This window comes from Podarcis erhardii, assembly GCF_964252035.2.
Source record: "Podarcis erhardii genome assembly, chromosome: 16".
Classification (NCBI taxonomy): Eukaryota; Metazoa; Chordata; class Lepidosauria; order Squamata; family Lacertidae; genus Podarcis; species Podarcis erhardii.
This window is the reverse complement of record NC_138514.1, coordinates 29,604,609-30,718,150: the sequence shown is the minus strand read 5'-3', so window position 1 is coordinate 30,718,150 and position 1,113,542 is coordinate 29,604,609. Positions and strand designations below refer to the sequence as shown.

General features: G+C 44.9%; 4 protein-coding genes and 3 long non-coding RNA genes across 18 annotated transcripts; 3 read left to right on the top strand and 4 right to left on the bottom strand.

Annotated features, from left to right (window-relative positions):
* Positions 1 to 3,273: 3,273 nt before the first annotated feature.
* Positions 3,274 to 81,115, bottom strand: CLUH (clustered mitochondria homolog). Of its 3 annotated transcripts, none has more exons than XM_081843438.1 (26): positions 80,829 to 81,115; positions 45,839 to 46,032; positions 41,761 to 41,932; positions 39,569 to 39,712; positions 36,787 to 36,914; positions 35,316 to 35,470; positions 33,724 to 33,849; positions 31,505 to 31,652; positions 30,093 to 30,185; positions 27,039 to 27,733; positions 24,774 to 25,015; positions 23,035 to 23,139; positions 20,481 to 20,581; positions 20,051 to 20,203; positions 19,647 to 19,709; positions 17,109 to 17,353; positions 16,649 to 16,733; positions 13,800 to 13,953; positions 12,306 to 12,445; positions 11,640 to 11,720; positions 9,941 to 10,066; positions 9,223 to 9,344; positions 8,829 to 8,922; positions 8,578 to 8,712; positions 7,207 to 7,280; positions 3,274 to 5,748 (listed from the first exon to the last, which is right to left on the bottom strand). In XM_081843438.1, the coding sequence occupies exons 1-26, from the start codon at positions 80,944 to 80,946 to the stop codon at positions 5,598 to 5,600; spliced, it is 4,044 nt and encodes a 1,347-aa protein (XP_081699564.1). In that variant the 5' UTR covers positions 80,947 to 81,115; the 3' UTR covers positions 3,274 to 5,597. The 3 variants fall into 3 exon arrangements, with proteins under 3 accessions (XP_081699564.1, XP_081699563.1, XP_081699565.1); XM_081843437.1 differs by lacking the exon at positions 80,829 to 81,115 and adding an exon at positions 54,168 to 54,984; XM_081843439.1 differs by lacking the exon at positions 80,829 to 81,115 and adding an exon at positions 46,764 to 46,907.
* A 17,211-nt stretch (positions 81,116 to 98,326) lies between these two features.
* CCDC92B (coiled-coil domain containing 92B) lies at positions 98,327 to 133,468 on the bottom strand. The gene is made up of 4 exons (XM_081843610.1): positions 132,651 to 133,468; positions 127,801 to 127,957; positions 108,930 to 108,977; positions 98,327 to 101,295 (listed from the first exon to the last, which is right to left on the bottom strand). The coding sequence occupies exons 1-4, from the start codon at positions 132,702 to 132,704 to the stop codon at positions 100,532 to 100,534; spliced, it is 1,023 nt and encodes a 340-aa protein (XP_081699736.1). The 5' UTR covers positions 132,705 to 133,468; the 3' UTR covers positions 98,327 to 100,531.
* An 11,813-nt stretch (positions 133,469 to 145,281) lies between these two features.
* On the bottom strand, positions 145,282 to 217,365 carry LOC309331397 (polypeptide N-acetylgalactosaminyltransferase 17). The gene is made up of 5 exons (XM_081843612.1): positions 215,089 to 217,365; positions 175,232 to 175,415; positions 159,818 to 159,984; positions 152,517 to 152,691; positions 145,282 to 145,563 (listed from the first exon to the last, which is right to left on the bottom strand). The coding sequence occupies exons 1-5, from the start codon at positions 215,324 to 215,326 to the stop codon at positions 145,320 to 145,322; spliced, it is 1,008 nt and encodes a 335-aa protein (XP_081699738.1). The 5' UTR covers positions 215,327 to 217,365; the 3' UTR covers positions 145,282 to 145,319.
* Positions 217,366 to 258,842: 41,477 nt separating this feature from the next.
* On the bottom strand, positions 258,843 to 949,034 carry AUTS2 (activator of transcription and developmental regulator AUTS2). 10 transcript variants are annotated; one of them, XM_081843448.1, is made up of 19 exons: positions 948,620 to 949,034; positions 817,120 to 817,329; positions 706,641 to 706,742; positions 693,555 to 693,590; positions 495,868 to 495,897; positions 326,103 to 326,151; positions 289,904 to 290,378; positions 288,331 to 288,581; positions 286,446 to 286,687; positions 284,719 to 284,763; positions 279,256 to 279,351; positions 275,613 to 275,684; positions 273,569 to 273,598; positions 271,639 to 271,710; positions 270,928 to 271,069; positions 269,683 to 269,775; positions 267,730 to 267,813; positions 264,520 to 264,742; positions 258,843 to 263,183 (listed from the first exon to the last, which is right to left on the bottom strand). In XM_081843448.1, exons 1-19 carry the CDS (start codon positions 948,959 to 948,961, stop codon positions 261,950 to 261,952), a joined length of 3,828 nt encoding a protein of 1,275 aa, XP_081699574.1. In that variant the 5' UTR covers positions 948,962 to 949,034; the 3' UTR covers positions 258,843 to 261,949. The 10 variants fall into 10 exon arrangements, with proteins under 10 accessions (XP_081699574.1, XP_081699576.1, XP_081699577.1 ...); XM_081843450.1 differs by having other exon boundaries at positions 269,683 to 269,760; XM_081843451.1 differs by having other exon boundaries at positions 286,467 to 286,687.
* LOC309331465 lies at positions 306,295 to 311,645 on the top strand. The gene is made up of 3 exons (XR_014151867.1): positions 306,295 to 306,783; positions 309,041 to 309,086; positions 311,506 to 311,645. It is a non-coding gene; the product is annotated as an uncharacterized lncRNA (long non-coding RNA).
* On the top strand, positions 504,641 to 511,377 carry LOC309331470. The gene is made up of 3 exons (XR_014151872.1): positions 504,641 to 504,743; positions 507,290 to 507,433; positions 511,067 to 511,377. It is a non-coding gene; the product is annotated as an uncharacterized lncRNA (long non-coding RNA).
* On the top strand, positions 895,641 to 900,228 carry LOC309331456. Its single transcript, XR_014151857.1, has 3 exons — positions 895,641 to 895,695; positions 898,496 to 898,584; positions 899,857 to 900,228. It is a non-coding gene; the product is annotated as an uncharacterized lncRNA (long non-coding RNA).
* Positions 949,035 to 1,113,542: the final 164,508 nt, after the last annotated feature.

The window sequence follows — 1,113,542 nt, the reverse complement described above, 5'->3', positions numbered from 1 at the left end:
TGTGAAGCTCTAAAGGGGGCAGTTACCCTCCATTTCCTAAGTACAGGTGCCCCCCCAATGTGTGTTCTACTAGCGCACAACCACATATATGTGCACCGCCAGGAAATAAATAGAACCAGAAAATGGCGGGGGAGAGTCCCTGCAGCTCACGAGGTGACCCTGCCCAGAGTGAACGTCAATGAGGGCAGAGGAAGCCCCAGAGAGACCTTAGGCACAGTGGGGCTTTTTAAAGGCTACCCAGCCTCCCCGCCTGACAGCTGACTTGCATGGTAGACTATCAGCCGGTTTCCTGCACAGCCTCCAGCCAGCCCCAGAACTTCAGCTCTAGTTGAAGCGAGAGTTTGAGAGCAAGGAAAAATTAAGTTGGGGCGGGGGACCTGCAGTCAAATTCTGCTTGTGGAATTCATTGTCGTAGAACGTGGTGAGGGCCATGGGCATAGAGACAGCAGAGGCTGGCACCTAAGGGCAGATGGGGCACTGCCCCACCAGCCTACCCTCAGCTGGCCCTTTCCTGCTTACAACCAGTCCAGGTGCTGCTGTTGCCTCTCAGCTTCCTCCTTAGTTGGTGTTGCCCCCTTCTAGAATGCAAGGATGGGAGCAAAGCTAGGCCTAGCAGGCTCAGGCGCCACCTCCTGTTGGTCTCTGTCATGCTGGTCTCAGTGGGCATCGGCCACCATGGCTTAGAGATGCATCTAAAAGCAGACATACTTGGAGGTCTTCTTGATGGTGACACAGAATGGAGTATGTTCAGAGGGATGATTAAGGACAGTGCCATGTGGCTGTGTGTTGCCTCCAGGCCCTGCATTGGAGCTTCTCGCCGGCATCTAGCCAATGCCCGTTGGAAACGGGATGTTGAGTTTCTGCTGTAAATGCAACTTGGGGTCTTGGTATGGTTAGATAGCAGCACTGCAGAATGCCCTGTACATCTTGCCACTTGGAAGTGGGCAGCCCAGATTAATGCTTGAGGCTGAAGGTCCCTACTGGAGGACAGTTAGCTTGTTTGTGGGAACGGTGGATTTTTTGGTTTCTTAGCCTGTCTGTTGCTGCAATACTTAAGTACCAAAACAAAACTCATTGGAGCCAATTTGTTTTCAAATGCTTGCGAAGAAGCTGCAGTGTCACCCAGGACTCTTCAGGCTTACTATCATGTATTTTGGGTTGACTTGCCATCCCACCCTCCCCCAATGGGTAGAACCCAGTGCAGAAAATGCCTCAAGTTACCAGGGAGGGAGAAGCCACATCAATTAATTTCAAGCCGTACAAATGTAATTTGACCTAAATAAATCTAACACCCAAATGAGCAACTGTGTTAACTGTAGGCAAGTAGAGTTTTATTAACCTAATTAGTATTGACTCTTTGACAGGGCGACCTCTTTCCACTGAGCTGATTTTACCTACATACTATCGTTGACCTTGATTTTCCACAATAGGCGATAGCAGCCTTGTTAACTAGCATTGGAAAAAACAACAGGTTTTCTGTGCTTCACACAAGTGGTTATCCCACAGTAAGCCTTTAACAGCTCTGACCTCTGAAATCTTCTAGTTTTTCTTGTTTTCCTTCTGATTGACTGAAACCAAAGAAGCTTGTCATCTAGAGTGGGTGGAATTTTACTAGTTTGATCTAATTTGAAATGGGGTGGTGATGGCAGGGTTGAATTCTGAGTGCCACTCCCCATGCAGCTGTTCTGCTAATGTGGCATCTATATCCCTTTTCCTAATCAGCTAAGACTAGTTAATTCACGGGTAGGCAGAAGGGATATCTGGGTTATATGGAGAAATGGCCCCCTGGTTGGTCCTATTGATGGGTATGTTGGGGAGATCCCATTTCCATTTAGAAACTTGCTAGGCCAGCTCATGGAGGTGGCCTATAGTTGTTTTCACATGGTTTAATTGAGCCAGTGGTTCCTTGGTTTACAAACTTAATCTGTTCCGGAAGCCCATTCTTCAACCAAAACGTTCTTAAAACAAGGCGTGCTTTCCCATAGCAATGGGGGACTCAATTTACAAATGGGACACACTCAACAGGAAGCGAAACCTGTTCTGCTTCCAAGGCAAAGTTCACAAACCAAAACACCTACTTCCGGGTTTGCAGCGTTCTTAATCCAAGTTGTTCATAAACTAAGCTGTTCTTCAACCCAAGGTACCACTGTATCTTTTATCCTTGCTGGATCGGGACCGTAGAAATAGTCTAGATAGCAGTTTTTTGTTCTCAGCTAAATGTGGATGAAAGCACAAGAGGCCTGTAGCGTTACAAAGCAGTCTGTGTGTGAACAATGGCGAGAAGATTGCCTACAGGTGAGGCTCCTAACCTGGCAGCTATAGTCAGGCACCATGACACCCCAAGATAGATGCAGACACCCTTGCTAAGGGCTTACTCTTTTAGGGGTGTGTGTGGGCAGAATGCAGATCAGTTTTCTTCTGTGCAATTGGCATTTTGTGGTGCTCTCCCACCTTACAATTGAGACGACTAGGCTCAGAGAGACGAGCTCAAATCCCGTTGGCTACAAAGTTCACTGGGTGATCTTTTAGCAAATCACCTACATTGGGGAGCGGAAGAAGCAGACAAAGCACTTCCTTCATACAGTGCATAGTTATATGGAACTTGCTTCTACTGGAGGGCAGTGATGGCCACCAAGCTAGGAAGCTTTGAAAGAGGATCAGACAAATTAATGGTGGAGAGGGCCGTACTCTGCCTCCACAGTCGAAGGCAGCAGTGCTGCTGAATACCAGTTGCTGGAAACCACAGAGGGCACGAGAGCTTTTGCGCTGGATCTTAGTTGCAGGATTCCCACAGGTATTTGGTTAGCCACTGTGAGAACAGGATGCTGGACCAAGTGGGCCGCTGGCCCGATCCAGCAGGCTTTTCTTACGTTCTTAAGCATGTGTGCCTCCTTGAGGTCATTAAGCTAAGGCCTGGTGGGCAGACCTTTTGGGTCTCCCTCTCACTGGTAGTGGCAGCACCCCAGAACATAGTGCACACCTCTGGACCCACAAATTATAGAGGTCATGTAGTCTGTAACGTAAGGAAATGTGGCAGAATAGCTGAGCCACAGCATCTGGAAAGATTCTGACCATACCACCTTAAAGCCCCTCAGGAGACAGATATCCAAGGCTGTCATTGGCTTCAAGTATAAAATTAAGCCAAATTGTCCACTGTCTGCGAGATAAATTGGGCAGATGGTTCTTTTTCTGCTTATGGCACAAATTTATTTGTGGGGAACCATTACTGGGAGATACTACTCAAAACAAAGCACACAAAACCTAAAGTAAAAGTTGCATTGAAATCTGTTCTTTATTCAGACACTTCCAAGGAAATTCTGTATTTTTCTCTCTCGCCCCCCACCTCCACATCTGGACCAAAGAACATTCTCTCGCCCAGGGAAGGGGGCAGGGCTCTTGCTATGTACCTAAATTGCACTCGCGTCAAGGAACAGGCAACCTCCGCTATCTGGGCCCCAGAACCATGCCAAAGTTTCGCTTTATTTTATTTTGCCCTCTGTAGCAGCAATTTCCAGCCACGCTACGATGACGTCGCTCACTCACACACTCCCCTCCCACCCACCTTTCTTTGGTAGCCGTTTTTGGCAGGTTTAATAGGGCCGCAGGGACCGTAAGTTGCCCAACCCCTTGCACTGAGTCTGTAACACAAGTCCCACCCCCCCAACCCATCCTTTCCCAAAATACAATATTCGAGTCACATGGTAGAAACATGACCTCTCACTCTTGTGGTTTTGAGCAGGGTGGCGGCTGACAAAATGCAATTTAGTACAAAAGGGAGAGGAGGGAGGTGGTGACCACCAGACTCTGCATTTTGAACTCAACATGATGTGTGTTTTTTTAGGCAGGGAGGGCAGAGCTAGGAAATCAGCTTTATTGTTCTTACGAACACATTCAACCTGTCGGTAATAGCAGGGACATACAGTAGTGAGAGCTATTAAGAGTAGCTGAAGAACATATCACCATTTTCCCCCTTCAGGGGAGAGCAGAATATTGGGCAGAGCATCCATTGCCAGCAATGAATGCCTTCTTGGGAAACTTGTGTTCTAAAGCTGATGAGGCTTTGGGACAAAAAACCTCCACATTGAACAAGACCCTCCCCCCCCCCCACCAATCATCTTGTTCCGTACTATATAGTATTTAATACAAATTTATTATTTTCACTGCGAGAAGGAAATTAGGGGGAGAGAAAAGAGCTTCATTTTAGGTTCATGATTCTTGTTTAGTACATTCACAGATAAACCTTTTAAAAACAACAACCCAAACATTGATTCAATTCAGCTCACCAATTGAACCAATTGTTTTCGAGACAGCAGTCTTCAGCTCCTCCAGTACGATTCTGGGGCGCGTAACTTGCGAGAGACGACCGAGGCGCTTTTGTTCCATGCCATTCACACAACTCTTTGAGAAGGGGGTGGGGAGAGAGGTAAAGTATAGGCACTAGGGATTTTCCATTGTATAAGCTGAAAAGGGTAGAGGGGGAATTTATACCAGACTTTAGGGTTGCTTTGACATGGAAGGAGCCTAGCCTAGTAACTCAGCACTCCCTCCCTGCCCCCAAGCCATCAATTCAGCTTTTACAGTTAACTTGGCATAGGGGGGCAGTTGGATGATCAGAGCCGTAGCATCCCATGGCTTGGTTTTCTTCTTTTTAAATACCCCCCCCCCTTTTTGGATGCTGTTTCTTATGCTGTGCTCAAGAGGGAGCAAAGCACAAGGAATTTAGGCGGACACAAAAACCACACAACATCTCCTTTCCTGGGCCATGAAACTTGCAAAAAAACAAAACCGCACCCCACGTTCCCAACAAATCTAAATAGTTGGGGGGGGGAAGACAAGGAAAGAATAAAAAGAGGAACCCTAAAAGGAATCCAATGGCTGTCTCCTAAATTTAGACCAAAAAAAAGTTCTATGCCATCTCCTCAAAACAGTTTCCTCTGCAGTACCAACTCTGCTCAGGCCTTAAAGATAAAACATTGAGATAAAAAATATGGCTGAATTTATATTTAATATATAATATTTATAGTGTCACCACGATCACCTAAACAGTGCAGCAGCGGGCTGAGCCTCAAAAGTTGGAAGAAAAAGGAGAACTTTTTTTGGGTGGTGGGGGAGAAGAACCACCAGGCCCGGGAGGTGGGGAAGGTTCCTTTTCTGCAAAGTTATAGATGTCCTTTAAAAGTCAACAGAAAAAATGACCTGAGAAATGTTATTATACCTCACTTGGAATTAAATCTCTTATGTACACAGTAAAAATGGATTGAAACGTACACGCACACACGCATGCCCCCTTTCCACCCTCCCCACGGCATCCCTGCATTCTCCCGCCCCAGTTAGACTCTCCGGGCACCAGCAGCTGTTGCACCGCCCCGTTTCGGGTGCCCAGTGCCCGCCTTGACAGGTAGGGTTCATTTCTCAAAATTTAGTTCTTTGCATTGTGTATTCATTGTACCAGTGCAAATTAAAAAATAAAAACAACAACAACACAAAAACACATTGCCGAGGAGAAGCCACCCCGAGGAGAGACTGAGCAACTCCCTACATCCCACCCTGGGACAGATTCAAACAGCCAGAGCCTTCTCCCGACGCAGACCCCCAAGCTAGGGGGCCGTGGCTGCAGGCGGGCTTGCTTCAGGCTCGCTCTCTTCCATGGGTTTTTCTTCCGACTCCAACTCTTCGCTGCCCTTGAGGACCTCCTGAAGTTGCTGGCGCCGCTGCACTTCGGCTTTAAGGTTCTCCAAGTCTTTTTGGCTGCAGAGGGAGAAGGGGGAAAAGCTGGGCAATCCTGGGCAGAGCAAATTCAGAGGAATAGCACGCAGAGCGGGGTGCTCAGGGGACGGTTGACAAGAGGTAGCTCATCTCTCAAGCTGTTGCCGCGACAGAAAGACCCGACCTGTGCTTATGTGTGTCTCCTATCCAAGCTGCCTACAAGCAGGCAAAGACTCCGCCTGGGATTAACCTGCTTCTGCTCCTCCCACTTCAATCCTCTCCTGGGTCATGGGAGACAGAGGAGGGGTCAGCAAACTTTTTCAGCAGGGGGCCGGTCCACTGTCCCTCAGACCTTGTGGGCGGCCGGACTATATTTTGCAAAAAATAAAAATGAACGAATTCCTATGCCCCACAAATAACCCAGAGATGCATTTTAAATACAAGCACACAGTCTACTCATGTAAAAACACTCTGATTCCCAGACCATTTGCGTGCTGGATTTAGAAGGCAATTGGGCCGGATCCGGCCCCTGGGCTTTTGTTTGCCTGCCCATGCCCTTGACTCTCCACCAGCCTGACCTCTCTCTCTCTCTCCCCCCCCCCCCTTCTCCTGCCTCTGATTTTCATCTCCTGGCTGTTAAAGGCTCCCCCAATTCACCCACCTCCACTCCTTGGTGTCCAGCCATTCCTTGATAATCTTATACCGAAAGATGATTCCTAGTTTTTTCGAAAGGTAATTTTGGCAATGCAGATTTGGCCCTGGTGCTTTCTGGAGCAGGGGTATGGAACTGCAGGCTAGGAGCCCCCCCCTCTCTAGAGACTCCTCTTTGGCCATTCCCCCTTGTTCCAGGTCACACCCCTCACCAGCCTTGCACCTCAGGTGCTTTTGTCCTGGCTGAAATGTATCCTTGTACTATGATAATGATTCAGAATGGAGGGTTGTGTGTGTGCGCTAGCCTACCGTACAATGTTAAAATGTGCATCAGTTGCTCTGCCCATTTTTGGCTCTGGCCCCGCCCACCCCTGCCATGTGTCCGGCAGGGAATCTATCCCTTGGGATGAAATCCTTTCCCCCTCCCCAGCTCTAGAGGAACAGATAAAGGCAGGAGAGACTTTATAACACAACGAAGGAACTCCCGTCACTGTAGAGCAGATGAAGAGTTTGCTATGCACTTTAAAGTTAGGTGGGGGTGAATATTTGGCTCTCCAACTACTGCTCATCTACAGCTCTCCTAATCGCTGGCCGATACTTGCTGGAGCTGATGGGAGTTGTAGTTCAGCAACCTCTGGAGGGCCAAAGGAAGTGTTGCCAAAGAAGTGACCTGGAATTGCGAACCAACCTACACCTAAGCTTCAAAATTCTCCTGAATTCTCAAAATTCTCCTGAAGGCCCCCCTGCCCATTAAAAACAATGGAGGCGACATCCAATGCCATTCATACCACCACCCCTGGAGTGGTAGAGAGAAAGACAGTCAGATACACAAAGTTTGGGGTCTCTTACCTTAGTGGAATGAAGAGAATCCCATTGATTATGTTCAGCTGCTCCAGGACGCTGGCCATACTGGGAGCTGTGAACTAAAGGAAACAAGAGATTAGCTTATTAACCAACAAAATAAAAGCAACACATGGGGCTAAGAAACCAATGCACAGTTCTAAGCAGCAAACAAAAATGCCGGGCTGCCTAAATGGGACCGTGGATCCTAGAGGCAGCCAACGCTCTTCCCCAGTATAAAGGGAGCTGGTGATTTGGGTAGCGAGCAGAACACACGGTTTCTGATACAAACAGGACTTGGTGACTGGACGACTGGGAAGGGCTCCCAGCAATGAGGATACGGACACTGGCTCAGGACCGCAATACCTCAAATGACCGGCTCTCTCCCTATGAACCAACCTGGACCCTGCTGTCTTCATCTGAGGCCTTTCTTCGTGTGCCTTCTCCATGAGAAGTGTGGAGGGCAGCAACACAAGAACAGGACTTTTCTGCGGTGGCTCCTCATTTGTAGAATGATCTCAGCAGGGAGGCGCGCCTGGCGCTTCCATTACATATCTTTTAGCACTAGGCAAAAGCATTTCTTTTCTCCTTGGTCTTTAGCTAATTAAACGATCTATGGCCTTTTACACTGGGTGTGTGTGTGTATTATTTTTGGTTTGTTACTACAGTAACAACATTTTTTAAAAAACATGCCTGGAATGGTATCTGGGAGCCAGGTGTACACCACACATTGGGTTCCAGGTTGGAAGAAAGACAGGAAATAAATGCAAGTAAATAAAATGTATGCACTTCTCCACCCTTCTGAGCCTGATTCCCAAGAACAGGAACCCTTTAGGTCAGGTTAGGCTTAGAAGGGAGTTGTTTCCTGGCAGTTCAGTTGAGTGGGGAGGGAACAAGTCACCAAAGGATCATTATGCTGACTTCAGTTGCTTCGTATCTGCACTACAATGAATTAAGCCTTGGCTTTATCTGCCATTTTTATCTTGCCTAGAGCCCTCAGTGCTTCACACACACACACACACACACACACACACACACACACACACACAAAAAACAGTGTGGCTTTGACCCAGACCCAAGTTCAGGTCCCTGTCCAGCTGCAAAGTAGTCAGGCTGATCTTCAACAATCAACTGCTTAACCCCCATCGCTCAAGGATATTGCAAAGACAAGCAATTCCAAGCTATCTGAAACAGGAAAACACCATGGCTGAGCTCTTGTGACGAGATGGGAGTAAAAATCCCCGAGTAGTGGTGCAGTAGAGTAAACTGAACAGCACTCCTGGACACTGAAGTGTGCTATGCATTGCTGCTTAATTCCTCAGACAAGAGGTACATCTTACTGCCAAAGCCAATCTGGGCAGCTACTGCAGGGCAACTCACTTTCAAGGGCATAATGTTGGCGCTGGATCCGTTCTTGTAGATCTCATTCATTGTGCGTTGCAGGGCCACAGCCTGCTGAGTCAGATATTTCAAGTACTCCGAGCTTTCTTTGGTCTTATCGTGATGCTCACCAAGCTAGCCAAAAACACACACAGATATTTATTAATACTTACATGTATATTAAACAAATGCACATACATAACGGAAACAGAAGGCGTCCAATGTATTAAAGCAAAGCAAGGGACCCTTACCTGGTTTTTGTAGATCGTGTAGCCTTCCTTCTCGTGCTGCAGAGCCGACCGGAACTCAGCTTTGCTCTCGTACACTCGGGCGACCAAGTGGTGACTGCAGAGAGGATGCAAAAAGGGAAGACAGCAGAATGATGTTTCTGCGCATGGTTGAAAAGCGATCGCGCACGTGGTGAGAATTCGGTTGCAGAAGCAGGTCTGGCAGACGCCTCCCCACCAACTTAACACTCAACAGTGTTTTTCAATACTTTCATGTAACGTTTGATCAATTGCATTTCCGTGGCTGGCGGGTCACGATACACACATTTGCAGAGGCATTCCTTAATATAATGCATGTATTTTAGCTGCGAAAGCCCCTCCCTCCCCACTGGGCAAACAACAGGATTGGGCATTTCACCTGAGTGCAACTTTCAGAGACTTGGCGCCGTGGTACTTGGAGTTGATGAGCAGCGCGTTCTCCAGAAACCGCAGGGAGAGATCGTACTCCATCACTCCATGGAGGACCAAGCCAATATTGTTCTAGGGGCAGAAGCAATGTTCCAGTGAGGCAGGGCCAGAAGTGGACCTTTAGTGCTAGAGCTGGCCTTCCCACACACAAAAGAAGCCCTAAGGAGCCCGTCCATCTAATCTACCCGCATGGCACATACAGGACACAGAGTGATCAGAGGTGCGGCAGGGGGCGAGAACCCCCCCATTTTTATGCAAAAGAATAACTTCCGCTTGTCAGAAACACTGCATAAAAATGAATGATCATCATAATCCTTACAATGCTGTATATACAATATTTTAAATCAAATCTGAAAACAAGGTACACAGGAAGATAGCAGTCTCTCCCGTCCCCCACAATCCGTTGCAGTTAATTTTGGTTACTAAGGGAATTTCTAAAAAAGATTTATACAGCACAGAATCAAGTCTGCTGAATCACAGAACTAGAAGCCCACAAGGGCAAAGGAAACTTGTGTCCCAAATTAGAAATGCAAAAGGGAGAGTTTTTTCAAGACGCTGCATCTCATTGGAAAAAGTCAAGTTCAGCTTTAGGTGTTCCGCCTGCAGAAACTACACAGGCTCTTTAGCTGGGGCTCCAGAAACCCTGGCCGGCCAACAGCTAAACTTACATCCAAGAGTGCCATTTCTGGGTGATCTTCGCCAAACACCAACAGCATGAGGTAGCGTGCGCGGTATAGCAAGTTGAGCGCTGTAGACAGCTGGCTGTTTGCAAAGCAGTACAAAGCAAGGTGCATCTACAAGAGGCATAAGAGAATCTGGTTGCAGATAAACAATTTAGAAATAATAATAATAATAATAATAATAATAATAATAATAATAATAGTTTCAACAAGAAACAAAACGGTTAAAAGTCAGAACCACCCCTCCTTGCTGTTCTCCCCGCCCCCCTGGAGAATCTTCCTTCTGTTTCCAAAATTTGGACTGTGATGCCTTTTATTTCCATAGTCCTAATTGGCATCATTCATGGTATTAGCCGCTGGAGGGGATCAGGATGGGAGTTTGGAGAAATACACTTTTTTACGATTTGGGGGTGGGTGGAAGGAATTCAAAGATAACCCAGTGAGGATAGAGTGTTTTCAGTGACTATGGAATACTGCTAGGATGAAGAAGATAAAATTTGTTTGCTGCTGGGGATGGAACAGGCTAAGTCCTGAGCAGGCAGGACTTTGCGCTGCAATGTTTTGTTGCAGAACCCAGTTGCCTCCACCAAGGGAAGAACACACAATCCAAGGCTGCACCTGCACCTTATATTTAAAGGTAAAGGTAAAGGTAAAGGTAAAGGTACCCCTGCCCATACGGGCCAGTCGTGTCCAACTCTAGGGTTGTGCGCCCATCTCACTTAAGAGGCCGGGGGCCAGCGCTGTCCAGAGACACTTCCGGGTCACGTGGCCAGCGTGACAAAGCTGCATCTGGCGAGCCAGCGCAGCACACGGAAACGCTGTTTACCTTCCCGCCAGTAAGCGGTCCCTATTTATCTACTTGCACCCGGGGGTGCTTTCGAACTGCTAGGTTGGCAGGCGCTGGGACCGGACAACGGGAGCGCACCCTGCTACGGGGATTTGAACCGCTGACCTTTTGATCGGCAAGTCCTTGGCACTGAGGCTTTTACCCACAGCGCCACCCGCGTCCCTTATAACCGCACCTTATATTTAAAGAACTCTTATGCTACTTTAAACGCTCAGGCCTTCCCCGCAAATAATCCTGGGAACTGCAGGTTGTTAAGGGTGCCTGGAGTTTTTGGGGGCACCCTGATCCCCATCACAGAGCTACAATTCCCAGAAAGGTTCAACCAACAACTCTCCTTCCTAGGAGCTCAGAATTGTAGCTCTGTGAGAGGAACAGGAGTCTCCCAAGCAATGCTCGGCACCCCTTAATAATCTACAGTTCCCTGGATTCTTTGGGGAAAGCTGGGACTGTTAAAATGCTATAACAATGCTTATTTGATGCAGATGTGGCCCAACTTCCAGGGGGAGAAGAGAAACTCAGAACTCTGACACCAACCCCCAAAAGACTGCTGCTTGTAAGCAACAGATCTCAATGGTAGAAAAGTGGGCTGGTTTTCTTTTTTGAGGGGGCGGGGGGAAGAGACTTCAAATGCAAATGGTAACAGGAATTGGAATGTTCTGATTTCAAGATCTCCCTGCATTGAGAAAACACAAAACCTAGCACCTCAGGGAAAAGGATTCTGACTTCTCCTTGATGTGCTAGTTTTCTGTGGGCAAGGGAGTGTTTCCATGATGCTTCCTCCTTGCCTCCTCAGCTGCCTGCTGCAGAAGCCTTCAACCCTCCCCGCTGTTTGGTACTTACATATTCCTGAATTGTGTTGGGGTGCTCTATCCCAAGGACTCTCTCGCTCATGAGCACTGCTTTCTGCTGGTTACTTAAGGCCTGGAACGAAAGGAAGAAGACACAGTTGAAGAGCTAGGAAAACCCAAAACCTTCTCCGCCTCTCACAAAAAAACCCAGGAGATTTTCGGGTTTGGGCCTCAGAAAACCAGTTGTTCTTTCTTGCTTTCTCAGAACGCTTAAACTATAGTTGCCAGGATTCTTTGGGAAGGAGTGCCAGCCTATAGCCCAATGGTGTCATCCGATAAAGATATTGGTGGGGGAGATTCGGGAGAGAAAAAGGAAGTACTTCTTCACACCATGTTATAGCTAAACATGCGGAACTCATTGCCACAAGATGGGGGCGAGTTCCCTCCACCAATTTGTCTAAAATCCACCAAGGGATAAAAGTCATTATACTTCTACGGTCAGCCCTCAATGTATCAGAGGCAGGTGTCTTCTAAATACCAGTGGCTGGGGATCTGTTGTTCTCCTGCCCTGGTTGTGGGCTTCCCAGAGGTACCCGATTGGGCACTGTGGGAAACAGGAGGCCAGACTAAAGAGGCCTTCCTTCGGTCCAACCCAGCAGCCTCCTGCCTACGTAATGCAGAAGATTTGGGAGCAGCGAGAGGTCAGGGCTGCCCGTACCTCTGAGTAGTCTCCCATGATGTAGTTCAGGCGAGACAAGAGACGAAGGCAGGCGCAGATTTCCATGTGCATGGCGCCATACACGTTGTTGAACAGGTTTAAGGCCTCGCTGATCAGCTCGCAGCCCTCCTTCAAGAAACCTGAAATGAGCAAAGAAAAAGCACTCTTGAGATTGCAGGTGATGCTTAACTATAAGCAGTTGTTGGCATCCGTCTGTCTCGAGAGACAACACAGTGCACCTCTGGAGGTGAAGTCAAAACCGCTGCATTAGCAGCACTAAAGTGACCAAGCCTGGGCAGTGCATGTGGAGGCCCAAATGACAAGACCCTCCCTCTCAGCCTCACTGATGTGGTCCAAAGGAAAGCAGAGCAATACGTTTGGCACCAGCTTGGCTGCAGGAGTTGCAGGAAGAAGGCATGCAACACACCATCCAGCCACTTTAGAGATCCACTCCAGATTTGTGTAGGGTTTACCCCTTAGCCTTTTCTTCTGGATGTGGAGGATGTAAGCAGTGGAGGCTGGTTTTATCAGTGCAAATGGGGCACTGGCCCCACAGCCTCTCAATCTGCCCGCACCTTGCTGCTTACAAGTCGGGGAGGGGAGACGCCTCCTTTGTTTTTGTTTTGTTTTTAATATAATATTTATTGAAATTTCAAAAAAGGTTACAAAGGTAAGAAAAAAATAATACAAAATACAAAATACAGAAAAAATAAACACAATTAAAAGTAAGTCCATCATTCCATAACTTATCTTTCATTTACTTGTTTCGCTGACCTCCCCACACCTCCCTTTTTTGTATTCCTGTTCAATTGGTTAACTCAGCAAATCCTTTCCCTCTTTATTTTTATCTTAATCCCTTATCTTAATATATTATAACTTTACTTTCTCGCCTGTTAAAAATCCATTTTCACCTACTCCTTTCTAGCATTACTGCTAAGAACCACTTAACTTCATTCTAACATTCATTGATGGGGAGACGCCTCCTTTGTCTCCATATTGCCCACTTGTAGAACTCAGAGGGAGGAGGAAAAGGACAATGTTGCTGGATAGCTCAGTTGGTAGAGCACAAGACGCTTCATCTCAGGGTTGTGGGTTCAAGCCCCACATTGGGCAAATGATTTCTGCACTGTAGGGAGTTGGACTAGAAGACCGCTGCAGCCCCTTCAATGTCTGCAATTCTACGAATTATGTGTCTGTGTCTGCTGCTGGATCTGGCGCCACCTAGTGTTGGGCTCCCTGCATTCTGCCCTACCCTACCCCAATGACTGTGCCGTACATATGTGTTGCAAATTAAGTGCCTCTCTCCCTGCCACATGCCTTGCACAGAGATCTGGGTAAACTTCCATTTTTAAAAATTTTATTTTAAAACTTCTCAGGAAGTCAAGATCCAGCTTATAAGAGCCCCTGGGCTGCCAAGGTTCAACCCCACCCCCAGGACCAATCCACCTTGGTTTGAAACCAAATTCACAGCCAGTAGAACCTTGCAAGTGATACCTTGCTGCACTTTTGCCTGGCCGCTTTGGAAGAAATGGAAGGCGTCCGAGGCTTTGGGGTTGACGTGCTTCACAACTGGGAAGATGTTGAGGATGTCCTCTTCTGTGAATGTTGGCTTGTGGCGGTTATCAAAATTGTATTCTTTCAGAAGAATCTGAAACACAAACACACACAAATGCTTCCATACCTTTCCTAAGAGAAAAGGAAAAGCCAATTGTTAAGTACCACTCTATGTTGCCTCAGTCCAACCCTAATTGGGAGTCCTGCGTCCAGGTTCTGGACGCCACAGTTTAAGGCGGGTATCGACAAGTAGTGTTCCCAATGAGGGCTGATCCTGTTGCTTGCTTCCATAATTTTTTTTTTAGAAGCTTTTCCACAATACAATGCAATAAAAAGCAAACTAATCTAACTAAGCTTTCCAGAGATGGAAAGAAGATAAAAGTCCCCACCAGAGAAGAATGGAAGATTAAGTTGATGGATTATGCCGAAAAGGCAAAAATGGCTGGAAGAATCAGAAATCAGGAAGACCAAAATTTTAATAAGGAATGGGGAATTCTTTACAATTTATCTTAAAAACCATTGTAAACTGCTAAAATAGTCAGTGGGACTGGAGTAGCACTTGCAGTTTAATGGTGAATTTTGGACATTATGGAGAGGTAAAAGATTTGGATTATTATAAAAGATGCAGCGGGAAATGATTAATAATAGGACCCACAAAGGGGAGGAGGGAAGTCCAGGAGATTCTTTGGAATCTTGTTTTTATGTTGGATGCTGGATATGTGCAGTGCTTTTTTCCCCTTTTAAAAACATGTTTAGGGGTACTCTCATTTTAACTCAAGGAAATCACCATTTTATGGTTCAAATCGGGAAAAATAAATACAGCATATGGACAAAAGTACAAAGATTCACAAAATGTTTAGGGGTATGCGTACCCCTGCGTGCCCCCAGAAAAAAGCACCGTATAATATTATCTAAGTAAAAAGAAAAGAGAAAAGAAAATGCAAAGTCCTCTCTCAAAAAATAGATTTTAATACCCTCCAATGATAATAGGGACATTTTCATCTGAGGAACTACGCAGGGTGTGCTGTTGCTTCGGCATCTGTGTTTCTGCTGCCACCCCCACGCGGGATTTCTCACCCCCCCCCAAACCCCCCCCCCTGACCCTCATTGACTGCTCTTTGAGTTTTGAGCTGCTCTGCAGCTGTGGGGTGGCAATGGCTCCTTGACCATAGCAAAGGAGGAGGCCTGGGTCTGCACGTAATAGTGAGCCATGGTTAATGGTGACCAAACGAGGCTTGTAAACACTGGCAGAATCCAAGACCAAGGAGAAGAGTTGGTGGAAGAAGATTGGAAGAAATTTAAAGTATATTTACAGAAACACTGTAAAATTAAGGAATGTTAGAAGGATGTTGGAATGAAGTTATGTGGTTTTAGCAGAAATGATATAAAGGATTAAGTAAAAATGCATAGAAGAGAGTGAAAGAAGAGAGTGTAAAATTACAGTATGTTAAGATAAATTATTGGGATAAAAACAAAGATGGAAAGGATTTGCTGAAATATCTAATTGAACTAGAATACAAAAAAGGGAGGTGTGAGGAGGTCAAGGAAATAAGCAAATGGAAAATAAGTTATGGGAAGGTTTGATTTGTCCCCCCCTTTTTTTTTCTTAATTGCTTGTATTTTTCTGGGTTTTTTATTATTATTTTTTGCTTGTCTGTATTCATGGTCTTGTTTTTTCTTGCTTAATCTAGTGTTTTCTTTTGTAATTTTTAAAACTGGAATAAATATTATTTTTTAAAAAAACAAACGAGGCTTGTAAACAGAAAACCTAGTCAACTATCTCATTTTAACCGTGATTTATAAACCATAGTTAAGCTGCAGGGGCTGGGTTCACGAGACCAGCTACAGTTAGCTAAAACCATGGTTTGTAAACCATGGCTCAGAGCAGATGTGGGGAACGTTCTGGCCCTCCACTTGTTGCTGACCTACAACTTCCAACATCCCTGGCCACTGGCCATCCTTGCTGCGGAGGAGGAGTTGGAGTTCAGCCAACATCAGAAGGGTCAAAGGTTCCCCACGAGTTACAAATGAACCAGGCATCGTGGGCAACTCAATTGGGAGCCATCCTCTTAGTCACAGTCTTAAACTAAGAGTGTAGGTGAAGATTGCAGAATTAATTGGATTAGGCGCTACCAGGTAGTGTGTGGGTTGCAGGCTGCACCTACGACTGCTGAAGCACAGCAGCAAAATAATGGTTAAAATCCAGCAGTTACTGTACTTTTCTCCTGCCTAAAGCCAAAGTTCCTTCTTAGGGAGATTACTGAAGGGGATGCATGACAGTTTCTATCAGCAAAGCTAGAAATTAATCTCAGGTGGCATTGCATAGCCTAGTGGCTGGCAGGAACGCAATGCATTCCTCCTGTTCGCCAGAAGAGCTCAGTAACTAAGAATGAGCGAATCCTCCCTCTTCCCTCCCAGTTCCTTTTCCTTTCGTGCTGTCGCCCATAAGATTTTGAGAGCTCAAGGTCTAGGGCTGTTTTCCCTCTGATATTTGCAAACTTGCTTTGGGAGCCTTTTCCAGCTAAAGCGGTGTTTCTCAAACTTGGGTCTTCCGCTGTTGTTGCAACTACAACTCCCATCATCTCTGACCACTGGTCCTGAGAGTTAGGGATGATGGGAGTTGTAGTCCAACAACAGCGGAAGACCCAAGTTTGAGAAACTGAGCTAAAGAGTGGGGGTGGGGGGGGGGAAAATGCCTTTTAAAAATAAAGTCTTTCTGTTCTTCCAAGTTGTGTTCGGAGGGTTAAGCGAGGGGGAAGAACTTGGAGGTTGTGTACGCTGTTCCTCACCTGGATTCCAGTTTTGAGGGAGATCTCACGTAGCAGGGTGACCTTCTGTAGAGTGTATACTTCCACTGCTTGGTCAACACTCTCACTGCAAAAAAAAGGAGAAGGGGGAGTCAAAAGGAAGCAACACACCAGAGGGAGCCACATTTTCAAACTAGGACTTCAGAGGGCAGACATTTCCAGATTTACCTGGGCATGTTGGGGTTTGAACCTGGGACCTTTCCACACATGACACAGGTGCTTTAACCCTGAGCTACAACCCTACCCCCCTAAGCTCTGCACTGCCCAAGTCACATCCTGCTGCCAGTCAAAGTGGAGAGCACAGGGCAAGATGAAGACATAATCTGATGGGCTCTGGAGTCCAATATTGTGTGGAAGACAGTGGATCCCTCGCCATGGACCGATAGCAATCCTTACACACAACAGCTGTGAGTTTCCTAGGTTTTCTTTTTAAAAGACGTACCATTCCAAGCCGAAGTCAAAATAACTCTTGGCTTCCGAACAAATGTTCTTCCACAATTCTTGAGGGCTCATGGTGGCCCAGGCAGTGTTGTCAGCGGCCCCCAAATTCCGATTTTTCCTCCTCTTGTTCTTTTTCTTGGAGACAAGTTCATCGGCCGGGAGATGGGCCACGGGGTTTGGAAAAGAGCTGAGGAAGCAGTTGAGGAAATGGCTGATGGCAGCTGATAAGCCCGACAGCTCCACTCCCTGTGGGAGGGAAAGAGGAGACCGTTAGCACGCTACATGTTAGTGAAGTCGAATAATGCAAACGGAGTCCGGGGAGAAAAGTCCTTACTGAGCAAACCCAACGCAAGCAGTGTGTGATTTGAGGAGAACGGAACAGAGAGCTTCCGTTTTCCTTACTTCAGGCCTTCTACATAGCAGGGAGACATTCAACCAAACATACAGAGGAAAACTCCCTCAGGACTACCCAGCTAGTCATCTGTTCATTTAAAGATGTGTAAACTGCACTTTCATAAAAAACATCGCACGGTGGTATGTCAACTAAAAACACAGTATCACAATAAAAAAACTTAAACCACATAAGAAAGAGCTGGTTGGCAAAGAATCTCAGGTTTGAAAGGACTGCCCAAATAACATGTTTTTTATGAGACGTCTTAAAACAAGCAGGGACGGCTCCTGCCCAACTTCTATTGGCAAGGAGTTCCACAGAGCTGGACCTACCATGCTAAAGTCTCATCCCCTGGTGAAGGCCAGACGAACCTCAGGGATAAGTGGGACCAGCAAAAGTGGCCCCTCAGAAGGCCTTGGCAATTGAGGAGGAGGAGGAATCAAGCAGTCCTGAAGGTACTTTCCATCTCTGAGGGCCTTCTGGCAGTTCCCTCACTGCAAGAAGTGAAGTTACACGGAACCAGGTGCAGGGCCTTCTCGGTAGTGGCACCCTCCCATCAGATGTCAAGGAGACAACTATACCATGTTGAGAAGACATCTGAAGGCAGCCCTGTATTAGGAAGTTTTTAATGTCTGATGTTTTACAGTGAAACCTCAGTTGCCGCACGTAATTCGTTCCGGAAGCTTGTTTGGCTTCCGAAATGTTCGACGACCGAGGCGTGGCTTCTGATTGGCTGCAAGAGCCTCCTGAAAAACGTTAAAAAACCAGAGCCATTTACATTCGGTTCGGGAGCCGAAATGTTCTACAACGGAGGCTTTCGGGAGCCAAGGTTTGACTATTATTTTTTTATAAATGCTGGAAGCCTCCCAGAGTGGGTGGGGCAACCCAGTCAGATGGGCACGATACAAATAGTAAAATTACTATTATTAATTCCTCCTACTACTACTTTGTGTCCAGGTCATTTGGGGCTTTGTGAATTAACAGAAGGAGCTTGAACCTGGGATGGCAGTACAGTGGTACCTTGGGTTAAGTACTTAATTCGTTCCGGAGGTCTGTTCTTAACCTGAAACTGTTCTTAACCTGAAGCACCACTTTAGCTAATGGGGCCTCCTGCTGCTGCCGCGCCACCGGAGCACGATTTCTGTTCTCATCCTGAAGCAAAGTTCTTAACCTGAAGCACTATTTCTGGGTTGTTGTTGTTTAGTCGTGTCCGACTCTTCGTGACCCCCATGGACCATAGCACACCAGGCCATTTCTGGGTTAGCAGGGTCTGTAACCTGAAGCGTATGTAACCTGAAGTGTATGTAACCCGAGGTACCACTGTAAATCAATAACGAAACCTTTGAGAATGATAACTTGCATCTTCTGCACCAGATTTGCCCAAAAAGTGAATGAAATGAAACAAAGACTGAACTGGATTTTTGGGGGGGCAGGGAGCTAATATGCTGTGGGCGTCCCTCCCCAGCTGAGGCACCTGGAATTCCAGAAGCCCCATGTGGGATTCCACACACACACACACACACACACACACACTGCGGAAGGCGGCTGGGAGACCCAACTAGCATGCAAAGCATTTTGGAGGAGTCATTGCTCTGGAAACAAACCCAAGCAGATTGGTGCATGCGCTGAAAAAGCATTTTTTTGGGAGGGGGGTAGAGAAAGAGGAACCCTGTGCAAGGCCCCCCCCCCAGCTTCTCAGGGATCTGGGAACACCAGGCCTACATTAACTGTGCCGCAGGTCTGACACAAGTCCACACAAACACTTGCCATCTCCCGTCCTTGTTAAAAACCTTTCCTGCTGAGCGCGGAAGACAAAAACAAGCTCAGCCATGAAGGAATAGTTTTTGAATCACTCTCTCTCTCTCACACACACACCACACCACACACAGACAAGTTGCCACTGGTTCTCCCTCAACCACACAGGCCTGCACTTATTTTAGGCCTTAATGAGATTGTGCTTCCGGTTGCTAGGCAACCTGTGCAAGAAGCCTAATGAGGAAATGGCTTCTCTCTTGATCTGGGAAGACCGGGACTGGGCGGGGGTGGGGGGCGCAGAGAGAGAGAGAGAGAGAGAGTGTGACAGGAAACCCTTGCGCAGGAGAGGGCATGTAAGGGAAGGTGTTTGGGGTTGCATAATCCGATTTGTACCTGAAGGTATGTCTTGAAGATGTGCTTGGCTGACCGGGTGATCAGTTCTGTGATTCCAATTTTCTGTTCCAAGGAAACAAATTGGGGGGGACAAAAGAACAAACAAGTCAAGCAGGAGACAAGAAACACATTGAACCGCCGACCTTCTGATCGGCAAGCCCAAGAGGCTCAGTGGTTTAGACCACTGCGCCATAGCATGTACCCAGAAAATCCCAGACGTATGGCAGCCCTAATATATGCGAGCTTTTTTTTTTTTTAAGCTGAGGTTCATGAAAGACAAATTATCCGAGCTGGATCTCTGCCAGGGCAAATAATCCTCAAGAAACAACAACATCATTTATTTATTTATTTTTAAGTGGCAATTAGAAGTTGGGGGGAAAAGCAAAGAAACTTTTGAGGCTTACATAGATGTGATCTAGCTGAGCCCGGCCAGGGGTCTTGGTGATGAATTCCACCACTCTGCCCAGGTAGCGCATGTTGATGCCTCGCTGGTGCATGGCTTCGGCCAAGGTGGCGCCGTCCATCGGGAGCATGGTGTGGTCAAGGCAGTCTTTCACCTGCCAAGGAAGAAGAAAACACACACACACACAGCAGAACTTAGCAAGCCTGGCTTTTCTGCCTTGCATGCAGAAGGTTCAATCCACAATGACATCTCCAGACAGAAATGGGAGAGTCTTCTGGTCTTAAGCTCCTGCCAGTCCGTGCGGACAATACTGAGCTAGATTGACGGAGGGTCTAGGGCTCAGTATAAGGCTGTTGGCAATGCCGTTCCTATGTAAAGACTGTTCCCCACTCTCTTCTCTCCCCCCTTCCTCCGGGCGCAAATTCACTCACCAAGCCTGGAATTTGGTAGGACACCAGAAAAGCAGCCGCGTCCTTTAGCAACCGCTTCTGATCCTGAATCTGCTCTTTGCTGGACTCTGGAAAGCGGACCCCTATGAAAACAGGAAAGGAAGATCAGCCAGCTGGGAAAGGAAGCTGGAAGATCAGCCAGCTGGGAAGAGGGCCCCATATATATATATATATATATATTTGCTTTCGTAGATTTTCACGGGTACAGGAATGCAGGTTTTGGTGTCCTCGGGTGTCTTCCCGTGTAAAAGTTACACGGGAAGACACCCGAGGACACCAAAACCTGCATATATATATATATATACACACACACACACACACACACATATATATGTATATGTATATGTATATATGTATATACACACACACACACACATACATACATATATATATATGCATGTGTATGTACACACACACACTACCTGTGTGTAATTTAAATTAAGTTTAAATCTAAAAATACTAAAAAGAGGGAGGGTGTCTGGGAAAAAAAACGGTTTTGGCAATCCCACCCACCACTGGCTAGATGGGAGTTTGGCTTTCGTGTGCTATCCCTGGAATGCAACTGCTGTGTTAAGCTGAGAGTTGCCTTTATGGCATATATTGCTGTTAGCAAGATTTCTGCCCAACCCTGCTGGGGGGGGGGAATATACACCTCTCAGAACTGGCCAAAGCTGCCTCCCCTTCAATGTTACCCTGGGGAGGGATGGTTAGCTAGGAGCTTTCCTGCAGCAGGTCAGAGAGTGGCCTGCATTCACACATTGCACTAAACCATAGATTAGAATGCACGATATGGAAATCAAGGGGCTCACAGTAGGGCCCCACCCCCCATTTGCCCAGGAGTAAGATAGGACCAGGGACGCAGGTGGCGCTGTGGGTTAAACCACAGAGCCTAGCACTTGCTGATCAGAAGGTCAGCGGTTTGAATCCCCGCGACGGGGTGAGCTCCCATTGCTTGGTCCCTGCTTCTGCCAACCTAGCAGTTCAAAAGCATGTCAAAGTGCAAGTAGATAAATAGGTACCGCTTCAGCAGGAAGGTAAACGGTGTTTCCATGCACTGCTCTGGTTTCACCAGAAGCGGCTTAGTCATGCTGGCTACGTGACCCGGAAGCTGTACGCCGGCTCCCTCGGCCACTAAAGCGAGTTGAGCGCCGCAACCTCAGAGTCGGCAATGACTGGACCTAATGGTCAGGGGTCCCTTTACCTTTAAGATAGGACTAGTATGGTGTAGTGGTTAGAGGACTGATGTAAGACCTGGGAGCTCAGTAGGAGACCTTGGGCCAGTCACTCACTCTCAGCCTAAGCTACTTCACCGTTAGGATAAAAATGAGGAGGAGGGGAGGGGAGGGGGAAGTATGCAGGCCACTTTGAGCTCCTCGGAGGAATGGAATGAATGAATGAATACAAACCTTCCACTTTCGCTCCAGGTCAGAACCCGTCAATTCAACCAGACAGATTGCTTAACGTGGTTTCAAGCAATTACAGAATTTTAGAGTTGGAAAGGACCCTGAGGATCATCTAAGACAGTGGTGGCCAAACTTGGCCCTCCAGTTGTTTTTGGACTACAACTCCCATCATCCCTAGCTAACAGGATTAGTGGGTCTGGGATGATGGGAACTGTAGTCCCAAAACAGCTGGAGGGCCAAGTTTGGCCGCCACTGATCTAAGTCCAGGGCTTCCCAAACTTGGGTCTCCAGCTGTTCTTGAGACTACAATTCCCATCATCCCCAGCTAACAGGACCAGTGGTCAGGAATGATGCAAACTGTAGTCCAAAACCAGCTGGAGACCCAAGTTTGGAAAACCCTGACTAGTCCAACCCCCTGCAAGGCAGGAATATGCAGCTGCCCCACAGGGGGATCGAACCTGCAACTTTGGTGTTACCAGCACCACGCTCTAACAAACTGAGCTATCCACCCACGTCAGTTTGCTTGTACACCATCTTCTCTTGGTTTAACGATGGTCAAAGTAATGGGTTGTACTTCAATGTTAGTTCCACTTAGAACAGATCCACTGAAAATAATGGACACGACGAACTGGCGCTCCATTTATTTCAAGGGACCGACCTACTCTGAATATAAACTTAAGTTGGCCACAACCCAATGTAAACCAGTTTGGACAAAAATGGGCTCAGCTATCTATGGTTTGTGCCGGCAGAAGCAGATGCTTCTGAGCTTCTCCTAGCAATTGCACAGGAAGCGTGTGTTGGCCCCAAGGCTTGTTGCGGATCCTATATTGTGATTTATTTACTGATTATAGCATTCGCACCCCACCTTTCCTTCAAGGAGCTCAAGAGGGCGTACGTGGTTCTTCCCTCCTGTTTCTTGCAGCTTAGGGGCTGCTTTGATCATCGCTGACAAGAAAGGCAGGATCAAGATGCACTGGGGGAAATACAGAACTGGAGATGCTGGGTGGATTAAAAGCTGAGAGCTTCTGTGTGCAGAAAGAAAACACTCAAAGGTCTAAACTCAAAAGGGTCAAACACTTGGAAGGGGTTACGTGCTGCAAAGGACTCCAAGCGCACCTGAAGCGCCTTCTTACCTGGCGAAAAAATATCCGGGTTAAACCGGATATCGAAGGATGTGTTGCTGATGGAACCGACAGCTTTGCAAGCATTTTGGATCACTTCCCGGCTTTTGGGGTCCACTGGGTAAAGGAGACAAAATAGATTGCAGAGCAAATGTGGGGGACCTTTTCCGCTTCATAGAATCATAGAACTGTGGAGCTTGAAGGGACCCCAAGAGTCATCTAGTCCAAGCCCCTGGAATCTTTTTGCCCAACGTGGGGCTCGAACAAACGACCCCGAGATGAATAAGAGCTCTACCGACTGAGTTAAGCGTGTAAATCACGACCCGCATCCTTATTGGGATCGGCCTTCATGGGCCAAATTTGACAGGTGGGAGGGGCTGCTGACCTGTCAACCCCAGGACATCACAAAGCAGCTGCTAAAATGAAGACTACCCCCCCCCCCATTTTAAGCAGAGCTTTCAAATTTCCTTATTGAGTCAGGAAGGGCTTTGCATGGAAAGTTGCTGACCTGAGCAGGATTTAAGCTCTGCTCAGCAGATGATGTGATTTTATCATTTGAACCACCCTGAAACCTGCAGGTATAGGGTGATATACAATACAGTGGTGTCTTGGTTCTCAAATGCCTTGGTACTCAAACAGCTTGGAACCCAAACACTGCAAACCCGGAAGTAAGTGTTCCGGTTTGCAAACTTTTTTACGGAACCCAACGTGCTCCGATTTGAGTGCCACACTTCCGTTTTGAGTGTTACGCTGAAGTCTGTCTGTTTTTGCTATTTATTTTGCGCTTCTGTTTTTGCGGCTCTTTTTGTTTTGTTTTTGTGACTGTGTGGAACCCAGTTCAGCTACTGATTGATTGTGTGACTGCAGTACATTGTTTGGATCAATGGTCTCGTTAGAGAGTAAAATTCATGTTAAATTGCTGTTTTAGGGGTTGTTTTTAAAAGTCTGGAACGGATTAATCCATTTTGCATTACTTTCTATGGAAAAGTGCGCCTTGGTTTTGGAACGGACTTCCGGAACGGATTAAGTTTGAGAACCAAGGTACCATTGTAAAATAAAGGAGGAGGAGGAGGAGAAGTGATGGCAGCTGATGAGCGCTGAGTAAATGTCACACGAAGCCAATGCAAAATTTAACCCCACCCATCAGATGATGTCACAAGTGGGAGCGGGGAGAACAGCCTCACTGGCCAACTTGGACCCTCTAGTGGGCAAAGGTCAGCTGACAGGCTGGAGGTTCCTGACCCCCAACTATAAAGGTGGACGAAGTGTGACCTTCCAGGTTCAACTGGAAAAACCAAAAGCCTGCCAATTTCACAATGTCCTTATACAAATCTGTGCTTGGGAATTGTTGTGTCCAGTTCTGGTGCCACTCACCTCTTCCCAACTCAAAGCTGTAGAGCTGGAAAAGGACAATCAAAATGATCCAAAGGTTGATGTACTTCCCCAGAAGGAGATGAGGGAGATTTGGGCTATCAAGGGTCTTATGTAACCGAGGGAACTCATTACTATCAAATGACTTTGTACCAGCCTTTAAAAAGGCAAGCAAGCACATGCATGGAGAAGGAGACCTGTGCACAGCTACGAGGTCCAACAGCCAAATGGATCCTACAGGTTCAGACACAGTCTACCTCAGATCCAGCATAAAAACCCCATTCTTATGAATGGAAGGGCTTCTTCATGCACAGGAAAGGGGGTCTCCCTCCTTTTTGGGGTGGCAGCAGTGTTCCCAGTGGGAGAGCGCACCAAGTTACCTGCTCCATCGTCCGACGCAATCGTCTCCGTGAGCTCTTTCACCTGGTCCAGCCCTGTGACGCTGTCCTCCATCTTGCCGTCCTCCGAGGGGGGCTTCTCCTCGCCGTCCTCCACCCCGTTCTCGGGAAAGGAGGAGGAGGAGGTGGGGCTCCCGCCGTTCTCCAGAGGGGAGGGGGCCTCCTGCTTGATCGCCTTCTGCTGCATCAGCTGCAGCGCAGCCAATTTCATGAACATGAGATACCTATCGAGGAGAGGGAGGAAGAGAGAAGGGATGAAGCAGCCCAACGCAAAAGGGGTTGCAAGAAGACACATACTTCTAGCACAACCTTATCTCCAAGGAGTTCAAGGGGGGGTGCAGGGGTCTCCCCGTCCCTCACTGTATCCTCACAACCCCCCTGCAAAGTAGGCAAGGCTGAGAAGCAGCCACTGGCCCCTCTAAGGTTACCTAGTGAGCTTCACGGTCAAGTGGGAACTTGAACCCAGGGCTCCCAGGTCCTAGTCTGGCACTGTATCACAGTGGCTCCCTTGTTGGTTTGGAGCAATGGCTACACACAGCCCTCAAAGCCTCCATCACGAGGGCTAGAAACTTGGGGTCTCTGTTTGTGAGGATGTAGGATTTTGGGAGCCACAGTTGATTTGGAAAATGCCCTCGGAAACTTACAACAAAAGATTAAAAAGGTAAAGGGGCCCCTGACCATAAGGTCCAATGTTTGACTCTGGGGTTGCGGTGCTCATTTCGCTTTATTGGCTGAGGAAGCCGGCGTACAGCTTCCGGGTCATGTGGCCAGCATGACTAAGCCGCTTCTGGCGAATCAGAGCAGTGCATGGAAATGCCATTTACCTTCCCGCTGAAGCGGTACCTATTTATCTACTTGCAGTTTGACATGCTTTTGAACTGCTAGGTTGGCAGGAGCTGGGACCGGGCAATGGGAGCTCACCCTGTCATGGGGATTTGAACCGCCGACCTTCTGATCAGCAAGTCCTAGGCTCTGTGGTTTAACCTACAGTGCCACCCCTGTCCCAACAAAACATTATGCAGCTCTAAAACCAATGGGAGGTTGGACTGGGCTTGTTTGGGCCCAAGTGTCTGCTGTTGTTATTTTTTCACGCTGCAAAAAATACCTGAAGAGATTCCCCCGCTGCTCAACTGCCGATGGACTAAAATTTGGTTTACTCAGCGGGTGGATGCTAGAAAATGAAGTATGTTCGATATGTAATTTTCAAACTCAAAAATTTACTCGACAATACTGAAAGGTATCTTAACTGCACAGCCTCCCCTTCTATAACATAACACTTAAGAAAACAATTGAAGGCGCTGAAAATTTTTTCACGTGCGATCCTGTGTCTGTTCCACAGATGATTTCAGCAGACACCTCATATCGTAAGCACAGCAGTTAATGCGTTTCCGAGCACAATTCAAAGTGCTGGTGTTGAGCTTTAAAGTCCTAAATGGCCTCGGCCCAGTATACCTGAAGGAGCGTCTCCACCCCCACCATTCGGGCTGGACACTGAGGTCCAATGCCAAGAGCCTTCTGGCAGTTCCCTCACTGCGAGAAGTGAGGTTACAGGGAACCAGGCAGAGGGCCTTCTCGGTGGTGGCGCCCGCCCTGTGGAGTACCCTCCAATTATATGCCAAGGAGATAAACATACAACTTTCCAAAGACATCTGAAGGCAGCCCTGCATTGGGAAGGTTTAAATGTTTGACGTTTGCTGTGCTTTTATTATGTTGGAAGCTGCCCAGAGTGGCTGGGGCAACGCAGTCAGATGAGTGGGGTATAAGTAGTAGTAGTAGTTGTAGTAGTAGTAGTAGTAATGCCTCGGGGCTCCCACTCTCCTCTAGCTTACACCCCTCCCCAGCCTGCTCCAGATCAAACTCAATTGCTTTTCCCTGCCTGAACTCTCATAGCCCTTGCATGGTTGAAACGCAACTTATTGTACTAAGTCAAAAATCAACACCATTGCTCCGCCCTCATCTGCCTCTGGCCCCGCCCCTATTGACATGTGGCCCCTGGAAGGTTGCCCAAGAAGGAATGCGGCCCTTGGGCCAATGAGGTCATTTACTACACCCCTGTCCCCGGACGGAAACCTAGTGCAGCGATGCAAAAAGCCTGAATAGCTTAGTTGGTGAGAGCGTGGCGCTGATCACACCAAGGTTGCAGGTTCGAGCCTGGCTTTGCTGGGAGGGGGGTTGGACTAGACGATCCTCAGGATCCCTTCCCACTCCATGAATTCTCTATAAATTCTGGGCAGTGGTGAGGGTTACCTGTGCTCGACGAAGGCGTCCACCAGCTCTTGCCGCAGGCAGCAGAGCTTGTGGCGGTGCTGTTTGGGGAAGCCCATTTTCTGGCATTCCTCAGGCATCTCCTCCCCGTCGACGGGCAGGAAGTTCAGGTCGGGAGGGAAGGTGCGGAGCAGGTCGAGGATGTAGTGGCGCCCGTCGTTGCCAATGATCCCCTTGCACTCTACGGACGAGCAGAGCTCCACCTCCTCGCCTTTGTCATTCAGGACCGCGTGCTTCTGGATCTTCAGGGGCCGGCTGGTCTTCTCCAGCAGCTCCAGGTATTTGGGGTGAGAGACCACCGTCTTGCCGAAGTCGATGGAGCCGTAGATAACGCTCTGCTCCTGTTCCCGCTCCAGGATGCCGGGGATGATGGACTGGGCCGTCACCCGGTAGCCCCGGTAGTCCACCACCACCGTGCCCAGGGTGTAGAGCCCTTCCACGTCCACCGCATTGTACGTCCGGACCCCGTTGAGGTCGTTGGTGGGGGCCACGTAGGCGGCCACGTCCCCGCCAAAGTCTTTGTAGTGGTCGCGGACGTCGAAGCCCAGGCTGAAGAAGATGTTGTTCCAGATGAACATCTGCATCTTGGTCTCCTCGCTGGGGTTGATGGCCATCACGTTGCCGTCAATGACCGCCATCGCGCCTCTTGTCGCCGCGGCAGTGAAGTCGCTGTGGACCTGCGAGGCAGAGAGGCAAAGTCATGGGAGATGGTCGGCCGCAGGGAGAGACAGCGCTCGCCGGCCTCAGAGCAGCAGTGGACAGGAGCGAGCCATCAGTAAATATAATGTTAATATAATTATTTTCTATTTCTCATTGGGGTTTTTTAATACATTGTTTTTAACTCTACATTTAATAGTATGCTTTAAGTATTGCATTGTGTTTTATGTGCTCCATTTTCTTCTTGTCTTATCTACTGGTAATTGACCAAAATTAATATATATACAGCTCTATCTTCATTCTAATCTAGTCATTACATACATATACATAGGGTTTTATTTGTAGATGTGTGAGTGTGTTTTTCTTTTTCTTTCCTTTTTTGTGTTTTGTCTTTCTTTCTTGTTTGTATAGTTTTATTTTGGATTCAATGTTCGTAAATTTTGTTGTAATTTTGCATTGAAAATAAAAATTAAAAAATATTTAAATAATAATAATAAAATATATACACACACACACACACACACACACACACACACAGCTACAGCCGTACCTTGGATCCCAAATGCCCTAGAACTCGGATGTTTTGGCTCCTGAACGCCACAAACCCAGAAGTGATTGTTCTGGTTTGTAAACGTTATTTTGGAATGCGAATGTCCGAGCTTCCTGCAGCCAATCAGAAGCTGAGATTTGGTTTTTGAACGTTTTGAAAGTCGAACGGCCTTCTGGAACGGGTTCCATTCAACTTCCAAGGTACGACTGCTACATTAGTAAATCCCAACAGAATCGGCACGGGAGGGTCAGGCCTAATGAGCACAGCAACTCATCTCCGGCAGGCCTTGCCTTACGAAGCAGTTGCTGAGATCGAAGGTCCTCACAGCTGCCTAAGTCTCCTCCTCTCTAGGGTCTTTCCCAAGCAATCCGAGACTACGCCTGCATGAAGCTAACTTCTCCACCCTCTTCATGCCTCTCCTGGTCCTGGGAGACCAGGAAGGAGGGGAGCTTGTTGCAGTAGGAGGAGACGACACCCTGGCTTCTTCACCAGTCTGACTAATCTCCAACTCTTGACCTCCCTCCTCTCCTGCTTCCAGACTGCTGGAGTCGTTGTCCCACCACCAATCCCCTGGGCTCTGAGCCTTCTCCCCCTGCAGGTTCCCCAGCTAGTTCCTCCCACCATTCCTCTGCGTCCAACTAGTCCATGACATCAGACCTGTTTGGGAAGCAACTCAATGGCATAAATTAAACAGACACCACTCAAAACACACAATAAATATTTTAAAAAACCAAATAAGCTGCAGCCATTGCTAGTCCTACTCAGAGCAGGTTCACTGAAAAGAATTTAGTTATTTTATTTATATCCCACTTCTCTCCCAGTGCAGAACCCAAAGTGGCTCAGAGCATAAATTACAACGTATTTGGCCAGCTGGTGACCAAATGTCTGCAGGAACGAAAATGCATTTGCCTGCTGGTGAAAGGAAAGCAAGGAGAGGGACCAGCCTGGCCTCCTGCGGAAGGGAGTTCCAACTATCTGGGAGCAGCCACCGAGAAGGCCTTCTCTTGTGAAGGTGGCAGGACTGAGGGAATCTCCAAACTCAGACAATCTCCAAACTCAGGCAGGCTTAGACGTGGTCCTTCAGAGAGCCAAGGCTCAAGATCCACAGGGCTTTGTAGGTGCTAATCAGCATAATCCACCCTGTTCGGTTATCACTCTCATTTCTCAGCAGCAGACAGGATTATTCCAGGCTGAACTTTCTTTATAAGGCAGTAGAAACGGAGTCTTTGGGTGCACTAAGTGAAAGACTAAGAGTCATGGGGGTGGCAAGAGGGAGAGAGAATCCCACAGCGCTTTGTTTCTTTTGGGTTGTTAGTTTGCCAACGTTCATACAGCTTTGTGAATTTCATGACTTTTCTTGTGGTTGTGCTGTTTTGCCCATTCTTTTTAAAGTTGTTTTGTTAATAGAGTTTTACTGATGATTTTTAATTTGTTCCAACTGATTTGTTAGTTATTTTACATGATTTATGTTGATATTGTGCTATTGTCATTTATTGTATGTAAGCCGCTTTGTGGTTTGTGTGAGTAAAAAGTGGCATAGAAACAGAATGAGTGAACGAAATTATGTTTTGAGGAGGTTTGAAGCTGTGCTGTGGGTCTTCCCCAACACACCTCCTCGGCAACTCTGAACAAATCCATATCCGTTTTATCTGTTACCCACCTATTCCTCCTTCATTCATACATCACAGGGCATCCTGTTCCAACCTCCCTTTTCCAATTACTGAGCAGCAAACTGAAAACTGAAGCTGGGCTGAGGCTTTGCCTGCATAATGAGGACTAGAACCTTGCTAGTCCTCTCTGGGCTGCCTCTCTGCAGGGCTCGAGGTTACCTTAAAGATTGCGCGTTCCCTCAGCAGCCTCTCTGGCAGATTTTTGCGTGGCAGTTCCCTGGTTGTTTGCAACTCTTCGTTCCAATCTCTGGTCTGAAAGGAAGGTTGGGGAAGAAAAGATAACAGACATCACATGAAATCACAACTTTAGCCTGGGAAAGAGAGAGAGAGAGATGCAAAACTTTCAGGGATGTTGCCCTCTCTAGATCAGATGAGAAAGGGATTAAGAGGCCCCATATATCTTTGCCCAGCAACTGCACTGCTGCCGAGTACCACCACATGCCCCAAAGAGGTACACAGTATGTACTAGAAATTGGGCTTTAATGATGCAGCTTCAGACCCCTGGAAACAGTTACCAGCTCAAGTTAGGCAAGGGCCTGGTGTCCTGCTATTTAGGTGGCTACTGAACAAATTATTGTTTAAGAAGGTTTTCCTGAAATGTGACCCGGGCACTTAATGGAATATTAACTGCATGGGTGCAGAAACTGTTGTATTGCTTTTAGTTTATTAATTTGGTAAACTTTTGAATTTTATCTTATTTTATTATGCACTGCTTTGGTAGTTATTGGCTGTGAAGAGATTTATAAAATGGAAAATAAATAAATAAATAAATAAATAATAGATGTACACAGAACCAGTTCAGGTTTAATTATCTTAACTATACGTTTCTTCTGCCCTCAAGAAGACTAGAAATGGATGCTGAAGGGAAACATTCCCTCCCCCACACCGCCTCCAGGCATGGCAAGTGTGTGCTAGATATCAAAAAGGAAAAAATCTGAAGTTTTTCTCCTTTTCTTTTCTCTAATTGTTATGTTAAAAAAAGCTTGATATTTCTTCTTTGTTCTTTCAAGGTTTAATTTAAAAAGAAGTAAGACAGCCAAGGGTGGTATAATGGTTAATGTGTCAAATTATCATTATTATTATCATTATTATTATTCATTAAATTTATATACCGCCCTTCATCAAAAGATCTCAGTGCAGTTGACAGAATAAAATACAAATTAAAACACAGGTAAATAATTAACCAAAACAAGAATACCCCCTTCTCACAGAAGCATTTAAAAGGCTGTAGGTTATGAATAAGCCAAAGGCCTGGTTGAAGAGGAACGTTTCTGCCTGGCGCCTAAAAATATATCATTTTAGGCACCAGGCAAACCTCCCTGGGGAGAGTATTCCAGAAACGGGGAGCCACTGCAGAGAAGGCCCCGTTCTCGTGTTGCCACCCTCTGGGCCTCTCGAGGAGGAGGCACACAAAGAAGGGCTCAGATGATGATCTCAGGATCTGGGTCATTTCACACGGAGAGAGGTGGTCCTTGAGGAATGCACAGACTGCAGAGAGACCCCAAGGGCAAGTTTCAGCCGAGAGCCAAGGCAAAGAGCAGCCCCCCGCCCCCAAGCCAAGCCATCTCTACCTGTCCTGGGATGTGCTCTTCGTAGCCCAGCCTTGAGGTGTAAGCATCTTCCGCCCTCACACAGTCCATGGCATGCTCAGCCAGAGGGGCTGTCCAGCTGTAGACTTGGAAAGGGGTAGATATCCTCTCCAGCGGGTGTCTCTGGACCCTGGGGGGTTGGAGTCAAACAATGCGCAGAAGCTGTCACGCTCCATTCTCCTGCAAAGCGCCCCCATCTTTTCGCCACCCCACTGAAGACCACGAGACTGATCAAACTCAAATGAAGAGTCTTAGGGGCCAAGCTCTGGAGCAAAGGCTACCTTCTCCGCCTTCCAGTCAGGCCTCTTCAGCTGAACTGTTCCCTCTCCTGTTTTCTAATTTAAGTCACTGCTTTCCGTATGCTGCCTGGCTTTAACTGCCTTTAATGCATCTCTCGTCGTTCGATGTAATGGGGTGGAAAACCAGAAACCCTCCCTGTACTTATCTGCCCGTTTGCCAAGGAAACCATAAATACATGGTGTCCCCAACTAATATGAGTTAAGAAAATGTCCCAGAGTGAGGGATTTTTAGGCGAGTATAACATCACGAAAGGGTGGCGCTGTGGGTTAAACCACAGAGCCTAGGACTTGCCGATCAGAAGGTTGGCAGTTCAAATCCCCGCGACGGGGTGAGCTCCCGTTGCTCGGTCCCTGCTCCTGCCAACCTAGCAGTTCAAAAGCACATCAAAGTGCAAGTAGATAAATAGGTACCACTCTGGCGGGAAGGTATATGGTGTTTCCGTGCGCTGCTCTAGTTTGCCAGAAGCGGCTTAGTCATGCTGGCCACATGACCCGGAAGCTGTACGCCAGCTCCTTCGGCCAATAAAGCGAGATGAGCGCCGCAACCCCAGAGTCGGTCACGACTGGACCTAATGGTCAGGGGTCCCTTTACCTTTATCTGCCCGTTTGCCATGGAAACCATAAATACATGGTGTCACCAACTAATAAGAATTAAGAAAATGTCCCAAAGTGAGGGATTTTTAGGCTAGTATAACATACAAAGAATCACTCAAACTTGAGGCAATATGCCTTTCAAGATAAGTGACTTATGCAGTGTTTTGCAGAGAGTGAGCTGAAGGATGTTGGTTAGTGAAAGCTGAACCAAAAGTATCTTGTGTACCCTTTTGGACATTTTACTTGCTAAGGAAGAACATTGAAGCAGTCGGTTATCCTGGACCATTAGGTCCAGTCATGGCCGACTCTGGGGTTGCGGCGCTCATCTCGCTTTATTTGCCGAGGGAGCCGGCATACAGCTTCCGGGTCATGTGGCCGGCATGAATATGCCGCTTCTGGCGAACCAGAGCAGCGCACGGAAACACCATTTACCTTCCTGCCAGAGTAGTACCTATTTATCTACTTGCACTTTGACGTGCTTTTGAACTGCTAGGTTGGCAGGAGCAGGGACTGAGCAACGGGAGCTCACCCCGTCGCGGGGTTTCGAACCGCCAACCTTTTGATCGCCAAGTCCTAGGCTCTGTGGTTTAACTCACAGCGCCACCTGCATCCCAAAATTAAATGTAGGCAGGTGCCTTAAGCCGAGTTAGGCCACTGGGTCCACCTAGCTCAAGGCTGTCTACACTGGCATACAGTAGCTCTTCAGGGTTCCAGACAAGAAGACTGTCCCAAGTCGTACCTGCAGATGCTGGGGACTGAACCTGGGTCCACTCACATGCAAAGGAGATACTCTACCTACTGAGCTAGGGGAGGGGGTTGGACTAGATGACCCCTGGGTTCCCTTCCAACTCTACAATTCTATGACTGTGCTAGATGGACCTTGGTGCCCTCCACATTTTCAAGCTCATCTTTCCAACCACCTCAAAAGGCTAGAAATTTGAGGTTTGTATTTGGAGGAGCAGGAAACAAGATTGATTTTATTTCATTTATTAAATTTGTCTACCGCCCTTCATCTGAAGATCTCAGGGAGGTTCACAGAATAAAACCACAAAGTGCATAATAAGAACAAAACAAACCAATACGATCAACCAAATGTCATCATTCTGGACCAGGGTTTCCCAAACTTGGGTCGCCAGGTTTTTTGGGGAACTACAATTCCCACCATCCCCGACAACTGATCCTGCTAGCTAGGGATGATGGGAGTTGTAGTCAAAAACAACAACAACACACCAGCTAGAGACCTAAGTTTGGGATAAAGTTTGTTCTAGACAAGAGCTTGGGGTGGAGAGAGAGAGAGAGGAAGGTTACCTTTTCTTCTGCAGAGAAGCGAAGTTTCTTTTGAAGGCTGGGCTGATCTGGTTCAGAAGCTCAACCAGGGAATGGCTGAGGAAACTGGGGTTGGCAGGCTTAGGGCTGAAGCTGTAGGCCGTGGACCTGAAAAGAGAAGCCACAGGAAGAATATTTTGGTCAAAGAACATCGCAAGGCACAGCCTTTCAAATAATCCACAATTTCCCCCCAGCCTGTGATAAAGTTTTCTTTCCTCTTGGTTCCTTTATTGCTCCCGTATGGCCTGCGATTTCGGCATCAGCCGTTAGTTTAGTCTGCCACCACTCCTTGGTTGGTACTGAAAATCTTTCCATTTCTGAGCATAAATAATCCTGCCTGCAGTCGTGGCATAACTAACTCCTGATTTTATATGTACCTTATATGTTTTACAAATAGATACCGCATTTTTCGCTCAGTTAGACGCACCGGACGATAAAACGCACCTAGTTTTTAGGGGAGGAAAACAAGAAAAGAACGCAAAGCATCGCGAGCTAAGAGGGAGCACTCCTCCATCTTCGCTCAGGAGGCTTTGCGGGGATACTCCTGAAGCCAGGAGAGCAAGCGGGATCGGTGCGCACCTACTGGCTTTCCTCCCGCAAGAGCCGCATGCTCTTTAAAGGGAGTGCGGCCCTTGGGGGCTCTCTCCCTTCCCCCACCTCCTGCAAAAGCCAGGGATAGCCCCGCGAAGCCTCTGCAGGGCACGGGGGTGAAGGCTCCCCTCTCCCCTGAGGAAGGCTTCACACGGCTAAGCCAGAAGCTAGGACAGCCAGCGGGATCGCAGCGCAGCGATCCCGCTGGCTGTCCCGGCTTCTTCTTTAGCCGCGCACAGCCTCCCCCGAGCAAGGGGAGCCTTCATCCCCTGCCCGGGAGAGGCTGCGCGCGTCTAAGGCTCCCCCAAGAACCGCGCTCCCTTTAAAGAGTGTGCAGAGTGTGTGTGCAACTCTTTTTTTAAATTTTTTTTAAAAAAATATTGATTTTTCCAACATAAATTTATACAAAATTTAACATCCAATTATCACCAACTGCTTTTTTCCATCAGCATGTCTGACAATTCTCCGTATTATCACTTTTCCCCACATTTCTCAATTTAATATTGCACTATATCATTATTTGCCTTATCATATTATTTAAGCAATATTTCTACCAATTATTCTCACAAAGCTTCTTGAAAACTTACAAACATTAACTGTTCATCACATATATTTTTAATATATTCTGTGAATTTATTCCAGTCCTCTGTGAATCTCTGGTCTCGTCGGTTCCGAATCCTCCCTGTTAACTTATCCAGTTCTGCGTATTCCATCAGTGTGTGCGCAACTCTTAGGGGCTTTTCCCTGAGGAGGTATAAGGCCTGCCCTTCTCGCTCCTCGGGGAAAAGCCCCCAAGAGCCGCACACACGCTCCACACACTCTTTAAAGGGAGCGCTGTCAGAGCCTCCTGCCTGCATTCGCTCCATAAGACGCACACACATTTCCCCTTACTTTTTAGGAGGGGAAAAGTGCGTCTTATAGAGCGAAAAATACGGTAAATAGTTTTTTGTTTTTTAAAAAATCAAGCCTGTCTAGCCACTTACTGATTGAGGTAAAAGCCACGGGTGGAGGCCGTGATGCTCACATGGCGATCTTCCATCGTGATGACATACAGGTACATGAGGTCTCCGTGCATCTTGCGGTTTCCGGGAGGAGGATTCCAGCCACTCATGGTCAATACTTTTAGGCACTGTAGAGGCTTTGGGGAGAGAGAGGGATGGAGTGGGAAAAGAAAGGTGTGTGTGTGGAAAGCTAGCTTCTCAGGGAACAGGTGACCCTAGAACATCTGTCTCCCAGCACACTAGTTTTGAATTACAGTGGTACCTCGTTTTGAGTCCAACTCGTCGAACGTCCGTGGCAAACCAAGAAGTACCGGAACGGGTTACTTCCGGGTTTGCTGCTTGCGCATGCGCAGAAGCACTAAATCGCACTTTGTGCATGCGCAGAAGCACAAACCGTTCCGCGTGCATGCATGCACAGAGCAGCACTTTGTCATGCGTCCTTTCCGTCTAGCGTCCGGGGCTCTGGAACAGATCCCGGTCGCAAAACAAGGTACGACTGTACTGTTATATACGCTAGTGGCCAAAATTGTGGAAACCTTTTGGGGGAAAGTGTTACTTCTGAGATCTGATGGCTCATAACACCACTTCTTTTTGCAGTAATACCATAAAATTACTGTATTTTTCGCTCTATAGGACGCACCCGACCGTAGGACGCACCTTATTTTAGAGGGGGAGAACAAGAGGAAAAAAAAAATCCCCTCCTCTCTGCTCAGCGCCCCTTCAGCGAAGCGGCAGGAGAAACGGAGCCTCTTCCATTTCTCCTCCCGCTTGGCTGAAGGGGAGCTGCGCAGCTCTCCCTCTCTGCTGAAGCCAGGAGAGTCTTGCTCTCCCGGCTTCAGCAAAAGGAACCCGAAGCCTTCGGAGCACAGCGCGAGTTCTTGCTGCAGTCCAAAGGCTTCAGGCAGCTATCCAGGCTTCAGCAAAGGTAACACAAAGCCTCCGGAGGGAGTGCTCCCTCTGCACTTCGGAGGCTTCGCATTGCTATCGCTGAAGCCAATGAGCCTGAGTGTGTAGCGAGCCAGTCAGGTGCCATTGGCAATGATTCAACCCGGGGGTTGGACTAGATCAGTGTTTCCCAACCTTGTGCCTCCAGCTGTTTTTGGACTACAATTCCCATCATCCCTTGCCACTGGTCTTGCTAGTCGGGGATGATGGGAGTTGTAGTTCAAAAACAGCTGGAGGCACAAGGTTGGGAAACACTGGACTAGATGACTCTCAGGGTCCCCTTCCTATGATACACTGAAATGGGCCACAACCCCCCAGGGTTTCAGCCAGGGAGTCCTTCTAGCTGGGGACAGAACCTGGGACCAAACAGATGCCCTGCCCCCGAGCTATGATCACCTGGGTGGGGGGGAATGAGGGGGCAGGCAGGTGGATGTCCTGCCTTTGGGAAGGCGCTGGCCCAGGTGGGGCAAGCCTGGTGCTACCCCCTGCTCAGTTCTTAGGTCTCTACCTTCCAGTCTCTGTTCTGAGGCTGAAGGGGGCAGAGGGGCCGCTCTTTACTCCCTGGCAGGATATGTTCAGGAGGGGTACAATCGATCTGCTCCAATTCTGCGCCCTTCTTCTTCCTCTTGCCGCTGTCTGGAACAAAGCAGAAGGGAACAGGAGAGCAGTCAGCACGATCAAGAGGCAGGGGAGAAGCAAAATCGTCACCTTCTTTTTTGCACTGGGGCTGGGTGTGGGGAGAAAGGACCACAAGGTCTAGAGCAGGCACAGGCAAACTCGGCCCTCCAGATGTTTTGGGACTACAACTCCCATCATCCCTAGCTAACAGGACCAGTGGTCAGGGATGATGGGAGTTGTAGTCCCAAAACATCTGGAGGGCCGAGTTTGCCTATGCCTGGCCTAGAGACTTGCTTCGTGACACAAGCTCATTCTCGGGACCCTGAATTAAAACACCCAATGCTTACTCCTAAGACAGGCTTCCTCAGACTCGGCCCTCCAGATGTTTTGAGACTACAGTTCCCATCACCTCTGACCACTGGGTCCTGTTAGCTAGGGATCATGGGAGTTGGAGGCCAAAAACATCTGGAGGGCCAAGTTTGAGGAAGCCTGTCCTAAGAGGTGGGAAATTACCCCTTGCCTTTGGCCATGCCTGCTGGGAGTTGTAGTTCAGCAAGAACCAGAGGGCCAAATGTTCCCTGCCACCTGCATTAGTTCCAAGAGGTGGGAAAGCTGCAGTTCTCCAGAAGATATTGGACTACATCATCCAGTGCTGTCTGGGTTGATGCATTCTGGGAGTCTAGCAGCATCCTAAGGTTACCAATTCTCAGTCCTTGTCCCGAAACTTGAGTTACACCCCTTCAGACGACAGCTCACATGCCAGAATGCGCTTCCTTAAGAAACAAAAGCTTTCCTTCTATATTTGCTGCAGTCAAACCAACAATTCATGCTTTGCCAGATAGGCACCTGAAGGGGAAGGGGCTGAGGCTCAAAGAGCTTTCTTGTAAACTTGCTAGAGGGAACTCCATGAGGTCACTTCCCCTTTGCGTCTCGGCAGGAAGAGCATGCTAACTATAGATGCTCCTCCCTGTGTGGGTGAAAACTCTTTCCAACTATGTCTGCAACGGTGTTCTCACACCTGTAACTCTGAGCTCCAGCTCAGACTCCATTTTTAAGCTAGACTTCTGTATGTCTTAGTAAATCCATTACACATTTTAAGCCTGCCTGCACCAAGCTGCTGTAATCTTGATATTCTTCAAGACCTATACTGAGTAAATGTTATATTTTAAGGGGTGAAGGGAGGGGGGTAATGCCAGGAAAATCCAGTCTGCCTTAAAACATCCAGGATTACCAATACAGTGGTACCTCGGGTTACATATGCTTCAGGTTACATATGCTTCAGGTTACAGACTCTGCTAACCCAGAAATAGTACATGGGGTTAATAATAATAATAATAATAATAATAATAATAATAATAATAATAATTTATTATTTGTACCCCGCCCATCTGGCTGGGTTTCCCCAGCCACTCTGGGCGGCTTCCATAAAAACCAAAAAGACACTAAAATATCACAGATTAAAAACTTCCCTGAACAGGGCTGCCTTAAGATGTCTTCTGAATGTCAGGTAGTTATTTATCGCTTTGACATCTGATGGGAGGGCATTCCACAGGGCAGGCACCACTACCGAGAAGGCCCTCTGCCTGGTTCCCTGTAGCGTTGCTTCTCGCAATGAGGGAACTGCCAGAAGGCCCTTGGCGCTGGACCTCAGCGTCCGGACAGAACGATGGGGGTGGAGACGCTCCTTCAGGTATACTGGGCCGACGCCGTTTAGGGCTTTAAAGGTCAGCACCAGCACTTTGAATTGTGCTCAGAAACGTACTGGGAGCCAATGTAGGTCTTTCAAGACCGGTGTTATGTGGTCTCGGCGGCCGCCCCCAGTCACCAGTCTAGCTGCCGCATTCTGGATTAGTTGTAGTTTCCGAGTCACCTTCAAAGGTAGCCCCACGTAGAGCGCATTGCAGTAGTCCAAGCGGGAGATAACTAGAGCATGCACCACTCTGGCGAGACAGTCCGCGGGCAGGTAGGGTCTCAGCCTGCGTACCAGATGGAGCTGGTAGACAGCTGCCCTGGATACAGAATTGACCTGCGCCTCCATGGACAGCTGTGAGTCCAGAATGACTCACAGGCTGCGCACCTGGTCCTTCAGGGGCACAGTTACCCCATTCAGGACCAGGTTAAGAACTTTGCTTCAGGATGAGAACAGAAATCAGGCTCCGGCAGCGCGGTGGCAGCAGGAGGCCCCTTTAGCTAAAGTGGTGCTTCACGTTAAGAACTGTTTCAGGTTAAGAACAGACTTACAGAACGAATTAAGTACTTAACCTGAGGTACCACTGTATACCAAAAAGCTAAAACTAGCCTATCCAAACTTGCCTTTAAGCTGCAAATGGATGGAACTCTGCTGAACTCACTAAAGTGAGGAAGGAAGAATAATATCTAATAAATGCATATTCTCCTAGCATCTAATCAAATCCCTACACAATCCCCCCTTGGTCCGACAGGGTTTCTCACTCGTGGGTCTCCAGCTGTGTTTTTTTGGACTACAAATCCCACCATCCCTAACTAGCAGGACCGGTGGTCAGGGATGATGGGACTTGTAGTCCAAAAACAGCTAGAGACCCACGATCGCGAAACCCTGACCTTGCTTAACAGGCCAGGGGAGCACAAAGCAAAGCATAGCCTCCCGAAACAGAAGCAACAGGGAAACCGCGACCCCACTCTCTCTCTCGTACCTCCAAGGTCCCCTTCGGTGAAGACGGTGAGGAACGACAGGGAGTTGCAGTCGACGCCGTTGAAAGCGTCCGAGGGGTCGAGGCTCTTCAGGAGGTCTCGGATGTGGCGGACGTGTATTCTAGCTTCTCGGACTGTGTAGGGTTCTGGGAAGGTTTGGGGGTTGCAAGGAAAGAAGGAGAAGGGTTGAAAAAGAAAAAAGGATTGAGGAGCATGTTGGGTTTCATATGGAGTCCCGTGTCCAGTTCTGGGGGCTACACTTTCTGAAGAACCCGAGGGATGCTTGGCTGACCTGGTGAGCTTGATGGCAACATGGGGGTCGTGAAGGCAGGTTTCTACAGCCCTAGTCCAGCAATGTTAAACTCAAGCCGCCCCCCAACCCCCACATGATGTTCTGTTCCAGCCCTCATGAGCCCCAGCCAGAAGAACCAATGGCCATGGGTATCTTACTTATGGCTGGAACTTTTGCTGGTTGAATAGCATTGGGTAGGACCCGGGATCAAGACCTCCCCCAGTCTTCAAGCTAACTCTGGGTGACCTTGGGGGCTTGTGACTGTCTCTAACCATTCTGTCCTAGGTATGCACTTAGGAGAAAAATATTATGTTTGAAAAGAGGCTTTTGAGTAGGCTTCCTTTTTAGGATTTCTCCTCTGTGGGCAGTGACTTCACAGCTAATCCTGGCTCCTTTTCCATGAATGAGTATTCCACAGATGGGCCAAGGGAGGTACAAGGCAGCACTTGAAGGAACAGTCTTTATATCGGGGTGGGCAACTATGAGACATTGGGCCAAATCTGGCCCGTAGTGCATTCAGTCCTTGGCTATCTCTGCTGCATTTCCACATTTCTCCCTGCCCAGCGTAGTAGCCAAGCAGGTTGCCTAAGGAGGAACAGCTCAGTGTGTGCAAATGGCTGGGTCAAGGTCTGTTGCATGGCTGCGCAGTGCTTAGCTTTTATTAAAAAAATATATTTTCCAGTTTAAAGATATTTTAGCAATACAAATCCAATGTTACAATTAACAGAAATAGTTCGACTTCCTCTCTTTTGAGGTTCCCTTATATTATTTAAAATTCTGTCACTGCATTTTCTTCATTATTCCAGTTATTAGTTCATCCTTGATTTCTCCTTGAATTTCATTCTGTTTGGTTTAAGTTAACCCTGCTAATTAACTTATATGTGTGTGTGCAATAACCTTTTGAAGAATCCACAGTTTCCCCCCAGTCTCTGTGCAATGCTTAGTGGCTAGCAGTTTAGCTTTCTTTCCTCCAGATAAAGTGAGCTGGACCTTACAACTGATAAAACTTTATCGGGCACTATTAGGTCCATGAAAAGGAGCTCTTATTTGGGCATGTGGGTGTGTAAATGCGTGTGGGACAGTGGTGCATGAATTGAGAGCGAGTAGGGATGAAGAGGCAAACCTAGACAGCATCTTAAAAAGCAAAGACATCACCTTGCCAACAAAGGTCCGTATAGTTAAAGCTATGGTTTTCCCAGTAGTGATGTATGGAAGTGAGAGCTGGACCATAAAGAAGGCTGCTCGCCGAAGAATTGATGCTTTTGAATTATGGTGCTGGAGGAGACTCTTGAGAGTCCCATGGACTGCAAGAAGATCCAACCTCTCCATTCTTAAGGAAATCCGCCCTGAGTGCTCACTGGAAGGACAGATCCTGAAGCTGAGGCTCCAATACTTTGGCCACCTCATGAGAAGAGAAGACTCCCTGGAAAAGACCCTGATGTTGGGAAAGATTGAGGACACAAGGAGAAGGGGATGGCAGAGGATGAGATGGTTGGATAGTGTTCTCGAAGCTACAAACATGAGTTTGACCAAACTGCGGGAGGCAGTGGAAGACAGGAGTGCCTGGCGTGCTCTGGTCCAAGGGGTCACGAAGAAGCGGACACAACTAAACGACTAAACAACAACAACAAGGGATGGAGAGACTCTGGGTATGTTGTAAACCACCCTGGGAACTTTGAATGAAGGGTGGAATACAAATTTGATTAATTAATAATAATAGCCTCATGTTGTGAGGATACTAATGGGCAGGGGTCCAATGGCAACAGCATCAGTTGCTGTGAGTCTTATTCCAAAAGCATCTGGGGTGCCACAATCTGCCTACCTGCAATTTATAGGTAGCCTCTTGTTTTAAGAACTTTCATGCCACACATCTGAGGCTGCTAACGTTCTCCCAAGTTTTACCTTCAACTACTTTTAACACGGAGCCTTCTTGCAACCCTTCAATGGTTTTCAGCTCAGCAAAGTTGTCCAAGACGTTGCCGTCCAGCTGCAGGGAGAAGCACGTTCGGTGACAGGTGTCCTCGCGGTCCATCAGCACCTGGTGGATTTCCTGGACCATCTCTTGGGGGGATACCTTGAAAAAGAAGTCAGGACACAGAGATTACATATACTTATTTCTTTATAAAGGGAAGAACGGTATCAACTCAAACTGGCTTAAAAAAAAGGTTCATCGCACATGAAACAAAAACAACAAACTTAGTTTGTACAAAACAAAAATGGGCTTTTAGTGTTGCAGTTCCAGCCCTCTGGAATCAGCTCCCAGTTGAAATTAGGTAGGTGTTGAGTGTCAGGACGTTTAGGCATCTACTGAAGACTTTTTTTTTTTTGCTTAGGGAGGTTTTCCCTGGAGGGGAAGGTCATTTATAAAACATTTTAAAAGTTAAAAGGGAAGAAGAGTTTTGTTTTTCTTCCTTAAAGAAAGAACTCCACAGCTTTTGAACTAGCAGTGAGATGACCCTGTCTCATTTCCCCCTCTTGCCCAGCACTGCTTGTTCTCACTGCCAAGGGGCTTTCAGGCAGAGACCTGCTCCCATCACCTACTTCCTGAAGTTTTTCGTTTTGGTCCTGGAGGTGTCAGAGAACCTGGGACCGTCTGCATGCAAAGCAGGGGCTCTAACCGCTGAGACAGGGGGTTGCTCCAGACACCCTTTACAGTGCATTCTGGATGGTTTGTGCTTATGGCCGCATCCAGGCAGTTATGCATGGATCTGCTACCCATACCACTCTGTACCTGCAAACGTTTTGGTGCAGGCACACAGCTTCGTTCCCATTTGGTACATACCCCAGAGCTTTGTTTTGCCTTCTGGTTCCCACTTTTCCTGCACCGCAGCACCCAAGTGCCCCTCTGTAAAACTGGGAGAGCATTGCAGAACCACTAACAAACTAGAATCATATGTGGATGGCCCAGTATAAACCCACCACCAATTATTGCACTACTGTTGCGTCAATGGCATGTTGCAAAACACACCCACGCACACACACAAAAACCACCCACCAGTCCATGGGTAGGCAAACTAAGGCCTGGGCCCAATCCCTTCTAAATCCAGCCCACGGACGGTCCAGGAATCAGCATGTTTTTACATGAATAGAATGTGTCCTTTTATTTAAAATGTGTCTCTGGGTTATTTGTGGGGCCTGCCTGATGTTTTAACTTGAGTAGAATGTGTCTTTTTATTTTAAATGCATCTCTGGGTTATTTGTGGGGCATAGGAATTCATTCATTATTATTTTTTTTCCAAAATATAGTCCGGCCCCCCACATGCTCTGAGGGACAGTGGACTGGTCCCCTATGAAAAAGTTTGCTGATCCCTGCACCAGTCCATAGCAACCCCACAGTCACCCCCCAAATGGCAGGGGTCCTTATACTGCCTTCCTACTTTATGCTCCTGAATGCACAGTTTGACTCCAGTTTCCTGGGGTTCCACGGTACATCACTACTGGGAACAAAAAAAGACTGCGTGCAACAAAACAGTTTGCCTGCCCCGCAGCCTGCTTTTTACACGTTTCGGCTGCGTGCGCCACGAGGCTGTGTATCAAGCCCTCCGCACGTTCCCCAGGGATGCTGGAATGGACTCTTCCTTTCACCACCACCACCACCATAAAATAGAAATAAAAATAGAACCCTGCTAGGAATTGCCTGATAAATGCTATCACCGGACAAAGGCCACCCAGACTGATCAGGTTAAGCTCCTAGACTGGAGGTGGTTTATAGTAAGCTGCTGCTGCTGCTGCAGAAGCAGGACACTGGCTAATCTAAGCTTATTTTGGAACCAGCAGAAGCAGCATTTTGAAGAGAAAAGGAATTCCTCCCTCTGCCCTGTGTGTGCCTCAGTTTCCCTTGCAAAGGCTGCTTCACTGACATTCTCCTCCCTGCCCACAAAGGCAGCCCGGGAAGAGAGAAAAGGAGCTCAGGGATATTTTTTAAAAAAAGAAATTTTTTTTTTATAAGTTGTGTGTCCTTGTTTCTCAATTTGATCCTTTCACGTGGTTTTGTATGTTTTGCGGCATTTTATGCATTGTGACTTGCTGTTAATTCTCTTTACAGTTTAGCAATTCTTTATCGTAACTCGTAGGTGTAAATGGCTTAACTATTATTTGGTGCTTTTTCATTTTACTGTTTACTATTATATTCCAGTGGATTATGGAATATTGCTTTATCTGATAGAAGTTGTTCTTATTTTAAAGTTATTGCGACTTTTTGCATTAGATCAGATTGTCAATATTAACATTTGAATTTTTTATTATTATGTTTTATATGTGTCAGAAGCTGCCCAGAGTGGCCAGGGCAACCCAGCCAGATGGGCAGGGTATAAATAAAACAACAACAATTAATTATTATTACTATTATTATTATTATTATTAGGTGTGTTTAAACAGTTACTATCAGCAATGCATGGATCTTAAACCTATAAGTTCACATGAGCCTTTCAGATGTCCAAATAGGTACCCACACAAAATTGATGCATATATTATTATTATTATTATTATTATTATTATTATTATTATTATTGCAACCACCACAACCGCTACTACAATTTAATACCCGTTCTTCATTCTGAATATGAAATATGTTCAAATGCAGCCAGGGCAGTACGTTCCTCAGTCTACTGCATAACAGATAGATGCAGCCAACCTGAGATGCTTTAAGCTGAGTTTCATAGAATCTGGAATTGCAGAATTGGAAAGGACCCTGAGGATCGTTCTAGTCCAACCCCCTGCAATGCAGGAATATGCAGTTGTCCCATACGAAGACCAAACCTGCATATTTACCCTTTCCAGGCTCAAAGCCTAAGTCTCTTCTAAGCCACCACTAAGGGCTGGTGGGCCAGATCTACCTGCAGAATAGCCACCCCCTGGCTCCAGAAGATGGGCTCCCCTCAGAGATATGCTTGCTCTTTCAATCACCTGAGCTCTTGACCAAGTTGAGGACACCTGGGAGGCACCCAACGCAAACGCCGAAATGGCGGCAAACCCGGTTAGCCACTCTGGGCTTAAGCAATTGGGATCCAAGGCAGCTTTCCCCAATGCAGTATCCTATAAATCAGGGTTTCCAAAACTTGGATCTCCAGCTGTTTTTGGATGACAGCTCCCATCATCCTTAGCTAGCAGGAGCAGTGGTCAGGGATGGTGGGAACTGTAGTACCGTGGTAAGGTAAAGGTAAAGGGACCCCTGACCATGAGGTCCAGTCATGACCGACTCTGGGGTTGTGGCGCTCATCTCGCTTTATTGGCCGAGGGAGCCGGCGTACAGCTTCCGGGTCATGTGGCCAGCATGACTAAGCCGCTTCTGGCAAACCAGAGCAGCGCACGGAAACGCCGTTTACCTTCCCGCCAGAGCGGTACCTATTTATCTACTTGCACTCTGACATGCTTTCGAACTGCTAGGTTGGCAGGAGCAGGGACCAAGCAATGGGAGCTCACCCCATCATGGGGATTCAAACCCCCAACCTTCTGATCGACAAGTCCTAGGCTCTGTGGTTTAACCCACAGCGCCACCCACATCCTTGGGCTATAGACGCTTCAGGTTACAGACACTTCAGGTTACAGACTCCGCTAACCCTGAAATAGTACCTTGGGTTAAGAACTTTGCTTCAGGATAGAACAGAAATCATGCGGCGGTGGCGTGGGAGGCCCCATTAGCTAAAATGGTACCTCAGGTTAAGAACAGACCTCCAGAATGAATTAAGTTCTTAACCCAAGGTACCACTGTACAAAAAACAGCTGGAGACCCGAGTTTGGGGAAACAGTGACCTAGATGTTGTTGGACTTCTGCTCCCATCAGCTCCGGCCTGCATGGACAATTGTCAGGTATGATGGGAATTGTAGCCCAGCATAACTTAGAGGGTACCCTATTGGAGAAGACAGATTTGAGGCAATAACAGCAACAGCAATGAAACACAGCGGACCCAATTTGTACACCCGGAGAGGAAGGGGGCCAGCCAAGGAGATTTTGACCAGAAGTACTTCCAGAGACACTCACTTGCAGGGGGAAAGGTTCGACTGCCGGCGCATGGACTTTGACCGTAAAACCGGTGTCCTGGATGACGATAACCTCTTGGTCGTTCCCATCGTCTGCGTGGTCTGTTTCTTCGTGGCCGTTCTGCCTGGTCTCCTCGTTGTGGTTCTCGTGCAAGCCATCGCCATTCATCAGGGTTATGCTGGGCGGGGGTTGCTCTAGCCGAAAAGAAAGGGAGACCAATTTAGGTTTTTGCCAGCTGGAGACCCTAAAATACATTGATACAGCAGCGGTCTCGGTTTTCTGGAAAAGTAATACAGTTGTATCTTGGCTCCCAAATGCCACAAACCCGGAAGTGAGTGTTCTGGTTTGCGAACATTATTTGAACTTGAAGCTGCGCTTTGGTTTCTCAACATTTTGGAAGTTGAATGGACTTCCAGAACAGATTCCGTTCAACTTCCGAGTTATGGCTGTAGTTTCCACTGCCCTAAACCACAGGGGATCGGGAGCCTCAAGTTGATTCTCTCCCAACAGTCAGAAATACTGGAACAGAAACACCCGATTATGAAAACACCAGATAAAAGCGTCATTGACGTGAGTTTAAATGCTATATTTTTCAGTTCTGTAAATGTCCAAGGCAGGACCATTCAAACAACAATTTGACCTCTGTCTGCCCACAGCCGACCTCCTCCTTGCCCTTAGTCTCAGTGTTGCCCTTGCAGAAATCAGCAAGGAGGATGGGGACAAAACAGGAATTAGTTGAATCTGCTTGCTGTTGGCTTTGGCGCCACCTACTGTTGGCCTTCCTCCCTTCCATCCAATGGGTCCCAGACACACTGCCCACTAAACTACACTGCTTATAAAACAGCACTAATCCTGGCACAGCAAGGAGATGGAAGGAGAAGCTCAAACCAAGTCTCTTGCCTTCCCACATTTCACAAAAGCTCACCCAGGTGTGGGTCGCCGGCAGGAGATCCCAACTTGCCACAGGGAACCAGCCCTGTGAGGCTCGATTGTGACAGCAGATGCCTTGGTGGTTCACAAGCTGAAAAGGCAGCTTCTGAGCTGCGCTAGGCCAGGGGCCCGGTTGCAAATTCCACTCTGGTTCTCTCTCCCCATCCCCTTTCCAAGCTGGCGCTTACGAGAAAGGCACGTTTAGCCTTATCTCTCTTTTTCCCTTGCCCAAATGAGCAACGCCCTTTTCTCTGCCTGAGGCAGAGGACATGCCCCAAGAGGGGAAAAACACAGGCAACCAACAGAGTAAGACTGTACAGCAGGGGTCAGCAAATGTTTTCAGCAGGGGGCCGGACTATCTTTTTTTTTGGGGGGGGGGGAATGAACAAATTCCTATGCCCCACAAATAACCCAGAGATGCATTTTAAATAAAAACACACATTCTACTCATGTAAAAACACACTGATTCCCAGACCGTCCGTGGGCCGGTTTTAGAAGGCGATTGGGCTGGATCCAGCCCCCGGGCCTTAGTTTGCCTACCACACAGTAAAGGCACATTTAAAGCACCCAAAACAAGAACCCTGGGAAGTGTAATTTACCCCTCACAGAGCTACAACTCCCGGCACCCTTAACACAGTACAGTTTCCAGGATTCTATTTTTGGGGGGGTAGGAGTGAGGTGGGGAGTGCTTTAACTGAATGATTAAAAGCAAAAAGAGGCAAAAATGCAGGGAGGGAGTGGATTGCAATTCTCCCCCCCCTTTTTTTGAAGAGTAAAAATCATTCACAGTTTGAAGTTTGAAGAGACTTATTTAACTAAAATCACCAGGCGCTGGGCGTGGGCAGAGCTGCAGAGCCCTGAGGCATCTGTAAACTCCTGCAGAGGAGCTGCCAATTGCATGAAAAGGGATTGTTACCTTGATAATCTTCCTCCCTCCTGCGCATGCAGGAAGGGGGGGAGAGCAGAGAGTCTTGTGCAGCTGCAGTCCTTTCCCCCCCTGCCCCCTGAACACCACACATATGGTTCCTTAGCTTGCAAAGACAGAGGCTTAGAGGACTCTGGCGACTTTGAGGAGTTTAAAGTCGGAAGGTAAGGACTTATTCTCACGCTAGGTACCAGAGCGTGCGGAAGGGAGGCGGAGAGAAAGAGAGGCTGTGTGACCAAGCAAGCAGGCTTGCCTTTTGAGAAGCGGTGTCCCTTTCAGCGCCACGGGAGCAGAGTTCAATTCCCAAGTCGTGCAACTTAAATAAACTTTGCACAACTTTGCAAAATTCATGCAAGTAAGGCAAAAAAAGAGGGTACCACACAGCCCACCCCCCATGGCCACTAGAGGTTCTAATTTGCACACTGAGGACTGGAAACTTGCTGCATATTGTCGAGTTCTCAGGATGCTTCTTTCGTGCTGCCAATTCTGCATTTATGTGACGCTCGCGGGAAACACACAACCCTGCCAATCAATGGATCAACTATTATTCTTTTCAAATCGTATCCTCCCTGGCAAACCAGATTGGGAGCTTGCAAATTTGTGGCGAATGTGAGTATCAATGCTTCCCAATGCAGCTTACAAAAAACACACCCAAAGGCAACTGACAGGCCAATACACAACATCAAAACCTTTGGGCTTCCCACTAGGGCAACTGATTAGTGACTGAGATCAGGATGCTGGACCAGGTGGGTCTTTAAGTCTGATCCATAAAGGCTATACTCATATTGCATCACAATTCTGTCCTCTTACATTCTACAGGAACTTGGTGCTACCACTGAGAAGTCCCTGCCTTCAGCAAATGCTGACTTTTGAATAGTCTCGGATAATCATTTGTGCAAGGGCTGAGGACAGCACACATGATTTGGACGCCGAAGTTCCAAATTCATCCCCCTAGCAGATCTGCAAAAGATGCCAGTCAAATCCTGTTTTAGTTACTAGAAAGGAGATTATGAGTAAACACCAGGAAGACGGTGCAGCCAATCGGAAGCTACGGAAGCCTCGCCGGACGTTCAGCTTCCAAAAGAATGTTCGAAAACCGGAACATTCACTTCCAGGTTTCGATTGATCGGGAATCAAAACGTTTGAAAACTAGTCTGTTCAAAAACCAAGGTACGACTTTACAGTGGTACCTCGTTCCGAAGGTCCGTACTTAACCTGAAGCACCACTTTAGCTAATGGGGCCTCCTGCTGCTGCCGCACCGCCGGAGCACAATTTCTGTTCTCATCCTGAAGCAAAGTTCTTAACCTGAAGCACTATTTCTGGGTTAGTGGAGTCCGTAACCTGAAGCATATGTAACCCGAGGTACCACTGTATTGTATTTGGACTGCGACACTATCGGTCGTTTGCTGCCCTGGACTCCTAAATAGGATGAAAGCGGGCATGCAGAGATCTTCAATAAATAAGATAAAGGAAGGGGGATTTTATGTGGGTGAAAAGGCATGCAGCACTCCTAGACTCAAAAACCACTGGTGCTCAATCTAGGGTGGTGCGGCAGACCAGCAGCCGTCTCCTTGCCAAAAAGGACAAACACCGTGAAGCCAGAAATTGCAACACAGCAAGATCAAAGGGCAATCATATGAAGGAGGGGGTACCTTTGTCCTGTAAGTTTGGGAAGGGAGAGGGAAGAGAAGGAGAGACAGAAGAACGGCTTGCAAGGCAACATCCTTCCCAGAGATCTCTCTCAGCCCCACCCACCCCCAATTTAAAATGAACGAACTCAAGACCCTGAATAATGTTCCTTCATTCCAGGACTGTTTCCTACAGAGAGAAGTTTCAGACGATGTGGAAACACCGTGAACTTTTGCATAACAGAATTCCTGCACAGGCGTTGGAATACTTAAAAATCCATTGCACAACCGATTTCCACAGCTGTCCTATCACATCCCGAGGGTTCAGAGCGTGGGCAAGGCATAGGGACCCCTTCTGCAGGCCCATTTCGGCTCTGCTCAGTTTCTCAATCTTCCAACCTTCTCTTCAGTTCCCCACATCTGGTTGTGACTTTTAAAAAAAAGTTCCCTTGGAAATTCGCGAGCATCTTAGCGCCAAGTTATCCCAACACAGGCAGCGAGCAATTTATGTGCAATCCAATCGACATGTGCATCATCGCAACCCAAAAATGGCCAGAAGGGAGGCGGCGGAATGGGCTTATGTGATTGCATGCAGGGCTCAGGAACATAACCGCCGCACACAAAGGTCGTTGCCTGCGTACATCTTTCTGCAGAGCTGTTTCCCTTAACCTAATGCATTTGCGTTGATTTCAGTAATAGTTGGGTGCGCTGGTTTCAGCAGTTCATGCATTTCCATGTGTATTGTACCACAACAGATGCACACACTGGCAGGACAACAGCATTTGCAAAATTCATAGGAACACGAATCTCTAAGGGCGACTTTGTTTTAGCCAGCATGAGTTAGGTAGGTTCACCTTTCATTGTGAACTGAACCGATTTCTTCTCCATCCTTAGTAAAAGCTAAAGGGTGGTGGATGGTGGTGGGGAATAGCAGTCACACAGCGAGAAATGTGAGCTCAAGTGAGCATAAACACATGAAATTGCCTTACTCAAAGCTTGAACTTTGTCCATTTTGGTCTGTCTCCCTCTCTCCTCCTCCTCCGAGAGATTCTTTCAGCTGAAAGCCCCATGGATGGAACAAGGAAACTATTGCATGCAGAAAAGTATCTGCTCTCTCACCAAGCCAGTGGTTCTCAAATTTTTCTCTCTACAAGAACATTTCAGCAGCTGAATGCCAAGCCTCACAAGGGGGTGGGGAGAAGACCTTCAGATCTTTTATGGGTGGCATGCAGACAATGTCATAGAATCATGAAATTGGAAGAGGACCCAAGGATCATCTAATCCGACCCCCTGCAATGCAAGGAATATGCAGCCATCCCACCCAGGGATCGAACCTGCAACCTTGGAAAGTTGTTCATGCAGCAAGTCTTGCAGAAATGTTGCAGTGTGGGGAACCTTTGGCCCGCTAGGTGTTGAGGAACTACACCTCCCACCATCCCTGGCCACTGGCTCGCTTGCGGGGGCTGATGGGAGTTGTAGTTCGGCAACATCTGGAAGGCCAAGGGGTTTCCCGCAGTGCTCATGATGCAGCCACAGAGCCGGCACACTTCCCAGCAGTTCAACATGGGGCGGGAAGAAGAAGAACGCGGCTATAGTGCTGGAATGATATGCGAAAATGGCAGACATCACCTGATAGCCCGAATGCATGCAATGCTCCCAGAACGGGCTTTATGCTCAGGTTTCCAGAGTCCTGGCTTTCTGCAAAACCCACCCATCAAGACATCTTCTTGTCAGACGCAGCAATCTCTCTAAGAACTTGTGTTTAAACAGAAATATCCCCAATTGGATTATCCGTGTTTAAGAGATTAACCCGTCTGTGTGCCAGCCACGCAGGTGTTAAGTTTCTTTTGGGTTTTGTTTCAAAGAGACACGCAAGTCTTTCAACCTTGAAGATCAAGAGAATGCTATGCTGGTGCGAGGGCTGGCGCTGCTTAAGTTCAGCAGCAAGCGTGCTTGCTAGCCGTAAGCTATTTTCAAATGCGGCCCCCTCGGAACTCCCCCTCCCCGAATGTGGCCCTCTGGACTGTGGGGACTTCTCTTTGCCCCAGAGAAGAGTTGGGGGTTTGTGGGAGTTGGCAACAAAAAAGGAGGGACATTGTTTTTTTGGATTGCCGATTCTCTACATCTGCTAATACAACTCCCAAGAATTTTGGCAAAAATGTTTCTGCGTCTCGGATGGAAGCTCATTCAAAATTCCTCAACTGACTCTTCCATTAGCTGGGATAGCTCAGTCGGTAGAGCATGAGACGCTTAATCTCAGGGTCATGCGTTCAAGCCCCACACTGGAGAAAAAGATCCCTGGATTGCAACTCTATGCTTCCATGACATAACACTGGTCCTAAAGGATCTACTTTGACTCCCGATACATTTCCAAGCACAATTCAAAGTGTTGGTGCTGACCTTTAAAGCCCTAAATGGCCTCAGCTCACTATACCTGAAGGAGTGTCTCCACCCCCATCATTCAGCCCGGACACTGAGGTCCAGTGCCAAGGGCCTTCTGGTGGTTCCCTCATTGCGAGAAGTGAGGTTACAGGGAACCAGGCAAGAGGGGCCTTCTCAGTAGTGGCACCCACGCCCTCCCAGCAGATGTCAAGGAAACAAACAACTATTTGACTTCTAGAAGACATCTGAAGACAGCCCTGTATAGGAAAGTTTTTAAACATTTGATGTTTTATTAGCCCAGGGCTGCCAAGGTGGAATGTTCTCAGTTGGTTAGAGAGTGGTGCTGATAATACCAAGGTTGCAGGTTCGATCCCCGTATGGGACAGCTGCATATTCCTGCATTGCAGGGGGTTGGACTAGATGATCCTCAGGGTCCTTTTCCAATTATACAATTCTAAGACATGCTGGGTGAACCAAAGACACACACAACAGACGGCTTCTGCACTTCCACAATGTTGTTTTTTAAAAAAACACATGACTCCTCCCCCCCCCCCCCGGTCAGGAGGAAAACGTTAAAACTACCACACCGACACGAGGTCAAGGTTCCAAGTCCTCTTTCTGGCTCGATGTTTGATCTCCAGGCACGGCCTGCTTTTCTACGGAAGCCGTTCCTTCTCCGTCACAACCGTCAAAAAGGCATTTGAATGGCACTCCGCACAGCAAGACCTGCGGCTGGCCTTTCTACATTAAACATTAACCCCTGTTCCCTGAAAGAATGTGCAGGAAATCAACATACATGATGCATGTGTGTCTCTACCGGAAATTCCAGGTTTGCAATATATAAGGTACGTTCTCCTCCACGTAGAAGCACACGCAAACACAGAGAGCCAAAGCCAGTCTTTGCCCAATCTGGCACCCTCCAAATGTTCCGGACTACATTTCCCAGCAGGCCCAGCCAGCACAGCCTGATGGGAATTGCGGTCCAAACTATCTAGAAGCCACCAGGGCTGGTGAAGAGCAGCCACAGTCCACCCAAACCACACCCTAGCTTCACCATAGTTGAATAATTTGAAAGCTGACGCCTCCTCTACAGCTGCCATTACTAAGCTTATACCTCAGCTCTTCTCCACAGAGCAAGAGGCAGCATGCCTGGTACTCGCCCTCTCTGCTTGCTCCTCACAACAACCCTGTGAGGTAGGTAGGGTTAAGTTGACGTGCACATGGCTGGTCCAAGGTCCCCCAGCGAGCAGTCAGACCCCAGTCTCCCCGAGTCCTAGTCCAAAACTAGCCACGCTGCATAATCGTTGCAGCACCCAAACACACATGCTCCAGGCTTCAATGGAAAGGGTTGCAAAATGAGTGAACAAACATGGCGTCCTGCTCTGATGCCTGGACCCACTGGGCCTTTGGGGCCTGACCGGCAGAAGCTGCCCAGTGCCTCCCCCCAGCCGAGTTACCTGTTGTCCTTTTAACAGGCGGTGCCAGGGTTCAAACTCTAATCCTCTCCATGCTCAAGAAACCATGTTCTCTATTCACAAAGGGACTAGGGCATAGGGGAAAGAGGAATAATAAGTGTGTTGTTGCCATCATTTCCGGCACTTCAAGTCTAAAACTGGACCAGATGGCTTTTTTTTTTTTTTTTTTTTTTTGCAGTGGGGTGGAGTCTAATGCAAAACTACCTGGGTTTTGCAATGGCTATGTCAAGAGCAACTCCACTCTGAGTCCAGAGAGGAATAATGTGGTCAGGAGCAGCCTTTGAGTTCTGTCGGAAATCATTCCCGCATTTCTCCCTGGCCTTCCATGTCAACTTCCTCTTCCTTCACATGTATCTGCTTTAAAATTGCAAGCAGAGCCTTGTGTCCAAAACCGGTTTCAAGTCCAGATCGTGATTATCAGGTTTCATGATTTCTGACCTGGCAATATATTGCGAATCACGATGTGTGTGTGTGTGTGTGTGTGCGCGCTTTGCAAAAATCACAATGTGGGGGAAACCGTGAAGCCAGCCAATGCCTCTACATAGCTCTATCCTTATTTCACACACTGTGACGTATCAGTATACAGTTGAACGTTGGTTCTCGAAGGTTTTGGCTCCTGAACACCGAAACCCTGGAAGTGTTTCGATTTCTGAACGTTTTTTGGATGCCAAACATCTGACGCGGTTTCTGCTTGAGTGCAGGAAGCTCCTGCAGCCAATCGGAAGCCACGCCTTGGATTAAGTCAGAGAATAAAGGTTCCACTGTATTGCGATGCTTAGCTGCTGAAAGATCACAAAGTGGAAAACCCACTATCGCCCAGCTCTAGCCTCACTTGATGCTACATACAGACTAGGCCCCAGTCAGGGCAAACAGAATATATACCCCAAGGCGGGTAGTAGAAACCGCCCCAAGACAAATGCCCTTTTACTCCTCCTTTGGTTGTATCGTGGACCAGCTTCCCCTTCAGGTGCAAGGGCAAACTCTCTACCTGTGTCCCTTTTAGCATCCACAACTCCTTCCACGCTTTCAACTTCCTGTAGCTCATACGAAGAAGCCTGGAGGACAACCAAGCTCTTCTCTCCTGATGGACGAAGCGCAGGCTTCTCCGACGGCGCGCTGCCCCTTAAGGGTCCACCAGAATCGAAGGCAGCAGAAGAGACTTGGCGACTGCAAGCTGCCAAGCCAGTATCAGCTGGCGTGGGCCCCAGAGCCACGTTCTGGCTCGCCGCCACGGTTCCTTGGCACCGGTGCAGCCTAGAAGCTGGTGTCCCGTGCCTGGCATTTGCTCCACTGCCCAGACTGCCTTCCAGCTGGTTTGATTGAAAGCTTACACCTCCAGGAACCTCGTGGGCCTTGGAAGCTCGACCAAGCGGCCAAGAATAGTTTGGAGGCCGCGATGATTCTCGCTCAAGGTCGGCAGGGAGGGCATGCACCAGACAAGATCTCGGTGCATGCTGCAGCAAGCCAGGAGCCACGAGTGTCGGGCACCTGACGCAAGCCTTGGTGGGCTCTTCCACTCTCTTCCCCTCGATTAAGCCGCTGGGCGGCTCTGCCCCACTCTGCAGGTATTCGTGCGACACGCTGCTCATGACGATATCCGGGTACGGTGCAGAGCCCTCGGAAGCTCTGGAGACGACCAGCATGGCTTGGATTTTCCGGGCATCCTCTAGAGCCACGGCAGGTGGCACAGGCAAGAGGGGCGATCTCTCGTCCGATGAGCCCTCCACACGGACCTGGAAGATGAGGTTGGCGATGCAGCGGCAGCAGCTGGCAAAGAGGCCGTTCCCCATGGTCCCCTGCCAGGGAGTACGTGTTAAAAACCAGTCACATCCAAAGGCAACGGCGCAATCTATGGGCAGAGCAATGCTCTCCGGAAATTCACGGTCTGGATAGCAAAATGCTTTCCAAAGGGGCACATCCTCTTTTCCCAGAAGGTGGACCAAGGTAGTTTTTAATCAGGGAGAACACATGCAGAGCACCTTGGTGAATCGCTGCTTTAGTCATGGGTGGTTTCTCTTTGGGAAAAAAAATATAACGTCACCAATATCTGACAGGCTGCATGTCCGCGGTCAAAATTCTCCGGGAGTTCCCGCCAGCGACCTTCATTTTCTGGAAAACCAGACGCCAACCGTGCGTTGCCAGGGAAGACTGCAATCAAGGCGCGATGGGTTTTCTTCCGTGTTCTCCTGGAGAACAAAGTTCCAGCAGAGAGTGCTTCTTTTCCACCCTCAACTCTGCAAGAAGACTGAAAGCAGGAGGACAGCGTTGGCTCCGAAGCCAAGTTATAAATAGAGCCCAGAGCCCGGGCTCCGTACCAACGCAACCTGGGACTGCGGCTAAAGGGTTTTGCCCTTGTCAAGCATACAAACAAATGGGGTTGGGGCTGAATAGCAGAGCCAAGGCCGGTTACTATGGCACGTTGAGACTTCCACACAGATATCCATACTAAATAGAGAGCAACAGAAGAACAATTATGGGGCAGAAAGTAGGTCTGGGGCCCAGTTCTCATTGAGGTAGCAAAAAAATATATCTGGGTCTGGACTGGAGAAATAAGGCAGCGCTTTCCAGGCCATTCTGAATCCATCACATGCAGCTCTGTTTGCGTTTCGCTGCGTATCGTCCTCCGCCCAAACAGATATTGTCTTGCTGTCTGAGGGGGCAAAAATACGCAAGTTCCATTGCCATTACATTACATATTCCACACTCTACTCATCTCTCTTCTGAACACGGCAGGAATAAGCAAGCACCAGCAGTTTCTAGACCAGTTTCTGTTTTTGTTGGCATTCTCCAACATCCCTAGTCTGGAATCCTCAATGCTTCAGGCAGCACGTTAAGGAATCACACTGCGGTGGGTTGGACTAGATGACCCTGGGGTTCCCTTCCAACTCAACAATTCTGTGATTCTACGATTCACGTGATTTCATGCTCTCTCCCCCCCCCCCCAATATTACAAGTAATAATAATTCTCTGCACAGGGAAAGGTACCCCGAAGCCTTTCCTGGACACAGCAAAAATGCAAGAGCGTGGCTGGATCAAAACCCAAGAGTCCACCCAAGAGGGGAGGAACTATAGATCAGTGAGTAAAATCTGCAGGGAGGGCTGGGAGAGACCTTGTGTTGGAAACCCTGGAAAGATGTTAGCAGTCACTGTAGACAATACTAAGCTAGAATTTATTTATTTATTACATTTATATACCACCTTTAGCTCCCAAGGACGCGGGTGGCACTGTTGTCTAAACCACAGAGCCTAGGACTTGCCGATCAGAAGGTTGGCGGTTCAAATCCCTGCGACGGGGTGAGCTCCCGTTGCTCGGTCCCAGCTCCTGCCAACCTAGCAGTTCGAGAGCACGTCAAAGTGCAAGTAGATAAATAGGTACCACTCCAGCGGGAAGGTAAACGGCGTTTCCGTGCGCTGCTCCGGTTTCTCCAGAAGCGGCTTAGTCATGCTGGCCACGTGACCCGGAAGCTGTATGCCGGCTCCCTCGGCCAATAAAGCGAGATGAGCACCGCCGCAACCCCAGAGTCGGCCATGACTGGACCTAATGGTCAGGGGTGCCTTTACCTTTTATCTCCCAAGGAGCTCAAGGTGGTATACGTGGTTCTCCTCCCCCCATTTCATCCTCACAACAACCCTGTGAGGTAGGTTAGGCTAAGAGAAGGTGACTGACTCCAAGGTCACTGACTGACTCCAGGTCCTAGTCTAACACTCTAATCGTAACACCACACTGGTACAGATGGAGCAATGGTCTGACTCGGTACATATAACACACACACTTTTCTGACTTGGCATAGTTCAGCTTCACGTGTTCCTAGTTGGCATTAGCAATTACAAACACGAAAATGGGATGTAACAGCTATTCTGGATCAGTCAACACAGAGAAAAAGTACAGCCATCCCCCCCCCCAATTGAAATGGGATCTCAAAGTATTGGTTTTAAATTTTATTTTAAGGTACTTAATTACTGCTTAATCACAAGCATTTCTATGCACCGCACAGAGGACAAAACAAACATTCATCATAAAACTGAACTTAAACCCGGACACTACCTTAAAATGCCTGTGGAAATATGAGCATTTGTTGTGTGTCTGAAGTTCAGCAGGGAGGGTGCCTGTCTTCTAATACAAACTGGTGGCGGAGAGTTCCACAGGTCTAGGCCCACAACACTGAATGCATGCAATGCCTTCTAGGCATTACAAGCCATGCAGCAGAGCTGTGGGGGAACCACAGGACACCCCCCAAAAGTGATCAGGCAGGGGAGAGAAGGGATCGGGAGATCCTTAAGATACACGGGACCTAGATTGCTGTCGGCCTTGTAAATTAAGACAAGGCATTGAACCCGGCCTGGTAACATATAGGCAGCCCGGATCTGCCATGTTCATTAGCTTTAATAGGTATACAGTGGTACCTCGGGTTACATACGCTTCAGGTTACAGATGCTTCAGGTTACAGACTCCACTAACCCATAATAGTACCTCAGGTTAAGAACTTTGCTTCAGGATGAGAACAGAAATCGTGCGGCAGCAGGAGACCCTATTAGCTAAAGTGGTACCTCAGGTTAAGAACAGTTTCAGGTTAAGAACGGACCTCCAGAACTAATTAAGTTCTTAACCCGAGGTACCACTGTACTCTGTCGCCGGTCAACATTGGAGGCAACCCCACATTCCCAGGACTGACAAGTAAGAGATTAGCAGGAGCCAGAAACTCTTAAAAACTTGGGAGAGTTGAGCGGGGAATACTTTACTACTTCTTCAAAAGGGGAGTATAGAGAAAGAGAAAGAAAAAAAGAGAGTTAACTGGGAATTGGTTTAGTCTGACAAGCCTTCGGCTCATCTACGCTGGCATTTCTTGGCAAGAAGTTTGGTTCTCATGCTCCGTAGAACAATGGGGGCTTTGCAGTCTTCCTAGGAAAGGTTTCTTAACGGGCATTATCTGGGCCTCAGCAGGGAAGAAAGGTCCATGTTGGCACCCCTGCCAGCGGCCTTTAGAGACGTCGGAGAACGCTGACGAAAAAGGGAGCGGAAATGGCCAATACTTATTTGTCCAGAACAGAAAACAACCCAGCAAACACAGGTGGGACTCCATGTTGCCGCTGTTGTGTTCAGTCAGTCAGCAAATGGTACACAATCAATTACACCCCCTTTGAACCAAAATCAGTGGGGTGGAATGATGCAATCTTCACCATTAATTACGCTGAGTTACGTAATCCCGCCGCAGCGGACAGAAGGATGAGCAACAGGGTTTTGGGCAGAAGGTGATCTGCAGGGGAACAGAAACAGCACCACATGTGGCAAATACAGAAAAAGATGCCTTCTTACATACCCAGGAACCATGCATTCAGTTCATGAGCATACTGGGAAAGTCTACGAAACACTTGCCCCTTAAGAACAATAAACATTGTTGAGTTCTGGCTGCTCATGCGGTAAGCATGGTGGAGAGCAGGGCAGAAGACATGGGGGTAATCCTAGGTTCAAACCCTGAAACCCTGTTGTGGACAATCCTGAGCTACGTATTTGTTTAATAAAGTTTATACACTGTTTGATTGGTCACCCCACCAAAAACCCCCCACCTCAAAGTGATTTAGAGAAAGATAAAACAATTAAATTAAGAGATTTACAACCCTACTTTAAAGCATACAAAAGTTGGAATACTACAACAGATTAAAAGGACCTCAGCTTTCTAAAGCACCTGGGTAGGCATTTCTAAGCAGGAATGTTCTCAGCAGGCACTGAAAGGAGGCAAGGATCTGAAAGCACTGAAAGGAGGCAAGGCTCAATCTCAAGAGGCAAGGAGTTCCAAAGGGAAAGCGCTGCCATGCTAAACAGTCTGGTTCTTACAACTGAGGAAGGGGCATCATGCTTCACCTGTGGTGGTGCCAATTCTGTCGATCAAAGCGGTCTAGTGGGCCCATGAAGGGTAAGGCAATCTCGTAAGTGAACTATAATAATCAGGTATAAGTAGGGCAAACTATACTATGCTAACTAATCTATACTAGGGAGTGGGTGGCGCTGGTCTAAACCACTGAGCCTCTTGGGCTTGCCGATCAGAAGGTCGGCGGTTCGAATCCCAGCAGCAGGATGAGCTCCCGTTGCTATGTCCCAGCTCCTGCCAACCTAGCAGTTCAAAAGCACGGCAGTGCAAGTAGATAAATAGGTACCGCTGTGGTGAGCAGGTAAACAGCATTTCCATGCGCCCTGGCTTTCATCACAGTGTTCTGTTGCGCCAGAAGCGGTTTAGTCATGCTGGCCACATGACCCGGAAAGCTGTCTGTGGACAAACGCAGCTCCCTCTGCCTGAAAGCAAGATGAGTGCCGCAACCCCATAGTCACCTTTGACTGGACGACCGTCCAGGGGTCCTTTACCTTTTTATTATTATTAACTATACTGACCAGTTTCCTATTATACCCTGAGCACTGACATGGAATTTAATATTGATTTCACATGGGTAGCATGTAGCTGGGCCCTACAAGGTATGGCTACTAAACTTCTCGGCAAACTACCACTGGCAGTCAGGGTGCCACAAACTATGGCCAGGTGCAGACTGGTCTCAGTGGTCCATCTTTCCCAAGCACTTACTGAATACACACCCCTTCGATTTAAGACCTAATGCTTTTTGCTGAGCGGGCTGATTTGAGAGCCCGGGCTCATTCCACAGCACTCGAGAAGCAGAAAAACCAGTGTTACTGGTCACCCCAGATGGCTCGTGAGACTGGTCAGGGTGGGGGATGGAGAAGAGAAAACAGAAGTCACCTCCTGTAACTGGATCTCTCTCTCTCTCTCTCTCTCTTCTGGGCTGGTCAAAGGCAGCCTCCTTCCTTGCAAGGTAATCAGTGCAATTTTGCGTTACGCAATTTTCAAAAAACATGTAGTTGCACATTCCGGTGACTTAAAAGGATCTCCGCGCATACATGTATGGGTAAGGGTGGTTCCCACGGAGATATACCAGGCCGCTGAAGAATTAAGCCAGCCATTCAACGCCAAATTATTAAAACATGAGGGTTGAACTAATCATACGTCCAAATGTGAGCAGGGCAGCAACCGCACCCCCAGTCCTGCAGCAAAACCACCCTACCTCCTGGAACAAGAGCAATTCAGAAAGTATAGTCGCTCCCCCCGCGCTCTGCACGGTGCACAACAAAGCCCCACCTACATCCCATGATGCAAAATTAGCTCTGCCCACTTTTGAGTCACGAAGAGAGGGGCTTATAGGACCACACCAGCCAGTCCTGACCCAAATCCCTGACTCCCCTTCCCTGGAAAGCGTGGTTTTGCAAAGAAGTGTCTGTAGCAGGAGTCAGCAAACTTTTTCGGCAGGGGGCCGGTCCATTGTCCCTCAGAACCTGTGGGGGGCCAGACTATATTTTGAAAAAAACATATGAATGAATTCCTATGCCCCACAAATAACCCAGAGATGCATTTTAAATAAAAGGACATATTCTACTCATGTAAAAACATGCTGATTCCCGGACCGTCCGCAGGCTGGATTTAGAAGGTGATTGGGCCGGATCCGGCCCCCAGGCCTTAGTTTGCTTACCCATGGTCTGTAGGGGAAGAATTCTCACCACCTCACTAACACTATGGTTCCAATTTTTTAAAAAAAAATTTTGGGGAAGGTGCAATGGCCATGCCCCAAGAGAAATGTTAAATTTGCTGTGTAGATTTCAGGGCACCAGTGTTAGAAGTAACCCAGGCGCCCAGGCGCGTTTGGCAACTGGCGTGGGTCTAATTGCAACCACGCGGGAGATCTCTGGAAATGCCAGGTTGGCGCCTGGGGAAAACCAACTTAGAGAAGGCTCTGAAATATTTTCCTTGAAGCTTAAATTTTGTTTTATTCCGGATTATTTTAACTGATGTTTCAATGTGGTGCAAACCACTTTGAGATTTATTTTTTAAATATAAAAAAGAAATGGAATCATCATCATCATCATCATCATCCCACTGCAAAAAAGACATTCCATTGTGGCAGTAGCACCTTAGGTTTAAAATGCAATTTGGTGATTATATTATATACCTGAGTTTCTAAGGTTGCTTCTGACGGAAGATTCAGATGTAGTTCCAAAAACCCGGAGAGCACATTGTTGGCAAGCTCAGTGGCACATGAAAAACCAGGTGCGCTACACCTGCGTATCCAGCACTACACCAGTTTGTCCATGTTTTCCTTATATGTTTAAGCACCAGGCTTTCTGGGTTTGGTCCCATAAAAGAGGCGCAGAGACCTTTTGCCCTTCCAGATGTTGCAGCTGCAACTTCCATCCACCGTTCTGGCTAGCCAACATGGCCCACAAGGCACCAGTGATGAGAGTTTTCTAAGAAATTCCAGGATGGAAAGTTTCCCATCTGAGGATTCACTTACTAGATGAGTCAAAAGTACACAGGGAGACTTATTACACGCTTCGTAAGAAAAAGGATCCCCAATATGCACAAGTATCGCACAACTTCCTTCACAATGTCTCCCCCCCCCATAATTTTTTATTATTTTCCTTTAAACAACATTTCCAACATTACAGTAACAAACACAAAACAACCTTTTGCTCTGCCAAGCTTACGACTTCCTTTCTTGCCTTCAACAGGTATCCCATATCACATCATCGCGCAATTTAAATTTTACTATATATCCACATTGTAGAATTTATTCCAACCCTGCTAGTGTCTTCAAATTTTTACAATTATCATTCAAATATGCAATAAATTTACTCCAGTCTCTTTGGAATTTCTGATCGCCCTGGTCTCAGATCCTGCAAGTCAGTTTGGCTAACTCTGCAAAATCCATCATCTTCGCCTGCGACTCCGCAATAGTAGGTATTTCTTGTAACTTCCATTTTTGGGTCAGCAAAGTCCTCTCTGCGACTGTGGCATACATAAATAGTCTTTGATCCACCTTTGCAATCTCATTTCCCATCAAACCTAGCAAAAATGCTTCTGGTTTTTTGGGAAAGGTATATCTAAACATCGTCTTTAGTTCATTATAGATCATCTCCCAAAATGTTTTTATTTTAACACAAGTCCACCGCATATGATAAAAATCACCGTCTGAATCTTTACATTTCCACCTTCACAATGTTTTTTAAGGGGGAAAGGAACGGGAAACAAAAGCTGCCGAATTTTTCATTCGCGCATTCCTATGGAGCCTTGCAGCATTTTGAGAAATAAGAAGCATCGTGGCGCACTGGTCAAAATGACGGATAAGGATTGGAGTGATCCACCAGGGACTACTTACGCTCTTGGTAAGGGAAGGCACACTCCCCACTGCCATAGCAGTCTGCCAACCAAAACACCCACTAGCCAAACCAGATACGTCAAGCAGGCAAATGCGGACAGGAGAATGTTGACATAGAGGTTATGTACTTCCCAAACACCTTTGAGAGAAGGAGACACGCTCTAGCAACAGCTCCCGCCAATGTAGACACAGAAACGCTCTGGCAAATTTTGGCAAACTCCCCTTGCAGGCAGCCTTGGCACACAAGAACCGGTTTTTAAACAAGTTGAGGCAGAAATAGATGAGAGAGAGAGAGAGAGAGAGAGAGAGATCTCTGAACCACGGCACTACCATCGCCAAACCCCGGAATGGATGGAAGCCCACAGAAGCCATTTTTTCAGCCTTAGGAGGAATTCGCACCTTGTTCCACCCTATGGGGAGAGCCTCACAGAGAGAACCCAACACAGAGAAATAAAGTGTGTTAAGCATACTGGTTTTGAGAGGGTGGGAAGAAGGAAGCAACCGTGAGTGGGAGATGCCTTTATATTCTATGCACACAGTCTCTCTAACACAGTGGTTCTCCAGATGTTGTTGGACTACAATTCCCATCATCCCTGAGCTCTGGCCTTGCTAGCTTAGGGTGATGGGAGTTGTAGTTCAACAACATCAGAGTAATGGCAGACATGTGCTGGATGGTTTCCTGGGGTCTGGCGCCTGCCTTGAGGAGCTTACAGTCTCAAGCAACAGAGAAGCAGCAACTCCGATGTGGGGGAAACTTTGAACCTGCCCTACCATCAGCTCCAGCAAGCAAAGCCAATGGCCACAGATGAAGGGAGTCGCAGTTCGGAGACAGTGTTAGAAATTTGTTGGGCACCAGGCACGTTTTGCCCCTGGCACACGTCTAATTGTGACCACATGGAGATTTCTGGGTGTCAGGCTGGCGACTGACATCTCCATCAAGCCAGTTTAGAAGCCTCTACCTTAGTCCAGCATTAATAACCATTTCTACTTCCACTGTGCGAGTTTCTCTTTGTTGCATACTGGGGACAAGCGAATTGCAAATGCGAGCTACAGTCAAGCAATGTACTCGAGATCACGGAAACAGAATTGTGGCATTGGAAGGGATCCCGACGGGCTTCGAGCCCAAACCCCTAGCAAATCGACACTCTGCTATGGCGACTAACCTGGGCTTAACGTGCCATTTGGCTTATATATACACAAAGGGACTGCCTCCCTTCAGATGCCACTGGCTGCAGAAATAAGACAGTGCATATCCATCATCTTAAAAAAATGCATCAAAAATGCTTTGTAAGTCAGAGCTATTCTTCTCCATACAGACCCTTCCGGTTCATCCCAGGAGATCTGGAGTGAATTACACATTTCAACTCAAACAGCACTCCAAGCCCACCACTTATTAATAACTAACTGTAAGCTCCTTGTGGGCAGAGACCTGCCTTCTTATACTCTGCAAAAACCACCATGCACACCGAAGGCACCATATATACAGATTATTCCTCACGCAAAAATCACTACTGCCCTCCTTGAGATGACGACCTGAATAGCTCAGCCAGTACAGAAGGAGACTCTTAATCTCAGGGTTGTGGGTTCAAGCCCGACATTGGGCAAAAGATTCCTGAATTGCAGGGGGCTGGACTAGATGACCCTCGTGGTCCCTTCCAACTCAACGATTCTATGAGCAAACAACCAAAGGAATGTTAGGAAGCTGCCCTATCCAAAGACAAGCCATGGCTCTGTCTAGCTCAACACCATTTACACTGTCTGGAAGACTTTCAGAGGTCAGTGCAAGCCTAGAGACCCCTGGCGGATTGAACACAGGATCTTTTGCATGCAAGTCGGACCACCTACCCTATGGTCCTTCCTTGCAAAAACCCGTTTGCAAGAGGCTCCTGTTGCTACCTTAAGCCTGCTATGCGAGAGAAGGAAAAGGGTGCCTGCCTCTTTAAAAATATTGCAGGAATGTGCGAGCAGCTACAGAACTGCCAATTGCAGCCACGTGCATGCGTGGAGGGGGGGAGGCCATTTCAGACTGGGAAGGGGAGGGGCGGGAATCCCCTTTCCAACCAACGCTGAAGGACAACTGGATTCCCCGGGACTCTTCTGCTTCCTAAGCCTCAGATGAGGCTTCTATCAAACCACGTGCATGCACACACCACGTTAAAAGGGGTATAGTTAATTTTGGACTCCCTCTTGAAGAGGGGAGGCGGCAGGAATCAGGGGGTGTGGGGGTGTTGCTTTCCCACCCCCTCAATGAAAGGGGGGGGGAGAGGATACCTTAAAGGATCCTGTGATCTTAAACAAAGAGAGGAGGGGTAGAGGGGAGGAAGGCCCTCCCACTCTGCTCCGATTGGCTGGGCGAAGCCTGTACCCCTTTGAAGGTCACCTTGAAGGAGGTGGCGGAAGCTGGGGGGGGGGGGACAGAAGGAGACAGAGGAACCAGCTGCAGAGGGCACAGAAGTAGTCCTGGCAGGGCAAATTTGGGATTCAGACTCTCCATGTTATGCCCCCTCCCCACTGAAAAACAAAACCCTGGCACATGAAATCTCAAAGTCACCCCTTCCAAAAATTTATCTACAATCCTCCTGCTTTCCTTTCCTCCCTCCCCCGCCCTCCAATTTCCCAGCCCCCTCCTCAGATTAGAACTCTGCAAACAGCAGAGGGAGCTGCCAGGGACCAGAGTGAGGCCACTAAGCCCAGCACTGTCCACTCTGGCTGGCAGCAGCTCTCCAGGTTTCCAGGGGCAGGGAGACTCTAGGCCCTGACGAGAGTGATGCTGCCAGGAATTGAACCCACGACCTTCTGCGCCTGAGAAGAGGATGCTCCACCTAGTGAACTACACTCCAAGCGAGTGCCCTCCGTATGCATGTGTGCTACAACTCCCAGATGCACCTCGCGGCTTATGGGAGTTGTAGTTTCGAGGGTGCCAGAGCTGGCGACATCAGCTCTGGCCTCTTCAGGTTGTCCTCATGGGTCTCTCTTCCACCAGGTGAGGTCCCACTATGCAATCTTGCCAGTTGGACCCATTCTCCCCCCCCCACTGCCCCCTAAAATTCACCCATTCATTCTGATATTTATATCCTACTTTTCCTCCAGGGAGGTTAAGGTGGCACCCACGTATCTTTCCCCATCTCAGTTTAATCCCCACAACCACCCTGTGGGGTAGGTTAGGCAGAGAGATCGCTACCAGCCCCCCAGAGTGGCAGAGTGGGAATTTGAATCCTGGTCCCCTAAATTCTAGCCTAACCCTCTACACCATGCCAGTGCCATCTGCCGCTGCCTTCCCTACACAAACACCACATGAAGAACACACTGGAAATTATGTCCAGGGATCCAACCCAGAGCTTCTGCACGCTTAGAATGTGCTCAACCCCTGAGATGTGCTTCATTTACAAGGCTATGGGGAATACCTGTGGCCCCCTCTGGCTGTCGCTGGACTGCAACTCCCATAAGCCCCTGCCAACATGCCCAGTGGCAGAGAATGATGGGAATTGTAGTCCAGCATCATCTGGAGCAGCCTTTCTCAACCTGTGGGTCCCCAGATGTTGTTGAACTACAATTCCCATCACCCCCAGCTAGCAAGGCCAGAGCTCAGGGATGATGGGAGTTGTAGTCCAACAACATCTGGGGACCCACAGGTTGAGAACTGCTGATGGAGGAATGCAGGTTCCTCGCTTGTATGCTGCTGCTATTATTTTATTATTTCATGAAATTTATATACCGCTTGATTGTAGGGGGAAAGAAAAAAAACCTCGAAAGGTAAAATAATAAAATTATCCCTAAAAGAATTTTACAACCGCAATTTAAAACATACAGAAAGTTAAAGCCACAATAAAATATACCGAAACACATTAAAACTCTTACAAGCTTTCCAAACATCTGGTTGGCTCATCAACATTTGAACCACAGAATTGTAGAGTTGAAAAAGACCCCGAGGGTCATCTAGTCCAACCCCCTGCAAGGCAGGAATCTTTTGTCCAATATGAGGCTCGAACTCACGACCCTAAACAGTCTCACACTCTACCAACTAAACCAGAGTTTTGCGTATCTGAATTTGACATGTAAAAAAAAAAATGAAATCCCACCAAGCAGTGCAGGAATGTTCTGGGTCTCCCTCTCTCTTAGAAATCTGCAACTTGTGGCTTATTTTTCTCCATGGCAGCCAGATTCCACGTACCGTATTTTTAGCTCTATAGGACGCACTTTTTCCCCTCCAAAAATTAAGGGGAAATGTGTGTGCATCCTATGGAGCAAATGCAGTCTCCTTGGCTTCAGCGATAGCAACGCGAAGCCTCCGAAGCGCAGAGGGAGCGCTCCTTCCGCGCTCCGGAGGCTTCGCGTTGCTTTTGCTGAAGCCTGGAGAGCGAGAGGGGTCGATGCGCAGGAACTCGCCCTGTGCTCCGAAGTCTTCGGGTTCCTTTTGCTGAAGCCGAGAGAGCAAGACTCTCCTGGCTTCAGCAAAGAGGGAAAGCTGCACAGCGCCTCTTCAGCCAAGCGGGAGGAGAAATGGAAGGGGCTCCATTTCTCCTGCCGCTTCGATGAAGGGGCACTGAGCAGAGAGGGGAGAATTTTTTTTCTTGTTCTCCCCCTCTAAAACAAGGTGTGTCCTATGCTCCGGTGCGTCCTATAGAGCGAAAAATACGGTATTTCATACTGCAACACAAAGCTGAAGCATGCCTTCCATTCCTGCGCCAAATAAGTTCTCACTGCGGCCAGCTGTTTGATCATCACACTTGCTCAAAAGGGCTAAATATGGGGAACCCTGAATGGGGCATTAAATCTTTTCCTGATATTTCTTAAAAAAATAAATTTGGATGCCGAAGAGCCTTTCCACCTTAAGTGGAAAAAGGTCCCCCAACGATTCTTATTATGACCTGGGTCGAATTGCTTTGAAAGCGGTACAGAGGACAGGACAAAGGCTAAGGAGGTTAAACAAATCAGAGCAAACAAAGTCCCCCCCCCCAATAAACTACAGTCCAAGGAAGGCAGCAATAACAATCTAAGAGCTGGTCTGGGGGAAGGCTGTCAAACAGGCTGACAATTATACGCTCTAGAACAGGGTCAAAACAAAATAAAAAATTCCTTCCAGTAGCACCTTAAAGACCAACTGAGTTAGTTCTAGGTATGAGCTTTCGTGTGCATGCACACTTCTTCAGATACACATCTAGAACAGGGGTCAGCAAACTTTTTCAGCAGGGGGCCGGTCCACTGTCCTTGTGGGGGGCCAGACTATTTTTTGAAAAAGAAAAGAAAAGAACGAATTCCTATGCCCCACAAATAACCCAGAAATGCATTTTAAATAAAAGCACTCATTCTACTTATGCAGAGATGCATTTTAAATAAAATGCAGAGATGCATTTTAAATAAAAGCACTCATTCTACTCATGTAAAAACACGCTGATTCCTGAACCGTCCGTGGGCCGGATTGGGAAGGCGATTGGGTGGATCCGGCCCCCAGACCTTAGTTTGCCTACCCATGCTCTAGCCAGTGGTTCTCAACCTTGGGTCCCCAGATGTTTTGGGCCTACAACTACCATGATCCCTAGCTCACAGGAGCAGTGGTCAGGGATGATGGGAGTTGTAGGCGAAAACATCTGGGGACCCAAGGTTGAGAAAGGCTGCTCTAGATGCAGGGAGATAATGCAAGGAAGGTTAGGTTTGGGGAAGCAGGGTGCAGGGAAGAAGTATAATGATTGAAAGGTCAGGGCTTCAAAGGAAAGGTTGGTCTCTCCAAAGCTGCAACAATATGCACTTACTTGGAAGCCAGGCGGCTCAAACCCAGCAGGGCTTGCTTGCTTCCTGAGTAAAGCAGGCAAAGGATATATCTGTATCGATTTTCAGCCAGGTTCAGGCAGATATCACTGAGATTTAAGTGGGAGTGTGTTAAGGCCCCAATCCAATGCAAAACATGTCAGCCATGGGAGTGGGAAAAGCAACAGAGTCAAATGAATGACCTAAGCTTCAAAGTCCATCCAAGCTTCTCATGGCCCCTGGGGATTGCCAGGGTTTGAAATTAGCCAGGCACATTTTGCACCAGGCTTTTGACTACTTGGAGGGATGCGGGTGGCGCTGTGGGTTAAACCACAAGAGCCTAGGACTTGCCCATCAGAAGGTCGGCGGTTTAAATCCCCGTGACGGGGTGAGCTCCCATTGCTCAGTCCCTGCTCCTGCCAACCTAGCAGTTCGAAAGCACGTCAGAGTGCAAGTAGATAAATAGGTACCACTCTGGCAGGAAGGTAAACGGCGTTTCTGTGCGCTGCTCTGGTTTGCCAGAAGTGGCTTAGTCATGCTGGCCACATGACCCGGAAGCTGTACGCCAGCTCCCTCGGCCAATAAAGCGAGATGAGCGCCGCAACCCCAGAGTCGGTCATGACTGGACCTAACGGTCAGGCGTCCTTTGACTACTTGGGAACAACTGACATTTCTGCCATCTGGGGATCATTGGATGCGGACCGTTTTCACACACTAATACTCCGTCCTGTAGAATTCTATCAGTTATACTTTATCCAAACAAACAAAATGAATTTCTGGAACCGAAATGCTGAGCAGGAGCAGTCACCATTAAGAAAAGGAAGTCGGAACAGGCCAATATACTGTATTTTTCCGTGTATAACACGCCCCTGTGTATAAGACGCCCCCTATTTTGGGGGCTGCAAGCAATCACCCGGCCCCACAATGTACTGTCTGTATATAAGGCGAGCCCCGTTTCAAACATTATTTTTGAGTAAAAAAACCTAGTCTTATACACGGAAAAGTACGGGATATGCAGACTGTCCTTGAATCACGGGACTTTTCTTCCTTTAAGTTCTCAGTGTTCTTAACCTAGCTCAAGGCTGCCATCTGAACTAGGCAGATGTTTAACTGAGAAACAATCACAGTCAGTCCATAATTTGAAAAACAAGATGTTAGAGCCATTGGGCCCCTAGCTTTTAATACCCGAGTTTCTAACACGGGATGCATTGCCAATTTTGACTCCCATTAGCTTCTTGGCTGGAAGAAAGTTAAGAGATTAAATGCATGCACACAAAGAGATCTGGTGAATCTGGGCTCTGGCCAAATTTTATCTGAGCCTTGGAAAGCACATGGAGAGATGGATCGCTTAGCCCCTCTTGATCAATCCTGCTTGGTCAAAAGGGGTGGGGAATTGGTCCTAATCAGTGTTTCTATGCTGACTGCAGGGAATGCAGGCTATGGGCCGCTCAGCAGGCTACTAAAAATATTTTTTTAAATCAGTGGCAGTCTAGGAGAGTTTGTGAGTGCATTTAAAAGATAGAGATGGTCGTCCCTTCCACTATAGCTAGGATAAAGTTGTGTGGGTCAGTGCCGAGACTATTCCAAATAGCCCAGTGTGGTAGCCTTGGGGAAGCATCATAGAACAACTAATAAAGTAGAATAAAAGGTAAAGGTACCCCCTGCCCATTAGGTCCAGTCGCAGACGATTCTGGGGTTGCGGCGCTCATCTCGCTCTATATAGGCCGAGGGAGCCGGTGTTTGTCCGCAGACAGCTTCCGGGTCATGTGGCCAGCATGACTAAGCCGCTTCTGGCAAACCAGAGCAGCACACGGAAACGCCATTTACCTTCCCGCTGGAGTGGTACCTATTTATTCTTGCACTTTGATGTGCTTTCGAACTGCTAGGTTGGCAGGAGCTGGGACTGAACAATGGGAGTTCACCCTATCACGGGCATTCGAACCGCCAACCTTCCGATCGGCAAGCCCTAGGCTCAGTTTAACCCACAGCGCCATCCGCGTCCCTATAATAAAGCAGAATAATCCCCCCCCCCAAGGACTACTCCAAATCCGCAGAGTGCCCTCTCTGGGAGGAGCGAAGTGTGCAGCTTTTGTCTTCCAGTCTCAGTTTTCCCCATCTGTAGAATGGGAAGCACTGCAATCTACCCCATCTGTGTTACCAGACCAAAAGCACAATACATTTTACACCCCCACTTTTGCTCTTGTAGTGGCTTCACTTGTCGTAGGCCATCGGCTGATTTTCAGCAGGTCCACGTGAAGCCAAAACAAAGCAAAGCAACCCAGTGTTATAATACGTAGCTAGTGAGAAAGCTATAGCACAGATGGTCACTTGCAAGTGGGCGCAGATTCACAGCACAGTTCTTTGCTACCCATGGAAGGTCCGTTGGGCTGCAATAAGGCCGTGCAAAGTTTAGCAGCATTAAAAGCAGCAAAGTTTTACAGCAGCATTAAAAAAACCCCCAAAGATTCCTGGTCTACTGACGAGCTGATTCAAGTGTGCGGTTAAATCAGGGCGGGGCAGGAGTCAGGAAAAACTGCCAAAATCAAACCTATTTTATAGCCTACATGCAGAGAATGACTGTGAAGGTGAGAAAACAGTAGATCTTGTTACGTTAGAACAGGAACCAAACAGCCCAAACTCAACTCTGTACTACTTCTTGGAACTTTTCCCTCCAGCAAGTTTTCACACGAGGCTGAACTGCTTTCAAAACTTTATTTAGGATGCTGCTGGTGCTGCACATGGCTGTGATGTTTTGTGAGAGGGTGGTAAGGCCACCGTAACCCGTATGTGCCCAGTGTTAGAAATTAGCCAGGCACGTTTTGCAACTGGCGCAAGTCCAATTGCAACCATGTGGAAAATAAACATTAGAACACCAAAATGGATTCTGAAAGTCAGATTGCAGGATTCTTATTCTCCCTGGCAAAATAAAATATATACACAGAGAGCACACAGATTCATACCCATTGCAACTTTCCCCAAGCCCATTGTGACTTAGCCTCAGCAGTGTGTGGCAGAAAATGTTCTGTTTCAGAAGTTCATTCATAAACAATGAATAGGTGCCAAATAAGTATTAGGACAACCTACCATAATAATTTTATTATTTATAGCCCACCCATCTGGCTGGGTTTCCCCAGCCACTCTGGGCAGCTTACAGCACATATAAAAACATAGTAAAACACCAAACATTAATTGCATTTTAAGCTTTATTTACTAAATGCAAGTAAACTAAACATGCCAGGTTAGATCATTCTTAGAGCATCCAAATTTCCCCCCCAAGGCAAACTAAAAATTGTCCAGTGAAAACCCCCCTTGCTTCAAGTTTCTGGAAAGCTCACATCACTGCACTCTGCACATTCTCAGGGTTTGTTAGGACACATGTGCCGGAATTTAGCCCCAGCATTAGAGCCTGGCACAGATTAAACCCTGTATAGTACAAGCCTCTGGCTCCAACTCCGTTAGAGGAGGGAGGGAGGGAGGGATGAAGAGAGGGAGGGAGGGAGGGAGGGAGGGAAAGCAAGAAAGAAAGAAAGAAAGAAAGAAAGAAAGAAAGAAAAGAAAAGAAAAGAAAAGAAAAGAAAAGAAAAGAAAAGAAAAGAAAGAGAAAGAATTTAAGTTCTGGCAGCAATACGAGGTAACACCTTCTTAACACCCTCCCCTTCCTTTTTTAAAAAATGGGGGGGAAACACCAGCCCAGGATCACTCTCTTTTGTCAACACACTCACTGGCAAAGCCCTGCACTCAAAAGATTACCGAAATAAGGGTAAGCTACAGGGCTCATCCATACTGTCATTTAACTGTGAATGGTGAAGGTTCTTCTCCATATGCCTTCCCACACTTTCCCCAGCTCTCAGTCCAAAAGGAGAGGGGTTTGAGAAACCCCCGATTGAGGGACGGCGAAATGATTAGGTGGAGAATGTCATACGGGCAACAGAACTGACAGAGGTACAGGTACACACCTTAGAATATGGAATTGTTGAGTTGGAAGGGAACACAAGTGTTATCTGGTCCACCCCCCTGCAATGCAGAAATCTTTTTGCCCAACGTTGGGCTCGAACCCACGACACTGAGATTTAGAGCCCCATGCTCCACCAACGGAGCTATGAGCCTTCCTACAAGCAGAATGCAAGCTGCTAAGCTGGATGGGTATCTAATGCCTCCAAATGCACATTTAGAAGGTATAAGGAGCAGGGACGTGTGCGGCGCTGTGGTCTAAACCACTGGGCCTAGGGCTTGCCGATCAGAAGGTTGGCAGTTCGAATCCCCACAACGGGGTGCGCTCCTGTTGCTCGGTCCCTGCTCCTGCCCACCTAGCAATCTGAAAGCACGTCAAAGTACAAGTACAGTGGAACCTTGGGTTAAGTACTTAATTTGTTCTGGAGGTCCGTTCTTAACCTGAAACTGTTCTTAACCTGAAGCACCACTTTAGCTAATGGGGCCTCCTGCTGCCGCTGCGCTGCCGGAGCATGGTTTCTGTTCTCATCCTGAAGCAAAGTTCTTAACCTGAAGCACTATTTCTGGGTTAGCGGAGTCTGTAACCTGAAGCGTATGTAACCCGAGATACCACTGTAAATAGGTACTGCTCCGGCGGGAAGGTAAACGGCGTTTCCGTGCGCTGCTCTGGTTTGCCAGAAGCGGCTTAGTCATGCTGGCCACATGACCTGGAAAAACTGTCTGCAGACAAATGTCGGCCCCCTCAGCCAATAAAGCGAGATGAGCACTGCAACCCCAGAGTCAATCGTGACTGGACTTAACTATCAGGAGTCCTTTACCTTTAAGGAGCCCCAGAGAGGGCAATGGCTGCTGCTGCTCCTGTTGAACAGAGCACGGGAATGCAATTTTGTCTGTCGGTGCCTTTATTATCCCAAAGTAAACACACACAAACCCAGTGACTTAGCAACATAGTAAACGGCGTTAAACCGAGTCCATCTAGTTCAGCATTGTCTACACTGGCAGGCAACGGCTGCCTCTCCAGGATTTCATGACAGGAAGCATCGTTCAGGTGGCCAAGCTAAGCCTACCCTCAGCCAGCCCCCACCTGGTTGCCTTGGTACTTACAACCAGCCCATTTGGGGGGGCGGGTGGCAGTGGCCACGGCTGCCATCTTCCTCCGTCACCATGTCAGGCCAATGGTCCATCTATCTCCCCATTGGCTATATTAACCAGCAGCAACTCTCCAGAGTTTCAGACAACATCCACTCCAAGTACTTCTGAGTACTCCCTAGAGTACTTCTATGGGGCAGCTCTATTAAGTTAGGTAGGTAAATAAATAAATAAGGGAAAGGAAAACGTCACTTGGAGAAAGATCCGAAATATTTTCCTTGTTGCTTGAATTTGTTTTGATTCTGGATTGTTTCTATTTGATTTTTTTATGTGTTATAAACTGCTTCAAGATTTTCTTACCCCATAGGCTCTATTTTTAAGTATGGAGGGCTGGCTGGAAAAAATATGGATCCTGTTGGGGCGAAGCCTCTCCGAGATTTGGGGTTTAATATGAAGGACTATCAAAAAGGCCGGCAGAGAGGAACTGAAAGAGATTTAAGAGCCTCGGACGTGAGATCTCCAGGCTAAACAATATATTGAACTGATGAACACTTGTTGGGGACTGAAACCGGGAAAGGGGTGGGTGGAGTCTGGGAATCCAAAGGGTATATAACTATAACTTGCTTTGTTGTTATTTTGCTTTGCTATCTGTATGGAATTGGGGAAAGCTGTGGAAGGGAAATTTCGGTCGACTTTAGGGAAAATGTTTAAGAATGAGTAACAATGTATAAGTACCGATGTTTAAATTTGGATAAGTTAAAATTGGCTTTTAAAATGGTTTAAATTAAATGAAAATAAGGTAATAAGGATTTGCTGAATTAATGATTCAAATTGGAATACAAGAAGGGGAGGTGAGAGGAGGTCTGAGAATAAGTTAAATGAAAATAAGTAATTGAAATTTTATGTGGTTTTTTAAATTGTTTTTTTAAGTTTTGGATTTTTGTATTTCTGTTTTTTGTTTAAATTTGTTTTTGTGTGTTTTTTTGAAAATGCTAATAAATATTCATTAAAAAAAACAAGATTTTCTTTCTTTGAAATATAAAGTGGTATTGAAGTGAAACGAAAAATAATAAAAAGGCACCTAGACATTCCTTCGCGGCAACCGTAATCCAAGTGTAAGATCGGCTTTTATATCCAAGTTTCTAACAGTGGTTGTAAATGGGTCTCCAAGATATCGCAAACAGGGTGTCGGCTACAGGTCTACATCAGTTTTTCAAGATTATCAGATTTCCCCCAGAAAGGATAAAAGCGGATAAAATGGGACAAAATAAATGGCTGCCATATGGATGAGAAGATGTTATTTGGATGGATGGATAGATCTGATTCCACAACAAACCAGCACCAGGAAGAACTCAGCTTATCTCTTCACAAAATAAGTTATCACAAAGCCTTCTCGATGGAACCTTCAGAGATGAGAGCTGCCCTCCCACCTGGCCTTTACTGGCACATAAGAAAACATCTCCTACCAAATCAGAACATCAGTCTATCCAGCTCTATGTTCTGAACACTGACTGGCAGCGTTTTTCTGGAATTTCAGACAGGAAGTCACTCCCAACCCTATTTGGGACCCTCTGTATGCAAAACAGACCCTCTAACCCAATGACCTGTCCTTCAACAACTTACATTCTTGGGTCCTAAAGAGATTTGGGTGTTGCCGCCATTTTAACGTCACTTTTTTGCACTTTATTATTTTGATGATGTGTGCTATTTTGAGGGCACTTCCGGGACAGCTGAAATAGCGGGTATAAACCATTTCATAAATAAAAGAACCCCCAATATTAGCCCATGGGCTCTTGGTGATTATAGCATAGGTTTCCCTAAGAGAGGACCCATGAAAGACTGGATTCGAGCAACTGGCTTCCCCACCCCAAACCTGTGAACCTCTTAGCGCATGTATGTACAAGCAGCCTTGTATTGAGAAGTTTGATGTTTTATTATGCTTTTCTATGTGTTGGATGGGACATGGGTGGCACTGTAGGTTAAACCACAGAGCCTAGGACTTGCTGATCAGAAGGTCAGCAGTTCGAATCCCCGCGATGGGGTGAGCTCCAGTTGCTCGGTCCCTGCTCCTGTCAACCTAGCAGTTCGAAAGCACGTCAAAGTGCAAGTAGATAAATAGGTACCACTCCAGCGGGAAGGTAAACGGCGTTTCTGTGCGCTGCTCTGGTTCGCCAGAAGCGGCTTAGTCATGATGGCCACATGACCCAGAAGCTGTACGCCGGCTCCCTCAGCCAATAAAGCAACCCCAGAGTCAGCCACGACTGGACCTAATGGTCAGGGGTCCCTTTACCTTTACCTATGTGTTGGAAACTGCCAGGAGAGGCTGGGACAACCCAGCCAGGTGGGTGGTGTATAATAAATAATAATAAAACAACAATCACAATACCCATCTGACTGGGTTTCAAGTGTGGGAAACTCTGATCAACACCAAACTTCACAAGTGTAGGAACCTGTGGTCCTCTAGGCTGGTCTGCCAGCATGGATGGGAGTCCAACAACATCTGGAGGGCCAGGATTCCCCCTCTGTCATCCTGGTTCAATTCTGAGCAGCAGGAGAGCAAGGGAGCCCCCCAAAAGAGGACAGAAACTATGGCTCCCCCGCCCCCCCCAGCCAGAACTCAATTCCAGCACCTCTCAGGTGGGCGCCATTGCCATTACAAAAGAACATGGGAGGCATTCATGGTGAGTTCCAGAACCATTTCCCCCCTAGAAAAATAGCACTGACAACAACTGTTGCCGTGGGACAGCTCAGTTGGTAGAGCATGCAACTTTTCATTTCATGGTCACAGGTTCGAGCCCCACGTCGCATAAAAGATCCCTGCATCACTGGGGGTTGGAGCAGATCAGGGTTTCCCAAACTTGGGTCTCCAGCTGTTTTTTTGGACTACAACTCCCATCATCCCTAGCTGGCAGGGCCAGTGGTCAGGAATGATGGGAACTGTAGTCCAAAAACAGAGACCCAAGTTTGGGAAAACCTAGATTAGATTATCCTTGTGGTCCCTTCCAACTCTACAATTCGGTTACCCCTTTCTAGTTATTCACATTGCCCCAAGAAACAAAGAGACCAGGTTTGTCAACTTTTGGTTCACTTATTCTGGGTTCACATTCCACAAATGAGACGCCCTTCCACTGTCTCCCTCAGCTGATGTGTAGTTCTGGCCCTCTTCTCAAAGAGGAGGAACTGAGGGCGCCTCACTCAATTTCTACAGCTCTAACTCCCCGTCCCAAGCAAAGAAAGATGGGGAGCTCATTTTCCACTAAGAAAGCACCTGTGATTCCATGTGTAGGAGACAGTACAGTATGTGACCAAGGTGAGAATCTCCACTGCCAAGAGCAGTGTATCTTGAGAATATCAGATGATGAGGACCTGCAACCAGAGGGGACACTTGCCTCTGTGCCCCTGATGAGCATCTTCCAGGAGTCAATGCGGCTAACAGCAGACCTTTGGCCTGACTCAGCAAATGCTCTTTCTAGGTTCATTCCACTGCCTCTGGACAATAAGACACCCTCAAGGGCTTAGGAAGACTATAACTCCCCATTGTCTGTGACCGTTGACCACATCAGATGGGGCTGGTGGGAGGCCAACAGCTTCTGGGCGGCCAATGGTTCCTGAACAGCCTTACTGGATCCTGTCAGTAGCTGAACAATTACAACAACCTGCTCTTACAGTGGCCAACCAGAGGCCCCAATGGGAAGCCTGGAAGCAGGATCCAAGCACAAAAGAACTCCCCTCCTGTGGTCTTCCAGCAATTGGTTATCAGAAGCATTTATTGCCTCTGACGGGGGAGACAGAGTATAGCCATAGCCATCATGCCTAGTAGAACTTAGCCAGGCGTGTTTTGCAACTGGCACTGGTCCAATGGCAACCGCATGGAGAACTCTGGATGCCAGGCTAGCGATTTTCTCAAGCAGGCAAGCGGAAGAGCTTATTTGTTGCATTTTTATCCCGCCTTTTTCTCCAAGGAGTACATGGTTCACCCCCTCCTTGGTCAGTTCCCTACAACGGCCCTGTGAGGTAGGTTAAGGGGCTGTGACTGACTCCAAGGTCAGGCAGGGAGCTTCAGGACTGAGGGGGTATTTGAACCCTGATCTCCCAAGGTCCTAGTCTCACACTCTAACCCAGGGGTCAGCAAACTTTTTCAGCAGGGGGCTGGGACTATATTTTTTTTGGGGGGGGGGAAATGAATGAATTCCTATGCCCCACAAATAACCCAGAGATGCATTTTAAATAAAAGCACACATTTCTACTCATGTAAAAACACCAGGCAGGCCCCACAAATAACCCAGAAATGCATTTTAAATAAAGGACACATTCTACTCATGTAAAAACACACTGATTCCTGGACTGTCTGTAGGCCGGATTTAGAAGGCGATTCGGCCCCCGGGCCTTAGTTTGCCTACCTATGCTCTAACCACTACAACCACACTGGCTTCCTAGAGCACTTCTCCTTTGAGGCAGCTATATAAATTAAGCAGGTGAATGGGGAAAGGAAAATGTAAGAAAGAGAAGGATCTGAAATATTTTCCTTGCAGCTTATCTTTGGGATGGTTTTATTTGATGTTTTAATCTGCTGCAAACCACTTTGAGGTTTTTGTTTTCTTTAAAATATAAAGCAATGTGGAAATGAATAAATAATAATAATAATAATAATAATAATAATAATAAATCTCAATGTAAAAAAAGGACGTTGTGGTGACTGTAACCTAGGTTTAAGGTGCTGTTTGGCGATTAGCTTATATATCTGAGTTTCTAATACTGCTAGTAGCTACTGATTGCCCAATTCCTCTATGATGCACCATCACAGGGACACAAAACTACGGAGGACATCTGGAGTTTGCTACACATTCGGACCCTGGGTTACAGGCTTTATTTATTTATTTTGACATCTATACTGTACTACATAATTACATTACTTATTACAGTGGTACCTCGGGTTACAGACACTTCAGGTTACAGACTCTGCTAACACAGAAATAGTACCTCGGGTTAAGAACTTTGCTTCAGGATGAGAACAGAAATCGCACAGCGGCAGCAGCAGCAGCAGGTCCCATTAGCTAAAGTGTTACCTCAAGCTAAGAACAGTTTCAGGTTAAGAACAGAATTAAGTTCTTAACCCAAGGTACCACTGTACTAACATTTATGCCCCACACCTGACAACAGAAATCATGCAGCGGCAGCAGTGGGAGGCCCCATTAGCTAAAGTGGTACCTCAAGTTAAGAACAGTTTCAGGTTAAGAACAGACCTCCAGAACGAATTAAGTTCTTAACCCGAGGTACCACTGTACAGTGGTGCCCCGCAAGACGAATGCCTCGCAAGACGGAAAACCCGCTAGATGAAAGGGTTTTCCGTTTTGGAGGCGCTTCACAAAACAAATTTCCCTATGGGCTTGCATTTTCGTCTTGCGAGTTCCTGCGGTTTTCCCCCCTCCCCCCCTTTTTCTAAGCCGCTAAGCCGCTTATCAGCTGATCCGATAAGCCACTAAAAGCCGCTAAGCCGCTAATAGCGCTAATCCGCTAAGCCGTCAATGGGCTTGCTTCGCAAGACGAAAAAACCGCTAGACGAAGAGACTCGCGGAAGGGATTAATTTCGTCTTGCGAGGCACCACTGTATAAACATTTTATGCCCCGCACCTACCAATAAGCTCAGCCTAGTTACATGGTTCATCCCCCTTCATTTTAGCTGCACAACAACCCTGTGAAGCGGACATTGGAGGCGGCAACTGGCGTCAAGGTCACCCACCCAGTGAGCTTCATGGCTGCGAGGAGCAATTGAACCTTTGGCCTCCCAAGCCCGAGATCAGTACTCTAACCCTTACTGACAAAACACACTTGGAGGGACAGGTGTCAGGGGACTCCCAAGCAAAGCGTGTGAATCAGATCAGATGAGATAGTTACTACAGGACAGGCCTAGTTCACGCCAACTAAGGGTGGGGGTGAGGAATCTGTGTGCGAGCTGTACCATTTCAGGGGAAGGGGGGAGCGCTCTCAAAGGATGGAATGCTCCTCAATACAGAAAAACAAATAAATCCTTGCAACTGGGTATTATCAAGGAAAAAGGCAAGGCTATCCACCCTCCCTTCTTGCCAGTGCGACGTCATTTGCAAATAAGGTTATGCAGGGGTCATTCACAAATCCTGGGAGTCATGGGGGAAGAGGGCCAAAGGTCACGACCCTCAAGCCTAAAAAGATGTGTTATGATGTAAGCAGATGGGGAGAGGGGGGAATTAACAGTTATTTCTCTCCCCCCCTCCCAGTATGGATCCTTCCTGAGAGTGGGAAAACCAGCCAAAGGATTACTCTTCTGCAATACACTGCAGCCACTGCTCCTCAGTATGGGCAAGTAGATCTAGGCGTCCATGCGTGGGCTGGGGAAATGATTGACCACGTGAGGTTGCAAATAACTCCCCTTAGGAGTCCGAAGTTCAACACTTGGGAGGGTCCCCGAATGCAAAGAAGGTGCCGACTGGCTGTCAACACAAGGCCGACACTTTCACAAAGTTCGCTACCACCAAGGGGTGGGTGGGAGAATCTGGGTCACAGCTCACGGCCTATGCTTATGTTGTCAAAGTCCCAGTGAGTTCCACCGGGCTTACTCGCAAGCAAGGAAACACACAGCAGGCGAAGCAGGGACCTCAATAACCCACTGTAGTGGCTGAGTTGTGAAAATATGGGTCATGTTCAAGGAGAAAGCCCCCTCCACCCCCCCCCGCAATATAAATATCTCATTTTAATTTCTGTTCTAATGGTTTGGCCTTGTAAGCCGCTTTCCATGCATTGCTGGGAATGCATGGAAAGGGACTAAAGCGACTGGAGATTATTCAGGAGTAACCACCTCCAAAGCAGGGTGGGCTGTGGTGAAAGCAAGCTGAAGTTAAGGCCGCCTACTTTAGAAACCCACCTTAGAGACTTTTACTCGCAAGCAAGCGCCACTGGCCCGGACCCTTACCCCCAACACCACATAGAGCAGCAGCAAGGCTTAATACCGGGGGCGGGGGAGCATATACAGAACTGCAACCTTTTCACACGTCACAAGCCACCTTGCAAACCACCGTCGGAAAGGTCACATATATGGAACCGTAAGAGGCCAAGGAACAGGAAATTTTTCTCCAAAGGGCTGGGAGAGGGGAAATGGAGTTAGAGACAGACAGGGGTCATTACCCCAAGAAACAGCCCAAGCGAGACAGCTACACTGGGGCCGGCGTTTTCTCCCGACCCTAACCCCCACAACTCCCAAATAGTACAACATGCTTAAAAGGATTGCAGCTTTCTCTATTTTTTTAAGGGGGGGGGGAGGAGAACAGGTTTGAGCACACTTGTCGGAAAAGCAAAGAAAACTCACCGCGCGCACCTATATGCACACTGCACCCATAAAAAAATAAGAGGGTGGCGAGTTGTTCCAGCAGAACTCCCGTCCCCAAAGCGAAAAAAGGTTGCCCCCCAGCGTTAGGTCTGCTCGAGAGTAACGAAAGGGAGTCAGACCCACCCGCTCCGGCTGAGGTCTTACTCGCGAGTAGGCAACAAGCCGGAGCGAGCAGAGTTTGAACCACTTTGCCCGTGGGCAGGGCTGTCATTCCTTGGGAACGAAGGTGAAACGCTGCAGGGAACCCGGAGGAGGGATCCACCCGGGATCCGACCGCGCAAGACGGCTCACCTGCTCTGAGCTCCGGCTCCTTGCCGGCCGGGCCCGGGCTCCCCTTCTGCTGCTGGTCCTCGTCCGCCGCCGCCGCCGCCGCCCCTGCAGGAGCCACCTCGTCCGCCTTGATGACCATGGCCGGTCTCTCCGCCGCCCGCCTTCCCTTCCTCGCTGCCTCTGGCGAAGGCGCCGCCGCTGCCGCTGCTCCTGGCGCTGCTGCTGCTGCTGCTGCTGCGAAGGACGGAGCGAGCCACTCGCAGCCCCACGTGGTGCGCGCTTCACCTCCGGCGGCCGCTCGCTCGCTCGCTCGCTCTCCCACCCTCTGCCCGAGTCAAACTCCGCCCGGCGACGGTGCCCCGGCTGGGACAAAAAGCGGGAGGGGGCGGAAGAGGCGGGGCAGAAACGCCTTAAAGGGACAGTGGAATCAGAGGGAAGGGGGAGGGCAAGGGGGGAGGAGGAGGACAGAGGAAAAGGAGAAGGAGGGGAGAAGAAGAAGAAGATGGGAAGGAGCAAGCTACAATTTAAATGATTTTTTAAAAAATAAGTCGTGTCTCTTTGCATCCCAGTTTGTATTCCACGCCCCCTCCAGATTTCTTCACTGAAACTTCAGAAAGTACATCATTCTAGGTGCGCTAAACATGGCGAGGCGTAAATGAAAAAAACAGCACCCCGTTTAGAAGGGAAAGTAAAGGGGGGACAACCCCCCCAAAGCTGTATATTTTACAAAGTTGTTATGCTACTTCACCAGATCTTAACCTATTACAGTATTTGTAAGAATGGATTCATTGAATTTGTCCAGGGTGAATCTGCGTTTATAGTCACGTTGTTCATATGTTGCGAGTTTGTATAAGTCTTCAATCCAATCACAGAAGGGAGCCGCATTTTTATTTTTCCACTTCACCTGTATCAGTCTTTTGGCCAAGGTAAGGGCACAAAGAGTCCGTTCATATTGTCCTTTTGTAAGGTTCCATGTGCTGGACATATAACTCAAAAGGACATTTTGCTCTGCAAATGTAAGGTTGTTCCATACAGTTCTGTCAGTGCAGGTGAATAGCTAGTGTGTTGCTATGCAAAGCCCCAAACAACCGGGGCCCAGTTTGCCTTAAGGACTGTCATAGCACCCGGGTCAGTGAGAACATCCAGAGGAATACTTTTAGTTCTCTTCCATTTATAAACACGCCTCATTGGCTTCAACCAGAAGTCAGGCATTTAGTGTTGCCCATCTCATGCAGTGGGATACTTTTTTTCCGCAGAGATTTGGCAGGCATCATTGCATTTGACATTCAGGAGTCTTTTGAAGATTTTCCATCTGAAGACAGGCCTAAGCAAGTATTTTTTTTAAAAAAACTGTTTTCAGGCATTTTAATGATTATTCTGTATTCCTTCTGAAAGTCTTTTGTACGCTGCCGTGATGTTTTATGAGAAGGAGGTATATAAATACCTTTATAAATAAATAAAGAGCAAGGAGCAATAAGAGGATGGTCCCTAGCAGCTACCTAACTAGACACTGACCTGTCAGCCCTAATTGCAGCGACATTATAGTTTTTTCATGTTGCTAAGGCTGCAATCTGATGCACACTTACCTGAGAGTAGGGATGGGGTGGGGAGTTTGATTCTTGTTTGGGTTTTAATGAGAAACTACCTACCTAAAACCTCTCAAACCAATACACAAGCTGAGACATTGCTGTCCTTTGAAATCCACACTTCTCTGAATTTTGCAATGCAGGTCTCCAACCAATAGGTGCAAAAAATGTGTATATTTGGAGGGAGGTGCATATGTTATATTATATTGGGTGAGAAATGGCTTTCAGGAATGTGTCAAGAAGCCAGGCAAAGATGTGTGTGTTAGGGTAAATTCTCACTAAAATCCTGGCAAAGTTACCTGAGAGTAACACAATGGAAACTGCTTTCGAGTCAACTTGTGTGCCCAGTGAAACTGAACCCAGAAGTGAATCCTGAGTCAGCATCTTCTTCTGAACAGGTGTCCCATCACCTGTAGATGCCACATTCTCAGACTTGGGCTCAACGGTGACTAGGAGTGACTCATTCATGGGAGAAAGTACCTGTCACTCTTTGGTTGTTTATGTAATACACCATTTATCCTGGCCACTTCATTACCAGCAGATCTTCACCCTGTTGAATATCTCTGGCTTTCCTTCATTCTCTCTGAAGCCAAGTGCTGCACTCATCTCTTCCAATGATGCTTTATAATAACATGACCCACTCCCTCCAAAAACTTTCTGCCAGTGGCATTTGGTTGGTGGACTTGAGGGGCTAGGCTAGTCCCCTAAATGTCTCCTTGGTGCCTCCTTCCCAAAGCGTGGAAAGTTTCTGCCCAGCTTAGGAGAGAGCCACGATGCTGATACGCGGGACGTCTGGACGTCACAACATCACACGGGCAACATAGGCTCCCCCCATCGCCCTTGCGCTGTTCCCCTATGAAAAAATTCACTGCACGCCACTGCATTTCGTCTTTACCTGTGTGTATATATTTAGAGATATATAGATACAAGTATCTTGCAGAAGATCTGTTTATTGAGCATTCATCCTGCTTTGCTTGCATAAAGCTTACATGGAGGTTAGAATATATCCACACTGGACTGACGTCGGTTCCAATTTGTTTGAGGGGAGGTAATACAACAGTGAGCACCCTAATTTCGCTTGCACGCGGTATATACTGTATGTCTTTGTGCTTTCCTTCTCCCTCACTCCTGGCACTTTTAAGTGCGTTTCCCTGCCATTTGCCAGACCGCAAAAAGAAAGAGTTTTTAACAAGTGGGTTTGTTGCACTGGGGCAACAAAGCAATTCAGTTCGCTGTAATTGTGGATTGCAGGGGATTAGATGACCCTGAGCTGTATACCCACTTGGGAGGCCAGATGCCAAAGAGACAAGGCTCCTCTGACTTTAACAGTTGTGCAGATGGGGGAATCTCAGCAGGTGCAGCTTGTCATGCAAGGCACACCTGCTGAAATTCCCCTTTCGGTTCAAGTTTTAAAGGCACAGCGCCCCTTGTCCTCTTTTGCATCCAGTCAACCTGATGCCAGTCAATGCTGGTGGCGCTGTGGGTTAAACCACAGAGCCTAGGACTTGCCGATCAGAAGGTCGGCGGTTCGAATCCCTGCAACAGAGTGAGCTCCCATTGCTCGGTCCCTGCACCTGCCCACCTAGCAGTTCAAAAGCACGTCAAAGTGCAAGTAGATAAATAGGTACCACTCCAGCGGGAAGGTAAACGGCGTTTCCGTGCGCTGCTCTGGTGAACCAGAAGTAGCTTAGTCATGCTGGCCACATGACCCAGAAGCTGTACGCCGGCTCCCTCAGCCAATAAAGCAAGATGAGTGCCACAACCCCAGAGTCGGCCACGACTGGACCTAATGGTCAGGGCTCCCTTTACCTTTAATCCTGATGCCAACTTAGGATAGCATCCTGTGCCTCAAGTGAAGTGGATCTGGCCACAATGAACTGGGAAAGTCGTAAAGGTGCTAATGCTTATGTTCTAATATATATTGATTGGTGTGTGTGTGTGTGTGTGTGTGTGCGCGCGCGTTTATGATGTCTGTAGGATTTATAATGCCTGCATAGGAAACTTAACAGCGTAAACCTATCCATACCTACTCAGAGAGAAGTCTCCTTGTGTTCAGTGGGGCTTGCTCCCAGGCAAGGGGGCAAAGCAGGAGAGGAAACCTCTTTTTCTGTTTAGGGCCACATTCCTTTGGGGGCAATACATTGAGGGCTGCAGGCCAGTGGTGGGAAATTGGGGCCACTGCCTGTGTTAGTTAAATGGCACTAGCCCTAGACTACCGGTAGTTAAGGGCTATTGCCATTTCCCTTTTTTTTTTTTGCCTTTGCTCTCTCTGTCTTGTGCCCGTGCCCGTTTTCTCTCTCTTTCCAGCATGCCCTTCCCCTATTTTTTCACCCTCCCTGCCATTCACATAAAGTTAGGCAAAGCTACATGACCCCCACTGGGGTGTAGGAACGGCATACTCTCCAACATTTCTCTGATGAAAATAGAGACGTCCCATTCCATAATGATAATTTTACTATTTATACCCACACCCCACATCTTACTGGGTTGCTCCAATCTGGGCAGCTTCCAACACACACACACCATTAAAAAACTTCCATATCCAGGATTGCCTTCAGATGGCTCAGGGGTTGGACAACTCCATACTCTCCAACATTTCTCCAATGAAAATAGGGACATCCTAAGGAAAAATGGGACATTCCAGGATCAAATCAGAAACCGGGACTGATTCTGTAAATCAGGGATGTCCCTGGAAAATAGGGACACTTGGAGGGTCTGGAATGGAGCTTGAAAGTAAAAATTGATCATTGCCATTTACAAACTTCTATACTTCAGCGTGGAGTAGGGAGAGAAAGGTTTGAATCGGCTCCTGTTAGCTCTGCCCCTTTAACAACTGTTCGTTCTAGAAAGCAACCAGCACAGCTATCAAGTGATCAAGCTTCACCTGCCTGCTTCTGTGGTGCAAACACCTGTTAAGGTCTCTGTGACTGGCAGAGTTGGCAGATTCAGGGAGCTTTAACCTGATTCCTCCAGAAAAGCAAGGTAGTTTTTCTTACTCTCACACAGCTGGGGCTTCAAGCTCATTGGTCCTTGTTGAAGAGAGTACTCATGCTTATCGTATTAACACACTTGGCCCTATTGTCTCCCCAGAACCATATGACCTCTCATTAGGCATGGAGGAGAAATTAACTCCAGCTGGCATTTCAAGGGGAAACTGCCTAATTCACTTCCTGAAACAATATTTGAACTGAAACCACAGCCAAGCTTCGAAATTTGCAGTGCAATTATCCAGCCAAATAACGTGTTTTAGGGGAAATGCATATAGTTCTATGTGTGTGTCGTGTACATAAAATGCATACATTTGTGAAAAAAAATGTGAAAAAAACATTCTATTAGGCAAGAATTGCTTGCAGAAATGTGTGCAACATTAGGAGAGATTTGCACTAAAACACTGGTGAATTTTCACGAGGACTTAAAAAATTGCAAACTGATGCAGAGGTCCTCATCATTGGGTACAGGCAACCCTGAATATCAGGGGCAATGGAAAGACCCTATTCTGCCCCTGCCCTGCTCTTTGAGTGACGTCTTTCATGACATTTCCGGATTCAGCGCTGTGCGTGTGAGTGCTATGACACACATATCAGTCACGCCTAAAACAGGGGGTTGCCTGTACTTGCAATGGCCCAACAGGGAGCCCACATTGCAATATATCGGTATATCATGATGTTTAGCTGGCAATATATCACAATGTTGAAAATCGGACATCGCCCTAATTTTGGCCAGGGAAAAGGCTCATGCCACTTCGACCCAGTCTCTGAAAACAGATGTAGCAGAATGCCTTCGGCCTGTCCCCTTGCCACTGAAGATCATCTCAGTTGAGGATGCTATGAGGCTTCTTCTGGGGTGGTGATGTTTATCCTATGCTTGTTTCCAGGCCTGGCAAAGATGGTGCTGAGAGGGTCCGACTGTGGAGTGCTCCATTGCTTCTGGCAGAAGACGTCATGGATGAGCTTCCGTGCTTCCTTGCTTGCGAATGCAAGAGGGCCATTGTGCGTCCTGGGGGTGAGCCAGTGCGAGTGCAGCAGGCACCAGAGCGAGGAAGGGGTATCCCTCTTCGCCACCCCCACCCTGAGACTCTGCACAGACAGGCTTAATCGTGGCAACGCAGCAGGAGGATGGATGAGAGATGGGCAAGAACAGGCACGTTCAGGAAGGAGACTCCGCTATTTAGGTGAGCACAGTTCCTCTGAGTAGCAGATCAAGCACATCATTCCCGCAACAGCACTAGGAAGCAGGCTGCTAAGAAGCATTTCTGCTCCCCTCTGAGAACTGTAGTCAGTTAAGGGTGCTGAGCATTGCTGGGAGACCCCAGCTCCCCTCACCGAGATACAGTTCCCAGAGGGGTTTAACAATGGCTCTCCTTCTTTCCCAGGGAACTCTGGAGATTTCAGCTCTCCAAGGAGAACATCAGAAGAGGCTGCTGGATCAGGCCAACGGCCCAGCATCCCATTCTCACAATAGCCAACCAGATGTCTGTGGGAAATCTGCAAGCCGGACCTGAACACAAGACCACTCTCCTCATCTGTGGTTTCCAGCAATTGATATTCAGAAGTATTGCTGCCTCTGACCAGAAAACCGGAGCTTAGCCACCACAGCTAGTAGCCATGGATAGCCTTTCTCTCCAGGAATTTGTCATCTTGTAACTCTCAGCATCAGATTTCCCAAGATTCTTTGGGGGGACGACCCATGGCTGCTTCAAGCGATCTGATACGGCTTTAAATATATACAGTGGTACCTCGGGTTAAGTACTTAATTCGTTCCAGAGGTCTGTTCTTAAGCTGAAACTGTTCTTAACCTGAAGCACCACTTTAGCTAATGGGGCCTCCTGCTGCCGCCGTGCCGCCGGAGCATGATTTCTGTTCTTATCCTGAAGCAAAGTTCTTAACCTGAAGCACTATTTCTGGGTCAGTGGAGTCTGTAACCTGAAGCGTATGTAACCTGAAGCATATGTAACCCGTGGTACCACTGTAGTTAAAACAGTTGAAGTCCAGCAGTTTTTTTAAAAAACCAGTCAAATAATTGTGCTAAAAAAGGCAATTTGCTTTATTATTCATAGAGTTGCTATCAAGGCAGGACTTTTGTTTGGGGCCCTTCCCAGCAGAAGGAGAAGGAAGGGACCCAGGATTTACCACATTTTGATGTAAATTAAATACAAAACAAGGCTGTATAAAGGCTGAGTGTGTGCTAAGACATGATAGTATGCAAGCCAACCAAATCCTGCTCTTTAATGGACGAAAATTAGTCCCGTCTGTTAATTTCAGCGGGTCTGCTTTAACAGCCATGGCTCCCCCCTCCGAAGAATCCTGGAAACTGTAGTTTGTTAAATGTGCTGAGAGTTGTTAGGAGACTCCTATCCCCCAACAGAGCTGGAATTCCCAGCATTCCTTGGGAAGAAGGCTTGGTTGTTAAGCTACTCAAAGAACTGGAGCTCTGCGAAGGGAACTGTGGTCTCTTCACAACTCTTAGCACCCTTTACAACCTACAGTTCCCAGGATTTTTATTATTTTTATTTTGGGTGGGAAGGGAGCCATGACTGTTTAAAGTGTTTTAATACTGCTTTAAGTATCCGGGGGCCTATGTTAGGTCATTTCAATGCATCTATTTTGTAAAACTTAATTGAATACCGCACCACAGATCATTACTGTGCCTATTCTTAGATTCAGCCGTCCCTGGCATTTCAAACAAATTCAGGGGCAGGGGGGTGTTGCTGACACAGATTAAGCCTTGAGTAAAGGTTAAGCCAGCCTTCCTTCTCCCCCGAGCAAAGCAGGCATGGGAAACACTAGGACAAGATTTCCTTGTAATCAATCCAGGTTTCACAGACCCTTCAAGTGCCCCTATTTTCCAGGGACGCCGTCCTGGTTTCTGATTTGATCCCTGAACGTCCCGCTTTTCCTTAAGATGTCCCTATTTCCATTGGAGAAATGTTGGGACGGTATGGAGTTATCTGACTCCCGAGCCATCTGAAGGCAACCCTGTGTATAGGGAAGTTAAATTTTTTTTTTTATGTTTTATTATGTTTTTATATATATTGTAAGCTGCCCACAGTGGCTGGGGCAACCCAGTAAGATGTGGGGGGTGGGTGTAAATAGTAAAATTATCATTATGGAATGGGACATCCCTATTTTCAGCAGAGAAATGTTGGAGGGTATGGTAGCACTTAAATCCCCCGGTCATTGAGAGCATTTGAAGGATTACTTTTAGTCCTCTCTCATTTAAAGAGGTCTCACTGGCTTCAACTGTTGTAAAGGCAGTTTCCTTTGCCTTTTCAAATATATGAAATTCCCACAACTACTGTATTTTTCCGTGTCTAAGACGCCCCCATGTATAAGACTATTTTTGGGGACTCCAAATTAAGGAAACACCCCTCAGCACTATCCATGTATAAGACGAGCCCCAGTTTTAAACCAAATTTTTTGGTTAGAAAAAACCCCATGTCTTATACATGGAAAAATACGGTATGTTGCGAGGAATCTAGTAGCTAAATGGACCCAGTTTCTTGGAAAGGGAGGAGAAGATTTGGAGCAATGGATGCCTTTTACCCCGGGCTCCAACGGATGGTCAATTGATTCGACTTTTGCTGAGTCATCCTTTCTGAAAAGTTGCCAGGTTTACAGTATAAACTTGGCAGGGGAAGGGAGAAAACAAGAGCTCTCCCCATTCAGCAGCAAGCACAGGCATATTCCTCACACGGGTGACTCAACAGGAGTGTGCGCGCACAAAATCACACACACACAAATAACAGCGAGGCCTCTTACACCTCTCCCCAGTGTAATCTGCCCCGAGACCATTCTGCGAAGGACAGGAAATGTGCAAACAGTAAAAAAGGAGTAGTGTAGTGGTTAGAGTGTTCACACTAGGATAAATCTAATAATTTTAATTTTTTTCTGAGATAGATCTATTTTTTAAAAAACTTGGACTCAGTAATAAAGATAAATAAGATAGGACATGCGTTACAAAAGAAAAAAATTGCCGTACTTTTCCATGTATAAGACTAGGTTTGTTTCTTTAAAAATTATGCTTAAAAGTGGGGGGGGGGTCATCTTATACATGGATAGTGCATTGGGTGGACATTTGATTGGTTGTTGCTGCGGCTGTCAGCGGTTTGTGGGCGTGTTATTGGTTGCTGCGTCAACGGATGGTGTTGATTGGCTGACGCTGCGGCCGTTGGGCGGGCAATTGGCAGCTTCTGCCAATGAGGGGACAGACAAGAGGCGGATTTTGGGACACGTGCGGGTGAGTGATTTTCGGCAATCCCCCCTAAAAAAAGCTCAGCAACCCTGCGTAATCCCCCCCCCCCAAATCAGCTCAACAGCTCTGGGGCAATCCTCTGCCAAAATAAAAATAAAAAAATGCTCAATAGCTCTGTGCCATCTTCCCTCATTTTCTTAAATTTGAGTCCCCCAAAACAGGGGGCGTCTTATACATGAGGGCGTCTAATACACGGAAAAGTACGGTAGATGGGATTTGCCTTCCAGAAACTCATGTTGCAAAACGACATAGAAGAGTCTTGATAAATAAAAGATTGGGTGTGGGCTTTTTAACATCAGATAAAACTATAAAAAGAGAGAGGTTGTAATCTATATTAAATCGAAATATGACCTGAAGCAGTGGTTCAAGGATGAACAAGGAAGGAGGATTGGGATACAGATAACAGCCCCGAATCTCGCTGGGTGACCTTGGGTAAGTCGCCGTCTCTTTCGTCCTCTCCTACCTCACAGGGTTGTTTTGAGGATAACCTGGAGAGAGGGAGAACCAGGCATGCCGCCTCGGGGGAAAAAGTGGTGTGTGTGATAAATAGCAACACATACGCACTACCAGTACTCTTGAAAGTTGATACGCTATATAGCCAGCTCGAGAATAATATTTTGCTATTCAGGATAGGGCGAGTCCTCAATATATTGCAACTAGACACACACACGCCCTGCACCGACACCTCCCAGTGATTGGCCCCAATCCCCAACCACTTTGCAGTGCATTGCGGGTCGCTCCCCCTGCTGTGTTGGCGCGACTGCTGTTGCAGCCACTGCTTGCCACCTCCAGTCCTGGGCTGGTGAACTAGCTAGCTAGGGACTCAGCTACATTAGTAAAGAAACGGCGATTTGAATGCGCTATAAACATGCAGCACAAGATGGTGCAAGAGAGCAGGGAATTTTAAAACACGACTTTCCATAGGTATTTGTTGTTGTTGTTGAAAAAGATCTAATTTCTGACGTAATTATGACGCCCCCCCCCCCCGTGTCCAGATCCACCCCGACTTAGTTGGCTGTGGGGCTAGAATTAGCTAGGAGGAAGCCGTTTTTAATACCCCGTCATGCAGTGCAGAGCTAGTTATCCCAGAAGAGCTTGCTGGAGTAGCATGCAAGGCACCAGTCCCCCTGGGCCCTGCTAGAGCTCCCAGTCCTCAGTTTTTGTTCAGTTGTGCCGGGTGCTGACACTGTGAATCCTGCCGCCCCCAGTTGTGCAGCATCAGACATGTGCTCCAGCAACGGACGTTTCTCAGATCGGAAATTGGTTCAACGTAGGTATCCATCAGTAACAATGGACTAGTTTGGAGAATATGGCTTTTAATTGAAATGGTTTGCGCTGACCGGGAAAGACGTTTCTAACATCCTCTGGAAAGCAAAACGAAACAAAAAAAGCACCCCAGAAAAAAACCATTGTGTACATCTGCAGTCTGTGTTAGGCCCAACTCTCAGAAACAGAAGTGAAGTGGTAAACTTTGAAGCTTCTCCACACTGCGCCTTCAAACCACAGGTGAAACACTTTATTTCCCTGAAAAAATCGTGGTAGCTGCGGCTTGTTAAAGCTGCTGTCTGGACTGTACCACTTCAGACTCTGGGTTTGTGGCTGCGGCAGTTCAAAGGATGGAATTGTCCTCTACAAAAAGGAATCCTTACATGTTGAAAGCTAGCATGTCATGGAGAAGGCTGCACTCGGACCTTTCCTCTGACATTGAGGTTTCTACAAGCAGAGACATATGCAACGTTTTGTACCGAGGAAAGCAAAATACACATATTTTTTAAAAAACCAAATGCACAGGTATAGAATAAGGGGTCCCTGTCTTGGCAGCAGCAACATTGTCTGGGGCCATTGTCATGAGCCAGGTTTTTTGTTATTTTACGGCAGGCTTTAATGGCATTGTATCTGCTGCAACCTGCCCTGGCACCTCACGATGAAGAGCAGCTAAGGAATATAATAAATGAATGGATCAGCAGGATCTCCAGAATTGTAGCTGACAGCAAGCTGAGCACAAATCAGCAGTGCGATGTGACTGAGAAAAAGAAAAAAGGCTACTGAATAATAGAGCCATCGAGTTTCCTAGCCGCCACCACCACCAGAGTGCTACTTTATTCTGCAAGAGCTACTTCATTCTGAAGTGCTACTTCAGTCTGACCTCATCTGGAGTCCTGTCTCCAGGTCTGGGCACCGCATCTTAAGAACGAGGGCTGTAAAGGAGCTGGAAGATGTATGTTGATTGGAAGAGGTTAGGATGAGGCTGTCAAACATGGCCAGGGGTAAGTCCTATGAGGAAAGCAGTGAGGGACTGGTTATACAGTATTTAGCCTGGAGAAGGCTGAGTGGAGACCTGCTAGTCTTCTTCAAAGTGCTGTCACCCTGAAGAGCACTTTGTTTTTTTTATATTAAAAAAAATATTATTATTATTATTAATATTAATATTAATATGTTGGAAGCTGTCCAGAGTGGCTGGGGCAACCCAGTATGATGTGTTGGGTATAGATAGAATAAAATTATCATTATACGATGCGATATCTTTATTGTCATTGTCCCATACAGAACAGTGAAATATGGAATGGGACGTCCCTATTTTCATCAGAGAAATGTTGGAAGGTATGCCATTCCTACACCCCAAAGGGCGTTATGTAGCCTTGCCTAACTTTATGGATTTACAGAAGCCATCCCAGTTTCTGATTTGATCCCGGAATATCCTGCTTTTCCTTAGGACGTCCCTATTTTCATCAGAGAAATGTGTGTGTGTGGGGGGGGGTAATGGAGTTATCCAACCCCCGAGCTATCTGAAGGCAACCCTGTATAGGGAATTTTTAAAAATGTTTAATGATTTATTATGTTTTATATATATTAGAGTGGCTGGAGTAATCCAGCAATCCAGTTGGATGGGTGGGGTATAAATAGTAAAATGATGATGGAATAGGACATTCCTATTTTCATCAGATAAATGTTGGAGGGTATGGAACATCTGGAGAAATTTATTGATGGGAAGAGCAAAGACTGTAGGATTTTATGAATGCTGTTTCAGCCAAGTAACATTCAGTGACGTGAGTCTGCGTCTACGGTCTCTAGTGGCACAGTCCAGAGATCTGCATTTACCACCTCATCTAGCGGTTGTGAGAAGATGGCCTTACACTGTCATTGCCAGATCCAACATCTTACATTGGTGTGGGCAAGCTTTGGTCTTCCAAAGGTTGCTGCACAACAAGTCCCATAAGAGCAGTATTCATATATTCCTCCCCGCCCCAAAGTTTCACTTTAAGGGGACACAATTCTCAGAGCGCTTAAAAGTTAGACACACACATTGTGGTGGGGAGGCAACATTTTCATTTGGAAGGAGAACGTGCAACGAAATAAAGACAAAAAGAGCTGTTCAGCCAGCTGGACAATACCAGAATGGAGGATACGGATGCAAAATCAGGAAACCATAGCCCAAGTGATTGTTAAGCAACACCGAAGGCATCTTTAGCCCATGTGAATATAACAAGACGTACTGTTTACATAACTACAATGAGTTATTGCTATGCCTCAGCCTTCCCAAAGTCTCGTTGTGAAACTGTACAAGTTAACAAAACATTTGAATGTTGGTCCTCATCGTACAAAGCGGGCCAATTTCATTTGGTACGCGCACTGATAAATGTAAATACATCAGATATTTCCCAAAACTGGCGCCCTTCAGATGTTGGGTCCCATCGGCCCCAGGCCATCCTTATCAGTCACAGGTGATGGGTGTTGCCGTTCCAAACATCTGGAGGGAGCCAGGTTGAAAAGGAGGCCGATATACACAACAAACGCGCAACCAGTTGTCAGTTCCAGAAGTTAAGTTCCACCTAGTTCAGTGGGACTTGCGCACAGGTAAAAGTACACAGGTAAAATGTGCCATTTCAGCTATTTATAATCCTCTTGCGGGAAGCCTATAACAGAAGATGGAGAAAGAACATCGTAAAAATCTCTTGTTCAGTGTATAATTTATACAAGGCAGTCTGTACAACCACATACACCCATCCACAGCTGTTAGAAAAGATTCTGTATTTCATCAGGTGTGTGCTTTTGCGAGTTATTCCTTCCGACGCAGGGACTCCTTGCTTAAAAATGTAAAAACACTGGTAATATATATATATATATATATATATATATATATTTATATATTTCTGATTGTGTTTATAGAAATACAAAGGTTTTTTGTTGTTATTATTATTATTATTTAAAAAAGAAACCCAAATCTTTTTGAATGTACAGTAGTTGTTCCGAATGAGCAAAGCCGCATTGCATACCCAGAAACCGCAACGCTTACGTAGCGCTACATGCGTGCGAAAGCGGGCTCCGTTCTGAGCTTCTCTGTGCGCATGCAATGGGGGAAATCTTCGCCGCGCATGCACAGCGCTGGGCAAAGCAGCCTCAGGCGAGCCAGAGCTTCATTCCCATCTCAGAAGCACGCGGAGCTTCGGGCTGCAGCGAAACAGCCGCTGAAGAAGCAGGAATGGAGCGGAATTGCCCACATGTGGGGGTGGAAAAGAGCAGACAAGAATGCGTTATTTGAGGGGAAGCTGTTTTGCAAAAAGAAAAGAAAAGAGGGGGTTTCAGTACTGGAAAGGGCATAGGAAGATGCTTATGTTAGGAGAAGTTTGCCTGAAGAGGCTGATGAATCTGCACGAGGACTTTAAATAAGATTCGCAAACTGATGTGAAAAGACGGGGAAACTTAAGACTAGAAAAATAAGAAACCGAAATTGACAGATTTGCTCATCCCTAGTGTGGCACAGACATTGGCTTACCAATTCAGTGGGGAAATGGCTTTTGTTTATGTTTCCTGTAGCCTGTTTGCAGGCGCTGATTTCTGGTGCTGTCTATAGCTGCATATATAAGCAGTGGAGGTTGTTCCCTTAGGACAAATGAGGCTCTGCCCCACCAACCTCAGTCTGCCACCAGTCAGCGCCCATCTGTCTGCCTTCTTACTTACACCCAGTCCAGAGCAGAGCCCTGGCGGTCAGCTTCCTCTTCCTCCTTGGTCTCAGTATTGGCCTCTTAGAACTCAGTAGGGGGGAGGAGGAGGACAAAGCTAGAATGAATTGTCATTGGCTCTGGCGCCACCTACTGTTGGGCTCCCCACCTTCTGCCCTACTAGTCGCCAATAGGCATGAGCCACTACCATTCATGTGATTGCCAACAACCCATTTGTGTTTATTCCAAAGGTGGGGAACCTGTGGCCCTTGAGATGTTGCTGGACTACAACTCCCATCACCCCCGGCTATTGGCCACACTTGATAGGAGTTGGAGTTCACCAACTTCTGGAAGGTGACTGGTTTTTCAGCCCAGATCTATACGATTTCCCAACTGCACAGCATAATGCGACCCTCGTGGAGACAAAACTCCTGATGATTGGAACGTTTGATTGCCCAACTAAAAAATAATTATGTTACTGTGCACCTTGTATCTTTTTGCACTATGCGACTGCATGGATTTGCTCCTTCCTACACAAGAGGAAAAGGAAACACAGGACTAAGAAAGACTAGCTGTAAATAAGCAGAGCCTTTTTCTGTGGACCCCGCAGGTCATTCAAAAGCTTCATTCCAAAGAGTGCCAAGTTGGTACCTCTGAACTGCTTCATTCATTAGATAGGATCCAGACTATGTCAGTTGAAACTTAGTTGCCTCATGATTTCAATGGGAAATAAAGTAGGAACGCAGGAAGCTATCCCAATAAGTTTTGCTAAGAGTAAACCCGTTGTAATTAATGAACATGACTAAGTTAGGTCCATTAATTTTAACTCTTGAGTAAAACCTAGTTGTACACCGCCCATAGCAAGCTGTCTTATACCAAGTCCATCTATCTTGGTATTGTCTATTTTGACTGGCAGCGAATTTCCAGGCATTCAGAGAGAGAGTCTCTCGCAGTCTGACCTGAAGAATCTGGGACCTTCTGCATGCCAAACAGGTGTTCTACCATTACTACTGCGGTCCTTCTCCAAGTTAACTTACCCAATTGGTTTCTGTGGGACCCAATTTCCGCTTACTTGTCTGGATCCATCCTGCCGAATGTAGTACACAGAGTTACCGGGTTCTGGGTTTGACCCAGAAGTTCGGGGGTTTCATCTCTTGATATGCCACACAGGTGGAAGGGGTATGAAATAGACTGGAAGACCTCTTACATCTGCACTCCTAATCACAGTTATCTGGGAGTAAGCTCCCATGGGCTGCATCCAACATTCTCTTGTGCTAGCAGACAGGTGAGTCTTAATGTTGAGCAACAGAAGACTCCAACACAACAGTTGCAGAAGCAGAAACTCTCTGCACTGATTGCTGATTGCAAAAACTATCGTACAACCACCTGATGCATTCCCTTGTGCAACCACGTTCCTCTGGTGCAAAACATTTTGTCCACGAAGCAAATATACCGCTAAGTGACTTTCACTTTAGAGCCACGTTGAATATAACCCACTGAAATCAAGAGGGCTTACTTCTGAGTAAGTGCTGTAAGTTATTACTGGCTTTTGTGTTTCCTGAATCTTCTGTTGGCTCGCGAAATGCATCAAAACACATTTCTAAAATGTGTATGAAAATACCTATTTCAATGTGAATTTTTGTGCAGTTAAAAAACAACAACAGATGAATGTGGAAATGGGATCGGATGGATTTATGCACACATGCAAAATGAAATGGACCAGATCTAATTTGATTTGTGCACCCCAGGCTTAGTAATTTGCCCTTCAATAGATTTTAGTCTTCGGAAACTCAGGGCTCATCCAAACTTGCCCTTGCACCCAATCTTTACAGCTGAATCGGAGCAAACTTCAATCGGGGTTTCTCTGGATTGTTGTTTGCACTGATTTATTGCTAAAGAGCGGGTTTCCCCAGGGGAAATGACAGGACAAGGGCAAAACCACTCAGATCAGTGCCGAGAAGGGACAAGTGGAAACCCAAAGGCATGTAGAAGTTCATACATGCAGAATATGTAGCAAAACAAACTAAGGGGTCAACCCCCTCTCAAGAAGAGTCCAATGGAGACTGAGTATGCCAGTGGGCATGGAAATCTGTCAGGGCCCCCATCTGCACTACACATTTAAAGCAGTTTTACACCCCTGTAAACAGTCACAGATGCTCCCAAAGGACTGCTAGAAGACCCTTATTTCCCTCACAAAGCTATAATTTCCAGAGGTCCCTTAGGAAGAGGAGTTGATTGTTAAATCGCTCTGGAAACTGTAGTTGTTTGAGTGGAATGGGGTGACCTCCAAACATTTCTCAGCACACTTAACAGGCTACTATTCCTAGGAAGGGATGCGGGTAGCACTGTGGCTTAAACCACAGAGCCTAGGACTTGCCGATCAGAAGGTCAGCGGTTCGAATCCCTGCGATGGGGTGAGCGCCTGTTGCTTGGTCCCTGCTGCTGCCAACCTAGCAGTTTGAAAGCACATCAAAGTGCAAGTTGATGAATAGGTACCACTCCGGCGGGAAGGTAAACGGCGTTTCCGTGCACTGCTCTGGTTCGCCAGAAGCGGCTTAGTCAGGCTGGCCACATGACCCGGAAGCTGTACACCACAGCCAATAAAGTGAGACGAGTGCCGCAACCCCAGAGTCGGTCACGACTGGACCTAATGGTCAGGGGTCCCCTTACCCTTACCTTATTCCTAGGAATCTTTGGGGGAAGTGGTACGATAATGCTTTAAATGTACTGTACTTTTCCATCTATAAGACGCCCCCATGTATAACCCCCCCCTATATTTTGGGGGATTCAATCTTAAGAAAATGAGGGGAGATGGCCCCAAGTTGTTGAGCTTCTCCCCCCACTCAGCTGCAGGCAGAAAACACTCCCTACATCGTTTCCCGCACGCAGAGGCATCGGGGGAAGTTGTGCTCCCACCAACCAGCTGGCTGGCAGATGCGCCGCTTCTCCCCCCCCATGCCACTACCCATGTATTGGACGACCCGTTTTTTGACATGATTTTTGAGCCAAAAAACCTTGTCCAATACACGGAAAAATATGGCATATCGTGCAGCTCATTCTCGATGGCAAGGGAGGAAAATAACGGAATAGAGTATCCTGGAAAAAGGCATTGCTGAATGACTGGAATCCTAAAAAGAAGATCGCTTCCTACTGCAACATTTTGCTGCAGGCCCCACTTGCGTTCCTAGTATTTCATTCATTCATGACCTCTCTCTCCCACATTTGCTCTGCGGGTACATCCTAAGAGCACTTTGGATCACTGCCTTGAATAAGCACAACGTCACTATGGAAGCAGATGAGCAAAACTTGTAAGCAAAAACTTGTAAGCTAAACTTACACACCATACATGTTAAGCACCTCCCCACCCACCCTAAGAATCCTGGGAACTGTGGTTTGCTAAGGGCGCTGGGAGTTGTAGCTTTGCGAGGTGTGAACTACGGTTCCGAGGATTCTTTGCGGAGAGCAAATGTGATTTCAGTGCATGGTGTGTATACAGCAAAGCACATGAGCATGGACACGGACGGATGCGTATTTTTAGACCTCGGTGGCTTTCCCAGAACTCCTGAATTCCTGAATTCCAAGCCCTACCCTTTCAACCGTCTTGATTGTCATTCAGCAGCTCGTCTTCTGCCTCAAAAAGTAAAGCGACCTGTCGACGAGAATTTGGAACCAAACCTATCAGTCTCAGAACTCCATGAAGATGGCGGAGTTCTAGCCTAGACTGAGCAATTGCTGTGCAATTTCCCCCCCTCTTCCTATACATGGCTGCATTGCAGGGGGTTGGACTAGGTGGCCCTTGGGGTCCCAATTCTACAGTTCTATGATTCTATGTGTGCATATCCAACACCCCCCTCAACATTATGCTGGATAGGCTTTAAGCACCCTAACTTGGAGGCCAACCAAGGCTGGAGAAATTCATGATTTGGGTCCCCAAACATATTTTTGAAAGACAAAACCCAAAAACCTGAATTATTCCTCTTGGGCAGGTCAGTACTCAAATTATTGGAGTGGGAGACAGGAATGCACAAGCTCTGCAGTCAACTAAATTCTACTCGGAGTAGAGCCATTGCAATTTAAAGTTAATTACACCCATTCATTCCAATGGATCTGCTCTGAATACGACTAATGTTGGATGCTCCTGCTGGCTCCCCCTCAGTTTTACCCAAATCACGGTCCTCTTGTGGTCATCTAGAAATTGTCACCAAAGGCCCCTCTATCTTTACTTTAACTTGAGCTCTTAGTATTGTGATGTTAGAACCTAAGAACTGGAATGCATAGATACATACTCCTGTGTTTATGATTCAGCTTTTGCCCAAGACAAACATTTGTCCAAATTCAAAACTTGGCCAAAAAAGAAAAAAAGGGGAAAAAAAGAACCCTAAACCTAGAATTTAAGTTTGGCTTGAAATTCAGATTTCACTTTCAAAATCTCCCCATTTAACACTGGGTGTGCCTAGGAATTGGAAGCATCTTCCCTGCCTGCAGAGTGCAAAAGCAAAGAGAGAAAAAGAGGAAGACCACAGATGGGGAACCGGTGGCTGTCCAGATGTTCAGCTCCTATAATCCCCAGTTGATAATCAGGGAGTTGTAGTGCAGCAACATCTGGAGGGACACAGGGTTCTCAGCCTTGCAGGAGAGACTTAAGACTTAGGACTAATCTACACTGGTGAGTTATAACGTTAAAAATGTGTTATAAAAATGTGACACCAGAGGGCGCCATAGAGCAGCGAACTTTCGCCAATGGGAAATTGCATTGGGAGCTATATTTTTTAACAGCATTTTTTATAGCGTTTTCCAGATCAGTGTAGACCCAGCCTTAGTTAAATCCCTCCCCAAATACCTCTGAGGATGGATGCCTGCTATCGCACCCTGTACTGCACTATGCCCATTGGTACTTGCATTATGGGGGGCAGGGAGATAGAGGGCATAACCCCCTTGGGCAGAACACCTCTCACAATTTTAGACAAAGCCTCCCCTGTAGCTTCCAAAAAATAGCTAAGGAGGCAGTCACAGAAGACCAATGGGCTAAAATCTCTCTGGCAGCCCTGTAAGTTAAGCCTGGGTATCCATCACAAATACTTTCCAGGATTTCAACTCTGGTGTTGTACTGTTCTCCTATACTTAAGCAGAACAATGGTCACCACTCATGTTTATGTTTTCTAGAGTTGCATTTTGCTCTGTTGTCCAACCCCTCGCCATGCGACCCCCCCCAAAGGAGGTGGATTGAATGCTACTTTCTTAAAAGAATACCCTGCTCTAGATACTCCCCCCAAACCCACTCCCTCCCCAGCACATCCCATCAAAGTCCCCTCCCCAAACACTCTCCCATAACCAGCCTCTGAGGCCACCTTCTCTTTGAGCCAAAGGTATTGCAACTAGTGCTGAAACGGAAAAGAAAATCACACCCATTTAAGATGGGATGAATCGTACACATTCAGAAGTGTCAAAAACCCAGCTGCCAGCACCAAAGCATCAGTTTTTGCCGGTGACGCTGAGATTTCAGACAGCAGGCTTTCGAAGCTGATGTCAGAATTCGAAACAGGAAAACTAAAAAAAGCAAACCAATGAAAAAAGCTGTTAATCTGAAGGCACGGAAACTTCAGGTTCAGTTCCTCGATCCTCTTTGCCGGACGTTGTGCAGTGCTTGTTGAGTGGTGTGGCGGCAAACGGCTTGCTACATTCACTGCGGCTTTGACCGCAACGTTCAAAACCACTCCAGCCTTGGCAGTTCTGTTGTTGTGGACGCCGTTCCCAACTTGGTAGACAAAATGGCGGCACCTACGAGGCCCCACAGCACTTCCCCTGGAGACTACCTCTAATTTAGGGATGTACTTGAAAAGATTGCCCCCCCCCTCCCCAGTGTGACCTCTTAAGAAAAGCAATTTCAAAATGGTTGCATGTGTTTCCCCCCTTTTCTATCATATCTCTCTCACTTGCCTTCCCCCTTTTAGTCAACATCTTTCGAAGTTTGGGGGCTGGGGCCGCTTCGCTTGCGCTGCTCCCCTTTGGAGGATGGCCGCGGCTTGCCCAAAGTCCTGGCGCCTCCGGAAGCTTCCGTTGGCTCCGAGGAGGCCTGCCGGGTGGACGACCTCAGCCGGCTGCCTTTGGGGTCGCTTTGGTCGGCGCCCGCCTTGGCGGACAAGGCCGAGGCTTTGTGATGCTCCGCTCTCTGGCGGTGAGGCGGCGTGTGGTGCCGTTTCATGTACAGGAAAAGTGCCGGGTCGGGCATGGGCTCGACGTCTTCGAAGCTGCTCAGCCGGTCGCGAGGCGGAGGCTCCTTGAAGGCCCCCCTGCTGTGGAAGTTGCTGGAAGCCTGCCGGCGAGTGTGGGACTTCTGCGTCCGTTTCTTGGGCCTCGCCTCGCCGCAGGGCGGAGGGAGGAAAGGTTTCTCAGGGGGCATCTCGGGCAGGGCCTTCCCGCTCTGCCGGGAACTGTGGAGCTTCTGTTTGGTGGCGTGGAGCTGGAAGGAGAGGTAGGCAGCCGCCTCCGTCTGCTTCTGCAGCTCTGTGTTGAGGATGGTCACCCGGTGGCTTCTCCTCTTCAGTTCCTCCAGGAATTTCCTCTCTTTGTTCCTCAGGTTGGAGCGGAGGGCAGCAACCAAGCTCTCCTTGTGCCTCAGCTCCTTGCGCAGCTCCACGTTGTTCATCTCCTTCTCCTGCAGCTGGGCTTCCATGATCTTGCACTTCTCCTCCAGCTCCTGGTCAATGATGTCTACATTCAAATAGAGAACATATCAAGATATTAAACTGAGAAGAACACAAGACACAAGAAGACACAAGAATTACCCACACTGGAAGAATGGCAGACGAAAGTGATTGACTTTATGGGACTGGCAGAAATGACCGGCAGAATCCGTGACCAAGAGAAAGAGACAGTGGAGGAAGATTGGAAAAAGTTTAAACTATATCTTAAGAACTGTTGTAAAATAGAGGAGTGATAAAATGTCAAGGGGAAGGAAGATGCAGAATTGCAGCTAAAACTGTTTGATGATTTAAGGTGAAATTGAGAATGACAATGAGTTTAAATTTAATTGGCAAAAAGGGTTGTTGAAAAACTGTAAAATAAGGATGCAAAAAGGGTGAGGTATGGGGAAGTCCGAGAAACGAGGCATATGAAAATGAGGTTAAGAAATGATATTTTTTGTGTGTGTTCGTATTTGTTGATGTTTGTGTGTTGTTGTTGTTTAGTGTTAAAAATTGGAAAATTAATAAAAAATTATTAAAAAAAAAAAATAAACTGAGAAGAACAGATACTACACTTGATCTTAGCCAAAAGGAAATGCAAGGAGAAGGAAGACACGTTCTACCACACGTGGTGGATGTGCAAGACAACAAAAGCATTCTGGGAAATGATATATATACAGTGGTACCTCGGGTTAAGAACTTAATTCGTTCTGGAGGTCCGTTCTTAACCTGAAACTGTTCTTAACTTGAGGTACCACTTTAGCTAATGGGGCCTCCTGCTGCCGCCGTGCCGCCAGAGCACGATTTCTGTTCTCATCCTGAAGCAAAGTTCTTTACCTGAGGTACTATTTCTGGGTTAGCGGAATCTGTAACCTGAAGTGTCTGTAATCCGAGGTACCACTGTATATATAATGAGTTGGAGAAAAAAGTTTAAAATAACATTTCTGGGGAAAACCAGAGGCTTTTTGACTAGGAATTTTAGGTGCAGAGATACCAAAGGAGCAGAAATGATTGTTTATGCATGCAACAACAGCAGCACGGCTACTACTGGCCCAGAAATGGAAAGAAGACAAAGTCCTGACCAGAGACGAATGGCCAATGAAGATGATGAACTATGGTGAAATGGCGAAAATGACTGGGAAAATCAGAAACCAGGAAGAGAGGAACTTTAATAAGGAATGCGGGGAAATTACAATTTGCTTAAGAGAACATTGTAAGCAACTAAAAACTTTGGCAGGATTTGAGTAACGCTTGTAATGTACTAAAAACTAAGGTAAAAATGGATTCTTTAAGAAAAATGGAGAAAATATGTGATGCAGTAGGATAAGATTGAAAATGGAAACCATGGAGGGGAGTCTAAGGATTCAGGGAATCCCAAATGCTGGTGATGATGTCTAATGTTTGAATTTAAATGTATAGTGTAAAACTGAACAAAATTTTTTTTCAAAAGAAAAAAGAAAAAGCTCTACATCCAAGAGAAAGAGAGAGGCTTTTTGGCTTTCTTTTTCTTAACTGAGATTTTTCAAGTGGACAAAAACAATTGCAAACGAGATGCAGAAGATGTAACCGTGAACTTAGTCCCTGTGCTACTTGTGATGCACAGAAGAAACAGAAAACCCAAACAATCATGAACAGGGAGGGGGCAGCTCCTGAGGGCTGAGCCCTTAGAGGGGGTGTCCCCAAATATATTTGGGCTATAGAAATATTTTTAAGTGAAATGAAAACAAATAATAGTCTAATGAGTGCTCACCCACACTTTCACTTTGAAAAGCATGGGGCTGAGCGGTTTTCTGCTTGACCCACACTTTCTAGATATGGGTCCAAGGAGTTTCCCCTTGCCCCACTCCTTTCCCTGGGAAAGGATGATCTTTAGTGCGGAATAAGAGTAAACATCCACCTGGAGAAAACACATTTTGCTCCATTTGCTCCATTTGATCACTGTAAAGAGCAGTTTTAGCCAAGGGGAAGCAGACGGACAAGGGGAAGTGTGGATGAGTCCTGAGACCCTTCAAGATGTCCTCAGGGGACATCATAGTATTGCAGGGACCCCAAGAGTGCTTAGCCCAGCCCCCTGCAATGCAGGTATTTTCCAATGCGGGATGAAAATGTAAGAACCATGGATGGGGTTGAGGTTGGACTAGATGTTCTCTCAAGTTGTCCTCCAACTCAAGGATTCTAGAAGACTGAACATTGAAGATTCTAGAACATTGAAGATTAATAAGAATAAGAATAACAACACAACAACACCCCATCTCACTTGGTTGCCCCATTCACTCTGGGAGGCTTCCAACAAATATACAAGCATAATAAAACCTCAAACATTAAAAGCTTTCCTATACAGTGCTGCCTTCAGATGTGTTCTAAACGTCAGATAGTTGTTTATCTCCTTGGCATCCGATGGGAGGGCGTTCCACAGGGAAGGCAACACTGCGAAAAAGGCCCTCTGCCTGGTTCCCTGTAACCTCACTTCTTGCAGTAAGGGAACCACCAGAAGGCCCTCGAAGGTGGAACTTCAGTGTCCGAACAATGGACAACAGTCCAAACAACAGCGGCTGAACAATGGAGTTGGAGCCACCCCTTTAGGTTTACAAGGCAGAGGCCATTTCGGGCTTTAAAGGTCATCACCAACACTTTGAATTCTGCTTGGAAATGTACTGGGAGCCAGTGCAGATCCTTTAGGACTCGTGTTCTATGGTCCCGGTGGCCGACCCAGTCATCAGTCCAGCTGCCGCATTCTGGATTAGTTGCAGTTTCCAAGTCACCTTCAAAGGTAGCATTGCAGTAGTCCAAGCAGAAGATAGCCAGAGCGTGTACCACTCTGGCAAGACAACGGTCAGGCAGGTAGGGTCTCAACTGGCCTACCAAACAGAGCTGGTCGACAGCCGCCCTGGACACAGAATGGGTTTTCTGTCAATGGAGGCTGCAAAGCATGTGCTCTACCATCCTTTTCACTGCCCAATGACACAGTTTTTGGAGGAATGACTCCCTGCAGATAGCTCCACAAGCTCAGTGCCTGGTGGGTAGTGTTCTTGTTGATCTTTGCCATGGACCTGTTTTGGCTTGCCAGACCAAAAAACCAGGACTGGCCCAGGCAAAAGACAGCTGGAGCGCACACATCTGGTATGCCTGCAGGATGATATCCAGTCTCCCCAGAAGAAGAAGAAGAAGAAGAAGAAGTCACTTTGCTTCCACTTCCAGCTGTCTTTGTAAATGCCTGCTAACACACCTCTCAGACACTGTAATGCGAAGACATCCTCGCCAAAGGATTAGCCATGCAAAAACCTGTCCAGAGGGCGTTCCAGTTTGTGGATTCCTTTCATTATTATTATTATTATTATTATTATTATTATTATTATTATTATTATTATTTCAACCCTTCTCCTACACACAATTGCTTCCCAGCATTGCCTCTTCAGAGGCTTACAAGGAGCTCTTTGAGAGACGTGGATGTACACAAGGTGACAAGGGGGAAGCAATGATTTGACTCATCATCAATTGATTGCCCTATAAGATGTTGGGATAGCGAAAGCTGACATAGGCAAAGAATCCACAGGATGGGAGGCGGGCTCTTGCGTGGAATAGGGTGGCTCGTGAGTCAGTTGCTTGCAGATCCAAGGATGTTGAGGAGGAAATGAATTTGCTCCTCTTGCCCTGCTCTTCCCCTGTCACCTCGATTGCCCTCTCCTAGTTAGGAGTTTAGAGAGCAATGAGTCATTCCGATATCCTATGTTGTCATGCACAGTCCTCACCTAGCCCAGGGATGGGGATCTGTGGTCCTCCAGAAGGTTCTGGGGCTACAGCTGCCATCCCACCCTCCTGCTGACCATTGGCTAGATGCCACAGAGTGGATGGATGCAGAGGAATGGTGGGAACAGTCAGCTGGGGGACCCCCAAGAGAAGAAGGCTCAGAGCCCGGGGAGTGGTGGTGGGACAACAGTGAGTGGTCAGAGGGAGAAGACTGGGGACAGGAGGTGTCAGAAGCTGAAGAGGTAGCAGGGCTCAGTGAGCGAGGAGAGTTGGTGACAGAGAGAAGTCAAGAGGCAGAAGCTGAAGCTGGTGAGTGGGATGAGGGAGGCCAAGAGGCAGAGATGAGTCGGGCTGCTGAAGAGTCACAGGTGTCTCCCCATCCTGCTGCGACAAGCTCCCCTCCCCGCTGGTCTCCCAGTACCAGGAGAGGCAGGAAGAGGGCGGAGGAGAAATTAGCTCCATGTAGGTGCAGTCTAAGATTGCTTGGGGAAAACCCTGGAGAGGAGGGGACTTAGGCAGCTGGTGGAGAGGCAGAGACCTTCAGTCTCAGCAACTGCTTCATGGGGAAAAGACCTGCCGGACATATGTTGCTGTGTTCATTAGGCCCGACACAGCTATGCAGATCCTGCTTTTGCTAATAAAGAGTTAACGCCATCTGCCTCAGTGTGGTTTCCTGCTGGCTTGCTCCTGTCACCATGCTGGGGTTGCTTTGATAAGGCAGAATCCAGCAACATCCAATATAAAGGTAAAGGGTAAAGGGACCCCTGACCATTAGGTCCAGTCGTGGCCGACTCTGGGGTTGCGACGCTCATCTCGCTCTATAGGCCGAGGGAGCCGGCGTACAGCTTCCGGGTCATGTGGCCAGCATAACTAAGCCGCTTCTGGCAAACCAGAGCAGCGCACAGAAACGCTGTTTACCTTCCCGCCGGAGTGGTACCTATTTATCTACTTGCACTTTGACATGCTTTCGAACTGCTAGGTTGGCAGGAGCAGGGACCGAGCAATGGGAGCTCACCCCGTCGTGGGGATTCGAACCGCCAACCTTCTGCTCAGCAAGTCTGATTGGCAAGTCTGTGGTTTAACCCACAGCGCCACCCGTGTCCCCGATAAAGTGGGATATCAAATCCAAAAAACTCTTCTGCATAGTCTTAAATGAGCCAGACATTTGCACGCGCTGGTGGGACCGAACAACCTCCATATTTGCCTAGAATCATAGATTTGTAGAGTTGGAAGGGGATGGGGGTGGGTGTCCTCTAGTCCAACCCTTTGCAGGGCAGGGCTCTTTTGCCCAATGTGGGGCTTGAACCCACAACCCTAAGATGAAGAGTCCCATGCTCTTCTGATGGAAATAAATAAAATTGCCATATTGCAAAGAAACAGTCATTCAAGCTCTGCTCTTCGGATGCTTTTAGTGACTGAGACATCTTTTCAAGAAAGGCAGTTATCAAAGGCTGGTTTCAGAGGGCTGGCTGAGGTTGGTGGGGCTGCCCTTGATGACCCCTAACGGGCTGACTTCTGCTTTATCTGAAGCTACAAAGGGCAGCTGAGGACATAAGGTGCACCGGACACGTTTCGCTGTGGTGCTGTTTCCTCCTCCAGGGTGTGGCAGGGAAAGAGGAGAGGCTTTTTTTGGAATCGGCCACTCGCTTCTCTGCGTCTGCCTTCCACCAGCATTCCATTCGCCTGAGACTTCCTGCTGCCGTCTACGCCTCAAACGCCTTTGCTGTGCCACTTGCAGCCTCGCCTTTTGCCTCCGGGGCCGGGGCGAGGCCTCCAGTCGCTCTGCAGCTCCACCTCACTGTGATAAAAGAGCTGCTCCTGGCGATAAAGATCTCGGGACCTTTTCTCTCTCCCCTCCATTACCCAGCAGCCAAGGTTGCAGGACTACAATTCCCATCATCCCTGACCACTGGTCCTGCTAGCTAAGGAGTGTCCACAATCTCCCAAGGGAGTCAAACAGCTCTTACTGTCAGACATAGGTGCCAACTCCCAGGGACTGATGCAGTTTCAGCCCCCTGAATATTTTTCTGGAGGGGGCTGGGCCACCTCAATATTCAGAGGATGTTGCCCCCCCAAATATCCTCTAGAGAAGCTGGCACCTCTTGCTGTAAGAAAGTTCTTCCAGATGTTCTCCTTTCTGGTAACTTGTAAGTCATTGGTTCAAGTCCAGAGCAGGAGAAAACAAGGAGCAGGAGAAAACAAGGAGGCACCATTTTCCATGTGACAACCTGTTAGATATTTGAAGATTGCTATACAAATGTAAGAAAGAGAGAGAGAGAGAGAGAGAGAGAGAGAGAGAGAGTCGGATACTCTAACGATCACACCGATCCTGGGCAAGAAATACGGGCGATGTGCAAATAATGAATGTCATGGAATCCAGTCTGGAACACTGATCCAAACATCTTGACTTCTTTTTCCTATGCACCCACGCAGTGGGAAGCAGTGAGGAAAGAAGGCTTCTGAGTACCTGATGCCAGCTTGTTCAGTCTGAAGACTTTCAAACAATACCCTTAAACATCATTGGTAAAGAGCGAAACTAGGCCAGACCAGAAACCGAGACGGCAAAGCAGAATAATAGTGGAATCCTTGGGAACTGTTCCAAGCCTAGAAGGGAACGCCAATCACATGCTCACTCAGCACCCTCTGCCGGCCGCACTGTCGCTAAGAATTAGGATTGGGTTGAAAAGCATTCATGCCTGGGAGAGCTGGGGAAATGAAACTATTTTCAAGGCCTTGGGTTTTAGCCAGGGCTCCCCACCCCCCAGCTGGAACTCAGTTCCGGCACCTCTCATGTGGGTGCCATTGCCATTATAAGAGAACAGGGGAGAAGTTCACGGTGAGTTCTGGCACCTCTTTTTCTAGAAAAAAATAGCACTGGTTTTAGCCAAAGCTAGTCCTACTCAGGAGGGATGCGGGTGGTGCTATGGGTTAAACCACAGAGCCTAGGACTTGCCAATCAGAAGGTTGGCGGTTCGAATCCCTGCGATGGGGTGAGCTCCCATTGCTTGGTGCCAGCTCCTGCCAACCTAGCAGTTTGAAAGCACGTCAAAGTGCAAGTAGATAAATAGGTACCACTCTGGCAGGAAGGTAAACGGCGTTTCCGTGTGCTGCTCTGGTTCGCCAGAAGCAGCTTAGTCATGCTGGCCACATGACCCGGAAGCTGTACGCCGGCTCCCTCGGCCAGTAAAGCGAGATGAGCGCCGCAACCCCAGAGTCGGCCACAACTGGACCTAATGGTCAGGGGTCCCTTTACCTTTTAGTCCTACTCAGAGCAGGCCCATTGAAAGGGATTTTTTATTTTATTTATATCTCACTTTTCTCCCAGTGCAGGATGCAAAGTGGATCTTAGCATGAAACAGATACAAGGAAGAACATGCAATAAATATAGTTGTTTAAAAAATAGCAAATAAGAACAGTTGTATCTTGGAAGTTGAATGCCTTGCGAGTCAAATGTTTTGGCTCCTTAACGCCGCAAACCCGGAAGTGCGTGTTCTGGTTTACTAACGTTGTTTGGAACCCAAACGTCCAATGGGCCTTCCATGGCTTCTGATTGGCTGCAGGAGCTTACTGCACCCAATCGGCAGCTGCGCCCAAGTTTCCGAAAGTTTTGGAAGTCGAATGGATTCCGTTCGACTTCCGAGGTATGACTGTAGCCCTATCAAAAACTGCCCTGGAAACACTTAACAACATTTAGAAGCATACACACAAAAAAGACAACAGGGGGCCAAAGGCTCATTGGTACAAAAAAGGCTTTGTCTGGTGGTGGAAGTAAAACAGGGATGAGGCCTTTGAACCCGGGACAAAGCAGGGGCTCTGCCCCTGAGCTATACAAATCCCTCGCCTGCTTTTTGAATCATAGTTGAAGAGTCCCATGCTCTTAACAGCACCTCACCCACAAAGGGGGCTTCCTCTTACCTTGTTGGCTGGCTTCCAGTTCCTTTGTTTCAAGATCATGAGTCAATTCTAGAAGAAGAAAAGAGATCATAAGAACATAGAAACGTAAGAGAAGCCTGCTGGCTCAGTTCAATGACCTGTGTAGTGTAGCACCCCGTTCTCACAGCGGCCAACCAGATGGGATTTGTGAACTACGAACCCCAAAATCTGGGATCCCCTCCAACTTCATGCCAAAGTTTTGCAGTTGTTTTGCAGCGTTTGCAGCAAAAAACCCCCACCCCCATGTTTTGTGATGTAACCACTCTGGGTGGCTCCCAACAAAATATTAATTTAATTTGTGTGTGAAGAAACACACAAAATATTTTAATTTTTTTTTAAATGAAGAAATACATTGGAAAACAGAAAGAAACAACAGTGCTTGCTTTAAAACATAGAATGCAACCACTTTATAATATGATCATGGGACATCCAGAAAGTCTTTCTTTTGGGCATGGGTGTGTGTGTTATTGGGTTCTTGTTTTTATTTTGATCATATATACATTGTGGTTTTTATGTTGGTCTTTTCTGTGAACCACCCTGAGACCTCTGGGTATAAGGCAGTATATAAATTCTATTATTATTATTATTTTCAATACTGGCCCCGACGTGGTGGAACACTCTGTCACAAGAGACTAGGGCCCTGCGGGACTTGACATCTTTCCGCAAGCCCTGCAAGACAGAGCTGTTCCGCCTGGCCTTTGGTTTGGACTCAGTCTGACCCTTATGTTTCCCTCCCCTTACAGTTTTGATCTATGGGCTACTTTTAAAATGAGGCTGCATTTTAAATTGCATTTTAACCTGTATTTTAAATTGGTTTTTTCCCCCCTATTATTTTTTTATTGTAATTTTACTGGTGTTAGCTGCCCTGAGCCCTGCTCTGGCTGGGGAGGGCGGGGTATACAGTAAATAAATAAATTATTATTATTATTATTATTATTATTATTATTATTATTATTATTATGCCTCTTACATATGTGCCTTAAGTATGTACGTAAACAAAGTTATTGAGAGGTGTGAGCTTGCATTTGCTGGGCAATCTCATTTACCGTATTTTTTTGCCCTATAGGACACACTTTTTCCCCTCCAAAAATGAAGGGAAAATGTGTGTGCATCCTATGGGGCGAATGCAGGCTTTCGCTGAAGCCTGGAGAGCGAGAGGCATCGGCTCTCCCAAAAAACTATGTGCGTCTTATGGGGCGAAAAATACGGTATTTTAGGTCTAATTTGAGCCTAGCAAACTCTCATCTCCGCATCAACACAAAGACGCCTTTCTCTTTTCTGATCTTTCACATTTGTCTGAGTTGAAAATCCCTGTTCAGAAACAAGGTGTTGTGGGGAACTGCAGAAGAATAGCCAATGCTCTTGAAATGTTTAAATGTTTCTTCTTCTTCTTCTTTTTTCCTCCCCATTTTATTTATTTATTAATGTTCTTATGTTACATATGCATACATTGTCATATTACATTACAGGGCTTATTATAATATAATTTCCGACATGTATACAAAGTTTATATACAAAATTTATATACCTAAAGAAAGAAAGAAAAAAGAAAGAAAAACAACAACAACAAAGACAAAAAGCTATTCCAAAATCATATATGCAACAACACTACGGACTTTCTGTCAATCCCGTTGTATATTCCTTTTTTACAAATGAATATACTCTTATTATTGTATATTTCTTTACATTTTATCTAATGCATTCCCATATCAATATGTACCCTTAATCTTATTTCTCAACTCCATTTCTCTCCAACGTCAATTGACGTTAAAATGTTTAAATGTTTCTTTGATTTCCCCTTGAATTTTCCTGCCACACTTGCCGTCCTCTCCTGCCACACCAGCGCTGCACTCATTGAGAACCACTGCTCTAACCACTACACCACACTGCCAAATAGCAAGGTCCAAGCTGAGGTGGCGAGGCCAAAGGGATCGACTTTCCAGATCTGCTCCTGTGCCCTGAGTGCCTTGGATTTCATGCTGCCAGATTCCAAATCAAAATCAAATGCCGGCTGTGCAATTTGAAGGCCGTTTCAGCCTGATTAACTCTGAGAAGCTGAGGCAGGCCCAGAAGTGGGGCAGAAATGCATGCTGGGAGAACACTCAGTCTATCTCCTTCCTCTCTTGTAAAACCAGGCCAGCCCCAGAGGTGGTTGCATTAGAAGGGCAAACAGCACTTTGCTTGGCAGCAAAGCATGAATCCCAGTGCACTCCACGCCAGACTTGGAAACCAATCCTTTTTCGGATGCCGGTTTCTCTGTGCGATGCAACAAACCCAGTTAAATTTCCAGGGAAATTCCAAATGGCGCTCTGTTCTGGCAGTGCGGCCAGCAGCGTTCAATTAAACACGGTGTTTTCGCCCTTTGATTGGGCCTTAATGGCACAATCCTATGTAGAGACATGAATAGGGCGCAGGAACAGGTCAATGAGATTTAAACACCTGTAAGTGCCTATCTTGAGAGTCCCATGGACTGCAAGAAGGTCAAACCTATCCATTCTTAAGGAAATCAGCCCTGAGTGCTCACTGGAAGGACAGATCCTGAAGCTGAGGCTCCAATACTTTGGCCACCTCATGAGAAGAGAAGACTCCCTGGAAAAGACCCTGATGTTGGGAAAGATAGAGGGCACAAGGAGAAGGGGACGCCAGAGGACGAGATGGTTGGATAGTGTTCTCGAAGCTACCAGCATGAGTTTGACCAAACTGTGGGAGGCAGTGGAAGACAGGAGTGCCTGGCATGCTCTGGTCCAGGGGGTCACGAAGAGTCGGACATAACTAAACGACTAAACAACAACAACAAAGTGCATATCAGATTTCAGCCTTCTGTCAAGGCTCTGTCAAGGCTATGGGAAAGCTATTCCTCCCCTGGTTGCAACAAGAGCAGAGAAAACAAGGTAGAGTCCTTTTTAATGAGTTTTATCCAATGCTAATAGCGAGAGACAAAAGAACGCAACAAGCCTTAACAATGGCGTTGCTCCAAACTGTGTTCCTCCTCCCTCCTTCGTAGCAACAGCACTTTCCCTTATGGTGGCCACCTGAGGTCAAATGTCTCTGATTCCATTGTTCCTGCACCTTTAATGAACGCCGAGTTCTGGGGGAAGGGGGATCAGAAATACTCTCCAGTGACAATGTGTCAGCTGGTTCCCCTTCCACATCTCCCCCCTTCTTCTAACACTTCCCAATTCTTCCGTTCGCCTGTCTCCGAGCTGTGACTTCCCTCAAACTCCTCAAACCCCTGCTGTAATTCAAGACTGCATTCCTCTCCTTCAGCAGTGTCAGGAGAAGCGGAGGACATGATCCCCACCATTCCTCCTCCTCTCTCTCGCCCCCTCTCTCGCCCAATCCCTGACACCTTCATTTGCCACCAGGTGCAAGCCCCTCAACTGAGTGGTAGGAATGCCCTATTGAAAAGAAGACAACTAATGGTCTTGATATCTACCAGCTCCATCTGGTACGCAGGCTGAGACCCTACCTGCCCTTGGACTGTCTTGCCAGTGCTGCATGCTCTGGTTATCTCTCGTTTGGACTACTGCAATGCACTCTATGTGGGGCTACCTTTGAAGGTGACCCGGAAACTACAACTAATCCAGAATGCAGCAGATAGACTGGTGACTGGGGGCGGCCACTGAGACCACATAACACCGGTCTTGAAAGACCTATATTGGCTCCCAGTTCATTTCCAAGCACAATTCAAAATGTTGGTGCTGACCTTTCAAGCCCTAAACGGCCCTGGTCCAGTATATCTGAACGAGCGTCTCCACCTCCATTGTTCTACCTGGACACTGAGGTCCAGCGCCGAGGGCCTTCTGGCGGTTCCCTTGCTGTGAAAAGCAAAGCTACAGGGAACCAGGCAGAGGGCCTTCTTGGTAGTGTCACCCGCCCTGTGGAACACCCTCCCATCAGATGTCAAAGAGATAAACATTACCAGACTTTTAGAAGACACCTGAAGGCAGCCCTGTTTAGGGAAACTTTTAATGTTTGATGCATTACGGTACTTTAATATTTTGTTGGAAGCCACCCAGAGTGGCTGGGGAAGTCCAGCTAGATGGGCGGGGTATAAAGAATAATAATAATAATAATTATTATTATTATTATTATTATTATTAATTAGAATGCAGGGAGCTGCCTTCCTCCAAATTGGCCCATTGGCCCATCTTGCTCAGTAGTGTCCACTCTGACTGGCAGCAGCTCTTCTAGGATTTCAGGTAGGAAGTCTCTCCCAGGCCTATCCTGGAGGTGCCAGGGATTAAACGTGGGACTGTCTGCATGCAAAGCTGAGGCTCTGCCACTGAGCCAGGGCCTTTTCTCCAGACTCAGTAGAAGACATTGTATGTTCATCGGGAAAGGGGACACAGAAGGTGGCAGGTTCAACCCCCAGCATGTTCAAGTGGGACCAAGCACGAGCCTAGCATGAATCCCTGGACAGCTGCTGCCAGCCAGTGTAGACCAGTGTCTATTCACGCCTGCATTGACATCTCAGTGACCTGGGGGACGGAGGAGGCATTACTGCCTTCTCATAGGTGGACAGGACAGGTGGTGTAACAAACAGGTGGGACTGGACATAGATTCATAGAACTGTAGAGTTGGAAGGGTCCAACGGTTTACAAACTTAATCCATTCCGGAAGTCTGTTGTTAAACCAAAACTGTTCTTAAACCAAGGCGTGCTTTCCCTAACGAGGCCTCCTGCCACCAGTGCCCTTCCACCATTCGGATTCCATTCTTAGACCAAGGTAAAGTTCTCAAACCAAGACACTATTTCCGGTTTTGCAGAGTTTGTAAACCAAATCGTTCTTAAACTGGACTGTTCTTAAACCGAGGTACTACTGTAATCTGGGTGTGGTTTGGCCGAAGCAGAATAGACCAGTATTATGACTTCCCTTAAGGGACGCGGGTGGCGCTGTGGGTAAAACCTCAGCGCCTAGGACTTGCCGATCGCATGGTTGGCGGTTTGAATCCCCGCGGCGGGGTGAGCTCCCGTCGTTCGGTCCCAGCTCCTGCCCACCTAGCAGTTCGAAAGCACCCCTAAGTGCAAGTAGATAAATAGGTACCGCTTTATAGCGGGAAGGTAAACGGCGTTCCGTGTGCTGCTCTGGTGCCGGTTCGCCGGAGCAGCTTCGTCACGCTGGCCATGTGACCTGGAAGTGTCTGCGGACAGCGCTGGCTCCCGGCCTCTTAAGCGAGATGGGCGCGCAATCCCAGAGTCGGTCACGACTGGCCTGTACGGGCAGGGGTACCTTTACCTTTACCTTTACCTTTACCTTTACCTTTACCTTTATGACTTCCCTTGACCTGCATACTAGACTTCTGTTGATGCAGCCTAGAATAGCATTAGCCTTTTTTTGCTGCTGCATCACACTGTTGACTCATGTTAAGCTTGTGGTCCACTAATACCCCTAGATCTTTTTCACATGTACTGCTAGTAAGCCAGAAGCCCCACATCTTATATCCTCCACCAGGGCCAGGGCCTTTTCAGTGATGGCTCCGACCTGGTGGAATGCTCTGTCTCATGAGACTAGGGCCCTTCAGGATTTAACCTCCTTCCATCGGGCCTGTAAGACAGAGCTATTCCGCCTGGCCTTTAATTTGAATTCAGCCTGATCTTTTCTTTCCCTTCCCTTCCTCCCCCTCCCCTTTTATGAAGATCATCCGCTCTGAGACCCCACAGCTAATTCTCCCCTGACCTCCTCGCTGGCCCAAGCAGGACTAATTCAGCCAGCTAGCCCTGGTGACTATCTAATGCTTATTAGATGGGTTTCCCCCAAATTGATTTCTGAACTTTGAATTTTATTGTTATTTATGTTTTTATACTGTATTTTATGCTGCTTTTACAATTAAGTGCTTTAAATTTGTTGTTAGCCACCCTGAGCCCAGTTTTCTGAACCGGGAAGGGTGGGGTATAAATAAAAAAATATTATTTATTATTATTATTATCTTATATTTGTGCAGCTGGACATTCCTGCCTTAGTGCAGATCATGGTTTATGATATTCCTGGAGGCAAAGTTGGTGGCACCATAAGCTTCAAGTTGCAAGAAAGGAGATTCCTACTGAACACCAGGAAGTACTTTCTGGTAAGTACTGGTAAGTACTAACTGGTAGTTTCTGGTAAGAGCTGTTTGACAGCTAGAGATGGGGCCTGTGCCTTGCACTGTGGGGACTGGTGGGGAGACAAGGCAAGGGAAATTCACCCCATTAGGTCTTTTCCCAGGACCCTCTTCCTTGGGCTCTCCTGATCCAGGTAGAGACCTTCCCAGCCCACTGGATCCTTCTCAGTGGTCATTTGTTGGCCACTTGTCTCCTCTGGCCTGGCCTGGCCAGCTCCTGCTCCACTCAGAGCCTGTGACATCAGGCTGCTATTCATATCCAGTGTTCTAAACAAAGAACAGAATGAGCATTCTGAAGCCAGCCCCTAAAAAAGCACTGCATTCTTTGACTTGTACGACTCATGCAAGCTTTGCAAATTAAAGTTGCAGTTCAAGCACAATTGCTTCTTCTTTAGCCTGTCTCTTTTCTTCTGTTGCCGATCACAGAGCTGCAAAAAACCGAAATGAAACACGGGCTCCTGCAAATCGTTTAGTTGAAACCACATGTCCCAACTGCCTCTGTTAACAGGGGTTTGTTCCAATTTTCTTTTACCTAACATAGGTAGTTGTGCCTGTTTGGTCCCCATTGGGGAAAGAGCGGATGGGTACCTTCTTCAAACTGCATCAACGTGAGCTGCAAAAGTCACCACGGAGTGGTCCCTGGGGTGGAGAACCTTGGAATCACAGAGCTGGGAGCTGCCTCAAAGGTTCACCTATCAGAGCACGGAGAAGACCTTCATAAAGGACTTGGATTACCTTCGGGGCCTGGAGCACCAGAGGCACCTGCACCCTTGGATCCTGAAGATCCAGCGAATAAGGTACCACCCCCAGAAAAATAACCAGATTTATTCAGGATGTCTCTGCAACTTTTGAGCTGGAATATAAATGGCTGTAACATTCCGGAAAAAAGGAGGAAACTTTTTCATATATTAAAAAAGGAACAATTGGACATTATCTGTCTGCAAGAAACACATGTGACTAGGCTCCACAGAAAAGTGTTGATAAACAAAAGACTTGGCCAGGAATTTATATCTTCAGACATAGTGAAGAAGAGAGGGGTGGTGATATATGCAAAAGAGAGCCTTTCACCTAAATTTCTATTTAAAGATGAACATGGCAGAATTTTGGCAATTGAAATACAACATCAAGGAGAAAAAATTTTGTTATTAGGAATTTATGCACCAAATGATGGGAAATCGGAATTCTATAAGAAGTTGCATGAGAGCATGCTGGAATATCTGGACTACGACAACATCATTATGATGGGAGATATGAATGGGATTGTATCAACTAACATGGATAAGTCACAAAGCCAAAAAGTTACTAAAGATGGCAGACTACCAAAGACTTTTTTCGAAATGACAGACAATATGGACTGGATTGATATATGGAGAACTAAGAACCCCCTGGGAAAAGAAGGAACATTCTTCTCTGAAGCCCAGCTGACTTGGACAAGAATCGACCAAATATGGATTTCTAGAGGTCTGGCACCTAAGGTCAGGAAAGTGGAAATCTGCCCAAAGACCTGCTCCGACCATAACGCTTTGAAAATGGATATGACACTATTACCAACTGGCTCCTTTAGATGGAAGATGAATGACAACTTGTTCAGAGATCAGGAGATCATTAAGAAGGCCCAAAAAGTTTTAAAGGACTATTTTGAGATAAATCTGAACACTTCGGTGGAAAAGAGAATAATTTGGGACGCAAGCAAAGCTGTGATGAGAGGGTTCTTGATACAACAGAATGCTATAAAGAAAAGAACACAAAATGAAAAGAAAGAAAAGATTTTGGAGAAAATTAAAGAATTAGAGAAGAAGTTAAGAATAAATCCGAAATCACAGCTGATTTTGAGAGAAATTAAACTTCATCAGGCACAATATTCTAAACTGATAAACCAGGAAATAGAATGGAAGATTAAATCAATGAAACAAAAAACGTTTGAATCGGCAAATAAATGCGGGAAACTGCTGGCCTGGCAGTTGAAGAAGAGACAAAAGTTGAATATAGTAACAAATTTGGAAATTGAAGGAAGAAATATTCAGAACCCTGTGGAGATTAGAAAGTGTTTCCAGAAATATTTTAAAAAACTATATACTCAAGGGCCGCAAAATGAGGCTGAGATTGTACAATTTTTGGAAAAAAATGGACTTAAAAAACTGTCACAAGAAAACAGATTACTCCTGAACAGCAAAATAACACGACAAGAGATCGAACGTGCCATTCAGAACATGAAACTGGGCAAATCTCCAGGGCCAGATGGCTTGACCTCCAAGTACTATAAGATATTAAGTGACTATTTGATTCAACCATTGTTGGAGGTTAGCAATGAAATTATGGAGGGAAAGAAGGCGCCGGAATCGTGGAAGGAAGCTTTTATCACATTGATACCCAAATCAGAAACTGAAAAGACACAACTTAAGAACTATCGCCCCATCTCCCTTTTAAATGTGGATTATATAATATTTGCTGATGTTTTGGCAGGCAGACTCAAAAGAGTTTTAAATGAAGTAATACATAAAGATCAGGCTGGCTTTCTCCCAGGTAGACACATGTTTGCTAATACAAGGAACATTATTGACATTTTGGAGCTTTTGCAAACAGATATAAACACTAAAGCAGTGCTAATCTTTATAGACGCGGAGAAGGCCTTTGACAACATCTCCTGGAAATTCATGAAGGGAAATTTAAAAGAAATGGGGTTTTGAAAATGGGACTGATGCGATATATTCAGAACAAAAGGCAAAATTGATAGTTAACAATGTGGTAACAGAAGAGTTTAGAATTGAAAAAGGAACACGACAAGGCTGCCCGATCTCTCCTTTGTTATTTATCTCAGTTTTGGAGGTGCTCTTGAATTTGATTAGAGGGGACCGGTTGGTGCAAGGGATTCAGGTCGGAGCGAAACAATATAAACTTAAAGCCTTTGCAGATGACCTAGTTTTGACATTGCAGGAGCCAGAATCTAGTACGAAAAGAGTATTACAATTGATTCATGATTTTGGTCGGGTGGCGGGATTTAAGCTAAATAAACAGAAAACAAAGGTGTTGGGAAAAAAATTGACAGATACAGAGTCAGAACGGTTTCAGAGAGAAACAGAATTATCACTGGTCAAAAAGGTAAAGTACCTAGGGGTAAATATAACAGCAAAAAATCTGAGTCTATTTAAGGATAATTATGAAAAATGCTGGTCTGAAATCAAGAGAGACTTGGACAGTTGGACAAAATTGAAGCTTTCTTTGTTAGGCCGAATTGCAGCTATTAAGATGAATGTATTGCCAAAGATGCTATTTTTGTTTCAAACGTTGCAGATTCTGGACAAAACGGAGTGCTTCCGGAAGTGGCAGAGAGATATTTCCAAATTTGTCTGGCAGGGCAAAAAGCCCAGAATTAAGTTTAAGATATTAACCGATGCGAAAGAAAGAGGGGGCTTTGCCCTGCCAGACTTAAGGTTGTACTATGAAGCCGCAGCCTTCTGCTGGCTAAAAGACTGGCTACTTCTTGAAGACACTGACGTGCTGGATTTGGAAGGTTTTAACAATGCTTTTGGTTGGCATGCATACTTATGGTATGACAAAGTTAAGATCAATAAGGCCTTTAAGAACCATATTGTCAGGAAAGCAGTATTTAATGTCTGGACAAAATACAAAGACTTATTGGAAAATAAAACTCCAAGGTGGCTTTCACCTCTGGAAGCTAAGGCCCGAAAAAGACCCAATATGGAAGCCGACTGGCCAAAATATTGGGAAATATTAGAAAAAGATGGAAATAATTGGAAATTGCAGAGTTTGGAGAAAATGAAGGATAAAGTGCGAGACTGGTTACATTACGCTCAGATTAAAGAAGTGTTTAAAAACGACAAAAAGTTAGGGTTCCAGGTGGAGAAATCGAAGTTGGAAACAGAGCTGTTAGAACCTAAGGCTAAGGTACTTTCAAGAATGTATAACTTGCTGTTGAAATGGAATACACAAGACGAAATGGTTAAATCGGCTATGATAAAATGGGCACAGGATATTGGGCATAACATTATGTTTGAGGACTGGGAAAGGTTGTGGACCACTGGGCTGAATTTTACTGCATGTAATGCTTTAAAGGAAAATGTAATGAAAATGATATACAGATGGTACATGACCCCAGTTAAACTTGCCAAAATATACCATTTGTCTGATAATAAATGTTGGAAATGTAAAGAAAATGAAGGAACATTCTTTCACCTCTGGTGGACCTGCCCTAAAGTGAAGGTCTTCTGGGAAATGATATATAATGAGCTGAAAAAGGTATTTAAGTATACCTTCACTAAGAAACCAGAGGCCTTCCTTCTGGGTATTGTCGGCCAGAAGGTGTTAAAGAAGGATAGAACATTCTTTATGTATGCAACAATGGCAGCAAGGATACTCATCGCTAAGAACTGGAAAACTCAAGATCTACCCACACTGGAAGAATGGCAGCAGCAGCTGATGGACTATATGCAACTGGCGGAGATGACTGGCAGAATTCGAGACCTGGGAGAAGAAAGGATTGAAGAAGATTGGAAGAAATTTAAGATTTATCTACAAAAATATTGTGATTTAGAGGAATGTTAATAAGGATGCTTGGTTATAAATAATTGGCCATCACTAAATTGGATCGGAAATTGATGATAAATGAGATTAAGAGAAACAAAAATTTGTTGGAGAATTGTTACACTATATTGAATTGAGTGGTTATAAATTTGCAAATAAGATGATAATTTGCTTGAAAAAATTATTAACGATGTAAGTGGGAGCGGGAGACGTGAGGAAGTCCAAAGAAGTTATGAAATTTTGTTATAACAAAGCAATGTTGTTTACTATCTTTGTATTTCTTTTATAAAAAACCCTAATAAATATTTTATAAAAAAAAAAAACAAAGGTTCACCTATCAGGGATGCTGTTACCAGAAACCCATTGCTCTGGCATCTCTGATAGGTGGCCATTTGGGCTCTGATTACGAAGGAGAGTCCACCACATTCAAGGCACTGAACAGTTTGCACCACCAGGAAGCTCTTCTAGATTTTAGTCTAAATTGGCATGGCAAACCTGTAGCCCTTCAGATGTGGTTGGATTTCAACTTCCGATCAGCCCCAGCCAAACTGGCCACTGTTTGGGGGTGATAGGATCTGGACTTCAGCCGAAACTCTGGAGCCATCGTTCCTCACCCCAGCCCTTGTGAGCCCAACTCCACCACGTCTGGCCTAAGGATGGGGTGTGTGTCATTCTGCCAATTCAATTTATTTCACATCCTCATTTTTCCAGCCTTATGTTCGGTTCTCCCCCTTTCTATCCAATTTCTCTCTGTGTTGCTGTTATTGTTGTTGTTGTTTAAAAAAGATGACCTCATGACCTCACTAATATATGCATTCATACACACTTTCCCTAGTATATGCATTTTTGTAAACATTGTTTTATTGCAGAACTTCTATTGGAGAACTTTTGCAAACATTGTTTGGTTGGAGAACTTGGTTTCCAAATGAGATGCAAAAGTTGCTCTCGTCAGAAAAGAGGACTTGGGACTACTGAGCAACAGACCAGTTCTTTTTCCCCCCTCTTTAGCCCAGGCAAGATACTTCTGATGTTGTTTCTTGTTCAGGAGCGGCTTGACAAGAGGAATACGACATTTGAAACCCATCTCCAGGATCCGTCTGTGCGGGGTGGCTCTTGATGCACTAACTGCAGCCTCAGTCCACTCCTTGTGAAAGTCCCCAACACGTCTGAATTGTCCTTTCCTGACAATTCTCTCCAGGCTGTGGTCATCCCTGCTGCTTGTGCACCTTTTTCTTCCACACTTTTTCCTTCTGCATAGCTTTCCATTAATGTGCTTTGATACAGCATTTTGGGAACATCCAACTTCTGCAATTACCGTTTGAGGCTTTCCCTCCTTATGGAGGGTCTCAATGATGGCTTTCTGCACAACTGTCAGGTCAGCAGCCTTCCCCATGATTGTGCTTCCTACTGAACCCATTGCAGGTGTTATGGATTGAATAACTACTGCACCTTTTCACAATATTCTAATTTTATGAGATTGTTAATTTTGGGTTTTTATCAGCTGTACCCCATAATCATCACAATTATAACAAATAAAGGCTTGACATATCTCGCTTTGTATGTCATGAGTCTATCTCATATATTGGTTTCACCCTTTAAGTTGAATTACTGAAATAAATGAACTTTTCCACAATATTCTAATTTTCCGAGTTCACCTGTAATAGTTAATCATTGTCTTTCTTAAAAATAAAATAGTTGTCATGTTGACTCTAACCTTCCTTGCTTGAGCATTGTGGTGGATCAGTGTTGCTGGAGAACAAACCCCATCACCCCTGGCCATTGGCCATGCAAGCTGGGGCTGATGGAGGTCCAACAACATCTGGAGGGCCACAGGTTCCTCACCTTTGTGCTAGTCATTGCTGTGACTTTGAGACAGTGATCAACAGGGCTGAGCCTTCACTTCCTCTCCCTCTCTCTCCCCCTCCCCTCCAGATCCTCGGAGAATGAGATCAGTGGCGGAAACATGCAAGTAATGGACTAGGCACAGCAATTTCTGGTAAGCCATTCAAATCTCCCCTGCTATCCTATTGCAAATCAATACGGGCAGCCTTATGCCCACCTCCTCCTGCCTCGTTCCTGCAGCTACAGTAAAACTCTGCAGCATCTCTCTGGCAGAGATGGGTGAATCTGCCAATTCCAGTTTCTCAATTTTTTCCCAACGTTATGTTCAGCTCTCCACATTTCCATATCAGTTTGTGTTTTTCCAAGAAAACAGAAAGTCCTCATGAAAACCCACTAGTGTTTCAGGGCGACTCTTTCTCAGCACAGACAGTTTCGTAAGCAATTTTAACTAACGTGCAGATTTTTTGAAACTCATAGAATTGTAGTTTGGAGGGACCCCGAGGGTCATCTAGTCCAACCCCCTGTGATGCAGGAATCTCAACTATCTCAAAGCACCCATGACAGATGACAATCCAACCTCTGCTTGAAAACCACCAAAGAAGGAGTGTCCACCGACATTCCACTGTCAAACAGCTCTTACCATCAGGAAGTTCTTCCTCTTTAGTCAGAATCTCCTTGCAACTTGAAGCTGTTGGATCGAGTTCTACCCTCCAGAACAGGAGAAAACAAGCTTGCTCTATCCTCTATGTGACAGCCCTTCAGATATTTGAGGATGGCTATCATATCTCCTCTCAGTCTCCTCTTTACCAGACTAAACGTAACCCAACTCCCTCAACCGTTCCTCATCAGACTTGGTTTCCAGACCCTTGGTCATCTTGGGTGCCCTCCTCTGCACACGTTCCAGCTTGTCAATATCCTTCTTAAATTGTGGTGTCCAGAACAGGACACAGTATTCCAGGTGTGGTCTGACCAAGGCAGAATGAGCATTAGTATTATTTCCCTTAGTTGGCCAAATCCATTGCCCAGTTCTGGCGTTTCATTATTGCTTCAGAAACAAAACTGAACGTTTTGGCTGAGTGTTTTGATGATCAGCGTCTAAAGAAACACATCCTCGCAATCCCTTTGTGTGAGAAGTCCACTTCTTTTTTGTTCATGGCAATGCTATTAAGGTTCCCATTTTACCTTCCCAGGACTACAGAAAGAATGGGGTGAGGAGAACTGGAAGCATGCATTTTCCGCCTAAGTTTAGGCAGGATGGGAGGAGGGCCAAGTTGTGCCTTTCGTATGTCAGGCTCATTCCAAGAAATGACTCATTCCAGTATTGTTAACAGCATTTATCTTCCCACAAGACCTGATACTGGAAATGTGGGGATTACAAAGGACTGGAGAGTTTGGCCCTTTTTCTGGTGGCTACTCAGGGAACACAATTGTGTTTCGGAAATGACTCACACATGGGAGCAGGATGGGAGTATTTGGGCTTAGAGGCTGACCGCAGCCATCCAGGCCTTTCTATCTGACTCACAGGGTGGGGTGGTCCTCCCTAAGCCGCCCTCCCCAGCCATACCATAGAACTGTAAAATTGTAGTACTGGAAGGGATCTTGAGGGTCATTGAGTCCAACCCCCTGCAATCTCAACACACAGTCCTCCACCCAGTTTGAAACCATACTGGACCCTGCTTAGCTTTGCAGATGTGCTAGCAGTTTTCTAGCTGCACCCCTTCTCCACAGACCCTACACCTCACCTTTTGCTTCACTGTGATGCATCTTTGCATTCTGATAATGGGTAGAGGACAGAGGGTGTTGTCTGAGTAAATTAGCATATGTGGCTCCACCCACATTTGCTCCTGGTCTTGCCCACCACTGGCATGTGGGCCCGGAAGGATGCCGGAAACGAGATGTGGCCATCCAGCTTAAAAAAATGGGTTTCCCTCCCCTGATGTAGAACAAGCTATTGGGTTTATAGCCTTGTCTAGCTTTTGAACCTTGGGGGGGGGGGTCTCCTCAGTGGAAGAGGAGGGCAAGCAGGATCCCCTAACTGATCGCCATGCCACCAGGGAGCTGCCTGCCCATTTCCTGCACCTAAAAGACCAAGAGCAGCAAGGCAAGCAGAAGCAAGTGGGCTGAGAGTAGCACATTTGCTGTAACTGTGGGTCACTAATTCAACCCCCATCCTAACAGGTTAATGCATTGGAGGCAGAAGGAAGGCATTAAGAAAGTTCAGTCTGCTTTGTTGGTATGATTGTGTCACTGTAAAACAAATATTTCATTTGGCGGTTCCATAAAAAGAAAATGCAGGTGGGCAAGACTCCTGAAGTAAGGGGAAAACAGAGCGACTTTATTCTGAAGTGTAGTCAAAGTGATACATCTCTTGCCTCTTTTTTTGGGGGGGGGGCGAGTCAATTTAAGGTTTTCTAATGAAACTGGAGCAGAGGAGAGCGGATGGCAGAGGGGAAGCATCCACTCCTGTTTTGGCTTAGTCCTCCTATACAATATGTAACAAAGCTCTGATTGAAGGTTACAATTTTGAGCAGTGAGGAGTAAGTGTATGCTTAAGTCTTCCAGGCTTAGTTGTTTTCCTTCGCTAAATAGCCCCCAAGATTCCTTTACCACTAACAAGAGAGCAAATGCCTACCTGTGGCTCAGCCAAAAACTGCTGAAGCAACATCAACCACCTTTCCTTGGGAGGTCTTCTAGGACCCGAAGCTACCTACTGCTGGACAGTAATATATGTCCTCCCTAGGAGCTCTCCTAAGTCCTGAAGTGGCTCACCCTGCCTACTACCCAGAGCAGCAGTTCCAAGTACTGTAGTAAGCAGGTTAAGCCTCTTCAGGACCTCGGAGAGCTCCAATGGAACTCATACGTACACTGTTGTCCAGCGGGTCATAGAGAAGTCAACCATAAATATGTTTCTACCTCAGGAGCATTCCAAGATCATGATTTGCTAATATGGTGACCATGGAACAGAAGTCTTCTCTGGTGTTCGCAGGGCCTTGCCCCTCTCATCCTTCCCCTATTGAAATTGAGTGAGTTCATTACACAGGGAGTTTCAAAGTGTAAGGTAGAGGTAAAGGCACCCCTGACCATTAGGTCCAGTCGTGACCGACTCTGGGGTTGCGGTGCTCATCTTGCTTTATTGGCCGAGGGAGTAGGCCGGAGCGGTACCTATTTATCTACTTGCACTTTGAGGTCCTTTCGAACTGCTAGGTTGGCAGGAGCAGGGACTGAGCAACGGGAGCTCAACCCGTCACGGGGATTCGAACCGCCGACCTTCTGATCGGCAAGTCCTAGGCTCTGTGGTTTAACCCACAGCGCCACCTACTAAAAGTTTGATTCTCTTACATTTGCAGAACAAATATTATGGGGAACCTGTCACTATGCCAGTTCCACAGATGGAAGAAGGTTAAGTGGGCATATATTGGCTAAGGTGATCCTGCACATAAACTGGTCCCAAGCTTGCTAAAGCTTTATATTCTAACACCTTAAACTTGGCCCAGTAGCAAATGGGCTGCCGGTGCAGATCTCTGAGAACAGGTGTTATATATGCTGACGGGGGCTTCGCACCTGTCAGCAACCTGGCTGCAGCATTCTGTGCCAGCTCCACTTTCTGGGTCAAGCGCAAGGAAGAATGACTTAACCCAAAGCCAAGTTAATCTCCTCATTCTCTGTTGGCAACCTTTTGCTTCTCGGATTTCCTTTCAGATTACACTTCTGGAACTTGAGCAGCAACTGAGGAATCTAAATACTGGATCCACAGCTTCCTTTGTCTCTTCAGAAGAGACTTCTGCAAGCTGGCTGGATGCGCGTCCCCCACCCATGCGCCAAAACCGGTATAAATGAGATCACTTAACACTGATGCACATGGCACAGGGCTGAAATTAATCCTCTTTGAAGAGGAGGAGACACAGGGGGTTTAATGATGGCTTTGTAACACACAATGTACTTTGCCCCTCCCCCACAGTGGCTCCCTCCCACAATCTTGGATCAGGCAAAGGACTGCTGGATTAACAAAATGCTCACACTCATATGTTCCCCTCCCCACCCCCAGGCTTTTGTCTATTGTAACTCAAAACACTGTTTAGTCGTCCGCCCTAACAGAAAGGAACGTCTTAAACTGGATTGCATTGAAATCAAATTTAGCCCAACCATCCTAATTACAATTCCAACTGCGTTTCCTAAAAGACAGACAGAGAGAGAATGTGGTAGAAAAACCTCTCTCTTTCATTCAACGTGTATTCCCAGAAGGAGACCAATTAGAGAACTGATTACTAACGTAAGCCACACTTGCACCATACATTTAAAGCACTGTGGTGTCACTTTGATCTGTCATGGCTTCACCCAAATGATTCTAGGAGCAGCAGTTTGATAAGGAGGCTGAGATTTGCTAGGAGACCCCTGTTTTCCTTACAGAGCTACAAAATTCAGAAGAGGGAAGAGGGATTGACTGTTAGATCATTCTGGGGAACTGTAGCTCTGGGAGAAGAATAGGGGTTCTCCTAACAACTCCCAGCACCAAACTACAGCTCCCAGAATTCTTTGGGGGAAGTCATGGCTGGTTAAAGTGGTGCCATAGTGCTTTAGGTATAGGGTGTGAATGTGGCCTTACTCTGGCATCCTTGAAATCTTTCCAGGCAGCAGATTACACAATCTCCCAACACCAATGTGTTCAATTGCCGTCTGACTCTTACAGGTCTTTGTCAGAAACTTCTATGAGCAGAAACTTCTGGCTGTGTGTACATACTGATGCTCTTTGTCCAGATGTTGTTGGACTCCAAATTCCATTGCCTCTGACCACTGGCCATGCTGGCTGGTCTGGATGGGAGCTGGAGTCCCTTGGAGGTGGCATGGAGGGAACGGTCAGAACAGGAAGATGGATGGGAGGAGTCTGGAGAGTTAGAACCAGATGACCCCAGGGACGGTCCCAGTGGAGTCCAAAAAGCAATGCTGGAGCCCCAAGAAACTTTGGAGCAAGAGAGGGAGTTGGTGGGCACAGTAGCATTGCGTGGGTTGCCAGAGCCCGGGGCCATGCGGAGCAGGATGGGAGGGAGGGAAAGGGACAGAGTACACATTTGCATTCAACTGCCTAGTGGCATCTGCATCACCCAGGAGATCGCAGCCGTAGAGATAAGAAAAGAAGAGTCATTGCATTGTCTGGAGAGGCCACTTTGTGGTTTGCATGGAGAAGTCATTTTCAACGGAGCCCAGTGGCAGAAGGAAGCACCTGTATTGAAGCAGCACCGGGTGTTGAAATTTTGTGTCCCCAATTTTTTTTGGGACCTGGGCAACCGCCCCATGCTATGCCACTGGGTGGGCAGGAATGCAAGGAGCTTCAGTTCAGGAGAGGGTTCAAGCCTGTTGTCAGGGAAAGACCTTTCCCCTGTGTTACCACCCTAGCCAGTTCCCTCCAGAGCCTCCTCTAATAGTAAGGTTTCTCCCTTGGAAGAGACAAGTTGGATGTTGAGTTGGCATTGACTCCCCTTCCTAGGTCCTGGAAATTCCAGCAAGAACATCAACCAACTCAGGGCTTGTAAACACTTTTGCTTGCCCCATGCCTAGAAACCACGGGTCTGAGAGGTTCTATATTTGACCCACCACTTTCCCTGGGAAAACCCACTCCTTACCATTGAATCGGAGCACATATCAACTTGCAGAAAACCCGATTTGACGTTTGCCCCAATTCAATGGCAAAGTGCAAGTTTTTCTCAGGGGAAAGTGGTGGGACAAGTGGAAGTTGTGGATGAGCCTTCTGAGCTGTGCCTTGTCCAGTCCCAAGACTCCTCTTGCTTGCTGTGTAAACAGACTGTACCTGGCCCGTTCTTCTAAAGGAAGGTGCTGGTTGCATCCACTTCTTAGCTTGCCCCTAAGTCATGCAATTCCCCTGCAGTGCCTTTGAACCTTTGTCTTGCCGATGCTCCATAGTGAACAAAGTCTGAACGATTTGGGCAGAAGCAGACATTGGAAATAAATTTAAAAATTAAAAAAATGTCCAGTAGTATCTTAGAGACCAACTAAGTTTGTTCTGGGTATAAGCTTTCGTGTGCATGCACACTTCTTCAGATACACTGAAAGAGAAGTCACCAGACCCTTATATATAGTGAGAGGGTGGGGTTTTTCTCAGAAGGTTGGTAGGAGATGGGTGATTGACAATGGGTATGGTAAACTTGTTGACAACTGTTAAAGACTGCAATTAGTCCTACAGGAAAAAGCAAAGGATAGTATGCAGAGGTTGGAATTCAAGATCTCCCTCCAGTGAGAGACAGGACACCTGTAACTTCTGGAAGCCCACAACTCCCACCAGACCCAACCTGCATGGTCTGTGGGGTCAGGGAGCCTCACGAGACTTGGAAGGCCACCGCAACTCACTCAGCTCACCTGTGCAGTGCTTCTGTAAGTGGAGGATCTCCAGGTGCAAATCGTGGAGGAGTTCCATCTGCTCCTTCTTCAAGAAGGCGATGTGTCTTTGCACACTTTGGATATGGTGCTCCAGGGACAGGGTCTCCATCGCAACACAGTTGTCAACCGTCAGAGCCTAGAGGGAATTAGACGTGGATTCATGAGTTGCCCTCAGGGCAATAGTGGCTTGCGGGAAGAGGGAGCTGCTTCTTCTCTCCTGCTACCCTCTCTCAAGTGAGTCCTGCAGGCTGATTTACTGAAAGACATTGGCTTTAAACACATCAAGCAATTGATATATTTGAATATATTTGCACGTTCCACCTGTCTGAATAAAAACAAATCAAACAGGCTGCTGTTCTTGCACAGAGCAGAATCACAGAATCGTAGGGTTGGAAGAGGCCATGAGGGTCATCTAGTCCAACCCCTGTGACGCAGGAATCTTTTGCCCAACATGGGTCTTGAACCCACAACCCTGAGATTAACAGTCTCACGCTCTGCCAACTGAAAACTATGACCTGGGAGACCAAGGTTTGAATCCCAACTCAGCCATGAAGTTCACTGGGTGACCTTGGGCCAGTCACCATCTCTTAGCCTAGCCTACCTCGCAGGATTGCTCTGAGGATGGAATGGGGAGGAGGTGAGCCACCGGCACCACCTTGTGCTCCTTAGAAGTTAAAGGTGGTTTATAAATGCAAAAAATAAAAATAAAACAGCTCTTTCTTAAATTCCAAATATGGTGTTTAATTAGACACTGAATGAGAAATCAAGATTATTCACAGAATTGTAGGTTAGGTGATTTTCAACACGATTCTGTTGAAGCAAGTCCCATTTTCAGCTGGGCTTACACCCAGATATGCGCTCACAGAATTGCAAAGTGGTGTCAAAGCCGATTTATGCAACTCTTCCTGCTAGTAACTTAGCTGAATTTAATACATGGTATCCTATCTGAACCTGCCTTGGAGTTCGACTTCTGAAGGGATTTCTTACAAACCCACATTTAAGATCCTTGGGATTGGAGGGCGTGAGACACAGGGCTTCTTTGGTGGTGGCTCCATGTTTGTGGAACCCTTTCCCAAGAGAGATACATGTGGCCCCATCAACAAGGGTTTTTAAACAGGCCTTAAAAATCCATCTCTTTTGGTTTCCAGCTGAGATACTGGTCTGAATCTAGAAACAATTTAATGATAGTGTTGCAGGTGTTAAACCATTTCACTGTTTCAGTTAATGTTACACGCTTGCCCTGCTGCCATGTGAAACTTTTAAAACACCTATTTCAAAGGACTAGATTTTTATTAGAATATGACCATGTAGTTTTATGTGATTTTTAAAGTTGTCAGCCACCAGCCTAAAAGATGGCCCAGGAGCACAGAAACACAGAGAGCTAGCTGCCTTAAACAGAGTCAAACTAGCGGTCCATTTAGATCAGTAATGTTGGCACTGATTGACAGCATCTCTCTCCAGGGTTCCAGGCAGGAAGTCTTCCCTAACCTTACCTGAGGATTGATCTTGAGACCTTTTGCTTTCATACATGTTTTATCACTGAGCCTCTGAACTATTTCAAGATAACAACCAACCAACCAACCTCTGGCAGATATTTCTCTGTCTGTGCTCCTAATGCAAATAAAATAAATCAATGATGCAGAATAATGTCTTATATCTCCCCAGGAAAAGATCCACACCTGGGAACCTCATAAAGGACACCAATTCATAAGAGAGGGAGCAGTGGAATGTTATATGCCTACCCAGAAGTAAGCCCCGTTGAGTACAATGGGAGTTGGTTACGTTTTTCTCGAACTGCACCCTTCAGACATTGAGATCTTGCTTTTCCGCTGGTGCTATTAAAAGTGGCTTACTGTTTTTCAAGGAAAGATTTATAAACTAAACAATAAATGAACAAACAATGAGCAAACTCAGGTCCTTTTCCCTTGTGGGTTTCTGTATAACCGCAGACGTAAAATCTGGAAATACAAGAAGGCAATTGCAAAGTAGGTACAAATGCATTAAGGAGCATTGAGGCCATATACCCAAGAGAATACAGTGATGTTCTCTAGGTACTTAACTAATATCAAGGGACGTGCCAAGTAAACATCTCTAGCAAGAATGTTTATTACTAGTATTAGTATTGAAACGGGGAGGTTCTGCTCTTGATCTGCCCACCTAACCTCCAACCAGTGGAGGCTTGTCCGTAAGGGTACCCAGGGTGCTGCCCACCAACCTCAGTCTGCCTTCAGCCATCCCCACCTGCCTGCCTTCTCACATGCAACCAGTCCAGAAGGTGGCCCTGAATGTCAGCTTTATGCTCTGTTGCCCCTGCAGAACTCAGCAGGGAGGAGGATGGGGCCCAAACCAGAAGCTGTTTGCTCTGGCTGTCATTGCCTCTGGCGCCACCTACTGTTCGGCTCCCTGCTTTCCGCCCTATCAGTCCCAATGGGCACTTGGGAACCAAACCAGGGCTTCTGATTATAATATTTCAACCAGGTTCATAGGAAAGAAGGGGGTCCTTTCATGAGAAGAAAGGCATGTGGGTCAGAGGGAAAGTGACTGTGGAAAAGAGGAAACAAGGTGCATAGGAAGTTGCCATACACTGAGTCAGACCACTCACCCAGCTAGCCCTATATTGTCTACACTGACTGGCAGTCAACCTCCAGAGTTTCAGACAGGGTTCCCCTTGACCCCCAGTGGGAACCCTACCTGGAGATGCCAGGAGATTGAACCTGGCACTGTCTGGAGGCAAAGCAGATGCTCTTGAGCGACAACCCTTACCATAGGACAGAACTGTGATTCCACAGCTGTACCGCAGAAGCACAACATTTGCTCTGGAGATTCATCTTCTCAGGACTTTTGGTTGTTTTAGGATTACACAGGCAGGCTGAGTTGCCTGCCAGAGCAGAGGCGGCTATTGGTCTGTGTGGACCAATGATCTGACTTGGTATATAAAGCAGCTCCCTTATATGGGAAGTGTTTCCAGTTCCTGGGCAATGCAGTCTTCCTTGGTATCTTCCAACTCAAGAGACATTGCTCCCGGTGGCGTTTTTACTAGACAGACAAACTCCAGAGAGGAAGCCTCAGTTTGTGTGTCGCAGCAAAGTCCAGCCATTGAGTCTGGCCAAACTTTTAAAAGGAAGAGGTTGATGGTGGCATCACTGGCATGTGTGGGGTCACAGCCCACATTGCCAGAGGCAAAACATAACCCTTCCTCCTGTGAATACACAGCAGTCTAGAGCACAATCAACCCACTGAGTCCTAAGATACAGGTTGCCCACCCGGAAGTGACCCAACAGGACATAGGAAGCTGAGTGGGATCATCAGCTCAGTGTTGTCTGCAGCCAGTGTGGTGTAGTGGTGAGAGTGTTGGACTAGAAGCTGGGAGACCAGGGTTCAAATCCCCACTCAGCCATGAAACTTCCTGGGTGATCTTGGGTCTCCCAGCCTAAGCGCTACCTCTCAGGGTTGTTGTTTGGATAAAGCGGGGAGGAAGAGAGCCATCTATCCCACTTTGAGCTCCTTGGAGAAAAAGGTGGGGTATAAATACAGGCAACAAATAAATAAATTCCCAGACTGGCTTTCCATGGTTTCAGGCAGGAGATATTCCCTGCCCTACCTGGACAGAAGCTGGGGCCGTCTGCACGCACAGCAGATGCTGAACCCCTGACTTATGGCTCTTCCCTGTGGTTATGACCTCTTCTCCAGATGTTTGTCCAACTCATAGAGTTGGAAAGGACCTTGGGAGGTCTTCTAGCTGAACCTCCACCCATCATTGCAGGTCAGAAGAGCAGAAGGACCAGACTGAGTGCTCAAGTGATATGAAGGCAACGCTTTAAGGGGGACGAAGAAGCTGACAGGCAGCGCCACCCCCTGGGCTGAGAGTAAGGAAGGAGGCCGGCAGGTGGGGGCTGGCAAGGGAAGACACTCAGGTTGGTGGGGCAAAGCCCCCTTTGCCCAAATGGACCAGCTTCCGCTGGGTATTTGACCTCTGAGCCACCGCTTTATCTGCTTTCTTTTTTAAAAAAATAGTTCAAAGACCTTGTGCGCTGACTCTCATTCTTCTTTGCAGCTGGAGAGGCTTACACTCTGATGTTTGCACTAAGGGAAGCTCAATTGCTGCTCGCTTGTTTCTGCCTAGGGCAGCTGCCTTTGAGCATAAGCAGAGTGCATTTTCTGATCCCTCCCACCCACTCCAATCTGGGCTTAAAAAGGCACTTTCCAAGACTGAGGAGTCCCCACCTCTGCCGCCCCGAAACTCAACACCTCCCTTTGTTGAATTTAGGAGCAGAGGAAGTGTCTTATACCGAGCCAAATTATTGGTCCATTCAGCTCAGGATTGCCAACACTGTCTGGCAGCCTCTCTCCATGGTTTCAGGTAGGGGCTGTTGCCGGACCTACCTGGAAATGCCAGGGACTGAACACTGGATGCTCTTCTGCATGCTCTGAACACTGACCTATATGGCCCCCTTCCCCTGAAATTAACCAGAGGTGGATGAGTTGAGTCTGTCCCATGGATTCCTGGCACCAGCAGGGGGTTGGACTAAATGACCTCTGGGGGCCCCTTCCACCTCTCTGATTCTAGGACTGCAAAGCAGCTCGACCCTTTTAAAAAACAACAACCAGCCAATCCACAAACTTCTATTATTTAGCAGGGAGCCAGTGGGATCACCATCTCCAGAAAGCGGCAGCTGCTCTGTATTCAGGTTTCCTAGGAAAATCCCCTCTCTCTCTCTCTCTCTCTCTCTCTCTCTCTCTCTCTCTCTCTCTCTGCTCCAAAACAGATCTCAATATGCACATCTTTCCCTCTCCGTCTCCCCCGCTTCCCGCCGCCTCGCTTTCCTTACCTGGGCGAAACGAGGAGGCGACAGCAGGAACTGGTGGCCACGACTCGGTGTCATCAATGGAAGGAGATGCCAAGGCAAGGAAGGGCGAACAGGTTGGGTCCTCGTCCCCCCTGGAGGGTTATCCAAACGCTCCCCTCCTCCGTGTCAGCCACAAACACCCGGCGGGTGGCGGGGGGGGGGAGGTATTAAGGAGGGAGGCGGGAGGGAATGGAGGGGGGAGATCCCCTCCCGCCACCCCTGGCGCCCCCTTACTGGGTTTTCTCCTCCTCTTCCCCCTGGATCTCCTTCAAAGCCTCCTGGCGCAGTGGACACACAAGGGCACCCGTCCCAAAGTTGCGGACTCCATGGTGGCTCTCTCGGCTGCTTCTCTCTCCCCCGTCTCCCCGGTCCCCGTCCTCCTCCTGCGTCCTCTTGGCAAAGCTGGGGAGGTGATGGTGATGGAAATGGTGGGCTCCGGAGGTGGTTTGCAGCAGGCCCTGGCGGGTTAGAGGAGAAGCAGAGGCGAGCGAGGGAGCGAGCGAAGGCGTAAACACAGAATAACGTGACCGGAACTGGTGAGATCAGTCTGGGTTGGCTTGTACAGCAGCAGGAGCAGCAGGGAGAGGAGGAGGAGGAGGAGGGAAGAGGAGGATGGCTCCACTTGACAACATCCAGCCGATGAAATCACCTCTCTGTGCCTCCCCCTGGGGACTCGGCCATGGCATTGGAGGCTGCTGATTCAGCACAGAGCCAGGGGAGAGTGGATGGAGACTGGGGTGGTGGTGGCAGAGACCCACCTGGGGAACAGAGGCGGAGACATCTATTTTAAGCCAGAGCCTCCTCCTCCTCTTCTTTCCCCCCTCCTTGCTTTTCCCTGCAGCTCTCTGAGATCCCAGAGCAGGAAGCGGAGCACCCAATCCGCCAATCGGGTACTCAGAGGAAGCTCACAGGCAGGAATTGAAGGTAATAGCCTAAGATCATTTGCAGGCCTCCCAGCGGCTGACATTCAGAGATATGCTGCTCTTCTACATGGAGGTTCCACCTTCGGCCAGGCAGGCTGTTCTGCACAAAGCAGGGCTACAGCTGTTTATATATGAGTTACCTGAAATCATAGGAGCCTACTCCTAGGGGCTAAGGTCCCATTGGCTCCCCAATAAAATATTTTGGGGAGCACCCCCAGTGTTGATGAACATTGCCGTTCAAATGGTGTGTGCATGCTGCATCTTGTGATCGATTACGCAGGGTGGGGCTTGCCTGCTCCCCCATATTTTATTCCAATTTGGCACCTCTGTTTGAAAGTTCCAAGCAAAGGTGACTTGTATTTTGTCACTGGGTCCAAAGATGCAGCCAAACTGAGGTACTTTAAGCTTAGTTCCATAGAATCATGGAATCATAGTGTTGGAAGGGACCCTGAGGATCATCTAGTCCAACCCCCTGCAATGCAGGAATATGCAGCATACAGGGATCAAACCTGCAGCCTTGGCGTTATCAGCACCACGCTCTAACCAACTGAGCTATCCATTTTGCCAAAAAAGTTGGTTTGGCGCCCAAGCCTGAAACTAAGAAACAAGATATAATATGTTGGCTTTTAAGTACCCCACTTTTCTTTTAATGTTTACTGGGCACAAGGTGCCCAGAAAGAGTAAGATTTTGAGTTGCACAGAAATGGAGAAAGCTCTGGGACATGAAAGCTTACATCATAAGCAACTATTCTCTCTCTCTCTCTCTCTCTCTCTCTCTCTCTCTCTCTCCTCCCCAATATACATCTGTATCTGTAGAAATATAAAAGAGAATTCCAAATGATAGCTTTGTCAATGTTTATATGCAGAAGCCCACCGTAGTGTAGGGCTTAGGCCAGCCTTTGCCAACCTAGCACCCTCCCAATGTCATTGGACTGTAACTTCCACCAGCCCCAGCAAGCATCGCCAGTGGTCAAGGATGATGGGAGTTGTGATCCGACAGCATCTGGTTGGAAGGGAGGATCACATGCACTGCTCTGAGTGTGGTGTGGTGCTTCAAAGGCCAACAGATTTATAGCAGCAGAAGCTTTCACAGGCTAGGCTGTCCACTTAATCAGGCTAGCAGAGTAATCTCACTGGGAAGGAGCTGACCATGGTGCTGAACTCCAGAAAATGCAGTACCCCATCCTTCTCCCCACACTGTCAGACCTTAGCAAAGCGTGGCAACACCTCACTGTTCAAAATCGGAATGTTCATTTTTTTGGTCTTGAGCTCTCACGCAAACCAGCCAATATATATAAGAGTGTGAAACAAAACAATGAGCATCATTTGGTCCAGAGATCTGGCATAAGCCAGCTGTCTCATGCCAGAGTGCTGGACCAAAAAAACCAGGGTGGGTCGGAACGAAACAATAGGTCGGAGCGAAACAATACAATTTGAAAGCTTTTGCAGATGACCTAGTTTTGACTCTGCAGGAGCCAGAATCTAGTATGAAAAGAGTATTACAACTGATACAGGATTTTGGTCGGGTGGCAGGATTTAAATTAAATAAACAGAAAACTAAAGTGTTGGGAAAAAATTTGACAGATATAGAGTCGGAAAGGTTTCAGAGAGAAACAGAACTAACTATGGTTAAAAAAGTAAAATACCTAGGGGTAAACATAACAGCAAAAAACCTGAGTCTATTTAAGGATAATTATGAAAAATGTTGGTCTGAAATTAAGAGAGACTTGGATAGTTGGACAAAATTGAAGCTTTCTTTGTTAGGCCGAATTGCTGCTATCAAGATGAATGTATTGCCAAAAATGTTGTTTTTGTTTCAAACATTACAGATCGTGGACAAAACGGAGTGCTTCCGGAAGTGGCAGAAAGATATATCCAGATTTGTCTGGCAGGGCAAAAAGCCCAGAATTAAGTTTAAGATATTAACAGATGCGAAAGAAAGAGGGGGCTTTGCCCTGCCAGACTTAAAGTTGTACTATGAAGCCGCAGCTTTTTGCTGGCTAAAAGACTGGCTACTTCTCGAAGACACTGACGTGTTGGACTTGGAAGGTTTTAACAATGCTTTTGGTTGGCATGCATACCTATGGTATGACAAAGTTAAGATCAATAAGGCCTTTAAGAACCATATTGTCAGGAAAGCAGTGTTTAATGTCTGGACAAAATACAAAGACTTACTGGAAAATAAAACTCCAAGGTGGCTCTCACCTCTGGAGGCTAAGGCCCTAAAAAGACCCAATATGGAGGCTAAATGGCCAAAATATTGGGAAATATTAGAAAAAGATGGAGACAATTGGAAATTGCAGAGTTTAGAGAAAATGAAGGATAAGGTGCGAGACTGGTTACATTATGCTCAGATTAAAGAAGTTTTTAAAAATGATAAAAAGTTAGGGTTCCAGGTGGAGAAATCGAAGTTAGAAACTGAATTGTTAGAACCAAAGACTAAGGTATTATCTAGAATGTATAACTTGCTGTTAAAATGGAATACACAAGACGAAATGGTTAAATCGGTTATGATAAAATGGGCACAGGACATTGGGCATAACATTATGTTTGAGGACTGGGAAAGGTTGTGGACCACGGGGCTGAACTTCACCGCATGTAATGCTCTGAAGGAAAATGTAATGAAAATGATATATAGATGGTACATGACCCCAGTTAAACTTGCCAAAATATACCATTTGTCTGATAATAAATGTTGGAAATGTAAAGAAAACGAAGGAACATTCTTTCACCTCTGGTGGACATGCCCTAAGGTGAAGGTCTTCTGGGAAATGATATATAATGAGCTGAAAAAGGTATTTAAGTATACCTTCACTAAGAAACCAGAGGCCTTCCTTCTGGGTATTGTCGGCCAGAAGGTGTTAAAGAAGGACCGAACATTCTTTATGTATGCAACAACGGCAGCAAGGATACTCATCGCAAAAAACTGGAAAACTCAAGATCTACCCACACTGGAAGAGTGGCAGATGCAACTGATGGACTATATGCAACTGGCCGAGATGACAGGCAGAATCCGTAACCTGGGAGAAGAGAAGATGGAGGAAGACTGGGAGAAATTCAAGAAGTATCTACAAAAACATTGTAATTTGGTTGAATGCTAAGAAGGATGCTAGATTATAAAAAACTGGCCACCACTAAATTAGATTTGAAATTTGATGATAAGTGAGACTAAAGAAAATATAAAATTTTTTGGAAGAAGTGCTAGATTATATTTGAATGAGTGGACATGAGATTGTAAACAAGTTGATAATTTGTTTGGAAAAAACTTTTAACGATGTAAATGGGAGCGGGAGACGTGAGGAAGTCCAAAGAAGTGATGAAATTATGTCTGTGATAGAAGTAAGACTGTTTATTATTTGTGCATTTATATTTAAAAACTTTAATAAATATTTATAAAAAAAACACACAAAAAAACCAGGGTGGATTCTGTGATTCCAGGATGTCCTGCTGAAATCAGGAAGGCTGAAGGTATGGCTTTTGGGAAAAGTCCACAGCTCAATAATAAAGCATCTGCTTTGCATGCAGAAGCTCCCGGGTTCAATCCCTGATATCTCCAGGTAAACCTGGATAAAAGAAACCCTTTTCAAACCCTGGAGAGCCACTTTTTCCTTTTCAAACTTTTAAAATTATTTATTTGAAGCTCTGCAAGGCTGTTTGCATCTCAACGCAAAAAGAAGGCAATATAAAGGACAAAGGGAAATGGAATCTAAACAGGGAGCAGGGATTGTTACACACCATGTATAACCATCATATTATTTCACAGCACATCTCAGAAGATTTCGTGGAGAAATGGAAGCATATTGTGCCTCTGCTTATTTTGCACAGCAAAACGCCACAACTTATTCGTCCAAGTACAGAATTATGCATGCCGTGTTAGGTAGCAGAAACTTTTAAGGGCAGCTTAACCAAACTGTGGAAACAGAGAGATTATTGCAAGACCTACTTGCTGTGCTAGAGTAGTACATTGCGTGATAACGCCAGCTCATTTTCTGCCCCGGAACTCAGTGTGCACAAGAATCACAAGTTTACTGTATTCAAGGACTATGGAGGCAGAAGAGGCTGTCTCCCATCAAGTAAGACCTATGGATGTGGTAGGCATCGTTTCCCATTCGATCCTGTATTCGACAACCACAGCTCTATTCCCCTCACAGAGCTCCAATTCCCAGAGTTCTCTGAAAAAAGAAAAACACTCTGGGAATTATAGCTTTGAGAGGGGGAATAGGGGTCTCCTAATAACTCTAAGCACCGTAGAATTCCCATGATTCTTTGGTGGAAGCTGTGACTATCCAAGCAGTATTAAAAAAAGGTAAAGGGACTCCTGACCATTAGGTCCAGTCATGACCGACTCTGGGGTTGCGGCGCTCATCTCGCTTTATTGGCCAAGGGAGCCGGCGTACAGCTTCCGGGTCATGTGGCCAGCATGACTAAGCCGCTTCTAGTGAACCAGAGCAGCACACAGAAACGCCGTTTACCTTCCCGCCGGAGCGGTACCTATTTATCTACTTGCACTGGCATGCTTTCAACTGCTAGGTTGGCAGGAGCAGGGACCGAGCAACAGGAGCTAATAGTGCTTAAAAAGTACAGTGTGGATGCGGCCACAGTTAAAGTTAAAGTGTGATTATTCCTAACTTTGAATCAACACATAGAAATTAGCTTCTCCAAATTTTAGGCAACTAGATGTCCTCTCTTGAACCCCCCACCCCTACTGTGATGGCCACCCTACTGTTTTGTACAAGTAATTTGGAAGTCAAGCTCCTTGAATTCAAGAGGGCTCACTCCCAAAGTAAGTGAGAACAGAAACACATCCTAAACAACAGAATATCGGATACTATCAGATACAGCAATGCTCATTACACTTGCATTACACAACTGCTGCAACTGTTCCAATTTGTCTCTGACCTCTAATGGCCTTCTGCACGAGATAGGAAAAAACTCGTTTTCCTATTCCACAGATCATTGTCTTCCAGTTTGTAAATTCTTCCACGCTCCCACATCAAACACTATCTATTGTGCAATGAGAGGCTTTCCTGAGGCTATTCAGCAATTGTCTGCCACAATTTGGCAGCTATTTGCTCATTACCCCACCCCAGCTCCGACTTGCATACCTTCAGCAAGCTCAGAGCAATGAAATGTGCATTGGAAACCAAGTGCATGGCATTTAGGTGTACTACGTGCTCTGCAGGGCCAGCTGTACCCTTTTGAGAAAGCTTGGCAAACAGCACAAACCTTCGGGGCAAGAAACACAGGCGACGGAGAGAATGCTATCCAAAAGTACAGGCGTGTCAGTAGCTGAAGAACAGTCCTGCAGTCAGAACAAAGAATACAGCCACCTTGCAGAGCTTTTTCTCTCTCCATGTCTCGACATAGTGCCCTGCTGTAAGGCACTAAGAATGACCTGGCCACACCAGCACTCTGCCCTCCTGCAACTGGCTTTCCGAAGCGTATCTGCACACTGAAGGCAGAACATAACCCAGCGCCGAGGGCCTTCTAGTGGTTCCCTCACTGCGAGAAGCGAAGTTACAGGGAACCAGGGAGAGGACTTTCTCAGTGGTGGCGCCCACGCTGTGGAATGCCCTCCCATCAGATGTCAAAGAAATAAGCAACTATCTGACGTTTAGAAGACATCTGAAGGCAGCCCTGTTTAGGGAAGTTTTTAATGTCTGATGTTTTAATGTACATACTTTTAATCTTCTGTTGGAAGCCGCCCAGAGTGGCCAGACAGATGGGTGGGGTATAAATAAAATGTTGTTGTTGTTGTTGTAGATGATGATGATGATGTTTAGGGTTAGTAGCCCTTGATAGCCTTAAGTCAACATGATTTTGTCTTAAGGGCATATCCTGACTTCCTTTCACTCCACGTTTTGAAGCGTTGATTGTGCTTTAGGTATTGGGAAAGCCTTTGTTTGGATGGAGGGGAGGTTGTAGCCTCCACCTGCCCCTGCACATTAAGGGTATCTTGTTAAAGGGATCTGGGGGTGTGGATTTTGTCTGATGCCTGGACATGGGCTAGGACCATGCCACTACTCCAATGGGGACCCCCCGGGGTGTCCCTAATTGATGTAAGTCATAGGGCTCCTTCAACTGGTGGTTTACCCTTAGATGGACTCCCTGAAGATGGGCAGAAGTGTAATATAGCCTGGCTTCACCCCAATGCCCAAGCCAAACCGCTCACATCTGTAATCAATAAAGCTGTGGCCTATTTGAACCCATAAACCAAAATACTTGTGTCCATGTGTTTATTATCCATCAGGGAACTGCAGGCTGCAGGGCCTTGGCACGCAAAGCTCCATGTCCCAGCAGCATCTCCCCCCCCCCCCCCGTTGTGAAAATCCACTCTTTACTGCTGAATCAGAACAAACGGCAATCCACAGAAAAACCCAAATAGCTTTTTGTTCCAATTCAGCGTTAAAGAACAGGTTTTCCTGGGGAGAGCATCAAGGCAAAACAAAAGAGCTTGGATGTGATACTTTAAAGGGTGGACCTCGTCCTAAAAAGCATGGTGCAAAAGGTAGGCGCGCATGAGCTCTAAACCTCTTTTAGAGCCACTCAAACTGTTGGCCTCCATAACATTTTGTGGGAGCATATTTCAGCGTTTAAGTATGTGCCGTGTAAATGAGCGCACAGGTGCTCCTGCTGTCTCAATTTACTAGGGCTATAATCTGGATTTTCTGGGATCTATCCTTTAAAGTAAACTACAGCTATGAGGACCAATATCAGACTGCAAGAAAAGAGGTTTGTAAGTAATCTGTGGAACTCACTCCCACAGCAAGCGGTGGTGGCCACCAACCTGGGCAGCTGTAAAAGAGAGGACTGGACACATTCATGGAGAATAACGCTATCGAAGGCTATTAGCTGCTATTGCTCTGTTCTGCCTTCAGAGTCAGAGGCAGCACAGATTAACCTCCCCAAGTTACATTCCAAGACACTGCGTGTTTAAGCGCAATCGCGTATAATTGAAACACCATTGGAAAAGCCTGCAAACATCCCGTTCCGCCCCCCCCGCCCCCGCCCCTTTTGGTGACTTTTCAGGTCACTTCTGGCTTCCGCACAGTCGCACACATATCAAATGCGCCTAAAACATTGCAGCCTGTACTGCTTCTGAATGCCAGTTGCTGGAAAATGCAGGAGGGAAGCATATCTGGCCACTTTGGGAACAGAATGGTGGACCTGATGCACCTACTGTGGCCTGGAAGGTGTATGATAGATTGGACAGAAGGATAATGCAATTTTAATAGTACAGTTATGAAATGGCTTATAGTTGCAAATATTAATTTGCAACTATACAAAATTTATCTGTGATGGGCTGCTTGATCCTTTGGAAACCAATATTAATTCTATTTATATATTACAAAAAGAATCATGTGGGGTGTAGGGAGTGGCCAGTGACTTTTGGAATGAGAATTAGGGAGTTATAAGCCTGTACCTATTTTTATCTGTGGACATACTGATGGGGTGGGTGACTGCTGGCTGGGTTATTGCAAAAGCATAACAGTTTCTGGGGAATTACTCCCACAAAACACATCTGTGCCTGGAAGAAACACAACTACTAAACAACAACAAAAGTACTATTAGGATCTGCCTCACCGTGGGCCCTTTTTGTTCTGGCATCTAGTGCCATGTTCTTGTCAAGTCAACTTAAGGCAACAAAAATCCAAACAGATCCTTGCCCATTAAAACCCCATTGGCGGCATTATGCATGTAGCTTTTTTCAAGCGGAAGAGACTGCAGTGCATTTTTTAAAAGTTTTTTTTTTTTTTTAATGGTACTTTGTCTTATCGAGATCAGCTTTAATAAATTATCACCCTTTAGCTCAAAATACAACTTTTCTCATGCTTGTGTATCTGTGAAAGCCCACCTGCTGGGAAGCAAAGGAAATATTCACATACTCCTTAACATCTCGTTCTCTCTGACATGCTGCATCGTGCTAAGAGTTCATTTGGGGGTAGGTTTATTCTAAATGGGGAATAAACCCCCAGGAATAAATTTGCAAGCCATCCCTGTTTGTTTTAGAAGGGATTAACAAGACCAATATGATACAATGAATCACCATGGGTTCACAGAAGCCCAAAAGGTCAGGTCTGCCTGAAACCTGGTTGAAACAAGCCTTAATGGCCATTGGTTGAGGTGCTGTGATGTCATGGAATGCTCACCTATTCAGAAGTGGTCTGTACCTAATTCACATGGCAAAGGACTTCCCTGTGGTTCCCTTACCGATATTTACATTATACTCGTTATGACCCAGTGACAGACAGCTCTGGGGAACTCATTCTGGGCTGCTAGCCTTACCCACATACCTGGGAGCATGTCCCATTGAACAATCGGTTACACAAATTCATGGAAAATAATGTCATCAGCAGCTACTAGACAGGATACCTATGTTCACACTCTGCTATTGGATGTGTTATAGCAGTTTGCAGGGAATCACAGGTGGGAAGAGTCCTGTTGGGCTCAAGTTCTAAACTAAATGAGTCCTGGTCCTGGTGCACCAGAATTCTTATGCACTTATGAAATGGTAAACATGCCTAGGATTTTGCTGTTAGAATTTTGTTCCTGTCTTCACCCCCATCACACACACCCAGTTAAAATGAACTCAAGTTTGCAACATCTGCAGCACTAGAAACGTCACATCACTAATCTACTAATCTTCACAGTGGTGTGGGAGGGAGAGGAAACAGATACGCAGAAACACATTTCAATATAGCTCATCTGCTAAAATGGAAAAAAATAAACCCTGCTTTGTTTCATACATCTCTGTCACACAGTCCCAACTCATGCCAAAAAATCTCACCAGGAACAGAGGTGGAGAGTTCTGCCAAGCACACTGTTACGATGAATGGAAGTTGGATTGGGTATGCCCTTTAAGGTGAGGAATGTTGTACCTCCAGCTCCTTCCATCATAATTCTAAAATTGTACACAGTTCTCTCAGGCCATCTTTTTTTGTTTGTTTGTTTTCACTTGTTTTGCTTATGTGTAGGTTTCTTTAAAAAAAAAATGGTTCAGAAATAGCAAATTGAATCAATGGAACAATCTTTTTGAGTCTGCTATCCACTTGAGCCAACCATCTGCTTTCTGCGTCTCGACGTCTTCCAGGGGATGTGTAATATTGATTGGAATCTGGCTCTCTCACACACACATACACACATGAAATATGAACCTTCTTTCCCATACAGCTAGGAACAGGATACAGCTAGGAACAGGAATGGAAGGATCTTTCCATTTTGGTTCTCATAGTTTCTCATTTCTCCATTCTTCAATTCAGTTCCTCGCACTTCTACAGCAATTTATTTATTTTTTACATAAAAACAAATTCTTCAGGAACATTATTCAGCATTTTAGTGCAAATTTCTCTCAGTAAAAATACTCCCCCCCATGTATAGTGTACATTTCTTCTAATATGATGAATTTTTGTATGTTATTTTACTCATTTATTCATTGTGATGCACATTTCCCTCTAAATTACGCATTTCTGTGACACCTCTGGATCTGTTGTAAGAGGGCAGGAAGGTGGCTGAGGACAGACTGAGCTTTGGTGCCCCATTCACCTTAATGGATGAACCTCAACTGGCCTTCCCTCTGATCTTTAACACAAAGTTCTTGATGACACCTCTTGCAAGGAAAGTATTTTGCTTTCCTCTTTTGTAATTGATCAAGCAAGCACTTTTCTAGAACCACCACCTGAAGTTCATTTCTGAATGAAGCATTTTATTTGATTCCAGACAATTTGCCCCATGAGAGAGATCCTGTATGCTTCTTCAATCAAAGGAAAATCATTGCACAGACAGTGTGCGAGAAAAATGTGTTTCAAATATACCAGACCTTCTCAGGAGAGTTGTTCTTCTTCCACCAGCCGCCACAATGACTCAGCCTACAAAAACATTAACTCTATTCTGATGATCTTATCTTGCCCAATTCCAAGCTTTGGGGTTCATCTGTCTTCCTGTACACATGTGATGCTCTAATTTCACTTTTTTGTTTCCAACACGGTTGGACAGGCCGTGCTAATAGAAATGGGGAAGTTTTCCAGTGTTCTCCTCAGATTGAGCACAAGCTCAGGAGTGGGAGTCTCTTTCTGCCCACTGTCATGCAGTCTAATGGCACACCTCTTCTCCATTTATTTGAATGGGGACAGGCAGACAGATACTGTACGGAGGGGTTGGATCACAGGGAAGAATGGCAATCTGCCTGTGAAGGACCCACCCCCTCTAATTTTGTCCCAGCAGAATCTCACCCCCCCTGGGGGAAAGGGGGAATGAGGCTCCCAAAATATGCAGCAGAGGCAAAATCAGAGGATGAGGGAGGAAGAGTGATCTTATTCTATCCCCATATCTTTAACCAACAAGCGCTTCTTTGTTTTAATTGTATTTGTTTTGCCAAAATCTTGCAAGGGCATTCCACTTTGGAAATCAGGGCTGAAAAGAGGGTGAACACAACAGACTAATGAAGTAGGTGGGCATTGTGGTTGTCTTCCCCATGAGTCACTTGAAAGTTGCCAATGATCTCGGTGAACTGCTTAAAAGATTTGTCTGGCTGTTGCAGCAATTGAAATGTGCTGTGATTGACGATGTATGATTTTAAGCACATTTTTAATTGCTGATTTTTTAAATTGTATTTTATGGCGTTACAGTCTGTGTTATATAGAACTCAAATTGCAACACAGCAAAATGCAATGGAAGAACTGAAAGAAGCAATAAAAATACAATTAAAAATCAAAAGGACTATTTAAAGCAGACATGACGCAAGACAGCTGACTTAACCTAACAGAACACCAGCGAGCCACAGATTTGGGAACTCCTGCAATACAGTCCGTTATGCACCTAAGTGCTTGTTCATGTGACAAAATCATCAGACGCGTGCCAGTATGCAAATTCTATATAAATGAAGGATTGCTCTCACTCGTAATCCTTTCCTATGGCATACAGCCAACATGATTTTGGTTCAGTTGGTTGACAGCACTCCAGGCCTGTGGCATCTGGGTTGGATCTGCTTTTTCAAAACTCTTGCTAATCTCCAAATATCACACAGTACATCCCAATTCTTTTACTATTAACTGCTACACTCAACTCACATTTGGAGTTTTAAGACTTTCAGAACACAAGAAGCAAGATGGCTCCAAGAACAGCAGACTATGCAAGGCCTCAAAAGTGCTAATGTTTCCATTCCATTCAAAGTAATCTAGAATAAGATATTGGCTACATCTTGCACACTTCCTGTGGAAAGTATCTGCAATTAAGCTGTTGGAAAATCTGATTGTTCTGCTAGAGATTGCATGGAAAGCTGGAAAGGATTGTTCAGCCACTTGCCATCTTTAAAGTGTTGTGATTTATCCTCATCGTATCTCTCCTTGACATATCATAATGCCTGCTCTTCACCTTTCCCATCTCTTATGGAGAACAGTCACAGAATCATAGAACTGTAAAGTTGGAAGGGATATTGAGGGTCATCTAGCCCAAACCCTTGCAATTCAGGAATCTTTTCCCCAACATAGGGCTCGAACGCATGACCCTGAGATTAGGAACTGCATGCTCTACGGACTCAGCTTTTCCAGAAGAGATGAGATCTGCAATGGACAAAGGTCAGTAGGAGCTCCACTGTCCCTTCCCAATTTCTCCACTTGTTTCTGGGAGATTTTTGCTGAATTCTCCAGTCATAAAGACTGGCCGACACATCAATGTGACAAGTAACTTATAACCAGAATCTTAATGTGGGTAAATCTGAATTCACAGATTCTCATTGAAATGCCTGCAATTTCACATCATGCTGTTCTGCAACCAACCTGATTGGGAGTGAAGGGTCTCCAGCATCCCACCAGTCCTTCGGTGGGCTAATGTACATGCACCACAGTTCCCAACTGTATCCATGGGCTGAATTTTCATAGCGCTGAACCTCAAAGGTGTCCTGCTTGATATTGTCAATAGAAGGAAGGATGACCCTTTTCCGGTTTTCCTGGATCCGTGAAAGAACAGGCTCAGCCCTGAAAAGGAAAGCAAAACAGCTTTGAAGGACGTAGGCATCTCGATCCTAACTGGGGTGGGGTGGGAGATGAGGAGTGGCAGCTGCTCCTTTGCTTCTGAAGGCCTACCTGCCCACATTGACTAGGGCAAAAGGTAGGTGCTTGTGGATTACTGCACTCATGCCGTGGGGTTTCCCCCAGACAGACCCCTAGGAACGTCACACTCATCGCTGAATGACATAAGAACTTTGGACTGTTGAGTAAAACGAAATTTCAAATCTAGCACGGCAATAGATTCTGACAGGATATAAATAGAATCATCTATGTATGATATTTGCATTTGAAATGTAATGAGATGCATCAAAATTCCGACAACCTGCACAGCCATAACCATACAAGTGCAAGGCTTCTTTCTTTTCTTTTCTTTTTTCTTTTCTTTTCTTTTTGCATTCAGGGCTTTTACACAGACTCCTTCAGGGAAGGTATTTACAGTGGCTATGTTTACTAAGAAGCAAGCCCCTTCGAGTTCATTGGGACAGCCCCCCCCCCAATTAAGAGAGTACAGAATTACAGCCTAAATCCGTAACTGGTGTTCGTTTGCCTAATTTGATTTATACACCCTGCCCTTAACAGTCCCCTGTTGTCAACTGGCCCCAAAGCTTTCCTCTGCTTTTGTGAAGATGAGAGACCGTGTACTTGAGTCACCTTGAGATATCATGAAATGTAGGTAGCTGAAACACTAAGCCCTTCAGCAGTATCACTTGCTGTTTTCACAAAGCATTTATGATGGTTTTCTCAGGATAATAATAATAATAATAATAATAATGCTTTTGTATAAGCCAATTCTTATTGCGACTGTGAACACTGAGTGTGTGTGTGGGGGTGTAACTTAAGGAAGGCCACATCTGCATCACATTTTTAAAGCACTATTATACCACGTTAACAGTTACAGAGTCAGGGAGCTATTGTTTGTTAAGGGTGGAATTGTTAGGGTTGCTGAAAGTTATGTGGAGACCCACATTTGTCTCACAGAACTACACTACAGAGTTCCCTGGGGAAAGGGATTGATTGCTAACCATTATAGGAATTGTAGCTCAGTAAGGGGAACGGAGTCTTCTAACAAGTTGGGAACTGTTGTTGTTGTTGTTGCTGCTGCTGCTGCTGCTGCTGCTGTTGTAATAATAATAATAATAAGCAACAACAATAATAAATGTGTATGCCATCCTTCATGTGTATATCTCAGGGTGGTTCACAACATAAAACTACAAGACAAAAAACACAAAATGCATAATAAGAACAAATCAATAATCCCCTTCCCCCCTTAAGACAGCATGGTGTAGTGGTTAAGAGTGGTAGATTTGTAATCTGGTGAACCGGGTCCCCGTCTCCGCTCCTCCACATGCAGCTGCTGGGTGACCTTGGGCCAGTCACACTTCTCTGAAGTCTCTCAGCCCCACTCACCTCACAGAGTGTTTGTTGTGGGGGAGAAAGGGAAAGGAGAATGTTAGCCACTTTGAGACTCCTTAAAGGGAGTGAAAGGCGGGATATCAAGTCCAAACTCTTCTTCTCTTCTTCTTAAACTACAGTTCCCAGAATTCTTTGTGAGAAGTATTGACTATTAAAGTAGTATGCATATGATTCTATAATTCTACCCGAACCCCAACTTCAAAATCTTGGTGGAAGGTGTGTGTTTAAATTTGGGGGCCGCTTCATAGCTTCCATTTGGTTCTGGACATCTACCTTGCACACATACATTGGAATTCAGAAGGGGTCAATGATCTTTGGAGGTCCTTCTATGTCTTATGGCTTTGAATAAAACAATGGAGTCCCCCATTTAGACTCATATGCTCCATCCCCATAACCATCTTGGCTGTGAGTCTCAGAAGACCTGCTCCCTGCCTTGCAGGCCTTTCCCCACCTGACTGATTCCGGCTACAAAAGGTGAGGCTGCAGACCCAGGTCATTGAGCCTGAGCTTCCACCGCCGCTACCCGCCATGAACCACCATTGGCAGGATCAGCAGCAACAGCAGCAGATACGTTCCATGCTTACGATGAGATTTCATCTCATAAGAATCATAGAGTTAGAAAGGACCTCCAGTCCAAAGCTCTATAATGGAATTTAGAATCTCTTACGGGGATCGAACCTGCAACCGTGGAGCTGTCTGCACCACGTTCTAACCAACTGAGCTATTGATTCCCTTGCTAATTATGCTGCTCTAAATGCACGTTTTATATTTGACTTCCTTCTCTGATGTTTTATTCTGGATTGTTTTATTTGATGCAGGTTGTAAACAGCTTTTAGATACCCCACCCCTTAAAAATATAAAGCAGTATCGAAATGAAATGAACAACAATAAAAACAGCAACATAATCCAAAGCAAAGTTCTGCTGTAATTGTAAAGCTCTCTGTGTAGTAAAACACAAGGGGGAATTCACTGCTCCATACATCAAAGAAGCCCTTTCAAAACACAGGAGTTCAGTCAATTATAGTGTCCTCCTTGCTCCACCTGCCTTGCGTGAGTGAGAAACCCAGTTCTGAAGAGCAAGTGACTTGAGCGATAACAGCATTTAGCTTAGCTCGGCGTACAGGTGCGAGCATTGAAAATAAGCTTTCTGAACACATCCTTCAGCTTTATTGTTCAAAGGAAAGCTCAGGTGACTCCACTCAAAATCTGTCTCTCCTCCACCTTGCTTGTTGTGTAGATATGCCACTATTTTACTCCTGGGTGCTTTCTGCATCTTTTTCAAGGCACACAATGAAACATGCATTATAGGCTCACGTGTCACACATATTTCAAGAATAGCAAGGGAGATGGAATTTTCTTTTTTCTTTTTCTTTTTTGAAAAAAAGAAACATAACCTGTTCTGTTGTAAAAACATAGGAAGAGGAAGGAGGAGGAGCACTTCTCTTTCAGCACACAGAAGTAGAAACAGCTTAAAGCCCTTTCATAGCCTTGACACTCCAGAAACAGAAGGGTGTGTGTGCTGTGGAAGCATTTTGCAACATGTCGTTGACACAAATTAGTAGTCCATTTATTCTAGACTGTCCATACAGTGGTGCCCACCCTGTGAAACATCCTCCCATCAGAAGTCAAGGAAATAAACAACTACAGTGGTACCTCGGGTTAAGTACTTAATTCTTTCCCGGAGGTCCGTACTTAACCTGAAACTGTTCTTAACCTGAAGCACCACTTTAGCTAATGGGGCCTCCTGCTGCTGCCATGCCGCCGGAGCACAATTTCTGTTCTCATCCTGAAGAAAAGTTCTTAACCTGAAGCACTATTTCTGGGTTAGCGGAGTCTGTAACCTGAAGCGTATGTAACCTGAGGTACCACTGTATCCGACTTTTAGAAGACACCTGAAAAAACCTGTTTAGGGAGGTTTTTAATGCTTGATGTTTTGTTCTGTTTTTAATGTTCTGTTGAAAGCCAGCCATAGTGGCTGGGGAAACCCAGCTAGATGGGCTGGGTAGAAATAATAAATTATTATTATATTATTATATTGTACAGCATTTCTCCTTATTAAGAACTCAAGAGTTTTATCCACTGCTAGACCCATTCAAGTGAATAGGTGAGGCTAACTTAGGCTTATTACTTTTAATGGGTTTACTCTGAGTAGAACTTAGCTGGTGACAATCCGTAAGTATAGGCAACACCCACCCACCCCTTTATGCCGGGGTTACGTTCCAGGGCACCACACACATCTGTGAAGTCTTATCTATTTGAAACACCTCTGAGTAAAGCCTGGAAATACCCCATTACACCCCTTTTTGTGATGTTTCTGGGTCACTTCCGGGTTTGGCACGATGTGCATATGTGAGGCCGCATATTGAACATGTGTAAATTGGCAGGTTGCCTTTACATAAGTAGAGCACTGTTGAATCAGACCAATGGCCCAACTAACCCAGCACCCTATTCTCACAGGGGCCAACCAGATGTCCATCAGAAGACCACAAGTGGGGCCTGAGGGTACGAGTATTCTCCCCACCTGTGATTCCCAGTAACTGGTATTCAAAAGCCCTCACTGAGTCAGAGAACCATACAATTGTAGAGTTGGAAGGGACCCTGAGGATCATGTAGTCTAAGCCTAGGCAAACTCGGCCCTGCAGATGTTTGGGGACTACAAATCCCATCATCCCTGACCACTGGTCCTGTTAGTTAGGGATGATGGGAGTTGTAGTCCCAAAACATCTGCAGGGCCGAGTTTGCCTATGCCTAATGTAGTCCAACTCCCTGCAATACAGCAATACGCAGCTGTCCCATATGGGGATCGAACCTGCAACCTTGGCATTATGAGCACCACATGCTAACCATCTGAGGCATCTGGGATGTCCATAGTACCTCTGGCAGCAGAAGCAGAACATCGCCACTGTGGCTCGTTGTTTTGTGGGGATTCCTGAAAGATAATACCACCTTATTGCTCTCTGGCAGGGGATTCTTGTGCTATAGCACAACAAAAGTGGGATTAAAAACAACAACACCTGGAACATCTGCATTATGAAAATTTGCAGGATTGCAGCAGAATGTGACAGGTAAAAGGTAAAGGTAAAGGACCCCTGACAGTTAAGTCCAGTCATGAACGACTCTGGGGTTGCGGCGCTCATCTCGCTTTACTGGCCGAGGGAGCTGGCATTTGTCCGCAGACAGTTTTTCTGGGTCCTGTGCCAGCATGACTAAGCCAGTTCTGGCGAAACCAGAGCAGCGCACAGAAATGCCATTTACCTTCCCGCCGGAGCAGTACCTATTTATTTACTTGCACTTTGACATGCTTTCGAACTGCTAGTTTGGCAGGAGCAGGGACCGAGCAATGGGAGCTCAATTAGAAATTTAGCCAAATGTCTTCTTCAAAACTTTAGCAGATACAAATGGCGTTGAAAGCATGGCCTTGCATAACTATCCCAATGCCATCACGAGCACAAATTATCATGAATGCACGTTTATGTCTGGAGAAGTCCCAGGAGAGGCATTTTAAATGGCTTTTTGCTGCCTCCCACTTATTCTTAGTGTGGGAGACTTAGGCTAATGTAACCATTACTAACTTAAAGGGCGGAATTCATTGTTCCACTACTACAAATTTTCCATCCATGCAAACATTGCCATAGCTGTCAAGCATCCCTTATTTGGAGGGACAGTCCCTTATTCCAGCGCCATGTCCCTCTGCTGTCCCTTATTGACGGATGTCCCTTAAATGTCCCTTAAATGATGTCCCTTAAATTTCAAAGGAAGCAGCTCCTCTCCCTCCCTCCCTGCCGGCCAGGGAGGAGGGAGGCTCCAAATGTGTTCCTTGGCTGTGTTGCGCACCCAATAAGAAGTCTAAGAACGACTGGGGGGTGGAGCTTGCATGCCTTGTGCTGATCAAATCGGCTGCGTTGCCTTTGCTCAGCGCTTCCCAGAGGAGAGGTGACAGTGGTTCGATTGACTTATGGGGGAAAAGAAAGGAGCTGGTTGACAAAAATGGTGGGTGACTGGCGATCTCGTGGCGAGGGGGGAGGCTGTGTGTGTGTGGCTAGTTAATGCAAGCTGAGGAAGTTTTTGAATGCTGGACGCCATTTTGTTGCATGTGCTGCTGCAAACTTTGCAGTGCAAAGCCAGGCCGGGGAGCCATCTTAAGTTGAGGCTGCATAGGCCTTGTGATGCATGTGATTCAGATTCTATTCAGTTGAACCTCTGGTTACAAAGTTGGTTGGACAGTGTTCTCGAAGCTACCAGCATGATTTTGACCAGACTGTAGGAGGACAGGAAGACTGGAGTGCCTGGAACAGGTGAGGCTGCAGGTCCCTTATTTTGGCTGCTGATCCCTTATTTTCAAGGCTGCTGGTCCCTTATTTTCAAATCTGTAAGTTGATAGCTATGAACATTGCAGCTTGACAGGTGGAATTATCTCCCCCCCCCCTTCCCCAGGTTCTGGTGGTTCTCCCACCCACCTGAAGCCAATCTTGGGGTGCATGGGGTGCACCAAAAGAAAATGGATGGAAGGCCCAGTTGCATAAGCAGAGGTCCTTGCAAAGGGCTTTCACTGGTGGGGTACGTTAGGTGAACCCCATCCAGTGTATTCCTGGTGTGAGATCATGAGGCTGAATTTGAGACAATGAGGGGTAGGGATGGAGGGAGAATGTGCTCTTGTTTTTACATCTTCATACAAGCCAACCTAATTTTCACTTCCCTGAATTCTGTGATACAGTTCTCCAACAACAACAACAAATGTACATATTATACAGAAGTGCACCCAAAAATTCATGTATCAGTAAAACATATTATTTTTAAAATGCATTGTATTATGGAGAATTGCTTGCCCAAATACATATATTATGCAAATGCATTTACAAATGCAGCCTTAAATGGAAACAGATTCCCTAGTTGCCAAACAGTGGCAGACTTTGGGCTCTCAAATTTCAGCAGCAACCTGTGTGATGCTAAATTTGGCGCCCGACCCTGACTCTAATATTTATTTATTTATTTATTTATTTATTTATTTATTTATTACCCACCAATCTGGCTGGGTTTCCCCAGCCACTCTGGGCAGCTCCCAACAAAATAATAATAATAATAATAATAATAATAATAATAATAAGGCGATAAAATATCAGACATTAAAACTTCCCTAAATAGGGCTGTCTTCAGATGTCTTCTAAAAGTAAGATAGTTGATTATTTCCTTGACATCTGATGGGAAGGCATTCCACAGGGTGGGTGCCACTACTGAGAAGGCCCTCTGCCTGGTTTCCTGCAACCTCACTTCTCGCAGTGAGGGAACCGCCAGAAGGCCCTCGGAGCTGGACCTTGGTGTCTGGGCTAAGTGCTGGGGGTGGAGACGCTCCCTCAGGTATACTGGGCAGTATTGTTCTGGCACCCCCTGCATGTGGTGCCCAGAGGGACTGCAGTGGTCACACTATCCTGAAGCCACCTCTGTTGCAGGATGACCAGCACATTGTTCTACTAATGAGTTAGCCCTGGGGCCTTAAGCGCTTCACGTACCAGCCTGCCGTGAACTCCACATGTGCATCGAAGAAGCCAGTGATCTGGCCCAAGGCAACCTTCCAGCCTTCGATGCGAGCTCGGATGAGGCCTTCCCTTTTCTGATTGCGGACCACCTTCACCAGGCCAGGGTATCGCTTGTTGACATACTCTTCCAGGGGTGCCTTCAACTCCTCTAGAATGAGAAAGAGAAACCCAAAGAACTGGAGTGACGCAGAGACTTTGGGAGTCAAAGCAGAAGCTGAGATGTTCTCATGTAGGACACCATCTCTGGTTCAATCAAAGTGCCACGTGCCAGACCAGGGTCTGTGCACACCTGGATTGAGAACCTATAATCTTGGCTTCCAACTGCATATTTAAGCCATGGTTCAGAAATTTTTTGACATAAATACAAGAATCAGACTAGTCTACAGAACAAGAATAATAATAAAAAAACCCCAAAAGTAAAAACCAGGAGAAAGAGAGAAAGAAAATAACTATAAGGCCATTTACCATATTTATATCATATATTAAAGGTAAAGGTAAAGGGACCTCTGATCATTAGGTCCAGTCATGGCCGACTCTGGGGTTGCGGCCCTCATCTCACTTTATTGGCCGAGGGAGCCGGCATACAGCTTCCGGGTCATGTGGCCAGCATGATTAAGCCCCTTCTGGCGAACCAGAGCAGCACACAGAAATGCTCTTTACCTTCCCGCTGGAGTGGTACCTATTTATCTACTTGCACTTTGATGTGCTTTCAAACTGCTAGGTTGGCAGGAGAAGAGACCGAGCAATGGGAGCTCACCCCGTCGCAGCATATTGAACCGCTGACTTTCTGATTGGCAAGTCCTAGGCTCTGTGGTTTAACCCACAGCGCCACCCATGTCCCTATATCATATCTTAGGGTTGCCATATTTCAAGAAGAAAAAATCTGGACACAGTTGCTCAACTTCTTTGGGGCGATAGTCCAAAAAGTTGTTGAGATTTTCCTGAGCAATCATCCAAAGTTGTTGAGCTTTCTTTGGGGGGACGGAAGTCGTGGACAGTGGGCTTCTGAAATCATCATCTAGGAGGCAACAAGCTGCACAGCACTTCCGCCGGGGAACAGATGAAATCCTGGACATTTACTATTTAATTAATTTCCCCCCTGGGTGACAATTTAGCACCCACCTCCCAGACATCACCGGAATTTTGTGGTACATATGGTGACCCTATCATTTATCCACACGCAGAGAGGCAGACTCTCACATCTCCCATTTACAAGCATACTTCTTCCCTCACCTTGGGAATCTCTTTCCCCCTTTTGACTGTTCCCTTCCTGTGTCTGTCCTCCTCAGTCCAAGGTAAAGGACTTCTTCCCCACTCACCCATCAGCTTTTCATCTAAACTGCTCTCACTTTTCATCTGCTCTCTCTTTGACATTCCCAAAACAAGCCATGGCAGGCCACTGTTCAACAGGTTCAGCACTCCATGTCAAATAATATACATTGGGGAAACCCCCAGCCATTGAATTTCTGTCTGCTGTGAAGCTGTTAAAAGCATGGAAGTGTCACTACAAAAACCAAGGGAACAGCAACCCAACCTACTGCAACTGGCTTAATTCAATTATAAATCACTGCTGCATCACAGCAAACGACTTCATTGCAGTTGAAGATGGCAAATGGACTGAGGCATGATTTTCATTCAATAATTAGAAAAGACGGGGCTAATCTGAGAGAAGCACTAAATCAAAAGAGGTTTTTTTTTTTTTCATTTGATGCACTTAAAAGTTATTTTCGTTCCTCACACAAAGTACTTCGCTGCAGTTAAGGCTGGGAAATATATATTAAGCATTCTTCTGCTCCAGCCCTAAACATTCACCATTTCCATTAGGAAGAGCAGCATAGAAAATAGTTTGCATTTGATGTTCAACATTGGGGAAATCCAATTCCCCATTTTCATTTTTTAACTAAAACTGTAAGAGAGGCAGAGAGACACACACACAGAGAGAGACAGAGAATCCTTAGATCTTCAGAGGTGAAATGAGGGAGGAGATTTAGATACTCATTCATGTAGGAAGCCAGTTGCTATCAAGGCTGTAAAAGTAGCATAGAGAAAGTTAATAGAGAAAAGTTTGTCTCCCTCTGTATGGGAAATGTGTCCGGAAGACAAAAATATATCGAGGAGTTAGTGATCTGACAAGGTTACCCTTCCTGCCTCTGTTCCTTCTCCCTCCCTCGCTGTTGTTAAGTTTTTTGATGGTTTGAGAACAGTCTTCAATGCCCTGAGGAGGTGAAACCACCCCCCACAGCTGCCTTAATCAGTGGGGGGGGGGTAATGCTGGGAACCTTCAGTGCTGGATTTACTATAAGCTAAACAAGCTATAGCTTAGGGCCCCACTGTCTTGGGAGCCCCCCAAAAAATTAAAGGGGAAAAACTGGATGTACATTTCCAAAATTTAAGATAAAAAAACAAATAAAATAAAACCTACATACAGCAACAGTGTTTTGTTTTGTTTTGTGTTGTGTAGGTTCCTATGCTGTAAGTAATGGGCCCCGCCTGCTAGCCTGTTCCCTAAAATATCACTGGTTTGCTCATTTCTACATATAGGGTGCCTACATTCTGCATGTGCAAATGGCTTTAGATATCTTTTAGGTCCATAAATTACCATATAGCATATATTCAACACAAAAAAACAGCAGCAATTTGTTGTTGACAAAGGACAGCTGGACATATAAAGGGCCCCATGACCTTCAGTAGCTTAGGGCCTCAGCAAACCAAATCCAGCCCTGGGTACCTTCTTTGATGTTGGACATTTTTTTTGAGAAAGTGAGGCATTGGGAGGAGGTTGCTAAAGGATGATCTGCACGTAGCCAGCCTGGCAAGCCACACAGGCTATCTATAAAATCGGACGGTTTGGGCAGAGTTTCTTTGAAGCTTGTGCACGGACTGATCGGCCGTGCAAACTGAGGCTACCTGGGGGAGCTGCTTCGCCACTTTTGGGGGGCTTCCAAGCGGCAGATTGAAGTGCTTGCTTGGTATGTATACATTGCTTGCTGTTTGAGAAGAAGATCTTTAATCTTCTCACTCACTTGTGTATTTTGTATTTCTTCTGAATCTCTATTTTTTAATAAAAGAACAACCCACCTTGCCTTGGGCAAGACACCCCTCGTCCACTGCAACTCAAGAAGCTGAATGTTAGGAGATTGCAGACAGTACTTCTTCATAAAGTGAACAATTAAACTATGGAATCCACTCCCACAAGAAGCAAGTGATGACCACCAATTTGGATGGCTTCATGAAGATTAGTCAAATTCACGGATGCTACTTGCCATGACTGTTATGTACTGAAGTTCTCACCCTGGGCCAGCAGGGGGATACTATAGATATTTATGCAAATAAGGGATCAAAAGTGACGTTCAGTGATTGGATAGTTTTAGAAAATTGTTACAGTTACATTGTACTGGAGCTCTATATAAGCAGGCTGACTGAACCCTTCAGTTCAGTTCTGTCCTGGCCTGTGAATAAACAAGAGCTGTTTGAAGAATCGCTGTGTGGTCTGACATGTTCACCCACAACCTAACCTCTACCACTGGAGGCAGTTTGCTTCTGAATTCCAGTTTCTAGAACCACACTGGCGGAGAGCGTTGTTGTGCTCATGTCCTGCGTGCAAGCTTCCTGCTGGGGCTTCTAGTTGGCCAAAATGAGAATGGGATGTGGATTTCATGGCCCCCTGGCCTGATCCAGCAGGTTCTTCTTGAAGCAATACAAAACCTCTAACCATGAGATTACTTGAGGTGCAGATTTCGGTTTCTTTCACCCCTGGCACCATTCAACATCCTATTATGAGCATCAAAAGCTGCCCTACAAAGAGAGTGGGACCACTGGTCTATCTAGCTTAGCATTAACCAGCAGTGATGCTCCAGGATTTCAATTAAGGATCTCTCCTGGCCCTAGTTGGAGATGCTGAGAAGTGAACCTGGTATTTTTTGCATGCAAAACATGCCCTCTTTTGCTAATCCAGAGCTCAGTGGGTCTGGCTGTTAACCAGAAGGTTGGTGGTTCGAGCCCACCTACGGATTGTTGTGGGTAGATTTCCTGCATTGCAGGGGGTTCTACTATATGGGCCTGAGGGTCCCTTCCAACTCTACAATTCTGAGTCTTCCCAAGTCTCATTTCTTACTGTGGAGATGGCTTGATGCAGCCTCTCCTGTTCTGGGAGGGTTTCTGTCAGCACCTGCGTCCACGATCAGGTACCTGTGACATCAGACGATTGAATGGTGGGCACATCTGACCTGTCAAATTTGGCCCCCAAAAGGGTGGGGAAAGTAACAATCCAGTTCTCCACTCCAGGAGTACGGGAATGAAATTTGTTGGTCCATGAATCTGTTAGAATTCCTGCTCCATGATTGCAGTCATGGGATTTTTGTCTTTCACATGACGGTGACTTGAGCCACACCTGCACCATCCATTTAAAGTACAGCTATACTGCAACTGTTCCTCATCTCCCCCCTCCACTACACCCCCACAGCACTTCTGACAATGAGAGGTATCATCTCTCAATCAAATCCGCCTAGAGATTCTCATCTATAGTCAATGCCTTTTGATATTAGGCATCGCATTCAAGTTGCAATGAAATGGCTGGTTTCTGTGTGGTGCTTATCTATTATCCAAGGTGCAATGGATATCAAGGTTCCATGTTATGTATTTAAAGCACTATGTGACCATTTTAAATGCCATGTCTTCCCCTAAAGTATTTGGGGGGCCATAGCTTGTTAAAGCTTCTGAGGGTTGTCAGGAGACCCCTGTTTCCCTGGACAGTTCCATGTAAAGACAGATTGATGTTTAAACCACTCTGGGAACAGCACCCATAACAAACTATTTTTAGGACTCTTCAGGAGAAGCCATGACTGTTAAAATGGCTCATATGGGTGGGAAATTGGCTCTTTGGTTCCTGCACAGCCCAAAAGGTTTTTGTTCCACTCTTTTCTCCAAATACTGGTGGGGGGAAAACAATCTCACTGCAGAACTTCAAGAATTATTCCAGTTTCTCTTTCTCAGAGTCTACTGCTGGTGAAGACATTTGCAAGGTCAACATGCTTTGGAGATAAGTGGCAAAGCAGGCTGCTACTTCAAGAGAATGTAGGAATAAGAAATAAAAGGAGTGGTAAACAGCAGAGCGAAACCTCATGGGCTCAGGCTGAGATGGCGTCAAATGAAATGGGTTCAGGGCTTGCACTTTGAATGCGCAGACTTCTTGTGTATTCAAATAAAGCTGTATTTGCAGGACACAGTTCCCCTCACGCCGCATAGCCATTGCCCCCCATTTATTGCTCTGCCTTTTATGCCAAAGCGGAGACGCAGGAACAAAAGGGGAATGTCAAAGCAGCTGCGTGGCAGATTCCCACTCTGCCTCTAAACGGAAGTCACTTCCCTTCTGAGGAAATTCAAAGAGGCAGAGATTATAAATTGTCTCTAAGTCCCATAAGGCTGGTGTTGGGTTTCTTCATAGCATTGTTTTGACATAAGGCAATGCCATTAATATTTCAAAGTGCAGGCTTATGGCGCGGGCTCAGCACCACCCAGGCTGCAAAAAAAAACAAGGTTTAAGTTGTTCATGAAGGAGCAGGAGGCAGCTGAAGGTAGAATGCAAGCAAGATAAGTGGGAATTCGCAGTGCAGTGGGATCCCAGGTTGAATTCCTGGCACCTCCAGGTAGGAATGCGGAAGAACTGAAAGACTGGAGGGTCCCTGACAGCCTGGCCCCATCTGTGCTATTCATCTAAGCATCATTATACCACTTTAATGGGATGCGGGTGGCTCTGTGGATTAAACCACAGAGCCTAGGACTTGCCGATCAGAAGGACGGCGGTTCGAATCCCCGCGACGGGGTGAGCTCCCGTTGCTCAGTCTCTGCTCCTGCCAACCTAGCAGTTCGAAAGCACGTCAAAGTGCAAGTAGATAAATAGGTACCGCTCCGGCGGGAAGGTAAACGGCATTTCCATGCGCTGCTCTGGTTCGCCAGAAGCGGCTTAGTCATGCTGGCCACATGACCCGGAAGCTGTACGCCGGCTCCCTCGGCCAATAAAGCGAGTTGAGCGCCACAACCCCAGAGTCGGTCAAGACTGGACCTAATGGTCAGGGGTCCATTTACCTATACCTATACCACTTTAACCACCTTGGCTGCCCCTCCCAAAGAATTATGGGAACTGTAATTAGTTAAGGGGGTGAAAGTTGTTAGGGGGCAACCTATTCCCCTCACAGAGTTCCAATTCCCAGATTCCCCATGTAGATGGATGGATTGTTAAAGCAGTCTAGAAACTGTAGCTCTCTGAGGGGATAAGGGTCTCCTAACAGCACCCTTAAACAGCACCCTAACACAAGCATTTCATTGTATTTGGAAAGATGCCCTATCTAGAATTCCCCATGCAACCGAATGATCCACAGATCATGGGTAGGCAAACTAAGGCCCAGGGGCTGGATGCGGCCCAATCTCCTTCTAAATCTGGCCCGCAGACAGTCCAGGAATCAGCATGTTTTTACATGAGTAGAATGTGTCCTTTTACAGTGGTACCTCAGGTTAAGTACTTAATTCGTTCTGGAGGTCCATTCTTAACCTGAAGCTCTTCTTAACCTGAAGCACCACTTTAGCTAATGGGGCCTCCTGCTGCCGCCACGCCGCCAGAGCACAATTTCTGTTCTCATCCTGAAGCAAAGTTCTTAACCCGAGGTACTATTTCTGGGTTAGCGGAGTCTGTAACCTGAAGCATATGTAACCTGAAGCGTATGTAACCCGAGGTACCACTGTATTTAAAATGCATCTCTGGGTTATTTATGGGGCATAGAAATTCGTTCATTATTTTATTTCAAAATATAGTCCGGCCCCCCACAAGATCTGAGGGACAGTGGACCAACCCCCCACTGAAAAAGTTTGCTGACCCCTGGTCTAATTTTTATTAATAGCATCTGTAGCACCAGGCGTGGGGAGGAGGCGTAAGGAAGGAACATATCAAATTTACCCTTCTCATCCCCTGTCCCTAATGCACCCTTCTACTCCTAGGAAGGATGTCACCTCCTTCAATACCGGGTGCTTCCTAGTGGGTTTCTGCATGGCCAATCCTGTATGATTCATGAGGCAAGGAGATAAGAGGGCAAAATAAAGAAGTGTGGTTTGAACACAAGGGAGTGCCAAGATGCTATAAAAGGCAGCCGACAGTTGCGCAACTTGCAGGTAGCTCTGGAGTCCAAGTGAGCATCCACTAGAGGCTGGTCCATTAAAGCAAAGGGTGACTGCTTTGAGAATGGCCTGCATGCGTTGTCCTCCAAAGGGATGAGCTCACTCACCTTCGTCACTGTTGTCATCTACGAGAATTATCTCCTTCAGCAGGTGAGCAGGTGTGTGATTCACCGCACTGTGCACTGAACGCAGGATGACCGACAAGGCCTCGTTCACGAAGATAAAAATAATAGAAATCTGCGGGAGGTCCTTTGGGTATTTCAGCTCTTTACACCTGTAAGGCAGAGAGGGAGCAAAGCAAAGTTAGCCAAAGACTTAGGACTTGGCTACGTTACTAAAAAACCAGCATTCTGAATGCGCTATAAACATGGAACACCAGACAGTGCTGGGGAGCAAAAAAAACAACAACTAGGTGATTATTCATAACCTTTTTCTTTTGTTATAACAATTTAATTTCTGACTTATTTATAGTGTTGTTTTTTTCCCTGTGTGTAGATCAACCCTTAAAATACTTTCTATAACCATCAGAAGCAGAACATCCACAAGAACTGTTATCACACTGAACCAGGGATGAATGGATCGGCCAATTTTTTTCCATGTCACTTTTGCCTGTGTTTTTTTTCATACGTCTGTCCCAATTTTGAGCCAATCTGTTGTTGCTTTTTTAATCTACGTAGAAATTTGTATTTAAATACATATTTTCCAAACCTATTTTCTTGCAAATTACACATTTGAGCAGAGAAACTGCATCAGAAAATTTGAGGAGGGCAAAAGCCAGAGGAGAAACTGGGTTCCAATCTGCACATTAGTCTGAGAGATACTAATCAAGTCAATTCCTCAAGCATCCTGGAAATGACCTCCTGGGCTTCCCTCCTGCATGGTTGCAGGATCAGGTCCAACAGTCAAGCAAGGCTTGCTGGTGAAAGATGTCTGGGAGATGAACTGGATGTAGAAGACTTTGGGAGAGACACCGCTGTTGACAAAGCTGGCTTGTTTCCACTAACCGTAGGGATAATGAACCATCATTTATGTTCCTACAACATGCTAAAGTACATCAAGCATAAAAGAGAAGCAGAAACCTTCCATCTCCTCCTCAGGGCTGCATTGGATGAAAGGAGAGTACATGAGCTTCAAAGCTGCTCATCCTCCTACCACTAAACTATGGCTTAGCATGACATCTAAAACCAGTTCAATGAGTTCACTTTTCACTCTGAGATTTAACTTTGACCGAACACTGAAGGAGGACAAGTCTAGCAACTCACAGATAGATACCAGGGAACAGGAACTGACCCTGTTAAGTAGCAGCAGATGGGATGCATAGATACTGCATGCAGCAAACTGTACAGATTTAGAATCCTACATGACACTAAGAGCTGTTTGACAGTGGAACAGATTCCCTTGGGAGGTTGTGGGCTCTCCTTCCATGGAGGTTTTTAAGCAGAGGTTGGATGGCCATCTGTCATGGATGCTGTAGCTGAGATTCCTGCATTGCAGGGGGTTGGATTAGATGACCCTTGGTGTCCCTTCCAACTCTACGATATCCACTAGGGTGTAACTATTAACCTCTAACAACAAAAATGGGGACTAAGGAGAATGTGGGGGGGGGATACCTGGTAGGTTTTATCGTATGTAACACCACTGCAGCAATACATCTCTCAGGCGACTCCACTTTTTCCACTTATGCAGTAAACTAAGTGTCCATAAACATATTTCAACATTTGGCCTTTGAATTAAGGCAAGCGTTGCTGTGCTTTCTGAAGTAAAGCACCTCTGGGGCTTCTCCCCAACAGTTCTATGCGCCTCTATGACTTGTGGGATTAAAGACCTAAGCAGGCAAATGGCCTTCCTGGTTATAGAGATAAACAACATTGGCCCTCCTTTGAATACTGTTATATTGATGGAAAGTCACCTGAACTATGCCAAACCTTCGTGGAGCAGGCCTAGCTACTAGCAGCAGCAAAGGCAGCTCAGTTTTAGCAAGTTAATAAATTTTCTTAATGCCTCCACTTTGCATCCCATAGAGATTTCTGGTACCATATTAGAATATAGGAGACAGAAGAATGAGAGTGTTTTGCCTGGAATAGCTTCAGAGCTCATGTTAAGAATTCTTTTAAGTGCTTGCCATTTTAACGGAGAGGTATACTACCATCCTTGTTTGCAAGCAAATTGGTGTGGTAGAAAATTCCCATATTCAAGTGGTCAGGGATGCTTCCTATATAGTTGGCTTAATGAGATCAGAGCACCAGAACATTGCTTGGAGATCCCAGTGTAATGTGGATTCATTCTTCACACACAGGTCTGGAGAACCCATTCCAATCAGCATGGGGGTGCACGTACAAAAGGGGCACAATGGCCCCTTTGAGGTCTTCCCCACGAATCAACTGAGCCCCCCACTCACCTCCCCCTTGCTCATGAGATGTAGAGGATAGCTTCCTTTCTCTCTCTGGAAAAGTACAGAGAGCTGAAGGAGGAACTTAGAAGAATGACACTCTTTCCCACTTCCTCTTTAATCTTGGTGGTCTCCAAGGTGAGAGCAGAGGCAAGCACAGTGTGGCTTCAGTGGCCAGCTCCTCCTGAGCACACAAAAGGAGGAACCACCTGCCATTGAAGACTCAATGCACTGGGCTCCACACTCGGCCTCCTCCCAACTATGTGATGTCATGTGCATGACATCACATGCGCACGATGCACAATGGGCCTGGTCAGTTTTGGGCACAGCTTGGCACCTCTGGCCACAGCTCTGTCAAAGAGTGCATATGTTGCATAGCAAAGGTCTCCTGTTTATGAAGCAAGGCATTTGCAAATTGGAAAGATTTCTAGTAAATAAAAATAACAATGCACACCACCAATTGCCACAAGGTGTTAGCGGTGAGAGGCAAGCCCAAAATAACTTCAAATCATCCAGAAATGCAATACAGCTTTTGTCCACCACCACTTACTCTTCATAATAAAGAGCTATTTGTCGGGTTGCTTTTGATTCTCGGATGAAAACAACCCTCTTTCAAATATCCATTCATACCCAGAGTGTTAGTTATTGCCTCGATTAAAGCGGCTGAGTTGAAGGATGCTTGATTAATTTTCTTCCACACAAACACCGAGATCAACCAGAAAATTAACTGAGCTGTGCATAATTACGAGGAGCATCTGAGAAGTCGTTAAGAGAGAGAGAAACTTCAGAGTTATATTTATGAGACGTCCCTTTCCCAGCTTCCCTAAGCTGAATGACATGCTTTGATTTAGATGCTTATTTTCCTTTGTGCTTTGCTCGTTCCTTTACGCCTGCCACCTTTCAAAAGGAAGATATCCATAGGAAGTCAGTTTATGTGTAATTTATGAAGCACCAGGTAAGAAATCTTTCCTCTGAACAAAGATGCTCCTCTCCCCAAAGACTTGATGATGAAATCCTTTGACAGAGTTGGCAGCAACAGAAGCAGCACCAGAGTTACGTTACATGTAAGGACAGATGAATATGGCCATTTCACTTTCTCTCGGCTCCTCATTTTCTCAATCTTAAATTCAGTGCTCCAGTTTTGCAGCAACTTACAATTCCCTCCCTGCCCCAAAACACTCCTCATGAAAATTCAGCAGCATTCTAGCAGGGATTTTCCCCCTAAACATACCCATTTTTGTACACAGTTTGGACTAACATGCATATTTTTGCAAATAAATTTCCTTACGCATTTTTCATTCTATTCTCATTAAGGTGCACACTTTTTTGCACACCCAAATACATGATTTTTTTGTGTGCACATCGGCTGGTTGGAGAACTGCATCATGAAATTAAGGGAAGTGCAAATACTATCTCCCCCTGAATAGGAAGAAAAGACTTTCCCATTCAGGGTGGGGTTTTCCCTGTGCCATTTTGACTCTCACTCCATAGCTGCCTGCAGGTATCTGCACATATATTGTAGGCTCTCTTCAGGCCTATTCATGCATTCAGGGCAAATGCATGAAGCCTCAACATGGGTGGGTGGGTGGAAATTGGCAAGCCTCACCACTAACACCCCAGTGCATGCTCAACACCACACACAAGAGGTAGGGACTCTTGGCTCTACTTGTGTTGGAATAGATAGAGCTTTGACCTGATATACTAAGACTGTTATCATGTTCTTATGGATCAGAAGGTTCAGGGTAACCCTAGGGCAGGGGTCAGCAAACTTTTTCAGCGGGGGGCTGGTCCACTGTTCCTCAGACCTTGTGGGGGGCCGGACTATATTTTGAAAAAAAATAATGAACGAATTCCTATGCCCCACAAATAACTCAGAGATGCATTTAAAATAAAAGGACACATTCTACTCATGTAAAAACACACTGATTCCCGGACCATTCACAGGCCAGATTTAGAAGGCGATTGGGTAGGATACGGCTCCTGGGCCTTAGTTTGCCTACCCATGCCGTAGGGTTTGCAGTATTAAAAAGATTTTAGGGAAGGGAGAGAGAGTCTAATGAGGACTGAGCATGCTCGGTGGCCAGTAAATGCCAAGTTAATGTGAGATGAGAGGATGCAAACCTGGGAGGAGAAGATGAGTACTCCAGCTAAGAGTGCAATATTTTGCTACAGGTCCCACTTAAATGATATATTAATTGGGCCCTAAATATGGGGTGAGAGATTAATGGAAAAAGAATGGAAGGAATAAACAGCTTTCTCTCTCTCTCTACTTTTGTATGGAAAACTATTTGATATGTTGTCAAGGGGATAGGTTAAATTTTTTTGCTTGGTCGAAACTCTTCTTTTATAGCACATTCCTTTTTTAAAATTGTCTTTGCAGCGTGGGGTTTGCAGAACCTCGTTTTCTATTCATACCTTAACATGCTCTCATTGTTACCTCCCACATGCAGGAAGAATTCACAATCAACCTTCAGATCCATTAAGAAAACTCTATGGCAAAGTTCAAAGGAAGATATCCAAACAAAGAAGTATTGTATTGGCAGGAAGGAGTGGGAGAGAAGCAGCAGTGAGAGTGTCTATTGCTTCCAAAATTCTGCGTTCTTGTTGAATCTGGGTAATCAAACTTATATAGCTATATTCTTGCCTCGAATGCCAGAAGAGGCAAGGCAACACAACAAAGTGTGCAGGGGATGGAATCTATTTATTTGCACCCAATCATGCAAGGTTGTTGTTTTTTTTAAAAGCACATTTTCCAACTGTACAATTTCCCCATCAGACACCCCCTGCAAAAAAAGGGAAAAGGAAAAAAGAAAAAGTAGAACACACACAACATACGCTTTCCTCCTTAGGAGAGGAGTCAGTAGATCTACTATACCTGTACAGCCAAGATTCATTTACGAGTCTGCCTTAGTTTAATAACTACCAGGCACACAAAAGGGAGTACTTTAAGGGCATGCTATGAAAATAATGGTGAAGAAGAGGAGGTTCATTCAAAAAGAAGGTGTTTTGTGTTGCTTCTTTTAAGTATGGAAGCTGAATGAAATCTATTCTTATATAATAAATTCTGAACATGCTATCCTTGTTATTGCCTGTCATTTAAGTGCTTAATCAAGTACAGTGGTACCTCGGGCTAAGTACTTAATTCATTCTGGAGGTCCGTTCTTAACCTGAAACTGTTCTTAACCTGAAGCACCACTTTAACTAATGGGGCTTCCTGCTGCTGCTGTGCTGCCGGAGCCCAATTTCTGTACTCATCCTGAAGCAAAGTTCTTAACCTGAAGCACTATTTCTGGGTTAGCGGAGTGTGTAACCTGAAGCGTCTGTAACCTGAAGCGTATGTAACCCGAGGTATCACTGTACATATAACCAACATGATTAATTCCACCCCCATTTTTTTAACTGCTAATTTTTACCTCTGATTACCACATTTTGTTCGTAACATGCACACACACACACAACCCTTGCCACTAACCATAGAAGAGAAGGAGAAGAGTTTGGATTTGATATCCCGCTTTATCACTACCCAAAGGAGTCTCAAAGCGGCTAACATTCTCCTTTCCCTTCCACCCCCACAACAAACACTCTGTGAGGTGAGTGAGGCTGAGAGACTTCAGAGAAGTGGGACTAGCCCAAGGTCACCCAGCAGCTGCATGTGGAGGAGCAGGGAAGCGAACCCGGTTCACCAGATTATGAGTCTACCACTCTTAACCACTACACCACACTGGGAAAGCAACTCAGAGCTGCATCTGAGCAAAGCCATAAGTTGTCCTTCAAGCGGCAGCTAGCAGGATCACAATCAAGAACAGGAGCCCAGGCTCCAAGGAGGAAGGAGCAGCCAGATCCATCATCACCCAGCAGCACCAGAGGTCAACACAGGACTACCAAAGGCCAAGACCAGCAGCTCAGCAATTCCTGAGCCCAAGATCCCCAAATAAAATCTCTGGTGCCCATTATCTACAGAAAGAGCACCCCTCTGATGTACCACTGCTGATATCTGGCTTTCAGCATTGTGATATATCACCAGCTAAACATTGCAATATACTGATATAGCTACGTAGAGGCATTGGGCTGGCTTCACGGTTCTTCCTGCATTGTGATTTTTACCGCCGCCTGCTATTGTGATTCTCTGCCCCCTAAAGTAGCCAGGGGAGGAATGAGCTGGCAGAGTTAACAGGGACTGCAGGAATCGAGAGAACCATTGGCTGGTTCATGGTTTTTCCCACACTGTGAGAGCATGCAAACACACACACACACACACACACACACACACACACACACCACACCACCACCATCATCACAATTTGCAATATATTGCCTGATCAAAAATTATGAAACCAATTTCATGGTAAGGACCAGAGCCATTTTTCCCATTGGGTTTACTGGTGCATTGCGCCAGCCTGCCAGGGGGGCCCCAGCGAGTGGGGGAGCTGCGCGGCTTTGCCGGTGGCTTCCCCTTTCCCTCCTGCATGCCCGCCACCTGCGCCCCGTCAACCATATGGCTGGCAGGCATGCAGCTTGCCTCCCAAGCCTCCGCGGGAGGAGAGCGATCCCCACAGAGGCTTGGGAAAAGGTCGGCAACTCTGGGAAACGGGGGGTGGAGTGCCGGACGGATCTTTGCACCACGGCGTCGGATATGCTTAAGACAGCCCTGGTAAGGATTTTAAACCAGGTTTGGACAATATATCAATATGTTGCCCAGCCCTACCCATTAGCTGGGACGTGGGTGGCGCTGTGGGTTAAACCACAGAGCCTAGGACTTGCCGATCCGAAGGTCGGCAGTTCGAATCCCCACGACGGGGTGAGCTCCCATTGTTTGGTCCCTGCTCCTGCCAATCTAGTAGTTCAAAAGCACGTCAAAGTGCAAGTAGATAAATAGGTACCGCTCCGGTAGGAAGGTAAACGGCATTTCCGTGCACTGCTCTGGTTCGCCAGAAGCAGCTTAGTCATGCTGGCCACATGACCCGGAAACTGTACACCGGCTCCCTCAGCCAATAAAGCGAAATGAGCGCTGCAACCCCAGAGTCGGTCATGACTGGACCTAATGGTCAGAAGTTTCTTTACCTTTACCTTTTACCCACTAGCCACTGAAAGCCAGGGATACAAGGTCAGTCTGGCAGCACAGACTATGCGATGAGAGGGACATGTCAGAGCAGAGAAGGAATGCTATTTTCTGAGCCTTCTGCTCCTCAAGAATCAGCAGAGCTTGGCAGGGACGTAGTGATCTGGGACCTGGAAAAGCAGGGATGAGGAGATGTTTCATTCCGTTTGCATTTAAATGCAAATCTACTTAATCCACAATTTCTGAAGCAACATGTGAACCTTCTAAATCTGTATTTCTGGCTTTTGCTATACAGTTTTCCAACCATATTATACAATATGTGTATAAATGCACATATGAGTGAAAACAATCCACAAGCATGCATTGATGTGGGGGAAATTGCTCATCATCAAAGCCAGAAGGTGAAGCCAAAGAACAATTTGGCCACTAGCCCTGGTGACCATGCTCTGCATCCTCAGTTAGAGACAGCAATGCTTCTGAACAATAGCTGCTGGAAATTGCAGGAGGCAAGAGGGCTCTTGTGCTTGGGTCCTGCTTGTGGGTTTCCAGAAACGGCATATGGTTGGCTGCTGTGAGAACCAGATGCCGGATTAGATGGGCCACTGGCGTGATCCAGTAGGCTTTTTTATGCTCTTAATTTTGAATGTCTCAGTCAGGAACAACTATCCTTGCCCAGGCAAAATCTCAACCTGAACTGGAAAGCTTTTGTAGATCTGTAGAGGTGAGTGAAAGAGGAGAGCTCCTGACATTATTTATCATCCCATCTACATTGATGGAACACAAGGTGTATTGCACCTGAAGTAAATGGATTCTGAGGCTAACATCAAGCAATGTTTCCTTCCAAGGTTACTTTGCACTTCTGAAATTCCTTAAGCTGAAGAAAAGGTCAAAACTACTTTTGCTGAAAAGAAAAACACGGATTTTTTTGTTATTATTATTCAAGAAAATGGCAGATCACAAAACAGGAAGGGAGGCTGCCAGCCTCCTTGAATCTGTTGGTTTTGCAAATTGCCTAGTGGTTTCTATGTGTCTATGCATGCTTTCAGAGCTATGATTAGATTAATACACAGTTTCAAATAAGCCAGAGGGGGGCTTAGCCAGTTTCCCCTGCTAATGGAGCAATTTGAAACCCATTTGAGCTAAATTCCTTAGACTTGTATATGTTTTAATCAGATGCTAAGATGAGTTAAGCATTTGGGTTCCCCCCATCATTTGCTTTTAACTTCTACAAAAGACTCACATTCTCTCCCCCACCCAAAGAATATATATACATGTAACTTGCTTTCTGAAAGGGAGGGAGAAAACAGGAAAAGCCGTATCTAATAATACCGTGGCATATTTTTTAACAGAATTAAGAAGAGTGTGCGGTGGAGCATGAGTGAAAGAATGACCTATAAGTACCCCACACAGGCACATTCAAGTCTTCTTCAGACATTCAAAATAATGCAAAAGGTCTCAAACTGAGCAGAGGTGCATGGGTGCATGACCAAAACCCCTATGCGCTGCCACTGTTCTTTGAAGGATGAATCTTCGGGGAGACTCTGTGTTCAACCAAACAGTCAAGAAACCGGATTGCCTAGGATTCCCAACATCAAAGATGATCAGGAGATAAGATCAGCATGGGAGGATATGTGCCTGTGTGCACACCTCTCCTAGCTTTATATTCACACATGCTACATATTACCTGAAACCGGCACGTGGGAGAAACAGCTATGAAAGTGCAAGTGTGGGGGAAATTAGAAATACCGCCCCCCTCTATTTTAGCTTTGCGACTCCAGAGTTTGGCAGACATAGCTGGCTGCTGTTTCCTTTGCCAAAAAGCACTCTGGGTGCTTGGCTATTGTGGGGAGTTTTGTGTTTTTTTGGGGGGGGTATCAGAACAGGTACTGACAATCACTGCCATTTAGTGCTATTGAAGTTGCTTGCTATACTCACTATCTTGGCAGCCGCTTGCCTTCTAATTTTAAAAAAGCATGTTTGTTCTTGTCAAAGAGAATAGCATGACTGTCCTAAAATAGGTTAACCTTTTGATATATAAATTTGGTACTCGCGGGGGGGGGGGTGAAATACCAGGCTGTGTGCCGTTCAGAGAGTCTGCATGCCTGAATTTAGATATGCATGTGTTACGAGAGAAAGGATGGCTCTCTAACAAGGACAAAATAGGGACAGAGATTTGCCAAGTCCCCAAAATGCAGGGAGCTGCTCCTGGTAAATAAGGCAAGCTGGAGAACGTGGCAGAGCTAGGTGCCACCAGCATATCGAGGGCACTGAACACAAACACTTTGGGTGGCAGCAAGCACATTTCATAACCCGAGAAACTGTTGTGGGTACCACATACAGCCATGCATATACAAAAACCCACACATTCCCTGACCACACTTATTCCTCCCTGCCGCCAACAATTATGCTTCATTCCAGCAGAGGTGAGGCCACATACCCAATAGTACCTTTTTCCAAGTCTAATTGCCATGGAGAATTGTATCTTCAGCCGGGGAGTGTAACCCATTCATCCCCCATATCATTCCTCCATCTTAGACCCCATCTGCACTGCATGTTTAAAACAATATCATGCCTCACAGAGCTACAATTTCCAGAGTGGTTTAACAATCAAATCCTCTTCATGCAAGAATTGTAGCTCCATAAGGGGCAGCTGCAGAGATAAGAAATGAAGAGTTGTTCCATTGTCTGGAGAGACCACTTCCTGATTTGCATGGAGAAGCCATTTTCAACAGAGCCCAGCAATCAAAGCATGCAGTTGTATTGATACAGCACTAGGTGTTTAAATTTTGCTCCTCCTAACAATTTTGCACCCAGGGCAACCACCATTGGTCTGAACCAAACTCTAATTTGTTAATAGCTACCCCCTAGCAGCAAAAGACCACATAACAGAGGCATGAGGACCAGATCCTGCAACAAGCCCAGATGTCAATTCTTTTCCCAGGACTTGCTGATCGGAAGGTCGGCGGTTCGAATCCCTGCGACGGGGTGAGCTCCTGTTGCTCGGCCCCAGCTCCTGCCAACCTAGCGGTTCGAAAGCACGTCAAAGTGCAAATAGGTAAATAGGTACCACTCCGGTGGGAAGGTAAATGGTGTTTTCGTGCGCTGCTCTGGTTTCGCCAGAAGCGGCTTAGTCATGCTGGTCACATGACCCAGAAAAACTGTCTGCGGACAAACAATGGCTCCCTCGGCCTGTAAAGCGAGATGAGTGCCACAACCCCAGAGTCATTTGCGACTGGACTTAACTGTCAGGGGTCCTTTACCTTTAGCTTTTAATCATGCCACACCCAACCAGAGCCGCCCATAGGGGTGGAGCACACCAAGGGGCCTCCGGGATCTGCCTGCCTCCTCCCACTCAGCCACCCTACAGCTGGGGGAGAGGCAGCGGGAGGACCGTTTGGCAGCATGGAGCCTGCGAGCGCCCAAGCCACTGTGTCTTTCCCAGGAGAGACCTGTGGCTCAGGCCCCATAGTGAGTGCCACCCGGCATTTTGTCACCCCCCTCAGTGGTGACACCCAGGGTGCACTGCACCCACCGTATCCCTCCTCCTCTGCTGCTGCACCCAACATCCCCACAGCCCTTCCCTATGGCTAACATTTCTCTTTCTCACTTTTTCTCTCTCCCACCATACATCTAATAAAGTGGATTCTGGTCCATGAAACCTTGTGGTTTTTTTAGTGCAACAGACTAACACAACAATCTTTCTGGGAGAGGCTTACCACTGAAATCTGTTAAAGGGGGCCAGAGCTTGGAAGAAGATCTGAAGGTAAAGACAAGAAACAGTACTTCTGAGTGGAGAGAGAGGCGTATGATCATGCATAGGAAATAAATCTTAGTTGATTAATCATGTGAGTTTTACTCAACTAAATAGCATACCTTGCAGACAAGGGGGGAAATGTACTTTTTCTTTTTTTAAAAAATGACATTCAGGTGAGGGAAGTGTACAGCATAACATTCATCTTAGGAGAGGCATTCGCTCCTTCAAGAGGAAGGAGGTTAGGCTGTATCCAATTTCTACTCAGAGAAAACCCACTGAAATTAATGGTCCTATGCTAGTCATGCCCATTAATTTCAGTGAGCAAAAGTAAGTTGGTTTTACAGCCCAAAGCCTTGAAACAGGTTTTGTAAGTAGTTCAGGGCTTGCTCTTTTCTTTTCTTTTGCTTTCTTCAAAGAGAAGCCAGTCCCAACATTTAGAGTTCCAAAGGTGGGTGGGAGGGATAGAAGAGCAATTACAAAAGAACATCTGCACAGTTGAAAAATTCAAGGCATGCAAAAATTCAGTTCTGCCAAGTGCATGCAAGCTGTTAGGTTAACAGAGCTAAAAATGACTAATGGTGATGTGAGATGATGCCAGGAAGCTGCCTTGCACCATTGGCCAACCTAGCTCATGTATTCTTAATGCCAGAGGTGGGAACATGTGACCATCCAGGTGTGATCAGACTCCAAGTCACTGACCATTCTGAGCGGCAGTGGTCTTCCCAGGATTTCAGATGGGAGTCTTTCACAGCAATACCTGGAGTTATCTGGGACCTTCTTCCTAAAATGCAGTTGTGATGGGATAATGAGCTGCTTGTGCGTAAAAGCTGAATCCCTCAGAGCTTTGGCGTAGGTCTCAAAGCTCTGCCTTTACGGGAGCCCTCAAAGCATGACTCCCTCAATCGCTGGCAGAATCTGTCAGTGGGCGTTTCCGGAATTTGCACCAACATAAGAGTTCCTTAACGGAAACTCTCCTTCGGGATTCTTGGCGTGACAGTTTCCTGCGAGGAGTAGGTGTACCCAGAGGAGGTCCTGAGACCTCCCCGCTGTTTTCACTGGAAGTCTCTGGGAGCCATCCCTCCGACTGAGTTTCTCCATGAACTCTCTCTCTCCCCCTGCTGGTTCCTTCCTCCGCATCCGAGGGTCTCCTAGCCTCCTTGAGCCCCTCCACCACCTGACTCTCCGATGGCAGTTCCCTGACAGCAGTGCTCTACCACCAAGACACAAACCTTTCCTCCAGGCTTCGCTACAACCCCAGACCCTGACCAAGCTTTCCCATTTCTCCTTCCCTGGCCAAAAACACCCTGCACCACCTGCTCTACATTGTTTTGCCTGAAGGCCTCCAATGCTGTGTTTCTGTTGCTCCCACTCTTTGACAGGAAATCAATTGTTACACACACAACCCCTTTGTGGGAAGCCAAGCGCTGGTCTCTCCCAAGGGGAGGGGGTGGGGAACCATATGGGCAGGTGGGTGACTGAGCAGCTTTTTATGCCTTTTTCCACCCCCTCCTCTTCATTGAGCTTCTACATACCCCATAACTCTACAGTGGTTCTCTCTCCCCCACCCCTTTGCAAGCCACCATTTCTGGGAGCTATCTAGGGATTTTTCTTGAGTGCGGGGAACCCAACTCCCCATTTTTGCTGACTTCACACTGTAGGGTTTTCCTGGCTTATTCGTTATCTGTGTCTTTGGTCTGTTTGGCATTCAGTTTGGAAAGGAAAGGGAATTGAAGAAGGGCACCCTGAGGCATTATGGGACTAATGTCACACGTGAGGCACATTCCCAAGACTTCAAGCTTGCTGGTGTCTTTGTGGGGGTGCTCTTTAGCCCACCTTGCTCACCTTGGTGAATGCTGGACAGCAAGGCCTGGGCGCACATTTTGGATTCATGTACCCAAAGCTCACACAGCAGGGAGGGTGAATTTACTCCCAAGTCCTTGGCTGGAGAGCCATGGAATCGCCATCGCCATCATTATTATTTTTAGATTTTAAACAACTTTATTGAAAGTTCAAAAAGTACATAATTATATGTGAGACATAAATAAAAGAGAGAAAAAGAGTAAGAGAAACAGAAGGGAAAATAAAGGGGGGAGGGGGGAAACCCAAAACTGTATATTTTACAAGGTTGTTATTGTATTCCGCCATATCTAAACCTATTACAGTATTTGTAAGAATGGATTCCAAATATCATTGAATTTGCCCATGGCAAGTCTGCATTTATATGCAAGTTGTTCATATGCTACGAGTTTGTATAAATCTTCAGTCACCATCATTATTTTATTATCTGTACCGCACCCAATTGAATGGGTTCCCCCAGACACTCTGGGCGGCTTCCAGCATACACAAGAACATAACAAAACATTAAACATTAAAAACTTCCCTATGCAGGGCTGCCTTCAGATGTCTTCTAAAGGAATGTGGCTTCCACATGTCCAGGGGGTTTGAGGGATGCTTCCTTCTGGATGTTAATTCAAGCTCACCTGCCTGTACTTGCATACTTTGGTTATTTATTACCAGGTGTTTTGTTTTGGTCCATTTCGTTCCGTTTCATAAATGGGGCCTCTTCCAGAGTGCGTTGGCAATGCACTGATTCCCCCCCCCATGCTTAAAATAAATAAATAGATCCCCTCACTCAGGGTTCCGTTGGAGCTCATGATCCCACTTGGGTAAAGCTTCAATACAACACTCATCTTCATCAGAGCCATCAGGAGCGGATGTCCTCGCCTTCTGTGTGGATTTCCAAATATTATGGAATGAGACTCCAAGCAACAGAGTACATGCCCACACTTTACATTGCAGGTGCCCTTTGCGGGATTGTGCATGGTGCTACAGTTCCCAGGGAACTTAATGGCTAACAGGGGCTGGCTTGCCTCTCCGTATTATTATTTGGAAGTTCACGCCCAGCTTCAGTAGTCAAGTTTCATTGCTAGGAGGGGGGCCAGTCCCAATTATATATAGAGAGGGTGGAGCCAACAGTAGCCAGGTAGTTGGCTCTGGAGATTCACCCTCCAACCCCTCCCTTAGTTTAATGTTTTCTTGTTTGCAGGTTAACTTTTTCTTCCTGTTTAGCAGGCGCTGCTACAGTCTTTGACTTGTTGCTGCTGAAGGACTGGGAAGAAATTTTTCCTGCATTGGCAGGTTTTGTCTTCCCCGTAGCTATTCGTCCCCACTTTGGCAGTTTATGGCCTTGGGTGGAATCCTTTAGTCCTTTCTTCCCTATATGGGGGAGGACATGAAGTGGTGATTCACCCCCCCATGCGACATTGATTCCAGGATCCCCTCTTAAAAGAGGTTATATAATGGGTGTCACTGGCCCTACACCAAAAGGCTGTCAGTGAACTACCCTGCGTGCGGGGATATGGGCTGGGCTGCCTGTTACACATACGTCTCGCAGTGCACCCCCGTATCCCATTTACCCTGATATTCCCCAGTTCCCCCAGCTGGAGGGCTGGGAGGGATACACACCCAAGGCCTAAGCCAAGGTCTTCATACATTTGGAAGTTTAATAAAGTTGTGGCCTAATTTTAATTCCTTAACATGTTGTCAGAGTCTTTATTCCTTTCTTATGATCCCTGGGGGCTGGGGCTGTCACGGCCTGGTCACACAATTATGATCACGCACAACTGTACTGTGCCAAAACTTCCCTCTCTAAAAGCCCTGTGCATTTGTAGTAATATTAATATCTGTGCATGCATAATGTTAGGAATGATAAGTCTTCCCGCATGCTCTCTCACTGAGCTATCACATACCCTCCAACCTTTCTCCAAAGAAAATAGGGCCTCCTATTCCATAATAATGATTATTATAATTTTATTATTTATACCCCCGCCCATCTGACTGGGTTGCCCCAGCCACTCTGGGTAGCTTGCAACATATATAAAAATACAATAAAGCATTAAACATTAAAAATCTTCCCTGGGGGGTATTGGGACTGGAAGGGCAGAAGAAAGGAAGCCCACCTGTATGTGGAGTCAAAGCCGATCTATTCATAGGGAGATTAGGCAGTAGACTAACATTTCATTGAATTATGAGAGAATGTTGTCTGTTTTGTGACCATTCATTCTGAGGTTTGATGTTGCAGCTTCCAAGCATGTATTGCATGTTGAATAGGAGAAATTCACACCAAAACACTGATAATTGTTTCATGAGGATCTTTTCCCCGTTCCAAAAACACACACACACACACACACACACACACACACACACACACACACTGCAGCAAAAATGTGGAGAAGTGGATCAGGGATCAGAAAAATACAAAACCGAGAGAAGCAAAATGGACAGATCCATTGGTCCCTAGTATAAAATGAGGGACTTACTTGGTTGGTCGATAATCTGGTATAGTACGGTCCAGTGATATTTTCTCACTGAGGTACGAATTGTAGCCATATTTCTCATGCGGTCCCTTGGCTTTCTCTTCCTCCTCAGGGGAAAGCGTGGCAGGAAGCCCACCTTTCCCACGGCCACCATAGCCTTCAATGAGCCCCAGTGATTTGGACAGACCTGAAGAGAACAAAACAGGATCAGTTTTCAAAAATGGGAGTGAACCATTGCTTCTTTATCCCAGAATCAAAGATGTAACCCAGGCGTTGCTAAACTTTCTGGGCCTGTGAACACATTTCATCTTTTTTGAGTGAGTGTGTGTTGGGATTCCCACTCCTTTCCCTGGTAATTTCTGTCCCTCACCTTTCCCCAGATCAGCTGTCCCTAATTCACACACACATTTACTTCACTTTTCCAAGTGATTAGGGTAAAAGCAATATCCAACAGAATTAATCTGAGCCTTGAAAAGCACAAAGAACTGAAAGAAGGAAGGTGGAACCCTCTCTAGGGATGTAAGAAGGTTTCATTTTCTTTTCCACCTTGTATTTGTCACACGCAACATTGTTTCTGTTCCACTGCAGTTCTTCCGCCAACACCTACATGATTCACCACCACCACCATCGTCATTTGCATGCTGCCCTTCCATAGGTAAAGTTCTGCTCAAAGTGGCTTACAACTTATATCTTTTTAATTACAAACATAACAAACGCAGTCATGAACAATAAATAAAATGCATTAAAAAGCACACAACCAAATTGAGGGATTTCCACATAAATCCTAAGATCTAAAAGTAAACATAAAAAAATAGTATCAACAACAGCAATGAAACTCCCTAAACAGTAGCCCAACTCCAGAAGCCTCAGCTTTCGTAGCTGGAGTCAGTCGGGGCCCTGCCCTTCTGGAGCACTGGAAGACAAAAGAGAGAAATCTCCCAGCTGCGCCCTGCCTTTAATGGGCAGTCCACCCCCCCCCCGACCCACCAGATTGGCCAGCCCGGCGAGTGACGCAGCCGGGAAACCCCAATCACACAGGTCTGGCCTCTGCGCACATGGAGGGGTCATGAGAGCCTGCAACACCAGCTCCTTTTAAGGTGGAAGTGGCCTTGCTGTCTGCTGTGGAAAAATTATTTGACCTATGTAAGCTACTGACCGAATATGAAGATTTATATATGTACCATGGAGCTATAAGTGCCTGAACCCTGTCGAATGACTGAGCCCATGTGTCTGGGCTGAAATTAATTTTGCAATGGCACAACGGAACAGGGACTCTTAGCAATACTAGAACTTGGGGACAATCAATGAAGCTGAATGCTTGAAAAGGCAGAAGAGGAGTACTTCTTGCAGGACATATTATAATTATGGAATTTGCTCTCACAAGAGGGAGACAAGCATCAATTGGATGGCTTTAAAGAGGATTAGACAAATTTATGGAAGATCTGGCTATAGGTTGTTTTGAATTAAGTCCTAGGGCTGAGCCATGTCCAGTTTTCAGCATCAGTGATATACTGATATAGCACAATGTCTGAAATAAGGATGGAACTATGGAGAGGTAAACTGGGTAATGTCCTGGCAAATGCTACTAATTAGGAGACACACTTTTACTTACCCAGTTTAACATATTGTTGCACCTGTTGTTTTATAGCACAGAGCAACAAGGGCAGTAGAAATCAGGAGAGAAGTGATGGCCAGCTTCATCATTTATCCCACATCACAATTTTTTACATAGCACACACACACACATTGTGATTCACGATACATTGCCATGTCCAATGTTATGAAAACATTACCACAGTGTGAACCCATTTTGGATGATGCCTCAATACATCACCCATCGTCCTATTAGAGTAGACCCTAGGTCAGTCATTTCTATTAACGTCAGTGTTTAGGGGTAATGTTGAATGCCACCCTGGGTTTCTGCCTCCCCTATTCGAGGCAGTATGCTGTTCAGGTCCTGCTTTTGAGCTTCACATAGACACCTGCTTAGCCACTCTGAGCACAGGATGCTGAGCTAGATGGCTCCCTGGCCTGATCCTGCAGGGCTCTAATAATAATAATAATAATAATAATAATAATAATAATAATAATAATAATAATTTATTTATACCCCGCCCATCTGGCTGGGCTTCCCCAGCCACTCTGGGCAGCTTCCAACAAAATATTAAAATACAATAATGCATCAAACATTAAAAGCTTCCCTAAACAGGGCTGCCTTCAGATGTCTTCTAAAAGTCTGGTAGTAGTTGTTCTTTTTGACATCTGATGGGAGGGCGTTCCACAGGGCAGGTGCCACTACCGAGAAGGTCCTCTGCCTGGTTCCCTGTAACTTGGCTTCTCGCAGTGAGGGAACCACCAGAAGGCCCTCGGCGCTGGACCTCTTATTTTTTTTTACCTTTATCAGATTTCTCTACTCCACCCCCATCTATTATCGGTATCATGATTTAGCCACTTCCCACTGCCTTGCTGAAAAGGGACTAATTCAGAGAAAGGGAGGAATTGCCAAGTAAATACCTATCTTTTCAGTGAATGAATCATAGGATTGCAGAGTTGGAAGGGACTTCGGGGATTATCTAGCCCCAATCCCCAGCAATGCAGGAATCACAGCTATGCCATCTCTGGCAGATGGCCATCCAAGCTCTGTTTGAAAACCTCCAAAGGAGAGTTCACCACCTTCCCAAGGTAGTCTGTTCCACTGAGCTAAAATGAATGCAGATGTAATGGCCAATTTAAGCTTTCAAACAAATAAATAGGACACAGCATGCACAATACACAAGCCTTGGACTTTCTGCAACACAAAGTGCTTTTTGCTCCACTCTCTTTAAGGAAAGAGCCAAGGGGCAAGAACGAGTGTCAAAGAAAGAAAAGCCAAGCACATTAAGAAGGGATGGAAAGACAAAGTAATATTTTATGACATGCTTCACTGTGCATTATAGAGAGCAGTAGCACCTGACATTTTTACATTTATTTTTAGGAGAGATTCACACCTCCCTCATTGTCAGGCACTACTGAGCACTTTGATGGATGATTTTTATTCTTAGCGGTGATATTTATTTTCCCATCGCTTCGGCTGAGGGACCCTGCGACCCCTCCAGGCAGGCCTTTTGTGTCGTTCCGTTATTTCGACAGGAGGTGAACAAGAAACAAAAGAGCGCAATGCCACAAGATCTGGATTCATGCGCTCCCCAATGTGATGTTACAATGCTGGTGTTCTCTTCCTTCAAGGCACTGTGTGTGAGAGAAAGGGCGGGGGGAGGCAATGTCAGGGACGGTATGTTCACCAAATTAAATATGGTTAGAATGCAATCAGTTTCCATATTTAAACACAAACCGTCCAAATCATCTTAAAGTATATTCTTCTTACCCGAACCTCCAGTTTAGGCCTTCAACTGAAAAACGGGCATTCTGGGGGTTTGGTGTGGGAAAGACTTATACCTATTGCAATCCCTGTTTGGCTCAGTAATATGATGACCCCCTGGTGGAGGAAGAGGGGGGCGGGGGAGCACACTTCCCCCCACAGCGTGATCCCGGTGGGGTGCCATTGCAGCTATATCCTGCCTGCGCTGAGCACCACACCCCTGCGGGCAGCAAACCACGCACCCAGGACGCATGCCACGCCCCTGCAGGCGGCGGGCCACACCCCCAGGATGTGCACAAGCCACACACCCCAGTGCCTGCTCCTCACCACTGTGATGACCTAGGGCTCAATCTTCAAAACATTGGTCCACATGCATCTGCCAGCTGAGCTAGCAGCAGCCCCTCCCAGAGGCTCCTGAAGAGATCTTGCAACATGTTCCTATAGTCATGGATCAATCGGTTGCCTTACACAGCAATTCCAGCTCCTGGAATCCGTGAAATAAGTTCAATGCATCATAAAGCCAGTCCACTCCTATCAGGAAAAGTTCCACTGCACCACACTCCTTTCCAGGTCATTTCCTCCCCATCCCACATCTCAAAAGGCACCCAGAGCCATTGTCACAAAAACTTAAGTGTTCTCAGGTGAGATGCAACTGTTTGGATATGTGCATTCCCATTCTGCCCCAGCCCTGCACGTCATCCCACTCACCACGCTCCCCGTTGCCAGATCAGCCTGTCAGAAGAGATTCACTAAGGCAGTCAAAGTGTCACTTTGTTTTAAAGTGTATGCAATGGCAGATCCACAAAACGTACACAGGTGCTCTTGGTGGGAGGAATACATTAAGTGCCCAGCATCAAGATTGGAAAAGACAATGTGACTCCACAGTGATTGAAAAGTTGTCTTTGAAATACCTGGCCTTGGAAAAGGAGGAATCAATCCTAAGGCTTCCCTGAAGGAAAATACCTTGATTCATTCGAGTATATGGCAGTTGATGGGTACTTCAACCCCTCCACCTTGAAAACTAGGGAGCTTCTGCAAATGGGATGCTTGAAAAAGCTTGAACTCTCAAGGCACCTCTCAAGGATTTGCAAGGAAAATGAGAAAAACATAAAGTGTTTCAGGCTCCTTCCTCCGCCACACTCCCCTACCAATAAACAAACAAAAGGAAGACTCTTGCGGTTTCAAACAGAGAGGAGTCACTAGCAACGATGTGGACTGACAATGCTGAAATTGGCTAATAAATAATAATAATAATATATTTATATGCCATTCATCTGGCAGGGTTGCCCCAGCTACTCTGGGCTACTACATTCTAAGCCATGGGTAGGCAAACTAAGGCCCAGATCTGGCCCAATCACCTTCTAAATTCAACCCGTGGATGGTCTGGGAACCAGCGTGTTTTTACATGAGTAGAATGTGTGCTTTTATTTAAAATGCATCTCTGGGTTATTTGTGGGGCATAGGAATTTGTTCATTTTTTCCCTTTCAAAATATAGTCCGTCCCCCCCACAAGGTCTGAGGGACAGTGGACCGGCCCCCTGCTGAAAACGTTTGCTGACCCCTGTGAATCTAAGCCTACTACAAAACCAGTTCCTCCGTCATAAGAAGACCAGTGACCCATCCAGTCCAACATTCTGTTCTCACAGTAATCAACCAGATGCACATAGGAAGTCTACAAGCAGGACATGAGCACAACAGCACTCCATTCACCTGCAGTTCCCAACCACTGAGACATAGTGCCTCTGACAGTTGGTAGCTATCCCTGACTCTTGTGGGGGGGAATTCTATAGTTCAGCTGTGTGAAAAAGTACTTTATTCTGTCTCTCTTGAATCTTCCAACATTCAGCTTCCTTGGGTGACCCAAAGTTCTGATGTCATGGGAGATACCAAGAGTCCCTGTTCTGCTGGGCCATTGAGAAATTCACTTCATCCCAGACACAAGGGCTCAGTCCCTCAGTCATTCAACTAGGAATGCCAGTGTTCTCTGATAAAAAAAGGTTTTTATTAGGGTTTATAAAGAAAAATACAAAGATTTTTTCATCAAATATCTCTTTTTTTGTCCAAATTAAAACATTAATCAAAAGAAAAGAAAAGAAAGAAGTTAAAGTGAAGTTCTTTAAGCTCAGGTTCAGACATGTTCTTCAAGGGCTCATGAAAGCCCACCTCAAGAAAGAAGTGAACTTGTATTGACTTACATGTTATCTTCTATTAAACCACCTCAAGGCAGTTTACAATAAAAAACCTTTATAATACAGTTAGAATTTTAAAAACATAAACCAGCAGTATTAACAGTCAGTGCAATTATTGTAACACACTTAAGGCCTCAAATTTCTCCATCTTGAAATAACACCCACACCAGGGAAGAATTAAATCAGCAATACCAGGGAGTTCATGTACAGGTGGCCTCGAGCTCTGATGTGCGCTGCCGCCAGCTCTCTGCTCCAGTCCTGCAGTGAGAGCTGGAGGACGGTTGTTTGACAATCTGATCTGTTCAAGCACAAACTCCTGCAGGCTAACTGCTTAATTCTGCTGACCCATCCCTGCTGAACGTATGTGGGCTTGGACACCTTAATTAAGTCTCTGGTGCCACAGAGTTGAACGTGGGGTTCAAGGCTCCATTGAGCACCACCAACATCATCATGCTTAGGCATGGTGACGGTAATGATGGTAAGCCCAGTTGCTGGTCATGGGCTCTGCTGCGACCAGGCCCTTGCCCCAGTATGCCACATATTGGCACTGGTCTTGAGAATTTCCTAGCACATAGGAAGGCAGCAAGCTGCCTTATACTGGTCCGTCAAGCTCAGTATTGTCAACACTATATGACAATGGCTCTGCAGGATTCCAGAGTCTCTCCAGCTCAAGCTGGAGGTGCCAGGAATTGAACCTTCATGCAGACCAGGTGATCTGCTACTGAGCTGCAGCTACTGAGCTGCAAAGCAGGTCCTCTGTTACTGAGCCATGACTACTTAGCTATAATGCACTTCCCTGGAATTTTGAGATCAAACGGGAGCTTACCTCATCATGCAGATTTGAACCGCCACCCTTCCAATCAGCAAGCCCAAGAGGCTCAGTGGTTTAGACCACAGCACCACACACATCCCTTGGTCCTGCACATTATATCATAGGGATGGCCCAGGGCATGAGAACTTACTAGAGGCAGATTGAAATAGAACATGTCAAGTGATTTGGTGAGTTCTCTGAGATTCTAGGGCATGCTGTTCTTAACCAGAAAGCATAGACCTGTTGCCAAGTATGGAGCAAATCTTACGAAAGCTTGGAGGAGCAAGCCATGAACCCAGCCACTGGTTTTCAAAACACAAGTGAAGCAGAAGGATTGTTGTTGCTTATATTAAATAATAAAAAATACAAGATAGGGATGTTTAGTGTATCTGAGCACTTATGAAACCCCAAGTTCCCTCCTGTGTCATCCTATCTCCAGATTAACAAAAGACCTGGGGGGTGCTCAAGGTTTTGACTCAGATTTATTATACAAGCTTTCCATCTAGAAGCTTTTGTACACTGGTGATTTTTGTCATTGAGAGAGCTCTTAACTTGTCTCTCCTTTTTCCTACATCCAATATACATGGTACTTCTGTTTGACTGAGTGATGGTGGCACTCTGCAGCAGCACTGAAAAGAAAACACAACCTAGTATTCCTCCATGTGAAGAGAATGTTTATTAAAGAGCTTTTTTCTGTACACTGCAGAAAGTCCACTAAAACTGCTGCTACTAATTAGATTATTTAGCAGTCATGTTGTGCCTGATGTTGTACAGATCATATAAGTGACACAGTAAGTTCCTAGAGCTTTTCTGATCTTATGGCATCTTCAGGCAGGAATGGGAAAGACTCTTTCGTCTGAAATTCTGGAGAGTCATTGCCAGTTGCCAATGGCAATGCTGAAGTATGTGATCATCCAACCTCTGCTTGAAAACCTCCAATGACTTTACTTTCCCCAAAAAACCACAGTCCTTCCTGTTGGGAATAATCCAGACTGAAATTCCCAGGTGTCAGAAAAGGTTATTTATGTATGCAACAACTGTGGCCCGTGTTTTGTTAGCACCAAAATGGAAAATGAGTGAGGTCCCAACCAAAGAAGATTGGCAGCTTAAGTTGACAGAATACGCACAACTTGCAGACTTAACATATAGAATAAGAGAACAAGAAGAACATACGTTTAAGGAAGACTGGAAAACATTTATTGAATATATGGAAAATAATTGCGTACACTGGCAGCATTAAGATAAATTCAACAGTGTAAATAAGTTTTGATGGATGTAATAATGGAAAGCTTATTGGTGTAGTTTTTCTAAAATATTCAGGGATATAAGGTATGCAAAATGAGGCATGGAAAGAGAAGAAGGGAAGTCACTGATATCTTAAGTATGTAAATGTTTATTTGAAATTGTAAAACAGATAATTCAATAAAAATCAATTTTTAAAAAAAATGAAAACCTCCAGTAATTTCATTCCGCTGTTCAACAGCTCTTACCACCAGAAAGTTCTTCCTAATGTTTAATAGGAATCACCTTCCTTCGAATTTGGATTCATTGGTTGGGTCCTACATAGATCACTGGTTTAATTCACCATACAGTAAGGCAGCAATACAAAGCAGGGTTTGTCGCTCAGTGGTAAAGCATTGGTTTTCCAGGCAAAATTTCCCAGTTCCATCTCTGGCATATCAAGGTAGGGCTGGGAAGGACTCCTGCCTGAAAACAGTAGAGAGCCACTTCCAGTCATTGTGCAAACAAGACTAAGCTAGACGGACCAACAGTTTGGGCATGTGAAGGAAGAAGAGTGAGGGTGAACATAGCACAGCACTATTATCTGCCGCATCTGTTCTGTCTCTTGCATGAACATGTTAAAAGGTGGGGGAGAAGCTTCTCAGTCATATGGCACCACTTCTGTTATGGCTGAGAGCCTGGTCCATTTCATTTTAGGAAATCAAAGTGCTGCGGCAGTCCAAAACTGAGCTCTGAAAAACAATCACGTTCAGCATCTCCGAAAGATGTAGAGGAAGGAAGAGCACCACGCACAAAAACCCTGCCTTAACTACATCAGAGAGCTGGACCGAAGGCTATGGGGCAGTTAAGTGCTTCATAATATTTATCTTCTCTGAGTGAAAGGAAATACAACAATTCATGGCTGGTGGAGACGGAGGGATCAAATTTCTCTCTCCACTCAAGGAGATTAACGTCATAAAAGATCCAAGCCGTCATGCGTCATTACAGAGACACATTGCTAAGTTGTGAAGTAAGGACGCTTTTGGCATTTTCCATGAAATAGGAGTAATAATATTCAGTGGGGGTTTTTTTGTTTTTGTTTTTTAAAATGAATAGTTGGAAGAGTGAGATTTGCTGCAAGCTGAAATCTGATGTCCATCGTTGTAGCCAGGAAGAGAGCTTCTGGAGATTTTCTTGATGTGGAAATGAGTCAAGGAATGCAGAATATTGTGGCAATGAGTGAAGCCACTTTGTTGATTCACTCCTCCCCTTAAAACAATTAATTGGAGTGCAAATCAGATGCTGTGATGTGCCATAGCAAGGCCCACCCAGCAGGTAAGATGAGGCAAGGTGGGAGAAGGTTCTGGCTGACTGAAGGTAAGGCAGGTTTCAGGCTAGGTTCTGGGGTAGTTGTTGTTGTTGTTTAGTCGTTTAGTCGTGTCCGACTCTTTGTGACCCCATGGACCAGAGCACACCAGGCACACCTGTCTTCCACTGCCTCCTGCAGTTTGGTCAAACTCATGTTGGTAGCATCGAGAACACTGTCCAACCATCTCGTCCTCTGTCATCCCCTTCTCCTTGTGCCCTCCATCTTTCCCAGCATCAGGGTCTTTTCCAGGGAGTCTTCTCTTCTCATGAGGTGGCCAAAGTAGTGGAGCATTAACTTCACGATCTGTCCTTCCAGTGAGCCCTCAGGGCTGATCTCCTTAAGAATGGAGAGGTTTGATCTTCTTGCAGTCCATGGGACTCTCAAGAGTCTCCTCCAGCACCATAATTCAAAAGCACCAATTCTTCAGCGATCAGCCTTCTTGATGGTCCAGCTCTCACTTCCATACATCACTACTGGGAAAACCTCTGGGGGTTTAGCAGTCTGGGGTAGGAGTCTGCATCTTTTTCTTTTCTTTTTTCAGACGCAGGGCCCACTTTTAACCCAAACATGCATTTGGGGACCCATTTCTTGAACCTTTGCCATATACGTGCATGGTGGTAGTGCTCCTGTTGTGAGCCACCTTGGATCAGACAATGACCCACTGGTGGGTCCTGCCCCACCAGCTGAATTCTGGGGGAATGTGGAGCTCTGAAGTTGCTCCAGCAAGGAACAAGGTGAGACAGAGCCCTGCTATGACTGCATAGCAGCTTCATTGTCAGTACTGCAGGATACTTCTGTATTTACCCTTCTCCAGTAATCTCCAGCTGTAATGGAGCCGGAGCCTCAGGTCTTTCTAGGTCTTCTGCAGGAGAGTCCTCCCAGTCAGGGGATGACAGTGCTGCATCCTCAGGCCAAGGAGTCCTTGGCCCAGTAGGTTCATCTGAGAGTGTTTATGAGCCTGCCCTCGCATGCCCTCCCCCTTCTGCTTCAAAGTCCTCAACCCCAACCTCTGAAGCTGTGGAATCTGACCACAGGCGGAGCTAGCTGTTCTGGCAACCATGCTGTGCACTCAGGGGTGGGGCTAGCCACCCAGGGCGCGGGACAAGCGTCCCAGAGGGGCCCCGCCCAAGGCGAGCATCCCGGGTGTGTGTGGCAATGTCACCCCTCAGCAATGACACCCAAGGAGGGCCGCACCCGCTCCCCTTCCTCCGCCAGTGAATGATGGGTGAGGACCAAATCCAATTCCCAAAACAAAAGAAGCAAACACACCAAAAGGCAGAAGAGTTTAACAACTTTGGACTTCAGCCTTCTATCTTCAACTAGAATTTCCATTTTCTCCAGGTTTCTCTCTCCCCTGTTCCTATTTATTTATTTATTTGTGTGTATTCATTTCTGGATACCTTTGCAATTTCCAAATCGCCCGCTGATTAGTAGAGCATACGAATGAACAAAAGTGGCCCAGATTGAAATGGCCTCATTTGCATATTTAACTTAACTAAAATTCTGATGGATTTTCATGATGACTTGTGTGTGTGTGTGTGTGTGTGTGTGTGTGTGCGTGCATGGCTGGGAGAGTTAAGGAACATTGATTCTAACGCACCTCTGAATGTATGCTTTACCCTAGTATTGGTTTTCATTTTTTTTAATAAATATTTATTAAAGTTTTTAAATATAAATGCACCTAGTATTGGTTTTCAGTATACCAGCTCAGAGCTGTGGCATGCAACATCGCAACATCGCAACTTCCTCTCCCTTTGTGACAACACTCCTACCCTTTCCTATTTGGTGGAGGCAGTTCCACTGTGGCAAATGGAATAGTGCACCACTAAGCTCAGCCTGCCCACCTCCCTCGCTCCTAACTTATAACCAGTCCAGGGGCAGATCCCAGCACTGAAAGTTGTGGGAACAAATCCAGAATTAGTTGGCTTTCTCCAATATTGGCTCCTCTTCTTTCTTAGTCACAGTATTGCCCTTGCAGAACTCAGCGGGCAGAAGGATAGGGACTAAACAGGCATGACTTGGCTCTGCCTGTCGTTGGCTCTGGCGCCACCTACTGTTGGGCTCCCAGCCTTCTGCCCCACTGGTACTAAGGAGCACCGGCCTTCGCTTCTAAGGAACACCTGCACTAAGTAAGAACTCCCTCACGTTCTCCGCCATTCCTGCACCCACATACTCACAGTCGCTAAAAGATGTTTATTCTTTTATCAGGAGCACTTCAACCTGCTAAGAAGAAGGGAAAGTGATCTTGAAAGATCTGCCATTAATCATTGGGCTGACAGTGTTAAGTGGGTCAGGTAGGTGGAATTTAGAGTGTAGGCAGATGACATCAGATGCCAATGAGATATATTTAATCATGCACCTTCCTGTTCAAACAAAACCCAGACTTCTAAATTTTAAAATGAAAGATGCAGTATCACAATTTAAACAATTTTGGAAATATACTTTTTTTTAAAAAAACCACCTGGGCTCTGCAGTGCTTCAGATGGAGCAGGGCACTCACCAGTCCCACCCAGGAACTGTGGACAATACCGAGTAATAATGAATTAAGCCACATGAGGAGAGCCAGTGAGTCTCCAGATGTTTTAGATTGCCCTGACCAATGTTCAGTGTGGAGGCAATTTTAGGGTAGCATGACTGGTCTGGCTGCACTGGGTGCTGGGGGGGGGCAGCACAACGGAGGAGGAGCCCACTGAAAACTGAGAGCCACCACTGTTCAGTGATGAATAAATTTGTGGAGCAGGAGGGTCACAAGCTACTGACTCTTGTTGCATTGTATTACAGTGGTACCTCAGGTTAAGTATTTAATTCGTTCCGGAGGTCCGTACTTAACCTGAAACTGTTCTTAACCTGAAGCACCATTTTAATTAATGGGGCCTCCCGCTGCTGCCGTGCCGCCGGAGCACAATTTCTGTTCTTATCTTGAAGCAAGGTTCTTAACCCGAGGTACTATTTCTGGGTTAGCTGAGTCTGTAACCTGCAGCGTATGTAACCTGAAGTGTATGTAACCCGAGGTACCACTGTATTGGCTTAAATACCACACAATGAAGAAAGCATCTCAGCAACAAAGTAAGCACATTTACGAAACAGCTTGAAAATACTTAGCCAGCATTTGAAAGTGACACACAATAACACACACACACTCGATTCTTGACTTTCTCTCTCACACACATGCAAACATATGTAGTGCACAAACACTAATAAACAGGATATAGATGATAAAGAACAACTAATCTTGGAATATAGAATTACAGAGTGACTATTGCAGACTGTCAATACAAGGACCAGTATCCTTTACCCTAATATTTTCTTTTCCTTGTTCAGCAAACTCAAAGGTGAAGAAACACATTAGATGGAGGCCAGCCACGTTCCTCAATGTTTCTGAAAAACAATGAAATCATGCCATTCTGCCCAAACCAATTATTTCTGCACTGGCCTTGTTTCACCTTAAACTTACATGTCACATTTTCAAGTAAGGCTACCTCCCAGAGCTTTTGGTGCCAGAAATCCCTAGTGACTCTGCAAAGTCATGGCAAGCCTGTGCCACCAATAATAAATGGTTTATTTAGCTCCCAACTTCTTACCCTGCCTGAAAAATAAACTGAAGAGAGCCAGTTGCAGAGAGGGTCACATTGTCTTGCAATTAGGGCTGGTAGGACTCGTCAGTTTGGGTTCATTTTTGCAACTAAATTCAAATACCTACATTTCTGCAGCAACCCTCATAGCAAATTATTCAGCATTTTAGTTTGAATTTATCCAAACAGATTTCCATGCAGTTTTGATGAGTGTGCACATCTTTACAAGCAATTTCCCCTAATACAATGCATGTTTTATTTCAATTTCACTACACTGACTCACATTAAGAGATATGCCATCTCTGAACATCTATTTCACTGTCATAGATGATAGCCACGGATAGACTTTTCCTGTGGTCAGACTGGATCCAGCAAAACTGCATAGCTGTTAGGGCTGTACACTGGTCTCCCCAATGCAACCTGGGGGATACCTGACCCAGATACAACCCCAAATGAATTCAAGAGGAGGGATAATATTTAATTAGGGTTTTTGAAACCCTAGACTTAGAACATAAGAAAATAAGACCCACAAAGCTTGACTGGCAGGTGAAGACGATGGAATACTTGAAACTTGCAAAAATGACTGGGAGAATAAGAGGAAACACAAATCAGAAAGGGAGTAAAGAATGGATAATATTTAAAGAATATATAAAACAATATTGTGAAAATGCAGGTCTCCTGGCAGGTTTAGATTGAATCTTGAATATTAAGCAATGCCAGAAACTTAAAAATCTCTTCATGATATGCAATAGATATAATATAACAGGAAGTGTGTATAGGCTAAGAATATGTAGAAAGCACAATAAGGTGAATCAGAAGTCAAAAGTGTGTGTGAAGTTAGAATATTTGTTGTTAGTGTGTGTGTAGTTGTTATTGACGTACTGTTCTTTTTCTTTGTCTGTGCTGTTTTGTGTAAACTGTTTTGCAATAAAAAAAGAAAGAAAAGAGTTCTGTTTAGTTTATTGGTTTTGTTTGTTTGTTTAAGGTGTTATTTTGTTCTTAGGGGGAGGGGTCAGGGCTGCCGGGGAGTGGGCCCCAGCCCATAAAATGGCTGGGGCATGTTCCACAGGGGGGGATGCACTGGGACAACCGATCTCAGTGATCACGGGTAGGAGGAGGAGTTACGCTAAGACTAGACCATGTCATTACAGAGGGGGCAGGTTTAGTCGTTATCTGAGGACTATTCCTGCCTCCGGGTCTGGTCCTGACCAGATGGATACTAGAATCAGCAAGGGATACCCACATGACCTGAAGGTGCTGCTGTGCAATGCCAGGTCAATGATTCATAAGACCACTGCCATCCATGACTTGATCATGGATGGAGGACTTGACCTGGCATGTGTAACAGAGACTTGGTTGGATGAAGCAGATGGGCCTGTCCTTGCCGCTGCTTGTCCACCAGGTTTCTCTTACGCACAGCAACCCAGGTCATGTGGGTGGGGAGGGGGGGGTTGCAGTGATTTTTAGAAAGTCATTAGTTTGCACCAGGCTTCCTATTGGGAAGACCCAGTTTTCCGAGTGCATGTTCTGGAAGTTGGGCAATAGGGGCAGTACAGGATTCCTTTTGGTGTACCGACCTCCCCGCTGCACCAAGGATTCCCTGCCCGAGCTGCTTCAGGTCGTGGCGGATGTTCTCCTGGAGACACCCAGCTTGGTTGTCCTAGGGGATTTTAACATCCATGCCGACACGACCTTACAAGGGGCCGCTCGGGACTTCGTGGAAAGCATGGCCTCCATGGGGCTGTCCCTGAATAAGTCTGGCCCAACCCATAGCCGCGGACATGCCTTGGACCTGGTGTTTACCTCTATGGATGTTGGTGATCTGACACTAACTAAAAGCGAAACGAAAGAAGTGCCATGGTCAGATCACTTCCTGGTGCAACTGGACTTCTCTGCGACCCATCCCCTCTGCAGGAGGTGGGACCAATTTGGATGGCCCGCCCCCACCACTTAATGGATCCAAATGGTTTCCAGAGAGTGGTAGGGGGTGCTTTATCCCATGTTGATGGCCTTTCAGCTGATTCCCTGGTGGCCCGCTGGAATGTGGAGTTAACCAGGGCTATTGACTGTTTGGCTCCGAAGCGCCCTCTCCGATTGCATGGAGCCCGGACAGCCCCGTGGTTTTCCATGGATCTGAGGGCAATGAAACAATCGTTGAGACAGCTAGAGCGCCGGAGGTGGATAACTCATTCCGAATCTGACCGGACACAGGTTAGAGCTCAACGTCGAGCCTACCAAGTGGCGATAGCGACGGCGAAGAAGAATTTCTTCACCGCCTCTATTGCATCTGCAGAAAACAGCAGCAGGAGACTTTTTCAGGTGGTTCACAATTTAGTGGTACCACCTGCAACATCGGGGCCCAGTACGGGCCACATGTTCTCCTGCAATGATTTTGCAAAGTTTTTTGCAGATAAAATCGCTCAGATTCGGGAAGAAGTAGACTCCACCGTGGGAGCAGGGCCGGGGCGGGAGAGTGCTAGAGTCCTGTCTGGTCAAGTTGAGTGGGATCAATTCCAATCTGTTACCTCCGAGGATGTGGACAGGCTGCTTGGACGAGTGAAACCAACCACCTGTCTCCTGGATCCTTGCCCATCCTGGCTTATAAAAGCTAGCCGGGAAGGACTGGGCGATGGGTTTCGTGGGGTGGTGAATGCTTCCCTCCGTGAGGGAGCCTTCCCAGACCCGCTAAAAGAGGCGGTTATTAAACCGCTTCTTAAAAAACCATCTTTAGATGCGGCCACGATGGCCAACTATCGCCCAGTCTCAAATCTTCCATTCTTGGGCAAGGTGATTGAGCGAGCGGTTGCCGAACAACTCCAGGCACGCCTGGAAGAAGCGGACCATTTGGATCCCTTCCAGTCGGGATTCAGGCCTCATCATGGGACTGAAACTGCCTTGGTCACACTGGTTGATGATCTCCGGCGGGCTAGGGACAAAGGTGAGAGCTGTTTCCTAGTTCTGCTGGATCTCTCAGCGGCGTTTGATACCATCGACCATAACATCCTTCTGGACCGTCTTGAGGGGCTGGGAGCTGGGGGCACTGTCATACAGTGGTTCCTCTCCTTCCTCCTGGGCCATGTTCAGAAAGTGGTGGTGGGAGATGAGTGTTCAGACCCCTGGGCTCTCACTTGTGGGGTGCCTCAGGGTTCTGTCCTCTCCCCCATGCTTTTCAACATTTACATGCAGCTGCTGGGAGAGATCATCAGGAGGTTTGGGGTGGGTGTTCATCAGTATGCGGATGATACCCAGCTCTACCTCTCTTTTAAATCAGAACCAGTGAGGGCAGTGAAGGTCCTGTGTGAGTGTCTGGAGGCGGTTGGAGGATGGATGGTGGCTAACAGATTGAGGTTGAATCCTGACAAGACAGAAGTACTGTTTTTGGGGGACAGGAGGCGGGCAGGTGTGGAGGATTCCCTGGTCCTGAATGGGGTAACTGTGCCCCTGAAGGACCAGGTGCGCAGCCTGGGAGTCATTTTGGACTCACAGCTGTCCATGGAAGCACAGGTCAAATCTGTGTCCAGGGCAGCTGTTTACCAGCTCCAACTGGTACGTAGGCTGAGACCCTATCTGCCTGCGGACTGTCTCGCCAGAGTGGTGCATGCTCTGGTTATCTCCCGCTTGGACTACTGCAATGCACTCTACGTGGGGCTACCTTTGAAGGTGACTCGGAAACTACAACTAATCCAGAATGCGGCAGCTAGACTGGTGACTGGGAGCGGCCGCCAAGACCATATAACACCAGTCTTGAAAGACCTACATTGGCTCCCAGTATGTTTCCGAGCACAATTCAAAGTGTTGGTGCTGACCTTTAAAGCCCTAAACAGCCTCGGTCCAGTATACCTGAAGGAGCGTCTCCACCCCCATCATTCTGCCCGGACGCTGAGGTCCAGCGCCGAGGGCCTTCTGGTGGTTCCCTCATTGCGAGAAGCAAAGTTACAGGGAACCAGGCAGAGGGCCTTCTCGGTAGTGGCCCCCGCCCTATGGAACGCCCTTCCAGCAGATGTCAAAGCGATAAACAACTACCTGACATTCAGAAGACATCTTAAGGCAGCCCTGTTCAGGGAAGTTTTTAACGTGTGATATTTTACTGTATTTTTGGTTTTTATGGAAGCCGCCCAGAGTGGCTGGGGAGGCCCAGCCAGATGGGAAGGGTATAAATAGTAAATTATTATTATTATTATTATTATTATTATTATTATTATTATTATTATTAACTATAAGCTGTGTGAAGAGTTACTTTCTTTTATCTGTACTGAATCTTCCAGCACAGATTCACTGGATTTCAAAAAATACCTGGTGTTATGAGAAAAAAAACTTTTCTCTACCCACTTTCTCTGTGCCATGCATAATTTTATAAACTTGTATTGTGTCGCTTTCTTGCTCACTTTTTCTTTAAACTAAAAAGAAAACCCCAAATTCTGCATCCTTTCTTCCAAGAGGAGTCAGCCCATCCATTTGATCATTTGGGTTGCCTTTTCTGAATCCTTTTCCATCTCTACAATATCCTGTTTGAGGAGTAGTGACCAGAACTGTGCACACGGTTCCAAATTCAGTCGCACCATAGATTTGTGGAGCGATATTATGAAATTGGCAGATCTACTTTCAATTCCTTTCCTAATACTCCCTAGCATGGAAGTTGCCCTTTTTCACCCAGATTAAAGATACAGAGAGAGAGGAAGAAGGAAATGCTGTGTCTCATTCTCTCACCACCGCCATCACGCTAGGATTGGGTGGTTTCAATCCTGCTGGGTGCTGCTCTGGAAGCAGCTTCTTTGTGGAGAAGGCTCTTGCTAAAGAGACACCTGCAAGGATTGGATCCTTTGCTCACTAGCCAGAGAACAGAGCCTGAGGGACACACTGCCTCCTTCTCATTCCTGCCCAAATCCCCACCCCTAGATCACTACAGTTGGCCCATCCCATCCCAAGTCAATCTGGGATTGTATCCGCCCAACTCAGGCAAAGCCTAAAGGTGTGCAGTGAAATTAGGGGAGCAGTTAAGGCCAGAGGCACCAGTTTGCAAGGGTAATTGGGGAGGGCGACATTGTGCGTGTGACAACATGACATCCTAATGTTGTGCACATGAGCATTGTGCCTCTCTAAGCCAGGCAGAAGCTTCCTGGGCTTTGGGAAGGAGGCACCAGGAGAACATTTAGAGGAGTAGCCTAGTTCTCCTAGTCCAGGCATAAACAAACTTGGCCCTCCAGATGTTTTGGGACTACAGTTCCCATCATCCCTGACCACTGGGTCCTGTTAACTAGGGATCATGGGAGTTGTAGCCCCAAAACATCTGGAGGGCCGAGTTTGCTTATGCCTATCCTAGTCCACTGATCACACACCACTTGGCAATATCCCCCCCCCCAAAATCAGTCAAATTTAGGCACAGACTAGGCACAGACCTAGTCATTCTTTTGTTTGAGAGCCAGTATCTTTTATCATAAAATGTAGATCTCCTCCCTCCCCAAACACACTGAACAATACAGTCATTGCAATTGTTTGAAAGAGGAGGAAGAGAAAGCTGAGGGCAGACATAGCGCGGCAGTGGAGAATTTATGAGGGAAGAAGAAAGGCGGAACACATCCCATTTAAAGCAAAATGATAGTGGGAAAGGGATAATTTACTCCAAGCCCATTAGAGGGTCATTTATAATGCTTTCTGCTTTCTTCCGATTACCAGTAATTAGAGGAGAACAAGGGGGGGGGGAGAGAAAACAGAGAGACAAGAGTAAAGCAGCAAAAATATTTGTTCGTGGGTAAATTTAAACAACATGGTGCCACCTCCCCCGCAATCAACACCACCTCACACATTTCCAAAGCACAAGAAGACAGAACTCAGGCATTTCTGCGCTCTGATGATGGATACACGATGAGGAGAGAATTACAGAGCTAAATGGGACCAGAACGCAATCAAGTTCAACCTTTCGCATCAACCCACACACTTCCCCAGAGATTAACCCATGAAGACCACAACTGCTCTGTTGTGCTGCACAGCACTGCTCAGCACAGAGACAACATCCTATGAAGCAGTTCCTGCTTTGTTTTTTGAATTATTATTATTATTTCCCTCAAAGTCTAATTAAGGACTCCAGACAGAATCGCCATTTGCTGGGGCCTGTTCCCAATAAATCAAGAATTCCCATCCGCCCTCCACACCCAAGGCTCACTCTCATCCACTCCCACCAACCACATAGATAATGAATTCCTGAACAACCCATTATTGGAGAGCAGGTATTTGACCTACGAAAACAATTGCGCGCAGAGGACGGTGGCTGAGATGTTCAAGGGTCTGGGAACCAAGCCTTATGAGGAGTGGTTGAGGGAGTTGTGTGTGTTTAGCCTGGAGAAGAGAAGACTGAGCGGTGATATGAAGGCCACCTTCAGGTATCGTAAGGGCTGTCACACGGAAGATGAAGCAAGCTTGTTTTCTCTTTCTCCAGAGAGTAGGGCTCAAACCTATGGATTTAAATTAGAAGGAAGGAGATACCTACTAAACATTAGGAAGAACTTTCTGTTGCTAAGAGCTGTTTAACAATGGAAAGAACTACCTGGTCAGGCTGTGGGCCATCTACCTCTGCTTAAAAATCTCCAATGAAGATTCACTGGAGATTTTTAAGCAGAGGTAGATGGCCATATGTCAGGGATTCTTTAGCTGTGATTCCTACATTGCAGGGAGTTGGAACAGATGAACTTCGGGGTCCGTTCTAGCTCTACAATTCTCTGAGCGTGGAAGCATTAGAGCTATGTCTGTGTTTTGTGCTCTGACGCTATTCAGAAATGTCCAACTGGCTTGCTTTATAAAGCTAAACATCTGGAGGTCCTGCTAGCCTTGCCCCCCACTGAAATCCCACCCCTTCGATTCATCCCTCAGCAACCCTGCCAATAATTATACACCACTCATTTTCTCCTACTGGATAATACTGTCAGCTGCTGCAAATGAAAGCAACTTGCAAATTCCAAAAAGCAGCTGCGTTTCAGTTTACATATTGTGCTGGAAAGTGCAGGTTCACCTTTACATGTGAACGGAATCTCCCCCCATTTTGAATCATGAGGAAATTAGAATGACAGCTATGCCACCCAGTCCAACCACTTGGGACCATGACTTCTGTCAGTATCAGGAAAAATATATATGGGTGGGGCTCAGTGTCATTTGTGAGGCAGGGGCAAGGACACCAGCTTTTGTCCAATTATGTGATGCACTGGTCTTGGCCCTGGCGAGAGTCAAGTCCTCAAATCATGGACAGCTTAACAGGTCTGAGGAGATTTTTTACAGGAAAGCTGTGATAGGACTTTCTAAAAACAAGAACAAGAAGAAGTGACCTGTTATTATATTACCCCAAAGCCACAACCTTCACCCACCCACCCACCCACCCGCTGTCTCTTGTTAGTCTCTCAGCAGCAGCTGGAGAGAAGGGAGATAAAATGTGTTTTAAAAGAGATGAATTGCCTTCCTACCTTCTGGCCTGCATGCTGGATCACAAATATTAAAGCTCCAATGTCAGGCAACATTATCATCAAGTGTGTGTGTGTGTGTGTGTGTGTGTGTGCGTGCATTATAGATATATGTCTATCTATAGATAATGCAACATAAACAAACACCCCCATCTCCTCCCCCCCCCCCCAAGGCTTTGCGTCCTGCTCTGGGGAAATAAATAAATTATGGAATAATTATGGTAATAATTTGACCATATTTATTTCAATTGCCAGATGAGGATAAAGCATGGCCTGGTCAAGTTCAACTGCAGCACCACATTAACCTTTGAGAAGCCGCAGAGAAAATGTGGTGTTTGGAAACTTCTCACACTTCTTGCATTCAGCTAAAGTAACAAAACGAGCCCACAAGGCCAAGAAAAATAGAAGGCAAATTATCTCAAACACATTTCTTCGTGAGAGAAAATTATCCATCCCCATCTCAATAAGGATTCTCACAGAGCCAGACAAGGTGAGAAAAATGGCAACCTTAGAGGATCTTGGAGGAAACTGTTGCCTAGAAACGACCAACTGCCAGTAACAAAAGGCTGCTTCCATAATGGGTCAAGTAAGAGCCAGTGGCTCCGTCCCACTTCTTTGTTTCAGAGAACCTCAGTAGGAGTTGCTTCCTGGTCTACCACTAGAGAAGGACAAGAAATGCTGCCTGTGTAACCTTTGTGCCATTAAAATCATCAAACAATTTCTGTTCCTGTACTGGATTTGAGTGTGATTTTATTTTGAGATCCCTTTGCAAGCCACCAAGGTGATACAGAGGTAGCCTGGGACTAGACAAATCTTTTCACTTGTGATTTGTCTGTTTCCCAAACTTAAATCAGTTTGCATTAAGCCAGCATTTTAGTGCTAATTTCTCCTAAAATACACATTTTTGGGGGAGCAATAATGCATCTTCTACATCATCTAAGCTACTATTTTATGCACACTTTCTGCTAACATATGCATTTGTATACACAATTATTTTTTTTGAAAACTGAAGTGCAAAACTGTAGAGAAGTGCAAATTTAGCCGAATTTCAGTTTACATGTTATTGCAGAAAATGCAAATTAGACATGTTTGCCTGAAAATCTGAATCAAACTGAACTTTTGCACCATCACTACACAAGGCTCAGGGGGAGGGGAGATTATTGGGGTTCTTTTCCTGCACTTCCCCACAAATATTATCAGTAGAAAACATATAAGCACAAATTTAAGTATTTATATCATTATTATATGCATGTATTAGTTTAGTTCAAGTATATCTAATGCGCTGCCTACCACATGTTGTTGGACTCTTAACTCCCATCAGTCCCAGCTAAGGTCCCATCTGCAGTATCTCAAATTAAATCAAAGCAGTATCATACCATAAACATGGCTTCTCCCAAAGAATCCTGGGAGCTGTAGTTTATTAAGGGTGTTGAGAGTTATTAGGAGACCCCTATTCTCTCAAGGAGATACAATTTTCAGAGGGGTTTAACAATCAGTCTCTCTTCCTGGGGAACTCTGAGAATTGCAGCTGTGCCGGGGGAATAGGGTATCTCCTAAAAACTCTCAGCAGCCTTAACAAACTACAGCTCCCAGGATTCTTTGGGGGAAGCTGCAATGGCTTCAAGAAGTGGGGTACCGCTTTAAATGTATCATGCGGATGGGGCCATAATCAAAGGCCAGGGATGATGGAAGTTGCCATCCAACAATATCTAGATGACATCACATTGGTGACCCCTAGTTCAGTATCCAACATTTAATGATAAGCTGATTAATCATCATGAATAATGTCAATTCACTAGATAGGCAAACCATTTCAATGGAAGAACATCTTACAACATCAGAAAATTATAAATCATCATTTTCTCTCTCTAAGTAATATTGACAATTGCACAATTGCTCAAATTAAGAATAGATAACATCAAATATTTGTTCAATGCAAACACAAGTCCTTTATTAGAATGATTAATGAATCATTTAGTAATAAAGAGGCAACTGGCTTGAATTACTTCTTCCTTGCCTTCATTTAGGCAAACTTATCAATGAAACTGTCAAAAGAGATTTGGCTGGCAAGCTATGAAAATAATAATCTATATATGGTCAGTAATTCTATCCTTTCTTTCCACCAGTTTTCCTGGAACAGGCATTAGGGTGATCACCCTGTAATTTTCTGCATCCCCTTTTTAAAGGTTAGTGTTACATTGGCCACATTCCAGGTTTCAAGAATGGAGGCTGAGCTTTGTGTTGAGATACCAGTAATAATAAAGAGGCCAGAGAGTACACATGGGGTAAAGTAGGACCACTTTAGTAAACTATATCTTAAGAAATGATGCACTTAGTCTTACACAATTGCACAGAGGGAAATGTACCCTGTGTGGGAAATCATCCAAAAATCTATCAAGTTCTGAAGACCACTTACTAGGTGACTCTACCCTACAGGCAGTAAAAGTTGACTCAAAATCTGATTCTTTCCCCTGCCATTCCCCTTCAGTTGAGAAGGGGACCTTCCTGATTCTTGGCCCCATGGAGCCACACAACCCCAAGTGAGTGGTACAGGTTAACCCCAAAAGTGATTCATACCCTGCCCCATAGGTCACAGAGCCCTGTGTGCAAATCTCTGGAGTCATTTGTCACCTGAAGGTGCCTCAGGGTCCTTGGCACTTCTTCCCTTTGCCACCCACCTTCCAGTGACTAAACCAATTAAACAAATCAACCTAATTAATTGATATCCACCAATAACTACACTTACCCAGCACTACAATGTGGAGTAGTCGGAAATATATCCTACTGCTAGCCAATCGCAGAAGGAAGCAACCAGTTATACTCACTTTGCAGTCTGGGTGCTGCTTTTGGAAGAAGGAAACTGGGAGGTGAAGCCTTAAATACCCTCCCATCCACTCCTCTCCTGTGCTGGAATGAGCCAGCTTCAGGGGACCAGAAGGAGCTTCTTGCCAGTCTTCTGGTCCCACTGCAAATGAGTTCTCACCTGGACTCCTTTTGGAGTGGGAAAGGGGGAGCATTTCCGTTATAAGATCAGCCATTTCACATTTGACTTCTTAAAGAATCCTGAGGTGGGTGCCATCCAGATTCAACAATGTGTCAGTTTTCATTTTATCATTAAGTCCTGGAATACCTTTCTCTTGCACTGCTATTTGCATCAGATTCTCAGCCTCCCTGTGAAAGCTAATTCAAGGCATAGGCCTTACATTTGCTGTGAAGACAGAGGCAAAGAATTCATTCAGCTTATCTGCAATCTCCCTTTCCTCCTTTAGTACACCATTGACTCCCTTGTAAGGCAAAGGTCTATAAGTAGGTTCCTAGCTGCTTTTGTTATTCGGATATATCTAAATACAGTGGTACCTCTGGTTACAAACTTGATTCATTCCGGAGGTCCATTCTTAATCTGAAACCGTTCTTAACCTGAGGTACCACTTTAGCTAATGAGGCCTCCCACTGCCACCGTGCCACTGGTGTGCGATTTCTGTTCTCATCCTGAGGTAAAGTTCTTAACCCGACGTACTACTTCCGGGTGAGCAGAGTCTGTAACCTGAAGTGTTTGTAACCCGAGGTGTTTGTAACCTGAGGTACCACTGTATATCCTTTCTAAGGAATCATTTCCATTTTCCTCAGTGTGGCACTGTCATCCCCCTAACCCCCAACACCTCATTCCACAGGGCAGCATGGGAGCTGCCATCTGGGAGCAGGATCCATCACAACTTAAAAGAGGTGGGTAGTGTGAATGCCAGAGGAGTGCTATTGAGCCCAGGTCATTCCTTACAATGGAGATGGGAAACATCTGACCCATAGGCCATTGATTGCCTCACCAGGGGCTCTAAATTGACCCACAACTCCAAGCCCTCTGTACCTCAGCTGCCACTGATGCCTGCAAATTCAAAGAGCAGTGTGAGCAACGCATAAAGCCCTTTCAAAAACAGCTCAATGCTGCTCTTAAAACCTCTGGAAACTGGATATTTAAAGGGCAGCCCAGGGCTCCTGGGGGGGGGCAAGGGCTTTCAAATCGCTGTGTGCTGCACTTTGACACCCAACAGTCAGAGTTTCAAAACAAACCATCCTCCCTTGTCACTGTTGTTGGAGTTTGCCTTATATATAATGCAGTGGAGAGCAGAGATAGTCTGGTAAGGTGGCTGGTTGGAAGAATAAGGAAACATCAGGTTTATTACTCCCGAGTCCTGGCAAACAAAGCCATTCCAGTCACAAGCTTAGAAGTGGCCATCACAGAGCCAGGAGGTTCACAAAAGGCAACGTCTAACATGAACTGAAGCGACAGCAGGAAGGAAGTCAAGTTGAAGAGGAAAAACCATCTATGGGTAGTTACTCAAGAAGGAACCAGTGAGGGGAGAATAGGTTGGCTTTCTTTCTCTCACCCACCACTGGCTCAGGGCTCTCCTTGCTTGGAGGCTTTTAAGCAGAGGTTGGGTGGCCATCTGTCATGTATGCTTTAGCCTGAGATTCTTGCATTAGGATTCCTGCACTAGATTACCCTTGCACGCCATTCCAACTCTACAAGTCTATGGTTCTATGATTTTACAAACTATGATGTCAGATGATTGCCAGACGGGAAGCCCCACCCACCTGTCAAATGTGGTCCTCCAAGGATGGGGATATAAGCATCTGGGCTGCTGATCAGAAAGGTTTCCCCACCCCTCCCTTACAATAACCATAAGTAATTTACGGCCCAAACCTAGACGGCATCTTAAAAAGCAGAGACATCACCTTGCCAACAAAGGTCCGTATAGTAAAAGCTATGGATTTCCCAGTAGTGATGTATGGAAGTGAAAGCTGGACCATAAAGAAGGCTGATCGCCGAAGAATTGATGCTTTTGAATTATGGTGCTGGAGGAGACTTTTGAGAGTCCCATGGACTGCAAGAAGATCAAACCTCTCCATTCTGAAGGAAATCAGCTCTGAGTGCTCACTGGAAAGACAGATCCTGAAGCTGAGGCTCCAAGACTTTGGCCACCTCATGACAAGAGAAGACTCCCTGGAAAAGACGCTGATGTTGGGAAAGATGGAGGGTGCAAGGAGAAGGGGATGACAGAGGACGAGATGGTTGAATAGTGTTCTCGAAGCTACCAGCATAAGTTTGACCAAACTGCGGGAGGCAGTGGAAGACAGAAGTGCCTGGCATGCTCTGTCTGGTCCATGGGGTTACAAAGAGTCAGACACGACTAAATGACTAAACAACAACAACAACAACAACTTATGGCCCATTGGTTTCCCTCCATCTGACCTATGGCCTCTCCTCCTTGGAGCAAACATGTGACTGCTTTCAAGCCTAATTGCTCCCTTGGGGGGCATTTTTTGGGGGGAGGGAGGGTTGTGTTAACCCTCCCAATCTGGCCATTTTGTCTGAAAACTGCATCCAATGAAAGGCTGTTTACAAGCCTAATTACTTGGTGGAGAGCCCTTTTTCTGAGGGGGTTGTCACAGCTGAGGCGAGCTAAAACCGAAGAAAGATCGTGGAGGGCAAAATGCATTCATTTGCTTCCACGCTCATTTGGTTTCTGCCAGGGAAACTTCTGAAAAGGGCCAGAAAATGCAACTTGTCAACAGAGATCTTTAAAGTTAAATAAAATAAGGAGTGTCTTTAAAAATCATTCTTTCTGCCTTTAAGTAGGTCACTCTGTTTTCGCTATGGAAATCAGAATCTCTTCAAAAAGCAGACTTGGCTCTGCATCTCCCTTATCTACTTAATGCTGGAAGTCTGGGAAATCATCTCTTAAGAGAGGAGGAAAGGCTAGAGCTGTGAAAGAAACACATTCAATTTACCCCACAAACATGTGAAGGAAACTGATTACTTTTTAATCAGAGATGCACCTAATTTTCCACTTTTTAAATGTTCTGATTAATATTTTTTAAAAAATGTTATTTCAAAGGGAATGGAAACTGGATGGAGTAGCTTTAAAAGATGAGGGGTTCTGTTGGAAACACGGCAACACTGTTTCCATTTCATTTTCTATGAAAAACAGCCAACATGGGGTAATGGGTATATGACGAGAATGAAATAGGCACACACAAAAAAGAGAAGAACAAGCTAACTAGCACCTATGCATTAGGTATGCTTGAGGGGTTTAAATTCTGGAAATACTAATGTGAACTGACCTGATCCACAGCTCTTGAACTAATGCGCAAATTGAAACATAATTATCTTCCCCATTTTTCACTTCTCTGACGTCTGCTCAGGAAAAAAGTACCAGATGTCGTATTTTAAAATAAAAGACGTTTTTAGAAATGCACCCATTAATATGCTACTTTTCCCCCTAAAAAAGAAAATGTGTACTTTGTTAGATATTTCATCTCAACATATGCACTTATAAATGCACTTTATCCTAAAATACACCAGTGGTGTTTAAAATGCATACACTGACGTTTAAATAACGATAATATGGATTTTAATGTAAAATAAAAATAATAATGCAACATTTGCCTGGGGAGCTTGTAGCCAGGGCTGTTGCAACCAACAGCCACACGAGCCTTTGGGAGGCAGAGATGCAAGAAGGCATCAGAGGAGGGAGGGAACGAAACAGGGACAGAGGCCATTGTTGCCCATGGCATCAATGACTATCATTCAAGGCGCCACTGGTGAAAACCACTGGGTTAAGGGCAGTCTTTGGTCACCCTACAACTGCATTGATTTGTGGATCTCTAAAAAAGGTAAAGGGACCCCTGACCGTTAGGTCCAGTCGTGGTCGACTCTAGGGTTGTGGCACTCATCTCGCTTTATTGGCCAAGGGAGCCGGCGTACAGCTTCCGAGTCATGTGGCCAGCACGACAAAGCCGCTTCTGGTGAACCAGAGCAGCTCTTATGCTGATCAGTGGGGCCACAGGGCTCTTATAGGTTCACATGCCCAAGCCTCTCATAGCAAGGAAGAAGCATTCCTTCCAGTCATTGGTTGATTCAGTTAATATTCTTTATTTCTGCTTTTTTGCAGATCCCCTATGTTGTTACATTTAAATAAATATACTATTTGTTTCCACCACAGTTATGGTGTCTCAAGTCTTCACCATATGGGCATGATGGCAATTTCTCTTAAAAACAAACTTGGGCAGGGTGCCCCTTCAAATAGAGAACGGTCCTCTAAAATAGGACAAACATCCCTGTATTCCATATTCTGGTCCATTGTGGGGGAAGAAACACAACAGAGCAATATAATGCCAAGCTCCTGGGCTTGAAAAGTTCTCCCTCCTCCTTGAAGCATCCCTTTTATGGTCTGCAAAAGAAATGCAGGATTTGTCAGATGGCATCAGGAGTTCAGCTGTTCCGCACGCCATGTGAAATCCTTGTCCCAGTTTGCACTTGGTTTCGGCACAACTTTCGGTCATCATGCCACTTCATTACTGCATTATTTTTAGATAATTGCTACAACCATGTTAGAACGTGGGTCAATAACCCTATGATTTATCGCCAGAAGTTGGAGCAGCAAGAGAGATAAAATATCCAACTAGGATTATAGGAAGCTGCCTTATACTGAGTCAGATGTTGATGCTGATGATTGTTGTTTAGTCGTTTAGTCGTGTCCGACTCTTCATGACCCCATGGACCAGAGCACACCAGGCATTCCTGTCTTCCACTGCCTCCAGCAGTTTGGTCAAACTCAAGTTTGTAGCTTTGAGAACACTGTCCAACCATCTCATCCTCTGTTGTCCCCTTCTCCTTGTGCCCTCCATCTTTCCAAGCATCAGGGTCTTTTCCAGGGAGTCTTCTCTTCTCATGAGGTGGCCAAAGTATTGGAGCCTCAGCTTCATGATCTGTCTTTCCAGTGAGCACTCAGGGCTGATTTCCTTCAGAATGGAGAGGTTTGATCTTCTTGCAGTCCATGGGACTCTCAAGAGTCTCCTCCAGCACCATAATTCAAAAGCATCAATTTTTCGGCGATCATCCTTCTTTATGGTCCAGCTCTCACTTCCATACATCACTACTGGGAAAACCATAGCTTTTACTATACGGACCTTTGTTGGCAAGGTGATGTCTCTGCTTTTAAAGATGCTGTGCCTGGCATGCTCTGGTCCATGGGGTCATGAAGAGTCGGACACAACTAAATGACTAAACAACAACAACAACACAGTTATGAATTACCGGTCTCTGCAGCCACAATGATTCTCCAGCGGTTTGACTCCTTCCCTGGTGGTGCACACCATTATCTGGATGCAAACAGCAGCAATGCTCCTAGGAGTACAATTTCCCCCTTTCAGTAGTCTAAGGTTAGCATGGGAATCAGATTTTACCCCCTGACATTGGTCAAAGATTTGGTCCTCTAAACCACACATCCTGCATAGACAAAGGGGAATTCTTTAAAGAAAGTTCACGGGTGCCTTATGATTCCAGTGTGCCTCAATCATGTTTTGAAAACATGTCCCCCTCCCTGCAGTGTTGGTGGGGTTTTAGCATACAGGACACCTAACACCATGTGTAGGGGGGCTGTATTCATGTAAATAAGAGTTGAGGTTTAGTGTTGATGGAAATTGATTTAATTACCAGTTGAAGAAACTTACTAGACCCTCAGCTTTGCTTACATTCCCTGTTTGTGGGTGGTAACTCTAATGTTCCTTGTAAAACTCTGATTACTCATTCGCTGCTCACCGACCACTTCGTCACAGCTCAGGGTTGGCAGGGTACTTTTACATATGCTGGTTTTACATACAAACTGGTTTTAAAAGCTCTTGTTTATTTCCATATATGAAAAACTGAGTCATCAGCTGTGGGTTATTCAGGGAGATGTGGATCCAGTGGAATTTGCAGCCATGCGATGGCTACTTGCAACTTATATGGCAAAACAAACACAGGAATGGCAAATTCCATCTAAATGTGATGTTAAATGGAGATTATATTGCTTTGCAGATTGTACACATTGCAATTGTACTCTCTGTATGCCATTTATCTTCCTGAGTTTGATCTATTCCGAGTTCGTTCTGTTATATGGCTCCATGTATGCTTTACTCCTCTTTTATCAATAGAATTTTTGTAAATGGGGTGAACTGCTTGAAGGGAAATAGAAGAATCAACACACACACACACATCTAACCAGGTACAACATGTACATACTGATATAAAAAGCTAAAAATGACGTGTTCCTTTCCAGGCATCACAGCAGTTTTAATTTCTGTAAACCATCATTGCTTATGTATATAACCATTTTAGATAAATGTATTTGTTTAGGCTTTCTAGATCTTCTTAGCCCTAAAGTGTATGCCGCATTACCCTGCACTTCAAAAATAGATGGATTAATTGGCTATTCTAGTTAATATTTGCTGACAGTCCAATCCTTTTGCATTCCCCCATAATCACCCTTTTAAGTCATCTAATTTTCACATTATTTTCCATGGGCTGAACTACCATCATTCACTGAGCCAGCCCCTTATGCTTCACTATAGCACTCAATAGCTTCAGCCACTGTCCTAACAAGATGTATCAATGAAAAGAAGCTTTATGTCAGACTGCCAATCAATCAGTGCAAGAGCAAACAGTGCAAGCAGCAGTTTTGACTCAAACTTCCCTAGAAAAGAGGTAGTTTCAATAAATTTGACAGATGCTGTTCTTATGTACAGGGCAGATCTCAGACCCATTGAACCTAATGGACATGACTAACTTGGGGCCATTAGTTTCAATTGGTCTATCCTTACTACAAATTAGCTGGAGAGAATCTAATGTATTACAGTCTGCAAACTGATAGGCAAAACTGAGATAGAGCCATATCCTAACTCCCTTTGAGACAGTCTTAACAGTATGGGCTCCCCTGTTCTGTAAAAATGCTCATGCTTTGCTGTTTCTTGTAGACATGCATCACTCCAAGCACATGGCTCAGAGGAGCCAACAGGCAAGAGGTTGTCTCTCTCTCTGAAAGTCGACCCAATGCATGTTAAGAGAACCGGGCAGCGCTTCTGAATGCAGGGCAGCAAAAATGCCTGGTTTCAGCACTGTCCCTGGCAGAATCTCTGTGGACAGCTCCCCGCTCTCCTGCTTTACTGCAACGGGTTATAGCTCCTTTGCCTGGTCAAAGGAGTTGCGTGGCGAGTTCCTGCCCCCCACCAGGATAAATAAAGACACGAGACACCATAATATATACTATATACTATATAGTATATAGACATTATATACGTAAGCACCAACTTGGACCAAACCTGGAACTCAGGAGGTGTTACAGTGCTATTGAGTGATGTCCCAATTCCTTCCTGAACCATTGGGTGCAGAGTCTCACTCCTTAGAAAGCAGATTCTGACTCAACACCAGGAAGAACTTTCTGACGAGAGCCGTTTGACAGTGGAACAAACTCCCACAGGTAGACTCTCCTTCCCTGGAGGTTTTTCAGCAGAGGTTGGGTGGCCATCTCTCAGGTATGATCTAGTTAAGATTCCTGCACCAGGTTGGACTTGATGACCTTCCAGCTCTAGAATTCTGTAATTCTATTTGATGCAGTTGCTTTTGTTTTTGGGGTGCTCCATGGCACTCTTGTCACTTGGCCCTCAACTTTCATTACTCAGTAGGAGCTCAGCCGGGGGAAAAGCTGGTTTAGGAATTCTTAGGACTACAAAACCTATGATGCAATACAATGATTACGTATCTATATATGTTGTGGGTGGAATACACCAAGTCTGTAAAGGAGTCTAAACAAAGAGAGAAATTGTTAATATTAGCAAGAATATAATCACAAAGGCAAGTGAGGGACACCAGCCCATTGAGTTCCACAGAAGTAACTTCACTGCACATTGGGGGTGGAAGTGGAAGGATTTTAGCAGCATCCATTAGAAGCTTCCAATGAAATGGGCCTGGATTCAAGAAAAATGTCCAATCCTGAGTTACGCCCAATGGTCAAGGTGCAGAAGAACTTGATTGTCCCCCTCAACCAGCAAGAGCAACAGAAGTGAGCAAGAACTCGAGCATGCACACATAATACAAAAGCTCAAATAGGTGAGCTATAAATGGAATATAAAGAATTATCCAGCATCTAGATCACAGATGTAAACATACACATAGAAGGCACAAGGGTATCAAAACTGCAACAGTTTTTAAAAAATAAAATAAAAAATAAAATCCATCTTTATAGCTGGTGGAGCACATTTTTACATCCTACATTACTTAGCCTTGCCTGAGAAAAGTGAAATGGAACTCACCAATCCACACACGTGGAAATATACAATACACAATGGAATTCATCCAGAGCATCCCTGTCTGAATTCTTGCCCTTGTGAAACACTAGCAAGCATTTCCATTCTGCTCCAAACCACATAAGTCTGCAAGCCCCTGATCACCAGAATAATCTGGTTGGTGAACAGTTTTCCACTCTCCCCCTCGAAACTCAGAACATGAAATCCATTCACAAGAGCAGGCAGCACTCAAATATTAATAATAAGTAAAACACCCACTAAAAGATGATAGACGGAAACAAATTGTGCATGCCTATGAGCCTCTCCTTGTGTCCTTTTCACTGAGCATCCATCATGCCTGATGCCCATGATGCTATAGGGGCAGTTATACGTAGTTGTGTTTTCAAAACCATTTGGGAAGGTGGTCATACTGCTCTGTTTGCAATAGGTGCATTTCCCATTAAAATCCTGTATGTTTTCATACCAAAATGTTCCGGGGTTGTTGTTTTGTTCAACTTCTGTTGTACTATGGTGCTAGAGTTTCCCACCAAATGACTAACGGTAGGACCGGCCCTGTAGTCTCCACTAATATCAACAATCTCTCATCTTCTGAAAGATTCCCACTTCCCATTGCAGTTTACGGAATGGCAGCCTGGTGTGAGCTGGTCCCAGTGAAGTTTGCTTTCCTAGATTCTACCTCTTCTTTGTAAAATACAGGTGGATCATTGTAATGGTGGGTGAGCATGTATAAACAAGGATCAACAGGATGATTGCCTCTCCTCTGAAATGCCAAGCCGATTCACAAAGAAAACACCATTCCGTCCCTGTGCAACCATGCATTAATTTAATGCTCAAAACTCAAGAAGAAAACAGCTAAAGTTCAGGCACACCGCACAGAAAGTTAAAGGTGGTGGGGTGTTGTTTTTTGCTTTTATTTTTTTTCCAGTGCACGCACCAAACTGCTTTTAAGCTCTGCAAGAAACAAAGCTATCAAAAAACAGCTCTTGGCATCAAGATCACGCCTCAATTTGCAAATCCATAGGGGATGCTTAAGAAGAGAGGGTGGAGCTGGTGGCCTTTGAGTCAGCTTTTAATTAGATCTCTCACCTAGATTCCTTACAACTTCCAACCATGTTCCTGCTTCCCACACAGCAGCTTTAAAGTTCCCTTCCTACATCTCAAAAGCGTTGTACCTTGTGAGATTGTAATAGAAATATCTCCACTGTGCCATAAAAAGAAATGTAGCTTGAGGATTTAATTAGCAGCTGTCAGGGGTGACCCATACGTATTGCTGAATTGTTTAACTTTTTCCAAAGGTACAAATCACTACATTGGGGGGGGGGGGAGTGATGTTTCAGAAACTTGACATCCCTTCAATCCCCGTCTTTTTCTCCCCAACACCATGATGTTTCTGGTAATCAGAAATTGCTGCTCTACTCCATGGACACCGTACATAAAATATTAACACCCACATCACCAACCTGTAAATGAAGCCAATATTAAAAACACCCACAAATAAACCCCACAGATGCATCAGAGAAAACAGAAGAGAGGGGAGGGAACCTTGCCCCATATGTGCCCACTTGACCACTTTGATCTGTGGAACTGACATTATTACAGGTGCCATGTAACGCTCATTCCTCAGCTGTCAATCTTTAACTGTGGCAGAACCTATACACTTTGGAACTCCCTGCCGATTGACAGCAGGCAGCTGCCTTCACTGCACACTTTTCTTGCAGCTGCCTAAAACATTCTTTGTTTAGACAAGCCTACACAGACAGATATAAGGTTAATGCATTTCAATTTCTGTTTTCTTAATTTTAATTCTCTTCAAATGTCCTTCGTTGTTTTTAACACTCTTCAGTGTTGATGCCAATATTTCTTGTAAACCACTAACAGGTTTTACTACAGTGAAGCTGCATATGCATCTTGTCAAATGGAAACCATAAAGAAAAAAATATCTGAGCGAGTGCTGCTTGCAGAAAGCCCCAAGTCATCTTCCCAAATCCATCTGCGTCTTAAGTGTAAAGGGTCAACTGATGGTGAGCACCTCTGAGTGGGGATCAATTGTGTTGTGGGCTCTTTAAAACAGAGATTGCAAACATGGGAGTCACGGTGTGGATCAGAGCCCTGGGTGATGGTGGTGGGACAGGAGGCAGATAAGAAGTTTAAAATCCCTATCTGTATCAGGGCCCTGATCAATATGAACCTCCACCTCTGCATTATTATTATTATTATTATTATTATTATTATTATTATGCCAAATAAATTTTGTGATTCGCATCTCGTCTATGACCCTGAAACTTTGGAGAGTAGGACAAAGCGTGTTCTCCAATAAATGAGAGCACGTGTTGCGGTGTGGGCCACCGGGCCAGGCCTCTTGTTGCCAGGCAAGTTAATAGTTGTTGCCTGGCATTGTGATTGGATAACCGGGTTGCTGGGGCAAATTGTATGTTGCAAATTGGGTGGGTGGGTGGGTGGGTGGGTCCATAGTCTTTAAATATTGGTGCACTCTGGTTTCTCTTTCTCTTTGCAGAGTGCATCGGATCACCCGCCCGCCCGCCCTCTTTTCCGGTTGACCTTGCTTTGCTTGTCATGGGGTCATCTGCCTTGGCGCAGGGGCCTAGTAGGAATTTTGCCATTTGGTGATTGGCTGTGCCATTTGGTTTTTGCCTACTACTCAGCAATTCGTCACAACTTGTAAGGTTGTGGTTAGGCATTGGTTATAATATGCTGGTGGTGGAGGGGTCAGGATAGGCTGTGCCTGCCCCTCCTATTGCGCTGAAGGGAATTCTGTTAAAGGAATCCTGGGGCTTGCCACAATTTCGTCCAATCCCTGTCATGGGACCAGGGCCGCCCAATCCCTGTCATGGGAATCCTTGTCATAGGACCAGGGCCGGCAAGCTTTTGGGGAGCTGCTGGGGTGAGCGGCGTGGGTCCGACGCTTAGCTCAAATGACCCCCAGTTTGACTTTCTCTTCTACTGGCTACCGATCGGACCTCGGGATGTCAGTTCTGTCCCAGGCGGGGGAACAGATAGTCATAACCAATGTCTAAACAACCACTCACTGATTTTTTATTTTAATAAAGTTGTGGCCAAAATAGTGCCCAAAAAACCAAAACTAAATTACGTGTCATGTGTGAAGTTATTTGAGGGGTGGCCTGGGGACCTACACACACAATTACCTGCTTCTGAAAAGCAGGTGATCACAACAGGTGTTGTGCAAAATCCTCTTGGGCGCCTGCAATACTACTGGTTTATTATTTATATTTTATTTTTACATTTATATCCAAGGAGCTCAAGGTGGCATACATGGTTCTCCACCTCCGCAATGAATACCCACAGCCCCCCTGTGAAGTGGTCTTCTACTTCTTCTTGGGCGATCACTGGTAGCCATGTAAGATTGTCTTCCATGAACATGGTTTTAACAGTGAGTCCATAAGTGACTGTGGGGGCCAATTCTGGCTCCACACGTCCTTCTACAGTGTGGACATGGTTTCTGGGTGGGAGTTGATCATGGTGAGGGTTTGCCAAGCATGCCTTCCTCTTAGCATGTTCCTCCCTTTCGTCCTGAGTTCGAGCATCTTCAAAGCCCATGACACCTTTGGTAAAGGCTATTCTCCAACTGGAGCACTCACAGGTCAGTGTTTCCCAGTTGTCAGTGTTTATACTATATTTTTTTAGATTTGCCTTGAGAGAGTGGATGTCGATGAAGATATTAACGAAAAACTGTTTTACTCTCACCTGGATACCATCCTATCAGAGACGCCTAAGAAGGATAAAATTATCCTCCTGGGTGATTTTAATGCAAGAATTGGACAAGATTTGTCTGTGGCCCCTGTGAGGTACATTAGGCTGAGAGGCAGTGACTAGTCCAAGGTTACCCAGCAAAATTTATTGCCAAGTAGGATTTTAAGCCCTGAGTGCTCACTAGAAGGACAGATCGTGAAGCTGAGGCTCCAATACTTTGGCCACCTCATGAGAAGAGAAGACTCCCTGGAAAAGACCCTAATGTTGGGAAAGATTGAGGGCACAAGGAGAAGGGGATGACAGAGGACGAGATGGCTGGACAGTGTTCTCAAAGCTACTAGCGTGAGTTTGACCAAACTGCAGGAGGCGAGTGCCTGGCGTGCTCTGGTCCAGGGGGTCATGAAGAGTAGGACACGACTAAACGACTAAACAACAAGAACAACAACAAGGATTTTGAACCCAGGTTTCCCAGGTCCTAGTCCAACACTAACCATGATACTGTGCTGCTCAGGCATATTAAGCCTAAAATGGAAGACATTGGGAGGTGATCTTGCACAGCCTCCAGGCACCTCCAGATTATCAGTATTTGGCAAGAGAGAATCAAGTGCCTACTGGAACTTTAGGTACAGGGTTTAAGTGGGTGGAAGGGCTCTGTTGCTCTTAGGAGTACCAACTTGAAGAAAATATCATGGGGACAGGTAAGCCCTGCCCCACATAATCCATCACATGATGCAGTGCCCACACACCATTTGAATGGGAATGCCCATCAACTTTGTGGGTGCCCGGCCCCCTCAAATATTTTATTGTAGAGCCTGAAGCCTCCATGGCCCCTAGGAGTTGGCTGGTATGGTTGCCCTAGTACAGTCACGTCCATCTCTATAGCGACTGTGATCTACTCCAAGTATAATAAAACTGGCAGTGACCTACCCATTGTCATTGCCAAGAGTTGTCGAGCTTTTTTAGGGGGGGAACCCAGAGTTGTTGAGCTTTTTTTTTTATTCAACGATGAATATCGCACACAGCACTAAAGCGAACATTACTTCCGGTTGCCAACAATGCCTCTGTACACTGCTGAGGCAGTGGCGGAAGATGAAACTGGCACCAGGGGAGGGGACACACAAGATTACTTGCCCAAGATTGCCCAGGATCAAGCAATCAACCCACAATTGACCAGGGACACCCAGCAATTTACCTGTAGATCTCGATCGACTGGTTGGACTTGTCTGCCCTAGTACAACAAAACCACTTTTAAGAAATAATAATCTGACCCTCAGTGCTTTGGAGCCAGATGGATTTAAAAGTGTTGGAAGAATGAATGAATACTGGGAAGGCATGTGAACACCCCACAAGTGAATCAGGATAAAATGAAAGTGAATGCCCATTGTGATATAACCATCCCACGAACAAATGCTGACTAAAGGCTGGATATAATGTAACCTCCGTGTAAGCTTTGTGCAAGAGAATAAAAGAATGCTCTATAAATAAGTCATCTGGAGGGGCCTTCCATTCAGGTATGGTACTGTTGACTCTGATCACATGACTGTAACCACTGGAGTCTGAGCTAACACACCAGCCTCCTGCTAGCAGGAGGCATCATGCAAAAGGTGGTGAACTTTCATGCACAAAATCCTGCTATGCGTCCACAGAACTTCATGTTAGGAAGAACTTCCTGACAGTAAGAGCTGTTCGACAGTGGAATTTGCTGCCAAGGAGTGTGGTGGAGTCTCCTTCTTTGGAGGTCTTTAAGCAGAGGCTTGACAACCATATGTCAGGAGTGCTCTGATGGTGTTTCCTGCTTGGCAGGGGGTTGGACTCGATGGCCCTTGTGGTCTCTTCCAACTCTATGATTCTATGATTCTATGATTCTATATAGTAGCAGACAAATGACATGAACAAGACCTACATAATTTGTTGAAGCAGAACAGCAGAGATCATTCAGTTTGTAACTTAATGATTAATTCTGTTTTCAGTAGGTCAGCTGATGGGGGGAGGTGTTTCTAAGCAACCAGGTGGAATGGCATGATGCTTGCTGAGGTAACATGTCCCCCTATTGGCTATGTAGTTCTGAGGGACTCTTTCCTTTGTATGTTTGTTTGAATGTCTCCCTGCTATGCACCACGCCTGAATTAAATAGGTAAAAATCGCTGTTCATTTCTCTTCAAATCATACATTGTTTTTGTTCAGTTTCCTCAGCAAAATCTTATAAGGATTTCTTGTATTGTGTTTTAATTTGCTGGAAGCCACCCAGAGTAGTTGGGGTAACCCAGTCGGATGGGAGGCTTGTAAATAATAAATTATTATTACAGTATTATTATTTTCTTTCTAGATTCCATCTGGATTGTTAACACATGGTTTGCTTCATGATGTGACCGTGCTCTCCAAATTCCATCTCTTGTGAGGTACAGCTGCCTAGACACCCCACTGGTGTTTTTCTACAGAGAAATAGTGCCACCATCGTCCCTGTCTTAATACTTTAGTCTGAAAATGTGGACAATCTAATTTACAGTATTACAAAATGGGAAAGTGACGGGCTTAAGTCAAGACCGCTCCCCTTCTGAGGTAAAGCCTCATTATTCATATGCAGCTTTCTAATACAGAGACATTTGTTGAGGGTTTCAAAGGAAATGGATGGGGGCCAAGACAGGATCACAACTATCCCAGAATTCACACATACACACAGGGGGGAAATACTTAGCATATGGTTAGGTCATAAAATAACGAAGAGAAGAGGTACCTGCTGGATCAAACCAAAGGCCCATCTACTCCAACATGCTGTTCCCACAGTGATCAACTAGACACCCCCATGTGAAGCCCACAAGCAGGTAAAAGGTAAAAGTAAAGGACCCCTGGACAGTTAAGTCCAGTCAAAGGCGACTATGGGGTTGTGGCACTCTTCCGGAGCCGGTGTTTGTCCACAGACAGCTTTCTGGGTCATGTGCCCAGCATGACTAAACCGCTTCTGGCACAAGGGGACACCGTGACACAAACCAGAGTGCATGGAAATGCTGTTTACCTTCCCGCTGCAGTGGTACCTATTCATCTACTCGCCTGGTGTGTTTTTGAACTGCTAGGTTGGCAGGAGCTGAGACAGAGCAACAGGAGCTCACCCCATCGCAGGGATTCGAACCACCAACCTTCTGATTGGCGAATCCAAGAGGCTCGGTGATTTAGACCACAGCACCACCCGTGTCTCGTTGCAATTCCCTCAACTAGTACTCAGAGGCCACCTGCCTCGACAATGGAGACAGAACTTGTGCATGTTTACTCAGGATTAACCCCCACTCCTTAAGTGTGCCTAGGGCTGTGGCCCCAGGCATTTCAAAAAAGTGCTCCATAAATCACACATGAGTGATTATCTTATCAGGACTGGGGGAGAGGAACACATGCTGGAAGCCATTACTCCAGGGTAGGTAAATCTGTTTTACTCCAGGGTAGCTTCCTTTCTATTGCCAAGTTGCTGAAGTGATAGAACATAGTTGCCTCCTGGCAGATTCTCCCTCCCCTTTTGCTACCGACAGACGCAACAAAGAGTGAGCATTAACTTTGCCTGTAGGGAGTCCGCATCAAAAAAGCAAGCGCACAATGGCTGCAGTTGAAAGCTTGGTGAGGTTCTCTAAAGCTTTCTGTGCTTCAGAAGTAGGTAATTGTGCTGGATTTTCACACAATCACGTGCACAGAGATAACACATGTCGAAACCACTGTGTGTACAGATAATCCCCCTCCCAATGATGATTTTAAGTGGGGAGGGGAACAGGACTGTAGTGAAGGCAGTAGGTATCTACAAAAACATACGAGGAAGGCAGCCACCACACTTCAGAGCACACATCTTACTTCAACTCACAGAACATGTCCTGCTCATTTCAAGCTTGGAATGCTTTGTTAACATCTGGGAGACCTCACCAGACTTCAAAGGAAAAGAGAGAGAGCGCAGGATTTAACATATAGGAGCAACAGAATGCTGTCTTCTACCAAGTCAGATCACTGGGCCCACCTAGATCAGGAGTGAAGAAGATAATGGACTCCAGATGTTGGATTATAGCTCCCATCATCTCTGACTATTTGTCATGGTGCCAGGGGCTGTTGGGGGCTTGCAGTCCAGCATCATTGGAAGGCCACAGCTTCCACACCTTTTGATGTACACCGACTCCCAATGGCTCTCCAGGGATTTAGATGCAAGTTTGAATCTGAATATGCCAAGGGCAGAACTGGGAACATTTGCAAGCAACACACGTGCTCTATGATTGGGCTGCAGCCTCATCTCAAAACATTGGAAGTTAAGAACGTAAGATGAACCTGCAGGATTAGGTCAAAGGGGGTCCACCTAGTTCCTCATCCTGCTCTTACAGTGCCCAACCAAATGCCCACAGAAAGCCCACCAGCAACAGCTATCTGAGTGGATAGCTCAGTTGGTTAGAGTGTGGCACTGATAATGCCAAGGTTGCAAGTTCGATTCTCATATGGGACAGCTGCATATTCCTACATTGCAGGGAGATGAACTATATCAATCTCAGGGTCCCTTCCAGCTCTGCAAGTCTATGATTCTGCCTCTGACTGTGAAAGCAGAACATACCCATCAGAGATAGCAACCACTGATAGCTTTCTCCTATATGAATTTGCCTGATACTTTTTACCAGCCATTCAAGTTGGTGGCCATCACTGCTTCTTGCAGGAGCAAATTCCATAATTTAACTATGCACCATGATGCCTTATAGTTGTCCTAAGCATTTATACCATTAGGACTATTAGTCCATATAGCCCCAGCATTGTTTACTCTGACTGGAAGCAGCTCTCCAGGCCCTCAGAGAGGAACTTGTCCCATCACTTGCTATCTGATCTTCAAGCAGCTGGTACCAGCGGTGAAACCTGGAGCCCTAGCCATGCATCTCACGCACACTGGCCTTTAGTTATATTATCTCCCCAATTCATCCCCCATCATCCAGCTGTTTCTTTGCACTGCAGCCTAAAGCAGGTCTAACCATAGCAGAGGTACAGATAAAAGAAAGTAAGTTCCTCTCGATTAGGAGAAAAAGAGGGTGCACACCTACCATTGAGCTGTCTGTAGACAATGTCTTCGAGAAGTGACAGCCTTTTCAAAACTGCATCCTGAATGGGGTTTCCAGCACGGGCAGTCAAGTTGGACACTTCTGCCCTGGGGTGGATTTCGTGGAAGGAGTCCCCACTCTTCACGACGATGGGCCTGCACTTGGCCAGGAAGAGGACGAACCCAGCGACTGCAATCAAGTTTAAGACCAGCAGGACTTTCACTCTCCTCAGAGAAGCCATCAAAGAACTGCCCAAAGTGGGAGATACAACTCAGGTGACTACTTGGGCAATAACCAAAGGAGAAGGGTGGAAGCAGAAGTCGGATGACCTGCTCTCTGGCTACTTTCACTAGGAGCAAGAGGAGGAGGAGGAGGAAGGGAGGAGGTGAGAACACATTTCCCCATCAGCTTGTCCTTGTGGGAAGCCTCCCTCCTTTTTTTCCAGCTTGCACAGCTGGGCTATTCACAGCAAGGGGAAGCGACAAATGTTTGCAGGTGGCGATAATCTTGAAAGGCAGCTCAGATCAGCTCTGCCACTCCAGAAATAGGTGCACCTGCTCCTGGAAAGAAAGCCAACCATTGCTCTCTGCGGGTCCCCGTGAAGCAGGGAGGTTTTGAAAATGTCCTTTGAGTTTCCAATCCCTATTGGAAGGAGATACCGGAAGACCTCTTCAGCAGCTGCCCCCACCCTCCTACTTGCCAGCAAGAGCCCCTTGACACTACTGGATTTCGGAAAGGCAAACAGCTCAGACTTGCATGAAAACTCTTGCAGAAGGAAACAATTCAACTTCGTTGCAGAGGCTTTGTACTGCTCCCGTGGTCTGTGAAATGGAACTTACTTGGCAGCAGAAGATCCAAGTGTCCCAAGGAAGGAAGGAGGCCCCGGGATTGTGGGTCAACCCTTGAGGTCCTTTAAAATAAAGCAATAGCTGGACAAGGAAGAAACTTATCCAATACAGGATCGGCTCAGTTCGCAAGGGACTCAAATGTTGCAGGAAAAACAAGATAGAAAGCAGGGAGGAATGGCAAGAGAACACAGTATAACTTTCACAGGGAGGGGGAGACACAGAGGGGGAGAGAGGGGGAGGAATACTAAGTGGGATTACTGGGACGCTTCCAGACTTTAGGAAGGGGGCCAGGTGGTAAGAGGGATGACATTCCCCCAAGAAAGGTTGTATCCTGCTTCTCCAACAACTGGGGTAGGGGCAGGCAGAGTCTCTCCAAAAGGAGAAAGAGCAAACAAACACGCGTCTCTTCGCTTCTCTTTCCCAATACCTTAAGAACCGGGGGGGGGGGGATTAAGGGCTCAAAAAACCCACTAATTGTTAGGAAATGCAGAGCGGGGGGAGGGAAGAGGGAGGAAACGTGCAGACAGACAGTGACAAAAGACTTCGTAGGGAGGGGTAGGGAGAATCTGCAGAGAGACAGAAGAGGAGAGAAAGTGACTTTAACAAAGATACGGATAAAAGGAGGCGAAAGGAGGAAGCAAAAGGCAGCAACCCCCCGTTCCCATTCCGCTTGGACCCCCTTCTGAGATGCTTTTAATTGGTCTTTAGGGCGCAGCGCCCGCAGCTAGAATGGGAATCGCCTGCGCTCTGGATGTGAAAGCGACATCGCGGGAAAGGCGGGGGGGGGGGAGGCGGAAGCAGGTGTTGCTAATAATAGGACCCTCCGCCGCCTTTCTTCGCTTTCGCTCTCCCCTCCCTGGTCGCAGCCCCTCGCCGGCTCGCCAGACGCGCATTCCCTCTCCCGCCGAGGGGGGATCGGTGCTGCGGCTGCCCCCCACCCCACCCCGCAGCTCGCCTCCGGTGCGCAAAGGATGTCTATCTAAATGGTGGCGAGGCTGGAGAAGAGGATGTGGAGGAAGAGGAGGATGGGGGGCGGTACCCCGGGAAATCAGGTCATCGTGGCCTCCACGAAGCTGTTCCGAGGGATCTTCCGGGGCCCGAGCGAGGAGGAAGATGAGGAGGAGGAGGAGGAAGCAGCGGCAGCAGCAGCAGCAGCAGCGATGGTGGTGATCGTGGCGGTGCCTGCGCGGCTGATGGTCCTGCGTTGCGCTCCCCGGCCGCAGCTTCCCATCGCAGCCGCCGTTGGAGCCATCCGCTTTCACTGTGCTGGGAGGAAAGGGGGAGAACAAAATCCCCCTTGCATGGCTCAAAGGAGGCGTTGCAAAGAAAACCTGGGCTGGGGAAAAGAAGGGGAATTGGCCACCGGTTCGCGATTGGAGGCCGGGCTTGAAATGATGCTCTCAAATGCTGCATGCAGGCAGAAAGAGAGGGGTTCTATGGAGGAGGTTTTAACCACCACCACCCCCGCACCTCTAGGAGTTAGGCTCCCTGAACACCACGACACAGGCGCACACCAGATTTTGCCGAAATTAATTCTATTCGCCCAATCCTGCTGGTTGCCAACTTTTAAACCAGACCGGGCAGCTTTCCTCTTAAGCACAGTTTAATCTGCAAATGCCCAGGTTTTAAAAACTCCCTGAGATGGTGACGAAAGCATCCCTTGCTGCTTTGGATCGATCCAATCTCTCCTGCTAGGGGACCCAGCCTTTAGTGTAGCAAGCTCTGCCCTGTGGAACTCCTTGCCAAGAGAGGTTTTGGTAGGAATCATTCAACACCTCCTTTCAGATGGCTCCTAAAAACTTTGTGATACAGACAGGCCTCCGCAATCTTTTTAAAGCAACCAATATTTACTGAATATTTCACCAGTGCTTTTAATTGCAGTGTTCTGTGCTGTATAATGCCTTGCTGTATTTTTTAATGAAAGTGTGGCCTGCAAATTGGGGCAGGGCCCGGTGGTGCTTTGTGAAGCTGGGAACATTCCAGCCTTGCAAAGCAGCTCAGGTCTAGCATCGCTCCAGCGGTGTCGGTGGCAAGGGCCGGGTTAACATGCAGTGGACTCTTTTCACCCTCTGCCCTGCACACACACACACACACACACACACACACACACACACCCCACACACAGGTGAGCCCCGGGCGCCATTAAAGCATGCTCTGCCACTCCATGGGCGTTGGATGCTCACCAGTGGAAGGTACTGCCAAGGCACAAAGAGGATGGAGCAAAAACCAAAGTTGAGTGGAGCCATAAGAAGACCCTGCTGGCCAGTGGCCCATTTAGTCCACCATCTTCTCACAGTGCCCACAAGCAGGACAGGAGAGCAGCCATGCCCTCCCCACTTACATTCCTCAGCAACTTATATTGTAGGCATCCTGACTCCGATCCTGGGGGTAATTTACAGAAGAAGAGCCTGCTGGATCAGGCCAATGTGGTTAAGAGTGGTAGACTTGTAATCTGGGGAACCGGGTTCGCGTCTCCGCTCCTCCACATGCGGCTGCTGGGTGACCTTGGGCTAGTCACACTTCTTCGAAGTCTCTCAGCCCCACTCACCTCACAGAGTGTTTGTTGTGGGGGAGGAAGGGAAAGGAGAATGTGAGCCGCTTTGAGACTCCTTAGGGCAGTGATAAAGCGGGATATCAAATCCAAACTCCTCCTCTTCATCATCTAGTCAAGCATCCTGTTATCACAGCGGTCAACCAGATCTAGGAAACCCGCAAGCAGGACCTGAGCACAACAGCTCCCTCTGCTCCTGCAGCGACTGGAATGTAGAAGCGGGCTGCCTCCAGCAGTGAAGACAGAGCATGGCTGGCAAGGACAGCAGACCTTGATAGTCATATCCACTGTGATAAACACTCATTCAGACATATTTACACTTATTCACCCACACAAGCACCACAAGGGAGCAGAGTGATGGAAGAAGAGAGACCTCTGCCATCATACTTAATCTTTTTCATGAAAAAAGGGGGGAAAAAAGTTTCTTTTTTTAAAAAAAAGTTAAAACTTCTTACATTATATATATAATTATATATTATTATATTATATATATTGTATATTACACACACACACACTTCCCAAGTGGTGCATAAATCCATATAATATATGGATATAACATTATATTATAATTATATTATTTGCCTTTGGTGGTGCTCTTTGCTGATTATATTCTAATACATTGTACACTATGTTGATACATTTTTATGACACTGTAGATATGCATAATAAACAAAGACATGACTGAAATACAAACCCATTTGAAAGTGACCTTTCCCTAAAGTAGACAGTTTCCTCTAAAAAAAAAGAGTCTGAATTCCAGAAGTGGGTGGGGCAGAAGAGCTGCTTTCCCTACTGTTCTGAAAGCCTAAGTGGTATGAATTGGTTAACTAGCAGGGAGCCTAGGGACAGAGTTTATGGATTTAATTTACGGCCTCTGCAAACTTTCTTCCAACAATCTGAGCACTGATGAACAACACATGTTTTAATGGGCTTCACCCAAGTCGGCATAATCGTCATGATTATTGGAGCACAATCAATGTTCACTAGCCTTTACACATTCAGTAGAAGAAAACAGTGCCTTTCACTGAACTTCCTGTTCACTTACCAAATTTGGTGGGGGGGGACCTCCAAGAGCTACATCTCCCCCATTGCTCAGCGTTTGGGGGGTTGAAACTTCTGGCTCCTATAATCTGCTCACCCTCCTGTTTCTCCTTGAACTAATCAGCAATGAATGGGAAGTCTGAATCTACATTCACTGTGCTTGTGCCCTTGAGTGCTCACCAAGGCAGCCAACCTAACCCATCCACTGACCTGCCCACAATGGAGCCAGCATAAACTCGGTTAGGATGCATACCATACATTTGAACCAAGCAGCTGCCCCCTCCAAGAGAATCCTGGGAACTGTAGTTTCCCCCCCAACAGAGCTACAATCCCCAGCACCCTTAACAACAAAAATTCCCAGGATTCTCTGGGGGGAGCTATGTGCCTTAAGTGTGACTCTCCTCACCTGTGGACTACCAGATCAAAAAGCCCTTAGATTGGTAATAAAGAGATCACACCTTCCCCTAAAAAGACAAACAATTGTCACCTGTGGGAAGGAGGAATAGACAGTCAAATTCTATAATGTGTGAAATAAGATCCACTATTCACTGTGGTGTAAACTACTGAGCCTTGGGCTTGTCAATCAAAAGGTTGGAGGCTCGAATCCCCACAATGAGGGGAGCTCCTTTTGCTCAGTCCCGGCTCCTGCCAACCTAACAGTTCAAAAGCACATCAAAGTGCAAGTAGATAAATAGGTACCACTCCGGCGGGAAGGTAAACAGTGTTTCTGTGCGCTGCTCTGGTTTCACCAGAAGCGGCTTAGTCATACTGGCCACATGACCCAGAAAAACTGTCTGAGGACAAATGTCGGTTCCCTCAGCCAGTAAAGCAAGATGAGTGCCGCAACCCCAGAATCGTTTGCGACTGGACTTAACTGTCAGGGATCCTTTACCTTTACCCATGGGTAGACAAACTAGGCCCGGGGGCCGGATCAGGCCCATTCACCTTCTAAATCCGACCTGTGGACAGTCCAGAAATCAGCATGTTTTTACATGAGTAGAATATGTCCTTTTGCTTAAAATGCATCTCTGGGTTATTTGTGGGGCCTAGGAATTCGTTCATTCCCCCCCAAAAAATATAGCCCAGCCCCCCACAAGGTCTGAGAGACAGTGGAACGGCGCCCTGCTGAAAAAGTTTGCTGACCCTGTCTTTACTTTTAAGATCCACTATCAACCAACAACAAGCCCTTTCCTGAGCCCCATCTGTCATATCTCAGATCAGACAATTATGAACTCTTGGCGCCCAGGACGATAGCTGCTCCAACTCCTTCTGAACTTTATGAGGCCCATCCCTTTGACCAAATCATTCTCATGAAAGTGGATCAATAACCCATTCAGGACAGCACCTCTGGCCAAAAGATGACATGAATTCAAAACCCACCCACCCACCCACCCACCCACCCACCCACTGTCATCCCTGAACATGCTGGCTGCGGCTGATGGAAACTGGAGTCCAACATTTGGAGAGTTACAGATTCTCCATCACTGCCCAACAGGGTTAAAAGAAAGGTAAGTGACCAAGGTAGGGATGCGGGTGGCGCTGTGGGTTAAACCACAGAGCCTAGGACTTGCCAATCAGAAGGTCGGCGGTTCGAATCCCCGTGACGGGGTGAGCCCCCGTTGCTCAGTCCCTGCTCCTGCCAACCTAGCAGTTCGAAAGCACATCAAAGTGTAAGTAGATAAATAGGTACTGCTCCAGTGGGAAGGTAAATGGTGTTTCCGTGTGCTGCTCTGGTTCGCCAGAAGCGGCTTAGTCATGCTGGCCACCTGAGTCGAAAGCTGTACGCCGGCTCCCTCAGCCAATAAAGCGAGATGAATGCCGCAACCCCAGAGTCGGCAGAGACTGGGCCTAATGGTCAGGGGTCCCTTTACCTTTACCTTAAGTGAATTCTTTGGGATCTGAGCACTGATGCTTTTTTTGGGGGGGGGGGGAGCAGGGCGGTTAATGTTGGAGGAAGAATACCAAAGCTACTTTTAGAACAAAAAAATGCTTGAAATGTGGATATAAAAAAGACTTCGGCTTCCAGAACTGTCAGCCCCAACTCAATTCTTCTGCAGTAAAATGAGCTTAAAACTGTTCTAATCACATCCAGACTTGTTTATCTCACAAGAGCAGCCACGTGGCAGTCAAAGCACTGGGGACAATGTGAGTCTCTAGCATATTTTTAACTGCATGGAATTTCTGGGGTGGGGAGAGGGGAGAACAGAAAAGAGCAAGCCTCTGAAACTTCCATATGGAAAGGGGAAAAAACAACAACTGTTGAAGTTGGATGGCTTTGCCATATATGGATCCAGCATTTCTGTTGCCACCTTTTCGACGGTGATGGCTTTCTCCACCATGTGCACACATACTTTTCACGGTGAGTCTCCTCAAATATATCCTTTTAGCTGTACCAAAGTCACACTACACATTCTATAAATGGAATAAGTAATAACAAAAATTCTCATTCTTCCAGATGGCGTCCGCGCTGGCCTAGCTTTGCCAACTCCACACACACAAACCACAGCCAAGACTCCTGGCCTGTTTAGCAGATTGTGACAGATAGAAATCCGCCTGGTAAAGCTCTACTTGCTAAATCTCAAGCTTTCTCAAGCAGTCAGGCAGTCCGGTCCAATCAATATTGATTGCTTGTAGGCACGGGCCATTGCAAACGCAGTGAAATCCCTATTGGCACACACATAAAACACAGATAAATATACACACTGTTTTAAATGCAGTCAGTTAAAAATTAAGCTTAAAACTTCTTGGAGTTACTCGTAGATTTGGTTTGCTCAGCTTAATGAGTCACCTATACAAACTGCGGACATTTGGTTCAAGATTTTCACCCATATTTTCTGTGCTGCAATTGCAAACAGTGCAGCTTTATAGAATTGACTCTCATATTCACTGGCAGGCAAGTAAATTAATATGGGTTGTATCCAGTGCAATTCTTACTCAGACTAGACTCAATGAAGATAATGGTCATGGCAAAGTTGGGACCATTAATTTCAATGGGTCTACTCTGAGTAACACTTAGTTGATGAACCTCTGTTCTGTTTTGGCCATTGTGGCACAATTTCTTTCTAGGAAAGATATGCACCAGGCAGTGCAATGCACAATGTACAAAGTCCTCTATAAAGCCTGCTTCTTGCAGGGATATGATTATACCTGTCACCCAAATACGTACAGTGGTACCTGGGGTTAAGAACTTAATTCATTCTTAACCTGAAACTGTTCTTAACCTGAGGTACCACTTTAGCTAATGGGGCCTCCCGCTGCCGCCGCACCGCCGCTGAGTGATTTCTGTTCTCATCCTGAAGCAAAGTTCTTAACCTGAGGTACTATTTCTGGGTTAGCAGAGTCTGTAACCTGAAGTGTCTGTAACCTGAATCATCTGTAACCCGAGGTACCACTGTAGAGGAACCTTGCCAGGAAAACGTTTGTCAGCACGCTTTCTTTCCTAGAACCAAATCCCTCTCTGACTTAGAATCCTAGAATGTTAAGAGTCGGCACAGAACTTGGAGGTCATCCAATCTCAGCTCCTGCTCAATGCAGGAGCTACAGTGCAGGATGCAACCACAGCAAGTTCCACCAACAGTGGGCACATGGGGGGAGAGAGAATACCATGGATGCCAGCCACAAAAGAGCTGCTATCATTGTGCAACATAACAGAATGGCTGCCATATCTGAAAGAGAGAAAGGCAAACGACCATCAATACCCCCTGACATAAATGAGAAATAAACCACACATAACAATTAGAGATACGTATATTCCACCCTAGTGGAGGATTGCATAACTTCCTCTCAAAGGTGAAGAATTGGGTGACGGAGTTCATCTAGGCTACTTTGGCCTTTGTTAACTGCCCATTTCCCCTTCAAGGATCACTACCTTGTTGTGGCAAAGGGGCTTGAATAACTCAAAGAAGCTATGAGCTATGCCATGCAGGGCCACCCAAGACAGACAGGTCATAGCCGAGAGTTTAGACTAAATGTGATCCACCTGGAGAAGGAACTGGCAATCCACTCCAGTATTTCCATGGACATAAAAAAGGAGATGCTTTGAGAAGAAAGTGAGAGTTTCCAAGGCATGCTATGGTTCATAGTGTCATGGAGAGTCGAAATCGACTAAGACGGCTAAACAACAACAACTGCCCATTTAGGTTGCCTGCCAACATCTGTGTTTTGAGATGAGTGCAAGCTTTCCTTCTTACATTTTAATAAAGACCAGTCTTTTGACCAATACCTGTTGTTGAGCCTTCATTCTGGGTGTGGGGCAAAAGCCATGGCCATATTTGTTCCTGGAGAGAAGCTCTCAGAGAAGATGGCCAATCCTGGCATCCAATGAAATGTGGCATGTTTCAGAGGGCGTGTTCAACGGAGGAGAGACTGAACCAATAGGAGCTGAGCAGGAAGACCAAAACAGTCTCTCTTGCATTGTAGATTTTTGAGGATATATTTAGTAAGATCTTTTGTGGACGCCATCGGCACCTCACAAGTCTGTTTGCTCCACCGCTGAAAAGCTCTTACCATCAGGAAGCTACCATCAGGACCTAATAATTAGCTGAAATCTTGCTTCCACACAGTTTCAGCCCATTGGTTCTAATCCTGCCCTCTAGTGTGTGTGTTTGGGAGGACAATGGACCTCAAGCACATGGGACAATCCTGCGCTGCCAAGCCATCCTGAGGCCATTTTCACCAAATGATGCCCACCTGCCCATCTGCTAACATCTCTCATTATGTCATCTAATGGGTGGGAGAGCAGGGTTAAACCCTGCAGGGGGTTGCACAATTTTGTTCTGAGCAGGAACATGGACACACAGCCAAAGCAGCAGGATTTAACCCCCGCTTGCTAGCTGATGAGACAGTGGAGGTTTAAGTCCTTCTCAGTTCAGCCAGATCCCATGCAAAGCCCTCTCTGATTCAGGAAGGGATTTGCATTGCAATCCCCTGCTAAAATGAAGGTTGTTCCTCCTGTCTTTAGCAAAGCTTCTGAGACAAACCCCATTGGATTCGCATTGAAAGCCCTGCTAAAATAGTGTGTGGGGGGGTACCTTTTGTTTTAGCAGCCCCTTTCGAGATGCTTTGAAATCCTTGCCTTTGATGTTATTGTGATACCAGGAGATTGACAGGTGGGTGTCCCCTCCCACCTGTCGAATTTGGCCTGCAAGGCCGAAGGAGCCAAAGAGACAGAGAACAAGCCTTTGAATGACAGCTCTTCAGATATTTGAAGGCCGTTATCCTGCCTTCCCTCAACCTTCTCTTGTCTCAGCTCTTTCAACCATTCCTCATAGGACTTGATATTCAGAGGCACTTCAAAATCCTGGTTGTCTTCTACGCTCTTCCAAAAGTAGCTGTATTTTGCTTAATACTGAAGGCTCATATTTTGTCTGATTCGTTTTTGACTTTCCAAGGCACCCGTGCCTCCTAAAAATATCAGAGCTGACAAAAAGCAGACATCCCTTGGGCTTTAAAACCGTGCAGGGCCTTTGTAACAAATATCCCCTTAGCAAATCCCAACTGCTTGCAGATGTTCCCGGTCTCCTGTTTCTCTTTAAATCCTCCATTTCTTTGTTAGGAAGAGCAATGGCTGTGGAGAATCACAGCCCTTGCACAGTTAAGAGTCCACAGGAGAGAGATAGAGCTTATTGTTTTGTACCTGTCTCTCCGGTTATTGCTCTGATAAGTTTCTACATTTCCCTTAAATTTGGAATGGGGTGAGGAGGAGAAATGGCTTCCTATAGATATTATCGTTTCTACCCCACAGTGAACAGAATCAAAGAACTCACAAATAGGGGTGGGCAAATATCTCAATTTCAGTTTCTCTTAGGGTTGCCATATTTTGAGGAGGGGGAAAAAAGAGAACACTATGACTGTCATTCAAAGCAAATAAATGCAATTTGTCTCAATTTTTTACCCCTGAGAAAGAGGACACATGGCAACCTCAGTTTTATATTATTCCAATGTTTTTTTTTTAAAAAAAAATGCTGGAACTGAATTTAAGTCATCATGAAATTTCATCAGCATTTCAGTGAGAATTTTTCCTAATTTGCACATATTTGCAAAGCAATTTCCTTTAAAATGATGTGGTTTTTTGTTGATTATTTTTCATGAATGTGTATAATTCTATGGAAACTTTATCCAAGTTGGCTTTCCAGTATTCTGCACTACCAGTTCTGCAAGAGGAAAGGGAGATCCTTTCTCTCTCCAATCTTGGAGGGCCAAATTTGACAGGTGAGCAAAGCCCCCAACCTGTCTATCACCTAACATCATAGAGACAACATGTCATGCTGCATTTTGAAGCCCTGGCTGTTGAAACTGCAAAGCACAGCACAGGGCTGTTTGAAAGCCCTTTTGCAAAGAGTTCCACACTGCTCTTTAAAACTCCAGTTTATTTAGGTTTAAAGATCAGTGCAGGGCTATTTACAAAGGGGCTTTCAAAGAGCCCCACACTGCAGTTTGGCTCCACATGCCCATTCCCAGCAGGTGCACACAGCCAAACTAAGCAGGATTGAACCCTCTCCTCAGCAGAAGGGCAGGGGTTTCAATCCTGTTGTCTGCAGAAGTCTCTTTTCCCATTTCTTCCCTATAGGAAACACACTAGAAAAACAGAGTCCACTCAGTGGCATCAGGGGAAATGGTATTGTGGGCAAAAATTGACCCATAGGCTGGATGTTCCTCACCAGCCCTCACTGCTCCCACTCACTTTAACATTCTACATTCCAAGCAGTCGCCTCCCACTCCCCTCCAAACACAAGCCCCAAACATGGTTCATTACACAAGAGAAGACAGGGGGCAAGTCAGATGTTCATTACAGCATTTTACACACTGCCCATAAAATTAACCAGGGTGTGTGTGTGTCAGTACCATTAAACCCAGATACAAGGTCATCACCCATGTTCTAAATTGCCCACCCTCGTAGATGATGGCATCAAAGAAAACAAAAGCAGGTGTTCTATAACTCTTCCATGCAGAATAAACACATTTCCTCCTGTTTCTTGACCTACTTATCTCTCTTCAAAATCTGCCTTGGGTTTTTTTTCTTTGTTTGTTTTTTGCTGTGTTGCTGGCTTCTTTAATTTTTTATAACCATCTTTAAACCCTCTCTCTGAAATTTATTTGCAATTTCTTCGCAGACAAAAACAAACAGTATGCTGCTTGTAGTTAATATGCCGGCATCAGACAACCAGTTAGAATCATCAAATTGGAAGGGGCACAAGGATTATCTAGTTCAGCCCCCTGCAACAGGGGCGCCGACTTGGGCCCCAGGTTATGGGTGCCCAGCACATGATGTCACATGTCATGTGACCTTGGAACCTGACTTCTGGTGGCACTGGAAGGCAGGTTCTGAGGTCTTGCAAGGCCTCAGACAGCATCTCCAAGGTCTCGTGAGGTTGAGGGAAGGCAGGATAACTTTGCTTTGAGCAAGTCCTGCTATTGAAGGAAGCTGGCTTCCCCCTGCTTCCCTCACTTAAGAAATAATCAAGCAACAACTTGTAAAGTAAGTTTAACAAGAATATTTACTTACTTTATAATCATGCATTGGTTCACTGAAATGGCAGCAGTAAAAGCTATGAAGGCAAAATACTTATATTTACAGTATAACCAGCTTCAGGCATGTACCTAAAGTTGGAGCAGGCAGAGGCATGTTTGCATCCAACACTGGTCAAAGTAAGAGAGGGAGGAACAGGAGAGGAGGGGAAATGACATCACACAGAGCCCTCTCTACCAATTATTTTTTCTATGGTTTGAGAACCTACCTATCAGCAATACAGTACATCTCTGTGGACTTAGCCCCTTCTCATGCTAGCTAGCAAGAACATGCATTTTAAAGGTTTGGCTGCTAATCTTCCACAGAGCCCTGGCTTCAGAGTTCCAAAGGCTTCCGGTCAACCTCCGTATCCATTTATTCCTGACCCTCCATCCCTTGCTGAGGACCAAAAAAAAAAAAAAACAAAACTCCACAACCCCGCATGGTTTTATAATACATGCTGTTGCCTTGTGGTTTTTAAAATTACTATCACTGCTGCTATCAGAGCTTGTGTTAAATGCTGCTCTGTGCTGTGGAGATCATTTTCCTATAAGCCGACATGGAGTTCAATGAGATTCCTTTACTGTTTTACTGTACAACAGCTCCTGAGTTTTGTAACTGTAGTGGAATTAATTGTTAGATTCGTTTTTGACCTGCATCCTGCTGCAGCAAGTTCCTCTCTTGAGCGCTAAATGGAGCCTTTGAATTATGACCGTAGGCTGTTCGCACATAACCCTTTTAAAAACACAGGGTTCACTTTCGGCAGACCCATGACATACATTGAAAGCACACCCACTGCACATTTAAAGCAGATGGCTTCCTCAAAGAATCCAGGGACCTCACAGAGCTACAATTTCCAGACCCCTTTACAACCTACAGTACCCAGGATTCTTTGGGGAATCTTATTTTTCAGTGGCCCTGTTTTATCTCCACTTCTCTTGGCACTCACCACCTGTATTTGATCCTTTTTTTAAAAAAAATGGCGAATTTTATGTCCCACTTGGTTGCAATCAAACCTCAAAGTGGTTACAGGGAACATGCTGGCAAAGCAGCCCCAAAGAAATAGGTATGACATCATCATGTAGCATAGCTCCCGGGGGCTGCCGGGAATGGGAACCAGCAGTAAACATGACACATTCTGGCTGCTGTTGGTGAGTTTTGTAGCCCATGCTGCAAACTTAGGGCTCGTCCAGACTTCCGCTTGTCTCCTGCCTAGAAAGCATGGGTCTGAGTGTCTTTGCCTTTGCCACTTTCCCCCATCCTTTAGCGCTAAATCAGAATAAACAGCAATCCATGGAAAACTCTTTTGCCATTTGTTCCAGTTCAGCACTAAAGATTGGGTTTCCCAGGGGAGAAGCGGCAGGGCAAATGGAGGTGTGGATCAAACCATAGACAACTCCCTCCCACACAAATTGAGAATCTACCCTGCTTTCATCGTCAAGGTAAAAACAGAACTGCAAATGAATGGTAAGTTGTGGTGAACTGCAGACACAACAGTTGCAGAATTAAACTTTAGAACGAGGTAGGGAACGTTTTTCAGCCCAAGGCCACACTCCTTTCTAGGCAATCTTCCAAGGGCCACATGCTGGCTGTAGTTAGGGGCAAAAAAGGGTGGTGCCAAAAAAGTGAATGTTGCCTTGCTACAGTAGCCTAATCAGTTCACACCCACACTTCCTTCTCTGTTCTCCACCCAGGCAAGCGAGAAGAATCATCAGGATTCAAGGACAAATTTCAGCAAGCCAAAATCATTCAAGAAACTTGCAAAGCGGGGCAAGTGAGGGTGTGTGGCTCAGAAGGATGCACAGACTGAGTAAGAGGCAGACAGAGATGGGTGGAGGGGTCTGAGCCTCCCCATGCCTGCTTTAGAAGTTCACCTTTGTGCCAACCTGACTGGAAGAGTCCGTGACCAGAAGGAGGAGGAGTACCAGGAAGAATGGAAGAAATTTAAAGACTATTTAGCTAAGTATGTTAAGATAACTTAATTGGAAAAGCTTGCAAATATTAGATAGGCTTAGGATTTAAGTATGTAAGGATAGGATTTAAGATGTTTAAACCTAAATTAGAAAGAATGAAAGATGTTAAGTGATCAAGTTAATTTTTTATTTGAGAAAATTGATTTTGGAAAACTGTTAAAATGATATATAATGAAATTCAACCAAAGGGATTTGAGGAAGTCACTTAATAATGTTACCAAGATCTATTCAGGATGTATGTATGTATGTTTGTTTGTTTGTCTGTCTGTTTGTTTTAAATTTTTGGAAAATTAATTTTAAAAAATTGGGGGAAAAAGGAGTTCACCTTTGTGAAACTCAAAAGGTGTGGAACACAAAGCAGAGGAAAACCAAGGAACAATCAGAGCAGTCCTTTGAGAACAGAAGATCCTGTCTGGTTGGATCGTGCCCCTGACCTATCTAGTCAAGCAGCCTGTTCTCACGGTAGCCAACCAGATCTCAATAGGAAGCATGCATGCAGGACCCAAGTGCATTAAAAACATAGTTCTCCTGTCGAAGAGAACTGCTGTGTTGGAAATGAATTAAGAATTTTGTTTGCAAGGCAGCATTCTCTGGACCTGCTGTGAGATGGGTCTTCTGACTAGCCCTGGGACATAACAGAATGCTGGTGAACATGTACCTGTAAGCCCACAGACAACAGGTGCTTCTAATCCAACTCCTGGTCTTTGCTTCATCAATTGCTAAGAGTACCTCAGTTGAAACAACTTAGCAACATCAGATGAAAAGATTGTGGAGCTGCATTCTGTCTAACTGCCTCCCCCAACAGCAACCCAAGGAAGAAAATGCTTAAGAAAGCTTGTAAAACTCCTCATAAATTTTATTGCACCACAGGACTGCAAAATGCTTGCTGCAGTGGTGGGTGAAAAACTAATACTGGACCAATCACCTTCAGAGAAGCTATTCTTGCTGAAATCAAAAGCAGCACAGAATTTGATTAGTGGTGATAGAGTGTTTGAAAGCTCTAAAATGTTTGGAATTTATTTGCAAACCCACGTTAAGTGGGTGGAAAGATGTTGGAATGAGATTTGACATGTTTTTGTATTGGTATTTTGGTCTGCACTGCTTTCCTCTCACTTTCATTTATCCCTGAAATATGCACATAAAACTGTAACGGGCCTTGAACAGTAAATAAACCAGGGCCTTGTCACATGTTACATTGGCAGAGCCAAACTGGATGTGATGCTGGAAGAGCCATATTTTTAAACCAGGATCACATCAAATCAGATAAAAAAACTAAAGTTGGAGTATGTTTGTCCAACAGCAATTGGGAAGAAATTAAATTAGTAGTAGTAGTAGTAGTAGTAAAATTTCTATACTGTCATTCATCTGAAGATCACAGGATGGATTTGCAATATATAAACACAAAAATACATACCATAATATGAAACAAAAACAATACCCTCACCTTCTGCAATCATAGGCCCAGAAATGCCCTCCTTGAGCCCTGTCTAAGAACTCCAATTGGTGATCCTACCTCAAGGGATGTTGTTGGGCCCTGTAAAGAAAGAAGTAGGCTGAGCAGAGCAGATTCAAGTGGGATTAACTCTGGTCCAGTTAAGCAGATGTGGTAAAAGTTAGCCAAGCTTCAGTAAGTCTAGGTATAGGTAAGTCTAGGCATTACAAAGCTAAGTCAGTTCACTATTGCCTTACTCTTGGCAGCAATCAGAACCACGGATAGCTCCAGCTGCAATCTTCTCGCTGAGCTGTGTAAAGATGTTGCTTCAGCAGAGGACCAGAATCATAAGAAGTCCTTAAAAGGTTTGCAGGTTCCAATCATCAGTGGTTCCACCCCCTGGAAGGTCCTTTAATGGGCCTATAACTGATTCTGTAATTACAAGTTTCTGCGTAGCTATGGAGGAGGAAAGACTACCAGGGAGTCACCCCCAGACTTGAAGGATGATGGGAGAACCACATTCTCAGGCTTGGGAGAATGTAAAATGGAGTGTCAAGGCTTTTCCCATGAGTGGAATGATCTTTAATTCGTCCAACTATGGATCCACCTCAGGGGCATGCTGGGATCCAGATGCAGGAGAAATGACAGTAGAAAATACTGAAAGGTAACCATTTTATCCTGCTGCCACCTGTCATCAAGGAGCCCACTAGAGTGGGGGCTTCCGGAGCGTACTTGACTGATTTGAATCTTTAACAAGAACACACAAACTGATGGTTTTTACAATCAGTGGAAGACTGGCAACCAAATTCATCCGTTCCTTTATTTATTTCAACTATAGGTCACTGTTCAAAATATATTATCTTCCCATGGCAACTTACACAACAAATAAGAAGTTTAAAACTGTATAAAAGCAACACACTGGTAATAATAGCAGCAACAAAACACTTCGCTTCTTCTAATCCAATTCCACCAGGCAGCTGTCCTAATCAAAACAGAGAGGCTTACCTTTTAAACGCCCCCACTAAAAGCAATTGGGAAGGGAAACATTTAGAGCCCAGATGAATGCTAGCGAGGAAAGGAGTGAACTTATGTTCCACAGCCACAAGTCAATCATGGAAAAGTTCCTAACCCTTGTGCCCACCATGCAGCAATGCAGAAAAATGGTGCTTACTGTAGCTTTCAACAACAAACAATAGCATGTTGAGAAAGTGAAATCATTGTGCAATTATCCAGCGGTGAAAACCAGGGGCTGGGAATCTTCTTCAGCTTAAGGGCCACATTTCTTTCTGGTCAAGCTTCTGAGGGCCAAATGCCAATCCAAATGCACAGATTGGACTGATTGGAAGAGTGCATGCCTGTTGCGTCCTCCTGATGCCCTGCTAGCCCCACGCTGCTTTGCGAGGCTGGGGTGTGGGGATCACACAGGGTCCCCGGACGTTTGACGGTCTATTGATCCCTGTGCCACCACTGATTGCTTTCCCGCTGCCACCAACCCATTTCTCTCGGGTACACATGGAGTCCAGACAGTTGTTAACATTAACAAATAATCAAGTTTATTTTATAGGCATGAACAAGCTTACGGTTTCAGTTAATTTTTCTTGGCAATTTCTTAATCTTAGTTCCTTTACTGACCTATACGTTCCTAACAACTTCAAACCGATTATCCCAGCTATCTATCTGACTCCACCTAACAGTTCCTCTCACTCTCTCACAACACAACTCGACTAACCCACAGACTTATCCTCCCTCTTCCTTCTCCAACTCCCAACCCTCAACTGACTTCCACACAACTCCGACTCTAACTCTAACTCCACCCCTTGGGTTCCCACTGGCCAATCACATCACACTCTTTTAACCCTTTCCTTCTGACCCACCTAGGAGGCAAACACCACAGTGGGATCAGACTCACAAAGCACCACGGGGTTGGCAGGGACAGTGTGAGGAGGAAAATGTACCCTAAAAAAAAAATGCCTGGGGCAACTGCCCCTCTCGCCCCACCCATGTCATGCCTGTGTGGCCAAGAGGTGATTTCTTGTTTCCCAGTTCCTAGGTTTACCACTCTAACCACAGCATTACACTTACACTTGCTCTCACAAGCACGTCCCGTTTTCATTTTGGAAATGTCCCTTGAATAAGCAAAATGCTAATGATGTCATATCAGCTTCTGCTTCATAAGGCCTAGGGCGGGAAGCCATATTCTGAATTATTTCTTTACCCTAATTGAATGCAGAGAATGCTCGTATACAAAAACAGATCCACCAAACATTGCAAGGAAAACCTACTTTTTCAACAACAACAACAAAAATAGCTTGTAATCACACCAGGGGAGAAAACAAGCTGCTTACACCCTTGGCATTCCTTCTGTTCAGCAGGCACAAGAGGAACACAGAGCTGACTCACTCCAACACAGCTCTCACTGACTCGATAAATATTTAACACCAAGGAGCTATCAGAGATCGGAGGGAGGCCGTTTCTGGGAAATGTGAGCATGATCCACATGTGCCAGGTAAACAAAGCCCTGGGAGGATGGCTCACTGCTGTGAGAAACTGAACAGAGGCTAGTCCTATCACTGTGTAAACTCAACAGTTGAGTATTGGTCCTATCCATCTGGCCAATTGTCAAGCGGAAAGTGAAGCTTCAGAAAGTAGCGAGTTTCTTACAGCTTGCACAAGTACATAAACATTAGCCGATAGGACGTGAGCATGGATCATTTGCCATGCAGATTGTGGGCGAAGTTCATTCCTACAAGGCGCTGGGGTGGAGTTAGGAGGTTTCTGTATACACAATTTGCATCAGAGCCAATTAGCAGATTTCAGGGAGAAATCCAACACAGTCCACTTAGGGTACTGAAAATGATGAGGTTCCTCCAAGCCTGTGAATACCTAAGAACATAAGAAGAGCCCTTTTGGATCAAGTCAAATGCCCATTTAGTCCAGCATTCTGTTTTCAGATATCTGCTAGGAAGCCTCCAAGCAAGAAATGAGCCCCACTTGGGATTCCTAGCAACTGGTATTCTGAGCCATACTGTCTCCAGGAGTGGACCAAAGTTGGCCATGCTCATTAATTTCAGAGCATCTCTTTCGTGTTTGGATGGAGTTGTTCAGGCTGTATTTACCACCACTTGCATTTTGTATTCCATAGGAATGTACAAAGTTGCTTCATACTGAATCAGACCATTGGTCTGCCACAATGGCTGGAAGAGGCTCTCTAGGGTTTCAGGCAGAGGTCCCCCCACCTCTGCCTGAGATCCTATGTTCAATCCCCCACCCAGGGATTGAACCCAAGACCTTCTGCATGCAAGGCAGATGCTCTGCTTCTGAGCTACTGGCCCTTCCAGTCTGCTTTGGGGTGATTTTATTCACTCAGTGCTGCTGGCTTATTTTATTGTTTTAATGAGTTGCAATCTTGGGTTTCATTGGGTTGTGGCCAATGAGATTTTAATCAGGGCAGACCCACTGAAATTACTAGAAAGGAATTAATCATGCCAATTAACCAATAGGTATACTCTGAGTGTGGCAAACATTGGATCAAAACCCCATTGTTTGCTTTGTAAGCTATTTTGGGAAAGTACATTCCCCGAAATGGTGAGATTTATTTTATTTATTTTTTTTGGAAAAAAATCTGTTAAGTGGAAAAACAAACATATTTGCAGCTTTTATCGTCCCTGATGCCTTTCCATTAACATATTGTAGGGGAGCTGAGCAGAATCTGGGATCTCAGCAGCCCAGCAGTAAGTAGCGTACCATTTCCAGTTTCCTATTTTCGCTGTAACACTCTTCGTGTTTTGTCTGCAGATTTTCAGTCTGGAAACAACAACAACCTATCATATTATGACAGCCTCTTTTGCACCATCACTCTCTGCTGTTTTTGTATCATCTGCACACTAGATTGGAATAATGAGAGTGTCTAAGCAGTCTCTTCCCACAGAGCTACGCACACATGCACACACAGCTACCTGCATGTATGTGACTGGGTGAGGTGTGGGGTTTTGGCGGTGCATTTGTCCTAGAGAGTTGCAAAATCCAGTCATGTTGCTTTGATTCCCCCCGCCTTGTGTGGGCAAGTTTTAATAACAGGAGAGCACCGACAAAGGCTTTTGTGAAATGTTTCAAAAACTGGAGGAGGAGAGAGAGAGAGGAAAAGTCTCCACTTGAGCACTCCATTCAAGTTGTCTGACAGGGTCTTTTTGTGGTAGGTAATACAGTCAGAGGAGAGCCTAATACCATCTACTTCTGCATCCTAAACACAAAGCAGGGACCTTCAATAAACTGACCCCTTGATCCCATCTCCCCCGCCCACCCCACAAAACATCACAGACCAACCTAAAGTATATGGCTCACTTAAGTATCATTGATTCAACAGGACACAAGTGCAACTTTTTTCAGGTTGGAATCAAATCTGTTGGATCTTCAAACCAATGGACCATGGGTAGCCATATTGGCCAAGCTATGCCCACCTGTCCCATACTTGAGGTCTTATATGGTGTCACCCAAACGGGTTGATGGATGGCCATCTGTCATGGATGCTTTAGCTGAGATTCCTGCATTGCAAGGAGTTGGACTAGATGAGCCTTGGGTCCCTTCCAACTCTATGATTACAGGTCTTTCAAAGCCCCTGGCAAAGTGTTCTGCAATACCTGGCAATCAGCTACCTATCAAGTCCTCCTGTATGTTCTGAAGGCTCAACAGCTGTGTGTTTGCCTGCACTGTTTGATTTCAACATGTGCAAGCAAATAAAAAGTGTCAGCTGACATTATTGTGCTGTCAGGTGATTGATAGGCATGTAACCCCACCACTGCCACCTGTCAAACTTGCCCCCACCCCTTGAAATAGATGTACTCAATTGTTCAGTTATGGCAACACTTTGATCCAAACTACCTGCCTGCTCTTATGGTCTTTAATTGTATTAGGGAGGAAAACTGTTCATCTCTCTGCCTCACCTAAAATTAAAGGCATTCATCTACTTCACGTTTTTATCTTGAACTGGCTGACTATTTTTATGCTGTCTAAACTTTTCCTCTAAGCCAAGGATGGAGAACCCATGCCCTACAAATGCTATGAGGCTTCAATGTCTATCTGCTCTGACTGATTTAAAAATCATATAAAGGTTAAATCAGTTTCTAGGTTCAGATGAGAATATTAACTCTAATACTACATTAGTGTTAGGGAACCTCTGGACCAGGGGCTAATCTTGACCCACCAAACCACTCCAACCTGCCCATCAGCTGTTGTCACCAGCAACGTCAGCTGATGGATGGAAGGACATTGGCCGTGCACCCTATTCCCAGCATGGATCAGGCATCCCAGGCAGCAGGATTTAATCCCTGCTCATCAGCTGATGAGTGTAAAGAAAAGCCACTTGCACTTCTCCTTTATGATGGTGGCAGATGAGCAGGGTACTCCCTCACCCCATTCCTACCGCTTGCATAAAGGAGAAGCAGAGCTGCTTCAAAGAGTGCTTTTGCAAAGGGCTTTGAGACAGCCTCCCTCCCCGTTCCCATTTCAGTCTGTTCCAGAGCCTTAGATGGGAGTGCGGGGGCTGCCTTAAAGTCTTTGCAAGTCTCCCCACAATCCCCTTTTTAAACCTCAAAGATTGGCAGTTCACAGGATAGGGAAGACTTGCCAAGATGTGCAAGGGATTTTGTTCCCCAGCCCTGCACTACATCATAGGAAGCTGCCTTATACTAGGTCAAGCTATTTCCTCATTTAGTTCATTACTATCAACTCAGACTGTAATTGGCGGTCCAGACTCTCCAGCAGAGGTTCTTTCACATCACCTGATTCCAGATCCATTTAACTGGAAATGCTTAAGATTGAAGCAAAACATGTGGTCTATGCGTAGAACTATGGCCCCACTCCTAAAATGTACAATGATCTTAGCCTGCAACAGGGCTTGTCAGGAATATGAAACCAAGGCTTCTCATACTCTGAGTGAGAATCATATGCCTAACCCAGCTTTCTCCTACCTGATGTCTTCCATTCATGTTGGACTCCAGCTCCCATCAGCCTCAGCCAATGGTCAGGTGTGATGGAAGTCATCATCCAAAAAGTTTATAGGGCACCAGGTTGGGAAAAGCTGGACTAGACCAATAGCCTACTAGACCATTATATGCTCTGTGGTCTTCAGGTTGCATGGAGATTTACTAGTTTTTACACATGAGATTAAAATATGAGGCAGCAAGGGATATTGGGCTGGTTCAGAAGATACTCACCCCAACTGACCCAGCATGTGAGCACAAAGCTAATCTCCTCCCATGTTGTATGCAGTGTCTCCACTTCTTCCACTTCTGCCTGTTCATGTGGGGGAAATAATCCAAATGGCATCTCTGTGCATGCACAACTGTGTGGTTGATTTAATTAGGGAATCAGCCCCACAATTTTGTGGGGTTTTTAAATCATTTTTATTAAATTTTACAATTTCAAATACTCATTTTACATCCTTAAGATATCAGTGACTTCCCTTCTTCTCTTTCCATGGTTCATTTTACATATCTGAACTCCCTGTATATTTTATAAAAGCTATACTAATCAGTTTTCCATTATTGCATCCATCAAAACTTTTTTACACTGTCAAATTTATCTTAATGCTGTCAGTGTTTTCAGATGTACACAATTCTTTCCCATATATTCAACAAGTGTTTTCCAATCTTCTTTAAACGTATGTTCTACTTGTTCTCTTGTTCTATGTGTTAGGTCTGCAAGTTGTGCATATTCACCTTAAGTTGCCATTCTTCTTTGGTTGGGACCTTGCTCATTTTCCATTTTGGGGCTAACGAAACATGGGCTACAGTTGTTGCATACAGAAATATGCCCCACAGTTTGTACATTTCTAAACTCTAATTGGATAATCTATCCCTTCATGTACAGGTGGAGACAGCACACCGGGGAGATGTTGAGTTGTAAGAATGTTGTCTTCTTCTTTATAATATTTATTAGGTTTTCCATTTTAACAATCCAATAAAAACCACATTAATAACATTCCAAATTATAAAAGAATCAAACAATCCAAATTTTATGCCAAATTATAAGTCTTTGGTTGGCTTCCCATGCTCTGAGGTTCAGGAGGTGATGATGATCTCACTTTTATGCTGCTTCTCTTAATTAGCCCAGGTAGTTCCAATAAAGCAATCCGATTTAATCCTTCGTTTATTTTTAACAGCCTCTGAGTTAGTCTGGCAAGCAGGTTAGACCAATAAAGAATGTTGTCTTCTTGGGATATCTTCATAGCTCCAGTTATGATGCCTTGCTCATGCATCCTGGATCTGCTTACAGCTGAGCCTATGCTGTTATGAGCCTAAATCTTGTCCATACTCTTAAGTGAGAACCACTGTTGTTGTGTTTAGCGACAGAAACCTGATATTGGGTTCAGGTTATTTGAAGGACCATCTCAATCTTTTTTGTCCATACGCCAAGATCTACTTCAGGGATCCTTTTGGGATCCGCACACCTTTATCCGTTGGGTTGGTATGCCCAGGAGCCAGAGCCATCACAGTGGGCAGCTCCAGAACTATGAATTCCTCTCCAATAAAGTTACACTTCACCCCTTCATCTCTGGCATGATTTAAGTAGGCCTTAGAGAACATCCTCTTCCCAGCTGCTTTTAATACCACAAATCCTTGGTGTTTCCAAAGCAGCCTCTCAATTTAATCTGTACAATGTGTTCTGCTGTGTCTGATTTTTCACATAAGGACACAGGAAAGTGCCTTATACTGTATCACCCGCTAGGTCTATCTAGCTCAGTATTTCCTACACTGACTGGCAGTGGCTCTCTAGGGTTTCAGGCAAAGAGGATGTAGATGCCATTGGGGATTGAACCCGGGGACCTTCTGCACCCAAGGCAGACACTCTGCCACTGAGCTTCAGTCCTTCATTTTAATATAAATCCCTTCTCTCTCATGGAAGTCATAGCTCTACAGGGTCACTTAAAATACTAAACACAAATGCATACAGTGGTACCTCAGGTTAAATACTTAATTCGTTCTGGAGGTCCGTTCTTAACCTGAAACTGTTCTTAACCTGAAGCGCCACTTTAGCTAATGGGGCCTCCTGCTGCCACCGCGCAATTTCTGTTCTCATCCTGAAGCAAAGTTCTTAACCCGAGGTACTATTTCTGGGTTAGCGGAGTCTGTAACCTGAAGTGTCTGTAACCTGAAGCGTATGTAACCCAAGGTACCACTGTGTGTGTGTGTGTGTGTGTGTGTGTAATATATATATATATATGAATGAAATAAGGAAGCCAATTTAAGGGATGAGACAAGAGGTAAAGAAAAAGGGCAACCATCTGATCCGGATCGTTATTTGTCTTTCCTCACACAACGCAGAACACATTTGCATGTCATAAAAGAAAATTACTTTCTTACAGCCTTCCGTGAATACCAGTTTGATTTATTATCTTTTATGTTGTGTGTGTGTGTGTGTGTGTGTGTGTGTGTGTGTGTGTGGAGGGGGGGGGGGGGTCCGAGAAACAGCTACATCCAAAGGTGCCTCTATCCTCATTCCATGATAAGGATCAAACTATTCAATATGCCTGCCCCAAGATTTATTTCACTGTTTATTTCAGCAACAAGTAGTAAGGAGCTCTGTCAACCCAATTACCTCAAGTAGTTAAGCACGTTGAGACACCTGGAAGGAAGAAATGTGGGGTGGTTGCCTAGAGACGCCACAGAGCAAAAGTGTAAATAGGATTTCATCCTGGGGAAGGAGGAAGAAAGAATAAGTTTGCATTAGAAGAGTGGACTCTGAAACCAATATGAGTGGGTGGGGAGCATAACTATGAGGAATAGCATACCCATGAAAGCAAACAGGTACTAGATATGAACTCAGAAGGAGAAATTCAATTCAGCTGGAATTTTAAGACAAACTGACCCCATTCACACTTCCTCAAGCAATCCTTAAGCTGAGACAAAGCCATCCTTCAGTATTCACACATCTTTGAATTTCTCCAGTCAAGTAGTGTGTATAAAAATGCATATAATAGAATCAAATCTGAACTGAAACACATACAGTCATACCTCATGTTACGTCTGCTTCATGTTATGTTCTTTCAGGTTACGTCCCACGGTGACCCGGAAGTACCAGAAAGGGTTACTTCTGGGTTTTGCCACTCGTGCATGTGCAGATGCGCAAAATGATGTTATGCGCATGCGCAGAAGTGGCAAATCGCAACTTGTGCATGTGCAGATGCGCTGCAAGGGGTTGCATTCTTTTCATGTTGCGAACAGGCCTCCGGAACACATCCCGTTAGCAACCAGAGGTATCACTGTACATTAGTGATATGGAGCACACAAAAAGTTAAGGAAACCACTTTCCAAAAACACGTTACATAAAGAAGAATTGCTTACAGAGGACCAGAATGTTTGAGGACTAGGTAAAGGTAAAGGTGCCCCTGCCCGTACGGGCCAGTCTTGACAGACTCTAGGGGTGTGCGCTCATCTCACTCTAGAGGCCGGGAGCCAGCACTGTCCGCAGACTCTTCCGGGTCACGTGGCCAGCGTGACGAAGCTGCTCCAGCGAACCGGCACCAGAGCAGCACACGGAAACGCCATTTACCTTCCTGCTATACAGTGGTACCTATTTATCTACTTGCACTTAAGGGTGCTTTCGAACTGCTAGGTGGACAGGAGCTGGGACCGGACAACGGGAGCTCACCCCGCCGCGGGGATTCGAACCGCCAACCATGCGATCGGCAAGTCCTAGGCGCTGAGGTTTTACCCACAGCGCCACCCGCGTCCCTAAGGTTTGAGGACTACACATTGACAAAAAAAGAGGGTGGTGATCAGGTCAAAGATAGCTGACCTCCTTGTTGCTTCTTCCACCTTCTGCGAAACAAAACTGTCGGTGAGGCAATTGAGGAATCTGTTGGATGTCACATTCCTAGCAGAGATTAAGTCCCAACAGATATCAGGGTAGTTGAAGTCCCCCATGATTATTATATCTCTTCTTATTGTACATTGGGGAATGTGCTCTAGAAAGGCATGGTCCAAGTCTTCATTCCAGCTCGGAAGTCCATAGCAGACTCCCACAGTAAGGTCACTGTTGTTTCCCTCTCCTACAATTTTTACCCATATACTCTCAATAAGGATTACTTGTTTCACCAACCAGTGTTCAGCATTAACCATAGTTTAATGCACGGAGGGAGGTACATTGGCCTTGTCATGAAGCATTGGGGTGAAGCCAAACTGCTACCGCTATTGGTGCAGGCAGGAAGGAGGGAGCCAGAGAAGGTAGGGTAAGGCTCCATTTGTGATATACCAGGTGAAGGCGCCATCACACACTGGCCGTCAAATCAGTCCTGGACAATGTATCCATACATCGCCCAGGCTTAACACACATGACAGCAGCCATTTTGTGACTGGAGACCACAGCGCTTTCTCAATGTTCCAAATGAGCCCACCAGCTTACAAATAGATTGATGAGCCTGCCTTAAATCCATTGAAGGAGAAAATTGGATGGGGAGAATCTCCGAAGCATCCCCTGCTCTGGAGAACACTTTCACAAATTCTGTCCAAAAATGCCTCAAATTTGCGGTTCAAATGCTGATCAAAAAGCATTTTGGCACTACAGTTCTGTATCCTGGGATGGAGGCAGCATTGAATCCCAGCAGAGGCAACCTCAGAATGAGGTGTGTTTGCATAGCACTTGAAAGCTAAAGCATCGATCTTCAATACAAATTACATTAACTTGAAGCAGGGGTTTTGCCAACAATAGCAAATAGGGTCCCATCCCTTTCCTCCCTAAAAAAAGAAGCCTTAGGACAAATCCTCAAAGTCTTTTAAATAAGAGATTTGATTATATGCCTGTTAATGGGTGTTTGTGCCTGGCATGCTCTGGTCCATGGGATCATGAAGATTCGGACACGACTAAACAACAAAATGGGTGTTCTAGCTAGACAACCTTTTCTACATTCTCATACAAACCCAGAAATCTACCCAGTGTGTATAGTGCTTAGAGTGTTGGACTAGGGAGCCAAGGGCTCAAAACTTTGTTTATTGGGTAGCCATGGGCAAGTCACGGTCTCTGAGCCTAACTTACTATTGTTGTATTTTACTTTTTTTTATTAAATTTGAATACCACCCTATACCCACAAGTCTCAGGGCAATTCACAACATAAAATCACAATATAAAAACACAAAATACATAATAAAAAACAAGAACTCAATAATTCATTAAAATTTGGATATTTCTCAACCAAAAGAGCAGCACAAACATTCAAGAAGAGGAAGAGGAGATTTAATATATCAACCACCCCAGCTGCAGAGGACCTGAAGGCTGTGATGCTACCCACAGGATTGTTGCAAGGATAAAATGCTTAGAGGGGCTTCAACAACATTTGCTTTCTATGCAGACTGGCCACTGTCATCTGTCTGCTTTTGTCTGTTTTTGTTATGGTGCAATCCTAGGCCAGCCTACCCAGAAATGCACCCATCTGAGTTCAATGGGACTTACAGGGACGTGTGCATGGCAGGGACCTCTGGGCACCTCTGGGTCATGAAAGGTCTCAATAAATATCCACGATCCACCAGAGAATAGTGGTTGCTCTGCCTGCTCAGTGCCTGTTTGCACTGGCCAGTTTCTCCTACACTGAGCAATATAATAAATATTTTCTGTAGACTGGTGGGCATCCATCCTGGCCGTCTTGCTTCCTGCCATAAATAGTACAGGACAAATGCCTCCCAGCCAGAAAAGGAGCATCATTTCCCCATTTTTAAGAAGGGGGACAGGAACAACCCTCGTAACTATTAGCCAATTAGCTTCCTAGGTATTTCCTCCAAGCTTTAAGCTCAGCATCTTCTACAAAAATTATTAAACTGGTTGCAAACAAAGAACAGGCAAAAGTTAGGAGAGGATATAGCACTATGGATCAATGCTTTACTCTAAACCACATAAAAAAAACCACACACTTAAGAATTTTAAGAATAATCTCTGTGCAGCCTTTCTTGATCTTTCTGCTGCTTTTGACTCTACAAATCGAAACAGTGGGAGAAATTATCAAGTTCCAACACAGACCACAGACTTTTGCTATCGATTCAAGAATTACATAGCAATAAGGAAATGGGGGCCAGAGTTGTTCTAAATGGAGGTATGACTGAAGGCTTTAAAACTTCAAGACTTCAAGAGGAGTGAAACAATGATATATATTGGCTCCCACACTTTTAAACATTTGTATTAATGAATCGGTACCACAGCTGGCTTCAGCAAACTCTCCCTTCCCAGTGATTAGGGATAGGCAGATCTTCATTTTGATGTAGGTGGATGAACTGGTGCTTCTTTCCTTCTCCTGTCCGAGTCTCAAAAATTTCTTTAGTATGTCTCGCAAATAGGAAAGTTTATCCATAAACCACTCTAAAACTCAGAGTGTGGTTTTTCACAGACACCTCCCTAGGCATAAATGGTTTTCAGACCAGCAAGTTATAGAACAAACCCACTCATTTAGATATCTGGGTGTTCACTTTAGTGAAACCTTTTCGTGAAAATGGCATATGGAGGCATTGAAATCTAAAGTACAGAAAACAATAGGAGCTTTGATGAAATTTTATCATAATAAGGGAGGTCAACTGACCGAACCTGCCCTAAATATTTTTGATAGTAAGGTGATAACCCAAATGCTTTACGGTGTGGAAATTTGGGGCTCAGATTCTAATTCCATAAAAGCCTTAGAAATAGTGCAGAATACATTTCTTTAGAAACTTTATTCCCTTTGTTCAGGTATCTCTGGAGCTCTCTTACATACAGATTTGGGGTGGCCAAGAACTAAGGCAATGGCTGGCTGTGCCCAGCAAAATTATATCAAAATGAATTGCAAACTCAGCCAACTGAATGTTTTCTTGCTTTGTATTATATGGAATGGGGTAATAACCAACAATGGAAGTCTGTACGTCAAGACCTCATAAATAGTTATTACTCTTCAGAATTTAATTCTGCTCTGACCATGAATGAGAGAACTTCAGGATTGGCTCTTCTGGATAGAATCTAGAAGGGATTTCTGAAAAAGAAGCATTTTAGAGCAAGTGTCAATCACTTCTTCTACCTAGGCAGCTATCTTTCCACAAGGGCTAACACTTTTTTAAAAAAAATAATAATATTTATTAACATTTTAAAGACTACAAAAGAAAGAAAATTAAACAAAACAATACAATACAATACAAAAACAAAAACACCACACAACCCCAACCCCAAAACATTAAATTAACAAAACCAAACAAACACAATTTAAAACACATCCAATAAGTTCAGTATCTTAACTTTCATTTACTTGTTCCAATGACCTCCTCACACCTCCCTTTTTGTATTCCACTTTAATTAACTGTTTCAACAATTCCTTTCCATCTTCCTCTGTTTTCTGTCCTGTAATTTATCTTAACATATTCTAACCTTATTTTTCCCTTTAATATATAATTGTCTTAACATATTTTAACCTTATTTTCCCTTTAATACTCTAATAATCTATTTGTACTTAATTCCTTGTAACATTTCTACTAAAGCCATATAACTCCTTTCCAACATTTTTCTAACACTCATTAATTTTACAATATTTTAATAAATAGTCTTTAAACTTTTTCCAATCTTCTTCCACCGACTCTTCTCCCTGGTCCTGGATTCTGCCAGTCAAATCCACCAATTCCCTATAGTCTATCAACCTGGTGATCTTCTGTCCGATGTTCTTAACTCTTTTCCAAGTTCCTTCTGTGAGTCTTCTTCATATTTATACATGAACTTTACTTTGTCTTCCACTGATCTTATTTTCATTTTCCTTCCTTTGAGGCTAAAGAGTAGATCTCGGGGAAACTCCCACCTAAAGATAATTTTATTCCTTCTCGACGGGGCAACCAAATCTCCGTAGTTAAATCTAAGATCCAAAAGGTATTTCAGAACGTCTTTTGAAATTTCCACTCTTAACTGTTGTTCTTCTAAGTTCCTCTGGTAGTTCCAACAGTCTCTTATTTTGTTCTTCTCTTTTTTCCCTCCTCTTCCAAGTCCGAAGGCCCTCACAGTTTTAATCTCTTCTTGACCCAAGTCCCGGTCCCAAAAGTCATCAAATTCCTGTGTGAGGAAATCTATCAAACTTTCCCTCTCCAGTTCAGGTAGGGCTCTGATCCTCAGAATCTGATTTTCTTTAAATTCATTCATAGCAGGCATCAACTTATGGTCATCAAATTGCATCTGTAAGGCTGGGACTCTCTCTCTCTCCAATTGTGTTACTTTAGGTTCAACGGCAATAACTTTCTCCCTAGCCTTCTCCGCAGTTCGCCATGTCAAAGTAGATTCCTGTGTCAGTTTCTGAATAGTTTCTATATTGGTGTTCACTTTTTGTCCCAAATTGTCGATTTTAGTAGTTACCACATCCACCTTTTTGTGAAGCTGTTCCAGTGAGTCACTTATCTTACATAACACTAAGGCCTCTTCTGTCAACATTCTTAACCGATTCAAGGTCCCCAGAATCTCACAGGTTTTATCTTGCAGCTGGAAATTCCCCCAGCTCAACTCTTGTGACAGTTTCAAAGGCTTCCTCTAGAGGGAAACAGTTCCTCTAGAGGGAAACAGTTTCTATTTGTATTAGTCCTTTTAAACTCAATTCAAACAATAAAGTTAGTTTCAATTTTCTGTTACTTTTACTCCTTTTTAAACGCAGACGGAGACAATGGAAACAATGTATTCCTCTTATTTAACTAACTGTCAGTGAACGTTCTAATCACGGTCAGTCCTATTGGCAGCCCGTTTCCAGGATCGGAGCGGTGGTATATTAACTCTGTTCGCTCTCTCCTGCAGGTATACTCAGTCCAAAACTTTCCCCCCTCTTCTCCTGCCACCAAGGGGGGTTTAATATTTTTTACTGATGAAAATTTAGTCCTTTACAATAGACTTTCCGAGACTTCAGCTTGCATCCTCATTGCTTCAATCTATTTACAAAAGGGGAAGGTGGACTTCCTGTTTTAGACCTCCCTGTTTTGGCACCAAATTAAGACGTTTAAAAATCCAATTCTCTGCTCTACTCACGGGTAGTTGCTTTAAGATCAAATTGTCCACAGGAAAAAGTCAGCGCTCTCTGGCAACAGCTATGCGGCTTCGTTCCGTGGAAGAAGCAGTCAATTCGAAGCACCGCACCGCTCACCCCACATCGCTCCAGATCCCCGAAAACGGGTTTCCCCACAAGTAGGGGAGGCGCAAAAGGTGCCAGCCGAATCCCACGTTCACAGGCTTCACCCGCCTGTGATTTCTAGTGGGTCTCCGCCTTCGCCATGGCGGCCAGACCCGGATTTCCACGAAGCAAATTCCTCCAGATCAGAGGAATTCTGCCATTACCGGAGGCGCTAACCTGCAAGGGCTAACACTGATGCCGAAATCCAGCACCACTTGAGCTCTGTGAGTGCGGCTTTCTCCTGATTGAAGTGCAGAATGTTTGAGGACCGAGACATTTGCAGGGAAACTGAAATGCTTGTTTACAAAGCTATTGTATTACCAACCTTACTATATGCTTGTGAAACATGGACCACTTATAAACGCCATCTCCAGCTCCTCGAAAGATTCCAACAACGGTGTCTCCGAAAAATTTTACACATCACTTGGGAAGACAGGCAAACTAATATCAGTGTACTGGAAGAAGCAAAGATCACCAGTGTTGAAGCAATGATTCTTCAACATAAACTTCGTTGGACTGGTCATGCTGAGCGGATGCCTGATTATTGTCTTCCAAAGCAACTACTCTATTCCAAACTTAAAAATGGAAAGTGTAATGCTGATGGTCAACAAAAGAGGTTTAAAGACTGTCTCAAGGCAAATATAAAAAAATGTAGTATAAACACTGACAACTAGGAAACACTTGCCTGCGAGTGCTCCAGTTGGAGAACAGCCTTTACCAAAGGTGTCATGGGCTTTGAAGACACTCGAACTCAGGACACAAGGGAGAAACATGCTAAGAGGAAGGCATGCTTTGCATATCCACACCGTGATCAACTCCCGCCCGGAAACCAATGTCCCCACTGTGGAAAGATCTGTGTGGATCCAGAATTGGCCTCCACAGTCACTTACGGACTCATTGTTAAAACCGTGTTTATGGAAGACAATCTTACTCGGCTACGAGTGATTGCCAAAGACGACGATAAACTCTTTGAATGATTTCTGAACTGTTATAAAACTTTGCACACTATCTACCAGTTATCCTTTCGCTATGTATGCAGAAGCAGATTGTGCCAACTGCACCCTCGAAGTGGACCTCATATCAATTAGACCAGCCTTGAGTCAACAAAGCTTATAAGGCAAATAATTGCAAATAGTTCTTCCTGGTAGATATGCTGTGGGCAATAACCACCTTGAATAAAGACTTAGAGCCTGAAAGGAGGCTTCAAGATGACAGTAATGAAGGCCAAAAACACAGAAAATGATTGACGTCACTTTAACATTCCTTTGGCCTTGCAGCAATGTTTTCTTTTGAAGCATCAGATTCTACCTTAGCCTTCTTTTGTTAAGCATTTCAGTCTCATTATATTTAACTTAAAGCAGTCATGGGCAGGTTTCCAAGACTAAACACCAAAGGGAATTATCCTCTGAAGAAGTCACAGAGATAGGCGTGCCACCCACCTTGGTTTCTAACTCCCATAGTGAGTTTGAGCCCTATGGCGAGAGGCTGGGGTGAGGTCAGCACTGAGGTCCCCATCCTTCCACAATGATCAACTTAAAGTGTTTGGTTTCAAAGCATTATTTGAAAGAGCCCCACTCTTTCATGACCACCAAGACCTTATAACACCAGTCCTGAAAGACCTACATTGGCTCCCAGTATGTTTCCAAGTCCAATTCAAAGTGTCGGTGCTGACCTTTAAAGCCCTAAGCGTCCTTGGCTCAGTATACCTGAAGGAGCATCTCCATCCCCATCATTCAGACCGGACACTGAGGTCCAGTTCTGAGGGTCTTCTGGTGGTTCCCTCACTGCAAGAAGTGAGGTTACAGGGAACCATGCAGAGGGCCTTCTCAGCAGTGGTGTCTGCCCTGTGGAATGCCCTCCCATCAGATGTCAAGGAAGTAAACAACTATCTGACATTTAGAAGACATATGAAGGCAGCACTATTTAGGGAAGTTTTTAATATTCTGTTGGGAGCCACCCAGAGTGGCTGGAGAAACCCAGCCAGATGGGTGGGGTATAAATAACAATATTATTATTATTATTATTATTATTATTATTATTATTATTATTATTATTCCCTACCAGAGAGGAATGGCAAGCTAAACTGATGGTCTATCCTGAAATGACAAAGCTGGCTGGAAAACCCAGGTACCAAGAAGACTATAAAAAAGAATGTGAAAAATTTATAACTTATCTAGGAGACCACTGCAAGCAGATGGAAATATTAGCAGAGTTTTAATCCCACTTGTAATATAACAGATACCATGAATAACTTGGATTGATATAAAATATAGAGTAAGGAATAATATGCAGTTGTAAATGTTGATGATAGGACCCATGGAGGGGTTGGGGGAAAGTCTTGAGATTCAGAGTCATCTCTACATATGGATATGCATTTGGATTATTATAATTTTGTATCTGTAAAATCCAACAAAAATGATTTCAAAAAAAGAAAGAAAGAGCCCCACTCCAACTCTAAATGAGGGTCTGCTTCTTTGCAAAGCTGCATCTGGGGTTTTGACAGGTGGGCAGCACTGCTTGCCTGCCAGCCATGTGACATTACAATGATACTGTGTGATTGACCCATGGGTTCCCATCTGCTGATAAAATTTGGTCTACAAGGCAGATCCTGAGAAGAATCTGGCCTGTGGAACCAAAAGGGTTGCTCACCCCTCAAATAATCAAATGCATACGTGGTATGACTCATTTCAAGGCAGCTTCCATAAGTTCTTGTGACATAGCAATGGCTTATTAAAGGCATGGAAATAAAGGAAATCATTGTGGGATAAGTAGCCTCACTTCATGTAAACAACATGCTTAAATCTATCCAATGCATAAAGGGATTCAAACCACAGAGTAAAGCTGTCCTGTCAGGCTTTCTTCAACTTGGGATGAAGTAGGTACAGTGGTACCTCGGGTTACATACACTGCAGGTTACAGACTCCGCCAACCCAGAAATATTACCTCAGGTTAAGAACTTTGCCTCAGGATGAGAACAGAAATTGTGTTCCGGCGGCACGGCAGCAGCAGGAGGTCCCATTAGCTAAAGTGGTGCTTCAGGTTAAGAACAGTTTCAGATTAAGAACAGACCTCCGGAACAAATTAAGTACTTAACCTGAGGAACCACTTTAATCAGGTCTATTGTCTATTATATGAGATAACTTCGTTCAAGATATCATGTAGTTGGAAGGGAAGAGAGGGGAGAGAGATAGGAGGGTAACATTATTTCCTGCTTGGCAGGGGGTTGATAGGAGGGTAACAGTGTTTCCTGCTTGGCAGGGGGTTGGACTCGATGGCCCTTGTGGTCTCTTCCAACTCTATGATTCTATGATTTCATTCTTTTTCATAGTATTTGTGTATGGTACTGCGTTAGCATCACATGGGTAGGTCTTTTATTTGTATCTTAATTTAAATTTTTTTAGTATAGTGAGACATTAGAAGTCCCAGTTGTTATGACCTCTGGTTGATACGATAAACTATCAATGATTTCTGAACTGTTATAAAACTTTGCACCCTATCTACCAGATATCTTTTTGATATGTATGCAGAAGCAGATTGTGCCAACTGCACCCTCAAAGTGGACCTCATATCAATCAGATCAGCCTTGAGCCAACAAAGCTTATAAGGCAAATAATGGCAAATGGTTCTTCCTGGTAGATATGCTGTGGGCAATAACCACCTTGAGTAAAGACTTAGAGCCTGAAAGGAGGCTTCAAAGATGACAGTAATGAAGGCCAAAAACACAGAAAATGATTGACGTCACTTTAACATTCCTTTAGCCCTGCAGCAATGTTTCCTTTTGAAGCATCAGATTCTGCCTTAGCCTTCTTTTGTAAGCATATCAGTCTCATTACATTAAACTTAAAGCAGTCATGGGCAGGATTCCAAGGCTAAACACCAAAGGGATTTATCCCTTGGAGGAGTGACAGCAATGAGGATGCTTCCTACCTTGGTTTCTGACTCCCATATCATCCTGTTCTCACAGTGGCCAAAGAGATGCCTATCAGAAGCCCACAAGCAAGACCTGAGCACAATGACAGTCTCCCCTTCTGTAGTTTCCAGCAACTGGAATTCAGCCTCCAACTGTGGAGACAGAACCTATCCATCATGGCTGGTAGGCATGGATAGTCTTCTCCTCCATGAATTTATCCAATCCTCTTTTCAAACCATTCAAGTCGGTGACCATCCCTGCCTCCTGGGGAAGCAAATCACATAGTTAAGCTATGCATTGTGTGAAAAAGTCGTTTCCTTTGTCCTGAATCTTCCAACATTTAACTTCATTGCAAGTTCTAACACAGAAAAGGAGGAAAGTCTTTTCTCTAGCCACTTACTTGACACAACGCATGATTTTATACAGGTCTCTTGCTAGCCTTTTCTCTAAACTAAACAGCCCCAGATACTGTAACCTCTTCTCATAGGCAAGTTGCTCCATTCATGCTGGGGAATAACTTGGTGATGGGTTCACCTCTGTTACAGAGGAGGAACTTCACAGCAATGTAGTTCACAGAATTAAGCTCACTGAGTGCTGATGGTAAGACTCTTAGGCTCTGTACACATTTCCATGCCTCTAGCACCACCTGGCGACCATTTCACTGTGCAAACCTTACCGTCAATAAAATAGATGTGAGAGATGCAAATCCATTTTAAAAAAGAAGTCGGAAAAGGCAGAGTTTGGGTTTCTTTCACAACTGGTTGTAAGTTGAGGTGGATAGGTCAATCTCCCATTCACCCTAATGGCTCAGGCTCCACTGAGTCTGACCTGCATTGACTTACAGCAACTCTTTTGGGACTCAGGCAGAGGTCGTTCCCAACACTACCTGACCTGAAGATGCCAGAGATTGAACCTGGGATCTTTGGGATGTCAATATTCTTGGAGCATCATGCAGCATTAAAAAAACTATATAAAAAAACAACATTGAAAACAATCAATATAAAACAGAGAAACGTAAAACCATACCAACATCAGATCAATTGTGGCTCAAAACAGAAAATGGAAGAAAGCCTCTCATTGTTAGGTGGGCCTTAAGGACCGTATTTTTTGCTCTATAGGACGCACCTGACCATAGAATACACCTTGTTTTAGAGGGGGAGAACAAGAGGGGGGGAAATCTCCCCCTCTCTGCACAGTGCCCCTTCAGCGAAGCGACAGGAGAAATGGAGCCCCTTCCATTTCTCCTCCTGCTTAGCTGAAGGGGCACTGCGCCTTAGCTGAAGGGGCACCTACCCTTCAGCGAAAGGAACCTGAAGCCTCTGGAGCGCAGCGGGAGCTCCCCCTGCACTCCGGAGGCTTCAGGCAGCTATCTTTGAAGCCTGGAGAGCGAGAGGGGTCGCTGTGCACCGACCCCTCTCGCTCTCCAGGCTTCAGCAGAAGGCAACCCGAAGCCTCCAGAGCGCGGCGGGAGCTCCCACTGTGCTCCGGAGGCTTCAGGCAGCTATCTGGAGAGCGAGTGGGTTCCTTTCACCTTTGGGTTCCTTTCGTAAGACTCTCCTGGCTTCAGCGAAAGGAACCCGAAGCCTCTGGAGCACGGCGGGAGCGCTCCTACTGCGCTTCGGAGGCTTCGTGTTGCTATCGCTGAAGCCAAGGAGCCTGCATTCGCTCCATAAGATGCACACACATTTCCCCTTAATTTTTGGAGGGGAAAATGTGTGTCTTATAGAGCGGAAAATACGGTAAGTACACATAGGATTTCAGTGATAATCCCAACACCACTGGAATTATAATGTAACGGTGGCATAGTGTAGGTCGCTGGCACCCGGGGTAGGACAAATGTTATGCCCCCCCAGTGGTTTGTGAAGCTGGAGTGGGGGCATGCATGGGGGGAGGGCACGGACCCCACATTGAGGGTGAATGGAGCCCGCCTCCAATAGGCTCCTTGCCAGCTGCCTCCATCCACCTGCCCATTAGACCAATATACCCACTGCCGTGTCTCAGCCACCAGGGCTGCATATCTGTCATGGGGGTGCCAGATTGTGCCCCTCAAAAATGTGTGCCTGGGGCCATGGCCCCCTGTCCCCCCCCCCAAGTATGCCTCTGTAAAGCAATATCCCTCCAAGCAAGAGTTCTCCTCTATTCCCCACCCCATCACCTCCCATCAAGGCTCAATTCCCCTTGTAAGGTAATCAGAAAGAAAGCACAAGGCCCCTGAACTTATACAGAGTGCCTTAGAGTGGCCACAGTGCACTTCAGGCACTGAAAACAGCTCTCTGAACATGTCTTGAAATCACCTTTTTTATTGTCTGCATGGATACTGCAGTAGTTCAACAATTTTAGAATAAAATTAACAACATATTAACACAATACCAACAACTATGCCAACACATAAATCAGCATAAAAACCATCATGAAACGCCACTCCTTCCCCACTTAAGACACTCCCTCCCCATTTAAGACTCCCACACACAATGCTGACAGAGAGAGGAGGTGAAATATTGACATAAGTATTAAATCCTGCTCAGCTCTAATGTCCAAAGTTCCCTGGAGAGACAGATTGGTTCATAAACAACTCTGAGAATTGTAACTCACTGAGAGGAAAAGGGGTCACCTAACAATTCTCAGCACCCTCAGCGAACGACAGTTCCCTGGATTCTTGGGAGGAAGTCATGACTGTGACTGCCCTTCAAGCTTGCTCTGTGGGCATAGGGACAATAAATGTGTTTAAGATGCTGCCCCGGGATATTAAAAGTACAGTGGTACCTCGGTTGAAGAACAGTCCAGTTTAGGAACTATTCGGTTTACAAACTCCACAAAACCGGAAATAGTGTCTTGGTTTGAGAACTTTACCTCTGTCTACGAATGGAAGCCAAAAGGTGGAAGGGCACCAGTGGTGGGAGGCCTTGTTAGGGAAAGCACGCCTTGGTTTAAGAATGGTTTCTGTTTAAGAACAGATTAAGTTTGTAAACCGAGGTACCACTGTATACCACATTGAGTGTACATCAAAATGTTTCTATGTGCACCAGAATAACTGGACTGATGTCAATGCAATGAACCCCTTTTGAATTAATGAGATGGTGGAATGCACTTTGCCCACAAAGCACAGATCAACAGGAGAGAGAGCCCCTTTGCCTCAAAATCTGTACCATTAAAAGCACTGGAGAGAATTATTCCCTAAAGCCGAGATGCAGATATTTGTCCTTGCTCTTTTGCACCCAGTAAAATGGAAAGGGTAGCAATTCTAGAATCCTCACCCCCCCAACCGGGGTTTCCCTCTTCCAATTAACTATCAGACTTGTATTGCAATTTAGCTTAAGTGAGCACTGCACTTGAACCCACTGCGGATAACTCCACTCTTTTCCCTTTCTCAAATTAAACACCTTGCATGCTAGGATTTGAAATCTTTGCACCACACCACCATCTAGCGGCTTCACTAAGGCATAGCAGCTCATATCTGTAAAGAGAAATAAAACAGTTTGTGGCACTGGGTGCTTCCCCTTACCTTAGAAATTGTGGCTGAAAGATATGTGTATTGTATTGCCATTAGCAACAGAGGCTGCTTCTTTAAGGCAATTGCCCCACCAACTGCAGCTTGCCCCCAAGCCAGCCCTGACCTGCCCACCTTCACCTTTGCAACTGGTCCAGACTGCCAACTTTCTCCTCCTTCGTCTGCCATGTTGCCCTTGCAGAACTCAACCATGGAGACGATGGGGACAAAACTGGAATTAACTGGCACAGATTCCACCTACCATTGGACTCCCTGCAGTCCGCTGTACAAGTCCTAAGGGCCATGAGCCACCACTGGTTATGAAGGAATGGATGATGGGAAATGTTGCAGACATTCATCCTGGGGAGCTGCTGGAAGTGAGTGTAGCTTATGCTAAACCTGATGGACAAATAGTCTGAGATGATAGAAAGCAACTTTTTATTGAAACAGGAGGGTGCAGACGAACAAGGGAGAGCTTAATGTTTGGCTCACCTGAAACTCTTGTCCCTTAAGTGGTTGTCCCACCTTCAGGTGGTCTGTGGCTCGTGATGAATTAAGAGTCACCTGGCAATCTTTGGTGGGATATTAGAAGCTAACAGGCTGCACTCTTTTTTAAAATTCTCCTCAGAAATCAGCTTGAAGTCATTATTCTTAAACACACCTATTTTATTTTAGGCATTTCTTTATGAACAGTTTAATTGTGTGTGTGTTTGCCTATGAGATGCTTTTCAATGCATAAGTGTGTCAGAGGAAGCTGGGTTTTAATTTGATTTCATGGGTCCTAGTGCAGTTGTAAACATTTAGACTGTTTTAAACAATTCGTTTAAATATAGGTAGTTAAGAGTTTATTGGTTACTGAGGGATTTCTCTCTCACTCTCTCACACACCCTGGAATATTAAGGTTAAGGGTAGGTAATTAATAAACAGTAATAATGGTGGTGATAATTAATAATAAATCTGCATGCTGCACCTTTCGGGAAGGAACTTGGAGTTGATAAAGGGACATTTAACCCCTTGCAGTGGGTATTAAGGAGTGTTGCGAGGTGATCTCTCTATGTGTCTACTCTCAGTCTAAACAAAGGAGGAGAGGAGAGGGAGGCCAGGAGAAAGGGATGGGTCAGGCTTGTGAAGAGGCATAGGAGTCTAATCTATGAGGACATGACCTCCTGGGGGAAGAGTTCCTGAGCTCATTAGGCCTAACACTCTGCCAAGTCTGTGCAGATCCTGTTCTTGCAAATACAGAGTTACCTTCGTCGTGCATTGTGTGATTTACTGCTGGCTCGCTCCTGTCAATTGGACACAACCATAATGGTTTAGTCCAGGGATCACCAACATTTTGGGGCCTGTGGGCACATTATGAATTTTGAGAAGGTGTCATAGGCTGCACTCACAAAATACATTGTTGTTCAACAGAACCAGTTGTTGTACAAGAAGTTTCTGCTAGCACAACGGTTGTATTATACTCTTTGTTGCACATCCTTTAAACCCTGCCATTTTCTAGTACAAGGGCTCTTGCACTAGTGAACAGAGAACATTGAATATGCCTGCTATTCTGCTAAGTGATTAGTCCAAGGTCACTAAGAGACCTTCATGACTGAGTTGAGATTTGAACTTCAGGAGTTATTGGGCTGTCCTTTGTTAAGCCAACCACCAGGTATTCCAGAGCAAGGCTGGGCTACCTGTATTAGACCTTTGAGGTCTCTTCCCATGCTAAATTTCTTTGATGCTGGGTCTCCCCAGTCCTTGTTCAACACTCTAACCACTGCACCACATTGTTTCTCTTTCAACCCACATATTGATGGGACTCTGTGAAAGCAGAATGTGGACAGAAGAATACTGAAGAAACACAAGAGAGATGGTACATTATCTGAACCCGATATGTCAAATCTGCATTCAAATGTACAGCTGCAGTAGCTTTTGGAAGTATGAAGCTCAATGCTGACAATTATGGCAGTGGTTAGTAATACAGTGGTACCTCGGGTTAAGAACTTAATTTGTTCTGGAGGTCTGTTCTTAACCTGAAACTGTTCTTAACCTGAAGTACCACTTTAGCTAATGGGGCCTCCCGCTGCTGCTGCATCGCCGCCATGCAATTTCTGTTCTCATCCTGAAGCAAAGTTCTTAATCCAAGGTACTATTTCTGGGTTAGTGGAGTCTGTAACCTGAAGCGTCTGTAACCTGAAGCGCCTGTAACTTGAGGTACCATTGTATCATGGATGTATCTCTGAGCACCAGCAATGGAGATTTCACTGTCCTCCCAAGCCATTCATTTATTTGCTTATTTTAGAGAAAGACCGCTCCCTTTCAGAAAATGTCTTTAATTTATAAAGTCTGTTTCCTGGTGGCTGCAGCATAGTTCACCATTTCTCCCTCTTCCTTCTCTTGCTCCCACAACAATTAAACCATCAACATGAACTTCCCTGTCAATGGAGCTGTCTCCCCACTCTGAGCCAAATAACACTATTGCTTTGATCAGGAGTTCCCAGGACATCAACTTCTTTCCACATGACGATATGCAATTTTAAGCACTACTAAGAGCACATGATTGTTTTATCTTTGGAGCGATAGCGGAATAAGTTACCATTATTATCCTTGTAAAAGCAAAGATCTAAAAATCAAGGGAACAATCTGCTTGCAACCTGTGTTTGAGTCAGACGTCGTCCTTCCCTTGTCTTGCAGTCCTCTTTCTAAATTCTTGCTTCCTTATTTCTCTTGAATAGCCAGCAGTTGAAGGAAAAAACCAGGCTGGCCAAAGCTCAGAATGAGCTCAGGCTTGAATGAGAGAAAGATCATTCTTAAAGGTTTCTTCAGCTATGTTTGAAGCAAGAGGAAGAACAAATAGCAGGTTCTCTGCATGGAGAAGTTGCAGAAACTGTCCTAACAGCATCCACATTATAGAAGAAGAAGGAGGAGGAGGAGGAGGAGAAGAAGAAGGAGAAGAAGAAGGAGAGGAAGAGTAGTAGTAGTAGTAGTAGTTTGGATTTGATATCCCACTTTATCGCTACCCGAAGGAGTCTCAAGGCGGCTAACATTCTCCTTTCCCTTCCCCTCCCACAACAAACACTCTGTGAGGTGAATGGGGCTGAGAGACTTCAGAGAAGTGTGACTAGCCCAAGGTCACCCAGCAGCTGCATGTGGAGGAGTGGAAACGCAAACCCAGTTCACCAGATTATGATACTACCGCTCTTAACCACTACACCACACTGGCTTTCTTCCCACTTTGATCAGTCTTGGCTTTCCTCAAAGAACCCTGTGAGCTGCAGTTCATTTACTATTTATTCATTAATTTAATTAAATTAATGAAATTTATATCCTGTCCTTCCTGCTGAGTGTTGTTAGGAGACCACTGTCTTCCCCTCGCATGGCTCCAATTCCTCAGAGTGGTTTAACAAGCATTCCCTCTTCTCATGGAACTCTGTGACTTGGAGCTTTCTGAGGGGGCAGAGGGGGCTGCTAGCAAGACAGTACCTTTCACATACTACAATTCTGAAGATTATTTGGAGGAAAGCCAGGGCTAGAGGCGCCACCTTCTCCAGAGGATTGAGGGAGCCCACTCAACATCCTGACATGGCATAGGGGGGCCCTATGAACACTGAGGAGCCAGCAACCTTGGTTAGGTCTGTTTAAAGTGGCTCAACACTGCTTAAAATGTCGGAGATCAAAGAGAGACAGCAGGGATGCATGAAGCAATCACTTACCAAACTGGCAGGTACTCTGATGAATGTGACGTTTCTTCAGGATCACCAAAGCTTGAGATGAAAATGGAGAACTGATTAAAAACCACTCATCCAGAATATAAGCAAGTACCGTATTTTCTGCTATGAAAACAAGAGCACAGCAGCCATTTGTTCCATTTCCCTATTCTTCCACGGTGTGATGGCCTGGGATTCGGACTCAGAGGCTGAACCTGAGGAATCCCAGCCTGCACAGGAGTCCCCGCCTCCAGAACCAGCTGAGCCGGGGCTGGGGCCTGAGCCTGAAGGGTCCTCACCTGTGCTGGATCCTCAGGTGCAGGCATCAGCTGAGTCTGCTCTGGCCCCTGAGGTGATGGAGGACCCATTGCCTGCAGGTGCTCCACTCTCAGCCCCGTCAGGGGAAGAGAAGGTTGCCTCTGGGTCTGGTAACCCTCCAGCCTCTCCTGAGCTGCAGAGACTCAGGGCAGAGAGGCAGAGGGAACTAAGTTCCTGCAAGAGGAGTGCTTGCCTCCAGGCCAGGAGAGGCGAGTCACCTGTGGACCGGGGCTGCCCTATGCCTCTGGGCAGATAAAAGCCAGTCAGCCCCAGTCCCAGGTTGTGAGAGCAACATTGTTGGTAGCCTGTTCCTGCCCAAGTTCCTGACCTCACCCAACTTTTTGCCTTTGACCCCGCCTCGCCTTTGATGGACAGCCTCCATACTGGACCCTCAACCTCGGACAGGACTCAGACCTCACCTCTCGGTTAGCGCCTGGGACCAGCACACATGGTTGGCTTTCACATTATATTTGGGGTGTCACACCGTGTAGAAGCTACTTCCGGAAATCTAGCACAATATATTGGAAGTTTGGCACTCGCTTCCACGTCAAGTTGATTCTGGAAATAATTCGTTTGCAGCCCCATTCACTTGGGAAATCGTGGGAGTGGAGAGGAGTGCTCTGCCAGCATACAGTTGTTCCCTATCATTTTCATGGCTGAGTTATTGGGGAATGCCTGTGAGGAAGGGATGGGCAAGTAGCAACACTGTCTACTGAGGACTTTGTCATGCCACACTCACTGAAGTGAAAGACATTGAAGCATGACATGCCAGATCTGAAATTCACTGCATGCTATGATTTAAAAAAGAATTTCATGAAAATGCTCTACAGATGGTACCTAACATCTGTAAAACTGGCCAAAATGTATAAATCTAGGTCAAACATTTGTTGGAGATGCAGGGAGGCGGAAGGCACTATGATCCACATGTGGTGGAACTGCAAAAAAATAATAATCAGAGAATTTTGGGAAACAATATATAACGAACTTAAAAAATAATAATGTTTAAATGTTTTTTTTCCTAAGAAGCCTGAAGCCTTCCTGCTAGGCATACTGAGCAATGGAATTCCAGAGAAATATAGGAGAATTTTTATGTAAACAATAGCAGCAGCTAGAATTCAAATGGCAAAGGGATGGAGACTCCACTCCATCCAAATTAGACTGGCAGAACAAAGTGTGAGAATACGCAGAATTAGCAAGACTACCAGCAAGACTCTGAGATGACACTGACCAAATATTTAACAGAGAGTGGGACATATACAGTTTATCTAAAATAAGATTGTAAAAATATAAATTCTCTGACAGGCCTGGATTGACTTTCTGCATGAAATAATAGAACTTTATAAAATTATTATAACTGAAACAACTTAGGAGAGATAAAGATAAGTGTGTAGTTAATAAATGTAACTTAGGAACCACAATGAGGGGGCTGGAAGTCATGTGGAAATTAATCATAATTTTGTTACCTATAACAAGTATCAATTTTGGATTGATTTTTCCCCTCTGTTGATTGATTTGTGTGGTTTTGTTTTTAAAATCAATAAAGCATTTTTTAAAAAAGAAGAAGAAAGACATTGAAGCATGATATGCCAATATATTAGTCAAGAAGCCCATTCCATAACACAACAGGTACTGCAGAGTGAAAGGAATGCTAGCAAACAACTATTCCCCATGTCTGAATACACCACTCTAGCAGGAGTGGAAGACTTCAGTTCTGTTGATGGTCACGTTCTGGCAGGAGCTGCCTACTGGGAGTGGGCGGAGCCACAGCTGGGAATGGGTGGAGTCAGTAGATCCTATGGGCTCCCACCAACCTTCCTAGGCCTCCTCTTGAGGGTCACTCCAAACAAAGAAGCGCCTACCAGTTTAGTTCACATTTTTTAATAACATGGCACAGATTTACATTACACAAGTCTTCGCTCATGAGGGAACATGCTGTGGATTGAATGTCGCTTCAGGGTTTTTTGTATTTTTTGTTTCCTTTTCACATAGGATCTAGAAAGGACTTTATTACATACAGGAGAAACAGCAAAAAGATTTGTATATAACAATTTCTTTACAATACTGAAAGCTATCACTACAGTGCCAGTGTACATCCCCCCCCGCCCCAGGATTTTCTTACGTCTTTTTTTTTTTTTTGTCCGTTTTGTCTTGTTCTTTATAAAACACTGCACAACATCTGGAGTTCACAAAATCTGAAGTTTACAACTAAAACTTTTTTAGTTGACTACTAAAATAGAATTCTGATCATTAGAAACAGCTGTCTGTAATTAGACTTCTCTTTTTCTTTTTTCTCAAACAGGAAAACAACTTGAGATACCACTTTAATACACTAGAAGACCAATGGAACTATTTTTTTTTATTCCATACATATATATTTTTTTTACAGTCCAGTAGTAGACAAGATATTGTAAGCTTCCTGATAAAGTCATATTCTCTCCAAATTATTTCGAAACAGAACACAACGTAAAAAATAAAACTTATGAAAACAGGGGTTTTCAAAAAGGCTAAAACAATTTCCATTCTTTAAAATTAATATATATTTATCTTTTATCTTGTGATTCCATTGCCACTGTGGTTAGAACATGCTGAGCTAATAGCAGAAATTACAACCAAAAATAAAAAATAAAAAAATGAAATGAATAAACTAATCCAATAATTGATTGTGCAAGAAAGAAGTATCAACATACAGTGCAATTGTTTCTGAAAAGCCAGCGCAATCCATACAGGCCTACTCAGAAGTGAGTCCCATTGAATTCAGTGGGGTGGACTCCCAGGTAAGCATATATACCATTGCAGCCTAAATGTCTTGTTTAATGAAGCAGATTTCTGCTGACCAGGGGAAATGGGAAGAGAGGAAATATGCATCCAACCCAAAACAGGAGGCATGAATGGCTGCCCCTCCCTCAGTCCCCACAACACCAATGAAATCCAGAATAACCAGACATTTCCAAGAGGAGCTGTGTTAAAAATTATACTGTGCATATCCCTAGAAGTGCCAGGTTCATAACACCCTGCATTTAGAAATAAATTGGATCAATGTTACTGTGGTACCTATTTATGGCCTGCCACTCTACAGAATAAGCCCACAAGCTTCCAGAATTAACAATATATAACAAAAGGAAACAAGAACACATTAGTTCCATTGTTTATTTTCTTTACAGCCTGTTCCTGGGACACTGTTAAAACCAGGGCTTTTTTGGGGGGGGGGGGAAACTCACAGGAACTCAGTTCCGGCACGTCTCAAGTGGGTGCCATTGCCATTCTAAGAGAATGAGGGAGGTGTTCATGGTGAGTTACGGCACCTCTTTTTCTAGAAAAATAGCACTGGTTAAAACCATCACATTTGGGGGAGCAAGGTTCCAATGTGGGTGTGCTTTGTCATCACTATAGTCTAGGTGCAGCTAACTTCAGAAAATGGATGGAGTCACCAGGACAAGGCCCAATCTTGGGGCATCTGAGACATCTCTTTCCTATTCCCTCCGTCTCAACGCTCCTTCAAGTTCAACTGGTGGTGGTTAAGAAGTACCCCCCCCTCCCTTTTTCCAGCAACTCATGAGTTGCTTGGCAATTTAGCACCTTTGGGAAATGGCTTCATCCATCTGGGAGAGGCAGTGGCAGGCAGGGAAGAGTAGGGGGTAATTAGAAACCAGCCAGTGGGGTATACAGGTAGTGACTGCTCAGCACCACTCTATGAAGTCAAATGCCTCATTTGCTGAATGGAGTTATGTTAGCCCCAGCGTTCTGGCAACCCTATAGTTGGACCAGAAATTTGAAGGTGACATCAGGGACTGGAGGAATTGCCCACTTGCCTCAATTAAGAGATCACTGCACATACAGCTGAGCCATGATGTAGCACCCTTACACAAGCAGGCACCATCATTTTTGAGACTTCCCGGGAAAGATACGGGGCTTTAGCAAAAGAGAGAAAATGTAAAACCATGGACAGAAATTTGGTGTTGGCTCTTGGCCTGGGCTGGCCAAGGATTCATTAAGTTGCTTTGAGCAAGTCCTGGCCTCAGACTCAAGCAAAATGTGAATCCTAGTAACCCCGGTAGGGCTACAACAAGGACGACGGACATGATCAAATACTGTACAACACTTTGCAACTGAAAAGCACAAGACAAAAGTGGTAATAAGCAGCAGCAGCAGCTGATACTAAAGTTCTGTTTGCTGAAGTTTGGATGGCTTACTTTTTTTCATCAAAAAAGGTGGCAAGCAGGTGAGAAAAGTATGTTCAGGGAAAGTATGACTTCTAAGTGGGTGGTTGAGTTTGTTGACAAGGCTCCTTTGAGTTTAAAAGAGGCTTTTGTGAAAAGCCCTAGAATTCATTGCATAGCTGAAGGGATTTAGCTGTCATATAACAAGAAATACGCTGCAGGCAACTCAGCAGTGGCCTTGCACGCCATTAAAAGTCTGCAAAGAGCACAGTTTAAGAAGTATTAATGTATTATGTTACTTAGCTTTCTTTCTATTTACATATTTACAAAGTAAAGCTTTCATCTTACCCATTTTGCATAAATGACCCATTAACCCATGAAGTAATATGGGGGGGGGGAGGAAACATCTCGCAAGGAAAAGAAAGATCTACAGTTTCCATCATTTTAGCATGGGGGGGGGGAGGGGGAGAAAAAAGAGGGAGAACTTTTTTTTAGAGCCAAGATACTGACTTGCAGCATCTTACTCCTGCTGGGGGGTGGGGTGGGGGTTCAAAACAATTGGGGGGAATAAAGAAAATGCATCAACTTTTTTGTCTAAAGTTTCTGAAAACATATAATATACAACCCAACATCATATCATCATCATCATCATCATTTTTTTTTAAAAAAAACCAACAAATATATTTGCACAATTGAGTCTATACATTTTTATACAGTTGGGTCATAACCAAAGTCTAAATTTGTTGAGTAAGAAGATCTGCAATGACATTCCATTTAACAAAATGTCCTCTCCTGGTCTGATTCTGTTTGCCTTATCGTGCTTCTATGTCCTTGAGTGTGTGTGAGGGTGGTCTGTCCCGCATTTCTGACGACAAAGGAGTAGTCCTGCGCGGGGAGCTAGGTCTAGGTCCCAGAGTCGAAATGAGAGGGGGAGGGGCACTTAGAGCCGCCGTTGGGGGGCTTTTATTGAGGATTCCATTCTGAAGTCCTGAGGAGGGGCTGACCCTGGGATAGTGCATGCTTGGAAGTCCTGGGGTGATTAAGCTAGGGTGAGGCAAATGGCCGTCCAGAGCTGCAGGGTGAACAGAGTGAAGCCGTACATGCTCATAGTCCTCTCTGAGCATGTGCAACCTTTCTCTCTCGTCCAGGTGGGCCCCCCTCTCATGCTCACGGCGAGGGTCGACCGAAAGTGGGTGGTGATGGTGACTGTAGTCATGTGGTTCTCTGTCCCTGAACGACCTCTCTGCATCATATAACCTCGGTGCAGAAAGACGGTGCAATGGGTCATTCCTCAGGAGAAACTCTCTGCCCAAAGGGTCTCTCCGGTGGATATCCAAGTCTCGGTAAGGATCTCTCAATGGATCCCTCATTGGGTCCCAATGGAAGGAAGGGTAAGGGAATCGTTCGCTGCCTGGAATTGGGCTGATCCCCATAAAAGGTGTCATCATGCGAGTCCTGTCTAGACCGCTGATATTGTTCATGGGATGGATGCCGGTAACACCCACAGACATGGGCATTGACACCAAAGGGCCTGGATGAACATTGGAGGTGGGCATTGGTGGTGGTGGTGGTTCAGACGGCCTGTGTGTCTGTGGAGCTTCAGGTGGGATGTCATGATCCTCCTTCCTTTCCTCCTTCACTTTAACTTCGCTGGATTTCTTCAGACTCTCATACGCAGGCTCACTCTTTTTCTCGGTATCTCGGCTAGAGGTGCTGTTAGGTCTGGTGTTCTCCACAACAGCAGGCCTGGTATAGGGTGAAGGTACCCGGGATGATTGCTTAGACTCTTCCAGTGGTCTGCTCTCATGGGTTAGACCTTCTTTGTCTGAAATATAGTTGTCCTTTGCCTTGTGCTCATCAACGTTAACATCTTTCCGAGGTTCGGACTGATCCCTCTCGCGCTCTTTGGGTTTTTCTTTTTCCCGTATCTCTGGGTTCAGGTGGCTCCTTATCTGCTCAGCTGAGCTACGGCCATGTCCAAGGGAGCTCACAGAATGGACAGGTGCAGGAGAAGGATGGCTGGAGTGTCTTTTCTCTATACTCTCCCTAGATGAAGGAAAGCACAACAGTTATCTGTTGCAGGACACTACAGAAAGTAGAGGTCTAAACCCAAAGCTTGCAACTCATTTCTCAATAGCATACACCAGGTGTGGAGAACCTTTGGCCCTCCAGGTATTGCTGAACCACAACTTCCATCATCCATGGCCATCGGCCATGCTTGCTAGGGCTGATGGGAGCTGTAGTTCAGCAACATCTGAAGGATCAATTGTCATCACACCTACCATACACTGAAGTTTCTTTAATTTCAGTAGAGTTGACAACTCAGAAGTCCAAGTGAGTTACAGTGAGTTAGGATGGCAACACACACTTTGTTGTGTCCCAGGACGACAACAATATTTTCTATAAGAAGAGTCCTACTGTGTAAGATAAAATTTCTATCTAGTCCAGGATCCTGCTTTCAAAAGTATCCAGCCAGATACTTTCTCACAAGTTCAACTGGCAGGTGTCAACCATCTGACATGTCTCCCAGTAACTAGTTTTCAGTGGGACACTAACTGTGAACATAGAAAGCTGCCTTTCAGCTGAGTCATATGGTGGGTCCATTTAGCCCAGCATTGTCTACACAGTGACTGCAAAAAGCTCTCCAGGCTTTCAGATAGGGTGTCTTTCTCAGTGGAGATGCTGGAGACTGAACTTGAGACCTTCTGCATGCAAAGCAGATGCTCTACAAATGAGTTGTGGTCCCTATCTATCTATCTATCTATCTATCTATCATCTATCATCTCCTACCTCTTCCCACCACCCCAGGAGATAATAGATAAAAGTAATTAAACTATAATGGAATTAAAACAATGCCAAAACAAATCTATTAAAAAGCAGATCGTATAATTAAAAAAAGCAGTTGGTTCCCTAAAGCCTGAAGGAACAGTCTTCACCTACAACAAGCAAGAGCATGCCTCTAGTAAGCCTAGCGGCAGCCACTGAGAAGGCCCTCTCCTGCATCCCTATCAAACATGCCCACGCGAGAGGTGATCATGAGAAAATGGCAGTTTCACCACCTGGGCTGGTTATACGTAGATGGGCAGGCAGGTTGGAGCTGGCTCAGAGCAGACTGAGCTTGTTGGGACAGTGCCCTGTTTGCCCTCTTGGACCAGCCTCCACTGATCCGGAGTTTTCTCGCAGAACCTGCCAATCAAGGGGACCAATACTATGGCTGCAGTTCCGTTCTATGTCTGAAGAGGGCTCTGCAGCCAGTCAGCGTGGCCGATGATTAGGGAACTTCTGGGAAGACCTGGTAGTTGCATAAGTAGGAATGACAAGCCTCTCGGCTCCTTGCCCCGGCGTTGCGCTCAACGATGCTCAGAAAAGTGTTCTTTCATACCTGTCTTTGTCATCTTTACTAAGAGAAGAGTCTCCTTTATCTACATCTCTATCTCGCTCATGAGCTGCAGCAGATGAACTGCGTTCCAGCTCACCTGGCTTGAGCCAGGGCGGAGGGGTCGGGAACGAAGGAGGAGTTCGGTGCAGGCGGTTCCAGGGCTCGTGTGGGTTGCTAAAGCTCTGCATACTGGGGCAATCCTTGTGGCCGAACATAGTGTTGGGCGCTGAAATGGTGAAGGGGGAAAAGAAAAAAAGAAGAAGCAATTTGCTCAGTCGATGGTACTTACCAATCAAACCCAAGCTTTTTTTTTTATTATTTTTACAGCACTCAGAGTTTAAAATGAATACATATATTGGGGAGCTGGAAAAAGGAAAGGAGATTAACAGATAAGCATTAGAATTGGGTAATCCTCACATTCGGAAGGCAACTTGCCATTCAATCTTATTTGTGCATTATGCATCTGTGAAAGAGACTGCCTTTTTGAGGGTGGCACATCAGCTTTGGAATACCCTGACCCGAAAGCAGGTAAAATGGGTACTGGCCCTGTATCCATTCTGGGTGCCTTATTTGCCCAGTATTTGAAATGATACTCCATCATTTTGGCTGGTTGGGTCATTTCAGTCTTCAGATTTCATATTGGGTTGTACCTAATCAGGTTCTACTCAGACCCGCAGGACTTAATGGACTTGAAGCTAGTCATGTCCATTAATTCCACTGGGACTGGGCAAGTGAATACCAGAAATTTTTGCTTTTCTTGGAATTCTCTGACATCTTCACTTACTAGTGGCACAAACACTGGAAACCAAAGATGGCCTCTGATAATTTGGTGCAGTTGGAATATTTGGGGTGTATTCTGAATCACATAATTGTAGAGTTGTATCATGAGGATCATATAGTCCAACCTCCTGCAGTGCAAGAATCTTTGATCCAACATGGGGCTTGAACCCATGGCCCTGAGATTAAGAGTCTCATGCTCTACCAGCTGAGCTATCTCAACTAACTTCTGCTCCACTGAAATGAATGGAGCTAGGTTAGTCATTAATTTCAATGGTTCTGACTTGCAGTGGATACAGCCAAGTCAACTAAGCTTCATTCAGAGTAGATCCAAGTTTGCAATACCCAATATTTTCAATAGGTCTACTCTGAGTTGGATTAATATTGGCTAGAACCCCACTTTGTTTTAAACCACTTATACTGTGGCTTTTCTGTTCACAGTGAGCAGCTGACACAACTAGAGAAAACCAAAGAAATAGATATGTTAAGAAATAAGCAAGCACAATGGTCATTCATCACAAAAACCTCTGCAGTGGCAAAAAAAGAGACACAAACACAGTAATACAAGGCAAAGGCCCATCAGGACAAAAAAACAAAAAAAACAAAACAAAAAACAAAAAACCAAGAAGAAGAAGATAGTGGGAAACTAGGAACAAGATTGGACCTGCCATGGCTTCCCGCAAGGAAAACTGAGAATTGCAATCTATTACGGGTGCTGATAGTTGTTAGGAGACCTCTATTCCCTTCATAGAGCTACAATTTCCAGAATGGTTGAAAATCAATCCCTTTTCCTAGGGAACTCTGGGAAATACAACTCTGTGGGAGTCTCCTAACGACTCTCAGCATGCTTAACAGACTAAAGTTCCCATGATTTTTGTGTGTGGGGGGGGAAACTATGGTTGATTCAAGTGCTATGATACTGCTTGAAATGTATAGTGCAGATGGGGCCATGTATAAACCCAAATCCAGATTCTCTTCAGAGTTGAAGATGAGCCAATTTAACACCTGTTCCTTGATTTCGGGTTCTCTCAGCTAGCTGTTTCTTTTGCCCACACTGTATCCAAGACCAATGTGGTCAACCACTTGCTAGAATTTGTTTTCCAACTCAAGGGAGTAGGCCCTGTCAATGGCCTACACTGGAAACATCCCTCTAGGCTCCATCTCGTAATTTTCAGAAACATGAAAGCCCATTTTTCAAAAGTTGTGGATTTCTCTGTTGGTTAGCATGATTTGCAAGCAAATCCCGTTGTATAAAAGCCCTTTTAAATATGACCACTTTTTACTTTAGTAGCTTGTGAATGTACCAGAACTTTCCACAATTTACAAAACATTCATAAAAGCAGGAGTGCTATATATGCTATATTACTTGAACATTTATATTTTGGGGACCAGGGATGTAGGTGAAATTTGACTGGATCAGGCCTGGAAACAAGGTATAGCAGCTCACCAGAAATAATGCAAGAGCATCCTAAGTCCACAAATTATTCTCCAGAATGGGATTGCCCTTTGGTATCCTAGGGTTGGCATGCAAAACTGAGTGAGGTGTATATCCTAGATCAGAATAGCTTGGCCTCAGTTGTTTTCCTGGGCTACTTCAACACACACTATTTGGGGCTGTCCTTGAAGTCAGTGAGTCTACTCTGAGTAGGCCTTGGTTGGACTCAACTGTGCATTTAAATGTCTGAAAAGAGCCTACCTTGGGTAATGTCTCTTCTGAAAATTCTCTTTATGGTGAGTTTTCTTTAAACAAATAAACCCAGCCTACCCGTTAACATTTAATACAACTCACCACATGAATTGGGGACCACTGCTTGCCAACACTATTGATGAAGGGATTTCATGGTGTGATGGCTCCCCCAATGCACATGGTGAGTTCTTTTAAATTTTATGACTCTCATGTGTATATACAGTTTCAGTTATTATTTTTATATAAGCAATACGACTTGGAATTTCACTACTTCAGACTGCAGGCAAGGCATCACATCAATGAATGTTCCTTGCATACAGAAGGCTAATATTTCAAGTGAAAGGACAACATGCTGGTTTCCTATGTGCAGGGGACTTCTTGTGTATGTGTAGAGGAGCATGCATGCATGTTGAGCCCTCCACCTATAGACTGAAGTGCTGCAGGAGTGAGGAACCTGTGTCCCTCTATAACTTCTTGGACTCCCAATTCCTACCAGCTCACCCAGCGTGGTCAAGAGGGTGGTCAAGTCCAGTGCTGCCTGCAGGGCCATTAAGATCCTCGTACCTGCCCTAGACTCAGGTTCTCCATACCTGTGAGAACTAGGCCACAGAAGAGGGTTTCAGGAGGCCCAAGGGTTTTGAGAAACAGAGGCAGTCCTTTCCTTTTGGGGGGACACCAATTAGCCATGGTTTAGCATCCTTGATGATAATGCAAACCAAACACAGCCACAGCTGGGAGAATTTACTCACTAACGGCAGGGTTCCCGAGTCCCCCGAAGGCATTGCCGCTCACAGCTGCAAGGCTGGTGAACATCGTGGGCCGATTAAATGTCTCTGAAACCAAATGGAAAGAGACTAATGGGAAGGGCGTTACCTATGATGGAGCATTTATGGCTAGATGTGTATTACAAAGAAAACACAATGATCTATCCCAGGCTTCCTCAACCTTGGCCCTCCAGATGTTTTGAGACTACAATTCCCATCATCCCTGACCACTGGTCCTGCTAGCTAGGGATCATGGGAGTTGTAGGCCAAAAACATCCAGAGGGCCAAGGTTGAGGAAGCCTGATCTATCCAATGCAAGCTCGACTCTAGACCCATTGACATTGATGGACATGGCTAATATAGGTCAATGGGTCTATTCCAAGTAAAATTTAGGTGGATACAGCATTCTTCCCAGGGTCACCCATGGATAATTTGGGTAGGTGATTCCTTTAGGGTGGATGCCCTATTTTCATCCCAGTGTCCTGCCTCATAACCCCCAATATAAGAAAGAAGTGGCCTCTCCCCAGTTCTACCCAATATTGTCTCATAACGCTTATATCCCTTGAGTTCCACTCTGCTTGTTTCCTAGGAGGAACAGCAGATTTTGAAATGTCAGAAGTGGAATATGTGTGTGCACTCTCTCTAAATAGCAAAGGCCTCGTTCTCACATAACGATAAGCTGCAGTCAGGAATAAACCCTGGGCAGTTTCCAGTACACTCATTCCAGTAGCACAAGGATTTACTCTTGCACAACACAACCTTCTTCCCTCTCCGCCTCCACATATATGCTCCCCAAAATCTCTTTCAGCCCTTATTACAGAACAGGGGGAGGAAGGAGGGAATTCCAGGGATCTTTTAAACCAGGCAAAGGTTCTCCTATTGATTCTACTGGCAAAACTCATAATTTTTTTCTTTCCCAAAGAGGGCAACTGCAATCCTACAGCAGCTGCACGCAACCTTTGGCCTTTCAGATATATATAATCCTCACACCTGCCTCTTTCCCCTGCTGGGTATTTTTTCCTCTTTTGGCTCTTTTTAAAAAAGTGTATTTTGTTTCACTTCCTTCTTTAAGGTGCTGCCCAAATGACTGTGAATTGAAGAACGGCGTGAAAATAATATAAATATAATAGCACTCCTGAATATGTGAATGTCACGAGATGCCCCCGCCCCCATGAAGTGTATCTGCAGGGCTGAAATGCAAAAGATGAAGCAGAATTTCCAGGACTAGGATTGCAGGGAAATAGCTGGACACTCAGACAAATTTCCTAATTATAAGAGCTATTTGATGAGAACTGATGGTGCAATCTCCTTCACTGTCGGCATTTAAATGGGGCGGGGGGAGTGTCAGATTGATAAACCACTTTGGGAGTTGTAGCTCTGTGAAGAGAATAGGGGTCTCCTAATGACTCTCAGCACCCTTAAACTACAGTTCCCGGGGTTCTTTGGGGGCAAGGCATGCCTGTTTAAAGTGGTATGATACTGCTTAAAATATACAGTGGTACTTCAGGTTAATAACTTAATTCGTTCTGGAGGTCCGTTCTTAACCTGAAACTGTTCTTAACCTGAAGCACTACTTTAGCTAATGGGGCCTCCTGCCACCGCCGCTCCACCGCCGTGCAATTTCTGTTCTCATCCTGAAGCAAAGTTCTTAATCCAAGGTACTGTTTCTGGGTTAGCGGAGTCTGTAACCTGAAGCATCTGTAATCCGAGGTACCACTGTATGGTTTAGATGGGGTCTTAGAGGGAGCCCATGTTGTGGCGTCCTGATGCACTCTGGCTCCCTTCGGTCCCAGTCAGCATAGCTAATGTACAGCAACATCTGGAGGGCATTGTGTTGGCTCCTTCTGCACTAAATCATGTAAAAAATGCTCTCAAGGGTGATGGGCCCATTGCCACAGTTGCTTGGCAGCTTATTACAAGTTGGTAATGCCTACTTACCTAAATGAGCAGCAGGGTTGAGGAAGTTGCTGTGATGGGGGTGAGGGCCAAAAGGGGGTGCGGCTGGGTGGGCAGCACCTATCAGGACAAATTCAAAAGCAAAAATAAAACAACACTTGAATAGCAGGTTCAGAGAAGATACACAGTGCCAACATATCACAATGCTGAAAGCAGGTCCTGTCTTCTAGAACTGAGGGGTATACTGTATATTGAGACCTTCCCTTGTAGCCCAGTAAACAGTTTGATGAAAAATGGCTGACAAACGTGTTTATAGTCACTGGACATTGTACACAGGTGTTTCTGGCAAAACTGGGATTGCATTCCAAATTTGGTTCACCTAGATGCTGTGTTGGTCTTGTCACCTGATCTCATGCAGATGTATCATTAGGACACTTCCAGCATGTCTCTCTACAGGAGGCTTTTGAGAGACTCCTTTGCTGGAAGTATTTAAGCAGAGGCCAGACTGCCCTCTGCCAGGGATGCTACACTCGCATTGCACATTGTAGATCCTGGGACAACCAGCTTTAAAGCCATGGTTATGAACGGTTCTGAAATTGCATGGGGAGTCTGCACAAGTTTGGAAGGCTCATTGCAGCAGACATTCAGCTCCCCACACGTAGAGGGTGGTGAGGCTCCGCAGAAGGGGGGTGACTAAGGGTGTGGGCCCACTCTCACCCACACTTGATTCCAATTGGAAGTGGAGGGGAGCAGGGAATCATTGGAAAGATTTGCCTGTTCGGAGCTATCCAGGGTCCTGAAATTCTAGCCTGACTCTTCCTGACTAAGACAGCTTCAGGCATCCCCAGGGACTCATAGTCAGCACAGATTATTCCTATGCATGTTTTCGGTTTTCCTTCAGAATTGCTCTGAGAAGACTGGCCACATTCCTTACTTGCTTTTTCCACCTTTTATTTAGTCACACAGCACACATGGAGTTTGCTCCCGAAGGAGGCAGTGACAACTACCAACTTGGATGGCTTTAAAATAGGATTAGACAAATTCGTGGAGGACAAGACTAACAAAGGCTATGTTCTGCCTCCACTGTTAGAGGCAGCAATGCTTCTGAATACCAGCTGATGGAAACTGCATGAGGGCAGAGGGCTCTTGTGACTGGGTCCTGCCTGTGAGTTTCCTCACAGGCATCGGCTCGGCCACCACAAGATGCAGAACTAGGTGGGTCTTTGGCCTGATCCAGCAGGCTTGTACTATGTTCTTCAATAATGGATCAGTGATATGCATACTCACTGGCTGCAGAGAAGAGAGTGGAGGGCCGAGCTAAGTCATGGGGATGGTGGATGGCCCCAAAGAGACTAGGACCTGGTGGCCGACTCAGAAATTCAGGTTTCAGGCCAAAATCCAGTTTATGGGGATCTGATTGCATCTGTTTCTGTAATAGGAAAAACAAACAGGAAACAAACCACAATCATGAACAAGACATTGGCCCAGCCCAGTGGAATGCTCTGCCAACAGAGATTAAGCAGATAGCTTTGGTTTTAGTTTTGAAACATCTGCTGAAAACTTTTCTATGCCACCAAGTTTATGCGTGGAATTAAGAAAATATCTATGGGTAAGAGTTGATCTTTGATTTTAATTTTTTACATGGCTTTTATTGTATGTATGTTTGAGGTAAACTGCTTTGATTAATTTTTTTTAATAGTAGCATACAAATATTTTTTTATAAATAAATCAATAATGAGCAAAATACAGGGGAACATAAAGAGCTACCTTAGACTAGGTCAGACTACCTAGCTCTGCTCTAACTAGCAGTGGCTGTTGGGAAGCAAAGGGTGTTCTCCATCATCTGCTATGTGATCTTTCTAAACTAAAATGCCAAGGACTGGACATTGCACCTTACTATACAAAGCACATGCTCTAGCTGTGTAGCTTTGGCCCCTCCCCCTAAACATGCTCCTTTGTATTCCCTTAGGAAGGTTTCACTTGCCCAAAGGGACTCACCTTCACTTTCTGTTGATGATGGTATATTTGCCAAGCAATATGGACATGCATAGCGCACCATTTTCCTGGTTTCTGTAAAAGAAGCAAAAACACAAGAGGCTATGAAAATGACACCACTTAGCCATAACAGTAAGATCTGAGCCTCTTCTCATTTAACAGCCATTACTTTTTACATTAAATGCCCTGCCTTTCTTCCCTTATGAATCTTAAAATGGTAAAAATCTCACGGTTGTAAAATCTCTCATGGTTGTAAAATCTCTCATCTCACTCTCATGGTTGTCATCCAATCCAAGCCCTGGCCAGACCATGACCTGCTTTGCTTCAGTTGCACTATGTCAAGCACTTTCAAAGCCATGCACTAAGAAAATAATGAAACAGACTGAGCTGGTGAATGAGACAATTCAGACATTAGAAGTGAGCATAGAGTGGTACTCTGCAAACCAGGAATAAGAAATCTGTAGCCTCCAGCTGTTGTGGGATTCCAGCTCTCATTAGGTCCAGCTAGCAATGGTCAATGATGATGAGGATCAAAGTTCAACCACATCTGAAGTGCCACTGGTCTACAGTAGATCCCCGTTGTAAAGCTCTTACTGATTTATTGGTAAGTGGGAAAGTGGAATCTGGCTACTTAGTGAGGTTAATTATATTATGCCCCTACATGACACAGTAAATTCACTTTCCCATGGGTCTGAATGCTGCATATGATTGGTGCTTCTATGGCTGCATTCATCTCATGTTTGCTTTATAAGAGGAAACCCTATCCTAAATGGCATTCCACATACACTCAAGTCAAAGTCCCAGTGAGACGACTTGACTGTATCAATGTGGCAAATGTTTGAATGCACACATCACACTCCAATAATAATAATAATAATAATAATAATAATAATAATAATAATAATTTATTTGTACCCCACCCATCTGGCTGGGTTTCCCCAGCCACTCTGGGCGGCTGCCACAGAGACCAAAAATACATTAAAATCCAAGACTTCAGTAGTTTTGTTGTGGGGATGCAATAAGCACACTTTTATAAGGACTTGGCAAAAATGTGAATTTTGTGAATGGGGTGCATCTGCACATTTCTGCCTTTTTCAGAAAGGTGATACATTCATGTTCCATATCCTGACATTGCAATTCTACTCAGTGTACCCTTGAGAAAGGCAAGCTCAAGTTCTCCTAATCTTAGCTATGAGTCCTGGAAGACCTGCTCCCTGCCTTGCAGGCCTTTTCCCACCAGGGAGGGCAGGTTCCTGACTGACTCCATCTACAAAAGCTGAAGCTGCTGAACAGACCCTTAGGTTGGGGTATTGTTCGAAGAGGGTTGTTGGCTGATATTAATTTTTTGCATCTTTAATCTTTAGATCTTACTGTGATTTATGTGGAAATGGTTCAATTTGATTGTGTATTTTTGGATGCTTTATTTATTATTTATTATTTATTACATTTGTTACGTTGTAACTATGCATTTTTTCATGTTGTAAGCCACCTTGAGCATGGTTTTAACAATGGAAAGGTGGCGTACAGATAAAATTACGTATGCATATTTGTATGTATGTATGTCCTCAGTTCTTTCCAACTGGATATACAACCTTCAAAATGGCCTAATAACCAAGCAGCTCTCCTTATTCCAAGTTTCACTCTCATCTTCCACATGCAACCTCTGTCCTTATGAAGGTGTTATAAGCGGGACATAATACGAGTCCTACCAGGTTTGACCAAAAGCCTATCTAGCCCTACATATTGCTTTTCACAGTGGCCAACGGGATGCCTCTTGGAAGCCAAGAAGCAAGATATGAACAGTCACTCCCCAGCACCTAGGGCAGGGTTTTGGACTACAACTCCCATCACCCCAAGCTAGCAGGACCAGTGGTCAGGAATGATGGGAAAGACAGACAGACAGAGGTCAACCAAGACTTAGTGGCCTTCTTACCCTCAGCATAGGTCTGAAGGGATCTGTCAACTGCAAAGAGAAAGAAAGAGGGAAAGTCAATAAAGGAAACCTTGCCACTCAAATAGTTGCTCATCTAATTTGCACTGCTTCACTTGGGAGAGTGGAAATTAAAATATTAGCATTTTCATTTCATTTGTAGTCTCTTTCAAAGTCTTAGCAGGCATGTTGCTTCATCTTGACCAGGTGTGGGGAGGTTTTTTACTCTCCTGATGTTGCAGAATTGCCGCTCCCATCATCCCTGGTTATTGGGGTTGATGGGAGTTGTAGTTCTGCAACATCTGGAGGGCTGCAGGTCCCCCCCCACCTGATCTTAAGGGTAAATTCCTGCCACGTTCACTCCTTTCCATCTCTGCTGCTCCCTGTTGTAAACAACAACTCCCACCATCCATGACTAGTGGTTCTCAACCTGTAGGTCCCCTGATGTTGTTGGACTACAACTCCCATCATCCCTGAGCTCTGGCCTTGCTAGCTAGGAATGATGGGAGTTGTAGTCCAACAACATCTGGGGACCCACAGGTTGAGAACTGCTGATCCATGACCATTAGGCCATGCTGGCTGGTAGTGATGGGAGTTAGGAGTCCAACAAGATCTGGAAGGACACAGATTCCCCCGCTCTGCTCTGCAGGATTTATGCTTCCAAGTATTGACAACCTCCCAAACATGGCCCCCAAAAGGCATTTTGACCTGGAGTTTGCCTGCTAATTCACTCAATTTAGCACTGTAAAATAGGAAACAGTGCAGTAATCTTTTAAAGTGAACTTTTGGTGGACCTTTTGAAGATACAGAGGAAGGCAGTATTTTGGAAGAGGCTTACTTGTCCATACACAATTGCTAACAGAAAAAAATTCAGTAACTATTACAACAGGAGGAGCAACCCTCCCCCCCCCATTTTGTTGGACCATAACTTCCATCATTTCTGAACATTATGAGGGGTCTGATAGGAGTTTGAGTGAACCACAATTTTGTTGGACCTCAACTTCCATCACCTTTGAACATTATAGGAGCCTTCACTCAGCAACACCTGGAGGACTCCACTTTGGTTAATGCTGGACTGCACATACCCCTCCTCTTTTAAAACCAGCTCCGAGTCACCCAATTATAAAAAAGCAAGTCAAATGATACAGACTGGTATAGACTGGTTGCTCTGTGGTGCAGATTTTCACACTGGAACAAATGTGGATAAAAAGGATTCATACAAAAATACTTTTTGACTCCCTTCCCACCCCCTCAAATCCATTCAAACCCATGCTGAATGGGAAGGCTCCTCTTGGGTCACAAGAAGAGGCCTTTTCTAACCCTGCTACCTGAAAACATCATTTAATTAGAGGTGTCAAGGAGTCTTCCCAAGACCATACATGGACAGGTGATCCACATCGCAGATGGCTAACATCATCATCCTGACCCTGACTTGAAGACATCTGGAGGACAAAAAGTGTCATCTGTGGAAGTACTGAATCTAAACCCAGACCTCAACACTGAACCTGAGCTGAAGTGTGTCAACCTTGACCCTTTCTCTAAAGCAGAAACCCCTGGAGGCAGAAACCCATAAGACAGAACATTATGCTGTTCAAAGCCTGCAAACATTTGAAAGAAATGCAGAAGGTTGAGAAGTAAGAGCCTCTAGGTCAGAAGTCTACACCTTTAATCCTTTCTTCTATTCTGGATGTGGGTGCAGTCTTGGAGGTGAAGACTGGTCCAAGAGCAATGAAACACCTCGGCTGAGCTCTAGATGTAATCACAACACCCTGTCTGCTTGGAGCTATCTGTGGTCATGATACTACAGTATTATGATCTCTGGCACCCTCAGGTTATCTGTCACATCCTGTGCACTCCCAATCACAGCCAGCCCACTTAAGGACCATGAAAGTTAGATCCTGTGCTTTATGTTTTCCAAATTCCACACTTTCTCAATTTAAGCTCAGATCAAATAGCAATAAAGGGCAGAGTTAAGATAACCACCTCAGCTTCATTCATCATTCAATGGTTGAATGGTTTGGAGGGGCTGTAACATTTTAGAACTTACCCTGGGATCTTTCTGCAATAGGGTGTGTGGAACAGCTCCAGGTCTCGCTGCAACATCAATAGGATTCGAAGTCTACAAATGTCACATACACAGAAACAACGACAGTGTAAATTTATGTGCAAACTTTTAAACTTTTAGAAAACCTCAAAAGAATTAGTTAGGCAGTAAGTGAGGGTCTCCATAAAAAAAGAAAGGAACTGAAGATTATTTTCCCATCTATTCACTTAGTTACAGCAGAGATGGAAACCTGTTGCCCTCCAGATTTAGGGACTACAACTCCCATCAGCCTCTGCCAGTATGGACAATGGTCAGGAATGATGGGAGTTGGAGTCCTGAAATATCTGGAGGGTCAAGGCTCCAAACCTTTGGACTACAGTTTCATATACTCTGAAATGTCATTTCCAGAGTGCCTTGCCTTGGTGCACACAGAGTCATAATTTCTGTCCTAGGTTAAAGACTGTCTTAGGTTAAAGACCTCTTAAAATGAGTCACAGATCTGTTTAGCTTTAGAAAATGAGATCTTGGCTCTCTAAGTTTCACCATGTTTTCCTATTATATTTGTGAGTATTCAAATCTGTTCTTTTTGTGTGTTACAAGATGCCATTGAATAGCCTTAACTGGTGAAAAACCCATCACTCTCTCGCTGTTGCACAAAGCAAGCTAGTAAGATGCACACATGTCTTCTATCAGTTTCTTCTTTTCTAACCCGACAAACAAACTATGTTGTGTTCACAGGTTTTCAATTCTCAGGTGTTGCTTCTGCAAAGGGCTCACAGTTGTTGTTGGAGACAAGCCTCCTCCCTCTATCGAGGTGATAATGCATGCTGCAGAGTACCCACTTTAACACACACACACACACACACACACACACCTCAAAACTATTCACACTGCGCCTTGCTTATTTATTTTCCAGGTCCAAAAGTAAATATACCCTTGAACCACTAGGAGTCCCCTGGAAGCACTCTGAGTGTAGCTTCTGACAGCATCTCCTGGACCACAACTTCTAGCATTACCTACCACAGTACCTCCCATGCTTCGGTTTTTTGGCCAAAGTTATGGAGCTTTCTTTTGCAAAATTGCAAAGAAATTGAACATTTCTTAGCTATTTCTGAGGAAAATTGGCAAAAAATGAAACAGCCAACATGGGCTGCCATACGTATGGATTTTCACGGACATTTCACCAAATTCCGCTCTGACACTGCTTGCGGATGCTGTGTTCAGGGTATCCCATACAAATTTCCCGGACGTATGGCAACCCTATAGCCATCCAGCAGGATGGGAAGTGGATTCCAACCAGAGCTGATGGCCTTCCATTCACACAGAAGCAAGGAGCATAATAAAAAATACAGGTACAGATAGGTAGCCGTGTTGGTCTGCCATAGTCAAAACAAAACAAATTCCTTCCAGTAGCACCTTAAAGACCAACTAAGTCAGTTCTTGGTATGAGCTTTCGTGTGCATGCACACTTCTTCAGATACACACTTCTTCAGAAAAATACAGGCTCACTGATAGTGCAAGTGAGAAGCAGGTGAGAAGGGAGGGAATGCCAAGCTGGAGATGGGGGTTGGGAAAGGGGAGTCAAATGGATTATTGCTGGGATTAAAAAACCAAGCTAGAGAGGGACAGTGTGAGGGACAGCAGCTGAACAGTGAACAATTTGGGTTTGCACCAATAAAGGGGGTCAGAAAGAAGGGGAAGCAGCTCGTATCCAGACAGCTGGCTGTAGTTGTGGGTACTGAAATAATTTCAAGTGTTGGGAAACAGCAGAACATTGGGGCATATAGAAAGCCAATGAAAGGGGAACATAAGACCATGAGCCCTGCTGGATCAGACCAAAGACCCATCTAGCCTGGCATCCTGTTATCACAGTGGCCAACAAGATGCCAACTGTCCTCTTCCAGAAAATGGCTGAAGGTCTTGGCAATCTGACTGTGGATGTGGATGTGGATAAGGGATTGAAGCAGATGGAACACATAAGCCATCAATCGCAAACTGTTGATTTTGACATCAGTAGAGGCAGGTGTCTCCATTCACAAAGTAAGAATCACCAAAACCGTCTTTCCAGAATAGAGATTTATAATGTAGTCATGAGAATGTAAAAAACCTGACTTGCGAAGAGCCCCACACAACATTTAAAAAAACAACAACCATGCACGCAGCCACATACTAGTAGATGGTTAAGCTCAAATGGATTCTTAATAGCCTAATTATCATACATATGAGGACCTTTGCTAATGAACTACAATCTACATATTTAAGAAGCTTGAGTGGTGGAGCGGGGATAGTTTTCAGATTGGACAAACACAGCTCAACATCTAGCCTCAAAAGATTAAATTTAAAATACACCGGTGAACAATGAGGATTACAGTTCTTTAAGCAGAATGCATAAGACTGACATCAGTCTACCCCTGAGCTAAGAAATACAATACCTGGTATAAAAGAGCAGAAACAAACAGTTTAGAACATCCCTAAATACCTTGAGTTCCATGATAAAAGAAAGGCAAGATATAAAATGAAAGAATGGAAGATTGCACCAAATGTTCATAAGTGAACATTTTCAGATGAAAAGATGCTTTTTCGGGGCTCCTAAAATGCCCCCAGGGAAGTTTTACTGCCTACTTTTGTTTACTGCTAATTCTAGGCCGCTGCTTCAGCCCAAAGTATGCCCCACTCTACCAGATTTTGGTTCTTCTGTGCAAAGCTAGTCAATCAGCAATCACATTGAAAATGTAATGGCAAAACAGCCCAATAGTTTTTCTAACTGGGCCAACATCACCAAGAAGTGTAGACTTTCCAAGGTATGTTTATTGAGACTTTGCCAATCAGTGGAGAACCTGTGATCATCCAGACGTTCTTGGAAACCAAGTCCCATCATCCCCAGTCAACATAGCTAATGGCTAGGGATTATGGTGACCGCAGTCCAGTAAGGACCCGAGGTACTACACCACACCTCTGATATAGGGCTTTAAAAGCAAGAACCAGCACCTGGAAGCCTACTGGAAAGCCACCCCACCCCTGCCTCCCCTGCTGCCTCAGTAAATGAGAGTGAATCAAGGGAACACATGATGAAGGTTTATGCAGATCTCTTTTCAACTGATTTGCCCATCATCCCCAAGAGAGTTTGAGTCCCAATCAAGCTCAAAGGAAACTCTGGGATTTTGTGCCCCACGTTGACCTAGGGAGGAAATGCCTTCCTGTAGACTCATTCATCTCTCCCAGCAGAGCCATCTCCAAAACCAAAGATGGGGAACATTTGGACCTCCAGGCTACAGCTGGACTACAGCTCCCAGAAGCCTCAGCCTGCATAGCCAACAGTGAAGGATGATGAGAGTTGAAGTCCTGCAGCATCTAGAGCAGCGGTTCTCAATCTGTGGGTCCCCAGATGTTGTTGAACTATAACTCCCATCATCCCTGAGCTCTGGCCTTGCTAGCTAGGGGTGATGGGAGTTGTAGTTCAACAACATCTGGGGACCCACAGGTTGAGAAAGGCTGATCTAGAGGGTTGCAGGTTCCCCATGCAGGCCCAAGACAAATAAAAGCACTGCTCCTCACCTGGAACTGCAAGAAACCACAAAGCTACAAGACACATGTCCATAATAGGAAAGAGTCTACACAACACACACAAAACATATTTACAATTTACCTTGGGTTGAAACGCCCCTTGTAGTGAGCCAAAAGGACCAGTTGGAGGAATCATTGGAGGGATCCCTGATACAGCAGGAGGGTACGAGTGGAATAACTGTGACAAAGGGAGGATAACATCAGCAAAGGACCCCACACACATTTTCTAATTGCACATCATGCAATTTCAGCTCAGAAGAAAGCAAAAGAGACACGGAGGCAGTTTATGAATTATGCAGTTCACATGATTGCTGCTGTTAATCAGTCAGTGATCCAACTGCATAAAAATCAATGCTGGACCACTGATGTTGGGTACTTGGTAAAGGAGGTGGTGATAAGCCTAGGGAAAAGACAAAGGCATCTGACAACAGCAATGAATAAGGGATATAATGGACATTCACAAAATGTTAGACGACAAGATGAACAGATTTGTGTGGAAAGAACAGATTATTTGAAAGCGTAAGGGGTAGAGAGCTGTCTCAGAATGGATTTTTATAATGAGGGTTATTATTATACTGTATTATAATACTGCATTACAGAAAAAAGAGAGGATGCAATGGGAAGGAACTGGAGGAGAAACGTGATCTCATTGTCAATTGCATTAGTTGTAGCAGTTAAACAACAGGAACAAAGGAAGCTGCCTTAATATTGAGTCATGAGACTGTAAGAAGAGCCTGCTGGATCAGGCCAGTTCTCACAGTGGCCAATAAAATGTCTCTGGGATAAGCAAGAATGACCTGAGTGCAACAGCACTTTCCCCATCTGTGGTTTCCAGCAACTGGAATTCAGCCTTCAACAGTGGAGGTAGAACATAGCCACAGATAGCATGGTCCTCCATGAATTGGTCTAATCCTCTTTCAAAACCATCAAAGTTGGGGGCCACCCCCAACTCTTGTGGGAGCAGATTCCACAGCTCAACTGTGTGAAGAAGTAATTTGTTATCTGGTTTGAGTCTTCCAACTTTATTCCGTGAGTTCTAGGGTTCTGAGAGAGCATAATTTTATAAGCTTCTATCATGTCTCCTCTTACTCCTCTTAGTACTTTCTGTAAATTCAGATGACCCTAATGTTGTAACCTTTCCTCAGAGGGCAGTTGCTCCATCCCCTTGATCATTTTGTTTGCCCTTTTCTGGTCAAACCCTTGGCTCTATCGAGCTCCAGGGTCTCGCCCTGAAGTCTTTCCCAATTCTGTCTGGAGATGCTAGAGATTCAGCCTGGGACCTTCTGCATGCAAGTTATGTGTTCAACCACTGAGAATCACATACACACAGGTAGTTTGCATCTTATGCTTATTTTACTTACCCAATTGCAGCTTTGCATGGGGGTGGGGTGGGATAAATAAATGGAGAGCAGAGCAAACTCATTTTCCATTTACTTATTCCCCCTCCCCATACCTGTGCAAAGCTGCAGTCATGAGCTTACCCAGCTGTGAGAAGGCAGTATCCCAGAGCCCTTGTGCCCCTTCGTCAATTTTCCTGAATTGCCCTACAGCAGTTTGGCTTGGGAAAAGCCTTTGGCCAACAGATGAGGCCTTTTTCTACAAAATCGCAGTGCAATTCCCTTGCAAATGCATTCCACTGACTCATGATGCCTGCCTGAGCCAAAGATCTAAAAAAGCACAATAGTCAGTTTCATTGTATTGTTCCATGAGGTGCACCTAAGCACACTGAAGCATCTCTCTCTCTCTCTCTCTTTTTTGCAATTAACATCATTAAGAAAATGCAACAATTTTAAGGCTTTCACTGAACCACCTGGCCCAGTTCCTCTCCCCACTCCTTTCATAGATCATTGCCGTCTTTTAATTCTATTTCGCTTCAATGTGAACTTCCAATGGTGCAGAAAACGTTTCCAAGATTAGATGATATTGAATAGCGGAGCTCTCAAGAACCCATTAGGCAGGCAAGCGTCTTGGGTTGCAATCACTTTTTAATACTGAAAATGAGCATGTTAAAGACTCTAGCATCCATACTGTTCTGTATTAACATGCCAGTTCACAAAAGCGAAGGGAAGTTAGAAATTTCATTGTATGCTGGTTGTTAACATATAGATGGTGGGAAAGGATGGAGACCTTTCAGAGTGTCTTGGAACTGCCACTGCTGCTTGAAGGCTTGGATTCCCATGTTGTCAACAAAAGTAGAGAGCTATCAATGTCCCATCTTAGCTGGGCCTCAAGTTGCAGGACAACTTTTAAGTAACACAGCTTCTGTAGGTTCAGGAAGCACCAACAGCCAAAGCCAGTCCATGATCCCATCCCAGGCAAACTGGGGTTCAAGTGAGGGCTTAGACAAGAGAAAAGTTGAATGGCAGCCCATTTGATGCAGAAAGTTTGATGCAAGGGACATACAAATACATCCCAACAGCTTTTCCAGCCTGGTGCTGAGGCTCTTGAACTGGAGCTGCCAGAAACACACCCAGGGCGCAGCTGAACTCCATCTTCTGTCATCAAAAGAGAGGCGTCATCATGAAGAGGACTTTATTTGTGAGGAGACCTTGACTCCTGAGGAGTCTTCTCCCAAAAACTGGAATGTCTCCTCGTGGGAACATGTATCCACCTGCCATTTAAGGGACTGTCTCTTGTGGGCTGGCGGCCAGTTCAAGTCTCAGTTTCTGAGTCTGAATTGCCTCTCCTTGGCATTCTAGTAAAAAGGCTTCAGCCTGTGATCTGGTGGATCAAGGATAGCAAGATCTGTCCCTCTGCAGCCTGCCTGAGTAGAACTCCTGATAGCAATTAGTTGAGTTGTTACCTGCAGAACTGCTTTACCTGTCAGTAGCTGGATTAATCCTTTAAAAATCCTCATCACCTCTCTCTCTCTCTGAAGCAGGAATGGAGAAACTGTGGCCCTCCAGATGTGGCCAGATTTCTTGCCCTGTGAAGCTTGGTCCCACCACTACAATTGCCTTCCACTGGCTGACAAAGACTTTAATGGTTTAGCAGGTTTTTAGTTTTCCCGGTAGACGACCTTTTATTTGAGGTTTACTTTTACTTTTACTTATTTATTAAAGTATTTTAAGCCACATTTCAGGGTACATTAGTAATTCTTGAAAGAGCATCTCCACCCCCAGCATTCAGCCCGGACAGGTCCAGCTCCAAGGGCCTTTTGGTGGTTCCCTCAGTGCAAGAAGTGAGGTTACAGGGAATGCCCTCCCATCAGATGTCAAGGAAATAAACAACTATCTGACTTTTAGAAGACATCTGAAGGTAGCCTTGTTTAGGAAAGTTTTAAATCTTTGATGTGCTTTTAATTCTGTTGGGAGCCGCCCAGAGTGGCTGGGGAAACCCAACCAGATGGGTGGGGTAATAATAATAATAATAATAATAATAATAATAATAATAATAATAATGTTATTATTATTAACCAACCACATTTTTAAATGGTCTCATTTTTGTAGATTGTTCCTAACTTTTTTAAAAAAATGTTTTTAATTGTTCTCAATATGGTTTTTTAATATTGTTTTAATATTTTGACATTTGCCACCCTGAGCTCCTTTGGGAGGAAGGAAGGGCTGCAAATTTAATAAATTTAAATTATGCAGCAAAAGGGGGGAGTAGCATTTTTTTAATGAAATAACATAATAACCATAGTTAAAAATACAGATGCCATACGGTTCCCGAATCACACTTTCAGCATCTTGTGTTAAGAAAGCACATTCCAAACCGAAGGTAAAGCCGCCAACAAATGTTTTAAGAAAGGAAGAAAAAGGAGCAATTCTACTTTGCCTACAAATTTAGACCATAATACCTTTTGATCTGGCCCATTAAGTGAAATCCACTGGTTAATGCATTTTTAATAATATGCCAGTTAAAAGTTTCAAGTGCTTTAATCTTGTAGCTTTTAACCTCTCTTAACCATTGAAATGGAACAAGCCATCAGGTTAGATACATCTGAGGCAATGAAAGAGAAACACAAATGACCTAACACTCATTTGGATTCTGTGATTTCTCACCTATTGGAGAAAGGGAGGGTGTATAACCATTTGGATCAACCATAAAGCTTGGCTTTCAGGGTGCTGTCAATTCCTTAAGATTCCTTTGGCACAAAGGCCCCAAGATAGATATCTGTGCCTCTTCAGGCCTGCAGAGGGATCTTGCATGTGCCTGGAGGTGCCCTAGTCCTCTGAGTGGAGGGAGAACATAAGGGCTGAGTGAATCAATTCATTTGGGGCTTGGTGGTGTTGTGGTCTAAAGGGTGGCGGTTCGAATCCCCACAACAGGGTGAGCTCCTGTTGCTCTGTCCCAGCTCCTGCCAACCTAGCAGTTCGAAAGCATGTCAGTGCAAGTAGATAAATAGTCACCACTGTGGTGGGAAGGTAAACAGCGTTTCCATGTGCTCTAGTGTCCGTCACAGTGGTCTGCTGTGCCAGAAGCGGTTTAGTCATGCTGGCTGCATGACCCAGAAAGCTGTCTGTGGACAAATGCCTGCTCCCTCAGCCTGGAAGCAAGATGAGCACTGCAACCCCATAGTCACCTTTGACTGGACTTCACCGTCCAGGGATCCTTTACCTTTTTACCTTCATATCAGGGCAAGGACGTTCCTACAGAAAACCAACCCTAGGTCTTTGCTGTTTCAGTGCGGTGTTAAGGTAAGCTGCAAATATTTTTATGTCGTCTTTGTTAGAAGGAAGATTTTGCTGTTGTTAACTTTATTTCGTTAGTTTTCATTATTGCATTTCGTATTTTTCTTTATGAAGTTTTGCATGCCGCCCAGATAATTTTTTCTAATGGGAGGCCATATAAATTTAACAAATCTTTCATAGCACTTTGCATTTTTTTAAATTGCCAAAAATGCTATTTAAAACCAATATTTTAGTGTGTTTTTCTCCTAAGAAACATTTTTTTTTGCATGCAGTTTTGACATTTTTACATGCAACTTACCCCAGTAAAATGCATTTTGTATGCTATTTTCAATAATACAGACCTTTTTATAATACTTTCTCCATATTATATGTATTCTTGTACATGTTGCTTTGTTGGAAAGCTGCATTGCAAAATTCAGAGAATTGCGAATTTCAAAGGTAAGCCTGTGTTTTGGTTTGCATATAAGTTGAAGAAGTGTGAATTAGGTAGTTTCTCATTCAAATGCAAACAAATCCCTCATCAACCCAGGACTTCATATATCTTCATTACCACATTGGAAGCTAGAGAAATGGTCACAAAAATCTGCTTGTGGCATTGAAATGAGCAGAGAAGACAGCAATAACAGAGAGAATCTGGGCACCTTTGTAGTCTCCAGTTCTTGATTAAAGAGTTAGATTTAGGCATAGCTTCAGAGTTTGCTTTTTCTTTTTAAGAGATATCACATCTTTCAGAAGACGAAAAGCTAAAGCAAATGACAATATCGATGATGGACTTTTTAGAGTGATGGACAGAAAGGGAGAAGGAGAGAAACAGAAAATGGGATGTTCTGCCACTGATCTGAGTGGTGATCTCAGCCCACCAATGGGAAAAGAAGCAATTAATACATTTTAAGGCAGTAAGAAGAACTCACACTGTGTCGGTAGAAAGGGTCAACTTTTGTAGGGTATTTGTCAAACTGCAAAAAGGATCAAAACACAAACTCATTATGTTGTCTTTCTAATGGGGCATACATTTCTTTGATTCAGTCAATGGTTGGGAACTGGTGAAAAAACTGGCAATCGATGGAGATGTGGGGAAAGGGGAGGATATACCTAAAAATGGCAGGTGTTCAAGGATGAAAGTATGGACAGCAGTGAGAGCAGGAAGAGATCAGGAGCAATTTAGATAACAAAAATTCCAGGTGCAAATTAAGTAGAATGATTGGAACCAACAACGTAATACTACAATATATTCCCTACATAACAGGACTGCTCCTGACCAGTGTTCTAGCCAGCCATTCTCTGCAAGGAGGACATTTTCCCTGGGCTCTCTCCCCACCCTGTTCCATTTTCCCATTTAATGTTTTTCTTTCCAATCTGTCACTCATTTGCCTGCATCCTTTTGTGTGTGTGTGTGTGTGTGTGTGTGTGTGTGTGTTCCCAAACTCTGCAGTTCCCTGAGCATACTGACAGCTCCTTCATGTTTCTCAGTGAGTCCATTTGGACTCCATGTCCTCCAACACTCACCACTTGAGCTTGCTATCTGAGGGGGAAAGGCCATGGGTTCCTGAGGCCCATACACCTCTTTTTCACCTCTTTATTTAGGCAAACAAAGCAGTGATACCAGCAGGCTGAGGTTCATTCCAGGCTAGTCCTTCCACCCTGTGAAATATCATCGTTTCCTCACTCACCCTTTAGGAAGAATGCACATGCCATTACCAAATGGCTGTATATCAATCTTTTCTTCTCATCCTCCCCTAAGCCTGATTTCTCATCCTCCCCTAAGCCTGATTTCCGACCTTTTATTTTGGCAGTAAAATGTAATCGCAATGTCCAGTGTGGAACAGCAGCGTGAAATAATCAAGACATGGCAGAGTTACTGTGCTTTTAACTGAAAGCTTCCTGTTCTGCAAGTTCACTGCTTACTTTTTCACTGTAGCTAGAGCATGCTGTCTCCAACATGGCGTGGAGCTTAGCCTGGTGGGAAGATGCCAAAGGAGTAGGGAAATGGAAGATGCCAGGGATTGAACCTGTGAAGTTTATTATGTTCTACCTCTGCTGCACGGCCCTTCCTCAAGAGTTTAAGATTGGTCCAGAATGAAGGGACCTGTGTTCTGAAACATCTTCAGAGCTCTAATAAATTCTATTAGTAGGCACCAACCAGTAAATGCGGTGGGGGAGGGGGGCAGCCTGCCTTGCACCCCCTAAGTGTTTCTGTTGCCTTTGAGTTTAGTGGAGGACACTGCCCCACTGCCAGTTTGAAGTAAGACTCGGATGTCAGTCAACCAGCTGGCCATCAACCCTCTGGGCTGATGTCGCTCGCACTGTGCCACATTGTTAGTACTGTACTGCCTTCCATGACAAAACATAGAAAGCAATTACGTTAGAAAGGAGGGTTCAAGTTTAGCTTTATGCCCTCACTTTCAATCTGCACCACATTTTTTGCAAACAAGGGGGCCACATGCATGGGAGCCTCTAGAAATATCGAATGTTTCTCACTTTCCGAATTCCCCGAGTTGCAAGGTGGGAGGAGCATGCTTCCTTCCTCCCAGAATCTCTTCTTTCACGCGGACATCTTCCCCCATCGTCACAATTTTATCACCATTTTGCAAAAGGAAAGAAAAAGATCCAAAGAGAGTTGTGCTCTACTTATCCTCACATTTCTGCCTGGGGTACGCACCATGGGAGGTGCTGGCGTTGGCATGATGGCGGTGGGCGGGATTGCGTGGGGGAAAGGTGTGAAAGTGTGCTGGTGCGTATGTTGGTGGGTGTGCTGGTGCTGATGCTGATGCTGGTGGAACTCCGTCCTCAGGTAAGGCGGTGGGCCCAGCGAGGCGCCGCGGTCGGCACTCTGCGAAGCCAGAAATCGGGTGTTCAGCTCCTGGCGGAGAAGATCTTGCTCTGAAAACCAAGACAATGGCAACATGAGGTTTTATCCTTCTCGTTTATATACCACTCCGTCTTTCCTTTTTCCTTTTTTTTTGGGGGGGGGGGGGAATCACACTTCCACAATGCGCAATTGATCTTTGTTAATAGATGGATGTTTCCCTTCATCTCTGTTCCTCCATTAGTGCCAGCATGATGATGGGGAACCTATGGCCCTCTATGTGCTGATAGACTCCCACATGAAACAGCAGCCACCGGCATGGCCAATGATCATGAAGTTTGTTGGACAGCAACATCTGGAGGGCCACAGATTCCTCAGCCTTGTGCCAGAGTTGTGTTTCCCAAACTTGCATCTCCAGCTGTTTTTGGACTACAACTCCCACCATCCCTAGCTAGCAGGACCAGTGGCCATGGTTGATGGGAACTGTAGTCCCCAAACAGCCTGAGACCCAAGTATGGGAAACCCCATGCTAAAGGAAGAACAGAATAGCTTGCTTTTCTGTTTTAAATTCTCCTACTGGAATTTGGTACAACCTGCTTGCATAAAATATGTCCAAACCCAAATTTAAGAAAGATACGTATTGTGAATGTGGACAGACTTCTGGCTTGTCAGATCGATTCTTGGTTTTTTGCCCCTGTAGAACCCTAAGATCTCCCGGCCAGAATAAGCAGTGGTGGGCTGGTGCCCATCTGGACTGGTAGGATCATCAGTAACTGTAGTCGAAGCCAATGGCAGGCAGAACCAACTAATTCCAGGTTTCTCTCCATCTTCTTCCTCTCTGCTGAGTTCTCCAAGGACAAGACTGAGACTTAGGAGGAGGATGCAGACAGCCAGGACCGTACACTGGGTTGTTTGGCCAGCATGACCCAGTAAGGAAGCGGGCAGGTGGCAGCAGGCTGTGGGGAGACTCGTAATTTGGTGATGGAACTCCATTCATCCATTCATGAATCAGCTTCCATTGCTGAGATGGGTTCCTCCTTCCTTCCCCTCTTACTCAGCCCCCCCCCTCATCTCTCTAATTCCCTTCCATCCCCCTCTCCGTCCCTCTCTCCCAGAATGCACTGTCCCTGTGTGTATTTCTGTGTATGTATGTATGTGTGGGACACAGGTGGCGCTGTGGGTTAAACCACAGAACCTAGGACTTGCTGATCAGAAGGTCAGCGGTTCGAATCCCCACAATAGGGTGAGCTCCCATTGCTCGGTTCCAGCTCCTGCCAACCTAGCAGTTCGAAAGCACGTCAAAGTGCAAGTAGATAAATAGGTACCGCTCTGGCAGAAAGGTAAACGGCGTTTCCGTGCACTGCTCTTGTTCGCCAGAAGCGGCTTAGTCATGCTGGCCACATGACCCGGAAGCTGTACACCAGCTCCCTCGGCCAATAAAGCGAGATGAGTGCCACAACCCCAGAGTCGGCCACGACTGGACCTAATGGTCAGGGGTCCCTTTACCTTTACCTTTTATGTATGTATGTATAGAACCGTAGAACTGCAGAGTTGGAAGACACCACAAATGCCATCTAGACCAAACCCTGCAATGAAGGAATATTTTGCCCAACACGGGGCTCAAACTCACAACACTGAGATTGAAGAGTCTCATTCTTTACCAGCTGAGCTATGTAGCCCCATTGCATAAAGTATCTAAGTATATGCACATTCTTACCTGAGTAAGCACTTCCAGCAGGATGACCTGGAACTTGCAATGTCCCTGACGTCAGAGGAGGAGGAGGGGGCAATGCCGTGGGAGGGGCAAACATATTGGGGTGATGGGCGTGTGCAGGAGGTTGGAGGGTGGGGGTAAAGGTATTGAGCGGGCTGTGGTTTGGCAAAGAAAGGGGGAAAGGGGATGCTGAGGGGTGGTGGCCTATATGTGGAGGGGGTTGAGTCTTGGCAGGAGTGCTGCTTCTGCTGCTGCTGTTGGTGGAAATAAAAAAAGAGGTGGGGAGGAAATGTTAGGAAACAGAGCTCCCGGAAGGTGCGAGAATCACCAAGCAAGAAGAAAACAGAGAACCATCTAACCCAACATGGTACCATGAAGCGCAACCAAATCTTCCTCTTCCTTGTCCCACCTGCCCCAAAGCAATAGATGGCCTGATCTTTTTCTCCAGGAATGATGATGCAACATGGCTCTATTATCTGGTCAGCTGCACCAGGATGGAGGAGTCTGGAAAAGATGCAGATTTTCCTTCTACCAGGCCAGCAGCCTATCTAACTTTCCATAGTCCACTCTGACTCACAGACTATTTCCAGGATCACAGGTAGAAAGGAAGGTTTCTGGGCCTGAGCTAGGCTTTCTTCATTCACACATTTATATCCAGTGTTTCTTCTGACATGGAGCCCAAGCTGATGTGTGTGGGCCTCTTCCAACAGAGAGCTGCCCAGGCTCTTCTTGAAGTCCTCCAGTGTGGCAGTGCTCCCCTCATGCCTCACCCCAGTAGCTGGCTCCATGTCAGACTACTCTTGCTGTCAATCAATTCCTCCCAAATCTACTCTCCTGTAACTTGAACCCATTAGATCTCATCCTCTCCTCTAGACCAGCAGCAGAGAACAAGGCTTTGCTCTCTCTGTGTGTTCAGTCCCTGAACAGTGCTCCACACCCTCAACCTTCTCCTCTCTAATAAGGCCCAGCTCCTTCAGTATTCCTGACTGAATCTATTTCATTTTGTCTATACTCTTCTTAAAGCAAACCACACAAATCTGGACACAGTACTCCAGATCAATGGTAATGGGTGTCAATTCAGTGTTAGAAGCTCAGGTGTATAAGCTAATCGCCAAATGGCACCTTAAACCTAGGATGCAGTCACCACAATGGAATGTCTAGGCACACCCATCTCCAATTAAATTTGTTGTTGTTGCTTTCATTTCCATACCACTTTATAGTTTAAAGAAGAAATCTCAAAGCTCACTGAAACATTTTTAAAAACCCAGAATAAAACAAATGCAACCTTCAAGGAGAATATGTCGAAGTGACATTTCATTTTCCCCATATTAATTTACCTACTTAATTTATAGGAACTGCCCCTGAACAGAAGGGCTCTAGGAAGCCAGAGTGGTGCAGTGGTTAGTGTGTTGGACTAGGACCTGGGAGATTCAGGTTCAAATCTCCTTGCAGTCATGAGGCTCCCTTGGGTTGGTGGGACAGTGCCCCATTTGCCCTAATAGACCGCTCTCTGCTGCTCTAGGTAGCACCTTCAACAACAGCAGATGCTAGGAAAATGCACCCCAAGAGGACTCACCTCAGACTGTTGAGGCTTAAGCTGCTGCTGTTATATGCCGACAACTGCTGGGCGAGGCTGCGGGAGGGAGGGCGGAGCTGGGCAGATGGCAGGTTTTGACGGGCAGGCTGCCCGGGAGAGGGCGGCCTTGGCAGGCGCTGTGTTGGAGTCGGGGGGCCTGTGGAGTGCTGAACCTCTCCCAAGGCCTGCAGTCTCTGGGGGGCTTCAGGTTGCAATGGGTGATGAGGCTCCTTTGGCTGGATGGCAGCAGGACTAGGAGAATGTGCCTCTGAAGCAGGTTCCAAATGAGGCAGGGTCCAAGCCTGAGAAACCTGAGGAGAAAGCTCTTTAGCTGTGACAGAGTCAAGCAGCGGATCTCTCCCGCCCTCCTGGCTCTTCTCTTGACTCCGTTCTAATCCCGATATTTTGGGGACTGCCAACGCCCTGGCATCTTGGTCCTCATTTTCCGTTAGTATGCCAGCTCCTATATCAGTATCTGGAAACAGGAAGAGATGACACAAAAGAGGGTTAAGGTTACACCATGCCAAATTACGTGACGAAAGAAATCATAAACTGAAGCCAGGGTTTCCAGCACATCTTGAATCCAGTCTTCCACTACCTGCATTCAACTAGTGGCGCTGAGGTTATGTTCTCTCCCCCAAGAAAAATGAAGTTGGTAGAAATAGAACACTCACAAACAGTCCAATTTGGGTGTGAAAGAGAAGTGGAAGGAAAGAGGAGGGAAATGAAGGACTGTAAAGCTGATTGGAAAGAGATCTGTTGTAGGGATGAGGAGAAAATTGATTTGGTTTGGATTTAAAGGCAAAGCTCCCTCATGTGCACTTCCTGAAAACAACACGTTCACTGAAATGCAAAATTCACACTTCTCTGAGCTTTGCAAGGCAATTCTCAAACCAAGCTATGTGTACAAAATGTGCAAACTTAGAATAAACTGTGGATAAGAATGCCTGTATTTGTGAAAATAACATACAAAATGCATGTTATGTTAGGGAAAACTGCTTGCAAAAATGAACATATTAAGCAAAATCTGCACTAAAATGCTGATGGGTTTTCAGTAGGACTTCTCTAAATAAAGTACCGTATTTTTCAACCTATAGGACGCACCGGCCCATAGGACGCACCTAGTTTTCGGGGGGGGGATCAAGAAAAAAAAAATGATCCCCCCCCCGCAGTTCTGGGAGCAAGACCTTCTTCCTGCTTTTGCGGGAGGTGGCGGAATTCCCCCACCTCCCGCAAAAGCCTGCAGGAGCCGCGCACGACTCCTGCAGGCTTTTCGACCAGAAGGGAGAAGGGACTTAAACGGCCAGTCAGTCCCTTCTCCCTCCTTGGGGAAAAGCCCCCAAGAGCGGCACACTCTTTAAAGGCTGCGCGGCTCCTACGGGCTTTTCTAGGAGGTGGGGGAATTCCCCCACCTCCTAGAAAAGCCAGCAAAGCCATGCAGCCCCTTTAAAGAGCACACGGCTTTTGCCTGCTTTTGCGGGAGGTGGGGGAATTCCCCCATCTCCCACAAAAGCCCACAGGAGCCAGAAGGGACGTACTCCGCCAGTCAGTCCCTTCTCCCTCCTTGGGGAAAAGCCTTCTTTTCCCCACCGCCAGCCTCCAAGCCAGGTTGGAGAGTAGTGGGAAGGCGTCGCGCACCTTCCCGCTGCCCCCCATCCTCTGGGGCTGGCGATGGGGGAAGCGCTGCTTTCCCCCACCACCAGCCTCAAAGAGAGACTCTCCTGGCTTCAGCAGAAGCAACGCAAAGCCTCTGGAGTGCAGGCTTCGGAGGCTTCGCGTTGCTATCGCTGAAGCCAAGGAGCCTGCATTCGCCCCATAAGACGCACACACATTTCCCCTTCATTTTTGGAGAGGAAAAAGTGCAACTTATAGGGCTAAAAATACGGTAATTCTCGAAATGATGTGGAAATTTGCAAAATTGAACTGAGAAAACGAGTAACAGAGAGAAACCAAAATGGCCAGATTTGCCCTGTAACACTGTCTTCACCAAAGGGGGTTAGTGCAGTTTGGTCTGTCCAGGTCACTTAGATACAAAAGAAAGGAGATGACCACAATCAGCTCTCTGGAAGTTTTGAGGATGCTGTGGCCAGATCTGAATTTAATCAAAGTGTTGGAGCTGCGAGGGGCCTGGCAACCAGTTCCTCCCTCAGTGCAATTTCCCTGATTTAATTCCCCCACCATCACCACCAAAAAAAACACCTACTCTTAGACCCACAATAGAAAGCATGCAGCTAAAAAGGAAAGTGTCAGGATTCCTGGATTTCCCTGTTTATCTGTTTGTTTGCTTTTGCCAATGTGAGTTTATTCAGAAATAAATCTGACTGTGTGTCCAATTTATTTGAGCTTCATTCCCATGCAGGTGTGTTTAGGATTGCAGAGAAAGAAAAGAATAGGGGTCTAAGAGATAGAAGATGGGGATGCTGCAGAGAAAGGTAGTTGGAGGGGAAAGAGAATGCAAGAAATATCTGATGGATCAGGCCAGTGTCCCATCTAGTTTTAGCATCTTGTTATCACAGTGGTCAGCTAGATTTCTCAGAGGGAAATTATCACAGTGTTATCACAGTGGTCAGCTAGATTTCCCAGTGGGAAGCCCAGAAGCAGTGTTAGAAACTTGGATATATAAGCTAGGCGCCAAATGGCTCCTTAAATCAGGGTTTAAGTCGCCAAAAGAGGGTTGCCATTTGGGGGTCAGTGGTATTTTTCAATAAAACTTTTGGGTTTCTGAAATTCGTCCTGATTGTGCAGATAAAACATCATGGATAGAATTCTAAAGCATGTTAGTGTGTGAAAACAGACAAGATCCATGAATCCCCCACCATGCACCTCCAGATGGTGGAGATGTTAGGCACCATCCTGGTGACCAGGAATCTTCTCTTGGTCGCATGTGGCCAACAGCCAGGTGCAAAAATTCACCTAATGACTAATTTTGAACGCTGCCCAGAAGCAGGACCCAAACAGAAGAGCACTCTTCCCTCCTGCAGTTTCCAGCAATCGTCATTCAGAAGCACCACTGCCTCAAACAGTGGAGGTAGAACATTGTGATCTTGGCTAGCAGACATGGATAACCATGACTTTGCTAATCCTTTTCTACAGCCATTCAAGTCGGCGGCCATTACTACCTCTTGTGGGACTGATTTCCCATAGGTGATGTACTGTGGGAAGAAGGACTTTATATTGCCTGCCCTGAATCTTCCAGCATCCCACTTCCCTGGATGCCATGCCAATCACAGAGGGCAACAACCAGTACATAGTGCCATCAAGAACCACCTTTCCAGAAATAAAAATTGTAATATTAAAGGAAAGGGAGGGGGAGAGATCACAATAATTAGAGAGTTATGCCTTCCTGTTAGAATCCCCTGTGAAGAAACTTTCTCCCTCCATCCCCACAAGAAAAGGGACAAAGCATTTTCCAGTGGAACTCCCTGACACACAGAGTGTTCCACTATCACCTGGATGTTACATGCCTGGTGTCTCTCAAATGCCAGATATTTGTCTGATTCTTGAATAGGAATGTGAAGCATAGACTCCAATCTTTCAAACATTTTTTTAAAAAAAGCTTTCCTTCTTCAAGGTAATGATAAAACAACTTATAATTTAATATAAATCTATTTGCTCCAATAGAGGGGATCTGTTAGAAGGCACCATTTTTCATTCCGCTCATTTTTGTTGCATGCAGCACTGCTTCCATTCCACTGCACTTCACCTCCCAACAAAAACCACATTATTCATTGCACGGTCTGCTGCAGCAAAATTACATAACTTATGCTGTTATGTACAAAAACCACATTGTCCTTGTGTTATTCCATCCCAGTCATTTCAACGCAGAGGAAAAAGACCATGCTCAAAGCATGGAAAACACAAATAGGCAAACTATCCCCAACCCCATCCCCACTAATCCCCCTGGCGTACCACCCATTATTCTACCATGCAGCACAAAACCTCCAGACAAAAACCTGGCGAACCAATGGCTTATATCGCCTAATAGACTTTTATAAAAATAACAAACCCTTGTCAACACAAGAAATACAAGACAAACTAGAAGACACCCAAATGACCTGGTTAACACAACACCAACTACATGCCTTCTTAAACAACCCAACAGTAAAATCAGCAGCAACTAGGCCCCTGACAACCTTCGAAAACCTCCTCCTAACAACAAAGGGAAACGGTAAAGGGACGGTATCCGCAATATACAAAATACTACTCCAAAATCCCGCAAATCCCCTAGACACAATCAAAAAACAATGGGAGAATGACATAGGCTATGAGATTAACCCCACTCAATGGACCAGAATGTGGTCTAAACCCCCCTTTAAATCCATATCAACAAAAAGAAAAGAACTCACACTGAAACTCACCTACAGGTGGTACCTAACACCAAGGAAACTAGCGCTAATACACCCAGGAACCTCACCAAAATGCTGGAGAGGGTGCACCTCCTCAGGCACATACCTCCACATGTGGTGGGAGTGTCCCAAAATTCAACTATTCTGGACAACAGCCATACAAGAAATATGTAAAATAACTAAGCAAGTAATAGACATCACCCCAGAATTGGCCCTACTAAACATCTTCCAAGACAACAATGCCCATTTACACCACAAAGAACTTATAACCCACCTGCTCTCAGCAACCAGAAACATCATAACCAGACACTGGAGAGACCTGTCAGGAGTAAGCATGGACCAATGGTACCAAATAGTATGGGAAACAGCCCTACTAGAAAAATTAACTAATAAACTGAAACTGACACGGGGACAAACAGAAGAAGACGCCTTCACCCCGGTATGGCTCCCCTTTATCACATACACAGTCCAACAGGACAACGACAATGATCCACCAACAGCATACAAATCAATATGGCTAACCTGATCCAAAACACCCACCCACCTCACTCACACACGAAAACAAAGATCACCACAGCCAATCACAAGCAAACAATCACACCATAAGCCAACCCCAACCTCTCTCACCACCAAAGGAACACAAGTGAACAACACAAGCAACGCTGACACCAAACTCTACATACATTAAACATAATAGAAACACCGCCACCCGACCCCACCCCCATCCATCCTCCCTCTCCCCACCCCCCTTTCTTTTTTCTTTCTGTTTTCTTCTCCCCCTAATGCCTCAACAAATGAAACGGATTTGTAAAAACGTTACATGGAAGAAGAAGAAGAAGAAGAAGAAGAAAAAAAAACAACGAGGCACTACACTTCTGTAAAACAAGAAAATCCTTAATAAAAAATATTTAAAAAAAAAAAACACAGAGGAAAAAGAATGCAAATGGCGGGCGAGGAGACATGATCTTATTTTTTCTTTGCAAACCAAAAGCAACAACTACCGGGAAAGCCAGCTGTATTTGCAGGATTGATTTCTGGTACCAATAAGTGAACATGGGCGATTTCCACTCCTGCTGTCATCAGAATTCTCAACTGCAGCCCCAAACTGCAAAATTTAGGAGCAACTTAAGAGCATCACAGCATCAAACAGGACTTGACTGGGGGTAAGAACTGCAGAGTTGGTTCCTTTTACCAGATTATATGGGTATTGGACGCTGGAGACAGGCTATTTCTTTGCCCATTTATTAAAGTTCTTTTAACAAAGGTTTTGCTTGTGTAGGCTTCCAAGTTCCTTTCCCAGAGGGCAAACTTGGAGCGTGGCCTTCCACCTGTCACCTTACCAGAGGCTCGTGACTTATCCTGGCTGCTGAAATTGGTGAAGACATGTTGAGGGAAAGCTCCGTATTGGTTTTGCTCAAATTAGCTCTGTAAAAATGGGGAGGTGTAGCGATGAGAAGGGGGTTGGCAGCCCGTACAAAGATTCCATTTTACGCTTGTCGTTTTGGGTAAACATTCATTACAGATCAGGAAAGTCTGCATTGACCTCAGCCCCCATCCGCACCCCCTTTCACCAGGCCTCAGCAGGATCGGAGGCCTTGTATTACGGAAAACCCTGGTAATTGGGAGCCTGGCTGGCAGCGCCAGGCATTGCTCAATGAGCAAATCAGACTTTATTAAAAACAGCTGAATTTTCTTCGGCCGCAGTCTCTAAATAATGGAAGAAAACCATGCAACGGGACATGGTAAATGAAACCCTATCGACTGCTCTCATGGGGAACTCGTTTTTCTGTTTCTAGAGACAGAGAGCTGTGCCCATTGTTAGTCCTACTCAAAGTAGACCCACTGAAATGAAAGGGCACAACTAAATGAGATCCACTAGCTTCAATAGGCCTACTGTGAGTGGGATTTAGTTGGCTTCGTCCCCCACCTCAATATAAAGAGAACTGTTGGATCAGGCCCATCTGGTCCAGCTTCCTGTTTCAACAGAGATCAAGCAGATTACAGAAAGTCCATAGGTGGGATATGGGGGCAATAACTCTCTTCTACAGTGGTTGCCCCTCAACTGGTGTTCAGAGGCATAATGGCTCTGGTCCTGGAAGCCAGAACATCTCGTCGTCATTGGTACGAATCTGCCTAATCTTCTTTTAACGGCATTTAATTTGGGGGCCAACACTACATCTTGTGGCAGCAAATTCCATAGATTAACAGTGCACTGTGTATAGAAGTACTTTCTCTTGCCTGTGTTGACTCCTTTGACATTGAGCACACTGCCACAGACAGGGGAGGGAGATCAGAGCCGTTGTGGGCATAAGGTGCATCCCCCCCCCCCTAAAATGCAGAATGATGCACAAACCAGACAGAACACACCTATGAATGAACCCACATGAAAATTACATGGAGGTTTTCTGCTTTGCTATGTTTTAAAACCAATAAAGCATTTAAAAAAGAAAAAGAAAGAAAAAGAAAATTACATGGAGTAGAAAAGGACTGATCCATTCATCCCAACTTGTGTCTATTAAATGATGATGTTATTCTTTTGTATAAAGTAGCCCAAACTGAACTGTTTACTGCTCTCACAGAAAATTCAATTTGGCTCAGAAATCATCATCCTCATCACCATCACACCTTTTCCCCACACTGAGACTCGAGGCAGCTTACCAGGGGTGCCCTGGGTCAAAGAGGGCCAGATTTGATGAAGTTAACATGCATAAGGGCCGACCTTTTTATTTTTCCAATTTTATGATTTTACCCCCAAAGTTGTTGAGCTTATTTCAGTATTGAACTTCTTGAGCTTTTAAAAGGATTTGACCCCAATAAATAAACTGCCACAGGGGTCGGATAAAACCAGCTGGGGGGGGTGGATTAGCCCCCAAAATGGACTTTGGACATGCCTGGCTTACACAAATTAAAAGACAGATAAAATACAAAAAGCAAAAATCATATAAAGGATAACTACTAGGCCTGGGCAATATATCAGCCAGGACCTGTATGAGGAGCAGAATGTGATGTTGGCGTCACTCAGCGGTATATCACTGGTGAAACTGCCACTGCTCCTGAGTCCCTTTACTAGTGACTTCCTCCAGCAAGTGTTGCTAGCAGTTGCGGCAATTTCACCCGGCACCTCGCAGGCTGAGGCCAACATAGCTTGTTTTTTCAACATCATAGCACCAGAACGCTGTTTGGCTGGCGATATACCGCAGTGTTGAAAAGCTGATATCACCCAGCCCTAATAATCACGCCAAATTAATTAAACTCTAATAGAATTAAAACAATATAATAAACAGATCTATTAAAATATAGGTAGTAAAAGCAGCACAGCACTATTAAAAGCCTTTTCCTTTAAAAACAAAACACAGTTCTGAAACAACTCTTGGAATAAACGATTGTAAGGGCAACAAGGAGGGAGACAGTCTAATTTCTCTAGGGGGGGGGAAGTTCCAAATTCTGGGAGCAGCCACTGAAAAGGCGCCCTCCTGCGTCCCCACCAAGTGTGCCCAGGGCTGGATTTAGGTTTGATGAGGCCCTAAGCTACTGAAGGTAATGGGGCCCTTTATATGTCCAGCTGTCCTTTGTCAACAACAAATTGCCGCTGTTTTTTGTGTTGAATATATGCTGTATGGTAATTTATGGACCTAATAGGTATCTAAAGCCATTTGCACATAACAAAATATGTATTTTATCAAAGTAATTGTTGAACTGAAACCAATTAAGAAGAAGCATATTAATATTTTGGAAATGTACATCCAGATTTTTTTTCTTTCCTTTTTTTTGGGGGGGGGGGGCAAGAGAGTGGGACCCTCAGCTATAGCTTGTTTAGCTTATACGTAAATCCGGCACTGAGTGTGCCTTTGAGGGTGGTGGAACTACAATCACTATACAGATTACAGTACAGAAGAACAGGATCAGCAGATTTTGTTGTTGTAACTGCACACAAATATAATCATTCATTACAAGAACTACCAACAGTGGAAGATTGGCAGATGAAGATGATGGACTTTTCGGAGCTAGCTGACCTGACTGGAAGAATCCGCAACCAGAAAGAAGAGGAGTTTCAAGAGGACTGGAGGAAATTTAAGGACTATTTGATTAAATATTGTAATATAAAAAATTAGAAATTACTTGAAAGAAACAAATAGGCCTAGGATTAAACTAAGTTATAATTAAATAAATGGGATTTAGAATGTTAAGAAAAGTGAATAAGATGGACTATAATTGAAAATTGTTTTGGTTTAATAATGATATTGGAAAGCTGTTACTTTTAAGTACAAGGAAACTCAGAAGGGAGGGATTTGAGGAAGTCAACCAAGATGTTTAAAAGGTTGGATTTGTGAAGAATTAAGTTTGTTGTTATTGTTTATCTGTTTATTATTGTTCCCTTTTTGTTCCCTTTTTTTGTTTTTGTGTATCATTTTGCTTTGTGGTTTGTGTTATCATTGCGGAAAATCTAATAAAAAAAATATTTTAAAAATATATATATACTCATTCATTGTTTGGAACCTTTTTGAATTGTCCACTTAACAGTGCAAAAGGTGATATTTGGGATTGTAGTTTAGAGGGGGGCAAACAACAGCTCATGGTATTCTTGGGGGGACGCTATGTGCTTTAAATGTGTGGTTTGGACGTGACTCAAGTCCGAGGACTGGTCCCACTAGCTCAGCATTGTCTACCCTGCCATATGGTTAGTCTTTCCCAACCACACTGGCAGAAATCCTTAAACGGCAAAAGCCTGGGGTCGATCTTGAGCCCCTTTTGCATGCAGAACATGTCCTCTACTGTTGAGCTTCCCAGACATCCCATTTTGCCATCTCTGGGAACTGCAATTTTTAAAAGGAGATTAATACCAAGTTATAATAAGCACCTCCAGCACAGCACTCAAAGATGCTTTGCTCCCCCAGCATGGGAAATGAGATTACAGGCTCCAAGTGTGCTGGAAATGCCACATGAAGGCAAAATCTACGAGCTTTGCTTGCCGACATTGCAGGAGCCTCTGCTGAAATGCAAACACGCAACCGCCTCCATCAATTATGGTAATAAAACAATGTGTTTTTCATCCTTCAGCCAAGTTCTGCTCTAAAAACTGGCTCCCTAGAGTGCAAATCCTTCCAAGAACATAATACCCCTCTGTTGTTTCCTTCTTGAATTTGTTCAGCTGTCATTTGGGATAGACAGTAAATGGGCAGTATGGGTTTAGCTTCCTAACTCTTTGTGACACTCTGTGGAGGGAGAAGATGGAAAGAGGGACATAAACCGTCTCAGCCCTGGACAAATCTATATTTTAAACAGCTGGTTTCCTAACCACAAGGGGGCCATTTCCCCACATGCAGATAAACAGAGCGCATTATTAAATCAAAAAGTGGTACTTTAAAAACAAAACAAAGCCCTAATTCTAGGAGCTACTAACTCAGGGCGGGAAAGCCACACATTAAAAGCAGAAAGTATTAAAGCAAGCATCCAATATTGGATATTGGTGTTTTCTGAAATAACTTCCTCTAAAAAGAAAGCTAAATGAAAACTTTTTTATGGGGGAGAGTCTGTTATGGTTGAAAAGCTCAAAGTCAAGCTTGCCTTACAGATCTTTAGTGTGCAAAATCCTATATAGCACAGGTAGTCCACGGGGTCTCCTTCAAGGTTTTTGAAGTACAACTCCCATTGATATCCCCCCAATAGCTAGATAAAAGCAAACATAGCCTCCCATCTCCAGACATGGGCTTCAGCTTCCATCAGCCCCCAATTCTCAGCCTGACCAGAGGTCAGGAATGGTGGGAGTTGTAGCCCACAACATTTGGCTATCATCGCATCAACTGTCCTTGATGCATAGCAAGTATTCATGATAATCCAAAAGGGAGAAAGGAAGGTGGACAACTTCACAGGCTAACAAGCAACTCTCAAAATATCTCATATGCAAAGTAAGAGACAGCATATGTCAAAGCGGAGATAGCCTGGCTGCAGTAACCTATGCTGTGATATTTTCTACAGTGTTTTGTATGTAGGTTTGCTTTAGAAGGCGGGACGTGGGTAGCGCTGTGGGTTAAACCATAGAGCCTAGGACTTGCCTATCAGAAGGTCGGCGGTTCGAATCCCCGCAACAGGGTGAGCTCCCGTTGCTCAGTCCCTGCTCCTGCCAACCTAGCAGCTCGAAAGCACGTCAAAGTGCAAGTAGATAAATAGGTACCGCTCTGGCGGGAAGGTAAACGGCATTTCCGTGCACTGCTCTGGTTCACCAGAAGCGGCTTAGTCATGCTGGCCACATGACCTGGAAGCTGTACGCCGGCTCCCTCAGCCAATAAAGCGAGATGAGCGACACAACCCCAGAGTCAGTCATGACTGGACCTAATGGTCAGGGGTCACTTTAACTTGCTTTAGAAGATGGTTTGGAAACTGCAGGTGATCTAGAATGTAGCCTCAGATGCTGGAGGCACCCAGTTTTGCCTATCCTTACTCACAACAGGTCTTTGCAAGGTCTTAGGTAAATAAGTTCTTTGCCCATTTCAGACGCTTTTAGCAGGGGGTACCAAGGACTGAATCAGAAACATTTGGGAAGCAAAGACTGTGTTTTGCTCCTGAGCTTTAGCCTAGGGGTACAGAGTCTTTGGCAGGGGGGATGAGAGTTGTAGTTCATCTGGAGAGCCCAAGGTTCTCCACACCAGTGGCATGCAGTGTAATTCTTTGTAGGGGAACGTTTAGGGCCAGAGGTGCCAGCTTGTGAGGGCAATGGGGGGCCAACATTGCACATACGATGTTGTACATGTGAGCATTGTGCCACCCTCCCTAAGCAGTGCAGAAGCTTTCTGGGCTTTGGGAAGGAGGTAACAGGCTTCTGATTAAATGCTGGAGCCCTGCTGCTTCCTTCCCAATTCTGCTTTGGGAAAGTGGCAGGAGGGCTCTTGGACCCCCGTCGGAGCATCACGCCTTCCTCCCTAAACCAGGCAGAAGCTTCCTGGGGTTTTGGGAAGGCGGCACCAGACTTTAATGCTTTAATGCTCTAAATTACTGGGAACATTTAGGGGACTAGCCTAGTTGCCCTACCGACTACAGTGGTACCTCGGGTTACATACGCTTCAGGTTACATACGCTTCAGGTTACAGACTCCGCTAACCCAGAAATAGTGCATAAGGTTAAGAACTTTGCTACAGGATGAGAACAGAAATCGTGCTCCAGCGGCGCAGCAGCAGCAGGAGGCCCCATTAGCTAAAGTGGTTCCTCAGGTTAAGAACGGACCTCCGGAACGAATTAAGTACTTAACCCGAGGGACCACTGTACACGCCATTGCTTCACACCTGTGCTAGCCTGTTCACTAGCAGCAATTTGATGATTACACTCATGGTCTTTTCCCAGGTTTCCCTTCACACACACCCTTCACTCCTGTAATAATCAACACAGATATCCCATCTGATGTTGGAAGGCTGTTAACAACATCTACATGAAGTTCTATAGCTGCCACTAGCAACAATATTGTCTGAACAACTTATAGAACGAAAAGCAAAAGGTTATGCTAGAGGAAGCTTGCTGCACACCTGCTGATTCCTGTTGTGCAATCTGTTGCACTACAATCTTGCTCAACAACATTTCATCAGTGCAAGAGGCATACCATCAAGTGACTTTAACTTAATGTTTAATGGAACCCGATGGTCTTTTTAAAAACAACACCTAAAACAGTGAGAGCCCAAGGTTTATTTGGAACACAAGGTTGTTTAAAAGTTTGCTTGATAGCAAGGCAGGCAGATAGAGACACCATCAGGGTCTGCATTAGTCAGATGGTTCCCCGCCCCCCTGCCATGGGTCAATGGATGTGATTCTGCCCCAGGAGAAAGAAAGAGAAGGCTGGTAGTGGGGTTGCTTGTGTTTTATTTTTAACTGCTGGTGAGTGAGGTAGGAGAAGTGCAAAACTGTAAATTGTAAAAAATGCAATTTTTTGCATTTAGTGCCTTGGCAAAAAGATGGGATATAAATCCAAAAAACAAAGCAGCAAACAAATTAATAAATAGCAAAAGGTCTGGAGGAATAAAAATCTATTCACCTGTTGTGAAAAATGACACAGAAAAAGTGCCAGGTGAGCCTCCCTGGGGTGACAACTCCATAAGCGAAGTGTCACCACAAAGAAGTTCTCTCCTTCATAGACAGCTGACTCGCGTCATTTGGTAGTTGTCACCCAACAAGACCTCAAAAGAAGATCTTTAGATCTGGAAAGGTGTTTCTCGGAAGAGTCTTGCCGCATCTATTCACAACATCAATTTCTTCTTCATTGTAACTGAAGGCAAGAGTTTACTTGCTTCGGGGAAGCTAGATCAGCACGTCTGATGCCTTGACAGCAAACAAAACAATCAATGCCTTTACATTCATACTATTGACTCTCCTCCAGCAGCCCAAAGGCATGAAGTTTAAAATTTCATCTGAAGGAGGTTCAAACTGCACCATTTTCCAGAGTCTGCACATTTTACCCAGGCTTATATAGAAATTCCCCCCGCCTCCCACCCAGACTTCTAGAGAGAAGTCAAAGACAATAGGAATGCAGTGGCTAGAAGGCAGGAGCCATAGAATTGAAGAGTTGGAAGGGACCCGAAGGATCATCCAGTCCAACCCAGTCCAACCCCCTGCAATGCCACATGGAGGGAAGTGGGTAACCACTAGGGCGAGGTCCTTTTCAGTAGTGCCATCCTGGTTATAGGGCATCCTTCTCAGGGAGATTCAGCTGGCACCATCTTTGAGATCGTTTTGGTACTAGGTTGATAGGGATGGGGGGGAAATCTGATTCGGTTTGCATTTAAAAGGCGAACCTACCAAATTCACCCTTTCCTAAACAAGATGACAACCAAGACACAGTCGCCCTTTGTAATCTGCACTTCTCCAAATTTTGCAATGCTGCTGTATGGCCACGTAAGGGGCACAAGAATGCATACAGTAGGGTGAAAGGTGCATATAAATGAATATATTAGTGAAAATAACACAGGGGAAAGTGCCTTGCAAAAATGTGTGTTAGGCAAACTTGCATTCAAACAAGTGTATATTAGGAGAACTTCACACTAAAATGCTGATGAATCTCCATGAGTTCTATAAACTTTTAAAATAAATAAATAAATCAGACTGGGGTGGAAATGCGGAGAGATGAACTTACAACTGGAAAAATGGGTGAAATGGCTGGATTCTTCCATCCCTACAAAGCAAAAACCTTTTTGTTTACCCAGACCTTTAAATAAAATCTTGGTATGGACCTCTGTGTTGTTGGTTTTTAAAAAATAAAAATAAAAATCTGTTTTTAAACTGAGGGCATGTTCTTTTTCCTTATATTCATGTAGCATTCATTTTTCTTTTTAAAAAATCTTATTTTACATTTTAGCGCTGTGTGTGTGTGTGTGTGTGTGTGTGTGTGTGTGTGTGTGTTTGTGTGTGCTTACATATTTATTGTAAGCCACCTACAGAACACTATGCTAGGGGGTGGCATAAATAAATTTAATAAAGTGCATCTGAAACACTCAGGACTAGAAGCTTGGTCTCCACCATCAAAGCTTGCAAGGCAACTACTTTTTTTAAAAAAAAATAATTTTTATTGGGTTTTTCATTTTATAACAACAAACACACACACAAAGACAAGAACACACAAACACACAAATACAATTACATACCCTAATTTTCTTTACCCACTTTCATTGACTTCCCCCACCCCCTCCTCTTACATCCCAGTTCCAAAATTAATTCAGCAAGTTCTTACCTAACCTCTTAAAGATATTCATATTGTTTTTAAAAATTAAATTCTTTTTGTTTATCTATATTCAACTTATCCAATTCTCTTATAATCATTGATTTCTTTTTTTTTTTAAGGTCGATCTAACTTCCCCTCCACAAATTTTCCCTTTATCATATTAATTATAGGTCGCATTGACCAAATAAAACAAAACATAACATTTTATAGTTCTATTCTCTCCCCCCCCCCCCTGCCCCGGTTTCTGTCCCTTCCCAGACAAATGTCCAGAAAAAACAAACAAACAAAAAATAGTTTTTAGCCCGGATTTCTCACGTCCGAGGCATCTGATTCTCTGTCAGCCCCTCTCTGCCAACTATGTTGGTAGTCCTCTTTGTTGGTCCTATGACCCCGAAGGAGTTCAGTCAGAGTCACATCATATTTTCAGAATGTTAAAGAGTGTTTGCTGCGAAAGGCAAGGCAACTACAGTGGTACCTCAGGTTACATACGCTTCAGGTTACATACACTTCAGGTTACAGACTCCGCTAACCCAGAAATAGTACCTCGGGTTAAGAACTTTGCTTCAGGGTGAGAACAGAAATCGTGCTCTGGCGGCGCGGCGGCAGCGGGAGGCCCCATTAGCTAAAGTGGTACCTCAGGTTAAGAACAGTTTCAGGTTAAGAACAGACCTCCAGAACGAATTAAGTACTTAACCCGAGGTACCACTGTTCCTGACTATAGTTGAGGCATTAATACAGCTAAGTTATGGCAAATTTTTGTTTAAGACATCCACCACATAGGTGCACACACGCACACACACCCCAAATAGGATTAATGATTCGAAAACCACACGCTGCTAGAGGCCATGGGGAGCTACAGATAACAAATACCTAATTATTCCCTCCTGGCTGTTCAGGTGTCAATCGACCTCCCGCTCATATTTCTCAGCTGCACATTTCGTTTGGCAAAAAGATCTCCTTGGCTTTGTATAAACTTACCAGCCTAATCCTCCTGCTTCATAAAGGCCACATTAGCTTTGCATTTAGCATACACGCACACCTCCACACTTCCCTCCTTGTCAGGCTGGCAAGAGAAAGCTCTTAATCTTCTTGAAGAGACTGAGGGTGCGTAGGATGGCTCCAAGAAGATGTCAAGCCCCACGCACGGTGATAAGGCAAGGTGGCATTAAGCACCACTGTTGATCTTGGCAGCTGCCACCAAGCTTAAACTTCATATCATCATCAAACATCTGCAACCTCAGCAGGGAGATTTTCTTAGTCTCCCACCGCTCCTTATTAATTTTATTTATTAAATTTATATCCCACCTTTGCTCCTAGAGGAGCCCAGAGTGCCAACTGCACAAGTGATAAAACAACCATAACATTAAAGCTATTCCAACACCCATCAAACCCTAGTATTGAAGAAATGTAAACAGGGAGCAAATAATCCCAAAGTAAGGTTGAGGGTAGAGGGAGAGAGAACGAGGAGCTGTAGAAATAAATAATGGTTTTACATCCTCTCGATAAAGTTCTGCAGTGCCCATAAGACAAGAGATGTAGCCCATGTATTTGCATTATATGAGAAGATTTTGCCTCCTCCCACATTTACCTAACGAAACACTCATCTCACGATCCAAGTCCATCCTTTCTAAGTGCCCTTTGCCTGGAGAAGTACAGAAGGAGGATGCTATGGACGAAAGTGCATCTTTGGCAACGTCCCCTCCCTGGTGCCTACGTCAATAACTTTTTCAGAGCCGGGATGGTGGGGAGATGAGGGAACTGTAAATATAGGTTGAAGTCCTTTCAAATTACGTTATATAGTTTTAATTCAGTTTAGATTTCTGGATTTTCTTCCCCTCCGCTATTTTAAAGCTGTGGTTTTGTAACGGTGATGTGTTAATTGAATTTGGATTCTTTCTTGTTTTGGTTTTGGGTTGTTTGCCTTTGTATCTGTAAGCTGCATGGAGAACTTCAGCTACACAGTGACCTATAAATTGCTATTTATCAGCCAGACACCACCTCCCTATAACAATAACAATAATAATTTTTTTATTTATACCCTGCCCTCCCCGGCCAAGACCAGGCTCAGGGCAGCTAACACTGAATATAAATACAGCAAAAACATTAAAAACAAAAAAACAAAATACAGTTGATTAAAATATGTTAGAATATAGTTTAAAATGCATTTAAAATGCATTTAAAATATTGTCTTTTTGGCATCTTTCGAAGACATTCTACAAGTGCAGGGTTTGTTTGTTTTTAATCTCAGTTGGTACAGCTCTTAGATATGTTCCTACTGTATTATGAAGTCATTTTCAAATGTTTTATAGGAAGTGACCTGAAAGATCACCTCACCCTTTATATACCCAATTGATCGCTGTGCTCTGCAAGTGAAGGCATCTTGCAGATCCAACAGTTAGGCACCTAAATTGTAACTCCATCCAGTTACACATCAGACAGCTGCCATCTCTGTTGCCTTTTCAGTGCCTACTGAATAGCTTGGTTGGTAGAGCACGTGACTCTCTATCTCAGGGTTGTGGGTTTGAGTCCAAACTGGGCATAAGATTGCTGCACTGCAGGGGGTTGAACTAGATGGCGATTGTGGTCCCTTCCAACTGATTCTATGAAAACCCAAGAAGTCCTTTTAGACGAGATCTTCCCCAGTCTGGATCTGTATTGGAATTGTTTTAAGATATTTTCCAAGTTTTATGGAAGATGAAAACTTGTTTTCTCCTGCTCCGGAGTTTACAACCCAAACCAATGAATTCAAGTTACAAGAAATGAGATTACGACTAAACACCAAGAAGCACTTTCTGACTGCAAGAGCTGTTCAGCAATGAAATGGACTCTCACAAGAGGTGTGGACCTTCCTTCCTCAGAGGTTTTTCAGCAGAGGTTGGAAGGTCACCTGTCATGTATGATCTACTTAAGATCCCTGCATGGCGGGGGGGGGGGGAGGGTTGGACTAGATGACTCCTGGGTTTGTTCCAGCTCTGCAATTCAATGATTCTATGTGTTTGCTTCCTTGGGTTCCACTGGAAGGAAGGAAGGGTTATAAATCGTAAGCAACAGCAGCAGCAGCAACAACAGCAACCTGTTTCCCTTGTCTTTTCCTTAAAGAAACAACAACCCAGGGAAATGAGAAGCTTTATGTTCTTAGCCTAACACATTTGTAAAAAGGAACAACTGCTCCCACTCTCCCAGCTCAACATCTGTTCTAGGAAATCAGCTGCACAGCTAGATGTCACCAGAGACACCTGCCTCTGCATGTACTGTAATGAGGATCCTGTTTTCTAGGGTTGTCATTCTGGGATGTCAGCACCAGCGACTCTTCAAACAATTCACCCTGATATGCACCAGGAGTGAGCTGACTGTTGCGATCGGCAAGCCCACAATCCTTGTCAGAAACTCCTCCGAGCCGAAGGTGTGATGCACCCAATTATTTGTTTGTCAAAGATCTAGAGGCTGAAGGGGGTTCAGCACACTTTGTCAAATGCTATTTTTGGCCCACACTGTGACAGCAATGTATAATGAGGTCCCCAGGTGGCTGCTGATCATGCCAGGTTGTGATGGGGATGAGCAAAGGGGTTGAAAAAATCCAGATGGCAAATTAGTGGGCTCAAGTCAGATAAGAGGAGTCAAAGTTGCTGGCAAGGAGAAGCCACCATGACAACTATGGTGTGTAGGAAGGATATTAATATATATTTTTAAAGACAGTAAGAGGGGGAAGCAAAGACAGACTGTTATCCTTCTAATCCCATATCCACACGGTATAAAATAAAGGCTAATTTCAAAATAAACAGATAAACCAGACAGTGGGACATCATTTGCGGGGTTTGACAAAGCAATTTGCGAAGTCCTGAATTACGCAGAACCCTTAGCAGGCGGCAAATGTGTTCTTTGCTTACAACGAATGGACTCAAGACCAAACTACCCAAGTTTCAGAAGATCTATAATCAGTTCTCTGTTTTCACCAAAAAAGGGCTCCAGTTTGGATGGGACCGTTAGGGTCCTTGGCCTTCTCCATCCTTATGCAGGGAGGTTTCTCTTATGTGGAGGAGGCAGCATAGCTGGGGCTTGGAGGAGTCTGAGTACCTCCATTAAAGCTCAGAGAAAGGTCACAAGGCAGCAACTACAGCTAACAAGGGTACTTCCCCGTTCCCCAGTGTCTCTAACCCCCCACATTTCAGTTGGAGGGTTAGTAGAGAGAAGGAAGAGGTGCCAAGTCACGTGATTGCCTGGAATGAGATTAGTAGTAGAGCACCTGCTATTCATGCAGAGGGTTCCAGATTCAATTGTTAGTGTCTCAACATAGGAGTGAGAAACCCTGGGGAGACAACAGTGAGCAAGATGGACCAATGGTTCGACCCAGTGTAAGGCAACTTGCAATGCTCCTATTGGGGTGGAAAATCTCACAGGCGTTTTAATGATGCAATCCATACTTGACATTTTCAATCACTCTGAATTGTCACCTTGCCAGGGTATGCATATGTGAGCCTGTTTGAGTTGTTTCATAGAATTGTAGAGTTGGAAGGGAACACTGGGATCAGCTAGTCCAACCGCCTTGGAATACAGGAATCTTTTGCCCAACGTGGGGCTTGAACCCATAACCCTGATATTAAGAGTTCCATGCTCTACCAGCTAAACTATCCTAGAGCTGGCTTGTCAGGTGGATAGTCATGGCTTAAGAAAAAGATTGTGACTGTCAAAGCTATTTTCAGTTTCTTTCATAAACACAGGGAGCTGTCCCTGTCTGGATGGGAGGCCATGCGTTTCTTTTGCCTGTGGAAATATATTTTCTATACGGGTAGCACAGACGTATGTTTATTTAACTAGGTCTTGGGTTTGTTTTAGAGTAGCTTTTTAAAAAACTTCTTCTCAATCTGGATTGCATTCAGTCAGCTATCACTCCAATTAACTAACAATTATTTAACATTAACAGTAATTACAGACACCAGTTAAGCGCCTACAGATGTCAACTGTTAGCTTTTTGTACCTAATCACTCAATGAAATGGAGAAAGTTCAACAAACATCAATTAGGAAACCAATTAGTTTGAGTTAGAAGAGTGCACACTATCATGAGTGAGCTGATTCGATTTATTTTCTTTTGGCAGGAAAAGGCGCATTGGCCAACAAGCCTCTATACACTACTGAGATAAGGTAAAGCTGCATTACACAATGACAACCTTTTAAAAAAAAAACCCAACAACCCCAAAACATTTTCACTATAATGTAGGAATGACATGATCCGTCATAGGTATTCTGGTACAAATCTCTATTCCAACCTAGTATAGCAACAACCTTCCTAACACACACAGTCCATTGTCCAGCCCATACTCTGATATTATTAGATTGATTTTCCTTATTATTATTATTATTATACTGCCTTATACCCACAGGTCACATGCCATTAGGCTTGCAAACAGCCTCTCTTGCACTGCCTTCAGGGCCAAAAGTTTAGCTAACTAGAATTAGTTAAAACAAAAAAATAAAATAAAAATCATGTTTATCTTCTATTTCCATTTCTTTTCAAGATTCTCAATTAATGGATGCTGCCTGATGGAGGCAGATGGGCTGAAAGTGCAATGAACATGGAGGCTAAGGCCCTGAAAAGACTCAATATGGAGGCCAAATGGCCGAAATATTGGGAAATAATAGAAAAAGATGGAGACAATTGGAGGTTGCAGAGTATGGAGAAACTAAAGGGGAAAGTGCGAGATTGGCTACATTATGCTCAGATTAAAGAAGCCTTTAAGTCAGATAAAAAATTAGGATTCCAGGTGGAAAAATCAAAGTTAGAAACAGAATTGTTAGAACCCAGCTCTAAGACACTTTCGAGAATGTATAACTTGCTGCTAAAATGGAATGCACAGGATGAAACGGTCAAATCAGCTATGATAAAATGGGCACAGGACATAGGGTACAACATTATGTTTGCTGACTGGGAAAAGTTATGGACCACCGGTATGAAGTTCACGGCATGTAATGCCTTGAAAGAAAACATTATGAAAATGATATATAGGTGGTACATTACTCCAGTCAAGCTCGCAAAGATATACCATCTGTCTGACAATAAATGTTGGAAGTGTAAAGAAGCTGAAGGAACATTCTTTCACCTTTGGTGGACTTGCCCTAGAGTGAAGGCTTTCTGGGAAATGATATACAATGAGCTGAAAAAGGTATTTAAGTATACCTTCCCTAAGAAACCAGAGGCCTTTCTTTTAGGCATTGTCGGCCAGAGTGTGCAAAAGAAGGATCGAACTTTTTTTATGTATGCCACAACAGCAGCAAGGATACTCATTGCTAAATGCTGGAAAACTCAAGATTTGCCCACGCTGGAAGAATGGCAGATGCAACTGATGGATTATATGGAACTGGCTGAGATGACTGGCAGAATCCGAGACCTGGGAGAGGAACTGGTGGAGGAGGACTGGAAGAAATTTAAGGACTATCTACAAAAACATTGTAAATTGTATGAATGCTAAGAAAGATGTAAGATTTGTAATAACACGGCTCCAACAAATTAGTAATAAGGAATATAAATTTGAACGTAATTGAAAGAAAAGACAAATTTTGGATAAACAATATTTCAAAACTAAGATCTCAAAAGTGTGATTTAAATTCTAAAATTTGAGACTTAATATTGGATAATTATATGATATGAATTGAAACAAGTAAATAATTTGCTAGCAAAATTTGTGAGTTCAGAATGCAGGAACAAGAGATGTGAGGAAGTCCTAAGAGGAGAATGAAATGTGGAAATTTGAAAAGACTATGTTATTATGTATGTTTTTTGTTTATTGTTTAAAAACTTTAATAAATATTATAAAAAAATGAAAGTGCAATGAACAAGCTGATACTGAACTTGTATTGTCCATCTACAAAATATGAGGGCTTCCCCATGTCCGTGCTTGGAAAACACAGCCTTGTGTGCTAGTTCAGGCTTGCAAATAGCCACTTGCCCAGTCAGCAGATTGCCTCATAGCAAGTTGAAGAAGGCTTTGTCAAATGGAAGAATGGCTTCTGTTATTCTTGTTAGACATGAAAAGGCCCACAAATGACAGACAGTGTGATCTATTTACTCCCAAGGGGCTTACTCCTGGAGAAGTGGGCCACAATCCTATAAACACACCGACCTGGGAGTTAAGTGCCACTGAAAGCACTCACTATTTACAGTGATACAGTTAATGTCTGATCTTTGTAACTGATACCCTGGACATTTCATCACCTGTCACTGTTATTAGAGAGCAAGGGTGGGGTTTTCCACACTAATAGTAGGTTGTGCCTACTATCTATGGGGAAAGATTCTGTGGGTATGGTGTCACCCCTTACACACCCTTGTGTTCCTCCAGCCAGTAAATGTCAGAGTTATGAGCATGCATAAGATAGCCTTTTTGCTGCATTTTTTGGGGGGGTGTATTTAATGCCTAGGGTTCCAGAATTCTACTCTGGAGATTAGAGGAGGAACTCAGTGTCTACCTGAGCCATGGCGAAACAGGTTGTTGTGATGGAATTTTGTCTGCAGCTCATGTTTGCTGCCATGGGCAGTGCTTTGACTCAGTATTATTGTCTCTACCAGCCAATTTTCTCCTCTGAACTGAGGTTGCCAACTGATAGCTCTCACCAATCCAGAGGGTTTGGGGACAAAGGCAGGTGTCTTCCAAGCCACACCCATCAGCCACCAATGCCTCCACACAGAAACCAGGAGGATGTTTGTACACATGTGTCACAAATGAAGATATTGAGGATCCATTCCTGATCTTTTGCAATAGTCCTTAGAAGGGGTGGGGGGTAGGAAGCATGTTGCTCTCTAAATACATTATTCTGGAAGACTAGCTGAATGTTGTGTGACAGAATGCCCAAAAAAATCTCCCCAAACCCTGTCAACTGCTTTAAATGGTAAGGGCAGAAAGACCCGCTACACTATGTACAGTGGTACCTCAGGTTAAGTACTTAATTCATTCCAGAGGTCCGTTCTTAACCTGAAACTGTTCTTAACCTGAAGCACCACTTTAGCTAATGGGGCCTCCTGCTGCTGCTGCGCCGCCAGAGCACGATTTCTGTTCTCATCCTGAAGCAAAGTTCTTAACCCAAGGTACTATTTCTGGGTTAGCAGAGTCTGTAACCTGAAGCATATGTAACCTGAAGCGTATGTAACCCGAGGTACCACTGTACATATTCATAGGACTGCAGTTAGATAACTAAAAAAAAAAAAAAAAAGGCTAATGACTAACAACATTTTTTTACTGGCAAGTAACAAATCAACACATTTCCTGCTGGTTATATGTATCCCGCAAAATCAACATTTCAAAAAGTAAAAACTGATAACCTTAAAAGAAATGAATCCTGAAATTCTGCCAGGATTTCATGGCAGTTGTGCCACTTTAAGTGCAAGTGATGTGTGTGTGCTTATGAACATAACAACCTCTGTGTTGAATGATACCAAATGTGCAGTGTTAGAAACTCAGATATATATCATATCAGCTAATTGCCAGATGGCACCTTAAACTTAGGTTACGGTCACCACAGCAGAATGTCTAGACATCCATTCCCCACCCCCACCCCTAATGAGATTTGTTGCTGTTGTTAATTTCATTATTATACTGCTTTATATTTTAATGAAAAAGATCTCCAAGCAGTTTGAAACACATTAAAACAGGCATCCCCAAACTCGGCCCTCCAGATGTTTTGGGACTACAACTCCCATCATCCCTGACCACTGGTCCTGTTAGCTAGGGATGATGGGAGTTGTAGTCCCAAAACAGCTGGAGGGCTGAGCTGGGGGATGCCTGCATTAAAACATCAAATAAAATAATCCAAAATGAAACAAATTCAGCTTTCAAGGAAAATATTTCAGATCCTTCTCTAAGTGACATTTTGCTTTCCCCATATTTATTTACCTGCTTAATTTATATAGGTGTCACATGTTGTTGTTTAGGTTTAGATTTACATTAAAAAAGTAAAAAGTAAAGGACCCCTCGATGGTTAAGTCCAGTCAAAGGCGACTATGGTGTTGCGGCGCTCATCTCGCTTTCAGGCCGAGGGAGCCAGCGTTTGTCCACAGACAGCTTTCTGGATCATGTAGCCAGCATGACTAAACCACTTCTGGCGTGACAGAACACTGTGATGGAAATTAGAGCGCATGGAAATGCCGTTTACCTTCCTGCCACAGTGGTACCTATTTATCTACTTGCACTGGTGTGCTTTCAAACTGCTAGGTTGGCAATAGCTGAGACAGAGCAACAGGAGCTCACCCCATCGCAGGGATTCGAACCGCTGACCTTCCGACTGGCAAGCCCAAGAGGCTCAGTGGTTTAGCCACAGCGCCACCTGCATCCTTCATCACAAGATCACAGGGCAGTTGACAGTTGCTTTTGAACAGTAGCCAGCCAGGAATTTCACTAGCAGGAAGGCAAATTAGGATTCCATGAGGGCATGACAACCTTTAGCCTGCTTTGCTGCATCCTGTCTCATAGGCTCTTCACTGGGACCTGGACAGGAAATCCTTGTGGGTTCATGAAGAGGAGGAGGCTTACTAGGCCCAAGAGCAAGATGTCCTCCGCTCTCCAAGATAATTCTCATCCTGTCAGTGCTACAGCTCTGAATTAGCCACTTGGGGAATTGCCATCTGGATGCACCCTGATAAATCAATCATGTTTCGAGCTGGGCTTTCAGAATGTTTATACTCCGTACAGACAGACACAAAATCTGGTGTTGATAAGTCTTTCCTGAGAAAGTTAAATAAAAGCTTAATCTCTTAAATAAACACTGCCGTCAGGACAGATAAAAAATTATGCATTAGTAAACATTACCATTTTTTTTTTAGCTGGCAGTAGATTAGACCAACTTGGCTAAAATCAACAGGCTCAAATTCTTAAGAAATCAGAACAGATATCACAACATCCATTTCTCACAAAATCTTCATGGTAGTATAGATACATAAACACACACACACACACACACACACACACACACACACACAAGCTTGACTAAATGTTGTACTACTACCAAGGCAGAGAAGACCCAAATATCTTAGTATTTTGTCAGCAATTGACAGATAAAGAGTTTTATTACTTCTCTATCAAGGTCACAATTCTGTACAGCAGGGATGAGCAACCTGTACCCTTCTTGGTGATGTTCAACCACAACTACCATCATCCCCGAACAGTGGCTATCACAGCAAGAATGGCCTATCAGGTATCCATCTACATCAGCCCTGATTGCATCAGTGTTTATTAAGGCCCAGGTAGCATCTCACATCCCACATCAGCTTAAGATGATTTACAGTTGTGCAGGAAGTCTACTCACACAGAGCAGGTTCCTAGATACAGATGCTCAGGCACCCCAATACTCCCCTTGCTCCATGCTTGCCAAACTGTAAGGTCCATCCCTTGTTGATAATTCCCAGTATGATCCCTCCACCAGCGGTGGGTGCTGCCCATTGGAGTGGTGGGGCAGAAAGCAGGAAGTCTTTCCAATAGTGGAGCCAGAGCCAACGTCAGGCAGAGCTGGCTAATTCTAGTTTTGTCCCCATCCTTCTCCCTGTTGACTTATACACTGAAACTGAGAGGGCAGCTGACATGCTCAGTTACCTCCTGAGTGGGTTTGCAAGTAAGATGGGAGACAGGTGAGGGCTGGTTGAGGGCAGGCTGAGGTTGGTAGAGAAGGACCCCCAATGGACTAGCCTCCACTGCCCGTCCCCCAGGAAGTAACTCTTTTTAGCAGTGCTGAGAAATCAAAGTCAAAACAAAATGATCTGTAGTACAAGGAGCCCCTACAAGTGCAGAATTCAGCACTGAGCACTAGGGATGGGAGGAGTAGTTCCATTTGGTTAGCATTTTAATGAGAATCGCCTGAATTCTCGTTTCTTGTACCAATATGCAAAATGAAACACATCTATCCTTTGAAATGTGCGCTGATATGAATTGTGTGCACAGCCAAACATTATTGGCAAAAATGAATATATTGGTGGGGGGCAGGGAGAAGGCACAACAATGGATATATTGGTAGAAAAACCAAAACATAAACAATTCATTGTATTAGGGGAAATTTATTGCAAGAAAGTATATATTATCATTAGTCAAAATTTCATACTAAAACATGTGGTCATTCAGAAAAAAAATCATACTAAAATCCTATTGAATTTTCACGAGGATTAAAAAAATAATCACAAATTGTTGCAGGGAACTGAATTTAACCTTAGAAGATTGAGGAACAGAGAGCTGAAAATGACAGCTTTTCCCATCCCTACTAAGCATAGAATCTAGCATTTGGAATCATTTGTTTTGAAGAAATGAAGTTTTTGGTTCTCGTAGCACAAATTTCAGGAACCAGGGAAAGCGGGGGGCAGCAGAGCAGAATTTTCAGTGGTCAGAACTTCTAGCACAAAAATATTCATCTTCTCCCAGACCTTGGCTAATTAAAAAACCTACAACCTTTTAAACTGGGGGGGGGGGGACGGTGTTTTCATTTGTTATTGTGTTATGTATTTTTGTGTTTTTATATTATAACCTGCCCTGTGGTCCTCGGACGAAGGGCGGTATAGAAATTTAATAAATAAAAAACCAAACTATCATCAATACAAAATTTTCATGATTTTCCAAGATAAGGAAGTTGCAACCTTTTCTCTCAGACACATAGAAATGAGCCCTAAACTTCCACTAGATTTCCCAAAAGTGGCTTTAACATAGGGTTCAAATCTGGGACAGGGATGGTAGGTGCCACATGGTGCCTGGAAACTGGGTTCAGGGTGCCAAAACAGAATGTCCAGTTGTATTTGTGCCCCATGGATCTGCCAGCTCACGCAGCAGCCAAAGGGGCATGTCCTGATGTATATTTTGCTCTAGGAGGCTTAGTTTGGTCAGAATCGAGTATAGTGGTACCTCGGGTTAAGTACTTAATTTGTTCTGGAGGTCCGTATTTAACCTGAAACTGTTCTTAACCTGAACCACCACTTTAGCTAATGGGGCCTCCCGCTGCTGCTACACCACCGGAGCACGATTTCTGTTCTCATCCTGAAGCAAAGTTCTTAACCTGAAGCACTATTTCTGGGTTAGCGGAGTCTGTAACCTGAAGCGTATGTAACCTGAAGCGTATGTAACCCGAGGTACCACTGCACACACTTCCAGAGTTAGCGCTAAATGCTTTGTTTCTAGTAAATGAACCACCATAGCTGCTGGAGGACTGTGAAAAATTGTGTCCTGGGCTTTTAAGACTCATCTACCCATATACTATCTGAAACCCAAGGTCCATTGGTTGTCAGATGTGATTTTTTTAAAGCTCTCCTACCCCACTATATTGCCTTCTCCAACTTTTCCCAACTTGGTGCTCTTCAGATGTTGTTTGACTCCCATTGTCCCAGACCACTGTCAATGGTGCCTGGGGCTGATGAAAGCTGTAGACACCAGTTTTGAGAAGGCTACCCTAACCTGATTGACAGTGAATGTATGAATACAGAAAGCTGCTTTATACAGAGTCAAACCATTGGTCCTTCTAGCTTAGTAATTTCTGCACTGGCAGACGCTCTCCAGGATTTTAGGCTTTGGCGTCCCCCAGCCATAGCTGAGGATGCTGGGGATTGAATCTGGGATCACCTGCATCCTAGGTAGATGTTCTACCACTGGGCCATGGCCCTTCCCCCATGACTCTCCAAGTCCTGGGACAGAGGTCTTTCATATCACCTGCTCCCTTTAACTGGCAACGTCGCTGGTGCTACTTCCATGCAAAGTCATTTGCCCTGCCACCGAAGGGCCAGTCATCTGTGTGACACAATTAAAACCTCTCTGACCTTCATTCATTCACAACCCTCAAGGCACAGAAGCAAATCAAAGGAAAAGCTTCTCAAGTTACATTGAGGAAATAATCACACTCCACCTGAGCATTGCTAACCACCGGTTATCCTTGCAAGTCCTAACTAGCAAATTGTTTGGCTAAGGTTTTCTGGCTTTCCAGTTGACCTCTTTTTCCGACAGTGCCGTTGCCAAGGCATTTTGGACTTCAGCTACCATTCCAAGAGAATTTGGCATTTGTGAAGCTGAGCCACAGAGCTCTCGAGTTTCTCTGGCTTCCAGGCCGCACAGTTCTCAAAAGTGCAACAATCCAGGATGGTCTCTTTGATGGCAAAAAGAAGATGTCAACAAGCAAGGGGGGGGGTGGAGTTTGCAACAAAAACCTGTTTGAATCCATCTGGCAATTCCTGAGTGTGTTTGGCCAAGTGGCTGGCTTCCAAAGTTGAGGAATTCAGCATGGGAAGAGGACACAGTTTAAAACACAAAGAGAAGAATGAGAGAGCTCACAATGGATGCCCAGTCATGAAACTAGATGAAATACAACCTTTGTGAAATGGATAGAGAGGACAGCAATTTGCTAGGTTGAGAGATCCACTGCAGTCTTTTCAGGAGAAGGTTGTGAATAAGGATTGTGGGTGCAGGGAGAGGTTCAACTAAGTTTGTAGTTAAAGGAAGTTTACCCTATTCACACATTCCAGGGTTGGAATACAGCCACCCTTCAAAATCCATACTTCTCCAAACAAGTTGTTGTGGTTGTTGTGGTTGTTGTTTAGCCATTTAGTTATGTCCAGCTCTTTGTGACCCCCATGGACCAGAGCACAACAGGCACTCCTGTCTTCCACTGCCTCCCACAGTTCGGTCAAACTAATGTTAGTAGCTTCAAGTAACGTGTACAAAATTGCAAATACTAAAGTATGCATATATGAACATTCTATGTATCTATTTATAAAAAAATATTAATAGACCGTTGAAAACACATATCAATTAACCACTGTGGCATTTTAAATCTGAAACAGAAGGTGACTGTTGAATCTCTGTTGGCAGAGCATTTCACAATATTGGGTTAATGCCACTAAAGGCTCGTTTTTTATATATATCAAATGAACCTTACTAGCTTGGAAAGTGATCAACAATCCTCCTGCAGATGATCTTGGTGATCCCTGGCATATCCTGACCCAAAATTGTTCAGGGTTTTGGAAATCAATACAACAAGCTACTGAAGTATGAAAGGAATGTCAGAAACCAGGGCCGAAGTACTAGCATTATAACTGGGAAATCTAACACACTGAACTCCATGTGCGAATGCAGTAACATGGAAGCCAAGGCTTCCATCCCATAATGCCTGCCCTTTGCCATTAAGGCCACTCTGTTCCATCAGACTCTCCTCCTATTTGCCAGTACTCTGAAACCAGCGTTAGAAATTCAGATACTGTATATATCAGCTATTCACAACATGGCACCTTAAACCTGGGTTATGGTGGCTGCAATGGAATGTCTAGGCCCCCCTTTCTAACAATGACATTTATTGTTATTCGTTTCTATTATTACTTTATATTTTACAGAAAAAAATCTCAAAGCTGTTTACAACACATTAAAACATGTAATAAAACAATCCAGAATCAAACAAATTCAAAGGAATTCAAAGGAAAATATTTCACATCCTTGACATTTGGCTTTCCCATATTTATCTACTGAATTTATAAAGTTGACCAAAAGCAGAAGAACTCTTAGAAGCCTGTATGGTATAATGGACGGAGTGTCAGAATAGGACCTGGGAGACCAGAATTCAAATCCCCCCTCAGTCATGAAGTTCACTGGGTGACCCTGGAGTCAGTCACAGCCTCTTAACCTCCCTGACAGGGTCATTGTAGGGGTCAACTGAGGCAGGGGTGTACCATACACTTCTTGGAGAAAAGTTGGAATAGAAAAGCAATAAATAAGCTCTTCTGCTTGCCTGCTTAAGAAAGCTGGAGGAGTCAGCAAAATGAAGTTGTCAGTCGTCAACCTGGCATCCAGAGATCTCTACGCGGTCCCAACTGGATTCATGCAAAATGCACCTGGCGCCTGGCTAATTTCTAACACTGTTTGAAACCATAGCCAAAAGAGCTAGACTGTTCCCACAAGTTTGGCCTCAGCCCAAATAAGAGCCCTGCTGGATCAAATCAAAAGTCCATCTAGCCCAGCATAGCGGTGAGACAGAGGTTTCTAGCAGGCCCACAGTAGAACATGATGGCAACAATCCTCTTCTCCTATAGTCACCCCCTCCAGCAAGAAGTATTCAAACACATCCAAACCCTACAAGATCCCCCCCTTCAGCACAATGCTCTCTGTCTTTCAGCTGGGATATGCATCTTGCTAACAGATGGCTGATGTACCAGGGCAGAAGGATTCATAAAGTTTACATGAACCTCCTGTAAACATAAGCTAAACATTTAGAAAGCCCTAGCGCAACCAAAACACGCTCTCAATCAAAGGGAAACTGCACCCCAGCACACAGACCGAAAACTTCACCTAGTTGAGAGCAGAGCTGTCAGTTTAAGAGACTGCTCTCCAGTTATTTATTTAAAATGCATGAGCTTTGCACTTTAACTGTCTGAAACATCGAAGAGTGTTTATTTCAGCTTCGGAGACACCGCACTTGAACTCAATTACGCCAAAGAAAGTGACACCACATGATTTGGATCAAAACCTTGAAGGATGCCCCAAGTGTCAAATTTCCATGCAAAGTCTAGAGGAACAGACTAGAGGAACAAGCTACATTTTACATATTGAATTGCAGGCCCCTGATGACAGACTTCCCAGTTGGCACCATAGCCGCTAAATGTACTGAGGATAATGTTATCTACGTATTACTATTACAATATACTATATATAATATTATTACAAGGTGACCCTTAATCCAGAAGAATCACAGCTTCAGCAAATCATATTAACAACAATTTAACTAGGCAAGCTGTATAAAAGGCTGCAGCCAATGTACAGAGATTATACACTGTAGGTGGGGATAAAAGAAAGAACTTCCCTTAAAAACAAAATCAATGAACACACTGATCTCAGGCACTTGGTAGAAGACCTCTCTAGCATCTCACATGCATCTGGTTGGCCACAGTGAAGAAAAGGTTGGGTTTGTTTTTAACTTAGGAAGGGGGGACACCTTGGTAAGCAAAGCCCCACACCTGATGAAATTCTAAAGACATTCTGAAGAGTGCTGCAGTTTAGGCTGAACAAGGATAAGAAAACTTGCAGGTATTGGAAGGTATGTTTCAGCACAGAACAGAGACCCTTCTGCAGTGTTGGAGAGTGAGTAGAGCTGGGCAACATCTGGTTTTCAACATCACAATGTACCACCAGCTAAACATCACAATACATCAAAGTATCACAATGTCTGAAATAAGGATGGAACTATATAGAGGCAAACACAGTGAGCAACCACCAGGAATGGCTAACTCATGGCTCCCCAGATGTTGAGCTCCAACTCTGATCAGCCCTAGTCACCTTGGCCACTGGCCAGGGATGATGGGAGGTGATTTATGTTGACAATTTATATACCACTTAATTATGATGGTATTTAAGCGGCATACAAGAAACTTGGTATGATGCAAACAAAAACCAGCTAAAATTGTAAGATCAGACTTCAGTTAAAATGTCTGCTGGGATAATGATTTTGAAAAGGCATTCAGTAGGTGCTAGCAGTTTATCTGGAAGGAGTTTCATAAAACTGGACATACAATACTGAATGCAGCACAGCTCCTGGTGGAAATGAGCCATGGGGGACCACTAACAGTGACTCCCTCAAAGACCAAGCAGGGATATAAGCTTGTTCCTAAGGTATCCTGCAGCTAAGTTGCTAAGGGCCCTATAAATTAATATGAGAACCTTGAAGCTGGCTGGAAAGCATAGGGATAGCCAATTTAAGCTTTTGAGCACTGGACATATGTGATAGATTAGGTATGTTTCAGTCCAACATCACCTGAAGGTTAGCCACCACTCCTGGTGTAGGCAGTTCTGAGTTAGACGGACCATTGCATTTCTTATGTTACTATGATCTAAAGCAGAAAGAGACGCATACTTAAGCCATCAGTCAAGAAAAGAAGAAGAACAAAGACTTGTACTCTCATTAAACACCCATAGCAAATGTGATCTCTCCTGTGGCTGTTTTACTTACCTCTGGACATAAAAGCTAACTCAAAGAGGCCTTGAATTTCAAACACAAACTGCAAGCTTCTCCATGCAATAGGGGATAGGAGAAGAGAGAGAAAGAGAGCTGAAAACTGCAAGACAAATATCTACCCCATTCCAAGCCCCCTACACCTACCTGGAAGCAATTACCCATGGAAGGCAAGAAGAAGCACATCTCTCCCTGGGTTTGCTTCCTGACAGCTGGAATTCTAATCCTTTACAACAAAACTGCTCCCTTATGCTTTGAAAAAAAGGGGGGGGAGCCGCTCTCTCTTCTCTTAATCTCGCTTGGTAGTAAAAATGGAGTCAGCCTGATTTTGAAGCACCTGGATTTTCATGGATTCTTTCCTGGTCATTCATGTACCCAACAGGAATTAGCTAATGGCACAAAGATGGAAATTCTGGCGGCCAAGAAGAAAAGTCGCCATTTCGATGGAAATCAGCAGCAAAATCGTAATCTGCCATTGGCAAAGAAAGAAAGAAAGAAAGAAAGAAAGAAAGAAAGAAAGAAAGAAAGAAGCTTATTTGTGTACAGCTTCCCAAGCAAAAGGCAAAGAAAGACCTCGTGTTGACTTTAGGCTAACACAAAGGAATCCTTAATCCTTTCATGGGAACTAAATCACCCCAGCACAAACCCCCAAAAGACCCAGGAGAAGCAAGTCTCCCCTGTCAATGTAAGGTTCATTCACAAACAAAGAGATGGCATGAATCAAACTAAGTAAGTAAACAAAATAAGAACCTGAGGTGGGGTGGGGGAGAGAATAAGGAGAAAGGGGCAAGAAAGGAGAAAGGGGGAAATGTGCCCCCTCTCTATCCATCACTGCCTGTTCTTCATATGAAGGAGAGCAGCGCCTTCTTCCTGGTCACTGTCTCTTCCTCCGAAATGTGGCTTCCATTTCTGTTTGACTCCTTTCTCAAGATCAGGCATCCTTGCATTCCACACACTCAAAAGAAGGCATTAGCAAAATAGAGATGCACTCACCATGTTTACTGGGGGGCATAGAGTGGGGAGATTTGACCTGTTTGAACAAATACAGCCTTCCCACCCACCCCACTTGCCATCCCTGATTTTGACCTCTTCTCAATGTAAGAAGAAGCTCATTTGTGTATGCCAAGACAAATAAATCTATTTAGCTTTCCCCCCCCCCTCTATCTCCCCCATCCCTCTAAAAAGGGGTAGGGAGGGGAAAATCCCTTAGTTCAGAACTTCAAAGGGATGCTAATACATGAAACAGGACCAGTGCTCCATTATGCAATTAAAAATAGATATAATTCAATATACATCAAAGTCATTTCAGAAGGAGCAGCGTAATTGCCAAGAGGATCACAGACCTAATGAGTGGGCTTGAGCATTAAGCCTTGCATCTATTCCTAAGGCTAGAGAGAGACACTGGCCGGGGGGGGGGGGGAGTGCACACAGAATAATCCATCACAAAACACAAGCTACACATTAAAAATAAGCCAGTAAGCAGTATGAATCACGTACGAGAACAAAAAAAAAAAATAAAATAAATCCATCACAACTTAGTCACTCTTTAAAAATATGCCGGTAAGAAATATGGATCACATATAATAGCACCAGAAGACCAGTATTTAAATAGTAGAAAGTGATAGTGTTAAAATAAAAAGCTTTCCCCCTTGCATACTCCTAACAACTAACTGATCTGTTTGCTAACCCACATTTCTTTTAGACGGGAAGCAAGACCCATCCATTCCATTGGAGTTTTACAGAGGTATGCATAGGGTTGTGATTGGAGACTTGAGAGGGATAATGACTTAAATCAAGAAATAATTAGGTTTCCGTGTCAATAAAGCATTCATCTTGCCACGCCCACATCCCGAAAGGTAAACTCAAAGGAACTTACGAAAACAAGATTAGGAACAACTGTAAGGCTCTCAAAAATATGTATAAGAAAGAAGATCCAACTCAACTTGACTCCACTAAAACATAAGGAGAAAATTAAGACCCAAAGGCCTGTGTAAATAAAAGTGTTGTTGCCTGGTGTCTAAAAACAGGTAGTGATGGCGCCAGGTGTGTCTTGCCGGGGAGAGCATTCCAAAAACAGGGAGCCCCCCATGGAGAAGGTGTCACACACACACACCTCCCTTGGAGAGGGAATATTTAGAAAGATCTCAGCCAAGCATTCATCCATGGTTCTCAAGCTATTCTGGAAACCAAAAGCCCTTTTCGTTTCTGTTCTGACCAAGCTTCCCCAACCAAGTCATCGTGACCATCAGCAGTGCCAACCTAATCTTGTAGGTTCCACGCACCTAGCACAATCCTGCATTCCTACACCATTCGTGGAGGCAGAGGACATTTCAAGTCCAAATTGGAGATGCCAGAGCTTGAACCATCTATGCACGGGGGGTATCGTTCATATTTGTTATTATGGTATGTATTGGGGGGGGGGTTATATCGTAAACCGCCCTCCGTGATCTTTGGATGAAGGGCAATATAGAAATTTAATAAATAATACTAATAGTGCCAGGCTGATGTTCTACCACTGAGCTCTGCCTCTTTCCCCAATCAGAGCATATGCAAGAACATTAGGGCTAGTAAGCAAGCTAAATTTTGCAGACCCCTCTCCTATCTCCAAGTACCTATGACTGAATACAGGGTTTGGCCTTTTGACTTGGGGGGGGGGGCATGTGAAAGTGGGAGGAAGAGAAAGGAACAGTAGTGTTGAAAAGGCTGGCATATGATCCATGAGATAAGAGCGACTGCAATTAAGACCATGTGCTCTGTTGCACAGAAATATTTACAAATCACCTCAGAAGCAAGTGATTCGTGTGTTGAAAAAGCCCAAATAGCTCATGGTCACAAATTACAGAATGTGTTTTATTTATATATATATATATGTGTGTGTATACACACACACACACACACATATCTGCAGTAAGACTCTACACCAGTCTGCACATGAACACCAGGATGTTTTTAACTGCAATCCCCATCACCCCCAAATATGAAGATAAGAAATATCTGTGGTTTTTCAACACTCACACACACACCAGTAACCCAAAGTACATTCTTGTACCTTTTTGCAAAGAAACAACATTTTGTTTAAAATTTATGGACAAAGTCCTTCAGCACAAGAGCAATGAAAGCCTAGGGTTTTCTTCAAGCAGATCTTGCAACTGTGCAAATTCCCCATCAGACACCCCACTAATAATAATAATAATAATAATAATAATAATAATAATAATAATGTTGAATGAGCACAACACATGCATTGCTCCTTGTTTACATCCTGTATCAGTGGCAGTTTCTCTGTAGGAGTGACTAGTTTTTATCTACCATACAATGATCATTCATTTATGCTTCTGCCCTAGTTCAGTAACTAACAGGTTCAAAACCAAGAGAAGTTTCGGGGTATCTGAGAGGATGATATGATGAAGCATGACCTGCCCAAAGTTGAAGGTGAAGAAGAGGAACTTCTGGCCAAAAAGAAGAAGGTGTTTCCACATGGCTTCGACAGTTTTAAGTATATAAACTAAGCTTATTCTGCCCTTAAATAAATTGTGCATTTGCTGTTCCTGGCATTGCCTGTATAGGCATCTCAAGGTATGAATCCACTTTCTACTGAGACAGGTCACTGGTTCACCTCGAGTAGATTATGGGCATCTTGTCTGCTTCGACTGCCCACAGCTCTCCTGTGTTTTGTTTCATGTGGAAGGGCCCTTCCCATCACCTGACCCTTTTAAACTGGAGCTACCAGGGATCAAGCAAAAAAAGGGATCATCCCACCATTAAGATGCAGCCCCACCTCTACAAAGGCTGCCAGGCCTTTTCAGGATACAATACTCTGCGAAAGAATGCCCTCTCTATGCTACTTCGTTGGCTCAACAAAATCCAAGAGAGGTGAGAAAACCAGAGGTTAAAAGGAGTCTCACCACATGAATTAACCAATTTACCAGCCTCCAGACTATCATAATCAAAAATCAGAACACTGAATGCTAAATTCTGACCCCACAAAGCACCACTGCAATGCTTGCTACGATCTCCATTATAAACACAAACATTTGGAAGGAATTAATGGGACAATGCATTTGCTAAACCTGTGTTTCTGCCTGCCTCTTATTGATTGATCCCACCAGACAAAGCTGCAGGTAACAACTGTTGCCACGCACATTCCAGGTATCATGTAACAGTAACTGCCTGCCCTACAAACTGGCTATTCATAATTCTGTATCCATCACACAAGCTGATCAAGAGGCAAAGCATATTTAAAAATTCCCCAAATCGACACGTTATTGAAATGAGCTCAAAACTGAAGCCTTTTTAATGCTGTTTCTGAACATATTATGAATTCATGCCTGGCCATCCAGATATAATTTATGAAAGATTTCATACACACCGGACATTAAAAGCACTATGATACCCACTTTAACAGTCACAGATGGGAACTGTTGTTTCTTAAGGGTGCTGAGTTTTTAGGAGACCTCCTATTTCTCTTACAGAACTACAATTCCCAGAGTGGTTTAACAATCTGTCTTCCCAGGGAACTCTGGGAATTGCAGCTCTATGAGGGGGATAAAGGTAAAGGGACCCCTGACCATTAGGTCCAGTCGTGGCCGACTCTGGGGTTGCAGCGCTCATCTCGTTTTATTGGCTGAGGGAGCCGGCGTACAGCTTCCGGGTCACGTGGCCAGCATGACTAAGCTGCTTCTGGCGAACCAGAGCAGCGCACAGAAACGCCGTTTACCTTCCCGCCGGAGCGGTACCTATTTATCTACTTGCACTTTTGGTGTGCTTTTGAACTGCTAGGTTGGCAGGAGCAGGGACCGAGCAATGGGAGCTCACCCCGTCGCAGGGATTCGAACCGCCGACCTTCTGATCAGCAAGTCCTAGGCTCTGTGGTTTAACCCACAGAGCCACCCGCGTCCTATGAGGGGGATAGGGGCCTCCTAATAATGCTACAGCTCCCATGATGCCTTTTTTGTGGAGGGCAGTCATGACTGTTATAGTGGCACCATCATGTTTAAAATATATGTGTGGTGCTGGTGTGTTGTGTAGATCTCTAACATTTTTTTAAAAAATACTTTTTCAGCAGAATAGCTCAAAAATATCAAACAGGTGGGAGAGTCTCAGGAAATACTGGAGATTCTGAGCACAAAACCTTTGGTTTAATTTGTGACTGCACATACAAAGATGTGATGCAGCAAGCAGGCAGGCCTGGAATCAGATCTAGGAAGATTATACTCTTACCTTTGTTTGCAACAGTGTTGAACAACTTTTCAGAACTGGAGTCAGAGACCTAAAAAACAATGGAAAAGAAATACACATTAGATCGTTAAGTCAAGTATATACCAAAATGAAGGTAGTGTAGGGGGGAGATATTTATTGTTTTACACTTCAAGGGCACAAAAAAGAGATTTTAAGTCACAGACAGAAACATAGCTGTCAACGTTTCCCTTTTTTGAATGGAAATTCCCTTATTCCGAATAGGATTCCTCGCAAGAAAAGGGAAAAAGTAACAGCTATGGACAGAAATAAATTTTGGTAGAGGAGAGTGAAATATGGATCTCAAACCCTAAATGCCCAGAAGATGGTGCTATTTGGCCATGTCTTAATTCCTACAGTAGATCTGGCAGTGTTTTCTGGAGTTTAGGGAGAGAACGCTGAATATTTCTGCGGGTCTGTTTTTAATTGTTGCATATTCAAATCAGCAGCAACATGCACGCACACACAAACATATATATATATTGTGTGTGTGTGTTTTCTCAATACAATACGAACTTTAAGCAATTACAAACCACATTGCAATCCGTGAGAGATATGGCAATAATCATTTGTATCCCGTTCCATCCAAGCAGACCTGAGAAGGCATACAGGAAGCTATCCATCTGAAGGCACACCCTCTGAAGTAGGTTAGACAGAGGCATGTTTAGCCTGCTCACAACTGAGCACAGATTTAAATTTCCACGCCGATGATAATCACAAACAACCACAACGGGTTCTCCATACAAACTCCTTGACTTCCTTTAAGGCATATTAGGCCAAGGATAGGAAAGCGGTGGCTTTCCCATCTCTGCCTTAGTACCTGTTCATTAACCAAACTTGGAACATTTCAGAACGTCTGCACATCGCTGTGGGATGTTTTATCAGACCAAGCCGCAGATAGTTGCCACCGTATCAATGATGCATTAATCTTGGTCAAAATAAGCAGGATGAAAAACCCCTTTTCACAGTTGAATTGATAACTACTATTATAACAATAAAAATACTATTGCGTGTGTTTCTTAGTCATGATGCCAAATTTGAAATAAAATACGAATGGTTTTAATCAGCCATTCCGGAGCTTTGTTTACAAGAGAGCTCATTTGCTGTTCGACATTATACAAGCAGACTGGAAGCCACCTGAACACTAATCTCACCTCTTAAATCTCTCTAAAGACTTCCTGAAAAGCAAACCCACCCCCCAATAATAAAAAGAGAAAAGCAGTCTCCATTGAGCAAATCTATGCAAATTGATATGCAAACGCACACGTTTTAGGATATTTTGCCAAACGAAAGGCATCCAGCTGATTTGTTAGCACAGTCTTCCTCAACCTGGTGCTCAGTAAATGTTTTGACTATAATTCCCAGCAGCTTCAGCCACAACCAGCATTGCTGACCATTAGCCATGTTGCTTGGGACTGGCAAGAGTTGGAATCCAGACAGCACATTGACTAGCCCTGTCATAGTGCAATCCTATGCATGTTTTCTGAAAGTGAGTCCCGCTCTCTTCAGTAGAATAAGCGTACACACCAAAAGGCAGGCTCCCACGGTTGTAGCCACAGGAATATTGTCTCTCTTTCTAACCCGTCTTGTAATTCACAATTGCCTTCTCATTTGAACCCTCTTGTTTCACTCATGGAACACGTTTACTAATGCAAAATATGTCAGGTAGTAGTATATTGTGGGGTTCAGATTTAACAGCTTCTGCGGCCGCCAGATTACATTCCAAAGCTTAAGGATTCACGAGCATAGCTGCAGTCAAGATCCACCATCTATATGCTCATAGGAAATTGCTTTCATGAGTGGGAAAAGATACCATTCCGGCCATTAAGATTTCCTGCTAGCAATTAGTGTGAGAGAAAGAGAAAGCTTTGTGCATGTGAAAAACAAATTAAGAACTCGACAAAAGCCAGCTATTTGTGCTCCATGCGTCTGCAAACAATGGATAAATGGTAAGTTAAATTGAATGTTCATATGTAGCGTATGAAGAAATTAAAGCCACACTCATACATTTGTGAACATCAGGGATACTAGCTATTTGTTTCTACAGCTGACCCTACACATGTTAACTTATAGGTAAGTTCTAACAGGGATTACACTGAAATAAATTTACACAGAATAGCATCCTTTATCATTGAAAAGCCAACCGAAAAGACCAACAATGTTTTTATTTACTAGTAATTCTTCATTTGCTGTGTTGTTTTGTTAAGGCTTTAGTCTCAGTATTCTGAAGTGATTTCAGCAGATTAAAACTCCTTGTGTTTAGGACACAGCAATACAAAATACATTCCAACCCCCATTACAAATGTTGGGTGTATTACCTGCAGACGGATTTATCCTGCTGAACAGCCAAGCAAATCAACCAGAGAGAAGTTTGCCTTCAAGAGGAGAGGAGTCACCCAGTTCCACCCAATTTGAGAGGTTCCTCATTGCTTTCCTAACCTTGCCATTCAACCGGATCTGCGACACAAGATCCACACTGGCTTCATCCGCTGCCATGCGTTCAAATCCAGCTCTCCCCCACAGATCCAAAACAATGCTTTGAGTGCATCTTGTGTGCTCATCCTCCCCTATTTAATTTGCAACTTTCAATAGTTTAAAGGAAGGTTACAGACTGAAATTATCGTAAATGCTATGTTACAGTATTTTGATACTTTGAATGCACAAGATAACTTGCCTTTAACACATCCACCCTACTTCGGGGAGGGGGGGGGGAGAGCTCCCTCATGTTTGGGATGACAAAAAATAATTAAGAAAAACACCATTTATCTATGGAAGACTCCTGCAGTCTCTGGCAGAAACCCTTTCTCAATACCGCTGCTGAGGTTGCTCGGGATGTTTGCAAATCACAACACAACACAAAACAGATATTCCGTCCAACATTGCGCTCAGAGTCATATCGACTTTTAGTAGCATGCTCCCCAACACCATTTAAGAAATAAATTATTGAGGGGAAAGAACACCTGAGAGGAAAGAGGACACATGCTTTGAACTTTTGTTTGGACTATTTAGGGGGTGGGGGACAGGAGGCATTTGGGAACTCCTTTACAAATCCGATTTCCTCCTTTAGTCAAATTGCAGAGTGCAAACCTCTGTCCGTTTATTCTGAATGATTTCCTATTTTCTTCAGCAAAGAGAAGCTGGAGAAGCCAAGATAAGGTGTCAAATGGGTCCCACTCTCAAATGAGCTCAAGTTTTTTATATACAAAAATAAATAAATAAATAGGGAGAGGCACGGGGGATGATGGGCAGGAAATCAATTTATTAGCAGCAGGAGGAGGAAATTTACTCTCTCCGGGAGAGGAACAGGCAATGGGATCTGCAAAGTTCCATTTATCAAAGGCCATTTTTTTCCAGATGGGAAATTATAATTCTGACCGGGTAGGATTTCATGACCAATAAACGGGGCCTCTTTTGCAAGGTGGCAGGAGGGGGACGGGACCCTTTCATTTCATTTCTTCTCAAGGCCTTCTTTCAAAAGGCGATGGAAAATGCATGCCCTGCTTGTTTGCCATTGGGGAGCCAAGTGTGTTCGGATGCGCTAACGCCAAGTTCAAGGCACATTTTGACAAGCAAGTCTCTCAACAGATAGAGATAAGGAACGTAAGACTCTGCCTCATCCTAAGTCAGAGCATTGGCTCCATCTGGCTCAGTGCTGCTTACACAGACTGGCAGCAGCTCTCCAGGATTTCAGACAGGGAGTCTCTCTCCCAATCCTACCTGGGGATTGAAACGGGACCTCCTTCATGTGGGGCAGATGCTCTACCCCCAAGCTATGGCCCTTGCTCCCCCAGCAGTGCCTTCAATCCAATCCTGCTTTTGACAAAAGCCTCATCAGCTCTTCTGGCTACAGACATTGTGCGGACAAAGATGAGTTTGGGGAGGGAGCCACCATCTCCCTCCCTCCCTCATTTTCTCCTTGCCTTTAAGGTTAAACCTTTTAGCTCCCAAGCACCCCCCTCCTTCATTCCCCTTGGACTCCAAACGTTAAAAGTCAGCAAACCTCCAGGCTAAGGAAAATCAGTTCCTCCTCTCTTCCATCAAGGAATTTATTGCCATACAGGGGGATGTATTACTCAAAAAATATTTCCTGTCCAGACAGAAAAGGGGTTGGCGCTTTGCTTTCTTGGCATGAGCCAAGGCCAGGCACTTGCAAAAACATCAGCTCTGACATGAAAGGCTTTTTGAAAGCAGGATCCAGCCACCGCAAGCCACCTCCCGCCTAAAGGGCGGGGGGGGGGGGGGAGAAAGAGAGAATCCTCCAAGCCATAATTAGCGGCCGAGAGACTGCTTTGCATCAAGGAAAGCCTGCCCTCGCAGAACAGAGACTCTGCACGCTGCAACCTATTAGCTGAGTGCGCAGAGATCCTCTTCCCCTGCTCTCGGCCCATGAGCACAAAACCGGGAGGGGGGAGCAACACCCAGCTGCTTTTCCATTCATCCTCCCAACCCAGGGATCTATTTTTTCACAATCCTAACCATCATCCCAGAGAGCAAGAAAGCAGCCACTCCGTTCCTCAGACACCCCATTCTTCCGACACCACACAGATGGAGGCAAAGCAGAGACAATGGAAGTTCTGGTTGTTTTTAGAGACCCGAAAGAAGGCATACGACATATTTTGTGGACATATATCTGGTCCAAGGGACCCACAGCAGGTCAGGAGATATATGTTTTTATATATTTCACTCCAAGACCGCTGCAAGGACGCCAACATATTGAGGGTGATGGTACTTTACCATTCCATAATCCAATCTCTGGAGAGAGAGAAAATGACCCATCCACACAGCCCAAGTGAATGTCAAAAAAGAAGGCCATTGTGGTGTATGGAAGAGAACTCTACATTTTGACCTTGGTTCAAATCACTGCTCAGTCACAAAGCTTACTGGGAGACCTTGGGTCAGCCGGTACCTCTCTTTCAACCTAACCTACCTCACAGGGGTATCGTGAGGACTGGAAAGGGAGCAACAGTAAGTGTGTGTTTTGTGTGTCCCCCTGGATTTCTTGGAGGTAAAGCAAGATAAAAGGAGTAAGTAGTAGTAGCAGCAGCAGCAACAACAACAACAACGACAACCCCTTTTTCGCTGTGCCAGATGATAGCCGCTGTGTTTATCTATATTGGAAGACCCAGACAGCAGGGGGATTGACCAGGCATGGTCTGAAAAACAGACAATAAGGCAACTTGGCTGAAATCAAAGCAGGTCTGAGGAATGGCAAGACAGAAAAGCCATGAACTAAATTTTGAAAAGAGGTGCCCACACCAGGCAGGAAAGCCTGCAGTGAGATCACCCCATAACAAAGTAGTGTGCTTGACAGGCTATGTGGAGATGCAAGAGAAATACTATTTTGGGTGGGAGTGCAACAGCGCTTTATTTATTTATTGCTATGTACCTTCCATAGGCAAGCACCAGCGAAAAGGAAAGAAGGGGGACCACTTTGGAGTTAATTCCTTATGCACAACACCAGCCTAGCCTCAGTCAGGATGTAACAGCAGCAATATGGTATCATAATGAGGATATGCATGCCTTATACACTGAGGGTGGGGACAGTTCACCCAAAGGAAAAAGCCACCAAGCCCATCAGGTAGAGAGAGAGAGAGAGAGAGAGAGAGAGAGAGAGAAAGAGAGATTTGCAGATGTCAAACTCATTCTGTCTCCGAAACCTTTCCAATCCAGGTTCCACGCTCAAGTACAACAGGACAGAGCAAGAAATTAAGTGTCCCCTTTCAATTATTTAAAAAGCCAGTAAGCCAGGACATGGAAACTGTTTGCTCATCTATTCAACAAGAGCCCTCCAGATACTGGAACACTGTTCCCAAACAGACTTCCAAGATCAAACTGGTTGTTGTTGTTTTCCCAACGAAAGAGGACACCCTCTTCTGCACTGATGGATTGGATTGGCTTTGTTTTCTTTTAGATGAGGAAGGGACAGAGGTGATATGGCTTGTGGCTGTGGGACAAACCTGCCCAGGCCTCCCCACCACCACGAATATTTTTCTTGAGGGTGGTGGGCAAAAAGGCACATCCCCCATCCTTTCAACTTGCGCCATTCCAGCTTGGACTGCTGGAATTCTGATTCCAAGAAGAAAACAAGGGAGAGAAGCACAGCAACCACAGCCTCTGCAAGACCATGGTTTGTGGCAGGTCTGGGGGGCAACTTTCAATGCACGAAGCCGCTGCCCCCATACACATACACACACACACACACACACACACACACACACATATTGTACTAAACCAAGTAAGCCTCCCTCTCACCAGACACAAACGGTGCGTGAAAGAAAGCAAAGGTACAATCCACACAGATACACAGAAACGCACCACACCTAGCGGGTCGTTCAAATTCTGCCCCGAGCGCAATTGCATGAGGCCATTTACCTGATCGCGCAAAGGGTTAACCCCAATTGACAGCCCCCAAGTTCATGGTGTTTTGTTTTGTTTTTTAGAGGGGCGTGGTGGAGATTGGTTCTCCGACAAACTCGAATCCGTCTGCTCTGAAGAAACGCTTATTCCCAAAAGAAAAACCAAACTATTCCATCCAAGAGCGAGCCTTTCCTTGTTGTAGGTCTTCCAGAGAGCACGGCCATTCCGGGAGGAAGAGTTGTTGCGACGGAGTGGGTTTGCGGGGTGGGGTGGGGTGGGGGGCGTAATCGCCGTTCTTTCGGTGGTTAGGGAGGAAGAAGAAGCCGCCGAAGGGCTAAAGCGGCTAAGGAAGAGGAGGGGCTGGGGTGGAAATCAGGGGCCGTGCTGGGAGATTCCAGCCGGCAGGAGAAAGAGAAGCATGTGCGCCCAGGGCGCAAAGAACCCCTTTTGGCACCGCGCGCTTTGGAGAGGCTCCGGGCGCCCAAAGACGGCGGCGTCGACTGTTCCCGTGTGGTTGCCTCTCCTCCTCCAGAAGGGAAGAGAAAAGGGTGCCGGGGAGCTCGCAGATCCACCGCCTCTTGTTCGCGCACACAAAGCGCCTCTCCAAGCTGCCCCCCTCCCCGCTTCAAGTGAATTCCATGGGCACCGAGGCGCGCCGGCAGCGGAGCGATCCCATAATCCAGAAAGTCCAAAAGCGTGGCCCAAAGCGAAGGCGCCCCCCTCCCCGGACGGCCTGGGGCTCCGGAGCAGAAGCCGCCGAGGAAAAAGCAGCGCCTGTCCGCCGGCTGCCGCGCGCCCGCTCCCTCCGACGGGTCCGCAATCTGGCACGGCTGCTTTCCCACAGCCAGCCAGCAGCGCCGCCTCGCCCGCCCGCCCCGCCCCGGCGCAGGCTCCGCCTCCCGCTTCCCCGCCTCCGCCGCTTGGCTGCGCCGCGCGCCTCCCCAGTCCGGCTGCAGCCCGGAGTTTCGTTGGAAACAGCTCCCGGCGGGATAACTGTAAGGCAGCTGGCGGCCGCGTGGCAGAAAATCTCCCCGGGACGAATCCCTGAAAATAATTTAGCAGAAGGGCCCCCCAAGCCGGAGAAGTGGGTTGAGGTATTGAAGTAACACATCCAAAGTGTCTTTGAGTCAAAAAGCACCTAAGGCCACGTAGATCATAGAATTGGAAGGGACCCTGAGGGTCATCTAGTCCAGCCCACTGCAAAGCAGGAAGATGCAGCTGTCACAAACGGGGGTCAAACCAGCATCCATGGCATTATCAGCACCATGCTCTGCCCAACTGAGCACTCCAGGCTGTCAGATCCACACTTTACATTTAAAGCACTACAATACCATGTGAACACTCTGGGTTTCTCCGCCACCCAACACACCAATGAATCCTGGGAACTAGAGTTTTCTATGGGTGCCATAGGAGCCAATTCCTAGGGGCTGAGGTCCCTTTGCCCCCCCCCCCATAAAATAGTTGAGGGGCTGCCCTCCCCCAAGTTGATGGGCATTGTCATTCAAATAGTGTGGGTATGCCCCAACATGTGATCAGTTATGCGGCGCATGGTTTACCTCTCCCCACTCCATATTTTATTCAAGTTGACGCTAACACTATTTTAGGATGCTTCACCAGAAGTACATATAGTGTCCAGATCAAATGAAGTAATAGGATCACTCTATTCTGCCTTGGGCGGACCACACTTGGAATACTGTGTCCAATTCTGGGCACCACAATTTAAGAAGGATATTGACAAGCTGGAACATGTACAGAGGAGAGCGACCAAGATGATCAAGGGCCTGGAAACCAAGCCTTGAAGGAGCTGGGCATGTTTAGCCTGGAAAAGAGGGGACTGAGAGGAGATACGATAGCCATCTTCAAATATCTTAAGGGCTGTCACATGGAAGAGGGAGCATGCTTGTTTTCTCCTGCTCTAGAGGGTAGGACTTGAACCAATGGCTTCAAGTTACAAGAAAGGAGATTCTGACTAAACATACGGAAAAACTTTTTGACAGTAAAAACTGACAGTGGAAGAGACTCCCACGAGAGGTGTTGGACTCTCCTCCCTGGGAGATTTTTAAGCAGAGGTTGGATGCCCATCTGTCATGGATGCTTTGGCTGAGATTCCTGCATTGCAGGGGGTTGGACTAGATGGCCCTCTAAGATTCTATGATTCAATGACACCCCTGATGGGTGCTGAGAGCCCTTAAAGGTAAAGGGACCCCTGCCCGTTAGGTCCAGTCGTGGACAACTCTGGGGTTGCGGTGCTCATCTCGCTTTACTGGCCAAGGAAGCCAGCATACAGCTTCTGGGTCATGTGGCCAGCAGGACTAAGCTGCTTCTGGCATACCAGAGCAGTGCACAGAAGTGCTGTTTACGTTCCCGCTGGAGTGGTACCTATTTATCTACTTGCACTTTGTTCTGTTGAACTGCTAGTTTGGCAGGAGCAGGGACCGAGCAACGGGGCCATCGTGGGGATTCGAACCGCCAACCTTCTGATCTGCAAGCCCTAGGCTCTGTGGTTTAACCCACAGCACCACCCGCATCCCTTAGGAGAGAGAGCCCTTAGGAGGCCCCTATTCCCTTCACAGAGCTGCAATTCCCTGAGTTCCCTGGGAAGAGGGTTTTGTCATTAAACCACTCTGACAACTGTCACTCTGTGAGGCGAATGGAATCTCCTAAGAACTCTCAGTACCCTTAGCAAGTTCCCAAGATTCTTTGAGGGAAGCCATGACATGACTCTTTAGTGGTATGATACTGCTTTAAATGTATAGTGCAGTTATTTATTTAACAAAACTTTTATACTGCTTGAGCGTAGTAAAACCTGGTTTACAATAAAAAATAACCAATAAAAATAGTTTAAAGCAATTAAATATATTTAAAGTTAAATTAAATTGCCAGTAAAATAACCAATAAAAATAGTTTAAAGCAATTAAACATATTTAAAGTTAAATTAAATTGCCGGTAAAAATGAATAAATAAATGCAGCCACATCTACATCTGCGGATAGGCTTGCCTAAGCAAGTATGCTTCAAGCAGGCACTGAAAAGAGTGCAGGGGAAGTGTTTGCCTGGTGTCAATAGGCAGGGAGTTCCAAAGTGTAAGGTAAAGGTAAAGGGGCCCCTGACCATTAGGTCCAATTGTGGCTGACTCTGGGGTTGTGCTGCTCATCTCACTTTACTGGCCGAGGGAGCCGGCGTACAGCTTCCAGGTCATGTGGCCAGCATGGCTAAGCCGCTTTCTGGCGAACCAGAGCAGCACACGGAAATGCCGTTTACCTTCCCGCCGGAGTGGTACCTATTTATCTACTTGCACTTTGAAGTGCTTTCGAACTGCTAGGTTGGCAGGAGCAGGGACCGAGCAACGGGAGCTCACCCCGTTGCAGGGATTCGAACTGCCGACCTTCCAATCAATCCCTCCAAAGTGTAGGTGCTGCCCAAAAGAAATTGATTTCTTACAACTGAAATAGTCAAGTGGGCACATACAGGGTAAGGCAAACCTGTGAGTAAACTTTAATAAATTCTAAATTACTTTATTAAATTTAAGAGTCGTGGGCTCGCCTTGCTGGAGATATGCCCCAGAATTCGGACAGCCACACTCTACCACCGCTGCTGGAGGCAATATGCCTCTGAGTACCAATTGCCGGCAACTTCAGGTGGGGAGGGTGCTGTTGCACCCATGTTTTGCTTGTGGTTTTCCCATTGACTTCTGGCTGGCCTCTGTGAAAACAGGGTGCTGCATTGGCAAGGCTTATCTGGCACTCTTATAGGTTGGGGATGTTTTTGCTCTCAGTTTCCTCCTGCCTTGAGCCCCCAACCTCCAACCACCAATGTGTCACAAGACTTGTTCCAATTCTACATTTAAAACTGTTTTAGTTTGGCTGGGGCGTGCGCCCTGCAAAGAATCAGATTGTTTTGACTCCTTAAGAAAACCGAACCCTGAACCCCCTAACAGGGTCTACATTATGTGGCCGTGCAAACTTTAATTGTTCCCATCTTTCTCATGAAAGCATTGTTTTAGGAAATGTATCAGAGTGCAGATGGTAGACCTACTTTGTGTTTCACCACCGAACAAGAGCTTAATGTTTGCATTACATGGGAAATGGAACTGCTTTGCAGTGGATAATAGATCCTCTTTGTGCTTCACATCTACACCGCATATTTGAAAAAGGGTTAAGAAACATGGCTTCCCCCAAACAATCATGGGAAATATTATGTGCTGGGAATTTAAAATTGGTGTGGGATGATGAACTACAGTTCCCAGGGGGAGAGATCCTGTGTTTCCTGACAACGACAGGAAAAGGTATTTTAAGGTGTGGTGTGACCTAAGGCTGTACAACTGCTTTGCCTGATTCCCAAGGTGAGGTGGGCATATTTGGAAAGAAGTAGAGGCCCTTTGAGGTGAGGCTAGATGAGGTGAAGTAATCTGAAGATCTTCAAAAAAAATAAAATAAAAAACATCCAATTTCCACATGGATTAAAAATATCCCCAATCACAGCTTGCCACATAAATGTTGAGAACTGAATTTAAACCAATGACCCAACAGTGAAACCCCCTGCGATGCAGAATATGCAGCTGTCCTACACAGGAATTGAACTTGCAACTTTGCCATTATCAGCACCTCGCTCTAACCAATTGAGCTATGTATTGAAGGCCCTCCTGCTTATTCTGCTAAATGGGATCCTGGGATCTGGCTCCAGAAGCCTTCCTGCAGGTCACCACTGCCTAAACCATTACTACTAGTCCTGTGCACAGTCTCCTCCCTGACAGGACCCAAGAAACACCCAACCCATCCAGGATGTAGCCTGGATCTGGTGCCAAATCAGTTTTAGGGATAGGGCTTATGTTTCATTAGTTCTAAACCCAAGTTCAACAATTGGCCAGGAGGGGAAGGGGGACAGGCAATGTTGCAAACTCAAGCCCAATGCAGAAGGGTTCAATCCTGCTTCACACACTTGCAAAGGAGCAGTCCTCTGGATTGAGTCCTCTGCTTAGCAGATTAGTGAGCAGAGGGCTCGATCCTGCTGGGTGCTGATCACCCAGCATACTGTCTGCATCATACACACCGACAAGACAGCTTTCCCATGCAACACTCATTGCCTCATAGCCCTGGATTGCTCCAGGCAGCCCAACCTAGAGGTGTCTCAACCCTAATGGGCCCGATTGACCCAACTGGAAGTAATTGTTACTACCTGAAAGAGTGTTATGTGGCAAAGCAGAGAGTTTATTCATGTCTGGGGACCCCCAAACTCCAGTTCTATCATAAACCAGTGCTCTGAATGTCTGGAAGGAAAACTTATAGTCCTCAAGACCAGTAACTCCCTTATGGAATACCCATAAATGATGGCCGTCTTTGGTCCAGGATTTGATGTTTTGAATCTGTGTGCGGAATACACATAGATCTGTATGTACTGGAGCTGGCTGTCTCCTTTTTGTGTGTGTGTGTCTCTCATTTTGACAAATACTCCTCTCTCTTTCTCTTTCTATCTCTCTCCCCCCCTCCCACCTCCCCTACCTCCGTCTTTCCTAGGGGGCTGTGACTGACAGATTAATATATGTCTAGCTACGTGTCTTCAAAATCAAAAGGAAGGTGCTGTCAGAATTGCTTGTCAGAAAACGAGATTAGGTGCACTCGTCATTTCAGAGATAAGGTTGCATTTAATGAGCACAAAAAGGCTGCTTGTGGGGGGAAGAAAAGGCAGTGGGTAGGGGGTGGGGTGGGAAGAAGAGTGAGTCCCCCCCCCCTGTCAGCTGAGTGCTTTTTTGTATGTGGTTTGATACTGCAGCACCCTGTCAAGGCCGTGATAATGGCTTTGGGGCCTCTTGCACCTCTTCAGCATCAAAATGGACGGTGGAGTGGTACCCTGGCTTTTAAACTCTTCTCGGGTGTCTCCTTAAGGGGAGAAGGAAAGGTGAGGCGTGAAAAAGGGAGGCAAAACAGATGTATATATTTTAAAGGAAGGAGCCTGAAAACATCAACAACCGCGTGGTTAAATGGATCGCTGCTCTTCCCCACATAGATATATATCACAGTGGGGTTTCTGTGAAATATGGAACTTGTCTAACAAGTGAAGGGTAACTAATGAGAAACAGAGCACGATCCCATTGAAACCAATTGTGTTTTGTTGTGGAAAATATTTATCAAGTGCTCATTTCCTTCAAGCCCCCATGCTGCGATTTGCTGGTTATCTAACAGAGCCGTAATCAGAGCTCCGTTTGATGTGGTGTTCTGCATCCCTTCCCTTGCCCAGCTCTGTTGCTGTTTTGCTGTTGGGATGTTACTGTTAAAACCCCGCCCCTGAATAGTTCCTCACCCTCCCACCTTCCACAAGGTGAGGGTTCATATTTAAAGAAGGAGCATGTTTCTCCTGTCTGTTCCTTTGTAGGTCTGTGGGCTTACTCTGCTCCAAGTTGCACACCTTCCTCTTTAGCTCAAGAGGATTTCTAAAATCCATTTAGGGATTTCTGGAGCATTTTTCAGCAGCTGACAGCTTTATATATAAATTTATATATTTCATAAAATGTATATTCCGCTTGAGATTGTTAGAATGGAAAGCCTCAAAATGGTATACAAAACCAGCTTTCAGTTCTTTCTGTTTATTTCCATGGCAAATACGCTTCTGCATATTGCTGAAATGCTGCAAAGTGGAATCTTATATGGCTCTGCACCCCCACCCCTAAATCTGACCCAGGGCCTGATCTGGTGGTGAGCAGAGGGTTCAGCCCTGCTGGGATCTGCTTCATCTGTGCATTCCCTCAGGGTTCCCAAGACTCACCACCTGATGAGTGGGATGTTAAATCCTGCTCAGTTTGGCTGTGTGTTCCTGTTCTCCTGCCAGGAACAGGTGCCCATAGTCAAAGTGTGGGGCTTTTTGAAAGCCCTTTTTCAACCAGCCCCAGGCTGCCCTTTGAAAAAGCTGTTGCGTGCCTCTTCTTGGTATGAAAACCAGGCATTATGAGGAACGGTTGAAGGAGTTAGGTATGATTAGCCTGGAAAAGAGGAGACTGAGAGGAGATAGGATAGCCACCTTCAAATATCTCAAGGGCTATCACATGGAAGATGGAACATGCCTTTTAAACCTGCTCCAGAGAGTAGGACCCAAACCAATGGCTTCAAGTTACAAGAAAGGAGATTCTGACTCAGGAAGAACTTTCTGACCATAAGAGCTGTTTGACAGTGGAACCTCAGGAGGTTGTGGACTCTCCTCCCTGGGAGGTTTTTAAGCAGAGGTTGGATGCCCATCTGTCATGGATGCTTTAGCTGAGATTCCTGCATTGCAGGGGGTTGGACTCGATGACCCCCAGGGTCCATTCCAACTCTACATTTTTATTATTCTATTTTCCTACTTGCTGCCGGAGGCCCTGCCTTCTAACAGCCCTGGATCACTCTGGTGCATGGGTAGGCAAACGAAGGCCCAGGGGTCGGATCCAGCCCAATCACATTCTCAATCCAGCCTGTGGACAGTCCAGGAATCAGTGTGTTTTTACATGAGTAGAATGTGTCCTTTTATTTAAAATGCATCTCTGGGTTATTTGTGGGGCCTGCCTGGTGTTTTTACATGAGTAGAATGTGTGCTTTTATTTAAAATACATCTCTGGGTTATTTGTGGGCATAGGAATTCATGTATTTCCCCCCCCCCTAAAATATAGTCCGGCCCCCCACAAGGTCTGAGGGACAGTGGACCAGCCCCCCTGCTGAAAAAGTTTGCTGACCCCTGCAAGTCTGGTGGACCCTGGTGACCCAGGGTTGTCTCATCCCAATCTGTCCAAAGCTCAGATCCCCAATTCACTTTGGGATCCAGTACTCAGCCAGATCAGGTGTACAACATGTGTGTGTGTGTGTGTGTGTGTGTGTGTGTGTGTGTGTATGGAGAGAGAGAGAGAGAGAGAGAGAGAGATGGGATTCTATGTGCATCAAAACGTGCTTGATTCAATCAACAGCCACAGAAAGATGGTTGTCAGGTTCTTGGGGGGGGGGGTTGCAATTTTTATTTATGTGTCTAATAATGCTTTCCTGCACCTGTCCCCCAGCAAGTCCTTCCTCTGATCCTGGAGGGGGGGCAGCACATAGTCTTCACAACTAGCAGCCCTTATTGTTGCCTTATGCTCTCCATGAATTTGTCTAATTCTCTTTTTAAAAGCCACTCAATCCAGTGGCCACAAGAGCTTCTTGCAATATCACAATTATTATCATTATTTTTATTCATCGCCCAGCACCCACACATATCTCAAGGCAATGCAAAGTTTGGAATGATTAGCTAAACCACATCTGAAAGCCATGCACAATGTGAAGAAGCCCTTTCTTTTGCCTGTACTGAATTTCCCACCATCCAGGACAAGATGGTTGGACGCTGTTCTCGAGGCTACTAGCATGAGTCTGTCCAAACTGTGGGAGGCAGTGGAGAACAGGGGTGCCTGGGGTGCTGTGGTCCATGGGGTCACGAAGAGTCGGACATGACTAAACAACAACAAAAGGAAAAGTGGGACAATCTGGGATCGAATCAGAAACCGGGACGGCTTCTGTAAATCCGTGACTGTCCCAGGAAAATAGGGACACTTGAAGGGTCCAATGTCCCGGGAGGGTGTTTTACACAACCATCTGCACTTTTGTCTCATCCGGCTGCAGTGGAAAGGCCTTGAGCCTGAAAGTATCAGCCACACTGAGCTATCTAAGGATTCCCTAGTGGGAAACCGGGAAGCAGGGCATGATTGCTCAACTCTTTTCATCTTTGTTTCCATTTGAAAACTCCCCCACCCCTCAACCCAAAGAACCCTCATAAAATTGCTGGCAGAGCAACTGCCTTGCTGTTTGGCTAAATGAGAATTCCAGCGTTTTATGCTAATTCACTTTAGTTTTCTTTGAACCTGCAGTTTATGGCCCTCTGCTTAAAACTGCAATCTGTTCTGGATAAAAGGGAGGGATTACAAAGTGTTTTTTAGTTTTGCAAAGGCTGCAGAAAAAAAATATAACCAATGTAATGTGGGGGGGGGGGAGTCTAGGGTTGCCATTAATACTATGAAACAAAGGGTACTGTTTTTGCCAAGTTGCAGAGAAGAAGCAGGAGACTTTTACCAAAGCGCCTATTGTTCTTGGTTATCGGTGCTTGCTGAAAACTGACTTCTAGTCCCAGGCTTTTGCTGGTTGTTAATGAGGTTAACCTGACTGGCCACATCCACACCATACATCTGAAGGACTATGATGCCCCTTTGAACAGCCCATGGCTTTCTTCACCCAAGGAATCCTGGGAACTGCAGTTTGTAAGGAGGGTGACAGTTGTTAGGAGAAGTTTATTGCCCTCACAGAGCTACAGTTCCCAGAGTTCCAGTGAATGACTGCTGAAACACTTCGGAACTGTAGCTTTGTGAGGGGAGTACAGTGGTACCTCAGGTTAAGTACTTAATTGGTTCCGGAGATCCGTACTTAACCTGAAACTGTTCTTAACCTGAAGCACCACTTTAGCTAATGCGGCCTCCTGCTGCCACCACGCCACCGGAGCACAATTTCTGTTCTCATCCTGAAGCAAAGTTCCTAACCTGAAGCACTATTTCTGGGTTAGCGGAGTCTGTAACCTGAAGCGTATGTAACCCGAGGTACCACTGTAACCCCTTTAGGAGACCCCACCACCACCACATTCCCCTCCAGAGCTACACTTCCAAGAGTTGTTCAGCCATCAATCCCTCATCACAGGTAGCTCAGGAGAGGAATAGGGGTCTCCTCTCGGCACCCATAGCAAACTACAGTTCCCAAAAGTCTCTCTTTATTTTCGGGGGGTGGAAGCCGTGACTGTTTTCAGTGGTACCAAAGTGCTTTAAATCTATGGTGTGAATGTGGCCTCAGCTGCAGTTGAATTTATTGGGGTTCGTGGTTTTTATTAAAGATTTTTGTGGGTTACAAAAGCATTGTCTCTATTTTCAAGTCACAGAGTCTTTTCTCACATTGAATGCAACTGATCTGAATTTATTGTTCCTATTGAATTTTTTGTAGTGTTTCATTGTGAACCCCCTCAGGATAATTGCAGGAAATACAGTAAAATGTATTTTTTTTAAAAAAATAATAATAATAGAACTTGAAGATTTGCTTTATGCTCTTTTTCTTTTATCCTCTGCTCTTTTCCCGTAACATGCTGAGCAGAAGCATCAACTGACAGGGATGAGTACAGTGGTACCTCGGGTTAAGAACTTAATTTGTTCTGGAGGTCCGTTCTTAACCTGAAACTGTTCTTAACCTGAGGTACCACTTTAGCTAACGGAGCCTCCCGCTGCCGCTGCGCCGCCAGTGCACGATTTCTGTTCTCATCCTGAATCAAAGTTCTTAACCCGAGGTAATATTTCTGGGTTAGCAGCATCTGTAACCTGAAGCGTATATAACCTGAAGCATGTGTAACCCGAGGTACCACTGTATATGGGGGTTTGGATCAGGTCAGATGCCTGATCGTGAGGGGCAAGGCAGGCCGGGAGCTACAGCACTATGGACAGCTCCAAGTGACAAAGGTGGAGAGCAGACAGAGCCCTTGTGAGCCTCTTCCCCCAGACTACCTCTCCTGGGCCCATCCCTTTGTGGCTAACTTTCAGTTCCTAAAGGTTCAACTCTCTGCCCTGAAGACGGACACTACTCTTGTGTTCCCTAGCTTCCTGTTTGGTGCCTTCTCTACCCTGCTGGACCAGTGAGGTCCTGTGTGAGGCGTTTGGTTCCTCTGACTCAGGGGAAGCCACCAATGAGGGCCCAGGCTCCGACTTTACAGGCCACCGTAGTCCTGGCAGTTCTTATAGGGTCTCCCACCCACCAGCCTCAGGCTCAGTGGTCTTCTGATCTCTATCAGCAGGCTGAGAACCCTGAATGTGGTCTTGCTCCTTAGCTGGAGACCATGCAGCCTCTGACACAGAGTCTTGACTGATGCTGGACTCTGGGGTCATGATAAGGCAAGGATGCCTTTCCAATGGTGCAGGGACCTAGTTCCATTCATGGAGAGGTCAACTGCCTGCTATCTGCATCAATGCTCATCCACACCACCAGTGCACAGGGTAAGTCTTGGGCCAAATTCCACCCCATACCAGGATCATCTTTGGTACTATGTATCTACTCATTTCTTCAGCTTTTGAATACTCTGTTCTTTTTGATTGCAGCTGTACCCCATTTCATGACTTTTGCATCACTTTGATGCATGATTCACCCTTGTCAGGTAAGATCAAAATGATAATAATTGCAGCACAGGTCTGTTCACAAAGCTTTCTCCCACACATAGACACACCATTCATCAAATAGGCACCGATGTTGTATTTTTGCTGTTGAATCATAATTCTAGGGACAATTGGCAACCCTCCACTGGCCATATACCAGTAGCACCATCTTGATCTGTCTCTCCTATGGTTGAACCTCAACAGCAGACTCCATTCACCCCCACCCCAAAGTTCCAGTTGGCCTATTAGGGTGGTGAGTGTGGTTATTTTCAGAGGGGTGGAGCATGGGCCTCTTTTATTTCATCAGTGGAGCACCAAAATCAATGGTCTAGGAACATAGGAAGCTCTCATATTCCAAGGCAGACTATTAGTTCAGTCCGGACACTGAGATCCAGCGCCGAGGGCCTCTGGCAGTTCCCTCATTGCAAGAAGTAGCGCCCACGGTAATAGTGCCCACCCTGTGGAACACCCTCCCTTCAGATGTGAAGGAAATAAGCAGCTATCCTATCTTTAAAAGACATCTGTTCAGGGAAGTTTTTAATATTTAACGCTGTACTGTTTTTAACACTTGATTGGGAGCTGCCCATAGTGGCTGGGGAAACTCAGCCAGATGGGTAGGGTATAAATAATAAATTATTATTATTATTATTATTATTATTCATAAAGCCAGGGCCGGCCCATTCATGAGGCAAGCTGAGGAACTGCCTCAGGTGGCAGAATGTGCAGGGGCAGCAGATTCCAGTGTTTATCCTGATTACCCCCTTGTTCCTGATTTAGATCTTCACTCACCACTTCTTTCTGGATAGGGAAGTGGGGTCCTATTTTGGGGTCAGCCCTGCACATGTAGCTCAGTATTGTCTTTACTAGCAGGGAGCAGCTCCCCAGGATTTCAGGTACAGCAAATTCCAAGCCCTACCTGGAGACACCAGGGATTGAACATGGGACCTACTGCATGAAAATTAGAGGCCCTGCCACTGAGCTGTGGCTAGCAGGGCAAGAGAGAAGAAGAAAAAGAGAAAAGAGGGGAAAGTGGAGGGGTTTTGGAGAAACAATAGAATATACTGCACAGGAACACAGAAAACAGCATTAGACAGAGTCAGGCCCTTGCGCCTCATGTGGGAGTTCCAGGTGGTGCTAAATTCTGCAGCTAGACTGCTTACTGGGAACAGACTTACCACCAGCAACACTAATTCAAGCCCTCTTCCCTGATCTGAGAGCGGGGGAAATCACTTGATTTAAGATATGAATGGAGTGGTGTCTACAAATATGGACAAGGCACAAAGACAGGTAGTCACCAAAGATGGTAGACTACCAAAAACTTTTTTTGACATGACTGAAAATATGGACTTAGTTGACATTTGGAGAGTGAAGAACCCTCTGGGAAGAGAGGGAACTTTCTTCTCTGAGGCTAAAATGACATGGACAAGAATTGATCTTCGGAATTGCTCCGAAGATCAGCAAAGTGGAGATCTGCCCCAAAACTTGTTCTGACCATAATGCTGTGAAGATGGAAATGAGATTGACGCTAACTGGTTCCTTTAGATGGAGGATGAATGATACTTTGTTTAGGAATGAAGAGGTGACCAAGAAGGCCCAAAAAACTCTAAGAGACTATTTTGAGATAAATATGAATACCACAGTGGAAAAAAGAGTAATTTGGGACGCAAGTAAAGCGGTTATGAGAGGATTCCTAATACAACAGAATGCAATCAAGAAGAGAACTCAGAATGAAAAAAAAGGATAAAATCCTGGGGAAAATAAAGGAAGGAGAGAAGAAACTGAGAGCAAAACCAAAGTCACAGGAGATTCTGAAAGAGATAAAGTTATACCAAGTACAATATACGAAGCTGATGAATCAGGAAATAGAATGGAAGATTAAACAGATGAGGCAAAAGTCATTTGAATTGGCTAATAAGTGTGGAAAATTGTTGGCCTGGCAAATAAAAAAAAGACAAAAACTCAATACTATTATGAATTTGGAAGTGGAAGGAAAAAATATACAGAACCCAGTGGAGATCAGGAAGTGTTTTCAGAGGTATTTCAAACAACTTTATACACAGGAGAAGCAGAAAGAAATGGACATTGATCGATTTTTGAAAATAAATGGACTACACAAAATCTCTCAGGAAAAACAGCTAATGTTGAATTACAAAATAACGGATCAGGAGGTGGAAGGGGCCATCCAGAACATGCAATTAGGTAAATCTCCAGGACCAGATGGTTTGACTTCAAGATATTACAGATCTCTGAAAGAATGGTTAATACAACCATTGAAGGAAGTCTGTAATGAAATATTGGAAGGGAGAAAGGCACCAGAGTCGTGGAAGGAAGCTTACATTACACTTATACCGAAAACAGAGACTGAAAAGACACAGCTTAAGAATTACCGCCCCATATCGCTGCTTAATGTGGATTACAATTTTTTTGCAGATATTTTGGCTAAAAGATTAAAAAAGGTGTTAGTAGAAGAAATTCATAAAGACCAAGCGGGCTTTCTCCCGGGCAGACACTTGTCTGACAACACGAGGAATATAATTAATATTCTAGAAAAACTACAAGTGAATATCAATACCGAGGCAGTTTTGATATTTGTGGACGCAGAGAAAGCCTTTGACAACATCTCTTTGAGTTTTATGAAGAAGAATCTACAGGGGATGGGGGTAGGTCAAGGTTTTGAAAATGGTATAGGTGCAATTTACTCAGAACAAAAGGCAAAATTAATTGTGAACAAGGTAGTGACAGAAGAGTTTAAGATTGAGAAAGGGACACGACAAGGTTGCCCAATTTCTCCATTGCTCTTTATATCGGTCCTTGAGGTTTTGTTAAATATGATTAGAAAGGACTAAGAGGTGGGACTTCCGGGTTGGCGCCATCGCCGAATGGTGGACTCCCTCCGAGCTCCGGAGGGAGCCTGCTCGGCAGGGGCTGGGTCCTACCGCGCCAGCGACGCGGGGACCCTCAAAAACCACGGGCGCTGAAACCCATGGACATGGTGACTCGGCTGGCACCTTTTGCGCCCCCCCGACCCGCGAAGGAGCCTTTTTAAAGGCTGCGGAACGGGTGACGGGGGGGTGCTTTGAGTCCTCCGCTTCCCCTGCCGAGCGAAGCCGCATGCCATTCGACGGAGCGCGCTGACTTCTTCTATTGAAAATTTGGACTTAAAAGAATAACCCGTGAGTAATTGGAACCTGGACTAAAAAGGGGGATAAATTTTTCAAAAAATTCGGAGCGAGCGGGGGAGGCGCAAAAAGGAAGTCAGCCCCCCCCCCGTCGTAGAGGAGTTAAAGTAAAGGATTTGACAACTAAGATCGAGCGCAACCCTATTTTGACAAGGTTACTAACTTCGCGACGGAAAATTATAAGACTGAGCTGGAGGAGAAAAGTGGAATTGAATTAAAAAGTAACCCACCCACCCACCCCGGAATCCTGGGAGCGATTTGTGAGAGCGCCGGGAGAAGAGAAAGAGAGGTTTTGACAGCTGTCAAAGAGCTGTCAAAGCGGAAGAACAAAAATGAGAACTTTGTTACGAGGACTTTGCCGGTTACATTTGTTATAAATTGGATACAAATTGCTTAAAACAAGGAATAACAAGTTATTTTGACTGGTGGGCGTGATCTGGAAGGGAACTGAGTTATTGCAATCCACCTAGAGGAGCTGAGGGATATTACAAGTATTGTTGGCTTGGAACTTGAATAGAACTTTTTATCTCCTGGGAAACTGCAGGAATGGAACACTATTTCGTCTACAGAGGTCAACACACTAAAGGAGACAATAGATTTATCTATTGAAGAATGGAAGGGACTTGGCATAATGTTTTGTTCCTGAATAACAGAGCCTCTGCAGAGGAATTAGCAGCTTTTGGAATTAGAACATTTGTGCAGGAGAGCAGGAAAAAAAAAAGGAGGAGAGGGATTAACAAGAACAACAAGAACAACAAGAATTGGATAAAGTTGGAAGTGGGAACATTTGGGACATCCAGTTTTGAAAAGTCTAAGAAATAAAATTGGAGTTTTTACTCCTAAATATAAAAATCTGGATGGAAGAAATGGGCCTTTTTGAGATAGACTCCTTCCAAGATTGGACATTCGAAATTAAAGATGACTGGTAAAGGACTATGGCCTAGATAGATGTGGGAGCTCCAGGAAGACATCAGACGTTGATGAACATTGGGAACGCAACCGGGAAAGGGGGGAGGGAAATTTGGAATCCAAAGGGTGTAAAATTATATTTGATTATCTTAATTATATTTTTACAATTTTATTTTAATTAATTATATTTGATTATTTTAATCTGTATTGTATATTAAAGGAGGGAACGCGCGGAAGGGAACAGGTCGATTTTAGGGGATGGGAAAATATTTTTAAAACTGGGCTAATGATAATAAGTTCAAAATCTGGGATAAGAATTTGCTGAATTCATTTGTAAGTATTGGAATACAAGAGGGGGAGGGGAGGGGAAGTCCTGGAAAGATGCTATTGAAAATAAGATTTTAAATTGGGATGTTTTGTTCTTTTTATTTTTTTTTTGTAATTGGAAATTTCTAATAAATATTATTTAAAAAAAAAGTGGTTAAAGGTATACAAGTGGGAGCTAAACAGTACAAACTGAAAGCATTTGCTGATGACTTAGTATTGACTTTACAGGAGCCAGAATCTAGTACTAAAAGGGTATTGGAACTGATTCAAGAATTTGGACAGGTAGCAGGTTTCAAGTTGAATAAGATGAAAACTAAGGTTTTAGAGAAAAATTTAACTGTGAATGAGAGAGAGAAGTTTCAGGAGGAGACAGGACTAACATTGGTTGAGAAAGTGAAATATTTAGGGGTTAATATGACTGCCAAAAATGTGAATTTATTTAAGGATAATTATGAAAAATGTTGGATTGAAGTGAAAAAGGATTTAGAAATATGGACAAATTTGAAGTTATCATTGTTAGGCCGAATTGCTGTGATAAAAATGAATGTGCTGCCAAGGATGTTGTTTTTGTTTCAAACATTGCAAATTTTGGATAAGATGGATTGTTTCAAGAAGTGGCAGAAAGATATTTCCAGATTTGTTTGGCAGGGCAAGAAGCCTCGAATAAAATTTAAGATATTAACGGATGCTAAAGAAAGAGGTGGATTTGCCCTGCCAGACCTTAAACTGTATTATGAATCAGCTGCTTTTTGCTGGCTGAGAGAATGGCTGCTTCTTGAAAACACTGACATGTTGGATTTAGAAGGTTTCAATAATGCTTTTGGTTGGCATGCTTATTTGTGGTATGATAAGGTAAAAGTACACAAAGCTTTTAAAAATCATATTGTTAGAAAAGCATTGTTTCATGTTTGGATAAGATATAAGGATTTGTTAGAAAAGAAAACCCCAAGATGGTTGTCACCAATGGAAGCGAAGGCACAGAAAAAACTCAATATGGAGGCCAAATGGCTGAAATATTGGGAAATTTTGGAACAAGATGGAGACAGAATAAAATTGCAGAGTTTTGAAAAATTGAAAAATAAAGTGCGAGATTGGCTCCATTATTATCAAATAATGGAGGCATACAATTTGGACAAAAAAGTTGGCTTCCAGGTGGAAAAATCAAAATTGGAAACAGAATTGTTAGATTCAAAAATTAAGAATTTGTCAAGAATGTATAACTTGCTGTTGAAATGGAACACTCAGGATGAAATCGTGAAATCTGATATGATTAAATGGGCACAAGATGTTGGACATAACATAATGATGGCTGACTGGGAACAGTTATGGACCACAGGTATGAAATTTACGGCATGTAATGCCCTAAGAGAAAACTTAATGAAAATGATTTATAGGTGGTACATGACACCAGTCAAGCTTGCAAAAATTTACCATTTGCCCAATAATAAATGTTGGAAATGTAATGAGATAGAAGGTACATTTTTTCACCTTTGGTGGACATGCCCAAGGATTAAGACATTCTGGGAGATGATTTATAATGAAATGAAAAAGGTATTTAAATATACCTTCCTGAAGAAACCAGAGGCCTTTCTCCTGGGCATGGTCGGCCAATTGGTGCCAAAGAAGGATAGAACATTTTTTATGTATGCAACAACAGCAGCAAGAATACTCATCGCAAAGTATTGGAAGACACAAGATTTACCCACCCGGGAAGAATGGCAGATGAAGTTGATGGACTATATGGAACTGGCGGAAATGACTGGCAGAATCTGAGGCCAGGGAGAAGAGTCGGTGGAAGAAGACTGGAAAAAGTTTAAAGATTATTTACGGAAATATGGTAAAATTAATGAATGCTAGAAAAATGTTGGAATGAAGTTATATGGCTTTAGTAGAAATGTTATAAGGAATTAAGTATAAATAGATTAATAGAGTATTAAAGGAAAAAATAAGGTTAGAATGTGCTAAGATAAATATAGGCTAGAAAACAGAGGAAGATGGAAAGGAATTGCTGAAACAATTAACAGAAGTGGAATACAAAAAGGGAGGTGTGAGGAGGTCGCGGAAATAAGTGAATGAAAGATAAGATATTGAAATTATTTGATGTGTTTTAAACTGTTTTTGTTTTGTTTTGTTAGTTTAATGTGTTAGTGTTATGTAGTGTTTTTGTATTGTATTGTATTGTTCTTCTTTTTTGTAGTGTTTAAATTGTTGGAAGAGTAATAAATATTATATTAATATTAAATATTAAATATTATTATTATTTTAAAAAAGATATAGCTATCACTAGCAGAGGGTAAAGAGAGAGCTATATCCTCCCCCCCCCTCAGTGGAAGGGGCGGCCCTTGATGTGCTAGAGAACATTTGACCCATGGCTTAATGTTTAATTTGGTTGTGTCCCCTTCACGGAACACAGAACTACAGCAAATGCTGCAGGACCTCTTGCAAGCCTGAAGCACAGAGATTAGAACCCTGTAAGAAGCAAGCTGTCTTGACATTTTTCTCTCCCCCCAGAGCATTTAAGATGAAAGGCCTCATCTCTCACTTGAAATGGCGGGGAGGGGGTGAGTTGCCCAGAAGTCACACATGTCCAAAACCATTATATGTATATGTCCTCCACACTGAAAATCATCTTTTTCCCTTCTCTGTTTCCCCCCCTCCTCCCTCCCTCTCTCTGCTTCTCTCTCTTGTCTCTCTGTCACACTCTCTCTGTCTCCTTGCTCTGCCCCATCCTTTACAGCTGAAACAATTGACTCAGCACCACACAAAAAGATGCAAAGTTGCCTAGGGCTGGCGGGAATCGCCAGCAAAAGGTTTTGTGTGCTTGTCCTTTGGGAATGCAGCGGCGGCACCTGTCCCAGGATTTCTCCCACTCCCCAATCCTTTGGGGAGAGTGGGGAAAGCAAAGATCTTGATAAAAAAAAACTCTTTAAATAGAAGGAAGGTGGGGGGGGGAGGAAAAGAAGAGGTCTCTGGACTTCAAAGTCAAGCCAGATTGTTGGACAGCTTGATTCCAGCTCTCCAGTGTCTTGATTCTATTTGCCTCAGTCAGAAAATATACATCGCTGGGCGTTTTGTGCAGAACAGTCGTGCCTTGGCCTATCGCTTTTCACAGGCCATCTTCATGATGTCATCATCGGCAACAACAAAACCTCTCACGTTTTCCCTGTTCAGCATTTTTTTAAAAGAGCTCAAAATATGCAAGTTATTTGAACTCAGTGGTGTTTTCCTGGGTGCTAGATAGCCTGTTGCACGGCTAGGTTCCCTTTCTATGGCACCTCTCTCCTTTCTAGGAACCATCTCTATTCCTTTAACCCTTCCATTCCCTTGGGTGAAGTGCAATTCTAGTGCAACAAGAGATGCAGGGAGTGGGTTGGAATCACATTACCCACATCAGGAGACCCCCTATTACCCTCAGAGAGCTACAGTTCCCATAATTCTCTGAGAGATTTTGATTTATTGTTAAACCACCCTGGGAATTGCCAAAATGGGAACTCGGTGCAACAAGAGGGACATGTTGCCATGCTTGGAGGAACCACAAGGTTTGCAGAAATCAAACGACAACAACAACAACAACGAGGCACCTAACCACCACTACCCCGAAAAGAAAATGCCCAACCCAATAAGAACTGAGCATGCTGAGTCATCATGGAATATTTACAGAAAAGAAAAATGGTGGTTGTGGTGGGGGAGTAGAATGCTCTTCTTGAGCTTCTTTCCACTCATAGTACCTTGGAGGACAGCAGTAACTCCAACAAGAGCACTTCTGCTCGGAGAGGCAGACACATTGCAACATTTAGTCTCCCCCCACCTTTTTTGTTCATTGTAAACTAAAAATCTCCCAGCACTCAAGCCTTTCCTCATAAGGAAGGTGCTCCAACACTGATATTATATGTTCTTATAGCCAAGCTAATTTTTGCTTTCACTGCTCCACCCCATCAATTAGCCTTTAGCAGTTGAAGATTCATTTTGCTATTGTTTTCTTCACTCCCCCCACTAAGAAAAAGACCTTCATCTCAATTTCTTTGTGTATCGCAAAGAGGCCCCTGCTCCAAATGCAAGTCTATTTTTCATTTGCTGATGCCTCCTCTTTGCATTCCCATTTTAATAAATGCATTATAAATTAGCAAGTAGGAAACAGTAAGGAAACGATGTTTTACTTTTAAATGCTAATTACGAGGCACGGCACAGTTAATGTGTGGGGTGTTCTGTCAATTTTTAATGTTTATGCCAAGTGTAGTCTTCAATTTAACATGAGCTTTTAATCCTTTGAGTACTGAATTGCCTTTTAATGCTTCCAGCACGACATTGTGTTTGCAGAAAGTCAGGCTGGAAAAATCGTATTTGGTGCGGCTGGTGTACGTGTGCGCGCATGAGTCTGTGTGATGGAGGGGAGGCACATCAGCACAAATGCCTCTGTTTGGAACAACAACTGGGGCTGGTGATGCACTCCAGTCACGCTGGCTCAGAATTTGCCAAGCTGTTCCTCAGAATTCAGCAATAAGGGGTAGACTGCTGGTGGAAACAGGGGCTCTGTTTAACTGCTATAATCACAGAATTGTAGAGTTGGGAGGAACCCCAAGTCCAACCCCCTGCATTACAGGACACAGCTAAAGAAACCTTGACAGATGGCCATCTAACCTGTATTTCAAAATCTTCAACATCAACTTCATTGGGCTGGTCATGTTGTGCAGATGCCCGATTATCATCTTCCAAAGCAACTACTCTATTCTGAACTTAGAAATAGAAAGTGTAATGCTGGTGGTCAACAAAAGAGGTTTAAAGACGGTCTCAAGGCAAATCTAAAAAGTGTAGTATAAACACCAACAACTGGGAAACACTGGCCTGTGAGAGCTCCTGTTGGAGAACAGCCTTTACCAAAGGTGTCACAGGCTTTGAAGACACTTGAACCCAGGACGCAAGGAAGAAATGTGCTAAGAGGAAGGCATGCTTGGCAAATCCACACCATGATCAACTCCCGCCCGGAAACCAATGTCCCCACTGTGGAAGGATGTGTGGATCCAGAATTGGCCTCCACAGTCACTTACGGACTCATTGTTTAAACTATGTTTATGGGAGACAAGAAGACAATCTTACTCGGCTATGAAGAAGAAGAAGAAGAAGAAGAAGAAGAAGAAGAAGAAGAAGAAGAAGAAGGAGAAGGAGAGCCCACATCCATCCAATTCCACCACTGTCAAACAGCTCTTATCATCAGAAAGTTCTTCCCAATAGTTAGTTGGAATTGCCTGTGATTTGAACCCGTTCTGGTCCTCCCCTCTGGAGCAGCAGAAAAAAATATTGCTCCATCTTCCATGTGACAGCCCTTCAGATATTTGAAGAGGGCTATCATACCACCTCCCAGTCTTCTCTTCTAACAGTACACAACTTCCTCAACTGTTGTTATGTTCCAGTGAGTGGCCCTTGGAGCAGGAGTCCCAGTTGCAGAAGGTCTAAACTCATGGTTGGAGTTTGTGGGTAAAACAAGCTGGAGTGAAACATAGAGCATCGGTTCAGATCTAATATGTGATCCAGAGACCAGGCCAAGCTACAGGCCAAGATCAACAATACTGTAGGGAGTCTAGGCAAAGGGCAGCTCAGCAAAGCTGGGTATTGGAATCAGGATTAAGGAAACCAGCACATCTGCTGTTCCCAGCAAGTGGAAGTCTCCAATGGGAGTCTCAGACCTCCTAGACCTCACCTGAACCACAACTTGGTATAGTGAAGGTGTTCCGGTGATTACTTGCACACAGGGAGACCCCTGACCCCTGGAACTTTGCGTTCCAGCATTCTTGAGGACGGGAGGGGCGACTCCTCTTCCTCTTCTGCTGAAGGCAATGTGAATGCAACAACTCTGGAAGCTTACAAGTTCCCCACCTCTGTTGTGCTACATTCACAGGTTTACAAGTTTATTAGGGCATCAGCTTTTGTGGACCTAAGTCCAGAACGTATTAGCCTTTAATTTGGTACAAAACACTTTGTGGTTTGTTTTTTTTACAATGGGGAGTGTGTGTAATCTCACTGCTGACAACATGTAATAAGTATTTGGGTCCATTACACAGTCCCAGTACTTAATATAATGATTCTTAGTAATTAGGAGCTGGAACGACAACTAGTTTTCAATCAGAGTGTTGTCAGGCAGTCAGGTTCCACCCTGCCTGTTGCCCATTATCCAGGATTTATCTCTAAATTACCACCCCAATGTTTCCTTTAAAGAAATGTTTCCAAATGCACAATCACTGCAGGCAGTTTTGCTGTTGTCATTGTTAAGGTTTCCGATTAATGTCAAGACAAGTACAGTCGTACCTTGGTTTTCAAACAGCTTAGTTCTTGAATATTTTGGCTCCCAAACGCTGCAAACCCAGAAGTGACTGTTCCGGTTTGTGAACTATTTTTGGAAGCTGAACGTCCAACAGGGCTTCCGTACCTTCTGATTGGTTGCAGGAGTTTCCTGCAGCCAATCAAAAGCCGAGCTTTGGTTTCTGAACGTTTTGGAAGTTGAATGGACTTTGGAACAGATTCTGTTCAACTTCCGAGGTACAACTGTACCAGAAGGCTACAAGGAAGGCAGGACAAGGTGAGGAAGGGATCCTAAATGCTTGACCAGTGACCATATCTTATGATTTTAGATTTTAAAAATAATGATGCCCAAGCTCCATATTTTGCCATCAGATAAAGCTTCTTAAATGAAGAGGGGTCAAAACACTATAAAACACCAAGGTTCACATAATTCCCCTTTTAAATGAGCAGCAAAATAAGACAGCATGAAATTATAGGACTGTGGTGGTTTCTCGTAGAAGGAAAATGACCATCACATGCCAGAAAGTCAGGCAGGCTGAGGTTTTCCAAAATTACAGCAGTTGACTTCCTTGTGGTGACAAGCGACACAAGAACTGGCAAGACCAGGTTGTTGTGTGGTTTGGGATGTTGGAAACAACGTCAGCACATTTTGAAACTGCAAGATCAGAACTTATCAAATCTGGATCATTCCAGTGCAATTCAAGACGATTTGAAGGCGTATTTAACCACAAAATAGAATGTCCCACAACATGTTCCCCCGTTAGCATGAAAAAGTTGCGGACATCTGGTCAGCTGAGTGGAATCCTCCTATCTTAAATGAATCTGAAATGTATTTATTTATAATCAAAAGTATTTATTTGTCTCCTTTTATCAAAGCATCTCAAGGCAGTTTACAATAAAATCCATGAAAAATTAAGGGCTGTATCCAATACTGCTGTCCCACTATTGCAACAGACTTCTGCATCTGCAACAGAACTTTCCACGCTTCTCCCTTCCCCTCAAAATCTTCTCAAGAGAACTGAATGACTCTCTGGATCAGGATTCTGTTCCTGCAGTACTTTGAAACTATGCTTAAACTTAGTCTTCCTCTACTCTGAAGTAAGCCTCACTGGGTTTGCTGGATTGTTTATTAAAATATTTGTACACCTCCATTAGATTTTTAAAAAAATTATCAAAGTGGCTTACAGCAACCACGTAATGAAAACCATATAAAATTTTAAAGTCAGAGACTGTCAATTAACTATTATAGAAATATATTTTCTTAATTGCTTGCACATGGTTGGCAGGATGGAAAATTTTTCAGCAGCCATTGAGGGGGCTACTTTCAAATAAATGTAGAGAGGATTTCCCCACCTCTACCCCAATACCACGGACCATTATAGCTACTATTCTGGAAAGCAAGTGAAATAAGTTCCTTTCTGACTTGAATGTTGCTGCTGTGTTTTGTGCAATGGCTTCAGTAGTTCAGAGGCAAAGATTCAATACTCTCCCTGTCTGCTCCATGCATGGCTCAGGCTGGAGACTCCAGGAATGTACAGAGGCAAGCAAGACTCCACTACTACCATGGACAGCTCCATGAGAGCAGGCTTGTTGCTCCAGCAGCAGTTGTGCTCAGACTGAGCCATAAATAGGATCTGCAGCTCTGGTTTAGTTGCAAGATCCATATTCACTTAAAGTGGCCCTAACCACTTTATCAGCTGTCAGCTCAGATGGAGTGGGGAAGACTGTGGTTTAGCTGGGGTTCCTGAAATGGAGTCCTCTGAGAGAAGTACAATGTTCATAGGTGGCAGAACAGGCTCTGCTTGACCAAGCACCAGGGGTGCCAACTTGAATAAAATACTGGGGGACCCAGGTAAGCCCTGCCCATATAAGCAATATCATGATACGGTGCGCACACACCATTTGAATTGCAATGCACATCAACTTTGGGGGCCCCGGCCCCCTCAAATATTTTATTAGGCGGGGGTTGAAGGGACCTCGGCCTCTAAGAGCTGCTCCTATATCATTCATATCATATCTATATCATTCCTAACTGAATCCAGCCCCAGACCAGGTTGGAGAGGACCTGGCGCAGCCCTAGTGTTCAGAAGAAGAAAGCCTCTGGATATCACCTGCTAGGGAGGAGCTGGGACAAGTAAAAAATAATAAGTGTTTTGCCCCATTCTGTGTCCAGATTGTGTGCTTCTCAAAGATATGCCAGATGGCCACTGAGGGAATCAAGGCACTGTACTCAAGAAGATCTTTAGTCTGACCCAACAGAGCTCTTGTTACATTATTGTCATATCACAAGAGTGGCCGACAGTGTCAAAGACAGGGCAAGTCATTTGGTTTCCCTTTGTCTGTCAAGGGCAGCAATGAAAGCCTTTGTCATCTCGCCCCATTTTGGGGAATCCATTGGTTTTTACCCTCGTGAGACTAATTATACCAAGTCATCTCACACTGCACCCTGGGCAATGTTTTGTGAAGTTGGCTTTATGCTATTCAACATCCATCCCCACCACTGGTATCTTACTGTCATGACAGCTGAAGATGAATGATTCCCTGTTATAACTGCTGCAGGAACGAACCGGTCCACCTGCCAAACAATTATTAGCCTCCAGCCCCTTCCTCATCAAAGCAGAAAAGCAAAGGGCTGGGGGTTTTTTTTCTGCTGGAAGGAGCCATCAAGGCATAACATAAAAGAGTCCTGCTGTATCAGACCAATTGTCCATCTTCTCCAGCTTCCATCAGTAGCCAACCAGATGCCCATTATAGAAAACATACAAGCACAACCTGAACACACCACTCTCCCCTCTTACAGTTTCCAGAAAACTGGAAACTGGGCGACTGAAGACAGTCCTCTATTTGGAGTACTGCCCTCAGTTTGGGGGTAATCCTGGATACAACATTGTCACTTGAGGCCTCAGTGGCAAGGACTGCCTATTTTCAACTCCAGCTGGTTCTCTAGCTGCATCTCCTTTGAGACAGAGATGACTTGACCATGATATTCGATGCTCTCATAGAATTGGAGACTTGGGAGGGACTCCAGCAGTCATCTAGCACAGATAACTTCCAGACTGGATAACCACAATGCAATTTAGATGGGGTTGCCCTTGAAGATTTGGAAAATGCAGCTGGTTCAGAAGGCGGCAGCCAGATTACTGGCTGGGGTTGCCTTTAGAACTCATATAAATCCTGTTCTGAAATAGTCACATTGGCTGCCAGTTAATTTATGGACCCAATCCAAGGTGTTTGTGCTTTTATTTAAAACCCTAAACAGCTTAGGCCCAAAATACCTGAGACTTCCTCCTTCCCAATAGAAGTCCTTTTGATCAGTGGCGTAGCGTGGGTTGTCAGCACCCGGGGCAAGGCAAGTAATTTGCGCCCCCTAACCCATGGATTTGTGCCCCCTAACCCATGGATTTGCGCCCCCTAACCCTAACCCCCAGATGTTGCGCCCAGTGCGGCCGGCCCCCCCTGCACCCCCCACGCTACGCCACTGCTTTTGATAGTTTTGTTCCCCTCAGAAGTTCAAGGTGGGGGTGGCCTGGCAGAGGGCATTCTCTGTAGCAGCCTTTAAGTTGTGGAACACCTTCCTCAAAGAGGTGGATCTGGAAACCGCTGAAGATGTACATAATGAGGCCCGCTGGCTTAATGAAAGGTTAGGCAAACTCATGGAGGCTTTGTCATAACTGAACCTACAGAGCAAGCAAACCATTGAATGAATAGCAGCTGCTGATGGGCAAGTGATGGAGGAGGGTTCTTGTCTTGGTCTAAGAAGCTTTTAAGGCTTCTTAGAAGCATCTAGCTGGCAACTGAACTGAATCCTATGGAACTAGGGGTGGTTGAATCGGTCAGTTTTGATTTCCCTGTTTCTCATTTTTCACATATTAAGTTCTCCACATTTCCAAATCATTTTGTGATTTACGTGCATATATATGCAATTGTGCCTAATATACACATTTGTGCAAAATTATTTCCCCCATTTTAATGCATTGTTGTATGTTATTTTCACCAATACGGGCATTTTTTAAATGCACACATTATACTAGCATATGCATTTTTGTACACATTATTTGTCCGGATAACTGTATTGCAAAATTCAGAGAAGTGCAAATTCTGAAGAATGAATGTGTTTTGGTTTGTGCAATCTTTGAGAAAAAGGCAGGTTTGCCTTTAAATGGGAAGTGAGTCAGATTTCTCCTCCATCTCTATATTGGCCGCTTGGGCTGATCCTGGAGAGATCTTCTTAGGGATCTACTTCCTTCCAATTGGCCTTCTCATCGCCTGCCCTGCCATGGCTGCCTATGTTTATGTCTATGTTTCAGGGTTGGCCCATTAGCACACATATCTCCATTGGCCCTTTATGTCTTAACCTCCCTGCAGAACTAGGTTGCAGAGGCATAGGGTGTCATCAGCTTGCAATCTTTCCCTGGGAGGTAATTAGTTTCCATTTAGAGGGATGACAAATTGATCAGGCAGGGATCTTGCCGAGCCTAAGAGTGAAGCTAAATGGGGCTGGCGGAAGCCCCTGGCAAGTCAGACTTGTAAGCCTGTCAATGCATTTTACAGTTTCAGAATTTAATCACCCAACAGCAGGAGAGGGGAGACATTGCTACTAGGTGGAAAGTGTGGCGGCGGTGGGGGGGGGGTCAGAAAGAAATATGGGGAAGGAGGAGGAAAAGGAGGAGGAGGAGGAGGAGGAGGAGGAGAGGAGCAGGAGGAACCAACACTTCTTCCTGCAAGTTCATTATCGCCTCTCTAAAGCATGACGACTTGTGAAATGGGTTAGATGCACGGATGCCTCCGTTAACGGCCAAAGGAGGAGGAGGAGGAGGGATGGGGAGAGTGTGCGCGGGGCTGGGGCTGGGGGGGTTGCACATCATTAGGAACGGAATAAACGATACCAAGGCACAGAGCAGAAATGATTTGATTAGCAATTTCCAGTTTTGAAAAGACCTGGATGCAGACCAAATGACTATACAGAAGGTGCGACGGAGTTCTTAATTGCTGTAGCTGCACAGGGAGACGCAATGATTTGTGACACATAATACAGCACAGTACGCCGACGCTAATAACTGTTAATTAACTGTGGCAGTGATATACTCTCAAAATGCACATATGAGTTACCATAATTTCTCGATTAAAAGCTACACTGTCAGGAGCCAAGAGAAGGAGGCTTGATGGGTGTATGGGGGTTGTTTGTGGGGAGGGGGGAGAGAGAGATGGGAGTAGCGTCATCATTTATTTTATTTTTTTAATGTAACCTTCCTTTGGAGCATGGTTCATCTCCTGTTTCGGAGCCAAAGCAGCTAGGAAACACCAGGCATGAAAAGATCCTCCTGCCAAAATGCAAAACAGTTCCTGAATGAACCTTTCCCTCCAGAGAAGCAGTTATTAATTCCGAAAGGCTGTTCCTGCACCACGCCATCTGGCAGGCAGCAAAAGAGTTCAGGGGAGGCTGTTCCGCAAAAGGTTCCGCCTGGATCCCGCTCGCCCCAGTGACATCACTCACGTGCAAAGGCTAGCCAGAGGCCCAGCCCCACCTCCCCTTCATTTTCAAGTTTTAAAATGTTTTGAGTCATGGCATGGCAGTGAATGCACAGAAGTGGATGGACCCACGGAGCCTGTTAAAAGAAACGTACAACTTCCAGATGCAACAAGGAGAATAATGGTGGAGGCTGGTTCATTACGGAGAGTGGAGCATTGCTCCACCAACTTCTTCCAGCCCCCACCTGCTTGACTTCTTATATACAATCAGACCAGGAGGGCATAGGAGACAACTCCTAAGGGTCAAGGTCTCTTCAGCCCACACCCCTAATAAAATATTTGAGGGAGCCAGGGCCCCCAAAGTTGATGGCTATTGGCATTCAAACGGTTTGTGTGCACCACATCATATGATCAATTATGCAGGACAGGCCTTACCTGCCCCCCATATTTTATTCAAGTTGGCATCCCTGCAGGAGGGTAGCCCTAGATGCCAGCTTCCTCCTCGACCATGTTCAAATATATAAAAGGATGTCACACAGAGGAGGGAGAAAGGTTGTTTTCTGCTGCTCCAGAGAAGCGGACACGGAGCAATGGTTCCAAACTACAAGAAAGAAGATTCCACCAAAACATTAGGAAGAACTTCCTGACAGTAAGAGCTGTTCGACAGTGGAATTTGCTGCCAAGGAGTGTGGTGGAGTCTCCTTCTTTGGAGTTCTTTAAGCAGAGGCTTGACAACCATATGTCAGGAGTGCTCTGAGTGTGTTTCCTGCTTGGCAGGGGGTTGGACTCGATGGCCCTTGTGGTCTCTTCCAACTCTATGATTCTATGATTCTATGACCACCTTAATCTCAGTTGTTGCCCCTGAGAATAGGGACAAACTAGAATTAATGGGTTCTGCCATAGACTCCACTGGAATTCCAGCTCTTTCTGAGAGTATCTATACCCAGGAGAGCCCCATAGCTCAGTGGTCCACCATGAAGAAGGAATGATAAGTAGCATGACTGGAAAAGACCTCCATCTGGGAACAGATGGTGAGCAAAACCTTTGCAGGACATCCTGGAGAGCTGCTGCCAGACAAAGGAGACCGTATTGAGGTTGATGGACCCATTGGAGGCTGGTTCCCTGGGGCAAATGGGGCTCTGCCCCACCAGCTATGTCTGTCTTCAGCAAGCCCCCACAAGCCTGCCTTCTTACTTATATCAAGTCCAGCAGTTAACCACATAGCCAATCAGTTTCCACCTGCTCCTTAGTCTTAGTGTTGCCCTTGTAGAACTCAGCAGGGGGAGGCTGGGGACAAAACTAGAATTAGTTGGCTCTGCCTGCCATTTGTTCTGGCGCCACCTACTGTTGGGCTCCCTGTCTTCCACCCAGCCACCACTGGGAGGACTCTCATGTCATTCTCACACATGCTTTACATGCATGCAGAAAGTCCAAGGTTCATTCTCTGGTGTCTCCAGCTAAACGAACTTCAAGAAGTGCTCCCCCTCGGAAGGGCTTTTGCTACTCACAGAAGGGGGGAAAAAACCTTATTTATTATGGATCATTGTATCATAAGAATATATCAAAGTGGTTTAGTAATACTATCTAGATAATAATTAATTAAAAACAACAACCACTTGACAGTTTAAAATCAGAGACCGTCAACTAAGCATTGTGGAAAGATGTGTTCCTACTTGCCGGCCTAAGCCTGGAGAGTTTTCAAGCAGGCATTTAAAGGTTGAAACAAAAGGCTGAATCTCTGTTGGCAGAGTATTCTACAGGACTGGACCGATGACATTAAAGTCTCTATTTTGTGTAGATGTCAGATGAGCCTTGCCAACTCGGGGGACAACCAATGACACTCCTGCAGATGATCTCAGTGATCAAGCTGTGACCTAAGGGCTCAGGCAGTCCCTAAGGTACCCTCGACTTAATTGTTCAGGGCCTTGTAATTCATACAAGAGTCTCAAACTTGGCTGAGTAGTAGATGGGCAGACAGTGCAGATGTTTTAACAGTGATGTCACAAGTTGTTGGCCATGGGCCCCATAAGAGTTCCGGCAGCCACCTTCAGGGATATAAGGGAACTGTCAGAGAAGCACCCATGCTAATTGCAGTGTGTTTATAGCACTTATATGCAGCTCAACCTCAGATATGCAGATGACACAACTTTGATGGCAGAAAGTGAGGAGGAATTAAAGAACCTTTTAATGAGGGTGAAAGAGGAGAGTGCAAAATATGGTCTGAAGCTCAACATCAAAAAAATGAAGATCACGGCCACTGGTCCCATCAACTCCTGGCAAATAGAAGGGGAAGAAATGGAGGCAGTGAGAGATTTTATTTTATTGGGCTCCATGATCACTGCAGATAGTGACAGTGCCCACGAAATTAAAAGACGCCTGCTTCTTGGGAGAAAAACAATGACAAACCTAGACAGCATCTTAAAAAGCAGAGACATCACCTTGCCAACAAAGGTCTGTATAGTAAAAGCTATTGTTTTCCCAGTAGTGATGTATGGAAGTGAGAGCTGGACCATAAAGAAGGCTGATTGCCAAAAAATTGATGCTTTTGAATTATGGTGTTGGAGGAGACTCTTGAGAATCCCATGGATTGCAAGAAGATCAAACCTATCCATTCTGAAGGAAATCAGCCTTGAGTGCTCACTGGAAGGACAGATTGTGAAGCTGAGGCTCCAATACTTTGGCCACCTCATGAGAAGAGAAGACTCCCTGGAAAAGCCCCTGATGTTGGGAAAGATGGAGGGCACAAGGAGAAGGGGACGACAGAGGACGAGATGGTTGGACAGTGTTCTTAAAGCTACCAGCATGAGTTTGACCAAACTGCGGGAGGCAGTGGAAGACAGGAGTGCCTGGCGTGCTCTGGTCCATGGGGTCATGAAGAGTCGGACACGACTAAACAACTAAACAACAACATGCAGCTCAACCAGTAGCATTTCTAAGTATACATCAAAATAAACCATACAGGGAATGAAACAGCACACATTCATTTAAAACAAACTAGTGCAAGCCTGAACACAACTTCAAAATGCCTCCTGGAACAAGGAAGTCCCTGTCAGGCACCTGATGTTCAGCAGGGAGGGTTTCATTCATTCAAGCTTGGGCATGCAGCACTGAATTCGTGGAGGTGCATCTGAGTTGGGGGGACCACCAACAGGACTGCCCCAAAGATCTCAGTGATCTGGAAGGGCTAAAAGGGACCAAGCAGTCCTTAAGATACCCTGGACCCAATTTGTTAAGGGCCTTGTAAATTATTACAAGAAAATTGAACGCAATCTGGTACCATTTATGAGTAGTCCGTCCAAACATTTAAGGACCAGAGTTAAGTGCTGACCCCGTTAATAGTCCAGTGGCAGAATTTTGTACCAGCTGGAGCTTCTGCACCATGCACAAGGGATACCCTGCATAGAGTGCATTAAAGCAATCTAGTCTTGAAGGTACCAGTGCATGATTCACAATGGCCAGGCTACCTCTGCCCAGGAATGGTTGTAATTGGCACACCAGCCATAGATGGCAAAAACCCCCACTCCTAGCCACTGGGGCTACCTGATGCTCAAAGATGGACCAAGGAGCAGCTCCAAATGATGAACTTGTTCTTTCAGAGGGATAGTAACCACAATCGGGACTGGGAAATGACCAAAAGCAACTATTGCACCGGGACTCGTTGGGTGGACTGTTTTATTGGTGTACACATTCCCTTGAGTGCATTGATAAAACTCTGCAAAAAGGCATTGATTGCACCAGGGGTGCTTTAGTTGAGATTCCTGCATTGCAGGGGTTTGGACCAGATGACCCTCAGGGTCCCTTCCAACTCTCCAACTCTATGGTTATATGATTCTAGGACTGTCTATGCACTACTTTATTGATGCACATGTGCATGAAAGTGCAGCAATAAAATATCGGGGATAGGGGAAGCAACCCAAATAATGCACTGAGGATCTTTCCGTGTGATGTTTAACAACACATTTGCACCATATACTGGAGTCAATGTGAGTATCGGAAGAACACTATTTACACATCACCAAAAAAGAGGACAAACAGATTTGCATAAAATATCCACATTCTAATTTATATGTATGACTATAATTTAAATAAGAACATTGTATATCTTGCTAGAGGTGGATTTAGTGCAGCCACACTAGGCGCACAGCCAAAGGGGGCGCCCAGCAAGGCATTGGGAAGGAGGTGTGAGGGCTCTGACAGGGTCCTGGAGTCCTCCTTCCTCCTTCCCAAAGCTGAACAAGTGCCTACTGGGCTTTGGGAAGAAGAAGTAGAGGAGGAGGAGGAGGAGGAGGAGGAGGAGGAGTTTGGATTTGATATCCCGCTTTATCACTACCCGAAGGAGTCTCAAAGCGGCTAACATTCTCTTTTCCCTTCCTCCCCCACAACAAACACTCTGTGAGGTGAGTGGGGCTGAGAGACTTCAGAGAAGTGTGACTGGCCCAAGGTCACCCAGCAGCTGCATGTGGAGGAGCGGAGACACGAACCCAGTTCACCAGATTATGAGTCAACTGCTCTTAACCACTACACCATGAAAGGGACCCTGCCAGAGCCTCACACCTCCTTCCCAAAGCTCGACTTAAGCCAGCACCACGAGGGCTGGAGGGAGGGTGTTAAATGTTGGCTTTGCACAGGGTGGCATATTACCAAGGTCTCCCCCAGATCTTGCCATAGTGTAGTAGACTGTGACTAGGTGACCTGTGTGTGCCTTGCTAGTCTACTATCCTGGTGTTGACGGGCAACTTCAACGCCCCACTCTTCCCTTCTTAGGGTTTGTTATCTTTTTTTTTTTTAAAAAAAAATTTATTAAGATTTTAAAGGTTACATGAAATATATATATATATATATATATATATATATATATATATATATACACACACACACACACACACAAAAAAAAAAAAAAAAAAAAAACCCACCAAGTTAAACAAAAAAAGAAAAGAAAAGAAAACAATGCCTAAAAGCTTAGGGTTTGTTATCTCTAGACTGGGCTTGGACCTTCCTTCCAACAGAGGACTCTAATTCTAATCAGATTGGAAAATAGGAGGACCAGAATGCAGGGCAGAGTGAACAACAGGAATAATAATGGGGTGGAAATGGGACTATTCTCCCCCCCCCCCCCCCATTTTCATTACCTGTGAAATACCTCCATTTATTTATTGAAATATTGAAGCTCCCGAGATACCAAGGCTATGGACACACACAGCACATTTAATTTTTGGCGGCAACTCTCTCTCTTTAATGATATTTCCAAGAGTTATGGGTTTCTAAAAAGTCACATCTAAGATTGCTTAATGAGCATTGGCCACAGAGCAGAGGAAGCCAGGCCTGGTATGGTTTAGTCAGCTGTTAGCTTTATCGCCTCTCCTCTGTAGTAAAAGTGACAAGTTGAACACATTACAGGGAGCTCAGATGTGTTATGTAGATGAAGCCTGCAGCAATAGCCGCCTCCTCTCGATTATTTATGACGTCTATATAATACAATGGACCGAGATTTAAACCATTGTGGTGCCGTTTGTTTTCCAGGCTTCCAAAAGTACGGCAGATTTTGTGCCGAGAATTGCGTCTCTGTTACATATTAATCAAAAGCCCCGTGCGCGCAGCTCTTACTCGGCAAACGAAAGGGAGAGAAAGATTAAAGTGCTTGGCTTTTTCCTCAGCTGTCAAGGACAGGCCATAAAATCATAATAAAGGCTTCTAAATAATGCGCAATCTGACAGGCCTCAGTTCAGCCGCACACTCCTTTATGGGGGTTAACTACAAAATAACTCCCAGTGAGTGATTGGGAACAGGCATGCGGGTAATACTGTAATGCCAATGGCTACATAACTCTTTGCAAAGTTCATTTGGCATCACTTCTACCCAACTTGGCGGAGGCAGATGGTTCTTCACACCCAAGACAGCACGCACAAAAACAGGGTTTCTCAAAGAAATTATGAGCTGGAACAGGCCAGGCTTCCATAATAGCCTCTGGCTGCAACTCCAGACACAGTCACCTGGTTGTAAGTCCCACAGAACTCAATAGGATTTACTTAAGCAGTGGTAGCTCGGAGCATTATGCCTCTGAACACCAGTTACTGGGAATCATAGTGGGTTCTTGTGCTCATGCCCAGTTTGTAGGCTTCCCACCATAGGCATCTGGTCAGCCATTGTGGGAACAGGTATGTGGGACTAGATGGGTCCAGTGGTGTAGTGTGTGGGGGGGAACATAGGGGCAGTTGCTTCGGGTGCAAAATTGTTAGGGGTGCAAACTTTCAACACCCTGAGCTCAATACAGCTCTGCACTTCAGTTTCTGGACTCCATTGAAAACAGCTTCTTCATGTAAACCAGGAAGTGACCTCGCCAGACAATGGAATGACTCTTCTTTTCTTAGCTCTGCAGCTGTGATCTCCTGGGTGATGCGGACACCATTAGGCAGTTGACTGTGCATGCATACTCCATCCATTCCCTCTGTGAGGGGAAATAAAGGATGCTGTAGGTTAAACCACAGAGCCTAGGACTTGCTGATCAGAAGGTCAGCAGTTCAAATCCCCGTGACGGAGTGAGCTCCCGTTGCTTGGTCCCTGCTCCTGCCCACCTAGCAGTTTGAAAGCACGTCAAAGTGCAAGTAGATAAATAGGAACCGCTCCAGCGGGAAGATAAACAGCATTTCCATGCACTGCTCTGGTTCGCCAGAAGTGGCTTATTCATGCTGGCCACATGACCTGGAAGCTGTACGCCGGCTCCTTCATCCAATAAAGCGAGATGAGCACCACAACCCCAGAGTCGGCCATGACTGGACCTAATGGTCAGGGGTCCCTTTACCTTTTTAACATCTTACAGCCCCCTTAAGAAACTGCAGCTCCCAGGATTCTTTGGGGGAAGCCAAGGTTGTTTAAAGTGGTACAACACTGCTTTCAACGTACAGTGCAGATGGGGTCCTTGTTTAAAGGGAGCTAGAATATCAAGATGTGGATTTCCCCCTCTGAACCATTAGATTCTTAAAAAAATAATAACGATGAGATGAATTGTGGAAGTTATTGGACTCATGGATTTTCATTTTTATTTCCCCCTTGAAGTAAAACTGGGCCTGCCAGGCAGAGTTTCAAAATTTCATAAGTCTGCCTTTGCTTTATTATCTTTGCAGCTGCTGGAACCAAAACGCAGCAGGACTGTGGGTGGTCTGCCTGCTTCTCATAGTGATATTTAGACATTATTCTGAAGGTGTCGGGCACATGCCAGAGAAACACCCAATGTTGTCCATTTTCGTTGACAGAACAGCACAAACGTCTCACTGTCACCTCGAGCATCAGGGAGTTGTGGAGCCATAGGTGTCAGCTCCTAGGGACTGAGGTCCCTTCGCCCCCTCAATAAAATATTTGAGGGGGCTGCCGCAACCCAAGTTGATGGGCACTGCCATTCAAATAGGGTGTGTGTGCCACATCATGTGATCAGGGTGGGGTTTACCTCCAATATTTTATTCAAGTTGGCACCCCTGTGTGGAGCACAATCTTCTGAAGTTCACAGCACACTCCTTTACAGGCCTACTCTGATGTAAGTCCCTCTGAGTTAAATGGAGCATACTCGCAGGAAGTGGTTCTGGAATTACAACCTTGGTAGCTTTAAAATAAGAAGATAAAGAGAGCCCTGCTGGATCAGGTACGTGGTCCATCTAGTCCAGCATCCTTTTCCTTCAGTGGCCAACCAGATGGAGCCCACAAGCAAGATCTGAACGCAGCAGCACTCCCCTCCTGTAATCTCCAGCAACTGGTATTCAGAAGTATAGCGCCTCCAATGGTGGAGGTTAGAACATAACCATCAGGGTTAGTAGAAGCCATTGATAGCTCTTTCCTCCAAGAACTTGTCCAATCCTTGCCATCACTAAGTTGCCAGCAAATTCCTTTAACTGTACACTGTGAGGAAAAGTACCTTCAATACTGGATGCAAACAACTGGCTGCACAGATGGTGTCACTGGGAGATACGGCTTCTAGGATCAGAGTCTTTGCTTCCTTGAGAAGATGGGTTCTGGAGTGGATTTAGGACCGCTTGACCAGTTCTGCCACACTAGGTGCCAAGCCTAGGGGGCATCACAGGGTGGCACAACTATGAAATAGTGAATTGAGCAGAATGGAAGGTGAGAGGCGGGGTGCTGAATTTTGGTCTCGCACAGGGTGCTGCTAAAACCTGATAGACCAAAGTCTACCCCGATGGGTTGTACCTCACAGCTGTTGCCTTGGGTTTGCTTATTTCCTCTCTTCCCCTCCATGTCATGTCTACTTACATTGTAGCATCTGAAGGGAAGGGATGGTGCTGTTTCATTGATAGGTAAACTGATCTAGGAGCCTTTCTGGCTGAAGCATAAGGTATAGATACTTTGAATAAATGCGTAAGTTATTGCCAGGACAGTTACAACAATCCTATAAGGTCACATGCACACCATGCTTTGATAACACTTTAATGGTCATGGCTCTGTAGTTTGTTAAGGATGCTGAGAGTTATTAGAAGACCCCTACTCCCCTCACAGAGCTACAATTCACAGGGTTCCTTGGGAAGAGGGATTGATTGTAAAACCACTCTGAGTATTCGAAGTCATCCATGGCTGGGCTTAGCCATCAATCCATCCATATTTTCATTAAACCATTAGGTTGCTTTTAGTGAATAGGTTATTTAAATGCCCCCTTTGAAGTTTCAGAGCACACACGCACACACACTATAGTTCTGTGCACAGTAACTCGAATTTAAATTCAAAGCATTCGGCATTTAAGTGTGTATAATGGTATGTAGGAGTGTGGCCAAAATACCCAGTTAAAATCAGACAAATGGGTAAATTATTCATGCTAAAATCCACAATCTCTTCTGGAGGGAAGCCCATTTTTTAAAAAAGTCTTTGAAAGATTACTGGAATAAGCATTAATGCCTCCCAATTCTAGCATGGCAAAGTTCTCTCTGGATTTTGGAGTTTTGAATTAATCTAGCCTCATTTCCACGCACAACCACAGACCTCAGGGCTCTCTGTTTCTAAATTATGTACAAACTACTGGGCATGTGTACAGTGGTACCTCAGGTTGCATACGCTTGAGGTTACATACGCTTCAGGTTACAGACTCCGCTAACCCAGAAATATTACCTTGGATTAAGAACCTTGCTTCAGGATGAGAACAGAAATCGTGCTCTGGCGGCGCAGCAGCAGCAGGAGGCCCCATTAGCTAAAGTGGTGCTTCAGGTTAAGAACAGTTTCAGGTTAAGAACGGACCTCCAGAACAAATTAAGTACTTAACCACTGTAGTTTGCTAAAGTTTGAGGAAGCCTGGATTATAGTTTTATGCATTTGTTAACTTGGAAAAGCACAATAAAAGTAACAACAACAACAAACTTTGTGAAGCGCTTCCCATTTCACACCACAATCCTTGGCTTTGAACTGCAGTTGGGCTTTAAAGCAAAGAGCTGTAAGTATTCAAAGCTATGTGCCCTTTTCTCCAGAGGTTTGCCTTGCCACATGCGCTGCCATGCCTCCTGCAAACCACTGACAGGCTCATGCTGATTATTCAGATCATCACCGAATGATTCTGATTGCCTTTCATTTCAAGGAGATAATATATAACATTGAAATTCAGATAAGCCTCTTCTTCCCCCCCTCCCAACATCCTCACTTTCTTCCGCCTGATAGCTGCAAAGTCTTAAAAGATCATCGAAAAAGGAGCAGGTCACATTCTGAGATGTAAGTGCCAACTGTATAATTTCCTGCTCTTTGAGGAGCTTTAAATCCTGGCACTGCTGACCTGCCAGCTGGAGATGGGACCTTACATTTGCCCTTCTTATCATTGGCTAATAACCATTAGGGACAATAGTGAGAGCTCACACCTGCTGCCCAATAGGAGCACAGTTGGAGCTCAACAGGCAGCTCTGAGATGAAATCTTGCCTCCCTTTCGCTACAAAAGCTGCTCTCTGCCTCTTGGACACAGATACACTTCCCTTCACCCAAGAGGGATCAAGGGGAGGGATGGGTGAATCTGTCCATTTCAGCTCGTCTCAGTTTCTTCAATTTAGCCACCCACATTTCCACATCAGTTTGCACTAAAAAAAGAGAGAGGGAAAGTCCTCATGAACATTCATCAACACTTTAGTGCGAATTTCTCTAATATACACGCTTCCTCTAGCATATTGATATTTTTGTATGGAAGCAATTGAGATTTTTGTGAAACTGGGGGATTTGGCTCAAGCCAGTGGCCCATCTAGTCCAGCACACTGTCCCCACACCATGACCAACCATATGCCTATGGAAAGCACCCAAGTAGGACATGAGTACAACACCCCTCTCCCCTCCTGAAGTCTCCTGCAATTAGTATTCAGAAGCACCATGCCTCCAAATCATGGTGGTAGAATAGCCATCAAGGTTAGAAGCAATGTACAGCTTTTTTTCCTCCATGCATTTGTTTAATTCTCTTTTAAAGTTATGCAAGTTGGTGCCCATTGCTGCCATAGTTTACTTAGTAAACTTGGTAAGACAATGCTCTGGACCCACTACTTTTGAAAATGTTGATAGCCCTATGGTAGTTTTTGTTATGTGATTGATGACAGCCCACCAATTGGGAACCACTGTCCTAGAACATTCAAGAATCCATTGAATTTAATAAGTTTCTGAGGGTAGACCAAACTCAGGATGGATAACTTTGTGGCCCTCATGATGTTGCAAGACTAAAACTATCTTCATTCCTGACCACATTTACTGTTGTTGCGTTTTACAGTGTTTATTCTTCTTCTTTTATTGCAATTCTGTGGTTTTTTAAAAACTTATCGTAGCTTTTATTCTGAAGCTTCCCATAGATGTGTTGCCATGAAACAAGCAAACAAATGAATGAATACATATATGCACTTGACTGCTATGCAGTTATTTGACACCATATTTCTGATTTGATTTATTATCTTATTATGCTTGTAAGTTGCCTTGAGGTTGTTTGACATGAAAGCCAGGAAATAGATTCCATAAATGCATTTGATCCTTCTGAAAAGTCTAGCCCACCCAAAAACCTAACCCTTCCTCAGGAGATTTTGCTGTTGCCCCTAGAATTGGCTCATGTCAGGGACTGTGCTGAGGAGGGCTGCACTGAGGAGGAATGGTGGAAGCCACCCCTTCCCCCTGCTCCTGCTCCTGAATCTTCCCAGTGGTTTGCAGCAGGGCATAGTTCTGAAGGCAGAAGCTGGGAAATACTGGATGGGGAATAGCTAGAAGAACACTAGAAGAGAGAGAGCTAACAGATTCAGTCTCTGGACAGCATCCATCTCCCTTCTCCAAGGACACGGAGAGTTCAGAAAGTGTTAGAACAGAAAGCACAGAGGGTACAAACTCAGATTACAAGATGTAGGAGTGACATAGATTAATAGGGATAGAGGGGAGGAGTAAACCTTAATTGGGAGCACCGCCATTTGTAGGAGATGTGTTCTTTGTTCTCGCACTGTGATTATTAAAGATTCTAACTGGTAAGAAGTTCCTTTTGTTTGATCTTTTGTTTACTGCCACAGGGGAGGAAGCCGATTCTCCAAAACTTGACAGCTAGTGCTAATGATGGTTATTTGTACCCCACCTTTCCTTGATGGAGCTCAAGGTGGCTTACATAGGTTCTCAATTTTATCATCACAATAACCTTGTGAAGTAGATTAGGCTGAGCAACAGCTCAAGGTCTCCCAGTGAGCTTCATGGCTGAGTGGTGATTTGAACACTGGTCTCCCAGGTCCCAGTCCAACACACTAACCACTACACCACACTGGCTTTCCACTGGTAGCAGCCAGTAGCTATATCCCCACACCTCCCATGACAAGATGATTTTGTGTGAAAGTTTTGAAAGGGGAAATAATATTCAGTGCCTGGAATCAGGGTTGCTAGAAAATTCTGACAAAAACAGAAATGGGAGCAGAAATGGCTGGTGTTGCTTATCCATTCCATGTCCAGAATGGAAATCAATCCAGCTAATACAATAAATGCTGTATATTGCTGTTGCATTCAGGCTGCAAAAGATACATAATTGATTACTTCCCTCCCTCATTTTGCAACGTGCTTCTTTTGCACTGAAATAAATGGGGTGGAATAGCAAAATGGCAGTGCAATTTATGCAATTCATAATGTAGCTTACGTAAGGAAGCACAGCAAGATGAATAACATCATTTTTGGCAGAAGATGAACTGCAGCAGACTAGAAGCAGTGCTGCATGCAACAAGTATGATGTGAACCACCCAGAGATCTTTGGATGAAATGTGGTATACAAATATAATATCTTAGGGCCTCATATTGTATGACAAAGCTGTACTAATTTTAAAATGTTATGTAACTGGTTTTAAAATAAAGGCAACAGGGGAAATAGAGTTTTAAAAAGACATTAGCTTTCTGATATGAAAAGATATACTTATTGGTGACACATCATTCTTCATAAATCTATGCAGAAGTAATGGTAATATAGCTTTCACATATGCTACATAAGAAATCATAAGGCATTTTCATTTAAAAGCATTTCATATGCAAATAGGTTTATTGCAAGATGTGTTTTAGTTAGATTGTTTTAAGTTGCATCCTTGCCTATGCACAGGTATATATGCAAATATAAATGTTTATTATTTCTATATTCATTGGATATCATCCAATGCAAGTCTTACTGAGAGTAGAACCATTGAAAATAATGGACACATAAAACTTATTTTGATACAACTCTTCATGCTTTTTGTTAGCAGTAAACAAGGGGGATGGGTAATGCTTTATGAAAAGAGTAGCTCTTTCTATGATAGGTTTTCCATTCACTAAGGTCCCACCTGAACTAGATAGTTAAAGCAGTATCATAAAACCATAGAATTGTAGGGTTGAAAGGGAGTCCAAGAATCATGTAGTTGCACCCCATGCAATGCACGAATCACAGGTAAAGAATCCCTGAAAAAGGTCACCCAACTTTTCTTTAACAGCATCCAGTGAAGGAGAGCAAGCCACAGCTCTCACAATCAGAAAGTTATTTCTCATGCATAGTTGGAATCTCCTTCCTTGTAATTGGGATCCATTGTGTTGGATCCTACCCTCTGGAGCCGCAAAACAAGAAGAAGGAGGAGGAGGGGGAGGAGGAGGAGGAGGAGGAGGAGGAGGAGGAGGAGGAGGAGGGGGAGGAGGGGGGACAGCCTGCTCCATTTTCCATGTGTCAGTCCTTCATATATCTGAAGATGGCTATCATATCATCTCACGGTCTTCTCTAATCTAGGCTAAACATACCAAACTCCCTCAACAGTACCTTATAAGGCTTGGTTTCCAGATCCTTCATCATCTTGGTCACCCAATACCCTGTGGTGTCCATAACTGGACATGGGGATCTGTCCAAGGCAGAATAGAGTAGAACTATTACTATCATACAACTTTAAATTGCCATGGCTTCTCCCAGAGAATTCTGGGGGTAGTCTGTTAAAGGAGCCAAGAGGTGCTAAGAACGACAGAATCATAGAACTGTAGAGTTGGAAGGGACCCTGAGGATCATCTAGTCTAAGCCCCTACAATGCAGGAATATGCAGCTGTCCCATACGGGGATTGAACCTGCAACCTTAGTGTTATCAGCGCCACACTCTAACCAACTGAGATATCCAGGCCCCCAGTCCACCTCACAGAGCTCTTATTTCCTATTGTGGCTTAACAAGCAACCTGCCTCCCCAGGGAACTTTGAGAAAACGTAGCTCTGAGAGGGGAACAAGGGTCTCCTAACGACAGCCCATCATTTCCCATGACGGAGACTGCATTGCTGGCAGGAGACCTGGAAAGCCCTTATGGATCAGCCAAGCCGTACACAGCTTTTACACCAACGAGCCTCCGTGCCCCCAGCTCCCCATATCCTTTTTTAAAAACAAGCTTATTTGTCCCTACTTTCTGTGCCTGCAAAGCAGCAGGAGTGGCCCAGCCCCAACGCCGCAGTGAAGTATTAACTCATACTGAACACAGTTTGTCTCCAAGGACCTTCCTGGCCCCTTCGTCATCCTATGCTGACATTTTAATCGTGCTTTTGTGGAAGCCGGCTGGCAGTATGTCATCAGGAATGGCGCGGCAAGGGGCCAGGGAGGGCTGCTCACTGTGGCGGCTGCCGAGGGACGCAGCCTATTCTGACAGACTGAGCAATAATCTGAACTTACTGCACTGAGCCAGTGGGACACCAGCAGGGCCGCTTTATCTTCTTCATTAAAGTGTGCTCAGGAAAAAAAAAATCCATTTTCCTTTAAAGTCTCAGGAACAGATGGAGTAAAATTAATTGCGCCATTAAGTCCCGATAGACAATACCAGAGTGGTTTTCTTTCAACGGTGCATGTGTGTTACAAAGTGCTCTTCGTAAAAGGCAATTACTGCAACATTTGCCATAAAATAAAGGTTGCTTTAATGGGCAATAAACACAGGCTTCAAATTTTGTATGAAATGGGTCTCCAAAGGGCGCTGTTATACGCTGCTCAAAGGCACAACTGACTTTAGCATTGCAGCTCTGGCTCCAGCTCAACTAACAGCGAACAATGATTTCTAAGACCCTTGGATGGATGGATGGTTACACACACACACACACACACACACACACAGAGAGAGAGAGAGAGAGAGAGAGAGAGAGAGAGAGAGAGAGAGAAAGAATTATGCATGCAACGGTACCTCATTGCAAGCCCTTTCAATCTACTCCCACCCCCATCTCTTTTTATCCTGCTCAGGAAACTATGAAGAGGAGAGACTCTGGCAGCTGGTCTGCTGGCTTCATCGACTGCTTTAGAAAGAGTGTACAAGGCAGCAGAGGCATATGGAGAACAGACAGGAAGAACAGGTAGATGGGGGGGGGGGAGCATCCCACTGGAGAATCGGTTGGCTTCCAGATGGAGGAAATAACAAGGCTTGATTTCCTCACATCATTGTCCTGACAGCTAGACAGAGGACTCAATATTACGATTCCATTTGGGATGGTGGGGAGAAAAGAAATCCAGAGGCAACCCACACCAGCCTCAATAGATTCCTCATAGCTGTAATCTAGTGCAGAGGCTCAGAGTTTTTTTGGTGTGTGCGAAAGCAAAACAGCAAATGAAAGCAACAATCCTGATCATTTGACAGGACAGTCAGGGTTGGGGGGCCATCAACATGGCATTATTAACATGCAAGGTGATTGATGTAAATAGTATAGGGCTTGAAATTATAATTTAACAACTGGAACCTGTGACACATTGTTTGATTATTCATTCATTCATTCAAAACATTAATATATAGCACTATTTCATAAAGAAAATAGCACAACTTTAAATAAAACAGATACAATGAAAACCATATAAAATGAGTTAAAATCAGAAATCAGCTAACTATTGTGGAAAGACATATCCTGAACTGCCTGCATACACCTGATGGAATGGAAAAGTTTTTGTCAGGAGTTTAAGAGTTGGAACAGAAAGTGCCTGCTGAATCTCTATTGGCAAAGCATTCCACCTTACTGTACTGGTGACAGTAAAAGGGTTGATTCCTTATTGATGTTAAACGAGCCTCATTAACTCGAGGAATGACCAAAGATGCTCCAGCAGATGATTGTTGCAGGGGTGCTCCTTCTTTAGGGGTCAGGGTTGCACCAAGCAGGGCATTCCACCCTCTCCCACCTTCTTCCGGCTGTCTAGTTTTCAACTGGCACTTGACATTCCATGGCTACTGAGCATGCGCAGTCATCATTAGGCTGTTGGGTACTTCTGCAAACTCCTGGTGCCCTAGAGCAGGATGATAACACACTCCTGTCTCCCAGTGTCCCAATTTTGCTTCCACTCAGTTTCCTTTGACTGAGGGATTTTTATATGGGATAGGTGTGCATGAAGAAATTACATGCATGAGGACAGCATCTACCTGATACCCTGTAGGAGATGTTGCTGCTCAGATCAGCCAAGATTGAGGCAGGTCATAGAACTATAGCATCCAGGAGAACATCCAACATGACCTGAAGCATCTCAGGCAGGGAATCCTTGGTGCAGCAGAGAGGTCGCTACACCAATAGGAGTCCTGTACTGCTCCTATTGCCCATCTTCCAGAACAAGCTAATAGGACAACCTGGTGGAAACTAATGACTTTCTTAAAATCACTGCAACCTTCCCCCTCTGACCACAGAACCTGGGTTGCTGTGTGGAAGAGAAACCTGTTGGGCAAGCAGCAGCAGCAAGAAAAGGCCCATCTGCCATGTCCAACCAGGTCTCTGTTACCCATGCCAGGTCAATTCCTCCATCCACAATCAAGTCATGGAGCCTGTACTGCCACCGCCCACTTAAGCAAAAATACAGAGCTGCTTCAAAGAGCACTTTTGCAAAGAGCTTCCAGACAGCCCTTGTGCTCCCATTTCAGTCACCAGTCTCAATTATGTTGAGAGATTCAGGATAGACAAAAGAAAGTACTCCTTCATACAGCACCTAATTAAACTATGGGATTAGCTCCTGCAAGAGACAGTGAAGGCCACCAACTTGGAGGGCTTTAAAAGAGGATTAGACAAATTCATGGAGGATAAAGCTCTCAATGGCTGCTAGATGTAATGGTTATGTTCTACCTCCACTGTTGGAGCCAGCATGTCTTTGAATATCAGCTTTTGGGAACCATAGGGGAGAGAGTGCTATTGCTTTTGTCTCCCTGCTGGCATCTGGTTGTTCACTGTGAAACTACATGGGCCAGTAGTCTGATCCAGCAAGGCACTTTTTGTGTTCTTAAGATTCAGGTGTTCAGTTAGGGCCACAATTTTGTCATGCTAAGGAATTTGCAACGTGAGAGGCAATTGGGAAAGAAGTGCAAATTCCCCTCAGCATGAATTGTAACTCAATTGACAATTGTGAGCATTGGATGCTTGGGGAAGGGGCATATTGCTGGTCCCCCCCCCCTGTAAGTCTTGTAAATTGGCTTGCCATCTTTTGTCCATACACCACCTCACAATGCCTCTTGGGAATATTGTTGTGGTGCTGTCGAGACTGACCCCTCAAGTCAGCACTGATTCAAGAGGCTGCTTCACACCTTGGAATGGGGATAAATTAGATTCAGTTCACATTTAAAGGTGAACTTTAAGTTGCACTTCCTGAACTCTAGGTGAAATCTATGTGAATTGAAAAGAGCCATCCTTTGAAATCTGCTCTTCTCTGACTTTTGCAATCCAGTTCGCCAGCCAAGTAGTATGTACAAAAATACACAGAATGTGATAAAGTATGTATAAAATACATATATTAATGAAAGTAACAAACACAAATGCATTATATTTTGCAAAATTTGCTTGCAAAAATGTGTATACTGAGAAAAATGTGGAGAATGCTGATGAATTTCCATGAGGATTTTTTTAAAGTGCAAACTGATGTGGAAATGTGGAGATCTGAATTCAAGATTGGAAAAAAAAAATGAGTGACTAAAAGAAACTGAAATTGACAGATTCACTGTTTCCCGGAAATAGCCAGGATTTGGCAGTCTAAAACTGTGCCTGGGCAGAAATTGCCACAATGTCTGGAAAAACCCAGACGTATGGCAACGCATGTAGATTTTGGCTAATTTCCTTTAAAAAAAAAAAAGCTCAAAAAATTATTTTTGAGATTTTGCAAAAAATAAAAGCTCAACAACTTTGCCCCAAAAATACTCAGCCACTTTTGTGTCTGGATTTTCACCTTTTGAAATATGGCAACCCTAAGTTACACTCCATTGATAAGTTTAGACACTCTTAACCCGGTGGTCTTATGGACGGTAGGGAAGGGGGAGGGAGCAGCAAGATATTCTCTTACTTCAAAATTTGGAACGCCAACCCTACTGTTTTAAATGACCCTCCTCCTGATTCTGCTGAGAAGGATCCCAGAATGTTTCCCCAAATTCCCAAGCTGACAGTGCCATGTTACCCACATGCTTCCCTCTGATGCACAAACAAACCAAGCAGACCAAGAAAAATGAGAATCTTCTCATAACTTCTAGCAAAACCTCCCAGTAGTAGATGGAGCAAATGACGACACAGATCCATCTGCCCTCAGCAAAATACAGCCAGTACATGCAATCCTTAAGCAATTGAGTTGCATTTCTCATTTTGAAGATTTCAAGCACATTTCAGCCAACTATAAGGTTTAGGAGTTGAAGTAATCAACATCTTGAACGTTTCCTGTTAGTGGACACCAGCTTAGGATGCAGACCACGTAGGCACGGTATTGGCATATATGTTCATAATCCAGCCTGGTTTTGCAGTGTACAAATTTAAGGGCAAGGGAGCTCGACTTGCAATACAACAGAGCATTGTGAGTTGTTAAAATGCATATTTCAAGCCCTTTCTGCTCAGACCTTGGCAGCATCACTAGCATTCAATCCTTAGGGATGTCAATGTTTGGTCAACCTTCCCATTCCTTTCCTAGTGCCAGGATACACTGAAAGATCTAAGGTAGGGTGATAACAGACATATCCTCTTCCTAGAGATTTATTCCAAGTGGCCCAATAAGAGTTTGCTTAAAAATCACAAGAAATTAGCTATGGGAAGGACCTGGAGTCAACAGAGCCCACACAGATTGGTTCTCAAATTTCAGTGCTGTATATCACAGCATTCATAGATTTTTCCTTCCCTCAAAAAGGAACACCCATCTAAAGGTCAAATTACATTTGGCACCCACGAAAAAGGCAATTTGCTGCTGCTCCTCCTCCAGCGCCTTCATCATAATATCTTAATGTACAGGCTTTCTTGCTCAAGAAATAAACCCAAGCTTACCATCCAAGATGATAAGAGCACATAATTTTATGATTATGAATATGTACTAAAGGCGAAAAGATCTATGCAGAATGAAAGGTCAGAAGGATTCAAATCAGAACCTTCTGCCACAGCAAAAAGGGCATTTCTTAAGGGAGATTACACCATCGGGAAGAGATTGTGTGAGTCAGTGGTGAGGAAGCAAGCAAAGGGTTAAGCGTTCATAGCCATTAAGGGCATCCTTCAGTTTGGTGTTTATTTTCCTTACAGAACATTAAGCTCAGTGGGACAGTCAGAAACCCCCACAGTGGGCTATTAAAAGAATCAAGCTGCAACACGCCAACATCACAGCTCCCTCCGTTCTGCAAGAGCTTTGGTGGCAGTTTAACACTATCAGCACTGACCACTGAAAAGTCAGGAGAAGGGGAGACCTTCTAACATTTCACAGATGGGGGAAAGAAACCCCACCAGGCTCCAAGTTTGAGAAGTCATTTGACAACATTTTCTACTTTATCTAGCCACAGTGTGCATCTTGCTCAGTGAGTCGCCACTTTAATTCACCACAATCCCCCAGGGTGATGCTAAATCACCGACCAATCAGGAATCTGGTAGGGCAGGCATCTTGAACCTTTTCAGATCCACAGGATCCACATTTAACCCAAGTATACATTTGCAGACTCATTTCTTAATATTTGACCATATATTGGTGGTAGAGCTCCTGTTACAACCGCCCCTGGTCCAGGCAACAACACACCAGTAGGTCCTGATCCACCAGTTGAAGACCAGTGATGTAGGGAACACAACAGTGTCCAATCCCAACCTAATTCACACCTTCTGAAACAATTTGCAATCCAAAACACAGCCGCCCTTTGAAAGTCACAGTTCTGCTGCCAAGTAACGTGTACGATAATGCAAATAATATGGTAAATCGTGTAGATAAAGGCATATATTGATGAAAATAACATACCCAAACGCCTTATATAGTAGGGACAACTGCTTTGTAAGTATGTATATATTCGGCAAAATTCCATGAAAAGATGTACATATTGTAGGAGAAATTCATACTAAAATTCATAGTAAAACATTTCTTTTCATTAGGACTTAAAACAAATTTTTTAAAAAAATTGTAAATTGATGTGGAAATGTTGAGAACTGAACTTAAGATTGGGGAAATGAAAAACTGAGAGAAAGCAAAATTTGAGATATTCACCAATTCATACCACCACATAATGATGTCGCACACTCATGGGCTTCTTGGACAGGAAGCGCTGGATACAAACTCAATAAACAAACAAACATAGGGCTCTCCTAACATTTCCCAGCACCCTCAGAAAACTACGTTTCCCAGTGATTGTCCCTGTTTTCAGGGAAGAAATGCATTATACCAAGGAGAATCACCTTAGGGAAATGTGTATATTAGAAGAAATGTGTACTAAAATGCTGAAGAATTTTCACAAGGACTTCATTAATTCCCACTGCCCAATTGACATGGGGACTTGAGATTGGAAGACCTGAGAGATGGAAAGAAACTGAAAGTGACAGTGAAAGTCTGTGACTAAAACTGGTGCCATGAGAGAAGATCTCACCACCACCACTGGGCCCCAACCAGAACCATCAAACAAATATGGCAGATGAAGAAAGAGAAAACTTCCATTTCACTGTGGGGAGAAGTGTGTTGCGCTCGAGGGAACACTCCCTTCCCATTTAACTGAACATTTTAATTCCTTTCAAAGCATCCTCAGCTTCAGTTGTTGCAGCGGATAGATTTACTGTTGGTCCCAAGTGGGAAGTCAAACCTTTTAAATGGAGATATTTCGCTAACGTTAACTGTCGATGCTGAGGTGTATGTGGGGGGGAAATCAATCTGACTTTGTGGGAGGGTGAGGGCTCCCGCCTTCACTTCTTGAAGGAGAAATAATGCTTTTTAAGAAGAACATTACATCTGAAAGAACCTAGATTAGTAGAGTCTAAAAAGATGAAAAGCAGCCCCCAAAACAAGGAAGGCAGAATTAACTGGAGTCAAGGTGCTACAAAACCCTCCAAGAGCAATATTTGGTAGGTGGGGACTGGCTCAGGGCAGACTGGCTCAGGGCAGACTCAGGTTGGTGGAACCCAACAAGTCTCCACTGGGTCACACCACCGATGGACATCTGCTGTAGCTTGCTACTGCCTATTCGGATTAGCAACCGCTCTTCAAAGGCTCAGGCAGCGATCTTTTCCATCCCCATTACTAGGAGTCCTTTGAATGAGAGATGCCAGGGACTGACCACCTCCATTGCTGGATCAGAGGAAATCCCTTGAGAAAACCTTTCCAAACATTTGTTTTGAAGGAGGAACTGATGGCGCTTAAGAACTGCTGCCTGATCCCACTAATTAGATTTCCACACAGCGGGAACCTTTGTCATCTGCTTCTTCCTCCCCAAGTTTCAGCTCGTCAGGAGGATGGTCTGCTGACTGTTCATCCGACTCTGACAACCTGAGGGCCTTGCCTCCATCAATGGGAGCTTTGTCATGCTTTTCAGTGAAAACAAGGAAGGACTCTTATATAAGTAGCACACACATCTCTTTCTTTTCTTTCTTTTTTTTAAAAAATGCAACCTTATTTAAATGTAAGCACAACAGCTTGATTCAAAATGTAAATGCAGTAAGCTGCAGAGGAGGGGGGGGGCAAGTTGTAGCCCTACATATTTTGTGGGACTCCATCAACCCCTGGCCAGTATGGCCAATGGTAAGGGAAGGTTGGTGTCATAGGGATTTAATCACTGCACATGTTCCATTAGCATAAGGATTTATACTTGTATATTGGAATGTACTCCCTCTCCTTCCCCTTGTGTGCATTCTGCACCATCTCCCAATCTTCTCCAGAGAACTGGGAAAACACCTACAACAAATTTTCAGGGTGAACATGGAGAGGAGGGGAGAGTTCTGTTGCACAAGCCTAATGCCTTGCTCTAACATAATGAGTTACTTTGTACTACACTGGATTCAAGCCAAAAACCAGCCAAACCCAGAGGGCCACAGGTCCCACCATCCTGCAACCCAGGTAGTGACTTGAGGTGAGCCACTGGATCCATGGAATGAGCAGGAGTCAGAACCAAGGAGCAAGCCGTACCCTGGAGCTGCAGGATGAGGCCAGAGGTCCATACAAGAATGCGCTTGACCTCATGAAGGCTTTGCCTCTCAGGCAATGGCAAAGCTCAGACAGGAAATTTAGGTAGTCCTTCCTGTCCAGGATGGTCCAACACCCATCTTGAGTAGCTGAGGTCAATCCAGAGCTTTGACTCACAAGTCCGATGTGCTCAAGCCTGCAGTCTTGTGGCTCACCGCACAATTTTAGCCACATAGAGGTCCAAAGATTCCCTAGCAACTCCTGACATTTATAGATGAAGAAAGATGCTGTAGAAAGGGGCAATGTATTGGTGGCCAAAGACTGCCTTCTCTAGCCTGGAGGCCTCCAGATGTTTTGGGCTTCAATTCCCACCAGCCCCAGTTGCCCCAGCTGTGCTGGCTGGGTTAATGGGAGTCATAGTCCAAAATATCAAGAGAGCACCAGGTAGGTAAAAGTAGCCTAAGCCTTAATGTGATGAAGTAAGAGGAGGTAACAGGTGATGAGGGACTACCTTGGAACAAGAAAGGCCTCACAGGGCTCTCCTAAACTAAAAATGGTGCAGGGAACATCATTTCCTGATGGATATTGAGAATCTAGCATTGGTCTTGCTGTGTGGGAATAAGCCTTCCCCACTGCCTGGCACTCTCCCATTCTCAAAGCCATACTTTTGAGAGTTGATATTTCATTCCCTTCCCAGCTGAAATCTTAAGTCATCCTCTGGGTACATATCAGCAATGTGTTCCAGGCATGGGGAAAATAAGTAAACATTAGCAATTCCCATCCCATTTCCATCAGAATTCTCCAAAAGCCCTAGAAAGAACATCTATCATTGATGACCAAATGCCAAGGCCTGATCCAACTGTTACTTTAGGGATTGGGGACAGCCTACATAGTCATTATCTTGGGGGGTGGGGCTCAGAATTCAATGTTATGCTTGTGTTAATAGAAAACAATAGCAGGCCAAGAGGGGGCACTATCCATGGCAGCCCTCAAGCTGTGGAATTGCCGCCCCACAGAGATGCCTTCACCATCCACATTATATTGTTTTTGCCATATGCTGAAGATAAGCTTCTTTACCCTGGCCTTTGACACCACACACACACACACAACTGTAATTTGTTTTACACTGGTTTTAATATTGTATTTTTAAATAGCTGTAACCTGCCCTGGGTCCTACTGGTAAAAAATCTAAGAAGAAGAAGAAATATTACTATTATCAACAGCACTTTACGACTGGGCAACAACAACTCTTCTTCACAGTACGCACAACTGTGGTGAAGATCTTGAATTTTCAGAATATATCATTCCAACTTCTTTAAGTTGTCCCCCTCACTCAATGACAACATCACCGGCAATGTTTATCCACATCCTCGGTGTGGGGCAGTCATGGACCCCAGAGCTGGATTCTCCTTCCTCAGGGCATGGAGGTCAAGGATTCTGAACCAGAAGGGAAAGAGCACAGAGGGCCTCCTCCCACCATCTCTGGGGATAGTGCTTAAAGCATAAGGATGTAGCACTGCTGTCCCCAGTCTGAGTACTCCATTGCAGAAGCCGAAGTGAGACCCCTAACTTTCCAACTCCATTGCAGTAGGAAAGTACTGGAGCATGATTGATGATGGCTGGTGCCTACTGGGATGAAGAAGTAAGGCCAAAGGTTGGAGGCAGCGACAGGCAGAGCCAACTCATTTCAGTTTTGTCCCCTTCTTCTTTCCTGCTGAGTTGCACAAAGGCAAACCAAGATTAAGGAGGAGGATGCTGAAAAGCAGTGCCACACCCTGGGCTAGATGTGAAGAAGAAGAAGAAGAAGAAGAAGAGGAGGAGGAGGAGGAGTCTCAAAGTGGCTAACAACAATCTCCTTTCCCTTCCTCTCCCACAAAGGTGAGCAGTGTGGAGGCACTGAAGTTGGTTGGGCAGTGCCCCACTTGCTCTAATGGCCCATTCTCCCCGGTCACTATCTCCACTGAAAACTGAGTGAAAAGTAAATAGAGGCAAACAGAAACATGAGAAACTGCTTTGTCCAGAAACTCCCAGGTTCCACCCCCTAGCATCTGCTGCCTGAAACCCTGCAAAGCAATTCCAGTCCATGTGGACAAAACTGAGCTAGATGGAACAAATAGAAGGTGACTTCCTATGCCCCCAGCTGCACCTGGCACTGATGCCAATGTGCTATTGCAGCAGTTCTCAACCTGTGGGTCCCCAGATGTTATTGGACTACAACTCCCATCATCCCCGAGCTCGGGCCTTGCTAGCTAGAGATGATGGGAGTTGTAGTCCAACAACATCTGGTTGAGAACAGCTGTACTAAGGGAAGGTGCAGACCAGAGCCAGTGTACTGTTGTCTGTTTGTCCCACTCCAGCACAAGTTGTTCCCAGCTCTGACTGATCGGCTGCTATTCTTGGGGATCTCAGGCTAAGAATCATCTTTTTCATCACTTAGTACCTGATCCACGGTACCTGATACCTGATACATGGGTGGCGCTGTGGGTTAAACCACAGAGCCTAGCACTTGCCGATCAGAAGGTCGGCAGTTCGAATCCCCGTGACGGGGTGAGCTCCTGTTGCTCGGTCCCTGCTCCTGCCAACCTAGCAGTTCGAAAGCACCTTAAAGTGCAAGTAGATCAATAGGTACCACTCCGGCGGGAAGGTAAACGGCGTTTCCGTGCACTGCTCTGGTTTCGCCAGAAGCGGCTTAGTCATGCTGGCCACATGACCTGGAAGCTGTACGCCGGCTCCCTCGGCCAATAAAGTGAGATGAGCGCCACAACCCCAGAGTCGGTCACGACTGGACCTAATGGTCAGGGGTCCCTTTACCTTTACTTTACTTGATCCTTTGAATTTGGGGGAACATTCTGCTCTTTGGGGCTCCTGAAATGGAATTTGTGTGCTATTTGGAATTTACTTGCCCATCTCAATGATGCCAATGCTGCCAATGGAAGATTAAACAGTTCCCTCCTTTCTGGTGGCATCATGCCAAAGAGACATAGAAAACTGGAATCTGGATTGTACTCCTTTTTTTTTTTTTTTTTTTTGGTCTTCAAGGAAGGAAAGAAGGAAGGAAGGAAGGAGGGGATGATTCTCCAGCCCCCGCCTCCTCCCTCCCTGCTACCCCTGGCGCGCTACTCAGGCGCTTCTCTTTAACGAGCAGCTCCAAATGACAGCTTTAATCACTGCCTCTGGCCACTGAAAGAGGACGCTAATGATAGGAAAGAACAGAGAGCCATTTGCATCAATCAGCTAGGGTCTAAATCACTTTTTATGATAATGCGCCGAAGCGGAGAAGAGTGTCTCTGATGTCTCCTGCATGATGATGTACTGCAGGGCTGTCTCCTCTTCTCAGACCTCCACATAAATCTCTGAAAGATGCCCCCCACAGCCCCGCCCTGCGCCAGGCAAAGATGGGCCTATTTTCTACACCATTAATGATCTACCACAAGGGTAGAGTCAGAAGAGGTTAAGCAATCAGTTCGCTCGGCTCCTGCTTTCCGTGGGCAAAGCCCCACTTCTAAGAAAGCCCGATGGTGTGTGGCAGGGCAGGAGGGGGGTGCGGGGGGGGGGAGAGAGAGAGAGAGAGAGAGAGAGAGAGAGAGAGAGAGAGAAATCTCTTGAACTGAGCAGCAAGAAAAGCCAAATCTTGCAAGCCAGAATATCCAAGGCAAATGTTGCAATTCTATTTCTGTGGTTTGGGGACTAACAGATGGGCAACAAAAGCAGGCCCTGCAAGCCCTTGTGGTCACAAAGAGACCTAAACTGCAAGCATAAAATATCCATCATCAGTGGTCTGATGGTTGCTTCTGTGCTTGAACACAGAACGTGGAACCACCAGCCTCATTTAGATATCTCTCTGGACATATGGACAGCCTACATTAATTTAAATGTTTAAGTCAAGGTGGAGGGAATCGTTTCCTTGTTGATGTCAGCTGACAACATTGAGAATTTTTCTGTTATATTTGCAAAAGTTGCACACACACACACACACACACACACACACACACACACACATGTTTATGAGTTATGCACAATCAAACTAAAATTCCTAGCTTGTATTACTGGCACAGACTGGCATGGCGGGCACAAATAAAACCACCACCATCACATAGAATTGTACAGCTGGAAGGGACCACAGAGATCCTCTAGTCCAACCCCCTGCAATGCAGGAATCCTTTTCCCAATGTGGGGCACGAACCCATGAGCCCTGAGATGAAGAGTCTTATGCTCTAGTGATTGAGCTCTCTCCCCCCCCCCCCAAGAGCATTCAGGGTTTCGTTACAGTGAGTTTCATGGCCCAAGTGGGCATTTGACCCTGGTCTCCAACATCCTCCTGGTTCAGCACTCTAGCCAATACTCCATGCTCTCTCTCTTATGCTATATGGGGCAAAAAAGAGCAAGATCTATAGCTGATGCCAAAGTAATGGAACACTGAAAGTCAGAGTGGAGCAGTGGTTAGAGTGCCAGCCTAGGACCTGGAACCCAGGGTTCGAAATCCCCACACAACCATGGAGATCACCGGGTGGCCTTGGACCAGTCGTTGCCTATCAGCATAACCTACCTCACAGGGTTGTGAGGATGACTGGAGGGGGGTGATAAATGTGAATACAGTGGTACCTCAGGTTACATACGCTTCAGGTTACAGACTCCGCTAACCCAGAAATAGTACCTCGGGTTTAGAACTTTGCTTCAGGATGAGAACAGAAATTGTGCTCCGGTGGCGCAGCGTCAGGCCCCATTAGCTAAAGTGGTGCTTCAGGTTAAGAACGGACCTCTGAAACAAATTAAGTACTTAACCCGAGGTACCACTGTACCACCTCGAGCTCCTCGGATAAAATGTGGGATATAAATGCAGTGATAAATAAACAAATTGCCTTACTAATACAACCACAGAGTTGAAAGAGATGCCAAGATTCATCTGGTCCAACCTATGCCAATCAATGCAGGAAATCCATTACCACATCATCCCTGATTGGCCGCACTAACCACCTGCCACTCAAAAACATCTAGCAAAGGAGATCCCAACATATTTTGTGGCTGTCTGTTCCACTGTCAAACAAGCACCAGAACATTCTTTTTAATGCTCAGTCTAAATCCATTTTCCTTTTCTTGGGGGGGGGGGTAATCTTGAGGCTAAATCTCTTTTCTTGTATTTTGAACCCATACATAGAAATGCAGAGTTAGAAGGGTCCTTAATGGTCATCTAGTCCAATGCAATGCAGGAATCACAGCTAAATAATCCCCGGCAGACTAGATGACCCCCCAGGTCCAAAGCTACAATTCTGTGATTCTAGGGGGATGGAGATACCAGTGGCATCTAGGCCATCCAGAGCCCCAGCATGCTAGTTTTACAAATTAAGCCTTCGTCACAGGATCAAGCTATTAATGCACTAGTCAAAGAAGAAAGATGATTTTGCCAGCTGTAGCCTGGTAAGTTTTCTTTTTAATGACTCTCTCTTAACAGCTTCCCCCCTCCATTACATTGCTTTTTATTACCAAAAGGAGTTGGGGAGGGGAATAAAATCTTCAAAAGTCCATTTGATCCGCCAGCATGATGTTCTCTGTCCACCAGGAGTTCATTTAAAGCACTGCCGTGAAGACAACAGTGTCTGCGCGGCTCATTTTCATGTCAGCCGCATACGATTCCTTAATGTTGCCTTGCTTTGCTTAAGCGGAATGCCTGGCGCATAAAAGCTGGAAATATACAAGCAGATCAAATGCACCCTTTGAAGTGTATTACAATGAAATATCTCTTAAAATGCACACACGCTGCAAACACACAAAAGAGGGGGGGGGGGCGCCTATTAAACAGCTAACAATATCTACATTGCATTTCGTTTTATTCCTCTCCCCCTCTGGTGAGCCAAAAAGAATAAGCAGGGAGGTTGATCCCTTACAGCTCTAACCTGTGTGATAAATCCTGTTTCAGCAATAACAACAAAAACAGCACTCCTTTTTTGTGTGGGGGGGAGATGCATCTAGCCTTCAACAATGCACTGGCGAAGAGTGGAAACTGTGCCGACAGATCAAATGAAGTCTTTGAGGTTTATATCTTAAAGTAAGGGAACCAATACATCAAGATCGATCCCAACACTGAACTTGGTGGGGTATTGTGTGGGGTGCTGCAACACATTTTTAAAGGAAAACCTGATTTCCTTCTTTGGGTCTTATTATTCAAGCACAATGATATCTTATTATTCAAGTTTCTTCTTGGGGAGCAAAGGTCCCAATCAAATAGAACGTTAAGACCAGTTTCTCATTTCCCAACTCCTAAGCTCCATTCTTCACATAGTTTGCAATAATAACAGAAGAGGTTTGCATGGAAATTCACCAGTATTTTACTGTGACTCTTTCCAAATATCCACAGTTTACCATGCAATTTTTTGCTTCATTTGCACATTTCTGCAAACTAGTTTCACCCCAATGTAATGCATGTTTTATGCACACTTTATGCACATTTTTGCACCCAGTACTTGGCTGGGGAACTGCATTACAAAATTCAAAGCAGGGTGGTTTCTGAAGGACGGTTGTGTTTTTCTTTGTGTATTGTTTTGGAAAGTGGAAATTGGGTAGGTTCACTTTTAAATGCAAAGTGAATTATTTTTTCCTCCATTCCTAATTATGGTTGTTGCTTAATTAAAAGAAAACCTAGTTGGTTGAGGGACCCATCCTAGGCTTCCTGGGAGAGCTAATGTGAGGCTATAGAGTGAGGTGGGAATGACCTGGCTATCAGGTTAAGTTCAAGGTGCTGGTTTTGGTGCATAAAGCCTTATACAGCTTGGGAGCCAAAATGGTTAATCATATAGAAGTTGTCGTTGGAAAATAAAATTCCTAAATACTGAACCACCTTCTTCTTTAACCTGAAATGTAGTTTGTTTTCTTCCAAACTTTTGCATTGTTCTCCTGACAGACAAAGAGCCAGTAAGTCTGTTTCGCATACATTGCAGGGTTGTATTTTTTTCACTGTTTTATCTTTTTGTAAACCACGTTTTCTTTTGTTTTTAACAATCAGTGTACAAAATTCATGAAATGCATACATACACTTCACAGCCTCCCACTTTACCAACGTTTCTGGCAAGATTCATAAACTCAGACAATGGATTACCTGGATCTAGGTCTTCAACATCATTTTAATGGCACTCTTATTTTCTGAATTCTTAACTGGATTATAACATTACCTGCTCTGAGATCACCTATCGTGAAATGTGGAATATAAATATAGAATAAAACAAACAATGCCCTGTACTGGATAGTCCCTCCCCACATTTAGTAGCTGACCATTGTGTACTTAGTGTCTGAATGTGGCTTCTATGTGTGTTCAACTGAGTGAGCATAGGAACATGCAAAGAACAGGGGATGGAGGGGGCATGCTGGAAAAACAGGGGGCGTAGGGGGCAGGGTGTGCATGCACATCACTAACCCCTCCTACAGATATTGAGCCCCTGTGTGAGCAGGCAAAATGCTGAAATAGGGCTCAGGTGGAATCTGGAAACCTACCCAACCCACCTATTTTCAGATACACATACAGTGGTACCTTGGTACAGTGGTACCTCTGGATGCAAATGGGATCCTTTCCGGAGCCCTGTTTGCATCCTGAGCAGAACGCACCCCGCATTTGCGCTTCTGCGCATGATGTCATTTTGAACGTATGTGCATGCGCGAGTGGCGAAACCCGGAAGCAACCCGTTCCATTACTTGTGGGTCACTGTGGAACGCAACCTGAAAACATTCAACCTGAAGCATCTTTAACCCAAGATATGACTGTTCTCAAAAGGCTTGGCTCCCAAACAAATCGGCTCCCAAATGCCACATACCCGGAAGTAAGTGTTCCAGTTTGCAAAAGTTTTTTTGGAAGCTGAATGTCCGATGCGGCTTCCACGTGAGTGCAGGAAGCTCCTGCAGCCAATCGGAAGCTGCGCCTTGGTTTTTGAACGGTTTCGGGAGTCAAACAGACTCCTGGAAGAGATTAAGTTTGAGAACCAAGGTACCACTGTATTACAATTGTGGAGGGGACCTCTTTGGATGCAATCATTATTAGTTGTGTACAGCATGCAAACATCATATCCCATCTGAGAGGGGGAAATACTATTCCCCGCTGACTCCATCGTGCCCCTCCTGCTACCCCATAGATTGCTTTGATCGTAATATTGCTGGATTTCCAATGAATAGCACAGATCAAATCAACATACACTTGAATGCTTCTCACTCATCCATTTAATTTGCCACTAGTCACCTACGGTGAAGCTAATTGTACAGAAAAGTCAGAGTATTGAGAAAACATTACTCATGGCAAGCAACTACCCAAAGGGATTCTGGTGCAAGCTTACTTCTTAATATAATCTTTAAAACTCAACGGCTCCAGAAATATTATACATTTATTAAGCATTGTGCTTTGTGAAGAAAAATCTGAAAATGGGGAGGGGCCATGGATTGATGGTGAGATTCATGCTTGGGTCAATGGTCTGACTCAATGTGAGGAGCCTATATAGGCTCAAGCCACCCAATTGTATGAAGCTGGCTGTATTCATACAGCAGTTCATTCAATTCCTCCGTTTGCCTAACTGTTAATTTCCATATTATATTTTAGCTTTTATGTAATGTAAAAGCCACTTCCAGAAAATGAATGGAATAGAGAGCATGTTTTGCACTGATTTCCATGTTATTTGATTCCATTTTAAAATATCCATTTGCAACCCCCTTAAGCCTTTACACTTGTGGGAGTAAAGTGACAAAATTTGGGTGGTTTACTGGAATACAGTTCTTTCCTATTTTTTTCCATAGCGGATGCGGAGGAATGGTGAGAGGAACCAGCTGGGGAACCCCTACGGGAAGAAGGTAGTGGGATGAAGGTGTGTGGCCAGAGAGAGAAGAGGGAGAAAATTGGGTGAAGGAGGTGCTGGAAGCTGAAGAGGTAACAGGGTTTTGTGAGCAGGGAGAGTCTGTGGCAGAGAGAAGTCTAGAAGCAGAAGCGGGGGAGGAGGGAGGCCAAGAGACAGAGATGAGTCGAGCTGGTGAAGAAGCCAAGATGTATTCCCCTCCTGCTGTGACAAGCTTCCCCCTGCCTCGGACTCCCAAGACCAGGAGAGGTATGAAGTGTGAGGAGCAAAGACAGCCATGCTGGTGTGTAGTCTCAGATTGCTTGGGAAAGACCTGAGGGAGGAGGAGACGTATGCAACTGTGGGAAGCTGGGGACCATGCATGCCATTTTGCGTAAACAATTCCCCCTAAAATAATGTACATTTGCATGTTATTTTCACCAATATGTGCATTTATACGAACACTTTATTTCCCTATATGCATTTTTTTTGTTCACAATGCTTGCCTAGAGAATCACATTGCAAAATTCAGACAAATGTAAATTTTGAAGACTTTCTCTGTTTCAGTTTGTGCATTGTTTTGGGAAATGCAATTTAAGTAGTTTTGTCTTTAAATGGGAACTGAATTCAAGTCTCTCCCCCACCTTCCCATTATTATACTGGGATGGTGGTTATACCATCCATTGGAGTCTGGTCCATTGGAGTGAAATTGGGCCAAACATTTTCCTCTCCTGGATTAAAATTTAGTCAGGAGCTGAGTAGTCAAATAAAAATACTTTGTATACTTCCCCATACACAGCAGATTTTAGCCAAGCATGTATATTTTGGTCTGCCTCCTCCCTTTCTCAAATTCTCCATCTGCACTATACATTTAAAGTAGTATCATGCCACTTTAACCATCATGCCCCCCCCCACCCAGACAATCATGGGAACTGTCGTTTGTCAAGACTCTTCCCCTCACAGAACTCCAATTCCCAGAGTTCCCTGGGAGGAGGGATTGGTTGTTACACCACTCTGGAAATTGTAGCTCTGTGAGGGAAATATGGTTCCCCTCACAACTCTCAACACCCTTGACAAACTATAGCTTCAAGAATTATTTGGGGGAAGCCATGATGGTTTGAGTGACATCATAGTGCTTTAAATATATGGTGTGGATATGTCCTTAAATAGGAATACTATCCATCCCACAATTAAGGCTCTTTTCAGCTAGAACTCACCAGAATTCAGTTCTGGCATCTCTCAGGTGGGTGCCATTGCCATTCTAAGAGAACAAGGGATGCATTCATGGTGTACTCCAGCACCTCTTTTTCTAGAAAAATAACACTGCCCACAATAAAGGAGAAGACTATGGCTATAACAAGCTGCAGCTCCCAAGATTCTTTGGGGGAACCATAATTATGGAAGTGTTATGGTGCTCCTTTGAATATATAGTGCAGACAAGGCCAGAGAGGAGAGTTCAATCTGCTTCTCGCACCTCTGAGAAGCCAACTGGTAGGAACCGGAGGAAAACCAGATAAGAGCTAATCTTGTTTGAACAAATTAAAAAGAGCCTTTAGAGGAAATGCCACCCCACTGGTTCAGCCATATATTACCTGTTGCTAAATCACTTGAAAGCAGATGGTGGCGACCCAGGTGACAACAATGGAACATGTAACCGCAGCGGGACACTCACCGCTCAGAAACAAAACACACATTGCACTGGAGAGTGTCTTGAGACTTGGACACCACAGGGGAATGGAGAGCAATTTTAGACTCCTAACCAAAACATTCCATGTTTGATCCCTAACAAAGCAGTTAAGATCAACACCTCCACCTCCCCCAGAGAGAAAAGCGAGAACCGGCGACAGGAGATTACTCTAGAGGAACAGAGTCTAAACTGAGGCACACTGGTGTTGCTTCTCCTGTCTCCTGATTTTCCATATTATAGGGCAATTAACCCCTTGGGCTCTTCTTACTGGCTGCCAGCCAGCCACAGACGCCTGTGTGCACAATCAGGGCCTCTCGCATCACCAGCAAAGGGAGAGGAAGCGCCCGTGTTGAGCGCTGGTCTCTCAGTTAAACAGTTGCTGCTTGTGTAGCATGCCACAATGCAGGCTTGATATAGCGCAGAGCTAAACCAAAACTGGATCCTATTAGAAAAAAGTAAGGCTGAGAGAGCATTTTGACAATAAAATAAATTTGAGGGATGGGATAACTTAGTTGATTTCAGTTTCTTGTTTTTCCAGTTCTCCACATTTCCTCATCAATTTGTACTGCGTGTCTGTGTGTGTGTGTGTGTGTGTGTGTGTGTGTGTGTATGTATAACAAGAAAGGGGTCCATATGAAAATCCATCAGCATTCCAGTACAAATCAATTGTTTCAGTTCATGTATCATTTCAGAAAGTGTGGATCTTATAGCTTCACCTTTCATGGAAACTGAATCAAATTTCTTCCCCCACATCCCTAGATGGGAGACATAATTCTAGACCTGTGTGTGGGTTACTTATTGGAATGAGTGACGGAAGCACTCGTACCTTGGTTTTTGAAGAGCTTAGTTCTCAAAAGTTTTGGCTCCCAAACACCGCAAACCCGGAAGTGAGTGTTCCAGCTTGTGAACTACTTGGGGAAGCTGAACATCCAACGTAGCTTCCATGGCTTCCGATTGGCTGGAGAATCTTCCAGCTAATGATTGGCTAATCAGAAACTGCATTTTGGTTTCCAAACGTTTTGGAAGTCAAATGGACTTCCGGAACGGATTCCATTTGACTTCTAAGATACGACTGTATGGAAATCAAACTTTTTTTTTTAAGCCCTTCCTAGAGTCTAGGAGAAAGGGAAGAGTTGAAGGAAAAGCACCATCCCATGGCTCCTGCTAAATTGCCAGCAGGCAAAGTAAGCTGACTGGGGCGGGTGGCACTGCCTGAGCTGCCATGATCATGAAGAGAAAAAATGAGGAGTGGAGGCACTGTGAGGGTAGCCTGGGTGATATGATTCTTTTTTGTGCCTGCCCTGTTGTTATTGTTTTTATACAGAAGTTTTATATAGAGCCCGTAGGGTGGCACTGTGGGTTAAACCACAGAGCCTAGGACTTGCCAATCAGAAGGTCGGTGGTTTGAATCCCCACGATGGGGTGAGCTCCCATTGCTCAGTCCCTGCTCCTGCCAACCTAGCAGTTTGAAAGCACATCGAAGTGCAAGTAGATAAATAGGTACCACTCCGGCGGGAAGGTAAATGGTGTTTCTGTGCGCTGCTCTGGTTCACCAGAAGTGGCTCAGTCATGCTGGCCACATGAACCATAAAAACTGTCTGCGGAAGTGGACAAACGCCAGCTCCCTCGGCCAATAAAGCGAGATGAGCGCCGCAACCCCAGAGTTGGCCACGACTGGACCTAATGGTCAGGCGTCCCTTTACCTTTACCTATAGAGCCCGTGGATCAGTCTTGGCCTGCCAGTGTCTTCCGATTGGCCCGTGAGGCGACTTTCTCCCCAGACCACTTCCTCTTGCCCATCAGCTGCTGTCCATGGGTGACATCATCAGCTGGCGAGCAGAGAACTTCAGTCATGCTGGGTGCTGCGTTGCCAGCATGATCTCCACAGTGAAGCTTCCACTGTATCAACCAGAGATAGCCAATGTGGTGCCATTAAGGTGTTTTGGACTATATAACCTATGAGCCACAGCCCATGTGGGTAAAGGTGAGGGAAGGATGATAGCTCTAGTCTAAAACAGCTCAAGATTGCCCACATAGGCTACCCTTGATGTAAAAGGATGGTTTATTGGGGGCGGGGAGTAAATTTTGGTTTCCTTCTGGTATCATGGGAGCAATTCATACTGAGTTTTTGTTCCTCCTTGTATAAGAGGGCCAGGAAGCAAAACAGCACAGCTTTTAGACTTATCACTGCAGATTGCATCCTTCATCCTAGAGCAATTCCACGCCCACCAGCTCTTTCCTGACTCCAAAGCTTCTCCCTTGAAATTACTCATCTCACTCAGTCATTAACAGAGATGGTTTAAACACTCAAGAGAAATGTGTGTTTGTGTTTGAGGGGGGATGGGTTGTGTATTTTTTTCCACAACATGCCCAAATGAAGATGAGGAAAAGAATCCCACCACTTTCGCCAAGCTTCATTCTATTTTCTGAGTCAAATGGTATATCCATCCACATGGGAACAAAGAAGAAATTTTGTGACAAGAGTTCTCTGTTGAAGACACAAAGTGCTCAGCAACTGAATTATCCCTTGGGTTAACTTAAAATGTTCCATTCCATTCTATCCATTACTCAAAAGTAGGGATGGGTGAATATGCCAAGTTTGGTTTCTCTCAGTTTCTCATTGTTCCAGTCTGAAGTTCAGTTTTCCATACTGGCACATAAGTTTGCAATTTCTTAAATTAAAAAGAAGTCCCCATGAAACTTCCTCAGTGTTTCTGAGCTAATTTCTCCCAATATACTCAGTTGTATGCAATTTTGCCAAATGCACACATTTTTGCAAAGCAATTTTTCTAATATAATGCATTTTTTTTACTGTCGTTGTCACCAAAATGCACATTTCTATGCAGACTTTACCATGGCATTTGCACCTTTCGGACATGTTATTTGGCTGGAGAACTGCACTGCAAAATTCAGAAGAGTGAATTTTGCAGGGTGGCTGTCCTTAAGTGTTTGCATTGTTTCGAAAGGTGTGCATTTCTTCATTTCACCTTTCAGGGCAAACCGAATCAAATTTCTCTCCCATCCTTAGAAGTATATCACAAAAACCCTCCTGTCTGCCTTTGAAATTAATGCAGGTTAGACCCATGAGACAGAGTGAAGTAAGGCATTCTTTGCAACTAAGTGCACACTTTGAATTTGACACAGGTCTCCTCCATAAAATGGGTGTCCATCTTTGAAACACTGGCCCAGACTCCTCTAGATTGCTTTGTAGAACCCTGCCTTAGATGCTGAAGCTTCATTTCAGACACTGCAGAGGGAAAAGGCCATTTGATACGTTGCTGCGCCGAGTGACAGTTTCTTACAAATAGCAAAAGAGGAACAGATTTCCAGCAACCTTTCCACCAGACCCTGCATGGTTCTGCCAAAGTATCAACGGTTTGCCTTAAGAGGAAACACCTTGATGAATATTTTTCCTCCATTAGAAAAACCTTACACTTGGGTAAATGGTCAACATTGTGCTCTCAAGCTTGACTTTGCTCCAAGGGCTAAACTGATTCCAAGTTGTGCCAATGAAGCTGCTTCACTGGAATTGGATGTTGGCTTGCTTTTAATTCCAACTGCAAGCGACTTTGCTCAGATAATAGACCTAACATAACACTTCTCCCTGCTTTGCCGTAAAGCCCCAAGAAACAAACACCATGCTCTTAATTAAAAGTGAAAAACTTAATGCATCTCCGATGTTTCTAGTGCCACCGCTAATTCCACTCAATTAGGACAATAGACTTCCCATTATTACTGAACTCTTAATTGCTGGAAAGTTATCCTGCCTCGTAATTGCTCACTACTAAGCACGGTCGTGCTTACAGATGTACAATGCTATCATATGAGACTCAACTCCGCCCCCCCTCCTCACCTTGCCCAAACAAAGGCATGCACGATAATAGCAATAATAAAATTATTCCGACAGTGTATATCACCTTTACCTTCTCCTTGTCCGCGCTTAGAGAGCAGATCTATTTTGTACAGTATCGACATCTTGGGATCAGTGCCACAGTTATTTGTACATGTCATGTAATGGACTTGCTGCAACCAAAGTAATCACTGTAGCTGTCATGTCAGTTGAGGGAAGGAAATGCCAAAAAAAGAAGATGATGAAACAAATAGGATCACATAAGAACACACTGGATCCACTGTTCTAAAGCCATCCAAAATGCCACGTCAAGAGGCTAAGATTGAGCTGGAGCCACAGAAGTGAGCTCTATGAAACATGGGATTTAAAAAAAGCCCCACAAGCAAACCAAAACTCATTTCCCCTTGGACAAAGGACTCTTGTATGCCTCTTCTTTGCAGCAGACGGACAGAGAGAATTCTTTCCAGCGGTGCCCCTTCGACACCCAGAGTGCAGATGTTTTGCTGGGAGTTTACAGGAATCAGGCAGTCCTCTCTCCGTCAATAATCCCCTGCCACTAAAGGTGGCAAGCAAAGATCTTGCCTTCTGAGCTGATCACGCTGATCACTGCCCCAAGTCATCAAAAGGACATCAAGCATTATTCTCACTCTCCACAAGGCAAGAGATGTCTAAATCCCCATGATAAGGCAGCATGAAACTTGAACTGCCTTGTCCCTTCTTTGCCAGCTGAGATCTGCTTTGCTCTAAGCCCCAACTAAGTCAGCTTTGTGCTAATTTGCTGAGGCGTGCACACACACGCACACACACACGCTAAAGGATTATCTCCAGCGCCAGACCTAAGCAATCTACTCAAGCCCCACTGATTTGTCTCCCTTTACAAAGCAGAAAAGGATGCACAAATCAGAACCTGCTATTTCAAAAAATTGAATCCTGCGAGGTCAACAGTCCTGCCATTGAAGGCAGCTGAAAAATTAGCTACCATGAAAGGTCAAGTAGCACTGAGCACTCTGCACATGTTCAGTTGCTGTGCTTTTGCCAACCTAGATTTAGGATGGGCATATGCCCTGCTTAACAGAGGATCATCCTCTATTTGAATGGGTGTCCACTGCAAGGATCCTCCAGAAAGTCACCATTTTGCAGGAGAGATTCAAGCGCATGCCTGAGTTTTTGTGCAATAAAGTGAAATAAAGCACGTTGTCTCCCAAGTGCAACAAATCCACCTTAAAACAAACTTTTTGCAGTATGGAAACTGATGAGGAAAAGCACTGAAAAATGTGGGATGAGGAAATGATTAGCAAGATGACCTATAAACACCACACAAGCATATCAGAATGAATGCTGACTGTCACATAAATAAACAAATTAGAACAAATGCTCAGTGGATATGATGATGATGATTTATATACTGCCCTTCATCCGAAGATCTCAGGGAGGTTCACAGGTTAAAGCACAAATAAATATGCCTCCATATAAGCTTTGCCTGCACCCAAAGGCATTTCCTGCTTATTTTTGTATTATATTCATGTTTCCACATGACATCAAAGCCACTTCTGGAAATATAGTGGTACCTCAGTTTTTGAACGTAATCCGTTCAGGAAGACCGTTCGACTTCCGAAACGTTCGAAAACTGAAGCATGCCTTTCCGGAAGCATTTACATCCGGAAAACTCAATACGGAAGCCACGTGGCACGTTAGGCTTCCAAAAAGCATTCGAAAACCAAAGCAGTTACTTCTGGGTTTTCAGCGTTTGAAAGTTGCTTATTTGTGGGTGCAACTTATATTCATGCCAATACGGTAATGTTCTGAAACAGATGGGTGGTGATGGCAGCCATTGGACAGAGCTCTACTTGTTGCCACTTAATTTCCCCTGCATTTTGCCTTGCATCCAATACGTTACAAAAATCTGCCCCACCCTGATTTCACAGTTCATGAATGGGAGTTGGGGTCAGACTATGGGCAGCAATCTGAGATGAGTCAAGAGCCAGGAGCTTAAGACAAGCCAGAAGCTAATTGCAAAGAACAAGACAGGTTAGCAGAACAACCTAGAAGTCAGGACCAAAGGATGGACCAGTAGACTGGATTGAGAAGCAAGCCAGAAATTGGGGCTGACAGCCAGCCATGGATAAAAGAACACGCAGATGTTCAGAGACCTTGTTCCTTGAGCTGGAAGCCCTTTTATACTCCATCCAGCCTAGGAGGTTCATTAAGCCCAGCTGAGTGGACAGAGGCTATGCAAAGCCAGAAGATTCTTCACTGAGAAGGCTGCCAACTGCAGTTCAGCAGTTTACCACATGGGGTAGTCACATTCAGGTTCCAGATATTCCTGGCAATGGGACAACAAAACCAATGGAGGGATTTTGGCTCAGCCTTTATGAAGTCTGTGGCTGAACCTCTGCATCTCATCACTGTCTGAGTTCTGGAACAGTATGAGCCATTGCTCATCAGAGTTTCTGTGGGTGCCAGTGTCTGGTCTATGATGCCAGGTGTTCCCTTCATTTGCCAGCAGAGCTTCTGCTCTCTCAGATGTCAAAGCCCTCATAAGCTATGTTGACAAACGTCTTTATACTGCAGCTTTGGGTGACATCTGGGACCCTCAGCATTGGCCTTCTCACCATCCTTTGGCCTGTGTCCCTCTTCTATGCTGTGCTCTTGCCCAAGTGTTTAGTGAAGAAGCCATCTCTTTGAGAAGAGCTAGTGTGCTGGTCCTGGGGGCTAACCGAGAGGCGAGGTCCGAGTCCAGTCCGAGGTCAATGGTGCAATATGAAAGCAGTCCGTAGAAGTTGAAGCTGGATGCAGAGCAGGGCATCAGGTGAGGTCAGGAGCTCCGGCAGGAAGCAGGTCAGGGATCAGGCTGGTTGTGCTGGTCCCGGGGGTAAAGTACCGTGGGCGTAAGCAGAGTCCACACGAAGAGGGGCGAGGTCCGAGGCGGAGAGCCGGGCGGGGAACAGGAACGCTGGAACAGGAGGCCGAGCAGGGAACAGGAACACCGGATGGTCAGGAACAGGAGGCCGAGCAGGGAACAGGAGCACCGGATGGTCAGGAACAGGAGGCCAAGCAGGGATCAGGAACACAGGAAGGTCCGAAGCCAACAACGACGTTGCTCCCGCAACCTGGGACCGGGCTGACTGGGCTTTTATCCTCTTCTAAGGCCAGGGGCGGTCCCGGCCCCCAGGAGCCCCGCCTCCTCTGGCCTTAAGGCGAGCACTCCTCCTGGGAGCAACCAGTTCCCTTCGCCTCTCTGCCCTAAGCCTCTGCAGATCAGGAGAGGCCGAAGGGTTACTGGGCCCTGGAGGAGGCTCACCTGTAGCCACTGAGTCCTCAAGCCCCTCTGGGGCCAGAAGGGTTTCACCTGGGGCCAGCTCCTGGTGCTCTGCCACAGGTGCAGGCTCTTCAGCATCTAGGCCTTGCCCCAGTTCAGCCGGCCCTGGAAGCGGGGACTCCTGTGCAGGCTGGGATTCCTCTGGTTCCTCCTCTGAATCGGAATCCCAGGCCATCACACTGGTACTGTCAACCAATGATGCTGCTCCCACAACTTGGGACTGGGGCTGGCTGGCTTTTATCTCCCCTGAGGCATAGGGCAGCCCCGATCCTCAGGTGACTCACCTCTCCTGGCCTGGAGGCGAGCACTCCTCCTACGGGAACTTAGTTCCCTCCACCTCTCTGCCCTGAGCCTCTGCAGCTCAGGAGAGGCTGGAAGGTTACTGGACCCAGAGGCAACCTCGGCTTCCCCTGGCGGGGCTGAGAGTGGAGCACCTGCAGGCAATGGGTCCTCCATCACCTCAGGAGCCAGAGCAGACTCAGCTGGTGCCTGCACCTGAGGATCCAGCACAGGTGAGGACCCTTCAGGCTCATGCCCCAGCCCTGGCTCAGCTGGTTCTGGAGGCAGGGACTCCTGTGCAGGCTGGGATTCCTCAGGTTCAGCATCCGAATGCGATTCCCAGGCCATCACAGCTAGGATGCTTGGCTGGTTGACCCAGACATGGACCTCAATGAGCTCTATCTTGTCAGGAAATAGATATTAACAACAAGTTTTATTACTTCTGTATGGGATTCTCTATCAATATGGTCAGAAGTACTCACCTGAAACATAAAAGTGAGCACCTTTGACCAAAGTGATAGATGAGGTGATAATCGGGTTAACAGAAGTGCACTGCCAGTATGACACAACTACCCACTTGTGTCATATGGGAGGGCTAAATTCACACACAGTGCACTGAGCCCAGAAAATCCTTTTGGCCCCTCACAGACCAAAACAAGCTCTAGCAGGCAGCTCCAGTGTTTTTCCTGTTGCATTTGAAAGTTGGCATAAATTTGCATCCATACATATAAATCAGAACATGCAAATTTGTACTCCAAATCTTTTAAGCACCAGCAATAACCCTTGCCTCTTTCTCTCCTCTGGATTCCACCTCTAGACACCTTTGAAGTCTCAGGTAGCCTTACTCCTCTGATTGTGAACGAGGGTGGGAGATTCATAGAAGTTTCTCAACCTCCGTTTCCCATGTGAAAAAATGGGAATGATGCAGAGGCACATCAACATGGGGCGAGGAAGTGCCCTCCTTGACTGGCTGTGAGTGAGGAATAGCTGACCACTGTTCCATGAAGCACACAACTGCTGCTCCACAGTGAAGAACTTTCCATGCTCTGCTTTGGCTCCATCCACTGGCCATTGGATCATCTTCTTGAATAGATTGTTGTAATGCAATATATGTGGGGCTGCTCTGGAAGGCAGTCAACAAACTGCAGCAAGCACAAAATTAGGCCACCTGTTCGTTGATCCAATCAGCTTATCAGGACCACATAACAGCAGTTCTGAAGGAGATGCACTGCTTGGCAGTATGCCACCCAGTCCAATTTAAGGTGCGAGGGATGACCTATTGAGCCCTTAGGGAACACAGGTGGGCTGTGGTCTAAACCACTGAGCCTCTTGGGCTTGCCAATCAGAAGGTCGGCAGTTTGAATCCCCACAATGGGGTGAGCTCCTGTTGCTCTATCCCAGCTCCTGCCAACCTATCAGTTTGAAAGCACACCAGTGCAAGTAGATAAATAGTGCCAGGAAGGTAAGTGATGTTTCCATGCGCTCTGGTTTCCGTCACAGTGTCCCATTGTGCCAGAAACAGTTTAGTCATGCTGGCCACATGCCTGGAAAGCTGTCTGTAGGCAAACACTGGCTCCCTTGGCCTGAAAGCGAGATGAGCGCCACAACCTCATAGTCGCCTTTGATTGGACTTAACCATCCAGGGGTCCTTTACCTTTACCTTTTTACCTACTGAGACCTTAACAGTTTTTGACCTAAATACTTAAAGAACCACCACCTCCCATATCAAACTGAATGTGAGTCAACTGTAGCTGATGAGTATATAAATCATTTTAAAGAATAAAATAAACAAGTGTAACCTTTCCACAGCATGAAAGACTTCTAAACTACTTCTACACCCCCAAACTCTGTGTTCACACTGCACTGTCTTCCTCCCCTCCTTCCCTTTGACTTCACATGCCTCTGTAGGAACTGCCACAAAATGTTCCAGAGACAACAGAAGCTGCCTGACAAATATTTCAAAGAGGTTCCATCCTTTCCCGTGAATACAAACTTCTCTCCCTGATAATACAAGGAAGGAGTCAAGGTGAAATAAACTCAGATCTCCAGACTGAAGCATCTTTCCTCCCCTTAAAGAAAAAAAAGCTCTAGAAATCTCTGCACGGAGAAGGAGGCTGAAGGTGGGTGGGTGTCGATGGAGGAGAACAAAAGCACACAAAGTGCTGGAAGGAAGTGACCTTTCATATCGAGCCATTTCTCCCACTGGACAAAGTCCCTGCCCGTGTGTTACTTTTTGATGCAAATGCCTATCAGAAAAGGAACTGGTGGGTAACAGATTTTTTTAAAAAAAAGGAATAGTGATGTCAGAGGAAGGGGGGACTGAAAGCTTCAGAAAGGCTACGTTTTCCATTAATCTCCAACACAGAAGCCTCCATTTCTGAACACCCCCAACACACACACACACACACACACACACACACACACGGAGATAGATTTATTCAAACAGGATTCTTCAAGCTACAGTTGTGGCTGGTGATGTTGCTGAAGGTTATAAGTTGAGTGTCCCAGGATTTGTTCTTTTCTCTTTAACGGGTTTCTTACCACTGCTTTGCAGTTCTGTTCTGCTCTTTGAGGCAGTAAACATATTTGCATATGGAACATTTCTAACCCTGGCTTGAAGACTGCAATAATCAATCAGATTTACCATATGTGGAATACACATTTGCCCGGTGCGCAATGCTCAGATCTAGGTTCAAACCAAAGCACTGTTTCCTGACAAAGTTATTCTCATTCTCAGAACATTATAACTAGGGATGTAAGAAGACAGAGATTTCCCTTGTCTTCGTCAGCGTCAGCATGGCTTGGTTTCCACCAAACAATACAATATTCATCTCACTGTCCACTAACATAGTTTAAATACCATATTTTTCCGTGTATAAGACTAGATTTTTCCCTAAATTTTTGAAGTTTAAAATAAGGGGTTGTCTTATACTTGGATAGTGCATAGTGCATTTTCTTAATTTTGGGTTAAAAAAATAGGGGTCGTCTTATACATGGGGGCATCTTATACACAGAAAAATACGGTAATTATTTATGTAAGTTGTGAATAATAGCTACTGGGAATCACAGGTAGGGGCCAGGGTCTGGCCTGGAAGGGCTACTGGCCTGATCCATCAGGGTCTTCTTATAATTATGGGCCGAATTACACACCTAGCCTGCTGGTAATTCTTGGGCGTATAATGACAAGTTTTTGTGGACTGTGAAATAGAAGTTCAATAAATCAATGGACAGGCAAACAACGAAATGAAAAGAGAGCCCTCACTTGGATGTCCTGTTGGGTGCTGGCAGTGCTCATTTTCTTTTCACAACACCCCTTTGGGTTGAGAGGAAGGGAGACAGACAGACAGACAGACAGACAGACAGACAGATGGATGGATGCAGGGAGGGAAGAGGCAATCTTCCGTCACTGAGAGGAGACTTGAATCTGGGTTTCCATTCTGCTAATTTGACACTCTAACTCAGCCCATGTGGAAATGGGGCCTTCCAGATGTTTTGGGCTACAACTCCCATCAGCTGCACCCAGCTAATGGGAGCTGTAATGCAGAATATTTCCAGGGTGACAATGGCATTGGCCCACCCATGAGGAAAGGTGAAGCGACTGCCTCAAGTGGCAGTATTCACAGGGGCAGCAGATCCCGAGACCAATCTTTCTTCCTGCCTTGTTCCTGGCACACCAATGTATGAGTCTTTGTACATTGGGTTACATTCCAGCTACGCATCTGCATTATACATTTAAAGCAGCATTGTACTACTTTAAACAGTCAAGACATCCCCCAAGGTATCCTGGGATCTGTAGTCTGTTAAGGATGCTGAGAGTTGTTGAGAGACCCCGTCTCTCCTTACAGAACTACAGTTCCCAGAATGCTCTACCTCTCAATCCCTCTTCCCAGGGAATTGTAGCTCAGTGAGGGGAGTCAGGCTCTCCTAGCAACTCAATGACTGTAATCACCGCATTTTTTAAGGAAAGGCCTGTTTGAAGAGGTATTTGAGTGCTTTAAATGCAGCGTGAATGTGGCCTTAGTCAAAACAGACTTTGTTCCTTAATCGTACATTTTTAGCTTTTTCTTGTTTCATATTCTATCCTAAACTGTATATGTTTTGTGAGTTGTTTTCATGCCGTGGAACCTTCTGATGAAGATGATTAAGAAATATTTCAGATTAAATAGACTCAAAATGCATTGGGCTGAGAACCTGTCTTCTGCACATTATTTGGTTTTCTCGAATGTGTACCAACCGTGAGATGGGGGCTCAAATGCAGCTTTAAGTGATGTGTGAATTACATGTGAAATCTATCTGTATTTTTGATTATATATATATATATTATTTTTTCTAAGCGAAATGAAGGGCCCTTTTGTCTGACACCAAGATACAGTGCTGTGGTTTTTATTCTGTCAGTCTGTGGTTTGAGTTTCAACGTTCAGCAGGGAGAGAAATGATAGCTTTGTATACCAGGAGATATTTGCTGGAAACAGCAGGTTTATCGAGGGTTCTGTTTTATTTATTATTAATCCTTAACCAGCCTTATTAACTCTTAACTGTTTGTGAATTAGTCTGACAGGCTTTTTTCCCCCTGACCTGCCTAAACAGAGATCCATTCTTCTCAATTGGGAGACGTTTTGACCCTTTGAGATAGTCTGATACGCCACCATGTATTTTTAAATGGAGCATTGTGTGGACAACCGAAGTAATTTCCTTGTGAAGTTAGTTTAAAACGATTCCCCCGTGAGTTTAAGAAAATGCTTGTCTAGACTTTTCCTCCCCTTTCCTCCCACTCCTTACCACATTTCATTAATGCAAAGTATAGCGGGGGGGGGGTTGTTATACTTCGGCTTTCTACATTTCGACCACTGAAGGGTGTGCTGGGGAGATGTTATGTCATCTGTAACCATGATTGTGCTTAAGCAGTGCTTACACGATTGGGTGTATGTGCGTGTCATTTTTTATTTTATTTTTTGCAAAAAGCAAACATAGCTGACCCACAAGGGGGAGAAAAATCCCCATTTATTAGGCCATCGGGAAAGTCGCAAAGTAGGGGGCAAGTTTTTGAGTTCTCCACAACTCTTCATCAGGCTGGGCTGAGGGAGGGGGAAAAAGTTGGTTTACTGCTAAAGCCACAAAGCCTGCATTGGTTTCAAAATGGAGTGCAGGTAGAGGCAGCAGGCTTCAGAGCCAGTGTGGTGTAGTGGTTAGAGTGTCGGACAAGGGCATGGGAGACCAGGGTTCAAATCCCCACCCAGCTATGGAGCTTGCTGGGTAACCTTGAGAGGGAGGAGAACCATATACAGTGGTACCTCGGGTTAAGAATTTAATTCGTTCTGGAGGTCCGTTCTTAACCTGAAACTGTTCTTAACCTGAGGTAACAGTTTAGCTAATGGGGTCTCCTGCTGCCGCTGCACAATTTCTGTTCTTATCCTGAAGCAAAGTTCTTAACCCGAGGTACTATTTCTGGGTTAGCAAAGTCTGTAACCTGAAGCATCTGTAACCTGTAGTGTCTGTAACCCAAGGTACCACTGTATTCATATTGAGCTCTTTGGAGAAGAGGTAGTATGTAAATATACACGTAATAATAAATAAATAGCAAAATAAAATAAAATCATAGAATTGTAGAGTTGGATGGGACCCTGAGGATCATCTAGTCCAACCTCCTGCAATGCAGGAATATGTAGCTGTCCCCTACGGGGATCAAACCTGAAACCTTGGCATTATCAGCAAATAAAACAGATTGTGCATATTTTAGTTTATAGCCTATTTTAGCTCACAGCTAAGTAGGAATGAAGAAAATGTTATGCTATTCATATGTTATCCTTTACAGAGGAGAGTCCTCTATTTGGAAGGGCTGCCCAGTACAATGATGAAGAACTGTAAGGGCACAAGAATATCCCCTGCTTTTGGTTAGTTTGAAGGCCCATCTAGTCCAGCATTGTCTTCTCACAGTGGTCAGTCAGGTTCCACAAAGGGAAGCCACAGAGCAGGAAGAGTTCACTTGTGGTTCCCAGCAAGTGGGAAACACTGGGCTGTGAGCACTCCAATTGGAGAACAGCCTTGACCAAAGGTGTCATGGGCTCTGAAGATGCTCAAACTCAGGACGGAATTGGAGAATCGTGCCAAGAGGAAGGCACACATGGCAAATCCTCACCACAATCAATTTCTGCCTGGAAACATATATCCTCACTGTGGAAGGGTGTGTGGAGCCAGAATTGGCCTCCACAGTCACTTACAGACTCACTGTTAAGATCGTGTTCATGGAAGACAATCTTACTCGGCTACAAGTGATCGCCAAAGAAGAAGACTGCCTTTGATGGCGGAGGTAAAACATAGCCTTATATATATACAGCTTTTTAACAACTATAATAATATATAAGTTGAATCCATTTTTTATATTCTTTTTCTTCCTCTCCCTGCCCCCTGTTTCATTGCAGCCACCATTGATGTAGCCATTGATAGTCTTATCCACCCTGATTTTCTCTCGTCATCTTTTAAAGCCATCCAAATTGGTGGCCATTCCTGAGTCTTGTGGGAGTGGATTTCTCAGTTTAACTGTGCGAAGAAGTGCTTCCTTTTATCCGCCCTGAATCTCCTGCCCCTCAGCTGAGGATGACCTCAGCTTTTTCCGGTATAGTATTCTAGAATTGTGAGGCAGGATGAGAAAGTTGAAGAAGAAGAAGAGTTTGGATTTGATATCCCGCTTTATCACTACCTGAAGGAGTCTCAAAGCGGCTAACATTCTCCTTTCCCTTCCTCCCCCACAACAAACACTCTGTGAGGTGAGTGGGGCTGAGAGACTTCAGAGAAGTGTGACTGGCCCAAGGTCACCCAGCAGCTGCATGTGGAGGAGCAGAGACACGAACCCGGTTCACCAGATTACGAGTCTACCACTTTTAACCATTACACCACACTGGCTCCCTCTGGTACTCTCTATCTGTTTTGCACACATGATACCTAATCTTAATGGGATGAGATGTTCTGTATAAGATTGTGTAGGTCTTTAATGCTGAACAAAAAACCCTGCACTTTAAATAACACAAGAAGAGCCTGCTGGATCAGCTCAGTGGCCCATCTGGTCCACCATCCTTTTCTCACACTAGCCAAACAGATGCCTACAAGAAATCCACAAGCAGGACCAGAGCATAACAGCACCATCTGCTCCAGTGATTTCCAGCAAGCCTACTGCCTCAAAACTGTGACTGCAGAGTAAAGCCATCATGGCTAACAGCCTACTCCATGAACGTGCCTATTTCTCTTCTAAAGCCATCCAGATTGGTGGCCATCGTGGACTTGTGTGGGAGCAAATTATGAATCTTCGTGGCTCATGATATACAAATTTTGAACTGCATCTTAAGAGTCTGTACGCTGAAGCCCTACCGGTCACATCTGGACACCATTCCTCCAGAGGAGGTGCAAACACACATTTGATTCCCTCCCCCAACTTTGCTGAAGAAATGAGAAGATATAGAAGGAAAAGGCCCTGGAAGAACATAAGCTGGGCAGAGGCTTCACATAGACTTTTCTGCATTAACATTCTACAAGCCTTTTCAAGTCTTTTTTTGGCCTTGACTAATTTGCATAGTGTAGGGTCAGGAAGGCTCCCTGATTTCACCACCATTCTACTGTTTCGACGGGGTCACAGCAGTGACATATGAAAATAACCCAACTTTAATTGATACCGGAGCTGCCAAGCGGCTGAATTTAAAACTCCCTTCAGCCCCCTTCCTTGTAAGTCTAATGTTAATGTATGGCCCCATTTGCTGAAAGGTGCCAGAGACCATAACGTTCTTTTTTGCAGTTGTAGCAATTGAGGCTTTGAAAAATTCATGCCATGCTCTCCGAGCCTGACAGTTTCTCTCCAGTGCTGGTGCTAAATTTCTAAAATGAGAAGGACCAGGCCTCAGACTCTGACCTGGATCCTACCCTCTAATCCCTGACGTGTGGGAGAGATGACTGGAGTGGCTTAGCGAGGAAGGAAGCAGACTTTTGTTCTGGGGAGGGGGTCGCAGCAAAGTAGGAGAGGAGCTGCTTTGCATACACACCAAGCCAAAGTTCCATCTCTGCCACCTCCTTTTAAAGGTTAAACTATATCTGGTGACAGCTGCTACCAACCATTATGGGTCTAGATGGGCCAACGGTGTGATTTGCTTCCTATTTCTCCATGCGGATGACACTGACAAAAATAATAATAACGGAAAATAAAGTAGGAAAATAAATGAATGTGGACTTTAGGTTCGCTATAGGAACACCAGCAGAGCCATGCTAGATCAGGCCAAACACTTCCCTAATCTAGCACTGACCAGACTTATTGATAAGATTTGTTACCCTCCTTTCATAATAAAGTTGCAGGGTGGGTTGCAATAATGCAATCATACAGTTAAAAGACATGTAGAGCAGTTAAACAAGGTGTCAGGGACTGGACAGAGGAGGAATGGTGGAGACCGCCTCCCCCTCCTGAACCTTCCAGAGAAGAGGAAGATAGTATAGATTTACAACAGTGGTTTGAGGAAGGTCACGGCTCAGAGGTAGATGAAGATCAGAGTTGAGAAATAATGGGAGAAGAAGGGGAGGGAGCAAAGCCGGAGCAGTTGGCTGACACATTATCACTAGAAAGCATTCCAGACCCACCTTCTCCCAGAACCTGGTGAGCATTGAAAGTAGGAGAGCAAAGGGCTTGCAGGCAAATGGCCCTAAGCGGCCACCCTAAGGTTGAGTGGTGCTGTTGACGATTGAGGAGGGAAGGGGGTTGAAGTTTACTCGGAGCAACGCCATTACTAAGCCACTCTCTGTGAATATTGAATAACAGAACTTGGTAAGAGATTTCCTTGTCTATCTGTTCCTAGCAGCCTACCATGTGGGGGTGGGGATCAGATTCCCTGACACCTGACGAAAGATAATTCCAACCCAAGCAGAATAGTATAGAGTCAACCAAGGGGAGAGGGGGTCTCTCAAAAGGCAATACCTTAGCTGTCAAAAGGTGTATCTCCAGCGTATGGTGGAAGCTGTACGACAAAGGTACTAGGGCCACCTTTCTGGAAGGAAGTTCCACAGTTTAGGTGTTTGTTGCCACAGAGGAAGTCCTGTCCTGGGTCACCACTCCCCGCACTCCAGAGGATGGCAGAACTACCCTCTGCCTTCTGGAAGCTGCTCTGTTAGATAAATTGGCAACAGTCCACCAATTTCAGTCTGCCCTCAGCCAGCCCAGACCTGCCTGCCTTCTTACCTGCAACCAGTTTAGAGGGTGACCCTGGCTGTCGGTTTTGCTCTCAAAGAACACAGAAGGTAAGAGGATGGGGGAGAAAACCATAATTACGGTAGTTGGCTCCTCCTTTCAGTGGTTCTGGCTCCACCAGAGCTTCCAGCCATCCACCCTGCCATTGTGAACCTGAACTTAACTATGGTTCAGAAGCTGGTTAACTATGGTTCAGAAGCTGTCACCACCAGAAAGCTACTGAAATGTGAGCAAAGAGTAGGAAAATATGTCAATCTACTGTCGAGGCTTAGCTGCTTTTGCTGGTGCTTAAAAAAAATGTAATAGACCAAGGTTTAAGTTATTGACTGTCAGACACTTCAACTTTAATGATGGTTTATTAACTGTAGATAACATCAGCTATGGTTAACATAGCATGATCTGGTGTTAACGGCAAGCCAGCTCTCTGCTTATTTGATTTCTGGACTTCTCTCAACATTAGGAACAAGCAGTTAGTCTACACACCTCAACAATGGGTTTGCTCTTTTTTCACCTGATATGACACACACATGGAGAGGAGTCAAAACTCACTGCTCAAACATGGCTTTGCATGATGAAGGTTCCAGGTTCAATTCCAGTTGACTCTTGAAATAAATTATATTCTTAAATAGAATTTTAAAACTCCATTCCTATGATGAGGGAACCAACACTGAAAGTGAATCGTGCAAGCTTTTAAGGCAGCAAAGAGACTTCTGCTTCAAGGTTGGGAGGATGAATAACATTCCATATTCTACTCAGTGGTTTAAAAGAACTTTCTGCCCATTCTATGCCTGAATGTACATTTTCTCATCAATCACATTTGGATATAAAAATTAGACATATAGGTTGGAAGTGCAGCAGTAGGGATCATTTAGTTTGCAATGCAAGGGTTAACTCTTTTATCAGTAAATCAACTAACCAAGATGGTAGGGGTGGAGGTGTTGCTTAGCAACCAGTGAAGGTGGCATAGCCTTTAGCCAGGCAGGAGGTTCTCTGATTGGCTGTGAAGATGTTTATGGTGAATGACAGTTTATATCTAATTCTGCTCTTAATGAGGTCTGACTTAAAAGAAAAAGAAAAAAGAAAAAACCTCTTTGTTTCTTTCTCCACAAGTTATATATTATTTTGTTCAGTTTTCTCAGTAAAGTGCTATTGTGATTTTCTCTCTCTCACTGAACTCCATCTGCATTATTTAAATGGCTTTGCTAACAATATGGACTGCCTATATTAATAAATATGTTTGAATTAGAATTGTTGTATTATTCTTATCCTTTATGTGAGCTGGCATTATTTCATTTTTCTTTCTGTTATGTAAGCCACTCCTCGTTTATGCATGACCGTGTAGATGTATACCGCTGCAAACTCAGAAGTGGCAATGAAAAGGGGCAAAAATGGCCCCAAAAGAGCATGAAAATAGAAAAAAAAAGGTGCGAAAACAGCACTTGGCAATCCTACAAGTCTTTGCAAGTGCAATTCCAGGAGCCCTTGAACTGACCTTTGAGGCCTGTGGAGAGTTGGAAGTTTAAGCAAGGAGGTTTGGAGGGAGGGATTGTAGTAGAATTTGGTGGATCTGGTAAGTGCTGTTGTTTTTTTAAAAAAGGGTTTCCAAGGGTTTCCAGAGGTTTAGAGGGTGCTTGCAGACTTTTGCAATGGTGTTTCCAATACAGTGGTACCTTGCTTCTCAAATGCCTTGGTACTCAAACAACTTGGAACCTAAACACGGCAAACACAGAAGTGTTCTGGTTTGCGAACTTTTTTCAGAGGCTTAAACGTGCTCCGTTTTGAGTGTTACGCTTCCGATTTGAGTGCCACACTTCCGATTTGAGTGTTACGCTGAGATCTGTCTGTTTTTGCTATTTAATTTGCATTTTTGTTTTTGCAGCTCTTTTTGTTTTGTTTTTGTGACTGTGCGAACCCAGTTCAGCTACTGATTGATTGATTGATTGATTGATTGTGGCTGCAGTACATTGTTTATTGCTTTCATTTTATGCATCAATGGCCTCACTAGATAGTAAAATTCATGTTAAATTGCTGTTTTAGGGGCTATTTTTAAAAGTCAGGAATGGATTAATCCATTTTTCATTACTTTCTATGGGAAAGTGTGCCTTGGTTTTGGAACGCTTTGGTTTTGGAACAGACTTCCGAAACGGATTAAGTTTGAGAACCAAGGTACCACTGCATACACATTTTCACTTAAACACACAGTGTCTTGGAACATAAACCTCACAAAAATGGGGGAACTGCCTTTATTTGCAATAATTGCAAATATGCAGAAAAACATCCATCTAGAACACTGTGGAGCCACATCCCAGTTCTCTTAGTCTAATGTCTTATAAAGCAGACCAATATGTTTGGACAGAGATAAACAGAGTTGTTTAGAGCCATTTAATAAATAATAATCATATGCTACATCCATTCAGTCGAGGTGCTTTTGAGGACAGCTATCTCCCATCAGCCCGCAGGAAAGCCCTTGAGCACAAAGCGAGCGCAGGCCAAAGCCACATGAGAAAGGACACCCTTTCAGATGCTATCTTTGGATGTGAAAACAGACTCTGGGAAGAGTACATTATAGCTGGTTATTTGCGAAGTCGCAGCTAATGGATACGAGGATGTGCTGACATCTGACGCAAGACTGACAGGCCCGCAGTTAACTGTCACCCCTTACCAGACTTAATAGCATCGCCAGACACCCTCTGAGCAAATGAAGAGAAGAAAGATGCCTGTGTGTGACAGCATTCAGAAAGAATGCTCACGAATGCCACAGCAGTATTGGAAATGTCAGGTGCCAGCGAAAGAGCCCTGATCAGATAGACAAGCATCACGCCGCACGCTTTTAAGGTTATTTGAAACCTGTCATTTCTGTTAACAAGCTAACCGCAAGTGGAATCAGTCTCGAGTTTGTTTTTGCATGCTACAGATGCGCGGGGGGGGGGGGGGAGAGATGATGAAGAACAAGGCCTGGACCACTTTGCTCCCCCTGCTTATTATCAGCTGACGTTGGCTCAAGAGCAGAGTGGGCATTTAATTCCCCTTTGCGCCTGCTCATTAACGGCTGGCAATGCAGAGCCGAGCTGAGTGGACATTGGCACACACCGCCTGGCTTTCCAATTTCTCAGAGCAGGCCAAAAAGCAAAGTGGGTGGGGGGGGGGACGACCCACATCTCAGTAGATTTAATTAAAACCACAGTGAGCAGATGGGGAAGAGAGAAAGCAAATTCAACCAGAGAGCTCTCATCTGTCTGGGTCCTGCCACTATAATGAAGCCAGGGCAGCTGGAGCTTCTTTTCCTAACTCACACGACCCCTATTTGTGAAGATTGACTTCTGGTTACGCAACACAGCAAAGTTATGTTCTTATATACATAGGAAGGACTGCATCCAAGCTTGCATAGCTTGGATAGCTCAGTTGGTTAGAGCGTGGTGCTGATAACGCCAAGGTTGCAGGTTCGATCCCCATATGGGAAAGCTGCATGTTCCTGCATTGCAGAAGGTTGAACTAGATGATCCTCAGGATCTTTTCCAACTCCACAATTCTATGATTCAATGATTCCATCTCAGTGGCAGAACACCTGTTTCACATTCAGGAGGTCCCAGAGTCAATCCCTGGCCTCTCCAGTTCAAGCTCAGAAAGTCTTGTGCTTGAAATCTTGGAGAACCATTGCCAATACGACTGAGTTCAATGGACCAATGGGTTGACTTAATAAACGACAGCTTCCTATGTTCCTACAAGGCAGCTTCCTGAAAGCAAGCCGCCTGAAAAGGAGTCCAAAGTAGAAATAACATTTTCTGCATCACATACTTCTCCATTGTGTCCCAAGACAGATGGATGCCAGCCAATCTTTATGGGTCTTCTGCTTTGCTCCTCTCTGTATTGCACCCTTCTAAAATTCCATTTTTAAAAAACTGGGAGATTTCCTAAAGTGAATTCCAGAAGTGCAGAATACGCAAGTGGTTGTAACTTTCATTCATTTGTTTTCGTCGTTAGCCTGGGCCTTGCTAGGCACAAGTAAATACCATCTTTGGCAAACACCTAAGCAGCCATGATGAATTAAAGTGGCGGACCGTTCAAGTGTCTCTATTTTCCAGGGACAGTTCTGGATTTACAGAAGCCATCCAGGCTTCTGATTTGATTTCGGCTGTCCCTATTTTCATCAGAGAAATGTTGGAAGGTATGGAGTTATGCGAACCTCTGAGCCAAGGAGATAAGTAACTATACAATATTTAGAAGACATCTGAAGGCAGCCCTGCATAGAGAAGTTTTTTTAATGTTTAATGTTTTAATATATGTTGGAAGGCACCCAGAGTGGTTGGGGCAACCCAGCCAGATGGGCAGGGTATAAATAATAAAATTTGTTGTTGTTGTTGTTGTTGTTGTTGTTGTTGTTGTTGAATAGGGCATTCCTATTTTCATTGGAGAAATGTTGGAGGGCATGAAATGGATGACAATTATGGAAACACGGAACTTGTTTCAAGTTTCAGACAAAAAAAAATGTTTCTTCACATTGTGTACAATTAAACTATAGAACTCACTCCCGCAGGAGGCAGTGATCACCAGGGTCAGATTTAGGTTTGATGAGGCCCTAAGCTACTGAAGGCAATGGGGCCTTTTATATGTCCAGCTGTCCATTGCCAACAACAAATTGTTGCTATTTTTGTGTGTTGAATATATTCTATATGGTAATTTATGGACCTAATAGGTATCTAAAGTCATTTGCACATAACAAATAGGAGCCTATATGACACAAAACACTGTTGCTGTATGTACAGTAGGTTTTATTTTATTGGTTTTTTATCTTATATTTTGAAATGACATCCAGGTTCTTTTTCCTTTAATTTTTTGGGGGGCTCCCAAGAGAGTGGGGCCCTAAGCTATAGCTTGTTTAGCTTGTACGTAAATCCAGCACTGGTGATCACTACCAACTGGGATGGCTTTTTTTAAAAAAAGGATTCATGGAGGAGAAGGATATCAATGCCTACTTTTCCCTTTCCATTTTCTCCGTGTCATGCAAAATTTTAAAAGCTTCTATTATGTCACATCTTAAAGGTAAAGGTAAAGGGACCCCTGACCATTAGGTCCAGTCATGGCCGACTCTGGGGTTGCGGCACTCATCTCACTTTATTGGCCGAGGGAGCCGGCGTACAGCTTCCAGGTCATGTGGCCAGCATGACTAAGCCACTTCTGGCAAACCAGAGCAGTGTACGGAAATGCCGTTTACCTTCCCGCCAGAGTGGTACCTATTTATCTACTTGCACTTTAAGGTGCTTTCGAACTGCTAGGTTGGCAGGAGCAGGGACCGAGCAACAGGAGCTCACCCCGTCACAGGGATTCAAACTGCCGACCTTCTGATCGGAAAGTCCTAGGCTCTGTGGTTTAACCCACAGCGCCACCCGTGTCCCATATGTCACATCTTACTCACCTTTTAAACTCAAAAGTATCAAACACTGCAAACTTTTCTCATGGGAGGAGCTGCTTCGTCCCCTTGAGCATTCTGGTTGCCCTCTTCTGAACTTTCCCCACCTCTACCATATCCTGACACCTGCCATCAGATACAGGGCCAGTGGGCCTGGCTTGGCAGAAACTGCCTCATGGGTCAAATGAGGATGCTTGATCATAAATAACTGGCCACCACTAAATTAGACTGGAATTTGATGATAAATCAGATTAAGGAAAACATAAACCTTTTGGAGAATTGTTAGATTATATTTAAATGATTGGATATAAGATTGCAAACAAGTTGATAATTTGCTTGAAAAACTTTTCAACGATGTAAGTGGGAGCAGAAAACGTGAGGAAGTCCAAAGAAGTTATGAAATTATGTTACGATATAACCAATGTTGTTTATTATCTGTGCATTTCTTTTATAAAAAAAACCTTAATAAATATTTATATATAAAAAAAAACAATTGAGGAGGCTCTGTGGGCCGGAGAGTTCCCCCACCACTTGTTTATCTGAAAGCAGATGCTGCAAACATCCTCCTCTGTTCTGTGAAAGAGGAAGATAGGGGAGGCAGTAGGGCATAAGTCCTGAGGGTCATTCATGTGGCAGAAAACTATTTCCGACCTGGGAGGATAGAGGGTTGCGGGCTAATCTCTCCCACACACGCGGGAATCCCCGGGCGTGCCTTCCACCCTGCCTGCCAATTGGCGGGCCGGGGAGGCGGGGCCTAGCCTATTTAAGGCCAGGCACGCCCAGGGACTGCCCTCTTTCCCCTTTCCAGCCGAACGGTTTTCCCATCCCACCCACCCTTTAGGCTTAGCTAGCTATGATCTTGCTATGGACTTCGGTTGTTCACTGCAAGGGGCCTGGTAGGAATTTTTCCAATTTGGCACACTTCGAGCCTTTTGGTTTTTTCGCCTACCTCGTAGCAAACGTCACAACTTCCGTGGTATTGGCAGTTAGGCATTGGCAGGGGTTAATTGTTATGCAAATGAAGGGGGGGGAGGAAGCGCCATCACCTTCCCCCAATGGAAAGAGTAGTCCGGTAGAGGACTCCGGGGGGCGTTGCCTTGTCCGAAACCTAGGGAGGTAAGGGCCTCCGGCACGCACCCGAGCGGTGACACCTGTGGGATCCTAGTTGGCATACTTCAACAGGACTCCCACGGCTTGTGGATAACCCTTCCCGGTCTCCATGCTGGGTAGTCGATAGGAGCCAATGCCTAAGGCCAATGCCTTTCAATTCTGTAATCAATAAAGTTGTGGCCTTTTTATGCCCATTAACCTTAAATAATGTGTCCAGTGTCTTCATTTCACATGGGGGAGGGGACTTGCCACACAAAACTATAGTTTTCTATTATGTATGAACCAGGTCTAAAAATTCCTATATTAAAAATATAATCTGCTGTCTGAAAATTGGTAGTTAATAAAAAAGAAGTCTAAACTGATTAAACTAGCAAATTAAGTTTACAGAACAGTAAACTTCCTTACTGCATAACACTCAGAAGTAAATCCCATTGCTGCCAGTGAAGCTTACTCCCAACTAAATGTGTATCATGGGGATAACCAATATTGTGCTTTCGATATGTTGTTGGACTACAGCTCCTTTCATCCCTGACCATTAGCCACACCAGTTATGACTGGTTGGTGCTGGAGTTCAACAAAACTGGATACCTTACCTTGTGGTGCAGTTTTTGAGCCTATTTTATTTTATTTTTATTTAACAGATTCATAGCCCACTCTTCAAGGAAATAAAATCTCCCTAAAGTAGCTAAACATTGCAGATCTCATTTATATCCATGTATTATGTTGTGTGTTAACCAGCCTTTAAAAACAATACATTTTTGTGTTGCTATCCATCAAAAAGGGACGTGGGTGGCACTGTGGTGTAAACCATTGAGCCTTGGGCTTCCCGATCGAAGGTCGGCGGTTCGAATCCCCATGATGGGGTGAGCTCCCATTATTCAGTCCCAGCTCCTGCCAACCTAGCAGTTTGAAAGCACATCAAACTGCAAGTAGATAAATAGGTAGCACTCTGGCGGGAAGGTAAACAGCGTTTCCGTGCACTGCTCTGGTTTCGCCAGAAGCAGCTTAGTCATGCTGGCCACATGACCTGGAAAAACTGTCTGTGGACAAACGCCGGCTCCCTTGGCCAGTAAAGCAAGAGGAGCGCCACAACCCCAGAGTCGTTTGAGACTGGACTTAACTGTCAGGGGTCCTTTCCCTTTCCCTTTTATCCATCAAAAGTCGGGGGGGCACCTTAAAGTAAAATGAAATAGCTCCTCTCTTTCCAGAAGGTGGGGGGGGGAGAGAGAGAGAGAGAGAGAGAAGAGGAGTGATAGAGTTGCTCAGAAAGAATGAAATATATGCTCATTTTAACAATATTTTCTTGCAAGTCTAAAGAAAGCATTGGGCTGAGGCTCCTTGTTTACAAAAAGAATTAAGTCAAGGAGCTTGCAGGCCTCAAGATGTAATGCCCGGATCCTGAGTGGGAATACTACCCACGGCCCTCCGACCCTGCAAACACCTCTCCATTGAATCAAGTTATGGACTGGTGTTAGTGGTTAGGGGCGGGGGGAGAGAGAGAGAGAGAGAGAGAGGAGGGCATTTTGCTCAGCTAAGTTCCCTACTATATTAATCTCATTATTCTTTGAACCGTTTAACCGGCAATGCCAAATGCAATTTGTATTCTGCAGCAAAGCAAATGCTCTAAACTGATTATCGCAATATGAACCATGGCAATCCCCGATATTGAGGGCCCTGAAAAGCTGCCTTTCCTCCTGAATAGGGTTCCCATATGCCTTCCTGAGTTTCATGATACAATGTTGCGTCTCCTTTTGCGAGGGATAAATTAAGCGTGTGAAAGTCTTAGCAAAGCCCTCATTTTCCAGTTAATCAAATCTCCCCCTAATCAAATTAGCACACATAATTCCTCTGCATGCATGGCACAAGGGTGGAGGGGTTGGGGAGGGAAAAGAAGAATTATCCCCCACCTTTGGAGTTGAAAGAGAGGAAACAGTGGGGTGCTATTCTCCTCTGCTTGAGTGGACCTAAATAGGGGGACTTCTCCAGAAAGACAGGCAGGGGCAAACTTTGGCAGCATTTGCGATTCCCAGCTCATTAAATCGGCTGCCTCTAAGGCCACCTCCAGGGACCGCTGAAGCGTTCTGTAATGAGATACTTGTTTAATTTCCTTTCAAAGGCTGGACATCTGCGACAAACCGCCCCGTTTCCAACCCCACACAGACAAACCTATCAATAGACTTTAGGCCTCTCTCCGTTTTGATGGAGTGTTTTCCATTGAATAAACCAGATAATAAATTTTGAAGAGAAAGGAACAATTGCCATTAACTCGGCACTCTCCGAAGAGTCGAAGTCCATCATGAAAATTCAATAGCAGCTGAGCTAAATGGATAAATGTTCACAGTCAACCTTTTTTAATTGATTTCCCTTCATGAAATGATCTAGTCTCTCTGAAGCTAGCCGTTCCCGGAGACCCTCTTTTAACCTCTCTTTTCATTCCGAATGCGTTTAGGAGCCCTGAACAAAACGGAATAGCTGAAATATTAATCTCCCTCAAGAGCAGAAGAAGGGGGGAGAGAGAGAGAGAGAGAGAGAGAAGAAGGAGAAGCCTAGAACTTTTCAGAAGCACAATGGCCCAAGTACGACTGCTGCACAAATCCCAGCCAATTCAAAAGGAGCCCTTCAGCCCTGGTAGGCCTGCTTCCCCCCCTCCCATACCCACATCGAGGTTTTCAGATCAATTCCCAAGAGTGTCAGCAGGCCATAAAAGAAGGAGCAACACTTTTCAATGCCTTCAGCGCGGTGCCGATTCTGACCTTCGGTTGAAACCAGCCACCATGTCCTGACACTGTCAGAAAACTTCAAGGCCTTTCGTAGCATAATAGAAATTCAGCGCTTATATAGTTATGTCTCTTTTGCTCAGTCACTTTTATTTAAGCCATAATGAGCCCTGAAACAAGCATAATGAAAGCTGTCTCAACAATATTTTCACTTTAATGCTTTATTATGTCTTTGAATATGTTTTAAGGAGTAATATTTCAGCACTTGGGTTTTTCCTCCACCGCTCCCCCCCCTTTCCTTTGCACTTGGGAGTTTGTGTGTGTGTGTGTGTGTTGTGCACACCACACCCCCCCCCCCCACACACAGATAATCAACTGTCTGCTAAGATCCTAACCATTTCAGCAACATGCAAGGGAATACATAAAATGACATAATTTTTCTTTCTCTCTCTCGAACCAAGACCACAGAATATTCGAATCAGTGCTTTGACAAAATGCTCCCTAGCAGGGGTACCAACTTGAATAAAATTTGGGGGAGGCAGGTAAGCCCTGCCCCTCATAACTGAACACAGGACACACAGAGAGACAGCATTTGAATGGCAATGCCCACCAGTTTTGGGAGCCCCCAGACCCCTCAAATATTTTATTGGAGGACTGAAGGGACCTCGGCCCCTAGGAATTTGCTCCTATGCTCCCTAGCTCTTCTATCTCCCTGTTCACAAGATATAACATTTTTTTGGCATTTCAATGATTTTGTGGTGATGAACGTGCTCTGGAGTTTTGGAAGGTGCCATTTCCCTCCCTTGTTAGTCTCCCGGGTGAGGGCAGGAAGCACTCTCCCCATTCCTACTTCACTTAATAGTGACATCATATTATGACATCATGAAGCCAAATCTTGCCAGTAGTTAGGACTCCTTGGAGTACAATTTCTATTGCCAGCTAGACCATGAACAGGCAAAGAGAGAGAAAAAAGAGTAAGGAAGTATGTGAGGAGAAAGGACTTCCCCAGCAATAAACAAGGGCAGTTTGGAGAACACATCTCTTCTCCTGGCATACAAAGATAAAGCAGAAACTATGAGATGGAGGCATAGGCTTGATGAGGAATCAGAAAGCTGAGAGAATCGGGGGAGAAGGAGAGGAAATGTCAGGATGTGTTCCATCTTGTTTGCAGATTGTGCTATTTAGGGGAACAGAGATAAGAGGGTAGTGCCTTCTAAAGCAGCATCGAAAGAAAAATGAAAGAAGTAAATGGGATTTGGAGTTGGGAGCCCTCACATTGGGGGGGGGGGGATGTAAGGGAACAAAAACTAGGAGATTGCTTGAACATAAGGAAAGTAAGGGCAGGAGGACAAGCTCAGAGGAGGTGTCCAGTGACGAAAAGGATATCTTAGCTCTTGTAGCAATGGCCTCACCCAGAATCCTCTGAAGTAAAAGTATATTGGCACTCTCAGGACCAACTGGGAGGATAAGCACAGAAGGACTGGGACCAGGTAATAGCAGCAATACAGACTCACAATATCTCATTCAAAATCATCAGTCAGTTAGACATTTTCTTCTTCTGCTGGCCTGCTTGACCATTGCCTACTTGTGACAGATTTGGATCTCAGAAGTTGTCTTAACCTGAGTCAGATGATTGGTTCATCTAAATCAGGATTGCTTATACCAACCTTTGGCAGCCTGGTGCTCTTGGATAAAAATTGATGGAACTTATGGAACTCATGGTCCAAAACATTTGGAGAGAACAAGGTTGGGGAAGGCTGCTGGCTCCTTAAGGTTTTGGACAGTAGTCTTTTAGAGGCTTACCTAGAGATGCTGGGGATGGAACTATGGCATGCTTGGATGTATGGCATGCCAATGATGTGCTGTACCACTGAGCTATGGTCCCTCCCAGGCCTTATATTCGCTGTATGTATAAATAAAGGCAGAGATGTGCCTTCAAAATCAAACAAAACAAAAACCACTATCCAGGCTGACACCAACTTATTCCCCATTCTACTTAGAGAACAAGCAGAATTGTTATTCTACTTGGTGATTTGTATGGATGGACTCATCTAGTTATCAGAGTTCAAAGTTGTTCAGAGAAAGATTTACATTTCCAGGGATCTCAGTGCAGAGAATTTTGAACTCTGTTAAGCACAGGCCAAGCAAGACCGTCTGGTGGCGGAGGGGGGGGGGTTAGGGGATCAAAATGCCTGTGAGCTGAACCATTGATTTTCATGAAAATGTTGAAACAATGTAGAAAGCTAGACGACCACGAAAGCCAAGTAGCATGACATCAGTTTCCTAGGGAGATTTTCCCACCCCATTGTGGGGAAATCAAACACCCTATTTTACAGAGTCTTAAAACTGGAAGAGAATTGAATTGTCATGCCCAACATCTTCCTGGACATTCTAGACCATAGTAGAACATCAGTAACATGTGTGTGCATGGTGTAAATGTGCTTGCTGGAGACAACCTGTGGGCAACATGCATAGCAAGCAGAGTCTGAAAGTTGCACAGGCAAATCAGTCTATTTCTGATCTAGACTAACCTTCACTTTTGTCTGCCCATAAGTCCTGTCTCCCATATCTGAATAAGTCAGTTATGTAAAGAAAAGCACACAGATTCACATTTGAGTATACTTTTTTTTACTTAATTAATTATTTCCAACAATTTGTACACTCGCTTAAACACAATCATCTCCAAGTGGTGTGCAAGAGACCCAATGCAGTAAGACTAAACTTGAATTAAGATGATAACATTGGAGTTCATTTTTTTAAAAAACAAACTATTGGAAGAAAAAGGAGGAGGAGGAGGAGGAGGAGGAGGAGGAGGAGGAGGAGGAGGAGGAGGAAGAGAAGGAGAGGTTGTCTTCAGCAAGCACTGGAAGTTCAACATGGAGAGGGCCTGTCTGACCTCAATTGGGAGTTTTGTAAAATTAGGCCCACAATACTAAATGCAGCATGACTCCAAGTGGTTACGAGGAACAAGCAAACCACAGGGGACCATCAACTGTCAGTCCTACAAATACCTCAGTGATCTGGCAGGGACATAAGGATAAGGCAGTCCTTCAGGTATCCTGGAGCCAAGTTGTTCAAGACCTTGTATATTAATACACAAACCTTGAACTTGGCAAAACAGCACTGGGCAGCCAGTGTGAGCTTTTGAGAACTACAGTTATGTGCTGGCAATAGCCTGTCCCCATCAGCGGTCTAGCCACAGTGTAAGAACATTTTATCCTTAAAAAATGCTTATATCTAAAGATGTTTTTCATGTATTTTTGAGCTGGGAACAGTATGAGAACAAAAGCCAGTGAATAAATAAGTTCCAGGAATCTGCGCATTAGCTGAAGTGGGCAGTTAGGTCAATTCATATTGGAATTCATAAAGATTGTATTCCTCAAGTTTCCATAGCCCTCAACCTTCTAAAAGTCCTGATCAAACAGATCGATTCCTGCAATCCATTGGAGCATAGGTGTGCTCTAAATGCTGGTGCTCCAGGTGTTACTGAACTGCAATGACCATCATTTCAGGCTATTGGCCATGTTTGCTGGAGCTGCTGGGAGTTGTAGTTCAGCAGCATCTCAAAGGCCAAACGTTCCTCACTCCTGCGTTGAGAGTGCAACCACTTGCCATTCCACATAGTTCTCAATCTCTTCTTTGGCTTAACCAGCTTTGTATTTCAGAAGACAAAAGTACTTGTAATATCAGGGTTAGATTCCAATTATGTGATGTGGAAAGCTGGTCATGTGTATTCAATCCAACAGCGGCCAACAGGAACATAGGAAGCTGCCTTATATTGAGCCAGACCATTGGTCCATGCAGCTCAGTATTGTCTACACTGACTGGCAGAAGCTCTCAAGGATTTCAGAAGGGGACATGACCAGTACTAGCTGGAGACGCCAAGGATTGAACCTGAGACCTTCTGCATGCAGAGCAAATGCTCCACACCACTGAGCTACAACCCTCCCTCCATCTTCAACATTTTTCATTGTGCCAAAGCAGAAACGCCAGCATCTTCTACTGTAGAATACATCCTTTTAAAAAAAGAACCCATTTTCTTCCACGCAATGACACAGAGATATTATAACAGCTCCTGGGAAAGGGGGGGAGGAGAGAGGCAATGAGAAGCAACATCCAAAGAAGCAGTTATTCCACAAGGCTATCTGATTTTTAAAAAATAAAAATAGTTGAGATGGATGAAGGCTTTAGCCTTTATCTCAGTGGCTGACCTTGCTAATACAGTATGTAGATCCTTTGGCAGCTAATCGGCAGTCTGTAAAAGCAAGGCTTCCAGCTGTGGGCAATGATCTGTGGCAGGAATGAATGAGTGGGTTTTAGCAGCCAGGATCTGTAGGCTACTATCTGTAGCTGACAGCTGTCACCCTCTCAACAGAGGCCAAAGCAGAGCCCTCCATTTAGAAAGCAGCATGGCTGATCAGATTACTCGGGCTGTAAGTTAGGACTGATTGCACAGCACTGGCGTGAGCGAGTGAGGACTAGGGCAGGGAAGAACAGGGGCTGAAAAGCAAATTCTACAAACAAATTCTGCATCGCCTCTGGAAGTTATTGAAGGGCAACTGATGTTCACAGATCAAAAGACTATCTGGTTTGACACCCGACGTCTGCCTATCCAGCCACCGCCAGTGGATCAGCCCATGAAATTCTGTGTTGGGGGCATGCGTCTCTTTGGGGACAAATGAAAGATGGAACCAAATAGGGGTTTTCCATTTGGTTCAATTTCCACTCATTCCAAAATGAGTCAGAAATGGGTATACGAAGAATGGATTTGCTTCTCACAACTCACATTTGTCCCCATTTCCCAGTCATTTTGGGTACAAAAGAGCTCTGACTTTCTTTGGCAGCAGAGGCTATTACGTTGCTGGCTCTTGATGGTTGCTATTTTATTTTCCCAGAATGCCCTGGAAAGTTGTGTTGTTCCAGGACATTCAGATACATTTTCTGCCACAAATGGGGGCTCCCATCTTTTTGTGTGGCTGCTCTTTACCCAGCCCCCTAACAAACCTAAAAGCCTTGGGAATGGACACCAAAACATTGAGGGGCAGTTTATCCCTATGCACTCATTGATGATTTACTTGTATTAATTCAGATTATGTTTATGATGCTAATGATAATAATGATATTACTGCTCTATACTTGCCAAGTGTCCCACAAAAAAAGCAGAAACACACATACAACAGTTTTAAGTATAAAAGCGACAGTAAAGGTGTCTGATACCAGCCATTGTGGGATTCTATTACTCCGAAGTTTAAAAGCAATTTTTTAAATGAATAAATGTGTATGTTTACAAAATACAATGCTGTTGTAACACTGTGGTTGTTGTTCTTAGTGTTGCTGTACTTATTTTATATATAACGGGACGCGGATGGTGCTGTGGTCTAAACCATTGAGCCTCTTGGGCTTGCCGATCAGAAGGTCGGCAGTTCAAACCCCCATGATGGAGACAGCTCCTGCCAACCTAGCAGTTCAAAAGCACGCCAGTGCAAGTTGATAAATAGGTACCGCTGTGGTGGGAAGGTAAACGGCATTTCCATGCTCTCTGGTTTCCATCATGGTGCCCTGTTGTGCCCGAAGCGGTTTAGTCATGCTGGCCACAGGACCCGGAAAGCTGTCTGTGGACAAACGCTGGCTCCCTCGGCCTGAAAGCGAGATGAGCGCCGCAACCCCATAGCCACCTTTGACTGGACTTAACTGTCCAGGGGTCCTTTACCTTTTACCTTTATATATAACACCATCAATGTGTGAGGCACTCTTAATATGACAAGAGAATGCATCTCTGCCCCCAAATAACTAACAAATAATAATAACGATGATGATAAACCAAACCAACATCGACAGGAAATTGAGCCATGGGTAAATAAGGGAAATTTTTCCATTCATTTGCTTAAAATAGTTAATCTTAGTTGGGTTTAGGAGAAGGACTGGAGAGCTGAGACTGGTAATCCCAGTAGATCCTAAGACAATGCTTCCTCCAGCAGAATTAAACTTACATCCCATTTCAAAATAAATTACGGATGGGAAGCTCATTTGAATGAATATAAAGCATGGAATCAAAGCACTTGAAGGATGTCAAATGTTTACGAGGAGAATCCAGAGAGCATCACACAAGTCTTTCATGGGAACTAAGGTGCTCTGAAGAAAGCATCCCATTGGCTGATGGGCGCAAGTTTGAAACCTGCCAATATTTCGCTCCTGGCAATTGCACAGAAAACTGTGTGTGTGTGTGTGTGTGTGTGTGCGCGTGCACACACACACACACACACACACACAGCCCCTCCTGTTAGGCAGGTGTTGCACTGGACCAGCCTTGGAAAGAAAGCTGCAGTGTTTTTTTAATACATAATCGACAGACGCGTCTGCGAGGATTTGAGGAAATCTGCGAGGAGCTGAGCGCTTTCCCCACCTATTGACATTTACAAAGCACATTAAATCATGCATGAGGAGCCTCAGGCGGATGCAGTTCACACAGCAAGGCTCTGCATTCCCAGGGAGTTTAAGCTGACCAGCACGCTTTATTAGAACTGACAGTGAAAGACAGTGGTTGCGAAATCAGGAGGAGGGATGTAATGCGGAGATGACGGCCAACATGTCAATGGAGGTATTATGCGAATCAGTCTTAGACCCACCAGATGCCTTGGCAGTGGAGGCTGGTCCATTTGGACAAATGGGGCACTGCCCCAGCAACCTCTGCCCACCCAGCCAGCCTCTGCTTGCCTGCCTTCTTATTTGCAATCAGTTTATCCTTTCAGCTTTCATCTCGGAGCTCATCCACACTTCCTTTTCCCCCTGCTGCTCTCCCCCAGGGAAAACCACTCTTTAGCAATCAATTAGAGCAAATGGCAATTCAGGTATTCTCCAGATTGATGTTTGCTCCGATTTGGCACTAAAGAGCATGTTTTCCCTGGGAAAGGAGAGGGGCAATGGGAGTAGGGCTCAAACCCATGCTTAGGAAACCTAGATTGAGTGGGAAGCCACTCAGACCAGTGCTTTCTAGGCACAGGATGAGCGGAAGGGTGGATGAGCCCTTGTAAAACACAGCAGGGGGGTGGATAAGGAGGACAAAACGGTTCTGGCCAGGGGCACCATCTCGCCCTCAGGATTGTGGGTGCCCGTCGCCATAACGCAGGCGTGCAATGCAGGTCCATGTTGCGGCACTCGCCACCGGCTCCACTTCCTCCTCCTCTCCACTGCCAACAAGGCATCCTTTTCTGCAGGGAGGGGCTTGGACTCAGAGGCAGAGACTTTGCGTCCGCATCTGAGCCCCCCCCCCCAAAAAAAAGGGTGCCTCGCTGGCTGGCTGTGGAAGGCAGAGCTGAACTGCTTTTCTGTCAGAGGCAGCACTGCAGAGGCTGGCTGCCTCTCTCCGGCTTTGCTCACTGACTTTGTTGGGTGCCTGCCCCCCACAATTATATTATTGTGGGTGCTGAAGCACCCACAGCCCCCTGGAGTTGACTCCTATGACTCTGGCTGTCTTTGGCTCTGCTGCCACCTATATTTGGGCTCCCCTCTTTCTGCCTTACCTCAAGGGACACCACCCACCACTATTCTTTGGAATACAACTCCCATCAGTCCCGGTTGATCATGCTGGCTGGGGCTGATGGAAGCTGCAGCCCAAGAAATCTGGAAGGCACCAGGTAGGAGGAGACTGATGCAGATCAACCAAATTCTTATTAAATATGCTTTCCAATTCCTCTTCCTCGTATCACAAGGGAGATTTTCCCTCGCTTTTTTTTCCCTCCAAGGGAGCTGCTTCTCCAAATTCCTTCCACTATCATCTTCTGTTGTTGGTTTTTCTGGGGTGGTAGATATGCTGAGCTAGCTTCTGAAGATAAGGCAGAAAGGATTAAACACCAATGCAGCTCAACCTTCACCCCAGCAGGGCCATATGCTTAAGAGATAAATGCTTTCAAAACATTTTTCAAAAGGTTACTTTCCCCTGATAGCAGCACAAAGTTTATTTTTCCTTTTTCTTTTAAAAAGGAGATTGTTATCTACAGCTGGCCTGTTGGAAAGCCATCCAACTAGCAGTTGTAAGATTCGAGGCACGGAAAATAAAGTGGCGCCCACAATTCCCTATTTGTCTTTGCAAACACATCTTAATGGCAGGGGAAAGTGGATTTCCCTGGCTCTGTCCCGTTGTTGTTTAACAGGTTCACTCAGCCTGCACTTTCAACTCTGCCAACGTTCTGATTTAACATGGAAAACTTCTGAAACCACATCTGGAACTGGTTCCCCTGGAGTTGGCCTCAGCTATCATAGATTCATAACGTCCAAAGAGACATCAGAAAACTAACCCCCTGCAAATCCACTCTGGTGGCCATCCAGAACCTGCTTAGAAACCTCTATTGAAGGAGAGTCTACCACCTTCCAAGTCAGTGCGACCTCTTATGTCCATTGCCAAACACCTTGTAAGATCAACACATTCTTCCTAACATTCAGACAAAATTCCCTTACTCATCATTTGAACTTGCTGTTTCCATCCATTCTGTTTGTTAAGCTTCGGGGGAAATCAGCTCCCTCCCACGGGGCAGCCAGAATCAGAGAAATTGTAGGAGTTCTTACCAAGCTATTTATTCAATGATTCACAGAGAACGACAAAGGAATGCAGCCTTCCTAAAAATGGAGTTGCTCCAACTGAGCTCCTCTCCTCGCCCTTCCTAGCAACAGCAGTTCCCCTTATGGTGGCCCCCAGGGGCTAATTGTCTCTGAGTCCTTTGGTCTTCAACTTTCAATGCATGTTGAGTTCTGGGAGAAGGGGGGTCAGAAATGCTCTCCAGTGATAACATGTCATGTGGCTGCTCTGTCTCTGTCTTTCCCAACTCTTCTGTTTCCGAGCTGTGACCTTCCTCAAACCACCGCTGTAATTCAATACAGTCGTACCTTGGAAGTCAAATGGAATCCATTCCAGAAGTCCATTCGACTTCCAAAATGTTCGGGAACCAATTCACGGCTTCTGATTGGCTGCGGGAAGCACCTGCAGCCAATCAGAAGCCACAGAAGCTGTGCCAGACGTTCAGCTTCCAAAAATCGTTTGGAAACCAGAACTCTCACTTCTGGTTTTCGATCGTTTGGGAACCAAAACGTACGAGTTACAAGGCATTCGGCAACCAAGGTATGACTGTACTGCCTTCCTCTTTTCTAGGAAGTTCAGGAGGAGGAGGGGCGGTCTCCACCATTCCTCTGCAGTTGTCCCCCTCAGTCTAGTCCCTGGCACCGTCTGAGGTGGCAGAAGTGGGGGAGGGGGAATACTCCATCTTCTATATGTCAGGCTTTCATATATTTGGATGTCACATTGCCTGTTAATTACCTCTTCTCCATGTTCACCACATGCACCTCCTTCAAGGACTTGGTCTCTAGGTCCATCACCATCTTTGACACCCTGCTGTGGGCATGTTCCAGTTTGCCTACGCCCTTCTTAAACTGCTATGCCCTTGTCTCTCCTCATACCACCATCGCCATCCTACAAATGCTTAGAATTAATCACTTGGCAGGCCCAATAGTCAAATAGGTGCTAAGACCTTGGTGCCTCAAAAGAACCCATGGGAGCTGATAACTGCTCTGCCTCCCCATGTGGGTGCATGACTGATAGTGGGCAGCTATTTTAATTTCTCGCAGTGCCCCAGAATCATACCACATCAGGCACTCTGGGGAATGCAAATGGCTATCCTTCAGTGCCATATACATCTATGGTTAGAAGTCCTGTGATGTAGGAAGGGGCCCACCAGGGGGAGGAGCTTAAAACAATAGGCTTGATTACCCAGTTCCTCCCAAGTGAGGGGAAGTGGACACAGCTAAACCTGGCTTATTCTATGGTATTAACCCCTTCATGTATCAATCAGATTTAGGAATGTTGGTTTAATAATAATAATAATAATAATAATAATAATAATAATAATATTTATTTATATCCCACCCTCCCTGGCCAGAACCAGGCTCAGGGCAGCAAACATCAAAATATATAATACATTATATGATTTCCTGAGTCTGGTTATCCCACATAATCAAGAGTTTTAAAGCCCCGTCAACTGGTATTCAGAAGCATTGCTGCCTCCAACTATGGCGAAAGGGCATAGCCATCTTGGCTAGCAGCCATCATTAAACATCCGTTCCTGCACAGCCCCAGTTCGCTCCAGAATCAGCTCAGTTTGGTTTGAGACTCAGTCTTTGGATGAATCCTGTGCACAGTTAGGGTTGCCATGTGTCCTCTTTTTCCAGGATGCACCCACTTTTTCAGAAGTAAAATTTGAGACCGATGGCATTTATTTGCTTTGAATGGCCATCAAAACATGGCAACCCTACTACTGGACAGCCCTTCGAACAGAGATCCCCACAACTCATTTAGCTATGTATTTATGCAAATACATAAATATTCATTGCGTGCAATTATACAACTAAATATTTAAATCTTCAGTCAAAAAGCAGGAAGAGAGGGGCTTACAAATAAGTAAAAAGGAGGCATCCCCTGCCCTCAGGCTTACAATGAAAGAAGACACAACACAGAAAGGGAAACTATAAAGGCAGCAAAATTCTTTTTGAAACTAGTGAAGTGTGATCTCTTCCCCTTCATTTGAACAGCGACTGGATCGCTAGGAACAAAGTGATCCCCTTTCCGTCAGCGTTCCAAACCGGCTCCTGGTTTTTCTTGCAAGATGTGCGTTCACAGCAGTGCCTTTGAGAGAAATGTCATGCAAGGGTTGGGGGAAAGGAAGCTTGTTTTTTCTCTTTCTACATTCAGTCCTTGTGGGTGGCAATGGCCTCAAAGGCAGCCTTCTTTCCACCTGGCTTGGGAGGGTGGGGCCCTGACTGACTCCAGCTAAAAAAAAAGCTGAGGCTGCTGAAGAGGCCAGAGATCATCTTGGCTGTGAGTCCTGGGAAGAAGCCAGAAGCGGCTTAGTCATGCTGGCCACATGACCCAGAAGCTGTATGCTGGCTCCCTCGGCCAGTAAAGCGTGATGAGCGCCGCAACCCCAGAGTCATCCGCAACTGGACCTAACGGTCAGGGGTCCCTTTACCTTTACCTTTACAAATCACACCTGGCATTCCCAAACCTGGCCTTCCCACTGCAAATGCATCCTCATGTTAATATGTTGAGTCAATTCCATCCATCAAGGACAGTTACATTTGAGAGAATTAAAAGTAATCAAGTAATGTAGTCCACATTTGTCTACTCTGAACAGCAGCTAGAAACTCTGAGAGGTCTTTTCCAGTCAAGTTACTGCAGAGTTGTTTGACTTGAAGTTCTGGAAGCTGAAACTCTGACCTTCTGCCTGCCTTACTATGGCTGAGCAGTAAGCCTCATATTGTCTATATATTATTTGGATACTCAGCACCTGACTTGAAGCTGGGCAGACCATGTGATCTTCTGCACACAAAGAATATGCTCACCCACTAAGCTGTTGCCTCTTCCCACCTGTGGAAAGGTAGAAGTATCCCCGAGGAAGTGGCATAAAATTATGGATGAGCCTAAGAGGATGGAGTCCCTGAAGAGGACATAAATTATCTGGGACAATTTATTATCCATAAATTATCTTGCATAAGGGCAGGCTTGTGACATCTCTGTTATCTTTTGCATAAAGCAAAATCCAAACCAATTCCATAGTTAAGAACATAAGAAGAGCCTGCTGGATCAGGCCAATGACCCATTTATTGTCCAGCATCCTGTTTTCCCAATGGCCAACCAGAGGCATAGGTGTAGCCCACAAGCAGGAATTGAGTGCAATAACACTCTCCCACTTGCCTGATGGATTGATTGAGTTTACTTATATGACACTTTTCCACAATGAGCAAACATCCAAATCTCAAATACAGTGATACCTCGGGTTACAGACACTTCAGGTTACAAACGCTTCAGGTTACAGACTCCACTAACCCAGAAATAGTACCTCAGGTTAAGAACTTTGCTTCAGGATGAGAACAGAAATCATGTGGCAGTGGGAGGCCCCATTAGCTAAAGTGGTACCTCAGGTTAAGAACAGTTTCAGGTTAAGAACGGACCTCCAGAATGAATTAAGTTCTTAACCCGAGGTACCACTGTACACAAAATACAGAGCAATTGGTTAGCAATTTGAAAAATGTCAAAAATCAACAGTTTAAGAAACACAGGATAAATTCAATGTTCAAAACCGCACCAACAAGGTTTAAGTACATAAATACAAAGCAAAACTAGAGCTAATTGACAATAAAGTTTTTGGTACTGGTCTTCCTGTACTCCAAGGAACCTGCCTTAAGGAGAGAGGTTGCTCTCAGTCTCTTCCCCAGGTTGTGGTCAGTCTCTTCCCCAGGTTCTTGGAAGCATCAGTTTCTGGCACAGGTCTTGCTGTGATTCCCAGCAGCTGACATTGCTTACGACAAGATATGCATTGAAAGCCACTGTCCAGGATTTTAGAAATGGGACATGCCCAGTCTTGCTTGGAGAACCTGGGGGTTGAACCAAGGACCTTCTGCATGCAAAGTAGATGCTATCCCACTCCATCCTTCCCTGCCTTAAAACAGTCGGGCCACTGCTCTATCTCAGCGCTTCTAGCAATTCAACATGTTCCTGTGTTGCATCCTCTCCGTATTACGCAGTCATCATTTCTTCTTTGGCTGGTACGTCTGGCAAAAGCAAAGGATAAAGATGCCCCCCCCTCCCCAGCACACACAAATGTTGATCGCTACCGTCAACATCAAATCTGACTGTTCCCGACAACTCCTGTGATACGGCAACCTCGGGGACTGGAAGCCACATCTGTGAGTCGATGTAGTAGCAGCCATCTGTATGAACTGCATTATTTAACGGCGTTGGCACAGATTAACATTTGCTGTAACCTATGGTAATGGGCTCAAGGGGCCTCCCATGTCTGCTGCGAGATGGCAGCTGATGTCTCCTGTTCCGTCCTCAAAACAGGATGCTTTAATTTTTAATGGAGCACATGTTCAATTGGCTGTACAAACAGGCTAATCTGCAAAGCATGTGCTCGGGAACAAGCCAAAATATGCAGCCAGAATAACAACGCCGCTTCGCCGCGGCGGGGAGGGAGGCGAGGAGGCGTCCCTGCGTTGTGGGCGCCTCCGGTGACAGAGGCCGGCAACCAAGAGGAGCAGGCGGCATGTGTCGCCAGCAGAGGTCCTGCCAGCTAGGGAGGAAATCTTTGTAGCGGCATGAGCTTGCGGGGTAGAGTTGACAGGCTTCAGATGCTGAGTGTGGCAGCATCTTTGTGGAAAGACGCAGCCAAGGCGCAACTGGAAATGGTGTGGGATATTTAAAAACACAATCAAACCAACAATTCGTGTTTCGCTAGATAGGCACACAACAGGAGCTGAAGCTCATAGAGTTGACCTGTAAACTTGCTAGAGAGAACTCCGTGAGAGACACTCCCAGTGTGCGCTGACAGCGGGAGGGCAGAGCTATATATTCTCCTACCTGCCTGAGTCCACATGTCACTGGTCCCATCACCTCCTGGCAAATAGAAGGAGAGGAAATGGAGGCAGTGAGAGATTTTACTTTCTTGGGCTCCATGATCACTGCAGATGGTAACAGCAGCCACGAAATTAAGAGACGCCTGCTTCTTGGGAGGAAAGCAATGACAAACCTAGACAGCATCTTAAAAAGTAGAGACATCACCTTGCCAACAAAGGTCCGTATAGTTAAAGCTATGGTTTTCCCAGTACTGATGTATGGAAGTGAGAGCTGGACCATAAAGAAGGCAGATCGCCGAAGAATTGATGCTTTTGAATTATGGTGCTAGAGGAGACTCTTGAGAGTCCCATGGACTGCAAGAAGAACAAACCTCTCCATTCTTAAGGAAATCATCCCTGAGTGCTCACTGGAAGGACAGATCGTGAAGCTGAGGCTCCAATACTTTGGCCACCTCATGAGAAGAGAAGACTCCCTGGAAAAGACCCTGATGTTGGGAAAGATGGAGGACACAAGGAGAAGGGGGCGACAGAGGACAAGATGGTTGGATAGTGTCTTCAAAGCTACAAACATGAGTCTGACCAAACTGCGGGAGGCAGTGGAAGACAGAAGTGCCTGGCGTGCTCTGGTCCATGGGGTTATGAAGAGTCGGGCATGACTAAACGACTAAACAACAAAAACACCTGCCTGAGTACACCCTCTTTTTTCGTCACTTTATCACCAAGACAACTACGTGAGAACATCTGCTCAGACACCATTTTAAGCTAAACTTACGTATGTCTTTGTAACCAAATTATCATTTTAAGCCCGCCTGAACAAAGCTCCTGTATCTTTTACTCTTCAGCAAGTATTCTGCATAAGTAAATGTTATTTTTTACCATTTACAAGACTGTTGGTGTGATTATTGTTTTATGGGGAGGAGGGGGAAATACCAGAAGAACCCAGTCTGCTTTAATATAGCCTGGATTACTTGGACTAAAAGGACTGAAACTAGCCTATCTAGGCTTCCCTTTATGCTGCAAAGCTGGGGAACTCACAAACTTGAGGAAGGAAGGATAACAGCTAATAAAAATATCCTCTCCTACCATCTATTCACATCTGGCTCAGGAATGACTCTCCCCATATAAACCGTCCCAGATTCTGATCATCATCGGAGGTCCTTCTTTATGTGCCTCCTTCACACGAGATCTAAAGGGTGGCAACATGAGAATGGGGCCTTTCCTATAGTGGCTCCCCATTTGTGGAATGCTCTCCCCAGGGAGGTTGGCCTGGCACCATACACACACACGGCACTAGGCAAAAACATTCCCCTTCAACCAGGCCTTGGGCTGATTAATATTCCACAGCCTTTTAAATGTGTCTGTGGGAAGGGGGGGTTACTGTTTTGCTCTTTTGTTTTGTTTATTTTCATGTTTGTACACTGCATTTTATTCAGTCAACTGCCCTGAGATCTTATGATAAAGTCTACAAATCTAATAAATAAAACAAACAAATAAATCCCAACAAATGGAACTGAGAGCACACTAAGACTCCATCTGCATTGTACCTTTCAAACACTACCATGCCACTTTAAATAGGCATGGCTTCCCCCAAAGGATCCTGGGAGCTGTCACTTGTTAAGAGTGCTGATGGTTGCTAGGAGACCTCAGTTCCCTTCACAGAGCTACCATTCTCCAAGTTCCCTGGGAAGAGGGACTGACTGTTGAACCACTCTGCGAACTGTAGCTCTGTGAGGGGAATAGGGGGGGGTCTCCTAATGTCTCTCAGAACCTTTAACAAACTGCATTTCTCAGGATTATATTGGGGGGGGGGGGAGCCAAGACAGATAAAAGTGGTGTGATCCTGCTTTAAATGTATGGTGCCATCTACATAAACAGCTGAAGGGAGCTGGAAGCAGTCCCCTGACAAACTCCCCAATCTTCAACAGTTGTGCATGCACAGTGCTCTAGAAAACATTTGGAAAAGAAGAAGAAGAAGAAGAAGAAGAAGAAGAAGAAGAAGAAGAAGAAGGAGAAGGAGAAGGAGAAGGAGGAGAAGGAGAAGAAGAAGAAGAAGAAGAAGAAGAAGAAGAAGAAGAAGAAGAAGAAGAAACTGAGATTTCCTAACCCATTGGTTCCATCCTGGAAACCAGACTGCATTTTAATGCAGAAGCTCCAAAATCCAGAATTTTGGAAGCCTCCCTCCCCTAGTAATCCTGCTGAGTTCAGTTGCAAGCACAAAGGGGGGATTTTGCTTGCTATTTCATTCTTTAATTAGCTTATCACAAGAGAAAAGAAGGGGGGGCAGACTGATGACTAAACCCGCGCTGATCAAATCAAATATTAATCGCACATAAACTGCAGATCAAAATCAGCCGGGGGTTTCAATGCATGAAACAGGCAGATAAATCAGTGTGGCTCTTTTCCCCTCAGCATGCGGCTCCCCTTTTCTCCATCTACTGCCAAATTAGTAACTTCCTACGGAAAGCATAGCCTGTTTCTCTCCCGCCCCCCCCACCTTTATCCCACACTCCCAGAGTACAACATTAACAAGACAGTAGAAGTCTTCCCTCCCACGACACGCACTTGCTCTTAAATATTGAAAGTGGGGGGCAGAAATGAAGCCGGTCCTTTAAATCTTCCTAAATCCTCGTCTCCGATTGGGTTCATTAATAAACATTCTGGTTTTGTTACAGAGAGTGACATATGGCATAATCCTCTAACAGGAAGAAGTATTTTGCATTTTATTGTAGAAAACAAACATGCAGACAGGTTCCAACAGATGGCTTTTTTAGCTTCTGGGAGAAAGGAGGGGTGTGGGAGCTTAATAAGGCTTGAAAACAAGATTCTCTCCCCCTTTCACTCTTCCTCAAGAATAAATTTTAAAGAATCTGGAGTTGTTCTGCTCCAAGCATTTTGGGCAAATAGGAACGACTGTTCCAACTAGCTCAGAATTTTCTACACTGGCAGGCAGAGGCTCTCCAGGATTACAGACAAGGAGTCTCTCTTAGTGCCACCTTGACGTGCCAGGGATTGAACCCAGCACCTTCTGTATGCAAGGCAGATGCTCTCCCCACTGAGCTACAGACCTTCAAATCAGTTTACATCATCCAGAAATGGTAAATACCAACTTTCCCAGTGCCTCTTCTTCACACACACACATGTGGTGTTTCCCTCAGCTAGCGCACAAACAATAGGACTTAACCAAGTTAAGGGCACTCAATGAAATCCAAATGTTTTACCCCAGCCCCAATTTTAGCCAAACCATGCCCTCTCTTGTACCATAAAGGTAAAAGGTAAAGGGTAAAGGACCCTTGGACAGTTAAGTCCAGTCAAAGGTGGCAATGGGGTTGCGGCGCTCATCGCACTTTTCAGGCTAAGGGAGCCGGCGTTTGTCCACAGACAGCTTTCCTGGTCATGTGGCCACCATGACTAAACTGCATCTGGTGCAACGGAACACCGTGACGGAAAACAGAGCGCATGGAAATGCCGTTTACCTTTCCGCTGCAGGGGTACCTATTTATCTACTTGCACTGGCATGTTTTCGAACTGCTAGGTTGGCAGGAGCTGGGACAGAGCAACGGTAGCTCACCCATTGCAGGGATTTGAACTGCCGAGCTTCTGATTGGCAAGCCCAAGAGGCCCAGTGGTTTAGATGCGGGTGGCACTGTACCTTAAAAACAATGGCTAAGGCACCATTGTAAAATGTTAGCAGCACTCTGCCGTATTCCTGCACCCATTGCTCCTGCTAGAATTTCTCTATCTCAGATCATGCCACCCCTTCCTAGAAAGAGATATTTTTCATGAGTAAGTCTCATACTGCATTGGGCCATTGGGCCAACTCATTGCACTGACTCTCCAGGTTTATTAGACGTTGTTGTTATTGTTGCTGCTGCTGCTGCTGCTGTTGTTAACATTTGTATACCACCCTTCATCCAAAGATTTGAGGGTGGTTCACAACAGAAAAATACAAAAAGACACAATGCTCAATAAATCAAAACCAAAACAAACTTATAACTTCCCTCCCAACAAACATCTAAAAAACCATAGAATGCTAATCAGCTAGTTGAAAATAAACATTTTCACCTGATGCCTAATGATATGTCCCTGGGGAGAGCATTCCACAAATGGGGAGCCAATGCAAAAAAGGCCCATTCTTGTACTGCCACCCTCTAGACCTCTTGTGGAGGAGGCACACAAAGAAGGGGCTCAGATGATGATCACAGGGCCTGGGTCAGTTTGTTTGTGTTTTTTTTATAATATTTTTATTGAGTTTATGAAATACAGAAAAAAAGAATAGAAGACAGATATAAGAAATAGAATAAAAAAGTTGCAAATTTCCATGTTCTTTTTTTCAACAAATCTAATGGACTTCCCCACATCCTCCAAACCCTGCGTTCTCTGTGATACAAAACATCAGCAATTTGTTAACTTATTTCAAAGCTTATTGTATCTTTCATTTTATCATGTTACCAAGTTTCAAAAATGTTGTAACCCAAATCTTATACGTTTTAGCTTAAACACAATAAAGTTATTTCATTATTCCACCTCTGACTTCTTGTACCTTAATTTTCATTTCATTAATTTACAATTGCTGAAGCTAGAATTTCCTAAAAAGTGCATTTTTTAACATTCATACAACTTATAATGTTTTTTCAAATAGTCCTTAAATTTTTTCCAGTCCTCCTCAATTGTTTCTTCTCCCAAGTCTCGGATTCTGCCAGTCATTTCGGCCAGTTCCATATAGTCCATCAACTGCGTCTGCCATTCCTCCAGCGTGGGCAAATCTTGTGTCTTCCAATGCCTTGCAATCAGGATCCTTGCTGCTGTGGTAGCATACATAAAAAAAGTTCTATCTTTCTTAAACACTCTCTGGTCCACAATGCCGAGAAGAAAGGCCTCCGGTTTCTTAGGTAAGGTAAATCTAAGTACCTTTTTTAGTTCATTATGAATCATCTCCCAAAAGGCCTTCACTTTCGGGCAAGTCCACCAGAGGTGAAAGAATGTCCCTTCCGCCTCTTTACATTTCCAACATTTATTGTCAGACAGGTGATATATCTTAGCAAGCTTGACTGGGGTCCTGTACCACCGGTATACCATTTTCATAATATTTTCCTTCAAGGCACTACATGCCGTAAATTTCATTCCGGTGTTCCATAACCTTTCCCAGTCTTCAAACATAATGTTGTGCCCAGGGCCTGGGTCAGTTTGTATGGGGAGAGGTGGTCTTAGAGGTATTGCAGTCCTGAGACATTTAGGGCTTTTATAGGTAAAATCAGCACTTTGATTTGGACTTGGAAACTAATTGGCAACCAGTGCCATTGGGCAAGGGGTAGTATTCTACACTCAAGCTGTCTTGTCCCAGTGAGAAACCTGACCACCAAATTCTGCATCAGCTCAAGTTTCTGAACCAGCTTCTCTGGTCCTGCCCAGTCATTGGGGCCAACGGCATAAATGAAGAGCAGTTGCACCAGCCTCTCTTGACATATGGCTTGAGTTCAAGATGTGCTGCATGGTGGGAGGGTAGGGGTCACCTGACATTATGGTGTTGTCAGCCCCTGCCCATCTGCCAAAGTGGGCTGCTGCGAGTTGATGGCCTCGGGATCCAGCTGGCTGCATGGAATAGATTGTAATTTCAGTGCAATTTTATATGTCGACTTAGAAGCAAGCTCTCCTGACTTCAATGGGACTTACTCATAAGTGTGTATTGTATTCTGGTTGATTGGTAAACCCCACAGGGAAAGAACCAAGGCTGGTCAAATCTTGCTGGACCATGGACAGCTCCAAGTGAGAGACTTATCCTGACAAAGGTTGGGAGACAGAGGCCTTTTATACCTCTGCCTCCAGGCCACCTCCTCCAGGCTTGAGAGAACTTTGGAGCTGTAAAGTGTGGTATAGTGGTTAAGAGCAGTGGACTCGTAATCTGGTGAACCGGGTTTGTGTCTCCGCTCCTCCACATGCAGCTGCTGGGTGACCTTGGGCTAGTCACACTTCTCTGAAGTCTCTCAGTCTCACTCACCTCACAGAGTGTTTGTTGTGAAGGGAAGGGAAAGGAGATTGTTAGCCGCTTTAAGACTCCTTAGGGTAGTGATAAAGCAGTATATCAAATCCAAACTCCTCCTCTTCTTCTTCTTCTTCTTCTTCTTCCATCCCTCTGGTCTGAAGACAAGTACTCCTCCTCCATTCTATAGCCATCCTCCTAGTGTACTCCCTGTACTGCTGGACTGTTGATGTGTAGTGGGAGGCACCGGGTCCTTCAGAATCAGTGGAAGCTGTCCATGAGACTCCAGCCCTACAGGTCTTGATGGTCTAGGACCATCCTAGCCAGCATGACCAGTGGCCAGGGATGATGGGAGTTGTAATCCAACAACATCTGGGGACCCACAGGTTGAGAACCACTGGTCTAGGAGGTTCATCTGGGGGCTTCTGTCCAACCGCCTCAGGTGCTGACTCAGAACTGGCTGCTCACCTGGTTTCCCCGCACCTTCTGACCCTGTGACCAGATCACAGAGGTCATGACAGTAAGTAGATATTGTATTCCAGCCTTGGCATTCTGCAAGCGTAAACCAATTCCCACAATTGTGACACGTTGGAATGTATGCAATCTTGGCTTTGGTCCAACGTAAACCTTGTCCACTTCCTCAGTGTTGTATTTTTGTTGTTGTGTACCTCCCCACCCCCACCCCATGTTTCCTTCCTCCTCCTTGGGTGTTCCATTCATGCACAGTATGCACCTAAAGTGTAAGCTAACAAGTCCAGCTGTACTTTGAGAAAAATACACGGCCACTCTCATCCAAAAAAAAGTCCATTAAGTCTCAAAAGCCTGACGTTTTGAAGCATAAAAGCCTAATCAAAAGAAACCATGCCTCAGCTCAGCCAGAAATGGGGAAAATAATATTCCATTCAACTTTATGTGAAAAAAGAAAATAATTGGAGCAACATTTGTTTGAAATGGGAGCAGGGAAATGGCTGTTTGCCATCCACTTCCAAAGGAAATCATGATTTTTTTTTTCAAGGAGGGGAACCAATTTTTAATATTTGAAGAGTGTTTTTATTTTGGAACATGTTTTTCTGTATTTTCACAAGCTGCAGGCTGAAAAGGGAGATGCAGGGAGAGTGGGTAATGGCGTACAATCATGGCTCAAGCAAGCCACGGTTCTAATTGGCTCTGGGAAATAATGAGGTTTCAACATTTTTCTCTGATAGTTTTGCATTCGTTTGGCACCCCACAGGACTAAAAAGAACGAGGGTTGCCTTCAGAAGTTATAGGAAGCAGAAACAACATTCCCCCTCCATTCCCTACATTTTTAGAGCAACTATTGCAACAAAATATTGTAACCTGTGGGGATGCTTCAAAATGTCTCATCCTTCACAAGACTCTGGGTTTTGGAGCTCCACACAACAGGATCATTTTTTTTAAAGGGAAATGATACATTAGCAACCCTCAATGGTTCAGCTGGTGCCCCCGTCCCCAATTTTAGACAGAATATTGAGCATGCCCCAAGCCGCATCCTTTAGAGCACAATCCTGTGAACATTTACTCAGAGTCCTACAGAGTGTAAGTGTGATGTGTTTGCTAAAAGAGCTAAAGTAATCTTATGCTGCATGAACCAGACCCTCCAAGTGTCCCTGTTTTCCAGGAACAGCCCTGGATTTACAGAAGCTGTCCCAGTTTCTGATTTCATCCCACTTTTCCTTAGGATGTCCCTATTTTCATCATGTTGGAGGGTATGGAGTTATGTAACCCCTGAGCCAAGGAGATACAGTGGTACCTCAGGTTAAGAACTTAAGTCGTTCTGGAGGTCCGTTCTTAACCTGAAACTGTTCTTAACCTGAGATACCACTTTAGCTAATAGGGGCCTCCTGCTGCTGCTGAGTGAGGTACCACTTTAGCCATTCCGCCACCATGCGATTTCTGTTCTCATCCTGAAGCAAAGTTCTTAACCTGAGGTACTATTTCTGGGTTAGCGGAGTCTGTAACCTGAAGTGTGTGTAACCCGAGGGACCACTGTACAACCTTTAGAAGGCAGCCCTGTATAGGGAAGTTTTTTAAAATCTTTAATGCTTTAGTATATGTTGGAAGCCACCTAGAGTGGCTGGGGCAACCCAGACAGATGTGTGGGGTATAAATAATAAAATTGCTGTTGTTGTCATTGTTATCATCATTATCACCATCGTCATCATGGAATAACGATGTCCCTGTTTTTATTGGAGAAGTGTTGGAGGACACAGTGTCAAGATCACAAGACCTAGTTCCTGTCTATTCCATGCAGGCAAGAGTGAATCTGGGGTGCTGTGCCCAGCTATGGTCACCACATTTTAAGAAGGATACTGACAAACTAGATCACATCCAGAAAAGGGCCTTTGTGGTAGGAGGAAGCGCAGCTAGGTGAGAACCAAGCAACTCAGAAGGCCCCCTTGCCGGTCCAACTCAGCTGTGCCAATTTAACATCCCTTTCATCAGGCTCCTGTGCAAAATTCCATAGACCTATGGACCACGGCACTGCATTTTGCATAAGTAAAAATGGCCAGTGGCCACTGTACTGCCATTCACCCACTGCTAACATGTAACCAGGGAGGTGCACAGTGGTGGTGTTGGTGGAGTGAGGGGGAAAGGTGCAGTCACTTTGGGTCAGATGTTCTTTGTATGTTGGGGGCACATTGGGGTCACCACTGAAGTCTGCTGCCATTGCTGGTTAGAAGTCCCCAATTTTCCCTCTGTAGGCTTCAGCGCTGTTTGCTTTTCATACTTCCATGTCAGAAAGGTGAAGCCCATACTGTGGCTCAGCAGCTTTTTCCACTTCCTTTCTTGCATTAATTCCTTCTTGATATTTAACCTTTAGATTTTTCAGAGCCAGGGAATGCATAATGGCTCCTTGGAAGCATATCATTCTAAGGCAACTCACAAGAGAAAGGTCTTTATGTGACTTTTCTCAGAAAATGTGCATGATTTATGGGCCTTTTCTCACTTAACGGGTTAAGTACGCTAACTTCTCTTCCAAATATCCTTTATTAGTAATGGGGCCGATTACAGCTGCCTGCATCAGTTCTTGAGACCCTTAAATTGTAAGCGGAGGAAAGGAGAAATACTAGCTGGAAAACCTCATTTCATTGAAAAGCTTGGTTTAACTTTAATAGGGTTTGCATATATATCATAAATCAACTAAGCTGAGGGCACTAGGGAGGAGGAGGAAGAACTTCTGTCTTCCACTCCTTCTATTTTAGATGGTGTCTCGTCTTTAGTTCATGCTGTTATGCAGAGTATAAAAGCATGGCTGTAAGTTTGTTTTGCTGTTTTAAAGTCCTAGAATCAAAAATAAGGTAAGAGCCTTTCTGGGCTTTGATGGCATACCTGAAGGTGCATCTCCACCCCCATCTTTTAACCCGGACACTGAGATCCAGCTCCGAGGGCCTTCTGGTGGTTCCCACGCTGCAAGAAGTGAGGTTACATGGATACAGACAGGGGGCCTTCTTGGTGGTGGCGCCCACCCTGTGGAACACCCTCCCATCAGATGTAAAGGAAATAAATAACTGTTTCTTGTTTTGCAAACTAGGGTCCCCAGCTGTTTTTGGACTGCAGTTCTCATCATCCCTGAGCACTGATCCTGCTAGCTAGAGATGATGGGAGTGGTAGTCCAAAAACAGGTGGAACCCCAAATTTAGGAAACACTGGGCTAGATGATCAAGTACAAAAAATAATAATATAATAGCATAAATTGCATCTATAAAGGCATATATTAGTGAGCATGGTGTGCAGAAACACATAATATTAGGGGAAATTGCTTTGTGAATATTGGGCAAAATTGCTTCAAGAATGTATAAAAATGCTACAGAATTTTCATTGGCATTTTTCTTTTTAAAAACTCCAACTGTTGTGGAAATGTGGAAAGCTTCACTTACGATTGAAAAAGAAAGAGAACCCAAGATCACCCATCCCTACCCTCACTGGGAACCCAGTAAAATTCAAGAAAACTCCTAGCCTAAATTCAAATATCTGGGCATGAAAGATTTATACTCAAAATGCAGTGTTCTTATCCATCCAGTAATGGAGATTACACTAATTTACTGACTGTTTCCTGTGGGTTGTTTCATATATTTCAGCAGCGCACAGAATACGTAGCCTGCTGCCATTAAGTTTAAACAAAAGGTATTGCATCCAAAAGTCTATGGCAGTGACCAGGCACAAAAGGAAACCAGTGGAGTCATTTGGGAGCAGATACTAGTCCCCTCAGATCACCTTAGCATTTTTTGCAAGGTTGAGGCTACATTCTCTTTTAGAAAAAGAATCTGGGGTGGTGGAATGCTAAATATTAGCAAACCTTAAATCCTATAATTCGTCCTCATATCCTTTTCAATATTTTTTTGAAAGGTGTTAGGGATACAGTGTTGATGGTTCATCATCTATGTGGATCTAATGTGATTATACTCTCCTGTAACTCACTGTGCCTGGAATGATTCTAGACTTCTGGGCCATCGTTAATAATTTTCTCTAGACATTAAGACTGAGCAGAAAGTTCTCAGGGGAAAAGAGAAAACCTGACAATATTTTTTGAATATTTCCTTTTTAAAGCTCTGACTGAATTGTTGGGGGATTTCAGTCCTTGCTTGGGGGATATTCAGCAAAATGGTCTCTGTTGTCCAGTTTTAATATTGTCTCCTACTTAACACTGAATGAAGCAATAGGTTTGGCCTTTCTTCCTTCCTCTTCTCCTCTCAGCAGAGAGTTTTTAAGAGGCAAAAAAATGTTATCAAATGTCACTCCTCATGCCAAAGCACATTCAGGAAAGACATACAGTAATTATGAGGGTTTTTTGCTGGATTTTACTCAGAGTAGACCCATTGAAATGAATGGCATCTGGTTGGCCACCATAAAAAACAGGATGCTGTACTAAATGAGCCATTGCCCTGATCCAGTAGGCCAGACATAGGCAAACTCGGCCCTCCAGATGTTTTGGGACTACAATTCCCATCATCCCTGACCACTGGTCCTGTTAGCAAGGGGTCATGGGAGTTGTAGTCCCAAAACATCTGGCGGGCCAAGTTTGCCTATGCCAGCAGTAGGCTCTTCTTACATCCTTAATAGACCCAAGTTACCCATGTCCAGTTTTGTTGTGGGGCAAGGCTAACACTCCCCACATGTGTTATCCCTTCCACACTCAGGGAGGCTTTCATGTGGTACGAGATAAACTCAGCTCCATTACCGCTGACCAAGTTTGTGGGTTTCCCTGAAACTTGTTGCTCACCATGGCAATGTACTTCCTGAATATATTTACTGTTTCATTTTTCTCCTTTAGAAAGTACACAACACAATACCTTCAGAAATCATCCGTCTTCAAAGGACAGGTTCGTGTGTTTTTCTATACATTGGTCCGAAAAATTGCACAGGCAGCAAAATAAGTGAGCTAAGCCTAGCAGGACAGCTTGCTCTATGGTCTTAACCCCTTCATGCATTAATTAGACTTAAGTATGTTGCTTATATGAGGCTGGTTATCCCACACAATGTTGGTTTTGGTGAGAGCTAACGGTGGAAATCTCTGCCTCCTTAACTCCCCATGAGACAGAACCATAAGTGGGCCACACCCTCATTTAAGGTTAGTTCCCTTATTGGCAGGAGGGGAGAGTGCTGTTTGGCTCAGGTCCTGTCTTTGTGCTTCTCACAGGCATCTGTTAAGCCACTGTTAGAAGAGGATGTTGGACTAGATGAGCCCACTGACCTGATACATCTCGTTCTTCTTATGTTTGATGCCTCCTTGTGCTACAGAAACACCCCTGGTTGCAATTTCCCATTACAGATTGCCAGTGCTTATTCACAAAGGGTGGGCGTTAGGAGGCACGTAAAGTAGCGCTCATCTTTATTCCTGAGGGTGTTGAAAAGTGGCAGATGATGGGAAGGAGCAATGCAGCGGGGACCAACTCTCCAAACCGGAATGGAAGAGGTACATCCTCACACTTTGTCCGCCCACAACCACCTCCAATTCTTCCACATCTAAAGAGTAAGCCGGCCTCCCACGCAAGGGAGGGGGGGACCAAGGTGGGAGCATACGGTTTCTGTCTGCGTGGTGCAGAAACTGATTAAAAATGCTAACAGCCATGATCGTCCAACGACGAGACTCTCCCTGGAGACTCATCCAAACAGATGGTGATTAGTTTGGGATGGCCGGAACAATCACGCGTACCATGTTGCAGTAACACCCACAGACTATCTGTCATCATCCCAGGAGGCCGTTAAAGCCTGTTTACTTCATACAGTTAACTTGAACCATAAGCTTTACAAGGCTCTTTGATACATTTTTAATCACTCTCCTCATAAACCTATAACATTTTTTTTTCCTCCTGCAAGGCTGCACATTTTGCTTCTCTTTTTTCGTGTGCATGTATATATCACAGATGCCACGCAGGAGACTGGGAGAAGGCAGAAAGAGATGCCCTTTGGCATGGCCAACCTGCTCTAAGAAACTACCAGGAGCTTGGCCAACTGGCTAAAACCCACCTGGGTAAGGGCCTTGGCCTGGCAGCCGAGATGGACCTAAGGGAATCATTTTGGCATCTGTTCGGGGAAAGCACAAGGAAATGACTGCAAATGGCTGTATAGGCCAGTGCTGGATTTAGAAATCCAAGGGAAGCAATTTGCTGCAGAGGGAAAGGAAGAAGCCAGAGAGACTGGGAACCTCGAGTAGAAGATTCACATCCACTATATCCATGCAGGCCCAAGTGAGAAAGCAATGGGCTTGTTAGAAACACTATTACAGTGGTACCTCGGGTTACAGACGCTTCAGGTTACAGACGCTTCAGGTTACAGACTCTGCTAACCCAGAAATAGTACCTCGGGTTAAGAACTTTGCTTCAGGATGAGAACAGAAATCGTGCGGCGGTGGCGCAGTGACAGCAGGAGGCCCCATTAGCTAAAGTGGTGCTTCAGGTTAAGAACAGTTGCAGGTTAAGAACGGACCTCCAGAACAAATTAAGTTCTTAACCCGAGGTACCACTGTACTATTACTATTATTGTTGTTGTTGTTGTTATTATTATTATTATTATTATTATTATTATTATTATTATTATTATTACTTACACCCCATGCTTCCTCAAAAAGGAACCAGGACAACAAAGAAACACACGATCAATAAATTAAAACATCTAAACATCGGTAGGTAGTGGGCTCTCCTTCCTTGGAGATTTTTAAGCAGAGGCCGGATAGCCATCTGTCATAGATGCTTTAGCTGAGAATCCTACATTGCAGCGTTTTGGGCTATCTGACCATCGGGGTCCCTTCCAGCTCTATGATTCTATGATTCAGTGATTCTCAATATATTCCATTTTAAATGCACAATGCTATATTTGTTGAGCTAAGAACTGCGCCGCAATATTTCAGAAAGTTTAAAATCTGATAGTTATGTATATGCTGAACTGCACTTTCGCCTGGGAGATGTGCATTAGGCCACACCATTTCATCATCATCATCATAATTTTTATTTATACCCCGCCCTCCCCGGCCAGAGCTGGGCTCAGGGCAGCTAACACCAGTAAAATTACAATAAAAACATAATAGAAAAAAACACCAATTTAAAATACAGATTAATGTGCAAAGGCAGAATTCCTCGAGAGCCAGTGTGGTGTAGTGGTTAAGAGTGGTGGTCTCGTAATCTGGGGAACCGGGTTCGTGTCCCCGCTCCTCCACATGCAGCCGCTGGGTGACCTTGGGCTAGTCACACTTCTCTGAAGTCTCTCAGCCCCACTCACCTCACAGAGTGTTTGTTGTGGGGGAGGAAGGGAAAGGAGAATGTTAGCCGCTTTGAGACTCCTTCGGGTAGTGATAAAGTGGGATACCAAATCCAAACTCTTCTTCTTCATCATGCTGACCACTTAGCTGGGGCATCATGCTCTAGTCTAACGCCAGCTCTCATGGGGCTGGGCATGCCAGCAGCTGCAGGACCATGGATAGCTCTGAGTGGGCAACATGCATTAAAATAAGTTGAGAGCAGATCGAGACTTTGTCAGACAGACATATCTTTTCCAAAGCTCTACTGCTTGTGGCTTCAGCTTCGTAAAGGATCATCCCCCTATCCTGAAGACAGGCAATTCCTCTGTTTCAAAGCCTCTCAGCAAGTGTGCTCCCTGATTCCCTGGACCAGTATCATGGGAGGCATTTTGTTCCTCAGAGAAAGACATTGATGAGGGCTCTGGCTCTGGCCCAGTGGCATGGGAGACTCTCCTGTCTGTCAGACTTAGTGGTCTCCAACAACTGCCATGCTCTGGGATGCAGCAAAGCAAGGCCCAACCGGGATGTAAGGCAAGGTTCAGGTGGGACACAAGGCAAGCCAGGCTGTGCTCTGGCAGAACACAGAGCTCTGAGGTTGCTCCAGCAAGGAGCAAGCTGAAACTGAGGCCTTACTCAGTAGTAGTAGCAGCAGCCTCATTGTGAGCACCACCCATGCTGCAAGATGCTGTTCTACTTCAAGGGTCCTGCCTTCTCCACTAACCTACTGTGAAGGAGTGAGGAAGCCTTGGGTCTTCTTGGCTCTTTTGCAGTGGAGTTATTTGAATCAGAAGGTGGCAGTGCCATGTCTTCAGGTCTGGGGACACACACACACATACTGGCCCTGCAGGGTCTCCAGAAAGTGCTTCTGCATGTCTTCCTCTTCTGCTTCAGAGTCCTCACCCTCATCCCTTGAAGCTGAGGAATCAGACTCCAGAGTCATGACACTACCAGGCTCAGAGTTTGGTCTGTGTTCTGGTCTAGCTCCTTACCCAGAGGCCCTGCAGCCATGACATGTGGTTTTTGTACATGGAAGGCACCCCCCCCAAAAAAAAATGTGGCCCATGGTTAACCATAAAAACTACAATACCAGAGGTGCTGCTCCCCAAACTTTATGGGGAGTTTAGCTTAGCCACCCGCTTAGCTACTGCACTTGTGCAGTCATTAATTTTTCAGAGCCTTTGTTGGAGAAGATAGGAACCTTCTGGTCAAAGGTTTCCTTGCATTAGCAAACACTCTATCGAGCTCTACCACTATAGATGCTCATCAATCATTCATCCAAAAAGAAAAGGAAGCAATATTTATATATATATATATATATATATATATATATACATATGGTGGCTGGGGGAGGGGGGCTGCAGGGAATTAATCTCCTCATATTGACAAACTATTAAACATTAAAGAGGTGGAATGGCCCCAAAGACAGCCCAACCACCAAACAAAAGACTTTAGGGAAGCTTTTAAAAGCAGGGGTGGCATTTCAAAATAATGCAAGCTGTATTGTCAGGTGCTCAGGTGAGGATAGGGGCAAGTATCTTTGGTAGGAGGGAGGCAAGCAGGAACAAGCAGCCAAGCTGGAGCTCTATATTAGGAGGGCTGGGGTGGGGTGACCCTGAGATCCAGGTTGCCTAGACGGCAGGAAGGTGGCAGCTCTTGGAAGTTCTGAATTACAGACCTTCCAAGTGTCCCTATTTTCCAGGGACGTCCCTGATTTAGAGAAGCCATCCCAGTTTCTGATTTGATCCCAGAATGTCCCACTCTTCCTCAGGATGTCTCTATTTTCAGTGGAGAAATGTTGGAGGGTATGGAGTTATCCAACCCCCAAGCCGTCTGAAGACAATCCTGTATAGGAAAGGTTTTTAAAATGTTTAATGTTTTATTATGTTTTTATATATGTTGGAAGCTGCCCAGAGTGGCTGGGCAACCCAGTAAGATGTGTGGGGTATAAAAATTATCATAATGGAAAGAGACGTCCCTATTTTCATTGGATGAATGTTGGAGGGTATGGAATCAGTTACTACACTTAAAGCATGGGGGTATGTCTTGAGTAGGATTACAGTGGTACCTCGGTTTAAGAATAGTCCTGTTTAAGAACGATTTGGTTTACAAACTCTGCAAAACTGGAAATAGTGTGCTGGTTTGAGAACTTTACCTCGGTCTAAGAACGGAATCCAAATGGTGGAAGGGTACCGGCGGTGGGAGGCCTCGTTAGGGAAAGTGCACCTCAGTTTAAGAATGGTTTTGGTTTAAGAACAGACTTCCAGAATGGATTAAGTTTGTAAACCGAGGTACCACTGTATAAGCTTTTTTTCAAATGTCCCTTGTGGCAGTCTTTCTAGCCAGCAGATTTACTGAGCAACTGGTAGGCAATAGCTGTAATAAACCAGGTTTGTACAGAACACTTCAGCTTGTTATTTTCTTGGTCTTGTGTTTTATTTAAAAGGTGTAATGGGTAATGAACAGGTGGTGTAGAAGTAAATTCTTAGCACACAACACAGTTTCTATTCCACTGAAGTTTGTCTTCTACCCAAAACTATGTTATTCATCTCGCTGTCCAGTGTAACAAAAATAACTATGTTGTCACTGTGTTATTCCACCCTATTCATTTTGGTGCAAAGCAAACATAATGCAAATTGGGGGGGGAGCATAATCAATCACATATTGCTTGCAAACTGAAAGCGATGACAACAGTGAATACCAATCATATTAGCTGTATTGATTTCCATTCTAGACATGAGACAAATAAGTAAGCATTGGCAATTTCTGCTCCTATTTTCATCAGAATTCCCTGACATCCCTAGCGCTGAGCTGGAGTTCCCAATGGTCAAGACTGAAGCATTTTACCTCTTATTCCACCAGAGTGCCATTCTGACCATAACTCTGGTTGAATGAGATCAGGACTTTAGAGCCCCTCTACTAGAGCACTGGGAAGGAGCCATGGCTAAAATGACAAAGGTTCAAGCCCAGGCACCTCAAGTTACAGGGCTGGCCCTAACATTAGACAGAGTGAGGCATACTCCTTTGGCAGCAGATTGTACTGATGGAGTGCAAAGGTGAGATGCTGGAAGGCAGAACTTGGTTGTACCCGCAAGAGGCCATTTTGACTGTGAGGTCTGCAAGGTCTGCTGCAGGGGATTTGCTGCTTAATCCTGCTGGGTCTGGGACACTGGAGCCCTGGCTGATTCCAGCTACAAAAACTGTGGATGTTGAAGGTAACAAGAGACCATCTTGCTGCTAGTCTCGAGAAAACATGCTGCTTTGGATGGTTAGAGACCATAGCAGCCAACTCCTAGGAGCCAAGATCCCTTCGTCTGTCCCCCATAAAATATTTGAGGTTTTTTAAAGAAGAGATCAAACGGCCATCTGTCATGGATGCTTTAGCTGAGATTCCTGCATTGCCTGGGATTGGACTAGATGGAAGTTCCTTCCCACTCTACAATTCTATGATTCTATGCAAAGGACTGTAGGTTCACTCTCCAACATCTCTACTGTAGGGAGGGTTGGGATATAACCTTAGAGAGTGCCTCTCATTCAGTGTAGCCAAAAAGGAGGGTGAAATTCCTCATCTTTGATGTAGAAGAGTGGATTTTGGAATGTGCAAATTCTCATACCCCTGGCAACTCTCAAATTTCTACCTGTGATACAGCTATTATAGGTACAAGAGTTCTGTCCTAAAGGGAACATGGGCAAAAATACACAAAGAAATGATAGGGAGATAATAGCAATAGGTGATCTCCCTCTAAAGCTGCCTTGTAATTAATTCACCCATCTCCATTCAATAATTCTTGGGGGGTGGGGGAAAGTTCTTTTAAACTTGGCAAGCTGCTACCATTCAGTGTGGACAGTGTTGAGCCAGTGGTCTCGTAAGTCAGAATGCAGGATCCTATGATCCTAGAGACATTGTCTTACATCCATAATATGAGAGAGGGAGGGAGAGGGAGCCCATTTTGTAGGTAAAAATTGTGTTGCTTAGCTAGGAGCTAACCCCTATGACATACATTACCGTCTTTCTGTTCAATCAGCGCTCTAGTACAAGAATCAGTTACATTCAATCATCTGAAAGAGCTATTAAAATGCTGATAAAAAATTCATAAAGTAACACACTGTAATGAATCAGGAGAATTCAGCAAAGTGAGACCTACCCTTAGAGCAGGGCAAGAATGAAGGTGAACGATCATTCGGGCCTAGCGGGCATGAAATACCCTTTTGGAAGATGAATAATTCTGTTTGGGGCTGATAAGTCGAACTAATTTATAATGCTGTTTTAGGTCCACTGCTGAAATATTTCAAATCCCTCAACTTTAAAATGCATTGCCTGTCAGAAGCTGGTCTCTTAACAGTTTCCTCTTAACATTTTTCAAAATGTAACCTAGACCAATTTGCATGATTTACTGCTTATTGTATTATAGCATGCATGATTTAAAATGGGAAATAAAATTAAAAAGAGGAGAGCAGAGCAGAGGCAGGTATGTGTGGAGAGGCAGAGAAGTGTGTGTGTGGAGGGGAACGGACTAGGAATTGCTGCATTGGGGGCGAGGCCCTACTAAAAAGCTCTTCCTTAGATCCAAATTAAACACGAGGCAAAAGATTTGTTTTTGTTTCCTTAATAATTATAGCAGCCAAAGGGGAAAGTGGGTCTGTATCTTGGTGGGATCATGGAGATGGAAGAGCAAAGGTTCATCAGTTTCATCTGCAGCATTTTCCCAATTAAAAAGATGCTCCTTTCAAGACAGCTTCCCTTTGAGGAAGAGAGACTTCCCTACGGCTCAGAGGCATGGCTAGCATCTACCAAGAGCCAGGCTGCATTCTGTATTGTGGGCCCAGTTTCATGCATCTATCCCCCTCTGCCAGACCGCCACCTTTTTTCACAGCCCCAGATCACTCCAGGTGGACCCAATCCAACCTTGGGGGAGCCGGGGCTGCCTCAATTCAAGCCAACTAAATTCTGGTGAACCCAATTCAGTTTGGGATCTGGGATTCAGACAAATCTAGGGCAGACCCCCTATTTCAAAGCAGACGGAAAGCACTGCTCTCTTTGATCTGTTCATATCTCCAGTGGTCCACACATGACCAGCCAGTTATGCTGCTTTCAGCTTCTTTCAAATCGTACTTCAGGAGACTCAAACTTTTTTTGTCTTGATTTAGTGGGGATGGCAACAAAAATATTGCCAATCTCTCAGTTTCCACCAACGCAAGGGAATGTTTTGAGGAAACAGGAACCCAAGCTCAGCCCCGCAGCCTGCCATCATGCAACAATCAAACACAATAACAGAACTGTGATTATAAAGGTCTTTGTTTTCAGGTATTTTTTCACCTGTTTCCTATTAGGCAGATTACTTACACACACACACACACACACCACTTCATCTGTCAGCACTTGAGAGCTTAAAGTAGAGTGTGCCTCTGTTATAATTGCTGGCACTACTGGAAGCCAAGTTTCGAGACCTTGTTTAGAATGGGAAGGAGGCCAGTGAGCTGAAACAAAAATCCTTACAAGATGGAGGCTCTGTGGGCTGGTGGTCCCTGTTTCTAGGAATCAGGTTCTGGATGGGGTTGCACTCCTGTTGAACCTGCAGATACACAGTCTGGGGCTGCTCCTGGATCTAGCACTGTCACAGTTCCTCTGTAGTGAGGAATGCCTTTTGCCAGGTCCATCTGGTTCACCAGTTACAGCCATTTCTGGACAGGGATATCCCTGCTAAATTGACCGGTAACCTCTCACTGGGATCCCTGTACCAGGCTCTAGGATGGTTTTGCTCTAGGATGGAAATGGTTTGGAAGCTACAGCTAGTGCAGAATGCGGCAGATAAGCTAGTAATTGTGTCAGCCTATTGGGTTCGTCATGGACTACGGACCATGCCAATTTGCTGCTGAGGCCAAATCAAAGTTCTCTTAATGATCTGAGCAACATAGGACCTATTTGAAGGAGTGTTTCTTCTTCTATCAGTCCACCCATGTGCTAAGATCAATTTTGCACACTGTGGTAAACAGGATGCAGGACTCGAAAGGACTTTGGTCTAATCCAGATGCCAGGCTCTTTTTATGTTCTCAGAACCTCATTGACCTTCTGACTGAATGGGAATTGATTTGAAGCTCCTCAGTCCTGCAGGAACACTCCAACCACTGCATACTGCTGGCTCCTCATTAGGTATGAGAGTGAAATCCAGTTCACCTTGCATTTAAAGGCAAAACTACCTAATTTGGACTTTTGCAACATTATTGGAATCAAAACACAGCCATCCTTTGAAATTCACACTTCTCTGCTTTTCACAGTGCTGGTGATGTGTAAAAAAATGCAAATACTAGGCAAAATATACATGAAGATGTATATGGGGTGCAGAATGTATTATTATTATTATTATTATTATTATTATTATTATTATTATTATTGAAATTGCTTAGCTAAAATGTGTGTATTTGGGAAAATTGCATAAATATGTGTATTTTACAAGGAAGTTGCACTATAATGCTGACAAATTTGCATGAGGCCCATTTTTTTTAACACAAATTGATATTGAAATGTTGAGAACTGAATATAACATTAGAAAAATGAGAAACTACAACTCACACAGTGTGATGCCCATAACAATTCAATCATAAAATGCAAACTTTACTGAATACGAAAATGGGAGACTATTTGTTCTAAGTAAGGTCTCAGTGTTTTCAGCCAAGATTTGTAATTCTTGCTTCCTTCATATCTTCACAAATAAGAGGTTTGGTTTACTTCCCCATACAAATCTTACACCAACCTAATCAGTAATAACAACAGCAACATTAACAACAAGAATTTTGTGTCGGTATGTGATGGTGCTCACTGGACTGGAACACCGCTGTCCCTTTTTGCTGCCCATGGCAGCCATTTTGTGCTGTCACACACGGCACTTTTGTCAAGATATGAGTACCACCACCTCATTCTCAACCCCCCAAAAGCATTGATGGTACTAACAGTGTTAGAAAGTGAGACCCATCTTAACTGAAGAATCAGAGCATTAGTGTCTGAATGGCCTAAAGCTGACATTACATATGTGTTTCATCAGCACAATGGGGAAACAGTTTCCCTGCAAGTCTTTGTGTGAATTTAAGCGAGCAGTAAGGTTGCTCACACCAGATAAAACCTGCTGATCCAAGAGAATGAATGAATGAATGAATGAATGAATGAATGAATGAATGAATGAATATGCCTCACACAGAAGTGTGTGAGAGCGGGGTGGGGGGGGAGAAACTTTGATGAAATTGTGCAAAACGTAGGTTGTGAAAAGTCACAGTTTAGGACTGAAATCACCAAACAGCTCCGTGAAACTGAAGACTGGGTTTTGTAATAGATTTTTAGAAGTGGTGTGTGAGTGTGAGTGTGAATTTGTAGTGTATTCTTCCTCTTCACAAGGGTGCTGGTGTTCAGGGATCCAGCCAGTCACTCCCTCCAAGAGGTCCAGGCATCCCACTCTTCTCCCTCTCCTTGATTCTCCCTGATTTTTTCTAGGGAGATCTCTTGGGTTCCAGGAAGATCCCCCTTCAATTTTTTTTCTCCTTCAATCAAGCAGTATATAAATTTTGTAAATGAATCAATCTCACCGAGATCTCTCTTGTGAGATCTCATGATATTTTAGTGAGAATTTATGAGGTGTTGCTGCAAGAAGCTGCCATTGCTGCTGCTCTGCTGGTGGAGGAAGGAGTGGGGCAGTCAGGACATTGCCTCTTGGAGTTCTGCCGCCTAAGGCAGCTGTTTCAGCTTGCCTCATGAGCGAGCCAGCCAACCCTGGAAGGGGGTAAGGAGAAGTGTACAAGGAAGGGAAGAATCTGCTTTTTAAAATGCTAAAACACCAGCAGATATGGTCATTGCCAACTTCTGGAAATCACTTAAAGGGCTTACTTTATAAAATCTTGGTATAGAGGCATGTGGTTTATAGCCTTGCAAGTCACAACTGAAAAGAGGAATACATTTTAATGACACTTTATTGCCTTTATTGTCTTTTTCAAGAATTAAAAAGTTCAAAAATTCAATGTGCACCCCCATTCCAGGCTACAGCAGGTCCGGTGAGTTTCTCAAAAGGGTCTCAAAAATGGCAAAATTTTGACACCCCTATACTCTCTGTTATTTCTCTGCCCTCTGAACACACCTCTTCTCTTCCAGCTGGCCGAACTGCTGGCGGAGACACCCAGTTTGCATTCTCCTTGCACACCATCGCAGCAGCCTTGCCTGCCTGCGTTGACCCTGCCCAATTAATCGCAAGGCCTTCTTCGTCAAAACAACCAGCAAAAGGCAGCTCTCACCCTCACCTAGCGCTTTACAGTTTAAAGACTAGAGAAGCAACTGATGTAAATGGGAATGACAACTAGATTGGAAGTCTAGCTATCACACATGTTTGTAAAGGAAGACAGGGGTGGGTGGGAAAAAACCCAGAAGAACTCCTCCTCGCCATGCCATTCTCCTGGAATTGCTAGTTAAAAGATGACTTTTGCTGCTGAGAGTGTGGGAGAGGATGGATGAAAACAAAATTTAGGTAATTGAAAGAGTATTCAATTCAGGCAAGCATGCTGGCTGGTAAGCACTTAGATCATTAAAGCTGCTAGCTAACGAACATCAAATGCAGGCCAATATTAATGAAGCAGATGTATTAATTTCCAATTTCTAAGGAAGCAAAGCAACTGGATGGCTAGCCTTCTTTCCCTCCCTCTCCCTCTCTCTTCCTGACAGCAGTATTAATGAGCTTTAATGCCCCACAGGCACTAATAGGATGCTTTGGGAATCTAGAAATACTGCAATTTGTACTGAGGATTTAGACATAGCCCCACTCTACCAAAAGAAAAAAAGAAAAAGAAAAGTCCCTCTCTGCTCCAGGGAGCAAGCATTTGATCAGTCATTTCCCCTGGTGGAATAGCATAACAGAATAATAAATGGCAAGCCTGCGATTAAATCAAGCTGCTGGCTTGGAGTGTCAGGAAGTGTGTGATTGTCACTAACAATCTAGTGCTTGTTAACACCACCAGAGTATAAGCAAACAGCAGTCAACACCGCCCCCCCCCAAAAAAATCTCCCGCACCCATCCACCCTGTCTTCTCGTTAATAAATACACATGCATACATGCAGAGAAAACAAATTCTGGCAGTATTTGGGTTGTTGTTGTTCTTGAATCATATTTTTGTCTGCTTTTTTTCTTCTTTTTTTAGAGGGGGAAAAACACACAGAAGAAAACCAAAAGGCGAAGAAAGAAAACAATGAACCATCTGCCATTGCATGAAGCCAGCCAATTACACCCGAGAACATCTGATTGGAAAACGTGTTTGTGTTCAAATGCAATTTGATTTGATGCAACGGGAGCGGCAGAATCGGTTCGAGTCCCTTGCGGTTGCACACACAACTTTGCTTGAACCACTAGATGTGGCATTAATTAGAACGAGGTTTGATCCAGCGGAGAATTGTATGGAATGGAATGATGGGGGAACAGAACTGCCAACATTGTGTAGGTCCCAAAGCTTGACTAGGGAACTTGTGTCAGAGGCCTTTCACCTCTCCTTGGGAACTGGGCCATAGAGAGGGGGAAATCCCCTGGAAGATACCATATTTTCCTGTGTATAGCACACCCCCATATATAAGACCACCACAACAACAAAAAATTGAGGGGAAAATTGCCCAAAGTTGTTGAGCTTTTTTGGGGGGGGGATTGCCCTACAACCTGCCCACAACTGCAAATCGCACACATTGCCGCAGCCACCAATTGTCTGCATGCTCACAGCCCAAAGCCAACCTGCCCACTCAACACAATCACAGCCTATTGCACTCATGCCTCACCGCTGCCATATATCGACCGCCCAATTGCCGCAGCCAATCATCAACAAGCCTTGCTGCAGCAACCAATCACATGCCCAATCGCCATTACCAAGCTCCTGCTGGCTGCTGCCACCAATCGCCCGTGTCCCCTCTGCTTTCCATGTATAAGATGACCCACAATTTTTGCCTATTATTTCTAAGGAAAAAAATGTCGTCTTATACACAGAAAAACATGGTACATATGTTAGAGTGACTAAGGTGCATTAACCAGGATCACCCATATGCACAATGAGGCGACTGCTTTGGGTGGCAGACAGTGTTAGAAACTCAGATATATAAGCTAGACACAAAATAGCTCCTTAAACCAGGCTTCCAGTCACCAAAATGGAATGTCTAGTTGCCATTTCAGGGCCAGATAGCTCCAAAATCATATTTTTCAATACAGTTCTGAAGAAGTGTGCATGCACACGAAAGCTCATACCTAGAACTAACTTAGTTGGTCTTTAAGGTGCTACTGGAAGGATTTTTTTTATTTTTTGTTTTGACTATGGCATACCAACACGGCTACCTATCTATAAGTGGTATCTTGGTAGTTGAACGGCTTGGCTTCCAAACAAATCGACTCCCTAACACAACAAACCCAGAAGTGAGTGTTCTGGGTTGCGAACATTGTTCAGAAGCCGAACGTCCAACGCTGCTTCTGTGGCTTCCAATTGAGTGCTGGAAGCTCCTGCTGCCAATTGGAAGCTGCACCTTGGTTTTGAAGCATTTCGGGAGTCTAACGGACTCCCGGAACAGATTAAATTTGAGGACCAAGGTACCACTGTATGAGTTTTTGGTTCCTGGAATTCTTTCTGATTGTGCAGATAAAATATCATGGGTAGAATTCTACAGGATTTTTTCTTATCAAAATTTCTAGATATCAAATACCATAAGCAGGGCTTTCCCTACCACTAGAGAGAAAGAGAGACAGCACATTGTTGGATATTAGACACCCTATGCATGTTGATGGGGGGCATTTTCTATTAAGGCACCCACCCCACCCAGGCACCTAAATATCTTGTTGCTTTGGCCACACCTATCTGTTTCTGCAGATCACAAAACAAATTCCTTCCAGTAGCACCTTAAAGACCAACTAAGTCAGTTCTTGGTATGAGCTTTCGTGTGCATGCACACTTCTTCAGATATTCTTCAGATACACTTCTTGCAGATCACAATTATCCTTCCCAACCCATCTACATCACCAGTACAGCCACGTGCTTCCTTCCCTTCAGTCAGCTTTCCCAACACTCTTATACCTTCTGGGGACCTTTGTTCCTTCGGTTGTTGTCAGACTCCCATTAGCCCCAGCCATCATAGTCAATGGGTCAGGAATGATGGACATTGTGGTCCTGAATCATCCATAAGGTCACAGGCTCCCCACCCCTCACCCCTAGCTATGCATTTCAAGAAGTTGTGCAGAATTTGTCTGGCTGGTCCTGAGGACTTCATGTTTTGTTTTGATTTCTTAAATTCTCTTCTACCTGCATATCTACAATGCAATTTTATTCACACACCCCTTCCCCTGCAAAAGTTAAGCACAAGACCCACCCTTAAGTGATGACTTCATGGAGGTTATTTTTACACCAAATGCCTTCAGACGTTCCTGGGATTATTGGATGGGAAGATATCAATCAAGCAATTGAACATGTCCATTCTCTTTAAGTGAATGATGGATCTTTCTTTTCCAGCCTGTCTTAAGCTTCTTTGCTATGTAAGTCACATCTCCCAGCTGCCTATTCATACTTCATTCACCCTCTTCCTTACCTATAATCCCTGTTATTTTTGCTGTCGACTCCTCATGCCTCATTAGATATGTTTGACACCTGCGCACAGAATACCTTTTCGCCAGCAATTGCTGGACAGGTTTTGACAAGAGCTAACGATAACTTTCCAAGAGGTCTTCAAAGCTCACATTGTGTTTTTGGTGGGTTAATACAATTTCCCCTTCTCCGCTCAGTACAATTCAGATGTTATCCCATCTCTCTTCTTAGCTGCGACCAAATTCTCTTTGTCTTACCTAAGCCCAGGTGGGTATGAAGAGGGGGTGGGAAACCCTACATAGCTTATCCAAAATATATGAATCAACAATAACACTTTTTGTAAAGCTCAAAAGAGTTACACATGTGCCGCCTACATGAACAGGCATAATTTAAGTTGACTGTTGCAGTTCTGAAGGGCTACTTCTGTCCTGCCTCCCACCCCCCAAACACTCTAGCAGATGCTCTTACTTGTAAGCAAGGAAGTGGTTTTTCTTAAAGCAGAGTAAATGCAGAAACTCAGCAGCTGGACAGGATCCAATCCAGCCCCACAGCTCTGACAAGGCAAAAGGTTGGTGGGCTTGGACCAGCTCTAGAAGCAAACACTAAGATTCAAGAGTCCAGGATTAGTGACAATAAGTTCCAAGACTCATGGGAGCTGAGAAGCTTTCCCAACAAGTTTGCACACCCAACCGCGAAGTCTTAAAGCTGTGGTAGGGCACAGCCCTTATTTATGAGAATTGTTATTCCTGAGCAAGTGTCTAGCCTGCAGGTGAGCACTGTGTCTAGGTAGGTGTGCCTCCTCCATTCTCTGGGAGTGATCCCCGACTCGGTTTTTGCCAAAGGTTTGAATGCATTGATCAGTGTGATGCATAAATTAGGTTAGAAGGCATGCAGGTTCAAAGGTGACAGAGTAACCTAACTGCATGACTAGGTATAAATGAAGGCATTGTCTCAACACTTGACAAACACCCTGAGCTCCCCTTGCTTTCTGTTCTCTCCCTGAGTGGCAAGGTGCAATGGCACTGGGAGATGCCACCAAGGTCACATCAGTCTGCTGTGGCATGTCACTCAGGGTGTCTGGTGGCACCAATGCAGGCTTAGCCTGACAGTCTGCTCCACGACCCAGTTCCTCCATTTCTATAAGCTCATCCCATTCATCTGGCTAATCCTACAGAGATGATTTCAGCGGGGTTTATAAAATTGAATCATGAATCACGCTAGGGTGTGGCTCAGAGCCCTCTCCAGAGACTGACACTGCTCTCTCCTGCACAGGAGGTGAAAGACTCCTTTCTTATCATTGCGGCTTGACACATTCAGAGGGTGTCCATGTTTTCCAGCCTTGCCCTCTTATTTCTCCTTGTCTTCCTCCAGAGTGTGCAATCCCAGGTCTGAGCCTGAAGGTGCTGAGGAGGTCACGACAACTTCCTACCCCATGGGTCAGGTTCACATTTGGTTTAAGTCACATACATAGCCCCCAAATTTGAATGGAAGGCTGAGCAGGGTGGAGTGAATATATACTTTATTCATTAGCAGATCCTGGCAATGTTGGGTATGTAATGGAAGGGGAACATTTTGCAACACGAGGGAGCTAAAAGGCAAACCTCAGGACCATCCATTGCATGAGTTGCCACTTGCGAGGTACAGCCTGGCAGGTTAAAATGGAATGAGCAAGATGTGAAAAGACAAAGGACGGCCTCTCAGAGATGAAGTCTCTTTCTGGTGACCTTTAACTGGCTTAACACTATATTATGCGTGCCTGCTTCCTTGACAACCACAGCAAAGGCCAAACCACGCCAAAGGTGTCCTCTGGTTGCTCCTCACCAAATGTTAATGTCCTGTGAGCAATGCATGGAGACATCAGAAGCACTTCAACTTTCCACAAGCATCTCCTTCACACCTCCACCGAATCGTGAAGGTGGCAGGCTGCGACATTAAAGGAACCCATCCAAGTTTTTCTCAACTTACCTCAAAAGAGCTCGACACTTTGCAGAAAGTTGACCACGCATCATCACGGTCTTTGCTATCACTCATGGTCATCCTCTGCTGCAGAGGAGGGGAACCTGTGGCCCTCCAGATGTTGCTGGACTACAAGTTCCACCATCCCCGATCATTGCAAAGCCCCAGGCTAAACAGGAAGCCTTTCTAGCCTGTCCAAATCAGGAGGTGCCAATGGCCAGTATTGAGGTAGGTGGACATGGTTCGGTAGGAGCCCTTTTCAGGACAGGGAACCAGGGTTGTCACCTTTGGTTGGGCAAAATATGGGACAGGTTGGGGGTGGATATTTGGGGGCACACAGACACTCATGACTCTTTGTGGAGGGAGGTTCCCCACATCCAGCCTCCTGCCTCCTACACCACCTTGGCTCCACTCTTCCCCTCAACTCACATAGATGGGCAGGGGCCAGGGTTAGATGGCTGTCTCCCATGGGCCATTTGAGCCAAAGCTCCAGCCTCTTGCCCATACTGGTGTTGGAAGAGACTTCAGCATGGAGGAGGTGGAAGGAGGAGGGAGGAAGAGAGGTCAGGTCTGGGTGGCAGAGGGGGGCAAGCAGTGGCAGACCTGTACCATGTTAGACCGGTGGGCAGGGACTGAGGTGGAGCACCAGAGAGAGGGAAGGAAAGAAGGGGTGAGAGAGGGAGAGGAGGTTGCTTCTTCCCCCTTTTCTCTATTGTCGGTCTCCTCATCAGCTACACCAACAGCGACACAACTGCCATTTTGGGCCAGCTGAGCTCAAATACGTGAAAAAAAGGCGTCCTGCTTGAAGTCCAATCAAGACAGGGGACACTTTTGTCCAAAAAAGAGGGCAATCCTGTTTTTTCTAGGGGCAGGAGGCAACCCTATAAGGAACACTCAAACCTCCTGTCACCAAGGTTTACCACATAGATCATAGATCACAGATCTGCTGGGTCTCACTTCGTGCCCTTGCAGCCCCCAACACAAATGTGGAGTACTTTTAGTGGATCGCACTGGAATGAATGTTCACATTTATTGTTAGAAATGCAACAGCAGAGAACATTCTGTGCACAACTAAAGGGTTAACATCAACTACCCAAGAGAGGGGCTAGTAGAGGTGTTGCTAGGCAACCAAGCATAGTGGCATAACCTTTGCGAGGAACATGTGCTCTGATTGGCTATGTACCCTGTACCGGTAGTTCTCAGGGAGTGTGTCCTCTGTATGTTTCGTTGCATGTCTCCCTGCTAGGTACAAGGCCTGAACTAGGAAAAATAAAACGTCTCTGTTCCTTTCTCCTCAAACTATACACTGTTTGTGTTGAGTTTACCTCTGTGAAATGTTATCTGGATTTATTTTCTCTCTCCAGACCCTGTCTGCATTATTTAAGAGAGCTTGCTAAAGTTTTTGAGCAGCTGCAGCCCTGGTGATCCAACATTCAGGATCCACCTTAAATTCAGCCCTGGTAGGGTCACAAAGGCCTCTACCTTCTTAGACAGTCCAGTTATGATTCCTATCAGAGCTTGTTGCCTTGTCCTTGGAGGACAAAGCAGGAAATAAATTAAGCCCTCCATCCATCAGGCCATTCGGAAGATAAACACTGTCAGGCACATTCTAACACTTCTTTTAAAAAGTGTTATAGTTTGTTTTCAACCACCTTATTCATAAGAGAAAAGCCTCCTTCATACTAACTCCCTGTGCCTTGAGTTACGGCCTCCCAAGTACCTGAGGTAACTGTGATCCTTTTGTTCCTCAAATAGGCAGCCCACCAATCCAAACAAGGTTCCGATGGTGTCTATGTACACTGATCCGTCCCTCTGCTTATGTGGCTCTCTGTTTTTGGGTTAAATAGATCCTGCCAAATGGTGGGGTGGGGGGTTTCCTGGTCTGTGGAATAAGGCAGTCGAGGTCAGCTTCTCAAAAGGGCTTTTCTTAGTTCTCAATGTGGATTCAGGCCAACTCAATTTCCATATTTCTAACTCCAGTGGGAACACTGGTCATTATGGTAAAAAAAGAGGGGGGGGGGAACAGAGAGGTAAATAAGAAGAGGGGAAAAGTTACCAGGTTTTTAAATGCTCAACTCTGCATTAACAGAAACCAGATGTTTTGGTGCAAAATTACACACCCAAAATTACAGAGACAGCTTCTGGTTTGAGCTGGAGATGAACGGAAGTTCACCATGTTTTCCTATTTCCTTATCGATCCTCTGCTTCACTTTGCTCCATGGACTCCAGAATTGGAGCATGACTTCTAGACCCCCGAAATTTGTGCCATGTTTGACTGACGTGCATGTAGGCACCAGTGAAACACCGGCAAAAGTAAGATTCTCTATATATGCAAGCAGAACATCACTGATGCAATGTCACAGAAAGCCAATTCCCATCATCCCTGACCACTGGTCCTGTTAGCTTGGGATGATGGGAACTGTAGTCCCAAACATCTGGAGGGCTGGAGTTTGCCTATGCCTGCTTTATTACCTCCCGCAGCAGAGACAACACACCTGTGAGGACTGGTTGCTGGGATCATGAATGGGAGAGGGCTATTGACTTCATACCCTGCTAGAGGGCTCCCCAGAGGCATCCAATTTGCCACTCAGATGAAGAGCAATCAACACTAAATGGACCTCTGCTTTGACCAACAGGGCCCTTCTGTTGTTTCCAAGCAAGCAGCCCTCTCAGGTCTTTCCCTGAGTCAGAGGGTGGCCTCTTCAGGAAGAATGCCTATGTATTTTTGTATTTTTAAATCCCCTCCTTCCTCCCAAAGGAGCCTACAGTAGCAAACACTAGAGTGATAAAAGGCTACAATTAAAACTGAATTAAAAACCTATTTACAACTTTTAAAAGAATAAAATAGAAGAATCTAAAAAAACTGTAAAACTCGCATATCCGCACAACTAATGATTTCAAGGTTCTCAGGAGCAGTCTGTTCTGACTATCAAATGCCTGGGTAAACAGAAATGTTTTCAAGTTCCTCTTGGTATTTAATAATCAAGAAGTGCCTCACCAAAGAGGACATTGCACAAAGATGAGCCACTACCAAGAAGGCCCTGCTACAGGTCTTTTTTTTTTTATGTCTTTGAGTACTTTAGGTCCTTTGGCCCCAAGCAATTTAGATGGGTTCTACCAGAACTGGAATGGAGTCAAATGGTGAGCTTAACATAAAAAGTGGGGCAGAAAGACCTGTAAACTGATCCCTGGGGAAAAGTCAACAGCCACAAAATTTCACAGGTTCCTTTCTATCTGAAGGTTTGCATTGAAATCTGAACTGAATTTCTTCCCCATGCCTAGTTATAGGACCTGGTTTCCAGACCCCTCACCATCCTGGTTGCCCCATTCCAGACGTACTGTAGTTTGTCATTATGGTTCTTAAAACATCACGTTCCAAATTGAATCAGAAATAAAACAAATCCCAGTGGCTAATTCTGCAGAAAATAACAATGAGCAACTTCCTTACATATATTCAAATTCATTTCTTTTGACCAGCCTTTGCAACCTGGTGCCCTCCAGATATTTTGGACTACAACTTCCATCAACCCCTGCTAGTGAGGCACCTAACCATAAGCCTGCATTTTTATCAAAGCTTCTATATATTTCAATCAAGGCTTGTATTTAAAAATGAGCTTAAAAAAGGATTTTCAAATGTTTCATGCCAGGCAGAGAAAACCTTGGCCATTCTCCTAAGACAAGAGGGCCCCATTGATTTATAGTAGAAAAACAATTCTCAAAGTCATAAAAAGGGAGAATTACATATGCTGCCCCAAGGCTGAAAAAACACTGGGTAAGATAATACTAATGTGCCTCCCAGTAAAATGAGCCAGATCTTCTTTCTAAGGTTCAAAGGCCAGGAGCAAATGGGGAAAAACATTTAGCTAGAAGAAAGAGAGCATTTTTGGGGAAGTCTTTTTCTAAAGCCATTCTTTCTTAAACTGAAGAGGCTTCTTTTAAAAGCTGTTTTACTGAGTTTCTTCCTTTTTACTTTGAAAAGCTTTATTCTTTTAAGAGGCTACCTATGATAAATGTATGAAATATATTAGCTTAAATATATTGGCTTAAATGTAATTATGCAAAGGATTTAAGGAATGCTAGATTCTTATTTCATAGAGTCATATTGCAATAGGAGACCAGAGGGGCAAATGAGCCTAGCCCCCCCCCTGCCAGACAGAAGACGCCATCCAAGCAGTCTTGATATATAGTTGTCAGGCATTTGTTTAGAAACATTAAATGAAGGAAATCTTTCAATGTTGATGTGAAACTCAAGATCCTTGACATCTGTTGAACATAAAAATGTAAGATTAAACATTTGTTTTAGAAGGCAATAGGGCAAGAAGGGCAAGAGGTGAGCTGGTAATTAAGATTCCATGTAAGATATATTATTACTTATATGTCATATATATAGCTCTTTGTCTCCCTTATAAGGGCAAGGAAATGGGTGTATCTTTTGTGGGTGTATTTTTTGTGATTGGTTCTAGCAAACAGCCAATAGGAATTTCAACCAGGCTGATTGGACAGAGGCAGCCACAGGAGGAGCAAAGGGGGCTGGATTAAGGGAATATAAGTGCTGGCCAGAATGGCAGGAGGCCAGGCCAGAGCTTGGTAACCATGTACCACTGTGCCTCTTATTTATTTGTCTGACAAATAAATTACTATTTTAATTTCTCTATTGCTGCGTTGAATATTTCATTCCAGCTAAGCGTTAACCACAAGCAGGGTGCTACACTAGCACAGCCATTCTTTGTACACACACCCCTCCACTCTCCTTTGCTTCTCTAGACTTTTTGGCATACCTCCAGTTCCCCAGGAGAGATTGAGGGCCTTGTAAAACCCACTGCGCAAACAACCAATTCCTGTTCATTTATCACATTTAGCATGCACACTTCTTCCACACACTCGCGCACATCGCTCTCTCTCTCTCTCTCCCCCCCCCCGTCTCACCCCTTACGCCAGAGCCTGCTAAGCCATTTCCCTTCTCCCAATTACAAATTAGTCCATTAGGCTGTCTGCAGTAGGCCCTCTGTTGCCACTTGGTAATAGCTCCGGAGACTTCCATCATAATCGGAATGGCTCCCCATGCATTCGTGAGGGCAGATGGAGGCCGCTCGTGGGTAATGAGGTATCATGCTACCAAAGGGCACTGCTTGGGGGTTCATTAGTTAGCCACAGCTGAATCTCACGAGCGCGCGTGTATGGGAGAGAAAGAAACAACAAGGTTTTTAAAAGCCCCCTGCCTGTGGCTCCCTTCAGCATATTAAATTAATACTTCACAAAATCTCCATAACCACATTTTCTTTCTTCTTCCCTTGCCTTTGTAAACTTTATTTTTATTCTCTCTGCACAAATTGCGGAAAACAGAATGACAGCACCAAAACAGAACAGCAGGAACAGCAGGAGTGTTTTGCTGCATGGTACATTTAATGTACCACAGCTTCCACCAAAGAATTCTGTGAACTGAAGTTCGTTAAGGGTGCTGTGAGACTTCTTTTCTCCACACAGAACTACAACTCCCAGCATTCCATGGGAAGAGGAGAGGATAGCTGAATCACTCTGGAAATGGTAGCTCTCTGAGGGGAATAAGGGTTTCCCACCAGCAAAGCATGTCTTCATGCTGCCCACCATAGAGGTGTGTGGATGTGCTGGGGTGTGTGGCTTGGCAGCCCAGCCCTCACTGCCGCCATGATGCCAGCCCCGATCCGCATTGTGAGGCTGGAATGACCCCACTAGGCTGAGAAACATTGCCTTTCTGTGCAAATTGGACTTGTTATTTCGAAATAGGCATTCATACATAAAAGCCAGCATATGCAATTCTTATGCAAATCTGGGTCCTCTTTTTGACTTATTTCCAACGATCTGTCCCCCTCCCTCTTTTCTCTCTCTTTTTTTAAGCAGTTCACACAAAGCTTGCCTAACACAAAGTTGACAGGCACATCTATGGAGGTGATTGGAGTTCTAGAACCATGTTCTCCCCCGCACGAAAATATGCATTTATGAGCTTTGATTCCTACACAGTGCTCCTGGTGAAATTTTGATATGGATTTTTTGAAGATGTAAAGGATGGATAAGACATTTAATCAATGTCATAAAAAATGTAAAATCCATTGGTCTTCTAAAATGAAATTAATAATCTGTGCAATAAGTATCATTAGGAGATAAGTGACGTTTTTTAGGCTTTGATTTGCACTGCGTAGCAAATCTTGCTTCCATGCATTTCAAACACCTTGAGCTCCATCCATCTTGATTAAAACATACCCAAACCTTGGTGACCCCATTGGAGTGGTCCATCAAATTCCATTCCCCCCCCCACACCTTATAATATCCTTAGGGATGGGGGGGGGATACATCATTGCCTTCATCCTTTGCTCATAATGAGGGGGAGAAAGGAGGCATGGCTCCATATCATATTCAAATTAAATCTGGGATTTCAATACTCCCTGATTATCAGGAAGCCTTGTCATTCACTAATAAATTTCTCCTTCATCTCACGCTGAATAGGCCAGACATCTCACTTAAATACTGAAAGGGGGGAAATGAAGAGGAGAAGAAGATCTTGCTAAATAGCTGGGAAAATGCAAAGTTTAAAGCAATCTCCTTGCAAACCAAGCCAGGATCTTTCCTTTGTGAAGAATGGGAACACCTCAATGGCGTGCAGAGTGCCTGCTTTGAACACCAAAAAGGTGCCCAGGTACACCTCATCTCCATTGAAAAACATCCTCAAGAAGCGGGGTGGGGGTGGGGAGGCTCCAAGTTAACTAATTAATTATATTTTACATATTTCTGGGCGGCTTTGAGGGCTGAACCTTTCTGAAGGTGGCTCCCAAGCAAATAAATGCAATGCAGTGTGGTCAACATCAAAGTACAATTAATGAACGCCAGCTAAACTTTATATTTATGTATTGTTAAATTTCTATTCCGCTTTTCCTCCCAAAGGAGCCTAGGGTGGGAAAGACTTCTGTCATTTTTTTTGGGGGGGGGGAATACAAAATTTAAAATGAAATAATTCCCTATTCAAAACATTTAAAAACTGTTTCAAAACACATGAAAACACCACACTTCATAAAACACCTAAAACAAATTTAAGAACAGAAGTAGCACTGAACAGGCCTGCCGGAATAGAAACGTTTGCGACAGGTGTCTAAAAAGAATACATCAGTGGTGCCTGCCAAGTATAACTAGGCAGGGAGTTCCAAAGCACAAAGAAAGACAGTAAGACATCTCAGCAGCAAGTAGCTCAGCCTTAGAACTTGGGAGAAAAGCTGTCACTCATTGTAACCAAGAACGAGGAAGGGCTGTAGCTCAGTGACATAGAAGAGTTTGGATTTGATATCCCACTTTATCACTACCCGAAGGAGTCTCAAAGCAGCTAACGTTCTCCTTTCCCTTCCTCCCCCACAACAAACACTCTGTGAGGTGAGTGGGGCCGAGAGACTTCAGAGAAGTGTAACTAGCCCAAGGTCACCCAGCAGCTGCATGTGGAGGAGCGGGGAATCGAACCCAGTTCACCAGATTACGAGTCTACTGCTCTTAACCACTACACCACACTGGCTCTCTCCACACATAGCATCTCCTTTGCCTGCAGAAGGTCCCAGGTTCAAGACCCAGCATCTCTAGGTAGGACTGGGAGGACCCCAGCCCCAAACCCTGGAGAACCGCTGCCAGTCCATGCAGGCAATAGTGAGCTAGGTGGACCAATGGCAGGCATGGATTTAGGGCAAGTGTGATTGGTTCCCCAGCACAGGGTGCAGGGGCCAATGGAGCACTGTCCCGCCTGCTTCCCAAAGCCTAGTAAGTGCTGGGCTTTGGGAAGGTAGCAAAATGGCCCTGTCAGGGTCCTAGAATCCTCCTTCCTCCTTTCCAAAGCTTAGTTAGTGCTTGCCCAGATTTGGGAAGGAGGAAGGAGGGCTCTAGGACCATGCCAGAGTTGCAGATCTCTTTCCAAAAGCCCAGTGCTTCACATACCTCGCTTTGGGAAGGTGGCTTTGGGCTGGTAGGTAGGGGGTGTCCAATTTTTAATTTTCTTTCCCCAAATATATATATATATATTTAAAGAACTGTTTCCCACCCTAGCCTCCTATGGGAGGAAAGTCAGAATAAAATTTAGTAATACATAAATACAGTGGTACCTTGGGTTACAGATGCTTCAGGTTACAGACTCCGCTAACCCAGAAATAGTACCTTGGGTTAAGAACTTTGCTTCAGGATGAGAAATTGTGCTCCAGTGGCACGGCAGCAGCGGGAGGCCCCATTAGCTAAAGTGGTGCTTCAGGTTAAGAACAGTTTCAGGTTAAGAATGGACCCCCAGAATGAATTAAGTTCTTAACCCGAGGTACTACTGTATAAAGTTTAACTGGTGTTCAATTTTTTTGCGGTAGGAGCTGGGGGCCCCAATGTCCCATAAGAGTGAAGGCAAATTGCAGAGCCCAGTGCAGTACATCTCCAATGGCTGGTTCTTTCTCCTCTTCCTTCTACTGTGAAGAGGTAAGGTAAAAAAGATAAAGGACCCCTGACAGTTAAGTCCAGTCAAATGTGACTATGGGGTTGCAGCGCTCATCTCACTTTCAGGCCAAGAGAGCCAGCGTTTGTCCACAGACAGCTTTCCGGGTCATGTGGCCAGCATGACTAAACCGCTTCTGGAGCAACAGGACACAGTGATGGAAGCCAGAGTGCATGGAAATGCCGTTTACCTTCCCACTGCAGCGGTACCTATTTATCTACTTGCACTGGCTTGCTTTCGAATTGCTAGGTTGGCAGGAGCTGGGACAGAGCAATGGGAGCTCACTCCGTCACGGGGATTCGAACTGCCAACCTTCTAATCGGCAAGCCCAAGAAGCTCAGCGGTTTAGAGTACAGCGCCACCCACGTCCCTGAAGAGGAAGGAGGGTCAAAACAGCCTCCTGCTAGTGGCAGCACCCACAACAGGAGGAGCAGGAGCCGTCAACCATTGAAGATGGCTCCTCCCAATGTTCCGACATCACTTGCTAAATGTGAGGACATCACACACATGTGACGTAACACCATGACATAATTCCCCTCCTCCAAATAACCCTCTCAAGTTGGCGCCTCTGCATACGAATAAGCGTACACAGTTTTTATACAAATCCCCACTGTACTTTGGGGGGGGGCATTTCCTCTGTTTTTGGCCAATGTGTTCACACATTGGTTTGTGTTAACTGGCAGAAACATGCCAGCTTTTCCAAATGTAACATGTAACTCCATGTCTGGTTAGAAAAGTATATGAAGGACTGCTAGCTCCCATTTCCCTTCATTTAGCAAATTAATTCCCTAATTTCTCCATTAAAATGCTACCTTAATTAGCAACGATTTAAAGAAGAAATGTGGAAGATAAAAGAGAGCAGGAAAAGAGAGAGCGAATGAAACAAAGCAAAGCCGTTAAGAACACAAGAAAAAGCCAATGGCCCACTGAGCTCAGCATCGTGCTCTTACAGCGGCCAACAAATTGCCAGTGGAAAACCTGGAAGTAGAAGCCAAATGCAACAGTGCTCTCCACACTCAAGTGTCCTAACAAATGGGGAACTGCCATGGAATCAATTTGGTGAAGGGTTCTACATCAATACTCCAGACAAATAAAATACATTTGTGATGCAATCATTTTGTTACCATAAAATAATGTCCAAATTTTGCTCAATGAATGAAGGAAGGAAGGAATGGGCAAATAGAAGACCCTTGCTATATATAGGTTGGATCTATGCTTGAGTGCCCATAAGACTATAACTACATAAAAAATTTCCTAGCCATAAGATCTTATTAAGAAGGTACATCTCCCAAGAGCACAAAGCCATCATGCTGTAAATTTTATTTAATTTCCCATAGGGTTTTCCACCTTCATACATATAATTAGAGTGCAGCACAGAATTCGGTGTGTGTGTGTGTTCTCAATAAACCACACCAGGGAATGGTCAACATTTAAGATGACAAGCTTTAACAATTGTTTTCAGGCAATTCCCCCCCCCCCAGCAATCCTAGTGAGCGCTCCAGGAAGCTAGTGTTTAACTTCCTCTAACTAGAATTCAGGACAATGAATGAATTGAATTTATTGCGGTCCCAGACCAGACTCACATACCATACTAAACAAACCAGGAACACAATAAAATTAAGTTTAAATTAACAATCAATATAACAATAAACAATAGTTATAGCAGCAGTTAAAAAATGGTTTAAGTCTTAATCTCTACAATATTATCTATAATTTGCTTGTAGGGCCTTAATCTTTATAATAGCACAGCTAGTTCCCTAAGTTTTATGGCAACTGCGCAAAATTTGACCACCTTTAACATAATCTCTGGATCCTTGTCCTCTAATATCCAGCAAGGCACTGAAGACTTTCCTCTAGCATATCCCTGCATCTGTGGTGGACTTGATATCTGCCTTCAGGGATGTCTTTGATTTGACTGCAGGAAGTCGATATGAACTACTGTAGAACCAAGTAGGGTCAGGTGTCCACAAATTATTAAAAAATTACAAAGGTTCCTATGATGGGTGTCACTCAGTCCTGTGCAGAGATGTGTTCAAATTCATCATTCACTGGAAGGCAACCCTTTTATAGGAAGTAATTACGGTACATACTACAACTTCTGTCTACTAATGCCATTCCTGTTGTGCTGCCCCAGAACAACTACCTCCCACTTGCACCTGAATTCCTGCATATATATTGCCAGGAGACCCAAAGTGAATGAAATACTTTCTAGAGGAGTTCACCTGTGGCTCCCAAAAGCTGACAGCGTGCCACAGCAGCTACATCCCAGGAACGCCTTTGATTGGCCAGCTAAACCAGGTGAGGGTAGTCGATGGGTCTCAAACCTTCAGTGAGTTAGGGACTTCTCCGCATGGTCTCAAGGCCTGACTTGAAGTTTCTGGTATTTAGCACCCTTCTCAAGCCTTCTGGGAAAGGATTAAAATTTCAACCCAAAGGGATAGATTCTGGGACACTGAGGGACAACAGACTTTCCATATGAACCTGCTCATTTTCTGGTAGCATTACTGGAGCACTAAAGAGCCTGGGACAAGGGTACCCAAATGGACTGCCTTCTCCCATGTTGCCTGTCAGAGAATATCTGGGTAAATTCCAATAAATTGGGGTCCTATTCTGTTTCAAGAATTGGAATTTTGCTGGCATGACTTGAATCCTGACATATATAGGAACATAGGAAGCTGACTTACACCGAGTGAGACCTTTGGTCCACCTACCTCAATATTGTCTACACTGATTGGCAGTGGCTCTCCAGGGTTTCAGATGGGGGACACTCCCAGCCCTACATGGAAAGGTCATGAATTTAATCTGGGACCTTCTGCATACAAAGCAGATGCTCTAACCATTGGGCAATGGACCTTGCCTCTCCCAGGCGCACACTTTAATCTACAGTTCATCAATATACCTTTCAAAATGTTGCACTGGAAGTGCAATTTGCAAAAGGACAGTCTGAAGCACTTCAGCACCTTGCCTTAATCTAAAAAGAGCCGGCCCTATCGTTGGGCACAGGGAGGTGGCCCCAGTGAGCAGCTGATTTGGGGTGTCGCAAAAGGGCAGGAAATGGTGAGTTAACTTGCTACTGTCACCAGGAAGGGGGACAAAATAACTTGGATCAGTCTTTGATTCCATGCATCTTTGACATCAGGGTGGGCTGGCCCTGATTCCAACTTACGCTTCAAAGAGGCTATGCCCAGAGCACAGCAGGGAATATGCCAGAAAAAGAATTTATGATCCGATTCCGTGACTTAGTGCAAAAGACTGGTGAGCTGTTATGTGGCTGCTGCCCCAGCTAGCTGTGAACTTATGAAATGCATTTGGGGAATAATTAAACCGGGGGGGGGGATTGTTTTCAGCTAACTCTTGAAAACACCACATCACCCTCACTTTACCCCAAAATAAAGCTATCACCTCATTATCAGCATCCTCCTCTATATTGCTCCTGACCTTTAAGAACGGAGCTGAAATCTTTAAGCGTGCCCATGAAAGAAACATGTGGGAAAGTACTTCAGCGAACGAACGGTTCGAAAACAAAACAAAACCCACCTTGCAACCATTAAGCAGAAGAAAGGATTTGCTAACCAGGCAGCTTTGAGGTCCAAGTCATTACAGCTCATTCAAAGGAGCTGAATACCTTCTCCAGTTACTTGCTGGAATTCATAAAACATCTGAAGGTGTTTTATGGGCCCTGTAAATGTGGAATGTTCGTGCGTGCTCACCAAGAGTGTAAGATCCTAAATTCTCTTACTATATATTTTTTTGGCATCAGTGTTTATTCTTGCATGATGAAAAGCAGAGATGTTTGTGCCTAACAAAGTAACGCTGCAAGTTGACAGATGTCTGCTTTGAAGGCCCCATCTGCACGATGCTTTTGGAGCAGTATCAGACCATGTTAACAGTCATGGCTTCCACTCAAAGAATGCTGGGAAGTGTTGCTTGTTAAAAGGGCTCAGAGTTGTTAGGAGACCCCTATTTTCCTCCCAGAGCTACAATTTCTGAAGTGTTTTATCAATCAATCCTTAGGCCCAGGGAACTCTCACAACTGCAGTAGAAACAGACCCAGATTGCTGTGGGTTGTGTTGAGTGTGCCAGAGTAATCAGGGAGGGGGGTGGGTCCAAGCAGGAGGGAGAGGCAGGCATTGTGGGAGAGGACTACCACAAAACAACAGAAAGTGACCTACCAGAATGGCCATGCCTTCCAGACACTCCAAGTGTCCCTGTTTTCCAGGGAAAGTCCCAGTTTTAAAGACGCCATCCCGGTTTCTGATTTGATCCCAGAATGTCCTGCTTTTCTTAGGATGTCCCTATTTTCATCTGACAAATGTTGGAGGGTATGGAGTTATGCGACCCCGGAGCCAAGGAGCCAAGTAACTTTACAACCTTTAGAAGATATCTGAAGGCAGCCCTGCATAGGGAGGCTTTTTAATCTTTAATGTTTTTATATATGTTGCAAGCTGCCCAGAGTGGCTGAGGAACCCAGTCAGATGGGTGGGGTATAAATAATAAAAGTGCTGCTGCTGCTGCTGTTTAATAGAACATCCCTCTTTTTCATCATATAGGGACACGGGTGGTGCTGTGGTCTAAACCACAGAGCCTAGGGCTTGCAGATCAGAAGGTTGGTGGTTCGAATCCCCGCGACAGGGTGAGCTCCCGTTGCTTGGTCCCTGCTCCTGCCAACCTAGCAGTTCGAAAGCACTTCAAAGTGCAAGTAGATAAATAGGTACTGCTCCGGCGGGAAGGTGAACGGCGTTTCCATGCACTGCTCTGGTTCGCCAGAAACGTCTTAGTCATGCTGGCCACATGACCCAGAAGCTGTACGCCGGCTTCCTCAGACAATAAAGCGAGATGAGCACCGCAACCCCAGAGTCCCTTTCCCTTTTCCCTTTTCATCAGAGACATTTTGGATGGTATGGTCTTCCTAGAGAAGGTAGGAGTACCTGCCTGAAGCTCCTTCTTTTCACTTGATGCCCTGCCTGCTGAAGCATCACCACCAAGGATGGAATCCATGCTATGGGATTCAGTCCTGTGAGGCGCAGGATGTTGTGCCTTCATGTGGGTCTTCCCTATTGAGACAGTGCTCATGACCAAGCAGCACCCTGCAGGATCAAACCCTCCAGCTCTCACATGGGAGTGGGGAAGGAGATGCAGTATCTCCATGTCCCTTTCTCCTGTATGTTGTATTAGGGTTTAAAAACACTTAAATAAACATGAGCACCAGCTCCAAATTGATCCGGGGCTGCATATAGGGAAGGCAGCCCTCAGCCCTCATTGCTGAGCCTGCAAGGAAGCATGAAATATAGGAAGAGTGTTTTTGTGGATGGGGAATTCAAGGGTCCCAGTTGATTGTCATCTGTTTGGAAGCTGCGGCTGGAGACTGAAGCGGGGCTCAGACAGAAGAGCTCCTCCAGCCTCTTGAAGGAGATTTTTACGAGGGTTGCTTTTTGCCAATTAACTGCCACTTTGAGGCTTATCAGTCATCAAGGTCTGAGCGTTGTTCTGGTTTATTGCAGCTCAGCAAAAAGTCTTTGATAAGATTCTGCAAATGTGACAGCAAGGTCGTTTCAATAAAAAGGCTGGAAGGAGCCCATTTGTAAGTGCATAATAACATCCCGTACAATAGCTGCAGTGAAATGCACAAGGTTGTTTTTTTTTCTACATAAAAAAAAAAATCACCTAAGCGTTTGGTAGAACTAATATATACAAAACATGAACTTATAAGAGTTTTCTGTGGTGGTTTATGAATAGAGCTGTCATAGAAGGACTATAAAAACACACACACATACACACACCAATTTTAAAAGACCTATTCAGTAGCAATGGAACATACTTGGTACAAAAGCTGCCGTTTTCATGGCTGCTCTATCAGCTGGGAGGTACAGAGGGTAGAAGGCTTACATTAAGGGTGGATTCAGATGTGGGGGGTATTGTGTTCGCTTCCCTGGTTTTAACACTGGACCTGTTTTTAACGTTCATTCTGCAACGCATTACCTGTTGCATTATGGAACTCTGGCTGTTTGATTGATTAAATTGTAGGAAAGAACTGCAAGACTGTACATTGTAACCATCAACTGCCCTGGAAAGAAATGGGACATCTTCTCTTGCAAGAGAACAGCGGCCAAAATGATCATAGTGATTTTGCATGATTTGGGGCTGAATATTTGGGGGGGGGGCATGGCACTGAAAAACGTGTGTTTTGGGGGACCGTGCAAGATCACTGCCCCTCCAGGGGTATTGATCTTGTGTAGCACCCCAAGACACACATTTTGGGGGACCGTGCCTAGAAAAAGCATTTTTGGGGGGGCACAATATCGCACAGGAGTGGACCCAGAAAATGGCATCCTGGATTTGGGCCATGTCGTGTTGGAAGGTATGGTATACCACCCCAAAGTTCTGTTATTCTAAAGCAGCAATGCTGCAGCAAGCAAAGGCTCTAGCAGCTCAGACAGCTGCCTGTGGCTGCAAAGCCAGACAGTATGTGTGTGACTGCTGCCATGGAAACAAAGGGGCAGTCCATCCTTATTGAGCACAGGATATGAGCTCAGTGTGTGTCATATGACCTGTACAGGATGTACATGGGTGGAGTTTGGAGTTTCTCTCTGTTTGTTGAAGAGAGCAGACATCTTTTACTGTATGACTGCTATAGACAGGAATAAAAGCATGTAGTTACATTTCTGTCTGTGTCTGATTCCCCTCCCTGGGGATATGCAGGGAGGAGGAGAAGGAGGAGAAGCAGTTGGTGTGTTTTTCTCACAGCCTGAGGAAAATCGCCGGAACGGACCTCGTGTGTGCATTCCTGCCGGGAGTCGCCGGAGGGAGGTCAAAAGAATTCAGCCGGTGCCTGGAGAGATAGGCACATACCTCTGACCGAGCCTGAATTCTAATAAGTTCATCCCTTCCCATGAGTTTCTGAGTTAATGGGGTTGCCAATGGATTTGGTTTTTTTCCTGAATACAGTTAACATGGAACTGCACACAAAAATTCTGCAAGATTCCCTTGATTTCCAGAAGTGGTTTTGTGCTGTGTGATATAAAAAACAAACAAAGGTCAATCTAGTTCAACATCTTGTTCTCACAGTGGCCAACCAGATGCCTGTGGGAAACCAGGGAGGAGAACATGAGCTCAAGAGCCCTTTCCCCTCCCATGACTTCCAGCAACTGGAATTCAGAACATTGTTGCCTCCAACTGTGGAACTAGACCATAGCCATCATGGGTGGTAGCCATTGATAGCCGTATTCTCCATGAATTTGTTCAATCCTCCTCTAAAGCCATCCAAGTTGGTGGCTGTGGCGTTCGTATGGAGCCCCCAGCCATCTCATGGACTATTGACCCATACACCACTAATCCTCTGCCACCAACCAGGTCCTCCCCAGTAAATCACTTAGTCTCAGTCAGGTTCTTAAGTTAACAAAGAAGAGTGTGCAGTGGTACCTTGGGTTACATACGCTTCAGGTTACAAACTCCGCTAACCCAGAAATAGTACCTGGGGTTAAGAACTTTGCTTCAGGTTGAGAACAGAAATCGTGCTCCGGCGGCACGGCAGCAGCTGGAGGCCCCATTAGCTAAAGTGGTGCTTCAGGTTAAGAACAGTTTCAGGTTAAGAACGGACGTCCGGAACGAATTAAGTACTTTACCCGAGGTACCACTCTAGTTTATTGCAAACACAAATAAACTTTAACTGCATTCAAACGTTGTTACTCTTCTTGGTCTTATTTTATCCTGTCTCTAACTCTTCTACCTCCCCTCACACAAGAACCAACCGCACTAACTGTCTCTTTATTTCCAACTGCCTGCCAACTGCTTTCCCAACTGCCTTTCCCAACCAACCAACTAAAACCAACCAACCCAAACCTCGGGCTAAGCCCTTTTATAAACAGGTAGGCTCCGCCTCTGGCTTTTCTATTGGTCTACCTATTAACTCTTTCTCTCCCTCTGTACAGACATTTTCAAAAGAATGGGCAGACGCCACAGTGGCCATCACCACCTCCCTTTTTTTCTGCCCTGAATTTTCCAACGTTCAGCTTCATTGGTTGCCCACAAGTTGCAGTGTTATGACAGAGGGAGAAAAACCTGTCTCTATCCACTTTCTCTATACCACACATAAATTTATGCACTTACATCACTTTGCCTCTTATGACATGTTGTGGTGAAACAAAACAGTGAATGTCAAATGTGCTGTTCCCCCATGAAAACAGCAGGAAATATTTGTATGTCTGTCCCAAATTTTGTCTCATCATTTTCTAGGCTAACAGGGTTGCAAACTGATTTTTTCCTGAAAGCAATTAACAGAGATGAGTGCAAAACTTCCATCAGATTCTGCTAGATTTCCAGAAATAGCTTTGGTGCCGTGTGAAAGATCACCTAAGATGCAAAAATAATCAGATAAGGAAACACTGAGAAATGAAATAAAGTGCTGTCTGAATTCAACCCATGACAGGGATTCTCAAATATTTTGAAACCAGGCTTAAGCAATGTCCTTATAATCTTAAATTTGCAGAGGAAAATATCCTTTTGAATCATATACACAATGCATTGAATCCAACAAGGGGACATTATGAATGGACTCTCTGCGTCTTTACTACAAGAAAAAGACTGGTATTGATGAACTGGAAAAATAAAAATGCAGCTCCCTTCCATGATTGGATTGAAAATATGTACAAACTCACTACACGTGAACAAGTTGCATACAAACATAGACTTGCCGTGGACAAATGTAACAATATTTGGAATTGATTTTCTTTCTTTTTTAAAAAATACTATATTAGGTTAAGGCCTGGTTAACTACAATAACAACTTTTTGCAATGTATACAAGTTGTTGTGGTTGTTGTTCTGTTTTGTTTTCTACATAGGTGCCATTTCTTTTTCTTCTTTTTTCACTTTTTCTTACTCTGTGCACTTCTAATTATGTACTTTTTATCTTTTAATAAAGAATATAAAATCATAATAAAAAGAAACCAGGAGTAGGGCAAGTAGTGAAGGCAAGGCACAGTGATATTGACCTAACAGAATTTGACAGCAGGGTCAAAGCAACTGCTTATATATATTTCTGAAGGCCTGGGCTACTCCCATGCCCACCGTGATTGGCTGTCTAAACTTCCAAGCTGCAAATCATGACTTAGAGTTCAAGGGCCAATGGCAGAGGCCCAAATCCTGAAATGTTCTATGATTGGATATCATATATCGAATCAGAACACAGGGGCTCAGAATCCTTAGTCCAGACTCAAGCTCAGGCAAACACAGACCACTGAATACATAGGAAGATTTTTTTGGGGGGGAGATCTGAGTCCCCAGGTACTTCCAGTGTTGCCAGGAGAGGTATTCTTTTTTACCCCTTCCTATCGGATCTTTTTACTCATAGCTGCCAGAAGAACCTTAGGCTCTGCAGTTGTGAAGGGTGCTGAGAGTTGTTAGGAGACCCCTATCCCTCTCACAGACCTACAGTCACCACAGTGGTTTAACAGTCTATCCCTCTTCCCAGGGAACTCTGGGAATTGTAGTTCTCAGAGAGGAATAACAACTCTCAGCACCCTTAACAAATTACATTCCCCACAATTCTTTTGGGTAAGCCATGACTGTTTAAAGTGGTTTCATAGTCCTTTAAGTCTATGGTGTGGACATGGCATGACATAATATAAGCAAACTTCCATGTCCTCCCTTTCACGTCAAGCAAACAAATTGTATATTTCCTGCTCCAATTTCATTTCAGGACATTTTATCTTCCTTCTTCCTCACAAGGAAGCAACCCTGAGCCATCTCCAGCAGCAGAAAAATTCAAAATTTGCAGGGTTTCTTTTTCTCACACAGAAGTAGTTCAACTGAAATTCTTTTTTTTTCTTTTTTTGGAAGAGCATCATTTTTGTGCTATAGAAGATGGAGTGACAGACGCAGAGAGAACGGTAGGCCCCTCTCCCCAATACAAAGCCATACTTCCAGCTCTGCTCAGTTTGGCAGAAGGCTAGAAAGCCTTAATGAGAAACTTTGATTCCTGAAAGCATAATAGGCATGGGGACTCAGAGCACACAGAGAAAAGATTGTATTTCTCTGCTAACGAGAGACCGGGGTCATGAGTTAAGGTGTTTTTGGTTTGAGTTTGGGTTTCTTTCTTTCTCTTTTTTTAGAATTGAAGCTTGGAAGAGACCATCGTTTCTTTTTTCAGAAAAAAAAAGTCCTCAAAAACATACAATGAAGAATCTCTTCTTGGCACACTGCTTGGATTGACTCAATGATGAAGTTTCAAGAAGGTATATATATCTGTCAACTACATGGTAATGTAGATCCTTTAGCAACACTGCTTAAAATTATTCTTGGGGTGCTACGTGAAGGCAGAACCTGTTGCTAGGGAAAGGTCACACTCCACAGGATGTCTTCCTAGCTTAGATCACATCTGTCCCTTATTTTTAAAGCAGTCATGGGCCTCCTTTAATAACTCCAGCATAATGTCCAACTTTTTCATTTCAAGAACCAGGACATTCTTGGGCAAGCGCTTTTTGCAGGGTGAGAGTGCAGTGAGAGAGAGAGAGAGAGAGAGAGAGAGAGAGAGAGAGAGAGAGAGAGAGATATTGCGGCATCCAGAATGACTGCCATGATCTTGCAAGAAAAGGAAAAAATCAAGATGTCCCGTTTTTCCAGGGCACTTGGCAAGAATGCTCTGGGAGCTGCAGTTTGTCACAGGAGCTGAGAGTTGTTGGAAGACTCCTCCCACAGTTCCCAGAGTTCCCAGAAACTGATTGTTAAACTGCTCTTGAGAATGGTAGCTCCGTGAGGGGAACAGACGGTCTTCCTAATAAACTGTCCTTTTTCAGGATTCTTCGAGGCACAGTTATTTGAAGTAGTATAGTATCGCTTTAAATGTGTAGTGCAGATGTAGCCTCAGCATGGAGCCATTTAAATGAATCAACACAATTAACACAGGTGCAGTGATTTCAGTGGGACTGTCTAGATTAGAACCTCGTTGGATACAGCCCCTGGTAGTTCAAAGCCAATCTAAATGGGATGTTAACTGATTGAAAGCAAATAACATGCACATTTTTGTGTGTGATGGAAATAGTGGTAAAAGAGACCAGCCTTGGAACCAATGCAGGTGATGGTAGCAGGGCTGGGTTTAGGTTTGATGAGGCCCTAAGCTACTGAAGGTAATGGGGCCCTTTATATGTGCAGCTGTCCTTTGTCAACAACCTGTGCTGGACCCGGGGGAAAGGTACCGTGAGCGTAGTCTGAGTCCACACGAAGAGGGGCGAGGTCCGAGGCGGAGAGCCGGGCGGGGAACAGGAACGCTGGAACAGGAGGCTGAGCAGGGAACAGGAACACCGGATGGTCAGGAACAGGAGGCCGAGCAGGGAACAGGAGCACCGGATGGTCAGGAACAGGAGGCCAAGCAGGGATCAGGAACACAGGAAGGTCCAAAGCCAACAACGACGTTGCTCCCGCAACCTGGGGCCAGGCTGACTGGGCTTTTATCCTCTTCTAAGGCCGGGGGCGGTCCCGACCCCCAGGAGCCCCGCCTCCTCTGGCCTTAAGGCGAGCACTCCTCCTGGGGGCAACCAGTTCCCTTCGCCTCTCTGCCCTAAGCCTCTGCAGATCAGGAGAGGCCGAAGGGTTACTGGGCCCTGGAGGAGGCTCACCTGTGGCCACTGAGTCGTCAAGCCCCTCTGGGGCCAGAAGGGCTTCACCTGGGGCCAGCTCCTGATGCTCTGTCACAGGTGCAGGCTCTTCAGCATCTAGGCCTTGCCCCAGTTCAGCCGGCCCTGGAGGCGGGGACTCCTGTGCAGGCTGGGATTCCTCTGGTTCATCCTCTGATTCGGAATCCCAGGCCATCACACAACCAATTGTCACTGTTTTTTGTGTTGAATATATGCTACATGGTAATTTATGGACCTAATATGTATCTAAAGCTGTTTGCACATGTTTCCATGCAGAATGTAGGCACCCTATATATAGAAATGAGCAAACCAATGATATTTTAGGGAGCAGGCTAGCAGGCAGGGCCCGTTACTTACATCTTAGAAGCCTACACAACACAAAACACTGTTGCAGTATGTAGGTTTTATTTTATTTGTTTTTTATCTTACAATTTGGAAATGGACATCCAGGGTTTTTTCGGGCTCCCAAGAGAGTGGAGCCCTAAGCTATAGCTTGTTTAGCTTATACTTTAGCTACCTCATGAGAAGAGAAGACTCCCTGGAAAAGACCCTGATGTTGGGAAAGATGGAGGGCACAAGGAGAAGGGGACGCCAGATGATGAGATGGATGGACAGTGTTCTCTAAGCTACCAACATGAATCTGACCAAGCTGTGGGAGGCAGTGGAAGACAGGAGTGCTTGGTGTACTCTGGTCCATGGGGTCATGAAGAGTCGGTCATGACTAAACGACTAAACAACCCAATGTTGTTGAAATTCCCAGTGCTGCCGGGGGAGATTGTCCTAACTGGAGGCTAATGTTCCTAATTGCCATCTGGAAGTGGGGAATTTTTGTTGGTACCGTAGCAGGGAGAGTAAGAGCTATGTCCCCCCCCCCCCCAATGTGAGAGTTGTGAGCTTGATCAAGTGTGTTATGGTAAATAGCAGCCTCATGCAAATGAACAAGGAAAAATAAATAAATCAAGAATCATACAACTGGAACAGGTCGCCCCGGAGTCATCTCTCCCAAATTGCTGCAATGCAGGAATCCTGCCCACAGATGCCTCTGGGTGGGTTCAAACCACCAACCACCTGATTAACAGCTTGATGTGCTGACCCATTGCACCAAGAAGGACAAGGCTACTAGTCGTGATGGCTACTAGTCGTGATGGCTATATTTCCTCCAGTATCAGAGGTAGTAAGCTTCTGAACACCAGTGCCTTCATGTCTTGAGTGGCACAGGGTTGATGCAGCCAGGTCCTGCTTGCAGACTTCCAGCTGTGAGAACAGGGGGCTGGTCTAAATGGCCATTACACACACACACACACACACACACACACACACACCCCAAAGCAGGCACCATAACAAAGCTACTACTTCTGTGAATTTGTGGCCTTGAGTTCTTTTTCTCCATTAAAAAAATAAAACAGACTTTAGGGGGAGTCATTCTTATTTCCATTTGCTTTAAGAAAAGTGGCTGCTTGGTGCCATTTACAATAAGTGGACGTTAATTAATGCTAAATTACAATGGAATTTCTGTTGAATTGGATATGACATCTACATTAATAGCCAGCCAGTTCATTCTGATTAATGTTATCACAGCCGTTAAGTGCTGGGATTTATAATCATTTGCCAAAGCTGCTAACTGAAAGCTCTTTAGTCAGTTTTTCCTTGAACAGAAACACGCATAAAATGTAATGAAAGTCTACCATTAATTTAAATAAGCATTTTGTTACATATAAATTGTGTGCATGAACACACACACACACACACAAACCCAGAGAGTTTTCTGTTAAAAAAAAGTCTAGACTGACGTATTCCTGGAATGAAAATGGTGAATGGAAAGCTAAATAGGTCTGTGCTTGGGTTGCAAATTGGACAAGAGGTCGTTTGAAATATTAATGTTAAAAAGAAAGAAAGAAAACATTTGAAGGAATACAAGGCATTTTTTGTATCCAGTTTTCACAAATGTCTGCACTTTCACACCCATTTTACCCTAGCATTAAAATTTTTGTACGCATTACTTGACTGGAGGACTGCATTGACAAAATTTCAGAGTAGTGCAGATTTTGAAGAATGGCCGCATTTCTGTTCCTTTGGGGAAGTATGAAATAGGTAGTCTCAATGTGAACTTAACTGAGTTTCTCTCCTAGCCCTAGACGAAATGAAAGTTGAGGGCAATTTGTGTATGCTCTGTACAATATTTGGAATTGCAGGAAGGGAAACAGATACTATAGGGAACTCTTAATGTACTCCTATCCAAATCAGAAACAGGACTGGCTGATTTAGAGATCCTAACCGAGGACAGAGATTCAGATTTGCCCATTGATCTGACCTGGCATTGACACCCCCTATTCCATCTGCCCTTCCCTTAGATTCTCTCTTCTATATGTTCCCATTATTCTGTTTTCTGGGACCCAGCTTCTCAGAAATCCCCTTTTGAAAAGGCCTCAAATTCTAGCTGGCAAGGTTAAGTGGTACCTACCGTGATGCTGCCCCAAATCCCCAGCTGATGATCGAACTGCTACATATGTCACGGATACACGATATCCTCCCAGCACCTGAAACTGGTTTGCAGCTACGAAACAGAGTCACAACTATGCATTAACCACAGAGCTATCCAGCTTCCCTGCCTGCAGGAGAACTGACAGAATGGATAAGTCGCAGGATAAAATCACTTATCAGTGAATCTAATGCAACTGGATTCTAAAAATGATACCTTAGAAAGAGAACACCATCTCTATGTGGCCCAATTGCTCCAAGTACTGTAATAAGCCAAACCAATTAGGCTGCTGCCGTTATGGAAGAGCAACTTCCTTGAATGTGGTCCACGAGGCCTAATTCACAAAACCTCTTTGTTTTATGTGCATCCTCATCAACATCAAAAGATACAGGCCACAGCAGACATTGAGGCCTGGAAGCCATGCACCTGGAACCACATAAACTAAGAAAAGATGCCATCAAAATCCAGACCCTCCAAGTGTCTCTATTTTCCAGCAACGTCCCTGATTTAAAGAAGCTGTCCCAGTTTCTGATTTGATCCCGAAATGTCCTGCTTTTCCTTAGGTTGTCCCTATTTTCATTGGAGAAATATTGGAAGGTTTGGAATTATCCGATCTCCTGAGCCATCTGAAGGCAATCCTGTATAGGGAAGTTTTTTCAATGGGTAATGTTTTATTATGTTTTATATATATGTTGGAAGCTGCCCAGAGCGGCTGGGGCAACCCAGCAAGATGTCTGGGGTATAAATAGCAAAATTATCATTATGGAATGGGACGTCCCTCATTTCATTGGAGAAAGGTTGAAGGGTATGTAAATCTAGGGATGCAGCAAACCTTCTGTGATCTTCAATTTCTAGAAATGAAATTGCAGTTGTAAATTGCAAGTATGGTGAAAGGTTTTTGGACAGGTAGCATGGCTCCAAAATAATGGAGAAAGATTGATGGCTGGGCAGCCATGGCAGTGATACCATAGTTACATCCTGTCAGGGGCTGGCAGGAGTTGGAGGACGAAGGGGTTGAGGAGAGAGGGGATGAGGCAGAGAGTGCAGCTGGAGATGTGCTGGAATGGGAGGGTGAGGAGAATGACTCGGGTGAAAGCGCCAGTGACTTGTGGGGTTCAGTTCCACCAATGGAGAGACACCTTCCCCTGTCTGCAATTCCTTCACTGACACCAGCTGTATCTGAGAGGTTGCTCTCAGCAGAGACAGAAGTAGGGGATCAGGAGCTGGGTGCAGAACAGCAGGTTATTGTATTTTAGCGTTCTGTTGGAAGCCGCCCAGAGTGGCTGGGGAAACCCAGCCAGATGGGCGGGGAATGAATGAATGAATGAATGAATAATTATAGCAAGAGCTAGGGGAAAGGGTGCAGGTTCAGGAGTTGAGGGAAGAGTCTCTATGGCTGCGGAATGTTGAATTTTTCAACTTTCAACTTCCAAAAATGAGGGGCACTAAAAAAACACACATTGTAGCATAACCTGGGAATTCAAAAGGCATTTTGGTTAGATTAATATAATTTGGTTTTGCTTGGTAAGTAAAATGTGTGTAAAATTGCTCAGAAATCATTAAAAATGATTGCCAAGTACTTGCAGTTATATATATTATCATTACTTAGCATTACCTGACATTTTCAGAAGGTAAAATTAAAATTCATTGGTTTTCTAAAAGCAATTCATGTGCTTCTTCATCAAACATAGACCTACCAAGCTAAATGTTGCCCAATCACAAAACTTAATAGCAGGTTTGAATTCCTCATACCCCAAAACATATTTTTAAGACCTTTCACTGAAGAAACGTAAAAGAATTAAGTTTCACACACACCCCTAAAATGATGCACCCTACTCCAGGGGTCCCTGGATTCTTGGAACCTGTGGAGCACTTGGATTAGACTCTGCCTGAGACCTTGCTTCCTAGAGCCCCCTGAACCCTCCAGAAACTATCTCCATGCCTGATGAGGAATTTGAGGAGGTACAGTTATAGCAGCCTCCTTTGAGGAGTCAACATCTACTCTAATGCGTCAGCAAAGTGGTTGGTTAGAGGGAATTCTCTGGTGCTCCAACTTTCCCTGCATGGCACAGATTATCAGCAGTGATAATCTTAGCAATGATTTGCTTAGACAGCTAATTGGAGATGTGATTTGCCATTTATCACTTGTGCTGATTAATTCATCAATAAAGAACAATAAAAATCCTGCCATATGTCTTTCTAATATAAATTTTTTATTAAAATTTTCCATAAAGAATTCCAATCATATCAATTTACACATCACATATTGTAGCTTATTGGACCTCCCTCAACTTCTCTGATAATCATTCGTAATTAAAATCCTATCTTCACATTCCTTAATTTTAATATTGCCATTAAATACTATATTTCTGTCCTTATTTGCCTTCTTACAATATTCCTTATATTTTCACAAAGTTTCTTTAAAGCACACTAGCGTTGTACATTCCTCACATACAGTTTTCAAATACTCTGTAAATTTTCCCCAGTCCTCAAAAAACCTATGATCCTTTTGGAATCTAATTTTCCCAGTTAATTTGTCCAGTTCTGCATAGTCTGTTAATTTTGTTCTCCATTCATCCAAAGTCAGTACTTCTTCTTGTTTCCATTTTTGGGCCAACAATGTTCTTGCTGCTGTTATTGCATACTGAAAAAGTTTACTGTCTCTCCTATTTATATCCATTCTTGTTATTCCCAGCAGGAAGGTTTCTGGTTTCTTAACAAAGCTATATTTTAGCATTTTCTTTAGTTCATTGTATATCATCTCCCAAAACCCCCTTACTTTCTTACAATCCCACCACATATGCATAAATGTACCTTCTTTCTCCTTACATTTCCAACATTTATTACAAGTTTTGTACATTTTTGCTAATTTTACTGGAAACTCTGGTGGAGGTCCGTAGCGGTCCTGACCGCTTTCTATCTTTCTGTCTTTCTATGTCCTGGTGCTAGCTGAGACATCCTACATTGAAGATCATGCATTGAGCAGAAAGCTGGACCAGGTGGCCTCCAATGTCTTCTCCAATTTCTCCAACCATCAGCTGCTTCTGATGTCTTGCAACTTTCTGCCCAGGTTTTCCCTGAGCCATAAGACTGAATTCTGCTTTTATTTGTTTGAATTCTTGTTTTCATGTGATTCCACACTACAGTTCTAGGGGTTTTATGCTGTATTTTTGTTTTCATCATTTAATCGTCTTTATGTTGCATACTGCTTAGAGACTTTCAAAATATTGAGTTGTTTATGAATGCTGTTGAACAAGAGCAAAGAATCTCAATAACCTGAACATTTTGGCCAGGTTCTTAGACAGTCTCTGCAGTCTCCTCAAACCCTCAATTTTTTCCCATGCTATGAAAAACAAAACCAAAGTTCTGATTATCTTCAACCTTTTCTTCCTTCTGAATTGTTCTAAGTGCACATAACTGTGCTTAGTCACAGAGTCAAATATTTCTGATCTGCAGTGAGGGAGAGAAAGCTTACTATTTGGATTATCACCAAACTGTAGGAATCCTTATTTAACCAGGGCTAAGGAAGTCCTTTTCAGCCTGAGCTTACAGAGGCAGCTGGAGGGTGGGATGGAAGCCATGGGTAGACTCTTGGAATGACTGAAGCATGGTGAGTAAATATGCCTGGGGACAGTGGCATAGCAGGAGTTGCCAGTGCCCAGGGCCATGTGGAGGGGTGGGGTGGGGAGGAAACAGACAGAGTACATATGCGCGTTTAACTGCCTAACAGTGCCTGCGTCACCCAGGAGATCACAGTTGCATAGATAAGAACAGAAAAGTCATTCCATTGTCTGTAGAGGTCACTTCCTGGTTCGCATTCGTGAAGCCAATTTCAATGGAGCCCAGTGACAGAAGTGGCTGGGTGCTCTCTGCACTATGCCACTGCCTGGGAAAATGTGTGCACATTCAGTAGAATATTTGTAGGGGGGCTGTCATATATAGGACCCCTTAAGACTTTTAAGGATTAGTCACTCCAACTGTATAAGACAGGGAGGATGTCATGAGGATAGCATTGAAAAGAAGTAAAGCAAGTTAGAAAACCAAAAGGGATCATACTTCTGTACTGAAACAGAATCATTACTGGTAGTTTAAACAGGCCCCAAAATTAATTCAGTCCTGGAGATGTACTTTCACTTCCCATGCCCCAAAAGTCCAATATGGCGTACCTTGGAAGTCAAATGGAATCCATTCCGGAAATTTATCCGACTTCCGAAAAATTCGGAAACCAAGGCGCACCTTCCGATTGGTTCCCGATTGCACAGGCGCACTGTAAACAATAGTGGAAGCCATACTGGACATTCAGCTTCCCCCCAAAAAGTTCAAAAACCAGAACACTCACTTCCAGTTTTTGATCATTCAGGAGCTGAAACGTCTGACTCCCAAGGTATTCTGGAGCCAAGGTACCTCTGTTGTCATACATTTTGGTTCTCGAATGCCGAAAACCCGGAAGTAACTGCTTCTATTTTCTAACATTTTTCGGAACCCAAATGTGGATTACATTCGAGAAATGAGGTACCACTGTACTGAGATGGAGAATGAAATGAAGGAGGTATCCAAAGCAGGATGTGTCGTAGTGCTTTGTGACTTCATTTACCATCAAGCAGAATGGATACATGTATGTTGTATCATGGATCACTGCCTTGCCGTGGCGAAGGGGCTTGAATAACTCAGAGAAGCTATGAGCTATGCCGTGCAGGGCCACCCAAGATGGACAGGTCATAGTGGAGAGTTTTGACCAAACGTGATCCACCTGGAGCAGGAACCGGCAAGCCACTCCAGTATCCCTGCCAAGAAAACTCCATGGACAAAGACAATGTTTTCCCAGTAGTGATGTGTTTTCCCAGTAGTGATGTATGGAAGTGAGAGCTGGACCATAAAGAAAGCTGATCGCCAAAGAATCGATGCTTTTGAATTATGGTGCTGGAGGAGACTCTTGAGAGTCCCATGGACTGCAAGAAGATCAAACGCATCCATTCTGAAGGAAATCAGCCCTGAGTGCTCACTGGAAGGACAGATCGTGAAGCTGAGGCTCCAATACTTTGGCCACCTCATGAGAAGAGGAGAAGACCCTGGAAAAGACCCTGATGCTTGGAAAGATGGAGGGCACAAGGAGAAGGGGACAACAGAGGACAAGATGGTTGGACAGTATACTCAAAGCTACCAACATGAGTTTGACCAAACTGCGGGAGACAGTGGAAGACAGGAGTGCTTGGCGTAATCTGGTCCATGGGGTCACGAAGAGTCGGACACAACTAAATGACTAAACAATAACAACAAGTGTTCCAGTCAATCTAAATGGAGGAAGTGTAGAACTAGGCAGTAGCAGTGCCTAGGATAACAATTCAGAGAGGCCAGAGAACTGCATGCTGAAACAGAAGCAGAGGTTGGTGGCCGTCTGTCAGTGATTATTTAGCAGGGGTTCTTGCATTGCAGCGGGTGGGACTAGGTGACCCTTGCGGTAGCTTCGAACTCTACCATCCTATGATTGCCTGCAGAGGTGAATGGAGTGTGCATTCATTGCTTGCCATGATCAGCACCTTAAAAGGGAGACTTGGAAGCCGACAGGTGGAGAGATAGTCTGCCTGGGCAATACTGGATGCCCCTTCTACCACATGCTGCTCTCATAGCAAGGACTTGCTTTGATTTGCCTTGCCTTGTATTCAGTCTCTGCCCAATAACTTGCCTTTCCTCACTTGGGAAGAGATCAGTGCTTGCATCCGAATGGATACAAGACGCTCCTGCCATGGCCTGCCTTCCATGACAGTTTAGCCTAACATCAGAGGAGGGCCTTGCCACCAAAGGGGTAAAAATGACAAGGAGAGGGGGGGGAGGAGCAGAGCCTGTTTTTCCCGCTGACATTGAGTCTCCTTGGTGTGGGCAGTTAGGCCCTCGGAGGTATCCGTCAGCATGCCTGCCTGAAGCGCCGGCAGGAGTCGGGGAACTTGCTGGAGAAGCTAGTAAAATTTTAATGCACTCTGTAGTGCGGTCATGTCACACTCACTCATGGCAAATAATCCCCGATGCCTGCAGAGGTAAAATGGAGCTGTAATGTGCTTTCCTCCTAACCCGAGCTGACAGCAGTGATGTACGACTACCATTAGCGGAAAATATCACTTCAACTAACCCATGATCCAGCGCCGCTAAGGGTCATATTATCCATGAGGAACAAATTACATTCCCAAAGTAAATACAAATTTTCGACACAAAATGGGACCAAAAAAAGAAAGAAAGAAAGAGAGAGAGAGAGAGAGAAAAGGGGGGAGGGAGGGAGGTAACAGTGTGTGCCTGCATTGTGGGGAGGGAAGGGAGAGTGGGGCTTGTGTTACCGATACCTATGACAATGAGTTGCTAAGGGGGAAATATGTCAGGAAACAGAATGTACCACCACCTCTGGAGAGAATGTGATGTGTATAAAAGCTACTGAGCAGGCGTTCAAGCCCGTGAGCCCCACATACCCCCTCTGTCTCTTTACCCCATCCTATATCAAGAGCAGAACCTAATAATAATAATGATGGTGATGATGATGATGATGATAATTTATTATTTGTACCCCGCTCATCTGGCTGGGTTTCCCCAGCCACTCTGGGCGGCTTCCACAAAGACCAAAAATACACTAAGATGTCACACATTAAAAACTTCCCTGAACAGGGCTGCCTTAAGATATCTTCTGAATGTCAGGTAGTTGTTTATCTCTTCGACATCTGATGGGAGGGTGTTCCACAGGGTGGGCGCCACTACCGAGAAGGCCCTCTGCCTGGTTCCCTGTAGCTTTGCTTCTCGCAATGAAGGAACCGCCAGAAGGCCCTCGGCGCTGGACCTCAGCATCTGGGCAGAACGATGGGGGTGGAGACGCTCCTTCTGATATACTGGACCAAGGCCGTTTAGCAACACTGCTATGCTGGCCTTGAATTTTATCCCCATCCTTGCACCAGTAGTCCTCTCCATACAGTTCTCCCAAATAAAGGCAAGAAACACCAGACAAGAGGCTGGACCACAGGGAGCCCTGGTGATGACCACTCGGGTAATGAGGGACCAACAGCAGAAAGTAGCCACGACACTTTGGCAGAACTGATGTTTTGCATGCAGGAGGTCCCAGGCTCCGTCCCCAACATCTCCAGGTAGGGCTGCGAGAGACCCCCTCACCATAATCCTGGAGAGAGGCACTGTTAGTCAGGGTAGGCAAGGCTGAGCTAGACGAATCAATGTAGTATACGGTACAGTAACTTCCTGTGTCCTCCCCACCACCTGTCCTCACATTATTTCTCAACATGGTTGGACATTGCATCTTGGGCAATCTGACATGGCAATAGCTCCGTGCACATAGCAAGTGGTACTCATGCCTGGGGGAGGAGTGAGAGGCGGTGAGCAACTGGTGGCAAAGAAGCCAGTCACAATGTCCAGGCTGGGCAGTGTCTCTGATGGCAACACAGGTGGTCAGGATAGGGGTCAGGGGCCCAGGTGTACTGTTGGAAGGCTTGGCAATGGACCTTTCTGATCCCCTGGTCCCTCAGCCACAGTCTGCTCAGGCCAGCCTCTGGTACCTGCCCACGTCATGTTTTGAAGGACCCCCCTTTATTGTTATTGCTAACAACTCCTGTCATTTTCTGATGCTACCCCAAACCCCCACCCCGAAGAAGGAAGATCTGAGAGATCGCCGCCCGTCTGAATGAAAGGAAACTCTGACTTGTCAGTTAAACAAAGGAATAACACACAGCCTCTCTTTATGGCGTGTACTTTACCTGTCATCCAACAGACCATTATCATGTCACGCCAGAGTGCTCTTTTCTCCAGGTCACTTTGTTTAAAATGACATGGATAATGCACATGTCAGCGAGCTGACAGTCTCGACCGTCCTTCAGAGATTCTTTTTTTAAAAAAAGACAAATGCCTGTTCTTATCTGCAGGCCTTGCCTCGGTCTATCGTCTAAGTCAGGGAGAACATGATTTCTCCAGGGAGCACTTTTTTCATTTCCGATTTAAAGAAATCAAATAAGCGCCATTCGTCTTCATCTGAATATGCTTGACCCATTCAGATGATGATGTGTCACTTCACTCTCTCTCTCAAAGGCAACGTACGGTGAATTCACAATGAATATACCAAGTCCCATATCCCTGCAACGGGCAACCACAACAGACTATATCTGCCTATATACAATACTTCCGCACCCACAACCTCCTTGGATAAGGGAGCTTGTTTTTTAGAAGATGTAGAACGACTTTGCAACCATTGAGTCAAAACCAGTATGCCGAACAAAATGAAATCATTTCCTCCCCCCAAACATCTCATTGTCTTACAGTGAAAAATGTGTCAGCACTGTGGCTGAGTTCTGGATTGGGGAGGGTGCATTCGCAAAAATTAAGCCCCAATCCTGTTCAGAAACAACAAGCATTTTCTTATGGTCTGAGCCAAAACCCCTCTGAATTCTCTCTTGACTTTAGAAATTATTTTTATTCATCGGATTTGTTAGTCACTGTTTACCATTGAAACAAACCAACATTTTCATACAAACACCTGCAATTCATAAACACACCCTTTAAAAAAAAGGGGGGGAAGCAGCAGAAAGCTTTGGCAACACACTAGCAACAGAACAAAATCAGTTCAGCCCAATGAAAGCCTAGGAGAAAAGGTAAATCTCAACAAATAATGAAATGACAACCAAAAAAAGAAATCAATGAAGGTGCAAGGTGGGACTTACTGGAGAGAGCATGCTACAGACCCACAACTGAAAAGGTTCTTGTCATCAGGGACAGCAATCTCAAATGATCCAGGGGGCAAAAGTCAAACCGAAAGTCAGTCTGAAAGAGCAAGTCAGTCTAAAGGCCAAGCTCGGGAGCTGAGACAAGGTCATAGCTTAGAATTAGTAAGCCTTGTACCTTCATGTTCTGATATAATTCCTGATCTACGTCAGTGGCAGACCTTGGGGTCTCAAATTTTAGCTGTGTGCTGTGTGACACTAAAATTCAGCGCACCTCCACCTCGCCTTCCATTCTACATCATAGTTGCGGTGCCCCTTGCAGCACCTCCCCCACCTCCATGCCCAGTGCGGCCCAGTGCATGTGAAGACAGGCTCTGGCAGTCTGAGTGGTCGAGACCAATAATGGGCCCAGTGGTCAAGAAGGTGGTTTCTGCATGTGCTATAGAGGGAAGTGAGGGGCAGATGGGGCTTGTCAACCTGGGAAGGGAGCCCATCTAGGAGAAGGAAAACTCTTATCCTAAACCTCCACTGCCCTGCAGGATATCAACCCTACACAAATCCATAGTGCAGTCCCTAAGAGGGTTGGATGGTGCCTTGCATGCCTTCTTCAAGCAAGACCTGCAACCAAGCTGGTATCAAATATATTGCTCTGCTTTCCTTTGGACCACACCAATGAGACCAAGAGTGGGGTTATTTCGTCTGGGTAGTCCTTCATACCCATTACCCAGGCTTGCACCCTGGGGAGGTCACTTCGGTGCTAACACGACAGCTTGACTTCACCCCCAGACACACAATCCATTGTTTCTTGAGACAAGACGGGTGCCAAAAATACTGTATTTTTTAATTCCTGAAAGGTCCTTCGAGACCTAGATGGTGAAAAGTGGGAGATTTATATAATACTTTGTATTTTTCTCCACTATCTTCCCTCCCCAAATCCAATTGTCTTAAATTATTGCAGCTGGGATAATAGTCTACATGCAAGATCAGATCACCATGCTGGTTATAATAATGTTGCAGTCTGGAAGGTCCTTAAAACAGACACAAAAACAAACAGTATGGAGCAGTTATTGAACAAAAGCCATTGTGGTATAATTTGATCATGAGTGACTTAAAAGTTCAATGAACCAACAGCAGAATCCTGATGAGTAAAAAGTGGAATAACAAGAATTTATTGGTAAGAACTGTTGATACAAACCATAGATAACCTAACAAAAATGCATCACTTTCCATCCCAAGCTGATCAGATACAGTTGCTTTCATTGAAGAAATCATTATACCAACATATATTGCCATTGAAGTTATCGTGTGTGTGTGTTGTTAACTTGTATTTCAATAATGCAACAGGTTTGAGAGAACATCTTCCATTCTTTATGACTATTTACACCATCCCAAAACCATTAGGACTGGCAGAGGAGGTTGTTGTATTCATATTTCACCTACCTAAATAGTTCATAGGTAGTCATTGATCAGCCCCTGATTATGAAATGTTCTCACACAGTGTATCATTCCTATTGCATGCAATCAATATATCTCAAGATGCAATATATCCCCATGTATTTTTTAAAATTAAATATGCTAGTAGGAAGACTTCCTGTCCTTTTGTTCAGACATCAACATTCAATAACTAGCTACAAAATATTGTTGAAAGGGCAGGTGTCAATCTTTCAAACAACAGTAATAAAAATTAGTACAGTTGGAACTGTGGAACACATTCAGTAGTTGACCATAGCTACGTTTTTCTTAGATGTTATTTTAGGATTAGGTAAAACAAAAAATATATGTCAGGATGGCATGAGCAGAAAGTGAAATGAAATTAAACTACTAGGAAATTATCTTAATTTCTCTTATGATATGATCATTTAAAGACAGACAGACAGACATCTTCCGAATCACCGTAGAGATTAAAAGTTACAGCTTTTGCAAGAACAGCTATGATGCTTGGATCTGAACTTGAATGATCTCCCCCCCCCCGCAAAAAAAAACACAACACCCCATAATATTTTTCCATTAGTCCATAACTGCATGTTTGATCTACAGTGGTGCCCCGCAAGACGAATGCCTCGCTAAACGAAAAACCCGCAAGACGAAAGGGTTTTCCGATTTTTTAACGGCTTCGCAAGACGAATTTCCCTATGGGGTGCCCCATGATCAGATCAAAACTTTATTAGCAAAGCCAACAGGCCACAGCTATACAAGAATTAAAAATAAAAATAAGAATAAAAAGAAGAAAAGAGCAGGCAAAAGGAGGTCCGTCAGATGAACAAGTCTGTCACTCAGATGGTGGCCCTCAATTTCACAGCTCTCTCGATGTACCTCGCGACCTTCTCTGTTATCTGACTATCCGTATCAGATAAGAGAAAATACAGTGTAATGTCTGGTGAGCGGCCGGGGTTGGAGAGAATGAGTGGAGTAATAATCTCATTCCTTAGGTCTTTGTAAATGGGGCAGGATAGGAGGACGTGGGACACTGTTTCCGTGTTACCATCTCCACATGGGCAGAGACGTTTTTCAAATGGAGTCTTTTGATAACGACCTTCGAGTACGGCAGAAGGAAGAACATCCCATCTAGCCAATGTAAAGGCACGTCTGTATTTTGGGATGGTTAATTTAAACAGATATGAAGCTGGGGAGTCAAAATGAGAAGGGGGAGAGTAGGTATACCATGGGCACAGTTTCTTTAAGATAGTCAGGTTGTTTTGCCGTTCAATGTCTTTCAGGCGCTGGCCTATTAGACTCTTTGCTTTAATGAGGCCCATTGATAGTAGGGACTGTGAATGCAAACCGCATGTAAGGAGTTTTTGATGCACAGTTTTGAACCACTTGCTTTTGTGAGGGTCTTGCATTACTAGAGGCAGTAGACCAGGTGGATTTAGATTAAGACGAAGCCAATAGTTGAATGTTCTTTGCCAGGTCTGAGTTTCTACAGATGGAAGGCAGGCCTCGAGTCGTAATGCTGCGTTTGGAACACAGGTGGGGACGCCGAATATCTGCCTTAGGAATTTAGACTGAACAGTTTCAAGACTGGAGCAGTGGTTCCCCGTCCAGATTTGTGCCCCATACAGTAACTGCGCCAGAGGTTTTGCTTGAAAAACTTCAAGGGCTGCTGGGATGTATCTGCCCCCCTTCGTGTAAAAGAAGCGGGACAGCATCTTAATACTTTGAGCTGCTTTGGGCTTCCGGTAAGATGGCGACGGAGATAGCAGCATAGTCAGGTTTGCCTGCCTTTAATTAAGATTTTAAGTAGGTTTTTTTAGCCTTCCTGGACTCTAATTTTATAGTTTTATAGTTTTAATGATTTACTGGCTGCCTTATCACCTCACTACTGCCCCTGCTTTTCCTAGTTAACGTTTTATTGTTTTACTGGCTTGTTGCTGTGCTACTGACCAAGCTGGCCTCCCCCATCAACAAATGCCTAAAGGAGCGGCTCCTGTGATTGATTGCCTGCTTTGATTCCTGGCTAAAAACTTGGACTAACAAAGGGTCAGAGTTCCATTCTGCTACAGTTCATTTTCTTTCCTATGGGGTGCTTCGCAAGATGAAAGCCCATAGGGAAATCTCCGGGGGCAGCGGGGAACCCTCCTCCCACCGCAAGCCCCGGGAACAGAGGAGAAGCTGCGTGCCTTCCCCTCTGTTCCCGGACCTGTCCTGAAGGCTTGCGGCGGGAGGAGGGCTTTCCTCCCCACCGCCAACATTCAGAATGCTGTTCTGAATGTTGGCGGTGGGGAGGAAAAACCCTCCTCCCACCGCAAGCCCCGGGAAGAGAGGAGAAGCTGCGCGCCTTCCCCTCTGTTCCCGGACCTGTCCTGAAGGCTTGCGGTGGGAGGTCCGGGAACAGAGGAGAAGGCGCACAGCTTCTCCTCTCTTCCCGGGGCTTGCGGTGGGAGGAGGGTTTTTCCTCCCCACCGCCAACATTCAGAACAGCATTCTGAATGTTGGCGGTGGGGAGGAAAGCCCTCCTCCCACCGCAAGCCTTCAGGACAGGTCCGGGAACAGAGGGGAAGGCATGCAGCGCTTCTCCTCTGTTCCCGGACCTGTCTTGAAGACTTGCGGTGGGAGGAAGGTTTTCCTCCCCACCGCCAACATTCAGAAGGCTGTTCTGAAGGCTGGCGGTGGGAAGAAAAGCCCTTCTCCCACCTCCAGCCTTCAGAAGAGTTCCCCGCAGGGCTCCCCAAGCTGTGAATGTCTGCCCCGTGCGAGGGGCGCTCTGCTTAAGAGCGCCCGCCGTGCGGGGCAGCAGGCTGCTATCCGCAGCTTGGAGAGCCCTGCGGGGAAGTCCTGCAGGGCTCCCCAAGCTGCAGATGTCTGCCCTGCGCGAGGGGCGCTCTGCTTCAGAGCGTCCCTCGCACCGGGCAGCAGGCTGCTATCCGCAGCCTAGGCAGCCCTGCAGGAACTCTTCTGAAGGCTGGCAGCGGGAGAAGGGCTTTTCTTCCCACCGCCAGCCTTCAGAAGGCTGTTCTGAAGGCTGGCGGTGGGGAGAAAAGTCCTTCTCTCCCCCCCCCCCCGCCAGCCTTCAGAAGAGGTCCGGGGACAGACTGTCCCCGGACCTGGTCTGAAGGTGGTCTCCCTAGGAACGCATTAATTTATTTTCAATGCATTCCTATGGGAAACCGTGCTTCGCAAGACGAAAAACTCGCAAGACGAAAAAACTTTCGGAACGAATTAATTTCGTCTTGCGAGGCACCACTGTACTTTCACTTAGTGCCTTGGAATGATCTGTTTTGGTTCAACAAACTTAACTGAATTAGTTCAAAAATCTCTGAAAGTAGTTCCTGTCATGTAAACTAAAAGAAGTTCATTTCGGGGGCAGAATCTTGAATAATTTCTAGTTCGCCTTGAAGTTCACTCTCTTACATGTGCCTTTTCCTCTTCAAACACTTTGGGAATTTGTGCTTAAAGATCATAATTGTTGGGGGGAAATAAATTCAGCAATTTATTGTCCACTCTTCTCTGTGTGTGTGTGTTTTACTGTTTTCTGAGTCTTCTTAAGTAAATTTTATACTTCAGAACGGCAAAAGGCAGCATTCTAAATGCTGCCAGAATTTTCTGAGGATCATTTTGATGAACTTGGATTGAACTGTGAAGAACTAGTTTATTTTGTAAAGGGATGAACATGACCTGGAATTAGTTCCCTTTTGGACAGGCTGAACTTAAAGTAGAACTAGTTCCCTTTTAAAATGAACTTGTCAGGCTCTGTTATCATCACCTCCTAAGATGCACACAGGGATCTTTCTCAAATAATGGTTGATAAATCTGTACAGACTCAGCAAAGAAGAAAGGATGTCTGACTCCAAAATTGTCAGAGGCCCTTGTAGGAAGAAGATTAAGGGTCCAGTAGGGTATGGCAGACTAGTGAATAATCTGCCTCTGTACCTTGACCAACCACAGGACATGACCCTTGGTGGAACATTTTTTAAAAAGGCATGATGGCTTGAGCACATCAAATATAGGCTGCATTCAGACAATAATAATAATTTGAGGACAAGGGATTGATTGAATTTGTTTTCCTGCTTTTAATGCCAATGCTTCTGCCCTGATTTCTAATGTTCCTTTTACATCGCAGTACCTGTTGCATTATGGAACTGTGGCTTTATGAACACTATGCCACCACGGTGGGAAAGAACTGTATGCCAGGATACCGCCCCAATTTTTTGCCCTCTGAGTCATGGTGGTGAAAACCATGGGGGTTTTGGAAACCATGGGGGAAAGTACAGAGAAAAATTCCAAGGACTGTCTGGGTTTTCAGGCTTCCAAATATTGTGTTTTCTGGAAATAATCAACATGGAAATAAGTAAGGAAACACTGGGAAGGCAGGATGAAGGGACATCTGAATGCAGCCATAAGGTGTAGACCACATCAAAATGTGCTTCCTCATTAGCTAGAGAGAAGATGGAAACAGATCCTGAAACACATTAGAAACAACACATCAGGAGCATGCATTGGAAGTCTGTCTTTACCTTTTCTTCTTGATCACTATCGCTGTCACACTGTAATAGAAAGGAAAAGGAAAACATTAGGGTTGTGGGTTTTTTTATAAAAAGAAGAAGAAGAATGCACAAAAAATTGTATGTTAATTCCAAGGTCTAGAGAGTTCTGAAAATATATACGAAGCTTTTCCACAGGGCTGAAGAAAGTATCTGGGCCCACGCATTGCACAGACCATGAAAAATGGGCTAGAAAATAACTACAATTCTAGGAAGTGGCTGCCATATTGCGGCAAGTATGAGACTCCAGCCATGTCATAGGGACAAAGGAAGCTGTCTTATACCACACTGCACTCTTAATCCATCCAGACAAATGTTGTTTACATCAGGGATGGGGAACCTGTAGCCACCAAGATGTTGTTGAATTCCATCTTCCACCAGCACTGACCATTGGCCATGCTGACTGTGACTGGTGGGGGCTGGTGTTCAACAACATGGAGGGAGCACACATTCCCCACCCTTAGTCTACACTGACTGTGGTTCAGACTTCCCCAGCCCTGCCTGCAGATGCCAGGGATTGAACCAGGAAACTACTGCTTGCACTGCACGTATTCTGCTACTGAGCGAGGGTCCGTCAAAGAGCTATACCAGTCGCATCATGTTGGTGTATCATTTCATTCCCATTTACATGTTTGTGCATTGAGCGTAGTAGGCTTACTTGGGGAAAGAGAGCATCTCTCGCTCTCTCTTCTGCCACCTGCCCATCCCACAACTCATTACATCTCACTGTGAAACTAATCAACACCATCTGAATTTTCCAGGACAATGTTTTCCTGCACTGTGGTGATGCTGCAGAGAGTGCGCTAGCAGCAATGCAATCCCCGGGAACCATCATTTCCATTGCCAATGTATTAAACTTCCCTGCCTCTTCTGACAGTCCAGTTCTAATTTCAAGGTCCACTTAATTCCTCCATCAAATCATTACCGCTATACCCAGCAGCACCTTGTCTCTAGAGCTAAGCATATGGTGAAAGACCGAGACTGACTGATATCCATTATGGAAGCAGTACAGGTGCCAAGCCGATTAAAAAAAAAAAGGAGGAGAGCAAAAGAGGAGAGAATATCCAGCCTCTCGTCTTGCCTGTTGACTGACAGCTTCATGGCTTCGCCAAGCCATAGGGGTTTGCCAAGGGAAGTCCAACCAGGCTACAGCTCACATGGCTCAGTGTGAAAACAAGTTCCATTTGTGGCAGTAAATTCCCACACTGACCCAAGGACTTTGCCGGTTCTCTCAGCGTGATTGGGCCATCCAATTTACAGCTCAGTCCTCCAGAGCCTGCCATGCCAGCGCCTGGCAGAGATGAACGATGGTCAGAAAAGACCCTCCAGCTCATAAATTATGCAGAGGCAATAAACACACTCGGCAAACAGCTCCGAATGTTCACCCGGCCAGGCTCCTGGAGGAAATGCTGGGAGCCCTGAACACACAGCCAGGCATCTCTGGAAAAAAGTGTTGATGAGAATGAGGAGGTGCAATGAGAGAGAGAAAACCCACAGCTGTGAAGAGTCACTTCACTCCAACAGCAAGGCGATATATGGGCACAGTTACATAAGGGATAAAAGGATCTGCCCATTTTGATTCTCTTGGTTTCTCATTTCCCCTAATCATAAATTCACCTTTCCATATTTCTGCAGCAATTTGAGTGTTGCTTTTGTTTAAATCCTCCTAAGAATTCATCAGTGTTTTGATGCAAATTTCTCCAAATAAGCCCATTTTTGTATGCACATTTCTTAGTAATGTGCTTTTTTGGGAGGGAAAGATGTTTACCTTAATATAGGTATGAGCTTTCGTGTGCATGCACACTTCTTCAGATACACTGAAACAGAAGTCACCGGACCTTTCTATATAGTGAGAAGGTGGGGAGGGGTATTACTCAGAAGGGTGGTGGGAATGGGTGATTGGCAGATAGCTGCGATGAGCCTGTTGACGACTCTTAACGACTGCAATAGGTCTAACAGGAAAAAGCAAGGGGTGAGAAGGTGAAAAATGGCTTTGTCATGTATAATGAGATAAGAATCCAATGTCTTTATTCAAACCAGGTCTCTCCATAGTTTTAAGTTTGGTGATAAGTTGCAATTCAGCAGCTTCTCTTTCCAGTCTATTTCTGAAATTCCTTTGTAATAGAACAGCTACTTTGAGATCTTGTATAGAATGTCCTGGGAGATTGAAGTGTTCTCCTACTGGTTTTTCTGTCTTGTGGTTCCTGATGTCGGACATCCACAAGACAGAAAAACCAGTAGGAGAACACTTCAATCTCCCAGGACATTCTATACAAGATCTCAAAGTAGCTGTTCTATTACAAAGGAATTTCAGAAATAGACTGGAAAGAGAAGCTGCTGAATTGCAACTTATCACCAAACTTAAAACTATGGAGAGACCTGGTTTGAATAAAGACATTGGATTCTTATCTCATTATACATGACAAAGCCATTTTTCACCTTCTCACCCCTTGCTTTTTCCTGTTAGACCTATTGCAGTCGTTAAGAGTCGTCAACAGGCTCATCGCAGCTATCTGCCAATCACCCATTCCCACCACCCTTCTGAGTAATACCCCTCCCCACCTTCTCACTATATAGAAAGGTCCGGTGACTTCTGTTTCAGTGTATCTGAAGAAGTGTGCATGCACACGAAAGCTCATACCTAGAACTAACTCAGTTGGTCTTTAAGGTGCTACTGGAAGGAATTTTTTTATTTTGTTTTGACCATGGCAGACCAACACGGCTACCTATCTGTACCTTAATATATGCATTGTTGCAACATTGTTTTGTTGGAGAACTGCATCACACAATTCAGAGAAGTCCAAATTTCAAAGGATGGTTGTGTTTTGCTTTGTTTGTTAATCCCACATCCCAGGGAATGGGGAACAGGGTTCACCTCAAATCTCTCAGCATCAATCCTTTTTTTTTTCAGGGTGTACTCAAGGGTACACAGTACCGGCACTTTTGTTTTTTGTTGTCAAAATGTGTGACACATACTGTAACAAACTTCATGATGAGTACCAGCACCTACTTTTCTAGAAAAAAATAACTGCTCAGCATCCTTAGCAGACTATAGTTCCCAGAATTCTTAGGAGGAAACTTTGACTTTTTAAAGAGGCCCACAACTCTGCAGCAACAGAAAACTAAGTTTGACTCATCATCTATAGGACAAGCCTTCAAATATTTATAGATGGCTACAAAAATCTGTATAGTTAAAGCTATGGTTTTCCCAGTAGTGATGTATGGAAGTGAGAGCTGGGCCATAAAGAAGGCTGATCGCCAAAGAATTGATGCTTTTGAATTATGGTACTGGAGGAGACTCTTGAGAGTCCCATGGACTACAAGAAGATTGAGTGCTCACTGGAAGGACAGATCCTGAAGCTGAAGCTCCAATACTTTGGCCACCGCATGAGAAGAGAAGACTCCCCAGAAAAGCCCCTGATGTTGGGAAAGATTGAGGGCCCAAGGAGAAGGAAATGACAGAGAACGAGATGGTTGGACAATGTTCTTGAAACTACCAGCATGAATTTGACGAAACTGGGGGAGGCAGTGGAAGACAGGAGTGCCTGGCATGCTCTAGTCCATGGGGTCACGAAGAGTCGGACACAACTAAATGACTAAACAACAACAACAACAACAACAACAACAACAACAAAAATCATATGACCTCTTAAGTCCTCTTCAGGAATTCCATATAAAAGAGGGTTGGGGGACCTTTTTCCAGCCTAAGTGTCACAGTCCCTTGTGGTAAATTTTCTGAGGGCCACATGCTAATATTGGGTGGGGTGAAAGGCAAAAGTAGGTGGACCAATGAATGGTACTCTCACAGCTTTCTGCAGTGGGCTCCATTCCAGCCATGTCCCCACCTGTATCTCTCCATCTTCCAAGCAGGGAAGCAAGATACCTTATTACAGCCACCAGCGGATGGACCAACTCTTTGAACCAGTTTAAGGCACATTCATGCATACCTTGAACAGATGCTGGCTTCCAACATTAAAGAGAAGTTAACATATAAGCCTACCCACAGTTTGGAGCAGAAGGTGACATTTGCAGAGCGCAGCATTGTTGTTTTACAATGACACCAGGTGGGTGCATCGTTCAATGGCTATTGCAAGGGGAACAGAAAAAGAAAAAGAAAACGCACTTTCATATTTCAAATCCATTTATCATTGACACCTAAAACCTTCCGCAGCTCAGATCGGGAATTGTAATGCACCTCTCTCTCCCGCTCTAAGAAATCTGAAGGAACTGGAGGGGGAAGCCCCCCACAGACCTCATCTAATGCTCTCCTTGCTACTAACAATATTTTCAGTCATCTATCTGGCAATGACGAGCTGACAGCTTAGGAAAAGGGCAAAGATTAGATTTTTAGCTGCACAATTAGATCGTTGCTTCTAAAGGGGGAAGCAGGGAATTACCTTACAGATGAAAACAGACGCAGGCAAGGAACACACCAGCATGAGTGGTGGAATGAATGGTCCTCCTTTGAGAAAGAGTCCTTTACAGCTTTGAGGCTTGCTAGCATATCAGCCTGGCTAGCCCAGCTGACAAGGAGAACAGCTGAACCATTTCACCAGCGTTTTAGACCCCATATGCACCATACATTTAAAGCAGTCAGCATCATACAACATTAAACAGTCAAGACTTCCCCCAAAGAATCCTGGGTACTGTAATTTGTTAAGGGTGCTGAGAGTTGTTAGGAGACTCCCATGTCCCCTCAAGGGGTTACAATCCCCAGTATGGATTAACAACAAATCACTCTTCTTAAGAAACTCTGGGAATTGTAGCACTGTGAAGGGAACAGGAGTCTCCTAACAGCTAACAGCAGTCTTAACCAAACTAAAGTTCCTAGAATGCTTTAGGGGGAAGCCATGGTGATTACAGTGGTGTAATAGTCTTTCAAGTCTACGGTGCAAGTGTAGCGAAGCTGTGACTATATTAGCCAGTTTTGCCAAATGTATATAGTCATACCTTGGTTTTCAAACAGCCTAGTTCTCAAATGTTTCCCAAATGATTGAAACCCAGAAGTGACTGTTCTGGTTTCAGAATGTTCTTTTGGAAGCCAAATGTCCAATGGGGCTTCTGCAGCTTCTGCAGGAGCTTCCTGCAGCCAATCAGAAGCCACACTTGGGTTTTGGAAGGTGAACGGACTTCTGGAACAGATTCCGTTCAACTTCCAAAGTACAACTGTACCTTTTTCCCCATATAACAATAGCATTTTTTGCATTCTATTTCTACATAAGCCCACAGAGGGTATTGGTTGTTTATTGATTATCTTTTTGGTGTATTCTATACTTTGGTGAAACTCAGACCTAGAAACAGGGCTAAGAATGAGAGCAGGGAGGCACCAAAACCCTTTGTGCTCAAACATGGTCCTTGGGGAACATGGTCCCTATCAAAGCATGCACTAGGATATATACTCCAAATTTCCCTGTTGATCATGGCCAATCCCAGTCCAATGATCCTAGTGCCTGAAGATGGGGGATAAATTCAAAGCAGCTCACATTAAAAGGTTAACCTACCTAATCGGCACTTTCTGACACATTCTGAGAACCATAACATCCCTCCAAATTTGCACTTCTCTGAATTTTGCAATGTTCTTCTCCAGCCCAGAAATGTGTACATGAAATCCATATACTGGGGTGAAATGTGCATTAAAATGCATAGATCAGTGAAAACAACATACAAACATACTTTCTGTTTGTGAAACTGCATGTGAAAATCTACATATTAGGTGAAATTTCAAACGGATAATAAATTTTAATGAGGACTTAGACTCATAGAATTGCAGGCTTGGAAGGGATCCTGAGGGTCATCTAGTCCAAATAGGAATCTCAACTGAAGCATCCATGACAGATGGCCATCCAACCTCTGCTTAAAAAATCTCCAAGGAAAGAGAGCCCACCAACTTCCAAGGGAGTCCTAAATTGCAACCTGATGTAGAAATCCATATACAGTCATACCTTGGATCTTGAACGCCTTGGCTCTCAAACAAATTGGCTCCCAAACGATCAAATCCCAGAAGTGAGTGTTCTGGTTTTCAAACGTTCTTTTGGAAGATGAATGTCCAACGGGGTTTCTGTGGCTCCCGATTAGCTGCGGGAGTTTCCTGCAGCCAATCAGAAGCCGCGCTTTGGTTTCCGAATGTTTTGGAAGTCGAACGGACTTCTGGAACGGATTCAATTCGACTTCCAAGGGACGACTGTAATTGAACTTAAGATGGGCAGGGAATGAGAAACTGAAAGAAACTAAAACTGACAGATTCACTCTTCCCTAGTCACTATTACCCCTGTCTGCATCTGCCTTTGGAGGATGCCTTGTTAAGATGTTTCATATGAGCGGCTAGAGTTGTCATACTTCAGGGTTCAGCTTCCCTCCCCAGACTCCAGCAGTTAAATCTCTTAGGGGTAGTGGAAAGGGATGGATGCGTTTCGTCCCTATTGCACATGCATCCACACAAAGCTAAGGCACGGTGCAGTCTGTGGCCTGCAGTTTCACAAACACTGAAGCTACAGAGATGTATTTTTGAACTGTCAGCCCAATTCCTGGGACAATTTTGCAAGAGCAAATACACTTCTAGCTTTTAAACCACTGGGAGAGGAGTACTTGCAGGCTGAATGAACGCAGAAGGGAGAGGAGAGACCGCAATATGAGATGTTGGAGAATTTGGATGAAAAAAAGGCACAGGAGCAGAAATTGCAAAGTGTCAGGAGTTAAGGTTCCCAGCCTGATAACACAGTAAGCGTAGGTAATTAAAAAGGAGGATTTATTGCAAACACAAAGAGATAGCTCTGGATGGCTCTAACAAAGCCTCCGGTATCTTTACTCATGATGACCCTTCTGAAGACTCCTTCCAGCGTCGACAGAAGATATTGAACTTACGACCCTTACGTTTCTTGTTTTGCTTCCTGTCTAGCAGCCCTCCCATTCGCCGACCCTTTGGACTTATTGGATCAGCTCCAACCTCTTCCTGTTCCGATAGGCTGTCTCTGAGTCTGTCCGTGCCTTTTTGTCTTCCTGCGAGCTTTGTCTGTGTTCTAGCCTGCTCTCAGCTACTGCCTTATCAGTAGCTGAGAGCAGTCAGGAAGTCTGCAGCTGCCGGCTCTCCCCTGCCTGACTAACATCTAAGCCTCTCTGTTCCTGGCTGCTTTCTGAAGATGGCTGCAAACCTTTGCTAGGAGCTGGCTCATTCCTGACACAAAGGTTTATTTACCCCGTGTTGGCATAGGGTAGACACATGCTGAGCCAGTCAGTGTAGTGGGCAGGCAGCCCTGGACATCTAAGAGAATCTCAGACCTGTTATTGCTCAATTTTGGGTAGCTGAATGCCACTTGTCCCTCTCTTACATCATGGATGTAAGCTCTGTATTATTTTATTAACACTATTGCTACAAGCCTGTCACGGCCTCCGGCTATAACAATAAACTTCTGAACTAGAACGATTTGTCCCATGTCAGGGATGGAAATAAATCCCAGGAATAAGATCAGTATTTGCTGTTGTTGTTGCTTTCAGTCCTCACTTCTCATTTGAGGATTACTCCCCAACTCCCATCTGCATTGTGTTTCCTCTGTATTGAAATTAGTGGGATGAAATAATGTAAAAGCAATACAGTGGTACCTCAGGTTAAGAACTTAATTCGTTCCGGAGGTCTGTTCTTAACCTGAAACTGCTCTTAACTTGAAGCACCACTTTAGCTAATGGGGCCTCCTGCTGCCGCTGCACCGCCGGAGCACGATTTCTGTTCTCATCCTGAAGCAAAGTTCTTAACCCGAGGTACTATTTCTGGGTTAGCAGAGTCTGTAACCTGAAGCGTCTGTAACCTGAAGCGTCTGTAACCCGAGGTACCACTGTATAACTTACATGATGAATTATGTGAATTACTTAATTTTGCTGTAGTGGACAGTAAGGCGAAGTACGCCATTTAGGGCAGAAGTCACAGGCAGGCAGCACACCAAATGTCACCCCCCTCAGCAAAGACACCACGGGTGGTCCACCCCCACCGCACCCCCTTCCTCTGCCCCGATCCTTGGTAATGTGTTCTTGTGTGTAAGCCTTGGTATGAGAAGTGCATAGTGTTACCACAAACAGACACACACAAACAGATCGACAGTTGGTTTCAGAAGCAAATGGCATGTGTACCGTATTGACCTGAATGCAGACTACGGTTTTCTCCTCGAAACTGGCTTATAAGAAACCTATGTGTGGTCTTTATTTGGGGATGGCCTATATTTGGGCAATATGGTATGTTAGCTTTCATTTCCTCCTCCCATTTAGGGGTTCATACAATCCCCAAACAACTGAAGTGCCATATGCAACTTGTAAAACAGGGTTCCATTTACTCAAACATGTTCACACTCTCAAGTATTGTGTCTGCCTTTCATCCTTTGAGATATTTTGCCTCCTGCAAAAACCTCTCTGTTTTCTTTTTACAGGTAAATTAGAATAATCTTCTTCTTATAATGTGTTTTCCGTATTATCTTTTTAGATGCAAAAATGAGACAATTATCTGTGTGTATGTCTTTCCTTTATAGGGAGAGAGAGAGAAGAAACACAGTCTCCAGGAGGCAGGAGTGGTTTAGACCAGGAAGGCTATATGTAATAATAATAATAATAATAATAATAATAATAATAATAATAATAATTAAATTTTATTTATATCCCGCCCTCCCCAGCCGAAGCCGGGCTCAGGGCGGGTAACAACACTAAAGTAGTGCAACATTCTAAAAACATTATAAAAATTAATTAAAATCAAAATTGATGGCAAGGAAATCACATCTTCAGTGTCTCAGACAAAGACCAGAGCGGGGACAGAGTTACAGCAGGATCTACGCCATCCAGAATCAAACAACACAGAATAGTTATTCATTGCAGTAGAAAAATATAACATGCCCCTGTTGTGCTCAGAGTGCCATTGCGATTAGGTGAACAAAATGGCACACTACCCACTAAAGAAAAGTGAATCTGTCAATTTCAGTTTCTTCTTGTTTAGTTCTCCACATTTCAACATCAGTTTGCATTATATTAAAAAAATCCTTTTGAAATTTCATCAGCATTTTAGTGCGAATTTCTCTGAATATAAACATTTTAGTAGGCTAGGGTCGCCATATTTCAAAAAGTGAAAATACGGACTGTTGAGCTTTTTGTTTTGTTTTGTTTTTGTTGCCCAAAATTGTTGAGCTTTCTTCCCGAAATCTCAAACGAAAAATAAAATGAGTTGAGCTATTTTTCATGAAATTTGCCAAAATCTACACTACTGGCATGGGCTGCCATACGTCCGGATTTTCCTGGACATCTCAGGGATTTCTGCCCGGGCACTGTTTACAAGGACTGAATACCTACTATGTCTGGGAAATTATGGTATGCAATTTTGGCTAACATTTTTTTTGGGGGGGGGGGGATGTGAATTACCCAAGTGCAGGAACTAAAACCAGGGTTTGCCCCACTTGTCTTGAATCTTTGAGCGGAGGTGCAAATGCAGTGGAGCCAAATAAGTGGACAGGAGAGAAATGGTAATAGTCAAAGGCCCAATTGGTCCATCATCCCCTTTCCCACAACCCCAATGAGATGCCCACAAGCGGGACCTGTATGCAACAGTCTTCTCCTGCTATTGTCTTCCAGTAATTGATCTTCAAAGATATGTTGCCTCTGATCCTGGAAGCTATTTATTTATTTATTTATTTATTATACCACCTCTATCTTCCAAGGAGCTCAAGGTGGTGTACATGGTTCTTCTCCTCCTCCTCACTGCATCCCCACCCAGACCCTGATCCTGGAGGCTATTTATTTATTTATTTATTTATTTATTTATTTATTTAATATACCACCTCTATCTTCCAAGGAGCTCAAGGTGGTGTACATGGTTCTTCTCCTCCTCCTCCTCACTGCATCCCCACCCAGACCCTGTGAGGTAGGTTAGGCTAAGAGATTGTGACTGGCCCAAAGTCACCCAGGGACCTTCAGGGCTGAGTGGGGATTCAAACCTTGGTCTCCCAGATCAAAGTCCAACACTCTATATCCGTTACAACCCACTGGTCATTTCTCCCTCCATGACTATGCCTAATCCCCCTTTAAAGCAAATGGAGACCATGTACCATCACCTTAACTTATATTTCCTCCAGGGAGCTCAAGTTCTTAGCCTGACACTCTAACTACTACATGACATTGGTTTCATTATGGAGCAGAATGCAATAATTTTTGCTGGGACTTTGCACCAGATCAGACCAAATCTGAGATCCCAAATAGAACCAATTTGGATAGACTTGGGATTTGGCTGGATAAGGATGGAGCAGCTCTGCATCAACCTCACTCAGTTTGAGTCCATTTGGAGTGAACTGGGGCTGTCAAATAGGGGGTGGTCTCATGGTAGGTGAGGAGAATGAGATATATCGCCTTTCCTTCTCCCAACTGCATGTTTAACCAGGGTTTAAAACTCTGGGTAAACATACAGTCTGGAGGTGGGTGGAAGGGAAGGCATGTCTCCTTTTCCTTACCCCTTCCAACCCCATGACTTTGCAAGGCTTGGTTTGGGGCTTGGATCCATGTCAAGCTTGCCCCAGATTACCCCGGGTCAGATCTGGCCCTGAATATGATTTGAATTTGTGCATGTGTGTGTTAGGTAAAGGTAAAGGGACCCCTGACCATTAGGTCCAGTCACAGACGACTGGGGTTGCGGCACTCATCTCGTTTTATTGGCCAAGGAAGCCGGTGTACAGTTTCCAGGTCATGTGGCCAGCATGACTAAGCCGCTTCTGGCGAACCAGAGCAGTGCACAGAAACACCATTTACCTTCCCACCGGAGAGGTACCTATTCATCTACTTGCACTTTGACTGCTTTTGAACTGCTAGGTTGGCAGGAGCTGGGACTGAGCAACGGGAGCTCACCCCGTTACGGGGATTTGAACCGGCGACCTTCTGATTGGCAAGCCCTAGGATCTGTGGTTTAACCCACAGCACCACCTGCGTCTCAATGCATGTGTATGTTATGTCCTTCCATATGTCTGTTCTGAATTTAGTGGTACTGGATGACACACTGGGGTGATAGATAAAAATGGATGCATGTAACGGGTTAAAATAACACATAGGCCCTTCTGCTTTTTTCTCCCACCCCAACCGTGTTGTGATCCGTAAGAAATCACCCTGAACATTTGCTTCTTTCTTCTCTGCCTGTGAAGCCAATTGCTTTGATTGCAGCGATACGAGATTGCCGGGATGACTTGCCCTTGCTTGCGAAGCAAATGGAACATGCTAATAGAACTTATCACATTACCCGATGCAGAAGTGCCATAGCTCATTACTTTAAGATAAAGGGATATCATTGCGGACGGGAAGCAGGATTGACTTTCGGAGGCCCGACTTGATGATGATTTAATCAACTGCTCTCTTTCACTTCTCATCTCTGCGCCTGTCGGTTTCGCAGGTGCCGTTAAATGAGACACTCAGAAAGGGAGCGCAGGGAGAGAAATTGCTGTCATTACTTCTCAAGAAAGAAAGTATGCAAATCCTCGACAGACAGATTGCGTTCATAATGGGCCCAGTAAAATACAAGGAGCACGCTTGACAGGTGAGGGCAAGTTATTTGTACGTCCTTAAAGGGAAGCAACTGTCCTCATTTAGAAATTGTGCTTGAGAAGGTGGGGGGAGAGGGAAATGGCAGGTGAAAACCAGGCATTGCAGATCAGAAGCTGGGAAGGGAGTCCTCTAATGCCAGGGTGGGGAAATCTCAGACGCAGGGGCCAAATGCAGCCCTCCAGACCTCTTCATCTGGCTTCCATTGGCCCTGCTTCCAGTGTTTTTCCAGTGTTTTTCCAGCCATAACGTGTCCCAGAGTGCCTTGAGTGTGTGTAGAAACTAGCCCATTAGCATCTGCTGATCTGTCCATTTTGGCCTCTGAACCTTGCTCAGACTCCTGGCATGTGGACCCCAGAAGCTTGTCTGGAAGGGAATGCGGCCCTCAAGCTTAACAAATAACACTCCTCCTCCTCTAATACAATACCATGGTGTGGCAAGCATTACTGCTTGCTAATCACCCTTCTTTTATGCATTCCGGTCAACAATGAAAGTGGGAGATATTTGGCACAGCTCTTGCAAGGAGACTCTTGTCATATAGGATGCATCAACAGAGGTATACTGTCCAGATCAAGAGAAATAGTACGATCACTCAATGCTGCCTTAGTCAGACCACGCCTGGAATACTGTGTCCAATTCTGGGCACCACAATTTAAGAAAGGTGTTGACAAGCTGGAATATGTACAAAGGAGAGCGACCAAGATAATGAAGGGCCTGGAAACCAAGCCTTTTGAGGAATGGTTAAAGGAGCTGGGGATGTTTAGCCTGGGAAAGAGGAGATGGAGAGGAGGTAGGATTTTGTTGTTGTTTAGTCATTTAGTTGTGTCTGACTCTTCATGACCCCATGGATCAGAGCACTCCTGTCTTCCACTGCCTCCCGCAGTTTGGTGAAACTCATGTTGGTAGCTTCAAGAACACTGTCCAACCATCTCGTCCTCTGTCGTCCCTTTCTCCTTGTGCCCTCAATCTTTTCAACATCAGGATCTTTTCCAGGGAGTCTTATCTTCTCATGAGGTGGCCAAAGTATTGGAGCCTCAGCTTCAGGATCTGTCCTTCCAGTGAGCACTCAGGGCTGATTTCCTTCAGAATGGAGAGGTTGGATCTTCTTGCAGTCCATGGGACTCTCAAGAGTCTCCTCCAGCACCATAATTCAAAAGCATCAATTCTTTGGTGATCAGCTTTCTTTATGGTCCAGCCATCTTCAAACATCTAAAGGGTTGTCACATGGAAGATGGAGCAAACTTGTTTTCTCCTGCTCTGGAAAGTAGGACTCGAACCAATGACTTCAAGTTACAAGAAAGGAGATTCTGACTAAACATACGGAAAAAATTTCTGACAGTAAGAGCTGTTTGACAGTGGAACAGTGTCCCTCCTTGGAGGTTTTAAAGCAGAGATTTGATGGCCATCTATCATGGATGCTTTATCTGAGATTCCTGCATTGCAGGGGGTTGGACTAGATGACTCTTGGATCTCTTCCAATATTCGAATATATATGCATAAAATAAGTTCATCCACATTTTAGTGTGAATCTGGTCTAATAAACATAGTTTATGGAGAACTGAACTTAGTATTGGGAAAATGAGAAATGGGGGGGGGGGGCAAAATTGACAGATTCATCCATCCTTATTAATCAGAGAAAAGTCCAAGGAAATTAGGGACCGTCTCTGGTCAATGCAAATAGCTGGAACATATGCAAGAGGCACATATATTTTGCATTTAGGTATCAAAGGATGCATGAAGCCAGAACCTCTTTGAAATACAGCACACACACTTGTTCATTCGCTCTGTGGCAGTGGCAGCGGGTGGGGGGGGGGGAAGGGAGAGATGTCAACCTGGCAATTGGTTTGTATGCATACTGCCTGTTTACATCTGTTAGATTTACAGTAATCCTTGCTTTCCCCGAGGTCTTGCATGGACAATTTAAATTATAAATCATCCCAAGAAGATAAAAGCTGCCATAAATAATAAAGAGTAAAATAGATCACAACTATGCCAGTAATGAATTATAAACCAGGAAGAAAGGGTGGGTAGAGGGAGGGAGAAGGGGAAATACATTTTATAAGATAGGGCTAGATGGAAGAGTTGTTTCCCTGTGTTATTACAATGAGACTGAGACAAATTTAATGGAAATGTGAAACCTGTCGGATATGGATGCCTAACATTCCATCCATGCCTATTCATATATCACTTTAGCTCAGTTATATGCTGGATGTTGCTGGACTGCAACTCCCAGAATCCCTGACCATTGGCTGTGCTGACTAGAGCTGATGGGATCTGGAGTCGAACAACATTTAGAAGACCACAGATGGATTAAACCACATCCCTGGTTTAAAAATGCCCAGGCTGTAAAGTACTATAGTTTTTGAAGGAAACCCCCAGCCCAAAGAAGAATGCACTCCCTCGGGTTTTTATTGGGTTGTGTCCAACCAAAATCTACTCAAGAAAGACCCATCGAAATTAATGAACCTATGTTAGTCGTGTCTATTAACTTCAATGCGACTACTCTGTATAGGACTAGCATTGGCTACAACCCACTGAGAAGGCCTAGCCCCATGGTTCTTATCTGGGAGATAGGTGCAGTTGGAAGGAACAAAGGAATCACAGAATCATAGAACTGTAGAGCTGAAAAGGACCCTGAGGATCTTCTAGTCAAGAACTTCATCATCTTGGGCACCCTCCTCTGCACATGTTCCAGCTTGTCAGTAGCATTCTTAAACTGCGGTGCCCAGATCTGGACACAGGACCTCAGGTGTGACCATGTCTGAATAGCGTGGTACTATTACTTCCCTAGGGATACAGGTGGCGCTGTGGGTTAAACCACAGAGCCTAGGACTTGCCGATCAGAAGGTCGGCGGTTTGAATCCCCACAATGGGGTGAGCTCCTGTTGCTCGGTCCCTGCTCCTGCCAACCTAGCAGTTCGAAAGCATGTCAAAGTGCAAGTAGATAAATAGGTACCACTCCGGAGGGAAGGTAAACAGTGTTTCCATGCGCTGCTCTGGTTCGCCAGAAGCGGCTTAGTCATGCTGGCCACATGACCCGGAAGCTGTACACTGGCTCCCTCGGCCAGTAAAGCGAGATGAGCGCCGCAACCCCAGAGTCGGTCACGACTGGACCTAATGGTCATGGGTCCCTTTACCTTTACCTTATTACTTCCCTAGATTTGGACACTATACTTCTGTTGTTGCAGCCTAAAATAGCATTAGAGTTTTGTTTTTTATTTTAGGTTTTGATTTGTTTTGTTTTGCTGCTGCTGCTTCACAGTGTTGACTCCTGTTAAGCTTGTGGTCTACTAATATCCCTAGATCCTTTTCACATGTACCACTGGCAAGCCATGTGTTCCCCATCCTTTATTTGTGCATCTGATTATTCCTGCCTAGGTGCAGAACCTTACATCTGTCTCTATTGAAATTTGTGTTGTTTGTTGAAGTCCAGTTCTCCAACCTGTTAAGGTCATTTTGAATCCTGACTCTCTCTTCTGAGGTATTAACTACCTTTCCCAGTTTTGTGTCATCTGCAAATCTGATGGGCATCCCCACAATCCCTTCATCCAAGTCATTTATAAATTTGTTGAACAACACCAGGACCAGGACAGAACCATGTGACACCTTGCTTGCCACTTTTTTCCAGGACGATGAAGAACCATTGATGAGCACTATTTGGTTTTAACCAGCTACAAACCACTTATCTCAAATCACTGAAATGCACCAATCCTACTGGTGGGGAAGGGAAAACACTCCAATTCCTGGATTTAAAACCTGAAACTCCCCTTGTCAAATCTTAATTTCTGGAGGACTAGATTTGAAGGTAAAACAGAGGAACAAGAAGACAACAGAATAGGGAAAATGAAGAAACCTGCCCTTTCTGAAATCTACAACACCCCTCTAAATTCAAGCTATATGTGGGCCTGTTGCAGCATGCAATAGCAACACACAATATTCTCCCCTTATGATCATCCACAGGCTTCAGCATGCCTATGAGCAAATGGCAAAAGTCCCACATGAACTTCCCATCTACGTGGGGTTTGCAGCCATTCCTGCCCTGGAAATGTAACCTCATGTCGCCAATGCAATAAGATTCAGAATCTGTACTGTACTGAATAAATCCTGCTGAAAGCCAAACATTGCAAATTAATAATAATAATAATAATAATAATAATAATAATAATAATAATAATAATTTATTGCTTATACCATGCCCATCTGGCTGGGTTTCCCCAGCCACTCTGGGCGGCTTCCAACAGGAGATTAAAAATACATTAAGACATCAGTCATTAAAAACTTCCCTAAACAGGGCTGCCTTCAGATGTCTTCTAAACGTCAGATAGTTGTTTATTTCTTTGACATCTGATGGGAGGGCGTTCCACAGGGCGGGCGCCACTACCAAGAAGGCCCTCTGCCTGGTTCCCTGTAACCTCACATCTCACAGTGAGGGAACCGCCAGAAGCCCTTAGTGCTGGACCTCAGTGTTCTGGTTGAACGATGGAGGTGGAGACGCTCCTTCAGGTATACTGGGCCGAGGCCATTTAGGACTTTAAAGGTCAGCACCAACACTTTGAATTGTGCTCGGAAACGTACTGGGAGCCAATGTAGGTCTTTCAAGACCGGTGTTATGTGGTCTCGGTGTCCGCATACATAAATACATACATACATACAACTGACCATGAAATGAAGGAAAACCACCCCACTTGAGGTGGCAGCGTTTGCTTATCTACATTGGGAACAAGTGTTTGAGTGTAGATCTATGTCAGGAATGGGTGTTGGGGGGAATCAAATCATGCCAGGAAAGTACAGACCTCATGAGACTCCAGAGGGCTATGGAGTCCCTATGGGTGGGAGCAAAGGAGCCAACTCCTAGGGACCAAGTTCCCTTTGCCCCCTCCGATAAAATATTTCAGGCGGCTGCCCCATAAAAGTTGATGGACATTGCCATTAAAAATGGTATGCATGTTCCACGTCTTGTGACCAATTATGCATGGCGGGGCTTACTCCCCCCCCCCATATTTCATTCAAGTTGGAACCCCAGGGTGGGAGGCAAGCAGCAGCATCTCCTCTTCGCCAGGAGTCCGCCATATAGGTGGGGGCCTGCTGAGATGGAGGCAGATTCAGCCTTCAAGAAGCAGACCACAGCTGTTGTTGCCACCACATCTTAGGCAGCTTGTGATGCATTCCTTGGAGGCCAGATCTGCAGCCCTTGTGTATTCTGCTGCCTGAGGTGGTCACCTCACCTTGCCTCATGGGTGGGCTGGCCCCAGGAGACACAGATTCCGCCCTTTATTCATGAGGTAGCAAATGAGCGCTTCACATTCTTTAACCCCAAACCCAGCTATTCTTCAAGATTTGCAATTCTCCACATTTCACAATGCAGTTCTCTAGCTAAGTAATTTGTACAGAATAAGGCATACATGTGCAAAAAATTTGTGCAGGGCTCAGCAGGGAAAGGGTCCTTTGCTACCTTGTAAACAGCAACCAGTGGTGGCACAAGGGGTAGGGGAGAAATCAGATTCAGTTCACCTTTAAATGCAGATCTACCACATTTGTGATTTCCAAAACAGGACACAAACTGAAATGCAGCCATCCTTTGAAATTCACTCCCCTTCCCATTTTTATTTTTGCAATGCATATGAAAAGGGGAAGTGTGCTTAAAAATGACACATTAGTGAAAATAGCATATGAAAAATGCATTCTATTGGGGAAAATTGCATACAAAATGTGTGAATTAGTAGAAACTAATTCTAAAGTTCTGGTGGATTTTTCAGGAGGACCTTTAAAATAATAATAATTGCAAACGGATGTCTAAATCACTGAAGCATAGAATTGCAAAGTTGGAAGGGGGCCGAAGGGACATTGATTGATTGATTGATTGATTGATTGATTGATATGTGTGCTTTTCTTTATGTAAATCTACCAAAAAAATAATAAAATAATAAAATAAAATAGGATTAAGGGGCTTTCTTGGGATGGCAGAAGGCATGTGTGCTGTGTCCTGTTGGTGTAGTGGTGGTCGACATGCTTTGAGCGGCAGTGGGGGGACAAAAAATTGGGGGTCAAGGAGGGTCAGTGAAAATGTTAATATTTTCATCTGAAGATTTATTTATTTATTGGGGGGAGGGGGTTTCAGATGGAACTTACCATAACTCAATTCCGGCACCTCTCAGAAGGGTGCCATTGCCATTTTCAGAGAATAAGGGAGGCATTCATGGTGAGTTCTGGTGCCTATTTCTCTAGAAAAATAGTCATGGGAATGTTGGAGAGTATGTGACTCCCTCTGAGAGCCTTTTTGACTTGAGAGTGTGGTACATACTGTTATGTATTCAGTGGCCTGTGTTTGCCTAAGCTTGAGTCTGGACTAAGGATTCTGAGCCCCTGTGTGCTGATTCGATATATGATATCCCAGAACATTTAAGGATTTGGGCCTCTGCCATTGGCCCTTAAACTCTGAGTCATGATTCGCAGCTTGGAAGTTTAGACAGCCAGTCACGTTGGGAGTGGGAGTGGCCCAGGCCTTCAGAAATGCATATAAGCAGTTGCTTTGCCCCTGTTGTCCAGGTCTCTTAGTTCAGTAAAGGTTCTTGCTGTTATCACTGTGTTTTGCCTCATGGGAACCCACCTACACTTCACATATGTTCTAAACAAATAAAATAATAATAATCTATCTTGGTCCATGGGAGCTTCCTCGGTTTCTAAGTTCTCCCTCCTTGAGAATTTTAACTCAGCCTGGCAATTGGAACCCTTTACCAGATGCATTTGTACGGCTGCTACAAATTCCGACCACGGCGCTATCTGCGTTTCTGGTCTGATACAGAAATGCAGTGCCGCTTTAAAAGAAGCAGCAGCAGCACGAGAATCAGCAGGCAGAGATGCTCAGAGACCTGAAGGAGTTAAAGCCTGCAAAACAACCGGCGGTCCCAGGACATCTTGAAGGATGGCTGCCACTGCCGCCACAGTCAGACATGACAGAGCCAATTTGACAGGCTGCCATCAAGGGCCTTCCTAAGAAGCCTCGCGCCCTGATGGTTTCCTGATGTGAACAGCCACATTGCAAAATGGCTTTCCTCTCCTGCTGCCTTTGCCTCCATCTGCTGCTGGGCCCCGGCACCGGCGGCCGCCTGCCTGTCACAGCATGCATTAAAATTAGCCGGGGAGGAGGCACTCCGTTGTGCTAATTACATTTTAATCATTGGAAATGTGTTGGCAAATCAAGCTTCGATTGCCATCTCGGAGCCTGCACTCCTCCAGCAGAGCGCAGGGCCTGCCTGCATTAGCCGAGGCCTGCTGGGCCTAGTTCATTCGCACAAGATAGAAGAGGAGGCCTCGCGGCGCACCGCTGAGAATGCTTTGGCACATTATTAGAAAGCCACAAGGCATGTTTCAAATCATCGCTGTGTGAGATCTGCTCATTCTCACATCCCTGGGTAGCCCCGGCAACTGGCTGCACGTTTTCGCTGCAGACTTTGAACGCCGGCTTTTACCTCCCAAAATGGTTGCCGTGTGAGTGGTAGCATAAAATAAAAGAACAACAACAACAACAACAATGGTGTTCAGTGGGAGGAACAGTATGCTCCAAGTGTTCCCATCGACAACGGACAGTGCCTGTTTTCCAGTCCCTCCCCGTCTGCCCCAATTTTGGCATTTTACAGAGGATGCTTTGTTAAGACAGATTTGTGGGAGACAAGGATCTCGGTGGGTTCTAGTTGTGGTGGTTATATATCATTTCTGGGATCAGAGGTGGCCCGATTCTGAATTTCAGTCCCTGAGGATCAAAAGCAGCAGAGCGCCAGTAGTCCTGCTTGCAGGCTTTTCATCAGCAACTGCTTAGCCACTAGAGAAACAGAAGGAAAAGCTAGACAGGCCTTTGACCCGATGATAATAATAATGGTTTCCCCAGCTACTTACAGCATATATAAAAACATAATAAAATATCAGACATTGAAAACTTCCCACTACAGGGCTTACTTCAGATGTCTTCTGAAAGTTGTGCAGTTCTTTATCTCCTTGACATCTGAAGGGAGGGTGTTTCACAGGGCAGGTGCCACCACTGAGAAGGCCCTCTGCCTGGTTTCTTGTAACTTTTCTTCTTGCAATGAGGGAACCAAAAGAAGACCCTCAGATGAGGACCTCAAGTGTTTGGGCTGAATGATGGAGGTGGAGACATTCCTTCAGGTATACTGGGCCAAGGCTGATCCAATTTGGCTCTTCTTATGTGTGGTTAGAGTGCCAGAGTAGGCCTTGGGAGACCAGACAGGGCCTGCCTGCCCATGAGGCAAGGTGAGGCGACTGCCTCAAGTGGCGGAAGTCCACAAGGTGACAACTCTGTAGGTTACTCACCACCTCTGCCTCTGCTGTCAACAAAGTGCTGCCACCAGCAGCACATGGTTTGGGTGAAATCTCACGAAATCTCAAGTTATTGAGATATTTCGGCAAGATCTTGGCACTGCCGTTGGTACTTTATGGGTGCCACCATCCAATGTAAGTTAGGGAGGCTTCAGTCATGGTTAGACAGTGTGGCATCTTCCTGTTTTGCCTCAAGCGGCGAAATGGAACATGCCGCCTCTGAGACCAGGGTTCGGATCCCTAGTCTGCTATGAAGAATACAGGACTACTTTGGGTCAGCCACTGCCTCTCAGGCTAATCTACCTCACAGGGGTGATGTGGGGATTAAATGGGGAGGAGAACTGTCCGTGCCACCTTGAGAAAAAGGTGGGATATGAATGCAACAACAACAAAAAAGAACAAAATGGAAGTTGCTAGAGTTGTCATTTAAAACAGGGTGATTAACAAGGTGATAAAATGTTATCCTAAGCGCAGAACATCTCCGGTGCTGTTGCCGCTGATCCCTCCAATGGTGGTTCATGGCAGGGAGTAGTTGTGAAAGCTCAGGCTCGATGACCTGGGTCTGCCCTAAGAGGCAGCCAAGATGGTCTCCTGCGTCCTCGGCAGTCTCAGCTTCTGCAGCTGGAGTCTGTCAGGGCCCCACCATCCCAGGCCAGGAAGAAAAAGGCCTGCAAGGCAGGGACAGGTCTTTATCTGAGTCGGAGAAGAATTTTTAGGTTTGCAAAGCCCACACCTTATTTGAGGCAGGGTTTTGTGATCCCTTGATGTTTGCTTCCATGTTTGGCCTTGGTGAAAAGAGGGAAAGAAAGAAAGAAAGAAAGAAAGAAAGAAAGAAAGAAAGAAAGAAAGAAAGAAAGAGGGAAGGGCTGTAGTTCTGCATCTGCTTTGCATGCAGAAGGTCTCAAATTCCATTTCCAGTACCTCCAGGTATGGCTGGGAAGATCTCCTTACTGAAACCCATGAGAGCCACTGCCAATCAGAGCAGACGATACTGAGCTAGATAGACCAACAGTCCCTCTTGGTGTAAGTCAGCTTCCTGTGTTCTTATGAATAGTCAGTTAGTCCGCCTGTCCTTCTCCTTCCTCCTCCTTCAGAACACCTGAATCCACTGGCTTGGCTTCCACCAGCAAACAGCCTTCATTGTTCATCAGATCATTTTTAGCATTGTGCAGAGCAGGACAGACAAAAGATGAAGCCTGCTGAACCTTTCATTAGGCTTGAGATACTTTATCTGAAGCCTTTGCAAAGCTGCTGAGAAGTGCCATAAGGTGCCTGGAATACTAGCCAAGAGAAAACCTTCAGGGCCACACACACTACTGTTTCCAAAGCTGTTCTTTCATCTGACGTGCCAGTCGAAATTACTTCTGCAAGATGGTCAAACACAACCCGGGTGGGGTTTTGAATATATCTGATTGCTACTGGCATACTGTGTGTGTGTGTGTACACACACACATATACTAACCTAGACAAAAGCAGATTATACTTTATTGCAAGAACAGCCAGTTCTTATCTTAAGCATACTGCACTATTTCCAAGCGGCATGTTTAAACAAGGTAATTACAGATAGCACCAATGACCATAGATGTGGGGTAAAGGATGATTCTGAAATCCTTATTTTAATGTCTCCCAAGATTTTGGAATTCCAGATTACCCAGACTTCTTCTAAAGGGAAACTACAGCTTTCGGAATATTTCAATGCTCCATTGTTGTCGTCGTTGTAATGGTTGTCATCTAACAGTTGTCTATGACTCAGCTTTGAAAACAGCCCAGTTCAGGTCTTCAGAGAAATCATCACAGGAGGATCATAAGAGATAGGTGGGCTCTCCTTTTCCAGAGATATTGAAGCTGAGGAAGGGTAGACCTATGTCAGGGATGCTGTGGTTGATTCCTGCATTGCAGAATAGGGAGCTTGACTAGATCAGGGGCTCCCACACTGGTCCTTGTCATGAAGTAGTGATCCTGTGAGCAAGTATCGCTGGGTGGGACCCCCCCCCAGACAGGTGGGGGGGTCTGGCTGCTTGCCAGAATTCCCCAGCCCCCTATAAATCTTCAAGTTACCCTGCTGGGGGAGGGAGAGAAGATACCATGTATAAGACTTGCTGTTTGATGCTCTGTATCTGGTGCCAGAGAAGAAGCCAATAAAGGCTGGTAACCTGTTCGGTGCCTGCATGTGATTAGTAGCTTGGAGGGAGTACTTGGGAAAGCAACCCCCTCCTTGTCAGTCCTTAAACCACCAGTGGATGCCAAGCTTCACTCAAATGGTCCATGGCATGTCTGTAAGGAACAGTGGGAGCAGCAACAGTGAACAGCAGGTACAATGGCTACTTGTTTGTTCTAAGAACTTGGCAGTCCACCCACAAAGTGAGCAATTACGGCTGGCAGTGTGGGAAGGTGGGAAGGGAGATTCTTTGTGAATGGGCTTAGATGGATGTACAAAGAATCCACCTCCAGATGCTTAGTCTCTCTGCGAAGTCATCAGAAGTGTTTGGGGCAGCGTGAGTCAGTCATTCTTTGGATGTCTGACTAGGGCTTATTGCATAACTCCAGTATCCCTGACCATTGGCTATGCTGAGAGGGATTAATGGGAATTGTGGTCTGAAACATCAGGAGAGCACCACATTGGCTATCCTTGGGATAGGTAAAAGGACCCCTGACCGTAAGGTCCAGTCATGGACAACTCTGGGGTTGCGGTGCTCATCTCGCTTTATTGACCGAGGGAGCTGGCGTACAGTCATGTGGCCAGCATGACTAAGCTGCTTCTGGCGAACTACAGCAGTGCACGGAAGCACCGTTTACCTTCCTGCCAGAGCGGTACCTATTTTTCTACTTGCACTTTTATGTGCTTTCGAATGGCTAGGTTAACAGTAGCAGGGACCAAGCAACGGGAGCTCACCCCATTGCGGGGATTTGAACTGCTGACCTTCTGATCGGCAAGCCCTAGGCTCTGTGGTTTAGACCACAGCGCCACCCGTGTCCTTGGGATAATATATATCAAATAAAAGATGCAGTGAACAGATGCTTTATTTATTGGCCCAGATGAATGCAACCCTATAATATCCACTCAGTCCTAAGTCCTACTGATTTCAAGGGGGCTTACTCACAGTTAAGTGGGTATAAAATGGTAACACTGTATATTTTTAGCACATCATGCAGCTGCATCATTGCTTTCATATTTTCACTTCTGCACTAAGCAGCATGTTTCAAATTTGCCACCATATCCATTTGGAACTCGCTACATTTTTAATTGGTCTTTGTGTTCCTGGCTCAGATGGAAAATCACTTTTCCATTCCTCCACCTCTCCAAACTTCAATGTAAGTGGCCAGTTTGCTTTCCGGTAGTATCATTCAGGGGTGAGTTGATTCGCAAGCACTCAGCTTTCTATTTTAATCTTGTGGTCTCACTCCTTCGACTGTCTTGATGGCAGAGAATAAGATGTTGGCAGCTTTTAAGTAAGGAAATATCTACCTATGATTCTATCTGCCTATCTATCTGTCTACCTACCAACCTATCATACCCCCTTCGGTTAAGAAAAATGACAGCTAAGGGGACACATGGGGAAGGGTCAAAACTCAGTAGTGGAGTACGCACTTTGACTGCAGGTGGTCTCTCCCAGCCACACCTGGCGAAGCAGGGAATTGAAGCTGGGGTTCCCTGAATACAAAGCAGATACACAACCAGTGAGCATCGCTCCCTCTCTGAACACGTCCCCACTCTCCGAACAGAGGCAACTGCTGAGATTTAAAATGGGATTGGACAAATTCATGGAAGAGGAGGTCTAAATGCAATTTCCATGCTCAGAGGGAAGATGTTGTTAGCCACACTAAGTGCCGTTTTATAATGGAAGTGCGGGATATAAATTACTGTAGTAAATATGCCTCTTAGTTCCAGCTGCTGGGGAGCGACAGTGGAAGAGAGAAATTGAACTCATCCCCTGCTTGTGGGCTTCCCAGAGGCATTTAGTTGGCTACGAGTTGGAGCTGTAGTCTGAGCCAGCAGGGCTTTTTATTATGTTCAGCAAAATCCAATCTAGTAGCACTCCAATTCAGGATAGCAGCGATCCAAGACAATGGCATACCAGTGCCTAGTCTCATCAGAAACTGCGTGAAATCCCAGCCAAGCAGACCGAGAATTCAGAAGTGGGTGTTTTGACTCTGCAGTAGGCACATAAGAAGGCATCATTTTCCATTCTATCCCTTATTTGTCACATTGCAGCAGTGTTTCCATTCTACTGCAGTTCATCTTCTGCCAAAAAAAATTACATTATTCATCTCTGCAGTGTTGAAATTACATAATTTACATTATTCAGAAGAATTACGTTCTCATTACATTATTCTACCCCATTGGTTTTGTTGCAAAGGAAACAGTGTTTGGGTAATCAATTGTGTATCATTTGCAGACAAAGTATCAACAGCAAATACTAATCACTTTCCCTGGATTGTGGACATATGGGATGAACAAGCGAACATCAACAACGTCCATTTCCATTGGAATTCTCTGACATCGTTACTCTGCAGTGCTGCAAGAGTTAATGAATCTAACAGGGGGCTGTGGGGAGGGGGAGAGAGAGACCAAAGTTTTCTTCAAAACAAATCATCAAGCAAAGATTCCTCTTCTCAACAGATGTAAAGGCAGTGCCCAAAGTAGAAGCTGGCAGAAACAGATGGCGCCGAAGGGCAACTTTCTCTTCCAGCGCTCTTGGGGACCAGGCTAGGCGAGATGGGAGGTGTGGAGGGGGCTGTGTTTTCCATCAGCAGGTGGGGGGGGGGGAGGAAGAAAGATCTATTTGTCACACCAGCTCCAACTGGGTTCTCAGCACAAAAGTTAATATCTGAAACCAATGAGGCATTACTGCCCTGTGATTTCAGCCAAACAGTGGAAAAATACTCTGATGAGCAGTATGAATACCGGGTTCTTGTTTCCAGCAGGGGTGGTGGAAGGAGAGCCACATGGCAAACGATTCTTTCTTTGTGAATGCACGAAGCTTTTGAATCCCCTTTTCAAACATGGGGAGCGGGGGAGAGGAAGGGAATATGAGCCATGCTGAAGAAACGTGTTTCATCGTCTCGAACCATCAGGGAGGAGTGCTTTTTTAAAAAGAGAGAGCAAGGAGTCTGATTCTTTTCGCAGTTCTCCACAGAATAACATCAGTAAGTAACCTTATAAAAGGAGCATCTCTGCTATGCTCTCGGAAACACAGACACACAAGTCAACACTGGCAATAAATCCCCCTGGCTACCATAGCTTTTCCAATTGCCAATCTGTGTGCCACATTAAGGATCATTTTTATGAGCACTTCTTCAGCTTCCAAGGTTCCACCTTCATAAATGGTTAAAAAATATATATCCCCATTTATCTTTTTTTGTGCCAAGGAATCAAGGTCAATAAACCATGCTGGCGCTCCTCTCTTCCTTCTTTCCATCTCTCTCTCTCTCTCTCTCTCTCTCTCTCTCTCGTTGTCATCCATGCTTTAGTGAATATCTGAATGAATTTTTAATATTCCACAAAATGCTCTGCTGTTCTATTGTGTTGCTGGGAGTCTATAAATTCTGATAACACCCAGGAGTTCTCACAGCAATACCCAGCACTGAAGAAACACCGTTTTAAAGTTTAGTCATTCTGATGGAAAGTAAAAGCTTATATCGGTGACAGGTTGACAGAAAGAGATGGGGTTTTCCCCCCCATTTCACAGAGTTCTACATACGAACGCTATGAAACATGTCAGGACTTTTTCGGTGCCTGTGAAGACAGAGATGGCATCCGTTCCCAGCGGTGGGGCCCTTCTAACCAGTAACAGGGTAACATTTCAAGATCTGGAATCCTGATTGACAACCAAAAGAAAAGCAGCAAAGAGGTATTTGTTTACTCTGTTTCACAGGATGATAGTCAATGGCTTGCTCTGACACATAATGCATATTTTAGTGCTTTGAGGAAAATAAGCAAACCCACATTTGCATTATTTTTCTTAACAGGTTTATAAATTTGGATAGCTGGATATTGTTTCTAGTAATGGGGTATGGATGTTCTCACCACATGACTCCTGTGCTCCTTCCTGAACCAATTCTCTTCTTGGAAAAATGAGCCACTTCCCAAAGCTTGAATCTGCTGCAACCACTGCTCCTGTGCCAGTAGCCAGAGGTGTCTCTTCCCATCCCCAGTACACCATTATTGTTGCATCCCAGGAGCCAGGGAACAGCTCATTTCCCAGGTTGCCTGGTACTCTCAGCTCTCATATTATATGGTTCATTAAATTCTTGGCATTTGAGGTATTATATCAGTGCTCTGCATGACAAGGGACAGAGGTGTAAGTGTGTGAGAGTCTGACCTCCCTTCCCTTCCCAGTACTGTATTTGCCACTGCAACAGTAAATGCAACAGCCAGCTAAGTGGGACTTAAGTGGAAGGGATGAGTTCTTCTCCAGTTGAGGTTGCAATCCAAACCAGAGAGGAACTCTGAAGGGAATGGTCCTTGATTTGGCTTGCTCTCAGACATTACAAGCTAGGAAATTCAAGAATTATTCACACCCTTCTCTTCCTTAAGGGTTTTTAGGAACAGGGTTGGGGATTGACAGAGGATTCTCAGCCAGAAAGCCTTGCAGGCAAAACTTGGTGTGTCATGGGTACTACCTAGCCTGAAGTACCAACTCTGCCACCTGACTGAGCTAAGCTCTATCCACCAAGCCATGAAAACACCCAGCTTGGAGCTTATTTCTCTGTGTGAGGAACCTATCTCACCAGAGAAGACCTTGACTTGCTAAGTTCCTATTCCGGGGTAGGGTATTATTAATGATTATAATGTAAGTTCTTACCTGCCTTTCACCATAAGATTCCAGGCTTGGGATAGAACAGCCATAGGCAAACGGCCCTCCAGATGTTTTGGGACTACAACTCCCATCATCCCTAGCTAACAGGACCAGTGGTCAGGGGTGATGGGAGTTGTGGTCCCAAAACATCTGGAGGGCCAAGTTTGACTATGCCTGGGTTACAAGGAGCTAGCATCCTACCCCCTGGTTCATAAGTTGAGAAGAAAAGAGTCCATATCTAAAGTACTGGCTATATAAGCCAAGAAAGGTAGGTATTTAATGGCCTAGAATTTATTTCCTTACTATGGTTTGGTTCTCATCTAAAGAAACAATCCATGTAAATGTATGGATTCTTATGTACAGAAACCGAGACAATCTGCCTCACCAACTTAGCATGTAACAGCTTGAGAGAAAGTCACATCATCAATACTTCCGTCCGACTTTGAAATGAGTAGGGTTCTGCTGCTAAAGCAAGAATGGAGAACAAAACAAACACTTTAGCCAACAATTGACTGGCACATCATTCACAGGCAAGCCTGACAACTCCTTCAAAGCAGTCAAGTTCCTACAGCCCATGTCAAATAAGGGCAGCCTTGGGATTTCCCACAGAGCCTTGCAGGTGAGAAATGTCAGCATATAAACCAGCAAGAGCTGTCGGCTGTCATCAAGCGCGATGCCAGAGCAGATGCCTGCTGCTCAGCCAAATGTACCAGGTGCGGTGCGGAAACATTTGCACAGTTTCTCCAGAATGCCAACAGGAATGGAACAGCATCTCCCACATTTCAGTGGGACAGAAAAAAATGGGCTGAACCCCTGCAGTTTCACCACTCTGATGTCACTGCCTTTCCTACCATGAAACCAGGGGAAGTCTCAACTGTGTTACACTAGTGATAAAGAGCAGTCATCTTGGGAACAGCCACAGAGCAGGCTGGAGATGAAAGATGCTGAACAAAAGACCTCCAGTCCTTAATGCATCTCATAAAACACCCCCTATTGAGGCTATAGCTGCTGAAAATCTACACAGACAAGGCTGCTGGCAGAGAGATATTGGCTGTGCCTCCAAGGGAGTAGATCTGGTGTGGCCAGCAAACCTCCCTCCCAAGAGGTTAGGAGCTCTTTATCAGAAAGAGGAAGTCTGCAATAGAAATGCCAGCAAAGTTCTCCAGTAAGATCTGCAAAGACCTTGGGCCAATGATCCAAATAGTTCACTGGTCCATTAGAGTGAATGGGTAACCATCTCACCAATCTCAGTTGCCCCACCTGACTGCCTTCTTACAACCAGTCAAGAAGATCAGTTAATTTCCGCCTCTTCAATCTCAGTATAGCATTTGTAGAGTTCATCAATGGCAAGGAATTAGTCTTTGTCTTTGTCTTTGATTGGTTCTGAGTCCACTTACCCTTGACCTCTCTGCTTTCCACCCTACCACTCCCAGTGGGCACTAGCCACCGCTGAGAGTGTTTGACCTGATGTTTCCCAACATCTCTGATTAAAAAAACACACCCTACAGATAGCCAGCAAGGTCAACTGCCTTTTCTATTCTCTTTGAAACACCGAAAAGGCCCCAAGGGATGGATGCAATAAGATATTTCCACCTGGATAAATGAGGAATGGGATTTCCCTTGCACTATAGCCTTCACTATCCGTATCATATAAGAGTGTTTCTGCAAGCTTTACCCTGCAGCTTGGGGTGAGCCAGGAGCTAAGAGCCACTAGGCAAGCTAGATGTCAGCACCAAAGCACAAAGCAGAATTAAAGGATAAACCAGGAGGGAGAGCCAAGAGCAAGTCAGAAGAACCAAGGGTGTAGGCAAGCACACACCCAGAAAGCAGGAACAGGAAGCCCTCTATATTTCTTTCTACTCCAGAGAGCCAAAGGTCAGTCTGTAGCTGAAAAGCCTGTAGTTCTGTGATTTTCATCACAGAGAAGCTATGACACAGATCCCTGTAACTTCAAAAGTGTCTGTTGGACTCCCAATAATCTGGTAGGGCCATGTATGTCCTCCATCCTATCAATCAAAGGACCTCACGACATCTGGACAGTTTTATCCTAAAGTATCTCCTACTACATTTCATTAACTGTGTTGTGTTCTGATCCATTTATTTGAGGCACTTTTTCTGTGCCAATAAAGGAGATTGGTTGATTGTTCTTCGTCCCAGTCATACTTGTAACGACCATATCAAAGGTATAGCAGCTAGGTTTGAGAGCTTTTGTGTTGAGGTTCATTCATCTAGTACTTCAGGAACCATGAACACCTTCAGACCCATTCCTTCACTGGGTCTGCCAAAGAAGACCCCTGGAAGACTCTATCACATGCACTGATGCTTGTATCTTTGCAAATCCTTCTCAATAAATTAGTGTTTTGAGCTTAGCAAATGGCTCATTGTTTCCCAGAAACCACTGGATGCTTTGTTTTCCTGGTTGTGACTCTCAATCTCTCTCTTTAAAAAAAAAAAAAATCAAGTTTCTATGGAATATACTGCTGGCATTCCAAGCCCATATGATATATGTTTCCTGTCAGTGCTGAAATAACAGCAAATGCATCCGAACAGACTCCACCTGCCAACCAATATGTTCTGAATCCCTCTGGCAGAGCAGAGCCACCGTCAGATAGGAAAACTTCCACCCAGCCAGCAAATGGCAATGCTGAGCAATATAGGCATGCAAACACAATGGGTGGGGTGGGAGGGAAATGTGTGTATTTGGCTTCATTGCACTGCGCTTTCATATGCATTATCACAAAGATAGTAACACAGCCTGCTAATCATATACATCACTAGAATTTACTGAAAAGTTAGCTTGTTGGTGGTTGATTCATGGGCTCTTGAAAAGAGATGAGAGGAGGAGGAGGAGGAGGAGGAGGAGGAGGAGAAGAAGAAGAAGAAGAAGAAGAAGAAGACCCCACTCATTTCTGATAAACAATCCTTTTTTTCTGCAGGAAGTCGCTAATGCGTGAGAGCTGCCTCTAGGTTGCCAGAAGTGTCATAAAAACTCACAGGCCAGCTCTTATCTGAACTGAATTGATCAATTTGATTCTTCTCTACCACCTATAGTTTTCTCATCATCCAGAGGAATTACCAGGGTAGGGAACTGGATTTCATTCTCTCTCTTCCCCCCTCCTCGCAAGGTGATGGACTGGTTTTTATATTTATTTTCCCAGAAGGGAGAGAGTGATTTAAGAAAAGAAAGGAAACAAATGAAATGGAGTCGGTTTCCGAAGATTTCAAGGCAAAAGTTGAGCTGTGCTACTGTTTCGAAGAATCATAGAATGGGAAGGGACTCTGATGGTCATCTAGTCCAACCCCTTGCAATGCAGGAATATGTACAGGTAGATGTCCCATACAGGGATCAAACCTGTGACCTTGGCTTTATCAGCACCACACTCTATCCAACTGAACAGTTGCCACTTCTGCTGAAGCAGGCCTGATTAACACTTCTGGACACCAGGCTCTAAGAGACTACGAGGCATCCTTGGTTGGCTACATAGGGACCCAACATCCCAGAATCACCAACTGCTAATGCTAGCCCTGGGTCCCCACTGTTAGTCCCAAGCACTGAGTGGACCTTCAGCCACTCTCTCTTAGCTTAGCCTACTTCACAGGTTTGTTGCAAGGGTAAAATGAAGGAAGAGGAGTCGTGACTGACTCTGTTCATGACTCCATGGAATAAAGGTTCCCTTTCCTTATGAATAAATGCAAACATAAAATAAAATGCTCCACTGAGGAGCTATGAAGTCAAAATAATCACTAGAAATGCTGGAACACCTTTTCTACTGCCAGTGTGCATAGCAAATGGCACAGGACGAAGAGTCAAGCTTCTGTAGAGATGTTTTCCAAACAGAATTGCTGGTTCCAACTTCTCATCAAGCTCTTTTCTGTACCCTCTAGGGAAGCGATGTGGAACCTGCAGTCCTCAGATGTTCTTGGACTTCAGTTTCCATCATCCCTGAAAATTCATAAGCTGCCTTGAGCTGATGGAGGTTGGAGTTCCCCACTCCTGCTCTATAGGTCAAATTTAAAAGCAGGGCTAATTGCTTCCTGTTAAATAAATGCAGCCCTTTTGATCCTCTGTAAAACAATAATAATTTAAAATCTTGTTTCAGCTTGGGTATTTTTACATGGTCACAGTTTCAAAGTGATGGCCACCAACCAGGTTGGCTTTAAAAAGGGATTGGACAAATTAATGGAGGGAGATAAAGCTACTGGTGGCCACAAGCCACAATGGCTCTGCTCTGCTTCCAAAGCTGGAGGCAGTAATGCTTTTAAATGCCAATGGCTGCAAAGCACAGGAGCGGAGAGTCCTCTTGGGCTTGAATCCTGCTTGCAGGTTTCCCACAGGCATCTGGCTGGCCGCTGTGCAAACAGGATGCACAATAAGATGAGGCCCTAGCAGGGTTTTTTCTTATGCTCTGACTTCAAAATGTGGCGAGCCAGCCCAGCTGCATTTGGACTCCTCCACGTTAGTGAGGCTCCAAGCTTATGCCCCATAGTCTTGTCCTAATAGCATGACTATCAACTCTCACTCTACCTCTCGGGGTCTATTTTTGTCCTGTTACAAACTCCAGATGCGGAGATAATGGCTGGAAAGGTGGGTCTCCATTTCCAGCAAAAGAAGATAAAAGGTTATACTCTTTGTGAAAACGAAGGATTTATCTATCATAAGGCATAGGTGGGCCATATTCCTGGCTCTCAGCCTAATGCTGGTGATGAAGGGCCACCTGAACCTGAGGGTAGCACATCAGAGCCTGCTTAACAAATTCCAACTGCACAACAGACCATAGAACCAGAGTTGGGGCTTTCATAGGTTTAGGAAAGCAAGTGCCTCCTACACGAACATGTCAGATCAGCAACACTGGGAATGCACCAGGCAGGGTGCCATGGAGTGAAGGAGGATCTCCCATCTACAAGCTAGAGGGTTGGCTCTTTAAGCATCACTAGTGGTCCAGTAAAAGGTACACAGCATAAGACAGGGGAAGTAGAGGCTGAGGCTTAAAAAGGCCCCAGCCCACCCCAACCCTTGTCAGAATGAGCTGCTGGCCAGGAGCTCTCCTTGGTCCTGAAATATGCCTGCCTTGTGCTGCCATGCTCTGTGGGCTCCTTCTTGGGAGCAGAAAGGGAAAGGATTCCCCTCCCCCAATTAAAAGGAACTATTGACTTTTAAAACAAAACAAAAACAAAAACACTGCTGTTCTCAGTGTTCCCATGGGAGAACATTGTTATCAAGCAGCCCATGAGGTATGGGAGAATTGGAGAATAGTGAAAAGCTCCTCTTTTTAAAAAGTAAGAGGAAGAAGATGACAAGGCTAGCACCAACCTTGATTATGGCATCTGGGCAGACAGTGAAAATGGGTTTCCATGATTTTTAATATGATTGAAGGTTTGACCTCTGTCCCTCTTGGTTTTATTTTATTCATGTTATTTTTGTTTCATGTTATTATTATTGATGTTACAGTTATTATTGTTATTTTGCTTGGTAGTTTGTTTGGTTTTGGTATTGTTCCTCTATGTAAAATACTTTTAGTGACCCAGATTAGGGCTTGGAAATCATCATAAAAATGTTTTCTCTCTCTCTCTCTCTCTATATATATATCTTAATGAGAGGACTAAGAAGAGCCTGCATGCCAAAATAGAAATGGGGAAGAAATTCAAGGGTTTTTTTGTATTTTAATGAGAAACTAATTCACACTTTTCAAAACATTACAAAAATTAGAACACAGCTATCCTGCAAATCCACAGTCCTCTTAAATTTGCAACACAGTGTACAGAAACAATGTGTACTTGTGTTCATAAAAATGCACATATTTGTGAAAATAACATACAAGTGCATTGTATATGGGGAAATTGGTTGCAAACCTGTGTACATTAGTAAAGGTAAAGGGACCCCTGACCATTAGGTCCAGTCGTGGCCGACTCTGGGGTTGCGGTGCTCATCTCGCTTTATTGGCCGAGGGAGCCGGCATACAGCTTCTGGGTCATGTGGCCAGCATGACTAAGCCACTTCTGGCGAACCAGAGCAGCACACGGAAATGCCGTTTACCTTCCCACCAGAGCGGTACCTATTTATCTACTTGCTCTTTGATGTGCTTTTGAACTGCTAGGTTTGCAGGAGCAGGGACCGAGCAACAGGCGCTCACCCCATCACGGGGATTCGAACCGCCGACCTTCTGACAGTCCTAGGCTCTGTGGTTTAACCCACAGCACCACCTGTGTCCCATGTGTACATTAGTAAAAACTCATAAAAACTGTGTTCACTAGGAGCAACTCACACAAAAATGCTGATGATTTTTATTAAGATTTTTTAAAATTAAATTGCCGTGGGAATGTGGAGAACTGGATTGGAGAAATGGGAAAATGAGAAGCTGAAATAGACAGGTCTGTTCATTCGCTGGTCAAAGGCCCATCTAGGGCAGCACTCTGTTCTGAGCAAGCAGCCAACCAGATGCCCATGGGAAGCCCACAAGCAGAACCTGAGTGCAAGAGCAGTACCTCCCCACCTGCGATTCCCAGTTCATTGGCCAGTTGCAAGACATTTTATAGGCAAAGTCACGTCCCTGATCTGTTAACATGGAGCTGCAGCTCACCCTATTGCTCGCTCATGGCTCTGAAGGGCTGTGGGGCTTCATAATGAGGCCACATGCTTTTTCCTGCCAGGCAACCAGTGTTTTCTTGCTCCCATTGTCCAATATGGCAGTAGGATTGGACAGAAAAGCGACATCTCAATCGGCTCCCCTTGGGAATTAAGTGGGCCATTCCGGACACCAAAACAGTGTCATAATAGCTGGACTGATCTTTTGTGACAAAGCTCTCTGGTCTACCAAATGCACAACGTGAACACAGGGGGAGAGAGAAACACACGCGGAGGATGGGTTTCCAAAAGTTGCAAGAAACACAGGCAGCTTGGGTTGGAAATAACAGATTCAAGACATCTCCACAAATGTGTGCCTTCCTGCCAAAAGAGAGAGGGCAATCCCTCAGGTCTTAATTACCCAGCCTGCTTTACGTGCTGCTAAGAATAAAATTCCCCAAAGGGTCCGTTAAGGATCCAGCATGAAAACCTTGGCTTCTTGCGAGACACTGAGGAAGAAATTAAAGGGCAGCATAGCCGTTCCCGAATAAGAGCAGATATTATAGTATATGTGTTTGTGTCAAATGCCATGTTCCACATTTACAAGCCGGTGAGTCCTAAGTAGCAATGCAACAATCATTAAAAGAAACCATTAAAACACACACACAACACAACCCTTGTTATCCAATACTCATGCTGCAAAGGCTTTCTATCCACACATTTAAGGAAATCTAGAGGGAGCCATAAAACCCAATTCAATTTAATTGGGTGCTCTCCTGACAGAATAGTTATTAATAAGTCTGCGTTGTACAAACCTTCTCCGAAATCCCAAATGCAGCCGAGATGTGTAAAGGAAGGGGAGAGAGAGCAAAAACAACAGCCCACATTTAACACTCAGCAAACAGCACACCAGCCAATCAGTTGGCTTCCTCCCTCTGCGGTGCCCTCTTCCCCTCATCTCTCGATGCCCTCTCCCCGTCTGCCATTTTATCTAATTCTCAAATTAGAAAAGGGGGGGGAGAGAGAGAAATGCCATGAAAGGTTCCCATAAATTATTCACACGGTATTAGATTGTATGTCAGCAAGTCTTGCAGTGTTTAAAAAACTTAACTAGAAGCCAATTAAAACATAAGCTGAGAAAGACGGATGGGGCACAGTTGATCTGGTGTGAACTTAAGCGGCTCCTAACAATGCACACTGCAGCGGCTGGATCTACTAATTTGACAGCTACTTCCACCAAGCACAGTGTGTGTGTGTGAAGTATTTCTCAGAGGACAAGATGTTGCAGAGACAAACAAACAAGCCCCCCGCCCCGCCAAAGCTTCTGGATGTCAGGCTATATGTTTCAGATAGAATATCTTCTCTTTTTGGCAACTCAGCATTGGGAAGCCATGTGCCATGCCCTAAAAAGTCACTTGTTCTCTCAACACTATCCTAACCCTGCTCATCCCACCACTGTCAACCAGAGGCACCAACTTCTCAAGATGACTGAGGGGCCCCACGCGCAACATCGTGCAATGGTCACACACACAATGCAAGGAGCCAGGGATGGAGCCAAATGCCCTTTGGAAGGGTCCCAGCCCCCTCCCCAATTTTTTTTGGGGGGGACCAAAACTACCTTGGCCCCTAGGAGCTGGTGCACCTGCTGGGTCTACTAGAGGAGAAGTTAGAACACAATGTGAGAGGCTAGTGATGGAGGAGAAATTTCTGCTTGAATTTACCCAATTTGTGATTTCCAAAAACAACAGGTTGACTGAAACACGGTCTCCCTTAGATATCCACACTGCTCCAAATTTAGCAAGGCAGATCTCTAGTAGAGTTGTGTGCGTCTCTGCTAGAGCAACTGTTGCATGAGATTCCTGTGTTGCAGAAGAGTAAAACTCACCCATCTGCTAGTGCAAGAGCCCTTGTACTAGTGGACAGAGAATGTTGGGCATGGCCCATAAGTGGCAGCTGGAGCCTGGTGCCATGATGCCACATTCTTCCACTGTCAAATAGTCAATGGCTTAAAAGGAACGTGGCTTCTCCTAGTCCTAGGGAAGGGAGGTTGAGGGGAGTCTGGATTGCACCAAATGAGGTCAGGTTATTCTTTGTGCCTGAACAGAGCACACTCGGCACATGATCAAAGTATCTCATTCATTCACATGGAATCCTGTTATAGAACACAGATGGCTTGGGTGTCTGAAATGAAGCTCTGAAATCTTTAACAGTAGTCGGCTCACTTTCTTTTGATTTAGAACCAATTATTGTATGTCCAGAATACCACACATCTCTTTCTAGTGTAGGAGTATTCTCAGGAGCCCTGACTCTGTCCCTTATCAAGACCGCAGTCTTTAAAGAAATCTATACGGCTGTGCTAAAACAGCCACAGTCCTGTCACAGAAGTATTCTCCGATAAATACCTTGGCTGAATGTTTCCTACTTGCTAGCGAAACATGCATTAATCTGAAATTGATCTTAGCTAAGAGTTAAACACTCCTCACTTCTTCACGAAGAGTCAGACGCTTAACTCTCCAATATTGTCAATTACCAGATAATGGCATCCATTTCCTCATGCCTTGCTGCTTAACCAGGAAGATCGATAATTAAGAGTACACAATACCATTAAACACCTGCTGATGTGAACTTGCTGGTGCATTGAAACACTCTTTTTTAAAAAGCAACACATACGTATTACAATTTCCTGTACCCACAAGAATCAAGAGCTTATACAAAACAACCAGGTGCTAACCAGCTTCTGGTGTCTTCCCTGATGTTGAGTAACTGGAAATGACAGTGGGAAAGAACTGCTGGTGTCTCTTATTCCATTGGAGGGTGATTTGCCAATGAGAGCTAATGGCAGGAGAGGGACAGAAGCAGAGCTCGGCTGGATCAGGTCAGTGGTCCATCTTATCCAGTATTCTGATTTCACAGTGGCCAACCTGATACTCCAATGGGAAGCTTGCAAGAAGAGTGTAAGTACAGTAGTGCTCCCCTGTCTTGTGATTCCCAGAAACTCATATCCAGAAGCAAACTGTCTCCAACAGTGGAGATAGAACATAGCCACTGAGGTTACCAGCCACTGACTTCTGCTCCATGAATTTGTCTAATCCTCTTTTGAAGCCATCCAAGTTGATTGCCATCAATGCCCCTTGCACAGTTTAACAATGCACTTTGTGAAGAAGGACTGTATATCCAGATAGCTAGAGAGCTCTCAAGTGTTATGACCCCTCATTAAGTAGTCATTAGAGTTTGGTGGTCCCAGCTGAAAGATGTGTGTGTGTGTAAAACAAAAGTCTGCCATGTGTGAGACTGAGAGGCAGGGTAAGAGTTGGTTAAGAGTATATTGGAGTGCAGAACCTCTTTATGGGGAATCTGGGATCTATCCTTTGGAGGAGTCCCTATTTGTTGCAACTTCTGTTATTCTTGTATACTTATAAACAAAACATGGATGGGGATGTTGCTGGACTCCAGTTCTAGCCTGTCGCAGCCAGCATGACCAATGGTCAGGAAAGGTGCAGACAAGGGTCTGGATGAAGCTTGGCCTTCTTGTCACCAACCCCACCATCTCACTGGACTTGTAAGGCACGCCTCTCACCCCACCCACCCCCCAGCCTGATGTCTCATGAAAAATCCAGGGCTTCTCAAACTGAGCACCATACCTTTGTCATAAGCATGGGTTTATCAAAAATAAGTCATACCAGAAGAATCTAATTTCCTTTCTCTTTTTTTGATAGAGTTACAAGCTTGGTGGATCAAGGGAATGCTGTGGACATAGTATATATTGATTTCAGTAAGGCTTTTAACAAAGTCCCCCATGATATTCTTGTGGGGAAGCTGGGAAAATGTGGGCTGGATGTAAGTGGATTTGTAGCTGGTTGACTAACCAAATGTAAAGAGTGCTCATTAATCGTTCCTCAACATCCTGGAAAAAAGTGACAAGTGGAGTCACTTATAATAATAGATGAGAAAGCAATGGGCTTGTTAGAAACATCATCATCATCATCATTATTTTATTTATACCCCACCCATCTGGCTGGGTTCTCCCCAGCCACTCTGGGCGGCTTCCAGAAGAAAATAAAAACATAATAAAACATCAAATATTAAAAACTTCCCAATACAGGACTGCCTTCAGGTGCCTTTTAAAAATCGTGCAGTTCATTATCTTCTTGACATCTGATGGGAAGGCATTCCATAGGGAGAGTGATACCATTGAGAAGGCCCTCTGCCAGGTTCCCTGTAACTTCTCTTCTTGCAGTGAGGAAACCACCAGAAGGCCCTTGGAGCTGGACCTCAGTATCTAGGCTGAATGATGGTGGTGAAGATGCTCCTTCGGATATACTGGGCCAAGAATGTGCAAGCACTGTCTCCTTACACATTGGTTCAGAACAAAATGTGTACAGGGTTGGAGTGGAATCCTCTGCAGATCCCCTGCCAATCACCTAAAAAAGTTTCTCGTGTTTATTAAAGGATGGTGTGTAGGAGGCGGTTGATAAACAAAATCTGCCACAATATTATTTATTCTTTTGACCTTTCCATACAAGCTCCAGAAAGGACCTCCTGACTTATTTTCTTCGTAGGCTTGCCCATAGGGATCGTTTTAATAAATTTGATTTTCTGTTGGGTAGTAAATAGAAGGCAATAACTCATTTCAGGGGTTTTTTGTTTGCTCAGTTTCGTCAATCTGAATGTCATGTTGTCATGGTGATGTGTGTGTGTGCATGTGCACACTTTTCTATGTTTCTTAAATAAGTAACCGTGATTTGAACTTCAGTGTTTTGCATGATCATTTTTAGTCTGAAATGTTCATTTCACGATATACACATGCTGTATACCAGAGGGCGGCAAACAGGATGCCCTCCAGATGTTTTTGGACTACACCTTCCAACTGGACCTGATGGCAACATCTGGAGCCACATCTGCTGGGATTCACAAGTGGGGATAGAACTATGGGACTTGGGTCTTGCTTGCAGAAGCTGGGTTATTATGGGCTTTTAGCCTGATCTTGAAGGGCTCTTCTTAGGTACATATGATTAGACTTACTAACTTAATTACCCTATGCTGGACTATTATGAGCCTTCAGCCTGATCTCGCAGGGCTTGTCATGTTTTTATGACTGGACTTACTCATAATAATAAATTTATTATTTATATGTCACCCATCTGACTGGGTTTCCCTAGCCACTCTGGGCAGCTCCCAAGAGAATATTAAAAACACAATAAAACATTAAACGTTAAAAAGCTTCCCAATACAGGACTGCCTTCAGAAGTCTTCTCAAAGTCAGATAGTTGTTTATTTCCACAGGGCAGATGCCACTACCGAGAGGGCCCTCTGTAACTTTATTTCTTGCAGTGAGGGAACCATCAGAAGGCCTTCAGAACTGGACCTCAGTCTCCGAGCTGCACGATGGAGGTGGAGATGCTCCTTCCTTACCCTACTCAGTCCTGGATTCATCACTCATGAAAGTTCAGGTCTATATATTTGTCCTATGGACAACTGGAAAGGACAGCACTTGTTCTCAGGTCCTGCTTGCCTGCTTCTCATAGGCAACTGCTTGGCCGCCATGAGAACAGGTCTCTGGACTAGATAGATCACTGGCTTATCCAGCAGGCTCCTATTATATTCTTAAATCTTCTTATAACCCTAGCTATGTAGTTGTGGTGTATAACAGAAGAGGGAAAGGGTTTGCTCTCCACTGTCCCAGAAGGTAGGATTAGATCTTAAGTTACAGGTAAATTCTGAATGTACGTTAGGCTTATTTTGACAATAGAACCAATGATTGAGGGAGACCGTGGACTATCCCTCAACAGAGGTCTTCAAACAGAAGTTGGACAGCTGTCTATAGGCTTTAGTTTTGGGTTGCCTGCATCCGGTTGGAGAGCAGCCTTTACCAAAGGTGTCATGGGCTTTGAAGATGCTCAAGCTCAGGAAGAAAGGGAGAAACATGCTAAGACAAAGGTACGTTTGGCAAACCCTCACCATGATCAACTCCTTCCCGGAAACCTATGGGTTTTTTTAAGGTTTTTTTTTAAATAAATTTTTATTAAGGTTTTTAAACACAAATGCAAATATAATAAACAATGTAACATATATCATAACATAATTTCTTAATTTCTTTGGACTCCCTCACGTCTTCCGCTCCCACTTGCATCATTGTCAATTCTTGCCCGCAATTTATCATCTTGTTTACATTCTTATATCCCATTCCTTTAGAATATAATCTAATAGCTCTCCCAACGGTTTATGATTTTTCCTTAATCTCACTTATCATCATAACTGCATCTAATTTAGTGGTGGTCAATTATTTATGATCTAGCCTCCATCTTAACATTCAGCCAAATTACAATGCTTTTTTAAATAAATCTTAAATTTCTTCCAATCTTCTTCAACCTTCTCTTCTCCCAGGTCTCGGATTCTGCCGGTCATCTCGGCTAGTTCCATATAGTCTATCAGTTGCATCTGCCACTCTTCCAGTGTGGGTAGATCTTGAGTTTTCCAGTACTTAGCAATGAGTATCCTTGTTGCCGTTGTTGCATACATTAAAAATGTTCGATCCTTCTTTAACACCTTCTGGTCGACAATACCCAAAAGGAATGCCTCTGGTTTCTTAGTGAAGGTATACTTAAATACCCTTTTCAGCTCATTATATATCATTTCCCAGAAGGCCTTCACTCTAGGGCAAGTCCACCAGAGGTGAAAGAATGTTCCAACATTTTCTTTACATTTCCAACATTTGTTATCAGACAAATGGTATATTTTGGCAAGTTTAACTGGGGTCATGTACCATCTATATATCATTTTCATTACATTTTCCTTCAAAGCATTACATGCAGTGAAGTTCAGCCTGTTGGTCCACAACCTTTCCCAGTCCTCAAACATGATATTATGCCCTATGTCCTGTGCCCACTTTATCATAGCCGATTTAACCATTTCATCTTGTGTATTCCATTTTAACAGCAAGTTATACATTCTTGAAAGTACCTTAGTCTTAGGTTCTAACAGTTCTGTTTCCAATTTCGATTTCTCCACCTGGAACCCTAACTTTTTGTCATTTTTAAAAACTTCATTAATCTGAGCGTAGTGTAACCAGTCTCGCACTTTATCCTTCATTTTCTCCAAACTCTGCAATTTCCAATTGTCTCCATCTTTTTCTAATATTTCCCAATATTTTGGCCATTTGGCCTCCATATTGGGTCTTTTTCGGGCCTTAGCTTCCAGCGGTGAAAGCCATCTTGGAGTTTTATTTTCCAATAAGTCTTTATATTTTGTCCAGACATTAAACACTTCTTTTCTGACAATATGGTTCTTAAAGGCCTTATTGATCTTAACCTTGTCATACCATAAATATGCATGCCAACCAAAAGCATTGTTAAAACCTTCCAGATCCAACACATCAGTGTCTTCGAGAAGTAGCCAATCTTTTAGCCAGCAGAAAGCTGCGGCCTCATAGTACAACTTTAAGTCCGGCAGGGCAAAGCCCCCTCTTTCTTTCGCATCAGTTAATATCTTAAACTTAATTCTGGGCTTTTTGCCCTGCCAGACAAACTTAGAAATATCTCTCTGCCACTTCCAGAAGCACTCCGTCTTGTCCACAATCTGTAGTGTTTGAAACAAAAACAACATTTTTGGCAATACATTCATCTTGATAGCAGCAATTCGGCCTAACAAAGAAAGTTTCAATTTTGTCCAACTATCTAAGTCTCTCTTAATTTCTAACCAACATTTTTCATAATTGTCCTTAAAAAGACTCAGATTTTTTGCTGTTATGTTTACCCCTAGGTACTTTACTTTTTTAACCACATTTAGTTCTGTCTCTCTCTGAAACCGTTCTGACTCTGTATCTGTCAAATTTTTTCCCAATACCTTGGTTTTCTGTTTATTTAATTTAAATCCCGCCACCCGACCAAAATCTTGAATCAATTGTAATACTCTTTTCGTACTAGATTCTGGCTCCTGCAGGGTCAAAACTAGGTCATCTGCAAAAGCTTTAAGTTTATATTGTTTCGCTCCGACCTGAATTCCTTCCACCAACCGGAAACCGGAAACCTATGTCCCCACTGTGGAAGGACGTGTGGATTCAGAATTGGCCTCCACAGTCACTTACAGACTTACTGTTAAAACCATGTTTACGGAAGACAATATTACTCGGCTACGAGTGATCGCCAAAGAAGCAGCAGCATCAATTTGGACTAAATGGTTAACAAATCACCCTCAAAACTCTATGGCTTTAGGGTTTCGCATTCATACCATTCCCCTCTTATGTCCAACAAGTGTATGTTGAGGCAGGGGTAAGTTAGAGCACACCTGCTAGCCAAGCGCCTAAACACAGATGTACCCACTAGAAACATGCTGAACATTCGGTATCCATGAAAAAAGGTCCATACAAACAATGATGGCTGGTGATCATTAGGACAGGCAGGCCAGAAGGTATGGAGGCCAACAGTGGGTGGAGCCAGAGCGAACTAATTGTAGGCTTGCTCATATCATTTCATCTGCAGAGTTCTACAACTGCCATATTGATATTAAGGAGGAGGAAGATGACAACCCTTGGGTTAGTTTTGAGTAAGACGGTAGGCAGATGTGGACAGGTTGCTCATTAACATCAAATAAATGACTGCTATGGGGAATGACCAGTGTGCATATTCCCATGTTCATTAAACTCTCCTAATATTTCAATAGTGTATCAAGTATTTGGAGGCTGGGAGGGTTGGTTCTGGAAAATTCAGAATAGGAAAATCCTTAAAATGCCACATCAATTTTACATGCCATTCAAATACTTTCCCTCTTTCCCTCAGTCGCCAGATGTCACTGAACGGAAATGTTTGACTGAGGGGAAGAGGTGGATTCATAGAAAGTGTGCTAAATTGAGTTTAAAGGTTACATTAAATTGAGAGAGAAAAATAATCAAAACATGGCATCGACATGCATTTTATTGAGATATCAGTAATTTAAAGCCAAGGGAGTAATCCTAAATTTGTAAGAGGGGTCCTGAGAACCTTATTTGATTAAAAGAGTTGTAAATGCTGGATGAACTTGGCTTTGCCACGTCAATGTCTTCTTAAAGGCTCCCCTATTTTTCGCGGAGGGGGAGCTTCCTCTGCTTCTCTGACTCCACAGAATAATTAGTCTAACTGTGGGCAACTTTATCCTTTGTAGTACCCATAAGTCTGTTAAAAAGATTATGCATTTCTGGAAGGGCTGCTTTAAGAAGGAAATGAAGTTGGTTTTGGGGAGGGGGTGTTTTGTCAAAGGAAAGTATGAGCATTTGAAGCTCTCTGCTTTCAGCAACTTCTGTTCTATTTAATAGCTTCCCGAGTCAAGGAGGTCTCAGGTAGACCTGAGTTATCCAGACACAAGAGCAATTAACTGCTCCAGACAGTATGCCTGGTGTAATGTAGTTCACTTTACTTCACATGGTGGAACAGCTTCCTTTAATGTGCCACTTTCCCCTTTCCTATTATTTCATTCCCCTGTCTCTTGGCAACTGCCAGCCGTGACACCTGACCTCCGGTTGCTCCTCTTATTCACCGTCTCAGGTGCTATTAGAGAATTAAATTCCTTAGCCATTCTCCAGAGAACCAGCTTGGGGTTCTCCAAATGCAAAGACGAATTCAGCATTAAAAGTCCTCATGGAGTCTGGGGTATGCTGTGTTGAAGGATCCGGGCGCTCTTCCTGAGACAAATCTGCAAAATCAATCCATGTAGGTGGTCTTGAGAACTGAATACCTGCTATCAAATTAAAATCTGATGAGTCAGAGAGCAATTCCATATATTAAGTGCCCCCCTCCAATGGGTCTACTTAATAGAGTTTTATGTAAGGTCAATCCATTTGCTGCAACAGTGATGGAAGGGGGGTGACACTCAAGAGACCCATCAATGGTAGCATTTTAAGAATTCCCCCAAAATACCATTTTGAGTGGCATTTGGGGAGAAAAAGGAAGGAAGGAAGGAAGGAAGGAAGGAAGGAAGGAAGGAAGGAAGGAAGGAAGGATCAGGTACAAATGATTTTGGTTGCATTATAGCTAGCCACAAATAATTTTGCTATTTTATCCCTGTAGAGAAAGAAAGAAAGAAAGAAAGAAAGAAAGAAAGAAAGAAAGAAAGAAACTGTAGTTAACTAAACAGGAAACTGTAAATAATGGCCTGCCTGATAAGGACAACCATGACTAATAGAATGATTTGCTTAAGATTTTATCAGTGTATTCCAAGAAAGTAGTTTCTGCCAGCTTATTTATCTGTCCTTCATTACATACTGCCACTCAACCAATTAAATCCCGTTGCATTAAATATCACCACAGTCATTTGACCAGTTATTCAGTACAGACAACAGTGCACAATTACAACTACAATAAAGCATGACAACGTATGTTAAAAGGCATATTTTAAGGTAAAACATGTTTAAAAATGAGTATGTTGAGATAAAATGCATACACATTCTGTGATAAAATATGCATTTAATGCAGTTATACACATTTTGGTATGCAATTTCTTCTAATATACACATTTTTGCAAAGCATTTTCCCTAAATATAATACAATTTTGCATGTTACTTTCACCAATGCATGCATTTTTATGCACACTTCCCCCTGATATATGCATTTATGTACACATTACTTAGCTAGAGAACTGAATCTCAAAATTCAGTATGAATTTTGAAGAATGGCTGTATTTTGGTCGGCATATTGTTTCAGAAAATGTTAATTTAGTAGCATTATTCAGTTAACTTCTGAGTGCCTGTCTGTCCCATATGGACTTATGAAGCAGTATGAATCAACTGATCACAACCCTTTTCTTAAAGCCACTAATTATTATTGTTGTTGTTGTTATTAACAACAACTACTTGTATCCTGCCCTTCATCAGTAGATATCAGGGTGGTTCACAACATAAAATCACAATACAAAACCCACAAAATACATAATATAAATAAGGACAAAAATAAACCAATAATCCCCCCTCCCACAACATATTTAAAAGGTCATTGGGTGTCATTCAATCAACAAATGCTTCAAAGCAGGTTTAACCCTCACACAAGGGGAACCTAAAAACATAGAAAGTTGCCTTAGGCCATTGGTCCATCGATCTCAGTGTTGTCTACACTGACTGTCAGTGGCTCTTTAGAGTTTCAGGCCAGGAAACTTTCCCAACCCTACCTGGAAACAGAGCATGGAACCTTTCGGACGCAAAGCAGATGTTCTCATTGAATGGATCTTCTTGGAATTATTATAAAACAGAGGGAGCCTGCAACAAACAGTTGTACTCATTGCCTCCATGTCATCCTTTCATCTTCCATTCCCTCTCCCCCCAACAGCACAGTACAAGGCACATCAATGCAAGCCTAACTCAAAGTCAATTATTAAGACAGTAATTCCGGGAGTAAACCCCACTGATTGCCATCCTGAAGCATCCCTATCCTGATTTACCACCTCCATATGGGACAAATGCACATCAGCATTGTGAGAGCTCAGGCACATGACATTTCAAAATCTACAGTTCCTAATGGACATGTAAGAGAGCAGATTTTGGGGGTAGTGGGAAGCTGGAATTATCATGGAACATACTGTATTTTTTGCCCTATAGGACGCACTTTTTCCCATCCAAAAATGAAGGGGAAATGTGTGTGCGTCCTATGGGGCGAATGCAGGCTTTCGCTGAAGCCTGGAGAGCGAGAGGGGTTGGTGCGCACCATAGCTTTAACTTGGGGACAATAGGGACTCCCTAACAACTCTCAGCATCCTTAACAAACTACAGCTCCCAGAATTCCAGGGAAGGAATTCTTAGTCATGCCAGCAAGATTTTGCAACCTAGAGATACTAGAAATTGAAGCTAGGACCTTTGGGCATAGAATGTTTCCACTCTTCCACCAAGGTCAGCCTTCTTTATGGTCCAGCTCTCACTTCCATACATCACTACTGGGAAAACCATAGCTTTAACTATACGGACCTTTGTTGGCAAGGTGATGCCTCTGCTTTTTAAGATGCTGCCTTACAAGGTGATTATTCAGTATTCTAAAACCCTGTGATAAGATGCTAAATCTTGTTGCAAAATTTCCAAAACATAAAAAGAGCCTGCTGGTTCAGGCCACAGATGCATCTTGTTTTCACAGTGGCCAACCAGATTGCCTTTGGAAAACTCACAAGGAGGACTTGAGGGCTAGAGCACTCTCCTCCTGCTGTGGTTTCCAGCAACTGGTATTCGGTTTTCACATGCAAAACCAAATCCTAAATCCTAGCCAAGATGCCCCTCATACTGGTGTTAGCAAACTTTTCACATGGACTTCCTGACTGGCCTGCAACCTTTCTGCAGGCCAAAGATTCAGAGCCTCTGTGCTGCATCATTTAGGGCAAGGCTTGCCATGCACTGATTCAAAGCCACCCGTGACAGTTCCATCAAAACAGCAAAAGGATAACCTGTGAAGCCCCTGTATCCAAGCTCCCTATACCAGGTATCTGCAAAGAGAGCCAATTATCTCTCTCCACAGTTTTTATCTATCGCCATCCGGTTTTGCTGACAAGTAAGAAGTGGTGCTTTTTAAAAGAAGCAATAAATTGCATTATTCAGTCATTAGTGGCTAAGAAACAGAAATTAGAGGACATTTCCCTTCCCCTCAATCCCTTCCCTTGTCCTCCTCCTCCTCCTCTCTACCAGGTACTGCCAACTATTGATTTGAGGCAACATAATCCTCTGAAAGGGGTGGAATAGCAACCTGAGACAGCACTTTGAAGGATTGTTTTGTGGGAAAATTAGGCCCAGGGCTCCTCAAAGAAAAAGAAAAAAAGGATTTTTTAAAAAAATCCCACCTTCCCTCTGTTTGATCTTCACGTTTAAGTGACTCACCCCTGACGGCTTAACGCCGTGTTAAATCTGCTCCTTGTTCTTAAAAGATCATTAATTACAGTGTTAAGAGGTAAAAGAAGAAGTATTGATGGCATTCTCTTGCCCCAGCTCAGGTAATGTTGACTTTCCCAACATTTTCAGCCCTGAAGGTACATAGAGGGGGGCGGAGGAGGCCCCACCAAGACCAATTAAGGCCTTCACAAAGAGTCTGAAAGAAGACAAATGGAGGCAAAAAAGACCTCTCACAAGGAACCTTTGTACAGTTGTAAAGCAATTAGAATGGTCTCAGGGGCAAGCTGAGATGGAACCTTAAAAGGAAAGGTTGTATAACATGTCTAAACTTGGAACAATCCCTCTCTGGTTCATTCTCTCTCTCTCTCTCTCTCTCTCTCTCTCTCTCTCTCTCTCTCATTTTGGTTAAGTGTATAAGTGAATGCTTTATTAGCATCAAATATCAGCTGATAGCTCTATATCCATTTCCTCCTCCTCCTCCCCCCCCCAATGCTAAAAAGGGGTGAAAGAACATAGAAGGGAATAAGGATCCCAGGTGGATGACAAATGTACTAAAGAGCTTTTTGTTATTTAAAAGTGGAAGGCATACCTTGATGCTGATTCCTGATCCCCAGAAAAAGAAAACACACACAAATCTTGTTTTCTTGTTTTCTTCTGCCTTGCATGCAGAAGGCCCCAGGTTTATTCCCCAACATAGAGCTAGGTGAGATCTCTGTTTGCACCCTTGGAGAACTGCTACTGGTCATTGTAAAGATAATACACAGGACAGGTATGTCTCCCAGTGCTTCCCACAAAATGGACATATGAAGAGAAGGTGCAGGGTCTGGTTCCCCTTTTTATAGCCCTTGTTTTCTTCTAGGAGGAGACTTGAACTGAAAAGGAAACACTTTCCCAAAATTTGAATTGCTGATAAGATTTCAAGTGGGGCGAAATCAAGAGGGTGTCAGAATCTCATCACCTGGGGTGCCAACTTGAATCAAATATTTTGGGGGGGGGCAGGTAAGCCCCACCCTGCATAATCGATCACAAGACGTGCACACACATACACAAACCATTGGAATGGCAAAGCCCATCAACTTTGGGGTCCTGGCCCCCACAAATATTTTATTGAAGGGACTGGAGAAGGCTCCTATGCTCATCGGTATTATGAGATAAAACAGAGGGCATCCATTCATCCAGAATTTTACCCCCCAGTTCAGTCCTATACATAACGAAAAAAGAGAGCTGCACTTCAGTGGGACTTACTCATGGGAAAACATATACACAACTGCAGCTTTATAAAGTTATTTGCTTGTTTGTTTGTTTGTCTGTCTGTTTGTTTAAGATGGGAATCCTCCCCAGTCCTACCTGAGGATGTCAGGAATCGGACATGGGTCCTTTGGTTTCCAAACATGTGCTCTGCCATTGAGTCATGGTCTAAACCAGTGTTTCCCAATCTTGGGTCTCCAGCTGTTGTTGGACTACCATTCCCATAATCCCTGACCACTGATCCTGCTAGCTAGGGATGATGGGAGATGTAGTCCAACAACAGCTGGAGACCCAAGTTTGGGAAACTCTGGTCTAAACAATCAGGCTCACACATGGAATTTATCTAATGCATTTTGCACCAGTTGGATTTTCTGGGCACCATGCTAAGGGCACTATTGGTGGACAAAGTGGAACATAAATATAGCAAGCAGATAGCCAGCTGAATGCTCCTTCTTCCAAAATTGAACTTAACTGCTGCAGTTAAGTAGGAGTGTCTTTGTGACATACGGACAGCACAAACATCCACACACACCCCATCCTAGATTACCTGTATTGGGGAAGCTGATGCAGAGCTCATTATATAACACCACTAAAATATATATTCAAAAATTATCTGAGCGCCGCATACACACATTAATTAAAAGGAAAAGGACAAAGGGCAGAATGTCCATCATTAATAATGAGGGCAGTCATTTAAACACTGCTTGCGAATGTTACACTGATTATGATGACCTTTACACCGAAAAAAAGCAGGAGAGAGAGAACTTGTGGGGGGGGGGTGAGGTGCAAAAGCTGGTGAAATTACACAAAGGTTGCTAGAGATCCTCTCACCTATGATTGCAAGCTCCCTTCAAGCCAGAAGACATGAGCTCACACAGTCACTTTCGCTCAGACTTAATGACTCCCCAATAAAGTATTCTGGGGTTTCAAACAGTGGAGACAGAGAAAGCCCATGTCAGTTGCATTTACTAATTACATGGCTATCACGACCCTCCCTTCCAAGGAAATAAAAGTATACCCTCCCTCTGTATGCTGCAGAGCCTTAGTTGCTACTTAATTAGAAGCTGACTCATGCTAAAGGTGTACAAAGACTCTCCCTTACGTGTTCAATGAATGTTTGACAGGGCAGGAGGAGTGTACACAATGGCCACACCCCTCCCACACCCATGTGCCCGCTAGCCACATCCCACAGCCCTCTTGCACTCAATGTTAGCTCTCTGGAATCTTGTTTGTCTCACCACAGCCTGATATCAGCTCGTGTGGATGCAGAGGTGGGCTTTTTCACTAATGGCACTGGTGTTGTGGAATGCACCCCCTGCTGAAATATGAGAAGCCCCATCTGTATTGGCATTCTGTCGGCTTTTGAAGATGCCTCTGTTTGCATAGGCATTCCTTTGACCACTTGACCCAAGTCTCCTGTCTTAATTGTAACAATGTATTTAATGGGATTGTATCTATTGGTATATTTTAATCATGGGCATTTATATTTTAGCATTTTAACGGGGTGGTTTTATGCAGTGGCGAAGGAAGGCATTGCGACACCCGAGGCAGGCGTCACTATGTAGGGTGCATGTGCGGCATCACTACGTATAGCGCATGTGTGCAACGCTGCACATGCGCTGTACTTAGCAGATTGCTGCTGGAGGCGGGATCCTCTGCTCGCAGCTACAGCCACGAATGGCAGATCCTCCAAAGGTGGCTGCAGTGGTGCGAGCACCCATCGCGCCACCGCAAACTCCCCACAGGGTGACTTCTTGTCACCCCCGCAGATATGGAACCCGGGGCGTACCGCTCCCACACCCCCCATTACGACGCCACTGGTTTTATAGTGTGCTTGAACTATTATTCTGTATGTTTAACTATGCTGTGCTTTTATATTTTGCAAGTTGCTTAGAAGCCATTTGGGAATGAAGTGGTATATTAGAATATCATACCTGTACGTCAGCGCTGTATGACCTCTCAGTATTCCTAATCAGGTGGAGGAGCCATACAGCTTTATGCACATGAAAGCCCCTTTCTCATAAATGCCAAATGTGTGGGCAATGGGTAGTTGTAGTCAGCTGACATATCAGGGTTGAAGAGGGTTGGCCAACGGGCACAAGCCTACCATCTCTTGTTATTGCACAGCACAGGAAGCCAACCCTACTGAGTGAGCCAGTGTGGTGTAGTGGTTAAGAGCGGTAGTCTCCTAATCTGGGGAACTGGGTTCGCCTCTCCGCTCCTCCACATGCAGCTGCTGGGTGACCTTGGGCCAGTCACACTTCTTTGAAGTCTCTCAGCCCCACTCACCTCACAGAGTGTTTGTTGTGGGGGAGGAAGGGAAAGGAGAATGTTAGCCGCTTTGAGACTCCTTAAAGGGAGTGAAAGGTGGGATATCAAATCCAAACTCTTCTTCTTCTACTGGAACTATGTAGTCTGTTTATTGTATTATTTTGGAAGGAAAGGTAGGATATGCATTTCATAAATAAACACCTGTCTCCTGCTGGTGTGGAGAACCTTTGCCCCTCCAGATCTTGCTGAGCTCCCACCATTCCTGGCCACTGGCCATGCTTGCGGGGACTGATGTGAGTTGCAGTTCAGCAACATTTGGGTGGTGGCGGTGGCAAAGTTTCTCCACATCTGGTCTACCTGGCAGCACATCTCCAGGCTCTCAAATGAAAGTCAGGCCACATTCACACCACATATTTAAAGAAGCACAATGCCACTTTAAACAGTCATGGCTTCCCCCAAAGGATTCTGGGAGCTGTAGTTTGGTAAGGGTGCTGAGAGCTGTTAGGAGACGCCACCCCATTCCCCTCACAGAGTTATAGTTCCTGTTCCTAGGAAACTCTGGGAAATACAGCTCTTTGGGGACAATTGTTGTTGGTTAGTCGTTTAGTCGTGTCCGACTCTTCGTGACCCCATGGACCAGAGCACGCCAGGCACTCCTGTCTTCCACTGCCTCCCGCAGTTTGGTCAAACTCATGCTGGCAGCTTCCAGAACACTGTCCAACCATCTCGTCCTCTGTCGTCCCCTTCTCCTTGTGCCCTCCATCTTTCCCAACATCAGGGTCTTTTCCAGGGAGTCTTCTCTTCTCATGAGGTGGCCAAAGTATTGGAGCCTCAGCTTCAGGATCTGTCCTTCCAGTGAGCACTCAATCTTCTTGCAGTCCATGGGACTCTCAAGAGTCTCCTCCAGCACCATAATTCAAAAGCATCAATTCTCTGGCAATCAACCTTCTTTATGGTCCAGCTCTCACTTCCATACATCACTACTGGGAAAACCATAGCTTTAACTTGGGAACAATAGGGACTCTCTAACAACTCTCAGCATCCTTAACAAACTACAGCTCCCAGAATTCCAGGGAAGGAATTCTTAGTCGTGCCAGCAAGATTCTGCAACCCAGAGATACTAGAAATTGAAGCTAGGACCTTTGGCATAGAATGTTTCCACTCTTCCACCAAGCTCTGGACTCTTAAAGGAACCTTCATGAGCCATTTCCTTAAGAAGTCTTTCGGCCTCATTTCAACAGCCCTCAAGTGTCTCTCTTGAGGAGGAGCTCCCAGATTCAAATTTAGTTTTTGCTTTCATCAATGTTCTCAGCATTTGCAGTTTGTTGTGGCCAGGCTCACAACGCAATGATGGGCTTTGCCACTTCTGTGTGGCCTGCTTTCACAAGGAAGAGCTTTCCAGTGCTCCTCACATGGAGAGGGTATAGCTAAGTTCAATCTGCTAAGTTCCACCCAACCAAAACCCCAGCACATTATCATCAGATATAGAGCTGGTAATTAGCCAGAATCATAGTAGACCTATTAAATGTATATTAAGAAGGCAGATACGGCATGCAGAGCCTCGGACGTTCAGCAGGGAAATGATTGAGAGCTTCAGAGCTAGCTGTAGAAAGATAACGCTGATGCCGGCATGAAACTGCTGAGCTGATAAAGAAAGCGGGGAATACAACTGAGCATTAATTAGGTACAAGCAAACATCTTTGCTAATAGCTCATATTCTCATTCCCTGAAAAATGTCAACAATAGATATTAGTTCCAGATGCTGATATTACATTTCCCATGACTGAGTTGGCAGGGGGAGGAGTGGGTGGGGAAATGCCAGGTAAGAACCAATCGGGTGCTAAGGTTGGATTCTTACGTCTAACTGAGAGAGATACATTGAGAGTCTTCCACTGTGAATCATCTCCAGATATCCTTCTCCTCAATTGCCCAACCTGAACATCCTGTTTTCAATTCTGTTTTCCCTGTTTTAATTGCTGTGCGGTTTAAGTGGACTTGCTTTGTTACACACTTAACCATGGGTGCTTATTCTAAGCAGCTTTCCTTTTTAAGATTTTCGCTGTCCCACGCTGTCCCTACGCAGCCTTGTGTCTAGAGGGAGGTCAACACAAGACAGAGACTGTTGCCTGGACAAGATTTCTTCTATGCTGGTTAAACATCTGTCTTACAACAGACAAAGATCCCCTCCTCAGCGAAGTTTTGTTAGATCCCTTTCTTTCCCCAGGGGTACAACAGTTGAACACAAAGGTACAGCAACTTGGGCTGTCAATGGAACTTCTGCATGCAATGTCCCCACCATCTGCCAAGGCAAAAACTAGGTTGTGGGACACTGAACGCCAGGAACTAACAGTAGCAGCAGAAAAAACATGCTCCCCTCTTTACATACAACTTTCTTGGGCACGTGAAACTAACCACAACTATCTCAAATTTTTGTTTAACCCTCAAGAAAGAAGGGCATTTTCTCTGGCAAAGTTCAACTCAAACCCATCAAACCTCCTTTGGGGAAGGTTCTCAGGCATGGTGGAGGGATGTAGAATCTGCCCATGTGATGACCACCTGGTAGAAACTCTTATTAATATGGTTCTTAAATGTAAACTGTATGCTGATCTCCGCCAGACTCCTTGCAAAAAAAAGAAAGAAAGGGGGGGGGGAATCATCTGGCCAGGGCTTACCCACATAACCATCCAAAGGCATGTCTTCAGCATCTGAGGACAACTGTATAGGGAAGAGGCTCCTATTACATTACATTGTCTCTACTGGCTTTTAGTGGATATTCTTATCCCATTCTATGCCAGTCGGATTCAAACTTGTTTTTATTGTTGATGTTTTAAGTGGTGTTTTTATTGGGAATCATTTTGGGACATCTCATGGGAAATGATTCACAGAGGAAGCGAAAATGCTATTCTTATTCCAATGTTTCAACACGGCCTTCGCCATAAGGTCTGGGCTACAGCAATTTAACTATCAAAACAGTTTAAAACAAATTATAGCCCATGGGGTAGGGTGGGTTCTGAAAATACCTATCTCAGGGGACAAAGACATGTGTCTTCAGCAACAAAAAAGAAAGTATAATGAGCATCTCAGATGTGCCTCTAGAGCAGGGGTCAGCAACCTTTTTCAGCGTGGGCCGGTCCACCATCCCTCAGACCATATGGTGGGCTGGACTATATTTTGAAGAAGAAGATGAATTCACATGCCCCACAAATAACCCAGAGATGCATTTTAAATAAAAGCACACATTCTACTCATGTAAAAACACGCTGATTCTCGGACCGTCCGCGGGCCGGATTTAGAAGGTGATTGGGCCGGATCCGGCCCCCGGGTTTTTGGTTGACTACCCCTGCTCTAGAGCAACATTTCCCAAACTTGGTTCTCCATTTGTTTGTGGGACCACAGTTTCTATCTTCCCTGACCAGTGGTTCTGCTAGCTTGGGATGATGGGAATTGTAGTACAAAGACAGCTAGAACCCAAGTTTGGGAAACCCTGCTCTAGAGGAAGGAACTTGCACAGAGAATGCTCTCTCCCTGGCCACCTCAACACTTCTGAGGGAGCTGGAACTACCGAGAGAGCCCCTCTGCTTATTTTAACACCCAGGAAGTTTGTGGGGAAAGAGATGGACTTTCATATATGCTTGTGCCTGTGTATTCTTGTAATTGGCTTTACACTTGTAAACCACTTAGAAGCCACACCTTACCCACGTTTGTGTGTAAAAATTATTCTTATTGTTGTTACTGTATTTATTATTATTATTATTATTATTATTATTATTATTATTATTATTACTATTACTATATTACAGTACCTTATCTTAGCCTCCAGGTACTGGTGGGGAGAAATTCATTTTGGTTCACATTTTAATGCAAAAGTACCTAATTTATACAATCTGAAACAATATGAGAGCTAGCCATCAAAACCCACATTTCTAGATGCAGTTCTCCAACTGAATAATGTGGGCATAGTGAGGAAGTGTGCATAGGTACGTTAGCAAAAACAGCTTTCACAAATGTGTTTTATTAGGGAAAATGGCATATAAAAGAGCGTGTCTTAGGATAAATGCACACTAAGATGTTGATGAGGAATTCTTACAAGGACTTAAGATTAATAATGACAGAAGTGTGAAGAACCGAACATTTAAGACAGCAAAAATGAGAAAAGCATGCCAACAAATTTACCTGTCCCTGCCTCAAGGTGGCTAGGAGCATGAAATGGGATCCTAAATAATGCTGAACCCTAAGACGTGCTATGGAAATGTCAAAGAAAAACTGTCATCCTTGAAGAGTGTGTGGACTATTTTGTATGTACAGCTTGTGTGGGTATCGTATCCATTATACCTGAAGGAGTGTCTCCACCCACATCGTTCTGCCCAGACACTGAGGTCCAATGCTGAGGGCCTTCTGGCCGTTCTCTCGCTGCAAGAAGTCAAGTTACAGGGAACCAGGCAGAGGGCCTTCTCGGTAGTGGCACCCGCCCTGTGGAACGCCCTCCCATCAGATGTCAAAGAGAAAAACAACTATCAGACTTTAAGAAGACATCTGAAGGCAGCCCTGTTTAGGGAAACTTTTAATGTTTGACGGACTATTGTATTTTAATATTTTGTTGGAAGCTGCCCAGAGTGGCTGGGGAAACATTATTATTATTATTATTATTATTATTATTATTATTATTATTATTATTATTATTGCAATGGGAGCACTGTCCCACCAGTCTCAGTCTGCCCTCATGCACCCCTCACCTGTCTCTCATGTTACTTACTACCGGACCAGAGAGTGTGATTGGCTGTGAGGTTCCTTCTCCTCTGCCTCTGTATTGCCCTTGTAGAATGCTGCAGGGAAAAGGTTGAGGGCAAAATTAGAATTAGTTGTCTCTGCCTCTCACTGGCTCTGACTCCACCTACTGTCTGGACTTCCTGTTATCAGTCATACCAGCCATGACTCTTGGTGTGTGTGTGTGTGTGTGTGTGTGTGTGTGTGTAGAATGACTGCAATCCCATTAAATCTGCATCAGTAGCTTGCAGTCCATTTCTGAACACAATGTAGAGAATGGTGCTCATCTTGAAATTCTTACACTTTGAGCTACAGGTGCCTGGGGGAGTGTCTTATCCCACAACAAAATACCTGGACATTTAGCCTTCAATCCAATTGCACATATCTGTGAGTAAAGATATTTGGATTGAATGGGGCTTGCTTCTGAGGAGGCAAGCACATAATTGCACTGGAAGACCTTTGTTGACTGAGGTCATCCTCCAGGTGCCTCTACTGTCCAAGGATGAGTTGGGTGGGAGAGGGACTTCTTGGTAGTGGCCCCATGCTTCTGGCACTCTCTCAGCAGGGAGGACCCATATCCAATATTCTTTGTTAATGCAAGAACCCTTTGCACTAGTTGTTGGAAGAGTTTAAAGGTTGCTCAACAAAGGAACCCAACACAACTGTTACATTAGCAGAAGCTTCTTGCACAACATCTGATTATTGTGGTGCATTCTGTTGCACAACAATTTGGTCATGTCCTTGTGCAGCGACATTCTGCCAGCACAATACCGCTAAATGATTTTAACTTAGCTTTACATTTGATGTAAAGATTGATGTTGAATCCTGACAAGACAGAAGTACTGTTTTGGGGGGACAGGAGGCGGGCAGGTGTGGAGGATTCCCTGGTCCTGAATGGGGTAACTGTGCCCCTGAAGGACCAGGTGCACAGCCTGGGAGTCATTTTGGACTCACAGCTGTCCATGGAGGCACAGGTCAAATCTGTATCCAGGGCAGCTGTTTACCAGCTCCATCTGGTACGTAGGCTGAGACCCTATCTGCCTGCAGACTGTCTCGCCAGAGTGGTACATGCTCTGGTTATCTCCCGCTTGGACTACTGCAATGCGCTCTATGTGGGGCTACCTTTGAAGGTGACCCGGAAACTACAACTAATCCAGAATGCGGCAGCTAGACTGGTGACTGGGAGCGGCCGCCGAGACCATATAACACTGGTCTTGAAAGACCTACATTGGCTCCCAGTACGTTTCCGAGCACAATTCAAAGTGTTGGTGCTGACCTTTAAAGCCCTAAACGGCCTCGGTCCAGTATATCTGAAGGAGCGTCTCCTCCCCCAACGTTCTGCCCAGACACTGAGGCCCAGCTCCGAGGGCCTTCTGGTGGTTCCCTCACTGCGAGAGGCCAAGTTACAGGGAACCAGGCAGAGGGCCTTCTCGGTAGTGGCGCCCGTCCTGTGGAACGCCCTCCCATCAGATGTCAAAGCGATAAACATCTACCTGACATTCAGAAGACATCTGAAGGCAGCCCTGTTCAGGGAAGTTTTTAATGTGTGACATTTTGGTGTATTTTTGGTCTTTGTGGAAGCTGCCCAGAGTGGCTGGGGAAACCCAGCCAGATGGGCGGGGTATAAATTATAAAATTATTATTATTATTATTATTATTATTATTATTATGCATCCCATTTTGGCTGATGTTCTTTTTAGAATTCCACCTTTCAACACCCCCCCCCAAAAAAAGAGGGAGCGCAATCTAGCATGTATTTTGCATGTGCTGATTAATACACATCCATATCACCTTAAAAATAATTACTAGAATTTAAATTCCACAAAAGGCAAGCCAATTTTATTCCCACCTAAATCGCATTTACAAAAAAAAAATCTCGAATTAATTTGAACACTACCCCAGATCACTCAAATTCATTTTATGCAGCTCATTTACTGCCCAGATAATATAGATTCTGCTCCAAAATCAATTTCCTTTCAATTAATTGTCCCATTCAATTCAATAATCAGATCATTACTGCTCAAATAAAATTAAATTCAAAATAAGTAGGGTTCCCTTTGCAATTCCCTTCATGTGGGGGGTGGGGGATTCTTACTCTGAGACAACATGACTGGTTTTTCTTTCTTTTTTTAAGAACTAAAGGCGAGCCAGAAGCTGAGCAGCTGCTTGTGTGCTAGAGCTGAGCAAACTGAAATACTAGTGCCTGGCTTGGGAAGGGAAATCACATCACTACTTTTTTTCAAAGGACAGCGTATAGAAAAAAGAAATCATCCAGCTTACATACAGACTTACGTAGGATCAGCCATCTCTTGCCCCCAATCAATGTCTCTCGAAAGGAAACAGAAGTGATGTCATATCCCTTTCCAGAGCTGTAAAGTCATCTCTCCTTTTCAGCCTTTTCAGCTCTGTGCTTCCAGCCTATGCACTCTGCCATAACTGAAGGGTGTGGACAGGAGTGAGCCAGCAATAAATTACACTGAGCAAGTTGATGTTAACTCTTTACTAGCAAAAAGGACAGGAGTGTCAGACCTAATGAGCACAGCGACTCATCTCCAGTAGGTCTTGTTCCCATGGAGCAGTTGCTGAGACTGAAGGTCCCCACCTCCCTAAGGTAAAGGGTAAAGGGATCCCTGACCATTAGGTCCAGTCGCGGATGACTCTGGGGTTGTGGCGCTCATCTTGCTTTATTGGCCGAGGGAGCCGGCGTACAGCTTCTGGGTCATGTGGCCAGCAGGACTAAGCCGTTTCTGGCGAACCAGAGCAGCACACGGAAACGCCGTTTACCTTCCCGCTGGAGCGGTACCTATTTATCTACTTGCACTTTGATGTGCTTTCAAACTGCTAGGTTGGCAGGAGCAGGGACTGAGCAACGGGAGCTCACCCCGTCACGGGGATTCGAACTGCCGACCTTCTGATTGGCAAGTCCTAGGCTCTGTGGTTTAACCCACAGCACCACCTGCGTCCCCCCACCTCCCTACAGCTGCCTAAATTCCATCCTCTCCAGGGTTTTCCCCAAGCAATCTGTGTCTGTGTGAAGCTAACTTCCCCTCCACTCTCTTCATGCCTCTTCTGGTTCTGAGTGACCAAGGGGAAGGGGAACTTATCACAGCAGGAGGGGGAGACACCCCTACCTCTTGACCAGCCGGGCTCATCTCTGCTTCTTTGCCTCCTTCCTCTCCTGCTTCAGCCTCTGCCATGGACTCCCCCCACTCACTAAGCCCTGTTACCTCTTCCGTTTCTGACACCTACTCTTAGTTGTCTCCCTTTTCTGCCTCTGACCACCCATCATCGGCCCACCACCAATCCTCTGACTGAGCCTTCTTCCCTTGGGAGTTTCCCAGGTATTTCCTCCCACCATTCCTCTGCATCCAACTGGTCTGTGACAAACATGTCCCAAAATTCCTTATGAAGAGAGATTACCCATGCGGAGGTAATCTGCCTGAAGATTTACCCCACTACTTAATGATTTGCCCAAGCTGCAAGGATTTAAGTGCAGCCTTGTCTGAAGATTTAACTTCTCTCAGTTGAGATATCGATTGGGTATCTGATTAACTTTTTATTAGAGAACAGGTCCCCTTGCCCTTATGAAAACATGGCCTGTTTTGCCATTATAGCAGCAATTTTAAGGAGAAAGGTTTGTGGGGATGGTAAATTAAATTCTGCAGGGGAGCAAACTGTTATCTGACAGAACGCCTGGTTTTAACACTTCTTTTAACTGTGTAATGTATTTTAATTTGGCTTGTGTATCTTATTTTTGGTAATGGCTTTGGCTACACAAATAACTAATCTTTGCATTTGTATTCCCTTTCCAGGGTCAGACACTGAAATTTCAGTTTGTGAACACAGATGGTTTAGGGCTGTCCCAATCTCCAGGAGAAGGCTCAGAGCCCTGGACTTCTGGCTCCTTAGCTCTTTAGCTGGAGACTCTGCAGGATCTGACTCTGAGTTGATACACTGGGGAATTTTTTTTTTTTTTTCATTTTCTGTTGCATGATAATTTTCAACTGTTCTTATATGTTCTTTCAATGCTGATTTCAAATCTGAAATCAAGTTTCCTGTACATGCTATAGTTATCTTTCAATTTCCAACTTTTGCCGATATGTCATATTTACACTGGGGATAAGTGGACACTGACACATTGATCTACCCTAACCACATGGTAATTATTGTTTTGCAAACTTATTTTTTCTTTGTTTTTATAGTTTTGTAACCAGCATCGAAAGAACATATAAGAACAGTTGAAAAATCTCATGCAACAGAAAATGGGGGGGGGGGTTTGTTCCCCAGTATACTGTGTATCCCAAGGGAATACATTTTTTTGCATACCTCCAGCTGTACATAGATATACATGTCATTTTCAATGCTATATATGTCATGTTATATAAGTCATTTACATTTATACTCATATTGTACTACTTTGGCTATGTGTTTAGTAAAATATTGAATTCTTGCATTGTGAAAAACATGAATTGCAAAAAAAAACCCCTAGAGCTTACAGAACAAAACCAACTTCAGATATGAAATCAGCATGTCGAAATTAGGTTAGAACAACTGCAGGTGTCAATGCAACAAAAATTTGGTTTCCTAGTGAGGGGTGGCCCATCCCGTTTTGCCACCTAAGTCGAAACGAGAATGTGCCACTCCCTGCCCGTCATCTTACCATTGCTGGAATGCCCCCCCTTCTCGCCCCCCCCCCTTCTCACCAAAAGGAGTGAGAGCCAGAGCACTCAGCAAAGTGTTGCTGCTCATCTTCTCCGCCCCAGGGATAGAGAAGACAAGCAAGAAAGCCATGAACCAGAATGTCCCCTCTCGCTGGTGAGAGGGTGACATTCTGGCAGTTGCAGAAGCAGGTGGAAAACTGTCTCTTGTGCTTCCATTGTCTGAGGCAGGTGCTTCACCCTGCCTCATTTGTGGGCTGGACTCTGGGGTCATGACACACCCCGACTGCTTTTTGCCTGCAGAGCAAAACATCCATACCTATGCTCAACCAGTGCTTGAATGAGAGACCAGTGCTGGTCCCAGGGTGTGTGAAAGAGTGTGCCTGGCTTTTATTGGGTGAAGGGATTTTGGGCATTGTACCCATATCTCCTCCTTTCTCTGAAAGAGCCCTCCTCTTCCTGTCTAGCGTCACCATTGGCCATTTGCTTGCCCTCTCTCCTATATGCTCAGTCTGTGGAATTGCTGAGATGGAGAGCATAAGACAAATGGAGGGTTGTGTTCTTTCTCCTCATTCGTTTCATTCTGGGCATGCTCAGATAGGACACCTGGGTAGGCAGCAACACCAGAAATTATGACAAGCATGGCCAGTGGGCAGTACATGGCAGCAGACCATGTGTCCAAAAATGCCATCTTTTGACACCAGCCCTACAATAAAGACTTCAAAGGAAGTATGGGAAACCAATGCAACAACAACAACAAAGAGAGAGAGAGAGAGAGAGAGAGAGAGAGAGAGAGAGAGAGAGAGAGTATCAGAAGTCTGTCATAATAAACCCAAATGGGATCTTTTAAGCATAACACAGGCTTTTAAAAATCATCTTTGGCTTCAAATCTCTAAAATCCTGGATTATCTTTTGATCTCACATTGAAATTGAATTACACAAATACTGTCCACATAGCTCTCTGTCTGTCTGTTTCTGTCTCAATCTCAGTTCCTCTCTCTCTAACCTGACCCAAGCTTTCATTACATCTCATTCAAACATTCACAATAAACAAGAATAAATCACAGTCATAAAGCTAAAGGATATAGTATATGCTAACTACGGTAATATGTGCCTTAAAAGATGGTTTGCTGTCAATCTTATTTTGGGTGTCAGAACAGATGTACTTGAAACTGGGTATTGAGATGGCTGTTTTTGGAGACATCCATGTGAGAGATATAACAGTGGAATTTGAAAATATGTATAAGGATCATTACGTATGCAGCTTAGAGAGTGATCCCTGTGATCTAATCAGCAGTGTTCAAGCCTATCCCAATTTTTATCTACAAAATATTGGAGGCTTTGCATGGACAACATATTTTTATGCTGGATAAGAAATTGCCTTCAGCTCACAAAACAATCACTTTAAAATAATAATAATCACAACGTACATGAATGCTTTACTTATGACTTATTCAGACAGTTTTTTTGCACTCCTGTGATTTGGGTAGAGGGGCCACCAACAAATAATCCAAAACAGAGGAATTGTGTCTCAAAAGAAAGAAAAGATAAACTTGCATAAAAGCTGCGAATTCTGATTTACATGCATAGAAGCAGATTTAGGAAATTATATTAATTAAATAGAAATACAATGCATCTCGCAATCCTGGAAAAGACTATGGCCAGGTCAGTGGTGTGCCTGCATAATCTTCTGCTCAGATGCTAAACACGTATTGTTTCAGAAAGTGTGAATTAGGCAGAGTCACCTTTAAATGAGAACGGAGTCAAAATCCCAACTCCTATCCTTACCTGTGGAAAAGTAAGTAGCAGAGTCAAAGCCAGCCAATATGGGGCCTGCTCTAGACAAGCACAAAAGCTGAGAATGTATACTGTTCCTTTAAAGGGGGAAAAAATCTAACAAAGCAAACATTCAAAAAATCATTGGAATTCCTCTGAAAGACAGACCAAGGACATCCCATCTCAAGCATTAAGATTTGGTTGCACACGAGATGATTAGACTCATCCATGCTAATTACACTAGAAAGAACTAATTAGAAAAATCCACCATTCAGCTAATGAGGGCTGGGCCCTTCCAGAGCTGCATGCTTCATTTCTCCGGTTTAAAATATTACTCTCCTTGCACCCTGCACATCCCTCTCTGTAGACGTTGGCCGCCATACTAATTCTACTAATAAATGGGGGATATTAAGGATCAGCTAAATTCTTGCAAGAGGCAGCAGTTCATCAAAGGCTGCAGGGCACATTGTTGTGGTCACACCCTTTCTGATTCTATAGTCTATAGTCTATATATTCTGCATATACAGGAAGCCTTGCCTATATTATTAGCCTTGGCACATAAACAGCAGGATCCTGTGCCTGTCTACTTAGAAGGAAGCCCCCTTAGGTTGTTATTATTACATCTATTTAATTTAATAAACTTAATTTCAAAATAAGGTCTTGTCTCACGGTGGCATACGACATCTAATAAAATTAACTAACAGCATGTGCAATATTGCATAAAACTATATACCATAGACAACAATGCGGTATTATAGTAAAACACCATCTTAATAAGCAGAAAGGTGGCTTGTGTCCAAAGGAGTACAACATATTTCACCAGTGCGAGGATTTTTGCTTGCAGAAAACACAATGCCCCCCCCAACACACATACACTCACTCACCCTGACATCCTTGAAATCTGTCCTAGGGTTTTTCTCCCAAGCCTATCAAGATTGTGTGGGGCGCATGTGGGAGGAACAGGGGACGTTCCATTGCAGAAACCGAAATCTTTCTGCTAATGGATCAAATGCATTGGATACCACTCAATAAAATCAGAAGAGCCACTCACCAGAGAGACTAAAACAGGCCACTTACAACAAAACATGTACTCTACCTCTAAAATATTTTTTTTTATTAAATTGATGTCCTCAAGGCCTGTCTAAAAGACAAGAGGGGGGGTTATCAATCCCATTTCCGAAATAGTTCAGTAATTTTGAAGTCACCATTGAAAAAGCCCTGTCTCTAATACCTGCAAATTTAACCTCCCTGGTTGGAGGGTTTTTGTAATTGATAGTGATAAAAGGGATTTTCAGATGGGCACAGGCAGTCCTTTATGTAACTTGGTTATGAACCACCATGGCTTTAAGGGTCATCACTTCCACATTGAATTGGGCTCAGCAGTGACTCAGTAGCCCAGTACAACTGGTGCAGAATAGCTGTGAAACAAGATCTACCATAATATCATTTGCCACTGGCAAATCAGCTTAAGCCAGGGGTCGCCAAACTTTGAGGACCAGTAGGTACATTTGGGTTTTTGAGGAAGTGCTGTGGTCTCCAGTCACAAAATGACTGACATGGAATGGGTGGCATAACACAAAATGGCTGCTGTGGGGGCCAGTAGGAGAGGAAATGCTCTGATTTTTTTTTTTTTTTAATCAGTCAAGCAGTGTACATTCCCTCCAACATTTTTCCGATGAAAATAGGGATGCCCTATTCAATTTTTCTATTATTATTACTACTACTACTACTACCTCACCTATCTGACTGCGTTGCCCCAGCCACTCTAGGCAGCTTCCAACATAAAAACATAATAAAACATTAAACATTTTAAAAAACTTCTCTATGCAAGGTTGGTTTCAGGTGGTTTGGGGATCAGATAGCTCCATACCCTCCAACATTTCTCAGATGAAAATAAGGAGAAGTGGGACCTTCTAGGATCAAATCAGAAACTGGGACGGCATCTGTAAATCCAGAACTATCCCTGGAAAATAGGCACACTTGGGAGGGTCCGAGTGTATGAATTTTATTAAATAAATACGTAAATGAAATCAACTTTGCAAGACCAGGGTTATCCCATCAAACCAAGTGTCTTTGCTGAACCCTGCTCCCATGCAACAGAACGGAGTGGGAATGATGGAGTTGCTATGTTCTGGGATGCTGACCCCGAGACACCAAAGGGTTGGGCATGGCTCATACATGGGGGTTTGGAATAACTCAGCTATTTGCCAGGTTTTAGAGGAAACCGTTGTTAGCCAATCCAGTGGTGAATTGAAGGGGGGGAGTGAGGGGATGGCCATGACTTGCCTTAAACTAGTGTTCCACTAAGCCTTTGAAGCTAAGCAGACAAGGAGGGGATAGGCAGGAAAACCCACACAGGAAGAATAATATCGTGCACAGAAAGCTTCTCAGAGATCTGAAGACGAACATCATCATCAAGGCTTACCAAGGATTCATTGAGGAAGTGAAGTGATGTAGTAGGAATAATGAAAAGCTGCTAAATCAGTACCTTTCATTATGCAATAAATTCATTAATGTAACCACAAGGAAAAAAGCAAGCTTGCCTTGGCATATATTTTTAGGCGAACCACGATGAAAGCTTCCTTCTGTATAAATAACTGAAATGATCAGTGTTTTAATTCTGTGGTAACTACATATTTAGATGCTGGTTTTAAAGTTTAATTATCATAAAATAAGATTTTATGTGAGATTTGCATAATTTTTTAGAGAATTGTTTCCTGATAAACTCCAACGCACTATCAATGGCTAAGAAGCTAGATTTTCAGAACAAACTCAGTCTATGGCCCCATCTGCACTGCGTTCAAAGCAGTATAACACCACTTTAATAGCCAAGGCTCCCCCACCAATATTTCTGGAAAGTGTAGTTAGTCAAGGGCTCTGAGTATTGTTAGGAGACCTCTATTCCCCCCAGGGAACTCTGAGAACTGTAGCTCTGTAAGGTGAAGAAGGTGAGATCATTAACAAACTACAATTCCCATAATTCTTTGAGGTTTTAAATGTATACTCCAGATGTAACCTAGAATGGTCACCCGTCTCAGTAAAAGTCAAGAGTGCATTTAAAATATGGCAAGGATCTGTCTGTGTACTTAAACATGTACTCTCCTGTGCTTTTCATTTTCTTTGTCCATAGGAGGAATGTTGGATGAATTTGATTCAGTTCACTTTTAAACGTGAATTTACTTAAACAACAAGAGAACTGGAAACCAGCCAGCCTTTGAAATTTGCACAACTTTGAACTTTGCAGTGCAGTTCTCCTGCTGAATAATGCATACAAAAATGCATATGAGGGTAAAGTGAGCATTAAAATGCATATATTAGTGAAAATAAAATACAAATATGCATTTTATTAGGGAAAATTGCTTTGCAAAAAATGTGTTTATTGTGTGTGCAAAATTGCACACAGAAATGATACATTCAGAGGGAATTAACTCTGGTGATATTCCCATAAGGATTTTTTTGAAAAGTAAACAAATTGTGAACAGATGTGAAAATATGGAACTTAAGACTGAGAAAATGAGAGAAATGAAAACTTATGGATTCACCCATCTCTAGCCCAAGGTACAATTTTTCTCATACATCGAGAGGTCTGTCTGTCTCCAAGCTGAATGGTGCTGAGCTATATGTAAGCCAATATATGAGAAAAGCCCTAAGAAACATCTGGCCAACTATAGTCCAGTAGCAGCACCATCCTATAAACATCTGCTCAAAGTAAGACCTCACTGAGTGCAATGTGGCTTACTCCCAGACAAGTAGGTACAGGAATAGAGCTTAAGTCTTTTGTGTATCATAGGGAGATTGTTTATCTGTTTTCTGTGGAACTAAACTAGAACAAAAGTAGATCAGGGCATCCAGCCTTACATCACCACTGTATCTTGGATTCCACTCAAATAGTGTCATTTGAAGAAGGTGTTTTCTCTCCCCCTTCCCCCAAGAGCTGCTGTACAACAGCCAAAACCTGCGCTCATGAGGATGATTGACACAAAATTCATACCAATGGGAATGATCAGGAAAACAAGCCCCTGTTGTCAGATGGCTTGTTCCACCGTTTTAAGTCTTTTCCTGCGTTCCCATTGAATCAATATTGAAGCAAAATCCACATTAAATATTCATATCCAAAACAATCTGCAACAATATATAAAGGAATCTGTTAGATGCTGTATAATAGGGTTGCGTGCCAGGCATCAGATGCCCATGCGCTGATATCTTGAGAAGTAACCAAATGCACAGAGAACAAGTAGATTTTGCTACTTAAAGTCCTTCCCACATTGTTCCAGAGTCCATGGGATTATAACGAACCATCTTTTTCCTGAAATTTTTTCATGTCTCTTTTTTTCACTTTAAAAAAAAAAATCCTGCTATTTCGGTTCATTATGTGACTACTCTCCATTCCCCATGTTCTGTTTCCTTCCTGTAAAAAATTCCGAATGTTAGCTTCACTTTATGGTGGAAAGTAGAGGAAAGAGAGGATTTCTCTTTCTTCTCCAGCAGGGCTGTTATAAATTAAAGGAAAAGGGAAAGTACTCACAGTTAGTGTTGCGCGTCCCAGGGGGTATCACCCATGGTGAGCATCACGGGGGGGGGGCTGCCGATGACAAACATCCCGGGGGGTGCATCGATGTCACCCCCCCAAGGGATGACACCCAGGTTGAACTGCCCCCACCACCCTTCCTCCGCCCCTGCTCACAGTGGTGCTGAAACAATTGTGTCATGGGACTCCAGATTCCACTTCCAACCTGTCCCTGCTTTTTTCAGCTTCAGGAGGGTGGAGCATTCAACTGGAGGACATCACAAGTAGTGTTTAATTACAAAAAGCCCACAGACGAGGCACAAACGTGGCAGGGCTTAGGCACAACAGCCTTGTCCTGCTTGTGGTCCTCAGAATCTGGTGTTCAGAAGGAGACTTTACACAAGTCATCCATCCCCTCAGTTCACCACTTTCTTATTGGGTATGTAAGAAGAATCCTTTTTTTTTTTTTTTTACAACAACAACAAAAGATACATCAATGTATTACAAAATATTCCGCAGACGAAGTGTGCAGGAACGAAAGAGCTTCAAAGATTACGGGGAAAGGAAGAGCTGTGAAGCAGAATGGGCCCGATGATTTGTGAAAAAATTAACGAAGCAAGACGACATCGCGAATTACATCCCTAATGACCACTGTGAGTTGGGAAGGGCCATAGCTCAGTGGCGGCACACCTGCTTTGCATGCAGAAGGTCTGAGGATGAATCCCCAATGGCATCTCCATGTGGAGCTAGGAAAAGGAGTCCTGCATGAAAGTCACTGCCAGTCAATGTAGACATCCCAGTGACTCCTAGAGGACCTACTCCCTGCCTTGCACACCTTTTCCTCCTGGCCTGGGAGGGCAGGGCCTGGACTGACTCCAGCTACAAAAGCTGAGGCTGCTGAGCAAACTCTTGAACTGGTGTATTGGGTTTTTTTGGGGGGGGTTGTTGTTGCTGTTATTGACATGAATCTTTTTGTTATCTTTATTTATATCTTTTGATTTATGTGGAAATGGTTCAATTTGGTTGTGTCTTTTCTGATGTTTTATCTATTGTTTGTGACTACTTTTGTTACATTTGTAATTAATTTTTTTTCATATTGTAAGATGCCTCGAGCATCATTCCAAAGATGGAAAGGTGGCATATAAATAAAATTATGTATGTCTATATGTCTGTATTGCCGAATGAGATGGACTGGTGATCAGACTCAGTATAAGACCAAGGTTCTTATAGTGCTAATATAACTGGCGGTGGCAGCAAAAACAGCGGTGTGTGTTTAATCTATTTTTAGTTTATTGCTGATTTTATTTACCCCAATGATTTAAATTGTCATCGGTAATTGCATTTATTTATAACATTATTGTTTTATTCTTTTTTGGTAAACTGCTTTGAGCTTTTTCTTTTCTTTTCTTACAATCAAGTGGTGTATACATTATGTGAAGTAAATAAATAAACTGTGTTGAAAGGTTTGGCCACCATTTTGCATCCTCTACAGTGCTCTGGACCTAGTGTTACTCCAAGGAATTCTTGTTGGCAGGAGGGGAAAGATGGATCTACCACTTTCGGACAGTGCAGGAAAAAATAGAGTTCTCGATTGTAATGCTGCAAGTTCTTCCTGGACTATATCCTCGAATCCTGGGCTTGTGGGGGGCGTAGTTCAGTGGTAGAGCTCATGGTCTTGCATGGAGAAGACCCCTGGTTCAATTCCCAGCATAGGGCTGGGAATGGACCATGTCTGAAAGCCATCGCCAGTCAGTGTACACAACACTGGGCTAGTTAGATCATTGGCTTGACTTGCTCTACACTAGTTACCAAGGTTCTTAAGTAGGTTATTGCATGATTGAATGGTCTCCCTTTTTTTAAAAAAATCAAAATCTTGTGTATCTCCTTGTACATGAAAAGCTGATGCATTACAGACAAGGGCACCCAGTTTATCTGGAAGGCTCCTAGTAATAGTGGCTATGTAGCCGTCACTGAAGAACACAAGGAGAGCACTATTGCCCTCATCTCTTCCTTGTGGATTCCCCATAAGCATTTGGTTAGCCAACATGCAAAACAGGATGCTGGATGAGATAGGCCTGTTGTCTGATCAGGGCTTGTTCTAATTCTTTGTCCTTAAGGGATTCCCTTTCTTACAAGCTACATTATGCTCCAGGGGTGGCCCATCCTATTTTGCCACCTGAGGCAAAATGGGAAGGTGTTGCTCCCCACCACCCAAGCTTTGTTTACCAGGGTCGTACGGCTGCGGCTTCCAGTGACAGGTCTGAAGCATCTCACCAGAACCTGAAAGCCACAGCTGCTTCTCCTTGCTTCCCCATGAGTGGAGGGGCAGGTGGGGTACCACTCCCACCATGGGAGAAGCAAAGAGAAATGGCAGCAGTGGCGAGATCTCGGGCAAGCTCTGTGAGATGTCACAAGATCTTCCCCAAAGCTGCCACCACTTCTCCTCACCTCTCCATACCACTTCTCCCCTGCAGTGATGGCTGGGGCAGGGCAGGAGCATTTGGGGACACCACCCAATGCCGTTCCACCACCTGAGGCAACTGCATCCATCTGCCTCATGGGTGGGTCGGCTCTGCTCCTCCTACTCCAAGACTGAAGGAATCTAGTCTAGAAAGGAGACCATCATGGGCATTTTCTTGGTGGTTTGTTTGTTTTTTTGAATCTGTGCGGATGGGTAAGATGGGAAGGAAATGCTTTTCAAAATGTTGTTTTTTTTGGGGGGGGGGGGAGAAACATGATATCCATCAGGATAATTAGAAATATTCTTTCTTTCTTTCCTTTTCTCCCCACAGAACAATGGATTCTGCTTATGGTGCACCAGTTCAACTATAGATTTTGTGTTTCCACTGTGGTGTGTGTTTTTAAGATGCCTAATGCAAAAATTGTGTGTATTTCGCCAGGCAGTCCCCAAATAGATATCTTCCATTATCTGTTATGTCAGCTGTGCCTGAAAGAAAGATCAAGTGAGAAACGGTTTGCACCCCTAATAGTAAATCTTCAACATGCAATTAGGTGTTCACGTGGCAATCAAACCATGCCTATATTTCATGTTTGCCTTCCTTTTCAAAGCCTCGACTAGAGGGGTACTTACTCTGTCAAATCTGCTATAGTAATCAAAACACTGAAATTACTTCTTTCCACACTAAATATACTGGAACTGGTTGTTTGATTAAATGGAGAGCAGAGTGCGCAATTTGCTAAATTACAAGTATTCTGAACATGTAAATATAGTTTAATTACTGCAATTAAAGAAGATTACTGGAGATTGGCAGATGGGAATGTAATACTGTTTTAATTAGAGTTTTTAATGCACTGTAACATAAGCATAATATTAACCCTTTATCCTAGAGAGGGATGGTTGCTCTTTGAGGAAGGAGGGGCACACACAGACAAATACAGGAGAATGCTTTGAAAATATATTGATGGGGGAGCAAGGGTCAAGACACCAAGCAATTTGCCCATGCTCAGAAGGCCCAGCATTGTATTCCCTGTGCGTGCGCAAAGGGGTGTGTGTGTGCATGTGGTTTAAACATTTCAGACTTCATTCATTGTATACAAAAAAACAAAACAAAATACAAGACAGATTGTTCTTAACAAACGCACAATCCTGCAAACAGCTAATTGGCCATAATATGTGCCACAGAGGGAAGAGTATTGTTATTGCTATTAGCTTATAGTTTCCTCTTCCTGAAAGCACAGCCAAGACTAACAGCAAATACAAAATACAAAAATCAAAACAGGAGGGTAAGCGCTATTGTGCAACTAAGTTACCAGAAACCTGTTTGTGCATTCTCTTGTGCAACAATGTCCCACTGGCACAAAACATTCCCCCCGCCCCCAAAGGAACAAGTATACTGCTAAGTGACTTTAATTTATTACCACATATTATTTTTAATTTCTCATAATCTGCCTTTCCTCTTATGAGTGTGCAGGCTAGATAACAACAAAGAGGCAGCATTAGAAGCAAAGGCAGGACCACAACATTGCACACAAAATGCAAGTCGCAATAATAATCAACGTTACATTGTGAAGAACTAATTGTGTTGATGCTAATGGATGTGTGAAGGGTAATAACCCAAAACTGGAGCGCTGCATAACTTTGGTTCAGTGAATTGTGCAACAAATAGCCAACAAATAGCCACTCTGAATTATACATTTAAAGCAACATCAAACCACAGGCAGCCCCCAGTTTATGCACGTTCAATGTATGCACAACTGTGTATGTGCACATTCAGTATGTGCACAATATGCGCACTATTGTGCTGAACCCAGAAGTCATAAAGACATCACTGAAACATAACTAAACATGACTAAAAGGAGGAACCAGGGTGGGGTGTGTGTGTGCTTGAAGACTTTTCCAAAGGATTTCAATTATATGTGATTTCACCAACTTGTGAAGTGCCTCGGAACGTAACCGCCGCTGCCTGTACTTGAAAATATACTGAGGACTGTAGTTTGTTAAGGGTGCTGGGAGGAAACCTCTATTCCCCTTACAGAGCTACGATTCTGTGAAAAGGCATTGATTTTTCAAAGTGTGGTGGCTAGAGCACCTCGATTTTTTAAAAAAAGGTTAGGTTCATTTGTTTATTTTAATTTCCCTTTTCCTTTCAAAAGTGCTGAACACCAGAATAGGGAAGCCGGATTTTGTTTTCATAAACTATCATAACAACAGTGGCCTACTTTGCAGATTTATTAAATGCATTTCTCATTGGTTATGAGTGAATACACATGTCTTCTCCCAGACTCACTCCCAACTAATGACTGTGTCAGACTAGCATTCCACAGAAACAGAGAGCCACGTTTCACCCCACAAGGCATCAATTACTCTCAAAAGTGACCAGATGTTCATCCAAGAAGGAAGGGAAGAAGAACAGTTGAAGTGGTGAGCTGGAGAGAGGGAAGTTTCATCAGCCATCCATGCTCTCGTAATGTCCCGTTTGGATTACTAGTGTGATGATTTGTATCATTATCATTTATTAAATGTATATAATGGCCATCATCTGAGGATCACAGGGCAGTTTACAGTACAAAAACACAAAAACACATAATGTAGTAACAAAAATAATAATAACCCACCCACCCCTGTTTAAAGGGCCATAGATGGTTCAAGTAGCCAAAGGCCTGGGAAAGTAACATTTTCACCTGGTACCTAAAGATATGCAACGAAGGCACCAGGTGAGTCTCCCTAGGGAAAGCATTCTACAAAGCGGGGGCCACCACTCCCCATGCCTTTCAAAAAGTTCCAGCCTTTCTTGGCTAAGTTCCAGGTGATGTCTATAGCCCTATGCAGTTTTGGATATTATGTCACCCATTACAGGTATATTCCCAGTCAATCACTAACTAAGCTTTGCTCAGTATCTTATCAGGAGGTTCCTACCGCATGGCATAGGAATCAGTCCTTTAGTGTTTTGGAATTCCATCCCATTAAAAATTAGACAGGCTCCATCTCTGCTGTCTTTTCAGTGACCAGTGGAGGTCTTCATCTTTCAACACCATTTTTAAAAATTGGGATTATCCCTAAGGTTCCCACTCCCTGCTTTTCCCCCTCCCTCAAACAAGGCTCAGCTTGAAAAAGGAAGCCCTTTATGTTCTTTCCTGCCCAGAGAGATCCACTGGTCAGCCTAGGTGGGCAGAGACAGTCTGGAAGATTCTTTACTGAGGAGACTTTCAACTGCAGTTGAGCTCTTCAGCACATGGGGCAGATTCCAGAAGAGCCCAATGCCAAGAATTTCCAAGGAGGCTGAAATATTGCAAATCATAAAGTTCTATGCGACATCAGAAGAGCGCTGGACTTCAATTTCTTAGGGAGGATGAAGAAGTAGGGGGATACGTGGTAGAGAGGGGGCAACAGATAATATTGTCACGGTCTCCACTTATTGTTCTTCAACCTGAAGAGCTCTATTTCCTCCATAAAGCAATATCCCTTGAATGCAAGACACAATTTTTTGCCATCTCAAAAGCGATGGCTTGCAACATTTTATCCATTTAAGTCAATAGCCTATTAGAAATTCTAATTGAAAGTTCAATATTCTGCGTCAGGTCTTACAATAAAGGTGCTTTTGGAAAGCCATTTCAGGTCTAAATCTCTTTATCATTTGGTATTTTGAAGCCTAACTTTGTTCTTGTTAGGCGGATCAATGGCATTAATTTACAAAATGGGGGGGAAATGTCACCCTTCATCCTTTAAATCTCAGCACGGCAAAGAGACGCGTAAGCGAATCCAACCATTGCTCTCCCATATTAGCAGAAAACGGTGCCATGGGAGGCTTGACCTACAAATTTTAATTACTGCATGAAAAATTCAGTTCCTGGAAGATGAATAGAGACCTGAGGGAAGGAAGAAGAAAAAAGCAGAGGTCCAGCTCCTGACTGACTGCTGAGATTAACTCTTTCAAAGCTGGCTAGCCTAAGGAAGGTCTGTTTTCATTATTTGGCCAGAGCTGATCCATCTGCCATGACTCTTGTAGCTTTCTTTTCCCTCCACAGGCTGTATTTGTTTGAAATGACCCTTGCAATATTCTCACCATACATTTAAGGGACTATGATACCACTTTAGACAGCCATTGCTTCCCCCATGGAAACCTGTATTTCCCTACAATAATACTGTTTAACCAACAGTTCCTCTTCCCAGGGAACTCTAGGAATTGTAGCTCTCTGAGAGGTGTAGGGGTCTCCTAATAGCTCTCAGCTCCCTTGGCAAACTCCAGCTCTCAGGATTATTTGGGGAAGGTCATGGCTGTTTAAAATGGTATGATACTGCTTTAAATGAATGGGTTGAATGAAACCCCTTTTGGGGTCCCTGCCTCAAAAAGTCCCAAGGCACCTCCGGAAAAGCATCTGCAGAGCTGTTGAATAAACAAAGGGACAAACTTGGATGTAAGAGCTTTAAATGGCTTGATCCCTACTATTATTCGTTTTATTTGGATGAATTAAATATTTCCCTTTGCATAAGCCACAGGACAGTTTACAACACAGGAAATAAAAATTACTTGAGCTTTTTAAAACACATAACAGCAAATTACTGAATAACAATTATTAATTGCAGGAGGAACAAAAATAAATGAATAAATAAAGTGCCTCAACCAACCACCTAAAACTACAGAGGGATGGAGCTGGACACACCTGTGAAGGGATGGAGTAGCACATATGAGGAGCTGTCACTAAAAAGCCTTTCCCTGGAGTACCCCACCAGGTTCCTAGTATTGCAGAGGGAACACCCCCAGGGGGGTCTCCTTTGTTGATCTTAATCTTGGAATATGTGTGTAGGGTGAACATGCAGCTTGGAAGCTGAACTGAGTTCTGAATCTCTGGTGGAGAAACAGACTTTGCCCTTAGTTATAATCACACTGGGGCTCTTGAGTTTAAGAAAATAAGAAAACTAAGTTTTATTAAAGGAAATGCTCCACTGGACATTCTAAATGATAGACTTAGAGGCATCCTCTATCAGAATAGGCTTTGTTTATGTTCTCAGGACGTCGATTGTATGAAGCATATCCTACTGCATTGTGGGCAGTATGAGCAAGTAAGGGATCAACTGATCAAACCCTTACTAGCAAATTTGCCAGGAAAAGCTGAAGCCTCCCATATTAAATACCTTCTGGAAGGTAGGTCAAATGATATTACACTGACCGTGGCAAAGTTTCTTTCGGAGGTCACAAGAAACAAAGACCATCATGCGCTAGACATAAAAAAATGTCTACCTCAGTCTTTTTTGCCTGTTGTTTGGTTGTTTTAACTGTATCTTGTTTTGAAATTGTTTTGTGGGTCTATGGACCGCAATATACAAACACACACACACACATATATATACATACACACACATACAGTGGATGCTCGGGTTGCGAACGTGATCCATGTTGCACATTCGCAATCCGCAGCATTTGTAACTCGCATCGGCACACACGCGGGTTGTGATTTAGTGCTTCTGCGCATGCACGACCGCTGAAACCTGGAAGTAACCCATTCCAGTACTTCCGGGTAACCCGAGGTATGAGTGTGTGTGTGTGTGTGTGTGTGTGTGTGTGTGTGTGTGTATGGAAATGCAGACTTGATACAAAAGAGCCTAGTTCTATCTAACTAGAGTGGAGATACAAAGACCCATGCTTGCTCTTTGTTCTTAGCAGGAGAGACATGTCACATCTCCCAAGGTGAGGGTGAAAGAGGAGAAGGAAATGAGGAAAGCAATTCTGAGAGTATCAGTCTAGCACCTGAGGGAAGGTCAGCAGAAGTTAAAGAACAGTCTAGGAAGCTTGGAGGTTCTGCTCCATCTCCACTTTCTCCCCATGCAGACCCACAGTCTTCAATACAAGCTGAGTTGCATCCCAACACTTCCTACACAAAAGAGAACAGGCAGGGCAAGATGGAAGAAGGCGTTCTTGCACGTATTTGGATCCCAAGCCATTTGGGGCTTTAACCACCAATTGCAGCCTAGACAGAGCCCCATTTGCCTGGTTTGCTGGGGGAATCACAGCACTGATGAAGCTGGAGGCATGGCACCCTAGACCAGCTTATAAAATCCACCTGTGGGGCACAGTGTGCCAGAGCGGTAGCCCCACAGACTGGCTCACAGTGGCAATGATCACATTCTGAGACTACAAGCTCACGGCGAACCTTGGGAGATCAAGAAACCTCATCAGGACGGGAAGGGTTAAAGCAACCTGAATCGCCAACCCCCTGCAGCTGTGATACAAGCCAGCTGCTTTTAGACAAATTGAGGGGAAATAGTCCTTTCAGCTCAGCAGGCACATGACCAGCAGCACAAAGGGACCTTTCTAGAAATGCCTTGAATACCCCCATTATCCCGAGGATCACTCACGAAGCTCCACTTTTCATGCCCACCGCCACCTGTGATTAACTTTTTTTTTTTTTTTTTGCTAGCGTCATTAGGGAGGACTTTGAGGGCAGACGATTGTTTAAAGGCCTGGCTGTGCAGGCCTAATGGGGGTGGAGAACATGGCTCCATCGTTCTCCAGTTGCTCCATCTATCTCACTAATTTATGAGAAGCAAAGAGGGGCTGGAGGGTGGGGTACGGGGGGAGCCACAACAATAGGAGGCCAATAAAAAGAAAACACTTAGCATAAAATGGATTCAGTGTTCCTCAAACGCAGGAGTATCATGTTGAGGGGAACTTTGATACGCGATCAGACGAAAAGGCCGCAGTCATTTGAGCCCGGGACAATGTCTTTTATACGGGTTTCTTTTTCTTTTTCCTTTTATGCATTTAGCAGAGTCAAAGAAACAGGGGAGGGGGGAAGAGGAGGCAGAAGCAGGCGGGGAGGGGACGAAAAAACCCTAAGCCAGCTAATGGGAGCCTCTGCTCCTTTGTTCTTGGTGCAAGTACTTCGGAGTGAGAAAAAGAAAGGAAGGTGGAGAATTTGTGGAGAAACGGAATCAAAGCAAGGAAGCCTCTCTCTGCTGTAAGAAAGGAATAACTGCAGCGTCATGCAACTGTTCTGATTGGTTCCAGCCCCACCCTACCCTACCATAGCTACACACACACAGGGGCATGTGGTGCAAGTGGTTCGGGTCTGAAATGTGACAATTAGCCAGTAGCTAGAACAGGGGTTCTGAAACATTTTCACGGTAGAAATACCTAATGAATACCAAAGGAAGCTGCCTTGTACTGTGTCACTCCACTGGTCCAGATAGCTAAGTACAGTCTACACTGACAGGCAACAGCTGTCTGGATTTCATCCCTACCTGGAGATGCCATTATTGAACCTGGGCCCTTAAGAAGTAGATGCTCTACCACTGACCTATGGCCCTTCCCTATACAGTGGTACCCCGGGTTACATACGATTTAGGTTACATACGCTTCAGGTTACAGACTCCACTAACCCAGAAATAGTGCCTCAGGTTAAGAATTTTGCTTCAGGATGAGAACAAAAAATCGTCCTCCGGCGGTGTGGCGGCAGCGGGAGGCACCATTAGCTAAAGTGGTGCTTCAGGTTAAGAACAGTTTCAGGTTAAGAAAGGACCTCAGGAACGAATTAAGTACTTAACCCAATGTACCACTGTAGTGGCATCTCCAATGAATAAAACCAGTGATTGTTGTTGTTTAGTTGTTTAGTCGTGTCCGACTCTTCGTGACCCCATGGACCAGAGAACGCCAGGCACTCCTGTCCTCCACTGCCTCCCGCAGTTTGGTCAAACTCATGCTGGTAACCTCAAAAACACTATCCAACCATCTCGTCCTCTGTCGCCCCCTTCTCCTTGTGCCCTCCATCTTTCCCAACATCAGGGTCTTCTCCAGGGAGTCTTCTCTTCTCATGAGGTGGCCAAAGTACTGGAGCCTCAGCTTCACAATCTGTCCTTCCAGTGAGCACCCAGGGCTGATTTCCTTCAGAATGGAGAGGTGTGATCTTCTTGCAGTCCATGGGACTCTCAAGAGTCTCCTCCAGCACCATAATTCAAAAGCATCAATTCTTCGGCGATCAGCCTTCTTGATGGTCCAGCTCTCACTTCCATACATCACTACTGGGAAAACCATAGCTTTAACTATACGAACCTTTGTTGGCAAGGTGATGTCTCTACTTCTCAAGATGCTGTCTAGGCCTGTCATTGCCCTTCTCCCAAGAAGCAGGCGTCTTTTAATTTCATGGCTGCTGTCACCATCTGCAGTGATCATGGAGCCCAAGAAAGTAAAATCTCTCACTGCCTCCATTTCTTCCCCTTCTATTTGCCAGGATTTGATGGGACCAGTGGCCATGATCTTCGTTTTTTTGATGTTGAGCTTCAGACCATATTTTGCACTCTCCTCTTTCACCCTCAATAAAAGGTTCTTTAATTCCTCCTCACTTTCTGCCATCAAGGTTGTGTCATCTGCATATCTGAGGTTGGGGATGATTAACCATCCCCAAAATCAAGAAGTAATGTAAAGCTTGCTTATGCCATGGCTTAAGCTTAGCGGATGCTAGGAAGGAGAAAGTCATTTCCGGATGCATTTAAAGCCAAGTGTATCAAATCAGCACTTTCTGAAACAATATTCACACTTATCTGGGATTTTGCAATGCAGTTCTCCAACTGACGTTTACAAAAATGTGTACGGTAGGGGAAAGTTTGCATAAAAATGAATACATGAAAATGACTTGCAAAATGCATTCCCTTAGGGGACGTTGTTTGACAAACTGTGTACATTAGTCACACCTGCATATGAAATGTGTTTATTAGGAGAAATTTGCACTGAAATGCTGATGAATTTGCACCAGGATTTTCTTTTTAAAAATTCGCGAATGGCTGCAAAACGAGGGGAGAATTGAATTTAAGATTTTGAGAAAAAATGAGCAGCACATGGATCTTTCCATGCCCAGGGGAGGCTGTTCCATAAAGGCAAATGGGGCACTGTCACACCAATTGCAGTCTGCCCTCACCTCTTCCTTCCTTCCTGCTTACACCAATCATGGCGGTGATCCTTGCAGTCAGCTTCCTTTTCCTTAGTCTCAGTGTCACCCTTGCAGAATTCAGGAGGGAGGACGATGTTGGATGCAAAACTAGAGTTGGTGGGCTCCTCCTCTCATTGACTCTGGCTCCACCTACTGCTGGGATCCCTCCCTTTTGCCCCAGCAGTCCCAATGGGCACAAGCCACCACTATTTAAGCTCCTACTTGTCTTCTGCTCAGCCAGCCACCATTCACCCTTGTTCCTTTCACTTAGCTTCCTCCTGCTGCCATCTTTAATAGAAGATATGGGACTTTGGCTGCATACGCACCATAAAATTAAAGCACATCTTCCGCCCCAAAGAATCCTGCCAACTGTTGTTTACCCTGCTGTTTACCAACTACAGTTCTCATGATTGTTTTTTTAGGGGTAGGGATGGGAATGGTCTTTAAACGTGCTTTAAATGTTCTATGTGTACACAGCCACCCTCTTCAAATAAAGATTCAGCATACCCAATGGAAGGAGAAATAACAACACATTAGGAAAAGGAGGAAGGAATGTAAACAGTGATGAAAGAAATGCCCAGAGGCTCCTGCTTTTGGTATGTTCTCATGAGCTTTCAACTTCAAACTAGTCAGATAAAGTGCCCCCACCCCTGAATGACATCACCTGGGGATCTATCATTTGCACCTTGAGACCACTTCATTCTGCTTCAGCTTTCAGATACATTTTCAGCTCCTTTAAAAATCTGGCTTGGAAGAAGATGTCTCTGTGTCTCTCTCTCACACACACACACACAAAGAAGTGAGACTTTGCTTCTCTGTCTCAAGGACCAGTGCGCTCATTATCTAATGCAAGTGGTCCAGGCTAAAGGGAGTCCTCCTAACCTGGGCACAGGCAAACTTGGCCCTCCAGATGTTTTGGGACTACATCTCCCATCATCCCTGGCCACTGGTCCTGTTAGCTAGGGATGATGGGAGTTGTAGTCCCAAAACATCGGGGGGGCCCGAGTTTGCCTATGCCTGTCCTAATCTCTCTATCTAGGCCTCAGGACTATCCCTAGGCCACATCCTCTCTCTGCAGGCCACACCCTCACTGACCATGCTCTATGGCTATGCTCTCCTTGAGCAATTTTGCATGTTTGGAATGTGTCCTTAACCTGTTATAGCACAGAGGTGGGTTCCCTAGATGGATATTGGAGAGACATGTGTTTGTGTGTGGAAACTTCTGCTTCTTGCTAGAGTGGAATGCAGCTTTCTTTGCAGAGATGAATCAGACCTGTTTCTCCACCAATTTATGCCTCTGGCCTCATCCATTCATCCATGAATGTTGCCCATGTGGATGAAAAGATTCTCAATCTGTGGTTTCTCTGGATATACAAATGTATCAGTGTAAATATGTGATCTGAAATTTGTGATCTGAAATACACCGCCCGCCCCGGAAACAAGAATGGATGGGTTTTTCTCTTTGCTTTCCCCTAGTTTCATGAGAGCAGTTGACCATCCCATCAACTACTGCTGAGAAAAGGACATTAAAGCTACCAATTCCATGACTATATTACTAATAACACTGGATAGCAAAGCAGATGCCTACATTACTCAATGGATTATTGAGTTTGACACCTTCCAAGCACACTCAATAGTAATACAGTTTCATTAACATTTCGATGTGATCAAACACTCATTTTACAAACCATGTGTGTAGTGTACATTCTTAGAACTTGGTAGATTCCAGGGTTTATCCTTTCCTCCACCATGGTTTAGTTTGGGAAGAACAACACCAGACTCCTCAATTGTTCATAATCAAAGTCTTGTCAGACAGTAGTGAGATATCAAAGGGCTGTTCACAGTCCTACTGACTCAAGCCAGAGCCCCAACCTTGAATTCTCAAATCAAAAAGAGAACAAAACTAAAGCTATACTTCAAAATGTGCAAGTCTCCAAATTTTGTGATGGAGTCTCCAGCCAAAAGAATGTGTACAAAAAATACATCGATCAGAGGGAAATGGCCCCCCATACATACATCCTATTAGGGAAATTTGCTTGCGAAAATGCGCATATTAATCCCAACAGCATACAACATGCGTTTATTAGGAGAAATTCACATCAAAATTCGATGAATTTTCATAAGGATCTCGTGAAATAGCGAACTGCTGCACAAATGTGTGCGGCTGAATTTCAGAAATATGGAAAAGTGAAGCTTGAAAAAAGTGACAATACGATTATTGTCATTGTCCCTTACAGAACAACGAAACTGAAAATCTACATCAGACATCAGAAAATCTATCTGTAACTGAAAATCTACATCAGACATTCAGAAACCAACAAGCCTGCTATCCCAGCTATCCCAGCCTGGTTAGCCCCCTAAAAACTCTGATACCCCATAATTAAATACAATATACTCCCATAGAGACTACCTTACGCTGCGTTTAAAACCAAAATAGCATTTGAATAGAAACTGTTTCTCAGGCGGCTAATCCTAGTCTGTATAACCCTGTACCTTCTTCCAGAAGGCAGAAGCTGAAAGAGATCATTTCCAGGGTGCGCACTATCCTGCACTATCTCTGCAGCTTTCTTATGGCACCTGGAAGCACAGATTTGATCCAAGGTGGGAAGAGTGCACCCAATTATTCTCTCCGTAGTCTTTATAACCCTGGATAGCATTGTTTTTCCCTTGACTGTGTAGCTCCCAAACCACACAGAGAGACCATAACAAGGTAAGAGAACCCAGAACTGTCCATCTCTGTCAGCTTTTGAAAACGAGGTGCGTGTCCAAGGCATGGGGGACGGGACGGGACCCTAACAATGATTGCTCTAAAGATCTCAGTAATATAATCACTCAAAGTGTTATAAGGAATCAGATCTGGAGTCAGTGACTCAGTTCTCCCAGCTCCGTGGATGAGGTGTGGCTTGTCTTGCATCAGAACATGTTGTTGTTGTTTAGTCATTTAGTCGTGTCCGACTCTTTGTGACCCCATGGACCAGAGCACGCCAGGCACTTCTGTCTTCCACTGCCTCCCGCAGTTTGGTCAAACTCATGCTGGTAGCTTCGAGAACACTATCCAACCATCTCATCCTCTGTCGTCCCCTTCTCCTTGTGCCCTCAATCTTTCCCAACATCAGGGTCTTTTCCAGGGAATCTTCTCTTCTCATGAAGTGGCCAAAGTATTGGAGCCTCAGCTTCACAATCTGTCCTTCCAGTGAGCATTCAGGGCTGATTTCCTTCACAATGGAGAGGTTTGATCTCCTTGCAGTCCATGGGACTCTCAAGAGTCCCCTCCAGCACCATAATTCAAAAGCATCAATTCAAAAGCATCAGAACATGGTAGAGAGCTAAAGCCTTGGGATATCAGCATGGACATGGGACGTCACAAAAGAAATGTGGGGATTCAAAAGAGATTTAAGGGTCTCTTGATTTTTACCCATCAAGTGACATGGTCTCCATTTTCTATATATATTATTTCTAATTTGTTAACAGCCCTGCATTCTGCACTTCTCAGCTCTCCGGGGACCCATTTTTAAGAGGCAGCAGGTATTTAACATACAACCACCCACTTATTAAATATAAATGAAATACCTACTCGAGGAAGCCAAGGCGACACACATCTAGCTTGGTACACAGGGGGGAATCCACTTCTGAAGCTTCCATTAACTTTAATAGGAACTAGAAGACTTAGTGTTAAATTATATAATTCCCATTACCCCATTACCCGGTCATCACCCTATTTTTGCTCGGAACACGGAAAGCAATTTTGTAATGGTCCTTTAGCAACTGCAAACGAATTAAGTAAAATAAAAAAAGCATGAATGACATGAATGAACTCCAAGCAGACTATAATGTAAGGTACATTTAATATAGAACTGTATCTTAATAAGAGAGTTAAAGCATTCCTTCCACTCAAGAGACACTGGGTTCTATCCAACATGAGATAGAATAGGCAACTTGAAACGAACAGGCATGACTACCACTGGTTCATTAATTTCAAGGGGTCTACGCTGAGAAGAGCTTACTTGGGTTCAATTCCTGAAGGTTGTGTAGAGTCAGTTGGGAACTTTAAAAAATATATTTCATTTTCATCCTACAGATTGCTCAGAGCAGTGCAGGGATGAGCATATTTCCTGCTTGCATCAATTTCACATGTGTCTATTTATGTCCGTTGCATCCCGTTTCTGCCTTGTTCTGCATTATTGTTGTTTTTATAAATCTGCTCCAAAATGTGTATGTAAATACATGCTTTTGAGCATACCTTTCCATCGGAATATACATATATAATCTTGAAATACACATTTTTAACCTGTTTTGGTATTTTATTTTTATTTTTTAAGTCGGGAACGGAATTGGAAAAAAGTTGGAGAAGTGTCCTACCCAAAGGGTAATTATGTTTCCGTTTGCCCATTAGTCTGGGAGAGGTGGATCAAGTCCTACTACTCAGAGTTGGCCCATTGAAATTAATGAATCTAAGTTAGTCATGTGTATTCATTTCAATAGATCTACTTTGTGTAGGACTTACTTGTCCTATATTCATTAAGCATTTCTAGCGTGTGTGTCAGGCTTCAGGGAATTGGCTCTCCACCCCACCCCACCCGTGGCAGTAGATAAGCAGAACAAAGGAAAAGGAGTCTTCTTACCAGTTAGAAACTTTAATAAAAAACAGTGAGAGAACAAAGAACCCATTTCCTAGAAATGATGGTGAGTCTGTACCCTCTGTGTTTTGTGTGCTTTCTGTACTGCCATTTTCTTAGCTTTTCTTGACCTTGGGGAGAGTGGATGAATGCTTTCCAGAGATAGTGAATCTTTTAACCCTCTCTCCCCCAGTGTTTTTTCTCATAGCTGCTTCCCATCCAATATTTCCCAACTTCTGCCTTCTGAACTATGTCCCTCTGCAAACCACTGTTCCAAATCTATACTGTCCTCCTGCTCCTGGAAGATTCAGGAGCAGGAGCAGGGGGAGGGGGAGGCTCCCACCATTCCTCCTCAGTGCAGCCCTCCTGAGCACAGTCCTGACATTGTGTGACATCAGAAACTATTACCTAAGAAACCAGTACACAGCCTATGCATGAGCACAGATTAGGTAAAAAAAGATAAAGGACCCCTGGATGGTTAAATCCAATCAAAGGCGACTATGGGGTTGCAGAGCTCATCTCGCTTTCAGGCCGAGGGAGCCGACATTTGTCCACAGACAGCTTTCTGGGTCATGAGGCCAGCATGACTAAACCGCTACTGGAGCACAGAGGGCCATGACAAGTGGCAGAGCACATGTAAACACCGTTTACCTTCCCGCCACGGCTATACCTATTTATCTACTTGCACTGGCATGTTTTTGAACTGCTAGGTTGGCAGGAGCTGGGACAGAGCAACGGGAGCTCATCCCATCACAGGGATTTGAATTTCCGACTTTCCGATCAGCAAGCCCAAGAGGCTCAGTGTTTTAGACCACAGTGTTTTACCCACATCCTGGTAGCACAGATTACAGGGTACAAGGCTCTCAAGTGCATAAGCGGAATTCCAGGATACAGGACTGGACCCAAACTAAGATGCTGTCTCAGCATCGTATATGTTCTCTTGCTCTTCTTTTGAGCAGCCAAGCAGTGCCTGTCACTCACATGGATCACGTCCATGACACAAAGATTGCACCTGCAAGCAAGTGTACCACTGGAAGGGCTTGGTCTGCTCTGGAGGTGCCACCTTCTCTGGAGGATTGAGGGAGCCACTGGGTTCCCTGCCCTGGTCCACACTGGAAGCAGATCTTCAGGGTTTGATGCTGGGGACGCTCTCAGTCCTACCTGAAGATGCCAAGAGTTGAACCTGGGACCTTGTGCATTGAAAGCAGATGTTCCACCACTGAGCTGTGACCCCTTCCCCATTTGTGATTAATTTTGCTATTAATTCTATTGCTAAAGACAATGAAGGCGGTGTGTGCTCAATCTTTGGTTACCCTTTCCTCAGCCCGACCTTGGCCAAGTTGCAGACAATTGTGTGGCTGGGTCTCCTGTTTGAATCTGTCTAAATCTTGGCTCTGCGGAAAGCGTTTCCTAGCCTGTTTAAATGAAAATGCCTTTTTTTTATTGGTCTGCCTGGCCAGCTTCCAGCCATTCCACCTTTAATTATGGGATGCCACAAAACCAGCTTGTGAACACAGCTCCCATCCCTGGCCCTGTTCCTGTTTCCACAACACCACCATCCATTTTATTTAATCTGATTGGAAGGAAAAGGCAAGGGGAGGGAGAGGGAGGGACAGAGATGAAGGTAGGACAAAGGGTGATTCTCTGTCAGTCTGGAAATTCTTAATTGGTTCGTAAGCTGGCAAAACAGGCTGTAGCATTCTTCTCTGCTCACATTTAAATTCAGCCTCAGGTTATATATCCCTGGTTTGAGCAGAGTGAGGGAACAGAAAGAGAGCCAGATAATAAACACAGAAGACATCCTTTAACACACCTTCCAAGTGCAGATACATAGCCAATTAGCTCACAGGAACTATTCTCCCCCCCCCCCTCATGGTGCTCCACAATAGTGTGCGCATCGCCCATTTGCATTATCATAGAAATTTGTTGGCTGTTGCCTTGGTAACAATGACTGTTCCCTGGTGCATGCTGGGGGAGTTTTGCACAAGGCATGCTAAGGATTCGGACACCACGTATCGGATTCATAAATTATAAAGCTACAGGCCAGGGAGGGGCCTGTGAAGATTCCGTCTTGGTTGTTTTGTTCAAAGAAGAGCCTGCCATTCCAATCCTTTGTGCGTTTAGTCAGAGGGTAAGTCCTGCCATGTTCAAAGGGGCTCAGTAGCAGATGAGCATGCACAAGGATGTCATCTGATGTCCAAGGAGCATTATGGTCTTTAACTGTGTGTTGTAATAACAAGCATTCCTCCAACCAAAGAAGAATGGGTAAGTAAGATAATGGACTATGCAGAACTGGCAAAATTAACAGCAGAATTAAGAGAATCTTATGATGAGTGTTCTGTGGGAGAATGGATCCCTTTTCAGACTATTTAAAGAAATAATATAGTATGCTGAACTCGCGAGCAGGATTTGGGCTATGAGCAACAGAAGTGATTAGACTGGTTATGATTTAATAGATATGGTGCAGCAGAAGGGGAAAAACAACAACTCTACAGGAAACAGGGCGGGAAGTTGATAAAAAATAAGAGAAATGACGAAATTATATTTTGACTGTATATGTTAAAAATGTTGGAACCTAATAAGATACAGTTTTTAAAAACCTAATAACAAGCATTCAACTTTATTGATGGGAAAAGGCAATCATAATTGCCTCTTCTTCATCATGCAGCCTCTGCCACAGGCTCTTAAACCAGTTTTCCACAACCTGATGCTCTCCACACATTCTTGGACTACAGTTCCCTGCTTCTGGGAACAAGGCACTAAATGGGATTGTCGTGATGCAGCTGCAGGCATTCTGGGAGGGAATAGGTTCTCTAGACAGCTTTTCTCAACTTTGGGTCCCTAGATATTGCTAGACTACAACTCCCGTCATCCCTGACCAGGGCTGGATTAACCATTAAGCAAAATAAGCACATGCTTAGGACATCAAGGGAAGAGGGGCACCACTGAAATTTTCCATTTAACATTAATGGTCACAAATTGCTCAGCTGTGCATTCATTTTCTCAGTTGAAGTATATTTTAAAAAAATCCCAACAGAATAACTATGCAACAAGGCAGGCTGGATTCTTTATCTTCACCATGTATAGAAGCAGATGTGTTGCATAAAATTACTTTTGAGTATCTGATCAAAGACTTTGCAATTAGAAAAAGTAGGAGGATTTCCCCACAAAATATAAATCAAATGGTATACTAAAATAAACATTTTTTTCCCATCTTAATGTAGGTTTCGGTTATATATATATGTTTATATTTTGAACTAGAGAAATATGGGGGCACCATATGGTGCTTAGGGCCTCTAAAGGTCTTAATCTGCCCCTGTAATTGACCATTGGTCCTGCTAGCTAGGGATGATGGAAGTTGCAACCCAAAAACATTTGCAAACCCAAGGTTGAGAAAGGCTGATCAAATTCCAGACTGCATTGAGACCCAGGTTCAGGACTAAAACTATCTTGGTTGCCCGGATGGATAAACTATATCAGAAGAAGGATGTGTGTGTGTTGCAACCCTGTTGCTCTTTTGCATCAACTTTTGACACCACACCGTTGACCAAGATATTCTCCTGAACCATCTATGGGAAGTAGGTATCAAAGGCATTGTTCTATATTGGCTCCAGTCTCAACTCCAGGGACACTTCGAGAAGTAGCATTGGATTAATAATAAATAAATAAATAAATAAATAAATAAATAAATAAATAAATAAATAAATAAATAAATAAATTATTATTTGTACCCCGCCCATCTGGCTGGGTTTCCCCAGCCACTCTGGGCGGCTTCCAACAAAGATGAAAAATACACTAAAATGTCACATATTAAAAACTTCTGAATGTCAGGTAGTTGTTTATCGCTTTGACTTCTGATGGGAGGGCGTTCCACAGGGCCCTGACTATTAATGTTTCTCAGCCCCCTGACTATTGAGCCAAGGGGTGCCACAAGGCACTGTATTGTCTCCAAATTTATAATTGGCATGAAGCCACTGGGAACAGAGATTGAAAATTTGGAAGTATTGGTCCATCTAGCTCAGTGTTATCTGGTAGCAGCTCTCCAGAATTTCATAATGGGTTCTCTCCCAACCTGGAAAAGTCAGGGATTGAACCAGGGGGGTTTTGCATGCAAAGCAGACACTCTGCCACTCAACTGCCCCCTCCCCCAAAATTTGATTCCAAGTTGACATGGGTGGAAGGCAGAATTTTGGCAGAATCAATGAATATGGCATGTGAAGAGCCTTGAGCAATGTATAATTTGGGAAGGGGGAAAACCTTGGACAGTAGTCCTTGGAATGTAACTGTGAATGTTTCAATTTCGTCAGTGAAATGCTGTAAGGCAGCCTTGCCCAACCTGTGGCCTTCCAGATGTCAGGGATGATGGGAGATGTAGTTTGGTGACAGCTTGAAGATAGGGAAAGCTGCTGCTAAGTTACAGAATGTATTCCTGCCGCCTTGGGGTATGCTGCTACCCACACACTGAGTAGCCTTGCCAATCTCCATCCATGCTGGCACTCGGCTTTGTGATTTATACCTAGAAATAGGTAGCTCTGCACACACTGAAAAGCACTTCATGCAAGTAATTTCAAATGATGTGTCACCCGAAAGAACTCTTCCACTTCTTTAAACACTTCAGATCTGTTCTAGCTGCTGTCATGTCACTGCTTGCCCATGCCATCCCAAACAACACACAATCATGATGAAAGCTGTTTTAGATGAAACACATTCACTCTTCTGAAGACTGTCCCCTGTCAAAAGAAAAACACAAAACCAGTCCCAACCCACTCCATTTCCAGAAATAGCAGCTTTCCACATTTAGGCATCATTTGTAACTTGGAACAAGGATACGCTTGTAGAACTATAGAGTGGAGATAAACTAAGAACTCCAAGAGGATGGAGTAACTCACTGGTGAGGACGCATTGCAGCGTTCGGGGCATTTAAGTTTAGAAGGGAGAGTAGGAGTCAAAGTGTATACAGGTATGCCTGGCAAAGAAGCATAGATTCATAGAGTTGGAAATTGCCTCAAGAGTCATGTAGTCCAGCACTCTGCAATGCAGGAATCATAGCCAGTGCTGGATTTACGTATAAGCTAAACGATAAGCTTAGGGCCCCACTCTCTTGCTGCCCCCAAAAAATTTAAAGGGAAAAAAAGACACCTGGATGTACATTTCCAAAATTTAAGATAAAAAAACAAATAAAATAAAACCTACATACAGCAATAGTGTTTAGTGTTGTGTATGGACCTATTCATAGCTGTCAACTTACAGATTTGAAAATAAGGGACCAGCAGCCTTGAAAATAAGGGATCAGCAGCCAAAATAAGGGATTTTCCAAGGAGCACAGCTATGTTCACCTTCTGAGCCCCTCCGAGCCAAAGGCAGAAAGGCCAGCCAGCAGCCAAACGAAGCCTCAAGCGGTGGTTCCCACAGCGCAGCAACCCGGCAAAGGGGATGCAGCAAGGAAAACCACCGTCACCTCTCTGCTGGGAAGTGCTAAGCAAAGGCGAGTCCCCAGGCAACGCGGCCAATTTGATCGGCACAAGGCATGCAAGCTCCACCCCCCAGTCATTCTTAAGACTCCTTATTGGGTGAGCAACACAGCCAAGCAACACAGTTGGAGCCTCCCTCCTCCCTGGCCGGCAGGGAGGGAGGGAGAGGAGCTGCTTCCTTTGAAACCCGGGAAATTTAAGGGACATCATCAATAAGGGACAGCAGCGGGACACGGTGCTGGGATAAGGGACTTTCTCACCAAATAAGGGATGGTTGACAGCTATGGACCTATTAGGTCCATAAATTACCATATAGCATATATTAAACACAAATACCAGCGGCAATTTGTTGTTGACAAAGGACAGCTGGACATATAAAGGGTCCCATTACCTGCAGTAGCTTAGGGCCTCATCAAACCTAAATCTGGCCCTGATCCCAGCTAAAGAATCCCTGACAGGTGGGCACCCAACCTCTATTAAAAAACTTCCAGTGAAGAAGAGTCCCACACTTCCAAGTCTCCCTAATGTTTAGTCAGCATCTCCTATCTTTTAATTTGAATCCATCTGTTCAGATCCTACCCTCTGGAGCAGCAGAAAACAAGCTTGCTCCAACTTCCATGTGACTGCCCTTCAGGTAACTGAATGTGGCTTTCATAGTTCCTCTCAGTCTCCTCTTCACAGTCTTGCTCTTCCCCCTGACACAAGTGAGCTGAATTGCTGAATAAGGCTAGTGGTTTATTAGAGCCAAGTCTCAGCATGGCTTACTTTTTCAAGCTTTTCAGTGAGTGGAGCTCTGACCACAGAACTGAAGGGTTTGCTGAATTGGTTGAAGATGTCAAAATACACCTCAAAACAATTAGCTCGCATTGATGCCATGACACAAAATAAAATGGTTGCCTGAGAATAACGCTCAACTGGGCAGCTAACAGGAAGGAGTCATTTTCTTTGTTTCAATGAGGAATATGTCCGCCTTTAATTAGAGTCCTACTGTTTTGTTTCTTTATTATTGTTATCAATAGACATCATCTGTAACTTGGAAGAAGGATACAATTGTTGTTGTTGTTGTTGTTTAGTCATTTAGTCGTGTCCGACTCTTCGTGACCCCATGGACCAGAGCACGCCAGGCACTCCTGTCTTCCACTGCCTCCCGCAGTTTGGTCAGACTCATGCTGGTAGCTTCGAGAACACTATCCAGCCATCTCGTCCTCTGTTGTCCCCTTCTCCTTGTGCCCTCAATCTTTCCCAACATCAGGGTATTTTCCAGGGAGTCTTCTCTTCTCATGAGGTGGCCAAAGTATTGGAGCCTCAGCTTCACGATCTGCCCTTCCAGTGAGCCCCCAAGGGCTGATTTCCTTAAGAATGGATATGTTTGATCTTCTTGCAGTCCATGGGACTCTCAAGAGTCTCCTCCAGCACCATAATTCAAAAGCATCAATTCTTCGGCGATCAGCCTTCTTTATGGTCCAGCTTTCACTTCCATACATACATCACTACAATTGTTAGTAACAGTAATAATATTTTTTATTTAAATATATTCAGTTGTAGAAAATAAAGCGATGAAAGAAAAAGAAAGAAAAGAAAGAAAAAAGAGCAAGAAATATGATAAGATACTACTGTTTTGTTTCTTACTATATTTGTAGCATCATCATTACCATCTCCCCAAATGGAGAAATCCACAAGATGCTAATGGAAGGTGGTGCTGATGTTGCTGTTATTCCTAAAGGAGAAAATACATGTCTTTCAGATCTTCTTCTTTCTCTGTTTTGTCTTCTACTTAATGATTCCTTGCAATGCTTGAGTTGTAAGTGGTTGGAAATCTAATCAGCAAATAAAGGTCTTCCTTCACTCGCCAAAGGAAAGGAAACTGGACCTTATAAATCTTATGGATTATGTTGTGTCTCTGTGGGGTATCTTCGGTTTAAATGACAACGGCCCCCAAGAGGATTAGAATATATCACCCTGCTCCCCGGCCCCAGCCCCAGTGCCAGCAAACAGGCTCACAGGGCAGGAATCTGCTCAAGACGGCACATTGATTATTGCACATGCTGCCTGGTGAGATGAATTGACCTGGCGTGTTTGCATGTGTGCGCCTGGGAGATCAGTCTTTTCAGTGACCAGGACAGCTGTGTTCACGAGGGGATCACCAATCATCCTGCGAGGAACTGCTTCTGTCCTTCAACAGGCAATTAACGTGAGTCCATTACTGCTCCCCGGAGGCCCCTGGGGGGCTGCAAAAAAGGCATTGACTGAAAGGTCACAAACCTCGCGAGGGCAAGAAAGAAGCTGTGCCTGGCGAAATGGAGTGGAAAGCTGTAGCTATTTATCACCTGCTAGTAATTCCAGAGTGGGGGAGGAGAGGGAGGTTAGAAGCAGGGGTGGGGTGGGATGGCGGGGACAGGGAGAAGAGAGGGTTGTGCATTCAGTGTTCATAACTGTGAGCATGAGGCAGTGATAAGCGCATAAATAAAAACTGTAGGAGCATGTCTTATTTGGGCGATGTGGGGTGAGAGCATTAAGCCTGCTTTTCTTGAACGCTGAGGTGGGCAAGGAAGTGACAAGCACCAACTAAAGTCATATTTCAGCGATGATGGCAGAGTAGGAGAGCATCAGTTGATTAATTCCCAGCCACTGTGCGTCAGAGAAGCCAAGGCAGGGGAAAGACATTCCCTCTGCATGAGGTCTGCTGCTCTGAGCCAGAGATGTAGCCAAGAACTAGCAGAAGTAATTTAGCACTAAAACAAAAACAAAAAACCCGAGAAGTAGAATTATACATGCATGCAAACGTTCTCTCTTGGGGTTGTGTAGGAGCCAAACAACATGAAAGGTAGGGCTCCACAAGAGAAATGACAGGCTCTTTTGTTTTCACAGGAGACCTTGAGACAAACAAACAATACAAAAAAGCAACTCCACACCCTGGCCACTAGCGATTTGGAAGCTTCCAATACCATGTGTCTAAATAAACCACTAACTTAAATTGGCAGTTTTATGACTAAAACACAACATGGTCAAATGACACACGGGTGGCCAAGGGAAGGCTGGTTTGGGCTATGCAGAAGACCTCATTTGCTGTGGTTTGGAAGTAAAAGGGATCTTTAATTGGTTCACGATGTGCATCTGAACAGACCCTCACTTTGGCAAAGGAGGAGGCTTTGCACTCACAAAAGTTATGTGGTATTTTTTGGGGGGGGGGGAGACAAGGACTCTAGTAGAACTGTTTGGTCTGTGCCATATTTCTTGGAGAACTTTCAAGAGAAATAACCTTTCTCTTTTTTTAAGGAGCAAGGTTAAATTTGCCAAAGCAATTAGCCATTCTACAGCATGTTTGTTCATCTTGCAGTGTATTTGTGTCCAAGATAATTTCTGTTTATGCTACCTCGTCTTACTTTTATGCTGTTCCACATTGTTTCACAATGATCTAAGAACCAGGGACAGATAGGGGATTCTAAATGTTGCTTCACAATTTGGTGTGCAAAGAGCTTTGGCAGCAAACAGCTACAGGCAATGGCAGGACAAGAGCTGGAAGGAAAAGTGTCAACTGGATTCTATAACTAGGGTGCAAATCTGGCCAATGAAGGGCTAAGAACAGCACAAAACATTCAATCCATATAAAATGGGGTGTTTTATACACTCATTCTGCTTGTCTTTTTTGGGTAGGGGGAATCCATGACAACCTTGTGGACTAGAAATTTCACAGGAGGTTTATTCAAGATTCCAGGCAGGAGGTGTCTGATTTGGTCACAGTGACACATGCCTTAGTTACATTGTGCTTGGATTTCTGTAACACACCATACATGGGGCTGCCTTCGAAAAGTTCTCAAAAACATCAACTGGCTCAAACAGCTGCAGCTGGATTGTTGACTGGGATTAGTTATAGAAAACATACAACACATTTGCTATAACTGCTACACTGACTACTACCGGTCTGTTTCCAGGTACAATTCCAAGTGCTAGTTATCACCTATAAAGCACTATATGGCTTAGGTCCAGGCTATTAGAAAGATTGTATTCCCTCATATGAACCTGTCTGGATTCTGGGATCTTCAGGGGAGGCCTGTTCTTGGGGTCCCATTACCCTCATAGGCATGCTTGGTGGGGACACAGGTGAGGACCTTCTTGGTGGCTGCTCCCAGATTTTGGCACTGCTTCCCTAGAGATGTTAAAAGTAGTGCCCTCCTTGTGGTCCTTCTACTGGCAAGTAAAGACCTTCTTGTTGTTCCAGCAGGCTTTCAGGAACGGAATACTTTTAAGGAGAAGGCTGGTGCCATGCTGTTTTAGTTGTGATTGTCTGCATGTTTTTAATAGATCTTCTCTCAATGTTTAAATGCTTTTTAATGTTCCACCCCCCCCCCCCGTGTATTTAGCCCAGGACTAACTCAGAAGCAGGCCATTGATGAATATTGGGTGTTAGGCATCAACAGCAAGAGACAACTGTTTTCTACAAGCACTGTTTGTGGACGTCTTAGAATCATAGAATCATAGAGTTGGAAGAGACCACAAGGGCCATCGAGTCCAACCCCATGCCAAGCAGGAAACACCATCAGAGCACTCCTGACATATGGTTGTCAAGCCTCTGCTTAAAGACCTCCAAAGAAGGAGACTCCACCACACTCCTTGGCAGCAAATTCCACTGTCGAACAGCTCTTACTGTCAGGAAGGTCTTCCTAATGTTTAGGTGGAATCTTTTTTCTTGTAGTTTGGAACCATTGCTCCATGTCCGCTTCTCTGGAGCAGCAGAAAACAACCTTTCTCCCTCCTCTATGTGACATCCTTTTATATATTTGAACATGGAGGTATCTGTTTGGCTGCTATTGAACAGTGTGTGGTGGACTTGATTAACCCAATGCACTTCATGTGTGGCTACCCTTTGCTCCAGCCTGGAAGCTGCTCCTGGTGTAAAATGCAGTGGCTGGATGGCTGGTGAGGCCATACTACCACCAGCACATAACTCACATGCTGAAGTTGCACAAGCTCCCAAATTGGCTACTGGACCAGTTGCAAGATTGTTGTATTGATTTATGAGGCCCTTAACAGCTTGGGTCCAGAATGCCTTAAATGCCGCACCTGATTCCTGATTCTACCTTTCCATTTCATCAGGCATTTTAAGTCAGTTTCCATATGCTTATTTACCAAACTTCGCCTTTTACCTGCAGTTAGTTTCTTTTAAGGGCCATATTACTTTCACTGATGAAATGTCCTATTGACTGGTGTCCAACTGATATGGTAAGAAGTGGTCTTGAAATATTGGAAATAACTAGCTTTAATAACAGGGAAGGACTGCTGATACTAGGGAGGTTCAGACAATTACACAATGTTCATGGCGGGGTGCATGGTATATGCGTGTATTTGTGTCAGTTAACATCTGGAAAGGGCTTTAGTGAACCAGTCACACAAAAGACCAGCTTTGCCCCCAAGACTTCTTCAGGCATGGAAAACAAAAACATGGTGTTTCCTTGTGATGACTGGTTCAGATGACTGGTTTATTTTGGTGTGAGGACATTTTGATTGAGGATTCTGTTTCAAATGGATGAATGCCATTATGATTGCATTAAGATGCTAAGAGTGTTTTATCCAGTGCTCTCTTTCTGACACACAGACGTCACACCACACACACAAACAGAGAGAGAAAAGTCAAAGACCTTTCCATCAACTCTAGGTCTCAAGTTAAATTAAAACAACAACAACCAAAGAGCAAATGAACGAATAATATAATGAGAAATGAGAAAGCAGGCTTACATAAATTAAATCAAAAGGTAGCAATAAAAACAAAGCATTGGAAACCTCCATTGTCCATTTAGCATAGTACTGTGAACTCTGACTGGTGTTGGCTTTTAAGAGTTTCCAACAAGAACCTTTCCCATCACCTACTAACATATTTCACTCCCTCCTTTAAATTAGACAGCTTTAGAAACCATATTTCAAACACCTCTGTGGTTTTTCTCAAACCCCTTTCTAGTTATAACAGCTGACCTGTTAGAACTTTAATAGCTGGTCCAGTTGCTAGATCAGGAACCTGTCTATTTCATACTTCCCAGAATAATGTGAATTCAAACTCAGACTTTCTTTAAAAATTCACACTCATATGAATTTTGCAATGCAGTTCTCCAGTCAAGTTGTTGTCACTGTTGTGTTTTTAAATCATGTGCAATGGTAAAGTGTGCATTAAAAATGACTATATTAGCGAAAAGAAAATGTTAAAGGGATTGTAGTACAGAAGTTGTTTACAAAATTGTGTATGTTAGGCACAATTGCATTAAAAAATACAAATTTTTGGATGGTTTTGTAAAAAGCAACAACTTTCCATCATTCTTTAGAATGGAGATGTAGCAACAAGCTCAAAGCTTGATGGTTTTTTTCTCCATCCTCAAGAGCAAACATTCTTAAAACCCTGATCCCCATGCCTGCAAAGCTTGGTTGTAATTTCATAACCCTGGAAAAGACACACTGTTGTCCGTAACACAATCAGCATAAATATATCTACTTGTTTTGTGTTTGAAAGCCCACACAGACATTTCTTTCTCTCATTCCCCCCTCCCTTTCCTCCCTGATAGCTGCAGAGATTAAGCTGGTATTAACCTTAATGGGATGAAATGTCTAAACCTTGCAGATTACCAGTCAGTGATTGATTGGAAAGTCTGGAAGATTATCCAGTGTGGATTTAAAGTATTTGTTTCCATGCCACCTGCTGACCATGGTATACTTCTTTATGAGGATTTGTCCCAAAAGGTGACAAGTCAATGTTTAGTTCCAGTATCCTGCAGGTTGTCCATGGGAGACATGCAGATGTAGATACTGGGAAGAGAGCAGCAGAGACCATTTGGTCTGTGGCATAAGGAGTTAATTCTGTTACGACAGCACACTCTGATTGGCTAGAGGTTCTAGTCAGTTGAGAGTTAGCTGTCAGTGAAGAAGACTGTTGAGATTTGGCAGATAGAACAGTTGGAGGGGAAAGTAGTTCTGAAGGGATCCCATGCCACTTGTGTAGGCCTGACCTGAGAAAGATGGACATCTCTGATTATTATTCTTATTATGTACCTTTTGTTCAGTTTACCTATCAGCTTCTGTTCTCTCTAGATTCCACCTGCTTTATTCCAGTCACTCTGTCAGAAGTATACAGGATGCAGATATACAGATGTATTGTGTGCAATTCTGGGCACCAAAATTTAGGAAGGATGTTGACTATCTGGAACATGTACAGAGGAGGGCTATTGTGATGGTCAAGGGCATGGGTAGGCAAACTAAGGCCCAGGGGCCGGATCCGGCCCAATCGCCTTCTAAATCCAGCCCGTGACCGGTTCGGGAATCAGCATGTTTTTACATGAGTAGAATGTGCCCTTTTATTTAAAATGCATCTCTGGGTTATATATGGGGCATAGGAATTCATTCATCCCCCCCCCCAAAAAAAATATAGTCCGGCCTCCCACAAGGTCTGAGGGACAGTGGACTGGATCCTGCTGAAAAAGTTTGCTGATCCCTGATCTGGGGTCTAGAAGCCAAGCCTTATGAGGAATGGTTGAAGGAACTCAATATGTTTAGCCTGGAAAAGAGGAGACTTAGAGGGCATATGTATGATAGACATCTTCAAATATCTCAAGGGCAGTAACATGGAAGATGGAGCGTGCTCGTTTTCTGCAGCTCGGGGGGGTGGGGTGGAGGAAGGACTTGAAGCAATGGCTTCAAATTACAAGAAAGGAGATTCCTTCCTTGGAGGTTTTTAAGTGAAGGTTGGATGGCTATCTGTCATGGATGCTTTAGCTGAGATTCCTGCATTGCAGGGGGTTGGACTAGATGACCCTTGGAGTCCCTTCCCTTCCCTTCCCACCAACTTCCATACGGTTGCAAAACTCTCTAGTGCATTAAACATGGGACACTTCAGTGGAATGCAAAGATTGGTGATCTCCATTGATGCCAAGGAATTCCACCTGATACCCATATTAAATCACTCATCCCTTCTACAGTGTGGTCAAAGAGACACAGTTTAAGGCTTGGGAAGGGGGTGCCATATAGGCTTAAGAACTTCTATATCAATACCTGTCCACTCACAGAAGACCAATTAGGAGATAGATTAGCCAGAGTTCTTGTTAACTAGATGAATAGCTAACAGGGAGATTCAAGAGCAAACGACAGGAGTTCTCATGCTCTAGAGGCTTTGGGTACAGTGGGATGAATTGAGGGGGTTTCATTTCAAAGATATGCTGTGCATGAACAGAAGAGCCCATGGAAAATATGGTTAACCTTTGGGAAAGAAGATATTCCACCCAGTCAATGGGACAACATTTGGAGGACGAAATGCTGCAATTTTGTTTCTGTATATATCAGAGAAAATGCTTTAAAAACAATCTGCATATGACATTATATCCCAGTAAGATTAAGAGATATTAGGGCTGTGCACAACCCCCCACTGATCTGATTCAGGGTCCAATCTGGCACTTCAGAGTGTCCTCAGTCTAACCCAGGTTGATTTGGGGCTGATTCGTGATCTTACATATGTTTAATGAAGATGAAAAAGCCTCATTAAACATGTGATGGGGGGAGAGGAAGAGGCCCTCCGGGTGTTAAGCCATAGCTGTCAAGTGTCCCTTATTTGACGGGACAGTCCCTTATTCCAGCGCCATGTCCCGCTGCTGTCCCTTATTGATGGATGTCCCTTAAATGATGTCCCTTAAATTTCAAAGGAAGCAGCTCCTCTCCCTCCCTCCCTGCCAGCCAGGGAGGAGGGTGGCTCCAACTGTGTTGCTTGGCTGTGTTGCTCACCCAATAAGAAGTCTAAGAACGACTGGGGGGTGGAGCTTGCATGCCTTGTGTGGGGCTAGTTAATGCAAGCTGAGGGGGTTTTTGAATGTTGGACGCCATTTTGTTGCACGTGCTGCTGCAAACTTTGCAGTGCAAAGCCAGGCCGGGGAGCCATCTTAAGTTGAGGCTGCATAGGCCTCGTGGTGCATGTGATTCAGATTCTATTCAGTTGAACCTCTGGTTACAAAGTTGGTTGGACAGTGTTCTCGAAGCTACCAGCATGAGTTTGACCAGACTGCAGGAGGACAGGAAGACTGGAGTGCCTGGAACAGGTGAGGATGCAGGTCCCTTATTTTGGCTGCTGGTCCCTTATTTTCAAATCTGTAAGTTGATAGCTATGTGTTAAGCAAGTGTTTTAAATCCCAGCATAGGATGTGGTTTGTCAGGGGAAGAGATGTGCATTTCTTTCTACATTCAAAAGCCGATTGCAAGTGCCTTCCGAACCCCAGATGTTCCTTATCTTGCCTGGTGAGCCTCTCACTCTTTCCATTGGAAACACAAGAGGAAGCAGCAATAGTTGCAGTCTGCATGTTTAACCTTGGTCAAGAATTACCTTTTTAATATTTCCTTTACATCGAAATGATTGTAAGTCACGTAACTTATGTAATTTGCATTAAACACCAGACAGCGTGATGGAAAACTTCGTGTTTGGCGGAAACTGACATGCAGCGGAGTGGAAACAGTGTGGATTGTGACAAAAACAAGCCAGAACAGAAGATGCCTTGTTCCAAGTCAATGTAGCATCTACTTTGAATTGTCGCACTGCTCCAGGGTTTCACGTCACCTTCCCCAGTTGTTCCTGGAGATACCAGAGATTAAGCCTGAGATGTTCTGCATGCACAGTGTTCTGCCACCAAACTTTCAGCACGCCCGCTATAAAGCACGTATAATTGATTAATGCCTAAACCATTGTTTACTCTTTTGCCAACAAAGCTGGGTTTTATTTATTTATTTTCAAATGAAAATATTGGTCCACCACAGTGACCTTTGTCCTGCCTCCTCCTTGTCAACTCAAACTCCCTCCTTGTGATTATAAACTTCATTGCAAATTTCAGTACACTGCCCCAACGTAGCTTGAGTTACATGGCCAGGCGTAAGCTAAGACATTGTTCCACACCCTAGGCCCCGCTCCAGAAGAGTGGGGCTGGCACAGTCATTTGTGCAATGATTTTCCTGAGTCTCGATACTGGCTAACACAGAGGAAACTCCTACAAGTAGGCAGAGTTTGGGAGTTCTGTTCATGCTGGTGAAACCACCTCAGTGTCCTCAGAGAAGGAGGCAAAGACAATGAGGCTAGCTAAATGTCAGGTCTATCATTACGTTCATCCACCGAGAAGAATGGTTCCTTGTTGCTGAGGGCAGAAGAGCCTAGTTCATGTCTAATGACAGTGATATTCCAATCAGATTATCCAGTGACATTGAGGTAGGTCACTCTTCTGACAGCCCATTCAGTCCTTCCCCTGAATCCAGGTCTCCACCTCCCATGCTGCTTGGGCCTCCTAGAGGGTCAGATTCCTTCCAAGATTCCTGGTCCCTGTACGCCAACACACTAATTTTCCCTTGGTTTGGACTCCCCCAACCTCCTCCCACTTCACCTTCTTGTCTGATCATCCAATCTTCTGAGCTCCTTAGGACTCGTAACAAGATTAGAATTTTTGGGTAAAACATTAGGCAGGAAGCCAAGTGGCTGGGCCGATCAAATATCTGATCTCTTAACCTTGGGGAAGTCTTCACTAATTAGGGAGGAAGAAGAGGAAAGAGGAGGAGAAGAAGGGGAGGCAGATTGTTGTGTTTGTTTTGGCATTATATTTTTGAAATATCATAGCCAAGGTCTTCAAATGGAGTATGTACAAGGTTATTAGGAAGTTTGCCAGTAAGCAGGCATTGAGCCAGGCATATATCTGAACTGAGGGCAGCTCTGGGAGGTCTCTTCCAACACCAGTTCTTAAGAGTGAGCAATAACTAGGGTCAGGAAGGCAAGGAGAGGGCAGCTGTATATTTGTCCTGGGAGAGTGTCTACAGAGAGCAAGGCTAGATCACAAGGTAAGACTGATATGAATGACTATTAAAAGGAACGTGCTGCTGTGAGTGCGTTTCACTGGACTGCAAGATCTGTGCCAGCTCCCACTACATTTCTGAGCAAAATTCAAAAGGCTGGCTAACATTTTTTTTCCCCTGCCTTGATTTTCCTCCAGTACTGGAGCCCAGGAAACTTAACAACAGGAAATTGGGATGCAACTAATAAATGTTGATATAACATAAAAGCTTTCAACATCAGCATCACAGAGAGATCTCGCCTAATCTCAAAGGTCTGCTGGAAGAGCCAGGTTGCAACAATGACTCCTGAACACTCCATCTGCATGGCACTGTGATATTATTCATCTGGCTAGAGGCCTCAGTCTGAAGGACAGGAAGCAATAGCCAGACTCCCTGGCTCCAGTGAGGTTCTTCTTCACAAAAAAAGGAGTTTTTGCCCCCACTCTTGCCACAGACCATCTTCAGTCTCTCCCTTAAGCCCAGTTCTGTGTGACCAAAGAGGGAATCCCTGAATCCTTTGTTTACCCAGCCCTCTTCCTTCAAAGGGAGGCATGAGAGTCCTGGACTTCAGCCTGCCAAAGTCAAGTGCCTGAAAGCCAATAGAAAATATTTTAAAATAGAGCAGGCCACTGAGAATGGCATTTTAACTTTAGATGGGGCAAACACACACACTAAGTTTTTCAACTCTGAAAAGACAGATCTATGCCCTATTGTTTCTGATCAATATCAAGGCTAAATGCAAATAGGAGAAGGCAGAGGTGATATAAGCCCAGGGCATCTGGAAGGAGAGATAAGGAGGTCCAGTGGGCAAAAAGGACATGTATCTACACTTGGGAGAGGGGTGTAATGTGAAATGTAGCCTTATACAAGCTTTTCCACAGAAAACTTTGTTCAACAGATAAAAGTGCTAAGGACTGAAACCTTCAACCACTTATTCATTCTAGACTGTGGTTCTAACTCATTAACTTGGAATAGGATCCTAGGAAGCTATCTTCCACCTGTTGTCCATATAGATCTCTATAGTCTACACCAGATATCTTCAACCTTTTTCAGACCTAGCACATAATTTTAACCTGAAAATACATTTCGGGAACCCATTTCTTAATCCTTTGCCAAGTATTTGCAAGGTGGTAGTGCTGTTTCTGTGACACACCTTTGACCAGACCATGAACCCACTAGTGGGTCACTCAAGACCCACCAATGGAAGCCCAATGGTGTACATTCACTAACAGGGGCCTCTCCAAGTGATCTCAGAGATTGAACTTCTGCACTCAGCACAGAGGATCTACCACTAAGTCCCATTGAGCATAGGGAGACATACTTCTTAGCAGAAGAGTGTAGGATTGAACCAAACACCTGCTGTTGTTTTTCATGAGATGTCGTTGTCAGTGGATGTTGGTGCCCATTAGGACTAGTTGGGCAGACAACAAGGAGGTGAACAGTAGGGGGGAAGCGGAGCCAATCACAGGTTAAGCCAACTAATACTAGTTTTGCCCCCATCCTGCTCCCTGCTGAGTTCTCCAAGGAAAACACTGAAACTAAGGAGGAGGAAGATGACAAGCAGTACCATCCCCTGGGCTGGTTGTAAGTAAGAAGGCAGGCAGACTGAAGATGGATGATGGGGCAGTGCCCCATTCGTCTTAATGGTCTTGTTGTAAGCCAGCAGTCCAGATCTGATGCTCTGCAGATCTTGTTGGACCAGAACTCCCATCACCCCAGACCATTTGCTATGATGGCTGAGGCTGATGGGAGTTGTAGTTCATAACATCTGGAGAATACCAGGTTGGGAGTAGACCGTTTCAATATTTGTATGCTGTTTTGATTTTTCATTGCAAAGGAAAGATGGGGCATAAATGCATTAATTTAAATCAATCGGGCAACTGGGGTCTGCTAAAGAGATCAGTGCTATAAACATCCTTTCCCCCTTTTCTTTTCTTTTTTAAAAAGGTCAATTTAAATGAACAACATTTTTAAAGAGAGATAATTTTGCACTGGGACTTTAAAAGCTCCCTGTAAATAGGATTTATGGTTTCCGATAATTGCATTTCCTTTCCATTTGTTTGCAAAGTCACCGAGTCGCCAAGCAAAATGGAAAAAAAGGGGATGGCAATTATAATTTATTATGCAGTAATTGTTACCTAAATGTTTTTGAATAAGCAAAAATCACATCTGTTTAGGAGTAAGTTGCGAGCCAAGAGAATTCCCTTTGAAATGGGAGGCAGTGTTCTCAAATTCTGTAACTGTACACATAAAACAACGTATTTATTTCCCCACTGAGTCCATTACATTCCCAAGTCAAACGGCATCTTCTTTTCCCTTCCCATATTAAAGCCTTTGATTTAATGGAGGTTTTAACTACTAGTTCTTTGGGGAATTTTCACTAGGCTCTGCACAGATTAGGTTATTGGAAAGTATAGTTATTTGCTTGTAAAGTGGCAGTTCCGTGTCAAAATTGATTTTCTCCGGTGCTGCAACAGTAAGACAGATAAGCCTCTGCTTTGCATCCAAAATAACATGATCTCCCAGCCTGGATAGTTTTTCTTTTCTCTCTCTCTCTCTCTCCCCCACCCTTTCTACTTTTCTTCTCAACGTAAGCACTTCATTTAAAGTGCTGCTTTGCACAGGGGGCACAACTGCATTGCAAAAACACAAATACAGAGGCATTGCTGGGACCTCCGCAGGCTTGCTTGCCTCCAACCAAGTCTTACCATATGGGGAAGGCCATAGCTCTAAGCACTGAGTACATGTTTTGCAAGCAGAGAATTCCAGTGTTCGGTGGAGGGCATTTTCTGTTAAAGAATCTCACGGTCATAGCGTTCGGTCATCCAGCTCCACATAGACTACACTGATTGGCCCAGGAGCTCTCGAGGATTTCAAACAAGAGTCTTTCGCAACCCTAACTGGAAATGCTGAGGACTGAACATGCATTTACATGCACAGTTTACCCTAATATGTGTGGGGTTTTGTTTGTTTGTTTGTTTGTTTTACGCATTAAAACTTCATTGCTAAATTCATGGAAAGGCAAATTCTGAAGGGTGACTGACCTTCAGTCCTCATATTGCTTCAGAAAGGGCAAATTATGTAGCTTCGACTTAAATTGTGGCCTGAAGTGCATTTCCCCCCCATCCCTAGCCTGCATACAGCCTTGTTGGTACAGCAAAGATTTCAGCAGGCACCTAAAATGAGACAGTGCGGACCTCCTCTTGGATGCAGAACTGCATTGCAAAATTCAGAAAGGAGCAAACGTTGAAGGATGGCTTTGTTTTCCCTTGCCGTATTATTTTGGTAAGCGCCAAAAATGTGAAATGAACTGAAAATCTTCCCCACCTCTAATGATGGCTGTCTTAAAGCCTAAAAACTGTCTGCTTTCCAAATGTAGGGCATTCTGCATGCTTCCCCTTCTATCTGTTTAGCTGGGCTGTCCTTGCAGCTCTCTCTCTCCCCCCACAGCTTACTGAATTGTTGTCCCAAGTTCCCGAGAGATTAATGTATTTACTGACTTCTTTAAGACGTTGTACCAATCAATGTTAACCGTCTCTGACAGAGACATAAAGGATCTATTAAATTAGATCCAAGGCCCTATTAAATTACCCGGCGAGAAGCAGCGCTGCTCACCTTATCTAGGACAGAAATTAATGCATGTTATTAGAGGCTTGTATTTAAGGGAAATTCTCAGAAGGAACTGAGAGCCTTGCAAAATGGGGTGGGGGGAAAAACGAGTGTTGGGAGAAAAAGAAAAGGCGCTGCCGCCATTAAACTGCCTCTGCAATTTCTATGATGCCATCCTTTTTGTAGAAAAAAAAAGGCGAAACCTCCAACAGCCTCCCACCCACGAGTTCCCCTTTGCTAATCAGATTAGTGACAAATAAAATTAAACCATTAAGGCAATTAAGTAATTCTTAGTTAACATTGGATCAGTTGCTTGCATGCAAATGTTCTCGTTTCCTTTCTATTAAAGGGGCTGATCAAATGTAATTTCCAAGTTCCCTAGGAGTCATTTGTTTCTCAAGAATTCACGGGTTTCCATTTGCTGCCTTGCTGGACCTCGTCTGCTCAGCGGAACATTACTTAGCTGAAAATTCATGACGGGTTTGGGGGAGAAGAGATCCCCTTTTTAATTAACTCTTTATCCAGGGTTGTTAATGCAGTGGGTTGTACAAGGAATGGTTGAGCAGTCTCTCTGAGTTATGATACAAGCCAGCCACTTTTTCACCTCTTGGATGAATGCACAGAGCATCCATCAGATTTCACACTTCTCTGAGTGCTTATTTATTTATAAAAGTATCTACATCTCACCCTCTCACAAAACATCAGGGTGGTATAGAGCAACATTTAAAAAATGTTAAGAGCAGTACAGAACAACCATTAAAAAGACTGGCCACTCAAGAAAACTGTAAACAGTTGCAAGGACCTGTCAGCATAAAAAAAAGTCTTTAAGAGATGCCTGTAACTTAAAAGTGAAAATGCCTACCAAATCTCTGCTGGGAGAGTACTCCACGTTATAGGGCTGGCCGTTCAAAGTACCTCACTTCTGGTTGAGGCTAGATGGACCTCAGTAACATAGGAGATAACTAACAGCACTCCTCTGGATGAACTCAAGGCTCAGGCAGTCCTTGATATCACCAAGTTGCTCAGGGCTTCGTATATCAACCCAAGAGACTTGAACCTAGCATATAGATGGCTATTGTAAACATGCTGTCTGCCACCCCCATGCCCTGGTATTACTCCATCCCAAATTTTGCCGTTCCGTATTTCAGATATGATTTCTGGATTGGGACTTGGCAGGCTGGAATCCATTTTGGAGTCTGATTCCCAAGATGTATTTGTTGGGAATCTGAGGTCAGATACCCATGTAAGCGGAAGTTTCCCCCAGTTTCAGTCACCGCACAGAGGCAGCTTAAGGTCCAAAATGGTTTGCTGCTGTAGAAGATAAGGCTTCAGTAATACAGTTCCAGACATTGATATATACATATAGCTTGTAGTCTTTGCAGATACAGATATATGCTACAAGTGCAAAGTATCTCTGTTGCTCCAAAACTTCAAGATGTAACACAGACTCTGACTTACTTCTCAAGACTGACTCCAACACACAGTTGCACAAGACCCCAGACCCAATGAGCTGACATGCCTTAATCACTTATATAGACTGCACTGGGCTACTGCCATAGCAACTGGCTTGGCCAACCATGCACCTGTTGGCTTATCTCATACATGGGGTAATTTGTGCTCATGAAGGAAATTAACCCTATCTTCCACGTCTAGTTCCTCCAAAAGTATTTTGTGGCCTTTGTCTAAGACTTCATCAGTGTAGAAGGGTGCTTGTTGAAGGTCAACACCAGCACTCTTAGTTGGGTCCAGAAACGGGCCAGGAGCCAGTGAAATCTTGGCATAATAATGGTGCAGTTAGCAATCATGCAGCTGTTTCTTGTACCAATTGAAGTTTCTGGACCATTTTAAGAGATAGCCCCGTGTGCAAAGTATTTCAGGGATCCAAAGGGTGTGGGAGTGGAGCTGAAAGCAATAGGGAGATTCAAAGGGGAAACATATAATTAAAATCATTTCTCCCTCTGCAAATCTCCAATTGTGAAAATGTCCCCACTTAAACCGAGAAAGGGATCAGAAGGTGCTGCAACAAAACAATGTTTCTTGATAAGCAAAATGCATCTCACCACTGAAGCCATTGAAGCCCCAACACCCGGGGACAGTGCTGTGAGCCTTTCTGCCACCACGATCTTGATTTGATATTTATATTCCATTTCCCCAACAATCAAAGCTCAGAACAACAACAAAGCATTAACAGACAAACAGGACACATCCTAATCCAAAAGAAATATATGATTTGAAAAGTACAGCAGGTGCAAAAAAAAAAAAAAAGAATCAAAACAACATGAAATAAAATCACAAAATACCAATCAATTACACTGGGTTGGCAATTAATGTCAATAAACTGTGAGGCTAGAAACAGAACAAACCATCCATCAAGATCCCCTATCTCTCCCCTGGGTTGTACAACTCCTCTGTCATCTCTCACCTACGGGGGGCAGGTTCCACCAGCAGGATCTCACCCTTGGACAAAGGCCACTCTTCTCCCCTACTGCAGCCAACCAGTCAGCAGACAAAATATTCATTGTGGTGTAGTGGTTAAGAGCGGTAGTCTCGTAATCTGGGGAACCGGGTTCGCGCCTCTACTCCTCCACATGCAGCTGCTGGGTGACCTTTGAAGTCTCTCAGCCCCACTCACCTCACAGAGTGTTTGTTGTGGGGGAGGAAGGGAAAGGAGAATGTTAGCCGCTTTGAGACTCCTTAAAGGGAGTGAAAGGCGGGATATCAAATCCAAACTCTTCTTCTTCTTCTTCTTCATTACCCAGTATACCTGAAGGAGCATCTCCACCCCCATCGTTCTGCCCGGACGCTGAGATCCAGCGCCAAGGGCCTTCTGGCGGTTCCCTCATTGCGAGAAGCATAGCTACAGGGAACCAGGCAGAGGGCCTTCTCGGTAGTGGCGCCCGTCCTGTGGAACGCCCTCCCATCAGATTTCAAAGAGATAAACAACTACCTGACATTCAGAAGACATCTTAAGGCAGCCCTGTTCAGGGAAGTTTTTAATGTGTGACATTTTGGTGTATTTTTGGTCTTTGTGGAAGCTGCCCAGAGTGGCTGGGGAAACCCAGCCAGATGGGCGGGGTATAAATAAATTATTATTATTATTATTATTATTATTATTATTATTATTATTATTACCCCCATATTATAACAACCACAGCCTGGCGTGTGGAAGACTCTACAAACCTGGCATTGTCACAATCACACAATTGTTGGGGAAAGTTAGGAAACCTAAGGCAATAAATCCCACATCTGAATGCAACTTTCTTTGGCTCAGACTGTCATTGGCTGTAGCTCCACCTGCTGCTGGGCTCCCTCTTTCTGGCCCACCGGTTCCAGTGGACACCAATCACCACTGCGTGTGGACAGACTCAGATGCACACATTCAACATTTTCTGTTTATTATTTTCTCCACGGTCTCTCTCTCTCTTTCAAAACAGCAAGCTTTCTCTTTGTTCTTTCACCCCATTTCCTGATGTGTCAGCATCCTTCCTTCCTTCAGTGAACTGCAAGGTGTGCCCTATGGGCGTCTCTCTCTCTAAATCATCCATGATGTATTGTGTGTGCCTTAAATGAGTCTGCTCCATTTACACAATTGCCCTATTAATTTCCTCCTCATTGATTTACACCACTTTCTGCAGAAAACCATCCCCCCAGGCCCCACTTCCCCACGTGCTTGCAAGAAACTCTGGTCTGTGTTTCCTACCTCCCTGTCACATCTCCTCACCATTTGTCTTCATTCATCCATCCCTTATCTTCTGTCTCCCTTCCCCTCCTACCGTTCCGTCTAACTTCTGTTCATTTTGCATCCCCTCCTCTCCTCTCCCTCCCTCTTTGCTTTAGTGCGGCTAATAAATCTACGGCAAGAAGGTTAGAATCTCAGAAGATACAGGTTTAAAGGCAAAGTATAACGCCGCCAATAAAATTCAAGAGTCTCCAGCACAGGGGGAGCAGGCAACAGAGAGACTCCCAAAGAATTTACTACAATCCTGAGCAATGTGAGCATAAGTTAGGGATGTGAAGGGTTAGGTGAGTTGGGGCAAAGACCGTAGTTCAGCGGTGCAGCATCTATTTTACATCACAGTTAAATAATGGCATCTCCACCTAGGAATGGGGGAGGCTCAGTACAGTGGTACCTTGGGCGTTGAACAGCTTGGCTCCTGAACAAATTGGCTCCCAAACACCGCAAACCCAAAAGTAAGTGTTCCAGTTTGTGAACGTCTTTTGGAAGCCAAACATCTGACATGGCTTCCGTGGTTTCCGATTGAGTGCAGGAAGCTCTTGCAGCCAATCAGAAGTTGCGCCTTGGTTTTTGAATGGTTCTGGAAGCCGAACAGACTCCTGGAATGAGTTAAGTTTGACAACCAAGGTACCACTGTATGGACAATGTGTTTCCTGGAAGTCCGAAATAGATTATGAATTGAAATAATTTCCCATCCCAACCCACCAGGAACTGGAACTCTTAGATTAGCATTTGTTGAGGTTGCCCAGACCATGAAAGAAGTTGTCACAGAATCATAGAGTCATAAAGGGAGTTGGAAGGGACCTTAGGGTCATCTAGTGCACCCCCTGGAATGCAGGAATCTCAGCTAAAGCATCCATGGCAGATGGCCATCCAACCTCTGCTTAAAAACCTCCAAGGATGGGGAGTCAACCACCTCTTGTGGGAGGCAATGTATTCCACTGCCAAACAGCTCCAATTGTCAGAAAGTTTTTCTGAATGTTTAGAAACATTTGGAACATCTTTGAAAAGAAGGGAGGGAGGGAGGAAGGAAGGGGAATGCCCTGAATGAGAATCAGTTTCACAAAACACACACACACACACACACACACACACACACACACACACACACACTCGACTGCAAAGTGTGAAGTGCAGTTTGAATTCACTTTAGCATTACATTTTTGTTGCAACGCTTTTTCACACCTATGAGGAAGCATATAGTCTTGCGCAACATAGCATTTACTTCTGAGTAAGCATTCAGAAGCTCAGACAGCATGCCTAATGAATGGCTGGGGCAACCCAACCAGATGGCCAGGGAATAATAATAATAATAATAATAATAATAATATGCACTAGCTTCTATTTTGGGTGCTGGAGGTTAGCTGCCAAAAAGCGGGCCCATATTCAAGAGAGCATAAGAGCTGCAGTTACAAATCAGGGCAACCGAGAGATCTGTGTTCCACATGAGAAATGTGATGTAACTACAAAGCAATTGCAGGCTTAGGGAGCAATAATTCAACCGTTGATCAGCTGAGTTCCAAGCTACAGTTTCCATGTGTATAAACTGCATTTTTAAAAGGGCCGTATAATGCAGTTCGGAAATCACTCATTTTTGCCCTCCCACAAACGAAAAGTGCATGCAGTTTATATTGCATACAATTATTGACTCGTCGTGGTTCGTTCATGGAAAAACGAATCCAGTGAGTGCAGCGGGGGGGGGGGGGGAGCTGGAAAAGAAAGAAAACAGGGAGGAGGATTCTTTGAGCCCCTTTCGCTTATTGGCTGGCATCTTGGATGAAGGCATGAGAGATCGGCTGGAGCCCTGAGCATAGAATCATAGAATTGTAGAGTGGCAAGGGACCATGAATAGTAGAGTGGCAAGGGCCAAAGAATGCTCCAACTACCGCACAATTGCACTCATTTCACACGCTAGCAAGGTTATGCTTAAAATTCTACAAGGCAGGCTTAAGCAGTATGTGGACCGAGAAGTCCCAGAAGTGCAAGCTGGATTTCGAAGGGGCAGAGGAACCAGAGATCAAATTGCAAACATGCGCTGGATTATGGAGAAAGCTAGAGAAATCCAGAAAGACATCTACTTCTGCTTCATTGACAATGCAAAAGCCTTTGACTGTGTCAACCACAGCAAACTATGGCAAGTTCTTAAAGAAATGGGAGTGCCTGATCACCTCATCTATCTCCTGAGGAATCTCTATGTGGGACAAGAAGCTGCAGTTAGAACTGGATATGGAAGAACTGATTGGTTCAAAATTGGGAAAGGAGTACGGCAAGGCTGTATATTGTCCCCCTGCTTATTTAACTTATATGCAGAATTCATCATGAGAAAGGCTGGGCTGGATGAATCCCAAGCCGGAATTAAGATTGCCGGAAGAAATATCAACAACCTCAAATATGCAGATGACACAACCTTGATGGCAGAAAGTGAGGAGGAATTAAAGAACCTTTTAATGAGGGTGAAAGAAGAGAGTGCAAAATAAGGTCGGAAGCTCAACATCAAAAAAACGAAGATCATGGCCACTGGGCCCATCACCTCCTGGCAAATAGAAGGGGAAGAAATGGAGGCAGTGAGAGATTTTACTTTCTTGGGCTCCATGATCACTGCAGATGGTGACAGCAGCCACGAAATTAAAAGACGCCTGCTCCTTGGGAGAAAGGCGATGGCAAACCTAAACAACATCATAAAAAGCAGAGACATCACCTTGCCAACAAAGGTCCGTACAGTAAAAGCCATGGTTTTCCCAGTAGTGATGTATGGAAGTGAGAGCTGGACCATAAAGAAGGCTGATCGCCGAAGAATTGATGCTTTTGAACTGTGGTGCTGGAGGAGACTCTTGAGAGTCCCATGGACTGCAAGAAGATCAAACGTATCCATTCTTAAGGAAATCAGCCCTGAGTGCTCACTGGAAGGACAGATTGTGAAGCTGAGGCTCCAATACTTTGGCCACCTCATGAGAAGAGAAGGCTCCCTGGAAAAGACCCTGATGTTGGGAAAGATTGAGGGCACAAGAAGAAGGGGATGACAGAGGACAAGATGGTTAGACAGCGTTCTCGAAGCTACAAACATGAGTCTGACCAAACTGCGGGAGGCAGTGGAAGATAGGAGTGCCTGGCGTGCTCTGGTCCATGGAGTCACGAAGAGTCGGACACGACTAAACAACTAAACAACAACAACAACAAGGGACCATGAGGTCATTTACTCCAACCCCCTGCAATGCAGGAATCTTTTGCCCAACGTGGGACTCAAACCCACAACCCTGAGATTAAGAGTCTCATGCTCTACTGATTGAGCCAATTCCAGCAGCAGCACTTTTGTTAGGAATAAGTATACATACAGTGTAGCAGATAGGGTGTCAGACTAGGACAGGGCAGACCAGGGTTCAAATCTCCACTCAGCCATGAAACTTGCCTTGGGTCGGTCACCACCTCTCAGCCTAACTAACCTCACAGGGCTGTTGTGAGCATAGTAAAGAGGGGGAGGGGAGTCATGTATGCCACTGTGAGCTTGATAGAATAAAGGTGGGATATAAATACAAGAACACTTCAATTTAAACCATTGTACTGCTGGGGAAAGCAAGGCTGGCTCTCCACTGGCAACCCTGAGAAAATAGCTCCCTCACACATAACTTTAATAACTGGTGCCCGAATTACTCACCCTCACTTCTCTTCTTACTCTGTTTACTTTTTGTGCTGGGTCTCTTATATTGTAACTCTGAGACCAGGGGCTTCATATATATATATATATATATATATATATATATATATATATATATATCAGCAATATCTGTGCACAGAATATAGGTGAATTTTAGGAGTCAGATTTGCAGAACCAACAATACTGGTTTGGGGGAGAAGGGGGGAAGAGAGAGAATATTATTTACAAAGCTTTGATTACATGGTTCATCAGAACACTGAGGGGAACACATAGCCACCCACGACGAGGGGCAGATAATCCCGACATTTTCATTTCCCCAATCTTGAATTGGGTTCTCCATATTCTGCAGCAATTTGCAATTAAATAAACAAACAAATACAAATTCCCTCAGTGTTTCTGTGCAATTTTATCCTAATATACATATTTTTTGTATGCAGTTTTGAATAATATATGCATTTTGCAAGAATTTTCCCCTGATAGCATGCATTTTTTTGCATGAACTTATTTATTTATTTACTTACTTACTTACTTACTTACTTACTTACTTACTTACTTACTAATGTATAAATTTATATGCAAACTTTCCCCTAATATATACACACACTGGTTGGAGAACTGCCTCGCCCAATTCAGAGTGGGGTGAACCTCTGGGGATAACTGTGTTCTGGTCCATATACAGGTTTGACAAGAGTGTGTATTAGGCAGCTGCTAATTAAAATGCTAACGCTGTCCAAGTCTTTCCCCATCTCTGCCCAGAACCCCCATCCTGCCTCTGTAGCCAGAGGCAGACGGCAAGAACGAGCCACCTCCAAGCAGAGATGTAGAAGGAGCGTGGCACCATTTTAACAAGCTAAATTTCCTGTCGCACACATGGCTGCTCCCTGCTGGCGCAGCCCTCGTTTTAGCCTGATGAAGTCAGTGTGATGAACTCCCGAGTTTTAGCCTGCCCTTGAGCCTCACATCTATCTGATCTTTCATTCTGCTAGCCGCACATTTCTCGCTAAGCACACACAACTCCCCGGGCCCCAGCAGAGACGGCTTCGCTTCGGCTCGGCATCAATATGTTCGGCGCTGAATTCATTTCTGCAGGGAGCCCGGTAAATCTGAACTTTCCAAAATCATTTGGCCCCTATTACTGGTAAGCACTGCTCTTAAATAGGTTGTAACTCCGACTAATAGGCTCTGTAATCGGAGCTGAATTGAACAAAAGACTCTGCTATGGGCGACTATCAGTCATTTTTATTGCCAATCAAATGCCTGGGTATAGGAAGGAAAAGAACCTCTCCTTTTTTCACTTTACACACTCCTAGTTTGCTGGAAAACCTTACACAACTTAAACCAAGCAACCCCCCCCCATCTCCCCACACCTACACATTTTGCAGAGATTTCAAACAAGGACATTTGCCACGGAAGGGTTTTCCTCATAGTTTAAAACAGACACTTAGGCTCTCCTTATTTGTCAAGGACAGTCTCTATTGCCATCACACCGGCGAATATGACTTGAGACACAAATAACTGAGCTGCAGGAAAGGTTACATTCAGTGCTATTTTTCTAGATAAAAAGAGGTGCTCAAACTCACCATGAATACCTCCCTTGTTCTGTTATAACTGCAATGAAGAAGAAGCCAAGTTACAGGGAAGCCAAGTTACAGGGAACCAGGCAGAGGGCCTTCTCGGTAGTGGCACCCACCCTGTGGAATGCCATCCCACCAGATGTCATAGAGAAACATAACTACCAAACTTTTAGAAGACATCTGAAGGCAGCCCTGTTTAGGGAAGCTTTTTAATAGGTTATTGTATTTAATGATCTGTTGGACGCCACCCAGAGTGGGCAGGGTATAAATAATAAATTATTATTATTACAATGGCGCCCAGCTGCACTGAGTTCCAGTGAGTTCCAGCTGTAAAAAAACACCCTGTTACAAAAAAGATACAACAGTGTTGAAGATCTGCAGGAAACCAATTAACCAAGATTAAACCAAATTAGCCTAATCAGCACAGTTGGGGCAGGCAAGTTCCCTAATGGGGGAGGGAACATCTCCCTTCCCTCCTTCTGCACATGTTTTCAGGTGCCACCTGTGACCCCACCACCAAAGATGGAAAGGGATTCTTCTTCCTTGCTATGAGAGCCTTGGGCATATGACTTCTCAAGTGCACTGCGGGGCTGCCAAGTTGTTGTTCACCCTGGGGTGTATGACAAGCCTAGCAGGCACCCCCTATTACCCCACAAAGGAATGCAGTGTAGGGTAACCAAGGAGTGCCCTAACTCCTTAGTGGCTAGGGAAACCCAGTCGGATGGGTGGGGTATAAATATATTATTATTATTATTATTATTATTATTATTATTATTATTATTATTGCCTCAGGATTTCCCCCTGAAAATCTTTAGTTTTTCTTTCCTACCCAAACTAGAATCATAGAATCATCTAGTCCAGGCATGTCCACTGTGTCGATCATGAACCACTGGTCAATCGCGGGGTGTCCCTAGTCAATTCTGGCCAATATTAGAATCCTTAGTTATATACCCATTCCTGGCTCCCTAAAAAAGCCCCAGCAACTTCAGCTTCCCAAACAAAGCTCACCAACTCTGACAATGGGTAGATCACTCCCCAGGGATGCGGGTGGTGCTGTGGGTTAAACCACAGAGCCTAGGTCTTGCCAATCAGAAGGTCGGTGGTTCAAATCCCCATGACGGGGTGAGCTCCCGTTGCTTGGTCCCTGCTCCTGCTAACCTAGCAGTTCAAAAGCACATCAAGTACAAGTAGATAAATAGGTACTGCTCCAGCGGGAAGGTAAACGGCATTTCCGTGCGCTTCTCTGGTTTGCCAGAAGCGGCTTAGTCATGCTGGCCACATGACCCAGAAGCTGTACACCGGCTCCCTCGGCCAATAAAGCAAGATGAGCGCCACAACCCCAGAGTCAGCCACGACTGGACCTAATGGTCAGGGGTCCACCTTTTAGATCACTCCCCATTTATTTCTACTGTAAGTAGATGGCAGTCTCTTGGGAGTTGGATGTGCCTGATCTAGTCCAACTCCCTGCAACGCAGAAATATGCAGCTGTCCCATATGGGGATCGAACCTGCAACCTTGGCGTTATCAGCACTGTTCTAACCAGCTGAGCGAAACTGTGTAATTTGAAGCCAAACTGAGCAAATCTAAACACCCCTCCAGAAGCATGACTCCCAACAGTGTGGAGTAGGCAAAAAAGAGGAGTCCTAAGGCCAATCAGGGGCTCCCCCATCCCCCCCATCAAATCTTACTTAGTCCCTTAAACAGGTAACTACCAAAGCCCACGTTGCAGAGGGAGGGAGGGCACTACAAAGAGGAAAAATGGCATCACCCCACATAGAGGGTTACCTGCATCAGGCAACTTACTATTCCACTTTTGTTCTTGTTTGTGGACACTTTGTGGTCTGTATCTATTGCATGTAGGGCATGGGTCAGTGCTAGCTCTTATGGGCTTAAATTATAAGAGGACAGGTTTTGGTCGAAAATTTAGAAGGAATTTCTTGATGGCAAGAGCAGCTTGACCACTTAGCAATAGGAGTGAGAGGTCTCTCCTTTGTTGGAGGCAAAGGTGTACCCAGGGGTTGGCGAAACTGGTTCCCAGTGGGGGCACAGGCTAGTGGGAGCCAAAAATTCACTCTCAGACTAGGTAAAGGTAAAGGACCCCTGGGCAGTTAAGTCCATTCAAAGGTAACTATGGGGTTGCGGCACTCATCTCACTTTCAGGCCGAGGGAGCCGGCGTTTGTCCACAGACAGCTTTCCGGGTCACGAGGCCAGCATGACTAAACCGCTTCGGGCACAATGAAACACCATGATGAAAACCAGAGCGCAGGGAAACACTGTTTACCTTCTCACCACAGCAGTACCTATTTATCTACTTGCACTGGTGTGCTTTCGAACTGCTAGGTTGGCAGAAGTTGGGACAGAGCAACAGGAGCTCACTCCATCACAGGGATTTGAACCGCCGACCTTCCGATCGGTTTAGACGATAGCGCCATCCACGTCCCTACCTATCAGACTACGGAGGGTATGACATACATGTGTGTGGCCTGCGCAAAGTCTCAAGAGATGGCTGGAGGGCCACATCTGGTCTCTGGGCCTGAAGATTCCTACTTCTGCTGTATTTTGTGTTTTTCTCTGCTGTGATTGTAATATACTGTATCTGACATTTATGGCCTACAACACGCAAATCATGAACATCTCTTCTTCTTTTTCTTAACAAGGCATCCGCCACCAAAGGCAAAAGTAGAAAAGGGGGGATAGCAATTTAAAAGTAGAAAAGGAGGGATAGCAACAGCTGGAGGTCATGCGTTTTGAACAAAAGGATGAACCAAATTACTTAATTATATCTTTCCTCATCTTGGTCAGATTTCCATGAAGAAAATAACTCCTGTTGTATCATTTTGCCTTGTGTTTTAAAAAAACAAAACAAAGCAGAAAACCCAGAAAAAGTGGGGTGGGAAATCGCTATCCAAACCTTATCACCAAAATTGATAGTGTTTACTTAAAGCTTTTTCCAACTTTGCTGACTTCAACAGATATTGAAGACACTAATAAATCTAGCCCGAAGATTCTTTGCAAGGTCCATCTCTTCTTGATGCAAAATGTGTCCTCTATGATCTATATCAAGCTAGAGAAAAGAGGATCCTTATATGTAATTTTATAGGCATTTTTCTCATGTGTCTTGGTTGGTGTTTTTTGTAAGCAGTACAAAAATTATTAGGTAGTAAGCAGAAGAGAAAGTAATGCGCCACACGGTTTATAGTGTCTTATTCCTTTTTCAGCTAGGCTTAAACGTTATGTTAACTGGATCCCAATCAACTTCTGATAGTGTAGACGTGGTTCCTAATCCATGTAGGGGAACGTGGAGCTGACAGATTTAACCCCTGGCATCTCCAGGTAGGGCTTGGAAAAATCTAAGGGTATGAAGAGATCACAAATCCTGCACATTTTTTTATCATCCACAGTACTATAGAGCAGGGGTCAGCAAACTTTTTCAGCTGTGGGCCGGTCCACTGTCCCTCAGACCTTATGGGGGGCTGGACTATATTATGGAGAGGGGGGAAATGAATGAATTCCTATGCCCCACAAATAACCCAGAGATGCATTTTAAATAAAAGGACACATTCTACTCATGTAAAAACACACTAGTTTCTGGACTGCCCATGGGCCGGATTTAGAAGGCGATTGGGCCAGATCCGGCCCCCAGGCCTTAGTCTGCCTACCCATGCTATAGACATTGCCATTACAGGAAAACTAAATCTGTCCTTCTGAAACTTGGTAAGATTCATCCCTGCAAAAAGTCTGTAATTCCTATAAAAATATATATTTAAGATGTCAAACTTTGAACGTGCTCAGCATACACACACTAAAACCCTAGAACTACTTGCTTGTAATTTGGCAGGCTTATTCTATTTTTTATTTTGTTATTTTGTAATAAATGATTATTAGTTTTCAATTACAGTCCAATATAATGATACCAATTTGTAATGCAGTTATTAATACCAATCATTCAAATATCAAATTATATAATTTGGTTAACGTGCCCCCCCCCCACATGCTAGATTGGATGGTTTCACAATTTTCTTTATTTCTGCCTTCCAAAATCGTATTAGTTTCAATCACATTCCAATCATAATAATAATCCCTTATACAACAACAGCAATATTAATAACTTCTATTCATGTTGACACATTAAATGATTTATAAAATTGCAAGTGAGGAACACAAACTATATCCTTGTTCGTCCTTTGTGTGGCAGTTATTCAGTCTGTGGTGTTTCTTTCTGTCCTTGTATGATGTTATGTCTTTCTTTCCCCCAATTGTTGCTGTTATCCATCATGCCTTGGGCGGAGCTGATATCCCATTGTTGTTCCAGAAATTTCTCAATTACTCCATCCCATGCTTTATTGTTTTGCACCAAGAACTTTAACAACAGCTGCAAAAGTCGCTCTGTCCCAGTAAATAAACTGTTGCCACCATTCTTCCTCTCAGCCTGGGAAGAAGAGAGGTCTGTTGAACGGTAGATGATTCAATAAAGAACTTTATCAGTTCCTTGGCAGCTCACAGAATCCCTCCATCCTTCCTTCCAGCTGAAGATATATGAGCAATTATAGTTCCAATTAAATTCAATTCCAAGGCCTCTTAGCATTATTCAGTTCACTTCATAAATAATAAAGGATGGGGAAGAGCCAGCTCTAAGTTTGCCTCGTAAACCTTTTGCAAAATAGAGCGTACCTCCCTTTCCCCCCCTTTTTAACACACACAGTTGTTTGATGTTATATTCCATATTTATAATCCAATTTCTTCCATCTTTGCTTGTACAAATATAATTTGAACTAACACTTAGAGGGTTGCCAAATCACAAATGTACAGAAGAAAACTTTAAATAAAGAAAACATAGGCTCCCCTCCCCACCACCGTCTTTTGCATTGAATGAAGTCTTATCTCAAGTTCAAACCTTAAAGTCCTTGAACTTGGTTTGTTCCACAGTTCGTGATCTCATCTCTTCTAGCACGTGCCTGTGCTTTAGTCCAATTAAGCTCTAATTAACAGGAGAAGCTCTACTTCTTAATGGCGGCATTGGAGGGTTTCCGCCAGGCAAAGTGCTTTTGCACTCAGTGCCTCCCTGCCCCCCGTATTCCATGCCGGAGTGAGAGCCAGGTACCAAGATGAACTGCGAGTGAAGCCCATTCCTCCCATCCCTGGGGAGGAATTGGCAAGGATGATTACCCTCAATCATCCTTGTTTTCCCTTCACCAACTATACCCCGCTGTCGTGGGGACTGCCTCCATTAAGGCAGAGCAGTACCAGAAGCTTAGACTTATTCTCACCTGGAGGGGCTACTGTGACAACAAATTCAACCCACTTTGTCACAAAAGTTACTGGGCTTTTAAAAATCCAATAGTTGTGGTAGTGGGGAGAGAAAAAGAGAAAACAAAGCTTTACTTTTCCCAAAGTGAACTTGACCTCAGATACTGAGCTGAATCAGGCAGTTTCTGAAGTGTTTTAGGCCAAGGCAAGATGCTGTGTTGTTTTTTTGTTTTTTTTTAAAGCACTGAACTGGGGTGTGAGCCAAATCTTTTGGCTGGTGCACAAATGTCGGAAAAAATGTCCTAGGCACCTGCTGCAATCAGTATATAAAATAGTAAGTTAAATAGGCTTATTACTTGACTTAATATGGTGGTTTCTTAGGTGCCTAAGTTGTGTTCTGCAAGCATAGATATGTTTTGCAGTTCCACTGCAACTGAAGTCAATGGTTCAAGACGTTCTCTGATGTATGAATATGTATGAAGTGAGAGTAGGTTACGGTGAAGGACATCTCCAGCAGATTTTAGGTACTAGTAGGGATTTAACAATGACATCCTTCTGGCAGCTTTTTTTAAAAAAAATAGTTGAAAGCCAACAATTGTAGAGTAAAAGGAAGATAGCACCAAGAAAGCAGAGGAGAAGCTTCAACGACATGAAATGATGTGAGAGACAGTGGGGAAAGGATTTGAGCTGTCACCCTTAGTGGGATTTTACAAGGATGCCCCTGTTTAAATATGTGAACTGATGTAGGGTACAGAAAACACACCACACCACCCTGAGGACATGGCAGGCCCAATAAAAAGGAGTATCTATGTTCTATGCAGGCAATCCTTTTTCAACTGCATCCTTTTCATCTCTTCCCTCCCCGAATGGCGGCAAGGAATAAAGGAGGGAGGTTTTAGGCCTGGTGGTGGTGGAGGAGACACAAGGCATAGGTCTATCCTAATAGGGACGGGAAGCATGACTCCGATGTACAGTGTTGGATCTCGCAACTAACATGCTTGCTACATTAAAAAAGCAAAAAAACAAAACCTGAGACACGTTTCCTTTAGCCAGTTAGTGGATTTGAAGTAATGATGTAAAATTCATTTCATCTCTCCTTCTCTCTGTCTTTTATCCAAAGCCTCGCTCTTTCATACACAACATCGAGGTTGTCATATCTGAGGAATTATTAAAATAAGACGGAGGCGGCTTGAGCTGAGCAGAAACGCTGCTTTGAGCCAGCATCCTCGGGAGACTTGCGAGCTCAATCTCATTAGCTGTTGCCGGGAATCGTCCTCGCCACCAGGTTCAAGGTGATGAAAGATTAGGCCGTTTGGCCTCCGCTCATTCCGTATGCGCCGCACGCCGCTCTCTACCCGTGAACACGAAATTACATTGAACCTGGGGAGTCTAACTCCATTAATTTTAAATGGAAGATTAATTTAACAATATGCGGCAGATATTTGTTACAAACCTATCATGTAAAAGTGACGGTTGGCAATAAATTGTAGTGACTCACGACTGGCCGGTGGCTCAGGCTCAAATAAATCAGACACCATTTGCACATAATTGCTGTTTTTTAAAGACAGGGAGAAGAAAGAGATATGTTGCTTTGATGAAAGATCGGGCAACTTCATTCAAGGAACCAGCGGCAGATATTAAAAAGCGCTGCCACCTGCTTTGGGGAAGCATTTTGCTGAAGGGTGCCACCATTAGACTTTCATTCAAAGCACAGGAAGGCAACGTTTGAAAAGAAGACATATATATATATATATATATATATATATATATATATATATATATATATTTGCTTTCGTACAACCTTATTTATCTAAATACCCAAGGGATATCTGAAGCATACAAATGCCCAGGTCCAGAAGGCAGCAGCAAAGATATTACATACCCACCAACATTTCTATGATGAAAATCATCATCATCGTCATGATTTTATTACATATACCTTGCCCACCTGACTGGGTTGTCCCAGACACTCTGGTCAGTTTTCAGCATACGGTGGTACCTCGTGTTAAGTACTTAATTCGTTCCAGAGGTCCGTTCTTAACCTGAAACTGTTCTCAACCTGAAGCACCACTTTAGCTAATGGGGCCTCCCGCTGCTGCTGCGCTGCCGGAGCATGATTTCTGTTCTCATCCTGAAGCAAAGTTCTTAACCCAAGGTAATATCTCTAGGTTAGCGGAGTCTGTAACCTGAAGTGTATGTAACCTGAAGCGTATGTAACCCAAGGTACCACTGTATATAGAAACATAATAAAACATTAAACATTTAAAAAATTCCACACATACACACACACACACACAAACACACACAAAAAGTTATTTTAAAGGTCTTCTTCACCCAACACTGAAAAGGACCACAAAGATAGTGCCAGGTAAACTTCCCAGGGAAAGCTATTCCACAAGCAAGGTGCCACTATTCAAAAGGCCCTCTTGCTGGTGCCATCCTGTCTCACATCATTATGTGGAGTCACCTGGAACAGGTAAGTCCACAAGAGCAAAGTGGGTTTTATGGCTGTTGTATCTAACAGCACAATCCTAACCATGTCTGCTCAGAAGTAACTTCTGTGAAATGCAAATGAGCTTACTACCAAGTAAGTGGGGTTAGGAGTACTGCAGAACTGTCTACCCGGTAAATTAGTCTTTGGAAAATGCAGTATGCAAAAATGGGGACACACACACACACACACACGCTGCATAAACAATACGAAGACGACTCAAGGACAGTTGATGCTCTGAGCAGTAGGAGGAGCAGGAGGAGCTTGAGCTGTCTCAAGGAAACCAGAAGGTTAAGTGTCTGAGCACACTTGCAGTCCCTGGAAAGCATGTTATTTGAATCGCATTCCTTTGGAAACTGTTGAGCCTGCCGCTTCTGATGCACATCACTGAGGCAGTCTGAGGCGCGAGAGCAGCAAACAAGCGCAACATGGAATCCTTGCTAAATGCAACCGTTTAAATAATAGAACCACTTTTGAAATCCATTTGGAAGAAAGGAAGCGGGACACACACACGCAAGCATCACTTGCAGGGTGGTTTTCATATTGTCTTGCTTCTTCGTCATTTCTTTTGTTCCGATCCCATTTTTCTGCGTTCTTTTTTCTAGCACACATCGCAGAATCAAAGAACTGGATGCTCTCAGAATTGCATTGTCAGAGGACAGACTCCTTCGCTCATTTTCTTCCTCCACACTGCACAATAATCATCATTATGAAAAGAAGTGTGGGGGACAAACTCTTTGAACCCAGCCCCTCACACATGTTCCCATTGCTTTTCTTGCAGCCCCTTGGGAGGGGCCTACTGCAGAGAGCCTCATGGAAGATCAGGACCCTGAACTGCATGGAGAGCTTCCTTAAATATAGTATACCACTCACAGCAACCACTCAGCAGTGAGCCTTTAACCCCAGACATCTCCTTTCCCCTCAGGCCTCACCTTTTCACTGCCACTACTAGGCCTCTCTTTCCTCCCTGTTCCTTCCCACCTCGTGAAGGATCTGATCCAGTGAGGTGCTTGCCAATGACTTCCTTTGCATTCAGGGAAACTCTGGTGAAGGAGCAGAACCATGCAGAATCAGATCCTCTTAACAGCTGGGAGAAGGCCACTTCTGCCTTAAGGAGGAGGTAGGGTTGTGGGCTTCTTGGCCCCTTCATGTGCGCAGGGGGTGGGAGGCCAGCCCTGCATGACTGGTCACCCCCTGGCCGGCCAATCGGGTTGGTCTGGGGTGTGTGGCCTGCCCCATAAAGGCAGGACGCAGCTGGGTATCTCCCTCTTTTGCCACCTTCCATCTGCTTCAGTTTTCCCACCTTCCCGCCCTTTAAGGTTTTTGTCCCTTTTGACCTTGCTATGGACCTCGGTTGGTCGCCGTTGAGGGGCCTGGTAGGAATTGTTCCACTTGGCAAATTGGCACCAGCCACTTGGTTTTCGCCTACCTCATAGCAAATAGTCACAACTTTCTGGGTATTGGTGGTTAGGCATCGGAATTGATCTGTAGATGGAAAGAGGGGAGGCAGCACCTTCACCTGCCCCAAATATTGAAGGGTAGTCCATTAAAGGATTCCGGGGTATGTGGCCCTGTCCGAAGCCTAGGGAGGTGAGGGCCTAAGGCAAGCCCCCTATCGGTGACCCCGGGGGAGCTCCTAGTTGATGTGCATCAACAGGACTACCCTACTGGTGGTTAACCCTTCCCAGATTTCCAGCAGACGAGCTGGAGTCAGATATAGTCAGTTAGGTCCAATGCCTAAGCCAATACTGCTCATCACCTGTAACCAATAAAGTTGTGGCCTTTTTTAACCTTAGTAATTGTGTCATGTGTCATTATTTCTACTTGGAGGGGTCGGGAACTCGCCGCACAATCTAATCCTTTGCGATTGGAGTGCTCCCCTTCCAGAGGCACCAGCTTCCGGAGAAGAATGGGGGGCTGGCAGCATGTGGTGTGTGACGTCTGTGTGATATCAGAGCGTTGGAGGATCTGAGGTGGAGCTGAACATGGTAGCAATGTGGCAGGAGGGCAGCTTCAATGGCCCTGGCTCCTCCTCTTGCCACCACCTGGGCCTGCTTCCCACATCCTTCCTCTCCACAGCAGCAGGGCAAGAAGGAGCTGGCCTGGGGCTGCGATCAGCTCTGCGCTTGGCCTCATCTGCCGCTTTTGGACAGGGGGGACCTGGCCCTCTCGTAAAAAATATTTTTTTTGTGGGGGGGGGGGCTCCTAGGAGATGGTGCTCCTGACCCCTCCTGAAGCATGGTGCTCCTGACCCTCCTAAATCCCATTTTGACTGCAAAATAGCATTCAAACCCCTTTGAAAAAAAGCAAAAGAAAAACTAGCCCCACCCTCAAATTATTTTAGGGATGGATCTGGTTTGGGGGTGGCAATGACAGTGAATCCTTGTGAGCTAAAGGCCACAGAGCATGGCCACAGGGTGGATTCGGTGGAAGGGGGTATCCATGCACAGCCCTAGTACAAACATGTTACAAGCAAATCAGAAAGAATGTTCATTGTCACCCTGCAAACAAAACAGGATGGACACTCAATAAAGCCTAGATCAGAGGTCAGCAAACTTTTTCAGCAAGGAGCCGGTTCACTGTCCCTCAGACCTATAGGGGGACCGCACTATGTTTTAGGGATGAATCCCTATGCCCCACAGATAACCCAAAGATGCATTTTAAATAAAAGCACACATTCTACTCATGTAAAAACACGCTGATTCCCTGACCATCCGCGGGCCGCATTTAGAAGCCAATTGGGCTGCATCCCGGGCCTTAGTTTGGCTACCCATGGCCTAGATTGAACCTTGGTGGGGCTCTTGCTTGAACAGTGGTTGAAAACTGGTATTCCTTTAGTCAGAGGATGGGACCAGAGTGTCCAGCAGTACAGCGGTACCTCAGGTTACAGACGCTTCAAGTTACAGACTCCGCTAACCCAGAAATATTACCTCAGGTTAAGAACTTTGCTTCAGGGTGAGAACAGAAATTGTGGCGCGGCAGCAGCAGGAGGCCCCATTAGCTAAAGTGGTACCTCAGGATAAGAACAGTTTCAGGTTGAGAACGGACCTCTGGAACGAATTAAGTTCTTAACCCGAGGTATCACTGTATAACGTAAAGTATTGATTTTTGCTATCCCTTCACTGCAAAATGCTTTGAGTTTAGAGCTTATGGGGAAGTGGTATATTTTGGGGGCAGGGGAACCTGCTCCAAGTAGTCCTGTGCCAATGAGATGAAACGGGACGTAAATGAAATAAATGCAAATAGTTCAAATGCAAGCAAACCCATGCATCAACAAGTCATGAAACCAGAACAACAATCTAGAAAGATTGTGTACATTGAATGGGCTCCTGTGCTGCTTGTCGCCTAACACAATTAATCACCTCCAAAGAGGAGGGGGAGAGAAGAGAGAGGATTCACTGTAGCTTTAAATCCAGTGTGACACTCCTGTTGCCAGCAACAGATGCCTCCAACTCTTTTATTTTATTTTATTGGTGCTTTAATGCAGAATTTCTTATGGGACCATATCACCTAATTAGAGGGATTGATAACTGCACTGCTCCATAATGAGGCCAATACATTTCAAAGTCATTAAAGATAACTAAGGCAATAAGTCTGTGTTTAAGCAACGCTTCTTTGGAATTTGTGAGTCCGGGGTGGGGGGCGAGGAAGTGAGAAAGAAAAAGCAATCTTTACCTATTCAACTGTAAATGCTAGGTTATTGGAATCTTTAAAACAGGCAGCATGTAGAAAATTGCATGGCCAAATCTCCTTTTTCCCAGTTAATGAAGAATTAAGACTCCCATTTACCATATTAGAAGGTTCATCAGAGGCCTCTCCTTTCCGTAGCGGCTGTTTGACAGCAGTGTCAATTTAGCTGAGCCCAAATGCAGAAGTGCATGACAGTACATCATTCATAACTGTCACATCTATTTAGCGCTCTCATTGTCACAGCATTAACGAAATTCAAGCCCTGTTTGGTGGGGGGTGGGGTTGCAAGTTTCCTACGAAGTTTACACACTCGAGTGCCAAGAGACATGAGCTAGCTCAGGCATAGGCAAACTCCAGCCCTCCAGATGTTCTGGAACCACAATTCCCATCATCCCTAGCTAACAGGACCAGTAGTCAGGGATGATGGGAATTGTAGTCTCAAAACATCTGGAGGGCTGGAGTTTGCCTATGCGTGAGCTAGATCTAAGATTTCCAAACTGGATTCTGATGGACCTTCGAGATCTTCAGCAATTGCGATGTATGTTCCAGCTAGAAATGAGAGAGCTCAAAAAATGCTCTCCCCATTTTTTTTTTCCAAATACATTTTTATTAAGGTTATGCACATAACAAACATACAACCAAATACAAAAGAAAAAATTGTAACAAAAAAAAGAGTCAAGATATACAAGCCAACTTTTTCCTCTCTCTAACTATACAAAGATAGATTAATCTGGCTATTTCACAAAACAGTAAAAGATAAAAAAAAAACCCAGAAACACCCACAGAAACCGCCTCCTGGACTTCCTTCCATCCTTTTGGTAAGTATCGAATATCTGCTTCCATTACGTATTTGATTTTTTAATCTATAGACCTAAATTCACACGCTGGTAGTATTTGTTCTGACCCCACCAATCACATTAAGCATTTATTCCAATATAGTTCCAGTATTTACTCCAATTTTTCAGAGATTTCTGTTCATCGTGGTCTCTTAGTTTACCTGTTAATTTATCAAGCTCAGCATATTTTAAATGCTCTCCCCATTTTAACTCACAATTGATCTGAGCATTTTGCCACTCAAACTGGAAAACTCCAGATCAATTTTCTGAGCCCAAAACCCATCCCTGCACCTCTTCCACAGGGTCCCAGGGAAGGATGGAGTCATGGTCAGGTTGGGAGAGTTGGGGAACAACTGTGGCAGAAGCATGTGGGCACATGCCGCATTTATATGTGCAAGGAGGGAGCATAAAAGGGCTGTTTTAAGTCTCTTCTGCTCCTTGTTCTGCCTCTTTGCAGCTTGCCAGCACCCACCCAACCTCTTTCTGTTGCAGGACAGAAGATAGTATAGCAAAATATTGAGCTTCTGTATTTGAAACTCTCTAATGGAGGATGGATCACTGCTTTGCTGTGGCGAAGGGGCTTGAATAACTCAGAGAAGCTATGAACTATGCTGAGCAGGGCACCCAAGATGGACAAGTCAGAGTGGAGAGTTTTGACCAAACGTGATCCACCTGGAGCAGGAACCGGCAAGCCACTCCAGTATCCCTGCCAAGAGAACTCCATGGACAAAGTGGGAGACAGGAGTGCCTGGCGTGCTCTGGTCCATGGGGTCACAAAGAGTCGGACACGACTAAATGACTAAACAACAACAACAACAATGGAGGATATGAGGAGTCTGAAATGCAACGCACATTAAACATTTTCTCCTACCCCTTTGTTTCTTGCTCCCCCTGCCCACAAATCTGCCTGGGGTTTCCTTTTTCTTCCCCCTGAAAATATCAGATAAGGACAATCTAGATGAGTGCATGGAGGAGCATTTAAAGGTGATGGGCAATTTCAGTTGACTGCACCTCTCCATCACTGCACAATGTCCTAGAACTCTACATCGGAGGCAGTGGGGGAAATTAAAATGGTGGCTAGACTCAGTTGCCCTGACTTTGTGTCATTCCCACTCCTCTGATGGATGAAGAGGCTTTTGTTTATGGGAAGGGGAAAGGAAGCATTGTCCAATGGGGTCAAATTACCGACAGAAACAATACCAGAGGGGGGTGTGTGTGTGTGTGTGTGTGTGTGTGTGTGTGTGTGTGTGTAAACCACCATTAACTTCTGCACACTTCAGAAAACTTCAAGAACTCAAATAGATTGCCTGACCCCCTGGTAAGTTCCACTACAACGTACAAGCACAAATTGTTTGCCTCAAGCTGGGTGAAATATACATTCAAATTCAGACTCTTGAAGGAAATTATTAAGTAGAGCTATATTAGCTTTCTCTGAAGCTTTCTCGTTTTCTGTATTGCCACTATATAGACCAATTATGTTACCTTTCCATGCTGAGAAGTGATTGTTCTGCTAACACAGATCTGGTAAAAAACACACCAAAAAACATATAAAGCACCACTGCTTGAACCTTAGGGGATTTTTCTTGTGTTATTTTTTAGTGTGTGTGTGTGTCTGTGTGCATGTGTAAAAGCTGCTCCCTTGCTACTTCCATCAAATGGAAAACATCTTCCATTAATCTAAATGCAAAATTTGTTTCAGCCATCAGAAAAATAAATATAAAAAAGCAACTTGAAAAATGTTAAGCAAAAAGCAATAAACTTTTTTTTATGCTCCTTAGACCACTAATGCTTTGGAGTTCTCATATTCATTTTGGAGAAATGAACATTTTATGGTTCACAGAGGAATCGCTACATGAATAATATCTGAGATTATAATGCATCGAGCAAGAGGGGTAGATTAAGTTTATGTAAACTATTTAATCAGACGTGAAATTCTCTCTAGAGAATAAAAGTGTAGGGGGTGTCTCTGGCCTTATTTAAGTTTCAGAAAATGCATTGATGTACTTTGTGAACATAAGATGCTGCTTTAATCTGAGTCAGACTATTTGTCCATGTAGCCCAAGTCCCAGCAACCCTGACCATTGACCACGCTGAGTGCAATAGTGATGGCCACCACTTCAGATGGGAAGGGCTGTAGCTCAGTGGTAGAGCACCTGTTTTGCATGCAATAGCTTCAGGTAAGAACTGGGAAAGATTTCTGCCTGAAACCCTGGAGAACAGCTGCCAATCGGTGCTAACAATACTGAGCTAGATGGACCAATGGTCTTCCAGTGTTCCAGGAATGGCTTTAAAAGAGGATTAGCCAAAGTCAGGGAAGATAAGGCTATTGGTGACTTCTAGCCATGGGAGCTAGCTACGTTCTCCCTCCACTGCTGAAAGCAGCATGCCTCTAATAATTACAGGTGAGAAGAGTGTTGTTGCACTCAAGCTTTTGGTTGCAGACTTCTCATGGGTTTCTGGTTGGTTGTTCTGGTTGAAGAGGATGCTGGGCTAGATGGACCTTGGCTTGATCCAGCAGGGCTCTGATCTCAGGGAGATGAGAACTGGACACCAGCTTCATCTGGAAACCCACAAGTTACCCATCCCTGAGCTGGCAGCAGCTCTACAAGGACTCAGGTAGAGGCCGTTCCTTGCCCTGCTACCTGATTAACTGCTTAGATGGACTATTCATTGACTTGCATGGGGATACAAAAATGGTTGCGGTCCAGGAATGTGATGTGTGCTGGAAAAGGGTCCTTGCTCTGTGCTCTACTGTGAGCAGGGGTACAGCTGGTGGGGGAGAAGGGTTCTTCTCTCTATATATTTTTCTCTCTGGAACTCAAGAAGCTCAGATCCCTTCTTTGGTTTCACGGACTGGCAGGATGCTGATGAGTGCACACTGGGGGGCAGGGGGGCTGGAGTCTGACTCAGGAGAGGGGGGCAGTGGTTTGGGGGGCCCCGTACCAGCCAGGTGGCAAGAATCAGAGGCAAGGGAAGCTTCAGAGCTGGGGGGGGGGAGCACAGGATGGGTCAGAAGAGGAGGAGGAAGAGGCAGGTCAAGCAAGTGAAGGGCCAGGTGCTTCCCCATCTTTTCCTTCACCACTATACCCCAGAACCAGGAGGGGATTGAAAAGGGATGAGCAGAGGAAGTTTCTATACAGGCACAGTCTCCAGCTACATGTATGCAGCCCATTGTGGGAAGGTATATAAACTGGTGGAGGGGAGTGGTCCCCTGTTGCTGCAACTGCTCAATAGAGTACAAACTTAGGAACAGCTGCCTAGCTGAAAAAGTGACTGGAAGTGTTGTCTTTGACAATAAATACTTAACTATCTGATGTGCATTTCTTTGGCTGAGAAGTGCCATGACATTTGGTGGCACCCCACTGCTGTATAGAAACACCAAAACCATTTCATCGGGCTCTGGGGCCTACCCTACTGATTCTTTACTCCCGGTTTTGTTACATCTTACTGTTCTGTTTCATGACATATCTTTGTTATAACGTTTTGCATCCTTTTGTTCTGTTTTGCTCCTTATACATTATACATGGTAGCTGCCCTGAATGTTCTTTAGAATGCAAAGTGTGAGAGAGAAACGTGATGACACTTCATCGTGTGATAAATGTCCTGAAAACCCACTCCACAATGAATAATGGCTGGTGCCTATTGGGACTGGTAGAGAGGAAGACAAGGAGGCCAACAGCAGAGGGAGCTAGAGGCAGCAGCAAGCAAAGCCAACTAATTCCAGGTTTGCCCCCATCATCTTCCCTGCTGAGTTTTACCAAGGCAACACTGAGACTAAGGAAGAGACAACCAGGGTCATTTCCTGAGCTGGTTGTTAATAAGAAAGAAGAAGAAGAAGAGTTGTTGTTTGGATTTGATATCCCACTTTATCACTACCCGAAGGAGTCTCAAAGCGGCTAACATTCTCCTTTCCTTTCCTCCCCCACAACAAACACTCTGTGAGGTGAGTGGAGCTGAGAGACTTCAAAGAAGTGTGACTAGCCCAAGGTCACCCAGCAGCTGCATGTGGAGGAGCGGGGAATCGAACCCAGTTCACCAGATTACGAGTCCACTGCTCTTAACCACTACACCACACAGGCAGGTGGGGGATGGCTGGGGCAAAATGAGGTTGCTGGGGCAGTGACCCACTTCCCTAAGGGCTATTTCTGAGGTTCCAGTTAGCCAGTCAAAACCGACATATTCTTTAATCAAACTCTGGATGGGCTTATGGGCATGGATATGACTAATATGCAGATCATAGAATCACTGAACTGTAGAGTTGGAAAGGTTGCCAAGGGTCCTATAGCCCAACACTCTGCAATGAGGGAATCTCAGCTAAAGCATCCATGACAGCTGGCCATCCAGCTTCTGCTTAAAAAACCTCCAAGGAAGGAGAGCCCACCACCTCCTGAGGGAGTCTGTTCCACTTTTTTTGAAGAGCTAGCTAAGCCTGTGTGCAAGGACTCCTTTGCCATAGTGAGCAAGCATGTGTGTTAAAAATGTGTGAGCCGAAAAGAAAATGGAGAAAAGCTCCTTCAGTTAGAAGGAATCAAGCAAGCCCATGCTATTTCTTGTGAAGCTGTATCATCTCACAACCACCACCTTTTTTTGGAGGCACCATTTCAATGGGTAGAATAAAGGCCCTGGGGAGGCTCGGCAGAGTAATGGGCATAGTCTTCAAGCAGGATCCCTGGGAAACAAGACCATCTTCACGAAGCTTAGCCTACGTAACATTTGAGAGCCTCTAGGAACAAATTGCCTTATTTTGAGTCAGACCATTGATCCATCCTGTTCAGTATTACCTGCTCTGAATGGCAGCAGGTCCCCACAGGTTCAGGCAGGAAACGTTTCAGAAATATACTTGGAGTCCTGTAGTGATTTCATGCTCTTTATTGCAGCTTGTAAAACAGTGACTGGATTGCCCCCCCCAAACCTCAGGCTTTTATATACATTATTTACACAATGAGTCCCGTCCGATTGGCTGATTCTGCTTCCCTCCTGGAGCCTGATTGGTCTTTTCCTGAAGGCCAATCAGTTGTTGCATTCTATGATCCTACTTGCCTACTGTTCTAGGATCCAAGCTTAGTACATAACAGTTTCCTAGCCCTACCTGGAATTGCCAAGGATTGAACCTGAGACCTTTTGCATGCAAAGGAGATGCTCTGCCGCTGAGCTATGGTCCTTCAGCACTCCTTCCCTCACCCCCAGTTCCTAAATATTCAAAAACAGGCCACCCAAGACGACATCTGCCACAGCACAATCTGAATAAACCATAACTCATTATTCTGACAAGTTCCTGGCTTGGCGCAGAGCAAGGGGAGACCTGGCATGAAGGATGATGAGACAAAGATTGGGTGTAACAGACAATGGGAAATGAAAGGGAGGCATCGATGTCAAAGGAGCACACATGGCTTCTCCTCAGTGGACTTGCCAGATCCTTGATGCAGTAATGAGTTATACAAGGATGCCAATAACTGGCTGTCAGTTCAATTGCACATCACTAGAATATGAGATCAATTGGCAGAAGGATCTGATGAGCACTGTGCTTAGGTGTAGGCAAAGGAGTCTGCAGTGATAGTAGTTGCATGCACACTCAGCTCATTGGCTCAGATGACGGGGCTGTGTTTTAAGTTGCTCTGCAAGCTCCAACAGAATACAACAGTGAGTTGCTAACAGGTATTCACCCATGGAGGGATGCGGGTGGAGCTGTGGGTTAAACCACAGAGCCTAGGACTTGCCAATCAGAAGGTCGGCGGTTCGAATCCCCGTGACGGGGTGAGCTCCCATTGCTCGGTCCCTGCTCCTGCCAACCTAGCAGTTCGAAAGAATGTCAAAGTGCAAGTAGATAAATAGGTACCGCTCCAGTGGGAAGGTAAACGCCGTTTCTTGCGCTGTTCTGGTTTGCCAGAAGCGGCTTAGTCATGCTGGCCACATGACCCGGAAGCTGTAGGCTGGCTCCCTCGGCCAATAAAGCGAGATGAGCGCTGCAACCCCAGAGTCAGTCACGACTGGACCTAATGGTCAGGGGTCCCTTTACCTTACCTTTATTCACCCATGGAAGCATGCAGCACCTATATTTCAACAGCTGCACTGGCTTCTGGTTCACAGAATCACAGAATCATAGAGTTGGAAAGGAGTCATTGAGTTCAGCCCCCTGCAATGCAGGAATCACAGCTAGAGAATCCCTGACAGATGGCCATCTAGCCTCTGTTTCAAAACCTCAAAGGAAGGAGAGTCCACCACCTTCTGAGGTAGCCCATTCCACTCTGATAGCTCTTACCATTGGAAAATTCTACATAACGGTTAGCCAAAATCTGCTTTCCGGACATTTGAATTGATTGGTTCTGGTGTGGCCTCTTAACTTGCAGAAAACAAGCTTGCCATGTCTTCCATGTAAAGCCTTTCATATATTTGAAGATGGCTCTCAAGTCACCTCTCAGTCGTCTCTTCTTCAGACCAAACATACCCAACCCCTCAACCATTGCTCATAAGCAACTCCCTCATAATCATTGCTTGGTTTCTAGATCCTTGATCATCTTGGTTGCCCTCTTCTGCACACATTCTAGCTTGTTAATATCCTTTTAAGTTTCCCCTCAGCTTCAGCCACTGTAACAAATGGTCAGGGAAAATGGGAGTTGTAAGGCAACAACATTTGCTGAGCTACGGGGTTCCTATCCCTCTTACAAATAACCCCACTCATCTCTGTTTTGGGGCCCTGCTGTTTTCCTTTGGTTTAAGAGTATTGTACCCTATTTTCTATTGCCCTGGGACTGTCAAGTGAAGGGTTAGTAAGAAATCTCAGAAATCAATAAATAAAACGAGGACATAAATATGGACCCAACCTCTGTTGTGTCATGTGACAGTCTGTAAAAGTATTTATTTATTTTCAAGTGTGTACAAGGGCTCTCTACCCAAAATAGAGATATTTGCAAAAGTAAACATTCTGATTTGTTACATATGCAATTTTGCATATGGAAGCTTTTCTGCATAAATTTTTGGAATAATCCTAGTAGGGATTGACAAATATGCCAGTTTTAGTTTCTCTTTTTTTACAATCTTCAATTCAGTTCTCCATATTTAGGAAGCAATTTGAATTAAAGAAGAAAACCCCTCATTAAAATTTGTGATAATTTTAGAGTGGATTTTCAAAGTAAACACACATGTTTTATATGGTGTTTTGACTAACAGCCAGATTTTTGAAAGCTCTTTCCCTTAACATAATTTATTTTTGTATCTTATTTTCAAAGCTTTCCCCTAAATTATGCATTATTATTATTATTTACACTTTGGTTGATTGAAGAACTGTACTGCAAAATTTGGACGAGTGTGAATTTTGAAGGCTAGCTGCATTTTGGTTGGTGCAATGGTTCTTAATGTATGAATTAGGTAGTCTCACGTTAAAATGTGGACAAAATCAAATTATTTCTCCCCCATATCTAATTGCTAGCATCACTGCAACTCCATGGAAGCCACACAGCTTGCAGTTAAGCTGGAGGTGCTGTGAGCTTTCAGTGGAACTGCAATTTGAAATCGTTAGTATGCAAACATACTTTTTTTTAAAAAAAAAACCACCGTAAAATACATTATTTTCAGTGACGTTCACAGCTTGCTCAGATTTGCTTTCCATCTCCATCCCTTTTGTCCGCCTGAAGCTCTACATCTCTCGTTCTGCCCTCTCCCAACCCTGGCCCTTGTTAGCGCTCACCGTTAACCACGGCATCAATGTTGTCAAACAATTTTGCGGTGACACCCTGTCTCAGGCAATGTTAGGCCACCGTCAACAAGCGCCGGGTAACCAGGGATGACAACGTATTACAGTCCTGCCATAACCAATCACTGTCTCACCCAAGGAAAAATGGCAGCTAAATTATAGGAGCGAATTCAACAGTGTATGGATTAAATTGCCAGAGCAACTTGCTAAACAAAAATGGGGCAATAAACAGAGAGGAGATTTCAGAAGGAAAAACAGCATCTCTGCCTTTTAAAATGGGGTGGGTTATTAAGGGCTTCTTTTAAATCCATCCACATCCCCCTTGGAAGCTGTGTTGTGAAATAATATTCTAAGAATATGGTTTAGTTAGGGATACAACATCCGACCTGCTACTCACCTTCACATGCACCTTTAAAAAAAATGCAAACATCTTGAAATAACGCATGCAGTGCTTCTTCTTTTTTTCTAAAAAAATGTTTAGGGGTACTCTCATTTTGACTCAAGAAAATCACCATTTTATAGTTCAAATCGGGGGAAATAAATACAGTAAATGGACGAAAGTACAAAGATTCACAAAATGTTTAGGGGTATGCATACCCCTGTGTGTCCCTCCCCCCAGAAAAAAGCACTAAATGCGTGCAATTATACTGCTAAGATCATGCTAGCATCAGTGCCTCCTCTTCCTCCTCCTCCCTCCTCCTTCTTCCTCCTCCCTCTTCCTCACTATTAATTATTTTCATTTATGAATCACCTCCTATGAAACATCTCAAATCAATTTATCAGTACAATAAAAAACATATACAAAACGATTGCATATCACACACACACACACACACACACACACACACACACACAATTAAAAGCAAGTGCAGAAAGAAAACAAATTCAAATAAAATCAGATACTGAGTGGGTACAGTGGTACCTCGAGTTACACATGCCTCAGATTACAAACTCCGCTAATCTGGAAGAATTACCTCGAGTTGAGAACTTTGCCACAGGATGAGAACGGAAATCGTGTGGCGGCCGGCGCAGCGGCAGCAAGAGGCCCCATTAGCGAAAGCACGCCTCTAGTTAAGAACAGCTTCAGGTTAAGAACGGACCTCCAGAACGAATTAAGTTCGTAACTAGAGTTTCCACTGTATTAGGATTCTTCCTCTTCCTCCTCCTCCTCCTCCTCCTCCACCACCACCACCATTGTGGGTAAATCAATTTATTTTATATCCATTTCACTTGCACATGTGTTGTCTCATAAGACCATCCTGTTTCTTTATTTAAATCTGTGTTCACAGGTAAATGCATATCGAAATGCATATCAAATCCCTCAAGCATCCCTTTCCATCCACATGCACGCCACTAATTTAGGGACCAAGAGATTGACACACGCTCCCCTGCTAACTTCTTGCCTTTATGTATTTCAAAGAAGCCCAAAACAAGCATTTCAAGTCAAAACAGAATCTGGATGGCGTGGAGTTTACCCTTTTTAAAAAGATCTATGATTCCACCTAGCGACTAGCCAAAATTGGGCAAGCTACAAGGCAGGGTCAATTCGTATTTCCTTTTCTTCATTCTGTCTTTTGTGTAGTGGCAGCGGGTTTTCAGCTTTCCAACCAGGCCTCAAGGACCCTTTTGAGCTGCCCTAGCCATCCGCCAGAATCGAAGAGAATGCAGGAGGCAGAGTGCATTTATTTGACCTGCACCAGAACCAGGGGTGACCCCCCAAAAAAACCAGCTAGGGAGACAGCTTGCCACAGTTTCTAGCACCTCCAGTGGCGGGGAACGCAGCTGTTGCGTGGCGAGTTCCCGCCTCCCCCCAGGAAAATAAAGACACAAGACAAGAATTCAGGTTAATGGATCAAATTAGGCCACGGCTTTATTGAAATTGAGCGGTATTGGCTTAGGCATTGGTCCTAACTACTAACTGGCTCGAATGCCGGTAAGGGTTAATCACCAGTGGGAGGAGTCCTGCTGAGGCACGTCAACTAGGACCTCCCCCCAGTGTCACTGCGTGGGGGCGTGCCGTGGGCCCACACCTCCTTAGGCTTAGGACAAGGCCACGCCCTTGTTTGGGGGAAGGTGATGGCGCTCCTTCCCCCACTTCAACTGCATAACAATAGAACAGTACCCCCACCAATGCCTAACCGCCAATACCGAGGAGTTGTGACGGTTTGCTACGAGGTAGGCGAAAACCAAATGGCTGGTGCCAATCTGCCATTTGGGAAAATTCCTACCAGGCCCCTTGACGGCCACCAACCGTGGTTCATAGCAACGTCAGAGAACCTACCTAAAAATGGTGGGATGGAAGGGAAAAAGCCAGGTCAGATGTAGCGAGGGAAAGAGGGGGAGCCTCAGCTGCAGCAGATCTAAATAGCCGAGGCCCCGCCCCCAGAGCCAGCCGATTGGTTGGCCCGGGGTATGATGCGACCGAGGATTCCCTTTGCTATTGCGGGGGCTGGAGCCAGCCCCCGCGAGTGTGGGGGAGGGGCGTGAAGCCCGCAACCCCACCTCCTCGTTATCACGGAAGTGGCTTTGTCAAACTGGCTTCTGTTTAGAGCTGCCCTGAGGCGCCCTGCAACTTACTGTAACAACTTCATGGTGAGTTATAGCACCTTAAAAAAAATACTAAAAAAGCACAGCTTGCCTATAAAATCTGTGTATCCAAGGAGAATCAGAATGGATTCCACAACTAAGAACTTAAGACGAGGCTGCTGGATCAGGCCAGTGACCCATCTAGTCCAGCATCCGTTTCTCACTGTGGCCCATCAGATGCCTGTGCCCAGTTCCATTAGCTTCCACCCAGTTTAAGTAATATTTATTGGCTAAATGTGAGGCAACCCTTACCCTCTTGGATGTCAACAAAAAGGAGTATTATAATTAGAAGACGGGGAGAGGGGGGTAGGAAAAGGCGCCTGCTACTCCTGGCCGTAGACGATTCAGTGCGGCTGTGGTTTATTAACCTAACATACTGCAAATCTAATTAAAAGTCAAATACACAAAACCCTCATCAAAATCCAAATGTTCTTTACAGAAACATCAAGGAGGAAAGGAGCGTACAGGGGACAATACCTCCAAGGTAATCAGAATTCATCTTTAGGGACTCGTACCTTATTACTCTCAGCTCATTATCAGTACTCTGCATAGTAAAGCAACGCCGAGAGATTGCATCATTAGCTTTTTCCCACACCATCCATTACCACACAACGTGAGATGCTGAAACAAAGAAGCCAGTCCATACATATAGGAAAAGCTGGGGGTGGGGGGAGAGATTGGATTTCTCTTCTTGTTTATTTATTGCAGGCATGTCCAAAGTCCAGTTCAGGGGCCCACCAATCGGTTTGATCTGGCCCCTGTGGCAGTTTATTTACTGGGGTAAAATCCTAAAAATACCTCAACAACTTCAATCCAAAAAAAAAAAAAGGTTAACAACTTTGGTCGGCCCTCACGGCCCTTCACTTCATCAAATCTGGCCCTCTTTGGACACCACTGATTTATTGGAAGTGGAGGAAAATATTTCTTTACTAGTTAGTATACATGAATACACCTGCCAACCTGGATAGCAATGCTGAAACTGGCCTTTTAAGTTTGGGCTTGCAGGAATCTAGCTACGCAATAAGGTCCTACTCTGGACCCAACCTACCTCCATTGTCGTTGGATGTACCAAAGTTGTTGAGCTTTTTTAAGGATGCCATAGGATGCTTTTTGGGGGGAAAAGGCGAAGTTGTTGAGCTTTTTCAAGGGGGGGAGGAGATCACTGGGGGGACAGAGATCTACCTGGATCTACCAAGAACACCCCACAATCTACCAGTATTCTCAAGATCTACCTATTGTACATGCCTGGTATAGATTGCAGTGGTATCTTGGGTTACAGATGCTTTAGGTTACAGATGCTTCAGGTTACAGACTCCACTAAGCCAGAAATAGTACCTCAGGTTAAGAACTTTGCTTCAGGATGAGAACAGAAACTGTGCAGCGGTGGTGTGGTGGCAGCAGGAGGCCCCATTAGATAAAGTGGTACCTCAGGTTAAGAATGGTTTCAGGTTAAGAATGACCTCCAGAACGAATTAAGTTATTAACCCGAGGTACCACTGTATCTAGGAAAAGCGTCAGAACTAGGTCTAGGAGCACTCCTAAACTGCAAGCCAGATCCTTCAGGGGTATGTGCTGCCCCCTCCCCATACTGAAAAGATAAATCATCTACAGAACCACCATTTTGGTGGGCTTGAGCTTCAGTTTCTTGTCCCTTATCCAGCCCATTACTGAATCTGAGGACTCTCAGCTCCTCTGCCACCTCAGTTGACTCCTTGTGGTGCTGCCACTGGGTCCTGCCCTGTTGACATGGCCTTTTCAGTGGTGGCTCCATGTTTGCAGAATGTCCTCCCTGTCATTATTTACTTTCATTTGCAAAATAAAAATATACACATTTATGTGGCTGAAAGATGCTATTCCCAACTACCTGTAAATCACTAGCTAAGAGAAGATGACTGTTTATAACTACGGTATTCCTATAATATTTTTAACAATAGACTGCTGTTGATGTGTTCACCCTGAATTAATTTGGAAGGGCTGGATATACACAGAAGAAAGAAGAATTAGCAGCACTCTGCAGGTCCACCTCCCCAGCAACTTTATGTGGATGTTGAAAAGCATGGGGCATGAGGTGGAACCCCATGTAATGAAAGGGGGAGCCCATTGCCTAAAAGGCTCAGGGGTGCACAGTAATTGCCACCTATTGAGAGATGAACCCCCTTTTGTTTGTGTTTGTGTTGTGTGGCATCAACTTTGCATGCAGGAGGTCCCAGGTGCGGACGCTCGGCCTGAAAACTTGGAGAGCCACCATCAGTCATTGTAGTCAGTACTGAGCTAGATGAATCATGGGTCTAACTCAGTGTAAGGCAGCTCCCCTTCTCTCTCTCTCTCTCTCTCTCTCTCTCTCTGTGTGTGTGTGTGTGTGTGTGTGTTATAGATATTGGGGGAGCTCTAGAAATTTATAAATGCGGGGATTTTGGTTATTTGTGATATGAAGGGAGAACGCAAGCCGCAAAGGAATTCCTGAACTAGCTTATGCAAAACAACCTGGCGGAGCTATGGCTATCAGAAGAACAACTGAGGGACATTGACAGTACAAGAGAACTCCTTCCCCCTTGCCCCAGAGACTGGGAATTTGGAAGGTTGCCAGGGTTACTGCTGGGGACAGGGGCACCAAGGGTTGCTGGGAGGAACAAGGAGGAGGAGAGCCAAGATCCATTTTGGGCAAACAGGGAGAAGGATGCTTCTTGAAATGGCCATGCCATGAGATTTGGACTCCCCACATGCAGACTGAAGCTGTAAATAGGGGAATAAACCATACAGTATTTCTTAAAGTATGGAAACCTCCGCCGCATCTTCAGTTCTCCAAAGGAGCACAGATCCTGCTTGGGTGCCTCGGACCCCATGAGCTCTTGCCTCTGCTTGGCAGAGAGAGGGGCAAGCACATGACTTTTGTAACAGTATGTACATACAGTGGTACCTCGGGTTACATACGCTTCAGGTTACATATGCTTCAGGTTACAGACTCCGCTAACCCAGAAATAGTACCTCAGATTAAGAAATTTACCTCAGAGTGAGAACAGAAATCACACAGCAGCAGCAGGAAGCCCCATTAGCTAAAGTGGTGCTTCAGGTTGAGAACAGTTTCAGGTTAAGAACGGACCTCCAGAACAAATTACTTAACCAGAGGTACCACTGTACAGAGGTAGCTTGAGAATGGAGATGCTACAAGGGGAGCCACAAAAATGATACAGAATGAAAGACAAGGCACCAAATGTTGGTGTTGCGCAGGGTGCCATTGAAGTTTGAGGTTCCAAGGTCTGCCACTGGTACACGTGCATGTTTATGTGTACATGTATGTACGTGTGAGTGTGAGTGTGCATAGCCATGATGTTCTGGAAGGCACCACTGCATATCTAACCATTCGACTCCAGAACTTTCTGCAAAGAAAGGACTGCCCCTCTGCATGCATTCCAGTTGTTTTGTTACCAAATCGTTGCTACGGGTGCACTTTGGGGGCCTCTTGCTTTAATTTATGCAATTGCTTAAAATATTTTGTTAGGGCTGAGTGAGACCATCTGTGCGAGGAGGAAAAGATGCCTAAGGGTATCATCAGCAGAAACAGTAATGCTGAATGCATGGGAGGGAAATTGTCTACTTAAGAGTTTGCATCCACCGCTGTGACCTTTCAAACACACAGTCATTTCCATATATTGCCCACCAAAGAAAGAAAGAAAGAAAGAAAGAAAGAAAGAAAGAAAGAAAGAAAGAAAGAATAAAGAGAAATGCAGGATGTTTCTCCTAATCCAAGCACAGTAGCACCAGAAGGACCAAAATGCTTCATGTTCAGCTTGTCAAGGATCATAATACTATAGGCCATATGCAAGCCAACCCTTTTACCTCTTTGCTCAGAATCAGCTGACCTTTCATGGAGGTCAAGAAGACAGCCTGAAGCTGCTAGCTGAAGTCTGGAAATAGAAGAGGACTAAGTTGGGACAAGGTAGAGACCTAAAGCAGAGACATCACCTTGCCAACAAAGGTCCGTATAGTTAAAGCTATGGTTTGGTCAGTAGTGATGTATGGAAGTGAGAGCTGGACCATAAAGAAGGCTGATCGCCGAAGAATTGATGCTTTTGAATTATGGTGCTTGAGGAGACTCTTGAGAGTCCCATGGACTGCAAGAAGATCAAACTTATCCATTCTGAAGGAAATCAGCCCTGAGTGCTCACTGGAAGGACAGATCCTGAAGCTGAGGCTCCAATACTTTGGCCACCTCATGAGAAGAGAAGACTCCCTGGAAAAGACTCTGATGTTGGGAAAGATGGAGGGCACAAGGAGAAGGGGACGACAGAGGACCAGATGGCTGGATAGTGTTCTCGAAGCTACCAACATGAGTTTGACTAAACTGCTGGAGGCAGTGGAAGACAGAAGTGCCTGGTGTGCTCTGGTCCATGGGGTCACAAAGAGTCGGACACGACTAAACAACTAAACAAGAGAGACCTATTAAATTGGTGTAGAGAAAAATGAGAGATTGTGTGCGTTTCCACCAACCCTCAGACTAAAAAGTTTGAGAAATGGGTTGGTATAATATTCCCAGGGACAGGCAGATCCATTTATTTTTGTAGCATGTTAATTCTGCATGTGCAATTTCCCGGGGAGGGGGAATCTGAGATTTGTTTTTCTCCCCCACCTCTGAAAAAGAAGCCCACTTTGCAGAACTTTCTCTGAGTATTCTATATGCCTCACATACGCACAATGTCTGGACAACCCTAGATGCAAAATGGTAGCCAGGCTGCCATTGACAGTGGCAGCAACGACAGAATGAAAAATAAGGAAGGCATCTTCTTCCTGCTGCTACTAATGGTGATCCCCACGCTTGATAAACTATCAGAGAATTCGTCCTGCAGACATTTGGTGAAATATGCTCCCTTCCCCTGGCAGTGGAAATGGAGTAATAAAGCATCTAACCATTTGTTGACTTTCCATGCTATCCAAACTCCATTGCTTGAGACAACTGTCTCACTCTGTCTAATGGTAGGGCTGGCACAAAGTGACAGATCAGGTGTGTGTGGGGGGATCCTTACCATGGAAAAATTCACCCTGTAACTGCAGAAGAGACCAACAAGGATCTGTGATCAGGCAGCCCACACCCAACATTATTGCACAGGTGAGCACTTGCTAGCCAGAGGAATTCCGGAGCATGAAATACAGGCGATCTGTTGGCTTCTGTTTTCTTTAGAGACTGAAGTTGTTTCAGAAACATAAACTTGTCATCAGGGATGGCAACCTTGCTCTTTAAGAATGAGGGATTGCTTCCTACAAGTCTTAAATTAACATTACAAAGGCTTGACCTTGTGTACATTAAGTATTCCCTGGGGACATAGTGGAATATTTCATGAGTTGTTTCGTTTTGCTGTCTTTCGTTTTGATTACCTTGGGGATTTATTAAGACACACATTCCACACACCCATACAACTCAGTTCCCATATTCTGTTTCTTGGAGGGGCGCAGCTCATGGATGAATTGAGAATGCAAATTGATGTTGAAACTGCATTTAAAGTTCAAAGATGAAAGACTTTTATTTAAAGGAAACACTTTGAAATAAAGTAGCAAGCCCTTTTATCTGGGAGCATTTTCCTCTCCTAAAAAAAGAGAGAGAAGGGGAGGGGGGAAGCAATTAGATATACCCAAGGTACATAGTTTAGGAAAATGTTTGTGCAGGGCTTTCTGGGGGGCATGAAGGGTGGTGGCAATAAAGGTCAACAATCTATACCAATATGAGATTTCGTATTATGCAAATTGCAGAGACAGGCCCTCTGAACTAGATCAGGACCACAGTGGGAGATAATGGGTTAAAACCTCTCTTCACCTCCCCCAATGTCAGGGTCCACCCTCCTTTCCGAATGAAAAAGTGTGCCCTCCAGGACAATCTATGTTGCTAATAGATTAGCATCTGGTTTAGGGTGTATGGGGTGTTGGGTAGTATCCCTGGTGGGGGACACATCACGCTCCTGCTAGGGAAGTTTGTCCACCTTGGGTCCCCATCATGCACTCAGCTCCTCCTGTGGCTCCCAGAAGCTGTCAGTATATGACAACAGCCACACTCCAGGAAATGGCTTTTGACTGGTTGACTAAATCAGGTGAGGGTAGCCAATGGGTCTCCAACCCTCAGCAAGGTAGGGACTTCCTCTACATGTGAAGACAAGCTTCAGCAGATTGAGTGAACGAGACCAATAGTGGGCACATTGGTCAAGAAGGTGGTTTCTGCATGTACTGTACAGAGAAGTGAGGGGCAGATGGGGCTCCTCATCCTGGGAAGGTAGGAAGGAAAACTCGGATCCTAAACCTCTGCTGCCTTGCAGGATATCTTCAGCAGAAGAAAAAGACTAAGGAGTAAACCCTACACAAATCCAGAGTGGAGTCACTAAGATAGTTGGATGCCTTGTACACCTCTTTCTGACAACTCCTGCAACCAAGCTGGTGCTAAACATGTTGTCTGGGTAGCCCATGATCTCCATACACATTGCCCAGGCTTGCACCCCCAGGGAGGTCCCTTCAGTGCTTCTAATGCAGCAGATTGACTTCATCCCCAGAGGCACGCTCCATCATCTATTGAGACAGAGGGATGCCTCAAACCTAGTTTATTGTTTCCTTCCCCCAAGTTTAGAGGAGCTAAGTGAGGGCCGGGAAACCCGTTTCTCTCCAGATGTTGTTGGACCACAGCTCCCACCATCCTACATCACTGGCCATGCAGTCTGGGCCTAATGGGAGTTAGATCCCAAGAACATCTGGAAGGATGCAGGTTTCCCCTAGCTAAATGTTCTCAGTGGCTTCTGCCTTGCCTAGCCCCGGCCTAGCACCAGGTACTGTGAACAGGCTGAAGGGCTTGAGGAGCATGCAGGACCCCTTGAATCCAATCTTGAATATTTCCTGGAGGGTCTTCTGGGTTGAGAGATGATGAAGAACCCTTGGAGCAGCCTGTGGAGAATGTGCAGCACTCCTTCCCTAGTCCTTGAGAGTGCAGATGCCAAGACTTTGGGTCCAGACCAAAGAGTGATGACCAAGTGCATGCCAATGTACCCCAAAACAGCAGTCTATTTGTGAATAAGCGGTCTGGATGTGAGTAAGCAATCCCTCAGGCCTGTGCAGAGCTTGTCTGAGGCCTGGGGCAGGAGTCTCCAGTAGGCTTGGAGGCCTGGGGCGTTGTTGGCATAACAGTGTAAGTCTGGCAGACCCCCGGTGGGGCCTGCTGGCCTGTTTAGCCCTCTGGGGCAAGTGTACCTGGCTGCCCCTCCCGACAGCATGAGCCAGCTGCTACTCCTTCGCTGGGAGTGTGGTTAGAGTGTTGTTTAGGAAGCCAGAGTCCACAAGACCTATTCTGGAGCCTAAACTTCATTTGACATTGACCTTGGACTGCTGCACCACTTTGCCTCTGTATCACACCATGACCTAGACTGATACTCTACACTTGACCTTGGTTTGCTTGCACTATGCTGCCTCTGCAGCCCTGTTCTTTGGGGGAAAGGCTTAAATCTTTGTACTAAATACAGGGCTTAAATCTCCTGTAACTGGGACCTACCTTAGGCCCTGAGAGGATCCCCCTAGAGTGTGACAGTGGTGTTTGCTTAAAGCATAAACCTCTGAACAGATTGGTTGCATTTTAAAGACGTGAGCCAATAATTTTTGTTCACATTAAGTAAAGGGATATGGATTGTGCTCCCTTTAAAAAGACTAGCCAAGTTCACTCTTTACGTCTAGGAGGATCAATGCAGTTTGTAGCAGTTGCTATGAAGTCTAGAAGCAGCCACGCTCTTTTACCTTTGAGATGTTTGCAGACACACTGCTGGACTTCTTAGCACCAACTTAACACCAAAATACGGCTGGTCGGGGCATTTATGATTATTAACCAGCTGTAAACACACCTCATTGGGCAGCAAAGGAAGTGATATCCTTAGAACCCGTTCTTCAGAAGCAAGACTTGACAAGGGAGGTGGGGGGAAACCGCCCCAAATTCATCGCAGCTCGCCAAGTCTGTTGGAGGCCCATAATGAAATACAGTTCTGTCAATCTCAGCCCCTGGGTAACATTTTCACTTCTGTATTCCATTTTCAGTTTAGGTCGAGATTTCGTAAAGACGACAGCAAGCAGCATTCCACGTCCCAGGTGACCCGATCGGCTCCGATTTAGTCTTTGAATGTTGCAAATTAAATTCCCTCATCAGTCTTCTAATCACTCTTACCAGATGGGGCTTGTGCTCAATTTTGGATCCACAGGAAATTTAATGGTTATTGTTTCTGTTTAAATAGGAGATTATTGCATTTTAATAAGTTCTCTTTGGGACTCCGAGCAACAATGGAGCGCTATGAATTACTGTAGATAGCTGTTACGGCATGCTGGGGAAAAATCAAGTTACTAAGTGTGACAAGTTGCTTTTTCTTTTCCTTCCAGCAATCGCTCGGAGTGTATTTACCACCAAATTAAGTATGTGCCGTGGGGATAATATTTTTATCCTGCCGAGGGGGGAAGGAGCTTGTCTGTGGATTTTCATTAAAATGACACATCTGTTCAGCAATTTCATAAAGTAATTCTGCTGAAAGTTTTATCAGCTAATTTTAATTATTCACTCCAGTGGGTTGAATACAGGATTCATCATGTTGAATTAATACATTTGACGGGAATTTCACAAAAGGGGGGGGGGGAGCAATTTGGAGGAAGGGGTGGAAAGAGAAGACTGAAGGGGGGGAGAAGCAATCAACAAATTGAATTGTCATGCAATATGGATTAAATTGAGATTCTTTAATTAGGATAAGCCTAAGATTCAGTATTTTAAAGGTATTAGAAAGCTTAGCAATACAGTGGCGAAGATTAAGAAAATGCAATTAAATATTACACTTTAGATACATTCGGTGTATCATATGGGCAGGGAAGACAAGAGGCCTATTCAAATCAGGATTTTTAAGAGAATGACTTTCCTAGGTTTTCAAATGGCGAGGAATATCAGAGTCGGCATGCAGCGTGGCTCCAGAAACCGCCTCCCACACAAGAAATCATAAAAAGGGAGGGGCAGAGAATAACCAAGATAAATAACAAATGCTAGATATAAAGGAAGCAGCCTCGTACCAAGTCAAACTAATGGTCCATCTTGCTCAGTATTGTCTACACTGTCCATCTCTCCAGGGTTTCAGCCCTACCTGGAGATTTTAGGGATGCCAAGCAGATGCTTTACGACTGAGAGCCAGTGTGGTGTAGTGGTTAAGAGCGGTAGTCTCGTAATCTGGGGAACTGGGTTCGCGTCTCCACTCCTCCACATCCAGCTGCTGGGTGACCTTGGGCCAGTCACACTTCTTTGAAGTCTCTCAACCCCACTCACCTCACAGAGTGTTTGTTGTGGGGGAGGAAGGGAAAGGAGAATGTTAGCCGCTTTGAGACTCCTGAAGGGGAGTGAAAGGCGGGATATCAAATCCAAACTACTCTTCTTCTTCTTCTTCTTCTTCTTCTTCTTCTACTACTACTACTTCTTCTTCTTCTGAGCTGCAAGATGAAATCCATTGCAGTCGCACCTTGGATCCCAAAAGCCTTGCGAGTCGAACGTTTTGGCTCACGAATGCCACAAACCTGGAAGTGAGTGCTCCAGTTTGTGAACCTTCTTTGGAACCCAAACATCTGACGCGGCCTCCGATTGGCCGCAGGAGCTTCCTGCAGCCAATCGGAAGCCGCGCCTTGGTTTCCGAACATTTTGGAAGTCGAACGGACTTCTGGAACGGATTCTGTTCGACTTCCGAGGTACCACTGTAGTTGAAAAAAACCCTTCTGATGAAAGAAAAAGTGCTTCTCTATTTAGCATGAGATGTAAGATGATGAAGAAGAAGACGACATTTAAAACTGCAGGTGGCAAACCTATTTGCAATGCCGCCCCCCCCCCCCACAGGTGGGAATGCTTCATTGAGAGGTACCTGCATGGCATCTCATTTTCATCCTGTCCAACTGTTCCGGAGCCAAAACCGGGATGTTCATCTTCAGGGATGCATGTCTTCTGGGGTGTACTCCCAGGTAAGCCAAGTGAACTGTGCCACTCTTAACCTCCCCCCCAAGTCCCATCCCATTATTATTATTATTATTATTATTATTATTATTATTATTATTATTTACTGCAATGCAATTTTACTCAAGCAATCCACCAAGGATTTGATCAACGGGAAACAATGGAAGAAAAATAACCTCCCTGTTTTGCAGTCATGTCAAGGGGCTGGGAGGAGATTTAACCCTTTGGATCCAAGCTTTTATGGGCTCTCCTTGGCATGTCCCATTGGCCTACCCCAATCCACATCAGTTTGTAGCTATTACTGGTATTTTTAAAAATATAAGGTCTTCTCCTAATTGACGCATTTTCATACGCAACTTTGCCGCAAGACATTTTTCTACATCATTTCTCGCCAAGGTGCCCGTTTTTGTGCCTTGTTTGTTTGTTTAAAGGTCCGCACAGCAGAATTTAGAGAAGGGCAAATTATCAAATTATAACATTGAATATTGGTTTGTAAACTGCATAAAAATGTGGAGCAAACCAATTCTTACCCCCATCCCTACTGGTGGCTGCCATATTTCAGTGCCCTTCTCCCAGTGCTATTTTTTCTTTTAAAAAAAGACCACCACCCTTGGTCTCTTATAATGGCAATGACGTTCACCTGAGAGATGCCAGAACTGAGTTCTGGTGAATTCCGGCTGAGAAAAAGCCCTGCCTGCCCCAAATACCATGGAACAATGCTACATCCCAGTCACTGGAGTTAAGAGAACAGCAATCACGCCACTGAGGTCAGAACCCAAGCCTAGAAAAGGAGTGTAAATGCCACATAAAAATTATTGATGAAAGCACAGTTCAGCTATGTATGGGTCACATCCACACCTTTCAAGTTGCCATATTGCAAAAAATGAAAATCCAGACACAAAAGTGTTTTGTTTTTTTCAAAATCTCTGAATAAAATGGTGCCTTGTAGCTATTATTTTTATGAAATTTGCAAAAAATAAATAAATCAACACCTCCGATATGGGCTGCCCTATGCCTGGGTTTCCCCAGATCTTTCAAGCGCTTTTTGAAAATTCTGCCCAGACACCATTTTTGAAGGGGAAATTCCGGACGAATGGTAGCCCTCCACACCATACATTGAAAGCACCTTTAGCATGTATAGCTTCCTCCCAAGAATTCTAGGATACGTAGTTCATAGGGCTACGGTTCCCAGGATTTTCTTTTGGGGGGGTGGCCAGGTGTGTAAACCTCATGGAAAATTCCCCATGCAGGTATAGTCCAAGCACATTTAATGCACATGATTTCCTTCAAAATGGAACCATAGGTTACCCACCACAGGGCTACAGTTCACAGCACCCTTAACAAACCACCGTTCTGTTGTTGTTGTTGCTGCTGCTGCTGCTACTGTTGTTGTTTTGGGGAACCAGGTGCTTTAAATACATGGTGTGGATGTAACCATGTATAAAGAAGAGACGTGGGGAGGGCGAGGGAGGAGAAATATGTCAAAAGTGCAACCACTTCTGGGCATAATCAACAATTTACCATCACACACCAGCATTTTCTACAAACTCAATTTCCCTGTTTTGTTGTGGATTTAAGCCACACACAACCCACAATGAAGTAAATTTTGGCCATCTGATTTCCTTTGCACATGGCACATGGCAAGGAGTGCCTTTCTGTAGGAGAAGCAGAATTGCGGAGGCAAACAGGAGCTCTGATGGATGGCAGGAAAGCCATTTTCAATACAGGCTGAGCAAGTGAGAGGAGGGGAAAGTTACCCGGGAAAATGAATATTCTTTTTACAAAAATACATTTTTTTATACACACATACACACACACATACACTTGTTGGAGGCACTTTATCCCGCTGCTTAAATAAGTATTTTGTATAATTTCAAAAGCTGTCATTTCCTGAAGTGTAACCCATTAAGGCAGTATGAGGGAGTTTTACTTGCAAGTGAAAATATTGTGAAAAGTCATTCTGAACCATTAGCTGGCCTGTTGATAGCTTTCTCAAAGGTATGCCTGGATTTCACTGTAATTACAGCAGAGTTCCATTATGCAACTTTTTCTCTGGCAATTGGGGAGCGGGTGCTAAAAGGGGAAAATAAGGGAATTTTTTTCATCTCGAGTGTGGAAATGTTGCTTTGGGGGGGGGGGAGTTGGCGGCTGGGCAGGCAGCTTACCATAAGAAACAGTCATGACATCAGACTTATTTCTTAAAACATGGGGTGGTATCCACTAAGCTTCATGCAAAGCAGACCTGCTGAACCTAATGAACCTAAGGTAGGTACATTAATTTCATTGGGTCCACAATGAGTAAAGGTTTACTGAATGCTACCCATAAGACTGTATCCAACATTATCACTAGCCAGAGTTCCCCTATTTAAATCAATGAGCACAACTTAGGTTTAACAATTTCAGGAGGTCTAATCTGAGCAGGCCTAACATTAGATGGAATCCATAGTTCGGCCATGGGCATAAATGACAGTGATGGCTGGCATGTTCCCATAATGACTTGCTGCAAATGATGCCATGGGATGCCAAAGCACTATTCAAGAAGCACTGACTTGAGGGTGAAAGATGGTGGTGCCCAGTAACACCTCTGGAATACCACCAGGTAACTTCCTGCCTCTGAGAATCTGTAGAATTTCTCCTGCCTCCTGAAGAAGACCACATATGTACAATCATACCATTTTAAACCGCTTTGGTTTATCTTAGTTATATTCCTGCCTGATCACATGGAGATCTTTGTAGGTGGTCCCCCATGGCTCAGATGCACAGTTTGTAACAATTAGGTACCATGAGTTCAGTGTTGTGGGTCCAAGCCGGTGAAACAGAACACCAAACGGGGAGGGGTAGCCACTACCGCAGAAGACAGAATGAGTATTCAAGATGACCTTAACAAACTGTAGAACTTGACCCAAACTGACAAAATGAATTTCAGTTGGGAAAAATTTAGGTTCTACAATTAGTTAGGAATAATCAGATTCTGCTATCCTAAGTAAGAAACAGATTTAATAGAATCCATAAACTGTGATATTGTGCCATGTGCAAGTCAATTAATTGATTACCATTTTTTTAATTAAAAAAAAAATGTCGTAAAATCCCACAGATGTATTCTGTATCCTATCAAGTATATTGTGTGCAGCATTTATGGTATTTTCAATTAAAAAAATGCTTCTCTTTCAAGGACATCAAATTTATATCAGTTTTTTAAATCCACCATTTGGTACAATTATTCCTGACCATTTACACATCAAACTGGATGACTCCTTTTTTACCTGCTCAGATAGTGAACCTCCCCTCCCCTGGCACGACATTCTGGACTTATCATAATCATAGATGTAGTTGAGTGGGAAACAGTTAAAAAGAGTGAGAAACTGCTATCATGCTCTGCTAAGGTATAACTCGATGAGCAAAATTGACAGGAAAATTGTGTACAAACAGCCCACCAACCCATAATGGGTTTCCTCTCCTTTGAACTTCATGCCTACTCTTCAAAGAAATCTCTTAAGCGGTTGTCATGTTCACATCAACGGTGATGGCAGACATGAATTTTGCTGTGACACACTGTATTCTTTCTTACGGTGGCTTCAAAGATAACATCAGCATTATTTTCAAGGTGTAACAAGGGAATCAGGAGGTCAACATGATGGGTAGCAGTCAACGTCAGTCCTGATTTAGCATGAAGGTACCTCTCTTTGCAGCATTCAGCAGCCGTGCAAAGCCAGATGCAGGCCGTGCAAATTCAACTGACAGAGGAAGTTAGACTCTGTGGTGTCAATTAAGCGATAACCTAAATCAGCACAAGTTAATAAGCCCTTTAAAGAAACGCTGTTTGAAAACTTGCCACATAATTCTGATTTGTTTAAAGATGGGCTCCCTTATGAATACATAATTTTTTACCACCCAAATATTCAATCACAGACAACAGCATCCAACATTTTTATACCTGGCAATGCCCCCAGATCTATTACTGTTGTTGCTTATCTGGATAAAATATAGTTTCAGCGATAAGACAGACTCCCAAGAGTATAGAATTGTCAATTATTTGATTCCACTCCTTTAGAAACACCAAGGTGGAGAACATCATCCATACAGGAATGTTTAAAACAGGCATCCCCAACCTGTTGCCCTCCAGGTGTTTTGGCCTACAACTCCCATGATCCCTAGCTAACAGAACCAGTGGTCAGGGATGATGGGAATTGTAGTCCAAAACATCTGGAAGGCCAAAGGTTGGGGATGGCTGGTTTAAAGTGTGGGATAGGCAGCCTCATATACCCAACATGCTTAAGTCTAGTTAATGTACGAAGGGGTTAAGTCATAGAGCAAGCTGTTCTGCTAGGTTTAGCTAGGTCAGCCCTCTCTCACCTTGGGAAGAAGGGTTATCAAGCACTATGTTCTTCCATTCCACCATGTGAACCCTACCAGTAAGGAGGTCTGAGATGGTTGCTCCAAGCTTAGACCGCTTGGCACAAGCAAGCTATCTTTGTGTTCCTTTACAAATAAATTATAAACATTCACCACTTTGGAACCTAAGTTTTACTGCCTATGTTTTCTCGACTGCTACACTTTGCTGCTCATTTTGTGATTTTAAATCTCTGCTAGGGTTCTCTCACCAAATATTACTTGTCCCAAAACTGGACAAGTAATATATATATATATATATTTCCTGTAACACTAGGGCCTGAGTTGATGTGGTGGTGAGAACAGAAACTGGTGAAACAATTTCAGAGAGAGAGAGAGGAGGAAGGAAGAAGAGGGAAAAGGAGTGGCCTAGTAAGGGCATGACAGCAACCCAATTTTGTTAGCATTTTAATGAGAAACAACCTAATTCACACTTCTCAAACCAATACATGGGTGAAAACATAGCAATAATCTGAAACACACACTCCTCCAAATTTTGTGATGCAGTTATCCAGCTAAGGATTAAGGAAGTAAGGGAGTTAGGGACAGAGGGAAGAAGAGTTTGGATTTGATATCCCGCTTTATCACTACCCAAAGGAGTCTCAAAGCAGCTAACATTCTCCTTTCCCTTCCTCGCCCACAACAAACACTCTGTGAGGTGAGTGGGGCTGAGAGACTTCAAAGAAGTGTGACTGGCCCAAGGTCACCCAGCAGCTGCATGTGGAGGAGCGGGGACGCGAACCCGGTTCCCCAGATTACAAATCTACCACTCTTAACCACTACACCACACTGGCTCTGGGAGGAAGGGAGGAAATTGTATGGAAATCTTAATTTAAGGTTGAAGAAACAAGAAACTGGGAGAAACCAATATTGCCAGATTATTTCATCCTCATGCCACACCCAACATTGGCTTCAGCTTCCCCCATCCCTCATTACTAACATGAAGTCCCAAACATATTACCTGCAAGAGAATGTGGTATCAAAAGAAAACAGGTTCTCTATCCCTTATTTAAAGGAACAGATTCTGCTGAGTGATCCATCTCACCCAGGTTCTCAAGAGAGACCCAGTGGTCTTGGCCATCTGTCCTAAAGTCCTGCCCTGAAGGTACCACCGGCAGTAGCTTTTGGGCTATGCTTTTTGTCAAGCCTGAATTCTTAAGTCTATGTTTCTGTGCCAATGTGGAATTATAAGAATTACAAAATACAAAGTGATGGTAGGTGGTGGACAAATAAAATTGGGTGTTAATAAGGCATAATACCGATTTATGACAAGATGCACAGATCTCAAACCACAAGAAAAAAGGACTCTCACACACAGGGGTGTGTGTCTATGTTTCTTTTTGTTAATTTAAAACAATTACATGGAAGACACACTTGCAAATTGCTGGTGTCTCTGTGCATCCGAATGGCTTTGTTGAGGAGCATGTGTTGTGCGCTACACTGTTTATTAACAGGAAATGAAGCCAAAAGCTAAGGAGAAAATGAATGCTAAATTTAAGATTATGTGAAAACAGAGTGAATTGGTGAATTGATTTAATTGGAGCATGAAAAGGGACACTTAAATTAGCTTCCTCTGGGACTGGAAGGGAAGATGATAGGAACACACACCAACTCACAGGCATAGTGGAACAATTTCTCTGTAAATTTGACATTTCAGAAGTATTTACATCTAGTTGAACCACAAGGCCAGCAACATAAACTTCTGGTGTCAATTTTCCATCGTCTGCCTCTGAATCTCAGCTGAAGCTAATACTAACACGTATTTCATGAAGATAGACAATTTCAAATAATGAAATGTTTTAAACTATGGATATGTCAAGGCCCTGGGCTCATAAGAGAGGTGGGCGAGTCTCTCAAGTCTGCCTCAGTGCCTCATTTCTGCAGCATTAAACTCAGTTCTCTACATTTCCTGAAATTATTTTTTATTCTTATCAAGCTCACGTGAAAATTCGCCAGGATTTAAGTGCGAATTCCCCCTAATATACAAATACGTGGATGCAGTTTTGGCAGATGTACATGTTTCTACAAGCATTTTGCCTTGACAGAATGATATCTTTATGTTGCTTTGACTCACATGTGTTTTTTAAAAGCACACTTTCTCCTAATCAATGCATTTTTTTAGTAGCAGTAGTAGTAATACTTTATTATTTCTACCCCGCCCATCTGGCTGGGTTTCCCCAGCCACTCTTGGTGGCTTCCAACAGAAGGTTAAAAATACATTGTACACATTGTTTGGTTAGAGAACTGCATCACAAACTTTGGAAAACTTTGAATCTGAAAGGATATAAACATGAAAACAGCCGGCTGAATCAGGGTGGTGTCCCAGCTAGCCAAGAATCCTGTTACCAAAGTAATGCAGTTGGAGTCCAGAGAGAAAATAAATTCTAGTAATATTTTGCTTATGCACTGCTCTTGTTCAGTTTGCCACCTCAAGGAAAAAATAAACAGAGAGGCTTTCCCTTCCCTAGCAGTTCTGCTCTAGTCCATAGCATGGAGACATAAGACATAACACTCACTGGAAAACTCCCTCAAAGCTACACAGCCAATCAGAGCACATCCTGCCTCACAAAGGGTCATGCCACCTCCCTGGTTACTAAGCAACACCTCCACCCTCTCCCCTTTGCCATTGGTTAACAGAATTAACTATTTAGTTGCACATGGAATGATCTTGACTGTTGCACTTCCAACATGGCGGATGCAGCTGGACAACAGTCCAACGTGAGCCAGAAACCATGGGACAAATCACTGATCAGGCTTAAGTGGCCATTCAGAAGGCAGGACCAAAGAATGCATGAGGAGACCAGACTGCAAGAAGAGTGGGTTGACTTCAGAAAGCTCAACTAGAACAGGAAGACTTTTTATATGTCTAGATGGATCCAATGGCCAGTCCAGGTGGATTCAGTCTAGGGCCTGAAGGTACTGGGAAGCTGCCACCTCCAGTTCAACTGGCCACCACCATATGACAGAGCCACACACAAATCCTGCAATTCTGGGCAGACAGGCAGGTATCAGATCACTTGCTCATTTTGCATTGGGAGCAGGCAAGGGACGGTATCACCCAAACAATTTTTTTGAGCTAGGGTTTAAAAACAACTTTGGTAGACCCTCTACCAATGTGATGCGATGTAATAAAGAAGGAAAGAGAATGGAGACAAAGTAAAAGGAGCAGAGTCTTTGTTCCAGCCCAATGGAAGTAGCAAGCAGATAAGTGTGTTCAGCCCAGCTGCCATACGGCATGCTCTGCATTTACACATACAAGACAAAACATGCCGAACAAAAACTGTTGAAAACAACAGAAGGAGCAATAACAAGGATAATATATTAACATGTGTGGTGTCCCCCCCCCCCCGCTTTTGCTTCTTCTTTTTTTTAAAATGGTACTCAACAGCTATTGAAGACACACATTCATGTTTGGTGGCTCAGGCATAGGAACAGATGTTGCCTCTAAAGTGTGAGGGACTTTTGCTTTATTCGCTCCTTATCCATTCAAAGAAAACTAGGTGCTATGAGGTAAGACATGAGTCTGCCTCACACTCTGGTGGCAGCCCTTATTTCTGGGACGTGCCCATGTTAAATCACAGCCCCTGTTTTTGCCTTTTGCAGATGCCCGGTTTGAAAGAAATGAGGTTCTTGTATGTTGCTAGAATTGCCCTTTCACAGAGGCTGCAGTCCTACCCTCACTTAACTAGGAATAAGCCCTGTTGGACTCAATGGACTTCGGAATCAGCATATACAGACCAGCACAGACCAGTTGTTTGTTCAAGCATCAGTATTATATCTTAAAGTCCACAAACTGATGCAACTGTACTTATGGCAGAAAACTGAAGGAAATCATACTAGCTCAGGTAGTACAGCATGAGAATTTTAATCACAGGCTCATGGGTTCAAGCCCCATGTTGGGTGAAAGATTCCTGCACTGCAGGAGGTTGAACTAGATGATCCTTGTGGTCCCTTCCAACGGCCTCGGTCCTGTATACCTGGAGGAACGTCTCCACCCCCATCATTCAGCACGGACACTGGGATCCAGCACCGAGAGCCTCCTGGTGGTTCCCTCATTGCGAGAAGTGAGGTTACAGGGAACCAGGCAGAAGGCCTTCTCGGTGGTGGCGCCTGCCCTGTGGAACGCCCTCCCATCAGATGTCAAGGAAATAAGCAGCCATCCTATCTTTATAAGGCATCTGAAGGCAGCCCTGTTTAGGGAAGTTTTTATTATTTAATGCTGTAATGATTTTAATATTTGATTGGGAGCCACCCAGAGTGGCTGGGGAAACTCAGCCAGATGGGCTGTGTAGTATTATTATTATTATTATTATTATTATTATCATCATCATTATTCCAACTCTACAATTCTGTGATTCTCTGACATATTTATCCCACCCTGGTAAGGATGTTGGAGAAATCCAATGGAAATGGGAGCCAAAATGGCCAACATTCACTTATTTCTTCCATGACAAGAATGGAAATCAATCCAGTGATTACGATTGGCATTTTTTGTTGTCACTTTCAGCCGGCAAACAACACGATAGCATTTCCAGCTAATTTGCAGTGTGTTTCCTTGGCACTGAAATGGATGGGGTGTAATAACACAATGACCATGTAATTTGTGCAATAATGTAAATTCCATAAGTGATGCAATTATGCAGTAGCAGACTACAGTACAATTAATATGGTTTTAGGCTGAGGACAAACTGCAGCAGAATGGAAGCAGCGCTGCAGGCCTTGCCTTCTTACTAAAGGTAGATAAATACCATAAATCCCAAATTGCTGATGAAAAACCTAATATCTTAAAGTATATTGCCATTCCCTTTAACAAAACAAACAAATCTGCAGATGCATGTCTGATGTTGTATGCTACCCAAAAAGAACAAATGGGTATTTTTAAACATTGGCTATGGAAAGCTATTGAAATTCAAGTGTTCTCTCATTCCTCTAAAGAATACCTTTTTTTTTTTTTTTTTTGCTGAGAGGTCAGGACCTGGTGCTTTCTCTCTCTCTCTCTTCCAAAGAGCAGTGGGGGGGGGTGTAAATAAGAGTAAAAGGCCACTTGAACCCTCAAAGATTGGATCTAAGCAACTGTCCCGAAGCCCATTTAACACAAGGCTGTAACATTTTAAGCATCTCCTGGCCACTGTCTCCAAAGGGAAAGCTCATGTCATCCCTTCCATTTTCCCATTGTACACATCATTTCCTGGCGAATTCAGGATTTATTCCCCAGCTAAACCTTTCTTGACAGGTTTGTTATCTGCTCACCCAGTCGGTGAGCCCCAGAGAGTCAGGGCCTAGCTGTTAGAGAGCGGGAAAGAGGAGGAGGGGAAAGAAAAGGGACTGGGAAATAGGGCGAGTAAATGTCAAGTGAACTGCCAAAGATGGATATTATAGCTGCTGGGGGCCTTGGAGAGTATCATGCGTCTTTTGTGTCTATTTTACAGTCTGTGCTTCATGTAAGACGGCAGGGCTGAGCAGAGTATTGATTTACTCCTGGGCATCTACACACCACTTTAGGATTACAGGGTCGACCAAGAAAATATCCACTGGCTTAAACCAACAGACGCTCCTGTATACAAAACGAACTCAAAATGATGATTTCCAATCTACTTTCTTTCTTACTTTTCAGCCATTCCGTTTAATTAAAACATCTTATTATGCAGTGGTCCAGTAGGTTAAGACATTTGACATCATGTTCAATAATATTATAAGGCTTCGAGAAGCAAAAACAGGGCCCTGGGACCAAGGTTTTTATGTGGAAGCAGTTTCCAACAGAACTTGTATCATGGGTGGGATAATTATGTACACATAGTTGATCAAGGCAGATACCGGCTTCCTATATTGGCCTCATCTAGATTTCAGAGTCCCAAATTATATAGAGCTGTTTCAATAGAGTTGGGGTGTGGAATCGATTTCTGGCAGGTGGGTTATATCATCTCCCCACCTCAGGTGGGCCAAATTTGACATGTATGCAGTGCACCAGACTGATGTCTGGTGATGTGATGCTGTCAGGATGCTGTCAGTGGCTCCCAGCTGGTTGCCCAGGAAAGTATAAAGACAGAGAAAAGTTTCTGACATTCCTTTTTTATTCCAATCTTTACAGAGAAAGAGGCCATAAAACCAAGCCTCTTGGATAACGGCATTGACCCAAGTGAATCTTCATCCCCCCCATCTCTCCCACTTCCTTATTCATCATTCTCATCACCTCCTCTACGGGTGCTTCTACACACCCTCTGTCTTTAAGCTCTTTGCTCTCCTACTTTTAAGGCTCGCAGGGTTCTGGGAGATGGAGGCTCTGGAATGCTTTCTAAGGACAACATGTCAGCAAGGTGTTGCTCTGGCTCTCCCAGGATTGCCCAACTTTCCCCCCATCTGCCTCTGAGCTGTTATCTCCCTCAAACCCCTGTTGTAAATCTATACTGTCTTCTTCTTACTCCCCCCTGGAAGGGTCCGGATGGGGAGGTGTCCTCCACTATTCTTCCTCTGCCCAGTCCCTGACAGTTGCCCACTTGTCAGGACTTCAAAGAACAGCACAGGACCGTTTGGAAGTCATTAGGAAGCTGTTCCTTTAAACCTCGGCCAATTAGCAGTTTAAGGAGCAGCACAGGGCTGCTTCAAAGAGCAGCACTGTGAGGGAGAAATGGTTTTACAGTGATTTGGAAGCTACTTCCCCCTCGTTGAGCAAGGTGTGCTCCCATCACCCATCAGCTGATGGATGAGTAGGAATGCACCTTGCTCCAGCAAAGGAACAACTGGAAGCCTATTTTAAGCTCCTGCTGATGCCTTTGAAGCCCTGACCTTATACATCCCACACCAGGCATCATGAATGACATTAAGTGAAGGGGGAGTGTGGGTGGATTCCTCAAAGTGGCCTCTCAGGCCAAATAGGAAGGCCTAGCAAGATTTTGCCTTCAAGTCAGAGGTTGTCCACGTCCCAGCAATAGAGAAACTGATGTATAACTGTGTCTCCATAGTTGAACAGAACCTTAAGGGAAAATGGTATAAGGTGGGAGGAAGAGCTGGGCTTGACTCCCTGCAGGCTTAGGATCCTGAGAGATAACATTGGCATATTTCCCCACACTTGGGGCAAATCTACATTCATTGTTTATAATGTTAAGGAAGGATTGAGGAATGGTTTTGGTAACCATATGGACACATGACATCCAGCTTTTAACATTCATAATGCATTGCGTGACCAGACTGCGACAGCCCCAGCCCCCAGGGATCACAAGAAAGGAATAAAGACTCTGACACGTGTTATGGAATTAAAATAGGCCACAACTTTGCTTAAACTTCTGAATGTAGGGAGACCTTGGCTTAGGCCTTGGGTGTGTATCCCTCCCAGCCCCCCAGCCAGGGGAACTGGGGAACATCAGGGTAAATGGGATATGGGGATGCTCTGTGAGACGTATGTGTAGCAGGCATCCCACCCCATATCACCGCACGCAGGGTAGTTCACTGATGACCTTTCAGTGTATGGCCAGTGACACCCATATATATAACCCCTTTAAGAGGGGGACCCTGGAATCACCGCCACAGGGGGGTGAATCACCACTTCACACCCACCCACACACAGGGAAGAAAAGACTAAAGGATTCCACCCAAGGCCATAACCGCCAAAGTTGTGACAAACTGCTACGGGGAAGACAAAACCTGCCAACGCAGGGAAATTTCTTCCCGGTCCTTCAACAGCAACCAGTCAAACACTGCAGCAGGCCCCGCTAAACAGGAAGAAAAAGTTAATCTGCAAACAAGAAAACATTAAACAAAGGGAGGGTAGGGAGGGTGAATCTCCAGAGCCGACTGCCTGGCTGTTGTCGACTCCACCCCCTATTTATACTGGGGCTGGCCCCACCTCCCAGCAATGAAACATGACTACTGAGGCTGAGTGTGAACCTCCAAATAATAACACTGAGAAAGCAAGCCAGCCCCCTATTTCTAGTAAGTTCCCTGGGATCTGTAGCCCCACACACGATCCCGCAAAGGGCACCCACATATAAAGTTTGAGTGCTCATTATTAAAATGTGACATCGGAGGGCGCTGCAGAGCAACCAGCAACTGGCAGTAGTGAAACAGGGTCTTCACGAAAAAGAAACAGAGGTAAGAAACTCTTCATTTTACAGGCATGTCCTGTGACATTTTAGAACGCTATGTCTAGAATTGCTTTAGTAACCTTAAATAGGTTGGTGGAGATCCAGCCATGGTCTCAGTCGCCCCATGTATTTTTTAGGTTCTTAATTTTGAATGCTCTTAAGCTGCAGTTAATAAAGTAGCGCTAGTTATACTCCATATCTTGTGTCTTGCCTCTTTATTTCTGATCTCTTAATTAAAACAGGTCCAGTTGGTGTGGATTCAAGAAGTCTGCTTCAAAACATGAGTCTGACGAACCCCCTAGATTCCCCTAGTACCCTGGAGAGCACCCACCTTGTTTCTCAGTATAGACATCATTGGATTGTAGTGTAGATGTTACTGACTCAGGCCACACCTGAACAAAACATTTAAAGTACAGTGGTACCTCAGGTTACATATGCTTCAGGTTACACACTCTGCTAACCCAGATATAGTGCTTCAGGTTAAGGACTTTGCTTCAGGATAAGAACAGAAATCGGGCTCCGGCGGCACGGCGGCAGCAGGAGACCCCATTAGCTAAAGTGGTGCTTCAGGTTAAGAACAGTTTCAGGTTAAGAATGGACCTCTGGAATGAATTAAGTACTTAACCCGAGGTACCACTGTACTATTATATCACTTTAAATGACATGGCTTTCTCCAAAGCATCCTAGGACTTGTAGTTTGTTAAGGAGCGTTCCCTGGGAAGAAAAATTGATTGTTTCTCAAAGCGGTTTGTTTCTTATGAGCCAGATCAAACCCCAAACTTCTATCTGCCAGGTCTTGTGGACACTTCTTCATAGGTGCTTTATCTGACCATATAAAAAATGACTTTTATTACAGCCTCCTCCTTACAACACTGGTGATTCGAAGCACATAGGCAACCATGCCCCACCATTAAACTCTTACAACATCTGGCTACTGGTAAACCATAATGATATCAACACAATGCAATAAACCTTCATTTGGAACATCTTGAAAGAAGAAAACCTTCACTAATGATATTTTAATGAGGAAATACATGCACTAATTACTCGATGTCTACTGACTGGTCTGTAAGATCCAGAACCAAGGAGATGTAAACATCATTTGATTCGTGCTTTGTGGGGAACAAGAGAAATCATACTCTCTCCCTCTCTGCCGTTTGTGTATGAATTTGTCGGAGTTGAAAGACTCTGAAATAAACCAAAGTGCCCACCATTAAAGAAATTTGAAACTTATTGTCCTTTAATGTAAAGGGGGAGGGGGGCTGGAGACGATTATTGTAGAATGAGATAAGTTTCCTGCTTTCATGCCTTACACAAGTGTGTTCTTTAAGAGGCTGATGTTAAAACACTGAAGCGATTATTACTAGAAAAGTATTAAAATGTAATATACTCCAGTCTACTAAGCAGTGCTATCTGGGAGCATGTATACTCACAAGCAAAGCATTCACCCTCCAACATATCAAAAGTGATAAGAGAGGCAGACTTAAATCTCTCTGATGGCACAAGGCTGGCATGACATATACACTAAGAGAGCTGTCCATGGTCCTTTCAGTAGGGTTAGGTGAGAATACTTCTCCACTGATGAATTGTCAAATGCACCTTAATGCAGGATTGAAATGCACTCTAATATTTCTTTTATCAAGTAAAAGCTCTGTTTGGAAGCAAGTGGTCCTTTTTGAAACCCAGGTCATAAGCTGCATATGGCTTTATATAGGTCAAATGCTTGGATGTTTGCTGTGTGTCTAAAAATGTATAGGGCATATTGCAACATGGGTGACATATGTTCCAAACAGATTGTCCTAGTTAACAATATTAAACTCTTCTTCTGTTCCCTACCAAAAGAATATGAAGGTGAGAGATCAACAGCCATTGTGCAGGCTGCGACCTGTGCACCAATAAGAGCCTTCCCAAAATTAAGTGTCAACACCAATTTAATCTCATTATTGCCCTGGGTACAAGTCTTCATTCAGCTTGTGTCTGCAATTTCTAATTTATATTCTCACACTCCCCACTATTTCACCTTGCTCTCCTGAATGAATTCATGAATGAATGGATAAATAAACAAATAAAGTCAGATAATGTTTTATTTAAGAATCTGATCCCAGGCATATTAGTGCATTAAACATGCACTCCCGACAGAGTCAGCTTGTTGCTTTTACACTGATTGAATTGTCAATCATTTCTATTCAGTGAAGACCTTAGTTGCAAAGACCCGTGTCTCGAGAGAATAGAATGAGATGGGCTAGCAAAATGACATCCCCTGAACACAATCTTTGTCAGCCCAAAAAGTAATTCTTACATCATTGCTGTCATTATTCCTAACACCAACAGCACAGAAAATGTCTTAGCAGACCATTTCCTGACTCATAATATTAGTACTTTTTAAAAAAGTTGACATTGTAATATGTACATTTCCCACAACCTGGCACAATATGAGCACAACCAGGCACCAGAAGCCATTTTGATTTCCCAAGTCCAATTATTCTGTACTGTACAAACCTGTGGAATAGGTCTTCCCACCTGGGGACAACAGATGCCTTAAACACATCACGTTTAATAGATCCCCAAAGGTTCTCTTCACTTCGTTGCTTCTAACTAATAGGCTGTGATCGCTCCCAAACCACGGCCACCTCACTGCCCCCTTCATACGCATCACTGTGGACACACACTTCTAAAAGACCTCAATTCTTCTCAGAGTCGGGTTGTTGAAATGAGAGGTGCTAAGTGGAGGGGAAGAGTGTCGTAGCAGTTATCTCCCAGCTAAGAATAGAATAATCTGCCAAGAACTATAATGTATTACTAGCAGATGAAGAAAAATACCTCTGCCCCAAGACCTGGTTCCCCCCCAAACCAGGTTTTAAAGCTTTTTAAATAAATAAATAAGTAAGTAAGTAAAAATTGATGTAATGCTGCTTTGTGATGTGCTTATGTTGGCTTTACGTTGACTTTTGCATTCTAATGGGTTTTTTAGACTGATGGTTTTACAGTTTTGATTTGTAACGAACTGTATTGATTTTAAATTTAGGAAACATCCGGAGGATTTTGTCTATTGAGTGGGTGGTACATAAATGCAAAAATAAAAACGAACAATTTGAATAAATATGAAAATCCATTTGAATGCTGTAAAATCAAACTGTTCTAAAGGTTAACAAAATTCAGAGGGAGAGAAGGGGAGAAAGAGATGGCTTCATAATTCCTGTGAACCAGCTGGTCCTGAATTTCAGAAGAGGTTTTCTGGAGGAAAAAGAACCATTTTAAAAGGGGAGAGAACTTAACTGTGGGGGGTTTGTCACAACTTTTGTCCAGGTACATCAGCTACTGATTATATACAAATCAAAAAATGTCAACAGTACCAAAAAGGGTTTCTTCCACCCTATTAGAAATGGATGATTAATCCTAGGTAATTGCTAACATGATAATCTCTGTGCTTTGTTTTGTTTTGTTTAAAAAAATGGAGCAAAGCAAGAATCTTCTCAACTCTTTAATTAAAATCCAAATAAGAAACAGCACGGTATTTCAACCTTCTAATTAAAATGCACAGATTAAACAAACAAACAAACATATGGCCATCAAAAGGTAGAAAAATACAAACATAATCAGTTGCGGAGAAATGGAAAAGCTAGCATTCAAATCAACAACAACCCAAAAGCTGGATTGCTAGAGTGGGAATGATTTATCTCCCCAACTTTCCCCCTGGTACTAGGTGTCTGTGGCTCACTGGCAAGATTGGTTTCTAAGGCCAGAGCTTGGGTGTCTAACATCTCTTTGGATGGGAACGATTGGTGTTGGCTGTAATAGTATACCCTGCAAATTGGAGCTGCAGGAGCTCAGTAGCACCTTCTGGAAATGCATACCCCTAAGACCATTGCAGTCCAGTCCCATGGACTGCAAGAAGATCAGACCTCTCCATTCTTAAGGAAATCAGCCCTGAGTGCTCACTGGAAGGACAGATCCTGAAGCTGAGGCTCCAGTACTTTGGCCACCTCATGAGAAGAGAAGACTCCCTGGAAAAGACCCTGGTGTTGGGAAAGATGGAGGGCAAAAGGAGAAGGGGACGACAGAGGACAAGATGGTTGGACAGTGTTCTCAAAGCTACCAGCATGAGTTTGACCAAACTGCGGGAGGCAGTGAAAGACAGGAGTGCTCTGGTCCATGGGGTCACGAAGAGTCAGACATGAATAAAGAACTAAACAACAACAAGAAGACAATTGCAGGTAAACCTCTCACATGTTTACCAAGCAGGCATCTCCTTGCTGTTGATTGTACACACCAAGCCCCTTTCACCTGTTCAACTGAAAGAACAAGTAATGGAAGTTGATGGGACTAGGGAAGGAGCAATTTGTCAGTCCCGGTTTCTCTGCATTTTTTATTTTCCTTAGCCTTAAATTCAGTACTCTGTGTTTCCGCAGCAATTTGGAATTTATTTATGTTTTTAAAACCCTCAGGGAAATTCAACAGCATTTTAGTGCCAATTTCTCCTAACATACACAGTTTTGCATGCGGATGTGGACTAATGTACACCTTTCTCCAACTGTTTCCCCTCATATAATGCATTGCTCCCACTAACATATACATTTTAAGGCACATTTCCCCCCAATATATGGATTTTTGTATGAATTCATTGGTTGAGAACCAACTGCAAAATTCGGACAAATGCATTATTTCAAAGGAGAATTGTGTTTCAGTTTGTATATTGTTCAAGAAGTGCAATACAGGTAAAGGTAAAGGTACCCCTGCCCGTACAGGCCAGTCATGTACGGGCCAGCCGTTTACCTTCCCGCTATAAAGCGGTACCTATTTATCTACTTGCACTTAGGGGTGCTTTTGAACTGCTAGGTGGGCAGGAGCTGGAACCGAAAGACGGGAGCTCACCCTGCCGCGGAGATTCGAACCACCAACCATGCGATCGGCAAGCCCTAGGCACTGAGGTTTTACCCACAGCGCCACCTGCGTCCCTATGCAATACAGGTAGTTTCTCATTAAAGTGCAAAAAAAAAAAAAAAAATGCTCAAATTTCTTCCCTATCTCTATTTGGAGCTAACCAGCACACACAAACACACACACACACACACACACACACACACACACACATCTCAAGGAGCCTCCCACCAGGTGTAAAATTAAAAGCCTTCAGCACTGCATTCAGCTGCTCTCTGCAATGATTTACTAGAATTAGAAATTAGTACAGATTTCTGAAGAATGCGTGTTCTCCTAGTCTTATTCACACAAGCCAGTTACTGAGCCTCCTCAACTGGGAGAGTTGTTCTATTTGGAGCTGGGACTTTGCCGAAGTAACAACAACCTTCCTGGATCTGGTGTGTGTTTAGTTTGTTTGGCTCCAATGACAATCCTTCTGGCACAGTTACTGACTTCCTCTCTTGTCTGACACCTTCCACCTATGGAACAGCTTTGATACCCCATCATGCATCCATGGAACTGAATTTACAGAAGTGTGCATGAGCATCTATGGGATGGTGAGGTGTAATGCAACCAAACAGAAGGAACTAACCAGGATAGAAAGCTGCACTTCTTCAGAATGACATTGATGCCCCTCAACAAGCCAGAATTCAGGAGTATAAGAAAGGCGATATGAGGAGCACTGCTGGATCAGGCAAGTGTCCCATCTCATCCAGTATCCTGTTTTCACAATGGCCAATCAGATGCCCAAACAGAAACAGTGGCGGACTTTGCAGTCTCAAATTTCAGTGGCACCCTGTGCGACACCAAAATTCAGTGCCCACCCTGTCTCTCATTTTCCATTCTACATGATAGTTGTGGAGCCCTTTGTGGCACCCCAGAAACTCCCTGCCCAGTGTGACCAAACCAGTTGTGCGCCCCTAAATCCACTTCTGATGGGAAGTCTGCAAAGAGATGACTATGGGAAGCTCGCAACAAGATACCTATGGGAAACCCACCTGAGCATAACAGCACAGAAGTGGGATACTGGACAGAACATTGAAGAAACAAGGACTCAAATGGGGAGACTCTTCATTCTTTGCCTCTAACTCACACAATTACACTTGCACAACACATGGCTTTTTATATTCAAGTTTGTGGGTGGGGAAAATAGATGGAATTCAAATAGATCATTTGAAAGAGCTTTCGGAGATTGCTCTGCACTTGTCTGTTATATAAAAGGGATGATAGTATCATTTAATTACATCTGGCAGTTAGCTGCAGGTACTATGTGTAAGCCCAAATTAACCCTGCAACTTCCTTCTTTGGCCAAAATAGACTTTGATGTTCTTAGCGGAGACTTATTTTTGTCTTCAAAAATCAAATCCATGCCTAACTCTGGAAACTAAAATGGCAGGTGCTTAGTGATGGGAAGTGGGATGGGGCGGGGATGGGGGAAATGATTCAAAAGTTTATCCTTCTGGGAATACCCAAGTATTTGTTCCACCCAATGCACTAAGGCTGTTATATGCAACTTCCAGATACAGTTTGCATTTGAAATAAGATTTCCGATGGAAGTCAGAACATCCTATATTTCACGGATATCAATGTTACAGACTTTTGCAGAGCCCCTATTAAAATGCATTAAAGACTCAACTCAGGTTGTCTTCATGTTCTGTCACTATTCTTAAGCTGTTCAGCAGCTACTAAGCCAATCTGGCGGGAGTTTTGCCCCCCTTCCCAACATTCCTTTGATGTTCCCACCATTATCTTTTTATAGCATAATCACACATTTTGGTACATTGTAGATCAAAGGGAAGCTGCAGCTTTTAAGGCTAAGCCTGGACATGGTGCCCATAACTAAGTGAATTCATTATATTTAATAATACTCTCCGAGGAATGGAAAGGGGAAGAACATCATATGAAATAATAAACAGCAAGCTAAATAGGGGGAGATCATTAAAATAAGCTAAATGTGGAGCAGGTTGGTGCAGCAAGAGCCTCAAATGAGTTTTTCTGCTTGCCTTTCCTCTGACTCGAACCTCTGTCATGGAAAGGTAGATAATTGGCCGTATCAGACATAAATTTGACAATGTTCATGGGATGTTTATGGAAGCAACTGTCAAGCTGCTCTTGCTGGAGTTAAGGAAATGCTTTCAATTTATATTGTGCTTTTCTGATGTGCTCAGAAATTAAGACATTTCATTCAGAACAGCCGCATAAGAAGCATCTTCGGTTCCACTGTCTCTCTAGTCAGGATAAGAAGAATTTCCTCGTCCTGTTCCTTTTTTGTTCTGCTGGTTCTGTCAGGAGCTACTGGGGATCTGCAGACAGCTGATCCGGCATGATGAGTTCAGTTTCTCAAAGACCTGGGCTAACTCCACCCATCCAGGCTGGCCAATGGATCCTCCTGAACTGGCAGTTGTGTAAGAGGGCTTCTTGTTTCATGTCCTGCTCCAAGGGATGCTCTCAGGGGCTAAGGACCCAGCTACAGAAGATATGTGCCTTAACCAAAGTAAACAACAACAAGGGTAGGTTTGCAGATGAAGCACAGAACATCAATAAATAGCCAAAATGTCAATTTCAGCCAGAAGAAGGACCTAGACACTGCTCCAAGGAGCCAGAGACTGGTGTTGTTTCCAGCAACTGGAAGGCTCAAGGGGGAGGCTCAACACAGCTCCTGGCAGTGGAGGAGTATCATGGATTGCTTATACATGCATAGACCAACCACTCATGGTCCATAGATGCATACTGTGTTATTGCTCTGCAGCCTGTATCTGAAGATTTTGTGGTAGTACTCTTGACGACTGGGAGTGGGTGCCTTCATCTCCTTCTCAGACAGTTCCAGGGGTTCTTCACCAGGTAACAACCCAGAGGGCTTTAGAAGTGAATCATCAGCACTGGATTCAGGGGGCCCTGCCTGGTCCTTGATCTGTGGGGTTGTTTGGTTCATTCCCTGAGGGCGCCATGGCTCATACTCCATGACGCCCCATTTCAGTCCTGCTTGAGCAGCAATAGCTTCCTGAGCTCTAGCTATTTCAGAAAGCCACATTCTGGTTATGTCCAGGAAATTCCAGATGCATGGCAATGTTATTCTAGCTCAGGCATCCCCAAACTCAGCCCTCCAGATGCTTTGGGACTACAATTCCCATCATCCCTGACCACTGGTCCTGTTAGCTAGGGATGATGGGAGTTGTAGTCCCAAACATAAGTACCAAAGTTTAACCATGCCACTTTATTTTATCTGTCCTGAATCTTCCAGCATTCAGTTTCATTCACTGTGCAGATGTTAGAAGCATCCCTAGTCTGGACTCCTCAGGGCTGATGCATCCCTAATTCCCTGCCTTCCCCCACAGCAACTAGCAGCCTCTCCTCTTATTAGGCCACTTATGAGATCAACCATTGCCTTTTAGAATGTTCTGTGACATCACAGCAGTTAAGCCAATGCCTGAGGAGCACAGGACTGGAACTTTATAACATTCTCTCACTCTCATTCTCATACCAAAACTGGCTGCTAAAAGAGAACATCAGGGGTGTCAAATGATCTATTAAAAACCCAGCCAATAATGTGGTTCTAATAGTTTTCCTTGTGTGTTTTTCAGCAAATCTTACAGGGCTGGTTCTGCTTTCTTCCAAACACTGTGTTCATCTCCCTTCCTCTCCCTCTCTCTCTCCCTGCATCTAGATGAGAGAGACATGTTGAGCTTGCAACATGTCTCATACATTTCAAGCAATGTTTCAAATCCTATAGCTTTTCGTTTCAAATTACTCACACCCTGCCGTCAGGCTTGGCAGCCAAAGCTGTTACTGGCTTGCTTTCTCTCCATGGGCTTTGCAAAGTTTTCCCAGTTACATATTGTTCTGATGAACTTCTCTCCTGTGGGTTTGGACTCATGAACATAATATGCCACACACGCACCATTAATGTTATCGTGGCGCAAGAGAATCCCCAAACATCCACTCCACTGGAAAAGCACCAGTTTGGAAAAGAAGATGAAACTGTGTCAGATGTCAAAGTTTTGTGGTAAGCAAAAGAGAATGAGTAAAGGAGTTAAGTGCCTTTCAAAGGCGGCTTAGATCAATTCATGAATGATGTCTCATCAGTGATTATTGGTCGCCATGTCGACACCACCGAAGAGAAACTGATGTGGAGAAACAACAGGAAACAGAGAAACATGGGAAACTACCTTATACTGAGTTAAACCATTGGTCCACCGAATTCAGTATTGTCTACATGACTGGCAGTGGCTAGCCAGGATTTCAGACAGGGATGCTCTCCCAGTCCTATGTGGAGAAGTTGGGGGTTGAACCTGCCTGGGACACTAGGGTGCAGAGCAGATGCTCAGACACTGAGCTTTGGCCCTTCCCTACTGCATATGGTTGCATCCATCTCAAGAAGGGAACCATAGAGCAGAAAGGGGCAGTATAGGAAGCTCCTTAGACATAATCAGATAAGTGGTCCTTCAAATCAGTACTGTTTACACCAGGAGTAGCCAATGTGTTTCTCTACAGATTTTGTTGGATCCTACTTCCACCAGTCCCAGCTAGTATGGCCAGTTAGGAGGGATGTCTGTTGATGGGTGGGTGGGTGTGATTTTTGGAAAATAGCATCACAGGTAACTTGGATTCCCCTGGTGGGCCAAGACTGGCCCAAAGGGCTGGAAGTTCTACACACCAGCTGCATGAGAAAGCTTGCAATACTCCTATTACTAAGCAAATAATTCAGCCCAATGCCAGATTAGCATTATTAATATGAGGTGTTTGTGTTTTATAGATCTTTTTTTCATAAATTACTGATAATCTTCTTGACAGTTGAAGCTGGCTTAGAAAATGGAGGAACTCTGAAGTAGGGTCTTTAGAAAAATGCTACAACCCTGAGCAGCATACGTACTTATTGGGGGAAAGCCACTTCCGAACTGGAGAGGAGGTGGAGTTGCGGGCTTCACGCCCTCTCCACGTGTGTGGGGGCTGGCTCTCAGCCTCTGCGCGATTGAGGGAATCCCCAGCCACGTCATCCCCTGGCCAGCCAATCGGCTGGCCTGGGGGGGCGTGGCTTGCTCTATTTAACACTGGTGCGGCCGGGGATCTCCCTCTTTTGCCGCCTTAGCTCCTCTGGTTTTCCCACCCTTCCACTGGTTGCAGGGCCTGAGGGTATTGGCGGCGAGCTTTTGCTCGAGTGGCGGTTAAGCATTAGTATGGGTATTGTTACGTAGATGAAGGGGGGAGGAAGCACCATCACCTCCCCCGCATATCGAAGGGTAGTCCGGTAAAGGATTCTGGGGGGCATGGCCCTGTCTGAAGCCTATGGAGGTGAGGCCCAAGGCACGCCCCGAGCGGTGACCCCGGCGGAGTTCCTAGTTGATGTGCATCAGCAGGACTCCCCCTACTGGTGGTTAACCCTTCCCGGACTTCAAGCAAACAGGCTGAAGCCGGAGAGTCGGTTAGGACCAATGCCTAAGCCAATACCGCTCATCACCTGTAACCAATAAAGTTGTGGCCATTTTTATCCCATAAACCTAATTAATTGTGTCATGTGTCTTTATTTCCACCGGGGGGAGGCGGGAACTCGCCCCACAAAGAGGGATTACTCATGAACCATGGCCGCCAAGAAATTAAGCCAAACAACATGGTATCCCCTTATCTCCCATATAAACGGTGATCTTCATGACACATCTCTGGTGTCAATTGTGGGCAGACACTCAAACATAAAAAGCTCTTAGAGATTGTGGTGTTTAAATTTTTAAGTGCAATATATTATTTGCACACTGCAATACCTTGTTTTGTTTTGTCATTTTGAATTGAGCAACACTCACACAATGGTCTAATAAATATATTGTAATATATTGTTATAATTAGAAGATCACCTTTCCTGTGGGAAAGGTGACATTTTAAATCCTGCTGATCTCATTTAACATTCTGATCTGGAGCAGAAATTCCCTGGGAAATGAAGCAAAATTTGCAACACACCTCCTCCGTTTTGTGTACTGGAAATTGAAACACTTGGCACTGCAAAGCATCTTCTTGCATTTAGGGGAGATGCACTGGGGATTTTCTTTTTTGAGAGAGAGAAAAAGAGAAGCATCTCTTTGGACTGCATAATGCCATTCTTCATGATCTTCTGATCTCCTTGATAAATGCTACATAGAGGTTAATTTTCACAAATCCATGGTGTTATGACCTTGTCAAACCAAGCTATATATCAGTTTGTTTTGAGAGTGCTAGAGGAGAATATACAAATGAACCAGTACCAGCCTGAGTAAGCAGGGATGTTTTGAAGTTTCTCCTAAAAGTTAATTGTGAGGGAGACAACCATACTTTACTAGGCAGGGCATTCCACAAATGGCCACTGAGAAGGCCCTCCAAGGTCCCTCTGGCCACTAAATAATCTATGGTCTTTTTTATTATTTATTTGTTTGTTTATTCATTTATACATACATTTTTATACAGTGGAACCTTGGTTCTCGAACGGCTTAGTTGACGAACCAAATCAGCTCCTGAACGCTGAAAACCCGGAAGTAAGTGTTCCAGTTTTTGAACGTTTTTTGGAATCAAAACATTCCAGAGATGTTTGCACCAAGAGAGAGAGGAAAAAACCATAAGCGAATTGTGAGTTCTCTAGTTCTATTTTTTCCACATAAACCCAATTAGTTGCTATATTATATCTTTTTCATATTTCTATGCAAGCTGCTTTGAGTTTGGACTAAATAGTGGCAGATACATACTTTAAATAATAGGAGCCTTTTTTTCTTATATTCTTTTAAAGGATAATCAGCCATGCCAGGAAGTGTCAGAATATTCCAAGGGAAATGGGAGCAGAAATGGCCAGTGTTCCCTTATTCATCCCACATCCAGAACACAAATCAAGTGATTGGCATTTGCTGTTGTGTTGTTGCTTTCATACCACAAATGGTATGTAATGGATTGCCCACACCACCCCATTTGTACTGCCTTCCCTTCGCACAGAAATGAACAGGATGGTATAGTGTAATGGCAATGTTATGGCACATATTACTCAAGTGGCATAATTTCACTGCAGCAGGCAGCAATGTGAATAACACCGCTTTGGCAGAAGACAAAATGCAGCAGAACAGAAACAAGGCCGTGTGTGATGAATGCAGGGCAGAGTGGGAAATGATGCCTTCTTGCATTCCTAATTATGGCTTCGGGTTTGTTTTCTCACACATCAAAATTTTGCATTATCTGCAGTTTCATTCTAGATGCCCTCTTCATGTGGCTCCCTCCTAATTCCTCCCTTTGCTCTAAAACAGTGTGGCCAATTCTACCAAATCCCAGAATCCAAGTCTCTTGATGCCTGAAAGAGAATTATCTCTCTTCCTTTTCATATTGAGTTCACAGACCATCATGTTTCTCTACCCCCGCTCCAACTTTTCTCAGATAAATATGTACATTTTTTCCCTCAGTGTAGCTTCTTTACACCCCATTACCGCAGTTACTTCCTCGCTGATATAATCTTGCAAACTACCGGCCTAATTTCCCATATCACAACAACAAAACAAAATCTAGGAGACTTATCCATACCATTTCCATATTGAATATTTGCAAAATACATACTGCGTGTCTCCCACATCCGCTGCCTCCCCCCAGCCCAGCCCAGCCCGCTGTAAGGGCATTTCATCAAAGTAGATAGACTGATAAGTAGCCATGTTGCAAACATAGGAAGAGCCCTGCTGGACCTGGTCCAGCATCCTATTCTCACAGCAGCCAACCATATGCCTCTGGGAAGCCTGAAAGTAATGCCTGAGTGTAACAGCAGTCTCTTCTCCTGCAGTATTCAGCAACTGGTATTCAGAAGTACAGTGGTACCTTAGGTTACAGACGCTTGTGGTGTAGTGGTTAAGAGCAGTAGACTTGTAATCTGGTGAACCGGGTTCGCATATCCGCACCTCCACATTCAGCTGCTGGGTGACCTTGGGCTAGTCACACTTCTTTGAAGTCTCTCAGCCCCACTCACCTCACAGAGTGTTTGTTGTGGGGGAGGAAGGGAAAGGAGAACGTTAGCCGCTTTCAGACTCCTTAGGGCAGTGATAAAGCGGGATATCAAATCCAAACTCCTCTTCTTCTTCTACAGACGTTTCTGGTTACAGACTCCGCTAACCCAGAAATAGTACCTCAGGTTAAGAACTTTGCTTCAGGATGAGAACAGAAATCGCGGGAGGCCCCATTAGCTAAAATGGTGCTGCAGGTTAAGAACAGTTTCAGGTTAAGAACGGACCTCTAGAAAGAAAGTTTTTAACCCGAGGTACCACTGTATTGCTACATCTGAGAGTGAAGGCAGTTGATAGCCACCATGCATAGGAACCACTGGCAATATTCTCCTCCATGAGTTTGCCTAATTCTCTTTCAGAGCCACCCAAGTCGCTTGCCACCACTGTCCCTCGTGGGAGCAAATTCCAATGGTTATCTATACCCTGTGTGAATGAATATTTTCTTTTTATCTATTCTGACTCTTCCAATATAATAATAATAATAAATAAATAATAATAATTTTTATTTATATCCCGCCCTCCCCAGCTGAAGTCGGGCTCAGGGCGGCTAACAACACTAAAACAGTGCAACATTATAAAAACATTATAAGAATTAATTAAAATCAAAATTGATGGCAACCATAAACTAAAGTTCTGTAAAGATTGCCAAAGGAGGGAGTCAGGCTGTGCCCTGACCAAAGGCCTGGTGGAACAGCTCTGTCTTGCAGGCCCTGCAGAAAGATGTCAAGTCCTGCAGGGCCCTTGTCTCTTGTGACAGAGCGTTCCACCTGGTTGGAGCCACAGCTGAAAAAGCCCTGGCTCTTGTTGAGGCCAGCCTAACCTCTCTGTGGACTGGGACCTTCAAGATGTTTTTATTTGAAGACCGTAAGTTCCTCTGTGGGGCATACCAGGAGAGGCGGTCCCGTAGGTACGAGGGCACTAGGCCGTATAGGGCTTTGAAGGTTAAAACCAGCACCTTAAACCTGATCCTGTACTCCACCGGGAGCCAGTGCAGCTGGTATAGCTTCATTAGGTGTCCATGAGTTGCAGTGTCCCAAGAGAGGAAAGCTTTCCTTCTTCCACTTTCACCGTGCCATGCCAGATTTTATAAACTTGCATCATGTCACCTCTTACTCACCTTTTCTAAATGCTCAAAAGTCCCAAATGATGCAACCTTGCATAGAATTGTAGAGTTGGAAGGGACCCCATCTAGTCCAACCCCCTGCAATGCAGGAATCTAAATTAAGCACCTATGACAGATGACTATCCAACCTCTGCTTAAAAACCTCCAAGGAAGGAGAGTCCATCACCTCCTAAGGGAGTCTGCTCCACAGTCAGTTCTTTTCCTGATGTTTAGTTGGAATCTCCTTTTTTTGTAATTTACTCATAATCAAGTTGTGTTGGAGCCTCCGCACGACCGAGCTGTAATGGCTACTCCTCCAGCCGTACCTTCAGAACCCCGTCTAGGCTCTCCTCCGACGGTGATTAACGACCTAAGCCTTTGAATGAGACTTCAGGCACGCTCTCCATTGAGCAGAGTACTCAGACAGCAGCAGCAGGAGCCAGAAATATGTGCTACATTGCTGCTTTATTTCTAACTATGCAAGACAGAAAAGAATATGCGTCTGCTCTCTGTGAGAGACAGAAAACAACAGAACAAAGAAACAGGAAACCAGTAACTTCAACATCTGCCTCCCATGAGTCCAACAGTCTGGAATGTCAACAGTCTTGTGACTCCAAGAACTGCACAGTGGCATAACAGAAACCTAACAAGTTGCTCCTTCTGCCTGACCATTTTGGCTGCTCCTTTCTGAACACTGTCCAACTCTACAATGCCCATTTTGAAGTGAGGAGAGCAGAACTACACAACATTCCAAATGCAGTGGCCCCAGAGCTTAGTGAAACACTGATGCTGTTGACATAATACTATTTTCAATTCTTTCCCTAATGGCCCCCTAGCATGGAATTTGCTTCTTTCATAAAATGGAAGTAGTCACAATAAATCTCCAATTTCCAGTTGAGGCCAATTGGACCTCAATGCAGTAAAGACCAGCTGGTCATGCAGTGAAGCATTAACCATGCTCTGGACCCAACCAATCAGCCCTGCTATGCTAGATTTAATAAGCCAGGAGGGATAGAGTCAAGAGGGCACATGGTCAGATACAATACCACCAGCTGCCCTGGCTGCCAGTTTGTATACAGCCCAATCTGAGGTCTCATGTGTGCTTAAGGCCCTAAATGACTTATGACCCAAATATCCAAGATACTGTCTTCTTCCCTTCAGGCCCTCTCAGGTGTTAAGGTAATTGGGGGAGGCTCTTAGTAGCTCCTCCACCTTCTGAAGTTTAGGGAGGTGGCCTGGAAGAGGTTATTCCTGACTTGTGGAATAACCTCCCCAAAGAGGTGTGCTGGGCACCTTTACTATACAGTTTTTGGTAAATGTTTTTTACCTTGGCCTTTGACACCTGAGATGTGTGTTTTCAGAACACCCGATTCTGGTGGCTGTAATCTGTTTTAACTGTTTGAAATACAGTCGTGCTTCAGCTTCCGAACACCTTGGGAGTCGAACGTTCCGGCTCCTGATTGATCGAAAACCAGAAGTGAGGGTTCCAGTTTTCAAACATTTTTGGGGAAGCCGAACGGCCAGCATGACTTCCACTATTGCTTCCGGCAAGCCTGTGCAATTGGAAACCGATCGGAAGCCGCACCTTGGTTTCCAAACATTTTGGATGCCAAATGGACTTCCAGAACAGATCCGTTTGACTTTCGAGGCATGACTGTACAATGATTTTAAAATGGTTGCAACCCACCCTGGGACTTGCTGGTGAAGGGCAGGTAATAAATAAAGGTAAAAAATAATGCTAATGATACTAATAACAGTGGCCTGGTGGCTAGTGACTAGGCACATTGGGTGATTGTCTTTTCCATTTGCATGTTGATAGATTCACTTTTGTTAATATCCTTATCTCACGCTGCTTGTGGCACACTGTGGTCCAGGTCGTGGAGAGCACTGGAACCATGTTTCAATTACTTATGAGAAAGAGAGGAACTGTTGCATTCATCTTCCAGGTAAGGGCATGTAAATCTACACATCCCCAGAGCCTCACTCGGTGGGCCAAGCTGCTGAGATCTGTTCCCATTTGCTAATCACCCAGACTCATGAACTTTCACAATCATTATAGCTCAGATACACTCGTAATGAATCTCACCCAAGTAATGCAGTTTGCTGAGGAAGTAAGGTCTTGGCAGGTAATAAAATTCCTTGATAATAATGCAAAGCAAATAGGTTTATTGCACTGAGAGAGATATTAAACTGGGCAAAAATGCACCAGGGGAAGTGATATTTTAGATGTACATATTTTCAGGTTATTAAATTTTTAAGAACCAAATACACACGCAAGTCATAAAGCTGATATTAACAATACAGAAACCATTTTGAATGAAGGCTTTAGGACCCCAACCACCTTGCATAATGCGATTGGGATTCAGTTGGTTGAAATGATGGTATAAAAAACAACAATTCACTTACCCATCCATTATTTTCCATGGAAGCTATTCTCAACATTGAATCACATTTGGGCAAATCACATTTGGGCAAACTCCCCACCCCCACCCCCGAGAAGGTTGTCATTCAGTTTCCATAATAAATCCATTTCAACCTCCCAGGACATTCTGTGAGTCACTTTAGAGTATTCATCCTGGAGCAGAGGACTTGCAAAGGGAGGCTACCGTTTGGAACCAGCAAATTACAATATAACCAAAGGTTCAGTGCTATCACTTTAGGATTGAACAAAGAGAAATAGCACATTGTGTTAACTGGCTGACCAACCAACACTAGGAATTGTCATCAACAACAGTTTTGAAAAGTGCTGTACTTAATCACATAATTATTACTATCCATTTTCTTCTGCATTGCATTTCCTTCTGACCTTCCTGTTTACAATCCCACCCTCTCACCCCCCACTCATGTACCTGACGAAGTGGACCACACTCCAAGGAAGCTTATGCCACCATAAATTGATTAGCCTTTAAGGTGTCCTCTGCTTTTTTGTTTTTTAAAAGCATCCATGAAAACTCACCAGCATTTTAATACGAGCTTTCTCTTAACGTGCACGTTTTTCATATGTCGTTTTGATTAATATAACCATTGTTTGCAAAGCAGTTTTGATTTTGTTTTTTTACATTGTTTTCATGACAATATACATATGGATGCAGACTTCCCCCTTCATGCATGCAGTTTTCTGCACATTACAGGGCTGGAGAACTACACTGAAAATTCAGGGAACTGCAAATTTCAAAGAATCATAGAGTTGTACAGCTTGAATGGGTTCCAAGGGTCATCTAGTCAAACCCCCTGCAATGCAGGAATTGCAGCTAAGGAATCCCTGACAATGGCCATCCAAAAAACCTCCACGGAAGAAGGTTCCACCACTTTCCAAGGGAGTGCTTTCCACTGCCAAACAGTTCTTACCACCAGCAAGTTCTTCCCCATGTTCCTTTCTTGTATTTTTGAAAGATGAACCTGAAATTGTTTGGGGAAAATGCTTTCTCCTAGTATTATCTGGGCAGCCATCTGTCAGATATGTTGCAGATTCCTTCACTGAGCAGGAGTAGGTCGAATCAGATGCCCCTCCAAGTCCCTCCTAACCCTAAAATTCTGTGATTAGTTTCTGTGTCTTTTCTTTCCCAAATGGGCACCCGCTATAACTCCCTGGCTCACAATTCACGCCAGATCGGGAAGCAATTGAGATGTGTAGGTCAGTGTCCATAACCGTTGTACAAATGGCTTTACCATCCCTCCCAGCCCACTTAGATAAAAAAACACAAAGAGTCAATGAAGTAGAGTCTTGCAAAGGTAGAAACTTGGAAGGACAAATGCAGGTGGTACTTGCCTTTCCCAGTCACTACCTTGTTGGGAAGACCAAAGCAGCTCTGGAACAGAAGGGATACTCTGCAATACCCCAGATCAATTCAAAGAGATGCTTTGAATGCCGTATTGTGTAATCCCAGAGTGGTCTGGACCTCTGCCTCTCCCCCTCCTCCCCAAGACGTGTGCTGAAATGTAGGTCTCCAAACCAAAAAAGAGTGAAAGGGGGAAAAAAAACATTGTTTATAATAAAGACTACATTCTGTAGCAATTTCCTAGATTCCTGGGGTTAGAAATCTAGATTGCCAATGGATAAGTGAGCCTTAAAATCACTTCCCCGCTGACAAAAATTCATTTCTTATAACCGTCTCCATTTACCAGAATGTTGAATCTTTCCCATGGGGAAGGAACAAATGAAAATGTTATTTCGCTGCTCATGAACTCATACCTTTCCGTCTGCTTTTTTCACTGCTGGCAATTCTATTCTCTTCCAAATTTGACTAAAGCTTGTGACCTGAGGGAAATAATGTCTATATAATAATCTTCTGAAAACTCTAATTCTGTGTCATGTTTTTTTTTTCCCTTCTTCTTCTTTTTCTTCTTCTTCTCCCCTCCCCTTCTTACAGATGGATGTTTCTTTTGCAGTTTATGAAAATCATACCAAGCTATGAAAGGTAAGCAATGCGATGTGCCAGCATTAATGCAATCATTTTGTCTGGAGAACGTGCTGCTGCTAATAATTATGGTGAGAATAATAATATAGCAACATCTCGCCAGGGTTTGTGGTCAGGGAATCTTCCCTCAACTCCATCTGGAAATGCCAGGGACCGAAACCGGGATCTTCTCAGTGAAAAGCAGGAACCACACCCTTTTCTTTAGATCCAAGACTTCTCAGATCCAGCAAGACTTCAGATGATAACCCCAGGACCCACTCCTGCACTTCTTTTATTTACTTAAAAGAAGCATTCCACAAACAGGGAGCCACTGCAGAAAAGGCCCGTCCTCGTTTAGCCACACACCCCAGATTTCTCATGGAGGAGACACACTAATGAGGTCCTCAGATGATGAATGCAGAGCCCGGGTTGGTTTCTGTGGGGAGAAGGGATCCTTCAGGTATTGTGGTCCTGAGCTGGCATAATGGGGCACCTGTAGCCAATACCACCAATTGAAGTGGTATACTGGGCACATGTGGGGTTAGGTGATCTCGATGACTCTTCCAATATTCAGTTTCACTGGGGGTCCATGAGTTATTTGCAGAAGCTGCTCCACATTTTGCCCTCCAGTCAGGGAAGCAAGAAGCACTTTCAGAGTTTCAATATACATCCTATAAGGCAAAGCACACTTGAGGAGGACTTGAAATAGGGCTGGGGAGATTCCCAGGGGCCAGTTAGAGAGGTCTGGAGGCCCTCAGCCTGAGCTTCTCCAGCCTTGCTTTACACAGTTTATGCTTTTATAACTCTGCCTGCCCATAATCTGACCTCGCCCACATGCCCAGTTCAACATGTGCAAATTGGGCCAAGTACTGTGGCTTCAATGCAGGAGGGAAACAAGACAAAACCATGGTCCACATAGACAACCACAGGCAACCTGAGTGATTTCCCCAAGGTCACACATATCAAACTACCGACAGTGCAGAGGAAAGAACCTTTATCTTCCTGAGCCCCAAATCTCCAGCCTGGCTAAAGCAGAACAGATTTGCTCTGTCGAATTTTTAATACAATATATACCAATTCATATTCCAATATATCCCTAAAGCCGGCGCTTCAGAGTCTGATTTTTCATTAAGTTTCAACTTTGTTGTAATGCCAGGATTGTCAGTCATAAGAGGGACTTTTCTTGATAATATTATCCATTCTCTCTCCCTCTTTTTCTTTATGACATTGACTCAGAAGCCAGAGGAGAGAAGAGAGAGATGGGATGTTTAGCCCTTCCCATGCCACTGCCTGGACCTCAAAGATACATGAGATCACCTTATTGGAGATAAGCAGATCAGGTCTCTTGTCAGTGCCTGAGTGGCATAGACTATAAGGGAACCTCATGCATGAGGGCCGTGGGATAAAAGTTGCATATCAATGCTGTAAAATAAAAATTAAAAAATCCAACTAAGTATATCCAGCCAAGTTCTACTTAGAGTAGACACATCAGAACTACTGCATGTAGTTTGAAAGCACTTCTTTCAATAAATGTTTTCCTCTAGTAGTATTATGTGGCACTAGGTATGGGGAGGGGCACCATCTCTCCCCACCGCCCTGTCAAGTAGAATAAACAAAGCTAGAAGCAACAGTCAGCAGAATGGCCCAATAATATCTCAGAGCAGCCTTTCCCAACCTGCCCTTTAGATGTTTTGGATGGCAACTTTTATCATCCTCAGTCAGGACATTGGTAAGGGAAGACTGTCCCAGAGGATGCAGCTGTTGGATTCTTGGTTGGCCATACATAGCTATTTTGTTCTTTTCGCTTCCTGGTGGGTAAAACTGCCAGTTGGTGGTATTCAGCTAAGTTTTATTCCGTGCAGATTTACTGAAATTAATAGACATAACTTAGTCATGCCCATCAAGTTCAACTCAGAGTAAAAGTTGGTTGAATAGCAAACAACATATTTAGAGATGGGGGAATCTGTCAGTTTTTGGTTTCTCTCTGTTTTTCGCTTTCCCCCAGTTGTAAATTTGGTCCTCCACTTTTCTGCAGGCGTTTGCAATTAAAATAAAATTCCTTATGGAAAGTTGACAGGATAGTCATGTGAATTTCTTCTAATTATTGTACTGTACATCTTTCGTATGCACTTTTGACCAACGTGCACATTTTTGCAAGAAATTCCTCAATATAATGAATGTTATTTTCACCAATGCATGCATTTTTAAACACGCTTTCCTCTAATGCATGCATATTTTTGTACATGTTTCTTTGCTGAAGAACTGCATCACAAAATTTGGGGAAGTGCAAATTTTGAAAGATAGCAGTGCTTGGTTGGCGACTTGGGTAGATTCTCATTTAAGTGCAAACAAAACAGAATTTCTCCCGCGTCTCTGTATTCATCCAATAGTGTGAGTAGACTATTGGCCTTCTCCTGAGAATACTCACAACCTCTCAGGGATTCTGGGCAGAAGCATCCCTAGCCCAACCTTGTAAGTGAACACTCCTCAAAATGAGCTCTCTCTTCATTTAGCAGAACTGTCTTTTTCCCTGATGGCCTTAGCAAAGAAAACTTCCTGGGAAAAGTACACGTTGCCAGATGGTTAACTATTGAAAATCTATACTAAAAAGATTAATGTTACCCCCATTGCAAGGATCAGTCAGTTGTAGAGATTTGCTACTATACACTGTGACATTTGTTAATGGCTGGATGGCTCTGACTCAGAGGGGGGAATAATTTGGCACTGAGAGATTTTCAAAACATCAGGACACCAGATGCTCAGCTATCTGGGATAATTCAATATGTGTGTGTGCACATGTACATGTACAACCCAATAGAATGATTTTAATTGATTAATCATATGAGTTTGGATCAATTGACCTACCAATTAAATGTTCACAAATGTTCCAGCTTACTAGGAAAGGAAAAAGCACTTCAGGCCTCTTAGTTTTAAAAAAAGGGGGGGGCGAGGAAGAAGTATACAAAATTATACATAGTGAGCAGAATCCCCCCAACTCCTAATACTAGAGCGCAGTCCTATCCTCTGGAGCAGCATAAAACAAGCTTGCCACCATCTTCCATGTGACAGCCCTTCAGATATTTGATGGCTCTCATCACCTCCAAGTCTTCTGTCCTCCAGACCCAACTCCCTCAAATGTTCCTCCTAAAGCTTGGCTTCCAGACCCTTGGTCATCTTGGCCACACTCTTCTGAACACATTCCAGCTTGTCAAAATCCTTCTTAAATATGATGCCCAGACCTGGACACACAACTCTAGGTGAGGGTCTGAGCACGGCAGAATAAAATAGTACTACTATTCCCTTGGCCTGGACACTTTAATTCTGTTGATGCAGCCTCCAATTGCTTCATCATCATCATCATCATCACCACCATGACTATTACTTTATTTATTTATATTTTTGCTGCTGCATCACACTGTTGGCTCATGTTAGGCTTATGGTCTGCTAAGACCCCTAGATCCCTTTTACATGGATTGCTGTCAAACCCATCCTATATATGTGCATCTGATTATTCCTGCCTGAGTGCAGAACCTTACATTCGTCGTTATTGAAAATCTTGGAAAGAATTTGTGAGTGGTGCCTAGCATCCTGCCTGTCCCTACACTTTGTTTTAATTTTAAACGTTGTAAGCCAGCCTGAGTGGTACTTTCCTACCAGATGGGCAGGACATAAATGCTTAAATAAATACCTGCATAAAAATATCCACTGGGTAGCAGTTACGTGATATGTGACAAGCACATAATGCATACATTGTCATTTTCAATGGAGGAAAAAGAATAGTGGACCTATCACATATGCTGCCCAGTGCTCAGCATGGCAGAAATAAAGAAGTCAAGAAACCCAGCACAGTTGTGTTCACCGACATGCACAATGTGGTTTCCTTTCCAACAAATCTCCACAGCTCAGTGTTTCATAACTAACCTATGTAGAATAAATCAGGGAAGTACTTGGGAGAGACTGATTAAACCTGTTGGCAGTTTGGGACTTCCACACACACAAAAAGCAATCAAAAATCTGCAATGGAAAAAGTTATTTATCCAAAACTGGCTACAAAGGGAATTTTGTCATTCATCAGTGAAATATTTAACACACATAAAATTAATCCATGCTGTTGCCAGACACAAAGCCCTTCTCTTCTGGGTGGCTGTTGATGTCAGCCAAGCCGAAGATCCACAGGAGAGGGTCTGGATAGAGGGCTCACATCCAAGGCAAGAAGTGGAGCCAGAGACGGTATGATTGCATCAGGAATCTCCAGAGAGAGCTACTGGCCTGACACATTAATGCAGGGTGAGGGAGATGGATGTTTCAGCACCGCGTCATTGTTCACATTTCAGAATCTCTCCATAATTTTGCAACATCGCTGGCCCTATCAGAAGATGGACTGACATGCAGGAATCCTGCTGACAGCGGAATTGGGCCTCTTGAGATCTGAGATAAGCTCCATGGCCAGATGGATGGAGAGAGGCCTTGCTGGTTCTGAAGCTGGAGGAGATGCAACTAAGAGAAGATGGGGAAGGCAGACCAGACAAAACTGGGTTAGGCAGTCTCAGTGCAGTGGCCACATGTTACTACCAGAATGAGTGGGCTGACCCAGCTAGCTTCAGTTGCAGAGGTCAGTACAGTTAGGCAGCTTTGGAAGCTCAAGAGCAGCTGGGAGCTGTGTGGGGCTGCTCCATGTGGTGAACCTGTGACCTGTAGGTGGTAGCTTCTCAATGAACTGCTCTCCAACCCTGGATTGACTCCACCCACCCATGTTGGCCAATGGATCCTTCTGGTGTATAAGAGAAGTTCCTGTTCAAGTCGAAGCTTGCTCAGGAAACATGAGCCACTTCGTTATTATTTAGTTCCAGTTCCTTGACCTTCCTTTTGGTTTCCCCCTGGTTCTGACTTGCTCCTCACTCCACCTCTTGGCTTGCTCCTGCTTCATGGTCTGCTCTTCAATCCTAACCTCTACGTTGCTCCTCAGTTTCTGGTGCCTGACTGCTGCTCAGGGCCCAGTCCTGGGACCTTGGGAGGGCTGACCCCTGACCAGCTGCTGCCTCATAATATTGTAGCAGCTCATTAACATAGCAGCAATGCACAGTTATACCATGGAACTTACTTCCACCAACTTAGGTAAAGGTAAAGGGACTCCTGACCATTAGGTCCAGTCGTGACTGACTCTGGGGTTGCGTCGCTCATCTTGCTTTATTGGCCGAGGGAGCCACTTCTGTCAAACCAAAGCAGCGCACGGAAACGCCGATTACCTTCCCGTCGGAGCAGTACCTATTTATTTACTTGCACTTTGACGTGCTTTCGAATTGCTAGGTTGGCAGGAGCAGGGACCAAGCAACGGGAGCTCACCCCGTCGCGGGGATTCAAACAGCCGACCTTCTGATCGGCAAGTCCTAGGCTCTGTGGTTTAACCCACAGTGCCACCCGCATCCCTCCACCAACTTAGATGGCTTTAAAAGAGGATTAGACAAATCAATGGAGGAGAAGGCTATCAGTGTCTACTAACCATTATGGCTATGCTTTGCACACACAGCTGAAGGCAGCAATTGCTTCTCAATACCAGTTACTGGAAACCACCTGCTTGCAGGTTTCCCACAGGCATCTGGTTGGTCACTGTAACAACAGAATGCAGGAGGAGATGGGTCATTGGCCAGATCCAGCAAGCTTTTCTCATGTTCTTAAGTCTTTATTTCTGCCATGGGAGACTTCCACCACGGTGTCCCAAGTGCTCGTCTTGAATTACTTTCTCTGAAAGCTGCATACAAAATCTTTGACATTTGTTCCTTCTCTTGTCCATGGACCTGCAGAACACCAAGCCCTTAGAAACCTGATGGGCATTTACTTCCCTTCCTCTCTTCCCCCCCCCTTCCTTGAGGAAATGACACGGTGACATGGGTAAAAGGTGATTTAGATAGACTGCTGTGTCACAAATTGCCAGGAACTGATTTAGAGACCTTGCCTTTGTCAAGGAAGACAGTTGGGTGTCTGCTTTAAAGAAGTACTGGGAATATTTTCATCAAAGGCTTGAATTGAAAAACAGTGGGAGGTAAATATCTGAGAAGGCGCCAAGAAAAACCGCTAGATCCACGCAATTACCATTAGCAGGGGACAGCGCCGGTTCAATGAAGTAATTCAATCTTGTGTCCTACATTTTATCAGACAGCAATTGTGTGCTCTGACACAAATTGTTGAGGAAGAGGATTGGGGACTTTTGCTTTTCCCCCTCGCACAATGCAGTTCACCTTCCTTTCTTACTTCGTATTTCCTACCTTACCTCACACCCCCAAACTGAATCATACAAACCAGTAGGGTTTTTTGGGGGGGAGGGGAGAAGATTGGGTGGGCGATCAAAATAAAATGAGGTGCTGCTACACCTGTCTTGATAAAACTGCCATGGGTGCTGGCACAAAATGGCCGCCATGAGCAGCAAAAAAAATACAACAGGACTTCATACAGGTGTATACTGTCACACACATTTAAAAAGTACTTGTGCAAACCTACCATCCTCTGGTAGATATTTCCACCTTTGATATGACCTTTCCTTTCTCAATGGCTTGTCTTCCTATCTGCTGCCCAGAACGTCCCCATACAGCCATCAGTTAGGAAAACAGACTTAGGAAGCGATCTTACACTGAGGCAAACAAGTGGTCCAAGAAGCTAAGTTCCTGGTTCCTCCCACTTCTCATGAGCAAAAGAACCAGTGGTCCATCTTCTTCAGCATCCACTTCTCTCAGTGGTCAGCCAGAAACCTACAGTAAAGCCACAAGCAGAACCTCAGGGCTACAGCCCTCTCTCCATTTGTGATTCCCAGCCATTTCCTGCAATCCAGAAGCATCACTGCCACTGACAGTGGAGGCACCCAGCACAGCCATCAGGGCTGGTAGCTGCTGGTTGCCTTGTTCTCCGTGACTTCCATTGCTATGGCTATTTAGGCATCCAGTTCTACTACTGTCCAAAAATATGGCTTTCGTCCTAGACACAACAAAGGGAGCTGGTGCTTCAGAACAGGACATTTCAATTTTCTGAAGCCAAGACTGTCAGAAAAAGAAGGCTTCGTCTCTGACAGCCTAACTGCTTTGCAATCACCCTAATTTGGCCCAAAGTGAGTTTCCAAGTGCCATAATGCATGTCTGGCAATCAACGAAGCAAATCTGGTTTAATTCCTAGGTTCACATTCGTGCTTGGTGTCACGTGGGAAAAGGAAGGTGTGGGGTGGTGAGAGGGAAGTGGCTTAGGGTGGGGGGGATGAGCAAAGAATATATTCATTCCATCCCAGTGAATAATAATAATAATAATAATAATAATGGCCTCGTTGTAATAAAACTAGCTTGACAGACTGAATCTGGAGTGACAGCTAATCTCAGGCTGCTTCCTGCTTGAATAAATCTTGTAATCTTCCCAAGAGGGAGCTGACAAAAAAAAAAAAAATCAAGTTTGATTATGCTAAAAAAACTGCATTTGGGCTCTTTAAAAAGTGTGTTTAAACAAAGATTGGCTGAGAGGTTGGCAAGAGGTTGTGTGGGGTGGGGGGCTTGCTGGGAATGTGACTTTGGCACTGCTAGGATTTTGACATTTGCTAACAGAGACTCCTCCCACCATTTGTGGCACTGCTAGGACAAGCCTGGAACTAGCTCACAGGCAGTGAACTGTGATAAAAGGTGGCAGGGATTTTACAAAGAAGCTTCTTAAAGCTTATGAAGGGGAGGAGCTGTGGCTATCCCAAGGCATCTTTGGATTACAGTGGTACCTCAGGTTAAGTACTTAATTCGTTCCGGAGGTCCATACTTAACCTGAAACTGTTCTTAACCTGAAGCACCACTTTAGCTAATGGGGCCTCCTGCTGCTGCCACGCCGCCGGAGCACGATATCTGTTCTCATCCTGAAGCAAAGTTCTTAACCTGAAGCACTATTTATGGGTTAGCAGAGTCTGTAACCTGAAGCGTATGTAACCTGAAGCATATGTAACCTGAGGTACCACTGTAACTATTCTGCCTATAGAGAAAAGCTCCTGTTGTTGTGGGACAGGCACTGAGGCTTCATGATCAAAGGTGCAAAACAACTGTCTGGATCCTGCTCAACCATGACAGAGTAAAGACCGCCCCAGAGGACATCACAGAAAACTCCACCATAGCCTGGGGACCATGAAGAACCCAATGAAGTCCTAAAGCAGCCAGAAGTACCAAGCTTCATGAGCATCTCAACTGGGAGCCTCTGACAAGGTCACTCTCACCACAACCTGAAGACATTTCTCCTGTGCTCCATGGCTTCTTACTTTGTGTCCTCCATGCACTGCTGGATGACTCAAGTCCTGTGCAAGGCATTTGGTTCCTCAGCAGTAGACGTCGTTGCATAAATTAGAGTGGATAGCTCAGTTGGTTAGAGTGTGGTGCTGATAACGCCAAGGTTGCAGGTTCGATCCCTGTATGGGTCAGCTGAATATTCCTACATTGGAGGGGGTTGGACTAGGTGATTCCTTCTAACTCTACAGTTCTAGGATTCTATGTCCAGACTCTGGTTCTGTGGGCCATGTTGGCATGGAAAATTCTTCTGGGGGCTGCTGTCCCTCAGTCTCAGACGCAGCGGCCATCTGATCTCCACCAATAGGATCAGAGGCCTGAACCTAGTCTGGCTCCTTACCTAGAGATTCTGCAGCAAGAGCATATGGTTGTTATTCATCATATACTGAATACTGAATAGTTCATTTATTTTTTATATATATTCTTGTTGCTTTTCATTGTAAATCACTTTTGAGTATTTTAAGAGAGAGAAAACAGGTCCAAATCTAATCACAAGAGTTTGCTGAACTTCCTTTACTTGGCCATTTCTTCATATGGGCTATTTAAATAGACCCTCTCAACTCTTTTTTTAATAAATATATATACACCAGGGGCACTGCTACTGCTGACAAACATTAAAATTAATTGACCCGGAGATAGGTTTTATTGTGCGAAGTGTATTTACGGGATAATGGTGGCCCATTATATATGCAGTTAACAGGGCACTGAATTTTCAAAGGCTCCTGGAGTATAAAAAATGAACATGTACAACATTTCAGATGAGCAAAGTTCACCATCATTACTTGAAGTGCCAGCCTGATTACCCGGTTTCCCAGCTCCATTTCTGATGAGCTGCACTAAGGTTTACAAATCCTTTAAAAAAGGCAAAAATCAATCAAAGAGTTGTCTCTCCAGGAAATCATGCCGAACACTCTTGCGGGCATGTATGATGCTGAGGTTACCATCCCACGTGTGCTTAAGTGGGATTATGTCATAGGACTGTAGAGTTGGAAGGGATCACAAATGTCATCTAGTCCAAACCCCTGCAATGCAGGAGTCACAGCTAAAGAATCCGTGACGGATGGCAATTCAACCTTTCTGTAAAAAACTCAAATGAAGGAGAGCCCACCATGTTCTGAGGGAGTCTGTTCCACTGTCAAACAGCTCTGACTGTCAGAAAGGTCTTCCTAATGTTTAGTCAGAATTTCCCTTCTCAAAATTGGATTGGGTCCTCCCCTCTGGAGCAGCAAAAAAAAACAACAAGTTGAAAACATGATAGCTAATTTCCCTTCAGAAACCAGACAGGCAGTCCTATTGACATCAGAGAGGCTTACATCGGAGTAGGCCCAGGCTGCACCTCTTTTTCAATAAACAACATACCAACACACATTTTGTGTTTGGGGAAGCCAAATATGAATGAAAATTCAATACACCTTGATGCCTATGGGTTAAACTGAATGAACACACACACACCCCACAACGTAAATTTCTTCTGCATGTTACAAAACTGCTAGAGTCTTAAAATGACTACAAAGAGAAGAGAAGATCTGCAGATCAGGCCAATATCCCATAGTGGCCAACCAGATGTCCTAAGCTCTATTCCCCCAACAGTGGTGTGATGCTAAATTTTGAAGTGATTGTCATGGTGCTTCCATGGCCATAACCCTCTCTATGTCTGCAAGAAGAGTCTAGAAATACAAGCATCTCTCTCTATATATATACATACACTAATGGCCAAAATTGTGGGAACCTTTTGGGGAAAGTGTATTTCCGAGGTTTGATGGCTTATAACACCTGATTGGCTCTCTAAACACTCATGCTCATTGGCTACATTCAAATGAAGAAATGCTACTGCATGTCAACCTAAGCAAGTTGTGCTTCCTTTTCCTGGTTATTTGACTATAACTTTTGATAGAATACAGGTAATTGAATAAACTTTGTTGCATTACATTCTTCATTAAATTATCTTTCCATTGATATATAATTTTATAGTATTACTAAAAAAAAAAAAGTGGTGTTATGAGTCATCAAACCTCAGAAATATACTTTTTCCAAAAAGTTTCCACAACTTTGGCCACTAGTGTAGTTTCCTGGGAGAGAGGTCCATTGAACTTTGCATTGCGTATTTCCAAGTGCCTAGATTCACCTTGTGAAGCTCAAACTAAAACTCTCCAGCCAACTGAAATGCAACTTTTAGCTTTTAATTCTTGCTAAAAGAATAATGCAAACTTGCTTGTAAGGAAGTACTACAGCATCAAAAGTCCCAGCATGAAGTAGGAATCCCATCAAAGGAAAGGAAAGATGTATCCACCCCCTCTGTTATTTTCCTCATGCTGCTATAATACAACCCCCATGGTTCCTGACCATTGACCATGTTGGCCAGGCCTGATGGGAGTTGGGCATCTGGCAGGTACCACATGATCTATGCCAGGCATAGGCAAACTCAGCCCTCCAGATGTTTTGGGACTACAACTCCCATCATCCCTAGCTGACAGGACCAGTGGTCAGGGATGATGGGAATTGTAGTCCCAAAACATCTGGAGGGTTGAGTTTGCCTATGCCTGGTCTATGCTAACCAGTCACAGAGACAAACTTAAAACCCTCATTATGACCTCATTCAAAGGAGGTCTGCCAATTGTTCTGGTGCTCTGACAAATGATGTCATCAATCCTGCTCTGGTCCATGCCAAAGGTCAGTGCAGTCCAGCATCGTGTTTCATATGAGGGCCAATCAAATGCTTTAAGGAAGTCCATGATGTGAGCTTGAAGACAGTAGACCGCCTCCACTTTTGTTCCCCCCAAACTGGGATTCTGTTGAACACTGGCGTTACAACTGCAGTGATTTTAGGGTGTGGAAATTTTCTAAGGTCAAGAGCAGAAAGTTATTCCTAAAACTGAGGGTTTTCTCTTCTCTTCTTCCTGAACCCAAACCTTGGAAGATCTGAGGTCAGTTGACTGGCCTTCAGATTTCAGTTTGATGTTTTCAGTCATTTGAATTTCGCTGAATTCAAAATCAGTGCAACCATTTCCTGCTGCAGCAATTTAACACGGGACGACATGAGCTTACAAGATGTTCTCGTGCAATGCTGTTCACCAAAGGTAATTACTGTGTAACAAAAAAACAACAACAAATAACTGGCATTCCATCATTAGCTGAGCTAAGGAAATTAAGGTCTGTTAACAATGATTTATGGTGCCAAGTGGTAGCTAACAAGAACCAGCCTCTGCAAAAGATATGCACAGACACAAGTTGAAAAGACACGGCAGTGTATTAACTGCAACACTTCCAAACAGCAAGTCACCAGGGTGCCTTTGTGCAAGCTCACTCATTTCAGAATGGATAAGAGTTTTCACATGAGCAAAATGCATTGAAGTGTTCAGCTTCTGGAGATAAGCGAAGTGTCTGCAACACCAGTTTGTCTTGTTTATTGTTATCGCTGATAACAGGAAAATGCCTTGCGAAGCTAAAACAGCCCCACTCTCTCCTTCCGCAGCAACCCCCCATGCCTAGATGTCTTGTTTCTACAGTCATATATATTCATATATTGATATACTTACTTGTCCAAAGATATACCAAAAAATGATACATTACAAAGTACTTTTTTATAATACACCTAAATACTTACTCTAAAAAAAGAACAGAGGCAAAAAGAATATTGTAAAAAAGGAAGGAAGGAAGGAAGATAAATCAAAGGAAGGGAAAAGGGAGAATAAAGAAAAATAAAATGATTTCTGGTTCTCTGCCCTGCAGCTAAATATAGTATTCACTCATTGACATCCAACCATTCTATCTTCTGTAAACCAATTTCCCCCCAGCTTCAAATCCAGATAATACAAGTTCATTTTCTTTTTCATGAAAAAAGTCCCAGTCCCGAATAAATGTCAATAATGATATTTCTCTAATTAAACACATTGACTTTGCCATTTCAGCCAAGTCCAACAGTTTTATCAGCCACTCCTCTATACTGGGTAAGGCTGCATCTTTGTGCATACAGCAATGTCTCCACTGTATTCATATATTAGAGCAATCTTCCATAGCCTTTGTTTCTTCAGTCTTAAAGCAACATGTCATATGCTCTGTTCCAGCAAGGAATTCAGACCTGCAATGAAATGTTGCAGCATGGAGTGCTCCTGTTCAGGTTCCCAACCAGTCCGTTCCATTCCCTCTCCTCTCACAAGTTTTCCATCCCTCCACCCTCAACAGTCAGACTGTTCCTTGCCTACTGAGCGTGCTTAGTCTTCACTGGACTGTTTGAGGTCCCAACCCTATGCAAGGATAGCCACGCCAAGAACTGAGATCTCAGCTATACATGACAGCAATTTGATTACGTAGAAGCAAAAATAAAATAAAATAAAATAAAATAAAATAAAATAAAATAAAATAAAATAAAATAAAATAAAATAAAATAAAATAAAATAAAATAAAATAAAATAAAATAAAATAAAATATGGTTTTGGACATTGTTCAGAATAAACAGAAGAGACTATATATTGAAATGAAGAAAATGTTTAAAAGACCAGAAGCTTTTCTTATACATACAATGGGGAAGGAAGTTCCAAAGAGGATGATCAAATTATTTATGTAGCTAGAATATTATATGCACAGAAATGGAAAGAAGAGAAGATTTCAACGAGGGAGTAGAGGTTCTCAATGGCAAAGCGGCCAGCGAAATTAAGAAATCAAAATGATGAACTTTTATAGAAGAATGGAGGCCTTTCGTAGACTATTTTTTTAAAAAAAAGAAATATTGCAGTCAAATGAAATTGTGGGCAGGATTTGAGATAAAAGCAGCGGAAGAAAAATGGCAAAACAGAGAAACTTTTTTTTGCAATAGATAAAGACATAATGCAGTAGAAAAAGTTTGAATAAAAACACTGTGGGTGGGAAGTCAACATATGAAACAATGTATTTGCTTTGATGGTTGTTGTGAAAATTTTACACACAGAGAGAGAGAAAGAGAGAGAGAGAGAGAATAAAATAATAAGCAGGAAGGATGACTTAAGGACCTTTCTGTTTCATTTTTCACATTTTTCCTGTTATTGTCAAGAGTAAAGCAACAACAACGGTTGCTGTGAGTTACCACAAAGGTAAAATTGACAGGGCATTGCTCTGTCTACTTTTGACATGCCCACTGGTGCCATGTGAACCCTGGAATGTGGCCACCAGGTTGAAAATGTTACCCCCATCCCTGCCTTCCTGGCTATCAGATTGTCCACACTGACCAATGGTCTGACTCAGCTTTCTAGGCTGCTACATATTTGAAAAGATGCAAATATGCTGCAGGAAAAGAAACAGGCGCAGAACACAGCAAAAAGTGTGGGAATCAAAACCAAAGAGGGAAGGCTAAAGCTGAAGCAATATTCACCCTGGAGGTGGCGCAATTTCCCTTTCAAAAGGGGGCATGGGAAATGTTGAGCTTTGGGGAGGAAGGATGGGAGAGAGAGTCCCATGGGCACTCCAGCCTGGGAGGTGTATTTATGTATTTATTTGCAGTATTTAAAGTTCACTCTTCATTGAACCTTTTCAATCCCGGAGCAGGGAACAAAAAGAAGCGAGGTAAATGAGCAAAATTACAACATAAAATAGTATTTCCAATTTAACAAAATATCGGGCCTCGAGGTCAGCAGGGCTGTCAGGTCGTGATGTGCAGGTGGATTTGCGGACCTCCTCAGTTCCGCTTCTCCTTACCAGCTGGCACAGTGTTCAAGTTCCTCCAGGGTCTTGGGAGGTGGGTTTGTGGAACCACTCCTTATATAGGGGTGTCTAGGCCGAAAGTCAGGGACGCGGGTGGCGCTGTGGGTTAAACCACAGAGCCTATAACTTGCCGATCAGAAGGTCGGCGGTTCGAATCCCCGTGATGGGGTGAGCTCCCGTTGCTCAGTCCCTGCTCCTGCCAACATAGCAGTTCGAAAGCATGTCAAAGTGCAAGTAGATAAATAGGTACCGCTCTGGCGGGAAGGTAAACAGCGTTTCTGTGCACTGCTCTGGTTCGGCAGAAGCGGCTCAGTCATCCTGGCTACATGACCAGCTGTACGCCGGCTCCCTCAGTCAATAAAGCGAGATGAGCACCGCAACCCCAGAGTCGGCCACGACTGGACCTAATGGTCAGGGGTCCCTTTATTCAATTATTATTGTATTGTATTGTATTGTATTGTATTGTATTGTATTGTATTGTATTGTATTGTATTGTATTGTATACCCCGCCCATCTGACTGAGTTGCCCCACATACATTAAAATATAATAAAACATTAAATCTTAAAAAAACAAAAAACAAAGGACCCTTCCCTATATAGGGCTGCATTGAGATGTCTTCTAAAGTTTGGAGAGTTGCTTTTCTCTTTGGCTCAGGAGTCATAGAACTCTGTACCCTCCAACATTTCCCCAATGAAAATAGGGACATCCTAACTGAAAGCAGGACATTCTGGGATCAAATCAGAAACTGGGGCTGCTTCTGTAAATCCAGGAGTGTCCTTGGAAAATAGGGACACTTGGAGGGGCAGAGAGAGAGAGAGAGAGAGAGAGAGAGAGCGCTCTAACTGAAAATCCCCAATGTGGTGCTTCCACTTTGGAAGCAAGAACAAGTAATTCAGAATTCTGAGACCCAGGGAAAACTAAGATGTGATTTCTGGAAGCATGCCTGGCTTACTTCAACACAACACACACACACAGTGTTGTGTCACTGTGTGAGAATGTGAAATGGTCCGTGCTTGGCCTGTTGTGTCTGAGAGTGCAAGCACAGCTTCCCCGCAGTTCCTGCTCTGAAAAGACGGCTGCTCTTCCTCGGGGGTCCCTGCCTTAACACAGCTGTCTCCTTGCTCCGCTCTCCAGGGAAGGGCTTCTGGAATGTCATGCAACAACGCACCATGCGGAGTCCCAGCGGCATCTGCAGCAACAGCGCAAACAGCTGTTGAACTCACAGCCTTTTAGGTCCGTCTTTACGAAGGCAGCCGTGAAAGCTGCGTCCTAAGGGAGTGTTTCTGCAACGTATGCTTCCCAGCTCTCGCCAGATTGGGTGCAGATTAAAGGCCTCCCCAGCTGAGAACTGGAGAGACAGATTGTTTGGTAGCTGATGAGCAAATGTCAAAACATCTCAACCACTCTCATCATCATCATCAACTCGCACCAACCTCACCTTCCAGAATTTGCAACTAAACAGCAATCCAATATGGGAATTCGCCAATATTAAAAATGAATGTTTGGATAAAATGACACTGCCTGAACTGTATATTTAAAGCTGAATTATGCCACTTTAAACTGCTATGGCTTCCCCTGAAAGAATCCTGCAAACTGTAGCTTGTTAAGCACGTTAAGAGTTATATGCACCTCAAAGTTCTAGCAACCCCCCCAAACTTCCTCTGATGAAAACAGGGGTGTCCTATTCTATTATTATTATTATTATTATTATTATTATTATTACTAGTAGTAGTATTAGTAGTAGTCAGGCATGGCCAAACTTGGCCCTCCAGATGTTTTGGGACTACAACTCCCATCATCCCTAGCTAACAGGACCAGTGGTCAGGGATGATGGGAATTGTAGTCCCAAAACATCTGGAGGGCCAAGTTTGACCATGCCTGGTAGTAGTAGTTGTAATAGTTGTAGTAGTATTTATACCCACCCATCTGACTGGGTCGCCCTAGCCACTCTACACCCAACATGTATAAAAACATAATACACTATTAAACGTTAAACAACTTCCCTCTACAGGGCTGCCTTCAGATGTCTTCTAAAGGTTGTATAGTTACTCATCTCCGTGGTTTGGGGGTTGCATAACTCCATACCCTCAACATTTCTCCGATGAAAATAGGGACATTGAGGGAAAGCAGAACATTCTAGGATCAAATCAGAAACTGGGACAGTTTGTTTTTATATATGTTGGAAGCCGCCCAGGTGGCTGGGGCAACCCAGTCAGACAGGTGAGGTGTAAATAATAAAATTATTATTATTAAGGAATAGGATGTCCCTGTTTTCATCGGAGGCTATGCATTTCATCTTGACAGGGGAAAAAATGAAATAAAAAATGATGCATTTGGCTGATTCATTTCTATACCATGCAGTTATAGTAGCAGTAAGCAGCAGCACCAACATGCTAAAGATAAAATGGCTCTGTACGAGATTCACTGTGTTTACTCTGCAGCAAATATTCCAGTCAGAAATATATGTTTCCTTCTTGACAGTAATGACTGCTTTCCCCCCCAAAAAAATCATGTTTGAATGCTAATGATACATGGATGCAAAAAATTCCAGTTTGCCTGCAATTGGATTACTATAGTCAGATAACAGATATTGTGAGAGTTTCTGTGCAACTTATAAGTACTCACTCATTCTTCCAGATATTTGATTCGCCCTCCTCCCCACCATTTTCTTCTTATTTTGTCTAGCGCAGGCCTAAGTTCCATCTGGCTGATGCAAGAGCCACCATTCATAGAGTGATAATCTTACCTTCTCCGAAGTATTTTCTTCTTCAAAGAAAATTAAATGGCAAAAGCCCGGATAGGTTATTTATTCATACACTTACATCCTGATGGAGACACTCAAGTAGCAGAGCCACAGAAACTATAGCAGGAGCTAAAATTATGTAAAACCATCACAAATAACTCCCCTAGCCCCATAACGAAATACACATTGAAACACTGGTGTCTTGGCCTGACACAAAGGCTGCATTCACATAGCAGTTCATTCTGTTTCCCTGACGTTTCCCTATCTGTCAATATCTGCATTATATTTGAGCTCTCAGCTCTCACCTGTGTCTCCCAGAAGCTGTCAGCAAGTGACGGGGGCCAAACCCCAGGAAATGGCTTTGATTGGCTGGCTAAACCAGGCGAGGGTAGACTATGGGTCTCAAACCTTCAGGGAGTTAGGGACTTCCCCTGCGTGTGAAGACAGGCTCCGGCAGATTGAGGGTCAATGGCAGATTGAGGGTCCAATTGTGGGTCCAATGGTCAAGAAGGCGGTTACTGCATGTGCTATAGAGAGAAGTGAGGGGCAGATGGGGCTCGTCAACCTGGGAAGGTAGGGGATGGAAAACTTAGATTCTAAACCTCTGCTGCCTTGCATGATATCTTCAGGAGAAGAGAGTGGAGTCCCTGAGACCATTGCATGGCCCCATGTATGCCTCCTTCCAGCAACTCCTGCAGCTAAGCTGGTGCCAAATGTATTGGTCTCCTTTTCTTTGGACCACGTCAGCAAGGCAAAGAGTAGGGTCTTGTTGCCTGGGCAGTCCAGGACCTTTATACATACTGCTGAGAGATCACTTGGGTGCTTCTAATGCGGGAGGCAGCAATTATGAGTTACCAGTCTCTGCAGCCGCAGCAGACACTATGATTCTCCAGAAGTTTGGCTTCACCCCCGGAGGCACACTCCATTGTCTCTCGAGACAGACGGGTGCTGACAACAACATAAATTAAAAGCCACTTCCTGAATATGGCACAAATTTAGTGCTCATTTCTGTGTTGTTTTGCTTCCAGAAAAATAGACATTTGCAGATGACCTGCAAATGAGTGCCAGACTTGCATTATATTCCACTCTGTTTCTGGAAATGGCTTTTATATAATGTGAAAAGCAATGACAAACCTAGACAGCATCTTAAAAAGCAGAGACATCACCTTGCCAACAAAGATCCATATAGTTAAAACTATGGTTTTCCCAGTAGTGATGTATGGAAGTGAGAGCTGGACCATAAAGAAGGCTGATCGCTTTGATGCTTTTGAATTATGAGAATTGATGCTTTTGAATTGATGCTTTTGAATTGATGCTTTTGAATTATGGTGTTGGAGGAGACTCTTGAGAGTCCCATGGACTGCAAGAAGATCAAACCTATCCACTCTTAAGGAAGTCAGCCCTGAGTGCTCACTGGAAGGACAGATCGTGAAGCTGAGGCTCCAATACTTTGGCCACCTCATGAGAAGAGAAGACTCCCTAGAAAAGACCCTGATGTTGGGAAAGATTGAGGGCTCAAGGAGAAGGGGACGACAGAGGACGAGATGGTTGGATAGTGTTCTCGAAGCTACCAGCATGAGTTTGACCAAACTGCGGAAGGCAGTGGAAGACAGGAGTGCCTGGGGTGCTCTGGTCCATGGGGTCATGAAGAGTCGGATAAAACTAAACGACTGAACAACAACAACAACAATAATGTGAAATTTCAGATATCTGAAAGTTCAGATATAATGCAGAAAGTAAGTCATAGAAATGTCAGGAAAACAGAATAAACTCCCATGTGAATGCAGCCTAAGCTATATACACATATCGCCTTTGAAATGCACAAGGGGCTGTTTCTTCGCTGTGCATTTTAGCACATAGTGATTTACACTTTGTACATATATTTGCGTAATCACAACATCAAAAGCAGCAGCTACTATCCGGGTTGTCTAAACACACACGAGGGCATGTTTCCAAACTAATACACAATAGTGATCGTCATTCTCCTCCCCTCAATTGGTGTTACCACAGACTTAAAAAAAAAAAAAAATGCCTACCCACACTTGTGTATATCACAGCCTTTCAAAAGAGAGAGGCTGAAAAATGGTGTGTTGATATACTGACGCCAGCTTAGGTTCCATGGTGGAAGAAAGCTGAGGGAGAAATGCAAAATAAATAAAATAAAATAAATGAAGGCATTATCAGCACACCTATAAAGAAGACTCGAGAGGCAAAGTCGATGGTAAAAGAGTTATATTTATTAAATATAACAAATTAGGGGATCCGCGTAGCCCGAATAAACAGGTTAGCCAAATCACTGGAGTCCAGGCAGGTGAGTTATCCAATAAGAAATGATGGAATCCTTTTTTTAATCTCCCGGGCATGTTTACAGCTGCAAAATGTGGCCACACAGCAAGGAGTTAGAAAGAATTTCTCCCTCCTTGCTATGTGACCCTTGGATATGTGAACCTGACATGCACACTGTGGCCCCACTGTCAAGCGTTCACGGACTCCCCACACCGAATTCCTACTCGGCCCCCAAATAGGGGACTAGCAAAGCCCACAGTGTAAAGTGGGGGGAGGTGGGTGCTACAAAGAAGAAGGATGAGTGGGGGCACAGCCAGCTTAAGGAGGCTGGCAAGCAGCTCTTTCTTATTAGGGGTCAGGGACTGGGCAGAGGAGGAATGGTGGAGAACGTCTCTCCATCCTGACCCTTCCAGGGAGGAGGAAGAGGAAGAGGAAGACCGTATAGATTTATAACAAGGGTTTGAGGGAGGTCGCAGCTCAGAGGCAGATGAGGGGGAAAGTTGGGAAATTATGGGAGAGCCAAAAGAACACCCAAGCTGACACATTGTCATTAGAAAGCATCCCAGACCCCAGCGAGCCTTAAAAGTAGGAGAGCGAAGAGCTCAAAGACAGAGGGCATGTAACAGCACACGTAGAGGAGATGATGAGAATGAGGAATAAGGAAGTGGGAGAGAAGGGGGTGGAGATTCACTCAGGGTGCCATTATCCAAGAGGCTGGGTTCTATAGCCTCTCTCTGTAAAGATTGAAATAAAAAAGGACTGTAAGAAACCTTTCCTTGTCTTTATACTTTCTTAGACAACCAGCCGGGAGCTGCTGACAGCGTCCCGACATTTGGTTTATAAGTCCATGTGCCTGAAACAGGACCTTGGTTGGAAGAATCTACTCCAGGCTTCTTCTCAGAGGAAGAGGCGAGTGGTAGCTGACCCCCATGGTGGAAGCAGATAGTGCAAATAGATTTAAGCATGTGCAAAGCTCTCCTAGTAAAATCAATAGGACTTCTAAGTCTTAAAATTGTGACTGGGTTATGTTGGGTGTGCATATATTCAGATGTGCACAGGGAAGCCAGTGTGGTGGAGCCCAGTGCAAACAGTGATGGGCAGACTTTTTTCACCTTGCATTTGGAATTGGATGATTATATATGGCAATGCCACACATACTAAATTTGAGATTTTAAAATTAGGGAGAAATTTGATTTGGGTTGCATTTGAAGCCCAAACTACCAAATCCACCCTTTCTGAAATCATGGGGGAACCAAAATGCAGCTAGCCTTCAAAATTTGCACTTATCCAAATTTTGCAATGCAGTTCGCCAACCAAGCGATGGCTAGATTAGGGTGTAATGTGCATAAAAATGAAAATACCATTCTAGGAAATGTTTTTATTATGAGAAATTCACACTAAAATGATGGGGGGGGGGGTTTAATGCAGATGACAAAATGTAGAGAACTGAATTTAAGATTCAAAGTATGAGAAACTAAGAGTACTGAAACTGACAGTTCCGTTTATCTCTAGCTGAAGCTGAAAATAAAGTTGGAGGGGAAAGGAGGCTCACTTCATAATACACCTGAATATTGGGAACCCAAAATGGCACTGTGAATTTTGGTGATGCTGCACCACCCATTTCAAGGCACCATGATCTCCCAAGAGTGAAGATGTGAATTCCTATGGGGGAAGGGAAGGAAGGAGTAGGGAGGAGAGATGGATAGATAGAAAGAACCAGCCTGCCTGCGCTCACACAAAGTGGCCCATGCTTTGGGAACGGCAGCAGGGGTGGGAAAAGAAAAGACAGTGCCACGTTGTTAGCACACAGCCTGTCTGTTATTGACAGCTTGAGCGGTCTGCAGATTTCGTGACAGCTGCAGCTATTGACACCTCATCTTGTTTTCAGGAGGTGTGCACCATGCCCAGGATGCTAAAAAAAGTTTATTTTCCTCAGTAACTGATGACAGACGGATGGATGGCTGTTGGTGGAAGAGGTGTTGTTGTGAAGGAGACGAACGGTACAGAGGGAGTCAGTCTAAACGAGGCTGTTGACATTTTGGCAAAAACTAAGGCGGGATGACTAGGAAGCCAGTTAAGAGTCTACAGGTAGGTCCCATTGGTTGAAGTGAATGAGTAAATAAGTGGATAGCTAAGCCCATGGGTAGAAAACCTGTGGTCCTCAGGATGTAATTGGTTGCGGGAGTTGGGCATGTTTAGCCCGAAGAAGAGACGACTGAGATATAATAGCCATTTCCAAATATCTAAAGGACTGTCACATGGAAGTTTGAGCAGGCTTGTTTTCTGCTACTCTAGAGGGTAGGACCTAAACCAATTGATTCAAATTACAACAAAGGAGATTCCAACTAAACTTTCTGAGAGTAAGAGATGTTTGATAGTGGAACAGACTCCATCGGGAGGGAGTTTTTAAAGCAGAGGTTGGGAGGCCATCTGTCAGGGATTCTTTAGCTATGCATTACGGGTGGGGCTGTTAGACTAGATGACTTTTGGGATCCCTTCCATCTTTACAGTTCTATGATTTTATGATTCTGTCTCCATTCAGTCCCAGCAAACATGGCTGGTGCCCATGGCTGATGGGAGCTGTAATCTTGCAACATTTGGAGTGCCACAGGTTCCTCACCCCGGCTTAGCCAGTGGATGGTAAGGAAGGGGCGTAGCTCAGTGGTAGGACATCTGCCTGGCATGCACAAAGTCCCAGGCATATTCAGGTATGGCTGGAAGAGACTCCTAGAGTCAAAACCTTGGGAGCCCACCACCAATCAGCATAGACGGTACTGAGCTAAATGGACTAATAATCTGATTCAGTAGAAGGCAGCTTCTTCTGTTCCTAGGTCTGAGGCTGATCCTTGCAGAGGAAGAAATAAAAACAAGTTCCCAGTACATGATATCTTGATACCCCCTTTGTTCCTAAGATTGCTTGTCTCCCACCTGGTTCTCATATTAGAACAAGTTAGAAGATTGAAGGTTAGAAGCTAGTGTCATCCAATGAACATAAACTGGGCAGGTGGACTCTACATGGACAAAAGGCTTCAGAAAGAGTTTCAACAGAGTTTTACTTACACACTACATAAACCTAAAGCTATGCCTGGTTTCCTGGCTTTGCCTTCCTCTACAGCAGGCATGACCAACTTCAAGTAGGCTGTGATCTACTATACAGTATCAAAACCTGGCAGTGATCTACCACACTCTCCCATTGTCATTCTTCAACTTCTTCACTTTAGGGGTGAGGGGTAAGGCGTTGTTGGTGGCCAGGAAAAAACCCTTTCTTTCCTTAGCATAGATTCACGGTTGATTCCATCGCCTTCTTCTATGTATCACCAAAACGGAGGCAACAGCTGATTAAGCCACAAGCTGCTCTGTATGGAGGAGGAAGAAAAGGCACTCTCCTTTTATCCAGTCTTGTCCCAAATGCGGAACATCGACATCCCCGCACCGCATTTTCCTTTCCTCTTACATTGGACATGCCTGCTCTACAGTACTGTTGCAACAGCACTGAAAGGCAGAGGAGTGCAGTGGTTATAGTGCTGGAGTAGAAGACCTAGGCCCTACCCCTCAGCCATGAAGCTCACTGCTTAACTTTGGGTCACTCTCCCTTCTAAAACAAAGTTTTTTAAAAGAGAAAACACTGACAACATCCAATGAACAACAGGAAGCATGCTCCCAAAATCTTTTTACTCCTCTCCCACTTTCAACATCCGCAAATGAGGGGTGGGGTGTGGGTAAAATGGAGGAGAAGCATTTCACAAGAGCCCTAGAAATGGCCTCAGGCGGAGTGCTTGGTCCTTGGTTTTGTATCGATAGGGAGCAAAACTCTTGCTTTCCGCTACACAGGAGATGAGGTGGGTGCTGCTGGGATCACCTAATCCAGTTCCAAGGGTTTGCATACCCCACCCCCAAAATGTGCACATGTATATATGACAGCAAGGAAAGTTCTAAATATTCCCCTTTGAGAAGACACTGCCAACAACCGACAAAGGTTTCACTGATATACCCACGCTGCTGACATTTTTGAAAAGCGAGACTTCATAATAATATCATTTCACATTTGTATTTTTCAGGACTCCAAGAATACAATAGCCACGTTCTCCAGAACTGAATGCCCAGTGTACCATTTTGGTATATTGTCCCAACACAGAGAGACACACACACAGACGCAGCCTGCTGTTGCATTCCACATCTGGTATACATTGCAAACCAAGGCAAAATCACACATTTTTTAATGCATACATTTTTTAAAAAATAAAAAGAGTGAGTTTGGGGGAAGCTGGTGGGGGTGGGGGAAAACTGACTTAAACCAAAATTCTGTTAAGCATAAAAAACCCCAAAACTACCGCCATCAACACACTTGACAATTATAACCAAAGCATCTTATTTGAGCTATGGCAGCTTTGGCTAGTACAAAAATAGCAGAGTCAAAACATTATAAAGAGTAATGCAGTTAAACGAAACAAGACCATAAAGAAGCCATCCTTGTGCCCTCAGGAAATTTTGGGGGAAATGAAATGAATGTCTCGGGTTCCAGCTGGGTCAGGAAGAGCAAGCTGGTTTGAGGGGTAAGCTAGACAATATGCCAGAGATACTCTTGGCAGTAAAACAGGGAGCAAAAAACCAACAACAACAAACAGGTAAGTAGGGGCAGAGCTGGAGACAAAATGGTGCAGAGACACAGGCTGAAAAGTATAGACATTTGGGTAGAGGTATAAGAAAGGTGGTGTGTGGTTCTGAGGGAAAACAGCAAGGAACCTGGGCAGTGGTGGGCCAGGCAATAGAGGGGGCACAGACCCCCCCAAAAAGAGTTTGGGAGACTGAATTCACAAGTGTTAGGAAGGTTGCAGCCCTGCTGTTCTACCACCATGTATCTGCAGGTACTTAAACAGTTGACCAAAATCCATCAGCTTCACATTCCATTCCATTAATTTTATTTCAGTTCTGTCGAGCATCAGAGAGGTAAACAAGATCAATCGCAGATACGTAAATACCCCACCCCCACCCCCAGGGTCTCACAGAAGGCTCAATGAAAGAATATGTGGCTATATTTATGGCATTGGTGATTTGACTCAGAATTTGTGTATAGACATCTACGCCTTTCCAAAACATCCATCTAAAAAGTCGAAATCCACTTACGAAGTAGCCTGTTCCCAAGCTGGATGGGGCTGAGCTCTGGAAGAGAAAACAAAATAGATACATCAGAGACCTCTCTCCTCCTCCTCTTCTTCTTCTTCTTCTTCTTCTTCTTCTTCTTCTTCTTCTTCTTCTTCTTCTTCTTCTTCTTCTTCTTCAACCTGCATCTTTCATCACCAGCTCTTTTTAAATAAATAAATCAAGTTTCTCATCAACACAACACTGTTTGTCCCTTGTCATCCACTAGTGAAACAAACACACTTCCGTTCCCTTACTCTTTCCTCCACCCCCTTTTTTTTACATTTCCCAACAGCTCGCCAACAGTAACGTGCTATTTACTGAAAATCCAGACTCCAGCGGTGGGTGTAATTGCCAATTTATTTGACAGGCAGCTGGGTAATGAATTAATGATGGCATTTCGGCCTATGCTGAGACTAAATAGACACACATCAACCAACCTCCATGACATGCTGGCATCCGATGCCCTGGACTCCAGCTACTTAGCTTTGTGGCAGGGAAGGGGCGGGCAGGAGAGGAGAGCGAGTGGGAGATGGGGGTGGCTGAGAATCCCTAGACGAACAGCATTCAAAGGGAAATGACCCTGTGGGTTTGGATGAATGGATGTCACTTTTTTTTCTTTATTTTCCCTTGCAACATATGAGTTTGCTTGTCAACTTATTCCCCAATGTTAGCTCAGTTGGTTTTCCTAGGCTCCATCTGCACATTTTAAGCACTATCACACCACTTTAAACCATCACAGCAGCCCCCCCAAGAATCCTGGGAGTTGTAGTTCATTAAGGGTGCCAAGAGTTGTTAGGAGACAATTTGAATCTACCGTGCAAAATCTGTGTGCACAACTTCAACATCTGGGGGGAAAGCTTGAAAACTTAAAATGAGCATGAGTTGGCATGAGTTCTCTCCCTTATTAGAGAAAGACCATCAATGGTCCATTCTGCAGGTGAACTCACAAAATAGGCTTCTGCATATTTGGTTGGGGCTGCACTGTCAATCCCCAGGAGAACAGCAAGAGTCGAAAGCTGTTTTTCTCAGTTTTGTTTCATTTTATTAATGTATTTGTTAAAGTTACAGTGGTACCTCGGTTCTCAGACATAATCCATGCCAGAAGACCGTTCGACTTCTGAAACGTTTGAAAACCAAGGCACAAAGGGCTGGCTGCAAGTTCAGTTGGAAAAATTGGAAAACACACAGTGGAAGCTGTTTGACCTCCGAGGCGCATTCAAAAATGGAAGCACTACTTCTGGGTTTTCAGCATTCGAAAACCGAAATGTTTGGCTTCTGAGACGCTCGAAAACTGAGGTACCACTGTATAGCCTACTTTTTCTCCAAAGGGCTCAAATGGTTCTCCTCCCTCTCCATTTTGCCCTTTCAACAACTCTGTGAGGTGGGGTAGACTAAGAGACAATGACTGGTCCAAGGTCACCCAGTGAGCTTCAAGGCTGAGTGTGGATCAGAACCCCAGTTTCAGAGGTCTTAGTCCAACACTCTAACCACTACATCATGCTTGTGTTTTAGGTCCACAGCTATGGTCAATGAACAATATGAACATAAAGCCAATCTTGTTGCTTTAAGTCATTTCCCCCCAAACTTGGGTCTCCAGCTGTTTTGGACTACAGTCCCCATAATCCCTGATCACTGGTCTTGCTAGCTAGGGATGATGGGAGTTGTAGTCCAAAAACAGCTGAAGACTCGAGTTTGGGAAATACTGCTATAAGTCATCATAAATACATTACTAGAATTTAGATGAACTTGTATTACATTTTGTGGCAACAAACACAAGAATCCATTTGTTACAAACTATAATAATACTGTTGTAGCTTATTCTTAATTTTCAGCTAGTGAGTTGTTCTTGATTTCTTCCCCTTGGTGAAGAATTGGTGGCAAGAAAAGTAAACAATTGTTACAGCAGTTCTGTGAACATTTTTGGATGTACTGAGGTTGTGGTACAGCTGCAAAAATAAGAGTTAAATGAAAACAGTTGATAATTTTGTCTTAAAAGGCCTGCAGACTACAATCATACCTCAGAAGTTGAACAGAATCCATTCCAGAAGTCCATTCGACTTCCAAAGCGCAGCTTCTGATTGGTTGCAGGAAGCAGCCAATCAGAAAAATCGGATTTTCAGCCAATCGGAAGCCGCAGGAACCTTGTCAGACATTCGGCTTCCGAAAGAACATTCAAATACTGGAACATTCACTTCTGGTTTTCAATCGTTTGGGAGCTGAAACGCTTGACTCCCAATGTGTTCAGGAGCCGAGGTATGACTGTATTTATTATTATTATTATTATTATTATTATTATTATTATTATTACTATTATTACTATTATTACTATTATTACTATTATTACTATTATTACTATTATTACTATTATTACTATTATTACTATTCCCCACCCATCTGGCTGCCCACTCTGGGCAGCTTACAGTACATATAAAAACATAGTAAACCCAAAAACATTAAAAATGTCCCAATGCAGATGTTTTCTAAAAGTCAGATAGCTGTTTATTTCCTTGACATCTGATGGAAGGGCATTCCACAGGGAGGGTGCCACTGCCAAGAAGGCCCTATGCCTTGTTCCCTGTAACTTCATTTCTTGCAGTGAGGGAACTGCCAGAAGACTAGATAAAATGCCTCCTACATATTTTTGCAGAGAGAGAGAGAGAGAAGCAGTAGTGGCGGCTTGGTTGCAATGGTTCACAATAAGGTTTCTCCACATGAATCCCCAGAGATGGCACAAAAAGGCAAGTGGTCCCTCACTAGCATGAATCAGACTTAAGGGGACAGAACATTAGAAGTGGACCATTTCACTGCAAGTTGAGATCCCAATTAGCTGCCCTAAGGTGTTAAGAGGATCAGAAAACATTTTGCTATGTGGCGCATAGCGCTTCATCAGTGCAAATATGATTCTATTTGCATTTTAATGAGCAAGTACCTAATTCACACTTCCCAAACCAACACGTGACGTGGAACACAGCTGTCCTTCAAAATGTGCACCTATCCAAATTATGGTACGCCATTTCCCAAGCTACAAGGTGTGGAAAAATGCACAGAAATGCACAGATTAGTGAAATTAGCATACACAAAGTGTATTCTATCAGGGGAAACAATATTATTATGTTTATATCCCATCTTTCAAGGTGGCATACACAGTTCTCCCCCTTTCCTGTTTTATCTTCACAACAAACCAGTAAGGTTGCTTAGGCTGACAGAGTGTAACTGGCCTAAGGTCACTCAATGAGTATCCTGGCTCAATGAGGATTTCAGCCTGGGCCTCCCTGGTCCTAGCCTGATGCTAAAACCCCCACACCACGCTGGCTCCCAGTTACTTGAAAAAGTGTGTCTATTAGTCACACCCAAAAAATGTATATTGGGAGAAATTCACTCTAACATGCTCGCAAATTTTCATGACAGTTGTTTTCAGCTGTTTAGTGTGAACTTCTCTTAACATGTACATTTTTTTGTATGTAGCCTTTGACTAATACGTTGCATCTTTCTATGTTTTTTTTTTCCTAATGTATGTATTTTGAGGCACACTTTCATCTTAAAATGCACCTCTTTTTTCACACATCACTTGCTTGGAAAACGGCATTGCAAAACTTCAGAGAAGCTTCGGTTTTGTATGATAATCGTGTTTTGGTTTGTGGGTGAATTGGGGCGTTTCTCATCCGACCATAAACAAAACAACTCCCCCCCCCACACACACACACGATGGTTGATTCAGGCACCCACAAGCAGAACAGGAAACACAGATCTTAGAAAGGCTTTGAGTCCGCAAATAACATCCAATCCAGACGAGTTTCAATAGGCTTTCGGCTATTGTGCTGTTTTAAAGTGAGGAGTGTTTTGGCCCTGGGATGCAAAAGAAGCAGCTCTCCTGTATTCAGCAGCTCATCAAGAACCCATAGAAATTACACCCTTCAGGTCTTAGTGGGCCTGCTGTACCGCTTTTGCATATATATTGTGAATTACGAGAGGGATCAGGGTGGAAAAGCAACTTGCGCTGCTCCTGTTTGTTCTGGCCATTGTTTATGCAGGTCTGACAGAATGAAGGAACAGTGGGTATCATTTCAATTTCTGATGTCAACATCAAATTACTTATTTAATTTCATGCCTGGCGAAGCATTGTATAGCTACATGCAGAAGCCTTTCACTTCATTTGTTATGCTGTGTTTTCGCAGCCATTGGTTTGCCTTCCAACTGACAGCTTTAATTACGACATGAATTTGATTGCACTGCCGAGGAATTAACATAATGCAACAAAGCATTTGAGCGCCTGGCCTCAGATACGCACATACCCAAACACAAAACAAGCACGTCGGAAGAAAACAGGGGCGACATGCGGCGCTTCCCCCTCGCAGCCCCGCATGTGCATTGTGAGCTGGCTGTCATACAGCAGACTGGGCGGACTTGGTGGTAGAAGAATTTGGTGGCGCTCCGAGACACACTACTTTTATTACACTTGTGGCCAGTGCAATTTTGCTATAGTTGTTATAGTAAGTCGCCGGGCGACTTGGGGCAGCCCTGAACAGATACCAGTTTGACAACAGCCACATTCATTGCCCGTGGAGGTGCAAAAACTACGGCAAGGTGTCTCCCTAGCTGGTTTGGAGATCTCCCCTGGTTCTGGTGCAGGTCAAATACATGCGTCCTGGCCTCCCTTGTTCTCTTAGATCAGGCAGTTGGCTAAGGCAGCTTGGAAGGGTCCTCATGCGAACGTACGTGTGTGCGTGCAATGGTAGAGGCCTATCTGGAAAGCTTAAAACCTGCTGCTGATGCATGGGAGACGGATTGAAGAAAAGCAAATACGAATTGGCCCCACCCCGTAGCTTGACCAATTGCGGCTCAGAGAGGCTAGGAGCTAGGTGGAGTCATAAATCTTTTTTAAAAAGTGTAGACTTGCACAAGCTGGCCAGCTTCCATTTTGACTTGAAATTTGGGGCCTCTCAGAAGTATGTAAAATATGTAAAGCTGTTAGGAAGAATGCCAGCCCATAATGGAGCCCACCTGAGAGGTGAGTTCTGGGATGCTGTGGCTGAAAAAAAGCACTGCTTGCAGCCATCATTTGCCTATGGCAGAAGCAGCCAACATGACACCCTCAAAATGTTCCTGGACCACAATTCCCATCATTTCTCACCATTGGCCATGCTGGCTGGGACTGATGAGAGTTGGAATCCCACAACATCTGGAGGAACACAGCTTCCCCTGCTACCTGATACACTTACCTGAAGGTGTCGGGGTGGAACGTGGGGTCTCCTGCATATAAGGTATGTGCTGTGTCTCTGAGCTATATCTCCTCCCCTAGAGGCAGTCATAGGGAGTTAGGAAAGAAACAGGAATTTCACCAGGTGTTGCTGGACTACAATTCCCATCATCCCTCACCATCTCTGTGCTGGCTGGGGCCGACAGGCGTTGGATCCCAACAACGTCTGGAGAGTACCATGTTTGATACCCTAGTGCATGTTTTACATAGAGTAGGTTGTCAGTCCCTTGCATCTCTAGTTTGAAGGGCCTACTCTGTGTAGAGAAGGGATGGAGGAGAGCCTCCAGCCTGCAGACCCAATTAGACCTGGCCAAGGCTCCCTATTTGGCCTGTGAGACCATTTCCCCACCCATGCTGCCATGTATTTGACATTAAGTATGGGGCAGGTGAAAGCTGGACCATAAAATGGACATTCAGTATGGGGACATTAAAAAAACTGGACATTAAGTATGGGACAAGTGAAAGCTGGACCATAAAGAAGGCTGATCGCCAAAGAATTGATGCTTTTGAATTATGGTGCTGGAGGAGACTCTTGAGAGTCCTATGGACTGCAAGAAAATCAAACCTATCCATTCTTAAGGAAATCAGCCCTGAGTGCTCACTGGGAGGACAGATCCTGAAGCTGGGGCTCCAATACTTTGGCCACCTCATGAGAAGAGAAGACTCTCTGGAAAAGACCCTGATGTTGGGAAAGATGGAGGGCACAAGGAGAAGGGGACGACAGAGGACGAGATGGCTGGATAGTGTTCTTGAAGCTACCAGCATGAGTTTGACCAAACTGTGGGAGGCAGTGGAAGACAGGAGTGCCTGGCGTGCTCTGGTCCATGGGGTCACGAAGAGTTGGACACAACTAAACGACTAAACAACAACATGGGGCGGGTAGAAATAAAGATGGATCAACTGTGAAATCATGTTCCCAAGGGGAAGGGGACACACGGTCAATCCCTGCAGGAAGTGGGCATGGAGTTACAGCTCAACAACTGATCAGTGGGGGCTTCAAGCAACATATGAATGTACACATCCAGCAGATAATAAATGCATCCCAACAGTGCTATTGTGGACTCAACAATAGCCCTAGTGAGCTGTGTAGAGGCAGAAAAGATTTAGGGATCACATGTCCTGGCACCACCCTTTATGTCCATCCACACCCCTCCACTCTTGGCCTCCATTCATTCAGTGGGGAGGTCAGTTCTTCAGCCAGTTGTGCCTTGAAGCTTCCCCACATTCACGTTGGCAAGACAGCTTCAAATGACATTTGGCTGACCTCCCTTCTGACCTTCATGCGGAAATGATGGCCGTTGGGATTGGAGGAGTTGGAACCAGTGCATGGGGGGATATTGGGGCAGAGCCAGCGCACATAGGGGCATGCACACAACCTCACACCCACCAAATAATTCATGCCCTCACACATTTGCTTGAACACCAGGCTAAAATGGCACAATCAGCAGGTTCACCTATTATTTTTTATTATTTTTTTTGTTTGCTTCTATAGAGCAAGCACAGCCACTCCTATGCTCAAAGTGTGGACTAGATGGTTCTGAAATGAAATCAACAACCCACATCTGCTCAGCCTCCACCCAATTTCAGGCAAATCATACTGCTAAAATCAGTCACTAAGGGGCTGATATGCACGGTTAAGGATCAGGCCCCCTCTGCCTCCTCTGTAGTTCAGGGGACACCTTTTCCCCCTTGCAGCTAATTTTATTTTTTTGCCTTCTGTTCTATGGAACATGTGTATTGTGTGTGCTTGTGCTACCTATTCCACTCATTTTGTGGTGGAATGTCATAAACTATGAATAATCACCAAAATGGAAGCACACTGCCAATATAGGCCAATAGTCCAATTTTTGGCAACACTCCTGCCCCCTTTCACCACATAATCCCTAACATTGTTTGCTTTTCTGACAGTGGCTGTACATTAAGCTAATGTTTCCAGGGAGCGATTTCCACTAATTCACAGATCTCTTCCACGATTGGTAACAAGAGCCAAACACAGAGCCCTTGGTGTTGCCCTCATTTAATTGTTTACTTTCTTCTCTCTCTGTCTCCCAATGCCCAATTTGCTGTGGCATTTTCTATATTTCATTAGCTCTAAACGCAATTTCCAATGCTCCATTAGCAAATTCCCTTAATGCCCTAGAATATTCTAGAACCGATGTGTGGAGATGAGAGTCTATAAATAAATAAAAAAAGGAGGGGGAGGGAGGAAGGGAGAGAGAGGGAAAGAAAGAGAGAGGGAGAGAGAGAGAGAGACTCGAAAATGTGCTAAATGCGTGAAAATACGAGCAAGTGACAGTGGGAGAGGAAGAGAACGTTGGGCTGACTCAAATTCCAGGTTGAGGAAAAACAGAAGGAGCAGCCATCTTGCCTTAGAGCAAAATCTCAGCTGAGCGAATTCTACTGCAGGCGAGATTTTGATGAGATGAAATTGGCGACAGCGCTCTGCTTTACATAAGGAAGGGGAGGGCTGACAGCTCCGGCGTCTCTGAAGCCCTGAGGGCAGCCTTATCCAGAGAGCAGAAAACAAGTTGTCATCCTCCCCGCCACCCAAAGCCAACAGAAGCAGAGATACAGCAAGAGGGGAGGGGGCAGGAAGGTTTAGGGGACTCAACGTGGATTCATCACCATGGTGTCAAGTGCTGTTGGCTAATTAATTGCCCTTAATCTACCAGAGGGCAAGTTTTCTGTTCATTAATTTATTTCAGAGATGTGCTCTCTCTCTCTCTCTTTCTCTCTCTCTCTGACTGAATTACAGGCGAGGGGACAGAGGGGAGATAAAATCTATATTTGATCAGAACCATGACCCATCTATGGCTTGCTCTGAGAGACGTCTCGGAGAATGCAGTCGGAGTTCCTCCACTGTGTTTGTGCCTTTTTCGCAGCCTGTGCCTCCCTTAACACAAGGATGCTTGTTTGGAAGCCATTATTCTGCCGATCCTCATCTTCACCCACTTAGGAAGATTGACTTTGCCTCCACAGCTGTCGCCAATCAATGGTGGAAACACAGCCACAATCTTTGCCAGCTCATGAGATTTTCAGCCAACTGGGTATTTACTGTTAGAATTGCTTCTTCTTACTCTACCTGGGTTTCTTATTGCAACCTAAGTTTCTTAGTCTGGGTGTCATGGGCCAGGAGTTAGCTTGACCTGATGAACAGCAACCTGAAGGGGGAGAAGTGACTCCATCAGTCTTCGCAGAGGAGAAGGCACTGATGAGAACCAGATGGCTCTGGCTGTCTTAAAACAGAGCTCTCAGCAGCAGTCAGATGCTGGAAACAACACCTGCAGTTCTTGGCCCTACCTTGCTGCTTCCTGGTCTCCATCTGGATTCCCCGACTTCTGGACTAGAGCCCTGGCTCTGTGACCATCTGGAATCCCTGACCTCTGGACTGTCTGACTTTTTATGTGGATTCTGCTCTCAGGCAAGAGTTCCTCGGGAACTTAGCTAGTCCCTGCTTGCTCGGCAACGGGACTCAGATGGGGCTATGTCACTGGGTCATCAACCACAAGAACAAAGGTTGCAACCTGACTCTCCCAGGAAGAACATCAGGGCAATGTGACCTCAGCTATTGACTAGAGAAGGAGTGGTTGTAGAGAGCTTGGAAGAATACCTGACTCAAACTGACCTTTGCTCTCAGACTGCTGGTGTGCGGGGAAGCCAACGCTGACCTCTGCCACTAGTGAGAGGAACAAGATCGCCTGGGTTGGCTGAAGCTCCTCTCTTCAAACAAGGCCACCCACAATGGAAGACAGCTGTGGGGAACTTTTGGCCCACCAGAGGTTGCTGAACCAGCAGCCAAGGCTTCCTCCAAGAATCCTGGGAAGCGTAGTTTGTTTATAATGCTGAGAGTTGCTAGGAGCCTCCCCATTCTCTTCACAGAGCTACAATTCACCAAATTGCTTAACCATCAATTAATTAATGGTTTAATCATCAACCCCCATCACTCTGGAAACTCTAGCTCTGTGAGGGCAGTAGGGGTCTCCAAACAATTCTCAGTACCCTAAACAAACTACACTTCTCATGATTCTATGGGGAAGAAATGGTCATTTAAAGTGTTATAATAGTGATTTAAGTGTATGGTATGAATGTGGCCCAAATCTGGCAGCCATATAAAGGATCATAAGTGCTCCTTCATCCCTCAAAGGCAGACAATCCCTCTCCCTAATAACGCTCAATGAACAAATACTGCTATTTGCGTATTCTTTAGCAAAATTCCCATCTCCCCTTTTTATTAGGAGTCAACCGGTGAGGCATCTCTCATCCCAGGAAGGCTCACCAAACAGAAACAATTTCCAAATCCCGGCTAAAGACGGGATTTTTGTTGTTGCTACAAGTTGGAAACCTCACAAAATGTTGCTAAGAAATGCAGACAATATTTCTTCATTTGATTGAGCTGGAGGAAAATGTAGAAGACTATTTACTTTTCATAACGAAAAGAATCTGACAAAAAGGCTGGAGGCCACCACAAGTTTGGCTAGCAAGATATTTATCTCCTCGCGTGCTTGTTATGTCTCTCAGTCAAAGTCACCAGCAAGCTGGAGATTGTGAGGCTTCGGAGGAAAAGCATGCTTAAATTACTGCTATGTTAGCAAAGTGTGTGAAGGATTGTTATTAGCGGAGATGGTGCCAAGCTTTTTTGACAGATCAGGCTTTTCCTTCGTGGGGATGGATTACAATTACCCACACCCCATTTATCCCAGGGCTGTCAGTTCTTGTGATTTTAACAAAAGTCTCCAGAACTTAGGTATTTCCAAAGCTCCGGCTGCTGAGATGAACGCCAAGCCAAAACCACTCAAGTCCCAAACTTTTGTTTTCAGTTTTGTCTGAAAAACGATCCACTTTCTCAGCTTATCTTTGGTACCTCTTGTGAAATATTTCTTTATTTAGAAAAAATATATGGTTTGGTCCACATGGCTGTTTCCATGTCCTCATACATAGGAATGCCAGTTGGCTGCAATCTTATTGGCTCAAAATGGAATTACAACCTCTTGGCCAATGACTAGGATTAGGTGACCCCAAACCAGGGGAAAGAAAAGTCCAACTGAGCTGTTATTTTTTGCTGTTAAGTGTTCATCTGTGTGGTATCATAGCCTACACATGTGAGCTAAGGCATCATCACTTCATTCCACCTAAACATTAGGAAGAACTTCCTGACAGTAAGAGCTGTTCGACAGTGGAATTTGCTGCCAAGGAGTGTGGTGGAGTCTCCTTCTTTGGAGGTCTTTAAGCAGAGGCTTGACAACCATATGTCAGGAGTGCTCTGATGGTGTTTCCTGCTTGGCAGGGGGTTGGACTCGATGGCCCTTGTGGTCTCTTCCAACTCTATGATTCTATGATTCTATGATTCTATGATGAGGAAGAACTTCCTGAAAGTAAGAGCTGTTCACCTTCAGAAGAGAGCCAGTGTGGTGTAGTGGTTAATAGCGGTGGACTCGTAATCTGGGGAACCGGGTTCGCATCCCCGCTCCTCCACATGCAGCTGCTGGGTGACCTTGGGCTAGTCACACTTCTCTGAAGTCTCTCAGCCTCACTCACCTCACAGAGTTTTTGTTGTGGGGGAGGAAGGGAAAGGAGATTGTGAGCCGCTTTGAGACTCCTTAAAGGGAGTGAAAGGCGGGATATCAAATCCAAACTACTACTACTACTACTACTACTACTCCACCACCATCACCACTTCTTAGCTGTGATTCCTGTATTCTAAACTCTGCAATTCTATGATTTCTGTGAAATGTGCCAGTTTTATTGTGGTTGGTAGTGGTTGGTGCCCATTGGGTGTGGTAGGGAGCAGGGCAAGGAGGCTACTAAGGAAATGACAGGCAGAGTCAGCTGATTCTAGTTTTGTCCCCATCCTCCTCCAGCCAGGGCCACCCTCTAGACTAGAAGTAAGGAAGAAGGCAGGGCAGGTGGTAGCCAGCTAAGAGCAGACTGAGGCTGTTAAGGCAATGCCCTCATGGACCAGCCTTCACTGTTTGCAGTGCCTAAACTAGTGAAGAAAAGCCTTATAGAACAGAACCAAGGTTCATCTAGTTGAGGGCCTCATTTGCTGCTGGGCAATTTCTTGGGGGCCACATGCTATGGTGGAGGCCAACAACAAATGCTATTATAGTCGCAAACCTGGTAAAATACATCAAAATAATAGAATTTTGAACATACGGAGAGTTAAAATATGTGGAACTTGGCTTATATAAAAGGCAGAAACAATCCAATTTTAGGGTGTGTTGAATTTTTCACCTTTCAAATTCCAAAAATGAGGGGTTGCCAAAAAGTTTTAACATAACTTGGGGATTCAAAAGATATTTTGGCTACATTGATGCAATTTAGTTTTGATTGGAAAGTAATGTGTGTGTGAAATTGCATAGAAATAATTAATAATGCTGGCCAAGTATTTACAGTTGTATTATACATTAATATTTTCAGACTGCTGTGATTAAATGGGTATATAAGGGGTGAGACAATATTTCAGGTATCCTGGTCCCAAGATGTACAGTCATACCTCGGGTTGAATGTGCTTCGGGATGAGCACGTTCAAGTTACGTTCTGCGGCAACCCGGAAGTAATGGAGCGCGTTACTTCCAGGTTTCGCCACTTGCGCATGTGCAGACACTCAAAATGACGTCACGCGCATGCGCAGAAGTGACAAAAAGTGACGAAAAGTGACGCGCACGTGCGCAGACATACCATCACTAGTTACGTTTGCTTCCAGATGTGAATGGGGCTCCGGAACAGATCTCGTTCACATCTAGAGGTACCACTGTATAACAAAATGGCTGGTTTGAATGTTTGAAAGAGGAACAATGAGAATTTAAGCCATTGTACACATGTAAAGCAATGATTCAACATGGAGAAAACTTGAAATGGCAAACAACGTAAACTTAAGAAAGTCACACATCTGCTCACAGTATCAACTGGTCAATACCTATCTTCAGAAGCAAGCGCCAACGGCTGCAGCTTGAGGCCTGGAGCCCCCAGAATTCTGAAGCCAGCGCTGCTTCAGCCGCTAATTTGTGTAAATGTTCAGAGGATGAATCAGAGGCCAAGTCAACAATCTTTAGTAAAAACAGATGCTCTTAGCTCGTCTACTTTCCATACTAGAAGCAGTAGTCACAGAAATGAAACAGGGGTAGCTGGTGCCCATCAGAGCTGGCAGGGTGGAAGGCAGGGAGCCCAACAGTGCTAAGGCCAATGAGAGGCAGAGACAACTAATGCTAGTTTTGACCCCATCTACTCTCTACAAGAGTGACACTGAGGTAAGCATTAGGAAGCTGAAAGGCAGTTTTACCAACTGGCTGTAAGTAAGGAGGCAGGAGAGGGTCTGGCTGAAGGCAGACATTGGTTGGTGGGGCAGTGCCCCATAATATCGCAATCTTCACTGAAATGGCCTTGGCCCAGTATACCTGAAGGAGCATCTCCACCCCCGTTGTTCAGCCCAGACACTGAGGTCCAGCTCTGAGGCCCTTCTGGCAGTTCCCTCAATGCGAGAAGTGAAGTTACAGAGAACCAGGCAGAGGGCCTTTTCAGTAGTGGCACCCACCCTGTGGAACGCCCTCCCATCAGATGTCAAGGAAATGAACAACTATCTGACTTTTAGAAAACATCTGAAGGCAGCCCTGTGTAGGGAATTTTTTATGTTTGATGTTTTATAGCTTTTAAAATTATTATTATTGTTGTTGTTGTTGTTGTTGTTGTTGTTATGTTGGGAGCCACCCAGAGTGGCTGGGGAAACCCAGCCAGATGGGCAGGGTATAAATAATACATTATTATTATTATTATTATTATTAACGAGGTGGTACCCAAAAATAAGTTGCACTTACGTCGCTAAGTCTCTCTCGGGAGCTGCTCCGATGGAACCCTTTCGACTCTCCACTCGCACTTTCGCTGTCACTGTCCCGGCAGCTGTTCTGGCCTGGCTTGAGCTGTGGAACAAGAGAGAAATCAAAGTTTGCATCTCGTCTCAGGATCTCACTTTGAAGGCATCAAGCCAGGTGTGGAAAATGCACAAAGTCAAATGTGCAAAGGCAGCCATCCGGGCTTGTGTGACTGAACACACAAAGCTGCCTTTCCCCCTATAGCCTGCTTCCTTCCTCCTTCCACACACGCGCAACATGCTGGAATTGTGGTCCATGTCCTGCCACCAGCATCACCAAGTGATGGACACCACCTTGGGTGTCTCTAAAAGAGGACTAGGCATGATTCATGGAGGATAAAGCTATACAATCAGGACAGACAAAAGGAAGCACTACTTCACACAGCATATAGTGAAACTATGACGTTTGCTGCCACAAGATGTCGTAGTATCCAGCAAACTGAGTGGCTCTAAAAGAGGATTAGATAAATTCACAGAGGTTAAGACTCACAGTGGCTACATTCCCCCTCCACTGTCGGAAGCAGTATGCTACTGAACACCAGCTGCTGAAAATCACAAGTGAGGAGAGGGTTGTTGAACTTGGGTCCTTCTTGCAGACTTCCCATAGGGGCATCTGTTGGGCCACTGTGCAAGCAGTTTGAGCCTGGCTTAGAAAGGCCCTTTTTATGTTTGTATAGCTGATGATGGTCAGTACCTGGCTCCTGTTCCACGTTTAACTATTGGCTAAGTGCTGACACAAATAAGGGAACCCTGCCTGTGCCAGCTCTTGCACATCTTAACCAAATCACCACATGGGGTATCTCATTATGGAACTGCAGTCTCTTCACAACTACCAACCCCTAGATAACAGTCTTACAGTGTAAACAGAAGCATTTATGAGAGAGCAAATAAATGCAATATAGTTTGAACAGAACCAACCCAAGATGGCACCCTTTTCCTTCTCCCCCTTCAACAACAACAGTGGAAGTGGCCCAGGGAAGCCCTGGTACGCTGAAGGCAGTGGGGGGGGGGAGCAAGTTGTGGCAGCAACAACCTGGCTCTTTCCAGGCAATGGTGAACGGTGCACTCCTCAGGGAGCTATGCAGAGAAGCAGAGGAGGAGGAGGTGAGCCTCCGCAGGTGGGCAGCTGTTGAGGTTCCTCAGATGTGGCATCCTCCACAACTGTCCCCAGCCTGACACCTGAGGCAACTGTCTCAGTAACAGTGGTGAGTGGGATGGCCCTAAGTTTGAAACTTTATTTTTTAAAAAGAGTGGAAAGGAACCCTCAGTAGCTGTGCTGGTCCTGTGGGTTAACCAAGAGGTGAAGTCCAAGTCCAGTCTGAGGTTGAAGTTTCAATATGGAGGTAGTCCGTCAAAGCTGAAGCTGAGTGCAGGGCAGGGAGTCGGGTGAGGTCAGAAGCTCCAGCAGGAAAGCAGGACAGGGTTCAGGCAGGAACTGTCTACAAACAATGTTGCTCCCGCAACTTGGGTCTGGGGTTGGCTGGCTTTTATCTGCCCTGAGGCATAGGGCGGCCCCGACCCACAGGTGACTCGCCTCTCCTGGCCTGGAGGTGAGCACTCCTCCTGCAGGAACTTAGTTCCCTCCACCTCTCTAACCTACGCCTCTGCAGCTCAGGAGAGGCTGGAGGGTTACCGGACCCAGAGGCAACCTCAGCTTCTTCTGACGGGGCTGAGAGTGGAGCACCTGCAGGCAATGAGTCCACCATCACCTCAGGAGCCATTGCAGAGTCAGCTGGTGCCTGCACCTGAGGATCCAGCACAGGTGAGGACCCTTCAGGCTCAGGGCCCAGCCCCAGCTCAGCTGGTTCTGGAGGCGGGGACTCCTGTGCAGGCTGGGATTCCTCAGGTTCAGCATCCGAATCTGAATCCCAGAACATCACAGTAGCCAGGCACTGGGAAAAGAAAATAGAGATAGACATTCATTGTAGCAGGTCTCCTTTCTGGGTTTGTTTTGCTCTCTGCACCATTCACTTTGCTCCTCCAAAGTCCTGGGCTTAGATGCCTCAGTCCTCCAGCTTCCATGAAAATTGCATTGAGAAAAAATGGACACCTGCTGAGATTCACTTGTTTCCCTCTAACCAGCTGGAACTACCACCCAGGGGAAGGAAATAAAAAAAGAGCCTGGCTGAGCACTGACTAATAGCTGAAAGTTGTGCAGAGAATATCCCCAGCCTCTGCTGAGCCTCGGGGTGACGGGAGTTTTGTTAGGTCTTTGGCAGAAAGCAACACAAACAATGATCAGACGTTTCCTCGCTTGGTGTTAAAGCCGGTTGACAATCTAACGAGATGAGATCCCCAATGGCAGATGGACCCATTGACCAAGCAACCAAGTGAAAAACAAACAAAGCACCAGGGGAAACAAACAAGCCACTAGCCTGGATACTATTGATTTGATTAGCATTGGTCTGGTCCTGTCAGGCTCCCATCACTAAAACCCAATGACAGCATCTCTTACTTGTAAGAAATAAGAGCTCTTTATTGAGGCTGATCATGGTGCTGGCTCAGCAGCAAGTGGGAAGCAAAGAAGTCCAGATTCCAAGGTACCCAGGTAAGGCAGAAAGTTCGTAACCAAATGGAACGTACGGAGATGTCATAAAATCATAAGACTGTAGAACTGGAAGGGACCTCAAGGGCCATCTATTTCGACCCCCTGCATCATAGCTAAAGAATACCTGGCAAATGTCCATTTAACCTCCAATGAAAACCTCCAATGAGTCCCTTCAACTGTTGAATAGCTCTTACCGTCAGAAGGTTCCCAACAGTTGGTATGCCCCTCTTGCCAAGCATTTAAAAACAAGATAGGATGAGCTCACACATGGGACTCTTGACACCCTATGGTTGGATCAAATCAATCCAAAGGTTAAGGATCTTTTAATATCCAGTGAACACACCAGCCTGTAATTGCTTCCAGGTAAGGTATGGGACGTGGGTGGCACTGTGGGCCTAGGACAAAGCCTAGGACTTGCCAATCAGAAGGTCAGCAGTTCGAATCCCCGCAACGGGGTGAGCTCCCGTTGCTCAGTCCCTGCTCCTGCCAACCTAGCAGTTCGGGAGCACGTCAAAGTGCAAGTAGATAAATAGGTACCACTCCGGCAGGAAGGTAAACAGCGTTTCTGTGCGCTGCTCTGGTTCGCCAGAAGCAGCTTAGTCATGCTGGCCACGTGACCCGGAAACTGTACGCCGGCTCCCTCAGCCAATAAATCGAGATGAGCGCCGCAACCCCAGAATCGGCCACAACTGGACCTAATGGTCAGGGGTCCCTTTGCCTTTGACTGTTAGGTCCAGTCATGACCGACTCTGGTGTTGCACTGCTCACCTCGCTCTATAGGCCGAGGGAGCCAGCATTTGTCCGCAGACAGCTTCCGGGTCATGTGGCCAGCATGATTAAGCCGCTTCTGGAGAAACCAGAGCAGCGCACGGAAACACCGTTTACCTTCCCGCCGGAGCGTTACCTATTTATCTACTTGCACTTTAATGTGCTTTCAAACTGCTAGGTGAGCAGGAGCTGGGACTGAACAACGGGAGCTCACTCCATCTTGGGGATTCGAACAGCCGACCTTTTGATCAGCAAGCCCTAGGCTCAGTGGTTTAGACCACAGCACCACCCGCGTCTCAATTGCCTCCAGAGAGCAAATCTATGTGTTCCTAGTTTCTTGCCCAGCAGTGTCATGAGCCCCACAGCATGGTCAGGATTTGCTTGTGATGGCAGGAACTGATGCAGGATGAGGCAGAAAGAGAGGAGGGGGATGAATGGTGGGAACCTGGGTTGAAGGGGATCTCCCCTTTCCACTCCTTTGGACGGGGGAGCAGGTTATGTTGGCTCTCCTTTCTGACCTTCCTGTAGACCAAAAAGCCTGAGTGAAGGCTGGTGGGTTAGGGCTTTGATAAGCAAAATGGGGACCCTGAGCAGGAGGCAGCAGCCTTTGTAGGTAGTAGAAAACCCACCCACCCTGATGGATAACTTGCTCACCAGTCAGACATACTGATAAGGCAAGAGAGTCCCCTGAGGAAACGTGCCATGCCTAATCTTTAAAAGCTGGCGGGATGGGATGGTAAACTTGTTGGGACATTTTCATCTCCCCCTTGAAGTCTGAACTTCTTGGCCTGGTCCTGCATTGTGACACCTGAGCACTGTGTCTGCTGCTAAACCTATACCATTATTTGTCTGAATGAAGTTCTCCTCCTTACTTACAAGTAATAGCCTTTGCATGCATTGGCTGGGAGCCAGGACAAGGAGCCCCTGATTGCATGAGACTGGAAAATCACAACCTCCAGCACGATTTGTAAGCTAACCTGATATATCCTTTGAATGCATAAACAAATAAGTGCTTGTCATCCCACAGTAATGGATCATGTCCACAACCCATAATTGATTATTTTTTTCTGCTCAGGATGTTCACGTTCTTGCCGCAGAAGACGCATATGCAAACAAACACATGCACAAATTACACATGAAGTAGAGATGCCTTCCCTGCCCTTCAATGCATTCAAATATACAGGAAATATTCTCCCCTTAGCCTCCTGCAACTGTGAGCAGAGGAGCTGGAGCCCCTGACAAACTGCAAAAAGCTCTCCACGCTTTGGCACTCCATGTTAAAAGGGCACCGGCGATCAGCGCAATTGCTCTTGATAGCTGCTTAATTGCTCCTTGTTGGTATTAGACATCTCCAGGTCTGATTAATCCTGCCCTGTTTTTGCCATTACAGTTGCAACTTCCCAATTATCTCCTTGCAAGCCAACTGCAAGCTGGCTTCTGAAACTTGAATAATTTATGTGGCCAGACAGCTAAATGGCTTAAAATAGTATTATGTTTTCAAGTTAATAGCTCAGCCCACAAAGCCTCATTTTGTTCTTGCATGTCTTCTTTAAATGTATATATATATAGGGGGACCATGAATCAATACCCACTATTCCTTCTTTCCCTGCATTGCTTGTTTGGGGTTTTTTTTGGGGGGGGGGAGTACCCAGCACCATCTTTCTTCCCTGAGGAAATAGTTTTCAACTGAGTCAGACCATGACCCATCTAGATTGGGTATGGATGTGCCATCTGATTCAGGGAAAGGGGGGGGCAGGACCTGGAGTCCTCTAGATTTTTGTTGGGGTCCAAGTCCCATCTCCTCTGACTATTGGGCACGCTGGCTGGGGTTGATGGGATCTGGAGACCAACAGGATTTGGAAGGTCACAGGGGCCCCATTTTATTTTTTATGTTGTTATATCTTTGATTAAAGGTAAAGGTAAAGGGACCCCTAACCATTAGGTCCAGTCGTGGCCGACTCTGGGGTTGTGACGCTCATCTCGCTTTATTGGCCGAGGGAGCCGGCGTACAGCTTCCGGGTCATGTGGCCAGCATGACTAAGCCGCTTCTGGCGAACCAGAGCAGCGCACAGAAACGGCGTTTACATTCCCGCCGGAGTGGTAACTATTTATCTACTTGCACTTGCATGCTTTTGAACTGCTAGGTTGGCAGGAGCAGGGACCGAGCAACGGGAGCTCACCCCACTGCGGGAATTCGAACTGCCGACCTTCTGATCAGCAAGTCTTAACCCACAGCGCCACCCGTATTCACCTTCTTACAAAGCATCAGGGCACTGTGCAACAACATGAAAAAATGAAAAACCATGCAAAGCAAACATTAAGCAACTAGCTACTCAAAGGGCACTTTAGAGAACTTCATCACCCTGTAGGCATTTTTAAAAAATTGTGTGATGCCTGGGAAGTAAAATCACACACACACACACACACACACACACACACACACACACACTGCATACTGAATCTCTGCTTAAATAGTGTTCCACAGCATTGGAATTACATTTGTATCCTTGCCCACTGCTGCCTTGAATGGGAGGTATGCCTGGCAAAAGGGTGGATTGACAGAAGGGATTGGTTGCCGTTAGGAATGGGCAGGAAATCCAATTCACTTCATATTTATAGGTGAACCTCCCTAACTCTCACTTTCCAAAAGAACGCATTGGCCAAAAGACAATTATCCTTTGAAATCCACACTTATCCTAATTTTGCAATGTGGTTCTCCCACCAATCTTCTTTTAAAGCCTCCCAAGTTGGCTGCCATCATTGCTTCCCGTGAAAGCGAGTTCCACAATTTAACAGTGTATTGCAGAAATAAGAATTTTCTTTCTGCCCCGAATCTTCCAACATTCCGCTTCATTTGATGTCTAAAAATTCACAGAATTAAAAAAATGGAGAATTGGAGAAGCACTTCAAGGGTACTGTGTGGTATATAAATTCAATTCATCATCATCATCATCATCTAGTCCACCCTCTGCAATGCAGGAATAGACAGGTGGCTCGTACACTGATCGAACCCATGACATTGGCGTTATCAGCAACACAATCCACTTTCTCCATGTCATGCATAATTTTATAAACTAGTATCATGTCACCTCTTACTCGCCTTTTCTTTAAACTCAAAAGTCCTGAACACTTCCAGCTTTCCTCACAGGATACAGTGGTACCTCCGGTTGTTGATGGGATCCGTTCCAGAGGTCTGGTCGGATCCCAAGGTTTCCGAAACCTGAGGTCCACTTCTACGTATGCGCAGACCGCTTCTGCACATGTGCACCGAGCGAAACCCGGTAAAATACTTCTGGGTTTGCCGCATGCACATCCCGAAGTTTACATAGCCAGAGGGTTACATAAACGGAGGTTTGATCGTACTTGCTTCATCCCCTCAATTGTTTCAGACTCTCCCCCTGAAATAATTCTGGCACTGGGATGTGCCCTATGTCCTCCATTGTGAAAACAGATGCAGATAATTCATCTAGCTTCTCTGCATCCTCGTTCTCCTCCTTCAGCAGGCCTTTGACTCCCTTGCCATCCAAGAGCTTAACTGCCTCCCTGGGTGGTCTCTTGCTACTAATATATCAACAGACATTTCCAGCCTATAGGATATGTGTGTACAGTGGTACCTCGGGTTACAGACGCTCCAGGTTACAGACACTTCAGGTTACAGACTCCGCTAACCCAGAAATAGTACCTTGGGTTAAGAACTTTGCTTCAGGATGAGAACAGAAATCGCGCGGCGGCGGCAGGAGGCCTCGTTAGCTAAATTGGTACCTAGGTTAAGAACAGTTTCAGGTTAAGAAAGGACCTCCAGAACGAATTAAGTTCTTAACCCGAGGTACCACTGTATATACAACACACAGAGAGAGAAGCAGAGGAGGAAACTGCTGAAACTCTGGCACTGGAAAACCGAGGTTTCTATTTATTGTATTTCACGCAGTAAAGTTGAAAGGCAGGAGAATCAGGCAGGAGCCAAACTTTGCTCATCTCCGTAGCTTTGATGGCTTCTGGTGCTCTTTGCTTACGATTCTGCAGTAGTGAAACAGCAAGGGGAGACTGATTGATACAATGACGTGCTTGGCAAGGTGCAATTTTAACAGTGATATTTCTCACAGTGCAGCCATTAGAATGCAAAGGGTCAGGAGAAGCCTATACTTTGTTGCAATTCAGCCTTTAAAGCACACCAAAATACTCTTCATTTGTTGCAATTGCAGAAAGCACTCAGTTCCATACCTCTCTTAGCAGGTTGCCTTAAAGCCTTTTTCCTTTCAGTTGTTGCAGCAAAACTATGCAATTTCCAACAGCCATGCTTACATTACTTTGTGCCTGCTTTTTGGCAATATTCTTAAAACACACACACAAAAATATCGGGAATAAAGCAACAATGTTGCAACAAGCTACCTGCAGCTGAAAGGCAACCTCTTTTTCCCTCTCTTATCTCTTCTAGAGTAGATCATTTTCTCTCAGGCTTCACTTCCTTTCGCCTTCTCTTCCAGGTAGTGTTGCAAGTGCATCTCCCGACTACATGAAGACCACCTATAAGCTCAGAATGGTCTTGTTTGCCACAAGTAACAAACCTAAAGTTTCCCTATTCTTCTGACAAGCTCTCTTACCAAGCTATTTATTTCTGCACCCCACTGCAATGCACACAAACACCCACAATATACACTAAACTCCAAAAACCCTATAGCACCTATTTGGCCCATATGCTCTACATGGGGCTACCTTTGAAAGTGATTCGGGAACTATAATTAATCCAGAATGGAGCTGCTAGACTGGTGTCTGGGAGCAGCTACTGGGACCACATAACAGCAGTCCTAAAAGATCTACATTGACCCCCAGTATGTTTCTGAACTCAATTCAAAGTGTTGGTGCTGACCTTTAAAGTCTTAAATGACCTTGTATACCTGAAGGAGCGTCTCCACCCCCATCGTTCAGCCGAGACACTGAGCGGTCCAGCGCTGAGGGCCTTCGGGCAGTTCTCTCATTGTGAGAAGTGAACTTACAGGGAACCAGGCAGAGGGGCTTCTCAGTAGTGGCACCCGCCCTGTGGAACACCCTCCCATCAGATGTCAAGGAAATAAACACCTATCTGACTTTTAGAAGACATCTGATGTCAGCCCTATTTCAGGAAGCTTTTAATGTTAGATGTTGTTGTTGCTTCTGTTGGAAACCATGCAGAGTGGCTGGGGTAACCCAGTCAGATGTGTGGGTATAAGAAATAAATTATTATTATTATTATTATTATTATTATTATTATTAGCCTATTCTAGAGCAGGAGATTAACTGCTGTGCAGCTGCCTGCATGCCTGCCCTCAAACGACACGTCCCAATAGGCACTGCTTTAGAATAACCATACACTAAAAGATAGCGAGCCAATTTTGAAAGCCAAAAAATAAATAGTGAAGGAAGTTCATAATTAGCAAAACCAAGACAAAAAGGAGAGGCGGGTTACATTGCCATAACAAACGATCATTGATAGAATACCTATCCAGCACTAAAGATGCATAATATTCTTCACTGGAAGATAAACAATGAACATTTCCCAAGCAGTGGATAGATTTGATCTTTAAATTAGCCCACCAGGACCCCCAAATAGAACATCAGCATGTGAAAATGTCCCATATTACACCTTAAATCAACCATTATACAAGCTCAGCAAGCTCCAGCGCTTTCCCTACATGCATTAAAAAATGTCAGCTCGTCCTTGGTGACCAATAATTTACAAAAGAAAGCAGCCATGGAAAATATGGGTGGTACACATCTAGGGAAGATATTTTGGGTATCAAGGAGGGTGGGTAGGTGTGTGTGTGTGTGTATTCCTTCTTCTGCTGCCAACATTCCCCAAAATCTCAACAGATCAAAGTTTTGTAGACAGGGAGAGGAGTGGGGGGGGAACAAGCCCCACAAAATTAATAACTATTTAAGTATTCTGTTTCATCATGATAACAAACAGATGGTTTTAATATTCTAGAGGCTAATTTCTGAACAATTAAAAACACAGCAAGACATTAGCATCTAATGAAACATTTTAACTATCAGCCTAGGCATCTGCCATTAATTTCCACACAGTAAGGACTTGGGTCTCGCCAATCTGTTCTTTGTTAAGGAAAGTTTTTTTTCCCCCACTTGGAATTTAGTGGAGTAGAGAATTAACAACTGTTTTCAATCAGCAATCAGCAGGGCACTTCACGAGCATTCACAGAGACCATCCATACCATGGGGCATAAATATACCCCTCGGATGGCTTTGATGTATATGTATAACTGGGATTTCAGAAGGGAACTCGGTTCCTAATTACGCCTTCCTTTTGAAATGCATGGATTAACCCCTTGTAATGGTGCCATGTCTCTTTTTATTAGGTTCTTGGGTGGGGATTGGGGTGGCGGGCAGGGGAGAGAGACGTGAATATATCAGAAATGGCCCTTAAATTCAGTTTAGCTGAAGCCAAAATTTGTATTGGTTGGAGGGGGTGGAACGAAAGTCAGCTAAGACTTTGTTATGAATACCATGTGCACCAAACGTTCTTCAAAGGCAACTGAAAATCCTATATTTATGACCTGATTTATTATCTTTCTGCTCATGCGAGACATGAGCATTGGGTGGTGTTCCTCATCAAAGATAACAGGACTTGGAACTAGCTGTTATATCAAAAGTGCTTCCTTGAGCTGCCAGAAACAAGCCACACAATCCCACCATATTTAAATGAGGAACGGCGACCAGAATGAAAGAAGAATCTGTCTGAAGGGTTGCCTGAAATCAGACAACATGCGATGACTCAAAGATGGCTCAGTCCAAGCTTGGGCAGCAGGTCTCAAAGGTATTGCATAGACCCTCTGTGACATTTCATGGAAAATAAAGACACCAGGCAGCCCCGTTTGCTGCCTGAGAAACCACATGACCACTATGGTACTATCTGGTAAGACTCTGGGTCTAGGAGTCCAGGATACTTGTCAGGCTTCCTCTCCCCATGGCAGTAGATAAGGAGATCAAATGAAGGTACATCCTACCTGTCAGGGAACTGCCATCGGAGCCAGAGGGAGAGGGAGGGCTCCAGAGGGATTCCGGAGAGCATACCGGGAGGGAGGGAAGCAGCCCATCTTCTGGGGAAGGAAATCAGTGTAACACTAGTGGAGAAGGGGGGCAGATGGGGGAATCGGCGAGGTGGCTCCATGACTCCTCGCCGGAGACCAGCGGGGAGAGCACGGGTCCTCCGCTGCCCACACCCTCCCTGCGCAGAAGGCTTCCACACAGGGAGAGTAGGCGGAGACTAGGCGTCAAAGAGCTTCTTTGCTGGAAGAAGTTCAAGAAACGCCCACTGACGGATTCTGCCAGCGATTGAGACAGCCACGGGTGAGTGGCTGTCTGGACAGAAAGGGTTCACCCAGGTAACTCAGCCAAGCGTGGCGCCGATTTACGCACGAGCAACCCCTAGAACCATTACACTACCATTTAGAATTCTTTAATAATCACAGCGAGAGAACAAAGAACACACCTCCTTGAAACGGTGGTCCCCCCAATTAAGGATCACCCCCCTCCACCCCTATTAATCTATGTCACTCCTATGTCTTGTAATCTGAGCTTGTATCCTCTGAGCTCCCATCATTCGTCCTCAGTGCAGCCCTCCTCAGCACGGTCCCTCACATCACCACTCAGCAGAATGAGAACTGGGGTAAGAAGTAAAGAGTGGGAGGCACACAGCTATTGTCCAGAGTCTAGAATGACCCTTCGTCCATGTACATTAGGGCGGTTTATAAAAAAACATTTTTTTGAAAATGCCTGCTCCAAAGGTCTTATTTCACTACACTAGAGTTTATATAGCTATATCTGAAATTTCATGCATATCAGTTAATAGCTTGACCCTGGCCCACTGAATTGAAATTTCAGCCCTCATGACATAGGAAAATGGCCAAGTAAACAGCTATTTTCGTGGAGGAGGGTCAAGATATTAAATGATATGCATGGAATTTCAGATAAAGCTATATAATCCCTAGTGTAGTAAGATAAGACCTTTGGAGCAGGCATTTTAAAAAAAAAAATGTTTTTTATGAACTGCCCTAATGTACATTACAGTGGTACCTTGGGTTAAGAACTTAATTCGTTGTACAGGTCCATTCTTAACCTGAAAATGTTATTAACCTGAGGTACCACTTTTGCTAATGGGGCCTCTCGCTGCCGCCACTGCACCACTGCCCCACGATTTCTGTTCTCATCCTGAAGCAAAGTTCTTAACCTGAGGTACTATTTCTGAGTTACCGGAGTCTGTAACCTGAAAAGCGTCTGTAACCTGAAGCATCTGTAGCCCAAGGTACCACTGTATTCCAAATTCTTCTCTCTTGGTTTGCGAGTTAGATTAATTTCCTATACAGTTGATTTCCTGAACTCAGTTGATTTAAAAGTAGACCAGAATGTTTTCTCTTTGGGGTAAAGAAAACAAAGCAATCGGCCACCAATATTGTCTTGTAATATGTTAAAATGACCATGAACTGACATGTGCCCGTGTGCACCAATATGCAGGTCCACATCTATATCATCACTTTGGGAATTGCAGTTCTGTGAGGGCACAGGGAGGCTCTCCTGACCACTCTCGCAACTCTTAACAAGCTACGGTTCCTAGGATTATTGGGGGGGGGGGGGAGCCATGACTATTTGAAGTGCTATCATAGGTCTTTCGACTTACGGCGTGAGCATGGCTTCTGGTGGAAGCAAGATGGCGCATCTCAAAGCGTTGATGCCAAAGAAGAGGGATGTAACTCCCTAAAATGCAGAGCACTGCAACCCCCCTCCTGCCCCCAAGTATCTCGTAGCAAGCCATGGCAACAGCTGTGTTTCTCCATAGCAATAAAAGGGAACAATTTAATAGCTTTTATTGTTCTGCTGTGATGTTTGAGCATCACCATTTCCTTCCCTCTGAGGGCTCCCGAAACCCCGCAAGGGCCGCAATGAGAGAAGATCTCATTTACCTAAAAGCGCTGATAAATTTTTAATTTGCTTTAACAAGTAAATTAACAAGTCCCTCATTCAGGCAAGTTTTATGGCCCCTCGCCACTTGGGGGAGGGCCATAAAACTTTTATAGATAATCCAGAGCTACCAGGGCTGCTCGTAATAAATTGTCTGTTTCCTGTTATTTTTTCAAGCCATTGGGTTTCTTAATGGCTTAAAGTCACAGCTTCCTTATTTCTAGGGCTTTTTTATGGGCCTATATTTACAAACTGTAAAGAATATCTAAAATTATACCAGGCCCTTGCTAAATCACTGCGAAGAAAGCTTCTTGAAAATATTTATTGGCACCTCCCCCCCCCAACCCGTAAAGGCTCCAGCAATTTCTTGTTTGCAGGGAACAGTGGACAGTAGCCCTATTCAAGCGGTGTTATCCTCACACAATGAGGGAGAGAGGGGGACATGGTAGCTAACTTTACCACGTCCATCCCCTCATAGCTGCTGGTCCTGCCACTTTCCAGGTGATGGAGGGCAAAGGTCTACAGCAGGGAGCCTGCTGAAACTGTGTGAAGGTTCCCCAGCTGATCTGGAACCCTGCACAATCAGGAAGTTAACATTTATTAAAGGGAGGCATTAACCTTAGGCCATATTTGCACCACACATTTAAATAACTTTCACAGACATGGCTTCTCCACAAAGAATCCTGGGATCCTAGTTGGTTAAGGGTGCTGAGAGTTGTTGGGAGACCACCACCCTTATTCTCCTCACAGAGCTACAATTCTCAGAATTCCCTGGGAAGAGTAACAGTTTGTTAAAACACTCTGAGGTTTGTAGCTCTGTTCAGATAAATCCTCAGCAGGCAATTCCGTCAGAAGCAGTCTTCTTCTGAATACCAGTTCCTGCAAACTGCAAGCGAGGAAAGTGTTGTTGTACTTAATTCCTGCTTGTAAACTTCCCACAGGTTGCTCACAAGGAGAAGAGGATGCTGGACTAGGAATGGGAGAATGTCAATTTTGGTTTCTGTCACTTTCAGATTTTTCCAATTTTACGTTTCGTTCCCCACATTTCCAAATCAGTTTGCAATATTATCACCATTATTTTAAATCCTTGTGGAAATTCACCAGCATTTTAAGGTAAATTTCTCCTAATACCTGAATTTTTGCAAAGCAAATTTCTTAAATACAACGCCTGCCTATATTTTACTTTCGTGAATATCTGCATTTTTATGCACACTTTACTCCATTGTATCTATTCTTGTACACATTCCTTGGTCAGAGAATTGCATTGCAAAATTCAAAAAAGTGCAGATTTTGGAGGCCTGGCTATGTTGCAGTTCACGGATTCTTTTGGAAAGTGTGAATTGGGCAGGTTTGTCTTTCGATGTCAACTGTATCAAATTCCTCCTCTATCCCTACTTCAGCCTAATACAGTGTATGCCATCAACATACATGTGCCAACTTTCCAGAACTCTCCATAACCAGATTATTGTGGGCTGTACCCAACATTCTCCATTGGCTAGCAAAGAGTCCTTGCATTAGCAGATAGCAGAGTTTAAACGTTGTGCAACAAGGGAATTCAATGCATCAGTTGTGCTAGCAGAAGTCTTTTGTGCAACAGTTGGTTTTTGTTGTGTGATCTGCTGCAGATCAATCCTGTCTCCAAATTTCCACTGTAGAAGTCTGAGAACTCCAAATTCGCTTGGCAGTAAAACCAAGGAACACTTATCTGCCATTGGGGAATGCCGTCAACAGACACTGACATAGGGCCCTGCCACACCATCCTTGCTTTTGAGTGGGATTCAATCACACACTGGCAAATCTGAGTTGAACAACCACAGCTGATTTGGTGCTCTTGCACAAAAGCTTGCTTCCCCAAAAGCTTAGACCAATAAGGAAAGTTCTAGGAAAATGACTTACCCTCCAACATTTCTCCAATGAAAATAGGTACATCCTATTCCATAGTAATAATAAATATTAATAACTTCATTATTTATACCCCGTCCAACGGACTGGGGTTGCTCCAGCCACTCTGGGCAGCTTCCAACATATATAAAAACATAATTAAACATTAAATAACTTCCCCATACAGGTCTTCTAAAGGTTGTATAGTTACTTATCTCCTTGGCTCAAGAGTCGCATAACTCCATACCCTCCAACATTTCTCTGATGAAAATAGGGACATCCTAAGGAAAAGCGGGACATTCTGAGATCATATCAGAAACAGGGACAGCTTCTGTAAATCTGGGGCTGTCCCTGGAAAAAAGGGACACTTGGAAGGTCTGTAAAGGATGGTGCAACACCATCTAACCTCCTCACAAATAAATAAGAATGAATGCTTGTTAAAGAGCCAAAGTTGTCTAACCCCCCTGGAAACAAATCAGGACAAAGGCTCAATAAGCAGGTCATCTAGAAGCACTCATCATGAACTAACAGAAACAGATTTATTATGGTCAGATAATGCATTGATGGGATAACTTGTGGCCAAAAGCAATGGTGAGTACAGATGTCACCCTTCTCCACTCTAAGCTCACGTGCCTGGCTCAAGTTCATATTTTCCTTTTAGAAAGAAGGATGGCATCATTACCCCCCCCCCCCAATCTCCCCAAGGGCTAAAGGCATTTGCAACATCAAACAGAATAAACCATTGCAGGCCATTTTCTAGAAACGTATTACGCTGTCAGCTCGCTTCTTAAGTGCAACCAAGGGAGAGGACTTATATACTGACTCCAGAGCACTCGCTTAAGGGGAGCGTTGGAAAATAGCCATCATTTCTCTAAGCTACCACTGCATTGCATTTCTCTACAGAACTCATAATAAGATGGGCAGAGATCCAAACAAGGAAGAAAGGGGCCTGGGTGACTCAAACTTGAACCGTACATTTCCCCCGCCACGACCAGGTTACTTTCAATTTCTAACAAAGGACAAAGCTGTGGTCTCACCAGTGGTGGACATCTTTTCCTCCCCACCACACATGCAGCCTTATAAATTGGTTAATAAAATTCAGGCCCATATGAAAAAGAGGCTAAGGAGAGGTAAGGAAATGAGGCTTAAAAGGGGAGGAGAATAGCTCGGGGTGGGGGCTAATCCATGGGTAGGCAAACTAAGGCCCAGGGGCTGGATCCGGCCCAGTCGCCTTCTAAATCTGGCCCGCAGACGGTCCGGGAATCAGCTAGTTTTTACATGAGTAGAATGTATCCTTTTATTTAAAATGCATCTCTGGGTTATTTGTGGGTCCTGCCTGGTGTTTTTACATGAGTAGAATTTGTGCTTTTGTTTAAAATGCATCTCTGGGTTATTTGTGGGGCATAGGAATTCAATATTTCCCCCCAAAAAATAGAGTCTGTCCCCCCACAAGGTCTGAGGGACAGTGGACTGGCCCCCTGTTGAAAAAGTTTGCTGACCCCTGATGTATCTACATATCCATCTACATATCTGATGCCTAAAGAGATATATAGATTTTTCTTCCTTTTCTCATAATATTAGATCTTGGGCAGAGGGTGTCACCCAATGAAATTGCCAGGAGTTTCAAGAGATATATATAAAGAGGGCTTCTCTGTAAAGTGAATACTTAACTTATGGAATCATAGAATTGTAGCCTTGGAAGCGACCCTGAGGATCATCTAAGTCCAACCCCTTGCAATGCAGGAATATGCAGTTGTCCAGATGGGAATCGAACCTGCAACCTTGGCGTCATCAGCCCCATAGTCTATCCATCTGAGCTATCCTCTGGTGCTCACTACCACAAGATATGGGCCTGGCCACCAATGTTTTAAAAGGGAACCAGGCAGATTCATGGAGGAGAGATGAGCCATCAGTTGTTACTCGTAATAATTATATGCCACCAGCATGTTCAATGGAAGCAGTGCACCTGAACACCAGCTGTGTGGCACAGCTTAACCTTTGAGGCTCTGAAATATAAGCCTTGGGGGATTTATAGCACTCATCCAAAATCCGAGCTGAAGAAGAGTCTCTCTCCAACATCTGCCCCACCGATCCACCCAAAAACTCCTAAAATGTCATCCCTCCTCCTTTATACCTCATTGGCCCTGCTGGCCCTCATCTTGAATCTAGGGCCACATTTGTACTATAAAGCAGTATCATAGCACTTCCCAGAGTGAACAATCAATCCTCCTCCCAAGGGAATTCTGGGAACTGTAGCTCTGCGAGGGGAACATCTGTCTCCTAAGGACTATTGGCACCATTAATAAACTACATTTCCCATGATTCACTGGGGGAGCCATGACTGCACAAAGTGCTTTAAATATATGGTACATAGGCTTTGGCTTTGGTTTTGCTGCTGCTGTAAATAACAATGACTGCTTTTTGGAATGAAGTAATGTGGTATTAGCAGAAATGATATAAAGGATTAAGTAAAAATGGATTGTTAATTGGTGAAAGAACAGAATGCAAAATTATAGTATATTAAGATAAATTATTAGGATAAAAATAAAGATGGAAAGGATTTGCTGAAATATCTAATTGAATTAGAATACAAAAAAGGGAGGTGTGAGGAGGTCAAGGAAATAAGCAAAGGAAAGAAAGTTATGTAAAGGATTGATTTGTGTGTTTTTTTAATTATCTGCTTTTTTCCTTTGTTCTTGTATTGTTCTGTATTTTTATTTTTATTTTTCTGTTTAAATATGTTCTTTATTTTTTCTTTTTGTAACCTTTAAAATCTCAATAAAAATCTATTGGGGAAAAAAACAATGACTGCTTTGACAGCCTGACCACCATTTTGTACCCTCCACCATGAGAGTATTCATCAAATGCTCGTGCTATTATTATTGTTATTTTTTAAGGGCAGTAACTCAGAGAACTTCCTTTGCATGCAGACTTGTAAGCCACTACGTCTGTGGGTATACAGCAGTGAGCTACAGGAGCAACTTTGGTTCCTGCAGTCAAAACTGCCCCTGGCAACCCTTAGATCATTAGAGTTTGGGTTGTGTGTGTTTTTAGGTGTGTTTTTTTAAAAAAAATGTTTTATTATTGACCTTTGCTGCCATGGGCTCCTTGGGGAGGATATAAATTGAAGAAGTGAATAGACTGAATGAAGGAACAAGACAGCTTGTCTTGCAAAGCCCTGCCTCACTCTTAAGAGAAGCAGGGGTGGTGGTGCTGGAAAGCAGGCGAGACTCTTCTATGGGCAGAAATCCACAGCATATGGATAGAAACCGACACCCGGCAGAGCTGAAAATGAAGCGGGAGAAGCACACGGAGGGGTGGGTGGTGGTGGTAGTGGTGGTGGAAGAAACGCTGAGCGGGAACCCTTCCAAAACTGCAGCTGTGCCGGCCCATTAAAAAGCTGAAACTCATTTTGCTGCTCGACCCCATGCTTATTACCACATAACTATTCATCAAAGAAATTTCAGTGCAATTAATTAAATTATTCCCATGCTTGTGCCGCGGAATCATTATCCCTGTATCAGCTTTCACTCACCCACTCTACAGGCTGGGCTCCTATGCCAAGAGGCATCTCTGGGGCTGTCCAGCCGCCATAAAGCCATATTTGTTGCCACTCACACCACCTCTCATCTCTCTCTCTCTCTCTCTCTCTCTCCACTTATTTTCCATGTGGATTTTGCTGCCGGCATGTTGGCAGGGATTCCAGGCAAGAGGGATACAATGAAATCTACCAGCAGACACTTAACAGTGGGGTCAAGCGTCAACGCGGCTCACGTGAAGCCGTAATGCAATAAACAAATGCTTACAGGAGGGTGATTTTTTTTAATCAACTGGCAGGGGATACTCCAGCACCAAGGACTTGGATTAAGTTGGGAAAGCCTCATGTTTGTGGATGAACTGTACTTAGGAAGAGAAAACTGAACTATGAGATAGAACGCCTTTTCATCACCCACAAATTGCTGCAAGGAATTACATTGGAACATAGGAAGCTGCCTTAGACCGAGTCAGACAATTGGCCCATCCAGCTCAGTCTTGTATACACTGTCTGGCAGTGGCCTCCCAGGGTTTCAGACAGGGGTCTCTTCCAGTCCTACCTGGAGATACCAGGAAATTGAACCTGCAACATGCAAGCAAAGGAGAACATTTCCGAGCACAATTCAAAGTGTTAGTGCTGACCTTTAAAGCCCTAAATGGTCTCGGCCCAGTGTACCTGAAGGAGTGTCTCCACCTCCATCATTCAGCCTGGACACTGAGGACCAGCTCCTTCTGGCAGTTCCCTCACTGCAAGAAATGAAGCTACAGGGAGCCAGGCAGAGGGCCTTCTTGGTAGTGGTGCCTGCCTTGTGGAACGCCCTCCTACCAGATGTCAAGCAGATAAACAACCATCTGACTTTTAGAAAACATTGGAAGGCAGCTCTGTTTAGGTAAGTTTTTAATGTTTGATGTTTTATCGTGTTTTTAATATTCTGTTGGGAGCTGGCCAGAGTGGCTAGGGAGGCCCCTGTCAGATGGGCAGGATATAAATAATAAATTATTAATATTAATATTCCAGAAGGCATCCCCATCGTTCTGCCCGGACACTGAGGTCCAGCTCTGAGGGCCTTCTGGCAGTTCCTTCACTGTGAGAAGTGAAGTTACAGAGAACCAGGCAGAGGGCCTTCTTGGTAGTGGTTCCCTCCGTGTGGAATGCCCTCCCATCAGATGTCGAAGATAAAGAACTACACAACTTTTAAAAGACACTGGAAGACAGCCCTGTAAAAGGAAGCTTTTAATGTTTGATGTTATACAGTCGTACCTTGGATGCCAAATGCTTTGCGACTCGGACGGTTTGGCCCCCGAACGCCGCAAATCCGAAAGTTAGTGTTCCGGTTTGTGAACGTTCTTTGGAACCCAAATGTCTGACATGACTTTCGCGGCTTCTGATTGGGACTGCACCATTCCAGGATGTAGGTTGGGATCATATTTTTCAATGCTTTTACACAAGAGAGATACCTGCACATGGAAATGTAAGCAAAACAAAAGCCTGTCCTTGATGCTTCTAGCTTCCCATGTTATGGGAAGTTTGAAAGATCTTTAGCGGAAGAACTACATCATATCCCTCATCTGAGCATTTGAATCGGCTATTAGACTAAGGTAGATCAGATCCATCCTTAAAGATGCTTCCTGCTTTCTACATCTTACTCATCTCCCATCCTTCAGGCTCATCTTTTACACACTCTCTAGAATTTGAATGGATATGTCTTTTTATTTGGGGGGGGGGACCCTTCTGAAAACTGGCATCCCTATTTTATACACCAGATTATGATTCCGCTTGGAGTCTCAAAAAGCCATCTGTGTAGGCGGACACCCGACACCCACTATTTTGGCTAGTTTCTTCTTTATTTCTTTCTTTTTCTCTCCCTCAACAGCTCAGCTCCCAAAATGAAGGCCAGATTTTCCAAAGTGTTCCGCACTTGGCCTGCTTTGATTGCAACATTTAACAGCCAGATTTCCAGAAGAGGGGGGGGAGGGGCTGGATCAAAGCTGTTCTTTTTAGAACATATTGTACACATGTGGATTCATTTGTCATGCTAAAGCAGACCACCATGTTTTAATTTCCCCCACTCTCTCTACAAATACAGACAGAACCCACAGCTCTCGTTCTGATGATGTAGAGCATTATGCTCCTTGTTTTCTTTTGTTTTTTCTTCTCTTTTTTTTTTAATGGATCTCTCTCTACCATCAGCTCAGCAGGAATCTTCCCATCGCTTTTGTTATGGCTTACACCAACACTCTCCTCTGTGGTGAGCGGACCCCTCTCATTTTGCACCCCTGTTTTTCCAAGAGTTCACTATGCCCTCCTGAATCTTGGCTCCTAGTAGCGATGGAGAGAGAAATTTGATTTTGTCTGCAGTTTCATGAGAAACCACCTAATTCACGCTTCCTGAACCCAAACACATTTATCCTTGGGAAATTGCACTTCTCCGCATTTTGCAATGAAGTTGTCCAAGCAATCTTTACAAAAATACATACCAGAGGGGGGAGGGTAAATGCTTCCAAAAACACATTTGCATTGGTCAAAACTGCAGACAAATACACATGCGTATTAGGACAAATCTGCACTAAAATGCTGGTGAATTTTCAAGAGGATTTTTAATTGCTGTGGAAACATGAAGAACCAAATTTAAGATTGGGAAAACAAGAAAGTGAAATCAACAGATTTGTCCATTTCTAGGTCCTAGAAGGTCAGGAACTGACTTCTGCCAAGTCTGACCACTGGACCATCTAGATCGGAATGGTCTTAACTGGGGAATGACTTTGGTCATGCCTACAAGGACTTTAGGACTGATGAGAGCCACAGATTCCCCATCTCTGTTCAGTGATGCTGATTGGCAGTGGCTACCCAGGATTTCGAAAGAGATGCAGGTGGCGCTGTGGGTTAAACCACTGAGCCTAGGGCTTGCCAATCAGAAGGTTGGCGGTTCGAATCCCCGCGATGGGGTGAGCTCCCATTGCTCAGTCCCTGATCCTGCTAACCTAGCAGTTCGAAAGCACATCAAAGTGCAAGTAGATAAATAGGTACCGCTCTGGTGGGAAGGTAAACGGCGTTTCTGTGCGCTGCTCTGGTTCGCCAGAAACGGCTTAGTCATGCTGGCCACATGACCCAGAAGCTGTACGCCGGCTCCCTTGACCAATAAAGCGGGATGAGCACCGCAACCCCAGAGTCGGCCACAACTGGACCTAATGGTCAGGGGTCCCTTTACCTTTGCCTTTACCCAGGATTTCAAGCAGGAGATGACAGGGATTGGACCAGATCCCATATGCATGCAAAGCATGCATCTATCACTGTCTTATAGCCCCTCTCAGTATTTTACTATGAGAATTTCTAATTTTTATCCCAGAATTAAAGAATGTGCCATTTTTAGTTCCTGAATTGGCCTCTTCTCCTCCCCTCCCCATTACAGCAGTGACAAAAGCGTGTAGAAAAGAATTGATGATGTGGCTATATTTATGATGGCAGTTAGATGCTGTTGTTACTGATATTAACTGATATTAACTTTTGTATCATTATTTTTATGTGGAAATTGCTCAGTTTGGTTATGCAGTTTTTAATGTGTTTTATTTATTTTTATGACTACTTTGCTATGTTTGTATTGATGACTTATTGTATTTTATTATTTGCTGGAAGCCACCTAGAGTGGCTGGGGAAACCCAGCTAGATAGGCAGGGTATGTATGTATGTATGAATGAATGAATGAATGAATAAATAAATAAATAAATAAATAAATAAATAAAACAATTCAGTTCATGCTGTGTTTCCCCAATGCACACAGACCCTTAGAGCAGTAAAGCACCATACTAAATCACAGCAAGGCTGATTCTTTGCCGATTTTTATCAACACACATGGGCCCACTGGCAGCCAGTAGAGTGGCTGTGACCCCAGAAGCCACTGGCTGGCTTCCACCCTTCCTCTCTTAGCCTCAGGCAGCCTCCAGGGTGTCAGTATATTTTGGGAAGGGTTCAAGCACAAACTGGAGATTCAGGTTTGCACATTTAAGCTGTATTAATGAGTTTTGTTTTGTTTTGAATGGTTTTTTTTGGGTGCTGAAGGTTTTATCATGCTACTCTTTTTGTAAACTGCTTTGAAGTTTCATTGCATTGAGTGGAATATAAATGTTGTGAGATAAATAAAACTAAACAAATTAGGCTTGTGTCCAATGTTACGTTTACTCAGAGGAGACCCATGGGATTTAATGAGCAGGGTTGTCTTAGGTCCATTTATTTCACCTTATGCCCTTTATGTTTTATATCAGAGTCAGCCAGCGTGATGCTGCCCAGAAGTTTTTCACTACAGCTCCCATCGTCCCTCACCATAATGTCTGGAGCTGATGGGAACTGTATTTTAAAACATCTGGAGGGTACCATATTGGCTAGCCTTGTTTAATATGCTTTCAAATGGTTTTAAATGTTGTAAGTCACCACAGGAAAGTTCTGCCATTTGAACAATGGGTAAAAACCAAATGAAAATAATAGTGTTATCTTTCATTAACACATCCATTTCTTCAGCCATTTTGTCTAGTGATCAGTTAACCTTCACAGGGTACAGAGGTGGGCATGGACTAATACCGGTAAGTCAATTTCTATTTTCCTCAGTTTCTCATTTTTAAAATATTAATATTAGTTCACCACATTTCCACATCAGTTTGCTTCTTTGAAAAAGTTCTCATGAACTTTCACCATCATTTTTATTTCTCTTTCTCCTAATACATCCTTTCTCAACCTGTGGGTCCCCAGATGTTGTTGAACTACAACTCCCATCACACCTAACTAGCAAGGCCAGAGCTCAGGGATGATGGGAGTTGAAGTCCAACAACATCTGGGGACCCACAGGTTGAGAACCACTGTCCTAATACAATTTCTGTACACAATTGTGCCCAATATATACTTTTTTTTGCAGATCAATTTCCCCCAATAATAATCTTTTTCCAGGGAATTTTCAGTAACATATCCACTGTTATGAGCACTTTGCTCTAATACATTAATTTTTTTGCACACATTACGTGACTGAAGAACCTTATTGCAAAATTCAAAGCACTGCGAATTTAGGAGGCTGTCTGCCTTTTGGTTCATGCTACGGCTTCAGGGAATGTTGATTAAGTGAATTCACTTCCAAATGTGAACTGAGTCAAATTTCACCCCCGTTCCAAATGAAGGAGCTACCAGGTAAGAATCTGGATGCTCAGCCTCACAGCCTCGGAGACATTCTCATTTCCTGAAACCTCTCCTGCATCAGTGCCAATTGTAACACACTCAGTTAACAAATTACCTTGCCAAGTGACTTTCCCAGACATTGCTGGTGTCAACAAAATTAATGTGACATTTACAGCTATTTTGAGAGTAAAGACGAGACCGCTTACATTATACCATGGAACACAACACAAGACAGAATTATTTAGTTGACAAAATCTAATTAGGTGTAAATTATTGTCAGTTATGTGAATTATACAAGCTTTCACAGACATACTCAAACTCAAACTCAGAGCTCTCCGTGCTGAAATAATGTGTTGTTTGACTATTGGTGTTTTTTCCCCACCCCCAAGCTAAGATTCATAAAGACACAACGGTTAACAGACCCATGGTAATGAAATAATTTAGACAGCCAGCATGGTGTAGTGGTTAAAAGACTCAAACAAGGACCCGGGAGACGTGGGTTCAAGTCCCCACTTGGCCATAAAGCTCACTGGGACCAGCCACTGCCAGGACCAGCCACTGTCTCTCAGTCTAACCTACCTCACAAGGTTGTTGAGGGGGTGAACACCAAGTTGAGTGCCTTGAGAGGAAAAGTCTTCCAATGGTGTGGACGACCCCTCCTCAGCTTCATCTAAAGATCTGGGCTCCTTGCCCCCAGACTGAACCTAACCCAGGACTTGGTGCAATGGTGGGGCCTCCAGATCATCCTCTGATGAGGAATTCCTCACACCAAGACATGACATCTGTGTACAATCTTGTTGCCACTCACCAGCTGAAGTCACCTCCAAACCAATATCACAGATCATCCATGAGTTGCATTCCAAACCACTTAATTCAAGACTTATCCGTTCAATGAATTCCCACTTGATGTGGGAACGCGTCCTAAACGTGCTTGCCAAATTCGCCTCCCTGCCGCCGCTAACCAGAGCAAAGTTTATCTCTCGACAAACGGTTCAGCAGCCCATTTGTAAGTGTAGCCATTTATTTCCAGTGCTGTAATTCATTGTTAAAAACCAAGCAGCCTATTTAAAAAGCATTCAAAGGGCCCTTTTCGATCAATTAAACCACTGTACTTTGATAAGCACTGAAAAAGGAGCATCAAGAGAAAAGCGCCAACATTGGCAAGATCGAATAAGCAAGCAGAAAGATTGGCCGGGGCCACGGAGGGAGAGAAGATTGTCAATATGGATTATTATTTTTAAATAGTTTTGCTTTGCAACACAGATCCTAACAAGGCATATTCAGGCAAAATAGCTCCAGGTGACAGCATGTGGATAGCACCAACAAGTGGAACCAGCACAATAAAACAGAAAAACCGTGGTCATCAATACTCTCCCCCCCCCCATCACTATATACTGGTGACATCCCCACTTTTTAAAAATTCCTGTTCCTGGTAAATCCCTATCCTAATTTTGGCATGCTGGGTGTCCTTAACGTTTAGGGTGCAATCCAAACCCAAGATCTGCCAGGATGAGTGAGAGTCTGGACTAGGTGATTCTCCAGCTGAGCTGACTAAGGCAACCCTGGCTGAAGTTCCTCATACCAGCTTAGCCAGAGATATGACAGCGTAAGTCCTCTATCCTGGCTCAGCTAGGATTCAGCCAGCTCAGTAAGCCACAGCCACAGCCAGGGTAGGTTCTGAAAAAAGGGGGCATTCTGGGGGCAGGGGCAAATGAAGGCTAACCGACACCCGGGGCGGGGAAACTGTTGGCTGTGCATGCGTTGCGCGCTACGTACATTGCATGTGTGGTGTCACTATGTACAATGCATGTGTGTGTTGCTACGTAGGGCGCATGTGCCACGTCGCTACATACAGCACATGCATGTGACACTGCGTATGAACTGTAAGTAGTGGGTTGCCACCGTCCGTACGGACAGCGGTGGGATCCTCTGCTCGTGGCTGCAGCTGTGAATGGAGGAGCCTCCACATGCGGCTGTGCGATGGCTGCTTGTGCCGCCACACCCGGGGCAGTGAGGCGAGCACCCCGTGGGGTGCCTTCTTGTCACCCCCCCCCCAGACACAGCACCTGGGGCGAACAGCCCCCTACCTCCCTTGTGACACCACTGTCTGGGGGCATGGCAACGCAAATGCAGACCCAGCCATATGCCAAACTCTGTTCCTAGCTTGGTCATGTAACCAACATGTAACATGTTGGTCATGTAACAGTAGAGCTGAAGTTACACTGGTCAGATAAAGCCCTCTGCCTGGTTCTATGTAACCTCACTTCTCGCAGTGAGGGAACCACCAGAAGGCCCTCGGCGCTGGACCTCAGTGTCTGAACTGAATGATGGGGGTGAAGATGCTCCTTCAGGTATACATGGCCGAGGCCGGTTAGGGCTTGAAAGGTGTAATGGTTGTGAGGGGGTTACTTGTGCGTAAATTGCCTTCGGTTTAGTTAGATTGCTTGCTCAACCATGTTTAGGGTCAGAGCTCGCCCTCCGTGACCTGTTAGTCACTTGCAGAATCCGTCAGTGGGCGTTTCTTGAACCTCTTCCAGCATAAAAGCTGTTTGATGCCAAGTCTCCTCCTATGTTCCCTGCACGGAACGCGTCTGCGCAAGTAAGGGGAAGGCAGGGGCATGCCAGCACTCTCTCCACTAGTTTCGGGTGAAGGGTCTTGGAGCCCTGTCACCAATTCCTCCATCTCCCTCTCTTCTCTATTGGTGTTACGCTGAATTCCTTCCCCCCTGCTGGTCCCCTCTCCGGCATCGCTCTGGAGCCCTGCCTCCGCCTCTCGCTCTGATGTCAGTTCCCTGACAAAAGGTCAGCACCAACACTTTGAATTGTTCTCGGAAGCATACAAGAAAGGAGATTCCAACTAAACATCTTTCATGAACAAAGAAAGCTTTCAAGAAATTGGAGGACATGTTTCAGAATAATAAGAGTCTGAATTATGGCTAGATATACAAGTGCAGAGTACACATATTTTATTTCTTTATTATTAAGCTCATATCCCACCCATCTTCGCAAGGGAACCCAGGGCAACAAACCATAAATTAAGGAAACATTAAACAATCTAAAAAGAAATCTAGTACAAACACAGACTGGGGAAGATCTCCACTTAAAAGGCTTGTTGGAAGAGGAAGATCTTTGGTAAGCATCAAAAAGACAGTAGAAAAAGCAGCGCCTGTCCAATATGGAGCAGGGGGGATTTTCCAAGGGTCAATGCTATGATACTAAAGGCCTGATTCCTATATTGATAAGGAACCTCATGATCAGATGGTTTCTGCAGGAGGCCCTCATCTGCAGATGCAGTGATTAGCTGGGTATATAAGGGGCGAGGCAATCTCTCAAGTATCCTGACTCCAAACTCTATAGGGCTTTATACACCCAAACCAACGCCTTGAACTTAGCCTGGTGTATATAACACACAACATAATCTGTAACAGTGGTGGCAACGGCTGCCTTAGGTAGTGAGCCTGGGTATGGTTAAAAATCACCCATGCAAAGGATATAAGATTGCCCCTATTTTCATCTCTGAAATGTTGGAGAGGATACAGCGGGGTTGACTAGATTATGCTTGGAGACTCTTCCAACCGGGGGGGGGGGGGCGTCAACTCAAATAAATATTGTGGGGGCCCATGCAATCAATCACATGATACTCAGTAGTGGCACCAGCCCTGTGGAATGCCCTCCCACCAGATGTCTTTTTTTATATATATATAAAATTTTTATTGGGTTTTTACATTTTATAAAGACACACACACACACAAAGACAAAGACAACACATATACAATTTCATACCCTTACTTTCTTTATCCTCTTTCCCTGACTTCCCCCCACCCCCTCTTCATACATCCCAATTCCGATAATTAGTTCAGCAAGTTCTTATCTATAATCTTAAACATATTATTATTATTTTTAAAACTTAGCTCTTTTTACTTGTCCACATTTAATTTATCCAATTCTCTTATAAACATTAAATCCTTTTTCTAAGGTCGACCTAACTTCCCTTCCACGAATTTCTCCCTTTATTATATTAATTATAGGTCACAATGGCCAAATACAAAAATCATAAAATTTTGAAATTCTATTCTCCCCTCCCTCCCTATCCCGGTTTCCATCCCTTCCCAAGCAAATGTCCACAAAAACAGTTCCTAGCCCGGATTCCTCACATCCGAGGCCTTCAATTCTCTGTCAGTCTCTCTCTGCCGATTTTGTTGGTAATCCTTTTTGTTGGTCCTCAGGTCTCGAAGGAGTTCTGTCACAGTCACATCAAATTTTCTTCCATCCAAAATGTTTAAAAGCAATTGCTGCAAAAGGTCAGCTGCTCTCCCATACTCAAAGAGGAAGTCCCGATCATGTTTCTTTATTCTTTTAAATTCCAGTATTCCAAGTACTCCAGGGACTTCCTTCCTCATCTTTCTCATCTTTCGCAGATTTGTTATCCAAAGATCTTCTTCTTTATTTTCTGACGATATAGGCTTCTGGTTGGTATTTTCCACCTGTACTTTCTCCACTCCTTCTTTCCTCTCCGCCAATTCCAAAGATGTCTCTTCTGGTTCAGCTGCAGATTTTTTATCAGTCGAATCCTTTATGCATTCAGCAGAGTTGTTTGTTTTAGAATTCAAGGTCATAAGTTCTTTGTTCATAGCTGTACTCTGCTCTTGCAAGATTCCCACGAGAAAAAACATTTTTTCTATCTCTGCCAGTAATTTTCCCTCTGCAGCCATTGTAATGTCTCTAGTTTTTCCAACAATCCGTTACTTTGTTGTTTATTACTACTTTGTTTCCAACCACCTCAATTCAAATGTAACACCTTTAGTTCAGAGAGTTATTAAATAGCAAAGTTCTTGACTTTAACCGCCCGTTTGACAGCTCCTTTGACAGCTGTCAAACTCCTTATTCTTTTTCCTCCGGCACACACACAGGACGCTCCCGGGTTCGGGGGGAGGGGTTACACAAAAACTTCCAAAATTCCTCCCTTTCTCTCCAGCACAAAGACTTCTTCTGTCAAATTCATGGAAATATCTTTTATCTAGCACCAAAAAGACAGTAATCTCTCCACCTTAGTTCTCCAATCCTTGCTTTAGATCGTTTGTAGGTAGGGGGGGTGCGGACTTCCCTTTAGCACATCCCCCGGTCGTGCCGAATTCAAAGGTAAAAATTTTAAAGTCCAAATTCCATTCTACTCACGGGTTGTTTGTTTTCCAGTCCAAATTTTGGGAAAAAAGTCAGCGCTCTCCGACCATGGCTCGTGGCTTCGCTCCACTGAAGTAGCGGTCTACTCACAGCACCACGCCGCTCTCCGTACCCTCTCGGTAGCCTTTAAAAAGGCTCTTCGTGGGTCGGGGAAGGCGCTTAAAGGTGCCCACCGAGTCACCAAGTCCGCAGGCTTCCGCGCCTGCGGTTTCTAAGGGTCCCCGCGTCGCCGGCGCGGTAAGACCCGTCTTCAGCAGAGCCGATTCCCTCCGGAGCTCGGAGGGAATCCGCCATTAACCGATCGCGCTAACCCGGAAGTCCCCCTCCCACCAGATGTCAAAGAGAAAAACAACTACCAAACTTTTAGAAGACATCTGAAGGCAGCCCTGTTTAGGGAAGCTTTTAATGTTTAATGTTTAATAGGTTTTTGTATTTTAGTGTTCTGTTGGAAGCCGCCCAGAGTAGCTGGGGAAACCCAGCCAGATGGGCGGGGTATAAATAATAAATTATTATTATTATTATTATTATTATTATTATTATTATTAATATTATACGGTGCACACACACCATTTGAATGGCAACGCCCATCAACTTGGGGTGGGGCTGGCCCCCTCAAATATTTTATTGGTAGGGCAAAGACCCCTCAGCCCTAGGAGTTGGCTCCTATGCTTCAGATGTTGCTGAACACTCATAAGTCTCAGCCAGCATGGGCGATAGTCAGGGCTGATGGGAGTTGTAGTGCAGCAACATCTGAAATGCCATATGGTAGACCTCCTTGTTCTAGAGACACCCTTAGCTTGGCCTTCCCAGTCTTCAAAGAGTAAAATGTTCAATTGGGCCTTGGGAAGGGATTGTCTTAATTTAACACCAATTAGTTCCCAAGCGATAATGTACTTGTGATGGCATCCAAGGAATGTGTCCTACCAGTGCAAGAATTTACATTTGCACAATGGATATTACGGCCCCTAGGTGCTGGCTCCTATGCTTCCAGCTCTACAATTCTATGAAATGGAGGTCTTCTGAAACTGAATTTGGAGTTGGGGGGGGGGAGGAGAGAGAGAGAGAATGGAAAGGCCCCCCCCGCCACATCTTCTGCAGCCTGCCAGTGCCCACCCCCAATTCTGCAGGCATCGGAGGCTGCCAAGTAATGGGTATGGTCGGAGCCGTCCCTTGAGCTCCTGCCAACGTTACTAACCCGGCTATTATCAGAGGCTTGACAAGCTGTGTCAAAGCAATCTGCTGAATGCCTTTGAGTGACAAGCGATCAATACCCTCCACTCTCGTGGGTCATCACAGGTGGCAGAGGCCTAAGTAATAAAACAGCCTTGGCTGCCTCCACTAACTTAAATGCTTCCCTGGCTGCAATATTTCTTTTCCTTTCCCTTCTCTGCCCCCTGCACTGCGCCCGCTCCACTCCTGCCTAAATGCCTCCAGCTAAATTTCTCACAGATCGAAACTTGTGATGGGGAGACATGGTTCTGAGGAGTCGCAGTGTGCCGCCATTGAGGCTGGCTGGTGAAAACAGTGATGTACATCAGAGGACGGGAAGGGGGGAAGAGTTCGTAAAAAAAACAAGCAAGAGGCAAAGTTGTAATCTGCCAGCACTGAGAATGGGAGCAGCGTGGTGCCACAAAGGAAAGCACATGGACAAATGAGGAGCAACAGAAAAACTGCCCATTTATTGGAAAAGCCAGCATCCTGGGTTTTACACCTTTTCCAAGAACAGACCTCCAAGTGTCCCTATTTTCCAGAGACAGTCCCAGATTTACAGAAGCTGTCCCGTGTTTCTGAACTGAGCCTGGAATACCCAACTTTTACTTAGGACACCCCTATTTTCAGCAGAGAAATGTTGGAGGGTATGGAGTTATGTGACACCCCCGAGCCAAGGAGATAAGTAGCTATACAACCTTTAGAAGACATCTGAAGGCAGCCCTGTAGAGGGAAGTTTTAAGAACAATAATATTATAATGTTTTATTATGTTTTGATATATGTTGGAAGCTGCCCAACAATGCTGGGGCAGCCCTGTCAAATGGGGAGGGCAATAATAATAATAATAATAATAATAATAATAATAATAATAATTACAGTGGACACTTGGGTTGCGAACGTGATCCATGCAGGAAGCACATTAGCAACCCACAGTGTCCGCAACCCACTGCGACACGTCTGTGCACACGTGGGTTGCGATTTGGTCTTCTGTGCATGCACACATGCCAAAACGCAGAAGTAACACATTCTGGTACTTTCAGGTTTGGTGTGGTGTGCAACCTGAAATCATGCAACCCGAAGCATCTGTAACCCAAGGTATAACTGTAATAGATAAAGGAGGAAAAGGGACCCCTGACAGTTAAGTCCAGTCGCGAATGACTCTGGGGTTGTGGCGCTCATCTCGCTTTAGAGGCTGAGGGAGCCGGCGTTTGTCCGCTCCACAGACAGTTTTTCTGGGTTATGTGGCCAGCATGACTAAGCCGCTTCTGGCGCAACAGAACACAGACACCAGAGCAGCGCACGGAAACACCGTTGACCTTCCCGCCGGAGTGGTACCTATTTATCTACTTGCACTTTTTTCACGTGCTTTCGAACTGCTAGATTGGCAGGTGCTGGGACTGAGCAATGGGAGCTCACCCCGTCACGGGGATTCAAAACACCAACCTTTTGATCTGCAAGCCCAAGGCTCAGTGGTTTAGACCACAGCGCCACCCACATCCCTAATAATAATAATAATGTCCTATTCCATTCGTCCAATGAAAATAGGGATGTCCTAAGGAAAAGCGGTACATTCTAGGTTTAAATCAAAAACTGGGACGGTTTCTGTAAATCCCCCTGTCTCTGCAAAATAGGGACACTTGGAGGGTCTGGACTATATGTGATTTTGGCTTTAGGTGTGATCCCTGGAATGTAACCCCTGAGAAAGTTGTGGGTTTATTGCATCTTTTCATAGCCAAGGCAAGGCTCTGGTCCACATCCACACTCCAGCAGTCTTTGCTGGTCCCTGGTGGATGCAGAATGCAGGACCACATGGTTGTTGTTGTTGTTGTTTTCAAATCACTTCCAGCAAGACAAGGACTTTGTAGTCAATCTGGAAGCAATCTGACAGTTTGCATATCTGTCTCAGAAACAGCTTAGCCCCACTTTCAGGTCAGCCCTGACCTGGTAGGTAATATTAAGGGTTTCAAGCCCCCGTCTCCTCCTCCCACCCCAGCTGTCTTGGCCTAAAGCAAGATGTGCTCAGTCTAAATAGTAATCATACCCGGTCGTAATCCAAGGCTTCCCTGTACCACAGAGAATTTGCAATAAGTGGGGATATATATATATATATATATATATATATATATATAGGCACAAGAATTGCATGCAGTAGAGAAAGGCTTCCATTAGCGCTATTAAATCGTCCTTTCAGCATAATTCTTCATCTGGGACTTATTCCAAAACACAAGAGTTAATGACACTAATATAAACCATCCCAACATACCATGTATTTCGTTAGCTCTTATTCCCATGACTAAATGGCTTTTTAATGCACTTTTATTTGCTGTGGTGGGACTGGGCTTTCCTGCTTTGCTGTAGTACAAAGCTGCAGTCACTCCGATTAACCCCCTCAGAGTCAAAGCAGCCGTCATACTGTTTCTCAGAGGGACCTCCAAAACCCAGGGTGCAGGCATTGGGGGTGCTGAGGAAGACCCTCTTAAATTGGGAAGAGCCAAATTAAGCGGCAAGGGCCGTGTGGTCAACCTGTAATGAACCAAAGGAATGGAACATGGCGGGGTCAAAAAAATGATGGGGTCAAGAAATGATAAAGGCATCTCTGCTGAATGAGATCAACGGTCCATCTAACATAAGAATATAAGGACATAGGAATAGCTGGATCAAACTGATGGGCTGTCTAGTCCAGTATCCTGTTCTCACAGTGGCCAATCAGATGCCCATGTATCTGGGTAGGAGAGCTGAAAATAATGCCAATATATTTCACATTTGGCAACTAATGCACCCCTTGGGTTTCAGATAGTACATGGGTAGACAAATAAAAAAAGCCCGGGAGACAAATTTTCATGGCCCTCTACAGCTAGGGCAGCTCATTTCCCAGAAGCAATGTACCGGTATTTAGAGTTAACTCCGGAAGTGTGTACTCAATCCTGAGCAAACTAAGCCTCCTAGTGCAAACTATACATCAGCTCCAGCCAGCATGGCCAGTGGCCAAGGCTGATGGGAGTTGGAGTCCAATGACATAGGACCTGCCCTATACCTGTGAATAGAATTCGTTTTAACTGTTTTCAGTTCTGAATTTAAATTGTTGTAACCAGCCCTTGATCCACTGGTGAAGGACAGTTAATAATTAATTAACTATCATCATGGCACCACATTGGCCACCCCTGGCTTAACAAGTCTCAGCAATAATTACAATGACATCCTCTTAAGCCAGGGGGTGGGGATTTTTTAAATTTTTATTTTTAACCCAAGGACCTCATTCCTTATGTGTAATATTTTTTGGGGAGGGCACATTCCAGTACTAAGCCAGGGCATCCATCATGGTGCCTTCAGACCTTCCAAGTGTCCCTATTTTCCAGCGTCAGTCCCAGATATACAGAAGCCGTCCTGGTTTCTCATTTCATGCCATAATGTCCCTGCTTTCATGGGAGAAATGTTGGAAGGTATGGAGTTATGTGACCCCCCGAGCTAAGGAGATAAGTAACTATGCAACCTTTAGAAGACATCTGAAGGCAGCCCTGTATAGGGAATTTTTTTAAAAAAATGTTTAATTATATTTTTTGTATATGTTTGAAAGCCGCCCAATGTGGCTGGGGCAACCCAGACAGATGGCTGGGGTATAAATAATAAAATCATTGTAGTTATTATGAAAAGACGTCCCTATTTTAATCAGAGAAATGTTGGAGGGTATGTGCCTTCCAGATATTCTGGGATATCAACTCCCAACAGCCCCAGCCCAAATGGCACCTGATAGTGGACGATGGGTGGAAGAGTCCAACAGCCCTTGGAGAGTCCAACAGATGTTCCTCACCCCAGCATAAGATGTTAAGATGTTTCCATGGGAGGAAATGTGCAATTCCCCCCCCCTTTTGTGTAAGGAAAGGCAGACAGGAGTGGGATGGGCATGGAGAAAAGATTTAGCTCAAAGGAGGGGAAAAAATCTTTTAATTTAAATGGAATAAAAGCTTTGACTCTTAACTGGCAACAGCAAAGTTCAGTGAGGATTGCCTGAGGCTAGGAGTTTGTTCTCCGGAATGGATGCCCCCTCAGGAAAGCAGGAGGAGGTGGGAGCTCAGAGGGAGGGCAGGAATCCAACCCTCTAAGCACAACAGATTTCACATAACAGCAGCGAGGAGGAAACAGGTTTTCTTTGTGAGGGATTGGCACAGAAGTGTTGCGGTAAAACTAAGCACACAGCCAAGAAAGAGAAGCTGTAAAGGGGGGGGGGAGAGAGAGGAGGGGAGGAAAATTGCTGCTGGATGTGGAGCAGGGGAAGAGACTCAGGGATTTGGCACTGGGTTTCGGTGACTGTAGATTGAAGGAGGGAGGACCTCACCAAATGCTACAGCAGGAAGTCTCCTACCTTCCCCTACCCCATCCTCTGAGCACCCTGCCAGCAATAGAAGCCCATTGATGAATGGGGCCCAGAATGTTGCCTACAGCATTGCCACCATTATGACAAGGTCTGCTGGGCCAAGGTGGAAGGAGACTGGTGAAGAGCCAAATGGAAGCAAAATGCCTCTTGCAAAACACTCACTGCCTAGAGGAGCAAGATCAAAGAGGCCTGGAACCAGACCCTGAAAATAAAGGGCACCAGACTCATCTTGACTAAATCCTCTAGGGCATGATGGGAAGGAAGGCCACATCCCAGTCCATCTTCTGGCCCAAAGTGGCAAATTCTTCCATCATTGCTTCCTTTTTCTCTGGAGGTGTCAGGGACTGAACCTGAGACTTGCTCCATGTAAAACATTACCATCAAACTGAGATCACTCTGTATAAAAAGGTAAAGGGACCCCTGACCATTAGGTCCAGTTGTGACCGACTCTGGGGTTGCGGCGCTCATCTCACTTTATTGGCCGAGGGAGCCGGCGTACAGCTTCCAGGTCATGTGGCCAGCATGACTAAGCCGCTTCTGGCGAACCAGAGCAGCACACGGAAATGTCGTTTACCTTCCCGCCAGAGCAGTACCTATTTAGCTACTTGCACTTTGACGTGCTTTCGAACTGCTAGGTTGGCAGGAGCCAACCTGAGACTTGCTCCATGTAAAACATTACTTTACCATCAAGCTGAGATCACTCTGTATAGGCAGGTGCAAAAAGCTCAGGTTTTTCTAGGACAAGGAGATTATTGCAATATTTATCCAAGTTACGATGCTAGCACTTCTGTTCCTGTTGTGTGTTATGGGACTCTGTGGCTTTTTGACCGATAAACTGAAAATTTCATTCACTTTAATGGGATGTGGGACACAGGAGTGGATAGTATGGGCAATGTTATGTCAGCGCCATCCCACCGTTTATGCGCATGTATGCTTCTGCTATCCCATTAAAAAATTGAGAAGGAACTGCATGCCGTAAAACAGCCCCCAAATTGCACCCTGTGATTTTCAGAGTTAACAGTGTTAAAAACAATGTGTTTTTTTCTGGAAGCAATTAACACAGATATGAGTGCTGAATTTCTGCTAGATTCAGCTACATTTCCAGACGTAGCTTTTATGTTGTGAGAAAGATCACATAAAACATGAAAATCATGAGGTAAGGGAACGTCAGGAAAATGGAATAAAGTGCTGTCTTAATGCAGCCTAAGTGTCAGGCTTGGAGGAGATATTCATCTCATGTTGTACATGAGTGCTTTGCAGAAGCAAAGCTTTATTTTAGTAGATAAATATACCCTTTAAATACACACACGAGCAAAAAATCAAAAGTTTAATGACAAGAAGCCCAAACATTTGTCATCTGGCTACTGAATCTACAGGGCAAGCTCTTGCCCTTCCTTTCTGACACTAAATAAACAAAAATGGAGAGCTTTGTTAGAATGATCTGTGCTCTGTTGCCAACAGCAAGATTCATTGTAAAAGAAGTGGGAGTAGGCTCATATGTATGTGTGTGTTGTGTATTAAATGACAACTTTAATTTAATGTACTTGGCAGGCCAGTTCTCAGCTAGGGCTGAGCCAAAAATGTGCAAGGAAGGTTTTTCTATTGGCTCAAAAGGAAGCTTTTCACATTTTCCATCACCTGCCCATGGTGAGTGAGGACAGGGGAGTATCTCCCTTGCCCCTCACTCTGTTTTGGCTTCAGACCTCGTTGCTCAGTGAAATCTCATTCGCTGCATGCAAATATCAGAAAGCCAAATCAGAGTGAGGGAGGACATTTGCTTTTTGCTAATATATGTGGAACTTTGAGACTGCACCCACACTATGCATTTCTAGCCCTATGATACCACTTTAAACAGCCGTGGCATCTGCCAAAGAATTCTGGGAAGTGTAGTTTGTTACGAGAGTTGTTAGGGACCCTTCACGGAAGAGTCATTCGGAGACCCTTTGTGATGCTGTGAGGGTAGCAAGAGCCGCCTAACAACCCTCAGCACTCCCAGGATTCTCAGGAAGAAGCCATGGCTTCTAAAGTGATAAAATAGTGCTTTAAATGTGTGGTGCTTATATGGCGTCTGTGTGTGCCTGTGTCCATAGCACGTGTGCTCTGCCTATTGCCTCGCCCTGGCACTGTGGTTTAAACCACAGAGCCTAGGACTTGCCAATCAGAAGGTCGCGGTTCGAATCCCCGCAACGGGGTGAGCTCCCATTGCTCGGTCTCTGCTCCTGCCAACCTAGCAGTTAAAAAGCACGTCAAAGTGGAAGTAAATAAGTGCAAGGTACCGCTCTGGTGGGAAGGTAAACGGCATTTCCGTGCGCTGCTCTGGTTCGCCTGAAGCGGCTTAGTCACGCTGGCCACAGGACCTGGAAGCTGTACGCCGGCTCCCTCGGCCAATAAAGCAAGATGAGTGCCGCAACCCCAGAGTCTGTCATGACTGGACCTAATGGTCAGAGGTCCCCTTTACTTTTACCCCTAAGGTCCACCAGCTATCAGCCATCCTGCCTCCTGTCCTTTCCTTTGCCCCACCAGTCCCATTTTTCATTAGGCACCACTGCTTGGTACCAGCTATGTCCACAATGCATCCAGATGCAATGAATTCCACATACAATGACATGAACAACTGCCAAGAGAGTCCATTGTCAGTTTCAATTGAGGTGAGGGGTGGAACCTGCTGACTTGCCAGAATCTAATGAATTAGCACATGGGTCGGCAAACTAAGGCCCGGGGGCCAAATCCGGCCCAACTGCCTTCTGGATCCGGCCTGTGGATGGTCCGGGAATTGCTGCGTGGATCGGCGTGGGGATTCTGATGGTTTGGGCTGCGCCATTTCCCCCCTCTCCCTCCCTCACACACACCGCATCGGCACCTTTTCCCTCCCTCCTCCTGGCTTCTCCCTGCCCTGCCCAGAGGAGGAAGGGGGGTGGGCTTTGTTGAGCTGCAGTTGGCTGAGCGCCATTTTAAGCTTCCCCTCTCTGGAGCCAGCCCTTTCGTGACGCTCATCGTCCCTCCACCGCCGCCAGTCCCTGCCGCTTGCAAGGCCCAGGAGCTGCGGTTGTCTGATTGCTATTTAAGGCAGAGCAGCCCCTCTCCGGAGCCAGCCCTTTCACGCCACTCATCGTCCCTCCACAGCCGCCAGCCCCTGCCGCTCACAAGGCACAGGTAAGCAGCCACTGGGGCTTGTCCAGTGCTGTGGAGAAGGGAGGGGAGAGTTGGTGGGGGTTTTTTTCAAAATATAGTCTGGCCCCTCACAAGGTCTGAGGGACAGTGGACCAGCCCCCTGTGGAAAAAGTTTGCTGACCCCTGAATTAGCATCATTCAAGAAGCATAGGAACCAGAGAAGGGGTGCATTTGTTATCTAAAGTAACAGCACTGGCTTTGAATAACTGTAATCAGATACAACCAGCGCCCTACTCGGCCCTGAGCAGCATAATCACAGTCATATAGAAGTGAAAGCATATTGCTTACAGCGCGGTCCTATAGATAGAAAGACACACTGTTTACTGTCTTCATGCATGCCTACGCATGTGTATTTCTTCACCCAGACCTTCCCATCAAACCTTCTCCCACCCGTGGAGGAATGACTGATTTGGTTTATCACACTCCTAGCTGGTAGGGTGATAGTTTAACATACATTCAGTTCTGTCCATCTGGGAATAGCTGAAGTGGCGGCGAGAGCCAGTCACAAGGACTTTCCCCTCACACAATCTTCCCTCCACATACTCTCTCGGCATTCAACCATCTGTGGGCTGGAAACTAATCCTAGAAGAAATTAAAATGCATCTGCGTGCTCTCTCTCTCTCTTAAAAAAAAAATACCCTCCAAAATTAAAAACTCATTTTCAGAAAGAAAAAGTAGCCTTAAACGGTTTTATAAACATAATAAACCACAGCAAGCCTTGGTCACAATAAATATCCAGTTCTTGCCTACAGCTATGAAAACCCACCAGTGTGTTCTTAAAAAGTTTGCCAGCGCAACAGAATATTTATTCCAACCATGATTTGTCTTTTGTGGGTTTTATGTGCGCTCGCTCTCATGTTTCTTTCATATGTTTACAAGGAAACGGAGAGAGAGAGAAAGCTTTCCAAAAATATGTTCCTCATCTCGACGAGCAAAGATGGTTCCTCTGAAATGCTGCCACTTCATAACTGTGAGGTCCGTCTGGGCCCCAAGCGAGGTGGGAAAAGAACGAGGAAGGAAAGGGCAGCGCTCTGCCTCCTCTCCCCCCGACTTCCCCTTGTTTTGTTTGTAATTAATTAAAGCTGAGCAAATTGGCCCAAAAATAAGCTAATTAGTGGATAGCACAAAGTGAAGGAGAGAATCTGGGCTGCCTACAGGCAAGGCTATCCAGCTCGACAGAGGGGAGTGTTGCCAGCTCTGCTTCTTACGGCGGGTGCTGCTAGAATGCTGATGTTGGCTGAACCACGGGGAAGTCAATCGCTATCTCTCTCAGTCACCACTAGTGAAGCCGTTCCTGTTCCAGCACTAATTTCACCAGCTTGATTGATGTAAGAAGCATATGCTCCATTTAATAACATTTAGCCAAGAGACTCACAACCTTCTAGTAAATCCTGGCCCTACTCTGTCTCGCTTTATTTATTTTTTAAATCCATTTGGGGATGCTTTCCTAAAATGCGGTGACTGTGAAATGCAAGAGCTGCTGGTCTGTAGTATAGGTTAGGCGTGGGGAACCAGTGGCCCTCCAGATGTCGCTGTACTACAACTCCCAACATCCCCAGAAAAGCATGGCCAGTGGTCCTCCCCATATATGGAATGGCACACACACATGGAAACACACCAGTTTTGCTGTTGTTTTAGCACCAGACAAGGGCGCTTTTGTTTCCCCGGGCATTTGGACAACAACAAAGATATAGGGTATTTTTACTCTATATATTCTGTTGTGGTGTACAGTGGTACCTCGGGTTAAGTACTTAATTCGTTCCAGAGGTCCGTACTTAACCTAAAACTGTTCTTAACCTGAAGCACCACTTTAGCTAATGGGGCCTTCTGCTGCCGCTGCGCCGCCAGAGCACGATTTCTGTTCTCATCCTGAAGCAAAGTTATTAACCTGAAACACTATTTCTGGGTTAGCGGAGTCTGTAACCTGAAGCGTATATAACCTGAAGCGTATGTAACCTGAGGTACCACTGTATTTTATTCTTGCTAATCGCTTCAGGACTACCTGTTGTGAGAAGTGATTCAGAAATCCAATATCGTAAGTAGCTAACTTTCCTGAGAAGAGTTCACTTTTTGAGTGCATTCCTCCAAGGCCACATGCACACCATAAATTTAAAGCACTACAATAGCACTTCAGACAGACATGGTTTCCCCCCAAAGAATTCTGGGAGCTGCTAAGAGGCCCCTATTCCCCTTCTAGGGCTATAATGCTTAGACTGGCTTAACAATCAACCCCTCTTCCCAGGGAACTCTGGGAAGTGTAGGTCTGGGAGCGGAAAATGAGCCTCAGCATCTTTATCATACTACAGCTCCCAGGATTCCTTGGGGGAAACCATGGTATCATAGTGCTTTCAATATACGGTGTAAATGTGGTCCAATCTGGTGTAACAACAAAGAAGCATAAGAAGGGAGAGGAAGAAAGGGCTGGAACTAATTTCCAACCAACAGTTCTCAACTAGACAGAGGACTGAGCAGGCACATGGGTCACCTCCTCACGGTTTGCTCCACTACAGTGAGATGCATTGGGTTTCCATTTAAAATATAGCCCTGTGTTTCCAAATATGCATCTAGACCAAGGTTTCCCAGACTTGGGTCTCTAGCTGTTGTTGGACTACAGCTCCCATCACCCCTAGCTAACAGAACCCATGGTCAGGGATGATGGGAACTGTAGTCCCAAAACAGCCAGAGACCCAAGTTTGGGAAACCCTGAGACATACACTTTCTGGCAGAGGTGGGAAACTTCTTTATGGTGCCAGCAGTGGGTGGGGCCAGAGGCAAAGGTGGGCTTTTTAATACAAATTCCACTTTTCTCCTCCGGCTCAATCTTATAAATTTCCCTCGCGAAGTTGCTAATTCAGTGAAATAAGGTTACTCTCGATCTTAGTTATCCATTCCTTTGTTTTGGCTCTTCTACAATTTCGGGGGGGGCTGACTTCCTTTTTTCCACCTCCCCCGTTCGCTCCAAATTTTTAAAAATTTGTCCCCTTTTTTTTTTGTCCATATTCCAATTACTCACGGGTTCTTCTTTTAGATCCAAATTTTCAATAGAAGAAGTCAGCGCTCTCCGCCGGATGGCATGCGGCTGCGCTCGGCAGGGATAGCAGAGAACTCAAGCACCACGCTTCTCCCCGGCACCCGATCCGGAGCCTTTAAAAAGGCTCCTTCACGAGTCGGGAGGGCGCTAACGGTGCCAGCCGAGTCTCCATGTCCACGGCCTCCTCTGGCCGTGGTTTTTAAGAGTCCCCGCATCGCCGGTGCGGTAGGACCCAGCCCCTGCCGAGCAGACTCCCTCCGGAGCTCGGAGGGAGTCCGCCATTCGGCGCTGGCGCCAACCCGGAAGTCCCTCTCTATTCTCCCTCTAGACCAGTCTTTCCCAACCTTGGGTCTCCAGCTGATTTTTGGACTACAACTCCCATCATCCCTAGCTAGCAAGGGCAGTGGTTAGGGATGATGGGAATTGTAGTTCAAATACAGCTGGAGACCTAAGGTTGGGAAACACTGCTCTAGACCAGTGTTTCCCAACCTTGGGCCTCCAGCTGTTTTTGGACTACAACTCCCATCATCCCTAGCTAGCAAGACCAGTGGTCAGGGATGATGGGAATTGTAGTTCAAAAACAGCTGGAGACCCAAGGTTGGGAAACACTGCTCTAGACATCCAAGAGGCATTATCAGAAAACCCTTTAAAAGGTATATTTGTAGTGTCAGCTATTGTTTATTCAAAAGGAGCTGATTGAGTTATGCCCTTCTTCACTTCCCAACCACCTGCTGTTTTGACTTTTTTCTTCCTTTCTAAAGTTGTTATTAATGATGATGATGATAGGGCATGATCAAAGTCTGAGGACATATTCATGCCAGGCAGAAACCCTCAGGGTGTGATGCGGGGCTAGAAGTAGGGTTGCCATACGTCCAGAATTTCCCAGACATAGCGGTCAGAAGCAGCTCAACAACTTTGCCCCCCCCCCCGAAGCTTTTTTGTCCAGATTTTCACTTTTTGAAATATGGCAACCCTAATGTCAGGCTTCAGGGAATCGGCTTCCTCCCCCCGTGGCAGTAGATAAGAGATAAAATGAAAGCAACGCCTTACCTGTTAGAATTTTTAATAATCACAGTGAGAGAACAAAGAACACATCTCCTAGAAATGGCGGTGCTCCCAATTAAGGGACACTCCCCTCTCCGCCCCTATTAATCTACATCACTCCTATGTCTTGTAATTGAGCTTGTGCCTTCTGTGCTTTCTGTTCTGACACTTTCTGAGCTCTTTGTGATTTTGGAGAAGGGGGGTGGATGCTATCCAGAGACTGAATCTGTTAACTCTCTCCCTCCCAGTGCTTCTCCTCCTAGCTGTTCCCCATCCAGTATTTCCCAGCTTCTGCCTTCTGAACTATGTCCCCCTGCAAACCACTGTTCCAAATCTATGCTGTCCTCTTGCTCCTGGGAAGATTCGGGATTAGGGGGAGGGGGTGGCTCCCACCACTCAGCCTCAGTGCAGCCCTTCTTAGCATGGTCCCTGACACCTAACTACGAGTGGTGTCGCCCCTCCCAGCCTGCTCTCAACCAAACCCCACCTGCCTGCCTTCTTACTTGCAGCTTCATTTCTTAGTAAAAGAAGTGCTGGAATTCACAATGAACAACTCCCTCGTTCTCTTGTAATGGCAATGGGCCCACCTGAGAGGTACTGGAACTGAGTCAGATCTGGCAAGTTCTGGCTGGGGGGGGGGGAGCCCCACTTGCAACCAATTCTAGAGGCGGCCCTGGGGGAAGCCGTGGCTTTAAATGCATGGTGCGGATGTGACCAGCATCTCAGGACATAGAAGCTAAATTTACCTGTCCTGGTCAATTGTAACTGATACCACTAACCACTATCGCAAACATTACACGTGTGTGAGCCTCACTGGGCTCAAGTTCGGGACTGGGCTTGGCAAACTGATCATCAACAACAGAGCTCCTGAATGCCCCCGGCAACAATGTCTCTGCCACCCGCTTCCTCCTTCACAATGGACAATGAACCATAAACACCACAAAGTAAGGAACTGTAGGTGTGTGAGGGGGTGGACTACAGTTCCTCAGATTCTTCTTTTGTGGGGAGCCATATGTTTTAAATGTGCATAGGCTGTGACATACATACATGGCATGGATTCAGCCCCAATGTTGTGCTTTGAGAACTACTGAAAGCCAATCTCCTTACCTTCCACCAAGGCAATCCCAGTGAGCTTCAGCCACTGCTTCCTGCTGGGCTGCATAATGGGTGCTAAGTATGGGAGATTAGACCCTCCAAGTGATCCTATTTCCCAGGGACACTCCTGGATTTATGAGAAACCATCCCAGTTTCTGATTAAATCCAGGAATGTCCCGTTTTTCCTTAGGATGCCCCTATTTTCATTTGGAGACATGTTGAAGCCGCCCAGAGTGGCTGGGGAAACCCAGCCAGATGTGCAGGGTATAAATAATAAATTATTATTATTATTATTATTATTATTATTATTATTATTATTATTATTAAAGTGTATGGAGTTATGCAATCCCTGAGCCATCTCAAGGCAGCCCTGTATAAGGAAGTTTTATGGAAATATTTTATTGTTTTTATATATGTTGGTGGCTGCCCAAAGTGACTGGGGCAACCTAGTGAGATGAGTGGAGTATAAATAGTAAATTAATTATTATTATTATTATTATTATTATTATTATTATTATTATTATTTAGGGTGTTCCAATTTTCATCCATGTTGAAGGGTATGGGAGATCCTATTCACAAACCCACATCGAGTTGGGCCCTTCATTTTTCTCTTGGTGGGAACATAACACAGAGTGCCTATGTTCATTTAAAAATAGACGCAACAGACAATACACTGCCATATCAATTTCAGTGCACAGTCTCTGCTTTGTGCTGCAGGAAAGGATTCACATATGTTTAAATCAAATGCAGCCCCCATGAAACTGTAGCTCAGAAGGGCCGTGTGTGTGTGTGTGTGTGTGTGTGTGTGTGTGTGTGTGTTTGAGGTATATGAAGGGGGTGAAACCTCTCTCTCCCTCTCCCCCCACTCTCTTTCTGCAAAGGTATTCTCAGCCCCCTTTTCCTGGGGTTCACCAGGCCCTTTCAAATCGCCTGGCTAACTACCGCTGAGTCCAAATACTTTTGTCAGCCTCGTTTCAGAGTCAATGGACTTTTACAAGCTTTCATGAAGCTTCACGGGGGGGGGGGGGAATACAGACATATAATTGGCAAGAGTCTGTGGAAATAAGACTCTTTTCCTTCCCTCCTTCTCCTCCTCCTGGAGAAACTTCCAGAAGGAAAGGAGGTAGATTTTCACTTTTCTATTTTTTTTTTTGAAATGGAACTAAAGAGTGCCATCTGGTGCAAAAGAAAAAGGCAAACACCCTCAACAGTGGAACAGAAGCACAGCATGGCTATAAGACATGATGTTAAAAATGTCAGACGGGCGTTGAGTTGGGATGGCATCTCCAATGATGTTATTACTTCAGAAATCAGGAAACCCAGAAGCGACCCACACAGGAATCTGGCCCGACATCTTGTATATGAAATGGGTATATCTACAGACTGGGATATAGGGACGCAGGTGGCGCTGTGGGTTAAACCACAGAGCCTAGGACTTGCCGATCAGAAGGTCAGCGGTTTGAATCCCCGCGACAGGGTGAGCTCCTGTTACTTGGTCCCTGCTCCTGCCAACCTAGCAGTTCGAAAGCACGTCAAAATGCAAGTAGATAAATAGGTACTGCTTTGGCGGGAAGGTAAACGGCATTTCCATGCGCTGCTCTGGTTTGCCAGAAGCTGCTTAGTCGTGCTGGCCACATGACTCAGAAGCTGTACGCCGGCTCCCTCGGCCAATAAAGCGAGATGAGCGCCGCAACCCCAGAGTCGGTCACGACTGGACCTAATGGCCAGGGGTCCCTTTACCTTTTACAGACTGGGATAGCTCCATCGGTAGAGTATGAGACTCTTAATCTCAGGGTTGTGGGTTTGAGCCCCACGTTGGGTAAAAGATTCCTGCATTGCAGGGGGTTGGACTAGATGACCTTCATGCTCCCTTCCAACTTTACCATTCTATGATTCTACCCCTATCATGGTTCTAAGATGACATGGTGGCCTTCTGACCATGTTGGACACCAGACCCTCTCGGTTCCAGAAGGCAAGGCTTCCCCACACCTGGCGTGGTATTGCAGCTCAATCTCTCAAGCCTTCAGCAATGTGTGATGTGGGTGTGGGAGGGAAGGGGTTGAGATGGCTTCATTACAGCATGGATAGCCAACCTGGTGTCCTCCAGATGTTGATGAGGTAGAACTCCCATCATCCCTTGACCACTGGCTTGCTGGGGCTGATGGGAGTTATAGTTCAGCAACAACTGGATCACATATGTGCATGTGAGTGAACTTCACTGGACCCTGCCTCTAGTTTAAAATCATGGCAGAAGGGGCATGTCAAGAGATGAAATCATGGACCTTGGAATCTTGACTTTGGGGCATTGTGCTTGCTGCTGAGTCTGTACTGCTGTTAGTTGGGATAAAGATTGCTTTCAAGTAAGAACCACCATTGGTGTTTTGGGTATAGAAACCTGACACTCTACATCAATCACACAAACACACGGAGGGTGGGGAACCTCCGGCTTGTGGGGCAAACTTAGTTAGCCCGTGGAGGCATATCTCCCCAAACCAGACCCACCTCCCCCACACCTGACACCCATGTTTCCATGGGGAACCTGGTCACACAGACGATCCCGACAGAAATCAGGCCTGAAGTCAGCTGATAAGTGGTTACTTCGATCCTGCTGATCTCTGGTACTTTGAAGTCCCAGCAATCATCACCTGTCATTATTGTATTGTCTTCACCTGACATCATTGTGATGTCAGGTGACTGACAGGTGGGCGACCTTACCAGTATGACATTCTCATGATTTCCAAGTTAACAGCATCACAACCTTTCCCACCGCCCCTTCCTAGCAGCAGTTAACACAGAAATGAGTGCCAGGTTTCTGCTAGATTTCCAGAAGATTTACATTGTGTGAAAGATCACATAAAATGCAAACCTTATCTGGTAAGGAAATGCTGGAAAAAGTGTAAAGTTCTGTGAAATGCAGCCTGTAATTATAGGGAGGTTGACGCCATTGCTGATCTAAAGATCTAAAGCCTAAAGATCTACCAGGAGGTACTGAATGACCTTCTGCCCATCTCTATTCTACCTTGCAGCCCAAACTTTCTCAGGATTGCACCTAGTAAGTAGCAGGAGACACCTCACACATTGCATATCAAGGAGATCAGGGCATCTACCCAAATCTTTCAGCACCAACTTCAAACACCTAAATCCCCATAGCACTTTTCCTGCCACCTTAGCTAGCTATGGAAATGTCAGTCTGCCAAGTTTCCCATCTCTTCTCTTCCTCTAGCTCATTTATGCCTGCAAAACACAGAAGACAAGGTACTCCCTTACAACCTGCAGATGGTGCTACTGGACAGCTTTTCTGCTCTGCAAAATTGTTCCAGTTCCCTAAACAATAGATAATCTGCTGCAGCCACACACAGGCTTGTTTTCACTGCCGCCTTTCAAAGCAGTTTTGAGCTTTTCAAAGGACTGTAATTTGAACGCAAAAGGTGACCGCAGAAGTACACATAGCATTAATCCTCTTCCATGTTCTTTCTTGCATTGGAAGTGTGCACAGCATCCCAAAGGCTCAAAAGTGATTTCTTAAAATAAAATTTAAAAACCCACCCAGGTGTACACCAGCAACCTTAAACCTTCAAGCTCCCAACACCCTACGAAGACTCCAACCTTTACAAATTCTAACCTCGCCTGAACTTCACTTTCTGGCTTAGTGCGTAGATCAGTACAGTGGTACCTCGCAAGACGAATGCCTCGTAAGACGAAAAACGCACAAGACGAAAGGGTTTTTCGTTTTTTGAGTTGCTTCGCAAGATGATTTTCCCTATGGGCTTGCTCAGCAAGACGAAAACGTCTTGCAAGTTAGTTTCCTTTTTCTTAAAACTGTTAATACCCAGGGAATCCGCGCTCCGCAAGGCGAAACAACTCGCGGAACGAATTAATTTCGTCTTGCGAGGCACCACTGTACATAGTTATCAACTCGCTCCTGCGCTTTCTGAATGTTACACATCGTTCTCAGCTCAAAACAAATATGTGAAATTGTATTTAAAAGGTGTACTTTGATTAAAAAATACGTTTAGAAATGCGAACACTGGCATTCAACAAGGTACTCCAAGGACTGTTGTAGAGAATAGGACAAACACTTGCCCTCTGCTGTCCTAGTGACCAGGGCTAGATCTAACAGACCAATTAGAATAGGGTAAATTTTGGCTGAACATTTTATCTTCATTTGCGCAGAACATTTGAAACACTCGTACTACACTTTGGCAGTTATGGCTTTCCACAAATATTCCTGGGAACTGTAGCTAGTTAAGGGTGCTGAGAGTTGTTAGGAGACCTCTACTTCCTCACACGGAGCTACATTTCCCAGAATTCCTTGGGAAGAGAGACTGGTTGTTAAACTACTCTGCAAATTGTAGTCCCTATGAAGGGAACAGGGGTCACCAGCACCATTTACAAACTACAGTTTTTGGAACTCCTTGGGGTAAGCCATGACTGTTTAAAGGGTATCAGAGTGCTTTAAATATGGATGAGGCCTAGAGAAATTGTATTGATGGTAAACACAATTTGACAGTGCAGCCAGCATGTTGGAGGTCTTCGTGTAGAGACTTGCCAACCATCTTTTCTGGGATCCTCTTGTTTTGGATTAGACGACCTACAACACAGCCCCACACACCCCACACAACTTAAAATGCTGCTATTTAAACGAAGAGCCAGTTCAACAGGTCCTCTGAAAACCAAGTGTTTCTAAATATTAATTAATCTGAGGTGTCAAAGGCTAGAGCAAAAGGCTGTGTCATTAGCATACAAAACAACAACAACAAAAACGGCATAATGAAGGTGCCAGATGTACCTCTATGGCATACGGAATTCTACAGCTTAGGGGCTGCCCCAAAGCATGCCCTCTCCCAGGGTGCCACCCCTGAGTCACTGAAGATGGAAGAACTTCCAAGAGGTACCCTCTGGAGAGCTTAGCACTCAAGAGGATACTAAAGTCATTTAGAGCTTGAAACACTAATCAATTGTGCCCAGAAATACTCTGGCAATCAGCAGAGCTTTTCTAAACCGCGGGTTCTATGAAGTCTAAATGGAACTCCATACAGTAACCTGGCTGCTGCATTTTGGACCAGCCAACATTTCTAAGTCATCTTCAAGGGTAGCCCCATGCGGAATGCATCGCAGTAATCCAGTCAGGAAGTTACCAGAGCATGGAGTACAGTAGCCAAATAATTTCTCACCAAAGGAGTCTGTAGTTGGAGAACCAACTGGAGCTAAAAACAGGTATTCCCAACCACAAGCTTGGCTCCAGACCTGATCCTTCCAGAGGAGTGCAATCCCATTACTTCTGGGAACCATATATTGGAATGACCTGCATACGAATCTACAGTGGTACCTCTGATTACGTACTTAATTCGTTCCGGAGATCCATTCTTAACATGAAACTGTTCTTAACCTGAAGCACCACTTTAGCTAATGGGGCCTCCTGCTGCTGCCGTGCCACCGCCACGCAATTTCTGTTCTCATCCTGAAGCAAAGTTCTTAACCAGAGGTACTATTTCTGGGTTAGCGGAGTCTGTAACCTGAAGCATATGTAACCTGAAGCGTATGTAACCTGAGGAACCACTGTACCTATAATTTACTGCAGATCAGGAATTGGGATTAATCTGGAAGTGTGGGGAGCCCTTTTTTTGTTTCTTATTGCTGCTGTTGTTTAACTCTTGTGAGAGCCAGAAATTCTGGCCAGTCTACTGTCCTGTAGAGGCTGCTTCTCTAAGGCAAGTGGGGCACTGCCCCACCAACCTATGCTTGCCCTCACCCAGCCCCAATCTGCCTATCTTCTTACTTACAACCAGTTCAAGGGGCGGTGCCACTTGTCATTGGCTCCACCTACTGTTGTCCTCCCCTCTTCCTTTTCCGCCTCTTCCCAGCTCTCCCCTATCACCAGCCAAACCTTGATATTTTGAAAAGTTGAAAACCTCACGGACACCAGGCTCTCCCTTCCCTCTGACCTCCCTCCTTGCCGCTGCGGTCACGACTGCTATATTTAAAGGTTACAGTGATTAAGCACTGTGATTAATTTAGTCTCAACAGAATCAATTCCACTCAACTACAAATCTAATTTACATACTGGAAAAGGATTCGTCCACCCGCCTTGAACAGCAGGCCTCAGATTTCCAGCTCAATCTCCCAGCCTCACCCAAGAAAAGAACTACCTCTTTTCCCCTCCCACAATGAGGGGATCAGAGGTTAATTAACAAACGTTTTGACAAAGCTAATAGGGCAGATCTATTTACGTGCCGCTGTTTACTCAGCTTAATTTTAATCCATCGTCTCTCGTCAGATTTGCCTGGGATGAGTATCCAACTTCAAAAAACCCATTAGTGTGAAATCCAGAGGACAGCGAAACATCTATTTATATCAATCACAGAGGACATTAACATGGCATGATGTAAGGTTAGGAAGAGATGGGTGCACAGACAGACAAAGTGCACTGATTTAGCTTTAGCTTTTCAATGAAGGGCACCTGTTGTTGAACAGAGGAGTGGAAAACGTAAAGGGAACAGTCCTCCAGTCTACAACCCAACATGGTGCATTCAAGAGGCAGAATGGCCACATCTAGGTAAAGGTAAAGGGACCCCTGAACATTAGGTCCAGTCGTGACCGACTCTGGGGTTGCGGCGCTCATCTCGCTTTATTGGCAGAGGGAGCCGGCCTACAGCTTCCGGGTCATGTGGCCAGCATGACTAAGCCGCTTCTGGCGAACCAGAGCAGCACACGGAAACACCATTTACCTTCCCGCCTTCTACTTGCACTTTGACGTATTTTCGAACTGATAGGTTGGCAGGAGCAGGGACTGAGCAACGGGAGCTCACCCCGTCGCAGGGATTCGAACCGTCGACCTTCTGATCGGCAAGTCCTAGGCTCTGTGGTTTAACCCACAGTGCCACCCGCGTTCCAAATCTACACCACACATTTAAAGCGTGTATCTTTCCCCCAGAGGATCATGGGAACTGCAATTTGCTAAGGGTTCTGGGAATTGCAGCTCTGGGAGCAGTAAATTATAGCACCTATGATTCTCTAGCAGAAGATTTAAATTTGTGGTGTGGGTGTCACAGGGGTCTTGGGACTTAGAAGCTAAATTCACCTGTCCTGGTCCATTGTCACTGATACACCTGTCCACTATCATGAACTTTATCAATGAGTGAGCCTCACTAGGCAGGTTCAAGATTGGACTTGATCATCATCAGCACAATAGAATTTCTGAATGCCCCCTGCCAAACATTTTCTGTGAAATCCTCTTCCTCCATCACAATAAACATAAGAATCACAACATTCTTGTGGCTCTTTGCCCAAATCTGCAAACGGCATATTTCAAATATTTCATTTAAACTTGATCTCCGCCACCCACCATTCCTAAATTCTCCACATTCCTGCAGCAATTTGCAAATCTCGCCCCTTTGCTTTTGCAAAACCATCATGGAAAATTGTTGTCCTCTTGGTGCAAATTTCTCCAGACGGACACATTTTTTGTATGGAGTTTTGATCAAAAACACACATTTCTGCAAGCCATTTTCCCCAATATAATGCATTTTTGTTAGTCCCCCCCCCAGTAATATATACATTTCTATCCACATTTCCCCCTAATATATGGCATTTGTGGGGCACATTGCGTGGTTGGAAATCAGCACTGCCAAATCTGGAGAACTGCTGTATTTCGGTTTGCATCTTGGTTGGAGAAATGTGAAGTTGACGACTTCTGGCTAAGATGCAAGCAATATTGAATTTCTGCCACCCACCCTCCCATCTCTATCTCAAACCATTCAACTGAGCCCTGAAGATAGCAGTCGGGTTCCACCCTGCCCAGCATTGCCCCATTGGCAGTCTCCCCCCGCCCTGCCCGGCTCTCCATCACAGACTGATGCTCATGGCGCATGGCTCATGCCCGAAGTGACAGCTTTGCTTTGTCAAGGTAGCACACTGCCGTTGTGCCAGGGCCTCCCGTCAGCTGGGGAAGCTCAGCGAGGGCCGAGATGACAGCTTCTCCGGTTCTTTCATCAACCAATGTGACTGGGTGACCTTTCCTAGCTCAGGCAGCTGCCTGCCTTCTTCATCCGATCATGGCAGAAAATAAGTCCCTTGGGGTAAACTGTGCCCTTTCCCTAATTAAAATAAAATCATAAAGAGAGGAGGAGACGGCAGTCGCAAATTGCCACCGCGGCTCTCCTCTCGAAGCCAGACGCGGAAGCAAGAGGAGGATTGTGGTGGGCAGAGAAAGAAAGGTGTTGGGGGCAGGGGGTGAGGAAGGATGCCTGTTACAAGCAAATTTAATGAGCATGGAATATCGCCTTGCTCCATATATGCCGAGTTGACCCCCTTCGATCAGCAGGCGTGGAACTGTTGTAGGTGCCACATAATATGCATTCCACGTTTCTAAGAAATTGATTTTTTTGTGTGTGTGGCACCTATACACCTTGGAACTCCCTGCCTATTGACATCAAACAGTTGCCTCTGCTGAACTTTTTCCACCACCTGCTAAAACATGTTTGTTAATGTATAAGGGATTATGTTTGCTGAGGGGGGAAAGGACAAGAAAGGGTTAATTTTGGTGTGCTGTTTAATGTGGGTGTGATGATGACTCAGCAAGCATGTGAGAATGACTCAGCACAATTTGCTCTTGGCCCCTGCTCATGGCCAGAGCATAACCTGTATGCTGTAAGGCATCTACAACTGTATGCAAATGAATCGTCCTAGAGCTGTTCAACGTTTCTCTGTTCTTTTGGCATCAGGATGGGCACTCTGCACATGCCCCAACACCTATCCAGACATGTACATAGAATGTTGACATGTACTTCAATCTGGCTTTGAACATATCATTGATTTTAATCAGTGCTTTTTTTTCTTAAAAAAATGTTTAGGGGTACTCTCACTTTGACTCAAGAAAATCACCTTTTTATAGTTCAAATCGGGGAAAATAAATAAAGTAAATAGGTGAAAGTACAAAGATTCACAAAATGTTTAGGGGTATGCATACCCCTGCGTACCCCCAGAAAAAAAAGCATGTTATGAACATTTTAACCAGCTGTTCTTTAGCTTTTCAAATGATAGGTTTATTGCTTTATTCTTTTCATAAGCCACTTTGAGGTGGTCTGGGCAGAAATCGCTGTAATGTCCAGGAAAATCCAGAGGTATGGCAGCCCTTATCGGAAGTCTTGATTTTGGCAAATTTCATTAAAAATCATTTTGATTTTGCAAAAAAAGGGGGGGAAAGCAGCTCTGCATTTTGAAATATGGCAACCCTATTACAGACATACACATACAAGACTGGGGGTGATATAAGCAACGATTGCTGCAGCTCAGCCTGCTACTTGCATGAAACTGTTTCCTACAGATTCAGAGTTCATCCAGCTCAATCCTCTAACTGGCAGCAGCTCTCAGGGACTCAGGATGAGATATGTTCCAACACTTGCCATCTGATCATTTACACTGGAGATGTCAGGGAGGGACACTTAGTCCTTCTTAATGGAAGGCAGGGACTCTATGGTTGTCCTACGGCCCATCCCCTGAACATCAATTTATACAGCACATCTCACATTATTGCCAACTCTGGAATAGAATTCATTGAGTTTGATTCTACTAATGTGGGACACGATCAAGACCAAGGTATTATTCTATCGGGACCAGCTAAACTGTGACGATCTCATTGGAGATTTGTACTGAACTGTCAGTTTTACCACTTGCACGTCAAAGCATTTTTACCCTATAGATAGAAAGCATACACACAAGCCAAATATACACACATGTGCACATATAAGTAATTTGAAGTGCATCAGTTCCATTGAAATTCCATTGTACATAACTGAACTTGCACATCACTCTCCTGAAACTGGAGCGCCTTGCACTTTCAGGGTACCCAAATGCTTAGCTTTGGAGCATAGAAAACAACTCTTCCTCAGTGTACTTCCTGCATGCCTTCTCCAGAATGACCTTGGGAGCCAATCCTCAAGAGATGGCTCATCTCCTTTCACTCTGATTGACTCCAATCATCACTAATGGCGAGAAGACTTATTCTCAGTGCCTAAAAGGCTCACCCTCATTCTGATTGGGCACCTCTATGATGCTGGAGACAGGGACCCTGCTGCCGAAATAGTAGCAGAACTTCTACCTCCCACAACCCTGGGCTAAGAGTAGAACTTAGTTGGACAGCACACACTGTGTCCAGTTCTAGGTGCCACTTTTCAAGACCTATGCTCTCTCACTTAAATCGGGGGCAGCTCCAGCTTTCTTGGCCATGACAGTGGTGCCAGAGCAAAGTTCAGGATCCTTCCTAGGAGCACCCATCTTCAGCCAGTCCAGGATGCAATCAACTACCATCATTTTGGCTTGGGTATGTGTGTTGCTGCTGACCCACAGCTCTTCCTATGGCTCTCTGACCCAAGAATCACACCAAGTCCTCAAGTAGCTATGGTCCACAAGTAGTTCACCTACTGTCCTGGAGAGGACCATCATGAGCTGTTTTGGAAGGAAGGGTAAGATAGAAATTTCAAATACTTTATCCTGTATGTTCAACCTCGAACACCAAGACCCTCTGATGGGGCACTTCTTATGGTTCCCCTCCCTACACCCCTGAGGTTCAGACAGACTTTACTAGGGGCTGACTTTTTGGTGAGGCAGGCCAAGCCATGCCAGTAGAGGTTCAGCTCCTACCTTCTTTTAGACATCTCCCACAGAGCCTAGGACTTGCCGATCAGAAGGTCGGCGGTTTGAATCCCCGCGACGGGAGAAGATGGAGGAAGACTGGAAGAAATTTAAGATGTATCTACAAAAACATTGTAATTTGGTTGAATGTTAAGAAGGATGCTAGATTATAAAAAATTGGCCACCACTAAATTAGATTTAAATTTGATGATAAGTGAGACTAAAGAAAATATAAAATTTTTTGGAAGAATTTCTAGATTATATTTGAATGAGTGGACACGAGATTGTAAACAAGTTGATAATTTGTTTGGAAAAATCTTTTAACGATGTAAATGGGAGCGGGAGATGCGAGGGAGTCCAAAGAAGTGATGAAACTATGTTTGTGACAGAAGTAAGATTGTTTATTATTTGTGCATTTATATTCAAAAACTTTAATAAATATTTATTTTTAAAAAAAATGAATCCCCGCGACGGGGTGAGCTCCCGTTGCTTAGTCCCTGCTCATGCCAACCTAGCAGTTCAAAAGCACGTCAAAGTGCAAGTAGATAAATAGGCACCGCTCCGGTGGGAAGGTTAACGGCGTTTCCGTGCACTGCTCTGGTTCGCCAGAAGTGGCTTAGTCATGCTGGCCACATGACCCGGAAGCTGTACGCCGACTCCCTTGGCCAATAAAGCGAGATGAGCGCCGCAACCCCAGAGTCAGTCACGACTGGACCTAATGGTCAGGGTTCCCTTTACCTTTACCTTTACCTTACAGGTAGTATTAGAAAGGCCTTTGCAATGTGAGTTTCTTCATAGTAGCTGGTAATGTGTGTTTATATGATGTACGCCATTCTCTTCCTCTCCCCCCCCCCCAATCCAATTGCTCTCCTAACAGGATAACAGGCACAACAGAGTTATGTGATTGCTACATAAAAGATAGAAACAGATGCAAGATATTTAGAACATGGGGGGAGGGGGGAAATATCAAAGAGCTCCCACCATCTGTCTATAGAGCTCAGAAAACAGAAACAGCTAGGGGAAGATACTGCAAGATGCCAAGCCTACCAGTGACAAGATGGGAAATGACAGCGAACAGATTTTCACTCTTCTAAGAGCAAAAGAAACATGCAGGCTGTGGTCTCAAGTTTGAAAACCTCCAGATGCTGTCCTCTTCTCACATTTCCATATCTTTGTTCATACAACATCTGATATGTTTTTCTTTTCTCCCTTTTTTTTTCAGAGAGGAAAACCGGGGAGGTGGGAGGGAGACAGACACCACGCACCCAACCAAGTACATATGTTTTTATTGCTCAAGAGGAGAGAGTGAATTCATTGTAAGGGCCCTCAGATCTAAAAGGAAAAAAATAAGGAAATAAGGAAAAGCAGTGCATGTTTTTTTCTTGAAAGGAAGGATAATCCAGACCTTCCAAGAGTTCTTGTTTTCCAGGGACAGTCCCGGGTTTATGGAAGTTGTCCTGGTTTCTCATTTGATCCAGGAATGTCCTGCTTTCCCTTAGGACATCACTTTTATTTCCAGTTCTAGATGCTGTTAGTGTAAGTTGTTAAGATGTTCTAGGTGTCTCTAATGGATGGAGACCAAGCGATTCCTCTGTGGGGAAAGGTTACAGGTGGAGCTTTTTAGTTTAGAAAAAAGTCAAGTAGGAAGCAACATGACAGACGTATATGAAATTATTACGGTGTGGAGAATGTGGATAAAGAAGAACTTTTCTTCCTTTCTCATAACACTAGAATTCACGGACATCCAATGAATGTTGGGAGTTTCAGTGAAACTATGGAATTTGCTCCAACAAGGGGCAGTGATGGTCACGGACTTGGATAGCTTTAAAAGATGATAAGCTAAAAAGTAGAGACATCACCTTGCCAATAAAGATCCATATAGTAAAAGCTATGGTTTTCCCAGTAGTGATGTATGTAAGTGAAAGCTGGATCATAAAGAATGCTAATCGCCGAAGAATTGATGCTTTTGAATTATAGTGCTGGAGGAGACTCTTGAGAGTCCCATGGACTGCAAGAAGATCAAACCTCTCCATTCTTAAGGAAATCAGCCCTGAGTGGTCACTGGAAGGACAGATCATAAAGCTGAGGCTCCAATACTTTGGTCACCTCATGAGAAGAGAAGACTCCCTGGAAAAGACCCTGATGGCATTCAGGTCATGTTTGTGAGCATCTGGTTGGTCAATATGATAACAGGATGTTGGGCTAGATGGGCCATTGGCCTGATCCAACAGGTTGTTCTTATATTCTTAGGTGACCTACATGCCTATTCGGTTTCCTGTCCATAACAGAATATGGTCCCTGCTCTCAATTCTAATGGTGTCCCTCAAATCAGACTTGGGCCAGTAAGTCCTCCAGACAGAGAACTGTCTTCTGATGGTCTTTCAAAGGCCTCTGTAAAGTCGGACAGTTGGTCAAGCTGCTGACTTATACCCATAGCTCCTCCTTGACAAATAACCTATTTTATGGGACTTGCTAGCTAGTCCACAACTGGACAATTTTTGTGTGTGCAGATGTACAGATGTGAGACCAGCAAACCAGTTCCTTCTATCTGCAAGTATTGTATCCTGTAATGTAAGCCCAAACATGGCAGATGGACATGTCCAAGACCTAAGAAACCCTTACAAAACATCCTGCAAGCAAACTAGACTCCACTGCAGATGCCGAGTGCCTGGAGGTGAGAGACTTTAACAAAAGTTAATTGAATATGACATTGTTTCAAATGGCAAACCACAACAGATTAACCAGAATAGACAACAGCTGTGAATCATAGCGGTGCTGAGGAGGGAGGCCTCCCCACCCCCACCCCAGGGGAAAACATGAAGTAGAAGGGTAGAATATCTCCTACTACTTGGAGGCAGTTGAGAACAATTAGGGCTCAAGAGTTCATGTTGAACCCCCAAAATTTTACTGTTCCTAACACTTAAGGGGGGGGGGGGGAGACGAACTCTTCGGATTAAATTGGAAAGAGCAGAGAGCTATAAAGGCGGTGCTTGGTTTCACTAGTATACATGATCATTTATTAAGATGAGATACTACTTTTCAGTTATAAAACTTGAACATGAGTGAATCTCCCTATGCTTGATTTGGAATTGAGGTCAAAGTTATTTTCCTTGAGGATTTGGCAGGTGTGCGTGGCTCAGTTTTTCCAAGACCAATTCTGAATTCAGAAACCTGCTGTAAGTGAAATGGGGTTTCTGAAGGCCTCCTGTAAACCCCCACAGGTACTGAAACACCCCCACAGGAACAGAGGGTGCTGTAATCTGCGCAGCATTATCTACACTGACTGGAAACAGCTCTTCGGGCTTTCGGGCACCTGTCCCTCCCAGTCATACCTTGGAGAAAGGGGGGATTGAATTTAGGACCTACTCCATGCAAGGGTCATGCTGTCTCACTGATCTATGACCCTTCCTTAGAAGTCCTCTGTGATGGGCAGCTGAGCTAGACCAGAATCTGGTGATGCAGTGCCTCAGAATTCCACCAGAGGGCTGGATCCTCTTTCTGATTGGCTATCACTCCAGCATACCTCGGTCCATTATACCTGAAGGAGTGTCTCCACCCCCATCATTCAGACCAGGCACTGAGGTCCAGCTCTGAGGGCCTTCTGGCGGTTCCCTCGCTGCGAAAAGCCAAGTTATAGGAAACCAGGCAGAGGGCCTTCCCGGTAGTGGCACCCGCCCTGTGGAACGCCCTCCCATCAGATGTCAAAGGAAAAACAACTACCAGAGTTTTAGGAGACATCTGAAGGCAGCCCTGTTTAGGGAAGCTTTTAATATCTGAAGGACTATTGCATTTTAATATTTTGTTGGAAGCTACCCAGAGTGGCTGGGAAACTCAGCCAGATGGGGGGTATAAATAATAATTTGTTGTTGTTGTTGTTGTTGTTGTTGTTGTTGTTGTTGTTATATCAAGACAGCTAGCCAGAGTGGGGTGGAGCAGCACTTTGGGAGGGATTATAAAAGGAGCTGTTTCTGAGAGCGCATTCAGGTGATAATTTAAGGGAAAGAGCTGCAGGAAGAGTTGGAGGGTTGGTTCTGAGCTGTGTGTAACATCCACTCTGAATAGAATGTCTACAGCCATAATCATAGAGTTGAAACAGAACCCCCCCCCAAAAAAGTCATCTGGTCCAACCCCCTGCATTGCAGGAATCTCAGTTAAAGCATCCGTGACAGATGGCCATCTGACCTCTGCTTAAAAACCTCCAATGAAGGAGAGTGAACAGCTTCTCAAGGGAGACCATGCTACTGTCAAACAGCTCTTCCTATCCCTCCCTAAAAGAAAAGAGATTCCCTGCCTTGCACGTCTATCTCAGGCTCTTCCTCTTCTGGATGATATCCAAACACCTCTGACTAATAATAATAATAATAATAATAATAATAATAATAATAAAAAATAATAATAATAATAATAATAATAATAATGAAGAATTTTATTTATACCCCACCCTCCCCGACCTCAGGGCAGATAACACCAATAAAATTTCAGTAAAAACATAATGAGGGGGAACCAATTTAAAATACAGGTTAAAATGCAATTTAAAATGCAGCCTCATTTTAAAAGTCAAAACCCTAAGGGGAGGGAAACATAAGGATCAGACTGAGTCCAAACCGAAGGCCAGGCAGTACAGCTCTGTCTTGCAGGCCCTGCGGAAAGATGTCAAGTCCTGCAGGGCCCTAGTCTCTTGCGACAGAGCGTTCCACCAAGTCGGGGCCAGTAGTGAAAAGGCCCTGGCCCTAGTTGAGGCCAGCCTAACCACCTTGTGACTTGGGACCTCCAAAATGTTGTCATTTGTGGACCTTAAGGTCCTCCGCGGGGCATGCCAGCAGGACTTCTGCTCTTCTCATCACTCTGCAAGTTCTTGGAGACCAGGACGATGGGAGTTTGTCGCAGGAGGAGAGGGACAAACCCTGGATTTTTCAGCAGTCCCTTGACCCCACTCCTCAGCTTCAGACTTGGATTCTGAACTGCTGCCTGTCACTGACTCTTCCTGCCCACTTAACCCTGCTGCTCCTTCAGCATCAGGCACATCTTCTAACTCTTCCCCCTGTGACCTCTCCTTGGTGTCCCATCACCAATCCCCTGGCTCTGAGCCTTCCTCCTTGGAGGTTTCCCTTGGGGGTTCCCTGGCCGCTGCCTCTGACCACTCCTCTTTGTCCAGCCAGTCCCTGGCATCAAAGTTAATGGGAGGCTAGAATTCAGAAGTTTAATCTTGATTCAATTAAAAATCAAGACAGCGTCTAGCACAATGCATTTGACCTGCTATAATTGGCAGAAAAGTCATTAAACAGTCTGCCAAGACCCTCGGCAATTTTCAAGCGGTCCATGGGAAAAAAACCCGGGGTTTGGGAACCACTGTTCTACGGTGTTGCGCTTTCCCCAAACAAACCTAATTACGGCATAAAATGAAGGAAAATTATTGCTCATTCCTGTCGTTTATTTCAGCTCTCAGAACTTGGTTGCCTTCATAAATCTGCGGGGGTGAAGATGAAGGCAGCAAAACCAAAGAAGTCAGGGAGTGTAATTACAGCCATATTTCTCTGCCAAACATTGCAGAGCCTCAATACAAAGAGGCTTGTTTGACTCCCGAGAGCATGTGATGTATCAGAGATGGATCTGAAAGACGACCGGATACAATGCCAGTGTCTGAGAGGTGCACCAACATTTGGAGTGCTGACTACAGAGGACTTATTGAAGTGAACAGGCCTTGTAGGAGTCAGAGTTCACCAAAGGTGTGGGAGCCGTTCCAAGATTTAAGCCAATGCAGAGTGAAACACAAGGCAGGAAAGAATTTGCCAAACGATGCTATCAGTTGTGTTCAAAGAATGAAGCTTTCTAATAGATAGAAGAGGAAGGAAAGAGTGTAGGTGGAAGGGAGGGTTTTGTTTTAAAAACGCAATCACCTAGAGTTAACTCACAGATGTGGGAATGAAAGACAAAGGTCTAAGTCTGCATTTGCTTCTCCCTGGTTCTGGGTACTGGCTCAACTAGGAGAGCAGAGAATTCCTTACAGGGATAACAACGAATAGCATGTAGTCCTTTTGAGCATTTTTTTAAAAACATCATATGGATTTTAGCATTTACTAATTTATTTAGTTTTTTATTACATGTATGCCCTGTTTAATCTCCAGTCATGTTAAACAGGCAAGAGTGAAAGCAGCAGTAATAGAGCGCATTACTTCCAGGTTTCGCAGCTTGCGCATGCGCAGACGCTCAAAATGACGTCATGCGCATGCACAGAAGCGGCGAAAATGACGTCACACACATGCGCAGAAGCGGCGAAAAGCGACGCACGCGTGCACAGACATGCCGTCGCTAGATACGTTTACCTCTAGATGCGAACGGGACTCCGAAACAGATCCCGTTTGTATCTAGAGGTACCACTGTATATAACAGTTCAACTTTCTCATAATCCACTAGAAAAAAGTGAATTTGCGCTATTCTTAAGAGAGTCCCTTGAATATGCTGAGACAGACCACAGTGAGACATACACAGGGAAATGTAGCATGAAAAAAGGGGTCAGTCATCTGTTTCATATTATCTTCTACTTTGACCCCCCAAGGAAAACATGCAGTCATTACCTGTTCTTGTTCAAATTAAATACTCTAATTTTCCAACAAGTGTTGTAAACAACTCATTTCAGCTAATCAAAACGCATCCTGAACTGATACTTTTTGGAATGGGCCTATTCCCATACTTTCCAAACTCCTCAAACAAATGACATTTAATTACAGCATTATAGGGAAGATTAAGACCTGGCAGAAACCACCCTGGTTTATTTTCATAGATCCTGTGGACCACACAAGTTATATACAAAGAAATGACAGCTGATGCCTTCTGGAGAGGTGGAAGGGGAAGGAATCGTACAAAAAAAGGTCAGAAGGAACAAGAGCAGGCTTGGCCATGTGCTGAGGTGAACCAAAAACATATCCTTTTAAAGAGATGTGACCATGAATACATAGGAAGTTGCCTTAAACTGAGTCAGGCCATTGGCCCATCTAGCTCAATATTGTCTCTGCTGACTGGACGCAGCTCTCCAGGGTCTTAGGCGGGAGTGTCCAGGAATGAGAAGCCAAGGAAGAAGTCCAAGTCAGGGCCAAAAAAGTCTGTAAGAACTAGAGGAGCAAACCAGAAATCAGAACCTAAAGGATAGAGTACACACCAGAGTCTGGGAAGACTCTGGAACAGGAAGTCCGTTCTAGGGCTTCCTAGCCCAGGGAGATCCAATTGGCCAGCTGATGGTGTGGTGCTTCACTGATAAAGAAGCCACTTGCCACTCAAAGGATCATCATATGGACCTAGAAGCTTCAGATAGCTTTTGGTTGCCTTCTTCTGTGTATGTATATACACACCGCCAACGCATACAGTCAAACCTCAGCTCCTGAACACCTCCATTTTGGAACATTTCAGCTCCCAAACGCAGAAAACCCGGTAGTAAATGTTCTGTTCTTTAAATGTTTTTCAGAAAACCAAATGTCCGACACGGCTTCCACTTGAGTGCAGAAAGCTCCTGCAACCAATCGGAAGCTGTGCCTCAGTTGTCAAACATTTCAGAAGCCAAATGGGCTTCCGGAACAGATTACGTTCAACAACCGAGGTTTGACTGTATAAGATATCAAGGTGGTAAAATAATAGAAAATAATAGAAAAGAGCTGTTCAGGCCTGTTGGCAAAAAAGAAAGAAAGAAAGAAAGAAAGAAAGAAAGAAAGAAAGAAAGAAAGAAAGAAAGAAAGAAAGGTCTTCTAAAAGATGCTTGGAAGTGAACAGTCAGGGATGAGAATTTCTGCCAGAATAAGTTTCCACAATATGAAACGGGACACTAAAGGCACTGTTATGGAATCCTTTAAAATGCTTCATTGGAAGCAACTAATAAATGAATGAATGAATGAATGAATGACCACTACCACCATTTTAAATCTGGCAAAATCTTAAGAGCTTGTGTAGATGGTTCTTTCAAATGTTGAGTGTTGGCTGAAATTCAGCAGCAGAGTTTAGAAACTTCATTCTAAACTCGCTACTGATCTTTTGTTTTGTGGAAACAATGTTATGATCCAGCCATTTTTAACCTAGGTCCAAAGATTGACCTGCTGAACTGCTCCAGCTTTGGCTGAAGCAAGAATTCTTTATTGGGCAAAGATCACTAGGGATGAGGGAAAAAACTAAGAAGGTTCACCTTTGAAGGTGAATGGAATCAATTCACACTTTCTGAAACAATCTGACATCCAAAACACAGTCACTCTTCAAAATTTGCACTTCTCTAAATTTTGTAGGGCTATTTTCCAGGCAAGTTATGTGTACCAACATGCATATACCAGGTTGTGGGGTCCATAAAGACACATACAGTGGTACCTCGGGTTACAGACCCTTCAGGTTACAGACTCCGCTAACCCAGAAATAGTACCTCGGGTTAAGAACTTTGCTTCAGGATGAGAACAGAAATCGTGCAGCAGCAGCGGGAGGCCCATTAGCTAAAGTGGTGCTTCAGGTTAAGAACAGTTTCAGGTTAAGAACGGACCTCCAGAACAAATTAAGTTCTTAACCCGAGGTACCACTGTATACTTGTGAAGTGTCCATAAAAATGCTTGCATCTGTATACTGCACAACATACAAAAATGCAGCTTGTTAGGGAAAATTGCTTTGCGGAAATTGCTATATTAGGCAAAATTGCATACAGACATGTGTATTTCAGGCTAAAATGCAGGTGAATTTTCATGAGGTTTTTTTTAAAAAAAGAGTGTAAACTGATATGGAAATGTGGAGAACTTAAGGTAAGAGTGCAAAAATGGGAAACTAAGAGAAACAAAAAAAAGTGACAGATTCTCCCACCCATGGCAAATGGGAAGAGAGTATGATCACTGAAAGTGCATCCTACTCTTCAGTATCAAAATGAACTGCTTCCAGTAGGCAAAACTCAGAATATAGAAGGTCACTTGCTATTTACATTGTGCTAGAAGCAACACCATCAATCAGAGCTTGCACTGGTAGTTTCTGTATACAGACAGAGAAGAAAATAAAGGCTATAAATACTCCCAGAGTAGCATTTATCCTCCAGGACAGAGGAAGCAAGAGGGGGAGTAGAGAAAGTACAAAAACATGACAGTCCAGCTCCCCCCTCCCATGTCAACTGAATGGTAATGGCCCTCTGGGAAAAGAAGAGGCCTTTGGGTTTAGCGGAGTTGACATTCAGTTCTCAGGCGATTAGACAAGGCTCTATTTAATAACTTTTTGTCTAATACTGATCATCAGTGGCTTCGTAACAGGAGCATCTGGGTGACACTAATACCATTTGTGACTAGAGCTGAAACAGAATTTAACACAAATTGAGAATTTTGACAAAAATAAGAATGCAGATGTTGTTGTTTTCTGTGTTTCTCAAACTGGAGACCCAGCTGTTGTTGGATCACAACTACCATCACCCCGACCACTGGACCTGCTAGCTAGGGATGATGGGTGTTGTAGTCCAACAACAGTTGGGGAACCAAGTTTGAGAAACACTGGGTCAGAGTGGGCCATCACAGTCTGGGAAGCCTTGTTCTATTATTTGAACATAGGGCATTTAATCTATTGGGCCAAAGTCCTGAGAATGAAAAGGATATGAGCTGATTTATACTGAGCCATAAGTGAACAACAAGTGGTATAGAATAATCACCGAGTGGTTGGTGTCCACCAGGAGGAGGAGAATATGGCTGGTGGCCTTGGAGACTATGGAAGCCCTATTCCCAGGAGAACCTAGTATCAGAAGGAGAATCCTCTTGGGTTCAAATGCATGTCTGTGAATTACACCTAGAGACTTGTGTTGAAAAGTCATAAATTAAAAAGCCAAGCTTGTCAAAGATGCCAGATGCCATAACCAAATCTCTATGCACTAATGTTTGGAAAGGCCAACAGCTCTAACAAAAGGAACACTGAACTGCTAATCATCCATGAATCTAGCAAAACACAATTTCAGGTAAGTCCAAAATGTATGGCTCCGTAAAAGCATATCTGAACTAAACAATTTGGGACTGGGTTAGTAGGAGAATTGGTTGTGCCGGCATGGACCTCCCTCTCTCTTGAGAGAGGCATTCAAGGTTCTTTTCTCACATTCCTACTGGATGGACAACTTTGCCCATCTGAGTTGCTTTTCAGCTCACCTTACCAATGGTATATTCTGCATGCACAATAAGAGGGACAGGCAGGTTACCGGATCTGAGTTTTAGACAGAGCCAGAGAAATAATATCCCCAACCACTTAAACGGATTAACGGATAACATGCACACCTTTGAACCTGCTTTGCTACCAAGTGAGCTTTCACAGCTCTTGCTCAAGGACATAAAACATTTCAGCTTAATGAGTTAAGACTCGGCTCTCACCATCTCCTAAGCCAATCTGTTAGAAACCACCACTGGAGTTGCAAACACAAGCAAAGCTTGATCATCACTGTAACATATTCATCAGCATTTCACAAAAGAAAAATAGGGATGCACTCAGGATTCCTGCACAAGTCACCCACCACCCACTATTTCAAACTGGCTTCTATATGCTGCACTCACTGACGCCGAAATGGCCTGTTTTCCATCAACCGAATAGCCAGAAGGATTCATGTTAGCTTCTGTTACAGGTACAGAAGGAAAAGAGAAGTGCCCTCAACTTCCAAAACAATTGACTAGCCGTTGGAAGCTGCAACAAAATGTTGCAGCATGGAGAGCATCTGTTCAGGGTTGCAGCCAGCCATGCCCCCTTTCCAGGATATTCATTTTCCCTCCCTCCATCCCAACTAGTTCTCCTCCCCACCCCCAGCAAAACAAAAAACCCTGTCAGCTAGCATTGTGCATCCACTGAGCATGCTCAACCATCACTGGGTTAGTTCTGGGATCCCTTCCTTCAGATCTCCACACCCCCAGCAATATGTTTTGTGCATCTGCAAAGTGTGCCTGATTATTCCTCCCCTCTTCTGCTTGGGTGACACCATTTTGGATACATGAGCAATGACACTCACAGCCTAATCATTGGGAATAACCATTACAAATTTATTCAAGTAGCTGCCATGGAGCTGTCAGGCCAGGAACGTCCAGAGTAAGGAATTAACTCTTTGTTGTTAAAAGCACACTTAAAAATTAGGGAAAGGCACGTCCATCAGTCCTACGTCTCTCAGCTACTCCTAGGTGTGTGCCCAATGAGGCAGTTGCTGCAACAGAGAGGCCCTGCCCCTGACCTCAGCTAATGTATCTCCTCCATCCAAGCTGTGTGCAAGCAGACAAAGAGACTCCACCTGCATGTCACCTTCTGCTCCTCCCTCTTCAATCCTCTCCTGGTCCTGGGGCAGCAGAAGGAGATATGGAAGCCCTTGACTCTCCACCAGCCGGACCTCTCTCTCCTGCTTACTGCATTTGTTCTTCACTTTCCAATCCTGCAGCTTCTCCTGCCTCTGACTTTCATCTCCCGGCTGTTACAGGCTCCCCTAGATCCCTGAACCATTCTTCCAAGCCAAGTCTCCAACTCCATTTCTCCTGGTGCCCACTCCTCAGTGTCTAGCCAGTCCCTGGCAGTAGTTGAAGGTATATCACCATCCATGCACATCAGGGACGCGGACTTATAAAAAATATTGGGGGGGCCCGGGAAAGCTCATGAATAATAAATAAGCTCATGAATATGCAAATAAAGTGGCACCGCCTCCTCGTGAGCGAATAGGGGAGAGCGTGCTGCGCCTATTAATCAGCTCCAAAGGAAATTGGGTGGAGCTTTTGCTCGGGAGGGAGGGCAGGAGGCATGCAGCCCGCCCCTTCCTGTGCATTTTGGGCTGGGGGAGGGGCGGCGATGGCGCTCTGCTGGAGGGGCGCCGGAGATTATTGGGGGGGCGGAGCCCCCCCAAACGAATTTTTGAGGGGGCTCGGGCCCCCTCAAGCCCCATGGAGTCGGCGCCTATGATGCACATCCATTTATGGTTAACAGTTTTGGTTCATATCTCTCTCTCTCTCTCTCTCTCTCTCTCTCTCTCTTTTCACTCTTACATTCAGTTCTCCACATCAACATGCATTAAAAACAACAACAACCCAATGGCAACAAGTCATTGTGAAAATTCATCCTGATCTATGTTTATACCAAATAAAGCCTCTGAGAATTCTTAAGCCAAGAGTTGAAGCTGAGTGGAAGCCAAAACAATGAGCATTGGTCACACTGGCAGAGGCTGATGGGAGTTGGAGTCCAGGAACATATGAATGCAACCAGAATGGGAAATGCTGTTCTAATGTGTTTCCTGGGAACACCCTGTCCTAGGCAAAACACAGAGTATCTGGATAACAGTGAGCTTAACAGCTGTTCTGTAAAACCATTGCCATTTTTGAAATCCCAACTCGAGTTCAGCATTAGTCTGAAAACAGCTTCATTTCAGAGTTAGGGTTAAAACAGTCAACTTTCTGGACCCAATGGGTTCAGCTATACTGGGTCAAAATGGGCACATATACCCAGAATATATCCCAAGTTCAACGATGAACAAGTAAGGATTTCAGGAAATAAGATCTCAGCTTGGGGTACAATTGAATCCTGCAAGCAAGGGGGTGGGGGTGAGATTCATATACTTTTCCAGTTATCTGTCAGCATCACTGTTGTTAAACATGGTAGCGGTCTAGTATTCCTCTTCTCTTTTAAAGGAAAAGCATTACATAGGAATGACCCCGCGTGTGACACCCAATCTCCCCCGAGCCCACCTTTTGACATTGAATGCATCCTGAATATTCAACCATCTGGTAGTTACTCGTTGTACCTTCTAAAATGTACTTTGGGGTTACAAGTCAAAAGCTGCCATCCACAACATATTTGACAGAATCCCACTGAGCCTTTCTCTGTGTAGTCTTCTTGTTCCTTCTCTTCGTCACAAGCCTGTTTTCCCTTCCAGGCAGGCGCATGCAGGGGGGGGGGACCACACTCTCATCTTTGTTCAATGCCCCCAAGGATACGGACAGTGACCATCCCTTCTAACACTCTGCAGCATCCGTTCACATCCACATAGGCTTGTCCCCCCCCCCCCCCGACAGCAGAAAGGGAAGGCATGGAGATAGGGGAGAAATCAGGTCCACTTTGCATTTAAAGACAAACCAACCTAATTCACATTTTAGATACAGCAGGAGAACAGAAGACCCTGAATTTGTGTTTCCCTGATTTCTACAAGGTTGTTCTACAGCCAACTGCTTTGTATAAACATGCATATACTGGGGTAAAATGTGCATTAAAAAGTAGCACAGGGAGGGAAGGACTGGGATATTTTCATAGTGCTGGGCATCCCCAATGAGCTACCAATGCAGAGGCAGAATAGAGTACAGAGTACACATCAGATACTGTTTTAATCTTGGTGATATGCCCTGACCTCATGACAACCATTCAATCCCTAAAATGCCCAGATTCCATATAATACTCCAGAATTTCCCAACTTTTGCTGGTCTCTTTATTCCAAGATGGAGAATCCATAGTCTCCAGACACTGTTTCATTGCAACTCCTGCAGTACCAGGCTACTGGTCAGCTGGGACTGGTGGGACTGGTGGGAGCCTGAAACCCAGCAACAACTGAGGATTCACAGATTTGGTTATTCTGAGGGATGGGTTGAATGAGTCTGTTTCCATTCCATATCACTTTTGAATGTGTTCACCCAGAAGCCCATTCCATCCCATTTCTGCATTAAGCTGCTATGATCCATGCATAGCTGAACTACACGCCCTGCCCTGCAGCTACTTAAAAGTCTCAAACTTCAAAAGGCAATTGTGTCCCCAAAATTACAGGCATGCAATTGCAAACATTCCTGGGCACTTCTTGCGTATTTGCAAAGAATACCAATCTCCCTATCTGTGGAGAGGCTTTCCCATCTGCTTTGATCTTCTTGCAGAGCGAAACACACTGGAGAACATCAGAGCCCTCCCCACTCCTCGCCGAACAGCTGACGGTCAGGAGGAGACCCTGAAAGCCACACAAGATCTCACCATGGAGCATATCACAGCCTCTGCTTTAAATGGAGATGGAGAATGAGCTGTGGGACCATTTTCATGCAAGGCATGAGCTTGACCCCTGAGCTATGGGGGAGCGATGGGTCCTGACCTCCACCTTCCTCCACCAATCTGCTTGCCTCATTTCAATGAGACCTTGGCAAACTGCATCACAATAGGCATTCTCTTACATCATTGGGCTAGCCTGAGCAAGGAGGAGAAAGAGATGCTGGTAGTGGTAATAAGGGGCAACAAGTCCTTGGATCAATGGTGACCAGGTGAGTTGGGGACTATCATTTATTTTTCCCAAATGCCCTACTATTTCAGCAAATAAAATTTAAATGCTCCCAGACTTGCCCACCTGGCGCTGATTGACACAGTGGAGAGGGAATGCCTCGTGAGTCCAGCATCTGCCTAAAAATGCTACACGGTAACACCAGGCTTGTTCCTAGCCCATGACACACACCCCACTGTGCAAAGTTTATTTGCTTCCATGCATCTTTGTTGTGCAGTGAGCTGTAAAAGTTGTCTGATAGTCAATAAAAAAATTACGCCTTGACAATGGAAATGTTTCTCTCCTCCCCATCCCCTGTCCTTTCTGGGTTGCTGCGAATCTGCTCGACGTGCATTTCTCCCCCACTCCCCCCAACATGAAGAACACAATGGAGCAAAGATGGTGTGGCTTGTGCCCATTGGGCCTAGGAGGGCAAAAGGCAGAGGAGGTTGACAGTAGGTGGCAACGAGAGCCAATGATAGGCAGAGACAACTCACTCTAGTTTGGTCTCCCCCCTTCTCCTCCCTGCTGAGTTCTATTAGGGCAACATTGAGACCAAGGAAGAAGAAGGTGACAGCCAAAGCCATTCAAGTAAGAAGGCAAGCAGACTGAAGTTGATGGGGCAGTGCCCAATCCTAATGGGCCAGCCTCCACTGGTGAACCGGCACTTGGGAAGAATTAAGCCTGAAGTTAAGAACCTAGGAAGGAGCCTTATCGTGAGTCAGGTCCTTCATGTAGCTCAGTACTGCCTACAATGGTTGGTAGCAGCTCTCTGGGATTTCAGGCAGAGATCTCCCCCAGCCCTACCTGAAGAAGCCAAAGATTGAACCTGGAACCTTCTGTGTACAGAGCAATGTACTCCACCACTGAGTTACAGCGCTTCAGAGTTGGTGGGGCAGTGCCCCCATGTGCCTGAATGGACCAGCCTCCACTGGAGAAAGACTTCCTTTTCCAATTCAGACTAGACTTTGAATGTCTTCCCTGGATGGAGGGTGACAGACAAACACCTTAGCAATTCCTGTACGGCGTTTGAAGCCAAGGGACTATTCTCAAGACTACCCTCAGCTTCCAGATCCCAAAACTAATCCCGCAATTTCTCAATCAAGATGCCCCACAGAAGGTGACTGATGAACAAAATGACTCCAAACGATCCATACCAGCCACCCAAGAAGTAAACATGGTACCAGGCGAGCAACCTCCCTCCCACAACACTACCCGGTCTTTTGCAAGAGTAAAATCTGTCCCAGCCCTCCAAAGATGGCAAAACAGATGAGAGCAAGAACAAGTCCCCAGTCAACCAATTTGATTGGGCCACCACTCAACCAAAGGCTCTAGCTTGAATTGTTCCAGTCTCTGATGTTCCTAATAATAGGGTATCCCCAACTTGGAAGGGAAGCAGCCCCAAGCCATATGGAGGAGGGCATCCAATGGGTCACAGGACCACAGTTCAGTGGTTAGATTATCTGCTTTGCAAGCAGAGGGCCCCAGGTTTAAAGCTTGTCATCTCCAGGTAGGGCTGGAAAGATCAGGTCTGAAACCTGGACAGCAGCTGCCATTCAGTGTAGACAATACTGAGCTAGTTGGACCAACGATCTGAGTTGCTATAAGCTAGCTTCCAGTGTTCAGAGTCATGCAGAGCCATGGAGTGCAGCAAGAGAACAAAACAAGACGACAACAACAACAACAACAACCTTGGCATGTAACATTACTAGATAAGTTGTCCAGCTGCAAAGAATCAAAATGATGGCCATGGCAAGGGAGAGGGTGCAATTTTGGTCTCTGCACTTGACCAATGAAATATGGTTCTCCCCCCCCCCCCCAAGGAACTCTAGATAAATAGATAGGTGGAGATCCCCCGCTCAGCTATTCGACAAAATAAAATGAAAACCAGCATTTTTGTTTCTGCCACCTCACTGCCATGCTACAGAACTTTTACTTCTCCAACAACTGCACAAAATAAAATATTCATTTCTCTTCTTGCAGGCAATATACACACACTTCTTTCCTGTGGCTATTTCAAAGAAACCGGGTCACAAACCAGACCTAACGTTTTGCCACATTACTCGCAGGCAAGTCAGACTGCTAGAGTTCCAAGCCTTTGTACAGATTTCAGCCCAAGAATGACCATAGCCAAGGAAAACACATGCGGCTTTGAAACTTCATGGCAGCACTAAGGACCACGAGTGACCAGGAATACCTGTCTAAAAGTGGGATCTGTGCAGGAAAGATGCCCACATGGACCTCTCCTCCCAGAAAGGAAATATATCAGCTTCACGTACCTTTTCTGCATACTTGAATTTTACGTAGAACCAGCTCGACTTGATCATTGTCTCTGACTCTCAGGTAAGCTTTTTTTCCCCTCAAAAAAAAGATGCCAGCAATGTTTTTTTCCTCCTTCAAAAAAGGATCCCAAGGGCTCTCTCGAACAGCAGAATGTTTTTTTAAAAAAAAAGAAGAGGAGGAGGAAGGGAGAAAAAGGAAGGAAGAAAAGGGAATGGGAAATAAATTCTCGCTTTCAGCTTGATAGCTCTGCACCCTCGCTGAAGGAATGCTGGATTTTGCCTCCCTGTAGCTGCTGTCCAAAATGCCTCCGTCTGTGCTCCTCTGTCGACTTGGCTGCCTGACAAGACACTTCCACAAACGGACCGCAAGCTGCATTCATCACAAGTGGCACATGTCAGTAAATCCAAGAGGCTGGCTTCAGAGCTGGCAGCCACCCAGGACCGTGACCTCCCCTGGCGGAATGAATAATGAATTCCATCGCTTCCCCCTCCAGACACAGATTAACACCTGGCTAAACATTATTCTGACAACCAAAGGCTGAGCGGCTTTTGGCTGGCCTGCTTGGAGAGCCCACGGTGGCGGGTTTAACCCTTTGCACTCGCCACGTCCGGATCCCTACCACCTTTCCTATAAACAACAACAAAACGTGGGGAGCAGGGAAGGAGGTTCCTGCCCAGCGAAAAACCTCTTCCTCCACTTCAAAAGGAGAGGAGAGGAGGGGGAAAAAAAGATTACAGGCCTAAATATAGCAGAGAAACTATAAAGCCTCTTAAGCAGAAATCCACGGTCTCTTTCCCAATTCTGCGGTCAAATCTTTTGTATTCCAAATGCCATCACAGGAATGGTGTGAGGTCCATTTCCCGCCCTCCCTGCCGTGCTTCTGGCATCCTTCAATATGCCTCCCGTTTTGAGAAAACGTCTTTTATATCCCAGTACATTGCAGCCCGAGAGTAAATAATGAACATCACCCAAGCCTGGGTTTAATGGCAATAGAAGAGGTGGAGAGGCTACCTCTCTCTGCCTCTCTCTAAGCCACTCCCTCTAAGCCTGGAGCTCCTCCCTCTAAAGTCCAGATGAGTCACGATTGGCTGGGGATCTTCTGGGCAGGATCATTAAGTCAGGGGCTCATAGCAGCATGCCTTGGGGAGTCAGATCTGTTCGAGACGTGGGCATGGGATTAACCCCTGGTTGTCAGTGGAAGACGTCCCCTTAGACCAAACATAATTGCAACCCTTGAAGTCCTCTCCTCTATGGAACCAGATGGAATTAAAATGCTTGCAGAACAGGGAAATATGAGTCAACATGCCTGTAGAGTGGCTCCAGAAATTCTCATTGTTTTTTTTATTTATTTATTTATTTAGCAAGATTTTTATACTGCTTAACCATCAAAAGCTCTAAGCGGCTCACATGAAATCTATACAGTATTAAAATTACTGATAAAAGCCAAACCACACCCCCGGCCTTCCACATTACAGCGGACTGGTAAACAATAGCACACTGCCAACAGAGTGGAAGGCAATATATATTTATAGTATGTTATAGTATAGTAATTTAACTTGAAGCTTTAACCCAAAGTTAGCAACCACATGTTATCTGGCTCCCCCACCCCAACTTTCATTTTTCTGAATCATGCTGACAGTCAACCAAAAGAGGCTCGTTTCATGCCTTTTCAATAGACAGGACTGCAACTAGGAAGCTAGCAGGACCATATACAGTCCTGTGGAATTTAATTTCATTTAAAACATTTGCGGGGAGGGAGCACTTTTTTCTGAGCAGTTTAAAGCAACTAAATGCATTTAACAAACTACCAGGGTTGTATTCACCATAGTGCAAAGGAGATTGTTCTCTCAGGCAAGCAAAAAAAAAAAATAATGTTTTTGTTGATGGAGGAATCTCCCCTTTCCATGTGCTGTTCTGGGGGTCTTCCCAACCCCCGAGAGCTGATATTTGGAGGCCACAGAGGGAGGAGAGGGAGGGAGATAGAGTTGCACTCAGGGCTGGATTTAGGTTTGATGAGGCCCTAAGCTACTGAAGGTAATGGGGCCCTTTATATGTCCAGCTGTCCTTTGTCAACAACAAATTGTCACCGTTTTTTGTGTGTTGAATATATGCTATATGGTAATTTATGGACCTAATAGGTATCTAAAGCCATTTGCACATAATATGTATTTTATCAAAATAATTGTTGAACTGAAATACAATTAAGAAGAAGTATATTAATAGTGAAATTGGGGGGGGGGGCAAGAAAGCAGGGCCCTAAGCTATAGCTTGTTTAACTTATACTACTTAAATCTGGCACTGGTTGCACTAGCAGAAAACATTGCACTGGCTTCTGCTAGCACAACAGTTTCATTGAATATGGCCCACAGTGTCAAAAAGAAAACACAGAAAAGCAAAACCATAAAAAGGTAAGAGGTCATCCTTGATACCTGTGGGTCTGAGGACTCTAAAGATCACAGCAAGCATCCTGCATTGGCCAAGAAGCAAAATACATATCTTATGTAAACAATGCAAAAAACATACACACCTAAATTAAAGATTGGGTGTATATTATATGTTGCCTACAAAACACCAGTGAAAATAATGCTTTAGGTTGGTTGTGTCATAAGGCTCTAGAATTGTAGGCTTAGAGGGGGCTTCAGAAATCTTCTGGTCCAATTCTCTGCTCCATGCAAGAACCTATCAATTGCACAGTACCCCGGATAGGTTGGCTGTCCAATTCCTGCTTAAAATACTTTCAGTCAAGGAGAGCCCATCACCTCCCAAGGCAGACCGTTACACGGTTGAACAGCACAGCAAGATGTTCTTAATGTTTAGTTAAAATCCACCTTATTGTAATTTGAACCCGCTGCTTCAAGCTCAACAGAACACCAAATGTGCTCCATCACCTTCAAATGTCCAAATAGAGATATGTTTTATCTTTTAAGGATTTCTTCTCCAGGATAAACATTCAGCCTTTCCTCATAGCACTTGGTCTCTAGGTTTCTTTCTGGGTGGAGGCCGGTCCATTAGGGTATAAAGCCTTCCCTCACCTGCCTGCCTTCTTACTAGCACCCAGTCCTGGGGACTTCAGTGCCTGGCAGCTTCCTCCTTCTTGGTTGTGTTGCCCTTGTAGGAGAGGAGAACAAAACTGGAGTTAGCTGGTTCTACCTAGAATTGGCTCTCACTTGTAGATGCATGCCACTCGGGGTGAAAGCCTAGATGGGTTGGAGAGTTGGGAAATGAAAGGGGCTAAGTTGCTCAAACAACAGACAATATAAATAATAAAACCTTGACGGCAGGGCTGGAGGGAGCCAGTGGGTGTCTACCGAGTGGAGCCCTCTTCATGGGAGAGGCAGAGGAGAAGTGAGTGAGCAGCCGTAAGTGGGAAAAACAGGATGGGAACTGTTACTTAAGAGCCCGTTGCTTGTTTAATCTGTTTAAACGTCTTGGGTTTGTTTATTTTACCTAGGTCTTTGGCTAAAGTAGAAATTATTATTTTTTGTCATAGTAATTTTGCTTCTTTCCCTTTTGACAGTGTTGCAGGAACCCCCCCCAATCATTCAGTTTGTACAAACACAAGACACACACACACTCTCACACATGACATACATGATGTTTCTGTTATAAATTCATAGTAAATCAACCGCACATCGGATTTACACCAGTCCACTTTTATTTTGCTCCATGAAGGAAGGACTATCAAGGGGGGATGGTTTGATACAGGATGGCCATAATCCCTTAAGCGTACCAACACATACTCAGGAGCCCTACCCAGCTGGCATGACAACCTTGATGGTCCCAAACAGAAGACCGTCAAAGTCACAAAGGACTTGCATATGGGAGTGGATTCAACACAGACTGGAACAAAGGACAATCTTCCCTCTGGGGGCAGGAAACTGCCAACTCCCCTTTGTCCTCTGGAAATGACTCATGGGGAGGGGGAAAGAAGGAACCAGCCAGGTGACAAGATACTCAGGTTACCGCCACAACTCCTCCCTCAACCCCTCCTTTTTGTGATGTGTCAATGATGTAGTTGTGATGTAGTTCTAGGGGTGTAGCTTGGGGGATTAGTAACTAATAAAAGTTGGGGTCATCTTTTGTTCTGGGCTTCCATTTTGTTTCACCTGGTGGCAGGTGGGAGTCCTGTCGTGACAGTCTTCAATAAAGACCAAGCCTGCTGGCTGCTGTTTTGCTCTGGTATTCCTGGCTGGTGTCCTTGGTTTTTTTTGTCCAAAGGAGCCCTCGGATTTCTCCGTTAACAACAGAATTGTTCATTTGCTATTTATTGGAGCTGCTTATATGACTTTGTAATCTTTGCAAATATTCAATGAAGAGTGGGATATGAACACTGTAAATTTGTTGGTTTGTTTTAAATCCCCAATATCTCCAGCTAGGGCAGGGAAAGAACTTTGCCTGAGAGCCACTGAGAGCCACTGCCAGTCATTTTAGGAACTCTACAATTCTTTGGTTCTATGATTTACTGAGCTAGATGGACCAATGGTCTGGCTTGGTATAGGGAAATGTTCCTTGCATCTTCCCCCCAAGTATTTATGTTCAGGAAACGGCAACATAACACAGTTACAGCAAGTCTAATAGGAATACTCAGGATTAAATGGATTGTGAATAGCAGCCATTCTGTCTGCGCATGGGGAAATATCACAGCTCAATTCTCAGTGGGGTGTTTTATCTTCACGGCTTTGAGAATAACACCCTTGTTTGTTTCAAAGCTTCCCATGTCAGCATTTCCCCCTGAAAACTTGTTTGTTTTCTCTTCTTACAGCGGCTATTGTCTATGCCAAAATGCGACCATCGCACAATAGGCCGGCTTCAGCTAGATCAATCACCCTAGCTTGTTAACAGGCCTGTCCACGTGCATACCAAACAACCACACAAATCAAGAAGCCATCCATCCGCTCCGCTAGACTGTCACGTCCCAAATGGTTGTGCCTTCTAGCTTGCCTCTCAGGGAGCCTTGGAGACAATTAAAGCTGCATGGGGTGTTTCAAGTTCTCTTTTCTATCACAATCAGAAATCTTTCTCTCTTTTTTCCCCAAAATTTTTATCGATTTTCCACATTTATCACAAAAATGACATAACAAAACACACATACACAAAAACACACATTACACTACAATAAATTAAACACAAAGAAAAAATGATTCTTCAAATACCTAATTCTCATTACATTGATAACTGACTTCCTTGAATCCCCTCTAACTGAATTTCATTATATCACCTATATAACATTCTCCAAATTCATATTTCTAATAATATTAACTCCTTTCATTTACTAACCTCTCCTTTATTAATATTTTAATCCTTAATATGTACTATCACATATTCTAATTCTACCCCTAAGCCTATTTATTATTTCCAAGAATTTTCTATTTATCTTATATAACAATATTTAGCTAAATATTCTTTAAATTTCTTCCACAATCAGAAATCTTTCTGCTCAGCTGAAGAGAAGTGCCCTTGAACTGCAAAACAGAGCCATGGGCCAGTCACTGCCTCTCAGTCTAGCCTGTTGTAAGGATGAAATGGGGAGGAAGAGAACCATGTATACCTTGCAGGAATGGCAGGATATAAATGTAACCAACAACCGAATAAATAAGCAAACACATAAAAGAACGGCAGGTAGGTGGAGGGGGGGCTGCAAGTGGATCAAATCAGGTGGGGCAGTGCATTTCCCCCCAAAATGTGGGCTACAACCCACAAGTAGGTCATAAACCCATAATAATTATTGCTTTTAATCCTTAACAGGTATGATGAATGGCTCTTGCATTTTGTTTCATTTTGTTGGCTTTATAATAATGCTTTTTTTGGAATCTGTAACCGAATGTTAGAAATGTTTCAACACTTGGGATCCATTCTCTGGAGGCTGGTGGCAGATCTGGTGACAGTTTGCCACGAAGTGCTTGCACCAGGAGTTGTGAGTGACCGTGACAGCTCTCCTCTGGTGTACAGGTACCAAAGGCAGCAGCTATGCATCAGAGACAAGCCACAAGAGACACTCAAGGCAACCCCCTGTACAAGCACCTTGCGGAAAACCGTCATCAGATCTGCTGTCAGGATTCATTCACAGAATTGTAGAGTTGGAAGGGACCGTGGTGGTCATCTATTTCAACCCCTTGAAATGCAGGGTGAGTTGACATGTGCTTGGTTGAAACAAGAAACAATATTATTGCCCTATGTATCAATTAGGGCAGGGGTCAGCAACCTTTTTCAGCCATGGGCCAGTCCACCGTCCCTCAGACCATGTGGTGGGACGGACTATATTTTGAAAAAAAATAGGAATGTATTCCTATGCCCCACAAATAACCCAGAGATACATTTTAAATAAAAGGGCACATTCTACTCATGTAAAAACACACTGATTCCCAGACCGTCCATGGGCCGGATTAAGAAGGCGATTGGGCCGCATCCGGCCCCCAGGCCTTAGGTTGCCTACCCCTGAATTAGGGCATGTACATATCTCCAACCACCCTGATCAGCCAAGTGGGTGTATTGTGCAATTTGCTCTGGGCCTCCCTAGTGGCAACCCAGCCCACTCCACATTCACCCCCTAGCTTTTGAAATCAGGGTTTAGAACCCACATTAAACATGGAATCAAGAAGGGGGCAAGGAGAGGCTGGCATTGTGCCACCCCCACCCCCCTGCGGCTAACTGCTGATGATCTCAGTAGAGCATAAGACTCTTAGAGTCATGGGTCTGAGCTCAACATTGGACAAAGGATTCCTGCATTGTAGAGGGTTGGACTAAATAACCACTGTGGTCCCTTTCAGCTCTATGATTCTATGAATCTGTCTAATCCCCTCTTAAAATGTTTCAGGCTAATGGCCATCACAGATTTTTGCTTTAAAGAATGCTGTACACGTACTTTTAAGAAGGACAAATTTTTGGTCTTTAAGGTTATGTGAAACAGCTAAGAGAAGAAAAAGAAAAGGGAGGGAGGGTGGGTGAGGGTGTGACAGATAAATCAAGGACTCCGCTCTAGCCCTAAGAAAACCAAACCCAATGTTTCAATCACAATTGTTTTTTGTAGCATTTTCCTAATTGCCACATCATTTCAGGAACACAAGAGCAATGCAGATCCCTTTGCCTTCTTGCTAAATAGAAGGTGGAAGTGGAATTATACCATAATTAGAGAGAATAAAACCATATGCCTTCCCTAAATCCCCTGTAAACATCTACAGTGTTTTCCCGAAGAATGATGAGGTTTATTAAGAGAACCGTGCACTACTTAACGTTATGGATTAAATCCACTAGGATCGATTCTTAGAAGAAGGTTCAGCAACTACAAGGAGCTCTGGCTTTCGTCCCAGATTCAGTGCTACCTTCATGTGTGTTCTTCAACTTGGTAAGTTGATTGGATTTCAAGGCTGCCCCACTCCAGAAGACTCATACTGACTACCTAGTGAGATACCTTCTCTCATGTGCACTTTACGAATGGGTGAATCATCATTTTCAGTTTCTCTCTGTTTAAAACGTTGCCATTCTCAAGCTCAGCTCTCCACATTTCTCTATCAGTTTGCAATTTATCTATCTGTTTTTTAAAAAGACCTCATTAAAAACCACCAGCATTTTAGTGCAATTTTCTCCTAATATAGATGTTTTTCGTGTGCAATTTTGGCTAAGGTACATCATCTTGCAAAGCAATTTCTCCTAATATAATGTTATTTTCACCAATATAAGCTTTTTGATAGACACTCTGACCCCAGTATGTGCATATATATATTTTGTACTCATTAGTTTGCTTAAGAACTGCATTGCAAAATTCAGAAAAATGTGATATCTTAAATATCAAATATCCCAAAGGTGGAGCAAGCTTGTTTTCTCCTGCTCCGGAAGGTAGGACTTGAACCAATGGCTTCAAGTTAGAACAAAAGAGATTCTGACCAAACATCAGGAAGAAATTTCTGACAGCAAGAGCTGTTCAACAGTGGAACACACTCCCTCTGGAGGTGGTGGGCTCTCCTTCCTTGGAGGTTTTTAAGCTGAGGTGGATGGCCATCTTCCATGGATGCTTTAGCTGAGATTCCTGCATTGCAGGGGGTTGGACTAGATGATCCTCAGGATCCTTTCCAATGTTACAATTCTATGATGCACAATTCTACCCTACAATTCTATGAGTCTGGGATCAATGGATTCTTCCCCATTGCACTTTATGCTTCCATATGCTTATTCCTGCTCAGTTCCTGAACCAAACTATGATCCTATGCATATGAAGGAAGCCAGGGAACAAAGCCAGAATGAGTAGGAAGGAGGAATGAATTCAGCTGTCTCTGAAACAATGAACAAAAGCACTCTGGGATCTCTGTCCTCAGGAGACCCAGAAACATAAATCACATAGAAATCTGCCAGTGAGGCGGTGTAATGGTTGTCCATGTAAAAACAAAGAGGTGAGCTGTATCCTGCTGGCAGTGTCAATGTTTACACCAGGGAAAGAGAAACTTATGGCCCTCTAGATATTACTGCAGTTCAGCTCCCCATCATGCTTGAAAATTGACCAGACTGACTGCAGTGGATGGGAGTTGAAATCCAAAAATATATGGAAGGGTCACGGGTTCCCAGCCCTGATTTAGACAGTCATTCAAAGGGTACTGTCAATGGCTGAGATAAAAGGTAAAAGAAAAAGACAGAAACTAGAATGCACGGAAATGCCATTTACCTTCCCGCCACAGCAGTACCTATTTATCTACTTGCACTGGTGTGCTTTCGAACTGTTAGGTAGGCAGGAGCTGGGACAGAGCAAGAGGAGCTCCTTCCGTCATGGGGATTCAAACCGCTGACCTTCTGATTGGTAAGCCCAAGAGGCTCAGTCGTTTAGACCACAGCGCCACCCACGTCCCTACTGAGATAGAGAAACAACATGAATGGCTCTTTCATTTTTCTTTATTCTGTCACCTCTTTGTTTGCTCTTCGTTTCACTCTCTGCCTTTCTTATTTCTTGTTTCTGTTTTCTATTGCATGTTGAAAAGTCTCAATAAAATTGTAACAATAAAAAGGGAAAAAAAACATGGATGGCCTGAAGGGGAGATGAGACACATTAAAGCTACCGACGGCTGCTCATCACAATGGCTGTGAGCTCCCTCCAGAATCGCAGGCAGTGTGAATCTCTTTGCCAGTTGTTGAGAATCAGAAGGGGGTGGCAGTGCTATTGCACATGTGTGCTGTGTTCAGATGGCTGGGATCTCGCTGGCACTGCATAGGGAAGGGCCGTAGCGCAGTAGGAGAACATCTGCTTTGCATGCAGAAGGTCTCAGGTTCAAACCATGGCATCTCCAGGCAGGTTTGGGAGAGACCCCTTGTCTGAAACCTTAGTCACTGTCAGTCAGTGTAGACATTAATGAGCTACATGGATGAAAGGTCTAACCAGAAGCATTTCTACTTGGCATTGTAGGGGAGGATATTAACAGACAGGATAATAGACTGTTTTTATATGCAATATCAGCATCAAGAATACTATTGGCACTGAAATGGAAACAAGAAGAACTACCAATGAAAGAAGAATGGCAGACGAAATTAATAGACTATGCAGAATTAGATAAAATGACAGGAAGGATTCGAAACCTGCGGGATCAGAGATTCTGGAGTAATCTGTGAATTATTTGAAAAGCAATTGTAATCAACAGATTACGCTAGCAGGACTGCAAGAAGTTTTGTAAGGACGACTATGCGAAATATTGCAGAGAAAAGCATGAAGAGAATTATTAGTGAAGGACTATTAAAAGTAATAGTGAAACTAATGAAATGCAGATTAAGTGATAAAGATTGAAAAATCTTCAGATGTGGTTGATGGAAGTCCAAAACATTGTATAAGATAAGAAAATATGTTGTATGTAATTTTATGTAAAAATTAATAAAAATATTTTTTTAAAAAAAGGTCTGGCACATTTCTATGATTCTATGATTTGACTCACTTTTTGTTTAAAGATGAGCCTGCCTAATCTGCCATTCTCAGAACAGAGCACAAACCCAAATATACCCACCCTTTGAAGATTGCACTTCACTGGATCTTTTTCAGTGCTATTCTCCAGCCAAGGAAACTGTGCAAAAAATGCATATGCCAAAATGTGCATAATAATTCATTCATTGATGTAAACAACAAAGGCTTTTTTATTACGGGAAAGTGCTTTGCAAAATTATATATTCGGCAAAACTGCATAGAAGAAATGTGTATTTAAGGAGAAAACTACACCAAAAAAACTAGTTTTTAATTTGCTTATATGTAAATCACCTTGAGATGGTAGTTTAGAAGTTGGTCAATAAATCAAGTATGATGGTGGCAGTGACAGAAATGACATAATTGTGATGCACATTCATGAGGGTGTCTTTTTACGAAAGGTAAATTCCTCCAGAAATGTGAAGAAACGACTCTAACATTGGAAAAAAATGAATGAGAGAAACTGAAATGGTCATATTTGTCCTTTCCTCTAAGAGATGGAAGGAGATTGAACTCAGAATGAGGGAGAAATACCCCCCCTACCAAAAATAAAAATGAGGAGCTATGTTTTTCATGCCTCGAACATAGGCAGAAAATGGAGCTCTCCTTCCCATCATCCCTCATAATACCGCTTTAATTATTGATGCAGACAGTCTAAGCAATCTGTAAGCCATATACATAATGCATTTACTTGGAAAATCCACACAAATCCACATAGTATTACAGAGTAAACTACAAGCAGATCTGAGAGCCCTGCCTTAAGAAGCAAGTAAGCTGTATCCATGTACTCAAAAAAATCTGTTTGACGAACGGAAAGATTAGATTACTCTTCATAATCCAGAGTCTTGCGGCACCACGTTCTCTCTCTCCCCCCCCCCAACTTATATATTTTCTGCTTCCTTCTTAAAACCCTCATAGCATGAAGAGCTGTGATAGTCACAGTCTAGTGGAACTAGATCTGTCATGCGCTGCAAGGCGATTATTATAAGGAAGAGAATGATCCTTGATAAAACGTCACACACAGATGTGTCTATGGAAGCCCCCACCACCACCACCACCACCACGGCCCTGACTTCTAAAGAAAAGCATTTTTCAGGTGGGGGAAATTTAGAGCAAAGAAATATTTGGTAGGGGAACTGCTGGCTTCTGGAACTGGCTGGGTGGAGGCCAACAGGCACATGAGCCAGAGCAAATATCAGGCAGAGAAAACTAATTCTAGTTTTGTCCTCTTCCTCCTCCCTGCTGACGTCCACAAAGAAACACGAAGGCAAAGGGTTGATCCACACTTCCACTCACCCAGCCACTTCCAGACCCTCCAAGTATCCCTATTTTCCAGGGACAGTCCTGGATTTACAGAAGTCATCCCAGTTTCTGATTTGATCCCAAACACCCTGGTTTTCCTTAGGACAGTCTCTATTTTCACCAGAGAAATGTTGGAGGGTATGGAGTTATGTGACCCCCACCCAAACCAAGGAAATAAGTAACTATATGTGTGTGGTACGGAAGCTGTACTACCCAGGACAGGATGGGGTTGTGCAGAGTTGTTAATGCAGCAGAGAGCATTGTTGGCTGCCCACTCTCCACCTTAGAGCAGATTTATGCCACAAGGTGCCATAGGAAGGCACTGGACATAGTAAAAGATCCATCGCATCCTGGTCACTGTCTCTTCGAGCTCCTGCCGTCGGGACGGAAATACAGGACGATGAAGACAAGAACGAGCCGTCTCAAGAACAGCTTCTTCTCCAGAGCGATCTCGGCCCTGGATGGGAAACCTGGACTTTGAAAGTCATCTAATCTTCCTTGCTGTATTATACTGTATTGTTTTAATTAGTGTTTTTATAGTTGTGCTGATTTTGAGTGGAGTGCCCTACCTGGGTGGATGGAGCAGCCAAGTAATTTCGTTGTCCCCGAGAGGGGGCAATGACAATAAAGATATTATTATTATTATTATTATTATTATTATTATTATTATTATTATTATTATCTATGCCACCTTTAGAAGACATCTGAAGGCAGCCCTGTATAGTGAAGCTTGTTTTAATGTTTAATGTTTTATTATGTATATATATATATATATATATATATATATATATATGTGTGTGTGTGTGTGTGTTGGAAACTGCTCAGAGTGGCTGGGGCAACCCAGTCAGATGGGTGGGGGGGAGGGGGAGGGGGAGGAGGGGGAGGAGGAGGAGGAGGAGGAGGAGGAGAAAGAAGAAAGAAGAAACGCACATTTTCATCATAGAAAAGTTGGAGAGTATGCACTTACCCCAGGGAAACCCTTTGTGTACTGCTGAATCCGAGCAAACTGCAGTTCTGTGTCAGGTGTGCATGCAGGAGCCAGGCCCTGTGACCAATAGGACTCTGCAGGACTGGGGCTTTCCTAAGTTTGTTCTGGAGAGGCAAGGCGCGGCCTCACAGGTGAGGCCACTTGGTAACTCACTGCACCTGGTGGCAAGAGCCAGGAAGGGATATAAGGTCAGCATTTCTCGTTTCCTGCCTTGCTGCGTTTGGCTTCTTGCTTCCTGATCCTCAGACCTTGGCTTCTTGACTCCTTGCTTCTTGACCTTTGGACCCACGACTTCATGACTCCCTGCTTCCTGACCCTCGGACCCCTGGCTTCTGGACTCTCGTTCCTGCTCCCACCCCGCCATCTTGCCCCCGGTCCCGACGTCCTCAGCCAGGACTTCAATCGCCCATAGACCGGACCGTGACAGTCTGTTTTCTCCAAATTGACGTTTACTCTGCTTTAGTGCTAAGGAGCGAGTTTTCCAAGCGAATGTGGCAAGGAAAAGGCAAAAGAGCTCAGGACCTGTGCTTTCTAGGTACGGAATACATTTGAAGCATATGAATTCTGTAAAAGAATCTTGGGAGCTGTAGTTTAATCTTCACAGAGATATAATTCCCAATACCTTTAACAAGCCAAACCATATCTTAAGACTGGATGAGGAGCAAAACCACCATGACTTTTTCCTGTGATTCCCTACAGACTCACCCCTTCTTTAAAAGGTAAAGGTAAAGGGTCCAGTCGTGGCCGACTCTGGGATTGCGGCGCTCATCTTGCTTTATTGGCCGAGGAAGCTGGCGTACAGCTTCCAGGTCATGTGACCAGCATGACTAAGCCGCTTCTGGCGAACCAGAGCAGCGCACGGAAACGCCATTTACCTTCCCGCCAGAGTGGTACCTATTTATCTACTTGCACTTTGACATGCTTTCAAACTGCTAGGTTGGCAGGAGCAGGGACCAAGCAATGGGTCCCTTCTTTCTTAGCCCTAATTTGACTTAGAATCATGTGTCGACCAGGCCCAAGGGTCTCCGCATAACCCCATCATTGCAACCATTACGTGTTATGATTTCCAACAGACATCAGATCATTTTGATTGTTACATGCATTTAGCCACATTATCCGCCAGGCCTAGGAGATAAAGGCCAGCTGCCCTCCAAGAGCAGAGCTGGAACCGACGGCTACTTTTCTGCAGTGCCCCGTCGAATGCGATCGCTCTGTTGTAGGTCACAGTCTGTTTCTAATCTTCTGATCAGTCACTAGCATGCAAGCAGAAACCTTCAGACAAACACATGCTTCACTTCCTTCAAACTGTGTTTAGTGGTTTCTTTTAATCTTTTAAGCTCCCGAGTTTAATCTAGCAGCCGCCATCAGAACTACTTAAGTAAAATGGAGAATAAGAGATAGGAGTTCCCAACTGAAGGACGGCAAATGGGTGCGTGGAGGCTAAATGGTAAGGGAAGAGCAAACTGTGAGTCTGCTTAACATGTTTCCTTTTTAGATGGCATGGAAATTACGCCCAGATGCCTTAACTCGCCATTTCTGTGAGCTCTCTCTCTCTCGTTTTGAAGAAGCTCTGTGTGGTTTAACCTCTCCCTCACCTATCATCTAAATCAGTGCTCTTCAGCCTTGGGTCCTCAGAGGTGGGTGGACTACAATTCCCATCATGCACAGCCAAGATAGCTCACTATTCAAGAGTGAGGGGTTTTTTATGTGAATAAATAAAGAAGTTATAAATTGCTTCACAGCATAAAGCTATCAGAGTGGCGAAACATAGAAACACAAACTCTATGAACAATAAAATCAATTCAACGAATTATATTTCTATATTTAATTCAATTTATATACCACACCATTTGATGTTGAGAACCACTCTTAAATCTATGGGTATAGGGCAGTATACATTATTATTATTATTATTATTATTATTAATGATTATAATAGTTGTTTGGGGTACCTCGGGTTACATATGCTTCAGCTTACAGAAGCTTCAGGTTACAGACTGCACTAACCCAGAAATAGTACCTCAGGTTAAGAACTTTGCTTCAGAATGAGAACAGAAATCGTGCTTCAGTGGCACAGCGGCAGCGGGAGGCCTCATTAGCTAAAGTGGTGCTTCAGATTAAGAACAGTTTCAGGTTAAGAACGGACCTCCAGAACAAATTAAGTTCTTAACCCGAGGTACCACTGTACTGTCATTGCACCAGCTGAATTTCTCTGGAGCTGCGTCGGGTACAGCCTCCTGTCTCTTTTTATTATTATTGTGATAAGGCACTTTGGGAGAAAGCAACTGTCTGGAAAGTGGGATCGAGCCACTTTATACAAAGAAACAAAGGAGCCGTCGAAGTAGCCTTGTCATCATGTAGACAATAGGCCTGGTAAACAAATGCTGCCTGCCACCCTATTTCACAAATATGAAATGCCACCTTGTCTAACTATTGTAATTCAGGATGTTACCGTTCACTCCAGGGGGTTTCTCTCGAGATGTCATCGGGTGACATGTGAGAAACAGGATACGTGCTGAAAGCTAGACATCGAGATGCACCATGTCACATTACAAGGTCAGGAAGTGATGGCAGGCTTTGGAGAAGAGACCTTAGCAAGTCTTTTTGGAAGCACCATGTAGAGGCAGCCAATGACAGCCAGCAAAGTACAGTGTTACCTCAGGTTACATACGCTTCAGGTTACATACACTTCAGGTTACATACACTTCAGGTTGCAGACTCCGCTAACCCAGAAATAGTGCTTCAGGTTAAGAACTTTGCTTCAGGATGAGAACAGAAATTGTGCTCTGGCGGTGTGGCGACAGGAGGCCCCATTAGCTAAAGTGGTGCTTCAGGTTAAGAACAGTTTCAGGTTAAGAACGGACCTCCGGAACGAATTGAGTACTTAACCTGAGCTACCACTGTATTCAGAATCTCCCCCTTTATCTTTAACCCAAACATAACCGTGACTTAACATTAATAATTTCTTGCCCATGCATAGCAAAATATATTGCTCATTTTCTGGCTTCCTCAATGCATATTGTGAAAACTATTTACTGCAATGCTCTCTGCTGCATCACTCCAGAAAGCCTTGTCTTAGTCTCAGCATTTGGAATTAGTGTCTTTCAGGCCAGAATGAGGCACCCTTTTTGACTGCAAATGGCTGCATTCTATTGAAGCTATTGACTGAGAATGGATAGCTCAGTTCATTAGAGCGTGGTGCTGATAACTCCAAGGTTGCAGGTTCAATCCCCATGTGGGACAGCTGCATATTCCTGCATTGCAGGGGTTGGACTAGATGATCCCCAAGGCCCCTTCCGACTCTATGAGTCTGTTTGGAGGGCTGCATGCATGCAGCGGGTGGAGCCAGAATGTGAATGATTGGTCATAGGGGGGGAAAGGGGTTCTGGATGACCTAATCCAGAATAAAAATTGGCTGTTATGAACTGGCTGGATGCAGAGGAGTGGGGAGGGGAAAACCCTAAGGGAAGAAGGTCCAGAGACAGGGGAGCGGCGGTGAGATGATGAGGAGCAATCAGAAAGAGAAAAGGGAGCAGACTGAGAGGTGGTGGTGTCAGAAGCTGAAGAGGCAACAGGGTTTGGTGAGCAGGAAGAGTCTGTGGCAGAGAGCAGTTCAGACTCAGAGGCAGAAGCAGAGACTGGAGAGGGAGGGGGTGAAGAGGCAGAAATGAGTCAGGCTGCTGAAGAAGCCAAGGTATCTCCCCTTCCTACAGTGACCGGCTCCTCTCCCTCCTGGTCTCCCAGAACCAGATGAGGTATGAGGAGCAAAGAGCAAAGAAGGGCATGGCAACAGGATCTGAAACTGCTGGGGAAGGACCCAGGGGAGGAGGAGATTTAGGCAACTATGGGAAGGCGGGTGCCTACAGTCCCCATAACTGTCTCATAGGAGCTAGATCTACCAGGACAATTGCTGGGCTCACTAGGCCTAGCCTCCTGAGTCAACCTGGCTTCCTTGAATAAATTGTTAACTTCACTGACATCGTGTGATTTATTGCTGACCTGCTCCTGACAATGCACCTGCTTCAATTTTCACCATGACTGCCTCAGATTAGGAAAAATAAAGAAATGAAAAGGGAGGGATTCTGATGGAATGGAAGAATAGGCCAGAGTCAGAAGGTGTTGGGAGGCTACATAAAATAAGATTGGATGAAGCTATACATTGCCCACAAGTGTTCAGAAGTGAGGAGGTGGAGCAGCTTGGTGCTGCCAGTCTGCATTTTCACCATACCCATTATCTGGGGGCACATCTAAGAACATAAGAAGACCTTTGCTGGATGAGGCCAATAGCCAATCTCACCCAGCATCCTTTCCTTACTGTGGACAACCACATGCCCATGAGAAGCAGGCTCTGAGAACAACAACACTCTACCCTAATGTTTCCCAAACTTGGGTCTCCAACTGTTTTTGGACTACAACTCCCACCATCCCTAAGTAGTAAGACCAGTGGTCAAGGATTATGGGAATTGTAAAGTGGTTCCTTGGTTCTCCAACACCTTGGTACTCAAACAACCTGGAACCCAAACACTGCAAATCCGGAAGTAAGTGTTCTGGTTTGCGAACCTTTTTTGGAAGCCGGACGTGCTCCGCTTTGTGTGTTACGCTTCCATTTTGAGTGCCACACCTCTGTTTTGAGTGTTACGCTGTCTGTTTTTGCAGCTTTGTTTTGTTTTTGTGACTGTGTGGAACCCAGTTCAGCTACTGATTGATTGATTGTGTGACTGCAGTATTATTATTATTATTATTATTATTATTATTATTATTATTATTATTTATTTGTTCCATGCCCATCTGGCTGGGTTTCCCCAGCCACTCTGGGTGGCTTCCAACAAAGATTAAAAATACATTAAAATGTCACACATTAAAAACTTCCCTAAACAGGGCTGCCTTCAGATGTCTTTTAAATGTCAGGTAGCTGTTTATCTCTTTGACGTCTGATAGGAGGCTGTTCGACAGGGTGGGCGCCACTACCGAGAAGGCCCTCTGCCTGGTTCCCTGTAGCTTTGCTTCTCGCAGTCAGGGAACCGCCAGAAGGCCCTTGGCTCTCGACCTCAGTGTCCAGTCAGAACGATGGAGGTGAAGACGCTCCTTCGGGTATACTGGGCCAAGGCCTTTTAGGGCTTTAAAGGTCAGCACCAACACTTTGAATTGTGCTTGGAAACGTACTGGGAACCAATGTAGGTCTTTCAGGACTGGTATTATATGGTCTCGGTGGCCACTCCCAGTCACCAGTCTAGCTGCCGCATTCTGAATTAGTTGTAGTTTCCGGGTCACCTGCAAAGGTACCCCCACGTAGAGCGCATTGCAGTAGTCCAAGCGGGAGATAACTACACCATGCACCACTCTGGTGAGACAATCTGCGGGCAGGTAGAGTCTCAGCCTGCGTACCAGATGGAGCTGGTAGACAGCTGCCTTGGATACAGAATTGACCTGTGCCTCCATGGACAACTGTGAGTCCAAAATGACTCCCAGGCTGCGCACCTGGTCCTACAGGGGCACAGTTGCCCCATTCAGGACCAAGGAGTCCTGCACACCAGCCCGTCTCCCAAGAATAGTACTTCTGTCTTGTCAGGATTCAACCTCAATCCATTAGCCACCATCTGTTCTCCAAACGCCTCCAGGCACTCACACAAGACCTTCACTTCCATCACTGGTTCTGATTTAAAAGAGAGGTAGAGCTGGGTATCATCTGCATATTGATGGACATTGTTTATTGCTTTCATTTTATGGGTCAATGGTCTCATTAGATAGTAAAATTCATGTTAAATTGCTGTTTTAGGGGTTGTTCTTTAAAAGTCCGGAACAGATTAATCCATTTTGCATTACGTTCTATGGGAAAGCAAGGCTTGGTTTTGGAACAGACTTCTGGAATGGATTAAGTTTGAGAACCAAGGTAACAATGTAGTCCAAAAAAGAGCTGGAGACCCAAGTTTGACTCTATCCACTTGTGATTCCAGCAACTGGCTTTCAGGAGCATTCTGCCTGCAACGGCGGAGGTAGGACATCTGCAAATGATCGTCATGCACATAGGGACCTCTCTGTGAAAATCGATCATGTGAAGATGAAAAAGAATGGAAACTATGAAAATGAGTGGAAAACAAAAACAAACGAAACCTTATGCGTTTCCATTTTTCCATTTGCTTTCGTTCATTTTGATTGCTTTGCATTACAGGCCTTTGGAAAACAATTACCTAGAACTCTATGTGTAGTTTGCAGAAAAGTCCCAGCAATGAGTGGAGATAGCAGTGAAACTGACGTAGAGAACATTAATAATAGAATTGCTCAGGGGTCACCAACATGGCACTTGACACCAGAGCACCCACCAGTATGTCCTGTGACACCCGTGAAAGGTCTCAGTAACATATAATAATAATTTATTATTTATACCCTGCTCATCTGGCTGGGTTTCCCCAGCCACTCTGGGTGGCTTCCAACAAAGTATTAAAAATACAATAAAACATCAAACATTAAAAACTTCCCTAAACAGGGCTGCCTTCAGATGTCTTCTAAAACTCAGATAGTTGTTTATTTCCTTGACATCTGATGGGAGGCTGTTCCACAGGGTGGGTGCCACTACCAAGAAGGCCCTCTGCCTGGTTCCCTGTAACCTCACGTCTTGCAGCGAGGGAACCACCAGAAGGCCCTCAGAGCTGGATCTGTTTCTGGGCTGAACGGTGGGGGTGGAGACGCTCCTTCAGGTATACTGGGCCAAGGCCGTTTAGGGCTTTAAAGGTCAGCACCAACACTTTGAACTATGCTTGGAAACGTACTGGGAGCCAATGTAGGTCTTTCAGGACCGGAGTCATGTGGTCTCAGGGCCACTTCCCTCAAAAATCCACAATGCACAAGAAACTGTTCACACTTTCTGCTCAGTTCCTGTTCACACTTGCTCAGCTGCTGCTACATTTCAGCCTTTACAGCAAACCCGCAGAGCAGCTATTTCTATGACCCGCCACACCTCCACAGCAGCCACTGTGTGAAGGGCGCCCACAGCCATTTCTCCAAATGCCAGACGTGCCCACTGGCCCCAAAAGGTTCATGAACCTGGAATGTGCCTCCACAGATCTCAGAAAGTTTAAAGGTAAAGGGACCCCCGACCATTAGATCCAGTCATGACCGACTCTGGGGTTGCAGCGCTCCTCTTGCTTTATTGGCCAAGGGAGCCAGTGTACAGCTTCCAGGTCATGTGGCCAGCATAACTAAGCTGCTTCTGGCGAACCAGAGCAGCACACGGAAACGCCGTTTACCTTCCCGCCGGAGCGGTACCTATTTATCTACTTGCACTTTGACGTGCTTCGAACTGCTAGGTTGGCAGGAGCAGGGACTGAGCAATGGGAGCTCACCCCATCGCAGGGATTCGAACTGCCAACCTTCTGATCAGCAAGTCCTAGGCTCTGTGGTTTAACCCATAGCACCACCCACATCCCTCAGAAAGTTTACAGGGAACTAATAGGAGCAGAACAGTGAAACTATCAGATAAGAAAGAAAATAGTTTTGGAAGCATCTCTGGAGTCGATATTGTTCACGCCTTTGCTAGTTGCATTTGTGTTAAGTGTGAGAATCACTTACCACTAACTGCATGTAGTAGCACAACTATAGATGGTAAAGTAGATGACGCATTGCAATTCAGACCGTATGTTCAGGATATCTGGAGCCTGTATTTTTTTTCAATAATAGACCATGTATGGCAGTCTAATGTCTTCACTAGGGATCATCCAGATCTGATAGAACAGAGAAGTTACTTTTAAACTGTATGTGTGTGCCCCTGTGTGTATGTGTGTGTGCATGTGTAAAAAACACAGCTCATCTTGAAAACAATTCTACCTATGCAGAACCTCAATAACTGCTTTAGGTGGAATTCAAACCCAAATCTAATTATAAGTAATCTTGAACTTGAAGAGTGATGTTTTGTCAGTGGGTTGCACTTCATTTCCATGACTTGTCTTAGAAGCATGTCTTATGCACAACACTTGACTTTCTCAAGGATCTTCCAGAGACAAATTCGCAACTCCTTGAGAGGGAGAGAGTGTTCTTGACACAGCTTTTGCATGCATTCTTGGAACAGTTGAGGTCAAATAACTTCCCGCTCCAGCCTTGTATTGTCATATGCAACAGAACTGTTTATATTTCACATCTGCACACTATGCCAACAAAGCCAAGAGCACGACCATCTGTCCTTTGCATTCATGTCTCTTGTTTTGGCTTTGGGTGTCCTCTGCCACTTGAGGGGGCTGTCTGCCTCATGCCCTGCATAGTCCAAGCCCAGATTTTACATTCAGCCAGGTAAGAGCTGTTGGAGATCTCTCAAACAGGTGACTTGATGGGGTTGCCATACAGTGGTACCTCAGGTTAAGTACTTAATTCGTTCTGGAGGTCCGTACTTAACCTGCAACTGTTCTTAACCTGAAGCACCACTTTAGCTAATGGGGCCTCCTGCTGCCACCACGCCGCCAGAGCACGATTTCTGTTCTCAACCTGAAGCAAAGTTCTTAACCTGAAGCACTATTTCTGGGTTAGCGGAGTATGTAACCTGAAGCGTATGTAACCTGAAGTGTATGTAACCTGAGGTACCACTGTATTTCAAAAAGTGAAAATCCGGACACAAAAGTTATTGAGCTTTCTTTAGGTCTGCCCTAAGTTGTTGAGCATATTTTGCAAAATGTTTTTGAGCTATTTCTAAGGAAATCCACCAAAATCTACACTTCTGACATGGGTTGCCATATGTCCAGATTTTCAAGGACATATAAGCAATTTGCTCCTGGGCACTGTTACGGACAGCTGAATCCCAGCTGTGCCCAGGAAATTCCGGGCGTATGGCAAGCCTACACTTGCAAATCTAGCCACCTGTTTTCCACCATCATCAAAACAAATGCCCAGCATACTTCCACACAGTCAGAAAAGACAAACATGTTTTCTTCTTCTTAAGTGGAGGTTGTGGTCTCCCCACTCTGAACCTGACTCTATATGCTCTTTCTCCTAAGCCATGGACTCCTATACTTGACCGTATATGCCAGTAGCTTGTAATTCTGAATCCCTCATCCAGTTGTGAGGAATTCTGGGAGCTTTGACTCTCATGAAGGAACCCTGCACTTCTGAACTTGCTGCTATGGCTAAGGTTACCAGATTTTTTTCAAAGAATCCGGGGACACTTTTTTAAAAAAAGAGAAAAAAGCTATTTTTTAAAAAGTTCATAAAAAAGAAGTAATAGCTTCTCTTCTGTAGTCTCCTCTGTTGCACGGCCTTCCTTTGGGCTCTGGCCTGCTCTCTTGGAGTGCTAGCCCCCATGGAGTAGGCTTGGGTCGGGCCTGGACTCAGCCATGTGTCCTTGCCCTCCCAGTGCTCTCCTACTTCTCCTCCTCAGCGGCAGTGGCAAGGTTGAGACTCCCCTCTTTTTTCTCCTTCCTCTTTCTCTCTCTTCCTTCTCCTCTCCTCCTTCTCCCTGTGTCGGCTCCGGGGTTTTCCTGACCCCAGAGCGCCTCTGGGCAGTCAGCCGGGTGACTGGGCGCTCTTGCTCCCAGCTCGATTTGGGTCGCAGGGTGTGTGTGTCAGCGGTTCCCCCAGTTGACGCGCCGGGCGTCCCCGGTTCTCTCCTGGCAGTGGCGGTGGCAGCAGCAGTCTCAGCATCCTAGAACCAGCCAGTTGGCTCTGGCTGGCTTCAGGAGCTGCTCGCTGCCATAGCGCCTGCCGTTTTGCCTCACAGGAAGTCCCCATATGATGTGTCTTGTGCCGTTGAACCAATCACACACAACATTCATTCCCTAATAATAAATCTACAACACTTAAAATATAAATCCGGAGACATTAAATTAAATCCGGGGACATTCCGGGGATGGATTTTGTCCAGGGACAGATTTGTGAATCCGGGGACTGTCCCCGGGAAACGGGGACGTCTGGTAACCATGCGCTACACTGCTGGTTGGGGGATCCAGTCAGGGGTCTCCAATGCCACATGCAATATGGTCCTAAAGGGAACCCAGCTGTTAAATGGGTTTACACCTACCCACCCAAGAACGTTCATTAGAAATGGGCAAGCGTGTTGCTTTCAGTTTCTCTTATGTTCCCATTTTTTCCAATATTAAGTTCAAGTTCTCCACATTTCATGGTGTACTTTAAAAAAAAATCATTGTGAAAATTCATCAGCATTTCAGTGCAAATTCCTCCCAACGCACACATTTTTTGGTAGGGAATTTTGCTTATCCACAGATTTGGGCGCAGACATTTCCCCATGTTGTTTAAATATTTGTATTTCTTTATTTAATGAATGAACATATAACCAAAAATAATACAGATGCCTCCTGCAAAATATGCTACAATTCAGAATTCCTATGCCCTTTTAAATTGTGGGTTTTCGGGGGAGGCTATTGGGTTGTTGTTTTTATTTTGATTATATATTTTGTGGTTTTATATTCTGATTTTGTTCTGTGAACTGCCCTGAGACCTCCAGGTATAGGGCGGTATATAAATTCAATAATAAATAAATTATTAGTAAGTTTTCAGCTTTCAAGACCTGGAAGACAATATCCTGATATTCATACATTAAGTAAATGTTTTCAGAAAGTGGGAATAAGGTAGGTTTGCCTTTAACTGTGGACTGAATCAAATATCTCCCTCACTCCTAATGATCTGTGTAGCTAATAGTCGTTCTACAGTATTTATTCAGCAGGTTAACCCAGCATAGCCCATGATCCACAAGAGGGGAAACAAAGAAGGGCACCAACAGCTGTTGCGGTGACTCCAAATTAAAGGATGCCAATCTAATGAAATTACACTCTAGAAGGGCTGTATTTAAAAATAAACCACAGATTTGCTTTGATTTATGGAAGGCTCCAAGGCCAAAGATGGTGGAAAGGGGTAGGAGGTTCCTGTCGGCGTTTGGCAGACAGACAAAAGGATTCTTGCAGAGTGAGTGGAGAAACCAAAAGCGTTTTGAAGTGCTCTTCGGAGGGAAAAATAAACAGACAGTCCTATTGAAATAGGAGAGAAGATAAGTGTGCTCTTCAAGGAGTATGACTGGGCTAGTTGAATTAGGCAATGAACTCTTGACTGTTCTCCTCTGGCTGCCATGATAAAGTCAAAAGCATCTGCACACCAGTCCCTCAACAACAACAGCCACCCATTAAGTAACTTTAGAATGAATCAGGCAAGTGAGCTTAATCACTGGCTATTTCTAATATATGGAAGCAGAGCAGGGAATTTCCCACCAAATTCAAATGTAGTAATTGGACATAAGGGTACATCTGAATCTCTCCCCACCAAACTTTATCCCAGGTTTTGAAGTCTTGGAACAACTTCAAATATGGGGATGGTGGTGATGATGGTGGTGGTCAAGAATAGGTGGGTTTTTAACATGCCGCTTCTGGCTGTATGTTTGTAGGGATGGGTGATGGTCATAGGAAAAATGAAAAAATGGAAAAAAAATCCAATAAAAAATCAAAACCTGCATATAGGAAGCTGGCACATCCAAATAAATTTCTTTCAGGGGAATTATTGTGCTAGTTCTCTAGCAAGACAGTGATCTTTATAGTTAAGCAACCATATTTCCCCAAGGGTAACCTCTCGGGGGCCAAAACCACCAGTAGGTGGGATTTGAGCAAAAAATGGGTAGGACATATTTTGTATCTCTCTGTCCTTCTTCCTTTCCCCCATGTTTCCCTTTCTTTGCTACATGCAGGTAATTAGGGTTGAGGGCCACATAAAATAGGCCCTCAGGTTACATGTTGACCTCCCCTTCGGGAAGCCCCAAGTAAGGGGCATTTCTAACCAATCACATATTTCCCCTGCCAAGTCCACTTGGTCCTTTTGTTAGCAGACTTCTATTCTCCTATTGTTAAACCACTAGGGGAACTATATCTCTGTGAGATGAATAGGGATCTTGTAAGAACTCTCAGCATCCTTAACTTCAGATCCCAGGATTCTATAGGGGAAGGTGAAGAAAAGATCTTGCTTGGCCCTTGGCCTGATCCAGCCAAGATATTTCCTATAAACTTATTGGGAGTTAAATCTCAATGCAGACTGCCAATGCGAGGAAGTGAATTCTAGGAAAGGAGTGCATTTGGAAAGAGGTCCTGCTCCTGCCTTCTTCCCCACCACCTCCACCTCTTGAAATATACAACTGGCCCATTTGGGATCCCACAGGATGGCCCTTGGCTCCCAAGCATTCCTCTTGAAGCTGCAAATCATTCCCAGAAATGGAATTCCACAAAAAGCCACATCTAACCAATGCAATATGCTGTACCCAAACTTCATGTTGGTTAAAAACTTCAGCGCAGGCCCGCAGGGCACGGTCTGCTGCAGACACCCGTCAACTGCAATAATGGTCAAACAGCAGAACGAAGGAGGCAGGCACGTTGCAGCTGGCAGAGCTCAATCAATTAAATTAATAAAAGATGTGCCGGCCAAAAGGTGAAGAAGACAACCTTGCTCAGAACCGACAGCAGTGTACATAGTTCTGCAGAGAAGCAACTGTAGCATCAAACTAGAACTCTGCCATATTTTTAGCTCCAATTCCTTGTAGATCCCTGCATGAACTGGGTCTCTCCTCCTTCCATTGCACGTTTGGGGGATGTTTTCTTACAATTTAAAAACAGCATTTCAGGAGAGCTTCCCAAATCTAGTCTAGGAGGCTTCTGCTCCTTCAGTGTGGCCCAAGTGCCGCGAGAAATGGCAGCAGTAGCAAGCGGTGGTTACTGAGACTGGAAGGGCGGAAAGCAGGGAGCCCGCATGCCAGGTAGAGTCAGAGCCAACTGCTTCTAGTTGTGCCCTGCAAATAACATTTGGTGGAGCAAGCTAATTCTGGTTTTCTCCCCATCCTTTGCCCTGCTGAGTTCTACAAAGACAGAGCTGGGGCTAAGAAGGAAGAAGCTTACAGGCAGTCGCACCCCATGGGCAAGCTGTAAGAAAGAAGGCAGGCAGATTGGGGCTTGATGAGTTTGGTGGGGCAGTTCCCGACTTGCCCTAAAGCAGTGTTTCCCAAACTTGGGTCTCCAGCTGTTTTTCGACTGCAACTCCCATCATCCATAGCTAGCAAGACCAGTAGGCAGGGATGATAGGAACTGTAGTCCAAAAACAGCTGGAGACCCAAGTCTGAGATCAGCCTTCACTGGGGTTTAGTACAGACAAAAGATCGCTGAGGGATCTGTGGCCCTCAAGATGTTGTTAGACTCCCAACAATCATCAGCATGTCCAGTGGTCAGTGGTGGCAGCTGTAGACCAGCAACATCTGCAGTGCCAGAGGTTCCCCATCTGTGGTACAGACAGTGCTAAGCTGGGTGGACCAATTGTCTCGCTTGGTATAAGGCAACATCTTGGCTTATACCATAATGGCTTCTTCTTAAAAGTACTCAATCTTAAGCGATTCAAACAGTGTCCCAGCATTAATGGGCGGAAGCTTTGCAAGCTACAAAAACCCAACACTTTCTGTTGCCAATGATCAAGTCCTGACAATTAGCAGCAGTTCGAGGCGAAAAGAGGCTAGGAAAAGGTTTAAGACCTTGTGGAATGCAGGAAAACAAAACAAAAACAACAGAAGGCACTTTAAAGACAAGTGCCCATTACCAGTGCTTGGAATGAACTCATTCAATTTAACAAAGTTCACTGAATTAGTTCAAGCTTCTCTGAACTACAGCCGAAAGTAGTTCTTCAGATATCTAAAGGGCTGCCACATGGAGCAAGCTTGTTTTCTGCTGCTCCGGACGGTAGGACCCGAACCCATGGCTTCAAGTTCCAAGAAAGGAGATTCCAGCCAAACACCAGAGAGAACTTTCTGACAGTAAGAGCAGATCCCCACAAGTCCATCACAGTGGACTCTCCGTCCTTGGAGGCTTTTTAGCAGAGGCTGTATGGTCATCTGTCTTGTATGATCTAGTTGAGATTCCAGCATTGCAGGGGTTGGACTAGATAGCCTTTGGGAGTCCCTTCCGATTCTACAATTCAATGAGTTAGGTGTGCTTGTGGCTGTTTGCATTTCCAGCAGTCTTCCATGGGTGTGGTGTCCTTCTGTTGTTAGGTCTTGGAAGACTTCCAGTGGTGAATCCCATCAGCATGCATACATAAAGAGCCTCGGGAGCGGGGGGGGGGGCAAACTGCACTTGGTAAGAGGAAGAGTGGAATTTCCTAAATGACTGCAGCAAAAGGGAGAAAAGCTGATTCCTCGCTTCTGCTGGTTGGAATCAGCAAAAATGTTTTAGAAAGAAAAAAGGAGCATTTTCACATCTTAGTCTGCAGGGGGGGCTAGAACCTAAGAACATCATTCTCCTGTGAGATTCTCTTTGCTGGAAAAGCCAGAAATGCTTTCAGAGAATCAACGTTCAAAACAGCCCTTATAATAGTCTTGAGATAGAATTGGAGAGGGGTGTCTCAAGGGAAACAGAAGAATTAAATAACTAAAAAAGAGGGGGTGAACCATCTAGACTAGAGAGAGAGAGAGAGAGAGAGAGAGAGAGAGAGAGAGATGATAGAGATTGATAGATGATAGATGATAGATGATAGATAGATAGACAGATAGATGATAGACAGATAAATGATAGATAGATAGATAGATAGATAGATAGATAGATAGATATAGAGAGAGAGAGAGAGAGAGAGAGAGAGAGAGAGAGAGAGAGAGAGAGAGAGAGATGATAGATAGATAGATAGATAGATAGATAGATAGATAGATAGACAGACAGATAGATGATAGACAGATAAATGATAGATAGATAGATAGATAGATAGATAGATAGATGATAGAGATTGATAGATGATAGATGATAGATGATAGATAGAGATAGATAGATAGATAGATGATAGATAGATAGATAGATAGATAGATAGATAGATAGATAGATAGATGATAGATAGAGATAGATGATAGATAGATAGATAGAGAGAGAGAGAGAGAGAGACAGACAGATAGATGATAGACAGATAGATGATAGACAGATAGATAGATAGATGATAGATAGATAGATAGATAGATAGATGATAGATAGATGATAGATAGATGATAGATAGATAGATAGATAGATAGATAGATAGATAGATAGATAGATAGATAGATAGATATAGATTCAGCATTAAAATCTTAACTCATAGCTCCTTAAAACTGAACACTCTCCATCATAGGTGGAGATTATGTTTCACATAATTTGCAGTACAGCAACCCCAGGGTTTTGTTGTGCAAGTTCTGTCCAGTTCCCCTATAGAGATGAGTTGCCCATGCTCTAGCTAACTTTTAAGTTAGGTGACTGCAATGAACTCTGTTTGGGTCTTGCCTTTGAAGACCACCAGGAAAACCACAAGACACTGTGGCTGTGGTGCTAACAGGGACCAGATCAGGAGATCATACCTTGCCTATCTTGAAAGAACTCCTGCCTCCCGGTAAGTTTCCAAGCTCTGTCCAAAGTGCTGATATTAGCCTTTGAAAACCCTGTACTGCTAGTACCCAGATATTTGCTGGATCACCTTCCGCGGGAGAGGGAGAAAGAGAGAGAGGCTCTTCAGTGGTGGCTCCTCATCTCTGGAGTCCCTAAATACCAATTTACCACTAGAGGCTGACAAATTAGGGTAAATGAGACATTGTGCCACCAACCTCAGACTGCCCTCAACTTATTTAAAGTTGTTTCCAGGTGACTTTTCTGTATTCCTTGAAACAGACTTGGAGAGTCTACCCACAGGGTAGCAAGATGGGGCAAGAAATTCCATTCAGTTTGCATTTGAAGGCAAACATACCCAATTCACACTTTACAAAATTATATAAGAGACAAAACATAGCCATCAGTCATGTTTTGTTTTTGTTTTTTAATGCATATGCTAGGCTAAATCATGCATAAACATGCATATTACTTGTGAAAACAAAAAAATGCATTACATTAGAGAGAAAAACAATGCTTGTAAAAGTGCAAACTGATGTGGAACTGTAGGGAACGGAACTTGTGGCTGGGAAAAATGAGAAAGTGTGACAAACTGAAATTGACAGATTTCCCCATCCCTATATGTAGGTCTCCTTCATGGATCACTGCCTTGCTGTGGCGAAGGGGCTTGAATAACTCAGAGAAGCTATGAGCTATGCCGTGCAGGGCCACCCAAGGTGGACAGGTCATAGTGGAGAGCTTTGACTAAACGTGATCCATCTGGAGCAGGAACCCGCAAGCCACTCTAGTATCCCTGCCAAGAAAACTCCAGGCAGATTAAAGGTGCAGGCTCATAGCAGCCTCAAAGCTCACACAAGCTGGAGGGGAGAGCAGGACTAGGTGGTCTGGAAGCAAAAGCCCAAGCTGAAGGAGTCTAAGATCAGGGCAAGATGTTCAGAACTGCACAGGAACAATGGAGCTGTCCCAATAGGTTGGCATGCCCACCTACCAAGTTCAGTCACAAAACTCCTCTGCCTTAAAAGGACACTGAGTGTGCAGATGCACACTGTGTCACAGAGGACGGGTCTGTTCCTAGAGGCAGAAGTGCCGCCTAGATCTGGACAACCAAGCTGTACCCTCCTGTTCTGACTCCAGTTTCTCCACCCCCAGTGCTTGGTTGATGCCCACTTAATGGAAGCCTGCTGGATCAGACCAAGCAACTCATCTAGTCCAACATCCTGTTCTCATGGCAACCCACCAGATGCCTGTGGAAAGCACAAAAGCAGGACCTGAGTGCAACAGTGCTCATTGCTTTTGCTTGCCACACACTTGGCTATAGAACCAAAATTGATGCTTCCAGCCTCATCCGGATGCTGATCCCAATGGGTTTCCAAAGGGTCCATTCCCTCGGAAGCAACACAATGTACTCATCAGATCTGCATTTGGATGAACAGCCAATTTGGACCTGTAGCTTCTGTTTCAGTAAGTAATAGGTTGCCATAGTCTCCTTCTGCATGCAGATCTCCTTAATGGGATTTAGGGTTGTCTGAATAGTGAGAGCAGCTGGAGAAAGTGACTGGGAAATGTCACATTTATTGTGCTGTTCTCACTATTTGGCATTGGAATACAATGAAAAATGCAGAAAAGGAATGAGGAAATTATGAGAGAGGTCTATGCTTATATCGCCATCCATAAATAAGGAAGAAAACCCGTCCATCAAATGCAAGGAACACTACATATTATTCCATTGCAAGCCACAAATATCTGTCAATCATTCTAATACGATTCTTGACCTTGAACCAAGAAAGATTCTATATTGAAAGAAGGAAGAGCCAGCAAGGAAAGGAAGAGGAGATAAAAGATTTTCAACTACAGAGGGAATCTATTTATGCCTTAGGACTCGGTAATGCATACTCTTAAGGCCACACTGTTTTGGATTTTCTATTACCCCTTTGCTATAAGGGCAGACATAAAATGAAGATGTAAGACCTCTTGGCTTCTGCAGTGTATAGTGAGTAAACAGAAAATCCCAACCAACAAACTGAGAATTTAACAATGTTGGGGAAAGATTCCTCACCCTCCAAACTAGTTTACCGAAGAAACTTCTGCAGTGACAGTCACCAACTCTGATAGCTTTAAAAGAGGATGGGACAAATACATAGAGGATTGAGGCTATCAGCAGCATTAACATTGGAAAATTCCACTAGCGTATACTAAGCTAGAAGAGAGCTCTCTGAGATTCTAGCTAGGTTAATGATTAACTGTTGCTGTTCTCTGCTCTTTCACACGAGTGTTTAACCTTAGGTCACATGATTATGGTAGAAATTAAAACCGTGGCACCATGGTTTGGGAGACTGTACCTGAGCCACCTGTGTGCTTGCTTAGACCACTGTCCAGGTGCTTAAACTGCTCTGGGAACTGTAGTTCTGTGAGGGGAACTGTAGTTCTTTGGGGGAAGCCATGGCTGTTCAAAGCAGTCTCGTGGTGTTTTAAATTCACGCTGTGGATATGGGTCGAGCTTTTTCTTGTGGGGTGCTTTGCCAATAAATCAGCAGGAGCCACACAGTGAGGATCTTGACACAACCACAGGTTTAACTGGAGTAAAAGGGAAGCTAAATCACTAGTCGAAATGCAGCCAAGGCTTTCTGAAAAATACATGCGCTGTATGGTAAGAACAGAGCAGGAAGATTTTCTAAGAAGCAAGAAAAAGATCAGACAACTGGCTGCTTTTAAGATCTTGACTTTTCCCCTCTCCAGTCGCTCGGATTCTTTTTGTTGCTCTAAGTGTCTCCGAAAGGTCATAAGCTAAATATACAGTATTTAGAGAATAACTAACTGGATAACACCAGGAAGCAAGAAAACGTTGCAATTTTCTTAATGGCCACCAGCACAAGGTTTATGGTTTAGAAATTGAATTGTAGGAACCTACTATACTATCCCGTCCCTCCCCCCCACTTCCCTGTAACAACCCCGTTGAAGTCAACAAATTGCCAAGATAAATAGTCCTGGATGCTCAGCCTATGTTTTTGGCTGAGCTAATTTAGAGTGCTTTGCAGCAGGTACTGGAAGATGAGGGAAGGCCACAGAACAGAGTCACTGAATGTCAGGGACTGGCTGAACCCTGAGGAGTGGTGGCTGGATACTGAGGAGTGGGCGCCGGGAGATAGAGGGATGGAGACTGACTTAGGAGAAGGGATCAGTGATCTGGGGGAGCCTGAAACAGCCAGGAGATGAGAGGTAGAGGAAGCCGAAGCTGAAGGATTGGAGAGTGAAGAACAAGTGCAGTAGGCGGGAGAGTCCGGCTGGTGGAGAGTCCGGCTGGTGGAGAGTCAGGGGCTTCCATATCTCCTGCTGCTGCCCCAGGACCAGGAGAGGATTGAAGAGGGAGGAGCAGAAGGTGACATGCAGGTGGAGTCTTTGTCTGCTTGCACACAGCTTGGATGGAGGAGATACATTAGCTGAGGCCAGAGGCGGGCCTCTCTCTTGTGGCAACTGCCTCATTGGGCACACACCTAGGAGTAGCTGAGAGACGTAGGCAGGGCTGGATTTAGGTTTGATGAGGCCCTAAGCTATTGAAGCTAATAGGGCCCTTTATATGTCCAGCTGTCTTTTGTCAACAACAAATTGTCGCTGTTCTTTGTGTTGAATATATGCTATATGGTAATTTATGGACCTAAAGGTAAAGGGACCCCTGACCATTAGGTCCTGTCGTGACCAACTCTGGGGTTGCGGCACTCATCTCACTTTATTGGCCGAGGGAGCCGGCATACAGCTTCCGGGTCATGTGGCTAGCATGACTAAGCCGCTTCTGGCGTACCAGAGCAGCGCACGGAAACACCGTTTACCTTCCCGCTGAAGCAGTACCTATTTATCTACGTGCACTTTGACGTGATTTCGAACTGCTAGGTTGGCAGGAGCAGGGACCGAGCAACGGGAGCTTACCCCGTCGCGGGGATTCAAACCGCTGACCTTCTGATCAGCAAGTCCTAGGCTCTGTGGTTTAACCCGCAGCGCCACCCGCATCCCTCATTTCTGGACCTAATGGGTATCTAAAGCCATTTGCACATAACAAAGCCATTTGCACATACACAACTCAAAGCACTGTTGCTTTTATTTTATTTGTTTTATTTTATTTGTTTTCTATCTTATATTTTGGAAATGTACATCCAGGGTTGTTGTTTTTCCTTTAGGTTTTTTTTTTGGGGGGGGCTAAGCTATAGCTTGTTTAGCTTATACGTAAATCTGGCACTGGACGTAGGACTGATGGCATGCCTTTCCCTAATTTGCACGTGTCCTTTTGCCACTATGCCAGATGCTTATAGCATTGGTGAGCAAGAGTTTATTCTAACGCTCTCATCTTCCAGTCTTGGACGATTATGATGATTATTCCGTTCCCCAGGAAATGTTTTACGAGGGGCTCTAAAACAGTGTGCAGCACAACGTCATTTCTTTTACGGCTTGTGGAAATAGCAGGCCCATCGGTACCTCCAGTACAAACGTACTTCCAATCATTACACCCGAGGGTATTGTTATCTGAAAGCTAAATGTAGGCCAGGACCATTTGCAATATTTATTGAATACTAATGCAAAAAGTTAATTTCCAACCCTGCCGGTGCCAAATTTTAAGAGTGGAAAATAATCATCTTTTAATCAAAAAACAAAATAATACACTGTCATCATAAGCTCAAGATGGGTTGTAACTTTAAATGGCCACTCCTCTGGGGGAAGCTTTTCTCAGCAGCATCCATCTTTTGCTTATAGAAATTAATATGGTTTTATTAACTTCCTGCCTCTATTTGCATTAACAAATATATTTTACTTGATGCCACATGGACCCTCTCTTTCCCCAGGCTCCAAGTATCTGGGAACATTAGACTAAAGTATAAGGACATAGGAACATAGGAAGAACCTGCCGGGTCAGGCCAAACCCCCATTTAGACCAGCTTTCTGTTCTCACCCTGGCCAACCAGAAGCTTATGGGAAGCCTGCAAGTGGGACCAGGGCACAATGGCCTTCTCCCCTCCTGTGGTTTCCAGAAACTGGTATTCAGAAGCATATTGCCTCCAAAAGCAGAGACAGAACAAAGCCATCATAGCTAGTAGACACTGGTAATGAGCCACTCCATGAGATTGTCTAACTCTCTTTGAAAGCCAACCACATTCTTGGCCATCACTGCATCTTTTAGCAGACCCTCCAAATGTCCCTATTTCCCAAGGACAGTCCCAGATTTACAGAAGCTGTCCCAGTTTCTGATTTGATCCCAGAACATCCTGCTTTTCTGTAGGATGTCCCTATTTTCAACAAAGAGATGTTGGAGGGTATGGAGGTATGTGTCCCCCGAGCCAAGGAAATAGGTAACTATGCAACCTTTAGAACAGTGTTTCCCTACCTTGTGCCTCCAGCTGTTTTTGAACTACAACTCCCATCATCCCTGACTAGCAAGACCAGTGGCAAGGGATGATGGGAATTGTAGTCCAAAAACAGCTGGAGGCACAAGGTTGGGAAACACTGCTTTAGAAGACACCTGAATAGGGAAGCTTTTTTAATGCTTAATGTTTTTATATATGTTAGAAGCCTCCCAGAGTGCTGGGGCAACCCAGTCAGGAGGGTGAAGTATAAATATTATTATTATTATTATTATTATTATTATTATTATTATTATTGAATAGGACATTCCTATTTTCATCGAGGAAATGCTGAAGGGTATGTTTTAGGAGTGAATTCCATAACGACATGCTGTGTGAAGTAGTAAGCCCCTTTTCTTAACTCCCCTCCCTCATTTTCTTGTATACACATTTATTTTACTGTATGTGCGCATGTCGGATGAAGAAAAGAAGTACAACAATGAGTTAGACAAAGAGGAGACAAGCTCTGGTGCTCCCACTACAGGTGTGCAGGTTGCATTTGTGTTTCAGACTTCAAAACTCTTTCAGGTTCATTGCAGAGTTGCAAAAAGAAAGAAAGTTACCTCACAACTTGCTTAAAGCAAGATTTTGAATTCAGTTTTACAGAACAACGGGGGGGGCTGGGGGGGTTGCCAATAAATTTATAGCTCCTGAAGAAGGAGTTTTGAACTCCAAAACATGAGGAGTAACCACAATGAATATCTTTCTTCAGTAAAAGCACTGGAGTTTGACTCTTCGTTCTCCGACGGCTTTGTGGGCATTACAGATTTATCTGATGTGGGTACCAAACAGCCAATACTCTGTTGAGTAAATTAGTCCCAATGGAAGATGGAGATTATCTGATTCACACCCACCCATACAGAATGCTTACAAAAAGGGGGTTCAGCATGTTTGCACACTGAAAGAAAATGTGATGGAACTCAGATTCATCAGTCAAGCGATTCAGCTGCAAAACTGTAAAGGTGTGTCTGTGTGTTCACTTTATGTTTTGATATGTGTGTGTTTAATGTAAGCTATCATGGGCCAGATGGTAAGATACCAAGCAGAATTAATTTAACACATTTTCTTCAAGATGTTACAATATTCAACAGCGTCTGCAATAAAGTCTCCCTTGCCTCCATCCAAGAAAAATTCAGCTCTGGTTCCTCCCACCAGCCCATATTTTTTGTGAGGTATTTTGTTTCCATTTCTAATCAGAGCAGAGAATTGTGAACTCTAATACAGTGGTACCTCGGGTTACATACGCTTCAGGTTACAGACTCCGCTAACCCAGAAATAGTACCTCGGGTTAAGAACTTTGCTTCAGGCTGAGAACAGAAATCGTGCTCCGGTGGCATGGCAGCAGCAGCAGGAGGCCCCATTAGCTAAAGTGGTGCTTCAGGTTAAGAACAGTTTCAGGTTAAGAACGGACCTCCGGAACGAATTAAGTACTTAACCCGAGGTACCACTGTAATGGTCAATGGAAGAAAGGAAGAAAAAAATTCTGCACCATCATTACCAAATAGGAGCAGGGGAGGGAGGAAGAGATTTCAGTTTTGGGGAGAAATGAGGAACTCAGCAACATCAAAGCCCCATCTGTACTATACATTTACAGCAATATCATGCCACTTTAAGCAATCAAGGCTTCTCCCAATGAACCCTGGAATCTGTAAAGGGTGCTGCTAAGAGTCATTAGGAGAGACTTATCCCATTCACAGACTGGCTCGGGATTACCAAACTTGGGTCTCCACCTGTTGTTGGACTACAACTCCCATCATCCCTAGCTAGGCGGACCAGTGATCTGGGTGATGGGAGTTGTAGTCCAACAACAGCTGGAGACCCAAGTTTGGGAAACCCTGGATTAGCTCCAGTTACAGATAGGTAGCCGTGTTGGTCTGCCATAGTCAAAACAAAACAAAAATTCCTTCCAGTAGCACCTTAAAGACCAACTAAGTCAGTTCTTGGTATGAGCTTTCGTGTGCATGCACACTTCTTCAGATACACCCTTCCAGTAGCACCTTAAAGACCAACTAAGTCAGTTCTTGGTATGAGCTTTCGTGTGTACCTGGATTAGCTGAATGAGTAATTCCCTCTTCCTGGGAAACTTGTGGAACTGTAGCTCTTCAAGGGGAATAAAGTGTCTCCTAACAACTCTCAACCTTAACAGGCTACAATCCCCAGGATTCTTTGGGGGAAGCCATGACTGTTTGAAGTGGAATGATACTGCTTTAGATGCACAATGCAGATGAGGCCCCAAAACTGATACAGTCACCTATTCCTAGCAGTAGAATTATACTTTGTGTCTGCAACCTGACCCAGGTTCAGCCCTTAACATGGCCAGGTAGTGCTGGGAAGACCCCATCTCCAAAACCTCAGAGAGCCCCTGCCAGCCACTCTAGTCAATAATGAGTTTGACAGACCCATAGTCTGTCTCAGCTGCTTCCTGTGTCCATGTATGAATATCCAATAATTCTTACACTTTAGCTGTTTGCTTTAGCAGAACAAAGAGTCGCACATGGCAGCAGTGGACAGCTTCCACCCCTTCTCCTAATTGTTTAGCGCCCCCCTGCCCCAGCCAAAGTTCAAAAGCCACCTGCAAGCCATCAGTTTAAACCTCTGGCAAAAGGGATTCTTCCACCTGTAACCTACTGGGCAAAAGAGGAAGATAACAAAGAGAAGTGAAAACAAAATAAAAAAATTCCTTCCAGTAGCACCTTAAAGACCAACTAAGTTAGTTCTTGGTATGAGCTTTCGTGTGCATGCACACTTCTTCAGATACACTGAAACAGAAGTCACCAGACCCTTCTATATAGTGAGAAGGTGGGGAGGGGTATTACTCAGAAGGGTGGTGGGAATGGGTGATTGGCAGATAGCTGTGATGAGCCTGTTGACGACTCTTAACGACTGCAATAGGTCTTACAGGAGAAGTGACTCCTCCAATTACATTTGACTCTGGTCCCACCTGCAGTTAGTAGGCAGCCCCTGATATATTAACTGAGTGACATGTGGCATTCATTGGGGGGGGGGAGTTGGCCACACTTGTTATAGGAGAGGCACAGGTGTCATTGAGCATGTCACTGAGCAACACCCACATACAAACCTGTGATGGCCTGGGATTTGGACTCAGAGGCTGAACCTGAGGAATCCCAGCCTGCACAGGATTCCCCGCCTCCAGAACCAGCTGAGCTGGGGCTGGGGCCTGAGCCTGAAAGGTCCTCACCTGTGCTGGATCCTCAGGTGCAGGCACCAGCTGAGTCTGCTCTGGCTCCTGAGGGGATGGAGGACCCATTGCCTGCAGGTGCTCCACCCTCAGTCCCTTCAAAGGAAGCGGAGGTTGCCTCTGGGTCTGGTAGCCCTCCAGCCTCTCCTGAGCTGCAGAGGCTCAGGGCAGAGAGGCGGAGGGAACTAAGTTCCTGCAGGAGGAGTGCTTGCCACCAGGCCAGGAGAGGCGAGTCACCTGAGGATCGAGTCCACCCTATGACTCGGGGGAGATAAAAGCCAGCCAGCCCCAGTCCCAAGTTGCGGGAGCAACATCATTGGTTGTCGGTTCCAGCCTGATCCCTGACCTGCTTCCCTGCCGGAGTTCCTGACCTCACCCGACGCCCTGCCCTGCACCCAGCTTCGACTTCTATGGACTGCCTTCATATTGCACCATTGACCTCGGACTGGACTCGGACCTCGCCTCTCGGTTAGCCTCCAGGACCAGCACAAAACCTCTGGTGCTGCTTTACCCAGAGTCAGTCTGTTCCATCTAGACTAGAGTTTCCCAAACTTGGGCCTCCAGCATTTTTTGGGACTACATTTCCCATCATCCCTGACCACTGGTCCTGCTAGCTAGGAATGATGGGAGTTGTAGCCCCAAAACAGCTGGAGAGCCAAGTCTGGGAAACACTGATCTAGAACACTACTCCTTATTCTAGTTAGTGGTGGATCTCCAAGTTCTTAAGCACTTGAGATCCCTATTAGAAACATAACTGGAACCTGCTGCATCAAACCAATGGCCCATCTTGTCTACCCATCTGCTCTAACCATGGCTGGCCGGCTGGCCCTATGGGAAGCCTGTAAACAGAACCCGAGCACAACAGCAGTGCTCTGGAGAACCCCAAAACTGCAATGTCTGCATGCATGCCAAACACTCCTACCCCACCCTTGACCTACCAACATTGAGTAGGACTAGGGCTTCCAAGCATGCTTTAGGCATCTTGGATTATATTCCAGGGAGCTCTATATGCCTTTGCCTGATAAGTCCCTAGAAGGCAGGCATATACATTTGTTTCGGTGGGATTGGCAGGCAGCATAAATTCTGGTGGAGTCCAATCTTAAATTAATAAGATTGTCAAAATAAAGCCAGGATAGAAGCCTGTGTATTTGATACAGTCACGTCAATCCGTTCTTCCCTCCTTCTCTGAAACCCACCCACTGCTTTCTTTTCAATTAGCAGTTCTTGGATGGGGAGTAATGAAAGCAGTTGCTAAAGAGCACTCACACGTCAACGTTGAGGCTGCAAATCCAAAACTTTAAATAGCATGTTGTAAATCGCTTGTCACTGCTGTCAACTTGCCTTGGAACAGCACAGCAAGACGCAATCCAAACTCATCGGCTTCGCTCCCCCCCCCCCCAACTGTTGGCACAACCAATCAGACACTTCTCCCCTTCCCAGCTTCAATTTCCACTGTCTCGCTAACACTCTACCAAGACAGGTGTGCCCCACCATTGACAAAAGAAGGGGGGAGGAAGTAAAATGGTTTAATCCTCTCCCACACCTGGACCCAGTTTTGGCAGCTGGGTCCTTGTCACACAACCCAGGCTGCATTCACACAACAGTTTATTCCATTTGGTGGGTGTTTCCCTAACTATCAATTTCCACCTTATCTTTGAGCTTTCACACAGCCTAAAAACCGCTTCTGGAAATATAGCAGAATGTAGCACAGGATGAGGCAGGATGCACATCAGGCAGGGCTCTTTTGAGCATGGATCAAGCAACGAGGAAGATCTCCAGGTAGACTCTACACATGAGTAGCATCACTACCCCTCGTGGGGAGAAAATCCCATTGCTGAACGATGCCCTGTGCGAATAAGTACTTTCTTTCAACAGTCCTGAATCTCCCAACATTCAGCTTCATCAGAGTTCCTTGAGTTCCAGTATGATGTGAGAGGGAGATTATGCTCCTTCTCCAAACCATTCAATGTTTTATACACTTCTCCAACCTGTCCCCTTTTCTCTAAATTTCTAAGCCTTGCAGATGTTCCTCTTTGTGTGTGTTGTGATGCACGACTGCAATGCCCAGCTTTATATTATGAGGTACTTCTTGGCCAGATGGCTATCTTCAACACTTCCAAGGAAGCATTTCCTGAACAGTGGAAATACCACTGCAGTCAGCACCGGGTGACATGGACATGCCTGGAGTCTGGCGTTACAGTTCATTAAAAGTGACACAATCCGACAAGGAACAAGATGAATTTCTCATTCTAACTGTGCGCCAAGTGATATTTCCTTCCTACTTGGAACGGCTCAAAACCTCCCATCTTCTTTTCACAGGATTCTCCGATTTGGAACACCAGCACTCAAATATTGTCTTAGAAATATGGAACGTCACATACTGAATATTTACTGGGCTCTAACCAGATGCTACTATGTGGAGCTAAGAAGTACAGAAATAAAACAATTAATAACCATAATAATAAATGTGTTCTTATAATAAACTCTTCAGAACAGTTTCAGTCTTTGCAGAAGTCTTTTTTTCTTTTTCATTTCAACCAATCCTTGCTTGTGCCTTCTGCCAGATATTCAGAAGGTGCTTTATGTTGTTGTGAGCAAGCTTGCAAGACAAGAGGTTTGCTCGTGTCCAATTTGTTGGATCTACCTTTACATTAGACCAGGCTTCCTCAACCTTGGCCCTCCAGATGTTTTGAGACTACAGTTCCCATCATCCCTGACTGCTGGTCCTGCTAGCTAGGGGTCATGGAAGTTGTAGGCCAAAAACATCTGGAGGGCCGAGGTTGAGGAAGCCTACATTAGACCCTCCCTTAAGCAATCTCAGAGAAACCCTTGTGTGCTTTGGGGACTCCCAAGAAGCAAACTATGCCAGAAAGCTTTTCTACAAAGATTCATAAGGCAGCTCATTTTGTTTCACATCAGGCAGGGCATTCAACACCACTGAGAGGTTGCATGTTGTGTCCAAATGAGCATAAGCAGGCATGCAATGTCTCTTCCTCCGTGAGGAAAGACAGCTTTGAGGGGGAAATATGGGAGAAATGGTTGGGATCAGACACCTGGCCACCATCTCTCCACTTCTGAGTAGCTTCACCTTCCCACCCAAGTTCAAAATGCAGGTAAACTTGCATTTTGAAGAGTTTGGATTTGATATCCCGCTTTATCACTACCCGAAGGAGCCTCAAACATTCTCCTTTCCCTTCCTACCCAACAACAAACACTCTGGGAGGTGAGTGGGACTGAGAGACTTCAAAGAAGTGTGACTGGCCCAAGGTCACCCAGCAGCTGCATGTGGAGGAGCGGAGACGGGGACCTGGTTCACCAGATTACAAGTCCACCGCTCTTAACCACTATACCACACTGGCTCTCTGGATCTGATTTGGGCATGGACAACAACTTGTGGGGCCATTTGATGTCAAGGAGTGGCAAGTATACAAAGTATATAAAAGGTTAAGCAACCATCTCCTACTTGTTCATTTAAACTTTTCTTTGAATGGTGTTGCAGTTCCATGGTGAATGTTTGTGTCGATACATGTACTTCCTAAGTGCGCTTGCGCATGCACACACACACACACGAAGCCACTTTATACTAGAAATGATCACTATTATTTCAGAAACCATATGGTCACCCCCCAAAAAAACTTAATTATGAGCACGCCATTAAGGGTTTGCCTGTAAGAAAAGGCGAAGGAAGATCATGGCTGTTCTCGCTATCATACAGCATGGCAGGGTAGCCAAGGGCTCATGTGCTACAAACCAGCAAGTTTAACTCCCTGCACAAGCCAAGAGTGCATCCTCAGTACTTAGAGATGCCATGCCAGCATAGCATCTAGGCAACGGTTGCACTATGTACTCAACAACAGGTTAGGCACCTTCCTAAGATGCCATTCGTATTGTGCCTGTCAGCATCTGTTATGAGCCCTGCATCCAGCAGTGAACTGAACATGGAGGCTGCAGGGGCACCAGATATGGAGCAGGATCTAGATCAGGGCTCAGAGCAGACTGCAGAAGATCACTGGAGGCTACTGCACCTGAGGCAGTTGGACAATAACTCCCAGAGGAACCTCCCAGACCACCAGGGCCTATAGGGTCACAGCCCAGGCTCTCAGAGGCACTTTCCCCTGCTCCTGAAGAACCAGATGCCTCCTACCACACATCACCATTCCAGCAATACCAGGAGCACATCAGGAGAAAAGACTAAAGATCACCAGTCCAGCAATACCAGGAGCACATCAGGAGAAAACTATAGAATGAAGGCTATCTATCTTCAGGTCAGAAGGTTGGCCAGTTAAGGCCCTGAATTTCTCTCAAGGGGGTGGAGCCTGGAGGAGGTTGAGGACAGAGACACCAAAGGCCTCAGGCTCCTCCCAAACTTTGAAAGAGCTAGTTGCTCACTTGGAGTTATCTGTGGTCGTAATGAACAAAGCCAAACAGTGACCCATTTCCTTAAAAAGAAAGAAATTTTACAAAACCCTTCTGGAGGAAATGAAATTCTGATCCTACCAGGTGGGGAGGGGAAATGAAAATATAATATAATAAATAAAACCTTGACATTTGAAATAGGGTGCTATTTATCCATCTAAACTCACCATTGGAAACAGCCATTTCTGTCCCTGAAATCTCCAGCTCATCTGTCCTTCTATGTTCATTAGTTAGTTTTCCCTTTTTTCTCCTTTAATTGCCAACCCCTGGGATTTTAGTAAAAAATATTTAAAGCAACAACAACCACCCTGCTGTTGTACAGCTGCGATGGACGTATCTCGTAAAGCAGAAATGAAAGTTGTGGGGAGGAATCCAGCAGACACAGATCTCAGAAGCAATCCTGCTTACAAACTCATTTGCATGCACCACCTTCTGGCTCAACACCATTCCCCTAGAGCTGTGGCCTCTTTGTTGCCCCCCCCCCCCCGGCCACCTGTAATACTGAGACAACCCTAGTCCCATCCGTTCCATTGACTGGAGTAGCAACTCATTTACATTTAGGAATTGTTAAGCCAGAGAAACACCCAAGACAACATCAGCCCAACTTTGACTCAACATTCCATTCCCATCTTGCCAAGAGGCAACCTCAAGGGCCCAACCCCAAGAGGAGAAAGACATTGCAGCAGAATCCAGGAGGGAAAACAATGCCAGAGATAGCAAACAGATATGTCTAAAGTGGAGAAATAAGGCCATCCCACTCCGATACATTTTTCACCGCTTCCTACCTGACTGAGTCCTTTCAGGAACTTCTTCCTTTTCCTGAGATGTTGGCAGAGGTTGCGGTCATTCTCCCGGTCTGAGCTGTAGTGGCGATGGTGCAGTCTGTTCTTTTTCAGGTGGTACGGCAGTCCATTAGTGAGCACGTCCCGTTTCTTCTTCACAAAGGGGTCCAGGGGCTTCTCCATGAGGTCATGAGGCTTCACCACAACCTCCTTCTGCATGGTTGGGAGGGGAGAAAGAGAAAGGAATCCTGTTGTTGTTTTGGAAGACTATCAACTACAAGTGCAAGGTTTTAGTGAATGCAGCTAAGTTTTCAAATTCAGTAACACGGTGGCCAACTTTTAAACTAGATCCTGCAGCTGCCATAGCTTAGTGGAGAGCACATGCACACAGGAAAGTCACTTTTGCCATTCCAAGAGTGGTTTATCAATCAACACCATTTCTCGGGTAACTCTAGTTCTGCGAGGGGAATAGGGACCTTTTTACAACTCACAGCACTCTTAACAAACAGCAGTCCCGTCCCCCCGGATTCTTTGGAAGAAGCCCTGACAGTTGAAAGGGTTAACTTGGGACCCATTAGCACTATACAATCTGGAACAGTGGTGGGAGACCCCATTTTGCCCAAGTCATGCCTCTCTGCTCCACACCTGATGCCATCAGGTGTGGAGCAGATTGGGCATGGCTGAACTGCAAAGCAGTTGATTCTGGTGAGGTCAGACTCCTATGTATAGTTTGCTCTAGGGAGCTTAGTTTGGTCAGAATCGAATACAGTGGTACCTCTGGTTATGAACTTAATTCGTTCTGTAGGTCCATTCTTAACCTGAAACTGTTCTTAACCTGAGGTACCACTTTAGCTAATGGGGCCTCCTGCTGCCGCCATGCCACCAGCATGCGATTTCTCTTCTCATCCTGAGGTAAAGTTCTTAACCCAAGGTACTACTTCCGGGTTAGCGGAGTCTGTAACCTGAAGTGTTTGCAACCCGAGGTGTTTGTAACCCGAGGTACCCCTGTATACACTTCCAGAGTTAACACTAAATTACTTCTGGTTAATGAGTCACCATAGCTGCTCCAAGGGCTGTTAAAATTTGTGTCCTGGGCTTTTTAGACTTGTCGCAGTGGAAAACAGGAGTGCCTGGCGTGCTCTGGTCCATGGGGTCACGAAGAGTCGGACATGACTAAACAACAACAACCCATATGTTATCTGAAACCACAGGGCCACCTTGGTTGCCAGAGGAGATTTATTTTCCCCCTAGCACTCCTGGAGTGGCTCCAGTTGTGTGGCTCCAAACTGGCACTGTTGCCCCCTCTGTCACTGAGGACATGGAGACACCAATGCCATTGTGAAGAGACGTTTCATGGCCAGCCCACCAGGCGGAGTTCTTTTTGCTCCCTCAGGCGAAATATGCCTCTTGCTTGCCATGCTGAGGCCGTGCCCGCTCCACTTCCTCCTAACAGGAGCCCAGGGAGGATGTCAACTGCTGGATCAATGTGTTCGCTTGCGCAGCTATGTCTTTGCACCTGCTTATGTATCACACTGATCTCAGCATGAAAGGTTTTGACAGAAAACGTAATCCGAGTCCAAGCCCTTCATCCAGTGGGAGCCAGGACAAAGGCTAGACTTAACGCTTATCTCAGATCTCAAATATCACAAGTGTTACTCCCAATGGCAAGGAAGGAAGGAACAAGTTCTGCCGTTAAAGGTCACCTACCGATAAGACAAAAAGAATGGCTAATCCGGCAAAAAGTAAACATGAACCACGGGGGGAGGGGAGACTTATCACCACTTTGTAATACAACAAAAAAGTAACCCAAACAGGAAAATATATAGACACATAATCCAAATATATAGACACATAATCCTGTGAGGCCCTATGCTCTCAAGCTCTGACTCTTGTTTGTCTGGGGCCCACTAGACCTACAGAACCAGCCACTATGATGAGTACAAAGCACACTATAGGTCAGCCATGATGAATTAAACTGGATGACCCCATGTCATCTCGGTATCATGTCTGTTATAAGCTGCCTTGGTGCTGTTTGCTAAGACCTTGGCATCCTCAGCTGAAAAACAGGATTGAAGCCAGAGCAAATGGCACAGCAAGAGAGTGGTGAGGTGTGTCAAGGTGCCTCAGGTGGAGAACCGCTGGTGAAGCAAGGATCCCAGTTTCCCCGCCCCCAGGTATATTAGGGTAATTGGTTACCCACCTCAATCATAGAATTGTAACATTGGGAGGGACCCTAAGGATCATCTAATCCAACCCCTTGCAATGCAGGAATATGCAACTGTCCCATACGGGGATCAAACCTGCAACCTTGGAGTTGTGGTTCGAGGACCCGACCCCCGCAATGTGAAATGAATACACAAGGACAGGTGATATAAGGTTAATGGGCAAGGAAAGGCCACAACTTTATTGATTACAGCAGTGAAAAGGTATTGGCTTAGGCATTGGATCTCTAAAACAAGTGGGTTTATTCACCAGTAGGTGGAGCCTGTTGAGGCTAATCCAACTATAGGCTCTCCCCTGATGTTACCGAGGGTCGTGCCATGGCCTCCCGCCAAGCAGGCATCGGACAGAATACATGACCGCCAGATTCCTTTAACGGAATACCCAAAAATTGAAGGCATAGGCGATGGCCACACCTAGCCCTTTGACACACCACAACACATTATTCCAATGCCTAACCTACCCACCAATACCACAAAAGTTGTGATGATTGCTACAAGGTAGGCGAAAAAAACAAAAAAGCCTAATGCCAAATGGAAAAACTCCTACCAGGCCCCCTGGGCAACCAGGGCGACCAACCTAAGGTCCATAGCAAGGCCAATGACCTAAGCCCTAACTCAAAGGGAGTGGAGGGTGGGTGACTCGCGACGAGAAGACGGCGAAGAATGAGGCCGGGGAGAGGCTGGTGCTGCAGCAAAAGGCTGCAGAACACTCCCCTCTGTGGCACCTGGTTGGATGCCTACCGAGGGGCATGGGCGCCAGCCAGGTGAGGTGGAGGCAGGGGGCTAACGCCCCCTGCTAGGGGCGGTGCTCGGGCTCCTGCCCACAACCACTCCCCTCTCTTCCAGGGAGGAGAGTCTTTATCAGCACCAGGCTCTAACCAACTGAGCTAACAAAACCAATACAAAAGGAAAGAAAAGTCCCCCCCGGGGTGTACAGAGAACCCTCCCCTTCCTCAGTGTGTCTGGACACCCACCCACCTAATAAACAACTGTGATTGATCCAGTTGCCTTCCTCACCGCATACACCATCTTACCTGGGCACTGAACGAGGCAAATATATTATGGGTTGCATATATTATGTTGCTCCTCACTAGGGGCTACTTCCTCATGAACTGGAAGAACTTGCAATGGATGTGTGGATGTGTGTGTGTGTGATAGAATCACAGAATCATAGAGTTGGAAGGGACCCTGTCCCATACGGGAATCGAACCTGCAACCTTGGCATCATCAACACCACATTCTAACCAACTGAGCTATCCAGGTTGCAAGGCTTCATGGGCTAGCCCTGCTGTCAGACCATGGGCCCATCATCCACACATTCAGCCAGCAGATGAAGAGGGTCTGCACCCATTCGGCGAGTCTCTCCCCTCACAGGGCTTTCTTTCACATGTCAAACAAGTTGTGATCAGTTCCTATAAGCAGAACCAGCTTAGTGTGGAAGGAAAATGTTCTCTATTTAAATATGGCTATGCACTTATTGAATCCATCAGGGTGAATAGTAAAGTTTATAAAACACTGTGCAGACATGGCAGAGGGAGAGATCAATAGAGAGATGATTGCAGAGTAACTGGAGAATTAGATGTCAGATTTATCCTGAAACAGATTGAACGAAATGCTCTGTGATAACCCGGTAAGATGCACCATCGATACCTTTAATTCATAATCTATGATTTCAAAATTTACTTAACTTGCAGGAAAGACGTCTTGATTTGTTAAACAGAATAGTCTGAAATGGCTAAAAGGGAAGGGGTCCCAGCCTACCAGTGCCTGAAAGGAAGACTGTTTGGCAGGACTTAAGAGTTTCTGGCTGGAAATTCAAGCTATCAGATACTAAGGCCAGATAAAAGGTAAAGGTAAAGGTGCCCCTGCCCATACGGGCCAGTCTTGACAGACTCTAGGGTTGTGCGCCCATCTCACTCTATAGGCCGGGAGCCAGCGCTGTCCGCAGACACTTCCAGGTCACGTGGCCAGCGTGACAAGCTGCATCTGGCGAGCCAGCGCAGCACACGGAAACGCCGTTTACCTTCCCGCTAGTAAGCGGTCCCTCTTTATCTACTTGCACCCAGGGGTGCTTTCGAACTGCTAGGTTGGCAAGCGCTGGGACCGAACGACGGGAGCGCACCCCGCCGCGGGGATTTGAACCGCCAACCATGCGATCGGCAAGTCCTAGGCGCTGAGGTTTTACCCACAGCGCCACCCGCGTCCCAACAAGGCCAGATACACACTTTATATTTAAAGCATCATTATACCCCTTAAACAATCATGGCTTTCCCCCAAAGAATCCTGGAGAATCCTTTGGCCCCAAGAATTCTTAGGAAACCCAAATTCCCCTCACAGAGCTACAATTCCCTAGGAAGAGAGGTTGACTGCATAGCCGCCAAGTGTCCTGGAAAAAAATGGGACATCCCATTTTTTTTCTTTGCTAGATTGCAGCAGATATTTGGAGTGTCATGCTTTCACCTCTAAAAAGCACTTTTTCCAGGGCCGCACAAGATCATGCCCCCCAAAAGTACAGCGTGTGGTTTTTTTAAGCGAGATCATGGTGCAGGTCACGTGACTTGCTGTGGCGCATGTGCCGACAGACGCACATCCCAATTTTTGATCTGAAAAAGTTGGAGCAGTATGTGGTTGTTAAATCACTCTGGGAATGAGGGGTCTATGAAGGGCATGGGGGTGTCCTATCACATCTGAGTACCCTTAAACTACAGCTCCCACGTTCCATCCCCAACAGCTTCAATTAAACAACTCAGAGAGCAGGTGATGAAAAATAAATTTCTCTCCTTAAGACTGCTGGGCCATTAAGAGGAGGGGGGAGACAAAACCTCAGCAGTACAGCATCTGCTTTGCATGCAAAAGGTCCCCAACATTTCCAATTAGGACTGGGGGAGAACCCTGCCTGAAACCCGGAGGGTTGCTGCAAGTCATTGGTAGGAACTTCAGAAGCTGCCTATCCAGCTCAGCATTATTTACACTGACTAGAAGCAGCTCTCCATGAAATCAGGCATGGTTCTCTCTCAGAGCCCTGCCTGGAGATCAAATCTGGGACCTTCTGCATGTAAAGCAGATGTTCCACAGGGAACAGAGCAAACTATGCTGAGCTAAATAGATAAATAGCTTGGCCTGGTGTAAGGCAGCTCCCTCTGTTTCTATGTGGCTGCAGGGAGGAGAGTGTTGACAACACTGGGTTATGTGAGCGGACTTCATCATTACGGAACCCGCAAGCTAATCAATGTGTGCAAATGCCACTTGAAAATGATCTACCGCTTTGCCACTTCTTTGCCGCCTACCCAAAGAAATGAGCTCATCACAAAGACTGGATGGCTCTATCTAGTAATCCTACCCCAGAGGCATTGGGTGAATTCTTTCTGAGAGTGATCTAGAAATTACAAGAAGCCCAACTGAAGTCTCTGAAAATGCCACTTCACCAATTAACCCACTTTCATTTCTGAGAAATAGCTAGCATAAAGGAATTGGTGTGTGGCTGTGGGTGTGGGTCTCCCCCCCCACACACACTTTTATGTATTAAAATTTTAACTATTAAAGTCTAGGGTTGCCATATTTCTAGAAGACAAATTCAGGACACAAAAGTTGGTGAGCTTTTGGGGGGAAATGAAACTCAAAGATGGTGAGCTTGGTTCTGTGCCCCCCTCCCCATTATTCCTGTCCCCTTAAATCCTGCCTCCACCCATGACCCTTTCCACTGATAATTACCTTTCAGTTACAGTGGTACCTCGGGTTACAGACGCTTCAGCTTACAGACGCTTCAGGTGACAGACTCCGCTAACACAGAAATAGTACCTCAGGTTAAGAACTTTACCTCAGGATGAGAACAGAAATTGTGTGGTGGCAGCAGCGGGAGGCCCCATTAGCTAAAGTGGTGCCTCAGGTTAAGAACAGTTTCAGGTTAAGAACGGACCTCCAGAACGAATTAAGTTCTTAACCTGAGGTACCACTGTATTTTAAGCCTCCACACCCCCAACTGCTCCCTGCCTTGACCTGCCCTTCTTTGGCTGGCCTGATTGCAGCTGGAACAGCCCTGGTTCCTGTTATAAGTGGATTGGGTCCTCCTTAAAGGGCCAGTCATATCAGAAGCCATTCTGCCCGCAGATCTTCGCAGGGGAGTTTTCAATTAGGCTCTTGCTCACAACCCTCTACTCTTTTCACAACCCAGGAATCTTATCCTCAGAAGGGAAACTCCCCACACACCGGTGAGCTGAAAGAGGCATGAGCTCCCACCTAGATCTAAAATTCTGCAATGAAAACAAATCACCATTATTTTAAAAGTCATAAGGAGGGTGGGAAGAAAGGGAAAGAGCTGTTGTTGTTGTTGTCCCCCCCTCCCCGCGCTTTGCTCCCAGCTGATCAACCCAAGAGCAAACGGAACACAAGCACTATTTGGAAGGCACTAGTAGTAGTAGATTAATGAATGTAATTATCTCCCATTGTGAAAGAGCAAGCTGCAAGGCCTATAATTTATAGGGTGCTATAAAGTTCTAATGTGTTTTTACGTCCATAAGCTGCTTAACCATAATCTAATGCATTTGCGCCCAACCCTCTTCCTAAGTGGTTTTCAGCCATGCAAGGAGAATAAATCCCTCCAACCTGGCCACTTTCGCCTGGTGTTACTCCACTGGATAAACCAACCTTTCAGCTGGGCATTGGAAAGGAAAATACACAGGAGCACAAGAACTGCTTTCACTGATTTGGCTGAAGGCCAGAAGGCCAGGATTTATATATATATATATATATAAGCAACAAAGCACACACAGTTAGATACATGGAAATGCATGACAAATTGAGCAGCCCTTCCAAGGAAAAGGTTCCTCTGCTGCTCAGATTGTCAAATGAGATTTCCAGTGGTTCCCTTTTTTAAAAAGCTTGGGGTGTCCTGGTTTTTACTTTTTGAAATATGGCAACCCTAGAAAAGCAGATTTTTTTTAAAAAAATGGTTATAAGCATCTTTGATTTCTATCACAAACCTGCATTACGTAGAACATCAGAATATCTCACACCTGTGTTACATAGAACATCAGTGCAACCCAAAATATGAACTTGCATATTTTATTAAATGTGCTCACCCCGTAAATGGAGTCCATTTGCATCTCTCCACAGTACTAACCACTCCCCTGACTCTGATTATCTGAGACTTGACCTCCAATTCTCAGATAATCTGATGGTTAAGAATATTGATGTACAACAACAAAAAAGATGTCAATTAGAGATTACCGGTAATTTGTAATATACGCATCAATGGGAAAACATCATGGACTTCTCTAAGAACGGAAGTAGGAAATCAGTCTTTGGGGGGAAATATATAAAATTAATTCCAATCTGGCAATGATCTGTAACAAATTTGGAAAACCAATAGAAATTACTTGTGGGAGTGTCCTGTTAACATTCAGATATTCCTGCCCCTCTTTTAAAGGTAAAGGGACCCCTGACCATTAGGTCCAGACATGACCAACTCTGGGGTTGCGGCACTCATCTCACTTTATTGGCCGAGGGAACCAGCGTACAGCTTCCGGGTCATGTGGCCAGCATGAGTAAGCACATGGAAATGCCGTTTACCTTCCCGCAGGAGCGGTACCTATTTATCTACTTGCACTTTGATGTGCTTTTGAACTGCTAGGTTGGCAGGAGCAGGGACCGAGCAATGGGAGCTCACCCAATTGCGGGGATTCGAACCACCGACCTTCTGATCGGCAAGTCCTAGGCTCTGTGGTTTAACCTACAGCACCACCCGCGTCCCTTGCCCCTCTTTTAGAGAATACTTAATTATTATTTTTTCCCCTGCCTTGATTTTGCCAGCAGTCAATAGGATGGAGAATTTGAGGGAGGTCATTTTTACACAACCCGACCCCACCATACCCCACACCACAAATATTAAAAAAACTGACTTGCATTCAAATTACTTTGCAAGACCCCCCCATCTTATCCCTCCCCCCAATTAATAATCTGACGTACATGGATTTGAAACCCTAGCTTCAAATAAAACATCCATTAAAGATAATTTGAACAAGGGAACAAACAATCTTAAAAGCAAATCTTCTCAATGCTGAAGCGCAAGCCATTACATGGGCAGACTGCATGCGAGGGAAGAGCAGGCCAGGCTAAAAAGCTCACTGAGGATAAATTAGAAACATAGTCAATAAATAATGGATGCATATATATTTTTTCCCAACTGAAAATGGATGGCTTTGAATCTTCCGTGGGAACAAGAGGGTACGCTTCGGATTTGGTTAGGGACTAGAACAACTTGCTTGAAAGAGGTGTCCCTTCATAAGGTCAGGAGGTTTTCATTCCCTTATGTAGCCTCAGGCTGGATCTACTGTACACTGGAATGTTTAACAATATTTCCCCCGATTAGAACAATATTCTACCTCCAACAACAGAGGTAGAATGTAGCTATCATGCTGCCTTTTAAAGACATCACTGAGGTCACTAAGAGACAGGTACAGGTGTTGGCTAACAGAGCCCTGCTGAATGGTGAACCAGCTCTTTGACTGCCGTGAAAATATCAGGCAAAGGAAGTGATGTCAGGGCTGGCTCAAGTGGCTCCCACTCGACTTCTGGGTTGTCCAGCGCCACCAGCGCATGGCTCAAGTCCTGCCCCCCACACCTCTCTTGTTGGACTCTTCCTTCCTCTCCAACAGAGGTTGCCCATCTCTAACCTCTTGGAATGCTGCTACAGGACTCATGACACAGAACATGCTTTGCATGCAGGTCTCAGATTCAAACTCTGGCATCTCAAGTTGGAAAGATCTGAAACCTGCCCTGTCTGAAACCATGGAAGAGTCGCTGTTGGTCAGCGTAGCTCAGCCTCTCTAAACTTGGAGCCCTCAAGACTAAAACTCCCATCATCCTTGAGCCATTGGACCTATTGGCTGGGGCTGATTGGAACTGTTGCCCAGCAACATCTTGGGGGAAGCAGGTTGAAGAAAGTTGACACAGTCAATACCAAGCTAAGGATGTAACAGTTTCCTATGGTTTGCAAGGTAATTCTGAGACCTAGAGTGTCTTCCTTTGTACCTCAAAACCTATTGATACTCTTTACCTCCAGATTAGTTTTGGTAAGCAGTAGGGATGGAAGGATCTGTCAATTTCAGTTCTGTTTTTTCCTTTTTCCAGTTTTAAATTCAGCTTGTCTTTCTGTAGCAATTTGCATTAAAAAATAATCATGAAAATTCATCAGCATACAATATTTCTGATAAGCAATTATGAGAAACAGATATTGTCAGGGGCTCAGGAGCAGAGGCACAGGGAAGAGAGGAAATGGAGAGCGAAGGGGAAGAATCTGAGGGCAGCGTAGGAGAAGATGACAGTGGCCCGAGAGATTCCATGAGCCTCTCCAGCGAATCAGAAGATTCACAGAAGGGGGCGCCGGTGGCCAGGGCAAGGGGGGTCCAAAAGGGGACACTCCAGAAGCAAGGGGCCAGCGGGGACTCGCAGAGCAGCAGTTAGAGATCAGGACCAGCATCCCCACCAGAGCGTAGTGGGGGGGAAGAGTCCCAGAGCTCGGGGCCAGCGTCTCCCCCAGCAGGGAGAGAAGATGAGTCAGGGCTGACCACGCCTCCATCGGAGAGCCAGGGAACGGAGGGGAGGCCAGGTCCAGCTAGCCTCCCAGAAGAGGGAAGTAGTGACAGAAGCAGTGTAACGGTCAGGAGGAAGGTCACTGGGTTGGCGCGAGAGCCAAGTTCAAATGTACAGGCGCGTGGGACAGCAGAGAACCCGGATTGGGAACCAGGTCCTAAAGCCCGCCGGAGGCAGGGGGAGGAGTCAGGGGACTCAGCGTCAGAAGAGTCCAGAAAGGGGAATGCCCCAGCGGACAGGAGGACCCAGAGGAGGAGAGAGCAGAGGAAGAGGTGGAGCAGGTCTAGAGTCTTAAACTGGTGTCAGAGGGGAGGAGATTCAGACGGAGCTTCGGCAGTCTAGGGTTTAAGACGTAGAGCTGCGCGCCACGGTTTTGAAATAGAGACTGAACTTCAATAAAGACTTTTGTATATAACAACGACCTGGCGTTGGTCCTCTGTGAGCTGGGACCTCGGGCAGCTCTGACAGATATGAATAGTGAAATAGATAAATATGTAATCAAAGCTATATGGAATTGGCGGGAAGTCAATGGAATTAAAAGACTGAAAGAGTGTAACAGATATTGATAATACTTTTGTTTTGTTCTTTTTTATTGTTCTTTTGTTCTTTTTATGGATAACTGTGATTTTGTGTTATGTTTTTCTAAGTTTAATAAAGCATTTTAAAAAAGAAAAAAAAAGAAAATTCACCAGCATTTTAGTGCAAACCTCTCCTAAAAAACACATTTTATACGCAGTTTATCACTAATGCCCATGCTTTTGCAAGCCGATTCCCCTAATACCATACATTATATATACTATTTTCACTAATATCTTCATTTTTACACACTCTTTTCCCTAACGTATGTGTCTTTCTTCACACTTTAGCTGAAGAACTACAAAATTCGTAGAAATGCAAATTTCAAAGGACAGCTGCATTCTGGTTCACATATTGTTTCAGGAAGTGCGAATTTGACAAATTTGGCTTTAAATGCAAACTGCATAATAATAAAAAATTATTCCTTCACCCCACCAAGCAGTATCATTTTGCCCAATCTGAGCAGGGATGTTTCTGAATAAACATTACAGTAAGGGGCTAGGAAAGTGGGGAAACTTCAGTAGTATAAAGGAAATGATCATTTATCTAAATTAACATTCCACTCCAGATGAAGCAATTAATTAGGGGAAAGAAAACAAATCTTAGCACTTTGCTCTGATAATTAACCATGCTAAGTCTTCCATTGAAAATACTACTGTACACTGGGAAAAGGAATGTTCAGTCGTTTGATGCTACTCTTAACACGAACACCCATCACACTGTGCAATAATTCCACCAGGAACTAAAACCAAGACAGCCTGCTAGCAAGAGAGACTGCTCAGCCTCTGCTAAACTGTTGGCGGTCACAGAGGAAGCCACTTTAAAGTGATGAATTATTGTTTGGATGCTCTAAACCCTTTTATTCGTTCAGTTTGGGGAAACTGAAGGTGCTGTAGTCTACATGCTTGCCTTTCCACTATCTGTAGAAAGCTGCTGTGCATTCATTTACAAAGCTGTAGCCCGGGGAGAGAACTGAAAGTATCCAAGCTCTCTCTCTCTTCAGGCACTGCAATGAGCATATAGTTCCAGGTGGAGCCTGCCATCAACACTGCTGGCCCATGTGTACATGGCTGCTGTTGTTGTTGCAACGCGCTCTGTGTGGGGCTACCTTTGAAGGTGACCCAGAAACTACAATTAATCCAGAATGCGGCAGCTAGACTGGTGACTGGGAGCAGCTGCCCAGAACATATAACACTGGTCCTGAAAGACCTACATTGGCTCCCAGTATGTTTCAGAGCACAATTCAAAGTGTTGGTGCTGACCTTTCAAGCCCTAAACAACCTTGGCCCTGTATACCTGAAGGAGCATCTCCACCCCCATCATTCAGCCCAGACACTGAGGTCCAGCTCTGAGGGCCGTCTGGTGATTCCCTCGCTGTGAGAAGTGAGGTTACAGGGAATGAGGCAGAGGGCCTTCTCGGTAGTGGCGGCTGACCTATGGAACGTCCTCCCATCAGATATCAAGGAAATAATCTGGCTTTTAGAAGACATCTGAAGGCAGCCCTGTTTAGGGAAGTTTTTAATGTTTGATGTTTTATCGTGTTTTTAATATTCTGTTGGAAGCTGCCCAGAGTGGGCATTTATATCCCTGCTTTTCTCCAAAGAGCTCAAGGTGGTGTACAGACAACTCCCTCTCTCCATTTTTTTCTCACAACAATTCTTCTGATCTAGGTTAGGGTGGAAGATCATGACTAGCCCAACATCACCCAAAGGGCTTTATAGCTTAGTGGAGAACTGAACCCTGGTCTCCCAGGTTCTAGCCCATCCATCTAACCACTGCTCCACCCAGGCTTTCAGTTCACCTTGCATCAAGTTCATATTAATTTACATGGCCCTTAACATCTTGGGTCTAGGATACCTTAAGAGGCACCTCATTCCTTAAGTCACTGCCTCATTGCTGAGATCTTCAGGAGAGCCTCTCTTAGTGGGTTTCCCATAATATTTCATTTCATTTCACTTTTAATTTGTATATCACCTTTCCATACACAAGGCAGTTTACAAGCTGAAGAAACAGCAAAGATTGCACACCTTATAACAATCTGATGATCCAATATAAAAAATGTCATAATAAAAACATAACTTTAAAATAAACAACTTATATCAAATAAAGTAATATTAAATAATCCATTGGAATATAATAGTCCACCATGAAATTAAAGACCAGCAACAAACAATTAAACAGAAATCCACTCTAAACAATTTCAATAAATAATTTCTAAACTATAATCAATAAAAGCAACAGAAAATCACAGTGCATAAATAACCCAATACAAACTGAGACGCAAAGACACAGGACTGATGAAATTATTTTAAAAATATACCTGAACTCCTCTCTTCCCAGCTGCTTCTGCTGTTCCTAAAGTCATGATCTGGAAAGGCTCCTAGGGCTGGAGGGTGGGGCGAGGCAGTTGGGAAAAGCCAATGCCTGGTGGACAGCAGAAAATCTCCCTCCCCTCACAGTCTCTCCCTCATAATATGACCTGAACCATGAGGAATTCAGTTTCTGCTGTGTTCTGTACCCATCATAGCAGCCCATCACAGAGACCCCTGAGAGTGAAGTTAGTGTTGCCATATGTCCAGAATATGGCAGTTGAAAACAGTGTCCGGGTGGAAATTGCTGAAATGTCCAGACATATGGCAACCCATGTCGGAAGTCTAGATTTTGGTGAATTTTGCAATATGAATTCTGCAGTATGGCAATCCTTGGTTAAGTGGAACCTTCTGTACTGCACAGTCTCTCTGTGTGTGTGTGTGTGTGTGTGTGTGTGTGCGCGCGCGCACACACACACACACACACACACACACACATGGATCAGGGGTGTGTGAGAGATTCTGACAGTGATACTTAGCCCATGAGGCTCAGTGAGGCCCAGTCTCACCAGGCTGGGGAAAACTGAGAGGAGCGGCAGATCCAAGAGGCCAGGAACATGCCACTTGCCACCTCCTGTGATTGTCACCCTACCCTCTCCTCTGCCACTACTGCCATCTGCTCCTCTCCAGCCTCTGCCCACTGCCTTCAGTGAAGTGGCAAGGGCAGAAATGGAGCGGGCACCATTTCCTGTTTCGCCTCCTCCTCTGCCACCACCACCACTGCGCTGATGGTGGCAAGCGAGACAAAAGAAGGCTGGATAGGAGCAAGCAGTGAGGATGCAACAGAGGAGAAAGCAATACACAAAATGGTACCCGCTGCCACCTGCTTCTTTCCTGTATTCTTTTTTTTTCCCCTCTGCCATCCTGGAAGAAGGGGGGGGGAGAGACCTGTTTCTGTCTTGTCTCAAGTGGAAAATGTCCTGGGCCAGCCCTGGATAGGGGTCTCACAAACAGCCCCTGCCCTGTGTTCATCTCTGAAAACATAAAAGAATGTGGTAGTTCTCTGGGTGGGAAAAAGAAAACCTTCTCACATGGCCACCGGCTTTCCTCCAGAAAGATTGCAGTTTCTTTTAACATCTTCTCCACTGCAAATGATGTAGGAAGTCTCTCTCCCCTCTTGTAATTTTACGAGCCTTCTCTCTCCCCTCCCCCGTTATGAGCCCATCAAATCTCCCATTTCAGACATGTTGCCCTTCTTATGTAACCCCATTAAAGTGCTGTAAACAGCAATATAACTGATGTCTCAGCCATTTGTTTTGATGCGTCTTAGCCTTTAATAAATCAGTGGCTGCTTGGTTAATAGGAATATGAGAGTGAGGGGTATGTTGTTGCCAGCAGCTGCTAGTAAATGAAAAAGCGATCATCTGTTGGCTTGATCTGATATATTTATCTTAGCTAGAGGGTGGACAAAATGTTTGTTTCCTACCTTCAAAGAGCTGAAAGAAAAAAGAAAAAGAAAACACACGCAACAACAAAAGTTCAACTGTGAATCGTTTTTGCTCTGTTGGCCCTGTGGTTCCCATCCTTCCACCACCTTGTTCGCTCCCCCGGCCTCATTGGGGAGATAAACTCCCTTCTCAAATGTTGCTGCTGCATCATCGGATTTTAGAGTTGCTGGGCAGTTTGTGGGGCACCAAGTCCTGATCAATGCAAAGTCTACGGTACAGAATGCTATGCAGCAGGGGCCTCTCCTGCCCTCCAGAAGTTGCTGGTTTCCTGCCCTCATAAGCCCCTGCTTTTGGGGTGATTGGTGTTGTAGCGCATGCCAAAAATATTAGGAGGTCCACAGGTTTCTGGTTTCTCACTTCTTGTTTTGTTTGGACAGCAGCATAAGGGGGCTACATTGCTCACATGACACACACACTCCTTCTGACTGAGTCACTGCTGCAAACCAGGAACGAGATGGGGAGGGACAAGTTGGTGCCAAAGTTGGTGTGGTGCAAATGTGCTGGTGGAGGCAAGTTGATGTGCCTGCCAGTGTGGTGTAAACTGTCAGGAGTTCGGTCTACATTTGAGTAGGACCCTGACAGAGACACATGCCCAACTGGCATGTTCTCTCCCTCCTGGTCTTTCATTCGGGAGCTTCAAAAGCTTTCTTCAGCCCAAACATCACAGCGACCGATGCCAACAGACACCGGCACACTTAGAGATCCGCAGAGTTTGCACACCTTGCGTGACAGACCTCAGCAACTCAGCATTTTGGCTAATGTACTTTATAAACACACACGGAGAACTGCAACATGGCTCCCTCTCTCTCTAGCATCAGACAGCAAAAAGAAAAAGAACAAAGGACAATAGTCCCACTTCACGGAACACAGTAACACAAACATCCTGTCTCCGTCACTTCCCACTCTGTGGAGTCAAAACATATACCATCATGTGAAAGACAACAATCCTATGACTGCAATCATGGAGCAGGAATTCTAACACCCTCTTGTCCCTTTCTCCCAGCTCAGAGGGAAGGAGATCAGGTGAGTAGCGCAGACCCACATCATCTGCTGGTGGAGTGGATGCATCTAGTCTCCAGTGCACACATCTGTAAATCAGAGTTTCCCGAGCTTGGGTCTCCAACTGTTTTCAGACTACAATGCCCATCATCCTTAGCAAGCAGGACCAGTAGTCAGGGATGATGGGAATCGTAGTCCCAAAACAGGTGGAGACGCAAGCTTGGGAAACACTGCTGCAAAGTCTTGTGCATGAACACTATGGCAGCATGTAACACCCAGTTGCTTTTTTTATGAATAATTTTTTATTAACCGACCAATCACATCAAATCAAACCAAATTACATAAATTCCAAATTACACAGCCGAATTTTAAATTTTTGTTGGGGGTACCCATATTTCAAGTTCCGAAGGGGATCCAATCAACTTCTTGCTTCTTACTGCTGTTTTAATGTCCACAAATCTAACCTTATGATGTTCACAGTACTATCCAGTCCTTTCTTATTGTTGTTCCACATCTCTTGTTGTTATTTTCACATATTTTTCCTTTCTCTTTGTGACCTCTGATAGTCCCCACAAGCTGGTTAGAACATTTTGTAATCCTGCGTGGATATTTTTTTTTTTTTATCCAGTAGCCATATCCAGACGTTTTCCATATAACATCACTTCCATACATCAAAACAGTCTTAGTGTCATTAATCTTCACCAATCTGCCTCCTTTCTCAAAACTCTGAGGAGATTCACCAGGAATGCAGTCTGAAAACAAGTCCATTCTTCCTCCCAGCTATAAATCCTTTGGCAAGATGGCGACTCCAAATTAATTACTGCGCCATTCCAAAAGCTCTTATTGCTTCTCGATCTCCATAACGCATACTTTTGGTTAAAGTTTATCTCCACACAGACCTTAATCATCCTGCTTGGGTCAGTTCAAGCGACGATTCTAATGAGGAGGGGTTCTTGTAAATCACATAGAAGGAAAGTAAAAAAGGTCCCCCCCCCCATTCAGTCCCGTTGTCAACATACCCAGCCTTTGGTGTATCTTCATCGTAAAATATTCCTGTTTCTCCAACCCGTCGTCTTCTTTTGCAGAGGTCACTTAAATTAGCAGACTTCACTCCCCTTCTTCACTTGAAATATGTGCATTTGCTTCTTTTGTAATTAATTATTCCAAATTGCTGCAGCTAGTGCGCGATCAGAGACAGCGTCCAGAAGAGCCAAGGTCCAAATGGGGGCATTCTGCCTAGGGCCCTCACCCCCTTCTTTCGAATTAGGGGGTGATTTATGGGCACAGCAGGCAAGGGCAGTGTTCCCCATTTCCTTGGGGCAACAAGGGAGGCTGCCTTCTCCCATAACAGCCTCTTAATTACCCCGTGTGGGTCAGAGAGATGGTATTGTTGGCCATCTTCCAATGTGCCCCCTAGTGGCCCCCTGTAACACCCAGTTGCATGCCATTTTATGTACGCAATCTGTTGAGGTGCATGTTTTGGTCACGTTGGACTCCCAGTGCAGTGCATCTTTCTGCCTTCTGAAGCTCATCAGGACACTTGCTCTGGATCCTTCTCATTAAGGTAAAGGTAAAGGGACCCCTGACCATTAGGTCCAGTCGTGGCCGACTCTGGGGTTGTGGCGCTCATCTCGCTTTATTGGCCGAGGGAGCCAGCATACAGCTTCTGAGTCATGTGGCCAGCATGACTAAGCCGCTTCTGGTGAAAGAGCAGCACAGGGAAACACTGTTTACCTTCCCGCCGGAGCGGTACCTATTTATCTCCTTGCACCTTGACGTGCTTTCGAACTGCTAGGTTGGCAGGAGCAGGGACTGAGCGACAGGAGCTCACCCCGTCGCGGGGATTCGAACCACCGACCTTCTGATCGGCAAGTCCTAGGCTCTGTGGTTTAACCCACAGCGCCACCTGCGTCCCTCCTTATCATTAGTCTGGTATAATAAACCAGTCTGGACTGGTTGTAAGTAAGAAGGTGGACAGGTGAGGGCAAGCTGAGGTTAGGGGGGCAGTGCCCCATATGCCCTTATGGGCCAGGATCCCCTGGAAGCCTCTGTAACAGCCAGGGAGCATCTCAGCTGATCTGGGCAAGGACGCTTCCTTGGGCAAGTTGAGTGGGTATGGCCTGAGGTTAAATCCACCCCAGAGGACATCAGTTCAAAGCCCACGGTGGATTCAATTCCTTGCAGAATTTCTTTGAAGAGCAAATTGCTACGCCATTGCCTTAACTTACCTGCTTTCCCCGCGATTCATCTCTGCTCCCGCCCTGCCCCCTGGCACCCACCCCACCCCTGACCTATACTTCACAAGGCCAAGATAACATTTCTATGTGATGTCTGAGTTCCTCTTTCACCCAAGTATACCCTCGCTCTGTGAAAAAATATGCCTGAAAGGGGGCTTTGAAATTAAAAGCAGCTCAAAAGCGCATGCCCCTGTATCAGCGGCGCTGATGGAGGCTAATGGCTGATTCCTTTCATCTTCCCTGACAATTCCCTTTATGCCCAATCGTTTTGCAGCCCAGTTGCTCCCAGCCTTTGGTTCTCCAGAGCTATCAAAGGCCCAATGACTCCAAATATTAGGTTTCTCCCTTTTAAAAATATTTTCATTTAAATGTAGATTTTGACCTTCTTGCCAATGAAATATTAATAAGTGAATTACAGATTGCACCTCTTCTGAATGAGTGCTCTCCTTCTCTTCCTCTCCTTTTCTTCCCTCCTCTCTCTCTCTCACACACACATATTTTGTTTGACTTGGAAAGATTCTTTATTCCGTCGCTCCCTCTTCCTCATTTCCCCCGTACTTTTGAAACAGGATGCAAAGTACCGAAGAACATCTCCCTTCAATTTACCAACAGAAATAAAGAAAGGAGAAATGGAGGGGGAGAGCAGAACCTCTTATATCTTTTCAAAGAAGTCACAAAGGCAAACTAATTTGGTTTGAAATAGCTCTCTGTCTTCCCAAATAAAGAGACAGTCTGAAGATTAACTCAGGCCTACATTTCTTGATAATAACCGCAGACCATTAAGCAGAAGGGGGGGGGGGATGAGCCTCACAAACTGCCCTGCTTATCTTTCTTTATCTCTATCGTTATTCGATCAGCTGAGAGTAGCCTTCCCTCCCCCAGTTATTTATTCTCCAGTTATGCTTCCCCTCCCTGTGCTGTTTAAGGAAATAAAATGAAGACACTTCAGGGACTGGGGTGGGGGGCTTTGGGGGAAATGGTTCGGTGCTCTGACACTGTCTCCATTTCCAAACTAGCAAGAGAATATAGGCAGGATCCATCCATCTCACGCACACAAGAACCAAGCACTCCCACACTTACACAGCATTTGCATGAATGAACACATATTTTCTATAGGCTGCCATGCCGGCAGACCTTCCAAACTCATTTGCATATGGGGGTGTTTCTGGAAAGGGGAACAAAAGCACCCCCCACACGTGAGCAGAATGCCATGCCTGAGTTTTCATTTAGGCCACATTCATGCCATACATTTACAGTGGTACCTCTGGATGCGAACAGGATCCATTCCAGAGCCCTGTTCGCATCCTGAAGCGAATGAAACCCACGTCTGCGCGTGCGCGGGTCGTGATACATGACTTCCGCGCATGCATGTGATGTCATTTTGAACGTCTGCACATGCACAAGCAGTGAAACCCTGAAGTAACGTGTTCCGTTACTTCCGGGTCGCTGCGGAGCGTAACCTGAAAACGCTCAACCTGAGGCACATTTAACCTGAAATATGACTGTAAAGTGATTTAAACCGTCATGGCTTTCCCACACACATACACCCCAGTGGATGCTAGGAGCTGTAGTTCATTTTGGATGCTGAGAGTTGCTTGGAGGCCCATCACAGAGCTACAATTCTTGGAGCTCGCTGTGAAGGAAGGTACACCATTTTGTGAGAGGAATGTGGTTTGCTAGCAACACTCACAGCACCCTTAACAAACTACAACTCTTAGAATTCTTTAGGGGAAGTCCTGACTGCTGAACATGGCAACATAGTGCTTCCTTGCGGGACATTTTCCGGGTCATGTGGCCAGCAGGACTAAGCTTTTTCTGGCGAACCAGAGCAGTGCACGGAAACGCCGTTTACCTTCCCACCGGAGTGGTACCTATTTATCTACTTGCACTTTGATGAACTGCTAGGTTGGCAGGAGCAGGGACCGAGCAACGGGAGCTCACCCCGTCACAGGGATTCAAACTGCCGACCTTCTGATCAGCAAGTCCTAGGCTCTGTGGTTTAACCCACAGCACCACCCACGTTCCATAAGAGACAGGGTAGGGTTGCCATATTTCAAACAGTGAAAATCCGGACACACAGAAAATGAAGTTTTTAAGCTTTCTTTCTCTTTCTTTCTTTCTTTCTTTCTTTCTTTCTTTCTTTCTTTCTTTCATTCTTTTTGTAAATTCACCAAAAAAATTTAACACTTCTGATATGTGATGCCCTACATTCGGGTTTTCACAGACATTTAAACCAATTTGTGAAAATCCCACCCAGACGCTATTTTTGATGGACCAATACCAGCTATGTCCAGGAAATTCTGGACATACAGCAGCCCCTATGACAGGGGTAAGAAACTCACCTAAGCAAGAATAAGGGGAAAGAGCATTACCGGCTGTAGTGAATTAAGAGAGGAGAGTTTACTGCTGAGTGAAAGGGGATGGCAAGCATTATAGTGATGGGAAGAGCCCTAACCACGAAAGGTGTGGGGTCACCAGGCATCTCTGAAGATAAGAGACACACTGGAGCTCTGAAGACACTTGGGAACCAGAAGTAAGAAAGACTGGAATCAGCACAGGAATAAATATATGGCAGAAAGTCTATGAGGAACCTGGGTGTTGCTTTTTGGGGGGCGGCCAGAACAATGGCCTTTCATCCCCAAAGTGTGCTACTCTGACATTTCTTTCTGTTATTTAAAGCCCCCAGATTGCAGAGCTGCAAAAATGGACTAACAGCAGCTTGCAGCGCACCTCTTCCCCTGCCAGCTCAATAAATTGTGTCGAGGCTGTGATTTGTGTTTCGGGAGCGAACTTTTCAGCAGCTGAGCTATTGCTTTACACTGTCAACAAACTCGCTATCAAGACACACACACGCCCCAACCAAATCAAAGTGAATGATGCTTTGGGAGCTTCAAACAGACAGACATTTAATGACAGGGTGTTTTGCAACCAATTGGTTTCGAATACGGAAAGCAAAGCTGTGCTTTTGGGACCATTTGTTGAGTGGGTGGGGCAAAACAAAATCCTCCTGGAATATCAAAGGGCAGGGAGAAATGCATCAAAAAAAATTAGGGGAGGGGTGGCATTAACCTTACTTAACCTTATGAGGCGGCCAAGTGTTGTTTTTAATTGTTTTTTAAAATAGAAAAAAACCCTCTGAGATGCTGCATTTCCTGGAATGCACTGCAAGCCACATTTATGTCATATCTTGTCACTTCCAAGGCATTCAGGGAAACATGGCTTCTCTGTGGGACACACGGGCTCTTACCACAGTTCCTACCAGACATGCTTCCTGGCAAACCCCGCTAAAGTAAGCAGCAACCGCCTCCCAAAAATGAATCCAGAGGAATTTCTCATCCTTCTTAAGAAAGCAGCAGAAAACCATCATCATCATCAATCATCATTATATTCCAGGAGGAGATAATAAGGTGTGTGAGGAAGATTTCAGCCTAGCCTTTATTGAAAGTGGAGAATGCTTGCAAGCTCTCAATATGAATATTCAGCGCTCATAGATATAGTCACTGGCAATACATTAGTTTGTTTTAAAGCTGTGGGTTAAACCACAGAGCCTAGGACTTGCCGATCAGAAGATCGGCAGTTCGAATCCCCACGACGGGGTGAGCCTCGGTCCCTGCTCCTGCCAACCTAGCAGTTCGAAAGCACGTCAAAGTGCAAGTAGATAAATAGATACCGCTCTGGCAGGAAGGTAAACAGCGTTTCCGTGCGCTGCTCTGGTTCGCCAGAAGCAGCTTAGTCATGCTGGCCACATAACCTGGAAGCTGTACGCAGGCTCCCTCGGCCAATAAAGCGAGATGAGCACCGCAACCCCAGAGACGGTCACGACTGGACCTAATGGTCGGGGTCCCTTTACCTTTACTTTTAACATTACTGCAATGCATTATATGTAGGGCTGCCTCTGAAGACAGTTCAGAAACTTCACCTGGTGCAGAATTCAGCGGCCAGGTTTGCTCATTGGACCAAGACAGTTTGAGCATATTATACCGATCCTTCCCAACTGCACTGGCCACCAGTTGGTCTTTGGGCCCAATTCAAAGTGCTGGCTTTGACCTATAAAGCCTTAAATGGCTCAGGACCGCAATACCTCAAGGACCGCCTCTTTCCATATGAACCTACCAGGACCCTGAGATCATTTTCTGAGGCCCTCTTTTGTGTGCCTCCTCCTTGAGAGGTCCACAGGGTGGCAACATGAGAACGGGCCTTCTCTGCAGTGGCTCCCCATCTGTGGAATGCTCTCCCCAGGGAAGTTCACCTGGCACCTTCATTATGCACCTTTAGGCACCAGGCAAAACGTTCCTTTTTGTTGTTTTGTTTTGTTGTTTTGGTTGTTATTTTTATTTTGTATTAGGTATTTTGTGGTTTTATATCTTGATTTTATTCTGTGAACTGTCCTGAGACCCCCGGGTGTAGGGTGGTATCTAAATTCAATAAATATTAAATAATAATAATAACATTTATGTTCCAAAAACACCCACAATCCCTGCTACATATCCATGATCTATTATTGGATGCCTCACATTTTTCCTGATTGACACGTGTGCTATGCCTTTATGTGATTTTCCCCCCTCTTTGGGGTCTTTTTTTTAATATAATTTTTATTAATTTTCCAATGAAAACAAATTTATAACACAATTAAACATTAGGCATTCATCACACGTCTTTTTTCTTTTAGACTTCCATCAACATGTCTGATAATTTTCTGTAGTTATTACATATCTTCACATTTCTTCATTTATATTGCACTATGTTTATCTTATCTTACCATGTACCCCTCTTTGGGGTCTTTGATGGTTTCATAATGTATTGGAGCTGGGCTAACTTAAATTTGTTATCTTGTCTTGATTTGCAATTCCCAAAGGTGTCATTGCCACTCTTAACAGCGCTTTCCAATTCTCTTTTCTCATTGGTACGTATTTTTATGCTGCTATTTCTAATTATAGTCTTAATCAGTGCTAGTTTTCTAGAAAAAGAGGTGCCAGAACTCACCATGAACACCTCCCTCGCTCTCTTAGAATGGCAATGGCACCTACCTGAGAGGGGCCAGAACTGAGTTCTAGCGAGTTCTGGCTAAAAAAAGCACCCCTGGTCCTAATAAATCTACCTCTTCAATCCTGGTGTGGTTTCTTTGGACAAGCATTGGAACTGAATCCAGTTAATTGCTTGGTCCACCTGCTACTAATTTATAGGGGCTTTAGGCTTGCAGTGAAAAGAGAGTAAGGCTTTCTGTTCTTGTTCCTCAAAACTCAAGTGACATCCAGTAAGGTCCTGGGAGTCTCCTTGCCTAGAATGGTGGTAGTAGCAGTATGTATAATCAAATCAATCTTTATTACGGTCCAGAGACCCAACAAATCATTACAAAGCAATACACAATTCATACAGCCTACCTCCAGGTTAAACAAGCATTTTGTTCAAAAGATAGGGATCATTGGTTCTTGCAACCACCGATAAAAACTTTGCCACTGCTAATGTTCTAGTATTTGTCTGGTCTTCCAATAGGAACCTGACATAGTGAGCCTCTGATTTTCCTGGGAAAGGTACCAGCAGGGTAATATCATTTCAGCCCTGGCTTGCTCATATTTTGCACAGTGCAACAAAATATGTTTTATGGCATCGATGTCTTGAGCACACGAGCAAAGTCTGTCCTGGTAGGGAACTCCTCTCAACCTGCCATCCAACACTGCAGAAGGAAAGACATTTAGTCTGGTTTTGGTGAAAAGCCATTGATAATTTGGTACTGCCAGGTTTTTAATGTAAGATGTTAACTTAAAGACATGCCCATATTGTACTCCTACTGCCAGCGGACTACAGACTGCGTGTGATCGAGATCGCAAGTCACTTGTGTGCATTATCCCATAATCTTTGCTTTAATGTCTTTAGGGCACCTTCATAACCCAGGTAATACAGTTGGGGGAGGGTGACAGACCAATAGAGGTGGCTTTTCTAGCCATGGTTTTCTGCCATTTGCTGACAAAGTCCTCATTGGTCAGGTGTTGGTACAAACCCTTCTCTAGATCAAACACTGAAATCCTGAGCCAATGTTTTAGGGCAGCCCACCATACTTTAGTTGAAATGGGGCATTCACCAGCTTCTAACAGAAGTATGGAGTTGGGGACACAGTTGGGTACCTGCAGGTCCCCATTATGCCAGACATTTGCAGTGTACAGGAGTTGGGAAACGGGTTTTTAGTATGTATACACTAAACCTGTAAGCAGCAATTGGGAAGAGGGGAGAATCCCAACTGGTGATGAAGGTCTGGGGTAGAGCACATGCTCTGAATGCAGAAGGGTCCCAGGTTCATTCCCTGTTAAATGGGTCTCTGGTAACAGGGCCACAAAATGATATCTACCTGAGGCTGTACAGAGCTTATTCTGTGTTTAAAAGGGCAATATTGTGAAGGGAAACTTTTCCATTTGGCCATCAATGTAGCTTCATCCTTGATGTGACATTCCTGCACTTTGTTACCCAGGTATACATAACCCCAGCAGAAAACATCTTGGAAGAAGCATCTCGCAGGCCTTCCAAACTGTTTGGGGAATTGTTGACGTGCTGAAAAAAACAACACCTCTGGCAGACTAGCTGAAATGACAGTACATGAGGCAGGATACCTCTGCTCCATCCTTTGCCACCCACTATAGCTGCCCTTAGGAGGTGTCCAGTCGCCAAGGGAAAGCTCAGCGGAGCATTTGCTGTTTGCCAGATAGATGACATGAGAACTGCATGTCTACTCGAAGCAGCAGAGTCCTTTTTACAGTGAAAACTCGGCTCCCCAGAGGGACAAAGGCTGATGTTTTGAAACAAATCCTTACCTGAGTGGTAAATGGTACCGCTGTCTTTGCAAAAAGAACTTCTGGCGAAATAAGTGAACACACTCTGCAGAGTGACACATGAGCAAGCAAAGCTGTCGCTTTGGGTTTCCCTGCTTCTCTCTGTCTCTTCCATTCTTAAGTTCGCTTTGCCACAGTATTGCAAAAAAAAAAAACAGAATCAAAGAGTTGGAAGGGACCCCATAGGGTCATCTGGTCCAACCCCCTACAATGCAGGAATGATGATGGTGATGATTTGACTCCACATAAACTAAACCAAATATATGGATCAACACGGCATATAAGTAAAAGAGATTAAAACACATCAACAGCTCCATGTCTGGAAAGGCTTGCCTAAACAAAACTGTTTTAGGTAAAGGGACCCCTGACCATTAGGTCCAGTCGTGGCTGACTCTGGGGTTGCGGCGCTCATCTCGCTTTATTGGCCGAGGAAGCCGGCATACAGCTTCTGGGTCATGTGACCAGCATGACTAAGCCGCTTCTGGTGAACCAGAGCAGCGCACGGAAACGCCGTTTACCTTCCTGCCAGAGCGGTACCTATTTATCTACTTGCACTTTGGCGTGCTTTCAAACTGCTAGGTTGGCAGGAGCAAGGACCGAGCAATGGGAGTTCACCCTGTCGCAGGGATTCGAACGACCAACCTTCTGATCGGCAAGTCCTAGGCTCTGTGGTTTAACCCACAGCGCCATCCACATCCCCTAAAATGTTTTAAGCAGGTACCAAAAAAGAAGAAAGCAAAGATGCCTGCCTGATGTCAATAGGCAGGCAGTTCCAAAGTTCAGCTGCTGCTGCCATGCTAAAGGATCAGTTTCTTACAAGAGCAGAACAAGCGTTGTTATGTGGCGTCTGTAGCAATGTCAGTTCTGCAGATCAAGGCAGTTGAGTGGGCACATATGGGGAAAGAGATATTGGAAGCAGTCTGGTCCCAGGCCATTAAGGGCTTTTTTATTACAATAAAAAAGGTAAAAAGGTAAAGGACCCCTGGATGGTTAAGTCCAGTCAAAGGCGACTATGGGGTTGCGGCGCTCATCTCGCTTTCAGGCCAAGGGAGCTGGCGTTTGTCTGCAGACAGCTTTCTGGGTCACGTGGCCAGCAGGACTAAACCGCTTCTGGCACATGGAGGACCATGACAAAAACCAGAGCACACAGAAACGCCTTTTACCTTCCTGCCACAGCAGTACCTATTTCTCTACTTGCACTGGCATGCTTTCGAACTGGCTTTTAGAAGACATCTGAAGGCAGCCCTATTTAGGGAAGTTTTTTATGTTTAATGTTTTATTGTGTTTTTAGTATTCTGTTGGGAGCCACCCAGAGTGGCTGGGGAAACCCAGCCAGATGGGCGGGATATAAATAATAAATTATTATTATTAATACTCTCCAACAAATCAGTTCTAAAAGCATCCACTACTTTTTATATGGCTTGCTCCTGAAAGAAATGAAATCCCAATAACACTGTTTCAAAAGGCTAATGAAATAACAAAAGTATTAGCTCTTTACATAACAGGAAACAGATGGATTATCCTATCCTTGTTATCGTAATGAGAATAAGACATAATAATAATACTAAATGCTTGTTGGTTGCTCTGACACAAGGGTGATAAAATGTTAGCATAGTCCGCCCGGTTTTCCTAATTTCAAAGGCCTGGTTATACTGTGCGTACTCTGCAAAACATTTTACGATCTTTACCATGCTCGCCACCACGGTTGGCCACAAGCACTGCCGTTTTGTAATAAAGCTGGAGTTAACATTTGGCTCTGGACTACCCAAGCAGACAGGGGTAATCTGCGGACTCTGCTTCCTCGGGATCTCTTGATGGTAAATGCAAAAATAGAAAGTAGGGCATCGGCAGGGATGTGACCTACATCATCACAAGCTGCTGGGAACAGCAGTATAAAGGCATGGGTTGGTAATATTTCACGCAGGCACAACAGCCTGGCCCTGTGTCGCACCCTAAACACTGATTTGCTGACAATGCGTTCATTTTAAAGCCTGCTGGTGAAGAGTCCCCAGATGAAAAGGGTGTTGCGGTGAACATAGCCAAGGCCAGCCAATTACAGAGCATGTACGGGGAGATATTCATACTGACACATTCTCTCTCTCTCTGTCTCTCCTCTCCGAAGCCAAACTAATAAAAATGGCACCAAGAGGCCCTTAATTGCAACTTTGATAGCAGACACTTTGGACTAATTACACACGTGGCTGAAAACCAATTTCATGTAACGTTTTTTAATAGGCTTTTAAAAATACAGTTGATTAGGGTACCTTAACCTCAGGCTCAGAAAGAGGCAGCTGGAAAGATAGTCGCCCCTCAGCCTGCTCACTGCTCTTCATAGCAAAGATGGAACCTAAAGCCAGATTAATCCACACTGCAACATTTCACAGATGAAAACAGGGGTGTCCTTCTACTCCTCTGGCCAAGAACCAAGGTCCCAGAGCTCTGCATCCACCACTACACACTGCTGAAGGCTCTCCTTCAGTCTCAGTATGTGGTATATGGCCATTCGCCTTCCACTGAATAAAAAGGCAAAAGAGTGTCTTGTTCTTTGTGCACACTCTCTCTTTCTCTTTTAAACTGGAGCTTCTGGACCAATACTTTCATGGCAAGTATAGAAACACAGGAAGCTGCCCTATACTGAGTCAAGCCATTGGTCAATCTAGCTCAGTGGTTCTCCGGGATTTCACACAGGGAATATCCCCAGTCCTACTTGGAGACACCATTAGCAACTGACCCTGGGACCTTCTGCACACAAAGCACATGCCCTACCACTGAGCTATGGTCCTTCCCACGCCTGGCAGGCAGAGTTCTGGATTCCAAGGGTGCCATCAAGGCTCCAGGGAGGACTCCATTGCCCTAGCGCAACAAATCCACTTAAAAAAACCCATGCCCTTAATTTTTTGCAGTTTGGAAAGTGATGGGGAAATGCATTGAAAAGTATGGAATGAGCTGTAGAAGACAAATAACAAATGTTGGAAATGTAAAGAAAAAGAAGGAACATTTAATCATATGTGGTGGGAATGTAAGAAAGTAAAAAACTTCTGGGAAATGATATACAATGAGATGAAAAAGATGTTGAAATATACATTTTTTAAAAAAACCAGATGCATTTTTACTTGGTATTGTAAGTGAGGATATTAATAGACAGGATGTTCCTCTTCATCCTGGAGAAGAGTGACTAGTGGGGTGCCACAGGGTTTTGTCCTGGGCCCGGTCTTATTCAACATCTTTATCAACGACTTGGATGATGGACTCAAGGGCATCCTGATCAAATTTGCAGATGGCACCAAACTGGGAGGGGTGGCTAACACCCCAGAGGACAGGATCACACTTCAAAACGACCTTGACAGATTAGAGAACTGGGCCAAAACAAACAAGGTGAATTTTAACAGGGAGAAATGTAAAGTATTGCACTTGGGCAAAAAAAAATGAGAGGCACAAATACAAGATGGGTGACACCTGGCTTGAGAGCAGTACATGTGAAAAGGATCTAGGAGTCTTGGTTGACCACAAACTTGACATGAGCCAACAGTGTGACGCGGCAGCTAAAAAAGCCAATGCAATTCTGGGCTGCATCAATAGGAGTATAGTATCTAGATCAAGGGAAGTAATAGTGCCACTGTATTCTGCTCTGGTCAGACCTCACCTGGAGTACTGTGTCCAGTTCTGGCCACCACAGTTCAAGAAGGACACTGACAAACTGGAACGTGTCCAGAGGAGGGCAACCAAAATGGTCAAAGGCCTGGAAACGATGCCTTATGAGGAACGGCTAAGGGAGCTGGGCATGTTTAGCCTGGAGAAGAGGAGGTTAAGGGGTGATATGATAGCCATGTTCAAATATATAAAAGGATGTCACATAGAGGAGGGAGAAAGGTTGTTTTCTGCTGCTCCAGAGAAGCGGACACGGAGCAATGGTTCCAAACTACAAGAAAGAAGATTCCACCTAAACATTAGGAAGAACTTCCTGACAGCAAGAGCTGTTCGACAGTGGAATTTGCTGCCAAGGAGTGTGGTGGAGTCTCCTTCTTTGGAGGTCTTTAAGCAGAGGCTTGACAACCATATGTCAGGAGTGCTCTGATGGTGTATCCTGCTTGGCAGGGGGTTGGACTCGATGGCCCTTGTGGTCTCTTCCAACTCTATGATTCTATGATTCTATTCTAGCAGTACCAGTGGTCAGGGATGATGGGAATTGTAGTCTCAAAACATCTGGAGGGCTGAGGTTGAGGAAGCCTGGCCTAACCACTCTGTAAGCTGTGTGCAAGTGAATCAGGAAGAATGCTGACTATAATAAGGTCATCTGGAGGAGACATACAAGTCAGGGAGTGGTGAGGAATGGTGGGAATTGGGAGTCCAGCAACATGTAGAAGCCTGCAGGTTCCCCGTTTCCACAATCTAGAACAAGCTGTGATTCCTTTAAACTGGCAGTGCCAGGGCCCCACATTTTAAGAGATGCTCATCTGGCATGCAAAGATGGCTCACTTTAGAATTGACATAGCACCTAATTTGCAGCTGCTAAACTCAAATTATCACCACTTGGCAAGCAGTTGCTTTTGATTTAACACACTCCTCTGGTTTTTTTTGTGTGTGTAATGCAGATCAGACCCTCAAGTGTGGTTTCACTGGCACCCTGCTCCCCAGGAGAGTAATAAAACCCCTCGATTCTAACACCTGCAGGAAGCTTCCGTGTAAAGAGGTCAAATGCAATTTTAATGGGTGCTAACAATGCTTTCTTCGTTTTATTACCCTTATGGCCCTATCAAACTTATTGCAATTATGATTTTTAATTATAAGAAATTAAGCATGGAGTTCCACAATGTATTGCTCATTACTACATAATCAATTAAAGGGGAATAAAGATGGCCATAAAAATGAATGGCTATTCATGCCTAATACTAGGATTGCCCAAAGTTCTACACAGGGGCCACAACTAAATTGAGAAATTTCTGGAAGAGAAGACTCCCTGGAAAAGACCCTGATGTTGGGAAAGATGGAGGGCACAAGGAGAAGGGGGCGCCAGAGGACGAGATGGCTGGACAGTGTTCTCAAAGCTACCAGCATGAGTTTGACCAAACTGCGGGAGGCAGTGGAAGACAGAAGTGCCTGGCATGCTCTGGTCCATGGGGTCACGAAGAGTCGGACAGGACTAAACGACTAAACAACAACAACAAACCCATTGGAAGGGCAAGGATTCCCTCTTTCTCCTCCGCCATGCATGCTCTGGAATACCCCATAAGGGAAAGGGAGCAGTAGTTTTTCTTACAACACGCCCTTCCTGCAAATCCAGTCTGGCAAGTTTCTGTTAAGTTGAACAAACTGTGAATAGGTGTAAGCTTGTAAATAAGAATAAGGGGTTCCAAATGTGGATGCAGCCACTGAGCAGGCACTCCCTCAAGTTCCCACCAAATGTAAGAAGATTCGGACTGCTGGATCAGGTGAATGGCCCATCTAATGCAATGCCCCCCTGTCCCCCCCAGTTGTGATCCAGTAGGCTCTCCTGAAGTTCTTCTCCTCTCCACATTTGTGTGCAGCATTCATGTGCATGCGCAGAAGTGGAGCCTATTCTACACACCAAGATTGACGTTCTAAAGCAGTGATGGCCAAACTTAGCCCTCCAGCTGTTTTGGGACTAAAGCTCCCATCATCCCTAGCTAACAGGACCAGTGGTCAGGGATGATGGGAATTGTAGTCCCAAAACAGCTGGAGGGCCAAGTTTGGCCATCACTGTTCTAAAGCAAGGATGGGAAACTTATGGTCCTTCCGTTGCTGCTGACCGCTGGCCACCAGAGCTGAAGCTGATTGGACTGTTAGTCCAGAACATCTAGAGGGCACCAGGTTGGGAAAGCTTGAGATATAGACTCTCGTTCCCTTACAGATGTGGGAATTGGTTGAGAATGCCAAGGAGTGCATTGGGTTACTGCATCAATTGCAGCATTATACAAAGACCTCATACCCTCCAACATTTCTCTGATGAAAATAGGGACGTCCTAAGGAAAAGGAGGACATTCTGGGATCAAATCAGAAACCAGGACAGGTTCTGTTAATTTGGGACTGTCCCTGGAAAATAGGGACTCTTGGAGGGACTGGAGCATCCTTTCAAAGCTGTAGATGTTTTCAGGCCATCAGGCACTGCTTGTCCTAGAAATCTACTCTCCTCTCTAATCTTAGAGAGATGCCTGACTTGCTCACCCTTGTAAAAATCAATAAGACTGCATCTTACAGAATCTGAGCGCAAGTCACTTCTGCCTGGGGGTGGACCGCACCAGGTGCCCTGCTGCTTGTTTTGCATCCGTGGTAAACGGAGCCATCCTGCTGCTTAAGACTCCTAGTTTTACACAGCTTGTTGTTGCTGGCTGTTGATTTTCAGCTCCCTTTTGGGAATAAAGCAGCAACAGAATTCTCAAACAGCCCCAAACAGTCACACACAACCCACGGCGGATGGAGGCAGTGGGGGAGGAGGGGAGAACAGGTGATCTGCTTACTCAGAGAAAGCATTTTATTTTTAGAAATAAACAACGGCTGCGTATGTTCAAGGCAGGGTGGCAAATCTGTTCCATATGGCATTAAGATGATTTAAACACACAGGCTTCCATGCAGCTGCCCTTACCATCACCGTGGCAAAACAGATTCTCCATAGCAAGCCCCCAACTTGCTAACCACAACTTACATAGGACACAATGATAAATTTCTCTCCACGAAGCAATTGAGATGCTCACACCTTCCCAAGGATTTGTTGGGGGTCTGTGATCTGTTGCCATCACACTTCGTTATCCTTGGTGTTGTTCTTTTTTATAATTAAAAAAAAAAATCAGCACACTAAGAAGGTGCTAACATTGATGCAAATGGGTATCCTGCTACATAGTCTGAGAGCAGAACTTTGCTATTACAGTAGTACTTTGGAAGTCAAACGGAATCCGTTCCGGAAGTCCATTTGACTTCCAAAACATTTGGAGACCAAAGTATGGCTTCTGATTGGCTGTAGGAAGCTTCTGCAGCCAATTGGAAGCCGTGGAAGCCCCGTCAGACTTTTAACTTCCAAAAATAGTTTGCAAACCAGAACAGCCACTTCCAGGTTTGCGGCGTTCGGGAGCCAAAACATTCGGGAACAAAGCTGTTCCAAAACCAAGGTACAAATCTATTATTTAATCAAAACGATCGCATCTATGCAAACAGCTTAAGAGGCCTGATGAAAGCATGCAGAAACACAAAACACAAACGGCCACAGAATCTATTATTCCAGCTCAACATGAGCTCTGAAATCATTGATTATTTTACAGAGCAGATTGATGGTATACAATTTCAGTCTGTACACATCTGCTTAAGCAACAGGAAGCATACACAGCTGTGCAGAGGAGGGTGACCAAGACCATACACCTCAAGTGTCCCAATTCAATTGGGACATCCCATTTTGGGGGCTGCGCTCTCACACAAGACGCCTAGCTCCAGCAAAATCACGCCCCTGAAAGATGCAAATTTGAGGGGTGCTGTGTCTTGCACGGGTCACATTACTGATGTGGGAGCTTGGCCCTGAAAGATGCACGTCCCAGTTTGCCTCCGTGATATGTTGGAGGGTATGCAAGACTATCAAGGGTCCAGAAACCAAGCCTTATGAGTTACCACTAAGCTACCACCCTGGCCATTGAAGGCGGGGGAGTGAATTGGCTGTCCTTAGGTCTCGTGCATCTTGCTTTGAGGCACTGGCACCAAGCAAAAAGTTTCAGGCTGGTCCTTTTCGTACTCAGGATGGAAGGAGGGAGGGCTGTGATTGCCAAGAATTGTCCCCTCAGCGACATCTCCGACGAACCCTCATAGGCCTTTTCTTCTTCTTCATTTTTAAAAAGGACAGTCATTATTTCAAAAAGTGGTCTGAATGAAGATGTTTATCTACAAAAACACAATTAGGCAAGCTTTTAAGCTGTAAAACAGCTGAAGTACATTTCCCATTAAACGAATGACCATCCATCACGGTGGCCATTCAGACAAGGAAGGCTGCGGCTAATTTCATTGGACATACAAAAGTCTGCTTTGTGCATATTGCAGAAATCATCACTCAGCTTCTGCGCGCGCTCTCTCTCTCTCTCTCTCTCTCACACACACACACACACACACACACACACACCCTGCCCCCTGCTTTTCCCTGGGTAGCATTCCATGCTTGGCATGTTTCCCGCTCCCCCTTCTTCCTTCCCTCATGTCTGCAATGTTCAGCTCTAATCCAGGTGTCTCTGGACACTATCAGGAAAATGCTCACCAAACATGTCTGTTTATGATCTTATCACTCGTCTAATTACTGCCAAAACAATGTAATAAGAAGCACGCTTCCGGGTTTGAGGCTGGTATGTTTAATAGATTACTCGATATTGGTTTATCTGGCGCTGTCAAAATGACAGACCCACTTACGGTTAATCGGGGTTATGTGTGTAAAGAAACAGGGGTAAACCAGGCTCGACTCGGTGGAATTATTGAAGTGGCGAGGTGCCATCAATATGTTTTGATCTCTGTGTCAAATACATTTGGTTCCTTGTTAAATCCCTCGCTTTGTGTCCCATTGTTGCTAAATTGTGTTGTCATCTGTGTGGACGCAGCCCTTCCTAATTGTAATGCTCAGATCGTTTAGGCAAATCAACAAGGCCAGGCCTGCTTTTCATCCCCACGCTGGAGATCAGATGCTCTCATGTTTATCGGCTTATAAGATAAGCGGATAATGCACGTCTCAAAATTGCAAAAAAAAAAAAAAGCAAAGGCAGAAAAGCAAAGCAGAGTCGAAACCACTTTGAGGTTGTTTCGCAGGCCTTTTCATGGTGCAGAAAAATGCTTCCCTTCCCTATAGTGTGGAAAAAGTTTACTGAGTTGCTTACATTGTCTTCATTTGCATACCCTCTAATATCTCTCTGATGAAAATAGGGATGTCCTATTCAATTATTATTATTATTATTATTATTATTATTATTATTATTATACCCTGCCCATCTGACTGGGTTGCCCCAGCCACTCTGGGCAGCTTCCAAAATATATATAAACATAATAAAACATTAAAATATTTAAAAACATCTCTATACAGGGCTGCCTATAGATGTCTTCCAAAGGCTGTAGAGTTACTTAGCTCCTTGGCTCGGGGATTGCATAACTCCATACCCTCCAACATTTCTCCCATGAAAATAGGAGCACCCTAAGGAATAGCGGGGATTCAGGTGGCACTGTGGTCTAATCCACTGAGCCCCTTGGGCTTGCCAATCAGAAGGTCAGGGGTTCAAATCCCCGCAATGGGGTGAGCTCGGTCCCAGTTCCTGCCAACCTAGCAGTTTGAAAGCACACCAAATGTGCAAGTAGATAAATAGGTACCGCTCCAGCAGGAAGGTAAACGGCATTTCCATGAGCTGCCCTGGTTTCAGTGTTCTGTTGCACCAGAAGCGGCTTAGTCATGCTGGCCACATGACCTGGAAAGGACAAACGCCGGCTCTCTCAGCCTGTAAAGTGAGATGAGCGCCACAACCCCAGAGTTGTCTGCGATTGGACTTAACTGTCAGGGGTCCTTTACCTTCTACCATTTAAGAAATAGTGGGACATTCTGGGATCAAATCAGAAACCGGGACAGCGTCTGTAAATCTGGGTCTGTCCTTGGAAAAGAGGGACACTGAGAGGGGCTGCATTCGTCATCAATTGATATCATTAAATAGCCAAATATGGTGATGGTCTGCATGAAACACGGTCACATCCTCTATGACCGTGACTGGATAAAATCACTCATGTGACTAAATTTGCAAAGAAGGGGAGGGAGGGGAGAATAGCACAGAATAAGAAGCAGTCACCAGGGCAATGGCACTAAACAGGTTCATTAAAAAAATGATAAACCTTCACTGCATCTAAATTTTCACCAGATAATAATAATAATATTAATAATTGTAATTGAGGACTATAGGTGCATTCAGGTGTGGGAAATGCAATAACAAGCATTAGTTTTTTCTGATTCTAATGCTGGTGTTTCTGCCTCATGTTCTAATGTTCCTTTCACATCGCAGTACCTGTTGCATGATGGAACAGAGTCTTTTTGACTGAGACACCGTCACATTACGCTGGTGTTCATTCACACCAGAAGGTTTCCCCACGATTCACCCACAAAAACGGCAAGAAAAGAACTACTGCATATGCCGGAACACGACCCCAATTTTGGTCACGTTGCTCCCGCCCTTTTCTAGGTTAATGCGGTTGCAAATGGATTTCCTGGAAGCAATGAATATGGAAATGAGTGTTAAACTTCCGCTATATTCCACCAGATTTCTGAAAGTGGCTTTTACGTCGTGTGAAAGCTCAAATATAAGGGAAATGCTAGGGAAAGGGAATGACATGAATGCAGTGTTACATTTTGGTATTAAAAACACAGGTCGGAATCCAATGTTTGATGTGTGCAAAAGGACACCCTTGGCCTGGCTGTTTCTCAATCGGCAGGAACATGCGATTTTGCAAAGCGATGGGTGTTTCCAAAACAGTTTATGATAAAGCATGAAGTGTCTTTCCTTGTTCAAGGGGGGGGGGAGTTTCTTTTTAAAAGGAAAAGAAAAAAGAAGACTCCCATTGGGCCTGCATAAGCTGCCTTTATCAAAGACTGGAGAACAAAGGCACAACATGTGATCAAGGAAGGGGAAATACGTTTTACTACACAGAATCTTAATGGAGACAGATGTTGTTGCACTAACCCGTTTGAAACCACGTTACTGTTACACATCTTCAGGGATACGTTGGATCAATAAAGTCGGTGGTGTGCTCTGCTTAATGCAAGTCCGTCAGAGAATGCAAAGGCATGCCACAAAGGGGTAGAGAAACACACACAGAGAGAGATACATATGCTAACATATCCAAGTCACTTGGGTCTATCCCTATACAGTGGTACTTCGGGTTACATACGATTCAGGTTACAGACGCTTCAGGTTACAGACTCCGCTAACCCAGAAATAGTACCTCGGGTTAAGAACTTTGCTTCAGGATGTGAACAGAAATCGTGCTCCGGTGGCGCGGCAGCAGCAGGAGGCCCCATTAGCTAAAGTGGTACTTCAGGTTAAGAGCAGTTTCAGGTTAAGAACGGACCTCCGGAACGAATTAAGTACTTAACCCGAGGTACCACTGTATACTGTCTCCTCTTCTGCCCCACCAGCCAAAACAGCCTCTGATTGTTATAGCTGGCATCTGTCTGTCTTGAGAGAGAATGGAGTGCGCCTCCAGGGGCGAAGTCAAACTGCTGTTTAGCAGCACCAAAGTGACCTCCCCAGGGCACAATCCTGGGCAGTGGCTATGGAGGTCCTGGGATACCCAGACAAGACCAGCCTTGCTGATGTGGTTCAAAGGAAAGCTGAGCAATACGTTTGGCAGCAGGAGTTGTCGGAAGGAGGCATACAAGACACCATCCAACCGTCTTAGGGACTGCACTCTGGATTTGTGTAGGGTTTACTCCTTAGCTTTTTCTTCTCCTGAAGATGTGGAGGTGTGGAGGTTTAGGATCAGAGTTTTCCTTCTCCTAGATGGGTCGCCTTCCCAAGATGATGAGCCCCACCTCTTCCCTCTATAGCACATGCAGGAACTGCTTTCTTGGCCGCTTGGCCCATTGGATAGATAGCTAGATAGATAGATAATTTATTATGGTCAAAGAACAGCTCACATAACATAACACAATAAAAACAGTGTTCATAAAGATAAAATATACAATTGGAGCAGATTGCAGCAATAGCTCCTGAGTTAAAATTGAGATATATACATACACCCGTACAACTGAGATTTGGGCTACCATAAAAAATTGACCCTGAGGCGCCCCAAAGGGCAACTTCAGCATTTCCCTAGTAAGCTATTTTATTCTAGAGGATGATCTGTGCCTACAAATTTGGGCGCAGAATCTGGCTACCAGCCAGGTCGTCTTATGATCTTTGCCTAAGAGGAGAGAATTAAGTTTAGACTTCTCTGAAAGCTTGGCCCACTGTTGGTCTTGTTCACTCAACCTGCTTGAGCCTGTCTTCCCATGCAGAGTCCCTTTGAGAGTTTGACACCCATTGGCTACCAATAATAATAATAATAATAATAATAATAATAATAATAATAATAATTTATTATTTGTACCCCGCCCATCTGGCTGGGTTTCCCCAGCCACTCTGGGAGGCTTCCACAGAGACCAAAGATACACTAAAATGTCACATATTAAAAACTTCCCTGAACAGGGCTGCCTTCAGATGTCTTCTGAATGTCAGGTAGTTGTTTATCGCTTTGACATCTGATGGGAGGGCGTTCCACAGGGCGGGTGCCACTACCGAGAAGGCCCTCTGCCTGGTTCCCTGTAACTTGGCCTCTCGCAGTGAGGGAACCTACACCAGGTGGGGCTGCTGTCGCATGTTGACAGCTCCTAGGGCACAGGTGATGTTGTTGTTGTTGTTGATGATGATGATGATGTTACTACTACTACTACTTATATTTACCTAATGTCCCAGGGCACTTTACAATTAAAAACAATGTTCAAAACAGTTTAAAACAACTTACAACTACAGATATAAGGTGGTTCCTAAAAATTGACATCTCGGGTGTCAAAATCCAGGGCAAAGAACAACCACATTGGGGCAGCAGTACACAGATTGGTGGATTATTGGTTCCAGCTCTGGTTATTCATGGCAGCAGAATCAATTTGGAAGGGACCTCAAAGGACATCTAGCTCTTCCAAAGCATCCCTGGAAATTGGCCGCTCAGTCTCTGCTTTAAAATACCTTACAAAAAGCAACTCAACCACGTTTTGAGGCACAGCTGAACAGCCCGCATCATCTGAAACTTCTGCCTCAGTGTTTAATCAAAATTGTCTCCCTTGTCACTTGACTCAGGAGCAGCAGAAAGCAAATTTGTTCTGTCATCTGTGACAGCTCTTCGAACAGTTCCACTGAGATCCAGAAGGTGGCTAAATAGCCCCATAAAACAAGTAATTTAAACCAAAGCTGATCTTCAGAACTTTCTTGGTTTGCAAGTGGGAATGTCAGAAGATGAGAACTGCCCTTTCCCCAACTCGTCTTTTTCATCAACATCATGTGTTCCACTGTTCTTTCACCATCAATAATCATGTTTGCGGCTAGCTCCTGTAATCCATTGTTGTTTTTTTTAAAAAAAAAAAAACAACCCCTCAGCTTTGACCTCCCTCTCATTTGGCTTTAGACTCGTGTGACATCATTTATTTATGCCCTCACTCTGGAATCTTGTTCATGAAAAAACCAAAAGTGCACTCGCTTGCAGACTCAGGTGACATTGTCACCACCAATAAGATCTCTTCCCTACTTTGCTCCTGAAATCTTTGCCCCAACTTCACAGTCTGCAAACAATATTCAACAGAGCCAGCTAATTCTGGTTTGGTTTCCATCCTTCTTCTCCCTGCTAATTTCTACAAGAACAGAGCCGGGGATAAGGAGACAGGCAGTGTCACCTGTTTCTAAATAACATAGGCAGGCAGATGAGGAATGGCTGAGGACAGACTGAGCCCTTTGTGAGCAGGATTCCAGCAGTGTGTGTGTGTGTGCATGTGTGTGTGTACCTAACACTTTAAAAAATAAAATAAAACAGACACACCTGAACCTGTGGTTATTTTAACGCTGTCTCTCCAGACGTAAAGCCAGCTTAAACCAGAAAAGTGCCGCGTCTCAATTGCTTCTCAGACAGAGGTGATGAAGTGCCCCCCCCCCCACGGTAACCTATTTGTCAATCGCTTCCTCCCCTTCAATCCCGCCGTTGCCATGGGAACGCCTTCCGCTGCACAAGGACCCGCTCTCAGCAGCAGCTATGAGGCCGTGATTGGCATTTTGGCTACCCCGCATCACCGCTGGGAGATTCCAGGCACTCATGTTGGATACTCCAGGCTCTTATTACATTGTTACACAAATCAACTGTCTTGCCACTTCACGGCACTTCAGGAGAAATTGCCGTCCAGCATTTTGAAAGGGGGCCGAGGGATCTTCGCAGCTTCCAGAAGAATTGCCTGGGCGGTGTGGGCATTGTAGCCCAAAGTGGCAAAAAAGAAAGAAAGAAAGATGCAGCTTAAAGGTGTCTCTTTGTGCAGTCAGCTCCCTCGGGAGAACGACTCCATTTAGGCCTGTGATGTGTTTACACATGCGAGATGTGAATTGGAATTAAATTGAGAGACACTCCTGAAAACAATCGTCTCTCTTTCATCGCAGAGTTAAGTGCCCACAGAAATAATAGTGGGATCGTCACTTGCGATGATTGGTATATCTCACATAATGTGAAACCACGACTGCAATTTATTATTACTTAGGGTTGCCATATCTCAAAAAGAAACCCATCGTTTGGGAGCAAACCCAAATTGTTGAGCGCTTTTTTTTAGCTGTTTCCACTGTTTTTTCCATCGCATTGCCATACTGACGCCATTTTTACACCTGAAAACTAGGACATGTCAGGAATTTTCCTGACCTGTGGCAAGCCTACTATTACTACTACAAGCAACAAGACCCTTGTAGGAGGCCCCTCTAGACTTGGCGCTTTTTTTGCAAATTCATTCTGCAATATGTCATTGATGCAACTATTATTATTATTATTAATTAATTAAATTTGTGTACTGTCCTATACCCGCAGGTCTCAGGGCGGTTCACAACATAAAAGCACAAAATGCACAATAAAAATAAAAACAAGAACAAACCAAAAATTCTCACCTCCCCAACACATTTTAAAAGGGCATCGGATGTCAACCAGCCAAAGCCTGGTTAAAGAGGAACGTTTTTGCCTGGAGTCTAAAGGTGTATAATGAAAGCATCAGGCGAACCTCCCTGAGGAGAGCATGTCACAAACAGGGAGCCACTGCAGAAAAGGCCCTGTTCTCATGTTGCCACCCTCTGGACCTTTTTTGGTGGAGTCACACTAAGAAGGGCCTGAGAAGATGATCCAAGGGTCCAGGTAGGTTCATATGGAAAGTGGTGGTCTTTGAGATGGGACATTAGAACATTAATTTGGCTTTATACTGGACTGTCTGTTGTTGTTTAGTCGTATCCGACTCTTCATGACCCCATGGACCAGAATATGGGGGTAGTAAAGATGTGTAGACAGTCCATACTGGACTGTCTACACATCATTAATTGGTCTGCGATGCATCACCTACTTTACTGCATTATTACTGCCTAGAGGAGCAATCTTGCATTCTAGCCAAACAAAACAGGACAAAAACAAAACAACTTATGTAGCTTGAAAAGGTACAAAGTTACAGGATTTCAGCAGGAAGCTATGCACCAATTGGAAATGAAGCTTTATGTCTGTCAGCAAAACAGTTTCAAAAGTAGAATTGTGTATAACCACCCCAATATCTGCCCCCCCACAAAAAAATATTGAAAGCTGGGTCACCTATAACCACCCCAATGATCTCAATGGGTCGTACTTCTGAGTAGGCATGTATAGGACTGTACTGCATAGAGTCCATTTGGTCTGATTGTCAGGTAAGTATGTACAGTGGTACCTCAGGTTAAGAACTTAATTCGTTCTGGAGGTCCGTTCTTAACCTGAAACTGTTCTTAACCTGAAGCACCACTTTAGCTAATGGGGCCTCTTGCTGCTGCCGCACAATTTCTGTTCTCATCCTGAAGCAAAGTTCTTAACCCGAGGTACTATTTCTGGGATAGCGGAGTCTGTAACCTGAAGCTTCTGTAACCAGAAGTGTCTGTAACCCGAGGTACCACTGTATAGGATTGCTGCCTGAAATAATCACATGCTCTATCCTTGTTTATCTCTGACTCCTCCTCTCCTCTTCCATCTCCTATATCAGAGTTTGTAAGCTGGGGCAACTCTTTTTGTGCTCTGTGCTGTGGGTTAAACCACAGAGCCTAGGACTTGCCAATCAGAAGGTCGTGGTTTGAATCCCCGCAACAGAGTGAGCTCCCATTGCTCGGTCCCTGCTCCTGCCAACCTAGCAGTTTGAAAGCACATCAAAGTGCAAGTAGATAAATAGGTACCACTCTGGCAGGAAGTTAAACGGCATTTCCATGCGCTCCTCTGGTTCGCCAGAAGAGGCTTAGTCATGCTGGCCACATGACCCAGAAGCTGTACGCCGGCTCCCTCGGCCAGTAAAGCAAGATGAGCGCCGCAACCCCAGAGTCAGCCACGACTGGACCTAATGGTCAGGGGTCCCTTTACCTTTTTAAAGTATCAAGCATATTGATGGCACTTTGGGATGATTACACATACAACATTTTTGTACTTTCAAGAGAGATGGGGAACCTCAGGCTAAATGCAGCCCTCCAGTCCTTTCCATCTGGTCCTCAAACTCTCCACAGGCCACCACCCCTCACCTGCTTTGCAACCTTCACAAGTGTCTGTTCCTGGCTGGAATGTGTCCTGGAACTTTGCTCATGCATCTTGCTTGTCTGGGTAGAGGTTATATAAAACCAGCCTACTGTACGACAGTAAAATTTGCATTCATTGCTCCTCATGCTTTTCTCCCTTGCCCTGCCCACTGTTGCCATGCAGCTCACAGAATGTTCCCCAGAAAGGAATGCTCCCCTCAGTATGAAAAAGCTTTCCCATCCCAGTTTGGATGATATGCTATTGTGATTGAGTAACCCACCCACCCACCCACCCACACACTCACACACGTTCCCGCAAGGCTAAGTCTGCCCCCACCCCCAATGCTAGTGGATATGAAACTTCCTCCTGCTGTGTCAGAGCCAAAAAAGAGAAAATAACACACAGTCCAGGGGTACAAAGAACCCACTTCATCAACCTTCCTTTAAAAGCTGATGCATTTTTAAAAGTATGCATTATTCCTCCGCTTAAACAAGTCAATCTTTATACTTCATTTGCTAGCATGGGAGGGGGGTCTTTCTCAAGTTATCTTGTGTCATAAACAAACTCCCGCAGACATCATCGAACACTTGCATTCCATTTCGTGGCTCTGTTTGTCTGCGAAAAGCATGGGGAGTGGGGCGTCTGCCTGAGATTATTATCATAATAAGATTATGCGAGAAACCTTTCCTTTTTCATCATGGTTAGCACACAAATCGGGTGGCAAAGCGGAATATCTTGAGAGCAGAGGCAGTATGCCGTTGAACATCAGTCTAGGACAATTCCGAGCACAATTCAAAGTGTTGGTGCTGACCTTTAAAGCCCTAAGCGGCCTTGGTCCAGTATATCTGAAGGAGCGTCTCCACCCCATCGTTCTACCCGGACACTGAGGTCCAGCGCCGAGGGCCTTCTGGCAGCTCCCTCACTGCGAGAAGCCAAGTTACAGGGAACCAGGCAGAGGGCCTTCTCAGTAGTGGCACCCGCCCTGTGGAACGCACCCCCACCAGATGTCAAAGAGAAGAACAACTACCAGACTTTTAGAAGACATCTGAAGGCAGCCCTGTTTAGGGAAGCTTTTAATGTTTGAGGCATTACTGTATTTTAATATTTTGTTGGAAGCTGCCCAGAGTGGCTGGGGAAGCCCAGCCAGATGGGCGGGGTATAAATAATAAATTATTATCATTATTATTGGAAGCTACTTTATAATGAGTCAGACTGTTGGCCGACCCTGATTGACAGCAACTTTCCAGAGTTTCGGACGGGAGTCTTTCCAGCCCTGACCATTGAACTTGTTGGGTTTTTTGGTGCCAAGTATACACTGTTGCTTGTCCCAAATCAGACCATTGGTCCATCAACCTCAGTGTTGCTTGCACTGGGTCCCAACACAGATGAGCCACAAGTCACACAGAACTACTATGGAACAATTTAATGTGTGTGTTTGCTTCCCCACCTCTACCCTCTTTGTCGCTTTCCCCTTGTGTGTCATGATATTTTAGATTGTAAACCTGCAGGCAAGGACTGTCTTATTTTAATTGACTGTATGTAAGCTGCGCTGGAAGCCCTTTTGGTTGAAGAGTGAGGAAGCAGCATAGCATGGGTTGCTGAAGCCCAGGGCAAGGCAAGTGCTAGTGGACTGGGCAGCTGGGATGGGAGCATGAACCAGGGGGGGTGCCGTCTCCAACAGGCTACTTGCATGCTGCCTCCATCCACCTGCCCACTAGACCAACCCACCTTCCACCCTGTCTCAGCTGCCAGGGCTCCATAACAGTTGTGTGGATGCCTGATTGTGCCCCTGAAAAAAAATATGTGCCTGGGGCTTCCCCCCGTTCCCCCCCCCCCCCCCGCCCGGTACACCTCTGGAGTGGGGAACAAATGCTCTAAATTAAATTAATACAATTTTTAAAAACCACCAATCCTTTTTACTGACAACAGGGGGTTGAACCTGGAATATTTTGGATGCAAATCTAGGGCTCCACCGCTCTCCAAAGTGCATCTAATTCAATATTATATTAAACAGGGGTAGGGGAAATACGTGTGGCCTTTCAGATTTTGATGGATTCCAGATCCTATCAACCCCATTTCCGGCATGGCCAGTTGTATGGGGTGACAGAAGCCAGAGTCCAGCAATATCAGAAAGTTCACAGGTCCCTGAACCCTTGCCTACACTGGCAGGTAGTGACTCTTCTGGGTTTCAAATAGAAGTCCTTCTCAACCCTACTTGGAGAACCCAGGATATCTGACATGCAGAACAGCTGCTCTGCCACTGGTGTATGGTCCTTCCCCGTTGCTACAAGGGCCGGGGAGCAACAGTGGGGAAAAGTTATTGCCTTGATGCTCTCCATGTGGTGTTGCTGGCTGAGCACTTAGGGAAGCAGGACGCTGAGCTAGACGGACTCGTCTTTGATCCAGAAAGGCTCTTCTTATATCTTGCTTAACCAAATATCCCTAAGGAAGAAGAGCATAGGCTGAAAATGTTTTCAGGGAGATTAACGCCATGAGTGGCTGCTAACCCTGAGGCAGTGTTCTGAATACCTGTTGCTGGAAGCCACAGGAGGAAAGAGCATTGTAGCGCTCAGGACCTGCTCGCAGGCTTCCCACAGGCATCTAGTTGGACACTATGAGAACAGAATGTGAGACTAGATAGGCCACTAGGCTGATCCAGAAGGCCATTTTTATGTTCTTACATATGGCATGCGTATCTGATTGAGACTCATCCCTGGCCAAAGGTCAGGGTGTTAGGATTCTTTTCCCATGTTGCAGTCATGGGATTGGTTTTACCACATGACGGTGTATGTTTTTATTCCAAATTGTGGGAAGTGACAGAGACAGGATGTTTTTATTGCTGTGTTTCCGTGATGTAGGACTTTTGTCCTTTGTTTTCTTTTTGCTGTCTGATGCTGAAGAGGAAGGAGCTGAGTTACGATGCTCCAAGTGTATATGTGTAAATAAACGTAGTTTAGCCAAAGAGCTGTGCTACTGAGTCTGTACGCTGTATGCTGACGGCCTATACTCTGCTGATCCTGAAGTATGCTGATGTCTCTGAGGTATCAGTTATGGTGATGTTTGGGCTGGAGAAAGATTTTGAATCTCCCGAACGAACGACCAGGAGGGAGAGAACATGCCATACCCTCCAACATTCCTCAGATGAACATAGGGACATATATAACTCCCCACCATCACCAAACTGACCCTCCTTGACCCATATTTGTCCTCTTCCACCCCGTAGAGCATTTCCACTACCCTGCTCCCTGCCTACACCTTGGAGCCGGTGTGTCATGTGAGGCTGGGTCTCAGTGATAGTGGCAGCCTCTCCTACTCCTCCCCAGCAGCTGCTACAAGCTGCCCAAGAGGGGAGGCCAGCAGCAGCAGCCATGGAGAGGCAACACGGTGCTCCCTTGCAGCTGCCACTGCAGCTGCTGCCACCGTCGCTCAAGACAAGCACTGACTCATGCTCACCCACACAACCCAAACTCAATGGCAGTGACACTGATGGGGAAAATGTGGACATTCCAGGATCAAATCAGAAGCCAGGATGGCTTTCGGAATTCCAGGTCCCCTTAGGACACTTGGACGGTATACATTATGGCTTACGTGGCAAGAAATCTCATGATTATGGAATTTGTTCCTAGGGAGATATGGGAGATAAGGGCACATCTCATGTTGGACTGTGATGCTTCTAGAGCAGGGGTAGGCAACCTAAGGCCTGGGGGCTGGATGCGGCCCAATCACCTTCTCAATCCTGCCCACGGATGGTCCAGGAATCAGCGTGTTTTTACATGAGTAGAATGTGTCCTTTTATTTAAAATGCATCTCTGGGTTATTTGTGGGGCATAGGAATTTGTTCATTTCCCCCCAAAAAATAAAGTCCGGCCCACCACATGGTCTGAGGGATGGTGGACCGGCCCACAGCTGAAAAAGGTTGCTGACCCCTGCTCTAGAGACAGCCTTCAATCATGAAAACTTCAGTTCATCAGAGTCGGAAGTGTTTGAGGAGCTGTTCTAAAGAGCATTGTGCAATTGGGGCATCCCCACCTCGATGGCCTTTTCACTGGTAGCCAGTTGCCATACTTCAGACAGCAAAAGGACTTTAAAAAGGGCCTCTGATGATTAACTTGGTACAGACACAGACATTTATAGAGACCTTGGTTGACTGCAGCCCCTATCAAGCCCAGCCTGGCCAGGAGTAATGGGAGTCATTGCAGTACAAATATCTGGGGGAGACCAGGTTAGAGAAGTCTGCTTTAGACAAATGTTGGCAACACAACCTTTTTCTTTCTTTCTTTTTTAAACCAACTGTGTGTGTAGTTATTAAGTGCTCTCGGCTTTCGGGGATGGGAATAGTTAAAACCAACCAAACAACCATTGAAACAATATGCCCCTACAAAACATTCTCTAATAAGATTGTGGACCCGGAAAGAAGGAGAAAATATTCATTTTCTACTGAACGTATAGGCTCACTAGAGTCTAACCACTTTTTAATTAAATTTTCACACATGACAAATTCTTTGTTAACCAGGAAGGACCCCAGAAACATTCTTTATCGTGTCCAAATTTACCCACAGAAACCAATTTCCTCTTTTCAGCACTATATATATATTGCTGCCCTGCTGCACCGCATGGTTTCTATTGAAGAAATGGAGAGCCTGCCTGCAGCAATGTTTATACCCGTTCTTTTGAATGCGGTTAGCCGTCTGTGCACCATAGGGCTTGCCCACACTTCTTATTGTCCCACTTCCTTCCCCCGCTGGGGAAAAACCACTCTTCAGCACTCAACCGGGACAAGTGGCAATTCGGGTTTTCTCCAGATTGATGCTTGCGCTGGGTTAGCATGATAGAGAGGGCTTTCCTTGGGAAAGGAGTGGCACAAAGAGAAAACTACTCAGACCTCTGCTTTCTAGATATGGGACAAGTGAGAGTGTGGACAAGACCATAGTCACCATGTTGTTGTTGTTGCAATGAAAGAGGCATTCACTGGGGCGTCTGTTAAATCTGTCCAGCAGTAAAATCCTTTTGGGGACAAGTGGTCACAAATATTAATGTCCCCAAAAGAGACAGAGCAAGGGACGCGAGTGGTGCTGTGGGTAAACCACAGAGCCTAGGTGCAAGTAGATAAATAGGTACCGCTCTGGCGGGAAGGTAAACGGCGTTTCCATGCGCTGCTCTAGCTCGCCAGAAGCGGCTCAGTCATGCTGGCCACATGACCCAGAAGCTGTACGCCGGCTCCCTTGGCCAGTAAAGCGAGATGAGCAGAGTCGGTCACGACTGGACCTAATGGTCAGGCGTCCCTTTACCTTTAAGAGACAGAGCTTACTTTTATTATCTTTATTGGATGGAGAAAGTGCTGTTGCTCTTTGTAAACCCATAATGATTTATTTGATGGCAGCACACTGAACTATTTCGCAGGCATGGAACGACGCATTAGCAGTTATTTTAGAGAGCTGGGACAAAAGTGTTATTCACAGCAATTTCTGAGTAAATTAGGCCTCACTAACACAATACATTCTAAGCAGTATCCTGCCACTTTAAACAGTCAAGGCTTCCTTGGAAGGATGATGGGAACTGTAGCTTGTTGAAGGTAATATCACTATTTCCCTCACAGAGCTGCAATTCCCAGGGATTGATTGATTAACCACTCTGGGAATAAATGTATGGTGCAGAAGAGGCCTCTCTCATTATCTGTGCACTTTAGGAGTACAAACCAAACTGGAAGACTATGCAGCAGTGTGAAAGAATTTTCCATTGCACATGAATAGTTAACCTTTCCAGTCTCTTATACCTTCAAAATATGAATTTGTGTGGAGAAATTTGTAATCATTTGTGCATGTTTATATATTTGAGTATTTGATATTGTTCTTTGTTCATTCTGATTTTACATTCTTGTCATTTGAATTCACGTGGAATGCATTTGCCTTTCCCCATTGTTGTTGTTTTTTCAAAAAAGAATATCAAGATATTTTCCCCTCATGTTCAAAAATTAGCTGGCTACTCCATGCTCTAATTACGTCATTACACATGAATCCCTTTCAGACTTTCACTGTGGACAGAGCAAACGTGGGGAATGAGGTTGTGTTGACAAGCTCCAGACATGATGCATGTTCAGATCATTTGAAGGGCAGACGAGAGACTACATCTCTTTCTATGGACCTCCTTCCACAGCTGGGAACACTGCAAAAAAATACACCCCCGCATCTGCAAAAGGAAAGAGCCTTTTTGAAATGCTACTTCCAACTTCAAAGGGGAGTTCCTTTGTCACCCCCCAGCTCCCCTTTGAAGAAGACCTGGGATGGTTTATCTCATGGTAGAAGTTGAGGACGACCACATGGTTGTGGGGAGCCAATCAGACTGGAGGAGAGAGAGAGAGAGAGGCCAAGTTTATTAGCTGGCTCCTCCCCAAACTCTCCACCCTCCCTATTGTTAGGCTTCAGGTAACCAGCTTCCTCCCCCCCCTCAGCAGTAGATAAGCAGAACAAAGAGAAATGAGTCTTCTTAGCAGTTTGAAACTCTTAATGATCACAGAGAGAGAAGAATCCATTTCCTAGGAATGAAGGTGCTCCCAAAAAAGGGTTCCACCCACTTCCTCCCTGGTCACCCACATCACTACCGCATCTTGTGACTTGATCTTGTAACCACTGTGCTTTCTGTGCTGCCCTTCTTGATCTTGGGTTGAGCAGATGAACGCTTTCCAGAGAAAGTGAGTCTGTTATCTCTCTCCCAGTGCTTCTCCTCCTAGCTGTTCCCCACCCAGTACTTCCCACCTTCTGCCTTCTGAACTATGTCCCTCCGCAAACCACAGTTCCAAATCTATACTGTCCTCCTGCTCCTGGGAAGATTCAGGATCCTGATCAGGAGCAGGGGGGGAGGGAGAGGCTCCTACCATTCCTCCTCAGTGCAGCCCTCCTCAGCACAGTCCCTGACACCTATGCAGTATGAGCTTCTTAACCAGGGATGCCAGAATTTCCCAGACATAGCCGCTATGCAGCTCCCTTAAGAATTGCCCAGGCAGAAATCACTGAAATATCCTGGGAAATCCAAACATAGGGCTAAGCTGCTCAACAACTTTGGCAAAAAGAAGAAAGAAAACCAACACAAATAAGCTCAACAACTTTCTTGACTGGATATTCACTTTTTAAAATATGGCAACCCTATCTTAATGCTTGTTTAGGGGCAGAATAGGATTTTTTTGAGGGGAGTCCTGAGTGGCCTTGGGCTTCCTTTTTCACCTACTTCATAATGATGGAAGTTTTTCTGCTTTTGGCCTAGGCAGGAAATATAGTTTGTGCATCTGGTGGAGTAGATATCAGTGGCATGGTTGGGTTAAGGGCACTCCTAGGTTGCCCAATGCTGGCTTGGCTTTGGAGGACCTTGGGGTGCCATTTAGACTTGGTGTGCACATCTGGGTCAACGCTGGCAGGGCTTTGGTGTGCACTTCAGGTTTGCATCCCCTTAGCTCTCATAGCAAGCAGGAAGGCTTCCTTCCAATGTTTTGCTGCAGGGCCACAAGTGGAGCCTGTAAACATGCCCAATGAATTTCTCCTAGAATGCATTTTTGTATGCAGTAGTGCCTAATGTGCACATTTCTGCAAAGCAATTTCTCTAATAGAATGCATTTTTATGTTACTTTCACGAATAGATGCATTTTTTGCACACTTTGCCATAGCATATGTATTTTTGTACACATTACAGTGGTAACTCAGTTCTCAAAAGTAATCCATTCCAGAAGACCACTCGACTTCCAAAACTTTCCAAAACTGAGGTGCAAATGGTGGTCTGCAAATTTAATTGAGAAAATTGAGAAACACTCAGCGGAAGCAGTTGGACTTCCAAGGTGCGTTCGAAAACAGAAGCATTTGCTTCCAGGTTTTTGGCGTTCAAAAACCAAAACGTTCAACTTCCGAGACTTGTTTGAAGTTTTATTCTGTTTTGAATGTTATGTTGAACGCAGCCCAGAGTGGCTGGGGAAATTCAGCCAGATGGGCGGTGTAGAAAAAACAAGTTGTTGTTGTTGTTGTTGTTGTATTCGAAAACTGAGGTACTACTGTACTTGGCTAGACAACTGCATTACAAAATTTGGAGAAGTGCACATTTTGAAGAGCAGCTGTTTTGGTTTAGAATGGCGGCTTTACAAATAAGTCAATCTCACCCTCCAGAGCAAAGCGCTGGGAACCGTACACAGGGCAATAGCAGTTGTTTTGCCAAGCAGATTTTGCTTCTCTATAACCCAACTCAATGTGCTTTTAAATCATTGGCTTTCTGCTAGTTTAGGGAAACTAGGCAAGGCAATCTCATAGGCATTTGCAACAATCCTTGTTTCTTCTTTTGGCACCAAGCATGATCTGCTACAAATGGTGTTTGCTATTCAAGCCCTTTCTTCTCTGTGTTTTGTTCAAATGATTTTAAACCAAAAAAAAAACTCTGTTTCCCCCCATGCACAACCCATATAACCTGCTGTAGTTTCTAATTTACAACGGCAAAATATAATCTCCTCCATGAATTTGCATAAAAATGAACAGACCTTGCAGCACGATATTAAATTTGAAATTTGCATGCAAGGGTAGCCAAGTAATAAGTTTGCATTTCGAGATGTTTGTGCCTGCAAATTCACAAACTAGCGGTTGTAATGAGGAGATTTGTACACCTCCCTGAAAGCAAATCAGCGATGAAAACACTTGGAGGCTGTTGTTACAGATCAAAGAGCATGCGATGTACAGGGTGGTATCAGAACTGGCATACAAACCAAGTCAGCCAGCCATTTCGCTTGGCAACAGGCCCTGCTCAAAATGGAAGACAAAAAGCAAAAAATGCAGCTGTTCCTTCATGCAAGACTCCAGAACAATGCAGACACAACGCCAATAGGCACAGGAGTAGCTGGTGCATTAGGGCAAAGCGGGCAGTGCCCCACCAACCTCAGTCTACTCTCAGCCAGCCTCCACCTGCCTGCCTGCCTGCCTACTTACATCCAGTCTAGGCAGTGGCACTGGGGGTCGGCTTTCTGTTCCTTCATCTCAGTGACGCCCTTATAAGACTCAGCAGGGAGGATAATAAAGACAGAACTGGAATTCGGCAACATTCACACTATGATACCACTTTAAGCAATCATGGCTTCTGCCGAAGACTTCTGAGAACTGCATATAAGGGCATTGAGAGTTCAATCCCCGTGCCCCCAAGCTTCAATTCCCAGAGTTCCCCTGGGAAAAGGGACTGATTGTTAAGCCGACCATTTAGTGGTAGGGAGTGGGTATTGTAGGCAAGAGATTCAACGCCTGACATCTTTCTGTGGTGGTGATGGCGGTTATGCAATATTATGGAAGGGGGTTGTGTTTTCGTTTTGTATTTTTATGTTGCAAACCGCCCTGTGATCTTTGAATGAAGGGCGGCATATACATTTAATAAATAATAAATCATTATCGCCATCACAAAATGCAATTGGAAAATACTCATTTCTAGAGTCGCTACCCATCCATGCCTATGGTTCTGAGCAACATAGAGCAATGTTCTCATGCCGTGTCAGCCAGTTTTGTGTGTTCATATAAGATGCTATCTTCTCAGCAACTGGTGTTCCCAGATAGTTTACTTCTGGACATTGGAGTTCATAAGAACGTAAGACAACCCTGCTGGATCAGGCGAATGGCTCATTTAATCCAACATCCTCTTCTCACAGTGGCCAACAAGATACCTGTGGGAAGCCTTCAGCCTGGACAGGAGTCCTCTCTGCTCCTCTGATTCCTAGCAACATGTATTCAGAGGCATAATTTAAGCATCATGATAGACATGTCATCTAGTGACTCTCATCAACATGGCAGGAACAGCTACAAAGAGCGGACATTCTTTCTTCTGTGCAACTCTTAAGAATTCAGGTGACTTCCCAAAGTCTGGTTTTATCAACCTTGTTAACCAAAGACAAGACACTGATGAGTTTTCTTGAAGCCTAGATCATGTCAAGACATTCTCTTTTTTTAAAATAAATTTTTTATTAAGTTTTACACAAATATCTCCAATTAACAATTTCCCAATTGACATATTTTCATCTTTTGGACTTCCCTCAGCTTCTCTGACAATCATCCGTATTTAAATTTATTATCTACGCATTTTCCAAAATTCATATCGCCTTTAAAATAACTTTACCAACATATTTGCATTTTTGCAATATTCCTTATTCTTTCACAAAGCTTCTTTAAAACCCACTAGCGTTGTTTGCTCATCACATACACTCTTCAAATACTCAGAAAATTTTCCCCAGTCCTCAATGAACTTGTGATCTCATTGGTATCTTATTTTTCCAGTTAGTTTGTCCAGTTCTGCATAGTCCGTTAACTTCATTCTCCATTCCTCGAGAGTCGGTAGTTCTTCCTGCTTCCATTTTTGGGCCATTAATATTCTCGCTGCAGTTGTTGCATACTGAAAGAGTTTATGGTCCTTTCTATATATTTCATTTCTTGTTATTCCTAAAAGAAAGGCTTCTGGTTTCTTTACAAAATTATATTTCAACATCTTTTTTAACTCATATATCATCTCCCAGAACCCCTTCACTTTCTTACATTCCCACCACATGTGAAAAAATGTTCCTTCTTTCTCTTTACATTTCCAACACTTATTACAAGTTTTAAACATTTTTGCTAATTTAACTGGTGTAATGTACCATCTATATACCATTTTCATAACATTTTCCTTTAAGGTGGTACATGCTGTAAATTTCAAGTTATCATTCCATACTTTAACCCAATCTTCAAAGTATATATTATAACAAAAATCTCTGGTCCAGTGAATCATTACCGACTTAACTTCCTCTTCCATCGTATACCATTCCAATAACATTTTCTACATTTTTGAGATTACCTTACAATCATTATTTACTATTTCTGTTTGGAATTTTGAATCTTTTTCTATATAACCCTTCTCTTTCACATCTTTTTTAAACATATCATTTATCTGATAGTAGTGCAACCAATCGAATACATTTTCTTTTACTTGTTCATATGGCTTCATTTTCCATTTCTCTTCTTCTTTAACCACCAATTCCCCATATGTAATCCAATTCCCTCTCATATTAGTTTTCTTAACACTCATAACTTCTAGTGGGGACAACCAGTGTGGAACTCCTGGTTCCAGTAAACTTTTATATCTATCCCATACTTCAATTAACGATCTTCGGAAGATGTGGTTTTCAAAAGCTTTATGACTCTTCTTCTTCTCCAACCATAAATATGCGTGCCACCCAAATCTGTTATCAAATCCTTCTAAATCCAACAATTTTGTATTCTTTAGTTTTATCCATTCTTTTAACCAACAGAGACATGATGCTTCATAATAGAGTTTCAAGTCTGGCAGAGCAAAGCCTCCTCTTTCTTTTGCATCTGTTAATAACTTATATTGAATTCTTGGCTTTTTGCCCTGCCAGATATATCTTGAAATCACTCTTTGCCACTCTTTAAAAATCATTGTCGCTTTAAGTATCGGGATCGTCTGAAATAAAAATAACATCTTTGGGAGTACACACATCTTAATTGTTGAGATTTTACCCCCAAAGGATAGTTTCAACCTTCCCCACACCTCCAAATCTTTCTTAATTCCGTTCCACACCGGTATATAGTTGTTCTGAAACAAATCAATATTTTTGGGGGTTAGCCATATTCTCAAGTATTTTACTTTTTTCGCTACTTCAATACCTATTTGTTGTTGCATTGCTTCTACCGTGATTTGATCCATATTTTTTACTATGACTTTAGTTTTTTTCCTATTTAATATAAATCCTGCCACTTTACCAAATTGTTCAATTTCTTCTAACACTTCAGTTACACTCATCATCGGATCCTCCATCATTATTACCAAGTCATCTGCAAAGGCTTTCACTTTATATTCATTCTGACCTACTGTCACCCCTTTTATTTTCTCATTTTTCCTAATTGAATTCAGAAAGACTTCCAGAACCAGTATGAACAAGAGTGATGAGAGTGGACATCCCTGTCTTGTACCTTTCAATATTTTCACCTCTTCCGTAATTACATTGTTCACAATCAATTTTGCTCTTTGTTCCGTATAAATTGCCTTTATTCCATTGAAGAAATCATTCCCCATCTCCATATGTTCTAAATTTTTTAACATAAAATCCCATGAAATGTTATCAAATGCCTTTTCAGCATCCACAAACATCAGAATTGCTTGTTTCTCATTCCTGGCTGTCAGATATTCCAAAATATTGATTATATTCCTAACATTGTCTTTCATCTGCCTGCCTGGAAGGAAACCTGCTGGATCTTCATGAATGATTTCTTGTAGTACCTTTTTCAGTCTTTTCACCATTATTCCTGCAAAGATTTTATAATCTGTATTCAATAATGAAATTGGCCTGTAATTCTTTACTTGTGTTAAATCCGCATCTTGCTTTGGAATAAAGGTTATAAAAGCTTCTTTCCAAGTCTCATACCAGAGACTTTCTTTCAAAATATTATTCATAACTTCTTTCAATGGTGCCGTCAGGGTGTGTCTCAGCTCTTTATAGTAACTTGCAGTAAATCCGTCTGGTCCCGGGGCCTTCCCTTTTTTCAGCTCTTTTATAATCTCTTTTATCTCTTCGTTATCAATTGGGATGTTCAGTCTGTCTTTCTTTTCTGTCGGGATCTTTTGCACCTCTTTTTCTTTTAGAAATCTATCTATTTTCCTCATATTGTTCTTTTCTTTGCTTCTATACAGTTGTCTATAAAAATCCAGGAATCCTTTTCTGATACCATTCGGATTATTTATCTCTTCTCCTTCCACCGTGATTTTATTGATTGTGCTTTGTTCTTTTCATTTCTTAATTTGCCAGGCAAGCCATTTACCGGATTTATTAGTGAATTCAAAATTTCTTTGTCTTAGCTTTTTGATATTCCACTCCACCTCTTTATTTATTATCATAGCAAATTGTGTTTGCAAAACCTTGATACTTTGTTTTATTTTTGGATTGTTTGGTTTTTTAATTAATTTTTGCTCATTGTCCATTATCTGTTTTAAAATTTCTTTCTTTTCTTTCTCTCTGTTCTTCTTTTTATTTGAATTCTGTTGTATAAAAAAGCCTCTCATCACTGCCTTGCTTGCATCCCAAACTGTGCTCATCTTCGTACCTTTGTTACAATTATCCACAAAGTATTCCATCAGCTTCTTTTTCGCATCTTGTACAATTTTTTGGTCGTCAAAGAGATAATCATTCATTCTCCATCTAAATGTTCTTTCTTCAAAGCCTTTCATCTCCAATTTAATCGGACTGTGATCTGAAATTACTCTTGGTTGGATTTCAATTTGAAGTATTCTTGGAGTTAATTCATTAGAAATCCAAATTTGATTGATTCTCGACATTGACTGATTTGGTTCTGAATAAAATGTAAACTGTTTCTCAAGTGGATGTCTCAGTCTCCAAATATCAATCAGGTTACAATTTTTTGCCATTTCAAAAAAGGTTTTGGGTACTTTGCCTTCTTTAGTCCCTTTATCTCTTAGTCTGTCCATTTCTGTTGAAACTACACCGTTCATGTCTCCCATCACAATTATCTTTTGGTCCATATATTCTAACAACCTTTCTTCCAAATTTTTATAAAAATCAATCTTATTTCCGTTAGGTGCATAGATCCCAACAATTATTAATTTTTTGCCTTGCCAGATAATCTGAACAGCAATAATTCTCCCTTCTTCATCTTTAAAAATTTGCTGGGCTTCAATTTTACTTTTTATATACAAAACAACTCCTCTTTTCTTCTCTTTATCCGAAGATATAAATTCATTTCCAAGTCTTTTATTAATCAAAATTTTTCTATGTCTTCTTGCCACATGTGTTTCTTGTAGACAAATAATGTCCAAATTTTTCTTTTTCAAATATTGTTCCACTTTGTTCCGTTTACTTCTTTCATTCATCCCATTAATATTCCAATTCCATAATTTTAACGCCATGGTGTTTCCTGATTAATTTTTTTAAAAAATTTATTTTTCTATAATTCATCTGCTTCTTCTTCCCATTCCTTGTCTGTCTTCTCTCCATTCTTCTCCTCCTTTTCATCTGAATCCATCCCGCCTGTGGCTCCAGTTCCTCCTACTGCACCTTTCATTTCTTCTTCTTTGTTAATTCCTTATATTTTCTCTGGAATTTACCTATCTCCTCTGGACTGATCAGCCTGTGTCTCTTACTTTTGTAAACAAAGGAAATCCCTTCAGGATATTCCCATCTGAATTCAATGTTGTTCTTCTTAAAGATTTGTACCAGGGGCTTATATGGGTCTCTTCGCTTCAACAATCTGATTGGGATGTCTTTAAAAATGATTATGTAACTTCCGTCAATGCATAATCTTTTTTCTCTGTTTTTCTGAAGTATCAAATTTCTCATTTCTCTGTCCTTAAAAGTTATAAGACAATCTCCTGGAAATTTCCTTGATTTAATCGTTTTCACTCTCATCCTAAAAGCATTCTGCACTGTGTTTGCCACCTCTTCAGTTTGTAATTCCAGCCATTGTGCTAGTTCTGTTATTAATTATTGTCTGATATTCTCACCTCTGGTACGGCTCTCAGCCTTAAATTCACTTCCCGCTGTCTTAGTTCATTCATGGCAATCGCGTCCCACATTTCTTCCTGTGCCTTATTCATTTCAAATAGCCCCACCTTGGTCTTCTCATCTTCCCGCTTCAATTCCTTCATTTCCAGTCCTGTCCTCTTCATTCCTTCCTCCAATGAATGTGTTCTCCTAGACACCTCTTTTATTTGTCCCTTCAATTCATTAACTGTCTCATCGATTTTTTTATCCATTTTCCCAATCCTCGTATCCACTTGTTGTAATTTTGCTTCCAAATTCTTTTCACTTTGCCTAATATCTGCAAACATTTTTAATATCTCTGCTTTAAAGTCTGATTCTTGTTTTGACCCCTTTCTCTCTGTAGGGGTTCCCACATCACTTCCCTTCTTTGGTGGGTGAGACATTTTCCCAAAAAATCTTTAGACGTACTTCTTAGGTTAGAGAAACCTACACTCACCCCTTTACTAACAGCTTCAGAAAAACATAAACCAAATGAGCATAAACCAAACTCAGAGAAACATAAACCAAAGTACAAATATAATTCAATATTGGAAGGCTTCCATTGTCTTCAGCCCAATCTTCAGCCCAAACAGGGCCTTGATACTTCAATGTATAACACTCTAATAGAGACCCCAATATATATTCAATCTTCTTGCCACCAATTAGGCTAATCCTTAATTAAATCCCTGTGAAAATATTGTAATCCAGAATTCAGTTATAATCCTTTCAAAATAAATTCCAAGTTAAGGCAACTGTTTCCAGTCTTCTTGCCACCAATTAGGCTACTCCTTATAGAGCCTTTTTTAATACTTGTAAACCCACCAAAAAGGTAAAAATAAAATTTCCTCCAAATTGGGACCCTTTCTTTATCTTCTTGCCACCAATTAGGCTAAATCCTCACAAATACCTCTACCATCCAATCAGCCCTTTAGATAATCCAAATAAGTCCTTTTTAATTATTTTTAAAAATATATATTAATATTACTTTGCAAAAGGAAAAAAATATCCAAATCCCCCCAAAATTGAATTTTTTTTGTCTTAATAATGTTATAATACCCAAATAATACCCAAAGTTCCGTTGTCCTTTTCCCAAAAAGTTGGCAACCTCCAGATTACTCACAATAGAAAGAAGCAACTCTCATTCTTTCAGTCATTTCCTTATAAGGAACCAGCCACAGGCCCGGAACAAAAAAAAAAGAAACAAAAAACAAAGAGGAGCAGACAGAAAAACAAGTTGTAATTTCTCTCGCATCCACCAGAGGTCCGCAATTTAAACGTAAGAAGAGTTCAAAATTTTGTTTAAAATTTCCCAGCTTTTTAATCCAAAATATCCAAAGTATCAAATGGTAGTAGTGGCCAAAAAATATAAAATCACTTTAAATCAAAAGTCCCAAAAAAGAACAAAACGGTAATCCCAGTAAGGTCACCAAAAAAGAAAAGAAAAGAACAATGGAGTCGGAAGCTTCTCTTCCGCTACGCAGAACTTTTTTTAAAAAGTGAAACCGAAATGTCCTGATCCTTCTCTTACATCTCACCAGTTCAAAGAGAACTTAAAATTGCCAAATATTAGTCCCTTTGCCCCCTCTTTCAATCTTTTCCCTCTTTGGTTTACTTTGTATCTTCTTAAAGGCTTAAATAAAAAGTTTAAAGGGAGAGAGAAACTTTGTCCGCTAGTGACACTCTGTATCCAGCTTTGCTTGTATCGCTGCATCTGAGCCGATTCCAGATGACAGCTGAGCTCTTTTAACTTCCTTTTTTTTTTTAATCCTTCCTTTAGTACAAATCAACTTCTTTTTAAGTCCTTTTCGGCTCGAATTTCTTGCTTTTGAGAATCCAGCGCTCACCCTGCAAGCTCGGGGCTTCGTTTTCCAGAGATAGCTATGGCTTCCCCTCAGCCCGCTTCTCCCCCCGCCGTACTCTTCGCTCCCTAACAGGAGTTACCTGACGGCCGGGCGGTCCGCGTTTTCGGCTCTGCGGGAACCAGTGTACCTGGACACCCTCCAGCTACTTTTCAGGGGACCACGATGCCCTGTGGAACCCCTATTTTTCTCCGGAAAACACGGGATTCTCCACAAGGAAAAATCCCTGCTTGCGGCGAGATCGCGCTAGACCGGAAGTCCCATGTCAAGACATTCTCAGTGGTCCAGACAGACTTCCAGTCTGTCTTGTCAAGACAACATCCTCTGAATAAAAAATAGAGTATGGGAAAGATGTGATGTATGTTTTTAAATTGTTTTTGTTTTTATTTTGTTTAGGGTTAGGGTTAGGGATAAGGTTTTGTTTAGTTTAATGTGTTTAGTTAGGTTGCGTATTGTATTGCTTTTTTTTTCCTTTGTTTTTTTTCCTGGTTTTTTTTCCCTCCCTTTTTTTTCTATTTTGTAAGCTTTAAAAGTAATAAATATCATTTTTAAAAAAAAACGACAACGTCCTCTGTTAGCTACATATATTTTTTTTCTGAATGCTAGTGTAGCTCACTTTAGGTTTGTTTTTTTTTTTGTTTGGTTTTTTATGAATCTTGTTAGCTCCCTAGCACAATCAAGACCTTTATTATTAAGTCTTCTTTTACCACCAGAACTGGGAGTGTAACAACCCGCTTATTCATAAGCTAATTTTACCTAAGAGGTTTCTCAGCAAAGCTGATTGTTCGTGCTGGATCCTTTATACAATTAAAACGGCAAAAGGGAAGGAAGAAAGAAATCACTTTAACATCATTAAAGCCCTGTGTTGCACAAGCCTCTGTGAGAGTCAGCAATTTAATGACTGAAACATGAGCAGCAATGCCTCCAAGTCAAATGACTCATTTACAGATCCCCTCCTCTCTCCTTCCCTGCCTTTTCCTGTTCTTCTGAGGTCTCTGACCCAACTAAACTGAGATGAATCGACAAAGGCACTTCACAGGTGAAAACAGCTACCTGGCTAAGATCAAGCAACTGGTTTGGGTGTACAAAGCCCTATACAGCTTAGGATTAGGGTACCTGAAAGATTGCCTGACCCCTTATATACCCAGCCACTTTGCAGATGAGGGCCTCCTGCAGATGCCGTCTCATCAGGAGGTACGTACTGTACAATATAGACATCAGGATTTTGGTATCAGGGTACCTGCTCTATGGAGAGATCTCAACTTGAATATTAGCCAGGTGTCGTATCTACTGTCCAGGAGACCATCTGTGGGGAGGCCGGGAGGGAGCCCCCCCCCAAAAAATGATGAGGTGGCTGGGCCCCCTCAATATTCCACAGCCAAGGGGTCCCCGTTGGGCCCACCCATGGCTGCAACGGGCTCCATCAGGCCCTCCCATTGGTGCCAGGACTGCAAGCTCATGGGAAGCTCAGAGTCCCATTTTGCAGCCTTCCTACAGAGAACCTGAGGGTTTGGGGTGTGTTTTCTTGGGTGTGTAGCTTTCTACAACCTGGGGGCTAGCACTGTGATGCTCTTGAGGGGCCAAATGCGACTGACAACAAGCTGACTGTTAAGAGATTAAAATACAGTCATACCTCTGGTTGTGAACGTGATCCGTGCAGGAGGCACATTTGCAACCCGCAGCATTCACAGCCTGAAGCACTGTGTCTGCGCATGTGCATGATGTGATTCGGTGGCTCTGTGCATGTGTGAGCGCTAAAACCCGGAAGTAATGCGTTCCAGGACCTCCGGGTTCGGCGCGGTCCGCAACCTGAAAACGCGCAACCTGCAGCGTTCGCAACCCGAGGTATGACTGTAAAAACAAAAACCAGCAATTGCTAAAATTATAATTTTCTCTCCATTTTGCAGGAGGCACCACTCTTTTTCTTCCTGCAAGGGATTGAAACTGACCTCTGCTCCTGATCATTTTATCTGATGAGTGAGGCTGCAGTAATGTTTATCCTGGAATAACAAATCACCTTGACTTCCCCCCTTCTAAATACAGTGCATACCCCCCCAAGACTTTGGGAGGGCATTTCAGAACACCCCACCACCACCCTACTGACCCTGTCCATCCCCCCTGACGCTGACACTTCCTCTCTCACCCCTCCCATCCCTCCCCTCCACCTAACTTTCTCCAGCCACCCTCCTCCACAGCCTGTGGGAGCGTCGGCTGCCGCTCCTTCTGGAAGGCTAAGCCAGCCTCCATAGGCCAGCGTCAGCCTCCACAGCCTCAGGAGATACAACACAGGTCGGGCCAACCTTCTGGCAGGCACGCCAGGTCTGTGCCCCTGCAGGAGAAGTAAAACACCCCAACATCACTGATGAGCTGGATTTAATATTGCAGGAAATCAGAGGTTGCCACCATTTTCGGTAATAGTTAGGTATACACCATAATGTGATGTCGCAGAAGACCAGGGCAGGGTCGCACTCGTCTTCTGCGACATCACATTATGGTGTACACCTAACTACTACCAAAAATGGTGGCAACCTCTGATTTCCTTCGGGAGAAGTGGCATGGCCTGGTGAGGCTTGCCAGAAGGCCGGCCCAGTGTGCACTGCATCTCCTGACCCAAGCATCTCCTGACCCAAGGTTACCCTGGCCTGCACACCTCCTGATGTGGCACAGACTGGACCTGCCTCTGCCGCCGCCTTCCGGTACTGCAGACGAACTTCTGGAACAGGAGGTCAAGGTAAGTTTTTCTTCCATTTTTTGGTCCTGCTTCTGGACTCATGCCACAGCAGAACACACACAAAAAATGCCCATCTTTTGATCCCTTGCTCTAGTGCAACCAGTGCGGGGGAGCAAAATTGGGACATTTGAGATTGGGAGGAAAAGCAGGGGCATCTTCTGCCAATTCGGGATGTCCCAAATACAGTGGTACCTCGGGTTACATACGCTTTATGTTACAGACTCCGCTAACCCAGAAATATTACCTCAGGTTAAGAACTTTGCTTCAGGATGAGAACAGAAATTGTGCTCCGGCGGCACAGCGGCAGCAGGAGGCCCCATTAGCTAAAGTGGTCTTCAGGTTAAGAACAGTTTCAGGTTAAGAATGGACCTCCGGGACGAATTAAGTACTTAACCCGAGGTACCACTGTAATTTGGGACACTTGAGGGGTCTGACAGCGAAACCTTCATTTTGGGCTCAAATACCAACCGGGATCTTCATTTCCGGTCTCTGGAGGGGGGGGTGTGCCTTTTCAAACAGTTCATCTCCATGGTCATCCCTCCACCCCCCTGGGCTCACAAACGTGTCAGGATGGTCCCCCTAAGTCACTTGCTAATGAAAGTGTAATATACAACAATGGGCTGTATGATCAGCCTAAGAGAGAAACCTCCTGGGGGATTCTCAAAATGAATACTGAATCAGCGTCAAGTCAGATTTTAATCTTCCTTCAGACTTCTCATAAATTAACTAGAGACACTCCGTGCCACTGATTCAAATTCCATTCTGGTACTTTACACAGCAGCTCCGCCTCCCCAAGAAGAGTTGTCCTTTTAACCGACATGTCTTTTGTGAATCACTGTCCTTTTGCCTTTGGCTAATGAAACAATCTATGGCCTTTGAAACTGGGGCGGGGGAGGGAGCTATTGTTTCGCTTGTTATTATGTTAAGCATTCTTTTGTGGTCTTATACTGTAACTTATCCTGTGATCCTCGGAGGACGGGTGTTATATAAATTTCATAAATAATAATATTAATAAATATGAAGAATTTTAGAAGTTCCTGATGGACATGAGGCAATCAGATTCTCCCCTAGCCCCAATACTAGGTATTTGTTTTTCCAATACTAGTTATTTGTTTCTCTCTCTCTCTCTCTCTCTCTCTCACACACACACACACACACACACGCACACACACACACACACATTTATTTCATGGAGAATAGGGCTACCTACTGGCCACAATGACCAGTAATACTACTGAATGCTAGCTGCAGGAAACCGCCCATGTGCAGAGCATTGTTGCGCTCATGCGCAGGCTCCCCATCGGGGCATCTGATTGGCCACTGGGACAGAAGGAGTGGATGAACCATTGGCCTGACCCAGCAGGCTCATCTTATGTTTTTATGTTCTTTAAGGGGGGAAATCCTAAGCTGGGAATCGCACCAAAATGAGTCCTGAGCATGTTCAATGGCCATGGAATACTGACAGAGTGGGCAGGAGGCAGAGCCGGCCCTTGAGGCATGGTGAGGCAGTTGCCCCAGGTGGCGGACTGGGGACTGCTAGGAGAGGTGGCAGATCCATGCCCCCGAGGTATGTACCTGCCACAGAGTGAGCTGGCCAGTAAATATCTCAATTGTTGGAGTTAACTTTTTATTAGCAAAAACACACGTCTTCACAGACTTGGCTGAGTATCAGGCCTAAAGAGCACAGAAGCTTGTTCCCTGTAGGTCTTACTCCATGAAATCAGTTGCTGAGACTACATCTCCTCACTTCCCCACAGCCATCTATGTCTCCTTCTCTCCTGGTTCTGGGAGTCAGGAGGCAAAAGGAGCATGTTTCAGCAGGAGGAGAAGGCACCCTTGTCTCTTCACCTCCCTCCTCTTGACCTCCTGCTTCAGCTTCAGCCTCTGCTTCTAGACTGCTCTCTGCCACAGCCTCTTCCTGCTCACTAAGCCCTGTAATCTCTTCAGCTTCTGACACCCCCTCCTCTCAGTCTTCTCTCTCTTTTCCCTCTGGCCACTCATCGTCATCCCACCACCATTCTCTGGGCTCTGAGCCTTCCTCCTTTGGTGGTTCCCCAGCTGGTTCCTTCCACCATTCCTCTGCATCCAGCCAGTCCATGACAGTACCACTCACCATCTCCTGCCCTTACTGCTGACCCTGCCCCCCTTCCTCTTCCACAGCCTCCCGTTCCTCTCTGGCCTCCTTCAGGGCACCAGGCTGCCTCCAGCTGTCTCAGGTAGTGGCAGGAGGGACAAAGGAGGAGGAATGGGTGCCATTTTCTCATTTGCCTCAAGAGGCAGCCCAACTTGGGTGGGCCCTGGCAGAGGGCGAGGTGTAAAACGGAGAATCCTGGAGGACAACACTGAGCACGAACTTTCCAAACCACAATATTTTATTGCAGCTCCCGCTTGTAAGAGGATGCTATTTAAGATCTCCCCAATTATAAGTTTGCATAGAGAAGCAGCACATTATCTGCTGCTAATTCAATTTTTAATAAGCCTTTCCAAGGACAAATCTTAGTGGCTCACAGAAGAGACTTTATAATTAATATAATGTTCAGGGGTTCCCCCCCCCCTCTCTCCATGGCAATTAGCTATTATACAGGTCAGCGTTTTAAAAAGTGTTCGTCGCAGGAACCAGTTCACACTCATTAAGTGGCAGAAAGAGCTTAATCACATCCAGTGCACAAGCCAAAACACACAGGCCAAAATATTCAGCGCAAATTGTTGCACAGAAAATATTGCTTTAAGTGAAATCTGGGTTCTCATATTCTATGAAAATATTTAGGAACACAAAAGAGAAAGAGAATGGCTGGTGAACCAGAGATGTTTGTGGGTGCGGTAGAGATACATCCCAGTGAAATTCTAGCAATCTGAAACAGACAAAAAAGCTCAAATGGTTGTATGCAATTAAGGTGAGTAGATCCACCAAAATTTGCACCAGTCAAACCCATTGCCTGCAATGGATCTACACTGAGTAGGGCTACCCTTGGCTATAATGCCTTGTATGTAGGCCACATTCACAACATACATTCAAAGCACTATGATATCTGATTTGATCCCAGAATGCCCTGGTTTTCCTTAGGATGTCCCTATCTTCATCTGAGTTATGCGATCCCCCGAGCCAGGGAGAGAAGTAACTATACCACCTTTAGAAGTCATCTGAAGGCAGCCCTGTATAGGGAAGGTTTTTTTAATGTTCTATTATGTTTTTATATATGTTGGAAGCCACCCAGATTGGCTGGGGCAACTCAGATGAGCAGGGTATAAAGAATAGAATAGAATAGAATAGAATAGAATAGAATAGAATAGAATAGAATAGAATAGAATAGAATAGAATAGAATAGAATAGAATATCCCTATTTTCATTGGAGAAATAAATGTTGGAGGGTATGGGAATTTGCATTGAATTCTGCAGAACCGACATCCTGGTAAGCATGTAGGAGATAGGATTGCAATGGACAAGATAGGAGTACATGCACACTGGATTTTGCATGCTTAATGTATAAAGGAATATGTGCCCTGGTGTCAGCATTCAGGGACATCAGAGGTAGGGTAGAAATATGAGGGGGGAGGTGTGTGCGCCTCGCTGCCTGTGGCACAGGCTGGATCAGACATATCATCTATTCCAGCTCAGTGTCATTCTAATCTAAGACAGTTTTATATCAAACCCGCTTGTCAGTTGAAAAACAGCAAGGGCTCCTGCTATGAAAAGGCAAGGGGAGGAATGTGAATGACACTGTACTGAGAGCAGACGCCGATAGCAGCTGCATGCAGCATTATAATGGCTGAGCAAAAGCACAAAGGCATTAAACCTCTTGAGCGACAATGCAACTATATATACTCTGCACATCCCTTAATGGAGAATCCAGAATGGGCAGGGAGCTATTGTTAGAAGTGCAGCAGAAGAGATCATTCAGTTTGCAACTTAGGGGTTAATTCTCTTACCAAGGGAGGAGGGAGGTGCAGCTTAGCAACCAGGCTGAGTGGCATGATCTCTAGTGATGTAGCATGTTGGCTGTATAGTTTGGAGGCAGTATTTCTTCTGGGTGTTTGGCTGAATGTCTCCCCACGCTGTGTATAGCCTGAACAAAAAAGGGCAAAAGCTCTCTGCTTTCTTTCTCCTCACATTATACAGTGGTACCTGGGTTCTCAAATTTAAACCGTTCTGGAAGTCCATTCCAAAACCAAAGCATTCCAAAACCAAGGTGCGCTTTCCCATCAAAAGTAATACAAAGCGGATTAATCCATTCCAGGCTTTTAAAAACAACCCCTAAAATAGCAATTTAGCATGGATTTTACTATCTAACAAGACCACTGACCCATAAAATGAAAGCAATAAACAATGTACTGCAGTCACACAATCAATCAGTCAGTCAGTAGCTGAACTGGGTTCCACACAGTCACAAAAAAAAAAAACACCACAAAAACAAAAACGCAAAATAAATAGCAAAAACAGACAGACCTCAGCATAACACTCAAAGCAGAAATGTGGCACTCAAAACGGAAGCATAACACTCAAAACAGAGCACTTTTGGCTTCCAAAAATAGTTCACAAACTGGAACACTTACTTCTGGGTTTGCAGTGTTTGGGTTCCAAGTCACTTGAGTACCAAGGCGTTTGAGAACCAAGGTACCACTGTATACTATTTTTGTTCAAATTGTGCAGTAAAGTGATTGGGGTTCTTCTCTCTTGACTGGTATTTAAGAGATGTTACTAACAGCTATAGTTGCAAAGTTACCCAAAGGGTCGTCTAGGTCAACCCCACTGCAAAGCAGAAATCACAGCTGAAGAATCCCTGGCAGATGGCCACCCAAACACTGCCTGAAAACCTCCAAGGAAGAAGAGTTCATGGACAGTCCGTTCCACTATCGAACAACTCTTATTGTCAGGAAGTTCATCCTAATGTTTAATTGAAATCTCCTTTCTTGTAACTTGAATCCATTGATTCAGGTCCTCCTCTCTGGAGCAGGAGAAAACAAGCTTGCTCCATCTTCTGTGTGATAACCCTTTAGATATTTCAAGATGGCTATCATAGCACCTCTCAGTCTCCTTTTTCCCCCAAGCTAAACATACCCAGTTCCCTTGACCATTCCTCATAAGGCTTGGGTTCCGGGCCCTTGATCATCTTGGCTGCCCTCCTCTGCACACCTTCCAGCTTGTCAACATCCTTCTTCAACCCTGGTGGCCCAGAACTGGACACAGCATTACATATGGGGTCTGACCAAGGCAGAATACAATGGGACTATTACTTTCCTTGATCTGGACACTATACTTCTGTTGATATGATGTGTCTGCTGCCCAGGGCTTCTTCAGGAGGAAGAGTTGGGGTATATATAAATTGAATGGATGGCTGAATAACAATTGCTGCATTACAAAGTAAACTATGAGACTCTGTATATTTTTGTAATCCGTTTTGAGCTCCCCCCAAAAAAATGTATATATTTTATGAAATAAATATAATAAAAAGGTCACCCAGTGAGCTTCATGGCTGAGTGTAGATTTGAACTCTGGTCTCCCAGGTCCAAGTCCAACACTCTAAATCACGGCACCACACTGGCTATCAAACTGGTGTACGTTTACCACCAAGTTTTAAACACCAGGAATTAAAGCTTCTTATTACTGTATTTGCCGTGGTCCAACATATTCTCATATTCTCTCTCTCTCTCTCTCTCTCTCTCTCTCTCACACACACACACACAGAGAGAGAGAGAGAGAGAGAGACTGTCCCTTTCTATCCCACCCAGAGGCATCTGCTATGCAAGCTGCTTAGCTCTCATTCAGTGCTTGCCCTGCGGACCACAGGAGGGCAAACAGCTGAAATCCAATCAAGCAACTCTCTCTGGGATGAAGCACATGATGTGCCTGCCTGCCAGACTCTGGTTTTAATGGACATGGCAAAAGAAAGAAAATAAGCTTATGCACAGATTCAGCAAATAGTGCTTTGTTAGCAAAACGTGAAGCTGTCAGGTCTGTTTTGCATTAGCCAGCCTTGGGGGAAAATGAAACAGCGAGGTGGGGAGAGGGGGAAAGAGAGGGCGGGAGGAAGGAATTATTTTTGACAAGCCCTTGCCCTGCCCTCCATCAAATGCTCAATATTTGCTGCTAATTATTATACAGAAACCACCTGCAATTTAAGAGCACCAGGGACTTTCTGCATCACCATCTCCCTGTGTGGCACAGCTCTGTTTTGCCTCAGTTATTGTAAAGACAGGCAGAAATCCCACAGGCACAGCTTTGCAAGTCACAGAACGCAGATGCCACAGGGAGCTTTTCCTGATGAATTTCCATCCATTTGTTACATTCAAATGCCCCGACCGTCCTTACTGATCTGGGGGTAGTCCTGGCTTTCCAGCTTCTTGTCCCCATCGGTTTAATCTTCTGGGTGCCTGTTGCAGTGGGTGCCATTGAGTGTGAATGGATCTGGCACCAAAATTTGTGGGTGCCCAGCCTCTTCACTGGGAATTTTGTGGGTACTCGGGTATGCAGGGCCCTGGGAGTTGACACCTAGGCACTTCATTTGTCAATATTTATGTTTCTAGCCAGGGAAGGGACGCGGGTGGCACTGTGGGTAAAACCTCAGCGCCTAGGACTTGCCGATCAGAAGGTCGGTGGTTCAAATCCCTGCGGCAGGGTGCGCTCCCATTGCTCGGTCCCAGCGCCTGCCAACCTAGCAGTTCGAAAGCACCCCCGGGTGCAAGTAGATAAATAGGGACTGCTTACTAGCGGGAAGGTAAGCGGCGTTTCCAAGTGCTGCGCTGGCTTGCCAGATGCAGCTTGTCATGCTGGCCACGTGACCCGGAAGTGTCTTCGGACAGTGCTGGCCCCCGGCCTCTTAAGCGAGATGGGCGCGCAACCCCAGGGTCGGACACGACTGGCCCATATGGGCAGGGGTACCTTTACCTTTACCTTTTTTAGCCAGGCCAAAGCTGGCTTAAGTAGAAACCACATCAAACAGCAGTATTTGTCAAGAAACAAAGGTTCCGTATTAGGAAAGACCAATCATATCTGTTTCCATTCCATACCACCTTCATATGTGCTCACTTGCAGGCCCATCCTATCCCCCTCTTTTTTTGCAGATTTAAACACACAAACACACACCCCCACCTACACACCCACACACCCAAAATTCTGTTTAAGTCACCCTCTTTGCCCAATATTCCCCCTAAATATGCATTTCCGTATACTTTCCATTATATTTCCCCCTAAAATACACATTTTTTAAAAATTACTGGGTTCATTTCAAGAGCAAACCTTGAAACTGCAACATGGAATTTGGAGAAATAAGTAATTTGATCAATTAGATTGCAATCCTTATGTGAACCTAGGACAATCGAATTTGTGCTGCTCATTTTAAAATGCAGACCAAACACGTTTGTCCTCCTTCCCTAATACTGCTTTCAAAAACAGAGTTATGTGACTCTGTTTCAAGAAAGTTCCCAGGAACTGGTGTTCAGAGGGATAGCTCAGTCAGCAGAGCTTGGGACTCTCAGTCTCGGCATGGGAATCTTAATCACTGGCTGGTTTCACTGCCCCTGTTTCACCCTGTCCCAACCCGCATCCCTGTCTCCTGACCAGCCCTGATGGGTCCATTTCCTCTGATGCAATACAGAATCAGGGCTGCTTGTCCCAGTTTTGTATGGCACTCCATCCTTTTTGCATGGTTCTTATCTATTTGCAGCTAGAGAGGCCTACAATGCTCAGAGATATTCCACTTTGGTGTAGCAAGACATTGCAAGTTCAGGAAGCTTATTTGCAAAAGCAGACAATGTGATGATGATGATGATTTTGCACCTGTGTAAGATTTTCTGAACACATTTGCACAGGTGTCAATCAACCCCACTAAAAGATTTGCTAATTCAGAGCCTGTTGGGCCAAACTTAATTCTTATTCCGTGCTGAAGCGCTGACTGGCTTGCCGTTTTCACATGTTGTTACTCAGTGACTCATCCTTCCGCTTGTGCTTTACAGATCCGCATAAATCCATGTGTGCGTCAATAAAACACCACGTGGAAAATAAGTCTTGATGAAATTATATAAATGATGAGTCAGCTGTGTGATGCATTTCCAGCTTGCATCAACAGAAGTACGGTGGGCAGATCATGAGTAAGAATGGCCACAAGAGGCGACGATGTCCACCAACTTAGATGCATTGAAAAGAAGATTAGACAAACTCATGGAGGATAAGGTTATCAATGGCCACTAACCCTGATGGCTACTCTCTACCTCCACTGTGACAATAGGAGGTGCTGCTGGTCACCTCCAAGCCTTGTTCCCTACATAGATCTTTATCCTGCCCTCCTTGATCCTGATGTAGATCTTCACTCAGCCATTCTTCCCTGGTAGGGGTGGCGCCATCTTGCAGCTTACCAAAATTCTTTGGGCTGGCCCTAGGAGCAGAGCATCAATTTTGGGCCCCAGGTCCAATCCTTGGCTTCTCCAGGGACAATGTCCCTTGCCTAAAATGCTGGAAAGCCTCTATGAATCAGTGTTGAGCTACAATGATTGGACTCCAATCAGAAGTTTCTTCATAATAATAATAATAATAATTCATTTATACCCCACCCATCTGCCTAGGTTACCCCAGCCACTCTGGGCAGCTCCCAACAGAATATTAAAAACACCATAAAACATCAAACATTAAAAACTTCCGTAAACAGGGCTGCCTTCAAATGTCTTCTAAAAGTCAGGTAGTTGCTTATTTCTTTGACATCTGATGGGAGGGTGTTCCACAGGGCAGGTGCCACTACTGAGAAGGCTCTCTACATGGTTCACTGAAACCTCACTTCACCTCAGTTTCTGGGCTGAATGATGGGCATGGAGACACTCCTTCAGGTATACTGGGCCAAGGCCGTTTAGGGCTTTAAAGATCAGCACCAACACTTTGAATTATGCTTGGAAACGTACTGGGAGCCAATATAGGTCTTTCAAGACCGGTGTTATATGGTCTCGGCAGCCGCTCCCAGTCACCAGTCTAGCTGCCGCATTCTGGGTTAGTTGTGGTTTCTGTGTCACCTTCAAAGGTAGCCCCACATAGAGCGCATTGCGGGAAATAACTAGAGCACATCCCCTTGTGTGATTAGCTTACACTCAATGTGCACACCTCAAAAGGACTTATATTTGTGGGGTCTCTCAGGAAACTCCCAACTGGTCCCCCACCTACATCAGTGTCCCCAGCTCACTGGTAAGGCTTAACTGGAGATTAACTGGAGACAGTTGCAGCACTGGGCAGCCTTGGGTGCGCCAATCAGCTAAAGGAGGCTCCCACTTTTCCCCAGAGCTGGCTCTGGCTGAAGCTGGCTTAAGCCCCAGCCTGCAATAAGCTGTATGTTCCCTCAAGACATTTTGAGCTGCTCTGCTTGAGTTCTGCAGAGCCCAGCCAGGAGCGGTGGAAGCTACTGTTTGGGTGTATCCTTCGAAAGATAACGATCGTTAAATTGCTTTGACATCCCACTGATGAAATAGCGCTGCATAAGGGCTTAGCGTCGTTATTCATAGGGATAATGGCGTTTTATCATCTCAAAGAAAGTGGTTTAAATTCCTGAAGGGAATCGGAAAGCTCCAGCTGTAGCCTGGAAGTATTTATTAAGAGACTAGACTCTCTTTTTTCCTCCGTTCTGAAATATATCTGTATATACATTCCTATACAGTATACATAAAGTTGTGGTCTCACAGCCCTTATTGGAAGACCCTACTTCACAATCCTGTAGACTTGCAGGAAGTCAGAACGCAGCCCCCAGGGGAGGGTTTGCAGTGCCTCATCTGAATCCTGAATCAACATGAAGAAATGGAGTTGGGAAGCTGAAAAGCGAGCTTGGTAGTTTCATGGGGTGGGGAGGTAAAGCTCTAGGGCAGTGGGTGATACCACCCCCTAGGAGCACTGGACTGATCCAGGGGGCGGTAATGGCCTTGGGTGCAATAGGGTGGGGGCACTGAATAAAGAATCATAAAGAAAGAAGAGAGGAAAATTTCAAAAAAACATTTGGACATGTTTCATACGTTGTGTAATGATGCTTACAGCCAGGTAAGGAGCTGGGATGGCGACAACACCTCCCCTGGATCCGGCAGTCATGCTGGAGACAAGGGGTATTCTTGAGATTGGGTAAACCATTTTCTGGCTTCACCCAGGCCCAGGAAATGGATTGCAGCTTGCCTGCCTATTTGGCCAATGGCAGGTGGGCTGTGACGTCAGCCGTGTCCCTGGGGCGGATCAGACTGAGCCGGCAGGTTTGAATAAATAATTTTATAATTTCAAGCTTCCCAATGTCTTATTTACAACAACCTCTTTCTTTACTATGTTGTAGGACATAGGTGGAAATATAGATGCATAAAAAAGAACACAAATTTATCACTGCATCTTTGTTCGCTTAAAGAAGGTTGGTTTCCATGGGGGCACTGGGCTTTTTTTTCCTGAAAAGGGGGCGGTAGGTCAAATAAGTTGGGGAAACTCTGCTCTAGAGGTTGATCTGGAGGGAGAAAGGCAAGGAGGCTGGCATGCAAGACAAGCAGAGGCACAGCCCCTAGGAGATAGATAGATATAGATAGATATAGATAGATCCAGAAACTATAAGCATAAGTCCCACAAGATCAAACATCAACCTGCATTGAGTTTTACCACAATCCAGGCTGGCAGTTATGGGCTCCAGCTGGACCCAAGACGTTTTGTTGCCTGAGGCAAAGACCACACGACACGCCCTCCCAGGTACAGTAGCCAGCTAGCTTTTCACTTCAACACTGGTGATGGGACAACATCATTCACCCCAAACTTGAGACTAGTGGAGCAATGACCCGTCAGTCTCAGCCTTTCCTCAGCCAGTAAGCACCTGCCTGCCTTCTGAAGAATGACAGTCTAGCAGGTGGCGCTGGCTGTCAGCATCTCACCAGGGAGGAGGAGGAGGAGGAGGTCAAAACTAGGATGAGTTGACTCTGCCTGTCATAGGCTCTGGCGCCACCTACTGGTGAGCTCCTTCTGCCCCATCAGTACTCAATGGGCGCCAACCGCCACTGCCATCAGGAAACCTCAGAATAAAGAGCTGCAATATTCAAAAGCGGCATGAATTTATTAGCCAAACAGGCACACGCTGCAACAGCAAGCAGGTCATGATCTCAAAGTGCAATTAAGGCCAGGGAACATTCATTTTCCATGTACAGTTAAAATAAATATAGCAGCTCTTTGTTGCATCCTTCTCTGCAAAAACTTGCAGTGCTCTAGAGGCACCCCCCCCCCCAGTACAAACTAGGTTAATTATTTCCAAAGAGCACGTCTAAAGGGTCAAAGTAGACACTGTGCTTGTGGTGTATTCTGCCCTGGAGTGCTTCGTTTATTTTTAAACAAATAGCTGGCATGTGGTGGATGCAGCTGGGTAGGACCATAGCAGAGTGGGGTGAAGGTGGGGGACTTCTAACTTTTTGCTCCTGCTTTGGTGCTGATCAGAATTACCCCCTCCTCCACTCCTGCTGTTCTTAATGGGAGAAGAGCTCTCTCTCCTCAACAGAGGGGAAGAGTTTCCCCCCTGCCTTGCCTGGGACACTTGGAACGAGGACCTGATCCCTGTCATGTATTGCTGCAGGTGAGAAACCGTGGGAGCCAACAAAGGCAGGCTGCAGAAAACTGGAAGAGAAACTCTTGCGGGAGAGTTGAGCTTGCATGCAATACACCGCGTCTCTGTGGAGCATCAACGGCTTGAGCATAAGGAAGGAGGCTGTTCCAATCTGCTCAGATCACCTGCCGTTTCTGAACTGTGATGGGGCTTGAAAGAGGACTGAGCATCTTTAACTCCCCAAATGAGTGATGGGAGAATGGCTGAGACGAGAGCCAGGTGAGAGCTGGGAGACAAGTCTACCATACAATGTATGCAAGTTAATTGTAGTGCGCTGCTGTGGCACATTGTTTAGGAAGAGCGGCCCCCACCCATATAACTTTGAATGCTACCATTTTGTGTTTCCTTCTTGGACTTCATTGCCTCTCTTGTTTAGTTTTAAGTTGTTAAATTAGGTTGGCTTACTTCTATTCAGTCTGTAACATTAAGGCCAAAGGGGTCCCAAACAGGGGTGTCAACTCTAGGGGGATGAGGTGTCTTCACCCCCAGAATATTTATTAGAGGGGGGCCTTGTGTGCATCACACATGTGTCATGTTCGTGACACCACAGCAGCATCAGTGGCCTGCTCCTCCAGAGTTCTCAGTCTCCTCTAGATGCCCCCTCAATCTTGAGGGTATCCTGGTGTCTCTGGTCCCAACCAATGGAAAAGGTAGAACCTTTATTTGTAATGTAATGTAATGTAATGTAATGTAATGTAATGTAATGTAATGTAATGTAATGTGATTGTTTAACTTATATCCCACCTTTCCTCCTAGGAGCTCAAGGTGGCATACATACTTCTTCTTCTTCTACCCATTAAAGTCAATTAAAGATCCAATTGAATGGAGAACGTCTGCTTCATAATGGGGGGTTTTCGCCAGGAGAAGTGATTTTGCATTCAGCGCCCCCCTGCCTCCCACATTCCATGCCGGAGCAAGAGCCAGGTACTGAGACAAACTGCGAGTAAATCCCATTCAACCCGTCCCTGGGGGGAATTTGCAAGGATGATTTACCCTATGTCATCCTTGTTTTTCATTCGCCGACAATCCCCCGCTATCGTGGGGGCTGCCTTCATTAAGGCAGGTGGGACCGGAAGCCTAACCACGGACTGCTTTGACCTGACGCTGCCTCTCGCCTGACGCTTGCTATGACTTCTGCTAGCTCGAATCCTAACCTTGGACTGCTTTGACTTTGCCTCTCACATGACCCTTTGTTGGGAACTCTGCTTGCTTGGACTCTGACATTGGGCCAGCCCTAGATACTACGTTGGTTGTTGCCCCATTGAAGTCAGTGCTGGCAAGCAGTGGCGTAGCAAGGTCAGGTGGTACCCAGTGTGAAAAATTCCTTGTCACACGCCCGCCACATTGAAATCTAGTTGGACTTCCAAGAGACTGCGATCTACTCACAGTATAAAAAGACTGGCTGTGATCTACCCATTGTCATTGCCAGGAGTTGTTGATCTTTTGGAGGGTTGCACGGTTTGGGTCCTGAGCTGAGAGAGCTTCTGCTTCTCTCCTTCCCTCCACCCTCTGCTTGGTTGCTCACCTGCCTCCTTCCTGTCTTCTCCCTGCCTACCTAAATGCCTCCTCCAGCAGCCTGGGACCACAGGGCTGTCAAAACAAAGCAGCAAAAAGCGACGCAACTACTGGTAGGCGGGAGTCATGGGCAGGCTGCGGGCCGAATGTCACCCCTCCTTGGGGATGATACCTGGGGCGGACCGCCCCCACCTTGCTCAGCCCCTGCTGGCAAGTCCTCTGTGAGAGGCCCAGTATGAACAGGACAGTCTACAACCAAGGTCTTCCCCATCACTTGCTTCCTGGTCTTCTTAACCGGAGGTGCCCTCTGCTTTGTCACTGAGCTGTGGGCCATCCCCTCTGATGGCACCTGGAACTGCTTACTTGCCTCATTCCATCCTTTTGTCGGCAATCTCTGATCTATCTGAAGAGCCATGGGATGTTGCGGGTTAGGTTTTCACATCGCTGCGCTGTGCCTGGAGCTTCCAATAAAAAGAATGGAAGCTTTCCAAGCTCCAAGGGAGCGTTCCATCTGCAGAACATTTTTATTACTCCAGCAGCCACAGAAGAAATTAGATCCATTAAAGATTGCTGGTTCGCTCAGGAACTGGAGGGCCAGCCTTGTGTTAGGTTGAGGAAGGGTTATCTGAACCGCCATAAATCACGTAGTGGGGGAATTGGCACGGCGGTGATTGGAGCTCAGCTGCGAGGGGGAGGGGGCAGGAAGTCCCCATTCATTTGCAAAATGAGTAAGGGTGGGTGTCTTTCCATTTGAAGGACTGTAAGAGGGCAGCTGCCCCATTTCAATGAGCACTGAGGATGCATCTCTTTAGCCTGGAGTATGATACAAGAGTTGTATATTTTTCAGGGCCTCCCCTGTTTCCTGTGACTGTAATGAGTTCTGAGCCATTTTTAATATTGAATTGTAAAACACTGTAAAACCCACCCTGGGACCTTATGGCGAAGAAATCAAATAAATGGTAAGAAATCAAATAAGGATAACGACGACAACTTCCTTACTGCATACCCTCCTACATTTCTCCGATGAAATAGGGACATTTTATTGTACATCGGGAAGCTTCTCACGCATTTGATCTCACCGTACACATAGACGTCTTATACACAAAGACATCTGTCACCTTAAGCCAACTGCAATGTCACCGCCAAACCTACCACACAGGATCGTTGTGAAGGAAAAATGTGCGAGGGAAGGGATATTGTACAACCCCTTCCACAGATAAATGGAATGAAATAAAATTCTAGCTGTGAGCTGCCTTGAGTCCCTGTCAGGGGAAAAGTTGGGGTATAAACAACAACAAAAACTATGAGAATAATCAGGAACATGCAAGAAAGTATATCCTATTGAACTCAGTGGGACTTAGTTCAGAGTAAAAATGCTTCTAAGTGCAGTATAAGGCTGCACAGTCTTCCACCAGTTATCTGGGAGTAAGCTCCATTGAGTACAGTGGGACTTATTTTCTCAGTAGACAGTGTCAGGCTCCATTTACAATAATGGAATAAACACTCCCTACATTTCCTTTTTTAAAAAAAAGGCTGGCTGCTGAAGCATTGCAATTAAAGAATTTAAAGTGGATCTGTGACCTTTCCCTTCAAAATTATAGGAAGGGCTTTGTATGCCACCATCACCATTTCCTTCATTTGGTGCAGGAATTTTATTTTCAGTATACCGTAGATTCCGGCGTCTTAGGCGACTGGGCGTATTAGACGACCCCCCAAATTGGCAGCTGTAATTTGGGGGTTCGGCTTATAAGCCCAGTCACCTAATACGCTGGGCAGGTCTGTGCCGGGAGAAAGCCGCTCGGAGTGGAGCCCGCCGCCCCTGCTGCTGCTTCCGAAGCAGCAGTGGGCAGGCTCTGCGCCAGGCAGCTCTCTCCTGGCACGGAATGGAGCCCGCCGCCACTGCTTCGGAGCCGCCGCCACAGCAGCAGGGGGCGGGCTCCGCTCCATGCCGCCCATACCTGGCGTATAAGACACCCCCGACTTTTAAACCTCTTTTCCGGAGTTAAAAAGTCGTCTTATACACCGGAATCTATGGTAAACAGAACTAGCTCTTTTTTCCCCATCCACACACACCACTTTTAATGGTTCTCCCAAGATGTGGAGGGGAGGAAAAAGAAAAACCAGGACATTCCGGGATCAAATCAGACACCGAGATTGCTTCCGTTATTCCAGGACTGTCCCTGGAAAACAGGGATACTTGGAGGGTAAATCGCTGCCTTGTCTCAACAGCAAATTCCGTTGCGTTCATTCCAACCTTCTCTTTCCTGCTGAATGTAGCAAGAAACCCACACAAAGGACATCGTCTGTAACGATCGGATGCGTTCGCAACAATTTCCTTCTTACCGCGTACACTTGACTGCTACAATTAATGAATATCTGCTCAGAGTTTCCAGAATAGCAACATGCCATATGGAGAAAGAAAACAGTGTTACTGCTTGTATATATGTGTGTAACGGTGGGAGATTGTGGGGCTGGAGGAAACAACTTATAAAAATCAATAAAAGCTTTTATGGGGTAATTTCAGTGATCACATTACACAAAGCTGGAGACAGACATCAAGTAAAAAAAAAAAAGTTTTATGGATTCCTCCCCATTATGGATTGATTACTAGTGCATTTCACCACCATGATTTCCTTCTAAAATCGATACTCTTTTGAGTTTCCCATCGCACGATAACCTAGAAAAAGTGTTCAGGTTCAGGGCCTGCTTTGGGGGTTTTTTCCAGCCCCCTCCCCCCAAATATTCCTTCTCACTGTAGGGTGCAAGCAGACAAGCCTAGCTGATATTACAATACCTCCACTCATTCCTTGTGAAACGAGGGCTGTGAAACAAAGGCTCTGACTACCTAGACAAAGCATGGCCATCTAGTAGCCTTATCTTTTGCCATGAATTTGCCCAATCCTCTTTCAAAGCCATCCATGTTGGGGGCTGTGGTGTTTGCCCTCCTATGTGATATCATGCTGGGTCATAGTGAAAGGGTTAAATGAGTGTGAAGTGATTCGCCAGTGGGAACCCAAGGGGAGGAGTTAGAGTTGTTGAGAGTCTGTGGGTTGGAATAGCTGATGTGCGAGAGTGAGACAATCTGTTACGAGGAGCCAGATAAACAGTTGGGATAATTAGTTAGAAGTTATTAGGTAGGTATAGGCTGGTACAAACCTAAGACTAAGAATCTGACAAGAAAAATTACCTGAAACCATAAACTTGTTAAGGCTTATAAAATAAACTTGTTTATTTGGTTTAATGTTAACAACTGTCTGGACTCCGTGTGTACCCAAGAGAAATGGGTTGGTGGCAGCGGGGAAGCAATCACAGTGGTGGCACAGGGATCAATAGACCATCAAACGTCTGGGGACCCTGTGTGATCGCCACAGGGGCCATCACTGCTTCTTGCAGGAGGGAGTCCCTGAATTAACTATGGGCTGTGTGAGGAGGTGCTTTCTTTTATGTGTCCTGAATCTTCCAAAAGGATAAGTCATGCTGAAGGCAGGATGCAAGCCTTCAGTAATGGGTATAGTTGAGGGGAAAGAAGCAGACTTGGATCCTTGGTGTGAGGATAGCTGGGAGATCCAGTTAAAAGGATCGAGTAAAACAGGGACTAGATCTTTACCAGGATTGACTTGCGGGCCAACTTTGGACCAACACAACAATCCCTTGACATCAACAGGATGGACAATTTATGGAAGAGTGGAAGCCTTTTTTTTGGATTATTTGAGAAAAATATCATAACCAAATGAAATCGAGGGCAGGAGTTGAAATCTGAGCAACAGGAAGAAAATGCTAATACAGTCATACCTTAGTTGCCAAACACTTCAGCTCCCTAACAATTGAAAACCAGAAGTGAGTGTTCCAGTATTTGAATGATTTTTAGAAGCCGAATGTCCAGTGCAGCTTCTGTGGCTTCCGATTGGCTGCAGGAAGCTCCTGCAGCCAATCGGAAGCCCCGCCTTGGTTTTTGAACAGTTCCGGGAGTCGAATGTGTCAGATGAAATGTGGGATAGTATATGAAAGGGACGAGTGTAAAAGCAGCATGGACCGGAAGGTGGGAAGTCAAATTATAAGAGAAATGTCTAATAAGTTTGAAATTAATTGGTTAAAGTTATGAAAATTTTATAAAAATCTTAAATAAATAAATAATAATAATAATAATAATAATAATAATAATAATAATAATAATAATAAACAATCACTTCGTTTTGACAGGGTGTCCCATGCAAACCCCATCCTCAATCGGGAAAAGGGTTACATGGAATCCAAACTGAGCAGGATTATTGCTGCTTTGGCTGCATGTGTCTGTTCTCTCCAGGAAACAGGGAGACACAGCCAGCACAGGGTGTAACCTCACCATACTGCCCATCAGGTGACATTCCAAATGGGACAGGAGTGGCTTGGGAAACAACCTCACAAGCTAAAAACTGGATCTGCTGGAGGGTCAGGATTAGTCCGTGGGCTGGAAGTTGGGCAGGATTAGTCCATGGGCATGGAAGTTCCATGAAGTAGAAGGTACGGAAGGTCTTTCTCTTCTGGAGAGCTGCTGTTGGTCAGATTATACAATGCCGGGCTAGATAGACAAATACTCTGACCTTGCATGAGGCAGGTTACTGTGTGCCTTACCCAGGACAGGAATGCAGAATCTGAAGATTTCTTGTTGTTCTTGTTGTTGTTGTCTTACATCTCCCACCATCCCTGATCACTGCCTAGGCTGAATGGGTCTGATGGGAGCTAAGAGTCTCCAACAACCTTGGGAAGTGGAGGCACAAGATCCTCATCGCTGTGGAATATCTTGACGTCCTATGTTTCTGAAGACTGACATTTCCTAAGAGTGATTGTAATTTTTGCAAGTAAAAATAACGGGCAGAGTATGTCCCTGCTCTGTCAGCTAAAGGGACCTCTTGATGAAGAGGTCATAACTGTCTCTGGATTCTGCTGCTTTAAAATAAATATAAATCTAGCAATGCTGTAGTGAATGGTGTTCTACCAGCCCTTTCTACATGATGAGGAGTACCACATACTCCTAGGCCAACACTACAACTACAACAACAAAAATTCCCCTTACCTATTTTGGTATTCTCCCTTGCTACTCACAGAGCTGCACACACCACTTCTCCTTTGATTAGGCAGATCAAACAATTTATTTCCTAAAAATGAATACGTACAAGACTGGAAAAACCATTTCAGTATACCGTGGTAGAAGCTGTGAGATTCCTCCCGCCCCGTACCCCGCTGCTGAACCCAGTCGAGGCCGAAATATTGTTTACTGTAGTTGAAAATTAAGTTCCTAACTTGCGAGGCGTAACTGGGGTGCTGAGCAGAAAATGGGGATAAGATCACAAACCTTGCTGAAACAAATGGCATGCCCGCCATCCTTTCCCTGTGTGGAAAGGTACAGCAGTTGGAATGGAAGTTTCTCGAGCTGGGAAGTTTCTAAACTAGGATGTGGTGTTACAGGAATGCCAAGGCTGCAGGCTCCAAAGTGGCGGTGGGGTGGAAGGCTACACCATTCTGGTTTTCACAGTGGCCCACCAGATGCTTATGGGAAGAGCACAAGCAGGATGTATGCTCAATAAGCAGTCTCCAGCTCATGAGTCACAGAAACTAATACTGGAGATTGCTTCTGCCGCTGGAGGCAAAAACCAGGGAACATAAGAATAACCTGCCGGATCAGGCCAGAGGACCATCAGGTCCAAACATCACATTCTTACAGTAGTCAGCCAGGTACCCATGGGAAGCCCACAAGCAACAGTACTCTCCTTTCCTGCATTTTCAGGTATTCAGAAACATACTTCCTGCAACACATGGAGATGGAACATAGCCATCAGGTTAGTAGCCGTTGACAGCCATAAAGGTAAAGGTAAAGGTAAAGGTAAAGGGACCCCTGACCATTAGGTCCAGTCGTGACCGACTCTGGGGTTGTGGCACTCATCTCGCTTTATTGGCCAAGGGAGCCGACGTACGGCTTCCGGGTCATGTGGCCAGCATGATTAAGCCACTTCTGGCAAACCAGAGCAGTGCACGGAAACGCCATTTACCTTCCCGCTGGAGCGGTTCCTATTTATCTACTTGCACTTTTACGTGCTTTCGAACTGCTAGGTTGGCAGAAGCAGGGACCAAGCAACAGGAGCTCACTCCGTCGCAGGGATTCGAACCGCCGACTTTCTGATCAGCAAGTCCTAGGCTCTGTGGCTTAACCCACAGCGCCACCTGCGTCCCACATTGATAGCCATAGCTGCTGTGAATTTGTCCAATCTTCTTTTAAAGCTATTCAAGTCGGTGGCCATCCCTGCCTCCTGTGGAAGTGAGTTCCCCACAGTTTATCTTTGCACTACATGAAGAAGGGCTTTCTTTCTTATTTCCTTTCCAGAATCTTCCAGCATTCAATTTAATTCAATGTGCAGATGTGAGAAGCATCCCACGTCTGAACTCCTCAAGGCTGCCACATCCTAATACCCCCCCACTTCCCCACAGCAGCTAGAAGCCCCTCCTCTTATTAGGCGAGTTATGGGATCAACCATTTTCTTTTGGAATGCTCTGTGACATCACAGCAGTTAAGCCAATGCCTGAGGAGCTCGGGACTGTTGCTTTATAGTGTTCTCTCCTTCTCAAAGTTGGCTGCTCAAGGAGAAAAACAGCAATTTTAGGGCTGTCAAATGATCCACACAGAAGGCCAACCAAGAACACAGTTCTAATAGTTCTCCTTGCATGATTTAAAAACACAACAAAAACCCTTACAGGGCTGAATCTTTTTGCTTCCAGACATTGTGTGTCTCCACCTCTCTCCTGCATCTTGATGAGTAACCAGACCTGTAATCCAAAGTAGTGCAACCCACTCCCTGATCAACCATCACAGTTACAATTGGATCCCATTAGGCCAGAAAGGAGGAGACTGTAACTCCTTGCTTGTTAATTGCCTTTTTGCAAAGTCCTGCTTCTGCAACTGGACTTCCTTAAACTGACTCCTCTAGCTGCTATAATCTTTGGAGTCATCTCTGTCCTGATGAATGCAGGGGCAGACATCTGAAGCACCACATCATACTTGACCTTCCCAAGTAATAATCCCACTATCTTTCCCTTTCCTACAGTGAGCTTTTATATATATATATTTTACACAAACATTAAATATTTACTTTGATTGCTATTCTCTTTCATGAGTGACTGAGCCATAGCGGGCTCCAAAATGCTGAAAGGGAGCGGCATGTGAATGCATCACTGTCTTGAGAGTATGGCTGCATTTGCAAAAGGCAAAAAGGAAACTACACAAGCTCTGCTCCCTGTAGGGCTCAGCCAAACATCTGGTTCGCTCGCAGTTTACAAATGGTTTCCCTGATTAATCATTCACAGAAAACGACAGCGGTATACAGCAACCGAGTCCAAGGCGCTGCTAGCAAAACCACAAGTGTCAGCCACAATCGGCACAGCCCGGCCCTACCGTTAGGCAAAGGGAGGCAACCAGGTGGCTGAGGATGGAAGGTTTGTCTTCATTTGCTTTGCTTTGTTTTTGCTTTTAAAAATGCATTGGTGTTCTCGTTTTGTATTTTCCTGTTGCGGATCGCCCTGCAATCTTCAGGTGCAAATTTAATAAATGAATAAATGTAATAATAAATGAATAAACAAACAAACAAACAAACAAACAAACAAAACAGTGGAAGCTCCCAAACAGGGCCAGGCCGCTCAGGAGGCAAGGTTGCCTTAAGGCAGCCTTTCTCAACCTGTGGGTCCCCAGATGTTGTTGAACTACAACTCCCATCACCCCTAGCTAGCAAGGCCAGAGCTCAGGGATGATGGGAGTTGTAGTCCAACAACATCTGGGGACCCACAGGTTGAGAACTGCTGCCTTAAGGTGATAGATTCTGGATAGCTTGAAAAGGCTGCAGATCTGCCTCCTGCTCCTGCCAGATTCTTTGCTGTGTACTCACCGCTTCTGCTGGGTAGTGGCTGTTAGTATTTCATGCAGCCGATGCTGCAAATATGACTAGTGTGAATCACATGCCTGTCTGAGAAGACTGTGGGAATGGAAGACAGCCTTATCTCTCTTCCACTGTATGTACAGTGGTACCTCGGGTTAAGTACTTAATTCGTCCCGGAGGTCCGTTCTTAACCTGAAACTGTTCTTAACCTGAGGTATCACTTTAGCTAATGGGGCCTCCCACTGCTGCCGCGCCGCCAGAGCACGATTTCTGTTCTCATCCTGAAGCAAAGTTCTTAAACCGAGGTAATATTTCTGGGTTAGCGGAGTCTGTAACCTGAAGCGTATGTAACCTGAGGTACCACTGTACTTTGCAACGTACTTTCACTTTTGGTTGTTGTCTCGGAGGGGAAGAGAATGGTTGCCATTATGCTGTACATAGGAGGGAGACAGTCAAAGAAACAAACATACAGAGGGGAAATTCTGTCATAGAGCTACACAGCCAGTCACAGCATGTGCAGCCTCAATGAGGACCATGCCACTCTGACACACGCAATGATCTCGGCTGCTGCACTTCCAACACCAACAACATCTGGAAGGCCACATGTCCCCCTACGTTAGAGTTAGTGGATCCATCCTTGAGCATTAGCAGCAGAGGTTGTTTATATATCCAAGTTGTCAGTGGTTTAAGCTGAAAGCCTGTTTTTTATTTTTAGGATTGACTGCTAGTCATGTTGAATCTCCCTCCTGACAATCCAGAACTGTCCACCATGCTGAGAAGAGGGAGAGAGAAACCGACTATAGGGTGAGTTCACAGGGGTAGGAGGACACTTTCTGCCCCCTCAATATGCTCACAAGCCTACACACAACATGAGCGCCATCTTTTCCTGCTGAGGAACGTGGGTTTTGTAGCTTCTCCCGCCGACCAGCTGACAAGTATTTCTCCTCAACGTGAGATGGAAGCTTCCAATTAATGGGAAGAAGGAACAGTCTCTCTTGTCCCTAGTGAAAATTAGGAGAACACTGGGTGGGAATGGTGGTTTTTGTCCATTGGGACTGGTAGGACAGAAGCCAGGGAGACAGATAGTAGGGGGAGCCAGAGTCAATGTTAGATGGAGTCAACTAATTCTACAGCAGTAATAAATTCATCTTAATAAACAAACTTCAATTGTTGGGAGTTTCTCCCATTTGCTTCCTTACCTCTTTCTTTCCTTCCCAAAAATCAGTATCAGGTTTATATATATATATATTGAGGATACTTGAAAAGCTCAAGGGAAGCAAAAACAACAACACAACCCAGCTTATGAAATCTCCCCAGAAAAGTCCTTTAGGGTTTGTCCCCTAAATTGTGATACTTTAGTGCAGGCATAGGCAAACTCCGGCCCTCCAGATGTTTGGGACTACAATTCCCATCACCCCTAGCTAACAGGATCAGTGGTCAGGGATGATGGGAATTGTAGTCTCAAACATCTGGAGGGCCGGAGTTTGCCTATGCCTACTTTAGTGGTCAGCTTCTCAGAAACCCACTCCTTTCCATACCACACTTCTGAAGAGAGGCTCCCGCCAAACCTTTCCAGAATCTAGGGAGCAAAATCATTTGTGTTTGTGAAAAGCTGCCAACAGAAAAGCTGCCAACAGAAAAGCAGTGCAGTGCACATTTATATAAGGAACGAATTCAGCTTCTTGTGGCACATTGTGAGTCAAGATTTTTTTGGTGAAGTTACAGATAATAATCCCAATTATTTGCTTATTTTACTATTTGTTGTTATGATAAATGCATGCATTAGGGGAAATGGTCTTGGAAATTTTGTCATCACATTTGTTTTGTTTAACTCAGTAAAGTTTGCCTTGGAGGGAGGAATGCAACAGCAAATCTCTCGGGAAAAATGCACACCTCTGTGATAAATTTTAAGGAGCCCCTTCCCAAAAATAAATGTTTATGTACTTTCTTTCATCTCATCTGTCAGCTGACATCTTCAATGACAAGTCGGTGTCAAAAGAGAGAGACAGAGAGAGCATGTGACGGATAGCTAGTTCAGCCTTGCTATTGACTCCTGGCAGCTCTTGTATTTTGCAGTTCTTCATTTGGAGACATATCACTGCATTTCAAAGAATGCTGTTGACTGTCGGATTCATCCCTGACCACAGAGCAGGTGCCCTCAGAATAAACCCCACAGAGAAAAATAGAAGGCTGCGTGTGGAGAATGCTTCAGTTGCGTGTTTCCCCCGTCATATGAGAGGCTTTCAACAACAGAAAAAAAACACCAAAACAAAAAGCAAAGGACCCACTCAGGCAAAGGGAAGCAGAGATAAGAGGGAGCTTTTGTAAGGCTGGCTGTGCAGATAGCATGAACCAGACAACAGATCTAAGCGACTTCCGTGACAATGCCCAGTGTTATTAAATGCAGAGAACAGCTCTCGCTCAGTTTTGCTGTCCCTTCACAATGAATTTGAATCAAAGGAGGGAACTTCCTAGGGCTCGGGGAAAACCTCAGGTGCAGAGAGGGGGCTCTCGCTCTCTTACCCCAGGCCAAACCCTTCCAGGAGGGTCTACTGCAGTGGTCCTCAAACTTCCAGGATAAAAATTTGCTCATGCCACACCAATGTTTTTATTGGTAAGAAACACATTGGAAAACAAAAATACACTGGAAAACAGAAGAGCACAACTACTTTACACATACCCTCCAACATTTCTCTGATGAAAATAGGGACATGCCATTCCATTATGATAATTTTACTATTTATACCCCACACGTCTTACTGGGTTGCCCCAGCCACTCTGGGCAGCTTCCAACATATATTAAAACATAATAAAACATTAAACATTAAAAAAAAAAACACTTCCCTGCACAGGATTGCCTTCAGACAGATCAGGGGGTAGATAACTTTATATCCTCCAACATTTCTCCAATAAAAATAGGGACATCCTAACTAACGAAAAGTGAGGGATTCCAGGATCAAATCAGAAACCGGGATGGCTTCTCTAAATCAGGGATGTCCTTGGAAAATAGGGACACTTGGAGGGTCTGCTTCGCAATGTGATACTGGGGCATCTAAAAAGTATAAAACAAAGGAGCTACAGAAGAACACAAATCATTCCCAAAATATAATTATAAACAAGCTTCTTATGTACCTTAAATATGGATACAAACTCTATGAGAAGCGTGAGCTTGCTTTTGCCAGGTAATCTCATTTATATTAGGTCTAACTGGAGACAAACAAACTCTCATCTCCTAATCAACACAAAAAAGCCTCTGACTTTTCTGAACTTTCATATTTGTCAGAGTTGAAAATCCCTGATCACAACACTGTCATGGGTGCTGTAGCAGAGAATCTCCAGCCAATATGACTTCTGAAGTACCTTCCAACTCTATGATACTAGGAGCCAGGAGAAAAAACACCTTTCTACCCCACTTAGCATTCACACTTTGAGGCATGCAAACATGGGTTTTCAGGTTTACTCTGCAATTGACAGAATCACTGTTTCAATCCAAAAGGACAAAACCAACCAGAAGCTAAATGTTTCCTTCAGTTTCTCTCTCGTCCCTCAGTCAAGACATTACTTGTATATCTCCCCCAATCATTTTGAGTCTCTCCAGACCATCTGTTGTTAATTTTCTAGCTCTATTCAGTTACATTCCTGGCTACATTTTTAAGCAATGAGGCCAATTACACACAAGGCAGGTTTTGGCTGTAAAACTTTAATGCGTTTAAAGTATATAGATAATAAAAAAAAAACCCACCACCAATAGCTATTTTGTGCAGTTGACCTGTTTAAGATGCATAATTCAACAATGCTAAACAAAGGTATCAAGGCTTTCCCCAACCTTAGTCTCACTGCAAGGAGCAGGAAGAGGACAAAAGAAGACTTCGTTGACTCTACCCATCATTGACTCCAGTTGCATATACTATTGGACCCCTGCCTTCTGCCCTACCAGTTCTAACAGACTCCAAAACCCAGCAGAATAATGTGGAGGGGCCACAGGGCCGGTTGCCCTGGGTGCAAAATTGTTAGGGATGCAAAATTTTGCTGCCTCAATACAGCTGTGTGCTTCTGTTGTTGGGCTCCATTGAAAACAGCTTCCCCATGTGAACCAGGAAGTGACCTCCCCCTCCCTTCCACATGACCTAGGTGCTTGTAATCCATGCTATGCCACTGCCCAAACCACCGCTGAGTATTGCCAATAATACAACAGTGGATGCCAAAGAATCAAGACTCTCTACTTTTCCACATCACTTTGTGATTGATTGATTGATTGATTGATTGATTGATTGATTGATTTTAAAGTACTCATTTCATCTGTGAAACTATCCTAATATGCAAAGCATATTATTTTCACCAATATCTATCTGCATTTATGTGCACACTTTACCCTAATAATAATAATAATAATAATAATAATAATAATAATAATTTATTATTTATACCCCGCCCATCTGGCTGAGTTTCCCCAGCCACTCTGGGCGGCTCCCAATCAGTATTAAAAACAATACAGCATTACATATTAAAAACATCCCTGAACAGGGCTGCCTTAAGATGTCTTCTGAACGTCAGGTAATTCTTTATCTCTTTGACATCTGATGGGAGGGCGTTCCACAGGGCGGGCGCCACTACCGAGAAGGCCCTCTGTCTGGTTCCCTGTAGCCTCACTTCTCGCAATGAGGGAACCGCCAGAAGGCCCTCGGCGCTGGATCTCAGTGTCCGGGCTGAACGATGGGGGTGGAGACGCTCCTTCAGGTATACAGGACCGAGGCCGTTTAGGGCTTTAAAGGTCAGCACCAACACTTTGAATCGTGCTCGGAAACGTACTGGGAGCCAATGCAGATCTCTCAGAACCGGTGTTATGTGGTCCCGGCGGCCACTCCCAGTCACCAGTCTAGTTGCCGCATTCTGGATTAATTGCAGTTTCCGGGTCACCTTCAAAGGTAGCCCCACGTAGAGCGCATTGCAGTAGTCCAAGCGTGAGATAACTAGAGCATGCACCACTCTGGCGAGACAGTCCGCGGGGAGGTAGGGTCTTAGCCTGCGTACCAGGTGGAGCTGGTAGACAGCTGCCCTGGACACAGAGTTAATCTGCGCCTCCATGGACAGCTGTGAGTCCAAAATGACTCCCAGGCTGCGCACCTGGTCCTTCAGGGGCACCGTTACCCCATTCAGGACCAGGGAATCCTCCACACCTGCCCGCCTCCTGTCCCCCAAAAACAGTACTTCTGTCTTGTCAGGATTCAACCTCAATCTGTTAGCCGCCATCCAACCTCCAACCGCCTCCAGGCACTCACACAGGACCTTCACCGCCTTCACTGGTTCTGATTTAAAGGAGAGGTAGAGCTGGGTGTCATCTGCATACTGATGAACACCCAGTCCAAACCCCCTGATGATCTCTCCCAGCGGCTTCATATAGATATTAAAAAGCATGGGGGAGAGGACAGAACCCTGAGGCACCCCACAAGTGAGAGCCCAGGGGTCTGAACACTCACCCCCCACCACCACCTTCTGGACACGGCCCAGGAGGAAGGAGCGGAACCACTGTATAACAGTGCCCCCAGCTCCCAGCCCCTCTAGACGGTCCAGAAGGATGTTATGGTCGATGGTGTCAAAGGCCGCTGAGAGATCCAGCAGAACTAGGAAACAGCTCTCACCTTTGTCCCTAGCCCGCCGGAGATCATCAACCAGCGCGACCAAGGCAGTTTCAGTCCCATGGTGAGGCCTGAATCCCGATTGGAAGGGATCCAAATGGTCCGTTTCCTCCAGGCGTGCTTGGAGTTGTTCAGCAACCACCCGCTCAATCACCTTGCCCAAGAATGGCAGATTTGAGACTGGGCGATAGTTGGCCAAATTGGCCAGGTCTAAAGATGTTTTTTTAAGAAGCGGTTTAATGACCGCCTCTTTCAGCGGGTCTGGGAAGGCTCCCTCACAGAGGGAAGCATTCACCACCCCGCAGATCCCATCGCCCAGCCCTTCCCGGCTCGCTTTTATCAGCCAGGATGGGCAAGGATCAAAGAGACAGGTGGTCGGTTTCACTCGTCCAAGCAGCCTGTCCACATCCTCGGAGGTAACAGATTGGAATTGATCCCATGTAACAGGACCAGACAGAACTCTAGCACTCTCCCGCCCTGGCCCTGCTCCCACGGTGGAGTCTACCTCCTTCTGAATCTGAGCGATTTTATCTGCAAAAAACTTTGCAAAAGCATTGCAGGAGATCTTGGGGTCCCTACCAGGCCCCGGTGGTACAGGTGGTTCTGATAGATTGCGAACCACCTGAAAAAGTCTCCTGCTGCTGTTTTCTGCAGATGCAATGGAGGCGGTGAAGAAGGCCCTCTTCGCCGTCGCCATTGCCACTTGGTAGGCTCGACGTTGAGCTCTAACCCGTGTCCGGTCTGATTCAGAATGAGTTTTCCGCCACTGGCGCTCTAGCCGTCTCAACGATTGTTTCATCACCCTCAGCTCCGGGGAAAACCACGGGGCTGTCCGGGCTCCATGCAATCGGAGAGGGCGCTTCGGAGCCAGACAGTCAATAGCCCTGGTTAACTCCGCATTCCAGCGGGCCACCAGGGAATCAGCTGAAAGGCCATCAACTTGGGATAAAGCATCCCCTACCACTCTCTGGAAGCCAATTGGATCCATTAAGTGGCGGGGGCGGACCATCCGAATCGGTCCCACCTCCCTGCGGAGGGGAAGGGTTGCGGAGAAGTCCAGTTGCACCAGGAAGTGATCTGACCATGGCACTTCTTTTATTTCGCTTTTAGTTAATGTCAGATCACCAGCATCCGTAGAGGTAAACACCAAGTCTAAGGCATGTCCGTGGCTATGAGTTGGGCCAGACTTATTCAGGGACAGCCCCATGGAGGCCATGCTTTCCACGAAGTCCCGAGCGGCCCCTTGTAAGGTCGTGTCGGCATGGATGTTAAAATCCCCCAGGACAACCAAGCTAGGTGTCTCCAGGAGCATATCCGCCACGACCTGAAGCAGCTCGGGCAGGGAATCCTTGGTGCAGCGGGGAGGTCGGTACACCAATAGGAATCCTGTACTGCCCCTATTGCCCAACTTCCAGAACATGCACTCAGAAAACTGGGTCTTCCCAATAGGACGCCTGGTGCAGACTAATGACTTCCTAAAAATCACTGCAACCCCCCCTCCCCGCCCACATGACCTGGGTTGCTGTGCGTAAGAGAAACCTGGTGGGCAAGCAGCGGCAAGGACAGGCCCATCTGCTTCATCCAACCAAGTCTCTGTTACACATGCCAGATCAAATCCTCCATCCATGATCAAGTCATGGATGGCAGTGGTCTTATGAATCATTGACCTGGCATTGCACAGCAACACTTTCAGGTCATGTGGGTATCCCTTGCTGATTCTAGTATCCATCCGGTCAGGACCAGACCCGGAGGCAGGAATAGTCCTCAGACAACGACTAAACCTGCCTCCTCTGTAATGACATGGTCTGGTCTTAGCGTAACTCCTCCTCCTACCCGTGATCACTGAGATCGGTTGTCCCAGTGCATTCCCCCCTGTGGAACATGCCCCAGCCATTTTGTGGACTGGGGCCCACTCCCCGGCAGCCCTGACCCCTCCCCCTAAGAACAAAATAACAACTTATACAAACAAACAAAACCAATAAAACAATACAAACAAAAAATGTAAAAATTACAAGAACATCAAAATAAAAAAATAATTCCCCAAACCCAACCAAACTTCCATCCCACCCCCACCCCCCATATACAAAAAATCCAAAAGAAATTTTTTAAAAACATTTTAAAAACACTCTGTGCCCCTCCTGCAGTAACACTGTCCTAGTGAGGCCTGTCAGGCCCCGCCTTGGGCCAGATGGTAAGTGGCAGGAAGGAGCAGGACCCTCAGGCACTCACTCAGGGGAGTCCTCCTGGGCAGCAGGCAGCAAGCAGCAAGCAGTCCTAGTGAGGCCTGTCAGGCCCCGCCCCAGGCCAGATGGTAAGTGGCAAGAGCAGGGCCCTCAAGCACTCACTCAGGGGAGTCCTCCTGGGCAGCACTGTATATGCACTGTTGTACACTGTTACTTGGCTGGAGAACTACATTGCAAGATTCAGAGAAGTGTGACTTTTGACTGGTAGCTGTGTTTCAGTTTGTGTGTTGCTTCTGAAAGTGCAGATTAGGTAGGCTCCACTTTAAATGCAAACTGAATCAATTTTCTCCCCGATGCCTAATGCCCACATTCATTCATCACTGTGCTGGTTTGGGTTCTCCTGTTTACATTTTCCCCCTTTGCACTACAAGCTTGGAGATTTCCCTCACTAGTCTGCTGATAATTCCCCCCCCCCCTTTTCTGTGTGAGTCACACTGTTTTAGCTGCATAAAGATCAGTGGTGCTCAGAGCAGCACAGCAGAAAAAGTGCACCAAAGGAGAGGGGAAAACAGCAGCTCTTTGGGACCCTGGGGGTTCGTATTGCCTGGTGTCCCAACAACTCACTTATCATGCTCTGACTTCACTTATTGGCTAAAAGCATTGACAGACAGGAGCAGCAAAACTGGTTCACTTTACAGCAATTGATTAGAATTCTATCGGCACATCCTTTCTAGGAGGGCTAGAGACTTACTTATTTTTCAGAAAATGAAAGCTTAGAGCCTAAGGTCTTTCCCTGGGGGTGCTAATGAGAACCTTTGGTGGTGGCATGGTGCCCACGAGTGCTGGGTGTCAACCCCTGTTGTACAGGATTCTGTACATGTGTCCTAAGCAGTCAGGTTAATAAGATTGCTCTGTGGATATATCCACCCACATTCTTTAATATTAACCTCTCCTGAAACACAACTCTCACTTATTTGTATGAATTATGTGCCCATCCAACTAACCGGTGTATTCATTTCCCCCATCTCTTGCCACTACAGCTTATAGGGTTGTTTTTTCTTGGGTCAAGGGACCAGCATGTCCCATTTGGTCGCTTGAACTCATCACCTTCCTGGTACATGAGATTTACAAGCACCTGCCCAAGGGGATGACCAGCCAACTGGAAAAATACATACTTGAAAGGCGACGGCATAGGCCGATGTTTAATGCAGAATTTGCCAACAGCTGGGTTCTCCAAAGACCACTAAGGTGACTCCCCTAGAGGCAAACAGGAGAGTGTGTTCCCACCTGAGCACATCTGAGAAAGCAGCAAGAAAAGGCTGTCCAGATTTTGACACTCACCATCCCTAACAGATCTCCTTTCTTTTTTAACCACATTGCATTCCAAACAATGTATGTGTTGATCTGCTAAAAGTTCTCTTTTTCAAACTCAGCACTGTCATTTTCGTTCAAAGCCTGTCACTTTTCTCCGTACAGAAATCTCAGACCTCTGAGGCAACATCTAGATGGAAAGGGTAAAGGTAAAGGTAAAGGTAAAGGACTATTAGGTCCAGTCATGGCCAACTCCGGGGTTGCGGTGCTCATCTCGCTTTATTGGCCAAGGGAACCGGCGTACAGCTTCTGGGTCAAGTGGCCAGCATGACTAAGCCGCTTCTGGTGAACCAGAGCAGTGCACGGAAACACCGTTTACCTTCCCACTGGAGCGGTACCTATTTATCTACTTGCATTTTGACATGCTTTCAAACTGCTAGGTTGGCAGGAGCAGGGACCGAGCAATGGGAGCTCACCCCGTCACGGGGATTCGAACCGCCAACCTTCTGATCGGCAAGTCCTAGGCTCTGTGGTTTAACCCACAGCGCCACCCGCGTCCCAACATCTAGATGTAGCAACACCTCATTCTTCTAGAGAGTGAGGGGTACTGCTTCTGGAACCTCAAAGCACTCATATTGGGAGCCACAAGTAGAGAACTCAACATTAACCAAAAGCGTGTGGTTTAAAACTTGAGTGTAAACTCATTTTTTTAAGAACTGCTTGCCCGGCATCCCACGTTTTCAGAATTTCACAAGCATTACGGTGCTACAGTTGAGATCCATTTGCTCTCTGACATTTGCCCTTATTTTATCCTCTGTCAGTTTTGACAGTCAATATTTACCAGAGAGCTTTGGAACACCTGCCAAATACTTGATATTTGTGTTTGAGTATGGGTTCTATGATATCTAGCTGTCTGAGCATTAGCAAATCAATGGTCTTTAACACTTGACAGCAATTGAAACCAGGCTGAGTTTTTCTTATTCTTATCATCAGGGAAGCTGAGCTGATGTTTGGCCGTTGTGGATGGACGTTGGAAAATTCATACCCAACACTCCAGCTTTACATGGATGGAAATAGGTACCCAGTGGCAACCTTGTTCTAATACCAAAGCACACTGTCTGAGCTCCCCCTGCCCCCAATTATTACATAGAAAACTTGAGCGGCAGTGTGCAAAACGGTAGGCTCTGCGCCACATGCTATCATACTGTGCATGTTCATTCTTTAATGAACATGCATGCATAAAGGGAAAAAAATCCATCCACTCCCCATGAGAGATTTAAGTTCTAGAGACCTTGGGAGGGACCTAGTTATAGAGGAACAACAATTCTAGAAATTCATCCTGGGGGATGTTGAACTGTTTTTTTAAAAAAAAGATTCAAACTGGAACATTAGAATCAGGAAACAGAAACTGGGACTATCTAAAAATGGATGACTCTCTCACATTCAGGTTCTCATTTTCCTTAAATTCAAATTCTGTTCCCTAGAACCTCAAATTTAGTACTCTGCATTTAGGCACAAATTTGAATAATAATTAAAAAACCTTCCCCAAATTTCTCAGTGTTTCAGTGTGAATATCCCCCTATAAACATATATTTGACTAATATATACATTTTAAAAAGCTATTTCCCTTAATACTATGCTCATTTGTATGCATTAAAATAATGCACGTTTTCATGGTTTCCCTAAGCATTTATGTACGCATCGGTTGTTTAAAGAACTGCATTGCAAAATTCGGAGAGGTGCAAATTCTGAAGGAATTTGTTTCATGGCCTGGCTTGAGAAGCGTGGATTCATTTCTTTGCAAGATGAAACCAAAATCACATTTCTGCTCCCTCTCCAAACCTCTCCCTCCTAAACAGAAGCAGCTAGAACCCACGAAAGAGCAGTACAGTAGCCCCAAAATCCACTGAGGGGAAAAATTAAGGCTTGTTGCATTTTGCTCACAAACGGGGACATAAAAGTCTGTCCCTGAAAGAGCGATTTAGCAATCCATTAGCGTCTGCTTACAGTAAACACAGCCCAAGCTGTTCAGAACGCCGAAGCAACAGCACTACCGTTAATGTAAAATATTAATGTCTCATTTGTTCAACAATTTGGTGGAAAATGAAAAACTTTTAGGTTAATCATACACTGAACAGTTTTAATTAAAGCAGTTATAAAACAATTAATCCACAAGAACTGCCTTGGCTCCATGCCAGGGTTATTGGTTTAATGCTGCTAGGAAAAAATGCCTATTCTCCAACACCCCCTCTCCGCCTTTGACTTAATGAATGCTAATAAGAGACACAATATATGCATAAAGAGCTCCAAAAATAGTTGGCCCATCTGGTTTCCATTACAGTTTGGATTTGTCCTTTCACATTGATAGGGGGTTTCTCTTTTCTTTTTCAAGAATGCTTTCCTTCTCGAAAAGCATTCAAAACTCTGTGGCACATTTTGCTAAACATAGGGGTGGCCCATGAGTGGCACTGTGGTCTAATCCACTGAGCCTCTTGGGCTTGCCGATCAGAAGGTCGGCGATTTGAATCCCTGTGACGGAGTGAGCTCCCACTGCTCTGTCCCAGCTTCTGCCAACCTAGAAATCTGAAAGCACACCAGTGCAAGTAAACAGGTACGGCTGTGGTGGGAAGGTAAACTGTTTTTCTGTGCGCTCTGGTTTCTGTCACAGTGTTCCATTGTGACAGAAGCTGTTTAGCCATGCTGGCCACATGACCCGAAAAGCTGTCTGTGGAGAAACGCCAGCTCCCTCGGCCTGAAAGCAAGATAAGCACCGCAACCCCATAGTCACCTTTGACTGGACTTAACCATCCAGGGGTCCTTTACCTTTTACCTTAGAAGAAGAAGAAGAAGAAGAAGAAGAAGAAGAAGAAGAAGAAGAAGAAGAAGAGGAGGAGGAAGAAGAGTAGTAGTAGTAGTAATAGTAGTAGTAGTTTGGATTTGATATCCCACTTTATCACTACCCGAAGGAGTCTCAGAGCTGCTAACATTCTCCTTTCCCTTCCTCCCCCACAACAAACACTCTGTGAGGTGAGTGGGGCTGAGAGACTTCAGAGAAGTGTGACTGGCCCAAGGTCACCCAGCAGCTGCATGTGGAGGAGCGGAGACGTGAACCCGGTTCACCAGATTACGAGTCCACCACTCTTAACCACTACACCAGACTGGCTCCTTACAGATCAAACAGCCACCCAAGGCAGTTGTGGGAGTGGGAAGAAGCAGCATGAAAGCTGGGGAGCGTCTTACCATCTCACAGAGAATGAAAAACTCTCAAATGACACAATGCGCAGAATTTGCCTGGACGCACTGGCAGAGGAAGAGGGGGGCGGGGGGAACGCACCACCCCCGGCACCACAATCCCAGTAGGGTGCCATCGCAGCTGCCCTCCCCCCGTGCTGGGCGCCACCCCCCCCCGCAGACGGCACATCACTCCCCCGGGACATGCGCTAGCCACGCCCCCGCCTGCTCTCTGCCCCCGGTGCCGGAGCATGAAGCTCTGCCACTGCCGGGGCGCAACCCTTCAGGAGAAACCACTTAACTGCAGTTAGAGCTGGTCATGTAAGAGCTTGGTATCTCTTAGAATAATAGGGTCATAAGTTGGAAGGGACCCCAAGGGTCATCTATCCTGACCCCCCACAATGCAGGAAACGCAACTAAAGCATCCATGACAGATGACCATCCAACCTCTGCTTAAAAACTTCCCATAAGGAGAGTCCACAACCTCCCGAGGGAGGTCATTCCACTGTTGAAATAAATAAATAAATATTTTTTAATTTATACCCCACCCTTCCCGGTTCAGAAAACAGCTCTTACTGTCAGAAAGTTATTCCTGATGTTTAGTCAGAATCTCCCTTCTTGTCATTTGAAGCCATGGGTTCAAGTCCTACCGTCTAGAACAGGAGAAAACAAGCTTGCTCCCTTTTCCATGTGGCATGTGCCCTTAAGATATTTGAAGATGACTATCGTATCTCCTCTCAATCTCCTCTGTAAGATTTGGAAACTATGAAAGGAGAGAGGAAAGCTCAATGATATTTTCATGGGTGGGGTGCCGAGTTTTTGCTCTGCATATCTAGCTTCTGTGTTGACCGATGAGCTCTTGTGAATCTCCTTTCCTTCATTCCACAAATCCCTCTCACCAGCAATCTGCACTCTGCAACCTTCTCAGATGATCGTGCTTTGTGATGGGGGAGAAAATTGATTTCATTTGCATTTTAATAAGAAACAACCCAATTTACACCTCTCCAACCAATACATTAAAATGGTAATGAATTTTCATAAGGATTATTCAAAACAAAAAACAAATTGCTACAGAAATGTGAATTTAAGGTTCGGAAATAAGAAACTAAAATTGAGTGATTGGCCCATTAGGGAATGTCATTTTAGGGGGTAAAACTTAATTTTTGCAAATTTATTCAGTGAGGGGGGTCATAAAAATATGTTTTTGTGTGTGAGGAATTCAAATCTGCTATTATTTTTGTGATTGGGCAACATTTAGCTTGGTAAGACCATGTCTGATTTAGAAGCAAATAAAGTGCTCTCAGAAAAACAGAGAATTTAAATTTTACCTTCAGAAAGCATCAGGTAATATAAAATAGTCTCTCTCTCTCTCTCTCTCTCTCTCTCTCTCTCTCTCTCTCTGTGTGTGTGTGTGTGTGTGTACATGCATACATATACAAACACACACACACACTGCAAGTACTTGGCAAACATTTCTAAGGATTTCTATGCATTTTTACAGACATTCCATTTTCCAAGCAAAACTAATTCATCTAACCAAAATACCTTTTGAATTCCCAAGTCAGGTTGCAACTTTTTTGCAGCCTTCATTTTTGGAATTTGAACGTTGAAAAATTCAACATGCCCTGCTGGCCCATTCCTTCTGGAGATCTCTTTACTCTTAGTTTTGAAATGAGCTGGGACTTTGGGGTGAACAGGTGGAGTTTACCCTCTCACCTCTCCTCGTGACTGCAATAGAAATCACTATTCTATTTTATAGAAGTAGCTCCCTTGCCAGTGCAAATAGAAGTGGTGTGTGGGGCATGTGTGTGTTTCGGAATTTTATTTGGACCTGTCTTGTTCCACTCTGACACTGGATTCCAATGGAGAATGTGGCGACGTAAAAGCTGGTTAGAAGTTGCAATGCCACAGGCAGCTCCAAGTGAGCAACTGGTTCTAACAAAGCCTGGGAGCAGACTGCAGCCTCTTAATTCTCTGTCTCCAGAGAAGAGATCTTGTTGAGATCTTCAGAGCTTTAAAGAACCAATATGAACACTCCCCCGCCATTCTATAGCCTCTCACCTAATGCAGTCCCTGTGCCAATGGGCTGGCTTGAAGGGTGGTGTGATACATCTGGTTCCTCCAGCGCTGGTGGCCCAGGAAAGATCTCTGGGGGCTCCTGTCCACCAGTCTCAGTGTGGTGGTCCCCTGATCTCCTGCAGCTGGCTCAAAGCCCTGAACTTGATCTGCCACCTTACCTGGTGCCTCAGCAGCCTTCAAGTCTACGTCTCCCCACCTACTGTGGTCTTGATGCTGCTCAGGCTCCCCCGTGGCTGCTATTTACATAACAAAAATGTGCAATTACAAAATGCCCCCTTCGGCCTTCAAATTCCCCCTTCAAAGGGGATTTCCACAAAACTAGATGCCCCCTCTGCGGGTGACAAGGCTGCTGCAAAATGTTTCGACAGTTCTGCTTTTCTGGGAGAGAACCTGCTGAATAGGTTAAGTGGAGGCCCTGAGATCTTTTTTTTTGAGCATTGTGAACCATTTAATTATCCAGAAGTTCCTTTGCCACATGCCTGTTTCTGAGCTTGTTAGTGGGCTGACCTTTTGCCTGTGGGAACCTCTGCCTGAGCGCTCCCAGAAGAATGGATGGCTCAGAAAAGCTATCATGAATGACAAGGAAGAGAGCGCCATGGAGTACACAGCTGAGACCTAATGGCTTGCCCTTGTCAAAGATGCTCAGGCATCACCCAGAAAGAGAGACAAATCAATGTTGTGCCTCATTGCGCTCTGTGATCCTCTGCAGATATCCTTGTTTGGGAAGGACTTTCTGAAACCAAAATGCTTTAGAATACCAGCACGAAAAGTAGGCCCACATTTGTGTGTGTGTGTGTGTGTGTGTGTGTGTGTGTGTGTATGTATTCAAGTATGTATTTAATCCACCTGCACTATCAACACTGTGTTACAAAGCTGCCTGGAAATGTGACATGAAGGCTGTCAACATCATCCCTGCCATGTAAAAGGTAAAGGACCCCCGGACGGTTAAGTCCAGTCAAAGGCGACTATGGGGTTGCGGCACTCATCTTGCTTTTCAGGCCGAGGGAGCCGGCGTTTGTCCACAGACAGCTTTCTGGGTCATGTGGCCAGCATGACTAGACCGCTTCTGGAGCAAAGGGACACCGTGACAGAAACCAGAGCTTCCTGCCACAGTTGGTACCTATTTATCTACTTGCACTGGTGTGCTTTCGAACTGCTAGGTTGGCAGGAGCTGGGACAGAGCAACGGGAGCTCACCCCATCAAGGGGATTCGAACCGCCAACCTTCTGATCGGTAAGCCCAAGAGGCTCAGTGGCTTAGTGCATCCCTGCCATGTAGGATTCCCTTATGGATGACCACAGTGTGTGGCATAGGGTGACATTCCCTGTTTGGCCTCTAGCAGTAAAAGGCCCTGGACCGCCTCTGCCCAGAACGCTGGCCTATTCAGACAGAATAATGCTTCCCTTGCACAATCTTGCTCCAATCAGACTGAGCATGCGTCTGCTAGCAAGGCTACACCTTGAGCAACACTTAAGGATATGCAGAACAGAAGACATCTCTGCTGTCAAAATCCTATTACTCTGCAGCAGGTCCCTCCTTGCCAGATAACACAATGCCAGCAGGCCTGCAGGGTATCCTCCAAAGCCAATAAAATAAAAACAAATCCAGTTATGCCAGAGTTAATCTACGCAAGTTCTCTTTCAGAGCATCAGCTGCAGGGGCTTAACAAATGCATTGTAGCATCCTCCCAGCAGGCATTGCTCAAGGTGCAGGAAGTTTGACACATACGCACACTCCGAAAAGAAGATTTCAGGAGAAGTGCAATTTTTAAAAAAAGAAAACAGAAAAGAATAGAACTGTTAATCTCACTGTACTTTATCTATCCATTACTTTATACCGCACAGTTACATATTTCTTATATAATTTCTTTTTACCTCCCTACGAACTTATATTTATGCAATACAATATGAACTTATATTTATACAATACAAGGACCAGTCTAATTCTGCCAAGATGTTTCCTTTTATTCCATAGTTTTTTAAATATTCTTCAAAGATTCCCCAATCCTTATAGACTTTTTGTCTTGGTTGGCCTCTTACTCTTGCTGTCACTTTCGCTAGCTGCAGATATTAATTGGAAGTCAGTTTTATATTTCTTCTCTATAATTATAATTGTGTTCAGTATCAGGAGTATATATGGTGATATAATTAATCTTATAGTGTGGTGGTTTGTTTGATTTTTCTGTTATTTGTTTGATTGTATGTTTGTTTACTTGTATGTACATCTGTTTTCTCATAAATGTATTTATTTTAAATTAATAAAGATATATTTAAAAATTAAAAAAAAGAATAGAGCTGTTCTGCCTACACGAGGCTTGACATAATGCCAGTGCTGGGTGCACAAATATTAAGAGCTTGTGCAGAGGTACAGAGAGGAACCATTGCTGGATGGCTATTTCAATGTCAAGTTCTAGTAGCATCAGAAAGAAAACCTCTAGCCTAATGGGAGAGAAATTCAATTGTTTGCATTTTGAAGGGGAACCTACCTGACTTGCACATTCCAAAACAATGCATGAATAGAAGCCCAGCCATACTTCAACAGTCGCACTTGCCTGAATTTTGCCATTCACTTCTCTAGCCAAGTAATGTGTATTTTTTAAAATAAATACAAATTCATATATTCATATATCTGGGCAAATTCATATATCTGGGCTAAGTGTGCATAAAAGTGCATTTAATGGTGAAAACATACAAAAATGCCTTGGCACTGGGGAGAAATAATTTTCAAAAATGTGAATTTTAGGCAAAATTTCATAGAAAAGGATGCATGTTAGGAGAGATTTGCACTAAAAAGCTGGTGAATTCCCATGAAGATTCTTTTTTTAAAAAATCATAAACTGATGTAGGAATGTTGAGAACTGAAGAATGAAGAAACAGAGAAGCCACAGTTGACAGATTCATCCATCCCTGCACTAACCACTTTCTCTGCACCATTATTTATTGTTGATTTGTCACATTTATATCCGCCTTTCCTCCCGGGGCTCAAGGTGGCAAACATGTTTCTCTTCCACACCATTGTATCCCCACAAAATAGCCCTGTGAGCTAAGTTAGACTGCGAGACTGTGACTCGCCCAAGGTCACCCAGTGAGTTTCATGGCTGAGCGGGGATTTGAATCCTGATCTCCCAGATTCTAGTCCAACACTCTAATCTAAAGGTCAGCAACCTTTTTCAGCCATGGGCCGGTCCACTGTCCCTCAGACCTTGTGGGGGGGACGACTATATTTTGAAGAAGAAAAGGAACAAATTCCTATGCCCCACAAATAACCCAGAAATGCATTTTAAACAAAAGCACACATTTTGCTCATATAAAAACACCAGGCAGGCCCCACAAATAACCCAGAGATGCATTTTAGATAAAAGGACATATTCTAGTCATGTAAAAACACGCCGATTCCCAGACTGTCTGTGGGCCGGATTTAGAAGGCGTTTGGGCCGGATCTGGCCCCGGGGCCTTAGGTTGCCTACCCCTGCTCTAACCACTGCACCACACTGGCACCATGCATCTTTTTGTACTAGAGCGGGGTCAAAAAAACTCTCTCCAACTTCCCTGTGCCATTGGTGCTGTGCAAAAATGGGGTCATGCTACTTCCATTGGCAGGGATTCTACATAGCAGGGAATTGAATGATAAATGGAAGCGTCCGTCTCTTTCTCTCCCCTTCCCACCCTCTTTTACCATCAACATCTCTGGGAATGGCATGACCTTAGTAGGTTTCATTGTTTATTTCTGTGTTAAACAGCCTTCCCCAACCTGATACTTTGTTTGGGACTACAACTCCCATCTTCCTTGACCACTGGCTGTGATGGCTGAGCTGATGGGAGTTGTGAAACAAAACACTCATAGAGGGCACCAGGTTGGGAAAGTCAGATTTCAATGGAAGAGCTCTAAGGAAAGCCTTTCCCCACATTGTAGCATAGTTTGCTGGTCCCAGGGGCTAACCGAGAGGCGAGGTCTGAGTCCAGTCCGAGGTTGATGGTGCGGTATGGAGGCTGTCCGTCAAAGCTGTAGCTGGCTCCAAGGTGGGGAGTCAGGTGGGGTCAGGAACTCTGGCAGAAGAGCAGGACAGGGTGCAGGCAGGAACAGGCTAGCAACAACGTTGCTCCCGGAACCTGGGACTGCGGCTGACTGGCTTTTATCTGCCCCAAGGCATAGGGTGGCCCCGGTCCACAGGTGACTCGCCTCTCCTGGCCTGGAGGCGAGCACTCCTCTTGCAGGAACTTAGTTCCCTCCACCTCTCTGCCCTGAGCCTCTGCAGCTCAGGAGAGGCTGGAGGGTTACTGGACCCAGAGGCAACCTCCTCTTCTCCTGGCGGGGCTGAGAGTGGAGCACCTGTAGGCAATGGGTCCTCCATCCCCTCAGGAGCCAGAGCAGACTCAGCTGGTGCCTGCACCTGAGGATCCAGCACAGGTGAGGACCCTTCAGGCTCAGGCCCCAGCCCTGGCTCAGCTGGTTCTGGAGGCGGGGACTCCTGTGCAGGCTGGGATTCCTCAGGTTCAGCCTCTGAGTCCGAATCCCAGGCCATCACACATAGAGTTGAATCCCCCACCTACTAAAAACGATACTAAATTCATCTTCCCATCTGGGCTGCCCATTGTTTCCCCAGCCCCCAAAATAAGCTGGTCTGCAAATCTATTTCATTATCTCTTAATAACTTTATCTGCTTTCCACTTAGCGAACACCTGTCACAAGCAGGTAGCTTCCAGGGGAATCAGTAGGAAGCACTGGCAGAAACAGGTGTTTCCCCATCACACCGAGAGTTTATCAAGGGTTTTGCATTATGATTCCCCGCTTGAAGCAGGTAAATTACTGAATCAATATAATGCTTCTGCCTTTAGGCATCCAACCATCTCCACCCCAAAAGTTGGCAGTGTGTGTCTTAATTTCACAGGGTTTTTCCTTGCTACCTCACATCGCCATATGGGAAATGAATCAAATGCATCAAAGGAAGGCCACGCCGGCGATCAGTTTTGTTCAGTTAAAACAAATATATAATTCACCAACACAGCAAATTAGCACACAGTGGCAGCTGCTTTTTTGTTGATTTAAAACATCTGTCATCAAAAGGTTAGAGACTCTTGGCATTGAAAAAAAACACAGCTGAGCAATGGGATATAAAAGAGGTACTAGTTGCATTCACACTGCGCATTGAAAGTGCACCACTTTTCCCCTCCCAAAGAATCATGGGAAACGCAGTTTGTCAAGAGTGTTGGGAGTTGTAGTTTTGTGAGGGGCGAACCCTAGTTCCCAGGATTCTTGGGTGTGGGTGGGGAGCCGTGTACGTTGAATTATGGTTGTGTATACAGCCCCTGTTCTCTGCTGAAATGCTAAAATTCCCAGGATTTTAAAAAATGTGGAAAGCAGGAATATGAAAAGAAAGAAGAGGAGGCTCTGAGGCTTGTTCCGGGTTTCTTCCGGGGGGGGGTGGTGTTAAACATTACAAAGTGATGTTCAAGCACTTTGAGGGAATTTCTCTTAAAGGATTAGACTACCACAGAAAGTTATTATGGCAATGAAGTTCATATAGGACTTGAATGCATTCTCCAATCAGATTAACTGGTCTAATAGGATTCGGGGAAGCTTTCGGAGGGGCAGGCATGCTGGACCCTCCAGATGCCGTGGCCATTGGATTTAATCGAATCGAATCAAGCCTGACTAGGCATACTTTGTTAACGGGTCTATCTGTGCACTGGGCAATTGCAAGCCAAATTCCACCCTGAGCAAACACATAGCTACCAGTACTGGGAAGATGCACATGGAGAAGTCAGTTGTGGCTGACGCCCATTGGAACTGATAGGGCAGAAAGCAGGGAGCCCGACAGTAGGTGGCGCCAGAGCCAATGACAGGCAGAGCCAATTCATTCTAGTTTTGTCCCCATCCATCTCCCTACTGAATTCTACAAGGGCCAACACTGAGACTAAGGAGGAGGAAGCCAACAGGCAGTGGCGACCCCTGGACTGGTTGTAAGTAAGAAGGCAGGCATGTGGGGGTTGGCTGAGGTTTGGTGGGGCACATAGGTGCCAACTCCCTGGGGCCCTGGGTGCCCAAGCATCCACAAAATTCCCCATGAAGGGGCCGGGCGCTCACAAATTTTGGTGCCAGAGCCTTGCACGCTGCATGGCCCCCACAGCCGTAGGAACCCACAGTTGCAAGGCCAAGAAGAAGAAGAAGAAGTGTTTGCACTTGATATCCCGCCTTTCACTCCCCTTAAGGAGTCTCAAAGCGGCTAACAATCTCCTTTCCCTTCCTCCCCCACAACAAACACTCTGTGCGATGAGTGAAGCTAAGGGACCTCAGAGAAGTGTGACTAGCCCAAGGTCACCCAGCAGCTACAAGTGGAGGAGCGGGGAAGCGAACCCGGTTCACCAGATTACAAGTCCACGGTTCTTAACCACTACACCACTTTGACACTCCTGGTGGGGCAGCATCCCATTTGCCCTAATAGACCAGCCTCCACTGAGAAAATGTCACAGATACAACAAGGACACAATGACTTCACCTACTTGGACAGCAGGCATGCCTAATTTGCTGCCTGTTTCCATGAGGACTGGTACCCGCGGTCTGCCCCAGTTTCTGAAATGTTCCCTTTAAAAGCAGCTGCAACCCAGAGAGTGCATTTTCACACTGGAGGTATCACCCAAACGCCCACACAATTCTATCAGCTACATTCTTACTACTCGAAAGATAAGAAACACAGAAAGTGCTCACATAATAATTGCTGTGCTGGGTACCAAAAGCTTATGTCACCTCACATCCTTTCCCCAGCCAGATGCTCCCAGGAAGCCCCTAAGGAAGGCAGGGAGGCAAAAGCTGCTCCACGTCCCTTTATAAAGACCCACTTTGCTTGGAATACTTGTCAAAAAAGTGCAGCCATTTGTAGAAGTCCTTGCTTCTCTGTGCAGTGAGGAAGGAAGGAAGGAAGGAAGGAAGGAAGGAAGGAAGGAAGGAAGGAAGGAACCGCTAACCCCCAAGATTCATTAAAGCAGGAGTGGGGGGGTGGAATTTCTGGGGGGTTACCCTTGGTGGAAAGTTACCATGGCCAACTTCCAGGACAGACCTATAAAAATCACATATTTTAAACATAGACATATGCAATGAGAGAGGGGGTATTCCCCATGGGAAAAGAGGCATATATTTAATTCTTAGTAACTCAACTAGACACTTCATCTTCCACTTTTCCAGATTTTTCAAAACAAATTTTGTAGGGGAGAAACACCTCTCAAAGCCCCCAAAGTCCCGATAAGCAAGGAAAAAACTCTGCAATTCCAGCTGAACAACGTAATCATCCACAGACAAGTTTAACTGCAACGCCTACTTCCCAGTGTGGTGAAAACTGCATGCACAGTTGCAAAAACTATGTCAGCTTGGATAACTCAGTTGGTGCTGATTACAGCGTGGTGCTGATAACGCCAAGGTTGCAGGTTCGATCCTGGTATGGGACAGCTTCATATTCCTTCATTGCAGGGGGTTGGACTAGATGATCCTCAGGATCCCTTCCAACTCTACAATTCTATGATAGGGTTACCATATCTCTGGAATTTCCTGGACATAGCTGATATTCAGCCCTCGCAAACAGCGTCTGGGTGGAAATCACAAAAAAAATCCAGGAAAATCCAGACATATGGCAGCCCATGTCAGTAGTGTAGATTTTGGCGAATTTCATTTAAAATAGCTCAAAAACTAATTTTGGCCAAACCCCCCCAAACCCCTCTTTGCATATTTGCAAGGAAGACCAATCTACAGTGGTACCTCGGGTTAAGAACTTAATTCCTTCTGGAGGTCCGTTCTTAACCTGAAACTGTTATTAACCTGAGACACCACTTTAGCTAATGGAGCCTCCCACTGCCGCTGCCCCACCGCCACACGATTTCTGTTCTCATCCTGAAGCAAAGTTCTTAACCCGAGGTACTATTTCTGGGTTAGTGGAGTCTGTAACCTGTAGCGTCCGTAACCTGAAGCATCTGTAACCCGAGGTACCACTGTACTGCTCAGACCTTTCCTTCTTCTTTCTCAATCTTCTTGCAGTAGACCCCCTTTTGCAGCAATTGTGAATTTCACACAACGCCAACGCCCTTCTCCCTCTCAGCTTGACCCCTGCTGAACAGCCAAGGAGCTGGAGGAGACCCAGACAGCTGGTTCTGGCTATGGGTTGTATTTGGCCCATGAGTGGAGGACCCCTGGCATGAGACAGACCCACACTCCTAAGAACACTTAGTCCTGAGAAAGAACACCTGATTATTTCAGAGAGCAGGTCAGAAGTTGGCTTTGAAGATACCTGAACAGTATTGGACTTTCACTTGCATTCAAACCTATGTTATTATTTAATGAAGACTAGCATTTCAAAAAGGGGTGGAGGGGACCCCATCTCTCAACTCATCATCCATCTTGCCTGTAAAGCGCTGCACTACAATCCACAGCTGACATACTTAGGAAACTTTAAAATACAGCCTCTCTCCGCTGTTACAATTAAGTCACTCTAAAATGTCATGGAAAGCAATCTAACCCCATTAAATCTTCACACTCTCATTAAAAAAGCACTTACAGACTTGACAATGTTCCTAATACATTATTTAAAGACACAAGATGTACAGTGACTTAAAAACCCAGCACAAGGGGTGGGGGGGTGGGGAGAGAGAACAGAGAGAGAGAAATAGAGCACACAACCAAGCCCGCCTTAAGAAATCTTACTAAATGCAAAATTGTAATTAGAATCAGGTCGTTTCTGCAACAGCAGGTAGCAATAGCACTGCAGTTGGCTTCATTGATATACGCTGCAATACAAGCCTGACTTGTGGACAGAGTTATGCAGTCGGATGTATTAAACCAAAACACAGAACATCTGGTTTCTTCATCTCATGAAATGGGGCCCTAAAATTCTTCATGGTAGGCAAGTTCCCTCCCCTCAGACTAGATTGGTTCAGAAACAAGCCAAGCTATCGACAAAAAGATCAGAGCATTTCGGAGCCGATCTAAATTTGGCCCAGCCCTGTTATTAGGCATGGTGAAGCGGTTGCCCTCAGGCAGCTAATTGTGGGTGTCAGGAAAGGGTTATCCAGTTCCCTATTACAGTGGTACCTTGGGTTAAGAACTTAATTCGTTCTGGAGGTCTGTTCTTAACCTGAAACTGTTCTTAACCTGAGGTACCACTTTAGCTAATGGGGTCTCCCACTGCCGCTGCTGCGCAATTTCTGTTCTCATCCTGAAGCAAAGTTCTTAACCCGAGGTACTATTTCTGGGTTAGCGGAGTCTGTAACCTCAGGTACCACTCTACTGTATTTTTATTTTTACCACCAGTGAGGGTGGTGGGATTTGTCAGCTGTGGGACTTTCCGCTTAGAGTCCTAAAGTATGTTTGCCACACACCCTTGAAATAAGGACTCCATTAGCAGTTTTGCAATAGGTAGCCAAATGGGTTCTAGCACATAGGGGAGTACAGGTGTGCTGAGTTGTGCCCAACATTTGGGGAGAGGTGTCGTGCATGCATGATATCACATGTGTGACACGCACACCTGTCCAGCCAGGCTGACCTAGCACACCATCACCCACCCAGTCACCACCAGCTGCCTCACCTTGTGAAAGGGACGCACAGGGCGAAGATGTTTTGCGCCGTCCAACTGCATCAAAACGAATGGGAACTGCAAACACCCAAGCTCCCATCTGCACATTAGTCTGATTATTTTGGAATTGAATCCCTCAGACATTTGACAGTGGAGAGTTATCGAAAAAAAGATTCTGCTAGATCAGGCCTATGGCCCATCGAGTCCAGCATCCTGTTCTCACAGTGGCTGACAAGATGCTTGTGAAAAGCCCTAAACGGCCTCAACCCCATATACCTGAAGGGGCATCTCCACCCCCATCGTTCAGCCCAGACACAGAGGTCCAGCTCTGAGGGCCTTCTGGCAGTTCCCTCAGTGTGAAAAGTAAGGCTACAGGGAACCAGGCAGAGGGCCTTCTCGGTAGTGGCGCCCACCCTGTGGAATGCCCTCCCATCAGATGTCAAGGAAATAAACCACTACCTGACTTTTAGAAGACATTTGAAGGCAGTCCTGTTTAGGGAGGCTTTTAATGTTTGATGTTTTATTGGTTTTTAATATTCTGTTGGGAGCTGCCCAGAGTGGCTGGGGAAACCCAGCCAGATGGGCGGGGTATACATAATAAATTATTATTATTATTATTATTATTATTATTATTATTATTATTATTACATGAGCACAACAGCACTCTGCCACCTAAGATTCCAAGCAGCTGGTACTTAGAGACTTATTTAGTATTAGGTAACTTCAGATGTCCAAGTCTCTTTTTTCTTCGCTTTCTCCATTTCCATGAAAATGTGGCAGATAGCCTGCCTTCTTGAAGCACGGGGAAATGATGAAGGGCCAAAACAAAACAAAAAAATCCACTACGTTTGATTGCCAGCCACTGGATCTTTCAACCAACTCCCTTTGGCAGCAAACAGAAGGAGCAATGACAGGTGTAGTTAGAAGGTCTTGGCACCGTTCCACTTACAGCAATTAGCTCCTCTTTGCAGATGAATAAAAGAAGCCATAAAGTAAAAGGCAAATGTAGCGCAGGACAGCTTTGATGCTGACCTTTGTCTGGCCAGCGTGATGAGTGCTGCGGCCATTATTTCGTAACACATTTCCCCTTGCTGGCCAAATGTGCTTTGAGTCTCTCTTGTGCCTCTACTCGAGTGATGGAGTGGCTCTTGGGGCTGCAAAAGGTTGAGCGCCACTTAGGTACTTGAAGCACTGATGATGATCAAACTCTCTGCGCTTCCGGTGCAAAAGCAGTCCTCTTATCTCCCAGCCACACACAGCATCGGCGGTTTCACAGATGAAATGGGGGCACGTTTTCAACACCCCTGTTGTCATGCCAAGGCATTGAAGGCTAAGGCCTCCACTCATCCCTGAAACAGACAACCACGTTGCTGAAGTCTGGACTTTGTATTCTTTGCATGGGATGGGAGATTATTGCTTTGTTGCTGTTGCTATTTTTACTATATATTTTGCTGGTTTTATGTTGTGGGCTGGCCTGAGATCTGTGGATGAAGGGTGGTATGCAGAGGAAGAGGAAGAGGAAGAGGAAGAGGAAGAGGAAGAGGAAGAGGAAGAGGAAGAGGAAGAAGAAGAAGAAGAAGAAGAAGAAGAAGAAGAAGAAGAAGAAGAAGAAGAATTTACTCTGTATCTGCCTTGCATGAATTTAAAAGCCATTCTTTGGGTTAAAGCAATGCTAGGAGCAAAAAAATAATAACAGCATTGTCCTGCTGCCTCTATCAAAATGAGCCTCATCAGCTTGTGAAATGATAGAATCATAGAATCGTAGAGTTGGAATCATCATCTGAGGATCATCTAGTCCAACCCCTTGCAATGCAGAAATATGCAGCTGCCCCATAAGGGGATCAAACCTGCAAGCTTGGCATCATCAGCACCACATTCTAAGCAACAGATATTTGAACTGAGCTAGGAATAAAATTTAGCTATTAATGTATATCCCACTTTTCCTCCTGAATGAACCCAGGGTGGCAAAACATCCACAGTTTAATAATACCTGCCATCTCTAGGTTGGTATGAGAAAGCCATGTCTGAAACCCTGAAGACCTGCTGCTGGTCAGCAAAAACAGAAGTGAGCGAGATGGACCAATGGCCAAAATCAGCGTAAGGCAACTCCCTGTATCAACTGCATCCACTCAGGTGTTTAACTTCTAGCAGACACTGTGCAAAGGGCATTGAAGGTAGAAGGTTCTCCTCAGTCAGGCTCAGATATCAACTTCAGTGGCTTGTAGAATACGACCGAAAATGAAGAAGTGAGCTTCTGCCATCGACAAATTCTTCTGCTGCTGCACTTAGATCCTGCATGCAAGCTTCCCAAAATGGGAATATAGTTGGCCCCAGTGTGAAAAGGATGCTAGACTGGAAGGGCCACTGGCCTGATTCAGCAGACTCCTGTTATGACGAAGAAGATCTGTCTGCCTCCACTAGGGTGCTTGGACAAGTCAAGCCAATAAATCTCGTACTTGGTGTAACAGTATATTGATTGCACACTCACACACAAACAAACACACACACACACACCCCAACTCATACACTTGAGAGTTCTATGGAACTATTCATTTATTTGCTATTTTAAGAGTTGCACTCCCCATCAACAAAGTTTTTAATTTGAAAAAAAAAGGTTCCTAGATGGCTGCACTGTAAGATGGTGTATCTATATAACTCTATCCACTGAGGCATTTTGGGAATGGTGAAAACGGAACCAGCAAAGACACACCACAGCTGGGGGGCACGATTCCTGCATTGCAGGGAGTTGGACAAGGTGACGCTCAAGGTCCCTTCCACCTCTATAATTTGATGATTTGACGAAGGTCCATATAGTTAAAGCTATGTTTTTCCCAGTAGTGATGTATGGAAGGGAGAGCTGGACAATAAAGAAGGCTGATCGCCAAAGAATTGATGCTTTTGAATTATGGTGCTGGAGGAGACTCTTGAGAGTCCCATGGACTGCAAGAAGATCAAACCTCTCCATTCTGAAGGAAATCAGCCCTGAGTGCTCACTGGAAGGACAGATTGTGAAGCTGAGGCTCCAATACTTTGGCCACCTCATGAGAAGAGAAGACTCCCTGGAAAAGACCCTGATGCTGGGAAAGATGGAGGGCACAAGGAGAAGGGGACGCCAGATGACAAGATGGTTGGACAGTGTTCTCGAAGGTACCAGCATGAGTTTAACTAAACTGCGGGAGGCAGTGGAAGACAGGAGTGCCTGGCGTGCTCTGGTCCATGGGGTCACGAAGAGTCGGACACGACTAAACGACTAAACAACAACAACATCATCATCCTCAGATTACACCCAAATTATTTCAAGGGCAACAAGCGCATCAAAATTCACCAGAAGGACATATACACGCAGACCTTTGTGGATTCAGACACATGTGCTAGGAAAACCACTATCAATTATGCCACTCAATTGTACATCATAATCGAATTAGAGTTAAACCTTGCTCATTATCTCCCGGTTCAGAACCTGTTGAGCAACAGGCTGGCCGCATGTTGTACTTAATGACAGACGCTTTGCCGCATTAACCTTTATCCAGTTTCAGCAGTATTACTGCCTTCTGTGCCTTCCAGCTTTCATCCTAAATGCCATTTTCATCAACACCTAACATTTGCTAGAAAACTAGAAATCCTGACAACAGCCGTTGAAGCATTTATCTCCCTCCACTCCCCCGCCAAATGTGTGTGTGTGTGTATGTGTGTACACACACAGTCGTACCTTGGTTCTCAAACATGATCCATTCCGAAAGTCTGTTTGACTTACAAGTGTAACATATTTTGTACAGAGTTCTTCTGCAGGGGTACTCATGGAAAAAAAACAATCTCAGTCATTTCCCCAGGAAAATAAATTTGCTCAGTCTGCTTTTCATGTATACCTGAAGGAGCATCTCCACCCCCATTGTTCTGCCCAGACACTGAGTTCCAGCACCAAGGGCCTTCTGGCTGTTCCCTCACAGCGAGAAATGAAGTTACAGGGAACCAGGCAGAGGGCCTTCTCGGTAGTGGCGCCTGGCCTGTGGAACGCCCTCCCAGCAGATGTCAAAGAAATAAACATCTATCTGACTTTTAGCAGACATCTGAAGGCAGCCCTTTTTAGGGAAGCTTTTAATAGTTGATGAATTGTTGCATTTTGATATTTTGCTGGAAGCTGCCAAGAATGGCTGCGGAAACCCAGTCAGATGGGCAGGGTATTATTATTATTATTATTATTATTATTATTATTATTATTATTACTCACCAACTGACTTTGATGCTTCCAAATCTGCTGGACTGTAACTATTGATCAAGCTGTGTACTTCTCCAAATTTTGTGAAGCATGTTGGTCCCAGGAGTGCCAAGTGGAGGCAGCGCTGCTCTGCCCGCAGTAGCCGTGGCAACTCCAGTTTCTCCTCCTCTTCCTCTGCAAGAGCAGGCCCCTCCTCTCTGACCTGGCTCTTGGCCACCACTCCCACTGGTGCCCAGTGCTCCCCAGGCCCCACTGCCTCCATTCTCGCTGCCTCACAGGCTGGGAGAGCCCAGGGGCAGGGAGGGCATGAGTGTCTGAGGAGAAGGAGGCACCATGCTAGCCTCACAGGGCAAAGGACCAGCCTGGGCATGACTTGCTTCTCTGAGACTCTTGAAGGTAGCAGGAGCTCAGCAAGGAGCCTGTCACGGTTGCAGCCCTCTCAGGATTTTGCACCCAGGGCTACAGCCCCCCTGACTCCCCACAACCCTACACCTCTCTTTCTTTCCGTGCTCACCGAAGATCAGGTTCTCCTTAGTTTCCAACTGTTGAACTGCAATAACTTGTGGTTATTGCCTAGTGGGGACCTGGAGTTTCCCCGTGGTGTAGTGGTTAAGAGCGGTAGTCTCATAATCTGGTGAACCGGGTTCGCATCTCCGCTCCTCCACATGCAGCTGCTGGGTGACCTTGGGCTAGTCACACTTCTCTGAAGTCTCTCAGCCCCACTCACCTCACAGAGTGTTTGTTGTGGGGGAGGAAGGGAAAGGAGAATGTTAGCCGCTTTGAGACTCCTTCGGGTAGTGATAAAGTGGGATATCAAATTCAAACTCTTCTTAAATGCTATGCAGAATAACACTCCTGCCTCTGTTCAGATTGTATCACACATTTGCATAATCGCAAAAAAATCTAAAAAAATAAAACGAGCCGGTATCTCCAGATAATGGAGAGAGTCAACGGAGAAGGAGAAGGAAGGACGATCAAGCCCAGAAAACTATTGGCAGTCTCTCTTAGCAACAGCCACTCTGAGTCCCGACAAGCACAGACAGAGGAGCAAGGCAGATTTACGCAGAAAAAAATAGACTAAATAGTGCCAAAGAGTGGGCAAAGAAACAGGTTTTCCAGAGAGGGTACCAGGGCAAAAGTATGGCGCCGCCAAATAATGAAAGTCAGGATTTTGCCAGCAAGTGTGGATCAGCCTTAAGCCAAATTAATTTGTAACCAAAGAGATCCAAGACACTGGTTTAGGAGCACAGCTTTACCCAAATAAATACACCGGCTTTTATTAACACAAAAATAAAAAAAGAACCAAATCTTGCCTTGACACTCCTGCTAAGGCAAGATGCTGTTTTAAGTGTTTGCAGTGTTTAAGCTTTAGACCGCCTTTCCTCTTTTTATTAGTTTTACACTGCAAGGATGTGTAGCCACAGTTACAAGAGGGCAGGAGCATTAAAAGGGGTGATAAACATTTAACAGCCCAATAATTAGTTATAATCAGAATAACCAGTGTTGGGTAATTAACTCCCATTCCTCCTTGCTCGCTTGATAGATGTCGCAGCCTTGCAAGGGTTCTTACGGCGATGGGCACTCCTTGGAATCTCATAAGCCAAAAACCCTTTTGAAGAAGGTAAAATGCAACAACGTCATTAATCGCAGGGCAGTAGCTTCACATCCTGCTACATTTCAGGTAGCGTGCTGGATATAGTCATTAACAAAGCAAACACAGAAATTGTGGCAGAATTAAAGCAGAATGGCATTCGTCAAAAACAAGAAATTAATCTCGCTTCCCCACCCCCTGCCCGCAATGCTGAGAAAAGTAAATAGTTCCAAATATTACAGCTGGATCAAGATAAACGACTTAACGAAGTGTGTTATTTTATGTAATGTTAACTACTGGACCTCTCAATTAGTCACTTGTGGAATAATTAAATATCTGAAAGCTTGCAGAGCACTTTTTATTCCTTGTTTTCCTAGGAAGCAGAGCACTTTATCACTGTGATTGTAAGAATGAAATTGTTATTTCAAAAACGTGCTAAGAAAGGTCCGTCATATCATGTAGAAGAGGGATGTGGAACAGGTAAAATACAGTGGTACCTTGGGTTAAGAACTTAATTCGTTCCGGAGGTCCGTTCTTAACCTGAAACTGTTCTTAACCTGAGGTACCACTTCAGCTAATGGGGCCTCCCGTTGCCGCCGCACAATTTCTGTTCTCATCCTGAAGCAAAGTTCTTAACCCGAGGTACTACTTCCAGATTAACGGACTCTGTAACCTGAAGCATCTGTAACCTGAGGTACCACTGTATTCTCTTTATCCACTTAATTTGAAGGGTGGCACCGTGGCCTCTTTTAGTAAGCTGGGGTCTGTTAATCGTGTGTGTGTTTTTAGGTTGCCCTTAATTGTTTTCAATGCAATTCACTTTGGGTCAACTATGTGAGAAAAGCAACTAACAAATGCTAGCAACAGCAACATAATTTCTCGAATGCTCTTTGTTTCAGTCTCTAATTAACCCGTGGGTCATGCAAATGTATGTCAAATAGTGGAAACTAATTAGCCAGGAGTTCACACACGGCATGTCCAGTGATGCATCATCAACGGGCAATTTCTGTATGTCAAACAGCTGTCACCAAACAAAGCATATGATTTTACTATAAAGGCCATCAATGCACGTCTCTTGCTACAGAACATCACAGAGCAAGGTACAGCAAGCTATCAAGCGATGATCACAGCCAATGTGCGAAGCTATCACTCTGCAAAGATTTAAAGCATCCTAGCTTCCGACTCCTCCCAAATATAAGTTGCACACTTCTAGCCCTGATCTGGCAAAGGAACAGCATACAATAAGAGCTCTATTGTTGTCAAAAAGCCCAGACAAATGCCAGGTTAATAACAGAGTTTGGTTTCCCAAAACCACACATGCAAGGAAATTTGTCAATGTCTTTTTTTATTTGCATATCTGGCAGCCTGCCCTAGACAGCCAATACATAAAGGAGAACATACAGGTGTTTTCATTTGCGGCTTGTCTTTAATCTAGAAGTGCCAATTTGCTTCTGTTTTAATTACATCCTTCTCGGCATACTGTTACTGTCTTATGAAATCTCTTCATTACTGGCAGCGCACAACCAACGGCGTTGGCAGGAGATTTGGAACCAGCGGGAAAATGTGGATCTCCTTCGCCTCCCAGGCCCCCCAGTCCTTTCAGGCTTCCCTGCCCAAGCCCCCGCACGAGGTTTTCCACCCAGCCAAGCCAACACGCAACATGCCTTCATATAACACTAGCGCCAATTGGAATGTCAACATTCCATGACTAATCCTTCTCCCCCTGACCCCCGAATCCCTACATGGGTGCCAGATTGTTCAAGTAAGAATTCAGAAGCTACAGAAGTGCAGTACACAACATTTAATTTTTAGGTTTTTGAAATAAATAAATCTGGCTAGATTAACAGAGGCAATCAGAGAGCACACTAGACAAGTTTCAAAAAGCATGGGGGAAATGCAGGGAATACTTCACAAAACAGTGCCCTAAAATACATACCTGGACTTGTTTCGATTAATGTCTCCAGGAGACTTTGTGGATATTTAAGTTATAATTAGAAAAAAATCTTAATAATTATTCATAAAGGAAACAGCTTATAAGAAGTAAATAAGGAGGCCAGATACAGGATAAAGGAAGTCTTTTATTTGCTGGTTGGATTGTTGTATGTTATGCTCATTGTATGTTGTGTTCAGGTTTATTGAGGGTGGGTTTCTGTATTGGGGGGGTGGGGGTGTATGTTATGTTGTAAATAAAATTTCAAATAAAAATTTAATAAATAAATAAATAAATCCTGCTCTCTTTCCTCTCCTGGTATGCCAAGAGGAGTCACGGTATCGGAAGGTACATTTGGGGGGGTCAATGCAGTCTAGTCCACCAACCCACTCAGGAAAGGATTAGCCATGGAAGTTGCAATGACAGCATCCACAAAAGCCTCTGCATTGGGGGGGGGGGACCACCTCCAGCAGGGGAGATGTCATCAACTCCTGAGGCAGCTGTTTCCACTGTTGAACAGCTCTTACAGTTATGGAGTTTCTCCTAATGTCTGGATGAATTTGGTTTTCATGACACTCTTTCCACCTGGTTATAGACCTGTCTGTTAGAGCAAAGATGTCGAAGTGGTCGACCGTGATCAACCGTGATCGACGGGAGGATCCCCGGGTTATCCAGGTTGATCGTGAGATCCTGATCAATCATGGGAATGTCTCTGCCCCCCTTGCTCCTTCCATCATGTCTAGTGGGCGGTCGTCAGGCGGCTTCTGCTGTCGATTGGGGATAGGCTATGTGGTTTTAGCGCTGTGTTATTTTCTCAGTGGCGAGTTATATTTTGAGGGACTTCTGGTCAATCTTCCCTTAAAAAAGCTCAACAGCTCTGGTCATTTCTCCCCCCAAAAAGCTTGGGTAGATCACTGCCATTTTTGTTAAACTGGGAGTAGATCACAGTCTCTTGGGAGTTGGGCGTGCTTGTGTTAGAGCAACGGAGATCCTGCACCAACTTCATTTCCTCACTTTCAAAAGTCTCCCTGCATACCCTCCAACACTTAACCAATGAAAATAGGGATGTCGTACTACTACAGTGGTACCTCGGGTTAAGAACTTAATTCGTTCTGGAGGCCCATTCTTAACCTGAGGTACCACTTTAGCTAATGGGGCCTCCCGCTGCTGCTGCCCAATTTCTGTTCTCATCCTGAAGCAAAGTTCTTAACCCGAGGTACTATTTCTGGGTTAACAGAGTCTGTAACCTGAAGTGTCTGTAACCTGAAGCGTATGTAACCCGAGGTACCACTGTACTACTATTACCCCCACCCATCTGGCTGAGTTGCCGAACCGCTCCAGGCAGCTTCTAACATATATAAAAACATAATTAAACATTAAACTTTCCACATTAAACTTTCTATCACATGTGGTGGGATTGCGGGAAAGTGAGAGACTTCTGGGAGAAAATATACAATGAGTTAAAGAAGATTTTAAAATACACGTTTAAAAAAAGGCCGGAAGTCTTTTTATTGGGAATACTAGGAAATGAGATAAAAAGGAAAGATTGCAAATTTTTTCGATACGCAAGAGTGGTTTTGGCCCAGAGATGGAAACAGCAAGAAATACCGACTGTAGAAGATTGGAGAATAAGATTGTTAGATTACGCAGAGTTAGACAAATTGACAGGGAAGATTAGATACTTAAGAGACCAAAAGTTCATCGGGGACTGGGAGAAATTTGTGGAATATCTGGATTGTCTAAGTAAAGGTCAGATGACGCTTAAGGGATTTAAAGAAGCACTGTAAAAAAGTAAGAAGTATTGTCTAAAGGGAACAGGAAGAAAAAAAGAGAGAGAGATAAATAATGTCAATACAAAACCAAGAAATGTGTAATGAAAATTATGATTATGGATGATTTACGGAACAGCTGAGGGAAGTCTAAAAAAGAAATAAGTTATGAAAATGATATGAAACTAGCATATTTTGTGTTGTTTTGTTTTGTTTTGTTTGCTGATGCTTATTAATAAAAATTATATGGGAAAAAAAAATAAACATTAAACTTTCCTACACAGGGCTGCCCTCAGATGTCGTCTAAAGGTTGCATTTCCTTGGCTCGGGGATCACACAACTGGTGCTGAGAATGCCAAGGTTGCAGGTTCGATCCCCATAAGGGACAGCTGCACAATCCTGCATTGCAGGGGGTTGGACTAGATGATCCTCAGAGTTCCTTTCCAGCTCTATGATTCTATGAATAGCTTCTATAACAATACAGCCATGCACTTGAGCCTTGCTGGAGGTCTTCTTCAACAAGAGGAGAAGGCACAGACTAGATCTCCTACAAGAGCTTTTCCAGCTCTTAAGATTCTGCTTGTGGGCTTCCCAGGAACATCTGTCTGGCTCCTATCGGAAATACAATACTGGGAAGAGTCTTGGTTTGATCCTTAAGGGCTGTTCCTGAGTTCTTAACAGTGGGGTGTTCATCTTTCCCCCCCAAAAAATAATCTTTATTTCACACCATACACCCATTACTGCAGGTTCTACAGAGCAGGAACTCTCTGGGTGGTGAGCTCCAGGTTCCTATGCCAATTGAAAGCCTCCTTCTCCTGAATACATGGGGGTCTCAACAGACAATATCAAGCTTCTCAGCAGAGAGAGAAGGGAGGGAAGAAACTGCAAGTCCTTTATAAATGCATTACTTTATAAGTAAGCGGGAGCAACAAGGGCCCACCTAGAGACATGGCACTGCTGCAGCCCATGATGGCATTAGGGGCAAACAAAGCTCCAACCTGCATTAGTCATTTTCCTGCTACTTATGGAATGGATTTTGCTCATATCCATTTTAAAGCACATGAGGTTTTCCCTAAGACGATAATGTTCTAAAGCCACTCACACTGTGGCCTGCTGCCAAGAAGCTAAAGGCAGGAAGCCTGAAGATAGACAATGCATTTTAAAAGAAAAGACCGAAAAAGGAAATTAGCAGCAGTATTTTACTGCAGACAACTTTGCATTCTGCACAATTTTTAAGAAACGCTTTAGAACCTATCACAGTGCACAGCAATTGCAAAACAATAGGTGGGAAAGGAAACCATTGAGGGGTCCCATCAAGACCTCCAAAAGCATTTGTCAAGCAGTCCAGGAGCAGGGGGACGCGGGTGGCGCTGTGGGTTAAACCACAGAGCCTAGGACTTGCTGATCAGAAGGTCAGCGGTTTGAATCCCCGCGATGGGGTGAGCTCCAGTTGCTCGGTCCCTGCTCCTGCCAACCTAACAGTTCGAAAGCACGTAAAGGGCGGGAAGCGGGAAGGTAAATGGCATTTCCGTGCGCTGCTCTGGTTCGCCAGAAGTGGCTTAGTCATGCTGGCCACATGACCCAGAAGCTGTACGCCGGCTCCCTCGGCCAATAAGATGAAGAAGAAGAGTTTTGGATTTGATATCCTGCCTTTCACTCCCTTTAAGGAGACTCAAAGCAGCTAACATTCTCCTTTCCCTTCCTCCCCCACAACAAACACTCTGTGAGGTGAGTGAGGCTGAGAGACTTCAAAGAAGTGTGACTGGCCCAAGGTCACCCAGCAGCTGCATGTGGAGGAGCGGAGACACGAACCCAGTTCCCCAGATTACGAGACTACCGCTCTTAACCACTACACCACACTGGCGGGATGAGCACCGCAACCCCAGAGTCGGTCACAACTGGACCTAATGGTTAGGGGTCCCTTTACCTTTACCTTTTACCAGGAGCAGGGAGGTTTGGGAATCAGTGATACAGAAGCTCGCAAAATACTTGGAAGACACAACATGCCATGATAAAGCAAGCTTCCTCAACCTGGTGCCCTCCAGAGGTTTTGGATTCCAGATCCCATCAGTCCCCAGAAGCAGGGCCTATGGTCAGGGATGATGGAGGATGTAGTCCAAAAATATTTGTGGGTCCAAGCCTGAGGGAACTTGCTTTATAATTAGGAGGGTGAAATGCAGTGGCCTTTTCACCCCACTCCCTGTGTGGCTGCGAGGAGATCAGAAGCTTCTTCTTCCATCTGAGATTAACAACAATTAAGCATCATATCTGAACACTGGAGTTTGGCTCCTCTTAACAATGGCTGGTTGAAGCAAGCCAGTTCCATCAAACCATGATCTGAAGCAGGCTCTTTTCCACTTCTTTAAACTACGGTTTGAAACTGTTGTTTCAAAACAAATCATAGTTAAGATTAACAGAGTGTGTTGGGTTTGGACAATATGACAAGCCACAGCTTCCGAGCACAGTTCAAAGTGTTGGTGCTGTCATTTAAAGCCCTAAACGGCCTCGATCCAGTATACCTGAAGGAGCGTCTCCACCCCCATCGTTCTGCCCAGACACTGAGGTCCAGTGCAGTTCCCTTACTGCGAGAAGCCAAGTTACAGGGAACCAGGCAGAGGGCCTTCTCGGTAGTGGCGCCAGCCCTGTGGAACGCCCTCCCACCAGATGTCAAAGAGAACAACAACTACCAGACTTTTAGAAGACATCTGAAGGCAGCCCTGTTTAGGGAAGCTTTTAATGTTTAATAGATTATTATATTTTAATATTCTGTTGGAAGCCGCCCAGAGTGGCTGGGGAAACCAGCCAGATGGGTGGGGTATAAATAATAAATTATTATTATTATTATTATTATTATTATTATTATTATTATTATTATTATATTGAAACCAAAATGGAAGCATCCAAACTTCTTTATGCAGTCGTGATGGAGAAGGAAGCTCCACCGCCTCACCCGGAGGCCCTGAGGTTGTCACCCATGTCTTTGTAAACGAATGTCTGCGCAGGTTGGGCATTACAGGCTGTTATTGCCCCTGACTTGCTCATCCAGGCACCGTGAATGACACTGAGGGGCACCCCCGACAAATACAGCACCATCTCTTAGCCCATTTTATCCTCACAAAGTATTAAGATGAAATGTGAGAAGTGGCTCTTATAAAAACAGGTTAAGCCGCTATCTCCAAATCCATTTGCTGTGATTTTTATAGTGCAATATGTTCAGCCTGGAGAAGGGAAGACTGAGAGGTGATACGATAGCCTTCTTCAAATATTTGAAGGGCTGTCAGGTGGGAGATGGAGCAAGCTTGTTTCTGCTGTTCCAGAGGGCAGGACCTGAACCAATTGATTCAAATGACAAGAAAGGAGATTCCAACTAAATCTTAGGGAAAACTTTCTGACAGTAAGAATGTTTGACAGTGGAACAGAATTGTAAGAAATGTTTGACAGTGGAACAGACTACCTCATAACATGGTGGGCTCTCCTTCTATAGAGGTTTTTAAACAGAGGTCGGGTGGCCACCTGTCAGGGATTCTTTAGCTAGATGTGATTCCTGCATGTCAGTGGGCTAGACTAGATGACCCCGGTACCCTTCCAACTCTACAATCCTATGATTCTATTATTATTAAAAGCAGTTTGAAACAACAACCCACCACACTAGTGGTGTGGAAAAAGTGCACAGTCTTAACCAGAAGCATTGGGGCATGCAATGATCAGAAATAAAGCAGTACGTTTCCCCCAACATTTTTTGCAGGCAAACAGAGGCAGTGTGGTGTAGTGGTTAGAGTGTTTGACTTTAAAGAAGAATGTGAACCTTTTACAAAGTATTTAAAGAAACAACAAACTGAATTGGACACCTTGGCAGGCTTTGAATAAACATTCACAAATCTTGTACAGTGGTACCTCGGGTTAAGTACTTAATTTGTTCCGGAGGTCCATACTTAACCTGAAACTGTTCTTAACCTGAAGCGCCACTTTAGCTAATGGGGCCTCCTGCTGCTGCCGTGCCACCAGAGCACGATTTCTGTTCTCATCCTGAAGCAAAGTTCTTAACCTGAAGCACTATTTCTGGGTTAGTGGAGTCTGTAACCTGAAGTCTATGTAACCCGAGGTACCACTGTATTGGCAATATATGGATGGGAAAACTAAGGATATTTACAATCTTATAACATGCAGAGAATAACATGTGCTGAAAAACCAGAGAAAGGAGCTGAGGGAAGTCGGGGGGGCTGGGGGTTGTCTTTTGGGGAGGGGAGGGGGGAAATGGGGGGAAAATGAGCTTGATGTATCTTTGATAAATTGTTATGTTGAAACTTTTAATCAAGTGTTTGACTGAGACCTGGGAAACACCAGGGTTCAAATCCCCACTTAGCCATAAGGCTCCCTGGGCTGACCTTGGGCTCACAGACACTCATTCTAACCTACCTCACAGGGTTGTTGTGGAAAGTAAAGGAAGAGGGGCCATACCATGCGTGCCAGCTTGAGCTCCTCGGAGGAAAGAGTTTGGGCATAAATGCAACAACTTAAATAAACAGTATTGAAAGTAGGATCACATATAGTAGCATCATGAACACAGATCAGCATGAATGTACAATGCAAAGCCCCATCTACTACACTGAACTGGATTTCTTGTAGGAGAAAAGGCACAAAGGTTTGTAGCAGTTAGCAAGCTGGACCCCAAGCAAAGTTCATGGATTATGAAGAATTCCTGCAAAATTGTGAAACTTTAAATAGATAGATAGAAATAGGTAACAGGTAGATTTCCCACATCTATCTGAAGTACAACTCAAAAAAGGCAGGGAGAGTTCATATTTCCACCCTCCCAACTTCCAAACTCTATTTTTATTAATTACATCGGAGACTTCTGCAGGAACTCAAGCACTTGGGCTATTTTTAATAAGGTTCATCCGGCTCAAATGTATTGTTCCGCTTCAAATGAAGATCAAACTACTAATTTAGCTGGAGATAATTGCACGCCTTTCAGGTCAGCTCCCAAGTGGGATACAGCGGGGTCTCATCGCCAAACCAAAATGATCAGGCCTAGAAATAAAAAATTTAAAAGAGGCCACCCAATGCAATACAGAGGGCCAGCCCAAGACATTTTGGCACCTGAGGCAAACCACAAGATGCCATGTCCCCCTCCCTGCCAGGGAAGAAGGGGTGAGTGAAGGTCTACCTCAGGAACAGGGGGGTAATAAAGATCTACATCAGGGTCTGATGCCCCTGTGGATCCTGCTGCCTGAGGTGGTCACCTCATGTTGTCTCATGAGTGGGCCAGCCCTGGCAGTACTGAATCCTCAGGTATCAGTACATCAGCTCAATACATTTAAAGCAGTATTATACCACTTTAAACAGTCATGGCTTCCCCACCAAAGAATTCTGGGAACTGTAGTTTGTTTAGGGTGCTGAGAGCTGATGGCAGACACCCCTATTCCCCTCAGAACTACAGCTCCCTGAAAGGTTTTACAATCCACCCCTCTTCCCAGGGAACGGACTTTGGAAGTCCAACCCAATGCTCAATGTGCACTCAACAACACTGAACAAATACGGAATACATTTTTATGAGGGTGCATGCAAGATCACAGGGGAAGGTAGTTATCACCTGGTGACTATTCAATGTCCTAGTCAGGTTCCATTGTGGTGGGAGGGATTTTCTGGTTCACTTCAGACAGCAAAATGTCTTAGGCCAGCCCTGAACATCCCTCTCATTTCTGTTTTTGTTGGAGCTGTCTGACAGTCCTGCTGACAGGAATCTGGTTACCAGCTGTACGCAGGAAGAGACAGCAAAACCATAACCAGCCTACTTTCCCAAGCTTTTAGCTGGGCTTTAAAAATGGCATCTTGGTTACAGAACATAAGAACATAGAGGGAGGTCCAGCTCCGAGGGCCTTCTGGCGGTTCCCTCACTGCAGGAAGCAAAGCTACAGGGAACCAGGCAGAGGGCCTTCTTGGTAGTGGCGCCCGCCCTGTGGAACACCCTCCCATCAGATGTCAAAAAGATAAACAACTGCCTGACATTTAGAAGACATCTGAAGGCAGCCCTGTCCAGGGAAGCTTTAATGTGTGACATTTTAATGTATTTTTAATCTTTGTTGGAAGCCGCCCAGAGTGGCTGGGGAAACTCATTATAAGGGAGCTGTGCCTGGAGGAAGAACTGTGAGGGGAGAGACTCCATCAGGCAAGGCCTCCTTCCACCTGCCTTGCTCTACCCTCTGCTTCTCAATGTGTATTGTATTGTTTTATGTACTGTGGCTTGCAGTTGTTTTATTGATTATAGTTTAGATATTATTGTAACTGTTGAGTGGATTTCTGTTTAACTTTTACATGTTGATATTATTATTTTATACTGTTCTAATGATTGTTGAATGATACTTTTTTGATGTAGGTTGCCTATTTTAAAGTTATGTTTTATTATCACATTTTTTGTATTGCATTAGATTGTTGTAAGATGTACATTTTTTGATTCTTCAGCTTGTAAGTATCAGCGCCTTAAGTATTGTAAGATAGAAAAGCAGTATACAAATTAAAAATGATGAGATGGACAGGGTACAAATAATAAATTATTATTATTATTATTATTATTATTATTATTATTATTACCTGCTGGATCAGGCCAATGGCCCATCTAGTCCAGCATCCTTTTCTCACAGTGGCCAAACAGATGCCCGTGGGAAACCCAAAAGCAGGGCCCAAGCACAAGAGCAACACTCTCCCTCTCATGCAGTTTCCAGCAACTGATATTCAAAAGCATTACTGCCTTGGAACATGGAAGCAGAGTATAGCCATCATGGCTAGTAGCCATCAATAGCCCTCTCCTCCATGAATTTGTCTTAATCCTCTTTTAAAGCCACCCATGTTGACAACCATCACTGTTTCCAGTGGGAGTGAGTTCCAAAGGTTCAAGTTTTAAACCTTTATGAATCCTTTCCCAAGTCCTTTCTAAGAAAGGTTCAGGTCCTTTCTGGGCTGTTGGCTTTTTGTCGCCATTTCATTTTTGTCTCCGTACCGGGATGGCGTTATTATGATGCATTGTTTTAGCGAGCTGCTATAAGCTGCCCTCGTGGAGAGGAATAGACATCATTCAGATGAGCGAAAGAAAGTGACATTTCTGGCGTTACATTTAAATCAATTCTCTTTTAGTACTGTAAGCTCTGCAGAGCTCTGAAATCCGGAAGAAAGCTACTTCCTGGGAACTGTCTTGTAAGCACGGTGCTGTGATTCAGTGTGTCTTACAACAGGGATGGGGACCAGATGCCAAGGATCGGATGCCTTGACACCCACCCTTGGATTAAACACAACCTTTTGCACACAACTTCTGAATCATCTCAGGGTACAGCTCACAAGACCCAACAGGTACATTAATAAAGCCTAGGATACATGGCTAGGCGTAAGCAAAGACATTGCTCCAACATTTGACACACTCCTCCCATTCTTCTTTTAAAGCAGCCTTTCTCAACCTGTGGGTCCCCGAATGTTGTTGAACTACAACTCCCATCTCCCCTAGCTAGCAAGGCCAGAGCTCAGGGATGATGGGATTTGTAGTCCAACAACATCTGGGGACCCGCAGGTTGAGAATCGCTGTTTTAAAGGAACAGGCTGGGATCTGTAATTTGTGCAGGTCCCATCCCAAGCGAGAAGATGGATCTTGCAGGCAAACACTCCTACAGGGGGCTAGCACCCTTCACACCTGCACTGACCGCAGAGAATCCTTGGCAAGAAGACTTTAATTCAACCCTCTGAACCAACCAGCTGTGAGAGCCTCACTCTAAGAAGGCAGGGTGAGAATTGGCTCATCTGGCTCTCTCCCTTCCCGTTCTGGGACATCCAGCAGCCCTGAAAAAGGACCTTCCTCTCGGTCACTGTTTTGAGTTGTCTCCACTTAGAATCATAGACGGGATCCGAGATTCTTAGAAGACTGGAGTAAATATTTGAACTATTTGAAAAGCAACTGTAATAAGCAGATTACGCTAGTAGGATTGCAAGAAGTTCTGTAAGGAGGACTATTTGAAACATTGCAAGAAAGACTATGATGAGAATTATTAGTTAAGGACAATTAAAAGTAATAGAGAAATTAAGAAATGCAGAACAAGCGATAGAGAACGGAAAATCTTCAGAAGTTGTTGTCAGAAGTCTAAAATATTGTATAAGATAAGAAGTTATGTTAAATGATTGTTGGAAATGATATGTTAAAAAAACACAATAAAAATGTGTATATATTAAAAAAAGGAATCATAGAAGGTACCCCCAAGACAACTCAAGCCCAACCTCCTGCAATGCAGGAACCTTAGCTAAAGCATCCATGACAGGTGGCCATCCAACCTCTGCTTAAAAACATCCAAAGAGGGAGAGTTCACAACCTCCCCAGGGAGGCCGTTCCACTGTCAAACAGCTCTTGCCATCAGAAAGTTCTTCCTGATGTTTAGTCAGAATCTCCTTTGGTTCATGTTCTACACTTCAGACCAGGAGAAAGCAATCTAGCTCCACCTTCCAAGTGACAGCCCTTCATGTATTTGAAGGGGGCTATCCTATCTCCTCTTGGTCTCCTCTTTCCCAGGCTAAACATACCCAACTCACTCAACCGTTCCTCATAAGGCTCAGTTTCCAGACCCCTGGTCCGCACACTTAAATAAATGTGCATGTCTTTTAAGGAAGCAGTTTAACCCAGACTCCTCTGGGAATTAGGAACATTGGAGTGACTCGCTGAAATAAAATTGAATCAAACACCTGGCAACTCTGGTTTGGGGGGTAAGTGCATTATGAAGAAAGACTCTCCTCCCTGAAAGAGAGGGGAGTGGTTGTGGGCGGGAGCCCGTACACCGCTCCTAGCAGGGGGCGTTGCCCCCTGCCTCCAGCTCACCTGGCTGGCGCTCACGCCCCCCCCCCGGTGGCCGTCCAACCAGGTGCCATGGGGGGGGCGTGTCCAGCAGCCTTTATGCTGCAGTGCCAGCCTCTCCCCGGCCTCATTTCTCTTCGTCGTCCTGTGCGAGTCACCCACCCTCCACTCCCTTCAAGTTAGGGCTTAGGTCATTGGCCTTGCTATGGACCTTAGGTTGGTCGCCCCGGTTGCCCGGGGGGCCTGGTAGGAGTTTTTCCATTTGGCATTAGGCTTTTTTGGTTTTTTCGCCTACCTCGTAGCAATCGTCACAACTTTTTGTGGTATTGGTGGGTAGGTTAGGCATTGGAATAATGTGTTGTGGTGTGTCGAAGTGCTAGGTGTGGCCATCGCCTATGCCTTCAATTTCTAGGGGTATTCCGTTAAAGGAATCTGGCGGTCGTGTATTCCGTCCGAAGCCTGCTTGGCGGGAGGCCATGGCACGACCCTCGGTGACATCAGGGGTGAGCCTATAGTTGGATTAGCATCAACAGGTGATGAACCCCTGGTGAATAAACCCACTTGTTTCGCGATCCAATGCCTAAGCCAATACCTTTTCATTGCTGTAATCAATAAAGTTGTGGCCTTTTCTAGCCCATTAACCTTATATCACGTGTCCCTGTGTCTTCATTTCACTTCGTGGGGGTCGGGTCCTCGAACCACAACTGTAGGTTCAAAACTACAGGTTAGTGACCAAAGAAAATGTTGCTGACCTTCAGGGTGCTATGAAGCTTCCAAAATAAACCTCAACAATAAAACAATCCCAAAAATGTAAATTCCATTTACACTCAGAACAAATAATGTCCTAACAATGTTAGAACAAACAATGGCACGCCTTATACGGCAAGTTCTTTTAATACCAAAGTAGGCCAGCTGTAGTAAACACATAATGACCTATACATCTGTCCATCAGCACCATGCTTAAGAAGTCTCGAAAAGGAACAAGGTTTCTTATTCTGCAACATCCTTGCATCACTCTTCTTCCTCCTCTGTTCAGAACGCAAAACAACTGCAAGCAACATCTGGCATGAAACGTAATTGAGCAACTGCTTACAATTATGCTCACTCAGTGGATGGAATGATATGATGCAGATTTGGAGAGCAAGCAAGATAATGTCTTGCTGAACATTTGTTCCCTGCGCCTGGAGATTCTGTTGCACTTTCTCTGGAGGTCATTTAGCCAACGGGCATAATAGTTCAAGTGCGGCAATGCAAAACTGATGAACCCTAAATCCTGGAGGGCCAGACAAACTCAAAACTTATACACACATATTAATAATTATAACGAGAGTGGTTTGATTTCTTATCCACCCTTCACTGCAAGGTCCCAGGGTGGGTTGCAGCCATTTGATGCACAATATTATGCGCAAACTTGTTTTCTCCTGCTCTGGAGGGTATGACTTGAACCAATGGCTTCAGGTTACAAGAAAGGAGATTCCAACTGAACATCAGGAAGAACTTTCTGACTATAAGAGATGTTTGACAATGCAACTGATGCCCACAAGAGGTTGTGGGCTCTCCCTCCCTGGGGGTTTTAAGCAGAAGCGAGATGGCCATCTGTCGTGGATGCTTTAGTTGAGATTTCTGCATTGAAGGCTGATGATGATTCTTGCCATCCCTTCCAACTCTACAGTTCTATGATTCTATTAAGAACAGCAACAACTAATTGCAATGAAGAGACTAGGGTGGGTCCGTAAGAGAGAGAGGAAGAGAGGGAGGGGGAGAGAGAGAGAAAGAGAAAGAGAGAGAGAGGAGTTAGTTGCCAGGATAAAGATGTGTGTCTTCAGAATATGATGAAAACTACATACAGAAAGTGCCAGGCATACCTCTGTGGCGAAGTAATTCAACAGCTATGGGGCTGCCACAGAAATTGCCCTCTTGCTGCCACCCCCTCAGCTTCTGAGGACAAGGGAGTTACTAGGAGGGCCACCTCTGCTGACCTTAGCCCTCAAGAGGGTCTGTAAGGAAGGAAGCCTCTCATACACCACTGACAGGTGCTACACACCTTTAGCTACCTAATCCTTACTCAGGTACTCTCCGATATGCTAATGCAGGCATAGGCAAACTCGGCCCTCCAGATGTTATGGGACTACAACTCCCATCACCCCTTGCTAACAGGACCAGTGGTCAGGGATGATGGGAGTTGTAGTCTCAAAATATCTGGAGGGCCGAGTTTGCCTATGCATGTGCTAATGTGTTGAGGATGGAGGAAGACCACATCTCTTGGCCTTGCCCCCTGTGGGGAACAGCTGTCTCCTAGAAACTCTCAGCACCCTCAACAACAGTTCCTAGGATTCTTTGGGGTACCCATGACTATGACTGCCTAACGTGGTACGATACTGTACAGCAAGGTTGCCATGTTTCAAAAAATTAAAATCCAGACACAATCTGCAAAATCTCAAAAGAAAATCTGAGTTTTTGAGCTGTTTGTAATGAAATTCACCAAAATCTGCACTTCCAACATGGACTGCCATATGTCCGGATTTTCCCAGACATTTCAGTGCTTTCTGCTTCTTGCAAATGCCGGCTATGTCTCAGAAATTCTGGACATTTAGCAACCCTACATATAGTGCAGATGGGGCACATGTTTAAACGCATTTAATGGCGTTGCTTTTTTTAGTGAGCAATTGGATAGACTTAGACACTTATATATCCACCATTGACAAAAGGACAAGGATTGTCGTTCTTAAAAGTAGAATCCACAAAAACGTGGGGGAGAAATCTCCTTGAAGGGGCTTAGAACACTGAGCCACTGCACCACACAGGAGTTATGCCTGCCCTACCCCATAATTCACAAATCGCAGGTGCATATTTATTTATTCCAGCCGTGAATGTTCCACTGTGGGTGTTCACTTGATTTAACCAATTTTATGAGGATCATTTGAGCTTCTCCTTGTTGTGAGCAGCTTTGTGTTAAGGAAAGCAATATTTTGAAACCCATTTACAGACAACAGGGACAAACTCTGAAGTCTATATTCTATTCTGCAGAAACACAACCTGCCTCTTCGGTGCAACACTGACACCCACACTTAATAGCAAATCCAAGAAATATCAGAATCCAGAGTCATTGTTTTAATAAGACTAAATATGTGCTGTGCTGCAGCAGTACAAAATGAACTGCCAGCCCAATCACACAAAGCAGTTGTGTGCACTTAACAACAACAACAACTTGTTTATATGCTGCTTATCTGACTGGATTGCCCCAACCGCTCTGGGCGGCTTCTAACAAATTAAAACACAGTAAGACATCAAACATTAAAAACTTCCCTATACAGGGCTGCCTTCAAATGTCTTGTAAAAGTCAGAAAGTTGTTTAGTTGCTTGACATCTTATGGAAGGGTGTTCCACAGGGACTACTGAGAAGGCCCTCTGCCTGGTTCCCTGTAACTGAAAGAGAAATGGGGAGATTTGCTCATTCCTACACTGCACCAATTTTATACACTGAACAGCAAAGTTTTTCCTGGAGTGTCCTATTTCAGGCTGCGGGTATCTGGGGAATAGTAGGGAGGAAGGTCGGTGGTTCAAATCCCCACAATGGGGTGAGCTCCCATTGCTCAGTCCCTGCTCCTGCCAACCTAGCAGCTCAAAAGCACACCAAAAGTGCAAGTAGATCAATAGGTACCACTCTGGTGGGAAGGTAAACGGCATTTCCGTGTGCTGCTCTGGTTTCGGTGTTCCGTTGTGCCAGAAGTGGCTTAGTCATGCTGGCCACATGACCCGGAAAAACTGTCTGCGGAACAGACAAACGCCAGCTCCCTCAGCCTGTAAAGCGAGATGAGCATCGCAACCCCAGAGTCGTTCGCGACTGGACTTAACTGTCAGGGGTCCTTTCCCTTTCCCTTTAGTGCTTTTTTTTCCTCGGATGATGCAGGGGTACGCATAGCCCTAAACATTTTGTGAATCTAAGTTTGGCCTCATTGAGAGGCGGTATTTCAATATAAGTAGGAGAATGAGAGTACCCCCTAAACATTTTTTTAAGAAAAAAAAGCACTGAATGTTCCCATATGACAAACAAACTCATGGTCTATAGAGAATTAGTATGTCAGGGCAAAAGACTTCACCCAGACTTCTGGCATACAATCTTTTCACTTGCGTACAATTTATTTGTCATGGTATTAAGCATGCAGAAATGCAGGACTTACACTCGCAGTCTAAACTGGGGCAGCCCAGAAAGCACCCCAATGAACCCACTGAATTCTGAAAATGCATTCACTTAAGCGGACTTAGACTCATAGAATTTTAGAATTGAGGATCAGAAGAAGAAGAAGAGGAGTTTGGATTTGATATCCTGCCTTTCACTCCCCTTCAGGAGTCTCAAAGCAGCTAACAATCTCCTTTCCCTTCCTCCCCCACAACAAACACTCTGTGAGGTGAGTGGGGCTGAGAGACTTCAAAGAAGTGTGACTGGCCCAAGGTCACCCAGCAGCTGCATGTGGAGGAGCGGAGACGCGAACCCGGTTCCCCAGATTACGTGACTACCGCTCTTAACCACTACACCACACTGGCTCTCATGTATTCCAACCCCCTGCAATGCAGGAACATGCAATTGTCCCATACGGGGATCAAACCTGCAACCTTGGCATTATCAGCACCACGCTCCAGCCAACTGCGCTATTAAAACAGATCCTTCATAGTGAAGTCACACAAAACAGAACCAACAACAAAACGAGTAAAATACCACAATATGCAAAATATATCCAAATAGGTTTGTAATACATAAATGATATCAGGAGTGACTAAAATACATCTTATTATAAAATAAGGAAGTTAAGAGTGAGTCAAATAAATAACAGCATGACAACCAGATTATAAATAAAAACAGCACCCAGACAACATAGGTTTAATAATTTTGGGGCAGTGTCCTTTTCCTATTTTTGCAGCCAGAAAGAGAAATAATAATAATTTTATTATTTGTACTTTTGCCATATTTCTATCTTGCCTGTCTTCCAAGGAACTCAAGGTACAGTACATGGTTCTCTGCACTCCCCCCCCCAATATTATCTTCCTAAAAACCCTGTGAGAAAGGCCTAGTGTCATACAGTGCGTCCAGGAGTGCCAACTTGCCCCCGCGTCCGTGGGTGCCCAGGGTCATGGGTGCCATACAGCATGCATGGCTCTGACACTGCCTTTGTGGGTGCCCAGCCCCTTCATGGAGAATTTTGTGGGTGCTCGGGCACCCAAGGCCCCAGGGTGCTGTCACCTATGCAAGAGTCAGAATTTAAACCCAGGTCCCTCTGGTCCAATTCTGAAATGCTAACCATTGTGTCATGCCAGCTTACCATGCCAGTTAATGCTCCCCACTCCCTGTGTATACATTCCTTAGACGTAACAGTTGTTGCCAATTGTGCTGGCACACTTTCCTAACAGCCGCTCTTCTGCATCTAGTTACACAGAGCATGGGACTCCAGCAAATGTGAGTTTTGCAGATCCACTGTGATGTGACAAGTTTCACCCACCCAAACTCCCTCTTTCTGCACACCTATGTTGTCTACTGTCAGCCCCTTGCTGAAAGGTTGTTGCTCATCGACAATTATTTTCAAAGTAGCATTTGAGAGAGTATGCTTATCTTGGCACCATAAGACAACTGAGGCTGTCACCCTAAGCATCTTTTCAAAGGAATAAGGTCCACTAAAATCAATGGAATATTTATTGATTTCTGTGGAGGCAGATCTCTGCCTAAACTTCTTTCAAGTGTGTTTATTTTAATAACTTCTGACCTGCCCTTCATCCAGATGGATCCAAGGATGGTGTGTGTGTGTGTGTGTGTGTGTGTATCAATAAAAGCAAGACATCAACCATCATCAAAAAATTTAATGCCCTAGAAGACAACAGAAAAGCAGTCTGAATAGGAACAGAACACTTTCAAAATGCTTAGGCAAACAAGGAAGTCTTAACCTGGCACCAAGAAGATTGCACTGTGTCAAATACAAGTCCAGCCTCTCCAGGGGGACTATTCCAAAGTCAAGGAGCCACCACAGAAAAGCCCATGCGAGTGTTACACACTTCAGTAAGTGACAACACTCAAGAGAAAGGCCTCAACTAAATATCTTACTGTACAGGCAGGAAAATATAAGAGGAGATATTCATACCGGTATACCAGTGGCGTAGCGTGGGGGGTGCAGGGGGGGCCGGCCGCACCGGGCGCAACATCTGGGGTTAGGGCAAATCCACGGGTTAGGGGGCGCAAATCCACGGGTTAGGGGGCGCAAATCCACGGGTTAGGGGGCGCAAATTACTTGCCTTGCCCCGGGTGCTGACAACCCACGCTACGCCACTGCGGTATACGGACCCCCAAGCTGCCTACAGAGAGCAAACTGTGGGGCCATAGAGCCAAGATACATATAAGCAAAGCTCCAAAACTACTCAAACAGCAGCAACTGGCAACACTGTATGCTAATACATAGAAATAATGTATACATTTGCCAAACCTCAAGCCACCACATAAAATGTCCAAGTCTTTCTCTCCACCCCCACCATAAAAGCATGCAGCTCAATATTTCTTGATCCCATACCTCATGCATTTCAGCAATTATTGTCCTTGCTTGTGTTTTAATCTAATGAATGCCAGAAAATTCAGAAAAGGAAAATGCTTTGCAAGTACGGAGAGTTTATAAGGTGGGCTTGGCCTACTCAGCAGTTCATATGCATGTCAGTAGCTTTTGAGGAAGAAACCCCAAAACTTGAACCCCTCTATTTTTCAAATCAAGGAAGGAAGGGATTTTTGACTGGTGGGGATGTGGGGGTGAGAGAGAGACTGAAGGAATTGAATGCAAGGAAGTTTACAACCAGGTGGGTATTGTAAGTGGAAATCACTGGTACACAAATGTTTCTATACAACCAGGGACACCATAACAGCTGTTTTGAATTCACAAGAACATCAGAACTGGAGGCATTTTTGTCACATATTCTGAAAGGGGGTGGGAACAGAGAGCTCTCTCTCTCTCTCTTTCTCTTTCTCTTTCTCTCCAAGTTAAAGGGCCAGCAACCGTTGTCCAAATCAGCCTTTAACTCAAGAGAAATAAAACACGTAGGTATCTTGATATACCAAAAGGCAAGGACATGTTGGATTAACACATACTCACTCTAGAAAGACACCTAAGCTTGAAAGGTCTAACCTTGAATGCCATGCAATGTAAACACAATGAAAAAGAACAGGGAACCCAAGGCCAAAAAGTTGTGCGAAACTGATTTGGGGAAAGGGAGTGAATGAAATTGACAAAACCAAGAAATAGCCTAAGATATGGGGGTCAAGGAGGAGGGGGGAGAGATGGAAGGAATCTGGGAAATAATGGTATTATGTTAACCCTCAACTGTCAGATTTTGGGGAGGGGGAGGCACATGCTTCTTCCACAACTCCTGTTTCTCTTCCACACCACATTTGTGACAATGTGCATAGTACTGGCATTGTCTTTCAGCCATACCAGTCTGATTTCCTCTCCCCAAGAAATCATGTCAAGGTAAGATCTCACCCTGCCCATCATCTTCCAACTTGCCCTTTCTTGATGTCACACACATACCCCTTTCTCCCCAGGAGAAATCAAACATTGAAGGAGAAAAGTGCATTGTGGGGAGGGAGGGGGAAGAAAGCAGCACCCGACCCGGCGAGTGTTGCGTGGAATAAAGAGACGTCTCCACTTGTCCACACCAGACACACAAAAGCACATATATATATTTTTTGCAACGAGAAATAAGGGGAGGAAGGGGATCAAGGCGGCATTGACAACCGGGTTCCACTTGCAAGCAGCCCTCCAGATGACAGCCAAGGGATGTTCTTTTGCACATCTATTCAGACACACCCCCCTTTTTCATTCCATCCATGCTTTAAAGGGCCAGCAAATAAATAAACCAACCCTTCTGGAGCATAAAGGAGATGCAAGTCCAATGCCGTTGCCCGTCTCTCCTTCTGCCCCCCCCCCCGCCACCTCCAAGTTCCTCCAAGCCCCTCCTCTTCCCACCCCCCTCTCGCTCGCAATGAATACACCCCGATTCCCTCCCCACCTCCGAACACATAAAGCACCACCACCACTCCCCAACAGCTGGAGAGAGCGAGGGGAAGGGGGGGGGGGAGACACCCAGCCAACTCGCTCCTCAAAGCATCACATCCATCAAACTGCAGCCCAAACAAAAATAAATATACTCAGCGCACAGCAAGGCAAGGGAAGAAGCCACCTCGACCTATAAATATTTGGAGTAGCCAAGGGATTCGGGGGCGGGGGCAAAGAGAGAGATGGGGATTCCTGGTCTGCATTGTTATCCCAGCAGTAGGGACCAGAGGAGAGGAAAGAAGACCCCCCCCCAAAGTGCACACCCTCCTTCCTCGACGCACACACCCCTCTCTGCTGCCATTACCCCCCACCCACCCACAGTCAGCAAACAATGAGCGAGAGGGCAAGCCCGGCCGCCCCCTCCCCTTCCGGGCTTCCCTAGAATATAGCCCCGCCGCCGCCACCCCCGACGGGGAGCCCGGGCGCGCTCACCTCCAAGGCTTCCAGCGTGACGAAGCTGGCCAGGGCAAAGCCATCGATGATGTCCTCCTCGGGCGAGGAAGACTCCCTCCGCTTCCTCCTGGGGGGCTTGGGCCGGCACGTCGGCTGCAGCGGCGGCTTGCCATTGTTGTCGAGCTCGGAGCCCGAGGAAGAAAGGACGGACGGGGCGGGGGGCGTCCGCCTGGGCTCCGCCGCCACCACCACCAGAGCCGCCCCGCCGGGAGCAGCAGCAGCACCTTGTAATAATCCGCGTTTGGAGCGCCTCGCCCGGTCGCGCTGCGAGCGGGAGCGCCGCTTCTTGCGAAAGCCGTTGCAGAGTGTGGGGCCGTCCATGGCTCGCTCGCTCTCGTCGCAACAACAGAGCCCCCCCACCCACCCCCGGACAACTCCACACTGCCTTCGCCCTCCCTCCTGCTCTTCCCCCCACCTACCCACCCCCTCCAACTTCGTCTCCCCCCACCCCCCGGTGGAATACAGGGAGGGAGGGAGCGAGGGAAGGGGGGGAGGAAGAAGGAGAAGGAGGGGGCAAGAAAGGGAGACTCCCAAGGAATGTCAGCACCCGGGGGGGGGGCGGGCGAGAGAGATGTCGAGAGATTCCTCCGAGCAAACCCAGGAAAGTAATGGCTGGTCACTGGTCTTCCTTGGGAAAAGAGATATGTGTAATTCCTTCCAACCTCGGCAGCAGAAAATAAATTAGAGGAACAGAATGCCTTGATCCAAAGGCAGAGACAGGCAAGCGTGAGGAGGGGTGTGTGTGGCGGGGTTGTCTCTTGATTCCGCACCCCCCCCTTTTTGATTTTTTTTTAATCCATTGAGAGGGGGGGAAGGGGGGAGACAAACTATTCCTGCACCCGAGAGGTTGGCTCCTTTCTTCTTTTCATGCTTGCAGAATTGAAGGCAGCGACCACGTAAATATATATATGGATATATTCACACACGTATAAGTAAACGGAACTCTTTCCCCGCCCCGTTAGATGCTTTGGATTAAACAAGGAGAAGTTGCTTCCGATATGGTGGTGTGTGTGTGGTTGGTTTTTTCTCCCGTCCCCTCCGCCTTGTCTTGTTTCACGCCGGAAAATCTCCTCGTCGTGGTTCAATCCGGTGGGGCGAGCAAGAGAAGAAAACCCTCCAGCTGGAATAGACCGACGCACCTGGAATAGGTCGAGTGGGTGCCCTGCCAGCGCAGAGACACCCACCTGCTTCAAGTTTCCCCCTCCAACCCGCACCCTTGGGCCCTTCTTTCTCCAGGTTAGCGCTGCCTGTCTCCCCCCAAAAACCCCACCCCTCAACCCCCCAGAGATGGAGCCCCAGCAGCCTCCTCAAAGTCGCACAGCCCGAGGTGGGGAAGAGTTCAGCGCCCCGGAATCCACGCCGAGCATCCAAGAATCCAAACACAAAGGAAATTGACAAGCTCCTTCTTTCTCTCTTTCCCCCCCTTCTCTCTCTCTTCCCTTTCTCCTCCCAGGAGGAGCCACACAGCCGAAAGGAGGAGAACGGAGAGGTGCTGCTGGAGGAGATGGAGAGGAAGGGGGGTACACGCCAAACAGCCACCACCACCCCAAATAAATGTCTCTGGTGGTGGGAGAGGGGGGCAGGAGGAAAGGGTCTGCTGGGTCTCCGGGAAGCTGCCTCTCCTCCAGACTGGGGAGGGGGCGACAACGTAACGGCACGAGAAGGGGCCAAGAGATACAGGATCCTTCCCTGGGGGGGCTGCTGCTGAAGATAAGAGAAGATGTAATCTCGGTTTGGCTCTCCCCGCACGCCTCCGGCAGCGGCAGCAACAGCAGCTGGGATCCAGCCCCTTTCACATCTTCCCTACCTTTCTCTGTGTGTCTGCCTCTCTCTCTCTTTCTCTCCCTCCCCCTCGGTCACATGACTAACTTTCCTCTCTCTTCCCCCACCCCACCCCCCGTCCATCCCCACCGCGCAGGGTGAAAGAAAGCTCCCCTAGCCGCGCGAAATAAGTTGCAGGCATGCGCGCCGAGTTTGCGCGCTGCCTCTGCGCTCTGCTCCATTCCAGCCCAGAAGGAATGAATGGGGAAGGGAATTCTCGCGGGAGCCTCTGGCCCTTTAACGCGGCGGGGGGGGGGGGCGGGAGAGAAGGGGGCGGGGTCGTGGTAAGGAAGGTTGATTGCTGCAGAGAAGGCTGCTTGATGCCATGCAAGAGCTGGGAGGGGGCAAGGACTTATGTGCCTTGAGCCACTACATGAAAAATGCAGCAATTCAGCCAGTGAAGTGAATGGGGGGGGGGTGAATATAAAGTAGTGAATGAAAGAAAGAAATCCAATGTCATCCACTGGATAGCAAGCAAAGTTGTACCTGAGATATTTTAATAATACACTGGTACATCAGGTTAAGAACATAATTCGTTCTGCAGGTCTGTTCTTAACCTGAAACTGTTCTTAACCTGAGGTACCACTTTAGCTAATGGAGCCTCCCGCTGCTGCCGTGCAATTTCTGTTCTCATCCTGAAGCAGAGTTCTTGACCCAAGGTACTATTTCTGGGTTAGTGGAGTCTGTAATGTGAAGCACCTGTAACCTGAAGTGTCTGTAACCTGAGGTACCACTGTAATAATAATAATAATAATAATAATAATAATAATAATAATAATAATAATAATAATTGTTGTTGTTTAGTCATTTAGTCGTGTCCGACTCTTCGTGACCCCATGGACCAGAGCACACCAGGCACTCCTGTCTTCAGCTGCCTCCCGCAGTTTGGTCAAACTCATGCTGGTAGCTTCGAGAACACTGTCCAACCATCTCGTCCTCTGTCTCCTTCTCCTTGTGCCTTCAATCTTTCCCAACATCAGGGTCTTTTCCAGGGAGTTTTCTCTTCTCATGAGGCGGCCAAAGTATTGGAGCCTCAGCTTCACGATCTGTCCTTCCATTGAGCACTCAGGGCTGATTTCCTTAAGAATGGATAGGTTTGAACTTCTTGCAGTCCATGGGACTCTCAAGAGTCTCCTCCAGCACCATAATTCAAAAGCATAACAATAATAATAATCCTATTAATAATAAACCCATTGAGTGTGTTGCCCCGGCGACTGGGTGGCTTCCAACAAATTTAAAATTTAAAAGCATCCTAAAACATCAGACATTAAACCTTCCCTATACAGGGACGTGGGGTGGCACTGTGGATAAAACCTCAGCGCCTAGGACTTGCCGATCGTATGGTCAGCGGTTCAAATCCCCGCGGCGGGGTGCGCTCCCGTCGTTCAGTCCCAGCGCCTGCCAACCTAGCAGTTCGAAAGCACCCCCGGGTGCAAGTAGATAAATAGGGACCGCTTACCAGCGGGAAGGTAAACGGCGTTCCGTGTGCTGCGCTGGCTCGCCAGATGCAGCTTTGTCACGCTGGCCACGTGACCCAGAAGTGTCTGCGGACAGCGCTGGCTCCCGGCCTCTAGAATGAGATGAGCGCACAACCCTAGAGTCTGGCAAGACTGGCCCGTACGGGCAGGGGTACCTTTACCTTTATACAGGGCTACCTTCAGATGTCTTCTAAAAGTTGTGTAAAAACAAAACAAATTCCTTCCAGTAGCACCTTAAAGACCAACTAAGTCAGTTCTTGGTATGAGCTTTCGTGTGCATGCACACTAAGAAGTGTGCATGCACACGAAAGCTCATACCAAGAACTGACTTAGTTGGTCTTTAAGGTGCTACTGGAAGGAATTTGTTTTGTTTTGACTATGGCAGACCAACACGGCTACCTATCTGTAAAAGTTGTGTAGTTATTTATCTCCTTGACATCTGATGGGAGGGCGTTCCACAGGGTGGGTGCCACTACCGAGAAGGCCCTCTGCCTGGTTGCCTGTGACCTCACTTCTCGCAGGGAGGGAACTGCCAGAAGGCCCTTGGAGCTGGATCTCAGTGTCTTGGCTGAACGATTGGGATGGAGATGCTAAAACTATTTAAAGCTCAGCACCAATACTTTCAATTGTGCTTGGAAAGGTACTGGGAGCCAGTGTTTGTTATGTGGTACTGTCCAGTGCTATTTTTCTAGAAAAAGAGGTGCCGGAACTCACCATGAACACCTCCCTTGTTCTCCTATCATGGCAATGGCAAACAGGATGTGACACGAACGTGGCGAGGAGTGAAGAGCGGGCAAAGCAAAACTCAGGCACTGATTCATAGAATCAAAGAATTGCTTGGAAGCAAGCCCTGAGGATCAACTAGTCCAGGGTTTCCCAAACCTGGGTCTCCAGCTGTTTTTGGACCACAGTTCCCATCATCCCTGACCACTGGTCCTGCTAGCTAAGGATGATGGGAGTTGTAGTCCAAAAACAGCCGGAGACCAAGTTTGGGAAACCCTGATCTAGTGCAACCCCCTGCAATGCAGGAATATGCATTTGCCCCATTGAACCTGCAACTTTGGTGTTATCAGAACCACGCTCTAACCAACTGAGATTTCCAAGTGGTTATGTAGCAACTGCACAGATATAAAACGAATCTGCTATAGTAAACATAAATATTGTAGCTTTATAAATATATATATATATGTAATGCTCTGTTTATTCTTGGCCCTGGCATAGCCATGATTTTGTTGCCTTACTAGGGCTATCTGTAATTAATGTGGCCTCTTCGTCAGTGTCTGAATTAATTATGAAGTGGAACCTGTAATTAATTCAAAGGACAAATTAATTACAGAGTAGGACCCAGCAGTTCTGCCCATCCCTGTATTCAGCTGGTCAGTTCCGGTCATTAATGCAGGATTTATTTATGTTTTGCTTGGATGGAACGCTAAGGATTTGTTCTATAGGCAGTTGGAAGAGCCTACCATAGCAAAAGTGCTCTTCCTTTTTATTTGGAGCTGATAAATTGATGGCACCTATGCAAACATGTAATGGCAGAGTCGTTTTTTCTGCTGAACAGCCCTACAATGGCTAATTATCAATAGAGTGTTACTGTAAAAAGAAATGCAGGTATGAGAAAGACAGACAGACAGAAGAAAGAAAGCTCATGTTAACAAGCAGAGTAATCAATCCTAAGTTAATCATATATATTAATATAGGCACTCTGTATGTCGAAACAGATATGCAAAGAAGAAATGATTTATTTATTTTTTGTAGAAATATTAGTAATAAGGTGGTGGTACTTGTATCTTGAGTACCTTGTCAAATGCCATTGCTACCCATCCCATCTCCCTCAACCCACCTCTACTGAATTTGTGATTAAATGGCAATTAAATGTTGATTATAAAAATCAAAAATGAAAATTTAAAACATTTAGCATTTTCTAGATACTACTCATTACATTGGTTTTTAAAGAATTAAATAAAATAAAAACATATGAAAATTAGGGTTTCAATGTGGTACCAGTCACAAAATGGCCTGTGTGTGTGTGTGCGTGTGTGTGTGCGTGCGTGTGTGTGTATGTCAATACAAAATGGCTGCTGTGGAGCATGGCTTAACACAAAATTAGATGCTTAAGAAATTTTTTTGCCGTGACATGCATCACTTTACATTAGTTTACACCGAATTGCATTTTATTGCACATTCATTCAATTAGAAGAGGTCCTTTTGAAATATTGTCACCAACGGCTGCCACTGGGCATATCTGTGGCTGATTCGCTCTCTTTTTCCATGCACAAGAGTTCGGAAGGATGGCCGGCATACTTACCCGGGCAGCCATTTTGTGCTGGAGCCAAGAGCAATTTCATCAAGATAGGAATACCATTGATCTGACCATGGCCTTGTCCTCAAAGCAGGGATGAGGGTGGGGTGGTGGGCATGCTAGCTCATGGGTAGGAAAACTACAGCCCGGGGGCCGGATGCGGCCCAATCGCCTTCTAAATCTGGTCTGCGCATGGTCCGGGAATCAGCCTGTTTTTACATGAGTAGAATGTGTCCTTTTATTTAAAATGCATCTCTGGGTTATTTGTGGGGCCTGCCTGGTGTTTTTACATGAGTAGAATGTGTCCTTTTATTTAAAATGCATCTATAGGTTATTTGTGGGGCACAGGAATTCGTTCATTATTATTTTTAAAAAAATATAGTCCGGCCCCCCCACAAGGTCTGAAGGACAGTGGACCAGCCCCCTGATGAAAAAGTTTGCTGACCCCTGTGCTAGCTAGTTCCACTGTCTTTGCTATTTCCCAGCCAATCACTGGAGACAAATGTCTTCATCTCCATCTGTGTGCTCCTGGGGGCTCCCTCTGAAGTGTAACATTTTGCACCTTGCAGGGTACAGGGAGTGTAGAGCTCACCAGCATGTCCCTTCCCTCTTCTCCAATGCTTTTACAGTGGTACCTTGGTTCTCAAACTTAATCTGTTCTGGAAGTCTGCTCCAAAACCAAAGTGTTCCAAAACCAAGGCATGCTTTCCCATGGAAAGTAATGCAAAATGGATTGATCCGTTCCAGACTGTTAAAAACAACCCCTAAAACAACAATTTAACATGAATTTTGCTATCTAAAGAGACCATTGATCCATAAAATGAAAGCGATAAGCAATGTACTGCAGTCACACAGTCAATCAATCAGTAGCTGAACTGGGTACCACACAGTCACAAAAACAAAACAAAAAAGAGCCGCAAAAACAAAAACACAAAATAGATAGCAAAAGCAGACAGACCTCAGCGTAACGCTCAAAACGGAAGTGTGGCACTCAAAACAGAGCACGTTCGGCTTCCAAAAAATTTGTTTGGGTTCCAAGTTGTTTGAGTACCAAGGCATTTGAGAGCAAAAGGTACAACTGTAATTTTGTGGGGAAACTGAATGTCTGAGAAGGTCTCCGATTCAGGAGATATGCAATGCAGAACAAATCCACAAACTAGAAATGGAACATAACAAGGGCAACCCACTCACCTCTGTGCTTAACAAGAGGAAGGCTGAATACAAAACCATTCGCAATGCAATATTCTGCATGTCCATTTAGAAGTGTTCAGGAAATTTGCTTCAGTTTGGGTTGTGCAAACAGTGGCGGACTTGGGTACTATGGCGCCCTGTGCAAGGCCAAAATCTGCCCCCCCATGCCCTCACACTGCCTTCCCAAAGGTGGGAAAGGAGGTTCAAGGGCTCTGGCAAGGTCCTAGAGCCCTCCCTTCACATTCCCAAAGCTGGAAGGTGCTAACTAGGCTTCCCAAAGCCCAGCACTTCACTTACCCAACAATTTCTCAGCTCAGCACCTGCTGATACAGCCCTAAATCTAGCCCTGGTGCAAATGACTCCATGTCTCATTGGAAGAAAATGAGGTTTCAGATGTAATCAGGGTATCAGACAAAGATCTTGTAGTACCAAATTTGCAGAGTAGCCTCTGGCATGTGTGAATAATTTTGTTCCATAGCTGGAAACAGAGAAGGTAACTCATTGCTTGGGGAAATTGCAAGAACCTTGCCCCAAGCAAGAATAATTTGTAACGGCATATCAGAATAAATGTTGAAAAGGCCTTTTATCTGTGTGCAGTACTCTCTGGAGTCAGGAGCAGTTTCTGGGGAGAGAAGGCAGCGGGCGAGAAGGGACCATGAGAGGATGAAGTTGATACATCTGAAAACATGTCCTTAAAGCCTATCCAACTTAGATCTAAGATTGTGTCTGCAATCCTATGTATTTGGAGGGAATAAATCCCCTTGATACCAATTCTGAATACCTATAGGTTGCAAACTTACTTTGTGAGATATCCCCGTATCTGTGTGATCTGCCAGAGCTTCTGAAAGGAAAGTGCATTATGAATAGCACTTTGGCTGGCGATGATCAGAGAGTCGAAGCATGTTTGGGCACATCACAGCCAGCCAATAATTTCATCAAAGCGTGTTTTGGAGAAAATATAGGACTGTCACTCAGCAAGCACACTCTGAACAGAAGATTGAAGGAAGCTTTCAAAAACCAGTCAGGGAAGGTCCAATCCAATCTTACCGTACTTCTGTAAGTTGAGAGATGAGCAAGAAGTATTTACTGTTTCTCAGATCTCCCAGTGGAGATGGAAAAGGAAAGGCCTTCTCACTTTTCAAGGGCCTTCATCTTCAAGCAGAAATGTCCTTTGACCACCACACCTCTGAGTACCATTTGTTGGAGAACGACACCAGCAGAGGGCTAATGCATTCTCATCCTGCTTACGGGGAAAACGTGCTTTAAATGTATGATGTGTACACAGGGGAGGAGCCACTATCAACAGGCAGCCCTGTTTAGGAAGTTTTTAATGTTCGATTCTATTTTTTATATTCTGTTGGGAGCCGCCCAGAATGCCTAGGGAAACCCAGCCAGATGGGTAGGCTATAAATAATAAATTGTTGTTGTTGTAATATTATTAAACTAATGAAGTTTAATGTGCCAGGAACCACCAAGGCAGCAGCCCCATGGGCACCCCATAGCCCCAAAACCACTACCAGCTGAAATCGCGTGAGATCTTGCAAGCGCCCAAGGGACTCTGTCATGCAATGGGTCAGTTTGTCTGGCTGTTAACCAGAAGGTCAGTGGTTCGAGCCCAGCCAGGAATGGCTTCCTGTATTGCAGGGGGTTGGACTAGAGAACCGTCGGGATCCCTTCCAACTGTATCATTCTAGGATTCGAAGATCTCATGAAATCTCAGCAAAATCAACACCGATGCCAGCGCTGCTTCTCTGCCAGTGGTGAAGGTGGCAGGGCAGGCAGAGATGTGGCGCCGGCAGCAACAGATATGCCAGCGGCAGGAGTGGCAAAGCAGGGTAAGGTAGCACTTCTCGTTTTGCTTCGAGCAGCGAAATGGGATGTGCCACCCCTGCAATGGGCACTAGCTGCCACTGGGCAGGATTGTCCCGTGATCTTCAGTTCAGCATTGCATGGCAGCCTATAAATAACAGGTACAAAAAGCCTGGCCTGGATTTCCTGTTGCACCTCCTGCTAGCAGTCTGTGTTGCCACGCTGCCATTGCACAGTACAGCAGTGGAGATAGTTTCAGTGCCGTTAAAAGATGGCAACTTCATTTGAAAAGGCAAACAGCACCAGCGCTTTTGTTGCTTTTGCAAGACAAGGCTTTGATTTCTCCCATCCCCTTCGCTTTTTATTTATTTATTTTCCTCACAAAGGAACATGTTTCCGTGCTCTCCCTTAAAAGATTCAAAGCCCCTTTTGCTATACAACAACACACACACACACACCGTGGGCTCATTATGTTACAACTATTTTGAATCAAGCTCAGAAGGGGGGCTGTTGTCTCTGACACCCGCAGGAAACACGTCTGAGCTGGCTCTACTAGTCCGGCACCTCAGGAATCTGAAGCAGAGGCACTCATGCCTTTGAGCACCTCTATTCAGATCCTGACGAGCAGCGGCAGCTAGTTCCCATTGAGACCGGTAGGGCAGTAGGCAGGGAGCCAGACAGTAGGTGGCGCCAGACCCAATGACAGCAGTGGTGACTGGTGCCCATTGGTACAGGTGGAGTGAACAGCCAGGAGACCACCAATAGGTGACACCAGAGCCAATCACAGGCAGAGCTCCTCTCTGACTGATTGTGAACAAGAAGGCAGACAAGTGAGGCTGGTGGCGTTGTGCCCCATTTGCCCGCATAGGTCATTATCCCCTGCTTATGAGCCAATCTGAAGTAGAGACTGTCAGGAACTCATCCTACACTCAAGTAGGACCCTGGCAGAGACACATGCCCGACTGGCATGTTCCCTCCCTCCTGGTCATTTGTTCGGGAGCTTCAAAAGCTTTCTTCAGCCTGAACATCACAGCGACTGATGCCAACAGACACTGGCATACCTAGGGATCCGCAGAGTCTTCACAGCTTGCATAACAGACCTCAGCAACTCAGCGTTTTGGCTAATCTACTTTATTTACATATAAACACATAGAGAGCACTGCAACATGGCTCCCTCTCTCTCTAGCATCAGACAGCAAAGAGAAAAAAGAACAAAGGACAATAGTCCCACTTCACGGAACACAGTAACGCAAACATCCTGTCTCCATCACTTCCCACTCTGTGGAGTCAAAACACACACCATCATGTGATAGACAAAAATCCCTTGACTGCAACCATGGAGCAGGAATTCTAAAAGAGACTGGCTGTAATGAGCTCTCCCTGCCATTATTTTGCTTGCCTCCTGACAGCACCAGCACCTCCCTTCATGGTACACCTTCTTACCCCGACTTTAATCAGTTCTTTAGGGAAGGGGAAGGAGTCGGTGCGCTCACATAGACATACAGAGTGCATTTTTCGACTGAGCCTAAAAGTCCCAGAATCCATAGAAGAAAAGATCTGACACAAGAGTCCGTTCCTTCTCTTCCTCATTGGCAAATCAAATAGACAGTGTTTTAGCCTGATGGGGAGCCTGAAAAGTCCCAGTAACAGTGTTGGACTAGGACCTGGGAGACTAGGGTTCGAATCTCCACATGGCCATGAAGCTCACTGGTTGACCTTGGGCCAGTCACTATCTCTTAGCCTAACCTACCACATGGTTGTTGTGAGGGTGGAATGGGGAGAAGGAAAACCATGTGTCAGAGTCACCCGTGGTCCCAGCTCACAAGAGACCAAAGTCCAGTCCGGCTTATGTACAAAAGTTTTTATTGAAGAACATTCTTAGCTTCACAGCCTAGCTCCGTGACTCTACGTCTGTTACGCTTAGACCGCTGAAGTCCCCTCTGAGTCAGTCCCGCCTCTACACCAGTTTAAGAGGCTTGTACTGGTCCACCTCTTCCTCTCTTTCCTTTTCCGCAGGGTCTTTCTGCCCCCCTGTGTTCTCTCCCTTCGGGACTCCCCAGAGGCTGAATCCTCTGGCGCCTCCTCCCCCCTCCTTCGGGCTTTGGGACCAGGCTCCTCCCCAGGACTCTCTTCATTTCCGCGCGCCTCCCATTTTGAACTTGGCGCGCGTACGTTCCTCCTGACCTTCCCTTCGACAGTTACACTGCCCTCGATACTACTTTCCTCCCCTTCCGGCAGGACGTTTTGCCCTGATCTCCTTCCCCTCTCTGCTTCCTGTTCTGCTCCTTCTGACACACTGGTCACTCCACCCCCCTCACTCCGTTCCAGCGGAGCAGCCGGTCCCGATCTCCAACTCCCACTGGGGGTTCCCCCTTCGTTTCCCTGCTCCTGACTGCTTCCCCCTCTAGCTCCCCTTGGCTTGACCAGAGGGGCTCCCTTTTGGGAGTCCTCCGATTCACTGGACGGACTCATGGACAATCTTGGGTCATTGTCATCCTCTTCCTCGTCAGTCTGGAATCCTTCCCCCTCACTCTGCGCCTCTCTCCCTGAACCCCTGACATCCATCCCCCCCTCGAAGCCCCCCCTTCCCCCCTCCCGGCCCTCGGAGGCAGGTCGTGGGAGCCGCAGCTCCTCAGAGGTAGATGCAGGATACAGTTCGTTTGCTTCAATGTCCTCTGCTAGCAGCTCGGTGTATGTGTGTTCGAATGCGGGTTCTTCACCCAAGGTGTTCTCGGCTCCCTCTTCCATTGCTACTTCGTCTGGTGCTGCCTGCCAAGGCCCCGTCAGCCATTTCTTGCGCCAGTCGTCCTCTGGTTGCTCGTCCCACCAGTAAGAGGGTTCTGTGTCTACCCCCGAACACGATCCCCTGGGCGGGCTTGAGTCTGGCGTTCTCTCCTCGGCGGAAGAAAAGCCCCTGAAAGTACTGTCTGAAAGTGTGGGCGTAAAGAGCCAGTCATCAAAGTACTCGGCTGGCATGGGTCTATGCGGGAAAAGTGCATGGAACTCGTCTTTCAGAAGAGGTTCGTCTAAAGCGTAGTCCGGCACCCAAATATTGGCACTGGCCGGGGTACCCTCTCTGGCTAGAAAGTATTCTACTCCCTCTACCCCCCATCTCGAGTCCAGGATCTCAGTGACCTCGTTGAGTGGTTCGGCCCTGGGCGCCCCCTCCCTCTCGGGTGACTGAGTGCGTGCGTGCGGTACTGTTTCAGACTCCTGAAACCTGTGCGGGGTCTTGTAGGGAGTGAGCACCGACCTATGAAAGACCGGGTGCACTCTGGAACCTTCGGGGAGGGCCAGTCGAAAAGCTACAGGGTTGATCCTAGCCTCCACCTGGTATGGCCCTAGCTGCCTGTGTCCCAGCTTCTTCTTAGCCAACGACCTGGCTGGCATCGCTTGGGCCGCTAACCATACCCAGTCCCCCACCTGGATGTCCTCTCCCACTCTCCTGTTTTTGTCTGCCTGCACCTTATATGCTTGTTTGGCTAGCTCCAAATGTCTCCGCAGCTCCTCGTGCACCTCTTGCAGTTCTGCTGCGAACTGGTCGGCTTCTTGCGTCACCCCCTCTCCCGGTGTTACGAACCCCGGGAAGGTTCTGGGATGACGACCATTGTTCGCGAAGAACGGCGTCACCCCCGTCGACGCGTGCTTCGTGTTGTTGTAGGCAAACTCCGCCATCGGCAGGTAGTCCACCCACGCCGCCGGGCGCTGATTGGCGTAACATCTCAGGTACTGCTGCATGATCGCGTTGACTCTCTCTGCTTGGCCGTTGGTCTGCGGATGCCTTGCCGACGTTAGGTTGATCTTGACATGCAGGATACCTAGAAGCTTCCGCCAAAAAGTAGAAACAAATTGGCGCCCCCTGTCGGACAGGATGGATTGTGGCAGCCCATGCACCTTGAACACGTGATCGATGAAGAGTTTGGCGGTCTGTTCCGCCGTCGCCACCTTCGCGCAAGGAATGAAGTGCGCCATCTTGGTGAACAGGTCCACCACCACCAGCACCGCCGTCTTGCCTCTGGAGCTGGGCAGGTCAGTGACGAAGTCCAGCGCCACCCTCTCCCACGGTTGCTGTGGCGTCTCCAGCGGTTCCAGTAACCCCGCTGGCTTCTGGTGCACTGGCTTGGACCTCTGACAAGTGTCACACCTGGCGACGTAATCCGCTATCTCTCCCCGCATCTGGGGCCACCAAAAGTCCCTGGCCACCAGTTCTATTGTCTTCTCCTTGCCGAAGTGGCCCGCACTGGGGGCGTCGTGCAACTGCTGCAGAACCCTCGCGCGGAGCTTTTCGCCCGGTACGTAGAGGGCACCTTTGTGAGTTAACAGCCCGTCGCGTAATTGGAACTCATCGTCCCTCTGCGAACCCCTGCGCAGCGCCTCCATCTTGGATTGTGCAAATCGATCCACTTGCAACGCACGTCGCACCGCGTCCAGGTCGACTGCGATGGTAGCGCACGTCCACGCCTGCGGTGCGAAAATGTGCTTGGCTGCCACTGGCGCTGCTTCCTCGAGATATTGCGGTTTCCTGGAGAGCGCGTCGGCTATAACGTTGGAATCTCCCGGGATGTATTCTATCCTGAAGTCGAAATCCGCGAAGAATTCAGCCCAGCGCATGTGTCTTTGGCTCTGGAGCTTCGCCGTGCGCCAATACTCTAAGTTCTTGTGATCCGTACGGACCTGCACCGTGTGCTTGGCTCCTATGAGGAAGTGTCGCCACGCTTTGAAGGCAGCGTGAATGGCCAACAGCTCCCTGTCCCATATGGTGTAGTTTTGCTCCGCCTTGCTGAGCTTTCGGGAGTAAAAGGCACCGGGTCTCCAATTTCCTTGTGAATCTTCTTGCAGGAGCACGGCTCCCACCGCTCTGTCTGAGGCGTCGGTCTCTACTCGCATGGGTCTGCCCGGATTCACGTGCATCAGCTGCTCCTCGGAAGCGAAGAGGCTTTTAAGCTTCCTAAAAGAGCGCTCCGCCTGTTCCGTCCAAGCGAACTTCTTCTTCTTGGAACTGAGAGTGTCCGTGATTGCTGCCGTCTCCTTTGCAAAACCCCTGATGAATTTGCGGTAGAAATTGGCGAACCCGACAAATCTCTGGACCTCCTTCCGATTGCGTGGGCTCTTCCAGTCCAACACGGCGCGGACCTTGACGCTGTCCATGGCCAGCCCCTTGTCAGACAGCTTGTAGCCGAGGAAATCCACCTCCGTCACATCAAACTGGCATTTCTCTAACTTGGCGTAGAGCCTGTGTTCTCGCAGTCTCTGCAGGACCTCCTTCACGTCTCTTTCATGAGCTTCCTGCGATTCCGAAAAGATCAGGATGTCGTCGAGGAAACACACACACTTCTTGTAGAGGAGCCCCGCCAGCACGTGATGCATAAAGGCTTGGAAGACGTGAGATCCATTTTGGAGACCAAACGGCATAACTCTGTATTCATACGTGCCCAGAGGCGTGAACATAGCCGTCTTCCACTCATCGCCCTCCCGGATACGGATGAGGTTATACGCTCCACGCAGATCCAACTTGGTGAAGATCTTCCCCTTCCGCACGGTCGCTAGGAGGTCATCAATCTTGGGCATGGGGAAGGCCTTGGGCTTGGTCATGGAATTTACGGCCCTGTAATCCACAATGAGTCTTTTCTGGGGCGTGTCCTTCTTCTTTACAAAAAACACAGGACTGCCCCCCACTGCTTTGGACTCCCGGATGAATCCACGCTGCAAATTATGCTCTATGAACTCCCTGAGTTCTTGCATCTCGTCCTCAGACATGGAATACAGCTTCGCAGTCGGCAGCTGCACCCCCGGCAACAGGTCGATCGCGCAATCGTAAGGTCTGTGGGGCGGCAGCTGGTCAGCTTCCTTCTCGCAGAAAACCTCCAGGAAACTCTCGTACTTGCGAGGAACTGCCTGCGCCATGCCAAGTTGCAGCTGCTGCTCCGCCCCCTCCTCCTGGCTGGACTGGATACAATGTTGAGCACAGTACGATGAGCAAAAGGTGATCTGCCGTTGGTACCACGCTATCGCAGGACTGTGTCTCTCCAGCCAACTCATGCCTAGTACTAGAGGCGTGTCCGATAGGCGGGTGACATTGAAGCTGATGACTTCTCTATGATGTCCAATCTGCATCTCCATGGGAGGCGTCTGTTGCACAACTTGTCCTCCCAGCAATTTCCTGCCATCAACCGTGACTACGTTTAGAGGCGTTGTCGCGGGCAGAAGCGCTATGTGATGCTGCTTGACGAAATGCACCCCCACAAAGTCCGCGTTGCTCCCAGAATCGATCGTGATGGGGACTTCCAGGGTGGTTCCGTTCGGCAACTGGAGTGTTGCAGTGAGCTGCACCGTTGGTTTGGGTGGTAAAGGGTCTGTACGTTGCAAAGGCACTGGGGACTGCTCTACAGATTCGCCTGGCTGAGCCCCAGCAGCTCTGCTTCCAGCCAGGCACTGTCGTTTCCCTGAGGTTGCTCTTCTTGCATCACTTCTGCTGCCACTGTTGCCAAGGCTGCAGTGTGCTTCTGGGGCCTCTGGGGGCACTCTTTCGCCATGTGCTGTGCACTGTCACAGATGTAACATTTCCTGTTCCCTCTAGGAGGCTTCGCCTTTACTGCACCGGATGCTGGGACTCTGGCTGTTGCTTGAGCCTTAGCACCACCAATTTCCATCGGTTCCTCCCCCTGCCGCGCCAGAGGCGAGGGATGTGCCTGACTGAAGTCTCTGGGGAGAAAAGGAGGCGTCCTTGCCGGTGCACGCGCCTGACGTCCCTCCTCATTGTGCCAAGGACGTTCTTCGTGCCGTACCCCAATCGCAAGAGCCCTCTGCACGACGTCCTCCAGGGTCTGAGGTCTGTCTCCCCTGGCAAGTTCGTCTTTTATGGGGCCACTGAGACCCTCCCAGAACAAATCTCTCACTGGTTTGCAGTCCTTCTCCCAGCCTAATACAGTCAGTAAGGCGAAAAATCGTGAATGATACTGACGCACAGTGGCTCTGCCTTGCCGCAGCCCGTGCATTTCCCTGCGCGCAAGATCAAGATCCACGGTTGACTAGAAACAAGCATCCATCGCTTTAATAAATTCATCAGAATCGCGGCGGGCAGGGCCGTCTTCGCGCCACAAATTGCGCAACCAAGCTCTTGCCTCCCCATGCAAATGAGACACAATAAACCTCACTTTCTCCTCTTCATCTTTAAAGTCATTACGAAGCAAATGCAGTGCATACAAGACGTCTGCTCTGAAACTTGGGTAGTGCTTTAGGTTCCCATCGAAGTGGGTGACTAGACTGCCCCCCCGCCTTCCAAGTCCAATTCCCTCCGATCTGGACCCTGGGAACCCTTCCTTGCTTGCACGCTCCCACCTTATTTGCAGGTCCTGGCAGCGCTTCTCCGCTTCATCACTCTTCTTCTGAGATGCAATGACTGCAGCGGTGAGTTCTGTAACTGCGTTTCGCAGCGTTGTTAGCTGCTCCTCCGCACTCATGGCCGCTACCGTTCGTGAGCTTTGCAAAAAAAAAAAATTTGCGTTCTGTGGGAGGGGACTTACTGTCAGAGTCACCCGTGGTCCCAGCTCACAAGAGACCAAAGTCCAGTCCGGCTTATGTACAAAAGTTTTTATTGAAGAACATTCACAGCTTCACAGCTTCACAGCCTAGCTCCGTGACTCTACGTCTGTTACACTTAGACCGCTGAAGTCCCCTCTGAGTCAGTCCCGCCTCTACACCAGTTTAAGAGGCTTGTACTGGTCCACCTCTTCCTCTCTTTCCTTTTCCGCAGGGTCTTTCTGCCCCCCTGTGTTCTCTCCCTTCGGGACTCCCCAGAGGTTGAAGCCTCTGGCGCCTCCTCCCCCCTCCTTCGGGCTTTGGGACCAGGCTCCTCCCCAGGACTCTCTTCATTTCCGCGCGCCTCCCATTTTGAACTTGGCGCGCGTACGTTCCTCCTGACCTTCCCTTCGACAGTTACACTGCCCTCGATACTACTTTCCTCCCCTTCCGGCAGGACGTTTTGCCCTGATCTCCTTCCCCTCTCTGCTTCCTGTTCTGCTCCTTCTGACACACTGGTCACTCCACCCCCCTCACTCCGTTCCAGCGGAGCAGCCGGTCCCGATCTCCAACTCCCACTGGGGGTTCCCCCTTCGTTTCCCTGCTCCTGACTGCTTCCCCCTCTAGCTCCCCTTGGCTTGACCAGAGGGGCTCCCTTTTGGGAGTCCTCCGATTCACTGGACGGACTCATGGACAATCTTGGGTCATTGTCATCCTCTTCCTCGTCACTCTGGAATCCTTCCCCCTCACTCTCTGTCTCCTCCCTCATCTGCGCCTCTCTCCCTGAACCCCTGACACCATGTAACACCACCTTGAGATCCTTAGAAGATAAAGATGGTACATAAATACAATAAACAAACAAACATGTGTCTGTGGGAGTGACACTCTGCACTATCAGCTTCCCTTCATCCTTCCCTCAAATAGATGTCCCAAAACTTTAAAACCCTGATTAAATGTGTAGTTTGGGGGTTGGCAGAGACGCATGCAAGTCCTTGTGTATATGTTTTTCGTATACATCACTTGACTGCAGAATTGCATTGTGAAGATGTGTGGATTTCAAAGACTCGTGTATTATTTTGGAAAGTACAAATCTGACAGGTTCGCCTTTAAATGTGAATTTCATTGAATTTCTTTGCCATCCCTAATTCAGACTGAGGATCAAAACCAGGATTTGGGACTCGGAACATTGTTTTCACTCATGCCGTTCCCCAACGCAAGCTTCCAGGATGGATCAGGCGGCAGACTCACCTAAAATAAAACAGAATAGTCTGTGTACTTAGCACTCTTGCCTCTATCAACACATCTTGTTTCCTGTGTATGTTGAGTTTCCTCCTGGGTGTTTGCATAAATGAATTTGGATTCTCTTTGCATATTTATTTATTAATAATGTAGCAATCATGTCTTACCTGTAGCTTCCTAGAGGGTATTCAACACAGAGGCTTTTTAAACAGCTCCCTTGTATTAGTTCCAGAAAAGGGAATTTACTCCAAACACACAGTAACTGGGCTAATTATGGGTGTCTCAAGATCAGATTAGCTACTGCATGTAGAGAAGAAGAAGAAAGGAAGGGTTGGCAGAAAGAAAACAAAGGGAGAGGAGAGGAATTGTTGCTAGAACACATTTTGCTGGCATCCATCTGTCTCGAAAGACAATGGAGTGTGCCTCCAGGAGTGAAGTCAAACTGATGGAAAATCACCACTCCTGCTGTGGCTGCAGAGACTGGTAACTCATAACTGCTGCCTCCTGCATTGTTTTTGATGCATTAGCAGCCCCAAAGTGACCTCTCCAGGGTACAAGCTTGGGCAGTGCATGTGGAAGTCCTGGGCTCCACAGACAACAAGACCATCCCTCAGCATTGCTGAGCAATACGTTTGGCACCCGCTAGACTGCAGGAGTTGCCAGAAGGGGGCACACAAGGCACCATCCAACCGTCTTATGGATTCCACTCCAGATTTCCATAGGGTTTACTCTTCTGGCATTTTCTTCTGCCAGTGTGTTGTCCCACAAGGCAGCAGGTATAGATTTTTCCTTGGGCTTTACTCCTGAATCCACTCTGGATTTGTGCCAGGTTTACTTTGGGTTGCCATATTTCAAAAGTGAAAACCCAGACACAAAAGTTGTTGAGCCTTTTTTTTGGCAAAGTGGTTGAGCTTTTCCTTTGAAAAAAGAAAAAGTTGTTGAGCTGTTTTTAAGGAACCTCACCAAAATCAACACTTCTGAAATGAGTTGACATACGTCCAGATTTTCCCGGACATTAAAGCAATTTCAGCTCAGCTGGAAGTCTTGTAGCTTTAAAAAAAAACAAAAAACCAGGAAGTTTGGTTTGGTCAAAGAGACTTTTATTATTATTCATTCTGTACCTACGTATTTCTTTAGACAAAGATGAAGAGGGTAAACTCTAGGTCTTGATAGCATCTCTAGGCATGGGCCGCTGAGTTTCATTAACTCTCTGAAATGATGCTCTGGCATTTAGCTTTAAGTATTTCCCATTTCCCCCAGCTCCCGACCTTTCCCTTGCTCATATAGCTCTTGCTCAACACAGCTAGCAAAGGCAGCAAGAGGCCATTCCCCGTGGCATCCAGCTAGTGCTGACCATTAGCATTCATCATGCGGCTTTCTTCCAGCTTCTTCCTCCTCCTCCTCCTCCTCCTCCTCGCTGTTCCCCTCTTAACCCCCTCCCACTCCACTGGCTCCATCTGGAGGGCTGCTCACTTTGCTGGTGATCCAAGCAATCGCTCAGCAACAGGAGCAAAGCAATGAAGGAAGATGCACTGAGCCAGGGAACAGAGAGATGAAAGTGGGAGGCACTTGAGGGATTCAATTTCTGTGACTCCTTGGAGGAAACAGACTTGATCCACACCTCATGCATGGATCAGAACATAAAAATGACCCTTTGGATTCCTCAGCTTCTCCAAAAGTTGTGATTCAGTTCCTGGCTCAAAGGGGAGCAGAGTAAGCATCAGAATGCTTTAAAATGTGCCTCTTAGGTTCAAACAGGTTTAGAAATGTGTACAAAATTTTCATGCAGCTGGTTATTTATTTTGGATGGCAGAAATAGATCTGGAAGTGATTTATGGATGAACAGGTGTCAAAATGGACATGGATCGGAAACAGGGGGTTGTATGCAGCTAAGGTCAGAGCTTTGTTTCTGCCAAAACTCACCAGAACTCAATTCTGGCATCTCTCCGGTGGGCACCATTGCCATTCTAAGAGAACAAGGGTGAGTTCTGGCCCCTCTTTTTCTAGAAAAATAACACTGGCTAAGATCATATCCCCACCATATATTCAAAGCACCATTCTACCACTTTAAATAGTGCTGGCTTCCCCCCAAAGAATCCTGCAAACTATCATTTGTTAAGGGCACTGAGAGTTTTTGAGATACCCTTATTCCCCTCACAGAGCTACAATTCCCAGAGTGGTTTAACAATCAGTCCCTCTTCAAAGGAAACTCTGGGAATGGCAGCTTTGTGAGGGCAACAGAGGTCAGCACCCATATCCAGCTACTGTTCCCACAGTTTCTCTGTGGGAAGCCATGACAGTTAAAGAGGTCTGTGCTCAAAACCTACGGTGGCCTAAGGTCTACTCAGAACAGGCCCATTGAAATTAATGGGCCCAAGTTAAGAGCCCAAAATGAGCTTGTTGGATCAGGCCGATGGTCCACCAAGTCCAACACCCTGTTTTCACTGTGGTCACCCCGATACCTGTTGAAAACCCGCACGTAGGACCTCAGCGCAAGAGTACTCGCCCCTTCTGTGGTTTCTATCAGAAGCGGTGTTCAGAAGCCAAACGCCTCTGACTGTGTGGGTAGAACATAGGCATTGTGGCTGGTAACCACTGGTAGTAGAAGAGGAGGAGGAGGACGAGGAGGAGGAGGAGGAGGAGGAGGAGGAGGAGGAGGAGTTGTTTGGATTTGATATCCCGCTTTATCACTACCCGAAGGAGTCTCAAAGCGGCTAACATTCTCCTTTCCCTTCCACCCCCACAACAAACACTCTGTGAGGTGAGTGGGGCTGAGAGACTTCAGAGAAGTGTGACTGGCCCAAGGTCACCCAGCAGCTGCATGTGGAGGAGCAAGGACGCGAACCCAGTTCACCAGATTACGAGTCTATCGCTCTTAACCACTACACCATACTGGCACACTAGGCATGCCCATTAATTGCAATGAGTCTACTCTGCATAGAACTAGCACTGGATGCAAAACAGATAGCTCCATCTATCTGTAGTTGAAGGATGATGGGTTCCCAACAGTTAATACAGACCATACTTGTCTCCAGCAATAAACAAAAAGAGAGAGAGAGATAGGAATACAACGATAAGGAATGGGCTGGCAGATCATCTTTCCATAATCTCCCCACTTCCCTGCTCTAAGGCAGTTGTGATGGCTATAGTTAGATGTGCTGCCAGTGGCCCATTAATGTCGCCAAAGGCGTCCATCTAGCAGAATGTTCTAATGCTGGCCATTTATCTGTTGATGCATCCTAGCAGAATTGCAGAATCGGTTTTTTCCCACTCTCTCCTTTTCTTTTTTGGGGGAGGCGGGGGGGGGAGAGGATGCATTGTTGGAACCAAAGGCAGGCTCGTGATGGACTGGGCTCACTGGAGCATGAAAAGTTCACTTAGGGGTGGGGGTGGGGAAAGAGATCAGGAAATGCCATGGGGAGAGAAAGCTGGAGAGAAATAGGATATACAGCCACACAGTGAGCTTACCCTGCTCCTGAAAGGGTGGTGGCAGAGTCACAGATATATCCATCCCACAAATCATAGAATCTTAGAGTTGGAAGGGACCCCAAGGGTCATCTAGTCCAACCCCCGAATAAGCTGAAAAGGTGGTAGTGGGTGGTCTGAGAGACAGAGATAGCTGGATGGCCAGCAAGTTTTCAGGTCACCAAAGCAGTGGTGCAGATTCCTGGAATCTAATGCTCACCTCTTTGGGCCAAATTACATTGCGAAAATTAAAGTGCACATTAGATTTGATGGCACGTTTACATTTGCCAGCAACTTTTTTGGGGTTCTGAAAACTGAGGTGCGCATTAGATTCGATGGTGCATTAGACTCGAGTAAATACGGTAATTTGGGGTTCCATCTGCACTATAAATTTTAATCACTTTGATCCCCACTCCCTGCAAAGAATCCTGCGAACTGTAGTTTGCCAAGGGTGCTGAAAGTTTGCTTATTTTATAGATTGCTATGTTTCATTTCGTTTTGTTTTATTTAGTACCATTTCTCTTTTGAATGACATGGAGGGGGGCACCATAATCCTTTCTGTGCTTAGGGGGCCTGTTTTTGTGCTGCTTTATTGCTTCCCATGAACATCTGGATTGATGACTGAGAAACAGTATGCTAGGCTAGAGAAGTCTGAATGGCTTTGAAATAGGATTCAAAAAATTCCTGGAGGATAAGGCTATCCCTGGCTACTAGCCACATGACTATGTTCTACTTCCACTGTCAGAAGAATTATGCCTCTGAATACCAGTCACAGGTGGGCAGAGTGCTGCTGGGCTTGGGTCGTGCTTGCAGGCTTCCCAAAAAGGCATCTGGTTGGCCACAGAGAGAACAGGAAGCTAGATTAAATGGCAGAGCCTCCAACATTTCTTGGATGATAATAGGGACGTCCTAAGGAGAAGCAGTACATTTCCGGGATCACATCAGAAACCGGAATGGCTTCTGTAAATCTGGGTTTGTCCCTGGAAAATAAGGACACGTGAAGGGTCTGAACTGGGCCATTGGCCTGGTCGAGCAGCCCCTCTTATGTTCTTATATTCCTGGTCTGACCTTCTTGTGTTCATCCGCCGGGACCATATAACATTAGTCCTAAAAGATTGGCTCCCAGTATGTTTCTGAGCACAATTCAAAGTTTTGATGCTGACCATTAAAGCCCTAAATGGTTTAGACCTAATAATAATAATAAGCCTCACGAAGAGTCGGACACGACTAAACGACTAAACAACAACAACAACAAACAACAACAATAACATAATAATAATAATAATAATAATAATAATAATAATAATAATAATAATATTTATATCCTGCCCATCTGGTTGGGTTGCCCGAGCCACCCTGGGCGGCTTCCAATGCATATAAAAACATAATAGAACATCAAACAGTAACACTCTGATCCAATATAAAAAGTCACAATAACTTTAAAATAGACAACTTGTATAAAACCAAAGAACATTAGAGAAACCCATCAGAATCTAATCGTAAACAGTAAAATTAAACATCAGCAAATAATAATTAAACAGTTGTATACCTGAAGGAGTATCTCCACCCTCATTGTTCAGCCCAGACACTGAGGTCCACTTCTGAGGGCCTTCTGGTGGTTCCCTCACTGCATGAAGTGAAGTTACAGGGAACCAGGCAGAGGGCCTTCTTGGTAGTGGCCCCCTCCCCGTAGAACGCCCTCCCATCAGATGTCAAGGAAATAAACAACTATCTGACTTTTAGAAGACCTCTGAAGGCAACCCTGTTTAAGGAAGTTTTTAATGTTTGATGTTTTTAATTTGTTGGAACCTGCCCAGAGTGGCTGGGACAACGCAGTCAGATGGGCTGCATATAAATAATAATAACTGTTGTTGTTGTTACCAAAAGCACTTGTCCTCTGATACCAAGGCAGGACCTTGCAGCATCCCTCAAGCAGCGAACCTGGCCCTTAAGTGTGTGAGCAGGAAAGCTCTCCCATCCAGAACACTGCCACCTGCCAATGGTTTTTGTTGTGTTATCCTGCAACAGTCGCGAAGTACACTTGGCATGGGGATGTGTTGCATGTTGATATAAAAATAATGGGATTACACTATCATAAACATTATTTCTGATTCAGTTCATTTCCCCAACAGCAGGAACAAAGAGATTAGGAGGAGGCTGAACAGAACCTGAGCAGAAACGACAGGGCTAATGAGCTTCAAAATAGCATCAGAAACTGCATGATTTCTAATTATAGTGACTAGGAAAGGATAGGGAAAGAAAGATGAGGGGAAAGTAAACATCTCTCAATAGGCAGAACAATTGGAGCAGGGTGAAGATGTTTGGGGATTCGCACCTGGTGTGGAATTCAGCCTCCTAGGAATCTCAAATTGTGTTTGTGCGTGTTTGCGTTGTTCTTGTTTTGTTTGTTTGTTTTAAACCCACACTACTCATCCGTAAGATTAAAGCGAAAAGAGGCTATATGGCATATACAGATAACACACGGTGAAATCTGGGAAGCAGGATAGTGTGATGGTCAATGAATGGTCTTTCTGGGGGTGTGGTGAAAGGAGAGGGCTTCAGTGCTAGGCATGACTGGTTATCTTCTCTTCAGATAAGCAAAAGAAGAGAAAAATACACAAATGTAAATTTCCATAAGCCTTGCAGATTGCAGAATTTTGCTTTCTTGACACAGAACTTGGATGTAGAATTGGGGGGGGGGGGATTGTTTAAGTGTGGGAGTTGTTTGGGTGCACCCACACTCATCACTGTCAGAACTTGTCAGGATTCTGTCAGCGGCTCCCAGCTGGTTGGCCAGGAAAGTAGAAAGACAAATAAAAGTTTCTTACCATCCTTTACTTATTTCAATCTTTACAGAGAGAGGCTATAGAACCCAGCTTCTTGGATCATGGCGTTGCCCCAAGTGAATCTCCACCAACCCCATCTCTCCCACTTCCTCATTCGTCATTCTCATCACCTCCTCTACGGGTGCTGCTATGTGTCCTCTGTCTTTGAGCTCTTCGCTCTCCTACTTTTAAGGCTCGCTGGGTTCTGGGAGATGGAGGGTCTGGAATGCTTTCTAATGACAAGGTGTCAGCAAGGTGTTGCTCTGGCTCTCCCACGATTTCCCAGATTTTCCCCTCATCTGCCTCTGAGCTGCGACCTACCTCAAACCCTTGTTGTAAATCTAAACTGTCTTCCTCTTCCTCCTCCCTGGAAGAGTCAGGATGGGGAGGCAGTCTCTATCATTCCTCCTCTTGCCCAGTCCCTGACATCACTATAGAAGAAGAAGAAGAGTTTGGATTTGATATCCGGCTTTATCACTACCCAAAGGAGTCTCAAAGCGGCTAACATTCTCCTTTCCCTTCCTCCCCCACAGCAAACACTCTGTGAGGTGAGTGAGGCTGAGAGACTTCAGAGAAGTGTTACTGGCCCAAGGTCACCCAGCAGATGGATGTGGAGGAGCGGGGAAGCGAACCCGGTTCACCAGATTACAAGTCTACCGCTCTTAACCACTACACCACATAGTTTTGTTAAGGGTGCTGAGACTAGTTGGAGACCTCTGTTCCCCTCACAGAGCTATAATTCCAGGAGTGGTTTAAATATCAATCCCTCTTCACAGGAAACTCTGGGAATTGTAGCTCTGTAGGGGTGAACAGGGGTCTCTAAACAACTCTCAGCACCCACAACAAGTTACAGCTCCCACGTTTCTTTGAAGTGCTTATAGTGATATGATACTGCTGTAAATGTATAATGCACATGGAGCCTTAAATTCAGTTCTCCACATTGCCACTGCTATTTGCATTTTTTTAAAAAAAAAACCTCATGCATATTAATCTGCATTTTTAAAGTAAGTTTCTTCAAATATACGCATTTGTGCATGCAGTTTTGTATGCACTAAAATGCACATACAGTATTTGTGAAGCACATTGGTTGGTTGGAGAACTGTACCGCAGAATCTGGAGTATGAATTTTGAGTGATAAGTATGTTTCACTTCTCATAATTTAGGACTGCCATATGTTCAGAATTTTTGGCAGTCCCTTGAAATGTCCAGGAAAACCCAGACATATGGCAACCCATACCAGAAGTGTTGTGGGGGTTTTTTGTGGGGGGGGGTTGCGAATTTCAAAGAAACAGCTATAAAAATGTATGTATGTATGTATGTATGTATGTATGTATGTATGTATGTATGTAAAGCTACAACAATTTTGACAAGAAAAGCTCACAACTTTTGTGTCCAGATTTTCACTTTTTGAAATAATGTCAACCCCATCGTAGTTGTTCAAGAAATGTGAATGAGGTAGGCGTGCATTGAAATCCAAATCAAATCAAACATATTTCCCCATCCCTAGAACAGTTCCTGACATGAAGATGCACACTGACTGGTCCAGGGTGCTTAAGGAAGGCACGGAAGATACGTTTTGGATGCAGTCAGTTACATGAAACCTGCAGTCCTTTTGAGGTTGCAGCAGAATTCCTGATGGGAATATCCTTTTAAGTGAACAACCATGCCGTGCAATTGAACATCATTCTTACTGGTGCCTCCTCTTATCAGTTTCTTAACCCCTCCCTCCCTTAAGGTTGAAGTTGGGGCTTTTCCTCTCCTAATTAGACAACATTACGATGCACTAATTTGTTAACCTATGTTCACAAATCATTTTAATTACAGCAGATGCCTTGGATGTACTGTCTTTGCTCAGTGACGGCAATTAAACAGTTCAATAGCTAATGGGGGGGGGGGAGGAGGAAGGGAGGAAGGCTTCTTTGTTCTTTCCCAGAGGCATATTCTTCAGCAACCCTGCTCTGTCCTGAACATTTGGGGAAGAAACAAGAAATGTTTTGAGACCACCAACACCTTGGCAGCTGCTGCCAAGTGATTTGTCAGAGACCAGGCTGAGGAGTATAGTTCTGATGAGGAATGGTGGGAGCCTCCCTCCTCCCCCTGCTCATGGCCAGGATCCTGAAGCTACCCAGGAGCAGTGGAGCAGTATAGATTTGGAACAGTGGTTTGCAGGGGGGCATAGTTCTGAAGGCAAAAGTTGGGAAGAACTGGGGGGTGAATAGCAAAGTGAAGAAGAACAGGAAGAGACAGAGAGCTAACAGACACTCTCTCTCTCTCTCTCTCTCTCTCTCTCTCTCTGGAAAGTGTCCAGGCTATCAGTCCAAGGTCACAGAGAGCAGAGAAGGTGGCTACACAAAAGGCACAGTGGTTCTGAGATCAGGTTGCAAGGCACAGAAGTGACTAGGGGGGAAGTGGGTGGAAACCTTAATGGGGAACACCGTCATTCCAAGAATGGCTGCTTTGTTCTTTTGCTGTGATCATTAAAGACTCTTTAAATCAGGCATGTCCAAGGTCCATTTCGGGGGTCTAATCCAGCCCGCTGGTTGGTTTAATTCAGCCCAAAAAAACTCAACAACTTCAACCCTAAAAAAAGTTTAACAACTTTGGGGTAAAATAATAAAAAAAGGTCGACAACTTTGGTTGGCCCTTTGGTCAGCCCTCACGGCCCTTCACTTCATCAAATCTGAATCATAGAATCATAGAGTTGGAAGAGACCACAAGGGCCATCGAGTCCAACCCCCTGCCAAGCAGGAAACACCATCAGAGCACTCCTGACATATGGTTGTCAAGCCTCTGCTTAAAGACCTCCAAAGAAGGAGACTCCACCACCCTCCTTGGCAGCAAATTCCACTGTCGAACAGCTCTTACTGTCAGGAAGTTCTTCCTAATGTTTAGGTGGAATCTTCTTTCTTGTAGTTTGGATCCATTGCTCCGTGTCCGCTTCTCTGGAGCAGCAGAAAACAACCTCTTTGAAAAAAGTTTGGACACCTCTGCTTTAAATGGCAAGCGACTCTTTTCACTCTGTACTGCTTATCTACTGAAGCCTGACATGATTGGAGCAAGGAGGTGGCTGTGGCCAGTGGGCCAAATCTGTATCCCTCCATCCCCATGGGCTAAATGTAAAATCACAATGACACCAGGAAACCCCTTAAATAAATATTATATGAAAATGATATATCGATGGTACCTAACACCAAGTAAAATAGTAAAAATGTATAAATCCAAATCAAATAAGTGTTGGAAATGTAAAGAGAAAGAAGGTTCTTTTTATCATATGTGGTAGTCTTGTAGTAAGGTTAAAGCTTACTGGGAAACAATATATAATGAATTGAAAAAGATGTTCAAAATAATATTTGTTTAAAAAACAACAACCAGAAGCCTTCCTTTTGGGAATTATAGGGACAGAACTACCCAAACTGTATAGAAATTTACTCATGTATGTGACTACAGTGGTCCCAGAGAAAGAAGAACAGATACAAAAACTCGTGGAATATGCAGAAATGGTGAAACTTACCGGAGAAATAAGAAATCAAGATAGCAAACTTTTTTTAAAATAAAAGAATGGAAATGGTTTATTGAATATTTACAAATAAACAGTAAACAGAGAAGAACATTGGCAGGAGTATTGTAATAACCTGCAGTTTTATAAGAGTATATGTTTAAAGTAATGAATAAATGAGTAAATTAAGTTAATTTGTAATATGCAGAAAATATAAAAAAAATAAACTTAAGGAACCAAAGAAAAGGGGGGAAAGGAAGTCGAGTTTTGAAATGTTAAAAATAATTGTAAAATTACTGAAATGTATAAAACTGAAAATCATAAAATAAAATAATGATAAATAAATAAATAAATAAATAAATAAATAAATAAATAAAGCAAGCCCTGAGCCAAATTTACCCTCAAAGACTTTGATATTGCCATTCTGTTTGCAGACTGAGAAGGTAGGGCAGGGGGGAACCAGGGTCATGAAGGGGCCAAATGTACTAGGAGCAGCAATGTAGTAGGAGCAGCAATCATGTTCCCAGATGAGTGGGGGTGTCCCTTTTTCCTTAATGGAAGCTCTGCATCTTGCAGTAGCAGAAGAAGAAAACCTTCCTGAACTCAAGAGCAAACCTTGTACCTCTATATTGAAGCGGAACTTGTACCACTATATAAAAGCATCTCTTCATTTGAAATGCCAGCCCCAGAACCCAGGAATGACGGGACCTTTTGCCAGAGGATCAATAGGACGCTTGGAAAGAAGCATTTTCAGCTTTGCATTCCTCATTTATCATGGACTCAGTTTTGAGCTTTGCTCGCACCTAGGCAGTGGAAGCCAAGAAGAAGATGAGACATAGTTCTTGGGCTAATCTATTAACAGAAGTGTCTTTGGATTCACTCGGATCCGGACTGGGCAAGAAACAGAAGGCTAATGATGTATACAGAGAGTAGGAATGGATGAGAAATCTGATTCCATTAGCATTTTAAAAAGGGAACCTACCAAATCTGCACTTCGAAAAGAGGATGAAAACTGAAACACGGCCACCCTTCAAAATTCACACTTCCCTGAATTTTGCAATGCAGATTTCCAGCCAATTGTTTTATATACAAAAATGCATACCGCATTGTAAAGTGTGCATCAAAAAATGCATACATTAGGAAAATAACACTCAAAAAATGTATTGCATGTGGGCAAATTGTTTTGCAAAGATGCGTACATTCAACCAAACCCCATGCAAAAAAACACAAGTGTTTATTAGGATAAATTTGTGTTAAAAACTGAAGAATTTTCATGAGAATTAAAAAATGGAATTGAGATCCCAGACCTTTCCTCTTAAAACTTAAGCTCTGTGACTTTCATCCAGCAGTTTCTGAGTCTCCCTGCCTCTCTCTTCCTGGAAGTGTCTTATTTGTGATTCTTCTGTAGTGTGTGAGAAAAGGAAGACAGTCCTTTTCAATATTACCCTTCTGTGTAAGTGCTTCCAGAAAGGGTGAAATCGTAGCCGAGATGGGTTATAATCGCAATCAATGCAGTAAATGGAACTATCAAACTAGGGAGGAAAAGAGATCACATGGCATTTAAGATAAAGGTATGACTTGTTCCAGCAATGGGCTTATCAGGCTTCAGCAGCGAGAGAGTTTTTCTGTTGCGTCGACTTCCTTTAAAAAGCTCATTGATTCGCAGCTAATACTGAGTTGTCATAGTTTCATGAGTAACAGCTCCACGGCTCACAGAATCAAAGCCCTTTTCCTTCAATCAATAAGAACAGATTCAGAGAGATTGCCCGAGCTCACAGTGAGAGAAGCAGTAAATTTATGTTTAGGCTGCAAAGGCTGGGGAGGACTTTGAGCGGCAAGGACAGGAGTGTGTATATGTGTGTGGGAAGTGGGGGTTAAGGATGGGCAATGGTGGGAAAACTAAAGGAGAATATAGCCCTCCCCATCTGTTGCCCATTCAACGAAGCTTTAATAGATGGCTTTCAAAGGAAATTAGACAAATTCATGGAGGAGGAGACTATCAATGGCTACTGGCCATGATGGTCAAGGGCAGCCTTTCTCAACTTGTGGGTCCCCAGATGCTGTCGAACTACAACTCCCATCACTCCTAGCTAGCAAGGCCAGAGCTCAGGGATGATGGGAGTTGTAGTCCAACAACATCTGGGGACCCACAGGCTGAGAACCGCTGGTCTATGGTCTTATCTCCTCAATTAGAGACACTATGATTCTGAATCCCAGTTTCTGCAAACCACAGGAAGTGAGAGTGCTGCTACTCCTGGGTTCTGCTTAGCAAAATATAACTGTAGAGTTGAAAGCGACCAAAAGATTATTTAATCCCTGGAAGAATGGCAGATGAAGGTGATAGACTATATGGGACTAGCAGAAATGACTGGCAGAATCCGAGACCAGGGAAAAGAGTCGGCAGAAGAAGACTGGAAGAAATTTAAAGACTATCTGCAGAAATACTACAAAATTAATGAATGTTAGAATGATGTTGGACAGAAATTAAGTGGTTACCAGCTGTAATGTAAAGGTTGAGCAATAAGTTATAATAAGTTATAAATAAGTTACAATAAGGATTTGTTGAGTTAAGAATTTGAATTGGAATACAAAAGGGGGAGGTGAGAGGAGGTCTGGGAAACAAGTTAATGGAAATAAGTAATGGAAATGATATTCATTTTAATTGTTTTTTAATTTTGTATTTTTGTATTTTTGTTACTTTTTGTTACTTTTTGTTTTTTGTTTTTTGTATTAATTTGGAAACTCTAATAAATATCTATATAAAAAAAAGATTATTTAATCCAACCTGCTGCAATTCAGGGACCACAACTAAAGAATCCCTGACAAATGGCCATCCAACTTCTGCTTATAAACCTCCAGTGAAGGGGATCCCATCACCTTCTGAGGGAGTCTGTTCCACTGACAAACAGCTGTTACCGTCAGAAAGCACTTGAGGGTTTCCCACAGGCATCTGAATAGGCCCTGTGAGAGGAGGATGCTAGACTAGATGGGTCTTTGGCCTGATCCAGCAGGGCTCTTCTTAAGACGAATGTGGGGTGAGTCAGGACAGGAAAAAGAAAGAACTTCTTCACACTGTGCATAGTTGAACTGCTCCCACAAGAGGTAAAGATGGCCACCCACTTGGGTGGCTTCAAAAGTGGGTTAGACCAATTCACGGAGAATCAATGGCCATCAATATCTACTAGTCATGATATCTATGTACTACCTCTGTACCATACTGCATTTTAATATTTTGTTGGTAGCCACCCAGAGTGGCTGGGGAAGCCCAGCCAGATGGGCGGGGTATAAATAAATAAATAAATAAATATATTATTATTATTATTATTATTATTATTATTATTATTCATATGGCTGTGAACACCAATTAGTCCAGATCACACGTGTTACTGCCCTCCTATCCTGCTTCTGGGCTTCACTGTAAGGAAGGCCTTGTATGAGTCAACAGGTCTCCAGTACTGTTGCTAGGGCTGTGATTAACATCTTGCCTAGGTTGACCCTTAGTTATGTGTTTGGTGAAGAAGTACAGTAGAACCCCAGTTTACAAACTTAATCCATTCTGGAAGTCCATTCTTAAACCGAAACCGTTCTTAAACTGAGGTGCGCTTTCCCTAATGAGGCCTCCCACCACCGGTGCCCTTCCACCATTCGGATTCCGTTCTTCGACCGAGGTACAGTTCGCAAACTGGGACACTACTTCTGGTTTTGCGGAGTTCGTAAACCAAATAGTTCATAAACAGGGCTGTTCTTAAACCGAGGTCCCACTGTACTTTGGAGAAGATCCTGCCAACTCCACTCCTTGCTTCTCTCCCCATGTTCACCTACCAGGTGGTTTTGGAACCAGGTATCCTGTGAGGAGAAGGAGCAGCAACACCAAGAAGATTGGATAACCAAGTGATTTCTCAGGAGTTGCCAAGATCCATGTGTGCTTGCTTCTTGCTTCAAATTGCTAGCTGTTCTTTTTAATCCAAGCCAGCCATTACAGAACATCAAGAATTTGGTCCCTGAGTTCGCTTGCTTTCTTCTTCCCTTCCCACTCTGTGTCATGTCTTTTAAGATTGTTAACCTGAGGAGTTGTAAGTCAGAGGGCCAGGATGTTATTGTGAGCCACCCTGGGACTCTTCCTGAAGAAGAAGAAGAAGAAGAAGAAGAAGAAGAAGAAGAAGAAGAAGAGGAGGAGGAGGAGGAGGAGGAGGAGGAGGAGGAGGAGGAGTTTGGATTTGATATCCCGTCTTTCACTCCCTTTAAGGAGTCTCAATGCGGCTGACATTCTCCTTTCCCTTCCTCCCCCACAACAAACACTCTGTGAGGTGAGTGAGGCTGAGAGACTTCAAAGAAGTGTGACTGGCCCAAGGTCACCCAGCAGCTGCATGTGGAGGAGCGGAGACACGAACCTGGTTCCCCAGATTACGAGAATACCGCTCTTAACCACCACACCACACTGGCTCCTGGATATTGAGGTTCTGGATACATCCATGGATATGTTTTATTTCATCCATCCTGAATAGTGACAACCCCTGCATTACAGGGGCTTGTACTAGATGACCCCCAGGGTACATTCCAACTCAGCAATTCTGTGATTCTACTGCTATTCCATTTCAGTTCTGCAGCTAAGATTGCAAAGAACCTCCAAAGTCACTTTGTACTTATTGAACTGTAGCTCTCAGCAGTGAGGCCTCTGGTGCCTTACTTCATGTACCACTAGGGAAGTGTCCCTACCATCAGCTGTGCAGAGGGAGCTCTTCTCAACAACACCACAGAGGCTGGAGTATCAGCTCCATCCCTTGGCCAGCTGACACCAAGGACCAATTTCTGCTCACTGAGCCTTATAAAGCATGCATCAGGGAGCCTCAGGTCCTTGGAGCACATGCAGCCATCCAGTCACCTCTACCTGGACCCCAGAACTCACCTCATTCCACATCCTTCAGTGGCTCTGTTTTGCACTCCCAAGTATTTTTATCTAGTTGGGATGTGTCATTGAACTGTAATTGTGTCTCTTGCTTGGCAGGGAGGGGGAAAGAGATGTATGTGTGCAGAAACTAAGTAACTGTACAAAACATAAAATGCAGTTGTTGTTCTTTCCACTTTTGCCACTAGCCTTACTTCCTGCTGGCAAGTGTTCTTACATCACCCAAAAGAGAGCTGGAATTGTTTTCCCACCCCTGTTATAAAGGAAGACCCCGAGACTGGGGACTTTGGTCTAAGCCAGTGGTTCCCAATCTTTCTGGTAAGGGTGATGCGTTATTCCGAATTTATTTGGTCTGGGGGCACATCAATTTATTGTTACATGAATTTTGGACCTTAGGTCTTTGGCAGCCATTGAGTGTGTGTGTGTGTGTGTGTGTGTGTGTTAGCAATAAGTTTGCCGGTTTTATAACCATTGCTTAAGGCATCCAAGTGAAAATGTACTTAACATCCCTATTAATGTGGAATTTGTTGAAATATTTATAGGACTTACAAGGTTATTCACAGTTTTGTTCATGGGACTGTGAGCACACCATCTGATTGAAGGATATTTTGGGCTTACTTATAAAGGCTTCATGACCCATTGATGAGTGGGGAAACACTGGTCTAAGCAATCCATCTTGCTGCAAGAGGGTCCTATTTAGCTATAGGATTTGAGAGCCAACTCACACTCAGACATAGAAACCCAATGTTATTTTGCTCCAACATCAAATAGATCTTGGACACTTTTGTGGCAACCCTCATTAGATGGCGGTGGTCTGTTTTTTCCAGGATTCATGTTTAGTTTGCTGGGCTGCCCAGGTCTACATACTTACCAAAGGATGGAAGAGTGAGAAGAGAATTTGTATGTCTGCCTTCCTTCTGTGTCTTCAGTCTTATGAACCAATTTAACAAGGAGATTTGCCAAAGCAAGAACTTTTCACAGCCCACCAGCCTTGAAACTTGTCATGTTTTCCAGGTACAAAATCCAACAAAAACAATTAAGAAAGCTGGATAATGGTGTGGTTTTTAGGAATATTTCACATACCTCTGTGAGTGTAATGTGATGGCTGGACTGAATATTTTGATTAACAGGCCCCTGAGCACAGAAAATGCAGCTCGCCTTTAAAAACACAAACACAGAATTCATTCCACAGTAAACCCAGAGAATATTGCAAATATGTATTCCCCAATGGCAATTGTCAAAGGACCCAGAAACAATAATACTAATAACTCTACAACAGCCATTCTGGCAAGCAATGTTCTTTTTGTAATATATACCATCATTACAAGCTAGGTGAACTTCAATAACAGCATGCAAGAATATGTGTGTATACATTGTATGATATATATAAGGGCACATCCTAAAGTACAGTAAGCACACAACTTATGTGGGGTTACATTTTGGGGATAGCACCTAAAGCCAAACTTGTGTAGAGTCAAAACACATTGGGTGCAATAGCAGGTGGGTTTGCCAAAGTCTTCCCCCCCCCCAGCTACCTTCCCACCCCCTTTTAATTTTTATTTTACCAAGCACTTAAAGCTGAATGTATGTAAATTGTGGGCTTACTGTACGAGGTTGTATCAGTTTACTGTCAAAACTTCACCCAAAGAAACCTAAGGAGTGTAGCTGGTGAGAGCATAGAGTTCTGTTAAAGATGCCTAAAACTGCCCCACGTGCATAATATAGACCATGAGTGGGGTCTATGTCACAGCCAATGGACAAGTCTGGTGAGAGCTATAGCCCATCAACAGCTGCAAAGCTGCAGATTCCCCATCTCTGCTTTAGATCCTGAGTGCAAAGCAAACCCCCTCTCCATCATGATACCCCACAGAAAATGAGGTTCACCCAGTAGAGAACCTTTGGTACCCTCTTCCATCTCCTTGCCAGTTTATGTGGCCCTGCCTTCATCCTCCATCTAAGTGAGCACTCCAAGAGTACCCCAACCTCCCTGAAATTTCTGAAGCCAATGGACAGGACTCAGAAAACAGTCCAAGGATACCTCTGTTAGAATTCAGATATTTCATTTCCGTCAGGTGCGCTTGAACATCTCCATCAGGCGCAAGCCTCAGGTTGGTCAGCTTCTCAAAATACAGCAACGCTGAAGAACCTGCATCTCTCTGATGTGTCCTTCTCAGCGTGTCCCAAACATCTTTCGCGTGCTGTAAATCTTGTATATGGATAAGCTGAGAGTCTGACACGCACAGAATTATAGCAGTTCTGGCCTTCACATCCTGTGACTCCCAAGCACGCGTTGGTGCTGCAGGGATGGGGTTCTCAATCACCCCAAACAGTCTCTGATTCTGCAGCAAGGCCTTCATCTTAATAGACCAAGATGCATAATTGTCACTGGTCAGGAGGGGCGGAGAAGACAGGCCTCCCTTCTTTGCATCCATTTTGAGAGTCCTTTGCCTTAACTCTCAAACACAAGCCTCTAAAATCCAATAGCTGGCTTGTTTACACTCTTGTGCACCTGGCAGCTATAACACTGGCCGCTTGGAAAGTCCCTTCCAACAGTTCCTTTGGGCCTAAGTCAAAATAAAAACTTTGTTTGTGCCTCTCTGAGGCAAAGCCTGACTGTACAGCCCTTATCTCGAAACTGGCCTGCGTTGCTAAGCAACAGCATTCCTTTCCTTGGACAGGAAAAACCACAGGAATGTTTGGAATGCAGGCTTCTTCTCTCTCGGAGCTGTTTTTCCAAAACGTTGCTCCCATGAAGCAGAGAATGAATCCATCTGCATTCACACTCTTAAGCCCGAAAATCTCTTACCTGGGGTCCGTAGCTTGACTTTCAGCTTCCTCTGGTCAGCTTCTGGCTGCAGAGAATCAGCTTTCTCACCTCAGGCTTCCATGGAGCGATGAATACAGTAGCTCTGCCACTTCTTGATGCAGAGGTCGATGGATCGAAGAAAAACAGCAACCATCCTCTGCTACCACTGTTAGAATTCAGGCTCGGTCAGAGGTATGTGCCTATCTCTCCAGGCACCGGCTGAATTCTTTCGACCTCCCTCCGGCGACTCCCGGCAGGAAAAACACACGAGGTCCGTTCCGGCGATTTTCCTCAGGCTGTGAGAAAAACACACCAACTGCTTCTCCTCCTCCCTGCTCTCCAGCATATCCCCAGGGAGGGGAATCAGACTCAGACAGAAATGTATCTACATGCCTTTATTCCTGTCTTTAGCAGTCATACAGTAAAAGATGTCTGCTCTCTTCAACCAACAGAGAGAAACTCTAAACTCCACCCATGTACATCCTGTACAGGTCATATGACACACACTGAGCTCACATCCTGTGCTCAATAAGGAGAATGGACTGCCCCTTTGTTTCCATGGCAACAGTCACAAACATCCAGTTTGGCTTTGCAGCCACAAGCAGCTGACTGAGCTGCTAGAGCCTTTGCTTGCTGCAGCATTGCTGCTTTAGAATAACAACCTCCACCACCCTGGCCTTGTTGAAGCCATTGGATACAAAATCAGACAAGGATCCTTTAATAAAGACAGCCAGCTCCTCCAAGCAGGTGGCAGTCAACAATAAGTGAGGTCTTGACATCCTTCATAGGCTTCAGCTCTTTGCGGAGATAACATCCATCTACAGTTATAATAGAAGGTAGAGTTCCAGCCAACAGGGCCAGGTGGGAGCTGTCCATGGTGCTGGCCTGTGCTGAAAAATATATAAATTGACTTGATCCAATTCAGTTTAACCTGTCTGGGGATAATTGGAATTGTAGTCCAAGAACATCTGGGGACCCAAGGTTGAAGAACAGATATAGATGGTTTGCAAACAGATCTGAGCCCAGAAAAATGCATGAGGAACTAATTCCCACTCCTATTGAGAGTGTTCAGGACCATGGAGATGTCAAGAAGCACCTTTTCCCCCTTCCCTTACTGCTCCTGCCTACCTATATTTGTTATATTTGACCCATGCATAGCCCTGATCTTCTCCTCTCTTTTTCTTTTTTGCAGGAAACCAACTGCCACATGTCAGTGAGGATATATGAAATAATTGCATTCTTGCCGCAATCCAATTTCCACTCAGCTGGTTCGCAACAGAAAATGATGACTAATGTGAGACTAAACAATATTATGAGTTGAGTGACTTTATGAGGGGCTGTAAAGAAGATTGCATTTAATTCGAGTTGACTTATCCAGGTACGCCAGTCCTCTCCCCCTCCCCCCCCCTTTCTTTTCTCCCCAAGCAGAGCAAAATAAGTGGTGGCAGGAATGTCGGGAAACAGCTTTGCAACTGAACTGGAATAGGCAATTTAAAAATAAGAAAAGATTACTTCTAGGTAGTTTATGGCTTTAACTCCATCAAGACATAATCCCCACAGCAAACTGCATAATGATGCTCCTTCGCTTCTATATATATTTTTTTATTAAAAAAAACCCCAACCCTTGATGTCAAATGTCTTCAGTCAGTCATGCTTTATATGAACACTATACAGTCTATTGAAAGTGATTGAAATGTAACTAGAGTTTTGGTTTCATCTTCTACTAGTAATATTTATAGGTCTGGTTCAAGCTACATTTCATGGAAGCCCCAGAAATCATGCAGCCTGAAACTGCAGCAAATCCATAAGGTTGAGAGGAATTATATATGCGCTTTCCTGTGTGTATCGGATGCAGATGAATCCCAAGGAAATGTGGGGCTCCTTCAAGGTATTTTTTGTTTGTCAGAGGTGAAGAGGGATGTCTGCAAGGCAAGTCAAAGATGAGATCTCTGAAGCACATCATGTCACCTTTGTAGGGATGGGGAGATTCAATTCTGGCTGCATTTTAATGAGAGAGTACGCAATTTACACAAACCAACATGCAAACCGAAACATAGCCGTCATTTGAAATTCGCACTTCCCTGAATGTTGCAATGCAGTTCCCCAACCAAACAATACGTCTAAAAATGCATATATCAGAGGAACGTGTGGAAAAAAGAAATATATCAGTGAAAACAACATACAGAAATGCATTATATTAGGAGAAACCGCTTGTCATAACTCCATTAAAAATGTGTTTATTTGGATAGAATTAGACTAAAATGCTTGTTGTTGTTGTTGTTTAGTCGTTTAGTCGTTGACAACTCTTAGTGACCCCATGGACCAGAGCACGCCAGGCACTCCTGTCTTCCACTGCCTCCATCTTTCCCAACATCAGGGTCTTTTCCAGGGAGTCTTCTCTTCTCATGAGGTGGCCAAAGTATTGGAGCCTCAGCTCACGAGTAGACTAAAATGCTAAAGAATGCTAAAGAAGGTTCCCCTCCCAAATTCACAAATTGCTGCAGAAATGTGAAGAACATAGCGCTGTGTCCAATGCTAGTCCCACTCAGAGTAGGCCTATTGAAATGAACAGTTATTGCTAACTTTGGTCCATTAATTGCTACAGAAATGTGGAGAGCTGCATTTAATGTTGGGGGAAATGAGAAACTGGACCTGAAACATTTGCCCACCCCTAGATGGTAGTCTTCTGCTCCAGACTCAGCTCCCTGGTGAAGATCAGAAGGTCTTGTGAAAGGGGGCACCTGACTCCTATGGACCACAGAAATAAGACCCACATAAAGAGCTGCTGCTCTCTGCTTTGCCAAAGGGCTCAATTTGCTGCCCAGAGGGGCTGCTGCAATAGCTGCACGGCAGATGAAGCATAATTCAATCTTCATGCTTGCTTCACTCGTGGATTTTCTGTGAGTTAGCCATGCTGAAACTGTGCCTACAGCTGAGGGTGTGTGTGGCTCTCTCTCTCTCCCTCTCCCACTCTCTCCCTGATGCATTGCTTGAGCCGAAGTGCTACTGATTTTAATTCCACTTTTGACCTCAAGCTGAGCTTGATTCACAGCCTCAGATGTAAATAGAATTATTTACCCACACACAGTATAAATAAAGCCATGCATGCTGTCAGGGTGCCCAGGAGAAGTGACCAATATTTCCCTACGAGAAAGCAGATCGTTCCCTCGTTCAGCAAGGCTGGGTCTCTGCAAATGGAGAAAAGGCGGCTCACTTGTGTGGCTCAAAGCTGGTCCCAGCTTTGACCTAATTTTTCCTCAGTTGTCAATTAACAGCAGCTGTTTTGAAAATGTTGGGATGCCCCACTTCCTCCAGTTCAAAGGGTACCTTGGCAGGATGAGACCCCTTCCCCCAATTCCAGTGTGCCTCCAAATACCAATGGATGTGCCCCATCATGCTCTGCAGCTATTCACAGAGCATAAGAAACTTTATTTTATTTATGGCATTTATATCCTACCTTTATCTACAATGAGCCCCAGGTGGTATACATGGTTTCCCCCCTCATCCTTTAATCCCCACAACTCTCCTTTCCTGGTCTCTCCTTCCTTGGAGGTTTTTAAGCAGAGGTTGAATGGCCATCTGTCATGGATCCTTTACCCAGGATTCCTGCATTGCAGGGGGTTGGACTAGATGACCCTTGGGGTCCATTCCAGCTCTACAATTCTCTGACTCTTACCCTGTGAGGTAGGTTAGGCTGAGAGGCAGTGAGTGGCCCAAGGCCATCCAGTGAGCTTCATGGATGAATGGGGATTTGAACCCTGGCTTGTCCCAAGTTCTACTCCTCTAACCACTACACTGGCTCATGGAAAGGTTGTCATTTTGATTGCCTACAAGGCTCTGGAAATTTTAAATGGAGTAGGAAAAGGAGATGCAGTGTCTCCTTTCCCCCTCCTGGCTGAGAGCAGGGGGGTTCGGTCCTGTGGGGTGCTGCTTCGCAAAAGCGTTGCCTGCAGAAAGGGTACCGTGTAACCTGTGGAGAATTCAACCCTGCACAGTGCTGTTCTCAAGAGCCTTCCCTGTGGGAAGCACCCTGCAGGATCAAGCCTCCCTGCTCTTGCTCCAGAGTAATAATAGTAATAATAATTTATTATTTGTACCCCGCCCATCTGGCTGGGTTTCCCCAGCCACTCTGGACGGCTTCTAACAAAGATTAAAAAAAACATTAAAATGTCACACGTTAAAAACTTCCCTGAACAGGGCTGCCTTCAGATGTCTTCTAAATGTCAGGTAGTTGTTTATCTCTTTGACATCCGATGGGAGGGCATTCCACAGGGCAGGCGCCACTACCGAGAAGGCCCTCTGCCTGGTTCCCTGTAGCGTAGCTTCTCACAGTGAGGGAAGGAAGGAACAGTGCCCTGCAGCCAACAGGATTGAATCCTGTGCTCAACAGGGAACAATCAGCACTTCTTGTCAGGTGCCCTGCCCCCTGACAGCCCTGGATTGTTTTGGGTAGGCTGATCTGATGAAGACCAATCCAAGACTGACTTGACCTCGCTTGGTGCAAGCCTTGACTCCACACCAAAAAATCAGCCTAAGCTAGATGGTCTTGACTTGGCATAAGCCCCCTTCCCTTTGTTCTTATGTTAACTTTGACCACATCCCCACCATGCATTTAAAGCACTAGGATACCACTTTAAACAGCCATGACTTACCACAAAGAATTCTGGAGGCTGTGAGGAGACCCTTATTGCCCTCAAAGAGCTACAGTTCCCCGAGTGGTGTAACAATCAATCCCTCTCCATAAGGAAGTCTGGGAATTGTAGCTGTGGGAGAGGAACAGAGGCCTCCTAGCAGCTCTCAGCACCCTGAACAAACTGCATCTCCCATAATTCCTTGGGGGGGATCTGTGACTGCTTGCAGTAGCATCATAGCATGTGAAATGTATGGTATGACACCAGAGGAACAATTTTTTTCATACCCTAGCCCAGAGTTCATGATGAAGCTGGATTTGAGAGAGGAGGAGGAGGCTCATGCATGGACATAAGGAGCTGCTTGCTTGCAGAAATTTGATCAAGCAGCTCTTTTATTGCCTGCCATAAAGACTTCCCTTCTGGAGAGAGCGCTTGAGCCATATTTCCTTCTTAATGGCATGTAGAGAAGCACAAATGTGCCGAATGGATGCGTAACTCTCTTGGATTGGTCTGAATTGGCTTGTCAAACGGCATTCAAGAGGCCATTTTTCCCCCAACTCCTGGAGTGGGAGGAAGTGCGAACCAATAAACATGACTGGTGTGCGTGTATGTGTGTGAGAGAGAGACAGAGAGACAGAGAGACAGAGATTGGGGAGGGGGTCTGTTGCCTGGCTCCTCATTCAGTGCATCCCATAGACTGAAGAAATGAGGGAAGTTGGGGAGGGGACTGCATGTGTATCAGAAAAAAACACATTAAAAGGCTGCCCAATCTTTCTCTGCAACTCTGCCTGATCTATTAGATTTCCACCTGTGACACACTATTATCCTAAAATTTGAAAACAAGCAAGGAATATGAACAGGGAGTGGGGTAGACGCCAGCAAAATGAGCCAGAATAAACACAGGAACCACACACGAAGCTGCCTTACTTTGTCCCTTGGTCCATCTACCTCGATGTTGTTTACAATGATTGGCAGTGGCTTAGCTGGGTTTCAGACAGGGATATCTCCCAGCCCTGCCTGGGGATGCTGGGAATTGAGCTTGGGACCAGCTGCATGCAAAGCAGATGTTCTACCACTGAATGATGCAGAGGTGCCAACATGAATAAAATAAGGAATGGAGCAGGTAAGCCCCACCCTGCATAATCAATCACAAGACACGGTTGCATACACACCTTTTGAATGGCAATGCCCATCAGCTTTGCAGGAGGCTGGCCAACTCAAATCTTTTATTGCAAGAGTGGAGGGATGTCAGCCCCTAGGAGTTGGCTCATATGGAGTGATGGCTATTTGCCCTAAGTTGTCTTCGTCCCACAACATGGGAAAGCTGGTGTGGATGACAACAATACTTTAATATGAATGTATTGCTGTACACCAGGAGTCACGTAAGGCTGTCACGTTGAGACAGCCTCGGAGATGGCTGTGGGCAGGAGTCCTGCATTGCAGTGGGTTGGACCAGATGACCCTCAGGGTCCCTTCCAACTCTACAGTTTTCTATGACCCTACAGAGGCTGGCTGCCACACTTTCGCCCGCTTCAGCAGCCTTGGATCCCTACAGGTGGGCAACCTGACCTGGGTTGACCTGTGGCTGACTTAACCCAATCCGGCTGAAAGCCAGATTGGCCTGATTCATTTCAGGATCAAGAAATTGGCTGGATCTGCTGCACAACCCTAGAAAATGGGTTAACGTTAAGTGAGAGTGGGGTGGGAGATTGGTGGAGCTTGGGGTTTGGTAGGAAATCACAAAGTGTATTCTTTTCAAGGAGGTTGAGGAGAAAATCAAAATAGATTGGCCCTGTCTCCAGGGACCACCTTGGCTGTCCCATTGGCTCCAGTGGGTATTCTGAGAACAGTATGATCCCTTAAGTTACAAATGGAATGATCCCTGCTGTGGCAGTTCCAACAGCTATTAGGTACTTTGCAATGGTAGTTAGCGGTTACTTTTGAGAGTGCTGCATTGATGACATCAAAGGGAAGGGTGGGGCCTCCACTTCTGTGTCTTTAGAGGCTGGGGAAGGGGAAACTGTTGGAATTCCTGCTCCGTGATTGCAGTCATGAGATTGTTGTCTATTACATGACGGTGTATGTTTTGACTCTACAGAGTGGAAAGTGACAGAGACAGGATGTTTGTGTTACTGTGTTCCGTGAAGTGCGACTATTGTCCTTTGTTATTTCTCTTTGCTGTCTGATGCTAGAGAGAGAGGGAGCCATGTTGCAGTGCTCTCTATGTGTTTATATGTAAATAAAGTAGATTAGCCAAAATGCTGAGTTGCTGAGGTCTGTTACGCAAACTGCAAACACTCTGGGGATCCCTAAGTGTGCCGATGTCTGTTGGCATCGGTCGCTGTGATGTTTGGGCTGAAGAAAGCTCTTCAAGCTCCCGAACAATCGACCAGGAGGGAGAGAACATGCCAGTCGGGCATGTGTCTCTGCCAGGGGCCTACTCGAGTGTAGGACAAGTTCCTGACAGAAACAGCCCCACTGGCTCTCTGTGCTGCTCCAGCTATGAGAGAACCCCTCAGCCAGCCAAGAGGGGAAGATGGACAGCTGGAGGAGGAGGACTGAGATGGGCTGACCCCCCATTCCATTCCTGGGAACTCAGCACCACCACCTCTGTTGGAAGCAGACCCATGCCATGCCCCATTCACAGGAACACATATCTCCAATACACCAGGCTTTGTAAGGAGAAGCAGTCTTGCAGGAGAGCATGCCACAATGGCCCATCTCACCTTTCAAAGCTGGCAGGAAGGGTGTGGCCATTTGTTGAGACACCTTTGCAGGTTTCATTTGGCCTCAGACCCCCAATGCTGTTCTCGAACTCCCCAGATGTGCCTTGGAAATCAGTAACTGTAGCCTTACTAGTACTGCTGAAAGTCTTGAATGAAGCTTTCTTCGTGTAAGAGCCTCCGTTGGTTGTAGCATTTGGGATGGGAGCCAGGAGAGCTCCCAGCTGCAGAGAAGCCGTCAAGGTTTATTGAAGCCAAAGACTTCTGAAAGTGTAGGGAAGTCATACGAGCCGCCTCCAACTCCTGCTTGCAACGGCCCATTTTTCACACCTCCCTGCAACACCTGTCACTCTAACACTGCCCTGAGATGGAAAGGAACACTTCAGGAAAGCACACTTTTGTCTGACATGAAAGATCTCCAGCTGTCTCTGACCCCACCCTTCCCCCAAAGCTGAGCAAAGAAAACCCCCCACCCCAAACCCCAAAATATGACCAGTCATGCAATCTAAATGGGCCATTATATTTTATGGTGCTTTTATGGGAGAGTTGGGGGCATGAATTACGATGTTTGTTTCACCTCCTTGCTACAGAAGGGAAACTCTGCTAAAGGTCTGAAAAACAGGCCTTCTGAGCCCATTGCTGTGCAACGCAAAAAATAATAAATTATGTAAGGTGTGTGGAAAACAAGATATATTATTCCTGGGCCAGTCCTGTCTTGAGGCAGCAGAGGATACAGTTGACTCCAGAGGCAGGGTGTCCAGCCAAACATTTGGGGAATATTGCTCCCCAATCCAGCTCCAAAAGGGGTCTGGGTGGGAGTGTGTTTGCAGAGGGACCAGAAGATTGGCAAGAAGCCATTCCCAATTCCCGGAGCACATCCCAGCACAGGGGAAGAGCAGGCAAAAGATATTTAAAGCTTTCTCACCTGCCTCCTCCTCTTCCTCCTCCTTCTAAGTGCAGCACCCAGCCCACCCTCCTGGTCTGCAGTATGGGTATAACTGGCTGCCATCTTTGGGGTTGAGTAGGGTTTTGGTTTTTTGTTTGCTTCTTTCCCCCTCAACTAATAAAATGAGTGTGGTCTTTGTAGGATTTCTGTCGTACCTTTCGTCAAATGACCTCAGGGCAGGTAACAACATTTAAAATGCATAAGCCAAAGTGTTTCAGCAATTCACTCAAAACTTTCAACGGGGGGGGGGGGATATGTGTGTATAACTCACTACATTGCTCAGAAGCTCTCACAAATGGAACTCCAAAGCTAAGAAAAGACAAAATTTCATTCAGTTTGCCTAGAGGATGGGGTCAAGAAATGGGAAATGCTATGGGGAAAGGTCTGTGCTTGTTCTGAAGTAGACTCTAATTCATTCGTCCCATCTGAAAGGAGCACCTGCTGACTCCTCACCACTGCAGAAAGACACCAACATTTTTGTTATGTACTGAGTTGAATAGAATCCAAAATGCAGCAGTCTGATTGGTCCGCAGGAGCCACCCAATCCAGCTCCAGGTGGAAGTGAATCCACAACCTGATTGGCCTACAGGAGAATCCCGAAATTAGCCAATCACGTGCAGCCCCTTGTGTAAATAATGTATATAAAGCAGATATTGTGGGGGAACTTCTATTCCTCCTCACCACTATGAGCTGAATAAAGAGCATGAAATCCACTGTAGACTCCAAGTATATTTCTATTTTGCCTAGAGTCAACTCATGATAGTTGTTGATAGAGTCTTTAACTCTCAGTCACACACCCCATCCACTCCGTGGCCCAATTCTAGATCTGAAGTCATTTTTGTCATTGCCTGATGAAATCTGAGGCTCAGAGGGTTTTTTTAAAAAAAAGGTATTAAATATTTAGCAGTTGCATAAAGGCACCTTGGGATAAAAGCAATGATGTGACAGAGCTGTCATTGTAACCTTTCTTAATCACATTTCTGCTCGGAGAAAAACATGCATTGTGTTGGCAAGGCGACTCCCACAAACTTCATACAATCTTCTCATCATATTTCCTTTTTTCAACTTGGAAGGCATCATAAATCTGAAAATAAAATGGAGGGAGGAGAAGAGGCTGGTCTGCAGGAAGGAATACCGAAGAAGGGCTGGCTGGATCAGGTCAGTGGCCTGTTTGGCTCAGGATCCTGTCCTCACAGTGGCCAGCCAGATGGAAGCCCACAAAACCTTCACCGGATGTTGGATGGTCATCTGTCATGGATATTTTAGTTGAGATTCCTGCATTGCAAGGGTTAGAACCATAGCTGTCAACTGTCCCTTATTTGGCAGGAAAGTCCCTTATCCCAGCGCTGTGTCCCGCTGCTGTCCCTTATTGATGATGTCCCTTAAATTTCCCGGGTTTCAAAGGAAGCAGCTCCTCTCCCTCCCTCCCTGCCGGCCAGGGAGGAGGGAGGCTCCAACTGTGTTGCTTGGCTGCGTTGCTCACCCAATAAGGAGTCTAAGAACGACTGGGGGGTGGAGCTTGCATGCCTTGTGCCGATCAAATCAGCCGCATTGCCTGGGGACTCGCCTTTGCTCAGCACTTCCCAGAGGAGAGGTGACGATGGTTTTCCTTGCTGCATCCCCTTTGCCAGGTTGCTGCGCTGTGGGAACCACCACTTGAGGCTTCGTTTGGCTGCTGGCTGGGCTTTCTGCCTTTGGCTCGGAGGGGCTCAGAAGGTGAACATACCTGTGCTAGGAAAATCCCTTATTTTGGCTGCTGATCCCTTATTTTCAAGGCTGCTGGTCCCTTATTTTCAAATCTGTAAGTTGACAGCTATGGTTAGAACAGATGACCCTCAGGGTCCCTTCCAACTCTACAACTCTATGGTTCTGTGTTTCTATGTAGCAGTGGGAAGCAACTTGATCAGTTTCAGAGCTGCTCTGTTCCCACCCATCCCCACCCCATTTTGACTTGTTATTTGGGTCTGTTAAATCCAAAGCTTTTGTGCCCTCCTACCAACACCCAGTTAACTGCAATGTCTTCATCGAAGTGGATGAAATGTTATGCCAATGAAACCCACCCACCCAAGTAGTTTAAACCTGCCAAGGACATCCAGGCTGGAGTAAAACCATTCTGTAGAGAACCATTCAATTTGCCTTTTTAAAAAGGAAAACAAAGTCCCCCAAGTTCTTATTTTCTGCTTCAATTTGATACAATTCACAGGCATGGTCACTCCTTCCAACTTTCAGAAAAATAAATGCCACAAACACAGAGACTTTATCATATCTGGGTGGGTAAAATATAAATTGCTTAACCTCCCCTATTATTTCGTGATAAATCGTTCTGAAAATGGGTGACAGGGAGGGGGAGGAAAGTGAGAAATGGGTTGATATGCTCATCTGATTTGCTCATCTGATCTGCTCCATCTGATCAGAAGATTGTGCAACTTTACGATCTCTTAGGGGCAGGGGGTTGGCCACCACTGAAGTGGTTTCTCCACATTTTTCCTCCCAAGACTATCCATGAAAACAAACCTGTCCAGCCTATGAGTCCCTTTTCTGATAGAAAGAAGGAATATATGGCATTTGGGATTGAACAAGTAAAAAACCAGGAAATGGGAAAATGTTATGGTGCTTTGCAAAGGGATTTTGTTTCATTCCCCCCCCCCTTAGAGTTGTTTGGTTACAAAGGGTATCTATCCTGTTCTAAAACACATCCCGGCTTCATTGATTAAGCTCTAACAGCCCAGATGGAGGCCATTTTGTTTTCTTGGCAGCTAAATAAATGGCTGGAAGATTGGACGGCCTGAGACTAAGCCAAGGGTATTTAATCCAGCAGGATATTAACTGCCAGCAAATATCCTCAACAAGAAGTCATTAGTGCGATGAAAGACCCAATAAACCACTTCTCACCTCCTGGCATGGCCCCCACAAGTAGAGCAGAGCAGGAAAAGGCTATTCTCTGGCATTGGCCCAGTACTGGGCCAGTGCCAGAGCAGGGAAAGGAGAAAGTCCAGGAGAGGGAAAGTGAACCATCCAAACTACATTTCCTATCATCCTTGGCCATTGGCCATGTTGACCAGGGCTGGTGGGATCTCTAGTCCAATGACAACTTGGAGGGCCACCAGTTAAGCCAGCCCTGCTCTAGATCCAGAGATCTAGAGCTGATGCTAGATCCCAACTATGGAATTCAAGTTTCCTTGTTGTAAGCCATGACTCACTTAGGATGTTGTTGTTCTTCCCCTGCCAGGTGTTCTTTTAAAAATTCACCAATCAGCCTCAAAATAGATGCCTGATCTTGACTTGTTGCTGCAAAGTGATTTTTATTTTATTTTTTGGTCCTCCAACCAGCCTTTCATCCTCAGCTATCAAGCGCATCATATTTATATTACAAGAGGTAATCACGGTGCTAATATAAGTTGCATAATGGGATGCTTTTACGCCAGACACAGTAGTGGTGCAAAGCTGGCTGATTTGTACAAGGTAGACAACACAAACAAGCTTTTTGCACCGTTAAGCCTCAATATTCACAGAATTCTTAATACAATAACAGATGTATCAGTAAAACACCTTTTGAATTGCTGACCACTTTATCCTGAAAAGCATCAAAACTCTGTGATCTAGTGATGTTGCCAAATCTCATATTAGAACCCTCCCTCCCTCCCTCCTCCTCCTTGTATATTTATTTAAACCCTGCCTTTTTCCCTGGCAGGGACACAAGGCAGCTTACGGATCGAATAAGAACATCTAAAAGCATAGGGGGAAAACCATTAAAAGCAATTAAACATTATCAGAATTTATAGATAGATAGATAGATGATAGATAGATATAGATAGATGATAGAGATAGATAGATAGATAGATAGATAGATAGATAGATAGATAGATAGATAGATAGATAGATAGATAGATATAGATGATAGATAATAGATAGATAGATAGATAGATAGATAGATAGATAGATAGATAGATATAGATAGATAGATGATAGATAGAGATAGATAGATAGAGATAGATAGATAGATAGATAGATAGATAGATAGAGATAGATAGATAGATAGATAGATAGATAGATAGATAGATAGATAGATAGATATAGATAGATGATAGATAGAGATAGATGATATAGATAGATAGATAGATAGATAGAGAGAGAGAGAGAGAGATATAGATAGATAGATAGATAGATGATAGATAGATAGATGATAGATAGATAGATAGATAGATAGATAGATAGATGATAGATAGATGATAGATAGATAGATAGATAGATAGATAGATAGATAGATGATAGATAGATAGATAGATAGATAGATGATAGATAGATAGATAGATAGATAGATAGATAGATAGATAGATAGATAGATAGATATAGATGATAGATAGATAGATAGATAGATAGATAGATAGATAGATAGATAGATGATAGATAGATAGATAGATAGAGATAGATAGATAGATGATAGATATAGATAGATAGATAGATAGATAGATAGATAGATAGATGATAGATAGATAGATAGATAGATAGATAGATAGATAGATTAGATAGATAGATGATAGAGATAGATAGATGATAGATAGATAGATAGATAGATAGATAGATAGATAGATAGATAGAGATAGATAGATAGATAGATAGATAGATAGATAGATAGATAGAGATAGATGATAGATGATAGATAGATAGATAGATAGATAGATAGATAGATAGATGATAGATAGATGAACATTAAGACATCACAACAAAAACAGCATAGACTAGCTCCTTCATTAAAAGCAGTTGGTTCCCCAAAGCCTGGAACAAGAAGGGAGCCAATTTAACTTCTCTGGGGAGGGCGTTCCAAAGTCTGGGAGCAGCCAATGAGAAGGCCCTCTGAACTGGAAAGGCTCTCCTCAAATGCCCCTTCCACTCACCAACTCCCACTTCCTTACACCCACATATTGATCCCCCTAAAGGGGAAGACCTCCCTCTCTTCCTGTTTGCCTCTACCTGCTACTGTGGAAGCAGCAATTGAAGTCAGGAAAGTGAAATGAGTGGGAAGAGGGGGGTAGGGTGAACAATGGGGGGAGGACAATGGGGCTGATGGGATTGTTCTGTCCCAGGCTAGGGGACAGGGTTCTGGCCCAAATGTTTCTTCATGTGCAAGGTACAGATTCCAGAGACATGAGGTTACATGTCACTAATACCATTTCTGGATTCAGGAAGTAAAGTAAGGTCAACAGAGGTCAGATTCCAGTAAGGCCAAATCAGTTATGGAAGTTCAGGCAAAGCAGAATTCAAACTCCAAAAGCCAAACCAACAAGATGAATAGCACCCTGGATAGCTCCAGGTAACATCACAGCCAGACAAGGCAGGCTTCAAAGATGTTCCAAAAACCAGCAAAACCAGGCTAAGCCTTCAATAGAACTGCAGCTTTCTCTGAGTACCTAGCTCCATTCCCAATGAGTGGAGCAGCTGCTCTTAGGGGTCCAGTCTCTGTGTGGGTCCTACTATGGCCTCTGAGCTGGAGCCATCAGCATCCCTGGCAGGGAAACTAGGATTTAAATGCAGCAGCAACTGAAGGTACAGGATTGCTGTCTGAGCTACGCCTGGCTTGAATTCGAGCTCCACCATGCATTTGCTAGGTGTTCTTAGCAGTTCATGAACCTGATAAGAATTTCTGCTTGAAACATATCCTCAAAGGATTGCTCTGAAACATGTCAGTATTAAGTGGCTTCTTCAGCACCTGGTTGTTGTTGTTTAGTCGTTTAGTCATGTCCGACTCTTCGTGACCCCCTGGACCAGAGCATGCCAGGCGCTCCTATCTTCCACTGCCTCCTGCAGTTTGGTCAGACTCATGTTTGTGGCTTCAGCACCTGGACTTCCCTACATCCCCCCCCCCTTGCTGGTATTACTTTTCTGGGTTATTTCTGGTCATCTCTCTCAGCATCAAATCACCACCACTTCAATGCAATATGTGGATAAAAAATATTGACTGTAAACCACCCTGTGAATCTTGGATGAAGGGTGGTATATAAATTCAATTAATAATAAAAATTAAAATAATAATAATTTAATTTAATTGTAAGTTTTGATGGTAGTGTTAGGAATTTTTGGATGTGAATGCATGTGTCCCAAATGGTGAACCACTGGATTGCAGGACGCAGCTACTCTCAGTGAAATAGCTTCAGGCCCTGGGGCAATTACCTTCCAGGTTGGTTACCCATCTGCCAAGACTTCAGGAAGCAGAGCCATGGCTGCCTCCAGGACTGTGAAAGACAGAAAGAAGATGAAAACGTCCCATCACTATCCCAAAGCTCCTGAAGAACTCTGTTCAGTCCTACTTTAGAATGGAATGTAACTGGATGTGTTTGTGGAGCCACTGGAAGATGGTGTGACACTACTCAACAGTTCTCTGGGGGAGGGGGGTGAAGTCCGATGTCACATAGAAGCAGAACTCCTACCTTCCACAACAGGACCGGCAAGAGTGGGGACCTGGATTTCCCAAACCCCTGTGGGTCATGTTTGACACGTGGGCGCACTCAATCAATCACAACCAATATTCTTCTTTTTTTTTAAGTTTAATATCAAGTCACTCAGGCAAAAGCACATCACTTTGCAAACACTGCACCAAATGCACAGTGGTCGAGGCAGTGATGGCCACCAACTTAGACGGCTTTAAAAGAGCATTAGACAAATTCATAAAGGACATCAGTGGCTATGCTCCACCTCCACAGTCAGAGGCAATATCGTACCAGAGGCAGATTTCAGTGAGTTCTGCCACACTGGCACCAACACTAGAGGGCTTCGCAAATGCAGGGCTTTGCAAATGTAGCATAGTTAATGGAGCAGAACAGAAGGTGAGAGGTGGGGGGACGTCGGATTACAGCCTTGCACAGGGCTCCGCTGAAGACCAAAGTCCGCCACTGATTATACCTCAGATATTTCAGGGAATGCCTGGTTCCTTATATCCCTGGCCAATCACTGAGGTCTTGGGAGGGTTGCTGTGAGCAGCCCTCCATGCCTCAGACACATCGCTTGCCTTCTCCAGGTGTTATGTGATCAGTACTGTGGGCAAAGTTTTATGGAACACCCTTCCAGTTAAGGTCACACAGGTCCCTCTCCCTGTTGAAATTCTGGCACTTACTGAATACTTTTTTAAAATTTCAGCAGGATATTAATTGAATCCTGATTTTATTTTTTAACTCATTTTTAGTTTCGCTATATTGAATAAACAAAAGCCAAGGCTAATGTGACAGAAGTCATCCAAGGAATATGAACACCAGGCTTCCTTAACCTGGTGATGTGCTAATGGTTTCTGCTACAGCTCTTATCAGCTCCAGCCAGCAGGGCCATGTTGGTTGGGGGTTCATGGGTGTTAGGACCATAAGAAGCTGCCTCATACAGAATCATACCATTGGCCCATCAACTAGTACGTAGTGTTATAATCAAATAATTAATTAAATACATTTGTATACTGCCCTTCATCCATAGATCTCAGGGCAATTCACAACATAAAATTGCAATATAAAAAACACAAAATACATAGTAAAAATAAGAACACAGACAACCCAATAATCCCGTCTCCCACAACACATTTAAAAGGGCATCAGATGTCAGCCAGCCAACTGGCCTGGTTGAAGAGGAACATTTTTGCCTGGAGCCTAAAGGTGCATAAGGAAGGCGCCAGGCAAGTCTTCCTGGGGAGAGCATTCCACAAATGGGGAGCCACTGCAGAAAAGGCCCTGTTCTCATGTTGTCACCCTCTGGACCTCTTATGGAGGAGGCACATGAAGAAGGGCCTCAGAGGATGACTGCAGAGTCTGGGTCAGTTCATATGGGGTGAGGCACTTCTTGAGGTATTGTGGTCCTCAGTATTGTCCACACTGAATGACAGCAGTTCTCCATTGCTTCAGATGGGAGCCTTTCCCACCTCTACCTGGTTTTGGTGACGATGGTGATTTGAAAGCTACCATCAACATCCTCGTATATGAAATTTCCCCTCACACTCGGAGCTTTAAAATGCATGCAAAATATTTGGTTTATCCTTAAAAAATCTTCTCAGAGCACAAGCAGCGAAAGTGATTTTTTTTTTCCAGTTGTGCCATATTATTATCTAGTCAATTTGCTTTGGAGGTTTCCCTGTCTCACCCTGCACAGATCCCTGAAGGCTGGGACCAAAGAGAGTGAAGTAAATCTAATTAGCTCCTCTCAAGGGTATTGAGTGCCTGCGAAAGAAAAGCAATGTGGCATATGTTGCGAACGCCTGGTATTTTGTGGCATTCCCCCTCCCTACTTCCTCAAACTCTATTATCAGCAGTAGAAAAGTTTCCCTTGCTGATGCCGTGTTCATATCTACAATGAATTCCCATTTATTTCATATACACCACCTAAGGAGAGCTGCTTACATCGGACCGATGCTGTGCTCTCCATTTGCCTGAAACTAACAAAGTTGCCGCCTGGTTAAGAAAGGTGAATGTTTTGCTGAGTTGATCTAATGCAGATGCCATTAAAGCAGGAAAGAGGAGCCTGTGGCCTTTCAGATATTGCTGGACAAACCTCCCATCACCCTTGGTGTGATGGCCTGGGAATCTGATTCAGAGGCTGAACCAGAGGAATCCCAGCCTGCACAGGAGTCCCCATCTCCAGGGCCGGCTGAGCCGGGACAGGGGCTTGAATCTGAAGGGCCCCCACCTGTGCTGGATCCTCAGGAGCAGACACCAGCTAAATCTGCTCTGGCTCCGGAGGTGATCGAGGGCCCATTGCCTGCAGGTGCACCTCTCCCAGCCCTGTCAGGGGAAGGGGAAGCTGCTTCTGGGTCCAGTAACCCTCCAGCCTCTCCTGAGCTGCAGAGGCTCAGGGCAGAGAAGCGGAGGGAACTAAGTTCTCCCAGGAGGAGTGCTCGCCTTAAGGCCAGGAGAGGCGGGTCACCTGTGGGCTGGGACCGCCCCAGGCCTCAGAGGAGATAAAGGCCAGTCAGCCCAGTCCCAGGTTGCGGGAGAAACATCGCTGGAAACCTGTTCCTGCCAGCACCCTGACCTGCTCTTCTGGAGTTCCTGACCACACCCAGCTCCTTGCCTTGGACCCCGCTTTGCCCTTGACAGATAGCCTCCAGACCCAGGACCGGACTCAGACCATGCCGCACGGTAACCCCCCAGGGCTAGCACACTTGGCCATGCTGGCTGAGGCTGGTGAGATGTGGTGTAGTGGTTTGGGTGTTGGATTAGGACCTGGGGGACCAGGATTCGTATCCCTGCTTGGCCATGAAACTCACTGGGTGACCTTGGTTCAGCCAAAGCCTGTCAACCTGATCTATCTTACAGGGCTGTCATGAGGCCAAAATGGGGAAGAAGAAGTCCATGTGCACCACCTTGGAAGAAAGGTGGGATAGAAATGCAACAAATACAGTGGTACCTCGGGTTAAGAACTTAATTTGTTCCAGAGGTCGGTTCTTAACCTGAAACCATTCTTAACCTGAGGTACCAGTTTAGCTAATGGGGCCTCCCACTGCCCCACTGTCTCATCCTGAAGCAAAGTTCTTAACCCGAGGTACTATTTCTGGGTTAGCAGAGTCTGTAACCTGAAGCGTCTGTAACCTGAGGTACCACTGTACATAATAAAAAAAGCCCACCTGGAGGGATGCAGTTTCCTGAGCCTTGCATTAGAGCATCAACTGAACCCTTGTACTGTCTGAAATAGAAAAGTAGCTGCCCTTATTTCTTTGAGCCTCCATTCCATCAGAGCAGGGAATGAAGATAGATGATGTTTTGACATTCATACAACCTCTTTCTTTCTACCTGTAATAAAAATAATAGAATTCAACTGAAAAATATATCACAACAACATCCATGAGCTGCCCAAGCAGACTTTGTGTTGGGCTGAGATCAGGACCTTGGACAGCTCCATTCCTGAAACGTGGAAAGGCTTAAAGAGGCAGTCCTCAGTTACTCAGTTTCTGCCTCCCCTGGTGAGCGATCACTGAAGATATTGAGGCCTTGCTATAAAAGGAGTCAGGGGATGTAGTCTTTGGGGATCCGATGTTTTCTTTTTCTTCTTATTGTTGGGGTGGAGAGACTCAGGTTCAAGAGCTCGCTGCCAGGCAGGCTTGGTATTGAGGCCTGGAATGTTATTAACATAAGAAGAGACTGCTGGAGCAATCAGATGCTCATTATGGGAAGCTCACAAGCAGAACCTGAGTGCAACAGCACTCTCTTTCGGAAGCATTACCAGCTCCAACTGTGGAGGCAGAGCATAGACTTATCCTCTGCAAATTGGGCTAATCCTCTTTTAAAGGAATTCAAGCGGGATGTCATCACTGCCACTCAGGGGAACGAATTCCATAGTTTAACTGTGCTTGCTGTGTTGAAGTACTTCTTCTTTTCAGCCTTTCCTGAATCTTCCATAATTCAGCTTCGCTCAGTGTCCCTGAGTTCTGAGAGAGGAAGAAAAACCTTTCACTGCATCTGTGGCTTGTCGCCCTGACTGATGCTCAGGATTAGGTTCGTGGCAGCTCACTTCATTAGCCTGGAAGACAAAGAATGGGGCAGGATGGTAATTTTGACCTTCAAAACCCTAACTGTACTGGGTCCAAGATATCTGATGGACTGCTTTCTCCATATGAACCTTTGGGCCCATTGGGGTCAGCAAATATTGGCACTGTAAATGACACAGCCCCCTCAGATCTTTGTAACCCTTTGGGCTACAGGTGGGAAAGGACAATGCCACTGTTTTTTATTCTCTCTTATTTTTGCAATCTTAAATTTGGGACTGTTGCCAACTAAGTTATTCACATTATTGCAGCAGTGGTTTTTTGTTTAGTTATGTTTTAAAATCCTTACCAATGTTATTCAGCGTTTTAGTCCAGAGTTCTTCTTTTTTTTCCTTTTTTTTCTTTTTTTTTGGGGGGGGGTACGCGTGGGTACGCATACCCCTAAACCTTTTGTGAATCTAAGTTTGACCTCATTGGGGGGCAGTATTTCAATATGAGTAGGAAAATGAGAGTACCCCTAAACATTTTTTTTAATAGAAAGAAAGCGCTGGTTCTTCTAATAAGCCCAAGCTGGTATGCAGTTTTGACAAATTCTTTTCTTTTTTTAAATTTTTTTTTATTCAAAATTATAACAAGACATATTATCCAATAATAATAATAATAATAATAATAATAATAATAATAATAATAATAATATCTTTATTGTCATTGCCCCCTCTCAGGGACAACGAAATTACTTGGCTGCTCCATCCACCCAGATAGGGCACTCCACTCAAAATCAGAACAACTATAAAAACACTAATTAAAACAATATAATATAATACAGCAAGGAAGATTAGATGACTTTCAAAGTCCAGGTTTCCCATTCAGGGTCGAGATCGCTCTGGAGAAGAAGCTGTTCTTGAGACGGCTCGTTCTTGTCATCATCGTCCTGTATCTCCGTCCCGACGGCAGGAGCTCGAAGAGACAGTGACCAGGATGCGATGGATCAAAAACATACCATCCTTGTTTCCCCCCCCCCATTTTTCCTCCCTCCCCCCACCCTCCCACACAAAAACCACCCCCCACCCCCGACTTCCCTCAGTTCCAGTCTTTGGTTTCTCTAGGAATGCTGTTTTCTGCATGTGACAAAGTTGTATAGATCCTCAAACTATTTAGCTGATTATTATCAATAAAAGGTTTGTGAATGTTTATTCAAAACATGCCAAGGAGTCCAGTTCACTTGGTTGCTTCTTCCGCTACTTTGTAAAGGGTTCCCATTCATCCTTAAAGTCACAGTTATCCTTGTCCCGTAGCTTGTATGTTAGTTTTGCCAGTTCTGCATAGTCCGTCAATTATGCCTTTCTTTTGCAAGCAATAACATAATGCAACTTGTATGTTCTTTTCACTAATGCATGCATGTAAATGCACACTTTGCACACGTATGTGCATGTGTTTGCAAGCTTTGCTTGGCTGGAGAGCTGCACTGAAAAATTCAGAAAAGGGATATTGAAACTGTTTCAGTTTGCATGTATCTTTGGGAAGTGCAAATCTGGGAACTTGAAGCACAAACTCAATTGAATTCCTCCCCCATCTCTTGCTACGGGGTATGCAAAGTGACCATGAGGTTTGCATTAGCTGAGCATGTGTCCATAGAAATCCACTGGCACCTCTCCAAAAACATCAGAGGAGAAAATGCCCTTTCATTCATATGGCTGACAAACTGTCAATTCCATTCCCATCTCATTATTCACCATAAACTCGCCCCCTTCGAATTTGCCTGCTTACTCCCTCCTCTCAGAATCACAGGGTGCTCCTCTGTGTTTGGCCTTCTCAGTATTCTGCACTTTGATTGGCTGGCTTGCCTTCCCCTTTATTCTTTTGCTGTTACTAGTCTCTCCAAAGGCAGGGGGGAAGGGAGGATAAACAGCTTCCTCCATGAATGCAAAAATGCTGAAAAGGGCACAACATGCTATTACAATAAATTACCATCATTCAGAACCTGAAGTGGGCATTAAACTGATGATGTATTGCCAGAACAGAGATTGGCAGGCGACGGGAGCAATTGGTCGAAGGTCAAACAGCCAGATGGGAAATGGGATAAACATTTTCAGCTACACTCTTATTATAATCTTGTGACTCAACTCGGCTGTCAAATCATTGCAATGATAAAAGCCACCCTGTGTGAACTACAATTTATCACCATTTCCAAACACTTCCAAACGAATCAGGGGGTTGGGGGGTGGGGGGGGCCTAGGAAAATAAATAAATAAATAAAAGAGACAGAATTGTGCCAAGATCAAGGAGATGAAACCTCCCACTGGTTATTTAAATATATAGGGTGAAACTTTAGCAGCTCCAATTCGTCTTCATACGCCTGGAAGTCAGACCAGGGGGACGGTTAACTGAAAAATAATGATGTACGAGAGTTGCAGGCGACCAAAGGTGAATGTAGGGATGGGATTATACAATCATCTTCTCCCCAGAGGTGGGATTTGGGTTTAATTGTCAGTGAAAGCCTGAAAGCACTGGGGGTAGAGATTAAGAAGTCAGCCTGCTGAACATACAGAGGTGGTGTAAGACACTTTGCTGGCAATGGACAATATGATGTGCCTTCTTACCTTAAAAATAACACAAGATTCCAGTCCTTGTGGTTCTGAAATAAATGCTGATTTGATAGGAACATAGGAAGCTGCCTATAACCAAGTCAAAACATTGCTCTATCTAGCCTAGTATGGTCCATGCTAACTGGTAGAGGCTGTCCAGGATTTCAGACTAGGGGGTCCTCTCCTAGCCCTGCCAGGAGATTCCAAGGATCGAACCCAGGACTAGGGCAAGACTAAGTTAGGTTAAATACTCTCAATGGGCCCTCTCTAAGTATAAGTTAGTGAGGTGCAAGCCAAAACTTCCATTTCATCCACCTAACTGCCACCCAGAGGTGTGTGTTTTTGTAATCAGCATGCCTATGCAACGCAGTCCAGATAACTCCCACTCCAAACCAAAAAAAAGGGGAATAAGGTTGTATCCAATGCTAATTCTACTCACAGAAGACCTATTGAAAATAATAGACAAGACTAGATAGATGCATTAATTTAATGAGTCTACTGTGAGTAAAACTTCTGGTTTGCCCCTAAGGCAGCCTTTCTCAACCTGTGGGTCCCCAGATGTTGTTGGACTACAACTCCCATCTTCCCTGAGCTCTGGCCTTGCTAGCTAGGGGTGATGGGAGTTGTAGTCCAACAACTTCTGGGGACCCACAGGTTGAGAAAGGCTGTGGCCTAAGGCAATGACAATAGAAACCCAACTTCCTAACCTCTTACTCAGTTTCTCCTGTTCGGTTCTCATCAGTAGTGCTCAGTGTCCATTGAGACTGGCAGGGTGGGAAGCAGCAAGCGCAATAGTAGGTGGAGCCAGAGCCAATGATAGGCAGAGACAACTAATTCTAATTCCCTCTCCCATCCCTCCTCTCTTCCGAGTTCTACAAGGACAACAGTGAGACAGAAGAGGAGGAAGCTGACAGACAGGGCCACTCCCTGGGCTGGTGGCAGGTCAGAAGGCAGGCAGGTGAGGGCTGGCTGAGAGCAGACTGAGATTGGTGGGGTAACAGCACCTTATTCACCCCAATGGAGCAGTCCCCACTGCTTCTCATATTTCCTCAAGCACTAGTTACATTGGTTTTTTTCACATTTCTCCCCGCAGTAATATTATTTGGGCCAGAAAACCTGTACAGTGGTACCTCGGGTTACATACGCTTCAGGTTACAGACTCCACTAACCCAGAAATAGTGCTTCAGGGTAAGAACTTTGCTTCAGGATGAGAACAGAAATCGGGCTCCGGCGGCGTGGCAACAGCAGGAGGCCCCATTAGCTAAAGTGGTGCTTCAGGTTAAATACAGTTTCCAGTTAAGAACGGACCTCCAGAACGAATTCAGTACTTAACCCGAGGTACCACTGTATTTCAAAATATAATAAAAACCCAAAGATGCTGGAGATGCTGAATGCCCTGCCAGTCGTTGATTTTGTCTGCTTTCCCTGTGGTATTGTGGAGGCAGAGAGCAGCCATGCTGACATCACCACCATACCCATTCACTGTTTTCTTTGTGCTATCACTGAGGCACAGAGCACACACCTGGCCATGTTGACGTTACCATCAAGGGTGGTGGTAACCAAGGGTGAGCCCTGAGGCCCTTCATACAGCAGCATAGAACTACCATTCAGGTAAAGGTAAAGGACCCCTGACAGTTAAGTCCAGTCTCGAACAACTCTGGGGTTGTGGCGCTCATCTCGCTTTACTGGCAGAGGGAGCCGATGTTTATCCGCAGACAGTTTTTCCCGGTCATGTGGCCAGCACGACTAAGCCACTTCTGGCGAAACCAGAGCAGTGCACAGAAACGCCATTTAGCTTCCTGCCAGAGCGGTACCTATTTATCTACTTGCACTTTGACATGCTTTTGAACTGCTAGGTTGGCAGGAGCTGGGACTGAGCAACAGGAGCTCACTCTGTCGTGGGGATTCGAACCGCCGACCTTCCGATCCACAAGCTTTAGGTTCAGTGGTTTAGACCACAGCGCCACGCACATCCCATTCAGGTAGGGACCAACTATTCTTTCTCATAATTGTAATTTTATTACTTGTACCCCGCCCACCTTGACTGGGTTGCCCCAGCCATTCTGGGTAGATTCCAACAAATATTGCAATTGAAGGATAACAGTGAGGGGCATAGTGACACGCTTGGAGGCGGGCCTTAAGACCATTCAACATGAAGGAAGGACTTGCTGCAGGAGTCTTGGGTCAAATGTCCATTGGTCCCAAAATTTCAGTTAGGGGGGAAATGGGGGGGACCCTAATAGGCAGCAGAAGATCTATTCGGCTGCTTTTGCTGCCGGCCTGTAATGCCTCTAACATGGTATAAACAGACCTTAACAGGTAGCCCAGGGAGAAGGGGCTGCGTTAATCTTATGAGCTGCAATCCATCAAAACAGCACGAAATGGAGTATTGGCCAGATATTAATCAGCGAAGCAGTGTGGGAGATGTCAGCTTTTGTTCCAATACGGGTTTTGTGTTGCCAACAGAAAACCATAGTTGACATGTAATTCAAATCCCATGATGCTGGTCTTCTCTCCCCCAACTACTCACAAAAAAACGCAGGAAGAATGCATGCATGCATTTGTGTACAGAGAGAGAGAGAGAGAGAGAGAGAGAGAGAGAGAGAGAAAGAGAGAGAGAGAGAGAGAGAGAGAGAGAGAGAGAGAGAGATATTTATGTAATTCTTTTTAGCAAAGGCACGTGACTACAGTGGTACCTCTGGTTAAGTACTTAATTCATTCCAGAGGTCCATACTTAACCTGAAACTGTTCTTAACCTGAAGCACCACTTTAGCTAATGGGGCCTCCCCACTGCCACCACACGATTTCTGTTCTCATCCTGAAGCAAAGTTCTTAACCCAAGGTACTATTTCTGGGTTAGCAGAGTCTGTAGCCTGAAGTGTCTGTAACTGAGGTACCACTGTACTTAACTACCCCCACTTCCCAAGCTTGGTGACTGATTACAGTGGTACCTCTGGTTAAGTACTTAATTCGTTCCGGAGGTCCATTCTTAACCTGAAACTGTTCTTAACCTGAAGCACCACTTTAGCTAATGGGGCCTCCCGCTGCCGCCGCGCCACCTGAACACAATTTCTGTTCTCATCCTGAAGCAAAGTTCTTAACCTGAAGCACTATTTCTGGGTTAGCGGAGTGTGTAACCTGAAGCGTATGTAACCTGAAGTGTATGTAACCCGAGGTACCACTGTATATAGGGCTGTCATATGTCTTGAATTTCCTGGACATAATCGGGGTTCGTCCTGCAAAAGTGGCATGCGGAATGTTTGCAAAGCAGCAAAAATGTCAGGGGAAATCCCAGGCTTATGGCAGCCCATATCGGAAGTGTTGATTCTTCCGCAGTTTTCCTAATAAATAAGGGGGAAAGCTCAACAACTTTTGTGTCTGAATTTTCACTTTTTGCATTGTGGCAACCCTGATATACAGATTCCTTACTTTCCTTAATCACACTTTTAGATTAGGGACACCTGCACTGATAACACCTGTTTCTTACACTAAGGATTAACACTTAAATATCCAAAGCACACCCAGTGTGCGATAAGGATACTGGAAGCTTTCTTATACTGAGTCAATACTCAGTGTTGTCTGCAATGACCGCTCCCCACTTAAAACGGGGGGCGCCTTTTGCGTGGTCGCGTGCAGCCCTGGATCTGGAGTGGCCCCATCAGCATAGGCTTTGCCTTCCCTCAGGTGGGATACCTGGAGGTCCCCGCCTACCCCAGCGAGTTGTCCAATCCCACCTGGGGGAAGTGTTGCCAGGGAAACCAGGCCAGGTAAAGGGAGGGATTACCTGCCCACACAATAGAGGGTGGATCTTAATTGTTAATCCTTACTTGGCTCCAGAGCTTCTCCCACCCTACCCACCCTCAGTTAATGTCTTCTTTTGCAGGTTAACTTTTCTTCATAGGTTTTGCAGGTTAACCTGTCTCCACAGGTATGCGGGCGCTGCTACGATAAGGTCGCTGTTAAAGGGCCGGAAAGGAATTTCCCTGCATTGGCAGGTTTCGCCTTTCCCGTAGCAAAACGTCACAACTTCGGCGGTATCAGGCCTTGGGCGGAATCCTTTAGTCCATCTTCCTCTTTGCGGCGGCGATACCAGGGTTCCCCGTTAAAGGGGTTTTTGAAGGGAGGCTTTGGCCGTACGCCGAAAGGTCGTCATTGCTCTCCCCTGCGGCGGCGTAACGGGGGCGGCTATCTCTGCTTGAACATATGTTCTCCAGAGCCGGCCCATCCCCCACACACACACTGGATAACCCTGATGCTCCCTAGGTCCCCGGCTGGGGACTAGGGAGGGAGAACGTCCAATGCCTGAGCCAAGGTCTACCCACATTTGAAATTTAATAAAGTTGTGGCCAATTTAATCCCATGGCACGTTGTCTAGAGTCGTTATTCCACATGACGGGGGGACCACTCGGGATCTGGGGACTCCGCCTGTCCACGCAATGGCTTTCCAGGGTTTCAAACAGACCTCTTCCTCAGCTCAAGCTGGAGAAGTTGAGGGTTGAACCCGGGATCTTCTGCAAGCAAAGCATGTGTCCTACCTCTGACTTGCTCTTCAACTAACGACTGCATTTTGTATGCACTTACTCTGCAGTAGCTGTCCTGCACTGGCTTCTTGAAGCTGCTGCGGGGCATGATAATAAACTGACCACATTAAATTTATTTATTCTTTCTTTAGTTGAAGAACAACTCACATCATGGAGCTACTGACAGTTGTCTTTTTTTAACAGAAGTGCTGCAACTCAAAACACGCTCACCACAACTTTTACAAAAGGCAAACAAAACTGAATATCTCCCCTCTCCCTAACAGGCATGCTCTCTGGAGCCAAGATGCTGTCCACCCCAGCTCAGGTATTTGAACCTTGAACCCGGGCCTTGGCAATGGAAGCCAACACCAGGCAAGGCCATATCCCCTCTCAGCATCTGTCTACCTGATGAAAGTGGGCTGTTGGCCTTTAATGTAGCTACATAATTGTTATGTACTAAACTTGGATCCTAGAACAAAAGGCAAGTAGGATCCTGGAATGCAACAACTGATTGGCTTGCAGAAAAAAAAAACAATCATGCTCCAGGACGAAGTTAATCAGCCTATTAGGCTGGTAAGATGTTGTTGTTGTTGTTTAGTTGTTTAGTTGTGTCCGACTCTTCGTGACCCCATGGACCAGAGCACGCCAGGCACTCCTGTCTTCCACTGCCTCCCACAGTTTGGTCAAACTCATGCTGGTAGCTTCGAGAACACTGTCCAACCATCTCGTCTTCTGTCACCCCCTTCTCCTTGTGCCCTCCATCTTTCCCAACACCAGGGTCTTTTCCAGGGAGTCTTCTCTTCTCATGAGGTGGCCAAAGTATTGGAGCCTCAGCTTCAGGATCTGTCCTTCCAGTGAGCACTCAGGGCTGATTTCCTTAAGAATGGATAGGTTTGAACTTCTTGCAGTCCATGGGGCTCTCAAGAGTCTCCTCCAGCACCATAATTCAAAAGCATCAATTCCCTTCGGCAATATGGTCCAGCTCTCACTTCCATCCATCCCTACTGGGAAAACCATAGCTTTAACTATACAGACCTAATGCAACAACTGATTGGCCTGCAGGAAAAGACCAATCAGGCTCCAGGAGGGAAGCAGAATCATCCAATCAGACGGGACTCATTGTGTAAATAATGTATATAAAAGCCTGAGGGTTGGGGGGGGGGCAAAAAAACCCACTGTTTTACAAGCTGCAATAAAGAGCATGAAATCACTACAGGACTCTGAGTATATTTCAATAATCAAGGCAGCCCACTAGATGCAAAGCTTCTTTACACAATCTTCTCATCAAAAAGGTGCAGACTGCAGGCGAAAGGTGATTGTGCTTGGAAAGATTACTAATAAATTAGACCAGAATCTTCAGGATTTTCTCAAAATGGGCTATCTCCCCATTCAAACTCCTTCATGTCACACAGACTACAAGAGTTAATTCAGATCAAATAAGGATTAAGTACCGGTAGTTTGTTTTCACCCAGAACAAGATGCTAATAATAATGGGTTTGAGGGTTTTCCTTTCCTTTCAAAAGAAGAAAGAAAAAGGTGGGAGGGGAAGCCAGAAGACCTTATGGTACGCCTGAACTTCTTGACAGCGAGACCTCTTAGAGTATTATGCATTTGCCGTTAGGTACTCCGTGAGAGCACGGAAAATATGTCTTAATAGTATTTAAATCCCTCCTGCTGATGAAACGCTGCCTTTTTTCCAATTAGGTTATCTCGGCAAAATCAGATAAAGAGATGGGAATAAATGGTGTGAAGAAAGGGCATCCAAGAGTATCATTTAAATTGTTATTGACTGTGAGCAGGGGGGGAATTGGATGTGCAACAGCATGAAAACATACTTAATAAGGAAAGATAATGAGACGGTGATGTTAGTTTTTGCAATTTGGAATACAAATCTAATTTTTTAAAGAAACGTTTAAATATTTCAAGGCTAGTTTTCGGAGTATCGGAGAACTATAGTCACACATTGAAAAGATTTTGTCTTTATAGATTTGCACGTAGCTAATATTGGGGGTCTAGTTTCTGTTGCTGGTTGGCTTCTAGCAATCACCTGTAAATGCACGCATGGACCACAGAAGTTGTCACAGAAGAAGTCCCTGCATCCAGGGACACAGCATGGTAGGAATTGCATAAGAATACAGTTTATTGTTGTTGCTTTGGCCATCATGTTCATATCAGCCACAGAAAAAAGTAACAGCAGCAGCAGCAGCATCTACTAGAATATCAAGGAACAGCATCAACCAAATATGTTTGTACAACAAAACATAAGTAAAGGTAAAGGATCCCTGGATGGTTAAGCCCTGTCAAAGGCGATTATGGAGTTGTGGGGTTCATCTCACTTTCAGGCCGAGGGAGCTGGCATTTGTCCACAGACAGTTTTCCTGGTCATGTGGCCAGCATGGCTAAACCGCCTCTGGCACAATGGGACACTGGGATGGAAACCAGAGTGACCGAAATACCGTTTACCTTCCCACCACAGCGGGATCTGTTAGGTTGGCAGGAGCTGACACAGAGCAATGAGAGCTCACCCTGTTGTGGGAATTCGAACCGCTAACCCAAGAGGCTCAGTGGTTTAGACCACAGCGCCATCCTCATCCCTTACAAGAAAACATACAGTGGAACCTTGGTTTTCAAACTTAATGCATTCCGGAAGACTCCATCTCTCCTCAGCAGATCGGTCCATTCCCCACAGTCCCATTCCCCACAATCAGCAGTGTAGTCCAGAAAATATTTAAAGGCATGTTTCAAAGTCCCTCCAAACTTAAGGGCCCCCACAACTCCAGACCCCCCCCTGGCCCACTCCAGATTCAACCTTCAACAACAACGGCTTGTGCTCCTGTAGGGCCTCGGGCTTCTCCATTTGTATTACTTGAGGTTCAACAACAGCCTCCTCCATTATCTTCTGCGTTTGCACTTGCTCTGTCAAAGCAGGTTCCTGAGTTGGCTCCTGGATGGTTTCTGTATAAGTATTCACTGTTTGTCCAAAATTTTTGACTGCAACAGTCATCAAGTCCATCTTCTCATGCATCTGCTCCAACAAAGTGCTTGTCTTGCAAAAGGCAAGCACCAAAACTTATTCCAAACACATTTTTGTTCAAGGTCACAGTCTGATCCCACGATCCTTATCACCGCAGCTGTAGAGTCCCCAGATCAACTCCAGCAACAATTTAACAAGCTCCCTCTAGAGGAGACAATTTCTATTTGTATCCATCTTTTAAAAGCAGATCCAACAAAAAAAAAGTTACTTTCATTTTTCAGATTTCTTGTTTCTTTTAAATGCAAAAGGCAACATTGGAGACAATTTGTTTCTCTTCTTTAACTATCTGTCAAAGGATGCTCCTTTCACACTCAATGAACTTCACCAAAAATCTCTGTCTCTGACACCCCGTTTCCAGGTTTGAGACGGTGGAAATTTATCTTTCTTTAGTCTCTCTCAAAAACTGAGTATCAATGAGCTGGTTGCAAAGTCAATGGGGGGGGGGATGAAATACACAGCTCAGAAGCTGTTTGGCTTCCAAAAATCGTTCAAAAACCGGAACAGTTACTTCTGGGTTTTCGGTGTCTGGGAGCCAAAACATTCCAAAATGGAGGTGTTCGGGAACTGACATTTGACTGTATCAAGATAATAATGATATGCAATATTACAAAAGGTTAAATAACAATAAAACAATATATATATCTTCTCTCTCTCTCTCTCTCTCTCTCTCTCTGTGTGTGTGTGTGTGTGTGTGTGTGTGTGTGAAAAACACAAATGTTTAAGAGAATTAATACATTTTAAAGCATCATTTTTTTTTTCAAAAATTAAGTCATTTGATTAAATTTGCGATTTATGATACTAACCTCAATCCTGTGTGGTGGAAAGTGATCCTGTGCAAGCGGCTTCCCTAATTGACTGTATGCCAGGGGTGGGGAAATGTTCTCAGATTAAGTGTCAAATGCCCTCCCAGGTAACTTTCCATTGGCCACATGCCATAGACAAAAAAAGTGAGCAAGACAATGAATGCATCTTTTGCCTCTGTACAATAGGCTCCTTTCTACGTGCATAGACCTCTCTATCCCCCATCCAGGAAAGCAAGAGGCATCATCAGAGTTGAATGGCACATTCCTGTCAGGCAAAAACACCTGAGGAAATTGTGAAACAGGGGCAGCAAAGGGGAAACGCCTGGGAATTGTCCTAAGGCAGGCATAGGCAAACTCGGCCCTCCAGATGTTTCGGGACTACAACTCCCAGCATCCCTAGCTAACAGGACCAGTGGTCAGGGATGATGGGAACTGTAGTCCCAAAACATCTGGAGGCTGAGTTTGCCTATGCCTGTCCTAAGGGCTAGACAAAGAGGCCTGGAAAGGTACATTATTTCCCCCCCAAGACCTGAGGTTCTACACCGCTAGTATATGAAAACACATGGGATGGGGGAGAGACTAAGCCATCCATCCCTGTTTGCAGAATATTAACATCTCTGAGCAAAACAGCACAAACTTCAGAAGAACAGCAGCATCTGTCCGCCATCAGAATTTACACTTTGGTGACAGGACAAATCTGGCAGCAATTACTTATATCTTGACAGCCTCTCTGCACAGCTCTTGAAACAGAGCAGAGTAGGAAAAGAGAGCTCCCAGACAGCAGGAGAAGTCATCATCCCAGCTGTGAGAACATAGCCAGTGCTGTTGCTGCTATTCCTCAGAGACCTTCTTAAGGAAGAGCTGGAAGTGGATGATCAGCACATGGGTCATCTAAGTGGGCCCTTGATTGCCCTGAAGACTGTTAATGTGCTCAGTTGGTTCTTGAGTCTGTTAATCACCTGTTCCCATTATTTATATCCAGTGCTGTTTTTCTGGAAAAGGAGGTGCCTGAACTCACTTCACTCTCTTAGAAGGGCAATGGTGCCCACCTGAGAGGTGTCAGCACTCAGTTTCAGTGGGTTCCCACTGGGAAAAAAGCCCTGTTTTTATCGTGCCACATGCCACCACCATAACTTGCGTGAATCCAGAATTGGCCTTCACAGTCACTGACACACCATTAAGACCATATTCATGGAAGGCAATCATACTTGGCCACAGGTGATCGCCAAAGACGCAACAGCACCATATTAACATTGTCACAGCCTTGCCCCTCAACCTCTGCCTCCTGGTAAACAGCAACAGCTGACTGGGGGTCAGGTGAATACTGCCATTACACCACACTGCCCAATTCTTATCCCCTCCCCCAAATCTCTTCTGAAATAGAGCCACCAGGTGTTACACACCTATTGTGGAAAAGGGGCCTTATTCTTGGCAAAGGAACTGTCCAAGACCAGCACCTACTGTGGCTAGTAACCACTGATAGCCTTTTCCTTCAGCAATTCATCCAATTGTCTCTTAAAGCCATCCAACTTGGTGGCCATTACTATGTCTTGTAGTAACACAGTCCATAGTTTCTTTTAATCAGAGGTGATGGGAGATGAATGTGGGGTTTCGTCTATGCAAATCACGTCCTCTATCACTGAGTAATGGTCCTCCTCATTGTCTCTGCTTGTATTAACTGAGACACTGGGAAACTTTCAACACTCAGATCAAACCTCCTCCCGCTCCCACTATGCAGTCTGTTCAACAGCTCTTTTCATTTTAAAGGTGGTGGTGGCTTTTAATACCCACCCCCTTCACTTTCCTCCGGGTTCTCCCCCCCCCCAGCCCCCTGTAATCTCATTTTTTACAGCTCATTTGGATATTTTTATTCAGCTTAACTTTTCTTTCTTCTCTTCGTTGCCTTGCACATGTGGATCTGCTTCCCCCCACCCCCCACGTCTGGCACCTGTGATTATACCCTTCAATTTCACCGCACAGACTTGCCTCACAGTAAGTAATAACAGGGGGTGAGTTGCCTGACTGCAGCTTTGATAAAAGAGGTGGGGAAGACATAGTCTGGGCCGCCATTAAATTCATGCCTGGCAACGCAGAGCACTCTGTGGTGTTCAGAAGCTGATCAAAACTTCAGATTTCCACCTGTAATTATTCTCTTCTCCTCCACCCCACCCCCCTCAACTCCCACCACTAACAACCTTTCTTCAACATTTTCATTTGACGGCACTGTTCTCAGTGGTGCAGCCTTTGAGCGTTGGAATGTTCATGTGGAGAACATTCTGTTTCCAAAATCTCTTTGTTTTAAAACAGAGGCAAGGAACCTCAGGCATGGGAATGAAATGTAGCCTTTTGGAATCATAGAAATGTAGAGTTGGAAGGGACCCTCAGGAATCTGGTTTTTGAACTGGGAAGGGCAGGGTATAAATAAATAAATAAATAAATAAATAAATTATTATTATTATTATTATTATTATTATTATTATCATTATCATTATCATCAGGCCTAAGCCCTGCAAGGCAGGAGTATGCGGCCATCCCACACGGGGACTGAACCTTCACCCTTGGTGTTATCAACATCAAGCTCTTTTAGCTTCACCTCCAGCTCTTGGGATTCTCACTAAACCACACACCACTGGCTGGCCTGCTCTCTACCTCTCCTCGGGTGCTTTTGCTCAGCTGAGACACATCCCTGTTCTCTGATATTGCCTTTACTTTGCCCAGAGGTGCATCCATTAGAGGCATCCATTAGGAGTGATGAGGAATCCATTTCAAATTGATATATGCACAGTATTTTGAAGTTCTGACCTGAGCTTAACGTAAGAACTTAAGGAGAGTGCTGCTCTCAAAGTGTCCAACCAAAGTGTCTATGGGAAACCTTTAAGCAGGACCCAAGCACCCCTCCTGAAATTTCCAGCAACTGGTACAGCGGTACCTTGGGTTACAGACGCTTCAGGTTACATACGCTTCAGGTTACAGACAGTACCAGCCCAGAAATAGTACCTTGGGTTAAGAACTTTGCTTCAGGATGAGAACAGAAATCATGCTCCGGTGGAACGGCAGCAGCAGGAGGCCCCATTAGCTAAAGTGGTGCTTCAGGTTAAGAACGGTTTCAGGTTAAGAACAGACCTCCGGAACGAATTAAGTTCTTAACCCGAGGTACCACTGTATTCAGAAACATTCTGCTGTGTAGGCAGAACATAGCCATCATGGATAGTAGCCATTGATAGCTTTATCCTCCAAGAATTTATCAAATTCCCTTTTAAAGGGGATACTATACTATCAACAAAGGTCCGTACAGTAAAAGCCATGGTTTTCCCAGTAGTGATGTATGGAAGTGAGAGCTGGACCATAAAGAAGGCTGTTCGCCAGAGAATTGAGGCTTTTGAATTATGGTGCTGGAGGAGACTCTTGAGAGTCCCATGGACTGCAAGAAGATCAAACCTCTCCATCCTTAAGGAAATCAGCCCTGAGTGCTCACTGGAAGGCCAGATTTCTGTGGTCCATAGGAGTCAGGTGCCCCCTTCACAAGAGCTTCTGATCTTCACCAGGGAGCATGTCATGCTGTGTGTGGAGCAGAAGATTACCATCTAGGGGTGGGCAAATGTCTCAAGTCCAGTTTCTCATTTTCCCCAATATTAAATGCAACTCTCCCCATTTCTGTAGCAATTAATGGACCAAAGTTAGCAATAACTGTTCATTTCAATAGGCCTACTCTGAGTGGGACTAGCATTGGACACAGCCCTATGTTCTTCACATTTCTGCAGTAATTTGTGAATTTGGGAGGGGAACCTTCTTTAGCATTCTTTAGCATTTTAGTCTACTCATGAGCTGAGGCTCCAATACTTTGGCCACCTCATGAGAAGAGAAGACTCCCTGGAAAAGACCCTGATGTTGGGAAAGATGGAGGGCACAAGGAGAAGGGGACGACAGAGAACGAGATGGTTGGACAGTGTTCTCGAAGCTACAAACATGAGTCTGACCAAACTGCGGGAGGCAGTGGAAGACAGGAGTGCCTGGCGTGCTCTGGTCCAGGGGGTCACAAAGAGTCGGACACGACTAAACGACTAAACAACAGCATACTATCAACAGAAGTATAGTGTACAGATCAAATGAAGTAATAGTACTACTCTATTCTGCCTCGGTCAGACCACACCTGGAATACTGTGTGCAATTCTGGGCACCACAATTTAAGAATGGCGTTGACAATCTAGAAGGTGTGCAGAGGAGGGCAACCAAGATGATCAAAGGTTAGAAAACCAAGCCTTATGAGGAACGGTTGAAGGAGCTGTTTAGCCTGGGAAAGAGGAGACTGAGAGGAGATACGATCACCATCTTCAAATATCTCAAGGGCCATCACATGGAAGACAGAACAAGCTCTGGAGGGTAGGACTCAAACCAATGGCTTCAAGAAAGGAGATTCTGACTAAACATCAGTAAGAACTGTTCAACAGTGGAACAGACTCCCTTGGGAGGTAGTGGACTCTCCTTCCTTGGAGTTTTTTAAACAGAGGTTAGATGGCCATTTGCCATGAATGCTTTAGCTGAGATTCCTGCATCTGTGACTAGATGGGCAGACCATTGACCAGATCCAGCAGCCATTTTTATGTTCTCATGTTCTGAACACTACCCCACAATTTGCTGAAAGTGCATGAGCTGCTCTGGAGATTTGCCAAAAGGTTCAGGTTTTGTTTCCAATAGCTTGAACCCCCAGAACTACATTGATTTGATATATCTGAGCATCCTGTTGTCCCCCTGGTCGCTAGGCAACCTAGTTCTCATCTGTGTCGCTCCCGGGAGTCAGCCTGTGAGTGATACTGTTGTGTGTATATGATGCTAAATGGACCATGGGCACCATTTGTAAGCAGGGAAATGTATGTTTTGAGTAAGTAGAAGAATATCTGTTTACTCAGGGCTGTCAGCATGGTGATTTCCTTCCCTCCCCTGTAATTTCCATGTGACTAACAGAACAATGAATATTTACTTTAGGCTACACAATGGGGGCAGGGGGGTCTTTCATACTGTTCGAAGAAATCTCATAGACCACTAAAGCTGGACTCACACCAGAAATACTACAGGACTAGTTACTGGGAAGAAATTTGAGTCTGTTTACATTGAAGCTTACCCGATTTGCACTTTTTGAAATAATATGAAAAGTGCTATATAACCATCCTTTGAAATTCAATTTTATCTGAATTTTGCACTGTAGCACTCCCACCATGAAGGTAAACAAAAATACATAGATCAGGGGAAAGTATGCATAAATATGCACAATTTGATGAAAATGATATACACAAATGCATTATATTAGGGGGAACGGCTTTGCAAAAATGTATACATTCAGGAAAATTGCGTGCAAAAATGTGACCATCAGGAAAAATTAATGCTAAAATACTATGCAATCTGCATGATAACTATTTTTTTTTTTTTTAAAAAAAAAAGCAAACTGATGTGGAAATATGGGGAGCTGAACATAAAAGGGTCCATAGCTCAAGTGCCACAGGATCTGCTTTGCATGCAGAAGGTCCCGGGTTCAATCCTTGGCATCTCTGGGGAGGGCTTGGAATTGCCCCTTGCCTGATACTATGGAGAGTTGCTGCCAGTCAGTGTAGACAGTACTGAGCTAGTCAGATTCTGTCTAAGTCAGCTTCCTGTGTTTCTAGATTGGAAAATGAGAAATAGAGAAGCCTAAATCAAGATATTAGGGACACGGGTGGCGCTGTGGGTTAAACCACAGAGCCTAGGACTTGCCGATCAGAAGGTCGGCGGTGCAAATCCCCGTGACAGGGTAAGCTCCTGTTGCTCAGTCCCTGCTCCTGCCAACCTAGCAGTTCGAAAGCACCTCAAAGTGCAAGTAGATAAATAGGTACCGCTCTGGCAGGAAGGTAAATGGTGTTTCCTTGCACTGCTCTGGTTCACCAGAAGCAGCTTAGTCATGCTGGCCACATGACCTGGAAGCTGTACACCGGCTCCCTCAGCCAATAAAGCGAAATGAGCGCAGCAACCCCAGAGTCAGTCACAACTGGACCTAATGATCTGGGGCCCCTTTACCTTTAACTTTAAATCAAGATATTGGCCCATCCCTAAGCAAGACTTTCACCTTGGAATGAAGTCAAGAGTGAGTCAAAGGATTTTGAGAGATTGCAGGAAAGTGGGGAGAGGAAGGGGAAGAGAAGCTTGCAGCTCCGGGAACTGTGTCGAAAGTTCATGTGGTCAAGCACCCCAATTCACAATATCAACCCGGGTCAATGAACCAGGTAAGCAGTCCTTCCATACATGTGGGTGCCTCATTGCTTTTTGTAGTTTTGACAAACCATATGCCTATCCATCTACCAAGAATTCTTTAATGCATTAGTTCCACTTTGAAAACCAAACAAGGCAATTTGGAACTCCAAACCGGAGGAGAATTTTGTATGAAAATTTCAGAAGCTTCCCTAATTCAAACTAAATCTGCTCTGTCTTTGATTTTTAAAACCTGGCAAATGAAAATCCATGTGCCTGTTAGCATTGTTTTTAATCAATATAAATTGTCTCACTAGTTAAGTAGTGGGAATGAAAGGCTCCATACAGATTTCAACAACCTGGTGCCCTTCGGAGGAAGTCCTCAGTTCCCTTCTGGGTCAAACTATAAACTGGAGCTGTGCCACAGTTTAAATGAATCGTTTGAGCTGCTTTGGAATTTTCATCTCTTGTGATTTATGATGCCATCAACACTTCTCAATGGATTCACAGTTTGGTAATCTGTCTTCCAGTCCAGGAAATCACTAAGTATAAGACCATATTCAGACCTTTCATTCTAGAATGGAGTTTTCCAGTGTTACCCGTTGGGTCTCGGTGACTCCTTTGATCCCCAAACTCCACCAGCCTCTTCCCAAGATGGTACCCAGATTAGTTCTATTCAGAAGAGGCCCATTGAAATGAATGGACTCAAGTTAGCCCAAGTTAATTTCCATGCATCTACTGTGAGCAGGACTGATATTGGACACACAACCCAAAGTCACATCCCAAAATGTGTTCGAGCAGCAAGATTTTAAGGAAATCTTCATGAGAAAGACTGAAGAAGCAGCTTTTCTGGCTCACAAACTGATTAGTTTGCTCTGTCATAATGAGCTACAGACTTTCCTAAAGTGGTGGTTTCATGGAAGATAAGACTCTTCGTCCTGATGGCTGTGCTCTGCCTCCATGAATACCAGTTTCTGGAAACTGCAGGACAGTGTGTGGGTTCTGCTTATGGGCTTTTTGTAGCCATCTGGTTGACCACCATAAGAGCAGCAGGCTCTTCCAATGTACTTATGTGGTGGTGATTTGTGGTGGACGCACTGTGCAAAATGTACCACTCAGCTCACAAACAAGATTACCAAACCCCAAGAGTGCAACAAAGGGGCCTTTCAAGTTCCTTTATGGATGCTTTCCAGAGTGGGGATGGTGTCCAAAATATCAAGTTCTACTTTCTGCTCACTTGGAAGATGGATTGAAATATTTGTGTGTCACTGTAAAGCATTTTTCACAGGGGAAAGGGCTCTGGGAGCAGTACCTAGCATCACGGTGATATGTAAATGATGTCAGCCTGGCCTGCTGCACCTCATCCATCACTGGTGCTGATTCCTCTTTGTTTTCCTCCGTGGGAAGAAAAGGCACCTTGGTGCCTGGCTTCCTCGCTTTTAGCACTTCCTTTGCTTTCCTTAACATTTAGAACCCACCCCAAGTTAAACATCTGGGCACAATATGCATTCACTACTTTAAATGATGCCATTATTTCTATCCACCAAAGGTAAGGTGGCTGGAGGTGGCTGTGTTTTCATTCCTCACCTTGTTTAATCTGACCATAAATTGAAAGGCACATACAAAGGGGAAACTGTTAATAATTTTAAAAAATCAGGCAACTGAACATTATCCATTTCTTTACTTCCAGAATGTTGGATTCACACATGCATGTTTGCTTTCTTTAAAGGTAAAAGGTAAAGGTAAAGGGACCCCTGACCATTAGGTCCAGTCGTGGCCGACTCTGGGGTTGCGGCGCTCATCTCACTTTATTGGCCGAGGAAGCCGGCATACAGCTTCCGGGTCATGTGGCCAGCATGACTAAGCCGCTTCTGGCGAACCAGAGCAGCACACGGAAATGCCGTTTACCTTCTCGCCGGAGTGGTACCTATTTATCTACTTGCACTTTGAGGTGCTTTCGAACTGCTAGGTTGGCAGGAGCAGGGATCCAGCAACGGGAGCTCACCCCATCGCGGGGATTCGAACCGCTGACCTTCTGATTGGCAAGCCCTAGGCTCTGTGGTTTAACCCACAGCGCCACCCGCGTCCCTTTCTTTAAAGGTAGTTTTTCTCAAAGATGCTCATAAGAGCTGGCATGGAAGAGGAATCTCTCTGCATCATGCCGGAACTATTTCTTTCCTCCTAAGCAGAAAAAAGTAGGGAAGCATGCTCTTTCCAGAGTCAGCAACTTCCATATTGCCTTGCTCAATGGAAAAGGCTGAGGGAAAGCCATTGTTTCTCCACTCGTTGGCAAAGCACAGGATGGTAGATCTCCCAGCCCCACTGAAGGATGCAACTGCAGGCTACAAATGGAAGCTGGTTTCTATCTGAGAAGAATCACTTATTTATGGTTTTTAAGAAAATAAGAGTCTGCTCAATCAGTTCAGTGGCCCATCTAGTTCAGCATACTATTCTCACAGATGCCCCAAAGGGAATCACACCAGCAGGACCTATGTGTAACAGCACTTTCCTCCTACCTCTGACAGTGGACAGTGAACATTGCCACCATGGCTCTACAAAATTGTCTAATCCCTTTAAGAACATAAGAAGTGCCCTGCTGGATCAGACTTAAGGTTTATCTATTCCCTGGTATTCTTCATAATAATAATAATAATAATAATAATAATAATTTATTATGTATACCCCACCCATCTGGCTGGGCTTCCCCAGCCACTCTGGGCAGCGTCCAAAAAAATATTAAAATACTGTAATATATCAAACATTAGAAGCTTCCCTAAACAGGGCTGCCTTCAGATGTCTTCTAAAAGTCTGGTAGTTGTTGTTCTCTTTGACATCTGGTGGGAGGGCGTTCCACAGGGCGGGTGCCACTACCGAGAAGGCCCTCTGCCTGGTTCCCTGTAACTTGACTTCTCGCAGTGAGGGAACCGCCAGACAGCCCTCTGCACTGAACCTCAGTGTCTGGGCTGAATGATGGGGGTGGAGACGCTCCTTCAGGTATACTGGACCGAGACTGTTTAGGGCTTTAAGGGTCAGCACCAACACTTTGAATTGTGCTCGGAAACGTACTGGAAGCCAGTGTAGGTCTTTCAAGACCAGATTCCATAGTTTAGCTCTGCACTGTGCAAATAAGGATTTGAGCCACCCACCTTTTTTGCCTATCAAAAGTATGTGCAAGAGAAATTGACTTGGGGGGGGGAGGCTTTTGTGATTAAAGAGGCCAGAAAAACCAGGCTTGAACGTGAATCGGCCTTTCTATAGTTAGGAAAGTGGCAGGAGAATGCATTGAAAAGCATGAGGTGCACACCCTCCAAGAGTCCACCAATTAAAATCAGGGCACAAATCTTTCGGTACCACACTCCCGTGGCAGCAGCTCTATTAGAGGTTACCGACTTTAACCACTTCCCAAAGTGTCTAGCGCAGCTTCCCTGGCAGCAGACGACAAGAACTGTAGTCACACTCGAATGCACTTTCAAGAATTACTTTATGCAAGCATTTGGTTATACAAGCATTTTCAGTTACTACTATCTACAAACTATTTAGAACAAAACAAATTCCTTCCAGTAGCACCTTAAAGACCAACTAAGTCAGTTCTTGGTATGAGCTTTCGTGTGCATGCACACTTCTTCAGATACACTGAAACAGAAGTTTCCAGACCCTTCTATATAGTGAGAAGGTGGGGAGGGGTATTACTCAGAAGGGTGGTGGGAATGGGTGATTGGCAGATAGCTGCGATGAGCCTGTTGACGACTCTTAACGACTGCAATAGGTCTTACAGGAAAAAGCAAGGGGTGAAAAGGTGAAAAATGGCTTTGTCATGTATAATGAGATAAGAATCCAAGGTCTTTGTTCAGACCAGGTTTCTCCATGGTTTTGAGTTTGGTGATAAGTTGTAATTCAGCAGCTTCTCTTTCCAGTCTATTTCTGAAATTCCTTTGTAGTAAAACAGCTACTTTGAGATCTTGTATAGAATGTCCTGGGAGATTGAAATGTTCTCCTACTGGTTTCTCTGTCTTGTGATTCCTGATGTCCGATTTATGTCCGTTTATTCTTTGGCGTAAGGTCTGGCCTGTTTGTCCAATATAGAGAGCTGAAGGACACTGTTGGCATTTGATGGCATACACAATGTTAGACGATGAGCAATTAAATAGTCCCGAGATGGTATGTGTGATGTTGTTGGGGCCAGTAATGGTGTTGTCCGGGTGTATGTGGCAGCAAAGTTGGCATCTGGGTTTATTGCAGGCTCTGGTGCCAGTGTCCGTGTTAAGTCTGGTTGTAGTATTATTGTGGGTTAGGAGTTGTTTAAGACTGGGTGGCTGTCTGTAGGCAATGAAAGGTCTTCCTCCCAGAGCTTGAGAAAGAGAACTGTCATTGTCCAGGAAACTATGTAACTGAAACTATTTAGAGTCGTTCTTCCTTTCTTTGGCACGGTATACTTTCAGTCTAGTAATAAACAGTGGTGATACCGCAAACACATAGTATCTGCAGCACACTTTTACCATACATCCAAACTAACTGTAAGCATGCATACTGACAGCGTATGTGTGCTCTCCTCCAGCCTCAAATTGCAAACTCAATTTCCTCCTTTTAATTGCCTCTCCAGCTGACACCAATTAAGCCTGCAGTGCCACTCCCACACATTGAAGAAACTTCTGGAATGCTTTTTAAAGTTTCCAGGAACTGTTACTCTGTTTCGTGAGGAATGTATTCCTAACAAGCTCTCTCAGCAAGTGCCAGAAGAACATCCTCCAGCTTCTCCACCTCTTCCCCATCGTCATCATCATCATCATCATCATCAATGTCATCTTCTCCTCCTCCAGCAGGGATGGACCTGGTGGGACAGCCTGGCCTGCACCACCAGCAGTTAGCTCCCCCTCCATGGACTCCAGTTCAGCCACCTTCTTTTGCGTGAAATATATGCATCTTTCAGTGCTGAGCTCTCGCTGACTCACCAGAGAGACCAGCACTGAAAATGAGACATTCCGGGATCCAATCAGAAGCTGGGGTGGCTTCCAGGATGTCCCGGTCAAATTGGGATGGCTGACAGCTATGGAGATGAATGACTAACAGGAAGATGTGCAAATACCCTACATGCAAAATCAAGATGAATGCTCATTATCATACAACTGCCCTGTAAACAAATCAGAATGAGTGCTCAGTAATGACAACATCTGGATGAATGTGTAATAAGGGCTTGATATAGTCTAACCTCTGTGTAAGTTTTATGCAAGCAAATAGGGATAAATGCTCCTGGTTGTCTGGAGGAGTACACACATGTGCTTTCACATTGGTGAAACACCACAGATACACACACACGCACACACATACACCCCTCATATGTGCAAATACAAAAATAGTGGAACCGCTTGTACAATCACATCAAGTTTGTGTTTCTGATGTTTATCAATGCACACAAACCCACCGGTAATGTAGAGTTGTAAAAGACATGAAGGAACCCAAGATTACAGCAATCTGCACATGCATAGTACAACTTTTTCAACACTCTGATTTTTATTTTTTTAAAAAAATCAGAATAGTTGAGAACTCATAATGGAACTGTTATTTGGAGTTTGAGAAATGTGCTGAAAAATGCAGATGAGAATTTTGGGTGCATTCCTAAATCACCCTCCCATTAATAGAAATTTGTTTCTAAATGGAGAAAAGCTTGAGGTGCTTTAGCTGACCTCAGATCTGTTGGGCAAGGTATGTATTGTGATGGGTATGCATGTGTGAAAGAGAGAGAGTGAAACACTGTATAATATGAAAAATTCTCCAGACAAACTCATAAATCATCAAGCAAATGAAAATAAATACCGCTAACAATGCTTCCATGCTGGTTTTTTATTATGATTATTTATAACAGCATTGAAGAATTTTGGAAAATTAAGTAAATGTCAAGTGAAACGTAATAATTTTTCCCCAGGGTTTGGCACATTTGGGAGTCTGACAGCTTCCCATTTTTCTTGATATCCAGCAAAGACAGGCAGCCAACAGGGCTGAATTTTTGTTCCTCACTTTGTTTAATTTGATCATAAATTGAAAAGAGAGCTGAAAATACAGACCACAAAAATCAATCGGGCAAGTCAATGCTTCTAAAAACATCATTGATGCAAACATATTAGGAGTCGCCGGTAATTTAAATGTCTTTCCCTACCTAACCCCAATTGTAGGATACAAACATTTTTTGCATTATGTTGTGAAGATGATGGACCAAAGGCAACCCTCTTGGTCTGATCCAGCAGTTATTTGAGTTATTAAAAATAAAGCAATAAATGTAAATAATTACAACAGTAATATCCACAGTAACAGTGATCACCTTTACACATTTGCTTATACCTGTGTTGGAGGCCATAGGTTTTATACTCCTTCTTCAGCTATCCAGACATTTACTCCTCTAATAGAGTAGTTTGAGCAATTGTAATTTGTGCCAACAGCTGAGATCTCTCCTGCTGATTCCACCCATCTGCCATGACAGTCTGCATGTCACCTTGCTCAGATGTAGAGAAATTATGGCCTATAAATAAAACAATCGCCAGCTTGGCATGAATGTATGTGCAGGCACCATACTGTGGCACCTCAGGGTTCATTTATTTATCATTTGGATTCCCCCTGCCTCTTCCTTTACTATCCACACAGAGCTCAAGATGTGGGTTACAGAAATATATGGCAAGTTCTGAGTTAGAAAGGAAAAAGCGCCAGCCAGATGGGTGGGTTATCTCAGCAAGTTAGGACTATGACAAAAGAAAATAGAATTTCCTTCTGGGGAGTAGCTAGGACAAACCTCTCTCCCTCCTCCACCCTGAAGCTCACTCCTCGCTTTCGCCTTGGACACATGAGAGGATGGAGATAACAAGGCAATGCAAACCTGAGACTGGGATGAGCGAGTTTGGAATCTTGAGCTGTCACAACAGAGTCAGGGCTATGCCAACTGGGGGACATAGCAACATAACACCCTCAACGCAGTTGAACCAGAGTATTGCCAGTTCAGCAATGCTGGTTCTGAGATTTCAGTATAATAATACTGTGGGGGCATTGTTTTCGTTTGTTACTGTGGTGTATATTTTTGTCTTTTTGTATTGTAAACCATCCTGTAATCTTTGGATGAAGTGCAGTACAGTGGTACCTCAGGTTACATACACTTCAGGTTACATACGCTTCAGGTTACAGACTCCGTTAACCCAGAAATAGTACTTCGGGTTAAGAACTTTGCTATACAATACAATATATAAACAATACAAAACACAACATTAACCTAAACAAAACAAAACAAAAACAATTTAAAAACATACATTGTTGTTTTTCTTTTTGTCTTTTTTCTTCTCTTTCCTTTTTGTAAGTTTTAAAAGTAATAAATATTTTTTTTTTTTTAAAAAAAAGAACTTTGCTTCAGGATGAGAACAGAAATCGTGCACCGGCAGTGCAACAGAAGCAGGAGGTCCCACTAGCTAAAGTGGTGCTTCAGGTTAAGAACAGTTTCAGGTTAAGAACGGACCTCCGGAATGAATTAAGTACTTAACCAGGGGTACCACTGTATAGAATATATCATCATCATCATCATCATCATCATCATCATCATCCCTGAATTGCAGATGGTACCTCATTCAGTGTCATACCTTCATGTCCTGGTTTGACTTCATCCACCCAGGCTGGCCATTGGATCCTACTAGACAGGAAGGTATCTAAAAGAACTTCCTGTTCCACTCAAGCTGTGTTCAAGCAACAAGGACATAGTGAGCTCTGGTGTGGCCCTGGCAGGTTCCTAAGAGTTTCATCAACCGACTGAAGTGGTGAGGAAGGAGAATATGAGAGTCATGTGGGGTTCAAGTCACACATTGTATTAGAGGGCCAATAGCAGCTTAATTTTACGCTATTAGGAATGTCGTCACCCCTGATTCTAGCATTAATCTGGATACAGAGTTGCAGGTTGCGGGGCACCATATTGGAAGATGAGTCATTCAGGGCTCAGAGCTGTTGTAGACAGGGAGACCATAGCACCTAAGGCTGTTGGACAGGAGCCCCCCAGAGGAACCTCCAGGACCACCATGGCCTGTAGGGCCAGAACCCAGACTCTCATAGGCACCTTCCCATGATGTATCGGATGTCCTCCTCCACATATCGCCAGTGCAGCAGCACCAGAAGTGAGGCTCATCTTCAGGTAAGGGGCTTGGTCCTTTAAGGCCCTGAAGTTCTCTCAAAGAGGTGGAGAATTGAGGAGGTGGTCTGGAGATAAAAGGCTTAAAAGGCTCCGGTCTGCTCACTCAGAGCTGTCTGTGGTACTGTAACCTTTGGCCAGCCTTGCTGTTTTCTCTATGGGATCCAGCATTGTGCTAGAATAGGATAAGGAAGCTGTCTTATGTGAAGGAATGGTATTTGTTTATCCAACCCAGTACTGAATGGACAACCATTCTCTGGCATGTCTTACAGGTGTTTTTCATATCTCTAGTTACCTCATCATTTTAAGTAAATAAGCTGGGGATTGAACCTGTATGGGGAGGAGGGGCTCTGCCAGTAACAAAAATGGCAGCTCTGAAGTGGATTTTACCCATATGAGTTAGCCTGTCTCCAGAGTGTCCCAAGCTGCCATTTTTGTTAGTGGCAACACAGAAAGTTGATTAGGCTGGCTAATCAAGAGCTCCACTTTCCATGAGGATGACAACGAGAACATCCAAATAAAGCAACAGGCCTCCTACTACAGCCACATCATTGTTTTTCTTTTCTTCTTTGCCTGAGCAAATTTAATTTGAATTCCTTGCAAGCCACCAGCTCAGCAGTGCACCAGCAATATTGGAAAGGTCACCAAAGGTAATGTCAGACATATCGTCAAACATTCAGACAGTGATGGTGAGTCACGAGTGGCCTCTGTGCTTATCTAAGTGATAATACATCACATAGGGTCTGGGCAGATCCAAATATTTGCTACCTTTATTTCATTTACCACCCCAGAACCCCTGTGGTGAGGAAGATCATTGACATAGCCTAGAGAAGCTCTTGAAACTCACTTTAAGGTCCATGACTCAGAGCATCATATCTGCATGCAGAAAGTCCCAGGTTCAATCTTCAGGTAGGACTGTAGGTAGGCAGTCTTCAGGTAGGCAGTGTTTCCTGCCTGAAACACTGGAGAGCAGCTGCCAGTCAGTGTAAGCAATACTGAGCTAGATGGACCAATGGTCTGATGTAGTATAAGGCTGCTTCCTATGTTCCTAAAATGTGGAAGGTCCTGCTGCAGAAGAGGCAGTGGTGGAGGAGAAGATAACTTTCTTTTGGTTCAAAGGTCCTTGTCTGCAAGCCAGATGTTAAACAGGTTAGGCTGAGAGTTGCCTCAGCATGGTAGGAACCTGGGCACTGGCTTCCTGGCTCCCTGGCTCCTCACCTTTCCACAATGGACATAAATAAAGTCAGGCTGTGGATAGAAGAAAAGGAGAAAGGACAGGGGGCACCATCCTGATAGGTGTCAGTTAAGGAAAAACAGGAGAAAGGGAGCTAATCTTCCCAAAACTTTGCAGACTACCCCCACACAAAGGAGATATGGCAACTAGACCAGAGACTAAAGCAGTCTGTCAATGGTGAGGTACACTAGATAACAAGAAACTATCTGGCAAGGAAGGAGAATGATTTGCTTCAAGACTGAATAGGCCTCAATTGAGCTGTTTTATAACTGACTCTGCTGCCCACTTCTATCCTGGCATGCCACTGGGGCCCTGGTCCAGAGTACATGAGGAGTACATGAGCATGATTTATCCCCGTGGGTACAGCTTTGAGGTCCCAAATGAGTACTGTGGCTTTAGTCCTGAGCTTTTACACAGACACACCACAACCTAGGGTCATGGGGGAGATCTTCGAAGAACTGGAGGGTGGTGGGAGAAGTTGTGCCATATGTCTTTGCCTGAGCCTACTAGCCACGATGACTATGTTCTACCTCCACCATCAAAGGTAGTATGTTTCTGAATGCCGGTTGGTGGGGATTTCAGATAGAGAGAACATTGTTGTGCTCTAGGTTCTGTTTATGACATATGGTTGGGGACTGTGAGAATAGAGTGCTGGACTGGATGAGCTCTTCTAATGTTCTTCTTCTTAGATCTGCAGGATCAAGTCTTCCCTGTTTCCTGTGTGAGAGAGGGAGAAGGAGGGAGCGTTTCTGCTTACTCTCTTTTGAACTCTGAAAGTATAGGAGCTTTCTCCAAGTTCTCATGTGGTTCTCGGATAGATGATGAAAGTGATGGCATTTGACAACATCACAAGCCACAATAGTACAAAAGAAAAGAAAAAGAAAAAGAAGCTCTAAGTGTTGAGCAAGAAGAAGGGCTTGCATTCAGAAGGACTAAGGTTCAATCCTGAATATCTCCAGGTGAGCTGTCTGTAGCTCCAGAGAACTGCTACCAGTCAGTGTAGAGAATACTGAACTAGATGGACCGGGGGTCTCATTCGGTATAGGCAGTGTTCGATGTTCCTAAGTGATAATAGAAAATATCACCCATATTAAATTATCAACAACCAATTAATTCCAAACCCTTTGAACAAATACAGTATGTAACCTGTAACCTCACCTTCTTCCAGTAGACACTGATGAAACAGAGAAGTTCAAACCAACACAATAAATAACATATCATCTCAAAATGGTGAATAATAGCAACCCATTATAGACATTCCATCAAATATAGCTGCTGAACATTAGACTGAGACACAGATGTTCCTTTCAAAACCAGTGAAATACATGTGAATCATGAGCACTAAATGTTTCCAGAGAAGCAGGCCTGACAGACCTGCGGAAAGTATAATATAGGGACCATGTCCTTGTTAATCCTTTCCTACCTATCTCCCATTATCGTACCTTATTAGGACATCCCATAGACTCACTGTTTCTGCACCACTGGAGAGAGGCAAATGATGTCTTAATGAGAGATGTGCCCTAGTGCCGATAAAGAGCTATTCTCTCCTTTGGAAAGAAGAGATAATGTCAGGCATGGGATGTTGAAGTACATTTAACATAATTGGATGGAACATGGAAGGGTCTCCTCCCTCTGGGCTACTGCAGAAGTCACAGCGAAATATATCAAAGTGGCAAAAATATATTATGTGTCATATTTCACTCAGGAGCAGATCCACGAGGGTTCTGCCTCAACTGGAAAGCAAGAGGAGAGACATCAGTCTGGCCAAGCTTCTTTGACCAGACCAGAGAAATGGAACTGATCTCCCATTATGACCAAAATAAAAAAGCTATGTGCTTTTCCATGTGTACAAGTAATGATTGGCACCTGTCTATCTCAGAAGACAATGGAAGAGTGCACCTTTGGGAGTGAAGTCAAACCACTGGAGACTTACAGTGCCTGCTGTGGCTGTAGAGACCAATTTTCGTTGCAGCTGAGGCAGAGGAAGGTGTCCAGTGCTATTGATACAGGTGTGCCATGCTGTTTCTTTTTCTGTGTTCTTCCAGCAATCCTTTCTCCTCTGGTCACTGCTGTGAATACATGGCCTGACTGATTGTCTCTGGGACCAGAGCCGGTTGAGAGGTGGACAGAAAGCAAGCATTCTGAGACCTCGGTCAGTGGTTCTATCACAGACAGAAGAGAGGTCCTCACTGTGAAGCCCGCACCATCACGACATCATTCTGGATGCCCTCCTTGCCAGAAAATAGTTCATCTCTCAGAGACTGCCATTTGGTCTCCTGCAGCTTGGCAACATCTGTGTTGAGCATTTTCAGTTCACCATCAATTATAGTCATCTTCTATGAGTTGTTGACCTGCAGCAAATCAGTGGACAAGCCAGGACACATGGCCTGGACATTCCAGATTGCTACACACAAGAAGGTTTCTTTCTTTTCTTTGTTTGCCTCATGCAATAGTTTGGTCTACTTGTTGAGTGATAACTCTTAGCTCCCGGCTCCCATTGAAGCAGGTGGACGGTAGTGGGTCAGCACTTTACTGGCTGGGGGCTGCCTGGTTAAGGCAGGCAGTAGCTCACCAGTGAGACATGGTGATATCCCACTGTCAAGGGCAACCTGTAGCAATTACACCTCATGCCAATCAGGTTGAGCTTAAAACTCATAACTGATGCCTCCCAAATGTTTTTGCTGTGTTGGCAGCACTGAAGTGACCTCTCTGGGGCACAAGCCAGGGCAGTGTGTATGGAGGTCCTGGGCTGCTCAGATGACACAATGCCTCTCTCGGCCTTACCGATGTAGTCCAAAGAAAGGAAAAACAATATATTTGGCAACAGGAGTTGCCAGAAGGAGGCATACAAGATGCCATCCAACTGCCTTAGGGACTCCACTCCTTTTCTTCTCCTAGATATTTCCCACAGGGCAGTGTGGTTTCGTATCAGAGTTTTTCTTTTCTTAGATGGGGGTACCTTCCCAGGCTGACGAAACCCATCCAACCCTCACTTCCCTCTACAGCATGTGCAAAAAACCACCTTCTTGACCACTGGACCCACTATTGGTCTCATCCTCTCAATCCATCAGAGCCTGTCTAGCAACCTGGAATGACAGGGCCATGTGTCCACTGATTTGCTGCAGGCCAACAACTCATGAAAGATTGCTATAAGTCCCTAACTCACGAGGGTTTGAGACCCATTGTCTGCCCTCACCTGGTTAACCAGCCAGTCAAAGCCATTCCCGTGGTGTGGCCACTATCACATGCTGACAGCTTCTAGGAACCACAGGTAAGAGCTAAGTGCACCAAAGGTGGACAAACTTGTCAGTTTGCATTTCTTAGTGCAGGAAGTATTGATCTGATGTGTAGAGATCTTTCCTGTTCTGATTAATTCAAGAGGATTCTGGAAGCTACTAGAAGCTTCTCTGTGTGAGAGAAGCAGGCAGAAGAGTTAATGATTGTTTGGGTTATACCTTCTGGGAAGCTGGTTTGAACTAGTTCTCTTATCTCTTCCAATTAAGGTCATGCTGACTATAAATATAGGCCAGAAGGAGCCTGGATTTTATTTTCTTTCTATCTATCTCTCTTCCTTCTGGTGTGGTGTTTTGTACATAGCATGCTTAGTGTTAAGGCCTAGTCTTGTTATAAGTTTTGTAAGTTCTGCAACTGGATTTTTATGGACTGTGCCAAACCTGAATGTACCGGATTTGTGACCATTAAGCTACATTTGCCTTCAGCACAAGTAAAGCTCTGCTGGATAAAACATTGCCTCTGGTGTGTTTTTGGAAACTCTGCCGCTACATGTTTAAGTTTTTCCTCCACACGTATGACAAAACTACCATGACGTGTCTCCCACCAGACATACTACCTCTCCCCCACACCACCCCTCTGAAGTGGTTGTGGGCAGGTGGGAGCTGCCTGAGGTTGGTGGGGCACTGCCTCACTTGCCCTAATATGCTAGCCTTCCTTGTGTCTCGCCCCTACCCCTACTTCATCCAAGTAAGCCGCAGCAATGCTGGAGTCAGGAAAGCAGCTCTGCCGCACTATATCAACCACTACTGGAGCCTTGCTGTGTCAGTCCCTGTTTCACTTTTACCGTGCCTGTCTCCAGCCTCTTGGCATGATCTGGATCTATCCCATTTTGGCTGGAGAAAGACAATGCAGACAATGGCAGCCCCAATATTTTGGAGTAAGTTCATTTTGTCAGAACTACAATATCCAAGCTAAATTCTGCTTTGGGTAAGTTTCTGCTTTAGCCTGTACTCAATGGAGCTTGTAACCCAGTTTGAAGGATATTGTGTGGCCAGTTTCAAGTGCTCACACAGATATATCACCCTGTTTTTGAAATATGCAGGAATCTGTCACAGATTCAGGTTGAGCAGGCCAACAATGCGTAAGCTATTAATGGAGGTAAATCCACACATATTGCCACTGATTTCTAGAAATAGCAGGAAAGGGATTTCCAAATCCTTTAAAGATTTGCAAAATGCTTCCTCTCTCTATTCCCTTAATCTCCTAATACGGAAAGCAAACTCTTTTTGTTCCCTGCCTGAAAGGGCTTTGACTATATGGCAGCCCAACCATGAAGCAGAATAAAATTATTATTATTATTATTATTATTATTATTATTATTATTATTAGCTTGATGAACTGATATTTACAGTACAATCCTATGCATGCTTTCTCAGAAGTGAGTTACGTTAAGTTCAATCAGATATACTGCCATGCAATTCATTCATAAAATTATTTATTTTAAAATGTATAATCTGCTCTTTCATCAAATATAACAAGGTGGCTTACAACATATAAAATGCAATAAAGCCCATCTACAAATATCTGTTATCTGTAAAACATATATAAAAATGTTAATAAAAACTCAGTAGATACTGGTTGGTTTGAAGAAAAAAAAACATATTGTGAAGCCCTGTCTAAACTGTGCAGTTTTCAGAAGACATCTGCAAATGGGTAGGAATAGTTTCTGCCAAACATTTACAGGTAGGGTGTTTCCTACCTGTTTGACAATGGAATGGTCTCCCTCTGGAGGTTGTGGCCTCTCCCTCCTTGGAGATTTTTAAGCAGAGGTTGGATGGCCATCTGTCATGGATGCTTTGGCTGAGATTCCTGCATTGCAGGGGGTTGGACTTTTGGGTCCCTTCCAGCTTTACAATTCTATGATTTGCCCACAGAAAGCATAGGTGCACCCAAACTTCCAACACAGTGCAGAGTCAAGACTAAATCTTGACCTCCACAAAATTTCTACACAATACCCCTGACCTCTCTCTGTCAGGCAGCATGTCTTTTGCAGGATCTTTCCTAGTCCTGCTACCTGGAATCCTTTTTACACAGAGGTGCCATGATCTTCCAATGAAAACAGAAACTGGAGTGGGAATTGCAGGGGTCCACTTATTTGTCCCATGCTGCTGCAATTGATATGTATGCAATTGACGACATTCTTTTCCCCAGCTCTCAGTGCCTTCCGTTTGCATTGAAATGAATGGGGTAGGATATCATAATAACAATGTACTTAATTATGTTACATTAATTCTGCTGTAATGGACAGCGAAGCGGATAACACCACCTTGAAGCTGTCCCAGAAATTCCAGTGGGAGCATATGTGGGGAGCCTGCAATATGCGGGAGCATATTCACCCAGTGCTTTTCCAGCTGCACTGGCTTCCGGTGGAGTACAGGGTCAGATATAAGAGGCTGGTTTTGACCTTTAAAGCCCTTCACTGCCTAGGACTCTTGTACCTATGGGACCGCCTCTCCCGGTATGCCCCACAGAGAGCCTCAAGGTCCATAAATAGCAACACCCTAGTGGTCCCGGGCCCTAAGGAATTTAGATTAGCCTCAACCAGAGCCAGGGCCTTCTCAACACTGGCTCCGGCCTGGTGGAACGCTCTGTCTCATGAGAACAGGGCCCAGCGGAATCTGATTTCTTTCTGCAGGGCCTGTATGACAGAGTTGTTCCACATGGCCTTTGGCTTAGAATCAGTTTGATTCCCTCCCCCCTCTTTTTCCTTTCTCCTCCTGTGAAGAGACTGTATCCCAATGTTTTAATGTTGTATCTTAATCTTTTAAATTGTATTTTAATCAACTTGTTTTTATTATTGGTTGTTAGCCGCCCTGAGCCCGGTTTTGGCTGAGGAGGGCGGGGTATAAATAAAAATTTATTATTATTGTTGTTGGTGGTGGTGGTGGTGGTGGTGGTGTTGTTGTTGTTGTTGTCAGAAGCCAAACTACAGTGGTGTGGGAACAGGACTGCATGCAAAGAACATGGGGTGCGGCGGAAATCAATGCCTTCTTACATCCCTCTTTCTCACTAACCTATGACCACTCCCTCCAAACGCATGACAATTACTTTGTGCTATCATTTTGCTACCACTTCATAGATTTAGGGCACGGAGGTTTCAGTGTCACAGTACTGAATGGATGTAATCATTCCTTCCTGGGGTGAGTACATTGCTGCCACTATGCCTTGTTTATCCCACATTTACACCATTGCATCAAAATGCCTCTGACTTTTGCCTCGCCCTTCTGTCTGTAGGGAAGATCTTTGATTGACGTATTTCCCCCTGCTAGGCATCGTGCACCAGTTCCTGTGCCTAGAGCCCGAGCAGGTCACACGTATATTTCAATGTGCCATTGCTCCCGTGATATATTTCGAAGGAAGCCCGTTTCCATGCCACACTTCATCACCAGGGTGACAACTCTTTGCAGAGTACATCATGGGGAAAGATTACAGACGGCATTTGTATTTCAAAGTCTCGGTAATAGATCACAGGACGTGCCATCTTGTTCCCAAGACCTCAAGGGTGGGTTGTCTTCAGAGAGAGCCAAAAAAATAAAAAGGAGCTATGTAAAGACTGTCAACAGAATATATTGGTCTGTCTGGAGACAGTTCTACATGCACACAAACAAGCTCTCCCCTTTTCCTTTACAATGGATGCAGCTTCACATATAAAGGTAAAGGGACCCCTGACCATTAGGTCCAGTCATGGCTGACTCTGGGGTTGCGGCGCTCATCTCGCTTTATTGGCCGAGGGAGCTGGCGTACAGCTTCCGGGTCATGTGGCCAGCATGACTAAGCCGCTTCTGGCGAACCAGAGCAGCGCACGGAAATGCCGTTTACCTTCCCGCTGGAGCAGTACCTATTTATCTACTTGCACTTTGACATGCTTTCGAACTGCTGGGTTGGTTTCACATATATCACAGGTATAATTTCAATGGGATGCTACTTCAATGGGAAGGGTAAACATAGGACATTTGTGCATCTAAGGGTGTGCTTGCACCAGAACGCATCACATTTAATTTCGATTTTCATCTTCAGTGCCCCAGAACTGGTGCTCCCCTCAACTTATCCTGTAAACGTGTGCAGACTTCTGAGCTACTTGGAGGAATTCTCGGGGAAGTGTATGATTCTTTATTTACTTTCCTTTTCATTACAATAATACAATAATACAAGTAATACTGTGCCAGTTCACACAATTTAACATGATGGTGTAGAGCAATTTATACAATCAAATACGAAATACTATAAAAACAGTACAAAATGGTTAAAATGACTGGCTCATCCCCCCCAAAAAATTAGAAGGTGCATAGGCCTGTTTGCTTAAAAGTCTTTCAGCGATGCCAGAAAATCGAAAGCAAGTGTGCCTGCTGAACCTCAGCTGGAAGAGTAGTCCATAGCATGGGTCTGGCGACACTAGATGCTCAACATCTAGTGGAGACCAGCTGGGCTTCTGTAACATAGGTGGAAGCAGGCAGTTTTGCTTTGGGTGATCATGGTAATGAAGCTGAGTTATAAGGGCTCAGAGGGGTTTTAAGGTATCCTGGTCCCAAGTTTTTCAGGGCTTTGTATACAATATGGGCTGCTGGGGAGATGTTTTAGCAAAACTTGTTGTATCATGTCAATTATGAATTGAGCAATGAAGGTCTGCCCATCACTAACTGGGATGTAAAAAGTACATGGCGCAACAAAATGTTTTATTTATGCATTAAAAAAAAATTATAAATTGTGTGTCTCTCATTCTGATCCTTTTACACAGTTTTGGTATTTTATGCGTTATGACTTGCAGTTATTTTTATTGATGATGGTTTAGTAATTATTTATTGCAATTGTTAAGAGTGAATTGCTGTTTATTTTTTGCTGATGTTTTTCGAGTTGATCGTATTGTGTGCTATTATATTCTAATAGATAGCTGAACATTAAGTCAAAGTTACGTTTTCTTATGTCTTTCTGTATTGGATCAGATTATTATACGGTGTGTGTTCTTTGTTGTATATTTTGTTCCTGTAAACTGCCTTGTGTATGGTAATATAGAAAAGCAGCATACAAATGAAAAGTGAAATGAAATAGTAAATTTATATCCCACCCTTCCTCCCAAAGGAAACCAGGGCAGCAAACAGACGAATGATAAAACAATTAAAACAGTTTTAAAACAATTCCAGTTCAGATGCAATCTCTTAATGGCTCATCAGCTTTCCTTTCTTCACTTAATGGCCCATCTCCCAGGCGATCACCTCATGAGGAAGCTAGACTGGCTTATATTTTAACACTTCAGCACCTAACAAGCTCATAACAATATATTTCTCAAACTCTAAAGGTAAAGGGACCCCTGACCATTAGGTCCAGTCGTGGCCGACTCTGGGGTTGCAGCACTCATCTCGCTTTATTGGCCGAGGGAGCCGGCGTACATCTTCCGGGTCATGTGGCCAGCATGACTAAGCCGCTTCTGGCGAACCAGAGCAGTGCACGGAATCGCTGTTTACCTTCCCGCCGGAGCGGTACCCATTTATCTACTTGTACTTTGACGTGCTTTCGAACTGCTAGGTTGGCAGGAGCAGGGACCGAGCAACGGGAGCTCACCCCGTCGCGGGGATTCGAACCGCTGACCTTCTGATCAGCAAGTCCTAGGCTCTGTGGTTTAACCCACAGAGCCACCTGCGTCCCTCTTCTCAAGCTCTATAAGGGCTTTATACACCAAAATAACACCTTGAACTTACTGTGGTCTGACAATTCCTTATTCAAACCCTGTTACAGATCCATGCTACAAAATTTAAAGGAGGTATGGGAAATGATGTATCCTTTAGAGCAGGCATAGGCAAACTCGGTCCTCCAGATGTTTTGGGACTACAACTCCCATCATCCCTAGCTAACAGGACCAGTGGTCAGGGATGATGGGAATTGTAGTCCCAAAACATCTGGAGGTCCAAGTTTGCCTATGCCTCCTTTAAAGTAGAAATGCAAATCACTATTATCATTATTACTAGTGTTAACTTTTTTATATGTGTGTATTGGATGTTTGCTAAAACACACTAAACTGACTGACTGACCCTGTTACAAGTAGTCAAATTTGCTCATGATGTGCAGGGCAGAGCAGACTTTTAAATATCAAAAAATGCTTGATTGGGGTGCCAGATGTTGATATATACCCTGCCTCAACCTTATAAGATTGTAATATCCCAGCCAAATGATTAAAAGATGAAGCTGATTTCACTTTAATATCTCCCATTGCAGAGGGGAGAATCTTCCCTTCAAATACACCAGAGTCATTGAGCGTAACTAGATTTAATTTCATGCTGAAGGGTCTGTGAATATTCATTTTAAAAATAGTCACCAACAGCCTAAATTCAATTTGTGCAATATACTTCTGCTTAAAGCAGCCGTTCAAAATCCTTAAAAATATTAATGAATCCTTATAGCAATACAGTGGGTTTTTTATTTTTAAAAAAAATACATGTTTCAAATAACCATTACGGGCTTTTAGTTTTAAACTCATGTTAAACAGATTTCACCATTAACAAAAATATGTATGAATTGAAAGTTAAGCACTGCTCCATTATTATTCAAATCTAACATTTATGCTGAAAAGTAGCGTTGTGCACTCCCACACCCACAATACAAGTTGCCACCCACAATTTATGAATCTGGGTTAGATCCACATCCAGGTTGCTACCTGATAAATACAACTCTTTGGAAATCTCATTGACTTGAATTGAAAAACCAAAATGACCATAGCTTACTTGGTTTTTATTCCCACAGAGGGGCTTTGGAGATGTGGGGATTAACCCTGCCAAATTTCAGATGGGTAGTTCCACGGGTTTTCATACCTTTTAAAAAAAAAATCTATTAAAAATAGTTCTCAGTCATGCCAGTTCTCGTAATCCTGTGTTTGATGTGTTCCTTCCATGAAGATTTTGAAAACATCTGAGATTTTTTTCCCTTGAGATACTAGGCATGGGCAGGCAGCATCAGGCAGACACTGGCAGGCAGCAGCATAAAGATGTGCACAGAGGAGGATGAGACAGGTACAGGTGTTTTTCGAAGGACAGGGCACCAGCAATCAATCAACTGAGCATCAGCAATGAGATAAAGTGTTGGCTATGCTCTGCCTCAGAGGGAATAACACTTTTGAATACCAGTTGCTGAAATAATAATAATAATAATAATAATAATAATAATAATAATAATAATAATATACCCTGTCCAACTGGCTGGGTTTCCCCAGCCACTCTGGGTTGCTACCAAACATCATCATTGTCATAATAATAATAATAATAATAATAATACAGTGGTACCTCGGGTTAAGTACTTAATTCGTTCCAGAGGTCCGTTCTTAACCTGAAACTGTTCTTAACCTGAAGCACGACTTTAGCTAATGGGGCCTCCCGCTGCTGCCGCACTGCCAGAGCACGATTTCTGTTCTCATCCTGAAGCAAAGTTCTTAACCCAAAGTACTATTTCTGGGTTAGCGGAGTCTGTAATCCGAAGTGTATGTAACCTGAAGGGTACATAACCTGAGGTACCACTGTAATGCGATAAAACATCAAACATTAAAAATTTCCCTACAGGACTGCCTTCAGATGTCTCCTAAAAAGGTTGTTTTCTGCTGCTCCAGAGAAGCGGACATGGAGCAATGGTTCCAAACTACAAGAAAAAAGATTCCACCTAAACATTAGGAAGAACTTCCTGACAGTAAGAGCTGTTCGACAGTGGAATTTGCTGCCAAGGAGTGTAGTGGAGTCTCCTTCTTTGGAGGTCTTTAAGCAGAGGCTTGACAACCATATGTCAGGAGTGCTCTGATGGTGTTTCCTGCTTGGCAGGGGGTTGGACTCGATGGCCCTTGTGGTCTCTTCCAACTCTATGATTCTATGATTCTATGAAAAGTAAGATAGTTGTCATCTGATGGGAGGGTGTTCCACAGGGTGGGCACCACCACCAAGAAGGCCCTCTGCCTGGTTCCCTGTAACCTCACTTCTCTCAGGGAAGGAACTGCCAGAAGGCCCTCGGATCTGGACCACAGGAGGGGGGAGTGTTCTTGTGCTCAGGTCCTGCTTGCAGGCTTCCCACATCCAGTGCTATTTTTTGAGAAAAAGAGGTGCCGGAACTCCCTTCTTCTCTTAGAATGACAATGGCATCCACCTGAGAGGTGCCAGAACTGAATTCCAGTGAGTTCTGGCTGGAAAAAAGCAGACATCTGCTTGGCCACTGTGAGATCAGGATGTTGAACTAGGATGGGTCTTTGGCCTAGTCCCGCAGGCTCATGTTACATTCTTATGTCTCTGATGAATATTTAGCTGCTTCCATATGAGCACGCTCTTGGATTTAAACAGGCAGTTCCTATCAGGAGAGGAGCAGGAAGCGGAAGCTGTGGTCTCCACACACTTTCGGGTCATGAGAACTGGTCTCAAATTGGGGTCCCGTCCCAGACTAGCAGACAAGCTGGCTCATTAGGCTGTATGGATTCAATTGTCAGAAATGATCCCAGGCCTCAGAACAAGCTCCAGCCTTTTTCAAATGGCTTCATCTAAATGCAAATGGGTGCCTGTTATGCTTGCCCAAGAGCCGAAAGCTTTTTCCCATTAAAAAGGCATGAGGAGGGGGGAATTAATTTAATGCTAAAACATTCCCCTGGATAAGAGGAATCTCCACTCCGTGCTTTGCATCATTTCCTACCCATGATGTCCACAGCACCAGCAATATGATATACATTTTTTAAACCTCTTCTTCTCTCCCCCCTCCCCTCCTGCACCCACCACACTACCTTACTGAAGGGAACAGCAACATAATCTGTTTCTCGAAATGACTTTACTGCTGGCACTCTATCAACTGAAATGCAGATATTTGTATTTCTTTCTGCAAGAAATGCCCCAGGGAAATGAAAAAGTGGAAGATGGCAGCAAAAAAATGAGATTGTTCACACATGTACAATTTGCAAGCGATAGCGGCTCCATTGCAGCATGGGCGGTAGGGACTACCTTTGATAAGTTGTACAATGGCTTAGGATTCATTGGGATCCAATAAACACCTCCCAATCCTGGTGAAGGCTGGTCCATTTGGGTGAGTGTGGCACCCTTCTTACTTTCACCTGTTTATCATGCACATTTTGCAACCAAGCACAGAATTCCTTGAACCTAGGAAACGCTTCTGATTTCTGCTTGAGATTGAACACATTAATATACCTGGAAAATGAATCAATGAGAACCATGAAGTACATGGCTCCACCCAAAGAGGGTGTAGGTGGGCCAACGAGATCAGCATGCACTACCTGGTATGGTTCTGTAGCTTGTCTACTGGACACCTTACCTTTTGCAGCCATTTTGACCTTGGCCCATAACCAAAAATGTCAGAATCTCCGCTCAGCCAAGCCGATAAGGCCTCATCTTCCTCTGAGCTGAGCCTTTGAAATTGCCTCCGACATGTTTAATGACCTGAGCCTTTGATAAGGCCTCAAGCACATTTTATCCAGCAGGGTTCCCAGCACAGGGAAGAGACAAGAGGTTTGGCTGCATTGTATAGAGTTTTATTTCTAAACTACACAGAACAGAAAAGACATCCTCTCTCTATGAAAGCAGAGAGCAACTGAACAAAGGAACAAAGGAAACAGGAAACCACTAACATCACATCCTGTCTCCCTTTCCCGTGAGACTTGAAGGTCTCTGGAATTTAAACAGACTCTTGTGACTCCACACAGCTGCACAGTGATAACAGAAACTAACACTTACTTGCCACCCTCCTCCTCCTTAGCCTCAGTGCTGTCCTTGTAGAACTCAGCAGGGAGGAGGACGGGAAGAAAACTAGAATGAGTTGGCTCTGCCTGTCATTGGCTCTGGCGCCACCTACTTTTGGGCTCCCTGACTTCTGCCCAACCACTGCCATAGGGCACTAGCCGTCACTGCTCAAACCCTGATTCCGTTGCTCAATCCCTGATTCAGGGTTTGGCAGTCAGGAGTGGGCAGCGGAGGCTGGTCTATTAGGGCAAACTGAGCAGCAGAGAAGTGCAAATTTCAAATGATAGCAATGGTCTGGGTTGTGTATTGGTTTACGAAGCGTTTCTTCACCAGCCCAACCTGACCCAGATCCAGCCCCAACTCAGTGTGTTTGTGGGTGTGGGGCGAATGTTTCATTAGAGTTCAAGAAACCCTAAATAAATGTATGGTTGCAAGGAGGTAAGGGAAGAAGAAGAAGAAGAAGAAGAAGAAGAAGAAGAAGAAGAAGAAGAAGAAGTAGTCAAGTCTCTTTCCCACCCCCCACCCTGACTGCCCTGCAGAGAGTAGAACTGAACCTTCATGTCAGGCTACTAGGAATCAGATTCCTCCCAGTGGCAGCCAAGAAGTAGATAAACAAGAGTTCTTACCAGTCTTTTATTCAATATTCACAGAGAGACGTAAAAATGGCGTTGCTCCAAGTAAAGTCCCACCCCCTTTATTCCTCCTATTCTGTGTCACCCCTGTGCCAACTGGGCTTTATGCCTCTGAGCTTTTTGTTCTCCTACTCTCAGTGTCCACCAGGTCCTGGGAGAGGGAGGGTCAGGAATGCTTTCAAGAGACACTGAGTCTGTCAGCTGTCTATCTCCTGGTGCTTCTTCTCCCTCCTGCTCCTCTCCCAATATTTCCCAGCTTCTCCCCTCTGCAGACTCTAAACTATGACCTTCTGCAAACCACTGTTCTAAGTCTATCCTGTCTCCCTTTTCTCTGGGAAGTACAGGAGGAAGAAGGGCAGACTCCACCATTCCTCCTCAGACCAGTCCCTGACACTTCACCAGGTGGTGAACGGTGGTTTGAATCCTGCTTGCTTTGACTGCATGGGTGTTCCCCTGCTGGCCACAGCACTTTTGTTGTTGTTGTTTAGTCATTTAGCCATGTCTGACTCTTCGTGACCCCATGGACCAGAGCACGCCAGGCACTCCTGTCTTCCACTGCCTCCCACAGCTTGGTCAAACTCATGTTCATAGCTTCGAGAACACTGTCCAACCTTCTCGTCCTCTGTCATCCCCTTGTCCTTGTGCCCTTAATCCTTCCCCAACATCAGGGTCTTTTCCAGGGAGTCTTCTCTTCTCATGAGGTGGCCAAAGTATTGGAGCCTCAGCTTCAGGATCTGTCCTTCCAGTGAGCGCTCAGGGCTGCTTTCCTTCAGAATGGACAGGTTTGATCTTCTTGCAGTCCAAAGCACAATGTGGGGCTATTTAAAAGCCCTCTTTCAATGGTTGCCTTCTTCCCTCTCCTCTTGGCTCCCCCACTCTTGATAGCCCCAGATCACTCCAGGTGGCACAACTTGACCCAGGTGAAATGGCACACACACACACACACACACACACACAATGAAAAGGCCCACTCTCTTGTTGCCACCCTCTAGACTTCCCATGGAAGGGGCACACACAAAAAAGGTCTCATATCAGGGGAGGTGGTCCTTGAAGTTTGGGGTTCTGAGCCACATAAGGCTTTATATATCAAAACCAGCCTTACCTTTCATGAATTTGTCAAATCGTTTTTTCAAAATCCATCCGTTAGACAACCATTTGCCATCTGAGCCTTTGAGGCTGAAGGTTTGATGTAGTGAATGACACTTTCTCCATAACTGATCACTTGAATTGTGCCATAGCCATAGCAGAGGAGGAGGTTGCCCCACGTAGATTTTTAAGAGGTCACTTTGCCTCCCCACCTTCTTCCTTCGGCCATATCTCCAGCTCAATTTTCATAGCGCCCTTTTCCAAACCTCTTTCCTCTTGTTCCTGATGCACACGCACATCACACTTCTGTGGAGATAAAGAGCCAAATGATTACATTTTAATTGAGGCCAGATTAGTCCAGGAAATGGGCTTTTTCACTCAGGAGGCCTCCCTTCCACTGAACTGTAATGAACTAATAATGAAGGCTCTTAAGTTATTAAATCAAAATTCATAAAGGGGGCAAATATTGCTTTATATTTTCTAATAAAGCAATTAAAAAAAACAACACCATTGAGGAAGGAGAGATACTGGTTCTTCACCAGCAGCTCCAGTAAAGAGGTCAACATTTTAATGTTGCATCATATGATTTTCAGGGAGGGCTGGAAAATGGGGCAATTTGACAACTGGGATGCTGTTTGTGTCTGCTTCAATCCGGAGTCATTGCCTCTTTGGAAACAAATTTCACTTTATCACCGGGATCACAAGCTGTGTTTCTTTTAATGAATCTTGACACGTGCTACCAACATGTATGTTTCAAACCAGCTAAATGGAAATGTGTTGTCAGCTTCATTGCCATCTCGCCGTCTGTATTCATCTGCCTCACGGAAAGGAGTCATGGTTGTGGATATGTGGGCACTGGAAGCCAGTTTTTGAATGAGGGTGGATCAAATGAAGCCAGAGGGATGCAGATTGGTGGCTGTGGCTCATTTTATGTATTTGTCACTTTTATATACCGTTTCCCCCCCCCATACCCCTCAAGTGTCCTGATTTTCTTGTGACATCCCAGAATCACAGAATGCCCCATTTTCCTCCTTCAGAGAGCCAGTGTGGTGTAGTGGTTAAAAGCAGTAGACTCGTAATCTGGTGAACCGGGTTCGCATCTCCGTTCCTCCACATGCAGCTGCTGGGTGAGCTTGGGCCAGTCACACTTCTCTGAAGTCTCTCAGCCCCACTCACCTCACAGAGTGTTTGTTGTGGGGGAGGAAGGGAAAGGAGAATGTTAGCCATTTTGAGACTCCATAGGGTAGTGATAAAGCGGGATATCAAATCCAAACTACTACTACTACTACTACTACTATTCTTCTTCTTCTTCTTCTTCTTCTTCTTCTTCTTCTTCTTCTTCTTCTTCAGCACTGTCACCAAACTGGGGAAGGAGGATGAGCTGGCAGCTGCAGCTGGTGCTGGCACTTGGCGCCACAGTCTCATGCAAGTCAGCTGGCTCCCGCAAGAGCACCACACCAAAGACACAGGCCTTTTGGTGATGCAAATCCCATTTTTTGTCAGAGTAATGTTGGAGGGTATGCTTTTCCCCCCAAGGTAGTGCATATGGTTCTATAATAATAATAATAATAATAATAATAGTCCCCTGCCCATCTGACTGGGTTGCACCAGCCACTCTGGACAGCTTCCAGCATATATAAAAACATAATAAAACACTAAACATTAAAAACGTCTCTCGTTGCAGGCTCACAACATCCCTGTGAGGTAGGCTAGTTTGAGAGTCAGGGCCTTGCCCAAGGTTACCTAGTGAGCTTCATGGTTGAATGGGGATTCATCTCTGGTCTCTTGCTCCCAGCACAGTAGCCATTTATACCACACAACCATTACACCATAATGTGGGGCATAATCAGTGGGAACCTCTGGCCTGTAGGCCTACTAGGCCTCCCCATTTGGCCCATGAGACCCTTTCCCTCAGACCACACCTACTTGCTCCACCATTGCTTTATACTAATAGTGAGCATCAGTCCTTGCATAGCAAAAAGGGTACCGTCCTTTCCGCAATCAAGAGGCTGATAACAGCAGGCTCGAGAGGAACCAAAGGTTGGCGGAAATCCTCCCTCTTTTTTCAAAAGAGGGAGGAAATGGCACAAGAGAAATGAGCAAGTTCAGTAGGCATGGTTGGTTGGTTTGTGGGATGGGGAAAAACAGCAGATTAGGAGGAGATGATGAAATGGAGCGTAGTTAGCTTGAACACAAACAGTCTACTCTACATAGGAACATTTTGTTGCATCTCCCTCTGCTTTCCCCTAAAGCAAAGAATGGAGAACGGAAGGTTGTTTTCTAGTGCTTCAGTAGTGACTGAAGTTTGTACTTAAAGACAAACATACCTGACTGCACTTTCTGAAACAATATGCAAACCAACACACAACGATCTTTCAAAATCCACATTTCTTGGAACATTCAGCTCTCTAGGTACACAATGTCTACAAAAATGCATAGACATGATAAAATTTGCAGGCACGTGCATATATTAGTGAAAGTAACATACAGAAATGCCTTGTATGCTGGAGTTAAATGTGGGGGGAAACAAAGACGAAGGAAGACTCAAAGCCCCGGAAGGATTCAGCTTGCAGCCCGGCAACTTTCGGCTTTCTTCAGAGACTGAGAAAAAGAAGGTGAGCAGAATAAGAATAGGTTGCTGTTATTAAGCAATGTGCCTGAGAAATATCAAACAGTGGTCTGAGACAATAAAGAAATCCCCGGAGGAACAGAGGTTATGGCGAAAGACACAGAGCATCAAAGACAATAAGCAGACTGTGGAACGGATGTGTGTTTACAGAGGGACAAGGAATAACCTGGCTGTGAATCGATTAAGATCAAGGTAAGTCCCATTAAGCAAAGGTGTTTTGAAAATCAGTCTTCCAGTAAGGAAGGAGAGCACAGGGGTAGAGCACCTTCTATACATAGCAGATCGTCCCAGGTTCAATCTCTTGTTCGTCCAGTTAAAAGGGTGTTAAATAGCAGCATAGCTAGGAAAGGTCTCCAGGAAATCTCTTTTTGTTGTTCCTGTTGGGAAACGGACTTACAAAGAGCTGAACCACTGATCCACCTAGTCAATGGACAAAGAATTTAATCATGCAACACAGTTAAACCATGGAACTCTCTGTTGCCCCAGCCCCTTCTGGAGAGGAAAAAAACTTAAACATGATGTGGCAGAGTTTCCAAAAATAGATCAATGGCAATTGTACTTCATTCAGCAGAGCTTTACTGGAGGCAAATGACCTATGGTCACTAATCCAATACATTCAGGATTGGCACACCTTGCCAGCAAAGGTCCGTATAGTTAAAGCTATGGTTTTCCCAGTAGTGATGTATGGAAGTGAGAGCTGGACCATAAAGAAGGCTGATCACCGAAGAATTGATGCTTTTGAATTATGGTGCTGGAGGAGACTCTTGAGAGTCCCATGGACCGCAAGAAGATCAAACCCATCCATTCTTAAGGAAATCAGCCCTGAGTGCTCACTGGAAGGACAGATCCTGAAGCTGAGACTCCAATACTTTGGCCACCTCATGAGAAGAGAAGACTCCCTGGAAAAGACCCTGATGTTGGGAAAGATGGAGGGCACAAGGAGAAGGGGACGACAAAGGACGAGATGGTTGGTTAGTGTTCTCGAAGCTACCAGCATGAGTTTGACCAAACTGCGGGAGGCAGTGGAAGACAGGAGTGCCTGGCATGCTCTGGTCCATGGGGTCACAAAGAGTCGGACACTACTAAACGACTAAACAACAACAACAGCAACATAAAAAAATCCAGTTGCAAGCACTTACAATAAAACTTACAATGACTAAACCTTAACACTATAGCATACAAAACAGAACACCACAAAGAGAAAGTAAGTAACCCAGGCCTCACTATTATAGTTGGTATGACCTTGACAGAAAGATAACAGAACCAGTTTAAACCAGCTGCACTCAGCTTCCCAGAAGAAATAATCCAAACAAGAACCATCTGCCTGTTTCTTTCACATAGAAAGAAAGACTTTCGAGAACCCTCTTGAATTAAGCAGAACAGGAAAGATCTCTACACATCAGATCAATACTTTCTGTGCTAAGAAATGCAAACTGACACTCTCTCCCACAAGAGGAAGTGGTGCCCCCCCCAACTCAGACAAATCCATTGAGATAAAAGGTACCAGTGGATTCTAGCTGTGATGGCTATTCTCTGGTTTCATGATCAGAGGCAGTAATGTTCCTAAATACCAGTTGCTGGAAACTGCAAGAGGGGAGAGGGCTGTTATGCTCAGGTCCTGCTTCTGAATTGGCCACTATGAGAACAAGATGCAGCACTAGATGGGTCAGCGCTTCTAATACAGTGGTACCTTGGTTCCCAAACTTAATCCATTCTAGAAGTCTGTTCCAAAACCAAGGCGTGCTTTCCCATAGAAAGTAATGCAAAATGGATTAATCCGTTCCAGACTTTTAAAAACAACCCCTAAAACAGCAATTTAACATGAATTTTACTATCTAACGAGACCATTGATCCATGAAATGAAAGCAATAATCAATGTACTGTACTATAAAATAAATAAGACAGTATTGTAGATAATAAAAATTAAAATATTTTTTTCCCTTACGTGCACTGATGATAGTCATTGTTTGGATGGAGGGCTTTTATCCATTTCTGCAGTCCCACAATCAATCGATCAGTAGCTGAACTGGGTTCCACACAGTCACAAAAACAAGTCACAAAAATGAAGTCACAAGCCACAGTCATAAGTCAGTCCCATAAAACGAAGATGCCACACAAAAACGCAAAAAAATAGCAAAAACAAAAGCTCCAAATATCACCTCTGTGTTGCGTGGGTGCGTGGGACCCAACAGCCGACAGACTCAACAGGAAGCCTCTGATTAGCAGCAGAAGACTCCATTTACAAATGGAACACACACTCAGCAGGAAGCGGAAGATATTCAGCTTCCAAGGCAAAATTCAGAAACCGGAACACCTACTTCCGGGTTTGCAGTGTTCTATTTCCAAGTTGTTCATAAACTAAGCTGTTCTTAAACCAAGGTACTGCTGTATTGCCTACAAAGACTCTCCAAGGATTCCCACAGCTCTGCTACCTCAGATCTGTATGTCACTGGAGAGACCAAGACCTGAATTTACTTTTTAAAAATTATATAATTTTTTAATTTATTTTTTTGACAAAGATAAAGTAATACAGAGTACAGGTTTGAACTTTCTGAAACAATGCCAAACCAAAGCACAGCTATCTTTCAAAATTTGCTCTCCTCTGAATTCTGCAATGCAGTTCTACAGCCGAGTAACATCTACAAAACTGTGTTTACTCTGGTGAAGTGTCCATAAAAAGTCATGTATATAAAAGGGGAAATTGCTTTGGAAACATGTGTAGGTTAGGCAATATTGCATACAGATGTGTTTATTGAGAGAAATTCACATTAAAATGCTGATCAATTTTCATGCAGACTTTTTTTTAAATACAAACTAATTTGGAGATGTGGAAAACTGAAAGACTGGAAAACTGGAAAACTGGAAAACTGAAAGAAACCCAAATGGACATGTTTGTCCTTTCCTAGTTGGTAGGGAAGAACTCCCGCCTCCATTGCCCACCACCACCACAAATGGAGTCTAGCTCACTTGGGTGTAGCCAGTGATAGTTCAGCAGTCTTCAAAGATTAAATGACTGTGTTGGTAAAGGACCATCTTGGAAAGACTCCAGGTTTTCTGAGCAGAAAATACATGGGAAATAGCCATCCAGAATGCGGTCTCAAGATGTGCACAGAGTGAGTACAATCATTGTAACAGATGACACACAGAGGTACATAGCCTGGGTCTTGGTGGTATAAAATTAAGCAATTAAAACAAGGTCTTTGGCAAAAACAAACAAATGCCATACCCTCCAACATTTATCTGATGAAAATAGGGATAATGATAATTTTACTATTTATATACCCCACACATCTTACTGGGTTGCCCCAGCCACTCTGGGCAGCTTCCAGCATATATAAAAACATAACAAAACATTGAACATTAAAAAACTTCCTTATACAGGATTGCCTTCAAACGGCTCAGGGGTCAGATAACTCCATACTCTCCAACATTTCTCCAATGAAAATAGGGACATCCTAAGGAAAAGCAGGACATTCTGGGATCAAATCAGAAACCGAGACGGCTTCTCTAAATCAGGGCTGTCCCTGGAAAATAGGGACACTTGGAGGGTCTGATAATGCTCAGGTTGCTTCTAAAGTGTCAGATTCTGCAGCCACAGCTTTAGCATTCAGCTGGGGCATTGTGTATTATTTGTTACAATCTCTTTTTAAAAGTTTAAAAAACAAAAACCAGCTAGCTTGGGCAGAAGTGACTTGGCATCAAAAATCCACATAGTGAAATGAGAGTGAATTGCAGAAATGACTCAAAGTGCTTGTTGCTTGCTTATCAATTAATGAGGCATTGCTAACAAGGAAAGGCCAAGGGCAAAGAAATGTGAGTAATGCCACAGGAAGTCTGTAATAGTCCCAAGAGACTCAGTGGGCCCTATTCTGCTTTAGAAATTTACCGGATCTTGCTGTAAATTAGATTACTGCAATGCATTATACATAGGTCTGCCTCTGAAGACAGTTCGGAAACTTCAGCTGGTGCAGAATTCAGCGGCCATGTTGCTCACTGGGGCAAAATGGTTTGAGCACATACAGTTACACCAATCCTAGCCCAACTACACTGGCTGCCCATTAGCTTCCAGGCCCAATTCAAAGTGCTAATTCCGACCTAATAAAGCCTTAAATGGCTCAGGACCGCAATCAGTGATAGATTTGGGGTCTCAAACTTCAGTGATGCCCCGTAATGATCATTTTGTTCCTTCCACTAGCACAAAAACATCCACAATAACGGTACAAAAGGCTTACCAGAAAACAGGCAGAAACTCTGAAGCTATCTAATTACAAATGGGGACTTGCTGCAGCTGATTTCACATCCTGCCTCCCCCCTCCAAACAAACAAACAAACAAATAAACAAACCCCATCACTCCTCCCTGAAGGAGCTATGTTGCAGGAGAATGTTAATGATAGCTAGAGTTCATTAGCAAGACGGAGTCGCCAGGCCTTCACGGCTTGTTTCTCGTTAAACTCACACACCAATGCAAGGAGATGTTGATGCTTCATCACCTTTCTGTTTGGCAGAGTTCTTGAAGAACATAATCTCCTAGCCGACCGGCTGCCCAAGCTATTCATTTGCTGTGTTTCCTTTCCATTATAATAAAACACGGTGAGGCAAAGGCCAAGCCCATCGATCATTAGCCGTTCCTGTTAGGAAACATAACAGGGAAAAAGCTCATGTTATGCCTTTGGATGTTCCTTCCTATTAGAAAACGGAGAAACAGAAAGGAAAGTGGGAGCACCTTTAAAGTCACTGCCAAAAATGCATATCTGCACTAGGAAGAATTGGTTGGTGGAATGTGGGTTGCCTTCCATTCATAGGATATTTGAATACACGGGTCCACCCACTTACTTGGGGGCTAGGTTCTGGGCCCCTGCGCACATAATGGAAATCATGTAAAGTGGGAGCACCCTCTAAACGCCTGTTTTTTCCTGCTCTCCAGCTCTCTCTCCCTCCACCCAGGGGCGGAGCTACCTGCCCTGGCAACTGGAGCGGCGTGGGGGCAGGGCTAGCCACCTGCATGGCAAGCGTCCCTAGCCGCCTGCCATCCATGTGGCAAGCATGGGGGGGGTGCCGCAAGCTTACCTAGCTGCCTGCCACCCACACGGCGAGCATCGGGAGGGTGCCACTAGCTGCCCGCGCAACAGGTGTCAGGGGTGCCGTTAGCTGCCCGTGGCAGCATCGTCCCTAGTGGCCCGTCACCTGCACAGCGAGTGGGGGGTGTGGTGATGTCAGCCGCCCTTATGGCTGACACCCCGGTGCACACCGCACCCTCCACACTCACCTTCCTCCGCCAGTGCCTCCACCCAACTCTCTCTTCACCAGCTGGTCTTTTGGGGGCTTCCTCCGCCCTCTTCAGGCTCTAGGGAGAGTCTCCTCATGAGCTGCAAGGACTCTCCAGCTCTCTCCAGCCATTTCCTAGTATGATTCTATTTGTTTAATTATTTCCCTGGTGCTACATGTATATGGAGTTACACTTAAGTAGAACGTGCATAAGTGGGGGAGAGGTGCAAATCTTTTGCCTCACAATTCCAAGCACAATTCAATATGTTGGTGCTGACCTTTAAAGTCCTAAATGGCCTAGGTCCTGTATACCTGAAGGAGCATCTCCACCCCTATTGATTAGACACTGAGGTCCAGCTCTGAGGGCCTTCTGGAGGTTCCCTCACTGCAAGAAGTGAGGTTACAGGGAACCAGGCAGAGGGCCTTCTCGGTAGTGGTGCCTGCCCTGTGGAACACCCTCCCATTAGATGTCAAGACAATAAACAACTATCTGTCTTTTAGAAGACATATGAAGGCAGCCCTGTTTAGGGAAGTTTTTTAATGTTTGATGTTTTATCGTGTTTTTAATATTCTGTTGGGAGCCACCCAGAGTGGCTGTGAAAGCCCAGCCAAATGGGCAGGGTTTAAATAATAAATTGTTGTTGTTGTTATAAAATGTGGTTTCCGATTGTAGTTTGTAGGGTAAGGACAAACCATGGGTTTTGGTGGGGTGCAAATGTAGCATCATCCTATAGTCCTGTTCATAGGACAGCCACCAACTTGCACCCTCAGGAATTTGTTGAAAGACCATTGGATTCCTTGTTGAGGCTGTTTCGTCTCCTGGTTATTTAAGTCCAGCATCTTTGGGAGAGCCTGTGATGTGGGCCACAGGGCAAGTACCATTTCTGGCCTTTAGCATCCATGAGCAAAAGGAGAATGAAGGAGTTATCTTGTGTTTCAACATGGGAAAGAGGCACCATCAGTGATCCACTTATTCCAAGGAATACACAGTCTCACCTCCAAGAAAACAGGAGTTTTTGAGGGTGGGGAAACTGCAGGTACAACATGAAAGAATGGCAGACTCTTATGTCTAGATGTGGCTGAGGTGCACATAGGGGATTATTGCCCGGGCCAGGAAATAATTAATGGAAACTGTGTTTGCAAGGGGAGAAGGAAGGAAGGAGGGTATGAGTATCCTCTGTGCTGTGTTTTGGAAGATCAGAAATATGATGCATAATCTGACTCATTGTAATAATCCTTAATACCACACTCAACATAAATATGCACACTTGATGGCTATTGCTCCCTGCTCTCTTGGCAACAACTCAGGTCTTTCCAAGTTTCCAAGCTATTGAAATATAGCATTTAATGTTGCTGCTGTGAAATGCATCTTAATACAAGGGATTTCTAGTGGGCTCCTCCCACCCCAGACACTCCAAGAGCCCAGATGATGATTAATAGTTATCCTATATATTTGCAGAATGCTCAGTTTCTCCCCCTGTCCCTGGGGATTACTCCTCCCTTCTAAATTTTGTAAATGGCTGCTAAAGTGGAGACGAACACTATAAAACACATTTCAGTCATTCTCACTTAACTCGTTGGCAGCCACACAAAACGCTATTTATAAGGTGCTCCCATCAGCTGGTCGTCGGCATTAGGCATTTCAAATCAATCTCCCATCAATTTTCATTCCTTTTTATTTTTCATAGAGGAGAAAGTTATCGATCCAAAGTGTTTCCAGTCTCATTTAATATACTGGAATGGCCTTTAAATTTCCCAGTGTAAACCTTGGTGGAGATTAGCAGCTCTGCTTTACTTATGGCAAATCACACCGGCTACCAAGCTTCATTCCGGGCCCAACTTGCAACTAGGGCTGGGCAATATATTGATATATTGTCCACAATCGGTTTGTTGTCATGATATCGGTTACATAATTTTTGACCTGCCAATATATCGCGAGTCGTGATGTGTGTTGGTGTGCTATGCAAAAATCACAATGTAGGAAAAACTGTGAAGGCAGACAATGTTTCTCTTGATTCCTGCAGCCCCTGTTATCTCTGCCAGCTCAGCTTCTCCCTGCCCCCTGCCGGGGCAGCGAATCACAACAGCAGGCGCCGGCAAAAATCACAGTGTGGGAAACACTTTGATTGATAACTTTCCTGTCCCTTCTACTCTGAAGTGATGGACATGAGGCAGGAGTTGATAATGCAGGTGAGCTGCGCACAGGTGAGCTGAAGCGAGCTGCTGGCCAGCCCTGTGGAGCCTCCTTTTATTGAGACAAATATGCAAACCAGGCAGATACATTTTGGGCTGTGACCTTTACACATCTTCCAATCCCAAGATCGAGGAATGGTACAAAGTTATTTTGGCACCTGTTTCCACCGCGTCATTTTTCCCCTTGCACAATGACAAAGGTCTCAGAGACAAAGGTTACAGACAGGACTCCGCAGGCTACTGAGACCGCAAAAGGTTAGACAGAGGCAACGATGTTCAGACTGCCATGGCTTTGACTGTGAGGAATGTGTGTGCTCCGCACCCCAAGGTCACGCGTGCAGGCAGACTGAGGCTGCCTGCGGGTGGGGAGTGTGCTCCCTCCGGGACCCCACTCCCCACTCCACGATCATCCCTACACTACTCCTTACTCTATCTTTTAATTTAATCTCACATGTTATAACACCACTGGTGTGCTAGTTGAAGTCCAATGGGCTAAAGAGTCTTTTTCTTCCAACGTATTTGTTTTTGGGAATCCTATTGGAGTTGCCACCATGATTGCTTGCACTAAAAGAACAGTTTAAAGGTCTTCTGAAGGTTGTGTGAGAGAGGTAAGGACACAATTCTATGCAATTTCTTTACATGCAGAACTCATTTGCGGATGACACACTATGGAAGTTGCTTCCCATGTTGAACTTCCATGGCATCTCAAGCAATTTTTTTTTTAGGGGCTTTGGCAGCCAAACTGAAAGAAAACCCTCCACTGATGAAAGCCTTCTCTGTAAAACGTACCAGATGAACTCAGCGAAATGAAGCCTTCAAGAAATAAAACAAAGATGTTACTAAAAGCCAGACTTGTAAATTTTCAAACAATGAGAATTATGGAGAGGAAAGAGCTTTTCTGGGGTAAGAAAAAAAAGTCTTGGACATCTGCCGGGGGGAAAAGAGAGAAAGAAAGCAAACTTCTTTTAAAATGTTCTCTCCTCTCCCCACCCTCATTTCCCTACATCTTCTTGTACTGAGATAATTTAAACTTGCAGCTGATAGTCTTGCTTTTAATAGTGTGCCTTAGATCCTCTAATTGGCTGCAAGATTAACTAAACAAAGGATTACAAATTGGAGAATGCAAGGCATGGACAAAACGGGGGAGGAATTCCATGGCTCAGGTCGATGTCCAACTCCTAGCCCTCAAGTGTCGAATATATGCATGGTTAAGTGGGAGTGCAGCTGTGCTTTGGATCACATCAGCAATGACCCTGAATTTGCCCCGACCCTCTGCAAAGAGATACTTCTACGTGGCCAAATAAACGCACACAGGCACTGTGCACAATTATGGAAGGGTCCTGATTGGATGGAGTACCTAATGTGTGTTCAACTGCTCATAAGTACATCAGAAGAGCCCACTGGAAAGGAAGAGATCTGAGGTATAGCTGTTAGGAGGCTGTAAGTGTTAATGTGCGTAACAACCAGCCATTGTGCACATTCGCTAGACTTCATAGAGAAAGTGCAAATCATCCATCCATGAAGGGGGAATTGTGAACATCTATTGGTCTGTATGCATAATCTCCAGCAGGCCCTGGAGAAATTCCAAGTGTACTGTATATATTGACTGGGAAATGTGCACTTTGGAACTTTAAAGCAGTGGTTTTCAACCAGTATGCCGTGGAACCCTGGGGTGCCTTGAACAATGGTCAGAGGGGCCGCAGGCAACACTGCCCCTGTCCTTATTTCCTTCCCTCCCTCCTTCTTATGCCCTATTGCACCTTTGCCTCCCAAAGGCTTGCATGGCTGTTGGTTGCAGCAGCCCCAGCTACAAGCTCCCCAGGAGAATGGTGCCTCTGGGGTTGGCCTCAGTGTTGGTTGCTAGGAGTGTTGGTTGCCAGGAGCTAAGGCGGCTATTGGTGTAAGCCAGCGGGCAAGGAAGCCTGCTTCCCAGGCCCCTGTGGGGCAGTGTAAGGAGGCACCTCTCTTTGGGGCAGGGGCAGCAGCTAAGATACCAGGGGCAGCAGCAGCGGCTGCCCAGAGGACTCCGAAGGAGAGGGGAGAGGAGAGGCGGCTGAGGGAACACTCCACAAGGAAGGGTGTTCGAAAAAGGGTGAGAGGCTGCCAGTTCTGCAGGCAAGGAGTGATATAACTGGGCTCCTGTGCCCCACAGGGGTGCCACAGAAAGAATGTCAAGGGAGCCATGGACTCAAAAAGGTTGAATACTTTAAAGAACCATCTTCACCCAGCTCTGCCTACCCGCTTGCTTATGCACCTTTCTGTGAAATCAGTTAAGTTGGTGGCTATGAAGAACTGGCCTTTGTCCCAGCTGTACATGGTACTTTTTCTTTCCAAATTTCCCCCAGGCACTACCTGTTCTTGGATCCATAATCCCTGAACTTGATACAGTGGAACCTCAGGTTACATACGCTTCAGCTTACAGACACTTCAGGTTACAGACTCCGCTAACCCAGAAATATTACCTCGGGTTAAGTGGTACTTCAGGTTAAGAACAGTTTCAGGTTAAGAGTGGACCTCCGGAACAAATTAAGTACTTAACCCGAGGTACCACTGTATTGTGCGTTTGATATTGTTACAAAAGCCCGGCACCTATCCCTCTCTCTGCCAAGCCATGGCAAGAGCGCATGGGATCTCAGGTGCCCACACAGGGTCTGTGACCCTTTGGAGAATGGAAGACACGGCGGAGACTGTCGTGCTTTAAGAAATATGCCTTTATTCACATCTTTACACCTTCAGTCTGCATTGAGGGGGTCCAGATCTTGCAGCATGGCGCAGAGCATTGCAGACAGTCCTTTCATCACCCTTGCCAAGATGGGTCTCCCTCTTTCTTCTTCCCAGAAACCCCATGCCCTCCCCCAGAGCAGTTACCCTGGCAACCTTCCAAATCTCCAGTCTCTGGTCACACCTGACCAACAAGGAGTTGTTGATGACCCTCAATGGCTCTCTATTGCAATGCTAACAGCTCTGGTCTTCCATCTGCCAGTCAGACTGGTTTGTGTAAAGCAGCCCAGGAACCCCCTTGCAGCTTCTAGTCTCCCTGCATTTCACAAAGAACCCCAAATCCTAGCATTTATTAATTTCCAGAGTTTACCCCAAATCTCTAGCATGTTTCATTTGGTTTATCAACACCACTGCTTGAAACCCCAATGCCAACCCTGCCCCTTGGTGAAAAGAAGCCAATCAAAGCTGAAAGGATCATATTAGTGGAAAAGGGATTTTGATTAAAACCTCATTGCAACAGGCAACTAATCAGCCGGTCATTATCTCAGGGTGCTTGACTATCAAGTTGGAACATTCCCGTATTTAAAAAAAAGAAAACCCTGAGAGATCCGTTCTTTAGTTTAATCATTTTTGTAGGATATTTCATCAGGAAAGTTTAATCAGAGCAACAGAGGGCAATAATGCAACTCAGACAGCTGCCATAATCGACCTCATTGATATGTTAAGTGCCCAGGACTTCACCTTGCTGGAGTTGATGGCATTACATAGTCAATTATCTTACCATGATAACAGCTTCTTAAGGTCTATGTACTTAAATACTGGAAAACATCCAGGTTACTCAACCCATTTCTATTTTATATTCTGGAGGGTGTTAAATCTGTTCTTACACTGAATTGGTGGAATTGGCACTACTACAAGCTCCACATTTGTGAGAACCGAATTGTTGAGAGTAGCAGTGTCTGAACTTTGAAACTCCCTCCAACAGGCTCCTTCACACTGTGCTCTTTTTGATGCCTGCTAAAAACATTCTTGGGACGCAGGTGGTGCTGTGGGTTAAACCACAGAACCTAGGACTTTCCAATCAGAAGGTTGGCAGTTCGAATCCCTGTGACGGGGTGAGCTCCTGTTGCTCGGTCCCTGCTCCTGCCAACCTAGCAGTTTGAAAGCACGTCAAAGTGCAAGTAGATAAATAGGTACCGCTCCAGCGGGAAGGTAAACGGTGTTTCCGTGCACTGCTCTGGTTCACCAGAAGCGGCTTAGTCATGCTGGCCACATGACTCCTGTACATGACTCCTGCACATGACTCCTTAGTCATGCTGGCCACATGACACAGCTGTACACTGGCTCTCTCGACCAGTAAATCGAGATGAGCTCCACAACCCCAGAGTCGGTCACGACTGGACCAAATGGTCACGGGTCCCTTTACCTTTACCTTTAAAAACATTCTTGCTTAGACAAACCTACACAGATGCTTAGAAGATTGAGGTAATTTTAATCTGTTTTAGTATTTTCACTTTTGTATACCTGAAGGGATGGTTGGACAGTGTTCTCAAAGCTACAAACATGAGTCTGACCAAATTGCGGGAGGCAGTGGAAGACAGGAGTGCCTGGCGTGCTCTGGTCCAAGGGGTCACGAAGAGTCGGACACTACTAAACAACTAAACAACAACAACATACCTGAAGGAGCTTCTGTACCCCCATCGTTTAGCCCGGACGCTGAGATTCAGCACCGAGGGCTTTGTGGCTGTTCCCTCACTGCAAGAAGTGAAGTTACAGGAAACCAGGCAGAGGGCCTTTTCGGTAGTGGCACCCACCCTGTGGAATGCGATCCCATCAGATGTCAAGGATGCCTTTTAGAAGACACCTGAAGACCAGCCCCGTATAGGGAAGTTTTTAATGTGCAACGTTTTATTGTGTTTTTATATATGTTGGAAGCTGCCCAGAGTGGCTGGGGCAACCCAGTCAGATGGGCAGGGGTACAAATAAAAGTAAATAAATAAATAATATTACGAAGGGTTGTGAATTTTTAGCTCACAAAATTGTAGGTAAAGTTAGTTCATCAGAAGATCTCCAAAAGCGAACTATGCAGAGCTGGCTAAACTAACATATAAATTGCAAGATAAGGGCAACTGTGACTTCAAAGAAGATTGGGAACTTTTTACAAATTACTTAAAAAGACAACAAAATAAATTAGACTCCTTGGCAGGTTTTAAATAAACATACACAAATTTATTAATTGTTAACATAGCAGATAGATAATATAAGGATTTATATAATTTTACAGTATACAGAGAATAATATGTGTTGAAAAATCAGAGAGAGGAGCTGAGGGACGTCTTGGGGGGAGGGCTTGATGGGGAGGTGGGGAGGTGGGGGGAAAGGGGGGAAATAATAAATATGAGATGTTTTGATATGTTAATATCTTGAAATTGTTAATAAAAACTTTTTTAAAAAAGAAGATCTCCAGAAGCCACAGTATGGCCTTACTTTTATTGATACCAAAACTGTCACAGGCAGGGGGAGGGAGGGACTGCCCCCTCTCGCAGGGAAGTATCAATCACCTCTCTGACCCAGGCAGATATCCCCTCCCTGTTAGCTCTTATCAGCCAAGAGGGACAAGGGTCCAGAGCACGTGTTCACCCTGAATGATCCCAGGACCGGGCCCATATCCTCAAGCCTTACTGACTGAAACTCATCCAGTGCAACAGGAGATTGACAATGCAGAGATTCCTCTGCTGTAACGGAAGAGTCAATATCCCGATGGATGCAAGCAACTTTTATCTTCATAATGCTTTGCAAACAAGTCCCTGTGAGCTACTGCCAGCTCTGACACCACCTTCTGGCCAGACTTTAAGAGACCCTGCACTACCCGGAAAAGCTCTGCCAGACTGCACAATGAGGATGCAACAAAAGCAGCAAAAGTATGCCTTTGTTGCTGCCTTCATTGCCACTAGGTAGGTTTGATGATGAACCCTCAGCACTGTTGAGGTATTTTTAGAGTGTCCCCTACCCAAGGACTTCACTGCAGTCTGATAGGTTTAAGTGGCAGGGTGCTCTACTGCCATCCTGAGTCTTAACAATGATGATGGACCTCCATGAACAGCGGTAGGCGATCAGCTCTGTCACCTCTTTTCACGCTGGCGTCAGGGACCACCACAAACTTATCGGAAATAACGTACTATTCTGTGGTGTTGATTATTCACATATTTACCAGATGGATTATTTGTTTCCCATTCCAATTAGGTTTCATCCAAATATTAGTCAGAGGGAATCAGCAAGTTCCCATCCATTCATATCTTAATGGATGCTTTACTTGCCAAAGGAAAAGGTGGCAGGAAGAGATGAGAGCCACACACTGTAAAACAGAGAGCAAGTCTGCAAATTTTGGAAAAGAAGTGATTAATGAGATATGAGACACACACCAGCATGTCATGACGCCTTCAGCGCTTGCATTACTGTTTCTGTATGTAAATGAGAATCAGGACTTGGTGGATAAACTACTAATTGAAGTTCTCTTAGTGGCTGCATGTATGGGTGTAGCCATATTCTGGAAAGACTTAAAAGGTGAAGATTTGAATGCTTGGTAAAAGAGAGGGTGATGTATTACCCTTATGGAAAATTGACTCACAAATTAAGCCTGACAAGAGGAGCAAAGCACAAATATATCTTTGTGGGAGAATGTTAAGAGTTTCATTTCATTTACAAATTCTCTAGACAACCAAAGACTGGTTCTAAAGGTTTATAGTAACTTCTGGGTCACAAAATTGCATATGCATCTATTAGTGAAAATAATATACAAAAGTAGAGAAATTACTTTGCAAAAATGTATACTTGAAATTGCATACAAAAATGTGTATACTCAGAGCTAATTTTCTAGAAAAAGAGGTGCCATAACTCACCATGAACACCTCCCTCATTCTCTTAGAATGGCAATGGTGCCCACCTGAGATGTGCCAGAACTGAATTTCAGCGAGTTCCGGCTAGTCGGGAAAAAGCCCTGTGTATATTAGGAGAAATATACAGTAAAATGCTGCTGAATTTTCACACATCAATGTGAACTGAATTTAAGATTGCCTTAAATTGTAGCAAAGCTACAGGGAACCAGGCAGAGGGCCTTCTCGGTAGTGGCACCCGCCTTGTGGAACGCCCTCCCATCAGATGTCAAAGTGATAAATAACTACCTGACATTCAGAAGACATCTTAAGGCAGCCCTGTTCAGGGAAGTTTTTAATCTGTGATATTTTAGTGTATTTCTGGTTTTTATGGAAGCCGCCCAGAGTGGCTGGGGAGACCCAGCCAGATGGGCGGGGTACAAATAATAAATTATTATTATTATTATTATTGAAAAAATGGGAAACTGAAATTAATGGCTTTGTCCATTCCTATTCACAACCTACTTGTTACAATCTAGGAACCATTTCATCACAGGGAGAGCTTGCTTGTCTTAATTGTGCCTCAGTCAATTGTAGATTCCTTTTGAAGAAAGTCTCCAATCCAACACAGAAGCTGTATTTGCATTTTTAAACTCCGCAATAAAAATTTCTTGGGCGTCACAAAGCAAGCAGTGGAATCCTGCGGTTCTGCCAACAGTCCGGCGAGACAGCTTCCATTTATTCACAGATGAATCGGTAGCTGGAAATAAAGAATTGTGGCCGTCAGTCAGTCAAGTAACTCCTGGAGTGCTCTGCGTGGCCACTTCAGATCCTTCAAGAGGCTGTTGAGCACCTATCAATAAACAGAGGGGAGGGAAGATAAAAGATATTAAGGGCAATATGGAAAAGATGACAATAGCCCCTCGAGTGAAGCATACATCTCAAGGCAGCTACGTATAATACAGCGCTTGAGGGCTTACCCTCACATGGTTTTCTGGGGAAGACTGCAAGCTCCTAACTCTGCATTCCCCCCCCCCCCCCGTTCTTTGCTCAGACCTGTTCATTGCGATAGGTAAACAGTTACTTTGAAAGCTTCCAGGAATGTCATTAAATGATCAGTCTGACTGTGCTGTCAGATGGAAGACAGGGGATGGTGTACCATGTAACTTAAATGATGGTGTCACTTTAGTATCTATCATGTTTCTGCAGCATCTTTTGATGTATACATGCGCACACAACAATACCAGATCATAGACACCCTGCCCCCCCAAGGACCCCCTGTGGTTGATAGTAATGATCAGAAGAGGGATCTAAAACAAAGCTCCCAGGATCATTTTACTGAATTCAATAAATAAAAGAATGTTTAGAAGCTGCCACTACTACCACCACCACAAAATGCCAACCTTCCTTCCTGATTTTTTCCAACTTTTCAAATGTCTCCTGAGTGTTAAGACCCTTTTCCTTTCAGCCTCTTATCTTGGAGCCCAAAAGTGTCAGCGAATAATATTTAACTCACCCCCTAATATCACACAGCAGTTAAGCATGTGATGTGTATATTTAGCAAAGCAAACTACCAGGTCCAAGTCAGTCTAATTATCACGGACAACCTGACTGTCTGCTTGACAGGTGGAGGTGATTTAGATAGCCAGTAAGCTCTTACAAGAATTCTTTGGAAACACTTAAGAATGTTAAGTTCTACACATGTAGGTCTAATTTCAAATCTTCTTTTTTGGGGGGTCCTGGGTTCAAGCCCCCACATTGTGTGAAAGAGACCTATATTATTATTCCTAGAATTCTATAATTCTGTATATTTAGCCAGGTATATACTATATATATATATATATATATATGCTTTCGTAGATTTTCACGGGTACAGGAATGCAGGTTTTGGTGTCCTCGGGTGTCTTCCCGTGTAAAAGTTGGGGTGTCTAGGCGACGTTTCGACGAGGTCTCTGTTCCAGTAACAAGAAGCCAAAAGCACCAGCCTGAAGATGACGAGTGAGACCTCGTCGAAACGTCGCCTAGACACCCCAACTTTTACACGGGAAGACACCCGAGGACACCAAAACCTGCATATATATATATATATATATATATATATATATGGTATATATATGGTATATATATATATACCATTCCTATAATTCTATACTTCTGTATATTTAGCCAGGTATATATACAAGAGTTTATGTGTACCAAAATCTGTCATTCTGTTTCTTCTTCTGCGAAAGAGGCTTCCTTTTTTGCCTGCCTCATTCTGGGGCACTTCAGAATTTCTTTAGGAATATGGAGGTGTCAGGTTTTGAGCTTACCTTCTTATCGTGAGGAAACCGAAGGGTGGTGCATATGTCACTGTAAACATTTCTCCAGCTCCGTCTCTGCGGCCTCCCAAGCAGTCCAAAATTTTTGACCTGAAAAAGGTGTTAGGAGGGCAACAGCAAAGATCATTCCATGTGGCACTTAAGGGTTAACCCTATTAGTGTTATAGTGGTGGTGCTTAGGAACCAGTCAGAGTAGCAGGATGTTTGCTGAGGGAGCACAAAAACCCCTGCACCTGGCCATGTTACAAGCATTCTATCTGGCATCAGAACAGACAGTGAACAACCTATCTGAGGAAAATACTGAAAAATTGTGTCTTCATTCAAAACAGCCTTTTTATCATTTTCTCGGGGAAATCAATTAGTGACAGAGCCGTGTGCAGGTAGACTTTAAATTAGCTACACTCTACTCCTCCACAGATAATTAACCTCACTGTCTAAATTAGCTGCCAAAAAAAAGAGAGAGAGAGAGTGAAGAAGAAGCGCCCATTATTAGATTTTGTCTAATGACTAGAACTCAATATTTTGGACAGCTAAGCACCCTGGAGTTTAATTTAAAATAGACATACGACAGCAATCCCTAAAGTGTTCTTCAGATCATTAATATGCTTTACACTCCACAGTAGACTGAACTGATGATGTTCCTTTCGGAGCACTCTTGAAGGCCAAGCACTCCCTCGAATCAGCGTATAGTTTGATCTCCAAAATCATCTCTCCTTGATACCTAAAAGCCCCGAGCCTGACAGCAGAGTTAGTCTTCGATTCGCTCCCTGCCAAAAGCAAAATGAAAGGAGGGGGAATACCCTCCTAGGACCTGATTACAAAATTTCCGAGCTCAGCAAGAGAACCCCTCTCAGTGTCAAAAGGATTTGCTATGATACAGCAACATCAGCATGGATAATCTGTTAGTCAATAGTGAGGCAGGGGTGGGGGTGGGGAATCAGCCTGAGGGCCATGTTCCCTTCTGGGCAACTTTCCGGGGGCCACAGGCCACTGGTCGGCATGCCCCGAGTCAAACGTGGGCACAGCAATCCATGCTGGTTTTGTGCAGGAGGCTAGTTTTTGCAGAGAGTCATGCACCCCTCTCTTCTCTTCCATCTAGGAAAGCCAGAGGCATTATTGGTGTTCAAGGAGAGACAATCTAGGCAGGCAAAAAGGCAAAAGGCCAAAAGAAGGGGTGTAGCCTCAGGAGAGTCCCCAAGGCAAGGTAGAGAGGGTTAAAGGTAAAGGTAAAGGGACCCCTGACCATTAGGTCCAGTCGTGGCCAACTCTGGGGTTGTGGCGCTCATCTCGCTTTATTGGCCAAGGGAGCCAGCATACAGCTTCCGGGTCATGTGGCCAGCATGACTAAGCCACTTCTTGCGAACCAGAGCAGCGCATGGAAACGCTGTTTACCTTACCGCTGGAGCGGTACCTATTTATCTACTTGCACTTTGACGTGCTTTCAAACTGCTAGGTTGGCAGGAGCTGGGACCGAGCAACGGGAGCTCACCACATCATGGGGATTCGAACCGCCGACCTTCTGATCAGCAAGTCCTAGGCTCTGTGGTTTAACCCACAGCGTCACCTACGTAGTAAGTATAGTAATTTAATTCACTGCAATGGTAAATGCTTGCATGCATTGCTATGTGTTTAAATTTGGTTGGTGACTGAATTCTAGAGAGTTCTCTGGTAGTTCTCATGTGACTTGCTAATATCGGCCACATGGGAGGTATCTAGTGAAGGAGACTATTTTATGTGAAGCAAGATGGCTGTGTCTTAGAATCCACTGTGAACACTGCTAAGTCAAATGGAGTGTTGGAGTGCATCTTCTCTGCTTGAAAGAACCAGAGCAAAGCTGCACGTAAAGGTGGAAATCTCTCATAGGAGCTGCAAGGCATGGCCTGATTGAGGTACAGAAGGCTGAGCTCTGAAAAGGGAGGGAAATAGAGTTGTTTGGAAGTAAGAAGAGGAGACTGTAGATCCATCCTTGAAAAAGCACGTGACTGTAAATGTTATGTTTTAATTGATCTATAAAGTTTCTGCAAGTAAAGTCTTTGAATGTTAAAGCCTGTACCTTGGTTTAATTTCCAAAGAAGGGTGTCAGTCATATATGATTTAAGCTTCTTAGCTGCGTTTTCTCTACTCCTGCTTCAACAGAGAGGCCGGGGTGTGTGTGTGTCCCTATCTCTGCAGCCATGGGTAAAAAATGTTCCTAATTCAGAAACCGGATGGAATGGGCTTACATGAAAATGGCACAGGACTGAACTGTTACTGATTTGTACACCCTGTAGAAGAAAATGCGAAAGAAAAACTGAGGAGGTGTAGGTTTGGCCTTGCACAGGCAACCCTTCCTGTGAGTCCTTGCAGGAGCAGTCTTGCCCTTGAGGGTGGCCCAGCTGGGGTTTGACTGCTCAGATTAAGAGCCCTAATTGGCACAGGTGGCAGCCGTGGAGACATCCAGCCATGCCTGGTTGAGGCAGGTACAAATAGTGCAGAGCAATGTGGTTGAGTTGGGAGGGGATAATAAATAAATTAATAATAATAATAATAATAATAATAATAATAATAATAATAATAATAATATTTATATCCCACCCTCCCCAGCCGAAGCTGGGCTCAGAGTGGCTAAAAACAGTGAAAATAACACAGTTTACATAAAATCAATTCTAAAATCAATTCATTCTAAAATCAATTCCAGAGTCAAATTAATGGCAACCACTGGGCTAGAGTTCTATGAGGATTACAGAAGGAGAGGGGAGTCAGGCTGCGCCCTGGCCAAAGGCCTGGTGGAACAGCTCTGTCTTGCAGGCCCTGTGGAAAGATGTCAAGTCCCGCAGGGCCCTAGTCTCTTGTGACAGAGCCTTCCACCAGATCAGGGCCACGGCCGAAAAAGCCCTGGCTCTGGTTGAGGCCAGCCTAACCTCTCTGTGCGCCTTTGGGAAACCCGCAAGCAGGATTTGAGCACAAGAGCAAACTCCCAAGCTTTGGTTTCCAGCACCTGGTATGATGAACCAAACACTGCTGAGAGTGTTCCCACGGTTGGGTCAAGTGTTGTATGTGGGTGAAGGTCTGGTGGGGGAAATTGTTTCTTTGGCATTGTTCCTTTGGGGTTATTTCTTGTTGTAAGGAGGTTTACTGTTGGGGGGGTTGGTTGCTGTTTGAGGAGGTTTTCCTACTCTGTTCAAATAAAAATATATTTTCCCTTGTATATTGACTACCAAAGATCCTTTGAAGAACCTGCAGAGTTAATTGGCAAAACATATCCCTAATCTGCCAAAAATCTGGCTGGCTTTGATCACCTAGGGTCCTGGGAAACTGCTTTATACTGAGTCAGACCATTGCTCCATCTCAGTATTGTCTACACCAGGCATGGCCAAACTTCTCCCTCCAGCTGTTTTGGGACTACAACTCCCATCATTCCTAGCTAACAGGACCAGTGGTCAGGGATGATGGGAATTGTAGTCCCAAAACAGCTGAAGGGCCAAGTTTGGCCATGCCTGGTCTACACTGACCAGCAGTAGCTCCCTGGGATTTTGGGCAGGATCTCTCCCAGGCCTACCTAGAGATGCCAGGGATTTAACCTGAAACCTTCAGATGCTCTGCTGCTGAGCCACAGGCTGACACATTATTCATCAGATTCACTGGGGCTGCCTCAAATTCTTATCCCTCACTCAATCCAAGTCAGTCACCTACAAGCAAGAGTGATGAGTCTCTCTCTCTCTCTCTCTCTCTCTCTCTCTCTCTCTCTCTCCTTCTTCCAGCAGGCTATCAATACTCCAAGTTTCCAGGAAAGACCAATAGCGATAACAAAGCAATGAAGCTGAGTGTAAAAGGATAAGAACAATGGGCAAGTGATAAAACATCCACTACAGACAGGATGTGAGAGATGATGCAATAAATAAGAGAAGAAAAAGAGCAAATGCACTAGAGGTGAAAAACAAATTTAAGTAAGCCATGGACAGAGCTTTTAGAACACATGAACCTTCATAAGAAAAGTTTAGTAAGTATGATATACAACTCTGGGGTGAAAAAAATGGAGGATAATTCATTGACACAAGGAGAAGCTGGTGGACTGGATAAACATGTCTGTCATATATATATATATATATATATATATATATATATATATATACAGTGGTGCCTCGCAAGACGAAATTAATCCATTCCGTGAGGCTCTTCGTATAGCGTTTTTTTCGTCTTGCGAAGCAAGCCCATTGACAGCTTAGCGGATTTGCGCTATTAGCGGTTTAGCGGCTTTTAGCGGATTCGCTGATAAGTGGCTTAGGGCTTAGGAAAAGGGGGGGGGAACCCTGCAGGAACTCGCAAGACATTTTCATCTTGTGAAGCAAGCCCATAGGGAAATTCGTTTTGCAAAGCACCTCCAAAACGGAAAACCCTTTCATCTAGCGGGTTTTCCATCTTGCGAGGCGTTCGTCTTGCGGGACACCACTGTGTGTGTGTGTGTGTGTGTGTGTGTGTGTGTGTGTGTATATATCCATATCCATATTACAAAGGGTTGAAATAGAGATGATGGAGAAATTTGACCCCCTGCACATATAATGGTGAATATCAAATTTGAAATTTCCAAAACAATAGGAAAACTGAAGCTCGGTCATCCTTCAAAATTTTCACTTACCTGAATGTTGCGATGCCATTCTCCAACGAACCATTGTTTACAAAAATGCATATGTAAGGAGAAAGTATGCCTAAAAATTAACAGGTCACAGAGAAATGAATACAGGGGAAAGGCTTGTAAAATTTGTACATTCATCAAAACTGTGTACAAAAACATGTTGTTTAGGAGGAATTTGTATTAAAAATGCTGCTGAATTTTCAAGGTTTTTTTAAAAAAATAGAAAAATAGAATTTGCAAATTGCTGTGCTACTGGGGGGGACTGAATTTCAGACCGGAAATCTGAGAAACAGATCCTTCCATCCTAAAGTGGAACGAAGGAAAAGGACAATGAACTGAACCAACAGAAAGTTTTTTAAAGGAGAAGGAATAGAATGGAGGGACAAGCGGAGCCATTTCATGACAGAAATGCAAAGAGATGAGATGAACATTGTTGGCTGGCAGGGGGAAATACAGGTATATAAAAGGAAAATTCCCTGGATGCCAAGATCCTGGTTTGGGACAAGTACTTTTTGGTGAGAGAACATCAGCAGAGATTTAAAATCACAAAATATGCAGCAAAGAAAAATGTGGAAATATAGGCTGTTTGACCTTTAAAATATGCCTTTGTGAGTTCCAAAATACTCCCCTCTTTCCCCATTATGGAAAAAGACCACGTTTAGTAAGTTAATAATAAGGGACGCGGGTGGCGCTGTGGGTAAAACCTCAGTGCCTAGGACTTGCTGATCGCATGGTCGGCGATTCGAATCCCCGCAGCGGGGTGAGCTCCCGTCTTTCAGTCCCAGCTCCTGCCCACCTAACAGTTCAAAAGCACCCCTAAGTGCAAGTAGATAAATAGGTACCGCTTTATAGCGGGAAGGTAAACAGTGTTTCCGTGTGCTGCGCTGGTGCTGGCTCGCCAGAGCAGCTTCGTCACGTTGGCCATGTGACCCGGAAGTGTCTGCGGACAGCGCTGGCTGCCAGCCTCTTAAGTGAGATGAGCGCACAACCCTAGAGTCGGACACAACTGGCCCGTATGGGCAGGAGTACCTTTACCTTTACCTTTAGTAAGTTAAAACTGGTTTACTTACAAACTCTCCAAAGATCAGGTTCATGTGCTTTTCCATACAGCATTCAGGAAACACAGGCAGTACAACATGTCTTAGTCACATTGGTGAAAGTTCCTGAATTAATGGTACAGGAACTCAGGAATGTCTTTTTAAATCCACGCTGTCTGAGCTTGGAGCAACCAGCTGAGAACTCTTTACACAGAGAGCTTTTCAGGTAGGCTGAGCGGAACAATAGGTTTGATTACCTTTGTCCTAAAGTGCGGACTAAGCCTTCTAGGACTGCTTACTCTATGACATTAACCTCTTTCATTCTCATATAACTCATATAACAAATTATCCCACAAATACAAGTTTTCTGGGCGACAGGAAAAAGTGTCAGAACAATGCACAGCCTCATTGGTCTCATTCAGCTGAAATAACATTCAAAATGTATTACATTAGGAGAATTTGTACATTAGACAAAAGTGCATATAAAAAATGTCACCATTAGAAGACATTTGCACTAAAATGCTGAGGTTTTTCATAAGGTGTTTTTTTTAATATACAGTGGATGCTCAGGTTGTGAATGTGATCAGTGCGGGATGCATGTTCGCAACCTGCAGCGTTCACAACCCTCAGCAGCGCATCTGCAAATGTGCGGGTTGCAATTCGGGGCTTCTGCGCATGCGCAAAGTGCAATTTAGTGCTTCTGTGCATGTGCAACCTCCAAAACCCAGAAGTAACCCGTTCCGGTATTTCCGGGTTTCGGAGTGTCTGAAACATGAAAAAACGCAACCTGAAGCATCTGTAAACCAAGGTATGACTATACTATGCATTTTGCTGCAAAATGTGCAGAACCAAATTTAACTTGGCAAAAGGAGAAACAGAGAGAACTGAAATTGACAGATCCTTCCATCCCGAGGTACATGTAGAAGGTTTCAAATCCTCCCTTTAAAGGGTAAAGGGACCCCTGACCATTAGGTCCAGTCATGACCGACTCTGGGGTTGTGGCGCTCATCTCGTTTTATTAGCCGAGGGAGCCGGCGTACAGCTTCCAGGTCATGTGGCCAGCATGACTAAGCCACTTCTGGCGAACCAGAGCAGTGCACGGAAACGCCGTTTACCTTCCCGGCAGAGTGGTACCTATTTATCTACTTGCACTTTGACGTGTTTTCGAACTGCTAGGTTGGCAGGAGCAGGGACCGCCGACTTCCCTTAGCCATGGACTAATTATGTAACCTAGCTCATTCAAAGAAAAATGCAGATGAAAAGAAGATGGAGGCTGCCCCTCCCCCTACACACACACACACACACACACACACACACACACACCCCTACCTGGTTGTTAGAAAGTTCCTTGTGAGACATACTTAAGGTATAGGATTCACTCCAGAATATAAGCATCAGCCTTGGATAACCAGCCTCCATCTGGGGACAAGAAAAAAGATTTCTACTGTCAGTTGCTAATATAGAAACAACCCACAGAAAATTGGTTGCAGCTAGCCAGCAGCAGCTGTTAATTAATAGGCTGAACTCAAGCCAAGATGGTCTATAACCCATGAACGTGCTGTCTCCTGGGTGCACGAGAAACAAACACTGTGCTCCAAAGACACTGGAACCGGGCACTAGATGATAAGCCTTATGCTGAGTGTGACCATTTGTCCACCCAGCTCAGTATTTGCTACACTGGCAGCAGCCCTCTGGGATTTCAGGCAGGGCACATTTCCAGTCCTACTTGCAGGTACCACTGGGCACTGAAGCTGGAAACTTTTGTGTGCAGAGCATGTGAACTGAGTTAACAGCCTTCCCCTAAAAGAAGTAACCAAACAATTAAACCCCTGTGTTGCAAACAATTACCAGTAATATCCAAGTACAACAATGCAATATCAATATAAACTCTTTATATAATCAATACGCAATGGAATTGTATAACAACAATAGCTATGGAGCAGTGGTCATAAGGTTATGTAACCACTGCTACTGACTGCATGTTGCAAGGAACCTAAAAAGCCGACCCCAGGTGGTGCTCATAACGAGGAGATTGAGCTTAAAGATACAGTACAGTTTAACAGTCAGAATATTAAAAAATCAAATAAAACAACTGAGATCCAGTTCAGAATTGAGTCCTCCCGGATGAACGGTTTTGAACATAAAGATAAACCGAGGTTCTTGCTGTCGTAACTGTCTTTCATAATCTTGTCTCATACAGTGGTACCTCGGGTTAAGAACTTAATTCGTTCCGGAGGTCCGTTCTTAACCTGAAACTATTCTTAACCTAAAGCACCACTTTAGCTAATGGGGCCTCCTGCTGCCGCCATGCCACCGGAGCACTATTTCTGTTCTCATCCTGAAGCAAAGTTCTTAACCTGAAGCACTATTTCTGGGTTAGCGGAGTCTGTAAGCTGAAGCGTCTGTAACCTGAAGCGTATGTAACCCGAGGTACCACTGTACTTATAGCTTTCTAATTTACCCACAATACCAGCTTTTTTCCCTCAGATAAGAATCTGACCTATTGCTTCTTTCAGAGACTTGCATAGTCTACAAAGACTTTCAGAGACTTATAAGACTTTATTTGGTTCTATGTTTATTTCATTTATTTCATATTATTCAATGTTTCGTATAGATTATATACAATGGTACCTCTGGTTACGTACTTAGTTCATTCTGGAGTTCCTTTCTTAACCTGAAAATGTTCTTAACCTGAAGCACCACTTTAGCTAATGGGGCATCCTGCTGCTGCCGCACCGCCAGAGCACAATTTCTGTTCTCATCCTGAAACAAAGTTCTTAACCCGAGGTACTATTTCTGGGTTAGCGGAGTCTGTAACCTGAAGTGTCTGTAACCTGAAGCATATGTAACCCGAGGTACCACTGTAAAGAGTTTCCCTTAAAGAAGGCTTCAAATACTTGAGTGGCTGAGGTTGTCCATTCCCTTTTCCCTGCTGCATTTCAGCACACCTCACTCCATTGGGGGCAGGATTTGAATCACTTCCCATAGAAAGGCAAGGCTGCTGAACTCACACTTTCCAAGACAGTACAAGAACCCAAACTCAGCAGCTTGAAATTTGCACTTATCTGCTGAATTTTGCTATGCAGTTCTCCAGCCAAGTAATGTGTACTGGGAGGGAAATGCCTATACTCAGGTCAACTGGGCATAAGAAATGTATATATTAATGAAAGTAAACATACAAAGAGCATTATATTAGGGGATATTGCTCTGCAAAAATGTATGTGTGAGTGTGAACTTTTCATGCGAACTTAAAAAGGAAAAAAAGTCAAACCAATGTGGAAATCTGGTGAACATCCAATCTTGTGAGAAAAGAAACTTTTCATTGTGAAGTTTACGCATAAGTAAGCCTACAAGGTTGTTATTCGGGACAATATTTCACACTGATTTACAAAGGACTAGCCCTCTTGTCTAAACGAACTCGGAGGCTGTTAAAAATAAATGAAGGGCCAACATTGGAAATGTTTATTGGGACTATCTGACTAATTAAGGAATGCAGTAACAATATTAGATCTTCACTCCCTGAACTTCAGAGCATGGGAAGTCACCCAAAGATTTATAATTTGGCATGATTATTTGGCTGTTTGGTTGTCTTATAATTTGGAATGATTTAATGTGGTTTTTATTGGATTGTTAAATTGGAAAAGGTTGTTATTTGAGAACATTGTCACAAATAGTCACCTAAGGAATGTCGCTCATTTTCAGTCAGGTAGTACTTAGCATTTTTGTTCTAGAAACAAAAATACTTCAGCATAACATCCCCTAGAAATGCACTGAATTTTGCCATTCGATGTTAGTGGGTTACCCCAGTCGATGTTAGTGGGTTAGGGTAGTAAAACACTGTCGAATTTTTTCATAAGCATATTGTCAAGGCAGGTCAGAAAAGTGTCGGCACAACAGGTTGGCACAAACCATATAATCATTTCTCTAAGGAGGGACGGTTTTCCGGCAGCATTAGAAAAGCACCGCCCATAAATGTTTACATGAAAATATGAGAAATGCAGAGAGACCAAAATAGACAGCTCTTCTAATCCCTGCTCCACAGTAGTTTCCTAGGCTAGGATGTCCCAGTCTCACATTCCTGTTTTGCCACCTTTTGCGTGGAATTTCTACGACATGTACACCTCGCCATCGCAGCCGAGTTGAAAGTCTGTTTTGCTCTCTTGGCACTGTTTGATCTTGAATAAAATCATCCTTGGAGTGTTTTAAGTATACCCCGTTCGGTCATGGCTTGCTGCGTTTTGCCTGGCTCACTTTGCCTCGCGGAATCGTCACAGCTGGGAAGCGTTTGAGCTGCTCCAAGGATAACTCGGCTGGATGGAGTTACATGAGGAGCAGGCCCTCAGGGCTTCTGAGCTAGTCTCTGTTGATTTCTGATCCCCGGCTCCCACGTGCTCCAGCAATTCCCTCTCCCTTGAAGTATCGGCAGTTCAGAAGCCCCCGAGCGTGACTGGAAGTGTAATTATACCTAAGCAAGTTACTTGAACAAACAACTCAGGGGCTGCATCAGAATCTATAGCTGTTCTGCTCCTTGTCTTATTTCTTTTGCCCATGCTCTGCTATTAGCCCTTTCTATAGCTCCTCCTTCTTTAAGATGTTACCTATGGCTAATAATAATAATTTATTTATACCCCGCCCATCTGGCTGGGTTTCCCCAGCCACTCTGGGTGGCTTTCAACAGAATATTAAAATACAATAGTCTATTAAACATTAAAAGCTTCCCTAAACAGGACTGCCTTCAGATGTCTTCTAAAAGTCTGGTAGTTGTTTTTCTCTTTGACATCTGGTGGGAGGGTGTTCCACAGGGTGGGTGCCACAACTGAGAAGGCCCTCTGCCTGGTTCCCTGTAACTTGGCTTCTCACAGCGAGGAAACCACCAGAAGGCCCTCGGCTAAAACATGTGAGAGTGTTTTTTGGCAATCTGGATTCAGGATGCCTTAAGGACCGTCCCTGTGGTTATTAGGAATGAGGCTGTCAGTTTTTGCATTTCTCAGCCTTTCATTTTTCTAATATGAAATTCAATTTATGTTTGCGTTGCTTCCTGTCCCCCCTTTCTTTCAAAAGTGTTGTAACTTTTGAACAAATGGTTTTTTGAATTTTTTTTTAAAAGGTCATCATGAAAATGCATCAGCTTATCCTAATGTGCACATATATGTATGCAAGTTGGCCTACAAGGTCATTTCCCCCAATTATTATTACTACTATTATTTATGAATTTTGTTAGTCGCTGTTTCTTACTGAGGCAGCTCGAAGAGACTCACGCCTATTAATCCATTTTTGTATGTTATTTTCACTTTGATGCATTTATATGCACACGTTATAATATGCATTTTTGGATAAATTACTTGGCAGCAGAACGGCACTTCAGAATTCAGAGAAATGTGGCTTATAAATGATGTGTCTCAGTTCATAGAATGCTTCAGAAAACATGAATTAGATAGGCTTATCTTCAGTAGTGAACTTAATTGAATTCCTCCCTTGTGGCCACTGAGATCAACCCAAAGAGTGATGTTTGTTGCCCCCCGCCATGTTGTTGTTGTTAATTAAATTTCTATACTGCCCTCCATCCAAGGATCGCAGGGCAGTTTACAATATAAAGGGACCCCTGACCATTAGGTCCAGTCATGACCGACTCTGGGGTTGCGGCGCTCAAGTCACTTTATTGGCCGAGGGAGCTGGCGTACAGCTTCTGGGTCATGTGGCCAGCATGACTAAGCCGCTTCTGGCGAACCAGAGCAGCGCACGGAATCGCTGCTTACCTTCCCGCCAGAGTGGTACCTATTTATCTACTTGCACTTTGATGTGTTTTCGAACTGCTAGGTTAGCAGAAGCAGGGACGGAGCAAAGGGAGCTCACCCCGTCACGGGGATTCGAACCGCTGACCTTCTAATCGGCAAGTCCTAGGCTCTGTGGTTTAACCCACAGCGCCACCCGCGTCCCTTAGTTTACAATATAAAAACACAAAAATACATAACATAATAACAAACAAAAACAATACTCCCCACATACAGTTTAAAAGGCCATAGATTCTCTAACTAGCCAAAGGACTAGAAGAAGTGGAAAGATTTTGCCTGGTGCCTAAAGATATGTGATGAAGGTCCCAAGCCAGCCTCCTTGGAGAGAGCATTCCACAAGCAGAGAGCCACCACAGAAAAGGCCCATTCTCGCTGCCCTCTGGATTTCTGGCAGAGGAGGCACATGAAGAAGAACCTCAGATGGAGGGGGGTCAACAGCTTTGTCTGGATTTTGGCAACCCCTGAGAAAGTGAAATGTTTCCCAGTGTTGACCATGACTTAGATGAGCTGACTCATCACAGAAGCCAGAGCTTTCACTCTGCCCATCTACCAGTTCAATAATTCAGCTTTCTCCATCCAGAAAAGGAAAGTTGTCCTTTACAAGCCTATTGTACAGTTCTGCATCACAACATCTCTCTAAAGCAAAACTTTGGAGCCAAATCTCTATTTCTGATTCCTACCCACCCACCCAAAAACAAAACAAAAAAACCAACAAAACAAAGCCAAGATTGCCATCATTCTAATCACAGTTTTTGGCATTGAAAAGCCTCTAAAACTAAGATGTTGGCAGGAACAATATGAAAATCACAGTAGAAGAGAGATAATGCATTATTCTGCTGATTTTTAATAGGTCCAAAAGGCAAGTGGAGGGAATTACTGGCACTTGCAAAACCCCAGATGGCAAAACACAAGCATTTTTCTCTCTCCCGCGCCAAAGTAGCAACGTGCTTCATAAACTGTAAACTCCTCTCTTTATTAGCCATTTATAAGCCACTCTTCACAATCCAGCTTCAATATTAAAACACTTAAAAGCTCACAGAAGACCTGTATAGCAAGAGAGTCCATCATTTACTGTCAACGCAGAAGCATGTCATTTCTTAATCCATGGGGAATCAACACTAATCATCCAGATCCCATTTGCGAATGTGTCTTGCTCTGGCATGATAAGCCGTGGGGTTTCCATTAAAAGGAAGAAGCCACAGCCCGGATGCAGGTGCTTCTAAAATTCTCCTCAGTTTTTTTTCCCACCCTGGATTTTGGATTTCCACAGTACCCTGCTTTGTTTTTGAAGCAGAACAGGTGCATTAGGAATTCTCCGTGCTTGTTTGTTTGTTTGTTTGTTTGTTTGTTTGTTTGTTTGTAATAGTGAGAATTGTAATAGTGTAATGGTGAGAATGTTTGTAATAGTTTGTAATAGTGAGAATGTTTATTTGTTTGTAATAGTGGCGTGCCTGGCGTGCTGTGGTCCATGGGGTCACGAAGAGTCGGACACGACTAAACAACTAAACAACAACAACAACAATAGTGAGAAATTGTGCCATTCATAAAATGGCCACCACGTCGATAAGGAGCAGGAAAAGAGGCCGAAACACAAAACTGTGGAAACATGCCTCCTCATCCGTGTTTAACATAGCATTTGCTGTGGAGACAAATTATTTAAGTAATCTGTACAGGTGGCTTGATTAAATCAGAGCTTTTCTTTTTATAACAGGAGACATAAGCATATTGTTTCAAGGCAGGGAATGGGGAATGGCAAAGCACTAGTCTGGTATTCAGGTCTCACCTGTCTCCAAAGGATGTTACGCAGATGGGAAGATGCCTTTAATTTCCATTTTAACAGATTTAATTGGTGCATTTTCTGTCAACAAAGATCCCATCTAGGAAGGGAAGGGAAGGGAAGGGAAGGGAAGGGAAGGGAAGGGAAGGGAAGGGAAGGGAAGGGAAGGGAAGGGAAGGGAAGGGAAGGGAAGAACAGCAAAGACATTTTCTTTTGCCATCTCGGAAGTTTCACAGATAACAATAAAGGATGTTATCCAACTAATCCAACATTAGAAGAAATTCACATAAAAGGGGGTGGGTTTTTTAACTTTTAAAGAATTACAAGTGGCAAACCACTTTGGAAATATGGGGAATTGAGTTTTTAAGATGGGGGGAATGCAAAACTAAGAGAAAGTGAAATGGACAGATCTGCCCATCCCTAGGATATCATGATTTAGCCAGCTATCATTGACAACAGGCAGAACATAATCTGTTTTATGAGCCCATATCTAGGAAATGTACATGAACTGCCAAAGTCTGTCATTGTTACCATCACCTCCACATGACATCAACTTGGCAGCCTCTGTGCTGAGTGCGCTGGATTTGCTCCCCCGCGTGCCTTGATTTACAGATTTTTCTTTTCTAACTCCTTTTTGGATTTGCCACATTTCCACATCCATATAGTTGATGTATTGTTGAGTAAGGCATTTGTTATCTCCTCCAAATACATGCTTGTAGCTCAGTAAATCTATTTCCAGCCTGTCTTCCCAGACGGCTACTACAAGAGCTCCATCTGAGGCATCAATTTATCTGATGCAAAGAACAGAAATGTGACAAATGCAAAGGGAAGTCTCTAGAGCTCTGGTGCCCAGCTCCATTCTCCTGGTCTCAGGCTACTGTTTTGTTTGTTTTTTCAGCATTAAGGCACTTTGCTAAAATCAGTTTGTTGAAAGTTTTCACATATGCTAATGATGTATTTGACTCCATCACCTTGCCAACAAAAGTCCGTATAGTTAAAGCTATGTTTTCCCAGTAATGATGTATGGAAGTGAGAGCTGGACCGTAAAGAAGGCTGATCACCAAAGAATTGATGCTTTTCAATTCTGGTGCTGGAGGAGACTCTTGAGAGTCCCATGGACTGCAAGAAGATCAAACCTCTCCATTCTTAAGGAAATCAGCCCTGAGTGCTCACTGGAAGGACAGATCCTGAAGCTGAGACTCCAATACTTTGGCCACCTCATGAGAAGAGAAGACTCCCTGGAAAAGACCCTGGTTTTGGGAAATATGGAGGGCACAAGGAGAAGGGGACGACAGAGGACAAGATGGTTGGACAGTGTTCTCGAAGCTACAAACATGAGCCTGACCAAACTGCGGGAGGCAGTGGAAGACAGGAGTGCCTGGCATGCTCTGGTCCATAGAGTCACGAAGAGTCAGACACGACTAAATGACTGTGTGGCATTTGCCCGTTCTTTTAAAAATGTCTGTACAGGGGGAGAGAAAGAGTTAATAGGTAGACCAATAGAATAGTCAGAGGCGGAGCCTACCTGCTTACAAAAGGGCTTAGCCCGAGGTTTGGTTGGTTGGGAAAAGGCAGTTGGGAAAGCAGTTGGCAGACAGATGGAAATAGAGAGACAGTTAGTGCAGTTGGTTCTTGTGTGAGGGGAGGTAGAAGAGTTAGAGACAGAATAAAATAAGACCAAGGGGGTAAAGGGTAACAGCGTTTCGAATGCATTTAAAGTTTATTTGTGTTTGCAATAAACTACAATTTTCATTGTTAACTTAAGAACATGACTGAGACTAAGTGATTTACCGGGGAGGACCTGGTTAGTGGCAGCAGATTAGTGGTGTACCGTGAGATTACCGGGGGCTCCGTACGAACAAAACAGTGTGTTCTCATTTCCAGCAAACTCTGCAGTATTCCTGCCGACATGTGCTTCCTGATTTGAAAAGACCCATGGCAGAAGTTTCCTCATGACGTCTTTCCTGGAGATTTAACCAAAGCACAGGCATACAAGGAGGCTGCCCAATGCAGACCGTTGGTGAGATGATATGTAGAATGGAAGAGACAAACACTCCTCAGCGACCTCAAATGTATGGTAAGCACAAGAGAAACCCTGAACCCCACCCATGAGAATTCACACACACATATACCCAAAAACCTACCCTTGGATAATTTTTGAAGTAAATGTATTACAGTGGTACCTTGGGTTAAGTACTTAATTCATTCTGGAGGTCCATTCTTAACCTGAAACTGTTCTTAAACTGAGGCACCACTTTAACTAATGGGGCCTCCCACTGCCGTTGCACCACCGCCGCACGATTTTTGTTCTCATCCTGAAGCAAAGTTCTTAACCCGAGGTAATATTTCTGTGTTAGCAGAGTCTGTAACCTGAAGCGTATGTAACCTGAAGCATATGTAACCTGTAGCATATGTAACCCAACGTACCGCTGTATCTCCATCTACCTTGGAAGGGAGTAGATTCTTCTTTGTTGGAGATTTTTAAAGAGCAATTGGATGGTTATCTGTCCAGAATTCTTTTTGATTCCTGAATTGCAGGGGGTTGGACTAGATGGCCCTGGGTGTCCCTTCCAACTCTACTATTCTATGATTCTATGGTGGAGGAGGAAGAAGAAGAAGAAGAGGAGGAGGAGGAGGAGGAGGAGGAGGAGGAGGAGGAGGAGTAGTTTGGATTTGATATCCCGCCTTTCACTCCCTTTAAGGAGTCTCAAAGCGGCTAACATTCTCCTTTCCCTTCTTCCCCCACAACAAACACTCTGTGAGGTAAGTGAGGCTGAGAGACTTCAGAGAAGTGTGACTGGCCCAAGGTCACCCAGCAGCTGCATGTGGACGAGCGGAGACGCGAACCCAGTTCCCCAGATTACGAGACTACCACTCTTAACCACTACACCACCTGGGGTGGGGCAGGGGAGAAAGCAGGGGGGATTTTCTGCATGGCACTAGTTTGTCAAAATAATTTGCTGCTTGGCCTGGACATATAGAATTCTGGACTGGAGCTTATTAACCATGAGAAACATCTGGGGCTTTTTAGTACAGAGAAAGGATAATTAGGAAGAGACCAGGAGAGAGGATTATGCAACTATGTACAATGTTGGAGAGAGAGGGAGAAGGCGGGAGGGTAGTATGCCTCTGAATACCAGTTTGGGGTGGGGAGAACAATAGCATGGGAAAACTAGCTTCCCAGAGGCAACTAAATGATCACTGCTGGAAACAGGAAGGATGCTACACTAGATGGATGATTTGCTTGATTCAGCAAAGTTCTGTATCTTTTCATAGAAGGGTAGAGTCAGAAGGGACCCCAGGGTCATCAAGTCCAACCCCCTGCAATTTAGGGACCTCAACTTGAGGTCCCTCATTCAACCTGGAACCACACCAGACCCTCCTTACCTTTGTAAATGTACTAGCAGTTTTATTGCTGTAGTCAGAGCTTCTGAAAAAACACCATGGTGGTGGAGAGGAGACAATTATCTAGCAGAGTTGGAAATAGATGTCTTTGGGACTCCAAAACCAGGTGTGGGGAAAACTTAGGCCCTCCAGTTGTTGCTGGACTACAGCTCCCATCATCCCTGACAATTGGCCTCAGGGAGGTTGTGGATTTTCCCTCCTTGGAGGTTTTTAAGCAGAGGTTGGATGGCCATCTGTCATGGATGCTTAAGCTGAGATTTCTGCACTGCAGGGGGTTGGACTAGATGTCCCTTGGATCCCTTCCAACTCTATGATTCCATGATCTGAAGGACCAAAGGTTCCCCACTTCTGCTCTAGAAAATTTCTGATAATGAAGAGCCACATGAGCTCTTCAAATAGGCATTGGCCCCTGCCTTGGAAGCAGACCAGCTGCAAGGTTTGACCCACTGGAATTACACATCCCTTTTGGCTTCAATACAGAGAGGAATGAGAGTCACCTTTTAGTTCACTACTGTTCCACAAAGAGGCATTTCACAGTCATCTTCTCCGAAGGACTCGTCTTCTTTACAACACAGACCCCAACAAACCAGATAAGTGTTCTGAAGCCCCTCCTGTCCTTGCAAGATGTCTCCATCCTCATCAAGTCATGGGAATATCTTGGTTGTCCTGGCAACCAAGATGTGGGTGGCCTCTTTGCAGTCATTGCTGGGTGGCATCCTTCTCTTCCAGTTGCCCTGGCAACTGGGATTGCTGCATTTCCAGCTGAACATCAACCAGCTCACATGCACGTTGGCAGCAAGTGGACCATTGTGTGGCTCAGAGTCCCAAATGGTTGCCATTGTTTTCAAAAGAAAACACTCTTGAGACACAAGCAGGGAAAATGGGTACAGGAAACACAAAGCAACATAGAACAAAGGTAGACGGCAATGGAGGATGCAGATTCTCCCCGCTCAGCCTGGTCCTTTGCTGAGACAACATCCTCCAAAGTTCAGACAGCTGCAGCCCACTGGAAGAACTGTTGCCTTCTGAAAGCTTCAAGGAAGCCTTAAGAAGGCAACCTTCTTTGTTGTTGTTTAGTCGTGTCCGACTCTTCGTGACCCCCTGGACCAGAGCACACCAGGCACTCCTGTCTTCCACTGTCTCCTGCAGTTTGGTGCAACTCATGCTGGTAGCTTCGAGAACACTGTCCAACCATCTCATGCTCTGTCATCCCCTTCTCCTTGTGCCCTCCATCTTTCCCAACATCAGGGTCTTTTCCAGGGAGTCTTCTCTTCTCATGAGGGGGCCAAAGTATTGGAGTCTCAGCTTCAGGATCTGTCCTTCCAGTGAGCACTCAGGGCTAATTTCCTTAAGAATGGAAATTAACAAAATAACAAGGGAGGTGTTCATGGTGAGTTCCAGCACCCCTTTTTTCTAGAAAAATAACACTGAGTGTGACTCTATAAGAGATGTCAAAGCCACACATGTCATTGGTTTCTGCGTAAACACACACCCCTTTATCCAGGCAAGCAAAAGGGATTATTGTATCCCCCTCCAACATCCCACTCAACATCCCCCATCAAAATCGGAACACTTGATTTTTGGTCCTGAGCTCTTGCGGGAACTAGATAACTTGCACCAGAGTGCCAGATCGAAAAATGGGACATTTCAGGATCCAATCAGAAGCCGAGATGTCGTCTGTAATTCTGGGATGCCCCACTCATATCAGGAGGGTTGGGGTAATTTTAATCTTGTTTTAGTATTTTAACTTTTGTATGTTTTAAAGGAGGGCTGTACATTTTATCATCTTACCTTTTTGTAAACCACTTTGAGGGGTTTTTTTTATCAAATGGTGTATAATTTTTATGAAATAATAATAATAAATATCACACATCAAGGACATATTCCAGCTATGTGAAGATACTTGTGGAAGATGTAAAGCAAGGCAGGTGAGGGGGCAGGTGTCCTAGGGAGAGTCCTGGGAGCCAGATAGGAAAGCCTAGAGGGATCATTTCAGATCCTGGGCCCGAAGTTCCTCACTCTTGTTTTACGTCAGCTAATGCAGTGGGAAATGAAGCAGTGGACCGCAACTACTGTCTTGTATGAATCATAGAATCATAGAATCATAGAATCATAGAATCATAGAATCATAGAATCATAGAGTTGGAAGAGACCACAAGGGCCATCGAGTCCAACCCCCTGCCAAGCAGGAAACACCATCAGAGCACTCCTGACATATGGTTGTCAAGCCTCTGCTTAAAGACCTCCAAAGAAGGAGACTCCACCACACTCCTTGGCAGCAAATTCCACTGTCGAACAGCTCTTACTGTCAGGAAGTTCTTCCTAATGTTTAGGTGGAATCTTCTTTCTTGTAGTTTGGATCCATTGCTCCGTGTCCGCTTCTTTGGAGCAGCAGAAAACAACCTTTCTCCCTCCTCTATGTGACATCCTTTTATATATTGGAACATGGCTATCATATCACCCCTTAACCTCCTCTTCTCCAGGCTAAACATGCCCAGCTCCCTTAGCCGTATGGCAACCCTGAGAAGCACCATTCCAAGGCTTCTGGCAGAAATACCTGAAGGAGCGTCTCCACCCCCATCGTTCTGCCTGGACACTGAGATCCACCTCCGAGGGCCTTCTGGTGGTTCCCTCCCTGCGAGAAGTGAGGTTACAGGCAACCAGGCAGAGGGCCTTCTCGGTAGTGGCGCCCACCCTGTGGAACGCCCTCCCATCAGATGTCAAGGAAATATACAACTATCTGACTTTTAGAAGACATCTGAAGTCAGTTTTTAATGTTTGATGTTTTATCACTTTTTTCTTTTTATTACTATTAATATTCTGTTGGGAGCATCCCTGAGTGGGCAGGGTATATATTGTTGTTGTTGTTGTTGTTGTTGTTGTTGTTACCTTATATATCCTATGTCCTTTTAAAATGTGGCTCTTGGAGGAGGGTATTGGGTTGTTGTCGTTTTTATTTTGATTATAAACATTATGGTTTTTATGTTGATCTTGTTCTGTGAACCGCACTGAGATGTCCAGGTATAGGGCAGTATATAAATTCTAACAACAACAACAACAAAATAACATTAGTAGTGCCATAAAGTAGAGATAAAGGCGGGCTGCTGAGAATCTACTTTGAGACCACCCACACTCCTACCACCAAGCAGCCAGTTTCCAAAAGGCAAATTGTTAAGGAAGCACCGAGGAGGGGGAGTCAGTGGTAATGGAAAACAAAGTTTGGATTTGTTAACATTTAAGATTTGTTAAGATTTCATGGTTAGGTGCGCAGATATTCTCTGGTTGTTTTGCAGTGTCAGTGTAATAGCTAGTTTTCCCAGAGGATAGACAGAGTAATGAATGGGTTGTGGAACATGCTGATAAAAACAAAGACATCCATTCACTGCCTTGGGTTTCCTGGGACCTTTCCCCCCTCCTCTTTTCCCCCCTGATCAGTTTATATCTTTTTCTATTATGTCAGAAATTAAGCATTCAGCACGCATGCTGTCTTAAACACACATACACACACAAAACTACCTTCACCTTCATTGCAGGGTGATAAAACTTTTGCAATGGCATAAGCATCGCGATAGTGCAGTCAGAAGGTTCCTTATGCCAGTGTTTCCCAATCTTGGGCCTCCAGCTGTTTTTGAACTACAATTCCCATCATCCCTGACCACTGGTCTTGCTAGCTAGGGATGATGGGAGTTGTAGTCCAAAAACAGCTGGAGGCCCAAGGTTGGGAAACACTGCCTTATGCCTTAATTAATATATGCTGAAACCCTGTATATAAATACTATGCTGCAGGGGCTGTAAGGATACACTTATAGCAAAGGCAGTTTTAGCATCGTGCCCAAAGTTTGCCATTGCGTATAGGATATCTGGCAGTGCTTCTTAAAGAAAACACAACACTTACAATGCATGTCTCTTAAAAAGCTGACATTTCAAAATGGATGTCCTTTAAAAATCAAAATATGGAGTGTTGGATTTTTGCATGGCAGGGAGAGATGTTCCCCAAGCAGTCATGGGGATTATACTACATGCTGTGGAATTGCATACCATGTTAAGTCACATTCAGAGGAGATCCACTGAAATCAATGGGCATTACTGTTTGTTTGTAAGATTTCTGACCCCCATTTCATTGTAAGGTCACAGCGTGGCTTACAACCAGGGATATTGGAGAATCCAATGGAAGCAAAAACACTGGTGTTTGCAGTTGGTCCCGTGTTTGGAATGAAAATCAATCCAGTAAATGCAACCAATATTTACTGCTGCTGCTGCTGCTTTCAGATATGCAACTGGTTACATTTTCCCCATTTACACAGCCCATCCTTCGCATTGAAATGAATGGGGTCAAGTAACGTAATGACAATGTTGCATGTCCTATGTAATTTCGCAGACAATGCTGTTTTGGGCAGAAGGCAAATTGCAGTTGAAGGGAAACAGTGCTGCGTGCAATGAATCCAGGGTGGAACAGAAAGCAAAGCCTTCTTATGTCCCCAATTCTCAACAACCCTGGAGACCTGGAAGAAGAAGAAGAAGAAGAAGAAGAAGAGTTTGGATTTGATATCCCGCCTTTCACTCCCCTTCAGGAGTCTCAAAGCGGCTAACAATCTCCTTTCCCTTCCTCCCCCACAACAAACACTCTGTGAGGTGAGTGGGGCTGAGAGACTTCAAAGAAGTGTGACTGGCCCAAGGTCACCCAGCAGCTGCATGTGGAGGAGCGGAGACTCGAACCCGGTTCCCCAGATTACAAGACTACCGCTCTTAACCACTACACCACACTGGCTCTCAGGGAAGCCCTAGGGAGATGCCTGCTGCCAGTCAGTGTAGTCTGTACTAAGCTAAATGGACCAAGGACATGAAGAGTCAATGGACTTGCCTCCTATTTGTTTCATTTTTCCTCTCGTAGCCTTAATTTCAGAGAATTCTTCTTCTTTTTAACTTTTAGAGTATTTGCTCCATACCATTGAGAAATGCCCCTCTAATTTGGGCACCTACTAATAGGAAGCCGACCCCTTCGAGACAAAACCACTTGCTTTCTTCTGCTTTCTGTGGTTGAACTGCCTTCATGAATGCACATTATTTATTTTATTTATTAAATCAGTTTGTCGCTTTATCTTGCCCAGGGCAACCCAAAGCAACCTACGTAAAAATAAAGCAAACACAGAAACCCACATAGGTACATTAAAACCAGAGAGGGGGTATACATTAAAAACATCCCAGCTGCAAACTGTACAATCTGTTACTGGAATGGAAAATGAAGGATGAAGAGGTCAAATCAGTCACGATTAAATGGGCACAAGATGTGGGACATAATATTCAGGTGGTGGAATGGGGAAAATGATGAAAGAATCATATAAAATTTACAGCATGTGTGGCGATCAAAGAAAATTATATAGTATCTAACTCCAGAAAAATTAGCAAAAATGTATAAAACTAAGAAAAGCAAATGTTGGAAATGTAAGTAACAGAGGGGGCATTTTTCCATATGTGGTGGGATTGCAAAATTATTAAGAAATATTGGGAAATGATTTATAATGAAATGAAGAAAATGTTTAAAATAACCTTAGGTAAAAAAACAGAAGCTTTTTTAATAGGTATTATAGGAGAAGATCTACCAAAAGCACAAAAGAATTTGTTTATGTATGCAACAAGACTTTATTAGCCCAATATTGGAAAGAAGAAGGTGTCCCATCTAAAGAAGATTGGTGAATTAAACTAACAGAATATGCTCAAATGGCAAAATTGAAGATGAAATTAAGAGGAAGAGACAATAATGAATTTAAGGAAGAATGGAAGATGCTCATTGCATATATACAGAAGCAATGTACACAGGTTAATACATTAGCAGCGTTTTAAGATTACTTGTAATTTTATTATGAATGGATAATAGATGATTTAAATATGTTATAAACTTAACAATGGACATGCAGTATCTTGATAAATAATAGAACCAAGGAAGGGATTAGAGGGAAGTCACTTTTTTTCCTTTCCTTTCCTTTCCTTTCCTTTCCTTTCCTTTTCTTTTTGTATTGTTGTGGTTTTTCTATTTTTGTTATTTTTGGGAAATTAATAAAATGTTATTTAAAAACACAACAACATCCCACCTGCTTCTAAAAAGACCACAGATAGTTAGAGGCCAAAGGCTTGGTTATAGGGAAACATTTTTGTCTGGAGCCTAAAGGTATATAGTGAAGGTGCTAGGAAAGCCCCCATGGGGAGAGCATTCAACAAATGAGAAACCACTGCAGTAAAAAGCCCATTTTTGTGTTGCTACCCTCCGGGCCTTTCGTAGAGGAAGCCCACAAAGAAGGGCCTCAGAAGATGGTCGCAGGGGCTGGGTTGGCTCATATGGGGATAGGCGTTGCAGGTGTTATAGGTCAAAACCAGCGCTTCGAGGAGCACAAGCACCAAAGTGTGAATTATTGGTTCCTCCTGACTCCAGCTGACTCCAGGAACGCGGGTGGCGCTGTGGGTTAAACCACAGAGCCTAGGACTTGCCAATCAGAAGGTTGGCGGTTCGAATCCCCACGATGGGGTGAGCTCCCGTTGCTCGGTCCCTGCTCCTGCCAACCTAGCAGTTCGAAAGCATGTCAAAGTGCAAGTAGATAATTAGGTACCACTCCGGCGGGAAGGTAAACGGCGATTCCGTGCGCTGCTCTGGTTCGCCAGAAGTGGCTTAGTCATGCTGGCCACATGACCCGGAAGCTGTACGCTGGCTCCCTCGGCCAGTAAAGTGAGATGAGCGCCGCAACCCCAGAGTCAGCCACAACTGGACCTAATGGTTAGGGGTCCCTTTACCTTTACCTGACTCCAGCTAGTAAAATGTTGCAAATCCAACAGGTTTTTAATTCATGTAAGATCCAGCCAGTCTGCCAGGTACTTTTGAGGAAGGATATTTTTGCTGGCATTCCATGTCAGTTAAAAGTGTTGCTTCCTGAGGTAGCATCAAGAGCCAGCTGTCGACCATTGCGCTTGTTAATTCATTACAATCAGTTCTTTATCCTCTCAGGAAATCAGGGAGCTCACACTTACTGGCAGACAATAACATTCAAGGGCTGTGCTGCTGAACTTGCTGACAATATCCATTATTCAGTTTTCTGCCAATTCCTATTAGACTTCTCAGGCTGGAGAATTTACACTGTGTTATTGAATTAAGCACACACACACACAGCTAAAAGCTTTAGGGAGCTCAAACTAATTAGACAGCATTTGTAAACCCCTTTGTTCATGGTAATTTGTTTACAAGAGTAGTTCAACCTTTTAATTATCGCGTGTTCACAGGCTGCTTACAGTACCTTTGTCTTGTGTGTGTGTGCATTGGGTGAGAAGGGTACAAATGTGTGCAGGAAGTAATTTTTGACTTAATGAGCAGTGACGACCTAGTCCTGTAGTGCTTGACCTAAAATGAAAGTGTGTTTTTAATTATAGCGGAAGAAAATTAAATGTCGCACGGGAGGCCCCGAGCACAAGCTCTGTTCTGCATCACAAAAGGTAGTGTGACATTTTCTTCTTTCCTTAGGAGTCCCCATTATGAGGTAGCATGAGGTGAGCGAGGTTGCCTCAGGTGACACAATTTTTTTTTTAACAGCTTCCTTGGAAATAGGAAACCCTGGCTCATGAGGCACAAAAAGGAACAGGAGGGAAATCTGAATTTTGCTGCAATTTAATGAGAAGCTACCTGATTCACACTTCCCACATCAGTGCATGAACTGAAACAGAGCTATCTGAGATACGTGCTCCTCATAATTTTGTTTGCTGACGAATGTGTACAAACATATTTGTATATTAGGAGGAAGTGTACATAAAAAAATTTTATTTGGTAAAAAATGGCATACAAAATTAATTACCGTATTTTTTCGTCTATAAGACGCCCCTATGTATAAGACACCCTCTATTTTGGGGGACTCCGATTTAAGAAAATTGTGGGAGATGGCCCCCATGTATAAGATGCCCCCAAATTCTGGACAGTATTTTTTAGAGAAAAAACACGGAAAAATACAGTATATTAGGGAAAATTGCTTGCAAAAATGTGTAGCTAAGTAAAAAAGAAAACTGCATACAAAATATGCTTAGAAATACACACTAAAATGTTGACAAATTTTTGTTAGCACTTCCCTCTCCCCCGCTCCCTCAGTTGCTGTGGAAATATGGAGAGGTAACTGGAAAAATGGGAAACATAGGGAACCGAAATGGAATGGCTCATTTATGCCTAAGGCTCCCTTGAACTCTGCAGAATTGCCCCAACTCTTCAGAACAGCTGTTGAGGGGAGAGGGCAAGTCTGAGGAGTGTGAGGCAACACAAGGAGCAGGAAAGTCACTTTATGTAGAACCTTTGCTGGGCCTTGACCAGTTCACAGGCCTACACAAAACCTTTTTCGCCCTGGAAGCAATGACATGGGAATTAGTACTAAAGTTGTGCTTTATTCCCTCAGATTTCTAGTAGTGATTTTTCCGTCATGTGAAAGTTCCATTATAATGTGGAAATAGTTATGGAAACAACAGTTATGGAAACATAATAAACTGCTGTGTGAATGCAGCCTCGGTCCTTCTGCTTCTTCGTAGCTCCCAACATAAATTTTATTACAGAATATTTCGCCACAAATAAGCAGCAGCAACATTTAGCTGGAATTCTCACCATGATTTTACTACTTTTTAAACAAAACGTATTATCAAAAATCTGCACATTTTGGGGGTCTTCCTAAAATAAGATCAACAACCATCAACTTTCAGGGTGTCCTGGTTTTTACCTTCATGTCCAGAAGGGTCAGTCGCTGTGGACCAATAGCTACCCACTTCCAGGCAGCAACACACAAAATGGAGGAGTCCCACCCCTAGTTTAAGTGGTTTGTCTCACTATTGCATTACATCCAAGACACACTATGTTAAAGAAATAAAAATTTAATGTGCATAACGTGTGTTTGAATGCATTGCATTTAAAATGCTTTTAAATAGAGGTTTGTGTCAGAGAAGGAGCTTTTACTATAGCTAATATGGTAAACCCAAGCAGCTATTGTCAGCAGGAAGTTGAAACCTGAGAAGTCTGAAGTCTCTATGTTATGGGAAGCCAGCAGAGAACTCATCAGCTCAGCATGTTGGGAAAAGGAGCTTCCAGCATAATGGAGTCTCTCTCTGGGATCAGAGAGAGAAGTTCTTGGAGAGTGTTAAAGGACCAAAAGGACTGAACCATGTTGTACTTGAGTGTGATGTGTTACTTTGTATTTTGTTCTTTGTAAAGTGGTTTTGAGACTGTTCTTCAGCAAAGCTTTGAAACTCGTTCTTGGGGGTGGAAAGCTCATTCATTTCCACACAAGATCCAGATCAGGGATTCCTCTGAACAATTCTAACACACCGTTGGCTCAGGTGCTTGGGGAGTAATTTCGGGACCCACATGGGTTGGAGTAAAACTATTTGTAATGTCTGCAGGACATAGGAGCCCATGAACCAGACTGAAGCAGGCAGATCTGTATGGAAAGCACCCTGATTATTGTTTGTATGAAAGAGTAGCTAAAAACATGTCTAGGGTTAACTAATCCATATTAAGTGATCTCAAGAAGCGTCTTGGAGATGCCTCAAAGCCTCGACAGAAAATCAATCTCTTGCTGAGCCTGTTGCTTAGAAAGCGTTCCTTATTTCTTTCCCTTTTTTTATTCCCACATGCCTGTCTTTCAATCAAGTTGAGATGCAGGGAGAGGCTTTACTCATGTCTAGCTCAGGGTTACAAATGAAAGGCACGGGGAGAGGGGGGGGAGGGAGAGAAACTCTATCTGAAGCTGCAGCTGTCGGTTTCCTTGTAACCGGGCTTGAGATCTATAATTTCTCATAGGCCCAAATGTGCTAATCCAACCTGTCATGTTGCTGCTGTGTTTGTAGATCAAATGGGATTAAAAGATTTAGGCAGAGCTCTCTGAATACATTTTAAATAACATGGCAAAGCATCTAATATGCAGGATATGAACATTGGAAGAAGTGCTGCTGGAAACATGAAGAGGAGACTGTGAGGCCAGGGGCTAGGGACATGTTTGGATGGACAGAGATGTAATGTTCAGAGTGAGGACATCCCTCACTCACTTGGGCTGCATTCACACAGCAGTTTATTCCACTTTCCTGCCGTTTCCCTAAATGTTCATTGACTCATTATATTTGAATTTTCTAATGACGTAAAAAACACTTCTGGAAACCTAGCAGAATGTAGTGGAAATTTAGTGCTCATTTCCATGTTAATTTGTTCCAGAAATAATCAGCTTGCAACCCCATTAACCCAGAAAACCATAGGAGTAAATTGAAGAGATTTGGGGTGGTATATCAGCATACAGTTCTTTCCCCCATGCAAGGCACTGGACTAGATGACTCAGTCTCGTGGTCCCATGTCTAGAACAGAGAATAATCCAGCAAATGCAGTCAGAATTCACTGTTGTTGTTGTTGCTGCTGCTGCTGTTGCTGCCTTCAGTCCACAAACAGTACTTGATTATAGGTCCCTTCCCCCGAATTTGCACTGCATCTCCTTTGCATTGAAATGGATGGCATGCAATAACATAAAGACAATTTGATTACATAACTTACATAATTTCACCACAGCCAGTCAATAGCAGGATGAATAACCTAGTCTTGGGCAGAAGGCAAACTGCAATTGAACAGAAATAGAATTGCACATGACAAATATGAAGCGGGATGGAAAACGATGTTGTCTTACAACACTACTTACTATCAAGTGGTGGTACCACCACAAAAACCTCCCTTGCTGGCTGTAGGGCTTGGGGCATTTGTTATTGGAGTCTAAAAGGTAAAGGTAAAGGGACCCCTGACCATTAGGTCCAGTCGTGACCGACTCTGGGGTTGCGGTGCTCATCTCGCTTTATCGGCCAGGGGGGCCAGCGTACAGCTTCCGGGTCATGACTAAGCTGCTTCTGGCGAAACCAGAGCAGTGCACGGAAACGTCGTTTACCTTCCCGCCAGAGCGGTACCTATTTATCTACTTGCACTTTGATGTGCTTTCGAACTGCTAGGTTGGCAGGAGAAGGGACCAAGCAACGGGAGCTCACCCCGTCGCGGGGATACGAACCGCCGACTTTCTGATCGACAAGTCCTAGGCTCTGTGGTTTAACCCACAGCACCATCCACATCCCTAAGGACCAGCAAAACCAGGGGCCAGCCCTGAGAAAAGCATACCTCCGGTTTTAATCCAGGAGAGAAAAGAGGCAGGGAATGCCGCTGGTATGTAATGTTTGGAAAATACTGGCTCAAGGTTACCCAATGGCTCCATGTTCACACTGCCTTCTACTTCCCTTTGAGTCCATCCTGCTCACAATGAATAATATTTAACTTTCTGTATATTGTTTTGCCAGTAATTACACTAAATGGCACTAATTAAAATGAAGCTCATAAAAAAAAATCAACTGGGTTAATCAGCAATAAAAAAAAGAAGAGGTTTTGGTGTGTGTGTTTTTATCTCCTGGTCTTCTTTCCCCCGATATTGTTTTTAATGAACAAACAGTGGCTTTTAAATTCCTTATTTATCTCCATCTGACTGTTAATTAATCAGTCCCAGTGCTCATTAACAAAGCTCTGTATTTATGGAAAACTAGTACTTCATAAATATAAAATTCCTCCGCGGTTAGTTGAGAAAATCCAGCAATTACGACTCAAACCATTCATTAGAATTCTAAGGTCGTTAATTTATAAACGGAAGTTTCGAACCTTATTTAGGCAAAGGAAACACTTTTATGTCATATTAGGTAGCTCTTTCTTCTGCAATTTTATCCATTTTTTGTATAAAGGAGTCTCTCCCACCTGATCTCATTATTGTAAAGTCTTCTGAAAGCTCTCTTCTTCTGATGTGCTCCATCTATTTTCTGCTGTGGTGGCAACATGCCTTCATCTGATGGCTCAGAAGTCAGCACAGCCAGTGCCAGAGCGCAAATTCCAAGCTACAAGCATCTGCTCTTAAAAGCCATAAATTAGAAGAGAAGGTCATGTTGGACGCCAAAGGTCTGGGATTGTCCTCTTCAGAACAATTCACATGAGTGATTCCACCACTCACCCCCAATTCCTATGGTTATATTTATATGTATTTTATAGTAATAATAATTTATTATTTATACCCCACATATCCAGCTGGGTTTTCCCAGCCACTCTGGGTGGCTCCCAACAGAATATTAAAAACACGACAAAACATCAAACATTAAAAACTTCCCTAAACAGGATTGCCTTCAGATGTCTTCTAAAAGTCAGATACTTGTTTATTTCCTTGACATCTGATGGGAGGGTGTTCCACAGGGCGGGTGCCACTACTTAGAAGGCCCTCTGCCTGGTTCCCTGTAACTTCGCTTCTCACAGTGAGGGGACCACCAGAAGGCCCTCGGAGCTGGACCTCAGTGTCCGGGCTGAACGATGGGGGTGGAGATTCTTTGTATGTCATCCTTGGATTTATGAACTCTCAGACAGTGGTGGCTGCTGCCCATTGGGACTGGTAGGGCAGAAGGCAGGGAGAGAATCAAGAGGTGGAGCCAGAACCGTTGAGAGGCAAAGCCTAAGGGAAGCCCAGAAGCAGGATTCATGCACAAGAGCACTCTTTCCTCCTGCTGTTCCCAACAACTGATATTCAGAATCATAATGCATATAATTGAGGACCCGAACACGGGTAGATCTATATGAACATCCCTGGGTAAGCAAAACGATGTGTATCTGGAAACTGGACTTCTCTCCTCAGTCAAGCACACAGCCTTAATGATATATGGTGGAGAGATGCAGGATGTAGGGGGACCCGTGATGGGAGTGAGATGATGCCTTCTTGGCTTTCCAAAGCCATTGTTAAGAGAGCCCATCCCAAAAGACAGCCCCCTCGGCACAGCTCAGATAATGAAATCCAAACAATGTATGTTTACAGAAGAGCAACCATTGTGGTAAATCACCTTGTAGGTGTTAGGCTTCAGGGAATCAGCTTCCTCCCCGCCCCCCTTTAGCAGAACAAAGAGAAAGGATTCTTCTTACCAGTTATAACCTTTAATGATCACAGCGAGAGAATAAAGAATCCATTTCCTAGGAATGAAGGTGCTCCCAGTTAAGGGTTCTACCCACTTCCTCCCTATTCACCCACGTCACTACTGCATCTTGTAACTTGATCTTGTAACCACTGTGCTTTCTGTGCTGCCACCTTATCTGTTCTTCTTGACCCTGGGCTGAGTGAATGGATGCTTTCCAGAGACAGTGAGTTTGTTACTTCTCTCCCTCCCAGTGCTTCTCCTCCTAGCTGTTCCCCACACAGTACTTCCCAGCTTCTGCCTTCTGAACTATGCCCCTCTGCAAACCACTGTTCCAAGTCTATACTGTCCTACTGCTCCTGGGAAGATTCAGGATCCTGGTCAAGAGCAGGGAGAGGGAGAGGGAGAGTGGAAAACTCCCAGCATTCCTCCTCAGTGCAGCCCTCCTCAGCATGGTCCCTGACAGTAGATAATATTTGAGTCGAATCAAAGACAATGACAATTCAGAGGTAGATGAATTGGACAGGGCTAAGAAAGGAAGAAGATATCTCTGCGCATACACACACACACACATATATATACACAGACACATCCAAGATTTCTATATTTTCTCCTAATTGTCATCTCCTCCCATGTTGCCCCAAATCCCATGCCAGGCAAAAGCACCTCAGTGGGTGGCAGAGAAAGAGAGGGGGGTTTTTTATAGCTAAGGTCAGAATCTGAGTCAAAAAAAGACAGGAGCCCAATAATGACCACCTTACATTGAAGACGAGCATTAAAGGTAAATAGACCCCTGACCATTAGGTTCAGTTGTGACCGACTCTGGGGTTACGGCGCTCATCTCGCTTTACTGGCCGAGGGAGCCGGCGTACAGCTTCCGGGTCATGTGGCCAGCATGACTAAGCCGCTTCTGGCGAACCAGAGCAGCGCACGGAAACGCCGTTTACCTTCCCGCCGGAGCGGTACCTATTTATCTACTTGCACTTTGACATGCTTTCGAACTGCTAGGTTGGCAGGAGCAGGGACCGAGCAACGGGAGCTCACCCCAACACGGGGATTTGAACTGCTGACCTTCTGATCGGCAAGTCCTAGGCTCTGTGGTTTAACCCATAGCGCCACCCGCGTCCCAAAGATGAGCATTACAACCAGCCAAATTCTGCAGCTAGGAGACTGGGCACATGAACTCTGGTAGTATCTCTAACCTGGTTAAACATGGCCACAGGGGGCGTGGCTTATGCTGAAGACTCCCATTGGCCTGGCTCCATCCTGGCACGCCCATGTTTCCAGGCCAACCCCTGGCTCAGCTTGAAGCCTCGGCCGCACAGGGTAGCTCCTCTCATCTAATTAAATTGCCTTTGTGCTTTGCAGAATGAAAATGCATGGTGGAGAAACAGCATCTGTTGATTACATAAAGCTAAGCAATTTCTTCAGCAATCATGGCAGGAGTTAGCTAATCGCAGGGTTGGAGAGCCTCCTGCTGTGTTTTCCATTACCTTGTAATTTTTGCCTTGTTCACTGTTGCTACGAAGCCCCCTCTGCTTTGAATTCCTCCAGCATCCCTGGCTCATCTTTGGCACCACTTGTGTTGTGTGTCTGACGCTTTCTGCTGCAGGATTTATTGAGCTAAGTTATTCGAGTTTAGCAGTGAGGCAAGCCTCTGATATTATGCTATTAATCTCCCAAATTTATGTCCTCACTTCCTTTTGAAGGTCTAAATGTAATCAGAAACAATTTGTTTGGGGGCGGCATTTAAAAATTCATAATTTTCCCTTACAATGCATGTGTGGTGGGAGGGGAGCGGGGAAACTGCAGCACTTGTGGCTCATTAGCGGTCAGATTCACAAAAACATCTGGCTCCCCCACTTTCTGATGGAATTGCCGGCTGCCGAAAGTTTTGCATTCATTCCACGCATCTCGACGAGGATGTACAATTGCTTCTCCAGGAACTCATTAAACGTGCCCACAAGTCAAACAGTATAATCATCCAAATGTGTTTGCCGAGACTTTGAATCCCCACCCCAACTCTTTCCTTACCATTACTCACCCAAATAGATTCATGGGACCTTCCCCATTCATTTCACTGAATTCCTCTCCCCGGGCATAGAAAACAATTCTTATGAGGAAAGGCTGAAGTAGCTGGGTATTCTGAACCTGTTGGGAAGACAAGATAGCCCTCTTCAAATAACAGAAGGCCTGCCATTAGAGCTAGTGTGGTGTAGTGGTTAAGAGCAGTGGACTCGTAATCTGGTGAACCGGGTTTGATTCCCCGCTCCTCCACATGTAACTGCTGGGTGACCTTGGGCTAGTCACACTTCTCTGAAGTCTCTCAGCCCCACTCACCTCACAGAGTGTTTGTTGTGGGGAGGAAGGGAAAGGAGAATGTTAGCCGCTTTGAGATTCCTTAGGGTAGTGATAAAGCAGGATATCAAATTCAAAGTCGTCGTCTTCTTCTTCTTCTTCTTCTTCTTCTTCTTCTTCTTCTTCTTCTTCTCTGGTGACTTGGAGCAAAGAAGCCCTAGAAACTGTGGCCCTCCAGATTTTATTAGCCTAGGACAGTGGTTTCCAAACTTCCCACCCTCATGGAACACTTGGAAATTGCCAAGGTTCTTGGGGAGCCACTTAATTATATTCCCATCTGTTGTAGCAACTGTGATGATGATGATGATGATGATGATGATGATAATAATAATAATAATAATTACTATTATTATTATTAATTTGTTTATTTATACCCCGCCCATCTGGCTGGGTTTCCCCAGCCACTCTGGTCAGCTTCCAACAAAATATTAAAATACTGTAATGCATCAAACATTAAAATATTCCCTCAACAGGGCTGCCTTCAGATGTCGTTCTAAAAGTTTGGTAGTTGTTTTTCTCTTTGACATCTGGTGGGAGGGCATTCCACAGGGCAGGTACCACTACCAAGAAGGCCCTCTGCCTGGTTCCCTGTAACTTGGCTTCTCACAGGGAGGGAACCGTCAGAAGGCCCTCAGCACTGGACCTCGGTGTCCGGGTAGAACAATGGGGGTGGAGACGCTCCTTCAGATATACTGGACCGAGGCCATTTAAGGCTTGAAAGGTCAGCACCAACACTTTGAATTGTGCTCAGAAACATACTGGGAGCCAGTGTAGGTCTTTCAAGACCAGTGCTATGCACTTTTCCATAGAATTTGTATTGCAATACAACAAAATGCAATGTAATGAAAAAAAGAAGCAATTAAACAATGGCTATTGAATGTGGTGGGTGTGCCTCTTGCAGGGCCAGACAGCCCATGAGGCAGACTGAAGCAGCCACTTCGGGCAATAGGAGCAGACCCCTTGTAGGTGCCCTCCCACACTGCCACCACTGCCAGGGTTGCACAGTGAGATCTCACCAGAAGCCACCTCAGCCTAAGCAGCCATGCAGGTGGGACACAGGGGTGGGGGCCTGTTGTGTCTATCCATCCCACCTTCCAGGTGGAACACCAGCCTCTATGAATGATGGAGCGCCCACTGTTCACAGCTGCTGCTCCTGCCATACTTCAGGCTCTCCACAGACCACCTGAATGAAGCCCCTGGACTAGCAGAATGCCCATCACCTTTGGGTAATATTGGCTAGGACTTATGGGAATTGTCACCCAAGAACAGGAGCGCACATGCGCATAAAGTGTAGGGGAGCGCCGACATGTCTGGTGATGTTTGCTGTTGTGTCACACCATGTTCAGTGTTGTGAACGAAGCATATCTATTTCCATTACAGTGGTACCTCGGGTTACAGACGCTTCAGGTTACAGACGCTTCAGGTTACAGACTCCGCTAACCCAGAAATATTACCTCGAGTTAAGAACTTTGCTTCAGGATGAGAACAGAAATCGTGCAGCGGTGTGGCAGCAGCAGGAGGCCCCATTAGCTAAAGTGGTGCTTCAGGTTAAGAACAGACCTCCGGAACGGATTAAGTACTTAACCCAAGATACCACTGTACTGAACAGGTAACACAGTTTAAAAGTTTGAAGCCAGGATGGAACTACTAGCAAGGTAGGCAGGGAAACAAGTACAATAAGCCCTATTTCTGAACGTACCATTAGCCACTTCTGGAGGAGAGATGAGGGAGACAGCTGCAAAACATCTAGACCAGCAAGGCCCACCACTGCCATCGCAAGGCCCAGCAAGGCCTGCCACCACCGCAAGGCCCAACCCCTCAAGGTTTGGGGGGGCTCAGCCACATCCCAACAAGCTTTGGGGGGAGGGTGAAGACACCTCAACCCTATGGAGTCCCCAGGTGCTTACACAATTACTGTACTGAAAGAATACAGCCATACAAACTATAATGTCAGGGTTGTGTTTGTTTGTTTGTTTGTTTGTTTGTTTGTTTGTTTGTTGTAGTGTGTTATTAACCTGGACTGGAAGCCAGCCTTTGTGGCAGATTATAGGGAGAAGAGCCAACAGCCAGTCTGCATTGGCAGAGACACTCCAATAACTAGAAGCACTTTAATGCAGGGATAGGGAACCTGTGTTCTTCCAGCTGTTATTGGACAACAACGCCCACCATCCCTGACTGTTAAGCATGCTGGCTGGAGTTATTGTGACCTTGAGTCCAACAACATCTGGAGGTCTCCATCCCTGCTTTACTGCCAATGGAGATGCTTCAAATAAGGCAGTTGTGTACAGACTTCTTGTTATGGATGGGGGAGAAATTCAACTCAGTTGACATTTAAAGACAAGTCCGAAGGGTTAGGTTTAGGGTTAGGGTTAGGGACAGGGTTAGGGTTAGGGTTAGGGTTAGGGTTAGGGTTAGGGTTAGGGTTAGGGTTAGGGTTAGGGTTAGGGTTAGGATTTTCCAAAATAGGCAAGGTGAAACCTAGCTGTCCTCTGAAATTTGCACTTCTCTTCTCCAAATTCTGCAAGTAAGGAGTACAATGTAATGAGTACAAAGATGCAGATACAAGGATCACGTGTGCATCTAGAGGCATACATTTGTGAAAGTAAAATACAGAAATGCATTATATATGGGAAAATGGCTTTGCAAAAGTGTGTATATTAGGGGAAATTACATATTAAAATGTGTATATCAGGGAAAATTCACACAAAAATGCTGATGAATGACTTAAAAAACAAATGGCAAACTGATCCAGAAATGTTCAGAATAGAACTTCAGAGTCCCCAAAAATAGGAAACTGAAATTGACAAACTTGTCTGTCCCTGTTTGTGGGTTCCCCAATTATAATTGTGGCAACATTCCATGTCCCTTCTCAGTATGTGCTTCTATTCCTAACATGTTTGTATGTTTGTTTGTTTGTTTCTATGGGCAAGACCCCCAAGAAGACATATACCATAGTGATTTCCTACCCCAGGAAGGGTTAAATGACATTTTCTGCCTTTTACAACTCTATGATTCCATGACATGACACTGACCCAGCATTAAATCTGTTCCAAACGTCTTTGCGCCTGTAAGAGGAAAGCTTAGAAGGCAATAGTCATATCTGCAATGATGGATGGATCTTTGTAGTATTTTTTTAAAAATCAGAAATTAGCATTTTTAAAGCAACCAGTAGGGTTAAAACAAGCCCTGCCAATCCCACTTTGTCAAGCAGTTCCAGATCTAATTAAAAAGCACTAGACTATTGATTTAATTGGTAATCAGTGCCTGTAATTAAGGGCTGGTGTAAAGCAGGTACATTTTGTGCATCTTCCAAATTTCAGGGACTCCCCCAAGCACAAATGCACAGCGCCCAGTAATCAGTCTATAACTTTATGCTCTAGGGCCATGCCTACTGCACATTGTAATTGGTTGCACTTTGGAGCCATGTTGATTAACTTCATTCATTTCGTTGCCATGGCGTATGCCAATATTATGGTACAGTATGATCAAGGTGAGAGGATTTTTCATTTATTCTCCCTTTTTCAGTTCAACCTTAGGCCTTTTTGTTTCCAAAGGCTCCCTTCCAACCCATTGCATTTGAGAAAATGCTGCTGAGACACAGAATAAGTGAGACATCAGTCCAGTGCAATAAATTGGCTGATATTCTGAAGCTGTTTATTAGGACACCCAAAAAATTGGTGGTTGAAGGCATGGCACTGTAGGGTGTGTCAGACCCTCCAGCGTCACCATTTTCCAGGAACAGTCCTGGATTTACAGAATCCATCCCAGTTTCTGATTTGATCCTGGAATGCCCCACTTTTCCTTAGGACTTCCCTATTTTGTCAGAGAAATGTTGGAGGGTATGGAGTTATCCAGCCCCCGAGCCATGTGAAGACAGCCCTGCTAAGGGAAGTTTTTAAATACTTGATGTTTTATTATGTTTTTATGTATGTTGGAAGCTGCCTAGAGTAGCTGGGCCAACTCAGATGGGTGGAGTATACAGAGTAAAATTATTATTATGGAACAGGACACCCCTATTTTCATCAGAAAAATGTTGGAGGGTATGGTGTGTTGTTTGAGGGGGCGTAAAACATTTTTGCAAATTTCTTCAATGAGAGGTCATTCAAGTCACCTTGGCCTGTGTTGCATTTTGAGGAACTAACACTGTGGCCTCCTTTCACACCTGACCTTATCCAGTTCCTCTGCAGTTGCAGCTGTCTGCAAATAAGCCATTTGTCATTTGCTCTGTCTGGCAGCAGCCAACTAGAGAGCAGCCTTCTGCCAAAGAAAATTTTTGCTATTTAGCAAAGGGGGTGGGGGGGAGAGAGAGAAAGAGAGAGAGAGCTACAACTGCCAAGGACAGAATGGATGATATAGGAAGAGGGGAAACAGGTGACGTTGCCCACATCCCAGGCGATTGAAATGATCTGGATGAGGTTGCATTCCCTCTGAAAGAACCAGTTCGGAGTTGGTGCTGCCCCTTGTGGGTGCTGCCCCTTGTGCTGCCCCTTGTGGGTGGCGCTGTGGTCTAAACCGCTGCGCCTCTTGGGCTTGCCAATTGGAAGGTTGGCGTTTTGAATCCCCGCGACGGGGTGAGCTCCCGTTGCTCGGTCCCTGCTCCTGCCAACCTAGCAGTTCAAAATCACGTCAAAGTGCAAGTAGATAAATAGGTACCACTCCGGCGGGAAAGTAAATGGCGTTTCCATGAACTCTGGTTTCTGTCACGGTGTTCCGTTGCACCAGAAGTGGTGTAGTCATAACCTGGAAAGGTGTCTGTGGACAAACGTCAGCTCCCTCAGCCTGAAAGTGAAATGAGCACTACAACCTCATAGTCACCTTTGACTGGACTTAGCCGTCCACGGGTCCTTTACCTTTTCTTTTTTTTAACCTTACCTATCTTTGTCACTGGAAGCTCAGATGAACTCAGTGGCTAGGAGTGCCTTTTACAGTGGTACCTTGGGTTACAGACGCTTCAGGTTATAGACTCTTCAGGTTACAGACTCCACTAACCCAGAAATAGTACCTCGGGTTAAGAACTTTGCTTCAGGATAAGAACAGAAATCGCGTAGCGGCAGCATGGCAGCAGCTGGAGGCCCCATTAGCTAAAGTGGTACCTCAGGTTAAGAACAGTTTCAGGTTAAGATGGGACCACCAGAACGAATTAAGTTCTTAACCACTGTATTTTGGAATGAATTCTGGAGGTTCTCCTGATTCTGAAAGAATGGGGCATAGGCAAGATCTGAACAATAAACGAATAAAAAAGGCAAAACTCACTCATCCCTTAACCCTTTACAAAAAAAAAAAAAGCCAACACAATATTGTAATCTGATTTTCAGTGTCTTACACTTGGGTGGAAATTTCCTCCTGTCCAACACCAGCAAAGTGAAGGGAAAAGGTGTAAGATTCTTCTTCTACTACTGGAGGCATTGAGAGTACTTAACACTGTCCCTTTTAATTAGGAGCTCATTAATAAATCCGTCTTGTTCTCAAATCCCCACACACCATTGTACAGTAGTTCATTAGCTGAAGAAGAGGCAATTTAGATTTCCTCAGATAATAGCATCTGTCACTAATCACATTAAGAAACTATGCAGCAAGGTATCTGAAGCCAAACCAAGTGGTTGGCTCAAGGGGTCGGGGAACAGAAGCGCAACCAGGAAGGAGACAGCCTCACTCTGATGAAGGTGGGGTGGGGGAAAGATATATCTGAAATATCTGAATGTCTCCCCAGATTTTAGAGCTCCAATTTAATTGGCTTTGCTTCCAACATGGAATACATGCCTTGAAACTCATTCACTGTTCCATATTTTTATTTCTGACTTTCTACAGAACACTGTTCATGTGCAGATTGATGAAGCATTCCTTGGCTTCATTTGCATCTTTCTCCCCTCCTCCACCAAATTAACCATAAGCATTGATAAAAACGCAGCACAAATTGTGGGCCAGTATAGGGGTCCAAGTGTTCAGCTACAACCCCAGAGCCCATGGTTCAAATCTCCACTCAGCCATTATGCTCACTAAGTAACTTTGAGCCAGTCACCTTCCCTCAGCCTAACCTATCTCACAAGGGTGTAACACATTGTTATATACAGTTTTGACTACCATATACATTTGTGCAAACAATTTCCCCAGATGCATATTATTTTCACAAGTTTGTGTACACTTCCCCCTAAAAATGCAGACACTGTTTTTGTGCAAATTGGTTGGAAAACTGCATCACAAAATTCGGAGATGTATATATTCTGAAGTTGGCTGTGTTTTGGTTCTCATAGCAACTCAGAAAGTGGGTTTAATAAATACGGCTATTATTATTATTATTCTTGTTGTTGTTGTTGTTGTTGTTGTTATACCACGCCCATCTGACTGGGTTTCCCCATCCACTCTGGGCACCTTCCAGCAAAATATAAAAACATAATAAAACATCAAACATTAAAAAATTCCCAATACAGGGCTGCCTTCAGATGTCTTCTAAAAGTTGTGTAGTTATTTATTTCCTTGACATCTGAAGGGAGGCTGTTCCACAGGGAGGGTACCACTACTGACAATGCCCTTTGCCTGGTTACATGTAACTTCACTTCTTACAGTGAGGGAACCACCAGAAAACCCTCGGAGATGGATCTCAGTTTCTGGGCTGAGCAATGGGGGTGGAGACGCTCCTTCAGGTATACTGGACTGAAACCATTTGGGGCTTTAAAGATCAGCCCCAAAACTTTGAATTGTGCTTGGAAACGTACTGGGAGCCAGTGGATGAAAACAGAATTGGAATTCTTCCTCTTCCCTAGTGGTTAACCTAGATCAGGCTTCCTCAGCCTCGGCCCTCCAGATGTTTTGAGACTACAATTCCCATCATCCCTGTCCACTGGTCCTGCTAGCTAGGGAGTTGTAGGCCAAAAACATCTGGAGGGCCGAGGTTAAGGAAGCCTGACCTAAATCCAGCCACTTCAGAGTGCTCAGAGTGGTGGGTCAGGAGCAATAAATAATAATAAGGTGAGGACAGGGCAGATATCAGCAGTGGACCCTTCCAAGAAACTGGGGCACTGGTGAATGCTCAAGAATGCCAGGTGGTGACAGCAGCTCTGATTCCAATGACTGAACCTGTAACCTTCTGTATGTAAAGTACATGCTCAACTAGAGCTATGGGCATTCATGCCAACATAGTATTTCTCACGCCTCAGACATAGTAGATTTTCATACCTTTTTTTACATTCTGGAGACTCGCCGTTAAAAGTCTCCATGCCAGATTGTGAAGGAGAAGCTGAAGGACACTCGAAAGCTACTGACTTGTCCCACAAAGTGCTTCTTCACTACTGCAAAATGAGCTGAATTAGGACAAGTACTTCTCCATTTTTGTGAAGTCCTGGATTAAATACACACACACACACACACACACACACACACACACGGGTCGTCTAGTAAATTTAGGTTTTAATACCTATTTGGAAGCTACTAATTACATTTAAATTGCAAAAGGAAAACCAAGCACTTCATCTCCAAGTCATGCAGAACCATTAGAGCAAATGTGCATTTTTAATGGTCCGTGTGCATTATTTCTGTAAAGAAGAAGCAAAAAGAGAGAGAGATTAATGGACATTGAGGAACAAGAAGAGTTCATTGCCTTGACATCATCTCATTGTCTGACTCAAGCTCCTAGTCCATAAGACTAAGTTTTCACAAGCTTCAGTTAAGTCCAGTTCCCTGCCCATTACAGTACATGAGTTCTCTTCTCCATCCAGCCAAGTGGGAAGTTACGATGCAAGGCCTTTTGTTGCATAATGAAAGTTTAGCCATAATAATGAGTACTGAACTAGTGCAATACCATCTGACATTCCACAAGTGAGCATGCTTGCAAAACCGTATTCTCATGCCAAACGTTGCAGTCTGAGCTCCACTCCAAAGAGTTGATTCCATCTGCTGCATTTGTTTGATTTGCAATAGCCTGTCCTCTGCCATTTTAAAAGTCCAATATGGTGTTTGTTCTTGAGCTTGAAAAACATCCCATTGCCCTACAAGCTGCTACCGACATTTCAAACAGAGCCTCACTTGTTGTAGGCTGTGCACTACATCAATTCATTTGTTTCCGGAGTTTCAAGTGTGAATACTCGGCAGAACTTCAAAATTTGCAAACTACAAAAAAGGGGGGGCTAAAAAAACAGACTGAATGCGCATGGGAAGCTGGAGATTTGTTTGGGAGGAGAGGGGAATGAAGGAAAAGAAATCTGAAGGAGCACTCTGCATTGAATGAAAATCTTAGTCAAGCTTCACTGCATGGATTTTATTCTAATTCCTGTCTTGCTCATTATCTTGATGAGAAGAGAGGAGTTTTTTTACCGTTTCCATTAAAAATACAATTCTCACATATTCTATGCATTATTCTATAAGCATACTATACATCCATACAAGTTTCCTGAAGAAACCAGCTCTAGGGAAGGGGAGATCTTCCAAGATGCACCATGCTGTTCCAAAGTGACTCACTGTGGGGGCAGCAGATCATCAGATGCCTAATTAAAACAGCACATCACATATTACGTGCATGTGGCGTCTGTGCTGAATCAGCTCACTTTTAAGGCTAGACGCATCCGTCCTTTCTCTTCCTATCACTAACATGACTGATTTGCCTAATGGAATTTGACAAGGAAGCTCTGTCTTGGTTATCAGGCTGGAGAAGGAATCTCAAGGGGGATGTGGCAGCTGTGAGGGTGTGTTTGCACACATAGTCATTAGATGCACCAAAATATTTTGGTACTGGAGGCAAAAGACCAGATAAGAACATAAGAAGTGCCCTGCTGGAGCGGCATCGGGGTGAGCGCGGTGCTGAGGATCGCTACCCAGCTTACGGAGTGAAGCCGCGTCGCCATTAACGGAGAGCGCCGATTTCTTTCTGAAACTAACGATTGGCAACAACAATACCCGTGAGTAAGAACGCAAAATTAAAACGGGACTTAAAAATCCAGAAGATTTGGCTGAAAACGGGCTGCACAAGAAAAAATAACAGCAGCATCAATGGAGTCAATGACACAGGCTCTGCTCAAAATAAATCAGTCACTAGAAGTACTCACCAAGCAATCTGCAGAACTTACTAAACAGTCTACAGAGAATTCTAAGAAACTGACGGAGTTGACAACAAGATTAGACCTGAACACAACAACAATTTCATCTAACACAGATTCTATAAACCGTTTGGTTCAAGAGTCTACGGAAACAAGGAGAATAGCTGAGAGTGCTAGGTCTACTGCCGAAGAAACCAAAGGAAAGTTTGCGCCTATTGCAAAAAAAGTACATGAACATGATACAGCATTAGCCCTACTAGAACTGGAAAGGAAAAGCAAGAACCTGAAACTAAGACTGGTTCCAGAAGAGGAAGAGGACAAGCTTGGGGAATTCCTCACAGATAAATTTCAAGATTTTTGGAATGATGAGCTAGATGGAGAAGAAGATGAATTTGTGATAACCTCAGCCTTTCGGATTGGCAGAAAGCAAGGGAAGAAGCCAAGAGATTGTTTAATTACCCTGGGATCAAAGGAACAAAGAGACAAAATACTGAACTTACATTTCCAGAAGGCCTTGGTCATTAAAAATTCTCAGATCCAGATTTTCAAGGATATTCCTAAATATTTTTTGGAGGTTAGATCTCAATTTAAAGAATTAGTTGATCTACTTAAACAGAATAATATCCCATTCAGGTGGGAATTTCCACAAGGGCTGTCCTTTAACTTTAAAGGGAAGAAAATTAAAATAAAATCAAACCAGGATAAAGAACTCTTTTTGGAAAGAAATCAAGAGGATCTTCAGAAAGGAACTGTTAGTGAGGGGGAAGTACCGGACATTTCAAATCTATCATTTGGACTGAATCGAGCACCGACCGAGGAGGAACAACAACTTGGTGCAGTCGGTGGAAGAGCTACCCAATAACAAAAATGTCTCTGCAACTCTACAGCTGGAATTGTAATGGTTTGAACCACCCTCGAAAAAGGGGCCAAGTATTTCATCTATTAAAGAAAGAACATCTAGATGTAATCTGCTTACAAGAAACCCACATTGCCAGGATACATAAAAAACTTTTAATAAACAAGAGATTAGGACAAGAATTTATTTCATCAGATAGAGTTAAGAAAAGAGGAGTTGTGATTTATGTTAAGGAAAAATTTGAACCAAAACTGATTTTTAAGGATGACCAAGGAAGATACCTGGCAGTGGAAATTCAAATTTATGGAGAAAAGATGTTGATTGTTGGAGTTTATGCACCAAATGAGGGGAAGGCTGAATTTTTCAAGAAGTTGCACGAGACTTTAATGGACTTTTTGGATTTTAAAATCATAATGATGGGTGATATGAATGGAGTCGTCTCCACAAACATGGACAAGGCCCAAAGACAAACAATATCTAATGATGGAAGACTACCAAAGACTTTCTTTGAACTGACTGACACTATGGACCTGATTGACATTTGGAGAACTAGGAACCCTCTGGAAAGGGAGGGGACCTTTTTCTCTGAAGCAAAAATGACATGGACTAGAATTGATCAAATATGGACTTCTAGTAATCTGGCATCGAAGGTTAAAAAAATAGAAATCTGCCCAAAGACCTGTTCTGACCACAATGCTGTCAAGATGGAAATGAAACTGACAACAGCTGGAACCTTTAGATGGAGAATGAATGACACCCTCTTTGGAGATGAGGAAATTTGTAAAAAGGCCCAAAAAACACTTAAAGACTACTTCGAGATCAACATGAGATCAGATACCGAAAAAAGAGTTATTTGGGATGCAAGTAAAGCCGTGATGCGTGGCTTCCTAATACAACAGAATTCAATAAAGAGGAAAAAACAGAATGAGAAGAAAGAGAAAATTTGGAACCTAATAAAAGAAGGGGAGAAGAAATTGAGATCTAAGCCTAAATCTCATGAGATATTAAGAGAAATAAAATTTTATCAAACACAATATATGGAATTGATGAATCAGGAAATAGAATGGAAAATTAAACAAATGAGACAAAAGACTTTTGAGTCCGCAGATAAATGTGGGAAGCTACTGTCTTGGCAATTGAAAAAGAGGCAAAAATTGAATACAGTGACATCACTTGAAGTAGATGGGAAGTTTATTAATAAACCAAATGAGATAAGCAATTGTTTTCAAAGTTTCTTCAAGAAATTATACAAACAAGGGCCAAAAAACGAACAGGAGATAGAAGAATTTATCGGAAAATACGGCCTACCAAAAATCTCTGAAAATAATAGAAGGAGTTTGAATGAGAAAATTACAGATCAAGAAATAGAGAGCGCCATTCAGGATATGCAGCTGGGAAAATCACCAGGACCAGACGGACTAACCGCGAGATATTATAAAGTACTGAAGGATTGGTTAATACAACCATTGAAAGAAGTCTGTAATCAAATTTTGGAAGGGAAAAAGGCTCCCGAATCGTGGAAGGAAGCATTCATTTCACTTATACCGAAGACAGAAACTGAGAAACATCAAGTTAAGAATTATCGCCCTATATCACTTTTGAATGTGGATTATAAAATTTTTGCAGACATTTTAGCAAAAAGATTCAAAAAAGTGTTGTTAGAGGAGATTCACAGGGACCAAACAGGCTTTCTACCAGGCAGGCAATTGTCAGATAATGTGAGGAATATTATAGATATTCTAGAACTTCTGGAAACTGACATAAATAGAAAAGCTGTTTTGATTTTTGTGGATGCAGAGAAAGCCTTTGACAATATTTGTTGGAGCTTTATGAAGAGGAATCTCCAAGGGATGGGGGTAGGCAAGAACTTTCAAAATGGTATAAGTGCAATTTACTCTGAGCAAAAGGCCAAACTAATTGTAAATGGTATGGTTATGGACGAAATTCCAATAGAGAAAGGGACACGACAGGGATGCCCAATCTCTCCTCTATTGTTTATATCGGTACTGGAGGTTTTCCTAAATATGATTAGAAGAGACCAGCTGGTTAAAGGTATACAGGTCGGAACTAAACATTATAAGTTAAGAGCATTTGCAGATGATCTAGTTTTGACATTACAACAGCCAGAAACCAGTACAAAAAGAGTTTTGGAACTTATTGAAATATTTGGTCAGGTAGCAGGTTTTAAATTAAATAAACATAAGACAAAGGTGTTGGAAAAAAATCTTACGGTGGGGGAAAAAGACAGTTTTCAAAGAGAAACTGGTTTGGAAATTACTAAAAAGGTAAAATATCTGGGGGTGAATTTAACATCTAAGAATGTGAACCTATTTAAAGATAATTATGAGAAATGTTGGGCTGAAGTGAAGAAAGATTTTGATATATGGTCAAGATTGAGACTTTCCTTGTTAGGCCGAATTGCTGTTATCAAGATGAATGTATTGCCGAGATTGTTGTTTCTGTTCCAGACATTGCAAATCCTAGATAAGATGGACTGTTTCAAGAAGTGGCAGAAAGACATATCTAAATTTGTCTGGCAGGGCAAAAAACCCAGAATAAAATTTAAGATTCTAACTGATGCAAAGGATAGAGGGGGCTTTGCTCTGCCGGACTTAAAACTTTACTATGAAGCAGCAGCTTTCTGCTGGCTGAAACCATGGCTACTTCTTGAGAATACAGACATTCTAGACCTGGAAGGTTATGACAATAACTTTGGTTGGCATGCATATTTATGGTACGATAAGGTAAAGGTACATAGAAATTTTAAAAACCATATTGTTAGGAAAGCATTGTATAATGTATGGAATCGATATAAAGATTTGTTTGAAAGTAAAACCCCTAGGTGGTTGTCACCAATGGAAGCCAAGGCGGTAAAAAGACTGAACATGGATACAGATTGGCCAAAATATTGTGAAATTATAGAATATGATGGTGAAAAGTTGAAACTACAGAGTTTTGAGAAATTGAAACCTAAAGTCCGAGATTGGTTACATTATTTCCAGATCAATGAAACTTTTAAGCAGGACAGAAAACTAGGATTTCAGAAGGAGAGGTCAAAGTTAGAAACAGAATTGCTAGAACCCAATACTAAGAATTTGTCTAGAATGTATAATCTGCTGCTAAAATGGAATACACAGGATGAAACGGTTAAATCAGCTATGATTAAGTGGGCACAGGATATTGGTCATGATATTATGTTTGCTGACTGGGAGCAGTTATGGACCACAGGTATTAAATTTACGGCATGCAGTGCCCTGAAAGAGAACTTAATGAAAATGATCTATAGGTGGTACATGACCCCAGTCAAGCTTGCAAAGATATACCATTTGCCCAATAACAATTGTTGGAAGTGTAATGAATGTGAAGGAACTTTTTATCACCTTTGGTGGACCTGCCCAAAGATTAAGGCCTACTGGGAAATGATCTATAACGAAATTAAGAAAATCCTTAAGTGGACATTTGTAAAGAAACCGGAGGCTTTTCTCCTGGGCATGGTCGGCCAATTGGTACCAAAGAAAGATAGGACCTTTTTTATGTATGCAACAACAGCAGCAAGAATCCTTTTGGCGAAGTATTGGAAGACTAAAGAATTACCTACTCTGGAAGAATGGCAGACCAAGGTGACCGAATTTATGGGACTGGCAGAGATGACCGGCAGAATCCGTGACCAGAGGAAAGAGACAGTGGAGGAGGACTGGAAAAAATTTAAAATCTATCTTAAAAATTGTTGTAAAATTTCGGAATGTTAAGATGTCAAGGGATTGGATACAAAGAATTACAGCTATAAATTGAAATTTATAAAATAGAATTTTGTTTTAAAGAGAATTAAATATAAAAATGGGATGAAGAATTGCTAAAAATTTTAAAATATGGATGCAGTGAAGGGGAGGTTCGGGGAAGTCGTGTTATGTTTATTTGTTTTTTGTTTATGTTGTAAAATCAATAAAAATTATTTAAAAAAAAAATAAAAAAAAAGAAGTGCCCTGCTGGATCAGCAATGGCACATCAAGTCCAGCAGCCTCTTCTCACAGTGGCCACCCAGATGCCTGTAGGAAACCCTCAAGCAGAGCTCAAGCACAAGAGCACTGTCCACTCCTGTCATTGGCTCTAGCTGCACCTATTGTTGGGCTCCCTGCCTTTCTCCCCAGCAGTCCTAATGGGCACCAGTTACTACTGACAGGTGCTAGTGAAGATGTTTCATTGATTTCTTGCTCTCAAGGAGATGCCTGACTCTTGTGAAGTCCTCCACTCCTGTTACATAATAGCTCTGGATCGATAAACATGCCTGCGTTGCAACTTTTTGAAGCAAGCATTCTGGTCGGAGTGGTGGGGACCCCACCTCTGTTAGGTAGAATGGTTTAATTGTACATTGAAATGGAAAATGGCTCTATATGTGTATCGCTAGAGGGAACACTGGTAAATTCCACTGAAGCTACTTAAGAGCTCCCTGAGTGCCCAATAGGTTGATAATTAACTGAGGATGCATCTCTGCTGCTCTCTCATGTGGTGTTTAACTTAGATCACATGGGAGCTGTATTCAGTTGCAAATCTCCATTTTGTGGGAGTTCTTTTGGTTCTCAAGCCACTGAAGTCAAAGTGTGTGCTTTGATTGAGAACAGCCTCAGGCTAGAATGGAGTCTGTATGGACAGAAAAGGTTTTGATTTCAGGTCCGTTTGAAGTAATTTCATATTTTTAAGATGCTGAACCTGTGCTTGGACAAGCACATGATTTTATGCAGCTATTTGAATGTATCATTATTGCTTTAAGTCTGTTTTGGAACAAGTTCTGTTAGTAAAGCTTTGGAACCATATTATTTGCCTGGGCAATTTTTATTCTAAGAAGAGTCAGTTCTTATTCATCCTATTGCTTCCATATGTGCAATATTAATAACTGCAATAACCTCCACCTGGCAGCACTGGAGTTCCTCCAGTAAGCCTCCCCCATCCACCCACTGCAGCCTGTTCCCCAAGGTCCTTGATCGGTAGGGTGTCTGGTTTCTCCTCCAAGGACTCATCTGTCAAATTCTGGGTCAGTGGCAGGCATAACAATAATCAGCCACTCAGGCTGTTATCAGGGCAAAAAAAGTGGCTGTTTCTTCAAAAACTAATAACTATTCATAGATTGATGGATGATATGAAAACTAAATACAGTGGTACCTCGGGTTACATACGCTTCAGGTTACAGACTCCGCTAACCCAGAAATATTACCTCAGGTTAAGAACTTTGCTTCAGTGTGGTGTAGTGTGGTGTAGTGGTTAAGAGCGGTAGTCTCGTAATCTGGGGAACCGGGTTCACGTCTCCGCTCCTCCACATGCAGCTGCTGGGTGACCTTGGGCCAGTCACACTTCTTTGAAGTCTCTCACCTCACAGAGTGTTTGTTGTGAGAGAGGAAGGGAAAGGAGAATGTTAGCCGCTTTGAGACTCCTTAAAGGGAGTGAAAGGTGGGATATCAAATCCAAATTCTTCTTCTTCTTCTCTTCTTCAGGATGAGAACAAAAATCGTGGTCCGGCGGCACAGCGGCAGCAGGAGGCCCCATTAGCTAAAGTGGTGCTTCAGGTTAAGAACAGTTTCAGGTTAAGTACGGACCTCCGGGATGAATTAAGTACTTAACCTGAGGTACCACTGTAGCCACTTTTGCCCATTTATAAACACATTAGTTCCTCCCTGTGGAACGCCCTCCCACCAGATGTCAAAGAAAACAACAACTACCAGACTTTTAGAAGACATCTGAAGGCAGCCCTGTTTAGGGAAGCTTTTAATGTTTGATGTATTAGAGAGTTTTAATATATTTTTTTGGAAGCCGCCCAGAGTGGCTGGGGAAGCCCAGCCAGATGGGCAGGGTACCAATAATAAATTATTATTATATTATTATTATTAGGTGCGGTGCCCCTTCTTGCTCTGCTCGCCAGCCCCCTGCCCTTTCCCCCACCCACATTGACACCCTAGAACTTCCACTTCCCACTCCAGACAACTATTAAACTTGCTTTTCACTTTCTCAACCCCATTTCTTCACGCAAATTCAGCCCTACAAATCTTCCAATGGGGGCTGTGTGATGACAGCCTTGCATTTTTATGGAGGAAGACATAGGGCAAGCATTTGAGACTAGCTTCAAGAAATCATCTCCAGATTAGTTGTTCCACTTTGCACTAAAAGAACCAAAACCCTCCAAATGAGTAAACGCTCGGTGGAACTCTATTTCTCATCAGGAATGACTAGAATCCTTACACACACACATATATATCCATACACTGTATTTTCCCCCAGTCTTAGAGGAAGGTGAAATGTGAAAGGAAAGGCATTCTCGCTGAAGCTCTCTCTGGTTTTGATTTATGGATTTGTTCCAGTCAGAGAGGCTCAGAGCTTCTTTTTGATAAGGGCTCTAAGTGATTAGAAAGTAATGAACTATGGAAAAGGATCAGAAGATGCTGAGATTAGATCTTCTCTGCCGGAAAGGAGCTGGAAATGGAACAATCTGCATGAGATGTCGTTTGGGTGTCAGCTTTTCAAAAGCATTGATTTATTTCTGTTATCTTTACATTTTCTTTCCAAAGAACAAGATATGTGGAATTATGTCGGCAATGATAGGGACGTAGTCACCTCAGCTGGTTCCATTTGCCTCCACTTGAAGTTTCTTTTTTTTAAAAAAGCTATTCCCCAGCTGACTCTCGAACTCACAGGATTTAGCAGTAGGGTATCTCCTAGTCATGTGTGGGGCTGTGTGCCATTGTGCATTCTCTTAACCTATATACTAACAAAAACCTCATTCTTCAAGACCAGAACAGCACCAGGCATGGGAGATGAAATCAACAGGCATAGAACAACTGCAAGGCCTGAAGAATTTGTGTGTTTATTTATTTTAAATATTTAAAACAGGGGGACCCAGACTAAGCATGCTTGGTGCGCAAAAGTGCACAGACCAGTTGTACAGACCCTCCAGTTTCTCTAGTAAACAGGTCTTGATCTGCCTGTGGTGGTTCCTCCCTAGCAAACATTTCACATTTTGACAAGGTGGGGGAACTGTGTCTTGGTGAATAAGGTAAAGAAGATCTTCTGGAACCTGCAGGATAATCTGGCTACCTGAATTAGCTGAAGTAGACTTTTTTTTCCCCAGGGAAGAAAGGTTTTCCTGGACAATGCCTCACTGATGACAATATCAAAGTTTGCTGAGCTCAGGCTTGGCTCTAAGTTCCAGGAGCTGCTTAAAAGCTGACCTCAAAGAAGAAGCAAGTTTTAAGAGCACCAAATTCTTCTCCGGCTCAGATTAAACTTGGGGAAGGAGAAGAATCCCTGGCTAACCACAACAGCCCATGATGAGCCAGGAGCTATGACAAACAGAACAACCAAAGATAATGAGTTGTATCCAGTGGAAATCCTACTCAGAGCAGACCTACTAATGGTAATAGACACGACTAAGTTGGGTTCAGCATTCTGAGGATAATGTAGCTGGATACAACCCATAGGAACATGGCAGAGCTCAACAAACTCAGTCTCTAGGAGGAGGAAGAATTGGTTAATCAAATGCCTAACTGAGCCATACCCACTAATTCAGAAGCCTAGAAACAACACTGCATTACTTCTCTCCCATAAAGAGTTCCAACATTTGGGGCTTTTTAGTTTAGTGGAAAGGGGAAAGAGAGGTGACAGGCTAGAAGTTTAGAAATTTATGCATGGCATGGAGAAAGTCAATAGAGGGAACCTTCTTCTCCTCTCATAGCACTAGAGAAGTCTGTCTGAGGTGCTTTCTCGCGCATTTTTGAGGCCCCTTCTGGGCTGGTTCCTCCTCACAAGCGGCGCAGGCACACGCTGTCCTGCTGCTGCCGCTATTCCTGCTCCTGCTTCAGCTTTCCTATCAGCTCAAGGTGTCCAGGCACCACTGGAGAGAAAGATGGAGGGAGGCGAAAATGGAGGAGCCCAGCACCGACGGAAGAAGCAGGAGCGCTCCCTGAAGAGGAGAGCAAACTTGGGCTGCTCATGCAGGGAGGTTTCTCTTTCTCCCCTCACGTTGAACGCCTTGCCCCGCTCACTTGTGGCCCCACTTCTCAGCTGTTTCCCCGCCATCCTCTACCCTAAGGGCTGCTGTGGTTTTACCGCAGCAATTTTTGTAAGGTTGCAAATTTAAGCCACCCCAGTCTCCAAATGAATCTGAACTTCAACATCTAAAATCCCTGATAGAGGACAAGGATCCTGAGATCACGTTAAGGGTGGCAAATTCTGTGCGATTGCCATAAAACTTAGGGAATAAGCTGTGCTATCATAATGATTAAGGTTTTAAATGATAATTTTGGGTTATATGTTAGTGACTAAGTTTTAATTTGTATATTTTTTTAACTGTTGCCATATCTGTATTGTCCCTGTTATATCTAATTGCAAATTCAAATTTATCCCTATCGTGTTTTATGACTTCCTTGATGTTGTATGTGGGCTGGAACTGGTCTGTGACCGAAATAATAAAATTCATTCAAACCAAATTTAAGCTGCACTTTAACTTTTCACGGTCAAAATTTGGAAGGGGGAAAAGGTGTGGCTTATATTCAGGCCAATACAGTACCACCACCCCACACACACACACCCACACACAAGTACCATAATCTCTGAACTATTACCTCCTTTGGGCTATTCTCCTGGTAGTGGCTATTGCTTGCAGCCACAGAGATACAAAGCATTGACCAGAGCATTCTGCTGCATGCATTAAAAAAAAAAATAAAAGACTTGCTGATACGAATAAATCACGGGGCACATAATTTAAAACAAATGATGCATAAGGACTTGTAAAATAACAATACACAGCTGCCTTAAATTTCCCCAGGTGTCAGTTTGCCTGGCACAACTCCAGCTTGAAGGAGTGTGGCAGGGAAAGCAAAAAGAAAGGCTTGTCTGGTTGCAAAGTGGGAGCTGTACACCATGCAAGGAGGTCTAGCTGTAAGGGCCCCTGTTTCAGAGCCAAAGCTGCTGTACAAAACTGCTTTGATGCAAAAACATGGGCTTTTGGCGGAGAGCGTTCAGACGATTGGTGGCCACAGCGATGCCTGCGATTTTCAGTGGCGGGCAGGCTGTAGAGCAATTGGTGTGGTGACACCCCCCCCATAAAGAATGCTCATCAACTCTGGGCAATCTCCCCCCAAAAAAACTTTTGTTCCAGTCCCCCAAAACAGGGGTTGTCTTATACATGGGGGCATGTTATACACAGGAAAATACAGTACATCATCCCTGT

Excerpts from the sequence above, each read along its gene's own strand:
- CLUH (XM_081843437.1), bottom strand. The coding sequence starts at position 54,969 with ATGGGGAACGGCCTCTTTGCCAGCTGCTGCCGCTGCATCGCCAACCTC. Across the intron at positions 8,713-8,828 it reads ACACGATCTACAAAAACCAG|CTTGGTGAGCATCACGATAA; the intron begins GTAAGGGTCCCT and ends GTTTTTGGCTAG. Across the intron at positions 7,281-8,577 it reads CCAACATTATGCCCTTGAAA|TTCACAGCTCCCAGTATGGC; the intron begins GTGAGTTGCCCT and ends TGTTTCCTTTAG.
- CCDC92B (XM_081843610.1), bottom strand. The coding sequence starts at position 132,704 with ATGACACCGAGTCGTGGCCACCAGTTCCTGCTGTCGCCTCCTCGTTTC. Across the intron at positions 127,958-132,650 it reads CGCCTCCTCGTTTCGCCCAG|GCTCTGACGGTTGACAACTG; the intron begins GTAAGGAAAGCG and ends AATTCCCTCTAG. Across the intron at positions 101,296-108,929 it reads ACTGGAAGCCAGCCAACAAG|ACATCATTGACCAGGAGCTG; the intron begins GTAAGAGGAAGC and ends ATTTGAATGTAG.
- LOC309331397 (XM_081843612.1), bottom strand. The coding sequence starts at position 215,326 with ATGGCTTCTCTGAGGAGAGTGAAAGTCCTGCTGGTCTTAAACTTGATT. Across the intron at positions 152,692-159,817 it reads AGATGACAACAGTGACGAAG|AGGAGTTGAAGGCACCCCTG; the intron begins GTGAGTGAGCTC and ends TTCTCATTCTAG. Across the intron at positions 145,564-152,516 it reads GTGGAGTTCACGGCAGGCTG|GGCTGAGCCTGTTCTTTCAC; the intron begins GTACGTGAAGCG and ends TTTCCTTTTCAG.
- AUTS2 (XM_081843448.1), bottom strand. The coding sequence starts at position 948,961 with ATGGACGGCCCCACACTCTGCAACGGCTTTCGCAAGAAGCGGCGCTCC. Across the intron at positions 693,591-706,640 it reads CCCGAGAGAGACTTAGCGAC|AGCTCAGCCCCATCCAGCTT; the intron begins GTAAGTGCAACT and ends TTTCTCTTCCAG. Across the intron at positions 288,582-289,903 it reads TTAAGCCTCAACAGTCTGAG|CAGCAGCAGAAGCAGCACTC; the intron begins GTGAGTCCTCTT and ends TTCCACCAACAG.